Source organism: Podarcis vaucheri, assembly GCF_965113315.1.
Source record: "Podarcis vaucheri genome assembly, chromosome: 14".
NCBI classification, from domain to species: domain Eukaryota; kingdom Metazoa; phylum Chordata; class Lepidosauria; order Squamata; family Lacertidae; genus Podarcis; species Podarcis vaucheri.
The window spans coordinates 9,788,152-10,814,231 of record NC_138752.1 but is presented as its reverse complement, the minus strand read 5'-3'; the positions used below and the strand labels follow the sequence as shown (position 1 = coordinate 10,814,231).

General features: G+C 45.1%; 20 protein-coding genes and 6 long non-coding RNA genes across 64 annotated transcripts; 13 read left to right on the top strand and 13 right to left on the bottom strand.

Annotated features, from left to right (window-relative positions):
- Positions 1-21,893: 21,893 nt before the first annotated feature.
- RBPMS2 (RNA binding protein, mRNA processing factor 2) lies at positions 21,894-71,692 on the bottom strand. Of its 4 annotated transcripts, none has more exons than XR_014213433.1 (9): positions 71,191-71,690; positions 36,168-36,245; positions 35,052-35,090; positions 34,110-34,172; positions 32,776-32,926; positions 31,454-31,599; positions 28,649-28,823; positions 24,695-24,762; positions 21,894-23,262 (listed from the first exon to the last, which is right to left on the bottom strand). XR_014213433.1 is itself a non-coding variant. In XM_082198868.1 (8 exons), exons 1-7 carry the CDS (start codon positions 71,242-71,244, stop codon positions 24,700-24,702), a joined length of 594 nt encoding a protein of 197 aa, XP_082054994.1. In that variant the 5' UTR covers positions 71,245-71,689; the 3' UTR covers positions 21,894-23,262; positions 24,695-24,699. The 4 variants fall into 4 exon arrangements, 2 of the variants coding, with proteins under 2 accessions (XP_082054994.1, XP_082054993.1); XR_014213434.1 differs by having other exon boundaries at positions 28,654-28,823; XM_082198868.1 differs by lacking the exon at positions 28,649-28,823 and having other exon boundaries at positions 71,191-71,689.
- Positions 71,693-128,298: 56,606 nt separating this feature from the next.
- On the top strand, positions 128,299-148,368 carry OAZ2 (ornithine decarboxylase antizyme 2). The gene is given in 6 exon segments (XM_082198881.1): positions 128,299-128,498; positions 137,404-137,476; positions 137,478-137,558; positions 139,736-139,911; positions 143,726-143,811; positions 145,430-148,368. Coding segments are annotated over 6 exon segments (567 nt in total). The 5' UTR covers positions 128,299-128,478; the 3' UTR covers positions 145,561-148,368.
- Positions 148,369-150,031: 1,663 nt separating this feature from the next.
- Positions 150,032-270,158, bottom strand: ZNF609 (zinc finger protein 609). 3 transcript variants are annotated; one of them, XM_082198289.1, is made up of 10 exons: positions 269,937-270,158; positions 240,588-241,496; positions 168,083-168,308; positions 160,795-160,882; positions 157,124-159,494; positions 154,795-155,161; positions 153,039-153,214; positions 152,541-152,745; positions 152,179-152,257; positions 150,032-151,579 (listed from the first exon to the last, which is right to left on the bottom strand). In XM_082198289.1, exons 2-9 carry the CDS (start codon positions 241,362-241,364, stop codon positions 152,184-152,186), a joined length of 4,284 nt encoding a protein of 1,427 aa, XP_082054415.1. In that variant the 5' UTR covers positions 241,365-241,496; positions 269,937-270,158; the 3' UTR covers positions 150,032-151,579; positions 152,179-152,183. The 3 variants fall into 3 exon arrangements, with proteins under 3 accessions (XP_082054415.1, XP_082054417.1, XP_082054416.1); XM_082198291.1 differs by having other exon boundaries at positions 152,541-152,622; XM_082198290.1 differs by lacking the exon at positions 269,937-270,158 and adding an exon at positions 269,753-269,862.
- A 21,851-nt stretch (positions 270,159-292,009) lies between these two features.
- On the bottom strand, positions 292,010-338,082 carry TRIP4 (thyroid hormone receptor interactor 4). The gene is made up of 13 exons (XM_082198531.1): positions 337,942-338,082; positions 334,210-334,376; positions 333,785-333,921; positions 331,186-331,407; positions 327,506-327,584; positions 326,606-326,735; positions 324,608-324,823; positions 323,521-323,644; positions 321,741-321,928; positions 312,900-313,024; positions 311,983-312,074; positions 299,556-299,658; positions 292,010-292,468 (listed from the first exon to the last, which is right to left on the bottom strand). Exons 1-13 carry the CDS (start codon positions 338,028-338,030, stop codon positions 292,401-292,403), a joined length of 1,740 nt encoding a protein of 579 aa, XP_082054657.1. The 5' UTR covers positions 338,031-338,082; the 3' UTR covers positions 292,010-292,400.
- A 6,164-nt stretch (positions 338,083-344,246) lies between these two features.
- On the top strand, positions 344,247-351,007 carry PCLAF (PCNA clamp associated factor). The gene is made up of 4 exons (XM_082198918.1): positions 344,247-344,488; positions 347,245-347,322; positions 348,375-348,537; positions 350,429-351,007. Exons 1-4 carry the CDS (start codon positions 344,437-344,439, stop codon positions 350,490-350,492), a joined length of 357 nt encoding a protein of 118 aa, XP_082055044.1. The 5' UTR covers positions 344,247-344,436; the 3' UTR covers positions 350,493-351,007.
- A 4,863-nt stretch (positions 351,008-355,870) lies between these two features.
- Positions 355,871-425,067, top strand: CSNK1G1 (casein kinase 1 gamma 1). Of its 9 annotated transcripts, none has more exons than XM_082198650.1 (13): positions 355,871-355,992; positions 381,733-382,124; positions 385,521-385,561; positions 386,196-386,265; positions 388,094-388,245; positions 390,965-391,199; positions 392,797-392,882; positions 394,914-394,998; positions 397,819-397,967; positions 398,950-399,051; positions 399,768-399,875; positions 401,628-401,731; positions 419,436-425,067. In XM_082198650.1, the coding sequence occupies exons 2-13, from the start codon at positions 381,947-381,949 to the stop codon at positions 419,488-419,490; spliced, it is 1,365 nt and encodes a 454-aa protein (XP_082054776.1). In that variant the 5' UTR covers positions 355,871-355,992; positions 381,733-381,946; the 3' UTR covers positions 419,491-425,067. The 9 variants fall into 9 exon arrangements, with proteins under 9 accessions (XP_082054776.1, XP_082054775.1, XP_082054774.1 ...); XM_082198649.1 differs by having other exon boundaries at positions 355,978-356,064; XM_082198648.1 differs by lacking the exon at positions 355,871-355,992 and adding an exon at positions 376,995-377,118.
- LOC309518556 lies at positions 358,744-375,262 on the bottom strand. Of its 3 annotated transcripts, XR_014213489.1 has the most exons (4): positions 374,653-375,262; positions 374,289-374,370; positions 362,457-362,620; positions 358,744-358,893 (listed from the first exon to the last, which is right to left on the bottom strand). It is a non-coding gene; the product is annotated as an uncharacterized lncRNA (long non-coding RNA). The 3 variants fall into 3 exon arrangements; XR_014213488.1 differs by lacking the exon at positions 362,457-362,620 and having other exon boundaries at positions 374,279-374,370; XR_014213490.1 differs by lacking the exon at positions 362,457-362,620.
- A 3,801-nt stretch (positions 425,068-428,868) lies between the features above and the next one.
- PPIB (peptidylprolyl isomerase B) lies at positions 428,869-437,184 on the top strand. The gene is made up of 5 exons (XM_082198852.1): positions 428,869-429,053; positions 432,541-432,654; positions 434,566-434,659; positions 434,793-434,977; positions 436,761-437,184. Exons 1-5 carry the CDS (start codon positions 428,889-428,891, stop codon positions 436,881-436,883), a joined length of 681 nt encoding a protein of 226 aa, XP_082054978.1. The 5' UTR covers positions 428,869-428,888; the 3' UTR covers positions 436,884-437,184.
- Positions 437,185-437,673: 489 nt separating this feature from the next.
- SNX22 (sorting nexin 22) lies at positions 437,674-450,110 on the bottom strand. The gene is made up of 6 exons (XM_082198880.1): positions 449,955-450,110; positions 444,613-444,696; positions 442,577-442,681; positions 442,394-442,485; positions 439,640-439,713; positions 437,674-438,671 (listed from the first exon to the last, which is right to left on the bottom strand). Exons 1-6 carry the CDS (start codon positions 450,030-450,032, stop codon positions 438,535-438,537), a joined length of 570 nt encoding a protein of 189 aa, XP_082055006.1. The 5' UTR covers positions 450,033-450,110; the 3' UTR covers positions 437,674-438,534.
- On the top strand, positions 443,737-609,273 carry PPCDC (phosphopantothenoylcysteine decarboxylase). Of its 4 annotated transcripts, XM_082198750.1 has the most exons (7): positions 443,737-443,791; positions 584,744-585,007; positions 585,276-585,404; positions 593,353-593,448; positions 595,172-595,300; positions 607,186-607,354; positions 608,945-609,273. In XM_082198750.1, exons 3-7 carry the CDS (start codon positions 585,282-585,284, stop codon positions 609,028-609,030), a joined length of 603 nt encoding a protein of 200 aa, XP_082054876.1. In that variant the 5' UTR covers positions 443,737-443,791; positions 584,744-585,007; positions 585,276-585,281; the 3' UTR covers positions 609,031-609,273. The 4 variants fall into 4 exon arrangements, with proteins under 4 accessions (XP_082054876.1, XP_082054874.1, XP_082054875.1 ...); XM_082198748.1 differs by lacking the exons at positions 443,737-443,791; positions 584,744-585,007 and adding an exon at positions 578,606-578,816; XM_082198749.1 differs by lacking the exons at positions 443,737-443,791; positions 584,744-585,007 and adding an exon at positions 579,536-579,619.
- On the bottom strand, positions 453,169-475,628 carry SNX1 (sorting nexin 1). The gene is made up of 15 exons (XM_082198953.1): positions 475,469-475,628; positions 472,125-472,227; positions 470,425-470,561; positions 468,482-468,548; positions 465,733-465,776; positions 464,108-464,249; positions 463,363-463,441; positions 461,919-461,994; positions 458,607-458,720; positions 458,243-458,336; positions 457,004-457,209; positions 455,571-455,714; positions 455,163-455,243; positions 454,061-454,132; positions 453,169-453,603 (listed from the first exon to the last, which is right to left on the bottom strand). The coding sequence occupies exons 1-15, from the start codon at positions 475,586-475,588 to the stop codon at positions 453,553-453,555; spliced, it is 1,530 nt and encodes a 509-aa protein (XP_082055079.1). The 5' UTR covers positions 475,589-475,628; the 3' UTR covers positions 453,169-453,552.
- On the bottom strand, positions 479,295-507,557 carry PATL2 (PAT1 homolog 2; the record flags this gene model as incomplete). 8 transcript variants are annotated; one of them, XM_082198435.1, is made up of 19 exons in its annotated part: positions 507,392-507,495; positions 504,740-504,842; positions 503,350-503,708; positions 501,115-501,183; positions 499,687-499,752; positions 498,563-498,709; positions 497,724-497,810; positions 492,889-493,019; positions 490,369-490,446; positions 488,324-488,465; positions 486,763-486,880; positions 486,584-486,681; positions 485,891-485,935; positions 484,300-484,448; positions 483,451-483,610; positions 482,611-482,751; positions 482,280-482,377; positions 482,008-482,157; positions 479,295-479,668 (listed from the first exon to the last, which is right to left on the bottom strand). In XM_082198435.1, the coding sequence occupies exons 1-19, from the start codon at positions 507,434-507,436 to the stop codon at positions 479,665-479,667; spliced, it is 2,190 nt and encodes a 729-aa protein (XP_082054561.1). In that variant the 5' UTR covers positions 507,437-507,495. The 8 variants fall into 8 exon arrangements, with proteins under 8 accessions (XP_082054561.1, XP_082054568.1, XP_082054566.1 ...); XM_082198442.1 differs by lacking the exon at positions 507,392-507,495 and adding an exon at positions 507,028-507,070; XM_082198440.1 differs by lacking the exon at positions 507,392-507,495 and adding an exon at positions 506,850-506,968.
- B2M (beta-2-microglobulin) lies at positions 510,679-520,727 on the top strand. Its single transcript, XM_082198895.1, has 4 exons — positions 510,679-510,898; positions 515,193-515,468; positions 515,795-515,832; positions 519,880-520,727. The coding sequence occupies exons 1-3, from the start codon at positions 510,691-510,693 to the stop codon at positions 515,803-515,805; spliced, it is 495 nt and encodes a 164-aa protein (XP_082055021.1). The 5' UTR covers positions 510,679-510,690; the 3' UTR covers positions 515,806-515,832; positions 519,880-520,727.
- On the bottom strand, positions 520,477-522,271 carry LOC309518568. The gene is made up of 2 exons (XR_014213503.1): positions 521,654-522,271; positions 520,477-521,096 (listed from the first exon to the last, which is right to left on the bottom strand). It is a non-coding gene; the product is annotated as an uncharacterized lncRNA (long non-coding RNA).
- TRIM69 (tripartite motif containing 69) lies at positions 522,406-534,919 on the top strand. The gene is made up of 7 exons (XM_082198611.1): positions 522,406-522,525; positions 524,156-524,694; positions 527,184-527,279; positions 529,975-530,208; positions 531,102-531,124; positions 532,612-532,736; positions 533,752-534,919. The coding sequence occupies exons 2-7, from the start codon at positions 524,203-524,205 to the stop codon at positions 534,294-534,296; spliced, it is 1,515 nt and encodes a 504-aa protein (XP_082054737.1). The 5' UTR covers positions 522,406-522,525; positions 524,156-524,202; the 3' UTR covers positions 534,297-534,919.
- Positions 541,010-548,658, top strand: TERB2 (telomere repeat binding bouquet formation protein 2). Of its 6 annotated transcripts, none has more exons than XM_082198848.1 (7): positions 541,010-541,146; positions 542,994-543,075; positions 543,922-544,061; positions 544,389-544,450; positions 545,451-545,524; positions 546,833-546,921; positions 548,497-548,658. In XM_082198848.1, the coding sequence occupies exons 1-7, from the start codon at positions 541,062-541,064 to the stop codon at positions 548,640-548,642; spliced, it is 678 nt and encodes a 225-aa protein (XP_082054974.1). In that variant the 5' UTR covers positions 541,010-541,061; the 3' UTR covers positions 548,643-548,658. The 6 variants fall into 6 exon arrangements, with proteins under 6 accessions (XP_082054974.1, XP_082054976.1, XP_082054977.1 ...); XM_082198850.1 differs by lacking the exon at positions 541,010-541,146 and adding an exon at positions 541,256-541,280; XM_082198851.1 differs by lacking the exon at positions 541,010-541,146 and adding an exon at positions 541,426-541,579.
- SCAMP5 (secretory carrier membrane protein 5) lies at positions 550,659-643,662 on the top strand. Of its 2 annotated transcripts, XR_014213432.1 has the most exons (8): positions 550,659-550,951; positions 559,609-559,675; positions 563,230-563,358; positions 564,827-564,983; positions 565,776-565,877; positions 566,994-567,111; positions 567,800-572,872; positions 643,647-643,662. XR_014213432.1 is itself a non-coding variant. In XM_082198845.1 (7 exons), exons 2-7 carry the CDS (start codon positions 559,669-559,671, stop codon positions 567,992-567,994), a joined length of 708 nt encoding a protein of 235 aa, XP_082054971.1. In that variant the 5' UTR covers positions 550,659-550,951; positions 559,609-559,668; the 3' UTR covers positions 567,995-574,785. The 2 variants fall into 2 exon arrangements, 1 of the variants encoding a protein (XP_082054971.1); XM_082198845.1 differs by lacking the exon at positions 643,647-643,662 and having other exon boundaries at positions 567,800-574,785.
- LOC309518541 lies at positions 610,830-911,797 on the bottom strand. Of its 2 annotated transcripts, none has more exons than XR_014213470.1 (3): positions 911,759-911,797; positions 615,186-615,827; positions 610,830-614,233 (listed from the first exon to the last, which is right to left on the bottom strand). It is a non-coding gene; the product is annotated as an uncharacterized lncRNA (long non-coding RNA). The 2 variants fall into 2 exon arrangements; XR_014213471.1 differs by lacking the exon at positions 911,759-911,797 and adding an exon at positions 737,019-737,251 and having other exon boundaries at positions 610,831-614,233; positions 615,186-615,534.
- LOC309518264 (uncharacterized protein C15orf39) lies at positions 715,310-757,262 on the top strand. Of its 4 annotated transcripts, none has more exons than XM_082198270.1 (3): positions 715,310-715,321; positions 746,752-750,483; positions 755,486-757,262. In XM_082198270.1, exons 2-3 carry the CDS (start codon positions 746,799-746,801, stop codon positions 756,307-756,309), a joined length of 4,509 nt encoding a protein of 1,502 aa, XP_082054396.1. In that variant the 5' UTR covers positions 715,310-715,321; positions 746,752-746,798; the 3' UTR covers positions 756,310-757,262. The 4 variants fall into 4 exon arrangements, with proteins under 4 accessions (XP_082054396.1, XP_082054397.1, XP_082054398.1 ...); XM_082198271.1 differs by lacking the exon at positions 715,310-715,321 and adding an exon at positions 717,316-717,333; XM_082198272.1 differs by lacking the exon at positions 715,310-715,321 and adding an exon at positions 752,996-753,029 and having other exon boundaries at positions 746,674-750,483; positions 755,486-755,626.
- Positions 778,842-788,384, top strand: LOC309518428 (uncharacterized protein; the record flags this gene model as incomplete). The annotated part of the gene is made up of 9 exons (XM_082198731.1): positions 778,842-779,103; positions 781,316-781,449; positions 783,627-783,685; positions 784,431-784,567; positions 784,669-784,793; positions 785,328-785,386; positions 785,766-785,920; positions 786,323-786,432; positions 788,025-788,384. Exons 1-9 carry the CDS (start codon positions 779,052-779,054, stop codon positions 788,382-788,384), a joined length of 1,191 nt encoding a protein of 396 aa, XP_082054857.1. The 5' UTR covers positions 778,842-779,051.
- LOC309518386 (zona pellucida sperm-binding protein 3-like) lies at positions 797,910-804,102 on the top strand. The gene is made up of 9 exons (XM_082198624.1): positions 797,910-798,431; positions 800,058-800,176; positions 800,263-800,366; positions 800,630-800,807; positions 800,900-801,020; positions 802,509-802,600; positions 802,698-802,846; positions 803,233-803,352; positions 803,944-804,102. Exons 1-9 carry the CDS (start codon positions 798,021-798,023, stop codon positions 804,099-804,101), a joined length of 1,452 nt encoding a protein of 483 aa, XP_082054750.1. The 5' UTR covers positions 797,910-798,020; the 3' UTR covers position 804,102.
- On the bottom strand, positions 820,809-852,335 carry LOXL1 (lysyl oxidase like 1). Of its 2 annotated transcripts, none has more exons than XM_082198528.1 (7): positions 850,627-852,335; positions 834,035-834,143; positions 830,764-830,901; positions 827,287-827,443; positions 825,534-825,629; positions 824,775-824,932; positions 820,809-821,033 (listed from the first exon to the last, which is right to left on the bottom strand). In XM_082198528.1, exons 1-6 carry the CDS (start codon positions 851,825-851,827, stop codon positions 824,813-824,815), a joined length of 1,821 nt encoding a protein of 606 aa, XP_082054654.1. In that variant the 5' UTR covers positions 851,828-852,335; the 3' UTR covers positions 820,809-821,033; positions 824,775-824,812. The 2 variants fall into 2 exon arrangements, with proteins under 2 accessions (XP_082054654.1, XP_082054653.1); XM_082198527.1 differs by having other exon boundaries at positions 824,817-824,932; positions 850,627-852,328.
- On the top strand, positions 854,639-859,866 carry LOC309518575. 3 transcript variants are annotated; one of them, XR_014213511.1, is made up of 4 exons: positions 854,639-854,706; positions 856,067-856,198; positions 858,130-858,200; positions 859,201-859,866. It is a non-coding gene; the product is annotated as an uncharacterized lncRNA (long non-coding RNA). The 3 variants fall into 3 exon arrangements; XR_014213512.1 differs by lacking the exon at positions 854,639-854,706 and having other exon boundaries at positions 854,870-856,198; XR_014213513.1 differs by lacking the exon at positions 854,639-854,706 and having other exon boundaries at positions 854,870-856,198; positions 858,027-858,200.
- Positions 866,206-876,167, bottom strand: LOC309518532. Its single transcript, XR_014213438.1, has 3 exons — positions 875,834-876,167; positions 868,731-868,783; positions 866,206-866,336 (listed from the first exon to the last, which is right to left on the bottom strand). It is a non-coding gene; the product is annotated as an uncharacterized lncRNA (long non-coding RNA).
- Positions 911,798-970,721: 58,924 nt separating the features above from the next.
- Positions 970,722-971,930, bottom strand: LOC309518651. The gene is made up of 2 exons (XR_014213577.1): positions 971,594-971,930; positions 970,722-971,279 (listed from the first exon to the last, which is right to left on the bottom strand). It is a non-coding gene; the product is annotated as an uncharacterized lncRNA (long non-coding RNA).
- A 4,521-nt stretch (positions 971,931-976,451) lies between these two features.
- On the bottom strand, positions 976,452-1,020,494 carry TBC1D21 (TBC1 domain family member 21). Its single transcript, XM_082198766.1, has 11 exons — positions 1,020,242-1,020,494; positions 1,015,468-1,015,575; positions 1,009,657-1,009,760; positions 1,008,019-1,008,113; positions 999,042-999,152; positions 997,955-998,055; positions 996,083-996,179; positions 993,759-993,856; positions 978,484-978,600; positions 976,882-976,971; positions 976,452-976,521 (listed from the first exon to the last, which is right to left on the bottom strand). The coding sequence occupies exons 1-11, from the start codon at positions 1,020,332-1,020,334 to the stop codon at positions 976,480-976,482; spliced, it is 1,056 nt and encodes a 351-aa protein (XP_082054892.1). The 5' UTR covers positions 1,020,335-1,020,494; the 3' UTR covers positions 976,452-976,479.
- Positions 1,020,495-1,026,080: the final 5,586 nt, after the last annotated feature.

Sequence of the window (1,026,080 nt, the reverse complement as noted above, 5' to 3'; positions counted from 1 at the left end):
GGGTGGGCCAGCCCTGCTTCCTCCCGCCATCGCAGCGTGCATGCATCTCTCTCCATCCCCTTGCACAAGCCAAACGCCCCTTTCCCCATATGGGTTGCGGGATAGGAAGGGCGTTCAGGAAGCGCAACCGGCACGGGAAATAAAGATCAAAGAAACGCGGAGGCGCCTCTCCGGGTTCCTATCGGACTCCCCGCCTGGCGCGCACGGATGGAGCATCAAGAAGCACCACCTGCCCAGTGCGCATTGCTTGCTTGCGTTTTGGATGCTCCACGGAGAGGATTCCTGTTGCGGAGCCCTGAAAGGGTTAAATCCGGGTTTCCCAAACTTGGGTCTTTTTTTGGCCTACAACTCCCATCATCCCTAGCTAAGCAGGACCAGTGTCGGGGATGATGGGAACTGTAGTCCAAAAACAATTCGAGACCCAAGTTTGGGAAAGGCTGGGTTAAATGAATCGAGTCGGATTCCTAGAGAGACTTTATTTTATTGGGGGGGGAGAAGGAGGGAGAGAGGAAGTGAACCCTGGAGCAAAGGCAGCCCCACCCCTGGACGCCCCTTCCTGCCCTGTTTCTTCCAGGAGCGGAAAGTGGCCCCTTGGCTTCCGCAGGCGCTGCAGCGGCGCTTCCTTCCTCCTGCGATCTGGTGAGCCTCCGCCCTTGTGCGTTTGGGAAAAGGGGAGCCTGGGGGCTACAGGGAACGGTGGGTGGGTGAGTAGGGGGGGGGAAAATCCTGATTCTGGAAAAGCTTCCCAGGCTCAAACCTGCAGAGAGAAGGTATCCTTTGCTTGCTTGCTTGCTTGCTATTACAGTACTGTATATCCCACTTTTCCACCAAGGAGCGCAAGGTGGAGTTCATGGACCGTCCGCTCTTGCAGGGATGGCTGTGGGCAGGATTTCTGCATTGTCGTGGGTTGCACTAGATGGGGAGAAAGACACTGAGATGAAAACAGGAGAGGAAGAGAAACTGCCTGTTCCTGTTGGGCACAAAGTTTGGGAGTAGTGTCTGGCTACTGTTGTGAACAGGATACTTCAATGCGTCAGAAGTGGGGAGCCAAATGTGGCCTCTCTGTGGCCCTCAGGACTCACCCCAGACCACACCCCTTCCTCAGTCACATCCCTCAGCAGCCCTAGTCAAATGGAGAGACCATTGCCACCACAGAAAGGTCCAAGGTGGGAGGAAGCGGGGAACGCTCCATCTTCTGACCCTCAATCACATTGGATGCTTTAAGTGCGAGAACCGCCTTTCAAGACTTTAGTTCATTTAAAATTCTCAGCCTCCCCTTTCCACCCCCTTTCTTCCTAGTAGAAGTATTAGTTGGTAGCTGCACTAGTGTGACAGGTTCTGCACCTTTTGTTTTTTTTTTTTTTATAATAATTTTTATTACATTTTTTACAGAAATAACAAAGAGATCAAAAAGTAAGAAGAAAAAAAAAAAAGACCAGAAAAAAAGGAAAAAGAAAAACACGACCATTTCAATAACTCATTTCAAATTTCCATTGGACTTCCCCCATCCCTCGCAGAATGCATTTCTTAACAATAAATTTATCAGCAAATTATATCCTTATTTCGTATGTTTCTTTCTATTTTCAATTACAGTTTAAATTTAAATCTCTTGATCAATATATACTCTGAGCAATATACCATAATATCGTTTTTACCCATTTAAACCTTGATTCTTTCATAAATCTTGTCAAATTTCATAAATAATTAAGTTTTGTTACTGGGGCTAGATTCCCAATCACACGACATCTTATGTTTCATATAACTTATAATACTTTTGCAAATAGTCTTTAAATTTTTTCCAGTCCTCCTCCATTGCTTCTTCTCCCAAGTCTCGAATCCTTGCAGTCATCTCGGCTAATTCCATGTAGTTCATCAGTTGCGTGTGCCAGTCCTCCAGTGTGGGCAAATCTTGGGTCTTCCAATGCTTAGCGATAAGAATTCTTGCTGCTGTTGTAGCGTACATAAAAAAAGTTCTATCCTTTTTAGACACCTTCTGGCCGACAATGCCCAGAAGGAAGGCCTCTGGTTTCTTGGGAAAAGTGTACTTAAACACCTTTTTTAACTCATTATAGATCATTTCCCAGAAGGCCTTCAGTCTTGGGCAGGTCCACCAGAGGTGAAAGAATGTTCCCTCAGCTTCCTTGCATTTCCAACATTTGTTATCGGACAAATGGTAAATCTTAGCTAGCTTAACCGGGGTCATGTACCACCTGTATACCATTTTCATAATGTTTTCTTTCAAAGCATTACATGCAGTAAACTTCATACCGGTGGTCCATAACCTTTCCCAGTCATCAGACATAATATTATAACCAATGTCCTGAGCCCATGGTTCTGCACCTTTTGAACCTCAGTCAGAACAAGGGCTTTAATCTATAGCCCTCAAGGGAAGGAATTCTTCCTCATCCCAGCCTGTGTCACACAATATGCATTCACTGCCTTTAGTTTTGGGACAAGACATGGTCACTTCTGAGCTTATGGGAAATCTCCCTGCCTTGACAAAGTAATAATGCACTTACAGAATGATGTCTTGGCTTTGCAGGCCTTGGTAACGGCACCAGTTAGGGCCATCTTTACCTCACGGCAAAAACTGGGAGGAGGGAAAAGCGATCCTCTTTCAGGAAGAGGAGGAGCACCAAGCCAAGATGGGCAAGAAGGATTCAGCCGGCCCCAAGGAAGGAAGAGGCAGCCTCAATGCCATCAGGAATGGGAGCAGTGGGAGATCCTGGGAAAGAATGGTGGTGCAGAAGACCCCAGGCGAGGACACAAGTAGCTCAGTTGTATGGCGCCAACGCTTCCGGCGGTTCCGCTACCAGGATGACAAGGGGCCCAGAGAGGCTTGCAGCCAGCTCCACCATCTTTGCCGCCTATGGCTGAAGCCAGAGCAGCGCACAAAGAATCAGATTCTGGACTTGGTGATCTTGGAGCAGTTCCTGTCCATTCTTCCAGCAGAGATGGAGCGCTGGGTCAGAGAATGTGGAGCCGAGACCAGTTCCCAGGCAGTGGCCTTGGCAGAAGGTTTTCTCCTCAGTAAGGCAGAAAGGCAGCAGGTGAGAGCACTTCATCCTGGTAGTTCCATGAGCCCAGGAATGATACCCTAAAACTCCCCACTAATTGCCTATCTCTTTGGGGAAATCATCCAATGAGGGATGACCCCAAATCCAAGCCTTTGCTTCTGATCATACTTTTTCTAAGCCTTCTCCCGTTATGTGTCTTTGCTTCTCATTGCTGTTTCAGGAGCAGGAGCTGTTTGCAGAAGTGGGCTCTGGTTTCCCCGAGACAGAGGAGGCTCCATCAGACATCAGACACAGTCCACCAGGAAGAGGGGTCATGCAGGAGACCAACAGAGGTGCCACCTTACAGTGTAAGGATTAATGGGGCATATTTCAACTTGGTCTGCCTCTATTTATTATGCAAGAATTCCCTCAAGTTTTTGACATACAGTCATACCTCGGGTTATAGATGCTTCAGGTTGCGTTTTTTTTGGGTTACGGATCCGCCGAAACCCGGAAGTACCGGAACGGGTTACTTCTGGGTTTCAGCGGTCACACATGCTCAGAAGCACTACATCACGCTTTGCGCATGCGCAGAAGCACCAAATTGCAACCCGTGCGTGCGCAGACGTGCCGCTGCGGGTTGTGAATGCTGTGGGTTGCGAATGTGCATGGATCACATTCGCAACCCGAGCGTCCGCTGTATTTTGATTGCAGCCAAGAGCTCCAAGTTTTTTTAGGCTGGGGGGAGGAAATTGAGTGGATGAGAGATTCCTGCCCCCCAACACACAGCTGAAATGGGTGCTGACATCCAAAATCCATTCAACATAAAATATATGGGCCTTGCTTCCTTGTTTCGCTAATCCAAGCTATGGCTTAGTGCAGGTCTTGGGAACCTGAGGACTTCTGGATGGTGCTGAACTACAACTCCCATCTGCCATAGCATGCATGCCTAATAGCCTAGGATAATGGGATTTGTAGTGCAGCAACAATTGGAAGGACAAAGGTTCCCCACACCTGACACAGTATGAGGCTGCTAGTTGGGAGATCATGACTGCTTTGCTTCTCTCTTTGGTTGTTTTGCTGCTGTGCTCCACTGAGCTGAACTCAGCCTGTGGCTTAGCATGGCATCCAAACTTTGGTTCATAGTTTAGCTCTCTGCAGAGGAACTTTGTCATAATCAATGTCTCCTGCCCGTTTGCATCACAGCATGATTTGGCTTAGCACGATGTGGGAAGCAGGCCTTTGCAATGCCCATGTGTACTTGGACATGCATTGCTTATTCACTATCTTTGTTTGTCTGTGTGTGTTTTTACAGGTAATGGAATGGTGCCAAAAAAACATGCTCAGCCATCTCAACTTTGTGGTAGATGGAAAATGGCTTCTGTGCCACCTAAACAGGTAGGGGCAAGACTCTCTGCAAAGACAAAAGGGGAAGTTTGGTGTTCTCTGTTCCCCTGCTCACATTTCTGGACCTTGATGAATCTTTCTCTTTCTGTTTGTGTCTCTCAAAGCTGTCCACTAGGAAATCTATGAATGCAACTCATGAAAGGTGTAAATCCTGCAAGATAATAGCCATCTTCCCCACTGCACCTCTGCCATAACTGACCTTTTGGATATTACTGTCTTATCTATGAGGAGGAAACATTTTCTTTTTCTTTCAGGGCCTGGTGACCTTTGAGGAGGTAGCTTTGAATTTCTCTGAAGAAGAGTGGGCTCTGCTAAATCCTGACCAGAGAGCTCTGCACAAGCAAGTCATGGAGGAGAGCTGTGGACTTGTGGCCTCTCTTGGTAAGGCTGCCTAGTTCAAGGTTGGGGGATTTGTGGCTCTGCAGGCACTTTTTGGACTCGTAACTCCTATCAGCCCAAGCCTATATGGGCAAGGATGATGGGAGTTAAGAGTTCCTAGATGATGAAAATACCTCTTTACATTTCTTAACATGTTTTGGCACAGTTCTTGCCATTCAGCATCTAAGCTCCCCTTCACCCGGTCTAGTGGGACGTATCGGTATTTTTATTTACTAAAGCATTTACCGTACTTTTCGCACCATAACACTCAGTTCCCCCCCCCCAAAAAAAAAGATAAAGGGAAATGTGTGCGCGTTATGGAGCGAATGCAGGCGGGAGGAGCCGCTCTTGCTGGCTTTGCGGCAGCCTCTCTTCCTCCGGCTTGGCTCGCTGGGAAGCCGGCAACAGCTGAGCGCAGCGTGTCTGCCTGCTCTATGGCTTTTTGGCGAGGTGGGAGAAGGGAGGCAGCTCAGAAGCCGGCAAGAGCTGCGCGCAGCGTGTAAAAGCCAAGGTGGGGAAAGGGAGACAGCCTCTCTTTCTCAGTGTCTGCCTGCTCTATGGCTCTCGCTTACACACATGTAAGTGGCTCTTAGTCTGCTTTCTTTACAATGAGCCGGAAGGAGGGACAAAGAGGGCATCCCCTCCCATCCCTCCCCCAGCACCTCACCGGTAAATTCAAACAAAGCGGCTTACAAGGCTCGTGTCCCTGAGTCTCCTCCTCCTCTTTTTGTTCCGGTTCGAGGCAAGGCAGCTGCACAAATGTGAGTTCCCCCTCTCTCTTCCTTCCCTCCCTCCCTCCCTCCCTCCCTCCCTCTTCCAACTTCAAAAAATATTGGGGGGCAGCCAGGTAAGCCCCACCTCGCATACCACAATGGGGGGTGGGGGATGACTCCCTCAAATATTTAATGGGGGGTGAAGGCACCTAGGCCCATAGGAGTTGGCTGCTTTGCCTAGGACAAATGTGAGCTCTCCATCTCTCTTCCTTCCCTCCCTCCCTCCCTCTTCCAACTTCAATAAAATATTGGGGGGCAGGTACAGGTAAGCCCCATCTCACAGACTGCAATGTTCTCAAGACAAAGTTCATGCACACTGGTACCTTATATGAATGACAATGCCGATCAGCATGGGGGGAGGATGACTCCCTCAAATATTAATGGGGGGGAAGGCACCTAGGCCTATAGGAGTTGGCTGCTTTGCCTAGGACAAGTGTGAGCTCCTCCCTCCTCTTCCTTCATCACTGTATTGGAGATACCATACATTACTGACAGTTCCTTCATCATTTTCTTGCAGAAAACTCTATTTTCTTGCAGAAAACCTCCCCCGTTCTGATAAAGCGGAGAAGACTAGTATATAAGATTCCTTTTAAACTAGAGGTAGTAAAATATGCTAAGGAGCATGGAAACAGAGCAGCAGAGAGACATTTTGGGCCACCTCCAACAGAAAGAATGATAAGAGATTGGAGGAAACAGGAGGATCAGCTGCAAAAAGCAAATAAAAGTAAGCACACTTTTCGTGGACATGCTGCAAAGTGGCCACAGATGGACGTGGCCATGAAAGAATGGATCACACATCACCGGAATAATGGCTTCACAGTCTCCAGAAAAATGATAATATATGAAGCCAAACGCATTGCTTTAGAGAAAGGCATTCATGATTTTACTGGCTCACCATCATGGTGCTACAGATTTATGAAGCGATGTGGCCTTGCTATGCGCACCAAAACTAGAATTACACAAAAAATGCCAGAAGAATATGAATCTAAGATTCTGTCTTTTCATAAATTTGTAATTGATGCTAGGAAGAGAAATGGATTTGAAATTGGCCAGATTGGGAATATGGATGAGGTCCTGCTAACCTTGGATGTGCCATCTAATAGGACTGTTGATCTGAAAGGTGCCAAAACTATTGCTGTGAAAACCTCTGGACATGAGAAAACCCATTACACGGTTGTGTTGTCTTGCTGTGCAGACGGCACCAAATTGCCACCCATGTTAATTTTCAAAAGGAAAACATTTCCAAAAGAAGTGATTCCACGAGGAATTGTTGTACATGTTCATGAGAAAGGATGGATGGACGAAAATGGAATGAGAGTATGGGTTGAAAAAGTGTGGTCCAAGCGTCCTGGAGGGCTTTTGGAAAAACCTGCCTTATTAGTACTGGACCAGTGTAGAGCACATATTAGCGAAACTACAAAAAAGTGCTTTAAAGAAGCGAAGACTCATCTAGCTGTAATTCCTGGAGGTCTTACCAGCCAGTTGCAACCTCTCGACGTTTCCATCAACAAGCCATTTAAGGTCTTTATGCGAGAAGAGTGGAACAAATGGATGGCTGCTGCTAATCATGATCTGACACCTACTGGACAAATGAAGAGGCCCACTATCACTCAAGTTTGTGAATGGGTGATAACATCATGGCACTCGGTGAAGGAGGAAATCGTTGCAGAGTCATTCAAAAAATGTGGCATTATCAATGGTTTGGATGCAAAAGAAGATGACATTTTATATGAAGATAGCGAAGAAAGTGATGTCAGTGATTGTGAGCAACTGAACTTCATAAATTCTGACTCTGGCACTGATGAGTTCTTGGGGTTCACAGAAGACTAGAAGAGTACTCGAACCTAAAATTCTCTCTCCATTTGTTAATGACAGTGATGATGGTTCTTAATGCCACTGTTGACTGCTGTTCACTTTACATGGTTGTAATATGATTCTGATATACCGGTTGTTTATTAAATAGTTTAGTACAACATTTGATTCAGAATATTTTTTTTCTTGTTTTTCTCCTCTAAAAACTACGTGCGTGTTATGGTCAGGTGCGTGTTATAGAGCGAAAAATACGGTATATCCTGCATTTCCATTTAACTGAAATCCACAAAGGGGATAACAATAATTAGATATGAATACGCAATGTTAAAGCTGCAGCATAGTGAAAACTACTTTTCGGTCAGCGTCAGGTCATTGACAATGGGGTATATTCAGAGCCATAATAAATAGAAATATAGACCAGAGCCATTTTTGAATTGCATTTGCCTAACAGAACCACACTGTCATTGTTTACTGCCTAAAAGTCAACAGTGAGAAAGACAGAGGAGGGAGTCATGTGTTCCTAGAGAAAAGGTTGCACAGCTTTGGTGTCACTGCTGAGGAAGATCTGCTGGACAAAATTATTGAGGGTATAATGTAAGGCGGTGGGGAACTTCAGGTCAGGGGGCAAATGCAGCCTTCTAGACCTCTCTGTCTGGCTCCAGAGCTCTCCTCAAGCCATGCACCTCACTGGACCCGCTCTGTGCCTCAGGTGTTTTTGCCTGGCTGGAATGTGTCCTTGAACTCTAATACCTCTCGCCTGGGTGGAGAAGGGTGTGTGAGTCTGTGTAGAAACCAGGTCAAATTTACATTGTTTGCTCCACCCACTTTTGCCTCTGGCTCCGCCCACCAATGGCATGCTGCCATCAGAAAGTTGCCCAGAAGAAAATGCGACTCCCGATCTGGAAAAGGGTTTCCCACCTGTGTTGTAAGAGAGGTGGGGAAATGGCTTTCGTTGCCACCATCCACATTACAGATTAGCTAGTAAAAAGTCAAGCTGTACATTCGCCACAAAATAGATATGAATCTGAGGTGATGTCACCTGCCTCGGCCACCTCAAAATCCATTGTGGCTTGAATATGAGACGGTCCAAGGTCAAACACACTGGTCTCTGGTGCTTCAGAAGGCTTGTGGATATTTTTCTGATGAGTTTATACAGTCTCATAGGGACGTGGGTGGCGCTGTGGGTTAAACCACAGAGCCTAGGATTTGCCAATCAGAAGATCAGCGGTTCGAATCCCCGCAACAGGGTGAGCTCCCGTTGCTCAGTCCCAGCTCCTGCCAACCTAGCAGTTCAAAAACAGGTCAAAGTGCAAGTAGATAAATAGGTACCACTCCGGCAGGAAGGTAAACAGTGTTTCTGTGTGCTGCTCTGGTTCGCCAGAAGCAGGTTAGTCATGCTGGCCACATGACCCGGAAGCTGTACACCAGCTCCCTCTGCCAATAAAGTGAGATGAGCGCCGCAACCCCAGAGTCGGCCACGACTGGACCTAATGGTCAGGGGTCCCTTTACCTTTACCTTTAATCTCTCTCAAGGTTCCCATCTATACTATTCATTTAAAGCCCGTGAGAAGGGTAGGCAAGGATCTGGCCCGATGCCCAGTATATTGTTCCTCACCCCTTGTTCTACACCACACCAGCAGTCAGTCAATGCTAGATAGAAGAGGTTGGAAAATGTGTGCAAAAAACTGCCTCCCACCTAAGTATTTTCAGCTCTTCTTATATCAGAACAGTTATCTGACATGGTTTGGTGATACGAGACTCCTGGCCTAACTCAAATTCTTATCAGTTCCCTGTTTTCGTTCTAGAAGGTGACATCCGAGATATGGAGAATGAGGGAGCACTGCGTGAGAGTCGGTCCTTTGCTTCAAAAGCCAGCGGCTGCTATGAAATTGCAACCCAAGGTGAAAGAAACGAAACCAGCAACTGCCCTGTGTCTCAGAACAGATCTGACTCGAACCCAAACCACGAAGCTCACGGCAAAACCCACGTAGAGGAGCAACCATTTAAATGCCAGGAGTGCGGGAAGAACTTCGGTTGGAGGTCACAACTCAATAGGCACCGAAAAATGCACACTGGGGAGAAGCCATATAAATGCTTGCAGTGTGGAAAGAGTTTCAGGCAGAACTTTCACCTGACTGCCCATCTAAAAATCCACAGAGGGGAGAAACCACATGAATGCTTGGAGTGTGGGAAGAGCTTCAGTCAGAGGAATGACCTCGCTTCTCATCAGAGAATCCACACAGGGGAGAAACCATATAAATGTTCGGAGTGTGGGAAGGGCTTCCGTTCGAACACCAGCCTGACTTGTCATTTAAGGACTCACACAAGGGAGAAACCATATAAATGCTTGGAGTGTGGTCGCACCTTTGGCCAGAGCTCATACCTAAGTAAACACAAAAGGATTCATACGGGGGAGAAACCATATAAATGCCTGGAGTGCGGCATGAGCTTTTGTCATAATTCATCCCTCACGTACCATCAAAGAAATCACACTGGCGAGAAACCGTATCAGTGCTTGGAGTGTGGAATGAGGTTCAGTCAGAGTTCGGCCCTCATGTACCATCAGAGAATTCACACAGGGGAGAAACCATATCAGTGCTTGGAGTGCGGAAAGAGCTTTCGGGTGAGACCAAGCCTCACCTCTCATCAAAGAATACACACAGGAGAGAAGCCCTACAAATGTCTGGAGTGTGGAAGGAGCTTCCGTTTGAGCACAAGCCTGACTACTCACCAAAGAACTCACACAGGGGAGAAACCTTACAAATGTCTGGAGTGTGGAAAGAGCTTCAGTGTGAGGAAAAGCCTTACCTATCACCAAAGAACTCACACGAGGGAGAAACCAAATAGATGCGTCAAGCAGGGCTGGGGAGCCTGCGGCAATTCAGATGTTGTACCCCCAACTTCCACCAGCGCCAGCCAGCATGGCCAACAGTCACCGATGATGGGAGTTGTGGACCAACAACATTTGGAAGGCCCCAGATCCCCTGTCCCTAGCTCTCAGGGTAAGAAAGAGCTTCATTAAGTATCACAGGGCTCACGCAAGGGAGAAACCAGTAGACATGCTTTGAGTGTGGAACAAGATTAAAATCAATAAAGCCAATATTTCAGATTGGAGAAGCACTGTATAAGTGAATGTCACAGGAGCTCTATTTGTGTGCTGTAACAAAGAAACTATTTTTTGTCTTAAATTCATATATATATTGTCAGAGTTGCTCCCCGATCCTAGCTCACAGAGGATCACGCTAGCCAGCGATCATTAAGTAAAAGTCTTTATTGAGTTACAGTTTCCATTCTCAAGCTGCTGCGTGCAACTCTACGTCTTATGGTTAGATCGGCGAAGCTCCGTCTGAGTCTCCGCCCCTTGTGCACCAACTTAATATCCTAGCCCTGCTCCACCTTTTCCGCCTGACTGTTCTCCTCTGGGTCCCTCTGCCCCCCGGGGTCTCCTCCCTCCGGGACTCCTCCGACGCCGACCCCCCGGACCCTCCTGTCTCCTTGCGCCGGGCTTTAGGACCTGGCTCCCTCTCCGGGCTGCCTACTGCGTCACTTTCCTGTGCATTTGAACTTGGCGCGCGCACCCAACCTTCCACTTTCCGTCTGACCGTTTCTTCGCTCCCCGATGGAGGTGTGGCCACTCCTGACTCGTGCCCTCCCTCCTGTTGTGAGCTGCCAGCGCTTGATCCCTGGCGCCCTTCCTCTTCCCTGCTCTCTGGCGGTGACGCTGGTCCCGATCTCCAACTGCTCCCCTCTGAGTCCCCTCTGGCTCTATCTTCCTGGGGTGTCCCCCTAGGCTCCCCCCTTGCCCTGGCCACTGGTGCTCCTTTCTGTGAATCTTCTGATTCACTGGAAAGACTCGGAGATCTCGGGTCGTCGTCATCACTCATCTTTTCTTCTGCCTCCTCCCCCTCGCTCTCTGTTTCCTCCCTTGCCCTTGCCTCTGCTCCTGAACCCCTGACATATATATATATATATATATATATATATGAGAGAGAGAGAGAGAGAGAGAGAGAGAGAGAGAGAGAGAGAAGGAAGTAATTATGTATACAGATGTGTCCACAAGGAATTAAAACTGGAAATAACTTTTTATGTTCCTTTTTTTGGATACAAGTCAGTTCTTAAACTAAGAACTGTAGGATTATGCATTATCCCTTATAAGCACATAAAATGGTATTAAAATAGTATATTTGTCTAACAAGTCTCCCTTATCATCATGTTCAAATAACATTTATGGACTCTGTGCCACAAAATTTCCCATGTGTCTCGTGGGATCATTCCCCCCCCTCCCGGGCAATACTTTGAGCCCATTTTCCTATTTAATCTGCTAACTTTTTCTGGCTCACTGTTCTATTTTAAGAGCAACCTATAGATTTTGGATGATACATTAGTATCAGCCTTTTTAATTCATTCATCAGATGTTGTAAAATCTCTTAGGTTGTCATCCTAACCCCTGGCCTACACTTCTGGTGAAGGTTCAGATCCAGTAAAGGTTCCTGTGGGCTGACAGGGTGCCACCACTATGGAGGTCCCTGCTGCAGGCACAGAAAGCAGAGCAGAGGCAATGCCACCATCATCTCAAGGAAATGCTGGATATTATGCCAGTCCAGCTCCCAGAAAGGGGCCTGATGTGGACATCTCTTCTGTGGCAGAAAAAGAAGATATACCCACCATCACCCTGGCTAGTATGAACTGCAGGGCTTCAAATAAGGTGGTGGCATAAGCTGCTTCTCCCTGGGCAGAGATTGGATTGATCTGTGCAGTGTCAGTTTGCTCAGTGATCCAATTAATGCAATTTGCAATACATAATACAGTGGTGCCCCGCAAGACGAATGCCTCGCAAGACGGAAAACTCGCTAGACGAAAGAGTTTTCCGTTTTGGAGGTGCTTGGCAAAACGAATTTCCTATGGGCTTGCTTCGCAAGTCGACAATGTCTTGCGAGTTCCTGCTGGGTTTTTTTCCTTTCCCCCCTTTTTCTAAGCCGCTAAGCCGCTTATCAGCTGATCCGATCAGCAGATAAGCCGCTAATAGCGCTAATCCGCTAATCCGTCAATGGGCTTGCTTCGCAAGACGAAAAAACCGCTAGACGAAGAGAATCACAGAACGGATTCTTTTCGTCTTGCGAGGCACCACTGTACAATACAGATTTAGGTCTGAAACCCACGGATGACAGCTTTTTTTTTTATCCCACATATTTATCCCCCTTTATTTCTTGGCTTTTTCTTGATCCAAATGATTTTTGAGAAGACACTGCCATTTGTTAATTTGCTGAGCCAGTATCTCAGTTGAGAAATGTTGAAATGAAGTGAAAAATCTTCGGGCAATCTGGCCTGAAAAAGATACAGTTTCTCACATTGTTTTGTAAGATTGCCAGTTGCTGTGTGTGTGTGTGTTGCTCTTATTTGTTATTCTTATGGGATCACCACCACCAATACCCTATAATCAATTTTTTTTCCTGGAATCTGCTGTCATTTATATCCATATTTTCTGCTTTTACTTTATTCAATGCATATTACACTAAACATCCAGATTCAGTTGCAAGTTTCACTAATTCTGTTAAAGATCATATAGGCTCTGTAAATGTTAAAACTATATATTAAACATAAGAATATGAGTCCCTCCCAATTTCTGTTCATCTTTGCGCCTCTGTTTATTTTATTCTCTTACTGTAATTGCTAATGTTTCCAGAGCTAGAATGAATAAAAAAAGTAGAGAAGGGACAACAAACTTGTCTTTTTCCTTTTATATACATAATGACCTATAGGCCACAGGTATTCCCAGGCAGCAAAAGGAACTGGAGGATGCAGTTCTTATTTTAGTACTAGCAAAATCCAGGGGAGGAAAGTTTGTTTTTTCCCTTTGAAAAAAGGCCGCATTCCCATGCACAGTTTAACGACGTTTCTCAACTTGAGGCCCAATTGAGGTCTTTATAATGGGGCTTACATGGAGTTTGGAAGTTGCTGCATAAACATTGCAGAACTGAATTTTAAGATCAGAAGAGTGAGAAAGAGAGAACCAAAACTGACAGCTGTGTCCATTCCTATTTGATAATATGCTTGTACATGTGTAAAGGTAAAGGACCCCTGGATGGTTAAGTCCAGTCAAAGGCAACAATGGGGTTGCGACACTCATCTTGCTTTTCAGACTGTGGGAGCCGGCGTTTGTTCACAGACAGCTTTCTGGCCAGCAAGACTAAACTGCTTCTGACACAACGGAACACTGACGGAAACCAGAGCGCATGGAAACGCCGTTTACCTTCCCGCTGCAGCAGTACCCATTTATCCACTTGCACTGGCATGCTTTCGAACTGCTAGGTTGGCAGGAACTGGGACAGAGCAATGGGAGTTCACTCTGTTGCAGGGATTCGAGCCTACACGTATGTGCTTGTGTGTGTGTGTGTACACACACACACACACCCCACCTCTCACGCTAAACTCAGGCCTTCATTTAACTACTGTCATACCTCAGGTTACAGACGCTTCAGGTTGCGTTTTTTCGGGTTACGGACCGCCAAATTCCAGAAGTACCGGAACGGGTTACTTCTGGGTTTTGGCAGTTGCACATTTGTAGAAGTGCTAAATTGCGCTTTGCGCATGCGCAGAAACGCTGAATCGCAACCCATGTGTGCACAGATGCGCCACTGCAGGTTGCGAAGGCTGTGGGTTGCGAATGTGCATCCCATATGGTTCACGTTCGCAACCCAAGCGTCTGCTGTACATAGTTCTTGGATTGCTGAACTGAGACCTTCCCCTAGATGGCGCCATAGCCATGTTCAGAATTCTCTCGTAAAACCAGGAAGACCCAAGTGTCTTCATCAGGGCAGCCAACTTTTCATACCAAGTGGGCTGCACAGGCATAGCGGGGGGGGGGGGATTGAAAAGCATTTAAAATACTCAATTAACTGAGATTTTGTGCTGCCACCCCGAAATCTGTCCCCCCCAACAAAAGCCAGCCCTCTGTAATGTCCGCTTTTGGGGGGTATTTTTACACTTGATCTTTATGCCCCTCCTCCAACAAGAATCCTGGCTACAGCCATGGTGGGCCAGAGTAGTTCTTCGACATGGAGCCCATGGGAGGCACATTGTCTTGTCACATTGGTGGTGGGAGTGAGACCAAAATTGACATCTAACCCAGCCCTCCTGCCACCATCCCAAAGCAAGGCTAAGCAAGGAGTTGGGCTTTGGGAAAGAGGCATGATGCCTCTGACAGGGTCCTAGAGTCCTTCCTCTTCCTCTGGAAAGATCATTGCTCTGCCAACTCATGCCTCTGGCTCACCACTAGTATGTGGCTCCCAGAAGGCTCCCCATGGGGGGATGTGGCCCTTGCCCCCAAAATTTTCCCCAACCCTGGTTTAAGTGAATAACAACTTACAGCTGACCTGGTGGTTGTGTCTGTTTTTAGAAGGGGGAGATGGTGTCTTCAAAACCAGATAGCCATTGTGCTATATGGAATTTGCCTCCCAACAAGCTGGTTATGAACACACCAGATTAAGACAGAATCTGCTCTGCCTGTCAACACAGCTGTGTGTGTACACACACACACACACACGGGTTTATTGCAGTGTGCTTCTGTTCCAGGGCCCTGGCTGCTGCTATGACCTACTTTGATTATTATGAAGGATGTGTGCACACATGCGCAAGACCCCTTTGCAAGCACGGAGTGTGTGAATTATTCATGCTCAGCCCATGTTAATGCAGGATTTAAACAATCTCGTCTATAATTCAGAGGGCAGGGTGCTCCCACGGTTGGCTCTAGTGGTCTCCAGGGGCCATTCATGCTTAGGTGAGCAAAGCTGAGTACTGTGGCTGGTTTGACAGACAGGAGCGGAGGGGGAAACGACTCAGCAGGAATCAATGCAGAGACTGAGCAGGTGCTGGTGGCGGGAGAAGCCACTGGAGTAAAAAGAAAGGAAGTGGGAGGCAACATTTTCGGGGATGGGGAACCTGTGGCCCTCCAGGTATTGTGTGTCTGCAACACCTATTATCCTTGACTTCTGGCTGTGCTGGCTGGTGGAGTGATGGTGACTGGAGTTCAACGACAGCTGAACAGCCACAGGTACCCCTCCTGTGTGAAGGGGACAGAGGGTGTAACCGGAGCTCAGCAGCAGAACATGTGCCCTTGGTACCTTCAGTTCAAAGCGCAAGGGAGCAGGTATAGATTTCTGCCCGAGACCCTGGAGAGCTGTTGTTGCTTAAGAGTCTGCACACAATGCCTAGATGGGCAAAGAAGCTGGTAAAGGACCCCTGGACGGTTAAGTCCAGCCAACGGCAACGATGGGTTGCAGTGCTCAACTCGCTTTCAGGCAGAGGGAGCCGGCGTTTGTCCACAGACAGCTTTCTGGGTCATGTCAGCAGCAGCAGCAGGAGTAAACCGCTTCTGGCGCAATGGAACACCATGACAGAAACCAGAGCACACAGAAAGACCAGCTGCAGTGGTACCTATTTATCTACTTGCACTAGCCTGCTTTCAAACTGTTAGGATGGCAGGAGCTGGGACAGAGCAACGGGAGCTCACTCCGTTGTGGGGATTCGAACTACCAACTTTTGATCAGGAAGCCCAAGAGGCTCAGTGGTTTAGATCACAGTGCCACTGGCTGGTATAAGGTGGCTTGCATATATGGGAAGGGCTTGGCTCTAGTACATATGTTCCAACTGCAAATGTCCCCAGTTTGACTACTGGCAACAACAGGTAAGGCTGGGGAAAATACCTGTCATACTCCAGAGTGCTGCCATCACGCAATGCTGAGGTTAATAACATATGCCAGGTATAGGACAGCTTCCTGGAAGCCAAAGGGCAGCCAAGTCGATTTCTTGAAGGAGCTTTGTCAGGCAGAATAAATGGAGACCCCATGTTCCATGGGTTGTACTTTCATTTAAAAAAAATATGTTCTCATGCCCTTTAAATAATCTGGAGCAGGTGTGGGGAACCCTTGGCCTTCCAGATGTTGCTTGAGTTCCTTGGAGGAAAGGTGAGCTATAAATGCAATAAATCATCATCATCATTGGATATCCCTCATTGACTCACAAGATCAGGTGAAACCAAAAGCTAGACTCTTTTGCTTTAGCTCCAAGAAGATGACCATCACCACTCAGGAAAAAAATAGTTTTTGCCTTCTTGGCAAAAGCCTAGTATACAAGTGGCAAGTCAATTTTGGCTCAGGACTGCAATACCTTGAGGACTGCCTTTCTCCGTATGAACCTGGTCAGACCCTGCAACCATCATCCGAGGTACTTCTTCACATGTCTCCTCAAGAGGTCAGGTGAGCGGCAACACAAAAACGGGCCTGTTCTGCCATGGCTGCCTATTTGTGAAATGCTCTCTCCAGGGAGGTTCGGTTGGTACCTTCATTATACACCTTTAGTCATCAGGCGAAAAAATGTTCCTCTTCATTCAGGCTTTTGGCTGAGTAGCACCATATACCGTATTTTTTGCTCCATAAGACTCACATTTTCCCTCCTAAAAAGTAAGGGGAAATGTGTGTGCGTCTTCTGGAGCGAATGCAGGCTGCGCAGCTATCCCAGAAGCCAGAACAGCAAGAGGTATCGCTGCTTTCACTGCACAGTGATCCCTCTTGTTTTTCTGGCTTCTGAGATTCAGAATATTTTTTTTTCTTGTTTTCCTCCTCCAAAAACTAGGTGCGTCTTATGGTCTGGTGCATCTTACAGAGTGAAAAATATGGTACTTCTTTTAAATATGTTTGTAAATGGGGTAGGGGTAGGGGGGTTATTGGGCTGTGTGTTTTGTTTTGTTCCTATTTTTATTGTGCTTTTATATTGCATTTTTATGTTGTCAGCTGCCCTGAGATCCGTATATTAATAATTTTCCTTCTGTTGGCTTACACACAGATCATGGAAGGTCTTTGACAGAAAGGGGCCTGTTCTTAGATACGACTCGGGATTCTTGCTCTAATTGCTGCCTTGCCTTCCTCTCGTAAGCAATGCAGTCCCTCCGGCTTCAGATTTAGCAAAAGGGTAGGGAATGTGGAGAAGATAACCAAAAGTTAAGGTGTACCTAGGGGCCCTTGGCAAAAAGTTGTATGGGCAGTGCCCTCTGAAAAGAAAAAGCCACTTTACTGCAATAGCCACATTAGAAATTATTACTGCATTTTACACAATCCAGGTAACTGTATGGGGGACACCTGGCTTGAGAGCAGTACATGTGAAAAGGATCTAGGAGTCTTGGTTGACCACAAACTTGACATGAGCCAACAGTGTGACGCGGCAGCTAAAAAAGCCAATGCAATTCTGGGCTGCATCAATAGGAGTATAGCATCTAGATCAAGGGAAGTAATAGTGCCACTGTATTCTGCTCTGGTCAGACCTCACCTGGAGTACTGTGTCCAGTTCTGGGCACCACAGTTCAAGAAGGACACTGACAAACTGGAACGTGTCCAGAGGAGGGCAACCAAAATGGTCAAAGGCCTGGAAACGATGCCTTATGAGGAACGGCTAAGGGAGCTGGGCATGTTTAGCCTGGAGAAGAGGAGGTTAAGGGGTGATATGATAGCCATGTTCAAATATATAAAAGGATGTCACATAGAGGAGGGAGAAAGGTTGTTTCCTGCTGCTCCAGAGAAGCGGACACGGAGCAATGGATCCAAACTACAAGAAAGAAGATTCCACCTAAACATTAGGAAGAACTTCCTGACAGTAAGAGCTGTTCGACAGTGGAATTTGCTGCCAAGGAGTGTGGTGGAGTCTCCTACTTTGGAGGTCTTTAAGCAGAGGCTTGACAACCATATGTCAGGAGTGCTCTGATGGTGTTTCCTGCTTGGCAGGGGATTGGACTCGATGGCCCTTGTGGTCTCTTCCAACTCTATGATTCTATGATTCTATGAAACATCCAGAGGGAGGGTGGGAAGAGGATGAAAGGCAAAAAAAAATTGTGTGCCTCTGTGCCATGGTGCGAAGAGGACAGAAAGCTTTTTCCATGTCTGATCTCGCTGCAATAGCAGTGTTATGTCGACAACTTCCCATAGCCAGAAAGGTGATTTTTTTATGCCCTGTGCCTGTGGCAGGGACTGGTTTGACCAAGCTGTGGGTATGCCTCTGCCAACAGCAGCAAGGATAAGGGGGCAGATGGAGATGCCACTTCAAAGCAGGCAAGAGGGGATACAGCCAAAGTCAAGATCAACCATCCTTACACCAGACACAGCAGGGTTGCAGACCCATGTCTCATCAAACACAACTGGCCTCAGTCTAGTATATCTGAAGGAGTGTCTCCAGCCCCATCGTTCTGCCCGGACACTGAGGTCCAGCACTGAGGGCCTTTTGCCTGTTCCCTCACTGCAAGAAGCAAAGCTACTGGGAACCAGGCAGAGGGCCTTCTCGGTAGTGGCACCCACCCTGTGGAAAGCCCTTCAATCAGAGGTCAAAGAGAACAAAAACTACCAGACTTTTAGAAGAGATCTGAAGGCAGCCCCGTTTAGGGAAGCTTTTAATGTTTGATGCATTACTGTATTTTAATATTTTGTTGGAAGCCACCCAGAGTGGCTGGGGAAGCCCAGCCAGATGTGCGGGGTATAAATGATAAATTATTATTATTATAACCAGAAGAATCCAGTGACTGATGTTCCCAATAACATGGAGAATGCATAGAAGTCTGGGTTCGAATGTTGAAATAGTTTGTATTTGGGAGACACAATGTCTGCTTTGGATTTGGGAAAGGGGCCATGCAGTTTTACCTGCATTTGTGGAAACACTTCAACCCTCCCTCCAACTGCTGCCTGCAACCTCCCCCTTCCTAGTCCTGCCCACTAGGGAGACACCTGCACTGCAGGAAGGGGGGTGGGGAAGAGTTATTTGGTGCTGGGGAGAATGTCGCTTGGCTGAGCAGTTGTTTCAACATGAACGGTTTACTTGTTATCATTTATTCATGAAAACAGTCCCTGCCTTTTGGTGACGGCAGTGCGTCTTGCCCCTCTAATGGAACAGGTGCATCCACACAGCAGGCAAAAAGGGAAGACCATTCCCTCCTCCAGAGGTGCCAAATTGGTGGGCACTGGTCATGGCAGCTTGGGCTTCGATGCAAGCACACCACGAAGCAAAGAGGACAGGGACAGCAGATGACCAGGCACGTGTCAGGCGGTTATAAAGCACAAAGTGGAATTCATTCAAGGAAAGGGCAGGTATGAGAATTGATCATATGGCTAGGCTCTGCGGTGGTTAAGTGTCCATTCAGACTACCAGGGCAGAAGACAAGGAGCCCTAACGGCACGTGGAACCAGAGCCAACTAATTCCAGTTTAGTCCCCATCATCTTCCCTGCTGAGGACTACAAAGGCAACAGAGAGATGAGGAAGGAAGTGTTTGGATATTTCCGTTCCACCTTAAAAGGGAGCAGGCTGTGAGTCACAGAGTCTGCATATTTCCTGTTCACAGGATGTTTATGTTGTCTGTTGCTTTCGTTTTCTCTCTCTGTGCTGGAGACACTGACGCAGGCAGTCATGTCTTTCTTTGTTCTAAGTCCATTGAATAAAACTTGTAAATAATGCTCTCCTGAGTGCGACTTTTGCTGTGACTATCTGCTGATAGAGTGTGCATGAGCTCTGGAATGTGGCAAGATATTTTCTAGAGACGCATGTCGCTAATTGCTGATTCTGCGTGCCTACGGGAGATCGATGGATCGTCCGGCAGACGGCTTGGGGCCATGATGGACTTTATCTCCCTGGCAGTATCCCAACAGGAAGAAGCCAACAGCCAAAACCAGTCACTGGATGGCTTTTTGGTAGACATTTGGGCAGGCAGGTGGAGGGCCGGCTACGTTCCAGCCATGCAGAAGTGAGGCTCAGTTTTCAACCAAGTGGCTAAGTCTGGATCTAGGTGTTAAGTGCAAAATTCTCTCCATATCAAAAACTAGGGACTTTCCCCCCATAACAGAGCAGCTTTCTACGTGACAGGGCCCTTTGATACAAAGGGCATTGAGTCCCACAGGCAGAGTATGAAATGGTGCAGCACAGACCACCAAATCAGCAAGACCAAATCTCTATTTAGTCCAGCATCCTTTTCTGCCCAAATGAAGCTCAGAAGCAGGGCATTTCCAGCAACTGGTAGTTCGGAGGTACACAGCTTCAGTTCCTAGAGATAGGAACAGAAAGATTTCTGCGCTTAACATACTGCCCTTCTGTTTCCTCTAGTAACTTTTGCACTTGACCAGGAGAAATGCTCAAGCAGCGAGACCAATGCAGAATAGAATGTCCCTATTTTCATGACTGGCAGAATCCGAGACCAGGGAGAAGAGTCGGTGGAAGAAGATTGGAAGAAATTTAAAGACTATCTACAGAAATACTGTAAAATTAATGAATGTTAGAATGATGTTGGATTGAAGTTAAGTGGTTTTTAGCAGCAATGTTATAAAGGAATATGTAAAAATGGATTGTTAACAGGTGATAATCTAAAGTTATAATATATTAAGATAAAAGATTAAGATAAAATCAAAGAGGGAAAGGATTTGCTGAATTTACTAATTGAACTGGAATACAAAAAAGGGAGGTGTGAGGAGGTCAGGGAAACAAGCAAATGAAGGATAAGATATGGAAAGACTGATCTGTTTTTTAACTGTTTTTACCTTGTATTTTCATTTTTTCATTTTTTCTTTTATTTTTTCCTTTTTTTCTTTCTTTTTTCTCTTATTTTTGTAATATGTTGAAACTTTAATAAATATCTTTTTTAAAAAAAATAGAATGTCCCTATTTTCATCAGAGGAATGTTAGAGGGTGTGATACATGTTCCTGTCCAAATTGCCTCTGGTGTATGTTTCCCCCGTGGCCTAGTAATTCTGTCCTACTCAGAGATGTACCATCACAGCAAGGACTGAGGGGTGAGGGAGACAGATGCACAATGTTATGTACTGAAGTCTCACCCTGGGCCAGCAGGGGGATACTGTAGATAGTTATGCAAATGAAGGATCGAAAGTGACGTTCAGTGATTGGATAGTTTGTATGCAAATGAAGGATCAAAAGTGACGTTCGGTGATTGGATAGTTTTAGAAAGTTGCAACAGTTACGCTGTTCTGGAGCTCTATATAAGCAGGCTGACTGAGCTCTTCAGTCCAGTTCTGTTGTGGCCCCTGAAATAAACAAGAGCTGTTTGAAGAATCGCTGTGTCGTCTGATATGTTCGCCCACAACCTAACACACAACATCCAGCATACATATATGCATTTAATAGTCATGCCTTCTCGCAAAGAATCCTGGGAAATGTAGTTTGTTAAGGGTGCCGAGAGTTGTCAGGAGACCCTGTTCCCTTCAGAACTACAATTCATAGAGCTCTCCCTGGGAAGGGGGTCTGAATTGGGAATTTTAACTCTGAGAGGGGTACAGGAGTCTTCTGGCAACTCTCAGCACCCTTAAACTACACTTCCCAGCATTCTTTGCGAGAAGTTATGGATGCTAAAGTGGTAGGCAAGAGCTTTGAAGGTGTGGCGCAAATGTAACCCCATGCCACATTTCCAAAACAGGACAGGTTTGTGAGCTCTATAAATTAATAGCCACATTCCACCCCTGCCCCCACCACACTAAAGAGTCAACACACCACTGAGTACAATTCATATATTATCCAGTTTCACATTCTCATAGGATATAGCAACTTATTTCTCAAGAATCTTAATACAAGCGAGACAGCCATGGTCCAATAATACTTAAAGCACTTCCAAATACCAAGCAATAAAATGTTAACAAAAATTGCACAACTTCTTGTTACTATGCCTGACTGAATCAGTTACAGAAAAAAGTCTTTTTTCTCTTCAAGCTTTTTAACTAAACATTTAACTTATCTTACAGATTACAGTTTCTCTTTAATAATAATTAATTGCACAAAAACCACAAAATCTTTTATGATGCATAAATACTTCCTTATTACACATGGTACAAAAATACTCGTACATCTTTGTTCGGTATTCCCATAAGGATGGCTGATTATTTGGCAAGGCTGGATTCTCTCCAATCAGAGGGATGTGGAAAAAAAGGTTAAATATTTTACAGCTGTTCTATATATAGAAGTCTGACTGAAAACAAACACAAAAACAACCCTGACTTTTAACTGGAGAAGGGCAAATGGACAAGAAACCCAGTGCATTGTACTTTCGAGAAGAAACTTTTTTTTCTTTTTCAAATTCTAGTCAAAGCAGAAATTGGAAAGGGAAAACTGGAGGAAAAAGAAAGCCAAGGGGATTGGGGGGGGGGGGGAGAGGGCAAAAACTAGGATAGTGTTTTCCAGAAGCAAAGTCTTCACAGAAGCAAGATGAAAAACTTCAGTGATCAATAGCTAGGCCAAGACCCGTTGCTATGGTTACACAAATGCTAGAACAAAAACAAGCTTTGCACACTCACACACGCACACACCCAAGTTAAAGTGTTTTAAATTCATGCCAGAAAACATGCAAAACTGATTGTCTTTCGCTTCCTCCAGCGGAACTGCATAAACAATGTTTAGGATAAGAAGGCCCTGGATATTGCACCGTACACACAGCTAGACCACGTTTTTGTGCCAGGAACCCAGCTGGAAACCAGAAAAGGGGGAAAAAAAAACGAGAAGAGAAAAAGGGTCTGTCACCAAAACCGAGTCTCTCCAACTAGGCCTCAGCGTAGCAGGAGGAGAAACTCAGAAATGGAAGTTTGCTATGAGTTAGCGGAGGGCGAGACAGGCAGGCAGGAAGGCAAGCGAGAACACAGACCATGCAGAGTCCACTGAGTTGGGTGAGGGGGTGGGCAGTTTATGTTCACAGTCCTGGACGGGAAAGCCCACATCTTCATTCACAAGAAGGACAAGTTACTGCAGTTGAGCACCTGGCTGGTGCCCACAAGAAGGGCTTGGAAGAAAGGTTTCCAGCGATCCAGGTAACTTCATCCCTGGCACATCACTCCATGGAGAGACAAAGGGGGGAAACGTGGACCGAGAGGCAGCTCTTGAAAAAGCAAGGGAGAGAGCATTGCTGAGAACACCATTCATCTAAGTCCCACTATGATGCCAGGAGGATAGCTTCCACCCCCATCCTCCCTATCATTGCTTGTTTGCTTAGAGAGGAGACCAGGCTTCAAAAAAATGGAGGTCTTCAAACACTGTAACCAGGACAGAATCCTCCACCCCAGATCCCAAAAGTCTAACTTAAAGAGTAACATTACTATTGTCACTATTTATTAAATTTATATACCGCCCTTCATCCAGGGATCACAGGGTGGTTTGCAACGTAAACACAAAATAGATAACACAGTAAGAAAAAGACAATACCACCCTAACCAGGGAGTCTGCCACCCCTCCCACTTCATGCCATAACATGTAGACGCACCTGGGACATCAGTCAGCATTCATCACATTGTTCACATGGCAGGTGCTTCTGAACATTATGACTGAAGGGGGCAGTGGGACCTGCCATGAGGGAGTCTTGCTTTCACTGGTATTCCCATGTGCGGGCAATAATATGTAACCCTCCCATTCCACATAGTTACCGTATTTTTTGCTCTACAAGACTCACTTTTTTCCCTCGCAAAAAGTAAGGGGAAATGTGTGTGCGTCTTATGGAGCGAATACAGGCTGCGCAGCTATCCCAGAAGCCAGAACAGCAAGAGGGATCGCTGCGCAGCGATCCCTCTTGCTGTTCTGGCTTCTGAGATTCATAATATTATTTTTTCTTGTTTTCCTCCTCCCAGAACTAGGTGCGTCTTATGGTCTGGTGTGTCTTATAGAGCAAAAAACACGGTGCGTTAAGGCTGTAGTGTAGCTTTACTGTCACCAGCTCAAGAGAATGTAAAGGACTTGTTGGTTGATTCCATGTCTCCCTGTCTCCTGCACCACATATTTCCATGTATCTACCACCTGAGGCAGCAGCTCACCTCACTCACTTGGCCTAATAGTAGGGGCGGCTCTGCTGCTAATTTAAAACTGTTATGCCCACCGTCTGTGTTTTATCTAACAAATATCGTTATACTTGATGTCCAACTATCCGAACCCCACTAATGAGAGATTATACCTGAAGGAGCGTCTCCACCCCCATCGTTCAGCCCAGACCCTGAGATCCAGTGCCAAGGGCCTTCTGGTGGTTCCCTCATTGCGAGAAGTGAGGTTACAGGGAACCAGGCAGAGGGCCTTCTCGGTAGTGGCGCCCGTCCTGTGGAACGCCCTCCCATCAGATGTCAAGGAAATAAGCAGCTATCTTATCTTTAAAAGACATCTGAAGGCAGCCCTGTTTAGGGAAGTTTTTAATATTTAATGCTCTATTGTTTTTAACACTCGATTGGGAGCCGCCCAGAGTGGCTGGGGAAACTCAGCCAGATGGGCGGGGTATAAATAATAAATTATTATTATTATTTTGAGCCAAGTCATCCAAGCCAGATACTCACTAAAACTAACAGAACTGACGAGACTTCCATCCTTGCTGGGTAGCTTCAGAGGGCGGATACCAGCGCATCTAGAAGAGAATGACAGAGTATGATAGAGGAGGGGGAAATATCAGTGCATCCAATGAGGGTAACTAGTGCTCCCAAAAACTCTACGTAAACTACTTCTCTTAGGCTGCTCATTATTCCTCAAGATCCTCTGGAAAACAGGACTGCCACTCTTTTCTGGCATCATGTATTGCTCCCTGCAACCTTTTGAATAATTGACACAGGGAGTCATACTCAAGCTTGCTAAGCCCATAACATTAGCAAGGTCCCATAATGTCTTCTCTGCCCCTTCAAGGCAACTGATACATCTTTTATCAACTCCCAGTTCTAAGGATGTTTATGCCTTGGAGGTCACGTTTGATGAATGACCTGAAGAGCTGTAGGTTTTGCCACAAAAAGGACATGGTGGCAACAATGGCTGTCTTAAGAATCAACCTACAGCTCATGGGCCTCTTTCCTGACCCACATTACAACTCTGCAGTGATGCGTTACTTCTTGGCTATTCCTCGCCATCACAACCAAAGTGGTCTCATGTGCTCCAACTATCCACATTTATCAGAGCTGGTACTTCTCGTCTGGAACCAAGTCTCTGGTAAATAAATGTTCCTATTTGAGATTTTAAAAATAGATCACATGTGCAACACTTACAACCTGCTTCCTTTCCAATCTCTACTGCTTCCCAAACAACTTAACCACCTAGTCAACTTGACCAACCACATTTCAAGTTGCAGCTATTTTACAGGTACAACCACTGGCAGATTAAGGTGTGGTGGTTTTTTAAGTTTTGGTTTTTTAAAAAACTTACAACGTTTATTACAATGACTAAACTGTTGCAGATAGCCTTCTCTTGCACACGAGACACACCTACTCCAGAATTCGGTGCAGAGGAGGCTGCTTCAGAGTAAACAAATAAAGCAAGCAGAGCCTGAAAATGTGCAGTAGTGTGCGAGGCTTGTGCGCAGGGACCCTTTGTGTGAGAATAGTGAGGTATCAAATTTACAAGAGCCCCTATTTTGACACCTGCAAAATGCTGAGAAGTTTTGGGGCTAGGGCAACTTAACAGGGGAGAAGAGGTAACATCTGGACAGCTGCAGCAGCATTTGGTCCAGAAGTAACCCAACAATCATGACCTGTAAAAGCAACAATGGGGGACCTGTGGGCATCCAGTCATTGTTGGATTACAAATCCCATTATCCCTGTGCATTGGCCATGCTAGCTGGGACAGCCTAGGACCATCTGAGGGGCTGCATGTTGCCCATCCCCAAGCTAAAGCAAATAGAAATTTATTACTGCACAGGAACCAAGAGGAACATATCTTTGAGGATTCATGAAGGCAGTTGCAATTGGACCTTTGCCCTCCTCATAAGGCATAATAGTAGGACCAATGTAAATATAATTAGTATATGTGCTCCACCCAATAATACAGTTGGAGGGGAGTCCTTGAAGGTCTAATCCCCGTTTTAACGCTAGGAATTCAGAGCTAGAGCATTCTGCAGTCTCTGCTTAAAGACCTTTCGCAACTTAGACTATATCCACAACATACATTCAAAGTACTCTTAAATTATATACCCACTGTAACAATCATGGCATCCCCCAAAGAATCCTGGGAACTGAAGTCTGTTATGGGCGTCAAGACTTAGGTGACCCCCCATAGAACTACAATTCCCACTCAACAACTACAGTTCCCAGGTTTCTTCAGGGGAAGCCATAACAGTTAAGAGTGATGTAAGAGTGCTTCAAATATACAATGTGGATGTGATGTAATATAAAAGTTGCTCAGGAGGATTAACACACCTTTGTACTGGTACTACTAGATGCACTATAATTTATATATAAAATCTGCTGCCAATATTAACATCTGGGGGACTGGACTTCTTACTCCCTCCAACATCTGCACAGTCTGAGTACGGCTTGCTCTGCAGCATGCCTGCCAACCTCAATCTTTTCTTACCATTATCCTTCCCTGCAAGTTAAAAGTTGCATTTAGTTCTCCCACCTGATAGCAGCCACCAGCATTGTCATGTTTTGTATTTCTGCCCTTCCACAAACTCCCACCACTCCCAAGCTGTAGCTTAAGCATTTCCCAGATTCCTACATCCATCTCCCCCGCACATCTGGAATTAGTTTTGTTCCTTCTGCTCAACAACTGAATGGAAACAGGAAGTTTCCCTGGCCGGGCTGTGCAGTGCTCTTTAACCCTGGAAAGAAAACCCCCAGTCGCTAGATCTGCAGGATCCTGCCAGGAGAGAGACAGCCACCCAAGGTGTGTATACAACCCAATGGAAGGGGAAGAGGTTGCCTCTATGCCTGTGCTAAGATGACAATGGTGTGTCTGGAGGCTGCTTTGATATCTGTGTTGACCAGACTGAGAGCATTGGCGGAATGGGCGGTTCTCTCCAGAGTGTTTTTAGTAAGCCAGCTGCTTCTACATATGGGCTGTGTACATATTACCAGCTTCAAAAAGGCAGCATTGGTGTTCTTTTTTCAATTTGGACCAAAGCTGGCTGGGGGGATGGAACCCATCAAAACACAATTATTCGATATGCAATCGCAGGGAAGATACAGGATACATACGGACTGTGGCTAACAGTCCATAACACGAGGGCCCATCACATGACTCTACTCAATTGATCACACTTGCACATGAGTAAGCAGCTGTGAAGCAGCACACTTTTACAAAAGATGCCTGCATCACCTTTAGAGGTATCTCCTGATAAAGGGAGAAGTCTTATAAGACTGGTGCACTCTAATGTAAGTTCTTATGAAATCTGTAGTTTTAAAAAATCTGCATGTCAGATCAGCATAACCCTTTGTTTTACTAAACACTGCAGCCCTTATTTCCACCTAGGGAAGGGAGGGAATTCAGTTCAGCTTGCATTTAAAGCCTAACTTTCTTAACTCATGCTTCACTGAAACAATATGGGAACTGAAATTCAGCTATGCTTCAAAACTTCCACTTCTCCGAAGTCTGCAATCCAGCTCCTCAGCTAAGCAATATGTACAAAATGGGGTAAAATGTGCACAAGAGTGCATGTATCTATGAAAATATGTGAACAAAAATGCATTATTATTAGGGGAAATGGTTTTCAAGACGTGCATTATGCAAAATTGCATTAAAAATGTATATATTAGGATAAATTCCCTTTTTTAAAAAAAAATCACACTGATGTGGAAATGTGAACCCAAATTTAAGCCTGGAAAAACAGGAGAAACCACAATTAACAGATTTGTCCAACCCTACTTCCACCCTCTCCAACATCTTCCTCACCCCTTTCCTATGAAGTTCTATGACATAGGCAGCAACCGTATCAGACTGGAGTGAAGGAGTAAAAGAACAAAATTATATTAAAGGAAATCAGGATTTTTTTACATTTGGAAAGAGTGTGAAGAAGGATATTCTGGTCTCTTGTCAAGGACGGGTCGTCCCTTCCTTGACAGAGTCCATAGCGTGACTGATGTGTGTGTGCACCAGTTGGCTGTGCGGGGGAGATTAAATCCGTGTGTGCTGTTGTTACGACTACAATCTCAACCCCCCTCCCACCACGTGACTGTGGTGAGTGAAAAAAGGTGGCAGGGAGGCCCCCCCCCAGCTCGACAGCACCATGTGGCAGGATTGCCACCCGCTGAGGCTCCGCCCTTCCCACAGGCAGGACCAATCCATCCCTGCTCAGTGGGGCCACTTTCAACACAAGGGGTGCCATGCTGTGGTGCCATGTCATGTGTGCCAAGTTGGCAATAGGTGGGTTAGAGAAATACCTGGCATTTCATCCTGCCTGGGCTTTTGGTGGGTGGATAGCGTGGAGGCCCATGCACTGGGTTGCCAAGGAAGAGATGGGGCAGAAAAATAATAAAAAAAAGAAGCTTGCGGAAAACCCCGTTGTGCCCAAAATGGCAGAGAGATGATGTTACCTTACCAGCCTTTTTCCAGAGACGGGACCCACCATCCTTAAAGGCTTCTAGGAATGAAGCTGTTGTACAGCCACTCCACTCTAGCAGGGGCAAGCCAGGACTATGGTGTCCCACACCTCCAGGGCCAGCCTTGAGCTTCAGGGCTGGCCTGCGTAGGCATCCTGGCAGCAGGTCACTGAAGACATCAAAGGAGGGATCATTTCAACCACCAGTTGGCCGCTGTGGGAGCCCCTTGGGGGGGGAGGGGGCAAGAGGCATTTTGTTGGCAGCTGCCACTGATCATGACAACCTGTAGATCCTGCCAGGAGATTTGGTGGGATGGGGAAGAGGGTGGGAGGGAATCAGCATTCGGGGGCAAACACAGAATCCGTAGTTCATCGCTGTTCAAACCACTGGAACAACCCCTCTAGAGATGCCTCTTCTCTTCTTGGGCTGCAAGAAGGGCTACAGAGGAAGATTTCTTGCATTGTCATTTGTTAGTTCATTCGGCTAAGGAGAGGGTGGAGAACCTGTGGCCTGCCGGAAGTTACTGAACTCAAACTCCCATCAGCCCCAAGCCAGCAAGGCAAATGTTCAGGGATGACTTGACTTGCAGCACAACCACCTGTGGGAATGTGGCCACAGGTTTCCCACCCCAGAAATAAAGTGGTGTGTTTTAGTAGAGGGAAACATTGGTACTGGAGACACTCCAGCAAGTCTGTAGTCATTGGCAGTTGCCCACTTTTCATGTACCTTTCTGCAAGCAGCTTCTCTGCATAACTCTTTCCCACAGCCCAGGAGCAATTCTGACCAGGGTTGAGCTGAAAGCAAAGGAATGGGAGGACTCACAAGTGCTTCCTTGGCGATTGCACTGGAAGGGTGCATGTGTTCAGAGCAAGGGCAAATTCTTTCTGAATTGGCTGTGTTTGTCCTTAGCGGCAGCAGAAAATGGATCATTCTGATGTCTAGATGGGGCTTATCTGCATTTTACTTTCCTCCACTTGTTCCAGGCATGGTCAGTGTGTTAAAGCTCCATGTCTGAGTGCCCTGCTTTTTTGCTCTGGAGCTTCCCCTGCAAAAAAACTGATCTTTAAAGCTCAACTGGAGCAAACAGCACTCTGTGGAAAACCCAAATTGACATTTGCTCCAATTGAGTGCTAAAAAGTGGGGTTTTGTGAGGAAAGCTCTGTGGCAAAAAAAATAGAGCACTCGGACACAGGTAAGTGCAGATAAGCCTGTAGTCTTGCAACAATGTCTCATCATTCACTGTAAGATTCCTGGCTGCCTGGGATTTGACTTGTGACAAAGGAAGACGAGGATACAGTTGTTAGAAAAATGCCCCAAAAGATGCCAGAGATGGGAGCAAGCATTCAAGAGATTGGGTCTTTATTGTCCCCGCCAAAGTTGTGCCACTTTGGGGAGACTATTCACCCTTGTTGTGTTACGTGGAACTGCAACAAAACACCTCATCTGGCTGCTTTAACCACATAGGCAGAAGGGCTTGGCAAATATCTCCTGGTTAGGCTTCCTTCCAACACCTGTCAGCAAACTTCTCCCATCCTTAACATTCACACACCAGGCTTCCAGCCTCACGTATTGGGCGGAATGCTGCGCTGACAGTTGTTTAGTAAGGAGGGGCGAAGTAATGTTTAACTCTATAAAAGCTTTATGAGTAACACATTCATTCATTTCAAAGGACGAGTTGCTGGGTTCATTCCAGGGAAATGATCTACCCAAGTGGACAGGAGGGGTGAGGGGGAAACACCACTGTTCCGAGCTCCCCCTTTTGCAGGAGCAGCAAAGCATCACATACAGCACTGTCCCCGGCTGATATTCTGCAACAGGCACAGTATTCTCCCAGGCAGGAGGCACTCAACTTTTGAACACACTGCCTGCACAAGCCATACAATGTAGTCAAATGCATTTATTATATTAGATACTATAAATTTGACACACTTGGTGCAGAAGCATCACTTACACAGAAAGAGTTGCACACCAGGAAGGCGCAAGCACATTAAGAGTCACATGGAGGGGATTTGGCCTGTGTAAAGCTATGCATTCTAGAACTCTCCTCGTCTCTGGGATCCCTTATGGAGGGAGAAAAGAGCCAGGATGCTATGCTATGCTATTCTATGGGAGGCAATGCAAGAGCATCGTGAGACTGTAGAGCCAAAAGGTTGACATCTATTTCCCCTTTATAAAAGAGGCCATACTAATTCAATCGAGTGCAAGCCATTAGCTTGGCCAAAGACAGAGGGCTTTGGCTCTCTGCACTATGTAGTCCTTATTGGAACAGCCTCCAGCAGTACAGCAACACAGCAAAGCACTTCCCAGTCCTTTCAGTGTTTCTATCTGCATCTCATCTTCCTCATTTCAATGCTTTCAAATTCTAGGCCAGGTCCTTTTCCTGAACTCTACATAGCAGACCAACACAAGTCTTCTTCCCCTTCCCTACCACTGCACTGAGAGGGACTAGACCACCTATTTTAATGCAGATCTGCCACTCTTGTAGACTACTAGCAGTTGAAGGGCTTAGGGTACAGGATTCTTTAAGGGATAGCTTTTCCTTTGAGACAGCTCCTCTGTCACCAAACTGGATCCTCTCCGCTGATTCCCCAAGCAAGCCAGTATTGTCTGGGTGAGCAGCAGAGGGGAATGACAATTTAGTAACCTTATCAAACCCCAACCAGGCTCTGGGTCCTGCCTTTCCCTGCAGTTGCAATGACAGGACCAAGGTGCAGGCTATTCTGTTGGAGCTGGAGGGGGAAGGAGACAGATGCCTGCTCATCAAAAGAAAAGGGGGTGGGGGCGGCATTATGGACTCACCTGAGCATGAAGTGCAGCAGCAGCGGCAGCAGCTGGGTATGTGAAAGCAGCATGTGGGATGGCAGGGGTTAACTCCGTGGTGTAGAGTGGGTAGGGAGCCCATGCCTCTGGAGATGCTGGGATCAGGGTTGCTCCAGTCAGGTCATCTAGACACGAGGGAGCAACAGCACGTCACTCAAGACATGGACGGAGAGAGAGGGAAATAAACCAAACAGCCTGGGTTGTGAAGGAGGAGCAGCCCCTCTGGTGGAAAGAGCAGCAAGGCAAGATGCAAATACAATGGACGCTTGGGTTGCGAACATGATCCATGCGGGAGGCACGTTCGCAACCCGCAGCTCCGCATCTGCACACGCGTTGGGTCGCAATTTGGTGCTTCTGCGCATGCGCGAGCACCAAAACCTGGAAGTAACCCATTCCGGTACTTCCAGGTTCGGCACAGTGCGCAACCTGAAAACGCACAACCTGAAGTGTCTGTAACCCAAGGTATGACTGGACACACATCTGTACCACATCTCATAACCCCAGCTCAGGACCAAAGGGCTTTCACCCAGTGGCATCCATCCATCCATCCAAGCAGCCCTGCTCAAGCATCTCACAGAGGTGTGCACACACAGGTGCCTCCTACTCTACACTCAGAGATAAGGGATGAATCTAGGGCAGCCGCCCCGTCCCCCCCCCGGCCTGTTTGCCTCCAGGTGCTTCTGCACTCCAGCTCCCATCGCTGGTCACATTGGGTGAGCTAATGGGAGTTGGTCCCAGCCGCACCAGGAGGTTGGGCTCCAGTTCTTTCAGGCACTCTCCCCTCCATGTGCAGCAGATGTAGGTGTTTTGCTAAGGGTTGCTTCACACAGGTTTAAACACACAGTAAAAACAAAAGAGTTATGCATAGGCATAGCTGCCACATTCATACCAAGGTATACACTGATTTTAATCTCCTTGGGTTTTAAGCCCCTTCAATGCCTCTTTTTTGAATACAGATGCTATTATCAATTAATACAAAAGTTTTGCTTCCCAAAGGAGCTACAGCTGACCCCATCAGTGTTCACTTGGGGAAGACATTTGCTACCATGTGTGAGGAAACCCTCAGCAAAAGCAGGAAATGGCAGCCTGCGCCGTCATCTAAAGCAGCCTTTCCCAACCACTCAGATAATGTTGGACTACGATTCCCATCATCTCAGACCACTGGGGCCATGCTGGCTGGGACCAACAGGAGTTGTAGTTCCACAACATGTGGTGACCCATGGTTAGGAAAGGCTGATCTAGGGCACCAAACCCCCCGGCGTAGGCCTGTACCCCTCCCCCTGCTCCACAATATTCCTCACAAGGGTCCCGTGCAATGAAGTGCGCTCCCAGGGCAGGGTGGAGGTTGGTGGGATTCGGTGTGGCCATCAGCTTGCTTTTTGCCATCTTGGTGTTGGCCTTAGCAAACTCTAACCGCAATGTCTGGGGGTTCTCCGGGTCAAAGCGGATGCCCTGCAGCGGCAGAAGAGAGAAAGAACAGAATGGAATGAAAGCCATGCAGTCAATCTTCTTGGAAACCACGCTGGAACACAATTTGACTGAAGAGCGGTACATAAAACGTGCAAGGCCAATACAGAAAATGTGCTTTCTTGTCAATGCAAAAGCTTGGGAAGGAGACGTTGTCTGTGTGCCTTTCCCAGGGATCAGGCTGGGTCCACGTATGTAGCAGTATTGGTAGCAGGAACAGAGCCTACTGTTTCAGACTGCCGGCAAGAGTTTTTGAAGTCTCCCGGCAAGCAGCACACACAACAGAGCATCAATTGGCCTTTGCGGTCCATATGAGTGGTTGTGTATGTTTAGTCCTTGCCAGCTGTGCTCCCAGCTCATTTCATAGGCAGCTGCTTGCCTGCTGGGGGTGGAGAGAGCGCCACAGCAACAGCCATCACTGGGACAAAGTGGCAGTGAAGTTGGGACTATGAGGATGCAAACCTGTCCCCTCTCCCCCTGGCAAGCAGAAGCTACTCTGCTCTTGGGAGGCTATTGCTGTGACTCCACCCCACTGCGAAAGCTGTTCCTGCATTAAATAGATTACAGGTGAGAGCCAGGAAAAGAAGACCTTTCCATGCATCTCAACAGATGCCACAGATTTCTAGGTTACTCTTGAAGCAGGGCCGGCCCACCCATGAGGCAAGGTGTGGCAACTGCCTCAGGTGATAGGATCCACAGACATGATGTCGATCCTTCTTTCCCCCCCTTGTTCCCAACGTAGATATCCCCTCACCCCTTCTTCCCTCGCGGAGGGGAGGGGGCACCATTTGGGGGTCTGCCTCAGGTGCCAAAATGTCTTGGGCCGGTCCTGCCTTGAAGGGCAGAAAACACATGGCAGCCATGTCATCTGGGCTTAACTGGTGCAACACAAAGTTAACCCACACAGCTCACTAATGCACTGAAGTGTTCCAACTCCAGATTAGCTTGCTTTGAGCATCATTTCGCCACGTGGTAAGGAGAACTTGCAAAGTTTGCAAGTATGTGTTATAATAGTTATTGGTACGAGTCCCAAGTAGCTGGAGATCTACAGCACTTCCTTTCAATGAAGTTACCGGATATGAGATGGGATGGAATTGCATGCTGAGCCCAAGTCATTCTGGCTATTGGGCTGCGCAAGGACCTGAACTGCATGGTCCTCAATACTCACATTCAGTGCATTCTTTGCAGCTTCCGCACCAGACCGGCTGTCGAAGGTAACAAAGCCAACCGGCTAGGGAAAAGAACACATGGTTTAAACAACATGTGCATGATGTGTGCTTGGAGCTAACTGATCTAGCCACACTGCTGAGTAAGGCTTGTGGTGATCGTATCGTTTCGTTTCGTTTCCAATCCATTCCATTCCAGGTGTCCTTCACAGAGCTGGTAGCTCCAAACAGGCAGCCCGGCAAGGGACCTGGTGCCCCAGCAAGTTCTTCTATGCCTTTCAGCCTACCAAGCTTCCATTTCAAGGGATGGGAGATGTGAAGAACCTGCTGTTGCTGAGCCCAGAGCCCAGCTTGTTCATTGCACTGGAGGCAGACTAGCTTCTGTTGCAGCTTTGGGTGCATCCGACAGGTTGTTCAGCAGCACAAAGGACGCCTTAAGATAAGGTTTGCTGCTTTGCAGTGTTGGCAGATGTGGGTGTTTTTGTTAGCTAGTACAGCAGAGATGGGGAGCTTGTGGCACACTCCAGATCATTGGGCTGGACTCCATCATCCCTGGGGCTGATGGGAGCCTGGAGTCCAGCAATACTCAGACTCTGGCCATAGTTTCCCTATCTGTACAATAAAGCAATGTCTTGGGAAAGACACTGCACTTTTGTAGGGAAAGGGAAACTATGTACACAAAACATGCAATATGTAGAAGACCATTAGAAAGTGTCGGCCAGTCCATGCAGCACAGTTAGAACTGAACAGCCTTCAGACAGGGGCTTTGGATGGGATAAAAGCAGCCCCAGCTTTATTTGAGTGTGTGCTATTGCCCATCCCTTTACTGTAATCCTTGGGTTGCACTCCCCTCCCTCTTCCTAATTAGGGCATCTGATCTACAGTTTAAGCAGTTAAGGGCAGAACTGGGAAGCTGCCAGAATGAGGACTGAGGGAGGCATTACCTGTTTTGATGTTAGCTTGATCAGCGATCCTTCATAACCCTGAGGAGAGAGAAGCCAGCAAGTTAGTTATTGGATTCCTTAAAAGGGAAGGAAAAGGATGCAAAGGCCAGGCCAGCACCCTTAAACAAAGTGCCAGAAATACTTCTGCGGCCCTGAAAAGCGAGTTAACATTAAGACGCAGTTACTATGTTAGAAACACTTTCGCCCCGTCACCGCCATCCCCACCACAGATGCACTATGCCCTTCCACCCTATGAAACTGCTTTATATGGAGTCAAGTCATTGCTATATGTAGCCTAATATTGTCTGACTAGGGTTAAACCACAGAGCCTAGGACTTGCCGATCAGAAGGTTGGCGGTTTGAATCCCTGTGAACTGCCAACCTAGCAGTTCGAAAGCACGTCAAAGAGCAAGTAGATAAATAGGTACCGCTCTGGCGGGAAGGTATACGGCGTTTCCGTGCGCTGCTCTGGTTCGCCAGAAGCGGTTTAGTCATGCTGGCCACATGACCTGGAAGCTGTACGCCGGCTCCCTCAGCCAATAAAGTGAGATGAGCGCCGCAACCCCAGAGTCGGCCATGACTGGACCTAATGGTCAGGGGTCCCTTTACCTTTACATTGTCTGACTGGCAACAGTTCCTTCAAGGGTTCAAGCAGAACCCTTTCCTAACCCTGCCACTAAAAGCCAGCTAACTGAGAAATGCTGGACAGAGGACATTCTACCTGCATCCCGACATGTTGCCATCCCTAAATATTAATCCCCTTAGTTACTAATGACAGCTACACACTTAACAAAGGGAGGTTCCTACACTGGATCAGACCATTGGCCCATCCATCCGGGAGGGTGGTTGGTTAGCTGGTCAGGGATGCTCAAGAAGTATTTCCTGCATCAGAGTTGGATTGGCTGACCTCTGAGGCTCCTTCCAATTCTATGACTTTTGGGGGTTGGGAGTTGGAGGGGTGGTGGTGAATCTGGGGTTGAATACCTGCTCAGCCCTGCTCCCTGGTGACCTTGAACCAACTTTATAATTCTTCTCTATAGCCAACAGGGCACAAGGCTGCCATATCAATAGACTAAGGACACAATTGCTTGTAGGGGTGTGTGTGCTGCTGCTTACCTTGAATGGCCGGAAAAGCAGGTAAAGCTCTCTGGGCTTGATGTCCACAGGAAGGCCACTGACAAAAAGTGTCCGCACCTAGAAGAGGTGGAACAATGCCAAGCAGGTTTAGAGATCACTGTACCACATCACTGGGTATCTTATTAGTCACAGTCCAAGGTTCAAGCGCCAAGTCATATGACTGACAAATCCAGGAGTGCAATCATTCTGCGAAGAATATTCAAGAGAGTTAATAGCCACTGTTGACTGGGAGACTGTCCAATTGGAAGGATCTGTCAGTTTTGGTTCTCTCATTTTTTAAAATCTTAAATTCAGTTCTCCACATTACTGCAGCAATTTGATGTATTTTTTTTAGCTCTCATGAAAATTCTTCAGCATTTTCAGGTCAATTTCTTCCAACACACACTTTTCTACCCAATTTTCACACCATATTTTCAAATCACAAAGCACACCTTATTTTCAAACAAAATTCGGAAAAGTGCAAATTTGGAAGGACGGCAGTGTTCCGGTTCTCATATCGTTTCACAAAATCATAATTTGATAAATTTGCCTTAAATGTTATTGAATTTCTGTCCCATTTCTAGCTGGAGAGTAGGTGGGATTATTTGATTACAGGTTTGTTTGTTTGTTTGTTTGTATAGACTAGATACCTGCATATGTATATATAGCAATTGAGCCCTGAAGCTGGGCAGAGGATGGAGAGATGTAAAAGATTTTCTGTGGCAGTTTGCCAGTTGGCTTTTTTGAAATGTGGTTTAACCAAAGTCAACTAGAAATGTAACTGCAAGCCCTAGATGTCATTTTTTACTGTTGTACTTAGCAATAACCCTTTTTTAAAAAAAGTACTAGTGTGTGGAGTCTTTCCCTTACTAAGTACCCAGTATTTTGTTTTTGTTTTTAAATGTATTTTTATTAAAGCTTTTCTTTATTTACAAAGGTATGTGCAATGTCTCTCGTACTTTTTCCCCCATGTAACTTTTTTTTTTTAAACAAATCGTTTTCATTTGTTGAGACATTAGGAAGAATAGGGGGAAAGAGGTGGGGGAAAAGATGAGTGGGGGTGGGGTCAGGTGGTGATGTTTCTATTATACTTAATATATGTGGGGTTTTGTGTCAGCACTGCTTGTGCAGGTTCTCTGCTGTTCACTTGTGTTCCTTTGGTGGTGAGAGAGGTTGGGGTTGGCCTAGGGTGTGGTTGTTCATTTGGGGTTGGCTGTGGTGGTCTTTGCTTTCGTGTGTGAGTGGGGTAGGTGGGTGGGTGTTTTGGATCAGGTTAGCCATATTGATTTGTATGCTGTTGGTGGATTTTTGTCATTGTCCTGTTGGGCTGTGTATGTGATAAAGGGGAGGCATTGTCTTCTATTTGTCCCTGTGTCAGTTTCAGTTTATTGGTTAATTTTTCTAGTAAGGCTGTTTCCCATGCTATTTGGTACCATTGGTCCATGCTTACTCCTGACAGGTCTCTCCAGTGTCTGGTTAAATTGTTTATGGCTGCTGAGAGTAGGTGGGTTATGAGTTCTTTGTGATATAAGTGGGCATTGTTGTCTTGGAAGATGTTTAGTAGGGCCAATTCTGGGGTGATTTCTAATACTTGCTTGGTTATTTTATATATTTCTCGTATGGCTGTTGTCAAGAATAATTGGATTTTGGGACACTCACCACATGTGGAGGTATGTGCCTGTGGAGGTGCACCCTCTCCAGCATTTTGGTGAGGTTCCTGGGCAAATTAGCGCTAGTTTTCTTGGTGTTAGGTGCCACTTGTAGGTGATATTCAGAGTGAGTTCTTTTCTTTTTATTGAAATGGATTTAAAGGTGGGTTTAGACCACATTCTGGTCCATTGATTGGGGTTAATCTCATAGCCTATGTTAGCCTCCCATTGTTTTTTTGATTGTATCTAGGGAGTTTGTGGGATTTGGGAGAAGTATTTTGTATACTGCGGATACAATCCCTTTACCGTGTCCCTTTGTTGTTAGGAGGAGGTTTTCGAAGGTTGTCAGGGGCCTAGTTGCTGCTGGTTTTACTACTGGATTGTTTAAGAGTGCATGTAATTGGTGATGTGTTGACCAGGGCATTTAGGTGTCTTCTAGTTTGTCTTGTATTTCTTGTGTTGACAAAGATTTGTTATTTTTATAGAAGTCTATTAGATGATATAAGCCTTTGGGTTGCCAGGTTTTTATCTGGAGGTTTTGTGCTGCATGATGGAATAATGGGTGGTACGCCAGGGGATTTAGTGGGGTTGGGGTTGGGAATAGTTTGCCTATTTCTGTTTTCTATGCTTTGAGCATGGTCTGTGTGAAGTACCCAGTATTTTGTTAAAGTCATTCATGGGTATTAAGATGGTGTTATCTTTCTTTTTATTTTTCTAAGAGCATGGGGAAGAGCTAAAGTTCAGCGGCAGAGCAAATACTTTGTATGCATAATGGCCAATATTTCAATTTCAAGCTTTTCTAGTTAAAGAGATCAAGAAGCAGATTTAAAGGGAAACTTCCTGGACAGCTGCTGTCAGTCAGAGCAGGCACTAGTGGGTTAGATGCACAATTCCTCCCCATGCTGTTCACCAGCAAACTGCTAGTATTGTAATTTACAATCCTTGTGAACTTTTCAGAGAAAGGGCAAGATACAAATTTAATAACTGAAGTGCAATTCTCAAAACTGGCTGCCTGCTGAATCGCTGCTCTTGACCTTCCTCCCTCCCTTCCAATCATGTGGTACCCCCAGAGCAGAAACTAGGTAGGTTTTGTAATTCTTACTCTTCTACACCTGGAAAGCTTAACTTTTAGAATATTCAAAAGAGCAAAGTGAGAAAGTTTTAATTCACAGTAGTGCTTGTCTGGGGCAACACTGCTCTGATGTCCCTTGCAAAGTGCATGCCATCTCTCTCCGTCTTTGGTAAAGTCTCTATTTCTCCAGTATCTTTTTTATTTTATTTATTTATTTATTATTTGGCCCTTAAATGCATTCCATATCAGACATCTATCAGGCAGGAACCTCCTTTTCTATTGCCTTTTGGTTCCTGAAAAATACATTCCTCTTTCAACAAACCTTCTAAACGGCAGTCTTTATCCCAGCTGATATTTCTCTGAATTTGAACTGATTTTATGTATTTACTGCTGTTGTTTTAAACTGGTTTTATAAATATAATTGCCTTATAAAACTGCTTTTATATGTTCATTTGTTTTAACAGTTTTTATATATGAGTATTCTCTATGTTTTCATTATATTGTAAATTGATTTGGGGTGGCCTTACGGGAAGTGCTTCATAAATAAAAGCCCACTTTAAATAACACTAGAGCCACAGTTTGATAACTTAGTTATTTTAATTTCTGTCCCAATATAGCAGTGAAATATGCTTCAAATTACACCAATATGTTGTCAAAACAACTTGTTCCTTTTTCGGGGGGGGGGGGCTTTTTCAGCTCCTATTGCAGCAATATTCCCAGATCCGGAAGCAAAGCCTTAGATGACCAAGCAGTTTGTGTTTTCTGTGGCAACTCAGGCATCCAGAACGACACACACTGTCCATGTTACTTCTGACCCCATGATTGCTCAGAAGGATCATGCTGAAATAAAAACACCTGGCCTCTAAAGTGACCTAGCACAAACTAGGCTCAACATGTACAAATCTTGCTTTGCTCTCTGGGAGATGGCAGTGTTGAAGAAGTGAGCACTCTTTGTCCGAAACTGCTGCACCAGGCCTCTTTAGAGTTAACCAGCAAAATATGTCCTGCCCACTAAATCTCAGCCTGGTATGCTCTATTCCAGGGGTCAGCAAACTTTTTCAGCAGGGGGCCGGGTCCACTGTCCCTCAGACCTTGTGGGGGGCCAGACTATGTTTTGGGTGAAAAAATGAACGAATTCCTATGCCCCACAAATAACCCAGAGATGCATTTTATATAAAAGCACATATTCTACTCATGTAAAAACACCAGGCTGGCCCCACAAATAACCCAGAGATGCATTTTAAATACAGCGGTGCCTTGCAAGACGAAAAGAATCTGTTCTGTGATTCTCTTCGTCTAGTGGTTTTTTCGTCTTGCGAAGCAAGCCCATTGACGGATTAGCGGATTAGCGCTATTAGCGGCTTATCTGCTGATTGGATTAGCTGATAAGCGGCTTAGCGGCTTAGCAAAGGGGGGGGGGGGAACCAGCAGGAACTCACAAGACATTGTCGTCTTGCGAAGCAAGCCCATAGGAAATTCGTTTTGCGAAGCACCTCCAAAACGGAAAACTCTTTCGTCTAGCGAGTCTTCCGTCTTGCGAGGCATTCGTCTTGCAGGGCACCACTGTAAAAGGACACATTCTACTCATGTAAAAACAAGCTGATTCCCGGACTGTTCGCAGGCCGGATTTAGAAGGCGACTGGGTCAGATCCGGCCCCCGGGCCTTAGTTTGCCTACCCGTGCTCTATTCCCACAGTGACCAAACTTGCTGGAACAAGAGCAGTGACCAATCCAGACCGTATCATATTTGAATACATCTGCTTGACAGTGCAACCCAAACCCTCATGCTTTCTAGAGAAAGACTGAGGTGGCAAATCAGGGAGGTGCTCCTTTAAAACTAACATAAGACAGCCTAGTTCAGAAACAACTTTCTTCCTATAGTGAGGAGGAAGGATGCAAGCGCCTAACTCTGTTTCTAGACAACTGTAAGTAGAATTGCAGTTGACTTGCTATACTACTTAGTTGTGTTGTGGGTTTTTTCTGTGTACATCCTGCTTTGTCCTGTCCACACCAGTTGAAGCTCAGCATAAATTTACTATAATCCTTGTGGGTGCCATTTTATGACTCCCCACCTTTTATTTTTAATTTAATTATCATTAACACAGATCCATTTAATCCAGGCCACTGGTGGCATTGATCATGTTGCCCAAAGTTTTATTATTCTGAATTACTGCTGCACATCTTGCCAAAGGAATTCTATAATTCTTTTCGTGTTGTGCCTTTTTAATTATGTTTTATTAGTTTACTTTGTTTAATGTTTTGTAAACCACCCTGGCATTTCCAGATGACAGGTGGTTTCAAAGTTTAAAACAGTATGCCATACAAATTCACAAAATCCCAACAGAATATTTAAAATATTCTTTCCATGTAAGGTGCACAGACCAGCGTGTCATTCAATGGAAGAAGAGATTAAACACAACATACAGGGCTATTCCTTCTCAGAGTAAACCCTCTGAAACAAATGGCCGTAAGGAAGTTAGTTTTCATAGATTTCAGTGGGTCTACTCCAAGTAAAACAGCTAGCCACAACCCAAGGTATATCTCTTAATAAGACCCCAAGGTCTGTTTAAAATTAGTGAGAGTTGTGGCTTCTCCAACCTCGCTTGGTACCGGATTACATGGTTGCAGCACACTGTTGAAGTAACCCTGTTCTCTCTATTTGTTGTCCTAACAGGCTGGCATCTCAACAGAACCCCAGAAGTAGATCTTAAGGTACTGGTAGGTCAATAGTAGTGCTGGATTTAGGGTAGTGCAGACAGTTCCTCCCATAGGAAGCGAGCCAAGGGGTTGTAATAAATAATAAAAATAAAATAATAACTTTATATAGGTAGCGTGCATTTCTGTGCACTCTGGCACTCATCACTGTGTTCTGTCGCGCCAGAAGCGGCTTAGTCCTGCTGGCCACATGACCCAGAAAGCTGTCTGTGGACAAACGCCGGCTCCCTCGGCCTGAAAGCGAGATGAGCGCCGCAACCCCATAGTCGTCTGCGACTGGACTTCACCGTCCAGGAGTCCTTTACCTTTACCCTTACTCATTTGGGTAGCTACTCAAAGTAGCCAAAGGAATTATTGTGAAAATAAGGGGGGAATGGGGGGGGGGCAAATTTTGCCCTCGCTCAAGGCACCATATTACCAAAGTCCGCCCCTGTCGAGATGGTTCTGGACCATAACTGTTTAGGGCAGGGATGGGGGCCCTTTCTCAGCCTGTGATCCACATTCTCAAATAGGGAGCCTTCCAGAGTTTCCGCCACACACATGATGCCTAGGGCAAACTGGCACGACGGTCACTCTGCACCATTTGGAGCCTCCAAAGACCAGTTACCATGTCTGCCAATATTGTAGGCTGGTTGCGCCTGCAAATTTGCTACGCTTGTAACAAGGCACTTTGGCCCCTGTTAGCTTCAGAACTTGAGTCAGCATTCCAGGAATCACCCTGCAGCTTCCTCAGCAAATGCTTTACTGATATGCTTACCATTTTCTTCAAAATTATCTATATACCCACCTGTAATGCTCACATTTCTAGGTGAGGCAGAAATAAAACATTCGGGTAGGATGAAAATATACAATGGGGATTTAGCACACATCAAGGGCTCCTCTTCAGGGTTCAAGCCATGCCCTTTCCCAGGTTACTCCATTCTATTCTGCCATTCTATTTCCATTCTCTCCCAACAGCCCAGTCGGCGTTCTGGGTCTACAGAGCATGCTCAGCCTTTACTACCTCCCCACCGTTTAATTTTACTCCCAATGATCTTTTGTACTTCCGAAAGCCTTGGAGTCTCCATAAGCCCCCTAACAATTCCTACTTGTGCATGGACAATGCCACTTACATAAGAATTCACACTTGGAGGAGGAGTTTGCCATTAATGTGCAGAATACTGCACACACACACACTCTAGAGCTAGCCAAGTTAGCCCGAATCTCCCAGCAACCATAACAGACTACAGTTTCCTGGATTCTTTGGAGGAAGGCATGATGGCTAAAGTAGCATTCACAGAGGATTTGGCCAAGGACTCGACTCAACAGCCCCTCATCAAAACGACACAGGGATGGGTAAAGTAATAAACATTTCCCTTCTTTAGATGGGGGGCCTTCAAGACCACTCGTGTCAGACTCTAAAGTTACCCAACCTGCTTCGCCGAGCAGACAGAGTGCAATTCAAGCAGCAAACTTTTAAGCATAAAGAGATGTCCTTCAATATCTGCCAAGGTACTGCAGAAAGCTTGTAGAGCAAAAGGTGCACTGTTTTCCAAGACAAAACCTTGGCTTAGTTCTCAGCAAGGTGGCAAGACTATGTTTGGCCGGTGACCTCTTGTCCTACAAATAAAAATATTCCTTGAATAAAAAGTAACATTTCAGGGAAAAGGCTAGGTTAGGACACACTCCATTCCCCAACATCTAGTTTTTACACATGGAGGCTCTTTGTGCACTGCAAGGACCCTTCTTAATGCATTTGCAGCACTGTACACTGGAACCCAGATGATGCAGTAGCCAATGCCACAACTGTCTCTTTTGTACAAGCGAGAAACTAGCCTTCAGTGTAGCGACTTAAATATACTGGTTGGGTCTACTCTGCTGTTTTTCACCCATTTCCCTGCAACTCCCAGGTTCGGCCGTGTCGCTAGTGGGGAGGGACTGCGATGGTCAGAAACAAGTGGGGGGTTTGTGAGGTTACTGTAAGTAGGCCAAGACCTCTGGGAACAAACACCTGCTACTGTGTTCTGTGCAGCGCACAGTTAGCTGCAGCAGCAAGGGAAATTCTTTAATTCTGCTGCAGAGGATTTTAAATTACTTTGGCAGTGGTGCCATCAGAGCAGAAGTCCAGAGTCCAGAAGGTCTAGCCCGCCACATTTTGAAGTAACAATACACACTGCCATCTAAAGAGAAGGGCCTGCAAAAAGTCCAGAGTCTAAAATTACTTTTGAGTACACTCTGGAAACTACATTGAAGTGTGATCTATTATATACAACTGAACCTTCTACACCGTTGAATCTGTTTTTGGGAGGCAGGAGGCGGCACATATTCTGTCTCATCAAAGGCACACGTAGTGTTCTCGGCTTGATGGGCCGCTGTAGAGCTGGTGACCTGTACCGCAGAGCAGATTCCAGGTCCAGAATAAAAATAAGCCTTTAAAATCAAAGAATAAGTAAAGGTAAAGGGACCCCTGACCATTAGGTCCAGTCGTGGCTGACTCTGGGGTTGCGGCGCTCATCTCGCTTTATTGGCTGAGGGAGCCGGCGTACAGCTTCCGGGTCATGTGGCCAGCATGACTAAGCCGCTTCTGGCAAACCAGAGCAGCGCACGGAAACGCCTTTTACCTTCCCGCCGGAGTGGTACCTATTTATCTACTTGCACTTTGACGTGCTTTTGAACTGCTAAAATATATTAGCTTAAATCGGCCCAACTTCTCACACATCTATTGCATCTGCCCTCAGTGTTAAGAAACAATCTGTAGAAGCATACAGGACCAGAGTAACAATGCAGTAGAAGCAAGAGCAGCTGCAGCTCAGTGGTAGAACATCTGCTTTTCATGTAGAAGGTTCCAGGTTCAACCCCTAGCATCTTCAGGTATGGGTGGCAGTAGAAATGGAAAGATCTGTCGATTTCAGTTCTCCCAGTTTCTCATTTTTCCAATCTTAAATTCAGCTCTCTACATTTCTGCAACAATTTGCAATTTTGTTTTTTCAAAGCCCTCATGAAAATCTAGCAGCATTTTAATACTAATTTCTCCAAACAAAAGGGGGCATAAAAAGGAATACATTAGCGAAAATAACATGAGAATGCACATGAAATCGTATGAAAAAACATTCTCATGCTATTTTCACTAATGTATTTCTTTTGATTAAGCTTTTTTCTCCTAATATGCATTTTTATAAACGCTGTTGGGTTTAAGAACTGCATTGCAAAATTCAGATCAGTTCAAAATTTCCAAAGCTGGCTGTGGTTTGGTCCTCATGTTGTTGTGGAAAGTGCAAATTAGATAGATTTGCCCTCTGGAGCAGGTGAAAACAAGCTTCTATGTGACAGCCCTTTGAAGTCTCCTTGTTTCCAAGCTAAACACACCCACCTCCTCAACCATTCCTCCTAAGGCTTGGTTTCCAGACCCTTTATCATCTTAGTTGCTCTCCTTTGCACACATTCCAGCTTATCAATATCCTCCTTAAATTGTGGTGTCCAGAACTAGACACAGTATCTCCAGGTGTGGTCTGACCAAGGCAGAATAGTGCTGTACTTTTACTTCCTTTAATGAGGACACTAAACTTCTGTTGATGCAGCCTTGAATAGCCTTAGCCATGTGTAGGCAAACTAAGGCCCATTTGCCTTCTCAATCCGGCCCACGGACAGTCCGGGAATCAGTGTGTTTTTACATGAGTAGAATGTGTGCTTTTATTTAATATGCATCTCTGGGTTATTTGTGGGGCATAGGAATTCGTTTTTTGTTTTTTCCAAAATATAGTCCAGCCCAGCCCACCCCCCAAGGTCTGAGGGACAGTGGACCAGCCCCCTGCTGAAAAAGTTTGCTGACCCCTGGCCTTAGCTTTTTTTTGCTGCTGCATCACACTGATGACTCATGTTAAGCTACTAAGAAGCCACAGACCAAATCTGGGAGATTCTGCCAATACAAAGCAGCCACTCTCCAACTGCCATCATCCCTGACCAATGGCTATGCTGCATGGGGCTGATGGGAGCTGGGAACATCAGCAACATCTGGATGGCTACTGGTCCCTGTTCCCTCCCCCCACTGTAGAGCACAGAGGTTTTTACTGGTCGCCTATGTGCCAGGGGGCAAAAAATGGCAGCCTGTACTGTTAAGGCATCTTTTGGCTCACCCAGACTGAATGGTATACCAGACATTTTGCTGAAGAACTGTTGCTGGGAGTTGACAGCATCAGTTAAACACAGTATAGACGTCGTACCTTCTTAAGACTTGGAACCGGGCAAAAGCGGCACACTCTCCAATCGTGTCTTATCTGGGGCAGAGCTTGGGCACAGCCAGCAATAAGCCATTCCTGGTCACAACGAATCAAGGCTCTGGAGAGCAATCTTTTGCTCTCCAGAGCCTTTTGTCAGGTCGATCCCGAGAGACGCAGGATAAGATCCAGCTGGAGCCCCTTGACGCTAGCCAGATGGAATGCTGTGCTGCAGCAGTCAGTTTTAAACACCAGGACTTATAAGGCACTGAGCAATATCAAAACACACACAAAGAGCACTTGCGCGGGGGGGGGGGAGTTGTAGGAACGAGAACATTTGGAACCTTCAAGAAGATTAGCCGCTAATAGCATATTCCTAAACTGCCAGTCCTGGAGAGAATAGCAGATGCATTTAAGTCCTGCTTAATCAGAGTGGAGCATGCTTGTTTAGCTGTTAATCAAACAAGTTGGATCTTTTAATGAAATGGCAGGCTGGACAGTATAGTAACTGAACAAGGGCTTGGGTTCTTTGGTTCAAGGGCACAGATGGCAACTGCCAAGGCATTGCCTCCTTAGATTTCAGGGTTTCATCCTCTGTGTTTTCTCAACGCTTCATAATGGCGACAAGAGTTCTTTGGCATCCAGTGTGACTAAAGTAGGCATGAGTAGAAGCCCAGCAAAGCTGCTGAGAAACCTGATGCATCCAAGGTCCTTGCTCTCTTCTGGTCAGTGCAAAGTCTGGGCAGATCCCTCATACTATGGAGGTACCACCAGGGGCTGGGTATGTGGTATGGCAGGCTGGGACAGGGACTTTTCAGTGATGGGTCCTCAGACAAAGAACTCTCTCCCTACTGAGGTATGCCTAGCCCCATCTCTGTAGTTTTAGGTGATCAGTTAAGATGCACCTTTAGGAATCCGAGAGCCTGCTGGATTAAGCCAATACAGTGGTACCCTGGGTTACATACGCTTCAGGTTACAGACTCCGCTAACCCAGAAATAGTGCTTCAGGTTGAGAACTTTGCTTCAGGATGAGAACAGAATTCGTGCTCTGGCGGCACGGCGGCGGCAGGAGGCCCCATTAGCGAAAGTGGTGCTTCAGGTTAAGAACAGTTTCAGGTTAAGAACGGATCTCCGGAATGAATTAAGTACTTAACCTGAGGTACCACTGTAGTCCATCTAATACTGTTTGTACAATGGCCTACAAGAACAACATCAGGAGGATATTTTTGCAGGCACTTGGTGGAAGAGAGACCCATTGCTGCTATTGTCACTGCCATTAGTAATTGTTCTTCACTGATATGATTTTTTAAAAAGCTTTGTGTTATTTTATGGGGTTTTATGTCTTTATTTGCCTCATTTGTAAACTGTTGCACAGCTTATACACATCTTGAGAAATAAATCGTCTGGACAGCAAAACTCAAGAAACCAAACCAGTTTAAACCTTTCACCCAAAAGGATCCACAGATAAAACTGCTTTTTTGCGCCTATTAATTTAGGTTAGCCTCATAAACATCAGTGGCGTCATTAAAGCTGAACTTCAGGGTTAAAGGACTGGGCTCCAGCAGCCCAGAGTAGGGGGGACATAAAACCACCAGGGATTGTGGCAAACCAGGGTAGTGGCGCAGTGGGAAACAGGACTGGTGTTGACAGCCAGCATAGGCAAACTGAGTCTGGCAATGGTTGCTACAACTTCTTTCTCCCTTTCTCTTTGTAGATTTAAAGGTGTTGGTCAGTGCACTGTGCAATTAAGTGCTCCCAAGGCCCCAGTCACACAGACCATCTTCATTTCTCTGGCTTACCTGAAGCCTTCTAAAGGTTCAAGAAAAAAGGACCCTCCACCTGACACTGACTGGTAAGCTTATGGTGGTGAGGAGCGCAAAGCAACCAGGGCAGCTCAGCATGCAGAGGGCAAGAGGCCCCTAGAATCTGGCAGTGCTCCTAGCAAGCACTCACCTGGTGAGTGTTAAGAATTGCCTCTCGGTGGCCCAAGGGCCTTTCCACTGCTGCCAAACGGAGCATAGATGCAGCTTCTACAGGAACTGCTCCATTTCCCTAGCTGCAGAGAAATAGTGGCTGCTGTGTCTACAACAGGGGTAGGCAATCAAAGGCCCATGGGCCACAAGCAGCCCATGGGAGTCATTTAACTGGCCCACGAGCCGCCCCCGAAATGAGCCGCCTGCTCAGCGAGTCCCTGCCCGCTGCGCTAAACCAGCGCGGTGCGGCATGGGGACATGCTTCCGCAGTGCCGAAAATCGCGTCTGCACATGCTCAGATGCTGAAAATCACATCTGCGCAGATTCCGAAAATTGAGGCCCCGCGTGTTCACGCACATGCGTGATCCAGGCCACGGAAGGATCTCCGCTGGAGTGAACCGGCCCAGGCGAGGTAAACCTTGCCGACCCCTGGTCTACAGAGTATGCATATCCAGACCAAGAATTATAATGCTCCTCTTTCAAGAGCTGTAACACATGCTTTATACTTGAAGTAACAGGTTCAACCCCTGGCATCTCTCAAGACCAGAGTCTTGCCCAGAACCACCTAAATCCCAGGAGATCCCGTCTGTGTACACATTACCAAGCTGGAACAATGATCCAACTCTAAATAAAACAGCATCCTATGTTTTCTATCCCCTGCCGTGCAGCAGAGTTGTGTCCCAACACAAAGGATCTTCCTTTGCCGAGCAAGTTCATAGGCAGCAGCAGATAACCGATGATGGTTTTTCCAAGCCCGGCTCTAAAGCAGAGATTGTAATGTAGCCCATGAAATATCACTGAACTGCAAGACCGATGAGAGGTGTCAAGTCTGGTTCAGAACTGGCTCCTTGGGGCGAATGCAGGATAGGAGCAGGGAAATTCCCGCTCCCAAGTTTGGTTGCCAGTGCCACTGGGAAACCATCAACTATGCCCCCAGATCTTAATGCTGATTTATCTGAAAGATAAATCAGGTCTTATACAGATCTTACAACCCCAGGACAGGTGATCCTTATAAACAATGCCCTGGTTCAGCGGCAGTACTGATGGTCCTATTTACCAGTACTGAGCATCAATCCTAAAGGTACTTACAGGAAGGGAAAAAGCAGACACTGATTAGATACCTGCTTTTCCCCACCTCTGCTATGGGCCAGCTTCCCATATTTCCTACTGGTGCATAGGGAGCCAAGTATGCTGCACTCTGCACATTCTGCCTTTATGACTTGCAACAGTCAAGGCTTTTTGTGCAACCAGCCATGAATCACATTTTAACACTTTCTGCCTGAGAGTGGCAGACCGAGGCAGAGGTGAGCCCCCTGCTCCCACACAGACATCCTAGAACAGGCATGTCCGAAGTGTGGCCCATGGCCTAATCCAGCCTGCCATTCGGTTTAATCTGGCCCCTGTGGCAGTTTATTTCCTGGGGTAAAATCGTATTAAATCCTTAATAAAAGCTCAACAACTTTGGGGGGAAATCCCCAAAAGAGCTTTACAACTTCGGACGGCCCTCACATGTTCACTTCATCAAATCTGGCCCTCTTTGAAAAAAGTTTGGATACCCTTGCCCTGGAACATCCTCTCTCAACCATGGGTTCCCAGATGTTGGACTACTACCACTCCCATCATCCCTGCAGGCTATATGGAGAAACCAGTAGGAGAACACTTCAATCTCCCAGGACATTCTATACAAGATCTCAAAGTAGCTGTTTTACTACAAAGGAATTTCAGAAATAGACTGGAAAGAGAAGCTGCCGAATTGCAACGCATTACCAAACTTAAAACCATGGAGAGATCTGGTTTGAACAAAGACATTGGATTCTTATCTCATTATACATGACTAAGCCATTCTTCACCTTCTCACCCCTTGCCTTTTCCTGTAAGACCTATTGCAGTCGTTAAGAGTCGTCAACAGGCTCATCTCAGCTATCTGCCAATCTCCCATTCCCACCACCCTTCTGAGTAATACCCCTCCCCACCTTCTCACTATATAGAAGGATCTGGCAACTTCTGTTTCAGTGTATCTGAAGAAGTGTGCATGCACACGAAAGCTCATACCAAGAACTAACTTAGTTGGTCTTTAAGGTGCTACTGGAAGGAATTTTTTTATTTTGACTATGGCAGACCAACACCTATCTGTAACTGGCTATATGGATCGTGAGAGTGGTAGTCCAACATCTGGGAAGCCAAGTTTGAGAAAGGCCACCCTATGAGAACATGCCAATTTTGGGCTCCCTGAGTGAGTGCAGGACCCCACTGGTGGAGCAGAGGCTGTTTCATAAGAGGTATGCCTAGCTATGAGGCATCCAGCAGTGAAAGCGGGGAGGAGAGGGCAGCGTGCTCCCTTAGCTCCTTGGAAGGTGGGGGTGGAAATGGTTTGATGCAGCTTGTCTTTCAAACATTTCCTCCTGCCGCAAGGAAGAAAGACTTTTCTAGCACCCATGCTTAACCACTATGACTGCAACAGGAAGTGTGCGCTCCAAGCCACTAGGAAAGTTAAGGCCAACACTGGCTCTGACATGGAGGAGCAGGAAGCACATTGGCCAAGATATCCTATGACCAAGGCCACTTGCATCTAGTGCCAGGAATTTATACTTTGCACCAGGAAGCGCAACTATAGTGCTCACAGTAAAACCATGTAGACAATGTGTTCCTTTGCTTTCTTAAAACCCAAACACACTCGGCTAAGTACAGTGGTACCTCGGGTTAAGAACTTAATTCGTTCTGGAGGTCTGTTCTTAACCTGAAGCACCACTTTAGCTAATGGGGCCTCGTGCTGCCGCCACACCGCAGGAGCACAATTTCTGTTCTCATCCTGAAGCAAAGTTCTTAACCCGAGGTAATATTTCTGGGTTAGCGAAGTCTGTAACCTGAAGCGTATGTAACCCGAGGTACCACAGTACTTCCCCTGCAGGATTGTAGAAAGGAATAAAGAGACTTGATTATTGCAGCAGAGGGTATTAGGAGATAAGTAGTCAAAGTGGGGGTATAGATATATATTAGGGTGGGAGCTGTGACTGCAGAGCTCATCCACACTTTCGCTTGTCTCCTGCCTAGGAAGCACACATCCAAGTGGTTTTCCTCTTGTCCTGTTTTCTCTAGGCATTGGTCCAAGTGGTTTTGCCTTTGCCCTGCCACTTTCCCCCAGAAAACCTGCTCTTTAGCACTAAAAACCCAATTGGTATTTGCTCCGATTCAGCGGCAAACAGCAGGGTTTCCTGGGGGGAAGCAGCGGGTCAAGCGGAAGTGTGGGTGAGTCTTTAGTTGCTTGGAAGGGGGGTTGGTTGCTCCAGCCCTCCCCAAGCCATCTGCTGCTTTGTCACTAGAGATGGGGGAGGAAATTGGTTCCTGTCTCATTTAACGCACAACCCATTCAACTCACACTTTCTAAAACAATATATGAACCAAAACACTGCTATCCTTTGAAATTCGCACTTAGCCAAATCTTATTGTGAAGTTCACCAAACGATCTTTATATTAAAAAAACAAACATGTCTTAGGATGAAGTGTGCATAAAAACGAGCACATTGATTAAAATAACATGCAAAAATACATTAGGGGAAACTGCTTGCCAAAATGTGCAAACAACAACAACATCATCATAAAAATGTGTTTGTTAGGAGAAAGCCGCAGTCAACTGCAGATTAATTTTCATGAAGAATTCTGCAAACTTCTGCAAAATGTGAAGAACTGACTGAATTGAAGACTGGAAAAATGAGAAACTGAACAAACCAAAAATGGACAGATCCTTCCATCCCTATTTGTCACCATATTATGTTTTGCAATACTTTTGCAAACAGAGAATATGAGTGCTTTATGGGTATGGGGAAGAAGAGAACATCACTATGCTCATCAATTGGCATAACACCTGCCCATCCCAAAGCAGCAGTAATAGCAGCACAGGTGTGATTTGCTCAAGGCAAAAGAATTGGTTAATCCAAAAAGAATAAAAAGTTAGTGAATACCTGGACATTAGCAACATTTAGCCCTAATATTACCCTGCATCTTGTTGTCTGTCAGAGCTCAACACAACTTGGTCCAAATGTGCTCAACAGGAACAGGCTACGTAAATTAGTTAAGTGTGTCAGATGTTCTGCAGGACTTTTGTGCCCACTGCAAGAACAATTCTTTGCGCATGAGATCTATGCTGCTTAAGATGATCTGTTAGCTTTTTAGAGGAAGCTCTGAGTTTCTCTGCTCCTGAGTTCTCTAACCTTTATACACAAGGGATGGGGAATTTGAGTTTTGTCACATCTGGAGGGCCATAACTCCCACCAGCTACAGCCAGCATCACCATTGTCCAGGGGTGATGGGAACCATAGGAAGTGGCCTTATACTGAATGAGACCAATGGGCTTATCTAGCTCAGCATTGTCAACACTGACTTGAAGTGGCTTCTCCAGGATCTCAAGCAGAATTCCCTCCTGATCCTATCTGGAGATTGATCCCGGGACGTTCTGCATACAAAGCTCATTGAGAACTGGGGTGCTACAGGTTCCCCCAGCCATGCTGAACAAGTCTTGACTTTGCAGCAGGGAGATCCTGCTGATCCTTGACAGCTACCTGTGCTACTTTATTCTTGACCAAATCCCAGCCTAACCTCTGCAAACATTTTGCATGCCGCATATGAAGACCCGCAGCTCCTTTCAGGATTTAACATGATTTCTGTCAAGCTTGCAGCTTTAATCCTGATCATATTAGATGGCCCACCTCATCTAAGTCACAGCAAGCACCAAACAAATTGCTGCTTCCCTGTCCTATGTAACAAGGGTGGCGGACGTGATGCTCTCTAGATACTGTTAAACTCCAATCAACCCCAGTCATGGCCAATTGATGAAACTAAGTCTACTGTCCAAGTGGTGACTGATAGGCAAATTCAAGGTCTCTGCTCTCCCTTTCTCATGCTTAGAACAGAGCTTTGAGTTGCTTTAAGAAAAACTGACCAGTACAATGATTAACAAATAATAACTTTGACAGAGCAACCCTTTAAAGAGGATAATTTCAAGTTTTGAAGCTGAAAATAAAGTCATCTCCTGAAAAAGGGATATCCATCTCAATGGTACAGAAAACAAAGAACAACCCAGACAGTAATCATAGTACTACGCAAGATGGAAAGTAACATGAAAATAGCAATATCAGATTTTATATGTTGAAGTAGTACACTGTACTTAACAGCCCTTCTTGTGTTCCTAGGGCAGTAAACATTACCTGGCATAGGCTTCACATCTTCAGGATACAGATGCTCACATGACAACTTGCCTCCAAGCCTGTCAAAGGAAATGTTCTAGCCTAGCTTCCTATCCAAGCTAGTTGTCTATTAACTCTTTCTGGATCAAGAAGCATGCCATCAAACATTCCTCTGCCTGGACTGCTGATGTGCTATAACCTAGAGTTGCCATACGTCTAGAATTTCCTGGGCATAGCTGGAATATGGCCTTTGGAAGCAGTGTCCAGGTGGGAAAATCCAGGTGGCAACCCATGTCAGAAGTCTAGATGTTGCTCAAAAAAGCTCAACAACAGTTGTGTCTGGATTTTCACTTTTTGAAATATAGCAACCCTATCTTGTAAAAACTGGGGAAGATTTATTACAATATATAGCTTGTTTTTCCACCAATGACACTCAAGGCAGCAAACAATTTAGGCTGTGCACATGCTATGCATTTAAAGCACATTCAAAACACATATTCTTTCCTTCAAATAATTATGGGTAATGCAGTTTACCCCTCACCTAATTAAAAATGCCCAGCAACCTTTAATAAACTACCATGTCCAGAATTCTGGGAGGGAAAGGATGTGCTTTAAAGGTATGGTACACATCCATAGGAAAATAGAAGATGAATGCAGGAAAAAGCCAATCTGAAAAAGGTTATCACATAAAAAAACAACCCAGGTGATAATGAATATAGGTTGATCTGCCAGCTGTACTGATAAGTCAAAATAAAATAAATAAATAAATAAAATAAAATATAATAATAATAATAATAATAATAATAATAATAATAATAATAATATATTATTTATACCCCGTCCATCTGGCTGGGCTTCCCCAGCCACTCTGCGCAGCTTCCAAAAAAATATTAAAATACTGTAATACATCAAACATTAAAAGCTTCCTTAAACAGGGCTGCCTTCAGATGTCTTCTAAAAGTCTGGTAGTTGTTGTTCTCTTTGACATCTGGTGGGAGGGCGTTACACAGGGAGGGCGCCACTACCGAAAAGCTTCTCTAAATTCAGAAGTCTTCATTTGGTGGGCAGACCCACAGGGTGGGGACCACCCTCTCATTTTCCTGACACACTATGAAGAGAGACACTGCCATTACCCACTTCTAAGTCTCTGGGATGGAGCAGGCGACAAATTTAAGTCATGAACACTTGCGGTATCTCAGCTAAACCTTCCTGATTGTGAGCTTTACCAGAAACCTAGGACTCTTGCAAGCTTTAACTAGCAGAGACCATCTGGCATTTATATTCTGCCCTAAAATAAGCTGATCAAGGGAAGTTCCAGGAAAGGTTCTCCAGCAGAAGTCTAGAGCCAAGCTCTTGCCAGGAAGCAGCCAAACTCAACCTGGTACACCCCGATAACTTTGGGTGCCTCAAGACTGAATCCCACTCCAAAATAGTGACAACCCCCCCGGGAAATTTAGGTTGTGCAATTGAAGCAGATTTGAAATTCTTGTGCAATAAACCATTACCCCCCCCCCCGCCCTCCCCAAACCAAACTTTTCATAATAGGGAAAAAGAAGGGGAATGCGCTGGAAAATGGAGTGAATTTGCTTGACTCATCATCATCTAATCTTCCCACCAATTTTGTGCAACAAATCAAGATGAACGCTGAACGAAACAGGTTGTCTGGAAGCGATCAGAGACTACCACTCCCATCAGCTCCAATCATTAGTCAACCTGGCTAGAGCTGATTGGAGTTGGGTGTCCCATCATCTGGTGGTCTGCAGGTTGGGGAAAATAAACCTTTATATGTTGAAGGTGCCATTTAGATGACCCTACAAGAACAGAATTCAGCCTAGATTTTTAAAGAAAAGGGAAGCTTGATTGCTGGTCATTAGCACTATTGCACTTTGAGCATGAAAAGGTTTTAGGTCAGGAGACACTTTTAAAATTCATAGCTACATGCTGCAACTTGTTTATATGATCACACACCCACATACCCACAGCAAACTGCTTTGACCAGATGTGTTTACATGGTTAAAGGGATTAATCTGGAGCCAAATTGAGATCATCCCTGGAGTACTGAGGTCACTTGCCTTTTGAGGGCTGCCTGCACATGCCAGCAAACAATTCTTAGATATAAAGGGATAAGAGCACTCAAGTGTCCACAAGAAAAGAAGAGGTTAAGATACATGTCTTGCATCTTGCAAGCCCCAGGTCCAATCCCAGTCATCTTCAGGTAGGTCTGGGAGAGACCCTTGGTCTGAAACCCTGGAGAGCCAGTCTCAGGCAGGATGGACAGTATTGAGCTACATGGAACAATGGTCAGTCATTGTAAGGTCTGGTCTTCCTAGTGGTCACTTCAGGGAAGCAAATTCCAGACGGAGCACCATTTTCCTGCCTCCATCAGTGTATCCTTAAACAAACTGATCAAGTGAGGGGTGTCCTCCTAGGATTTCCCCCCCGCTGAAAGAGTCCAGAGGTCAGCACAAGCACTGCCCACTGCCATCAGGTTAGTGTCACCTGCCCCACAGGGACTGCTTTAAGAAGATGCCCCCATTGGCTGGGTCTCCCAGCGTGCTGTGCTTGTACACTGAACATGGGAACAACAGAAGGAACTTGTGTTCAGACGGCTTTATTGGTTTTAAACAGAGGCCTTGGAAGGGAGTTACATGCCCTTTCTGGCTCATGCCTTCGCCATACATGGTCATCATTTGCAGACAAGTGGAGAGGGAAGGAAAATAAGAGCAAATGGGAGCTTGCTTGCATATTGCACCTGTATCCAAGCTGCATTCTAGAATGGGGCAAGAGGTCAGTGGCAAAAGCAAGATACTCATCTGAACTATGTAGAACCTTTGGATGGGACCCAGATCAGCTGGTATGGCGGCTTTGGGTAAATTAAACCTCAGCCTCCAGCTGCTGTTAGACCACTCACTGCTCTGGATTACACCGGAGCGTGGCAATTTTTTTTACAGATGATTTTAGCCCCACTCCTAGACAAGCCAAACCACATGTCCAAAGCCAAGAGCTTTGCATTTCGGGTCAGGGCTGCCTTGTTTGGAATTGCTGTGCCCTATTGCAGCCTTTCCCAACCTTAGGTCCTCCAAAGGTGTTGGACTGTAACTCCCATCAGCTCCCTCCAGCATGGCCAATGGGCTGGGGTAATGGGAATTGTAGCCCAACATCTAGGGAGGGTCTTGAAGCAATCTGCAACTATTATTAAGTTTTTTAACTACCCTTCTCCCCATAGGAGTCCATTTATGTATAAAAACCAGTTAACACCATTGTGTGAGTGTACCAATTATTAATATAAAAATGATTTAAAGCATTCCACGTCAGGGCAAGTCATGGTTTCCCCCCAAAGCATCCCTGGGAACTGTAGTTTGTTAAGGGTGCTGAGAGCTCTTAGGAGGCCCCTCACAGAGCTATGATTCCTGGCACCATTAAACTATACTTCCCAGGACATGGAGGGAGGGAGCCATGTGTTAAAGTGGCATAGGTAAAGGTAAAGGGACCCCTGTCATTAGGTCCAGTCGTGACTGACTCTGGGGTTGTGGCACTCATCTCGCTTTACTGGCCGAGGGAGCCGGCGTACAGCTTCCGGGTCATGTGGCCAGCAGGACTAAGCCGCTTCTTGCGAACCAGAGCAGCGCACAGAAACGCTGTTTACCTTCCCACTGGAGTGGTACCTATTTATCTACTTGCACTCTGACGTGCTTTCGAACTGCTAGGTGGGCAGGAGCAGGGACTGAGCAACGGGAGCTCACCCCGTCACGGGGATTCGAACTGCCGACCTTCTGATCGGCAAGTTTAACCCACAGCGCCACCCACCTTAAATGTATGCTGTGGATGTGACCCAAGATGCATTAGCTATAAAGCTAGTATTAGCTAGTAAAACCAATAAAAAAATTATATATATAAAAAAAGATGCATTAGCTTCTGAGTCAGTCATACACGTCACCAGACTAATGGCGATTCCTTCCTGTAAGGTGTGACTTTTCAAAGTTGAAACTAGTAAGTAGCGCCAAGGCTGGCTCTGCTTTGTTTACTTCACCAAGCTGAGGAAGAAACAGTTAATTTGGTTAATGTTTAACCCTCAAGCCTTGCCCACCTGTTGCTGTTACCAAGGCCACATTCACACGATACACTTAAATCACTATGGTACCACTTGAACCAGTCGAGGCCCCACAAATAACTCTAGCTCTGTGGAGGGAAATAGGGGTCTCTGTACAACTTTCAGTACCCTTAACAAATCACAGCTCCCAGAAGTCTTTAGGAGAAGACATGACTGTTTAAAGCTGTACCCAGCGCCAGATTTAGGGCGGTGCGGGCAGTTCCCTTGTACAGGGCACTCAGCCAAGAGGGGCACAAAATAATAAATAAAATAAAAGCCAATTGTTGTGAAAGTAATATTTTTGCCAAATTTTGTCCAAGCTCAGAACCAAATTCTGCCCCTGCTGTATTGTAGTGCTTGAAATGTATGATATTAATGTGGCCTTAGGCAATAGCAAAACAACAACAGCAAAACTGAGGGCTGCAAAGGTGGTGGGCAAGTTGGACCATCATCCTTGTTTTTCCAAATCACAGCAGACCTAGCTATTGCAATTAAAACCAGAATACGGATGGGGAAAATCACTGACCTGACAAGGGGAGGTTTTGAACATGAAGGCTGGCTCTTCCAAGAATGAACAGAAGATGCTAAAACAACCCGCATTCAAATCCAAACCTCAATAGCTCTCAGGCTGTGTGTACCCTATAACTTCAAAGCACATTCTTTCTCTCAGAGAATTCTGGGCACTGTAGTTTACTCACCCAGAGGTACAATTCCCAGCAACCCTTAAACTACAATGCATGTGATTGTGACTCTCCTTGGATTCAAAGCTGTATGGAAGACCTGGGACTCCTCCCTCCCCCAAATAATTTTTTGTTGGTTTTCCAATATTTTCCCAATAATAACCCAATTAGAATGCCAATTAATTCCCAATTAATACACTTAAGTTAAAGTGGCTCCCCACATGGTGGATTTGATACATCCTCTGGGACTCCTTTTCTGAGTGAGCAAAACTCTTGTGCACGACTGCCATTGACCTCGGCATGGAGAGCACAGAAGAGGCTTAAGCAATTCGATGGGGTTTGGAAAAGGGTTTTCAGGAGCCGAGATAAAGGAGTGTGGTGTTACAGATAAAAAAACACTGAAAAAGAAATGGGTGCATCTCTGTAGTGAATATAACACAGCTTTTGAGTTAGTCAAAATGAACAAGCAACTCTCAGCAAATTTGAAAGGTGTGCACCTGTTGTCTGGCATAAAGGGAGAGAGGTTTCACCCATACCTATTCTCCTTCCCAACCTTGCTAGTAAACCACTGGGAAACGTGGATTCAAGCTCTGTTTTCAAGCAGACAGCAATTATTTCAGCTAGGCAAGAGCCTAGCTGTGAGATAGGAGCCAAAGAATTGTGATCCAGTTGCAAAGTTAGCTGTGATATCTCTGCGATGAAAACAACGTCTCTCAACTTCTAAGTTCTAGCATTCTTACAAAAGGAAACATCCAACTAGTCATAAGGGGCACACCTTCTGATTTAATGGATTTGGTTTAATCAATAAGCTGCTGAAACATGGTTTGCCTTGGGATTCAAGGTCTGAACAACTAGAACTAGAACTTTTCTCATGAACAGTTGGTAGTTGTTTTTTAAATTAGGAACACCTGCACATTTGGAACACACTGAAGATACTCACAAACACGTTTGTCCTCCAGATGCAACAGGCGACAATCCCATAACAGGAAGGTATTTGCCACCAATACATCCCAAGAATGCAATGCCTGGAGAGCCAGCTCAACAGCTATAAGTGTAAAGATAAGCACTGTAGACCAACAGGAGCAAGTATCCATCAGAGGTCAGCAAGGATTAGCCATGGAGCCTGTGTACTTCAAGTTCTACTGTTTGGCCTAGAACAGGGGTCTGCAACCTTTAAGACACAAAGAGCCACTTGGACCCATTTCCGAAGAAAAAAAACTGGGAGCCGCAAAACTCGTCATTATAAAAATAACTTTTTTGTCACTTTATTATTTCTTTGTTTGACCCCTCAAAATTGCTCCTTCTCATAGAAATAAACGTTAAATTAACAAGTTACCTTTTTGTGTGTGTGTGTTCTTCACTCCCCTTCAAAACAGTGACCAGCGTACATGCCCCCTTTCAACGCAGTGACCAGCGTACATGCCCCTTACAATGTAGCGGGCGGGTGGGCGGGAAGGTGACGTCGGGACGGTGTGTGACTAACACACGCACTGCCCCCATGCGACGTCACAGCCAGTACAGCGCCCGCCACAGTGGGGAGTGTCGGGGCGCACAATGCGCCTCCTCCCGTCGCTAGTATCCGCCCCGGAGCCGTGGCAAAGGTATAAAAGAGCCACATGCGGCTCCGGAGCCGCGGGTTGCAGACCCCTGGCCTAGAAGAATGGCACATGGTTGATACACGCTATCAAGATGCAAGTGCCAATCTAGGTATTGGGGCAGTATTTTTTGCTCACAACACAGGGTAATGGGAAGAGCATAGGACAGAAGCTGCCTTATACAGAGCCAGACCATCGGTTCATCTCTCTCAGTACTGTCTACACTGACTGGCTGTGGCTCACCAGGGGTTCAGGGGTTCTTTCCAAGCCCAAACTAGAGATGCTGTGGATTGAGCTCAATACCTTCTGCGTGCAAAGCAGATGCTCTAACCACTGAGCTACAATCATGCCACCCAGTGTTAGAAACTCAGGTATATTAGCTAGGCACCAAACAGCACCTTAAACCTGGATTATGGGTCGTCAAAATGGAATGTGTATTCACCGGGGGTTGGGTTAGATGACCTTGGGGGTCTCTTCCAATGCTATGATTCTATGATTCTGTTGATCTCAACTACATTGCTTGACGGTAGCTTGCTCTTACAAAAAAGTCACTTGTTCCGGTAGGCAAGAAGGAGAAACACACACAGGGGAAATGGAAATAGTATTAACTAAGGACTAAGACAGAGGTTTTAAAACTGGTTGCCAACCTAGCATCCAGAAATCTCCACATAGTCACAACTGGACCCACGTCAGTAGCAAAACATGCCTCGTGCCTGGGTAGTTTTGAACACTGATGTCACCAGATGCATCTTTGTACTAGCCTTCACCCCTAGGTAATCCACTCCTCCTTTCACTGCAATACAGTGGACGCTCGGGTTGCAAACGTGATCCGTGCGGGAGGCACATTCGCAACCTGCAGTGTCGCGTCTGTGCACGTGTCGGTTGTGATTTGGCACTTCTGCGCATGTGCAAAGCGCGATTTAGTGCTTCTGCACATTCGCGAGCGCCGAAACCCAGAAGTAACCTGTTCCAGTACTTCCAGGTTTGGCGCGTTGCGCAACCCAAAAATACACAACCTGAAGCGTCTAACCCGAGGTATGACTGTATATTGTATCTCCCCCCCCCCCCACAAAATACGATGCATAACCTTAGAGATTGTCCGTATAGGGATGCATGAATGATGTCGCTATGGCTGTTCAGCACTGAGCAGAGCATGAGCTTAGTATGTAAAAGGTTCCAGATTCAATTCACAGCATCTGCAGTTAAGAAATCAGACAGATGTTTATAGACACAGACAATACTGAACTTTGCAGAGCAAAGGACACCAAGTCCATAGAAGACACTTGGAAGCCAAAAGACCGTTGTGAGTGGAGAATATTGTCCCTCTTGCAAGTCAACCTGTTCTCTTCATCCATACTGTGAGTTCCCTGAAGCAGGCAATGGGTTCCTTTAATTATGTTTTAACTTAAGGTAGTGGTAAAAATCCAACAGTTCTGAAGGCAAAGAGGAATCTGGCAAAATTAATTTGGGCAGCGGGGCTTAACATGCAACACCCTGCGCTATATCAAGGCTTCCAACTTTTCCCAAGGCAAAGCTGTGCGCAATGCATCAGTACATACGCAGATTACATAATATTCTGCACCAAGAGAAAGCCAAATTCCATGACCTGCATAAAACAAGCAGAGCAAGCATGAAAAGGAATGATGTCCCTTTTGAGATGCTGCAGCTGCCATCACCCAGAAACTTTCCAAGCCTCTTTCCTCGGCCATAACTGCTAGACATTGCGCTTTAGGAGTAGAAGCAGAGATTTTAAGATGCTGCTTCCCTTCACACCAAATTTCAAAATGTGCTCAAGCCCTGCTAATAGGTGAATCTTCTGCTGATACGAGGTCTTCAGGACCGTGCCTGGTCAAGCATTTTGAGGTAGACATCTCAGTCCCCGGCTCAACCGTGTGAGCAGGAAGAGCAGCCCAAATGCAGCAGTGTTTTGAAGCAAGTTTTATACATCCTAATCTAGAACACTTCCTGTCCCCGCTGCTAGATCATAAAGCCCCAAGTCTAAAATTAAGTAACTTTGCCACTGGCCGCTAGTACCTCACCCACAGGGCAGGTGCTGCCGTTAAGCCAACTGGGCAGCCACCAAGGGCACAGACCTCAGAAGGGCACAGTACTCTGACCTTTGAGGGGCGCAGTTTTATTTTTCTTATAGCTGTTCATTTCTGATATTTTTATTTTTAATACAAGACAACTGTTTTTGAAAATTGAAGCTAGCAATTTCTTTTGGTGGGTGCAGTTAGCTTTGCCTAGGGCGCAAAATAGCTTCACACTGGCACAACTCTCAGTGATCACAAGCTCAAAGCTTGTTCCTTTTCTAAAGAGCATGGGTTTTGTTAAGTTGTGGGTGAACCAATTGGACCAATTAGGGAGAGGCCTGGCAAGCATAATTAGGCCCTTCCCCTGACATGGGTTTAACAAGGAACTCAACAGCAAAACCAAGCTCAAAACCTGGCAACTTAAAATGGTGAAAATACCCTATGAGGGATGATTTACACACCTCTGCTTACAATGACCCGAAGATGAAGCAGCAGCATAGCATAGGTTGCCGACATCCGGGGTGAGGCAAGTGTTGCTCTCCCTATTCCCCATTAACTGGGCAGCTGGGGCGGAGGTGCCAGGGTGCGCATAGGGGCTCAGTTGGTGAATGGACACCCACCCAAGCCAGCACCCTAGTGGCCAGGAGCACCACCAGAAACCTCAGGGTGACGGCTTTGAGGGGGCATAGGAGTGGGTTAAAATACAAGCTCTACATTCGTGTTTCACAAATGTAGAGACCACTGGCCTCCAATACAATTAAGTATGAACTCATGAGATTCCCAGCAGCCTGAGATCTGTGTGTTCCAGTGAATCACAGGTGTTAGCAATTGTGTGCTACCATTCTGTACACCATTTTTTGATCCATGTATGCAGAAGCATGACTCTCGTACCCACAAAACTGGAACAAGGAATATGCCGATCGGCCCTGGGAGTGTTATCTGTTACAGAATAAACTGATGTTGTTATGATGTTGGTAGTCTCTAGATTGCATTTACTGCAGCAAAGAGAAAGCAGCAGCCAGAGAGGGGGAGCCCTGGCTTCTTTCTGCTACTTGAACCAGACAGGCTCACTCGCCAGCAAAAAGCAGCTGCTGTTGCAAATTGGGCTGCCAGGGCAGCGCGAGAAGCAAAACGCATCCCTCAAAAAACTCTGCCAAGGGCCACTGCCCCTATGTCATCCCCATGCGACACCACTGAGGTGAAGCCATGATGTGCACTGACTCTGTGCATAGTGGAAGTAAGCATGCAGAACTTTGCATCACACCCAGTTCTCAGCACATGTCCACCTTTCACAACACCATAAGATACACATCTGAAGGAGCTGGGAGTCACAGCATAATGCGATGCCACTCTATAAGTTCACCTTCCTCCTTTCAAATCTCTCCTGGAAACCCGGCTTTTCCACAAACCTAAACTCTCATAGAGGGACGCGGGTGGCGCTGTGGGTAAAACCTCAGTGCCTAGGACTTGCCGATTGTCAGGTCGGCGGTTCGAATCCCCGCAGCGGGGTGCGCTCCCGTTGCTCGGTCCCAGTGCCTGCCAACCTAGCAGTTCGAAAGGCCCCCGGCCTCTTAAGCGAGGTGGGCGCGCAACCCCAGAGTCGGACACGACTGGCCCGTATGGGCAGGGGTACCTTTACCTTTAAACTCTCATCCCAGCTGAAACAAAGCCTAGAAGGCCACAACACGCATTTGCTCTCCCCTCCTTCATTTCTTCCATGGCCTATTTTTTCTCCGCTCATTGCATGGTTCTCTCCTACCATTGCAGTTTAATGCTGTAAGCTCTTTGCAGATGGGATCCAGGTCTTAATTATTAAATGCCATTAAAAGCATCATGTATGCTGCTGCTGCAGTAGCCTGCAGCCAGCCACATGCCTCATTTTACACGGAATCCAACTCATCTGGCTGGATCCACATCATGTCAGCATGGACAGGACACTTCAGTGAGGTCTCTGAAGGGAAACGGCAAGAGGCTAGTCAGAGCTATATACTGAGAACAGGGATCAAGCATTAGCTGGTATCCAATGAGATCAAGCCATGCCAAGGGCTGGAAGCCACATTGAAGTCAGAACCTAGGACAAGTATTGTCTATACCAAGAAACAATGGCATTGTGTTAGCAGGGGTAGGGGAGGGAAATCTCAGATCCGGGGGCAAAATGTGGCCCTCCAAGCCTCTCTATTTGGCCCTCAGAATCTTCCCAGGCCACCCTCCCCCTAAGCAAATATAATGCCATTAAAGAAATCTATTGCTGAAGTCACATTTGGAATACTATATACAATTCTGGTTTCCACCCCTCTAAAAGGATATTGTAGAGTTGGAAAAGGTTCAGAAAAAGGGCAACCAAATTACTATGCAGATGGAGCAGCACCCTATAAGGAAAGGTTGCAGCTCCTGGGACTTTATAGTTTAGGGAAAGGTTGAATAAGGGGCAACATGATAGAAATTTTTAAAATTATGTGTGGCAGGGGGAAAGCGGATAGAGAAAAGTCTTTCTTACTCTCATGTAACATTGGAACTTGGGTGGTGTTCGAAGAGGATTAAACCTCTTGCTTGTCTGGATGGGTAACAGAAAAGGGTGGGCAAGTTTGTCTAGAATCTAGTGCACTGTGCAAAGATAAAATTCACATTTGTTGCTCAGTTCACTTTGGCTCTGGCCCCACACACAGCAGACACGTGGCCCCTAAAAGGTTGCCCAGAAAGGAATGTGGCCCTCTGGATGAAAAAGGTTTCCTATCTCTGTTGCCCTGCCCTACTGAATTCAATGGGACTTACTTCCAGGAAAGCATGGTTAGGATTTCAGCCTAAACTGCTATATAGGAAGGTTACCATTGCCAAGTCTAACCTCCATTACGTTGGCTAGAATGAACTGCGATAGCTCCATGTATGCTTCCCCGAGTTTGTTAGACAGAGGTTGGGTTACAAATCTGAGGTGGCATCACCTGTGTTTCTGAATGTCTGTTAGCTACACAAGAACTGGAAACAACAGACTTGCCTCTAAGTTAGTCCCAATATTGCTTCTGAAAGACGTTCAGGGTCCAGCAACTCTTCTGCTGCAGCCTATACACCAGAAAATGTCACCGTGCACAGCTTAGAAGTGCTTCCAGACACAGGGTTCCAATTCTGCCTGTTCCCTGAAGTGGGAGACTGTTCACTGTCCCAACTTCAGAAGGTATGGCCTTTTCTGGTGCGTAAGCATCTTCCTGGAATGGAAAGGACATAGCCCAGTGGACAGAGCTGTCTTCTCCCTTTCCCCAGTCCCTCATAGTCACCACACATCCCTTCTCTCAATTCTCCTATTCCCTTTTTTTCTCCTTCTGTAGAAAGCAAAAGATGAGCAGCTTTTCCACAGGAGGAAGCATACTATGGCTCCTTTTAGAGACTTGGCATTCTGTACCACAATAAATTGTTCATGGACAATAGATACTACAGCACAGTGTGTAATAGGATGCTGACTTACATATAAAAATGATGTGTTCATTGATTCATTTACATACCACCCATCATCCTCCAGTTAGGATTTCAGGGTGGGTACAATGACTTGTTGGGACGCGGGTGGCACTGTGGGTTAAACCACAGAGCCTGGAATTTGCCGATCAGAAGGTCGGCGGTTCGAATCCCCGCGACGGGGTGAGCTCCCGTTGCTCGGGTCCCTGTTCCTGCCAACCTAACAGTTCGAAAGCACGTCAAGGTGCAAGTAGATAAATAGGTACCGCTCCAGAGGGAAGGTAAACGGCGTTTCCATGCACTGCTCTGGTTTGCCAGAAGCGGCTTAGTCATGCTGGTCACATGACCCGGAAGCTGTACACCAGCTCCCTCGGCCAATAAAGCGAGATGAGCGCTGCAACCCCAGAGTCATCCGCAACTGGACCTAATGGTCAGGGGTCCCTTAAAAGCTGCTTAAAACTTTCAAGTTCACATGTATGTGTGCGCAGATGATTTTTTTGGCCAAGGCCAAAAGGTCTGCAACGCAACCGCCAGGGAAGCCTATTTAGGGAGGGTATAAATAGCAAACATAATAATAATATTCCAAAACCAGGGCCAACAATGCTGACAAAGCCCTTTCCACTTGTTAAGTTACAAACTTCTACAGGTACCCACATTACTTCTGTGATTTCAAGCTGCTTTGGAGTTTAATATTGTATTTCAATTGTTGTAACCCACCCTGGGACCTTAAAGTAAAGAATGAAATAAAGAATAAAGAGGTATCTATAGGAAGCACTAAAGTACACTCCGTCAGATACTCTGGTCTACAAAAGCCATAATTGTGAACCACCCTGTGATCTATGGGTATAAGGCTATAAACAAAGTTAATAATGAATACATTATTAATACACCACAGTATTTCCATACATATAAAGCACATCCAATACACACTTAAAGCACTTGATTCACACACACACACACACACACACACAAACACGGAATCCTGCAAACTTTAGTTTAAAGGTACTGGGAATTGCAACTCTAGGAGGTGGTGGGAAATATGGTTCCAGGATTGTTGCGGAGGGAGTCAGTGCTTTAAATGTACGGTGTGGATCCTACCCGAAGTCCTGCAGGTTCCCCGAGAACCGTTGTATAGCAAGAACAACCAACCTAGGTACCGCCACCCCAGAGTTCTTTCCATGGAAGGAGTTTTTCTACAGGCAAAAGATTTAACTCCCTCTCCAACTGTTTCACTTGTTGTTTCCTGGGAGAATGGAAAAATGTATATTTACCTGGCCACGGCCCTTTAAAAGCTACAAATACAGCAAATGGTAAGTATAGGGCACTTAAGAATGTATTTGGACAATCAGAACAACATTTGGTATTACTATTTATTATATATCTTTTTCTGGGGGGAGGAGCTCCACCAAACCAGATTATGGGCCTCAAATTGGTTTCACTAGGAGTTGCATTATAGCAGATAACCTCAGGAATGAAGAAGACAGTGTGCCTACTTGGCTCTGCAGGGTGTAAAAAAAGTCTAGTGCAACAGGGTCATTTCCACTATAAGGTGGAAGAAAACCACCCTTATGAGCTGTGCACCCCTGCCCCAAATACCATCCTATTCTGTAGAAAACTCAGTGTTCCCACTACAGCAGGAGATGCCAACTATTTGGGGCCAGTGGGAACATCTGGAACCTTGGGAAATGGCAGTGAGCAGCAGACCCCAAAATGGCTGCAGTGGGGGAAAGGTGTGGCATAATATAAAATGGCTGCCAAAACACAAAATTGTGTACATACACACAATCAGCCATTCCTTGAATGGGCAAAAGGCACTTACAGAGAGAGCGCAAGAGAGAGGGCCTCTCAGAAACTCTCCTCTGTTCAGGACAGATGGATTGATGGCTTCCACTTCAGACATCAAGATAAATGTTGGTGTGCTTAAAGAGACATTTGGTGTAAGAGGCTGAGCCAGTCCCAGCAAGAAGAAAAAGCAACAATCTCTTGAGCATTGGGAATTTTTGAAGCGGTATTTACAAAGACCTTCTGTGGGCATCATGGGTGCGTGTGTGTGTGTGGGGGGGTAATGGCACGCACCCTGCTGCCCGCTGGAGACCCTTGCCCTACAGGGAAGGGTCTCAACTTTATAACAGCTTAGGGCACAATCCTAAACACATCAGTCCTGCTGAATTCAATGGTGCTTACTCCCAGGTATGTGGGGTTTGTATTGCAGCCTTATCTGAAACATATTGAGCATTGTGGTTCATTCCACCCTTCCTGGAATTATCCATGCAATTCCATCTAAGTTGACCACGTTATCTGAAGCCTGAACTAGTCCTTCCCTATTCATGAAGGTTTCTTGGAGTTCCAGGCTTCCACCCATCACATTAAAAACAACAACAACAACAACATATCCTTCCTTTGTGCTCTAGGGGTGAGGGACTGTAGCACTTCCAATCCTACCAGACCATACAACTCCCCTCACCTTTGACCACTAGCCATACTGGTTGAGAGGAACTGAGTCCAACAACATCTGGGGGGCACCAGCTTCCCACTTGCATCCAGAGAACATGAGTATTGCTGCATCAGACCAGAGGCCGGTCCTGTCTAGCACCCTGCCTCCCACAGCAGCCAACCAGAAGGGCAGGGTGACGGCACAGCCAATCTTCCCATATTTCATCATGTAGTTAAGAGTCAGACCAGCACCATTTGGGGAATTTAACTGCATAGCCAGGGAGGGGCAGTTGCATGCCTTCAATGACAGATGCAGAATCTCCGCAGCAAGGTGGGGGGGGGAGAAGGATTTAAAGATGCAGTACAACAGGCAGGGAGGGTCCCCGCATAACATTCGCAACCAGCAATGAGATCCACATATTTGTAAATACACTTGTAGTACACTTCAGAAAACGGGCACACAAAGACCTTCTTTGGTGAGCATGTCCACAAAATTCCTCTTCTTCATGAGTAACTGCAGAGAACTCCTTTAGCTAATCCGTTTTTCCTCTGCTTACAGATACAAACCCCCAGTAGTTACACACCACATCACTTGTCCACAATTTGCACTATTAGAGGACCAGAAAAGCTACTACCGATATACTTGACAGCATTTGGAACCCCCTGTGAAATAAAAATAAATAAAACGTGGTGAACACACAGCATGTCATATTGAAATAGCACTGATCTCAATCATAGCATCAGTCATAAATTCATACTACTTTTCCTTCCAGATAAATCAAGTTAAACCCCAATAGTGATAGTTTACTTGGCGCAACATACAAAGTGCTCTCCCATACATACCACTTTGTACTTAAATGCAGAAAAACATCCTCAAATATATAAATGTTGACCTCTGCATTTCCACACCTTTAGGAACAGCTCAATCAGAACTACTGAATTTCTTAGCAATAGGAATGGGGGTTACAAAGCACATAAGAGTAAGCCATATTCTGATCTGTTAATGTGCCTGAGAATGCTCAATTACCTTCTCTCCCCCAAAATTAACTTTATGTAAGAAACAAAGCAATCTGCCATCAAGCTCAGTATTGTCTGCAGCAGCTGGAAGTGCATCTCCAGGATTTCAGAAGGGGTCTCTTCCCAGGCCAACCTAGAGATACTGGGGACTGAACCAGGCATCTTTGGCAAGCAGTGCAGATGCACCAAGACCTTCCCTTAGAGAATCACACATGCTAAGTTTATTGCAGGGATGGGTCAAGTATTTGGGTCCACTTAAGTTTTATTACAACGCCTGTGCCCTCTAATGTGTTAAAAGCAGGACTGCATGCTCATGGCAATCTAGATTAAGTTAAATTTGAATGCATAGTCACGGCAATACACAAATGCCTTCCTGAATGAGATTAAAGCCCACTTAATACCGTATGCTGGAGACGGCAGGCAAAAGCCACTTCAGATTTACGGAGAACTTTCCAAAGTCTCACTTGAATGACTGGACAAGTCCACAATGACATAATATAACCGAACATTTTATTCATCACTTCATTTAACCTATTTCACGCAAGAAAAACAAATTATCTAAATTTGTATTTAAAACTTTTGCTACTCGTTTAAGTTTGTACAGTTCATGTATTTCATAGCTGTCATCTTTTATATATTGAAGGCAGAATAAAATGACATCAAAATCTACCTACTATTCATTTTTTGCTTGAATCCCAGTATACCAGCAGACACTAAGCAATATGCTAGAAATTGGCCAGTTGCCCACTTTGGCCAGGGGGCTACTATTCCATCCAGCCCATTCCCTGCTTTAAAGTACCCAAGACTACAGAACTAGAAATGGTGTTAACGCAAAATGCCTACAATCAGAATTGTGCCTCCTACATGGTTGGCCTAGCAAAAAACCTCTGAACTGCCAGGCATTTATTTGGCGATTTGCAAGTTCTAATCTAGGTCCTGCCACCAAGTTCATTTACAGTGGAAACTGAAGGCTTGAGCGTATCCTCCAATCCCAGATGCAATGGACTATTTTGGCTGTTGTTTGTAACACGCTTCAACCCAATCCATCATATTACTGTTCTGTAGCCCTACATAAACACCTTGCAGAAAGACGGCTTAGCAATGACCTGCTGCCCTGTGGACAAAGGGGGGGGGCATTTCTGCCTCCAGTACGCACAAGCAAGGCAGCTAAGATACAGAAAGTGTTAGAAGCAGCCTACCATGAACCGTTGAGGCTTTGCCAGCAAATTGGTCCCAGAGCCCTCCAAACCATATATAAGCATGCAGCTATTTCAATAGAATTAAGACACTGTACAGTACTGTTACCTAGTATATAAGAGAACATCAAAGGAGGACAGCCAACCCAATTGAAGCATATCACATAACGGGTTCAATAAGGATTTTTTTTTGGGGGGGGAGCCACCAACCTTCTTAGATTGCAGGCACAAGCAAAGTATTAGCAATAGGTTATTCCCATTTCTTCTGTATGCATATTAAGAATGTACTGTAGAGTTTTTACAATGTTTAGAAGGGTTTAGGACCAGAATGGCCGCCATTCTGCGCCAAGAAACCTACACGGCTATTTTTCAGAGGGATGGGGGTGGGGAGGAAGACAAGTAATCGACTGCAGCAGCCCAAGGGGAATTGAGGTTTCTTGGCATTTCAAGCGCCACGCACACAAAATGGAGGCAACCGGGTCCTAAAATATATATATATATAATCAGCTTGATATGGCTCATACTACAGCTACTTACTTTGCACAAACAGGTATAGAAAACCACAAAAGCTTGAGTGTGCCACAAAGAGGAATTCTCACAGAGAACCTGCGCTACCTAATGAGGTGTCTGTGCGACTTGCTCATTTCTATGATGGCCAGTCAAGGACATACAGTTGTCTTCACAAGGCAGTGGTGATGCAGACAAGAAATGCAGAAGACTGGATGGAAGATGGGAGCAAGCAGAAGGGAAGCCAATGACAGGTTCTCCATTGCAAGCCAAGTCCAGAAGCCGCAAGGTACCAGACAGCCTTGGCCCTTTTGCATGGAATTAAACTGTGTTAGGACGGTTGTTTCCAAAGCTTTCCCCAGTTCCAAACTAGAAACTTAAGACTTGGATATAGGCATGCCTTGAATTTCTAAAGTTCGCAGAAGTGACCTGCTTTGTTAGTATGGGATATTCTTTTTAATTATTGTTATAATATGTTCATAAAAATTTTAAAATAAACACTACTGCATCTGGATTCTGACTACACAAGAGGAAACAAGGAACACCAAGATGTGGAGGAGGAAGAGGAAAGCCAAGCATCCGTCTGCTTCTTCCAAGCTATGCCAAGGTCCAAAGCCAAGCTCTAAATCAGCAGAGACGCCCAGGCAGCGTCTAGTCTTAACAGGCACTGCAGGGTTTTATGAGTAGGAAGTGCAGGTTTGGTGCTCCAAAGGCTGTTTGCTCAGTAGGTCTGGGCTTCCTTCTACTAGTTAAAGAGAAGCACCACAGGTTAAGTAAGGAGGCCACAGGTTAAGTAAGGAGGTGGCAGACAGGCTTTCGGAAACCCTCCATTTTTTTTACAGTAAAGCCACCCATGGGCAGCAATCACCGCCACCAGCTGCGTGCACAAAGGAGAGACTTCAAGAACCAACAGCACTCCTCCTCCCTAGGAAGACTAGGAGAAAAGGGATGCATTCCTCTTTTACCACTCCCATAGCGGATGCATTTTAAAACAAACTTTCACCCAGCCCAGAAAACGGCCATAGGCCTTTTGCTCGCCAAGTCAAGAAACCGCAAAAAAAGGAGCAAGAGGCATTTTCGTTGGCCCAGGGAAAGAGCGCGCACGCAAGAGGAAAACTTCAGGACGAACCGGCCGCCCTCCTCACCAGGCAGCCCAGCCTTTCCCCCCTCCGAGCCCGCAAACCTTGGCCAACCCAAGGGAAGGCTCATCCCCGACGGGGCTCCCCACCCCAAAAAAAACCCCTACCTCTTCCTCGAGGCTGTTACTGCTGTGCTCATTCTCCTTGGGCAGGTTGCTCATGGTGGGTGCAGGGCAAGTCCGAGGAAAGCAAGGCGGGGGGCTCGCGTGCTGGTCCTGGGCGGCTGCCTCGCCTTCTTCCTTTCCTTTGCGCCTCCTCCTCCTCCTTCTCCCCCCTTCTTTTATCCTCCCCTCGGAGGGGAGCGGAGAGGGCGAGGGTCTGCCTTAAGCGGGGATAAGGTGGGGCAGGTGCCTGGTGCGAGCCGGGGACGCGGGGGGACGCAGGTAGGTAGGTAGGTGCCCGAGGGGTGTCTGAGGGCAAGGAAGGGGTCCCGACGTGCGCTGGTGCTGTGCAGGTGGGCGCGGGGGGAAGTGCGGCTTATCTGACGCGCCCCAGGCTCACATCCAGCTGGCTCGCGCCGCCGGCCAATGAGCGGCCAAGGGGGCCAACGAGCTGCAGCTGCTGCCGGGCCCCGCGCAGCCCGCGCTCCTCGCCTCAGCTCTTCGATTGCGCGCACCCACAGGGAGCGCCCGGCCCGGCCCGGCCGGGGCGGGGCGGGGCCGCCAGCCCAGCCCCTCGCCCTGCATCACCGTCGCCAGGGGAACTCGCCAGCCAATCCCCGCCGCCGCCGCCGGCTGCAAACTTTCTTCGGCCCTCGACGGGTGTCCATTTTTCCCTCCCCCCCCCGTCTCTCTTTGCTCCTTCCTCCGCCAAACTTTTTAAACTTTGATGAACTCGCCCGATTGAACTTTCTTAAAGGGCTCGCGCGCGCTTCTTTCTTCCTCCCCCTCCCGTCTCCTCAGAGGGGTTTCCTTTCCCCGAGGGGGCGAGCCAAGTGCCCCCTCCCGGCGTTGGGGACCCCCTCAGGTGGGCAGGTAGCCTGGGTGCCAACTTGAATACTATATGCGGGGGCGGGTGTGCAGGGAAGCCCCGCCCCGCATAATCGATCACAAGACGCGGCGCAGGCACACCGTTTGATTGGCACATCAACTTTGGGAGGGCAGCCCCGTCAAATATTTTATTGGGGGTGGGTGGGAGCGAGGCCCCTAGGACTTGGCGCCCAGGGCAGACAGGCAGTTCTCCTGTGCAAAGCGCTTTGCAGACGGCCAGTCCGTACCAAGTGAGGGGCCGTCAGGGCTTTGGGGCAGACCGTCTAAGACCAACACCCACACCCATCAGTCGAACAAACAGAAGAAAGACACACGCACCCCGCGCCCTCTCCCCAAAAGGCGACAGCGGTAAAACGCGTATTAAAGTAACGCAAAGCAAGTGCCGTCTAAAGAGAAGCCCCCTCCCCCCGCTCTAAGATTATTTAAATGTCTAAATTAAAATCACTTGGCTTCTGATAGACGGAGCAGGACGGGACAAGGGACTCTTCTGGTTTTTTTCGGCGTGGAGGCAGAGAACTGCCCTTTCCCAGGGTTCCGGCGGGCATTTTTAGCCAGCCGCTCCCCAACCCTATTGAGAGAGCGAATTTACAGGCGCCCCGAGAATTCCCCCCGGAAGGAAGTTGGAGGGCGCCTTTCTCCCCCGCATTCCATTGGTGCATTCCGTCGAACTTTTTAATGCACATGTTAGAATTCGAACTTTTAAATTTACATATTAGAATTGAACCATACGCTGAGAATTTAAAATACGCAGAGAATTAAATGTAAAGCAATAAGGCTGCGTAAAATCAATAATAATAATAATAATAATACGTGTGTACATGGGCGTAGCAGGGGGCGCACACCGTCTTTCTCCAATGTTTTGTTCGAGGGCCGCCCGAGGACGAGGGACCCAAATGCTGCAGCGAAATGAGGGGCGAGGTGGGAGGCGCGGAGACGACATGGACCAAACTTGTGTTTAGGGGCCTTGTAGAATCATAGAATCGAAGGGACCCCGAGGGACATCTAGTCCCTGCAACTCAGAAATCTCAACTAAATCATCCACGACAGGTGGCCATCCAACCTGGGGGACTCTAGGGTTTAAATCACCACTCAGCCACGAAGCGCACTGGGGGGCGGGGTGTGACCTTGTTGTCACTCACTCCCTCCCTTTCAGCCTAACCCTAACCTATTTCGTACGGGGGATAACCATGTACTACGCCGCCTCCAGCTCCTTGGAGAAAAAGGAAGGCTATAAATGCAACAGAAGTATAAAACTATTAAAAGGCAACTTTTGCAATTGTATTAAATTTGAATTAATTATATGTTTTTGGAAAGCACTAAAAATATATTGGAATAATAATAATAATAATAATAATAGTGCCCAAACGTCGGAAGTGTACAGCGGGCGCCGAAGGTCAACCAATCCACGCCCACCGAGCGCCACCCAAATCCAGATCTCCGGCGGGGCTCATCCTTCCGCCCTTCGCGTCGTTTGACCTGTTCCGTTTACTTAGATGCGTCCGCTCAGGACCCTGCGAAGCATCAAGCCTCGTCCGCCCGCTCCCCCCCCCCCCGCTGCCTCGACGACGTGTGATGAAGCCCAGCCACTACAGGAGCCCGGGGTGGTGCGTTGGGGTCCTGGGAGGGAGTTAGGGATGCGGGGCTCGGGCTTTTCTGAAAGGGCAGTAAACGAGGCGCTGCGTGGAATAGGAGTGGGGGTGGGAAAGGGAGGGGGCTTTCGTACGCCGCCGAATCCGATTCCTCCGTGGGCCGAGGAAGGCGCACGGCGACCCGCTTCCTCAGCTTGGGGATATGTTTCTTTTCGGATCCCTTCCTGCAATCAGCAAAATCAAGCAGCACAGTTATTCCTGGATCGCAACTTTTTAGGCTCTGGGGAAAAGGGCCGCGGGAGGGGGGATCGCAGACGTTTGCATGTTCCTCCACGAAAAGAAAGCCAACGAATAACTTTATATAGAAAACATGGCCTTTCCCATGAAGTGCTATTTTAAAGCGAGGGACTTTCTTCGTGGGAAAAGCTTTCAGACGTACACATACACACGCATATAATAAATACGTACACGTGGGCTGACATGCTTCAGGCCTGGAGAAACTTTACGCAAACTGCTTATTGAAAACCAGGGCTGGGGAACCAGCGATGGCCCTGCAGATGCTCCCACCAGCCCCACAGCCAGCATGACCAATGGTTAAAGGGGGGGAAACCATCCGAGTGGCCGAACTATTTATTCCACGAAGCAGATGCTCTGCTTTGTCATCGGCGCTTCGTTGGTGTCAGTGGCTGCCTGCAGCGGTTCCTTGGGAGGAAAGGGAAAGGCGCTCTGTACATGCTCAGAAGCACTGCCGTAGTCGCACATGCAGCACCACTACGTGGATGCGAGGATTGTGACTCGCTGTGTCCGCTGCATGTCGGAAAATACTTACTGCGGCCGCCCCACTGACAAGTAATGAATGCGGTAGGATCGCGAGACATAATTTATCTTCCTGGATACAATTTTATTTCTCCATCCCACCCCGCACCCGCTTAAAGGGATGCACTACCATTTTCAAAGCTTCCCTCTCCATTCTTTCGTCTACTTTTTTGTGGAATGTGGGCCCCCCCCTCGACTTTTGCTTGACGGGGGGCGGGTAAACAGGCGAGAAGGTCGCTGCCATGGTATGCAAAACTTACCGCAGCTTAACCCACGATGCACACAGTGGAGCTTACTTCTGAGTAAATCTGTGGAGGATTGAGTTGTAAATGCTCAACCCAGGTTTTCCCCCCTTCCCAAGGTTTGTGTGCAGTGCCAGATTTAGGTATAAACTAAACAAGCTATAGCTTAGGGCCCCACTCTCTTGGCCCCCCCCAAAAAAAAATAAAGGAAAAAAACCTGGATGTACATTTCCAAAATATAAGATAAAAAACAAATAAAATAAAACATACATACAGCAACAGTGTTTTGTTTTGTTTTGTGTTGTGTAGGCGCCTGTGATGTAAGTAATGGGCCCCACCTGCTCCCTAAAATATCACTGGTTTGCTCATTTCTACATACAGTGGTACCTCCGGTTAAGTACTTAATTCATTCCGGAGGTCTGTTCTTAACCTGAAGAACTACTTTAGCTAATGGGGCCTCCTCCTGCTGCTGCTGCTGCGCCACCGAAGCATGAGCTCTGTTCTCATCCTGAAGCAAAGTTCTTAACTCGAGGTACTATTTCTGGGTTAGCGGAGTCTGTAACCTGAAGCGTATGTAACCCGAGGTACCACTGTATAGGGTGCCTACATTCTGCATGGACTGGTTGCATGTGTTTGCATTATTAAGTTTGTTATGAATAAAAAATTATTTTAAGTTAGAGCTTAATAATTATTTCACTATTAATATGCTACTTCTTAATTGTATTTCACTATTCATACACTTCTTAATTGTATTTCAGTTCAACAATTACTTTGATAAAATGCATATTTTGTTATGTGCAAATGGCTTTAGATACCTATTAGGTCCATAAATTACCATATAGCATACAGTGGTACCTCGGGTTAAGAACTTAATTCGTTCTGGAGGTCCGTTCTTAACCTGAAACTGTTCTTAACCTAAAGCACCATTTTAGCTAATGGGGCCTCCCGCTGCTGCTGTGCCGCCGCTACACGATTTCTGTTCTCATCCTGAAGCAAAGTTCTTAACCCGAGGTAATATTTATGGATTAGCGAAGTCTGTAACCTGAAGCGTATGTAACCCAAGGTACCATTGTATAAAGGTAAAGGTAAAGGTACCCCTGCCCGAACGGGCCAGTCTTGACAGACTGTGGGGTTTGTGCGCCCATCTCACATTTATTGGCCGGGGGCCAGCGCTGTCCGGGGACACTTCCGGGTCACGTGGCCAGCGTGACATCGCTGCTCTGGCGAGCCAGAGCCGCACACAGAACGCCGTTTACCTTCCCGCTGGTAAGCGGTACCTATTTATCTACTTGCCCCCGGGGGTGCTTTCGAACTGCTAGGTGGGCAGGCGCTGGGACCGAACAGTGGGCGCGCACCCCGCCGCGGGGATTCGAACCGCCGACCTTTCGATCGGCAAGCCCTAGGCGTTGAGGCTTTAGCCCACAGCGCCACCCGCGTCCATTGTATATTCAACACAAAAAACAGCAACAATTTGTTGTTGACAAAGGACAGCTGGACATATAAAGGGCCCCGTTACCTTCAGTAGCTTAGGGCCTCATCAAACCTAAATCCAGCCCTGTTTGTGTGTGTTGGCAGGAGGGAAATTAGACTACCTGTAGATTCAACTTTAGTACCTACAGGTAATTTCCTGCTGCTGTCAGTGGCAGGATCAGGAAACATCTTACCTGCGGGGAAAAGGGCTGTAGGGACTCAGAGCTAAGTCCTACTCAGACCAGACCCTTTGGAACCAATGAACCTGAGTTAGTTAGAACCTAACTTCAGCAGTTCTACTCTGAGTAGGACTAGCACTGAATAGCATCCACAGAGGGCTGCCCCCCCCCCCATGAGGCAAGGTGAGGCGATGGCCTTGGGTGGCAGGATCCACAAGGGAGGTCCATCTGGCCCCTTGCCCACTCTCTTTGGAAGCCCCCCTTGCTGCCTTCACAGTGGCCTCTTGGTGAATAGGAGGCACTGTGGTCTCCCCACCCCACACCTGGAGAGGAAATAGGGGGCCTGCTGCGCTCTGGCACCCACCCAGTGTGATTCTTCTGAGTGGGCCCCTTTTAATAATAATAATAATAATAATAATAATAATAATATTAATAATAATAATAAATTTTATTTATATCCCGCCCTCCCCAGCCGAAGCCGGGCTCAGGGCGGCTAACAATAAAACAGTACAAAGTACAACATAAACAACATTCTAAAATCATTCATTATAAAAATTAATTAATTCAAGCCACTGGCAACCATTGGGCCAGAGCTCTGCGAAGATTGCCGAGGGAGGGAGTCAGGCTGTGCCCTGGCCAAAGGCCTGGTGGAACAGCTCTGTCTTGCAGGCCCTGCGGAAGGATGTCAAGTCCCGCAGGGCCCTGGTCTCTTGTGACAGAGTGTTCCACCAGATCGGAGCCACAGCCGAAAAAGCCCTGGCTCTAGTTGAGGCCAGCCTAGCTTCTCTGTGGCCTGGGACCTTCAAGATGTTTTTATTTGAAGACCGTAGGTTTCTCTGTGGGGCATACCAGGAGAGGCGGTCCCGTAGGTACGAGGGTCCTAGGCCATGTAGGGCTTTAAAGGTTAAAACCAGCACCTTAAACCTGATCCTGTACTCCACCGGGAGCCAGTGCAGCTGGTATAGCACCGGGTGAATGTGATCTCGCAGCGAAGACCTCGTAAGGAGTCTCGCTGCAGCATTCTGCACCCGCTGGAGTTTCTGGGTCAGTCTCAAGGGCAGCCCCACGTAGAGCGAGTTACAATAATCCAGTCTGGAGGTGACCGTCGCGTGGATCACAGTGGCTAGGTCAGGGCGAGAGAGGTAAGGAGCCAACTGCTTAGCTTGGCGGAGGTGGAAAAATGCCGCCTTTGTTATAGCTGCAATCTGCGCCTCCATGGAAAGGGAGGTGTCGAAGATTACACCCAAACTCTTAACGGACAGTGCTGGCACTAATTGCGCCCCCGCAAGAGATGGGAGTTGCCCCCCCAATCCCATATCGCCCCGTCCCAGCCACAGGACCTCTGACTTCGAAGGATTTAGCTTCAACCGGCTCCCACGTAACCATCCAGCCACAGCTTCCAGACATCTGGTCAGTGTGTCTGGGGCCGAGTCAGGATGGCCATCCATCAACAGATAGAGTTGGGTGTCATCGGCATACTGATGACAACCCAGCCCAAAACTCCGGACAAGCTGGGCGAGGGGGCGCATAAAGATGTTGAAAAGCATCAGGGAGAGTATCGCACCCTGAGGTACTCCACACACCAAGGAGTGGCGCGATGACAATTCCCCCCCAAGCGCCACCCTCTGTCCCCGACCAGAGAGAAACGAGCGCAGCCATTGAAGGACTGTGCCCTGGATCCCCACGTCGGCAAGGCGGTGGTCCAGAAGTTCGTGATCGACCATGTCGAAAGCTGCTGATAGATCTAGAAGAATCAGCAGCCCCGACCCGCCTCGATCCAGCTGTCTACGAAGGTCATCTGTTAGGGCGACCAGAGCCGTCTCGGTCCCATGACCAGCGCGGAAGCTGGACTGGAATGGATCCCCTGTGACAGCCTTTGATTCCCAGTTCAGTTGCCGGGTAAAGTTGATTTGATCCCCGCTTGTTCCTTCACTCCCCACTTCTTCCATGGCAGGGTGTGTGTGTGCCATTTTGTGATTTGCCTCAGGTGGCAAAATGTCTTGGTCTGGCCCTGCGTCCACAGATGGGGTAAAATGCATTTCTGTAGTGTTGGCGAGAGCTTTTCCCCATGCATTAGATTTCAGGACAAAAGGACAAATATTGGGGGAGGGGGACATGACTACTTGTGTGGAGGTGCTTGTCTGCTCAGCATCCCTCTGGTCCACATCTCTCACCCATATAAAGAAATTTGAGTCCACAGGAGAGGTGTGCTTTCCTCTTCATGCCTGTTTGAGGAGGAGGGCTTTTTTCGGGGGGGGGGAGGCCGCTTTGCTGCCATAAATCACAGGACAAGACACAAATTTCACCCCTGGCCATTCCTATTACTCCCTTCCCAGAAAGCAACCAGCGTACAGGTAGCTTCTCAGGGAATCCAGACCCGAATGAACCCACCATTAATTTTCCTCCCCACCCTGGTCTTGCCTTTCACTCCCCAGAACAAAACCTAAATGAGAGCAGAGAGACGTTTGATTGCGTGAATTAAGATTTCTCGTGTAGCTATGTGCTGTCATTACTAGATGTCCCTGTTAAGTCTACATTGATTCTGGCACAAATCTGGGCTTGTTACCCCTTATACCAGGGGTCAGCAAACTGTTTCAGCAGGGGGCTGGTCCACTGTCCCTCAGACCTTGTGAAGGGCCAGACTACGGTATCTTTTTTGGGGGGGGGATGAACGAATTCCTATGCCCCACAAATAACCCAGAGATGCATTTTAAATAAAAGGACACATTCTTCTCATGTAAAAACATGCTGATTCCCGGACTGTCTGCAGGCTGGATTTAGAAGGTGATTGGGCCGGATCCGGCCCCCGGGCCTTAGTTTGCCTACCCATGCCTTACACTATGTGGGAAAGCAGAGGTCCAGTCCATCTTGCCTTGTGTCTCAGGGCACAGGAATTTATAATTTATATTTATGCTTATATTCCTTGCTGTTTCAAGGCTCAAACAGGCAGGTGTGGGAAATGTCTGATGCTAAAGGCTACATTCTCTTAAAATGTTACACTGAACCAATGAACATTTATCCACACGAGAATTCATTGCAGTGGTGTGGGACCTCTGACCTCTGGATGACGTCAGCATCTCCCATTAGATGTTGGTGTCCAGAAACATCTGGTGAGGAAGTAGGTTCCCTACCTCAGACTACTGGAACCAGTGAATGTGGACCTATAGCTTTGTTGGTAGCTATAGAACTGATAACTTCTCTTTTTAAATTTTAATTTGGTTTTCTGTATAACATTTTTTCACCTTTCAGTCCTGTTTTCCCCCCTTTTTCTATTTTAATTGAAAATGCAGTAAAATAGCTACAGTGGTACCTCAGGTTATATACGCTTCAGGTTACAGACTCCGCTAACCCAGAAAGATTACCTCGGGTTGAGAACTTTGCTTCAGGATGAGAACAGAAATCGTGCGCCGGTGGCGCGGCAGCAGCAGGAGGCCCCATTAGCTAAAGTGGTGCTTCAGGTTAAGAACAGTTTCAGGTTAAGTACGGACCTCCGGAACAAATTAAGTACTTAACCCGAGGTACCACTGTACATACAAATTCAGTAAAACAGAGAATACAGCTATTGTTACACTATGTATTGCTTTGTGCTGTGTGTACTTCTCTCTTTAAAACAAACAAACCACCACTTATAATCATGGCAATCAGTCACTGCATCCTGTAACAGGGAGTTCCGCAGATCGTATATGTATGTGAGGACTTCTTGCTTGTTTTGAATGTCTTAACGCTGAGTCCAACAGGTTTCCTAAAATTTTAATCTAAGTACAAGAAGCTGCTTAGTGCTTTTATTTACATTTATAAGTGGCATACACATATTGTTAAATAAAATAAAATGAATGATTATGCAGTAACAGTCAGCAACAGAAGGATTCCTGAGCCAAATTTCATGTACAATGCTCTGAAGAATGCTGCCTGGCCTACGCAGTGCCCAATCTAGCAGCGAAAGCTGGTAGGACGCTGAAGCTCAGGAAGATCACTTTTACTCAATGTCACTAACCATAGGCAGATAATACAGACACACAGACATTTGCATGTGATGGCTTAGAATTCCGGCATTACCACACCTTTTTACGTGGTTGTCGTCATGCACTGAAAATAATCCATCCAAGCCTTCACACGAAAGAACTCACAAGTGTGCACTCATACAAATTAACCACAAAAATGACAAAAGGTGCATTTATACACACACAATATCCATTTTTTGTTTTTTTTAAAAATGCTACTTAATATTAATACTTAATATTAATTCCTGGTTTCTCATTCATTTTCCTGTACTGCCTTTTTTCACACTGCCTTTTGTTTTCTGCCGTGTGCCAAATTGGCAGCTCCAGGGATTATTTTCTTTAGAGAGAAAAGAAATACTGGGGACTGAGCCACACTGCAAAACCACATCCTCTGACTGGAAAGCCTTTCCCCAAAGTGTGTGCCAAAGACGAGAATCGGTGCTGGAAGTTGATTAAGCTGAGGCTTGCCTTGAATTAAGTGTTAGGGCATAATAATCGAGCAGAAAATTCTCCAGCATGCAAGTCTTAGAAATGAAGAGGAGCTGTGCAAGAACACAACTTGTCCCAAGAGCACAACTGCACAAGAACACAACTCTTGTTGATTTCTTGTTGCAGGGAACATGCACAGAAGAACTTCCCAGAAGATCAGGTGTGGAGAACCTTGGCCCTCCAGATGTTGCTGAACTACAAGTCCCATTAGCCCCAGCAAGCATGATGGCAGCCAAGGATGATGGGAGTTGTAGTCCAGCAACATCTGGGGGGGAGAGGTTCCCTGTACCTGCAAAATTTGATGACCCTCCTCCATCACCACTTTTCCAGGGGTAGTAGCTAGGGACAGCTGTCACGTTTCACTCGTTTATTTTGTGGAGTGATTCAACTGCACATAACACACACACACACACACACACACACACACACACTGAATAGTTAGTTACCTGAACTCTTGATTCCTGCCTTGGGAGATGCTGGCACATCCTAACAGGTTGTGTATATTGCACCTGCCAGATGGCTTCCGGTGACAGGAGCAGGATATCCTTTGGGAAATACAGCACAGACTGGCCACAGCCCCCAAGCTGAATGTTCCATTCCAGACTGGCCTTTGCACAGCCTTAACACACCCCCACACCCCCAATTTCTTCTTGGGAAAATTGCACAGCACAGTGCTGTCACAGTCTTTCTCTGGGCATGACACACTTACGCAGAGTCCCTTAACTATGCATACGGAGGCTAGTGCATTCTAGTCATTGGGGGGAATTCAAATGCATACTATCAATTTGTGCCATTTAAATGAATTTTACCACCACAAATCCATTTTACAAAAATATCAGATGTTTGCAGTTTGGAAAGTGGCAGGGAAATGCACTAAAAAGTATGGGATGAATGAGTGAACGTGAAGACGTATGAATATCCCACAAGCAAATCTGAACCAACACAGCAAACAAGTCAAAATGAACGCTCAACGAAGACTAATTTAATCTAACCTCCGCATAAGCTTTGTGCAAGCAGATCACAATGGAGGCTCGATAAATAGGTCGCCTGGACTCCTCTAATCAGGACCTCAGGTGAACTGAATACAGTCAGAACCAGGAACTGGTGTTTGCTTCCAGAAGGAAGACAGCGTTTGCAGTCTTGCACAGCAGATCCATGCAAGTCTAGTGCAGTACAGACAACTCAGAGTGAGGGTCAGAGAGGAGGTCTTTGTATTCTGGGATGCAGGTGGAAGGGCAAGCGGGCAGGCAGGCAAACAGTTCAACAAACAAATTGCAGCAGGGAGAGGAAGGAGCAGGCAAATAAAGGTCAGGCCAGAAGAGCTACTGGGGGCTGCCCTGTGTGGGAGGGAAGGTGTGCTCAAATCTATTTAGCCAGAAAAATGTTGCCCTCTTACCCGTTTTTTTCCCCTTTTCTTTCAGTTTTTGTTTTTTGTGGAGCTACTCAGCGCTAGAGGTGCCAGCATTCAGGCCTGATGTTTTGCAATACAAATCCGATCAAAGTTAACACTCAGTTTGCAAACTTCTATTTTTTGCTGTCAACCCTTGGAAAATGCTGGTGGTGATTTTGAGAGCTCAGCGTGAAAACCAGAGAAGGCTCTGAGTAATCAAAGTGAAACTCCCAGCTCTGAACCACTGCACGGCTGCTGCCAGTCAGAGCAAACAGCATTGAACTAGATGGCCCAATGGTCATCCTATGTCTGAGTTAACCCTTCGATGGCTATATGGTTACTGGTTTTTCCCATTCTTACTTGTCAACTACTGCATTTCCTTCCCTCACAGAGCTACAATTTCCTGAGTTCCTTGGGGAGAGAGACTGATTGTTAGACAATTCAGGAAACTGTGGCTCTGTGAGGGGAATGGGGGTCTCTCTCTCAGCAGCCATAGCAAATACCAGTTCCCAGGATTCTCTGGGGGAAGCCATGACTGATCAAAGCGGTGTGATATCGCTTTAAATGAATAGCGCAGATGGGATTTAGGCTAATTTCCAAACTCATTCATTTGTGGCACTGTGTGTGTGTGTTTAAAATCACCTCTCCATTTTTGCTACAATATGACCTCAGAGATTTTATTTGTGTTTTCAGGTTAATTCTATAAAATGTGCTTTTCAAGTGTATGCATGTTAAGCATAGCAGGTTGTGTTCAATAAGTGTTTACTCAGAGCAGACCTAAGTTAGGCGTGCTTATTAATTTCAGTGAGTCTACTCTGAGTTTGACTAATTTGGACATAACCCAGACATTCCAGTCACCTCCAGCATTGAAAACCACTGTATTCTCTCTAACGCAACTTACCTCATTAAGCAACCCCGCTAGTTTAATGAAACCTGACTTTAAAAAAAATTCAAATGCCTCAGCTGCAGTTCTGGTTCCAGCTGTCAGTCTAGTTAAATCAAACTGGATCAGCTCATGACCATTTGAGCCAAGAATATTCCCAATAATAACCATTTTCTCTTTCATAGTGGCTTGTTTTGCCTTTAGACTGGCAGTCTTACGGAGAAAAGTTTGTGGGGATGATAAGTTAAATTATTCAGGGGAGCAAACCCTTATCTGACAGAATGCCTGGTCTTAATAATTATTTTAACTGTGCAATGTATTTTGTTTTGTTTTATGCAGTGCTTTTTTTGGGGGGGGTAGACAGGGATATGCATACCCCTGCACATTTTGTGAATCTTTGTACTTTTGTCCATTTACTTTATTTATTTTTCCTGATTTTAACTATAAAATGGTGATTTTCTTGACTCAAAACGAGAGTACCCTTACAATTTTTTAAGAAAAAAGCACTGGTTTTATGTATCTTGTTTTTTTGTAATGGCTTCAGCTACACAAATAAATAATATTCCTAATTTGAAACCAAACATAAAATCATGGGCAGTGGGGAGTGGGGGTGCTGGGGGCAAGTGTTATCTAGAGCTGACACTCCGTGTGGAGGGAAGCCAAGTGCAATGGCATGGTGAGGGGTGCACTCTGCACATGGTCAGGGAGTACCTTTCCTCCTTGCAAGCTCAGCAAAAAGCAGGGGGGAAGCCTAAATGCCCGTCTGAGTCCATGCTTCAGTTACATATTTCTATACCTCTGGGATTTTACTGACTGTTTTGCTAAAAATTCCAGCCCCCACAAACCCTTCCATTCACCTTCCTTGGAGGCCAATTTCAAGCCAGGAAGAAGGGGGTTATCTCAGATACTTTAAGGCATCGCACAAATCTGCTTTTATGGGTATTTCAAGCGCTTCCTGATAGCAGCAGCATTTGTTTAGAATAGATATGCTGCTCTCGTGGCTTATAGGAGCTTAAGAGGGAATTTCTGCACCCAGAGGCTCTCAGGTTGTGGCCAGTGTTGGGAATGGAGGTGAAATTCAATTCAGTTTGCATTTAAGTCCGGACCTGTCAAATTTGCACTTTTCAAAGCAAGATGCCAAGTGAAACACAGCTGTCCCAGAAACTCACACTTGCCCCAATTTTGCAATGCAGCTCTGCAACCAAACAGTATTTACCAAAATGCATTTATTTGGGGAATGTGCATAAAAATGAAGATATTAGTGAAAATAATATCCAGGGATGCAATATACTAGGGGGGAACTGCTTGAAAAAAATGTGTACATTAGTCAAAACTACATATAAGAAGGTGTTTATTGGGGGGAAATCACACTGAAACGCTGAAAAATCTTTGTGAAGGTGTCCTTTCTAAATTTAAAATGCTGCAGAATTTAAGGACTGGCAAATGAAGAGAACCAAAATGGACAGATCCGTTCCTCCCTCCTCTGAAGCAAGTCCTACTGGTTTCAGTGGCACTTACTTCCAAGTAGTCGACCTTTGGATGAGAACCTTAAGCATTTCTCTCTCTTTAAAGCAGGGGGAAACAGCAAGAGCAGACCCAGCAACAGCTCCCTTCCACGCCAACTGCCCCTCTCCCCATACACACACATCTCAGACATGTTTTGAGCCTTTGCAGATGCGGCTGTCTTCCCTCAGACCTCCTCCTGATTAGCAGTGACATTTTGCAGCTTGCTCACCTAGGGTAGAACCTCAAGAAGCTCCCTTAATCTCTCTCCAGCAGCACTTTGGCTGAGAAAGCAAGGAGGAGGAAAGGACAACATTTCGAACGCTGGTCTGGAGTGGGAGTGGGAAGACTCTTGTGACGGAAAGGTCGAAGAAAGGGGGAGTGGAATCCCCTTTAGATGCTTCCCATCATAAAATGCTTTTCTCACAGGAAACCTTGTAAAAGAAACCAGGGGATATTATTCCTTCTCCCTCCCCAGAGAGGGCAATAAGATGCGGGAAAAGAGCCATTAAGATGTGGGAAATCTGACTTCCATCTGATTTTTCCACTAGAAAATTCTCACTTCCGACTGCTATCCTCAAGATTCAGTAGAAAAAAAGGCTAACAGTTTTGTTAAACCACAGAGCCTAGGACTTGCCGATCAGAAGGTCGGCAGTTCGAATCCCCGCGACGGGGTGAGCTCCCGTTGCTCGGTCCCTGCTCCTGCCAACCTAGCAGTTTGAAAGCACGTCAAAGTGCAAGTAGATAAATAGGTACCACTCCGGCGGGAAGGTAAACGGTGTTTCCGTGTGCTGCTCTGATTCGCCAGAAGCGGCTTAGTCATGCTGGCCACATGACCCAGAAGCTGTATTGGCTTCCTCGGCCAATAAAGCGAGATGAGCGCCACAACCCCAGAGTCAGCCACAACTGGACCTAATGGTCAGGGGCCCCTGTACCTTTTGAGATGCTCTTGAGACCAGGACAGCAGTCAGCATCTCAGGTGACTGCATTGGCTTGCAGGTTTCCCACAGCCGGCCAATGCAAGCGCTGCATTGGGAAATGAATTCATGTTAGTGATACTGATGGCTAAAAGGAGGTTTGGGATTTATTACGGGTGTTTCCAAACCACCACTGTTTTCAGGTGTTGGGGTTCAATCGGACACCAGAAATTCAGATTGCACAATTATTGTTTGTTGGGTGTTTTTGCACAACAAACCCGCTTTCTCAAAATACTGTACAGCACTGTACTGAGATAAGGAAAGTGGTGAGAAATGCAGTGGAAATGGTGGGATAACACTTGCTTTGGTGTGATATCATCTAACCTCCCTGCGAACAAATCACAAATAATTAAACAGCCAACGTCATTGAATCTCTCTGCAAACAAATGAATGCTCAATAAGCAGGACTTCTGGAAGTGCCCTAGGCCATGTCTTAGGGTGTTTTCACAACTGTGATGCTTAAGATAGTTTCTTTCTTTCTTTCTTTCTTTCTTTCTTTCTTTCTTTCTTTCTCAGATTTACTGCATCTGTTACATGAATGTAAGAGCAAGACTGGTAGCTGGAATGTGTGATCTAATGTAGGCATGGGAAGAATTGAGGTTTGCAGGATCTACTTTCCTTTTTATAAGAACTTCAAAATATCAGCTGGAGCCACGTGGAAAATGGTGGTTAATTCTTTAATGTTGAATGTACCTGCTGAGCCACATATACAGTCATACCTCAGGTTACAGACTCTTCAGGTAGCGCATTTTTGGGTTACGGATGCGTCGAAACCCAGAAATACCGGAATGGGTTACTTCCAGGTTTTGGCACTCACGCATGCATAGAACTGCTAAATTGCACTTTGTGCATGTGCAGAAGCGCCAAATCGCAACCCACGCATGCACAGACGCGGCGCTGTGGGTTGCAGACGCTGCAGGTTGCAAACGTGCCTCCCGCACAGATCACATTCGCAACCCGAGCATCCACTGTACTGGGATGGGTTGTATAGACAAGTACAAGTTCCCTTATAATAAATACACATGGACACAAATATTTTAGGTTATTGGACTAAAATAGGCCACAGCTTCATTGGTTACAGATGTGAGTGGTTTGGCTTAGGCATTGGGTGAAACTAGACTACAGTATATCCCGACTCCTGCCCATCTGCAGGGAGTCACACTAAGGGTAAACCACCAGTAGTGGGAGCCCTATGACATACATCAAATTGGGGCACCCCAGGGTCCTCGATGGGTTGCGGCATGGCCCTACCACAAAACCAGGCTTCGGACAGGTTCCACACTCCTGAATCCCTTTTATAGTATACCCTTATTGAAATATACTCGGAGTCGAGAGTGGATTTCATGCTCTTTATTCAGCTCATAGTGGTGAGGAGGAATGAAAGTTCCCCCAGAATGTCTGCTTTATATACATTATTTACACAATGGGCCCCACGTGATTGGCTAATTCCGGGATTCTCCTGTAGGCCAATCAGGTTGTGGATTCACTTCCACCTGTAGCTGGATTGGGTGGCTCCTGCGGACCAATCATACTGCTGCATTGTTCTAGGACCAATCAGACTGCTGCATTTTGGATCCTATTGTTCTAGGACCAATCAAACTGCTGCATTTTGGATCCTATTGTTCTAGGACCAATCAGACTGCTGCATTTTGGATCCTATTTAACTCAGTACATAACACTTATCAAGGAGGGGCAGGTGGAGGCTACAATCTCCCCTCCCATAAACAAAGGCTTATCCAATGCCTAACCTTAAACAGCCTGTGGCCACACCCCCAGCCGTGCCAATTGGACGGCCGGAGATGGCATCACTCCACCCTCCAGCCGGATCACTGGGGGGTCCTGGATGCCAGTCCACAACATCGCCCCCCCCAGGGAAGGGGAGCGGACTTGCCATCTAAGTTACTACACAGACCAGGGAATCAAAGTTAGAGGGAGCAGGGAATGCGGGGGTCCAAAAGACAGAACTCCGCTGTTTTGCATAGTCATATCTGCACCATACATATAAAGCACATTTATGCTACTTTGACAGTCATGGTTTCCCCCGGCCCAAGAATCTTGGGAACTGTAGTTTACCCCTTACTGTGCTACAGTTCCTAGCACCCTTAACAAATCGAGATAATATCACACAGGTGCCCAAAGCTCATTTCATAAGAGAGGAAGCCTTAGCTGAAAGGCTTCTATAGGAAACTGGTTGCCTCTATAAATGGCATGGGGAACTTCTGGGTCCTGGTACCACTTGGCGGCATTCCTTCCTGCCCTGACAGCCATGCTATTAGCGGTTACTCTCTGATAACATGAGCCTCCACTTCATCACATAGCACTTCTGTGGTGACAGTGTGGAGCTGATGATCTCCAGATCTGTCCTTCTCCGCCTCCGACAGACTCCGTTCTGGCTAGCATTGTGGCATATTCATCAAGGCTGAGTCTCCACCTCCGTTCCCTCTGGGTTTTATGCCATGGAAAGATTGATGAATGCTGCTCTTTGGCAGTCTCACACTTTGTGCCAGCTTCCTAGCCCAGAGGTGCTATCAGGTAGGGGTGGGGTGGGAAAGGAACTATCCTACCTAAATCACATTGACATTTTAACTTCTCCAGATTTTGCAATGCAGTTCTTTAGCTAAGTTGCAAGTACAGGAAAAAAATGCACACACCAAGTGTGCATAAAAATGCATATATTCGTGACAATAAGATACAAAATGCATTCTAATAGGGAAAATGCTTTTAGAAATGTGTGCATTAGGCAAAAATGCATGCAAATATGTGTATGTTTGGAGAAATTTTCAGTAAAATGCTAGTAAAATTTCATGAGGACTTTAAAAATAAATACAGTGGTACCTCGGGATGCGAACAGGGTCCGTTCCGGAGCCCTGTTCGCATCCTGAATAGAACGTAAGGCACGACAGCACGTGCTGCCGCTTCCGCACATGCGCGTGACGTCATTTTGAGCGTCTGCACATCCGTGAGCAGCGAAACCCGGAAGTAATGCGCTCCGTTACTTCTGGGTTGCCACAGAGCTATGTCTAAAATGACATAGCTGCAGTACTGCCAAAGACAACCAAAGAGTGGGGTCACAAACTCTGTCCGTGGTCACATTGACACATAGGTCTGTAGACACCCCTACTTTTCTTCATAGTTTGCTCCGGTGAATATCAGTAAACCATGAGACCCTAAGCAAAGAGGGAATTCCACTCAAACACTGAGAATACAGAGTACCATTACATGGTACAGTGGTACCTCGGGTTACATACCCTTCAGGTTACATGCGCTTCAGGTTACATACACTTCAGGTTACAGACTCCGCTAACCCAGAAATAGTGCTTCAGGTTAAGAGCTTTGCTTCAGGATAAGAACAGAAATCGTGCTCCGGCGGCACGGCGGCAACAGGAGGCCCTATTAGCTAAAGTGGTGCTTCAGGTTAAGAACAGTTTCAGGTTAAGAACGGACCTCCGGAACAAATTAAGTACTTAACCCGAGGTACCACTGTACATTATATAAAGTTATCGCAAACTATTTCAGTCACATTAATCAGAGTTACTGTCAGAGGGTTATGGAAGTTCTGGAAAAATGTAAATATAAGAACCTCACTTCCTGCATTTTCCAGAAACAACAGAAGACACAAGTTTTCCCAGGTCTCTGTCAAAGGGATATTGATTTTGTATTTTTCTTAAATGTATCTGCTGTTATTTTTTTATGACATTTAACTGTTGTGAAAGCTATTTGTTTACTTATTTTGCATTTTGTACATCACCTTGAGATCTGTGTGGAAGATGATTAATAATAAAATTAGTGGCAAATAAACAACATAGGACGTCAATAATAGGAAAATAGCAAGTTGAGGGAAGTTTTTAATGTTTGGTGTTTTACTGTGGCTTTGTAATTTGTCGGAAGCCTCCCAGAGTGGCTGGTGCAACCCGGTCAGATGGGCAGCCTATAAATTATTATTAGCACAATAATGATTCTTCACTGCAGACAAATTTCGGTTGAACCAAGCAAGCATATCAAACAGTGGAACGGAAGCCCACTCCCTGAAAAAAACACCAAAATGCTGGAACTCAGGCCAAGCTGAGCTGAGTGTAAATTCGCATTGGTATTTGGTTGGCTATTCTGAGAACAGAATGAATGACTAGAAGGACCATTGACCATTGAGTCCACCAGGACTCTCCTTAAATGTCCTTACATTGTTCTTACGAATTCTCAACCATGTGGGGCTTCCGTAGTCAGGATGTTGCATAGAGTTCCCTCTGCGTGTCATGCTGGGCTCTGCAGAGCTTATAGCTCTCACACTCATGGGACACTTTGTTTATGCATGTGTGTCTATTATTGGTCCAGAGAGGTCCATAGCCATAAAAAACACATGAAACAAACAAAAAAAGGCAAGTTCTTTGGTAATATAATCATCTGATAGGAGAGGACACATTCATCATGGTCTAATCTTGTGCCATGAGAACCTATACTGTATATTTTTATTAATATTTATGAACATGAAGTCTTTAACATGACAAAATCTATATCAGTCAACAAATATTATGTCTGTTACTAAATCACATTTCTTATTTCCTTAAATTTGCAACTCTTAAGCTGACAGAGTGTGTCACACATTTTGGTCTTGTGAGCAAAAAAAAAAAAAGCAAGTTGGGAAACTTATCAAATGACAAAAAAAATTAACAAGTGTCGAAATTTGTGGTCCCCTTCCAGCCTCAGGCCAAACAGCTCCCCTACACCCTGAACCCCATGCAATGGGCCCCAACTCCATCCATCAGGGCCCTCTCTATGCGTCAGTCTAGAATAGGGGTGTCTGAAGTTGGTTGCTAGGCTCCCTCCTCCTGTGTTCGCCTTGGAGAAGTTCACGATTCTCTTGAAGAGATGCAATCCGATCCGTAATGGACACCGTACAGTATCCTTTTGAACTTTGAAGGCCTCACCTCAGTCATGTGGCTAACAAGGGGATTAACAAATTGGGGGAGATGAGAGTGAAACGAGGCATCGTTCTGGAAGAGGTTGTCCTAGAAATCCCACTAAGAGGAACCAGGGTGGGGATAAGCAGAGAGATTAAGCCAGGTGGGGAGGAGGAGGAGATGGGGCTTGGATGAGAATATGCTGGACCCCAAAGACTGCTGCAGAGGGCAGGGGCTCCCTTTGGACTAAGAGGCAACCACAGGGCATTATCAGTTTAGACCAGCCTTTGCAAATTTGGCTCCCTCCAGATGTTTCAGACAGTTGTGCTGGCTGGAGCATCTGATAGGAGTTGTAGTCCAAACATCTGGAGGGCAGCAGTTTGACAAAGGCCGGCATAGACTATGGGATGGCTAGTGACTGGTGCCTGCTTTCCCCGGTGCTCGCAGGGTCCTGTCTACAACTCCCTCTGTGCTGAAGCTAGGCTTGAAATACAGGCTGTTCCCAAGCCTAATTATTGCGCTGTGTGTGTTTTTTTGTGTAATCATCCTGGAGATTGTAGCTGGGGAGCAACGGTTAACTCTTGCCTTCCCAGCTGCAGTCTCCAGGAAGATCAGCCCCACCATTAGGCTTGAAGGGAAGCTAAAATGCATTTTATCGACCCTAATTATTGGCACATGTATCTGCGTGTGATGTTCCCATCCCCAAACCCAATGACAGTGGATCACACTTGAAAGTAAGACAGAGATCTTTACTCAGGCTAATAGTGGTATAGGCTCAGCAGCAAGCACAAGGTCCAGAAGTCATGATTCCAAGGTACACGAGCAAGGCTAGAGGTTCAGAATTGAATGGAAGCTACGAAGGTGTCCCAACAGCTGACTTGCCCTTCCTGCCAAGCTCCAACTGGGCGTGTGTGTCTGATCCCTCTCACAAAGGCAGCACCTGGTCCTTAGTGACAGGACTGTGTCCTGTCCCTCCACCTCCAGCTCTGCTGCTGCCACCTGGAGAAAGGCCTCCCGCCTCCCTGATGAGACTCTACAGGAGAGATGGATGGCAGATCTGCTTCCCCTAGAGTCACAAGGGGAGGACCTCCATCTCTGAGTGCCAGCCTTTCAGCCTCTGCTCCTCCTGCTCCTCCGCTGCCAAATCCTGGTGGAACTATCAGACCCAGGACAGTGCAATTGTGGCACAATGCATAAGTCTGGTAAGATATGGTGTTATGTACTGAGCTGAATCCCAGAACAATAGGATCCAGAATGCAGCAGTCTGATTGGTCTGCAGGAGCCACCCAACCCAGCTCCAGGTGGAAGTGAAACAGTGACCTGATTGGCCTGCAGGACAGCCAATCAGGCTCCTGGAGGAGGTGAATCTGCAACCTGATTGGCCTACAGAGGCAACCGGGATTAGCCAATCACGCGGGGCCCATTGTGTATATAATGTATACATAGCTAGTCATTTTAGGGAAAGTTTCATTCGTTGCTACAATGAGCTGAATAAAGAGAATGAAATTCACACTCGACTCCAAGTATATTTCATATGTCCAGTCAGGCTAACCCATTTCTGATGGGATCCTGAAACTGATCAGCAAGGCCAGTCTCATTCCACTCTAAATCCTGTACACATAAACAGAAGGCCGTGGCACAGTGTAATACCAACCCTGTTGGTTGGCGAGATCACTAGATGCAGTGATTGGCTTCTCTTTTCTGGGGGTCCCAAAACACCTGCTTTAGCTCCTCAAGGAAGGCCAGGAACCAAGAAGAAGATTAGGTGTGGTCCACTTTACTGCAGCATCTTTGAGGAGGAGAATTAAATAACCACACCTAGCCTCAACCTGAAAACAAAACTTGAACTCACGTTTCCCAGTGGTTTACTAGCAAGGTTGGTGTTATGTACTGAGTTGAATAGGATCCAAAATGCAGCAGTCTGATTGGTCCTAGGATTTAGAATGCAGCAGTCTGATTGGTCCTATAACAATAAGACCCAGAATGCAGCTGTCTGATTGGTCCACAGGAGCCACCCAATCCAGCTACAGGTGGAAGTGAATCCGCAACCTGATTGGCCTACAGGAGAATCCTGGAATTAGCCAATTACGTGGGGCTCATTGTGTAAATAATGTATATAAAGCAGACATTCTGGGGGAACTTCCATTCCTCCTCACCACTGTGAGCTGAATAAAGAGCATGAAATCCACTCTCGACTCCGAGTAAATTTCACAAAGTCTCCAGGTCACAGGTTCAGGTAAATCCACCATTGAGCCAGAAAACTGGAGAACATTTCAGGGAGGATGAATGAACATCTTTTGGGGGGCAGTGCAAGAATAGCTGCTACAATTTAGGTAGCCTGCAACTGACTCTGAAGATCCAGATTTCCAGTCAAAAGTTGGGCTACTTGCAAAGGCTGGTTTTCAGCCAAGAAGGCTTGGTTGTTGACTACAAATGCTTCCATCCATCACATATCCTATTTTGCTGGGGTGCTCAAGGAAAGTAGTTATGAACACCAGGACCTAGTTAGCTGAATTTGTTGTCTCTGTACAGGTTTAGGCTGCATTCAGACAGACAAACACTTTATTTAATTTCCCAAACATTCTCTACCTGATGGTTTTTCACACTTTATGTGATCTTTCACATGATATGAAAGCCACTTCATGAAATCTATGGGAAGTTAAGTGCTAATTTCCATGTTATTTGCTTGCAGGAAAAAAAAATCAATTTTCAAATTTAAAATTTAGTGTGACATGGGAGTATATTGCTCAAAAAGCCACAGTTCCATAGCACAACATGTAATGCATTGCAAAAGGAACATTAGAATCTGGGACAGAAGCGCCAGCATCATAATCAGGAAAACTAAAAGAGGGAACTTTTTATCATTTGTGGTGGGATTGTAGTGAAATTAAAAAAAAAGGGAAATGATATATAATGAACTGAAGAAAATGTTCCAATTAACATTTGTAAAAAAGCTTGAAGCATTTTTGTTAGGGATTGTAGGAAAAGACCTGCCAAGGAAATTGAAGAACATATTCATGTACGCACAAGAATCCCGACAAAAAAGCAGTGGCAAGGGAAATTAATGGACTACGTGGAACTGGCGAAACTGACGCATAGATTACGCGACAAGGACAACTGTGACTTTAAAGAAGAATGGGAACCTTTTACAAAGTACTTAATTAAAGAAACAACAAAATGTACTGATCTCCTTGGCAGGTTTTGAATAAACAGACACAAATTTATTATTGGTAACATATAGACAGATAAATTAAGGTTCATTACAATTTTAGAATATGCAGAGAGTAACATGTGCTCAAAAACCAGAGAGAGGAGCTGAGGGAAGTCCGGGAGGGGGTTGGAGGGAGGGGTTTTTTCAGGCAGCGGAGAGGGAAATTTATGGGGGGGGTGAGGTTGATATGTTTTTAATAAATTGTTATGCTGAAATGTTCAATAATTTAAAAAATTATAAAAAAGGAAAGGAAAGGAAACTAATGCAATAATCTGCACATCTGAATGCATCCTTGAGTCTTCTGGTGGATCAAGAATTGGCTAAAAAACAGTCTAACCAAAGAGAGTGGCCGGAAACTAATGTGTTGATATACAGAGGATATATATACTGGTTTAAAGAGGTGACTAAGTTACTGCGTGTGGCACTAGGACGTGGGTGGCGCTGTGGGTTAAACCACAGAGCCTAGAACTTGCCGATGAGAAAGTCGGCAGTTCGAATCCCTGCGACAGGGTGAGCTCCCGTTGCTTGGTCCCTGCTCCTGCCGACCTAGCAGTTCGAAAGCATGTCAAAGTGCAAGTAGATAAATAGGTACCCGCTCTGGCGGGGAAGATAAACGGCATTTCCATGCGCTGCTCTGGTTCGCCAGAAGCAGCTTAGTCATGCTGGCTACATAACCCGGAAGCTGTTCGCCAGCTCCTTCAGCCAATAAAGCAAGATGAGCGCCGCAAACCTAGAGTCTGGTCCTAATGGTCAGGGGTCCCTTTACCTTTAAGTTACTGCACTGTTTCCTGTTTTGCCTATTTCTTTCACATAGATGTTAAACGGGGGCGGGAGGGGGGCACAGCCCTGCCATAGCAGTAGTCCTCCCCCAGTAGGAGGTGGCTTGAGAAAGCACTCTGTGTGTACACATGTTTGCAGCAGATGCTTGAGAAGTGCGTTCTTAGCACAAAACACATTATAACTGTCCCAGCAGAAGGCACTTTAGGTTGGCAAATAGGGTTGGAAAGGGTTGAGGTTGTGTATACAGTCAGCACCCCGAAAAGGCGCCTGCACCCAGCACCGAATGCACATTATCACCCAGTATGTACTCACCCCTGGTCTGGGCAGTGAAGGCATTTCCCGCTTCCTAGCTTGTTCTCTGGCTCTGATTCCCGCACAGCAGATGGCTGTGGCTGAGTCATGGTGCAAACAGGGGACTTGTTCAGGCCTTGCACCATCTTCCCTCTGAGCTGCTTTCTGTGCCCCCGTCATGCCTGTCCAATCCATACATTAATAAATAAACAGATGCTTATAAAACCAGCATCCGTTTCCCAGTGATCTCATTCCTCCAAAGGAAACAGACCTGTCAAGGCTGCTTGGAACCTCCCATTGTTTGGGCAGGGGCAGCACAACACAATGTCGGGGGTGATGCCTCTAGAGGCTCAGGTCTTCTCCAATAAAATCTTCTCCTCTATGAGAATGTTGTCAGATTGATTCCCGAGAGAGAGAGAAGAAAAACATGTGGGAAGCGTGATGTCAGAATTGAAAACCCACATGGGCTTTGCGTCCTGCTGAATGAACTTTCCTCCATGTGGCTTTTCAATTCTGATACCAGGGATTCAGCTACACAGCTTCAAATAAAAAGTTTTGTGTGCATTATACAAATGTGACACTAGATGGCGATGGTGGGCTATGGCAAATTCAATATATTTTCCAAAACGTTTTTTAAAAAAGCATTTTCACAGCTTTTTTTATAGGTTTTTCACACTTCCACCCAGGTTTTCTATCTCTGTTGTACCAGGGAGTTCATTCCGAGAGCACACTAGTAGAGGCAAATGTTGTTGATACTGGCTGCAAAGATTTATGAGGCTGTTATCCTAGGTATGTGTCACACAGTTCAGAGTTGGAGTTAACTCTTAGCAAAAACACAATCGCCACAGACTTGGTTGTGTGTCAGGCCTATTGAGCAGAGCAACTCATTCCCAGTGGTCTTACCCCATGAAAATCAGTTGCCAAGACTGAAAGACCTCACCTCCTCACAGCCATCTAAGTTCCCCCCTCTCCAGGGCTTTTTCCAAGCAAGCAAAGACTGTGCCTGTGTTTAACCTATCTTTCCTCCACCCTTTTCATGTCTCTTCTGGTTCTGGAAGACCAGGGGTGAGGGGAGCTTGTTGTAGCAGGAAGGAGATACACCTGTGATTTCTTACCAGCCTAACACATCACTTCCTTTTGACCTCTCTCACCCCATCCTCCTGCTTCAGCTTCTGCCTCTGATTCTGCACTGCTCTCTGCTACAGACTCTCCCCGCTCACTAAGCTCTGACATCTCCTCTTCCCAGTCTTCTCCCTCTCTGACCACTCATCATCATCCCACCAACACTCCCTGGGCTCTGAGTCTTCTGCCCTTGGTGGTTCCCCAGCTGGTTCATCGTGTCATTACTCTGTCCAACCAGTCCATGACAGTGTGCAACTCCCACCACTTGCCTCTGAGGGTCTAACTCAGGGGTGTGGAACTTGTGAACCTCCAGACAGTGCTGGCCTGCAGCTCCCATCATCCCTCACCATTGGGTGTGCTGGTTTAATTTGGTAGGAGTTGGAAGTCCAGCAACACCTGGATAACCACATAGGTTACTCAACTCTGGTCTAACTGTCAGGAGCTCAGCCTACACTCGAGTAGGACCCTTGCAGAGACACATGCCCGATTGGCATGTTCCCTCCCTCCTGCGCGATTGTTCAGGAGCTTCATAAGCTTTCTTCAGCCTGAACATCACAGCAACTGATGCCAACCGACACTGGCACACTTAGGGATCCGCAGAGTTTGCGAATCATGCGTAACAGACCTCAGCAACTCAGCATTTTGGCTAATCGACTTTATTTACATATACACACACACGGAGCACTGCAACATGGCTCCCTCTCTCTCTAGCACCAGACAGCAAAGAGAGAAAGAACAAAGGACCACTTCATGGAACACAGTAACACAAACATCCTGTCTCCGTCACTTCCCACACTGTGGAGTCAAAACGTATACCATCATGTGAAAGACAACAATCTCATGACTGCAGTCATGGAGCAGGAATTCTAACAATGATGAGTCAATGTGGTGCAATGCTTAGAACATCAGAGTAGAGCTGGCTGATCCAGGTTCAACTCCTTGCTCAGCCATGAAGCTTGAATCAGTCTCCATTTCGGACTTCCAGGGTGGCGCCATCGGTAATGGTGGACTCCCTCTGATCCAGAGGGACCAGCTCTGCGGGAATTGGGTCTGTTCCGCTGCGGCGAAGTGGGGACCCTTTCACAAATCACAGGCGGATGAAGCCTGTGACCGTGGGACTTGGCGGGCACCTTTAGCACCCCCCCAACCCGTAATGGAACCCATTTACGGGCTCCGGAACGAAGAGGGGGAAGTGGCACGGTGCTGAGAGTCAACTTGAATCAGTCTCCAGTTCTCAGCTTGACCTCATTATGAGGACAACATGGGAGCTTCTTGTAATTGAGATAGTATGTAAAGATACAATAAACGCTTGTGTAACTTAGGACTTAGGACTTACGCCAAGACAAGATGGTATAAAGTTGGGAAATGGGTTATTGAAGGTGGAAAAAAACACAGGGCCGAATGTGGGTGCTGATCCTTTCCTCCTCCCCACCCCTGTTCCCACAACCACCTCTTCCAACCATTTCCCACCACCATGTGGGGCTTGTTCTTGGAGCACAGCCAAGGGAAAGGGGATTTTTCAGGGGTTCCTCATGGAAATGCATATTATCAGGCATTTCCACCAAGCTAATGGCCCTGCTTCCCTTCTCTCCCCCCCCCCGTCACAGACATGATGTAATGGCTGCTGTCAGGTGATATGTAAACCTGCTCGTCACAATGGAGAAACCCAATCTGTGTTCTGAGTTGAGCTCTCACCCTACGCCAGGATCACCAACGTGGAAAGTCCACGAGGCCTTTCCCTGGTGCCCATGGAGCCTAGGAGTGGCCTGTGCTTGCCCTTTTTGTCACAAAGCGGTGAGAGTGGCTGCCTTTTTGAAATATACCCAGAGTCGAGTGTGGATTTCATGCTCTTTATTCAGCTCATAGTAGTGAGGAATGGAAGTTTCCCCAAAATGTTTGCTTTATATACATTATTTACACAATGGGCCCCACATGATTGGCTAATTCCGGGATTCTCCTGTAGGCCAATCAGGTTGCGGATTCACTTCCACCTGAAGTTGGATTGGGTGGCTCCTGCGGACCAATCAGACTGCTGCATTATGGATCCTTTTGTTCTAGGACCAATCAGACTGCTGTATTCTGAATCCTATTGTTCTAGGACCAATCAGACTGCTGCATTCTGAATCCTATTGTTCTAGGACCATTCAGACTGCTGCAATTTGGATCCTATTCAACTCAGTACATAACACTTTTCCTTTTCTGGAAAATGCATAGAGGTGAAGAAGGAAGCTGGGAACGGGATACTCTTTTCCCACTTCCTCTTCCAGTTCTATGGGCTTTTAAAGGCTCAGAATAATTCCGCTAGATCCAGATCTTACCCAGATCCTTTGGGAAAGTGGCGTGTGTGATCTTCAGGTGGGTGTAATCCAGGACAGCAACAACCAGAGGGGAGGGGCATCCATGGTGCTCACTCCAAAACTCAAATATGCCCATGGCCCAGAAAAAAATGGATGAGGTCGGTCCTAGGTGAATCCCAACCCAGTTTAGAGCTGTTCTGCCCCTGCCCCCTGCTAATCTGCAGCTAGGCCAGCTGGGCATTTAAGTGCCATGGAACAGGCAGAAATTCAACAGGAAAAACCTCACCCAACATAGAAATATAGCAATTGAACTGGCTTTACCCGTCCAATTAAGACAATCCTAATTAGGACTGGGGGAAGCATGGGTCTCCTTTTTGGTTTTGGAGACCGTCTCTCCCCGCTTTCTCCATGTGCTTAACTGGGTGCGGCCTGGGAATACCTGATTTATAGGCTTGTGCTGTGAGCTGTTTATTCCCAGCAAGTTATTTTTAAAAAGAGGATGGAGATGGGTTGAGAGCCTGGAGAGATTTGCCTTAAATAGTAAAGCCCAAGAGACAGAAGGGAGAGCGCAGCAGCAGCAGCCCAGGTCTCTAGGGAGGGAGCCTGCGCTGGGGGAACTCACAGAGCAAACCAGAGCCTTACTAGGCTAGGAAAAGTTTTCTCTTGGCCTTAACCTGTTGGGATTTTCCTGCCCTGCAAAACAGGACTGCCAGCTCCTTCCTAGGGTGGCAGCCTTACCAGCTTCTTACAAGAAGGAAAAGACACGGCTGCTTGCTCAATGACAGATATTATTTTGTGCTTAACTTGTTCCTAAACCTTGAGGCTAAACCAGGCTTTCCCAAACCAGGGTCTCCAACTGTTTTTTTGGACTACAACTCCCATCACCCCTAGCTAGCAGGACCAATGGTCAGGGATGATGGGAACTGTAGTCCAAAAACAGCTGGCAACCCAAGTTTGGGAAACCTTGGGCTAAATTAATCAAAGGACCCACTAGGAGCAAAAACCAGATCCCAGAGTAGATCCTCCTATAGTTATGTCTGTTACATAACATGACACATTAAAGAAACCACCTTATCTCATGAGTTTTAATTTATTCATTAGCGACTGCAGCCCAGTGGACAGAAACTCATTGACAGAGCAGCTGGTCTCAGGTTCAATCTCTAGCATCTTCAGGTAAGGCTTGGAAGGACTCCCATCTGAGATATAGGAAAGACTCTGCCAGTCAGTGCAGAGCTGCGCTTCTCAGCCTTGTTGCTAGACTACAACTCCTATCATCATTGACTTTTGGCTAAGATGGCTGGGGGTGATGGGAAGTGTAGTACAGCATCATCTGGGGACCCAAGGTTGAGGAACACAGGTATAGATGAGGGGCCAACAACATTTCTGGACGCATTTCAAGTTTTAAGAGAGTGCTGCAGGCCTCAATCACAAAATGAGTGGGGTGGCAAAGCAAAAAATGGCTGCCAAGGGTATCATGGCATAACATAAAATGAGAGACACAGCCTCCCTGACAACCTTTTTCTGAGAAGTCCTCATGAAAATTTACCAGTATGGATATAGATACAGATACAGATACAGATACAGATACAGATACAGATACAGATACAGATACAGATATAGTTTTACATAACAAATTTAAATTCAAACACCATAATTCATCTCTTCATCTCGGATTCTCTGAATCCTTTGGCGTCCCTCCACCCTTCCATGGTTACCGTTATCAATCTTTTTTTTTCAACTGCTTATCTTATTTTCTCCAATTTGTTAAAAATAATAACAATCCATTATTCCATAGTTTTACATATATTACAAGCATTACTCAAATCCTGCCAAAGTTTTTTTGTTGTTTACAGTGTTCTCTTAAGTACATTATAATTTTTTCCCATTCCTTCTTAAAATTCTTCTCTTCCTGGTTTTGGATTTTCCCAGTCAGTTTCGCCATTTCAGCATAGTCCATCATCTTCATCAGCCATTCCTGTCTGGTTGGAACTTTGTCTTCTTTCCATCTCTGGGCCAGTAATATCCTCGCTGCTGTCGTCGTTTCTGCTCCCTCAGAATTTCTGTACCTAAAATGCCTAACAAAAAAGCCTCTGGTTTTTTTCCACAAATGTCATTTTAAACATTTTTTCTGGCTCATTGTAAATCATTCCCCAGAATGCTTGCATGTCCACCACATATGGTAGAATGTGCCTTCTTTCTTCTTACATTTCCAGCAAACATTGGAGGCAGTTCTATACATTTTTGCTAGTTTTACAGGTGTCAAATACCACTGATACATCATTGAAAATTTACCTAATATACAGGTGTTAGCATGCAATTTTGCCCAAGATCAATTTTTTTGCAGAGCTGTATCCCCTAATCTACTAGGATGCGGGTGGCGCTGTGGGTTAAACCACAGAGCCTAGGACTTGCCAATCAGAAGGTCGGCAGTTCCAATCCCCGTGACGGGGTGAGCTCCCGTTGCTTGGTCCCTGCTCCTGCCAACCTAGCTGTTCGAAAGCATGTCAAAGTGCAAGTAGATAAATAGGTACCACTCCGGTGGGAAGGTAAACGGCATTTCCATGCACTGCTCTGGTTTGCCAGAAGCGGCTTAGTCATGCTGGCCACATGACCCGGAAGCTGTATGCTGGCTCCCTTAGCCAATAAAGCGAGATGTGCGCCGCAACCCCAGAGTCGGCCACGACTGGACCTAATGGTCAGGGGTCCCTTTACCTTTACCTAATCTAATGGTCGAAACGTGGAGAACTGAATTTAAAGTTTGTAAAAATGAGAAACAGAGGGAATCAGTAATGGATACATCCACCCATCCCTAGACCCAGAGTCCCTACCCCTGCTCTAGAGGAAATAAAGTACACAAACAATGCAATCCTAACAATGTCAACTCAGAAATAAGTCCTATAGAATTCAGTAGGGCTTAATCCAGGCTTCCTCAACCTTGGCCCTCCAGATGTTTTTGAGACTAGAATACCCATCATCCCTGACCACTGGTCCTGCTAGCTAGGGATCATGGGAGTTGTAGGCCAAAAAACATCTGGAGGGCCAAGGTTGAGGAAGCGTGGCTTAATCTCACAGAAATGGGGTTAGGATCACAGCCTTGGGCTGCATACATTTAAAGCACATCCAACCAAGAATCCTGGGAGATGTAGTCTACCCCTCAAAAAGCTGCAATTCCCAGCACCCTTATCAAACTTCAGTTCTCAGGATTCTTGTGAGGAATGGGCTTTAAATGTTTGGCTTGTAGAAACCCAGAGATTGTGCTGCAGTCACTGTTAAGCACAGCCTGTTGGCCCCCCCTCAGCCCTGGAAATAAAGTTGGTTGTTCAGGGCATCTTGCAGATCCTACACATTTAATGTGGTGGAGAATTGCTTTCAACAAGACATGGGTCCAGGAATGTTCCTTTCACAACGCGTTAAGGAGAGCTGCTCAGCGCTGGGCGAGGGGAGAAATGAGGGGGGAGGAGGAGGAAATGAAAGGATGGAGCTTGAAAGATTAAAGGACTATGAAGAGAAGGAGAATGGCGAAAGGGAAAGGTGCCTGGCCTTCCACAACACCTGGCAGGTGCTCCCTCCTCAACAAATTCTCCCAGAATGTCCCTGTCTTCTCCCGTAAGCATCTCAGCTTACCCATTCCCAACTGCACAACAAGAGAGGCCGAGGCCCTTATGAGGCGGCCAATATAGCTTATGCCTTTAGGACACACACATCGCACACTGCTTTTGCGTGTCAGCCCTCAAGTGATGAGATTGTATCCCCGGCCCCGACAATGAAATATTTAGAGTAATTTAGAGCCATTTCATGTCCCGAGTAGAGAGATATGATGAATATTTCACAAGCCACATATCTCTGCAAATCCAGCCAGATGATGCAAAGGCTTCTTCTCAGAAATGCAACCTGAACGTTCACCAAGATGAAACTTCCCACCACAGCCAACACATCCTAGAATTCCTTCATTCTGCTGTGTGCCTAAAATGGCTGGAAGGTGATGTTTCTGCCTCCCTGTTTGGGGCTTCCACACTTGGGGGCACCTCCAGATGGCCTTTCTTTTTGCGTTCATAATGGTTTGTGCTCATGACAGTACTGGGGGAAGTTATTCCACTATCACACTTTCAACATTGCTCCATACGTTTTGAGTTGGACATATGCAAGCAGGTTTGCTGCTTTTTTGAGGGGGGGGCAGTGTTTCATGCTTCTGGACTTGATGTGGTTTTGCTTGTTCATAATTTGGGGAGGAATGCCTTAGCAGGAGAAGGGCTCATAGCTCACTAATGGACCACATGCTTTACACACAGAAAGTCCCTGACATCTCCAGTTAAAAGGTTTACACAGGCAGGTGGTGGAAAAGTGACTCTCACTGAGACCCTGGAGAGCTGCTACCAGTCAGAGAAAGCAATATAGGGGCTAGATGAGCAGTCTAACCTGGTGTGATGCAGGTTCTTATCTTGCCTTTGGCAACAGGGGCATCTGAGAACATCACTTAAGATAAGCGCTGCTGGATCAGAACAAATACGCTTTTGCTAGATGAGCATTTGATCTTCCAGGCTCCGGTGGACTGAGTGAATGAGACCAACAGTGGGTTCAAGAAGGCAGTTTCTGCATGTGCTGTGGAGGGAAGTGAGGGGCAGATGGGGCTTGTCAACTTGGGAAGGGAGCCCATCTAGGAGAAGGAAAACTCTGGTCGCAAACCTCTGCTGCCTTGTGGGTTATCTTAGGGAGAAGAAAAAGCTAAGGTGTACACCATACCCAAATCCAGAATGGAGTCCCTAAGATGGTTGGATGACACCTTGAACACCTCTTTCTGGCATCTCCTGTAGCCAAGTATATGTCAAAGGTATTGCTCTGTTTTCCTTTGTTTTTTCCCCCTTCATTTTAATAGGGGGAAATAATTATTCTCACAGCCCAAAACGTACATAAAAGTATCTCATAAAATAAGAGCCTGGTTCCGCCAAGTGCTCAAAACGAGGTGTGTGTGTGCATGTGAGGTGCTGATCAATTGTTTGATTGTCAGCCGCCTACGGTGTGAATGAATGTGAAAGCAGCAGAATACTCTAAATTTAAAATTGAGAAGCAAGGTAAGAGTTTGGGGTGAAAGGAATGTTTCTGAAAGGCAACTGATGCCTCCTTGGGGCGCATCCAGACTCCCTTTTACACTGCGTTTTCCAAGAACAGCTCTGCACGCCCAAGCAGAGTTTTTTTGTCCCGCTGCTTAACCCAGGGAAAGCCAGAGTTTGCTGCTGAATCGGAATAGCAATTTGCAGTCTACCTCATCTACTTTTCAAACACATTTCAACCCCCAACTCCGCTCCATCGTTCCCTCACTGAAATGGCTTCAAACCTCAGACTCTGACTTCTGTGGACCACATCTGTGAAGCCGAGAGGGTGGCCTTATTATCTGGGACCTTCATACACACAATGCCCAGGTTTGCACCCAGGGAGGTCACTTTGGTGCTGCCAATGCAGCAGTTTGACCTCACCCCCAGAGGCGCACTCCATTGTTTCCTGACGCCCATCTACAGGTCTGTCTTTAGCAGATGTGGCGCCGGGGTCAAATATCCACCCAACGCCCCCAAATTACCACGGATGGGGGGGAGCAAAGCTGCGCACTGCCAGCCATTGGGGGGGTGCAACTCTCCCCCATGCTGCTGCGGGACAGCAATCCCCACAGAAGCTTGGGAGGCAAGCTGCACGGCCGCCAGCCATATAATTGACAAGGCACAACTGGTGGGCATGCAGGGAAAGGGGAGGCCGCCGGCAAAGCCTAGTAGCTCCCCCACTCGCTGGGGCGCCCCTGAGAGGCCGGCGCCCTGGCGCAACACACCACTAAGCCCTATGGGAAAGACGGCTCTGCCCATCTACACCTCATTTCCCTTTACAGCACGTGAAGAAACTGCCTTCTTGACCGTTGGACTCACTATTGGTCTTGTCCGCTCAATCCGCCAGAGCCCGTCTTGCATTCAGGAGAAGTTCCTAACTCAGTTTGAGACTCTGAAATATACTCAGAGTAGAGTGTGGATTTCATGCTCTTTATTCAGCTCATAGTAGTGAGGAATGAAAGTTCCCCCAAAATATCTGCTCTATAGACATTTACACAATGGGCCGCGTGTGATTGGCTAATTCCGGGATTCTCCTGTAGGCCAATCAGGTTGTGGATTCACTTCCACCTGGAGCTGGATTGGGTGGCTCCTGCGGACCAATAATACTGCTGCATTGTTCTAGGACCAATCAGACTGCTGCATTTTGGATCCTATTCAACTCAGTACATAACAGACTCATTGGCTACTCTCACCTGGTTTAGCCAGCCAGTTGAAGTCATTTCCTGGGATGTGGTCGCTGTTGTATGCTGACAGCTTCTAGAAGCCACATTCCAGGAACAAATCGGAAACCAGGAGAGCTTCTGTATATCCAGAACTGTCCCTGGAAAATAGGGTCAGTTGGAGGGTTTACTGTGGGCGTGTGGGTGTGGGTGTGTCAAGGCAAGCAGCTGCCCTCGCCCCTGAATTTCTTTTCTTATTTATTTCATAAAATGTATCTACACCATGCCCTGCAGCTTCCCACTGAAATCCTGTAACTTTTTACACCACAAATGTTCCAGTACATTTTTTCCTTGCTTTCATTGCGCTATAGCCCTTCTGGACAGCAATAATGGGGTTGCAATGGCGAAGCATCCCAGAACGAAGTAAAGCAGAATCAATCCTCCACTAATGTGGAATTATTGCTTCAAGAGCGTGTTGCAGAATATACCCAACAAATGGGCCCCAGTCCATGTGGGGCTCTAAGTCTTTCCTTCAGGTCTTCCCTGGTGGAAAAGTGATTGCTGCCCCATAGAAAACAATCCAATGTTCTCTGATAAAGTTGTGTTTATTTATTTATTCAGAGTATTTACTTTGCCAACCTCCCGCTGCCCCAAAAATATTCCTGCAGGCCCCAGAGTTCAGCAGAGGCCGAGTCCCGCTCCCTGTTTGACTGCACAGTTGCTGCAGGCAGCTGAGGAGAAAGGAAGTTCCAGGGGCCTTCTCTATAGCCCTATCTGGCAGCAGCAGAAAGCGGAGTGGGCGGCATTCCCTGGGGGACGGGGGCAGATAAAGGTTCCTGCCAGGGCCTTCCTCTCCATAAAAGGCCCCGCTTCTCACTTCAGCCATGCCTGGATTGTCTCAGCTCTCCTGTCAGTGGCTGATGGGCTCTCAGCATCCCTCAACTGTGCTGGTACAGCAATGGATCTGCTCCAATTCCTCTCCAGGAGCTTATCATGGGGAAAGTAGGGTCTCATTTCATCAGTGCATGAAGCCACTTCAACATGGCTGAAGCTTGCTGCCGCGTGGTAGCTATAGCTGGACAAATCTGCCAATTACAAATTTGCTCCGTTTCTCATTTTTCTAAATTCCGTTCTCTGCCTTTCTGCAGCCATTTGCAATTATTGAGTTTTTTTGGAAGTCCTCGTGAAATTTCACCAGCCTTTCAGTACGAATTTGCCTTAGAAAACACAGTTATTTTTGCAAGCAGTTCTGACCAGTATAACCTTCCCCACATTTTGATATGCTGTTTTCAATAATATATATGCTTATATGCATGCTTAACATGAGCATATGCATTTTTGCACTCGTTTCTTGGCTAGAGAACTCAAAATTCAGAGAGGGGTGAATTCTGAAATATAGCTGTATTTTGATTCACATCCTTCACTTTTTTCTGAAAAAGTAGATTAGGTAAATTCACCCTTAAATACAACCTGGATCCAATTTCTCTTCCATCCCTATTGGCTGAACAGGAGGACTGAAATTATTGATTTAGTCCTTCTGCAGGAAGGAGTGGGGTGGGGTCCCTAGGTTTACTGGGATGGCTGATTTCACAGACGGGGCTGGTTCAGAGTGCTGTTCCTGGAGGAAGAACTGTGAGGGGAGAGACTCCATCAGGCAAGACCTCCTTCCACCTGTCTTGCTCCAGTGGCGTAGTGTGGGTTGTCAGCACCCGGGGCAAGGCAAGTAATTTGCGCCCCCTAACCCGTGGATTTGCGCCCCCTAACCCGTGGATTTGTGCCCCCTAACCTGTGGATTTGCGCCCCCTAACCCCCAGATGTTGCGGCCGGTGCGGCCGGCCCCCCCTGCACCCCCCACGCTACGCCACTGCCTTGCTCTACCCTCTAGTCTCTGCTTCTCAATGTGTATTGTATTGTTTTACGTACTGTGGCTTGCCATTGTTTTATTGATTATAGTTTAGATATTACAGTGGTACCTCGGGTTACATACGTTTCAGGTTACATATGCTTCAGGTTACAGACTCCGCTAACCCAGAAATAGTACCTTGGGTTAAGAACTTTGCTTCAGGATGAGAACAGAAATCATGCTCTGGTGGCGCGGTGGCCGCGGCAGGCCCCATTAGCTAAAGTGGTGCTTCAGGTTAAGAACAGTTTCAGGTTAAGAACGGACCTCCGGAACGAATTAAGTACTTAACCCGAGGTACCACTGTATTTATTGTAACTGTTGAGTGAATTTCTGTTTAACTTTTATACGTTGATATTATTATTTTATACTATTCTAATGATTGTTGAATGTTACTTTTTTGATGTAGGTTGCCTATTTAAAAGTTATGTTTTATTATCACATTTTTGCATTGCATTAGATTGTTATAAGATGTACATTATTTGTTTCTTCAGCTTGTAAACCGCATTGAGTATTGTAAGATAGACAGACAGTATACAAATTAAAAATGATGATGATGATCTCTAGCTCACCACATGGGAGCCACCTCTTTTTTGTCCTCTCCCTCAGCCTGGCTCTGATTACAAGACACAGCACAAAGCAAGGTAAAGGTAAAGGGACCCCTGACCATTAGGTCCAGTCGTGACCGACTCTGGGGTTGCATCGCTCATCTCGCTTTATTGGCTGAGGGAGCCGGCGTTTGTCCGCAGACAGCTTCCGGGTCATGTGGCCAGCATGACTAAGCCGCTTCTGGCAAACCAGAGCAGCACATGGAAACACCATTTACCTTCCCGCCGGAGCGGTACCTATTTATCTACTTGCACTTTGTGCTTTCGAACTGCTAGGTGGACAGGAAGCACAAAGCAAAGCATCCTGCAAATCCACTGGTGGTTGCAACTCAGCAGATATTGCCTTTGTGCACCCTTGGTTCCTCAGTTGGCATATTTAATGAGGGAGAGGGAGGATACAGCACTTTCAGAGCAGCAGCCAATGAAAAGTGCTTTCTCTCTCAATGCTAAGGTGGAGAACCTGGGTTGCAGCTAATGTTAGGCCCATTGAAATTAATGGACATGACAAACATAGGCTCATTAACGCCCGTAGGTTTACTCCGTAGGCCTAACATTGGTTTCATAGAACTGTAGACTTGGAAGGTGCCACAAATGGCCATCTAGTCCAACCCCCTGCAATGCAGGAATCTTTTGCTCCATGCGGGACTCGAACCCACAACCCTGAGATCAACTGGCTCATCCTCTACTGACTGAGCTGTTGGGTCGCAGCCCAATGTTTCTTCTGCCTGGGTCTTGGAAGAGTCAAATGAAAGGCTGCATACGCACCATACAGTTGAAACACTTGACCTCAGCTCCAAGAATCCTGGGAACTGTAGTTTGTTAAAGGTGCTGGCAATTGTAGCTTTTTGTGGCTGGGTGAGCTACAGTTCCCACTTCCTCACAAGAGGCTTTATCATGAGGAAAGGAGGAACCAGGTGTTCTCATTGACGGAGGGCGCCAAGTCATGTGCTTAAAACGTGTGGTGTGCGCACAACAATATCCCATAATTTAATACAGGTTTGCATGCTGTTTCCACTAATATATGCCCTTTTATGCACACTTTACCCTAGCACATGCATTTTTGTACGCGTTATAAAACTGGAATGCTGCACTGCAACATTTGGAGAAGCCCAAATTTTAAAGGATGGCTATTTTTCATGTTTTAGGAATGTGCAAATTTGGCAGGTTTGCATGTAAAAGCGAACCTTAATTGAATTTCTCCCCTCTCCCTTCTAGCCGGTGAACAATGGCCTGCAAAGCCCTCATTTGGCTGGTGCCAGAGGGGAAGGAGCAGGCGCCCTTTGCAGGTGCCTGCCGGAGAATGTTGCCGTTCCCTCTGTAGCATCTTCCATCTCCACTGCTTTTTGAGGCTCACCTCTCCCCACCCCCATCCCAGAGGCAGCAGCCGAGTGCAATCTCCACCTGCACGCCTGGCTGCAGCCATCACATCCCATCAGCATCCAGCAGCCACAAAGCACTTAGACCCTGCTCCCAGCTCCTTCGCCTCACTGAGCGAAAGCTGCATTCCCAGAGCCTGGAATTTTCTCCAGCTGGTACAGTTAAAGGAACAGGCCTCCTCTCTTTCCAGGCTCCCCCTCTTCGCTTGCCTTCCAGCCCCAGGACTTGCTCTCTGAGTGAAAGATCATTGCACAGCCTGCATAAGTTATTCCTTAAGCTTGTCGCCAAAGTACCTTCTGAGGCTTCTTATCGGTGCTTAGGCATTTTAAAAAGGGGATTAAAAGTATATGGAAAAAAAGCAAAACGAAAAAGGGGTCTTTTCAGACAAAGTGAAACACACAGAATTGTTTCTCATTTGTTGCAGGGAAAAAGACAAGGAAGCCCTTCTGATTTGGGAAGATCGCATTTTCCTGGTGCTCAAACTATTTAAAAAAATTTCTACACCTGTTGTTAGAGAATTGTGCAGAATGTGGTTGTATGAACATTGTGGGCAGGTGCTGGACAGTGCTTATAACATCATGAATAACAAATAACACAATCCAATAAGTCCTGCAGATTATCTGTTTATTGAGGATTTGCTTATACATATCTTATTCAGGGGCCAGACTATGTCTTGTCTTTAATGAGCATTCATTCCGGTTTGTTTGCAGGATCATTCATCATTTGCTTGTGAGGTGTTTATACATCATCCCGTTGATCATCAGTTCATTTCACTCCTCAGTGCATTTCCCTGGCACGTTCCTAACTGCAAAAAGTCTTGTTCTCTTTTTAAAAGTGGATTTTAAAGTGGGCAATGGAGGGTTTCAATCCACCTTAATTGTGCAAACCTAAAGCCCCAGTTGCACTTGAATGTCTTCTGCAAAATACTGACCTGCACACCACCATATGTACCATTTTGTAAAATTTTCAAACATTTATTATTATTATTATTATTATTATTATTATTATTAATAGCAGAATTTATTTTTAATGCCTTTTGCAACTGTTTTCCTGCTGTACTACATTTGTCAAGAATGCATTGGCCAACCTGTTTGTTTTTCCTCAAGCCTCTAGCAATCAAAATCTTTCTCCTTCTATAAACGATGGGGTTTGATGTGTACCTGCAACAATAATAGTAGCCACTGATACATCCTAAGGAAACATGCACATGAGTGGGATGCCACTGACCGGGCTGGGACATGGTCAGTAGGATGAACTGTGAGACAAAGTCAGTAGTCATTAGGACCAAAGGATGAACCAGGAGGCAGGATGAAGGAGCAAGCCAGAATTCAAGATCCAAGAACGGCCAATAATATAGAACCACACCTGTTCACTTTTAAGCAACAGCCTGGGCAGTGTGGAGGAGAGGCTTCAGTTCTGTGCAGGGCTTGGGCTGCAAACTCTGTAAGGTAAAGGTAAAGAGACCCCTGATCATTAGGTCCAGTCGTGGGGTTGCGGCGCTCATCTCGCTTTATTGGCCGAGGGAGCCGGCGTACAGCTTCTGGGTCATGTAACCAGCATGACTAAGCCGCTTCTGGCGAACCAGAGCAGCACACGGAAACGCCCTTTACCTTCCTGCCGGAGCGGTACCTATTTATCTACTTGCACTTTGACATGCTTTCAAACTGCTAGGTTGGCAGGAGCAGAGACCGAGCAACGGGAACTCACCCCGTTGCGGGGATTCGAACCGCCGACCTTCTGATCAGCAAGTCCTAGGCTCTGTGGTTTAACCCACAGCGCCACCCACGTCCCTCAAACTCTGTAAGAGTGGAGCTCAAATATCAGTCTGGAGAGGACAGAGCTCAGGGAAGTCCTTCATGCTCAAGGAGGGCTCAATTGGAACAGAAAGCCCTCTCATGCTGGCTCCTGGGCAGCCTCAGTAGGTGGACCCAGCACTTCTTCACTGAGAAGGCTGACAGTTGAAAATCAGTGATTCGCCGCACAGCTTGGCTGCACGCAGATCCAGCAACTTCTGAAAGTCATTCACTCGATGAAAAGGAATGGAAGATGTCCAAGGGTGATGCTGAATTACATATGCACCATAATCAGTGTTGCGGGTTCCTCAGCTGCAACACTAGATGCTGGAGAAAAGAGAGACTGCTAAAGAGGTCAAATCAATCTTAAGTCAATAGCCTGGCCAGGTCTGTTGCATATCTGCTTTGTAATGTAAGCTGGTGCAATGAGTTGGCACAGAAACGAATAGTTGGAGACTGGCTGGAGGTGATAAACTGCAAGAGGTCTCTGTCTGAAAGAAACCATAGGACAGTCATTTCAGGGACTGAAGCTGGAAAAAGACCATAGGAGCCAACTCCTAGGGGCTGTGGGGGCTTCGAACCCCACAATAAAATATTTGAGAGGGCCAGCCCATCATAAAGTTCATTTGCATTCCCATTCAAATGGGGGGGGGGGGTGCACTGCGTTATGTGATTATGCGGGCCAGGGCTTACCTGGGCCCCCACAAAATTTTATTCAAGTTGGCACCCCTGAAAGAGACAAGAGGGTTTCAGTGCTGGATCCAGGAATATGGCATTAGGACTCATCCCTAGAAACCTGGGGGAGTGGGGAGCAGGATCTGTATGAGTGAACCGTCCCATCTTATTCTCAGTCAATAAATTTGTGTAAATAAAACTTAGAGCACAGAAAAGCCTGGCAGCCTCTAGTGAACCCAGAGAAGGAACCCAGACCCTACAAGTGTCCCTATTTTCCAGGGAAAGTCCCGGATTTACAGAAGCAGTCCCAGTTTCTGATTTGATCCTGGAATAAGACACCCCTATTTTCATCAGAGAAATGTTGGAGGGTATGGAGTTATCCAACCCCCCAAGCTGTCTGAAGGCAACCCTGTTTAGGGAAGTTTTTAAAAATGTTTAATGTCTTATTATCTTTTTTATATATGTTGGAAGCTGCCCAGAGTGGCTGGGGCAACCCAGTCAGATGGGTGGGGAATAAATAGAATAATAATACAGTGATACTTCGGTTCTCAAACTTAATCCATTCCAGAAGTCCGTTCCAAAACCAAAACGTTCCAAAACCAAGGCTCATTTTCTCATAGAAAGTAATGCAAAACGGATTAATCTGTTCCAGACTTTTAAAAGCAACCCCTAAAACAGCAATTTAACATGAATTTTACTATCTATTGAGACCATTGATCCATAAAATGAAAGCAATAATCAATGTACTGTATTATAAAATAAATAAGACAGTGTTGTAGATGATAAAAATTAAAAGTAATTTTTTTCCTTTACCTGCACTGATGATAGTCATTGTTTGGATGGGGTTTTTTTATCCATTTCCGCAGTCACACAATCAATCAGTAGCTGAACTGGGTTCCACACAGCCACAAAAACAAATTTACCGAAAAAGCAACAAAAACAAAAACGCAAAATAAATAGCAAAAACAAAAGTGCCAAACTTAATCCGTTCCTGAAGTCTGTTTGACTTCCGAAACGTTTGAAAACCAAGGTGCAGCTTCTGATTGGTGCAGGCACCCCGGAAACAATAGCTGACAGCCGCATCGGACGTTCGGTTTCTGAAAAACGTTTGAAAACCGGAACACTTACTTCCGGGTTTTCGGTGTTTGAGAACCAGGGTGTTTGAGAACCAAAGTACTACTGTAGTAGTAGTGGTAGCAGCAGCAGCAGCAATAATAATAATAATAATAATAATAATAGAATAGGACATCCCTATTTTGATTGGAGAAATGTTGGTGGTTATAGAAACCCCAACCCCAAGTACGTACTGGAACACCTGAGATGTCTTACTGCCTGGAGACTGGAGCATGTGTAGCACTATTTATTCTTCTATTTGGACATAATGTAACTACAGCCCTGTTGGATCAAATCAAACACCTGCCTAGTCCAGGATTCTGGTCAACCAAATGCTTCCGGGATGCCCTGCTTGTGATCCTCGAAAAGTGGTATCCAGAGTTTGTAAAGACCCCGGAGCTTAGAGACCACAGTGGCCCAGAAGTTGGCTGCAGGCGAGCGAGAAGGCAGACAGGCAGTAAACATGCCAGGCAAAGCATTGCAAAGTGACCACTTGGTGATTTGACCTTAGGGAGCCTCCCAGAACGGTGTCCTCATCTTCTGGGTGCAAGTCTTTTGTTACTGGCAGCAATTACAGCACCAGATTACAACAGGAACAGTGCTAACTTGCCCACAGGTGTCTCTGTGCCAGGATCATGACCTCTGCATACGGAAGCAGGCTGGACCTTTGGATGGCCTGATGGCATAGAGCCTGTCTTTCCAGGCATGTGACTGAACAAGTTAATGAATGGCATAAGACGTAGGAAACCCAAAAAACACAAGCAAATCCGAATGTTATTCCCACAAGAAAGTAATGTTTAACAAGGGTTGCTGCAGTAGGATTATGGGACAGGACAGGACCTCATCCTCCTCAAGCCAGTAAGTTTACGCTACTTTAAAAGAAGTGATTGGCAGCTAGGGTTGATGCACGTACATTCATTGCAAAAATAGAAGACACAGGTGTGGATAAAATTTGCATATGCTATTCTCCCCATCCCCATTTTATTTAGAACACAAATCTGCAAGAAAATTGGGACAGGAATGGCACCATAGGCAAAAACTCCAAACTTGGCAATGCTTGATCCACAACACTACCTTCCAGTGTTCTGGTAAGTGAGTGCAAAGGCAGTGGAATGACTTACAAACACCTCTTTTTATTAAAAATAAATATGATTAAATGTTATAGTTATAAGTAATATAGTTAAATAACTTCAGCTCTGGAGATTTGATGCCCATCTTTGTAGACAATACTGAGCTAGATGGATCAATTATCTAAGGTAGCTTCCTGAAGCCTTGTCTGTCAAAGAAGGATCCCACCACCAAAATTAAATTTTAAAATGTGGTTATGTTCCGAGCACTTTCTACAGCAAGTAGATGCAATTTCTGGAGATTAGCTGCCCTCTCCTGTGATGTCTTTTTGGATGTGTGTAGCACAAATGTCAGACGATCAAGGGTCTGGAAACCAAGACTTATGAGGAGCTGGGTATGTCTAGCTTGGAAAAGAGCAGGCTGAGAGGAGATATGATAGCCATCTTCAAATATCTGGAGGGCTGTCACAGGGAAGATGGAGCAAGCTTGTTTTCTCTTGCTCTGGAGGGTAGGACTTGAACCAATGGCTTCAAGTTGCAAAAAGGAGATTCTGACTAAACACCAGGAAGAACTTTCTGACAGGAAGAGGTGTTTGACAGTGGAATGGACTCCTTTGGGAGGTGGTGGACTCTCCTTCATTGGAGGGTTTTAAGTAGAGGTTGGATGGCCGTCTATCATGGATGCTTTTGTTGAGATTTTTGCATTGGAGGGGGTTGGACAAGATGACACTTGGGGCTACTTTTCCATTTCTATGATTTCTATAAGTCTATGAAATACCACAGCTAAACTAGTATACACACATATGCCAGTCCTTAAAGAACTACACTGGCTCCCAGTACATTTTTGAGCACAATTCAAAGTGTTGATGCTAACTGTTAGAGTCCTAAATGGACCAAGCCCTGTATACCTGAAGGAGCATCTCCACCCCCATCGTTCAGCCCAGACACTGAGGGCCAACTCATGGCAAGAAGTGAAGTTACAGAGAACCAGGCAGAGAGCCTTCTTGGTAGTGGCACCCGCCCTGAGGAATGCCCTCCTGTCAGATGTCAAAGACATGTCTGATGTTTCGCTCTGTTTTGTTTTGTTATGTTCTGTTATCATCATCATCATCAAGTCTTCTGTTTCATATTTTAAAAATCAAATCATACTTGAATCAAACAGTGTATGAGATGCTCAAAAGCACTTTTTAGTGCCTGGCTTCCACATCAAAACAGAACTCAGCCTTCTTTACCCATCCATCAGTGATCTAAGTAGGGACAGATACATTGCTCCCCTCTGCTGGTTGAGGCTGGAGCAGTTTCACTCTATTGCACTGACTCCAGTGGGTTACACCACATTGCCAAGGAAGAAGGCCAAAGGAGACACCAGCTTGCATGAAAAGTGTAGATGCACAGATGCAACTTTAGAAATAATTGCTAGAATCTCAATAGTAATGCAATACATCTCGCTGTAGTGGATGAAACTGCGAAGAGGTGAACTGTGTGCCTGCTCAGTCTTCAAATTCCTGGTTCTCCTTTTTAGGATGCTTTATCGTTAAAGCTGACTTGGACCAGGCAGGACTCATTCAAATACAGGACTATAATATAGGATACGTAACTTCCCAGATGCCTATCAGGGTGAGTGTGTAATTTTGCGGCCAAGTGAGCAGTAAGTGTAGATGGATGGTTCTGTTTGATTCATAATCCTCTGTAGTTGAAGAACTATGGTGCCACTGTCCTGTGGGTTACTCATCGCTGTGTTGACCTCATCAAGATGATGGACGCCCTCAAAATAACAAACCTCATTATCTTGGTATGTCTACATAATCCACTATATTTGTCTTAATGACTGGTGATTAAATCCTTGGTTGGCTGCTTCAGAGGCAAAAAAACAACAACCCACCCTTGAAAATATGGACTGCAAACTCAGCTTTCTTTAAGGAATTCTGAAAATCTGGTTGGTTAATTATGACTGCTTTGCAAGTAACATATAGGACATTTGCTGTACCTGGATTGTTTACTTTCCCAACAGGTCAACATTCTAGCTCTGTACACGCCATACATTTAAAGCACATGGCTTCCCTCATCAAAAAATCCTTGCAACTGCAGCAGAACTTGGTTGCACAGCTGATCTTAGCAGCTAATCTCCAGCAGCGACTTCAATACTCCTTTCTGCAGTGATCAGATGTGCAGTGCAGTCATGTCTCTACCTGCCCCACACCTGACATCATATATAACATTTGGGGGGTGGGGGCAGGTGGGGGTGGTTTGGAGAAAATGGCATCCCAGGCCAAACTGGCCCACAAGCCAGAACTTCCCCACACCTGGGTTAGGCAGTACTCACCTATGTTCCTAATTTTCCCCAAGCAGCCTAATTTTTTTTGGGGGGGGGAGCTTTTAGTTGTCAGAGTCAGAGACCCTTACCTATCCGCAACAGATCACCCAGTGATCTACCAGTAGAGTCTGATCCATGGGTAGACAAACTAAGGCCTGGGGGGTGGATTTGGCCCAATCGGCTTCTCAGTCCGGCCCACGGACGATCCGGAAATCGGCGTGTTTTTACAATAGTAGAATGTGTGCATTTATTTAAAATGCATAGGCATTTGTTTATTTCCCCCCCCCAAAAAAAAATATAGCCCGTCCCCCCACAAGGTCTGAGGGACAGTGGACGGGCCCCCTGCTGAAAGTTTGCTGACCCCTGTTTTGATCTAACTTCCACCCAGCCCCATTGTTGAAAAATGCTAGTATCTTAGCAAGGGAAGTGGGGTGGGAGGAGGAGCGGTTTATTCCTAATATTCATAGAGCTCCATCCTTGTTAAACTCTGGCTGTGTACACAACAAACCTTTGAATCACATCCCAAGCAAGCAAATGCGCGTACACACACACATACACATACAATCCTGGGAACAACAGTTTGTCAAGGTTGCTGGGAAATGTAGTTCTTTGAGGGATCAACAACATTCCTGGGATTCTTTGGGCGGCTGGAGGAGGAATGTGCTTTCAAGGTAGTGGGCGCACAGCCTCCGACCGTCCCCTCCCTAGTTCTCCTGCTGCCGAGAGGAGCAAGGGCATGGAAAGAAATGGAGAGTGGCAGGGAGAGGGAATGTGACTTACGAAGGCCGCCAGGAGACGCGTCATGAAATATTGAGCAGGCTCTCCGGTCTCTGCTCAAGTTGAGATGATGGGATGTGATGCTGGGTCCAAGGCAGGAGGAGGCAGAGGGGGGAGGCAAATGCTGCCTTTTGCTCTTCTTCCAAACTGAGATCCACAAGCGCAGCCATTCTCTTTGGCGGTGCCAGCACTGCTCTCAAGAGCAGGGCACAGAGAACTACAGCTGAGACAGCAGCAGTGGCCAGGGCTGAAACAAGACATTTGCTGCCTAAAGCAGGGACAGGGAACATTTTTTTTTCACCAGAGGGCCATGTTCCCTTCTAGGCAGTGTTCCCGTGGTGTTTGGGGCCAGAGAAAAAGGGGGCAGAGGAACGAATGCAAATTTTACCTTAGTACAGTAGGGTAGTTTCAGCACACACAGAGAGACGCTTCAAGTGTCCCTATTTTCCAGGGACAGTCCCAGATTTACAGAAGCCGCCCTGGTTTCTGATTTGATTCAAGAATGTTCCACTTAGGACGTTCTATTTTCATCAGAGAAATGCTAGAGGGTATGGAATTATCTGATTCCTGAGCCATCTGAAAGCAGCCCTGTTTTATTATGTTTTTATATCTGTTGGAAGACGCCCAGAGTGGCTGGGGCAACCCAATCAGATGGCCGGGGTACAAATAATGAAATTAATATTATGGAATAGGTCGTCCCTATTTTCATTGGAGAAATGTTGGAAGGTATGCACACAAACCCTCTCTCTCATATGCACACTCTGTATTCTCCGTCAAGACAAGGAAGCAGAATTATCAGAGTTCAAGGACACATTTCTGCCTGGCAAAAATCCTCAAGGATGAATGGAAGCAAGGTGCTGGTGAGGGGCGTGGCCTGGAAGAGTGGGTGTGGCTTGGGGAGCAAGACCTAGAGAGCAACAGCTGACGCTATGGCAGGGGTCAGCAAGGTTTACCTCATCTCGGCCAGTTCACTCAAGCAGAAATCCCTGCATGTGCTCCAGATTTCTGACGTCTGTCTGCGATTTTCGGCATCTGCGCAAGTGCAGACATGATTTTCGGCGCCGCAAAAGTCAGTCCCTGCACTGTGCTGCACCGGTTAAATGATCCCCATGGGCCCCTTGTGGCCTATGGGTCTTAGGTTCCCTACCCCTGCCCTAAGGCTTAAAGGTTCCACACCTCCAGCGGCAGACCCTGGGATTTCAAATTCCAGCAGCAACCTTGATCTCTCACACTCTAAATAATAGTTGTGGCATCTTCTAGGCCACCCCCCCCCAAGGCTCTGCATCCAGTGTGATCAAACTGGTTGCACTCCCCTAAATCTGCTTCTAATCTAAATCGAAGTAGATACAGTGGTACCTCAGGTTACAGACGCTTCAGGTCACAGACTCCGCTAACCCAGAAATAGTACCTCGGGTTAAGAACTTTGCTTCAGGATGAGAACAGAAATTGCATGGCAGCGGTGTGGCGGCAGCGGGAGGCCCCATTAGCTAAAGTGGTACCTCGGGTTAAGAACAATTTCAGGTTAAGAATGGACCTCCAGAATGACTTAAGTTCTTAACCCGAGGTACCACTGTAATGGCATGTATGTGTGGGTGGGTGTCCCCATTCTAGGTACAGAAGCCACCTGGACTGATAGGGACAGATAGGGATGGGTTAGGGACAGGAAGATCTGTAAATTTTATTGCTCTCCGTTTCTCATTTTCCCCCATCTTAAATTCAGTTCTTCACATTTTGCAGCGATTTGCAATTTAAAAAAGATCCTCATGAAAGGTCATCAGCATTTTAGTGCAGATTTTTCCCAACAAACCCATTTTTTATATGCAGTTTTTACTAAACATACATATTTTTGAAAGCCATTCCCCCCTAAAAAATGGATTGTTGTATAATATTTTACACTGGTATTTTCAATTTCATGCACACTTTCCCCTAATAGATGCATTTTTGTAAAGATTGGTTTTTGCATTTGCAAAAATTGGTGAAGTGCAGATTTCAAAAGATGGCTGTGTTTCAATTTGAGTATTTCTTCAGAAAGTGTGAATTTGTAGATTTCAGTTTAAAGCTACACTGAGTCTAATTCCACCACCACCACTCCCTGCCTTGTGGTGGAACAGCATCCTTCACCGTGCCCTAGAGCAGCAGGCTAGCTTAGGGCAGTGTTTCCCAACCTTTTTTGGGCAAAGGCACACTTGTTTCATGAAAAAAATCTCGAGGCACACCACCATTACAGCCCCGTGAAGTCAGCGCGCAGCGTCACGCCGGGAGGGACGCACGAAAGTGTAAGTTTCAATTTTTCCCCCTCCCCCTTGCCTTCCTTCTGTGCCAACCGCCAAAAAGCCAAGAATCGCGGGACCGCCGGCGGAGGGGGGGAGGGCGAGCGGAGGCAGCGGCGAGCCCCGTTCCTCCCCATCTGCCCCATTCCGTGCAAGGAGCGCGAACAGGTGTGAGAAGGGGGTCAAACCTGCGGGCCGGCGCCAGGGAACCTCCAAGCTTTGGGGGTGGGGGGGGGGAGGAGGCAGCAAAGCGAGGCAGGAAGGAGAGCGCGGCTTGGCTGAGTGAGCTTTGGCAGGGGCAGGGAATGAGAGCCGCGAGGCGGGCGCTGCGGATGGAGGCGCTGCCCGCCGAGCTCGCAGGCAGCCAGGCAGGCAGACGGCGAGAGCCCCGCGCTGGGCGGCCTCTCCTCGCCACCGCCGCCCCGCCTCTCGTCGCCTGACTCGCCCACCTCCCTCCGGGGACGGCGCCCCAATCAAAAATTTGACTTTAAAAAAAAATTTCTTTCGAATTTTTTAATTTTTCCCACGGCACACCAGGCAACATCTCGTGGCACACTAGTGTGCCGCGGAACAGTGGTTGAAAAACACTGGCTTAGGGGATATATGTAACTTCTCTCTCACTGATGCTCCCCCAAAGTATTCTGGGAGCTGTAGTTTGTTGAGGGTGCTGAGAGGTGTTAGGAGAGCCCTATTCCCCTCATAGTGTTACCATTCCCAGAGTTCCCTGGGAAGAGGGATTGATTGATTGATAAATTGCTCTGGGAATGGTAGCTTTGTGAGGGGAAGAAGCACCCTTAACTACAGGGCTCACCCAGAATTCTTGGGAGGAGGCCATGAATGTTTGAAGTGGCATGATATTGCTTTGAATGTATAAAAAGTAAAAAAGTAAAAAGGAGCGTGACCACTGGATGGTTAAGTCCAGTCAAAGGTGACTATGGGGTTGCGGTGGTCATCTCGCTTTCAGGCCGAGGGAGCCAGCATTTGTCCACAGACACCTTTCTGGGTCATGTGGCCAGCAGGACTAATCCGGTTCTGACGCAACGGAACACTGTGATGGAAACCAGAGTGCATGGAAATGCCGTTTACTTTTCTGCTACAGCGGTACCTATTTATCTACTTGCACTGGCGTGCTTTCAAACTGCTAGGCTGCCAGAAGCTGGGGCAGAGCAACGGGAGCTTACCCCGTCACACCGATTCAAACCACCAATCTTCGAATCAGCAAGCCCAAGAGGCTCAGTGGTTTAGACCACAACTGGGCTCCACTAATAGCCATGAGATGGTTAAGTTCCCTAGATAAACTAGGTGAGGGAGGGAGGGCAGTGGAAAAGTATGGACAGATTGAGATACATGGGGGTCACAGCCTGAGTCTCTTAATGAAGCCACATTCATCTGGAAAAACACCTCCTACCCTAAGAACTGCTCCAGACTTTAAGATGAAGTAAAGAGGCCCTGATTCACTCTCCAAGTTATGTGTAATCCAGCTTGTCTTCCAAAAGAAACAGGGCCTTGTATCAAAGCAAGAGTTATCCCACACTTTCCAGTATTTCTACTATTGCATCATCTGTTCATTTTATGCCATGCCTTGCATTCTGCTCTGGTATCCATATAGTTATAAGGGGTTACAAATATTTTTAATAAGCAAAATTAAAGAGTAAGTCTAGTTGGCCAGTATGAACAAGAAGAGGATGGTGGATCTAGACGAATCTTCACTTTGATCCAGCAAGACTCATATGTTATTGTTATGCCCTGTCTAGTTTGCAGGAGGACAGACTTCCATGGAGATCTGCAGTCACAAGAATGATGGGTGTCAGATCTCCAAACTGAACATCTCCCCTTCGCAAGCGCAACAGCTGCAAATAACAATAGCCAAGAGCCTTTCTAGTGCCAAAGCCTGTGCTACCATCTACTGGCGAGCAGTAGGCATATGCTTTTCTTCTCTCATTGAGGGCATGCGGAAGAGACCCAAACTAGATGATAAAAAGAGGCCTAGGTCTTCCTTGAAATCTGGCACTTTGGCACAGCCTCTTTGTTGAGAAAGGTGACCTATTCAGGCTTCCACAATAGAAACCCACAAAGTTAATATCTAATCCTTAGGTTGCTTGGAGTTGTGAGCCAGCCAGGAATCAGGCACAGGGAAATCAGGGGTTAGGAACCTTACACTCAGGGGCTGTATTCAGCCCGTCAGACCCCTCTGTCTGGCCTTAGGTCTCTAGGCCAGGCAAAAGCCAACTCAGCCCTCCAGATGTTTTGGGACTACAATTCCCATAATCCCTGACCACTGGTCCTGTTAGCTAGGGATCATGGGAGTTGTAGTCCCAAAACATCTGGAGGGCCAAGTTTGCCTTTGCCTGCTCTAGGCTATAGCACTCACCAGTCCTGCTTACATCATCCTTGAGTGCTTTTGCCTGGCTAGACTTGGTTCCTTGATCTCTGATAATGCTTTTTGCTTGCCTGGGTGAAGGATAGAGAGATGTGTGTTATTATTGTACAGATATAGACATAAATGTTGTTAACTTTTAAAAATGAAATGGCAGTATCCAGCTTTTGTTGTAAATAAACAGACAAAGGCCCAGCTTGACTGGTAAGCTTTATAGACCTTTCAAGCCAGTGGTGTGAGGACAATGGCTGTTTGAGCAGGCACACTGAAGAAGTACTTGACCACCCATGGAACACTGTGACCTGCAGCGCTGATGCTTCAGCAACGTTGTGCAGTGGTTAGAGTGTTTGCACTAGGTTCAAATTTTCACTTTCCTATGAAACCTCTTTGGACTGCCCCTCTTCACACAAACCAACCTGGACCCTGTATTTATCATCCGAGACCCTTCTCTGTGTGCTTCCTCTGTGAGAGGTGCAGAGGGTGTTGACATGAGAACAGGCCTTTCAGAGTTGGCTCCCTGCATGTGGTATACACTTTAAATTCTTTAATTGCAACGCTTTGGCAGCCAGCCATTTTTTAAAGGAAATGTGTGGAGTGTTTATTCCTTTATTGTAAATGGAGCCTTACGCTGTCTACTATGAAGTACTGGTATGTCCCGCTTTATTTAATGGAGTTTACTCCCAGATTACTGGGTAAAGACTCTGCATCCTTATGCTGCAATCCTAAGCATTTTTATTCATAAGTAAGTCCCACTGAGTTCCATAGGTTTTACTCTCTAGCATGTTCCTGATCATCTATTTATTGTCAGGTGCCAGGCAAAAATGTTCCTCTTCCACCAGACCTTAGGCCTTTAATTATTTGTGGTTTCCTTCAGTGGGTGGGATGTTAGTGCTACCTTTTCATAAATACAGATGTGTTTTCAGTATTTACTCTGTTTTAGGGTTTATGGTGGTTTATATGAATTCATTTTTCGTAAGTCACTTTGCATTACTTTTTGTTTTAAAGATAATGACTTACAAGTTGAAAAATAGATAAATAAGCAAGGAAGCTCACTAGGTGACCTTATCTCAGTTTTAACTGAGGAAGATATGTAGGGCAGCCCAGTGAGGCTCACTGGTCCTGAAAGCATTTCACTGACTGTCAATGGGCTACCAATTCAAGGTGTTACTACTAGCATACAAAGCCCTAAATGGCTTGGGGACCTAAAAGAGCACCTCCCCCAATATCAACTATCTTGGACCCTTGGTGGTGGCTCCACTGGTGGTTGCCCAGTTGCTGTTGACCCATGACAAGGCCTTCTCAGTGGTGGCTCCCTGCTTGTGGAATGCCCTTCCTGGTGAGGTGTGTCTGAAGCCCCATCTTCCCTGTACATTTAAAGCAATACTATGCCACCTTAAACAGTTATGGCACCCCCCAAATAACCCTGGGAGCCGCAGCTTTTTAAAGGTGCCGATAGTTTTTAGGAGAGCCCCTAAACGTAGAGTGCAGATAGGGCTTGCCTTCCACTGCAAGAAGTGGCAGATATTAAGAACTTATACAAGATCTTCGGACCACAGCCTGAATGTCTAGCTTGTACTGGGATCGGTCATGTTTACTACTTTGCAAAGCACAGTCCTCTATTTTGAAGGAGTCCTCTCTCTCTCTGGTCCAAGTCAGGTTGAAAGATTTTGAAAGTCTAAGAATGGAGAGCAAGAGGGGCCTGGAAGATGCCTATCACCAATTAACTGCACTCGGACAGGAGATTGAGAAAACACATGGTTGAACTATGGAATTTCTGGTTCTGAATTTGCATCTAAACATGCAAAATAGCATATGCAATTTTAATGCAAATGGATCTCCTTTTTGGCTATGCATTTTCTCTTCTCTGGCTCATGTGTAAGCAACCACCCAAAAGTTTGCATCAAGGTATACTGAGTGAACTGTTGCATAGAGTGCCCAGGAAGCCTTGTAGGCTTAGGTCCAGCACAGTTTCTAGGCAAAAGCAGGGTCAGCAAAACCAGCAGCTGGCCAGTTCTAAACTGGGCGGTTGATCATTTGGTTCACACAACCTTTTAAAATGGATACACGACAGTTCGTGATCAGCGCTAGGAAATAGCTGGTTCAAACCTGCCTGCAATTTTAAAGTTTGTGCATGAAAACATGCTTAGCAATGCCCACGACTGGACTGCGTGGCACAAATAGCGCATTTGGCACATGCAGCCTGTGGAAAGGTGCAAAGGGCACCTCTGGATGCAAAGCAGGGTGCATGGCACAGCGCGTGCGTCTATTCTGTGTCTGTTTGGACTGCCAGTGCTTGGCTCACGTTTGGCATATTGTTTCCAGCTTCCGTGCTGAACAGGGCTTGGGAAAGTGGGGGTGGCAGGAGGGGAAGCAGCTGGCTCTGTCCGCTGCCGCGAGCTGTCTCACAGGATCTGTTCCCACGGCCTGTTGCCCTTCCTGTTGCAGCAGCTCTTTGGGGGGATGCCAGAAGGCCATTGGAAGAGACTCTAAGAAATTATGACCAGAGTGGGGGCTAGGATAAGAAGAGAGCTGCACTGTAGCAACATCCCCAAGACAATTCTCTTGTATGTGGTGCTCCATCCCCTTCCTTCGCCAGGCAGCTGGCTGCAGCTGCAGCCAAATGTTCAGCTCTCCCTCACTGACTTCTTTCACTTCCACTCTTCGGTGGGACTTGGTCTCCAGACCCCTGGATGTGCTGCTGTGGATCCACTCCAGTTTGTCAATGTCCTTCTCAAAATGTGGTACCCAGAGCAGAATTCCAGGTACAGCTTGTCCAATGCAGAGTAGACAAAACAATGACTTCTTTCATGATCTGGGTACTAGGCTTCTGTGAACATAGCCTAAAAGATGAATGGAGATTTGCACTCAAGTCTTCTCAGTCCTAATCCAGCATTTTAACCAATGCACTGTCCTGGAACAATTAATAATAATAATAATAATAATAATAATAATAATAACAACAACAACAACAACAACAACAACAACAACAATAATAACAATAATAATAATACCCTGCACATCTGGCTGAGTTTCCCAACCAATCTGGGTGGATTCCAACAAAAGATTAAAAATATATTAAGACATCAGTCATTAAGAACTTCCCTAAACAGGGCTGCCTTCAGATGTCTTCTAAACGTGAGATAGATATTTATTTCTTTGACATCTGATGGGAGGGCATTCCACAAGGCGGGCGTCACTACCGAGAAGGCCCTCTGCCTGATTCCCTGTAACTTCACTTCTCGCAGTGAGGGAACTGCCAGAAGCCCCTTGGAGCTGGACCTCAGTGTCTGGGCTGAATGATGGGGGTGGAGACGCTCCTTTAGGTATACCGGGCCAAGGCCATTTAGGGCTTTAAGGTCAGCACCACCACTTTGAATTGTGCTTGGAAACGTACTGGGAGCCAATGCAGGTCTTTCAAGACCGGTGTTATGTGGTCTCGGCAGCTGCTCCCAGTCACCAGTCTAGCTGCTGCATTCTGGATTAGTTGTAGTTTCCGGGTCAGCTTCAAAGGAGTGTATACAACTTTGGCCCTACTCAGAGTAGACCCATTAAAATTAATGGACACACCTAAGTTTATCATTAACTAGAGCTATTAAATTCAATAGTTCTGCTCCAAGTTTATAAAAAAAAGGTAAAGGAACCCTGGATGGTTAAGTCCAGTTAAAGGTGACCATGGGATTGTGGCGCTCATCATGCTTTCAGGCCGAGGGAGCCGGCGTTTGTCCACAGACAGCTTTCTGGGTCATGTGGCCAGCAGGACTAAACCGCTTCTGGAGCAACGGAACACCATGACAGAAATCAGAGTGCATGGAAACGCCGTTTATCTTCCTGCCGCAGTGGTACCTATTTATCTACTTGCACAGGCATGCTTTTGAACTGCTAGGTTGGCATTAGCTGGGACAGAGCAATGGGAGCTCACCCTGTTGTGGGGCTTCGAACCGCTGACCTTCCCATTAGCAAGCCCAAGAGGCTCAGTACAAAGCTGCAGTCCTAACCTCACATACCTAAGACAGAGACTAAGGTTCATTTATTTCAATACATGTATAACTTACTTCCAGGGTTGCACAATAATGCATTAAAGCCAGGGTAGCCAATATGATGCCCTCCAGGTGTCACAGAATCATAGAACTATAGATTTGGAGGGAACCATGAGGGTCATCTAGTCCAACCCCTGCAATCCAGGAATCTTTTGCCCAACATGGGGCTTGAACCCTCGACCCTGGGATTAACTGTCTCATGCTTTACCAGCTGAGCTATCCCAGCCGTGTCATTGGTCTACAATTCCCATCATCCCTGACCATTAGTTATGCTGACTGAATGGGAATTGTAGTCCTAACAAAACCTGCAACCTGTAGGGCAGCACTTTGTCTATATCTGCATTAAAGCTTTAGGGTGTTTCTGATTTATGGCATCCCTCCAAACCTTTTCTCCAAGGAGCTCATTGCAAAGTACCTGGTTCTTTCTTCCTCTCCCCCCCAAAAACCCATCCTCAACAACACTCATACCAATAACAAACGTAGCTGGTCTCTAAGGTGCTACGGGAAGAAACATTTTTATTTTGTTAACACTCCTGTAAAGTACGAAGCAGACTGAAGTCTGGTATCAAATAAACATGTCGCACTTGATACCATTTTCTTATTTCCCCGTGGTTGGAAATGAAACAGTACAAGCTTTTTTTCCCACGTGAATCCTAAAAATAATATGTAGCACATTCCAACTTCCTTTAGTAACAATCAGCAGCCTCTGTGGGAAAGGCTGGTTTTGTTTTTCCTGAGCAATATAAATAGAGCTCTTCCTCTAATAAGGACATTAAATGAGAAGGAGGGTGGGGAGAATGACAGTAATAGGCTTCTTTTGAACTCGGACTCCAATTGATTTTGACTTCCTGTAGAGTGAACAAGCTGTTACATAGGGAGAAGAAGACTTGTAGCATCTAAAGAAGTGAGAAAGAAAGTCACCTGTGATACAGTTGGCATTGGGGTGGGTGTGAGCACAGAGGAGCCTGTGCTCAGGGGCAGATTTTGGAAAAGGCATCTCAGATATCGTCCTCTGACGGTGGAAGTACAGTCATACCTCGGGTTGAAGTTGCATCAGGTTGAGCATTTTCGGGTTGCGCTCTGTGGTGACCTGGAAGTAACGGAACGCTTTACTTCCGGGTTTCACCGCTCCAGAATGGATCCCGTTCTCATCCAGAGGTACCACTGTAGAAGACAGCTATCCTAGATAATACAGGTGGAAGTATCCGTCAATGTTGCTTCTATTGGTTTTCCATTTTTTCCAGTCTTAAATCCAGTTCCCCATATTTCTGCAGCAACTGATGAACCTCCTCATAAAAGAACAAAAAATCCAGTGAAAATTCTTCAGCATTTCCATGCAAATTTCCTCTAATAAACATATTTTTGTATGGTTTTGACAAATAGACACCTTTTGACCAGCATTTTCTCCCGATATAGTGAACTTCTGTATGTGGTTCTCTCTCTTTCTCTCCTCTCTCATACAAATATATAAATTTTAATTATTAAATTTCTATACTGTCCTTCATTCGAGGACCGCATGGTGGTTTACAATCCCTGTGGTCATCAACAACTGTTTTATTCTCCCCTTTAGTGCTCTTTTCTTTCCTGCTCCTGTCTCCTATTTTAGTTATTGGAATCTCTTATTCTAAAGACCTACTAGATTTCCCTTTTCCTCTTCCTTTCTTCTTAGCAACAGGACACATATTTCCTGTGGTGGTTTCATCTGAGATCAGATACCCCCTAGAATATATTTTTAGCAAATTCTATTATGTAATAAGTGCGAATGGCCATTAAATAATTCCTCCCTGTCTCATGGCAAATGGGATTAGGCATTAGGCTGTTGATCTCTTGTGATGGGAGAAGCCTTTGTCTTGCTTGTCACCGTTAAGCCTTCAGCTCTTATAAGAGTCAGTTTGTATCGTCAGCATTAAAGGAGAGGCATTTTTAACACTTGGTGTCTGGCTGCGGCTCAGTGGAGGGTGTCAAGAGACGGAAGAGGGATTCCCATGACAAGTGCTTGCTTGCACAGCACATTTGACCCAGTAGCAGGGCAAAGGTCACATCCTGCAGTGACCTTGTGCTGCTTAATCCTATGCAACTTTAGAAAGACCAGCCATGCTCAAAGCGAAGCGTGCATAGCTTTGCAGCCAGGCAGTGCAAACTTATGCATGTTTCCTGGGAAGTTTAATTGTGTTCAGATGATCTTACTCCTGGTCCCAACCTAATTAAATGTGTGCAACCTTAGTCTAGTTAGCTTTTGAGGTAGTTGCCAAGGAAACATCAAACTAAAACAAGAGGGGGCGATAGTGGCAGTGTAAAACTATATTAAGTGGGGTGGCTAAAAGAGGAAAGGCATTGCAGGAAAAAAAGGGTGACAACAGATTTGCATTAAAATTGCATGTTCGAACTGCTTGTTCTAATTTATACCCATAGATCCACATTATGAAAAAAAATTTACTATAATTCAAATATATGCACGTCGCCTCCCACCTTAACAGAGAATACTTTGACCAAGTGGCCTGTGTGCTTGCTCAGTGTGCTATCCAGGTGCTGACTGCTGGTGGCCCTTCCTGCTCTCCCTTCATTTTTTAAAAAGGACTTTGAGCAGACGGCCCTAAAAATAGGGGATGCCCTCAAATACGGGATTGCCCTCTAAAAAGTAAAACGCGTGGCCACCCAGCCACCTATGTTCAAGTACTTGGGAGTTGGTTCCATTGAACGTAATGGGCCATGAGCTCCGCGTGCACAGCATAGCCGTCAACCTTCCCTTTTTTTGCGGGAAATTCCCTTATTCCAGCGCCGTTTCCCGCCCTTTCCCGTTGCTATCCCAGATTGTTAGATATCCCGTAGACTGTCCCCAGGACAGGTGAGGCTGCTGATCCCTTATTTTCGAGGCTGCTGATCCTTTATTTTCAAATCTGAAAGTTGACAGCTATGGTGCACAGCGACACGTGCCTGGACCCTGCACTTATTCGCTCAGAGGCGAGCTCTCAAGCTAAAGAAGCACAGCCCAACCTGAGAACGCAACTTATTGCTGCATTAGCATCAATAATAATAATAATAATAACAATACTAATAATAAATTTTATTTATACCCCGCCCTCCCCAGCCAAGACCGGGCTCAGGGCGGCTAACACCAGGTATAAAACAACTGAATTGAAATAAAACTTAAAAACAAGATTAAAATACAACATTAAAATGCAGCCTCATTTCAGTAGAAACTCAAATCAAAAACTCTTTGGGGACGAAAACGTCAAATCTTGACCAAGGCCAACTATCCAGAATAATAAGAATAGGTGGCATTGCAGAGCAACAGGTAAGGCGCGCGCAGCGTTCGAGCCGGGGCTGTGTGGATCCCAAACAGGCGCGCGCAGGGAACAACCCACTTCTACCAACCCCTGGATCAAAAAAGCCCACGTAACTGTCCACGTGCCGCCTGTCAACTTGTTTCGCGCCTGCGCAGTACGCGCGGCCGCCCCCCTCCGCCACGCGCGCGCGCGCCTTTGTTTCGAGCGGCCTGTTTCCCAGGCAGCCTGGCGGGGGGGCGTGGCTATGCAGATGAGTAACGGGGCGGGCGGAGGCATCATAGGCGGCGGCGGCGGCGGCTCGCGCTCCTGCTTTGCCAGTCCGTCAGTCGGAGCTGGGCGCTCGCGAAGGGAGGAGCTGCTGTGAGGCCCGAAAGCGAGCGCCTCCTCCCGACCTCCCCCCCGCCTCCGCCCTGCCGAGCCCCGAGGATGATAAACACCCAGGACAGGTACTGAGGGGGCGGAGGAGGGGAGGCTTCGGCCTACGTCGCCTCAGGGACCCCGAAGGAAGCGGCGGACGGGGGGGAGGGGGTACCTCGCCCCGCATCTCCTCTCCTCACCGTCGCCGCCCTTTCAGGATCGTGGCCTGCCTTTGGAAGCGGCCTACCCTCAGTAACCCCAGAACAGACCCGGATGATACAAAATGGAGGGGGTAGGGGGGGTGGAGTTACCAGAGAGCGAAATGCGTGTGGGGAGGGGGCGGCGGGGCTTGCTTTTATTTTATTTTAGTGGGCGCGCGCCCGCGCTGGTGGGAAGGGCTGGTTGCAGCGCGGGGCGCTGTGCACGCGCTCGTGCAAAAGGGGCGGGTGGGGGGCGGCAGTGGACCGAGGGTGGGGGGGGGGCGCCTGCTGCGGATTTGCACGTCTACCCCAGAACCGTCCAGGAGTGGCGGATGTTTTGTTGTCACCGCGATCGCAGGACTTTGTTTTCGAAGAGAGCTTTTTTCCTCTTCGTCTTCGCTTCCCCCTTTTCAGCCTCTGGTAAATGGGTAGAGACAGCTTTGTCCCACTGCCATCCTGTCTCCACCCCACCCCCGTCTCTGCAATCCACGGTTAAATCCTGTAACCACTCTTGCCCCCCCCGTGCCCCCTTGAAGCTAAGATCCTGACTCTCCAATCCATGGGGTGACTCTGCATTTTAAAATGGCATAACACAGATGCCTCTGTGGAGACTCCCTTACAGCCTCCTCATCCAGGAATTGATGCTTAGTTTCACTGAAGCATCAGGTGTTCCCAGACTGTTCACTGGGTGCACTCATAGTATGTTAACAAGTTAGAGTAAGGGGCAAATCAAATAGGAGGGAAATAGATAAGGAAATGGTACAGGAAACAGGTATAGTGATTATAGAACTCTTGCACCAGAAACTCAGATAATGGTTTGGTACACCATTGGTCAGAAGACTTTGGGAAGGTTTGTGACAGCACATCACATTGCATTCAAAATGGCTGTAAGAACACCAAACAGCATCAGGGTGCTTAGTTGTGTTATTCATGGATGCTCCGTGTTTAAGAAAGGTGGATGCACAAATAAGTTAGGGGGACGCACACTCTAGGGATTGTGGTTTGGTCTGGTTCTGTAATTGAATAGTTAGGTATCTGGGGCTGATGAATAACCAGCTTCCCTAGGGTATGCCTAAATAATGTTTACTGTACTACTGTGGAAACACAGAATTACCCCCAAAACTGGATAGCTATACTAAGGCGGTTAATAACTGCAGTACATGAGGGGGTTGTTGTTTTTAGTGTGCTCAGACTTTAGCACTAGGACTCTTAACAACCAGTTAGAGTAGGCACTTCTTCTCCGGGTCTTGTGATAGTTTTTACCCTGCACCCCACATTTTGCTTGTGGTGATTTGTCAATAATCAAATTGCAATTAGATGTAGGAACAAACCTTCCAAAAGTGAGTTGAGTGAAGGTGCCTGAAGGAAATCTAAGGAGAAAAATACAGGAGATTAAGCAGAATATTTACAAAGCACTTTTACAGTTACTTGTGTGACTGTCTTTTGTCGAAGTTTAGGCTGAGACATAGACTTGCTCATGGCATTTGGTGAGCTTCACTGTTGGCCTCTGCCATGTCCACATCATACTGGCCTCCATCCAGCTATTAGCTGTGCTCCAAACTGCACTACAGCCACTCATACTCTGTATTTTGATAAATAACTCTTTATACAAGACAGAAACCTGCAGATATTTGCCAGATATGCTACATAGATTTGCTAGCTCTTATATACTATGTATATTCCCCAAGAGTGGCTATTTGAAAAAGCTCTGGGTTCATCTGTGTATGTATGTGCACTTGCACACACGTAGACTGGAAAGTAATTGAAAGTCAAAAATGTCTTCAGGTGACTCAAAGAGGCAAATATTTCTTTGGGAAGGCCAATGTATGAATAGCCCACCTGGCAACAGAGCCCAGATTTTAAAACAGAAAGAAGGCTGCTTAAAATGCTTTGGGGAACAGCCTTCTCAGGCATGCAGCTTCTTTTCTCCAACATAAAATGTTAGTTTCTAATTTGAAATTAAATAGTTAAAAGTTTGAAGTCAGATTGTCACTTGAGCTGGCAAGTGCTTACATGCATGTCTGGAAAAACTCGATGCTTTGCAAAACAGGAAGGCCCTTTGTTTACAGCTGTTCAAAGGAAGGAGTTCTTAGCTTTGTCCAAGACATACATGCAGCTGAACTTCCAAAGAAGCACAAATCCAATCTTAAAGTTATTTTACTCTCCATTATTCAGAATGTACAGTACAGCAAAGTGGGATAAGGGGCTCTGATGTGTTGTTAAATTTGAGTAAGATGAACATAAGAGACTCATCAGGATGTTTTTAAAAATCTACTTAAGGCCTCTTGTGTTATGTAAATGGTTAAGTAATTCTATCCATTCAGAGGTCTAGAAATTAGGTCAGCAATAGTGGTGTGTGGTAGTGATCCTCTTTAACATACACTGGAGTTTATGAACAATCTGCCTTGCATGTATCACTCTCGCTTCAAAGTGTAAGATCCTGTTGTTGTTGTTTTTGTTGTTTGATTCATATTACCTGCTCTTCACCAGAAGGTCCCAGGGCAGATTAGAGCATCATGAAATAAAGCATTAAAGCTTTATTTTAGACTTCCTTTAATTTTAGACTTCCTATTTTAAATAATATGTTTGTTGTAAAAACATCAAGTTTAGTACGTCAAAACATTACTGCATTCTAGAATGCATTTTTACCTGGCAGCACAGCTAGTTTTTTCTTTTGAAATTTTGGCTGGCTGACGAACCTAGTGTTCTATTTCCAGTTACGGTAAATATTGCTTTTGCTTGTACCCTTGTATGTATCTTATTGAAAAGATGTATCAGTAGATGTTGAAAAATACAGAGTCAACTCTGTGTGTGGATTGCACACAGGGTATACTTAGTCTGGAGAAGAAACCATTAAGAAGTAGTAAAATAGTAATTGTCCAATATCTGAAGGGCTCTCACATAGATCGGGGGGTGGTGAATCTTTTTCAGCGCAAGGGGCCTAATCCGTTATCATTTTTCTAGGCAGACATGATCACAGTTCAAGAACACCTAGATAGGAGACAACACTCAAGGAGAAAATAGGCTAGGACTGAATGAATATGTAGGAAGAAAGTGTGGGGCTTGAGAGGAGTCTTGAGGATCCAAACAAAAAGGCCTGGAGGGCTGCTTTGAGCCCCTTGGCCTGAGTTTCCCCATTCTTTCTGTTATCATAGGGCAAATTTGCATGACCTGAGCCAACAGGTTCCAGTTTGCAGGAAAGGGAACATCAAGGAGAACTCCTTTTCAACAATTGAACAAATTATGGTGGAAGGTCTTTGTCTTTGTTAGAGGATTCTAAGCAGAGGTTGGATGGCTACTTATGAGGAATGCTGTAACAGCAGATTACTTGTCTCAGCTGGGGGTTGGACTTTGGTGACCTGTGTTGTCTCTTCTGACTCTAGGATTCCAATTCTTTATACTCACCATTTCTGTGCTCCAGGTTTGGTATTTGTATGCAAGCAAAATTGTATAATTTGTACTCTGTAACATTCATAGAGTGCACAAATAGGATGTTTGTGAAGCTCACAATTGCAACTCTGTTTACTTAAACTATCAGAGTCATGATAGGGCATTCCATAATGGAAGTCCCCACAGTTAACCCAGTGGCATTCTGGTGTTTTATCAGTTTCCTGGGCCTTTCCTCTTTCTTTCATTCTGGAAGTAGCACTTTTTTTTTTAGTGTTAACAAAAGACTCAAAAGTTCTTTTTCTGCTACAGCCTAATAGTGATTATTTACATTAGGGTGCAGAAGAGCTCCTCATAAGAACATTGAAACAGCCTTAAAAACGAATCCCCAGTGGTACAAGTCCACTTGTCTACTTACGTTCTTTGTGTGGTATATGGAAAACAATTTCTCTACCTAGCAGGGATCCTCGCAGGCTACTAGGCAGGGGGGTCACATGCACTCTCCTAGATGTAGCCTACAACTGGATGGGTATTGTTGTTTTCCTTGGTTAGATTGTCTGCAGCTATTATGAATGCAGTTTATGCTATTGTGGATAAAACAGAATCAATATTACTTTGGATAGGACTTTATCCTCTCTACTTCGATTCCTAGGTCTTGATTGGCTGATAGATTGGTTGATTTCTTTGTGTACATACTATTGCCATTTTGGTAATTAAGTTATTTCTGTGGTTAACTCTTGCGGGTGGTGTTGCATCTCAGAATGAGGTTCTGAACACTAGGTGGTACTGTTTGAAACAACGGATGGAGCTCCAGTGAACCTTCTGTTCACTCATGCACACGGGCTTCTTTGTCCATGCCACTTACAATTTCCGTTGTATTCTGTCTTCCGTCACTTGGTGGTTTCCAGTTGATATGATGTACGTAATCTGTGGTTGGTCTTTTAATTTTACCAATTGTTACTGACCCAGTTATTTCAGCTTTGCTTTTTCACAGGAACCTTGGAATTTCTGCCTCTTGTTTTATGATATGAAAGCCCTTCTTTGGAGAAGCAATACTTGACTTTTTTCTATCTTCATCATTGAATGAATATATCAGATGACATTAATTGCCAGTTGGGATGAATCTATGCAATCAAATATCCAAGTGTATCATATACAGATTGTTTTCTCATCTTGATTGTTTCAGAATATAGACCTTTTTCAAAGGCATGAATATAATGTGTACAGTGTTTTTTCCTGTAATTTCTGATTCCAGTATCCCAATAAGAGGGATTGGAGGTTGACTAGGGTAGGCTGATCATATCCTTGTGATGTATGAAAATTGTTGAATTAATGGCAGATCAACACAGTATGGCTTATTATTTAGGCTGTAGCCATACATTACTCTTTTTCAGAGAATTGAAGATTGTGTGATTGATTTTGTTATTTTTCTGGCCAAACATATTTTGCAGATTTTTGTTTTGAAACACTACAATGCCCCCTTAAAATGGGGAAATGTACGCCCACCATGGTCAATGATGGCTTGATAACACGCCTTTTTAACTCCATCTCTATCCTTAGAGTGATTTAAGTTCTGATTCCTTTATTTCTGCTTGTGAGATAGACGTTTCTTGTGCTTTTCTAATGGTGAGCATGCAGTGTAAGTGCTATGAAGTTCCACTTTTTGGACTAAAGATATGAAGGCGTACTAGTTAGCGATGCATACCACAGATTAGGTGGTACTTCCATACAGGTTCACAACAATGGTGGTATATGTGCCTTTTATTGAAGAAGCTCAGGGTTCTGTGGATTTTACAGTGTAAAAGCACAGAAACCATCACTGGACAAAACATTTAGTATCCTGAAAATTTCAGCTTTCCTTTTAAAAAGTTTTAATTTCTTATGGAGGTGAGTTTGAAAGTTTATGGGCCTTGCCTGAACACTTTGAAGCCAGAGAGGGCTGAGCAAGATTCCCACTAGTCAGGGGGGTGGGGCTTCATTGTTCTGCATAGCAGCCCCCATGACTGGCAGAAGGAGACTATTCCACAAAATATGCAGATGTACTATACTTATTTGCATAATGTGTACAGCTACTGTTTGGTGCAGAATTGCCCTTCGTTGGGCTGCAGGAACTTCAATATAGGTATATATGCCTGTGTAGGTATGCACATCTTTTAGTCAGAGATGTGATGAATCCATCTCTCCAAGGTTCTTTATACGACCTTGCACTTCAGGAATGAACTGCTTTTTATGGGAAAACAAATCTTGATTTTCACCACTTCACTAGATTATTTAAGCTTCCTCCAGCAGCAATAATGCTGTATTGTTGACTGGCGAAAACAAGCACATCTGGCAGCCATATTAGGAGGCCAAAGGGGGATGGGAAGAGATGCACAGTCAAGTGTTTCGCCTCACCAGTCTCTACCAGACACCAGCACAAAAGAAGAGCTGCTTCTCAGTTAATTGTTGCAGTGTATATGGGTGATGAAGACAGACCGAGTTAATGTATACAAGTTCAGTTGCTGACACTTTCAATACAGCTGCTTTGGATCAGTCTTCATGGGCAGAATTAACTTCTGTAAGAATGCTTGTTTGTTCTGTACAAGCAATTTGCTTTTCAAGTTGGGCATACAGTCAATTTAACTTGGATTCAGTAAAGTTAATTAGTTGTTGTTCAGGGTATGTTAGCTTGGGGCTCCAGTATTGGAAATTAGTATAGCTGGCATGTGAGGACTGCATTTTCTAGCTGAAACTTGTTGAGTCTGAGCTCTGCTCAGTGCTGTAAAGTATGTGCAGCTCCCTTTGACATTGGCATGTGGGAACTGGTTTGGGAAGTTTCAGATAGAAAGTATTCTTACTGCAGAACAGAGTGAAAGATTGAAAAGCTACCTGTTTTTCCGCAAACGTTCTAGGAAAGACAGCATAGTATAGCAGGTACCTTCAGACTCTTTAAGTCATTCCTATTTCAGTGGTCAGAAGCATGATCTCTGAGCCTGAAAGTTCCTTGGTAACGAATTTGTAACATTGCCTCAAGTAAACCACTTAGTAGGTTGGCTTATGTTCCTTCAATAGGGGGTTGTTTTGCCCATCCTGGGAGGAAAGAATTGTTCTGTCTCTGTGTTATAACAAGTGTTCTGTAAAATGATGATGATAAACAATTGTCATAAATTACAGGTGTCTTGTCAAAAAAATTGAGATAATGTATGGAAGCAGTTAAAGCATGTGCTGGAAAGGCCCTAATTCTATTTAGTACAGAAGTGTCTGGGATGTATAGGATGCTAAACGGCCTTGCACCTGTTGGAAGGACTGCCCTCCATATGAGTGCAGAGGACTGCTGCTATTTAGCCATACCTGTATAGATATTAAAGGTAAAGGTACCCCTGCCCGAACGGGCCAGTCTTGACAGACTCTGGGGTTTGTGCGCCCATCTCACATCTATAGGCCGGGGGCCAGCGCTGTCCGGAGACACTTCCGGGTCACGTGGCCAGCGTGACAAAGCTGCATCTGGCGAGCCAGCGCAGCACACGGAACGCCGTTTACCTTCCCGCTGGTAAGCGGTACCTATTTATCTACTTGCACCCGGGGGTGCTTTCGAACTGCTAGGTGGGCAGGCGCTGGGACCGAGCAGCGGGAGCGCACCCCGCCGCGGGGATTCGAACCGCCGACCTTTCGATCGGCAAGCCCTAGGCGCTGAGGCTTTTACCCACAGCGCCACCCGTTATGTGGTGCTAAATGAGTTGGTGTGCTATGGAAGGGGCAGCATTGATTGGCAGTATTACCTCAGTGCCAGGGTCAAGGTTCCCCTTTGTTGCACTGTGCAAGGCCATAATTGAAAAACACAAATGTCAAATGCAAATACAACAGTGTCATTGTGAAGAGCCCCATATGACATGCAACAGGCATGTATACATGTGGCAGGAATAGACAGCTCTCAGCAACTCCCACAAGGTGTCCACTGGTGTGCTTCTGCAAATGGAACCCAGGAACACAGGCCTCTCACTTCATAGTCTCCCTGTATCAAGACATTGGGACAAATACCATTCCACTCCCTAAATGGGATGGGGCAGAAAGTGGGCCAAAATATTTGGCATCATTAAATATCTGATAGAACAAGAAGTGCAATAGTTATTTCAGCTTGAGCATATTTTCTTACTGGCTGTGCATTATTTTTATTGTCACCTAGCATTATGTCAGGGCCCAGCATACCAAAATGATTAAATGGTAATCTTGTGCTGCTTTGTTTGAGTACAGTGGTAAAAGAACAGGTGGAACACTAAGCATTTGCTGTTGTGAAATATCTACAGGAACTAGGAACTGATTAGAAAGAAATGCTAATTATATTATTCTGGTAACTTCACCATGGTCAAAATTGCAAATGGGGAAGTGTGCTGTTCATGTTTTATTAAAGTGAAGACAGAAAGCTCCTAATTTCAGAGCTGCTTCAGACATTGTAAGAAGCATTAAAAAACCTGTAGGAGGGTGCAGAGACAAATTTATTCAATGTGTGCTAGGCAAAAAGAAACCTTCAGAGAGATAAGTGAACAACATTTGTCTTGATTTTTTCCCAGTGAAGAGCCATTTGGACAGAAAATATGTTTGACTAATTTGACTCTGCTCTCTTGGGTAGACTTTTTTAAAAAGGAGATTCAGGCAGTCCCCATATCTGAGGCACCTGCAGTATCCAGGAATAATTTATAACATCTGAAATCGCACTGGCATGCTTCCCCTCCCCTTTGCTTTCATGCCTTCATGTAACAAAAGGGACCACATCTATTATTATTTACATCAGATAAGATCACTTGTGAGTGGCAGCATTGCACTAAGAATAATGTGTTACAAGGTTTGAAGTGCCAGCGCTCTTCTCTTTCCCTTTCTGAAAACATGAAACCTAACTCTGCTCCTTCAAGAATCTTGTCGCTCTATTTCTAGTTGTTTATTGAAAAACGTATGCTCATCTGATCATGTGTTTTTAGTCATCTGGGACTTCTGCCAATAGAAGGGGTTTGCTATTCACACTCCCTGTTCAGTAGGAATCATTTTCTCTGCCACTTGTCTAAGAGCTGCCTACCCAGAATGCCAGGGCTGGCCTGGGACGTTTTTGCTGCTTGAGGAAAAACACCCTGCCACCACTGCCCCCTACCCTACATGTCTGGTCCTGCACCCTTCTTGCTGCTGCTGTGCCCTGCAGGTCTGGCAGCCAGGTTGCAACCACAGCAGCAGTCCGAGCGCAGCGGGGAGAGTGCAGCAGCAGGGTGCAGCCGCAGCAGCCCCCGCCTGAGGCAACAGCCCCACCTCACTTCATGGGCAGGCCAGCCGGCCCTGCAGAATGCATTGGGCCCAGCCTAAGCTGACATGCTTGGAGTCTCAGCTGCATCCTGTCCGGCCTTGCAAATCTAACCTTGTGCTTTTTTCCTCTCTCTTCCAGTAGTATTTTGCCTTTGAGTAACTGCCCCCAACTACAGTGCTGCAGGCACATTGTCCCAGGGCCTCTGTGGTGCTCCTGATGCCCCTCACCCACTGTCGAAGATCCCCGGTGGGCGAGGGGTTGGCAGGGATCCTTCTCTCTCAGCTTTGATATATAAGGTGAGCCTCGTTTAATGTCTAGAGACTGATTGCCTTTGTATGATGTAGCTTTTTTGTGTGGTTGGGATGTCGTCTTTGGATGTTGTTAAATAAGCCTTGTTTGAGGGAATGTACTTATGTTCAAGAATACACACATCAAAGAATGCAATGGATATTCTTTAATTTAAAGCTCTTCAAACAGAATAGGTCAAGCATTTACTTCCAGTACTGCAGTCTGGGCTATTTCTTCAAATAATGGACTTTGGGTACCCTTTCTCAGCACCCCCCAGTGCTTGCTTTTTATGATACAACAAAATAGGAAGCATAGCGAAATGGTAGTCTGCACCAAGCCAGTACCGATTTGGAGTGTGTATAATGGAGTAAACAACACTAGGTTTCAATTCTCCCTCTGGATTGCTCTAAATAATTACCCAACTGCTCTTCTCCCCAGAGTTGTGTTTCCATAACACTTACAAAGCTAGTGTTTTGACTCATAGAATGGGTTTCTGAATGTTTTATTGCCATGAAAAAGGAATAAAGAGGCAAATGAATTTCTTTTCAGTATTCAGATTAGAAACTGGAAAGGGTGGGCAGCTGCAGAGCCATCTATAGATTAATCTGAAGAGACCAGTAGCCACAGCTGATTCTGACTGGTTGAAACTGTTCACCATTCTCATTTTGTACTGTGGATCCTGATAAATCTGTGACTAGCAAATCTCAAGCCTTTGCCATCTGGTCTCTGAAGTTTTGCTTTTTCCTACTTTCCAGGAGTAGAAGAGTTATATTTGCAAACATGCCATGTTGTAGGCCAGTGTTAAACAGGAAGCTACAGTGTTGAAGCTCTGCTGTAGAAAAGGCCTATTCATAGTCATCTCTGGATCTCACCAAAGAATACTGGCTGACTAGTTCTTAATGCCTGTGAATATTGGTTATCATATGCTGCTGGTGTGATTTCTTTTCTTTCATTTTTTTTTTGCCTCCCATGTTGAATTGAGCAGTTTTTTGATTGCAAATGGTTCCTTATATTTGTGTCTTTACAAAGGGAAATATTCACCTTCCCTACACAACTCATTTAAATATTGTTCTGACACAACCGCTCATCATTTGAAGCTTGCAAAGTAACAACACTCATTTTGTTCAGTATGTTGTACTACAAAAACATGGTGAGAAGAGCAGTTGAGTGAGATTCTCCTGAAATGCAGAGTTGCCATTCAAGTAATCTTTGTAATACTAGGGTGTTAGTCACACAGTGGATTAAAATACTTAATAAAAAATATTTAGTCCATCGAGGGGTTTTTAATTTGGTTGATTAATTCTGGGTTTTTATATGATTTAAACTAATCTTGAAGATGATATATTTGCTTTTAGTTAATACTCGGAAATCACTGCTGGTGTGGTCTTAGAAGAGCTATTCCAGAAGTGGGAGTGTGTTTTCCAAGATGGTGCTTGAAGTCTTCATACAAAAATTAATTTTGTAACACAACCTATTTTATTAATATTTAATTAACTTACAGGGGTGACTGGTCTGGACCTCATTAATCTTCTTGTGCAATGTGACTTTTAAGATTCTGTTAAAATGTACACATCTATCTGTCAAGTTCATAGTTGGATCATATTCTGTATCCAGTCAAGAAATGGAGAAAAAATACGCTTGGCTGTTTTTCTTTAAAAAGCAACAACCCACACAGTTGACAATAGTTGCTTTGTAGCTACTGTCCTGTTTTCTGATTTGAACAAGAGAAGATCCCATGCTTATGAAGAAGCAGAGCTTTAAAGTATTCCCTGTGCAGTTCTATATGCCACAAATTAAGTTATCCAGGAGAATGTCTAGTGGTTTAGGGCAAAAAGTTTGTTCAGGTTTTGATAATTCTCTTGGCAGAAAGTTATTTTGTAAGGTGTACCCACCTGAAGATTGCCCAGGGGATAGGACTTTTATTTGGGGATCAAAAGACCCAGTCTTCAGAGATGTTGGACTGCGTCATCAAAAGCAACATATGTAATAGTGCCTTATGAAAATTAACTTAAGCTGTAACTGAGCAAACTTTCTAATTAAGTAGAAGCACTGGCATTCAGTAGTTGTTTTAAAAATAGAGTATTTTTAGGTTTTAGTCCTCATGGCAGTGAAGAAAAAATGAATATTATATTCTCGTTGGCACTTCCTTTTAACACTTTTAAATCTTTTTCTGTGACTCTTTAAGGATGAGAAGCTCACTGTTAACCAAGATCTTCCAGTGCACGATGGGAAACCACACATTGTCCACTTCCAGTACAAAGTTACGGAAGTAAAGGTCTCCTCTTGGGATGCAGTGCTATCCAATCAGAGTCTTTTTGTGGAAATCCCTGATGGTGTATTAGCTGATGGGAGTAAAGAAGGGTAAGTGTTTGAGCCTATAGCTATCATGGTATTATAGAATCATAGAATTGCACAGTTGGAAGGGAGCACAAGGGTCATCAAGTCCAACCAACAGCAATGCCAGAATCTTTTGCCCAATGTTGGGCTCAAACTCACGACCCTGAGATTAAGTCTCATACTCTACTAAAGTGCTTGTAGACAAAGGAGTCAAAGGTGTGCTGAAGGGGAAAAAGGAGAGTTGCAAGAGAAGCTGGATAATTTATTTGCATTTGTCTTTACAGTGGAAAATGTGGGACAGATCCCTCTGCTTAAACTAACTTTCTCAGGAAAGGAGTCTGAGGCAAAAAGTGGGGACAAGAGGCGAAATTCCAGGCCTTGTTGACATAAAGAATGGACAGACCTGATTCCCATCCACCCGAACATTTTAAAAAGAATTTTGGTGTGAAATTGCTGAAAAGAGGGATCCGGGAATATAGAGGCAGTAACTCAGCATCTATCCAGGAAAAACTGGTGGAAATTATGTGCATCACTTTACACACGTTTACATTAAATTGCATTTGCTTTTCTAATGCCCATTCACCCAGATGGGAGAAAAATGTTTGGAGCTAGCGCGTTGCAATTTTTGTTTTTTTAACCACTTTAAACAAATTTTGTCATCAGCATGCTTGGCTGCCTCACTGCTAACCCCAAACACTAGGGTTTATTATAATCTCCCCCCCCCAACTGTACAAGTGGCCAGCACAGTGCCCTCCCCCAACTTTTTTGTAGAAAGACAGGAAGGAAGGAAAGAAGAACAGGGAAAGAAGAAAAGACAGGAAATTTGTGAAAATGAAGGACAACAAGAGACCAAGAAAAATAGAGGTGCCTTGAAAAGAATGGGGGTGGGAATAAGTTATCTTTCTTACTTAACTTATAGTTGGGTTTGGAGACTTCCTTACCCCACAAACCATAACTTTGAAGCTGACCTCCCCTACCGCATCTTGAAACAAATGAAATTTTAACATGCTTAGCATAATGTGAAAGGAACCACCATGGCAGTTTTCTGCTGGGATGTAATGACATATACTGTTTAAGTACAATTCACTATGAATCAATGCCTTGGACTAGTTAAGTAGTTAGCCTCATTATATGCTATAATATAGTATAATACACTGTTAAGGTTCTGATGATTTGAAAGACACCAGTATTCATCTTCATTTTCTGTCTTTTCTCATTATTTTTTTAAAGAAACTACTTAGTTCCTTATTAAATCCCATATGCCTAATTTGCAAAAATTAACATCTTACCGTACAATTTATTTTTGACACTGTACAAAAAATTGTCCAGCTGTATGGTGGAATAAACCCTGCCACTAGGTTTCTGTTACACTCATTATATCTATGCAGCCTTTGAAGCTCCCATTGGTCTAGGCATGTTTTGTGACAGGGAATTTCATGAACGTGAGCAGTTTCTGAGCTCTGGGAGCAGTACTGTGCCTAAGATTTCAGATTAAAACTGCCACTGCTGGAATAAGAGGAGGACCCTTTTCTGCTTCCCCACTTCCAGCCACTTTGATGACTGGAGAAGGGACCCTCCTAAGAATATTAGGGGGCAGGCAGGGGAAGTATGGCTTTGTTTTTGGCAGTGAAAAATGAATATAAGGTTTCAGCTGCAGTTCATTCATTTTCAGCTTTGTATTCTTGTTATAAAAAAGCATGCCTAGACATTCTGTTGCAGCTCCCATAGCCTACGTTTAAGGTGCCATTCAGTTTCTAGCTTTCATATGTTTCTAACACTGTATCATTGGTGTCCTCTAAACTCAAGCAACTCATATCTAAGTGTTGAAATATATTCATCTATTTTCTCCCTCCACATCTGATGCTGCTTGTATCTGCCTCAGAGGGATTAATTTAGAGACAGCACCTTCTTGTTCCCTGCCAGAGTAGTTTTGTTTGAGTTTGAGGTAACCGATTCTTAATGAATTTACCCATTTTGACAGATGCTGAATTTATCATATTTTGATATATACTGTGGACAGTACATGTTTTTGAGTTGTATCCAATACTATCTCAACGTGAGAACAGACTTCTGCTTGTGCAGTGTGATTTCATTACCCTCTTCACCACACACTAACTGAGCTATCCCCATCCTAGCCCTGTAGCCTTCTACAAAATTTGCTTCTGGAGGTGAAGGGGAACCTTGAGAACATTATAGTGGTGTGCTGGCAGGGAGGAGAGGATATTGAAGTCTCATTGTGCAAGTAGAAGTCTGCTTGCCCAACTTGGGATTCCACCCTTAGTTGGCAAGATCAGAATTGGTAATCTGTTTTCCTTCTTTGTCCTATCCTTGCTTTTTGCTTGCTGGGTGGACTGAAATAATGATTTAAGACTGAAATTCAGGTTGAAGGAGAGGGAGCACATGATTAAGAACTCATGGAAGTATTTCCTGGTTTGTCCCTTCCCCTAGTTGCTGTGGAGAATTCAGACTAGAGAGCGGGGGTAGAAATTTGTGTACAGACAGCTCACCAAAGGGTGTTATTGTAGAACCCATTTCCTTCCCATCTCAGTTGCTTTGAAATGGAAACCAGTTATCCCTCCAGGTGATAACTGGGAGGGATTTGCTGGCCTTTGTGTTTCACTGAGGGAAGTAAGTATAGAAATGAGCACCCCACTATCTTGTACTTGGGTGCTGTGGGAGGAGGGATATGTCTGATTGCTCCATATTTCTCTGCGAGTGTTGGAAGACATTCTCTTCCCTCTTTGGATTCCCTGGATTCCTGCACATGGGCTCCACTAGTACACGGATAACTTGATATCCAAAAAAAGGTAACAACACAATTTTTAAGGGCAAATTATCCTTTATATTTCCTTTTTATAAATGTGTCAGCCCATTCATCCCATCCTCTTAACAGCACTCTTTTGACAGTACTTCTACTGTTGGCATGGTTTCAGTACAATTGCATAACTGTTTATTTTTAGCCAGCTAAAATAAGCAGCTTGAAGGTTATAATTAAAATGGATCATTATCATATTAACAAAATCCCTTCCAAGTTAATCTCTGCTTGCTGCTGCTTTTGACTCTTGTGGCCATTGTTCACTTAAGCAATGATTAAAGCCTGATTTTTAACTGCAGCCTGCTAAATCAGTGGCAAGCGATGCCTGGCTAAGCAGAGGGTTAGGGCTGAGGTCACCCTGTGCTTTGGCTTGTACAGTATTTCAGAATTTGGCATGAGGGTTACGCAGAGTAGACCAACCCCTGAATCTGCAGTATTTTGGAATGTGTTGGGTTTCATTGCTCTAGTCTAAGGGTGAGCTTGAGGTGGTTACTAGGGAGAGGGGTCTTTTCAGTAGTGGCACCCCATTTACAGAATGCCCTCCCAAGAGTCCTGCTTACTTGATGTCCATGCTGTGATGTTTTAAGTGGTTTTACATTTTTGTGTGTGCTGGCTTTACTGAAATAAAGTGACCTGAGTCTAGTCATATTTATCCCCACCTGTGCAACAGATTCCATCTCTCTGGGGTCTTCCAAGGAAATTGAAGGATTTAGTGACAATAACATACCCTTCTGGAACTTATATTTACAACTCATGGGACCTGTGTGTAACATCTTGCCTTCCTCCTGTGTGCTGCTGTGCATATGCTCATTAGCAGCCATGTTAAATTTCTACTTTTGACCCCCCTCCCCCCAAAAAAATGCAAGGTCTTTTTCTTGGCACTTCTGTGTCTTCTCTGACAGTCTGGCAAATTAGTGGGTTGGGGTGAATGACAGTCACATTGAAGACCCTACAATAAGCTAACAAATTCAGGGAAATGGTGTCTGTATGATGTGATTTTTTTTTTTCCTTTTCCCCTGGCAGATTATTAGCACTGTTGGAATTTGCTGAAGAAAAAATGAAAGCAAGTTATGTCTTCATTTGCTTCCGAAAAAGCAGAGAAGACAGAGGTTAGTGCTTTAGCCTCTTGTTATCCCCACCAATCTTAACCTTGGGGCTTGCAGAGCAGCAAGAGTAGCCCTTACTTTTGGGGGTAAATTTTCCTGCAGGTGCCAAGTGTTGTATTCTAAACTAATGTGTGTGGGGTGTTGTTTTTTTAAAGGGCTTTGCTGGGGATAGTCTGAATGGTGTTATAGCATTTCTTGAAATATCGGAGGACTGAGTGCAACTTACCCAGAATGCTCAAAATAGGGCTTATTCCTGGGTAACTACACATAAGATTGCTACATATGTTTCCAGTCAGAATACTACAGTTCTTTGGTTCAAATGAGAAAGGAAGTAACATTCTCTTGTTAGCTTTGCATGTCTGTGCAATAGCTGTATTTGGCTGGATGCCCAAGTTCTTAAATCAGGTTTAAGTGAGGTTGACGAACTGGACTTTCAATGCCTCTGTCCTCTTCCAGACCTTAAGAAAATGCGTTAAGCATCTATAGATAGAAGATTAAATCAAGGAAGTTTAGGGATTCAGTGTAAAGCATATAATTACTAACTGAAGGTGCATGTTGTAACAGTGGCAGTACTATAAGAGGAACTGCAAATCCTTTCTATGCCAGTTTTCCTCTGAATTGCTTCTTTTGTGCATTGAGTGACCTGTTCACAGTAAGCTTATCTAGAAGCAAAGGAATTAAATTGCATATTGATTAAAACTGTTCTGGGGAGTTTTTTTGTTAGAGGTAGTCTAGAATCTGGCTCCAGGACTCTGGTCTTTTCAGGTTTGTATTTAGATTATCAGTTTCAAAATCAGACTTTATATTTAAAAAGAGGATTGTTCATCAATGTAATTATTGGATCCTGATCCGCACGTACACTAAGCCCAAACCACAGCTAAGTGTGAACATAGGAGTGTACCAGGGTTTGCAGTAAAATTCCAGCCACTCCTCCCCCTGATCATCCCTGTTGCAGAGCCCAGGGCTAAGACATGGTCTGTCTTAGCATTACAGCTGAATTATGGCTTGCCTCCCCACAAAGCATGAGCTATAGCCAAACTTCATTCCTGACTTACTGCTTATGGTTTGTCTGGGGCAGGCAAACTATTAGGTTGTGTCCAGATCTAAGCCAAATGATGGCTTAGCTCTGTGCAATGCAATGGCAGGGGGAAGAGTGAAGTGGCTAGGATTTTTATTATGAGTATCTGCATACTTGCATGTTCACTCTTTGCCGAGGTCTGGCTGAGTATTACGTGTGAACTTGACATTAATGGTTGGCGTTTGGCTATCCTTACCACCTAACCAAGTTGCTTCTTTCTAGTGTAACATTGTGTTTTCCTTTTGGTGGCTGGCGGGAGTGGGGGAGAGGTAAGAAATACGACTGAACTATTGTTGAGTAGGATGACAGGTATTACGAACCAGTAACCAACAGGATTGCAGCACAGAATGGACAAGAAAAGGGGTATGAAATATGGCAAGACCTACTAGACAGTTCCGAGCCAGGGAAGAAACTTTTTTCAACCTTCACAGACTGTTGTTGAATGGTTTTTTCTGTATACAATTAAAGTCATGGAATTTGCATTAGGAGCACAGCTTGTTTACAACCACACCTATCTGATGTTGCCAATCTTTGTCTTTGCAGCTGCATTACTGAAGACATTCAGTTTTTTGGGCTTTGAAATTGTGAGGCCTGGCCATCCCTGTGTCCCATCACGACCAGATGTGTTGTTCATGGTATACCCCCTGGATCAGGTCTCTTCTGATGATGATTAGACCCAGTGCAGCACTTCAGTGGGACCCGAACATGCTTCAAAGACGAGAGGGGGCTAAAACTCCTCTTCGGAGGAAAGGAAAAACAAAATTCTTCTGGACTGAAACTGCATTTCTTATTGTTAGAGTGACCTGTATATCTTCTGAGTTGACTTTTCCATTGAAATGTGTTACCTAGTGAATAATATAAAGTCTGCACATGTAATCGCACAATAGTAAATGGAAGGTAAATGGAGCCCTTTCATACAGCTCTGTTGTCTGCTGGTTAGCCTAGTGGACAGCCATCCTGTCCAGCCACCCAATGGGCAAGGAGCTCAGAGGTGAAGAGGGACACAGATCTGACTTGTTAAATTAGCGTTGGGCTTTTCTGTTCATTTGGTTATTTGGCTTTCATTTTAAATAACTGTATACTTTTGTGTTCACTCAGACTTAAGCAGGAGGCATGCTTTGGGCATAGGGATGCGAGGAACAGTAACACTGTTAGCAAAGCCTAGGTGGTACCCCTTGGAGTAACCAACACTGGGTTCCTGAGAAGCTTTGTGCTCTTTCTAGCCTTTTTATTAGGTTAGTATTAACACTGCATTAGTACAGCTTTCAATAAAAAGGGGCATTCAAAAAACATGCGAAGCTGACCCTGATTTTTAGAGAGAAAGAACTGCATAAGCACCCCTTTCCCAGAATTGTAATAGTTCTGCTGTTTTTCACTGCATTCTGTAGTGGAAGTGGATGTAAAACTCTGAGTGGAGATTTTGAATAAATGGTGAAAATTATAATTAGAGGATAAAGCAACAAGTACTCAAATCTAGCCTCCCCAGCTGGTGATGGGAAAATTTTATGCTGGCAGCTCTGACTGATGCCCTTGCAGCCAGCTTTTCTTGAGAAACCTAGGAATGGATTGCAGTATGCTTATAAACAAAGCAATCCTATGCTCTCCCACTAGGAATTAAGCACTACTGCATGCATTAGTGCTTAATGCTGAATAAACAACTAGGAAACTTTTCTGAAAACTATTTGGTGCTTGAAGCTTCATCTCATCCTTCAATGGCTTTCTTTTGTAGAATGGAAGACAACTATCCTGCTTACATTTTCTTAAACAGCCAGTTCTTTCAAGCTTCATTCATAACATACGATTCAAACACTTTCCTTGTCTGTTTAACTGATGTCAGTGTGAAACAATGGTATCCAAACTTGCTTATATTGATTTTTGCTAAGATGATTCAACTGTTACAAAAAAGCAAAAATATAGACAGTTTAGGAGGGAATACATGTGCAATATGCTTTTTTTGTAGCTAGGTATCTGCTATTTAGTCTTCATAGGTGGAGTTCTGCAGAATCCTCTGGGGTCTTACCCCAGAAGTGGCCAGTATGTTTCTCACCTAGGTAAGGGGCTACTGCTTGAAAGGGGAAGTGTTTAAATTGGGGTTCTGGAGAGGAATGTATGGGAATAAACTTAAGTTGTCTCCTCCCACCCAATGGAAGCTGGCATTGTATTACGAGTAAAGAGAGGGATTAGGTGTCTACTGAGGAATTTGCAACATTAAGCATTGGTACTTTCAGTGCATTAGAGTCCAGGTACTCATTGTACACATTTTCTCAATGTCTACCATGATCTGGTTTTCAGAAGTAATTCATACACAGATGCTCATTGGTGAAAAAGAAAAGATGGTAAATACAAATGGCAATTTGCTTTATGTGGGACTATAAGCACTTGGTGAATATTGTGTAAATAGGGAGAAGAATCCCTATACAGGGCATAGGAAACTTGCTAAGTAAGTTACTAATTGGTCCATGAACTTATTTGCATTCAGCCTATTTCTTAAAACTATGGGAAAAGGTAAGGTTCCTTAGGACATGAAATTTATTATGCTCCCTTATGAAACAATTTGTATCTTGCTCTGGAGGCCCTATTACAGAACCTCCTGCCCCTGGTTGTCAGAACTGCCAAAATGCATTTCTGGCATTTCGAAATTATTTCTGTTCACTTTGTATTTTATGCACTTGTGTCCTTGCTGCAGCTGGTACATAAAAATGCCAGTACTTCTATTAGTAGTAATTTGTGATCAGCTAGATCCTAAATTGCATTTGTTTCTCATAATAATATTACACTAGTGACTCACTGAACTTGCAACTTTAAAGTACTTCTCTGTTCATACACATGATTATCTTTAAAAAGCAAAACAACAAAACAAACAAATCCAGTGAATGAGAAAGTTTTTCTTGCTACCCTCTAGTGTCATTTTTGGCAAGCTACAACAGCCAGTTAATTACCCCTTCCTCCTTGTTGCTAATGAGTATTTGCCAGTTAGTGGTACACTGTATGTAATCCAGTTTGAGCTTCCGTCCCCACCCCTTAGCTCTACTGTATCCAGTCTGAGCAAGTATCTGCAGGCACAAGTATAGAAGTCACACACAAACCCTCTCTAGAACCAAGCAGCTGCTTGATTACGAAGATGAGGTCACTGGAAAAGCAATCTACTTAATGTACCAGCTTCTTTTGCAAAAGGAGAAGTTCCACTTGTCTCGGCTCCCTTGCCAAAGTAATTTGCCTCTTCAAATGGCCCATGTCTCCATTTGAATACCATGGGTGTAATCAGCAAATTTTATTTTCCTCTTACTTCCACCAAATGCTTAGTTAGTGAGAATCCCATTCATATTTTTCTAGTTTGAGAGATTGTCCAGATAGTCTTGTGTGGTTTTTCAAATACGTTTTTCTGAACTGGTGCTACTGTATTATGTTTTCATCTGCAAGCTTCAACCCATTCCTCTGTGTCCCTAGGTCAGCAATAAAAATACTGCGAAACAGGGCCCTAACAGTGATCACTGAAGAACATTACTTACCTTATCCCTGAAAAAGTTTGTTCTTTTATTACCTTTTGCTGTTTGATTTTGTTACCATCGTACACATGTTGCAGTACAGAGGTTTAACATATAGTTTCCTCAATCATCATGGGTTCCTCCATGATGCTGATATTGGATGGCTCTCTATCATATCCTACACCTTTGTCCAGAACACAATTTTTCATCTTGATAAAGCACTATCTGATTAGTTTTAGCACCATTCCGCCTCATTTTGATCACTGAAGATCTGATTAAGAATCTTTTTAAAAGTAGCATAGTGTCACCTTAGCCGTGAGCACTGTGTGCTAAGCACAGAACCCTCATTAGGGTTGCATGTACTCTGAAAAGAACAGAGCTTGAAATGATTGCATTTTTTATATATAAAATGGTTTTATCCCTTACGTGTGGGCAATTTAGTGCAATCAAAAAAGTGACTGAAAAGGTATCCAGTAGTCAGTACCCTGCATTGCTCCTTAAATCTCCATCTGTCATAGAATAATTCTATAAAAATAAGCAGTGATGCAGTCATTCTAGCACAAAAGTACACAGTGCTTACACATCTAGATTAAGCTATCTAGGCTCAGTCTAGAGTCAATGCTGTATCTGGCTCCAGTTTAATAGGGCCAGGACAATAAAAAATTAAAAGGCAATGAGACTCCTCAGCACTGAGAGAAGTAGAGATCAAAAGAGGATCCACCTGTTGTCTGTGATTATCTCTTCTAACTATTTGCTCTCAGTACCTTGCATGTACAGAGGCCCACAGCACTGGTGGTGTGTGTTTAAGTGTGCATAAAAAACCCAAATGTTAGCAAATAATGTACACTTTTTTATAGAGCATGGGCTGCAAGTTCTAAATGAAAACTTAGCATACCAATTCCAATGAAAAAAAAGACTTTGATGCTGAGGCAGACATTTTTCCAGGGTCAGAAATGTACTAATTAAAGTGAAGGGGCAAAAGGGAACCTGAACAGAGGAAGTGACTTCCTCAAACCTTGAGGAATGCAGCATAGAAATGATTACAAGTTGGTGCTTCTATAGAAACCTTCCTCCTGCTACACTCTGGACTAAAAGGAATGAAGAGGGCACCAATGCATTCAGACCAGCTGGACATCATATGTCCCCTTTTCATAGCTGAAAACCAGCCTGGAAGTTTGCATTATGAGAACAATTTTTGTATCCTCCTGTGTATGCTGAACAAAGCTTAAAAGCACTGGAGCCTTATCTCAGCTTCAGGTCATTACACAGCTGACACATGGCAGTAAAAGGACAACATGCTGATAAGATAGCAACCTCTGAGAAAAACACTCCTCAAAGCAGACTGTGTATCTCCCATGCCCACATTAAGGTTTTCCCACTGCACTTCCTGTTTGGATACCAAAGCCAGTCACCACTGAGGAGCTTCTGTAGGCAGAGCTCTCGGGATGTGCTTGAGTGGCACGGTCTGGAATGGCAGATGGTATTCACAGCACATTTCCTTCCTGGAGTCAAAGGTCATCATGTGCTTTCTTTGTAAGGCAGCAGGCAAATAAGGCTTTGCTATGAAGGATCAACCTCTCCCCAAGCTCAAAGAGGCTACTTCTACATGAATGGAACTATAAGTACTCCCAGGCTGGGAAAGAAAGAAAAAAACAACAGATTTCAAACAATTCCTTTTTACAGTATGTACAAAGTCCAAGAGGCAGAGGGTGGCCTCACACAACATACAGACAGGAACAGAAAGACTGAGCTGGGGAGGCTTGCATTGTTGGGACACACAGCACCTGATTTACACAAATCAGCTAAGTAGGGCACAACAGACCTTCCCAGTTGCTATTCAAGCTGACCACCCTGCAAGAAATGGGCAGGAAATTCCCATAAATGTGGGCAGTGCTCCAGGCAGAAGCTTCAGCAAGGAACACTAAGCAACAGGCCAAGGAAAAGAAATCCGGACAATCATCTTGTGATACAGGGGAAGGCTTCCTCTAGCACCAGAAGAGGGCATGGGACATTTAACAAGAGGTCACTCTTTGACGGCCTTGGGCCAGTATAACTCGCACCCATTGCAGGTTTTCAAAAGGTGGGCAGCCAGTTGCTAGGCGGCTTGCTTCTCCATCTCAGCATGACCAAAAACTTCCATATCCAAATATCACAGGCCAAGACATCCATCCCTTCACTCCCTGCAGGGAAGGGAAGGTCTTGCAAGGTATGGAGAATAAAGAACTGCATGTCTGAAATTCAACCAGCCCCATCAGCACATTTTTTTGTTATGAACACAAAATATGTGTTTTGTTTTAAAGCAGGGGCTGGGGAAGACGGGAAGGACAGGCAGCCAGTAACCTTCCAGCAGAGTGAAGCAGGTGACTGCTAGGCAGCAGTAGAGACCCATCCCAATGAGAGCAGGGCCAGCCTGCCAAAAGGCCCTATTTTATGCAAATGGGTGTATTTTTTGTGCTGCAGAGCAAAAGAAGCATCTGCCACTGCAACACACATGACCTGCCAGCAGGGAGAGGTGTTGGAAAAACAGTGAATGGAAGGGAGGGCTTTTCAGGGTGCAGCAATCCTGGAGGCAAAGTGCTACAGTTTCAGTATTGCTCCTGCCAAAGGAGCACATAGCTGGCTTGTGCTCATTGCAGCCCCTGCTGCCTCCCCCCCCCTCCGCCCCCACATTTCCCAGGACAACTTGACTCAACAGAATCGTCTCTTTCCTGTGGTCTTCTTTGCAGGTGCCCATATATGTGCTTGTGCCAGATGACCACTTATCACAAGTATAAATACACCAATCTAGATGTTCTCACCTTCCGTCAACACCCAGGTAGCCATCTGGGGTGCAGCACAGGAGCAAGAGAGCCTTGGATGGAACCCAAGGCTAATGTGTCCTCCCTCCCCAGCATTCCAAATGTCCCGTGATGCCGCATTGCTTGGCCCACCACCACAAAGTCCCTGCTCCAGAGGAGTTCTGGAAATTGGCCAGTCAACCCCAAGTCAGGTGAATAAATATTTCTGCAAGTCCCAGCTCCACAACTCACACGTACAGGGCTCAGCTTGTGTTTGGTAGGGGAGGGGGCAGAGTCTGCCTCACATTATGGCAGGACCGTCAAGCAGAACAATCAACACCATTCAACTGATGTCTAATGCAATTTCCAGCGCTTCCTCATGTGAGCCAGTCACATGACTGAGTATAGCCTAGGTTATCCGATCATGTGTCCTGTTGGGGGAAAAAGGAGAAATGTAACTCTGCTCGAGCAATTTCAGTTTCAACCACATGATGGTGCTGGAATAACAGCAACCAGAAACTAGGAGTTTTTTCAGTAATCTTTTTATCCTCAGTTGGAGAAGCACTTGACTCAGAAGGCTTCTTGCAGAGAAGAAGCAAAACACTACAGATCACACACAGTTACTGTAGCCATGACACAGCTGGGAAATTTTGAAATATTGGGTTAGGACCAACAGGAGGTAGGTAGGTACACACACACACACACACACACACACACACACACACACAGTGCAGGAATGAAAGTAATTAACGGAGCTGCATGAGGCCCAGTGCTTATTGTGGCATGTTTCACTTAGCTCTATGTCCTGGCTGCAGGTTGCACAAAAAGCTTCTGTATGGCACTTTGGTCCCCCTGTAAATCGCCAGTCCCTTTTACTTGTTGGTTACTAATTGTAACATGCCATCTAGCAGCCTACTTTAGATTCCAGAAAGAGACCCACTCTGCCTGCAGGCTGTAATGTAAGCAGCCTGTGATGTTGCCTCTCTTCATACCCTTCCCCAAGCCAATGACATAACAGGGGCATCCTTACCTTTTTCACCTCCGGGGCGGGGGATATAGGGAAGGAGCAGAGCCTTGCTGACTAGCAACAATGGCTGTAGATGAGAGACCTGCAGAGAAGCAGAAGCATAATGCACAATGGTGTGAGGGGTACTAAAGCAACTTCCAGCACATGGCTGACTCAGGTTTACAGTGGAGATGTTGCACAGTGCCTCATAAGAGCTTCAAGGGCTGGGTAAGGTGGCAGCAGCAGGGCACCCAGGAAGGTGTGACTAACAGTTGCTATGGCACCTGTCTCTGCCACCACCACAGCCCCCAACTCCCACCAACAGTGTTTCTGGATTCCCCTTCCCACCCACCCACTCCAATGCCAATGCCCCATATTGCTCTCACCTGTTGCATAGGGCAGGTTGTACTGGGCCGGCAACAATGAATAGCCCAGGTGATGGTGATGGTGATGTGTGGACATCAGACGCTGTGAAGGAGAGGAGCGAGGCCGGTCAACGCTTCTCTCAGCACCACTGGCGCCCCCTACACCGCTGCAGCCTGCACTGCTTCCTCCCACCCCACAGCGCTCCTGAGAGGCCTTGTCGCCTATCTGTAAAAGTAACCAGACAGACATGCTGAAGCCCAGACATGAATCTGCAAGAACAGGCCAGCCAAGTACCTAAATGAGGCCAGCTCTTCTGTGGCTTCCTTGCAAGCCATGTTTGTTACTCACTCACTCACTCCCACTCCAGGAAATAAAAAGCTAGGGAATCCCTGGCAACAGCCCACATGTTTTAGTTCCCGGTTCCAGAATCAGCCTGGAAAGTACGGCATTTACACCTGGATAGTTCTGTGCCAAGGACAGCACTGAATATATATCTCCCATTCCAGCACACCACTTACCGTTGGGGACTTGCTCTTGTAGTGGCTGGCGTGCTGTTGCAAGATGTCTAGGGCCTTGGATTCAGAACTGGATTTACAGCCAATGTTGGGGCTGGCTCGGGACTTCTCGCTCTCTTCACTCCCAGAGGATTTGCTGCCGTATGGGGAGAATGAGTAGCTGGAGGGCAGGTATGAGCCTGTGGAGGAGATGCTGGTTAGTACTTTCCCACACACGGCAGAAGAGCAAGCAATTAAAGAGACCAACTGCCCTTAAATATCCCCTAAGCGGAAGAGGCGAGAAGCTGAAAGACCTGAACCAGGGATTCTGTCAGAGAGAAGTTTAGAAGCGGATTGTGCATACTGCACACAGATCCAAGAGAATTTGGCATCTCAATCCTGCCCAAAAAATGTTCCTAGTTATTTTGGGATGCAGTAACAAGTTTAAAGCAGCCATTGCTCCATCCATAGCAGATTCAGAAGCCTAAAGGACCCCTTGGTAGAACTTTTAGTACCTGAGGAGTAGATGATGCGTTGCACACTATCTTGCCTATTCCAGTTAACTAGCATTACTTGCTTGGGCATCAGCAAAATCGTACAAATATTATTTTATTTTTGATTCATAAAATTTATATACCACTTGGCTGAAAAAATCCTCAAAGCACTTTACAAAAGATGAAACAGTAACATCAGGAAAAATTCACAAAATATACACAAGTCTGCCTACTCCCCTCTCTTTTTAAAAACAAGACTATAGTTCAGTGGCAAAGCACATTCCTTGTCTGCAGCAAGTCCCAGGTGCAATCCCCAGCATTGCCAATAATACAACTCCCCAAACCCTCTGCCTGACTTCCAGGAGATCCACTCCCAGCAGACAGTACAGAGCTAGATGGTCTGACTCCATATGTTTAGATACTTTCTCACGGTTCAAATATTAACACTGTTTATCATTAGCTTGTATATCTGGGAGGTTTCTATTTTAGTATGCATTCTTCATTTTGGTTCCAGTATATTTAATGTGTTTTACTGGGGAAGCTGATAATAAATGCAGTCTGTGGGGCATAGACATTTCAATTGGGTACTTTTAACTTCATTATCCAGGCTTGCTACAATACCTGACACCTGTTTTGTGTTGAGCTAGATGGAAACATTAGATCAGATGGATTTTTATTTAAGGAAAACATTTTAAATAAGCTCTGTTTGCATGTGAATTTCAAATCTTATTTTATGTTGCGTGCGCTCTCTCTCTCTCTCTCAAGCTTACACATTCTTGATGTTTTTACATTTTGAAGATTGCATTTATTACAGAGGTTCTCTTCTGGAAGGCCATACAGGTTACACACACTATTCTGGAAGTTAACCCACGGTTTGCAAGCTAACTTGCAAAATAATTTAATAGCTATACAGTGCGATTGCACTGTTGATCTAAAAACTTGCTTTGTTGGTCTGTGATCCAGGGATGGGGAACCTGTGGCCCTCCCACCTCCCATTAGCCACAGCCACAGAGTCAATGGTCAGAGACTGTGGGACTTGTAGCCTAGCAATATCGGGAGGGCCACAACTTACCCACCCTGGTCTAACCCAAACGTACCACTTCTGCATCTTCTTGTTGTTGGATAGTCACCACACTATACCAGACACATTCACTCCAATTTCAAGCTATCAAACATCTCCAAGGATGAAAACGATGGCCCCTTCCCCATGGAGATCCATCAAGATCCCACCCCATTATGATTTATACAGTTCTGCTATTCTCAGGGTCCACCTCAAGCCCCCATACCTGGGTAGTTCTGCATCATAACAGTGGGCATGCCACGGTAACTGGGATGGTTGGGATCGTAGGACTGGCTGTAGGAGTAGCCGTGCATGTAAGGGATGTAGGACTGGTGCTGGCTGAGGGGTGAAGACACTGGAACATGGGTGCTGGGTCTGGCTTCCTTCGCCACTAAGCGCGATTCCTCGCTGGAGGGCACTTTGCAGTCGGAGCTTGTGCTCTCCTTCCCATCTTCCTTAGCAATGGGCTCTTTGCTGCGGCTCCTCTCCTCCTTTAACTTTCGGTCCCTTTCTTCCTTCCACCGCTCATCCTCCGTCTTGATGTCAGAGTATTTAGCAGGGTAAACGTAAGTCCACATGCGAGGCTCAGCTTCCTGTAGCAACATACAGTCAAGGATGTCAGGTGACTAGAATCAAAGGCATTTCTGAAGTCCTGGAAATCTAAAATTAAGGGCCCTTGTGGGTGCAATTAAAGGGAGGGGGGAAACCATAGGTAGCATCCACCAAAGTCTCACCAGTGAAAGAACAATGAGCAAGATTTCTGCCCTCCGCATATTTTCTCTTAACTATTTGTTACTGTTGTCCTACAGTAGCCTCTTTTGTGCTTTCCTGCCATCACCCAAATCCTTGTCCAAAAGTTGATATTCTGCATTCCTACAAATTTTAGAATGCAAGTTATGCACAAGCTTAGGTAAACATTCTTTACTCATTCTTGAGCTCTGACGAATCATCTTATTGAATTTGTTACCACTCCCAAAGTGTGGGAATTATGTCGGCAGAGCTGGGGTTTTTTAAAAAAAGAAACTGGGCATCAAGTTATCCCAGCAATCTTATTAAAACATAGATTTTGAAGCTCTGAACAGTGCTTTCTTTCTTTAAAAAAATGTTTAGGGGTACTCTCATTTTCCTACTCATACTGAAATACTGCCCCTCAATGAGGCCAAACTTAGATTCACAAAATGTTTAGGAGTATGCGTCTCCCTGTGGCCCCCCAGAAAAAAGCACTGGCTCTGACCAAAGAAAAAGGAAAGCTTCACACCTCATAGCCCTCACCACTGTCTAGGCTGTAGGCCCCCAAACCCAGACAACTACACTTGTCCAAGAGCAACATGTCAATTCATTCAGTGCTGGAAATGGAATTCCAACTTCATCACTTTCAGTCACAATCACTCTGCCCCTGGCCTAGGTATGAGTAAGGGGATGGACAACCGCAAAGGAACAAGAGGTAACAGAAACAAAAGTATGAGAAACACATGAACAATCTCATCTGGGCTGGTTTAGCCCTCTCTTCCTTCCCCACAGAATATTTCTCTCTGCAGGCAGTCTCTTGCATGACAGTGTGAACAGTTCACAATGTTAAGCAACACAGAGGCAGCTGGCACTTACCCCACCCATATCATGTATCAAAATGTGATCATTACTTTCCAAGATCCCTGACTATCCCCTATTGATTGAGAGGAAGGGGAGGGGAGGCAAGAGAGACTAATGTATAGGTCATTCAGCTAGAGATATTTGTGAAACCTCTTTCACTCCATGTAACACATCTCTGAGCCTCAACAAAATCTGAACAGAACCCAGCAATGTTCACTCCACATGTCAAAATCCCCCCAAAACTGAACTCGACTTTCCAGTAGTCTGCTTCTGTCCCATAATCCAGTTTGTGCCACTACATTGCTAATTAGCAAAGTGGGATAACTCTGGTTTCAGTGTTCGGCCACTGGTCCAACACAATACCCACTGGAAGCTATGTCTGACTCAACCAAGTAGCAAACTGTCTCTGAGAACCAGTCTGAAGCCCTGTGCTCTTCAGTATTACTGCACTGATCTAGAGAACAGCCAGATTGCATCTCCCCAAAAGATTATTTGAGACCAACCAGTTCTCTCCTCTGCATTTCCAAAAGCCCTCATGTTTTAAAAAGAAACAGTATAATAATCTGTAAGATAGAGACACACTAGCCCATCAGCAGGAATCACCACAGTCACTTAAAAATGGCTAAAACACCACTGATGTTAATTCATGGTTAGACTGATTGTCTAAAAGCTCAGGGCCACATGCTGATGAGAAAAAATAGGAATCAAACACCATCAAATGGTATGTGTGCCTGCTCCATCTGTCCATATAGTTCTGCAGCTTACATTCATATATGCGAAGATCCAAAAGTTAGGAAACTGAGCAAGCATCAATGAGAACTAACACACTCCTCCTTTCTTTCCCCTGGCAATGGGCAGCTACATTCTAAGACCTAGTTCAGAGAGTGCTCACTGTCTTGGCGGCTGCTCTTCTCATCTCAGCCACTCAAACACACACACACACACACACACACACACCTGCTTACCTGTGAGTACCAGAGTACTGGGTCCACCTCAGCCTGCCGTCCACAGTCCAAACCTGCCTTTGACTCTGTCTCTTTCCCCAGATGGCTTTCACTTAACTTCCCCTTGAGGCCTTCTACAGTTTGGCCTTGGAGCTTTGAGGAATTCTCCAACTTGGGAATTATGACTGACTTGGCTACATCACCCCCCTGCTCCTTGGTCTTGCTCAGTCCAGATTTGACCAGGTCAGTCAGGCTGGGTGCTTTGGTCAGTGTGGGAGGTAGAGACGGCTTCTGCTTCCATTCCTCCTTGAGTGCCACCTCTCTCTCTTTTAGCCCCAGCTCTACTTTCTTGTCAATCCCACGCTGCTGCTGTTCCAGACTCTGGCGCTGCTTTTGCTGGTCTTCGTACTGCTGGCGGTAGGTGGGGTTAGTGCTGAGCAGATGGGCATGGTAGCCTTGTTCACTATAGCCGTAAGGAGGCACGTAGGCATACTGGTTATAGTAAAGAGACTGCATGTACATATTGGACCTCTGCTGGATGACAGACGGCTGCTGGCTGGAAGGACCCAGGTCTGCCTTCTTCTCCTCACAAACCTCGTTCTTCACTTTTACCTCTGGGCTCGGTGGTTCCTCATCTTTCTTCAGTTTCAGGGCCTGACTGTCTATGGTGGCTTGGCTGTTGGGATTAATGGAACCAGGACTTGACTGTGCATAACCTGGAGAGTAATAAGCCTCAAATCCTTGATAATAGGGAGAGTCCTTGTTTTGAGGTTGCGAGGGAAAGAGGGCTTTTTTGGCCCCTTCCTTGGCAAGCTGCTCGGGGTCCTTTGCCTTCATGCTCTCCAGCTTGCCTTCACCATCCTCCCCTGCATCTGAGATGTCAGAATAGGCTGGGCTATTTGTTTTCACGGAGCTAGCTTCAGCACCATTTTGAGTAACAACATGAAGCGGAGTCATGGGTTGCGTGGGTGCTGCACTATCAAGTCGGCTGGCACCCCCAATGGATGGGCTTGGGGCATTATCAGTGAAGCTGTAGATTTTATCTGCCTCAGCCTTGATGCTGGCAAGGCGGCTCTGGTGGGGGTCAGATGAGCCATTCAGGAGACTCTCCCCTTTTGTCCCAAGGTCACTGGGCTCTCCCCGGAAGGGGCTCTTGCCTTCCTCAGCTCGGCACACTTTCCCAGGAGTCAAGGGGCTCTCTATTTCCTTGGACTCTTTCTTCTTCTTATCCTTCTTCTTCTTGTCCTTGGCAGGAGTAAGTGCTGGACTGACCGTGAAAGGCTCTCCCATTACAGTTGGCTTGGGTTGAATAGGTTTCAGCTGGGGACTGTTGGGCATGGCTTGAACCACTGTGGTGGTGAGGCCAGTGGAGGAGCCAGGGCTGGTAGCCGTGAATGTAGCTGTTTGGAAGGTGTAGATTTGTGGTGGGATGGCTGGGGCTATGGGTCGAGCAGACTTGATGCTCTTGGATGATATCTTCTCAGGCTTGACGCTGACAGGCTTTTTAGCTTTTTCCTTGTCACTGCTCCTCTTCTCCACTGAGTCAAAGCCATCATTGCTTGTCTCATCAGCTACAAGAGGGCCATCCTCAGAGCCATCATTGGACAGAGCACCAGAGTCAGGGTCTCCTTCGCCACCTAGCTTCTTTTTGCAAGCAGCTTTGGGGTTGAACTTGCTTGATGGTGATGGACTGTGCGGTTCCATCAGTCGTACTTTGGGGGTAGTTGATCGAGCCGGGGAGACGGAGCCTTTCTGGCTACCAGAAGCACCGTTACAGCTGCCCAGGTCAGCTGGAAGAGATGACTCCTCCCCATACTCACTATCCCCATCAGCTTCAGGTTTGCTGTCATCATCTGTGTGTGCATGAGCCTGGTGATACTTGAGTCCATTGATGTGCTTATACTTTTTGCTACAGTTGGGGTGGGGACAATCAATGAGAATGGGGGAGGGGCAGTTCCTATCGAGAATGGTGGGTTCTACCTTGACGGTTGTTGTGGCAACTGCTGCAGCCGCCGCCGCAGCAGCAGCCATTGGTGTAGCAGCTGAACCCATGGAGTTTGTGCGAACACGCTTGCTCCCCTTGGAGTCCTCAGAACTTGAATTCACTTCCATGTCAGAAAGGGGCTTGCTCTTCCGCTTGGTCACTGACGAAGGGCTGGCCTTGACATCCTCAGTTGTGCCGCTGGGCGGGAGGCGGTGCTCTGAAGAGTTTTGGCTGCCTCTGCGTCCCTTGCTGTTGGCCCCTGCCCGAGTCTTGCTGCTGTTGCTTGTCCCTTTGCTATCAGAGGCTGCTGTGCTCTCATTCATGGGAGGGTTACTGTTGGGTCTCATACGCTTGCCTCTCCCTCGACCATTCCGCATCTCCAGGTCACTGGTGGGAGAATCACAGAACCTAGGAGATAACAGAACAGGGCTTAGGAACATTCAAGGTTAGACTTCAAGCCATGCCCACCCTCTGCAATTGGCTCTTGCCTCAAAAGCTACCACAAAGCGGCACAATTCTCCTGCTCTTATCTGCAAAGCTACTATATACACACATCCTTGGCTGGGTTTCCCAGGAGTAGGCAAGCAGGAGGCATACATACACTGTTTTCTAAATCAGGAGGAGGCAGACTGTATGGCCCCCCTTAGGGTTCTTTTCAGACACCTGCAGAACCGTGTTAGAATCCTAGCTTTTAACATATCTATTTCAAGCATTTAAAAATGGAAGGACTGTTCCGCAACTTCTAAAACAAGATGTGAACTCAAGGCAAATTAATAGATGATTGTCCCTAGGAACCATACTGATACAAAGAAGAGTGCAACAGTTAAACTCCCTCAAAGGAGATGAGGTACAGTAACTGAACTCAGTTTCTCTAGGGAGAAATTGCATCAATGGCAAACTGCATGGTAATCAGATAGGACAGCAACACTGGCTACAGAGAACTTCAAATTTAAATCAGAATAATTCTTCCTGCCTAGGGCAGAACAGGGCTGCTTTAGTTCTTATTCCAGCCTGCTACATGTGCCTATCCTGATCTGATTTGAGGATGTATTTTAAATGATTGTCTGATTTTATGTTAATGTATTATACATTTGATGTTAGCCGCTCTGAGCCAGGCTTTGGCTGGGGAGGGCGGGATATACTGTATTTTTTGCACCATAACACTCACTTTTTTCCTCCTAGAAAGTAAGGGGAAATGTCTGTGCGTGTTATGGAGCGAATGCTTGCGGGTGGCGGGGGGGATCTGCTGCAGTCGTGAGCAGAGGATCCATGGTTCTCCTTCCTTCCCTCCTCTGTGGTTACAAAGCATGGATCCACATGGATCCTCAGGATTTTTGCATTGGGCTACTCCAAACTCACTGTCAGATCACATGTCTGTGGCCACAGCATGAACCACAAAAATCATATATCCACTATTTCGTTTAGAATATTATTTTTTCTTGTTTTCCTCCTCTAAAAACTACGTGCGTGTTATGGTCTGGTGCGTGTTATAGAGCGAAAAATACGGTAAATATTATTATTATTATTATTATTATTATTAATAATAATATTAATTATTATTATTATACATTCCCTTCTCCTTACAGTATGACAGTTTCTCAGTGTTGCTCAAAATCAAAGTATCCATCCTCTAGCAGAATCCCATAATGACTGAGAGGAAAAAGTCACCAAGCACACTACAGGAAGAGCCTTTTGCCTTACGCTTTACCTGGGTGGTGCCCAGTCATGCTGCGTGCAATCCAGTAGCGTCCCCACATAAGTCTTATTCCTCCAGGTGACATTCACCACCAGCATACCTGCAGGAGCAAAAGGGAGGATTGTGAACACTCAGTTCTCTTGCAAATCTTGCCCCATCCTCAGCCTACAACTCAGCCACAATGCAGCAACATCCTGCTGAACAGGTCAGAACAAGTGTGGGTGGAGACAGTTACCAAAGCCTGCAGCAGAACTCAGGTAGCACTTGCTTGGGGCTTTGTATTCATTTAGTTATTTGGCCATCAATACAACTGAAGAACCCCCACCTTACTGGTTGCGTGGCTGTAGACTGTTCAGAATAGTCCTCAAGGTCAGGAGTCTGATAATATTGCTGCTATAAACAGCACACATAAACAGCACTATGTTTATTTAATGCACTGGTCGTATCTTCAATTCTGAACAAAGCAGTATTATTAGGAAACACAGGTGCTCTTGTGGGGTGGAATTCACAGCTATGGCCAACCCCTGCCTCTGGGCACATGTATAGGTCCAATACGAGAGGTACCCTTACCTTTCCAACACATTTTTTTCTCTGCCAAACAGTCAAACTGGCCAAAAGCTGGTGCCCAAAGTAGCTCTATTACTGAACAGCTGAAGAGCTTATAAACACATCCACTAAACTCATCTTTGTATTCCCCAAAACAAATGATGGATCACGCATTTACAGAAGAATCAAGTCCACAGGTGGGCCCCACTTTTGTTTTGCAGACTCGATAAATACATGGCCAACCCTCTGAGGGCCACATCCAACAGCTGGAGACTACACACCTGATTTCATGATTTTAGATGGATTTCTCCGTGGAAAACCATGGAGCTTATCCTTGGTGTCAAATCTGAACAGTGTCAAATGCAACCCCCACTGTAAATGAACAATCAGGAGCATTTCTGTCAGCTCTGACTGTAACTGTCGCACAGCTAATGCTTTAAGATGTCAGGTCCATATGTTGGAGATTCTCCACCATTGCTCAAACCCCATCCAAGGGCAAACAACTTCTGAGGCCTGAAGCTTGCACCACCCTGCATTCATTTTGAGTCTCCCTCTTTAGGAACAGAACCTGGGGGGTAAAGACTCTGTACTAGACAACACATGTCCTACTGAGGAACTAGTCTCTCTAATTCTGTATCAAGAAAATATTAAAACAGGAGTGGGGATCTCAATAAAGGATTATTGATTGTATAGAATAGACTCATAAGCACTCCTAGGCCAGCTGTGCTCAGCTGTCCAGTTTCAAAATTTGTAGCACTCACTCAGGATACTCTTTGTCTGCAGACGTAGTTTATAGGTCAATCATGAAGTCTCAGAAGGAGCAAATCTTTGAAATAACCAGCTGTGAAAAATATAGGGACCTTTTTAATCTTCATTTTCAAATTGGGGTAAAAAATTTCTCTCTCAAACAGAAGCAAGCACTTGTTAATGACCTACAGTTTCTGGATTTCACCACAGAAGCATCTGAGTCTGTTCTTCCAGGTATCTACCAACTTCTGCCATGTGCACTGCCAGAACCCAAAGAGTGCTCACTAATGGTTCCTTGTCATCCTGGAAAACAACAACTGGGGTGCTACAGGGTTCTGTCCTGGGCTCGTTGTTGTTCAACAACTTTATAAATGAATTGGAGAAAGGAATTGAGGGGATTCTCATCAAATTTTCAGATCACACCAAACTGGGAGGGGTAGTTAATGCCACAGAAGACAGATTCAGGATTCAATATGGCCTTAAAATATTGGAGAACTTGGCCCAACTGAACATTATTGTTTCAATAAGGACAAATGTAAGGTTCTTAGGCAGGAAGAATCAGCTGTACCAATATAAGATGGGGGACATATGGCTTGCCAGTAGTATATGTGAAAAGGATCTAGGGGTCTTAGCAAGTTTAATGTGTCAACAGTGTGACGCAGCAGCAAAAAAAGCTAATACTATTGTTGGCTGCATCAACAGAAGTATAGTGTCCAGGGACACTATAGGTCACTATATAGTGATATACAGATAGATAGATAGATAGATAGATAGATAGATAGATAGATAGATAGATATAGACACTATAGGTCACTATAGGTCACAGGAACTAATAGTACCGTTCTATTCTGCCTTGGTCAGACCACACCTGGAATATTGTGTCTAGTTCTGGGCACCACAATTTAAGAATAATATTGATAAGCTGAAATGGGTGCAGAGGAGGGCGACCTACATGATCATGGGTCCGGAAACCAATGGGACTGGGGGTCTGCAATGTGTTCATTGGCAGGCTGCTTGTCTTGGTGAGAGCTCTTCTGACTGTGGGACTGTGAAACTCAGAATGTTAGGAAGTGCAGACAAAGCCTTGATTTTTATTTTTTTACTTTTTAAATTGTTGGAGAAGGCTCCCTCCCTGCATCTTGGCTCCTCTGCCGCCCACACCACTTCCCATTCCACCCAACATCCTTCCTGAAGTTCCAGGATCTATCTTCCTGCAGGTGTCACCATCATCCAGCAGGCTCCGGCTCTTCAATGCAAGGCTGCTTTGTAAAGCTTTATGCTCAGGCTTCACACACTGCTTTCCTGCAGAGCCTTACAAGTTAATTGCGTGGCAAGACGCCAGCAGCTGCTTCCATCTCGGAGCTGGCAGGTCAGATTAGGAAGGACGTTCTGGCAGTCTGCCTGCTGCCATGATCACAGGAGAAAGATGAAGAGCTCTGTAAAGCAGAGACCTCAGCGGTGGTTGAGCTGCCCCCTCCCTTTGCCTGCTGCTCTGGCAACCAAACAAAGCACAAGACTAATTGTAACTCCTGCCTGACACACCGTGTCCTAGATTTAACCTACCTCAATCAATCACACAAAAAAATCCCTCCCAGCAAATACATTCAGAATTATTTTGTGAAATGCAAGATGATTTGCGACGCAGCCTTTGCCTCTGAAGAACCACCCTAGTTGGCGAGGGAGGGGGAAAGAGAGAAGTGGAAGGGCTGTGTTCAGCCAGCATTAGCAATCCGGAGCCAACTATGATTAAGGCATTTGGAATTGCTGTAAGACTGGAGAAGGAGAGACCTTATCAAAGCATTACAAACCTACCATGTTCTGGCAGTAACCCTGCTTTTTTATGCTATTCCTAAGCTCATCCCTAGTGCTTTCTAAAAGCAAATCAGGATAATAATCCCCACTTTTATAGGGCCAAAGAGATGCAGCAGCAGCTCATCTAAAAATCACAAATCCAGCTGCTGAGCCAAGACTCCTTGGTCAGAGACTCCAAACTGCAGCCCTTTTACTGGTGGCAAGTTCAGATGCAGAGGGATGGCAACTATTAAGAGACATAGATTGTTTTCAGACCAAGAGTCTTTTGAGACTATTGTTTTTGTATGTAATAGATATGCAGCTGTAACTCAGATGTTGTAGGGGTATCCAGAAAGGTTTCCCCAAGGAAACATTTCTGTTGCAAGCATAATGCATTTTTCCCTGGCACACATATGGAGAAAATGACTACTGCGTGGAATGTGACTACACAAGCATCACAGACCCTGAATGCTCATGACATCACTGGGGATAAATGACACGCATTCACCTCCCAGGTGCCATTTTGCCAACATTTTTAAGGTTACTTATTTTTCATTCATTTATTTGCTTCCACCACATTTCCTTTGTTTCTTTCAAGTCTATTGCCTCATCCTTGTCCCTTTTCCTTATGTCTCGATATCTATTAGACTGTAAACCTGCAGGATTATTTTGGATTGTAAAGTATCTAGTTATAGCTATAAATAATAGTTATAAATACATAAATGTACATTAACCGACTCCAATACTGAAGTGCACATCTCCACACATTTTTTTAACCAGCCCCAAGTCTCCATTGCTATGAAGAGAAGCAACAGCTTACATTTTTCTTCCTTTCCAAATTGTGTGCTTTCACAAAACCTATCATTTTCTGTTTCCCATGACTTATAATCATTAGCCCCTAGGGCAGACAGATGGGTGGGGGTGCAGGGAGAAGACTGTATTTCATTTTTAAAAAAAGAAAAAAAGATGTTAAAACTGTGGCAGCTAGGGCTATGCAAGGTTTCAAAATTGTATATATTCTCTAATTTGGATACAATTCAGTTTGCTAAGTTAGAGTTTTCAGTAATGCAAAATTCAAGTGGTTTTGTATGCACTAAATCGCCATAATGGCATTGCCTTCTTCTGCCCAGAGAATGTGTGAACTGCCACCTTTTTTCACAAAAAAGAACCCCTCTCAAAACAAAAAAAGGGAACATCACAACCCCAAGATAAAATGAAAGGCACGAGATTCAGGAAAATACGCTTCTGACGTTTCCTTTGTGCAGCAGCTGCTGTTGCCATGCAGTGATCCTTGTTGCTATGAAGATCTCCATGTCAGACAATAGCTTTTTAGCTCTAAGCACTATTGCTATTGGCTGAGATATTTCCCAGGTGAGCAGTGATGGTGCCTGAATCATCAAGTTTTAGGGGTTGGTTGAAATTGGACCTCCCCCACATGGAGCAGGTCTGGGGAGACCGGAGGCTCTCTTTAGTTACAAGGCTTCCTCCCTCCTCCCCAACCCCCAGTGGCATTAATCACAGCAAGAGGAAAATGGGAGCCTGGCAACTCATAAGGCAGCAAGTGGTGTGCTGCATTCCAGTATAATTAGATCCATTAAAGATCCTGGCAGATCAGAATCACGCCTAACAGAATTAGGAAAACTGCTAAGACAGCTGTCTTAAATGCCTTAAAATGTCCATAGAAGTATTTAACACAACTTATCCTTGTGAAAGGCAGGCAGAAGGAACAAGCAGAAGTTAGAAGGCTGCTGCCATGCTAAGCAGATAGCTGCCTATGGAACATAGAGAAGTGCTACAACTTTCGCATAAGTTGACGGCCTCAGAAGCAGACAGTAGCCCAGCCATGCAAACAATTCCACAAAAAATGTAGCAATTCACCTTGCCACAAAAATACAGACATCAGTCATTTGTGACACAGAGGCCTGAAAGGACAGAATGTACCAGTTTATTTTACCCTTCCTTGCCAGACAACCTGAAAGGGATTTTTACCTGCCGCAGACAACCAAGTGGGAGTACAAACCTGAAACTACCCATGGGAGGTCATTAAAAATATGTGTTCTCATAAACTAACCTTGTTTAGTTTATGGGCTACCCGCCCACAGTGATCAAACCTGCTGAAATCCTGTGGAGAGTTTTTATCTGTTCTCATGAAGCACTAAGATGGCTACTCCTTGCTTTGTTGTTCATTTCAACTTCTACCAGCTTCCATAATGTGGCAACATCAGTTGGGGACACTGGAGCACCAACAGCATTGTACACACAGAAGAGAGAACTAGGACTCATGAGAAAGGTGTGCTTACATGTTAAGAAACCAAAGAAGGATAAGCCTGGTGTTGATTCTTTTTTATTATTATTGGTATCTTTCAATTCCTTTTGATAACAACTGGAAATAAAATTCTGCTATTTGTCATATGTATATTTTGGCTCAGCATCTAACACAATGTACGAGAAATGACCTAAGCTAGCAAAATTGTAAACATTAACCTGAAATCCATCAAGTGGGGAGGGTGGCAGGAACCTCTCGCCACATACATTAACCAGACTCCACATACTCAAGTCGGCCAATGATGCAATAGTTCCAAACTGCTTTGAAGGATGCACAGCCTCTGATGTGAGAGAAAATCATCACTTCTGACAGCAGGGACCAAGCAGCAGCCAAGAGTAGCCTCACAGGCAAGATCTTTGCACACATTGCACTGAATGAGTACAGGTTAAAAATAGCTGAGCTACAGGAATCACAGCATACCTCCTAGGCAAGTCCTGAAATCATAGCTGATCTTTAAAGAAGAAAAGAAAAAAGACTAACATGAAAGGACAGGCTGCAAAAACCATTAAAAGCCAAGAGCAAGAGGGAAGGCAGCCAGCAGCATAAGACAAGTGCCATACTCTGCCTGCCTCCTAAAGCAGCATTCTCTGAAACACATATAGGAGGACTGGACATTGCCATATCATGAGATATGTAAACTACATAATTATGGGTGCCACTACCACAGCATCCAGAGGAATAATGGGCATGTCCCACAGTATTCTGATATTCCAGAGGGATGAGTCCCTGTGGCAAATCCTCTGCACATCAAAGTTTTGATATGTGCCGGGTAAATATAAGAGTGTAGAAGAAAGGGGGTGGGTAGCATCAATCAAGAGAAGGTTACTACAAAAAGCAAATAATAGGTGATCCAGTGCTCACTGATCATCTCTTTCAGCTTTTCCACAAAAAGCACTGGAGACACCAGTGTGCAGACCTACCAATCTGAGAAAGAGCACCTGTCAGGGCTTTCTTCTCAAATAATAACTGCTTAGAACCTGTCAATTCCACTCTGCCTGGCATCATATTAAGATGGATATGTAAGAGGCCAAGGAGATATATTTTACTTCTCAGCAAGATGCTGTCCTTGCATCACTTTCACTCAAGGTAATTGCCTACCTCCCAGTTTCTACTGGCTGTCTGTGTAGATGAATCACATCTCTTAAGGAGTAGAGGCAATGGGCTAGTGATGGTGGCAGAACATGGACTGGTTTGCCGGGGTAGAAAATGCACTCACTGTTTTTAGAAGCAGGCACACCTGGCAAAGATTCATTCTACCTCCAACTTAAAAGACTAATGTGAACAATGGCCCTGGGAGGAGGCTTTAGAAAATACAAGGTCAGGAAGTGGGCAGAATGTAGAATTCAAACAAGGTGCAAATTTGTAGCAGGCAAGATGCTTTGGCCTCAGATCAAGTGATTTCCCCCCACCTCCTTTAGCTTATAATCAGAGTAAAACAGGCACTCTAAAGGTGAAGGGAAAAAATATTTCATGTGCCTAAATACAGGAACCCAGAACAGCAAAATCAAGGCAACAGGCATGACCAAGTTTTTAGACGTGGTGTAGTCTTTTATCTCAATACCTAAGTGCTGCTTCACTGTTTGTGAAGAAGTGCAACTGCTGAAGAAGATAGGATGCAAGAATAGCAAGTACACCCCAGAAGCCTCTACAGTGTGTTCTCATTTTGCCTAGCGAGAGAAGCCTTCTTGGAAGCAGCTTTTACCCTGGACTACACCACTTCCAAAGGAACAATACTGACCCAATTAAGAGCAATTTGCATTATGGCAGAGTCCTCTGGGGCAACATTTATTTTGTGCAATGCCACACAAATTGAACTAGGCTGGGATACAGCATTTGAACAATCAGTTGACCAGCACTACTCTTAAAACAAACATACTGAAGAACACCTACCGTCTTCTGTCTCCTGCCATACGATGCCCTCCAGATTGACACTGGTGCCAGGTTCACAGGGGCCCAAGCACTCTGGCTCTGTAGCAAGAGCCACATCACATGTGTTCACCCCTACAGAGCGAGTGCGTACCATTATCTGCTCACATGGTGATGAGATATCACTGTTGACAACAGGAACAAGAAGATGCAATGGTAGCACTGCAGGGGTGGACACTGGAGACTCCATCTGGAAAAAGAGAAAATACAAATGAATACAGATGGATAAGGGCAGCTGGGTCTTCCTTATGTCTGTAACACCCCCAAATTGAGATGGTCTGGCATTTAGGCCCTGTATTTGCCACTTGGATCTTAGCTTTAGGAGCAGATGTCACAAGTTCTTACTCAATATGTTCAGCACTGGAGGACAGAATCTAGGTGCTTTTTGCACCCCCAACGTGTGAACAGAAATTACAGCATTTTACAAATTAAGTTTTGACTCATCCAGCCCCCTCCTCCTTGTATGCCTCCTTACACATGCAGCTCTTATTTAAAAGGGAAAGGGAGACCAAGGCCTAGCTCTTACCCAGGTAGTAAGCTTCTTTCTGGGTTATAGATGGGACCTCATGTGGACAGAATGCATGTATTCGTGTGTGTGTGTGTGTGTGTGTGTGTGTGTGCGTGCGCGCACACACACACACACACACACACTTAAAACTGGCACAATGGGCAGAGGGATGGACTAGACCTCTTTCTCCTTGATATTTAGGGATTACCCCTCCCCCACTATGGAGTTATTTTTGTATGAAGGAGCATTAAATCACACAAGTCCTGCATCTGTAGTCTGATGTGGTACAAACCAGACATAGGTTTACCGCCTTGGTGAGAACTAGGCACAAGTCAGCCTGGTTATTGGCCACTGTGTATTCTATAGAAACAGATTCCAATATGGCAGATGCAAGTTATCCCCTGAAGCCTGCCACCAGGCAATCACGTTGCTACCACAAAGAGCAGGAAAATCACCACTAATACGCAGGTCATGTGTCACATATGAAGAAAAGGCAATTTCAGGGCCTTATCCAACCTGCCCATCTCTTTTCAAAGCAGAACTATCTCCCTCTCCCAATTTAAGTAACTACCTTATAAAGGAAATCCCTCAGCCACCCCTGAAAGAGAATCTGCAGCATGAAGATGCTGGCTGCTCAGACAGAATCAGTTTTTGAGTACAAGGTTTCCAATTTGGCTTTTGCTGCCTCAAATAATCAGTTAATTCAAAAATTGTTCCAAATGCCACTCTACATTCAAGTGATGGCCCTGGGTATCTTCTGGTAAGAGCAGACACATTCCAATCAGGGGGATAAAGGCTTCAAGCTGTCATTTTGGGAAATCTGCCTGCTTGCTGGCGATTATAGCCTGCTGTTCTTGGTCTCAGATGAAACAAAAGCAAAAATCTCCAAGCCCCTTTGCCAGAAGATACCCTGCACACTCTCTTTCCCATGGGCATTCATGTGCATAAAATCAGGAGTTATTTATGGAACATTACTGCCAACAGCCACACACACACACATTCAAACTAATTCTGGTTTTTGAACAGTTGTCAGATAATCCTCCTTAGCTGATGCCATCCCTCTCCCCCTCCCCCTCCCCCTCCCCAACTAGCTATGTCTTTTTATAAAGTAATTAAATGCAATGAAAGAGAGCAAGTGCATTCTTGTGCGCCCAGTGCTGCACATCAGAATTACATCTCTACAATGTTCCCAAAACAATCCTTGGGAGGGGAGAGTTGTACAGTATCATCGCAAATATACTGAGCTCCCTTCAACTCTCAGGAATAATTGTGTCCAAAAACTTAGTAAGAAAATGGCGGGGAAGGGCAAATTCTATGTTACCTAGTGCCCCTGAAAGAGGATGAGGCAAAAGCCCTCATGTTTATCCTTCAGTGAACACATTCTCATTAAATGTTCCCCATCACACGAGCAATAACTGAGGGAAACAGCTGCCTCCCCTTTGGCAAGGTTCGGTGCCCAAGAACGTGGGCAATGCTGAGCTCTGGGGATGGATTTTCACTTCCAGTCATGTTAACATAGCAGAACGAAACACCCAGAGTGCCTTTTGCCTGCTTGCCTGCATTTGGCTCCTTCTCCTTCTGTGTATATCCTTGCTCTGGACAGCTGAACAAAGCAAATCCAATCTCATCAACATTTAATACTGGGTGCCAGTTTAATCTGCAGTGACTGAGCTGGATGTATCTGCCCAGGCAGGTAGCAAAGCTTATGGCCTAGTTCTCTCAGAGGCAGTAAGTCTGTATCTTGATTGTACCAGTTCCCTCAGCCCTCACTTCAAGACCAAATGCTCTCTTGCAGGAAAAAAAAACATTCCTACACATTTCTAGCATGTTAGAACAAGGCTATAAATCTAACCTGTATTTATGGACGTACCACTTTCTCAGTACACATCCCACATAGCCAAAACAACCCTTCAAACCATCAGGTAACTATGGTTAGTTTTAACTGCCAAACTGTCAAATCTACTTCAACCCATAGTTTGGAAGTTTGTGCCAACTATAGTTTGCCTGATTGATGTCAAACTATAGGTAAAGTAAAACCAGCAAACAGAGGAGGGAGAACATGGTTGAACACTCAGCTCGTGTTATCAATCTTCTAAACCAGAGCTGCTTATTCTCTGGCCCTTCAGATGTTGCTGAACTAAAGTTCTACACTTCCCTGGCTATTGGCCACGCTGGCTAGGACTGATAAGAACTGTAGCTCAAAAACATCTGTATGGCCACAGGTTAGCCATCCCTGCTGTACGTCATGCTTGGAAGGATGAGGATTTGAGCCTCTTGCATTTTAAAATGTCTCCTGGCAAAAGAAGTAGTCTTCTGTGCATGGTGGGGTATGTCACATTTTGCTGAGCAGGGCCTCAATGACTGCATTTGTGAAATCAGGCCAATTTGTTTAGTTTCAAGGTTAGGAACTGCCTTCTGATAAAGATTGACATGGAGACAAAAAAGAAATAGGCATGCAGAGACTAAGTAAAAAGGTAAAGGGACCCCTGACCATTAGGTCCAGTCGTGACCGACTCGGGGGTTGTGGCGCTCATCTCGCTTTATTGGCCGAGGGAGCCGGCGTACAGCTTCCGGGTCATGTGGCCAGCATGACTAAGCCGCTTCTGGCAAACCAGAGCAGCACACGGAAATGGCATTTACCTTCCCGCCGGAGCGGTACCTATTTATCTACAGTGGTGCCTCGCAAGACGAAATTAATTCGTTCCCCAAGTTTTTTCTTCTTGCGAGTTTTTCGTCTTGCGAAGCACGGTTTCCCATAGGAATGCATTGAAAATCAATCAATGCGTTCCTATGGAAACCGCCTTCAGACCAGGTCCGGGGACAGTCTGTCCCCCGACCTCTTCTGAAGGCTGGGGGGGGGACAAGGGCTTTTCTTCCCACCGCCAGCCTTCAGAAGGCTGTTCTGAAGGCTGGCGGTGGGAAGAAAAGCCCTTCTCCCCACCTCCCGCCCTGCAAGCTCCGGGGACAGGAGCGCTTTGCTGCCGACCGCCAGCATTTTAAAAGCCCCCGCTGTCCCGGGGCGATTTTAAAATGCTGGCGGGCAGCAGCAAAGCCTCCGCTGTCCTGGGGCGATTTTAAAATGCTGGGGGTCGGCAGCGAAGGCTTCGCTGCCGCCCGCCAACATTTTAAGATCGCCTGGGACAGCGGAGAAGTCTCCGCTTCCCCGGGGGCTTTTAAAATGCTGGGGGTCAGCAGCGAAGGCTTCGCTGCCACCCGCCAGCATTTTAAGATCGCCCGGGACAGCGGAGACTTCTCCCCGGGAAGGCAGGCGGGGGGGGGGGCAAAGACTTTTGCCCCCCGCTGGCCTTCAGAAGAGGTCCAGGACCTCTTCTGAAGGCCGGCGGTGGGCGAAAGTCTTTGCTCCCGACCGCCAGCATTTTAAAAGAGGTCCCCGGAGATTTCCCTATGGGCTTTCTTCTTGCAAAGCAAGCCCATAGGGAAATTCGTCTTGCGGAACGACTCAAAAACAGAAAACTCTTTCGTCTTGCGAGTTTTTCGTTTTGCGAGGCACCACTGTATTTGCACTTTGACGTGCTTTTGAACTGCTAGGTAGTGAGAAGCAGGGACCGAGCAATGGGAGTTCACCCCGTTGCGGGGATTCGAACCACCGACCTTTTGATCGGCATGTCCTAGGCTCTGTGGTTTAACCCACAGCGCCACCCGCGTCCCTAGAGACTAAGTAGCTACACTGTAATCACAATGCATTTGCAAAGATTGCAAAGATTCCCAAGGTGTCTGGGAGCAAGAAAAGGTCTCAGTGGTGGCTGCATACCCCTTTATCCTGACTAAGAGAGAATTTGCTTATTGGGACAATTCCCTGGAGCAGTCTCACAACAATCTAAAGCACATTTTGCCTTGATTCTGGCAACAGCTCTGACACCACCCTAGAAAGGAATGTCATCTACAGCCCCACCATGGTAAGCTGACACTTCTCAGAATTTCTGCCAGCTGGACTGACACCCTCTGAAGAGCTCCCAGGTGGAGTCCTATCAATTAAAGTTGAGGATCAAGGTCACACTGCCACAGAAGACACTAGAAACCTCTACCTGTTGCTGGTGAGAACAGAGAATGGAACTAACCAGCTGCTCCAGAAAACCCTGCTCTCTAATCCTGAGAAGATGCTCCCTCCCCCCACATATTAAAGCAAAATACTTGGCAAGAAACCATGGTCACTTCATCTTGGAAGATGGAAACTGTTTCACCACAAAATACCCGGCAGACAGATCTGGGCACTTCTTGGTGCATTTAGAGTCAGGATAGTTGCAGGCCTGCAAACCCTTCAGCTGCGTTCTACTTTGAAAGGTAATCAGCACTCAGCAGAAGAACACTAATTGCCACTCCAGCTTTGCTAATTATCATTTGGTCACATTTGTAATCTGCATTATGCCACAGAGCATAATAAGCAGCTTGCTGAGAACCATCTAATAAGTGAGGTGGCTTTATGGGATTTCATATTTCACTCTGCCATGGAACAAATGTAGTATCATTTATCAGCTGTTGGGGTGAAGAAAGGAGACAGAAGGAAGGGAGAGCATGTGTAGCTCAATCCTCCCTGCAGCTTTTGAAGACAGAGAAGGAAGGAAGGAAAATCTTAGAAAGAGCTTTTCAAAGAAGGCAATGAGAGAATATACCCTGCTGACCAGAATACATGTCAGAGGAAGTACTGGGAGAAAAGGGAAGAATTGAATCCTAGCTTCACATCTCTCAATGGCAAGCCTCTGCATCTCTTCTGAGCTGCAAACAAGACCAGTGTATTTGCTCAACATAAAATACCAGAGACAGGCTGATGGGGAAAGAAGAGAGGTGGGAATCATTAATCTCCCTATAGGTAGTAATTACATTGTGTTCTCCTCCTGTGCAAAAACTCCTGCTAGGCTCAGGAACTAAACAGATTGTCAGAGCCAGAAATGCAATGAAAACTACTGGCAAGTGCAAATGTTGGACTGCAGAGAAAAAGTCTCCAAAAAAATTACATCAGCCACTGCCAGATGAGCAAGCTGTGTTAGTGTGTTATAATGTCAAATGGCACATACCTGACTACACCAACTTCAAAGTCCCTTTAAAGCTTCATGCACTAGGTCATCAATATAGTAAGGGATCTAGGACCCTCTCAATGAAAGTGAATTTTTTTGGACATAGCCACTATCTCTTCTTCCAAATCTTCAGGACCCATCCATCCAAAATTCTGCATTGATGATCCACACATACACACTCCTTTTACACTGCCCAGACTTGCATCATCCTTCTGAATAGGTGCACTCAATGAATAACTCTCAAGTGCTAGGGCAAAATAAATACACCAATGAAGTGCAAGCACCAATAGTGTTGAACTTTTGATAAGACTGCTTGCCCAGTACATCTGCAGAAACACACAGGGTTGTGACTGATATTGGATTCAACCCACAGCCAAAAATAGAATATGACTTCACAAAAGGGCTTCTCTTAAACTAAGATGCCAGGTTAAGTGATGGCTTATGAAATGAAGAGGGAGAGAACCATGTACACCACCTTGACCTACTTGGAGAAAAGGTGGGATATAAACTCAATAAATAAAATTAATAAAAGTCCACACTTACATATTCTATGATGGTAAGGATGCCTTTGATCAAGTAGTCAGCTACCGTATTTTTCGCTCTATTGGACGCAGTTTTTCCTCTCCAAAAATTGAGGGGAAATGTGTGTGCGTCCTATAGAGCGAATGCAGGCTTGTGCCATAGCCGCACGCAACCCCTCCGGCAAGGAGAGGCTGCACGGGGCTATGGATTCTTTAGCCTCACGCAGTCTCTCCCAGGAGGTAGAGGCTGCACGGGGCTAAAGGGGAAGCCAAAACAGCGAGCGGGATCCATCCCGCTCGCTGCCTTGCCTTCTTCCATAGCTGTGCGCAACCCCTCCGCAAGGAGAGGCTGCGTGGGGCTATGGCTTCTTTAGCCCCACGCAGCCTCCCCCGGCAAGGAGAGGCTGTGCGGGGCTAAAGGGGAAGCCAAAACAGCGAACGGGATGGATCCCGCTCGCTGCCTTGCCTTCTTCCATAGCTGCGCACAACCCCTCTGGCAGGGAGAGGTTGTGTGCAGCCTGTACGCTGCTCTTTGGGGCTGGGGGGGGGAATATTTTTTTCCTTGATTCCCCCCCCCTAAAAACTGGGTGCGCCCTATGGTCCGGTGCGCCCTATGGTGCGAAAAATACGGTGCCTTGTTTTAATTGTATCCCAGTCAGAGGGTCCCAAAATGCAGTTGTCAATGGTGACCAGAAGTTAAATTTTGGCAACCATAAAAGAAAATATACTGTCCAGGAGAGCAACTTTTATTTTTTATTTTTTGAAAGAACCATTGCCAACAAAGGTGGGAATGGAGTGTCACTTCAAAAAATCTGTCATGCTCTGGTTTCCTCTGTTTTTTTGTTAGGACACAGACTCAGTGTCATGGCCTAAAATGAGTCATTACCCCTTCATATACAGTGGTACCTCGCAAGACGAATGCCTCGCAAGAAGAAAAACACACAAGACGAAAGAGTTTTCCGTTTTTTGAGTCGTTCCGCAAGACGAATTTCCCTGTGGGCTTGCGAAACGTCTTGCGAGTTTGTTTCCTTTTTCTTAAAGCCGCTAAGCCGCTAGTAGCCATGCTTCGCAAGACGAAAAAACCGCAAGACGAAGAGACTCGCGGAACGGATTAATTTCGTCTTGCGAGGCACCACTGTATGCAAATTCCACCTGCTGCTCTTTCTCTGTAAAACCCATTGATTGGACAATGGACACAAAACCACATCTGCCTCTGTGGAGCTAAAAGCAGAAAAGCCTACCCTGCTAGAGTCTAGGTTGATTACTAAGACATGCCAAAGTTTGTAGACCGCTGATTATGGTACCACCTGACAGTCAAGGCAGGAATGACAGCTCTCAGTTCCAAGACCTGCAGGTGTATACAGGCTATTTAAAAACCAAACACCCCCAGACCCCATGCTTTGTCCTCCCAAAATATCTCTCCTAACTACACTCTCTCCTCACCACCAAGTAGATCATAAAGGACTGCAGGAGATACTCCATATCTCTGGAGTTACAAAAATGCAAAGGGAGTGAGGAAATTAATAATTATGTTTTCAAACTATCACTCATGTAACAACTGTATTTCCATGAGGTGCACTATAACGTTCTTTCAATATAACTGCTTGGAATTAATTCTGTTCTTTCTCAACCGTTACATCAAATTGAAGTGAGGAACCCTACAGCACTGATTTAATTTGTCTACTGTAACGACACAGATGAAAACACAAAAAATTAAAGCACGCTCCAAACATTCATCCAAAAACCTATATATTATTTTGACAAAACTGGAAAGAAATGAGGTCAATCTTTTACACTCTTTAGGAGAGGCTCTCATCTATTAACACAATGCAGCCAGCAGAAAGACAACTTGGAAAGGAGATATTTATATAGTGGAAATGTCCACACTTAGACCACAATTGGCCTGGAGAAGCAGGTGTGTTTAAAAAGAATGCTACACCTCATGTATTTACATAAATTTAGTATACCAGCAATGTAACATACATTGAAATTTATTTCTCCCTAGTTCTCCTTATTTACACACACACACACACACACACACACACAGGTACTTCGGGTTAAATAAATTCGTTCTGGAGGTCCGTTCTTAACCTGAAACTGTTCTTAACCTGAAGCACCACTTTAGCTAATGGGGCCTCTCGCTGCCGCCGCGCCGCCGGACCACAATTTCTGTTCTCATCCTGAAGCAAAGTTCTTAACCTGAGGTACTATTTCTGGGTTAGCGGAGTCTGTAACCTGAAGCGCCTGTAACCCGAGGTACCACTGTATATATATCAAACCAAGCAGTGCTTAATTTTTAAACACTCCCATCCTTCTACTTTCTGTAAGGACTTTACAGATCCTATATATTTAAAAACTCTGATCCCTAGGGTAGGCAGGAAAGATACTGAGCAACCCTAAAGCATCTTACTAGCAAGCAAAGGCAACCAGTCCTTCAGGATAAGAGACTGTGCCATACAGACTTCATCTCTCAACACTAGCTAGTAAGTAATGGGATGACTTTCAAAGGCTGATAACTTCATGCTTGCCACCAATTCACAGCAAGGCAGAAACATACTACCTGCAACAAAACTGAAGAGAAAAATGCATGACTAAGGTACCAGAAATTTGTGAGTGCCCACTGGGTCTTCATGGACCCCTGTACAGTATCCCTGCCTGACAAATGTATGTATTTCCCCATTAAACTAGAGTTGAATGTATCTCATTAAAAAAAAACCACACAAGAAACACCAACTATAACTTAAATCAGAAGTTTTCAACCTTTTGGGGTCCACAGTTCCCTTGACCAACTGCATTCTTTCCGTGGCACCCCTGTCGGGTGCAGGAGCCCAGTTACGTCACCCCTTGCCTGCAGAGCTGGCAGCCTCTCACCCTTTTTCGAACACTCTCCCTTGTGGAGTGTTCCCTCAGCCTTCTCTCCTCTCCTTGGGAGTCCTCTGGGCAGCTGCAGTTGCCACCCTGGTTGCTGAGCTGCACAACAGCTGCACAAGCCTTTGGGAGGCAGAGACGCAAGAGGGCATCAGGGGAGGGAAGGAAGGAAAATGGGACAGAGGCCAGTGTAGCACGCAGCACCCCTGACCATCATTCAAGGCACCCCATTCAAGGCACCCCATTCAAGTCACCCCAGGTTGAAAACCACTGACTTAAATGGAATCTATCTGATCCCAATATGAAAGATCAATAGAGTCCTTACAACTGTAAGAGGCATAAGGATTTCATCTCTACTAATGCCAAATAGGTGTTCTATATTAGGTCACTGTGTTGTGAAACAGCTTCTTGGTGTACATACATAAGGAACAAAAAAGTTATGGACTACATGGTATTTTCCATGGAGGGGGGAGGGATCAACATGTAAAAGCAGCACACATAAGACAACATTTGAGAAAGCAGAGGAATCTCACCTTGAAGTAAGCTATAGCAATGCCTCATAAATCCTCAATGCTTTTTAGCTATAGCCCTTCTGAAGCTGGCTAAGTACCAGATCTTTAGCAATCAAGAATGCTCACCAGCCCCAAACAAAAGGAAAAGCCATCTGGATATATATTTCTATGTAAATTTATTTCATTCTTGATTATTCAGCAGTGGTTCGGCTACTGCCGAAACCATGCAATCAAACTCCTAGTCACACATCCTTACCAGCCTGCTGACAACAAGCTCTCTTTCAGTTCCACCACAGATACTGAAGTTACTAAACATGCACTGCTGGTATCAATAATACCCTGACACACAAAGGCATCACACTCCAGCCCACCTGCCTAGATAGATCTGTATTGCCTATGGATGCAACATTGTAAGTAGCCAAACAGGAAAAGGTTCCCCCTAGAGCAGGGGTACTCCAACAGCACTATTCTCTTAGTGACAATGCAGCACTCAAGACACATGTGGTTGGAACCACATCTCACTAAACAACTGTAGTTTATCTTAACTTCACACATTTCAATCACCGTTGCTCAAGAATAGAATAAACTTGTTCCATAATGCTTATGTGTAGCATCATAAACGTGGTTGTAATTAGTATATATTTTGTATCCTCCTTTCAAAGAAATAGGAATCTAGAGGTAGGTCAGATCAAAAGTTTGTGGGGGACCTATGACTCTCCAAATATTGCTGGACTATGAGCTACAGCTCCCATCTTCCCCGACTACTGACCACATTGCCTTGGGCTGATGAGAGTAATAGTTCAACAGCATCTGAAGGACCACAGGTCCCCCATCCATGACCTAGTGAAACAATTATTTCTGCCTATATCTCCCCTTAGTGGAACAATACCCATAAAGCAGCCACTCTACATTTTTGTCATTATCATACTTGCTCTAAAGCTGATTCTGCTTGTCACTTACAGAACAGTTGATGTTTAGGACACAACTCAGCAAGAGATATATGGCCTGAGAAAAGCAAAAAGTGCAAATTACATTGAAATGGGCAGAAGAGAATGAATACCCCAAAGAAGGTGGGCAGGTGGTCAACACAAAAAGCCAAGGTCTTTCTCATTTCAGTTGCCTCCCCAAGCCTGCAAATAAATACCAGTCACTAATAAGCAATGCACTTTACTGAAGATGAACCAAACAGGTAGCAAAAGAGGTCCCCACAGCAGGAACTCACCTCCAAATTCTGTCGTCTAGTGTTAAGATGGCAGAGCTTGTGTTAGCATCCAGAAGTGACATGAGGTATTGTACAAACCAGCAGCAAGCAAGGTAGGCACCAATCCAACCACAATTCCTTATTCTTACCTTGTGTGCAGTGTTCAAAATTAGCCAGGCACCAGGTGCATTTTGCACCTGGCTTTTGATCATTTGAGACCAAGTGAAGGTGCCTGAGCACCAGGATGGGGCCTGACATTTCCACCATCTGGAAGTGCATGCCTGGGGATCATTGGATCTGGACCGTTTTCACACACTTATGCTCAATCCTGTAGAATTCTATCAGTTATATATTATCTGCACAATCAGAATGAATTTCTGGAACCAAAATGCTTTTTCTGTGCAGCCTTGGCAGGAACAGTCACCATTAAGAAAAAGAGGTTGGAATAGGCCAATAAATATGTGGATTGTCCCTGGATCAAGTGGCTTTTCTTCTTTAAGTTCTCAAAGCTCTTAACCTAGCTCAAGGTTGTCATCTGAACTAGCCAGATGTTTAACTGAAAATGTTTAACCCAATCCATTATTTGAAAAATAAGACTTTACCAAAAAATGTCAACTAGACATTCCGCTTTGGAGACTGTAAACTTGGTCTAAGAAGCCATTTGGTGCCTAGCTTATATATCTGAGTTTCTAACACTGCTTGTGTGCCTCAAAACCCAGCAAGGATGTAAGGCAGCCTTGTCCTCTTACTATTGACTGAACTCCCAGATTCCCCACTCCTTCCTTGAGTGTTCTTCTGAGCAGACCAAAATAAATACTCTTACAATCAAGAGTTGCAGAAGTGGACTCAGTCAGTTCACTGGCAAGATAAAATTACTTCGAGCCTGTGAGATGGGGCAGGCTGCACAATTCTAGTAAGCATACTGGCTTCAGCAGTCACAATAACTCCTTACAAGAAAGGCCAGATTTGTCAGGATTGACCCTTGTATGGGCCAGTAAACACCATGGAACAGGAGACAAATCCAAAAACCTCTAAGCTGGCCGCATCTCAAAAAGTTACTCAAACTTTGAGCTGTACTGAATCAAATATATTTCACATGCAAACAGCACAAAGCACCTACAGTGCCCCTCATGAAAGACTAGAGCCACCTTTTGGGTTGAAATGTATCCATCACAGCAGAGCAGAAGCCAGAATTTTCTGGCTTCCACTTCAGAGCTAATGATAAATGATGCTCTTTGCTGGTGCCAAGTACCAGAGCTAAAACACTTTTCATGCTGTAGCAAATAAATTTGCTTCAATTCCCAGAATGTTAGTCTTTCTCTTACTATCTAGGAATCTGATTCCTTTGAAATTAGAAGGAAAGGAAAGGACAGTGAAGGAGAGAAATGATCATCTCAGAGAATGTGGCCACAACCCCACTTTAATTTTAGACAAAGGTATTGCTGAATGAAGCAGTCCCTTGCAACCTAGAATCCCTCTGACTGCTTAGAGCTCTAATATATCTCCCATTTCTGGGGTCAAAAGCTCTGCTGCTGAAAATCAGGAATCCTATTTGCAGACAAATCTGGAAAACTATGCTTTCCATCTTGCCATCTGCTCCTTTTCCACTACTGGTGACAACTCCTCACACCCGCTGCATGGCACTTCTGCATAGAACTCCAGGTCGGCCATTTCTTCTACATTAACATGGATCTAGCATCCCTTCACCAAGAAATTTTCATAGGTGGGCTAACATGCCTTTAATGACTTAAGTTCTATCTTGGAGTAAAGGAGGAGATTCCATCAAGGAAGAGATACATATAATTTAATAACACAAAATGGCTGTCTAAAATTGCCCTGGGAAAGCAGGCATGTCGCCTCTCAGTTCTCTGTGCCCTTGATGAATCAGAGACTCTTTTAGCAAAGTCAACTAAATATATGCAGTCCTAGCATTATTCTTGTTGCCTAGAGAAAGGCAAAGCCAAAGATTGGATACCTGCAAAATGATTGGGGCTGGTTGGATGACAAGGACAAGATGTGCACAGTATGTTGGTCTCCAAAAGTTTAGCATGGAAATGGTTACATTAAAAAGAATTGCTCTAGCTTGCAACTCAAACATGACATAACCGCTAATTTTGAATATACAGTATTTCCTTTTGTTGCCCTGGAATTACCACATTTTCTCCACTTCTGACTGGCTGATCCATCTTCAGGAGCTATTAAGCTATGGAAGAACATGATTTGGAGGAACCAGCTGCAAAATTTCTGGATGACAGGTCATTTCAGGCCAGGATCCAGTTAGCCTACATGACCTGAAAGTTATCACTTTGCAAGCTTTCAGCAAGGCAGAGACAACTTCAGCCATCTGTGAGTGTGTCCAGGGTGTGGTGTCTAGATTCCTTTTAAGCTGGGCTAACAGCCAAGGAATTTCTTGGCTACTGGACGTAACTAACCCCTATATAGTTTCTGGTAGCTACGTATTCATGCATCAATTTACCCTTGTGATAGATGTATGAGTTATACATATATAAAATGTTTGTTTTAACTCCTCCTTCATGAGAAGATTCAAAGAAACATTTAAAATATACACAACTCACACACACTCCAGATAGATTAACCTGTTTCCTGCTTGATTTTTATAAGAAGCTATCTCCAGGTAAAAAGTGATGGTAAGCATAGACAACTAAAGATAATTTCTAAATTAAGTTTTGTACCTGGAGCACACATTCTATAAAGAATTTTGGTTCAGACATTTCTTCTGATGAACCTATCCTGAAATGAGGATGTGGGGTCAGAAAGCACCATCAAATAAACTTGAACTTGCATAATCTACTTCCCTGGTATACAATTTCTCTAGGGGGTGGCAGAACACTTTTCGTCCAAATGCAGATTTCTTGGTGGGAGCACAAATGAATTAAAGGGAAAGGAAAAACCTAATTTACATTTCAAAAGCTGTGTAACCATTTCATGTTGAGCTTTGCACAGCACTAGAGAGATATTCAGTGCATGCAATGGTCCTGTGTGTGTGTGTGTGTGTGTGTGGTTTTGTGTGTGTGTGTGTGTGTGTGTGTGTGTGTGTGAGAGAGAGAGAGAGAGAGAGAGAGAGAGCGCGCATGACCTTTTGTGAGGGGAGATAAAAGTAGTGTTGAAATTCCCCAGGCACATTTTGTGACTGACACAGGTCCAACTGCAACCACATGGAGATCTCTGGATACAGGTTGGCAACTGAGATCTAGCTTTCTTCAGCAGGTAAGCAGAAGAACATTTATACTTCACCTTTTTCTGCATGGTTCACCACCCCTCTTCTAAATTAATCCCTACAACGACCCTGCAAGGTAGGTTAAGAGGCTATGATTGGCCCAAGGTCACCCAGTGAACTTCATGACTAAGAAGGGATTTAAACCCTGATCTCCCAGGTCCTAGTCTGGCACTCTAACCACTACACCACACTGGCTTCCTAAAGTACTTTTGTTATGGGGCAGCTACATAAATTAAGTAGGTAAATAAATAAATATGAGGAAAGCAAAATGTTACTTAGAGAAGGATCTGAAATATTTTCCTTGAAGCTTGAATTTGTTTTATTCTGGATTGTTTTATTTGATGATTTAATGTGTTATAGACTGCTCTGATTTCCCCCCCCCCCCTTAAAATATAAAGTGGTACAGAAATGACTCAGCAACAACAACAACTTCCACTGGCGGGGGCGGGGGGGAATTGACTGTAGGAAACTATGAGCACATGAAACCAAACATTGGTGGTGTTCCTTTTTGGCTATAGACAAACATGATACAGTGGTACCTCGGGTTACATAAGCTTCAGGTTACATACGCATCACGTTACAGACTCCACTAACCCAGAAATATTACCTTGGGTTAAGAAACTTTGCTTCAGGATGAGAACAGAAATCGTGCTCTGGCAGTGCAGCGGCAGCAGGAGGCCCCATTAGCTAAAGTGGTGCTTCAGGTTAAGAACAGTTTCAGGTTAAGTACGGACCTTCGAAACGAATTAAGTACTTAACCCGAGGTACCACTGTAGTTTAAAATCTTAATGTATAGAACTGGGAAAACCAGGTTCCACCTAGAAACAGCTTTTATCCAGTGTTAGATACTCAGGTATACAAGGTAATCATCAAATAGCACCTTAAACCTATGTTGCTGGTTGCCAGAATGGAATATCTAGGTGCCATTTCTTCCTTTTATTACAGTAAAGGATATTTGTTTTGGGATTGAAAGGACTTTGTTTAACCTTAACCCCTTTGTTTTGTGCTTTAGGAGATCTTGATGTCCACAGAAGACAGGTGGATGGCACAGTGTCAGTATTTGTGATAAACCCCTTGCCTGCTCTTTAAGATTAAAAAAGGGCATTCCCCCCTCCCTGCAATGCTGCAGCTGAAATGCTTCCTTATACTTTGTACAGATCCTTCTATGCAGAGTAAAAGGCAGTTTTCAACCATATCCAGCCCAGCAGCGCAGTAAGAAGGGCTGAAAATATTCCATGTATGGGTAGGCATGTATGCAAAGCGTTGTGTGAGACTGCATGTTTGGTTAAGGGAATATGAAAAAAGGGTTATAAATGGGTTAAAATCTAATGGTAAGGATTTGCTGAACCAATAAATTGAAGTGGAATACAAAAAAGGGAGGTATGGGGAGGTCCGGGAAATAAGTTAAAAGAAAATAAGAAAAAGAAAAATGTATGCTTTTAACTGTTATTATTTTGTATTTTTCTTTTTCATTTTTACTGTTATATTTCAAAAAAAATTAATAAATATTTTATTAAAAAAAAGAGACTGCATGTTTGGTTAATGTGTGAACTGCTATGTGTATGTTTGTGTGTGCTGTACATATGGTGACTGTGTGGTTATGTGCAGGCGCTGATCCTTGCAGTGGTAGCTGAATGTCATTGCGGCCCTTAGGCCATAGAAGACTAGCCACCCTGCTTCAAAACATGCTGATTTAGAACAAAATGGTGTCTTTATTTTATTTAGGAAGATATACATTAAGTATATGTAACAGCTTAAATGATTAAGCAATACTTTCACTTGTGCAGATTTTTTTATTATTATTTGTGCTGAGCTGCATTAGGATGGAAGCTGGCAACTAATTACAGGCACATATACTGTATGATTTAACAAAGTGCATAAGTATTAAGATAAAGATAAGTACACATGCATGAACCAGACCATTTACCTGGACACCAACCCTGGCAAACTGTCCAGAAGCAAAAATTAGTAGACTGACTAGAAGGGTGCTTTTTCTTTGAGGCGAGAAGTGTGTGTCGTTAGGGTGGCCGACATACTCAAAAATTCATGACTTGAGGAAATGTACTATTCTGAGTAAGTTGCAGAGCTCATGCAAGTTAAGAGGAGATAAACAGAAGTGTGAAATCCCCAGGGCGGTCAGTGAATACTGGATGACATCTATTAAAGCTAGATTCCATCTGCTATGATGGCTTGCCTGTCCCTAGCCTGCAATATCTAGTCAATTAAAATAAATATATTATCTGTGTGTCTTCAGTAATGCAGTTGATGTAATAACTGACCTCAAGCGGAAGGTATTCCTCCACCCTGCAATTGTTTTATTTTACACAGAAAAGTAGTCCTTTAACTCCATGGTCACAAAAGACCAAATTAAGTTTGACAAACCATTATAATCTGATATAAGATGTTCTGAAAGTCCAATTAAAAATAATCTCTTCTTATCTACCTTAGAGAGCTCTGACACAATAAAGTTCTTGAGATACTTTATTTGTGTATGTAGCAATTATAAAGGTATTTTCCACACAGGGCCTCATGCAAGTAGAGACCTGGAGAGGACATAGTAGCACAGTATATTGCTGCAATTGTTTGCAAACATGTTGTACACAGGTATGGCAAGAGATTAGAGGATACTTGGCTTCTGAAGGAAGATATGTGTGTATTTTAGATATGATAAGTGGGGAAGACAAGATGTTTTAGAGCTGTTTATCCCTCAGGCAAGAAGAGACATCTTCTTCCAGTCTATTAAATATTAAAGCCTCTAACTTGTTATTGTGTGCATGCCGCAGCGCTCACAGGTTGTATACCACTGAGGAGAATGCTTGTTTGCTTGCTCTCATTTCTTCTCAAAGAACTACTTTTTATTTAAAGTTACAAAGAGAGAGCCAGTTTGCTTCTCATCACAAATATGGTTCTGAGCAGCTAACTGGGCAAACATGGAGGAAAACCAGGAAACATATATCCTCAAATTTGTGTATAAGAACAGTTATACTAGGATAAGACTAAAGGTTCATGTAGCCCAGAATCCTGTTTCCTACAGCAGATACACAGAAGCATTATAGCAGGGCCTACCTTGATGGCAATAGCCCACTTCAGATACTGTTCCCCACCAGACAGGTACAGTGGTACCTCGGGTTACATACACTTCAGGTTACATACGCTTCAGGTTACAGACTCCGCTAACCCAGAAATAGTGCTTCAGGTTAAGAACATTGCTTCAGGTTGAGAACAGAAATCGTGCTCTGGCGCGGTGGCAGAGGGAGGCCCCATTAGCTAAAGTGGTGCTTCAGGTTAAGAACAGTTTCAGGTTAAGTACAGACCTCCGGAACGGATTAAGTACTTAACCCGAGGTACCACTGTATTCAGCAGCACTCACCAACACAGACAAGAAAACAATGTTTTTCTTCCTGGTGAGCAAATATGCTCAGAGGCCATATGACTGTGTAGTGTGAAAGCTTACAGCCTGAATTCATGCACAGTTAAGTGCACCTAGTTATTCATACAATGGCAAAAGCAGTGGTGAGAGAAAGACAATCTATTGTGTGCAGGAGCACTTTTACTACTACATTCCCAATGACTAGTAGGGCTGGGCGATATCAGCTTTTCAACATTGCGGCATATCACCAAACATCACAGTCTGGCAATATACCACAGTGTTGAAAAAACAAGCTGCGTTGGCCTCAGCCTGAGAGGCGCTGGGTGAAATTGCTGCAGCTCTCACTGAGGGAGCTGAGGCAGTTTCACCCCAGTGCCTAGTGGGCTGGGACAATGCAGCTTGTTTGTACGGCTCAGCTGGGGGGCAGGAGGGCTCCCGATCCCAAGATGAGCCATCCCAGGTGTTCCTACCACTTGTGGACGAGCAGGGAGAGCACAGTGGATCCTTTGTGCTGCTCTGTCGGGGATGGGGAGGGCTCCCATCCCTGGTGCTCCCCCAGCTTGCACATTAGCCAGTGCTGGGCTGGGGGATCCTTTAACTGCTCGGCTGAGGGGAGCAGCAACTGCACACTCCTCAGCCAAGCAGTTTAAAGATGCAGAAGGAAGAACAAGCTGTACTGGTGCCTCGTCAATGCAGCTTTTTTTTCTCCCTCTGCACAGTATGAGGGCAGAGTGGGATGGCAATTTCACTCATATATTGCTGGTAAAACTGCTACCACTCCTGAGTCCCTCTGCTGGCAACGGTTGCTGGAGGAAGTCGCTAGCAGAGCAACTCAGGTGCGGTGGCAGTTTCACCAATGATATACCGCTGGGTGAAGCCAGTATCACGGTCTGCTCCTCATACCGGTCCTGGGCAATATGTCACCCAGGCCTAGTGACTAGCAGAAATAAATTTTGGCAGCCAAGTTCACACACCTTTACTGATCTCTGCATATAGTTATTATTGCTAGTAATCTATTTTTCTGCCAATAATTTGTATAAACCTCCTTTAAGGCAAGTAAACCAATGCCCATAATATCTTGTTGAAAATTCTATTAAAGAATTATGCATTCTGGTGTACACATCATGCACAGGAAAATATATATATAAAGATGATCTCTGGTGCAGGGGGGAAATGGAGTAGTATTCAGGAAGCCCCACCAGTATTTGAATGGTATGTTCAAAGGTACACAAAATCCTGTTCAGTTGCCTCACATCTACCCTTCTATCAAGAAAACCCGTCTTGCAATATGCTGGGACTTGCTGTTTTCTCATTTTTCCTCCTGCCAATTAAAGTTGGTCATTATCCATCATCATCTAAGAATCCTTCCTTAAGTCTCTGTATCATAACCCAATGAATTGCTACAATTGGATCCTGCCCTTCACAGTATTTTTGCTGCTCAATAGCCATAAACAGATTAAATGAAGAAAATGAAGACATTTAATCAGGATTCCCCAGTGAGGTCCACTGCTCACTAGAGATTTCAACCTGGATCTCCCACATCTAAGGTAAATACTCTAGCACTCAACCACCCTAGCTCCTCTAGCTCCTGACCCTTTTATTTAAGGATTCCAGTTTCTCCATATGCGTGTGATCTTCGGCTGAAGGATGGTAAATTAATTAATTAATTAATTAATTAATTATGCAACTATCATACAGCTCTCACCAGGACAGCCTTCCACTCTTCTCACCAAGCTAATTCCCCCTCCTTCTCCGAATTCTTCTTTGCAAAAGCCCCCCAAGTTTGTGCGCTGAGCATTTTCAGGAACTAGATAGATTCCTTCTGTGCTTCCTCATACCAGTTGTCCCATGGTGGACAATATTCCCTCAACATGTTCTGCTTTCTCCATTCAGAGACTAACTTCCCTGGGTAAGCAGCATGTTACTTCTGCATTCTGTACAGCACCAAGGAAGAGTCTGTGCAAAATAATATGTAAAATAGCAGTACCTCCCCAGACACCACTGAATTGTCCTTTATCATGCTGACTTGCATGTTTACCACTGCTGCTACTTTACTTAATTAGAGCAAGACAAAATGCCTGTGGGAAACCCATAAACAGGGCCCAACCACAAGAACTGTCTTCCCTCCTGAGGTTTCCAGCAAATGGTATTCAGAAGCAATACTGCCTTCAACTGTGGAGGCAAAGCACAGGCATTATGGCTAGCAGTCATCAATAGCCTTCCCCTCTATGAATTTGTCTAACCCTCTTTTAAAGCCATCTAAAGTGGTGGCCATTACTGCCTCTTAGGGGAGCGAGTTCATAATTTAACTACGTACTACAAGAAGCACTTCCTTTTATCTGTCCTAAACCCTCCAACATTGGAGGTCCACGAGTTTTAGTGTTACAAGAGGGGGGAAAACTTTTTTTTCTATCCACTTTCTTCATGTCATGAATAATTTTATAAACTTTTATGTTACCTCTTAACTCAACTTTTGTCTCAACTAAAATGTGTCAAATGTTGTGAACTTTCCTTATAGCTGAGTCTCTTCATTGCCTTGACCATTTAAGTTGTTCTTTTCTAAATCTTTTCCACCTCTACAATGCCCCTTTTGAGGTGAAGTGACTGGAACTGTGCACAGTACCTCAAGTGCGGCTGAACCATAGATTTGCATAACAGCATTACGATAGCAGCAGTTTTATTCTCAGTTCCTTTCCTAATGATCCCTATCATGGAATTTGCCTTTTTCACAGTTGGAACAGTATCTTCATTGAGCTATCTACTGTGACCCCAAGGTCTTGTTCAGTTCAGACCCCATGAGCATATGCGTGAAATTAAATCTTTTGTCCCAACGTTACACTTGGCTACCATTAAGCTGTATTTGCCATTTTACTGCACACTCACTCAGTTTGGAGAGGTTCATTTGAAGTTGTTCACAATCTCTTTTTGTTTTAATTTAAGAAACCATACCATAATGACCAGCAATAAACATACAAAGAGCAATTAGCTGTTTTTTAAAGCAATTTACCAAATATGGGGCTTCAAGTCTTATTATTGAAGCAAAGCCACCATGCCAATCTTCAGTCTAATCTCCAAGGGCCAGGAGAACAGCAGCATATTTAGGATAAAGGTAAAGGTACCCCTGACCCTTAGGTGCAGTCGCAGACAACTCTGGGGTTGTGCACTCATCTTGCTCTACAGGCCGAGGGGGCTGGCGTTTGTCCGCAGACAGCTTCTGGGGCATGACTAAGCCGCTTCTGGAGAACTAGAGCAGCGCACAGAAATGCCATTTACCTTCCCACCGGAGTGGTACCTATTTATCTACTTGCACTTTGACGTGCTTTCAAACTGCTAGGTAGGCAGGAGCTGGGACCTAACAACGGGAGCTCACCCCGTCTCAGGGAATCGAACTGCCAACCTTCTGATTGGCAAGCCCTAGGCTCTGTGGTTAAGACCACAGCACCACCCGCGTCCCGTATATTTAGGGAATCCTGGTATATTTTTTCACTGAACGGGAACAGAGCATGAATAAAGATACGGTAATGAACATCAATTTTTATGACCAAAAAAAGGCACAAATTTTATGATGGTTGTGATACTACTAGCTATGATAGCTGAGAATCAGTTTTTTGTGTTCAGAGACAGGATACTTCTAATTACCAGATGTTGGTGACAAACAGGATATGGTTCTCATATACACACACAGAAAAGGAGTTCTATCAAGCATTTAACCCACTATTGTTAATACTGACTAGCAGTTTATACTTTCTGAAACTTATCTAGGGTTTCAGAAAGGAGTCTTGCCGTCCTACCTGAATATATTAAACATTGAACATAGGACCTTTTGCATGAGAAGTATGTGTTCTTCCACTGAGCTAAATCCCTTACCCAAAGCTTGTCCACTATAACATGCTTGAGGGTTTCCTATGGGGATCTCACTGATCAGTGGCTGGATCTAGACATATCAAAGAAACGATTCAGTTAAACACGTTATAAACTCACACAGGGAAATCCAATAGGGAAAGACGGGACTCCATGGCGGCATCTGGTGTCACAGTGTTATATTGCATATACAATGCATATAAAACACCTTTTCTTTAACAATCTAGCTGAGTCCAGTGCCACTGGTCAGACAGTGCAGGATTAGAAGGACCTATGGCTTGATAGGTTAAAACAATTCTTGTGAAACATTGAAGAATACTTCCCCCCCCCCAAGTGAGCAGAGATGCTGCTTTGCAGTGAATATTCCTAAAGTGCAAGACTACCACCTGCATACTAAATTAACAATCACGTTTGCTTCAAGTTGCTACACTAAAACACTACCCATCTATAAACACAGAACAACAGCTACAATGCAAAGTGAGATCTTTTCAAATGTGAGTACTGCAGATGAGAACTAAGTCCGGCATGAAAAAAGCAAGATTTGTGCATTTCTGAAAATGCTGCCTGGAAATTACTGTGGGTTACAGTGGTAAACCAAGACCATATTTTACTGTGCCTTCTATATCTACTTCCTGTTTGCATGCAAACACCATTAGACATTTGCATGTGTTAACTTGAAATGTAGCCAAACATCCCATGTAAATCTGCTCTCTGAAAAAATCTGCATAATGTAATTAATAATAGTTCCAACGTTTACACAGGTTAATTTATGTTGATAGGGAGAGCCATGGGGGTAGGGAACCAATCCTGTATAATTCTCAAACAACCTGGAGAACAAAGATTTTAGAATCATCTAGTGTAGGGATCGGGACACAGTGACTCCTGCTTTCCATCCAGCTCTAGCCAACATAGTAAATGGTCAAAACCTATGGGAGCTGTATCCAACAACACCTGGAAGGCCACATATTCCCCATTCTTGATCTATCATGAGGAAGTGTTGTGTCAAACTGTGACTCACAGTCTACTGAGGATGCACAAACAAACTGAGAGGAATTTGTTTCTACTTCAAAAGTCTATTTCTATACTTCTGGCTAGTTTATATACATATTGTTGAATCTCATTATCAAAGACTTCCAGTCTGCTACAAAAACTGACAGAACATACCATCATATCCTTCTGGAGCTGCTGCCTGAGTTGGGGTGGGTGGCACTACTTTGTGGTGGTTCCGGTTCTACTTGGGTGGTCGTTTCCAGAGGGTGATGCTTGGGGAGTGCTCTTCAGCCCCATGCAGCATTCAATGTGGGGTTTATCAAGGTGTGATTTTATCCCCTATGCTATTTAACATCTACATGAAACCACTGGATGGAGTAATTTGGAGTTTTGGAGTATGCTGTCAGCAATGGGCTGATGACACACAGCTCTACTTCTCACTGATATCTACAGGTATGGCAGTGGATGTGCTGGACTGTTGTCTTGCCTCAGTAATGGACTGGATGAGAGCCAACAAACTGAGGCTCAATCCAGATAAGACTAGGGTACTGTAAGTGGGGGGTTCCTTAGACTGTATGGATGGGAGGTTGCCTGCTTTGGATGGGCTTACACTTCCTCTGAAGGAGTAGGTACGTGGCTTCGGGGCATTTCTGGATCATTTGCTTAAGACTATCTAGACAGGGATAGCCTAACTTCTGTCATCTATGCTCTGGTAATCTCTAGGTTAGAATACAGGGGTACCTCAGGTTACAGACGCTTCAGGTTACAGACACTTCAGGTTACAGACTCCACCAACCCAGAAATAGTAACTCAGCTTAAGAACTTTGCTTCAGGATGAGAACAGAAATTGTGCACTGCTGTCGCAGCAGCAGGCCCCATTAGCTAAAGTGGTACCTCAGGTTAAGAACGGACCTCCAGAACGAATTAAGTTCTTAACCCGGGGTACCACTGTACTGCAATGTGGGGCTCCAATGGTTTGGAAACTTCAGCTGGTGCAGAATTTGGCAGCCCAATTCAAATGTTGGTTTTGACCACTGTCAGGTGTGGAGGTGGCTGCTCGTGAGTAACCAGGCAAGACTCCGACCTGTCTTTTACAGGTTTTATTGGTGCAAACTATTTACAGTGCAGAACCCCAAAGTTCATGTCCTTCTCAGTCACTTGCAGATTCCAGGAGTGGCCCCTTCTGGTTTCTCCCCCAACATAAGAACTTAAGACACCCCAAATCCCCGCCTCCCCTCCTTACGTTTCACCCCTCTGCGCAAGCTGGGCAGCGGAAATGGAATGTCTGTTTCCTAGCCAGCCAGGCTAGGTGATGTGCTCGGGCTCTCAGTAGCGTCTTCGAGCCCTCCCCTAGCCTGGCTACCTCCTCTCCCCCTGCTCCACTGGAGGTGTGGCTTTCCCCACCACTGGACAAGTCGGCTCTCTGTATTCCCTTGCCCCCCTCCCCTGTTCCGAAGGCAGTCCCCTGACAACCACAACACCTCAAGGACTGCTTTTCCCCATGAGAAGCAACCCGGACCCTGCAATCACCATCTGAGGATGAGAGGTCTGGAGGGAAGAAACATGAGAATGGGCCTTTTCTGCAGTGGGTCCCCATTTGTGGAATGCTCTTCCTAGGAAGGCTCACCTGGCATCTTCATTACACATCTTTAGTTCCTCTTTAACCAAGCCTTTGGCTGATTAACATTCTATGTCCTTTTAAATGTGTTCTGTGAAAAGGGGTGATTGGTTTGTTTTGTTCTTCTTCATGGTTTTATTGTGTATTATATTTTTATGCTGTGAACCACCCTGAGATCTTCAGATGAAGGGTGGTGTTCAAATTAAATATAATAAAAATAAAATAAAATATACAGTAATGTAAATATAAAAAATGTGACGGCCTACATTATTCATTAATTCCATAATTTAAATGTTGCCATTTTCCTTGACAAGGCTGAAATCCTGCTGTACGCTTAACCAGAAGTAAGTACCGCACCATTTAATGGGACTTACTTCTGGGCAGATGTGTATGGGATTGGTCTGCAACTCTCCTAAATTATTTACAAGTTAATATCAAGCAAATACTACAATGTAGGGTGCTCTCCTAAAGTTCAGGAGAGTAACAAAAACAAGGTTCTGTCAGAAGTTTTACTGACACCTGACACCACAAACAATTGGAGAACAAAGGGACTAATTGGCCGATGTCAGTGGAAGACTTTCCTACTAGATTCTTTTCTTTGGCGATCACTCGTAGCAGAGTAATATTGTTTTCCATAAACACAGTTTTAACAATGAGTCCGCGTAAGCAATACTTTTTTTCCGCTCTGAATCATAGGCAACTCTCCTACTCTCCCCTATCCCATCACCAGTCTGCTTTTTTTTTCTCCTCCCCTGGCTGTCTTATGGCCTGGAGTGAGAGGGTTTCCCCCCTCCTTATATGGTGGCGCTGTGGGTTAAACCACAGAGCCTAGGACTTGCTGATCAGAAGGTCGGCGGTTCAAATCCCTGTGACGGGGTGAGCTCCCGTTGCTTGGTCCCTGCTCCTGCCAACCTAGCAGTTTGAAAGCACGTCAAAGTGCAAGTAGATAAATAGGTACCGCTCCGGCTGGAAGGTAAACGGCGTTTCCATGAGCTGCTCTGGTTCACCAGAAGCGGCTTAGTCCTGCTGGCCACATGACCCAGAAGTTGTACGCCGGCTCCCTCGGCTAATAAAGCGAGATGAGCGCCACAACCCCAGAGTCGGCCACGACTGGACCTAATGGTCAGGGGACCCTTTACCTTTTACAGTGGTGCCCTGCAAGACGAATGCCTCGCAAGACGGAAAACTCGTTAGACAAAAGAGTTTTCCGTTTTGGAGGTGCTTCGCAAAACGAATCTCCTATGGGCTTGCTTCGCAAGATGAAAATGTCTTGCGAGTTCCTGCGGGGTTTTTTTCCTTTCCCCCACTTTTTCTAAGCCAATAAGCCGCTTATCAGCTGATCCGATAAGCCGCTAAAAGCCGCTAATAGTGCTAATCCGCTAATCCGTCAATGGGCTTGCTTTGCAAGACGAAAAAACCGCTAGACGAAGAGAATCACAGAACGGATTCTTTTCGTCTTGCGAGGCACCACTGTATATCTTCCCTGCTGCAATTTCTCACAACTTTGGAAACAGGTTCAGAAATCCAGCTTGTGGATGAAAGCCAAATATATCCTCAGCTATTGATCCAATATAGTAAAGACTGTAGTAGATTTACTACAGGCTGCTGCTCTTTTTGCTCATGGACATAACAACGCCCGGAGTGAATTCACATTACTTCACAGCAGCTATTGGGAACAAGGAGAATATGCATTACTCTTTCAGGATGCAAATCATCTGTTATCCCAATATTTATAGCGTCTGAATGATGCAGCAGGTTTATTTATTCATACCACCAATGTTAATGAAATATGCCCATATTGTTGTCTCTGTGACTAGAAATGCATACCAAAAAAGGGGGGATTCTGAAATGAGCTGCTCCTGTTGAAGTAAATCATAAAAGAGCTGCCTGCCCATATGAACACACAATGCTTTCAGGTCTCCCCAGGCAGACTGTGTTGTTTGTGGCTCTTCCCAAATCTTTCTCCCACCATTTGCTTGTGATTGTTTTTTATGATACTTTGCAGTTGTGGCGGGACACAGCAGCACACCAACATGACTGAGGATCTGGTATGGTGTGGGAAACTTCTAACTTGTTGTGCCATACTTCTGTCACCCCAAATCTTCTATAGTTGCCTCCCAAAGCTACACCTTCTTCTGTTTCATAGGGTGAAAGAGGAAGTATGAAACTAAGAGAGAGAGAGTTCTCACTCAGCCATTTGCGCCTATGCCCAACTTCTCAGACTCTCTTTGGATAGGTTCATTTTAAGATGGTGTAGTGCCCTGTAACCTTCCACATGCTCAGCTGCTTCCTGCAGTCAGGCAGTTGGCATACCTTGGATCCACTGGCAATTCAAAGTGATCCCAGGCTCTGTTGCTTACTCCAGCTTACTGGTACTGTCAGCCATGTTGGAGAGGGCTCTGTTGTTGTATATCACTCCACCTGCCTGCAATGGTGAGCGTATGTTTCAGTTTGGTAGGGGAAGAACTCAAATGTCCACTACCAGACCCACTAGCAGTCCTGGAGGCCAGGACACTATATGGTTTGCTTACACCATGAGTACATCTGCCTTATGATCACACACAATGTAGGACAGGTAGGGGTGTGTGACTGATTACTGCTTAAACTGTGGGACCATAACTTAATATAGACAGAGATTAAGTAATTCACTATGGCAGTCATGGAGAAGCACACACACCACTGAAGGATGATTGCATGAAAAACAAAACTCAGTTTAATTCTTAAGTCTCACACAGAGACTTTGAAGAAGGAGGGCATAAAGCACTACTAAAAACAAAATGCAGCAAGAATAAACTTAATGAAATCACACGCAACTACTAACCTTAAAAATGTCAACGATGCTATGCACAGGGTACCATATTGTCCCCCAATTATATGAACCCATTGCACTTATAGAACTGCTTGCTGGTAGAGAAGCAGATTGTCTGAAAGTTTGCTAGAAGCAGACTGAAGCTGTGTTAGCAGTGAACCTGAAACTAACTTCCCAGCTTCAGCAAGACTACAGTCCTTTTAAGAATGTTGTTTACTCAGACAGCAAAGAGGTCCATCTGACTAGCAGACTTATACATGTCACAGATTTATTTCAAATGTTTATCAATCACTAAACATTACAAAATACATATGTATACAACAAAATAAAAATACAGCAAACAAAAACTGATAAAACAGTTATCAAAAAAGGAATTTGATGCTATCAGCAAGTTCACTCAACCATTTGGAGAAACATGTAAAAATAAAAAAAGATTTTCGCATCCAAAAAAAGGTGTACAACGTAGGAGGCTGTCTAACTCCAATGGGCAGTGCATTCCAAGTGTGAGAATTCTGATGTCATTTTGCTTCAAATCTCCTTATAACTATACTCAACAGCTTCATATAGAAGCTGCATGAAAGACAAAATGATACCTCATGTGACCCCAATAGCATAGTTGCCAAGAGGCCAGGCAGGCTCCCAGTGCTATTATCTGAAACAATCTGGCAGGTAGGGATGGAACCACTCAAGAACAGTTCTCTTTATTCCCATATTGCAGAGCCATGTCAGGAGTACACCTTGGTTGATAATTTTAAAAAGCTGCTGAGGGAAACAGTAACAGGGTCACACTCCCCCTATCCTTCTCTCAATAAGGCGCCTTTTTCCAGTGGGAATTCTTATTCCTATTAATTTCATTTCTATATTGCTTTATATTTTAAAGAAAAAATCTCAAAGCTGTTTACAGCACATTAAAGCATCAAATAAAACAACCGAGAATAAAACCAATTCAAGCTTCAAGGAAAATATTTCAGATTGTTCTCTAAGTAACATTCTGCTTTCCCCAAATTTATTTACCTACTTAATTTATGTAGATGCTCCATAGCAGAAGTATCTAGGAAGCAGTGTGGTGTCATGGCTAGAGTGCCGGACTAGGACCTGGGAGATCAAGGTTCAAATCCCCACTGAGTCATGAAGCTCACGGGGGGACCTTGAGACAGTCACAGCCTCTTAACCTACCACACAGGGTTGTTTTAGAAATTAGCTGAGGATTGGGGTGAACCATGCACTTCTTGGAGAAAAAGGTAGAGTATAAATGCAATAAATGCTCTTCTGCTTACCTGCTTAAGAAAGCTATAGGGGCCAGCCAGATGGAGAAGTCGGTCGCCAACCTGGCATCCCGAGATGTCCACATGCTCACAATTGGACCAGCACAACACTAGGAAATCGCACCTAGCCTCTGGCTAATTTCTAACACTGGTTGGTTAGAAAATCCACAAATACATAAATAAGCAAGCAAGCAAACAAACAGCCTGTTGGGTCAAATCAAGAGTCTGTCTCATCCAGCATCTTATTTCCGCATAGTGGCCAATTAGATGCCTCCAAGCCCACAAGCACAGCATGAAATCACTAGTACTGCCTGCTGTGCGGTCTTCCCTATGCCAACAACAAACATGCCGGAGCATACTTCCACTAAATATGAAGGTTCTATTTAGCTTTCATGTCTAACAGCTGTCAATAGCCTATCCTCTATGAATTCATCTAATCCCCATTTAAATTAGCAGCACCAGTCACTTCCCACGGCATGGAATTCTGTATAATTTAATCATGCATTGTTTGAAGTACACTCTCATCTGTTCTACTGCAAGTTTTATTTCTGCATTTACAATTGTCTGTATCAGGAGGAGTAGCATGTCAGCAAGAGCTATGTCATAACCTTGGCTGATCCCAACTGCTAAAATTGGTATCTGAATTTGCATATTTTCCTCTTCCATTCCCAACCTTCTTTTCTTTCATGTCTATTCAACTGCAGTGCCTGTATTTTAAAATGTTTTTTCAGCACCTGGCAATTTTAGGCTACTATAGTGATAAAGTGATAACAAAATATACTTAAGTATATCTGCATTTTTAAAAAATATCCTTTGTCTTGCCTTAATTATCCTTTTATCTATCATAAAAATCTCAGACATTTAGTCTCTCCTCAAAGGGAAGGTGCTCCAATTCCTTGATCATTTCAGCTGCTCTGGTTTTTTTTCAGCCTAGAAGTGTCTTTCCTACTATAATGCAGCTCAAGAACCGCAGGATCAGCAGAAGAGGATAAAAGGGCACACAGGCAGCTATTACAAGAACAGAAACATGCTGGTACTTCAATCTCTTGTAGTCACAGCAGGCACCTCTATTTTGGGTTGCATGTCGCCTGCTTCAGATGTTCTAATCATTTAAACAGACACATATAGATCCCACCACCACTAGGTACTGGCAGTGCGTAGTCAGAAATGGCTGGTGAGCAATATGTTAAAGGAAGACCTCTGCAGCCCCAGGAGGCAGACAAGACAGCAGAGCTTATATTGCAGACACATCTTACTTGAATTGCATCAGCTGTTATAGACAAACAGAAGAAGGATGGTAAATAGAAATACAAAAGATTACCTTCATGTCTACAGTGAGGACTCTATACTACAAAAGAACCCAGAAAGGTACCCCAAGGTATGCACTTTTATATACATAACTCGGATTAAGTATATAAAGCTCTTGGCTCAAGTTTTCATTTTAAACATTACCAAATGCTGATGTTTCAGGAATAGCCAGTACAAAGATAAACCAATAAATTATAGTTGCCAAGCTAATCAAACTTGCAACAGAATCAAATCTAGTCAGGTGAAACACAAAGCACATGGTTGGAACTCAAACCTAGACGCTTACCTGCTAAGCCAAGATAGTTTTTCATTTGTATGTCTTTTGGTACAAGCAAATGACTCCAGTAAGAAAGAAATTAATATGCATAACAGGATTTCTGACACTCCATTTTAATTGTTTCTGCATCCAAAAAGTTAACTGTGCCAACTTCTGATTCAACTAAAAATACACGATTGTGATTTCAAAACTTCCAAAGTCCACGTCCAACGAGTTAAGCCTTTTCCTCTAGAAACAGCAAGCAGGTAGAATCATCACACACATATGTGTACAAATATGTATGTGCACATGTATATGTTGGCACACATGTATGCATGCGTAAGTGATGAACACAACCCTCCAAATATACACAATCCTTCACCAGAGGGCCTGCCACACTTGGTGAGCATGGGTGGTCCACTATTAGCATTATCAACTCAGCACACCAACGAAAGCTGGACAAGCCAACAGCAGTTGCACATAATTCATGATTCATCAAGGATGACTTCCTTTTAGACCAAGCATAGAAAAAGTGATGCTCTCCAGGTGTTTCTGGCCTCCTACTCCCATCATTGCCAGTAATACCGCTAATGGTCAAGGTTGATGGGAGTTGTAGGCCAACAACATCAAAGGAGGCACCAAATTGGCAATCCATGCTCTGGATTCTGGAGCCACTTAATCAGTCTATAGCACTCCTTTTGGCTAATTAAACCATCTATGGCCTTTTAAATGGAGGGGAGGTTATTGTTTTGTTTGTTACTGTGCTGTGCCTTTTTGTGCTTTTCTATTGTTATCCTTGCAATCCTCCGATGAAGCATGGTACAGTATAGAAATTTAATGATGGTGGTGATGATAAATAAATAAATAATTCCAGACTAGTTGGTGTCTCCGTCAAAAGGAAATTATCACAGCTTTCTACTTCCCAACATACAAGAAAAGCTTCTACAGAGCCAAGTGTCACTCTGAGAAAGGGAAAATTAAAGACAAAGTGTATACTGGATCACAACAGACAAGTCGGGTAAACAGGAAAGGAAGATACCCAACAGCTAAAAAAGCCAATGCAATTCTGGGCTGCATCAATAGGAGTATAGCATCTAGATCAAGGAAAGTAATAGTGCCACTGTATTCTGCTCTGGTCAGACCTCACCTGGAGTACTGTGTCCAGTTCTGGGCACCACAGTTCAAGAAGGACACTGACAAACTGGAACGTGTCCAGAGGAGGGCAACCAAAATGGTCAAAGGCCTGGAAACAATGCCTTATGAGGAACGGCTAAGGGAACTGGGCATGTTTAGCCTGGAGAAGAGGAGGTTAAGGGGTGATATGATAGCCATGTTCAAATATATAAAAGGATGTCATATAGAGGAGGGAGAAAGGTTGTTTTCTGCTGCTCCAGAGAAGCGGACACGGAGCAATGGATCCAAACTACAAGAAAGAAGATTCCACCTAAACATTAGAAGAACTTCCTGACAGTAAGAGCTGTTCGACAGTGGAATTTGCTGCCAAGGAGTGTGGTGGAGTCTCCTTCTTTGGAGGTCTTTAAGCAGAGGCTTGACAACCATATGTCAGGAGTGCTCTGATGGTGTTTCCTGCTTGGCAGGGGGTTGGACTCGATGGCCCTTGTGGTCTATTCCAACTCTATGATTCTATTCTATGATTCAACAGGGAAACAATTGTAATAATTGTCAGCCATCTGACCCATTGTGATTGCAACTAACTTTTTCCTTCATGGTTTAATAACTTCTTATTTCTACTGCTGCGTCCCTCTTTACTGTGTTACAAGCATTTGTTGCACCTGTTGCAATTTCTCCATGCTCCAGGCTTTGCCTGCTTAGCTATGGCCTACGCTGCTCTAATTAGATTGGAATCAGTCTGTCAGAGTTCCATTCCCACCCCCTCAAGCCAAGGAACATGTTTTAGCTAATAATAAGATCCACTGAAAACAGCCACACAGCATTTGCCTTGCTTCAGCAAAGCATAACTCCTGAGAAAACCCCCACCTCATTCTCCAACTCCAACCTGAAGGCTGGAACTTGTTTTGGTGCTGGGCACTGGGGGTGCTCAGAATGTCTTGCCCACTCACTGACAAAACAATCCCCTGCCCTTCCTCTATTCTAAGTGTACAGTTGGGCTTCAGAACTGTTCAGCCCACCCATCCCTCTCCAGCTCCAAACTTCAAGCTGGAGCAAGAGAGCAGGGGATTATCTCTGACCTCACACAGAAGCAAGCAGTCGAAATTAACAGGTTGTCAGTTGTTTTTTGTGACTCAGGAGCACCACCTGACAACCAAGTTGAGATTCTTAAGTTTGCTTTTTTATATCTGCTGGCATATTTGTTATGGAGGGAGAAGTTTAAGTAGAATATTCTTACCTATTGAAATAGATAAGAAAACCATTCTGGTTTGGTTCTGGGGTCCGATCATGCCCATTTGTGACAGTGAGTGAGATTTACTGGAGGTGCGTTGTCTTCTTTTTGAACCCAGGTCTGCAGCATAAGCCTTTCTAGTCCTTCCTGGAGATGAGTTAGCAAGGCTGATGACGCCAAATTGTTCAGGGTAGTTTTTAACTAAAAGAGGCTGTGAGGTGTTCCAAAAGGATCTCTCCAAACTGGGTGAATGAGCATTAAAATGATAAATCTGATTCAGTGTCAACAAGTGTAAAGTGATGGATGCTACCGCGAGCGGGGGGGGGGGAAGATATCCTAACATTACATATATGCTAGTGAGGTCTGAGCAGCGACTCAGCAAGAACCAAGACCTCAGAATCATAGTGGATAGCTCAATGAAAATAGCGACCAGGTTGTAAAAAAGGAGGAATTATATTTTAGAGATCATTAAGAAAAGGACTGAAAACAGAATTGGAAATATAATGGCCTTATACAATCTGATGCAGCTACACTTGGAATACTTTGTCACCATATCTCTTAAAGGATATCATAAGCATCACCCTACCTTTTTAAAGATTTGCATGAGTGCTCCTGTACCATTTGCAGGGGACTGCTTTCCTTTACAGAAATAAAAACATGAGGATTTTGAAAATAATTGTATTCTGTGGGCATGAATGGATAGAATGAGACAATGGCAGCTCCACCTATCACAAAAGCTGTGACTCTGCAGACTGAAAGAAAAAGGGTTCTCCCCAGTAACAGCCAGTGTGATGTAGTAGTTAGAGTGTCTGTAGGACTAGGGCCTGGGAGATCAGGGTTCAAATCCCCACTCAACCATGGAGTTCACTGGATGTCACTGTCCTATACATGCCTAAATTTAAGTCCCACTGTGGTCTGTGTATGACCTGTTTTGCAATGGCCAGTTATAACCTTCCAAACACCACAAATTGTAAAAAGGAACAAATAAATTATCTACGCAAAGTTGTTCACAGATTTATAAATATACAGATTTTGGCAAGCAACCCCCTCTAATTGATCAAAAGAGGTTTGGTTTCTACCTTTGCTAGAATAAAACTGCAGTCACATCTCTTCTAGATTGCTTTTCCACTTGATTGCTTCTGTTTTTTAAAAGCATTTGTCTTTCACGCAGAGCATTTAGTCCATCTTCAGCTATATCCCCCATCTTATCTTCATTTGCTTTGTGATCTTGCTTTTAAAAAATGTGCCTAGACATATTGTTGTGGCGACCATGACCTAGGTTTAAGATGCCATTTGGCTCCTATGTTTTATATCTCAGTTTCTAACACTGGAAGCAAGATGTTCAGAAACAGGGTCCGGTGTCCAGGGAGCGGGTGCAGGCTTGGCTACAAAGGTACCTATGAATTGGGAAGTGAGAAATAATCTCTCCAATAAAGGAAATGAAGGAAAATAAATGTGTTCATTTCATTGTACTTCAAATGGGAAATCGAGATCAGCTATCTTCCTTCCTCTAATGCTTTTTAGAATAAATTTAATCTCTGTATCCCCTAAGCTGTTTAGCTCATCAATACTGTGAAACTTAAATATATCCAACACACACCGATTTAGAGTAAGAAACATAGAGAGAGAAAACACCTATACACCTGCTTCTTACATTTAACCTCCCCAAGTCAGGGGACTATTAGGAAATCCTGTTCACCTTCCAGATCTATTATTCACAGACAACTGTTGATGGAATGGGCACAGTCCATAGTAAACCATGGACAATCAGCACCATCCAATTATTTTCTATTCTTTTCTATGATGTTGCCATTACTTCCTCAAGCAAGGTCCAAAAGCCAAACATATCAGAAGAAGGCTAAGAAACAAAATACAATACTTTTCCAAGCAACAAAGAGCAATATTTTCTGTACTGATACAAGAATCAGACTTCTTTGCAATTTTACTAAGACAATAAATGTGATATAGCATCCATGTAGAAGCTAAGCAGATTTGGTTTCAATGAGTACCATGTGAGAAAACTATACATGCTGCTTTGAGTTCCACAGAATAAAATGAAGATATAAATAAATATGTTTTAAATAAATGCTAAACAGTAGTAGTATTTATTAATATATTAGAATTCTAAGACCAACTATATTAGTATACCAAGAAACTAATAATTAAAACCTCCCTAGAAGCCTCTGCTCATATGCCTGTTCCAGCTTGTCAGGACAATTCAGCTGCCACAAGACACACAGCCTTTTCAGTAGTGGCCTCCAGACTGTGAAATTCCTTCCCAGCAGAAGTGCATTTGGCCTCATCACTGCTGATGTTTAAGCAGGCCTTAAAAACATTTCTCTTTGGATCACCTCATCTTAAAATACGTTCTCAGAATTAGATATTTTAGTACAAATGGTTTTGTTGGTTTTGTGGAAATTTATATCGATATTTGTTAAGTAGACCAGGTTTTTTTAAAAATGTTAACACCAGTGCCTTATATAGTTTGTGTCTGTTTTATGATGTTGTGAGATGCTTGATGGGTCATGTCAAAAAGAGCAGTTATTTATTTTATAAATAAATGTAACTATATAGAAGTACAAAGAACCAAAACAGGAAACGCGGGGGGGGGGGGAGTTGAACACACAACTCTGACCACAGTTCTACCAAACTATGACCTACTGAGTAGCAAAGATATCAATCAGTTCATCATCCAATATGAAGAACCCAAAACTCATGATCATATATTTCTTCATATGTGATATCACAAAGTTAATCTTAAAAGATACTATTGATAGGATAATTGCTTCTTCCATGGGCTAGGTGAGGCTGATGATATTTCTACATGAAATACCACAAAAACAACCATAATATAGTTATGATGAGGACAACTCAAATAGCTTACATGCAACCATTTGTTTTGATGCAGCAGATACAAATGTATCCTTGCCTATTGCAATGACTTGAAGAAAACAGATGTAATACATGCTGGCGATATGCCTAGCAAACAATTTCCTGGTAACCAGATTTTAAGTGGCCAATGGCCACTTTCTCTATACCAGCAGATCATGAAGGGCTGCGAGCAAGAATTCATAACTCAAGTCAAGGCATTTTCTTTAAGGTGCCTTGTTTATTTGTTTAAACCAGAGACACACATATAGCCACATTTCCTACTCATTAACTACCAAGAACAAAGTCATAAAGAGCAGGGAAAGCATCATAGTTCAGTGAGAATGCACTGTTAATGATATTACCTAGGTCTAGAGTAGCCCCCAAAGCTATTTCATTTATCAGATTCTAGATTCAGGTAGGTAGCTGTGTTGGTCTGACACAGTCGAAAAAAATGAAAAAATTGTCCAGTAGCACCTCAGAGACCAACTACTGTATTTTTCGCCCCATAGGGCGCACTGGCCCATAAGGTGCACCTAGGTTTTTTTGGGGGGGAAATAAAGGGGGGAATTATTTCCCCCACAAGGCGCGAGGCTGGGGCGGGGGAAGCCCGAGCTTCCCCCGACCCCAGCCCCCAGAACAGGCTGCTATCCGCAAGCTGTGGGAGCCCTCCCGCGGCTTGCGCAGAGCTACCCAAAGCCCGGCGCAACTGCTGAGCCCGCCGGGGCGTCGGGATAAGAGGCAGTGCCGCGCAAGCCGGGGGAGCTCTCCCACGGCTTGCGCAGAGCTACCCAAAGCCCGGCGTGACTGCTCAGCGCGCCGGGGCGTCGGGATAAGAGGCAGCGCCGTGCAAGCCGGGGGAGCTCTCCCACGGCTTGCACAGAGCTACCCGAAGCCCCAGCGCGACTGTTCAGCGCACTGGGGCTTCGGGATAAGAGGCAGCGCTGCGCAAGCCAGGGGAGCCCTCCCGCGGCTTGCACAGCGCTGCCTCTTATCCCGAAGCCCCGGCGCGTTGAGCAGTCGCTTCGGGTAGCTTCAGGATAAGAGGCAGCGCTGCGCAAGCCGGGGGAGGGCTCCTGCGGCTTGTGCAGAGCTACCCGAAGCCCCGGCGCAACTGCTCAGCGCGGCGGGGCTTCGGGGTGCAGGAAGCTCTGCATAAGCCGTGGGAGCCCGGGGGAAACTCCTGCAGGTTCCCCTGGCTTGCGGATAGCTTCCTGAAGCCTGGAGAGGGAGAGGGGTCGGTGCGCACCGACCCCTCTCGCTCTCCAGGCTTTAGCGAAAGCCTGCATTCGCCCCATAGGATGCACACACATTTCCCCTTCATTTTTGGAGGGGGAAAAGTGCGTCCTATAGGGCGAAAAATACAGTAAGTTTGTTCTGGGTATAAGCTTTCATTGGTCTCTACGGTACTACTGGACAATTTTTTCATTTATCACATGTTATATTAAGTATCAGTATAAGTACAGTGGTACCTTGGGTTACAATCGCTTCAGGTTACAGACTCCACTAACCCAGAAATAGTACCTCGGGTTAAGAACTTTGCTTATGGATGAGAACAGAAATTGTGCGGCGGCGGCAGCACAGTTTCAGGTTAACAACGGACCTCCGGAATGAATCAAGTACGTAACCAGAGGTACCACTGTATATCAATACCTCTTCCAAGAAACCACTCATATTTTGAAAGGCCAAGCCTGACCTGACACCAACAGAATGTTATCAGAAAGCACTAATACTATCTGGCCATTAGTAAGAGTACAGTACTGTTTTTGGTACCAACTAACAAGTAAATTTTAATTTCAAAGTCTTTATTATGCTGGATGGGGATGGAAGAAATTTTAGCTTGGCAAAATTTTAAAAACCCTTGTAGTACAATAGAAAGAGGAAATTGTAGCATAGGCTTGATTCATTTAGGCTGTGCTCAGTGAAAAAATATATTAGGCTGCACAAAAGTCAGAGTATCATTGTGCTCTTCTTTTTATATTTTCAAATTCACTACCAAAAATCAGAGCACAAGGCCATATCATCTTCACACCTCAGACAATACCTAATGAAGTCAGACCAGCCTAGAGAAATAGAATGCTGAAAACTGTACGCTTCATTTTTTTATGAAGGCCATGTGAACTGCATTTTTGCAGCTCATGGGCACTCACAAACATGACTCCTCATGAGAAACAAAACGATTCCACAGTTTAGTTAGTTCCATAATTTGGTTGGTCGCACAGATCAAAGAAAGAGTACACTGGCACTTACAGATTGTGCTAGAGACATTGCTTCTGGCCAGCCATCAGCTGAACAATTGACTGTGCCAGACTGCTAGCACAGCAAAGAGCTGAAGGGTGAGGGCTGATGATTGAGTACCTAGGAAGGTTAATAATCCCTGGTTTTAAGGCCAAGTTTTTTCCTAGCAAGGACTTGTGTGATAGAAGTGTAAGGAGGGATTTGTTAGCTGATAGCTTAATGGATTTAAGAGAAGGATTAGCTATATAGTTTTGGTGCTGGAAGTACTGTGGGGAAAACCTGATAGTGACCTGTGCATTTGGAAAGAAGTCGCAGAAGGTAGACAGTTAAAGGGTATGAGACAGCAGGAAAGGTACAGAGTCTGTTTTGCACACAGGAAAGTGCAATGTCCAGGAACTCCAAAGATGACCAGTATAGTGCTGGCCAAATAAGTTTACTGGGCCAACAGGAGTACAAACTTTAGATTAATACACAGTATCTGTTGTAAAGGTAAAGGGACCCCTGACCGTTAAGTCCAGTCGTGGACAACTCTGGAGTTACAGTGCTCATCTCGCTTTAGTGGCCGAGGGAGATGGCGTTTGTCCGCAGACAGCTTCTGGGTCATGTGGTCAGCATGACTAAGCTGCTTCTGGCGAACCAGAGCAGCACACGGAAACGCAGTTTAACTTCCCGCCGGAGTAGTACCTATTTATCTATTTGCACTTTGACATGCTTTCAAACTGCAAGGTTGGCAAGAGCAGGGACTGAGCAACTGGAGCTCACCCTGTTGCGAGGATTCGAACTGCCGAGCTTCTGATCAGCAAGCCCTAGGCTCTGTGGTTTAGACCACAGCACTGCGTCCCTTAAGCATCTGCTGAGAGAAGGCAATTTACAGGGGGGTGAAATGTTCCCAAACCCTAAGTGATTAAAGATAAATCTAACATTTTAGAGAATACAAAGAAAATCCTATGTATACTGAGTTACATTCTATGGAAGAAAGGTGGGAAACAAAAACAGATAAACTGTACTTATTCCAAACCATTAGCCCTGAATGGCACAGAAAACATTTAAAGCATTAAGAAAATAGGTTTAAAAATAAACAAAAACATACAATGGTACCTCGGATTACAGATGCTTCAGGTTACAGACACTTCAGGTTACAGCCTCCACTAACCCAGAAATAGTACCTCGGGTTAAGAACTTTGCTTCAGGATGAAAACAGAAATCGTGTGGCGGCAGTGGGAGGCCCCATTAGCTAAAGTGGTACCTCAGGTTAAGAACAGTTTCATGTTAAGAACGGACCTCCAGAACAAATTAAGTTCTTAACCCAAGGTACCACTGTACTGTATTAAAAGGTCAGGCTGGCAGAGGTTCAAGTGCAGAGAAACTTGAAAGTAATTACCTAAGTTATCCCTGTCTCTCTTGGAATACATTCACAAACCCCCAAAGCCTGGTCCATACTTGCTGAACACCAGTACTGATTCACATCAATTTTGGGCATGTAAAAACTGCTGTTCACAAAACATCTAAGCTCCATTACCCAAAACAGCTTTGCTGTGTTAAGCAAGTCCTTAGCATTATAATTCACTGCTGAACTACTTGATCAGCCCATCTTTAAGTGAGCGAAGCCCGCTCTTGCCTTAATTGTTAGCCACCCAAATTCTGTACGAAGAAGAGCTGCTGATATTCCTGATGGTAAAGAGTATAGCTTCCAGGGGGAAATATTCTGCAGTTTCCAAAACTTCAATGAAGTTCTAATCAGAGCCCCAGATTTCAATGCGATATTTGCTACCAAATATCTTTAGGGCAGGTTCAATCAGCTGCCGTCCCTTATTGTAACAGAACTTCATCAATGCCCCTATTCATCAATGGTTTTTTGTGTGTTTACTTTCGCTGCCTACATGTGACACTTCCAAGAGAGGATTTCATTAAGGAGCACACCCAGGTATCTAAATGAGCAAGTTTATTTTGTAGCCTGCTGATCCAATCAACATCTATGCCTAGGGCTGTATCTGCCAAAAATCACAATCTTGGGTCTTAGAGAAATTTAATGATAGGATTTTCTGTTTACAGTATGTTCTGAAGAGATTTTTGAGGCCCAATTGGGAAAGAGAAAGGAGCATACATCAAGATTGAGATCGTTCTGTTCCTAATTAAGAGAAGGACAATTTAGCATTGGCTAAATATGGCACCAAGGGTGGCACTGTGGGTTAAACCACAGAGACCAGGGCTTGCCAATCAGAAGGTTGGCGGTTCAAATCCCCGCAACGGGGTGAGCTCCCGTTGCCCGGTCCCTGCTCCTGCCAACCTAGCAATTCAAAAGCACGTCAAAGTGCAAATAGATAAATAGGCACCGCTCCGGCAGGAAGGTAAATGGCGTTTCCGTGCGCTGCTCTGGTTCGCCAGAAGCGGCTTAGTCATGCTGGCCACATGACCCGGAAAGCTGTACGCCAGCTCCCTCGGCCAATAAAGCGAGATGAGCGCCGCAACCCCAGAGTCGGTCACAACTGGACCTAATGGTCGGGGTCCCTTTACCTTTACCTTTAAATATGGCACCAAATCACTAATATAAAAGTTAAAAAGAGTGGGAGTCAGAATGCAACCTTACAATTTCGCCTGCCTTATCACCTGGAGCATGGAGACAATGTATTCTAACTCAAAAATTAAGCTCTGAGATTTCCTCATCCCTACTCAAACGCTGCTCTTATCTCCTATGTATGCACATCCTCTCTCCCTGCCAGGCTCCAGTATTCTGCAGTATGTAGCAACCAATATGATACTTAGGGTTCAGTTTAAATATACCTGCATGAAACTGATTAAAACACGCTCTTCAGGATGACAATAATTAAGTTAGACCAGTACATAAATTAGCATGTGTATTTTTTTATCTTGTTTAATTTTATCTCAAGGGTAGTACAGGACCATTTAAAATACCACAGAAAACTTTAAGATTAAGAAGATGGGGCCAAGTCCACACAAACCTCTATTGCTTGGTTTATGTATTAAGTAGATACATCAGAAGAAAGGACATGTCCAGGGGACCATACATCAATTATAATATTCTTTCTTACTCTGGGGATCTAAACAGAGTACAGTGGTAGCAGTTCCCTGAGTTCCTAAACTAGTGCAAAAATGACTAGCTAACCACCAAATGACTACATTAAGTTATCTAAGTAATGAACTGGTAGCAATTTTGTTTGGTCAACCAGTTTAGTTCATGGTCTGACCATTATCTTCCTCCTCCTCCAAGAGGATACACAATTTGTAAAAACAGAAGCACATAGCACATCACTGAAAGCTTTAAGATTCCAACCAAGAAACAGCAAAAACACAAAACAAACAAATCTTAAAGAGCAACTCTAAACTGAGATTTGAATTTCACTCCAGGAAAAATATGAGTATTTCCGCATGAGCAAGAAACCAACTGTTGAAAGCACCACTGGCCACTTAAGAAGCCCACTGCCAATTATCATAAATCTATCATTAAAGCACCACTGCAGTCCAGTTCCAGTACGGATCAATTTACCTCTAAAAATTCTTGGCACCAGAACAAAATGACCCAATAGCAGCTATTCTAACCTTCTGTGTTCAATGCCAGCTGGCTTTCTGACAGATCATAAGTGAAGACTCTGTTCATCCTACTCCCAATACTTCTCTATCATTGAGCTGACAGGTTGGCCCCACACCCCCAAGAATAGTGACGGATCTTTATACAAGGAAGTACTTAAGGCTTTTTCAGATTCAATTATTAATAATTTGGGGGGGGGGGTTACACCATAAACATGGGAATGGCAGAGCAAAGCAAGTGTTCTGCTTATGTAAACACCATGCAAACCTTCTACCCCTGCAGGTTCAATATTTTAGAATCAGATTTCAAGAATCAGTGCAACAGAAAATGTCAGCTATACTTTAGCATATCCAAGGAGATCCTGTTACACATCTTAGCAAAGTAATCCAAGTCTCAGGATTCCCAGGGTTGACTACAAAGCTGGTTTGAGTGGAAGAATGAAGCTGTGCCAAGGCAGAAGACACCATTCCTGCTGCAGGGGTATCTGATCCTGTTTATTCCATTCCATAACACCCATAATTGTGCTGCTTGTTTAAGCCACTAAGGAAGGTTATCAGAATAATGCTTAAACCCTCAAACTCTACACTCAGACTCAAAAACCTCTTGATACTAATGAATAGTAAATATACTCCCCCCCCCCCTCATAATAGCCCACTGCTTTCAAAAAGCACTTTGAGAGTAACGTATCTGTGCTTTCAATTTTGGAAACACAGGGAAATTAGCCAAAATGATAACAGATATTGGCACACAAAATCATCCACACCTGTAAGTAAGCAACTAAGTAAGTAAGTAAGTAAGTAAGTAAGTAAGTAAGTAAATAAAGCACTCCATTGACTGATGGCTAAGAACAAGTGCCATAAAGTACGAATGGGAAACCTGCCCCTACTGTATTAGTATCCCCAGATCTCAGCATCCAATATGTGCAATTTTGGATAAAGTAGTATCATTTGCAACAAATTTACCAAGAGCTCAAGCTCTTAATTCTTCATTAGAATTCAAGTTCTTATCTCACCAAGATGGAGCAGCCCAGATTCCTGAAGCTAGAGCTGTCTCCCCACCTTGCAAGCACTGAAAATTAATAGCTACTCCTGAAGGGGCCATAAACACTAAACACATACAGTGGTACCTCGGCTTAAGTACTTAATTCGTTCCGGAGGTCCATTCTTAACCTGAAACTGTTCTTAACCTGAAGCACCACTTTAGCTAATGGGGCCTCCTGCTGCTGCCGCACCGCCGGAGCACGATTTCTGTTCTCATCCGGAAGCAAAGTTCTTAACCCGAGGTACTATTTCTGGGTTAGCGGAGTCTGTAACCTGAAGCGTATGTAACCCGAGGTACCACTGTATATGTTTCCTGTACCTTCAAATGTTAATACTAAGAAAGAAAGGGTTTTCTGCTAGAAAAATGCTTGACCATATGATAGACTCAAGAATTCTGAAGAAAAGAACATCAAATAGCCTCCAATAACCCTCCAGACTATTCTCCAGGTCAGCCTGTCTCTCCAGAGAAGAGAAAAGACTTTACTGGCCACACAACTGCTCTTCTTATTTATGAGTTCAACATCACCACCTCAAAGAGCTGCTTGGCTCCTAGCCTACCCCCTTCCTACAGGATCCTTTCAGACTTCAAAACAGAACTTCCTACGGCCTTCAACAAGGCAGCTTCTGGTGCAGTCTCTGTCTCTCTATCCAACTGCCTGGCCCTTGCTGAACAACTCCAACCCTTGCTAAATTGCCTTTCACATTCTCCCACAGAGATTTACTTGGCAGACTGTCTGGAGGAAGGGGGTGACAGCTTAGCTGCACAGGAAGGACCCTGCATTCTGGCTGCAAAAGCAAGTAAAGCCCATGGCATTCAGAACTAGAACACAGAGAGCTCAAACAGAATACATATTTGGAAATAATTTTAACAAGCCTTCTCCCATTCTGCACTCAAGAGGTAAAACACACTTTTTCCAATAAAGGGGTTGTTGTTTCTAAGTGCAGAGATGCAGGAAAGAGAAAAGATTCTCTGCTGAAATATGAGAAAGACCCCTTTTTTGCACTATCACATATGGAGGCATACACACTTCACTGGAAACTCATTGCAACACACACCTTGTGAGGATGTTTGCCACCTAAGGAAGCATCACTTGTGAAAAGAAGTTCTGTTTAAAAAAGAGGCAGCTAGTTCATTCCAAAGCAAAAAAACAACAACCCAAAACACTTCCATCTGTTCAGCAGATGTAAGAGGATGATCCACTGAACAAAGAATAGTAGAAGCTAACCATGTGGTGCACGGTTAAAGCAAGTTGCTGCTATCATTCAAATCCACAGGCCATGCAGCTTTTGTCATTAAATGGATAGTCAAATTAAAATGTAAAATCTCTTCAATTTCAAAATTCACAGGCCTCACTAAACACCAATTGCTTCACACGAAGAAATATCTATTCAACCTTGCCCTCCCACTGCCCAAACACAGTCACACACAGGAATTATTAATTTATCAGTTTAAAATATATTTCTCCTGTGGTTGCTGACAAAGTCTGGCGATAGTTAATGACAGTATTTTCTAGTTTCTCAGAAACCACCTAGTTTTCAAGTCCAGACTGAGAACAGGGAAGGAACTCACTTTTGACAAGTAATAGCTGTTAAAATGAAAATAAATAGGTCTTTATAAGACCCCTGTGCTGAATTCAGGTAGTGGACAAAAGAAAAAGAAAGGCTGGGCAACAAGACAGAGAAAGGACAGGAAACGATTAAGCAGAGATTTGAGAATGGAAGAAAATATACCCTGTCATAGGCTTAATAATAGAGCTTAAAGGAACTTTTGCAAGTTTTAAAGCACTGCCAATTTCTAGGACTGGCATATTCTGCCCATTCTGAGCACAGCATTGTACAATGCACTACACTGTGCATGTTGCCCTACACTCCTAGCTAGTGTATGATTGAATGAAAACAGAATGTTGAACACACCATCCCTAGCTAGGTGTTCAGCACATGCTTTGCATGTGTAAAGGGTTCCAAATTCAATCCACACCATTACTAATTCTATAATGAGAACATATAGATTACATAAATAATATAAATCCATTCCCATATGTCCAATTCATATTTATATGCAGGCTAATGGTGATCCAAACCCTCAAAGCAGCATACAATAAAATTACACAAAAGCTGCATTAAAAACGCATATGCACTCAAGGACTTCCAGGTTGGCGCCTCTGGCAATGGCGGATTTCCTCTGATTGGGAGGAATCCACTCCGTGGAAAACAGGGTCTGAACCGCCACGGCGAGGCGGAGACCCATCAAAAACCACAGGCGGGAGAAGCCTGTGGACGTGGGATTCGGCTGGCACCTTTGCGCCCTCCCTACTCGCGGGGAAACCCGGTTTTGGGGGATCCGGAGTGATGTGGGGTGAGTGGTGCGGTGCTTTGAATCGACTGCTTCTTTCACGGAGTGAAGCCGCATTGCTGTTGCCGGAGAGCGCTGACTTTTTCCTGTGGACAATTGGATTTTAAACAACTGCCCGTGAGTAGAACGGAAAATTGGATTAAGAAACTTTTTAATTTGGCACTGAAGTGGGAAGGTCTAAACAGGAAGTCCGCCTTCCACTTTTGTAGATAGATTGAAGCAAAGACACGGCAAGCTAGAGTTTAGAAAGTTGTCTGTAAAGGATCAAATTTTCATCATTTAAAATTACTGAACCCCCCTTGGAAGCAGGAGGAGAGGGGCGAACCTTTTTTTTTAGACTGTTTAAACCTGCAGAAGAGAGAGTAAAGAAAGGCAATTTTCCACCATCTTGAACCTGGGAGCGGGGTGTCAGGACAGACGTTTTGGGGAAGTTCATTGACTAAGGACAAACGTTTTTGACAGATAGTTAAAAGAAGAGAAACATATTGATTACATTGTTCCCCTTTGCATTTAAAAGGAACAAAATATTGACAAAATATCCGAAAAAGGAAAACTTTGTTGCTAGATCTGCTTTAAAAAAAAAAAAAGATGGATACAAATAGAAATTGTTTCCCTAGAGGGAGCTTGTGAAACTGTTATTAAAGTTGAACTGGGGAGCTTTGCAGCTGTAATAGATTAAGATCGTGGGACCAGACTTCGACCTTGAACAAGAATGTGCTCAGAGGCTCTGGTGCTTGCCTTTTGCAAGACAAGTGCTTTATTGGAACAATTACATGAGAAGATGGATTTGATGACTGTTGCGATCGGAAATTTTGGACAGGCAGTGGGCACCTATATAGAACCCACTCAGGAATTAATCCAGGAATGTGCTTTGACAGATCAGATGAGGGAGGAGGTTGTTGCTGGACCTCGGGTGGCAGAGATGGAGGGAGCTGTGGCCCAGCAGGAACATGAGTTGTTGGATTTGACGAACGAACCTGGAAAAAGTCAGATTTGGAGAGATGGAGTCCAGTTTGGCTTGGAGATGGGGGCTGGATAGACCCCCCCTATGCAGGGATGTTTTGACCTTTCAAGTCTGGCTTTGGGCCAGGGGGAGCTCAGAGTTGTGGGGGCCTTTAACTTTGGAGGGACCTTGAAACATGCCTTTAAATATCACATGGATTTCAGTGTTGACTATGGAAAAGGGGCTGACTTGTCGAGAAGGGACAAAAATATTGTCAAGCTGGAGTCTCCCCGAGAGAAAGGAGCAGAAGACAAAGTAAAGTACAGGTATAAACATGAAGAAGACCTGCGGAAGGGACATGGAAAAGACTTAAGACCCTCGGATATAAGGTCACCAGGTTGATGGACTAGATGGATGGGATAGAAAGGACTGACAAAACCTGAGACCAGGAAGAAGAGACGATGGATGAAGATTGGAAGAAAGTTTTAAAAATTTATTTAGAAAAGCATCGTAAAATTAATGAGTATTAGAAAAATGTCGGAATGAAATTATTTGGCTTTAGCAGAAATGTTAAAAAGAATTATGTAAGAATATGTTATGGTTAAGAGAATTTCGTATAAATAAGATTTAAGTTTTAAGTTTTAGGGTTATTTATGGTAAGATAAGGTTAAAATAGATTAAGGTAATTTAATGACAGAATACTGTGAAAGATGGAAAGGATTTGCTGAGATAATTAACAACTAGAATACAAAAAAGGGAGGTGTGAGGAGGTTGATGAAATAAGTTAATGACAGTTAAGGATCTGGGAATATTGGATTTGTTTTTAAATTTTTTGTTGTTGTTTTTTGCTTTTTGATTTTGATGTATTGTGTGTTTTTTCTTTTTGACTTTGGTTTTTATTGATTTGTATTGTTTAATTGTTACTTTTATTTACTTTTTTCTTTCTTTTTCTCTTTCTCTTGTTTTTTCCTTCTTTTTTCTTTGTAATTTTAAAATTCTCAATAAATATCATTTTTTTAAAAAAATGCATATGCACTCAAAATAAATCCATATGGCTGCAGACCTTTTATGGATATCATATACATTATACCAACACAAACAGAACTTACTTTCAAACAGGTATGTTCAGGACTGGCTCTTCTAGATTTAAATGGACACAAGCACATTCATCATCTTCAGGATGTGCCCATTCATCGCCTCCCCATTTACATTTCCCCCTTCAGCCACCTATGCATGTAAAAGGGTGGGCTATATGGTTCAGAAGTTGGACACACTAATTGTGTCTTCACTGAAAACCTAGCACTGCTAACTTAAACAGCTTACCTGCTACCTTTTCTTCTGCAAAGCCTGTTTAACTGTCACATAATTAATATCTGATTTCACTGCATGCTTCTGTTTACCCATTAGCGATCCAGATACTGGCCTTTCATTCCTTCAGCTGAGAAATGAAGCTTCATTTCAGATGCTTCACAACCAAATCCATCACTGAATCTGGCACAATATGAGCAGTGTTGTAATATTAAAACCTAGTGCTACTGGTAAAACTCATTTTGGCACTGAGAGCAAGCTAATTCTTAGGCCTCTCCAGGGAGGACTTGATGCATGAGAAATGCTATCCTCAGGAGCATTCATCCACCATATATGCTCCAGTTGCTCACTTCTGCTCCTAGAAAATACAGTGACAACAAGGTGTGTGAGGTGTGTGCACGCATGTGTACACAAACAGAAGCAAACACATAACAATTTTCTTTCCCTAGCCCAGTGGATTTCAACCAGTGCGCCATGGCACTGGTTGAACACTAGCCACTGTTCCTCTTTCCTTCTCTCCCTCTTCTAATGCCCTCTTGCATCTCTGCCTCCCAAAGGTTTGTATGGATGTTTGTTGCAGTGGCCCTGGCTACAAGCTCCCCAGGTAAATGATGCCTCTGGGGCTGGCTAGCAGGTGCTGCATGCCAGGAGCTGAGGCAGCCTCAGAGTAAGCAAGCAAGTGGGTGGCATTCCTCATCTATATCTGTGTTAGCTAGCTGGAAGACTCATAACAAACAATAATGGCCTCCTTAAGTGTGATGTCCAGTCTCTTTTTCTAGGTATTGGTAGGAATCCACTACTTACAACATCCAAGAGCACTTATAATTCACATGTGCTTTATAATTACACCAAGGCTGAATGTTTGTATGTTTGTTTGTTTCCTGCCCTTCACCCTATGGAAAATTATTTTAACACACTACATATGAAGCTGCCTCAGAAAAGAACAGGGGAACTTCAGCTGGTACAAATTGCAGTGGCTATATATTTGATCAGAACCAGGTTCTTGTAACAGGCAAACCCTCTTTGTTAAAGGCTTCCAGTTGACTTCTGGGTACAATTCAGAGTGATGGTTGCTATCTTTAAAGCCTAACTGACTTAAGAACAGAATACTTAGACCCTTCCCACAAGCCCTTTCACCCACTCAGTTCAGCTGAAGCTGTTTTTATATGCCTCCTGCCACCATCTTAAGTACTGCTGGTGTACAACCTTGTCCATTGTAACGTCTAGGCTGTGGCCTGCTCCAAAAAATCTATCTGGCCATTGTTGATGGTGTTCAATGACAAAGCCTTCTTTTGTTCCGGCAGGCATTTGGGCAGGCGAGCATCTGCATTTATTATGCCTAATTCCACCACTGATTTTTGTTTTATTTGCTACATCTGGTATGTTTTTGTTTGCTTACTTTTTAATCGTTTCAAAGTTTAATGTAAGCAGTCTTGGGAGTTTCATTCTGAAATGGAAAGTCAGGATACAAGATGTAATAATAAAAAATATTAAAAAGAAAAATAGGTTGGCAAAATGAATGAATGAATACTGTATGGGACATGTGAAAAGTAACTTTTTCTTATCTGTAAATTTTCATTCGATGAGGTAGCATGGGGAAGGAGTCACAAAGAACCTGGAAAGAAATGCAAATTTAAAGTGCACCTGCAATTAATTATCCTGGGAGTTCTTATAATTTGGACTTTTAAAAAATGACATGCACATATTACAAAATCTTAACACACAAATACATTCCCATAAACATACAGTGGTACCTCCGGTTACAGATGCTTCAGGTTACAAACGCTTCAGGTTACAGACTCCGCTAACTCAGAAATAGTACCTCAGGTTAAGCACTTTGCTTCAGGATGAGAACAGAAATCATGTGGCGGCGGTGCGGCGGCAGCAGAAGGCCTCATTAGCTAAAGTGGTACCTCAGGTTAAGAACAGTTTCAGGTTAAGAACGAACCTCCAGAACGAATTAAGTTCTTAACCCGAGGTACCACTGTATTATAAAAAGCATGGGACACTATTACATTGTGGGGTGATGAGAAAGGCAGGAGTGATTCAGTTAGTGGGTCAGTGGAAGTCAAGAGCTTATAAAGAGATATGTCCCACTGGGACTGGGAAGGGCAGTTCAGAGGGCATGCATTCAAGATCACTTCCAGTGGAATGTAAGGGCAAGAGAAGGTTGCGTCATCGTTTTAATTAGCTGCTCTTGTTCCCCCCAGGAACTTGTACTTGTGGGCACAGTTTGGTTTTGAGAACACTGCTTTCTGAGAACATTTCTGAGATCTACACTGGTAGGCTTTGACATTCAAGATGCTGGTTTTGACCTTTAAAGCCCTTTACTGCTTGGGAACCAGGCACCTTAAGCATCACCCTCTCTAATATTAACTTGCCCAAACACAAATATATTCCACTAAGGACCTTTTCAAAGCGTCACTGTCTTCAAAGATAAAGCAGTGGCTACTAAGATGGCTTGGTGGGGTCCCAGTTATGGAACTCCCTCACCAAGGAGGCTTGGCAGGCACCCACTTTATCATCTTTTAATGCAGGATTAAGACATTTTTATTCTTTTAGGTATTTTAATGACTTGTATTTTAAGCACTGGGAGGCTGCTATATTTTAAACACTCTGCTTTATCAGTATTTTAATTGTACGTCTTTCTGTATTAAATTTGCATTGCACACTTATCTCTGGATAAGTATGAAGGAAAATACTGCCAGGATTAAGACAGGGTATGCTGTAAAATACACACATACCAAGCCAAAATGCCACACATATTTATGAACAATTTTCAAGCCAGAGACCCCAAATCCGCAGTAGATGAAATCCAAGGCCAATGTTTTGTTATATTCAATGGTACTGCATTTGATGGGAGACTGTTACATCAATCTGTGATCATGAAAAATAATGCCAGAAACCAAGGTTCCCTACAAGAACAACATAGCACCCCTCTTGTTTAGATGAAAATCCTTGTGTTGTGCCTTTGCTATTATCTTTCTGGTCAGCATCCCAGTAGCTTGCCAGAGTGTCTCAGCTGCACCAGTTAGCTCCTATGATTTCTCTGCTTTTGCTGTCAATCCAAGTAATGGCCCACTTCCCAGACATGGGTAAAGGCACCAATTTTCCACTTCCATCTACTGACATATCAAACCCTTCTTCAAAATCACCTGTACTGTCATGCAACTTGAAAAGCAGAACAAAAGTCATCTGTTTTAATGGCTGCCAGGAGTATATGATGCCATCAATGCAACATCTGCAGGGGCATACTAATGCAAGATGCAGATGAGCACAGAACCACAGTAGCAAGTATGGAAGACACCCAAAGGACAAGTGATGCTATATCTATAGAAAGACCAACAGAAAGATCTTAAGGTACCTTCAAACTAAATTGCATCATAAGTTATAGTATAGGAAGAACAACAGAAATTCACAAAGTGGGGGTGTGAAGTTCCACTTGAATCAGCTCCACAATTTTGTACAAAATTGAACACATAGTGCCTCAATTTACACATCACATTAAACCAGTTAAAAATAGGCTATGGTTTAAATATGAATGCTTAGGGTGCTGTTGCACGTGGCTGAAAAGTTCTCTCTGCTCCTCCCTAGCGCTGCCAGGAAGCAAGCCTTTGACGTCCAAACCTGGGCTTGTGGCTTGCTTTTCTTCAAACAAACCACAAGTGGTAAATAAGGTTTGTCCCTCACTTACTGATAGTGGTTTGCTTGATGGTAAAGAAACCACAAACCCAGGTGCAGGCTTCACAATATGCCAGAATCTGGCTTGGTGCCTGGCACCATGAGCAGTTAAGGAGTGGAGTAGACTCTTCAGTAGCATGCACCAAAACATGTATATTCACATTAAAAGCACAGAATGTTTTTAACACTATGCAAGTGAATCCCACTCTCCTTCTACCCTGAACAAATTTATAAATATTTGGTGCAGGATCCCAATAACCTGCTTTGGAGATTAGAAATGTATTCGGCTCCACTTGTCATTCATAGAATCATAGAATCATAGAGTTGGAAGAGACCACAAGGGCCATCGAGTCCAACCCCCTGCCAAGCAGGAAACACCATCAGAGCACTCCTGACATATGGTTGTCAAGCCTCTGCTTAAAGACCTCCAAAGTAGGAGACTCCACCACACTCCTTGGCAGCAAATTCCACTGTCGAACAGCTCTTACTGTCAGGAAGTTCTTCCTAATGTTTAGGTGGAATCTTCTTTCTTGTAGTTTGGATCCATTGCTCCGTGTCCGCTTCTCTGGAGCAGCAGAAAACAACCTTTCTCCCTCCTCTATGTGACATCCTTTTATATATTTGAACATGGCTATCATATCACCCCTTAACCTCCTCTTCTGCAGGCTAAACATGCCCAGCTCCCTTAGCCGTTCCTCATAAGGCATCGTTTCCAGGCCTTTGACCATTTTGGTTGCCCTCCTCTGGACACGTTCCAGTTTGTCAGTGTCCCTCTTGAATTGTGGTGCCCAGAACTGGACACAGTACTCCAGGTGTGGTCTGACCAGAGCAGAATACAGTGGCACTATTACTTCCCTTGATCTAGATGCTATACTCCTATTGATGCAGCCCAGAATTGCATTGGCTTTTTTAGCTGCCGCGTCACACTGTTGGCTCATGTCAAGTTTGTGGTCAACCAAGACTCCTAGATCCTTTTCACATGTACTGCTCTCAAGCCAGGTGTCACCCATCTTGTATTTGTGCCTCTCATTTTTTTGCCCAAGTGCAATACTTTACATTTCTCCCTGTTAAAATTCATCTTGTTTGTTTTTGCCCAATTCTCTAATCTGTCAAGGTCGTTTTGAAGTGTGATGAATAGGTATGGTTTAGGTCTTCTCTCAAAATACAGGCTGTATAATGGGGTACAATTTAGAACTTAATCTTCCATTGCTAAACTCCTGGCCAGAGACAGCTTAGAGCAGAAGGAAGCTGCACTTTATATGTACCCTAACACATAACTGGCACATTGAGACTACACTGAGAGAAGATTGCTAAAAGAAGCTCAAACCATGCATAATCTAGCAAAGCCTGTGAAGTGATGATCCTGCACTACCCACCTCTTGCAAGATAGAGCTTTTCAGGGGTGGCCTGTCAATGAGGTGAGGTGAAGCCATTTGTCTCAGGTGGCTGCTGCCAGCCTGCCCAGGCTTCCCACTTGCTACTGTTGTCCTTGCTGCTCCCACTGCCTGGGTTTGCTTGCTTGCTTGCTTGCTTGCTTGCTTGCTTGCTTGCAATGGGGAAACCACGCTACTTAACCTAGGGAACAGCTATTGGCAACGGTGTCAATGTTTGCTCCCCTTACACTCAGCCTAGAATAGTTCAGCCCACGCTTTCAACTCCCTCCACTTCCCAGGCAGACCAGCACACCAATGGGCAGCTGGAAGGGGTGAAGGGAAAGGAAGGGAGCGATGACTACAGTGGTACCTCGGGTTACATATGCTTCAGGTTACATATGCTTCAGGTTACATACGCCGCTAACCCAGAAATAGTGCTTCAGGTTAAGAACTTTGCTTCAGGGTAAGAACAGAGATCATGCTCCGGCGGCGTGGCAGCAGCAGGAGGCCCCATTAGCTAAACTGGTGCTTCAGGTTAAGAACAGTTTCAGGTTAAGAACGAACCTCCAGAACGAATTAAGTACTTAACAAGAGGTACCACTGTACCTGTTGTGCTGATTACACTTGGCATGCCTAGCCTGCCCTCTTCCCCAAGAAGCACCAGCGTATCCCCTCTGGCTAGGTAGGCAGCTTATCTGATGGCAGCCTGTTCCCTGCGTGGTGGCATGGCCCCCTGGATTTTTGGCACAATCAAATCCAGCTCTTCCTCTTCTCCCCTTTCCCCTTTTCTTCCATTCTTCCTCTCTTTGCCAGGAGGGAGCAGGCCAGTGCCCAAATCTGAGGGAGGACATCGTCGTGTGGGTGGGAGTGATGTTTGGCCATTTTGCCAACATCAGCAAAACATCCTGGGCCTGCCTTGGAGCTTTTAGAAGTCTGAAAACTGAATGGGGCTGTTAGGAGATGTGGCTTTTTAGAACCTTGCTACCGGAGGAGGGAGATTCCATCCTCAATGCTGAGATGTCAGGTTACACTTGCTCAAGTCTCAATAAACATGCAATTTTTCCTTTTAAAAACCTTATTTTAAAAGCTCTAAAGCTTTGTTATTTTAGAAATCAGGTTCTACAGATTCACCTTGAAGAAAATTAGTTCTAGTTCTTGGCAGCAAGTAAGTGGAATGCGCCAGAAGGACCAACGTTCTTGGGGGATTGGATAAATTCATCTCCATGGAAAACAGAAACACGTACAGCAGGGGTGGCCAGCTCCCAAGAGACTGCAATCTGCTCACAGAGTTAAAAACTGGCAGTGATCTACCCCCTTTTTTGGGGTTCAGGTCAAAGTTTTTGAGGGTTTATTTAGGAAGGAAAGCCCCATTTTGGGAGGGGTGCAGGGCAAAAATGTTGAGCCTTTTTTAAGCGAGCCAAAGTTGTTGAGCTTCTTTGCGGGGAGCCAGTGATCTACCACAGTCGTCCAGTGATCTGCCTGTTGGACGTGCCTGACGTACAGAATAGGACTGACCATTCTTATTTATTTTGCCAACCATTACCAATATCAACTCCCCATTGCTGCACAAGATAACATGCACCGGACTGAGATGGTAGCCAGTGGAAACAAATCACCTATTCTTAAAGCCACATCTCCATGTTATGCTTGCCGCAATGGTTCCTGACTTAAGACAAAATTATCTCCCTGTGCTTATAAATCCTTAATGCATTCTGCTCCTAGTGCTTAGCTCTAATTCCTGGCTAGTAGAAAGGACCAGAAGCAGAGCCCTTCTGAGAAGAAAATAATCAGGCATTACTTAACAGTTCTGCAGGCTGGTCTGGACACAATGCTAATTTAGCATTGGGTTCAGGTGTCTTCTCCCCACCTCCTCCTCAACCATGAAGAAACAGAAGTAGTTGCCTCCATTATCCACTGGCCACAGTTTTAACTAAGGTGTATACAAGTAAGTCAGGGATCACAAAGCATGGGTTGGAGTTGCCTTGTTCAGGCAAGACACTGTTTAAACCAGGGGTAGCCAAATCATTGTCATCTGGTGGGCATAATTTCCTTAAGCCCCAGGACAGCATGGGCTCTGGGAATTGTAGTCCAGCAAGATCTGGAAGGCACCACACTATTAGTGGCTTAAACTTACCAGTTTGGTATGCTTTCGAACCGCTAGGTTGGCAGTAGATAAATAAGTACAACTGTGACAGCATGGTAAACGGCATTTCCGTGCATCAGAAGTGGTTTAGTCATGCTGGCCACATGACTCAGAAAAGCTGTCTGCGGACAAACGCCAGCTCCCTCAGCCTGAAAGCAGAGATGAGCACTGCACCCCATAGTCAAATTCGACTGGACTTAACCATCCAGGGGTCCTTTACCTTTATCTACCAGTTTGGACAGAAAGGCAAACTGAAATTAGTTAAAAAGAGAAATAAATTCTTCCAGCTTCGTCCTTGTGGTCACATCAGAGGAAGTGGGAGGTGAGAGTGCATTAAGTCCTTCCTCGACAGTTATTAGAGTCACTCAGAAAGTAAGCAGCCTCATTTTGAGCACACCAAGTCTAATTCATAAGAAAAAATGTTGGAAATACACAAACAACATGTGTACTGCATCCAGTCCAAACGTCTGCACCACATTTGCTTTTTGGCCTAAGGGATATGGAAATGTAAAACAGCAAGTCACAAAACAGGATGGAAAATAAGGGAGTGCTGTGCTTGGCTGTTCTAATGACAGCCAAATGTCTACCACCAATTCCTCCAAACCATGCTGAAGTATTAAAATGCAGGAAAAGAGACTTCTAAATTCTTAATCCTGGAATTTTGCACTTTTGAGTTAACTTGCTACCCCCCTGTAGCGAAGTCAGGCCTACACACATTAATTCCCAGCAGCTTGAGATCAGCGTCACACCATAGGAAAATAGCTTCCCTGCTGCTGGGGATGCAAACATGAAGGAGTTCAATGACTGTTTAGAATAGAACTCTGTATCACCAGACCCAGAAATACATTTGACCTCTCAGTAGAATTTGCATCATTAAGTAAAATAAAGGAATGAGGCTGACTATGGAAAAAGAATACGAAGAGAATCAGAACTTTTACTGCTTATGCAAATGAACAAGTTTGGTTGAGGGCAGGGTAGGCAGAAAGATTATTACATGGTCTTCAAGGAAACTGGAAGCAAAGCAAAAGTCACTATAAAAATGGTATAACATTGGTTTTAAGGGGGGAGGGGCTTGACTGCAGTAACAGGTGAAAGGAAAAGTCAGTAAACTGTTGGATTGTATGTGCCTAATTCCTTGTGGATACCTCTACACCTCTGTAGATCCAGGAAATCAGAAAAGCATCCATATTCTTGGGGATCTACACACATTAGGGCTGGGTGATATCTGGTTTTCAGCATCGTGATATATACCAATAAGTCACGATGTCCGAAATAAGGATGGAGCTATGTAAAGTTATTGTCTGGCTTCACATTTTTTCCCCATAACATGATTTTTGCATAGAACACACAAACACATCACGATTGACAATATATTGCCAGATTAAATATTATGAAACAGATACTAAGATATGGAGTTCAAACTGGTTTGGGACGATATATACCCCAGCCCTAACACACATCATCAATAAAAATAACAGACTGGAATTTCTGTGTACAGTCTGAGTCTCTCATTATTAAGATGGTTACTCTTGCCCCCCCCCCTTCCCCATTATGTGCCTCTTTCTAATGCAGGGGTAGCCAATGTGATGTCTTCCGTATGTTGTTAGACCCCCAACAGCCCCAGCAAGCTCCCAGGGAAAGGAAAAGGGGGGTGTTTATAGGCACATGTGATTTCACTTGCCCAGTCCTGGAAGGCACCATGTTCTAATATATTGTTGAGCACGCACAAATCTGCTAGCGTGAAGACTGGGATACCAGCTCCAAAAGCAGAACTATCTGGAAGAGAGAGGAGCTGGATAAAAAAACCCCACAGAAAATACGTTAAACTGGTTGCCCTTCATTGATCAATACTGCCAGCACCTTCTACTCACGGAACAGGCATATCAGAAGAAGGCAGCTATTTGCCTCAGCTCATTTAGCAATCAAAGTCACATGTGCCAACATACAAAATGTCGAAATCTAATAGTACTGGTTTAAGCAAGGAAGTCCAATTTCCTCCTTTGTAACTCTTGACATCTTGGCCATATGCCATGTTCTTGCCTGGTTTCTGCAACAGAAGGCTTTGTACTGTAGGTCAGTGGATGATAAGGAAATGAACATTCTACTTTGCAAGTCCTCCAAAGGCAGCTGTGTCATAAGCTTATTCATGCATATCTCACGAGTGGAAAACCACAGGGGAAAAAAGACACAAATGAATGGCAGCAGCTGGAAAGCTCTAATACCAAAAAACACTTTCCAATGCCTGACAGAAACTCTTAGTCTCGGCTGCTTAGACTGGATTCACCAAGCAGGTACCATAACCTAATAAATAAACAATATAGCACTGCAACATAGCACTTACTCTTTGGGGAGAAAGGCCAGGATAGAAATTTAATAAATACATAAAACATATGAAAGTGTCTAATAGCCATGAATAAAATTCACTTCAGCAGGGCTGGAGAACCTGCAGCCTGCCAGATCCTATTGGACTATAAGTCCCATCATCCCTGAACATTGACCATGCTGGCTGGGGCTGAGGGAAACAGAGTCCAACAACATCTTGAGGGCTACAAATTATTCACCCCTGCCCTAAAAAGATCTCATTGGGCATTGCTGTTTTATACACACGTAGCTGGCTCTTACAAAAAACATCATAAAAACAAGTGTAAGTAATTTTTCTTTGGGAGTTTTTTATACATGCTCATGCATTACATAAGGGCACAATTAGTCTTCAATCCAAGCCCCCTTCTTACCACTTCACAAATGCCAAGGACCCTAGAAACATGGAGTTGTCCTAAGGTTTGAATACTGAGAGGCAGTAACACATGCAAACTTGTTTGTATAGAGTAGATAGGAATCTGAGGATTTCATGCCATAACCCTATATGTGGAAACACTCTGCTGACCTGACAAACAACTTTCTTTGCAACTTTGGCCACTCCTACAGATGCCATTCATTAGCTACTACATGCAATTTGTCATCACCTTACCTCAGATGAGTAGTAATTGCTCTCCAATCATCACCTAACCAACAAAATGCACTGCCAAAATGTGCTGCCACTCCTCTGGGACAGGGACTAGACAACATCCTTGCAACTGCACTTATGGCTCTCCATTGTCCTGGTCTTAGCCCTTCAATGTAGATGATAAACAACCACAAGTGCGTGCTGTATTCGCTCAATCAATCAATAATAATACCTTTATTATCAATGTACAACCTGTGTACAATGAAATTAAGGGCAATCAAGGGCAATGTTATGGTGGTTAGGAATGTCCACATGTCCTCACCATTAAGGCTAGGGTGAAAAGGAAGCATGAAGAATATGTCCTTAATATCAGCTGTTCTCAATATCTGACTTTATTATTTACTGGCTACCAACACAGCAGCCAGTAGGAGTTGGTACATTTGCTCCTGATGATACCTTTACAATCATGTAAACTGCCTGGCATTGCTTGATGGAAGGCAGCAGGAAGACAAGCATGTACCACGGGCTGTTGACAATGCTCCTGCTCTAGCTGCCTGGTCCTTGGCCCCTAAAAGTGAATGACTTGCTAGGAGAGAGGGGGTGACAGCTGAGGAAAATGACTTTGACACATATATCATATCTGCTGACCCATCTAAAGGTGAAAATAAGATAGAAGGCTCATGGTGTTCTCTCACCTTGGCTTTCTCTCATTCAGAGTTGCTTCTGCCAAGATGTCTCATCTCTTACGTTTTCATAAATACCATATATTCCATGCCATAGAATATGAAGTGGAGCTAGCAGTTAGTTACCCCCTCATAAATTGCCTGCAATGCTGAACTGCTATTTCCTTACAACTATTTGATATTTTCCAATAGCTTTCGATATCCAAACTTTCTGCAAACCTAGCAGTTTTTACATCAGCGCAAGTAGATAAATCTGTACCGCTGTGAACGGTGTTTCTGTGCACTCCGGCTTCCATCACAGTGTTCTGTTGTGCCAGAAGCGGTTTAGTCATGCTGGACACATGACCCAGAAAGCTGTCTGTGGACAAACGCCAGCTCCCTCAGCCTGAAGCAAGATGAGAGCCACACCCCATCTTCACCTTTGACTGGACTTAACCATCCAGGGGTCCTCTACCTTTACCTTTTTATATCCAATTTGTTCTATAAAGAGACTCGGAAGCAGTCAAGTGAATAATGCAAAGGCAGTCAGGAAGTTTGAAAGTTTTTTGCTTATTGTGTTCTGTAAAGGAAATTTTAAAAAATGTAGGAGGAGGAGAGTCTAGAGAGGACACACATGCTTTCTATTTCCACCACCCCTTTCAAGGCCTCAGTAGTGGACAGCCTCCTAACCCAGGGGGCCAGCATTAAGGTCTCTGCAACATGGATACCTTTCTTTGTAATACAGTGGTACCTCGGGTTAAGTACTTAAGTCATTCCGGAGATCCATTCTTAACCTGAAATTGTTCTTAACCTGAAGCACCACTTTAGCTAATGGGGCCTCCTGCTGCTGCCATGCCACCGGAGCATGATTTCTGTTCTCAGCAAAGTTCTTAACCCGAGGTACTATTTCTGGGTTAGCGGAGTCTGTAATCTCAGGCGTATGTAACCTGAAGCGTATATGTTCAACTAGTTCTTTCATCTGACCAGGACCTCAGATGGGACAACTGCATTAATAGGAGAACAAATCTATGAAGTTTGCATGTTGTGATTCCCAACCGTAATGATACAACTCCATTCAGGATTTGGAGGCTACACTAAGTCATCAGCTTAAGCAATTCCAGCTATTCCGCAAGCTGACACATACCTAACTTGTTCACAGAAGTAACTACAGACATACATTAATGCAGTGAAGCTGCGGGAAATGAGAATAGTTTGGGCTTAGGTTGGTAGAATATCAAAATCTGATTTATAATATTTAGCTCTCTAACGACCTATACAAGGTTGGGGCATAATGAGAGGATTTATGTTGAACTTAAGGTCCCAACATCACACAGGTCTTTGGCAAAGACACCATCTATTAGGAATATTAGTTTGATGGTTTTAAATATTTATCCAACGCCCCTTAATCACAGGGATTCTTCAGCTGGATAAAGCCATCAGCATATAATGAACAAATAAAAGCAGTGAACAATTCCATTTCAGTACCACAAATAAAACTCCATTAAAAGCTAAATAGAAAAGTAGCATTTCCTACAAATAATCTGAGGGGAAGCTTGAAGACAAGACACCACAAATTTCAGGGCTGATCTGTAGTTGTCAACCACCTCACCTCAGAAGAGAAGTACAGTGGTGCCCCGCAAGACGCAAAGAATCCGTTCTGTGAGTCTCTTCGTCTAGCAGTTTTTTCATCTTGCAAAGCAAGCCCATTGACAGATTAGCGGATTAGCGCTATTAGCGGCTTATCGGATAAGCGGCTTAGAAAAAGGGGGGAAAAGGGGAAAAAACCCGCAGGAACTCGCAAGACATTTTCGTGTTGTGAAGCAAGCCCATAGGAGATTCGTTTTGCGAAGCACCTCCAAAACGGAAAACTCTTTCGTCTAGCGAGTTTTCCGTCTTGCGAGGCATTTGTCTTGCGGGGCACCACTGTAGACCCTCAGAAGATTATTAATGGTCAGCAGTGTTCATTTTAGGAATGAGTAGTCAGTAGAGCATGAGACTCTTAATCTCAGGGCTGTGGGTTCAAGCCCCATGTTAAGCAAAAAGATTCCTGCATTGCAGAGGGCAGGACTAGAAGACCCTCGTGGTCTCTTTCCACTCTACAATTCCATGACTCTATGATTTATTTCCAGTTCATGTCACTTTCAGTGCCTCAACCTGGTGGGATAATGAAAGTTCTGCAACGTAATTTAGTCCAGGAGGGGCTGTTCAGATCAGGTCAATAAGCATCAGAACTGATTGACTGAATTGGCTATGAGTAATATTTTAAAAATAAAGAAAGAAAGAAAGAAAGAAAGAAAGAAAGAAAGAAAGAAAGAAAGAAGCAGGCCATCCTTGAACTCTCTGCACAAGTGGGCTGGAGAGAACTATATTTCAAATGCATATTGCACCCAGAACCACCATTATTTTGCATCTGCTTTTACCAGATCTCTGAATCCTCCTATCGTTACCAACCAACAACGGAAGAGATGGAACTGTGATTCTCTCTGCAATGTAAAGGTTAAACTTGTATAGTATTTTACTTTTTTTATCCATTTTCCAAAAAGGTCTCCATGTTTTGTTGTTTTAAAAACCCAAACCTGCTCCCAGCAGACTGTGTGTCAGCTGAAATGTAAATGAAGCTACAATTAATATTCAATGGCAAAACCTATTCCTTTTGATCAGGCCCTCTGTCAACTAATTAATGTTTTTGCTCTGCATCCAAGTCTTCCTTCCAGGCCAGATAACTCTCACACCCAGCCTAATTAAGAACACCTATGGGATTTACAGTACCTCCAAGATTGTCAGAAGAAGAAAAATCATAGTGTTCACTGTTAACTTACCTGCATATTTGACTATTTGATCCAGTTAGAAACTAGCTTGGTTCTCATGTGAACCATGAAAAAGATGTTCTAAAAGTGATGAATCACACTGTTTCATATCATATAGGGTTCTGCTTTTTTATTTGTATGAAATACCATCTCAGCATGATCCAAATACATTTGGGTTGATGACACAATATGGGAAAGTTACAATTCATGGATACCAAAGATTGTCTTGATCACCAACCTGAAATACAAGCTGATGGACTCACAGCCTACAAATACATTTTATGTTTACACTACAGTATTTTTACCTTCAGAAGTTAGCACTTTTAAAAAAATACATCTGCTTTTAAAAAAACCTAAATATCTTGGTTAAGTAATCCTTGGTTCAAACCTGACCATTCAGAATGAACAAGGCATGATATCAATATAGTGGCCAAACTGGACATCACACTAAATCATCAGGAGAAGAGTGAAGTAGCACCATCTGACTAACAGCTTAATTTTTATTTTTTCAAGAGCGTTTGTAGATGAAACATATTTGATCAAATGTAGTAATGGACAGAAGCAGATTGAATAGTCAGCTATAAGCAAGTAGAGGACATGAACATTCAAATTTCATTTAAAGAAATATCTACAGTATACAAGTCCCATTATGCACAGCATTCAAAAATGGAGAAGTAACAGCTACATATCTCTATAACAGCCATAAAACCTGTAGTCTCTGTTCAAAATTGAATTGACACAATCAAAATTTTAGTACAAGTTTCTGTTCAAATATCTCACATTCCATTGTCTCCCTAAATTTACATTTGACTCTGCTGCAAGGTTTAGCTCAAACTGTCAGAAATATAATTGGAGGAAAATCTATGCTTATACAGTGGTACCTTGGGTTACGAACTTAATTCGTTCCGCAGGTCCATTCTTAACCTGAAACCGTTCCTAACATGAGGCGGGCTTTCGCTAATGGGGCCTCCTGCTGCCACACGATTTCCATTCTCATCTCGTGGCAAAGTTTGCAACCCGGAGCAACTACTTCCGGGTTAGCGAAGTTTGTAACCTGAAGCATTTGTAACATGAGACATCACTGTATATAGAAAATACCCTAACTTTAATGAAATACAGAAGACCTTAACTTTATCTGGAGCTAGGAATCAGATCTAAATGCCACTGTGCCCCTTCATCAACAGCAGCAATCCAATTAGTGTTTCCTTCCAGGGTACATATACCTGTATAATATCAACTAATATAAATTAATATGTGTCCTTTGGCAGTATGCATCAGACAAGGAAGCCTGACTTTAAAGCAAACATCAAATGGACATAGATCTGACAGAAAATCAACAATTTTATTTTTGTTTATTTTAATCTACTGTTGGTTAAAACAAGCCACCAGCCCCAGTTCCTATGTAAAGGGAACTATACTTCATTGTGAATGTTTCTTTCTCTCACATTCATAGAAGGCGGAGAATATGCAAACTTAAGGCTTGCTGCAATTGTCTGACCAAGGCTATAAATAACAACTTACAGATGGTTAAAGTGAAAAACCCTGGTTGAAAACCAGTCAAGATCATAGACTATCCAACTTAGAGGAAACTGGAAAATTTTTGAGGAAATATAAGGAGTTGAGATTGGAGGAGAGCGGAACAAAGGGAGCAGAGGGAGGATTGTCAAGAGATTCTAAGACAGAGGAGGGAGAGGAAGGGAGTAGAAGCAGCTCGGGCGAAGAGGAAGAGGGGGAAGAAGAAGAACCAGCGAATTTAGAAAAGTAAAGAAAGCTTAGGTACATATCAGTTAATATGGGGTTAAAAATCTGGAATTGGAATGTTAATGGAATGAATGAGAAAAGAAAGAGGAATAAAATTGAGCAATTCTTAAAGAGGAAAAATCTGGACATTATCTGTCTTCAAGAGACCCACGTAGCTAGGAAGCACAAAAAAATATTAATCAATAAAAGACTGGGAAATGAATTTGAATCCTCGGATAAAGAAAAGAAAAGAGGGGTGGTACTGTACGTTAAAAATAAAATTGAGGCTAAACAGATTTTTAAGGATGAAGAGGGGAGGATGGTAGCGGTTAGACTAAATTGGCAAGGAGAAAAGGTGGTTGTGATCGGGGTATATGCACCAAATGGCAACAAGACTGATTTCTTTAGAAACTTAGAAGAGAAAATACTAGAACATATGGATCAAAAGATTATTCTAATGGGAGACATGAATGGTGTGGTTTCGTTAGAGGCAGATAGACTAAGGGAGGGTGTAAGTAAAGAAGGGAAACTACCAAAATCCTTTTTTTCGATGGCTAAAAATTGCAACTTGGTGGACATTTGGCGTTTGAGACATCCACTGGATAAGCAGTTTACCTTTTATTCCGAACCACACCAATCGATGTCACGAATAGATCAGGTTTGGATCTCGAGTGAACTCTGTCCAAGAGTTAAACAAATAGAAATAAGACCAAAAGTAATCTCAGATCATAGTCCGATAGAACTAGAATTGGAGAGTCTTGAGAGAAGAACTTTTAGATGGAGGTTAAGAGAATACCTCCTAGACGACCAAAATATTGTAGAAACAGCACAAAAACAGCTAAAAGATTACTTTGCAGATAATTGCGACAAAGGGACAAAGATCAATGTGATATGGGATGCAAGCAAAGCAGTAATAAGAGGATATTTCATTCAGCAGAATGCGATCAAAAACAAAAATAGAGAGAAAGGGAAAAAAGAAATCTTAGAACAAATAATGGACAACGAACAAAAATTAATCCAGAAACCCAATTGCCAGAAAATAAAGGAAAATATCAAAATCTTACAAGCGCAATTTGCCACTATAATAAATAGAGAGGTAGAGTGGAATATAAAGAAACTAAGGCAAAAGAACTTTGAATTCTCAAATAAATCAGGTAAATGGCTTGCATGGCAAATTAAAAAAAGGAAAGAACAAGGTACAATAAACAAAATTATTGCAGATGGAGAAGAGATAACAGATCCAAAAGGAATTAGAAAAGAGTTTCTGGATTATTATAAAAACCTCTACAAGGATAAAGAGAGAAATAACTTAAGGAAAATAGAGAGGTTCTTGAGAGACAAAAAGGTGCAGAAAATCCCAACAGATAAGAAACAACGATTGAATACTCCAATTGAAACAGAGGAGATAGAGGAAGCCATAAAAGATTTAAAGAGAGGAAAGGCCCCGGGCCCGGATGGCTTCACAGCGGGTTATTATAAAGAGATGAAATCTATCCTGGTGAATCCTCTGAAGGTGACTATGAATAACATTCTGAAAAAAGGAGAAATTCCGGAAACCTGGAAAGAAGCATTTATTACATTTATCCCCAAACAAGATGCGGACTTAACTCAAGTTAAAAATTATAGGCCGATTTCTCTTCTAAATACAGATTATAAAATCTTTGCTGGTATCCTTGCGAGAAGATTGAAGTCGATATTATCAGAAACTATCCACAAGGATCAGGCTGGCTTTCTTCCTGGCAGGCATATGAGGGACAATACAAGAAATATAATTAATATGTTAGAATATTTGTCTGCCAGGATTGATAAGCAAGCCATAATGATGTTTGTGGACGCAGAGAAAGCATTTGATAATGTGATATGGGACTTCATGTTGAAAAATTTGGAGCATATGGAAGTGGGCAAGGACTTTTTTAAGGGGGTAAAAGCAATATATACGGAACAGAAAGCCAAACTGATTGTAAACAATATGGTAACAGAGGAAATAAAGATACAGAGGGGAACAAGACAGGGGTGTCCACTCTCCCCGCTACTATTTATAACAGTCTTAGAAGTTCTCCTAAACTCAATTAGGCAAAACAAAAAGATAAAAGGAGTGACAATTGGAGAAAACGTGTATAAGACCAAAGCATTTGCAGATGATTTAGTAATAATGACTGAAGATCCAGTGATTACAATAGAAGAAGTACTAAAGGAAATTGATCAGTTTGGGAAACTGGCAGGTTTCCAACTAAACAAGAGAAAAACGAAAATGTTAGTCAAAAATGTGGACCAAAGTGTGATAGACATAATCCAACACCAATACCAGATAGAGGTGGTTAAGAAAGTGAAGTACCTTGGAATCTGGATAACACCCAAGAATATAGACTTGTTTAAGAACAACTACGAGTCGGTATGGAGAGAAATAAGGAAAGATTTGGAAGTGTGGGGAAGATTAAAAATGTCATTCTGGGGAAGGATAAACACGATCAAAATGAATATACTACCGAGGGTACTGTTTCTGTTTCAGACTATTCCCATAATTAAGGGGAGTCGTATTTTTAAAGAATGGCAGAAAATGCTCTCAAGATACATCTGGCAGGGCAAGAAACCCAGGATCCAATTTAAACTTTTAACAGACATAAAAGAAAGGGGTGGGTTTGCTCTGCCAGACCTGAAACTGTACTACGAGGCATCATGCCTCTGCTGGTTAAAAGACTGGATAAAACTAGAGAACAGGGAGCTGCTCGATTTAGAGGGCTTCGATAACAGATATGGCTGGCATGCCTACTTAGGACATGAGAAAAGGAAAGTACATAAGGGGTTTGGAAACCATGTTTTCAGAGGTCCAATTATTGAAATATGGGAAGGATACAGAAATTTATTAGAACCTAAGGTCCCACATTGGTTTTCACCTCTCGAAGCGATGAGTGTGAAGAAAATCAATATGAGGAGTAACTGGGCGACATACAGTCAACTATCAGTTAAAGAAGACGGGAAGTGGAAAATAAAGCCCTATGAGCAAGTTAAGGAGCATGTGTATGATTGGCTACATCATCGTCAAGTTAACGAGATGTTCAGGAAAGATACTAAAGAAAGAGGGTATGCGGACAAAGACTCCAAATTTCAGATGGAAATTATAAATAATGATGTAAAAATAATATCTAAAATGTACCGGATGTTGCTGGATTGGAATCTAGGAGATGAAGAAGTGAAATCAGTAATGATCCGCTGGGCTATAGATGTAGGCCATAGTATACAATTTGAGGAATGGGAGAAATTATGGAAAGAGGGTCTAAATTTCACAGCATGTATAACAGTAAAGGAAAATGTCATGAAGATGTTCTACAGGTGGTACATAACACCTGTAAAACTATCAAAAATGTATAAGATATCCAACAAATGCTGGAAGTGTAAAGATAGGGAGGGCTGCTTCTACCACATGTGGTGGGAGTGCCGGAAAGTTAAAGAATTTTGGGAAAGAATATATGTTGAGTTAAAGAAAATCTTGAAATATACGTTTAAAAAGAGGCCTGAAATCTTTCTGTTAGGGTTATTAGGGGAGGATATCGAAAAGAAAGATTGTAAATTTGTATACTATGCGATTACGGCAGCAAGAATAATTCTTGCCCAGAAGTGGAAAAAACAGGAGATGCCAACGATAGAGGAGTGGAGATCAAAGTTACTAGATTACGCAGAGTTAGACAGACTGACAGGAAAGATCAGATACCAAAGAGACCAAAAGTTTATCAAGGACTGGGGAAAGTATGTGGAGTACCTGGAAAGTATTAGTGAGGGAAAAACGACGTTAAAGGGATTTAGAGAAGCACTGTGAAAAGATTAAGAGTTATTGTTTTAAGCAAACAGAAGTTAACAAAGAAGACTAATGACAATACAAACTAAGAAATGTGGGATTAGGGGTACTGCTACGAAAGATTTACGGACAAGTTGAAGGAAGTCTACAAAGAAATGACAATGTAAAGTTTTAAGTGAAAAATATATTTAATGTATGTATATTGCGCGCGGGGTGTTTGGATTTTTTTTTCTTTGATATGCTTTTTTCTTTTCTATTTTTCTTTTTGTTTCTTTTTTGGAAAATCAATAAAAATCAATTAAAAAAAAAAAAAAAAAGAAAACCAGTCAAGATCAAGCTTTTTGGTGTGTCTTCCTGGATATGAATCTAAGTAGGAGTATAATTACTCCACTTGGAAGAACTTCTCCAGTCTATGACAGTGAAAAGGCATGCATTCAGAATACTGTGTGTCTGGAACTCTTAACAAGCGGGGCTTCTTAAAGTCCCCTTTCCTGCCGAGTAGCATCACATTAGTAACCCACATGTTAGAGATGCATGTTCCCACTCTTAATGAAGCTAGAAGAGTGAAACAGAGGGAAGCCATTTAGTCCGCTGCTCCATTCTCTGCCTTCATTTATCAAGCATCACACCAAGCAGGAAGAGCAGAGAGTGCTGACAATAGATGGAATTGCCGGTCTGCTAGACTGCACCTGCCATTCCTGCAGGTGCAACAGGAGCTGCTGCCACACAGCAAGAACCTGTCATTTATAGTGTTATTATCTGAGAAAGCCGCACCACAACCAGAGCATCAGAAGCTGCCAACCACACAGACTCAAAGCTGACAGAAGGAAAAACCTGAAGCACTTAAGTAGCATTATGTTCAGAAGTGAGGCACCTTCCTTCCAAGATCCAGGTGATCATCCCCGTATTTATTATTCAATTTATTACCCATCTCCTTCAGCAGCAGATTCCAGAGCAAGTTATGACAATTTAAAATTCAATATTAAAAACAATTCAGACACAAGAAGGGGGGGCTGGAACACCTACCTCAGATGTCCAAGAGATGTGTCTTCAGCATATGTTGTCAATCCTATAATGACGTTGCCAGATGTACTGTGTGGGTCAGGCTTTAGCAGAGGTGAAAAACACTGGACTCTCGAGCAGAACTGACTAGTGAACATCTACTTTCTAAAAGGTGTCTACCAATTAATGTAAATGTGAAGTGCAGGTTTTTCAGGGCTGAATTAGATTATCTCTTCCCACACCTGCATCAGCCATTTCCTTCACCCTTACAGATAGGCTTCCTCCTCTGTAAGAGAGTTTGACTGGAGGGGAAAACAGAATGATACCAAATAAGCTCTGGTTTATGTATGAATAGGTAAAGGGGGAGCGGATGGCGCTGTGGTCTAAACCACTGAGCCTCTTGGGCTTGCTGATCAGAAGGTCAGCGGTTTCAATCTGCATGACAGGGTGAGCTCCTGTTGCTTTGTCCCAACTTCTGCCAACCTAGAAATTCAAAAGCATGCCCGTGCAAGTAGAAAAATAGGTACCACTACAGCGGGAAGGTACACGGCATTTCCATATGCTCTGGTTTCCATCACGGTGTTCTGTTGCACAAGAAGCAGTTTAGTCCTGCTGGCCACATGACCCGGAAAGCTGTCTGTGGACAAACGTCGGCTCCCTTGGCCTGAAGCGAGACGAGTGACACAACTTCATAGTCACCTTTAACTGGACTTAACTGTCCAGGCATCCTTTACCTTACCTTACCTTTTATGTATGAATGATACCTAGTCAATTGCATCCCTCAGACAACCAACCAATGTGTTACACTGTTTGCTAAATGTCTGCAATAAAGTTTTATACACATGGATTTTGAGAAGACAACTACTGCTAACTTCTGTTTGGGAGGAGGAAGAGATGGGTGTTGCTTTCTGCTCATCCATCTCCTACCACAAGCTCCACTGCAACCTTTATGGCTACAAACACTGTAGAAAGCAGTTTCCCAAGCAGTTCCCAGGCTTTTTTTAACAAATAATAATAATTAATAAATAAAAATGAAAATGTGCACCCCACCCCCAAGACCATTCCATTATAACTATCCAACCTCTCAAAATTTTAACATCTCTTGCAATGGTTTGGCCCCTTTCCATTTTAACAGTACAAATTCTATGAATACTTTCCATCTATCCTCAAAATCATTTCTCCTGCATACTTCCCATCTTACCTTAATAGAACATGTTAATTTATCATTAATAGCTATATCCCACACCTCTTTATACCATTCTTCCATTTTATATTCACCTTGCCCCTTCCACTTCCTAGCTATAATAAGGTGTGCAGCTGTCAATAAATTTGTGAGAAAGTCATTCATAGCCTGTGAACCTTCCACCTCATCGTAAATTGATAATAATGCTACTTTTGGTCAGCTTTAACCCAATGATTTCTGTTATCTCCTTAAACAACCTTTGCCAAAAAGCTCTTCAATTCTTATACTCTGCCACACACAAAAACAAGCTGCTAGTACTAGATCTTCTTATCCCAATTCTTGCCATGAATAGTTTATAGCAACAGCAGGGAAGAAAGCTGCACCACTGTGCCTACCACGTGGCAGTGGTTGCAGTGAAGAAAGCCTACTCTGCTCTGCCACTATTACGTCTGCAAGCGGCCATCCAGCAGAGCTTTTCCAAACAGTGAATGGGCTTGTAGAATCAGACTAAAAGATAGTTGCTCTCTCTTTTACATCTGAATTAGGGGAGGCAGTTGAGATGTTAGACCAGTGTTTGAAGGCAGTGACTGGCTGGATGTGAGCCAATAAACTGAAGCTGAAACCTGGATTCCCATGTCCAGAAAGGGGGGGCTGCCCTGGCCAGGGTTGAACTTGCACTACTCTGGAAGGAGCAGTTTCATCGTTTGGGGGGGGGCTCCTGGATTCAGCACCTTCACTGGAGGCTCAGGTGGCCTCAGTGGCTGCTGTACCTTATGCTCTGAAAACTTCCAGATTGGATGCAAATGCGTACTACTTGGGGTTTCCCTTGAAGTCAACTTGGAAACTTCAGTTGGTTCAAAATGCAGCAGCCAGATTAGTGACTCGGGTTTCATTTAGATCTCATATAACCCCTGTTTTAAAACAGCTGCTGCACTCATTGCCAGTTCATTTCTGGGCCCAATTCAAGGTACTCGTGTTGATGTTTACTGCCTTAAATGACTCAGGCTCCAAATATCTGACAGACCACCTCCTTCCCTGCACATCCTATGAGTGCTGGGGTTGGCAGCCCTCTTGTCAGCTACTCCACCCTCAGAGAGGACATCCTCTGTGGCAGCCTCTGTGGAACTCTGGCCCCACAGAGGTGTGACTGGCACCCTCATTATATAGTTTCTGTAGAATGCTGAAGATGCACCTTTTTACCCTGGCTTTTTTGACACCTGAGGTATAGGTTTTTAGTACCCACCTTACTTTTATGATGATAGGATGTTTTCTATTGCTTTTAATATTGTGTTTTAATGTTGTAACCTGTCCTGGGACCTTAGGGTGAAGAGCAGGAAATAAATCTATCAATAAATAATCCCATACTATTTTCTCATTCTAGTCTCAAACTTTGTCAGAGCTAAAGCAGTCCTCCCTGATCATTGCAAGCTTAAAGTTTCCTAACAAAGGAAATGTAGGGCGAATCTGATGCATCAAAAAATCAAACTGCTGAAGCCACAAACATCTACTGCCATTCCCTCCCCCCCCCCCAAAAAAAAAACCCAAATATACATAAGAAGCTAGCTGAGACTTAGGGCACTGCAAGAACACTTGAAAGAGTTTTTGAAATACTGTTGCTCCCATTTTACAAAGATACAAGGCTATATCATTTATTTAGCAGACAAAGCATATTTTTCAATTAGCATAAGTTTGCTTTTGGCCATTTTTACAACTATAAAAAGGTGGACCAGGCAGTATGCTCAATTTGACAAGGACAGTCAATTTGAAGTTCCAGGATTTGTTTCAGAAGCTGGCTCAGACCTTGGATTCTAGATTTTACATATTATGTTGCTATTATTTTTCATTGTACAAGCGAGCTGGCTGGGGTTGGAGGAAGAGCAAAGCAGTCTCTCTGTGTATACCAATAAAGTATAATATATCTCAACGGAAATTCAAGAAATCCCTAACCTACAATCAATAGAAAGGAAGGAATTTAAAGCTATTTCTGCAATATGACAATAAAACTATCAAGTGAAGGCACTCTTTCTTCCCTTATATTTAAAAACACACAAAGCAACCAACCCCCTTCTTCATAGGCTATTCTGTGTACTCCCACCCAAGTGCTTTCTGGCCCATGGAATCAACAGAAAGGGAAAGAGAATAACCTATTTATGCATTTTTCTGCTTTTCTTTCTGATTACACTAGTATCCTAGAAATGCAGAGATTTCAGTTAGTAGCTATGAATAGGTTTCTGTGGCACTTAAAACCAGAGCACATCTCTCTCCGCAAACAGCTCTTGCCATAAAATTCATGATATGAAGGTGATGAACCTTGACAGCTCTTCAGAGAAAATGAACACTGAATCGTTTTTTAAAAGCATAAGCAAGGCCTCAATCCCCTACAGCTTGAAAGCATTATTTCCCTTTTGGTAAATCCTGTTAGATTCTGCTCCACTCACTGTAAATCCAAGTCCTAGGTTTTCATTCTTGTTGAAGTATGTAAACACTCTTATTTCCTTTTCCCCACATCAGAATCTTCATTTCAATTTATATCTCCAGCATACAAAATCATTGCCCACTATGATCCAATGAGCTGTCACACACCTAGAACTACTAGGCACAGGAGAGTCACACAAACACTTGCTACTTTCAGGAGCGAGTTAGAAATAATTGGCCAATTAGGCTAGTCGGCATGATCATCTTTACTAATATGACCCACAAAATCTTGAACATTTCCGGGGGAGGGGGAGCCTTGGAAAGGCCAGGTGAATATTGCAGCATTATTCACAATCCATAACCCTGCTTCCTTCTCCGCAAAATCTGTGCTTACTGTTTTAAACATCTGACTAGAGAAGCAGCACATTGTAGGTTTGTTGGGTGGATACAGCAGCAGGAATTTATCAAATTATGCCCCAACACAAGTTTCTAGGCCAAAAGCCCACTCATGAAACCTTGTAATTCCCCAAGGAGCTTTATCTGTTTATTCCTTCTGTTCTTTCTAGCAGAGGTGACTCCATTCTCTTCATGCACCTGAACAGGATAATAAGCCACAGCCACAGAGCAGAAAAGGTCCCTACAGTCCCACAAATAGAAACCATACAATAAACACAACAGAGAGTCAATAAATTTATCTGTTTGGTAAGTGACTAGCAACAAATTGACTAGGGTGCAATGGGAGAAGCAAAATCTTATTCTCTAGAGCAAAACAAAGGTGGCAATGTGGCCACACCCATATCATCCTTAGCAGGTTACAGTGTTTCTGCCTAACTACCATACATGTCAAGAGATACAGGTTAGGAACTTGGTTCTCTAGCCCTTGCGAGCAAAGAAAGCAGCTCATAACCACCAAAACACTGTGGTAAGTGGCACAATGCAGCACTAAAAAACCCAACCCAACCCAACCACCTACTTAGACAGGGCAGTCGGCCAAAACAAGGGAACATCCAATTTTCCTTTAAAAGCATTTGTCATAGAAGTTACAAGGATGAGCACAAGAGTATCCTACAACCTCAGCCCAGTTGAACAACTTCAAAAAACCTTTCAGTCCAACTTGTTTCTAAGGAGTTGTAAACTGACTGAAATAGGACAGGATCTTGAACCTACATAATCCAAGTAAGTCAGGAATCCACTGGGAAAGCAGAAAAGCCCCCTCCCAAAACTGCTATCATAGCTGCTTGCAGGTCCAAACATACCAATTTACTTTCTAACCTTGCAGTGTCTGAGATGGTATATCAGAGAGCACAGTTTGTCATTTCTTCACTACTAGTGTGTCATCACTAATTTTGACTACACTATTCTAATATTCAATGTTTAACATTTTTTGCTTCAATTAGAATAACTGTGATTGGTCCAATCTGTTTTAAAAAGAAAAAGGGCATACAACCTTTTCTTAAAAGCGGGGGGGGGGGGAGTACAGTTAATCTACGTCAGGAGATCCAGGTTCTGAATTCTTGCTTAAGAACTTAAACAAGTTAGTATCAGACTAATGTCTATACTAACCCAGCATTTTTAAAAATGCATTTATTTTGGCAAGAATCCAAGGAAACAGGTGTAACTGGGGTCATTGAAAATTAGCCATGGCCTACTTTCTGACTAGCTCCAATCCAACAGCAAAAAACAATGAGCACATAGTACAGAGATGATTCTGCAACTTTAAGCAACCAATCCTGAGAAAACCAGCTTTTTAAGAAGAGAGTATAACAAAGACAATAGAGGTGACCAACAAATGTTGAGGTTGTATTGTGACCCAACTGCCCATGCCCAACTGCCCATGCCACTTTCATAAATAACCTTAAGCAAGAATAATCTGAGCAAGTCTCACAAGCCCTGAACCTGCTAGACAAGATCAGGATGAGAAATTGTGTCACACAATTACTGGAGAATATTCATTTCCATGTGGATTATTTCTAAGGACTACTTCACACAATCATTTTTATATGGACATAATTCTCATGTAGGAAACTGCACATATTCCACATATACACATTGTCACATATGATAAACACATATTTTGTTGCATCTCCATATTGCAGAAACCCAGCCAACTGAAGTCACATACACATATCTGTGGCAAAACATTAACCATATGCAGCCATCTTTATGTGGGTCGTCATTCAATCTCTTAACAGAAGCAGTATCAATGTAGGACTTTTATCAAGCATGAAACAGTTACAATTTCAAGTCATTATACAACAATATGACCCTACCTTGAAAGAGTGCTTGTTAGGACAAAGATGGAATATTTGTTCCCTAAGAGATGATATACCCCAGCAAACATCTACATGTGGAGGTTCAACAGACACCTGATCAGTTACATCTCATACAGCCGACAAGGTCACAGCTGTTGTGTCCCCCACAGGAGTTTTGATAGTTTTTAAACAGCAAAATAATCATTTATTTCCAATGATCTTCCAGATTTAGAAGCAGATTTAGCCTTCCTTGGTACAAATATCAGCCTAGTCCCAGTAAAATGTAAGAATCTGCCTTCATTTCCAGCTCATGACCAACAACAAGCCCATCATACACTATGGGACAAAATATGCCCTTTACAGCAAAGAAGAACACTGTAGTGTTTGGCATTACTGTGGAGACCCTAATTTCCAGCAGCAGTACCCTACCAGGCCCAGCCACCAGCCCACATCTTACCTTCTCTGCCTTGACCTTTTTGAGCTGTCGACACTCACTGTCACCATCTTCCAGCTCCGTCTTAATTCCCAAAGGATTGAGTGCAGATCCTGTGTCAATAGCTATACTTCCAAGCTGCTCAACGGCGGCAGCGGCGGCAGCAGCAGCAGCAGCAGCAGCAGGCTCTGATCCTTGGCCGCCATCATACTGCCCAACCCTAACAGCCAAGGCAAGAGGCTGGAGTACACTGGGCTCCTTTTCTGCTGGAGCACCCGCACCCTCACTCCTTTCCTTCTTACTCTTGGACGAACCCCCCTCCTTCTCTTTCTTTGAGTTGGCCACATTTCGAGAAGCCTTGGCCGATTTCTCAGAGCCCTTTGGGGCAATGGCAGCCACCAAGCCACTAGAGTTCACGCCATCACCAGGTCGCCCCTGAACCTCCTTCTTGCCACTGGTCCCTTCACTTGGAGTGAACAGGGAGGATCCTGGGGCAGCCTTGCCACTGTCCTTGCTACTCTTACTCCGTTTGGATTTGGATTTGCTTTCCTTACTCTGTGGACCTGGCACTGGGGTCACAAACTTGATGTTCTCCGGCAGTGTCGCCACAGCATTCGGTGCTGGGAGCCCCACCTCCTTGGAGCCTGACATTTCCAATTTTTGTTGGTCCTTTTCCAAATCCGCGTCCAGGTCAATGATGAGATTCCCTACTCCAATGTCCCATTCATCCCCACTGTCATACGTCTCAACTGGGTTTGCATCCACTCCTTTCCCTCCGGAAGCTCCACTGCTCAAGGACATCTTAGAGTTAACGACCCACCTCAAGGTTCAAGCCTCTTGTCTGCTCCCTCAGCCTTTGGGTATGAAGTAGCAGCTTCGGCTATGTTCTCAAGCCTCCAGTTATCAAGGTGCGCCCAGATGACAACATAATTGCTGAAAGGGAAAGTAAGAACAATGGATATTACATTACAGTTACTCAAGAAATGGGTCTAAGAACCAGTACACAAGCATATATGGGAAGGTGTTCACATTCAGACAAATAAAGATACACATGCAGACCAGCTGAACATATACTTATCTGTTCCCCATACTTGTACTACCCAACTGGTGTTACACTACCATCACTATTACCAATGCCACTGGTGGTAAAATACTACCATATAATTGCAATGTGTAGGTGGGCTATAGTAGAGCTAAGTTCCTCTCCCCACACCAAAGTACTTTTATGATCAAATTAAGGCACCAAAGTTAAAATAGCATACCGGGCCTTGTTACGTTAGCACATCACAGAGAGAAGCACAAATCCCAAAGTATTAAGGCAATATGCTGCTTGTCAATCTGTCCTACATTGTCATACCCATTGAAAATATATTTTTTAAAGCACCATAACTGTACAACTGCATACATGCATACAATTTTATTTGTATGCTGGCTTCCCACAGTTCAAACCACACTCAATGTGACTTACAACACCAAAAAAATACACAATGGAATTCGTCATAAAAATAATAATAAAACATTAAAAGTATGCATTTTTGTATGCATTTCATGACAGGCAACCAGCCTTTTGTGAGGAAGTGGAGATGTCTGGCCGCCAGGTCTAGTGCATAATATCTTTAACTGGCTGGCTGATGTGGCCACAATGCCACACCAGTCAGGTGGTATGGGGGGCAGCATGGAACCAAAATACATGCCTCTTTTGGTGCTGAACTGCCTTGGCTAGCCAGGCTCAGAAGCACTTGAACAGGGGCAACCCTTGTGCCTGCTCAAAGGTGCCACCCGTCTCTCCAGTATGAGCCGCCACTTTGTTTCTTTCCCTGCTTCATGCTTGAGAGGTGAGAGAGTCTGGTGAGCGTTCCCTCTTTGGGCTCCCTTTGAGAGCCAGTGTGGTGTAGTGGTTCAGAGCGGTAGTCTCGTAATCTGGGGAACCGGGTTCGATTCCCCGCTCCTCCACATGCAGCTGCTGGGTGACCTTGGGCCAGTCACACTTCTTTGAAGTCTCTCAGCCCCACTCACCTCACAGAGTGTTTGTTGTGGGGGAGGAAGGGAAAGGAGAATGTTAGCCGCTTTGAGACTCCTGAAGGGGAGTGAAAGGCGGGATATCAAATCCAAACTCTTCTTCTTCTCCCTGCCTTCTTCCCTTAAATCTTTTATTGCTGAAATGATCAACTTACAGGTGGGGGGCAGTGAAAGAATCAGAGAATCAGAGTTGGAAGGGACCCTAAGGATCATCTGGACCAGTGATGGCCAAACTTGGCCTTCCAACTGTTTTGGGACTACAATTCCCATCATTCCTGACCACCGGTCCTGTTAGCTAAGGATGATGGGACTTGTAGTCCCAAAAGAGCTGAAGGGCCAATTTTGGCCATCACTGATCTAGACCAACCCCCTGGAATGCAGGAATATGCGGCTGTCCCTTATGGGAATCAAACCTGCAACCTTGGAGATATCAGCACCGTGCTCTAGCCAATGCAGATGATCTGGCGATACCCGATTCTCTCACTCGCCCGCTCACCCCTCTCTTTTTGTTAAATGCCCTGTTTGTGAGGTATACTATGTGATCACCCTGCTGACTTGTGGCACTTTACTGCTCTCTCGGTGGCTTTGAATAGGAATGGGGCTCTGCTGGGGAAGAGGGCCAAACATGGATTTACTTGAGATGCATTGCTGACAGGGGCAGAGGGGGCAGAAACGGGAGCAATACCCTGCCAGCAACAGCATCATTCATTCCTTTAGGTTCGCTAGAGCACTGTGGCTTATCAGCTTAGAAACAGTATGAACGGTAAAATTAAATCAGCAAACACCCATGTAAAGCATTCTCAAGTTGCAGACAGAAACCAAAATCTGGGCTGGTCCAGAAAGTGCCCATAGCATCCTAATTTGTTCTTACCTGAAAAGACTAGGTAACAAACTCTGTACAGCAGGGAAGGAGGAATGTTTTTAAAGCTCTTGTAACTTGTGTGTGTGTATCTGAGACCTACTCTCCCATTACAGCATGCATATTTTTCCTGCAAGAAATTGCATTAGCAATTCGGTGTGTTTGTGTGTGTAAATTTATTTTAAACCTGCCATTTTGGCACTGATCTGCAGGGCAACACAGCACCAAAAGACACCATGAACCTCTACTTCAGTCACAGACTCCTCTCCCTGCACACCCCACTGGCGCACAAAAAAGAAGCAAAAAAGCAAGACAGAGAAAAAGAGGGGGTGGTAGATCTGTCCCCCCATGCCCCTAAGCCCAGCCAGTCAGACTTCTTTCCTGTGAGCCCTAGAACAGGCTGCTGCTGGGCACTCGTATTTCCCTTCAAGGCAAAACAAGCAGCGCACAAAGCCTTGCTTCTCTGCCTTATCACAAGCAGCATGGAGGACGCGTGCTGCTCCTTGTTGCAAAAGAAACATCTTTTACCTCAAGAAGCCAATTCCCTCTCCCAGAAGCCAAATACCAGGGAAGAGTCACTAGTCACTCATCCTTACATGCCACGCTTTGGAGAAACAGAACTGCTGTGTGGGAAACAGCATTTAAACTGGTGCATATTCTATTAAATAGAATATTTTAAAGATAGAAGAAGGCAGGATGGAATTGTATGATCTTTTAAGTGCAATACAGTGGTACCTCGGTTTAAGAACAGTCCTGTTTAAGAACAATTTGGTTTACAAACTCTGCAAAACTGAAAACAGTGTCTTGGTTTGAGAACTTTACCTTGGCCTAAAAACTGAATCCCAACGGTGGAAGGGCACCGGCGGCGGGAGGCATCATTAGGGAAAGTGTGCCTCTGTTTAAGAACGGTTTTGGTTTAAGAACAGACTTCTGGAACAGATTAAGTACGTAAACCGAGGTACCACTGTAATTCAAACTACAAGGGGTCAGTATTACTTGCACCTTTTTACTGGAAGTGTAAAATAAAATAAAGGAGTTCATTTTTTTAGGGAAACCTCATTTTTTATGTCAGAATAAATGATAAGTTAGGGTTTGTGTAAACAACCAATGAGGATTTTCATGCTAAATCCTAATTATCAATATAGAAGGGTAGGGGTTTTTTTAGGTGCAAACATTTCCCACAGAATTCCTCTCCTCCGTATTCATGGAGTTAACATACTACAACTGCAATGGTAACTTGGGGTGGAGGCAAACCTTCAAAGAAACCAAAGATCTTAAAATGGTGGAGCATCACACTACTTTTTTAAATATTTGCATCAGTGCTCCTGTACGAGGGAAGTGCTTTCCTTTACACAAATAATAATATTTGAACTTTGAAAATAATCGTGTTATGTGAGCATGGGTGGACAGAGTAAGACAATGTCACTCGCTGGCAACTCGACCTATCACAGAAGCTGTGAGTTTTGCAAACTGAAAGAAAAGGGTTCTCACCAGTGTGGTTAGAGTACCTGTTATTAAAATGTGATATTAACAATGTGTCACTGGTGTGAATTGTGTTCATGCGTTTTGAAAAAATAAATGGAAAGTGTTGCTGTATGGAGAGTAGGCAGGTGACCAGCCATTCTGTTTTTGTACCCGTAACCCAGGCTCCAGGAACCATTGGTGAATAGCTTTTCTATCCCAGTTTCTAACACTGCTAGCAATAAAAAGGAAAACCCAAATTTACATACAGAGTTTGATGGCTGAAGAAGTAGATTATTGTTAGTACAGTGGTACCCCGCAAGACGAATGCCTCGCAAGACGGAAAACCCGCAAGACGAAAGGGTTTTCTGTTTTGGAGACGCTTCGCAAGACGAATTTCCCTATGGGCTTGCTTCGCAAGACGAAAGCCCATAGGGAAATCTGCGGGGACCTGTTTTAAATGCTGGTGGTGGGGAGCAAAGCCTTTCCCCCCCTCCGGCCTTCAGAAGAGGTCCAGGAAGGCCGGCGGGGGCCGAAAGGCTTTGCTCCCCACCGCCAGCATTTTAAAAGCAGTCCGGGATAGCAGGGAAGAGCTTCCCGCTATCGCGGACGGCTTTTGAAGGCAGGCGGGGGGGGGAGCAAAGACTTTCGCCCCCCGCCCGCCTTCAGAAGAGGTCCAGGACCTCTTCTGAAGGGAGGCGGGGGGCGAAAGTCTTTGCTCCCCCCTGCCTGCCTTCCCGGGAGAGCTTTTGAAGGCAGGCGGGGGGGGGCAAAGACTTTCGCCCCCCGCCCGCCTGCGCCTCGGATGGAAGCGATCGTGCGCGCATCGGAGGAGAAGCCTTGATCTCGCCGCCGTACCTGCGCTGCTTAGCTCCTGGATGCCCGGACCAAGGAGCAAGGCGCCGCCCCGATCGCCTGCTTTCTTCCACCCCAGCCCCCTGCGGGATCGATGCCTGGAGGATCGCCGCCTCTGCAGGGCTCTCGCCCGGAGGTTTCCTTCCGCGAGCTCCAGGCACCGATCCGCTGACGGCACCGGCGAAAGGGGCCCGCCCACATCAGGACGGGAGAAAGGGAAAGGCATCGCAGAAAAACGAAAGCCACGCCTTGTCCCTTTCGACCGGTTCAAGTCCCTTCGCAGAGGCTGTCAGAGTAAGCGCGGCTTCTCTCTCACCGTCCAGGACCTCTTCTGAAGGCGGGCGGGGGGGGCGAAAGTCTTTGCTCCCCCCTGCCCGCCTTCCCGGGAGAGCTTTTGAAGGCAGGCGGGGGGGGGGGCAAAGACTTTGGCCAGGACCTCTTCTGAAGGCGGGCCGCCCCTCCTTTGACCCTGACCCCAGGCCATCTGGTCCAAGCCACTGCCACTGCTGGGGCTGCCACTTCTGTGCAGGGTACCCAGGCCGGGAAAAGGCTCCTGCCCCTTTAACAGCCCTGCAGAAGGGATAATTCCACCAGATGCAGCAGCTGCTCCCGAGTGCGGGGTGTGGGGGGGGGGGAGAGCTGCACCTCACGGAATTCTGCCTTCTGTGCAACTCTTAAAGGCACAGCGACCCTCTCAGGGCCTGATCGAGACGCTGCGCCTGGGGACGGAGCAGAGAGGTGCCCTTTCCCTCTGCATTCAGCACACCGTTGTGAATGAGATGCAGCCCAGACGGAGAGAGAAGCCGATGCCTTTCCCTTTCTCCCGTCTGCGATGCCTTTCCCTTTCTCCCGTCCTGATGTGGGCGGGCCCCTTTCGCCGGCGCCGTCAGCGGATCGGTGCCTGGAGCTCGCGGAAGGAAACCTCCGGGCGAGAGCCCTGCAGAGGCGGCGATCCTCCAGGCATCGATCCCGCAGGGGGCTGGGGTGGAAGAAAGCAGGCGATCGGGGCGGCGCCTTGCTCCTTGGTCCGGGCATCCAGGAGCTAAGCAGCGCAGGTACGGCGGCGAGATCAAGGCTTCTCCTCCGATGCACGCACGATCGCTTCCATCCGAGGCGGAGGCGCAGGCGGGCGGGGGGCGAAAGTCTTTGCCCCCCCCCCCGCCTGCCTTCAAAAGCTCTCCCGGGAAGGCAGGCAGGGGGGAGCAAAGACTTTCGCCCCCCGCCCGCCTTCAGAAGAAGTCCAGGACCTCTTCTGAAGGCGGGCAGGGGGCGAAAGTCTTTGCTCCCCCCTGCCTGCCTTCCCGGACGGCTTTTGAAGGCAGGCGGGGGGGGAAGACTTTCGCCCCCCGCCCGCCTTCAGAAGAGGTCTTCTGAAGGCGGGCAGGGGGGCGAAAGTCTTTGCCCCCCCCCCGCCTGCCTTCAAAAGCCGTCCGGGAAGGCAGGCAGGGGGGAGCAAAGACTTTCGCCCCCGCCCGCCTGCGCCTCCGCCTCGGATGGAAGCGATCGTGCGCGCATCGGAGGAGAAGCCGCCCGCCAGCATTTTAAGATCGCCCCGGACAGCGGAGAAGTCCTCCGCTGTCCCGGGGTTTTTTAAAATGCTGGGGGTGGGAAGAAAAGCCCTTTCTCCCCCCCAGCCTTCAGAAGAGGTCGGGGGACAGACTGTCCCCGGACCTGGTCTGAAGGCGGTTTCCCTAGGAACGCATTAATTGATTTTCAATGCATTCCTATGGGAAACCGTGCATCGCAAGACGAAAAACTCGCAAGAAGAAAAAACTTGCGGAACGAATTAATTTCGTCTTGCGAGGCACCACTGTATTAATTTGCTTGTCACTTCTCACAACCAAGGAATTCTTGAAGCAACTTAAAAGTAGAATTCAGTACACATACTCATTGAAACAATACTATACAACGTTTGCTCTGGCATGAAAAAGATGACAAGTTGGCACCTTGCAAGCTTTCCTTGGGAGTATTTCATGAGCTGCAACTGAGAAGGCCCATTCTCTCACTGACACCCTCCAAGCATCTATTAGTGGGGCATGCAGTGAAGGGCCTCAGATTATGGGCTCTGGCAAATAGCTATGGGGAAAGGTTAGATAGAGCTGTGCAGATACGCAACATGTGAAGACCAAAAGTACACAAAATAGTAATGCATGGAATGCATAATGGTTGTCCCCATCATGCTAGGCTACAATTACTAAGTGACCAAGCACACTATCTTCACGAAGACTCTATACAGTGGTACCTCGGGTTACAGACGCTTCAGGTTACAGACTCCGCTAACCCAGAAATAGTACCTCGGGTTAAGAACTTTTGCTTCAGGATGAGAACAGAAATTGTGCAGCGGCGGCGCAGCGGCAGGCCCCATTAGCTAAAGTGGTACTTCAGGTTAAGAACAATTTCAGGTTAAGAACGGACCTCCAGAATAAATTAAGTTCTTAACCTGAGGTACCACTGTACATTAAGTATTTCCCTGGAGGCTACAAAATAGCAAGCCAGTCACTCAACAAGATAACTATATGGCAATTATATTTTCAAAAGATAATGGTACATGACCCCAGTCAAGCTTGCAAAAATATATCACTTGCCTGATAACAAATGTTGGAAATGTAAGGAAACTGAAGGAACATTCTTTCACCTCTGGTGGACCTGCCCTAGGGTTAAGGCTTTCTGGGAAATGATATATAATGAATTGAAAAAGGTATTTAAGTATACCTTCTCTAAGAAACCAGAGGCCTTCCTTTTGGGTATTGTTGGTCAGAAGGTGTTAAAGAAGGATCGAACTTTCTTTATGTATGCAACAGCAGCAGCAAGAATACTTATTGCAAAATATTGGAAGACCCAAGATTTGCCCACCGTGGAAGAATGGCAGACGCAACTGATAGACTACATGGAACTGGCAGAAATGACTGGCAGAATCCAAGACCTGGGAGAAGAGGCAGTGGAAGAGGACTGGAAAAAGTTTAAGGACTATTTACAAAAACATTGTAAACTGTATGAGTGTTAAGAGGGATGCAGGACTGAAAACAACATGGCACCAGCAATTTAGTTGAAAGAATTATGAGAATATGTGAGATCTGAGAAAAAGATAAATTTTTGGAATAATATTATGTCTAAACTAAGTATTCAAGTACTTGATAAAAATATTTAAAGTCGGAGACACAATATTTGAAAACCATAAAATAGGAGTTGAAACAAGGTGATAAATTGCTGTCTATAATTTTATAATTGGGAACGCAGGAATGGGAGATGTGAGGAAGTCCAAAAGGTTAAGAAAATATGGTTGTTGGATATTTCATTTTGTTGTATGTTTTTCATTATATGTTACTCTTTTTGCTTTTTTCTGTTTTTCTTTGTTTCTTGTATTTGGGGTGATGGTTTTATATGTGTCTGGTGAATTGAATGTTTAAAATTCTTAATAAATATTTTTTTAAAAAAAATGTATATATTTTCAAAAGATAATTAACACGTGAAATGGCACTCTTCCTAGCAGTGAGCCAAATTCCACCAAAGGGTAGTTTCAGGTACACCTTTGAAACCCATGGCCGCCCACCAGCTTTCGCTCTCCTTTAAGTGTTTTGATTTTCTGCTCCTCCATCCTGCGCACAAGAGACTGATGATCTGCCATGTTTACAAATGGGAAACACTTAAAGCTGACATTATTTTCAAAGGAGCCTAAAAGGATTGCTTGGCAGTATATAGCCAGAAACAGGTATCCTGAGCCATGTCAAAGACTGAGTCATCTGAGGGGCTGAGATAGCCAAGCTTTTTTCCAACCACTGTCTACAGAATCTCTGGTTCCTTCATTCTAATAATTTGCCCCCTGACAGGTCATTATAGATTTTTAACCCCATGAGCCAATGCCTGGTATCTGAGCAAGATATACAGACTTCTTATCTCTTTTTTTTTTCCAGTCCTCACAATAGTGATTTTATTAAATTAATTGCTTTTATAAAACATTGCAGATGTCACAATTGTTAACATAGCAATGTGCCCAACTGTCATAACTGTTGAAGTTTGCTAATCAGGATTCCTCTAAATGGGGGAAAAAGAAGAAATGAAAAACATCAAAGTCTTGTGAGAGCTTAGCTAAAGCCACCCAAAACTGGTGATAAAGAATTCTCCCAAAGAGTCAGAAAAAAATGTGTATAAAGCCACATGTTTCCCCCATCCAATGCAACAGAACCAGCCTCTGTTCTAACCCAAACATAGGGTTTATTATCTTAATGGTAAAGAAAGTGTAAACTCAGGGGAATGTTCCATGCAGCTGTGGAGTCAGAAGCAGCTTTCAAAATCTACAGTCTGTTGAGCCCTCCCCTTGCACTAAACCATAGTTTAGTGCTACCTGCCACCCTGGAATGCTTTGGCTGCCTGGCTTGTTAAGATACTATCACTGAGCCTTTATTGCCACAGCTGAGATCATAAGCAACCGCCCTCCTGCAAGGGCTAGTCTGAAGGAAGGTCAGAGGAAAATAATCTATCTGTTTCATCTCCCTTCGTTATTACAGAACAAGAGGATGGTCTCTGTCAAAAAAGCAGACAAACTCCAGCCTACACACACTAAGAGCTCCTTGAACACCAACCTTGTATGACTCAATTTTTTCATCTGAAGAAGTTGAAACACTAACTATAGTGCTCATAGAACCATAGAGTTGCAAGGGGCTTGAGGGTCATCTAGTCCAACTTCCTGCAATGCAGGAATCTCAACTAAAGCATCCAAGAAAGATGGCAATCCAACCTTTGCTTAAAAACCTCCAAGGAAGGAGAATCCACCACCTCTTGAGGGAGCCAATTCCATAGTCAAACAGTTCTGTCAGAAAGTTATTTCTGATGTTTAGTTGGAATCTCCTTTCTTGTAACTTGGAGCCATCAGTTCGAGTCCATTGACCATGGTATCCTTCTGGGCCGTTTAAGGGGATTGGGAGCTGAGGGCATTGTTATGCAATGGTTCCACTCCTTCCTTCTGGACAGTGTCCAGTGTTCGGTGAGTGACACTGAGATCCAACACCAGTTTGCCTTCTGGTGGTTCCCTCAATGCAAGAAGTGAAGTTACAGGGAACAAGGCAGAGGGCCTTCTCGGGACTGGCACCCAACCTATGGAATGCTCTCCCACCAGATGCCAAATGGATAAGAAACTGTACAACCTTTAGAAGACATCTGAAGGCAGCACTGTATAGGCACTTTTTTATTATGTTTTTAGTACAGGGTACTACTACTACTACTACTAATAATAATAATAATAAAAATACTGAGCAAACAGTTTCTATAGTAAACACATACAGACTCACCACAGAAAAGTGACACACTGAAATCAAGGTGCAAATTGGGGTTAGGAAAACTCTTATTTTCAAAACTTTAACTTCTCAAGTTTTAACTTTTCCTTGCAATTACAATCTACAGTGGTACCTCTGGATATGAACGGGATCCCTTCCGGATCCCTGTTCTCATCCTGAAGCGAACGTAACCCGTGCTGCGTGTGCACAGGTCACGAGTTGCCACTTCCGAGCATGCGCATGACGTCATTTTGACCGTCTGCACATGTACAAGCGGCAAAACCCAGAAGTAAAGTGTTCCGTTACTTCCGGGTCGCTACGGAGTGCAACCCAAAAGCGTTCAACCTGAAACATATTTAACCTGGTATGACTGTACACCAAGATACACTTGAATGTCTCCAGATTTCCAGAAGACTAAGTTCAGATAGTGAATCAGTGTAACAGAAACATGCATTTATACCAACTAATGTTTTTGATACCACATATTAGTGCATATATCCAAAGCTACTTGATTTTGTTCATACAGATTACAAAGGCAAAATTAACTACACTTAAACAGCATCCTCGTGCTCATCTCAAACTAGTGGTGACTCAACCCACGCAAACCTACAACTATTGCCCCAAAACAAAAAAAGACTGTTCCTACACATGTGGAAGAACATGAAAAAGCTGCCCTATAAAAGCTAGCATAGCTCTCATCTCCCGCACCTGGCTGCCTCCATACCAAATTTTAAAACAAGAAATAAAAGGAATAAAAAGGAATAAAATGCAATTTAAAACAGTATGAATATTTTAATGCAATGGATATGCCCACTGTGTTATAGAGTAATATTTGTCAACTTTATAATATTTGTCAGCACTCCCTTCAAGTGCCTTGTCAACCTCCTTCCCTCTTCTTCCTGCCAGCCTCAGCTTTATTCCTCTGAGGAAGGTAGTGCCTCCTCCTCCTGTGACTTCCACTTCATCCTGCTCACCTGCTGAGTGATGCACTTACAGTGCTACTCATTTTATAAACTTGATGGCTCTCAAATGGCAAATATTTCTCAACTCCACTTTCATCACTATTTAACCCCTTAATCCTCATTCCAAGTGTAACCATGAAACTGCATTTGTTCACATTCATCCTACTCCAACTCCACCCCCAAATATAATTGTACAGTAATACCTTTTAGGCCAAAGTATCGTATGTTTTTGCCTGAAAAATTATATTAAGCAGTGTGAACACCCGATTAATATTTATAAAATTGTACCCTGTCCTTCCTCAGATTCCTAGGTGGGATTTAAGCAATCCACACTGCACATTAAAAAATGTATTTAAATCTAGCACGTCATCACCTCTTATATCAAAGAAAGTAACAGACAAGATGGACCTTTTACAATCAAGATAGAGATGCTTTGACTAAGTCAATCTTTATTCCACTTCTAACTAAAGACAGCGTAGGGAGAATGTGTGTGTTTGTTTCTATCTGCCTGCCTGCCTCCCTGTGTGTGATGGAGAGAAACGTATAAATGAGAAAATATAGGACAGAAAGCCCTATAAACATTTTATATTATCTTGCTTTACAGAAAACACACTATGCCAGAGCCCAGCTGCATGAGTCAGTTGAAAGTGACAAAAAAGCACAAGCCCTGCCTACAAGGCATCTGGATGAAAGGGACAAATGATCTGAGAGAAAGGCACGTTTGGCAAATCCTGACTGTGATCAACTCCACCTGGAAACCTGTGTCCCCACTGTGGAAGGATGTGCAGATCCAGATTGGCCTCCACAGTCACTTATGGACACACTGTTGGGACCATATTGATGGAAGACAATCTTACTTTGCTACGAGTGATCGCCAAAAAAAAAGAATACTACACGTCCCAACAAATATGTAGCTTCATTCAAAATTATAGCAGTATTATACAATAAACCCTAACTAAGCCCCCACATAGAGGTCAGGTGCTGTTGACAACTCCTCTAAGTCACAGTCAACATAGTCAATGGTCAGGGATTATGTTGTTAAGTCCAACAACCTCCAGAGGGCATCATATTGGCTACCACAGACTTGCTCCTGGCACCCTGCCTCACAGAGTGTTCAGTAGAGAGAAAAGATATAAAGGCATCTGAAAACCAGATGGAAAAAAACCCCACCCGAGTGTACAAATCCCTCTCCACTTCCTCCCTGCCACACAGAACTCATCGATACACAGCTGAAAGTACATGTATTCACTTGTCCAGTTGGCAATCTTCCAATAGGCAATTCTAAGAGAAGCCCTGGAACAGGAATACTAAGGGAAATGGCTTCTCACTTGGAAAACTGTACACATGCAGTGGCCCGACATAAATAATTCAGCTCCATTAAGGGCTGCAACCTCTATAAACCACATCTGCATTCCTAGAAGCAGCCATGTCATTAGAGTTCACTTTGAACTCGCAGCCCCTATCAAAACACTTCTAACAAATCACATACGGCAACTCTCAGGAAAGCACTGCACACAGATCAGTATGCAACCAAGGGTTCATTGTGCCTTAACTCACAGTGGCTGCTCCCAGGCTAGCCACAACAGCTTGCATTACACTTCTGACCTTTTGTAGTGAAACAATAGGCAGAGAAAACCTAACTGGGAATGACTGGACACCCAAAGGAGAATTGATCCCATTAAAAGTTCAGTGCATATAAAGAGAATGTCTCCTACCAGTCTGTTCAAATCTGCAGACTCTGGGATTAGCTTCTGGTTGCTTCCAGACATGAGTGACTGCAATTTTCACCCTGATTAACTTTCAGGAATGCTTGCACTGAAGAACAGCAGAAACAGTGGAAAATCTCCAGCACCAGGCAACTGCTGCTCTAGAGCATGGCAAAGGTAACAGGATTTCAGATTACTGCTCCGCTTTACTGGGATCAGTCCAAGACAGCATATGTGCCTTCTGGCTCCAGACAACCCCTGGGAAAATAAGTCAGGAACAATCAGAGCAATTGGAGCAGAACAGGGTAAGTTTCAAGCTGCAACATCTCAGTCAGAAAAAAATATAGCAGACTCTACCTGGGAAGCCTAGGAACAAACTCTGTTAAACCCCAGCCAGTCCCTTTACTGTCCATTTTCCCAGAGGTCAGAGCAGAAACATGAGCGGCTGCTGTGTTCAGGAGCCGCTCCTCCCGCCATCTCTTGCTGGCAGCCAGCCTATGTCTTTCTTCTATACACTACCTCTACACAGGATCCTTTTTTGTTTCCTTTTATGACTAAAGAAACCCAGAGGGATGTATCTTGCTTTGCAGAGGAAGCTGCAGTGCTCTTAGCTCCTCAGACTACAGAGCTGTGCTCTCTCCAGCTGCCTTGTTTAGGTTTTTTTTTAAAAAAAGAAAGCCATAAAAAACAGGAATCCTTTCGTAGCTTTCTTTTTAAGATGTTCCTCTCTTCCTCTGTCTCTCTCCAATGATGAAAACAATGTTGAATGAAAGCCAGCTGGCAGCCTGAAGAAGAGATGAGAAATCTGCACAAAGGAGCTTCCTAACTAGCTGCTTTCAGTTCAAGGAACGTCTGCTGGCAGGGGGAGGGGGGCATCTTTGCTTCTCCCTATCCTAGGAAGACTATATCAGACAACAGAAATGTGCTATTGCTGCCTCCCTCCACCCCATGAGTCTTCTCTACAGTACTGATGCACAGCCGTAATATAAAATGTTGCAAGCACATGCGTGAATTGGAGAAAAGTGTTGTGGAACACTACACACATTCACTTACTCCTCCAACCCAAACAATTAGGCTTGAAAAAAAGTGATTGTGCTTCCCCACACAGCCTGATGGTGGTGTGGCGTGTGACCTTCCTGGAGGGTGCAGCAGAAGAGTCAAGTTTTAACCTTTACTCCCCCCAAGTGCAATCTCCAGGAAAAAAGAAAGCCAGTGTGGTACCAGTGGTTAAAATGTCAGACCAGGGCCTGCGAGAACAACAATTCAAATCCCCACTTGGCCATGAAGCTCCTGGATGACTTTGGGCCAATCAGTGCTTCTCAGCCTAACCAACCTCACAAGCGTTGAGAGGAGGAAGCGGGGGAGAACCATGCACACCACCCTGATCTCCTTGGAGAAGGAAGGTGAGATACAAATGCAACGAACAAATCAAATCAACACATGGAAGGCACCATCCAGCAACAATTAGGCTTGGAAAAAAGTATTTTATAGGATACAAAAGACTTCTTTTCAGGCAGTTGTGTGTGTGCACATGGAGAGAAGTGGCAGAGGGGCAGGACCCTGCAGGCACCAGGGAAGGCCTCTGTGGGAATATACACACCCACATTAACCATGCTGGAGACTCAGGGTCCCTTCCAACTCTACAATTCCATTTATTATTACCTAATAATGGTTGAATACAAAAAAATGAAATTGTTTTGGGGATTCACATCTTTAAATAGGTCTACACAATATTCAGTTGTAGTAAAGAAATACAGGAGGCAAAAAAAAAACCTCAAAAGGATCTCAGAGCAAGTCTATTTTTAGTTTGCGTGCTCTGTAGTAGAAAATGAATCAGATTAAATGAACCACCTTTATTTTTCAACCAAAATAAAAGCTTGAGTGGGAATAAGGTACAAAGGCCTCAATATGGCTAAGATAGCATCAAAACTAAGCAACCTAGGCCATATACTTCAAAAGAGGGTTTTTTATTGTACTACCAGGCATTTTTAGAAAAAACTATTCAAAGCCCTAATAAACTGCAACTAAGGCATCAGATTAAAATGCATCACGCAATATACATTTTAAGTATATATAGCTCAGTTAAGTTCTTGACCAGTTCTGTTATCTTAGGAAGGCTATTTTTGAATTCTACCCATTCTGAGGTCCAGCACCGAGGGCCTTCTGGCGGTTCCCTCACTGCGAGAAGCCAAGTTACAGGGAACCAGGCAGAGGGCTTTCTAGGTAGTGGCGCCCACCCTGTGGAACGCCCTCCCATCAGATGTCAAAGAGATAAACAACTACCTGACATTTAGAAGACATCTGAAGGCAGCCCTGTTTAGGGAAGCTTTCAATGTTTGATGTATTGCAGTGTTTTAAATTTTTTTTTTTAAGCTGCCCAGAGAGGCTGGGGAAGCCAGATGGGTGGGGTATAAATAATAAATAATAAATAAATTATTATTATTATTATTATTATATTATTATTATTATATAAAATAGCATCCAGCATCTGAATGGTGGCAAAGTTCACTGCCTCTTTCTCAGGCACCCTCGTGCCAAGTTTTCTGATGATACCTCAAGGTGCCTGAACCTATGCTGAAAAATGGGAAAGTCATGTCAAATTCACATTTTGGTATGGCATCTGGCATCCAAACATTGGCAATGACCATAGTTGCCAGCTCAGGAAGGTTTGTGCTGAGTTTGGCAATGAAATCTCAAGAGGCAGCTGAACCTATGGAGGACAGAAGAACAGACAGACAGAGAAACCACTTTCCAAAATATATAGTAGATAATAATCAAGATCTTCCTCCTCCCAAACCAGTTACTTGTGTAAGTATTACATGACAGAAGAGCCACAGGCAGAAGAAACAGATTTGAGTCAATACGGCTCTAAGTTATATAAAAGTTAAAGTCTAGTAAGTTAACATATTCCTCCAAAAATAATTCACGGTTCCATCAAAACTGGTCCTGAGCACCTGTGTGCCTGACAAAGTAAATGACCCACTTCTAGCACATTGTGATGTACATTTTTTAAACCCTTTCCTAAACTTTCAGATATGAGTGCCAGAAGAATGTCAGCTCAGCATTAGAATGAAAGACCACAAAGCATTCATATCTGTTAAGAATCTTAAATTATAAATAGCCTTTCCTGCACATTTTCCTAATATATTAAGTCTTATAATCCATAACCACAACTGGTATGCAAGCAACAGAGAGTTCAACTTGGACATTTTGACCCTTCAATAAAATATGCAAGACTGCTTGAAACTGCAGAGCAGGCAAAAGCAAGCTCTTAGCACCTCTGGAAGTCCACTAACACTGCACACCCTAAATAATACAGAGTTTTGTATGAAAATGCAAACCTCACTACTCAAAAGTGCAATGGTCCTGTTCAGAATTCCCACACTTTAACAATGCAACCTTAAGCATGTTTACACAGACATAAGCCCCATTGAGCTCTATGGTGCTTACTTCCTGGTCGATATGTGTATAGTATTGTGTTCCCATTCCATTATTCAGGTGGCCCAGAGTAATTAAACTTCATTGTTCCAAACAGTTTAAGCACATCAAATTATAAAGTCTGTTCTCAAAAGGATTCACAACCTTTAATAAATTCTACTCTGGCCAATTCTGGAATAAGCAGCAAACCTTTGGTGTTTTTAGGGGGGGGTGTTAATAAAAAGTGCTTATAGCAAGATTGTTCTACAAAACTAGATCTCTCCATTTGTGCAAAATGCTTGTTCAAATATTATTTCAGCTCCCACTACTGAAATGTGGGTGGTGGGGTGGAGATTTGTTGGGAACAATTTGAACCACCTATAATTTTAGTATTCTGGGTGGCTGCCTCATGCAGTTGTGGAATTTGAAGGTAAATGCCCGTTCCGCACCAATGAGCACCCAGGGAAAAGCAATTATTACAGGACACTTTTTAAAACAAAACTTCAAAGCATTCTTAACAAAGGCAGACTACATAACTGGATCAATCTAAATAAACCATGAGCAACACCTATAACTTCAACCTCTGGAAAACAAACCTTGTGGCCAGATTGGGGGGGGGGCATCTGCAGAACAATGGCCTAGAATGCCCAGGGAGTGACCTCTACCCTAACCTCATGACCTGGCTCCTCAAAAAGGTCACTGGGTGCTGTCTGCTGCATGGCTTGTTCTTTCCTTCCTGGGCCCCAGTGCATTTGGGCAGGAGACAGACTGGACTAAGGGCCTCCCCAGGGAAAATATGAATAGGCAGCTCTGGAAGCCTTGATGCCTCCACTGGAGACAATATATATATATATCTCAGATTCTAAACATGATGGGCTTTTGCTTTATGGGCTAATGGCCTCAGTTCCAAGCGTTCAATAACTAATTAAGCAAGGCATGCTGGAGCTAGATGGGGCTTTGCATGTGGCAGAATGCTTACCTGCACTTGCGATATTTCTTCTGCTGTCATGTGTTAACCTCACAACTGGGATAAAAAGGTTCATATTACACTGTCACCCCAGAGCAGTAGGTCTGCCCTGCACTAGTGTTGAAACAAGCCTCTAATCTGGATTCAGCAGCTCAGAGCTGTGGCTGAACAGGTCCTGCTCTTTCCAATGGCTTAGGATGCCAGATGGTTGCTCCACACATTACTTTTTCAACACAGTGGTACCTCGGTTTACGAACGTAATCCATTCTGGAAGTCCGTTCTTAAACCGAGGCGCGCTTTCCCTAATGAGGCCTCCTGCCGCCGGTGCCCTTCCATCATTCAGATTCCGTTCTTAGACTGAGGTAAAGTTTGCAAACCGGGACACTACTTCCGGTTTTGTGGTGTTCGTAAACCGACTAGTTCTTAAACAGGGCTGTTCTTAAACCGAGGTATGCAGTTTCTCTCAGTGACAGAAAAAAGCACATAGCCTTCATGTGCAGAGGGTAACATGAGTCACTTTTGCTTCAAATTAAGTATTGCAACAGAAGTTAGTGCTGCTTTGTCCCTCTTTCAGCAAATCAAAACATTTCCCAGAGAAAGGCAACACTTTGAGAATTGTTATACTGCTTCCTTGAAGTAAACATAAAATTCAGCATGTGTGCTGTGTTTTTCAACAGGCAACACAAATACATTTATGACTTTTTGAAATAATAATAATTAAAAGATTTTTGTAATAACCTTGACATTCCAATGGGTTTAAAAGGGTCAAAGAAGGCCTTTCACCACCAATACCCCATTTCAAGGCACAAAAAAGAGGAAGCTTTAATCAGATGTGGACAGCAGCTGTAACATCTGTGGCATTAATTTGTTTTCAAAAACTACACAGAAGTTTTACAACCAGGCACTTATGAAGCATTATATAAACATCTCCACATAGGAAGTATGGTAAACTTTGCTTGGAGGGGCTTCAGTTCCTATTCACAGGATGCACTTCATTTCCCCTACACTACTGCAGGCAAATAGAGTCATTATCCCTCCCTACCATGCCTACATGGGTCCTACTATCTTAAAAGAATGGCACACATGTCAACATGTGTGCACATGTCCCATTGCACTAAGGCACAAAGAACAATTCTGCCTGATCAACCATGTCCAGATACAGAATATGTCACACCGAATCCAGTGTTAAGTACCTGCTCTTTGGAAGAATGTTTAGAATGGCTGGTGCACTTACAGTAAAGTCATACTTTGTTTTAGAGTTTAGACAATGGCTTACTGGGATGCGTGTACCAGGCTACTACCAAAACGTAACTGCAGTGAGCCCCACCTGTATCATTTAATCATCTTACACAAATGAAGTCCTAACTATCAGTAAGTTAATTTAGTATTAAGTAAAACATCATACACAACTGTCATAGTTTCATATACAGTGGTACCTCTAGATACGAACGGGATCTGTTCCGGAGCCCCGTTTGCATCTAGAGGTAAATGTATCTAGCGACGGCACGTCTGCACACGCACGCGTCACTTTTCACCACTTCTGCGCACGCGCGTGACGTCATTTTGAGCGTCTGCGCAAGCGGCGAATCCCGGAAGTAACATGCTCCGTTACTTCCGGGTTGCCGCAGAGCACAACTCGAACGCACTCAACTTGAAGCAAATTTAACCCGAGGTATGACTGTATATGCAATGAACGACTCACAATAAAAAGTATTGTCTCCAGTACCTCGGGACAGGATGTGAGTGAACAGCATTGCTTCCTGTCCTGCATTTTCCCATAGCTTTTATTCCCATGTGTCTACTCAACTAGCCTCTTTTTTTTCTCATCCAAGCCAAAAGCTTATGAACTCTGAGATTATGTATGTGTGTGTGTGTGTGTGTGTGTGTGTGTACACACACACACACACACACACACACCGTATTTTTCGCTCTATAGGACGCACTTTTTCCCCTTCAAAAATGAAGGGGAAATGTGTGTGCGTCCTGTGGAGCGAAGACGCCATAATGGCAGGAGCCTCTACAGCCCCGTGTCACCTCCCCAGCCGGGAGAGCACGCGTGGGGCTAAAGAAGCCATAGCCCCGCGATCCTCTCCTGGCTGGAGAGGTGACGCGCGGCTATGGCAGGAGCCTCTCCGCTGCGCTTTTCCGCTGCTCCCTGACCTGCTCTTTGGGGCTGGTGGTAGGCTTCCCCCCGCCAGCCCCAAAGAGCAGGTCAAAAGGAACCTGAAGCCTGGAGAGCGAGAGGGGTCAGTGCACACCGACCCCTCTTGCTCTCCAGGCTTCCAAGGTAGCCTGTTTTAGAGCGGCACCTTGTTTTAGAGCAGGAAAACAAGAGGGGGAAAGTTCTCCCCCTCTCTGTGCAGCGCCTCCTGCCGCTTCAGTGAAGGGGCGCTGGGCAGAGAGGGGGAGATTTATTTATTTTTGTTCTCCCCCCCTCTAAAACAAAGTGCGTCCTATTGTCCGGTGCGTCCTATGGTGCGAAAAATACGGTGTATATATATGAACTCTGAGATGTATGTGTTTATGAAGCGTATTGTAGAAATTAAACATGTACTCATAGGAAATAAACCTGTTTTTTCAATAGTTATAATTTATTCTGAAAGAGAAATATGAATTTCCACATTGCAGTACATTTTAGCTGGTCACTTCCATAGAACCAAGTGATTTATCAGATAGTTACAAAAGGTGGGATTGAAAGGTGTTTAAATGTGAAAAATGTACAGAGTATGGCCAGTTTTGGAGAGCTATTATTTACGATAACTTTTAAAAATATATAAAGAGAAGGGGTGTTAACATCACATATATTGTGCTTGCATCTGAAGATTAGAGCTCTTTCTTACATTACTTATCGTGAAAGATGGTAGCTCCTTCTCTAATTTTGATATATACATTTTTAACTTTTCAAAGCTGTTGAAGTGACAGAGGCTGTTCTGTACACCTATCAAATGCCTCAAAAACAAGAAAAGCTAATATTCAACCCACAAAGTTAATGAAGTCTTTTAACTGCCTTGGTCTGCCGAAATTTCTGTGAACTCCTTCCCTTCATGCAACTGCTCTCAATCTACTCCTTTTAGAGTTTCATGGGAAAAGCCTCGGCAAGCAGGCAGTGCTACTCCGAACAAACATCGCCCTGAAACCCAGTAGCATTTCCTACTACAAATCCACACTGACTGCAGAGATGGATTGCTTCTCATGTGAGAAGACAGATACATCCAGAACCTGAAAGGACAAGAAGAAGCAGAAAGGGTGTGCACATTGCTGTGGAAGCATAAAGCACCCTGGGCACAGATTTCAACTGCTGCAAGGTTGTGCCTGGTGGCTAGGCTGGTGCTTTGTTTAATTCTACCAGTCCATGCCCTTCCAAGTATTTCCACCTGGAACCTTATCAGCAAGTTCTAGGGCCCAGTTCAAAAGCCTCTGAAAAGTGTTCTCTGTGTTGCTGATCAAGGTATTTAATTAATAATGGCCCCAGAACCCTGAACCTCAACAGTGCAGCTATAACTTATTTCCTTCTTTCTTTTTTGAACTAAATAGCATATTTCATGAGTGAGGTGTTCCGTCTGATCACAGCATAAAGGTTAACGGTAAAGGGACCCCTGACCATTAGGTCGCGGACGACTCTGGGGTTGCGGCGCTCATCTAGCTTTACTGGCCGAGGGAGTCAGTGTACAGCTTTCGAATTATGTGGCCAGCATGACTAAGCCACTTCTGGCGAACCAGAGCAGCGCACAAAAACGCTGTTTACCTTCCCGCCAGAGCAGTACCTATTTATCTACTTGCACTGCGTGCTTTCGAACTGCTAGTTGGCAGGAGCAGGGACCGAGAAACGGGAGCTCACCCCGTTGTGGGGATTCAAACCACCCACCTTCTGATCAGTTTAACCCACAGCGCCACCTGCGCCCCATGATCACAGCATAGTAACTGTGATTTAGGATTTGCAGCTGAAGTGGTTTATTGGAGAATATAATTCGTCTATATGCAGCTTACACCAAAGCAACACTTGAGCAAAGACTTTAAGGAACAGAAAATGCTTTAGCAAATCTTGGCAAACAGCTGCTTATATTGTTTATAATTTTTTAAGCCAATCATTCATTGTACATTATACAGAAGAGTGAAGTGTAGGCGAACAGTCTGTCTTCCAGCACTTTTGAGAGAATAAGCTCTTATGCATATATTCCAAGTTCAATGGCTTCAAAATATCTGTCCGGATCCTTCAGTGAGTCTCCAAAGATATGCTAAATCTTTCTCAGAAGTGGGAATGCACACGGAGAGAATAGCACAAAAGGAGCAATGTCTTACAGTGCACCAAAAGATTTCAAACAAACAAAAGCAGCCTCCATTGTACCAGCAATCACCTGGCTCCAGCCCAGGCCTCCTGCCCCACCTCCCAGTTGAATAAGCACTGAGGACTGCTCTTCAGCAAGCTTCTGTTGTTCTTTAACATGTACAAGCAACTGATCCAAGTTAAAACTAACCTGCTTCTGCAAAGGTCACAGAAGGGTCTCCCACCCTTTCAATGAGCCAGCAACCACATGATCAGCTTGAAGCCTTTCATAAAGCCAGCCAGACACCTTAAAAGAAATGTTCTTTTCATAACTCTTTCCTGAAGCAGCTCACTTAAAATCATAAGCATGCTATATTTACAAGAGCTCCAGCAGCAGAGACAGAAGGCTAGTTTGAATTATGTTTCTTTCAAATCGAGAGAAAGCACTCCAAACAAGACCAGGGCCCATTACACTAAGTAACTAACTAAGACGTTGACCCTATTACTGATTATACACAGAAGAGGTGGTGGGGAACCTCTAGTCTGCAGGCCTAATTAGGCCCACCACAGATCCCAATTTGGCCCACAAGACAGTTTTCACACAAACCACCCCCCCACTTGCCCCATCCGTGACATCATCTGTGATGTCAGTTGTGGGCAGGTATAGACATGGCTAGAAGGGAAAAATCAGGAGCTCCTGATTGTTCCTTAGCAAGCAGGGTTCCCCTTCAGTGCCAATCAGCTGATCAGCCCTGACAGAGAGCCTCCCTGGAATCTGCCGCACTAGAGCAAGGGTAGGCAACCTAGGCACATGGACCACAAGCAGCCCATGGGGGTTGTTTAACCGACCCCCGAGGAGTGGCGGAGCTTCATGCTCTGGCACCAGGGGGCAGAGAGCAGGCGGGGGCGGGGCTGGCATGCATCCTGGGGGCATGGAATGCCACCTGCGGGTGGCATGGTGTCCAGCGCGGGCAGGGGGTCACCCCACCGGGATCCAGTGCGTTCCACACACTCCTCTTCCGCCCGCAGTGCCCCCGAGCCACCTCCGAACAGAGCCGCCCACTCAATGAGTCCCCATGCACTGTGCTAAACCAGCGCAGCGTGGTGCAGGGACTCACTTCCGCAATGCCGCAAATCGCGTCTTTGCATGCTCAGAAACAAAAAATCGCATCTGAGCAGATGCAGACACCAGAAATTGTGTCTGCGCAGACGCAGGCGCCAGAAATCGCAGCTGCACGTGCTCTCTCTCTCTCACACACACACATGATCCAGCCCACGAAGAGATCTCCACTGGAGTGAACTGGCCCAGAGAAGGTAAACCTTGCCGACCCCTGCACTAGAGGCTTTCCTGTCAAGAACTCACTAGTGCAGTCAAAGGGGATGGAGGAAGTGGTTTGGGTTCAAAGCACTAGATGATTTTTCTGCAGAAGGAAAAACATGCAGTTTTTTAATGGAGCATTTTTTCTCTCCAGAACAAGTCTCTTAGAATTTGTATTCCTAGTGCCAATCAGATGGCTGGCACTGAAAGCACATCTTCAAATATGATTGTGGTAACCACCACTTAGCTGATCATTGGTTACAGCATTTTCCTTTGAACTTTAACAAGTGTCAGTCACCTGATGTTATCATGTTGTTAGGTGATTGACAGCTGGGTGGACCTGTTCACCTATCAATTGTGACCTGCAAGGGGTGGAGGATTTTGGAATGTGATCCACTGGATGGATACAATTCCCCAACTTTGATCTAGTGATTTAAGACAGCTAAACAAGGTGAAAAGAAAGACAGAAATATTTCAGCATAACTTCCTGGTGAATGTTTGCCCAGAAGCAAACTGTAATATAATCCCAACAGTGAACCATTTACCACTAAGAAATACAGGGTACACTTCAAAGTTTGCAAGCATCTACCAAATCATGTACAGCTATATGAACCTATCTGTACACCAAGTTCATATTTAGAGGTCCTTCAGAGGGTGCCTCCAACGCAGGTGATTGCTGGAAAGAGTAATTCTTGGTTGTGGCACCGTGCCATGGATTAGTCTCCTGAAACTTACTTTGATGGATTTCTACCACCTAAAGACAACCTCTATTTGTCCAGGATGTCTAAGGAGATAGATAGATAGAGATAGATAGATGATAGATAGATAGAATACTTTCCTTACATGCAACTTAAGGTGACTTACAAACACAGTGTAAACAATCAAACCAGTTCAAACAAACCATCAATAAAAACCTAAAAGCACATCAATACAAATATTACAGATCCAGCTCCACTAAAAGAATTCGTAAGTACTTAAAACTCTTCAAATTAAGGGCCAAAGGTCTGGGGGAAAATAGGTAAGGATGGCACTAGGCAATCCACCCTGAGGAGAACAAGTGGGGAACCACCACTCAAAAAGCCCACTCTCATGCTACCATGATGGAAATGCTTTATTGCTGCATTTCTGTGGTTCTTAGTTATACTATGTTTATCTTTGTGATTACTCGCTTTGAAATTATTGAAGAGCAGGATAGCAGGCTATTGATTCAATAAATACAAGCAAATTAGCTTACAGTGCCCAACAACAACCCAAAGTATTGGGCTTGGGCACCAATTTCATTTTTAGTGTCAGCACCAGTTGGAAACTTTTTAGTGCTTACTAAGACAGAGCAGACAACCACCTATTCAGTTGCCATCTTATGCATGCCTGTCCAAAACTACTATTGGTGGAACTTCTAGTTGTCACTCTGCCACCCTCAAATTACACACCATTTAACACTGTATTTAACACTGCAAGTTAAAGACAGCATTTTATCATAATTTGCTTATTCTGCACCATGTTGCTTATCTTTCACATTTTATTTTGAAGAGGTACACAAGATTCTGAAATATTTGGAGAGAAGTATGATGCTATGATCAGATATATGGAAGAAAAGGTAGCAGTACCGGTCCCCCTGAACATTTGAGAATTTACCACTACCCATGTGCTTTGAAATGTCACTTCCACAACCATTAGAGAAATTATGTTAGAACTAAAATCCTCATGAATATGAATCAAGATTCCTTGTATAATTGATTCAACATGGACTGTACAGTACTTATAAACAACTTTCAGATTGGCATAAAGTGGGATGCAACTTCCCTAAGTATAAGCACATCATTGTGGTAAAAATAGTCAAATACAGGGTAAAAGGCAACCTTACAGTTTCAGATTAACAAGAAGATTGGATGGCCATCTGTCAGAGATTTGTTAGTTGCGATTCCAGCTTTGCAGGGAGTTGGACTAGATGCCCTTTGGGTTCCTTCAAACCTGAAAATTCTATGATGATCCATCACAGGGTGGTCCAACGTTTCATACCAAGAGGGCTACAAGAGTAATTTTGACATGGAAATGTGCGTTGCATTCCCAAAGCTGGGTAAGCAAGGCACCAGGCTTTGAGAAGGAGGCACGAGGATCAGGCAGGGTCTTAGATCCTTCCCATCTCCTTTCCAAAGCTGAGAAAGCACTAGATCTTGGGAAGGAGAACTCTAGGACCCTGTCAGAGCCTTGCACCTTCTTCCCAAAGCCCAGTGCCTCCTTACCTGGATTTGGGAAGGTAGTGATGCATCAGATCACATTGCATTTTACCATAAAGATGTAGTGTTCATGGATTATGAGCATTAGCAATCCTTACCAAAAGCGATAGAAAATCTAAAATAATGGTCATGTTTGGATGATAATTTCTTTGCTTAGTGAACAGAGACATGAAAGATATTTTGGTTACACACTACAACCCTTTGTGCAAGTCAGCAAACAAACCAGGAAGCCTTCCGTTAACTATAGTTCCCATTTTGTCTGAACCAGGAAACTAACAGTTTTGGAATAAGCTAGGATATTAAAACATGGATTTAAATTGGCTTTATATCCTGGCTTATGTGCACAGCCAAAAACATCATTTCATATCTCAGCTTATTAAGTCAAGATTGTCTGAATGCAGCCAATACCAGTAATAGTAGAAGCATAATTTTTTTTAGAAAATATGAACATCCTTTTCAACATGAAGCAATCTTAATGAAGAAAACCACAGAGAGTTTAGATTGCCAAGAAGAATAATCAAGAGCTAACTAAAGGTTTTGTTTTTTGGGGGGGAAACAAGATACAGCTCTCTTCATATTTATTAGAAAATGGAAGCCTGCCAGAGAATCAGCAGGGCCATTGAACATCCAAGGTCTGCAATTTCTCATTTTGGACAATGGAGACATTGCAAGAAACAAAGCTACAAAATTCATTACATCTTGAAACAAAGTATCTCTAAGATTCTTTTCAACTGCCAAATCTGAAAAAAAATGTCACACAGCCACATAGACAAGATTTTCATTCATTCTTAACTTCTAGGAATTCAAACAAAATATTAGGTAACATTCATGAACTATTGACACCAATACGTAACCCTTGAAATCTGCTTCTAAACCAAATGATTAGAAAATAGTTAAGGTAATATAGATTTTCCTTTTTAGTAAGATTTTCAATCCTAGAAATGCTAGAGTCTGACCTGAACTTCAGGCAAGGGGACAAACAGACTATTAACAATAAAGTGGGTAAACATGTGGATAAACATAGAGCAAAAGTGTAGGTCACAAATATTTAACATGCTTAAAATATGTTAATATGAATTATCTAATTAGTACACTAGCTTTCAAAGCAAACCGTTTAACAAGGAATGTCGTCCCCCCCCAGAACAACCACTAGCTGTAAAATAGTTTAAGTGATCGGTTTTTACAATGAAGGTGGCAGCACTGCATTCACTAGGATTCACACCAAACCTTGATCATGATCTGCCCTTTAAGTCCAAAGGATACCAAAGAATTGCAGAATGCTACAGCATTAGAATGAGCAAAGTCATCGATTAAGTTTACAGTATTATTCTATGCCTGCTTACTCAGAAATTGCACTTTCTTTAATTTGGTTTATTCACTAGCAAGAGTTTAGGATTGCAGAATCAGGATATTGAGCTAAGTCTATCACTGATGTCATGCATTATAGTTGTTAAGAACCACATTACAGTCACACCACTCAGAAGGGCAACATAATAATTTAGCTACTAGCACCACAACCACCTACTTTACAAATTCAAACTTGAGAGCAGTGGTTTTGGAAATAATCATGGCTCCTATTTTACTATGTGTTATGGTTACAGCGTAATCTAAAGATTATTAACCTCTTGCAGGGGTCCACAACCCATGCATTCCTAGAAGGATTTTGTGCTGAGCCCACAAAATAGTGAAGGGTATACATCAAATAACCATTTTTACACAGCAATGGCTATAGTTATAGAAGAAGGAAACCTTGACAGTGTTCTTATGTACCAGTCAAACAGCCATCTCAAGAAGTATAAATCACAAACGTAGGCAGAAAAATTTAAGCACCCAGCAGGGATCAGACACATACTATCCTGGATTCATTTTAACAGGCCATTTCAACCTGCCCACTCATTTCCTCCTAAAGCAGTCTTTAAGCAGCCTTCACTTCTTCCCATCCAGGGCACCAATGAGGAGCTGTCATTTCGCACTCTAGAGACAGGCATAATTCAGGCACAGAAGCAGCAAGGACATCTAGAAACACTGCAGGGATAAAACAGGTTTGAAAACCATGTTCTCAATGCATCACTGTTCAGAAACACAACCAACCTGTACATTACACAGTAAGACAACTCATTCAGAACACCATCTGTGATTTTGTACCATTCTAATAAATATTGAAAGTAGCTGCATGGTTTTACTACTGGAGCGACCAGCCTACAGTCAACCACTCAATTTCTTCTAGGCAAGAAGTTTGCAAGAGCATCACTTGCACTGCACACATCCCACAGGTATGTCAGGCAAAGCTGGGTTTATCTCTCAGGCTAAGTAGGGCATCTTGATAACACCCAGTAGTAAACAGAAAATGGAAGCAGCTTTACTTCCTCAAAAACAGATGTCTATATGGAAACACACACAAGAACCTATAATACCAAACATACCTTGAAATAACTACCTCCATGTGTGACTACCTGAAACTGATTTTGGACTGGTTTACCTGATGACTGTGCTACCAAATGGCAACTTCTCTGAATCTGTGCCCAATCACATGTAAAACACCATAAGGAATTTCTACCTATTGACACAATGCTTTTCAATTATATGCTCAAGATGAGTCATCAGTTGCCAGTTGACAGCACAACAGCCCCCAGGTATTCACCTCAGAAGTGTTTGGGACCAGCTTGTGACAAGCTTGTGCATGATGCTTAACAGATCACTTGCATGAGGATGCTTCACACTGCCCCTACAACAGCAGAAGCTCTGAGAAGTCCCATCAAGGCTGCAGAACTCACAACAGTTGTACAGGCAACACCCACACACACTCAAGGGCTGTTCGCATAAATCTACTCTGAATATAACGCAAAAGCAGACCCTGATGCTCCCAAGGAAACTGGAGGTTACTGTGAAACACCCCCAAACGATAAGGATTCGTGGCACACACGTACACAAACATGTAACCTGCCTCTAATCAAATGTATGACTACTCCTACCAGTTCGCTAATTGTGGTAGCCTCCAGTGACATTTCATGGTGACCCTGGCCATGCCCTCTGTGCACAAAAGGCTCCACATTCAGCATGAAGGAAACCAGGTCACACGCAATTCCAGACCATTGTGTACACTGGAGTCTAAGCAAGCTTCTGCCCCAACCCATCTGTTAAGTTTCCAGATGCACCGCAAGGATGCCCACATACATGTGCGCATGCATGCGTTCACGGTAACAGTTTTAACCCCTCATCTGGACCTGCAATGCTGTCGGACATAAGGTGCCCGCACATTCAGTGCAGGTCTATCCATCTCTCTCTCTCTCTCTCTCTCTCTCTCTCTGTCTCTCGGGCCACCCCACGCCTGGCTGACACGGCGCTGCCCCCCTACGACCCCCATGAGCTCGGGAGCACAAGCCCCGCTTTTGTGCGAGCGAGTGCGCGGGCGGCAACTCCACGCGAACCCGTCCGCCGTAGAGCCCGAAAGGAAGCCGTCCGCCACCACAACATTTCCAAGGTGCCACAAGGCTCCTTTTGTTGTTGCTGATGCAATAGACTTAGCACCCCTCCCCCTCCCCCCCCCACTCTGGGAACTGTTACCTGGTCTCGAGACTCCAAATGTGTTGTGTTTGTGGGGGGGGAGGGGGCGAGAAAGGAGGGGGAGGACGGGGGGGTGAGCGAGGAAAGTGGAGAAGCAGGTAGAGACCACCACCATTACACGCGCGCACGAACACACACACACACGGGCGCCCATCATGGAAGAGGCGGGGAGAAAGGCTCCTCGAGGGGAGGGCGAGCGAGGAGGAGGTCGCGATCCACTCGGATTGGAGAAGGGATCTTCACCCGTATTTTGTTTTTCGGGGTGGGGGGTGGGGGCAGGATCTCCTCACCGACTCTGGCTCCTCCGGCCTGACAAGAAGCGTGGAAGGAGGCCCGGGGCCTGGTGTGGCGCCGCCATGAGCAGCCCAGCCCCAGCGCGCCCTCTCGCTCGCTCCCCGGCCCCGCGCACGAGCCTCTGCCGTTTCCCTGCCTCCCTCCCCTCCCCCCCCCGTCTCTTTCTCTCCTCAGGCTCACCCTCGGGTTCCGGCCGGTGCCGGGCGCGCCCCTCAGCCGCTTCCTCCATGGAGCCGCGCGACTACCTCGCCGTCGCTGCCTTAAGGGCCCGGCCCCGCCGCCATGGCCGCCTGAGGGGAAGCGAGGAAAGGGGAGGTCTGGCGCGCCGCAGTCCCGGCTCTCGGCTCCGCTCGGCCCTCCCTCAGCGCGGCCGCCGCCGCCGCCGCCGCCGCCGCCAGAAAGGGAGGGGGCAGCTGAGGGGCGCTGAGTATCGCCGAGCTCAAGCCCCGGATCTGAGGGTGGCAGGAAAACGCGGAGGCAGGAGCAAGGAGCGGGAAGGAAAAGCCGGGAGACGGGCTCGCTTTTATGCGCCGCTCCTTCTGGGAACCGAAGGAAAACCCGGAGCGCGGAGCGAAGGGAAGGGGTGACAACCCTCCGGAAGGAAAAGTTCCTGCGCGAGGAAGAGGAAGGGGAGCGGGGATGATCCGCAACTCCAGAAGGCTCCAAAGCGAGTTTCTAGCGGGCTGCGCGGGCCCCTTAATTTCAAATGATCCAGTTTTTCAACAAAAAAAAAACAACCCAGTTCAAGGCAAGGACGCTCAGAGTTTGCCCCTGCTGAGTGCAAGGCTGGTTACTCTCGAGTAAGCGCGCATCGGCTGTGCAGCCTTGCGTGACGAGGCGGACTGGATCAAGAGGGCTGCCCACGACCCTCCAGGTGTTGCTGGACTACAAATCCCCTCTGCTGCAGAAGGCATGGCCGGTGGTCAGAGATTACAGACGTTGTAGTGTGGTGGCAGCAGTGGTAAGGGCTGCCATATTTCAACAAGTGAAATTCCTGACGTCTGCAAAGTTGTTGAGCTTTTTAAGGAAGACCCCATAATTTTTTCCCATCACACTGCCATGCATCCAGGTTTTCCCTGACATTTTCCTGACACCATTTTTACACCTGAAAACCAGGAGTTGTTAGAGCCTGAGACTCTTAATTTCAGAGTCTTGATTTCATGACCCCTGTTGGGCAAAAGATGCCTGCACTGCAAGCTAGATGGTCCTTTCCAACTCTACAATTCTATGATTCTAACACCAGGAGAGCCACAGGCTCCTCACCCCTGAACTAGATGAAGGAGAATCCTCGCTTGTAGCCCAAAAGCCCACTTGCTATAGAGAATAAGACCCAAAGAAGATAGTAGGAGTGGCTTAGGACTTCACTGCATCTCTGGTGAATATGTTGCTCAATGAATTGGGAGCACCTTTTTAGCTGATTAAAAGCTTTTTCAGCCCATCTAATCAGTTAATCAGCCCAGTGTTGCAACTATCCTAATAACAATACAGTATACTCTAATTATTATCCTGACTGTGAAACAAGGAAGAGATCATTCTTTGGGATTAACCCAAGGACAGCTGTTGACCTTGAGTATATGGTGAAGGCCTGAATAACTCTGAACTTGGAAGCTAGTTTTCCACAGGCAGGGGTTTTGAAGTGAGGGGACACAACGTTCTTCAGTTGCAGTCCACAGCTCAGTTACTCTTTACTGTGTGTAGAGCAAGCCAGAGTCTAACCATATTTTATTGGAAGTGACTCAGAAGTGGCACCTGCTGCAATAAGCTGCAGAGTACCTTCACACGCTTACAGGAGTGCCTCTTTAGCCAGAAATGCTCTTCTTCTGGGCATCATAACTTTTGTGAGTTCAAGCAGAACATTCCACCCCTCCTCCTTTCTTTCCCTGACAACAACCAGCAATTCCATGGCTACACTCCTCCTTGCTCAATCCTCCATACTCAGTCCTCCTTAGGCTTTTATTTAACCCGTGTGTGTTTTCAAAATTGTGTTGTACTTCTGCAAACATCATGGTTCTACTGAGCATGCTGTCACTCCCCACTCTTGTTTCTCAGCAGCCCTCATATCTCAGGGGAAGGGTACCTCAAGTGTACAGCATCTATCTTGCTTGCAAAAGGTCCCAGGGTGTTACAGTCCCTGGCATCTCTGATAGAGACTCCTGGCTGAAACCCTGGAGAGCCAGACAATGCCAACAGTCCTGAAATGATGGACCATTGGTCTGCCCCCAGTACTACTACAACAACAACAATTTATTATTTATAGCTCGGCCATCTGGCTGGGTTTCCCCAGCCACTCTGGGCGGCTTCCAACCAAATATTAAAAGCACAATACAGCATTAAACAGGGACGCGGGTGGCACTGTAGGTTAAACCACAGAGCCTAGGACTTGCCGATCAGAAGGTCGGCGGTTCGAATCTCCATGACAGGGTGAGCTCCTGTTGCTCAGTCCCAGCTCCTGCCAACCTAGCAGTTTGAAAGCATGTCAAAGTGCAAGTAGATAAATAGGTACCACTCCGGCAGGAAGGTATACGGCGTTTCCATGCGCTGCTCTGGTTCGCCAGAAGCTGCTTAGTCATGCTGGCCACATGACCCGGAAGCTGTACGCCAGCTCCCTCGGCAAATAAAGTGAGATGAGTGCCGCAACCCCAGAGTCGGTCACAACTGGACCTAATGGTTAGGGATCCCTTTACCTTTACAGCATTAAACATTTAAAAAACTTCCCTAAACAGGCATCTTCTTATGTTCTTGTGTTTTGTTTTGGGTCCAGTCCTGTTGACACTCACCATCAGAGTTCACTGTTAGAGGGAGTGATTGGAGGGCCTAGTCTTTCTACATATTGACGCCCTTCTTCTGTTTCTGGATTAAATTTTCTCGATTCCCCCATAAACCGACACAATAAGATTTTTCTAGTCACCACTGCTGAATTAATATTAGGCAAGGTTACACACATTGTAGGCCCAGAACAGGGAGCTGTTTATTGATTATTTATTGTTTAGTGAAAATGATACTGACACAGTAGCAAACTAAAGGGTGGAGTCATAATTCTAACATATAATAACTGGAGACAACATTTAACTATAATTACCAATTACTACAACCTTCTCCAGCACACACCCTATTAAATGGAAGCTTGACAAGAGACATGTCCTCTCTTCCCCTAGAAGGAGCAGAGTGTAATCTTGTGGTGACTGCAGAAAAGGTACCGGTATGTCATGTTACACTGCAACTTGCGCTGCTCATTGCATTTATGCTCTCTGCTCTAGACTTGGCACTGGAATTGGGGAGAGAAGGAAGAAAAGGGAGGCAGCGGGGGAATGATCTGCTTTCCTTACTCAGCTGTAAGCAGTGCCTAGCTGAGAGCTCACCATCTCCACACTGTGTCATGATTTACAAGACTGATTGCTGATTAGATTGTTCTGTCCAGTTCTGCAATAAATAAAACTGCTTACGCCTGTGAGGGGAATAGCGCAGGCCGTCTGACCCACAGCCACATGCATCTTTGTAACCAGGGGAGATTTATTGCCTTTCAAGAACTTCATCAGACTTCTGCAGATTAGGCCTGGCTTGGCTTGGCTTCAGGTTGCAGTACATTATCTCATTCACAGCTGTTGGGAGAGCTATTCAGAATATGTCTAGTTCCACAAAATAGGCTCTCTTGGCTTGTTGCAGCTGTTTGAGTCAAAGCCTCCCCAGGCCTGTTTTGGATGTTCCAAACTAGGCTGGCAGTCAAAGCATCAAGCAGTGCAGTTTTGGTTTCTACAATATACACAACCAATGGTATATTTCCTCTTTAGGACTTAACAGCACAATCCTGTAAATGCAGGTGTAAGTCTCACTGAGTTGAATGGGACTCACTCCCAGGTAAGTAAGACTGCGCCCTCATTGGGCCTCCCTGCAAAAACCCAAAGCCTTTTCATAATGCCAGCTGCAGCTTGGAATGAAACTGATTCTTTTGCAATTTGTACACCATTAGCAGCAATGAAAACCATAAGGATACAGACAATTTGCAGAACTGAGATGCACTCGGTGGCAGCTGGCCTATGGCCAAAGAGGTACACTTTCTATTATTACACTTGGCAGGCAGAGAAAAGGGTATGTTCAAGATCCTAAAAATCTGTTCCATCCTTTAAAAAAAAAAAGTTTTTGTTTTCAGTATTGTAATATACATTTGTTGAAATTGAGTTAGTCTTTTTGCTTCAAGCATCTTCATACAGTCTAGTATTATAAAATGGAAGGGTCCAGACTGTCACATTTCCTGTGGGGTTGTTCAATCATTTATTCTGCTGGTGGGGAGGGACAAAAGATAGAATAAGCCTCTCTAACTTTTCCAAAGTGACACCTGCAATTCTGGGATACGCTCACAAAATCCGGGTCAAATCATGCTAATGTTCTGGAGAGTTGCAGTTGCCACTCCATTAATAGTCCTTCAACACTAGAAATTGACTCCCAATTATATAATAGACTATTGGATCAGGTGGCAAATAAGCAGGTAGCATTCTATAAAAGTGCTGAAAGACCTGTTGGATAACGCGGTGAGCAAGCAGATAGTATTAAATATAAAATGGTAGCTCTGAATAGTTTTTCATCATTGTAGACTTTCTGGACCTTTATTGAAACTCAATTTCCTTTAGTGCTGGGTCTGGGAGCCACCATTTGAAATTTCCATAATGCCCTCAAGCCAGGAGTATGGAACTTCAGGGGCCAAATGTGGCCCTCTATGCATCTTAAATGGCCCTCAGGACTCTACCCCATACCACATCCTCCCCTTCTGCCCAGAACATGCCCCATTTCATAACCTGAAGCTTAAGTAGTGTTTTTGTTTGTTTGTTGCCAAGCTTGACTGTGTCCTTGAACTCTGATAGCGACCCTTGCTTGCCTGGAATGAGGACAAAGGGGTGAAAGTGTGTGTAGCAACTAGTCTACTGCACTGGGTGCGTGGAAGCTGTGAAATGGGTTGCCGAAATGCAATCTATGGGGCTATGGCTCGTTGGTAGAGCTATGCAGGCTGAAGATCCCAGGTGCAATCTTCAGCATCTCCAGGTAGAGGTGGGACTGTGGGAGTGACCGTGTCCAAAATCCTGGAGAGGCACTGCTGGTCAGTGTAGACAACAATGAGCCGGATGGATCAAGGGCCTGATTCAATACAAGGCAGTTTCCTATAGCTGTATTACTATATAAAACCTGAACGAATGGAAGCAGGCACTGAAGGGAGCATCCAATCTGTATGTGTGTGCGCGCGCACATAGACTTAAGCAGACTTAAATAAACGCAGCCCTGTTTCTCCGTTACAGCTTCTGCCCCACCTTTGCTGCCCTGGTAGTTACCATGTGAGTGAATATTTGTAGGCACTCCCCTTCCGGCATTCTTCTCTCTTTACTCTCTCATACCTAACTCACCAATTTGCCAGGAGTGGCTAAACAGATTCCACCACCACCACCCCCCCATTCTGTGTAAGACCTAAGACACTTCAAATGGGGAAAAAATGGCTGTGAAAGGTCACTTAATAGACCTGGCCTTACCATACTGACTGGCAGAGTCTGGAAGAGATTCAGTTTTCCTTCAGGGCAAAGAAAGGAAAGAGAGCAAGAACACTCAAAAGTAATGAACTTCATCTCCTATAATCTTTAAGGAATTTTAGCTAGCATTCTGTCTCCAAATACCAGCTGCTGGGGAAGGAGAGCCAGAGAAGGCTGTTATGCTCATGTCCTGCTTGTGGGCTTACTGGGGGAATCTAGTAGATCACTGTGAGAAATACATAGGGTTATCTAGTCCAGCATATATCCTATCATTTGATCTGTCTAGACTCCTACAGTCTTTGAAGAACTTAAGGAACCTCCTATAATCTAAAATCCTATATAGGAGGAACCTCCTATTACATTTGAGGGACTTTAGGTAGCTCTTTGCCGGGGGAGGATATTAAGAGGCCAGTAATCTGGAAGAAGAGTTTGGATTTGATATCCCGCTTTATCACTACCCTAAGGAGTCTCAAAGCGGCTAACATTCTCCTCTCCCTTCCTCCCCCACAACAAACACTCTGTGAGGTGAGTGGGGCTGAGAGACTTCAGAGAAGTGTGACTAGCCCAAGGTCACCCAGCAGCTGCATGTGGAGGAGTGGAGACGCGAACCTGCTTCCCCAGATTACGAGACTACCGCTCATAACCACTACACCACACTGGCTCTCAAGTGTGACAAGCAGTTACAGGGTTTTTCTCCTCCACCATCTTCCCTGGATGAGACTCTCTGCCTATTTCTCACACATTTGTGGGTTTTACTCAAGGAATTTCAGTTTTGCTCTCTCTCCGTCAGATATTCAGAATGGAGACCTGCTTCGGGCTGCAAGTCCAATTTGACTTTTAACATCAGTATTAGGACCCATTTGCACTATACATTTAAAGCAATATCTTACCACTTTAAACTGTCATGGCTTCCCACAAGGAATCCTGGGAATTGTAGTTTGCTAAGGATGAGGAAAGTTATTGGAAGATCCCTATTCCCCTCACAGATCTACAATGATCTGTGTGGTTTAACAATAAGCCCCTCTTCCCAGGCATTCTGAGAATGGCAGCTGTCTGATATTAGGTGTCTCCTCTTAACAGATAACGGTTCCCATAATTATTTGGAGGAAGCCATGACTGTTTAAAGTGGTCTGACAGTGCAGATGGGCTGTTAGAGTCGAGCAGCTGTGTGAGAAACAGCAGTTATTTATTGATTTAATTAATTAAATTTATTTCCTGCCCTTTCTCCCAAAGGAGCCTAAGGCAGCAATCCAATTAAGGAATGGCTGGTTTTCGGTATTGCATGCCACCCAAAGTGTGCATATATTGCTTTAAGAAGGGATGGGGACCTGTGGCCCTCCAGATGTTGCTCCCATCATCCCTGAACATTGGCCATAAAGGTAAAGGGACCCTTGACCATTAGGTCCAGTTGTGACCAACTCTGGGGTTGCGGCGCTCATCTCGCTTTATTGGCCGAGGGAGCTGGCGTACAGCTGCCGGGTCATGTAGCCAGCATGTCTAAGCCGCTTCTGGCGAACCAGAGCAGCACACGGAAACGCCGTTTACCTTCCCGCTGGAGCGGTACCTCTTTATCTACTTGCACTTTGGCATCCTTTCCAACTGCTAGGTTGGCAGGAGCAGGGACCGAGCAACGGGAGCTCACCCCGTCGCGGGGATTCAAACTGCTGACCTTCTGATCGGCAAGTCCTAGGCTCTGTGGTTTAACCCACATCGCCACCCGCGTCCCAACCATTGGCCATGCCAGATGGGATTGGTAGGAGTTGGAGTCCAATAATAGCGGGAAGTTTGTGGGTCCCCCCATCCAAAGATTTAAGGATCACCTTCTCACCCCCCCCCAAGGTATTCCTCTTCCTTCACCAGGTAGCTGTGCTTCCTGGGCTCCTAGTCCTTTGTAAGAAAAGGCAGGCAGGTTTGAGTTTCCCAGCGACATGGGTGGGGGAAGTGAACAATGACTGGCTCTGCACAAAGTGCACTTGGGACATTTCAGAGGGAAACAATTGCTAGCTGTCAAGAGCAGGCATCAGTGTGAAGTGGCCTAGAGGGATCACAGCCAGATTCTAGTGCAGAACAATCACCTTCGGCATGGCACACAGCAGGAATTGTCAAGCAGTAATTTATTGGCAGATCAGCTCTTTACATTCCAGACTGCAGTAAGTCTGTGTCTCTCTTGTAGCCAATATCACAGGTGGATACGTGAGCTAGCAGGTGCAGAGGGAAGCTGCCCAATGCCTGGTCAGACTATTCGCCCATCTGACCCGCTATTGCCTTCTTGGACAGGCAGTGGATTTCCAGGATATTGGACAAAGGTCTCTCCCATCACACCTGCAAAGGGTTGCCACCTGTCCCTAGAAAAACAAGATTGCTCCATTTTTGGACAAAAGTGTTCCTTGTCCCATCTGGACTTCAAACGGGCACCTTTGTTCCCATATCCATGCTGGGCTGGCCCAAAATGGCAGTTGTGTCCCTGTTGGGGCAGCTGACGAGGAGCCCAGCTTGGCACGAGCAACAATAGAGAGAAGGAGGAAGGAGCAAACTCTTCTTCCTCACCCCTTCCTTCCTTTCCTCTCGCTGGTCTAGCTAGATGTAGACCAGTGTAACTAGGGGACTCCTTGGGAAGACACACCTACAAGCAAAACCAGACATGTATCGCTGCACAAAGGTATTATTATCTCTAGATAAAGTGTTGGGAAGGCAATAGCCAGTGTAGTGTAGTGGTTAGAGTGTTGAACTATGAACAGGGAGTCCCAGGCTCTAATCCAGGCTTCCTCAACCTCTGCCCTCTAGATGCTTTGAGACTACAATTCCCATCATCCCTGACCACTGGTCCTGCTAGCTAGGGATCATGGGAGTTGTAGGCCAGAAACATCTGGAGGCATGATCCCTAGCTAACAGGACCAGTGGTCAGGGATGATGAGAATTGTAGTCTCAAACATCTGGAGGGCTGAGGCTGAGGAAGCCTGCTCTAACCCCCCTTAGCCATAAGTCTCACTGGGTGACCTTGGGTCAATCACAGTGTCTCAGCCTAACCTACTTCACAGGGGTCTTCTGTGGATAAAGTGAGAGGGGACCTTATATGTTCCTTGAGATAATTGGAGAAAAGGCGGGATAAAAATAAATGGCAGTGCAGCATACCTTATTTGCTTTTCCCCCTTATCAGTAGATTAGTATTTTTTAAAAAACCACTATTACTAATAACAATTTATAATCTCTTTCCCCTCGTTACAGAATTGAGACAAATTAATAAGCAAATAAATATGTGTCTGCAGTACAGACATGTTGGTTCTGTGGACGGCAAGAAACCGCTGGGATGAAAAGAAGCTCATCATAATTAGATTATGTCCCTGTTGTTTCAGTCCCGAGCTTCTGCAGAACTATTTAAAATCCGTCCTTTTGCTTTCCTGTTGATAATGAGAAAGATAAGGAACAAGATCAAAGAAGCTGAAAGGATGGGGAAACCTATCTATTTATGTGCAGACAAGGAAGTGGTTGTAGCAGGGAAAAGTGAGGAAGACAAGACAGGAGAGGCTCATGCAGTTGCCTAAAATGTCAGTGTATTAAAACCATGGTATGCAAAGGGACGTGGGTGGCTCTGTGGGTTAAACCAGAGCCTAGGACTTGCCGATCAGAAGGTCAGCGGTTCGAATCCCCGCAACAGGGTGAGCTCACATTTCTTGGTCCCTGCTCCTGCCCACCTAGCAGTTCAAAAGCACGTCAAAGTGCAAGTAGATAAATAGGTACCATTCCGGTGGGAAGGTAAACGGTGTTTTCGTGCGCTTCTCTGGTTCGCCAGAAGTGGCTTAGTCATGCTGGCCACATGACCCAGAAGCTGTCTGCGGACAAACGCTGGCTCCCTTGGCCAATAAAGCGAGATGAGTGCCGCAACCCCAGAGTTGGCCACGACTGAACCTAATGGTCAGGGGTCCCTTTACCTTTACCTTATGCAAAGGGCTGGGCACGCAAAGAGGCCCACATATTTCAGTGGAACATCCTTGGTTACAGTGGTTATAGAGATCTATGTGGAGGTGCTCAAGGACATAAGAATGGCCTGCTGGATCAGGCCAATGGCCTGTCTAGTCCAGCATTCTGTTCTCCCAGTAGCCAACCCATGGGATGCGTAGAAACGGGATCTGAGGACAACAGCACCCTCCCTGCTTGTGATGCCCACAAACTGGTATTCAGCTTGTCCACCTTTGGTCCCCACCTATCATATAGCTCTCACCTGTGACTCCCAGCTGTCAGCATGCAACAGTGTGCACACTCCAGGAAACGGCTTTGACAGGCTGGCTAAACCAGGCGAAGGTAGCCAGTGGGTCTCAAAACATCAGAGAGTTAGGGAGAAGACAGGCTGCAGTGGATTGAGCAGACAAGACCAACAGTGAGTCAAATGGTCCAGAAGGTGGTTTCTGCACATGCTGTGGGTGAAAGTAAGGGGTGAATCTACCTGGGAAGGCAGCCCATCTAGGAGAAGGAAACCTCCGATCCCAAACCTCCACTGCCTTGCAGGATATATTCAGAAGAAGAAAAAGCTAAGGAGCAAACCCTACACAAATCCAGAGTGGTGTCCCTAAGACGTTTGGATGGCGCCTTGTACACCTCCTTCCAGCAACTCCTGCAGCCAAGCTGGTGCCAAACTTATTGGTCTACTTTCCTTTGGACCACATCAGTGAGGCTGAGGGGGGTGGTCTTGTTGTCTGGGTAGCCCAGGACCTTCATACACACAAAGTCCAGGTTTGCGTCCTGGGAGGTCACTTTGGTGCTGCTAACTCAGTGGTTTTACTTCACTCCTGGAGGCGCACTCCATTGTTTATTGAGACAGACAGATGTCAACAACAACTGCCTACGACAGTGGAGGTAGGACTTCTCTTTGACCCACCAAGGCATGCATGCTAGCAGCCAGTTCAACAGCTGGTTGAAAAGCCAAGGCTGACTGACCACAGTCTGCCAACCCCATCAGGGGTTTGGCTGGGTTTCAGAGGAAGCTCATGAACTCAGGCCACTTTCATCCCAGGCAGTCAGGAAAGAGGATAGGCCACAGCACCATAATAGGCAATCCTATAGCTTAAAACTTAGAATATTGCCTATAAAAGGTACTAAACTGATAATTAATTTATTTTCCTGGCTGTTTTGGAACCCTTTTGATTCTCCTTCTCTTGATTAGGCTGGCCTTTCAAACCATTATATATTATGTAGTCCGTCTCCTGATCCCCGCCATGGAAAGATAGGCAGAGATACCTATGTTTCAGTTCCCAGCTGTGAAAATACTTTGCTAAGGAATTTATTCTGCCCATGGGGCTTTATCCATTTATCATTGCAGTAAATCTATTTTCCATTCTCAGGAATTCTGTTTCTGAAGATGTTAACAGTGCAAGAGAATGAGCTCCTGCTCTGGCTTCTGTTCTTCTTTGCTAGTTTAAAAAATATACAACGCAACCCTGTTGTCTGGAGTTCCATGCTGTAATTTAAGTCCTAGAGAATCCAAGCAGACTGTTTTCCCTGGAAACATTTTGTGAGATGGCTTTTCTCCTTCTGGCACCTCCTTTGTGATTCTTTCTGTCTTTCTTGATAGTCTGAAACAGCCTTCAACTGCCAAATAGATTTTGATCCTGATATGGAGCTTCTAAGAACACGGATGCATGCGTTTTCTGCTACAACTGAAACTGTACCCAAATGCCAATTTTCTCCACCAACATCCCAGTAATACTGCATGATTAGCTCAGGTCACATATGACACCAAGCCATGTTTCAGAATTACACGAACAAGCCTTGGGATTGTGTGCTTCCTCTCCCTGCTGGCATCCTTCCTTCCTGCTTCACAACAAAACCAGAGTTTTCCACAATCACCAAATCAGAAAACAATGGTTTGTCCCCCAAGCCAAAGTTCAGAAGCATAACTGAATCAAGGGCCCCAATTCACCTATTGGATGTGAAGCACAACCATAGTTTACCAGTTCAGGTGTGATGGGAAACTCTGGTTTACCCTGAAACAGAATCATAGCAGGTGAGAGGACCAAGGGTTCTTCAGGTGCAAGGCATGCTCATGTAATGCCAGACCATGGTTTGGCATCGCATGCCAACTGAGGTAAAGTGGGTAGGATGCATCAAGCTCCAAATTAACAAGAGATGGCTAGTTCACTGCAGGAAGGAGCAGTTGACACAAGGGATCATCTCAAAAGTAATTTACAATTGAGGGTACTGGAGACTGTGCATTTGGGTATTCCATCACTAGCTGCTCCCTCTTACATCTGAGGTCATCAGATCACTGGTTTCCTGACTTGCCTCTGGGAAAGAAGCACTATTTGGGAAAAAGCCAAGAAACAAGGTAAAACCTGCAACCAAGAGGCGGATTATACTGCAGCACATCTAGCCAGCGCCTTTCTCAGGCCACTGTCTCTGCACAGATACACTCTCTTCTTCCAGGCTGTACCACTCACTGGCCTTGCATCACATCTTCCTTGAGTGCTTTTGCCTACCTGGAAAGTAACCTTGAATACTTGCTTGTCTAGACGGAGGGGGAAAAGGGGTGTGTGTGTGTAGAAATTAGCCTGCTGTACAAAGGTGAATTAATTGCTCCATCCCTGTCTCTGCTCACCCCTGTGAAGCTGCCCAGAACACAGTCTTTCAGCTGAAAAAAATTCCCCACCCCTGGGTCTGATGTCTAAATCAAATAAACTAAACCAAAGAAAGCTAGTGTGGTGTAGTGGTTAGTGTCAAACTAGGACCCGAGAGATCATGTTTGGCTATGAATTTCAATGGGTAACCTAAGGCTAATCACTGCCTCTAAGCCTCATCTACCTTACAGAGTTGTTGGTTGTGTTAACTGAGGAAAGGGAGAACCAGGTGCTCCTTGGAGGAAAAGGTAGGGATATGAACATATTAAATAAATACAGTATTTATGCTATGCAAGGAGGGATATTGTACGAGGGTTGCAGCATGTGAGGTGGGGAGGGTTTGTTAGAAAGATGATGATTTCACAGTGATTCATCAAAGCTTTGAAAGAAAGAGGGGGAAATGAAAATCTCAAAACAAGAAGTGCAATGCACATGTATCTGTCACCAGTCATCTCCAGATAGGGTCAGATCCCTCCTTCGACTCATTTCCTGGCTCCAAGCACTGCACTCAGATAGACATTCCTGGTGAACAGAGCTGATATGTTGCCTTCCAAGAGACAAGCCCTCAAGGCTAGCAGTGTGTGTGCCTCTTGCACTGACTTTCTGTCAGAGGGACATTTCTGTCAAAGTGGTTGTGGTGCTGGAGTGAAGGGAAGATCAGATAGATTCCCACCTCGCCTTGTTTTCCCCTCACTTTTTATGTACTTCATTTGCCTGTGAGTGAAGATTTGTCAGCCTAGTTCTTTGAAGGATCTGTACAGCTGGGCTGTGATATGATGGAGAAAGGGGTGGAGGAAACTTTGAGGTAGAATGCAAAGAGGAATCCCAACCATGTTGTTCCCAAAGAGATTCTGTTTCCAGCAGAGCCGGCCCAAGATGTTTTGGAACCTGAGGCAAACCACAAAATGATACCACCCCCTGCCAGGGAAGAAGTGTGAAGATGTACATCAGTAGCAAGGGGGGGGGAAACAAATATCTGTATCAGGATCTGCTGCCCCTGTGGATGCGGTCTCCTCACTTTGCCTCATATGGGTGGGTCAACCCTCATCTGCAGCTGTCCCTACAAGCCCAATAAGGACCTGCCATGGAGGGGCAGCTTCTAGGCTACTGCAAGACTCATGTAGGAGCTGACGCAGCTCCTTGTAGCATCCATACATGAGATTGGATGGAGGGGTACGAGACGGGGCCTTCTCAGTGCTGGCACCAAGATAATAGAAAACTGTCACAGTAGAGATCCATTGGGTTCTCTTTCCAGTTTTGGACTGCTGCTGAAGACCTTTTTATTTCAGTTGGTGTTGTTTAAAATGGTTGTTTTAGTCTCTTGCTTTAGCTTTTAAAATGCTGCCTGTTAGCACTGCCTTTTCAGCACTAAGCAGTTTTGGTCATTTTGTACAGAAAAGTGGGGTAGACATTTGTCAGGGGTTCAGGAGCAGAGACGCAGAGAAGGGAGGAAGCAGAGAGCGAGGGGGAGGAATCCGAAGGGAAAATGAGTGATGATGACGACCCGAGATCTCCAAGCCTAAGCAGTGAGTCAGAGGACTCCCAAAAGGGAGCCCCAGTGAGCAGAGCAAGGGGGGGTTCCGGGGGGACACCCCAGGAGGAAGGGAACAGAGGAGATTCAGAGAGTAGCAGCTGGAAGTCGGGACCCACGCTCATAACTGAGGGCGGCAGCAGCTGGAAGTCGGGACCCACGCTCAAGACTGAGAGCAGCAGGGAGGAAGGTAGCCAGGCATCGGGTTCCGGAGGCTGTCAGCAGGAGGGAGGGCACGAGTCAGGGGTGGTCACGCCCTCCTCAGAGAGCGAGGCAACGGTTAAGAGGAAAGTAGAGAGTTGGGCGCGCGCGCCAAGTTCAAATGCAGCGGAAGCTGGAGCAGTAAGCAGCCCGGAGAGTGAGCCAGGTCCCAAAGCCCGCCGCAAGGAGGCAGAAGGATCAGGGGGGTCAGCGTCAGAGGAGAGTAGAAGGGAGGAGGCCCAGGGGGGCAGAAGGACCCAGAGACGTAGGGAGAGGCGAAGGAGGTGGAGCAAGGCTAGGGTATTAAGCTGGTGTGCAAGAGGCGGGGACTCAGACGGGTCTTCGCCGACCTAGGGCAGAAGGTGTAGAGCTGCACGCTGCAGTTCGGAAATGAAACCTGTAACTTAATAAAGACTCTTATAAAGTGAACGCTGGTGGACTTGGTCCTATGTGAGCTGGGACTGGGTGGCAGCTCTGACAGTAAGACCCGTCTCATAAAAGCTTCGGACACCTGATATCTCGCAGCGGAGAGAGAGGCAGCTGGAGGAGGGGATCGGTGTTTGGGAGCAAGCTCACGACGGTTAGCAGAGATGACGGAAGCAGAGACAGTTGCAGCGCTGCAACAGGCAGTTACCCAATTGAACGCGGAGGTACTGGCATCCAAGAAGAGGGAGGAGGATGCGGCAGCCGCCTACAGAGATCTCCACGCCAGGTTTGAAGCATGGGTTAAACACGGGCAGCCAGGACCCAGACCGGAGGGGGTTGGGTTGGCACGGAGAGCAGGAGGGCTTGTGGCTCACTTCGATGGGAATTTACAACAGTACCCCAATTTTCGAGCAGACGTAATGTGCGCACTGCAACTGCTGGCAAAAGACTTTAGAGATGAGGAAGAGAAAGTGGGGTTCATACTATCCCATTTGCATGGGGATGCTAAAGCGTGGCTACGCAATTTGTGGAGGGATAAAGATCCGGCGCTTCAGAATGCAGATGCCTTTATCAAAGCGATGGATGCGTGTTTTTTGTCTACTATTGATGTGGATCTTGCCCGACGGGAGATTCATGGACTAAAACAAGGGAGGGCAAGCGTCCGGCAGTACCACGCCCGCTTTTTTGCGCTGGTCAGTGCCTTAGAGTGGGACCGGGATTCGCCCCCTGTCAGAGACCTGTTCTGGGAGGGTCTAAGCTCTGCGGTCAAGGATGAAATTGCAAGGGGGGAGAGGCCCCGAAGCACGCAGGAGGTGGTCCAAAGGGCGCTGACTGTGGGGGTGAGGCTGGAAGAACGTCCATGGTGCAGAGATGAAGGACGTGGAGGGCGCGAAGCAGCGAGAAGTTTCTCTTTCGTTCCAAGAGAAGCAGCGCGTGCGCAATCCACACCTCCGCCTGGAGGGGGAGGGGAACCGATGGAGGTTGGAGGTGCAAGGGCTCAGTCAGCAGCCAGAGCCCAAGCACCGACAGCAGTGAAAGCGAAGCCTCCTAGAGGGAACAGGAAGTGTTACATCTGCGAGGATCCAGGCCATTTGGCGAAAGAGTGTCCCCGGAGGCTCCACAAGCACACTGCAGCCTCAGCAATGGTGACTGCAGCAACGCAGCAAGGAGAACCACAGCAGGGAAACGACGATGTCTGGCTGGAGACAGAGGCACTGGGGCCCAGCCAGACGCATCAGTGAAGCAGTCCCCAGCGATCTTGCAACCCACGGACCCCCTCCCACCCAAACCAGTAGTGCAGCTCACAGCATCTCTCCAGCTACCCGATGGCGTCACTATCGAAGTGCCGCTCTCTGTGGATTCTGGAAGCAACGCAGACTTTATAGCGCAGGATTTTGTGGAGCAGCACGCTATACAGCTACTGCCTGCCACTCTGCCCCTGCAAGTCGTCACAGTGGATGGCAGAGAGTTGCTAGGGGGGCAGGTGGTGAAGCAAACGCCACCGATGGTGATGCGCCTTGGCAACCACAGGGAAGTCATCAGTTTTAATGTCACCCAACTGTCGGACACGCCCATTGTGTTGGGCATGAGTTGGCTGGACAGGCACAGTCCGACACTGGCTTGGTACCAGAGACAGCTGATCTTCGGCTCCTCTTATTGCGCAGAACACTGCATCCTGCCCAGACAGGAGGGAGAGGAGGAGGAATCACAACTGCAGTTGGGAACGTTGCAAGCAGTCCCCCACAAATACGCAGACTTTCTGGAGGTCTTCTGCGAGAAAGAGGCTGACAAGCTACCACCGCACAGGCAATATGACTGCAAGATTGACCTCCTACCAGGGGCGACGCTGCCGAAAGGGAAGCTGTATTCCATGTCTGAGGACGAATTACAGGAACTCAAACAGTTCATAGATCACAATTTGCAGCGCGGTTTCATCCGGGAGTCCAGGGCAGTAGGGGGCAGTCCTGTTTTCTTCGTGAAGAAGAAAGACACGCCCCAAAAAAGACTGGTGGTGGATTTTCGCCTCTTAAACAAGATGACCAAGCCTTCTGATTTCCCCATGCCCAGGATTGACGACCTACTAGCGACGGTGCGCAAGGGACGCGTGTTCACCAAGTTGGACCTGCGAGGTGCGTACAATCTCATCCGCATGAGGGAGGGCGATGAGTGGAAGACTGCCATGTTCACGCCTCTGGGCACCTACGAATACAGAGTGATGCCGTTTGGATTGCAAAACGGTTCTCACTGTTTCCAAGCTTTCATGCATCATGTGTTGGCGGGACTCCTTTACAAGAAGTGCGTCTGCTTTCTGGATGACATCCTGATATTCTCCGAATCGCAGCAAGCCCATGACCAAGATGTTCGGGAGGTGCTGAAGAGGCTGCAGCAGCATAGACTGTACGCCAACCTGGAGAAGTGCCAGTTCGACACGACGGAGGTGGATTTCTTGGGTTACAAGTTGTCGGACAAGGGGCTAGCCATGGACAGCGCCAAGGTTCGTGCGGTGTTGGATTGGAAGAGCCCGCGCAACCGGAAGGAGGTCCAGCGGTTTGTCGGCTTCGCCAACTTCTATCGCAAGTTTATCAAGGGGTTCGCGATACAGACGGCGGCCATTACGGACACGCTAAGCTCCAAGAAAAAGAAATTCATCTGGACGGAGCAGGCGGAGCAGTCCTTTCAGGCACTCAAGCGTCTCTTCGCGTCGGAAGAGCAACTGCTGCATATCGACCCCAGCAGACCGATGCGGGTAGAGACAGACGCGTCCGATAGAGCAGTGGGAGCTGTCCTGATGCAAAGGGACCCACAGGGGGTCTGGAGGCCGGGAGCGTTCTACTCCAGAAAGCTCAGCAAGTCGGAGCAGAACTACACCATCTGGGACAGGGAGTTGCTGGCCATTCATGCAGCTTTCAAGGCGTGGAGGCACTTCCTGATCGGCGCCAAGCACACGGTGCAGGTCTGCACGGATCACAAGGATCTGGAGCACTGGCGCACGGCTCAGTTCCTGAACCAGAGGCAGATACGTTGGGCGGAGTTCTTTGCTAACTTCAATTTCCGAATAGAGTACGTCCCAGGCGACACCAACGTCATGGCGGATGCACTGTCCCGCAAACCGCAATACCTCGAAGAGGCGACGCCAGCGGCAGCCATGCACATCTTCGCGCCAACAGCGTGGGCGTGCGCTTCAGCCACAGTAGACCTGGATGCGGTGCGGCGGGCGTTGCAGGACGACTCCTTCGCGCAGGCGAAGATGGCAGAGGTGCACAAGGGCACGGCAAGGGGCGACGAGTTCCAGATACGAGACGGCTTGCTCTTACGTAAAGGGGCCATCTACGTGCCGGGAGACGAACTTCGCGCCAGGGTACTGCAGCAGCTGCACGACGCACCCACGGCCGGGCACTTTGGCACGGAAAAAACGGTGGAATTAGTCGCAAGGGACTTTTGGTGGCCCAGACTGAGAGGGGAAGTCGCGGACTACGTTGCGAGGTGCGACACCTGCCAGAGGGCCAAACCGGTGCACAAACCACCGGCGGGACTGCTGGAACCGCTGCAAACGCCGTTTGAACCGTGGGAGAGGGTGGCCCTGGACTTTGTTACGGATCTACCCAGCTCGAGAGGCAAGACAGCTGTACTAGTGGTGGTGGACTTGTTCACCAAGATGGCACATTTCATTCCGTGTGCGAAGGTGGCCACGGCGGAACAAACCGCCAAACTGTTCATAGATCACGTGTTCAAAGTGCATGGTCTGCCGCGGTCTATCCTGTCCGACCGCGGGCGCCAGTTCGTCTCGAATTTCTGGCAGAAGCTGATGAGTTTTCTAAATGTCAAGGTCGATCTGGCATCAGCAAGACACCCGCAGACCAACGGGCAAGCAGAGAGGGTCAATGCCATCATGCAGCAGTACCTGAGATGCTATGCCAATCAACAACCTGCGACCTGGGTGGATTACCTGCCGCTCGCCGAGTTCGCTTACAACAACACGAAGCACGTGTCCACAGGGGTGACGCCGTTCTTCGCCAACAATGGGAGGAATCCCAGAACCTTCCCGGGACGGGAGACAGTGGGGGACGGAGAACCACAGACGGCGGACGCGTTCGCGTCAGAGTTGCAGGCGGTACACGATCAACTCAGACGGCAGCTGGAGCTAGCTAAGCACGCCTACAAGGTGCAAGCTGACAAGCACAGGCGGGTTGGCGAAGAGATCCAAGTGGGAGACTGGGTCTGGTTGGCAGCCCACGCAGTGCCGACCAGGTCACTAGCCAAGAAGAAGTTGGGGCACAAGCAAATTGGTCCGTACCAAGTCGAAGCACAGATCAACCCGGTAGCCTTCCGACTGGCGCTGCCGGAGGGTTCCAGAATGCATCCGGTGTTCCACAGGTCGGTGCTCACTCCCTACAAGGCACCTCACAGATTCCAGGAGCCAGGGACGGCACCGAGTCCGTTCCGGGAGCGGACGGAGACGCGAGGGGTGACGCAGCAAGACCCCATCAACGAGGTCACGGAGATTTTGGACTCCAGATGGGGGGAAGAGGGAGTCGAATACCTCCTAGCCAGAGAGGGCACCCGGGCCAGCGCCAATAGCTGGGTGCCAGACTACGCTTTGGAGGAACCCCTGCTCAAGGACGAGTTTCATGCCCTTTTCCCACACAGACCCATGCCAGCGAGCTTCTTCGACGACTGGCTGTTCACGCCCACACTTTCTTCCAGCACGTTCCATGGCTTCGACTCGGACGGGGAACCCGCACTGAGCACCCGTTCCCCAGAAGGATCGCCGGCGGGTTCGGCGTCAGACACCTCGTATTGGTGGGACGATCGACCGGAGGAGCAATGGCGCCGGAAGTGGCTGGAGATGCCAGGTCGAGCGACCGACGCAGAGACTGACATGGACGTGTTCGGGGAGGACCTTGGGTTCGAGCACGGCGGTACAGAGATGGAAGCGGAACAGGTCAATGTCGGCGACCGCGAGGAGGAAGACTCGGAGGTCTTCAGTTGGCGGCCAACCACGGGGAGCGAACTGTATCCGGCATTCCCTCCCGTGATGATGGAGCACCCAGCACCCACACCTGAAAGCGGGGAGGGGGGAAGGGGGGGCTTCGAGGGGGGGATGGATGTCAGGGGTTCAGGAGCAGAGACGCAGAGAAGGGAGGAAGCAGAGAGCGAGGGGGAGGAATCCGAAGGGAAAATGAGTGATGATGACGACCCGAGATCTCCAAGCCTAAGCAGTGAGTCAGAGGACTCCCAAAAGGGAGCCCCAGTGAGCAGAGCAAGGGGGGGTTCCGGGGGGACACCCCAGGAGGAAGGGAACAGAGGAGATTCAGAGAGTAGCAGCTGGAAGTCGGGACCCACGCTCATAACTGAGGGCGGCAGCAGCTGGAAGTCGGGACCCACGCTCAAGACTGAGAGCAGCAGGGAGGAAGGTAGCCAGGCATCGGGTTCCGGAGGCTGTCAGCAGGAGGGAGGGCACGAGTCAGGGGTGGTCACGCCCTCCTCAGAGAGCGAGGCAACGGTTAAGAGGAAAGTAGAGAGTTGGGCGCGCGCGCCAAGTTCAAATGCAGCGGAAGCTGGAGCAGTAAGCAGCCCGGAGAGTGAGCCAGGTCCCAAAGCCCGCCGCAAGGAGGCAGAAGGATCAGGGGGGTCAGCGTCAGAGGAGAGTAGAAGGGAGGAGGCCCAGGGGGGCAGAAGGACCCAGAGACGTAGGGAGAGGCGAAGGAGGTGGAGCAAGGCTAGGGTATTAAGCTGGTGTGCAAGAGGCGGGGACTCAGACGGGTCTTCGCCGACCTAGGGCAGAAGGTGTAGAGCTGCACGCTGCAGTTCGGAAATGAAACCTGTAACTTAATAAAGACTCTTATAAAGTGAACGCTGGTGGACTTGGTCCTATGTGAGCTGGGACTGGGTGGCAGCTCTGACAACATTAAATAAAAACAATTGAGTCTCAGCTTGTGTATGGGTGCACATGTTCATGAAAAACACTTGAGTTTTTGCTGCTGCTTCTTTTTTACACACTTGCTCAAGGACTGAATCATTCAGCAGTGAAATCGAACTGTTAAAGAATACCTTTTACACACACACACACACACACACACACACACACAAACACAGAGAGGGGGGGAGAGAGAGGGAGAGAGAAGCAATCCGCTCCTTTGCTAAAAGGAGGTGCTAGATCATGCTTTGTTCTAGGCAGTTTCCCATCTGCCCTGAAGGCTCTTAGCAGGAGCATTTTGCTGCTAGGCCGTCTCACTAGCACAAAGGGCTACACATTTCTGCATGTATCAACAGTGCATGCACCCACACAGGGGATTTCCAGACATTTATGGCTCTAGCCCACACCCGCTCAGCAGGTGGAAGTCAAGATTTGCACTGCAGGGCAAGACACCAGAAGCCAAACAGGAGCTTTGAGGAAGGAGAAACGTCGGTGGGAGGAGTGCTGGAAAGAGGGCCTTATAGATATTTGGTTGAAAACAAGATGACTGTAAGAGGATGGACAAAGAGGAGGCGAAAAGGCATGTGACAACTTGGAAGCAGAAGACGGGATGAGTTCTCCAAACAGCTCCTTGGCAGAAATGCTGAGCTGAGAAGATTGGAATGGATGCCTTTAACAGTCCTTTGTGGAGACAAATTTTGGCTTTCACAGTGTAGTGAGCTTACAGATGCCAAGGCGGCAGCTAGCAGGAGGAGGTAAAGAGAAATCAATTGGAGTGCTATATAGCACAGTGAGAACACAGCACTATTAGTTGCTTGCCTCATACCGAGGTCAGACCATTGCTCCATCTGGCTGAGTACAGACAACACTGACTGGTAGAGGCTCTCCAGTTTCAAACTGAGGGGTCCCTCCCAGCCCTACCTAAAGATGCAGAGGATTGAACCTGGGGCTTTCTGAACACAAAGCATGTGCTCTACCACTGAGCTATGTCCTTTCTCTCAGGCTTACCTGCTGGCACACACAAACCCAAGCTGGGCCAAAGTCCCTGCCTATCAGCTGATATTCAGGGGGCTCAACCCTGATGTCCAACTGCAGGATCCAGCTGTATTGCTACCTGCCCCACATGTGATGTTGCATATGAAGGCAAGTGGGAGGGTAGGGGCAGGTGAGTGTGGCTTCGAGAAAACATGGGGAGGCCAGGCAGAGTTTCCCACCCTGGCTTTAAGAGTAGCAGGAACAGAGGCACCGTAAGGGTACGCAGGCGAAGAACCAAGTGCCCAGATATAAGACCAGCCAGCCACATGGCTATGATAGGAACAAAGGCCAGCTCTGCACACTTTACCAGAATGGCTGGCATAATAGCCTTTGTTGCAAGCCAAAAGTACCAAAAATTACGCTCTTGGTCAGTGCCAGCTATCTGTTTAGGAGAGCAATGGTAGCAATATCCATGCAGAAAAATGTTGGGCTATACAAGCATTTGACACTGAAGACAATGCAAAGATAGAGGCAATTCAGAGGAGAGAGAACCATTCATAACAGAGATAGAGCAAGTTTGCAAGGACAACTGCACTTTGCTAAATATAAAGTATTAAAGAGAACGGGGCATCCATTTTATTCAGGCAGCAATATGTAGGATTAAAACTTATGCACCCAGATGAGAAGGGACCAGTTATTCAGCTCTATCTACTTGTCTAGTGCTAGTGGTCTATGTGTGTTCGTTCACATAAAAAACCGGAAGTGGTGATTTAAGATGACAGTTTAGTTCAAGAACTCAAGAGAGCAAGGAGCTGGCAGTCAACCACATTCCATCCCTGACACCTTGCCCTGTCCTTAGGCTTGGAATTAATAAGAGGGTGAAACGTAGCTCAAGTCCTTTGGCCCCACGCGGGAGATAACTGCAGCAGGCCTTGATGGCAAGCCAGTGCTTCAGGCACCTACAGCGCATCTTCCTCCAAGCCAGTTAGCCGGAGGATGCTCTAACCGTCCAGCCCTCCCGCTGCAAAGTGATCTCGTCTGTTCCGTGCCCCGCAAGAAACAAGGCCAAGAAGAAAACAAAGCCAAACGATGCTTAGCTTTAATGCATAGGGTGATGATTTGAAGCTCTGGCACAGGCCCAATTCCGAAAGCACCTCTGGCTTGGCCTGAAGCCAGCCAAAGGCGGAAGAGATACTGCTAGACCATAATCCCGGCCTCCGCCTCCAGGGCTCCCCACAGTGCTCTTTGGCCACAGACAAGTCAGCACCCAATTTCTCTCTTTGATTGTTAATATTTATGCAAGCTAACAGCAATCCCTCCTTTGCTTGTGGATCCGTCTTTGTCAGTGGCTGCATTTTCAGAATGCCCCCTTCACGTATCTGGGGCCTCCGCTCCAGCAGCCTCAGTGGCCAGGTTCAGATCCATTCTTCTCTTGCCTGGGAGTGGGGTGGGTGGGTGGTGTTTGTGCCCTCCGGCTCACACCACTGCTTTCTGCCTCATTAATCCCTTCTTGGCTCCCTGATGAATTTTCGAATCCAGCTTCCCTGTAAAAAAGGAAAGAAGCGGGAGGAGGGGGGGAGGAGTCTCATGAGTACTTGTTTTTAAAGGTTATTTGCAATGTAAATCAGCTGAAGGCAACAAGGTCTCCCCCTGTTAGTGTGCTGCTGTCACATCCAATTTTCCTGCTTCAGGAACCAGGCATTTCCAAACCCCACCGCTGCTGCCCTGCGACGCAAGGAGCTGTGAAGCATTGTGTCGAGTGGTGGGGAGAGAAAAAGAAATCCAGGGGCTTGGAGAGGGGAGTGCGGCTAGCGCTGCTGCTGCCACCTCCTCTGCTGTCGCAGCTGCAAAGAGGAAAGCAATCTCTGTTTGAGGGGAGGATACAAGCCAGCTGGTACACTCTGGGAAAGCTAAGGGACAATTGCCAGACATTTTGAAAGACGGGCGTGGGCAAGACAGGCAAGTTTATCCCGGGCTGCGAGCAGAGAGAGGGCAGTAGAGCATCCTGGAAACAGGCATGGCCATTCTCAGGACAAAAGGCTTCGACACCTGTTAGTTAAGGGCACAGATAACAGCCTGAAAGCCCAGCATGCCAGGCGCTGTGATCCTGCAATTCCGTCTCATCTTCTTTCCCTTGGCAACTCCAATCATGAGAACCTACTTACATTAATGGCAGCTTTGAAGTCACCTCCCTGGTTTGAGTTATTGTGCAGCGACCAAGCTCACTGGAAAGCTCTTGAAAAGCCACAATCTAATCTGCCACATAAGGCTGTAAGATCCGTGGATGAAGGGAGGAAGACAAACTAGACAGGTAGACAGACCCTGCCAGTGAAATTTGCTTTTGTTGGCTGAGGAACAGGGTGAAAACGCTGCTGCTGCTGCTGATAAAATTCTGTACCACAGATAACACTTAGGATACAACAGGAGCCTGTTGCAGCAGAGCAGGCTTTCAAGCTCTATCCTTAGTGAGAGGCCCACGAGGCAGGTTTATGGGTGGGGAATCAAGTGTAGGCAATATTATCACCTTAAGGGGGGGGAACCCTAGTTAGACTTATCCATGTTCCTGGATGCATAGTCCCATCTCAGAGACCATGAGCACTTCAGTCAAGAAACCCCCTTATAATAGAGAGCAATGAAACCTCTATCCCAGCTATGGGAAGCAGAAAGCAATGGAAACCTACAACTCCGAAATGCGGTAGTGGCTGCTCTTTCCACGAGGATCCACACCTGCAAGGCAAAGCAACTGTAGAGGGAAGGAGAGGCACAGCAACATCTTTTCCGGTCAGGCCTGTACCATGTGCCATCACTAGACCAGGAGTGGGGACCTCTTCATCTTGAGGGCTGCATTCCCTTCTGTGCAACCTTCTAGAGCAGTGTTTCCCAACCGGTGTTCCGCAGCACACTAGTGTGCCGCGAGACGTTGCCTGGTGTGCCGTGGGAGGGAGGCGGGCGAGTCGGGCGGCGAGAGGCGGGGCGGCGGCGGTGAGGAGAGGCCGCCCAGCGCGGGGCTCTCGCCGTCTGCCTGCCTGGCTGCCTGCGTGGCGCTGACATCACGGGGCTGTAACGTGCCCCACATAGGCACACGCGGGGCGGCGAGCGAGCGAGCTCCCACATCCCATCGCCGCTCGCTTCGGCCGGCCTACTGGACTGTCGCAGGCGGAAGGCCTGCACATGCGCGAGGTTTTCGCGCCTTCGGGATTCCCTTCACGCCTTCCTCCTCCCGGGTCCTTGAGAGCGCGGGAAGCGGCAGCGCGAGACCGGCGTTGAGCCTGGTAGGTATTGCGCTTGCCAAGGCAGTCATTTGGGAAATGAAAACTTGCAAAGCAAGCAACCAGTTCAATCTGAAGTACGTGTATGATTAATATCCTGTATCTGAAACCTGTTCTGCCCCCTCCCCCACACTTGGTGCCATTTTCATCTACACATGCAGCAGAGTAAGTTGACCCAGAATAGTACCAATTCAGATGGCAGATGGGAGAATGACAGTGCTGAATGCTTTCCCATGTAGAACAGTCCCTGCAAATAAAAACCTAGCATATTTGGAAGAGGGATGCTAGCCTAACCATTACCTTCTATGCTGTTACTATTTTTTTTTTTTTTTTTTACATAAGTAAAAAGTGACCTTTCCCCATCTGGCATGGTGGTGTGCCTCGAGATTTTTTTCATGAAACAAGTGTGCCTTTGCCCAAAAAAGGTTGGGAAACACTGTTCTAGAGGCCCCTGCCCATGGCTGGTTGGGGCCAGAGGCAAAAGTGGGGGAAACAACACCTGCAAATTTTACCTTTGCACAGTAGGCTAGAGCATCTACACACATTCTCATCCCTCTCTCCATCCAATCAGGGTTCAAGGACACATTCCAACTGGGTCAGCCTGGATAGCTCAGTTGGTTAGAGCATTGTGCTGATAACACCAAAGTTGAAAGGTTCAATCCCTGTATGGGACAGCTTCATATTCAAGCATAGCAGGTGGTTGGACCAGATGATCCTCAGGGTCCTTTTCAACTCTACAATTCTATGATTCTATGACGGCATGAAGCAAGACCAGTGAGAGATGTGGCCTGAGTTCCAAAGGCCAGAAATAGAGCCCTGCAGGTTTAAATGGGCCCCTAGGACCTGAAGTTCCCCACTTTGCACTAGAAGTGCGGAGGTGGTGGGTGGCTGAGAGATCAAGAGGAGCATAGGAATCTAGCAAGACCATCTCAGGGGCATGCCCTTGAACTGCTGGGAATAGGGAACGCAAGCTCTTAGGGCTCCCGAGCCAAGCAGCACCTGAGCCCTTCAGATCCTCTCAGACGGAGCTGTCAGAATCAATAGCCATAGTATTACTGGCTAAAACAGGATTAGCAATTCCTCTCTCCCCACTGCTAGCAAGATGGCACTGCCATCGTATGCAGCTCTGCACGGCAGATCAATTCAACTTCTGTTGCCAAGATGGAACCAGTTCCAAATTCACATGAGCTCCCTGGCCAGGCTTGGATCAACTGCAGAGTCACTGACTCTAACAGTGAGGGGACAAGATGGAGGAGAGAGGGAGACCCAGTGACATATCAGTAAGCCCCTGCCCTTTACACCCAAGCCCTATCCTTTGTCTTTGCAGCTCAAGCATGCGCTCTGCCACCTCTTGCTTGATGCTATTTTGTACTCCTTAATCAGTTTGAAGCAGCAGCTACCCTTGGCTCGCCGTCCATTGCTCTAGACAGGAACATTTGTCAAGAGGAGTCTGCTTGCATTGATCTCTCGGCTTGGTCAGGGCACCAGCTGACTTGAGACATACTCATCCATAACCAGCAGTTACTCATTAGCTTGCTCTGCACCCCTCAGACATGCACATGCTACTGTACAAGCTGAGCTAGACAAACTGATAGCTCACACTGTTCGGGACACCGCTCAGCTGAGCGTGGGAAAAGGAGAGCGAGTCCATGCATAATGATGCCAAAGCGATTCCAATCAGGCAAAAGGAGTTGCCGGCTGGAGGTTCGCTACCCCTGACCTAACGTTGCCTTGCACTCACCACCAAACTTCACCAGCCTTTCTCGGTTAAAAAGTTAACATCCAAAATGGTAAAGGAACACATGCCAGACCCTTGATTTTGAGGTTGTTAAAATTCCAAGGTGTGTGATTAGATTTTTAACACAAGATTCATTTTTATTTTTGTATTAAAAAATAACACTCAAAGCAGCTTAAGACCAAGAATTCTAAGCTGAAAAGAAAACCAGCCCGGTATCCTGGGGTGGAGGAAGGACACAAAGGTTTGAGTAGGAAAGGCCTTTCCTTTGACATACTTATGCAGAAACATAGTAGTATTTTCCTCCGCAAAACAGCCAATCTGAACATTTAAGTTGGTCCCAAGATTGATAGCTGGGATGTGGAAAAGCCTGGTAAACCCCAGTTTAAATGGGTAGCTGTTAAGGTCAACAGATATCCAAGGATGAAAGACCTGTGTCTCAGGCACAGGAAATCGATGGATTGTACTGCACATCTGCATGTCAAAGCAAAAATCAAAGAAATATCCTAATACTGCACCTTGGGACACCCACTAGCCCACTAGTATGCACTGTTCAAATATCTGTAGCATTCAGGATTTTCAACGTGCAGCATCCCCAGTCCCTTTAAAAGCCTGCTATTGTGCCTGCATCTTTTATAACACAGGCAACAAAAAGATCTTTATGGATGGCACAGAATGGCCACTTCATGCTCAACCAACCATTTCATGCCCATGTTGTTCACAGAAATGAAGGTTTCCTCCAAGGCACACTCATACTGAGGCAAAAAATAAAGGTTGTTTCCTATGGTCCTGGCTTGACGTTCAGCAACAACTCTGCTTTATGGCACAGAACCTCAGATCCTAGGCATGAAGTACCAAACCAGTCACATCAATAGCAATTCTTGATGGACGCTCTTTACTTAGATACATGAAATCGTATTTGCAAATGCATTTCCCCACTGCTGCTTTCCTCAAATGCCATCCCATGTGATGTGTTCACCTGCAGTCCCACTTGGGGCAAACTTACCTTTCACAAGCAACCGAGCAGCACAGCAGAACATGTTTGCAAACCCATCTGCTTAAAAGGAGCAAACACAATGTGTGGGTGTGAGTGACAGGGTGGGGTGGGGTGTGCAGCTTTTGCAAATCCGTTTCAGATAAACAGGAGCTGTGTGAGAGCCTGTTCACAAGCTCTTGTTCAATCCTTGCTAATTTCATTTGGACTTGAACTGATGGATCATATCCAAATGTGAGAAGATGTGAATGTCAGTCATTGTCTGAACTGGGCTGGCAAGGGATGCTGCAGCACGGAAACGTTAACGTTGCCTGAATGATTCAACTAGGCAAATGGATGCCATGCAAATAACAACTTTTGAGCTAACATCCAAGTAGAATTGAACTCTTTCCTACTGCAGCTCTGCCACAGTAAAACAAACAACAGGGCATTGCTGTGATAACAGCTACAGGATTCTCTGTCCCATAGCCTTATCACCAACTATTCTTGAATGGCCTGGAATGACCAACCACCACCACCCTCTCCCTGCAAACAACAAGCTTTCCTGTTGCCTAACCTCCCAAGAGGGAGAAAGCCTAGGGAAAGTGATGAGAGAGCAGGGGACTCAGGCAGCCTCTGGCACGGGCAATCTCCTTCCAGTCTGTTAGGCTGATCCCTCCTCGAGCAGGAAACTGTCGCTTTGGAAAGGACAGACTGTGACATACTTGAGAAGGGTTTGTACTGGCAGCAGAAGTGCACATTCTGCTTCACAGAAGTGGGGGTGGGGGATCCCAACCTCATGCTTGGCTGTCTATTGCAAGCCGCAGAAAAGGAGCCGGTTTGATGGACAGGCCTGGTGCCAGCACACAGATCCTTGGGCAGCTGCTAGGGCCCCAAGCAAGACCAACCACTGGCATCTGTCCTGTACATGCCCCCCCTTAAAAAAAGAAAAACACCGGGTGCCTGGAAGCTGTTATTATAATTTCCCACAATGCCCTGGAGTGATGCTATGCTGGGGCATTGTGGGAAATTTAAAAAGCAGCTTCCAGCTGCTTAAACACTCATCTAGAGCACTGCTAGCACCTACCATGGGAGCCAGCCAAATTAGGAGAGGGCACTTTGCCAAGGACCCTTCAAAACTGGCCTTCTTGGTTAATGCCATTCATGCAGGACTTCCAACAGCAAACTCCTTTCTAGAATGCAGGTGGATCCACAGGGATGGAGGGAAGGCAAGGCCCTGAAATGATCAGAGCCAAACTGAAAAGCTCTGAACATTTAATCCTGGTGCCTGCAGGAAGCTGATTTCACAGTAAGTTCCCAAAACCACCATTCCAGCTCGTCTAGCCCTCCCCAATAAATACGTTGAGGTAATCCTCCTTGCCAGGTGCATCCCTCTTAAGGGTTGTGCAGCCACAGCTGCCAAATCTGTTCCAACAGCAAGAGGCCCACTCCCTTTGCGGGAAACAATGCTGTGGCATAAGCCAGGAAACCAACCCACATAAAGACATATTCAGCTCTGTTTCTACTGTAAACACAGGAGTGTGAATAATTTGCTCACACTCTGTATATCCAAGGATGTACAATGAGAAAGAGGCAAAACACTACAGGGATACAATAGCAGTTTAACCATCAGTGGGGAATGGCAATGATTTTAAGCTACGCTTTCAAGGATTACACTAACATTGGCAGGGGAGGGGCTGTGTTGGTCCATGGGGTTGCAGGGGAATCTAACCAGGACACTATTTATTAGGACCAACTAAAAATGATAAAAGAATTACGCCAACTTTTGACATTCACATCACCTTTCCTCACACTCAGTGCTGGTAGGGGACCAGCCGGCGACATGTTATAATCTTAAAATAATCTCTCTCTACGCCTAATCACAACTCTCTGGGTCCTTTGGAAAGCGGAAAGCAGAAGAAAAAATATGCGGCAGCCCTTAATGGTAGACGATGCTGTAGGTACAGAATCAAAAGAAGCTAAATTGGGTAGTAATAGCTAGTGGTTGGAGGGCATTCCTTTAGACGAAACCAAAGCCATTGCAAAGTCCTTTCAGCATGACACGGCCAGGAGCTAGAAAACATGCCAAGCCCTGAGTCACAACACACATGCCGCCCAGGCCCTCAGGCCAAAATATACAACACTCCATTGTTCTTTGCAGATTAGCTACCAGCTCACTAAACCCATTATGAGAAACTATTGGCCTGGTTCAGACATAACAATCTTGGTCCAATATTGCCCAAACATGCCCCATAGATCCCTCTCCTTCCCTCAGGCTATTGTGGGTTGTTAAGCCAAAGTTTCCTGTGCCATCTGAACAAGGAAGCTCATTGAAACACTGCCTCCATTTGAAGCAGGATGCTCAAGGAGAAGAGGGGAGGGGCAGGGAAAACACGTGACTCATTCTGTCCAATAAACTATGGTTTATCAAACTCATATTGTTAACAGCTAAAACCAGGCCAGCTAAAACTCAGCTGCCCAGAGTGGGCAGGATATAAGTATAAAAATAAATATATGTTACTAACGACCACTCCTTATGCAATAATTTGCTGCCAGGAAAGCCTGAAAGAAGGGAACCACCAGCATTACATTAACCAGCTTACACCCGCCCCTCCCCAATGCCCAGCAATGTGGAATAGAGAAGTAGGGCTTACAGATTTTGTGCTTGCCTTTGATGGGAAACTTCAAAATCATCTCCTGGGCATTAGAACAGATGAAAACAAACGGAGAAGCTGACTCCTGGCTCATCTGCGGATACTAGAAAAGAACAAAACACACAAAATGGGTTAGCAACACCGCAATGAATTATGAGAGAGAGAAAGAGAGAGAATTGAATGTCTAAAAGTTACACAGATCAGCAAAAATATGCTTGAAGCAGCATAGAGCAATTTGGAATTTAATTGCAGGGAACAGCTCGTTGGCCGTAAGAGCTCTTGAGATTTATTCAGAGAATAGCCCAGGTGTAAGCGGACCTGCGCTGCATACAGACAAATTCAAGCAGCTAGTTCTTAAGACAGGAACTATATGCCTGAAAATAGAGCTTCGAAAAGATCTTACATAACAGGGCTGCTGCTATAAGGGGACATGACCCCCTCAGGGAGATTCCATGCCCCTAACCTAAATATTCCTTAAGTTTGTTAGCTTTCATTCAATAGCAAAAGCAAAGAAAAAACATAAGTCTTAGTAGCAGCAGTCTCCAGCCATTTTATGCAAAGATACCAGAAAAAAAGCCTGCGGGTGGAATTCCATCTAATTGCTCAGTAGGAATCCTATTGGTGTCCTAGTCAGTGACACAGAATCATAGAATGAGCACAAAAGGAATTAGAATGGTCATTGAGGGCTAGGCATTTATTTTAAAATTTTAGAAAGTCAGACGCTGTGAATTTTAACACAGTTAAATAACCACCTTAGGCTACCTGGCTATTCTGCATTTCCAGCTTCACTCTCACATGCCGTTAGGATTCTCTCATCACAAAATGTTTGCCTACAATTCTGTGACACGAAGGCATAGCTCTGTTTGACTAGGCAGTTTGATGTGGCAGAATCCAGCCCTTCAGAATGCCCTATTTATGGCCGTGATCCTAGTCACACTACCCCTAGGAGTGAGCCTTACTGAGCTGAAAGGGACTTAACTTCAGAGTATTTACTTTCTTATTTATTTAATTAATTTACATCCTGCCCTTCAAGGAGTCTGGGGTGGCCAACATGTCAATGATTTAAAAATTAGCAGAAAAATAATAATCTAAAAACAGTTATCGAAGGGTTGCCAGGAACAGTGTCTTTCAGCCATCAGTACATGCAACTGCGCTGTAAAATGCAGCCACGTGAAATATTAGCAGATCAAACAGCCCCTGCAAGCTACTTTCAGATCTCCAAGGGGGACGTGGAATGGCACGCTCAGTACAGAACGTAACGCTTTCAGAAATCTGACTTTCACTTCTCACAAGGGGAGACCAGAAAGGGATGGACTCTTAGACAGACCTCACCACTGGCCTTTCCCACAGTATGAGGAGCAGAGTCGGCCTGAGGACTAAACAGCAAAGGACACTGATGTGCGAGCTAGATCAAAGCAAACCTGCTAAATAAAGATGAACGCAGAGAATCACCGGGGACCGAGTGATGAGGACTGAGTGACAAAAATGCCCAAGAGAAAAGGCGCTGGCTGGCTAAAGGCAACAAAGAGGTCCAATTTCAGTGGTTGAGCACTTGTTCAGTACATGCAGACCACTGAAATGGGGATGGGGATTACCACTCCCATCATCCCTGGTGACTGGCTATGCTGGTTGAAGCCGGTGGGTTCCAAGTTTCCCATCCTTGAATTAAAGGATCTCCGATGGCCAGCCCAGAAATGTTTTCTAGCATACCAAGACCCCCCCCCACAAGTACTTAACAGAAGGGCTGGGTGGTTTTATTTATTTCTAACATTCCTACACTTCTCAACAGCAAAAAAAAATTCTCTGGGCAATTTACAAGTAAAAAATTAGAAGTATAAAGTACAGGTTAAGAAGAAATCCAAAAATTCAGGACAAAACCAGGGGCAGAGTGGCACTGGTGCAATAGATCTAACAATATTTATGACTGAGAAGCCAGAGAAAAGAAAAAGCTATTCACCAGACATCAAAGGCAATAACCCAGAAAAAAGGACGATTGGGGTTTCGGCAGGATCACTGAATGGGTTAACAAGTTATCAACAGCTGTACATACTTTGCACAGCAAATAAGCAGGTATTAAATGAGAACAGCAAAGCTAAGAAGTTTGTGTTATTACCAAGGGCTGCCTCTCTATACAATCATTATGCTTATCTCAAATGCACTTCAGTGTTGCAGAGATGTCCAGAGTCTCTTTGTATTATGCGTATACACCTGTGTCTGATGAGAAGACTCTAGTCTTATAAAAGCTTCTGCCACAATAAACCTGAACATATATAAAGGAGCTGCACACTTTGTTGAGTTTGTATGATTTATGAAAAAAATAATGCAGCGGCATACATACGCTGCTTTTGCATAATTTCTGCTACTTTGTCGAGCCAGAAGTGGGCATGGTAAACGATATAGGAAACCCGTGTCTTACTCTCTGAAAAGCCAATGGGGAAAATCCAACGGGGAAAGGAGCATAGTTTAGTAGCACAGCAAATGCTTTCCATACAGAAGAACCTGAGTTCAATTCCCAGAATCATAAAATCACAGAACTATGGTGTTGGAAGAGACCCAAGGGTCATCTTGTCCAACCCCTTGCAATACAGGAATCTCAGCGAAAGCATCCATGACAGACGGCCATCCAACCCCTGCTTAAAAACCTCCAAGGAAGGACAGTCCACAAACTCCTGAGGAAGACCTGAGACAGCTCCAGTTAAAAAGATCTTAGGTAGCAGGACTAGGGGAAACCTAAGGCTAATACAGTGGTACCTCGGGTTACAGATACTTCAGGTTACATACGCTTCAGGTTACAGACTCTGCTAACCCAAAAATAGTACCTCGGGTTAAGAACTTTGCTTCAGGATGAGAACAGAAATTGTGCAGCGGTGCCACAGCAGCAGCAGGAGGCCCCATTAGCTAAAGTGGTACTTCAGGTTAAGAACAGTTTCAGGTTAAGAACAGACCTCCAGAACGAATTAAGTTCTTAACCCGAGGTACCACTGTAGAACAGCTGCTAGCCAGAGGAGAAAATACTGGGAAAGATGGGGCAATGGACAACAATACCTCAAGGTCTGCCTCTTTCCATATGAACCTACCCAGACCCTGATAACCAGCATCTGAGGCCCTTCTTTGTGGTCTTGAGAGGTCCAGAGGGTGGCAACACGAGAACGGGGCCTTCTCTGCAGTGGCTTCCCATCTGTGGAATGCTCTCCCCAGGGAAGTTCACCTGGCACCTTCATCATAAACCTTTAGGCGCCAGGCAAAAACGTTCCTTTTTAACCAAGCCTTTAGTTGATCAGACTGACATCCTATGCCCTTTTAAAATGGGGTTGGGGGGGTTATTGGGTTGTTTTATTTTGATTATATATTTTGTGGTTTTATATTTTGATTTTGTTCTGTGAACCGTCCTGAGACCTCCAGGTATAGGGCAGTATATAAATTCAATAAATCAACCTTCCCCCAACTTGGTGCCTTCCAGATGCTGTTGGACTACAACTCCCATCATGCCTGATCATTGCTATTGCTGGAGAAGGCTGCCTCAAGATAGGTAACCTCACAAGTGGCTTCCCTTGAGACGGATCCAGAAGCTGCCACTGCTGCAGAACCCTGCAGCCTGCATGTTGAGTGGTGCGTCTGGATGGGCACACATTACACCTGTCCCAAGGGAAGGGTGCTGTCTGCTGATAAACTACTGGGCCACGTTTACATTCCAATTATTGACAAAGCCCTGAACAACTAAGAACCAGATGACATGAAAGATCACTGCCCCTTATGCAGAACAGTTCAATCACTGAGGTCATTGGGGAAACCCTATTAGAAGCACAATGCCCTATAGATTGTTGTAGGGCCGTGACCAAGAAGTGGGCATTTTCCAAGGCATCTCCTGCTATATTAACCAGTACCTTAATCAGATACTGCTTACACATTTTCAAGTCCACCGCCACAGTCTTATGGGCTAGAGCTTGTGGGGGTTTTTTATTTAAAAGAGAGGGGGGGGGGAAATCGAGGTTTTGTTATTCAGGACACCCAATTTGGTGCCCAATATCCAAACCAATGCTTGCGAGATGTGCAACATGCACGCAGCCCTGCTTCAGCCAGAAACCTGACCTTGGTTTACTGCTTGCTAAAAAAATCAGTAGCCAAAAAGCCATCTTCGAGAAGCATACTACTCCTCAATGTATATAATTATGTCAGCGTGAAGTGCTCTCCCCTAATGCCAAAGTGCAATGGAAGGCAGAGGAGGGCAGGCAGATTACACTCAGAGCTGTGGGGGAAAGCAAAGAGCTCTCCGCACAGCCACTCGAAGCCCTTCTTCTTTACCAGTGCCTTCACTTTGCTAAAGCTCATCTTGGCAACTATCTGGGTCAGAAATGTGTGCTTTTCCCAGTGCTGGCACTCCAGCTGTGCGATGAGCAGCTGTAAGCGTGCATTAAAACTCATGCCCGCAGTCGGGAAACGGGTTTTTGCAGATGGCATCGGATGAAGTGGGCTCCGGTCTGGGAAAGCTTCTGCCACAATAAATCTGTTAATCTCTAAAGGTGTCATGATGACACCTAAGCTGGCTTTGCTTTTAACATGGGGAATGCACATACCTCTCTGATCGCCAAACGGTAAGGAAGCTTAGATACTAGGCCATTCAATTTGCTTCTCTTCGGCTGCCCCTGGCAGGAGGTCTCCCCCATCCTCCCAAAAGCATGGGACAGTTTCCAGCTAGATGGAGCCATTCAACTCTTCCTTTCCTGGAATGCCTGCCATTAAACTGCTGGCATGCACACTTTTGCAAGCAGATACCAGCTGAATTGGTATATTTCAGCACTTGGGCATCTCTGCTGTGTGCTGGGAGTGGATGCCACAGTGGAGAGTAACCAGTTGTTGCATAGATCCAACATACCATGGGGCACAACATTCTAACCCAACTCTCCATTTTCTTCCTCTCCAAAAGATGCTAACTTCCTTCATTCAATCCATAATTTCTATTATGCAATTCACTGCCACAAGATGTGGCAATAGCGATTACATCAGGGACAGGGAACTTGGGGCCCTTCAGATGTTGCTGGACTACAACTCCCATCAGCTAATGGCAACATACCCAATGGTCAAGGACGATGGGAGCTGTAGTCCAGCAAGATTTGGAGGCCACAAATCTTTTGCTCTTGGTGTAGATATCTAAATAGAGACTCAAATTGTTATAGCCTTCCCAAGCCTAAGACTACACTTTGAGAAGCAGGGCAAAGCCAGCTGGCTTGAGCCAAGATCCAATTTCTCCAACACAAAGTGAAGTAATGTTGCAGTGGGTACAACCGGCTGCTTGTGCAGATTCACAGATTCAGTAAAGCAGGGCAGGGGAATCTGTAGCCCTTCAGATGTCACTGGACTCCATTGGCATGGCCAAAACTCAGGGATGCAGAGAACTGCAGCCCAGCACTACATCTAGAAGGCTTAATACAACAAGACCCTCTTTCTCAGATATAGCTATCAATTTTTTTGTTTTGCCCTGGTTCAAAATCTCAGCTGCAGATTCACCACCAGACTGCCATCTTAAGGTAAAGGTAAAGGGACCCCTGACCATTAGGTCCAGTCATGGCCGACTCTGGGGTTGCGGCGCTCATCTCGCTTTATTGGCCGAGGGAGCCGGCGTACAGCTTCCGGGTCTTGTGGCCAGCATGACTAAGCCGCTTCTGGCAAAGTAGAGCAGCACACGGAAACGCCATTTACCTTCCCGCCGGAGCGGTACCTATTTATCTACTTGCACTGTGACGTGCTTTCAAACTGCTAGGTTGGCAGGAGCAGGCACCGAGCAACAGGAGCTCACCCCGTTGCAGGGATCTGAACTGCCGACCTTCTGGTCAGCAAGTCCTAGGCTCTGTGGTTTAACCCACAGCGCCACCCGCGTCCCAGGCTGCCGTCCTACGCACCTGCAAAAACACTGATCTACATCTTGCACAGATGTAAGGATGAACAGGATCATGCAGATGACACCCTTCCAAGCACAATAATAAGACATTATACTGTGAATTCTCCAGAAGACTAGAAAAGGTCACATGTGCTAGAGAGGAATGCAGCGTTACTGTGCTTTTTCTTCGGCTGGGTGTTTTGTGCGACACAAAGCATACAAACCATGTACACTATCTTGAGCTCCTTGGAGACCACACTGTGGGATACAGGCACAGTGAATTAAGACAAACAAAGCAGATCTCCTGACCTAAACTCAGATAAAATAGAAAGGAAGAGACAACCAAGGTGGGATATAAAAACAAACAAACAAATAAGGCAATAGCTCCAATGCATTCATTTAAAGCCGTGGGGTGAGATTTTTAAAAGCCACACAGCCTGTGGTGTGAAAGTCTGCAAGGTCAAGCTGAGACAGGTGAGAAAGGAACTGTGCAAAACCACTGCCACTAATAGTCATGGATTTGGTAATCAAAATGGCTTTGCTAAGAAGGAGGGGAAAAACACACACACACACACTAACTGCCTCAACTGCTGAGGTTACAAACCACAGCCCTACTGTGCTGCTGAATGCAAGCAACATCTTCCCTGGAGGCTGTTGAGAGCTTCTATCTGCTGCTTGCAGATAACAGAAACATGCTGGCAAGTGGTTTGGCTGCTTTGAAGAGGAGATGGACACATCTTAGCTAGGCTGCTTCATTTCCCTTTCATCTCGCACTTATGCAAGCTCCTTGTCACTCTTCACACTGCCCACCCTGAGCAGGAAATCAGTTGCAAGCATGATCAAGTCGGGAGTAGGAGCAAGGGAGGCATCTTGGGGGCGCAGGGGAGACAGCCCATGCCCCTCTCTCAACAAAAGGCATGGCAAACAGTTCCAGGTCTGTGCTACATACGTATATCCTTGCATAAGTTGGACACAGCTGGAACAACCCAGACTTTTATCTTTTTTTATAGCTTATCATTGAGAAGGAAATATTTTCCAAGGCAGTTTACAAATGCAAGCAATAAATAACAACAACAACATTGAAAAGGTTCACAAAAGGAAAGTAGCAGCAGCAGTGACAAGAATTCATAGAATTGCAAAGCTGGAAGGGACGACGAGAGTCACCTAGTTCAACCCCCTGCAATGCAGGGATCTTTTGGACCAACAGGGCTCTCGAACCCATGACCATGAGATTATGAGTCTCAAGCTCTACCAAATGAGCGATCACATCAAGGGGACTTTTTCAGTGAGTTGATATTTCACATTTAAATGCTGGGCAAGACGCTGCAGCTCTGGAATTTATGCTATCAGGCATCACCCTCAACCGTCCATCCCTCTTTTCAATAAAAGGGGAATTAAGACTTACCCAACAAATTAGGCACTTTTTTGCAGTCTAACATACTGATTCCACCTGACCCCATTTTTTTGCTTGTTTTGCTTAGACAAAGAGTTCTGTCGACCCTGAAAGCTTGCTCTCTTCCTAATATTTCAGTTGGGCATTATGAAGGTGCTGCCTACTATTACTTTAGAATTTTTGTCCTAACACAGCTATCTAGTTTAAAAATAAAATAAAACCTTAGTGTGTAGAATGTACATGGATAGCAACGGGTATAATTAGTTCTTGTTTCAATTTTGTTCATCGGTTCTAAATGGCCTCCTCATTGCTTGAAAGCTGTGTATCCTCTTGGATAGCTGCTAGCTGTCTTCTATATGTAATTAATGAAAAGGGTGTGATTTATGCACACTTTTTTCTGAAAACAGGCAAAATGTTTTTAATTAAAGGCAACCAGACCAGATACTGAGCATATCTAGCCACACTGACATGTATTATTTATGGCATTGCTTACCAACAGAAAAATATAGCGGTATTATCTATTTTAACTCTGTAAGTACAGGCATAGAGATGTGACTGAATAAACATAAATGATGTGAAAGAGACATTTTCTCAAAATATATATGTTGGCTACTGAAATGAAATTATGGAAGCAATCCGCTCCCTTTTCAGGAAGTAATGATGTCGTTTTTAATGAAAGAAGCACATAATATGATTTCTCTCAGGCTAGAGTTTTCTGGCATTCTGCATTGTTTCATCCAACAGTTGTGCAAGAGGAGGAAGGCCAGCAAGCATTCAGAAACTGATCCACAGGACTGACCTGTGTTGAGCAGGAACTGGAAACCCGTGACACTTCAACTCTCACCAACCTCAACCAGCATGGCTGGTGGTCAGGGATGTGGTAGTGTGGTGTGGAGATTTATATTTGGACTCAAGTCATTATAGGCTTCTTCCCAAGCATAAGATTACGTTTGTTTGAGAAGCAGAGTAAAGCTAATTAGTCTGAACTAGCATCTAGTTTCTCTAACACCAACTGACTATTGGTTATCAGGATCTGCAGTAGAGAATCTATGGCCCTACAGATGATGTTAAGACTACCCCACCCATCATCCCTGACTATGGACCATGTAGCTTGGAGCAGATGGGAACAGGAGTCCAGCAGCAGCTCAAAAGCACCAGTTTCCTACCTCTGATCAAGATGCTGGGCAGCTCTGCTGTGACACTTTTTTAAAAAACGGATGCATATTAATATATTTGCCTCTCATTTTCAAAAGCAGCCTTCTGGCTTCCAGTGTGGAATGGCTTATATTCTATTCACCTCCTCCACTGCTGGGAGATTTATTTGTTTGGAGTCTAGCAAGAGCTGGAGAGCCACCAGTTCGCTATCCAAGAGCCAGACCAATGCTCTGGTGTAATGTTTTATTTCCTTTTTATTATTGTGCACACTCATTGCCTTCCTCCTTACTTTTCCTCTCTTTCTCTCTCTCCCACTTTTCTCAAATAAAGAGTATTTTCTCAAATAATCAGATCCCTGGGCTTGACTGGATTCTTATAACACCTGAGGGTTGGGTGTCCTTCCATGATGGCTAGGCTGTTTGGTTTCCAGTTAATGGAAGATAAGGAAGGGAAGGGAGCCGAAGCGACTGGCAGGAGACCAGGAGCTTGGCTAGCAGTCCTCCTGTTCCTGACTAAATAAACTGCAAAGTATTGGGTGTCCCTCTGGTGGCAAGAAGAGAGCAAAGAGGAAGAAGGCCCATCATTAAGAGCAACAGAGCTTCCACTATGCTTTGGCACACAGGTTAAGATCAAGGTTTGCTTTATATCAGGAGTGGAGAGTCTTCTGCCGTCTGAGGACCACATTACCCAGTGCAAAGCTATTGGGGACACGTTCCAGGAATGGGCCACACCCATACACCATCTCATACCCTTAACCATATAGGTATTATAGGGACAGAACTACCCAAACTGTATAGAAATCTATTCATGTATGCGACTACAGCGGCAAGAATGTTACTTGCCCCAAAATGGAATGAAGTAGATGTCCCGATGAAAGAAGAATGGACACAAAAACTGATGGAATATGCAGAAATGGCATACAAAAAAAGAAAAAAGAAAAAAAGTAAAAGAAATCAAGATAGCAAACTTTTTATAAAAGAATGGAAATGGTTTATGGAATATTTACAAACTGTAAACAGATAAGAACATTGGCAGGATTATTGTAATAACCTGCAGTTTCGTAAGAGTATATATTTAAAACAGACAAATAAATGAGTAAATTAAATTTATTTGGATATGCAGAGAATATTTAAAATAAATTTAAGAAACTGCAGAAAAAGGGGGAAGGAAGTCAAGTCTTGAAATGTTAAAATGATAGGAAAATTGTTGAAATGTATAAAATTGAAAATCATAGTATTTTTTAAAAACAAACAAACAAAACATATAGGTATTTCCCATGGAAGCAGAAACATATATTTAATTCTTAAACCTTCCATTCCTCCATAGACTTTATTTTACAAAGTGTGTTTAATAAATAACAACAACAAATCCTCCCCACCACCATTTATTTGCCCTGACCATATAAAAGTCAAAAGCAACTTTGTATTTTCCACAGAAAAATTCTAAGAATGGCAATGTGCACACTTTGCCATATATCAAAGCCCCTTTCCCCTCTCAGCTGCTGCCCACAGAACAGCTAATTGGAGCACCCAGAAGGACAAGGTGAAATCCAGCTGCAAGCTGCACTCAGCTAATGGCCTGGGCTGGGGTCCCCACCCATGCTTTCTATATACACCTGTAATAGGTAGGTCTGTCAGTGTTGAAGAGCTGGCTGCCTAGAAGCAGATAACCTGAAAGTCAGATAACCTGTGTTGAAGAATGCAAGACTTCAGAAAGTTTTGCTCCATCAGAAGGAATCCAACTTGTGTTATCAGCCAACAATTTGTGTCACATTTCTTTAGCACACTGACATCCTGCTGCCTTCCTTCAATCAGGAAACTCAATCATGGCGTTCCATTCAGGCAGTGACCAGACCCAGATGTGCTTAATGTCAGTAAAGTGGTTGCGTCACATGCCCACAGGTGAGGTCCAGGAACAGAACAAGGTTTCCCCACTGTGACAAAGCCATGCGTGGCTCTACACCGCTGCTCAGCCACTCTAAAGACAGTGCTCCTTTCTGCAGAGCTCAACCCAATGCAGCCATATCCCAAACCATTACTCATGGAAGCAGTGATGGACAGTGGAAGGCTCTCCCACTCTAGAGGATCTCTCCAGGTGAATCATCTTGGTCAGCTTGATCTTCTTGCCGGCAGGAAGGTACAGGTACCACTGTACCTTTGTGCCAGCCTCCCATAACCTGGTGCCCTCTGGATGTTTTGAACTATAACTCCCATCACGGAGCAACACTATTCCCCTCGAAGAGCTGCACTTCCCAGATTTCCCTGGGAAGAGAAATCAATTGTTAAAGCACTCTGGGAACTGTAGCTCTAGAAGGGAAAAAAGGTGTCTCCTAATAACTCTCAGAACCCTTAAGAAACCAAGAATTCCCAATGTACTTTAAGAGAAGCCACGCCTGTTTAAAGTGGCATCAGTGCTTTAAATGTACACTGCAGGAGGGGCCTAAGTTAAGGTACAATTATTATTATTTATTAAATTGATATACCACCCTTCATTCAAAGATCACAGGGCGGTTTACAACATAAAAACACAAAATACATAACTCATAACGAAAGAAAACCAGATATCCCATTACTAGATACATACAACCTATTAAATACAGGCCAGGAATGTGATAGTAAGAGGGATCCTTTGAAGCTCAGATACAAAGGCCACTCACTGAGCCTCCCTCGGAGAAAACTGTGATTGAAACACCAGGGTGTGGGCGGGTATGCATTTTAACTACTGAGTAGTCTGAGTTCACAAACAGAAGATTTTGCCTCTATGCAGAACATTACCAAACATGGGTAAACAAGCAGTGGCGGCTGCTTTTGTCTGGTAGAGAAAGATCTCCCTCCCTGCCAACGGACTGCTATGAATCTACTAGGTGTGCTGGTCTAGCTGCAGCTGCCTCTGTAAATCAATAACCAACCAACTGGTTGCCAGGAGCCCTATTCAAAAAGGGATTTCCCTGACTCAGGACTGATTTGGTTAAACAAATACAGGTCACAACTGACATGGCTCTGAGAGAGAGAAGAGTGATGCTCAAAGCCACACACAAGGTTGAGAAGTGCACCCCCCCACACACACACAGTCAGACACTCCCCCCCCCCCCGCCACCTCTGCTTCCACCATAAGCTCAAGAACAGATCTATCTGAGAGGTATTATCTGCAACAAGCCTGTGGTCTGTGTGCAGAAGACTTGCTTTAAATTTGAATTCATACTCTTTGTTTTATGGTGATTTCTCTTATGTTTCTGGAAAAGCAAGCTGTTGGTGCCTCCCCAACTCTACCAGAGGAACAGGTTGTTGCCTTAGAGCAGGGGTCAGCAACCTTTTTCAGCCGTGGGCCAGTCCACCATCCCTCAGACCATGGGGGGGGGGGGAATTAACGAATTCCTGTACCCCACAAATAACCCAGAGATGCATTTTAAATAAAAGCACCCATTCTACTCATGTAAAAACACCAGACAGGCCCCACAAATAATCCAGAGGTGCATTTCAAATAAAAGGACACATTCTGCTCATGTAAAAATAGGCTGATTCCCAGACCATCTGCGGGCCGGACTGAGAAGGCTATTGGGCCGCATCCGGCCCACAGGCCTTAGGTTGCCTACCTCTGCTTTAGAGAGAAGACCACAGAGCACATGCGCCGCATGCAGAACATCCCCAGTCTCAATTCCCTGGCCTAAAAGGACCAAGCAGCAAATGATAGGAAAGATTGCAGCCTGAAATCTTGGATAGTGGAAACCTAATACACAACACTGGGCAGGCTACATGGATAAATAGTCCTGACTTAGGATAAGGCAGGATCCTATGCTTGAAGCAGCAGAACTTGAAAGAGACACACTCACAGCCCCTTTGGAAACCTCCATTCAGGAAAATCATAGCAGTAGCATAATTTTGCCACCCTACTGGGGGGGAGGAAGGAGAAAGGAGGACCTTCATTTTTGCCAAAGGCAGCCAAATAATGTTCTCCAGCTTCAACACTCACAAAACCGAGAAGGTTTTTTTTTGGTGCTCACTCACCTGCTCCTTAAATTGCTCTTGCGACAAGCAGTCAATCAAATCCACACAGCCAAGGAGGCAGCCAGAGGGATAATCTTTGGGAAATTCCAAATCTATGGCAAGCCGGAGAGAAAATTGTTAGGCAAGCTCAGGCATGTGATGCAGCGCCCTGCCATTCTCCACATGGTCTTGATTAGCCTTCGAGTGCCTTGCGTGAGCTCTCTCCACACTGTTTTATACAGCTAATTTCATGGTTTGGACAAAAGTACGTTTGCTTAGGGAAGCTTTTCTGATCCTGGGGAAAGCATTTCGCCACAAGGACCTCGGTCTCCCAAGGCCTTCTGATCTGCTCCATTAACATGCCTCCAGCCAGTGCAAAGATCAGCCCCAGGCCTTGCTGAGGTATTATCTAAGGTCAAATGTTACATTCGGTCCAGGTTCACTGGCAAGAAGCACTCTAACTCTCTAATTGGTAAGAACACATTTTATGCAATTAAATGCTGTATTCAGACTGAAGAATTTGAGTTCTTGCAGTATTTAAAATGAGAATTAGAAAAGGAAAATGTGAGGCAAAGGAGAAAAGAGCCAGTGGCAGCAGAATAAAGCTATGGCAGACTTCTTCAACTTTGGGTCCCCAGATGTTGTTGAACTTTATCCCTCATTATCCACAGCTGGCATAGCAAATGGCCCTGTTTTGATACCCCAGTTGTGTTTCCACACTGTAAGCCCCTTAGGAGACAGGATCCTGTCCTCTCATTCTTTTCATCTATGTACACATATATGCACTATATAATCAGAACATGTATAGCAGTAGTCACTCTGAAGCCCACAAATTAATTTTCATTTAGCCAGCTGGCCTCAAAGGAAAAACACCCTGACTCAGGTAAAAGGGCAGGCAATCCAAAGGTCTTAACAGGTGGGAGGAGGGGGGGGCTCACCTTTCCCAAGCAGTATTTTGTAGGTAGCCTCCTGCTCACAGATTTCCTGAGGGGATGGCCTTTTGGCTGTAGCTGCTATCCACAATCGACCTCGGTGTGATGTGTACCAAGTCCTGCCTTCTACCCTGGAGAGGGAGGAACAGAAACAGATTCAATCTCCAGGAGGTATGCCTTCCTCGGCACCCACATGATTCAGGGAACACTGAATTGCCATTCTAGTATCCAAGCTGTGTATTCTGGGGGAGGCAAGCACCCTTGGCACAGACAGTCCTTTAAAAAACAAGGCACTGGTGACAGAATTAAAGTTGCAAGCTGAAAATCCATGAAGGCCTCAGGCATTAGGAGACCGGCTTCAAAGCACCGAAGTTTATACATTTCCCCATTTATCCATAAACTGCTGACACATTTTTCCCCAGCTACAATACACTGCCACAAACAAACTTTTTACTTTTATTTCATAGCTGACGTTCTCTGAACTCATCCTGGAGTCTCACCATTCTGACGGCAATGATATATGAACAAAAGAAGAGCCAGCTGGGTCAGGCCATTAGCTCTTTCTAGTCCAGCAATCCTGTTCTTACTGAGTCAGAATTTGGCCACCCAAATTCCTGCGGGAAACCCGCATGCAAAATTTGAGCACAAGATCACTCTCCTCTCTAGAGTGGCTTAACAATCATTCCCTTGAATGATTGAGCGAGTGGTTGCTGAACAACTCCAGGCACGCCTGGAAGAAACGGACCATTTGGATCCCTTCCAGTTGGGATTCAGGGCTCATCATGGGACTGAAACTGCCTTGGTCGCACTGGTTGATGATCTCCGGCGGGCTAGGGACAAAGGTGAGAGCTGTTTCCTAGTTCTGCTGGATCTCTCAGCGGCGTTCGATACCATCGACCATAACATCCTTCTGGACCGTCTTGAGGGGCTGGGAGCTGGGGGCACTGTTATACAGTGGTTCCGCTCCTTCCTCCTGGGCCGTGTTCAGAAAGTGGTGGCGGGGGATGAGTGTTCAGACCCCTGGTCTCTCACTTGTGGGGTGCCTCAGGGTTCCGTCCTCTCTCCCATGCTTTTCAACATCTACATGCAGCCGCTGGGAGAGATCATCAGAGGGTTTGGGCTGGGTGTTCATCAGTATGCAGATGATACCCAGCTCTACCTCTCTTTTAAATCGGAACCGGTGAAGGTCCTGTGTGAGTGACTGGAGGCGGTTGGAGGATGGATGGCGGCTAACAGATTGAGGTTGAATCCTGACAAGACAGAAGTACTGTTCTTGGGGGACAGGAGGTGGGCGGGTGTGGAGGATTCCCTGGTCCTGAATGGGGTAACTGTGTCCCTGAAGGACCAGGTGTGCAGCCTGGGCGTCATTCTGGACTCACAGCTGTCCATGGAGGCACAGGTCAGTTCCCAGGCCTTTTATTTTGACAGCACCCCTGTGAGACAGCCCAAGCAGGGATTTGAATCTTGAGTCCCCAGGTCTAAGTTCAGTGCTCTAAGCTGATGCATTAGATTCCTTTCACCCTCTATTACATGAATAAGCCTTTACTGAAAATTAAGCCCCAAGGAATATTTCTGCAAGTGAAAGCTCTCCTTGTGTCTCTTATGTTGCAGCAAGGACAAAAGTGCCTCATGTCCCTGTTATTTACACATTGCAGTTACTGTCACAGAAAATTAAGAGGCTCTAGATAATGCTCATTAGATAAGACAGGCCACTCCATTTAAGGGGAAATGATCCTCAACAGATAACTGCACAAGGGTTTCCCTTAAACAAGCTGTTCCTTTGAGGCATCAGGCATAAGCCTGCATTTTATTAATGTTTGATCAGGGCTTGTATATTAAAGAGAGCTTAAAGATTTTCAAAAGTTTCATGCCAGGCAGAAGACCAGCTGCTTACAGAACCTTGGCAATGTTTTCCTCCTAGACAAGGGGCCCCTTGATTTATAGCAGAAAACAATTCTCAAAGTCGTAAAAGCTGAAATTACAGGCTGAGAACGGACACTGACCCTACATGTTACAGAAGATAAAAAAGGCAGAGATAAACATAATTAATAGTTGGTAAATAGTAAAATAATACCAATGTGCCTCCCAGTAAAATGAGCCAGATCTTCTTTCTAAGGTTAAAAGGCCAAGACCAAATGGAGAAGCATCTAGCTGGCAGAAAGAAAGCATTTTTTGGGGAAGTCTTTTTTAAAGCTGTTTCTTTCTTAAACTAAGAAAGTTAGAGGGCAATAAATGTTGGGAAGAGCTAATGGGAAAAGCAACTGGCTGGAGAAGGGGGGGAATGTAAACAGGGGAAGAGGCTTTTTTTCCCCTATTTTATTTTGAGGCTGTAAACTGTTCCTTCCTTTTTACTTTGAGGAAGTTTATCCTTCTAAAAAGCTATCTATAATGTATGAAATATGCTGGCTTAAATGTAATTATGCAAAGGATTTAAGAAATGCTAGATTCTTATTTCATATAGTTGTAAGAGTTGTATTTTAAAATTAAGTCAGCCACCAGTCTAGCCCCCTGCCAGACAAGAGACGCCATCCAAGCAGTCCTGATATATTAGTTGTCAGACATTTGTTTAGAAACCTTCAAATGAAGGAGATCTTTCAATGTTGATGTGAAACTTAAGATCCTTGACATATGTTTAAGATAAAAATTTAAGATTAACCATTTGTTTTAGAAGGCAATAGGGCAAGGAGGGCAAGAGGTGAGCTGGTAATTAAGATTCCTTGTTGAGACACATGTAAGATATATTACTACTTATTTGTCATTTATAGATGTAACAATATATAGCTCTTTGTGTTCCATATAAGGACAGGAGGATATGGGTGTATCTTTTAGGATTGGTTATAGCAATCAGCCAATAGGAAATTCAACCAGGCTGATTGGACAGAGGCAGCCAAAGGAGGAGCAAGGGGCCTGGGCTGAGGGAATATAAGTGCTGGCCATAATGGCAGGAGCCCAGGCCAGAGCTTGGTAACCATATACCACTGTGCCTCTCATTTATTTGTCTGACAAATAAATTATTATTTTAATTTCTCTATTGCTGCGTTGAATATTTCATTCCAGCTAAGCGTTAACCACAAGCAGGGTGCTACATTTTATGGTGCGCCTGTGACTCGGATAAGTGGTCTGCTGGAACGCAGCCCCTTCGCCCTACTGGGCAGGGTACAAGAGAGAGGATCTCTAAACTGCTTACCCAGCGCGCACTGGTAAATTTTTCCAGGGGGAACGCAGAAGTCTCATCTGTCTGATACCCTGCTCACTGGCGGCGACAGACCGGGGGGAAACGGAACCAACCAAGGGTAAGTGCACAAAGGGATTTTTGGCCCTCCAATTAATTGGGAGGAAGAGAAGTCTTGATCAAACTTCTGCGTCTCAGTAAAGGGGAACTGAGTACGCTAGGTAGTTGGGTACATCAGATGGTGATCTGGTGTAGGGAAAGGGAAAGGTTGGGAGGTAGAGTGTGTGGTGAAGTATCTAGCGCATTGTATGTGTGAGAAAGTACAGAGCAATCTGTAGCTGACCTGAGTGTGGAGTGGGTAGTACTTCGGTTCCCAGTAAGGTGACTTCACTGGGCAAGGAATCTCACGAAGTGTGTGTGTGAGTGACTGAGTGGATACTTCACAGGGCCATACAATGGGAGTTGGGGGTTCAAAGGGGGGAAATACACCTCTTGAATGCATGTTAAATAATTTTAAGAAAGCCTTCTCAGGGGCATATGGAGTCAAAATGACGCCAGAGCGCCTGAGAACGTTATGTGAATTAGAGTGGCCGAAGCAAAATACTGAATGGCCATCTCAAGGAACCTTTGATATAAATTTAGTAAGCAAACTTTGGTCTAACATCGCCAAAGAAACTGGAGGGTGCCCAGAACAATTTTCATATATAGATTCTTGGCTGAGCACATTAAATAAAAATCCTCCATGGATAAGGGAATGCAAAGTCCAACGATGCAAATTATTGGCTGTAAAAGCCGAAGCTAGGAAAGGAATCTTGCCAAATAAACTCAAACCCATTTTTGAGGGACCAGAGGAAGAGCTGCTTCCACCTCCACCCTATGCTCCACATCGAAGGGAGCCTAATCCAAACACTCCACCAGTTGTAACCCCAAGGCAAGAAAGTGGAATGAATAATGGGGCTGGAGTCACAGAACTTGATTCCTTGATAGATTATGATAAATATCTTCAGGAGGCATTGGAGGCCTATAATAAAGCCCAAGCAGAAGTGGTTATTCCACCTGTGAGTCCCAGTAGAACTCCATCTACAGTCTCTTTTAGTGGAATAACTGATTGCCTACCCCAAACTCCTGTACATCCAAGTCCTAGAGAATTATTACAGAAGTTACAGGGAGACCTTAATCGGTCAGCAAGCAATACAGCCAGGCGTATAAGGCTGCTAAAAGAACGCCTTGGGACAAATACCATCCCCTATGATTTGAGGCCCCTAGAGCAAAGCGAAGAGAAAGATCACGTACTAGCCCCTCTCAGAAGAGTATTTGATGCACTTGAGGAGCCTGTGCTGGTTAACGGGCAACCCGGACCACGGCCACCTCGAACTTCGACCCTCCAGTACATTCCATTCACAACTACGGATCTGATGAATTGGAAAACACACACCCCATCTTTTGCAGAAAAACCTCAGGCTATGATGGACTTGGTGACTTCAATAATAAATACTCATAGTCCTACTTGGACAGATTGCCGCCAGCTCCTGAATACTCTGTTCACCACTGAGGAAAGGAGAGACATAATTGAAAAGGCACAGATATATTTGCGTGAGCAGGCCAGAGTGGGAAATATTTTTAATATTGACCGTCATCTCCAAGACAACTTTCCCTTGGAAGATCCTAATTGGGATCCAAACAATGCAATTCATCTGGCCAGGCTTACCACCTACCGCCAGACGCTTGTGCAAGGTATTCGCAGGGCATGCCAGAAGCCCACTAATATGTCTAAAGTCTCAGAAGTAGAACAGAAATCAAATGAGAGTCCAGGAGACTTTTTAGAGAGGCTGCAGGAAGCCTATCGTATATGGACTCCTTTTGACCCTGAAGCCCCTGAAAACAGCAGAATGATTACTGCTACATTTGTGGCCCAGTGCGCTTCTGACATTCGTAAGAAAATTCAGAAATCAGAAGGATGGGAAGGGATGCTGATGAGCCAAATTATGGCCATTGCACGCCGAGTTTATCGGAATAGGGATGAGGCTGAGAAGCAAGAGAAGAAGAAGTGGCAGAAGGAAAAGATGGTGATGCTAGCCACAGCAGTGATGTGTTACCCATAACACTGTTTCGTGTTCGGTGTGCACCCACAAAAAGACTTAAGTTGTCACCTTTTGAGCTCCTGTATGGGAGGCCGCCCTCCTTTGTTCAGGATATTCCAGCTGACCTCAAACAAATAGGAGACCATGTGACACAGGAACAAGTGCAATCTCTCTCCCGTGTTTTTGTTTCTCTTAACAGGTGGGCCCTCGAGCGCACGCCGTGCAGCATTGCCGAGCCGATTCATCAGTTCCAGGCTGGCGATAGCGTATGGGTGAAAGAGTGGAAACGTGATCCACTTGCACCTAAGTGGCGTGGACCTTACACCGTCTTGCTCTCTACTCCAACAGCGGTGAAGGTAGCTGAGGTGACCCCCTGGATTCATCACTCCCGTTTGAAGAAGTCCGAAGGCAGTTGGACGTGCAAAGGTGACCCCTCTAATCCTCTTAAACTGACTCTCTCCAAAAACCCCTGTATCTAGCCCTACCGGGAACGGGCTAGGTCACGGGCAACATTAGACGACCGGCCTGCTGCAGCCACAACCTGGAAGCTGGCTGACCTGCGCACGCCTGAAGCTTGAGGAGCATCTGAACCAGCGATTGTGAAAGGAAAGATTCTCTTATATAATTAATTGACTGCCCCCCCTTGTGGAACAATTATCAGAGATATTACTCATTGGGGATCCTCGGGATATATGTTTTGGTCTTGGTGGTTCCCCATTTCTGTCACTGGGGGAATTATATTGGGACTAATATTTATTTGCTATCACAATAAGGTAATCTTTTGTGGAAGGAATGCATATACTAAACATCAACATGATTTTATTATTAATCCTGATCCCTTGGGAAGGGGAAGGGTCCTTGAATCTGACCAAATTTACTAAATATGGATTCCGCCATGACCACAATATGAGGGTAGGTTTAGCTGAAATGGTAGCCAATGTTGCAAATAGGACCAATTGCCTTGTTTGCTCTCTTGGGCCAGATGATTCAGAGGGAGGTATGCCCTTATTACCGATACCATTAGATGCCATTGGTATGGTAAGCGAAATACCACACCAAACAGAAATACAGAATTTCCCCGGATGGAACTCAACTAAACCAATACGAGTTATACCTGTACAAGGGGAATTCTGTGTACATAAATCATCAGATGCAGCTGATTCTACCATGATAGGCTCTTCTCATTGTCGCTATACTTGGGATAATATTAAGAATACCTGGGCACACGGTACTACCTATCGAACTCGGAATGCCTTGCCCTGTGCACCTCCTTTTATTCATGCATGGAAAGTGGTATGGAACATAACTGTGACAGAAAAAGGCAATCTAACATACTGCACTGTGAACTCTCTACCTCTTTTGATATTTCGCCTTCTGTACTCCACGTACCAAAAACCTCAGACCCGATGGTTGTGGTGGATATGTGGAGAATGGGCATACAAGAAACTCCCCTCCAAATGGAGTGGGACTTGTTTCCTGGGATGGGTATTACCACCAATGTGGATTATGCCCACTAATTTGGCCAAGCGAACACGAAGAAACGCTGATATTTCTCGTATAGCAGGAGGAAGTACCCAAAGTTGGAGCGGTACTGATGATTGGCCACCAGAGCGCATTATAGCCTATTATGATCCTGCCTCCTGGAATCCTGGTGAGCTCATACAAGGGGCACGGGATCCTATTTATAATCTAAACAGAATAATTCGATTGCAAGCAGTAGTGGAACTTGTAACCAATGCAACGGCCCAGAGTTTGAGACTTATTGCACAACAGTTGGATGAAAGTAGAGCCGCCATTTTGCAGCTGAAAATGGGAATGGATTATGTACTTGCCAAGCAGGGAGGCCTATGTGGAGTCTTGAACTTGACAGGGAATGCCTGTTGCTTTAACATTTCAGATAATGGTGAGGCAATCCGTGTGTTGGCCACAAAGATGGAGAATATAGCACATGTCCCAGTACAAACATGGGAAGGATGGGATATGGGATGGCTCACCAATTGGTTACCTAATGTCACAGGACTCAAAGGGATACTATTGTCTTGCTTGTTTTTCTTGACAGTAGTGGTAATGGTTTTATGTATGATGCCATGTATCATTTCATGTTTTAGAAGTACAATTAGCAAGATGGTTTCAAATGAAACTCTACCTCATATCATGGCCCTATACAGAGCTTTACCTCAGGAATATGATGAAGGTCAAGCTATCAAGGACACTTGGGATGAAGGTCCTTGAGCTTGAAAGGGGGGAATGAGGCATCAGGCATAAGCCTGCATTTTATTAATGTTTGATCAGGGTTTGTATATTAAAGAGAGCTTAAAGATTTTCAAAAGTTTCATGCCAGGCAGAAGACCAGCTGCTTACAGAACCTTGGCAATGTTTTCCTCCTAGACAAGGGGCCCCTTGATTTATAGCAGAAAACAATTCTCAAAGTCGTAAAAGCTGAAATTACAGGCTGAGAACGGACACTGACCCTACATGTTACAGAAGATAAAAAAGGCAGAGATAAACATAATTAATAGTTGGTAAATAGTAAAATAATACCAATGTGCCTCCCAGTAAAATGAGCCAGATCTTCTTTCTAAGGTTAAAAGGCCAAGACCAAATGGAGAAGCATCTAGCTGGCAGAAAGAAAGCATTTTTTGGGGAAGTCTTTTTTAAAGCTGTTTCTTTCTTAAACTAAGAAAGTTAGAGGGCAATAAATGTTGGGAAGAGCTAATGGGAAAAGCAACTGGCTGGAGAAGGGGGGGAATGTAAACAGGGGAAGAGGCTTTTTTTCCCCTATTTTATTTTGAGGCTGTAAACTGTTCCTTCCTTTTTACTTTGAGGAAGTTTATCCTTCTAAAAAGCTATCTATAATGTATGAAATATGCTGGCTTAAATGTAATTATGCAAAGGATTTAAGAAATGCTAGATTCTTATTTCATATAGTTGTAAGAGTTGTATTTTAAAATTAAGTCAGCCACCAGTCTAGCCCCCTGCCAGACAAGAGACGCCATCCAAGCAGTCCTGATATATTAGTTGTCAGACATTTGTTTAGAAACCTTCAAATGAAGGAGATCTTTCAATGTTGATGTGAAACTTAAGATCCTTGACATATGTTTAAGATAAAAATTTAAGATTAACCATTTGTTTTAGAAGGCAATAGGGCAAGGAGGGCAAGAGGTGAGCTGGTAATTAAGATTCCTTGTTGAGACACATGTAAGATATATTACTACTTATTTGTCATTTATAGATGTAACAATATATAGCTCTTTGTGTTCCATATAAGGACAGGAGGATATGGGTGTATCTTTTAGGATTGGTTATAGCAATCAGCCAATAGGAAATTCAACCAGGCTGATTGGACAGAGGCAGCCAAAGGAGGAGCAAGGGGCCTGGGCTGAGGGAATATAAGTGCTGGCCATAATGGCAGGAGCCCAGGCCAGAGCTTGGTAACCATATACCACTGTGCCTCTCATTTATTTGTCTGACAAATAAATTATTATTTTAATTTCTCTATTGCTGCGTTGAATATTTCATTCCAGCTAAGCGTTAACCACAAGCAGGGTGCTACACCTTGTCTCAAACGCTCCCAGTTTCAGGTCTTATACTTACCTTTTGATCCCTTTGACCAGCAGTGAGGCCCAAGGCTGATGCATGCTAAGGCACCAGCCATCATCCGAGATCTCCTGTATCTCTCGGTCCTGAATTCGTAAGCGACTTCTTTCCAAACATGCCTCGCTTCCAGCCTCTGCAGAAGGGATACTTTTCCTGTGCAGGAGCAAACCAGTCTGCTCCACCCACTAAAAACAAGAAGAACACACAAAAAGGTTAACATTTCTCCATTTAAACTGCAAAACAGGGAGGCATGAAAGTGTGTCTCGGGTGTTTTTGTAGTTTGTAGGTTCTGTCAGGATTGTCCTACTCGCGTGTAAGACCCTGGCAGAGACACATGCCCAACTGGCATGTTCTCTCCCTCCTGGTCAGTCATTGGGGAGCTTCAAAAGCTTCCTCCAGCCCGAAAATCACAGCGACTCATACCAAGAGGCATCAGCACACTTAAGGATCCTACACAGTATTAGCGGTTTGCGTAATAGACTCAGCAGCACAGCATTTTGGCTAAACTACTTTATTTACACATAATATACTCGGAGCGTGTATTATAAAAGAAAGAACAAAGGACAATAGTCCTACATCACGGAACACAGTACATCACAGAACACATCCTGTCTCTGTCCCACTTCCCACTCTGTGGAATGAAAACATACACCGTCATGTGATTAAAACCAATCCCATGACTGCAAGCACGGAGCAAGAATCCTATCAGGTTCCAGGTGACAGCATTGCTTGTGACTCTTATACTGAGCCCAGACTCAAACCTCAACAAGTAATCCTCCAATGAGGACCCTGAAGATCTGGGGAAGCATACACAATCCCATGCAACTACAGTGGTACCTTGGGTTACAGACACTTCGGGTGACATGTTTTTTCAGGTTGCGGACTGCGGGAAACCTGGAAGTACCGGAAAGGGTTACTTCCGGGTTTTGCCACTTGTGCATGCACAGAAGCACCAAACTGAGCTTCGCGTATGAACAGAAGAAGCACCAAATCGCGTCACGCGCATGCACAGACGCCGCGCTGCAGGTTATGAACACTTTAGGTTGCGGACGTGCCTCCGTCCATTACGTGCCATACGTGGATTACATCCGCAACCCGAGGTTCCACTGTGCCAAAAGATCCTGCTGCCCAGGAATAATAGCAATTTATTAATTGCCCCAGTCACTGGGTGGCTTCCAACATATATAAAAACATAATAAAACCTCACTAGGCCTCCAACAGGAGATACCGTGGACAGACCCCTGGGCTGGTTCTCTGCCTCACTAGTGGCAAAACAGCCCTTGTTCAAGCAACACTATTTAGAGCATAAATGGCCAAACTGTGCATTGCTGGACTCTACTGTCGTATAAGTTATAGAAATTTTAAAAAATTAAAAGTTGAGATGTGTGTGAGAAAGGTTGAACGAGTCAGAATGTGAAAGTTGTGTTTGCAAGAAAACTGTGAGAGAAGGACAGAGCAACAGTTGTGCATGAGCTCATGCTATAGCTGTTAAGGACAAAGGAAGGAGGCAAAGATAAGAAAGTTGCTATGCCTTGTGATTAAACCAGTAGAAGCTAGTGAAAGGATTACTGCCATATATGGACATAACTGCCCCTTTGCTTCCCTTTGCTTGTAAATGTATGAATACTTGAGCTTTTTTCATATTTGGTGTACCACCCTTTCAACTACTTGCTGGCTGAAGCTGTGTTGTACTAGTTTTGCAACACCAGTTGCATCTGGAAGATCATAGGTTCCCCACCTGAGATCTAGAATTTTGTTAAGGAGGAAGAGTACTGACCACAGGAGCTGGCTGGAGAAGGTTTGGGTTCACCAAGACTCCGGATTCTTCATATTTTCCTTCAGGGTTCTGCTTTGGCTTGGTCAAGGTTCCCCTACTGATAGCTTCAATTGTTTCATCCAATCTGCAAGGAGAGCCAACCAGTTTTACGTTAAGTCTTTGCAACTACCCTGCACCTGTCCAACTGAAAATGCCTTTCCAGGCTCCCTTCACCTTCTTTGCTAAATGAAACTTCTTTGCTTGGAGAAAGATAGAAACACCATGCATAGGTGCATTGGCTACACAACTGTAGCAGACCTCCACCATAGGAATTGCAATGTCAGTGGTGAGGTGATAAAAAGACCAATTCATGAAATTCACCAGTTACCATGAAAGGTTAATGGACCCTCTGACTGCTGTAGGATTTCAACACTCAACAAGGGATGGTCAGCAACATGCAGCACTTGTGAGCTTTCCAGCAGCACGTGACTGGCTATTGTTAGAGACAGAAAGCTTGACTAGATGAACAGATCTTGACCTAATTCAGCAAAGTAATTATTCTTTTCACTCAAAGGAAAAGTTTAATGACCACTCAATAAGCCAGTTTTTTTCTGGCGCAAACCAACCCTGATCTTAAATATTTTACGTGCGAGTTTATATTGTTAATAATGAAAAATGTTCCCAGGAGGTGCATTTAGGATGAAGATGAATGGGGCTAGGGTACTTCAAATCCTTACAGCACCGTGATTCAAGCCCTGCTCTGTTTCACTTCAGGCTATTACATTCATCACTAGGAGCAGATGCAAAGAAGTACCATCCTGGGAGCCTCATCTGTTCGATTCCACACACACACTGTCCTTGTTTGTGCATGTGATTGTGATGTCACAAAACAGGAAGTGGAAGTGAGAAGACCATCAACAGTAAGAGCAAACTAGATTATTACAAGTCCTATTCCTAAAGGGGAGAAGGACGAGACAAGGGGGAAAGACCAGCCTCAAACATTACATCCATTTGACCAAAAAAGGAGCAGTTGCTTCTGTAGCCATCAAGCTTTCCTCTTTGTCAAAAGTGAATCCACCACCCTGACCTACTATGCCATGATACTCACTTGCTGTGATAGTCTGCCATGCCACCCTGTTCCTCCAGGATCTGCCGTCCGGCAAAGTCGATTGTGATCTTTTTGGAGAGTCGAGAAGCATGCCTCAGCTCCCGTAGCTCCTTCTCTCTCTTTTCCAGTACTTCCCTCTCCTGTTTTGAGAGCCACTGATTGGAGTCGGTAGCAAAGTAGTCTGACTCGTCATCGATGACTTGAGTTCGACGCGCGCTAGCATGCAAACCAGAAGACGGTCACCCAGCAGCCCCGAGGGAAACATGGTGTCATTACAAAGGACTGATTTGTTCCTCTAGCCCTGCACAGTTTGCTCCAGGAGTGGGCAACCTGTGGCTCCTCATGCTCATTTCATGCAGCTCTCAGCTTATTCTCATGCAAGTGGAGGGAAGAAAGAAAGAAAGAAAGAAAGAAAGAAAGAAAGAAAGAAAGAAAGAAAGAAAGAAAGAAAGGCCTTGCCAACCTCTGGCTTTCATTTTGCTCAGTGCCCACATGTAATTTGCAACAGGGATTGCAGCCCTCAAAAGACAAAAGGGGGGAATACCCCACCCCTCTCCAGGGGCTCAGGGAGAGGTCTTTCCCATCACCTGCTATCTGACCCCTTTTTTATCTGCAGGTGTCAGGGAACATAGGAAGCTGCCTTATACAGAGTCAGACCAGTGGTCCATCTAGCTTGGTTCTGTCTATACTGACTGGCAGCGACTTTTCAGGGTATCAGACGGGGTTGTCCCCTAGCTTTACTTGGAGATGCTGGGGATTGAACCTTCTAGGATCTTCTGTATGCAAAGCAAGTGATCTGCCACTAAGCTATTACTACCTAACAGCCCATGATAGCATCCGTAAGTAAAGAATCTGTGGGTGCACATTGGATTCAAGACAAATTGGATGGGAACTCTCTAAAGGGAGATCAGAACGTTTGATTCTAATAATAATAATAATAATAATAATAATAATAATAATAATAAGAAGAAGAAGAAGAAGAAGAAGAAGTAGTAGTAGTAGTAGAAGAAGAAGGCGGCAATAAAAGATAAAACATTAAAGACTTCCCTAAACACACTAGCACACTACTTCTTGCCACGTAGCACAGAGATGATCTTTGATGTCAGATACTACAAGTCCTATATTCCTTATTTTCTTACATTTATAGTCCACATTTTTCCTGGCATACACGTGGTTCCCAGGCCACACAAACTCACTAGACCCAATCCTGCATAGCTTCAGCAAGGCAGAGCCTCACGTGCCTTTGGACCACAACCTGGGGCAGTAAGAGACAACCAATGGCCAGTTGCTTATAACAACTGGCCATGGTGGCAGAAGAGGCTATTTTAGGGTAACACAACTGCTGCAGCCGCACTGGGTGCTGTGCTGCAGGGGGTGCTACAACTATGCTGTAGAACAGAGTGCAAGGGGGACGTCGGCGACTGAATTTTAGGGTGCCGCTGAAATGTGAGAGCCCAAAGTCTGGCAGCTGGGTTTAATAGGAGCTGCAATCCAGCAACATCTAGAGAGCTACAAGTTCCCCATCCCTGGTCTACAGCATGGGACAAAGGTGACCCAATGAACACTGCTTCACACATATGCTAGGGACAGAAGCAAAGCAGGCAGAGTTTCTATTCTCTCAATCTGAGGATCTGAAATTGTCAAATTCACCCCCTTGCTGGTGTTATCCTGCTAAAAGGCAAATCCAGCCAGTCGAGATTCAGGAATTGGCACAGTGGGCATCTTCACATCAAAGCTTTTAAAGAAAACCTCGAGTTTTCTCTGTCAAAAGCAACCTGCTGAGTAAAAAACGAAACGTGTGTGCTTTATACAAGAGAAAGTGCAAGAACAGGGCCAAGGACGGAAACTGCAAATATTAATATTGGCAATCAGTCCTCAAAGCTTTAGCAGAGAGAGTTTAGCTTGTGGTTCAGGCTGCTCATAAAGAAGGATAGGAGAATTTTTCCTCTCAGGAAGTCTTTGGATCTAGACACATGTCTAACGCCCTCTGTCACGTACCTTGTTTTGTCATACTCCAGCAGCTTGTCCTTGTGCTTCACAGCCCCCTCCAGACCTGCCTTGAGTCGAGACTCCTGGCGGGGGAGTATGTCCTTGCCACTTATATCCACCTTTCCAGAACTCTCAGTGCCTGAAATCCACAAGAGTTCATTGCGACCTGCACCCCATGCATCAATTTACACATCCACCTGGCACTTTGAGAATAATTTCTGCATAGACTTGCCTGTTTAACACCACACAAAGAGGGGATGGGGAACCTTTTCATCTGTCAAGGGATGCATTCCCTTGGCACATGGGTGGGGTGAAGCTGGTGGGGGATGCGGACCAGAGCCAAAAGTGGGCAAAGCCATCCCCCTTTCTCTCTTTCTCCCACATTTGCCACCCGCATAAAATTGGGCTGGTAACCATTTGCTACTTGCCGCCCACTTCTGATATAAGATGAGGAAGAGAATCCAAACCACTTCCTCTGCAGAGGAACAAATGCTCCATTTGGAGGGAGCAGTTTGAATCCGTGGCAAATAGAGCATTCATTTCCCCCTCAGCAGAGGAAGTGGTTTCAATCCAAATCAGACTTCTAAAGGTCTCTGATTGGCTCTGAAAGTGCATTTAGTTGGGGACCAAGCAAGTCACTCAAATAAAAATGGTTGACAACAGCCACCAAAGACTGCTGCAAGTGCAGCGTCCAACCCAGTCAGGGTTATCCAGAAGGAAGTGGCATTAAAACAACTTATGGACAGAACACTTTTAGCTACCCTTCTAAATAAAACTTAAAATACTCTAACCTGTGAAGGAAAGGATTGCCTTCTTGTAAATCTTTAAAGTTAGCAAAATTCCCTGATCCTGCAAACGAGGTCTGTGTTCAAGTCTCCCCCCCCCCCCGCCCCCAAATAAGCTACTAACCTGCCAGGAGCTTCTTCAACAGCTTCTGGCTCTTGTTGGAATCTCGTTGCAAGACATCCTGCTCTTCTTTTGTGCACACCTAAAAGAGAATGGAGAACTATGAGATCTGCTCTCTCCATGCAGGAACACATGGCCATGCAATTGCCTTCTACGGTTGGCTCATTAGCACCATCTGCTGACATGTATGCCACTTTACTACAGAATTATGCCTAAGGTGGCTCACCTCATTTCAAATGAACAATAAGTATAGCAATTAAAAAAACCACACACATTGGAAACTAGAAATAATCATAGTATCTCTGTGTGTGTGTGTGTGTGTGTGTGTGTGTGTGTGTGTATATATATATATGCAGGTTTTGGTGTCTTCGGGTGTCTTCCCGTGTAAGAGTCGGGGTGTCTGTGCGACGTTTCGACGAGGTCTCACTCGTCATCTTCAGGCTGGTGCTTTCGGCTTCTTGTTACTGGAACAGAGCAGAGTCTGGTGTTTGAGTTCCTATAAATACTGTTGAGGGGTGTGGTGTATAGCCTCCAACGTTCTGGGCAAAGAGGAAGTTCCTAGATTAGTGTGCCTTTTCTTCTTTTGTTCCTTAATTACTTGAGGGATATCTTGAGTGATTTCATGAGTGATATTCTGAATACCACTGGGTGGGTCATTAAGTGTAGATTAGTTGCTAAAGCTTTTGTGTCTTGACCTCTTGAGCTTGTGAAGAGTTTTTCTGAGAAGATGGCTGTGCTGCATTTAGTTGTGCTCTGGCTTGGCTTCGTGTATAGGGGCGAGCTGTGGTTCTGTGCCTTGTGCCAGCCAGATCTGTGTAGGGATTGCAGGGGGGTGCAGCATCCGGAGGTGCCACTATAGTTTGGCTACTGGATGGAGTCTGTAATATGTCTGTGGAGAGGGTCTGGTTTTGGGTCTGGTGTGGTTGATTGGTGACGGCGTTCTGTGTGCCTCTGGTTCTGGTGTCGGTTTTTGTGGGGAGGGCTAATTTCCAGATGTCTGGCAGGCGGGACGTGTCGTCACGCTTGTTCATGTTGTGAGGGTGTTTCTCTATCTCGATGGCTTCCATGATTATTCTCTTGTGGTGATGTTCCATGTTAAAGAGCAATTTGGAATCTGCAAAATTAATTTCGTGTCCTGTTTCTTTCATGTGTTGGAAAAGAGAGGAAGTTTTTTCTTCTTTTTTGACGGCATTCTTGTGTTCTGCGATACGTGCATTTATTCGTCTGTTTGTTTGTCCAATGTACGTGGCTGGGCAGACTTTGCAGGGTATTTCATAGACCCCTTGGTTTTCCAGCTGGATTTTGTCTTTTGGGTTTCTGAGGATATTGGCTATTTTTTGGTTGGTGCAGAAGGCTGTTTTGATATTGTGTTTATGGAGGATTTTGCTGATTTTGTCTGTAGTGCCCTTGATATAAGGAAGGAGGGCCATGCCATTGTTTTCTTCTGTGTCTTGGTTTTTGGGGGGTGTTTCTTTTTGGATTAGCTTCGTAACCCTGTTTTTCTGGTATCCATTGGCGATTAACACATTTGAGAGATTCTGTAACTCAGTTGTCAAGTGGTCTTTGTCAGCCAGGCGTTTGGTTCTGGAGATGAGAGTCTTGGCTACGGAGTTTATTTGTGCAGGGTGGTGGTGTGATTGTGCATGTAAGTAGCGGTTGGTGTGTGTTTTTTTCCGGTAGATAGTGTGTCCTAGGGAGCCATCAGGTTTTTTGTAGATTAGGACGTCAAGAAAGGGCAGTTGGTTGTTGTCTTCTATTTCCATAGTGAATTGTATTTTGGGGTGTAGGCTGTTGAGATGTGTGAGGAAGCTATCTAGTTTTTCTTTCCCGTGTGGCCAAATTACAAAGGTGTCGTCAACATATCTGAGCCAAAGTTTGGGTTTGTGTTCTGACTTGTCTAAAGCATTGGTTTCAAAGTGTTCCATGTACAAATTTGCGATGACCGGTGAGAGGGGTGATCCCATAGGTGCTCCTTCTATCTGTTTGTATCTTTGTCCATTGTGGATGAAGTACGTGTTGGTTAGGCAGTGGTTGGTCAGGTCCAGGATGTATTTGGGGGGGTTGTATTTGTTTCCTGTATTCCTGCATTCCTGTACCCGTGAAAATCTACGAAAGCATATATATATATATATATATATGCAGGTTTTGGTGTCTTCGGGTGTCTTCCCGTGTAAGAGTCGGGGTGTCTGTGCGACGTTTCGACGAGGTCTCACTCGTCATCTTCAGGCTGGTGCTTTCGGCTTCTTGTTACTGGAACAGAGCAGAGTCTGGTGTTTGAGTTCCTATAAATACTGTTGAGGGGTGTGGTGTATAGCCTCCAACGTTCTGGGCAGAGAGGAAGTTCCTAGATTAGTGTGCCTTTTCTTCTTTTGTTCTCAAACACCAGACTCTGCTCTGTTCCAGTAACAAGAAGCCGAAAGCACCAGCCTGAAGATGACGAGTGAGACCTCGTCGAAACGTCGCACAGACACCCCGACTTTTACACGGGAAGACACCCGAAGACACCAAAACCTGCATTCCTGTACCCGTGAAAATCTACGAAAGCATATATATATATATATATATATATATATATATATATATATATATATATGAATGAATGAGATCAATTTATACAACCAATATATAAAACAATACAAGTAGCTAACCAAATTTAATAGCATAAACTGAACAGAAGACAGAATAATACTAACACAAAAATAGAATAGTAGCATCTAAAACATTGCCATATTCCAGATGAAGCACCTGCACCCAATAGTTTGGGTCCAAGACTCACAATTTTCAAACATCCAAAGACCCCCATCCTCATCTAGCCCATTATTCTTCAAATGGCCCATTGGTCAGAACCCAATACTGGGTCACAGCCTGAGCTAAGGTTGAGTCACACTAACAGCACTAGCACCATCTGAAAACATGATAATAAATTAAGAAGTGGGCCCACAAATACCTATTTGGGCCACTGCTGATTCCAGCCCAATGCTGTCTACACTGACTAGCAGTGACTCCACAAGGTGTCAAGCAGCATCCCCTGCTGTGAGCCTGCTGCTGACAGGCTGCCATCTAGATCCAGAAAATGAAATTTCTACACGCTATTAATAACACCTGTTATCAAGTGCCTAATTTTTTTCTAAGCACTGTGCATATATGAAAGGGTAGCCATAAGAAGATTCGAGGTGCACTCCTGTCTTTGTCTGCTTCCCATGGTTCCCGTTTCAGATTGTACCTCAATTTGTTAGGTGGGGTTAATCCGTTGAACTCCACCTTTCACCTGCTCCCTGCTCAATACCAAAATCCACCATGAGTTCTGAAATGCAGCTTCCATGACAGCCCTTGTAATTGTCCTGGAACTGCTTCTCATGGTACTGGTTTATGAAGTTTCAAAGCAAGATGTTGGGACATTAAATCAGCTTATGTCTGTGTGGCAAACTATGTTTAGAATAAAACTTCAAAAGAAGGTCTAAGAACATGCATCCATGTCATATGAGAAGCAGCTCTCTGTTTGATGAGAGATTTAGATCTGAACAGCAAAGAGGGATAAGTCTTTCCTCTTTTCCCTGAGAAGTATAACAGAGATAGCTTAGTGGACTATACAGGATACTGAACAATACAGTGCTAACCTGATATAATTAAGCAAGGTAGAAAGTGAGGGGCACACAAATATATACAGGAGGTTGTTAACATACCAGCGTCCCACAGAATAAGCAAGGCCCAGAGCCTTCTTGCTCACAGACGATGCGCCCACATGTCAGACAGTTGTTGATGAGCTTGTGCTTCTGAGCCAGGCACTCGCAAGGGTGGCGCCCCGGGAGCATGACTGTCAGTTTGTCCTGACCTTCCTTCGTGTACAAATTGACGTATTTTGCCTTCTTCTTGCAGGAGGAGCTGCCACTGTTTATCTCCTGGGCCTAAGTTATGCAGAGGTGTTGCAGCAGGAGAGAAGAAAACACATTTCAGAGAACAACTGGAGTGAGAATCTTCTGAACTGGAATGCCTTATCTATTTTTCCACTTCTTTTTGACCAACATAAAGATTGCGGAAGGTTCCTCGGGACAAAACAACCTAATTGTTGTCCCCTCTTGCAGAGTTTGTTTGGTACTCAAGTTTTTTGTGCCTCGCCTATCAGGGAAGTCTTCCAGTTATCTCTAGCTTAACTTTATCAACTTACTTTATCATGCAGGACGAGGAGAAGCCATGTCATCTGTATCATTGAATTATCATTATAAGAATAGGGAATCGTGGCAGCAGACCTATTTCTGCCAAGCACCAGTGGCGTAGCGTGGGGGGTGCAGGGGGGCCGGCCGCACCAGGCGCAACATCTGGGGGTTAGGGTTAGGGGGCGCAAATCCACGGGTTAGGGGGCGCAAATCCACGGGTTAGGGGGCGCAAATTACTTGCCTTGCCCCGGGTGCTGACAACCCACGCTACGCCACTGCCAAGCACAGAACCATACAAACAACTTTCTGAGATTTGATTGAAGGATTTGTCCTATGCCTTCATGAGATACGAACAGATCTTTAAGGCACCCTACTTGGGAGAAAGAAGAGAAAGCTGGCATGGCCCTCACAATGCCAACAAGCCTCCACTGTCAGTCCATACACCCCTGAATACCAGTTGCTGGAAATCAGAAGTGGGAAGAGTGTTGCTGCACTCGGGTCCTGCTGATGGGCTTCCCAGAGGCATCTGGTTGGCCACTGTGGGGACAGAAGGCTGGACTAGATTGGCCATTGGCGTGATCAGCAGGCTCTTCTTTTGTTCTAACTTCATTTGTGAGGGGCAGAACTTTGTATTCCCATTGCCTTGAAAAGACCCATGAGTCCATATGCTGGCTGGCAGAAGAGGGGAGGGCGAGCAACACCCCCTCCATGTGCATCTGTCAGAAAGCTGGTGGCCAGCTGCGAGAGAGCAAGGAAACCAAAAGGTTGAATATGGGGTGGGGTGTCCATCGTATGAGTGTGGGGTGAGTTTAGTTAAGTGGGGAACCTCCTATGAGACAGGAAAGGATTTCTTAATGAAACTTTACAGGTGGCCATTGGAGAGGATGAAGTAAAGGAGCACCTAATTGGGATCTGGATTACATTTTATCAAATGGGTCTACTAGGCTTTCATAAAATGTACCAATACGATTTTTAAAATTGTACTTAAATATGCACAGGAAATTGCTTTGAACAAACTGGAAAACAGGGTGTGAATTATTTAATAAATTGTGTTAAAAAAAAAGTTAGTGCGAATGTGCAGAATCAAAATGGTGGGAAATTTGCAGACAAAAGCCTAATTGTTTGTTAAAGCTGTTGGTCACAAGTGTCCCCACTGTATTCAATAAAAGAAACAGTGGAATACTATATACATATTTCTTGTTGTGAATAAAAATCTGAACACAAAAACCAATGCCTCAACTATTTGGAAACAGTAGTCACTTCATCCATTTCAATGGCTTTATTCCTGTGATTTTTATGGTAAAAGATTAGGCAACACTTATTCAGCTGCCAAGAGATCTGCTGAGACTACAGTGCCATCCATCACAAAGGACCCTATGGAAAGCTTTCTAGGAGAGAGAGGGAGCTGGGCAGGCAGGCAACAAATACATTAGGGCCTGCTCTAGCTGGGCTATCTATTACCACCCGCCCTGTTAGAAGGATTCCAGGAGAGAAAGGGAAGCAGATGAAGACCACCTCAGAGTTTGATCCAGCTAAATTGTACCCTCTCGCCACTTTTAATGTTATTGCAAGTCAGCAAAACTTGGAAAACCGGGTGAGTGGAAAATATTTTTGAGAGAAAATAGCATGGACTGCACACTCTGGAAGACTTTGAGACAAACAAAGCAGTCTAAATGAGAAAGTATGCCATTAATCCTTTGCATTTTTAGCCACAGAAGAAAAAGGAACAGCACACACTGACTTTGCATATTTGTTTAAATTCTCAACAAGAAAAGTAGGTAAGAAATCAACAGTCAGAACTCCTTGAACTCTAATTTGGGCTTCAGGTGATTTCCCTTTTTAACTTTTCCTACTTAGGTCCTTAAAAAGCACGTAGAAAGAAAGTGGAAAGATTCTGACCACTGATGACAGATTTATTCGTGCATTCCATGATAAAAGATGAAACATTTGACTCTCAGAATAGCAGACTCCTTATCAGTCCCCACAACTGAAATACAATGGCCCCTTTATGCTCTTCAAGTAAAAAATTACAACCATTGCTTTTTTGTTTTGAAGATTAGGCTTCTGTCTTTGGATAAAGCACCCACAAAGTCAATCTGACCCAATGGTGGAAAACAAATGCACCTACCTTGGCTAAATCTAATGGTGTTTTTACTTCCTCTACAGGCTGTTCAGCTTCAACATGAACAGGTGCTTCCTGTTTGTTTCTCCCTTTGCGTCTTCCCCTCTTGACTTGGTCTCCTGGCCGAAGAACCTCTGAGCTATCTAAAAGAGAATGTACAGTAAAGAAAAATTCAATAGCTCCTGCCACTCCTCTCCCCTTCTCCTTGTAACATTCACTTGCTCTCTGCACCACATCACTTGCCATCAGCACAAGTCAATGTGCAACAATTTACCATCGGCACCTTTCATGAGGAGCACCAAGAACAATTCAGATTAAGATCTCATATTTTTCAGTACTGCAACTGGATTCAGTGGTAATCTAAAAATGCTGCAATCTTGCGATCAAAGAGTTATTTCTTTTACTTACTGCCTCATTATACTCCCACTTACCATCTTTTTTCCGATATATTGGTAAAGGGTCAGAAGTTGGCTGACGGGACTTTTGCCATCTGGCTACCAGCTCATCCACAAAGTGCTTCTTCTTGCCATCTGCCCCCTGGATTAGGTCAGTGACATAATCTCGAATCTCCTCCTCATCCTCAATAGACAAGATATATCTATAAAGGAACAGAAAGTGCAGAAGCTTGTAGGAGTGCCTTGTTCAAAAGACAAGATGAAGGCTAAATGCTTTTGCTACTTAATTTCTCAACATGCTATTTGTATAATGAGACTTCTAAGGGCACTGGGGCAAAATAAAAAACTAAATGAGACAACGTAGTAGTAAATTAGAGCTATGGCTGAATGCATCAGGAAACAATATACAAACTCCACACTCAGAAAGATCAGTGCACCCCCTTCTTATTGATTTAACAAAATTTATCTACCACTTGATTACAAGAAAACCTCTAAGCAGTTTACAAAGTATAAAATGAAACATTCTTGATAAAACAGTTAAAAGCAAGTATTTAAACGCATCCAAGATACCGTTAAAATCAACAGTAGCTAAAAAGAAATAGATACATGTAACTTCTCTACGTCTGAATAGGCTTGCATAAACAAAAATGTTTAAATAGGTACCAAAAAATGTACAGGAAAGGTGACTCCCTGATGTTAATAGGCAGGGAGTTTCAACGTATAGGCGCTGCTGTACTAAAAGATTGATTTCTTATTATTTTTTTATCCTATTATTTAAAACATGATTTATTATTAAGATTTTTTTCCTCCTAGTTAAAAAAAGAGACAAACAAAGCAGTGGTGCCCTAGGAACTGTGGTGCCAACAGGGCTGTCAGCTAGATAGAGAAGGGAGAAAGGAGCCATTCTAGCTTCTGCCTGTATTTTTAACAGGGTTTTGATTAGCAGAAATCAGCAGATGGAGCACTTTACAGGACAGATATATGCAGCAGCTGCAACAGCTGCCGTTGTCTTCACACACACACACACACACACACGCACACACACACATATATATAAATGGAATTTGAATATTACATCACAAAATTAAAAAGAAAATACACCACCCATCGGTTAACAAAAATATGTTATATAGAAAGTAAAATGTTACTAAAAAATAAATGTTGCATATACATAAAATAAAGTTCTTTCATACTTTGAGACTTCCGTCTCAGCGTGGGTCCTTTGTTTCCTTGATAACTGCATTTGTTGTAACAATTAACTGAAGATATATTGTCTACATTCTTTATACTAACTGACTGGCAACAGCTGCCATTGCCAACTCAAAATATCGGTATCACTCAATTAGGGCTGACACATGCTTATGCTCTCCCACCGTGCTGGGTTCCTAAGCCTTTAACTGCTCACAGACAAACAGAAATACATTTGGTTTCTCCTGTGATAAATGGTCATCTATAGGACCTGCTTACTTGAACAAGTAGCATATAAAATTGAAGACACATGCATGCAATCTACAGTAATCCTCTAACTAGGTTGTTGTTGTTGAACTATGGTAATTGTAACTTTATTCTTAGAATCATAGAATTGTAGAGTGGGATGGGACCCCAAGGGTCATCTAGTCCAACCCCCTGCAATGCAGGAATCTTAGCTGAAGGATCCATGACAGATGGCCATTCTTGTTTGGACTTTAACAGTACTTTTTACAGGCCAGGAGCAAAAGTTGCCAGGATTTTATTATTGTAAGTAAATAGATTTAACTGAACAGGACAAGCAGAAATTCAACAGGCCTTAGAATAACATTTTCTTTTAAAAAAAAACAGAAGATTTTCTTTTAGGAATTGTAAGTGCCAAAATTCCAAGTGACCAGAAGAGACTTTTTATGTATGCAACTACTGCTGCCTGGACACTATTAGCCCAGATATGAAAAGCAGGCACAGTCTCTTCCACAGAAGAATGGCAGATTAAACTGATGGACTATCCACAAACGGCAAAGCTGACCAGAAGAATCAGGAATCCCAAAATTTTTAATAATAATGGGGGAAATATACAATTTAACTTAAAAAAAATGTAAACAATTAAAATTATTAGTAGGATTGGAATGACGCTCGTAGTTAAAACTTGGACTATGGTTTTATTGGAAATTAAATAGAATTGGATTAACAGAGAGGGTGCAGAAAAAAAGTTAACATAAAGACCCACAAAAGCAGAGGGGGTTAGTCCAAGGGAACTTATGGAAATTGTTTTATTTGTTTGCTTGATGATAAATCTGAAAATTTAAAAAGTCATTTATGAACTTTACATCAATTTATTGCCATTCTTTTTGCTTCCTGCCAATGCATTGTGTGAGTAGAATCCAGATTTGTTAGGAATTGTAAGTCCAAAACCCAGGCTTTATAGCTATTCAAAACAAGTTCATGTGAAGACACCCATCATGATCTTGTTTATGCACTCTCATATTTGAGGGGAACAGGGATCTATATATATATGTATGTAGAGAGAGAAAAATTCAACAGGCCTACGTGTTTTCTGCTCAGTGGTATAAGGAGTAGAGAGATATTGTGCACACAAATAATAATACAGTGGTACCTTGGTTCTCAAACGCTTTGGTTCCCAAACGCCGAAAACCCAGAAGTAAGTGTTCTGGTTTTCGGAAGCCGAACATCCAATGTGGCTGTCAGCTATTGTTTTCGGTGCACCTGCACCAATCAGAAGCTGTGCCTTGGTTTTCGAATGGACTTCCGGAACAGATTAAGTTTGTCGCTTTTGTTTTTGCTATTTATTTTGCATTTCTGTTTTTGAGGCTTTTTCGGTTAATTTTTTTTGGTGACCATGTGGAACCCAGTTCAGCTACTGATTGTGTGACTGCGGAAATGGATAAAAGCCCCCGCATCCAAGCAATGACTATCATCAGTGCAGTAAGAAAAAAAATTAATTTTAATTTTTTTCATCTGCAACACCATCTTATTTATTTTATAGTACAGTACATTGATCATTGCTTTCATTTTATGGCACAATGGTCTCATTAGATAGTAAAATTAATGTTAAATTGCTGTTTTAGGGGTTGTTTTTAAAAGTCTGGAACGGATTGATCCGTTTTGCATTACTTTCTATGGGAAAGTGTGCCTTGATTTTGGAATGCTTTGGTTTTGGAACAGACTTCTGGAACGGATTAAGTTTGAGAACCAAGTTACCACTGTAATAATAAGACACATCAACTCCGGTGCCTGTACAATGGACGCTCAGGTTGCGAATGTGATCCATGTGAGAGGCACATTCGCAACCCACAGTGTCCGCAACCTGCAGCGCCGTGTCTGCGCACACGCAGGTTGTGATTCAGCGCTTCTGCACATGCGCAAAGCGCAATTTAGTGCTTCTGTGCATGCGCCGAAACCCGGAAACGCGCAACCTGAAGCATCTGCAACCCAAGGTCTGACTGTATTGGCATTTCTGCCTGTCCTACAGCTGCTATAGCAAGCATAGGCAAACTCCAACCCTCCAGATGTTTAGGACTACAATTCCCATCATCCCTGACCACTGGTCCTGTTAGCTAGGGATGATGGGAATTGTAGTCCCGAACAGCTGGAGGGCCGGAGTTTGCCTATGCCTGTGCTAAAGGCACAGGAGCCCCACCGGGCCTAGCGTCGCTCGCCTCCCAGGCGAGAAGGGGGCGCCTCGCCTCTCCCTGCCACAACGTCGGCAGCGCTTTCTCTCCACAACCACCGCTCGGCGAATCGACCCTTTCCCCCTTCCCTCCTCTCCCCACGGCTCACTGGACAAGCTCCTCGCCGACGTCCAGCCCGAAGCCGCCACGCAGCTGCCCCACACACCACGACACGAGCGCCCCAGCCGCGGCCTCCATCCCGCCTTCCGCCCGAGTTCCTCTCGGTGCTGGGGGAAGGAAAGAGCGGGTGCACCTTCTCCGTAAGCCGGCGGCAACTTGGTGCAATGCCGAACAATCTCGGCTTTGCAACTAGGGCTGTGCATCGATAGTTCCGGTTCTGAATTAATCCGGAAGAACAGATCTTTGGGTCCGTCTAGCAGTCGTCAGTGGCGCCGTCAGGTCCCAGGACCGTCTTAGGAAAAAGATCCTAAAGACGGCGGGTACTAGAAGACCATTACTTAGAGTTTAAAATTGCCCAGCTGTACCTCTCATCCCAACATAAGCAAAGTGTGATTTATCTAGGTGAGAGAGTGATAGATAAGGGTGAAAGAGACTTGGATTCTCATTTTCTCTAAGCCAGGAAGCAAACTGGGTGGGTGATCTTGAGCCAGTAATCCCATCTCATCCTAAACTTATCTCACAGAATTGTAGTGAAGTTTTTTTGTTGTTTTTTTTTAAGTGTGTGTGCCTAAAAAGCCCCAGCTTAGCCTTTCCTTTAAGAGAATATGCTGTGAACCATTTGTCATTTGGGATGTCTTTTTCCAGGCTTACACTATCCCTTCTGAGGAGGTGTGTCTAAAATTTTACCCAGTTTTCCAATTTTATTTAAAATCCTCATTGTTAAGCCAGGATTGCAGATGACATTTTTATTGTCAGTCCCATTTCTAATAATAGCATGACATTTTCCATTTTCATTGCCCCCCCAGAACTGAGAATGTCATTGATCCTAAAATCTCTTTACAGTGCTTAGTCATTGCCAATTCAAACTCTTATCAACATACATGTGACGTTATAAGAATGTATTTGATGTTAGTCATTTATAACGTTTAGATCATTTTCTTGCCGTTCTTCTTGCTTCCTGCCAATGCATTGTGTGAGTAGAATTCAGATTTGTTAGGAGTTGCGAGCCCCAAACCCAGGCTTTATAGTTATTCAAAACAGGTTCACATGAAGATGTCCATCATGATCTTGTTTATGCTCTCTCATAACAGAGATCCAGGAGGGAAGTTTGAAAACAAAGACAAGTGAGGGAGGGGTATAATGAGCTTTCCTATACTGAGTCAGACCATTTAGTTCACCACTGTCTACACTGATGGGCAGCAGGGGACATTCCCAGCCCTACTTGGAGGTGCTAAGGATTGAACCTGGGACTTCAGATACTCTACCATTGAGCTATGGTCCTTCCTGCTAACAGACAGAGCTGTTGCCTATCTACTTAAAAGATCTAAGGCCATGACATAAATTCTGCATAAAATGTGCACCTGCTAATTTGTATGTATAGACGCAAATGTAGGTCTCTGAGTACATTAAGATGGTGGCTGGCTGGGGTCTCATGGGCACTGTGCTTTGCAGCATGTCTATCAGCCTTGTCAGCAATGTGAAAACGTTTTTAAAAGGAAGTGTAGGGGGAGGCAATCTGGAGCCCCATGCAAAAGACTCAGGGCCACAATGCTCCAGGGAAGGGGTAGATATGTAAAAGTGGGAATGTGTAAATTTGTCTTCTGGACAAGCCCAGAGTTAGAAGAAAGTTCAAACATGGCAATTGGGTGCAGGAAAGAAAATGAGAGACAAAGAAATGTGGCAGGGGGAAGAATAAGATAAATACATAGTGAAAAGAACAGGCAATCGTATGTATAGATAATGAAGAAATGGAAGCAGAAAATTGGGGTAAAAATCCCACAGAAGGAGATGCCATTCTCACAAGTTCTTACCCTGGTGCAGTTCCAAAGGCTCAGAGTTCTGCTCAAGCAGTTTCCATATTCTGCAAGGAGGGGGGAAATGGTGCCCTGTATCGTGTGATGTTCCAACTGCCTTTCTTTTTTTTCCACATACACAAAGGAGACAGTGATCTGTGGGCTGAGCTGGCCTTGAAACCAGCAGCAACACCAGCAGGGGAAAAAGGAGGCCTCCTGTGGTTTCCTTCCCTTCATATATTTCAAAGCATTGCCTGTGCCACTTGGTAAAATGGCTGCACACCTCCTCTGTTACATATACAAAGAGTAACTGCTTGATTCGTGATTCACTGCTCTGAAGTGCTTTCTGGCCTGGTTCTAATCAGCCCAGTCTATAAAGCAATATTATTATTACGTGCTGGTGTGTAAAGTTCAAAAAGACAAAAGCATTATTTTATCCTTTTTTTGCCAATTTGTATCAATTTTATTTTGTGCATGTCACACATTGAGATATGACAGTACTTTTCCTGTATAGAATGGGCTATTGAAACAGGAGCTGAAAGAAATTTGGAACAAATGTATACATCTTAAGTAAGCAACATTTACTACAGTACTGTATTCATATGCTAAATGTAGCAAGCAAATTTAGACTCCAAAGTCATTTTAGATGAATGGGAAGCAAGTTTACCATTACCACATTTTCAGTACCGTGGTACCTCAGGTTATATACGCTTCAGGTTACATACGCTTCAGGTTACAGACTCCGCTAACCCAGAAATAGTGCTTCAGGTTAAGAACTTTGCTTCAGGATGAGAACAGAAATTGTGCTCTGGCGGTGCGGCAGCAGCAGGAGGCCCCATTAGCTGAAGTGGTGCTTCAGGTTAAGAACAGTTTCAGGTTAAGTACGGGCCTCCGGAATGAATTAAATACTTAACCTGAGGTACCACTGTATGTCTTAGTTCTACACAGCGGCAAAGGAAGGCAGCGGGCGGACCGTTTGGGCAGGAGAGACACATGGCTAGAGCGCACTGCAGGCCCTGCTGTGAGTGCCACCCAGCATTTTGTCAACCCCTCCCCCAGTGTTGACACCCGGGGCGGCCTGCACCCACCACACCCCCTTCCTCCACCCCTGGTTCTACCCCCCTACAAGCATATCACTACAGTCTGAAAACCACCCCGCTCTGAATACTCCTTGGGAATTTCACTAGGACAGAGCTTTCCAAACTTTTCATGTTGATGACACACTTTTTAGACATGCATCATTTTGCAACACAATAATTCAGTTTTACTAGCAAACCGCCAGAGGTTAAATTAACCTCTTTCCAGCCCTGGGAGGAGTGTGGGGAGTGTTCATGTGACACACCTGCACACTGCAGCCAACACACTAAAATGTCGTGACACACAATTTTGAAAGCTCTGCATTAGGAGGATAGTGGTGATTCTCTTCCTGTATTTAACTCATAGCAACCCGGTATGGTAGGCAATGTGGATAGATAGCCACCCTGGCAATATATTCCACATGCCAAATGTTTCACCAGTTCAGTAGTCAACCCACTCAACTATACTGCCTATCAACTTTGAACTGTAGCAGTGCAGTGCTTCTTTCCAAAATGGTTTGATTATTGTCTAGGGAAGGGTAGGTCCAAAGCCTGAAGTGGTCACTGTAGGAAACAACATGCTGGTATAGAAAGCATGTTGTCTAATCTAGTAGGGCTTTTCTTATCTTCCTTATCCGTAAAATAATAATGTGAGAGTTAGCTGAGAGTTATCAACTTGTCCAACACTATGTAGTGAGCTTTGCGGAAGTTCATCCTAGATTCCACACACACACACACAAACAGTACTAACATCCCTCTCTAGCATGCCTTGTGCCAGGTGTGCATTTAATATGTACACACAGGACAGAACATGGAAGAGAGACTGAATGATTGAATGAACATTGCAACTCAGGCTGATTTCTCAACTGCAGTCCAATTAAAGCTGGAGAGAAACTTTAGGTGGTGCACCAGGTCAACCAAATAAAAATTGGGCAGTGTTACATAGCGATGAAGTACTGTAGATCTGTTATGGTCTAAGAAGGGAATCCCTTTGTCCATGCAGGAACCAACATATGATATTTAATCTGTATCATTCTGACAGCACACAAAGATGTACCTCAAGGGTCCTTTTTTGAGTGCATGCTGTTAAGTTCTGATTGGTTGCCATGTGCAGGAGATGGGGCTTTCATAATGGTGGCCCCAAAACTAGTGTATTACCCCTGAATACCAATTGCTAGGAAACATCTCTATTACTCCCATCTTGAATTAGAAGGACAGAAATACAGTAAATTGTGTCATATTTGACTGTGCATTGTAGTGTTCCAACAATCAGTTTGTTTTGCTTTATATCTCCAATGTGTTCTCTCTCTCTGTGTTATAGATTGCCTATCTCTTCCTCTTTCAATCACTTTTGTGGTTCTGAAGGAATGTGTTGCTTAAGGGCAGCTCATTCCACAACAAGCAAGTTAAATACAATTGTTATTCTTGTAATCTTGTTGCTGCAGATTACTACAATTACTCTTTGGTAAATGGCACTAAAGTGCTCTAATACCAATTAAGTCCGTTTAACAAAATAATGGGAATGCCAAAGTGAGCTTAAATTGGCTTTATACCTAATTAGCTCAGCTGTATTTGGTTTTGAATGGAACCATTCAAGATGGATAATGGTAAGTATTTAGCACCTGTAAGGTTTGTATTCAGTAACAAGCAGGGATGCACACAGCTGAAATCAGGAAGGTGCTTGTACCAGCCTTAATTCATGTTTAACTTTCATTTATAGTTCTAGTTACAGGTAGGTAGCCATGTTGGTCTGCCATAGTCGAAACAAACAAAAAAATCCTTCCAGTAGCACCTTAGAGACCAACTAAGTTTGTTATTGGTATGAGCTTTCGTGTGCATGCAAACTTCTTCAGATATACTGAAACAGAAGTCACCAGACCCTTATATAGAGTGAGAGGGTGGGGAGGGGTATTACTCAGAAGGGTGTGGGAATGGGTGATTGGCTGATAGGTGTGGTAAACCTGTTGATGACTGTTAAGGACTGCAATTGGTCTTACAGGAAAAAGCAATGGGTGAAATGGCTAAAAATAGCTTTATCCTGTATAATAAGATAAGAATACAATGTCTCTATTCAGACCAGGTCTCTCCATGGTTTTAAGTTTGGTAATAAGTTGCAATTCAACAACTTCTTTCCAGTCAATTTCTGAAATTCTTTTGTAGTAGGACAGCTACTTTGAGATCTTGTATAGAATGTCCTAGAAGATTGAAGTGTTCTCCTACTGGTTGCTCCATCTTGTGATTCCCGATATCAGATTTATGTCCATTTATCCTTTGGCGTAGGGTATACGTGTCTAATTGCAGAAGTCTCACTGAGTTCAGCGTGGCTTGCTCCCAAGCATGTGAGAGCTTTACGTCTCTTGCAATGAAAGCACGGGTCTTGTGATACCTTAAGACTGACAAATCTATTTTTAAAAAATTGAATTTATATACTGCCCTATACCTGAAGGTCTCGGGACAGTTCACAGAACAAAACCAGAATATAAAATCACAATCAAAATAAAAACAACCCAAAAATGCCCCACCCATTTATTATGGCATAAGCTCTCATTGACTAGTGACCATTCCAGTAGATACATGAAGTGTTGTTCTAAGTTCTATACACACGATGGGGTCAAATTCCAATGAAATGAAACAAAAGATAAACTGTGAGAATCAGGGCCGAATTTAGGTCTGATGAGGCCCTAAACTACTGAAGGTACCTTTATAAATGGGGACCTTTATATGTCTAGCTGTCAACAACAAATTGTTTTTTTTTGTGTGTGTTGAATATATGCTATATGGTAATTTATGGACCTAATAGGTATCTAAAGCCATTTGAACGTAACAAAATATGTATTTTATCAAAGTAATTGTTGAACTGAAATACAATTAAGAGGTATATTAAAAACGCTGTTGCTGTATGCAGGTTTTATTTGTTTTTTTATCTTATATTTTAGAAACGTACATCTTTTTCCCCCTTTAATTATTTTGGGGGCCCCCAAGAGAGTGGAGCCCTAAGCTATAGCTTGTTTAGCTTATATGTAAATCTGGGAGAATACAGTTAAAACTTAAACGTATGCAGAATAACCTCAGTGCCCACCCGCTTTCAGCAGCAGTCGTGGGTGAGACCACAACAATTCACCCGCTGCTGAGCCACTTCACACCACCAGTGGGACAAGGCACCCGGCGTTTCGATCCACGCCCAAACGGTCAGATATCGAACTTGCAGGGCAAGTTCTGAGTCAAAGGCTTTGGAATGCCTTTTCTGAAGAATGAACGGCGAAGCGAGACCCATTCATCCCCCGCTGCGCGCGTCCCCTCCCCCGCCACGCCCACGCGCAGCGGAGCAGCAATTCTGATTGGTCAGGCCGCGATTCGGCGAAAGGAGTTACATGTACCAAAGTTCTAAAAGCGACGCCGTTCTCTGATCACAACGCCAGCCGCGGGTTTGCTTGCGATTGGTCAAACGGGTTTCCCGCCAGAGCCAATGGGAGCGGGGCGCGCGCGCGGGAAGGACAAAACTTGGCAGCTTGAAAGTCTCGGAAGCTAGAAGACTGCGCGGGTCTTTTCAGTTATAGCGGGCGTTGCTGCTGCATCTTGCAGTCTGATTCTGCCTTTGCGAGCGGCCGTTGCAGGATGGTGCGGACCAAGGCGGACTGCGGCGGGACCGGCGGAGCCTACCGGAAAGGTAGGGCAATAGGTTTTAGTGTACTTGAGTTTCAAACCCCTGTGCTCATCGTAGGGAAACCCGGCGTCCAACTTTTGCTCAGCCGTGCAATTGCGCCTGGGTGGTTTCTGCACGCTGTCATTCAGGCTAGAGTGTTGTTGTGAGAATGAAATGGAGCGAAGAGCTGAACCATAACGTGTCGCCCTGAGCATCTTTAGAGGAAGGAGGGCATTGAACTTTAGCCAAGTTGCTAAAGAGTCTTTTTTTGTTTTGTTTTTAAGTAGACGGGGGGAGAGAGTCTTGTTACTGGACCGGGATTTGGGGGGTGGGAGGTTGTTGGGAATATATTTGGAGTAGTTTGTCTTAAACCTGCTCGGATATTCGGACCGGCCCACTTCCTCCTGCATTCGTGGGGGCGCTGGCCGTGGCAAGAAAATATTCGAAAGCATCATTAGAAAAAACCTCGGATGTCTATGCAGCTTTCTAGAACTAAGCTCCAGTTCTGGAGCCAGGTGGTGGAGCCGAGACTTGCAGTACTCCTGCATTAACCTTGAAGCCCTGGGGAGATTTGAGTATGGCAAGTTGTGGGGTGGTAGGAAATGAATAATCTTCAGCGTTTTATGGTCCCAAGTGTTTCCTGCGTATTAGCTGTGTCGCAATCCTTACCGCAAGATTAGTTGGCATTATTTTTTTTCCTACTTGGCCATGGAAAAGTTGATGCTGAGAAGGACTTCCATAGGGCGGGATATAGGATTCGAAAGGGCCATGCCTTTGGCCAAGTGTCTTCTGCATGTTCCTTCCTATGTCGGCGGGCATGATCTTATTTCATTGCAGGTGTGATATGAGCTTCCGCTTTAAATTTCCTGTAGTGCTCTGAACACCTCATTTAGATACGTTCTGGAGCATTGTGAGATCCATTAAACTGTTTTTTTTAAAAAAAAATCAGTTGGTGTTGGAGGCTTAGAGCAAATATCTGCACTATAAATGCCTTATTGGAACCTCTGCAGCAACCTATGAGTTCTGTTAACTGGCCTAAGGTCAGTTAGTGAAATAATGGCTACATTCACAACAAACACTGAAAGCACCAGGATACCACTTTAAGCAGTCATGGTGCACCTCAAATAATTCTGGGAGCTGTAGTTTAAGGGTGCTGAGAATTGTTAGAAGACCTCTATTCCACTCACAGAAGTACAATTCTCAATGTGGTTTAACAACCAATCCCTCTTTACAATGAAGGCTGGGAATTGTTAGTATCCCTTTATTCCCCTCTGAAAGCTATAACTCTCAGCATCCTTGGCAAACTACAGCTCCCAGAATTCTTTGGGGGAAGCTATGACTGTTTAAAAGTGGTATTACAGTACTTTAAATGTATTGTTGCACACCACCCAATCTCTGAGCAGTTTGAGATTCCACGAGTTCCAGGGTTTGTGTTTGCTTTTGGAACGAGGCACAGCAGACACTGTGGTGTCTTTAGAATAAATGGTTTATTTAGATACAGTATATATACAGCCTGAGCCTACTGGGCACACAGCATCAGCACTCTGAAAGGGTCTTCTTTCTCCCATAGCCACAGTCTTGGATCAAAACAGGGCTCTCTCTTTTTAAAATATCTTTTTATTGGGTTTTATAAACAGGAATTATAAATGATACAGATAAATAGACTAAGTCTCATGTCAGTTAAAAACCACAGAAATGGCATAATAAATTTGCAGTAATATCTACAACATTTTTAGTGGTTAATGTACAAGTACTTGGTTCATAGTTTAAATAAAAACTATAACAACAGGGAAACAGTTTAAAACAGACAGCATTCAAAATCTCATAGCTAAAATGCCTAATCAGGATGCCTTTTGACTTTCTAACAGATAGTTGAGGGAGGGGACCCCACCCATTTGCCCTCTGGCACAGAGCCACTCCCCTTTTTCTCATACTTAGGCTGGATCTAGACACATCAAAGATGCATTTCAGCTTGCAAACTTTGTATGAGAAATCGGGTTAGCAAAAGCGGAACACCACAGTGCCATCTGGTGTCAGTGTTAGAATGCATAAACAACACATATAAAGTGTTTTTTTTCTTTGCCAATGTAGCTGAGTGCTTAGTGGGCCATTACCTGGCTGGCGTTGCTATTCCAGCAATTGAATCTCTGCTGGATCCAGAAATTAGAAGAGGGCCCAGGCATTCAGCCTCCCCTCCCCCCCAAACTCATAACAGTATGGTGTGAATGTGACCAGTAACAGAGGTGAGCCCTGAACTGGAGACTTCTGGACATGTTTAGCTTCTTATCCTCTCTGCTAGGTTGGCTCTTATGTGGATATCTAAATTTAGGGGTGGTGATTGTCGTAGGGCTTCTATTTGTGCTAGAGTAATGCTTGGTAATGGGGTTTATTGTTCTCCTATAGCTGTGCAGTGGTTTACTGTAAATGTGTAAGCAGTTTTACATGAGAAGTAAAAAGCCCTGTAGCTGGGCTGTGATTCCGCATGCCCTTTTCTGGGATTAGGCCCTGTTGAACTCAGGGGAACTTGTTAGTATGCATGTATAGAATAGAATTGCACGTATGGTTGGCACTGCAATTCAAGCTTGCCTTCCTGTGAAAGTTAGTTGGGGATCCACATCTCCAGGCATGTGCTATGTGCCTTCCAACCATTGAATTAACTACAGCCAGACCCCTAGGGTAAAGGCTTGTTGTGCTGGTATCAAGTAGAATCAAGATCTCTTCTTTCTTTGTGGGTGAAGTTCCTGAAAATATCTAACCCTTTTCTTCTCCTACAACCCTAGTGGTGGCTGCCAGGGCTCCAAGGAAAGTGCTGGGTTCCGGAAACGCTGATTTCGGCTCCTCTCCTACTTCACGGAAAGGTGAGCAAAGGGGTGAGGGCAAAAGGGTTTGAGTCTTGGCTGCCTTTTATGTGGCTTGGGGCATGTGTTGTGGATTACCTGCTTTAAAAACAAAAACAGGGATTCTCTGATCTCTGCTCGGCGACTTCCTTCGTCACATCTGGAAGCCAGCACTTTGGTAAATATGTAATGCTGCTGATATCCTAATTTTGGTTAACTTCTGACTGGATAGTGCTCTGCTGCACAAGGATTTGGTGTTTACCAAACAGGGCAGTTAATTCCGGAACCATTTGTCATGATGCAAGAGTGCTGCAATAAGTTAAAGGAAGGCTCCAGTGTGCTTGAATTCTCCAACTACAGAAGAAGCTGCTTTTGTGTTTTCCCTGCTCTGGCCTTGCATAATTTTAATTAGTGAAGTGAGGCGGAACATTTTCATGCACTACTTTCCGTAACTGATTTTCCAGTGTTGCATTTTTCCATACAAAAAGTTCCCATTTGTAAGTTCATTAGCAGCAGTGAATTGATGCCAACTGCAAATACAGAATAATACAAGCTTGGCAGTTTCAAAAGCATAGTAGCTTGAGAAACTTTGGTGCTGTGTCTACAACGTTAAGCTGATGAGTTGCATTTCTTCCCCTTTCACTGTTACTTCTTGAATAGTTTGTATCTGATGTGTACCATCCACCCAAGTACGCACTGAACCCAAGGAATCCATTGTGGTTTGAGATCTAGGCTGCTGTCCTAAGGCAGTTGAGTATAAGACAGACTGCAGTACTGTGAACTGTGGCATTTAGTGACTAAACTTTTATTAGATTATGCAGTTCAAATCATTTGAGTTTTGCTTCTGACAAACATGTTAGAATCTGGCAAATAGTCACATTAATCAGTGCTCTTTCGTTAAGACTTCACTGAAGATGGGAAAACCACCTGGCAGCTTATTCCTCATGCCCTAGGTTTCCTGTCTTTTATGCAGATTTCATTTTTGGATTGAAGCTTTTGCAGTTAATGATCTTGGGTGTGTTGAGTTCTTTATGATTGTTCAGCGCTGACGTATTTTTAACCACATTTTGCAGCTGAAAGTAGATATGCTGGTGGCAACCCAGTGTGTGTGAGGCCGACACCGTCATGGCAAAAAGGAATCGGGGAGTTCTTCACACAGTCCCCAAAGCATTTGGAGAAGGAGAACCAGGCGCCTGAAGAGCCGGGATGCAGTGGAATAGGAAAGCACAGAAGAAAGTAAGAAAGGAGATCTGCAAAAAATAAAACAATACTGCAGCTGGAAAGTGCAATGTGATAAGCCATGTATTCTATTGAGCTGTGAAACATTCCTGTGTGGTTTGCAGAACCCTTTTCAAATTTAGCTGTTGAACAAGCTGAAACAGGGGCTGCCTGGGGTGAAACGCGAAGGGGCTGCCTTGCACAGCACCCACCTCCCCTTGCCCCTGCTGAAGTCTCGCTTATTAAGGTTGTATGATTGTGGCTTCCGGTGAGATCATACAAGGCCTCTGCTCAATTTTGTGCCGCTCTCCTATGATCTCACAGGAAGCTGCTGCAGCCACTTCTCTGGTAGTGCTGGGGGAGTCTACTCATGGCGGCGCCCCTTGGATTCTGCTGCCTGAGGCGGCTGGCCCAGGCTGGCCCGGAGCTGATAAAAAGTTTGCAGTTTTCATCTGAATTTGCTCGTTTCTTAGACAAGCATTCCCAAGTTGCTCACTTGCAGAGACTTCTGCTTCCACCCACAGATAACAGGTTTAGCTTTAGGTTGCCCATTATCCATAGCAAGAAGGACCATTAGTTAAACTAGATCTTTGTCCTAATTAAACTCCCTTCCTCAGCATGACCATTTGGTAAAAGCTGTTGGGAATCATGGAGAATAGGAGCAAAATTTTAGGTTTTTAAGTTACTCCACATATAAAATACACATAAATTTTGCTTTGTTGCTTTTTATGTATTGCTCTTAAAATCACATTCATAGTTTCCCAGCAGAATTTAAGAAAGGCAGCCTTTTATGCAGAAGTGGGCTGGGTTTGATTTAAATGATTCCATACTAGGGAAGAAGCCTTTGGCAGTCACTTTCTGAGTCCATTGTCATGATGATCACGATCCTCAGTATGCCTTCCATTACAAAAGGAGGGCTGTTGAATAATCTTGTTAAACTAATTTGTTATCTTCAGTTAGAATCTAGATTCCAGGGGCTGAGCCCCCTGTGTTAGGATACTTTAATCCCTGCTAAAGGGCACTAGCTTCCTAAATATAGCTGACTTGGATGTATGGTATTTTAATAAATGAGAAACATGAAACATGAATAACTTGTTCTAAATAGATGGGGGCAATTGGTATTGGTAGCTGGAGATGTAGAATGTAGCAACTGATACAGGAAACTGTTCATAAAATCTCCAATGCTTTGCATGGCCCCATCTATTTGCATTCACAATGTTTTGGTTCTGGGATGCTGAGAATGCAGGCCATGAATTGTTCTGTCTAGCCTATTTCAAAAATAACCTGGGGTACAAACTTAAATGTTTGCAAAAGTGCCAGGACTTGTGGATTCCCTATAACATTTTACTATGTTTTTATATGTGCTGTAAGTCAGATGGACAGGTACAAATTAATTATTATTATTATTTATTATTATTATTATCATCTCAGCAGACATACTGCATCAGGCAAAACATTCTGACTGGCAGTTGGGCAGAATTACCTATCTCATCTAGAGCACAGAAATCTTTGTTGCCACAATGTTTGTTTTCTCCAATATGTAGCGGTACATTGACAACAGATAAAACATTATTGTGTTGATTTTTAATAGTTCTGTTAGGAAACATCTGCAGTGTGGTCATCAATATTACAATCTCTTAAATAATTTGAGGTTGTGACTCCTTGGTAATCTTGATCATTTATTCATGCCTGGACTTATCATGTTAATATATATTTTTCCATGTTATACGAAATGAAAAACTTTGAAAATAAGTTTTTTAAAACCCTTTAAATTGTTTAATTGTTTTTAATAAAAAGAAAAAAGGTATATCACTATAGGAGTTAACAATTCCATATATACTTATCTAATATATAAATAAACCACTGTACGGTTGATTTTTTTGATGATAAAAATCTCTCCTCTTCACAGAGCTCGCCCATTGTCTCCTCATCCTGCTGAAGACGGTTCACCTTCTGAAGATGATCAGATGTGATCAGATGCCTTGCCTCTTCTTCTGACAGATCTTGCCATGCTCAATGTTTGTGGCAGCTTTGTGTGTAAATCTGTATATATTGCATGTGTTTTGGTTTGAGTACAGGTCTCTAAAAGCCTAGCATGCTGTTTTGTTTACTAAAATAACCTAAAACTTGAATGACTGTAAGGGAATTGAGAAAACTAGTATTTTGTGGGAGCTTAGCTACCAATCGAGCATTGCAGTGTTGAGTAAGTAGTAATCATGGGGTTTGTGTTGAATGGTGTGGTTTACGTCTTTCTGCACTCCCTAAAGTTCTGTGCCATATGAGTGTTGAAATTGACTGTATTACCTTTTTAAAAAACCTATGTTTGTATTTTGATGCAATTCATTACCTTGAGTTGATATGACTTGGCCTCTCTTTCTGAGTGTTCGAGAAGGGTGAAACTGAAACTCCAGCTATTTAAACTGGGAACACCAAAAAGCATAATTTGTAATAAAATCATTTGTAATAAAATAACTTCCTGAGTTTTCTATATTGTGCATTTTTATTCTGGCAGAGCCAGAGTGTGGTCCAGAGGCAGTAGTGTATGTCAATAATGGCAGTAGTGATAACATCAGGGATATAGTGTGAATGCCACTGAAACAAATTATATTCAAATTCTTTCATTGTGTATTCCCTTCCTGCACTTTCAGGATATACTTTGCTTATTTGCATACTGGGACTTATGTCAGTGTTCTAGTTCTTATGCTTTAACACAGACTTCAAATGGCAGACTTCAAATGGTTGTCCATTTGCCACTCCTGCTCTAGGGGTGGTATTCAGCTACTTTTTATTCACAGTAGACCAAGTGAAATAATGAGGATAAATGTTAGATCCTTTAATTTCAGTGGGTTTGTTTTGAGTAAATCTTAGCTGAATCCCACCCTTAAAGTTTAGCTAAAACATCAAATTTCATAATCCAGCAGTTTCAGTTGACTTAAGGGTATATTTGCATGTTCACCAATCTTTAAACCTACACATTAGCTGTGCTTGGCAGCTATTGATACGACACCTTATATTGTATACATATGATAACTATACGAAGGGCACAAATGCCACCAGTGTGTTACGGCCTTTGGTCTCTGTACTTGCATATAACATCTGCTGAGTGAGAATAATGCTTTAGCTGCTAATGTGGAGTGGGCTCTAATCCATGAAAGCTGTCATAATAAAGCTAATACGCAAAACACAATTACCGATAGGTCCCATTTGAACTGAGAGTTATTATTTATGCAGTGCCATCAGTATGCTTGGTGTTTCACAGAATCGTAGAATTGGAAGAGACCACTGCAATACAGGAATCTTTTTGCCCAACATGGGGCTTGAACCCACCACCCTGAAATTAAAGACACTCGTGTTCTAATAGCTGAACAACTGTACAAAAGAATATCTCTCTGCACTGAGGAATTTGCAGTCTAAAATGTGGCGCTTTGAGGCAAGCAGTAATGGGAATAAACAGAAAGAATGCTTATTTCAGTCAGAAGTATTTTGTATGGAAATAGGATTGTGTCCAAGATTTCATGAAGCAGATTGGCTTTGAAGGAAGAGGTGGTATCCTGAATATATTTTGGAAGGCAATTATTTTGGAGAGCAGTTTTAAACATACAAGGTAATAGGGAGGAAATCAGAAGAAATCCGTAAGGAACAATCAGAGAGCAGGCACCCATGAGGCAGTAGATGACAGTGAAGGTGGAGAAGCAAAGTGAGAGAAGAGATAGGGAAAGGCCAGGAGAGGGCTCAGAAGAGTCTCAACAAATGAAACTGACCTGTAGAAAATGTAACTTGAAAAAAGAGACGTTGCACATACTTTTGTAAACCAATAAATCTTTAAAATAGATAGTGTGATAGGAATTTTGAGGTGTTAGATATATGGTAATGTTCATAACCGCATGTACATAGATCAGCACAGGAAGACCGACCTGGAACCATTTTGATTCCTAAACTGACCAAATGTTTTCTCTGCAAGGTCAAAGTGGGAAACCTCCCCATTGTCTCTTATCTCACAAATCCTGGACACATTTAAGATATGAATAGGGTGTGAGCCTGTGACCTGTCCCAGGAACTAAGTATTTATCACTACAAAAGAATGACCAGGCTCCCCAGGCAATCCAATCAAGTAACCTGCCAGACAGGAGATAAACAACAACAGGAGAAAAACAATATTCAAATTTCTGTTTTAGACCGCCTTTTCTGTGATGTAGTTATGATGTATCTGGGGGGTGGTCTTAGGTTACACCCCTTCTGTGATGTATGTATGATGTTTCTGGGGGTGGTCTTGATCTACAGGGTGGCAATTTCAAAAGTCTTTATAAGGCCTTGCGCGCCATTTTTCTGGGTCCCTCCTCTCTCCTGCAGGTGAGGGGAGCACCCTGTTGCAACAGATCAATATAGATCAAGCTTACTAGCTGCTTTGCTTCTCAATATTCTCTGGTTGGCCTCTGTTATTCTCTCCTACCAATAGGGAACCTATGTAAGGACTCTATATGGGCTCTTGGATACCCCATAAGGGAAAAGGTCAATTTTTATTTACAACAATAGATAGAGAGATAGATAGATAGAAGGCTTAGGGTGGCTGTGATGCACCTGGAAGCAGGAGGGAGAGGAGAACCAGTGTAGGGATCTAAGCAGGGGTGTCATGATTGATTATGGCAGCAGAAAGCTGGATAGGCATGGGGGATAGAAGATAGAAAAGAACAGCTCACACAGAACAGCTCAAACCCAGATGCCAACTTTGCTGCCACATACACCCGGACAACACCATTACTGGCCCCAACAACATCACACATACCATCTCGGGACTATTCAATTGCTCATCGTCTAACATTGTGTATGCCATCAAATGCCAACAGTGTCCTTCAGCTCTCTATATTGGACAAACAGGCCAAACCTTACGCCAAAGAATAAACGGACATAAATCTGACATCAAGAATCACAAAACAGAGAAACCAGTAGGAGAACACTTCAATCTCCCAGGACATTCTATACAAGATCTCAAAGTAGCTGTTTTACTACAAAGGAATTTCAGAAATAGACTGGAAAGAGAAGCTGCTGAATTGCAACTCATTACCAAACTTAAAACCATGGAGAGACCTGGTTTGAACAAAGACATTGGATTCTTATCTCATTATACATGACTAAGCCATTTTTCACCTTCTCACCCCTTGCCTTTTCCTGTAAGACCTATTACAGTCGTTAAGAGTCGTTAACAGGCTCATCTCAGCTACCTGCCAATCTCCCATTCCCACCACCCTTCTGAGTAATAATAATACCTCCCCACCTTCTCACTATATATAGAAGGATCTGGCAACTTCTGTTTCAGTGTATCTGAAGAAGTGTGCATGCACACGAAAGCTCATACCAAAGAACTAACTTAGTTGGTCTTTAAGGTGCTACTGGAAGGAATTTTTTTTATTTTGACTATGGCAGACCAACACGGCTACCTACCTGTAGCTCACACTAGGTGAGAAATGAGCAGTGACCGCGGGGCCTTTGCCAAAGGGACAAAGAATGCATTTTTGAGAGCCAGTGTATTGAAATTGTTAGTGTATTTGACCATGACCTGGGAGACCAGGGTTTGAATCTCCACTCAGCCATGAACCTCACGGGGTGACCTTCCGCCAGTCACCACCCCAACCTACCTCACAGGCTCGTGAGGATGAACTGGGGAGGAAAATACACCACTTTGAGCTCCCTGGAAGAAAAGGTGGTAAATAAGTGTAATAAGTAATAAAATGATTTGATTATTGATATAAGCCTCCAAAATGCATTTTGTATAGTTAAAGTTTTTATCTCTATCTTCAATATGTTTTATTTTATTGCTACGGCCAGTGCCTTTCCCTCCCTAAAAAAATGTTAGGGGTACTCTCATTCTTCTACACATATTGAAATACTGCCACTGTTTAGGGGTATTCATCCCCCCCAGAAAAAAAGCTTTGGCTACAGCTAGTGACTGATGCAAATAAGGATTTTTCTGATCTTCAAGCAGAAAGAAGAGTCAGATAAATCCGCAGCTAAGTGGGACGGTCTCCCTCGGGACGTTGTGAATGAACTCTCCTTAAGGTTTTTAAGCACCCTCTGTCATGGGTGCTTTAACAGAGTTTCCTGCATTGCAGGGGGTTGGACTAGATGACCCTTGGGGTCCCTTCGAACTCTTCAAGTCTGTTCAAGAGGGCAGCTGGCATTGCCTTCAATGAGGAAGGGGAAGATTGGGAAGGAATGACGAAGGTGATGAAGCACACAGGCGGGGGAGCTTCAAGCAGTTGGTCCCTTACCTTTCCCACCCCGACCTGGCCACAGTGATCCATGTGACGGTCACCTCCAGGCTTGACTACTGTAATTCGTTCTACACAGGGCTGCCCTTGAAGCTGTCCCAGAAACTCCAGCGGGTGCAGAATGCTGCGAGGCTCCTCACGGAGTCTCTGCCATGGGAGCATATTCACCCAGTGCTTTTTCAGCTGCACTGGGTCCCGGTGGAGTACAGGGTCAGATTTAAGGTGCTGCTTTTGACCTTTAAAGCCCTTCACGGCCTAGGACCCTCGTACCTACGGGACCGCCTTTCCCGGTATGCCCCACGGAGAGCCTCAAGGTCCAAAAACAGCAACACCCTAGAGGTCCCGGGCCCTAAGGAAGTTAGATTAGCCTCAACCAGAGCCAGGGCCTTTTCAACACTAGCTCCGGCCTGGTGGAACGCTCTGCCCCATGAGACCAGGGCCCTGCAGGATCTGATTTCTTTCCATAGGGCCTGTAAGACAAAGTTGTTCTGCCTGGCCTTTGGCTTGGAGTCAATTTGATTCCCTCCCCCTCTTTCTTTTTTCTCCTCCTGCGATGAGGCTGCATTTTAATGTTTTAATGTGTTTTAATCTTGTTTTTAAGTTGTATTCATTCAACCTGTTTTTATTATTGCTTGTTAGCTGCCCTGAGCCTGGCCTTGGCTGGGGAGGGCGGGGTATAAATAGTAATAATTATTATTATTATTTATTTTAGGCTGCAACCCTACGTCTACTTTCCCAGGAGCAGGCCAGGGAACTGAACTGAATGGGGCTTGCACTAGAGTAGACATAGCAGTTCTGCTTCCAGCCAACCCTTTTGTTGGAAACATTAACTCGGCTACTTCTCTGGAACGAATGCGTCGCCTTCACCCCTCCGGTTCCTTTTAATCCACGTGTCTCCACATCCTCACAATCAGCGGCTGCTCCGCGAGGGCACAACGACTCCTCCCTCTCTGAGTCACGTGACCTCCCTCTCGCCACAAAATCCCCTCCAGCTTCCGCTTGGTAACCGAACGCGGTTGCTAAGGCGCGTCCGCCGAGCCCGCGACCCGGAAGCAGTTTTTGTGACGGCGCCTCGGGCCGGCTGGCTTCCCTCCGATAGGGCGCCGGCTGGGCGTAGGGCGTGAGCCCGCAGCAAGAGCTTCCGGGGTGTCCCGCTCTCCCCCCCCTCCTGAGAGTGCTTCAACGAAGGAGGGGGCAGTGGCTCGGGGTACGCGCCCCCTCCCGCGCCCCCCCTGCCCCCACCCCCCCACCCCGGGAGAAGCGGCCTTTCCTCAGGACGGTAGGAGGTCAGGGCGGGTACCGGCGGTATAGAGCGCTCGTTTGCGGCGTTGACTTTTCCCTCAGCGCAGAGGCGCCTCCGGCTGCTGCTTTCCCTCCGAGGAGGGTGGCGCGGGGGGCGTCTCTCTGTGCCACTAACGGCGGTCGGCGGGGCCTGCCGCTGCGAGGCAGGGCGAGAGGAAGAGGGGATTTGGGGAGGGGGGCGCTCCCTCGGCTCAGGCATGTTCTGACTTGCCCAGGCCTCGCCTCCCTGAGAACACTTGGCGCGCCTGGCGTGAAGCGCGTATGCTGTGGTTGCCCAAAGTGGAGGCTTCGTGTGCCCCGTTTTTTTTGGGGGGGTGGGATGCCTGGAGCAGAGTTTCGCCTTTCTCCCTCCATGCTGAAGAACGGAGCCTTTTCAGCCATGCAGGAGCTTTTGCGCAGGTGTTTCCAGGGTTCTTTGTGTGTGTGTTGCTTTTCCGCTGCAACCTGTTTTCAGAATAATAATGGTGATTGTAGATGCCCTCACTCGATGTACTCTAGCAAAATGCTGAGCCGCTGCTCACCACGAAGGACTGGCTCCTAAGGGGTATTTCATCAAAAAGTTCGCGCGCGTGTGTGTGTGTGAGAGAGAGCCTCCTAGTTTCGTAGCTTCCAGGTTTTGCCCTGCCTTTGGAGAAGACAATAGTGCTGCTGCTATGATGCTTCCTACCGTCAAAGGAGACCAAATTGTTATTAGGGGTTCAGGCCAATGGTCTGTCTAGTTCAGCCTTTTGGTCTTATTGGGGCGGTATTGGTAAATTAAGGAGCACTATACAAAATAATGCTGCCAAAGATTAGGAAATTGTATGTTTGGTGGTCAGTCTTTTTTAAAAGGATATTTCTGATACAGGGTTGTGACGCACAAATCCCGTGAAACACACTTCCACTGGCTAGCTGCACATGGTGTGGAAAACATGGTTTGCCTTTTTTTCTTTAAACCTGTTGGGGGGGGTCACACATAGTGTTTATGAGTCAAGTTTCTGGCAATTTTGAAATGCTCTGTAGGTCAGATCCTTCATATCCGGAGCATGTAGCCTTTTGCTCCTCTGTGTAGGAAGCCAAGCTGAACAATTTAGGAAGAGTAAGGATGTGACTCCATTAAAGGAACTTGGAAGTTTTTCTTTCTGGTATGGGCCTGTTGAGCATATTGTTTTTCTTCTCTAAGCCTTGATGATTCCATAGACAAAATGCAGCAGTTTATTGTTATTACCCTCTATGTAGAGATCTAAACTAATGCTGATCTGTTGCTGTGCTTCTTAATATGCCTCGTTTCTGCAGTTTACTAGTTTTGGGGCTGAAAGAGGATTGTTTGTAGGAAGAAAAATCATTTGCTGTTAGGATAGTATTAGCTTGTAATTTTTTAGTTTATTTGGTGTTTGTCCAGTTGATACCACCATGTGTGCAAGATTCATATGGTGTGCAAGGATGCCGAGATGTGTGCTAAAATTATACTAGTGTATCTCTGTGTTTGTGAAAAATATGCAGCTGAAAACCAGAGGTAATCTTAAACATAGTTACTTGAAACTAGGTCTTGTTAAATCAATCTTTCAAGTTTTGCTTAAAGTTTGGCTGTCTTATTGTAGTGCAGATGGAATGCCTGCATATGCTTCTGCACTACATTATTTATAAAATAAAGGTAAAGGTACCCCTGCCCGTACGGGCCAGTCGTGTCCGACTCTAGGGTTGTGCGCCCATCTCACTTATTTATAAAATACAACTTGTTTATTTAAGGGGGGAGAGCAGCATGTTTGTTTAATTCTTTGTTAGGACCTGAGTGAATCTTATGTGTGGTATATGAAGTATATTACCAGAAGATGTTTCGATCTCCACTACCGTGGGTGACCTGTCACTCTGCACCTACAGGAAACTCCCAATTTATGCAGGGTTTCGTTCCAAGGCACCACACATTGTGTATATTTGAAACACCATTGAAAAAGCCTGCAAACGCCCCAACCTGTTCCACCTCTTTTTGTAATGTGTTTGGGTCACTTCCGGGTTTGATGCAATGTGCGCGTGAGCAGCTACAAACATTGGGCACTCCTAAAATGGTCACTGTCTGTATTGTATGTTGCTTCTTCCTGTTAGAAAGCTGTAGAATAGATTTTTAAAAAATTGTTACTAAAACTGAAGGCTGCATGATTCAGAAATAGAGCAAATTTCACAGACACAAGCAAAAATAAAATTTTAGCAATTTTTATTCTGGTAGACTGACATTTAAGTACACATCTAGGAGTAAGCATCATTGATATTACAGTGGTACCTTGGTTTACAACCATAATCCGTTCTGGAGGTCTGGTTGTAAACCAAAACAGGTTGTAACCTAATGCGCGTTTTCAGCAATGGGGCCTCCCCCCCAAAAAAAAATTTGGTTGTAATCTTAAAAAAAGGGGCACACACTTCTGGGTTTGACGTGGTTGTAATAGAAAACAGTTGTAATCCAAAGTGGTTGCAAACCAAGGTACCACTGTACTGGAATGTGACTAAATTCTTTTAGCAGTGTGTGGTACTAGTGTTGATTTATCAAACATCTGAAGAAGTGTGCATGCACACGAAAGCTCATACCAAGAACTAACTTAGTTGGTCTTTAAGGTGCTACTGGAAAGAATTTTTTTATTTTGACTATGGCAGACCAACACGGCTACCTATCTACTACTTTATCAAACATGTTAGGCTCATAAATTACTGGAGCCCTGGCTAATTTATGGGATTGATGTCGCTTAGACTTCCCTGCTCTACCTATGCAATAAGGGTGTTCTTCCCATGTGATTTGCAAACTTCCAAACTTCTGCTTGCAGTATACACCTGGAAGCTGAAAATGACAGATTTTTACACTTAAATTAGCAGTCAGTTTCCTGAAAGAGAGAGGTAGCAGAGTTATATCTTTAGGCACTAGGGAGTTGTCTTTAATAGGATCCAGCACATTTCAGAAAGGTGATTTTGTCGTTCAATATCTGTTTGGAGGCACTAGGGATTTAGAATACAGGATCATTCAATAACTCACTTAAGTTCAATTTGTCATTTTTAAACTACAAGTTAGAATAGTGGTGCCAGTTCTAAACTAATGCCTGGTAGCTATTTTTGAGGGGATAGTGAAAGTGAATCCAGTGGTGACAGGTGTTGGGGTGTGTGTGCAGGGTATGTGCTACGTAGAGGTTTCTTTGTACTGAATCTTGAATCTTTCTTTGTAACACTTTGTTTGCAATTTATTCATTGTGCAATTTATAGGATTGTCTGCTACATTGTTGTTAACGTGGAGTTACTATTGAAAATGGTTTGGAACAGGCATAGGCAAACTCGGCCCTCCAGAGGTTTTGGGATTCCCATCATCCCTGACCGCTAGTTCTGTTAGCTAGGGATGATGGAAGTTGTAGTCCCAAAACATCTGGATGGCTGAGTGCCTGTGCGTGGTTTGGAACATCTGGTGCAAAATGCTGCATCCTGCCCTACCTAACTGATACTGGGAAGAGGAAATTGGTCCTACCAGTGTTGCAGCATTACATTGGTTCCGTATTAACTTCTGGGACTAGTTCAAAGTGACTGTGTTTGTTTTTATAAAGTTGTTTATGGCACAGACCTTGCAAATGTAAACTCAACTGTACCTTGAACAGCTACCAACCCACATGCAGATCGAGAAAATGTTAGGGAACTGCAGTGGGAGCCTCCTTTCAAGGTGGTCATCTGCTCATAATAATAAATTATTGTTATTATTATGTAAAGGGAAGCTTTTAAATGTTTTATTATGTTTGGATATACTTTGGAAGCCTCCCAGAGTGGCTGGAGCAACCCAGTCAGATGGATGGGGGTCAAATAAATTATTAAAATAAAAAAAATCCTTCCAGTAGCACCTTAAAGACCAACTAAGTTAGTTCTTGGTATGAGCTTTCGTGGTCTTTAAGGTGGTACTGGAAGGAATTTTTTTTATTTTGACTATGGCAGACCAACACGGCTACCTATCTGTAAATAAATTATTATTATTCATTGGAATGGATAACCCAGGGAAATGCTCTGAACACAATCTAGAGGCTGTGTAACATTTCTGTTAGGCATGCTTTTAGATATGTTAGTAGCCTTGGTTTGGATTACCGTACAGATGAGTATGTATTGGGTTTCCATATACCGTATGTGGGGTCTAAGACCAGTTAAAATAGTTGAAGCTTTTGCTTCATGTTAAAAACAGAAAGCTTTATTTGGTGCTGTCTTCTGAACACTTTTATGATAAATAGGTGGGCAAGGCCTTGGTTACCATTTTACCTAGTTATTATATGCAGCCTATTGTAGGAGCTTTATAAACACAAAATGACTGAGCAATGATGCCTGCCATGGTAGAACGTCTGTGTGGCATTTGCTATTACGCTGTTTTTCATTACTGGGAAACTTATGCAACCTGGAGAGAGCATAAATATTAAGATAATTTATTCTAACCTATGATTTATGGGTGCAGTAGAACTTATTGCTGCAAAAAAAAATCCAGCCCCTTTGCGCTATCAAGGTTCAGATATCCTGTAGCCACCTACTTGTTCAGTTTCTCAGCACTGATGCGTGGGTACAACTGTGAACTGCATCCATGGTAACCACTTTTAGCTGTTGACTGAACTACAAATAAGTGGCTAAACTATGCAGATTTATTCAAAATGTTTATAGACATTGATATACAGTGGTACCTCGGGTTACAGATGCTTCAGGTTACAGACGCTTCAGGTTACCGACTCCTCTAACCCAGAAATAGTACCTCAGGTTAAGAACTTTGCTTCAGGATGAGAACAGAGATTGGGTGGCAGCGGCGCGGCAGCAGTGGGAGGCCCCTGAGTGGTACCTCAGATTAAGAACAGTTTCAGGTTAAGAACGGACCTCCAGAACGAATTAAGTTCTTAACCCGAAGTACCACTGTATATGATGGGTTGGAAAATTTAGGTCATGGCATTTGCTTGCCTATCCAGAGAAGTGGAACTCATCTTGGTTTGTTCATTTTTAGAGCAAGACTCCAAACCCCAGTCAAATTCTAAGCCAGGGGTCTGCAACCTGCGGCTCCGGAGCCGCATGTGGCTCTTTTACACCTTTGCCGCGGCTCCGGGGCGGATACTAGCGAGGGGAGGAGGCGCATTGTGCGCCCCGACACTCCCCACTGTGGCGGGTGCTGTACTGGCTGTGACGTCGCATGGGGGCCCATGCAAGGGGCATGTACGCTGGTCACTGCATTGAAAGGGGGCATGTACACTGGTCACTGTTTTGAAGGGGAGTGAACACACACACACAAAAAGGGAACTTGTTAATTTAACGTTTATTTCTATGAGGAGGAGTAATTCTGAGGGGTCAAACAAAGAAATAATAAAAAAGTGACAAAAAAGTTATTTTTATAATGACGAGTTTTGCGGCTCCCAGTTTGTTTGTTTTTTCGGAAACGGGTCCAAGTGGCTCTTTTTGTCTTAAAGGTTGCAGACCCCTGTTCTAAGCTCTGCTTCTGCTTTGTTCTTCTGGTTTAGAGTGTTAGGGATGATGGTGAGTTTGCACAAGTGGAGCATTGCCCTCCCAATAATTCCAGAACTCTTAAAGCCAGAAGAACCCAGTCTCTGTTATTCTCCCTGCAACACACACTCATTAATCCATCTCTCAAGGGGGATTTCACTTTAGATTATGATGATTGCCTCCATCAGAGCTCCACTCTTTGCCCCCACCCGGCCTTCACCAAATTACTCTCTCAATCTCTCTGGACTCCATTTTCAGTCTTCCTCTGAAGGCCAGGCAGCTACAAGCCTCAGCATGCATGCATCCATTGAACAATCGCTGTATGATGTGTTGCTAGGTCTCACCCATTTGCTGCGGTGGGAACAATTCCCCCCATATCAGTTCTTTCCTTCATACACAGAAAAACCTGAGGGAGGGAATTGGGATGGAGCACCCCTCTATTTACCCTCCCTCCCAACATTCAGCAGGCCTTCAGGACAGAGCAATATACCGTAGAGAAAGGGTGGTCCCAAAATGCCTCCAACCAATCCAGTTTGCAGCATTTCCCAATCTGTATCTTTTATTCATTCAGAAAGCAGAGGAGCTACATTAAGAGTGTGAGTGTGGCAGGCTATAGCTTGCCTTTATAATATTTTTATGCTTTGTAAGTGAGAGAGAGGGGTAGGCTTGGTGGAATTGAAGATGAAGTGCCGCCAAACATCAGAAAGATCATGTCAGTGAGTGTGTTTATCAAATTAATTTTTGAAAACTGAGCAGAGGACAACATGGTAGGGGAAGGTGGGTTACCATCACCAACTTGTCCCCCAAATAATATATTTTGTTGCCCCCTTGTTCTGTTGTCAGAAATAGCAGCTGGTGAGGGCATTTGGAAGAAAGAGGGGAGATTATGCAAGCTTCTGTTCCTCCCACCTCCATTGCCTACTTTCCTTCTTTAAGAATTTGGGCTTGACTCTCCTTTCATTATAGAAGTTGTAAAGTTTCTTCTTTCCCTCAGGATTAGTAAAATAAGACTTTGGTCCTGGAGAGTAAGTCCTCGAGAGTCCAGAGAGGATTACTTCTGAGGAGACAGAGGCCTGTTATAAATGTTGGAAGACTGCTAATATTAGTATTATCCCAAAATTTATCAGGTGCGTTGTTACGGAAAAATCTGGGTGCGTATTTACCCTGCCACCCAGCCAATCGGACCAAGTCCGTGGATTCTAGCGGAAGAAAAGGAAGCTCAGCCGGACGCAGGAGCAAAATGCGAAGATCCAAGTTTATTGCGCAACAGGTTCAAGGCGAGATTGAACCCCGAGAATGGGGCGACATAAACTTTTAAAAGTTCCCTCCAAGTCCCATAACACAGTGCGCGGAACGTCATGAATACATTATGGGAAGGTTGGGTTTCATGGATTACATCATGAATATATTACACACGTCATGAATATCTCAGAGAAAGGTGGGGTTACACTAATTTACATTTGAGGGAAGGGAGGGGGGAATATGCAGAGCGAGGGTCATACACAAATACACATTTCATGAGTACCGGTGGCGGTGGGACAATGGGTTACTGATATGCGCTGTCTGCCACCTGGTATTGCCCGGGGGACGGGCTGGGCAGAGCGATCTGACAGGATTAAGGAGTTCCTGTGTACGTGACTTGCCGTCTCGAGGATTATGGAGTCGGCCAACATCATGGAGTCCTGGGGAAACTGAGTCGAATGACACCAAGAGCAAGAAAATTGGAGCTGTGGTTGATTTTATATGAATTTTGAAAGGTTCTGATGACTTTCAGTCCGTCCCGTAGCCTAGATCAAAAGCGGAAGCAGAATGTATCCATTCTTGTAGAAATGGATACATTGTAACAAGGGTTTGACAGTTTTACGAGGTCGGGAGTTTCGGTTCTATTGTTCTCGCCGTGGGGGGCCGTCAGCAGCTCGTCAGGAGGTTAAATGAGGCGTGCAAGAGCTCCCTGAGCTAGCTCCTGCAGGACGAATGCATGGCTGTGATTGGCCAAAGCGCGGCCATAGGAATAAGCGGAGAAGGGAAACACTCGGTCTACTCATTCTAAGTATGGAGCGCAGATAGGCATAGGAAAGGATAGGGAATATATATATATTCGAGCTTATTTCGCTCAGGAAAAGGTCTGGGAAACGTGTGGTGCTTGTGCAACGGTGAAGGGGGTTCGAGGGTGGGTGTGCGGTGGTACCCTTGAGGTCATCGCCTCGGACAAGAAAGAAGAAGGGGGGAAATAGGTACCCCCCCCTCGGTCCGTATCAGTCCCCCATTCGGAGATAGATTTGCATTAAAGTTCTGTAAGAACTTGCAAATCCTTTCTCCGCACCATTTGAGCGCTAAATTTCGGTGATCTCGTATTCACCTTCTCCTAAATGCCTCATCTGTACATAGTCTGGGAAAGTGGGAGCATGTCGGGAGCGGGCATAGGCTCGAAGAGGAAAGGAACTAGGAGAAGCAGAATGTCGGAGGAGAGAGCAGCAAGGGGTAATACAATGCATAGTGCAACACAAGATAGAGACACAAAGGAAGACAGTTAAAATGATAAACAACACGACTTTCAATAGTTGTCTGAGCCATCCCAGCTTGGGCAACCATCCCCATAAGTCCACATCGGATAGCCCCTCATGCTGGATGTCGTGGAGCTTCCCTGCTAGTTCATGGATATTATTCAAATGTCCAGTTATATTTAAGGTCTGGTCAGTCACGTATGTGCAGCACTCTGTGCCTATTAATGCGCAGGTGCCTCCCTGACTGGACAAGAGGAAGTCTGTCGCGATTCTCGTCTGTAGGCTCAATTGTCTTACCTCGGATAGTTCCGACATGAGGGAGTCTGTGATCTGGGTCGCCTCCTGCATGAACTTAAGGAGGATGTCGGTGAGTCGGAGAATATCCACGTGGTTTGAACCGGCACCGTAGGCGGGGAAGAGTGCTCGGCCTACGGTCTCTCCATTCGCAGCAACGTCTGACAGGTCTGACAGCTCCTTTTGCTCCCTTTTGTTCCGTTGTCTTCCAGGCGGTAGGTGTGGTAATATTCTAATTCCGGGAACGATGTAGCCGATGAAGCAGGATCCGGACATGTGTGGGCTCACCCATGTATAAGCGCGGTGCCCACATACCCAGAATAGGCCGCTGAGGTAAGATTCCATTCGGCCTGAAGCAAAGGTTTGTAGTAGCATGATGTCTGCGGGTTGTGGCTTCCAGTCCAAGGGGTGTCCAACCGCAGCGGCCCAGGCAACAGTAAGGTTAGGAAAAGTTCGGGAGTCTCTTGTGTTAGAGACAGTGACCAGTCCAGTTGGTAGGATTTCCAGAGTGTTGGTGCATGTACTGGATCCGATGAAGGTTCCTTCCCCTGAGAAGCTGCGGCAAAGGGGTCCCTTCGTAGGGCCGGTGAGGTAGAGGTATTGATGTGTTAAGTTGAGTGCGGTCAGGTTCCAGGAGGTAACATTTCTGGAACGGAACTGTTCTAAGGTCACTGGTACAGGGACCAGTGGGAGGCTCTGTTGGAGATGGCTGGGTGCGTGAGCGCAAATCCAGCAGTTCGGGTAGGGTGACTCCTTCGCCACCTGGCTGAGAAGCTTAATATAGGAGTTTTGCTCCCAGGATGACAGGAGGTCTTCTCCCGGGAGTGCCGGGTCGGCGCCGAATTGTCGGGGTGCTGTGCCAACCGGATGGAGGGGGTCGGTGGTGTTCAGTAGTCGCCTATCCCTGGCGATACCGCCGCATCGCAGGGGTCCGACGTGGTCCCATGAGGGGGAGCGCGAGGGGTGTAAAGAATGGTGCCACCCTTCGAGATATTCAGCCCCTCTCCACTCATGAGTGACCCCTAAGTCCCATAGACAGCAGAACCGCCGTAGGCAGAGTCCTTGGAGTTGGGGTTTCCGGGTTTCCGGGGTGGAGCGGAGGCACTGGAAGCCGAAAATCAAGTTTCCAGAGGGGTGGCTTGATTCCGTATAAGCGTGAGTAGCCCCTCCTGTCTCGACTTCGGTCCAGTTTGGGGTTTGCGAGACCTCTCCACTCTCGTAAAGAAGGTAAGTCCCATTTCTGCAGGTCAGCCGGTAAGAGGAGTGGTCAAGAGTGAGAGCCGCAGAGCCGATACGATGTAAATCCTTGTTTCGAATGAAAAGTTCCCAATATTCGTTTTCGGCGAGTTGGGGAACTAGGGAATGGCGTAGCAAGGTCCGGGACTCGGGAAGGCAGAAATCAAAGTCCCCCATTCGATCAGGGTTAGACCTTCCCGTCTCGACCTCATGATAGTCCAAGAAGTGGTAGTTTGTTCGTAGTCCTGTGCAATGGTCTGATGAGGTAGACGTGACCCAGGATAAGGTGGCGAGGAGAAGGGCGGTGGTGACCAGGCGCATGGCTCGGATGCGTGAACGAACGAAGGCGCCTGACAGGGTGAGGCTGCAAAGCGAAGGTATCAAATAGCGCTGTTGAACGGAGCTGTCAGATGAACTGTCAAAGGCGAAGCTGTCAACGAAGGAAGTAGTGAATGGAGCTGTCAAACGAAGCAAGCTGTCAATGGAGCTGTCAAACGAAGCAAGCTGTCAATGGAGCTGTCAAACGAAGCAAGCTGTGAATGGAGCTGTCAAACGAAGCAAGCTGTCAATGGAGCTGTCAAGCGTGGTTGTCGGCGCGTCTGAAACGTAGCTTGATGGTGTTGGTATCTGGGATGATTTCGGACGTCCAGTTGGGTGTCGCGGTGTCTGGTCCGGTCTGTTGAGCCCGACCTTGGCCCCGATCAACTGGTCCGGTCTGTTGAGCCCGATCTTGGCCCCGATCAGCTGGTCCGGTCTGTTGAGCCCGACCTTGGCCCCGATCCGCTGGTCCGGTCTGTTGGTCGTCGTCGTCAATATATGAGGTCGGTAAAGCCGGTGGAGTCGAAAAGGTGAAGTCCTCGCCGTTGCTTTCTTCCGTCTCCTGTGGAGGGGGTGAGGACTTGCACCTAGTGTGATGTAACCAGGAATTCTTCTCACCTACTTTCACGGCGGTTGGCGATGTCAAGAGTACTTGGTAGGGACCTTCCCACGCGGGTTGGAGTGGTTCTTTCTGGTAGACCTTGACGAGGATCCAGTCGCCCGGGTGGAAGGAGTGAGCGTGGACGTCGATGGGAAGATTCTGTCCCTCGATGGCCGCGTAGTGGTGGAGACGCTGTAGCTGTGTCTGGAGCTGAATAACATAATTAGTAAGTTCTGCCTCCCCGAGCTCCAGTTCCGATAGTGGGAATAGAGTGTTGTAGACGGGAGGAGGTCTCCCGAATAAGAGTTCGAATGGGGAGAGTTTCAAACGTCCGGTTGGGGCGCTGCGGATGTTATGAAGAACCAGTGGGAGTGCATTGACCCATTTTAGGCCAGTGAGCTCGCAAAGTTTGCCCAGCTGTATCTTTATTTCCTGGTTCATACGTTCCACTTGGCCAGAAGATTGTGGGTGGTATGGGGTGTGGAGGTCCCATTTGATTTGGAGTGATTTGGCCACTAATTGCACCACTTCTGCAGTAAAGTGGGTCCCCCTATCGCTGTCTAGGCGACGGGGTATGCCATAGCGGGGAATAATGTCCTGTAGGAGGGCCCTGGCAACTACGGATGCGGTGGCCTTTCTGCAAGGGAATCCCTCCACCCACGAGGAAAATTGGTCAACTATAATCAAAGCATGTTTAAAGCCTTGGCATTGGGGCAGATCAATGAAATCAAGCTGCAAGTTCTCAAAGGGGACAAAGGCCCATGGTCTGGCTCCTGGCGGCCTCCTTGGTTCACGTTTAGGATTGAACCGCTGGCAGGTAATGCAATTCTTTGATGCTGCTGCTGCGGCAGCAGCTATCCCGGGTGCGTACCAAAATCTAATTACATGTTCCATTAATCTCCCTTTTCCCCAATGTGTCCGCTGGTGAAGAAACCTCACTACTTTTGGAGTCCAGGCCTTTGGAAGGACGGTTCTTCCATCGGGGAGGACCCAGATACCTTGTTGTTCGGTGGCACCTATCGATTCCCACGTAGCCTTCTCATCCCCTGGGGCAGATTTGTAAATTTCTGTGAGGTCTAGGTCTGCTGGCAGTTGGAGGGCTTGGAACTCGGATTCGTTGTTAGGGGTGCGTAAGGCTGCCATCTGTGCGGCTTTGTCGGCTCGTCTGTTTCCTTTAGAAACTGAGTCCCTGCCTTTGGTATGGGCCTTGCAGTGGACAACGGCTATGGCGGCAGGTAGGTGGATCGCTGTGAGAAGTCGCTCAACCAGGGCGGCGTGCGAGATTTGAGACCCGGCAGCGGTTAGAAAGCCTCTTTGGAGCCAAATTTGGCCAGTTGTGTGCACCAAGCCGAAACAGTATTTACTATCCGTATAAATGGTTATCCGCTTCCCTTCACCAATCTCGCAGGCATGCAGCAGCGCAATTAGCTCGGCGGCTTGGGCACTGTACTGAGAGTTAATTGGATTTGACTCTAGTATTTCGAAGTCGGAGACTACCGCGTACCCAGTCTTCCTAACCCCGTCGATTACTTTAGAGCTACCATCAGTATATAATATTAGGTCCGGGTTCTCCAGGGGAAGATGATCTAAGTCTTCCCGGGGCTTTTCGGCTTGCCGGACTATAGTGGTGCAGTCATGATGCGGGGTGCCATCATCGGGAAGGGGTAGTAGGGTAGCGGGGTTTAGCGAGTTGACACGTTTAATGGTGACATTGGTTGGAGTTAGTAGGAGGGCTTCGTAGCGGTTGAGGCGGGAGTTTGAGAAATGGTGACATCCTTTTAGGGTTAGGAGGGTTGAGACTGAATGGGGAACGTGGAGGGTGATTTCGTGGCCCAGAACCGTCTCTTGGGCTTTCTCGAGGAGGACCGCGGCGGCCGCAATGGCTCTGAGGCAACTGACAGCCCCTTTGGCAGTATTGTCAAGTTGTAGACTATAATATGCTACTGGCCTCTCTTGGTCGCGGAATGGTTGGGTTAGGACCCCAGAGGCTACCCCCATTTGCTCGTGGATGAACAGGTTGAAAGGGATTCGGTAGTCGGGTAATCCTAGGGCAGGAGCAGATCTGAGTTCCCGTTTTAGTCGTTCAAAAGAGCTGTAAGCTTCATCTTCCCAGACTAAGGTATCTGGGTGGTCCTGGCGCGTCATGACAGTTAAGGGCTTCGTTATTTCACTGTAACCGGCGATCCATGCCCGGCAGAAGCCGGCCATGCCAAGGAAGCCGCGGAGTTGTCGCTTAGTTCTTGGGAGGGGGATTTTAGTGACTGCCTCAATTCTGTCAGTGGCTAGACTTCTGGTCCCTACTCCCAAGATGTGTCCGAGATACTTGACCTCTTGCTTACAATATTGGAGTTTCTTAGGAGACACTTTATGTCCCTTCTTTGCTAATTCTGATAGGAGGTATTTAGTATCTATCTTACATGCCTCCTCGCTGGTAGAACATAATAAAATATCGTCTACGTAGAGAAGCAAGGTGGAGCTGGCCGGTAAGTGGATGTCCTCTAAGTCCTGGTGTAAAACGGCCGAAAAAATGGCGGGCGACTCTACGTAGCCTTGGGGCAGTCTGGTCCACGTTAGTTGGCTGGGCCCCCAGGTAAATGCAAAAAGGAATTGGCTGGCCGGATCTAGGGGTATGCTGAAGAAGGCAGAGCACAAGTCCGCAGCGGAGTACCAAGTCGTCCCTGCTGGAATGGCGTTTAGGAGGGAGTTCGGGTTGCCAACTACCGGGTGTCGGGGTATCACAAATTGGTTCACTAATCTCAAGTCTTGCACAAAACGGTACCGTATAGGTGTCCCCTCCTTAGCGGGCTTCTTGACCGGGAGAACTGGGGTATTACAGGGCGAAGCGCATGGGACTAGAATCCCCTTTTCGAGGAAGTCCTCAATCATGGGTGTTAGGCCTTCTATGGCTTCTTTGGGCAGAGGGTATTGCTTGGTGCATGGGAAGGGTAAGTCGCTTCGGTAAGTGATCTTAACCGGAGTGGCGGAGAGTAAGAGTCCCACTGAGGTTGATTCAGTGCCCCATAGGGAGGGGGGCAATTCGTTTTCCAGTTCTAAAGGGAGTTCGGGAAACTGTCGGTCCGCTTTGGATTCCTGAACGATACCCTGGAAAATGGGAATGGAGTTCCCTGGCATATGTAGGTAAATGCCATCCGGGGAGCATTTTATGGTGGCATTAAGTTTGCAGAGGAGGTCTCTGCCGAGGAGGTTGACTGGGCTGCTTGTTAATAGGAAAGTGTGTTCCGCTAGTAATGGTCCGAGGGTGACCTTGGCCGGTCGCGAGAGCGGGCAAGTGCGGGGTATCCCATCCAGTCCCATTACTTTCTTGGTTACTGTCCCTGGTTCCAGGTGACTGTCGGTTAGGGTGGAATAGGTGGCCCCTGTGTCCAGTAGACATTGGTAAGGGTGGCCGTCTATCTCGATAGTACAGACCGGGTCTTCGGGTGACAATGTAAGGACAGGGCAGATGGTTTGGGTCTGACCGGGATCCCCTTCTAATTGTCAATAAGTGTTCTGATCATCGGGAGGTGGTTGGTTTGGAGGGTGCAAGGGAGGAGCAGTAGCATTCGCCCAAGGGTGGGCAGGCTGGTCTATGGCTGGCAGTTGGGTGGCCGGCATTTGGGTCCGGGGTCCCGGTTGTGGTCGGGATTGAGGGATCGGGTTCGAGACCGCCGGTGGGGTATAAGCCGCTGGGTTGTGGTTGCTGTAGCCTGGGGTTACGTTGGCTTGCGGGGAGAAAGGGGGGTGGGTGATCCGTACAGGGAAAGGCTTAGGCTCCTGTCCCCCGTAGGGTGTCGCATTTAGGTAGGGGCAGAATCTTTTTATGTGTCCCTCTTCCTGGCAGTAATAGCATCCTCCAGTCCCCGGTCCCCATTGCCTATAGGGATTTGGGGTTCCTCCTCCACGGATTCCCTTTCCTCGAGGGAATCCCCTGCCTCGATTAGGACCATAGGCAGGTTCCATGCTTAAGGCTAGTATTTGTTCGACCTCGGGCTTCGTTTCCTTCTTCTTTCTTTCATCCCGAGAGTTGTAGACAGATTTTGCGATGGACAAGATTTCACTTACGCTCTTTCCATCGTATCCAATTTGGAGATTCAGAGCTTTCCTGATATCTGGGCAAGCCTGATCCTTGAAGAACCCTTTAATGATTACTTCATGCTGTGGGTTGTTGGGGTCTATTCCTCCCCATGTTTTAATGGCAGAGACCAATCTAGTGTAATAATCGGACGGGTGTTCATTTGGTCCCTGCATGACCGACTGGACTTTGGTCCAATTAACGGTGCGTTGTCCGGCGGCCTTTACACCGTCCAAAATGGCCTTTTTAAATAGGTTTAAGCACCAAATACCGTTAGTGGTATTATAGTCCCATTCTGGTTCTACTCTGAGACATTGTGCTGTGAGCGCTTGCAATCCCTGAGGCCGTCCCCTTTGGTAGTCAGGTAGTTCTATGGCTTCCCCAGCTTTAGTTAGAATGTCCGCTTTCTCCGCCTCGTTGAAGAGGGCATTCAGAAGGACGTGGACATCGGGCCAGGTGGGATTGTGTGTGGAGAAGATAGCGCTGACCTGGCGGTGGCATTTGTCCGGGTCATCCCTCAATGAGGGCATCTGGTTTGACCAAGTTACCAGGTCTGAGGTATAGAAGGGTTGATGCGTGTAAACCATCCGCGGGGGCCCATCAGGGTCGAGAGGAGGAATGGGCAGGGCCCTTAAGGGCATCTGGACCGCAGTAGAACTCACGGTGGAGCTTACTTGGTCAGAAGTCCCCGGAGTCTCTTTATCACGGCCCCGGGTCCCTTTTTCGGAGCCTTGAGGTTCCGTGGGAGCGGGTTTATTCCCGACTTGGGTAGAGTCCTCAATGGTGTTGTGGTGAGTAGAGGAGGGGATTTTAGTTTTAGCTTGTCCGGGGTTTTTAACTTGTTTGGCCCCCCCCTTGTCCTTTTTCGCTTGTAGTCGTGTGACCCTCCTATTTTCGGTGTCTTGTGCCTCATCCTCCTCCCCCGTTTCCTCCCCACTACTGGAGTCGCTGTCGCTGGATGTCGGGGCTTGCGGCGGTGGTCCTTGATAGTAAAAGGGGACCAGGGTCTGTCGTACATCGTCATCTTCGTAAGGGGGGGGCATTGGCAGTCGCCCGGGATTTAATATAGGCAATTGGTAAGAGGTTGTTCCCTTTGGGGCTTGGAGCATTCTCCTTACGGCCTCAAAGGTGGCCAGGTATTCTAACTGGCGGGGTTTTTCTTCTATCAGGGCTTTCCTTAGGTGGTTCAAGCGTTCTTCATTAAACGAACCCCCCGGTGGCCACCGCAGTTCGGGTCTGGCGGAGGCAGTCCTGGCGGGCCAGGTTCCGGAGCAGAGGTCCTCTAGTTTTTCCTTAGATAACAATTTGTGGCCAGGAATCGACTTCCAACACGCGATGACAAATTGAAGAGGGGAGTCGGGATCCTTCTGGGAACGGGATGGCTTCCGGGAAGCCTTCCTCCCAGAATGAGTCCGCTCGTGTTTGGAAGCCTGGGTACCCATAGTATATTTCACGCGTGTCTAGATAGGAAAGAGGAGAGAGGAGGGGGTCGATAAGGATTTGTGGGTCTAGGGTTATTCGACAAAGGACTAGTAAAAGGAAAGGTCTTTAGTCGCTTGGCAACTTCCTAGGGAGGTTTTTAAGAGCTCTAGCTATCCGGTATTCCTTACTTCCTTTTTCCTTAACCATTCACCTGGGGTCCCTTTTCCGCTCTGCCGATCCCGCCCAATTCCTCATGGGCTATTCCCTCCTGGCAACCTCCTACCTATCGTCACAACTCAGGAAAAGGGGCCCTACTGAACGCCCGCACCGTGCGGTGCCAGATCGGGTGGTCCCTGGACAGAGGTTTGGGTCGAAAATCCCCCTTGCTTTCGGAAGCGGGCTTACAGTACACGTGGTATTGTAGCCCGACCGGTGCGGCTGGGATTGGGATAGAAAGCAAGACCACTTCCTGCCCCCTAGAAAGGACGCTCGGGAAGATCGGAAAGAGAGCTCCAACCCCTTGCTTTCAACTGGGATGCCCGTTTGCGGAGAGTCGGCTATCTTTCAAGTCGGGTCTCTCCGTCTTACCCTTCGGGCTCCCAATTGGTGCGGCTGGCTGGAGGGTTTAGATAAAGAGATAGAGCTCAGAACCCCCCTTTCGGGTCGAGCAGCGGTCCACGGTCTCTCTCACTGACTGGACCAAGAGAAAGGCAAGAAGGTACGATAGAGAGGAGGGCAGAGAATTCAGTTGCCAGGAGACTTCCACCCCTTCCCACCAGTGCACTGGATTTTCCTATACTCACGCGTCTTCCCGTCGATCCGATCCCGGGATCGATGAATGAGCCGGCTGGATCCCTTTTGCTCCCCGGCTGAACTCCTGGGGCTTCCGATTACCGCCCGGGAGATGGCCGGAGGTCCAAAAGGGTCTTCTCGGGCAAATTGGCCCGCAGCCGGCTGAAGAATTCGGGGCCTCCGGTCAGCAACCCGGGAGAACCGCCAGCCCCACGTTGGGCGCCAAGCTGTTACGGAAAAATCTGGGTGCGTATTTACCCTGCCACCCAGCCAATCGGACCAAGTCCGTGGATTCTAGCGGAAGAAAAGGAAGCTCAGCCGGACGCAGGAGCAAAATGCGAAGATCCAAGTTTATTGCGCAACAGGTTCAAGGCGAGATTGAACCCCGAGAATGGGGCGACATAAACTTTTAAAAGTTCCCTCCAAGTCCCATAACACAGTGCGCGGAACGTCATGAATACATTATGGGAAGGTTGGGTTTCATGGATTACATCATGAATATATTACACACGTCATGAATATCTCAGAGAAAGGTGGGGTTACACTAATTTACATTTGAGGGAAGGGAGGGGGGAATATGCAGAGCGAGGGTCATACACAAATACACATTTCATGAGTACCGGTGGCGGTGGGACAATGGGTTACTGATATGCGCTGTCTGCCACCTGGTATTGCCCGGGGGACGGGCTGGGCAGAGCGATCTGACAGGATTAAGGAGTTCCTGTGTACGTGACTTGCCGTCTCGAGGATTATGGAGTCGGCCAACATCATGGAGTCCTGGGGAAACTGAGTCGAATGACACCAAGAGCAAGAAAATTGGAGCTGTGGTTGATTTTATATGAATTTTGAAAGGTTCTGATGACTTTCAGTCCGTCCCGTAGCCTAGATCAAAAGCGGAAGCAGAATGTATCCATTCTTGTAGAAATGGATACATTGTAACAAGGGTTTGACAGTTTTACGAGGTCGGGAGTTTCGGTTCTATTGTTCTCGCCGTGGGGGGCCGTCAGCAGCTCGTCAGGAGGTTAAATGAGGCGTGCAAGAGCTCCCTGAGCTAGCTCCTGCAGGACGAATGCATGGCTGTGATTGGCCAAAGCGCGGCCATAGGAATAAGCGGAGAAGGGAAACACTCGGTCTACTCATTCTAAGTATGGAGCGCAGATAGGCATAGGAAAGGATAGGGAATATATATATATTCGAGCTTATTTCGCTCAGGAAAAGGTCTGGGAAACGTGTGGTGCTTGTGCAACGGTGAAGGGGGTTCGAGGGTGGGTGTGCGGTGGTACCCTTGAGGTCATCGCCTCGGACAAGAAAGAAGAAGGGGGGAAATAGGTACCCCCCCCCTCGGTCCGTATCATGCGTAAACAGTGAAATCAGAGGGAAATGAAATGTGGAAAATCTGGATTTAGTTTTTCCATTTAATCTCACTGTTTACACTCTACCTACCTACCTAACATGTGTATATGTCTGTATACAAATATACCATGCCACACACATTTACTTACAACCTGGGATAAAAACTTCATGCATCTGGATTGAACAGTGGTCCATGAAAGCTCCTGCCATGATACATTTGTTATTTGTTTTCTGAAAAAGAAAGACTTGATGATAATTATTGTTTTCTATTTTGTGTGTACCAGTGCCACTTAGCAGCCTAACTTTAGCACTATACTTTAGTGCTGCTTACTGAAATCAGAGTTCATTCAGTATGGATACAGAGAGGAAAAGGTGGAAGTATTTCATCGTACTCCATACCACAGGACTCTCAGCTCCCAATTATTTTACCTCCCCAATATAGATAAATTTACAATGCAATCCTATACATGCCTACTCAAGCAAATCCCATTGAATTCATTGAAGCTTATTTACAGATAAGTGGATTGAGGATGGCAGTCTTAGTTGATTTTAAAATGTATGTGTGAAATTTTCCATAGGGTTGCTGCCTAAATTCTAAAGAAAGAATGTTGCCATCTGTTGTTGAGTCAAGCTTGCACATGCTAGGGTTTTGCCCCAGTAGGAATCATGGAACTTTGCTGAAAATTACCACAGCAACAAAAACAACTATAATAATAGTAACATATGTGTTAGAGTTCTAATCTGAGCAGTGCAAGCTGGTAGACAATTGAGCTGGATGTTGATCATGTACACCAGAGGTTTTCAACCTTTCTGAGTCCTCTGCTCCCTTGACCAACCATTCTTTCTGCAGCTCCCCTGTTGCCTGCGGGCAGCCCCTCACCTCTTTTTGAACACCCTCCCTTGTGAAGTGTTCCTTCGGCCTCCTCTTCTCTCCTCTCTCCTTGGGAGTTCACTGGACAACAGCCACCACTGCCCCTGGTCTCTGAGCTTACATGCCACAAGAAATGTGGCATCCCAAGTACCCAAAACCTTTTAGGTAACAAGATTCTGAAGACTCAGCTGTACAGGCAGTCCTGCAAAAACACGTTATCTTGCGAATGGAGTATTCATAAACATGCTATTAGAGAGGTACTGCTGAAAAATAATGAATTAGGTTGTGATCCCAATCCCATTTGCCTGAGAGCAGGCTCTTTTGAATTCAGTAGGATCTATTTCTGTGTTGAAATGTTTAGGATTCTGCGGTTAGGCCTGTTCTTCCAAGAATTTTGATATAACAAACATATTTAACTGTGACTTCAGTACTTGATGAACCTGCAACTTAATATATTTGGTTAAGAGTATCTATGTACATACCCGTATTTATAAATATTAATTGTTCAAATGACTTATGATTGTCCACTACTGCTGATGTTTCTAGTGGTCCGTTAATAATTGCCATGAAAAATGTGATATTAAGAATGAGTCATTGATGTGAATTGTATATTAGTTCACTTGTTTTGATAAAAAGATTACCGTAATTGTTAAAATGTGTGACTGAATTGTAAAATATATTAACATTGACAATATACACAATATCCCCCCCCCTCCCGGTGGTGACTAGACATTCTGTTGTTGCACCCATAGTCTAGGTTTAAGGAGCCATTTAGTGAATAGCTTACATATCTGAGTTTCTAACACAGTATTGAGTACCTCTGGTGAAGACTTGCTTGTCATTGCTGAAACTTTTGGAATATTGCTCTGGTCCCAGCTTTTTATGCTGCTATAGATAAAGCATGGCTCCAAATACCTCTCCAGCCCCAGTAGACATACTTCTCATTCATTCTTGACACCAAGTGATTAAACTGTTTTATTCTGGGCTAAACATTAATAGTTTTGTGTTCTGTCTTTTCATGCCTGAATATGAGCAGAAAGATATCTGTTTCTACAGACCAGAAAGAGGAGCTGTTGGTTGGTTGGTCATATACACAAAGTAGACATATGAAATATTAGGGTTACTCTTCCTTCACAGAGCTCTTTTAAGTGCTAAAGAACTTGCAGAAAGAGAATAATTCCAGTGTGTATTGATTTATAAACCTTATTGGACAGAGTCAGTGCTGTGCATAATAGAATTGTATCCAATTTTAGTCATGCTCACTACTAAAATTATTGGATGTGACTAATATAGATATCTTAATTTCAGTGTGTCTACTCAGGGTAGAACTTACAACCCATAGTTTTTAAAGTGCTCAGTAAATTCTAAGAGTAATACACATGACTTCAAAATAATACACGTGACTTTTCGATTATAGAATCATAGAATCATAGAGTTGGAAGAGACCACAAGGGCCATCGAGTCCAACCCCCTGCCAAGCAGGAAACACCATCAGATCACTCCTGACATATGGTTGTCAAGCCTCTGCTTAAAGACCTCCAAAGTAGGAGACTCCACCACACTCCTTGGCAGCAAATTCCACTGTCGAACAGCTCTTACTGTCAGGAAGTTCTTCCTAATGTTTAGGTGGAATCTTCTTTCTTGTAGTTTGGATCCATTGCTCCGTGTCCGCTTCTCTGGAGCAGCAGAAAACAACCTTTCTCCTTCCTCTATGTGACATCCTTTTATATATTTGAACATGGCTATCATATCACCCCTTAACCTCCTCTTCTCCAGGCTAAACATGCCCAGCTCCCTTAGCCGTTCCTCATAAGGCATTGTTTCCAGGCCTTTGACCATTACTTACTATTTTTAAATGGCAAAATATTCTTCAACATGAGGACTCCTTGCCTTCCTAACGGTTGTGATTATACTTGCTGAATAACACTTGAACAGCATTATGTTATCACAGCCACCTAAGTTCTATGAGTCTCTCACATTCTAGGGTGATGCAGCTTCTCAACATCAACTGGCCAATTGGGTTTTACAGAAGACATGTAACTTGGAACATAAAGATTTTTCTTGGGTTAAACGACAAAATGCTATTGTACCTATCCTTTCTGAGCCAGGTATGTCAAAACAATTAGGTTAATGGGGAGTCTTAGAGGATAGTAGTTAGAAAAATGGCCTATTATAGCAAAATACGGAAAATTAGATATTGCCTTAAATTTTCACAAAATCAGATCATACAGTTTTTCAAACATATCTGCATTACAGTACTACATCTGACATTACCTTTTTCCTAGACAGAAATGAAGCAAATTCTTTTGGAATTCTGTTTCTTTTGTATTTTCTACTTGGGCTTTTTATCTTTTGCTTTTGCAGCCGGGTATACATAATTTACATAGGAAGCCGCCTTATACCAGGTCAGACAGTTGATCCATCTTGTAAGTATTGTCTACTCTGACTGGCCGTGGCCTCTCAGTTCCATCCAAATGAGATCACAAAGCCACCTTACACTTCGTATGGTGCAATATCCACATATGGACTGGACAGTAAAATGCCAACTGATTGGTGAGCTTGAATGGCCATTAACCAATATTTTAAGCTAGTTTGTCTTGCATGTTTTGAACTTGTGGAGGCATCTTAAGTTATCTGAGCTGCTGTCACCACCACTGCCTTGCCGAGCAACAACAAATATCTTAGTGGGTGAGCATGAGGAGATTCTCATGTGCAGTGATAGATATCTAGTGGCTGTGTACAAAAATCTGTTAATTGGAATGAAAGTATATGGAAGTATGTTCTAGCAAAAGTGCTGTTCCTTCAACAGATGTGGAATTTTCCTGTGGGGAAAACAGTAGGCTTTCTCATCTTAACAGAAATACCTGTCTGCAGTGTACAGAGTCAGAGGCTGGCTTTGGTAATATGGTGCCCTAAGCAAGGGTTAAACCACAGAGCCTAGGACTTGCCGATCAGAAGGTCGGCGGTCCAAATCCCCGTGATGGGGTGAGCTCCCATTGCTTGGTCCCTGCTCCTGCCAACCTAGCAGTTTGAAAGCACGTCAAAGTGCAAGTAGATAAATAGGTACCGCTCCGGCGGGAAGGTAAACGGCGTTTCGGTGCGCTGCTCTGGTTCGCCAGAAGCGGCTTTGTCATGCTGGCCACATGACCCGGAAGGTGTACACCGGCTCCCTCGGCCAAGAAAGCAAGATGAGCACCGCAACCCCAGAGTCTGTCATGACTGGACCTAATGGTCAGGGGTCCCTTTACCTTTAAGCAAGGACAAAATGTGATGCCCCCCCCTTAGGTTTGAGTAGGTACTTGTGTAAATATAGGTGGTTGTTGTTATTGTTGTTGTTGTTGTTGTTATGCACCCCTTCGGCTTGGCACCTTTTTGGGGGGAACTGTCTAAACTTCCCTAAATCCGATGCTGAGAAAGGTAATTGCCTAATTCTGTTAGAGTGTTACAAAGGTATTACATTATTTTTGATTGAATAAAGTACTGTTGAAACAATACTTTAAAAATCTCTATTAAAAAGCATTTCACAAATTATTTCTTCTAAAAGAGAAAATGGTTCATATGGGTTCTCCCCCAGTTCTTTCCCCCCTGTCCCGCTGTTGGAAGGCTACCATATTTTTCGCCCTATAGGACGCACATTTTCCCCTCCAAAAATGAAGGGGAAATGTGTGTGCGTCCTATGGGCCGAATGCAGGCTTTCGCTGAAGCCTGGAGAGCGAGAGGGGTCGGTGCACACCGACCCCTCTCGCTCTCCAGGCTTCAGGAAGCTCTGCGCAACCCTCGGGAGACCGGCTCCCGATGGCTGCGCAGAGCTGCCTGAAGTCCCAGGCTCAGCGCAGCTCTGCGCGGCAATTGGGAGCGGGGCGCGAAGTCCCGCCCTGCTCCCGATGGCTGCGCAGAGCTGCCTGCGGTCCCGGGCTCAGCGCAGCTCTGTGCGGCAATCGAGAGGGGGAGCGAAGTCCCGCCCTGCTCCCGATGGCTGCGCAGAGCTGCCTGCGGTCCCGGGCTCAGCGCAGCTCTGCGCTGCCATCGGAAGCGGGGCGTGAAGTCCCGCCCGGCTCCCGATGGCTGCGCAGAGCTGCCTGCAGTCCCGGGCTCAGCGCAGCTCTGCGCGGCAATCGAGAGGGGGAGCGAAGTCCCGCCCTGCTCCCGATGGCTGCATAGAGCTGCCTCCAGTCCCGGGCTCAGCGCACTTCTCCCCATTGCCAGCCCCACAAGCTCGGGGAGCAGCGGGGAGGCGGAGCGCGCCTTCCCGCTGTTCCCCCCAACCTGGTTCTTCCAGACCCGCACCTGGGGGGGAGGAAATAATTTTTTTTTCTTTATTTCCCCCCCAAAAAACTAGGTGCGTCCTATGGGCCGGTGCGTCCTATGGGGCGCAAAATACGGTAAATGCTTTGCATGAATCAGTTCTTTGGTTCAGTATCAGTTTTTAGCTTTTGGGTAGTAGAGCTGGGGAAAACTGTTGTTGGTCAGAGCAGGCAAGGCTAGGCAAGATGGACCAATGTTTGGACTTCGTATATGACAGCTTCTTTTGTTCATATAACATAGTTTATCCTTTAGTGAAAATGTCGGGTACCAGACTTAAAACTCCCCATCTCTACCTGTTTTTAAACAAGTTAAAGTGTGACTGAACTAAGTAAAGGTTTCAGGAGCTCTGAAAATATATTCTAGGGTTGTCAAACAGCAGAATATGGGAAGTAAACAGTTAGGATAATAGAATACAATATTAGTAACTATTTCTATTTCATTTTTAAAAAATGCATTTGGATATGGCTATTGTTTGAGATTATGTTTTAGAGCAGAACTGTTCCCATACGGTAATGTTAGTTTAGTGCATGGACACTAGGTTATCTTGTCTTTATTATGCAGCCTCAGTTTATTTGTATCTTAAAAGTTTCTGACAATCTTCAGGACTGTATTGCAGAAGAGGCACTGTGATGAGCAGAAAAGTGCATATAATTAGGAATACAAGTTAATGCAATCAGAGTAATTTGAGTCAAACTGAATGTACAGCTTTAATACACGAGGATTAGGAAATTTCATAATAGGGAAGCAATCCAGACTCATGATAATAGGCTGTTATCAGGCCCCTAGGAAGATAAGACCTTGTCATTTCTAATGTTTTGTTTTATAAATTGACTTATATGAAATAAGCTGCACAACTTCAATGAAGTCTGATTCCTATGGTGTATTCAAATTAAGTCAACAAGGCTCTGTCTTTCTTTGAATGTGTATATTAATTCAAAGTGCAAGTATAATTGGTCAAACGATAAAAGTATCCCAGCCTGTTAATGAACTATTTTAATTATTATTTTTTACTTTTCTGTTATAAATCTCCCTCAAAGGAAGTATTTTATATCAAGCAGACAACAATTCTTAAATGTTAGGCAATAGTGATACAGAGAACTTGATATGTGGCTGCAAAATTTAAAAGCACATGGATATGAACTGTTTCTTAGTGAGAATACATTTACCCAGAATGTTTACAACTATCTCTAGAGTTGGCAGTAATAGACATTATGTTTTGGGTCTGTGATGTCTCCAGAATCTGAGGGCTTAGCTTTTATGTTCTTGGCTGGGGATTGGGCAAGTAACCATCAGTAATGACAGACTTTAAATTTGTTTCATGATTAGTGGGGCTAGGTGTGAAGGGTACACTGTTAGGCAAAGAAGTATTGCCTCTCTTATGCCAGTTTGATGAATAAGGCATTTAAAAGTGTTGGAGTGTGTGTGTGTGTGTGTGTGTGTGTGTGTGTGTGTGCCTGTGTCTATAAGTAAAATTGACTTTCCTTCTAACATTTAAAAACTGAAGCTGACAATGGTTAATAGAATCAGCATTAGGTTGAAGGATTTTATCATGTCTGCTTTTGAAACCAACTTTATGTTAAACATTTCATACCCCATCTTCAGTTTGAAAACTTCTAGGGCTTCTTACAATATAGAATTTAAAGTCTTTTAAATCTGTCTTAATGCAGAAGCGACTGCTGCTATGTTTTTTGTAGCATTTTAAATTGTATTTATACTTACTTTGTTTTAAATACTATTTAAAATGCTACAAAACATAGCAGCAACCACTTCTGCATTAAGACAGATTTAACAAACTTTAAGAGAACTCTGGGGTTTGACTGAGATTGCCTTGTAGAATTCTACATAGCACATATAATGTTTAAAATTTGTAATCTTCATTTTGTAAAATATAATGTTGAAATTGTATTCATAATGCAGAAATGCAAAAGCCCTGCATATAACAAGCCTAAAAATTGAACTCTGGCTACCCTTACTTTACCCAAAGCATTAGCTGACAAACTGTGTGATTTGTATGATGTACGAATGCATTTGTGTTCTTGGGCGTTATTTCTGTCAAGCGTTATTTGTCCCTTTGTTCTGTACATCTAGACTCATAAGCGTTCATAAGCGTAGCCAGATCCACTTCTTTGTTACCTGATATAAAGCTAAGATATTCTTCTAATATCTTAGATTGAAAAGTGTGAGACCTTTGGAACGGAGGAAAACTGCCGTTTCCATAGCTGGGAATGGCTATTGGTAGTGTCCATCTCTATTCAAGTTTATATTTTCCACAGTGAGAAACAACAAATGGTTACACTGACTCTGGCAACCTGATGAAAATGCTGATTCCAAAAAAGCTATCATTGAATTCTATTTTAGTGAACAGCTTGCTCTTTTATAAATAAATGATCTTACAATTGCCCTTTTTTCTGTTGTAGGTTATATAAGATTCTCCCCTGCCTTGTGGAGGACTCTGGAGTTGCCCATCGAATGTTCGGTGGAAGAACACAAATAACCTGGATATGGTGCCAAAAGATCTCCAAATGATTTTATAGTTTGACCCAATGATTCTTCTGGATATATATTTCTCTCTTCAAGAATAAGTGCAAAGTCCAGATCCTGCTCACTGGAAGATATTTTTATTTTAAGATCATGGACCATCTTACTAGGGAGAAAGATGAAAGGCGAAACGGAAAAGGAAATCCAGCAAGAAGTTCACACAGTTCCCGAGCATCAAGTTCCACTTCAGCCTCTGGTGTTCTTATGGTTGGGCCCAATTTCAGAGTTGGCAAGAAGATAGGCAGTGGAAATTTTGGAGAGCTCAGGCTAGGTAAGAGCATATAACTTTCACAGGTTATAAACAGGGCTACACTATTTAGTTAAAATCTTTTGATCAGCTAGAAGGGTGTCCCTAATTTGCAATTAATGTAGTACGGTGGTACTTAATTCGTTCTGGAGGTCTGTTCTTAACCTGAAACTGTTCTTAACCTGAGGTACCACTTTAGCGAATGGGGCCTCCTGCTGCCGCCACGCTGCCGCCGCATCATTTCTGTTTTCATCCTGAAGCAAAGTTCTTAACCCGAGGTACTATTTCTGGGTTAGCAGAGTCTGTAACCTGAAGTGCCTGTAACCCGAGGTACCACTATACATGTCAAAACTTCAGATAGCAGATGCCACCTTAGGAAAAGCATTTCTCTGTGTAAGGGGGATGCCCTTTCTAAGGCAGTTTTTGCTGCAGTATATACATACCTCATCCAAAACGTATGTTTTTCATATTGTTTCATATGAAAGTTATAATTAACACTTCTTTACTTGGGTGACATCTTTCTCCCCCCCTTTTTTCTGCTCAGGAAGTTTTAATATGCTATTTTTTACTATACATAACTTGGTTTAGCTGAATAATTTCCATATATACAGAAAATGATGAAGCTTATATAAATTAATAAACAGTGCTTAATGCAGTTCTTTCTTGAGCGGCTGTTTTTCAGAATTCCACAGTATAATTTCCTGTTCCATAATGCTGCTAAATGAAATTTTCCCATACAAACAAGCAATTATCTTGCTCTTATATTTTTAGAGCAGATAAAAGAATTAAAGCCCAGTATAATACCCACCAGTTTGTACTGGTTTAACTGGTTGCTGCAGAATGCTGTTTCTTAAAATGAGATGGTGATATCCATTATTTCCTATGGGAACATTTCTAACCTTTGCTACCTCCCTCCACTCTGCCTGAAACTGCAGCAGCCAATCAGCTAAAGGCAAACAAAGGAAAAACTGATTTGTCTGATCTCTCTCCCTCCCCCTCCCCCACATGGTTTCTGCCTAAAATTTCTTCCTCCAACCAGCAAAACACAAGCTAGTAAGAAGGTAGGCAAACTCCAGTTGTTTGGATATCTGAGCCTGCCTTATGTAGTGAAGTTTGCGTATAATTCTTTGTGTTCAGATAACTGAGATTTCAGATAACAAGCGTTTTGATAGTGGGATCTGTGCGTACAATATCATTCCTAAACTTTCTTGCTTCTGGGTAAAACCACTAGCTAAGGACAAAGTCAGCCTTCCCCTGTCCACACCAACAGCACATGCCACTCACCATATAAGACATCTTAGGTAGCTATAATGCATTCAGATACTATTTCATCCTTAATTCTCTGAAATTCTCAATGTTAATGAGGCAGTTTAGCTATTCAGGTTTATCCAGCCACGATTCCATACATTCTCTATTTTCTCACTCATAAAAGAAATGCTAAGGTCTCTGCTATGACACATGCGCATGCGCATATGCAAATCTAATCAATAACTTGTTTGATTTGCACATGTAATCAGTGGTTTGCTTGTTCAGTCAACTTAAATCTCATATTCTGAATTAATAGTTCAAGACACATGCCTATATTTTCCTCCTCTGTCCAGGACCTTTAATTTTTCTCCTGCCTCAAACACCAAAGGGCAGGTAGGCAGCTGCTACCGTATTTTTCATTCCATAGGGTGCACCAGACCGTAGGGTGCACCTAGTTTTTAGGGGGGGGAATAAAGAAAAGAAATTGCCCCCCCCCAGCCCCAAAGAGCAAAGAAGCCAAGACAGAGAGCGGGATCCGTCCCACTGGCTGTCTTGGCTTCCTCTTTAGCTGCGCGCAACCTCTCCAGCCAGGATGGATCCCGCTCACTCTTTTGGCTTCGTTTTTAGCTGCAGGGCTGGGGCGGGGGAAGCCTGAGCTTCCCCAGCCCCCAGAACAGGTCCGGGAGCGGCGGCAAGGTTGCGCGCAGCCTTGCCGCCGCTCCCGGAGCTTGCGGGGCTGGGGGCGCGCTCCGAAGGCTTGCAGATAGCTGCCTGAAGCCTGGAGAGCGAGAGGGGTCGGTGCGCACTGACCCCTCTCACTCTCCAGGCTTCAGTGAAAGCAACGTGAAGCCTCCGGAGCACGGAGGGAGCACTCCCTCGGCGCTTCAGAGGATTCCCGTTGCTATCGCTGAAGCCAAGGAGCCTGCATTCGCTCCATAGGACGCACACACATTTCCCCTTCATTTTTGGAGGGGAAAAAGTGTGTCCTGTAGAGCGAAAAATACGGTAAGTTTGACTGTTGCTTCCTGGTAACATGAATGCTCTTTCTTCACCTTTCTCCCCTCACCCCAAAGAGGTTGGACTTTGTGTTTACTCTGTAGTTGATACACTACTTGGGAAAGACTTTACAGCAAGTTTTAGTTGGGGAGTAAAATAAACCTCACTAGGGTTTCATTTATCGTGATTTTATTTGAGCCTCAAAAGAATGAGGAATTTTATTTAAACTCAAATTTCAGTTATGCTTCTGAAGAAAAGTATAAGCATGAGGTAGTTCACATAAAAGTTGGATATAAATTATATTTCAATTGTCTATTATGCATACACTTTAAACTTTAGCAATAGTATATAAATGAAGTAGACAATCTAGCTGACAATTTCAGGACCTTTGTGCTTATGTGAAACTTGGGTTTGTTTAAGTTTGTTTAGGCTCAGTTTTCTTTAAAAAAATTTTTTTAAACAATTTCGTTTGGTTCCCTCTCCCCCTACATAGGGACATTCTTGGTCATACTTTTCTCTGAATAGTTTTGTATTATTAAATGTATATAAAAGAAACATTAAACATTTGAAGAATTTATGTTCTGAAACAATGGGTGATAAAGAATAGGTGAATTGCACGTTATCCCCTCTAATATTGAATATAATTCATTTTTGCACATAAACAATGTACTCATAATAACATACAGTCACACCTTGGTTTTTGAACAGCTTAGTTCCCAAATGTTTTGGCTCCCAAACGACTCAAACCCTGAAGTGAGTGTCCCAGTTTGTGAATTATTTTTGGAAGTTGAACGTCCAACGGGGCTTCTGCGGCTTCTGATTGGCTGCAGGAGCTTCCTGCAGCCAATCAGAAGCCGCAACTTGGTTTTCAAACATTTTGGAAGTTGAACGGACTTCTGGAACGGATTCCGTTTGACTTCCAAAATACGACTGTAGTCAGATTTAATTGATGCAGTTATACAGCAGACCAGATGTTTTGGACTACAACTGCCATCAGTGCCAGCCAGCACAGCCGTGTTGACTGGGGCTGATGGTACTTGTAGCCCTAATATCTGGAGAGATCAGGTTGGTGAAAACTGGAGTAAACCTCTTTTCATTCTGGAAACCTGAAAAACGAGCAATACTGACTTACCTGTCACCACTGTGATGTTTACTGTGTCTCTGTTTCCATTGCAGGCAAAAATCTTTATACAAATGAATATGTAGCAATCAAACTGGTGAGTAGATGTGCAGTTTTTAAACATCTCTGAAATTCTGAGTGTTAAGCAAATTAGAAGTTTAGATTATTCTCCCGTTGATCTAGACTGTTTTCCTGGACATCTCTGTAAACTGTTGTCTTTTAGATACAGTGGTACCTCGCAAGACGAATGCCTCGCAAGACGAAAAACTCGCTAGACGAAAGTGTTTTCCGTTTTTTGAGTCGTTCTGCAAGACGAATTTCCCTATGGGCTTGCTTCCCTATGGGCTTGCGAGTTCTTGCGAGTTTGTTTCCTTTTTCTTAAAGCCACTAAGCCGTTAATAGCCGCTAAGCCGTTAATAGCCGCTAAGTCGCTAATAGCCGTGCTTCGCAAGACGATGTCTTGCGAGGCACCACTGTATTAGGCTCCTTCCTATCTGACAATGTGACCATGTAGCTGCTTATCTTCAGTTTTTGCCTATACTGAAGTTGGCTTCTCATGAATTCACACCTGATATTTTGTGTTGGAAAGTCAAAGGGCAAGGATTGAATAGCAGTTCTTCAAAGCCAGTCAAATTAAATCCTGGTCCTAGGCGGTTTTCCAAGTTTGAGAGATGCTAAGGCTGCCATAGAGTTCCATTTAATTTGACTATTTTTTTACTCTGTTTTTGTAGGAGCCATTAAAAACTCGTGCCCCACAGCTGCATTTAGAGTATAGGTTTTATAAACACATTGGCTGCACGGGTAAGTAATCTCATCACTAGAAATGATAATAAAAGGAGAGTATTTAACTTGTAGTTGATGTATTTGAAACCCCATTAGTATCATTCCTGGAGACCACTGTTTGTCCTTGGCTGATCTGACAGTTGCAATTTTGATGCACTACCACAGTCCTCAAGATTTGTTTACCTTTGTATCCCAAGCATAAAGGGAACTCATTTTATTCTGTTAGTAGGTAACGTTGAGAAAATATATGTAGAAGGCACGTGTAATAGTTCTGACTTAAGGGTTGTAGCTGGTATACTGGAAAACAGATGTGACTCCCTTAACACATCTGAGATACAAGATACACCCAGAAGAGTCCTGCTGGATCAGAACATCTCTATTCCAACATCTGGTTTCCAGCTGTGGTCAACCAGATGGCTTCCTAGAAGCAGGATAGTAGCCCTTTTCCACAGAAGAATACTGCCGCTGATCCTGGAGGGTAGCATAGAGCCGCTATGACTAGTAGCCATCGATGGTGCTATCGTGACTAGTAGCATCGATAGTCCTTCATGAGTTTGCCCAACCCTCTTATTAAAGCCCATCTAAGCCAATGAACACCACTGCATCTTGCTGTGGTAAATTCCTTTGTTTGACCAGGCATGCTCTTTGAAGACATAAGATGTCTGTTATGTAGGGTAGGGCAGGCATCAGAATAAAGAAAATGCTACCTGATCTTCACAGCTCGGTCAAAGAACAGAGCAGTAGACACTAAATTTACGTGTGGCATTGACTTCCAGGACTGGAAACCTATTGTCTGGAAGCTTTCCTTGGGATAGTATTTTATGGCTGAGAATTGGTCCATGAAACAGAACTTGGGTCGCTTTGAAATGGGCTAGATAAATTCTTGGAGGATGAGGTATCAACAACTGTTAACTATGACTATGTTCTACCTCCAGGATTAGAGTGAGCTTGCCTCTGAACACCAGTCACTGAGAAACAACAGTGAGCAAGTGCTTTTGTCCTCATGTCTTGAGGACATGTGGGCTTCCAGCGGGCATCTGATAAACCACTGTGGGGTACAGGATGCTGGAATAGTTGGGCTTTGGTCTGATCCAGCGTGGCTCTTTTGTTCTTGTAACAGCGATACAGTTCTACCTTGGTTCTCTAATGCGCCAGAACTCGTATGTTTCGGCTCCCGAATGAAACCGGGAGTGTTCTGGTTTTCAAATGTTTTTCGGAAGCCGAACATCCAGTGTGGCTTTCACAGCTTCTGATTGAAAACGTCTTGGTTTTCAAACAGTTCTGGAAGTTGAATGGACTTCTGGAACGCATTCTGTTCGAGAACCAAGATAGGGCTGTACTAGTTAGGATCAGTCAGTTCTGTATGCCCAAAGGAGCTTTAAAGTTTTGATTTCTCAGATAGCATCTTCTCATGCTCTGTGAGCCATTTCTGAAAGGGAAATTTGTGGGGGAGTTTGAAAAGCAGTTTTGTGACGTCATATGGTTTGCTTAAATAAAAAAAAGGGTAAAATATCCTGGTCAGCATGAAGAAACCGTTGCACCCATCCAAGTAGCTCTTAGATACCAGCTGTAAAGTTTGATGGATTGTGATTATTACTGTCCTAGTGCACACCAGCTCTACAAAAAAGCAACACACAACCACCACCACCCCTTCACAAATTAATTGAAAGGGTTTCATGTGGTGTGGTGGGGAGAACAATTGATAGATAAATTTCAAAACCATTTTTGTGACAGAATTTGACTGGCATAAGTAAAATCTGTTGGCTTTGGTAGTTTTCATACAATAGTAATGATGCTACTGCAACCATCTGGATGTATTCCAAAAGTATGTTTTGTATACTTTCAGTTGAAGGCTTCCCCCAGGTGTTTTACTATGGGCCGTGTGGAAAGTACAATGCCATGGTGCTTGAGCTCCTTGGTCCAAGTTTGGAGGACTTATTTGACCTTTGTGATAGAACATTCACTCTGAAGACAGTCTTAATGATAGCAATCCAGCTGGTGAGTAAAAGAATAGTTTGTGCTGATTTCGCAGTCTTTGGCTTACAATTTTACATGATTTCCTAATATTAACAAATGGTTCAGGAAACTACATATTAACCTTTACAAGGGGAGTAGCCAACAGAGTGTCTCCAGATGTTGTTGGATTCTAGCTCCCATCATCCCTGACCATTGGCTGTGCTGACTTGGGCTGATGGGAACGGGCTTCCCTTGCGCTATGCTAACTTTCAGTTTTCAAGAAAAGTAAGTGTTTGTGTGTGATTTATTTGTTTAGTTCATTGGGTTTTTTCTTGCTTCTTAGTTTTACTTAGTTGAGTTAATCTTCAGTAACTCGGTAAGTATAAATGGTTTGTTTACTATGCTTTGTTCACTTTAGACAGCAAGATTTGAACATATCAAGAACTGAATGGAATGATTTATGTTCTTGTTGATGTTTAGAAAGGATTATTGATTGCATATGTCGTGCTAGTGATCCTGTGGCCCTTCAGATATCATTGGGCTCCAGATTCCATCAACCCCAGCATATCTGGTGGTTGTGAAAAATATCAGTGGTTTACAACAGTATATACAAAAAGACCATTTAAAATATAAAAATTAGAAATCAGCTGTGTATTATGGAAAGATATATTCATAATCGTCTATCTCAGCTTGACAGAATAGAAAAGTTTTCAACAGGTGTTCAAAAGGTGAAATGAAAGGTGCCTGCTGAATCTATTGGCAGAGTATTCCACAAGACTGGGCTGGTGATAGTTACTAAAGCAGGGGTCAGCAAACTTTTTTTTGTAGGGGGCTGGTCCACTGTCCCTCAGACTTTGTGGAGGGCTGGACTATATATGCACACTGCGAGGGGTGTCAGTAGTCCTCCTCCCCGCCCCAGCCCCAGCCACCTCGGTTTGTTGCCCGCCTCATTTGCTGAAGGGCTGGCAGCAGTGGTGCGAAACGGGCTTCCTCCCCGCCCAGAGAAAGAAGGCTGTGCGCTTACCTTCCCAGAGGGGGCTGCCTCCCCTGTGCCTCCGCTGCGTCTGCTTCTTGTGAAGTGGGTAGGCAGAGTGAGCTCGTCCTCACCACTCTCTGGCCCACAGGAGCACCAGGGCGGCGACGGGAGGAAGAAGCCGAGTGGCGGCGGCTCTGCCAATCAAACACTGTGCCTGGTTTACCTCAGTGCGGCGCAGGGATGTCTCTGCCAGTCAAATGCCGCTGAGGTAAACCAGGTGCGGCGTTTGATTGGCAGAGATGTCACTGCATTGAGGTAAACCAAGCACAGTGTTTGATTGGCAGAGCCGCCACCACTCGGCCTCTTCTTCCCGTCACCATCGCTGGGAGTCTTGGCTTTGCAGTGGGTTCCGGCTTTGCAGTGTGGGCCGGATTTAGGACCCAGGTGGACCTGATCCGGCCCAGGGGCCGTAGTTTGCCAAACCCTGTATTAAAGACTTGGTTTCTTATTGCAGTCAAATGAGCCTCACAAACTTTGGGAATGACCAACAACTCCTCTTCATGTGTCGGTGATCGAGCTGGGATGTAAGGGATCAGGCAGTCCCAAAGATACCCTGGAATTAAATAGTTAAGAGCTTTGTAAACTAATACATGGGCCTTTAGCCTGGCTCAGTAGTAATGGGCAGCCAGTGTAGAGGTTTTAGTAATGGTGTCACATGTTGTTTGTCAGGTGCTTATCTGCAGTCCTACTGCCACATTCTGCACCAGTTGGAGTTTCTGAGCCAGGCCAAAGGGAGCTCCACATAAGAGTGCATTGCAGTATTCCAGCCTTGAGGTTACAACCTCATGGACTACAGTTATATTACCAGGCCTGGTGGCAGACAAGGAAATGAAAGTTAGCTGGTCCTGCATGTAAGGTTTGATTCCCAAAATAGAGTTTGGGCACTTTCAAATGATGGAACGTGTCAAGCTGGTCAGATTGATTACAAGTGCATCATGTTAAATGTGTACGAGTTGAAAAGTAGGTTGCACTAGATAACTTCTAGTATTCAAGAATCTGATGATGATGGAAAGCAGAACATGGATTAGAGAAGTGGCATTCAAACTTGTATGGAACTCTGGGATTTCTTGAAGCTTATAAGAGGTGTTATCAGTGAGATGAGTAATGATGAACAAGGCTCCTAGAAGTTGGCTTGCTACCAATTGCTGTCAAGCTTCCTCTTCCTTGGGATGTTGAGGATGTTCTGCGCTGCCTGTCTGTTCAGGGCCTTCTCGGTAGTGGCGCCCGCCCTGTGGAACGCCCTTCCAGCAGATGTCAAAGCAATAAACAACTACCTGACATTCAGGAGACATCTTAAGGCAGCCCTGTTCAGGGAAGTTTTTAACGTGTGATATTTTATTGTATTTTTGGTTTTTATGGAAGCCGCCCAGAGTGGCTGGGGAGGCCCAGCCAGATGGGCGGGGTATAAATAATAAATTATTATTATTATTATTATTATTATTATTATTAATGTGGGGCAACAATGACAACCGGCGTGCTCAGAGCCATTCATGAGCTGATTCTCTTATGTAGATCATACTTCAGAATCTTCTGGAACACCTTGAGGGTTCCTTGGCAGATGGTTTTCTTCTATAAAAAACACTGCATTATTTCTTTTCTATTAAGGTATTTTAACATCTGGGAATGATGTTAACTTACACTTTAATGTACACTAGCTCTTTAATAATTGACACACTCTTGACAGTTTTGTAATTAAAGGCATTTTAATACTGTCTTGTCTTACAGATCTCTCGAATGGAATTTGTGCACTCAAAGAATCTCATTTATCGAGATGTCAAGCCAGAAAACTTCCTTATTGGACGGCAAGGAAATAAGAAAGAACACATCATCCACATAATAGACTTTGGACTGGCCAAGGAGTACATTGATCCTGAAACCCAAAAACACATACCTTACAGGGAACACAAGAGCCTAACTGGAACAGCCAGATATATGTCCATCAACACCCATCTTGGCAAAGGTTTGTTACGATACCTTTGTCTCTTACTTCATCTGTATTAGCGGAAGAGCTCAGGCTCTTTTCTACAGAACTTATGCCATTAAAACATTTTCAGATGTTATAAAAAATGAGACATTTGAATGCTCTTTGTGTGTTTTCAAAGCATTTTTATCCTGCTCTTAAGTGGAAGAAGACTCTGTCCTCAGGCTTACAATTTGAAAGACATTTTGTTGCTACTGTTGCATACTTTTGCATGCCTACCTGTCAGTAGCACATTTTTATACAAATATATTTAAATTTCATTGTTAAGAATATTAATAAATACCGCCTTTCTCAGTGTATAAGATGCCTCCGTGTATAAGACACCCGCTATTTTTGGGGACTCAAAATTAAGAAAATGCACTATGCACTATCCATGTATAAGACAACCCCTTATTTTAAACTTCAAAAATTTAGGAAAAAATATAATCTTATACACAGAAAAATATGGTATGGTGATTACAAATAATATACATAAAGTAGCCTTTACCAGACCAAATGAAAACCTACCAACAGCAGTAGCTTTTCATTTTGTCCATTAATGGCTTTCATCTGACTAGCTCTTCAATAGTTTCCTTGCACTTTTTTAGTTCCATTTGGATTTTGCTCTTGTCCATATACACACAGTTTTGTCCTTAGCTGTTTTGGTATTGATAGCTTTTTGAAACTCTGAAATAGATTTTTAGCAAATCAGTGTTTGTGTTGTTTTATGTCAACCTGTAAGCCAGCTCTAGCAGAAAACACCCAAAGCATTATTTAGCTTCCAGAGTGCTTCTTGTTTGGCTACTTATGTAAATGCCTTAGCTGCACTTGCGTGATCAACATGGGCTTCTTTGGAGCTTTTACTGTTTTACTTTCCTTGCAATCTTGACTTCTCATTTCCTGTAATGCTTTGTCCTCACACTAGTAGAGTGCACTGTACTCCGTTGAATATCTTGGAAGCTTCACAGCATAGGCTATGTCATACTTGAAAGGACACATTTATCCATCTTGTAGAGGTTGCATAAGCAACCCTATACAGTGGTACCTCAGGTTACATACGCTTCAGGTTACATACGCTTCAGGTTACAGACTCTACCAACCCAGAAATAGTACCTCAGGTTAAGATCTTTGCTTCAGGATGAGAACAGAAATCGTGCTCCGGCGGCGCAGCAGCCCCAGGAGGCCCCATTAGCTAAAGTGGTGCTTCGGGTTAAGAACAGTTTCAGGTTAAGAACGGACCTCCAGAATGAATTAAGTACTTAACCCGAGGTACCACTGTAAATCCTATTTTTACCATAGTCCTGGGGTTTTTATTCCTGACTTGCAATAAGCTAAAGACCACTTTAATGAAATAGCTGTATCTAGATTTGGAGCCAGTTCATCCATAGAGCATGAAGCAGGGATGTCTTTTTGTAAATAGAGAATAAATCTACACTAAGACTTCATGGCCAATCAGGAGTCTTTGACAAATATCCCCTTGTGTGCTCCCTGATGCCTACAAATGTTTTCCACATTGTGCCAGAGCTAGGAATGTAATTTAGTAGGCATTTCTGATAGAGCGGATAAAGCAGTGGTGCATTTTCTTACATCTTTTCAGAGCAAAGTCGTCGAGATGACTTGGAAGCCCTTGGACATATGTTCATGTATTTCCTTCGAGGCAGTTTGCCCTGGCAAGGCCTTAAGGTATTTGCTAAAGTGTGTTGCTCAGTATAATAGCTGCCAGCAGATACTTCCTGTTTGACGTAGAGCTTTACTCTCTTCTCTGAGGATTCAGATTTACTTGTACAGTGGTACCTTGGAAGTCGAATGGAATCCGTTCTGGAAATCCGTTCGACTTCCAAAACATTTGGAAACCAAGGTGTGACTTCCGATTGGCTGCAGCGTCAGCCGTGTCGGATGTTCAGGTTCCAAAGAACGTTAGCAAACTGGAACACTCACTTCTGAGTTTGCGGTGTTTGGGAGCCAAAACTTTTGACTCGCAAGACGTTCATCAACCAAGGCATGACTATACAGTTTTTAAGAAAACATGGCTTTGGGCAGTGATAACTGGTGTCAGGAGTGGCCCTTCCTGTTTCACCACCTGAGGCAAAATAGCACATCCCACCTCCTGTCTTCACTCCTTACCCCCCAACACTACTACCTCTGCGCCTTGGATTTTACTGAACTTTGCAGGGGCTGGGGCACTCCTCAAAATGTTGTCATTTGGCTTCTCCCACCCCCACCCCCCATTGGGGAAGTGGGAGCCAAGTGGCAGCATGTCACACAGAAATGTCTTTGAACTTGCCAAACTTGGCAGGAACCAGGGCACCCCTCAAAGCATTACTGCTTGGCTTCTCCCACCCCAGAGGTGCGGGGAAGATGAGAGGCAATGTTTGGATGCTAGAACATCTCCCTTGTGGTAGTGGAAGTGGTGGGGCGCCACCTCATGCATTTCTGCCACGTGAGGCGGGCATTTCACCCGTCTTCATGGGCAAGCTGGCTCTGATTGGTTCATTGCCCAAGCTCCACTCACTATGATACTCTTCAGTTTGCTAGTCAACTTTGAATTTAATCCTGATAGTCAGCCAGGGGAAGTTGCATGTCTTGCCCTTTTGTTTTTAATTGCTGACATATTCCTTACTGAGCAGCTAAATATGACTGCAAGACATGCTTCTCCTGCTGCATCTCTTATCCTCATTTTGCCCCAGTGCAGATGAACTGCATTTTCAAAACAAAATAAAAAAATTCCTTCCAGTAGCACCTTAGAGACCAAATGTTCTTCAGATATCTGAAGAAGTGTGCATGCGCATGAAAGCTCATACCAATAAAAAACTTAGTTGGTCTTTAAGGTGCTACTGGAAGGAATTTTTTTTATTTTGTTTTGACTACAGCAGACCAACACGGCTACCTATCTGCATTTTCAAGCTTCCCTTTAGTTCCTGTTTTCATTTTGCCTGATTTTTCTCTGTATAATCCTCCTTCATCTGCCTAGCCCCTCCTGTCCACTTCACAGCTGGACTCCCTCACATCCAATTTGTCAGCCTGTAAAGGAGGAGGCCTCCCACACAGAGGTTTAGCATCAACTCCCCTTGCTTTGTTCTTGGAACCTCATTAAGGAACAGTAACAAAGAAGAGGTCTAGTGTGCAAATAAAGGAGAAAAATCTAGAATAGGCTTTTATTGGGTGGGAAGGATCAGGCTCCCATCCTTTTTAGATCTTCTGTTGTAAACAGATGCTTGATGAGCTGTGCAGTGGTGCAGATGGAAGTCCTTTGTCAGGATGAATACAGCAAAGGGTTAGAGAGTTAATGGGTGAAGGAGATAATTAGCTTAGTAGAGTCGCTCTCAACTTGCTGATTATCATGATTATAGATAGTAATGGTCTTAGAGTAAACGTTCTTGTAAAGAGCACGTTTCAAAATAACTTCAAACACCCCTTTTCTGGGCTGTGTAGAAAGAGGAGCTTTGGAGAGGGTGCAGACTGGCTGTAATGGGTCAAGGAGCTGGCAGGAAAGCCATGTTGTGTGAGCTTGCACACGCAGACCCGTTCATGCAATAGTAGTAACAAGTAATGTGTATATGGTATATGGTATATGGTACTTTATAGTGCCATCAACGGCTTGATAAACGGCTTGATAAAATAGGTCAATATTATCCCCATGTTGCATATGGGAGGCAGAGAGGGGAAGAGAGTGGCTTGCCTTACCCTCTTAAAATATATATTTGCCTTACACAGGCTGATACATTAAAAGAGAGATACCAGAAGATTGGGGACACAAAGAGGAACACTCCAATTGATGTTCTCTGTGAGAACTTCCCAGGTAAGTTTCATACTGGGCGGTGTAGCTTCTGTGCAAGGTGCCTTCTGAAAATAGGAACCAGGCTCTTGTTAAAGCAGCATTTCCTGAGCTCAAAGTGTTGGAACAAATGTGTTCCTACTGGTATGCTTGGATTCTTTGTTCAATGTATGGCTAACATCAGAGTTGGCTGTAAATTTCAGTGATACTTGTGTTTAAACTGTGACTCTCCAAGTGTAGTTGGGTAACTATTTTCATCATTCCTGACCATTGACCATAATGCCTGTGACTTCTGGGAGTTGGAGTCCATCAACATCCAGAGAGCCACAGGTTACCCTTCCCTGGTTTTAAATGATTGCTTGCAACCACCTGGCTAATGATACGTGCCAGTCCTAGCACAGAGTAAATCAGTCTGGTCAAGTTCACAACAACTCTGCTGTGTACTAGAGCAGTGTTTCCCAACCTTTTTTGGGCAAAGGCACACTTGTTTCATGAAAAAAATCTCGAGGCACACCACCATGCCAGATGGGGAAAGGTCACTTTTTACTTATGTAAAAAAAAATAAAAAATAGTAACAGCATAGAAGGTAATGGTTAGGCTAGCATCCCTCTTCCAAATATGCTAGGTTTTTATTTGCGGGGACTGTTCTACATGGGAAAGCATTCAGCACTGTCATTCTCCCATCTGCCATCTGAATTGGTACTATTCTGGGTCAACTTACTCTGCTGCATGTGTAGATGAAAATGGCACCAAGTGTGGGGGAGGGGGCAGAACAGGTTTCAGATACAGGATATTAAGCATACACGTACTTCAGATTGAACTGGTTGCTTGCTTTGCAAGTTTTCATTTCCCAAATGACTGCCTTGGCAAGCGCAATACCTACCAGGCTCAACACCGGTCTCGCGCTGCCGCTTCCCGCGCTCTCAAGGACCCGGGAGGAGGAAGGCGTGAAGGGAATCCCGAAGGCGCGAAAACCTCGCGCATGTGCAGGCCTTCCGCCTGCGACAGTCCAGTAGGCCGGCCGAAGCGAGCGGCGATGGGATGTGGGAGGGAGCTCGCTCGCCGCCCCGCGTGTGCCTATGTGGGGCACGTTACAGCCCCGTGACGTCAGCGCCACGCAGGCAGCCAGGCAGGCAGACGGCGAGAGCCCCGCGCTGGGCGGCCTCTCCTCACCGCCGCCGCCCCGCCTCTCGCCGCCCGACTCACCCGCCTCCCTCCCACGGCACACCAGGCAACGTCTCGCGGCACACTAGTGTGCCGCGGAACACCGGTTGGGAAACACTGTACTAGAGAGCTTTCTTTTGTCGCCTGCAGATGGCTACAGTCCTCCATGCGCTTCTTTGGAATTGATTATTTCTGATAGGTAGGGCCCTAGAATGGTGATGTGAGTAGCTGAGGGACAAGTTAGCAAACATGGTTGTTGACCCATTTCAAGGATAGAAAGTGCCCTGATTGCTGGAAAATGAATTGGGAGGAATGTTTTTCTTTACTGTTTCTTCTAGAACTCTCACTGGTAATATCCCATACCATGGACTGGGGCTGGGGTCCATCTGGGACATCTTCCAATGTGGACCTCATGGGCATTGCCTTTGGTGGTTCCAGTCCTCCTTGGGTTCTTAGGAGACTAGGTGTGTGGTGTTGTCAGCACACTAGCATCCAACTCTGTCTCGTTTTCACTGAATCTTAGGGAGGTAGTAGAGGCTCTGAATAGGCTTCTTAAGTCAGTGAGTCATTGGATAAGTGTGATGAACCTGAAAATACTCTATTTTAGACTTATGTGCACTTCAAACAATCTGATTGCTATTGATGTCATCGGGGAGGGTCGGGGAGAGAATTACCTGCACTCACTCTTTCTTGCAGTCAAGCATGCAAGTGCAACATAATTAACAATGGGAAGAAATACCTCTGTTCTGTTTGATAGCTGTCATATTGCTTGTCATTATACATATGTAGCTCAGCATAGGTGCTGTAACTCAAAGAACATTCAAGACCAGCAGGTTGTGACTGATTTAAATCAAGTAGCTCTTTAAACCTCTGAGCAGCATACCATATTTTTTCTGTGTATAACATGCCCCCGTGTATAACAAGACCCCCATTTTTTGGGACTCCAAATAAAGAAATCCCCCATATGCACAATCTGTATATAAGACAACCCCCAATTTTAAACTTGAAAAAATAGGGGGGAAATAGTGTCTTATACACGGAAGAATACAGTATGTTGAGCTATTGTTCAAAACATTTGTGGCCTTGTTTGGGTTATTACTGACTCCAGATTAGCAGTGTAGGCTCTGTTCCCTACATCTGATTATAGCACACTGACCTCAACAGAACATTGTGGCAAGGACTCAAATAGCTCTTAAAATGCAGCTATTCATTATTTTCATTTGCTTTTATCTCTCTTTGTAACTTGGCTTATGGGCCCTTGTTTTGAAGACAGGAGCCCATCTATTTAATATAAACATGCCTTAACCTACCCTGAACTGTTGAGGTAGTACACTTGAAAAAATGTGTATTTTTATGTTGATGTCCACTGAGAGAATTGGGAGGTCTGGTGTAAATGCTTCCTCCTCTCTAAACTGTTCTCCATTATATATTTTTGCTACCTGAAAGTTTGCCTTTTCATATGTCTAAATGGCCTCAAGTGTACTAAGGAGAACCATTTGGAAATTGTGACTGCATATCATCCTACCAGTGGCACAGGTTTGTTGACCTCCCTCATCTACTTTTGTAGGTTTATATCTTAGGGGATTAATCCGACCAGTAGGTAATGTTGAAATGTATTCTGCTTCTACTTCTTTCTGAACAGATTATCTGATGTTGCTTCTTCCTAATTCCCTTTAACAGAGGAGATGGCAGCTTATCTTCGTTATGTCAGACGATTAGACTTCTTCGAGAGACCAGACTATGATTATCTACGAACAATCTTCACAGAGTTATTTGAAAAGAGAGGATTCACCTTTGATTACGCCTACGACTGGGTTGGCAGGCCAATTGTATGTTGGAGCTGAGTGACATATTCCTTTTTTTCTTGACTGTTGCTCTTTCTATAATGTCCCTTTTAAATGCCAGTTACATTGCAAGTAATCAATTCATGATGAACTGAGAACACAAGATGACCTTTTTGCTGTACATTGAAAACTTTACTGCAAAGCCATATACGTGTTCAAGGCTCCAAACATTTTTCTTTGTTCAAGTTACTAAATGTGTCTTTCCAAACAAGTAGTATTGTAATGTAGATGCAATTGGTGCTCTTGCATTGTGACTGGAGGGATGACAGAATGCATATTTTATTGGCTCTCCTCCAGAACCGTAGTATGTCAGATATGACCGATTGTAACTGTTTGTGCTCATTTCTACTTCTTTATTAGTATGACTTAGTTGCCTGTTCTCCTTTCCCTTATCAACTAAATTCGCCATAAGATTCTTATCATGTTACATATCTGTTCCCTGCCTTCAGCCATGTGGAACTTGAGGAACTTTTCCAGGCTGCAGGCAGATTGTTATCTCCCCACGCTTTAGAGGGTCAAACGTGACCAGTGGGTGAGGGTGGGTGAATCAATCTGACTGCCAAACTCTCCTCTCAGACCAAGAGGGGATCAAAGAGCAAACCCCAAATGTTTTGAAGAGACATTTGTCCATCATTATCTGGGGAAGATTAAACCTCCAGGAAGGTAGGGGAGCGTCCAGAACAAGGAGAAGTTCAGAACAGCATTGTGCCATCTACCACATTCATGTAGATGTTAAATATGTGCATTTTTGTGGCCAGCTAGATAGCATGAGATTTCAGGTGTGGCTCTTTGTCTTAAAGAAGCTGTAGGCTATTGGCTGAAAGCAGCAAGTTCATTAATTGAAGATAGGGGGGCAGCATCTGTTTGGTTTCTACTCAAAAATTATCTGCTCTAGTTGTTAAGTCAACAGATTGTTTGAGAGTCAACTGGTGGGTCAATTCTTTTTGTATGTGTGTTTCTTTTCCAGCCCACTCCAGTGGGGCCCATGCATGTGGAGTCTGGACCATCTGTAACAAGAGACATCCATGCACATAGGGATCGATCATCGATGCAGCCTCTCCGAAATCAGGTTTGTTAGCATAACATTGTTTCAGCTATAACTTTCCATTCAAATCTTTACTGAAACCTTAATTTATAAAGAGGGACATACAGAAAAAAGACTGTTAATTCTGTTTCTTGGGTGATTGGGGTGGTAGGAAGTCTGATTAATTAACATTATCCTGTATTTAGGAATCTTTCCTGTTAATCTGCTTTACTGTATTTTTGAAATGAGTGATATATAATGGTGAATGTCAGGCTTTGAAGAAAGGAGAGACTCTTTTTGCAAGATAGGACTTTATTCCCCATTGCAGTATTAGGATGGCTTTAAATCTCTCTACCCATTGCTGTAATGCATTTCCACTGCAGCACTGGGCTGAGAAGAGAGGTTTCTACTTGGACCTATGATGCGTGTGTATATATCTATAAACTATGTACACATGTGTGAGAGATTGTGTGACTGCCAGTAGGCTTGGCTAACCTTTAAAATGTTTGATAACAGAGACTTGCCCTGGATCCCCCCCCCCCACAATAGGAAGTCCACTTTGGTATTTACTGCTTTTGGCTTCTGTGCAAATGGTTGGGAGTAGACTTGTCAGAATTAATACTTCTTCATTGCTTTGCTTCTCGGCGCCCACCCTACAGCGAGCTGACAATGTGCTTTTTAAAATAAAGCATTGCTTTGCTCTGGTTTACCTTTGCCTTCCCTCCTGTCTTTTTGCTCTGTGCTTGCAAATGCCTATGCAGTCTGCATCAGAACGTCGCGGAGAATGGGAAATGGCACCAATGCGACAAGCCAATGCTTTGTTTCTGCAATCTCACTTAACTTCAGATCGGCATGGGGGATCAGTACAGGTATTGTCCTTCTCTGTTCCACACATCTTTTCTAGCGCAGTCCCTTTCTTGTAACGTTCATATGCACCACATTCTGGTGCATATTTGGTTAACTTGATGCTTCAGCTAAAATGTGTGAATTGCCTGTCGCAAGGTATGAGGCAGCACAGTATGAGAACTTTGTCTGTACTCAGAATATCTCCGGGACACAGATTTCCTCAGTTTGGTGTTGTATGAGAGTGTTTGGTAGGCAAGTGTGATGTCACCATTTGTCTATGTTGATTCTTTAGACAGAGTTTGTTTCTTTTTTCAGGATTTTGTTTTAGTGTCTTCCAGATACTTTTATTTTGTAACTAATATTACCATGCTTATGGTATTTCCACAGTGTCTTAGAAACAAATGCTATAAATACATGTATCGGGTAGAACAAAGTTATAAATAAGGTGTAATTATCATTAAAGAAAAAATAATAATTTATGTAGCTAGAAAGGGGGAGAAAGAGGAAAGTAGAAGTTTAGAACTATTCATAAAGCTATTACCTTTATTTTCTTAAGAGTTAAATTTCACTCAATAGCACAATAGGATTTACTCTTTCTTGTATTCTGTTATTCTGTACCAGGAACTTTATTTATTGTTGACTGTTCATTTATTGTTGACAACTTCATTGGTTGATCTCTAGTGTTCATCTCATCCACTTTCTCCATGCCATGCATGATTTTATACAACTTTGTGATTTCCCCACCCACTTACTCACTTTTTAAAAAGTAAACTAAAAAGCCTCAAACCTTGGGAGCAAAAAGTTTCAGACCAGAGGACCCAGAATCTCAAACAGGAAGGCAGTTGTTCTGAGACTTCAGTGGAATTGCATGACAACCTCCCTGCAATAAATAAATACATGAGGATGCAAAGTCTATTTTAGAACTGAGAGACAAGAAATCTGAAAGTGGTCAGGATAATAGAAGTAAGTTGAAATAGGCAATAAGGAAATAGATGAGAATTTGTGGAGAGTATACAAGGAGGCTGCTGCTGTCTGGTATCTGGCTACAGCTACCCTGATATCTGCTTCCTCCCCTCACCAACCAGAATTGCTTGAACATTTGGTAAAGAGAAATCAATGCTTCCAAGGTAGTGTTGAAAATAAGCAAACAAAACTAATAGCCCACAGATTCTTAGTAGTCCATTTACCTTCATACATGTGAAAAAAGCAAAGCAAAGCAAAACCCCTAAAAAACAAACCCCTCTTTCTAAGCAGAGCAAAATTTGTGGACAGACCATGTGCTTCACATGTAGGTCCCAGCTTCAATCGTTATTTCACTCTGTAGTTGGGTGTGTATGTTATACATAGTAGAGAGAGACAAGCCATCACTCCTCAGACAGTTTTATACAGGCAAACTTTGGTCATGCACACTATATGTATATTTTGACCACCTGCACTGCTTTCTTTCTTTTTGATGATGCGTCCACTGATTATTTCAGAGCACTGTGGATTTTCTCTGTCATTGGAACCCTCTTGATCCCAAATTAGGCTAGAGGTGTAAAAATTAATGCCTTAAGATTCATAAACTAGTACTCTGCAGAATTCATTCTATGTCTCACACATTTTTTAAGTATATCCTAATCAGAAAAAAACAAAAACTGCTGGAATGTTTGCAGAGAACTTCCTTTCTGAGCACCAAGTTTCCTTTTCACTTAATTTAATGTGCCAATGCATGTGACACAAACTGGGGCTATGTTTTCATATTAATGTTGGGGCTTTGTTTCTATTTTTTTAAGGTGGTAAGCTCGACCAATGGTGAGTTGAACGATGAACCAACAGGAGCACCTTCCAATGTACAAATTTCAGCACGTACTGAGGTGGAAGTAGTGGAGGAAGCTAAGTATGTTTGCTGTGAAAGCAATTTCCCTCCCGCATCATTTGTGTGTCAAATCAGTTTGTGTGTTCTTGTGTTTGATGCCTATATCCATAACCTGCTATCAGATGCTTTGTTTTTGCATGTTATCCTTAGTGCTGCTGCTGATGGTACAGCTTCTTTTCACTTGCACTGCCCAGGTAATGTTGCTGTTGGCCAGAGCATGCATTGCAAATCAGTATTTCAGAAGAATTTGCAAGTGGCATGTATAGTAAACGTCCTCTGAGTTAGGGCTGTAGTTTCTGTTTGTCAAACTGTATGCGCATAACTAGCGCTGAGGATGCAGAAGTCAGAGTCCCTCTTTATCCCTCATTCTTGAAATCTGAGCCTATGCAATTCTAAGTTAACCTGTCAGACTGCGAGTAACTCCTTTTTTTGCTATGGAAACATGTAAGGTAACTTTATAAGCTGCCTGCTGAGTGTTGCAAGGTATTTTGTTGAGGGAATAATGCTTTGGCTGTTTTCCCATCTCCACCATCCGGTGGCACTTTGCATGATCTTCTACCATTACATGAACCATGATGTGGAATCTTCTCTAGGTAATCAGCAGTCCTCTTTTCTTTATAAATGAAGTCAGCACATACCTAATGCATTGTGGGAAGGAGGTTCCACAAAGGCTTCATAGATCAAGGCATAGCAGATTGACTGACTTGCCTTGTGGCTACTGAATGTCTCAGCATAGGCTTCTTGGCAAGCATTGTGATTCTTTATTTCCTAGGCTGGAAATAGCCTGAAATTGCTTGTGAGAAAAGCAAGTATATGCAATACCTCTAATTGTGCTTCAGGTGTGAATCTTCAGCTGAGAAGTAATCGCCAAGCACTCCATTACCCAAGAAATGTGTTATCGTTCTGCAAACATTTCTGTCTTCAGCCATAAGGAGAGCTTTATAGCTGCAGGAAATTCAGGATTTGAATGTATTTAAATAAAATTAAGTGGTCCTTGTGGCAAACTTAATAATTGTGTGTTCCATTCCCAGCTGAGCCTCTGTTCCTCTGCAAGGGAACAATATATTTCAGCAGATGGTGGGATGAGATATTGACTACTTTGGATATTTATTGTTATATGATACAGAGCTTTCTGCCTGAGTTTCTTTTGACAGCAGACTAGCTTCCACCAAGTGCTGCTCAAGTGAACTGGGCTTCGGTACTTGTACTTCGCTTTGGATGCTAGCTTTCAATAAATTGTTCAGCTTGTTGCTCTGTGCAAGACAGCCTTTGCTTTGGTGCTGCAGCATCAGCTAAGTTAAGTTAGGCCATGTCCATGGAGCCTAAAAATTAAGACTCCAGAATGTCCCCAAGGACATACTCTCCTGTGGTGGACTTGTTGCTGCAGCTGTGACAACAGCAATATCTCTGCATGTTAACTTGAAAATAAATCACAGTACATTCATTGAGTTTTTTTACTCCCTACTAAGCATGCTTAGGATTGCCTCCTTAGTGGGAGATGCCAATAAAATACCATTACTGACTTTGATTTTACAGCTGAGCTATGTGAAGAATTGTTTTCTTCTGCAGTAAATAAGGAAGTTAGGGACATTTAATGTTGACGGTGGAATTGGGGAAGGTCCTGTGGTTACAACACGGTGTACCATATCTCCTCTGCACTTGACCTTTCCATGGAAATTGCACATTCAAGCTTTATCCACAATTTCCTGGGTATGCTAAAAGTTTCCAAGACATTTGAATTCACACAGACTTCTAGTCAATATACTTCAGTTGAAAAGTACAGCTATTCAAAGGAAATGACTGATACCACAGTCTTACTAATTTTATTGGGCTTGGGGGCAATTAATTATGCATAGAACTGATGGGTGAGGTTGTGTGTGTGTTTAACTTGTATAGTAAAATTTGGAAAGCTGAAAAAGGCGTTTCAGTTTTACTTTCCTCTAGACAAGATGCTGTCTCTTCTCTTTCCTCGCTCTGCCTTTTACTCTTCCTTTCTGCCTGTTCATCTGCCAGCCATGGGTGATCTTTATTTACTTATTAAGCCATCAACTTCTAGCAGACCATTCAAATGTTGTCTACCTCAAGCTGTGTGACTTCGTCATTTTTTAAGCCTGCTGTGTCTGTGTGTCTCCAGACTTTTTCTTGCTAGTGAAGCCTTTCTGTCTGCTCTTTTTTTTTTCTTGCTGTGAACCTCCTGCTCAAAGAATATAAGATCTTTCTGTGAATTTCTATCCAGACCTTTTTTTCATTTCCCTCCATATGCAGAATTCCCTAGTTTTGTCATTAATCAGTTTCTCTATCCTTCATATATATATGAAAGATGCTCACTACCTTCAATCATGCAACCTGATCTCTTGATCCATCCTTTCCTACCTCTGATTTCTCTCTCTAGCTATCTTCATTTGTTCTGTGCTGCCTAGTTCCTTATCGTGGGCTTTCAGACATACAAATATTTCTCAGTCCTTATTTCCTCCTTATATTCATACTTCCCCCTTTCAGCTGCCATCCAGTACCTTTCAGTGCAGAATTTGCTGAGCATTTCGTATGATCCTGCTTACCTTTTGACCTCCAACTCCTTCCTTTACTCTTTTCAATCTTATTTTTGCTAGATTAACTACACTGAAACTGCTTTTACCAAAGTTTTCAATACCTTCTTCTGGCCAAACCTTAGAGTTGCTTGCATTCTAATTAAACAATCTGGTACTTTCAATCATGTCAACGTTCCCTTAAATATATTGTTTTTGCCGTTCTTGATCCTCTTTAACTTCTTTTTTCCTTTTCCTTTATTTCATTCCCTGGCTCATAATATGCTCTAAAGGTTTAAAGGTACCCCTGCCCGTACGGGCCAGTCTTGACAGACTCTAGGGTTGTGCGCTCATCTCACTTTATAGGCCGGGAGCCAGCGCTGTCCGCAGACACTTCCGGGTCACGTGGCCAGCGTGACAAGCTGCATCTGGCGAGCCAGAGCAGCACACGGAACACCGTTTACCTTCCCGCTGGTAAGCGGTCCCTACTTATCTACTTGCACCCGGGGTGCTTTCGAACTGCTAGGTTGGCAGGCGCTGGGACCGAACGATGGGAGCGCACCCCACCTCGGGGATTCGAACCCCCGACCATGCGATCGGCAAGTCCTAGGCGCTGAGGTTTTACCCACAGCGCCACCCGCGTCCCATAATATGCTCTACTTCCATTCAAAATGTAGCCATTTGCCTCTGGTTGCTTGCATTTAGCTCTCATTGCTTGTGCTTACTACACTTATACAGATAAAAATTCTCCCTTTTTAAAACTCGTGATTATCAACTTCTAATAAATTCTTTTATTCTGATTGCATTGCTAACAACTCCTGTATCCCAAACTAAACAACATGGTAAGAATTCAGATATTAACCTAAGAAGAGCCCTACTGGATCAAAACAAAGACCTGTGCAGTCTAGCATCCAGTTTCTCATAGTAGCCAATGAGACGTTTATGGGAAGTCCACAAGTAGGACATGCGGGCAATAGTCTTTTCCTGCTGTTGTTTTTCAACAGCTAGTATTCAGAGGTATATTGCCTCTGATTCTCAGAGGTGGGGTCTTTTCACTCAGATACTTCCTCTCCTGACTACCTGTCCCTACTTCTGTTGCTGGCAGAAATTTGATATTTTCCCAATCTCCCAAGACTGCAAACTTGCGGACATGGAATGCTTCCCTTTCTTGTTGTTTTAATACTGCTACTGTTTCTACCTCTAAAACTGTTTTAAACCATCATCCATGGTATTGCATCCTCTTTTTGCTGGCTGCCGTAGTTGAAAGTCACCCATTGTCTTAAATCTCTTTTCCAGCTTTCTTTGTCACTTTCCACACCAGCTTTGTCTTTTGTAGCCTTTAAATTTAAAGGCTCTCCATTATTTTCCTCCAGACCATAAGCTCATTTGATGTTGTCCCATCTATTTTGGTTTTTCTTCCACATTTTCCACTGTCGCCTATGTTCTGCCTAAGTTAGACTGTAAATCCTTTGTGCCAGAAGTGTTACTTCTGCTTTCTCCAGCACATGCTGAAACTTAAATAACACAGTTGTGGTGGTGGTAATAATAATTTATTTCCAAGGCATGTAGGGAGACTAACTCCTCCTCAAAATGATAAATGAAGTTAAGGAAATGTAGGGGTATTGTTTTGATCAGTTGCCATGTTCCATCAAAGCACTTAAGGTATTTGTTTTTGAGCCTTTTTAGCCAGCTATCTCTAGAGTTTCCTTGCAACTTAAAAGGTTCAGAAACCTCCTTGCTCCTATCTGCCAAAGTCCTCTAGAGCAGTGTTCCCCAACCTTGGGCCTCCAGCTGTTTTTGGACTACAACTCCCATCATCCCTCACTAGCAAGACCAGTGGTCAAGGATGATGGGAGTTGTAGTCCAAAAACAGCTGGAGGCCCAAGGTTGGGGAACACTGCTCTAGAGCACATTCCCATCAATGATGATTTTCTGATGCTCTAACATAGTTGTCCTAGACAGTTGTGAAAACTTTGTCTCAAAGCAACAATCCCTTGTGATAGCTCTTTCCTGGTTAGTTGCAGAAGGTTCAGGTGGAACCAGGTTTGACAAGGCAGGTAGACGTCGTGTGTATCACAGATCTGCACTGCATGTTTGCATGACTTGCCATGACATGCTTCCATCTCGCCTCTGAACTAATGTCTCCCTACCTTTCTGTGTTTTTATTTGTCTTTCTTTCTTTCTTTCTCCTCACACTGTCTATTGTAGCTGCCTGAAAATGCTCAACTTGTGGTGAGTCACTCTCTCTGGTTCACATACAAGGGGGCGTGAACCAGACTAGGCCATGATTGGCCAAATCAAAATGAAATTAACGGAAGGGGTGGGTGAGCTGCTCAGAGTCCTTGGACTGTCATCCCTAACACACCAAACACTTGTCTTTTAAGTTTTACTTGGGTGAACAAATACTTGAAGTTAGGAAGTGCTTAGAGCTAGAGGCAATAAATTTCCTATGCAATTTTCTCTCTACTTGCACACTTTTGTCAGTTGTCAGATTTTTGTGGCAGAGGCACAACTGTCCTGAAAGCATTGCACTTGCTACAGAGCTAGAGTTCTGCTCTTTTCAATCCTGATTTCTGTCAGCAGCTTCATGGTAAAAATGTGGCTTTGGTGGGTGTTGCCCTTTGCTTGGTATTTCCAGAGCTAGGCTCCTACAGTAAGAAAATAGTATTTATTCTGGACTGGGAACCAATAAGCTATTTTCTGAACTACATCTAGGCTGCTTATACCAGGCACAGATCAAAGTACTTGACTTCCTGTGGCTTCCTGCAGTTTGTAGGAAAGAGTTAGTTTATAGCTTCAGCTTGTAGAATGGTGACCTCCAGGTGTTTTGAACTCAGATGTCTGTCGGCCAATGGTCATACTGTATTCTGAAACGTCTGGAGGGCACCAGGTTACGGAAGGTGGGTTAGAGCTTCATATTTTGTTGTAGAGGGTGAGGATAGGACAAGGAGGCAACCTATGTGATGAGGGTTGTTTACAAGTTGGAGAAAAGCTACTACTCTCACCATTGTGATTATCACTGATACTTGTTTTTATGTGTGCCCCAAACTGCAGCCGTTCTCTCAAACAGTATGTGAACAAAAGGAATCCATAATGTTTCATGCCAGAGTATAACCTTGAATGCACATGAGTCCACTCCCTTGCTGAAGCTAAGCGGTCTGGGTCTGGTCAGTTCCTGTATGGATGACCACCTGGGATTCTCATTTGTGTCACCATGTGTCATTCCCCGACAGAGGAAAGGCAAGCTAGGGTACAAACATTTTTACAATTCTGTCTTACACCTATTTTGAGCCCTGATGGGGCCAGAATAAGCAAAGGTTCCTTGTCCGAGCTGCAGAAACCAAGAGTCAGCTGAATGGCTATGGAGATAGGTTTACTTGCTTTCTGGCTAGTTTTGAGGGTCACTTAGCCACGGCAACAAAGGGCAAAACCTCCCCTACCTATCCGATGCACCAAGCTTACCAACTCTGCTCTTCTTCCTTTCTAGGTGGGCTCTCATAGTTGTAAAACACTACATGCTCCTTTCTGTGTAAGAGGTGTCACCCTCATACATTTTAACCTGAACTCTCTCATGAAGAAATGATAACCTTAAGATTTTATTGCAGTGAGGTCTGTAATGCTACTGCAAATGGCTAAACAAATTGTTACCTTTCTGAGCAGTGATGTGTGATTTGGGGCTAGGGTCCACAAAGTTTATAGTCACCACCAATCCCACTCTTGTATTTTCTGTCTTCTCTTATTGTGTGGGTTATGGAGAAGGTAGGAGTCCTGCTCTTTCTTTTCTGCTTGAAAACTGCAGTGGAGAGGAATCTGTGCGGTGTTGGGTGTCCTACTCACCAAATGGGCGGGGGACACTCCCAGAGGGTGACTTCTAGATGGTAACGTAAATTAGTGCCTCCCTCTTCTCTGGGGCTTTGTAGAGGAAGGGATGCATTTTTTTATGAAATGGGAATGTTTTTCCTGACAACCGAACTCTTTAAAAGCAGGTGAGAAGCTTGAGATGTCTGAAATGTGTGAAAAGCTGAGTGTTTTTAAGGAACCAGCTGCCCATGAAGATTCTGTAATGAGTCCCTCATAGGGTCTGCTGCAGCCCTTGAGTTTCTTCCTCCTCTGGCTATACAGTGGTAGCTTGGGTTAAGAACTCAATTCGTTCTGGAGGTCCGTACTTAACCTGAAACTGTTCTTAACCTGAAGCACCACTTTAGCTAATGGGGCCTCCCGCCGCCACGGCACAATTTCTGTTCTCATCCTGAAGCAAAGTTCTTAACCCGAGGTACTATTTCTGGGTTAGCAGAGTCTGTAACCTGAAGTGTCTGTAACCTGAGGTACCACTGTATATGGAACGAAGGCAGCCAAAGGAAGATGGCTAATTCAGTCTGCAACTCTTAATCCCAGAGCTGTGGGTTCAAGCCCCACTTTGGACAAAAAGATTCCTGCACTGCAGGGGGTTGGACTAGTTGGCCCTTGTGGTCCCTTCCAACTCTACAATTCTATGATTCTGTGATATTGTCAAAAGAAACTATATAGGTTATTGCATAGAACATCAAATTCAAAGTTAAAAAGTTAAGGTTAATGAGGCACTTCCACCAGGGGAAGAAATTACTGTTCCAACCCATGAAATATAGAGCCCTGAGAATATTTTGGCTGCTCTGTTCTTTCCCCAGCTTACATGTCTTTTGCACACATGTTTCTTACTTATAAGGACCTGCTACTGTTGTAGCTGAAAGAAAGGGCAGATAAAGAAAGGGCAGAGGTGAGGTGATGGGCTGCACCTCACAACGGTTGGGAGAAATGTTTTTGCCAAAAATCTCAGAAACCTCATCAGGAGGGCTTTAAACTGACTAATGTGGGGGAGGGAGACAGTGCTCCTGAAGGTAGGAGTCTATCAATTAATGAAGATGATCATCCAAATGTCATAGACCAAATGGAGAAAACAGCACACGGACCTAGTGGTGGGAGGAAAAAATCCTTAAATAAGAGACACGGGGGAATGATTAATGGACTTCAATGTCTGTACACTAATGCGCAAAGCATGGGAAATAAACAAGATGAGCTTGAGCTCTTGGTACAGCAAACTAAATATGACATAATAGGCATCACTGAAACCTGGTGGGATAAGTCCCACGATTGGAATGTAATAATGGGGGGATACAATCTATTTCAGAGAAACAGACCAGACAAGAAAGGAGGAGGAGTGGCGTTATATGTCAGGGATGTGTATACCTGTGAAGAGATCCAAGATTTAGATCCTCAAAGCCAAAGTGAGAGTATTTGGGTCAAAATTAAGGGAGAGAAGAATAACAGAGACCTCATTGTGGGAGTTTACTATAGATCCCCAAGCCAAATGGAGGACATAGATGATGCCTTCCTGGAACAGATGGCCAAGCATGCAAAAGGAAGGGAGATAGTAGTAATGGGGGACTTCAATTACCCGGATATTTGTTGGACGTCAAACTCAGCCAAGAGCATAAGGTCAAACAGATTCCTCACTGGCCTTGCAGACAACTTCATTGTCCAGAAAGTGGGAGAAGCAACAAGAGGAACAGCCATTTTAGATCTGGTCCTAACCAATGTTGATGACCTGGTTAGTGGGGTAGAAGTGGAAGGATCATTAGGCGCGAGTGATCATGCTCTTCTGAAGTTTACTATACAGCGGAAAGGAGCAGCCAAGCATACTAGGACTCAATTTCTTGACTTTAAGAAAGCCGACTTCATAAAACTTAGGGAAGTGCTGGGTGAGATCCCATGGACAACAATACTAAAAGGAAAGGGAGTTCATGATGGCTGGGAGTTTGTTAAGAGGGAGATACTAAAAGCACAACGTCAGGCAATACCAATGAGACGGAAACATGGAAGGTGCCTAAAGAAGCCAGGGTGGCTATCTAAAGAACTTTTAACTGAATTAAGATTAAAAAAGGATGTGTACAAAAAATGGAAAAGGGGGGAAACCACCAAAGAGGAATTCAAACAAATAGCCAGCACGTGTAGACACAAAGTCAGAAAAGCTAAAGCACAGAATGAACTCAGGCTTGCTAGAGAGGTTAAAAGCAACAAAAAAGGCTTTTATGGGTATGTTCGTAGCAAAAGGAAGAACAAAGAAACAATGGGGTCACTCAGAGGAGAAGATGGTGAAATGCGAACAGGGGACACAGAAAGGGCTGAACTACTCAATGCCTTCTTTGCCTCAGTCTTCTCCGATAAAGAAAACAATGCCCGACCTGAAGAATTTGGAGCAAATGATTCAGCAAAGGAAACACAGCCCAGAATAACTAAGGAGATAGTACAAGAATATTTGGCAAGTTTAGATGTATTCAAGTCTCCAGGGCCAGATGAACTGCATCCAAGAGTATTAAAAGAACTGGCAGATGTGATCTCAGAACCACTGGCAGTCATCTTTGAGAATTCCTGGAGAACAGGCGAAGTCCCGGCAGACTGGAGGAGGGCAAATGTTGTCCCTATTTTCAAAAAGGGGAAAAGAGAGGACCCAAATAATTACCGCCCAGTCAGTCTGACATCAATAGCAGGGAAGATTCTGGAGCAGATCATTAAGCAAACAGTCTGTGAGCACCTACAAAGGAATGCTGTGATCACCAATAGTCAGCATGGATTTCTGAAAAATAAGTCATGTCAGACTAACCTGATCTCGTTTTTTGACAGAATTACAAGCCTGGTAGATGAAGGGAACGCAGTGGATGTAGCCTACCTTGATTTCAGCAAGGCATTTGACAAGGTGCCCCATGATATTCTTGTAAAGAAGCTGGTAAAATGCGGTCTTGACTATGCTACCACTCAGTGGATTTGTAACTGGCTGACTGACCGAACCCAAAGGGTGCTCATCAATGGTTCCTCTTCATCCTGGAGAAGAGTGACTAGTGGGGTGCCACAGGGTTCTGTCTTGGGCCCGGTCTTATTCAACATCTTTATCAACGACTTGGATGATGGACTCAAGGGCATCCTGATCAAATTTGCAGATGACACCAAACTGGGAGGGGTGGCTAACACCCCAGAGGACAGGATCACACTTCAAAATGACCTTGACAGATTAGAGAACTGGGCAAAAATAAACAAGATGAATTTTAACAGGGAGAAATGTAAAGTATTGCACTTGGGCAAAAAAAATGAGAGGCACAAATACAAGATGGGTGACACCTGGCTTGAGAGCAGTACATGTGAAAAGGATCTAGGAGTCTTGGTTGACCACAAACTTGACATGAGCCAACAGTGTGACGCGGCAGCTAAAAAAGCCAATGCAATTCTGGGCTGCATCAATAGGAGTATAGCATCTAGATCAAGGGAAGTAATAGTGCCACTGTATTCTGCTCTGGTCAGACCACACCTGGAGTACTGTGTCCAGTTCTGGGCACCACAATTCAAGAAGGACACTGACAAACTGGAACGTGTCCAGAGGAGGGCAACCAAAATGGTCAAAGGCCTGGAAACGATGCCTTATGAGGAACGGCTCAGGGAGCTGGGCATGTTTAGCCTGGAGAAGAGGAGGTTAAGGGGTGATATGATAGCCATGTTCAAATATATAAAAGGATGTCACATAGAGGAGGGAGAAAGGTTGTTTTCTGCTGCTCCAGAGAAGCGGACACGGAGCAATGGCTCCAAACTACAAGAAAGAAGATTCCACCTAAACATTAGGAAGAACTTCCTGACAGTAAGAGCTGTTCGACAGTGGAATTTGCTGCCAAGGAGTGTGGTGGAGTCTCCTACTTTGGAGGTCTTTAAGCAGAGGCTTGACAACCATATGTCAGGAGTGCTCTGATGGTGTTTCCTGCTTGGCAGGGGGTTGGACTCGATGGCCCTTGTGGTCTCTTCCAACTCTATGATTCTATGATTCTATGATTCTATGATTCTAACTGTTGTATACCTTGTAGTGGAGAAAAATGGTAGTAAAGGAAGTCTCATTTGCCTGTAATCTCTGTTGAAAACACAGCCTGTTGTAATTGCTTTTGTGAATTGCATCTGTGTTGATGGCACTGGAGAGAGAGAAGATTGAGATTGTTAGAGTGAAAAGTAGAGTAGAGTAGAGTCATGTTTTAGCTCAGGTTCCTGCTGCTTTGGAGTACCTTTGCTTCTGAACATGTATTTATTACAAGAGGCAAATGTTACTAATGTAGCTTACATTCTGCAATAATGGATTGCTTGTCTCCGGCTTCTACTGGTAATGATTCCTCCTCCCACAACAAAATAAGTTAATTATTGGAGTGTGTGAAAGAACAACAGAATCTCACAACCCAGCACTCAGTCCTTTGTGTGTTCTGTCCTGGAGAACAAATGCCATTCTTGAGTTTTGACTGTTGGGTGTTAAATGGTCCTCCTTCAGACTTTCCTGGTACAGTCGTACCTTGGTTGTCGAACGCCCTGGAACTCGGATGTTTTGGCTCCCGAATGCCGCAAACCCGGAAGTGATTGTCCCGGTTTGTGAACGTTATTTTGGAACCCGAACGTCCAACGGGGCTTACGCGGCTTCTCATCAGAAGCCACGATTTGGTTTTTGAACGTTTTGGAAGTCAAACAGATTTCCAGAATGGATTCAGTTTGACTTCCAAGGTACGACTGTAATTGGGGCATCTGTATGCATACCAAATTTCTACTTCTGGGTGGTATGCAAGTACTTTTAACTATTTTGGGCTATGCTTCATGGCCTCTATTCTTAGAGAGTTGCACAAGTGTCCCCACTTTAGGACCTAGAGTGTCTTCAACTGAACGCATAGCAAATCTTAGCTTTCTACGTAACGTCCAGTACCACGGCACTGTGAGCCCATGAGTTTCAGGCACAAATGTATGGCCTGATTCAGGCATAATTATCCCAGCCTAGCAAACAAAATTGTTTGTCCCTGTCCAACAGGACTGGTATCATTATGTCTGTGGAGCATCTTCCTACAAAAGACTAGTGAATTCAGTTTATGTGGTGGGGCGTTTATATTTATTCCTGTAAGGCTTTTTAGGAAGGAACCATGGAGCTTGCAGAATTTAATGTTATTTTTTCTGAGGTTTTGCTTGTTCTATGTTGGGAAGTGTTTACCCCCCATTTTATGTGATATACCAGTCTTGTTTCTGCTTGCTTGTATTTCTGTCGTGGCTGCAGAGGAAAGTATATGGAAACACAGTGAGCTAGCAAGGGAGGGATGGAGCATTCAGTCCCTTCTCTACCAGGTGCATACTCTATAAAATTCATTATCACAGGCAAATTCTTAAATATAAGGCTAGGATAAACATGCCTAGTGAATTCACTACTAGGCATGAATTTTCCAGTAACTGGGGTGTTTTAGGCTGTGTGTGTTTTACTTTACTTTTTCACGGGTATATTCCTTGTGTACCGTTGCCCCTTCTTGAAGTTATTTTCAGACCTGGACTATATATATGCCAGGTGTTTACTCTTTCATCAATGTGGAAGTAGTTTGACCAAATAGTCATATTTGGACTATGATTGTGGATTAGGCCATTATTGAAGTCTGGTTGGCCGAATGGAACATGGATAGTTTGGAGATGCTGGTGCTTATATTTTTCCTTCCTGATCTGACTATTGCAGAAGGCTCCTGATTAAACTGTAGGCTTTTATATCGGATGCATATTCACTCATTTCTATCTGTAGCTACCTTTTTGTTTTAAATATAAACTGTACAAGCAAGTGGGCTCATAAAATACAATAGTCTATATCCAGTGTTCTCTGTCTGCTAACGCAAGGATGAGTTTTAATGTTGCCCAACAGGTGAATCCCCTACAACAATTGCACACGTGGAAATTCATTGCACAACATATTGTGCTGTCTGTCACGCAACAAAATTACCAAAGGCCTGCGTATGCATTCTCTGGTTCAACAACATTCTGCTGGTGCAAAACATTTCACCAGCAGGGCAAGTGTCCTGCTTAGTGACTTTAACTTGGCATTGCATTGCATACAACCCAGGTATAGATAGCAATAGATGTGCACCATAAGGTGTCCCATAAAGTCCATGGTTATTAGAGGTTCTGTAGTCTTAAGACATACTTGGCCATACCTGACTCTTTAAGGGGTGTGTGTATGTGTGTGTTTTAAGAGTTCAGATTTCTTGAGCATGTATCTGCAGTCTTTTGAGCCACATCATGTGCTGTTGCTTTTGGAATAGCTCCCCACTGCAGCTGTAGGAAGGGCACTTTATCTATCTATCTATCTATCTATCTATCTATCTATCTATCTATCTATCTATTTATTATTTGCCTACTGCTTCAAACCGAAGTATCGTAAGTGGTTTACACACACACACACACACACACACACACCATAAATAGTATGTGTGTGCTTCAGAGGGGTCTCCCCTTCTAAACATAAGCTGCCTGGAGGAACTTCTCTTAACCCTGTGCCTGGTGTCTGCCTGTAGCAGGACAGAGTGTGTGACGCTGGAGATTTCAGCAGGAGTGCATCTCTTACACTTGTGAGAATATCTCGGATTAGGGCCAACCTGCATTCTCTACAAACTTGAGTAGCTTCCTCCCCTGGCTTTGTTTGCTGAGTTCTTGCTGGGGTCAGAGTATATGATTCTGTCCATTTGTTTCTGGGCAGTGGAGAACTTGACACTTGGCAATGGTGGATCACTAGTCTCACTGTCCCAGGGAATTTTACCCACAGTTCAAGAATTTAGTCTTAGATCATCCTTTGGTAACATTGTCTGATCCTTTAAAAGAGAGGGAAACTATGTTAGATATCTGTTTTTGCTACCAAACCAAATGTGTGCAATAGGTCAGCCCTGCACCTGTTTTGGACTACAACTCCCATTTGGCTGGGGCTGGTGGGAGTTGTACTTCAAAGCAGCTGCAAGACCCCAAGTTGGGAAAGGCTTCAATAGACTATCGGACTAAAAATCCAAGGCTATCCTGTTGGTGGAGTCCCCTACTGCTCTATCTTATTTTGTAGTTTATATCCTGTGAAGGCATTTGACCCTCATATTTGGGCAGCATTTAAAATGCTAAAATACCTTAACAAGCAATCTGTCTGCCAGCCTGTATTTACTGTCTTCAAAGTATTATCCTCTACTTCTGTTACTGTTTAGGAACAAGTTGGCCTACAAACCTAAAAAATAAATTCAAATAAAAACACACACACACAAATGCAGTGTAACTTAAGCAGTTGGGCATTTGGAAGCCCCTATAATTAAACCCATTCCAAAGTTTTGCTGAATAATAATTTTCACCTAGCAGTTAAAAGTCCTAGGCTGTTTAGGTCTTGATAGGTCAAAACCAGCACTTTAAATTTTGCTCAGAGCAAACCAGAGAAGTTAGTGAAGTTTGTTGCTGGAAGCAATTAATTGCAGAATATTTGTGCTGTCTGGCAGCATTGCAACATCATTATCTATCTGGGGAGTAGTGTGTGTGTTTAGAAATATGCAAATGGCTTTGCATTGTGATGCTGGCCTTCTAGCATAATTGGTGCATTTTATTCAACTTCTGTGTGTTTTTGTATGTACCATGCTCAGTCATAATATTTTGGTTGGACTGGACAAGCCTCATATTTCAAAAGTGTACATCGTCCATTGGCATGAGTGGTAGGCCATTGTTATTTATTAGCATTTATGGAATCATTTGCATTGCATTAAGAGCTGATACACACACCCATTTTCTTAAGTGCAAAAGTCAGAACTGGGGTGAATCTCCTTGTATTATTTCTGAAAACCATGTTCAGGACATGGTTAGCCAGAAATTATACAGTATAGTGAATTTCACAAGACACTTTTGCCATGTGACTATTGGGAGGGGAAACCATTTTATGACAACTCTTCTACCTTAGAAATTTGAGGTGTTGGGAGCATTAGAAGTAATCGCTAGCATATCTACTTCTGCCACTTGTTTGTATAGATGGAAACAATGAATGTGGGAAATAGGTGTTTTTAAGGAATATATCGCGTAGTCCATCAGTCTTTGTGACTCTCTCTCTCTGTCTCTGCTTCATTTCATAGTGAATTAATTTCATAGGTGAAGGCCACCCAGTATCCACTCCAGGCTTCTCATAAGAGACTGGTTTGTCTGGTTCTGTCAACCATCCAGCCTGTGTCATCTGTAATGGAAGCCATCTGTGCAGCATAAGTCACCCTAGCTTCATGCATGCCTCCCAGGTTTTACAGATCAACTTCCTTCACTTATGTTGTTCATTTTATCATTGATTAAAATACACCATGTCAAAACCTAGATATGTCACCTTCCTGTTTTATTATAGAGTTGTCTTTTCTCTCTGAGGTTTTATCCACTAATGAGATCACATGCCTTATATGGGGCTACCTATGCAAAGTAAATCAAATTGTGTAATCAAGGTTTCAGATTTTACACCTAAAATTAATTATGGAAAATAAGCAACTCTCTATAGCAAGTTAAGTTAGTTCGATCTCTCAAGATGCAGATTTTCTGTGAATAATATTTTTCTAGTAAGGTCTGTGTTACAGAAATTTCAGTTAGGTAAACAGTTATTATTTGTGGAGTGGAATTTTATGCAAGAACCATTTGTACCTCTAAGGACTGCCTTGCCCTTTCTTCTTTGCTCCAAGCAAGGTTGGTTCTATGGGGTTCTTTTCATCCATGAGATGGAGCATAGGAGGCTCTGCAGGGATTGCCAGCGCCCAAGGAGGAGATCAACTTTTGTCCACTCCCTGCAATGTCTCCAATTGCAGCTGCTTTGATTACTACTGTAAAAGGTAGTGGAATCCGTAATGCTAAATATTAGTGGAAAAACCATTCACTTCTCTGGAAAGGGAAGGATACATACAGTCCATTTGTACTGATGAGCATTTTGCCAGCATGCGATATTCTCCCAAATTGGTTGCGTCTCCTTTAAAAACGCACACATTGTACAATAGATTGCAATTGATCCAGAAACTGAGAGTGGGAAAAACAAAGTTTTGCTGATGCTAGCAGTGCCTGTAGCTCTGTTCTAATGCAGCAGGCCATGCACTATAGGCATTTGATATTGCAATGGGTGACCAGATGCTAATGTTAACTTTGATTGTAGTTCAGTGCAACACAGTGAGTTCTCTGCCTCTTCTTTTCCTTCCCCTTCTTCCCCATCATTCACAGCTCTGTGAGACCAACACAATGGCTTATTGCTTTGCATGGGCTATTTACTGTGGTGTCTTTCTCCAAACCATGGAGAGCTCCTCATGGTCACATGTGGACAAAGTTTCCCCTCTCATCCCTATTCCAAGGATGAAAACGGGCAACATTCCAAAGTCATCTGTCCTTGTTTTGCTTCATTATGCTCAGATGACTAATAGTTTTCTCCTTAAGTTGTTGAAAGAGGGAGTACAAGAGTGATAAGACACATGTTGAAAGCTGCTTCTGTCCAGTAAACTTTGTCAGGCAAGTCCAGGTGGCTCAAGTTAGAGGGCAAGCAACATGCTACAAGGAAGGAGGAAAAACTCCTGGAGGATAATCTAATTTGTGAGAAGGCAATGGGTGATTCCCTTTGGACCACAAATGGCAGGAGTGGGCTTTTTATATTTAATGACTTATACACTTCATTTCATTCGGGTACTCCAAATGAAAGAAAAACACACACGTAAATGTCTGGTCTCATAATTTTTTAATTCTATGTTTCTGTCTTTGGCACCTGGCTCTGGTTAGTAGATCTTGGGGTTCTAGTAAAGAACCAAGTAATCTCACACATCTGAAGCCTGTCCACCTTTACTACAGATCATGCTTAGCCAAGCCTAGGTTTTATCCAGCTTTCATTCATATGCCAGATAGATTTTACTTAAGAGCAAAAATATCTACTCTAAGCGTGTTGTTAAATCTACCTGCTTTATCTTTGTTGCCTTATCAATTATAAACTGTGCTTTAAAAAATAATTGATCCTACCTTGGCTTTTAATCAATTAAATTTCCATATTACCAAAATTTGGGGGTATGTATTGGTGGTGGGGATTTTGGCAGAAAGACACTGTGCCTCTTCAATATGAGACAGCACATAACAGATAAAACCTATCACTCATTTCTAAAGTGGGGGAAAACATCTTTATTTGTATCATTTTGAGAGTTGGGATTACAGGATATTATGGGCAATCACACCAGAATAAAAATGGCTTCAAGATTTGAACAATTTCAGACCCCACCAGCATTTAAGATAATACAGAATTAAAAGACCTACTTGCATTGAATCCAACCGTAAGTTTCAGTTTCCTGTGGTTCTTAATGCTAGAAGGAAATCTGTGGTGTAAGGCAAAAAATTCCCACTAACTTTGGGAGAAAATGTACCTTTTCCCATCAAGCTTGGCACAGAAGAGGAAGCACACAAATCTGGGTACCCTGTATAACTGATTTTTTTTTTAATTGATAAAATTATCTTCTACAAATCGTCATGACTACAACTTTAATTTCTGATTAATCATAGATTAAATTGATTGCTTGAAATCCACTTACCTATAAAGCATGTTTTTTCCATCTGTTTTTATAGCAAGGGTGATTTCTTGTTCAAGTCACTGTTCTAGAATTCTACTTCAAGTGTTTTGGAAACTTCAGATCAGGACCACTTTGTGTTTAGCGGTTGAATTCCAACCCGTGTTGTTTAAGTAATTCTTCCACACTTCTTTTCAATCCCTCTTGTATTTTTAGGCAACAGCGGTGGATTTTCTCATCTTATACTACATAGGTCCATCTGTGTCAGCAGCATCCCATGCCAGGGTTCTCCATGTCTCAGAATTATCTTAGGAGTTGTTAGCCACGGTTCCACTCTAAAAACATCCTGTTTGTTTCTAGTTTCTTGTATAGTAAATGTATCATCTGTGGTGGTGAAAGCAACTTGGTTAAAAGTGTGCGTTCTTGCAGCTTTCTGCCAGCGGTGGGGGTGGCAATTCTGAGTTGTGTGCCTTTCAGACGGAATTGGCCATGTTCACGTTCCCCGTTAGTTGCAAATGATGTTGGTTTGGAAAATAATGCCAAAGCTAGAGGCTAGAACTGGTCATAGTAACCCTCAAGTTATTACAGCCCTTGAAAAATCACATGGGTCCCCAGAGCATGGTGGCGATTCCTGGTGGTGATTATTGGACTACTTTGATGCCTTGAATGTCTTGAGTTTATCTGTTGTTGCAGGAGAGGGTGGGTGTTGGGAGCATGTGTGTTGTGTGTTTCTGAGAGTGAAGAAGTTGGCCACGTCACATGCATTGTGTTGGAAGGAGAGGGCTTGCTGGAGGTCCCGGTACTCTCTATTGATTTGCTGTGTTCTTTGTGCTCCAGGTGCTGCTGCTTCTATAAGAGGAAAAGGAAGAAGTCTTCCCAACGCCAGAAATGACAGGCGTCTCCTTGAGGTCTTTGGGGGACTTTGTTTACCTGCTGTTCCTGCCACGTCTTATTGAATGGGGCTTCTCTTGGGGAGAGGACAAGAAACAAGGGACATATTAAACCAAAAAGAGAGGAAGGGGAAAAAATTCCAAAATAAACATTCAGGTGGATTCCCTAAATGGTCTCGCTTGCTCACTCCACGCTTGAAGCTCCTTTTGGAATCAGGATTGCATCCTTTCCAGCACTCGTTGCCCTTGTTGGAAGGTTGGCTGGCTACCTTCCTGTCTGTACAGCAGTTCAGCAAAGAGGGCGTTCCTGGTGGATGTGCTTTTGTTCCTGCTCCCTTTCTCTTTTGTTCTCGACATGCTTTCCCCCCCGTCCACCAACAGCGGGGGGCTTTATGAACTACGGGGTCAAGATGGCGGTGAAGAGAGGATGCTCTCAAGAGGCCCCAGCTCCTCTTGCTGCGAACGGCTTAGTTTTGACTACACTGGCAGCTTAGAACTGATCCTTCTTAATCGCACTCCAACGAATTCCATGATAGTAAGCCAATGGCGAGAGAACTGCAATCTACATTTCCAGTTGCCTTGATTTACTGGTTTCTGTGGCATCTCCCTTCTCAGAATGGTTACAGAGAAGTGTCAGTTGTTCTAAAGGAACTTACGTTGTTGCACTTTTAATTATTTTTAGCATTATGTATGCGTATGCTGTACTTGCGTGTTCCCCCCCCCCCTTGTGGGTGTGAATGATGCCAGCACACATGTTCAGCTTGTATTTGAGTGCAAAGCCTCCCTTTGACTTAGTCTGTCCACCACATTTGGAATCCCCTGGGACTATTCAGGGGTTTTCATACCCCACTGTTGGTTGTGCACTGAAGCTTACTTGAATTTTCAGCTGCCCTTTCCAGCTGTCAGTGAACACCCCTCTTGTGGTTTTTCTCCATGGTGCCTGACATAACCTGCTTGGAATTGGAAGTCTTTCTGCTGGCAGGAAGGAGAAAAGTCAGCTGGGCTGAATTCTGGGCAGGTCACAGAAATGCAAATGCAGACTACTGTAACCGAAAGTGGAAAGGATGAGGCAGTTTGGCCATTTAAAGGGAGCAAAGCTATTTCATCAGCGAGAGGACACTGCCACTGCCTTAGATGACATATTTTATCAGGCCTTTTAGAGGTTCAAGGCCATCTATACAGACTAGAATAGCATGTGGCTTCCAGCAGAGCAGTCTGTGTATTACCTATGATTCTTTCTGTTATGCAGTCAGGGCTCCTTATTAACATGCCCCAGGCAGTTGGATAACTTTGTTTTATTCTGACTTTCCAAATGGGATTGGCCGCTCCACATTCAGTGTGCTCCAAGGCAGAGATTGTGAACTCCTGCAGATCTTCTGTGGATGTGGCTTGAGACAAATAACTGGAATTTTGAGGGAGTTGACCCCAAAGGCCAGGACATACCATGTGCCCTCTGCCTACTGCCTACTGCCTTGAAGTGAACTGAAAATGTTTCCTTTTCAGAAATTTGATGCCTGAAATCTTGTGTCTCATCTTCCCTAATAGGTGGCACCACAATGCTGTAGTTCAGTCAGTAATCCTTGGGGAGGGAGTTATCTCATGACCATAACCCTCTTGACTTGTTGGGAAAAACTCTGGGAGCTCCTTGACTACAGACAGGAGAAACCTGCTCAGGGAGAAGAAGCAACTCTCTCTGCAGTAACTCCTTTGGTTCCCGTCAATTTCTTGAGTATTCTTCTTAATCTAAAAGCCTCATTTTTAGCTTTGCTTGGCTGAGCTTTGAACTGCCTTCCTCTCCCTGGTTCCCCCAACACTACTTCAACCCTTGAGCCAAAAAGTAGACTTGTTTTTTGCTCATGAACTGTCCATCCTAGAAAGTTGTGCATCCATTTTCTGAGTGTGGCCAATTGCCTTTTTATTGCATTTAAGATGCAGATAAGAGGAGTGAACTCTTCACCATCACTCATTGATTAGAAGGGTTTGGGGTTTTTTAGAAGATCTTTAAAACTTCTCAGCCCATTTCTCCTGACTACTAACACTCTCTTTAAATGCTTCTAAGGCCACCTGCTAAAATGAGCCTTGTTTCCCGCTCTTGGTATGGGAGATATAAAATATGAGATGTACGATTTCATGAAAACTTGACCTTTGTGCTCCCAGCACGCATCTGTCCTTTTGCAGTCTAGTTCTCTTCCACTGAGGAGCATCTTAGAATTTGCAAATGGAGGAAGCTACACAATAAACAGCCTCCCCCCCAAATTGTTTTTCTTTAGAAGTCTTCATTATTTTTAATGTCCGATGGTTGAAATCCATCTTGCTTTTGCTTCTCTGCTCCATTGCTCAGGAGATCTAGCTTCCTTCTGAATGAAAATATTTGTATACATATAGGGAACATGTGCTCTTGAAGCAGGTTAATATCCAGACTCGATTTTGCATTCTGGTCAAATACTGAAGCTCTTCAGAAACCAAACTGTAAGAAATGTCTCACAGTAGGGATACTTGAGTAAAAGTCTGGATTTAGTGGACTCATGGTAAGAAGCAGGAGAAACTAACTTGGTCTGGATTACTTGTAGGACCCTCTTTTACCGCAAGTGAACATTTCAGTTGTTAAGCATCTATATGGGAGAATGTATGCAAAGTGCTGGCCCATTTTATCAAAACAGTCTCCCAGTTTCCCAGTGCTTCCATACAGTGTCTTCATATCAGGGCTGTTCTGCAGTCTCCCATTTCCAATAAAGCAACATGGAGCCGAAGCCGTCTTCAAGTATTCTTCTCCATTTCTGAAATGTGTTATTTCCCCCCAGAAAATAGTCAGTGGTAAAAATAACTTTCTCCCCCTTCATTCTTAACTATTCAATCTTAGCTGCTTTGAAGAGAATACTATGATCATCAATAATACTACAGCTAATTACTACAGCCTTCTCTCTAAGCTTCCAGTTCTAAATCGGCGCCATCCTTTGCAAAACAAAGCTGATGGTATTGTCTTTGATTATTTTGAAACAAACGGTCAGAAGCTAGTGAATAGGAATGAGTAAGATTATATAGGTCTCCCTTCCCTCTCATCACTGGTTGTGTGTCTTTCCCATTATTAAAGGCCAAATCTACTTAATTGTGAGGATTGCCTTGCTTCAGGAGCTGACTAGCTGGCCTCTAATGTTCTCTGGGTCTCGGAGAATAACATGTCAGCACATATTCTTAAAAAAAGACATGGGTAGTTCTTCCAAGTGCTCATTCAAAATCTACCTTCAGTTTTGTCACTTGGAAAGGCAAGTGTCTGTAAAATGGACTAGTAATCCTTTGTACACCCTCCACCCTCTTGAATTTTAAATAGTCATGATCATGACTTTGCTACCAAACAGTTGCCTTTCTTTTTAGGGTGGAAGAAATTAAAATAGCTAATCTGCATTGGTCTCTATAAAAGCAGCTTTCTTGTGATGTAATTATATCACTCTGAAAATTGCCAGTGGCAGAATTAGAAAATTCTTTTCCTTGGGGCTGGTTTGAATTTCTTTCTCCCTTTCAATTTTCAGCCTTAATCTTATATTTTAAAACACACACCATGAACTTATCTTCAAAAACTATTGCTTCCTGGGACGCTTGTTCTTCAAAATGACCTGCCCAGTGCCCCTGTAGTCCGAAACAGGCATGCATGACTTAAATCTTTCCACATCCGTGGTTTATAATGACTTGCAGGATGGAGGAACAAAATGTATACTGCTCCTTGACGAATGGAACTTGTAAGCTCTCCCAAGAGCTTTCATGAGCGATGCTTTGTGGAAGGTAAACTGCCATGGTGAGCATTTCTTTGTATGTAGTCTGAAGATGGTGTTGTATTGCTGGGTGTGAACTGCCAAATATGCACCTCCCTATAAATACAAAGCCATAAGCCCCGTTTTCTCAAAATACTAAAGATGGGGGAAGAGGGAAAATATGCTTTCTGCATTGCTTATCAGGCCTTAAAGGAAGTACCCATTGTTTGGCTTGGGAGGCTAGTTTTTCCCATTGGTTTTGAGCCTCACTGATTGAGCTTCCTTTTCTTTTTGCAGGTCTTGATGTTGGCATGATGTGTAGCAGTTAAAGGGCCTAAGAATGCCAGGCTACTTTGCTTGCCTTGGCAGTTCTCAGTGCCGTGTTTGTATTATGCATATCCCAGTAAGTGACTGGAAGGGAACTGATTTCTCAAGCTTCCCTTAATAGTTTTACTGCAGGTCTCGGGTGGGGTTGCTCTAGCCCTCTAGATGTTGTTGGACTACAACTCCCATAATCCCTAATCACTGACCATGCTGGCGGGGACCAACGGAAGCTGGAATCCAACAACATCTGGAGGGCCACAGGCTTCCTATCTGTGCTGTAGATGAACCACTATAGGAATTACTCTCTGCTTTGTGAATGTCTGGAGGGGGTGCAGATCTTTACTTCAGTATTTGTTATGCAGCAGGCCTTGGGTCTGAGGATGAGCTGCAGCTTAGTCTGCATGCTTTATTACCAAACTTCTTAATTGCGAGGAAACCTCAGTCTCTGACCAGGATGCCCTTGCCTCAGCTTAGTGATGTAGTAGGAACCTCCACTTCAGCACCTCATGGGGATTTAGTTCTGGAGTTGTTGCCCCAGAATACTGCTCCTATGGAGGGGTGTGGTTTCTGAGAGGGACTGGGACACTCTTACATTGAGCACCTGGTTCCAGTGCCTGCTCTGAGTTCAGTATCCTCCCCCCCCCCCGAAATGACAGGTGCATGCCAATCAAACACAGGCAGGAAAATGGCTTTAAATAGCCTCTCTCATCCTCTTAAGACTGTCTCAGGAAAATGATCACTTTTTCTAAGAAATGCTTTTCCAAACTGCATAACTGCTGCATAACTGTATAGGCTACCTTGTGGAACTTGGGAACAGGTTAATCTTCTCCAGTTAGAAAAGCAACTTGATAGTGATAAATCTGTCTTTGCAATTACCAAGCAGAGAAGAGAATTATCATTTGGGGGCAGGTGGACCATACCAAATATTGTATCTTCCCCAAACAGGGAAACCACAGTTAAGTGGCTTGTTCCCATTGGAAATTTTGTGATGTATAATTTATTAAGTCTGTTTCTTTAATGTAGGCCTTTTGTGCTTTTAAAAATGGGATGATTGGGATAATGAGTGCAACTCTTGTTACTGTAAAGAAAAATCAGCTGTGAAAAATCTTTTTTAAAGTATTGTGTGCACATGTCTGATTCTTGTTGAAATGCCTTTTGATTTTTAATCTTTTTATTTTAAATGTGTAATGCAATGTTTTATTCATATAATCCTGGCACTGCTCTTGGAACTTGGCAGTGAACATGAAGCGTAGTATTTTTTAACATGAATGTCAATTTCAAATGCATTTGAAACGGTTCAGGATAAGGGCTCACAAACACGATGTGCAGGAGGCTCCTCTGGCGCTAGTTGGATTTCACTTTGCCAGGAATTGGGTCCTGCTACTGATCTTTTCTGATGTGCCTGTTTTTAATGGGACATTGCAAGAAATGTTGTGTACCTTAAATACCCCCCTTTCCCCTATTTGCACCCTTTTAATGTAAAATAAAACATCAAATTTGCTCTGTTCACATCTGTGTAGTCCTTTTTATTTTCTCTCGGGTGCCATGTCCCATCACACTTAGCATCTTGAAAACAAAGAGGATGCTACTCCTGTGATGAGACACTGCATTTCCAACCAGTAACCACAAAATATGCTAATACTGTATTGTCTAAGAGAAATCTGGAGATGTTTGCAATGTAGATTATATTTGCAAAAGAAGCATAAACACAGCTTGCATGTGCTTTTGTGCTTCCATGGTCTCGCCAACAAAGGAAGCATTCATGTTCAATTCTGTCACCTTGGTTTTGAATTGAGACCATGCACTGTGTTAGTTTACTAGCGCCAGGCTGTTTGTCATCATCAGGCAGAAGTTAGGAAACACTGCTCTTGGTCTTGATGTTGTAGTGAATATGTTGTGTACTATGTGCACACTGAACACAGTATTTTACATTCACTTGCGTGCTATCCTCTGCAGTCAGAGTGAGTGGCAAGGTAGCCAAGTGCTGTCATGTTATTTGGGATAGTGAACAATTCTGAAATGCTCCTGTTAGGATGGTTGGGCAACAGAATGAGAAATGAGGTTTAAGTAAACATAAGAGCCTGCTGGATCAAGCCAGTGGTCCATCTAGGCCCGCATCCTGTTCTCACAGTGGCCAACCAGATGCCTGTGGGAAACCTGCAAGTAGGACCCCCTTCCTGTGTTTTCCAGCAACTGACATTCAGAAGAAAGGGTTAGTAATGGTGATTAGCCTTAATTCAGAATGAATTTAACTTTTAGAACCATCCATTGGTGACCGTTCCTCATGGGGGATCAAATTCCATAGTTTTGCACTGTGTGGAGATGTAATTTGATTCTTCCAACAGTCACCTTTAGTGGATGTCTACAAGTGCTAGTGTTATGAGAGGGAGAGATACATTTCTCTGTCTGCTGTCTCCACACCATGCATAATTTTATATCCCTCTGTTGTGTAAATTGCACACATTGTTGTCGTTTAGTCGTGACCCCATGGATCAGAGCACGCCAGGCACTCCTGTCTTCCACTGCCTCCTGCAGTTTGGTCAAACTCATGTTGGTTTGCACACTACATAATTGCACACTACACAATGCTATTTTAGATAACACTTCAAAGGAAGCGGCTGTAGCTTGGTGGTAGAGCTGTGGATCAGTCCTGAGGATCAATCCTGTCTGAAACCCTGGAGAGCTGCTGTCAGTCAGGTAACGCTGAGCTAGATAAATCATTGTTCTGGCTCTGTATATACAAGGCAGCTTCCTATATTCTCAATACTGTACAGTGGACGCTCGGGTTGCAAACGTGATCCATGCAGGAAGCATGTTCGCAACCCACAGAGTCCGCAACCTGCAGCACTGTGTCTGCGCACGCGGGTCATAATTTGGTGCTCCTGCACATGCGCAAAGCACGATTTAGCGCTTCTGCACATGCACAAGCGCTGAAACCTGGAGGTAACCCATTCCGGTATTTCCAGGTTTGGCACAGTGCGCAACCCAAAATCATGCAACCCAAAGCGTCTGTAACCTGAGGTATAACTATGTTTTTAAAAATGCACATTCACATGTAAACAAATTTGATTGGGTTCTTTAAAAAAAACAATTTGCAGATTCATGCAGAAATGGTCTGGAACAGTCTTATGAGTGAACGTCTGCAAAAGCAATACTAGAAAAATACACTGATCCATTCATCATTGCTGCTAGTCAAAATTTAGTCATGTTTACAAAAAGGTCACTCCATAACTCACTCAAAATGCCAACTTTCTGTGCTATAAACATGTATCCAGTACTTGGGGCTGACGAAAGGTGTAGCTGAAAACAGCTTAAGCGCACTGTTTTTTAAAAAATAGTTTTTATTTAGGATTTTTTGTGTTACGAAATAGATAAACAGGGGAAAGGTACATCTATCACCTCCACTTTCAATTCATAGTCTTTCACAGTTCGTTTAAAACAAAATAAAAATTCCCTCCAGTAGAACCTAGAGACCAACTAAGTTTGTTATTGGTATGAGCCTTTGTGTGCATGCACACTTCTTCAGACTCACACTTTTTCAGTTGGTTTACATTTAGTGAATGACACTTTTGTCATAGATACCTTGTTGCTGGGGGCAAAGGAGAGATGGGGAACATGGTTCTTTCATTCTGTTGCCTAGTGTTAGTGAGTGGGGGTTTGTGTCACGATCACGCGGGCATTTATTTATTTTTGTTGCTAAATTAAGGACGACTGGCGTATCCTCTGAAGTCTGAACCTGTTCCAAGTCCTGAGGGATAGTTATGGCAGATTTTATTAGGGCATAACCTTTTATAAGAAGGGACACGGTTGGCTCTGTGGGTTAAACCACAGAGCTAGGACTTGCCAATTAGAAGGTCAGCGTTTTGAATCCCCACGACGGGGTGAGCTCCCGTTGCTCAGTCCCTGCTCCTGCCAACCTAGCTGTTTGAAAGTACGTCAAAGTGCAAGTAGATAAATAGGTACCGCTCCGGCGGGAAGGTAAAGGGCGTTTATGTGTGCTGCTCTGGTTCGCCAGATGCTGGCCACATGACCCGGAAGCTGTCTGCGGACAAACTCCAGCTCCCTTGGCCTATAGAGCGAGATGAGCGCCGCAGCCCCAGAGTCGGCCACGACTGGACCTAATGGTCAGGGGTCCCTTTACCTTTTAACCTTTTATAAGCTGGATCTTTGAGATGTTTTGCTTTGCTTTTTAATACCTTTGCTTTCTCTGTGTGCCAAGTCTTAAGCCAAAGTAAGTCATAAACCCAGTTTGCATCTAATAGCCACATGCTTCTCTGTTTGCACTGAATTGAGCAAATACGTTGTGTGTGTAGCAGTACGCCACACTAAGCAGCAGGTAAGTGTGTACAACAAAGGTCCATATAGTTAAAGCTATGGTTTTCCCAGTAGTGATGTATGGAAGTGAGAGTTGGACCATAAAGAATGCTGATCGCCGAAGAATTGATGCTTTTGAATTCTGGCGTTGGAGGAGACTCTTGAGAGTCCCATGGACTGCAAGAACCTATCCATTCTGAAGGAAATCAGCCCTGAGTGTTCACTGGAAGGACAGATCCTGAAGCTGAGGCTCCAATACTTTGGCCACCTCATGAGAAGAGAAGACCCACTGGAAAAGACCCTGATGTTAGGAAAGATGGAGGGCACAAGGAGAAGGGGACGACAGAGGACGAGATGGTTGGACAGTGTTCTCGAAGGTCTGACCAAACTGCGGGAGGCAGTGGAAGACAGAAGTGCCTGGCGTGCTCGGTCCAGGGGGTCACGACTAAACGACTAAACAACTACAACAAAGTGTGTACAAGACTGCAGCATAACAGGGCCAGATCCCTGGAAATCTGGCTATAGATGGGAATTATACACGTCTGATCCTTTAACACGCAACCATTTTCCCAAAGGGCTACAAACAGAGCATCCTCCTTCATCCTATCCAGATAGTTGTACTGCCCCCTACAGGCGAAGGGCGGCAACTTCAGCGAAGAGCACGACGCCGCCGGCCACGCACTGCTCGCTGGGTAATGTAGTCCCCGCCCCGCGCGTCCTGCCTCTCCTTTGTTTGCCGCTTGGCCCAACCGGCGCGCAGCCGCCGCCGCCTCTCGTGCCCGCTTCCCATTGGCCGAGCTCGCCGCCCAATCGGAGGCTGGAAACGTGGCATTCCTTTGTCGCAGGAGCCGCTGACGCCCCCCGGGGTGGGGGTGGGGAACGACCTCCCTCCCCCTCTCCTGAGATGGAACCGGCCAATCCCTCTCGCCCAGGACTCCGCTCCGCCTGGCTCGGGGCTGTACCATTGCGCACGGGGGAGGCGGGAGGGGAGGACGAGCGAGAGGGGAAGGGGGCGGATGCGGGCTCTGTGGCCGGGTTGGCGCTGCTGGGGCTGCGAGCGGAGGAAGATGAAGCTGCTGGCGGCCGCGGCCTTGCTGGGCCTGGGCGGCTCTCTGCTGCTGCTGCTCTTCCCGGCTACTCACGCGGAGGAGCGCAAGAAGGGGCCTAAGGTCACGGCCAAGGTGAGCGGGGCGGGGAAGGGGGGCTTCTGTGCAGCCCCCTCCCCCTTGCACTTCTCTGCAGGGTGGGCGTCCCCCCTGTTGCGCTTGCACCCCTCTATTCTGCAGCAGCAGAAGCCCTCTAGCCCGATTCTGTGCAATAATAATCATAATAATTTATTTAATTTTTCTTAACATGATAATTGCTGAAAAAGCCTAAAAGGCGATTTATGGCCAGTGCACCCAGGGAGTGGGGAGGTGATTTTTCTTCCCTTAGCAAGCCGTTCAAAGCTAAACCCCGTCCCCTGCGCGTGCTCCTTGTTTTATATCGGGATGTGGTGTGCAAGGAGGGGTGAAAAGCACTGGGAGGCTTAGGCACCGGGTGGGGTCTTAGCTGGCCAGGCGATAAAGTCATGCGCGATGGAGAGACCCTTCCGAGGATGCGCGGCTTCATTTCATTTGGCTTTTAATTTCTATGCCGCCTTTCTATGTTGCTATAAGCAAGGCGATTTGCAGCAAAAAAAATATGCAGCAAGGAACACGTGCCTTATAATGATCAGATCCAGGTCAAAAATTCATACTAAAACGTAACTTTAAAATGGAGCCACTTACATCAAGTAAAGTAATATTCAGCAATCTATTAGAATAGTACACAATAGAATTAACTCTCAAAACATCAGCAAATAAAAATTAAACAGTTGTTCATTCTTAACATGCTTGATTCCAAGCATGGTGGTTATCGCTTGGAGGCCCCAGTGGGGCAGCCATGTCTTGTCTTGCACTGCAGAAATATCTTACGGCTCCTTTAAAGGCCAACAAGTTTAACACAGGCTGTGCTTTTGTTGCATCTGCTGTGTTATTACTCAATAGGAAGTACAACTGAGCGTAATAGAACTTCCTAGTATGTGTGCTTAGACTTAGGTATTAGGAGCCTTGACTTGGGGGGGGTGTGTCCCAAAGTGATAAAGTATTCATAGGCACAGGGCTAGGAAAGGAGAGAGATTTAGGGTCAGAAATTAGGGGCTGCCCCTGGTAAATTAGGACAGTTGTCATGCATATTGAAAAGAGATGTCTGCGGAAAGGGTTAGGTTTTGTGACTCAGCCTTGGCTAGCTTAAGAAATCCCACATTCTACAAAGGAGCCTTATGCTGAGCCAGACTTTTGGTTTCTTTCTATTCCTGTATCATTTTATCGGACAACTTCCAAAAGTAGCAGAGTCTTGTGGCAACTTTAGAGACTAACATGCATTCTTACGCCACAAGGAATCTGATGGTGCCATTGAATGCTTTGTTGTTTGAGTTTCTTGGCTTTAAAAAATTGTTCTGACTGTCTTTCAGAGAAAAACCCTCCCAAGACAGCTTGCAATATTACAGACACCAAAGGATAAAATGAAAGAAAAATGGCTGGCCGGCTGAAAACTAAAATAAAAACCTTACAAAGCAATGTGTGATCTGAAGCAAAGGCCAGTGAGAGCAGATGGGCAGTGTTAGAAACTGAGATATGAAAGCTAGGAGCTTAAATGTCATCTTAAACCTCTGCTATGGACGCAACAACGGAATGTTTAGGTGCACTTTTTTATAACAAGAACACAAAGATGAAAATGAATGAACTGCTGCTAAAAGTATTCATTTTTCACATGGTCTAGCCTTCCCCCTGCCCACCCCCTCCTAATATTCTTAAGAGGGTCTCTTCTCCAGTCTTCAGAGAGTAGCTGGAAGTGGGGAGGCAGAAAAAGGTCCTCCTTTCCTTCCAGTCTGCAGTTTATATCTGAAATCTCAGGCGCAGTACTGCGCCCAGAGCTCAGAAACTGCTTGAACTAATGAAATTCCCTGTCGCAAAATGCGCCTAGAACAATGGGAGTTTAGAACACTGCAGGTGGGTTTTGGGGTCTCGGCAGTGCATTCCAGAGAGGTGGAGCCAGTGGGAAATTTTAGGCTCTGGACTTAATGGTCCTCATGTGCTCCAAAACAGTTTGTACTATTTTGCTTCCTTTAAAGGCCCTCCTGTGTTTGAGGTCCCTCCCTCCTTTGGCCGAACCCAAAGACTTGTCCTGACAGCACCACTAGCTATTGCTGCTCAAGAGCCTTTCAGCTGGAGATGCCAGAGACTCGGCCTGGAACCGCAGACATAAAAGGATTCTCTGTCTGTGCATTCTGGCCCCTTCCCTTCCTCAAACTCCTGGGAAGGGATTGAGGATGTTTCCTAATGCAGCTGGTAGCATCTCTCCTCTGCACCAGGGAGGAGATCCTTTTCAAGCTGCAGGTGCGAGGAATTGAACCAATGACCTTCCCCTTTAAGATTCCCCCACCCCTCTCTGGAGCATGGACTTGTCTGGGAATTTAACCCAAGATGTACTTGCAAAAAGTGAGAATCCCACTCCAGACCAGCAAACATGAACTGTCAGGCAGAGCCCATTTGCCACACTTCAGAAGCAGGGCGGAGGAAGAGTGTGCAGCCCGAAAACGTTTGGTGTGGGTGGGGCAATAGATATGTCTCTCTACTTAGTACAGTGGGCTATTCTTCAGCCACATATAACCCAGAAGTTTCTAGTGCACACAAACCTTTCAGTTCAAGCAAGCACTAGGCATTGTCTGAAATGGATTGCATTTGGGGAGAGTTCAGATCACTGCTGGTGTTGGGTACAGCCTGAGGGTGGTGGAATCAAATTGCAAGGTTGAGACCTTTGCTTAAGCCTTGAGGGGAGAGAGAGAGAGAAGGACTGCTGGTCAGAAAAGACAATACCTGTCTAGGCGGACAAATATTCTATTTATTTATTTATTGAATTTATGCACCACCTTTTTCTCCCAAGGATGTGGTTCTCCCCCTCCTACTTGAATGGATCATAGCCTGAGGAGGATCCCAATAAAAGTAGCAGTACGGTTCCATGGGTGGCTCCTTACATATACCGTATTTTTCGCTCCATAGGGCGCACCGGACCATAGGGCACACCCAGTTTTTAGGGGGGGGGGAATCAAGAAAAAAAATCTTATTCCCCCCCAGCCCCAAGAGCAGTGTACAGGATGTGCGCAACCTCTCCCTGCCGGAGGCACAAGCCAAGGCATCCAGTGGGATGGATCCCACTCACTGTTTTGGCTTCGTCTTTAGCCCCACGCAACCTCTCCCTACCAGGAGAAGCTGCGTGTGGCTATCCCTGAAGCCTGGAGAGTGAGGGGTCGGTGCGTACCGACGCCTTTCGCTCTCCAAGCTTCAGTGAAAGCAACGCGAAGCTTTTGGAGCATGAAGGGAGCGCTCCCTCTGCGCTTCGGAGGCTTAGCGTTGCTATCACTGAAGCCAAGGAGCCTGAATTCGCTCCATGGGACGCACACACATTTACCCTCAATTTTTGGAGGGGAAAAAGTACGTCCTATAGAGCGAAAAATACGGTAAGCCTTGCTGCAGACAGCCTAACTCCCCGCAGGCATTGGACTCTTGCATATTGAGGCTGATGTCAGAACAGGAAGGGGGCTCCACTCTGCCGCCGTTCCATGATGCAGCCTGTTTTGATCACCAGGTGTATTTTGATCTGCGGATCGGGGATGAAGACGTGGGGCGAGTGGTCATCGGCCTTTTTGGAAAGACGGTTCCAAAGACGGTTGAGAATTTTGTCGCCTTGTCCACAGGAGAGGTGAGTTCGAATGCTGCGTGAGAGTCCTCAGTAGGTCAGTCTGCTTACAAGGGCGCAGAAGGAAGGCTGGCGTTTGGGGTGGCTGCAAGGACTGTGGGGCATGCTTCCAGAGGCCCACACAACAGGAAGGCCCCCCAAACGCAGGAGGGCTGGCTTACCCCACTTTGAATAAGTGAAATAATTATATTGCTCATCTAAAGAGCCTTGGAGCGGAGAGGGCCTGGAAAACTATTAAGGCCAAAGTCTGGGTGCTACAGCCCTTTTCCTTTTGCAGGCCCTTGGGGGAAGGAATCCTGACTGGGTGCATGTCAGAGTTTGCCTCCAGGGCACTCCATTCACTGCTGCTGCTGGCCGAATTGCACAAATATTTGGAAACTGAGTGAAAGTCTGCTGGAGAGGGAATGTTCTTCTCTAAGCTAAGCACAGAGAAAGATGAGGTGCTGCCATGATTAAGCTTCTGCCCTCTCACCAGTGGCGTAGCGTGGGGGGTGCAGGGGGGGCGCAACATCTGGGGGGGGCGCTCGCACTTGCAGCTCTCTGCCCCTACTTGGCTCACTCACTCTCTCTCACTGCAGTGCTGGCTGTGCGGTGCGGAGAGAGAGCGAGGGACTATCTGGGGGAGGGACAGTGCAGCGGCCTCTCAGCACAGTGCTGAGCGCGGGAGAGAACCACACCAGACCAGACCAGGCAGCAGCAAGAAGAAGCTGGCAGCGGCGGCAGGTTAGGGGGCGCAAATTACTTGCCTTGCCCCAGGTGCTGACAACCCACGCTACGCCGCTGCCTCTCACTGCTGCTTTTAACTTTCAAAATATGACCGTCAAGTTACCATATATTTCGCCCTATAGGACGCACTTTTTCCCTCCAAAAATGAAGGGGAAATGTGTGTGCGTCCTATGGGGACCCCTCTTGCTCCCCAGGCTTCAGGAAGCTATCCGCAGCAGCCTGTAGCCCAAAGCACGGGCGTGTTCCAGAGCGCGCCCCGTGCTTCGCGCAGATGTCCACAAGCCTTGCGAGCCCAGCGGGAGTTCCCGCGGGCTCGCAAGGCTTGCGGACAGCAGCCTGGGGTCGGGGGAAGCTTGGGCTGGGAGGGGAATAATTTTTCTATTATTTCCCCCCCCCCCAAATGAGGTGCGCCCTATGGGCCAATGCGCCTTATAGGGCAAAAAATACGGTACTTACTTATATGAATTCCTCTATGCTTCTGCACTGGATCAGGTGTTGTGCATCCAGATGTTTCATTGGGACGCTGGGCTTCCACTAGGGAAGGGTGGCACGTTGGGGCAGTTGTTCTCCCCCTGCTCAAAAAAATGTCTGGATGTACCATCACCCCAGATTCCCAGCTTTCATTTATATATTTTAGAAGTTTCCAGCATTTGTGTTGCCTTTGAAATGCAACAAAATAGGAACCGTTCTTATTTTCTTCCTGAGAAACTAGCCCACTCTCCTCTTTCAGTGTTTCAATTTGTCCCCGCCCAAGGGGGAAAAACCCAACCCTGCTGATCCCCATTATGGGGCCCTCTTAGTAGTTGGAACCACAAGGGATTGCTAGTGATTAGCAAGAGCTGAGCCCATTAAGAAGTTTATTGCTCAAGTAATGGGCTAACCTGCTGGAGGCTAAAGCCCTGAGCATTTGGACTCCCAGTAGGGTTTGCAGGCAGGGGGGGGGGGCGTGGAGCAGAAACTGCTGAGGCCTCACTTGCATTGCAGCAGCAAAGTATTCTGCTTTCCCCAGTATCTTGGTCCCTTTTCCACCAGTCGTGACTCTCTTCCCGCCCACAGATGGGAGAGGTTACAGCTGATGCTCTGAAACTGTCTGGTTCTGGATTGCTCAGGAAAGGACTTTAAACCAAGCCTTTCCCAGAGGGGTGCTGCAAACTCTCCGCACTCTTACCAAACTCCCTTTCTTTTCAGAAAGGGTTTGGCTACAAAGGCAGCAAGTTTCACCGTGTGATCAAGGACTTCATGATCCAGGGAGGAGACTTCACCCGGGGAGATGGAACAGGAGGTGAGGGCCGAGTCCATTCTGTGTCTTCTGGATGGGGTTGGACAGGGATCCTCCTCTGGCCAGCAGTAACCCTCAAAAAACAAAGCTGGACGCTGGAAGGCGGTGTTATTTTCTCCCTTTCGCTAACTGCCAGGTAAAAGCATCTACGGGGACCGTTTCCCTGACGAGAACTTCAAGCTGAAGCACTATGGGCCCGGCTGGGTGAGCATGGCCAACGCCGGCAAGGACACCAACGGCTCTCAGTTCTTCATCACCACCGTCAAGACGTCATGGCTGGATGGCAAGCATGTCGTCTTCGGCAAAGTCCTGGAAGGGATGGTGAGCGGAATTTTGTGTGTGTGTTGTGCATAGCGTCATCTGGGTCCTTACTTGGATTTCTAATGCAGTTGTTGGTTCCAAATAATGGGAACTAGACCACGGACCAGGCAAATGGAGCATATCAAAATTTCACTGCCTCCTAGCTTGTTGTCATGGCAGTTCATGGGCCTAAGGAGGCGCTTCTCCAGATCCCGCTGCTGTAGGAAGGGGGGGGAGGGGAGAGAGGGCTTTTTCCGGGGTGGTGCTCAATTTTGGAATCCCTCAACAATAGTTTTGCCTGGTGCCGAGTTCTTTGTCTCTTTTGACATCGGGCACAAATCTGTGCAGCTTCCTGGGCTTTTTAGATCTCTGTGGTGGACTTGAATTTTTATCTGGTAATGCCAATTCTGACATTTGAACTGCAGGGGTGGAGAACCGAGGGCCCTCCCAGTGAGGTGGGACCACAACTTCCATCACCCCTGACCATCCGCTATGCTGCCTGGAGCTGATGGAAGCTGGGAGTTTGACAACGTCTTGCCTCCCTCTGTGTATGCGAAACAGCTCTGCGCACCTAGCGATTGGCATAACTAGTGCCTAAGAGTGAATATATAAAGAGCTTACTACAGGAACCCCATACAGTTGTACATTGGTTGTTGAATGCACTGGAATTTGGATGTTTTGGCTCCCGAACAATCGAAACCCGGAAATGACTGTTCAGGTTTTTGAATGTTCTTTTGGAAGCCAAATGTCTGACGGGGTTCCGATTGGCTGCAGGAGCTTCCTGCAGCCAATCAGAAGCCGCGATTTGGAAGTCAAACGGATTTCCGGAATGGATTCCGTTCGACTTCCAAGGTACGACTGTATTGCCATTCTCCAGGCTGCATTACAGGGCAAAATGGGGCAGCTAGAAATGCCCATGCGATGGGCATTGCCAAGTGCCCTCCACGGGTATAACGTGTCATCAGTGCTAGAAACTCAGATATATAAGCAAATCGCCAAATGGCACCTTAAACCTAGCTTATAGTCACCACAGTGGAATGTCTAGGCACCTTTTAAAAAAACCAACGAGATTTATCATTATGACTATTTAATTTCTCTCCTACTTTATATTTTAAAGGGGAAAAAATCTCAAGGCAGTTTGCAACACATTAAAATGGGAGGTTGCGGACTGTCCTTCACTGGAGGTTTCTAAGCAGAGGTTGGATGACCTGTCATGGATGCTTTAGCCGAGATTCCTGCATTGATGGGGTTGGTCTAGATGGCCCTCGGGTCCCTTCCAACTCTCTATGAAAACACCAAATAAAACAATCCAGAATAAAATAAATTTAGGCTTCGAGGAAAGTATTTCAGAACCTTCTCTCAGTGACATTTTGCTTTCCCCGTTTTTATTTACCTACTTAATTTGTGTAGCTGCCCCATAGCAGAAGAACTGTAGGAAGCCAGTGTGGTGTAGTGGCTAGAGTGTCGGACTAGGACGTGGGCGATCAGGGTTCAAATCCTCACTGGGGGACCTTGGGACAGTCACAGCCTCTTAACCCACCTCACAGGGTTGTTGTAGAGATTAACCAGGGGAGGGGTGAACCGTGTACTTCTTGGAAGAAAAGGTGGGATTTAAATGTAATGAATAAGCTCTTATGCTTACCTGCTTAAGAAAGCTGGAGGGGCCAGCCAGGTGGAGATGTCAGCCAGGAACCTGGCATCCAGAGATCTCCATGTGGCCGCAGTTGGACCCACACCAGAAGCAAAATTCCCCCTGGCTAACTTCCAACACTGACCCCTTCTTATTCCTGCTTCCCATTCTTAGGACGTAGTGAGGAAAGTGGAGAACACAAAGACCGATAGTCGGGACAAACCTCTCAAAGACGTCACCATTGCCGACTGCAACGTCATCGAGGTGGAGAAGCCATTTGCCATTGCCAAAGAATAACCGGGTGGCCGCTGGAGGGTCAGACTCTGGCTTGCAAAGGGCTGCGAGGGGGCTACACACTCACGGAGGCCTCGCATCATCACTGTCCCACAGCAGGTGAACTGCCGCCACTGCTGCTCCCTTTCTGCCCACCCTTCCCCCAGCTATACGCTTCAGGGTGGGGGGTGGGGTCTCCATTCTGTTAACAACTCATTCCATCAGCCACCGGTCACCCAAGTGGCTATGGGGGGGGCAATGGGTGTCCCATTCCGTTTTGTAAGAAAGCACATGGACCAATAAACGCGACCATTGTGTTTTTGTAGCACTGCCTGGTGGTTGTTTTTATTAGCTACGGCTAGGTCCTCCCACCCCAACTATGAATTCCCAGCATTTATTTAGAGGGGTATTCTAGGGAGCGAATGTCACAAATTTACTACTTCCCCAGGGAAAGTTCTCTTTGTTAGCCATTGCCAAATTCGTTCAGAAAGCTCTTTGCTCCCCTGTTTGGAACACAAAGGCAAGTGGCTGTTCAATCCTAGCATCCCATGAAAGGTGGGTATGTTTATAAAGGGGCTTATTCCAAGCCATCGCAATCACAAACTGAGCAGGAAGGACAAAGCCTCTCTTGCAACTAAACCATGATTTGGCTCAGCTCCACCACCCCCAAGCACTAGCATACTGATTCACTGTAAGAGTAAACCATGGTTTAAGAAGCACTGGCCACAAACCAGCCCACTGGCAATGTCAGAAACTCTTCTTCTCCCCTCCACCCCCTCACTCAAATTACAGCAGTTTCAAAACCAACTCAATATTTGTAGTGGAAGTGTTTTTATTGCATAGCCATTTTTGTTAAAGTAGACCATCTACCTCACTGAGAAAGCAGTAATCTTCTGCAGCAGGAATAACCCAAACTATTGGGATAGCTTAGAGGAGCTGCTGGTCTCCCGCCACGCTGTAGAAAAACCCGGACTCCTCTGGGAGGGCTCTGCTACCTGTGTCCCATCACTGCAGCTTGCCCCAAGCTGGTACACTCTGGGTGTTGTTAGACCACAGCCGGTTGGGGCTGATGGGAGTTGGGGGGCTGTTGGCAGCTGGATGGCACCACGTTGGCTACACCTGCATTAAGGTGCCAACTGGACCAGATCCATGCCAAGTTGGCAGTGGCTTCTTGCCGCTGCGGTGAGGGAGCAGTTGCTGCCTCCCTTTGGACTAGACGGAAGGCTGGGAGACTATCAATGTGGCGTCACTGTGCACACAAACACTAGGAGCATCTTGCATTGTCAGCACCTGACCTGAGTCAGTACCCAGCTGCTGTTGTGCTGCTCTTGCTTCCAGCCCATGAAGCTTGGAGGAAGGCAGGTGTACTTCCCTGACTCGCAGCTGCTTGTCACTCACATGGGCTGACAAGAGCTGTCACCTGGAAACACCTGAGAGCCACAGCTCTGCCAGAAGTGGCAACAAGCCCTGGCCGTGTTAGCTGCACTCTACTGGAGCTCAGCAGCCTAACAAAACAACCTACTGCATTTCCTTCCCACTGCCTGCCTCAAGAAGTGGCTCCCCCAACCTCTTTCTTGTCCCCAACCTCTTTCTTTCCAACGTACGACGCAAGGAGGAAGCCGGCGGTTGCTTTTCCACAAACGAACAGAGCTGCACTTGATCCTCTGAGCGTTCCCTAGGCCGGTTGCAAAGGAGAGGATGTCGAGTCGGCGGGTGGCAGAGCCGCAAAGAGCTTTGACTGCAGGCAGAAGGTCGTCCGGGGTGCATAGAAACCCTGCAGGACTCCGCTCAGGATCACGTCGGGAAGCAAGTCTGAGAGGGAGAGGAGGGAATTAACGGTGGCAACCCATTCACCCAACCCTTAAAAGGTGGGAGCAGAAAGCAGCCCCAGAGGCCTCTTCCTGTCTTCCCTTTCTGGCCTAGGAAGCTAAGCCCCCTGAGATGGGCCGACGGACAATGCCGCCCCCAGCAGAGGGCAAAGGGGCATCTTCAACCTGGCATTCAGATGAGATCTAGCACACGGTTCAGTTCCAGAGCACAAAAGTGGCTCATGTTAGGACTCTGCGATCCCGTGTTTCATCATTTCATCATCCACCGCTTCCTCCTGTTGCAGGAGATGCTGCTTAACTACCCCAAACCTGAGTGTTTGGGCATCTCTAACGCTGCAATAAGGGGGCACGGGTGGCACAGAGCCTAGGACTTGCCAATCAGAAGGTCGGCAGTTCAAATCCCCGCAACAGGGTGAGCTCCCGTTGCTCGGTCCCTGCTCCTGCCAACCTAGCAGTTTGAAAGCACGTCAAAGTGCAAGTATATAAATAGGTACTGCTCCAGCAGGAAGGTAAACAGTGTTTCCGTGCGCTGCGCTGCACTGCTTCGCCAGAAGCGGCTTAGTCATGCTGGCCACATGACCCGGAAGCTGTACGCTGGCTCCCTCGGCCAATAAAGCGAGATGAGCGCCGCAACCCCAAAGTCGGCCATGACTGGACCTAATGGTCAGGGGTCCCTTTACCTTTACCACTGCAATGGTTTTTGCACAGGTGCCTTTCAGCAAAACAAGAACTGCTTTCCATCCGCTCCCCCAATCCTGCCAGGCCAGGATGGCAGGTGAGGGACCCCCGGCTCTCTTGTCACCCATATCGAAAACTACACGTCAAATTGTTTCTGTATCGGGTAAAGTGTCGACAGGCACCCCAGACCCTTGCTTGATAACAGACCTTAACCAGCCCAGAGCTCTGCTCCCCTCCATCACCACCCCAAAAACCTTACTAGGAAGCCCTTACCTGTGGAAGCCGGGAGGATGTATGGATCACTTTGGAAACTTATGACCGGCCGGTGGGACAGCAGGTAACCGGGGCTGCAAAGAGAATTGAGCCCCACCGTTTGGGTTAGAATCTGTCCATTTCAGCTCCTAGCCTACTTCGCAAGGTGGTTGTGAGAATAAAATGCATGTGCGGAAGCGAGGCTCAACATGCACCACCCTGAACCTAAGAGGGAGAGGAAAGCTAAAAATGCAATAAACAGGAGATCCTCTCCCCGCACTAGAATAATCAGTGTAGGCAATGGACCAGTGGCCTAATGCTGTATCAGGCAGATGCTGCTGCTCTGAACAAGGGATCATAGGAAGTTGCCTTAGTAATGCCTACTGGCAGCCTCTCTCCAGGCCAACCCTACCTGGGGATTGAGCCTGAGACCATCTGTACACAAAGCAGTTGCTCTACCACTAAGCTGCAGCGCCAGAAGAGGGCGCACTTTATCTCTCTGCAAAAGGAACAGGCGCTTGCAACTTGGCCAGCAAGAGCACAAAGCAGACCCTTTTGAGAGCATTCCCTGCCGCTTGTAGCAGCAAGCAAGCCACAGGGAGTGCCCATTCCCCTGGAGCGAGAAAATAAATGCCAGCCTCCATGGCTGGATGAGCACATTTATCCCCCGGGGAGTAAGTAGACAAAGGCTGGACCCTTCTGTTGTTGGGACTGTTTTGACTCCCTCCCACTGGTGGAAACAAAGCACTGGGGCAGTGAAGCACTTGCCTTGTGTCCTGCAAGGAAAAGTCGCCCCGGGAAGAACATTGGGTGCGGCAGGACAGGCTATTCACAAACAGTGGTGGTAACAAAGGCAGCCTTTCCATACAAAAGCTGGTGTGTGGAAACGGGTGGCTCTGGGAGCTTATAAGGCAGGGCTGGGGAACCTGTGGCTCTCCAAATATTGCAGGACTCCCATCATCCCAGACCATGCTGGCTGATGGCAGCTGGAACCAACACAACCCTAATCTACCCCAGGTTCTACGGTGGTACCATGGTTTACGAACTTAATCCGTTCCGGAAGTCCATTCTTCAACCAAAGCGTTCTTAAACCAAGGTGTGCTTTCCCATAGCAGCGGGAGACTCAATTTACAAATGGAACACACTCAACAGGAAGCGAAACATGTTCTGCTTCTGAGGCAAAGTTCACAAACCAAAACACTTCCGGGTTTGGAGCGTTCTTAATCCAAGTTGTTCATAAACTAAGCTGTTCTTAAACCAAGGTGCCACTGTACTTGAGATTCAAACTGCACCTACATCATGCACTTCAAGCATACCTAGAGCGCTTTGACAGTCATGACCTCACTTGGTAGAGCACGCGGCTCATGATCTCAGGGTTGTGGGTTCGAGCTCCACGTTGGGCAAAATATCCCTGCATTGCAGGGGGTTGGACTAGATGACCCCCGTGGCCCCTTCCAACTCTACAATTCTATGGCAAAACAAACAGTTGTTTGTTAAGGGTGCTGAGAATTGTTAGGACACACCCACCCACCCAACAATTTCCCTCACTTATCTACAAATCTCACAAGTGGTTTAACAATCAATCCCTCTTCCCTGGAGATATCTGGGAATTTTAGCTTTGCGAGGAGAAATGAGAGTCCCCTGATAACTCTCCGTGCCCTTAACAAACTACAGTTCTCAAGATTCTTTGACTGTCAAGGTGGAATACAAGGGCTTTAAATGTGCAGTGCAGCTGTCAATTGCCCAGGCCCCAAAAAGTCTGTAAATCAACACAAGGGCAGTGTGTGTGAGCTGGCGTTTTGACTGCAGCTCCTTCGGGAGGAAAGCGCCTGGGCAATGTCAAAAAGAGACCAGCTACCCATCCCTCTCTAACAAGAGTTTACCTGCCACGCTGGATTTTGCAGGGAAAGGGATGTTTGAGAAAAGCACAGTACGTATAACTTACAATGAAGAAAGAAATTCAGGGCATTATATTTTGCATTGCATCAGATGCTGTTATTGTGAGATACCCCGCGCTTTTTGTAAAGAAGAAAGTAGAGCAGTCCTGGAAGAATCACAAAACTACAGTCAGTCTCAAACTCCTATGCTGCTGTCGAGTTCTAACAGGTATAGGGAGCCTTCAGCCCTCCAGGTGTTAATGAACCACAATTCCTATCCCCCTTGCCCCTGGGCACACTTGCTGTAGCCAATGGCATAGCATGGGGGGGGGCAGAGGGGTTGTTGCACAAACTTTTTTTGGGGGGATGCAAAATTTCAAAAGAAAAACTGCTTGGAGGGTGTGTTTTGTTTTGTTTTAAATCAAGCCATGTAAATTTTTCATGAAATAAAAAAATAAAATAAGTGACCGCTGGCACAGATTCTCTCTCCCAGCTGGTAAGTCCCTTCCCCACCCCCATTGCCACCTGGCCCTGGCAGGAACCATGGGTTAGGGGGGCGCAATACCTGACTTGCCCTGAACCCTGACAACCCACTGGCTGTAGCAGATGGGATTGCAGTTGAGAAACATCTGGAGGGCCAGGAACTCCCTGTTTCCTCCGGTGGGAAATGGCTGACTCCCACATGACCGGACCCCAGCCGTGCCGGCAATTCAGGGCTGATATGGAGGTAATTAGCCCTGGCATTCTCATCATGGTGTTTGGATTACGGAGGTGTTTGGAGAAACATCTGGAGGGCCAAAGGTTCTCCCCACCTGCGCCAGACAGTGGCACAAAGGGGGAAAGTGTTGCTCCTGCTCAATCTCTCTCTCCCCCCCCCCCGGTTCACCCAAACACTCACCCAAGATCTGCCTTGTGCTCTTGCTCAAACTGCCAGAGTTTTAGGAAGTCCAAAAGTTCCTTGGGAAGCTCTGTATTGCATAGCAAAATGCCCTGCAGGAGACAGGCGAACCAGGATCAGTGAGAGCAGGCTGGGGAGGAAGGGAGGTTGTTTTCAACTTGGCTGCCAGCCTCGCATCCTTACCTGGAGGTAAGCTTCCAGGCCCTGCCGCCGCTGCTCCAGGACTTTAGTCATCCAGTTGGGGACACGCCTGGGTGGGAAGTCTGGGACTCTGCATCTCTTCTTGATCTGTGGGGGTTGGGAGAGAGCAGAGAAGCTGCGTGGACATCAAAGGAGCTCCAGGATCCACCAGGCCCACGGCCGGTCCTACTGTTAGGCAGAGGGAAGCCGCTGCTTCTGGCAGTGGATGCTGAATGTCAGAGAGGCACTGGGAGGAGAGCTGCTCTGTCCTACGACCCCAGAACTAGCCAGCTCTCCGCTGAGAGTGTTGAAGTCAGGCTCAGCTGCCAGCAGGGTCCATTTCTGTGCACCGGGTGTTGGAAACTTATGGCCTGTGGGGCAATCTCATCCCACCAGGGGTCAAATTCAGCCCACAAAACTGCTTCCCCAAACCATACCCATCTGCCAATCAGCTAATGTCACTGGGCGATAGCAATCCTGCTGGGTACCGCTTTGTCATTTTGTTCCCTGTTGGGAACATGCCAGCAAAGCAGACCTAAGCAGAGAGCAGGATCGAACCCTCTGTTCATCGGCTGGTGAGTAGAACTCAATCCTTCCAGGCAATGCTTTGCCAGTGCATTTCCTGCAGGAAATGCGTTGGCAAAGCGGATCCTTTCCCACATGGGTCAACTCTGACAGATGGGTGGATCGCACACCTGTCCAAGTTGGGCAGTGGGTTTTGGGGAGGTAAGGATCTGGCCTCTTGGGGCCCAAACAGTCCCCCACCCTGGCAGGGCATGGATAGAGGGAGCGCCATCTTGTCCTCTGCATCAAGGTAGCAAGCAGTCTGGATCAGCCCCAATTGGAAGTCTGGAAGTCTTGGGTCAAGACCTGCAATGTGGGCTTTACAGAAAATATGGAATATAGAATTATCCAATGCCCAGGAGGAAAAATCCATTGCCCCGAAAGCAAGGGCAGGCATTTGAAACATGGTGCCTGCCCTCCAGATGTTGCTGGTCTGAAAGTCAATACCCCCCCGCCAGTCAATACCTCAGTCCAAATACTTTTAAGGTGGGTGTATGTATATATATATATACATACACCCACCTTAAAAGTATTTGGACTGAGGTATTGACTGGCGGGGGGGGGGAGGGATTTCCCCCCCCCCTTTATTTCCCCCCCCCAAATCTAGGTGCGTCCTATGGGCCGGTGCGTCCTATAGGGCAAAAAATATGGTAAGTACAGTGGTACCTCGGGTTACATACGCTTCAGGTTACAGACGCTTCAGGTTACAGACTCCGCTAACCCAGAAATATTACCTCGGATTAAGAACTTTGCTTCAGGATGAGAACAGAAATCGGCAGCAGCAGGAGGCCCCATTAGCTAAAGTGGTGCTTCAGGTTAAGAACAGTTTCAGGTTAAGAATGGACCTCTGGAACGAATTAAGTACATAACCAGAGGTACCACTGTAATCCGAAAAGGGTTTGCATTCTTCCATAAAACCTTATTTTCTTATTTTAGCGTAACGTATTTTGCCAGTTCTGCACAATCCATCCCCTTACAGTGGTGCCTCGCAAGACGAAATTAATCCGTTCCGCGAGTCTCTTCGTCTAGCGGCTTTTTCGTCTTGCGAAGCAACCCTATTAGCGGATTAGCGGATTAGCGCTATTAGCGGTTTAGCGGCTATTAAAGGCTTAGTGGCTTAGCGGCTAAAAGGCTATTAGCGGGTTAGCGGCTTAGAAAAAAGGGGGGGAGCGGAAAAAATCGGAACACTCGCAAGACGTTTTCGTCTTGTGAAGCAAGCCCATAGGGAAATTCGTCTTGCGAAGCAGCTCAAAAACAGAAAACCCTTTCGTCTAGCGGGTTTTCCGTCTTGCAAGGCATTCGTCTTGCGGGGCACCACTGTACTTCTCCATTTTTCTTTAGTGGGTGGGTCTCCAACACCCATCAGTCCCAGCCGGCATGGGCAGTTGTCAAGGATGATGGGATTTGTAGTCCAATGACATCCAGCAGGGCCACAAGCTCACCACCACCCCTTGACTCTCATGCACCCACCTTACCCTTTTATGGAGGGCATGGAACTCGCTGTAGCGCTTCTCAATGCAATGTTTCCTCCCGTTCCACAGGATTTCCACCTTGAACACCTGAAAGGTTAGGCACAAGCTCGTCAGTTTCACCCGGACGTGCCCCACCCATACCACAAAACAGCTCTGCTGCTGCTGCTGAACAGATGAGATCTGTCTTAACTCTGCAATAGCAGGGCGGTCATCTTGCTTTCTTCCCCCACAATGCACCGCAGTCCAGTCTCTCCCCAAAGCAAACACCGCTGGACAAAAGCCTCTTTGAAACCAGCCTTTGGCTTCGCTTCTCAACAGTGCCAAATGGGAGCAGGGGGGCAGGGATGCTGAATAAACTCGGCTCTGCATAAAAGAACACCCAGCAGAAGACTCCGTGTCGGGCCTGAGGAATGTGTGCAGTTGAAGTGCGGCGAATACACTTCGGACAACTCCAGCAAAGCGTAGATTGTAATGCAGCACATATCTCCTCTTGAAGGGTTTGTGCCCAGATGCCCCCGAGATGTAGCAGAGGTGCCACACAGGTTTTGTGTACTTAGTTGTTCAGGAGAGAGAAAAGGAGACCAAAGGGGCCAGCTCCTTGGGGTGGGGGGAACAAACCAAAGTCCCTGGGCCCAGGCCTCAGTTTACCCGGCTGAAGGAACTATTCACGCACCCAACACTCACTTCTGGTCACCATGAATTGCAGCTGCAGCAACAGACTCTCCTCTGCACAGCAGATCCAAATATTGGGGGGGGGGGAGCACATGGTACAGTCCTCACCTTGGGCTGCAAACTGTCTTGGGGTCAGCAATGGAAAAAGATGGTATATGGATTTAAAATGAAATGAGGAAAAGACAAGGATAAAAAAAAGAATTGGAGCACCCCCGGAATGTCAAAAGCAGTCTATTCACAGAAAGTTTGTGTAGTGGCAGCAGCAGGTTGTGTGTGTGTGTGTGTGTGTGTGTGTGTGTGTGTGTGTACACACACACACTGCTATTTTTAGTATACATTGCTTTCTCTTCTTCATCTAGGCACACATACAAGAGCCCTGCTGTGCCAGCAGTGGGAGAACTTGGCAACTAGAAAAATCACATTGTGATCTACTTTAAACCAATATGCATGCACATCCTTTATTCTCTTTCCTTCCCACAACTGTGGAATAGGGTTGGGAAGGGAAGAATCGATACAAGGCACTGAAGTCTAACCCTCTGGCCAGTGGGATCGCTGCGTCACTCCTCCTCTGCTTCCTGAAATTGCACGAGGTCCTGATCATGTGCCTTCAAGCCTATCACTGCTTCCCATGAGGTCTAGAAGCTTGATTTTTAAAAAGGAAAAAATCGGATTCATTAGTGAAAAGTCATGGCTGAGTGATAGAATACGACATGCTCAGCTCCCCCATGTTCAGTTCCATGTAGCATCTCTCCGTAGGGCTAAAAGAGACCTCCAACTAAGAGAGTTGCTGCCTGAGCTGGAAGGACCAATGGCTGGTAGGTGGTTTCTTAGGTTCCTAGGGCCAAAAATATCCTGCCACATAAGGCATTTTATGTTCCAATCGCAGTTTCCCCATAAAGGCACAAGCAAAGTAAGCTCCTTCCAGCTGGAACACAGAACCACGGTCACCACACCCAGCTTAACTAAACAGAGAGAATTGCCAACCAATAAGGAAACCGGGAAACTCTGTGCCCAAGAGATGCCATGCCTGATGTTTATGCTTCGCTCAGTGTGCGCTGGACACAGGCCACTCTAAGTTCACTTCCCTCCACGAAAACAAGGCTGGTCAATCCACAGCTGATGTCCCAATTTACCAGAATCCTGTCTTAAGTGTCTGCTCTTAATTTGGCTTGGGCTTTTTGGCATTAGCACTGCTAGATGCACGACAGAAATCTGATCTAAGTGGGCTTCTCAGATTTCCCATAGCACATGCTTTGGGACACAGAAAATCCCAGGTTGAAACCTTCACATCTCTAGACCCTAGAACTCATGGGCATTCAAGTGAAGCTGAATGTTGGAAGATTCAGGATGGATAAAATAAAGCCATGATGAATAAGTCGTATTGGAGGACATGTGATTTAAAATTATGATGAATGATTTACATGGCTTGATAAAAGATTAACTCTATTCGATTAGCTGGCAAAAGAGTAAATAAAAGCCTAAGCAGGAATTGAACATAAACAGTCAAAGGAAATAGAAAATGGATGCAAAAGGATGCAAAATTAAGATAAAGTGTTTTATTGTTAGCAGCAAAGGAGGGAGGGGAAAGAAGCATCTTGGAAGGGTGGGGTGGAAAGTCAACTTTTAAATGGAATTAATTTGTTGTTAATTTGTTAACAATTTGGAAAGTTAATAAAAATTAATTGGCAAAAGAAGAAGAAAGGACTTCTTCATGCAGTGCACAGTTAAACCATGGAACTCACTGCCACAGGAGGCAATGATGGGCAACAACTTGGATGGCTTTAAAAGAGGATTAGTCCAGTTCATGCGAGAACAGGATGCTGGAATAGACGGGCCACTGAATTGATCCAACAAGCTCCTCTTCTGCCTCCAGTTTAAAAGGATCTCAGATTTTAGGGCAAGGGATCACCTCTGTCCAAGACGCTGGAGAAAACTCTGCTGCCAGTCAGAGTCTATCATACTGGCCTAGAGGAATCCAAAGGCCCAAGTCATTCTATAGCCACGCGATACAGTTCATTTATTTATTACCAGGACATTTTAGCACCCGAGGCAGACCTCCCCACTAGGAAAGAAGGGGTGAGTGAAGATCTACATCAGGAACGAGTGGGGAATAAAGATCTCTGCTGGGTTCTGCTGCACCAGTGGATCCGGCCGCCAGAGGCAGTTGCCTCACCTTGCTTTATGGGAGGGATGGCCCTGATTATTAGATGTATGCCCCCACCTTTCCTCTAAGGAGCTCAAAGTGGTGTATATAGTTCTCCTGTGTCTTCATCTTTGAACAGCCCTGTGAGGTATTTCAGGTGGAGAGACTGACTGGCTCAAGGTTGTCTTGTGAGCTCCGTGGCCGAGTTGGGATGTGAACCCTGATCTCCAAGTCCTAATCCGATGCTCTAACCACTACACCATACTGATCCCCACCCCACCCTCGGGTTAACTAGTTTCCCACCCCCAGTACCCCAGAATGACCTACAGTGGTGCTACATGAGAATCTGTCATCTCTAAGTACAGTGGTACCTCGGGTTACAGATGCTCAAGGTTACAGACTCCACTAACCCAGAAATAGTACCTCAGGTTAAGAACATTGCTTCAGGATGGGAACAGAAATTGCATGGCAGCGGTATGGTGGCAGTGGAAGGCCCCATTAGCTAAAGTGGTACCTCAGGTTAAGAACAGTTTCAGGTTAAGAACGGACTTCCGGAACAAATAAAGTTCTTAACCTGAGGTACCACTGTACTGCACTCAAGGCTGGTCCACCCATGCGGCAAGATGAGGTAACTGATTCAGGCAAAGGGATCCACTGGGGCAGCTGATCCCAATGCCAATCTTCCTCCACTCCCCTTGTTCTGGATGTAGGTCTTCTTTCCTGGCAGGGAAGGGAGGTGCAATTTTGGGGTCTGCCTCAGCTGCCAAAATGTACTGGCGGCAGCTACTCTGTGCCTTCTGGCCCCTCATGGCCAGAAGGATTTTTTAAAGTGTGTGGATGTGAGTGAAGTAGATCTTGCCTTACAGATCTTAGCAACCTCCTAGTTTCTTCTAGTTCTGCAAGGAGCAGAGGCACGACAACTGCCATTCTGCCCGTTCCTACAGGGTAGGTGTGTGTTTGTGTGTGTGTTATTGTGGCAACAGTGTGAGGAGTGGCTGTTCCCTCCCCCCAAACATGGCAGGGGGGTGGGCAGGTTTCTGGAACAATATGCATCATTTTAACAAAACACATTATTCCCGTATTCTGTGTATTATTGTCTCAACCGGCATACTTTCAAGCAGCATAAACATTTCTTTAAGTCAGGGGTAGGAAACGGCTGGTTCTCCAGATATTGATTGACTCCATAATTATCTAGCGGCCAACAGGCTTCCCATGCCAGCTCTTATCTTTTAACAGAACAGAGACACTGAGAAACGTCATGGAATGAATGTGTTTCCAGTTACCCCATTTTTGGAAGCCTTCTTAGGGGAACACGGAACCTGTGGCCCTCTAGACGTTGTGAGACTCTGACTCCAACAGGCCCAGCCAGCATGGTCCGCATCAGCGATGATGGGAATTGTAGTCCAACAACTTCCAGGTGTGTGTGTGTGTCACAGGATTCCCATCTTATAAGAAACTGCTGCCTGCGGCGATGATGCCAATGGGAACTCAGCTTAAACAATGAAACGAGGAGGATATATTTAATCAAGTGCTTTCCACAGTGTGCACTTTCTTCCCAGAGAAGGAAGTATTTTGAAGTTTGGTTCTATCACCTGTGGCCTTGAATTGAGATAAGGTTTTGTTTTTTTTTAATCGCACTGCAGTTGTTCATTAGCTCATCAGTGCCAGGAGGCAGAGCCAAAACTTGGCTTTATTTCACCCAGGTCAAAGACCCAATTTCATGCTCCCCCATGCGCATTTGTGTACACACACACACACACACACACACACGACTGGGAGCCTCAAATAGTGCCCTGCTGGTCTTACCAACTCTGTCATGTGATGGGGGCACTGTACTTGTTTGGGAGATTTTTAAGCTTCAGCACAATTATCAGGGTCTACATTTCATTCTTCTCCGCCCTCACTGCTAACATTTTTCTTTCTATCTACACCTGCCATATCCCACATCTCTGGCCCACAGAAGCTGTAATAAACCCCCCTTTTTGAGCGGTGGGGTACGGGCTTGTTGGGGGACACAGACTCAAGTCATTCAATCGCTAAAGGGAGTCTCCAGGTCCGTCCTTCCCCCAAGCGTCTCTTCTTCCAGCTTTCTTCTTTTTCACCAGGCTCAAAAAGGCGGCGGTGTTGGAAGAATCACAATCGCGTCTCGCGTCCCTTGGAGACGCCAGAAGCAGGCTGTTCGCGCGCCTTCTCACTTCTGAAGGGTCCCCAGGCTACACGTGTCGGGCTCCTTCCTTCATTTCCCTTGGTGGACGCCGCAAAGGAGCCCCTCCCTCGCTCGCCCCCTCTCCCTCGCTCGCCCGGCCTCTGCAAAGCCCCACCAGCAAGTTCAGCGCCCCCTTTCTCCCTGCCAAAGGCGCTTGCAGGCTGGCCACGGGCACCGACGGCACCCGCTGCCTTCGAAGCCGCTCTCCCCTCCAGCCCGCCAGAGGCATCGGCGGACGGGCTCTCCCTCCCGGCCCCGCGGCTGCAAAAGAACCCAAGCCCCGCTCCGGGAGCAACCCGACGGGCTGCCGCCGCCGCCACTCACCGTGCGCGCCTTCTCCGGGCTCTGGTCGCCCTCGGACAGCTGCAGCCCCACCGAGGGCACCGCGACCTGCAGCTGCATGCCGCCTCCTCGGAGCCGAGACTAGCCGCCCCCGCGGGCTCATTCAGGGCTTGTTGAAACCGCTCCGCCCTCTGCGGCGGAGACCCGCCCCGTCGGGTCCCGCCGCCTTTGCGCGCTCCAGCCGCGCAGTTCCCAAGCGCCGCCGCTTCGGAGGGCTCGTGCGCGCTGCGCTTAAAGTGGAGAGCAAACTTCTCTCTTGTCCGCTCCCCTCCTCCTTCCCCAACTTTCCTCTAGCCTACTTTCCTCTTACCCGCTCCCTTTTCTTCCTCCACCATTCACATTTTATGCTAGCGCGGATCATTCTGCGAGCGGAATGGACTCTGTATGGCTTTCTAGAAATTTGTACACTAAGATAAAGAAGGTATAATTTTTACCCGGAACGTTATCAGATCACAACTCTATTATTGTGGAATTAGGAACAGGGCAAAATTTCCCAATAAGATGGAGATTAAATGAGAATTTATTAAATGATCAAGAAATATTAGGAAAAAATGGGGGGTATTAAAAGATTATATTTCTTCCTCCAGGAGAGATCTGGAGGGTGACAACTTGAGAATGGGCCTTTTCTGCAATGGCTCTCCCTTTGAGGAATGCTCTCCCCCCAGGGAGATTTGCCTGGCGCCTTCATTAAACTCTTTTAGGCGCCAGGCATAGGGGACAAAGTTCCTCTTTAACCAGTTCTTTGGTTGGTTGACATACAATTCTCTTTTAAAATGTGTTGGGGAGGGGAGGGTTATTGGGGTGTTTTTGTTTTTATTGTCTATTTTGTGTTTTTAAATATTGTGATTTTATGTTGCAACTGCCCCGAGATCTGCAGGTATAGCACAGTATACAAATTTTAATAATAATGGATAGAGGGGAATGTGCAGGAAAGCCACAATCTGGAGAGAATATAGTATGGACCACGGATAATTAATGGAATAACAGAAAGCTTACTTAGCCACGCTGAGCAACAGCATGAATGAGCCCCTAGTTGCCTGCCAGTGTGTGATTCAGATTCTTGGCACTTGAAATGAGCTAGCCTTAATCTTTGTTATCTTCTCTCAAGATTGGGGATGTATTATAGACTTCCAGTTGAATACTCAGGTATTTCACAGATAAGAAGTTACTCAGTGGTTGGATTGTTTTAACTTCCCCTCTTTTAAATATTTACTACAAGAGCCAATGGTATAGACTAGTTATAAAGTCAACAATGATATTTATATGGTGGAGGAGACCCCTCCACAATCTGGCCTTGGCATCTCCCAGATTAGATGACAGAGCAATAGGAAATGCTTCTGTCCAGCAAGACCTTGGAGAGTCACTGCCAGTTACAAAACAAGGAGTGTTCCAGCCCCCTAAAGACATCAATTTATCATGGGCAAAGTTCTGTTTCCTCCTGACCTCACATCTGCTTAGCTCACCAATAATAATAATTTATTATTTATGCCCCGCCCATCTGGCTAGGCTTCCCCAGCCACCCTGGGCGGCTTCCAACCAAATGTTAAAATACAGTAATACATCAAACATTAAAAGCTTCCCTAAACACCTGTATCCTGTTTTTCTTGTGCACTGGGGTAGAAACAAGTGTGGCCCCCGCCGGGATAGCTAATGGCCAGGGTCTAGGGATGATGGGCATTATAGTTTAACAACATCTGGAGCAGCACAGGTTCCCTGAGACAGGCTGCCGATTTAGGACTACACTTCATGGCTGACCAACCCAAATACAACATACTTGTGCAAGTGTGCTCAGTGGCATCTGTGGTTGTTTTTCAACGCCCAGTATGTAAGGGGCGCCACCCAGTTTATCAGTTTGCCATACACTGCACAGCCTGCGAATGGAACTGATAGTCAGTGGCTGAATGAACAGAAGGACTTCTGGGTAACTCTTGCTCCGGTTTCTCCTCTCTCAGGTATAGGAGTCTGGAACAAATACCTTGGGGGCTCAATACAGTTTTCCCCTACCCCCTGGTAAACCCATCATTTTGGCTTAAATGACACTACCTCATGCTTCCTTGTGCTGAGTCCACAGAACATCTGCGGGATTTATAACCCACTTCCCCAATCTGAGTCTATGCCAACAAGAACAAAACAGAAATATATATTCGCAAAAGGGATGAAGGACCCACTTCTGCTCTGCAGGCTACGTGGAAGAGCAAGGAACAGTGAATCTTTTCAGATACAGATTTAATGGGATAGCATAGAAACAAAGGTCTTTCAGGTTCCTCTTTAATATCAGTTGATATTTAGTTTGCAGAGACTTCTAGCCCCAGCTTATTAGAACTGAAAGCAGAAGGCAAATAAAAATGCATACAAGGCTTTTAAGGGCATGGCTGTGGTCAAGCTAATTTTGAATCTTTAGCACAAATGTCTCAGAGTGGGGGAGAACGAAATCAAGCCAAGGACTCTGAGCAGGTGAGAAATCAAGTGTTTTCAGCTTAACTAAAAACTACAGAGCATTAGCAAGCACCAGGCAATGTTTGGCTTGCTAGTATTTAAATCAGGTTTTTCCAAGGATGGTGAAAGACTGGCCAGCAATCTTCTCTTCCCCACCTGCAAATCAAGGGAATCTAGGAAGCTGCATTCAAACAGAGTCAAGACCATAGGGTTAATCTAACTCAGTAATGTCTACACTGACTGGCAGCAAATCTCCAAAGAGGACATTCCCAGCCCTACCCGGAGATATTACTGGGGATGGAACCAGGGGACCGTCTGCACGCAAGGCATCTGTTTTGTCACTGAGCTATGGCTCTTCCCCAAAGCACCAGGATTGATTCAAACAGTGAGCCTCTCAAAACAAGCTGCTCAGGCAGAAGCAGCTCTTGCGCTAGAACTGCATGCAAGGTTTGGAGCGTTTGCAACCTGGGATAAAATGAGGCTGGTGGATACAGAGAAAAGGGGAAAGTGTAGGTAGACTGTAAAGTATGTAAGGCTGAATATTCACAATTCACACACACCATCAACAAAGCACGAGCCATTTGAAGGCTCCTGCCAGCTCCTGCGGCAGAATGCCAGGGGTTTGCTTGTGGCACCAAGCGATAGGCAGATTCTGGCAGATGATTGCTTTCCCCAGAACACAGCTATTCAGTCGATAGTAACATTTGTTCCATTGCACCTCCTTGCCAGGAGCTACCACAATGCAGAAATAAGAAACAGATTAGCCCTGATTTTAAGTTTTATTACATAGTCGTCATGGCACCACAGGAGTCACAGGAAGCATTCCTGGGCCCAATACCAAAGTCCAAAAAATACACAATAACCCCTGCCCATTCTCCGCTCCCTACAGCGGGTCTTGGCTTGTTAAGCAGGGGACTAGTCTCTTCAATAGGAAAATATATATATATGTGTGTGTGTTTGTGTGTGTGTATATATATATGAACCTAAATGAAAAAATATACAGTTAGAAGAAGAGTTACTAGCTGGGGAAACTGCTGCTTTGCTTGTGGAGTCTATCAGCTCTGCAGGATCCATCTGAAAGGCCAAGAGGTATAATGTAGTAAAGGCAGAATCAGTCCAGGTCGCATGAGTTTGCTTGGCCTGGTTAGGAGATGGCCTTTGCCTCCGGTAGGAATGCATCCCAGTACTTCACAAACTGCACAGGACACAAGAAAGAGGAGGAAATGTCAGCAAAGGAAAACAGAACTGCTCATCTAAAAGTATCTAGTAACGCCACCCCCTTTTACCACCCACTGAAGGGCTTTGTTTCCTTCCTTAATTTTTTTAAGTGAGTAATCAACATGGCCCTGCAAACTGCTGGGACATCTTTCTTTAGGCAAGAACACACAGCTGTGCTCTGCCTTGTGTAATACACAGGAGAGAGTCTCTATTGAAGGGTCACAGGGCAGCTATACTTTGTGGTCCACTAGGTTTCGTTCTCATATGGGACCCCACTGGCATTATGCACTGGATAGGAGCAAAAGCAGGGCAACTCTAACGAGACAGATGAGCATTTCACTGGGTTGCGTTGTTCTGCAAGGTGTCTCCTGGGATAAATAGCCGGCAAATGATGAAAGTCAAGGGAAGACGTACATGGCTGATTGCTCCCTCACCTGTTGCTGCGAATGTAACAGCGTCTCCAGGTATTTGGTCACATGAGTTTTGAAATCTTTTGTTTTCTCTTTCTGTAGACAAAGGATGTAAAAGAATAATAATAATGAAGACTTAACCATCCCAACAGGAGGTTGTAGCAAGTCTCTTATGAGACATCAGGCACTAGGATTTGGCTTGATACTAAGGCATCCTGCTTTGTAGACAGCTGCATGCCCAATTTATTTTTTTTAAAAAAGCTTTGCCTATTGATGCCACAAAACCAATCAACCCCCAAGATGCCACAGAAATTAACTTACTGTAACGGAACAGTGATAACTGTTTTGAGCAGCAGGAACCGGCAGGCATACAGTTTGCAGATCTACCTGATTTCTAGCCAAAACCTTGCACCAAAGGCAGGTGAACAATAACAATTAGTTAAGGAGGCGGATATGTACTCAGAACTAGTAGGGTGTCTGCAGAGGAACTGGTTTTTGGTACTAGTACTGAAGCTCAGGACTTACACAGCAGCATCTACACCAGCTTCTCCCCAAAGCAGTGCTGTTCTTTTAAAGCAGCCCAATCTAGAAAAAAGGCTTTTTGCTGTTGCTCCTGCTAAACTCACACCAGAAACCTTGGCTTATCTACTGCAGAATCACCAAAAGATCCAACAATAGATTCACACCTAGCTGCTGCCCACTCCTGTTGCGGTTTTGCCCAGCAAAATCAAGCCAACAGGTCTGTTTCACACTAGATTCTGAAGCCACCTAAATACCTGCAGCCCAGTCTCACAAGCTATCACAGGAAGACTGAGCAGCATTTCTTGGAGCTGCTTTGCAATGGAAGCTGAAACCTCCATGTTAAAGCATTCAGTCATATCCAAATCTTTAGCTTTCCTTGACACAGAGACTACCAACTACTGCGTATCTGCTTTAGGGCAAAGTTTATCAAATTAAGGGCAGTGAAAGCAGCATCCAAGTCAAACCTAGCTATGAGACCTCTCAACTTCCCCCACCCAGCAACATCTCAGTTCAGAGTGGTAGGAAACCAGTTCCCCGGTCTGCCAGCGCCATGTTAAACTGTCAAGTTAAAGGGGTTCCAATGCGCTTAATGCAAGTTCTATACCTCAAACCGCAACACCTCCTTCCGGAGAACTGCAGATATTCGTTCAAAGTCTCGCTCATATTGCGTCACACGAGATTCCCACTGCAGAAATGTGAAAAGGACAGATTGTCAGGATGCAGAAGTGTGTGTGTACATCTTCATTACACACAACTTGGCACTACACGTTTTAACACCCTATAAGAGCCATGTAAGCAGATATATAAAGATAAGGCTTTTGTTAAAATCATCGGGTTTCCCCACTAACTGGAGGGGCTCATCTCTGAAAGAACTACGCCATATCTCCTTGCTTACAGATGAAGATTTGGTTCATATAACCCTTCTGAGTTCCTCGGGGCTTATTAGGATAGGGAGATACACACCAACAGGGATGGAGAGAGGAGACCTGTCAGCTTTGGGTGTCCCTCTCACCTCTGAGATCTCCTCTTTGGCTTGCTGAAGCTTGTCGGGTTTGTTGGCCCACAGCAGCCGAGCTTCCGTTTCTCGTTTCTTCTGCAGCATGATCTGGGCATCCTGCCAACGTTGCCAGGTCTTCATCCGCTGGTCAAAGGCACCCTGTTGGAAGGGAAGGGCACACCTTCACAACGAGTCTCTCCTCCATCAGGCAACACCACACACAACAACGAGTTAAATCAGAGCACCAAAAGACCCTCCAACGTATGGTACTCTTCCGAGACAATGGCCGGCTGTAAATGCTGCATCTTCAGTGGAATGTAAGAAATGGCCTTGGGAGGCTGGTAACTCAAACGAAAACACGTTGAAAAGGAAAGAATTGAGTTTGCATATAAATTAAGATGGAAAAGAAGAGTTTCTGTGGGAATGACTGTGCAAGCAGGTAGAGGACAGTAACTTCCAGGGATAAGAAAATGCAGTTACGTGAAACTTAGAAAGACAAATGAAAGATTTAAATTACTATAACCTCACTTGTTATTTGATATAATTTTGTTTTATCTATATGCAGGAGTCGGTAATGGGACAGCTGATGGTTGAGAAATTCGCTAAAAAAGGCTGTTAATTAGAGATAAATCTGGAAAATAAGTAGCATTTAACAGGGGAAATAATGGAAATACCTGAGAGAATGGGAAGCCGGCTTTTGGAAAAAAAATGTATTAAATTAGTTTTAATTTGGTGCTTTTGTATTATAAATTTGAAAAATAAAATTAAAAATTGGCACCCCCCCTTCCCTCCAACACATGTTGTGGACAGTGGAACAGCAGGATGAGACCTGGGTGTTCCACAGTCATCAATGCCAGAATAGCAGAGAGTTGTTGTTTTGATTACCCACAGACTCATTGCTATTCTGGAATCTGAATGAAGGGATCATGGGAATGGCTAGAGCCAATTTAAAATGCCCTTGTCTAATATTAGCTAGCTGAACAGCCCAGTCAAGAACAGTAGTATTGCAAAGGCAGCTATTTAATTAATTAACAGTAACAATAATTTATTATTTATACCCCACCCATCTGGCTGGGTTTCCCCAGCCACTTTGGGTGGCTCCCAACATAATATTAAAAATAGAATCAAACATTAAAAACTCCCCTAAACAGGTCTGCCTTCAAATGTCTTCTAAAAGTCAGGTAGTTGTTTATTTCTTTGACATCTGATGGGAGGGCATTCCACAGGGCGGGCGCCGCTACCGAGAAGGCCCTCTGCCTGGTTCTAACTTGTGTACAGTGACACACCTGGGTTTATTCAGAGCACAGACTTATTGTTTATATCTCAAGATAGTGGGGCCAGGCCTGGAAGCATTCTGAATGCAGCAGGCCTGGGGCTCTCAAGCCCATGACTGGGAACATAGGCATTACACATCAACACATTTAAGCTTCTTGTCAAGGCATTCTCACCCTCACAACAGAAAGAAGGCGAATGTAGTCACTCAGGAGCTCAGCCAGGAGGAAGAAGTCACTGTTGGCCTGTTCTTGGTGCAGCTGTTCAATCTTCTCTTCCACCTCAGCCAGCTGGGAGAGCGCCCGGGACATGGCGGTGTTGTCCTCTGAACTCCCCAGCATGGCTAAACTCTTGGCAAACTGACCCGTATTCAGTGACAGTTCTGGTGGGTGGAACAGAAAGCATTAAGCGCAGCAGGAAACGTGAGAAACTAGGCCAGCCAAAGATCACTGTTGGAGATGCAGCAATTGGTTACACAATTCACTGGCTTGCACCTCACCATTTGGTATTTTGGGATATGCAGCAGCTGGAGACGGAAGATGCTACAGAAAGTCAGAACCTAGATTACAGTTTGCCGCATGTTATGCCAATAATTGCATGCTCCTATTTGCCACGTGGCAGCCTCCCATGCCCCTGGAAGCTCTTTGCCTTCAGTAGCTATTACCCATCACTGCCATGCAGCCCCTAAAAGGTTGACCAGAAGGGAATGTGAACGTTTGGGTTGAAAAAGGTTGCCCAGCCCTGATTTGCAGCATGCTCAAGATGCTGCACAGAGATCTATAGAAGTCTTGCATAGTTTTTCAGCTTTACAAAGCAGGTGGCAGGAGCGAGCCCACAATAATCACACCGTGCAAGCTGGAGTTAACTCTTTATTAGCAAAAGTATAATCTGCAAAAAATTGGCGGAGCACCAGGCCTCATGAGCACAGCAGCTCATCCCTGGTAGATCTTGCCCTATGGTCAGTTGCAGAGACTGAAAGCCCCCACCTCTTCACGGCTGCCTAGGTGCCCTCCTCTCCAGGGTTTCCCCCAAGCAATCGGAGACTGTGCCTGTGTGAATCCAACCTCTCCTCTGCCCCTTTCCTGCCTCTTCTGATTCTAGGAGATGAGGGGAAGCTTGTTGCAGCAGGAGGGGGAGACACCTGTGACTCTTCATGAGCCTGACTCATCTCTGCCTCTTGGCCTCCCTCCTCCCCTGCTCCAGCTCCAGCTTCTGCCTCTGATTCTGGACTGCTCTCTGCCACAGCCTCTCAGCTCACCACATCCTGATACCTCTTCTCGGTCTTCTACCCTCAGACCACTCATTATTGTCCCACCACCACTCCCCGGGCTTTGAGCCTTCTCTGCTTGGTGGTTCCCCAACTGGTTCCTCCCACCTGTGCCCAACCAGTCCATGACAGCGAATTGTGATGTTACCTTTCCTGTGATTAACTAGCAGTTCTACAACAGCATGTAGCTTCCGCAGGCGCTGCTCCTCACATTCTACCTCCTGAAGCTTCTCTTCAAACCACTGAAAGAGGTAAAACCACCAAGGTCTCATTTTAAGGGAAGTTAGGCCTGGAAACACCAGTGTGATGCCCTCTGGATGCTGTTAAACTCCCATGAGCCCCAGTTAGCATGGTATACTCGGGGATGGTGCAAGTTGTGGTCTGCCAACATCTGGAAGCCGCCATGTTGGCAACCCCTGAGTTGCGGAAGTTGAGTTGTGGAAGTATTCACTTCCACAAACACTCCCCAAAGAAATACATTAATGTCAAACATACAGCTGTTAAAAACTTACGATGTCCGACTCATTCATTTTGATGGTCATTTTGCTGACGGCATCAGTAGCTCTGTTGAACATCTTCAGAAGTCCAGCTCCACTCAGGGTCTGAGTGCCAACTGCTCGTGGCAACTGTAGGGAGAGTAAAGCCTGATCATCTACAGCAGGGGTCAGCAACCTTTTTCAGCCGTGGGCCAGTCCACTGTCTCTCAGACCTTGTGGAGGGCCGGACTATATTTTTTTGGGTGGGAAATGAATGAATTCCTATGCCCCACAAATAACCCAGAGATGCATTTTAAATAAAAGCACACATTCTACTCGCGTAAAAACACCAGGCAGGCCCCACAAATAACCCAGAGATACATTTTAAATAAAAGGACACGTTCTTCTCATGTAAAAACACACTGATTCCTGGACCGTCCACAGGCTGGACTGAGAAGGTGATTGGGCCGCATCCAGCCCTCGGGCCTTAGGTTGACTACCCCTGATCTACAGCACTGACAAACTGAGCTACTTGAAGTCTTATATTAAGAGGCCATGAAAGAAGCATGAAGTATAAAAGGGTACCAGAGATATTCCAAACAGAGGTGGGCAGCAATGTTTGGCAGAAAATATCCCTGAGTTCCATACAGTTCAGAAAATGGAAGCATCAGCCTGTATTCTGCACTAGGAAAAGCCTCTTGTAAAACAGAAAAGGAGCTCCGAGGCCCATAAATTTTGAATGGTGTTTCTTCCCATATAGAAACTGCCTCTTGGACTGGTTCCCTGATTTGGAAAGTGACTGCCTGACCCACTTGCTGTCTTCTTTTTAAAAAAATAAACAAATTTTTTATTAGTTTTCACAATTTTTATAAACACAAACATAACACAATAACAACGAACAAACACATAAACAAACATGTATAATTTCAAATCCTTATTTCTTAAACCTTACTTCACCGACTTCCCCATACCTCCCCTTTCTGCATCCCAATTTCCAAATTCGTTTCAGCAAATCCTACACCATAATTTTATCCAATTTTCCCTTATTCTTTCCCTTTACTTAATCTTTTGCAGCTGTAATCCCCTTTTTTCAAAAACTTCAACATTTTAACATTCATTAATTTTACAATATTTCTTAAGATAAGTTTTAAATTTCTTCCAGTCTTCATCCGCCGTCTCTTTCCCCTGATCACGGATTCTGCCGGTCATTTCAGCCAGTCCCATATAGTCAATCACCTTCATCTGCCATTCTTCCACTTGCTGTCTTCTTTCCATGCTATGTCCTAGTCAGCTGAGATGGACCACCAGGTGGGAAGAGGGGTTTATTGTGCAGCTGCTAACATGTCATATTGTGCTGGACACTGGAGAAGCTCTTGAAATCTTATAAGGTTCTAGTCTTGTTCTCTTCCAATTTCATGATAGCTGGGCCCAACAGCTGAGAAGGCCTCTCAGAGTACAAGGCATCAAGACCTCATCCGATCCAATCGCCTGCTAAAGATTAGCATCCTCCTCCAATAAGGCTGCTCAGTGAACAACCCATGCAACCCAGTAACAATAATAGTAATAGTAATTAGTTGTACCCCATCCATCTGACTGGGTTGACCCAGCCACTCTGGGTGGCTTCTAACAGAGTAAAAAAGAACACAAAATACACCAGACATTAAAAACTTCCCAATACAGGGCTGCCTTCAGATGTCTATGGAAAGTGGTATATTTGTTTATCTGTTTGACATCTGATGGGACGGTGTTCTATAGGGTGGGTGCCACTACTGAGAAGGCCCTCTGCCTGGTTCCCTGTAACTTCACTTCTTGCATTGATGGAACCTCCAGAAGGCCCTTGGAGCTGGACCTCAGTGTCCAGGCTGAATGATGGAGCGGTGATGTTCCTTCAGGTATATAGGTAAACACCAAGTGGCCCAGAAGCCTTTGGGAAAAAAGTAAAACCAGTAGACCTCATTCTAAATCATGCTTCTGGAGCTGCTAGGAATACAAGCCCATGACTTGGAAGCAATGGAGGGATATTGTTACAGTCCCATTCCTAGAACACACTCCAAGTGTTCCCTGAACACACGGGTACTTATTTATGATTTGTGAACTGTGTATAGCGACTAGAACTTGCTTGCTTTCCTTTTTTAAAAAAAGGAGAACATGATACAACTAGGCAACTTTTGTGGTGAGAATTCACCACAAAACCACACATTGACTGGAAAGCCTAATTTCACACCAGAACCAGTGAGCAAGGAAAGCAGAAACAAGCCGTGATGCCTCAGCACGAAACCAGAGGATTGAAACTAGGCCTATTTGCTGAGAAGTTGGTTACAACTACAGAGAGCAACAAAGAGAAGAAGCTGTGGCCATGCTATGCATTGAAGTGTCTAATATTAGCCCTAGTAAAGGTAAAGGGACCCCTGACCATTAGGTCCAGTCACGGACAACTCTGGGGTTGCGGTGCTCATCTTGCTTTATTTGCCGAGGGAGCTGGCATACAGCATGTGCCCAACATGACCAAGCCGCTTTTGGCGAACCAGAGCAGTGCACAGAAACACTGTTTATCTTCCCGCTGGAGTGGTACCTATTTATCTACTTGCACTTTGATGTGCTCCCGAACTGCTAGGTTGGCAGGAGCAGGGACCAAGCAACTGGAGCTCACCCTGTCGTGGGATTCGAACCACCGACCTTCTGATCAGCAAGCCCTAGGCTCTGTGGTTTAACCCACAGCACCACCCGCGTCCCATATTAGCCCTACACAACTGCAAAAGGAGAAAGTTAACTAAGTTAGCTCCATTCATTTCAATGGCTCTGCTCCAAGTAAACTTTGCTGAATACCACCCAAAGAATACTGACAAAAAAGAATCACAAGGCTTGCATAAGGACGGGACCTCAAGAGCTTAGGGCTGGAGCACAAGACTATTAAAAAAACAAAAACCTCTCCTCAGTGTTATACACATCTAGTAATCCCTATGCCATCAGAAACTCCTCAGCCCCACTCCAGGAAGAACAGTCTGAAGTGGCATGGAGTAAGTCCTAGTCAATCTGTATCAGGTGTCACATGTTGCTCACTAAATTGCTGCAAGACTGAGTGGCCCAAGAGCAGCTGACCAGAGGGAGAACACACAAGTGGTTTCTCTGTTTTGACAGAAGCTGTGACAAGAGGTTTGTGCCTTTCTACCTCTTCTGCAGCTCACCAATGTGTCCGAGAGTACAAGTTCGTTCCAACTGAGAACATCTACAAAACGAATTCCTCAAGAGTTTTACCAAATAAACTATGCTAGATAAATAAAGCGGGCCCCAAGCGCAGAAACATTTTGCAGACAAGTGTTGTGCACTCAGGTACGGCAGCAAACCAACCTCATCTTTTTCCAAGAATTCCCTGACATCTGGGTCTTGTAGCATGGCTGGATGGTTGACCGTTCTTTGAAGATACCTGTGGGAGAGGAAAGGATGAGGCCAGGCTCTCTTCATTTAGCATTTATTTTTTTAAAAGGGGGCAGGGGATGCACATTGACATCACAACATTCAGGACAATTGGAATGTGTGGAATTTGCATTTTGCCGGGATCCTCAACCAGGGGAGTATGGTTTGGAATGTGTGGTGGCAGCTGTTAATGGAGAAGGAGACTTGAATGACAGGGATGTTTAGGTTGGCATGATGGGCAAGATGCCTGTTTCAGCTTGAAAACAGCTCTTTAGACGGCAAGCAGCGGGATTCTGAGTTTAGAATCAGGTGATGGAGTCGAGCTGTGTGATTGCTCTTGGCGGAGAAGACAGGAGACTGGAGGAGCAGCAATGCTGGTGAAAGCACTGCATCAGGCAAGATGTGCAAGGGTGACATTTTGGAGCTGAATTTCAGAAGCCAAGCTCTAGGCATCTCCACTCCCAACATCAAGAGAGGTAACTTATTCAGGGAAAGACTATGGGGTGCAGCCTCTGCAAAACTGCTGGCTAGCAGGTTTGCTCTCCAACTCATTTGAGAGGCACACTCCTAGATAAGGAAAGGTAACAGAGCAAAACATGTGATGTCTTAAAGGAAGGTGACCCTTTTGCAGTCTGCATCACTGATAGCAAAAGTGTAACAAAGCAGAACAAGAACTGGAACAGTGCCTGCATCCTCTCTCACTTCCCTATCCAATGAGAGATACCTGAACCTGCTTTCGATTTTAATTATCTTTGCCAGCCCCTGTTTTTATCAGAATTTAACTTCAGCTAGTAGGATCATGCTAGAAGAGGCTTGTTTGTTTGTAAAGGTATGGTTACAGAGAATGTTTTATAACTGATGGAAATTCACAGGATGATGACCCTGAGGAATTTTAAGAAAAAGCATGCGTTGTTAAAATCAGCTTGAAAGCAAAGGAGATACTTTCTTTATTAGGTTGAAGTCAGAGGATTTCTCCTCAGAAGTCAAGAATGAAAAGGAGGCTGTGTTTTGTATTATGAATTATTTCAGGCACTTCTTCCAAAGCTTTCAATATTTGCTCCTCTGACAACACAAAGGAGAAGGGTTAAAGCTCTATGGCTTCCTACCCTAACCTGGTGACCTCCAGATATTTTGGGTGGCAACTTCCATCACCCCCACCTAGGCATTTGGCTAGGAAGGCTCAGAGCGATCTCTGCTTGGGGATTGGGAGAGCTGTTGCCATTCAGAGAATACTAGAGGGACCAATGAACTGACTCCATATATTGCAGTTTTTCCTTGGTAAAGAGTTTTACATAGCAGAGTAGGCCAAGTGAACAGCTTACCGTGGCCTTTGACAACGGTCAACTACAGCAGACAGTTACATGCATGGAGTGATTACCTTTCCAAGGCAGCTCGTCGTTTTTCTAGGAATTCTGTGGAAGAAGAATCTTCTTTCCCAACTTTTACTTTGGTCATTCCTGGAACAAGGAGGAAGCGATATGGTCAGCTGTACCTGTGCTGCACCTTCAGCTTGCTCTCGCGGTGGCTTTCATAGGACAAACATGTCCTCGGTGCAGCACCCGAGGACCCATGTGAAGAAAACTGCTCTCCACTCTGCAAGCGCTGTGCGCAACTGACTCCAACAGTGCTTGCAGAGCAAGTCAAAGAGCCAGAAAGGCAACAGCACAGGTCACATGAACACTGTGAGTCCAGAAGGGCATTGCTCTCTATAGAAAGCCACAACATTCTGTGTAGAGCCCAAAGGCAGAAGTGCTACAAGAGGCTGAGAGAGGCACATGGAGTATTGGAGCAGAGTAGTAGAGAACTGCAAACTGAAGCGGGCAGTGAAACTTCACCAGTATCAGAGATGCAATATTAGGAAGGAAGTCAGGTATGCCTTATGTGTTTATCGCTCTCCGCAAAACAAAGAGCAGCCAACAATTACACGCACAAGGACAAGGTGGGCTGATGATGCTTTCTTGTTGCACAGTGTTATGCTTTTAAAAGTCCATTGTTTTAAGTGTTAATAACCTTGGAAAGGTTAAGATCACAGTATCAAGGGCACCTCAATTACAACGATGCACTGAAAACAGAGAGCAGAGGTCTGCAGAGATGTTGCTGGCAGAGCGACTGACCAACCTCACCTATCAAACTCTTCTCAGGAGGTGGGGGGACGATGAATCCATTTTGTGCGTGCTTCTCTGATAGCTTCTCATACAAGCCCAGGAAGTCGCTGAATCTCCTCTTCACAGAGAACTGCTTATTCCTGAACATTGGCAAAGTGGTCTGAGGAGGACACAATGACATCACGTTAACATGGAGCATCCTGTATCAAGTTATATCTTACAAACACAAGCATGTGCATAGAGATGCTTTGCTTGTAGAATTCTTGAAGCTATAAAAATAAACTATTCTTTGCCACTGCTGCGCTGCCACCACACACACTTTTTTTTTGGAAAGAACTGAAAAACACACAACATTGGCAAGCATGAATTTTACATGCTGCAGTCCTTTGACTGCTTACCTGGGAGTAAACTGCTTTGAAGACAAGAGGACTGAACTCTGAGTAAAACATACTTAGGATTGTACCATAAGAATATGAAAGGCACTACATATAGTAAAGGTAATGAACAGTTCACATTATTAATCATATATTTCTTGATTTTTTACTCAGGCAAAATGACAATGATGGAGATGAAGCTGCTGCTCTCCAGAGGTTCCCAGGCATGGTCAGGATACAATAATTCTACTGAGATAAGGCTGTGACCTGGTTTATGCCACTTTGCTTCCCTTTGAGTACACCATATGAAACTGTCCTCCACCCCAGAAAACTTGTAAAAATGGTTTGCCATGCAGCATGAAGAAGTTATGTTCAGAAGCAAAGACTCTCATGAAACTCTTTGGATCCTGCCCAGTATATGTTTACTCATTTGCAGGAACAGGAGAAACACAGGTTGGAAACAGAAACCACCAGCGCTGTGGCTGGGCTGCAAAAGGATGAACAGATTTAACTCACCAACTCCTTGTCTTTTAACTGATCAACTGAGTACATGAGATGTGCATGTGACTAAAGATTCCAGAGGGGACGCTTCGAGATATTCATGGAAAATATTAAGAAAAGCTTTCTGTTAGGAGCTTCCCTCTTACTGAGATTTACCCAGAACCAAGTGAGCATAAAAAAGTCCTTTAACTCTCAGCTCCAGAAATTTAAGTTGGCCTTAGCTGAGCAAAGCAAAGCTGTAGTTGAACAGTCTGCTGGTGTAACTAGGTATTTAAGTTCTATTTCTTAGCCATTAACTGGAATGTTGTCATGCTGAAGAAGAGACTTGTGTAAGAGGTTGTACACCCCTATTAAAATAGTTTCCAATCATGCAAAAATATTTTTATTATTAAGAAGTTCAGTTTTTCTATATCATGCTTTGATGTGTGTGTCTGGGGGTTGGGGTGAGGAGAAGGCCTTTCCTCTGAACTTTTTGATGCATCTTACTGTGTTTTTTGTATTTTCCTTCAGAATGTACTCTCTGGAAGCCACAGGAGTCTGACTCCTCTGCTGCTTCCCTGGAAGGCCAGGACCAAACAATATAGGAAGAGTATGAAGGGAAATGACTGTGCTACCCTAAGAAAAGAAACCTGGTGTGTAATCAGTCAATTGAAAAGTGCATTGACTACCCAAGGTTTGCAATGGAAAGGCAATTTAAGCAGAAAGCCAACTGAAAGGAACTTTGCATTGACTGGACTTGGTGCTACCAAGAAAGAGTGTAAGACATACCTGTGTTGACACCTTGTAGGCCACATAGGCATTCATACCATCTCCTATGGAAAGGAGGAGAAAGGAAGGAAAAATTCAATTGTCTCTAGCAAACTGCCATACTGAAGCTGTGGGGATGCCTCCTCCTAGTGGGCTCTTGATAAACTGATTAATGGAGGCTGTTGCCGAGGATAGCTAAAGAATCTCTGCTGATTGTTTGAGGGTCATGCCACAAATTGCAAACTAGCTTTGATCTTATCACATGGCTGTGGATTAGCCTGTGTACCTTACGCAAGGTTCTTAGTGCAATCGTGGTGTTTACATGTGCTCAAAGCACATTTGAAGCATACTGAACTCCACACCATTTCAAGGCATGAAGTGACCTTGAGAAATTAAGAATCAGGGTTGTTTTTGGGGGGGGCGGGGTTGGAAAAAGCTGTAATAGGCAGTGTAGCCCAGTATCCACCTTCCCAGAAGTCCTGCTTAGCTCCCAAATGGCTTATGCTATTCTACTGGCTGAGACCCTAGAATTTTGCTTTTTAGAAAACTGTCAGGAAGACAATCCTCCAATATTGAATTCAACATTACCTGCAACAACTCACACTTCCACAATGACTGGGCAACTATATTTCAGCCTAGCAAGGTGACACAATTTACCTGAAGCTGAACGTAAACTTACCAAACTAGCAAGTATAGAAAAAGGGATGTGAAGCTAAAAATGGCAGGAAGTGAAAAGTTATAAGCACTAAACAATGAATCAATTTAAAAGTGAGATAGTTAAGCAATAGCTCTGGCCGAGAAGTTTCCGGGCAGCAGAGTGAATCACAAGCTGATCCATGTGATGTTATAACAAAGGCATGCAGAATTCTGGGCTGCATCTCATGTTTCCTATATCAAAAACATTTGGAATTCAATAGGCTACTGCTGGAATAATATGTGCATCAGCTGATTTTGTTGTGGAGCGTGTGTGTGTGGGGGGGGCAGTGAACCATAGAAGACTCCAGAAACAAGTTTGCAATGAAGGTTTTAGAAAAGCATGGTAGTTTGTAATACTGTAAATAAAGTTTACTAAAACAGAGTGTTAGATCTGGTAAGCAAGCAAAGACGAAAACAGTTAACCGGTCAGGGATGAAACATTCTGAACATTTCCCATTTCACTGAATAAATAAGCCCCACTTGAGTATTTTTCCATCTTGCTAGTCATCCCCCATGTATGGAGGTGGTTCAGATGATCCAGGAGGTCTCCTTCAGCTATCCAACCATACAAGCTACAGGATGCTGACAGCTGAAGCTTACACAATAGTGGCTCCACAGTGGTGCCAAGTACTGTCTCTACTTCCTACAAAGATGAGCCTAACATAATAATTAGTGACTTGTTATACTGCTAGGATCTGGGAGAGCTCTGCACATCTGCCCCAGGCTGAACAATTAAGTAGCTGTTATGGCACTGAAGGCATTTTTTTTTTTTAAAAAAAAGAACACACACAGGATGCTGGCCAAAGAATCCCTTCACTGCACGCGACTTGCTTTTCAGAGCATAGAAAGTCTAAAAGCAAGTAGCATAAATAGATACAGAATTCTTTTTGCAGAATCCTTTCCAGTAATAAAACCTGCAGGATCCGTGCAGCTGCAATAAAATATATGTGCCAAATTATCTATTATGCAAAATAGCTGCATCTCAGCTGGTCTTGAAATATTCCTCTCCAAGAAGTCAACTCCTGGTGTTGCTAGGTGAAAATGGTGCACATGCTTTGAATGCCAGTAAATTGGAAGTTGGTTGTATTAAGTCAGGACCTCAGAGAATTGTTGTGTGCATTCAGCCAACAGCTGCAAGGAAGGTGCAAGCCAGCACACTGTACATTTGAATTTTAAGGTTCCTGTACACCAGCTCCCAACACACTGCTGTCTCTCATTTAAGTAGCATTTTTGGGAATTCGGGCACAAGAGTAGCTGAAGTGCAGGTATTGTTTTAGGCAAGCTCTTGTATTCAGGGCCCAAGTTGCTTTTTAAAGCACAAAGCCTTTTAAAAATGTTGAGCAGTTTAAAGAGCACCACAGAAATTCAGGAGTGAGAGGGATGATGCTGAACAAACTGCTGTACTGCTGCTTCACCCCTCTATAGAGCTGTGCATCAGTCAAAAGCCTCTATAGAATCAGATTAAAAACTAAATATTCAGGTTATTAATTACTCAACAGACACAAAGTGTAACTTAAAAGGATCATCTGTTGCTTGGAAAATAAGCTTGAAGCAATGACTTCAGCACCTGCAGTAACAGAACACAATTGCCTTAAGCTTCTGGTCAAGAACACAATATATGAGACCATCCAGCTTCAGAATGGGCATCTACTGTACAGCCTTATTACACTTGAACATATACAAGTTAAGAAACCCAGGTGATTTATGCTGCTAATAGCCGACTATCACCCACAATGGCACAGAAGGGGAGTGGGAAGTTAACACAGCAATTTATGCAGTTTTTCCCTTGACAGTACTATTCTATCACATTTTTGGCAACAGGAAAAACTTCAGAAACAAGAAGCTTTTGCAGAATCTTGCACTGCTGTTCTATGCAAGAAGCAAGAGAAAAGTATTGAAGTTGATCCATAACAGTAAGTGATGGGGGTTGACAGTTCAATCAGTGCCGTTCTGAGTTCCACCACCGAAAGCAGAACTTTATTACTAGCCTTCCTCAGTCCGGAAGGCAAAACACATACCCATGCAGCTTTCCCCTTTAATTATGTCAAGTAATTTCCATTTCATAGTGACTCACCAATTTTCTCAGGATCACTCACTTCCACTGAAAGTTCAAATTTGTCTTCCTGTTCCTCTTCTTCCAACTGTAAGAGAAGTACATTCAAGTCAGTTAACCCAGGGACTTCTGTCAGGACGTGTATCAGGCACAACATAACATTCAGATTTGTTTGCATATTAAATATTGTGTGAATATTAAAAGAGTTAGGGGGTAGATTAAAGGCTCCAGCATGTAGAGCTCATTCATGTTCAATACATAAAAACATAATTTCTAACATAGTACCACAGCTCTGAAGTATCCTCTCCAAAAGCATTTCTATGGAACCTACTGTTTCCTAAAAAATTGTCTCCTAAAAAACTCATTTTTGTAAGTTTTTTTCTATTTGTCAGGTTCAATAGGGTTCCCCCCCCCCGAATATTTATATATAATTGACAAAATAGTAAATGTTGTAAGCTTTAAAGTTGCAAGGCAGGATATATGTACAGTGGTACCGCGGGTTACATACGCTTCAGGTTGCATGCGTTTCAGGTTACAGACTGCGCTAACCCACAAATATTACCTCGGGTTAAGAACTTTGCTTCAGGATAAGAACAGAAATCGTGCTCCGGCAGCACGGCAGCAGTGGGAGGCCCCATTAGCTAAAGTGGTGCTTCAGGTTAAGAACAGTTTCAGGTTAAGAACAGATCTCCAGAATGAATTAAGTTCTTAACCCGAGGTACCACTGTATTTTAAATATTTTAAATATCACCTGTTAGATGTGGGTATGAAATTAGCTTAGGGATGTAGCAGGCTATTCACAATAGTCACCAAGATTCACCCTTCCCAGGTGAATATACAATATATAACTGACTATATGACTAGACATATAGTCAGTTATATATTGTACAGTGGTGCCCCGCAAGACGAACGCCTCGCAAGACGGAAAACCCGCTAGACGAAAGGGTTTTCCGTTTTGGAGGCGCTTCGCAAAACGAATTTCCCTATGGGCTTCCTTCGCAAGACGAAAGCCCATAGGGAAATCTCCGGGACAGCGAGGAAGCGCAGCGTGTCTTCCCCACTGTCCTCGGACCTCCTCCGAAGGCTGGCGGTGGGGAGAAAAGCCCTTCTCCCTGCGCCAGCCTTCGGAAGGCTGCTCTGAAGGCTGGCGGTGGGGCGGAAAGCCCTTCTCCCCGCGCCAGCCTTCGGATGGCTGTCCTGAAGACTTGCGGTGGGAGGAGGGTTTTCCTTCCCACCGCCAACATTCAGAATGCTGTTCTGAATGTTGGCGGTGGGGAGGAAAAACCCTCCTCCCACCGCAAGCCCCGGGAACAGAGGAGAAGCGCTGCGCCCCTTCCCCTCTGTTCCCGTACCTGTCCTGAAGGCTTGCGGTGGGGAGAAAAGCCCTTCTCCGCACCGCCAGCCTGGCAAGCGGTTTCCATAGGAACGCATTAATTGATTTTCAATGCATTCCTATGGGAAACCGTGCTTCGCAAGACGAAAAACTCGCAAGAAGAAAAAACTTGCGGAACGAATTAATTTCGTCTTGCGAGGCACCACTGTATATTCACCTGGGAAGGGTGAATCTTGGAGGGATGCGGGTGGCGCTGTGGGTAAAACCTCAGTGCCTAGGGCTTGCCGATCGCATGGTCGGCGGTTCGAATCCCTGCAGCGGGGTGAGCTCCCGTCTTTCGGTCCCAGCTCCTGCCCACCTAGCAGTTTGAAAGCACCCCTAAGTGCAAGTAAATAAATAGGTACCACTTTATAGCGGGAAGGTAAACGGCGTTTCCGTGTGCTGCGCTGGTGCTGGCTCGCCAGAGCAGCTTCGTCACGCTGGCCACGTGACCCGGAAGTGTCTCCGGACAGCGCTGGCCCCCGGCCTCTTAAGTGAGATAGGCACACAACCCTAGAGTCGGACACGACTGGCCCGTACGGGCAGGGGTACCTTTACCTTTGTATGACTAGACAATCACAGAAACACTTACCTCCTCATAGGTTTTTGACTGTGACTTAGAAGGCAAATTTGCTGTTTTCTCTAAAGAAGGGACAGGGCTGATCACAGTAGCCATCTCTTTCTTCTGGTTGTTTTGTGTGCTATCAAGAGACAATTCTACAGTGGCATCTGAAAGTGGATAAGATTTATAACTGGGGGCAGAGAACCGGAATGGTTTAGGAATCAGGAAAAATGTTGAGTTTTTCTAGGTCAGAAGAAATGTATCAGGAAGAGCTACTAGACATTATCCTCCCCAATTCCAGCCTGTGTGGCAGGCATTCAAGTTAGAGATTCGCCGTAATCTTTGGCAATCAAATCTGATAAAGGAATATAAATATGCAACTATAATGCTGCTGCACTCCTTCTTTGTACTAGGCCACAACACCAATTCCTGCTCTTTCTGGATGGATTTATAGTGAAATAATTGCCTAAGTCATACTGCATACCATAAGAAGATAATAGCCCCCTGGATCAGGCCAATGGTCTATTTAGTTCAGTATCCTGTTTTCACAGTGCCACAAGGAAGACTGCAAGCAGGACCTGAGCGCAACAGCAATTTCCCCTCCTGCAGGTCCAAACAACGGTCATCCAGAAGTATGCAGCCTTCAGCAGTAGCGGTCAGGACTGCACTGAGAAGCCACCTGAAAGCTGCCATTTAGGTTATGTATAAACTTTGTTTTCTTCTCCGAACTTATTTTATTGACCTTTTCAAAATACCAAAACAAGAATAAACTTCATTTTGCATAAACTTCATCTTTTTAGCAAACAGGTCCCATCAGTTCCCAAACTATCTGAAAACAAATGGCCAGTTGTCAGTTTAAAAAGAAGAGGAACACATGTAAATTGTGGTCTGGACCTAGGGACATATCTAGGCACACGTACGACAGATGAGGTGATTGGGTTTCCTGTTTGGGAGCTTTCATGTTTCAAGTATAGTTTAGTACAAAGACTTGAGGGCCTGCTAATTTCACTTCCTTTAATTAACCTAAACACAGAGTGGCTACTAGCCTGGGCATAAGCACTCCTTGGAGAACGTGCAATTATCACAAAACTGTCCTAATTTGAACATGTAGAATTACCAGAATTAGAAATACCATACATTTGTTCCAACCAGCTTTCAGCTAGTTAAATACTCTACCTGGTTTTAAATCTCCAATGATCCTCCTTGGCTCAGATTTACGTGTCTAATATTATCACCATCTAATATTATCTACTTAGCGTTCATATAAATGTTCATACAAATGTTCACGTGCGCTATGCTGTAAGTCTTACAACCATGTAAGATAACTCTGTATTATTACTTCCCACCCACCCCATGTTGCAGATGAGGGCACGGAGGCTGAGATCACCTCCTTGAGCTTGTGGTAAAAGCAAAATTAAAACTGGAGATTTCTTGATCTGTAGTGCCACTACAGCACAACTTTTGAGCTCATGTCCAGAGATTTTCTATAGGAGAGATCTAAAGCCCCATTTCTGCAAAAGGGTTAACAGCAAAAGACTGCTGTAACTGCTACATGGGTTTTAGCAGAAGAATATCAGCAGACAGGCTTGCTTGCAAAGTCAAGGTGTTTGTTTCTAGCCACTTTGTAACACCTTAACACAAAGCACCTCTTCTCCTGTGCAACTGAAGAATCCACAGCAGTGCATGCTTTCTTAAGAACTTACACCATCACACCTGGTAAGAAGGCATACCTGCGAATAGGTCCTGATCATCCTGTTCCTCCTGAACACCATTTTCTGTGGAGGTAGTTCTTACTGGTACAGGCGACTCTTTCTTAGGCGACATTGGCTTGCTCTAAGAAGAACAGACAACAGTTACTATACATGTTACAAAGTTAAATCTGTTATTGAAGTATATGCCTGAAAAAATACATTGCATGCCTTCAGCCACATGGATGCCATGTGTTTCACAAAACTCTGTCAACTTTACCAAAGGTACACTTATTTTGCAAACCCATTGTTTTCCAAACCCTTATTTTTTTTTAAAAAAAACCTTCCCATTTCAGTACATTAAGTATGTTTCTTCTCAGCAGCTATGAAGAATAAAAGTAAAAAAAAAAAGCTTCTTTGGGGTGGAATTAATAATGCATACATTGGTGCATTTTACACTATTCTGTCACTGTAGTGCTGGCTTATAAAGGCCCACTGTTTCCCAACAGCTTTCTGAAGACACAATGCTCTGGTATCTGGAGACAGCACTGACACTGTTTGCACGGCTGAGTTGCTAATTTCAAAATAAATAAATAAAATAGCAGCATGAACGGGGTCACAGACCCAAGAGGCACCACGGACAGAGCTGTTGAGGCTAGAAGTCAGACTCTTTGTTGCCAGAGCAATGAGCTGCAGGAGCAAGGCTTGCTGACGACAAACAAATCCTTGGAAGGCTTCAGCCCCCTGCAGCTCTGCCAGAGCCATACCGCTTCAGAAGAAGTTCTTATGCTTTATGCGCTCCCTGAAGTTCTAGGTTGCGGAAACTTGATTGGAAGTTTGAGGCTGCAAGTTTCTGCATTCTTTTATTCTGTATGAAAAGGCACAGCTCATGGCAACATGCGGCCCTACAGTTAAATAAGGCTGTATTGTTCCCCAAAATACAGTGTTGTGAGCCTTAGTCCATTCTTCTGCTTTGGTACTTGCATTTCTGTATCAGAAAGAGCTAGAAATATGGTACTGTAGGGGGCGGGGAATTGGATCAGAAGTAGATATACTATTATCCATGGAGAATTCTTAGAAAGTTACCAATACTGAGCAGAGTAAAGCTAGCCTTTCCAACAGCTCTAGTCATTTTGGTGAAGTTTTGCAAGTTTTGCATGATTTCTACAGAGATTGAGCAACTTCCGGCATCATGCTTACTGATTCTTTCCAGTCAATTGGTGCCACAGAGTTCTTCCTCATCCCCTTACCAGGAATCTGAATTTCAAGTTCATCTCCTTTTATGTGGGTATCTCAAAACCATTCACTTTTTAGGTTTTGCAGTTTATCCCACAGACTGTTACCTGAAAGAAACATTTCTTTCTGGAAACATAAGACCTGGTAAACATTGACTAACTATGACTCTTAGCCAATTAGCTGCATCTAGATAAGATAGGGCATCCACTGCAAAAAAGGGGCTCCACAAGCAGAATTCTATGTCCTGTTTGCAGTTTACAAGTTCCCTTCACATTAACTTAAGTTTGGTAGCAGTAATCTTCTAAAAAAGGAATCAGGATAGGACAATTTTGCTAAAAACTTAATTGCACCAACCTTTTCCCATCACATCAATTATATTCCATCACACGATGAACATCCCCAGGACTGGTCAAAGGATGGTTGAATGAACATGGGCAGAGTTTTTTGCATGCAGTAAGAAAGGCTTTTCAGGATGTTGTTGATAAGAACAGGTAAAAATTGTCATTATCAGCAACAGTAAGAATGTGAATCAGTAGATTAAAGTTATCCTCCTTTTGAGCAATTAAACATAAAGTAAATTCAAGTCCTTTCAGACTAATGGAGAGGATAACTGTTCAGTGGAAAACATACCACTGACTCAGGATGCAAAAGTGACAGATGAGTGTTTAAAGACTAATCAGGTGTATGACCTAGTATTCCAGCAGAAGTGTAACATAAAACAAGCCTCAAAGTAAACAAAATTCATTTTAAGACAAGCAGTAGCAGCAACTCTTAGGAAGAATACAAAATATATGCACTTATGCAGCATGGGATTTAGAGAGCCTCCTATGAAGTCTTATTAGCAAAGAAAGGCTGTGAAACAGAGAAAAGATAATAGATTAAGTAGCTACAGAGAGGTAACATATTAGGCTGCTGCTTTAATGCAATGGACAAAACTGGGAATTAATAATATTAATAATAATAATAATAATAATAATTTATTTATACCCCGCCCTCCCCAGGCTCAGGGCGGTTGAATTGAAACCTAGACCTGAACTCAACCCAAGCCTAGAACTTTGATCAAACAGTCAACACCAGTGGGACCTCCAGCCATCCAAAAGAGGGGGCAAAGATGATTTTATGTTCTAGATTTAAACTGCTTCCAAGCCTCCACCATGCCACAGATTCATAACATAAGCCCAAGATTTGATTTCCCATCACCATATCCTTACAATCAATCAATCTGCAGCATTCTGAGAGGAAGCCATGCCCACTCTATTGCAGGGAAACCAATAAAGAACCTTGTGGCACTTTAAATGCCACCAGGTTTATCATAACACATCTTCAAGTACATAACAGAGGACAGGAAGACTGCATAAATGGGCTACCCTTGGAATGCAGGTGCCTATACAGGAAGGGGGAGGGGAAATGGGTAAGATATTCGCCATTTAGCCCTTCCAGCACCACATGCATGATTCTTTATGGAATTGGTACACACCATCTTTCACTGGAAGATCACAGAACGCCTTACAACACAAAAGCACAACACAAAATGCGCGACGAAAACAACACAAGCAGACCAACCGCACCTTCCCACTCGCATGCACACCCTTGCTGAACAACTTCGTGGAAACTAAAGAAACTAAAGAAGTGGGCAGTTTGCAGCCCGTTTCCGAAAGCTTGCACTGCCATTAAGTTTGCAATCCTACACACACAATTTCTCATTTTATATATATATATATATATATATATATATATATATATATATATATATATATATATAATTATGATTTTCGGTTTTATGCATTTCAATGAGTTTACAGTCATTTTAACATTTCGAAACTTGACTCCCTCCCCCTCCCTCTTTCTGCGGTTCCTTAAATTTATTTTTAATATTTTCTGCTCCACACACACACACAATTTCCGGGGTAGCAAAGCCCCACCGAACCCTGCGAGGCTCCGCTTCGGGCGAGACGGTGCACGGGCGCATCGGACCCGCCGTGGTCCCTCCTCGCCCTTGGCCAAGTCCGCAGAAACTTCTCAAGGCGGCGCTGAGGGGAAGGAGGAGGAGGAGGAGGGCGACTGACAAGGCGGGGGTTCTGGTGGTGGTGGGGGTCCCAGCAGGGGGAGGGAGGGAGGGAGGGCGCCCCCCCTCCGAGGAAGCCACTCACGGAGCTGCCGGTGAAAATGTCCTCCCCGTCCGAGTCGCTGCCCGCCTCCGGGACGCCCGCAGGCTCCGCCGCGGGGAAAGGCGGAGGCAGCCGGTCCACAGGGGAGCCTCCCGACGCCATGTCGCCGCCGCCGCTGCCACCCGCGGAGGCCACTTCCGGCTCCCGCACAGCCCCGCCGGAAGCGGCAACAGGCGGCTTATGGGGAGAGGGGAGCCCGCGGCGGCGCCAGGACGAGGGGGCGGGGCCTCGGAGAGGGGAAAAAGGGGCGGAGCCGGAGCCGCCCCTGGGAAAGAGTGAGGAGGGGGGCGGAGGTGGGCAGCCAATCAGGGCGGGGGAGCGAGGAGCAGGGCGTGGCCTCTTGGCATCCTCCTCGCCCACGCCTGGTCCCACCTCGCTAGGCTTCCGTGGAATTGAGCGGGGGGCTTACTCCCGAGTAGACGCATGCCTGGGGCTGGGCAGCCGGCTCCGCCTTGCTTTTCCAAGGAGCGCAAGGCGGCCTACTACGCGGCTCGCTTGAGGCAATGTGGGGTGGCGAGACCCGCAGGGGCAACAGATCCTGCCTCTTCCGCCGTGTAGGGTTGCCACCTGGTTCTGGCAAAATACAGGACAGGGTGGGGTGGTTAAGGGGGGGGATTCCCCCCCCAAAAAAAGCGGTGCATTACGATCTAACGGGATGGCCCCTCCCGAATTTGTCACATGCACACATAAACTTAAAAAGGTAAAGGGACCCCTGACCATTAGGTCCAGTCGTGGCCGACTCTGAGGTTGCGGCTCTCATCTCGCTTTATTGGCCGAGGGAGCCAGCGTTTGTCCGCAGACAGCTTCCGGGTCATGTGGCCAGCATGACTAAGCCGCTTCTGGCGAACCAGAGCAGCGCACGGAAACGCAGTTTACCTTCCCACCGGAGCGGTACCTATTTATCTACTTGCATTTTGACGTGCTTTCAAACTGCTAGGTTGGCAGGAGCTGGGACCAAGCAACAGGAACTCACCCCGTCGCAGGGATTCGAACCACCGACCTTCTGACCGGCAAGCCCTAGGTTCTGTGGTTTAGACCACAGTGCCACCCGCGTCCCCTACACACAAACTTATGCATGTACAAATTTGACTGCGCTTTGCTACTTTGTATAATGCACGTAGGGGCCATAGGGGCTTCGGACCCCACAATAAAATATTTGAGGGGGCCACTCCCACCCAGTTAATAGGCATTCCCATTCAAATAGTGTGTGCACTGCATCATGTGACTAATTATCTGGGGTAGGGCTTACCTGAGCCCCTACAGTATTTTATTCAAGTTGGCACTCCTGATAATGCACACTGTATCCCTCACCCAAAGAGTTCAAGGTGGCATACATGGTCCCATTTAATCCCAACAACATTGCCAGGTAGGTTAGGCAGAGAGACTGACTGGCCCAGTCATGCAGTGAGCTTCATGGCAGAGGCGGGATTTGAATGCTGGTCTCTGAGATTCTAACCACTACACGGTATGCATAAATGCATTTTATAAATCAATAGTATTTTGTGTGTTGTATTAGTCTAGGATTTGAGTGCTACTCTGCCTCTTCTCGTATCTACAAATAAGAGATCATCTGCCTTATATATGGGGCAGAGCGGGGTGTAGGGGGTGGGAAGAGTAGAAGGAAATTTTCTTCCACCTTAGCTTTGCAGATTGCCAAATACTGTTGTCAAGCCTTTTGTTATATAAAGCAGCATTTGATCCCACTAAACGGTTGCCATGCTAGACATGAGATTTAATCTTTATTGATCTAGTACTTGGTAACACTAGAACCCTAGGTTATTTACAGCAGTATAGCTACTTCATCCCATTATGAAGTTAGCTGATAGGCTTGCCTTTTAGCTGGCAAAGGAAATTCTTTAGTGGTGGTTGGCTCTAACAGAAATGGCTTCATGCCCAGCCAAAGGCAAAACCTTCTCATCTTTTTGTATTCACCAGTAAACAGGTGGACTACCACATGATTTCCTATACAGTAACTGTAGCCATGATGGAAGTGGGCAGTTATAGCAAGATACTGTTTATAGAAAAATACTTTGGGTGTATTTAGTACTAAGGTATCTTATAGCATTTGTAGAAGCTTACCCATTGCAACCCATTTTCATCCTTACACTTACTTAGCACAAGGACAGAACACCAACCAGGCCCGTGCAGAGCTTGTTTGAGGCCTGGGGCAGGAGTCTTGCTAGAATAAAGTTATAAACTCAACAAAAAAAAAAGCTGGTCCCAGAGCAAGTGTACCTGGCTGCCCCACCTCTGCAAGGATCTAGCACCAATTGCATTGGGACAGCCTTAACACAGTTGCTCTGATGTTTACTAAACACAGACAACAAAGCTTACTTGGAGCTGAAAGCACTTTCGTTTGACAAAGTATCAAGAGTATGTGGTTCAGCATTCTACCTCTTAGGCTCAGAGGGCTACCACAGGAAATGAAAAAGACTGAATTCTACACTGCTCCATTGCTTGCAACTGTAGGTAAAATTCCAACTAGCTTTTCGTAGCACTGAGATGGCAGAGAGTACAATGTCATGTTTAGTTAGTAATACAGAGGCTGAGATGGTGCGACTTCTAGCTCAGTGGATAAATGCAAAACTGCTTAGGGGGAATTCTCTTGTCCGAGGTGTTCAGGAACCACGATAAAGTACAGGAGGAAGCCACATTGTAAATACACAAGTATACAGACTACAGTAGCTTGCAGTGGCCAGGACTGAAGGAGTTACCATACTGTGTCTGTGAATCTGTAGTTGAAGACAAGAAACAGCACATTTTTCACACTAAATAATGATATTGCATTTTTATTGCTGCTTTTATTTTGTATATTCTAGTTGTACTGCAATTCTATTTGCAAAACAATGAAATGAAATATGTAATAAATAACAGCAGCAATAAAAATACAATGAAATATCCTACAGCATCTGGCATAGTATATTAATAATTGCAACAACATAAAGCAGTGTTCCAAAACATCCAGCAATATTCAAGGTCTCTCTCTCTCTCTCTCTCTCTCTCTCTCTCTCTCTCTCTGTGTGTGTGTGTGTGTGTGTGTGTGTGTGTGTGTGTGAATTTAGGACCCATCACATATACCAGAACCAGACAGCAGCATACAAGTGTCTGTACTTTTTGGAAAAAAGTCTGTTTAACAGAGATAAAAATGGGATGTGTTTGTACGTTTGAAAGCAGCAAGCCCTTTCTGGCCTGAAAAAGAGTGGTCATCTAGCTCTGGTTACAGACACTAACAATCTCTGAAGATCAACAACTCATTCTGATGTAGCAGCAAGCCAGATCTCTACCAGTGCTTCCAGTTCATGTAATATAAATAAAGGACCAACTTACATATAATACTGAAAAACACAGCCCTTGAAATTAAATGTCTTCTCTCTCTTCTACTATTAACAGGCCAGGACGGGGGTAGGGGGAAAAAAAGGAGCAGAAAAGAAGGGGAAATTGCATTTTCATTTTTATTAAAAGAAAAAAAGGTGGAGGGGACTGCAAGAAGGTTCAACCTTTCCTCCCGCACTATGATAGTCCCAGGTGAAAGCTGCCACTGGCCTTCATAGCAGCATAGAGGCAATTTAATAGGGACCACAATGGGGGAGGAAATGGTTAACCCACCCACAGTCCGAATGAAAAGACTGGGGAAAAAATGAAACATGGAACTTCAAGTGATACAATTAGCATCCTGTTCAAGGCACTGGCAGGAGTTCCACCACCTTCAAGGGTCTCACATCTGTAGGAAAAGTTAAATATTAACAAAGAAAAGATGCACAATCGTTCTTAGGGTAACTATGCGCTCCCTCATCTCCAAGATCCAATATTTCAAACTAGTTTTATTTGCTTTTATTGTATAAGTGCTGTACACAAGATATTGTAAAAATCAAAGTTCATCCCCCACAACCTAGTATTTACTGTACAGGGAAGCCTGTGTTCACTCATTTCAGGCTGAGTTTATGTGCTGAGCTAGCACTGAATATCTACAATTGGCACAGAGCACTTTGGGGTGTGGGGAACCACGTCGTACCACAAACAAAAGCAGAATTTGTGAATTAAATAATCGTTTTCTTTAAATAACCACTGTGTTCTAGCTACAGCCAGGCCCCTCGAAGACTGATACTACCACTGAAGATCACGCTGCAGCAACAAAGGAGGCTCCAAGTGTTGCGATAGCTCATGAAGGCAGAAGCCAATCACCTGAAACATAAAGGAAAGCAAATCAGGAATCAAAGGGGAAAATTAGTTCCCATCAGTGGCCAACTGCGTTCTGTAAAGCAGGGTTAGCCAATGTAGTGCTCTGCATATTGTTTTGCAACACAACTCCCATCAGTCAGTGTAGCTAATGGTCAAGAGAATACAGGAGTCAGGGGCGCCGACTTATTAAAAATATCGGGGGAGCCCATGAATAATAAATAATGAATAATAAATGAAAGCTCATGAATAATAAATAAGCTCATGAATATGCAGATAAAGTGGCGCCGCCTCCTCGTGAGCGAATAGGGGAGAGTGTGCTGCGCCTATTAATCAGCTCCGAAGGAAATTGGGTGGAGCTTTTGCTCGGGAGGGAGGGCAGGAGGCATGCAGCCCGACCCTGTGCATTTTGGGCTGGGGGAGGGGCGGCGATGGCGCTCTGCTGGAGGGGCGCCCGAGATTATTGGGGGGGCGGAGCCCCCCCAAACGAATTTTTGAGGGGGCTCGGGCCCCCTCAGGCCCCATGGAGTCGGCGCCTATGACAGGAGTTGTAGTACAAAATCTTGAGAGGGCACCACTTTGGCTATTCCTGCTGCAAGGCTTCAGCTATTCTGTGGCATCCCCAGTGAAGAGCTCTCTCCAATCTCCTTTTATCCAATTTTACCAACTACAAGGAACCGTTCCACAATTATATTTTCAAATCATGAACCTTACACAAGTTTCTGACCACCCAATCATTAGTTACTACCTTGCCTCCCATTTTTATTTAGCAACGCAGCTCATAATGGGTCCACCATTTGCATGCATAGAATGTGAACCATACGAGGATGTTGAACAGGAAGCACTTGAGCAAGGGCTCTTATAGCTTTCCCCAGCCTGCTTTGGCCAGGGCTTGCTGCCATTCCACATCTCTCATTCTGCTACTCAGAAATCAAGGTTCTCAGCTAGGTAGTCAAAGGAAGCCCACCTAAAAGAAATTACAATGTGGAAGAATTCTGCTGAGAACAGCATCGCTATCCAAAAATGTATGGCGCTCACAGCAGTCTAAAGGCCCCCAAAATATCTCACATATCAATATATGCAATCTCTTGGCTGGGCCAAGAGGTAAAGGTAAAGGGACCTCTGACCATTAGGTCCAGTCGTGACTGACTCTGGGGTTGCGGCGCTCATCTCGCTTTATTGGCTGAGGGAGCTGGCGTACAGCTTCTGGGTCATGTGGCCAGCATGACTAAGCTGCGTCTGGCGAACTAGAGCAGTGCATGGAAACGCCATTTACCTTCCCTATTTATCTACTTGCACTTTGACGTGCTTTCAAACTGCTAGGTTGGCAGGAAAAGGGACCAAACAACGGGAGCTCACCCCGTTGTGGGGATTCGAACTGCTGACCTTCTGATCGGCAAGTCCTAGGCTTTGTGGTTTAACCCACAGTGCCACCCGTGTCCCCTTCCCAGGAGGTGGAAACAAGTAAACCCAAACAATAGCAAGGGTCCTTCAGTGTTAAGAGGACAGTGGTCAGTGGTAGAGCAGACGGTCCCAGGCATCTCCAGGTAGGTCTGGGAGAAACCATCATCTGAAACCCGAGAGTGCCTCTGGCAGTCAAGGTAGACAATACTGAGCTAATGGGGCCAGTGGTCTAACTTATAGTGCAGTGTAGCATGCTGAACATGAAAATAAGCATTGTGAAAGCAGTGAGTTTTCAGGCAGGGAAAACAATGAACTCGTATTGCCCATAATGGGCGCTTCATTTCCAAGAGCAACAAGCCATCATAAACAGGGATCCACCATGAGAGGAGACCAAAAGCAAACAGCTAGAAAAGGACATGTCCCTGTAGGAGAATTTTCTCTGCAATCGCCTGCTATGCTCCAATTTGCAGCTTTGCCTTACATCTGGGTACCGCCATGTTATTTGTGTCAGCGGTGGTGACTGGTGTCCATTTGGACTGGCGGGGTGGAGAGACAGGGAGATCAACAGTAGATGAATCCAGAGCCAATGAGACATGGGACCAGCTGGTTCTCATTTGGCCCCCCCATCACTCTCCCTGCCAAATTAACAAATGGCAAAACAGAGTGAGGAGGAACCTGACAGCCAGGGCCACCCCACTGGGTGGTGGTTTTAAGGAGACAGGCAGTTGCCTGACTGAGGTGAGGTTGGTGGGACAGTATCACATTCAAACTAATACAGTCTCCACTCTATGTAAGAGTTCACTTGAAACAACAACAACAACAACAATAACAATTTATACCCCACCCATCTGGTTGGGTTTCCCCAGCCACTCTACATGACATGCTCTTCCCTCTCCTCCAAGTACCTATCTACCTGCTCTCTGTCAGTGCCCAAAACTTACTCCATCTTGGCATCTAAGTGGTTTGCCATGTCTTTGTCTACATAGCGGCAGAAGAGAAAAAGGAGGTTGCTAGGTAGGTGAAATGGCTCTACCATCGATGCCTTGGGTACCTGAGACAGCTCCCTAGCAACAAGGAGCACTGTATCCACCCTAAGGGGAAGAAAAGGGAAGAGGGGGAAGAGAGAGACAAAAAGGACGGAGATGGTTAAGAGGCTTGGTGTCTGCAGACACAAATTACTTGGGACTACCCTGCCCAACAGATACCACCTCACCATTTTTCAAAGTCTCCGTTGCGGGGGTTCAGGGGCATTCCAGAGGAGAGACATCTCTCCCCGTGACTCAGCAGAAGGTATAGAAGTGAGATGGCAAACTTGGAGAGGCAAGGAGAGAAGATGGCACAGCATGAAATGTTAGCAAGGGAACAGCAGAAATGGAACCCACCTCATTCAATGCCAACCTCAAGGCAAGGTGGCATAAAACCACACCAATACTGGCAAATACTAAGGTAATTTTAAAGTCTCCCCTCCCACCCCGTATGCTGCTCTACCACAAAATTTTGCCAGGACCCCCAGGAAAGTTTCAAAGCCCTGTCCCCAAACACACCTTGTTCCCAAACACCATAGCAAGCGATTGCTGGACAGACTCCGGCTGCAGTCTGGTTAGCTCCTGTAAGAGGTCTATCATCTCACTGAAGGTCAACTGCTCAATGACATCACAGAGAGGACCGTAGAGAATGGGCAGAGACTACCAAGCCCACAGAACATGGAAGGAGTAAGTTGAAAGGATAAATGTTAAAATCAAGGTTTATTAACTCTTAAAGGACAAGCAAGCTTATCTATGGGACAGAGAACTCTAACACCATAGGAAGTAGAGTTATAGGTCTTTATTTCTATACACTGAGCCCGTTAAGAGAAATGAAGTTTCAACTCCCAGCACAGGATGGGCTTGATAAATTTAACCCAAACCCTTACAACCTATCAAGCAAGGGTTACTGGTTGCTCTCTGAAAAATTCTGCAGCCTGACTCTCAGCCTAACAGGACTCAAGCAACATTTTCAGTTCATTCAGTAAAGACACAGCCCATTTTACACATTTCAGCTTCTACAAAAGCTTTGCACATATTTCAGTTTTCTGGCGGCTTGGGGAAAGGCTTCACTGCCCTGCTCGGGTCTGGTTATGCAAGAAAATCTGGAGGAAATTAAATTGTGCAAGCAATGCAGTTTAGCTTCCCCCGCAACCCAATTTACAGTAAATGTCTTATTTTAGTGCAAGCCCTTTTTGCACCCCAAAAGTCAATTTATATTGGGAGCCGCATAACAAGGTCATCAATGACGGTAAAAAGCTTTATCCTCTGCAGATCTCATAACAAGGTCATCAATGACGGTAAAAAGCTTTATCCTCTGCAGATGGTTTTAGGGAGAAGTGGAACACACAGGACAGATACCTCATCCATCATGTCCTTCTGAAGGAGAAATGGTAGGTGCTGGGTGATGCTGACAAGGACCTGCTTTGCCTGCTCCTGCGACAAGTGTGGCAACAGACGGGCCACCAGCCTCCTGCCTTTTCCCACAAGCAGAATCTGAAGGAACTCATCTTTGGCTTCCCTGGAAGGAAAAGACCAGCTGGTCCACACACGTATCTCACTGCCAAAGCACCATGAGAGTCTAGAAAGGGGAAAGGGGCCTAAAACATACCCAATGCATAAACATAAAGGCCCATGGTTATGTTCTACCTAGTGCTGTCTGGACTGCAGACCTGGCTGTTTAACAGATCAGAACATCTCCTGGCTCTTTCTTCTTCTTCTTGTGCATTGAACACTTTCCCTTTAAGGAAGATTTCTTGGGGGCAAGTGGTTTTTCCACCTGGCCTGGTTTAGTTCTAGTTGTTTTTCTATTTTCCGTGCCTGACTGGATTATATTTCCATTTGGCTTGTTGTCGACTGCTTTATGGGGACGGCAGTCTTCTTTTCTCCTAATTAGCTAAGTCAGGGAAGTTAGCAGGCCCAAACATTCCAAGAGGAAATTTTTGATTGGCTCAAGCTCTTTGCTTATCTGTGTTGAGTATTCTTTCAGCAGATCTTTATACAGCCCTATACATCTCCTGGCTCTTCCGCTAGAGAGGGAGGATGGTATGAAACAGTAGAAATTGTCAGTGGCCTGATAACCTAAGTAGGCAGCTGGCCTGATGGATAGAGGTGGGTCCACAGACACGTGGCCAGAATAATCATTGTCTTCTTCATCCTAACACCCATCTCATGTACCATCACTGCCGCAAATATCCCCCCTGGACTCACTTTTCCGAATTCTGCTCTTCGATTCTTAGGGCTTGATAGATATGTCCCAGCTCATGCGCAAATTTCTCACAGAAGTGAAGGTGCTCCTCCTCTGGCACCTGCTCCAGTTTCCGCTGACCATCTTCTATATCCAGCAGCTGCAGGTACATCTGTTTCAGGAACACACCAACAAGATCCATAAAACCACTGTCTTTGACTCCAAACAGTGGTCAAACCCTTAATTTGGTGCTAGCATTAAGGATCACATGCTCAGGCACCACAGGCATGTACATGTACCCCCCGCACCAAGGAATTATGCTTTAGTTAGTTTTTACTTTTGCAATGTAAAATCTTTTGGCAGGGTCACTGGGGGCAGGTAGCAGTTTTGTCCAGCAACCTGCAAACTGATGTGGCTGGATTACAACTCCCATCAATTAGGCAATTGCAATCTACTACAGTGGTACCTCGGGTTACAAACACCTCGGGTTACAAACACTTTGGGTTACAGACTCCGCTAACCCAGAAGTAGCACTGGGTTAAGAACTTGCCCCAGGATAAGAATGGAAATCATGTTGTGGCAGTGCGGCGGCAGCGGGAAGCCCCATTAGCTAAAGTGGTACATCAGGTTAAGAATGGTTTCAGGTTAAGAACGGACCTCCGGAATGAATTAAGTTTGTAACCAGAGGTACCACTGTACTTGTGACTGGTTCACGCCGTAGGGGCTTTTCTCAATTTCTTCAATGACTATTTCATTAACACAGCCAAATCACTCAGTTCTGGAGGCATGTGCAGAGTTCTAGCTGAACAGAGCTATTTGCTAACAACTCTGCAAGAGTTTCTATGCATCATCACCATCATCTGTAGTAATGACATTGCCTGTGTTGCATACGGCACGCTAGGAATGTGCTCCACTGGAATATCATGATCATGAGTTTCATATTGTCAAGCTCTTTGTTGTGGGGACAAAGGGGGCGGATATGTGACTGGAGGAAGAAGAGCACACACTGCCTTGCTGAATAGAGATTGATGGAGTTTACTTATATGCTGCTTTTGCACAATGAGCTGTACCCAAAGCAGCTTGCAGCAAACATTCAAAAGCATCAAAACATTGAAAATACAAATGTGCAAAATACAGAACATGTTAGTAAATTCAAATGACAAAAATAAACAATTCAACAAATGCAGAATATATCAATACAATTCTTGAACTTAATCCGTTCCAGGAGTCCGTTCGATTCCCAAAACCATTCAAAACCCAAGGCGCGGCTTCTGATTGGCTGCAGGAGCTACCTGCATTCAATTGGAAGCCGCAGAAGCCACGTCGGATGTTCGGCTTCCAAAAAACGTTCGCAAACCAGAACACTTACTTCCGGGTTTGTGGCATTCGGGAGCCGATTTGTTCGACAACTAAGCCGTTCGGGAACCAAGGTACCACTGTATTACCAAACAACAACCCCCTCCCCACCAAATCAATGTTTAAGTACATAAACAAGCCAAACAAGAGTTAACCCACAATAATGCTTATGGTACTGGCCTTGCCACACTCCAAAGACACTGGCTTAAAAAACAAACAAACACAGAACTGCCTTCCCAAGCTATCTCAGTGACTCACCTTCTCAATTTCATATAGCACTTGCAGTCGCTGATTACCCACAGCCTTCAGAAGATGGATAAAAAAGGGGAGGGGGAACAGGTGTTAGATTTCAACAGCAGAGCAACCAGCTCCAGCTTGGCATCCCTGGATGTTACATTAACAGCTCAGGGGGCTCTGCAATACAGTTTCCAGTGGGGCCGTTTCCGTTTACAGAATACAACAAGGTGGCCAGAATTCCACTGGTCAATTAGAGGTGGTGTGAAAAACAGGAGGAAAAAGCCGACAGAATATACCGTCCACCCGCCAGTTAATAACGTGCCCTATTTATTAGGGGGTGGGGAACAACCATCCGCTGTGGGCCACTGTCCGGTGAACAGGGCCACCCAACCATAAATCATCTTGTGTCACGTGTCAGGCGGTTCAAGCAGCAGCTGCAGAGAAGATTCTTCCTTTGCAATCCCCAGCTTGAATTCTGGTGACAACTGCAAATGAAGAACCTTCCTCAAACTTTCCCATGGCCAACATTCATGGGACTCCAAGGCCCAGGAAATCAGGCATGGTTAGCCCAAATGGCCTGGCGAGACAAGGCCCATGGGTTGGAAGGTCCCACCAACGATATATATGCAAGAGACTTCATGTCCACACGCAGCACATCTGTGGAGTCGAGTTCCAGCTTCTGGCAAGCCAGAGGCAACAAGACGGGTGCATTACCTGTTCCAGTGGGATGTTGTGCACGGCATCAATAGCCCTGCGGGGACTGTAGCACGTAGACACTGCCACTTGGCCCAGGGAGCCCGGTATCCGCACCACTAGAAGGAGGAAACCATTGTCAGGAGGTGCCTAGCATCCCTAACATCTAGGGGAAAGCCTCTTTTCTGCAGAGCGCTTACCAGATTCGTATGCCTCCACTTTCTGGATATACGGTGTCACTAGCTTGGGGACTTCAGTCTTGCACCCTCCAAGAAGCCCCTTCTCTGCCTGTTTGTGCTCCAGCTTGCGATAATATTCCTGGGGGGTGGGAAGGACAGGACAGCTCAGTACCAAAAGCAGTGGAAACACACAGCACTTCTGTTGCTCCCCACTCACCCCAACTCCAGCATCCAAAACTGTCGAGATGGCAATTCTCCCTGAGCCATTCTCGCCAGACACTGATTAAAATGCGCCTTTTGAACTACAGTTCTCTGTTTCCTGGGCAAACCTAATGGGGCCCAAGGGAAGGAGCTCCACCATGGTGTGGAGAATATGGTTGTCAGAATGCAGCCCATCATATGAGAGCAGGTCTGCAGCTGCAAGAGACAGAACTGACCCAGACCGAAGCCTTGTGACTGGGAAGCTATGCCCACCCTCTCAAGAGCAGTCTAGGATTCTTGCTTAGGGGTGGGTAAACCTATCAGTGGCAGTTTCTCATTTTTCACATCTTCAGTTCAGTTCTCCACATTCTGATACCCTAAAAACAGTTCATCATCATCATCATCATTATTAATTATTGTCATTTATACCCCAACTTTTTCCCTAATGGCACTCAAAGTCTCTAAATAAAAGAAGCACTAAAAACATAGAAAATTAATTTTAAAAACCCCAATAGAATTCAAACTCAATACATATATGAAATCTGTTTAAAACCTACAAATAATTACAATAAAAACAGCATGGTACCACCCTTTTCATTAAAAGCAGCCAGTTCCCCAAAGCCCATTGGAACAAGGAGGTCTTTACCTGTCCGTGGAAGGACAAGTCAGGAGCTAGTCTACCTTCTTCAGGGAGGGAGTTCCAGCATTGTAGTGCTAATTTATCCCAATATACTCCCTTGTATGCAATTACCGTATTGGTACATCCAATATATGTATTTTTCGCAAAGCAGATTTTCCCCAATACAAAGCATTTCTGTATAATATATCCAGTAATATGTGAATTTTTACTGTACATGTTACAAAGGCATATGTATCGTAAACATTACTTGGCTGGAATGGGAAAGCGTGAACAAAGGTCCGTATAGTTAAAGCTATGGTTTTCCCAGTAGTGATGTACGGAAGTGAGAGCTGTACCATAAAGAAGGCTGATCGCTGAAGAATTGATGCTTTTGAATTATGGTGCTGGAGGAGACTCTTCAGAGTCCCATGGACTGCAAGAAGATCAAACCTATCTATTCTGAAGGAAATCAGCCCTGAGTGCTCACTGGAAGGACAGATCGTGAAGCTGAGGCTCCAATACTTTGGCCACCTCATGAGAAGAGAAGACTCTCTGGAAAAAAACCCTGATATTGGGAAAGATGGAGGGCACAAGGAGAAGGGGACGACAGAGGACGAGATGGTTGGACAGTGTTCTCAAAGCTACCAGCATGAGTCTGACCAAACTGCAGGAGGCAGTGGAAGACAGGAGGGCCTGGCGTGCTCTGGTCCATGGGGTCACGAAGAGTCGGACACGACTAAATGACTAAATAACAACACTCACCTGGTAATAATAGTCATCCCTGTGAAGGTTGTCACTCTGAAGCTGCAACATTTGCACCTTTATCACCCACTCTTTTTCTAACGGAGTCATGAGCACAGCATAGGGATCCTCCTTCGGCGGCTGGCGCTTCATACGGGGAATTCTTTAAGAGAAGAAGAAATTCGCTTACGAAAAGGCTTCTGCACTGGTCCATAATACCACCAATGCCTTGCTGCGGTCACATACAGTCGTACCTTGGAAGTCAAAAGGAATCCGTTCCGGAAGTCTGTTCGACTTTCAAAACCAGAGCGCGGCTTCTGATTGGCTGCAGGAGGCTCTTGAAAGCCAATCGGAAGCCCCGTCAGACGTTCGGCTACCAGAAATAGTTTGCAAACCAAAACACTCACTCCTGGGTTTGCGGCGTTTGGGAGCCAAAATGTTTTGAGAACTAAGCTGTTTGAAAACGAAGGTACGACTGTATTCTTTCTTCTGAACTGCTTTTAAAAAGGGCTCTATCACGTCAGGGCTGGAGGAGTAAGAAAACCTAAACACGAAGCAGTGTTTCCAAAAAATAGACCAGAGGCAATTGTACTTCATCCAGCAGAGCTTTAGTGTTGCTGAAGGCAAATGAGCATAATGGTCACAAATCCAATACAATCAGGATTGGCACAGTTCATAAAAATCCAGTTGCAGCACTTAAAATAAAACTTACAAACTTTATAATAAGACTTAAACCTTAACAGCATACAGAACAGACCACCAGAACAAAGAGAAAGAGAAAGTGAGAGCCAGGCTCCTCCTTGCCTTATTATTATAGTCTGCACGGCCTTGACAGAAACATAACAGAACCAGTTTAAACCAGCTATAATCAGCTTCCCAGAGAAATAAACAAAACATCAGAAATCTTTCTGTTTCTCTCATATAGAAATAAACCTTACAGAATCCTCCTGAACTAATCAGAATAGGAAAAATCTCTACACATCAGATCCATACTTTCTGCACTAAGAAATGAAAACCGGCAGTCTCATCTAGGGTAACAGCACCGAACCTGAATACCTTCAATAATTCAGAATAGAAGCTTGTCTAAGTTTTAGAAGTCTGAATGAAGTTGGTGCTTTCATTGTATTTTTCCAGTTTAGTTATTTCATTCAATATTCCATACCGTACCAAAAAGTTTGGGGTGGGGGGGAGGAGAGGAGAAAAGAAGAACACTAAATGATCTCCAATGCGCATCAAAACATTGAAAATCTGTAACTAGCCCTCAGAAAATAGCCAACATTATCTTCAGTAATTCACAAGCTTAATCCATTTTAACACAAAAATATGATGTGTATTACGTTCCTTCATGGGACGTGGGTGGCGCTGTGCGTTAAACCACAGAGCCTAGGACTTGCCGATCAGAAGGTCGGTGGTTCGAATCCCCGCGACGGGGTGAGCTCCCGTTGCTCGGTCCCTGCTCCTGCCAACCTAGCCATTCGAAAGAACGTCAAAGTGCTAGTAGATAAATAGGTACCACTCCGGTGGGAAGGTAAACGTCATTTCCGTGCGCTGCTCTGGTTCACCAGAAGCGGCTTAGTCATGCTGGTTACGTGGCCCAGAAGCTGTACGCCGGCTCCCTCGGCCAATAAAGCGAGATGAGTGCCGCAACCCCAGAGTCGGTCACGACTGGACCTAATGGTCAGGGGTCCCTTTACCCTTTACGTTCCTTCATATAACTTCATACAACAAGTTAATTTTGCCATTATAATAGGTACTGTACTGAGTCACCAACTGATCCCACGAGGGCCAGTGGGGTGGAGTGGTTAAGAGTGATATTGACTAGGACCTGGAAGAGCAGGGTTCAAATCAGCCATGAAGTTCACCGGGCGACCTTGGGCCAGTCATTGCCTCTTCGTGTAACCCACCTCACAGCGTTGTTGTGAGGATAAAATGGAGAGGGGGGGGAGAAGTGTGCATGCCACTTTGAGCTCCTTGGAGAAAAAAAGGTGGTATATAAATGTAATAAATACATACATAAAGATTGTAGCAATGTTCATATTAAGTTGTCTTTATTTGCCCTCCCTTACCTCCTTTCTTGCCCTCGCTGTCTTTGGGTCAGGATCCGTTGATGCAGGGGGTGAAGTTGCGTCATGGCACTGGGAGCACTGTAATAAAACAGAGGACAAAGGTGAGATACCAGGATCCGTTTCCCATGCCTTTAGGACTCTCTTTCGCTTAATATTTACATTTTTGCAAAGCAACTTCCCCTAATATAGTGTGTTTGTTACTACTACAGTGGTGCCTCGCAAGACGAAAAGAATCCGTTCTGTGATTCTCTTCGTCTAGCGGTTTTTTCGTCTTGCGAAGCAAGCCCATTGATGGATTAGTGGATTAACGCTATTAGCGGCTTTTAGCGGCTTATCGGCTGATCGGATCAGCTGATAAGCGGCTTAGTGGCTTAGGAAAGGGGGGGGAGGGGAAAAAACCAGCAGGAACTCGCAAGACATTGTCGTCTTGCAAAGCAAGCCCATAGGAAATTCGTTTTGTGAAGCACCTCCAAAACGGAAAACTCTTTCGTTTAGCGAGTTTTCCGTCTTGCGAGGCATTCGTCTTGCGGGGCACCACTGTAAAGTGCTATTTTTATGCACACTTTATCTCAGTATACATTCTTCTGTGCACATTACTTGGCTGCCGAACTAGTTTGAAAAACTGAGAACTGCTATTTCGAAGATGGGCTGCATTTGGTTTTCATATTGTGGCAGAAAGTGTGACTTAAAGCAGTGGCGGAGCAAGCCAAGTGGGCGCCTTGGAGCTGGACGCTCCGTGGGGCCTCTGAGGAGTCCGCCTGCCTCCTCTCACTCAGCTGCCCTACAGCTGGGGGGGGGGAGGCAGCGGGAGGACCGTTCGGGGCAGCGCGGATCCTGCAGGTGCCCAATCCACTGTGTCACTTCCAGGAGAAACGCATGGCACCACCCTTCCTCCGCCCCTGACTTAAAGCAAGTCACCTTTAAATGGTAACTGAATTGATTTTCTCCTCATCCCAAATTGCAAGTACAGAATAAATCTTTTGTCAACAACTTATCTTGCCCACAGTTCTCAAATATTCAACAGGTTAGCCTGCATGCCAAGTTCCCTACTCCAAAGTTGAGTCTCAATTACCGGCAACAACCCTGATCAAACTTATTTGCTGGCTGTCCTTGTCAGGGAACTGACATCGGAGCGAGAGGCGAAGGGGAGGCTCCCAGATGATGCTGGCGAAGGACCCAGCAGCAGGGGGAGAAACAGCTCAGTAGAGGGGGAAGCCAATCAGCGCAACACTGGGGATAAAGGGAGGCAGACGGGGGAATTGGAGAGAGGGCTCCAGGACTCTTCACTGGACATCAGTGAGGAGAGCCCAGGTCCTCCGCTGCCAACGCCCTCCCTGCGCAGAAGACTCCCGCGCAGTGAGAGGAGCAGGAGACTGGGTGTCAAACAACTTTTGACTTTTGGAAGAGGTTCAAGAAATGCCCACTGACGGATTCTGCCAGCGACTGAGGCAGCCACCATGAGAAGGGGCTGTGCAGTCAGAAAGTTTTAACAAGGCAAATTAGTCGAGAAAGGCACCAGTTTACACACGAGTAACTCATACCCATTACAGTCCTCTTCCCCCCAAATACTATTTGAATTAACAGATGACAAACAGAGCCTGTAGATCATGATCAACACTCCATATCTGTAGCCTGTGCTGAACCAGAAATCCTTTCGAGCACTTGGCTGTGCTATCTGCCCGGGACTAGCAAGTGGGGTGCAGTAGTCAAGGAGGAGGTATCTGCCTGTGCCCTGGAGGGAAGTGAGGGGCAGGTGGGGCTCAATCACCTTGGAAGGTAGCCCATCTAGAAGGAAAACTCTGATCCTAAACCTCCGCTGCCTTGCAGGGTATCTTCAGGAGAAGAAAAGGCTAAGGAAAAAACCCTACACAAATTCACAGTGGTCAATTTTAGTGATCAAGATTTAATGTATATTTTTAACTGCTGTTATATCTGAATTGTCTCTGTTAAACCCAATTGCAATGCAATGTATTCCTGTTGTGTTTTATGATTTTTCTGATGTTGTAAGTGAGCCGGAACTGGTCTGTGACCGTAATAATAAATACACAAGTTCAGAGTGGAGTCCCTAAGACGGCTGGATGGCACCTTGTACGCCTCCTTCCGGCAACTCCTGCAGCCAAGCTGGTGCCAAACGTATTGCTCTGCTTTCCTTTGGACCCCATCAGCAAGCCCAAGAGGGGCGTCTTGCCATCTGGGTGGCCCAGGACCCCCATACCCACTTGTCCAGGCTTGCGTTCCAGAGAGGTCATTTTGGGGCTGCTAACTCAGTGGTTTGACTTTGCACTTGGAGGTGCACTCCATCGTCTCTTGAGACACATGGATGCCAACTATCAATCATTCAGGTGTCATAGCAGGGATCCAAGAGCATGCCAAGAAACTCTTGTGATTATAGTTCTCCAAGCTAGTCAAAATAACCCCGCCACAACTCTAATCCCATGTACTAAACCGCAGATGGAGATGGAGTCCTGAACAGGCTGCATCTTCTCAAACACAAGGTGATCTCACCCATGCTTTCTGTACCTGAACTTCTGCTGGTTGCCAGATGTTGGACTGAAGAGTGGAGGATCAAGATTATGGGCCATAGCCCAGCTTGGGCTATTGACATTTGGGAAAAAGGGCCTGTATGGAGGTGGAGACGCATAGGCAGATGTCTGGAGAGAAGAGGGAGGAAAGGAGAGTTAATTTTTATTATTATTGTTTGATATTCCCCTTGATTGTAAAAAAATGTCAAAGCAGTTGAATCAAAAAACCAAAACAATAAAACTTTTGGTAAAAAACCAACTATTTAAAACATTTAAAAATGTAAAACCGGAAACTAAAAACAAATGTGTTAATATTCTACATATCAGGCTAGGCTTGCCTAAACAAAAGTGTTTTTAGCGGGAGCTGGAAAAAAGTACAGTGAAGGTGCCAACTTCATGTCAACAGGCAGGGAGATCTTTCTCTTACAGATGCAGAACAAATATTATGTGGCACCTGTTAACAGTGCTCATGAAGCAACTTCTGGTGGTTTCAGATAGGCAACTATAACTGGCGATTGAGAAAATGCAGATTCCCAGCCACATCCAACCACTTGGGGGCATTCTAGTCCTCTAGTTGACAATTCTCTCTACTTTGCATCCTAATAGCAGCTAGTGGAAGAAGGAGTCCTGCAAGCAAATAACTTGCTCTTACTTGGAGACCAAAAAAAGGTATACGTTGTCTGCATATCTAAGGTTTAGCTTGATACTTTACAGTTTGTTGTTGTTGTTGTTTAGTCGTTTAGTCGTGTCCGACTCTTCGTGACCCCATGGACCAGAGCACGCCAGGCACTTCTGTCCTCCACTGCCTCCCACAGTTTGATCAAACTCATGCTAGTAGCTTCAAGAACACCATCCAACCATCTCATTCTCTGTCGTCCCCTTCTCCTTGTGCCCTCCATCTTTCCCAACATCAGGGTCTTTTCCAGGGAGTCCTCTCTTCTCATGAGGTGGCCAAAGTATTGGAGCCTCAGCTTCACGATCTGTCCTTCCAGTGAGCACTCAGGGCTGATTTCCTTCAGAATGGAGAGGTTTGATCTTCTTGCAGTCCATGGGACTCTCAAGAGTCTCCTCCAGCACCATAATTCAAAAGCATCAATTCTTCGGCGATCAGCCTTCTTTATGGTCCAGCTCTCACTTCCATACATCACTACTGGGAAAACCATGGCTTTTACTATACGGACCTTTGTTGGCAAGGTGATGTCTCTGCTTTTTAAGATGTTGTCTAGGTTTGCCATCGCCTTTCTCCCAAGGAGCAGGCGTCTTTTAATTTCGTGACTGCTGTCACCATCTGCACTGATCATGGAGCCCAAGAAAGTAAAATCTCTCACTGCCTCCATTTCTTCCCCATCTATTTGCCAGGAGTTGATGGGCCCAGTGGCCATGATCTTCGTTTTTTTGATGTTGAGCTTCAGACCATATTTTGCGCTCTCCTCTTTCACCCTCATTAAAAGGTTCTTTAATTCCTCTTCACTTTCTGCCATCAAGGTTGTGTCATCTGCATATCTGAGGTTGTTGATATTTCTTCCGGCAATCTTAATTCCGGCTTGGGATTCATCCAGCCCAGCCTTTCGCATGATGAATTCTGCATATAAGTTAAATAAGCAGGGAGACAATATACAGCCTTGCCGTACTCCTTTCCCAATTTGGAACCAATCAGTTGTTCCATATCCAGTTCTAACTGTAGCTTCTTGTCCCACATAGAGATTTCGCAGGAGACAGATGAGGTGATCAGGCACTCCCATTTCTTTAAGAACTTGCCATAGTTTGCTGTGGTCAACACAGTCAAAGGCTTTTGCATAGTCAATGAAGCAGAAGTAGATGTCTTTCTGGAACTCTCTGGCTTTCTCCATAATCCAGCACATGTTTGCAATTTGGTCTCTGGTTCCTCTGCCTCTTCTAAATCCAGCTTGCACTTCTGGGAGTTCTCGGTCCACATACTGCTTGAGCCTTCCTTGTAGAATTTTAAGCATAACCTTGCTAGCATGTGAAATGAGTGAAATTGTGCGGTAGTTGGAGCATTCTTTGGCACTGCCTTTCTTTGGGATTGGAATGTAGACTGATCTTCTCCAATCCTCTGGCCACTACTTTACAGTTAAATATCTATATATTCTTAACTAGTGCTTTTCCCCCTAAAAAAAAATATGTTTAGGGGTACTCCCATTTTGACTCAAGAAAACCACCATTTTATAGTTCAGATCAGGGAAAATAAATACAGTAAATGGACAAAAGCACGAAGATTCACAAAATGTTTAGGGGTATGTGTGGTCAGGACACACAGGAGACAAGTTGTGAATTCTGACTTTCCAAAGCCTATGCTTGAACTGTTAAATCCCGTTCAGGAGAAATTCCCTCCTATACACAGTAGAGGATTAGCAACCAACCCTCTCCTGATCAGCTTTCCGTAACCCTTCCTTTTAAAACCCTTGAGGACTTGTCATGCCCTCTGCCATCAAAAAAAAACATGCTCTGCAGTAGTAATAATAATAATAATAAGTGGGGACTCCCATCTCCCATTGAATGTAAAGTGTCCCCCTGTTGGCGAGAGATAGCACAGGGCTGCTCCGAATACCAAGAATTATTTGCCAATTACTTTGAAACCCCTTGATACGGTTTGAGACAAATGTTTGGAGCGAGGCAGCATTTGGTCAAAGAAACCTGTACTTCGCTCTCAGGTGAAAACAAGGAAACTAATATAACTAACAGTCGTTGCAAATGAATACAGACAACAAGAATTGGATAAACACGAGGACTTATTTGTTTATGGATATACTATGGACAAGGGATGCGGGTGGAGCTGTGGGTTAAACCACAGAGCCTAGGACTTGCCGATCAGAAGGTTGGCGGTTCAAATCCCTGAGACGGGGTGAGCTCCCGTTGCTCGGTCCCTGCTTCTGCAAACCTAGCAGTTTGAAAGCACGTTAAAGTGCAAGTAGATAAATAGGTACCGCTCCAGCGGGAAGGTAAATGACGTTTCCGTGCGCTGCTCTGGTTCGCCAGAAGCGGCTTTGTCATGCTGGCCACATGACCCGGAAGCTGTACACTGGCTCCCTCGGCCAAGAAAGCAAGATGAGCACCGCAACCCCAGAGTCGGCCACGACTGGACCTAATGGTCAGGGGTCCCTTTACCTTTACCTTATACCAGGGGTCTGCAACCCGCGGCTCCGGAGCCGCGTGTGGCTCTTTTACACCTTTGCTGCGGCTCCAGGGCGGATACTAGCGAGGGGAGGAGGCGCATTGTGCGCCCCGACACTCCCCACTGTGGCGGGTGCTGTACTGGCTGTGATGTCGCATGGGGGCGGTACATGCGTTAGTCACGCACCGTCCCGACGTCACCTTCCCGCCCGCTGTCAGATCGCGGCTCCGGAGATATATTTGTTTTAAATGTCGCAGTGGTTTTGCGGCTCCCAGTTTTTTCCCCCTTCGGAAATGGGTCCAAGTGGCTCTTTTTGTCTTAAAGGTTGCAGACCCCTGCCTTATACTATGGACAAATATGGAAAATGAATAACAATATATGAAATGGAAGAAAATAATGCAATAAAATTATATGCGATATAAAAAACCAGAAGGAGGAAGGAGGGAAGTCAGCTCTGAAGAGCAAGTATAAATGTAAAATTTACCGTATTTTTCGCTCTATAAGATGCACCAGACCATAAGACTCACCTAGTTTTTGGAGGAGGAAAACAAGAAAAAAAAAAAACATTCTGAATCTCAGAAGCCAGAACAACAAGAGGGATTGCTGCACAGCGATCCCTCTTGCTGTTCTGGCTTCTGGGATAGCTGGGCAGCCTTCTTTCGCTCCATAAGACGCACACACATTTCCCCTTACTTTTTAGGAGGGAAAAAGTGAGTCTTATAGAGCAAAATATACGGTAATACATTATCTGTATGTGGAGTATCTAATTGAAAAACTAATAAAGATGATTTGAAAAGAAAAGAAAACAAGTGGGGCCTGCAACAAAATGTTTGCCCTGTAGGATACTCCTGCTGATGGCCTGTTCCAGGATACTCCATTCCATCCCTCTCCCCGAGCCAGCATTCCACTGTCACTGGGCATGCTCAGTCTTCACTGGCACATTTTGAGTTTTCCCCAACCCCAGGGGTTTTTCTAAATATTTCTTTCTGCAAACCTTGGGATCCCCTGCAAAGTCCACCAACACTGCCCTTATGGGTGGGTAGTGATGTTTCGGTTACATCTGGGCCGGCACTCAGAAGTGAGATGTCCATTAGTATTATATACTAACGGCAATTTTGTGCCTTGGGTTGTGTAAAAGGAAATCACAAGTCATGGCACATCTAAATTTAAAAGAGGAAGTGCAGGTGGAACAGTTTTCTGTGAGAACGGAACTAAGCTACACATTTATTTTTATCTATTTAACAAAATTCATATGCCACTGGACTGTTGTAGAACTCTAAAGCCATTTACAAGGAATATTTTTTTTAAAAAAAGAAAAATCAATAAAGAGCAGTTAAACACATGATTAAAATAGTAAAATAGATTAAAACACATCAACATCTATGCAGCTGGATAGGTTTGCCTAAACAAAGAGTTTTAAACAGCTGCCAATAAACCAGGAGTTTCAAAGTGTAGGTGCTGCCACACTGAAATACCCCCCTTTTTCTTTTTTACAATTGTGGAACAATTAATATATGTCACCTATAACAGTGAAAGTTCTGCAGATCAAAGTGAACAAGTGAGAACATATTGTCTAAGGTAACCCCCACCAGTAAACTGGTCCCAAGCCAATCAAGGCTTTCTTTATCAATAGTAATACCTTGAAATTGACCTGGAAACAACTTGGCAACCAACAAAGGCGACATGACACATGACATTACCTGATTAAGGCCAAGTACACGCCGTGTTCTGCGGGGTGGAGTGAACAGGTAAGGCGATCTCATAGAGCCAGACATTGTGGGAGATTGCTGTGAGACAGTAGCAAAGACAATTTTTTAAAAAAAATATTTATTTATTTATTTATTTATTATTATTATTATTATTATTATTATTATTACATTCATCTGACTGGGTTGCCCCAGCCACTCTGGGCAGCTTCCAACAAATTACCGTCTTTTTTGCTCTATAAAATTCACTTTTTCCCTCCTAAAAAGTAAGGGGAAATGTGTGTGCATCTTATGGAGCAAATGCAGGCTGCGCAGCTATCCCAGAAGCCAGAACAGCAAGAGAGATCGCTGCTTTCACTGCGCAGCGATCCCTCTTGCTGTTCTGGCTTCTGGGATTGAGAATATTGCTTTCTTGTTTTCCTTCTGCAGAAACTAGGTGCGTCTTATGGTCTGGTGCGTCTTATAGAACGAAAAATACGGTATGACATCAAACACAGTAAACCATCAAACATTAAAAACTTCCCTATACAGGGCTGCTTTCAGGTGTCTTCTAAATGCCTGATAGCTGTTTCTTTCCTTGGCACCTGATGGGAGGTTGTTCCACAGGGCGGGCATAACCAAAGCAGCTCAGGTATCCCAGGCATTAGGTGCACGTTCTGCATACTGTATAGAACGGTTACTCCAGACTAGTAAACCCAGACAACTGCTTTGTCGTTCTAACACAAGCAATTGGAAAATTAGCTCTGCGTAGCACAGAATGACAGTAGCAAGATTGAGGGTTTGAGGATCGGGGGGCGGAAGTGAGACAGGGCCAGGTGATGAAGCCAGTTTACCTGCCGCATGAAGCGCTGAGAAGAGGTCTTGAAGGTTCTCCCACGGAAGCCTGGACGCTCCAGGCCAGATGTGTCTAGATAGCTTCTCTGCGCCGGTGAGGCCAAAAGATCTAGGTTGACCCGGGACATAGAAGCCCTGTCCAGCGCCTAAGGCATAAGAGGCAACAGTAATATTTAATACAATTATACGGTGGTTAGGGATGGGATATATCTGTCCATTTTGGTTTCTCATTTTTTCCTGTGTTAAGTTCTCCACTTCCCGCAGCAGTGCACGATTTGCTTGTTAGAAAGCCTTCATGAAAATTCATCAGCGCTTTCATGCAAATTTCTAATATACATTTTCAGGCCCTTATGCCAATATACACACTTTTACAAAGCAATTTTCCTAATTATAACTGAATTTTCACATGTTAGTTTCATTCATGTATGCATTTTTATGCACACTAGAGTGTCTGATGTTTTATCACATTTTAAACATTCTGTTGCGAGCCTTTAAATCCAAAATTAACCCCCCATGGATATTGTGGTGAAGCGCATTGCACCATCTCGGTAGCTAGAGAAATTTCTATTTTTGGTGAATTTCTGGTTTGCTCTCAGTTCATGCTCTGAAGTGACTCCCAACTCAGATTTTAAGTGACACTGTATATGGATGCAGATATTGGCCTAAAGTGTTTGGGGGACAGGAGTGTTGGGGGACTGATCATTAATTTTGCAGAAAACTGTTTGCGTAAGCTTCTGTTAACTGGAAGTGGAGAATGTTCCAGAAACCTACCAGAGAAGCCTAATTGCTTACACAGGTGTTCATGAGTTAATTGGTTTATTGGTTTCAAGAACTTGTAGTCTTAGAAAGGCTGGTCTTTAGTTTCTCTTTCTTTTTAAAATTTATTTTTATTAATTATTTTATTGGTTTACAGAAGTACATGCCTTGTCTCTTTTTTTCAGGTTGTACATCTTTCTTACATATCACTGGCATTTGTTGTGAGTGTTGAGTGCACCAAAGGATCAAGGCAAGATGCCATTGGATACAGCAGACTTGACCCTAAGCTGCTTCTGTGGTAAAGACAGGGCAAGTGCTGTTATCATTCCCTTTGCTAGGCAGAAAAGTGGTGTAGAATGAGCCTTACCTCCATCATAGACAGCGACTGGACTCTCCTCCGGGTAGAATTCCAGATGGAAGGTTTTGAAGCTGTCTGAAAGGGATCAGACTGCGGGGGTCAGTAATCTTTTTCAGCCGTGGGCCGGTCCACCGTCCTTCAGACCATGTGGTGGGCCGGATTATATTTCGAAAAAAATATGAACGAATTCCTATGCCCCACAAATAACCCAGAGATGCATTTTAAATAAAAGGACACATTTTGCTCATGTAAAAACACGCTGATTCCCGGACCATCCGTGGACCAGACTGAGAAGGTGATTGGGCCAAAATTTCAAATTTCAAATGACAGGCTTGGACAACAGCCCGGATTGGAAGGATTTAGCAACTGGGGAGTTGCTGCGTCATTAAACTTCAAATGATAGACTTGGACAACAGCCCGGATTCGAAGATTGGAAAAGCTGTGCTGGCAAATAGACAATTGAAAAAATATATATACACAAATAAAACTGTATTTGATGGATGGAAGGATATATGATTTCTGACACGACTGAGAATCGCATAGCCAGGGACGGAGAACTTTAAAGCGTTAAGATCGGAATGTGGAAAATATGGGAACAAGAAGAAGACAGGAACGAAGATATTAGAGATAACTTCAGAGGTCCAGACTATGGGAAGCCCAGAATTTTTTTTTAAAATAATTTGGACTGTAATAAGTTTTTAAATTTTAGTTTATTGTTTTTAATTGGGTTATGATTGGATTATGATTATGATTTGATGGATATGTTAATTGGCTGTTTTTATTGGAAAATTAATAAAAATGATTTTTTTTAAAAAAAGAGAAGGTGATTGGACCGCATCTGGCCCCTGGGCTTTAGGTTGCCTACCCCTGGATCAGAGAGATTCGTTCAATGAAATTAAGCAAAACGAGAAAGGAAAAGAAGAAAGCAAGCAATTAAGATTAATCATAATGACTGAGTAATTCAAACCCAATTTCAGCACATTGAAAGGATTGCAATAAGCATGACGCAGTTGAAGCCAGCTGGGCTGCTAAAACTAAAGGGACAACCAACTGTGTTCTATCAGATTATCCCAGTGGCCGAGTTTGGATCTCAGGGCTCAGGAAGTCTAAGGTATCCTGGACCCAGGATGCTCAGGGATTTGTACTGTATATTAGTATGAGAACCTTGAACCCAACCCAATAAAATACAGATGTTTTAGCAGAGGCGTCACATGCTGTCACTTGTCTGCACCCACCAGCAGTCTAGCTGCCACATTTTGCATTGCCTGGAGTTTCCAGATCAGGCCCACAAGAGCACACTCTGGTCTTAAGGTTAAAAGTGCATGGACTACAGTGGCCCTGCTATCCCAATATGGCTGCAGCTGATGTATCAGAAAACACTGATAAAATGAATGTACAGGAGGCTGTATCCTAAAGGGGGGCGGGGAGCAGTCTTACCAAGAAATCAGTAGGATAATCTGAGAGGTCGTTGGCAACTCTGCTATCTAGGACAGCAGAATCTTCTCTCTGCAAAGCAAAACAAACAAAAAATGAGCCTAAAAAAGAACATCTAAAATATTGCATAGCGGTTCTCAACCTGTGGATCCCCAGATGTTGTTGGACTACAACTCCCATCATCCCTGAGCTCTGGCCTTGCTAGCTAGGGGTGATGGGAGTTGTAGTTCAACAACATCTGGGGACCCACAGGTTGAGAAAGGCTGGGAGTGCCACTGAAGCAAGTTGGGACTTGGTGAGTGTTATGTACTGAGTTGAATAGGATCCAAACTGCAGCAGTCTGATTGGTCCTAGAACAATAGGATTCAGAATGCAGCAGTCTGATTGGTCCTAGAACAATGCAGCAGTATGATTGGTTGGCAGGAACCACCCAATTCTGCTCCAGATAGAAGTGAATCCACAACCTGATTGGCTTACAGTAGAATTCCGGAATTAGCCAATCATGTGCAGCCCATTGTGTAAATAATGTATATAAAGCAGGTACTGTGAGGGGACTTTCATTCATTCCTCCTCACCACTATGAGCTGAATAAAGAGCATGAAATCACTTTGCAACTCTGAGTATATTTCAGTGAGGCTTGAAAATCCCCATCTCATCTCATTTTTAACTAGAAAGTGACTAGTCTTTAATTATGAGCACTTCTAAAACTATGCAAAGGTTTTGGAGGCCAGGGGATGTAGATTTAGGCAAGACTTGCAGTTCTTGTTACAGATAGGTAGCCGTGTTGGTCTGCCATAGTCAAAATAAAAAAATTCCTTCCAGTGGCACCTTAAAGACCAACTAAGTTAGTTCTTGGTATGAGCTTTCGTGTGCATGCACACTTCTTCAGATACCAGTATCTGAAGAAGTGTGCATGCACACGAAAGCTCATACCAAGAACTAACTTAGTTGGTCTTTAAGGTGCCACTGGAAGGAATTTTTTTATCTTGCAGTTCTTGTTACCCTTTGCAGCCAAAGCCTGCCATATCAGGAGCATATACAAAGATCTAACTTACCTGCAATTTATACTAGTTGCAGGAGGCTGGACTTTCAAAAAGACAGAACTCTAGTTTCTCAGTATGGGGAGGGTTATCTGGCTGTGAGCCAGGCAAGAAAGCTCATTTCCCCACTGCTATCTCTTCCGTCCAATGAAACAAGAACACTTCAAGCTAGAGAAGAAATATGACTGGTTCGATTTGTACCACCATTCTGCTGGCTCTTGAAGACACACCTATTCAGGCAGGTAAGCAGTGCCCTGAACTTGAACTTTTTTATCCAGCTGTTTTTACATGCATATTTTCTAATGGGCTTGGTTTTTATTTATTTTAAATATGGATGTTTAATGCTTTAATGGATGTGTTTTATAGTGTATTTTAATTACGTATGGATTTTATGATTAACTGCATGCTGCTATGTAAGTGGTATATTAATTGATAGCAAAACTACAATGGTACCTCGGGTTACAAACGCCGCTAACCCGGAAGTAGTACCTTGGGTTGCGAACTTTGCCCCAGGATGAGAACGGAAATCGCGCGCCAGTGGCGCATAGGCAGCAGGAGGCCCCATTAGCGAAAGCATGCCCCAGGTTAATAATAGTTTTGGGTTAAGAACGGACCTCCGGAACGAATTAAGTTCGTAACCTGAGGTACCACTGTACTACATAGCTGTCAACGTTTCTCATTTTTTAAGGGAAATTCCCTTATTCCAAATAGGATTCCTCACAAGAAAAGGGAAAAGTTGACAGCAATGCTGTACTACTTCTTTGTGACACAGATTTATGCACCTGGAATGTAAGCTCATTCTATGCGGCAGTGAAAACAACACCATCCATTTTCAAAATGGTGCCCTCTATAGCTGCTGGGCTGGGTTGCTAAGTTAATTCCTACATAACAAAAGTCACAATGATAGAATCGGCTCCATATTGCTGGCCTCAAGTTATCCAGCTTTCTCAAAGTACAAGACACCCAAAGGGCAATTTATATTTTACACAGATCATTAATCAACAGCCCCAGCTGACACCTACTCTCAAAACACCTTAAACGTCACATGCTCACCCTATCCATATTAGGGACCCCAAGTCATACGATCCAACTCTTTTACCAAACCTTCTGCCCGTTTGGTTGCAAATACCAAATGAACAGAAGAGACTGGCAAGACTGTAAGAGAAGTCTTGTGTGGCACACCTTAAGTCTATCTTACCTCCAACGTACGTTGGCCACGCACAGCTCTCATAACTGCTGGGTCTCCCAGGTTGTTTGGCTCTCCAGCTTCCTTGCTTTCATGATCCTTCTCCAATGCAGGTTCCTCATCTTGGTCAGCCATTGCCACTTCCTCCTCCTCTTCCCCTTCCTCCTCTTCTTCAGCATCACCATCATCATAAGCATGTTGTGGCTCAGTGGGAAGGCTTTCATTCTCTGCCGCATCTTCTAGCATGGGTTCTGCCTCAGTAGCTTCAGATTTCTCTTCCCCAACAGTCACCATCACCTCCTCAAATCCGCCCACATGAGCCTGCTCTGCATCTGTCTCCAGGACTTTCCCTCTAGTCTGCTCCAGGTAAGCTTTAGAAGTGAGGGGAACAGAAGGAGGGATCTTAGGAAGAGGGCAGCAACATTTTACCTGCCACAGCGAATCAACTACAATGCAGGAAGCAGGCCCTTAGACCAGGGGTCAGCAAACTTTTTCAGCAGGAGGACGGTCCACTGTCCCTCAGACCTTGTGGCAGGCCAGACTATATTTGAGGGGGGGAATGAACGAATCCCTTTGCCCCCCCCCCCAAAAAACCCCCAGAGATGCATTTTAAATAAAAGGGCACATTCTACTCAGGTAAAAACACGCTGATTCCCGGACCGTCTGCGGGCTGGATTTAGAAGGCAATTGGGTCGGATCCGGCCCCTGGGCCTTAGTTTGCCTACCCATGCCTTAGACAGCCAAAAAAATCACACACTGTAGAAGAGACACACCACTGCCATTGTCAATCTTGGTAGATTCTTTTGGAATTTTGTTTTGGCTGTGAACACACCAGACATTTAAAGAATATTACCCGCTCAAAGAATAGTAGGAGCTGTAGTTTGCTAAAGGTGCTAGGCAGGGGCGTCTTGCCCATAGAGGCAAGTGGCGCAGGGCGCCAGGGCATCCAAGATCTGGAGGGCGCCAGGGAAGAGGCGGGGACTGGACGCTGTGCCTCCCGGCATCAGCTTGCTGCTCTCGTCTGCCTCCGCCATGCTGCGCCGAAGCAGCGCCGCGCCCAGAGCCTCCACCTGCCGTGGCCACCGTGGCACAGGCACCAGGGAAGAGGCAGAGGCTGGGTGAAGGAAATGGGGGGGGGGCCACCGGAGGGATCTTTGCACCACGGAGCCGGATATACTTAAGATGGCCCTGATGCTAGGAATGGTAGTTCTGCGAGCGATGAACTAGTTTTCAGGATTTGGGGTTGCACTAAATGCGTGGGGTGTATGCAGCTTTTTATTCAAGTGAAATGCCGCTTTTTTGAATTGCATTGAGGGGACTTTGAGTTTTAAAAACTGAAAATATGGCTTTGCTTTTGTTGGCATATACTATTATTTCCAGAACAGTTTAAATATTTCCTTACCTGTTGAAGTGAACGTCAAGTTAACGTAAAGATCAATTTCTTCCTCTTCAGCTGTCTTGTCACCCAAAGGTTCTTCTTCCGTCATAAAGTAATCCTCCAGGATCTGGTTGGAGATGGAGAAACAATAAGGGACTCATCCTGCTGTCAACTCCCTTGTGGGAGAAATCGATGGAGAGTATCGAAACCTCTTCCAAAACTAAGTACACAGAACCAAAGCCAACTTGTTCCTGCAATCACTGTAAACTATGAACCATGAATGCAAGAATGGCTCCAACATCATCCTCTCCTATCAGAACCAACAAACCACAATCCCTGGTTTAATGTTTGGGGTTTGTTTCACTTCAAACAAACTGTGATTGGTAAGCCAAGAAGAAACCCTGGTTTCACACCACAGTTTGGAACTAAAACATTTTCCAGTTCAGACACAACACAACATTAAGCTAGAGATTGTTTTTTCTTGCCTCTGTTCACACTGGGGTGGGAAAGGAGCCATCTATGCATTCATGGTAAATCATTATCTATGGTTTACTGTGATGTGAACGCAGCAATTACATTGGGTTTTTAACCCACCCATATTCAGACTCAGATGTCTGGCCGCCCCTTGGCAACAGGTCACCTGTTAAGTAACCCTCACTGACTTGAGGCTTGAGACTTATTAATCTCAAGGAGGAGGACGTGCCCTGCTCCAAGATTTTGGGGAAAGAGAAACTTCACAATTACTGTACAGTGGTACCTCGGGTTACATACGCTTCAGGTTACATACGCTTCAGGTTACAGACTCTGCTAACCCTGAAATAGGGCTTCAGGTTAAGAACTTTGCTTCAGGATGAGAACAGAAATCGTGCTCTGGCGGCGCAGCGGCAGCAGGAGGCCCCATTAGCTAAAGTGGTGCTTCAGGTTAAGAACAGTTTCAGGTTAAGTACGGACCTCCGGAACGAATTAAGTACTTAACCCGAGGTACCACTGTATTGGTCAAATGCCTGGGGAAATCCGGACATATAGTAGCCCATGCCAGCAGTGCCGATTTCCCCTTAAAATAGCTACAAAACAACAATTTGCGACCTTGCCAAAAAAAAAAAGCTCAGCTAAACAACTTTGCAAAAAACAAAATAATTTCTGTCCAAATTTTCACTGTTTTGAAATATGGCAATCCTAGTTCAGTGTACACTAGTTCCTCGCAAACATCTAGTCACAATAACCAACGTAACTTCTTCTATGACCCCATCACCACCCAGCCAGAAATGCGTCTTTAAACCTTATTGGTCACTTTTTATACTGCAAACCACCTTGTGATCATCGGACGAAGAATGCTATAGAAATTTGATTTATTAATTAAACACACACACCCCTTATCATTTCCCACACAGCCATGGGTCATTTCCAAAGGTGGCCAGTCCAAGAAAACCCGACCCTTGTTCCCTTTGACTGTTTATAGGCACGTTACCTGCCAAAGTTCTTTTGAATGTTTTAAAGGACCCGTTTTCACTGATAACTTGTGTTTCATTTTGTGTTTTTGTAAACTGCTCATGTTTTCTTACCATCAAGCAACATGCAAATCTTGTTACTGTAATTAAATAAGCCAAAGCTACAAGAATGTACAGCCACTATCAAGTACACCTGCGGAACTCTACCCGACTTGCTTCTGAGTAGACTTGTATTGTTAAAAGCTAGCAGATTTGAATGTGGCAGGAAGGCTTTTACTACAGTAAGCCTGCAGGGATTTTAAGGAACACACTCCCACACACACCAAAAAGTGTTTCAGGCAGTGCTTTTTTCTGAAAAAAAATGTTTAGGGGTACTCTCATTTTCCTACTCATATTGAAATACTGCCCCTCAATGATGCCAAACTTAGATTCACAAAATGTTTAGGGGTATGCGTCCCCCTGCATCCCCCTAGAAAGCAAGCACTGGTTTCAGGTAATATATCAGGCTGCGTGGTGTGGCTTTTTTCTGGCCCACGTAGGACCAGTCTGGATAGTTGGCCTTGGTGAAGATTTTGTTTTATCCCCCAAAAAGTTTTTGATTTGAGTTTTAACTGAATTGAGGCTGCATTTGAATGTTGTACTTTAATCTTGTTTTTAAGCTGTCTTTTAATCAATTGTCTTTATACCTGGTGTTAGCCTCCCTGAGCCTGGTCTTGGCTGGGGAGGGCAGAGTATAAATAAAATTTATTATTATTAAATAAAAATAAAGAGCATCCAGGTGAGTCCTAGAGAGACGTGACTCCGCAGGTGCTTCCCTCACCCTCGATTTGCAGCTCCAGCCTTTACTCTTCCCGCAAACCCCACCTCCGTGTTCAAGCGAGGCTCATGCCGACGTGCGCGTGTACAACGCGTGTAAACCCCACTGGACTCATCCCGCCCGCCCCCCCAAAAAACTCGTTGAAACAAGCGTGCTTAAACCGCCCGATGCTTTTCGTCTTCCGTTGCCCCGAAATAACAACAACAACAATAATAAGCATCCAGGCGAAACACGCGTGTCGCCCGGACTTCCCCAGAGAGGGAGGGCAGAGCCGCTGGTGGAACGTCTGAACGTCCAGCAGGGACTCTCTCCCTCCGGCTCTCAAGGAGCTGCAAACACAGAAAGCAAGGAGGAGGTGGAGCTCCTGGCCGCCAACAGAGGCCGGGGATCCCTCCGGCGCCAATCGCTTACCAGATCCTGCGCGGCCCCGGCCGCCGCTTCCCCTCCCTCCGCCATCGGGAACGCGCGTTTCCCTCGACGGCGTCTCCCATTCCTGCCTCTTTTTGAAGAGGCCTCGTTAAGGGAGGGGCAGCAGCTGCTGGGCTTCATTTAAAAATATACCGCTATTGCTGCTGTTTGCGAGGCTCGCCTCTCGGTTGGCACCATCGCTTATGTATCTTGAGGCTCCGGGCGAAATCTTCCCACTTGTCATTTATTGCATTTGTGCCTTGGCGTCCGCAACATCAAAATGCAAAAACGAAAAGCCCCTGTGCGGAATAAAAGGAGAGCCAAAGCAACGCTTCGCTCAGCTGGTTGGAGCTGATAAGATCTAGGTTGGAGGTTGGAGGCCCAGATTTCTTGCATTGCAGGGGGTTGGACTAGAATGATCCTCAGGGTGTCCCTTGCAACTCTACCATTGGATGACTCTGTAGGGCATCCTGTGCGAAAAGAAGAGAGTTAAACGCCAAATGTCAAACGCCATCAAATGTCATGGAAATAAGCAACTATCTGAGTTTAACGTTTTTCCCTCCAATGTCCTGAGACATAGATTCTCAAAGGGCCAAGCCTCCGCCATGTGCGAATGTGATAAGGAGACGCCAGAGTCGCTTCAGCACATTATGTTCACTTGCCCCTTATTCAAGGTGCCACGGGCAAATTTGTTGGGATCAATCATTCAGAAACTAGAGGGTACCCCACCAAAATTCCACCTTGCCCAAATCTTGCAGGATAAGGATACCCATACGACCCTGAAAGTGGCTAGGTTCCTGGTCCCTGTCCTTACCCAAAAGTGTTGCCAAGGAGCACCACAAGCTAATTAAGGCGTAGTATGCCATTCCATCTTATAGTATTTTATTGTTATAGTAGTGTTTTAGCGGCTGTTTTTTCCCATGTGCACAAGCTGTTATTTATGTCTTGTTTTTATCTGTATGGGCCTATGGCCGTAATAAATTATTATTATTATATTAAGCAACTATCTGACTTTTAGAAGACATCGGAAGGCGGTCTAGTTTAGGGAAGTTTTTAATGTTTGATGTTTTATCGTGTTTTTACTATTCTGTTGGGAGCTGCCCAGAGTGGTTGGGGAAACCCAGCTAGATGGGTGGGGTATAAATATTTATTTATTTATTATTAATATAGTAAGCTGTCCTCGGGGAAGTAGCCCCAGCTTCTTGGCACATTTTGGCTGCCCTGCTTGGAAACTCTCTCAGGCTTTTGTGGTGCTGCACACAGAATTGCACTCTGTATTTAAAACGCAGTCACAACATAAGATTCGCCTAATGGCATTATATTGGCAGCTGTCTTTTCAGTTCCTTATGATCCCTATGGAATTCTCATTTTTCACACTTGCTGGGCACTGGCTCGGCACCTTCACTGAACTACCCACTATGACATAGTTTAGTATGTATATTTTAAAGCTGTTGGTTTTATCTGTATTTGGTAATTTTATTTTAACAATTTTGAATGTCTGGTTTCATTGCTATTTTAAGAAATATCTCATGCTATTGTATGTAAACAGCTTTTTCATTTTTATCGTGGTATATAAATCTCGCCACCTTCCATTTCGGCAACATCTGTATTCCCTGTTTTCGGCTGCATTGCATCCACCTTAGGTAAGAGGACAAGAAGAGGCTGGTGGATCAGGCCAATGGGCTGATCTAGTCCAGCATCCTGTTCTTACTGGTATTCAGAAGCAATACTGCCCCTAACCATCTTGTGGGAGTGAGTTCCACAGTTCAACAATGTGCTATGTGAATAAGAAATTCCTTTTCTCAATGAATCTTCCAACATTCAGTTTCATTGGATGTTCATGAGTTCATCTACATCTATTTTATCCACGCCATGAACACAGTAATTTTATAGACTTCTATCATGTCACCTTGCCGACAAAGATCCGTATAGTTCAGGGGTCAGCAACCTTTTTCAGCCGTGGGCTGGTCTACCGTTCCTCAGACCTTGTGGGGCACCGGACGATATTTTTTTGGGGGAAAGGAACGAATTCCTATGCCCCACAAATAACCCAGAGATGCATTTTAAATAAAAGCACACATTCTACTCATGTAAAAACACGCTGATTCCTGGACCGTCCGTGGGCCGGATTGAGAAGGTCCACATGCCTTAGGTTGCCTACCCCTGGTATAGTTAAAGCTATGGTTTTCCCAGTAGTGATGTATGGAAGTGAGAGCTGGACCATAAAGAAGGCTGATCGCCGAAGAATTAATGCTTTTGAATTACGGTGCTAGAGGAGACTCTTGAGAGTCCCATGGACTGCAAGAAGATCAAACCTATCCATTCTGAAGGAAATCAGCCCTGAGTGCTCACTGGAAGGACAGATCCTGAAGCTGAGGCTCCAATACTTTGGCCACCTCATGAGAAGCGAAGACTCCCTGGAAAAGACCCTGATATTGGGAAAGATGGAGGGCAGAAGGAGAAGGGGACGACAGAGAATGAGATGGTGGGACAGTGTTTTCGAAGCTACCAGCATGAGTTTGACCAAACTGCGGGAGGCAGTGGAAGACAGGGGTGCCTGGTGTGCTCTGGTCCAGGGGGTCACGAAGAGTCGGACACGACTAAACAACAACAAATCATGTCACCCTTTACAGTGGTACCTCGGGTTAAGTACTTAATTCGTTCTGCAGGTCCGTACTTAACCTGAAACTGTTTTTAACCTGAAGCACCACTTTAGCTAATGGGCCCTCCTGCTGCTGCCGTGCCGCCAGAGCATGATTTCTGTTCTCATCCTGAAGCAAAGTTCTTAACCCGAGGTAATATTTCTGGGTTAGCAGAGCTGTAACCTGAAGCGTATGTAGTTGCTTTTTCTCTAAACTAAAAAGTCTCAAACGTTGCAACCTTTCCTCAAAGGGAGCCCCATCACAGCACCTCTGTGCTATCAATTATTATTATTATTATTATTATTATTATTATTATTATTATTATTATTATTATTATTTAATATGCCACAGGTTCTGAACAGGTATCAGGCTTTATCTGAACCTCTGGAACATTAATAATAATAATAATAATAATAATAATAATAATTAAAAAAACATCTTGCACTCTGGCCCTGGTTCAATTGTTATCTTGTTGCCGCAGCGGCGCTTCTCCCATTTCTCGGAACTGGTCTGCCTTCCAAGCAACGGAAACTGAAAGTAAAATACAGTATACAAAAAATAAAAATAAAAAAAAATCATCGTGCGGCGGGAGTGCGCATGTGCTGGAAAGTCCCCGGGGCCTTTCAGCCAGCTTGCGCTGAGACATCTCCCCGGCTACTAATGATGCGTGATCTGTGCGTTATTGTGATTGGTCAGAAAGGAGCGATTTATGGGTGTGAAGTTCCCTCGGCCGAACTCTGCCGTCTCAGTCGCCGAGTTTCGAGACTCCGAAGCGGACGCTGCGAGTCACCTTTTGCCATGGCGAAGGCTCTCATGCTGCCGTGCTTGGCGCTCGTTCTCCTGGTCGGTATCCTGGAGGCCACTCCAAGTAAGTAAGGCTGTGTTGCAGCCCGCCCAACCCTTTCCCTCTCCCGCTTCGGCTGTCTTCCAGGGGCAGACCTCGTGAACGGGTTAAGAGGCGCGCGTTCTCACGAGTAGCTTGACACGGGTTACCTCTCCCTGTGCCCACTGGTCCAAAATTTAGCACCATGAAACTCGGTGGGTTTTAATTATATACGCGGGGGGCGCGTATGTAGCATTGCACTGCTAAAGAATTAAGATCCATAGTGGCAGACGTGGAATATGTCAAGCAGGCTTTAGCCTAAGAAACCTCGTCCTATCCTGAATTTGTTAAACCGCAGTTCTAAGTGTGTTTACTCCGAAATAAGGATGGTGACCTTGGCGAACAAACCTAATTATGCTTTTCCCCCTAAGTCCCACTGTGGTCTTACTCCTGTGTAGGATTTCCGCCTGAGCTTTTAAAGGTGCTAAAGTGTTCCTTAGTGTTTGTGATCCTAAACATCATATTAAGCAATCGCTATGGAACGCAACTGGGCTTTTCATAGAATCCAAGAGTTAGAAGAGACCCTGAGGATCATCTAGTCTAACCCCCTTATGGGGATCGAACCTACAACCTGCATATGCCTGTATACCTAAGTACTGTATGTTTTCCCCCTAACCAACTGAGCTATGTTGTTTTACTTCTGAGTAAACACGTATAGTTTGTGTTGTTTTAGTTCATCCTGTTGGGTAATTGGGGTGATTAAAAGAGTTAAGAGTGCCTCCTTGATTATTTTTGGAGTTTTTGTGGGGGGCCTAATCCGTGTTTTGCTGAAGCTGATGGGGCAGAAGGAAGCAGCTGACCTGAGTGAGTCAGTAGAAAACAACAAAGGCTCATGATGGCTTCCCTGCATCTGAGAAACATTTCGCCTTCCTTTGTGCTTCTAACTTCTTAAAACATCGTTGGTTTTTTTGTCACACTTCCGGCCCAAACCACAAGTGCAGGGCTCCCAGCAAAGGCTGTCTTAGCACTAGAATGCAAAATGGGAGATGACTCGAGAAGAGGGAGGGCAGAAGTATGTCTGTTCAGTGGGATTTTTTGGAGCTCAATGTACAGCACCTTCTGATTCCAATGAGACAGTAACATCCTGATAGAAGGGACACTTTTTGTTATGTGGTGCCGTCTTTGTGAGCTAAGCTTCCTTCCCCACCGCCTCCTCCCTTTACTGCAGACTAGAGGATTTTACAGCTGTTAAACTCAGGAGAATAGAATTTCTAAAATGTGAATTTAGGCAGTTTACAGGTAAATTCATGCGTGCACACACCCCACAAGCATTTTGTGGGGAAGGGAGAGTTCATATTCACTATCTCACTAGGGGAAAGAAAAGGGGTATTTAAGCTAGCTAACACCCGCCTCCCCCAAAAGCTGCTGCCCTCTGTGCCCAATCTTGCCCCTACATAGTGACAGCACCTACATGATGCTCTCTTCCCCCAGCGATATTCCTCAGGAGAAGGAAGCCCACATGCGCTAACCCTTGTTTTGGGGGCCATTTCAATTCCCCCTACTGCTTTCCTGAAAATCTCCTTCCCGTTTTGGGTTTCCAGCTCATGTATGCGCAAAGGGTCAGCTTTAGAATTTTTGGGGGCCAAAAATGAGGTGCCAGTACTTTTATGTGATAAAAGTGTCATGGGTGCCATCACAAAATGGCTGCTGTGGGCAACGAGAGAGAGAGTTGGCCGTACTCTGCACCAGTGAGTACCAGTGGCATAGCGTGGGTTGTCAGCACCCGGGGCAAGGCAAGTAATTTGCGCCCCCTAACCCGTGGATTTGCGCCCCCTAACCCTAACCCCCAGATGTTGCGCCTGGTGCGGTCGGCCCCCCCTGCACCCCCCACACTACGCCACTGGTGAGTACTGTCATAAAAAAGCCCTTGATAAGGTTGTACTGAAAGCTGGAAATGCTGCCAGGGCAATAGTGGAAAACTTAAAAAGAGGCTTACAGAGCCAAGCCACAAGATCTCCCAGTGCTTTAATTTTTACTTAAAAACAGCCAGTGCAGGAGTGCTTTAGATTGAGGCTCTGGCCTGACATTGTTTTCCCATCCCATCACCCTTCTGAAGCCTCTGCCACAGAAGAACGCACCTTGGTGTTTATTTCCACTGTAGAGCTAATAGCAGTTTGCGGAGAGGACACTTGGAGCAGAAACACCCCCTTAATCACTGCTGCTTTTATGAAACTTGAGCACACCCGCAGCTGCTTTTATGTCAAAATAATGGTGGGTTGTATCTAACAGCACTAAGTAACCAGTTCTGGTAGAGCAAATATTAAGGGTACATCTGCACCTCAGTTTGCACCACCGCTTTCCCCCAGGGAAACCTGACCTTTAGTATCAAATTGGAACAAATGGCTGTCGAGTTTTCTGCAGGTCACGGTTTGTTTGGATTTGGCACTAAAGAGTGGAAGTGGGAAGGCAGCGAGGCAAAGGAAAAACTCGGATCTGTGCTTTATAGGCATGGGACAAGTGGAAGTGTGTGAAAGCGCTTACGCTTGTGCATCTGAACTAAATCTGTTATGTGGGTTGCTTCAACCCTCTGTAGTGGATTTGGGAAGGGTGTGCCATAGTGTGGGAATAGAAGGGAAGTTGTGCAAGTGTAAATCCCTGCACGAATGGACCAAGTTCCTGGATACTACTTCCTGTGCACTTTTGCCTCAGAGTAGACGGACAGTTAGAAATCTTGTCCGTGAAATTGTCCTTCCACTCAGCAGTTGAAGCCGTTGTCGGAAAATGAAGGGCAGGTGACCCACTGTACTTTGTGGCCCAGGGTTGAGGACGAGATGTGTCTTAATCCTTGCCCCAAGCTGCTTTGCCTTTTGAGTTTCCAGATGTGTAAAACATTCATCTGGAACACTGGGGGAGGGGCAGGGAGTGAAAGGCAGTGGCATGGAGGTGGCCAGCAGGGAAGGAGTTAAACACACACCAGAATGTTCCTTTAATTTCAAATACACAAACAGTGGAGACCTACATTTATATCTGCTACTTCTTCTGCGGTGGAACTCAAGGTGGCGTATTAACATATAATTTATCCATTGCCCCTTGCTGGCTCATTTCCAGGGACTTTCTGACTAGTCATTGGCCTTTGACCAGTTCTGTTTTCATTACTATCACATGCAGCTAGAAAAGCAAGTGAAATGGCGTCTTGGTCTTTTATGAATGCAGATCAAATGTTGCTTTCACTTTTTATTTCCCTTTTCTCCTAGTTACGTACGCAGCAATCTTCTGGTTTTTCAGGCCCGGAACCTACCTTTAGGACATCTTTAGTTTAGCCCCAAAACATGCATTTGGGGACCTCATCTTTTTATTGTACAGTATATTAGTACACTGGTAGAGTGCTGTTGTGAACCACCTTTAGGTTAGGCTGCAACCTAGTAGGGGAAGATGAATGGCATAGAGCAGGAATAGGCAACTTGTGGCCCTCCTTGTGTTGTAGGACTCCAACTCCCATCAGTCCCAGCTATCAATGGCTAGTGATCCAGGTTGATTGGAGTTGTAGTCCAACAAAATCTAGAGGACCACAGATTTCACAGGTCGAGAGAAGGGCGGCAGGGCAGTTCTGCTTTGCATGCTGAACATTCAATGCATGGCACCTCCAGGACAGGTAAGGCTAGAAAGACACTTGTATGTATCCACAGAAAGTCAAATACATGAAGGGGGCAGCAAATCACAGGAGCAGGCACCAGCAAAAAATCACTATGTGGGGAAATCTGCTAAGCCAGCCAATGACTCTACACAGCTCCACCCTTATTTCAAACATAGTGATATATTTTTAAACCGTGATGTTTAGATGTTGAAAACCAGATACCACCTTGGACTAGTGGGCTCCTGTTCTATGTGTATGTAGCAAAATGGACCACATGGGCTATTTCAGTCTCTGACAGTACAGTGGTACCTCGGGTTAAGAACTTAATTCATTCTGGAGGTCCGTTCTTAACCTTAAACTGTTCTTAACCTGAGGTACCACTTTAGCTAATGGGGCCTCCCGCTGTCGCCGCGCCGCCGCTTCCTGATCTCCGTTCTTATTCTGAAGCAAAGTTCTTAACCCGAGGTACTATTTCGGGGTTAGCAGAGTCTATAACCTGAAGCATAGCGGAGTCTGTAACCTGAAGCGTCTGTAACCCGAGGTACCACTGTATACATGCAGCTTCTTGTATGGAAGCAATGTCCAGGTAGGAAATTTATCTCCTAGGTTGGATATAGCCCTTGAGTGCGCAGCTAATAAAGCATGGCAGATGATAACCTGTATCCTTAAACCTTGCCTTTTTACCTCTTTCACCCATTCCTACAGGAACTCCCAACGTACAAGTTTATTCCCGCTATCCTGTGGAGAAGGGCAAAGAAAACATTGTGAATTGCTATGTGGACAACTTCCACCCTCCCAAAATCAACATCACAATTGAGAAGGGCGGGAAGCCACTTGAAGATGTGAAACAGTCTGACCTTTCTTTTGACAAAACCTGGGCCTTCAATCGCCTTGTCTATGCCAAGGTCACTCCAGATGGAGAAGAGGTTGCCTGCAGAGTGGAACACAGCACCCTTGTTAAACCAAAAGTTGTCAAATGGGGTGAGTATCTGCCACTGTGGTCTTCTTTCTCTTCCCTTTCTTTTTCTTGCCAAGTCTTGAAACATGAACAGCTGTGCTCTGCCATCTGTAGTCCCTCCGGAAAACACCTATCTTCAGATGACGTTCACAGGCTAAGATTTGCATCTGTACGTTGCTACAAGTAGTCAAGAACACCTAGTCATCCTTTGTAAGAGCAGTAGACATTAATTGACCATAATCTTTCAGCAAGTTGCAAGAAATCTGTAGGTGCTTCAGATTAACACTGTCCTAAAATATTGGACCAATTTATGTCCGAGAGACGCTTATCTTGTTTTCTTCTTCTACAGAGCAAGAGTAATAACCAAATGACCCCTCAGCAGGAAAGGTAAGACATAGATGATTATTATTTAATTTAATCATCACTTTTTATAAAAGTGCAGTTATTTTACAAAAATAACTAATGAATGATAATGTGATTTTTTATTTATTTAAAGAAATACCTTTCCTTTCTCTCATAAGGGACAAATTGATCAATTTTGTGTTGGACTAGTTATAAACTGTGGGTGAAAACAGATATAATATGAAAAGGAACTTGCACCTAATTCTTGAGCCATATCTTTTACTCCCAGTTGCAATTACTGTGATGGATGTATCTGGCAGCGAATCGATCTTTGGATTGGCCCACCATCTGCCCTACTTCACTATTCCAGTGGGCTTTTTGCCTTTTTTAATTTTTATTTTTAAAAATTGAATTGCCATCCAGACATTTATTTGTCGGAGGGGGTTGGTTGGTCTGAATTGAGGAAATATGGAAGCTTTTTCAGATGGCCAAACTGCTCTAGAGATTGAGGGTAGGTGGGTTTGTGACATCTGAGGTACTAGCCAATCGGTGCCATGTAATGCCAGATTCTCCACAAATTTGCAAGACCAGTTTTTTCCAGAACTCTGTCTTCTAGTGTCTTACTATAACATAGCTTTACCCCTTGCAATGATACTTTGTGGAGAGATCAAAGACTATTGTTTCCCCCTTTCCTCACATTGTTTAAAAATATGTCTTTATTGTGTGTGAGGGGGTATTGTATTGCTTTTGAATCTGTTTTTAGCTGTTCCATTACTAAGTCACCTTGAAACTCCCATGAAAGGTGATTCATAAATTAATAAAATAGTTCTATTCAGCTAGCTTTTACTCAAGAGTGGAGCCATTCAGATTCATGGAGCAAAGTTAGCCGTAGCTATTTCAGTGTAGCTACTCTGAGTTACCGTAAATAAAAAGCTGAATACAACACATTTTAATATATAATAATTATTTCAAAATGCTGGGGGTTCCAAAGCTTTAGGTGGGGGGCACAAGGCTTCTTCAGTTCTTCCATGTTAGGCATTTATAGTGTAATCCTAACCATGTATACTCAGAAGTAAGTCCTGTTGAATTCAGTGGGACTTAATCTCAGGTAAAGAGTTCAGATTGGAGCCTTAGTGTGGAATTGCTGTGCTTTGTTTCTTCCCTTCATACAAGGCATCCACACACCACCAGCACCCAGTCAGTCATAGCTGTTCTGTATTTTCTCCATGGCTCTCTTTCTCAAAGGGCCTAAAGCCCAACTTTTTTCAGAAGGAACAGAAGAGTAGCACAATATTCTTCAGTGCAGATGCCCTTTGGGCCACTCTTCTGACTTTTATTCAAGAGTCAGTCTTGGACGTATATCAGGAAACTGAATCTATCACAGCTCAGCACACATTTGTTAGAACTTTTACTGTGGGTGCCACCTTGCTTTTGTGGGTGGTTTCCCCCCCAAAGGAATTGTTTATTGCTAAAATATTTTTTTCTGGTTACAATCATAAGGAAAGAAAGACTGTAGAATGCTGTGAGAATCTGAAATCTGGGCAGAGTAAATGAGAATGTGGGAAGCCTTCAGAGCTCCAAACCTCTCTCTCAACTTCTGAGGTGCTGGGTGAACCCTCAAGTCTTTTAATCAGCATTCAGGTCAGGGGGAGCAGCCACTGTGATGAATATCCTATTGAACATATTATACCCCCTTGGGGCAAAACTGAAAGTACCCTTTTAGTGAGTCATCCCATTGGTCCATTTAGCTCAGCATCGTTTACACTGACTGGCAGCTCTCTAGGGGTCTTCCCCCAGCCCTGCCAGGAAATGTCTGGGGTTGAAGCTGGGGAATTCTGCATGCAAAGCAGGATGGCTATGACCCTATTCCCCCCCAACCATATGTACTCCTCTTTACTGTCCTCCTCATCCTGACCCACCACCAGTTGTACACAGCTAGTTTTCCCTTGCATCTCCTGCTCTCCTGCTCAATCTTTATCTTTTCTCGGGGAGAGGCACAATATAACTGCCTCTACTGCTGCCCTCTCTCCCTCCTCCCCAGCCACATTTCCTGTTTATGCAATAGGAGGAAGGAGGAGTATGGCAGGCAGCCATTTTGTTGCACTTGCCGCAGCACATAATTTTCAGCCTGCCCATGTATACTACAACTACTACTACTACTAATAAATTAATAATAATTTTATTATGTATATCCGGCCCATCTAGCTGAGTTTCCCCAGCCACTCTGGGTGGCTTACGGCACATAAAAAATGGTAAAACATTAGACGTTAAAAAATTCCCAATACAGGGTTGCCTTCAGATGTCTTCTAAAAGTCAGATAGTTGTATATTTCCTTGACATCTGGTGGGAGGGCGTTCCACAGGGCGAGCACCACTACTGAGAAGGCCCTCTGCCTGGTTCCCTGTAACTTCACTTCTCCCAGTGAGTTGGGTTGGGCATGCTGTAACATGGATGACAGTACCAACCAAATCCTTTCAGTGTTGATTTTAAATGATTTCTTTAAAAATACCTTTTTGGTCATTGGCAACTGTATTGATAAATGACCAGAAACTGTCATTTTGGTGGGGTTTTTTTTTTGGGGGGGGGGGTGCGGCGGCAGCAAACTATTTTTAAAAAATCAGCATTGGTGTATTATAGCGTCATAATACGAATGATATTTTACTGTTATGGTGTGCTAACATTACACTACAGTCATACCTTGTGTTGCGTTTGCTTCTTGATACATTTTTTCAGGTTGTGTCCAGTGGCGACCTGGAAGTACCGGAAAGGGTTACTTCCGGGTTTCGCCACTTGCGCATGCGCAGATGCGCAAAATGACGTCATGCGCACGCCGCAGACGCGGTGAATTGCGACCCGCGCAGACGCGGGTTGTGTTCTGCTCATGTTGCGAACAGGACTCCGGAACTATATATACAGTTGCACACAGATAACTCTTAGCAGTAAGGAGCAGACTGGTTTTTAAAAATGAATGCAAACCATAAAATGTACCCACCACAAGGGCTATATTGAATGTGTGCTGAACTTCCTATGGCCCCATCTACAACCACTGTGTCATTCCCTTGGGGGGAGGTGGTACATGAAACCTACCAATTCCCACTGTGTAAAAAGGCCACTCCTTGTAGTTTGCGACAGAAGAGCAAAGCAGCCTTGTCCCACAGTCGTAGAAAAAGGCAGGATACGAAGGGAACAGGAAAACAAATTCATGCAAGGATGAATTTCTCCTCTAAAGTCCAACACCGTTTTTATTTTATTATTTCATGTATATCCCACCTCCCTCCCCCCACCCAAGGAACGCAAGGTAACATGCATGCTTCTCTGCCTCTGCTCCCATTTTATCCTCAGTCCTATGAGGTAGTTTAGGCTATGATGATGATGATAATTTATTGTTTATACCCCACCTGTCTGGCTGGGTTTCCCCAGCCCCTCTGGGCAGCTCCCAACAGAATATTAAAAACATGATAAAACATCAAACATTAAAAACTACCCTAAACAGGGCTGCCTTCAGATGTCTTCTAAAAGTCAGATAGCTGCTTATTTCCTTGACATCTGATGGGAGGGCGTTCCACAGGGCGGGCGCCACCACCGAGAAGGCCCTCTGCATGGTCCCCTGTAACCTCACTTTTTGCAGTGAGGGACCTGCCAGAAGGCCCTATGCCTAGCCCAACATCACCCAGCAAGTCTCTTGGCTGATTTGGGAATTCGAACCTTGGACTGCCAGACCCTAGTCCAACACTCTAGCCACTACACCACATGCTCCCCAACCCTTCTGAAATCAGTATTGGGGTGGAGGGAGGGGCTTGAGACTAAGAGAGAGGGGTGTGTGTGACTTGGTCAAGGCCACTCAGTGAGTTCCTGATGAACCAAGAGATTTCTGGATTTGCAGCTCAGCCCTTAGTTAGCTCTCCCAATACTTCTCACTGTTCAAAGTGCTCTTCTACATAGCTATCCTGCTTTCCCCTGCCACTAACAGGCAAGATTAAGTTGCAATAATGATGCTCAAGACCACATTGAGGTTAATTGTAGTTTGGCAGCATTTGATTTTTTTCCCACATGAGTCAGTATAAAAGTTGGTTTTATGTTTTTTCTTTCCAGGTCCAAAGAGCCTACCTTTTTATTGCCCCTTGAGCATTCTTCCAGCGCTGTTCCTGCTTTTCTACTGATTTTGTAGCTTTCTGGATAGTTTTCCATCATGAACCGCATACATCAAGACCTGCTGATGGGCTGTGCTTGAGACTTTGAAATGTATGATGTGGGCTTTCATATATGTTGTCCACTGTAGGCAGACAATTGAAGATTGCCTTGGAAATCTGATCAGTCATGCATTTATTGTAACATTCAGTGATTTGCAGTGTGGCTTCATAAAAAAAAGTAACCTACTGTTGATTTTTCAAATACTTCTATCAGCAAAATCTTCCAGGATTTTTTTTTTAAATCTTTATTGATTAAAAATTTACATATCTATACAAACATATGCTATCTCTTTACATATGAAGAAAAAGAAAATTATGTAGAAAATAGAAAATTTCTAAAGGAACAAAAAAGAGGAAAAAATAAAGAAATAACAAAGATACAAAGTCAAAAGAGGAAAAGAAAAGAGAAGACAACATTATTTACACAATAAAAGTCATCGACACAATCCTTCCCATCCTTCTCATTATATTGTAGGAATTTGAATCTTTCCAAAAAGAAGCAAGTAGAAAGGCTTATGGGTTGCATCATGTACTAGTTGTATTTTGAATAGAGCCATTAAAGTTATTGGACTTGAGTAACTTTGGTCCATTAATTTCAGTGGATCTACTCTGAGTATCCTATATATTTCACTTTTTTGACTATGAATTAGTTTCTCATTTGGCCTGTCTGGAATGTAACTTGTAATGCTATTAGTATTGGCATTTATTAAACTCTTAATAAAGTACTTCTACCAAGATTTCCTTTTGTAACAGTTGGTGGCCTTGATTTATTGGTTTTCCAGGGCACGCCCACACATGTTTATTCATAAGTAAGTCCTATTATGTTAAATAGGCCTTATCCCTGGTAAGTGTAAACAGAATTGCATCCAAAATGCAAGATTACATCCACCAGCAGATTTTACAAACATGTTCTAATCATAAGGAGTGTTATATTTCTCCTCTCATTACACAATTGCAGTTAAAAGCGAGCTTTAAGAATCAAAATAAGGAGATTGTAAATCACACTGTACTCCTTTCACAAAATAGGCCTCAAATTATATCTGTATCAGAACTCAAATCCCAATGTCTCAAAATGTGTTGCATGACTTGGGGGTGGGGGTCCCAGATAACCCTTTGAGTCTGTGAAAAAGAAGATAAGTAAAATATGCTTGTTGCCCATAAGCAGCAAGCTGTAACTTTTTTAAAAAATAATTAAAACAAAACTAAAAACAAACTGCAGAGCTCAGAACAAAGCAAACTGTCTCGCTGCTTTCTGCTTATGATAAATACTGTAATTCTTGGCCTGTAGAAGAGGGGAGCTGACAGCAAAGGATTAACTCGGGGGTTGGCAAGGTTTACCTCGCCTGGACCGGTTCAATCCAGCGGAGATCCCTCCGTGGGCCGGATCACGGGTGTGTGTGAGTGCCTGTGATTACCTGCATCTGCTCAGATACAATTTCTGGTGCCGCGGAAGCAAGTCGCTGTGCTGTGCTGCACCACTTTAGCGCAGCGCACGGGGACACTCCAGGCAGGCTGCTCAGTTTGGGGGTGGCTCGTGGGCCGGTTAAACGACCCCTGTGGGCCACAGGTTGCCGACCCCTGGATTAACTCTTCTTCCAGAAGAAGGCAGGACCAATCAGAAACACTGATCTTCCTGAAGGAGCAAATGTGGGACTGGCAATTGATGGGATTTTTACCTTTTGCAATAGGCTGCATTTCTAAACACACCCTAAGCAAGAAGCTATATGCCCTTCTGAGTTCTCCATGACAGGCCATTCCTTCTGTGAAAGAATAAATGATCGCAAATCTAAGATTAGAAATGGCAGCATCCAAAAGCAAGTAAGGGAACATTTCTACCTTCCAGGAGACTATATGATCTAAAAGTAGCCACCCTAGGACAAAGGAACATCAAAGGAAGACTGCAATGTGAAATTGCTGTGTGCTTGTGTATATATACACCCATTACTCAGGATCATCTGATGAACTAGACTGTAGACCATTAAATGTTATACCATAATAAATGTGTTAGCCTTTAAGGTGTTATAAGACTCGTGGTTGTTTTAGCAGATCATATAACCCACAAAAGCATATTCTGGGCCAACATCCACAGTTCCAGAGTGGAGAGGGAATCTAACTGATGGTAAACAACTGATTTTACCAAGATTATAAATATGTTTTTCAAACACCTTGTCACATGCAAGGCAAAAGTGGATTTTTTCCTGCATACATCAGTAATTATTGACCATGGGGAAGCATACATCAGTAATTATTGACCATGGATACCATGTGAGAGATATTTCTGGTTATACAGCATAAAGGAGTAGGATAGCAATGCTGAGGAAAGAATAAAAACAGGCCTGTTTTGATGGAAGTTAAGCTTTGATCTCATCTGGAGAGCCTGATGGCTGGATCTGAGAGCAAATAATTTCACTGGAACACAGATGGAATCTTCTGGAAGAGGAAAACAGTTGGTGAGTGGCAGTTATCAGCCAGGGCGGCAAAGCTGCCTAGTGAGATAGGGTGGAAGACAAACAATAGCTCCTTGAAACACATTATTTCTAGGAAATAGGTGAGTTGGGAATAAACTGCTTAGAAAAATGGTGGCAGCGGGAAGCTATTTTAATATAGAATGCCACTCTCAATCTGTCGGTAATTTTGAAAGGGAGATCCAGAGCAGGAAAGTGGTATTGGTGTGAAAAGATAGAAGGCTGGTACTGACAAAAGCTATTTTCCACAAACAACACAGAATTCCTGGCAATACTGTGTATGTATTGAGTAAACCATACGCCTTGTGTGAAGAGGCTATAGTCATCCCAGCAGCAGTAACCTTATTGCTGGCACCTGTCCTGTCTTGAGAGGTAATGGAGTGTGCCTCCAGGGTGAAATCAAACCGCAAGCCTGGGCAATGTGGACAGATGTCCTGGGCTGCCCAGATGACAAGACCTCCTGGGCCCTAGAGCCCAGCTTGGTCTTGCCATAGTGCCCCTGACCCACTCGCCGGATGGCTGCCCGCCCAACGTTGGAGGGATGCACCCACCAAAGGCCGCATTGACTTGCCAGCTGGACTCCCTCCCTGCATGGGCAGGCAGGCAAATGGCGCATTGCAGCCCCACGAACCCTCTGTGCCCCACACTTGCCTGGCAGCATTAGCGGTGACTGTTGACAGGCTCAAGGCGAACACTACACTGGTTGCCCATATGCTTCCGAGCCCCATTAAAAGTGCTGTTTTTGACCTTGAAAGCTCTTTATGGCTCAGTTCCCCAATATCTTCTAGAACATCTCTCCTGATACGAACCTACCTGGATCCTTAGACCAGGCATAGGCAAACTCGGCCCTCCAGATGTTTTGGGACTACAATTCCCATCATCCCTAGCTAACAAGACCAGTGGGCAGGGATGATGGGAATTGTAGTCTCAAAGCATCTGGAGGGCCGAGTTTGCCTATGCCTGCCTTAGACCTTCCTCTGAGGCTCTTCTCCAGGGACCCCCTCTGAGGGAGGCTTGGGAAGTGGTAACAAGGAAGAGGGTCTTTTCAGGTGTGACTCCCTATTAGTGCTATGTGCCTGGTACCTTTGTTGACATCTTTTCAGCATCATTTAAAACTTATATATCCCTCCAGGCTTTTGATCGACTAAATAATAATAATAATAATAATAATAATAATAATAATAATAATATTTATACCCCGCCATCTGGCTGTGTTTCCCCAGCCACTCTGGGCGGCTTCCAACAGAACACTAAAATACAATAACCTATTAGACATTAAAAGCTTCCCTAAACAGGGCTGCTTTCAGATGTCTTCTAAAAGTTTGGTAGTTATTTTTCTCTTTGACATCTAGACGGAGGGCGTTCCACAGGGCGGGCACCACTACCGAGAAGGCTCTCTCCTTGGTTCCCTGTAACTTGGCTTCTTGCAGCGAGGGAACTGCCAGAAGGCCCTCGGCGCTGGACCTCAGTGTCTGGGCAGACAATATTGTTTGTTATTACTATGCTCAAAAGCTTCCTGTGGCTGCTATAGGAGTTGTCTTTTTCCTTCTGCTTTAAGACACTTGGAGTTAATTGGGTTACAAATGGCAAACTACTGAAAGGTCTCACATCGAGTAGTTTTGCCACAGTGCAGGATGTCCTAACATAACTGCTGCCCAGCCTTGATTATTATGTTTTATGATAAGCTCATTTAACTCCTTTTTCATCTGACAGGATGGCCCTATCTTGACTGCTGCCTTAGGGCATGTCTTTCTGCTATAATGTCCGCACCCGCAAGCAAAAACCCTTCAACTACCTCATTTACTACAACTGAAAAAGAAGCCCAACCTGCCGGTGCCAGTTCTTCTGAAACCTCTTGGGAGATACATGCAGATGATTTCACCAAGGAGTTATCCTGTGCTATATGTCTAGAGCTGTTTAAGGAGCCTGTCATTCTGCCCTGTGGCCATAACTTCTGCAAAAATTGTCTAGAGGCTGTATGGGGGAAAAAGGGAGTCTTCTGTCCACAATGCCATGCGAGCGTTCCAGAGCGAAAGTTCATAGCAAACAAAACACTGGAGAAAATGGCGGATAGGATTAAGACCTTTCATGTGGGGTGCCAGCAACAGAAGTGCATAGAACACAGCGAGCCCTACACCCTCTACTGGAAGCCACAAGAAAAGCTAGCCTGCTTCAGCTGCCGAGAAACTCAACAACCCAAAGAACAAAGCACCCAGTTTCTCCTTATCCCAGATGCCGTCCAGATTTATACGGTAACCATCTTACCAAGGCCGGATCAAAACATTGGAAATGATCCAGCCAAACTCAAGTGGCAATATGCTAGTCCTACTCAGAGCAGGCCCACTGGAGTTGATGGACACTACTAACTTGGATTTCTCAATTTCAGTGGGTCAACTCGGAGTAGGGCTCTGGGCTGATTTGCACTTACCTTTTTGCCCCAGGCACTGTTCTGTGCTTTAAAGCTCTGTGTCAAGTGTTTTATTTTCGCCCCAGATTTCCCTGTGAAAACCTGTGCTTTGGTGCTCAGTTGGAGCAAATGGCAATTTAGGCTTTCTGCAGGTTGCCATTTGCTCTGATTCAGCTTTAATGAGCGGGTTTTTGAGGGGAAATCTCAGGAACAAAAGAAGAAGAAGAAGAGGTGCTCAACACTGAGTTTTAAAGTGGATGCGCCCCTACCTGGAAAGAGTGGAGGAAAGGTAAGTGTGGACAAGCCCTTAGCTAAATACAACCCAAGCTTTTTAAAACTATGCTGGTTTCAAAGGGAAACACCTAAGTACCTACTTATCAGGTCCATTGAAATCAAAGGTGTGTATATATGTTCTAAAGCTAGCTGGGCGTTGCTAAGGACTTAAAAGTACCTACCTGTGACACAAATTTTCATGAATGTATAGTGTTCCTCTGGGGAAATGAAGATGGGTGGTTGAGGTCCCACCAGCACCTTGCTTTGCAGCATGCTCAGCTGCCCTATAAGCATTGTTTTAAAAGTTTTTGCTTTGTTTTTTTAAGGTGGAAGGGTCAGGAAATTGGGGGCCCAGCTCAAAAGATCCAGTTTTTGGGCCACCTGCTCCCTGCACCCACAACCTCCTGGCTGGTTGGATAATGTTTTAACAATGGATGGAGATGATCCTGTACAAACATTTTAAAATGCTTCCATTCAGTAAGCAGGCCTCTAGCTCAAATAGACTTTTCTGCTAACTGGATGCAGCTTAGAGCCTTACAAAACAAACAAACAAACAAACAAACAAACAAACAAACAAACAAACAGCTTTATCACACACAAGTGGCACAGATTAGTTGCTTCATGGACTGCTTTTCTCCTGGTTGCATTTTGTGCAGAAGGAAAATTCCATGTACCCAGGACAGCCTATTGCCACTCATGATGATGTATCAACTGCAACTGTGGCTGCCCTGTGGAGAATAGTGTGGAGTATCACAAACACATGTTGGGTAGCACCCATGTCACTCCTGATGATGAGCAAAACAGCATCTGTGTCAGAAAACATATTTTTTTCTATTTTAAAATATTTCTAAAAAGAATTTCTCCTCTTTTTTATATGTGGACGAATCTGTCAAATTTGATTATTCCAGTTGCAAATTTAGTTTGCCTTATATCTGCATCAGTTTGCAATGAATATTCGTCAGCATTTTAGTGCACATTTCTCCGGATACACACATTTTTTGTCTAGTATATGTATTTTTGCAACCAATTTTCTTTAATACCATGCATTTTTGTGTGTTGTTTTGACTAAATTTTGTGTATGCTTTTCCCATATATGCACATGTTTTTACACCATTTTGAGTTGTAGAACTGTATCACAACACTTGAAGGAGTTGTGGGTTCGAGTTCCCACGTTGGGGGGGAAATATTCCTGCATTGCAGGGGGTTGGGCTAGATGGCCCTTGTGGTCCCTTCCTATGATTCTTCCCCTCCCTATGGTTCTAGGACTTTCTAGGACTTAAGTTCTAATTTTTCTGTGGGGGTGAATGGATGACATGTGAGTTAAAGTTGCCCTCTAGTGCATGAAGACGGGAAATGCAGGTCTTGCCCAATCCTGTGCATATTTTTACAGTACTTGGAGGTTGGCTTACTTAGTATTGCGATTTAAGTGGTTTTAGTTGCAGACGGCAATACTATTACATCAAAGAATCTCAGCCATGAAGCAAAGATACTTCCTGATTGGCACAGCTCAAAAAGAACAGAGATGGTGCCAACATAACAGCTTGCATTCTGCCAGTGATTTTCTAAATTTCTAGCTGTACTAAAAGTAACACTTTTCCAGATTAACTCATCTGCCAAGGAATGTCTGCCTCTCGGTCATGGACTCCTTGCATGTTGCAGAGAGTTATAGGAAGCACATATTTACAGTATATGCCTATCCAGTGCTTTTTTTCTGGGGAGTACACAGGGGTACACATACCTCTAAACATTTTGTGAATCTAAGTCTGGCCTCATTGAGGGTCAGGGGTACCTTTACCTTTTTATTTCAATATGAGTAGGAAAAAGAGAGTACCCCTAAACATTTTTAAAGAAAAAACGCACTGTGCCTCTCTATATAGTAATATACTTATGAAAGATGTGAAATGCAGTGACCACCATGGAAAAGTTTCATGCAACTCTGGTAATGCGGCTAGCAAACTTAAATGGGACTGATCACCTTCCTTGGATATAGAATGACTGAATTATTTTTTATAATTATAGAATTATTCTGTGGATTATAGAATTATTCCTATCCCCCTCCAGGAAAAACTGCTCATGATGAGAATGCAGCTGAGGTCCATCATGATGAAACTCGAGATGTTGAAGAATGCTCAGGAGGAGAAGATTTCTAGTCATAAAGTGAGTAGCATTAATTTGTGTTTAAGAATAGCAGCAGTGAAATTACCATATTTTTTGCACCATAACACTCACTTTTTTCCTCCTAAAAAGTAAGGGGAAATGTCTGTGCGTGTTATGGAGGGAATGCCTACGGGTGGCATGCCTACGGATTTTCCTCCTCTAAAAACTACGTGCGTGTTATGGTCGGGTGCGTGTTATAGAGCGAAAAATACGGTACTTTGTCTATACACCAGAATGTTAATGCACACATGGGTCTCACAGATCCGATTTTTTCCTTGTAGCTTTGGTGCATGTTTGTCCACACATGAGCTCTTTCAATTGATTTCTGTCTGAATGCTTTCCCATCCACACTTGTGGGTGGTGTTTGATGAGGTGTGTTTGCATTATGAGCTTCCGACTTCTCCTTTCAGTTAACACTTCCCAACCCTCCTGGAGTTCTGGAAGCCTGAGGACCATAGTGGGCATGCCTTCATGTATTTGTTTACCTGTGCATGACCTATTTTTTATTTTTGAGTTACAAGTCATCAGATATACCAGACTTGCACAAAAGAGGCAAACAATTTCAGATCCTCCGTGTCCCTATTTAACAGGGGCATCCTTGATTTAGAGAAGCTGTCCCGGTATCTGATTTGATCATGAAATGTCCCGCTTTTCCTTAGGATGTCCCTATTTTCACTGGAGAAATGTTGGAGGGTATGGAGCTGTCTGAAGGCAATACTGTATAGGGAAGGGTGTTTTTTTTTTAAAAAAAAGGTTAATGTTTTATTTTGTTTTATTATATGTTGAAAGCCACCTAGAGTGGCTGGGGCAACCCAGTAAGATGTATGATGTATAAATAGTAAAATGATCATTATGGAATGGGACGTACCTATTTTCATCGGAGAAATGTTGGAGGCTATGCAATTTTTAAAATGTACATGTGAGCCTAGCCGCGCCAGTAGTAGGCCATTAAGGAGTGCCTCACCATTGGACATAGTGGTTTGTGGAAATAGATGGGACCAAGAAAAATGTCATACATGTAAAAAATGCCCCACTCGACCATCCATCCGCAAAGTGAACTGCAGTACACCCACAATTGGGTAACACGAGATTTTATATTAGATTCCACCCCACCGCTTCACTGCTTAATCCATAGTTCAGGAAAATTCAAATTATAATTAGGGAAAGTATAGGCTGCCCCTTGGATGAGGATAACATTGTGTGAAAAACAGGCACACATAGAATGCATTGAATCCACTTTAAACTGGATAATAATAATAATAATAATAATAATAATAATAATAATAATAATAATTTATTTATACCCCGCCCATCTGGCTGGGCTTCCCCAGCCACTCTGGGCGGCTTCCAAAAAAATATTAAAATACTGTAATACATCGAACATTAAAAGCTTCCCTAAACAGGGCTGCCTTCAGATGTCTTCTAAAAGTCTGGTAGTTGTTGTTCTCTTTGACATCTGGTGGGAGGGCGTTCCACAGGGAGGGTGCCACTACCGAGAAGGCCCTCTGCCTAGTTTCCTGTAACTTGGCTTCTTGCAGTGAGGGAACTGCCAGAAGGCCCTCGGTGCTGGACCTCAGTGTCCGGGTAGAATGATGGAGGTGGAGACGCTCCTTCAGGTATACTGGGCCGAGGCTGTTTAGGGCTTTAAAGGTCAGCACCAACACTTTGAATTGTGCTCGGAAACGTACTGCGAGCCAATGTAGGTCTTTCAAGAACGGTGTTATATGGTCTCGGCGGCTGCTCCCAGTCACTAGTGTTTTCCATACCTACATTAAATCAATTGAATGAAGGAAGCTAACTAACTAACTAACTAACGAGAATGCTGTGCACATACTTCAGTTTACTCTGAACCCAATGTGCTCCCACCACTTGTTTGTGAAACCATGTACACATGCTGTTAGTCACAATCCACATCTGTTCTGTAGTTTCTTGAGAAGTTTTGTGTTTTGATGCATTTCCCCCCAAAGTAGCTTCAATCTTATTTGAACAATATAAAGACGCCTGCATCTTCTCTCCATCCAATGGTGTCAACAGACACCAGGCTACTTAGAAACACATCCAGCCATACTGAGGCACTTAACAATATGTAATGAAATTATCACCATCATCATTATTATAATTATCAATGGTGTGCAAATGCAATTTGAAACCCAGTGGAGGGGAAAGGCCCCAACTATGTTTTAATCTAACCCAAGCTAATTTAGCCCAAGCTAACTGAGCTCTGTTCAGTTCTGGTACTGAAAACAAATTCTAATATCAGGATGTACTCATCTTTTACTAACATCTTTAATTGCAAATACTCACATCTTTAATTTCACAAGGTCTGGTTGACAGATCATGTGATTTTAGTAATATATAAATAAAATAAATTTGACACGCCTGAAGTCTGCAAACCCCTGATATAAAAGTAAGCTTGTCTGGAGTTGTAACTCGATGCACTTCGAATTTGCTCTTGATTGCCTATTATTAAAGAGGAAAAGAAAATCTAGAGAATCCCCCCAACAATAATGTTGCTATTTTAATAATTGTGTGCTTCCAGATAGGGTCTTAATACTGCGAAAGGGTCACTGAAATATTACAAAGCAGTAATAGACAACAGTTTTCAAAAAAAGAGAAGATCTTACTTATTTATAAAAATACTTATATCAGCTACTAGAGTACCCTTTGCTTTGTCTGATAAATTATTTTTTTCCAGGAGAACAGATTGCAATTTCAGTACCACATTTCCTTGGAATTTCTAAAACTGCACCAGTTTCTTCATGGCAAGGAGAAAATGTACATCAATCAGTTAAAAGAAGAGGGTGAAATTCTCCTCCAAGAAATGGAGGCAAATCTAAACAAACTCCAAGACCAAACACAGAGTGCTAAGGATACCCTGGTCTGCATCCAGGCCCGTCTGTACCAGCAGAATTCTGCTGGCTTCCTGAAAGTAAGGAATTTGGACCTAACTGTACAGCATTGTTTGGGTTATTGTCCATGGGTTATTTCAGAGATTTCTAGCCCAGTCACTGTATGCTTAGTATAAGGAAACAGCCCATAGTAATAAGGGATATGTTAATGAAAAAAGGGAGTTTTCCAGCTCCAGGAAATGATGCTCTGAGTTGCATTACCCTGTGTTTCCCCTTGACTGCATCACTTGAGCTCTGAAGGTCCTGACCAGGGAGATGCAAAATGTCCAGCAATTTGTGGCACAGGAAGAAGCCCTAAATTTCTATGAGCTAAAGCACAAATTGTATTTGGACCCTCTTACATGGAGGTGAGGCAGGAAGCCAGTCAGCCAAGCTAATAGTGAGGTGAGCAGTGGCCTTGAGTGTGTGTGTGTTGTGTGCCAATTCACTACCCCACAATGCCTGCTGCCAGAAGGCTTTGATACTCAGGCCTTAACACCTATGCTAGCCTGGAGCTGATATAGTAAGGATTTAGGAGAAAATTCACGCTAGTTGGCTTGTAGGATTTAGGATGCGGCAGTTAATCTACTGCTTTCCTTCCTCCCTGTCCCCACATAGAGTTGTTTTGCCCCTTTAGTAATGGAAGCTGAAAATAGAAGAAGGGAATGTGGGATACAGCAACAACAATATGTTTTTATAGCCTCACAAAGAGATTTGGTGAAAGCAACTTTTTAGATCACCTTGAACATCTGCGAGAAAAGAAACACCTTCTGGAGGAGGAAACAGGCAGGCTGTGAGGGGCATTGATTGGTTTCCGGTGCAATGAACCACCTGTCCTGTTTGGGTTTGCTAGGTTCCACATATGCTGAAAGTATGTCCCAAAGACCATTAGTAAATAACTGTTTTTTCCCCTCTCTCTCCTTTCCTCTGACAGGGAATAAAAGCTTTCATGGAAAAGTAAGTGTGAGTCTGTGAGCAAGTGTTATCAAAACAGTAAGGCAGGCTTTCTTTAATCAGTCAGGGAACAAGCCTTATTCAGGTGTGGGTACCAAATGTGAGTGTGATAGGGTGGGGAGCAGGAATGAGTATACTAGCCATGACCTTGAAAGTTGGCATATGTTCCAGTGGCAGGATGTTCTCCATGGGACCAGGCTATGCATTCTTGATACCTTGGTTCTTGGTATCTTGCATGGATGCTAAATAGCTAAATAGGACTAAATATTGTAAGTTTCACCATATGTAATTAAGGGCTATATTTCATATTTCATATTACATAAGAGTAGGGCCTGGTTCAGACATAACACTATACAGGTAACTCATAACTTACACCTATTTAACTTGTGAACATTGAGGCTTGGGTTCCAGGCACACAAACACATAGTGGGTAGAAAGTGGGTGATGTTTGTGTGTGGGGGAAACCTTTGGCAATTTCCCCCACCATTGCACCCAATGTCTTTTGACTATACTCGATTTTTGCATTGTGTGCTATCTCCGGAACGTAAGCATCCCATAAGTTGAGAGTTGCCCATAGCATAATTTAATATTACAGGAATGAGGTAGCATGAGCCTTGGGCTCAAGTGTGCCCTTCTCTTCTGCTGGCATATGTCAGAGTATAGGGATGGAAGAGAAATTTGATTTTGTTTGCATTTTGAGGAGAAACTACCTCAGTATTTCATATTTTATGAAACAGTTTCTGAACTGAAACACAGCTAGCTGTCAAAATTTGCACTACTCTGAATTTTTCAATGCAGTTCTGTATCCAGATTAAATGTATATTTTAGTTAAAATAATGTGCAAAATAACATTATATTAGGGGACATTAATTGCAAAAAATGTGTACATTTGTCAAAACTGCATACAAATGTGTGCTTAGTAGGAGAAATGCACACAAAAATGATGACAAATTTAAAAGAACTTTTTTAGGGGGTGGGGGATGGACAGAATATTAAATTGCTATAGAAATGTGGAGAACTGACTTTAATATTGGGGAAAATGAGAAACATAGTGAACTTATATTTTAATTGGTCACAAACATATCTTCAGGCAAATTATGGCTAAATGTGAACATGAAGCATACTAGTACATGCTGCTGAAAATTTATCTTTCTGTTCTTCCCTTGCTCCAACTACTGCTGCACCATTATTGTTATTTTTATTCATTTGTAGGGTCCTATTGTAGCCATTTCTGGAATGCCTCTTACAGTTTTTAATCACTGTCAACAAAACTGAATATAGCAATGCATTATCTTATACAAACATGTTTTAAGTATATTTTGAGCAGTGCATCCCACATTGTCATTATACTTTTGAATGCGTGATGGCCTTTGGCTAAGCAATGAAGATTTGTTTTGATATGTGAACCGCTACAGTGGTTGTTCACAGAACCTTTTTTTCAGGCAGTATCACTTCCTTCTAACTGGAATGTGAATTCATGATTTGTGCAGGATGGAACAGAAAACGGAAAATTCATCTCTGGGTGAACTAGTGATCGGAACTCTGAATCCAGGGGACTACAAAGGGCCCATACATTATGCCGTATGGAAGGAAATGAAATCCATCCTCAGCCCAGGTAAAGCTGTGTCCTGTACCACTTACTCATCTTTAAATCATACAAAAGCTGCAGCTCTATACACACATGGGAGTAAGCCCCACTGAACTAACTTCTGAGTAATTCTAAAGATACTGCAGCAAGAGAGTGCAAACATCTACCAATCAGTTTCTTCAAAACAAAGTTAACATGAACAATAATTTCTAACCTAAAAGAAGATACCTCAAAGAGGTGTTTTCAGTGTTACATCACCAGCATCTGCCTGAACTAGCAAATTCCTTTCTCTAAAAGTGTTGTGGAGTCCAATATACATGGAACATCCTTTTTTGCTGAATTAATCTCCATTTTAAATCTCTGCTTCACCACTACATATAGATGCTGAAGCAACTTTTCAGTGATTAGAGGTGAATGGAATGCTCTATTCATTCATCAACAAGTTTCTGAAAATCCAATTTACAACATTCCCCAAAACATTTCTCAACAACCATTACACAAATATCCAACTATTTCCTCCAGCAATATTGGAGATATCTAGTTATTCAATGCCTACAGTCTATAAATAGACACTAAAAGGTGCTGTAGCTGAAGATACTGCCGTTCAGCATTAGTGAGTTAAGTGGCATTTGGACTGCAAACTTTAAAATGAAAGTGGCAAAATTTAAAATGACATTGTATTGCTTTTTTGTTGGGATAGGGAATGCAGGTTTTCATGAATAACTTGCATATCTTTACATCTAGAAAAAAGTTTTATTAATGTTTTTCATGTATTTATATCTCATTTTTCTTCCACTATGGAACTTAAGACAGCCTTAACAGAATTATTAGTGGTTTCCAAACTCAACATTCACCAAACCCAGACTTGCTTAGCTTTAGCAAAGCTGTTGAATTAAGACCTTAGCTGATGCATTAAAGAGAACATCATATATTGAGGACAGTAGGGTCTTATTTACTGGGCGTATTTACACTTTTACAATTGTCCTTAAATGTCTCCAATGCTACAATGCTACAATAGTCATCTTTTTCTTGATCCCACCAGACATTTCCTTCCTGACTCTGGACCCCAAAACCGCACATCCAAACTTGGTTCTCTCCGACAGGATGACCTGCGTGAGACATACTGACACAAAGCTAGTTTTGCCCGACGTTCCAGAGAGATTTGACTGCAGCGTTTCTGTCCTGGCGGCTGAAGGGTTCACCACTGGGAGACACTACTGGGAAGTGGAGACATGGAACAAGACCAAATGGACCTTGGGGGTTGTGAGAGAGAGCATTAACCGTAAAGGGAACTACCCACTGTCCCCCAAAGAGGGGCACTGGCTTATAAAGCTAAGGAATAAGAATGAGTTTAAAGCTATAGACATGGAATCAAAACCTCTGGCCCTGTCCAAAATTCCCTCTAGAATTGGGGTGTTCTTGGATTATGAGGGTGGTCAGGTATCCTTTTATAATGCAGACAATATGTCTCACATCTACACTTTCATGGACAATTTTGCAGAGAAACTCTACCCATACCTTTGTCCATGTCTGAACGACGCAGGACAAAACAGTGAGCCCCTGAGACTTGTTGCTTTTCACTTATAGAGCCAGGGTGAGAAGGAACACCTAGTGTAAAATAGATCTCTTTCACCCTGAGCTATTAGATACAGACAACTCATATGATCCAGTGCTAAGATCCCATTGTCAATGAAAGGGGACGGCAGGTGCCCCTGGACTTCTTTTGGGACTTAACTCTGGCCCTATCATTGGGACCTGCTCTGGTAGCTATCCTGACCCTTCCTGTGGTCCAGCTTCAACTCTGCTACACAGCCCTGCCATGTCTGAAAAGTTAGCAGGATCCCACGTAGGTCCCTAAAAGTGGCATCGCAGTTGAGGCCTACAGAATTCTTACACTAACCACTCCTAATTGTAAACTTGTAAGGAGAGATTAATTATATATATTTTCCCCCAAAAGGAAAAAAAATAAAATTATTATAAATTTTTTTAAAATCCTCTCGAGTTCACAATGTAGCACAAGTTTAGCACATGTATAAAACTGTCCACATGTATATTTATTAGAAAAATATTCAGCTTAGAAATGGCAGGGAACAGAAGCAAAGGTTAATAAGTAATAACTCTGGGATAAAACTTGTTCCCCCCCAAAAATGTTTTGGTGTGTCCTTTTGTATTTGTTTGATTAAAACCAATAAAAAGAATACTCATATCAATTTCACAGTGTGCTGCTGGGCTCTTGAATAAAGTTCAAATAATAGTCTTAATGGTTATCTCTTCTGCTGGACCACTCATGTCCCAAGGTCGTTTCCCACGGGAACAGTCTCCTGATGGAAAATTCCACTGTCCTAGGCTGTAACAACCGTTACTTTACCCTCTAGGGGGAGCAAATCAAAATGTCCAAGTACGAAGACAAAGAAAGTTTAAAACAAGTATATCAGGAGGCTTGTAAATATGTATTACAACACTTTTCCAATAGATACTGTTTCAGCCTGCTCTAATATACTGTAGCAACAAGGTCCAAGAACTTTGTATCAAGCAAAACTTCCACCATGTAACTTTCACAAAAGTTTAAAGTCAGTTCAGTGCCCTATTGTCTTATTTAGCAGTCCGTTTCAGGTTATTGAGGCAGCAGAAGACTTTTTCTTTTAAGTAAATCATGCAGTTCTTAATGTCCCTTTTTCCTCCCCTCTGCCCTGCTAGCTAGAGGGGAGGTCTAAGTCCAAATGTCAGATTTAGATAATCAAAAACAATGTCTCTTGCGGATACAGCTTTAAAATTTCATTGCTTTAGCTGTCATGCAGTCGGGGGAAGGCAGACTTCCTTAATTTTCACCTTCCCCGTTTTCAGCCAAATTTCAGATATAAGCTTTAGTTTCAGATAGACGTTCAGTCTTACTCACGGGTTTTTTTCAGTCCAAAATTTACAGGAAGGAATCGGCGCTCTCCGCTAATGGCGGCTTCACCCTGCGGGCTGGGTAGCGATTCTCAGCACCGCGCTCTCCCGATGCCGTTCCGGAGCCTTTAAAAAGGCTCTTTCTGCGGTAAGGGGGGGCGCTTCTGGTGCCCGCCGAATCTCCTTGTTCACAGGCTTCCGCGCCTGTGATTTTAGGGGTCCCCCGCTTGCCGTAGCGGGTCAGACCTGAACTCGCAGAGCAGTCCTCCTCCGGAGCTCGGAAAGAGGACCGCCATTAGCGCTGTTTAGCCAAGGCTAAACAACAACAACATCAGCAACAGCAACAGCAACAGCAACAAAAGAAGAGAGGCTCGATTACAGGCGTAACTCCTACAGGAACAACAGGACAAGAAAAAGTGACAGCCGCTTCCATGGATGCAGTGACACAAGCTTTACTCAAGATAAACCAATCCCTGGAGACTCTAACAAAGCAGAGTTCAGAAAATACACAGAAATTAACAGAATTAACAGCAAGACTGGACTTGAACACAGAATCTATAAACAAGCTGGTTCAGGAAAATTCTGCAACACGTAAAATTGCAGAAGAAGCTAGAACCATTGCTGGAGAGACTCAAGAGAACTTAGAACCGATTGCTAAAAAGGTGCATGAACATGATGCAACTCTGGCTTTGTGGGAATTACAGAGAAAAGAGAGAAATTTGAAATTGAGGCTAATTCCAGAGAACGAAGGAGACAATCTCGTGGAGTTTTTAACACAAGAGTTCGCTGATTGCTGGGAAGATTTGGAGGAGGATGAATTTAAAATTACAACAGCATTCAGATTGGGTAAAAGACAGAACAGAAAGACTCCGAGGGATTGTTTGATTACCCTTAGATCTAAGGAAGAAAGAGACAAAATATTAAAACTACATTTCGAAAAGGCCTTGCAAATTGAAAACTCATCTATACAGATTTTTAAAGATATCCCTAAACATATTTTGGATTTGAGAGCCTTCTATAAGGATTTGGTTTATCTGCTAAAGAAGAACACTATCCTCTTCAGGTGGGAATTCCCACAGGGACTGTCTTTCGACTACAAGGGAAAGAAGGTGAAAATAAAGACGATACAAGATAAAGAGAGATTTTTGGAAAGATACCGAGAGGATTTACAGAAGGGAACTGTGGACCCAATTGCAGAACAGAGGAGAGCAATAGACATTATGAACCTATCGTTTGGACATAACCCACCACCATCAGAGGAAGAGCAACAACTTGGAGCTGTTGGAGGAGTATCAGAAAAATAACAAGATGGCCCTGCAATTCCTTAGTTGGAATTGTAATGGGCTCAACATGCCTTTGAGGAGACGACAAGTTTTTCATATTCTGAACAGAGAACAACTGGATTTGATATGTTTACAAGAAACCCATATAACCAGAGCTCACAGGAGATTACTCATAAACAAAAGATTAGGACAAGAATTCATCTCATCGGACAAAGTCAAAAAAAGAGGAGTTGTGATTTATGTAAAAGAAAAGTGGGTCCCAAAAATGATGTTTAAAGATGAACAAGGAAGATATCTGGCAGTTGAGATACAAGTACAAGGAGAAAAATTTCTGATAGTTGGAATTTATGCACCAAATGAAGGCAAGGCAGAATTCTTCAAGAAACTTCATGAAACTTTGATGGACTATTTGGATTACAATATGATAATTATGGGAGATATGAACGGTGTGGTCTCCACAAACATGGACAAGGCACAAAGATTGACAGTCACCAAGGAAGGGAGACTCCCGAAGACCTTCTTTGAAATGACGGAAAATATGGACTTAATAGATATATGGAGAACAAGGAACCCTCTTGAGAGAGAGGGAACTTATTTCTCCCAAGCAATGATGACCTGGACCAGAATTGATCAAATTTGGATTACTAGTGGGATGGCTCCAAAGATTAAGAAGGTAGAAATCTGCCCAAAAACTTGCTCCGACCATAACGCCGTGAAGATGGAAATGAAACTTACAACAACTGGTCAATTTAGATGGAGGATGAATGACACCCTGTTTCGAGATAAGGAGATCCACATGAAGGCCCAAAAAACTTTAAAGGACTATTTTGAAATAAATCTAAAGGCCGATGTGGAAAAAAGAGTGATCTGGGACGCAAGTAAAGCTGTGATGCGAGGTTTTTTGATTCAACAAAATTCAATAAAGAAGAGAAATCAGAATGAGAAAAAGGAAAAGATCTTGGAAAAGATAAAGGAAGGAGAGAAAAAATTAAGAGCAAAGCCAAAGTCCCAGGAGATCTTGAGAGAGATTAAGTTATATCAAACACAATATATGGAATTGATGAACCAAGAGATTGAATGGAAGATAAAGCAAATGAGACAAAAGACATTTGAATCGGCAGACAAATGTGGCAAACTTTTGGCATGGCAATTGAAGAAAAGGCAGAAACTAAATACAGTTACAAGCCTAGAAGTAGACGGAAAGAACATATCTAAACCTAATGAGATTAGAAATTGCTTTTTGAGTTATTTTAAAAAACTTTATTCTCAAGGACCACAAAACGAAGAAGATATAGATAAATTCCTTAATAAATATGGATTACAAAAAATCTCTCATCAAAGCAAGGTGGATTTAAACCAGAGAATAACAGAACAAGAGATAGAGGGTGCCATTCAGAACATGCAATTGGGCAAATCTCCAGGGCCAGACGGACTGACTTCCAGATATTATAAATATTTGAAGGAGTGGTTGGTTCAACCGTTAAAGGAAGTCTGCAACGAGATCCTAGAGGGAAAAAAAGCACCTGAATCGTGGAAAGAAGCGTATATTTCACTCATACCAAAGACAGAGACTGAAAAGACTCAACTGAAGAACTACCGCCCAATATCATTACTTAATGTGGATTACAAAATTTTTGCAGACATTTTGGCAAAAAGATTTAAAAGAGTGTTGATGGAGAAGATTCATAAGGACCAAGCAGGCTTTCTCCCAAAAAGGCACCTATCAGACAATGTAAGGAATATAATAGACATTTTGGAAAAGTTAGAGGTGAATATAAACACTAAAGCAGTGCTGATTTTCGTGGATGCGGAGAAAGCCTTTGACAATATTTCTTGGAGCTTTTTGAAAAAGAATCTTCATGGGATGGGGGTAGGCCAAGGATTTGAGAACGGTATGGGTGCGATATATTCTGAACAAAAAGCCAAGCTGATTGTAAATAATGCGATAACTGAGGAACTTAAGATAGAAAAAGGAACACGACAGGGGTGCCCAATTTCCCCATTGCTTTTCATTTCGGTTCTGGAGGTGTTGCTGAATATGATTAGAAATGACCAGCAGGTTAAAGGTGTACAGGTCGGAGCTAAACATTACAAGTTAAGGGCATTTGCAGATGACCTAGTATTGACTTTACAAGAGCCAAACACTAGTACGAAAAGGGTGTTAGAGATAATTCAACAATTTGGCCAGGTAGCTGGATTTAAACTGAATAAACAAAAAACTAAAGTCTTAGGAAAAAACTTAACAGATATGGAGAAGGAGAAATTTCAAGAAGAGACAGGTTTGACGGTGGTTAAGAAGGTGAAATACCTAGGGGTTTACTTGACATCTAAATATTTGAATTTGTATAAGGACAACTATGAAAAATGTTGGTTAGAAATTAAAAAAGATCTAGAAACATGGTCAAATTTGAAATTGTCAATGTTAGGCCGAATTGCAGTTATTAAGATGAATGTATTGCCTAGAATGTTATTTCTGTTTCAAACTTTGCAGATTCTTGACAAGATGGACTGTTTCAAGAGGTGGCAGAAAGACATTGCGAAATTTGTCTGGCAGGGCAAAAAGCCCAGAATAAAATTTAAAGTACTTACAGATGCAAAAGAAAGAGGGGGATTTGCCCTGCCGGACTTAAAACTGTACTATGAAGCAGCAGCGTTTTGCTGGTTGAAAGAGTGGATGCTCCTCGAGAATACAGATATCTTGGATTTAGAAGGTTTTAATAATATGTTTGGTTGGCATGCATATTTATGGTATGACAAAATCAAAGTGCATAGGGCCTTTAAAAATCACATTGTCAGAAAAGCGTTGTTTAATGTTTGGATAAGATATAAAGATCTGTTGGAAAATAAAACCCCTAGATGGTTGTCACCCTTGGAGGCTAAGGCACTGAAGAAACTCAATATGGAGGTCGGATGGCCAAAGTATTGGGAGATTTTGGAACAAGATGGAGACAAATTGAAATTACAGAGCTATGAGAAAATGAAACCTAAAGTACGAGATTGGCTCCATTATTATCAAATAATGGAGAACTACAAACAAGATAGGAAAATTGGCTTCCAGGTGGAGAAATCAAAATTAGAGACTGAACTGTTAGAACCCAATACTAAGAATTTGTCAAGAATGTATAATTTGCTGTTGAAATGGAATACACAAGATGAAACAGTTAAATCAGCCATGATCAAGTGGGCACAGGACATTGGTCATAACATTATGTTTGCTGACTGGGAAAGGTTGTGGAACACCGGTATTAAATTTACGGCATGTAATGCCTTAAAGGAAAATATTATGAAAATGATTTATAGGTGGTACTTGCCTGATAATAAATGTTGGAAATGTAGAGAAACTGAAGGTACTTTCTACCATCTTTGGTGGACATGCCCGAAGATTAAGGCTTTCTGGGAAATGATATATAATGAAATGAAAAAGGTACTTAAATGTACTTTCCCTAAGAAACCAGAGGCCTTTCTCTTGGGCATTGTCGGCCAATTGGTGTCAAAGAAGGATAGAATTTTCTTTATGTATGCTACGACAGCAGCAGGAATACTCATCGCAAAGTATTGGAAGACACAAGATCTACCCACCTTGGAAGAATGGCAGATGAAAGTGATGGACTATATGACATTGGCTGAGATGACTGGCAGAATCCGTGACCAGGGAAAAGAGACGGCGGAAGAAGAATGGAAGAAATTTAAAATTTACCTCAAGGACTACTATAAACTTGATGAATGTTAGAATGTCGAGGTTTTGAAAAAGAAAGGGTTACAGTGATATAAGATTAGATTAAAGAAAAGACTAAAAGGACAGAGGTTGGACAGAAAGATTTAGAAGTTGCTAAAAAATTTTGGACATTGGGATGCAGAAAGGGGAGGTATGGGGGAGCCTGAGAAAAGAGGTTTATGGAAAAATGTTATGAAACTATACGTGTGTGTATGTCTTTTTATATGTTTGTTTGTCTTAAAAAACTTTGTAAAATCAATAAAAATTTTATAAAAAAAATAAACTCAGCGTGTTCCCTAAAAAAAACAAAAACAAAAACAAATAATAGTCTTAATAAAGGGTAAATGCTTATGTCTGTAGACCATTATTATCTGGCTTACACAGGTTTTGCACTCATTACACTACCCTACTGCAGTGCTAGCTGGGGTTGAAGGGTGCTATTTTTAAGGAGAAAGTCATACAAAAATGCTGATCAATTTCTATAAGGATTTTTTTTTAATAAAACAAAACATTTTTTTGCGATTTCCTGCGAAAATGTGGAAAACTGAATGTAAGATTGGAAAAATGAGAAACTGGGGAAACTGGCAAATTCATCCATCCCTTATTGTGATAGATGTACATAACTGTCAATGGAAAATCAAGTCCCTAATTTCACTATGACCCCATGTTATAAGATGTTTTCAAGTAGGCTTTCCGTTTTATTGCCCTTTATGCTACCAAGACGGGCACTAGCAGCCGAAATATATCAGAAATCCTCTTTCACACAATTGCAGTCCCAGCAAGGCCCACCATCGGGGTAGGGGCCTAGCACTGGAGACTTTGCGCACAAGCCTTCAAAACCTAGATTTGGCCTTGTTCACAATTAATTGATTTAAATTATGACAGGAATGCTGCAAAGTCAGTAGCATCGAAATAGCCTTTATTGGGGTGGGGGGGAGAGACTGCCTCGGACACCCTCTGTGTGCAAAACGCCATGAATTCCTGTGAGGAAAAGCATGTTTTTTGTGTGTGGGTTCTCTCGTTTGTGTTCAATACACTGTGGAAAACGTGTGCACATATTGGTCAAATGTAGTTGTGGGAAGCGGGTGGAGACATATTCCTCCCTCCTTCTCTCTGCAGGATTTCGGTTTCACTGTATCAAAAAAAAAAGGCGGGAAAGTGGAGGCCTGTCAGAGCCACCGTTTACCTCACAACAGGATGTTCAGGGGCTGCAGCGCCTGGTTTTCTCAAAGCGTCAGCCATGAGCTTCGTGGCCTTTGGGGTGAGGGGAAATCATGACACTCTGAGGAAGGAAAGGAGGAGATCTTATATCCCTCAGCCTGAGGAGAAGGTTGAGGGTGAAAGTAAAATTCAGTGTTTTCAATGAGGGCAGGGAGTTGGCAGGGGTGCCAAATTGAAAAAAATGGGGGGCAAGTTAGCCCTGACTTGCAAAATCGATCCCATGTCATGGAGCACTCACATCATTTGAAATGACAATGCCCACCAACTTTTGGGGGGGAGAGGGCAGCCCCCTCAAATATTTTATTTTGGCTCCTATGGGAGATGAATGAATGAATTTATTAATACGGTCACAGACCAGCCGCAACACACACAATATCGCAGATCATTATATATATATATATATATCAGAAATACAAAGGACAATATGAATATAACAAGGATTTAAATATAAAATTAAAATTAATTATTAGCGTGCTCCCTGTAGTTAACATTTAGGGGTTTGGTCATTATGGGATACTATGGGAGATGGGATCGAGAGGGGTTGGTGGGAGCAGCTAGCTTTGAAGGGACGGAGAGCTCCAGCACAGCAAACATTTATCTATTTTTCTATCTATCTATTGGTATAGAAAAAAGAGGGGTGGTTGGCTTTTGCTGCCCAAGGGACTGAGTCCCCTAAGTCTATGATAGGTCAGAGGTGAATGGATGGAGGCAGGAGGCCAAAAAAGCATGGCAGATCATTATTTTTTTTCTGTTGCAACCGAGTTATTTCCCCTCCTAGCAAGGAGGCAAGAGAGACTATACCAGTGCAAAGAATAATGTCGGCTCCGCAACCCTCAATATAAACTATGAACCTTTTGAGTTATCTCTTCACCTTGCACTCTGTCAAGAAATGCCCTGTAAAGAAATTCCTGTAAAGATAACATAAAGGAGAAAGTATTAAGAATACCATTATGTTTCGTTATTAAGCTGCCTTCAGCCTGTTATGCTAATAACTCACCCCTTGATTCTGATTGGCTTCATTTTTAATTTGCATCTTCAAAAAAGTTTAATAAAGAATTAGTAAACAACAACAGTTCAATGCAAGGGATGCATGTTTGCAAATTTCAAAACCCATATTTCAAAGAGTAAGTATATTTTGAAGAAGAAAGATCATTCCCTTGTGGCATTTTTCTGCAGTTGCTGAAGGAGGAGTGATCACAAACCAGGATGCTGCTGATTATCTGTTCAGCAGTGATGCTTCCCACCCTGACACAAAAAGGTATATTTTGTAGCTGGCTTTATAGCTCAGTTTTTATCAATACCATACATGGTCTGAAGTCTGGGCATTGTACACTAGAAGCTTCTGCTTCTACTGCTTAATTTCCGGAAGGAGAAGTGTTGGGATGTAAATCAGGTTTAAAATATCCTTTTGTATTGGAAATGCAAGAGGTATCTCACAGATATTTTATAGCTTGGGGATGGAGGATATTTATATATTGTGGATTATATTGCCTATATACCTGAGAATGGAGATGACGTAAGGCTGTAGTTCCCAAACTCTCCCCCCCCCCCACGAGCACATGAAAATTGCTGAGGCTCTTAGTGGACCACTTAATGATTTTTCTGGATTGCTGTAGCAATTGTCATGTGCTGCCTGTGCTAGATACTATATTGTTTTATTGTATTTTATAGTATTACAATTTTAATTCCATTATCTTCAGATTGGAACACTGTTAAATACAATGTGGGAAATAAACAATCCAAATGCAATTAAAACTCAATATGAATATTTAATGTGCTGGATGCGCCATCTCCAACCACAAATCCACATATGGGCTGCAGAACACCTGAATGAAGTTCATGGACCACAGTTTGGGAACTCCTGATCTAAGGCATTTTGCTGCCAAGGCAAAATATCCTAGCAGCACTCCCTTGTGGTGGTAAAAAATATAGCAACAAATAAACTAATTCTATTTAAGGATGCCTCCAAATCCTCTCTACCTTGGCTGATCTTTGGAGGAATTCGTCCTGCTTGAGAGTTAATTGAAAGCTGTAATTAAAACAATTGTTTGGATGTTTCATATTCATTTCTGTAACCCCCTTAACCCCCTTCCTCTTCCTCTAGAATACACCAGAGCTTAGATTATCTAGAAGACAGAGTCACTGTTTTTCATTCTTCTTATCTTACGGCATGTGTCAACTCTGAAACAAAAAACTCAACAGCATTAGGGCACTTCCTCCTTCTACCTGCCTGCTTGCAGCAAGGTGGGTGGGCACAAGTATTCCCCCCCCCCATTTCAATATTAAACTTGTTATTTAAGACAGGGGTGGAAACCTTGGGCATGGTGTGTGTGTGTATGTGTGAAAAGCAGTCCTTCAGTTTTCTCTGTCCAACCCTTGGCACTCTCACCAGGCCACACATCCCTCACCAACCCAGCTGAGCACCTGCCTCAAGTGCTTTTGCCTAACTAAAATGGGTCCTTGAAGCACTTCAGCAGCAAACATTGTTAGTTAAGTGATGGCCATTACACTGCATCATCTGATAAAGCTGCATGGAAAGCCTGATTCTCTTTTCTTTTGCAATCCCTACAGAAATTAGGGGGGAAAATGGCAGCTTTATATGGGAGCAGATTTCCAACCCTCTGAAGTTGCAGGTAAGAAGACTATCGAATGTACGTTACATAATTTTTATTTTAATTTAGTTGTCTGTTTTGGTCTGTAACTTTTTTATTTTGGATTTTCACATACAGCATTTGTATGTACAGTATGGAATAGTACTCCAAAATGAAATAACTGAAATTTGCTGAAAGCATGAACTTGGTATGTAGTTTTCTTCCTCCAGAGCTGCCTGTCTTTCCCTCTGTGCTTCTCTGCCTGTCTCTATCTGCTCCTCCCTTTGCCTGTCTCCTGTGATGGCTGATGACCAGGGTACCAACTTGAAAAAAATATTGTGGGGCTTGGGTAAGCCCCACCCTGAATAAACAATCACATGATGAAGTGCACCAGCTCCAAGGGTCCCATCATTTGAATGGGAATGCCCATCAACCTTGTGGGGGCCCAGCCCCTTCAAATATTTTATTGTGGGGGCTGATGACCCTTGGAGCTGGTGGGACAAAAGGCAGGGAGGCCAGAGGTGTAGCCAGAACCAATGACAGATGGACTGCTAGTTTTGACCCCATCCTCCTCCCTGATCACTTATATAAGGGCAGCCCTGACATTAAGTCGGAAGGCAGGCAGATGGGGCCTGGCTGAGGTAGGTGGGGTAATGCCCCATTCTCTCTAACTGACCAGCCTCCAAAGCTTATCTCTCTGCATGCTTACCCCTCCCTCTGCTTTACTGCCATACTCTCTCTCCTTCTGCCCATTTCTTTCTCTGTTCCCACCCATCCACCTCCATGCTAATTGCCTAATAAGGATGTGAGTCTTGTCCGTAGGAGGAAAAATTCAGTACCAATGACTCTCCACACAGGAGTGAAAGACTGAGCTTGACTCCGGTGTTATGTAGCTCAGCACTGAATAACGCATGGATTGGTGGCAATAATTAATAATACTTTTAATATTTTTGGAGCCAATTCCTATCTCTTTTATAAAACTGCATTGCTACATTGAGTCCTGTGCCCAGTTTCAGCTATGGCCATTTTTTTATACCCACAGCCCAGTCAACCTGTTGACGTAAAGTGCCACAGGGTAGAAGAAGAGATAAAGGCCAAGAAAGGGTTGGAGAAAAGGTATATTTTGTATCAGATGATATTTTTGGAGTTCTGTAGTTTTATGCGGTAGCTAAAATACACTGGTGGTGGCATGTGTTCAGTGATAGTATGGATTAGCTAAAGTCACTTCCCACAGCTAGTTCTCAATTCTTAATTTTTTATTGTAAATGTCCGATATCATTACCACTCCACCAACAGTAATTTTATCAACAGTGCCCAGATTTTGAGTTGTATCCAGAGTTAATCAACATTGGAATTAATCAACATGATTAACTTAAGTCTATTAATTTCAGTGGGTCTACTCTTAAGTTGAGCTTGGATACCCGATATGAAAGCATTAATTAGCTCCCCTCACAGAAGGGAAGTAATTTGAACGAAAGAAAGTTAGTCTGCTCAACTGAGCTCCCACAGCCAGAAAAGATGTCTACATCAGGTTACTTAATGCATCTTGTTCCATTGCCTTGGCCTATTATTTTATTTATTTATTGAATTTATATACTGCCTGGAAGTCTCAGGGCAGTGCATACTAGAAGTCATACAGGGCGGTCTCTACAAGAAGTCAGTTATATTGGTTTTATTCCACTTTATCATATGGTGCTTCTGGACAGGTTTTGTTTGTGGGAATAGTGCTCCTCATGAATGCAGGTTTGTTGTTTTTCTGTGTCTGCAAGATGTTATTGGCATCAAAATGCCAGCTTGTATGCTCCCCCACTTCATCTTGATTTTCCCATTTTGGGGGAAATCCTGTAAGTTAAAAAATCTGTTTCTGGCAACATATTTAGAATATATCGCTGGTTGTGTACACCAGCGATATATATTGGCATGTGACTGCCCAAAAGACTCATAGGAACTGCGGTTTACATCAGAGCTACAATTCAAAGCCCTCTTAACAAACCACAGTTCCCAGGATTTGTTGGGAAAATTATGGGCTTTCAGTGTATGTTCCATATGAAGTCACAACTTGTTCACAGTAAGCTCCCATGACTTCCAACCAAAGTAATTCCAGGGAATTGACAGTTCCAAGAATCTTTATGAAGAGAGGGTGCCTTTTAACAGTTTGAACCTGTTTGCTTCATTAATATAAATGTCTGATGAATCATAGCTGGAGGCTGGGTCTAGATAATACAAAGCAGCACAAGTTAAAAATTATGCTCTTGTAAATCTCCTTCTTCAGGGCAGATTCTTGTCCCTTGAGTAGCAAGCTGATGGAAAACAAAAATAATAATCTGGAATTAAAAGACTTCTCTGGTGTTATATTGCTTGTTGTAAAAAACAAAAGGCTTTTGAAAGTGTAAATAATAGCAAAATTTCTGTCTGAAATTACAGTGAAGACAATCAAATCCCAGGGACAGTAGAAACAGTGAAGATGGCATATATTCCACTACAAGATTATCCAGCAAGCAATATGGTGATAGGTAAGAACAAAGCGTAGTTTAGGATTTATCACAATTAGGATTTATCACTACAGGTCATGCACATGACCTCAGTTTTAAGTACAGCATAAAGCCAATACAATAAAACACAAAACAAAGATTAAAAGCAGCAAATTTTCATCTGATCTTCATCAATGAATGGCAGACTATAACTTGCTCAGTTAGATAAGTTAAAAATCTATTGAAACCCCTGGTTCAACAACTGTGGCTTTCCTAGAGACACAGGCTCTGTACACAGTATACACCATACATTTAAAGCAAATTGAAGGGACATTCTTTCTCCCAAAGAATTCTGAGAACTATGCTTAATGGCTCAGAGAGCTACAATTCCCAGCACCCTCCACAAACTACACTATAGGTATGCATCCTTAAGTGCATTTGAATAGAACTGGTGGGAGATATGGGACAGCCTGGCTTAGAGAAATGGCAGGAGACCAGAGTCCTTTGTGACAGCTACTTCTTTAGGAATTCAGGTCTCAATTTAGTTAGATAAAATTCAGCATCTTGAATTGGGCCCAGGAAAGAAGGCAAAGAATTAACCTTTTTAGAACTGGTGTAATGTGGGTGAATTTTCTACTAACTGAAGCTCCCAAACCTCCTGCAAGGGTGGTCCCACATAACTCACATTGCAATAATCCAACCATTGTAATAATCCAACCATCACTCTAGCCAGATTATTGCTGTCCAGAAGTGGTCATAGCTGGCAAGCCAGACATTTCTGGTAAAAGGCACTCCATGCCACAGAGGCAACATATCTGGTAAAAGGCACTCCATGCCACAGAGGCAACCTCTATCTCTAGTGACAAGACTGGACCTCAGTGAAGTGGTTTAAACTGTGAAGTGTGGGTTTAATTAGTCTGATTCAATTCATTTCATTTCATCTGTTTTGCCAACAGTTTCTGACAGGGCTGAAGTGAATTTGTTATTGATTTCAGATATTAAAATTGAATTAGATTTACAGAAGCAATCCTTTTCATCCAGTTTTAATAGTTTTTAAAAAGCTGCAGTCAAAATAATATTACATTTATTCATGCAAGTAGACACAATTTAAATTAATGATATATATCTCTCTTTATATTCCTGTCCTTGGGTTATGACATCAGATCATAGAACTGTAGAGTTGGAAGGGACCCAGCCAGATCATCTAGTCCAACCCCCTGCAGTGCAGGAATAGGCAGCTGTCCCATTTGGGGATCAGGACAAAATGAAATATGACACTGGAGAGTTATCCCTGAATTTTCTGTTTCTCTCAGAAAATTTCATTATTTTAAGAGCAGGTGTGTGTAGGATTGGGTTGTTGGGCTAGTGGAGGGCTTTTTAAAAACTCTTTCCCTGTTCCTCTGTGCTGTTTAAATCACCTTCTCTCAAGTTGCTAATTGTGTCCCATTAGTGGAAACACAAGGGTTCCCCAGCCAACAAAAAAAAAAAATGCTTTGTAATTAAGCAATTTTTAAGGCCTTCCAATATTTCTTTCTGTGATTTGCAACATTTCTTTCTGTGTTTTTTAAAACAATATTGAGATTGTGAAATGTGTCCCTTTTAACCTTTACTTCACAGGTTATCCTTCTGCTAAAGAGATGAACAAATTCCTTGGAGAAATACAGGATTTCATTCCTGGCTGCTCTGATTACTTGGCATACTGGATTCCAAATGAAACAAGTATTTTCTCTGATCGGAAATCAAAATTAAAACGGAAGTTATAAGTAACATTTAACAAACTCTCCCTGCCTCTGAATATTCTTCCTTGTGATCCTCATTCTTAATTTTGCCAGATGTGCTTTACTCTGAATTTTATCCTGAAAGGATTGCCAAATTTACATTAGAACGTTTTGTCCTGCACGATACTTTAGAATTTGAACAGTTAAATTCTGTAAATAATTTATAATTTCAGAACTACCAAAAATTTTGTTTTATTTCTGTTCTATTACTAGAATTTACTTAAGCCAAATAGCAATGGTTTCAGTATTACTACTTCTGCACAGATGTGTGTGTCTAGTTTTCAATGAAGCTGCTTTGGTTGCTTGCAAAGGCCATCTATAATACAAGGAGAAGCATTCTGAATTGCAGGGTGATAAGTTTTAGCAGCCCAATCTTAGGTCCTGCTTTCAGGCTTCCCACTTGCAACTGGTTGGCCACTTTGAGAACAGGCTGGTTGACTAGATGGGCCAGCAGCCTGATCCAGCAGGCCCTTGCGTTCTTGTTCCTGGCACAGCTTGTGAGGTAGAAATATGCAGTTGACAACACATCCAAATGTGATAGGAGAACGCATACTTTCCATAGAGAGTGTGAAAAGTTTGCACCTTGGCACCTTTCACTAGGGCTGGGAAAAGGTCTCTGTCTCAGATCCTGTAGATCCACTGCCACATGTGTTGCTTACAGATTGAAGTTTACTGTGGAATCAGAGCTGCTCATGGATGTAAGTTTGTCACACTGTCTACATCAGGGGTCAGCAAACTTTTTCAGCAGGGGGCCGGTCCACTGTCCCTTAGACCTTGTGAGGGGCTGGACTATATTTTGAAAAATAATAATAAAAAAATCCTATGCCCCACAAATAACCCAGAGATGCATTTTAAACAAAAGCACATATTCTACTCATGTAAAAACACCAGGCAGCCCAGAGATGCATTTTAAATAAAAGGACACATTCTACTCATGTAAAAACACACTGATTCCCGGACCATCTGGAGGCCAGATTTAGAAGGCGATTGGGCCGGATCCAGCCCCTGGGCCTTAGTTTGCCTACCCATGGTCTACATGGTTGTAATTAGCCTGTTTGCTAAATCTACCCCAGTTTTTTAAAAAAATCAGACTCAATTTCTGTAGTCATAAAAAACATAAGCAGGATAAAGAATGGATATTCAGCTTTAGTTTAGCCTTTCTGAAGATTGCCTGAATGGAGATCATGGACTTCCAGTGGTCTGCAGACCACAGTTTGACAACTCTTTGCTTTATGTATGCTTGAGTTTGAACTGTATTTCTACTCTGAGCTGCAAAGTTGAACACATGCATGTTTTTCTTCAGATTCATAGGAGTGGGAAACCCAGTTCTAAAACTTCCTTTGTCAAAGGCTACCCACTGGGAATTTTAGACTCTGGATTTAATGGTCTTGGTAGTAAGTAGTGCTCTTTAGATGACAACATATGCCCATAGGCTGCTGGGCCAGGTTCAAGGCCCTTGTGTCACTGTACAAAGTCTGGGACAACTTAGGTCCAGGATACCTTAAGGACCACCTGAACCCTTAAATCTCAATCTGGTAACAGAGATAAGCGTTGTTAGTTGTCCCCTGTGTTACAGCCTCACCAGAAGTTGGGCATTTAGTGTTGCTGGTCCCATGTTGTGGAACACTCTTCCAGCAGAGATGTGGCAGGCACCCTCAGTTTTGATATTCAGGTGTCTCTTGAACAGGTGTTTTATTTTTAATACAATGTTGACAGGCTTATACAGCTTTTAAAACATTCAAACCTTGTTTAAAGTTCACCGTTTTCTTAAGTGGCCGATCATTTTAACGAGTGTTCTGTACTGCTCTTAATGTGTATGTTTTCTAAAAACACTGCCCTTCTATTGCTGTACTGCACCCTGATATTTTACGAGAGGGCATGGTTTTATAAATAAATGTGCACGTCAGAATGCGCTAAGCCAGCCTTTCTGCTTGGAGGGGGCTTGCTCATTCCGCTGAGCAGGCCCTGAAGTCCTCCTCCTGGTCCTGTAGGCACCAGCAGCCTCGCATCTCCTCCGCCTTGCATCCTGGCTCCTCCTCTCCGGCTGCTCGCCGCACCCAGAGACGTTTCAGCACCGGGGACAGCGGCAGCATCTCCGCCTCCGCCCCGCCCCGCCCCTCTCTCATCCGCCGGAGCCACCCAGCCCTGGGTGCGTGCGGGGCGGGGGGAGGAGAAGGAGGATCGGAGGAGCCTCGCGAGAGCTGCGGCCGCTGCAGCAGGAGGCGCCGGTGGGCGCTGCGGGTCAGGATCCGGGGAGACGTTCGGCGGGGCCCGAGGACCGGGGCAGCGAAGCGGTGAGTCCTAAAAGCGGGGGATGGAGAAGGGCGGAGGCCTCGCCCGTTGGATGCTTCTTCCAGTCCGCTGCCCTCCCCGCGCTATGTTAGCGTGGTGCCTTCGGGGACAGGGGTTGTGCTTATCTTTCCCCGGGGCCGAGCAATGTGGCCTTCAGTGCGATTTCCTGGAGAGGGTACGTGCAATGGAGCCTTTCCCCGGCGCGTCTCTTCCACTCATTCCCCGCACTCCACCCTTGCAAAAAAAAAAGGGGGGCCGTGGATCAGGGGAGCTACCTTTTGGCTTTCCCTTTTCTCTCCGAACCGTTGCAAGATGCATTCACTGGACCCCGCTCCCTCCCCCCACAGGAGCGCCGTGCAAAAAGGAAAAAGGGATTAGAGGCAAAAGACTGTGCAGGTTCCATCCGCAAGCTGTTGACATTGATGGTGCTGGTGGGGAGCGCGGGTTCCTTCATTTTGAGGCCTTCCGGTAGATGTGTGTCTGTGGTTAGTGTGTGTAAACTGTTCTGCTCTATACGGGTTATATTTATGTAAAACGGTAAGTTCCTTCTCTTCCCATCCCTCCTTCAATGAGTGCATGAGTGTGCAAAGATATTCCAACGGAGACAAAATGTGTTTGCAGAGTGACCTCAGCCATGGTATTGTAGAACCAAGGGCTTTGCTGAACTCCACCCAATCAGCATCTTCCCTAAGGCAGTTGTCCTCTTCCACGGTTAACCCTGAACATTCCAAATTTTGTGGGTTACATCTCCACTATGCCAAAACCAATTGACTGCCAGTTAACACCACAGAAGTAAGCAAGATTTACTTTCAATAGGTAGATAATAGGATGGCGCTGTCAGAGAGTTTAAGGGCAGGTTTGTGTTGGGGAGGAGTTATATGCATTAAGAAGGCCTTAGTAAGTGTGTGTGTGTGTGATCTAATGATTTTGGTTGAACATTAGGAGGAACTTCTTGATGGTAAGAGCAGTTGACCAATGAAAGCAATGACCTGGGCAGGTGTGTTCTCCATGGCTGGAGGTCTTCAAGCAGAGGCAGAACAGTCATCTGCTGGAGATGTTTAGCTCTGGATTCTTTAACTGAGCAGGAAGTTGGATAAGATCACCTAGATTCTGTATTATCCAGGGTCACAGCTCAGTGGTAGAGCTTCAGCTTTGCATGCAGAAATTCGCAGGTTCAGCCCCTGGCATCTCCAGGTAGGTCAAGGAGACATCCCTGCCTGAAACCTTGGAGAACCTCTGCCAGTCTCATAGGCAATATGGAGCTGGGTGGACCAATGGTTGACTCAGGGCTCACCCAGACTCCCTTTTGTGCTGTGTTTCCAGGCACAGGTCTGGACTTTAAAGCTTTGTGTCCAAGTGGTATTTTTTTGTCCTGGCATTTTCCTTGGGAAAATTCACATTTTGGCACTGAATTGAAGCAAACAGCAGTCAAATTTTCTGTGGATTGTCATTTGGTCTGATTCAGTGGTAGAATGTGAGGTTCCCTGGGGAAAGTGTTGGGACAAAAAAAACACCCCTGGCCGGATACAGAGCTTTAAAGCATGGACCTGTTCCTGGAAAGCACAGTGCAAAAGGAAGTCAGGATGAGCCCTCAGTATAAGGCAGCATCCTGCACCATACCTTTAAAGTACATTCAAAGCACATCTCCTGTCCTCAGGAATCCTGGGGATTGTAGTTTACCCTTCACTGTGCTACAATTCCTAGCACCCTTAACAAACTACAGTTCTCAGGATTCTTTGTGATGTGTGTGCTTTGGATGTGCTTTAAAGGTCTGGTGTGTACACAGCCTGTGTTGACCTTCTCTTATGCATCATTTCTCGCTTGGAATCTTGGCTGCAAATGCATCCAAAGCCAGGGACTTGATACATAATCTCGTCACCTTTATGATGTGGCTTCTCAAGTACAAGGTTCATTTCTTTCAAGCTGATTCTTCCGTTTTGCTAACAGAGGCCTAGGATGTGTGGCTAACCTAAACATATTGTTGTTCAAAGCAAGCCTATCCAGATGCTTAGAAATGCTTATGTGAATTTTGATTTGTTTTAGTATTTTAACTTTCTGTCTGTTTATAGTATTGTATTTCACCCCTTGATTTTCTTGTTTATCTTTTTGTAAACCACTTTGAGACTTGTTTGGTTTGTCACAATCAAGTGGTATACAAAATTTATGAAATAAATAAATAAAAATAACGATATAACTGTCTAACAGTGTTATTTAGTACAGAACGGTGGACTTGAACATACCAGTTAGTACAGGTCAACAAACCTAGGTAGCTGCCTTATGCTGAATCAAGCATTGGCACTTCTAACACAAGGCTGACCTGCACTTACATCTCCGTACTTTCTAGGCATGGTCTATGCTTATAGCTCCCATTCCCAACCAAGCAACATTTGCAGGGCACCAGGTTGGGGAAGGTTAGTGTAGGATGATGTTTTCTTTGGGAAAGCCATTCAGATGGACCCATTGTCACAAAATATAAACAATTGATTCCTGGGGACTTAAAAAATTGACTTGAGAATCAGTGCACTTGTGTATATGTAGAAAGAAAACAAAAACGGTATTATTTTATAACTAGATTTCATCTCCCAGAAGTATGGGCATTTATTTGCATAAGAAAGAGAGACAGTAATAAACAGAGAGCAACCCTCAGAGAGAGAAACAACCATAAAGTCCTTAGGGTAGATGTTCAGGCTCCATTCATCTGCAAATGGCAGATAATGTTTTGCATGAAGATGGGACTTCTATTATTTATAAGGTCAAAAGTGTTGGGTCCAACCAATGCTGAAATATCTGCTTAGGTTGGACTGAAGTCCTAAAATATGCACAAGCTCTTCAGTCCAATCCTTTGCATGTTTACTTGTCCTCCTGAGATGAACGGCAGTTGAGTGTGCATCAATCAGTTTGAAACCCAGCCTAGGGGTATTGCATTTGGAAATTAGGTAGCAGCAGAGTCTGTCTTTCTCAGCTGGAAAATGAAATGCCTTTTTTATTATTTCTCTGACACAAGGCTACCTGGTGTTCCTTCACATTAATCAAAATAGGGTCTACTCTCAGTGGTGCAGCTGGCATTTTAGAGTCCTTCTTTGGTGGCACCATATCAGGCGAAGCGCCATAGCTTCTTCATAGAGCATTTAGATGACCTGAGGTTCAATCCCTGGCATCTCTGGATAGGCCCATGAAAGACTGCTGTCTGAAACCCTGGAGAGCCACTATCAGGATGGACAGTACTGAGCTAAGTGGATCAGTGGACTGACTGTTCAATGCAGCTTCCTCTGTTCCCAATCCAGTGACCTGGCTGGAAGCAGAGAGGCTGCTGTCACCTGTAATATGAGAACAGCAGAATTTGTGGGCATTTGCAGATTATTGTCTTACACTTTCGAGTGGTGGCGAATGTATATGGAGGTTTCTATGCTGTAGCTATTGTAGAGCTGGAAGAGGTGCAGAAATCACAACCCAAATGATTAGGATGGCAGAACATGTTTCCAGTTAGGCAAGTTGAGACTTTCCAGCTTAAAGAGAAAGAATATTAAGTGGAATATGACCATGGTTTACAAAGTTATGAGGTGGTGTGGGGAAAGAAAGAGAAAACTTAACTCTCGTTCCATAACATCCATAAAATTAATGAGTGGAAATTGCAGGGAAGCCAACTTTTGTTAAATTCCAGGAGAAACTTCCTTTGGAAAGGGATGTAGTCACTTGCATGCAGGAGATCCCAGGTTCAATCAATCCCTGCATGCAGGAGATCCCAGGTTCAATCAATCCCCAGCATCTCTAAGTCGGGCTGGGAAAGATTCCTTACCTGAAACCCTGGAGAGCCAATACTGAGCTAGATGGACCAATTGGCCTGACTCACTATAAGGCAGCTTCTTATGGCCAGAGCTGATTTCAGAGTTGGAGGCAGAGGGGCAGGAGACAGTTTTGTTGTCAAGAACCAGGCACCCCCTTCCTTGGTGGGATTAGATGCACCCACTCAGAACAGATACGTGCACACTCAGCAGTCTCGTATGACAAGAGTCCCCCCTGAGTGAGCTCACCCCATCTGTTAATAACTTGACACAAGGGATGTGTCAACTCTTGGGACATCTGTGTAGTTTCCATTTGGTTATGAACCACTTGCCTTGTTTGTGCATCTTGGAACCTTGACCTCTGGAGCCCCTGATTCCTACTGAACTCTTACCATTATTACCCTGGGAAGTTATCTCTTCCTCACTTACAAGTAAGAGTCACTGCCGACATGTTTTGGGATAGGATCCTGACACTGATTTGTTATATGGCAGCTTTCCCATGCAGCCTGTTCACATTTTAAGATTCTGAAAATGCCCATCTGCCCAAGGCTTGATATTTATTCCAGCCTTTCCCAACCTGGGGTCCTCTATATGTTGTTGGATTCCTGCGCCCATCAGTTGCAGCAAGCAGGGCTAATGGTCACAAGGGATGGGTTCAAATACAGGGGTACCTCGGGTTAAGTACTTAATTCGTTCTGGAGGTCCGTTCTTAACCTGAAACTGTTCTTAACCTGAAGCACCACTTTAGCTAATGGGGCCTCCTGCTGCTGCCGTGCCACCGGAGCACGATTTCTGTTCTCATCCTGAAGCAAAGTTCTTAACCTGAGGTACTATTTCTGGGTTAGCGGAGTCTGTAACCTGAAGCGTATATAACCTGAAGCATATGTAACCCGAGGTACCACTGTAGCGATGCGGGGAAGAAAATTTCACAGTGCTTTATTTTTCCTTGGGAAATACCCCATTTCCTAAGTTTATTAGTAACAGTGAATGGAGTCTAAGTGGAAATACCTCATTAGACAAACCTGGCAGTTTCAAAGTGTTTAGCTTTGTTTATTAAATGCAGTTTGAATAAACATGCTAGATTAGATCATTCCTTCGTCCACCAGTGAGGAACCTCCAACCTATTGGCTTAATTAGGCCCAGCAAAGGTCACAGTTGGGTCCCCCAGGCCATTTCCCCCCAACCACGCTCACCTGCCCCACACCTTACATATGTGATGCCAGGTGTGGGGCAGGTAAATATTTGGCTGCAAATGAGCAATTGGGAACTTAAACTTTTCTCCTGATCATGTCTTGTTTTGAATTGATTTAACACCTGTATTCCATTTCTTGGTGAGTGGCACTCACTGACAGCACTGATCTGTGAGACCTCCTGGGATTGGCTACACTAGGGAGTTTCCTACTGGGAACTTTCTAGCACAGCTGATGGGAGTTACTCTTGGTGCAGCTCAGCACATGAAAGTTTTTGCAACTGCCAATTTGGGGAGGAAAAATGTCCATTTGCAAGAGCATTTTGATACAAATCACCCTGGTAAACTGACATTAAAAGGGCACACCATAACTGCCACTCAGCTGCTTGGGGGTTACAGGAAGCCTCACTGAATGCATTCTCTCAACCCAAATAAGCTGATTAGCCCATCTTCAAAGGGGTCCAATCAGTTGGTTAGTCCCTCTAAAGTTGTCACCTAATAAGATGATTGGAGGTGATTGACAGGGCTGCAGCCCAATCCATCTGCTAAAGGTGGCCTGGGGATCTGGCCCACTGGTCAGATTCTGTTCCCCACCCCTGCTCAAAATCATTTCCTTCAAACTGAAAATTCCCCTATGCAACTTTGACATTTTTCAGAAAAGACACATCACTTGGGTTCTAGTCCAAAACACTGTGCTGATATCAGGTTGGGGCAGCCTCCCTTGTTGCATTTATGGAACACTCTCCCCAAGAAAGCTTCCCTGGCACTGAATTTAAAATCCTTTTGCCACCAAGAGAAGACCTTGTTTGCTCTGGCTTTTTTAAAAAGCCACTTAATGCTAATTTTGTTTTTGTTTTCGCTTATTGTTTTGTGCTAGCTTTAATATGGTTGTCATTAGTTTTTAATTGTTAATTGCAAAGTAGGGTGTGACATTAAAACATTTAAGTAAATAAATGAAATGGAAACATTAGTTCTCGGAAAGATCTGTAGATGGTTTTTCGTGCTAATCAATGTAATGTATAAGTTCAAATCCGAGAACCAGTTCTGAAAACATTTAGTATGGGATAAGCACATATAAGTACCATATTTTTCCGTGTATAAGACTAGGGTTTTTTTTGCCAAACAATTAGGTTTAAAATTGGGGCTCGTCTTATACATGGGTAGTGCTGAGGGGTGTTTTCTTAATTTGGAGTCCCCTTAATTTGGAATCTTATACATGGAAAAAATACAGGATTTGCATATTTTGGTTCTGTCATCCCCCTCTCTCCCATAGTATCTTCTTTTATTCTGGTGTATATTTTGGAAAATTGCTGTTTGCCCCTCTGTCTATTCTCTATACATTCAGACACCTCTTGAGGTGTAGACACCAAACTTGGCATGATGGTTCCTGAGATCAAGGGGCAGGTTTTTTTGTGTATATTTCAATACTATTGAATACTATTTTGAATCAAGATAGTGGATCGAACCTCTCAAAATGGCATTGATTTGTGTACCTCTTAAGTTATTGTTAACTGTCATGCGGCCTACTGGACGAATCCTCTTCAGAGGAGGACCTGGCACTCCCCAAAGCACATGTTACAGAGGAGCAAGCTGGGCCATTGGGCAGTAAGACAGTGGAGGCCAGTCTGGGACCTTTAGGGGTCACAGCACCTCAATTTTTCCACAAGACATAGAGGGTCCCTACACAGAATTGGAGGTGGGGGCTGAGCTGTCACCATGTCCATTGGCTGATTAGCCATGACGCTGTTTGGGGTAACCTTTGGCCTGTCTTTAAGCCTAGCTTACTTTACAGGGTTGTTGTCAGAATACAGATACAGTGGTACCTCAGGTTACATACGCTTCAGGTTACAGACTCTGCTAACCCAGAAATAGTACCTCGGGTTAAGAACTTTGCTTCAGGATGAGAACAGAAATCGTACTCTGGTGGCGCAGTGGCAGCAGGAGGCCCCATTGGTTAAAGTGGTGCTTCAGGTTAAGAACAGTTTCAGGTTAAGAGTGGACCTCCAGAACTAATTAAGTACTTAACCCGAGGTACCACTGTAGAAGGAGAAAGTGCTGTGTAACCTCCTTGAGCTCCTTGGAAGAAAGACGAGGTATCAGTGGAATCAAATGAAACAATAGAATTGAAAAGAGGATTCAAACCATGGTTTGCAATCCTGGTTTGTGCAGACCTTGTGCAGAAGACTCTAAGCTTAGCATAGGTGTATCTGTGCACCATACATTTAAAGCAATACAATAGTTCCAACAAAGAATCCTGGGAACTGTAGTTTGTTCAGGAAGTGCTAGGCATTGTGGCTCTGTGTGAGTAAACTACAGTTCCCAGTATTTTCTGGAGGAAGCCACATGCTTTAAGTATATGGTGTGTATGCAGCTATAGAGTCACCTGCTCTAAGTCCTTGGGAATGCACCAAACCAATACCTAATCAATGCAAGAAAACAGGGAGATAATCCCCTATGAGGAACAATGCATTCTGCTGTATTTTCATCTTGATGTCATAAGGCAGAAGCTTGGATTTTTGGGATACATCCTTCAGAAAACATGAGCCAAAGTCTGGGACTGTAGTGCCACTACAGTCAAGCTGGCTGTCCTTGTAGATCTATTCTGGCTCTTCCTGTCCAGGTCTGCTTCTGTGGATTAGAGAGTAGTGTGGGTCAGTGTAGGTCACTCATAGGTTACTCAGGAAGAGCCAAAGGCTAAGTATGTCTGTCCTACATTGTGGAACCTTTTTTAACTTCTTAGGCTAAAGCCGGTTTGTTTAGCAACACAGGCTTCTGCTGGATGCTGGCTATGGATACCTCTAACAGCTTTGCCTGTCAGTTGCTAGTCAGATCTTTCCAATTTATCTACTTAGGAAAGGGATTCTAATTGACTGGGATAGAATAGGAAGATGAGCACAATTATTATTGCACCGTTAAATGTATATTCCCCCTGCCTGTTTCTCCCAAAGGAGCCCAGGGCGGCAAATACATCAGGCTTAAAATAGCTAAGAAGGCCTTACTCTTTATATAATGGTTTGGAAATAAATGTGGCCTTCCAGGCTTCTATATCTGGTTCCCTGGGAATTCTCTCCATGCCGTACCCCTTAATAGCCCTCCTTTGCCCCCCAAGTGTTTTTGCATGCTTGGAATATGTCCTTGGAATAACGTCTCTCGTTTGTCTGGAGACTAGAGAGGAGTGTGTGGACAAACTAGAAACTTTGCATTCATTTCTCCACCCACATTTGTGTCTAGCCCTGTCCACCACTGGCCTGTGGCTCTAAGAAGCTTGCCCAGAAGGTAACGTGGCCCTCAGCTGAAAAAAAGTTCCCCACCCCGATTTACATTGATCTTAAGTTTACTGAGGTGGTGATGCTTTTATTTCGAGTTGTGCCAAGCCACTGCAAATGTTCCCTTGGATTTTGAGCCAGCAAAGGAAGCAAATTGCACAATTAGCCCTGGTCTATCAGAAGTGGAAAGGCTTGCATGTCAAGGACATGTTTATCTCATGTCTCTTGCTTTAACATCATATCTGTTGTGTGTGCTCCCAAGACTTCAATGACAAGTCATAAAGCTAGCCCAGTACTTGATTGTTTCTCTCAAACAAGCAGGAAGTGCGTGGCTCCAAACAGATACAAATAAGTCCAGTGTCATCTGGTGGCAAAACTATATAATGATGCTATCCACATAACTGTTCCCTGATTTCTTTCAGTTTTATTGGTGGTGTGACAAGTTCTTCTGTCTATCTGTGGAATAAAGACTGAGCGACATCATGGGAGGTAAGATGACAGTAAGATTTCCTTGTGTGAAGAAAAGCTTTCATTGTGTTAGGAACTGATGCTCTGAGCAAGGCCTGATTCTATCAACACTTTTTATCCTGGGACACTAGTTTGTATATTCCCATGTTCCAGCCTGAACTGGGAGGCTGAAGTGAGTCAAGACTTGATGACAAGATCAGTACTCCTGAGACGCCTGTGTTCGACACAGCGGCAACTTTTGATGGACAGAGCTCCCACTTTCATAGCAATTCACAGTGTTGATCTGTCAGTGGTCTGCCAATGGCCAAAGATAGACAGCAATAAGTGGGACCAGTCTAGAGATGCCTGTCTGTTACTTCACAGAAATATCCAGTCACAACTTCTTGTACCCATCAAAGATATCTGGATTTTGAAAAGAATAAGTAGTGGAGATTATTGGCCCCATATGAATGCAAACCATCCTAGTATTCCACTAGGATCGTCCAGTAATCAGTGAAGCCTGGCCAAATGGTGCAAAATTTGGCTTTTTTGATTTGTCCTCCAGATAATCGTACTTAAGTGATAATGTTCTCTGAAATTGCCAATACTAATAGCTTTTCATACTAAGCCTCTATAGAGAGGCCCTTTAGATATTTCCAGTATTTAGAGATTAATTGTCTCGCAGCCATTAAAAAGCCAACTTTTGCTTTGACTATATTTGTTCTGGTTGCCCCAAATACTTAGCAGTGTCAGGTAGGGCACTGGTAATAAGTTTTGTGCTCTTATTTGGTTAATTTCAGGAAACACAGATTTTGTTGCAGTCTTGAATCCTGTTGTTCAAGGCAGCCAGCTAGCCATGCCTTCTTTCAGGATATTCAATCTCCCTCTTCCTCTGCCCCACTACAACAGTCAGCCAACATTCCATTCCCACAGAGCATGCTTGTGGGACTCTTCCCCCAACATTTTTCTTTTCTTGTAGATTTGTGTGTGTGTTTGTACTTCCACACACCTTGGGATTCCACTGAGTCTCCGGTATGCCCCACGGAGAGCCTCAAGGTCCATAAATAGCAACACCCTAGAGGTCCCAGGCCCTAAGGAAGTTAGATTAGCTTCAACCAGAGCCAGGGCCTTTTCAACACTGGCCCCGGCCTGGTGGAATGCTCTGCCTCATGAGACCAGGGCCCTGCGGGATCTGATTTCTTTCCGCAGGGCCTGTAAGACAGAGTTGTTCCGCCTGGCCTTTGGCTTGGAGCCAATTTGATTCCCTCCCTCTCTTTCTTTTTTCTTTTCCTTTCTCCTGCAATGAGGCTACATTTTAATATTTTAATGTTCCAATATTTTAATGTTGTATTTTAATTTTGTTTTTAAGTTGTAATCATTCAACTTGTTTTTATTGTTGCTTGTTAGCCGCCCTGAGCCCGGCCTTGGCTGGGGAGGGCGGGGTATAAATAAAAATTATTATTATGCCTCTCTCTTGTGTGTAGATGGTGCTGTTCTGACTGCACAAGAGTCCACACTCAGAGAAGGAGATTGCCATGAGTATATGCCAGGGATAGCCAATGTGGTCGCTTCCCATTGTTGTTGACTCCCCATCATCCCTGGCCATTGACCATGTTAGCTGGGACTGGTGGGAGCTGGAAGCCAAGAACATCTGGGGGATGCTACATTAGCTGTCACTGATATGTAGAATGGTCTATGGCAGAAGTCACCCACAATTCCTCAGTGATGTAGAGTTACAGCAAGGGCTGCTTGCAAAAGGGCTTTCAAATAGCCCTGTGTTGAACCTTGCTTCAGGAGCAGAAAGCAGTTTCCATTGAAAATGCTGTTAAAATGGACAAGAAAGGCCTATCCATATTAGCAAGTGTTTCAATGGAAATCACTTCCTCCTCCTTCCTCCATTCAGGGGCAGTGGAAGCATGCCTTGCTCCAGCAAAGGAACCACCAGGAGTTCATTTTCAGCTCCCAACTGTTCATTTGAAGCTATATAAATACCAGTCCCACACCTAACATCACCTATAATGTCAGGTGTGGAGGGGGGAAGAGGCCAAACTGGTACCCCTGGCAGGTGTACCAGGAGGTGTAGCCTGTGAACCAGAGGTTCCCCACCCTTGATGTAGATGGAAAGCAGCCCAATTATACACTCTGGATTTTGATTTCATAAGGAAGGCTTCCAGAGTTTTTAATGGTACTCATCACTGGAATGCTAGTGGTCCCTTTTCTGTATGTCAGTCTCCCTTCCCCCTTGACCTGAAGGTCACCCAAATGAGCCTTTTATATTATTGTGGCTGTTATCAGTCCCACGAACCCCAGAGCACCAAGAGAGGGAGAAAGAGTTCCTCTCGCTGTACATAGTTTTATAGACCTCTGTCATTTCTCTGCCCTCCCTACCCTCTAATCAATATGTTATGCTGTTGATCATAAATGTATTTTCTTGGAAGTTAAGCCAAATCTGCCATTAGGCAGAAGGGCTGTTGACTCAGACCTGGGATATCATTGTCATTCATTTAATTTATTATTGGATTTTTACTGCTGGGAGGTGATGGCATGAAACAGTGCCATTTAGATTTTATATCTAAAGTGCTGAATTGTCTTGCGCAGGCCCTTCTCAGGAATAAATCCTGTTTCCACAGATTCACCTCCAGGCAAATGTTCTTAGGATTGCAAATTCTTGACCTTAGGATTGCAGATTCTTCACCTCAAGCAAATTGTCACAAATAAGATGCACAGCTCATTGTCTGGGGATTCTGAATAATTAATTTAGTCATCACAACCAGCAATGGTTTGTTAGAATGTCCTCTTCTCTCTGCTCCCCCACTGTCTGGGGCATCAGCTTCTGTGTTATCTTTGTCACAGAACAGGTGCATACATAGGAGGCTGCTAACTTTATCTGTATGTAAAGTGTGCATTGGGGATGGGGGACAGACCAAAAGAGAAGTATTTAAATTATCAATGGAACTGTTCTTGGGAGCAGAATGGGGAGTTCTTTTTTAGAAAATGCAGTCTGAAACACATTTCAAACTACTGTACATTTGCATTAACATTCTTATGGCAAAGTAAGTTCAGAGGATCTGCAATATGGCTAGTTGAAAGTTGCAATGCTGTAATGATCAAGAGTCTCAGCTGTACACCAGGAAGTCCCTCAGTCTGAACATACGAAATCACTGAGTGACTCAAGGCAAGCTGTTCTTTCTCTGCTTTTTGCTTATAACAGGGGTTGGGAACTTGGCACTCTATATATTGTTGGACTCCAACACCTATTGGAGTGTGGCTAAGCACCATGTGAACGCTAGTTCAGCAACATATGGGAAGCCACAGAATGCCCATCCCTTGCCTATAGTATTTTCACAGTAGGGTTGTTACAGGAGTGGCAGAGATATTTGCTGGGTTCAGACATAATGGCAATACTGTGATTTGTTTTTGCTAAGCCATTGTTGTTTAATGTGGTTAGTGCAAGCCACGGTTTTGTGCCTAGCTTTTGTATACAATCATTGTGTTCAAAAGTGTTGAACCATTTGGAAACGGCCCTGCTTGAATATTGAATATTACTTGCGGAGGGAAATGGAAAAGAAATAACTTGCCTTCTGTTTTTCTTGCAGAAAGAATGAACAATTTCCCTCCTCTCCCTCATTTCATCCCGTTGAAACCGTGCTTTTACCAGGATTTTGATGAGGAAATCCCACCCCTACACCGAACCACAGTCAAACGTCTTTACTACCTCTGGATGTGTAAGTTGTGGAGGTTGGAGGGTTAAAAGGGCAAGCCAGCATTCCAGTGGGTGTAAGTGGGGAAGCATGGACCAGAAGTAGTAAGGGACCCACTCTTTCATTTCCCTTTCCACAAATCTGAATTTAAAATTTTAATTTATTTTCAATATTGATAGAATTTTTTTTGGGCCAGAGAGGCAGAATTAGGTTCACAATGCGGAATGTGGGGCTCCTGGCAGATATGAGCTACCAATCTTAGCCTTGGGGGACCTCCAACAGATATACCCTGAAAGATCCTGGATATCGAAGGCATCAGGTGGTCCTAAAGGCATCCTGGACTCAAGTTGTTAAAGGTTTTGTAAATTAAGACAAGAACTTGACCTTGGCCTGGTAACATATGGGCAGTCTGCAAGATTTTAAGCACTGGAGTGATGTGGTGTCAATAGTCTGTCTGCCATTTTGTTGTCTAATTGCTATTTAAGAAAAGGGCCACAATGGCTGAAGAAAAGAGACATCAGACATTAAAAAGTTCCCTAAATAGAGCTGCCTTCAGATGTCTTCTAAAAGTCAGATAGCTGTTTATTTCCTTGACATCTGATGGGAGGGCGTTCCACAGGGCGGGTGCCACTACCGAGAAGACTCTCTGCCTGGTTCCCTGTAACTTCACATCTCTCAGTGAGGGAACCTTCAGAAGGCCCTCAGAGCTGGACCTCAGTGTCCGGGCTGAAGGATGGGGGTGGAGACGCTCCTTCAGGTATACTGGGCCAAGGCAACAATTTTTGTGTCTGGATTTACACCCTTTGAAATATGGCAATCCTAGGTTATTATTTGTAGACATACGTGTGGAACCAAGTCCAGATAGAGTATTAATTCTTCAGATCTGGACAAAAGGTTTTGGCCAGCATGAAACAGTTTTCCAGTCCCAGCCTTCATCTTTGTTCCTGGTTTCTGTTTCTATTTAGGGCCAACTCAGTCGTCAGTGTAGTCTCAAAATATGTAATAAAAACAATTTAAAACAACAACAGTGTAGGTAGTTGTTGACTGTTAAGAGGGTAGATTTATTTGGTTCCTTTTTGTTGCTGTTCTACTCCTTTGTCTCTCTTCCTTGCCTTTCCCAAAGGGGATGTGAGAAACCTGACATGGGGCGCTTCCAGACGATGTGTGTTTATAGAACATTCATACTGATTTGTTTGTAAAAGATTTGGGAAGCTAGGTTCCTGTCATTTTGGAGAAGTGGGTTTGTTGGGCAAGGCCTCTAACTCAGCTTTAATTGCGTAACCTGAATTTGCCAGCATGTGGTTGAATCATACCTGAAAATAGCTATGGTCTGGAAACACCCTTAGAAAATCATGGAGGTGGCACTTATTATTCTTCATTGAAGCTCTGAACTCGTTTATCTTTCCCATTCTCAGCTTGTCCAGCTCTTGCTGTGTGATCTGCTACTTTTGCTCCTCTCTCTGTGTGTCTCTTTCGATAAATGTGTTTGCAGTGAATAGCATCACCTTGGCAGTGAATCTGATTGGTTGCCTTGCGTGGATGATCGGAGGTGGTGGAGCAGTTAACTTTGGACTGGCAATTCTCTGGCTCATTCTCTTTACGCCTTGCTCCTATGTCTGCTGGTTTAGACCCATTTACAAAGCCTTCAAGTAAGTGATAGGCACAGCTTCTCTGTCTCTCTCTCTCATTCTCCAGCCCCACCCCAGTATGCTCAGTTCTTTTGGCTAGGTCCTACTGCACAGAAGGGGAATCCATGACTTCCACTTGTTCTTGGACTCCCAACTCCCATCAGCCCCAGCTAGCCTGATCATCGGTATGGGATGATGGGCATTATAGTCCGACAACGTCTGGAAGGTCACAGATTTCCCATCCCAGTAGCCCCTCCATATCCACCCATTTCCTAGTTGCTGTTTTATTCTCCTGTGCACAGATATTCTAACCCGTGGTGGTCTCCAGCTTCTACCACACATTTCTGCTTCTGTAGTTCTCACCTGCGAATCACATCACCCTTCCTTCTCTTATCCATTCCCGCCCATGACTTTAAGCCATGTGTCTGATCACTATCACTATAAGGAAAGGCAGTGTGGCAGTATGTCCTCTCCATTTCCAAGCAGTCCTAGTCATCTTCAGTGTGTGTTCGATGTTCTTAGGCATGCAGAAATGGGGGAAAGCTTTTTAAAATTAGCACTGCAAATTAATGCTAGCTTGGTCATCCTTTCACTGTTAACCCATCAATAAACAGGTGCTTTCCTTCCTGTCTTTTCCTGGAGGCTGCTTACATCCTAGCTGGGTCATCTTGTTTGGTGACAGGTCTCTTTTCAAAGTACGGGAGAGCACTCTCTCTTCCCTTTTGAGTCTTGACTGCTGGTGGGAGACCTGCCTAGTGGTTGGACTGGTTGTCAGTGGAGGAAGCAACAATGATGGGCTCTTTTCTTTTGTAGGACAGACAGCTCCTTCAGCTTCATGGCTTTCTTCTTCACCTTCATGGCTCAGCTGGTGATCAGCATCATCCAGGCAGTCGGGATCCCTGGCTGGGGAGTCTGGTAAGTTGGACATCTAAGGTGTTAACAAGAGCAGCCACCCACTTAAAATAAATATTTAGGCAATTAACTGCATGGCCTAGATCAGGGATAGGGAACTGCCCTATGATCTCGTTAGCTGGAGATGCTGGGGATTGAATGCCCTTTTTGTCCTTCATACCTGCTGTGTAGGAGAGGGGAAGGTGGCTGCTGAATGCTTGAAGCAGGGTTTTGAGCTCTAAGGCCAACTGTAAGGCAAGTTTCTGCTCTATAACCAACCCATAGCATTTGTTTTTATCCTCTCTTCCATTTTATTTCTTAACGCCTTTTAGTGCTTTGTTTTGTAGTTTTAATTTATCGTTTTATCCCATTGTTTTATTGTTCTAACTCCCCTAAACTGTGAGGCTGCATGAAGCTGGGCTGGGCTGAGCACTTTGCTAGGCAGTGCCAAACGCAAGGTCGAACCAAAGTTTACAAGAGACTAGTTATAAATTAAGGAAGAGAAACATCTTGATTATCAGAACTGTTGACGAGCGAGCCCAGGTGGCAGCTGCAGAGAGTCTTCAAAACACTCCCTTCTGCTGGATGGCACTGACGCTGGACTCATAAATTCAAAGCCACCACATTTGGAGATAATTGATTTCTGCAAACTGCTGACAAATAATCATAATTATTATGGTACTTACTAGAAAGAACTGCAAAGTTCTGGGAATCATGCCAGATTCGTTAATCAGCTCCCCAGAACCCCGAAGGAGACAGCAAAATCACACATTATTTTCCCCAAAAGGAGGGGGGTAAGAGGGAGCTGAATGAGTTAATTCTAGATGAGGTCATTCCTCCTCCTTCCACTGTTCTGGATTGGTCAACTCATCTTAAAGGGCTCCAACAAGAATCTGAAAATATTAACTACCCATCAAGCCTGGCTCAATAACTGACCTTAGCTGAGAAATCCTATAAGGCAAATATAATTGATATAACGACCCAGAGGCCACCTTCTGAGCTTGGAACCTGGGACCTCTCTGCTGCTGCACTATGACCTTTCTCCAGGTTATGACTCAAAGGAGTGGTTCTGAGTGGTGGCAGTAGCAGCACCATAGCTTCCTCACAATGTTTCCTCTCCCTCTCATTGTTTCTCTGCAGCGGCTGGATTGCAGCAATATCTTTCTTTGGGACGAACGTGGGGTCAGCTGTCGTGATGCTCATCCCCACCATCATGTTCACAGCCATGTCTGTCTTCTCCTTCATTGCCCTCAGTATGGTAAGACGTGGGAAAGGTTTTGCATGGGGATGCTACATAGATATATCTCACACTCTTATTGGCTGAGAATGCCCAGGAGATTCCTGCTGGCTGATCCTTCTGTTTCCAAGGGCCAGAGTTGACATGACTGCGTTCACACAAGTGACATGCAGTGTGCATGGATTTTGATTGGCATATACCAGTCACCAAGAAGCTGCTTCTTACATTTTTTTTCTGTGTGCACCTCACACCTATATATTTAATGTGTGCCTCAGAAGTATCTGTCCATGTACTTGGAGAATCTTGGGCAGCCACTAGCAAGATTCAGGACAGAGAAAAGAAAGAACTTCTTCACATGGTGCACAGTTAAACTATGGATGATCGCCAACTTGAATTAAACGAGTATTATACAGTTTCATGGAGAATAAAGGCTTATCAATGGGTACTCAGAATACTAGTTACTTGGATTCAGAAGTGGGGAGAGTGCTGTTGCACTCAGGTCCTTCTTGCAGGCTTCCCATGGGCGTCTGGTGAAAGCAGGATGCTGACTAGATGGGCGCTTGGCCTGATCCAGCAGAGCTCTTCTGATGTTTGATGGCTACATGATTTTCCCAAGAAACGACCATGAGCTTGGCTCCTTTGTTTGTCCTTCCAAGGCTAAACTGAAAAAGGTGATGAACGACCCTGTTTTACTTTCCCCCCACTCCAGGTCCATAAATTTTACCGGGGAAGCGGTGGGAGTATCAGCAAAGCGCAAGAGGAATGGACGACGGGAGCCTGGAAGAACCCCCACGTGCAGCAGGCAGCTCAGAACGTGGCGGTCGGCGCTGCCCAGGGAGCCATGATGCCACACGAGACGCAGTATTCGGCCACTCCTAACTATAACTACCCCAATGACATGTGAGGTGTGACCTTCCCCACCCAACTAGAACTTCCCGAGTGAGATGTGAACCTGAGAGGGTTGTGACTTGAAGTGGGCAGGAAGAACTGGAGGAGAGCGTGTGTGTTTCTCTGTGTATGTAAATTCCACTGTATAGAAGGGTTGGCGCAGGGCGGGCTGTATAATAGCCTCCTTGATGGGATGGAGGCATGTCAAAATTGTTATTCTTCCTCCACCCTTTGACTTTGTTCTAGGATAATTGTCCTTGGAGATAATTTGTTCTCTCTCTCCCACTCCCCCCAGTCTGAAGAAGCTGTTGCGTTGACATGCAGGACTATTGTGTCGTGCTGTAGTGACTGTACATGTGTGTGCTGTTCTCCCTCCCCCTTTTGTGAAACAATGTACAGTGGTGGTTTTTAAATTTTACTGTGTTGGTAGATGATATTATAGCTGCATCAGCCGGGGTGAGCGTGGAGAGCCCAAACATTCAAGAGCTGCTAAAGGGACACTCGGCGGGGGGGGGGGGGTTTCATGAATAACCCAGTTCACAATAGCTGCCGGTTGCAAGAACTTTGTCGGGTTCATTCTGTCTCAGCTATTTGCAACTTATACTGTATAGAACAGGGTTAGGGAGCCTGTGACCCTTTGGGTGTTATGGTCTCCAACTCCCATCAGCCCCGGCCAGCGTGGTCAGAGATGATGGGCGTAGTAATCCAAAACCTAGGGGGGCTGCATGTTTCTGACGTAGGGCATTGCTGGCTTATTAGCGTTTAAACCCTGCTCTTTTTCACACTCTCTCTCCACTCTCAAAACCAGAGCTCAACCTTTTCATTCCATGCTGATCAACCAGAGGTTACCACTTACCTTAACGTGCGGTATTATAAACAGGTCCATTTACTCCTCCGATGTATCGATAGGAAGGCAGTGCTAGTGCGTGGCTTAAAAAACAAAGTTGTGAGCAGTGCTGTAGAGCTGCCCTGTTTGAACTGGAGCAGACCTCTGTGTTCAGTGTGAACCACATTCCAAACTTGCCCCCAACCCCAGAAGCCCCATACCTAGAATCATGGAGAGGATCTTGTTCCCTTCTGGACAAGCTTTTGAGGGCCATGTGCTGGTGGTGTGCAGGGCCAGAGGCAAAACCAAGTGGAGCTATGAATGCCTGTGTTACTTTTGTACAGCAGGCTAGTTTCTCTCTGCCTTCCATCTAGACAAGCAAGAGTTCAATCAGAGTTCAAGACACATTCCAGCCAGGCAAAATCATGAAAAGTGTGTGTGTGTGTGTGTGTGTGTGTGTGTGTGTGTGTAACAGGGTCAAGTGAGGGGTGTTGCCTGGGGGAAGGGCCAAAAGGCCTGAGGTTCCCCACCCCTGTTGTGTGGGCCATATAGATCAAGCCCCTGCTTGATGCCAGAAACCCAGATGTAGAGCATCACCAACTGGTGGTTGTTCAACTTGTGCTCGAAGACCTCTGATCAGCGAGAGCCTCCCTCCAACCAGGCAATTGGTTCCATGACCTCATAATTTTACAGAGACTGAGAGGAGATATGATAGCCATAGTCAAATATATGAAGAACTATTGCGTGGAAGATGGAGCAAGCTTGTTTTCTCCTGCTCTGGTGGGTAGGACTTAAACAATTGGATTCAAGCTACAAGAAAGGAAATTCCGACTACGTATCAAGGACAACTTTCTGACATTAAGAGCTGTGTGACAGGTCTCCTGCAGGAGGTTGTGGACTCTCCTTCCTTGGAGGCTTTTAGGCAGAGGTTGGATGGCCATCAGTCATGGATGCTTTAGCTGAGATTCCTACATTGCAGGGGGTTAGACTAGAGGGCCCTTGGCATCCTTCAAACTCTACAATTCTATGCGAGCCAGTGTGGTGTAGTGGTTAAGAGCGGTAGACTCGTAATCTGGTGAACCGGGTTCGCGTCCCTGCTCCTCCACCTGCAGCTGCTGGGAGACCTTGGGCTAGTCACACTTCTCTGAAGTCTCTCAGCCTCACTCACCTCACAGAGTGTTTGTTGTTGGGGAGGAAGGGAAAGGAGAATGTTAGCCACTTTGAGACTCCTTCGGGTAGTGATAAAGCGGGATATCAAATCCAAATTCTTCTTCTTCTATGAACTACGTTCCAAATTCCATTGGCTCACTAATACACGGCAATTCTCAACTAAATATAAAGAGTGGAGTTTTTTCTTTCCTTGGCCAAAACATTGTAGTACAATTCCTAATGTTTCTGAATTGTCTGGTGGTGCCAGAAGGCCCCGCATCCAGTAATTGTATTTTCATTGATTTTTATCAGTGTTTCCACAGAGCCGCAAGGCTGCTCTATGGATTTTTGTTTTTTAAAAAAACATGCAGGCACAGAAGATGCTTCTGTATAGAAATTCATGTGAAGCTTGTCTATAACAGGCTGTCTTGTGTGGAGAGCCATCACACATGGACAAACGCTTTTCGGAACATGGAAGCCTCTACTGCATCCTGAGCAGACCTTCACTTCAACCTCCAATGCTTTTTCTTGATCTGAGTATGGATCTTGTATTTTATCTTGTATTTTAACTCACCCTGAGATCTATGGAGGAAGGGCAGCATGTAAATTTAATTAATAAAAATAAAATAACCAATAATATGGCAACTCATTCTGGTTTCCTTGGCCAACACACCCTCTTCCCCATCATATCCAACATGAGAACATAGGAAGCTGGTTCATACCAAGTCAGGCCATTGGTTCACTGGCTCAGTATAGCCCACACTGACTGGCAGCCACTCCCAGTCTCCAAGGTATCAGCTAGGGGTCTCTCCTAGCCCTACTGGGAGATGCTGGGGGTTCAACCTGGGACCTTCTGCATGCAAAGCAGGTGTTCTGCCACACTCATGGTCCTTCCCATGGTGAAATACAGTGCTACACCTGAACAGGAAATATAACCCAGGTAGGAGGCAGAGGGTCATGTGTGCAGACCCTGCTCCCGATGCCCCCCATGGACCCTGCCCCTCCTCCCCACGGTTCCCAACCTTTGCATGTTGAGCTGGAAAGGTCTGGTGGGTGACTTCTACTTGCATTTGGCTCCTCCTGATCTTCCCAGGTCAACGCAGGAAGAATGTAGGGATTGAGTGGATAAGGATGGAGTTTTTGGGAGATGGGTTCACCATATTCACCCCCTTGCTCATTAAGTGGGTTGGTACCCATGGTGCTTGAACAGGGCTATTGTTTGTTTGCTTTATGGGATAGTGTGCTTTGAATAAGAGAACGTGATATTCCCTGGTGTTCAAGTGGCTGTGAAGTCTGTTTATGCCTTCCTCTGCCCCTGCGTCTTATCTTGCTGTATTCTCTGTCGCTAGATCATTACTGTTTGGCCTCACAAGTATGTGTGTGCACATTCAGGGTTTATTAAAGATTGGCAGTTCCACTGAATCAGAGACACTTAAAAGAGTCTTTTCTGCCTTCAGAACTTAATGTAGACTTTTGGTAAGAGTACATTCTTTTCACCTTAATTTTGGTGGGTCCTCCAGAATGGAGTTATTGTATGGGCAGCCATTCTCTTTGGCTACCTGCAGCAACTTCTTCCTCTGTTGTGTTAGATCTAATAAAAGTGGGTTAATCCTGTAGGATTAGAGACCACCAAAGAAGAATGCTTTCAAAACTCGTTCAGATTGGTGGTGTGCTTTTCCTCCCTTCTTGAAGCTTTTTACTTCCTTTTCTCCCCTCACCTCCATCACCTGCAATTTCCTCCTCCTGCTTCACAAGAGCATATTCCCTGCTCCTGTGTTGGTTCTGTGAAATGGGTTAATGTATGTGTTGGTGGGGCAGGGGGGAAGCAGCAAGGATTTTTAAGCTCTGCTATTTTTAAGCATCCCTGTAGAAGTCCACCCACCTCCTCAGTGCATGCCTGTTTCTCTCGTTAAAAACTACAAAGGCCGGCCTGTTCTCAAAGATGGGAAGCCAGCTTTTGTCATTCTGAGCAGATGGAATCAGTTGGAACAGCTTGGCCTCTGTTCATCTTGCTCATCAGTCGGAGGAGTCAGACTTGAGAAATTCAGGGAGCTCTGCTTTCAAATGCAGCAACAAGAAGGGGGTAACTTGCTTCCCATTGAGTGTGCCTGGCAGTGCCCTGTAATGATCCTTGCAGCTCTGGGATTAGAGAAGTTGGTCGAGTCTGTGAAGGGAATGGGGGGACAATGTGGTTTGAAGATGATCTGTAGCTCTTGATCTCCAAGAGGGAAAATGCCCTTCATGATGAGCAATTCTCTCTGCAGTGGTGAATTTGTGTTGGGGAAGTATTACTTCAGGGCTCATAAGCTTGGATCTTGAATGGTAGAATCATAAGGAGTTGTAAGGGACCTCAAAATCAACTAGTTCAGCCCTCTGCCATTATTATTATTATTAATGTGGATAGCTCAGCTGGTAGAGCATGAGACTCTTATTCTCAGGGTCGTGGGTTTGAGCCCCACGAGGGTCTTCTAATTTCACCCCCTGCATTGCAGGGGGTCGGATTAGAAGACCCTCGTGGCCCCTTCCCAACTTTACAATTCTGTGATTCTATTATTTTACATGACTGTATCACTTCCTCTCTGGAGCGCAAGGTGGCACACACAGTTCTCCCCCTCTCCATTTCAATCCTCACAACAACCCTGTGAGGTAGGATAGGTTGAGAGATTGTAACTGGCCCGAGGTCACTCAGTGAACTTCATGGCTGAGTGGGGAATTTGAACCCTAGTCTCCCAGGCCCCAGCCCAATACTCTAACCAGCACAGTATTTGAAGATGGCTATCACATCACCTCTTAATTGTGTCTTCTCCAGCTAGAGATGCCCAACTCCTTCGAACTTTCCTTGAAGGACTTGGTCTTCAGGCCTCTAGCCATCTTTCTTGCCCACCTCTGGACATGCTCTGTTTATCAGTATCCTCTGCAGTCCCTAGAACTGAACACGGTACTTCAGATTCAGGTAGGTAGCTGTGTTGGTCTGATGCAGTCGAAAAATAATAATTAAATATGCGACTTTTAATAAATAAATTAAATTAAATTGTGAGAGCCAGTGTGGTGTAGTAGTAAATCTGGTGAACCAGGTTCGATTCCCTTCTCCTCCACATGCAGCTGCTGGGTGACCTTGGGCCAGTCATACTTCTCTGAAGTCTCTCAGCCCCACTCACCTCACAGAATGTTTGTTGTGGGGGAGGAAGGGAAAGGAGAATGTTAGCCGCTTTGAGACTCCTTCGGGTAGTGATAAAGCCGGGATATCAGATCCAAACTCTTCTTCTTCTACTGGACAATTTTTTATTTTTTCCTGACAGTACTTCAAGTAAATGTTCCTCCTTTTAAAAAAAGGGGAAAAATCCCTGTACATGGAAAGCAAGCAGTGAGAAAGCTAAGCTAGAATTTATCTCCCTGGTGTGCTAGTTTTCTTCATGTAGGGATGTTGTTGTTTTTGAATGGAGGGGCTTTCCATCATGTGAAATCCCACCCGCAGCTGGAAGTAATACAGTCCCATCCCAGGTTGACCAGCTTGGTGATAACAGGACCCAAATGATATCAGCTCTAGGGTGTGTGTGTGTGTGTTAGCATCTATCCTTCCTTGTTCACAGGTTTTGTTGTAAGCCAAAAACGGCAGGCGCGTTTTTAGTACAGATAAATCTTGTGCCCGAACTGCATCTCAGGGATTCTAGGCTAGAGAATTTGTTCCTTCTCTGTGGCTCTCCCAAATGGAGACCATGCAAGTGGGGAATGACTGTGGGCTCTGTACCAGACAGCATGCTGTTTGCAGGGATTGGGGAAAGCCTCCTTGAGATGGTTTGGAGAAGAGGTGCGTGGAGCTGAACCAGAAAGGATACCCCTAGTGTCAGAGACAATGTAACTGTGAATAACAGTTGCCAGGGAACAAGAGTGCGTGAGTTCTGTTGTATTCATGTCTTGCTAGTGCGGTTTTCATATGCATCTGGCTTTGTCACTGTGAGAACAGGATGGTGGCCTTTGGTCTCATCCAGCAGGGCTCTTCTGCTTGTGGTGTCCCATCACCTCACCTGCAATTACATATTGTTCCATTGCTTGCTGTCATCTCCCAGCACCTATGGTAAGCCATAGATGACTTCTCCTGTATTCACAAACCTCATGCACCAAACCTCACTGTTACCAGCACCAGCTTCTGTCCATCTGTCCTGACGTTTAGCTTCCCATTGCTTTTTCCTCCTTAGTTGGGTTCTGGCTTCTTGTCCCCCAAGGCCATCTTGCAGCTGCATTTCCAGCGTCCACTGTGTGCTGAAATGTGGTAGCACCAATAGGCCTTGAATCTTAGCCTGGAAGTAGTGGGTGTTGCTTATGGGCTGCCACTTGGGACAGTGACGTCTTAGAAGGGTTTTCATTTGCTGGATGCTGATGGCTGGACTGAGTTACTCATGGAAAAAAATTCAATCTGATAGGGAACAATTGTGGGCTGAATGCATTTGTAATACTTTATTTTTCAAAAAGGGAATATAATGGCTTCTAATCATTGTGCACTGAATTCTTGTGAGTTTCCCTTGCTTAGGCAGGGCAGAGGTTTCTCCTCCGCTGAGCTCCTGTTTGGTAAAGAAGAGAGAGACACTGGCAATCCTGTTCTGCATTTCTTTTCAGAGACTCCTCAAATAGCTGTGGTGCCATAAGTAATCATCTCAATGTATCTAATTCACAACAGAGTTTTTAAACAAATGTTATATAGAGAACAAATGGGAAAAGCAAGGGATGGGGTTTTTAAATATGGGGACCACTTGTGATTATTCAGTCATTCCATGTCTGTCCCTGATGAAATGGTGTCAACCTGGAGACTAATTAATAAAACAAATTATATCAAATGTTGTGCTTTTGGTTTGGTTTTGTATTGTGATGGTGCATCACCACAATTTTTTTTAAAAAATGTGTGCATTGTTGGAGAAGAATTCATTGGAAAGAAAATGGCAAGAGAAAAGAGGAGTCAGATGCAGAGATGGTGAAGAGGAATACAAAAATGTTTGAGTCAAAGTTGATATGAGAGGGAGGGAGAGACTGCCAGATAGCTGTGACAGTCAGGCAAGAAAGTGGGTGGATATAGATTCTTGCATGGGTTGCTAATTGGGTGAGTAGTCAGCAAGTGTATGGTTGCAGGGCTGGGGGAGGAGGTTTTTTATAGTGTGCAGTTGGAAAGCTGATAATGTGCAGTTTGAAAAATGGGGGAATTAGACACATTAGGTTTATGTGTTTATTAAGCACTTAAAAACAGGCAACATCAGGAACAGCATGTACACAAATTACATAAGGGTAGTATGCCTTCAGTATCCATTCTTAAAACAAAATACCCTGGCAATATTGAAACACCTTAATTTAGACCATCTTCATTTTCAAACAGGTAATCCTCTGCATCTTCATAAATACTTTTAAAATACTCCATGCCTTTTAGTTACTTAAGTAACACAGTTTCATAAACTAATCATCACCGAGTATTAGATCAGTTCACACGTTTATTGTTCTAGCCCAGGGGTGTCAAACTCAAATTCATCGGGGGCCGCACCAGCAGTTTGGTCACCCTCAAAGGGCCGGTTGTATCGGCCTAAAATATTTGAGCAGGCTGAGACCCCTGAAGTTGATGGGCTTTTACCGTATTTTTCGCTCTATTGGATGCACCGGACCACAGGACGCACCTAGTTTTTACAGGGGAAAATCAAGGAAAAAAATATTATCCCTCCCCCATAGCCCCAAAGAGCAACGGACAGGCTGCGTGCAGCCTGTCTGCTTCTCCCAGAGCTTCTCGGGGCTGCGGGGGAAGCCCGGGTTCCCCCACCAGCCCCAAAGAGCAAAGAAGCCAAGACAGCGCACGGGATCCATAGCCGCGCAACCTCTCCAGCCAGGAGCTAAACCTCTCCAGCACGGCTAAAGAAGACAAGGCAGTGAGCGCGATCCATCCCACTCACTGCCCTGGCTTCCTCTTTAGCCTTGCGCAGCATCTTTAGTCTTGCGCAACGGGATGGATTGCGCCCGCTGTCCACCAGGGCTGGACTAGATGACTCCTGGGGTTCCCTTCCAACCCTGCAATTCTATGACCTCGGAAGGTGTTTGGGGTCTCCACCACTGGAGGCTTTTAAGCAGCGGTTGGGGGACCATCTGTCTGGCGTTCTTTAGCTGTGATTCCTACATTGTGAGGGGGCTGGGCTAGATGACCCTCGGGTGGCCCTCCCAACTCTATACAGTCCTACAGTTCTGCAGCAGGAGATCCACAGCCACTTAGAATCGTAGAATCATAGAGTTGGAATAGACCACAAGGGCCATCGAGTCCAACCCCCTGCCAAGTAGGAAACACCATCAGAGCACTTCACACAATGCCCACACCATCAGAGCACTTCACACAATGCCCACCACCAGACCACTTCACACAATGCCCACTCCCAATTTTCATCTGAGAGACATGTGGCTTCAGTGTCTAGGCAGGTACCCCCCTACCTGCCACACTTCCCCCACCCCACTTAAGCTAAGGGAATTCCTGCCCAGAGAAGCTCCCAGGTGAGGCAAGGGTTAAGATCTACCTCTGGTAGATCTCTTGCGGCTGGAGAGGCACGCAAGGCTAAAGAGGAAGCCAGGGCAGTGGGATGGATCTTGCTCGCTGCCCTGGCTTCCTCTTTAGCCTTGCAAAGCCTCCCCCCCCCCTGGAGAGGCGCGGCAGCCCGTGGGACGAGGCGGGCGGCCTGCGGGGTCACGCCGGTGGGGGACCTCCGGAGGCGGCCTCTCTGCTCACCACCTCCTTCGTGCTGAAAGGTGACGCGGCGCACAACCAGGCGATGGTGCACAGGACGGGCGAGAACAGCAGCGAGAACGGCGGCTACGCGGGCCACATGACGAGGTCTGGCGGGCCGGATTCAGCCCGCGGGCCTTGTGTTTGACACCCGTGTTCTAGCCAAAGGCCATGACATACTTGTAGCAATAGTACCAATAAAAACAATACAGAACATATACCCATAACATAAGCCAACATCCATTATGTAAGAGAGTGAAGACACAGAGAAACCAATTTGCCAAAATCTAGCTTGATTTCAGATTAAACCTCCAAATCACTGCAACAATTTACAGTGATTTTAGCTAACTCCTTTTTCCTGAAGTTTTTTTTTGCGGTTTTCGCATAGAGTCACTGTGTGTTACAAAGCTATTATTGTCACTCAAAAAACCCTGAACCATTTCTGCCAAGGTGTACCTGCTTGCTTGTGTGAACAAAGGTTTCAGAAAGCGATCTTTGGGATCTCTATATAAGGGGCAGGTTAACAGAAAATGATGTATTCCACCCAAGGTTAACCACAAATACAAAGTCTGCTTGCATACAGGACCTTGTTGTAGCAGCCATCCAAGACTGCAGTGGACATCACTTGGAAATGCAGCTCAATAAAGACAGTTCTTCAGGGAATGTAAGAGTTTGTTCAGATAACTAGCACTAATATGCTCTGTTCTCAGTAGTGCTATTTTTCTAGAAAAAATGGTGCTGGAACTCGTCATGAACACCTCCCTCCTTCTCTTAGAATGGCAATGGCACCTATCAGAGGTGTCAAAACTCAACTGAGAGATGCTGGAACTGAGTTCTGGTGAGTTCCCCCTGAAAAAAAGCTTGCCTTGATGGAGGATGGAGAAATTGTTGGAGCATGTGTGTGTTTTACTCAAAACGTGTGACTGAAATGTAGCCTATTGCCCAAATGTAAGACATGTCTGCTGCTCTGTCCATTCTTTTTTCTTCTGGCTCAATGTTGGCACTGGGGCCCAAAGAAGCTTGGCTATTCAGGGAATGTGGCCCCTTGCAGAATTCCAAAGTCCATAGTAGCTCAGTACCTCTATTGGGCTAATTAAAATGTCACAAAATAGTGAACAAATGTCTGAGTTCTACAAAACTCATCATCAAAGTATGGTGTTAAGCAAGGTGGCGAGGGCAGGGGGGGAGACTGGTTTGGTGTTAAAGCTATAAAGTCTGCATTGGTCTCAGTCTTAAGATGGATTGTCAGCAGGAACAGAATTAATAGGCATTTGGAGGGCTTATAGTAACTTAAGATGTATGTACTGATGATTATTGCATTCAGCTTGTGAACAGCTGATTGCTATGTTTTTTGTTATTATTAGCAGTACTTAAATAGTATTTTTAATTTTATTTCTATTTCTTTGTTAAATTTGCGAATAAAAAAATCAGTAACTAACTAAAAATAGTTGTGGGATTTCCTATGTCCTATGCAGGCTGCCCTTAGAGATGCTAGGATTAAGAGATACAACACCTGGCTGATTTGTTTCTTTCTTTCCTTTTTTTAAAAAAAATCTCCTAAATCCTGGAATCATCCATTAAATGCCATGAGCACCTGCTGCTTCCTCTATCCTGGGGGGGGGGGGAAATGGAGGAGTAAAAGTTGACGCTTGCGCGCCACTCTACATTTAAGTCTATGGTTACATTCGTTCGAGAAAGGAACCGGAAGTTGAGCCGCACAGTTCGTCAGTCTGTCCAGTAAGTCTATGGAAGGAAGCGGAAGTGGTTTTTCGAGTACCGCTCAAATAAATGCGCCTGCAGCAGCCGTCTAGGAAGCGGAAGGTCCTTTCCCATTAGTGTCCGTGCTCCTGCGCCCCTCGCTGGAAGGTTCCGAGAACGAGTCTTCCCTCAGGTGAGTTTGGGAAAAGGGAATGTCGAGAGTCGCTGATTATTTATATGCTTTTTAATGTTAGTTGCATTTCCTCCAGGGGGCTGAGGGCATCGTACCCCGTTCTCTCCTCGCTACCCCCACCCCCCGTTTTAGGCTGCAATCCTAACAACGTCTCCTTGAATTCAGTGGGGCTTACTCCCAGACAAGCGCGGTTAGGATCGCAGCCTGGGTCTCACGAACAACAGCCCTGTGAGGTAGGCCAGACTGAGAGAGGGAGGAATCGCGCCAAGATAATGGTTACCTGGGGATCTGATCCATCCTCGGATCAAACACGCCCTGACATGCATATATACATACACATGTATTCCTCGCCGTGTGCACATGGCGTGGCTGCTGAAAGGCGTAAGAAAGACTGGGAGGGCTATATTGTCACTTAATAACAATTTTATTATTTATACGCTGCCCATCTGGCTGGGTTTCTCCAGCCACCCTGGGCTGCTTACAGCACATTAAAAAAATGGTAAAACATTAGACATTAAAACATTCCCGATCCAGGGCTGCCTTCAGATGTCTTTTAAAAGTCAGATAGCTGTTTATTTCCTTGATATCTGAAGAGAAGGCGCACAAGGCGGGTGCCACTACCGAGAAGGCCCTCTGCCTGGTTCCTCTCTTCTCCTGCAGGAGTGAAGAGGTTTTAAGGAGAGTGGCACTTTTACCTGTAATCCTCAACCCGTCTTCCTAAGAGTAAGCCCCTCTGAATTCAGTGGGAATTACTTCTGAGTTGACATGGTTTGCACCCTTCGTTGGCTGATTTGCAAGGCAATGTTCCCATGTTGAAAAGATAATTCAACCATAGTCAGTCCATCTTGCCCCCAAATGACAACTAGACACCCTTTTGGTGCCCAGCTTATATTTCTGAGTTTCTAACACTGTCATACATTCTAGAAAATATGGGGGTTAGAATTCCCTTTAGTTGCACAAATGTGGCATGTCAGCTTTTGTCCATTCTCTGGAGTACCATGCTTCAGTGTTCAAGCCTGATGTGTACATTCATCAGGTATGTATTTTTCTAAAGTTTGTATGTCTTTAATGAGCTGGATATTATCCTAGTTATGGAGTTATTGGAATGGACTGGAAATATTGAATGGGAAGATTTAAAAGAGAGCAGCCAAAAATTCCTGATCTATCATTCAGCAGATTACATGGAGAGGTCCTGCAGTCCCATCACTCTCCTTCTCCTATGCACACCTGCCATTTCAGAGATTGCTTAGCCTGTGTTTGGTCCTGAATTGGCATTTTCTGTAGGAAAGTAGACTAGTAAGTCATTGTGCATTGAATCCACTGTTGTCCCTGTGCTGGTAACCTGCAGGTTGTATTTCTGCAGTGTGCTGTATGTGGGGCTGCCTTTGAGGTTGGCTCAGAAGGGACGGCTAGTGCAGAATGCAGTGTCTGAAATGCTCACTAGGGCCAACTGTCATCATTGTGCTATACTGCTGTTGAAAGAATTGCACTGGCGGCCAATTAGTTACCAAGCTAAGTTTGAGCTGTTGGTTCTGGTATACCGAAAGCAGTATACAGTTTGGGACCAGGATACCTAAAAGATCAGCTCACCCCTTATATATCCAATAGATTACAGTACTGTGCTTTACAGCAGTGTTTTTCAACCGCTGTTCCGCGGCACACTAGTGTGCCGCGAGATGTTGCCTGGTGTGCCGTGGGAGGGAGGCGGGCGAGTCGGGCGGCGAGATGCGGGGCGGCGGCGGCGAGGAGAGGCCGCCCAGCGCGGGGCTCTCGCCATCTGCCTGCCTGACTGCCTGCGTGGTGCTGACGTCACAGGGCTGTAACGTGCCCCACATAGGCACATGCTGGGCGGCGAGCGAGCTCCCTCCCACATCCCATCGCCGCTCTGCCACACGCTAGCTCGCTTCGGCCGGCCTACTGGGCTGTCGCAGGCGGAAGGCCTGCGCATGCGCGAGGTTTTCGCGCCTTCGGGATTCCCTTCACGCCTTCCTCCTCCCAGGGCCTTGAGAGCGCGGGAAGCGGCAGCACGAGACCGGCCGTTGAGCCTGGCAGGTATTGCGCTTGCCAAGGCAGTCATGCAGATCATCCTTTATTATCCTTTTTAAAAGTTGCATGTGGGATTGTGGCATTGTGCAAAATGCATGAATAAATCTTTCATGGAAATGGGCAGTGACACAAATCCATAGTCATCCAGGAGGTTCTGTAAAGCAGGCAGCAGTTGGGCTTGTTTGGGCGGACAGTCTCTTCCCATACTATGAAAGAAAATGGATAGTCAGCACAAGGAAAGCCAAGGCCAGGTGAAATAAGGATCATCTGGGAAATACAGAGAACTGGACTATCAGGAAATTATTGAAATCCTAATCACAAAGAGTTTGAACAGTGTCCCACATAACCTTTGTGGAGCTTTAAATAGATTTTATTTTATTTTATTTATTGCAATGCATTGCATTGCAAACCACTCTGTGGGGATTTCTTTATCCCGAAAGGCAGCCTAAATACTTTAATAAATAATAAATCAATTCATTATAAATGAAATTGAATTTAGATTCACAGTATAAGCACAATTTAAATCAGACTCATGCCAGCTACATTACTGCCCTGGAGATGTTTGGGTTGAAAGGCAGAATACTAATTCAATTAACAACGCCAACAACAACCTTTTTACAGGCATATGTCAAGGGCTCAGCACCTCCTTTTAAGTATTTGAATCCGTTACGTTTACATGGATATTTCCCCAGCTTCTAATAACATTTGCTCTCTTCTCTCATAGGATTTTCATACGTTTCTGGTGCTCTGTTATAGATTATTTTTAGAAAATGCTTGTATTTTTTTAAAAAAGCACAATATATACAACAATGTACAATTTAATAACACATAAATTAAACTAAGTCATTATTATATTGTAAATTAATCTGAAATAATCTTAATTCCTCCAGCATCATGTCTCTGTATATTAAATTTAGGATCAATGTTGTATTCTAGATTTAAAATGATGATTCAGTACATAAATACAGAGGCAAAATTCAGAGCTTACTAGCAACCACCTTTTTAGGTTTTCTGTAAACTGGGGAAGACATCCATGTTGGAAGTTCAATTCCTTGCTTAGCCATGAAGCTCAATGGAAATTGCCTTGCTCTTGCCCTCTCTAATCCAGTGTTTTTCAACCGCTGTTCCGCGGCACACTAGGCCCTCGGGGACCTCGTGGCTTCCGCTTTTGCGTGTGCTGCCGTCACTCTTCCCGCCATTCCCATGTATAATTCGTGCCCGTAATACAGGCAGTAAAAACTGTTCTGTATAACGACTACCCCGCCTCTCCCCTCCCCCATCTAAACCCATTTTTTTTCCTTTGCAGAAATGAGCCGCTGCATTGAGCTCACACAGTATGCATGTTTATGCCTGGCTGTGATTGGTCCGGACTCCAGCCTGGACCTATCACAGTAGGACATCATCTTCCGACTTCCTTCCCGCCCGAGCACAGAGACCAGGACTCAGTGGGAGTCGGCACTGCAGAGAGGCCGGATACTGCAGTGATGGACAGGTTTTTGAAAAGAAAAGAACTGGACTCTGAACAAAATTTGGAGCCAGATGAGAGCCCAAGTATGAGTGGGGATGAAAAGAAAGCAAAGATGGTTAGCTCAAGCAAATTCTCTGGCACAAGGAAATATAGCGAAAGCTATATTTCATTTGGATTTACTTTCACCAGAGATGCAAACCAACCAACTCCACTGTGTGTGGTGTGTGGTGAAAAGCTAGCTAACAGTGCTATGGTCCCAAGCAAACTTAAACGCCATCTCCAAACGAAACACCCTTCGCTTCAAAACAAGAATGCGGACTATTTTGTTCGCCTGCGTGAAAACACGGAGAAACAGGCAACTTTCATGAGAAAAACCAGAAAGGTAAATGAAAGAGCTCTTAAAGCTAGCTATCACGTTGCTGAACTTATAGCCAAGTCAAAAAAGTCGCACACTGTGGCAGAGACATTAACACTTCCTGCCTGCAAAGCTATTGTAGAGGAGATGCTCGGACCTGAAGCAGCTAAGGAAATAGCCAAAGTACCTCTCTCAAACAACACAATTTCCAGACATATTAATGACATGTCTGCAGACATTGAAAGTGTGGTTTTGGAAAAGATCCATATCAGTGAGAAATTTGCATTACAACTTGACGAGTCTACTGGTATCAGTGGACATGCTCAACTCTTGGCCAATGTGCGTTTTGTTGATGGTGATGCAATTAGAGCAGTGTTTCCCAACCTTTTTTGGGCAAAGGCACACTTGTCTCATGAAAAAAATCTCGAGGCACACCACGTTACAGCCCTGTGACGTCAGCGCGCAGCGTCACGCCAGGAGGGACGCACGAAGGAGGGGGGAGGGCGAGCGGAGGCAGCGGCGAGCCCTGTTCCTCCCCATCCGCCCCTTTCCGTGCTAGAAGCGCGAACAGGTGTGAGAAGGGGGTCAAACCTGTGGGCCGGCGCCGGGGAACCTCCAAGCTTTGGGGGTGGGGGGGGAGGAGGCAGCAAAGCGAGGCAGGAAGGAGAGCGCGGCTTGGCTGGGTGAGCTTTGGCAGGGGCAGGGAATGAGAGCCGTGAGGCGGGCGCTGCGGACGGAGGTGCTGCCCGCTGAGCTCGCAGGCAGCCAGGCAGGCAGACGGCGAGAGCCCCACGCTGGGCGGCCTCTCCTCGCCGCCGCTGCTCCGCTTCTCGCTGCTCGACTCTCCCGCCTCCCTCCGGGGACGGCGCCCCAATCAAAAATTTGACTTTTAAAAAAAAAATCTTTCGAATTTTTTAATTTTTCCCATGGCACACCAGGCAACATCTCGCGGCACACTAGTGTGCCGCGGAACAGTGGTTGAAAAACACTGAATTAGAGAAAACTTCTTTTTTTGCAAGGCATTGCCAGAAAAAAACAACAGGAGAAGAAATTTTTCGGGTCACATCAGAATACCTTGAACAAGGACGACTTAAGTGGGAAAACTGCACAAGTGTCTGCACCGATGGAGCTGCAGCCATGGTCGGGCACGCCAAAGGCTTTGTAAGCAGAGTGAAGGAAAGAAATCCAGATGTGATTGTTACGCATTGTTTTTTACACCGTGAGGCCCTCGTAGCCAAGACTTTACCAGCAGACCTAGTTCATGTGTTGGATTATGTTGTGCGCATGGTAAACTTTGTAAAGTCACGACCCGTGAAAAGTCGCATATTTGCAGCTTTGTGTGAGGAGATGGGAGCGAAGCATAAAACCTTGCTGTTTCATGCGGAGGTCCGGTGATTGTCGCATGGCAAGGTCTTGGTTCGTGTGTATGAGCTGCGGGAGGAACTTAAAGTGTTTCTGACAAATGAGAGGACAGATTACGCAAAACTGCTTGCAAGTGATGAGTGGTGTGCAAGGCTGGCATACCTGGCAGATATATTTCATCATCTGAATGAACTGAGCACACGAATGCAAGGCCGAAATAAAAACCTGCTTACAAGTACAGATAAAATAAATGGATTCCGTTCAAAGGTGCATCTCTGGCATCAACACGTGGAAAGTGGCAATCTTGAAATGTTCACACTCACCAAGCAATGGCAAGGTGTTCACACTGCTGCACTGTGTGAGATAATAGTTAAACATTTAAAAACTCTCGAGGGGAAGTTGTCATTTTATTTCTCTTCAGTCTCCACTGAATGCTTTGACTGGGTTAGGGACCCTTATAGCTCAGCATCAGTTGGTGGAAAGGACATGACTTTACAGGAGCAGGAGGAACTAACTGAACTGAGACAAAATCGTGGTTTCAAGCTAAGATTTGCTGATCTACCTTTCAACAGTTTTTGGTTGGAAACTGCCAAGGAGTTCCCCCTTCTGGCAAACAAAGCTATTTTGACATTGCTCCCATTTTCCACTACATATCTCTGTGAGTTGAGCTTTTCAAGCATGATTGCTATAAAAACTAAATACAGAGAGAGACTGAGAGCTGTTGACGAAGAGCTACGTGTGTGTCTTTCTTCGATTCCAGCCAGAATATCAGCTTTGTGTTCAGCCAAACAGGCCCAGGTTGCGCACTGAATCAAGTATTTTATAATTTTTCATATTTCTGTTTACTTACTATTTCATAATAAAGTAATTATAAAATACTTTCTTTGTGTTTATTTGATTCCTATTAAAGAGAATTACTTTATATATAGTCAATATAGGCACAGAGTTAATTTTTTAAACATTTTCTAATGGTGGTGTGCCTCGAGATTTTTTTCATGAAACAAGTGTGCCTTTGCCCAAAAAAGGTTGGGAAACACTGCTTTACAGGATATAATCTCATCAGGAGGTCCATTCCATACAATATAGGAATTGGGCCTTTAGCGTGGTAGTACATACCCTTTGGGACTCCCTCCAGACAGGCACTGTCTCTATTGTCTTTTCAGTCCCTACTGAAGACCTTCCTTTTTCAACAGGTAAATGGAAACCTTTATGCCACTGTTTTGGAACTTGTCCTTACATATGGAATTGTTTTTAGTTGTATATATGGAGTTGTTTTTTCATATGGAATTGTTTTTGTTGATGATGTTCTTACTAAAAGTAAAATATCTTTTCAAATATTTTATGCGAAGTGATTTATCCACGGAATCAAGGAAATAAATAAACAAAAACTGGCCCTACACAGATTCCTGAAATGATGTTTGAAAGCAACAACAGTCCCATGTTTTCCTTGTTTGCATACAGAATGTGATGGTTCCCAAGATTGAAATGGATCCCATGCAGAAGAACACTCACATCCTTGTTGGTGTTACTGGAAGTGTGGCTGCTTTAAAGTTGCCTATTCTTGTATCAGAGCTTCTAAAGATACCTGGGGTGAGTAGTTGTTACCTGGGCTGATGTGAGTAAATTGCTGGCTTTTGTATTTACAAAGTGGGAGTGGTCATTGCTTCTTTTTCTTTGTGTCCTTTTGCATTGGGCACAAACTGACTTAATAATTAGGCAAAGAGTTTCTCAAGGCACTATTTACAGATGGGTAGCTGTGTTGGTCTGCCATAGTCAAAATAAAAAAAATTCCTTCCTGTAGCACCTTAAAGACCAACTAACTTAGTTCTTGGTATAAGCTTTCGTGTGCATGCACACTTCTTCAGATACACTGAAACAGAAGTTGCCAGATCCTTCTATATATTGAGAAGGTGGGGAGGGGTATTACTCAGAAGGGTGGTGGGAATCGGAGATTGGCAGATAGCTGAGATGAGCCTGTTGACTTAACGACTGTAATAGGTCTTACAGGAAAAGGCAAGGGGTGAGAAGGTGAGAAATGGCTTAGTCATGTATAATGAGATAAGAATCCAATGTCTCTGTTCAGACCAGGTCTCTCCATTGTTTTAAGTTTGGTAATGAGTTGTAATTCAGCAGCTTCTCTTTCCAGTCTATTTCTGAAATTCCTTTGTAGTAAAACAGCTACTTTGAGATCTTGTATAGAATGTCCTGGGAGATTGAAGTGTTCTCCTACTGGTTTCTCTGTTTTGTGATTCTTGATGTCAGATTTATGTCTGTTTATTCTTTGGCGTAAGGTTTGGCCTGTTTGTCCAATATAGAGAGCTGAAGGACACTGTTGGCATTTGATGGCATACACAATGTTAGACGATGAGCACCAGAGCCTGCAATAAACCCAGATGCCAACTTTGCTGCCACATACACCCGGACAACACCATTACTGGCCCCAACAACATCACACATACCATCTCGGGACTATTTAATTACTCATCGTCTAACATTGTGTATGCCATCAAATGCTCTTGCCAACCTAGCAGTTCGAAAGCACGTCAAAGTGCAAGTAGCAGTGGAGTGTCTCTTCCCGCTCTGGCGGGAAGGTAAACAGCATTTCCATGTGCTGCTCTGGTTCGCCAGAAGCGGCTTAGTCCTGCTGGCCACATGACCCGGAAGCTGTACGCCGGCTCCCTCAGCCAGAAAAGCAAGATGAGCGCCACAACCCCAGAGTCGTCCACGACTGGACCTAATGGTCAGGGGTCCCTTTACCTTTACTTTTTTAATGTTGTGTTTTAATTGTTGTAACGAGCCCTGGGACCTCAGGGTGAAGGGCAGGTAATTAATAATAATGGCAGAGGCCAGAGATCGTATCCCAGTGACAGAACAGGGCCTCTGATGTTGATCAGAAAGCACAGGATAAAGCAACCCTTAAGGCAGGGGTCAGCAAACTTTTTCAACAGGGGGCCAGTTCACTGTCCCTCAGACCTTGTGGGGGGCCGGACTGTATTTTGAAAAAATAAATAAATGAAGGAATTCCTTTGCCCCTCCCCAAATAACCCAGAGATGCATTTTAAATAAAAGGACACATTCTACTCATGTAAAAACAAGCTGATTCCCGGACCGTCTGTGGGCCGGATTTAGAAGGCAATTGGGCCAGATCCGCCCCCCAGGCCTTAGTTTGCCTATCCATGCCTAAAGGTATCCAGATCCCAGGATTTTCTGTCAAGTTACACCTCATGCAGTTCAGGTTTAGGAAGGCTACTCTGAGTAGAGTTGGGAGGTTTCATGGGAACAGACATGCTTGCAGCTATATCATCCCTTGAGCTGTTGTATGTAGTAATGCCTCCGACCGGTAGATGCCACTGTTAGCCAAGGCTGAGTGAGTTTAATAAGTTGTGTTTTTCCCCCCTCTTTAGGCTCAGGTTACAGCCCTGGCTTTTGCAGTAACCTGTGAACCTATTTATGCCCATCTAAGATGATTTGCGTTCCATTTGAATGGATGCTAGACTGCATCTTTTGGAAGAGGTGTACTGTACTTCATCTGAGAAATTTCATTGCTCTCCTGGTGCCTTTGTTGTAATATAACTTTCAAAAACCCTTTGCTAATTGCAATTACTAGAGATGCCTGAATTCATGGCTGACAACTGTAGCTCATGAGAGAGACTTGGTTCATGAGTTACTACTCCAAATATTTGCTTGAAATACAACCCTCAACTAGCACACACACAAAAAAAGTCTAATGGCACCTTAAGCACTATAAAAAATGTATTGTTTGCATAGGAAGCTGGCTTACCCCAGGCCAAGCAATTTGTGCCCCTTGTGTCTCCAGGATCTCATGCAGAGAAAGTGTTTCCCATCATTTGCTAACTGATCCTTTCACCAGGCAATGTTGGGGAATGAACCTGAGACCTTCTTCATGTAAAACAAGCTATGGCCCTTCCACTGAGGTGTGACCTGTCTTTACTCCAGGGCCTTAAAAACAGAAGGTGACCCTTCTGGATCAGGCCACCCTAGTCTCCTATCCTGTTCTCACTGTCAGCACCCAGAGGCCCGTGGGAAGTCTGCAAGCTAGGCAAGAAAGCCATTGTTCCTAGTGGCAGCTGGTAGCCTTGTTCTTTCCTTCATGCACGTGTCTTTTCTTTTAAAAGCCTTGTTTATTAAATGAACACAGGACACTTTGCATCCAACAGGAGAATTGTGCCGTTAAACCCAGAGGTGTGCAAGATTCCAGCTTGGTACTGATGTAAAAATTGGAGTTTGGCGTTTGCTGCCCAACTCCCCATGGGACTCGGAGTCCCCTAAGTCCATGATCGGTCAGAGAAAAATAAATGGAAGTAGGATCCAGTGGAAAGCAAGGCAGATATTTATTTTTCTGTTGCAACAGAGTTCCCTCTCCTCTTTCCAAGAAGGGAGAGACCCTGAACAAAAGTATGCAGGAACCTTTGAAGACTTTTGACTTTGCCCAACCCCCTTAGCCAAAGACGACCCCAAAGTCAGCATCATACATACATCATAGGAGGCAACTACAGCAGAAATAGCTGGGGTAGCAGGCTTGTTGGTTTTTGAATGTCTGATGTCGATTTTTTCAATTTTGTTGTTCTGTATGAGACAATGACAATAAAGATTATCGTATTTATGGTATTTAAATTCTGTCTGCCAGGATACTTGATAATGTTCACTGGGCAGCCTGGCCATTCTTTTGTGATGGATACTTTAGTTCCTGAATCCAGGTCACAGGCTCACCCTATTCATACACAAATATGCCCTTAAGACAGGATTTGTAAGTGAAAAGACAATGGGAAGGCAGTCCCCATTTGCCTCCCTTACTGCAGAGGAATTGGGAGAGTCAAAATGGCTTCGGGATTGCTCTCCTGTACTGTTTCAGACACATTGTTTATATATTTAGATATGTGTGTATTTATGCGTATTTATGTTATTTTTGAGAACTTAGAATTCTTATAACAGTGCAAAAGCCATACACTTAGAATCAAAGATTTCTGACGCTTAGAAACTGTGTCTAAGAGCCAGAATTGAATGACACTCAGTGGTCTTCCACACAAAAACTTATTTGTGGTTGCCCCTTGTAGCAGACCCACCACTTAATACCAACAATTAATAATGCAGCGGATCTGCTCCTGCTAACTTCCCCCAATTAAATATAGTGCACCCACCTCATGGTAAACCAATTGCACAAATTTATACAATTTACCACAGATTATCTAGTGGGGACTTGTGTGAGGGAAAACTTAATTTTAAAAAGTAATGAAAGCTCAGAGTCTGGGACATCTGCCCAGGGACACCAGTGAAATCCTTTGTGGCATTGTGAACCCCTGCTCTTAAAAATACTTTCACAGTCCGAAGAAGGTATAATAGTTAGCTTGTTAGTTAATACATGGAAACCATGTTTCACTAAAAGCTCCCATCCCCCCATTTAATATGGCAACAAAATTTCATTTTTAAAAGTTATTTTAAAGACAAGTACAGTACTTATTCCATTCTTAAGGAAATCAGGCCTGAGTGCTCACTGGAAGCACAGATCCTGAAGCGGAGGCTCCAATACTTTGGCCACCTCATGAGAAGAGAAGACTCCCTGGAAAAGACCCTGGGAAAGATGGAGGGCACAAGGAGAAGGGGACGACAGAGGACGAGATGGTTGGACAGTGTTCTCGAAGCTACAAACATGAGTCTGACCAAACTGCGGGAGGCAGTGGAAGACAGGAGTGCCTGGCGTGCTCTGGTCCAGGGGGTCACAAAGAGTCGGACACGACTAAACAACAACAACAGTACTTATAAAACAGCAGGTGACAAGCATTACAGTATCTTAGAAGAGGCATTCATTCCTGTAAGAGTGAGAATGGGGAATAGCTATTCTGAGATGGTACCTCCTAATACACCTGTGTGCATCATCTCAAACTCCCTCTTTCCCTCACCTCCCAGATAATACATCAGAAGACACATAAAGGTCACTTTCTAGATAAATAAGAAGGGTTTTTTTTTTGTTTGAGAAGGAAGCAGGAGAGAGATCTTTCTAAATGAAGCCCTTTTTCTGCTTATAAAACATCCTTAGCCAACTTGGTGCCCTCCAAACATTTTGGACCACAATTCCCATCAGCCCCAGTCACCGTGTGCTGGTTGGAACTGATGGGAGTACAGTGGTACCTCAGGTTATAGACGCTTCAGGTTACAGACTCTGCTAACCCAGAAATAGTACCTCGGGTTAAGAACTTTGCTTCAGGGTGAGAACAGAAATCGTGCAGCGGTGGCAGGAGGCCCCATTGGCTAAAGTGGTACCTCAGGTTAAGAACAGTTTCAGGTTAAGAACTGACCTCCGGAAAGAATTCAGTTCTTAACCCGAGGTACCACTGTAGTCTGAAATAATCTGGACAGTGTCGGGTTGGCGAAGACTAACATAAACTTTTGCAGTTAAAGACCAATGGGAAAACCAAATACATTGTCAGTTGATTCAAGATGGCTCCTGTTGAGCTATGATTCCAGTGGCTGCTTAATTTGTTACCTGCTAGGAAGCGTTCCTGTGCAGAACTGCCTGCAGAGACTGGGGATAAATTTTCATGCATACAAAATATACCTCAAGAAATGTCTTAATCCAGGGATTAGAACCTGCAACCCTCCTGAAGTTGTTGAATTCCAACTGTTGTCAGCTCCAGCCTGCCTGACCAATGGCCTGGGATGATGGGAGTTGTAGTCCAATTATACCTGGAGTGCCACAGTTTTTTCATCCCTGCCTTAATGTGCCATCAGACTCCTTGATTTGCAATCCGGGGATGCCCCCCCTCTCCACAATATAAAGACTATTTGTATATAGGATTGCAGTCTAAGAAAGTCCATCTGGTTCTTTCAATTCTGTCATACTGGGAAGAAAAAAGGCTTCCTTCATCCAGAGTTTATTCTGAACCAGAATGTTGCTCATCAACAGTCTTGATTACATTCCAGCTTGGATAGCAGAACTGAGCCTCCCTCGGCCTTGATGCTGGAATGCAAGGGAGGCTGATTAATGGCTTTAATTGGCCCTGTTCCGCCATTAAATAATGGACTAGGATGAACAACAACAGCAATGTTGTACATTCTCTTTGGTCAGCAGCAGCTGGGAAATCTTCATGGCTTTGCCCTGGAATGTTTCCCTGATAAGACACCTATAATGTGCCGGTCTCCCTGCTTTAAGCAAACAAAGGGAAGCTTGTCCAATTCAGTTTCCCCCCAGCCCTGTGGTCTCCAGATACTGTTGAGTAACAACAACTATCATTCCTGTCCATTGATCTTGCTGTCTGGGGTTGGTGGGGGTTCTAGTCCAGCAGCGCCCGAAGGGCCGGAGGATGGAGAAGGCTGGTCTAAATGATGTTGCAAAATTTTCATAGCCTGGCAATTGAGCTGTTGATGTTGGACTACAACTCTCATCATCCCTGATCGTTGGCTGTGCTAGCTGGGGCTGATGGGAGTTGGAGTCCAGCCACAGCTTCCCCAACTCTGATCTATACAGAAATGAATTTAATTGGGAAAGTGACTTATGGGAAGGTTGAGAAAGATAGACAAAGGGAAGTATAGAAAAGGAGAAGTCATTTATTCCCCAGATCTCATTTTGTTTTTAAGGCAGTTGTGGGGAGGGTCTTTTCTAGACTCCAGTTTTTTGCCACTTCTCTTACAGAGGAGAAAGGGGCTTCAAGTTTTGATTTCCCCTCTTGCTTATTATACATGCCCCGGGAAATGTTTACACTGGAGTAGTTCTTGGAAAGCTTCTGTTTTCTAGGAATGAATGTTTTGTTTCTTTTTTCTCTCCAGTCCTTATTGCTTCCATTTTGGCATTCCATTTCCTTCTGATTCTTTGGAATGAGACCTGTTTTCAGATTTTTACTAGTTTTCACCGGCGGACCACTTCTATGTTTCACTAATTCTTACCTGAGACCCACATGAATCTTTCTCCTTCTTCTTTAGGTCTTGATTGGTAGCTATACATTTCTCTTGATATTTATGTTAAAATGGCGGGCTGTTAGAACAACTAGGAATTTATAGTGTGATGCTATACATGCATACTCAGAGAAATAAGTCTCATTCAGCTTATTGGGACTTACTCCCAGGTAACCGTGGGAGCCTTAGAAAGATTCTGTACCAGTATAGGAGGTGGCAATGAAGGATGGCAGTATTCAACTTGTTGCTGTTTTTGGAAAGTATACTGTGCCTTCCTGTCCCTCAATTCCCTGTTCTTTCTGCATTATGCAATTCTATGCATTAATAATTGTATATATTAGTCATATTCACCTTATGCTTTAGTACAGTGTAGTCTTTCATATGCTTCTCTTTCATCTTTCATGGACATATTATTCTTTTGTGCTACGTTTCTATCATGGTCACAAGCTTGTACGTATTTGCCATTTGTCTACAGGGGGAACTTCAGCCCAGGGGCCAAATCCTGCCCTCCAGACATCTCTGTTTGGCTTCTAAGACTCTCCCTACCAAACACTTTCCTCAGCCACCTTCCTTTCTGGCCTTGCTTTTTACCCTCCTTGAGTCCTCGAACTCTGTTCACGCTTCTTGCTTGTCTGGGTGTTAGATGGAATACGTTGAGACTAGCCTACCGTACAAAGATAAAGCCAATCTGTTGCACAAAGGTAACACTCACACTTGTTTCTGTGCCTATTTTCACTTCTGGCCTTCCTCGCTACTGGCACGTGGCCCCCAGAAGGTATGAAAATGGTTCTCTAAACCTGGCCCACTGTGATTTCAATCCGCCTTGGAACCAAGTCCACAGAAGCAATTTAACCTGCAGAGAAATGTTCTCGTCTGCTGGGGACTGTCTGAAGAGGCATGGAGAATGCCATCCCTTCGTCAGTAGCCCTTTGCAGTTCTTTGCTGTGCACAGAGGGAGGTGCTGCTCCATCGCTCCTCCTTCAGCCTGCTCCCTCACCTGAATGCCAGTTCCTTTTCACCTACCTAGTCACCTGTCAGGTGAGTGCTTAATTGCAAGGCTGATGGGAATTAACTTTTCAGGTGAGTTTTGCTTGGAATCTGGTTCTGTGGCCCTATCTGACTGCACCTCCACTAGCTCGTTGTTGTTGTTGTTGTTTAGTCGTGGCCAACTGTTCGTGACCCCATGGACCAGAGCACGCCAGGCACTTCTGTCTTCCATTGCCTCCCGCAGTTTGGTCAAACTCATCCTGGTAGCTTTGAGAAGACTATCCAACCATCTTGTCCTCTGTCGTCCCCTTCTCCTTGTGCCCTCCATCTTTTCCAACATCAGAATCTTTTCCAGGGAGTCTTCTCTTCTCATGAGGTGGCCAAAGTATTGGAGCCTCAGCTTCAGGATCTGTCCTTCCAGTGAGCACTCAGGGCTGATTTCCTTCAGAATGGAGAGGTTTGATCTTCTTGCAGTCCATGGGACTCTCAAGAGTCTCCTCCAGCACCATAATACAAAAGCATCAATTCTTCCACTAGCTCAGTGTACAAATAAAAGTTAAGCTTCAAAAGATTTAAACTCTTTATCTCAAATGGCTTATTTTCTTTCCTCCTCCTCTGTGCTCCCCCCCTTTTTTCTTTCCAGGTGGAAGTGCGGGTGGTGACTACTGAGAATGCAAAGCACTTCTATAACCCCCAGGAGGTCCCTGTGACCCTCTACAGTGATTCTGATGAATGGCAGGTTGGTGTTCAATGCCACTTAACTTTTCAGTTAGGAACATAGAAAGCTGTCCTATACTGAGTCAGACCACTGGTCTCCATTTAACTTAGTATTGCCTACTCTGACCGCCAGCAGCTCCGCAAGATTTCAAGCAGGGTTCTCTCCCAGTCTTACCTGGAGATGTCAGCATGTGTAGGACAGAGCACATTCTCTACAGCACCTCTCCCAAGTCAGCGTCCTTTTTAAAAAATGAAGCATACTGGTTTTTTTTTAAGAGTGTGGAGGGAAGTAGAGAAAACAAGACTGTCAATTCATTCCTGCCCACCCCCAAAAGGCTGCTCAGAAGCTCCTTGCCACACTTCATGCCACCCTTTGCAGGGCTGTGAGTGTCCTGCCTGCACACCTTTGCTCTTGTAAAGAGCAAAGTGTTGCTTGCGTCTTCAGGTGTTCAAGCCTCGCATGATGAGGGAGAGAGAGGAGAGGAGCCCATTGCCTCTACGCTCTTGATTGCATCCCTTTCTCAGGTTTAAGCACCTTCCCATATTGAAAGGGCATCCCTTTGCAGCTGGCAACCCTTTCGGTGTGTGGAGATTTCCTGCATGATTGAGGACCCTGGAAGTTCAGAGTTGCAAATCACTTGAGAACCCTCTGCCAATAGAGCAGTCTCCTTACATTTAGCCCTCCGACTCTTGGAGGGCGACAGGGTCAGTGATGGAGGGGTTGGCGCTAGCGTGCTGCCTCCCTCATGCGATTCTTTGCATGCAGCAGATCTGAACTCCCAGATAGAGCTTTGGCTGAAAGGGGATCTGGTTTGCACCCCAATTCCCATTTATGTAGACAGTGTTCTGCAAAAGGATAATAACTTTCTCAGGTTGCAGAATTCACCTTTGGAATTTGCTTTCCTTTGGGGCAGGTGGCAGAGTGTCCTGCATTGCACATCTGGTATTACTTGAATTACAAGTATGGTCTAATTGTACCATGTCAACTTTACAGAGCACAGGATGTTCTACGTGATGGAGGTGTCCCCCCCCATGGAATATCTCTCTCTCTCTCTCTCTCTCTCTCTCTCTCTCTCTGTGTGTGTGTGTGTGAGAGAGAGAGAGAGAGAGAGGGAGAGAGAGAAGGGGTGTCTTGTCTCTGTTCTGCATTTTTCTTTTTTCTTTTTCTTTTTTAAATTTCATCTTGATTGAAAGTTAAAAAGTACCTAATTATATGTGCACTAAACATGGTGGGATGTAAATAAAAGAAAGAAAAAGAGAAACAGCACTCATGTAGAAGGGAAAGTAAAGTAGGGGGGGCGGGGAAAACCCCCAAAACTGTATACTTTACAAAGTTGTTATTGTACTTCACCAGATCTTAACCTATTACTGTATTTGTAAGAATGGATTCCAAATATCATTGAATTTGTCCATGGCAAGTCTGCATTTATATGCAAGTTGTTCACATGTTGCGAGTTTGTATAAGTCTTCAATCATACTGTAGAAGAGAGCTGCATTTTTATTTTTCCAATTCATCAGTATCAGTCCTTTTGTTGTAATAAGGGCACGGAGAATCCACTCGGATTGTCCTTTTGTCTCTGTTCTGCATTTTTCTAAGGTGAGAATTTCCCTTGACCCTAAACATTCCACATAACCTTCAGATATCTTGCAAGATGCAGTGGGGCTTAGTGTCTGTTAGTGTGTTGTGCATATAATGTAATTAAACATACCAGGTGATTTCACTGATTTGAGGGTATTTTCTGCAGCTGTGGAAAAAGCGTGAGGATCCTGTGCTGCATATTGACCTGAGGCGCTGGGCTGACCTTTTGCTGGTGGCTCCTCTGGACGCAAACACCCTGGCCAAAATGGCCAGTGGCCTCTGCGACAACTTACTGGTGAGTTTCTGCAAGCTTTGTCTGATGCTTCAAGCAGATGTCCCCATCACTGATGCCTGCCTGTATCTTCCAAGCTTCTGTTTATCTGTCCATTTGCTTGAGGCTCGGGTTTACACTTTCTTGTATTGAACTGGAAATCCTAGAATGTGTTGCAAAGAAACTAAATAATTTGCTTCATATTCATACCTCCATGCCCTTGTTCTTTGCCTGTGTGCCCATTTCATCATTTTTTGGTGGAATACAGCTACCGTATTTTTCACTCTATAACATGCACCCGACCATAACACGCACATAGTTTTTAGGGGAGGAAAATCCGTAGGCATGCCGACTTCCGGTCGGCGCCAGCGTTAATGGCGGTCCTCTTTCCGAGCTCCGGAGGAGGACTGCTCTGCGAGTTCGGGTCTGACCCGCTACGGCAAGCGGGGGACCCCTAAAATTACAGGCGCTGAAGCCTGTGAACAAGGAGACTCGGTGGGCACCAGAAGCGCCCCCCCTTACTGCAGAAGGAGCCTTTTTAAAGGCTCCGGAACGGCATCGGGAGAGCGCGGTGCTGAGAGTCGCTACCCAGCCCGCAGAGTGAAGCCGCGTCGCCATGAACGGAGAGCGCCGATTCCTTCCTGTAAATTTGGGACTGAAAAACCTGTGAGTAAGACTGAACGCTAATTTGAACTTTTAAAATTGGAAATTTGGCTGAAAACGGGGAAGGTGAAAATTAAGGAAGTCTGCCTTCCCCCGACTGCAAGACAGCTAAAGCAACGGAAATTTAAAGCTGCATCCGTATGATACATCCTTTGACTATTTAAACCTGACATTGGATCTAGATCTCCCCTCTAGCAAGCAGGGCAGAGGGGAGAAAAAGGGACATTAAGAACTGCATGATTTTTCTAAGAGGGAAAAAAAATCTTCTGCTGCCTTAATACCCTGAAACGGACTGCCAAACAAGACATTAGAACACTGAACTGTCTTTAAACTCTTGGGAAAGTTACATGGTTTAAGTTTCACTTGATACAAAGTTTTTAGACTTTGCTGCTACAGTATATTGGAGTGTGCTGAAACAGTATTTACTGGAAAAAGTGTTGCAGCATACTTTTCCAAGCCTCCTGATATACTTGTTTTTAACTTCTTTGTTCCCTGACTTGGACATTTTGTTTTGCTCCCCCTAGAGGGCTTAAAGTAACAGTTGTAACAGTCGAAGACAGTGGAATTTTCCATTAGGGGACTGTTTTTGTGGGAACGTCCTTGGGACATGAGTGGCCCAGCAGAAGAGATAACCACCAGAGCCAAAGCTAAGCAGCAACAACAGCAACAACAGCAACAAAAGAAAAGAGGCTCAATTACAGGTTTAACTCCTATAGGAACAACAGGACAAGAAAAAGTGACAGCTGCCTCCATGGAGTCAGTGACACAAGCGTTACTTAAGATAAATAAATCATTGGAAACTTTGACAAAGCAGAGTACAGAAAATACACAGAAATTAACAGAACTAACAGCAAGACTGGACTTGAATACAAAAAGTGTGACGAGCAATACGGAATCTATAAACAAGCTGATTGAAGAAAACTCTGCAACACGTAAGATCGCAGAGGAAGCTAGAAGTATTGCCGGAGAGACACAAGAGAAGTTAGAACCGATTGCTAAAAAGGTCTATGAACATGATGCAACTTTGGCTTTGATGGAATTACAGAGAAAAGAAAGAAATCTGAAATTGAGATTAATTCCCGAGAGCGAAGGAGACAGCCTGGTGGAGTTCCTAACACAAGAGTTTGCTGATTTTTGGGAAGATTTGGAGGAGGAAGAATTTAAGATAATAACAGCATTTAGACTGGGCAGGAGATTGAACAAAAAGACTCCGAGGGATTGTCTGATTACCCTTAGATCCAAGGAAGAAAGAGACAAAATACTAAAGCTACATTATCAAAAGGCCTTGGAAATTGAAAAGTCACCTATACAGATTTTTAAAGATATCCCTAAATATATCTTGGAGGTGAGAACCTTCTACAAGGATTTGGTCCACCTGCTGAAGAAGAACAACATCTCCTTTAGGTGGGAGTTCCCACAAGGACTGTCCTTTAACTACAAGGGAAAGAAGGTAAAAATAAAGACAATTCAAGATAAAGAGAAGTTTTTGGAGAGAAACCAAGAGGATCTACAGAAGGGAACGGTGGACCCAATTGCAGAACAAAGAAGAGCACTAGACATTCTGAACCTATCGTTTGGACTTAACCCACCACCATCAGAGGAAGAGCAACAACTTGGAGCTGTTGGAGGAGCAATAGAAAAATAACAAGAAGGCCCTGCAATTCCTTAGCTGGAATTGCAATGGGATGAATATGCCTTTGAAGAGACGTCAAGTGTTCCACATTTTGAAAAGAGAACAATTGGACTTGATTTGCTTACAAGAGACCCATGTAACCAGGGTACACAGGAAATTACTTATAAATAAAAGATTAGGACAAGAATTTATTTCATCGGACAAAGTCAAGAAAAGAGGAGCTGTGATCTATGCAAAAGAGAAATGGGCTCCAAAAATGATGTTTAAAGATGATCAAGGAAGATACCTGGCAGTTGAAATACAAGTACAAGGAGAAAAATTTTTAATAGTTGGAGTTTATGCACCAAATGAAGGCAAGGCGGAATTTTTTAAGAAGCTCCATGAAACTCTGATGGACTATTTGGACTACAATGTAATAATTATGGGAGATATGAATGGTGTGGTTTCTACAAATATGGACAAGGCACAAAGACTGACAATCTCCAAGGAAGGGAGACTTCCGAGGACCTTCTTTGAAATGACTGAAAATATGGACCTTATAGATATATGGAGAACAAGGAACCCTCTTGAGAGAGAGGGGACTTTTTTCTCTCAAGCAATGATGACCTGGACCAGAATTGATCAAATTTGGATTACTAGTGGGATGGCTCCAAAGATTAAGAAGGTAGAAATCTGCCCAAAAACTTGCTCCGACCATAATGCCGTGAAGATGGAAATGAAACTTACAACAACTGGTCAATTTAGATGGAGGATGAATGACACCCTGTTTCGAGATAAGGAGATCCACATGAAGGCCCAAAAAACTTTAAAGGACTACTTTGAAATAAATCTAAAGACCGATGTGGAAAAAAGAGTGATCTGGGATGCAAGTAAAGCTGTGATGCGAGGATTTTTGATTCAACAAAATTCATTAAAAAAGAGAAAGCAGAATGAGAAGAAGGAAAAGATTTTGGAAAAGATAAAAGAAGGAGAGAAAAAACTAAGATCAAAACCAAAGTCCCAGGAAATCTTGAGAGAGATCAAGTTATATCAAACACAATATATGGAATTGATGAATCAAGAGATTGAATGGAAGATAAAGCAAATGAAACAAAAGACATTTGAATCGGCAGATAAATGTGGTAAACTCCTGGCTTGGCAATTGAAGAAAAGGCAGAAACTTAATACAGTTACAAGCCTAGAAGTAGATGGAAAGAACATATCCAAACATAACGAGATTAGAAACTGCTTCTTGAGTTATTTTAAAAAAACTATACTCTCAAGGACCACAAATTGAAGAGGACATAGATGAATTCCTTAATAAATATGGATTACAAAAAATCTCTCATCAAAGCAAAGTGGATTTAAACCAGAGAATAACAGAACAAGAGATAGAGGGAGCCATTCAGGACATGCAACTGGGCAAATCTCCAGGACCAGACGGTTTGACTTCCAGATACTACAAAGCTTTGAAGGAGTGGTTGGTTCAACCGCTAAAGGAAGTCTGCAACGAGATTTTAGAGGGGGAAAAGGCACCAGAGTCGTGGAAAGAAGCGTATATTACACTCATACCAAAGACAGAGACTGAAAAGACTCAACTTAAGAACTACCGCCCAATATCATTACTTAATGTGGATTACAAAATTTTTGCAGACATTTTGGCAAAAAGATTGAAAAGAGTGTTGATGGAGAAGATTCATAAGGACCAAGCAGGCTTTCTCCCAAAAAGGCACTTATCAGACAATGTAAGGAATATAATAGACATTTTGGAATTGCTAGAGGTGAGCATAAACACCAAAGCAGTGCTGATCTTTGTGGACGCGGAGAAAGCCTTTGACAATATTTCTTGGAGTTTTATGAAAAAGAATCTTCATGGGATGGGGGTGGGCCAAGGATTTGAGAATGGTATGGGTGCGATATATTCTGAACAAAAAGCTAAATTAATTGTAAATAATGTAATAACTGAGGAATTTAAGATAGAAAAAGGAACACGACAGGGGTGCCCAATCTCCCCATTGCTTTTCATTTCTGTTCTGGAGGTGTTGCTGAATATGACCAGCAGGTTAAAGGTATACAGGTCAGAGCCAAGCATTATAAGTTAAGGGCTTTTGCAGATGATTTAGTATTGACTTTACAAGAGCCAAACACTAGTACGAAAAGGGTGTTGGAAATAATTCAACAATTTGGCCAGGTAGCCGGATTCAAACTGAATAAACAAAAAACGAAGGTCTTAGAAAAAAATTTAACAGTCATGGAGAAGGAGAAATTTCAAGAAGAGACAGGTTTGACAGTGGTTAAGAAGGTGAAATATCTAGGGGTCCATTTGACATCTAAAATTTTGAACCTGTATAAAGACAATTATGAAAAATGTTGGTCAGAAATTTAAAAAGACCTAGAAATATGGTCAAATTTGAAATTGTCAATGTTAGGCCGAATTGCAGTTATTAAGATGAATGTATTGCCTAGAATGCTATTTTTGTTTCAAACTTTGCAGATTCTTGACAAGATGGACTGTTTCAAGAGGTGGCAGAAAGATATCGCAAAATTTGTCTGGCAGGGCAAAAAGCCCAGAATAAAATTTAAAATACTTACAGACGCAAAAGAAAGGGGGATTTGCCCTGCCGGACTTAAAACTGTACTATGAAGCAGCAGCGTTTTGCTGGCTGAAAGAGTGGATGCTCCTCGAGAATACAGATATCTTGGATTTAGAAGGTTTCAATAATGCATTTGGTTGGCATGCATATCTATGGTATGATAAAGTTAAAGTGCATAAGGCCTTTAAAAATCATATTGTCAGAAAAGTGTTGCTTAATGTTTGGATAAGATATAAAGACTTGTTGGAAAACAAACCCCCTAGATGGTTGTCACCTATGGAGGCTAAGGCACTGAAGAAACTCAATACGGAGGCCGGATGGCCGAAGTATTGGGAAATTTTGGAACAAGATGGAGATAAATTGAAATTACAGAGTTACGAGAAACTGAAACCTAAGGTACGAGATTGGCTCCATTATTATCAAATAATGGAGAACTACAAACAGGATAGGAAAATTGGCTTCCAGGTGGAGAAATCAAAATTAGAAACTGAATTGTTAGAACCCAATACTAAGAATTTGTCAAGAATGTACAACTTACTGCTGAAATGGAATACACAGGATGAAACAGTTAAATCGGCTATGATTAAGTGGGCACAGGACATTGGTCATAACATTATGTTTGCTGACTGGGAATGGTTGTGGAACACCGGTATAAAGTTTACGGCATGTAATGCCTTAAAGGAAAATATTATGAAAATGATCTACAGGTGGTACATGACCCCAGTCAAGCTAGCAAAAATTTATCATTTGCCTGATAATAAGTGTTGGAAGTGTAAAGAAACTGAAGGTACTTTCTACCACCTTTGGTGGACGTGCCCGAAGATTAAGGCTTTCTGGGAAATGATATATAATGAAATGAAAAAGGTACTTAAATGTACTTTCCCTAAGAAACCAGAGGCCTTTCTCTTGGGCATTGTCGGCCAATTGGTGTCAAAGAAAGATAGGAATTTCTTTATGTATGCTACGACAGCAGCAAGAATACTCATCGCAAAGTATTGGAAGACACAAGATCTACCCACTCTGGAAGAATGGCAGATGAAAGTGATGGACTATATGACACTGGCGGAGATGACCGGCAGAATCCGCGACCAGGGGAAGGAGACGGCAGAAGAAGAATGGAAGAAATTCAAAATTTATCTTAAGGACTACTACAAACTTGATGAAGGTTAAAATGTCAAGGTTTCTAGAATGAAAGGGTTACAGCGAGATAATATTAGATTGAAGGAAATGCTAGTAAGACATACCTTTGACAGAATTGTTAGAAGTTGCTGAAAAACTTTGGGCATTGGGATGCAGAAAGGGGAGGTATGGGGAAGTCTGAGAAACGAAGTTCATGAAAATTTGTTTATGAAATTATACATGTTTGTATGTCTTTTTATATGTTAGTATTGTCTTAAATTTTTTTGTAAAACTAATATATATATATATATATATATATATATATATATATATATTTGCTTTCGTAGATTTTCACGGGTATAGGAATGCAGGTTTTGGTGTCTTCGGGTGTCTTCCCGTGTAAGAGTCGGGGTGTCTGTGCGACGTTTCGACGAGGTCTCACTCGTCATCTTCAGGCTGGTGCTTTCGGCTTCTTGTTACTGGAACAGAGCAGAGTCTGGTGTTTGAGTTCCTATAAATACTGTTGAGGGGTGTGGTGTATAGCCTCCAACGTTCTGGGTAGAGAGGAAGTTCCTAGATTAGTGTGCCTTTTCTTCTTTTGTTCCTTAATTACTTGAGGGATATCTTGGGTGATTTCATGAGTGATATTCTGAATATCACTGGGTAGGTCATTAATTACTAGAGGGATATCTTGGGTGATTTCATGAGTGATATTCTGAATATCACTGGGTGGGTCAATAAGTGTAGATTAGTTGCTAAAGCTCTCGTGTCTTGACCTCTTGAGCTTGTGAAGAGTTTTTCTGAGAAGATGGCTGTGCTGCATTTAGTTGTGCTCTGGCTTGGCTTCGTGTATAGGGGTGAGCTATGGTTTTGTGCCTTGTGCCAGCCAGATCTGTGTAGGGATTGCAGGGGGGTGCAGCATCCGGAGGTGCCACTATAGTTTGGTTGCTGGATGGAGTCTGTAATATGTCTGTGGAGAGGGTCTGGGTTTGGGTCTGGTGTGGTTGATTGGTGACGGCGTTCTGTGTGCCTCTGGTTCTGGTGTCGGTTTTTGTGGGGAGGGCTAATTTCCAGATGTCTGGCAGGCGGGACGTGTCGTCACGCTTGTTCATGTTGTGAGGGTGTTTCTCTATCTCGATGGCTTCCATGATTATTCTCTTGTGGTGATGTTCCATGTTAAAGAGCAATTTGGAATCTGCAAAATTAATTTCGTGTCCTGTTTCTTTCATGTGTTGGAAAAGAGAGGAAGTTTTTTCTTCTTTTTTGACGGCATTCTTGTGTTCTGCGATACGTGCATTTATTCGTCTGTTTGTTTGTCCAATGTACGTGGCTGGGCAGACTTTGCAGGGTATTTCATAGACCCCTTGGTTTTCCAGCTGGATTTTGTCTTTTGGGTTTCTGAGGATATTGGCTATTTTTTGGTTGGTGCAGAAGGCTGTTTTGATATTGTGTTTATGGAGGATTTTGCTGATTTTGTCTGTAGTGCCCTTGATATAAGGAAGGAGGGCCATGCTATTGTTTTCTTCTGTGTCTTGGTTTTTGGGGGGTGTTTCTTTTTGGATTAGCTTCGTAACCCTGTTTTTCTGGTATCCATTGGCGATTAACACATTTGAGAGATTCTGTAACTCAGTTGTCAAGTGGTCTTTGTCAGCCAGGCGTTTGGTTCTGGAGATGAGAGTCTTGGCTACGGAGTTTATTTGTGCAGGGTGGTGGTGTGATTGTGCATGTAAGTAGCGGTTGGTGTGTGTTTTTTTCCGGTAGATAGTGTGTCCTAGGGAGCCATCAGGTTTTTTGTAGATTAGGACGTCAAGAAAGGGGAGTTGGTTGTTGTCTTCTATTTCCATAGTGAATTGTATTTTGGGGTGTAGGCTGTTGAGATGTGTGAGGAAGCTATCTAGTTTTTCTTTCCCGTGTGGCCAAATTACAAAGGTGTCGTCAACATATCTGAGCCAAAGTTTGGGTTTGTGTTCTGACTTGTCTAAAGCATTGGTTTCAAAGTGTTCCATGTACAGATTTGCGATGACCGGTGAGAGGGGTGATCCCATGGGTGCTCCTTCTATCTGTTTGTATCTTTGTCCATTGTGGATGAAGTACGTGTTGGTTAGGCAGTGGTTGGTCAGGTCCAGGATGTATTTGGGGGGGTTGTATTTGTTTTGAATGGCTGTCAAGGCTTCATTAATGGGCACTTGAGTGAAGAGAGATACAACATCGAAGCTCACAAGTAGGTCATCGGGATGTAGGTATTGTTTCTTTATTGTTTCTATGAACTGGAAGGAGTTAGTAACGTGTGAAGCGATGGATTCTGCATAGGGCTGAAGTTGCTTAGCGAGAAATTTAGCGAGATTTTGTAGAGGTGAGCCTATGGAGCTGACTATTGGTCTGAGTGGTGTTCCTTCTTTGTGTATCTTGGGGAGACCGTAGAGTTTGGGGCATCTGGATGATTTTTCTCTGGGGATGATTCTTAGCTGGATTTCTTCACTGATAGGAGAGGCTTTTATTTTGGATTTGGTGGTTTTTTCCAGATAGGTGGTGGGATCTGTTTTTATAGGTTGGTAGGTAGGGTCTTGGAGTAGATTTGATAGTTTTGCTTGGTAGTCCGATGTGTTCATCACAACAGTGGCGTTGCCTTTGTCTGCTGGGAGAATGATTATGTTGTTGTCTTTCCTCAGGTTGGTGAGTGCTTTCTGTTCTTCTTTGTGTAAATTGCTTCTGGGTGGTTTGCTGGAGCAGAGGATGTTGGTGACTTCAAGTCTGATTTTATTGGCTTCATCTGGGTCGATTTTGGTCAGGCTAGCTTCGACTCCGCATATGATGTTTTCCGTGGGGATGCGTCTCGGGGCGACTGCAAAGTTGAAACCTTTGGAGAGTACTTTGGTTTCAGTTGGGGTGAGGATCCTGTTTGATATGTTATGTACTGTTTGTTTCATGGGTTGTTGTGGAGGGTGGCTGGGCTTCTGGCGTTTTTCTAGTTTGTAGAGTTTGTTGGTGTGTCTGTCTGTCTTATGTGAGGTCTCAGTTTCAGCTCTCCAGACGGCTAGTTGTTTGCATTTGTCCCAGAGTGCAGGGTGGATTTTGTTGCATAGTTTGAGGTGAAGAGTGAGCAGATCTTTGTTGGTTTGGTTTAGTAGGTATCTTTTCTTATGTATTTCGTTTCTGATTAGGGATAGTTCAGTTCGTTTCAGGATCCTTTCGGTAGCTGGGGTTTTAGAGTGGAATTTAAGTTGGAAGCATGTGGGAGTTAAGTTGTTGTCTCGGCAGTTGCGTAGGAACAGGATACGTTGGAGGCTATACACCACACCCCTCAACAGTATTTATAGGAACTCAAACACCAGACTCTGCTCTGTTCCAGTAACAAGAAGCCGAAAGCACCAGCCTGAAGATGACGAGTGAGACCTTGTCGAAACGTCGCACAGACACCCCGACTCTTACACGGGAAGACACCCGAAGACACCAAAACCTGCATATATATATATATATATATATATATATATATATATATATATATGCTTTCGTAGATTTTCACGGGTACAGGAATGCAGGTTTTGGTGTCTTCGGGTGTCTTCCCGTGTAAGAGTCGGGGTGTCTGTGCGACGTTTCGACGAGGTCTCACTCGTCATCTTCAGGCTGGTGCTTTCGGCTTCTTGTTACTGGAACAGAGCAGAGTCTGGTGTTTGAGTTCTCAAACACCAGACTCTGCTCTGTTCCAGTAACAAGAAGCCGAAAGCACCAGCCTGAAGATGACGAGTGAGACCTCGTCGAAACGTCGCACAGACACCCCGACTCTTACACGGGAAGACACCCGAAGACACCAAAACCTGCATATATATATATATATATATATATATATGAAAATCCGTAGGCATGCCACCCGTAGGCATTTCCTCCATAACACGCACAGACATTTCCCCTTCCTTTCTAGGAGGAAAAAAGTGAGTGTTAAGGTGCAAAAAATACAGTACTTAATTTCCTTTAATGCAAATAATATTTTATTAAATTTATATTCCGCCCTTCCCAGAGGTGCTCAGGATGGTAAACAACAAGAGATAAAACAGCAAAAACATATTGAAAAACATTTCTGATACAGGTGCAGACTGGGAAAGATCTCAACTTAAAAGGCTTGTTGAAAGAGGAAAGTATTCTGTAGGCACTGGAGAGGCAATAGATATGGTGCCTTTTTAAGGGGAGGGTATTCCAAAGGGACGCGGGTGGCGCTATGGGTTAAACCACAGAGCCTAGGACTTGCCGATCAGAAGGTTGGCGGTTCAATCCCCGTGACGGGGTGAGCTCCCGTTGCTCAGTCCCTGCTCCTGCCAACCTAGCGGTTCAAAAGCACGTCAAAGTGCAAGTAGATAAATAGGTACTGCTCTGGAGGAAAGGTAAATGGTGTTTCCGTGCACTGCTCTGGTTCGCCAGAAGCAGCTTAGTCATGCTGGCCACATGACCCGGAAGCTGTACGCCGGCTCCCTTGGCCAATAAAGTGAGATGAGTGCCGCAACCCCAGAGTCGGCCACGACTAGACCTAATGGTCAGGGGTCCCTTTACTTTTTTATTCCAAAGGGAAGGGGCCACCATAGTACAGGCCCAGTTGTGTGGAAAGCGCTTCCTGATTAGATGGAATCTGCAGGAGACCCTCAGCTACAGAGAACAGCGATCAATTGGGTATATATGGGGTGAGACGATCTTTCGGGTACTAATGATTACATGATGATTATGAGTAGTGTTCAGCTAAGTTTGACTCCAAGTAGATCCACTGAAATGAATGAACGTTGCAAAGTTAGAGCCATTAATTTCAGTAGGTCTAGTGTAGTTGAATTCCATCCTGTGAGTTTAAGACCATGTTTCTAGGCAATACTTCCAAGTTCTTGTTTTGACCCTTAAAAGGCCCAAGCCTGCCTTCCCCAATCAGGTGCTCTCTAGATGTTTTGGTCTTCAACTCCCATCAGTACCAGCCAGCACAGTACCTGCATCAGTACCTGCCTGCACTTTGCTTGTATCCAGCATTCGTCATCCTCTGGGTAGACACGTTGAAATTAATGGGCATGGCTAATGTAGCACCATTATTTTCAGTGGGTCTACTCTGATTCACACTAAGATGAAGACGACTCTGGGGTGGGGGCTATTCAGGACAGGGCCTTTTCTGTGGTGACACCCAATCTCTGGGACTGCCATGTCCCAGGTGCCTACATTTGTTGGTTTTTAGACGCCAGTCGAAAACTTTGCTTTATTTCCCCAAGCTTTTCAGTGAGATATGTCCCAACTAAGCTCTGTGACTTCCATCTTGGCTGCATTCAGATACAGTGGTGCCCCGCAAGACGAATGCATCGCAAGACGGAAAACTCGCTAGACGAAAGAGTTTTCCGTTTTGGAGGTGCTTCGCAAAACGAATTTCCTATGGGCTTGCTTCGCAAGACGACAATGTCTTGCGAGTTCCTGCTGTTTTTTCCCCTCCCCCTTTTTCTAAGCCGCTAAGCCGCTTATCAGCTGATCCGATCAGCAGATAAGCCGCTAAAAGCCGCCAATAGCACTAATAGCGCTAATCCGCTAATCCTTCAATGGGCTTGCTTCGCAAGACGAAAAAACCGCTAGACGAAGAGAATCACAGAATGGATTCTTTTCGTCTTGCGAGGCACCACTGTACTCAACTCACCTTTCATATTTCATTCTTGTTTTGCTGTTTCTCCCCCCCCCCCAATTATGAATTGTTTTAAGCTATTGTGGGCCAATTTATTAATATGGTGTTCATCGCTTTGGGAGTCTTTGGGCCCCGAAGCCCCAGCGAACAGTAGCATGACTCATCTGTGGTCGTTTCCAGTTTGTCAGCCAAGGAATGGGGTGGGCCATTCCTTTCCTTGCTTGCATTTGTGCAGATGCACTACCCATGTGGCAAGAGAGGCTGTCCAATGCTTTGCCTGCCTTTGCAGACATGCGTCATCCGCGCCTGGGATCTGAGCAAGCCGCTGCTTTTCTGCCCTGCCATGAACACTGCCATGTGGGAGCACCCCATCACTGCTCAGCAGGTGGATCGGCTCAAGAGCTTTGGCTATGTGGAAATTCCTTGCATTGTGAAGAAACTCATCTGTGGAGATGAAGGTTGGTAGATAGCCAGCACACTTTCCCTTCGTCCTTCCTTCCCTTTAAATGAAATTATGGGCATGGCAGGAGGTACGCAACCCTGCCTCTGTGGGCTGGTTCCCATGCTGCTTTTCAAAGATGCTGCTGGGTTCCTTTGAGTCACTCCAGGAACATCCAGAAATTGCCACACATTCTTTTGAAGAAAGCTTCCAATATTTACAGTGCAATCTTATATGCATATACCTCTGAGTAATTCCCCTTGAAGAAGATATGTCTAAAATCGCACTGTCAGTCACTGGAGCAAGACGGTTGGAGCATATTAAACCTGTCCTGGTCCGACTGCACTGGCTACCAATTAAGCTTCCGGGTCCAATTCAAAGTGCTTGTTTTGCTCTATAAAGCCTTAAACAGCTCAGGACCGCAATTTCTCAAGGACTGCCTCTTTCCATATGAACCGACACAGACCCTGAGATCTTCTGAGGCCCTTTTTCATGTGCTGCCTCTTCGAGTGGTCCAGAGGATGGCAACATGAGAACGGGGCCTTCTCTGCAGTGGCTCCCCGTCTGTGGAATGCTCTGCCCAAGGAAGTTCGCCTAGTGCCTTTATTATATACCTTTAGGTGCCAGGCAAAACCTTTCCTTTTTAACCAGGCCTTTGGTTGATTTGATCCTATGCCCTTTTAAAGCGTGGGGTTTTTTTGGTGGGGGCGTGTTATTGGGTTGTTGTTTTTATTCTGATTGTACCGTATTTTTCGCACCATAGGGCGCACCGGACCATAGGGCGCACCTAGTTTTGGGAGGCGGAAAACAAGAAAATATTATTCTGAACCCCAGAAGCCAGAACAGCAAGAGGGATCTGGCTTCTGGGATACCGTGTGGCTGTTCTGGCTTCTGGGGTAACCCCGCCAAGCCTCTTCAGGGCAGCGGGATGAAGGCTCCCCCTGCCCAAAGAGGCTGCGCAGGGCTAAAGCAGAAGCCAGGACAGACGCGTCGCTGAAGGGGCACTGTGCCTTCTCTCTCTCTGTGCAGCGCCCCTCCTTCACAGGAAAGGTGCTGCGCAGAGAGGGAGAGGGCGCAGCACCCTTCAGCGAAGCTGGAGAAGGAACAGAAGGAGACCCTTCTGTTCTTCCTCCGGCTTCCAGGACAGGTGCGTCGCCGCGAAGCCAAGGAGGCTGCATTCGCTCCATAGGACGCACACACATTTCCCCTTCATTTTTGGAGGGGGAAAAGTGCGTCCTATAGAGCGAAAAATACGGTATATGTTGCGATCTTTTTTGTGAACCGCCCTGAGACCTCCAGGTATAGGGCGGTATATAAGCTCAATTCATCATCACCATCATCACCACCATCAGTTTGATTATCTGATTAATAATTTCAAAGGTGGTCCTTCAGTTGTTGTTTCGTGCCCCTGGCTCCCATCCTCCTTGATGATTAGCCATGCTGGCTGGGGTTGATGGGAGTTGGAGTTCAGCAACATCTCGAGGGCTGTGGTTGCCCATCCCTGGTCAAAAGCAAGGTGTATTCAGCCTTGGAGATCAGAGCTGGAGGAGAGAAGCATTTCTCCCTGTGGAGGAGCTGGCCTCACCCTGCTTCTGTCCTCGCTTTACAGGTCGTGGCGCCATGGCAGAAGTGCCAACCATTGTGGAGAAAGTAAAGGCGATCCTGTCAGAGCGGGGCCTCTCGGCACACAGCTGATCCCCAGGAACAGACAGCATTTCTTTCTCCTTCTGGGACTATGAAGGTTGAAAGAGCAGGGAGGGAGAGTGAAGACCACAAAAACTGGATCCAGTCCTTACTGGCAGCTCTGTCTCTGCATGGTTGGAAACCTCCTGCACTTGAACTTGAGAGTTTTGATTGGGGGGGGGAATCCTCTGTAATTCCTTTCGTGCAACCCCAATGCTTGTTCCAGCTTGAAGAGGGAGTTGTAAACTCACAATATGCCGGGCAGTTTTATTGGTGTGGCATTTACCTTGCGGACAAGAGAGGGTGTTCATAAAAAGTCAGGAAAGAAGCTGTAGTAGAGGTTCATAACGGTTTCTTAGGTGTAGCCTTTGCACCAGGGAGTTCACAGGATTAGAATGGGAGCTGTTTCACAACTTTCCTGGGGTTAGGCTTCCATCAGTAAGTCTGCTTAGGGGCCCTATGACTTTAGCTTTTGCTGACATTCAGGAATGCTGACATCAAAGACACAAGGAAACAGACCCTCTGCAGGAGAGGTCTTGTCAGGCTTTGCTACCGCTGTGTAGTGCTTTCGGCACCTTGATTTGGGGCTGGGGTGGGCGATGGCCTGGGAATTTCTTTGCTGAGAAACGGGCTAAACAAACATTCACAATTGATTAACAGCTTTGTTACACAAGAGTTGGAGTGGTGCAGTCCGGGATTGGATGGTGGGAGGAGATCCATTCCAGGCCCGTCTCTATCCCTTTGATCCTTGCCGGTGGGCCAGTGTCAGGTGGGGTCGGTGGACTGGCCTTCCTGGTCAGTGGCCTGTCACATAAACACAGCAGAGTTTGCTCTCGTGTCCTTAGAGTGCATTTAAAACCAAAGCAGCTTCTACACAAACACGGGCGCCTGGTACAAAACGTACATGAAGGGCAAACTTTGAACTGCTACGCACAAGAGAAACATTGGATCCTTGTCAGTTTCCTACAGATAAAAAGCTCTTTGTAGTTTTCCCACCTTGCCTTCCAGCTTGTCGCAGGGACACTACTTCCTGCGTGGGGATGGAGGACTGGGGTTAAGGGCATGAGATTCACCATAGGTCATCATCTCTCGGAGACGGAGCACAAACTTTGCGCCCAGAAAGAGCCTCTGGTTTCTCAGAGGCTTGGCAGGGCAGGGGCGGCCTTGAGAGAGCCATGACCAATTGGCGTTAGATGGAACAATGCCCACAGGAGGCTGATTTCTTGCCTTCAATCTTTGGTTCTCAGACTGCAGGGACGGCATAGCTGAAGATGGCAGGGAATTCCAGGGAGAATGGATTCTTTGCCCTGAAGCATACAGTGCCTTTTCTCTCCACCAGCCAAGACCTGGGTGGCTTGAACCCCTGACTGAGGACCCTCACTGATCCACACTGAACTTGTGGGGGCAAAAGTATCATCATTGCCCTGTCACCCCACCCAGTTGCTCTTGGAAGAGCTGCTGCTTTGCCTTAACTAGGAGAGAACAAAAGATGCCCTGGTATACAGTGGTACCTCGGGTTACAGACGCTTCAGGTTACACTCCACTAACCCAGAAATAGTACCTCGGGTTAAGAACTTTGCTTCAGGATGAGAACAGAAATCGTGCGGCAGCAGTGGGAGGCCCCATTAGCTAAAGTGGTACCTAAGGTTAAGAACAGTTCCAGGTTAAGAACAGACCTCCAGAACGAATTAAGTTCTTAACCCGAGGTACCACTGTATTCTAAATTTGCTGCTGGATTAATTCCCCAGTTCACTGCAGCAGTTGAGAAGCTGACCCATAGACACAACTTTCTTTGCCTATACTTGGGTTGAAGTAGCTTCGGGATGAATATTTTTGGGTTGCGCTCTGTGGCGACCCAGAAGTAACGGAGCACGCTACTTCCGGGTTTCGCCGCTCGCGCATGCGCAGGCGCTCAAAATGACGTCACGCGCAGTCGCGTGTTATGTTCGCTTCAGGATGCGAACGGGGCTACAGAACGGATCCTGTTCGCATCCAGAGGTACCACTGTACAGGCCATATATTTCTTTGTGCTTTTGGGGACAAAACCGTTGGATGGAGTCTCCCCCTGGAAGACAACCTCTGATTTTGACTGGAGCGATGGCATGGCAAGGGATGTCAACCAGTTTTCTCTTCATGATCAACCCCCCCCCATCTCTGCTATCAGCTCCATTGCGCCAACCCAGTGCCTGCATTGTGTCCGTATTCTACCCCAACCACCAAAGTGGTGCTAGTAGCTTGGGGAGTAAGACAGTTTTGATCAGGAAATGGGAGAAAAGACCAGACACATTTCCTATTATTTCAGTGGGTAGAGTAAGTAGTTTGCATACAAAGAGTCCCTGTTTCTAATTCCTGGCACCTTCAATGAAAGGGATCTTGGACAAAAAGTGTGATGGGAAAGTCCTGTCTCCTGGGGAGACTCTGCCTATCAAGGTAGATGGACGAATAGTCTCACCTGGTATAAAACAAGTCCTCTCTCCCTATGTACATGCGTGTTTTGCTTTCAAGCCAAACCAACCGTGGATTTTCCATGCCAGAATTGGCTGGACCAACGGTGTTTCCAGCAGTGCTGCTGCCGCCTGTTTATCTAATGTGAGCCGTCGAAGAGGGTTTTTATAGGCATTGTGCAATGGCTGCCGTCCAAAGCTCAGGGCCAGGGGAAGGCGGTGCTTTCTGACAATTTGCATGCGCAACATCGATGTTTGCAAACTGGCCTTGCAGACTGGCGACCAGCTGCATTTATAAATATTGACAGAAGCTTGCTTGCCTCACTATGCCCAGCGAGGCCAAGCAGATAAAAGTCCTGGGAGACTCCTCTGCTTTGCATGTTGCATGGCAGTGCAGACACAGCATGCAGCTGTGCACTTTTACTCGGGTTTCGTCACTGAGGGATTCTGTGCCCCGTCGTGTCTGCCCTCTCACCACCGATGGTGGAGGCCTGGCAACCCCCAAAAACAAATTTTGCCCAGTGCACACAAAAAATTGCCACATCTGCAAAACTCCCAAGTTAATCTCTGAGATTGATCTTTAATGCGATTGCTCTTCTAAGTTTTCCATGGAAGCGTCCGCCACTCGTATCTGTTGTATGAGTTGAATCGTTCAAAAGTGCAATCCTGCACATGTTTGCTCAGAAATAAGCCCCTCTGGGCATCATTGGGGCTTACTCTCATGTAAGTGTGCATTGGGCTGCAATCTCTAGTTCAGGCATAGGCAAACTCGGCCCTCCAGATGTTTTGGGACTACAACTCCCATTATCCCTAGCTAACAGGACCAGTGGTCAGGGATGATGGGAGTTGTAGTCCCAAAACATCTGGAGGGCCGAGTTTGCCTATGACTGCTCTAGTTGCTCTCTTCTCTGCCTTTTCCAAGAGAGGTTCTTGTACAGGGTCACATGATGTGGGTTGACCTCTTGTGCTCCATCATGTGACTTGAAGACCCATTTAGATGAAGTGTTTTGGTCTTGATAAACCTGTTCCAGGCTAACCCCACTAAGCAGGTGGGTGTGACTCCAGGTACATTCTGTTTGGCTGACAACCCAGCAACTCGGAGACGAAAATGTTGCAAGATATCGCTGTAGAACAGACAGAACAGGTAGTTTAGAGTTCCTTAATTGAATTGCTTCTTAGCAAAGGATGGGATAGAAATACTCCCCTATTGTACTTTTCACCATCATAAACAAAAGGGGCAGAGGCTTTCTTTTTTATTTTCAATGAAAGCTGAACATTCAGGGAAAGGTCCTGGTATGTCCTTAAGGTTCCCAGGCCTCCACTGGCTGCTTTGGCTTTGCCACCCAAACAGTCTACAGTGGTACCTCGGGTTATATACGCTTCAGGTTACAGACTCCGCTAACCCAGAAATAGTACCTTGGGTTAAGAACTTTGCTTCAGGATGAGAACAGAAATCCTGTGGCGGCGTCACGGTGGCAGTGGGAGGCCCCATTGGCTAAAGTGGTATCTCAGGTTAAGAACAGTTTCAGGTTAAGAACGGACCTCCAGAACGAATTAAGTACTTAACCCGAGGTACCACTGTACAGTGGTCTGTTGGACTGGTTGCCTGCTAAGGGTATAACATACTGTAAATTTTAATTCCTTTTCCCACAACCTTTCCCACGCACTCAATTCTATATTATGTCCTATGTCTCTCACCTAGTTAAGCTGACTTAACCATCTCGTCCTTTGTCTCCCACTCCAACAATAATTTATACATCCTGGAAATTAACTTTCCTGACGATTCTATAAGGTCCCTTTCAAATTGTGAACTTTGTATCACAAACCCATTTTTCTTGTCAACTTTAAACAAGGTTAAAGGAGTGGATAATGTTGAAGAATGCACACATTTTAGATCTTGAAGGACACAATATAAAATTTGGCTGGCATGCATGTCTATGGTATGGTAAAGCTGAAATATATAAGAGCTTCTTGAATCATGTAGTCAGGAAGAATTTGTTTAGAGTATGGGATAAATACAAAAACCTGCTTGAAAGCAGAACATGGCGCTCACCCGCGGAAGCAGAATCCTTGAGAATATCGCCAATGGATAACATATAGAGATTTACTGGACTTTTCACAATTAGAGATCAGATTGAAGAGGCTGGAAGATGTTAGTTATGTGGTAACGGACTGCTTACAATATTATCAAGTCAATGAAATTTATTATTTGCCTTTTATTTGTAAGCTGCCTTGACCATATTTTATATTGAAAGAAGGGATGAAAAAAATAATAAATTTAAATGAGTGGAACTAAAAATTGACTGGTGTTCTAAATAAATATTAGAGTCTTTATTATGCTGTGATTGCCCGGGGCAGGATTATGATGGTTAATATGTTATGGAAGCTTGTGATAATTAAGGAAGTGATTAATTTTATTATTATTATTGCACTATCATCACTGGAGAAGATGATGTATCTGTCAAGGGTATGTGGACTTCACATTTGGTACGTGGTAATGAATAGCTGGCCGCATCTCCCCTCGGGGTTGACCTTTATGTATATAGAAAAAAGCCGAGTTTTAATTAATGCATTGCCAGGCCTCCTGTCCTGCTTTGCTAAGGACAAATTAAGCCTTTGAACAGAGCTTGGGAGTCTGTCTTTTATGTTGTGAGAACGCAGTGCTGAGTCAGCAGCATCGTCCTAGAATAATAACCTGCGAACCCCAGAGGCTCTCAGGCTTCTAGTCCACCCAGGTCTTGAATACATGCAAGGCAGCAACCTTGCTGAAGCTGAAGAGTCATAGAATCACAGAATCATAGAGTTGGAAGAGACCACAAGGGCCATTGAGTCCAACCCCCTGCCAAGCAGGAAACACCATCAGAGCACTCCTGACATATGGTTGTCAAGCCTCTGCTTAAAGACCTCCAAAGTAGGAGACTCCACCACACTCCTTGGCAGCAAATTCCACTGTCGAACAGCTCTTACTGTCAGGAAGTTCTTCCTAATGTTTAGGTGGAATCTTCTTTCTTGTAGTTTGGATCCATTGCTCCGTGTCCGCTTCTCTGGAGCAGCAGAAAACAACCTTTCTCCCTCCTCTATGTGACATCCTTTTATATATTTGAACATGGCTATCATATCACCCCTTAACCTCCTCTTCTCCAGGCTAAACATGCCCAGCTCCCTTAGCCGTTCCTCATAAGGCATCGTTTCCAGGCCTTTGACCATTTTGGTTGCCCTCCTCTGGACACGTTCCAGTTTGTCAGTGTCCTTCTTGAACTGTGGTGCCCAGAACTGGACACAGTACTCCAGGTGAGGTCTGACCAGAGCAGAATACAGTGGCACTATTACTTCCCTTGATCTAGATGCTATACTCCTATTGATGCAGCCCAGAATTGCATTGGCTTTTTTAGCTGCCGTGTCACACTGTTGGCTCATGTCAAGTTTGTGGTCAACCAAGACTCCTAGATCCTTTTCACATGTACTGCTCTCAAGCCAGGTGTCACCCATCTTGTATTTGTGCCTCTCATTTTTTTTGCCCAAGTGCAATACTTTACATTTCTCCCTGTTAAAATTCACCTTGTTTGTTTTTGCCCAGTTCTCTAATCTGTCAAGGTCATTTTGAAGTGTGATCCTGTCCTCTGGGGTGTTAGCCACCCCTCCCAGTTTGGTGTCATCTGCAAATTTGATCAGGATGCTCTTGAGTCCATCATCCAAGTCGTTGATAAAGATGTTGAATAAGACCGGGAGAGGCCTGGGTCTGGTCAGCACCTGTGTAGGAAAGTACCTGGGTGCCCTCTTTACCCTGCCCTGAGTTGCGTTGCTGTGGAACAAATGGTAGTGGAGAGCTTTTCGCTGAATGTCATGCTGGTCAAATATTTTGTTGCTCATCAGAGGAGCTATGCACCCAAATGAACATCAGGGTATGTGTGTGCATGGTTTTTGCATCTTAGTTATTAATAGTTTTTATTAAGTTTTCTGTTTTACAATTTAAGATACTCATTTTACATCCTTAAGAAATCAATGATTTCCCTTCTTCTCTTTCCATGGTTCATTTTGCTTATCTTATACCCCTGCATATTTTACAAAAAAACTATACCAATCGGTTTTCCATTATTCCATTATTTACACTGTTGAATTTATCTTAATGCTGCTGGCGTTTTCAGCTGTACACAATTATTTTCCATGTATTCAATAAACGTTTTCCAGTCTTCTTTAAACATATGTTATTGTTCTCTTATTCTATGCGTTAAATCTGCGAGTTGTGCATATTCTGTCAACTTAAGTTGCCATTCTTCTTTAGTTGGGACCTTGCTCGTTTTCCATTTTTGGGCTAACACAACACGGGCCGCAGTAGTAGCATACATAAATAACCTTTTTTGACACCTGGGAATTTAGTTAATAGTTATTATTTTTGCAATACATGGGGGAAAAACCCAGAACCCTCAACATCCCCCCCACTTTAATATATACGCCAGCCCTGCCCCCTCCTCCCACATAGATAAGTCCCTCTACCCATCAAAGCTCACAGGCACTTGGTGCCTTTTCATGTGTGCATGCTTATACTAAAAACCCAAAATTCTAATTTGTAAGATTTATTGACGTTTTTAGTGATACTGATAGTGGTGTCATACCTAAGGGATGGGGGAGGAGTTCAGTTCAGTTTACATTTAATGCTGAATCCATCACATTTGCACTTTTGAATGGAATATGTGAATCAAAACACAGCTACCCTCCAACATTTGCACATTTCTGATCATTTTGATGCAGTCCCCCAGCCACCATTTGCAAAACAATGCCTGTATTGGGGAGGGTGTGTGTAAAAAATGAAGATATTAGTGAAAATAGCATACCAAAATCCATTATACGTGGGAAATTTGATTGCATGCACTTTGTGTACAAATGTGTACACCTCATATAAAAATGTGTTAGTTAGGAGGCATTTACTGATGAATTTCCATGAGGATTTTTTTTAAAAAAACACCATTATGCAATTTGCTGCAAAATGTGGAGAACTGAAAACTTCCATCAAATAGCATACCTGTGGAAAGTCTTGCTGGGGGTTGGCTCCTCCCTTGGATGGATTTTGCTGGCTACCTTGAGGAACAGGATGTGTGGACTGGATGCAACCTTGATCTACTCTATCTGGAGTGTTCATATTTCCTCCTTTAGATGTTGTTCATCAACGAAATACGCGATTCCAAGCTTGCGGCAAAATCAATACTGATAAAGAAAACAAGAAGAGCAGATAAAGGGCTTGGCAGTTGGCAGCCTAATTCTTAGGAACACCCTTAGATGCTGTTGTAAGACGCAGGCACGTGGGGGTGGTGTCTTGTGGCCAAAGCCAGGAAGCGCAAGAATAGAAGTGGTTTGAGGCACTTGGGCCTTGCGGGTTGGAAAGGGCGATCGAAGAGGAACTGAAACGAGATCTTGCAGCGCTGTGCACCTTTCCTCAGGAGCAAGTCCTGCTGAACTTGGGGGGACCGAATTCCGAATAAACAGACAGAAATGTTGAGCTGTCAGATTTCACAAGCCGGAATGAATGCGTGGGGAGGAAGTGAAACTGACTGTGATTACAGACAACTCCGGCGACGTGGAAGAAAGGAGAAGGCTGGGTTGTCCTCGTTGACCCTCTGATCTCAATCTTCCGTTGCTGTGGTTGCCTGCCTCAGCCTCCCTCTCTTTTTATTTAAGAGCACAAACCATTCAGATCTAGGGCAGCACCCAGTTTCTCACAGGAAGCCCTGGTGCAGGTGATAACCCTACCCTACTGTTGCCTCCCAAAGACTGGTATTCGGAGATAACACTGCCTCAGAACATGGAGAGTAGCCTTTTAGCTACATCGGTTTGTTTAGCATGAGCATTTCCCCCCCATCCCAATCTTCAGCCTCAAGAAGGGGCTCCCGAAGTAGCCGACAACTATTGAAAAGTCAAGACCTTGCCCTCGGACTCGCAATCTGAGGGACAAGCTCAGGTGTGACTTTTTAGGCACAGAGATATTGTTGTGAGAACCAGAAATGGTAAAATTTTGGAGGGGAGCCGAAAATTGCTGTTTTTCAGCAGAGACAGTGGTGAGGTCCTGCGGCGTCAGCTCCCCTCCCCCAACCTGATGGAATGGCTGCCACGGGTAACAGTTGAGGGAGGAGCACGATGCAACTCATCTGTGCCACTGATAGGCATGTTCTCTGCATTTATCTAATCCCGTTGAAATCTAGTGATGCTGCCTGGAAGTGCGGTCAAAGATAGCTCAGCTATCAGTAGCAGCAGGACTTGTGGGGAACTTGTGGTCCTTCAGATGTTGGCAGACTCCACCTCGCAGTAGCTCACAGCCCGCGTGTCCAGTCGCCAGGGATGCTGGAGTTGTAGTCCAGCCATATATTGAGGACAATGAGTTCCACCATCCGTGGGTTACAGAATCTGTGTCTGAAGCACTTTTTTGAGTAACCAAGCTGGGTCTGAGCTGTGACAAGATGCTCTCACAGACGTGGAATTCCACTGGAATGCGTGAAATGCCGTACTGAAGGGGAAATGCAAAATCTCAAAGCTTGCATAGCTTTGCATAAGCATTTCCCAAACTTGGGTGTTTTTGGACTACCGTTCTCATCATCCCTGACCACTGGTCCTGCTAGTGTAGCACCCTGCTTGTGGTTAACGCTTAGCTGGAATGAAATATTCAACGCAGCAATAGAAAAATTAAAATAATAATTTATTTGTCGGACAAATAAATGATAGGCACAGTGGTATATGGTTACCAAAGCTCTGCCCACTCCAGCCCTGATGGCCAGCGCTTATATTTCCTCAGCCCAGCCCCATTGCTCCTCCTTTGGCTGCCTCTGTCCAATCAGCCTGGTTGAAATTCCTATTGGCTGTTTGCTAGAACCAATCATAAAAGATACACCCATTTCCTATTACCTTTTATGGGAGACAAAGAGCTATATTTCCTTCTATCCATAAATGGCAGACAAGTAGCCATATATCTTACATTTGCCTCGACAAGGCACCTTAATTACCAGATCACCTTTTGCCCGTTGCCCCTGCATTCCAAAACAAATGGCTAAAACAAATGGCTCATGGTATTAAATTCTATCTAAACAGAGATCTTGGGTTCACATTCTCACACACCATCAATGAATTAAGAATCTAACATTTCTTACTTTCTAAATCCTTTGCATAATTACATTAAGCCAACAAATCTCATACATAACATAGATAGCTTTTTAGAAGAAAAGGCCTTTGCAAAGTAAAAAAGGAACTCAGTAAAAACAGCTTCAAAAGAAGCCTCTTCAGTCCCCCCCCCTTCTCCAGCCAGCTGCTTTTCCCATTAGCTCTTCCCAAAATTTATTGCCCTTTAACTCTCTCAGTATACCTTAAACCTTAGGGAAATATGGCTAGAGTCTGATGGGAGGCACATGGTACTATTTTCTGTTAAACAATAAATCTTACTATTTACCAACTCTTAATTAGTGTTTTTGCAGCTTGATTGTATTCTGTAATATGTAGGGTCAGTGTAACATTTGCTCCCAGCCTGTAATTCCCTTTTACAACTTTGAGAAACTTGTCTCCTGCTACTGCTATAAATCAGGGGGGGGGGGCTTGTTCAGGAGAGCAGGAAGATATATATATATTTATAGAATATTTATTAAAGGTTTTAAACAATACATCACCAAACACATAAAACACCATCACCAACATAGAAAAAAAATAAACACAAAACAAATAACATACAGCATAATTAGATTTCAATAAACCAAATTTCTATAACCTTCCTTTCGGACTTCCTCACATCTCCCTTTCCTGCGTTCCCATTTATAAAGTTATATTCAGCAGTGCTTCACCTTCTTTCAAATCTTATTTTGTAATTTTCAAATATTATTTCTCCAATTTTAAACTTTATTATCAAATATTTAGATGTTTAAATTTGACATAATATCAATCAAAATTTCAACCTTGTTCTTATAGTTCACTTATTTTCATACATCTTTCCACTAATTTACTAATGCCAGATTATTTTCTATCCTGCATCATCTTAACATTCATACAATTTACAATGCTTTTGCAAGTAGTCCTTAAACTTTTTCCAGTCCTCTTCCACTGTCTCTTCTCCCAGGTCCCGGATTCTGCCAGTCATTTCTGCCAATTCCATATAGTCTATCAGTTGCGTCTGCCATTCTTCCAGCGTGGGCAAATCTTGTGTCTTCCAGTACTTTGCGATGAGTATTCTTGCTGCAGTTGTCGCATACATAAAGAAAGTTCTGTCCTTTTTTAACACCATTTGGCCGACAATGCCCAAAAGGAAAGCCTCTGGTTTCTTAACAGGAGAGCAGGAAGATAAACAACTGCCAGAGTACTTAGCCAGCTGGTTTCTGCCTGGCATGAAACATACAAACATTTGCAAATATATCTTTAAGCTCATTTTAAAATACAGGCCTTGATCAGATGCCTCACTAGCTAGCGATGATGGGAGTTGTAGTCCCAAAATAGCTGGAGACCCACATTTGGGAAACACTGGTTTAGATGAACTGGGAGTTTTGTCTGCTTAGAAATCTTCCTATTAACTACACAGAAAAAAAAACAAATAGCCATCTCTGCTGATTCTAGAATTTAATGTTTGGGTGCCTCATCTCTCTCTCTCTCTCTCTCTCTCTCTCTCTCTCTCTCTCTCTGGTGCTCTTCCTACTTCTGGAGTTAGAATTCCACCCTTTGCTACCTCATTGAAAAAACAATACCATGTTTTTGCAATTGCAGAGCTGCACCCTAGTGAAATGGGGAAACTTGAGAGGGGAGGGAGGAAGTGAAAGTACCAGTGTATATACCACAGGCTGCTCCTTAAATCTACTTGCCTGTGTCTGCAGCTCATTTTGCCACCGCCACCCATGTTGCCCTTTCCTGTGGGAGTGAGGAGTAGAAAGTTGGCATCCGTACCACCTTCTCCCATAGTTGGAGAAAGGTGGTGGCAGTCTCTGAGATTCAGAGAGAGGTAGGGTGACTTCACATAGCTGCAATTCCCAGGAAAGAAGAATTGACTGTAAACAACTCTGAGAAATGTATCTTTATGAAGGGAGCAGGGATCTCCTATGAGCTCTCAGCACCCTTGACAAACTAGAGTTTCCAGGATCCTTTGGGGGAGGTGATGACTATTTAGAGTGGTATGTCTAGTGCAGATGGGGCCTATATCTGGTCTTTATTGAGCATTCCTCCTTATATGTTTATAGGATGGTTATATGATGATTGCATTCATCCTGATTTACTTACAGGGTGTTTACTTGCCTTCCCCTTAGTCATTTGTTCTTTATACAGTAATAGTTCATGAGTGGTAGCTTCATTCTGCTTTCTTAGTTGCTCTGTGATGCTTCTCCAAATGTTACTGCACCCCTTGCACTAATTTCATAATGAAAGTTGGACAACCTACCCCTCTGGTAAGAAAGTTTTGGTAAGGTTACCAGATGTCCCCGTTTCCCGGGGACAGTCGCCAGATTTACAAATCAGTCCCCAGACAAAATCCATCCATTCTGACTAAAGTTGAAAAGTGAAGTTGGAAAGTCCCCGGATTCATTGAAAAAAAATCTGGTAACCTTAGGTTACCAGATTTTGGCAGGAAGTTATGGCATATGCAGATTGGAAATGAAGCAGTTTTGACCAATGTAAACAGTACTGAAAGCGGGATTGTGTATGACTGCCCCATCAGCACCACAAGCACAAATCACCGTGAATGTGCAATAGAAAGGTTGCTTGGTAAAGGTAAAGGTAAAGGTAAAGGTACCCCTGACAATTAAGTCCAGTCGCAAACGACTCTGGGGTTGCGGCACTCATCTCGCTTTACAGGCCGAGGGAGCTGCCGTTTGTCCGCTTCCACAGACAGTTTTTCCGGGTCATGTGGCCAGCATGACTAAGCTGCTTCTGGCAAACCAGAGCAGCGCACGGAAACGCTGTTTACCTTCCCACCAGAGTGGTACCTATTTATCTACTTGCACTTTGAGGTGCTTTTGAACTGCTAGGTTGGCAGGAGCAGGGACTGAACAACGGGAGCTCACCCCGTTGTGGGGATTCGAACCACCAACCTTTCGACCAGCAAGCCCAAGCAGCCCAGTGGTTTAACCAACAGCGCCACTCATATCCCTAGGTTGCTTGGAGGACCCCCTAAAATTCTGGTGTAGGCTTGAATCCCTCCTGCAAAAATTCTGTTACATGCCACCCCTATCTCTGAGTGGTACAAGATTCCAGGGGTAACACGTGTGGTTTAATTAACTTAATTAACACTTAAATTCCTAGGACTTAGAGGTGTCCAATATACAACTGGAGAAGTTTGCCTCTGTTAATCAACTCTCCACACATGCTAATTCCAGGGGATTAGCAGCTAATACACATTTAAATACACACGAGCCTGGCTACCCAAGGAAATTACAGCCAGATCTAAATTGAATTCTAGCACCTATAAATCTGTAACAATACTAACCGTTTGGAGGAAGCTCTTCTTCTATATGGGTCAGTCAGGCATGGGTGGTGCAGCTCAGCAATTTCCTTGTTCCAAAGCACACGTCCCCAAGGAGCTTCCCCACCGCCACCATCGGGTCTTAAAGGTTGGCCAACATGCATTTGGAATCCCATAAGCTATGGTTTTCCCAGTAGTGATGTATGGAAGTGAGAGCTGGACCATCAAGAAGGCTGATCACCAAAGAATTTATGCTTTTTAATTCTGGTGCTGGAGGAGACTCTTGAGAGTCCCATGGACTGCAAGAAGATCAAACCTATCCATTCTGAAGGAAATCAGCCCTGAGTGCTCACTGGAAGGACAGATCCTGAAGCTGAGGCTGCCATACTTTGGCCTCCTCATGAGAAGAGAAGACCACACCACACTGGAAAAGACCATGATGTTGGGGAAGATGGAGGGCACAAGGAGAAGGGGACGGCAGAGGGCAAGATGGTTGGACAGTGTTCTTGAAGCTACCAGCATGAGTTTGACCAAACTGCGGGAGGCAGTGGAAGACAGGAGTGCCTGGCGTGCTCTGGTCCATGGGGTCACGAAGAGTCGGACATGACTAAACGACTAAACAACAACAACAATGTTGGGGAAAATTACTTCAGGGGGAGGGTGGCAGGGAAAAAGGTTATTTACGGCAAGGAAATGTGCCTCTTCCTCCTCCCCCACCAGGCCCGGATTTAGGTTTGATGAGGCCTAAGCTACTGTAGTGAATGCCATGTTTGTATGGGCTGCAAGATGGCCCATACAAAATGGATGCTGTTAATAGAGTAATAAAGAACTGTGTTAATCAAAGAGCTACTGGAATGTGCATGTTGTGGCCAAGTGAATGGCACATGCAAAGCAGCGTAAAGACTGGCTATGCAGTGCTAGTCTCAAACAATGAGTGTTGCAACACGCCACAAGGTACAGAACACTAGGTTCGAACAATGAGAGTTGTGATATGCCAGGAACATGCTAAGGACAAAGGGCTGCCAAGAACATGCCAAAGACAGTCAGAATTGCTAGGATTCAGATGAACACCCAAAAGGACTATATAAGATGAGACTTTTCAGATAGGTCTGTGTGCCAGACATACGACAGCGCTGGCGTCTGCCACCCATAACTCTTACTGGAAACTGATCAATTCCAGTGAAGAGAGGTGAGTATGGATGAGTGTGTGGTTGTGTGCGTAACTAAGTGCATGTTCCCTGTCTTGGTATATGTTATGTTTGTTAATACTAAATTACACACACTACACTTGATCTTAGTCAAAAGGCCGAGAAGCGATAGAATAGAATTATTTAAGACCTATATAGATTGGTGGGCAGAACCCCTAGCTCAATTGTTTACTCTCATAGACAAAGATGGGATCATACCGGAGATATGGTTAAGATCAATAATTATCCCAATCTTTAAAAATGGCGACCCAAAAGAACCAAAGAATTACAGACCGATAAGCTTACTATCAGTGATAGGGAAAATCTACGCTAAGCACCTCCTATCTAAACTCCTTATATGGATGAAAAATTTAAATTTACCAGGGAAAGAACAAATAGGTTTCTCTAAAGGTTGCTCTACATTAGACCACTGCCTTATACTTATGCATTTGGTTGAAAAATATAGATCCCAAAGGCAATCTAAGATATATGCTGCTTTTGTAGATTTTCGTGGTGCATTCGACTCAATTGACCGCCCAAAGCTGTGGAGGAAACTCGCAGAACTAAAAATTGATCAGCGCTTATTGATTCTAATACAAAATCTATACTCTTCCAATGTCTGTCAAGTCAAACTTAACACCATAGGTCATCTTTCATCAGACATCCCAATCTCGAAAGGGGTAAAACAAGGATGTATTCTTGCCCCCTTTCTATTTAACTTATTCTTATCAGACTTGCCAGATCACCTTCAAAAAATAGAATCACATGCCCCTAAACTTAATCAGAAACCAGTTCCTCTCTTATTATACGCAGACGATGCAGTCCTACTATCATTAACGAGCTTGGGTCTGAAACGTCTTATATCTTCTCTGACCCTTTACTGCGAATGTAATAAACTCTCTATAAATTACGAGAAGACAAAAATTTTGGTCTTCTCAAATGGTTGGAAACTAGAGAAATGGAAAATAAGAGGGCAAGAAATCCAACAAGTAAAAATCTATAGGTATCTGGGAATCTTATTCCAGAGCAATCTAGGGTGGGCAAGTCATCGCACAAATGCCATAAAACAGGCAAAGTGCACCTCATCAGCAGTTGCCCATTTTTATTATCAGAAAGGTAATCAATTTATTCCTGCGGCCAATCAGATTTTTCAAACAAAAGTGCAAGCCCAGATATTCTATGGAATCCCGCTATGGATTCAAGCATATAACAGTGATTTAAATAAGATTCACTCCAGCTTTCTGAGACGTATTCTTGGACTCCCAGCTGCGATCAAATATGAAACAATGTGTGCAGAAATAGGCATACACACAATGGAATACTGGGCCTGGTCCACCTCAATAAAGTACTGGTTACGCTGCCATTTTCGCTGCTCTCCATCAAGCCTGCTCGCTGATCTGCTCAAAGACCCCTATAAATCAAGATGGTATCAGTACCTCGAAAAAAAGATTGAATCTTTAGGCATCGAGCTGGAGCCCCTGTATAATTCTAATGAGCAATACATTTTCCATAATATCCTAGCTAGACTAAAGGATGTGGAGAGACAAAATATTATGGCAGCTGTAAATAAAATTTGCTCCCCCATATTCTATGATTTAAATATCTTAGATAGCAGAGTCAATTACGTCACTAAATTAATAATCCCAGCCCAACGTAGGGCTTTTATGCTGGCCCGGTTGAATGTCTTTCCCTCAGCATTTGTCTGGGGAAGATATCAAAACATCCCTAGAAACAAGAGATTCTGCAGATGCTCTATGAATGTCCCGGACACTGTAGAGCATATTCTCTTTCATTGCCCATTGTACAGTACGCTCCGTCAACGCGTGCTGTCCCCTCTTTTGGGTGGTCTGGAACCCCAGCAAGGTGAATGTGCGGGATTCTGCCTATCCGACGTTGACCAAAGGGTAACGGCGGGGGTAGCCGAGTTTTTGGCTGCAGTCCTCCAAGGAGCAGGATAACAAGGAAAACCACTGATTTTATATGTATATATATATATATATATATGATTGTAGCCAACTGCTGCCTTTTTATATATATTTCAAGGCTTTTACATGTTATTTTCCTTCTTACGGTTTTTATTTGCATAATGCCTAATAAAGGTTTGATTTCAATACTAAATTATGTTGTAGAGAAATTCCAATATATATTGGTTGTCTGTGCTTACTTGTGTTTTCCCTGGAGCATGTTGAGTCTCATTTATGCTAAACACCTAAAAAGAATAAAAGGACCTATATTTTATTCATAACGTATTTGGTACCAGGAGTGGGGTACCAAAGGTAATGGGGCCCTTTATATGTCCAGCTGTCCTTTGTCAACAACCATTTGTCTCTGTTTTTTCTGTTGAATATATGCTATATGGTAATTTATGGACCTAATAGGTATCTAAAGCCATTTGCACCTGTTGCCGTGCAATCAGTCCATGCAAAATGTAGTGTTGTAAATAAAAATATGCCCTTTTCCCTTATGGGGTATCCAAGAGCCCATATAGAGTCCTTACATAGGTTCCCTATTGGTAGGAGAAAATAACAGAGGCCAACCAGAGAATATTGAGAAGCAAAGCAGCTAGTAAGCTTGATCTTTATTGATCTGTTGCAACAGGGTGCTCCCCTCACCCGCAGGAGAGGAAGAGGACCCCCCAAAATGCCATGCAAGGGCTTATAAAGACTTTTGAAATTCCCATTCTCTAGATCAAGACCACCCCCAGAAACATTATGCATACATCACAGAAGGGGTGTAACCTAAGACCACCCCTCAGATACATCCCACCTACATCACAGAAATTTTAGTGTTGTTTTTCTCCTGTCACAGTTTATCTCCTGTCTGGCAAGTTACTTGATTGGATTGCCTGGGGAGCCTGGCCATTCTTTTGTAGTGGTAAAATACTTATTTCCTGGCCAGGTCACAGGCTCACACCTTATTCAAACAGACATATCCTTGAGACAGGATTTGTGAGGAAAGAGACAATGGGGAGGCTTTTCCAGTTTAACCTTGCAGAGAAAGGATTTGGTCAGTTTAGGAATCAAAATGGTTCCAGGTTGGTCTTCCTGTGTTGATCTATGTATGTGCAGTTATGAAAATTGCCATATATCTAAGACCATAAAAATCCTATCACAGTAGGCACCCTATATATAGAAATGAGCAAAGCAGTGATATTTTAGGGAGCAGGATAGCATGCGGGGCCCATGACTTACATCATAGGCGCCTACACAACACAAAACACTGTTGCTGTATGTAGGTTTTATTTTATTTGTTTTTTATCTTATATTTTGGAAATGTACCTCCAGTTTTCCCCCCTTTAATTTTTTTTGGGGTCCCCAAGAGAGTGGGGCCCTAAGCTATAGCTTTTTTTAGCTTATACATAAATCTGGCACTGCCCTCCACCTGTGCTGGACACTGGTACCACCAATTCACTTTGGCCTTTCTGCCAGAAGTTGCTTTTTCCCATCCAAATGGCCATTGGGCACAATTTATTTTATTTTCTTTTTTGTTTATAATTTTTATTAAATTGTCTGTTTTACAGTCGTACCTTGGAAGTCGAATGGAATCTGTTCTGGAAGTCCGTTCGACTTCCAAAACATTTGGAAACCAAAGTGTGTTTTTCTGATTGGCTGCAGAAAGTGCCTGCAGCCAATTGGAAGCCCCATCAGACGTTTGGCTTCCCAAAATAGTTCACAAACTGGAACAGTCACTTCCAGGTTTGTGGCATTCAGAAGCCAAAACATTTGAGAACTAAGCTGTTCGAAAACCAAGGTATGACTGTACTCATTTTTAGACCCTTAAGATATCCAGGACTTCCCTTCTTCTCTTTCTATGGTTCATTTTACATATCATAAATCCCTGTCTATGATATGACAAAAGCTATACTATTCAGTATTCCACTATTGCATCCATCAAAACTCATTTACACTGTTGAATTTATCTTAATGCTGCCAACGTTTTCAGCTGTACACAAGTTTGTGGCACAAGTTACCGGTATTTTCTTATTATTCCTTATGAGTTGCTTCCCACAAAGCACCCTGAAGTGATTTACAATTCAATAAAAACATGCACAGAACATTTGCACATTAAAAAAACAACAATTATACCTCTAAAGACAATATAAAACACCACACCATGTAATTTGCATGCAGTACTGGTGCCAGATGTGTCCACCGAGAAGGCTTGCTGAAAGAGAAATGTTTCCATCAACTGCCAAAAATAGAGACTGCACCTGTTTGATATCCAGTGGGAGGAAGTTCCAAAGGGTAGGCTCTGCCACACAAAAGGCATGATTCCAACATTGTGCAGAACAGATCTCCTGACAGAATGCTCTCTGCAGGATGCCTTCTGCAGAACATAGTCATGGACTGGGTATATAGGGGATGAAAATATATTTTGGGTATGCTGGTCCCAAGCTGTATAGGGCTTTGTGCAGCAGTACCTGCACACTGAGGGACGTGGGTGGCGCTGTGGGTTAAACCACAGAGCCTAGGGCTTGCCGATCAGAAGGTTGGCGGTTCGAATCCCCACGAAAGGGGAGCTCCCGTTGCTCAGTTCCTGCTCCTGCCAACTTAGCAGTTCGAAAGCACGCAGTGCAAGTAGATAAATAGGTACCACTCTGGCGGGAAGGTAAATGGCGTTTCCACGTGCTGCTCTGGTTCGATAGAAGCGGCTTAGTCATGCTGGCCACATGACCCGGAAGCTGTACGCCAGCTCCCTTGGCCAATAAAGCGAGATGAGCGCCACAACCCCAGAGTTGTCCGCGACTGGACCTAACAGTCAGGGGTCCCTTTACCTTTACCTGCACATTGAACTTGGTAATGTTAGATATGTGGACATGTAAAGTCTGGGCCTATGAGTCATTTCAGCTATGCCATGTCTGGCATGGTACAGTCCTTTCATGGAATCATATCCCCTCAGGCTGCACATGGGAGTCAGTCTATGTGAAAACAGCAAGGCATAGTCCAAGCCATGGGGAGGCAAACTAAGGCCCGGGGGCTGGATCTGGCCCAATTGTCTTCTAAATCCAGGCCACGGACTGTCTGGGAATCAGCGTGTTTTTACATGAGTAGAATGTGTGCTTTTATTTAAAATGTATCTCTGGGTTATTTGTGGGGCATAGGAATTCAATCGTATTCTAAAATATAGTCCGGCCCCCCACAAGGTCTGAGGGACGGTGGACCTACTGAAAAAGTTTGCTGACCCCTGGGCCAAGCATTCCCACCAAAGAAGAATGGATAAGCAAATTAATGGACTATTCAGAACTAGCATAATTAACAGCAAAATAAAAAAAATCTATTGATGAGTGTTTTATGGAAGAATGGATGCCTTTTTTGGAGTACAGTGGTACCTCGGGTTACATACGCTTCAGGTTACATATGCTTCAGGTTACAGACTCTGCTAGCCCAGAGATAGTACCTCGGGTTAAGAACTTTGCTTCAGGATGAGAACAGAAATCGTGCGGCGGCAGTGAGAGGCCCCATTAGCTAACATGGTACCTCAGGTTAAGAACAGTTTCAGGTTAAGAACGGACCTCCAGAACGAATTAAGTTCTTAACCACTGTACTTGAAGAAATATTATAGTTTGATGAACTTGCAAGCAGGATTTGAGCTAATGGCAACAGAAGTAAGTAGATCATAGTATTGTGGTTTTGATTTATTTATTATTTATTATTTATTATTTATTATTTATTGAATTTATATATCACCCTATACCCGGTGGTCTCAGGGCAGTTCACAGAACAAGATCAACACAGGATATAGTTTGAGTTCCTCAGTTGCAGTTTTATAAATCATTTAATGTGTCAACACAAATAGTAGTTATTCATATTGCATTTGTTGTATAAGGGATTATTTTTATGACCGGAATGTAATGGAGATTAATAATATTTTGGAACGCAGAAATGAAACAAATCATCAAGCCATCAATTCTAGTGTGTGAGAGGGCCACCTTATCTAAATTATATAATTTGGTATTTGAACTATTGGTGTTCATAATTGTATTATAAATTGGTATTGTTATAATGAGGCTATTATTGGATTGTTATTGAAAACTAATAAAAATTATTATTAAAAAAACCAGAACAAGATCAACATAAAAACCACAATATATATAATCAAAATATTTAACAGATAGAAGACAGGGTGCGGCTGAAGGGGAAGAACAACAACCCCTTGGGAAAAGGAATGGGAAGTTGATAAAATAAGAGAAAGAGAGAGAGAGAATAGCAATGCTTAGTCCAAGAAATCCTCATCTAAATGGGCTGTCATTTTTGTCCAGTTTGAATGCCAGAGGCATGCTGATCCTGGCTTGTTACCAACTAAATCTTCCTCAGAGCTGACCCCTGAAATTTGTTGTTGTTTAGTTGTGTCCGACTCTTTGTGACCCCATGGACCAGAGCTCACCAGGCACTCCTGTCTTCCACTGCCTCCCGCAGTTTGGTCAAACTCATGCTGGTAGCTTCGAGAACACTATCCAACCATCTCGTCCTCTGTCGTCCCCTTCTCCTTGTGCCCTCAATCTTTCCCAACATCAGGGTCTTTTCCAGGGAGTCTTCTCTTCTCATTAGGTGGCCAAAGTATTGGAGTCTCAGTTTCAGGATCTGTCCTTCCAGTGAGCACTCAGGGCTGATTTCCTTCAGAATGGAGAGGTTTGATCTTCTTGCAGTCCATGGGACTCTCAAGAGTCTCCTCCAGCACCATAATTCAAAAGCATCAATTCTTCGGCGATCAGCCTTCTTTATGGTCCAGCTCTCACTTCCATACATCACTACTAAGAAAACCATAGCTTTAACTATACGGACCTTTGTTAGCAAGGTGATGCCTCTGCTTTTTAAGATGCTGTCTAGGTTTGCCATTGCCTTTCTCCCAAGAAGCAGGGGTCTTTTAATTTTGTGGCTGCTGTCACTATCTGCAGTGATCATGGAGCCCAAGAAAGTAAAATTTCTCACTGCCTCCATTTCTTCCCCTTCTATTTGCCAGGAGGTGATGGGACCAGTGGCCATGATCTCCGTTTTTTTGAGGTTGAGCTTCAAACCATATTTTGCGTTCTCCTCTTTCACCCTCATTAAAAGGTTCTTTAATTCCTCCTCACTTTCTGCCATCAAGGTTGTGTCATCTGTATATCTGAGGTTGTTAACAGGCCTTTTTTTAGCCATGCCCATTAATATCAATGAGGCTCCTCTAAGTAACATTGCACACAACCCTCTGACATGGCACTGGCCGTGGCTGGTGCCCTTTGAGATTGGTAGGGCAGGAAGCAGAACTTTAGGTGGAGCCAGAGCCAATGGCAGGCCTCCGGGCTCCTTCTTCTCTGTCGATCCCTTGTAGTAGAGTAAGATTGTCTTCCATAAACACAGTTTTAACAATGAGTCCGTAAGTGACCGTGTAAGCCAATTCTGGATCCACACATCCTTCCACAGTGGGGACATAGGTTTCTGGGCGGGAGTTGATCACGGTGTCTATTTGCCAAATGTGCCTTCCTCTTAGCACGTCTCCCTTTCGTCCTGAGTTCGAGGGTCTTCAAAGCCCATGACACCTTTGGCAAAGGCTATTCTCCAATTGGAGTGCTTGTGGGCAAGCGTTTCCCAATTGCTGGTGTTTATACTACATTTTTAAAAATTTGCCTTAAGACAGGCTTTAAACCTCTTTTGTTGACCACCAGCATTACGCTTTCCATTTTTAAGTTCGGAATAGAGTACAGTAGTTGCTTTGGAAGACGATAATCAGGCATCCGCACAACATGACCAGTCCAATGCAGTTGATGTTGAAGAATCATTGCTTCAACACTGGTGATCTTTGCTTCTTCCAGTACACTGGTATTAGTTCACCTGTCTTCCCAAGTGATGTGTAAAAATTTTCGGAGACACCATTGATAGAATCTTTTGAGGAGTTGGAGATGGCGTTTATAAGTGGTCCATGTTTCCCAAGCATACAGCAAGGTTGGTAGTACAATAGCTTTGTAAACAAACATTTTGGTTTCCCTGCAAATGTCCCGGTCTTCAAACACTCTGCACTTCAATTGGGAGAAAGCCGCAATCGCAGAGCTCAGGCGATGCTGGATTTCAGGTAGGAGAAGTGATCAACATTTTCCAACGTTACACCATTGAGTTGGATTTGTGGCGCTGCAGAGGGGTTATTTTGTACTTGTTGGTGCAGCACTTTGGTTTTTTGGATGTTTGAGGATGGTGGGGCTGTGTCCCGCTTGCCCTATCAGACCATCCTCCACAGAGTGGCACAGTCCTCACATTGACCTGTGTCGTCCCAGGATGCGCATAGGGGAATGGATGGTTTGAGATGAACCAAAGTATACCAAGGATCTGTGGAGCTGGGCTTCTTAAATCCTCCTATTTGTACTCAGTTTCAAGGAGTTATATGCGAAGCCTGGTCCTTTGGGCTGATTAATTATAGGCACACCTTGGCTGCCTGGCAGGGGCGGGATGGCAATTAGAGGTGGAGAACTCTGCCAGCCTGCCGGCCTTGTGGGATTGTGTATTATTTTCCCCAAAGACTTGCCACCTCGTGGCAAATTCCAGAAGGGCAAGCAACTGGCTTGCAGGGTTTCATCAGCCATTAACCCCTTAGAAAGGCGCTATAGTCTGTCAAGAGCAGAGCCCAATATATGCAAACGGTACAGGAAAATTCAGAAAGTGGTTGTTTCCCCCCTAAAATAAAAAAAATAACAACTAAACTCTATGGGCTAATATATTTTGACAATATTTACTTAAAAAGAAGAAGTGATAACCTTCTATGTGGTATGACAGCACTCTTTTTAGAATAAAGTTTTGTTTTTCGGGTAATAATTTTTATTAGTTTTCAATTACAATAATCCAATAATAGCCTTATTATAACCATGCAAATTATAATACAGTTACTAATACCAATCATTCAGATGCCAAATTATATAATTTAGGTGGCCCCTCGCATGCTAGAATTGATGGTTTGAAGATTTACTTTATTTCTGCGTTCCAAAATCTTACTGGTTTCAATTACACGCCAGTCAAAATAACAACCCCTTATACAACAACTGCAATTTTAACACCCTCCATTTGTACTGACACATTAAATGATTTATAAACCTACAGGTGAAGCATTCAAACTATATCCAGATACCATGATGGCAAAGTAAAGTTTTGTTGAGACATTTATAATACATTACAATAGAAAAATCAACTAATCTAAACAAGAACATAAAAAAGAAAGAGATGAGAGTGCAATGTCCTCTTTTACAGGTATGTCTTAACTTGTCCCATACAGAGAATGTGGTCCCTTATAGAATGGGTCAAGGGAAAAGCTCTTAGGACAATTGCTGCTGCCCCTTTAAAACAGGGATTGTGAGATTGTGGCCCTCCATACTCCAACTCCCATCAGCTTTCACTAGCATGGCTAGTTGTCAGGGGTCATGGGAGTTGTATTCCAGCTAACGTCTGAAGACCCACAGGTCTCCCAATCCTGATTTAAAATGACAATCTCTTCCGACCAAGAATTCCAATTTTATTTTATCTTTAGGAGATTTTGGCCTTTTTGTGGCTGTTAAGGTAATAAATCAGTGGCAATTCACTTCTAACATTAGATTAGTGATGGGGAACCTGTGGATACCCAAACGTTGCACATAATATCTGAATGCTATGATGGGATTTGGAGGACCATAACGTCCCTATCCCTGCCTTATCTTCCCCCACCCGGCAACTATTGGGAAAGAAAGTTTTTAATTCTTGGGGGAGAGATTTCCACGTTAGGGATGTTAGTTAGCAAAAAGCTCTGCTTATCTCTTTTAGTTATGAGTTTGATTACCACTCTCCATCGTAAAATTCTTGTTTCCGCTCCTCATCAATTGATGCGTCTTGTTGGGTTGCAAGATTCAGCTGGACCATATCTGTTTTTTTTTGCAGACAGATAAGGGATATTCCTTTGTGACATAGGAAATGGACTGCAGCAGCTATTTTCCCTATTTACAAAAAAAGGGAAAGAAGTTTAGGTGCTGGGGGTGGGCAGCAGAGAACTATGCAGTTAACTATGGAATAGTTAAAACAAGCTTTCTAATGGGGTTGGGGAACATTTTTCAGACCCAAGAGCTGCCTTTCCTTTTGGGCAAACCGCCCAGATGCCGCAAGGCAGTGGTGTCACAAGACTGGTGACGGGATTCTTTTTAGATCAGAGTGTTTTTAAGAAGAAACAAAATGACCCAAATCTTTTTAGAAATAACCCTTTATTGATTATCAAGTAATAACTAATAAGAACTCATTCACTCCTCTCATTCATACTCACCAGATGGGTGGACTCACTAAAAAAAAAAAAAAAGATCAATCTCCTGTAAGAGTCTTTGGACGGCCACCTCTGCAGTCAGGATAGCAACGTGCTGTGCCAGGGACTTACCAGCCATTATATAGTTTCAGGTTCGATCCCTGTATGGCTGCATTGTATTGTATCGCAGGGGGTTGGACTAGATGATAGCTGTTGTCATGCTGATTCCCCAAATAGTTATGAATAGTTATTTGTCTTTTGAGGACAGTGGCCGCTGTCTGCTGGGCCAGGTGAGCACATAAAACACAGCTTGGCTCTTCCTCTGGGTCAACCCAGTTACTTGTCTCAACCTGTCCCCTTCATGTCCTTTGACTCATCCAAACCTCTGGCACATTCTGCTTGCCCATTCCATTAGCTAGTTTGACCGTCCATCTTTCCTGTTTTCTTCAGAATCAAACAGTCCCTATCTTCATCTTCAGAATCAAACAGTCTGTTTATCTTTATTTTTATCTTCAGAGTCACATACAATCTGGTTTTACTCATACTCAAAACAAACATATCTCCATTCATACTCTGAGACCCTCATAGGCCTCACAGTGCTGGGTGGGTAGCTGGGGCCACAGGGGAAAGTTGATGGAGCCATGTGTTAAGTTGTGGGTGAACATATCAGACGACACAGCGATGCTGGCCCAGGGTGAGAACTTCATTACATAACACCATGAACATAACATTTGTCTTGGTACAGTATGCTTGTTTCCACAAACATATGCACACACTCTTCTATCCAGAGAAGTAAGAAGTATTATCTAGCAAGGCAGATCTCCTGCCATTGAGCTGGTTTACCCCTCACAGAGCTACAATTCCCATCAGCCTCAACAAACCACGGTTCCCAGAATTCTTGGGGGGGGGGGAGCGGGAAGAGCCATGACTGTCAAAGTGCTTTAAACCAGGGGTATAACTCATCGCGAAGTATTGGAAGACACAGGAGCTACCCACTTTGGGAGAATGGCAGATGAAGGTCATGGACTACATGGAACTGGCAGAGATGACTGGCAGAATTCGTGACCAGGGAGAAGAGTCGGTGGAAGAAGACTGGAAGAAATTTAAAGACTATCTGCAGAAGCACTGTAAAATTAAGGAATGTTGAAATGACGTTTAATTGAAAATAAGTGGTACTGGTAAAGAGATGCTTAAGAAAATGTAAATAGGGATTGATAATTGGGAATTGATATTCATAATGATAGGTTAATATATGGAGTAAGGATAAATGTTAGAGGGTAAGGATTTGCTGAATTTAACATTTGAACTGGAATACAAAATGGGAGGTGTGAGGAGGTCAAGAAACTAGTGAAGAAAATATAAGATTTGAAAATATAAATCTATTTTTAGTTTGGATTTTTGGTTTTTCTCTTTGTTCTCATTCTTTATCTGTTCTTTTTTCTTTTCCCCCATTTTAACTGTTCTTTTTTATTGTGTATTTTATTACCTGTTTTGTCTCTGTAGTTTAAATGTTGGGATTTGTTTTTATTGTTTCTGAAACATTAATAAATATCATTATTTTAAAAAAAAGAAAATGACAAAAAACAAACAAACCCAGGGGTAATGTTAAACAAGTTGGAATTTCTTGGTATATTTAATCCAGGGTTAGGCAACCTAAGGCCCAGGAGCTGGATGCGGCCCAATCGCCTTCTCAATCTGGCCCGCGGACGGTCTGGGTATCTGCCTGTTTTTACATGAGTAGAATGTGTGCTTTTATTTAAAATGCATCTCTGGGTTATTTGTGGGGCATAGGAATTCGTTCATTCCCCCCCCCCAAAATATAGCCTGGCCCCCCACATGGTCTGAGGGACGGTGGACCGTCCCACGGCTGAAAAAGGTTGCTGACCCCTGCTTTAAACGTATTGTGCGGAGGTAACCCGGCAAATGGCAGCTTCCTGTGGTTCAGATTTCACTGGAAAGGTGAAGGAAACAAAAGAGAGATCCTAGCTCGGGAGAATTTTAATTGCTCAACGCGGCAACAAAACTGCATGGCCTACTGGGCCGGATGGCTTGGAAACCCTCCAGCATGGGTAGTGTTTATATGCGAAGGTTTAGGGACCTTGCAAGAGTTATTTCTTGTGTTAATTGGCTGTTTGTTTACACGGCTCATAAACGCTGTTTGTCTTCTTGGCTCTGAGGATCAGGCTGAAATCCGGGACACGCAGAATGATTCAAACTTTAGCTGGTGTGCCTTTGTTCTCTGGGATTACTCCGGGGGTGTCAACTTGAATGAAATATTGGGAGGTGGCCAGGTAAGCCCTGCCCCACATAATCACAAGATGAGGTTCATGGGGGTGGGGGGTTAAAATATTTTATTGGAGGGCCCCAGGCCCCTATGAGTTGGGACCTTTTCCTTTTGCCAGGCTGGAATGTGTCCTTGAACTCTGACCATGCTTCTTATTCACCTGGATGGAGGATAGCGTGTGAGTGTGAAGAAGCTAGGAAATTGCACAAAGGTAATATTTGCATCCATTGCTCCACCCATTTTTTGCCTCTTGCCCCACCCACCACTTGCACGGGGTCCCTGATATCAGAAGGTTCCTCATCACCACAGAGTAAGTGGAATCAGGTAGCAGGTAATGGGGAAGACCTGTTGCCTGAAACCCTGGAGAGGTGCTGCAGGGAGACTGAATATAAAATACTGGGCTGGACGTTAAAATGGTCTGTGTTAAGTTGCGGGTGAACATATCAGACGACACAGCGATTCTTCAAACAGCTCTTGTTTATTCACAGGCCAGAACAGAACTGAACTGAAGGGTTCAGTCAGCCTTTTTATATAGAGCTCCAGTACAACGTTACTGTAACAACTTTCTAAAACTATCCAATCACTGAACGTCACTTTCGATCCTTCATTTGCATAACTATCTACAGTATCCCCCTGCTGGCCCAGGGTGAGAACTTCAGTACATAACAGTCTGGCCTGCCATAATGCTGCTGTGTCTTTCTGCAATATCTGAATTTTCCAAACATTCTTCAGTGGCATCCCCATGTAGAGCTTAATGCAGTAATCAAATCCGGATGTGGCCGAGGCACATATAACATGACTGAAATGTGCCAACTTCTATCCCTCTATGGATTCTTGGTTGATCGAAGTCTGTGGCAAAATGAACAAATCTGATCTTAAGTTAGAGAGGGCTGTTTTTGTAAAGGAGTAGAGCTTATTTATTCAATGTTGGAATAAAAGGACCTGGGAAAATTAAAATGTTTTGAGTATTTAAGTATTTATGCACCTTGTTATTGAAATTAATATCACATTTTCTCAAATTAATTTGGGTAACTTTAGTCACTTCTTCTCCTGTTAGGGTGATAAATTCATCACGAATATTTTTTAGGACAAAGGATATGGAAAATACTGCATTGAATTGAAATTGCACTTACGTTTATAGAATTTGAAATTTGAATGGTATTATTATCATTATTATATTAACTAGATCGAGGCACAAATTGTAATTAATATATTGGTTTTCTTCTTTCCTCTTCATCTTTTTCCTTGCCTATGTAGATTATTATATGAAATCAAATAAATATAAGTTTTTTTTTCTGCCAAAATTGCCCCATCCCAGGCAGCCAGTTCCTGCAGCCAAGGTCAGCAACTACTTTTTCATTGGAACAAATGAGAAATCAGGCCAAGTCCTTTCTCCCTTTCTGTTCCCAGATTCAGGTACTGTCCTCTCCTCCCTCTTCATTATCTACATAGGTTTTCCCAAGAGTTTTTGTATTCCCAGTGCAGTTTGTTTCTTCTTTTCTTAGAGCAGAGCTCCCATGTCACATCACAGAGAACTTTGAAAAAACTCTGTCAAGTTTTCCAGTGCAGTTTGCTGTCCTGTTGCTGTCCCTTGGGCAAAGCTGCTGTTTAAGACCTGCAAGTTCAAAATCTTTCTTGGCACGTGGAACTAGTTGCTCAGTTGGCTGAGTTTTTGGATACCTTGCTTCCCTCTGAATGAACACTGTCAGCACTGAAACTTTTGTGGGGGGCAGGGAGGGGAAATCTCTGAGACGTGAATAAACCCCCAAATCAGCACCCATATCAGGAAACATTTTATCCAATTTTATCCATTAATGACAGGTTACAAATTGCTGTGTTATACCTATTTTGGGAGCTGCAACAAAAAGCTGCTGTGCTTGTTCGCTGTCCCAGCCAGTCAGCTATTCTTCCTTCATATTATTCCAGTTCATTCTCTCTTCCATCCTGTCTGACATCAGCTGCTCCACCTCAGCCAGCCCACATCCCATAGCCCCAAACACTTCTGGGGAAGGGCCATAGTTCAATGTCAAAATGGTTAGGTTATTTATGTATGCAACAACCGCGGCCCGTGTTTTGTTAGCCCCAAAATGGAAAATGAGCGAGGTCCCAACCAAAGAAGACTGGCAACTTAAGTTGACAGAATATGCAACTACAACTAATCCAGAATGCAGCAGCTAGACTGGTGTCTGAGAGTGGCCACCAAGACCATATAACACCGGTTTTGAAAGACCTACATTGGCTCCCAGTACGTTTCCGAGCACAATTCAAAGTGTTGGAGGAAGGGAAGGAGAATGTTAGCTGCTTTGAGACTCCTTCGAGTAGTAATAAAGCAGGATATCAAATCCAAACTCTTCTTCTTCTTCTTCATTGCGTCCAAGCACACACATAGAGACACGCAAAGTTAACCACATTATCAAGGGATCTGACAGCAAAATGCTCAGGGTCCCACAGGAATAGCCCTAGGAATAGTGATTTGGAGTCCTTACCTAAAAATAATGTGTGACCTTTAAATATTCTGAAGCACCGAGATGCACTGCCATTCGTCCATTATTAAGGCTCCCATGGTGGTTTGCAATATGCAATTTTTGCCGCACAATTTGTATGCACTCCAGATTTTTCGAGATACATGTGTAAGAGAGTTAGGTAAGGTACTTTTTTGTTAGAAATGCTTGCTGCTGACTCTCTCCTGATGCTTTTCTAAACACCTTGGTTTCCCCTGGAGCCTGCAGAACGTGGGAGACGACTATCTGTGGGAGGGAATGAAGAAAAACTGCCCAGCATCTGTTGGTTTGACCTGGCTGTTATCCCTGGGAATGCCTTCTCCCAAGATGGAATGTCAGGTGGGAACTATTTGCTGGAGACAAATGAGTCAGGAAATGGAAAGGGGGACAGATCGCTTTTCACAATCCTGGGAAATTAGAGAGGAACAGCCAGGAGGAATCTTGAAAAGAAAGGAGGATGGTGAAACTAGTCTCATCCTCTGTGGATTTTGGCTCGGATCCTGGGACAGAGGCATCCTCAGTACAGACTGAAATGAAGGGGAAGAGAAAAGAGCGAGACAGACAGGAAGCAAGAGAAGAGAAATAGCTTGAATGTGGGAGAGACAAGGAAAGGCAAGGCAATAAGGTTGATGAGTCAAAAAACAGAGTCTAGGAGGCAATAAATTACAACCCACTGAAGACTGAATCAGCACAAAGGTTATTTTTAAAAATTGCATTGTATGTGAATTAGCTTTTCAATGCCAGGATGTCCATGGTATCAATAAATTTGGTTTGTGTTGTGAACGGCCACTGTTAATAATGCAATTATCACCATTGGTACTTTCTGCTTTTCATTTTCTGCTGCTTATAATTCTCCACCCCCAACCCAGGGTCCTCTCTGGGGAGGGGACTAGGGGAAACTGCCCCAGGGCCCATGCTTTGGGGCACCCACCCACCTTAGACGCAGCGATGCTGGTGTCTATGACTTCTTCCAGCAGCTGTTCTGCATCCCACCACCTGGTAAGGATCTCCACCTCTTGCCTTTGTAAATAGACACCGAGGGAGAAGGGGAAGGGCTCCTTTGGGGCTGGCACTGCCAAAACAATGGCAAATGGGGGAAGGAGTAAGTCAGAGGGATGGGGAAGAGGTTGCCAACATTAAAGACAGATCAAAACGACAACAAAAAGTAAGCTGGGTGAAGAGCCATCGCCATGAGAAGAGGAGTGGCAGCGATGAGAAGGGGGTGGGTGAAAGCAATGGGAGGGAATATACAGTGGGATTTGCCCCAGGCCCTGTGACACCCTAGGGGCAGCCCTGCTCCAAGTAGTGTGGTGCAGTGGTTAGAGCATCAGATTAGGACTTGGGAGGCTAGGGTTCAAACTGCTACTCAGCCATCAATCTCACTGGGTGACCCTGGGCCGGTTACTGTCTCTCAGCCTAGCTGAACTCACAGGGTTGTTCTTAGGATAAAACAGGGAAGGGGAGAACTGTGTGTGCAGTGACGGACCTTGGGATCTAAGAATTTCAGCAGCGCCCTATGCGATGCCAAAATTTGGCCCCCATCCTCACCTCTTGCCTTCCATTCTGCATCATAGTTGGGGCACCCCCTGAGGGTCTGCGCCCAGTGTGCCGAAACTGGTCACGCTACCCCTAAACCTGTCTCTGATGTTTGCCACCTTGAGCTCCTCGAGGAAGGTGGCATATAAATGCCGTCATTGTCGCATAACTGAGAATAACGCTTCCTGCATTTGATGGATTGTGGTCCAATAAAGTTATTAAACTGTGGCCAAGTCATCCAGGAGTCTCATTCGAATGGTTGGTAGCGTACCTGTGCATTTGTGGTTGAAAACGTCAGGTGGCACACCTGTCAAAAGTTAAATATCCGTACTGATTTTTAAATGTATATTACTTGCTTCTTTCATCTATTATGTTGCATTTTGTTGTATTATGATTTGAATTCTATGGAATGCAGAAAAAAACGCAATTTCTAAGAAGTAAAAGAAGCAATAAAAATGCAATTAAAAATAAATCATATAGAAATGACTGGCAGAATCCGAGACCAAGGAGAAGAGCTGGTGGAGGAAGATTGGACGAAATTTAAAATTTATTTGCAGAAACATTGTAAAATTTCTGAATGTTAAGGACATTGAAATGAACCGCAGGGGTTCTAGCAACAAGCTAAAATGTATGACTTGGATAAATAATAAATAAACTAATAGGACATGAATTTGCTGAACTAATTTTTAAAAGGGATACAAGAACGGGAGATGTGAGGAAGTCAGGAAAACAAGTTAACTAAAGATGAGGAACTAAGAAAAAGGGAATTTTTGTTTTTTCTGTATATGTGTTTTCTTTTTCTTTTTTTCTGTGTTCAATGTTTGTATTACTGTATTTTGTAATTTTGTATTTTTTCTGTTTTTGTACTTTTTTGAATTTTCTTATTGTTAAAACCCAATAAAATATTTATAATAAAATAAAATAAAAATAAATCATACAGCCTCTGGCACAATGCATTATGACTGAGCTGACAGACAGCATAGGTGCCAACTCTTAGGGGCCAAGGGCCCTTTGCCCCCCCTAAAATATTTGTGGGCCTCCCTCCGCCCCCAAAATTGATGGCAATTGCCATTCAAATGGTGCGCATGTGCCGTTTCTTGTGATCAATTTTGCAGGGTGGGGTTTACCTGCCCCATATATTTTATTCGAGTTTGCACCCCTTTCAGCCATTTTAAAGCAGTCAGTGGTGAAAAAGGTTTGGGAACACTGCCATAATAAATTGGGTAGACTTTCAGGTGCCACGGGACTCTTTGTTCTTTCTGCTACCACAGGCAACTTCGAGTCTCTCTCTGGAAATGAGGGATGCAGTCTCTGAGAGGCGGCCGGGCAGATAATCAGAGGTGGAGGGTGAACGATCTCATCCTTGCAGAACACAGTCGCTTTGTGTCTCCCCACCCTGTCCCTGAACAGGAAGTTCCTGGGTACTGGTGGTTGCAAATGCGATGCGTATACAAGGAATTCATTTGATCCTCTTGGCTCACAGAGCAAAAATGACACAGATGTCTTGGAGCTACAAGATCAAAGGGCCATTGTGCCTGGCATCTCAGTGAACCCTGGCGGAAGATGGGCAGGCCGTGTGCTTTACCCAAAGCCACAGGAATGTGAGCCGCAGAGCTCTCCCGCGCCAGGGGAAAACCTGTGGCAACCAGGGAAAGCCCAGGAAAGTCATGCTCATGTCAGATAATTTGAACCCCACCTTCCCTTATCAAATCAGACCAGGGCAGTTTACAAAGAACACTTGGAAACGAAGGAAGCATAACGTTCCTGTTACAAGAGACAAATATCGAAATGGCAGGGCAATTTCCTTCTTCATCACCACCCTGCAAAGGAAACTGAATGAAGCTTCAGTCAATCTTGGCATAAATCAGTCTGTTATTGTTTGTTTACTTATTGATTTACATTACTCTTGCCCGGCCCCCATTGCAAGAGTCCAGAGGTGCATTGTGCGTCTCTTTGAAATCATAGTAATTATTTCCAAATGGCGTCTACCCATATAAAATAGTGTATTTGACATTTTCTTTCAACACGCACCGCCCCCCCCCCCGCACTGGCGAAATGCCCCCTCCAGGAGATGCCAATCTTGCCAATGTTTCAGTGCCAGGCAAAGATGCTTTTGTTTTCCTGGGCATTTTCCTGGGCAGCACTAGGGAATTGAATTGTTTGTTAGCTCTATTTTTTTAAACACATTGGTCATAATTGTATTTTTCTAACTTGGTATTAAATTGTTTTGGGACCTTTTTTGTGGGAAATGATATATAAATGCAATAGAACAAGGCTAACTCTTCTTCAAAACTCTGTCTTCTATTTTTGCAATGCCTAAGTGGCCACACAAAATCCAGTATGTTGGGAAGAATGAAGTGATTTATGATCAGCTTGTAAGTAAGCTCAGGCCAACTTATTCTCGCTCTCCTGTCCCCAAACCTACCCACCACGAGGGCACAAGTCAAAGGGCTGCTCCTCAGACCTTTATGAGTTTCCAAAGCCTTACCAATGGGTAGTTCTCTGCGCAAAAATCCCTGTGAATTGAAGTTTGCAAGAATTTCAGGGTCTTTAAACTTGGCAGCCTGGACAAACTTCAGTTCCCAGACATCTTTGCACTGGGATATTTTGTTGGTAAACCTTTGATGCCTAATAAAAGCCCAAGGAACTTATCTCACTTTCATGATCTGGTCACCACTACTCAGAGAGCAGGGATGGAGGAGAAATTCGATTCAGTTCGCATCTAAAGATGAACATACTCAATTCACACTTTCTGAAACAATATGCAAACTGAAGCACTGCCTTCTCCCAATTTGGACTTTTCCAAATTTTGCAATACAAAAAGTGCACACTCTAGGTTAAATAAATGCACATACAATTGAATAAGGTAAAGGTAAAGGGATCCCTGACCATTAGGTCCAGTTGTGACCGATTCTGAGGTTGCGGCGTTCATCTCGCTTTACTGGCCGAGGGAGCCGGCGCACAGCTTCCGGGTCATGTGGCCAGCATGATTAAGCCGCTTCTGGTGAACCAGAGCAGCGCATGGAAACGCCGTTTACCTTCCCGCCAGAGTGGTACCTATTTATCTACTTGCACTTTGACATGCTTTCGAACTGCAGGTTGGCAGGAGCAGGGACCGAGCAACGGGAGCTCACCCCGTCGCGGGGATTTGAACCGCCGACCTTCTGATCGGCAAGTCCTGGGCTTTGTGGTTTAACCCACAGTGCCACTCGCGTCCCTTATGATTGAATACAACATGTAAAAAAATGTATAATATTCAGGAAAATTCTGGTGAATTTTCATGAGGACTTATTTTCCCCCGCAAACTGATATGGAAATTGGAGAACTGAATTTATGACTGGAAAAAATGAGAAATAGAGAGAAGCAAAAATTGACCACACTTATAACACCAGTGTTGCAGGTTTGATCCCTGTATGGGAAAGCAGCATATTCATGAACTGCAGGTGGTTGCACTAGATCAGGCATGGGCAACTCCCAAGAGACTGTAATCTACTCCCACTATAAAAAAACCTGGCAGTGATCTACCCATTGGATTGACCAAAATCAAAGTTGTTGAGCTTTTTTTTTGGGGGGTGGAACCAACCAGGAACCTGAGATTGACCAGTAGATCACAATTGACCTGTTGGACATCCCTGCACTAGATGATCCTCAGGGTCCCTTCCAACTCTAGAATTCTATGATATTCTCCCATCCCTGTGGGGGTACAGTTTTCAGAGGCAAGGAGGGGATGGGATCAAGGGGAAATTTGGGGTCCCAGGTAGATGGAAAGCAATGGAGGGCTGGCAGGGCAGAATTGGAAGGGTGCAAAGCTCTCAGCAAAACCCTGCACTTTCCCTGAGATTTCTCCGAAAAAGCTTGGCACGAACGAGACAGTTCTGAATCAAGTCATTTCAGATTCCCTGTCATTCTGAACTCAGCTAGTTCAGATTCTTATCCACTTCCCCAGTCACTGCTGTGGCCCTTCTTGCCAAGCAGAACTTTGGGCAAAACATGTCTGCTTTGAACAGGACCCCAAACATTGCATGCCAAAGTGTTACTGAGGTCAAGATGCCTAGAACAGATTTCTGTCCAGCCAGTTGCACAAGAGGCTGCCAGCAGCGACTTGCTACCAGCTGGTCTTTAGTGAGCAAATTTGTGAAATGGGTTGGCTTCAGAAAAGCAGATGTTAAGGCTGTCGCAATCCAGCAATACTCCAAAGGCAATTTTAGGCATGATGGAATGATGGGTGGGGGAGCCATGTGCAGAAGGCTATAGAGCAGCTTCCTCCTCAACATACGTGGCTCTTTCAGAAGATAACATAAAGGAGAAGTTAGCCAAAGATGATTTGTTCTTGGTTTTTGGCTTGTGGCTGAAACTTGAACTGGTAAATCCCTGCTGAGTAAGGGAGCAGCATAGGTGAAAATGGCAACTCTATAGGAGCTGGCATGTCAGAGGCAGACTTGGGAATTAATCAACATGATTAATCTCTCATAATTTAAGTGGGTCTACACTGAGTACAACTTAGCTGGCTGTAACCCAACTCCTCATTTTGACCTGGCAATATATTGCGAATCATTATGTGTGTGTGTGTCAAAAATTACAATATGGGAAAAACTGTGAAGCCAGTCAATGCCTCTACAGAGCTCCATCCTTATTTCAGACATTGTGATATATCAGTGTATCGCAATGTTTAGCTGGTGATGTATCACGATGTTGAAAACCGGATATCGGCCAGCCCTGCATGCTCCTAGCTCATGTTGTAACTAGCTTGAACTATCTTGAAGAAGAAGCAGGAAATTTAAAGCTTGAAAGGAAGTGATCTGCTTTACCAACCAGTAGTTAATTTAGGAGGTTTGGGTAATTGATTGCAAGTTTTGCTCCTGATAAGGTCACTATGCGTCCTGCCTGCAATCCAGGCCCATCTGTGCTTCTCCAAAACAATATGGCGCCATCCCTCAGAGGGCTGGCTTCTGTTGGAAAGGCACCAAGACTTGCTGGAAGAGCGTCAAAACCAGTTGGAAAGGAGTCAAAGCTATATAGAAGAAGGATTGCTCTATTGTTAAGGCCTAATCGGGGTAATTAATTGGGGACTGAATCATTTGTCTAAGGAAAGGTATATAAAGGGAGAAGACTTTCTTTGTGGCAGGCACTAAATTTTGGGATTCCCTCCTTACAGAGATGCAACTAACACTTTTATTGTGCAGCTTCTGTTGTGTGCTGAAGGAGTACCTCTGTTCCCTGACCTTGGGCAGTTTACGGGACCCACCACATCTTTTTTGTTGAATCTATACTCTGCTGCTTTTGTCTGAATTGTTTCACTTGTTTTTCTAATTGCATATAGGAATAGAAGGGTTTGTCCATTTCTGTCCTCTCTGTTACTCACTTTCCCCCAGCCCTTAAATTCATCTCTCCACATTTCTGCAGCCAAAACCTAGAGAGCCATTGCCAGTTAGTGTAGACAACACTGAGCCAAACTGATCAGATTTGAATTCCTATGTTTCCTCTGCACTCACATAATCTGGGGGTGGCAGGGGGGAAGAACATGAATTCAGTTTAAATTGATGGGGTTTAGTGACTGACTACATAAAAGTGAGATGAGCACTTCAACCCCAGAGTCGTCCATGACTGGACCTAACGGTCAGGGGGTCCTTTACACAAAAGCCTTCCTGCAGATTACGGCTGATCACTTCCCAGACTCTGAGCCAGGCTGGACACAACAGTGGTTACAGCAGGAGACAAGGAGGCAGTGGTGTAAGAGTGAAACAGATCCAGGAAGTGTGTGGTTTTTTTCCTGCTCCGGCTTGGCTGGCTGGAGGAAATGCTCTTCAAGCTGCAGCCTGTCTGCCAGACAGGTTGCAACCTGAACCTTGCTGAGATAATAGAGACCAAGAGGGTCAAAGCCTCCAGCTGCCCCTCTGGGTCCCGTATTTATACAAGGGCACCTTTCCTTCCAGCGCTCAACAGAGGCAGCATCCTCTTACTGGAATGCAGAAGAACAACAGCAGCAAGTGTTGAAAAAGAAGCACTCTCCAACCCACTCACCTGCTTTGGGATTATTTGGGATTAGTCTGAGCACAGCCCCACAGCGTTTGGGTCCCCCAGCTTCCCAAAGCATGAGAGAAAACAAGAGTCCATAGGCAGCTGCCCCATACTGCAGACTTCCACAACTGCCCTGATTTTACCGGGACATCCTGGATTCACAAAACCATTTCCAGCTTTGGATCTGGGAATGTCCTGCTTCCCTCCTCCAGAACAGCTGTTGAGCTCTGGGAGTAGGAGGAACCTGTTGAGCCTCTCCATGGCCGCTGCTGCCCTTTTGCAGCTCATAGCGGTTGCTGGAGAATGGGTGGAAGACGATAGTCTGCCATTGTGAAGCCCAGTGCCCAGTGACTGCAGCTCTGGCCCACCTGCTGCAGGAGCCACGGGCACGGCAGGTGCTGCAAGGGTCATCTCCCTACAGAGGCTGTCCGTACCTCCCCTCACACGCCAGAGCCCAGCGGAGGAGAGATGCTCCTTCTCCCCTTTGCTTCCTGTCAGTTTGCATTTCTTAGTACAGAAAGTATTGAACTGATATGTAGAGATCTTTCCCCTTCTGCTTGGTTCAAGAGTATTTTGGAACGTTTGGAAAGTTTCCTATGTGAAAGAAACAGGCAGATGTTTCTTGTTTTGGTTACTCCTTCTGAGAAGCTGAGTGCAGCTGCTTTAAATCAATTCTGTTATCTTTCTGCCAAGGTCATGCTGAATATAATAAGAGGCCAGGAGGCGCCTGGGTCTTTTACTTTCTCTTTCTGTCTCTTTGATCTGGTGTTCTGTATGCTATAGTGTTAAGTTTAAGTCTTATGATAAGCATTGTAAGTTTTATTGTACGTGCTGCAACTGGATTTCTTATGGACAGTGCCAATCCTGAATGTATTGGATTTGTGACCATTATGCTCATTTGCTTTCAGTAGCAGTAAAGCTCTGCTGGATGAAGTACAATGGCCTCTGGTCTATTTTGTGGGGAACTCTGCAACATATGTTTAAGTTTAAGAGAGCCAGCGTGGTGTAGTGGTTAAGAGCGGTAGACTCGTAATCTGGGGGACCGGGTTCATATCTTTGCTCCTCCACATGCAGCTGCTGGGTGACCTTGGGCCAGTCACACTTCTGTGAAGTCTCTCAGCCCCACTCACCTCACAGAGTGTTTGTTGTGGGGGAGGAAGGGAAAGGAGAATGTTAGCCGCTTTGAGACTCCTTTGGGTAGTGATTAAAGCGGTATATCAAATCCAAACTCTTCTTCTTCTTCTTCTTTTTCCTCCTCCAGCCATGGCATGTCAGTTCCGCCCCATTGATGTCCCAAGTGAGAAGGTTTGCAGGTTTGAAATGGACCATTGGTCAGTATTGTCTACACTGACTGACAGAGGCTCCCCATGGATAAGGAGTCTCTCCCAGTCCTATATGAAGATGCCAGGGATTGAAACTGGGGCTGTCGGCGCATGAAGCAGAGCTACGACCATCCCCCACTGAGATGCTTTCGAGTATTCTCAGAATTTCACATACATTATCTTGTAAACCTCAGAGTAACCCTGCAAGGTAGATTGGGATCAGTTATCTCCATCCTGCAGACGGAGGGCTGCGGTGGAGAGATTGACACTTGCCTCGGAGTCGCCACGTGACTTCCTGCCTGCATCGTCGACAGGGCTCTCCGTCTATGTCCGCCAGCAGTTTTAAAATATTTTCACTGGGCCCGCCTTGACTATAAAGGAACGTGAAAGCCGTCAGTCTCAGCGAGTGTCGAAACCTTCCGACATTTGCGTTGTTTGCCACCTGCCAGAAAAGAGGGAGGACAAAGGCTGCCCACCCAAACTGATTTATGGATTAGAACACTTTGCAGCCAAGTGCCTGCAGGCACTGTAAAGGAAAACAAACAAGGTCCACAGAATGGATGAAAGCTGTTTGCTTTAGAGCTGTGGATTGCTACGCTGCCCAACCCAGTATGTAAATCACGGGTGGGGACTGGGGACCAAATGAGGCCCTCCAGGTAATAATAATAATGATAAGAGAATAAGAGAATAAGAATATCTTTATTGTCATTCGGGGACAACGAAATTACTTGACTGCTCCATAAAAACACTAATTAAACAATACAGTATAATACAGCAAGGGAGATTAGATGACTTTCAAAGTCCGGGCTTCCCATTCAGGGCTGAGATCGCTCTGGAGAAGAAGCTGTTCTTAAGACGGCTCGTTCTTGTCTTCACCGTCCTGTATCTCCGTCCCGACGGCAAGAGCTCGAAGAGACAGTGACCAGGATGCGATGGATCTTTTACTATGTCCAGTGCCTTCCTATGGCACCTTGTGGCATAAATCTGCTCTAAGGTGGAGAGTGGGCAGCCAACAATGCTCTCTGCTGCCTTAACAACCCTGCACAACCCCATCCTGTCCTGGGTAGTACAGCTTCCGTACCACACACATAAGCCATAAGTGAGCACGCTCTCAATGGCACAGTGATAGAGGGCAAGCAGCAGTTTCTGCGGAAGATGGTTTTTCCTTAGTATTCTCAAAAAGTACAGTCTCTGCTGCGCCTTCTTCACAAGCCCCCTTGTGTTGACACTCCAGGACAGATCCTCTTGTAATTCAATGCCCAGAAATCTGAACGTTGTTACCCTCTCCACACAGACCCCATCAATCAAAAGTGGCTGGACGTTGCTCTTCTGTCTCCTGAAGTCCACCACAAGCTCCTTTGTCTTCCTTGTATTTATGAGCAAGTTGTTAGCTCTGCACCACTCTGTCAGCCGCTCCACCTCATCTCTATAATCCGTTTCACCCTCCCTTTCAGAGATGAGCCCAATCACAGTTGTGTCATCTGCAAATTTGACAACCCTATTACTAGGGTGAGTAGCGACACAATCGTACGTGTAGAGAATATAAAGGAGCGGACTGAGTACGCATCCCTGTGGTGTTCCTGTGTTAGTCTTAAGCATATTAGAGGTATAATGATGATGGTTTTATTATTTGTACCCCACCCATCTGAGCGGGTTGCCCCAGCCACTCTGGGCAGCTTCCAGAATATAAAGAAACATAATGAAACACTGAACATTAAAACAGGGCTACCTTCAGAAATTTACATGAAGTCGTATAATTGACATCTGACAGGAGGGCGATCCACAGGGCTGGTGCCACTACTGAGATGGCCCTCTGCCAGGTCTCCTGTAACTTCACTTCTCGCAGTGATGGAGCCACCAGAAGGCCCTTGGAGCTGGAGCTCAGTGTCTGGGCTCTCTGTGGCCCTTGTTCCTTTGTCCAGGCAAACACCTGCTCTCGGCACCCTCCTCTGGTGGTCTTGCCTGGCTGGAATGTGCCTTGAACTCTGATAACATCTCTTGTTTGTTTCGATTGAGGGTGGAGGTGTGTCTGTCTGTCTGTCCATGAACACTTTTGCCACCCCTACCATAGCTACCAGTGTGCCCCCTCCCCCTGCAACCCAGAGCGTTGCGCACCACAAACCCTCCAAGTCTCCCTATTTTCCAAGGACGTCCCTGATTTAGAGAAGCCATCCTGGTTTCTGATTTGATCCTAGAATGTCCTGCTTTTCCTTAGGATGTCTATTTCCTATTTTCATTGGAGAAATGTTGGAGGTTATGGAGTTTTCTGAAGCTGTCTGAAGGCAATCCTGTATAGGGAAGGGTTCTCCCCCCCCCATGTTTAATGTTTTTATATATGTTGGAAGCCGTCCAGAGTCGCTGGGGCAGCCCAATATGCTGTGTGGGGTATAAATAGTAAAATTATCATTATTGAATGAGACGTCCCTATTTCCATTGGAGAAATGTTGAAGGGTATGTATGCCACCTGGAAACATAGTCCTTCAGATAGAAAGGATTTCCCACGCTTGGTACACAAAGCAGCACCATTCACCAGTTGCTTCAGAAGTCTTGCAAAGGCATAACTTCTTTGCCCAGGCTTTCCCCTGACTCATAAGATTGGGCCCTGTTTTCACGGAACTTTTTGTTTTTAATCTGATTTTGAAAGACCGTTGGGGTGACGTTTGTATCTCTGTTGTTAGGAAACAGTTGTGTTGTTTTTTCCATGTTGTGTTCTTGGATGCCTCTTAAAGATTTTTTTTTTTTTTTAAATATGAAGCGGTTTGGCAATGCTTTTAAATAAATAAATAACTGAGCTCAAGCTATGACTGCCAGCAGGTTCCAGAAAGATCTCATAGCCCACAAATTATGAGCCGCACAGTGCCTGTAGTCTATACGTTCATGGTGTGCCTACCTGTCCGAACCCCTCGAGAGAGTCATTGCAGACAATATTGAGCAATGGTTCCCTATGTTCCTAACCTGAAGCACCATAATTCATTTACTCAATTTCAAGCTGCACCCGAATATAAGCCGCACCTTTAAAATTGGAGGGGGGCAAAGAAAAAAAAGAAAAAAACAACCACCCAAATTTAAACTGCTCCATTCCTCGCTGCTCCTGGGGGGGGGGGAGGAGCCGCGCTGTGTTGCCGACGGCCTTTCCCCTTCCTTGCTCTCTCCCTTCCTGGCTTAAGACAGCCCTGGTTCCCACAGAACGGCAGACTACGCGTATGGCGGGTGCTGCTTTGCTGCGTTCCTGGTGATATTCTCCCCACGCTCCTGGCTGCATACTGTAAGGTCGTGAATATAAGCCGCACTTTAACTTTTCACAGTCGGAATTTGGGGGGAAAGCGAGGCTTATATTCAGGCCAATACAGTATGTGAGAAATGCTTAATAGTCATAATAATAATTTGCCCTAGATGTTGCTCGTTGGCACACCGCATTCCAAATCGACGCTGAAAGGAAAGCCAACTAAAACTAGGCCAAATATTTCACATGCTGGGAGCGTTTGCCACTGTGATGTCCCAATCCTGCTCTCATTCCCTGTTCTTCTAGCCTTCCTGTTCTCCTGAATCAGCAGCTCTTAACTTTTGATGTTGGTTCCACAGAGAAGCCTCTGGTCTTGGACGCCCTTTCTTGAGTTTTGGGGAATTGACCACAATGTTCTCTTTACCTCCCACTAGGCAATGCCAGGGCCCAAAATGTGATGGTGGAGGCAGCAGAAAGTCGTGTCTGGCAATTGCTTGGCACTTTGTGTAGCCCTGGTATTCTGGAGAATTGCCTTGAAGTGAAGGCAGTGATAGGAATGGAGATATAAACTGAATTGTTGTTGTTGTTCTTGTTGTTAATCATCACCGTCGTCTTATTTATTTATAAACCGCCAGCTCATTAAAAACTTTGTTGTGGTGTGCTGTGAAATAATTGAAACTTTGTAAGATTGTAAATAAATAAAAAACAGAACAAATGACTAACACCCTATCAAATAAATTAATAATAGCATGTTGCTATTTATGTATTAGATGACCCCAATTAAATTCATGATAGCCGTGTTAGTGATGGCATTAAAATTTTGGTGCGGAAGGAATTTATTTGCAGCATCTGTGCCGCTGATGAGATTAATGCGAGTTGAAATATTTACGTGCCATTATTAAAAAGGTATTTAGTTATTTATGTTATTTTTGTGCTGTGCTTGTCATTTATATGAATGATAGTAATTGAGGTATTGAGGTTTTCTACAATCAAGCAGTGTATACATCTTACGAAATGATAGATACATAGATAGATAGATAGTTATAGATACAGTGAGTTACAGGTTGTTGCTATGGTATAATATTTGACATGGGGATATGAGCTCTTGTTGATTTGTATTTTGTGTAACTATAAATGTGCTTTGTGCCCCATGTATTCTAGGGAGCCATTTTGAATCAAGATGGCGGACCAAAATGTGACTTTGGCTTGACTTCACACGACTTTTGGCTTGACAGGTCCAAACTCACAAATTACTCTCGACACACACACACACACACACACACACACACCCCCCTAAAAATACCTGGGCAGCACCTGGCACTACCTGGTTGTGTGTGTATGTTTGTGTCTACACCCCCACCCATGTGCTTGGCAGGGTTGCCAGCTTTCTTCTGGTAAGGCATGGAGATAAAGTACGCTGGGGAAGCTTCATCTGTTGAATTTTCTGACCGGCATGCTACCATTAACTGCATTCTTTGGAACCTGGCCAGGGTTCTCCCTTCTTCTTCTGAAGGCAGCAGCGCTAGTGCAGAGCAACACGAAAAGAACCAAATTACACATGAAGCCACAGCCTGGTACAAAGAGATCTCAAGTGGGTCAAGGACAGGGTGATGAATCGTGCTCTGAGATACAGCTTCTGCTGATAGGCTGGCCTGGCAGGCTTCCAGCACCTTATTACTTTGCTAGAGCGCCCGTGATTAAAAGCTTTCTTATCACTGGAAAATGACTCAAAGATCGATTCTGGTTTGATTCATTTCCTCCCTTTGTAACAAAGGCATTGAGTGCCTTTGATTCTCCTGAGATGGTGGGGATTCCCACGTCTCCTCAGGCTCCTTATCTCGTTTCAGCTACCGCTCTTGACACCTGCACACCGGTTTCAGCTCCTTCTACAAGTGCCCAGCTCAGCTTGATGTCAAGAAAAGATGTGCAGCCCCCACAGTTGCGTTTGCTCTCTGAGATCTGCTTTGAAGAAATATACGGGATCCGTCGTTTTTGCTTTTATTCGTGTTCATTGCAGAAATTGGATGTCTGAGAACTGTCGTCGTTCAGAAAGACTCTTTGCGGGTTGCTGTGAATGAGCAGAGGAGCATGCAATGAATGTAAGATTTCTCATAAAGACTGTGGTGGTGATCACAAATGCTCCGAAATGATCTAGCAGGGCCTTATTGGCGCTGTCTAACTAAGCCTTTGAGATTTATGGCAATGCCAAGCATATTTCATTAGGCATTTGTAAAATCGGATTGACAGATGGACCCAAGGCAAGGCCCTGTTGGTGATGGTGACCCTGGAGACCACCCGGTTGTGTTGACCCATGACAGCGGCTTTTTGGTGGCAGATTCCCCACCTGTGGAACGCTTTGCCTGGTAATTATGCCGTATCGTCCTCATTATCGACTTTGAGGAGGTGTTTAAAAATATTCTTGTTAACGTAAGGACCCACAAAGGGGAGGAGGGAAGTTGATGGGAATTTATGGAATTCTCTTTTTGTTTTGGTTGCTTGACGATTGTAAATTTCAAAATCTGGGAATTAAATAAATGTATAAATATAAAAAAAAATTCTGTTCACCTGGGCATTTGATGGCTGAATGATACTGTTCCTGGCAACTTTAAAATCATGGGTGGAAATATTATTATTATTATTATTATTATTATTATTATTATTATTACTACTACTACTACTACTACTACTACTACTACTACTACTACCACTATTATCATTATCATTTATTGAATTTATATACTGCCCTATACCTGGAGGTCTCAGGGCAGTTCACAAAATAAATAAAATACGTTTTCTAACTGTTTTTAGAATGTCCTTAACTGGTTTTGGAACGTTTTTAAGTACTAATACGTTTGCTGCCCTGAGCTCCTTTGGGGGGAAAGGCAGGATATAATTTGAATTAATATAATAATAATAATAATAATAATAATAATAATAATAATAATAATATGCCATGCTTATTCTTATTTGTGGTTGGTTGCAAGTTGCTTTGGGTTGCTCTGGGCAAGATAAAGCGACTAACAAATGTATTAAATACAGTGGTACCTCGGGTTAAGTACTTAATTCGTTCCGTAGGTCTGTTCTTAATCTGAAACTGTTCTTAACCTGAAGCACCTCTTTTGCTAATGGGGCCTCCTGCTGCCACTCCGCCACCGGAGCACGATTTCTGTTCCCATCCTGAAGCAAAGTTCTTAACCCGAGGTACTATTTCTGGGTTAGCGGAGTCTGTAACCTGAAGCGTATGTAACCTGAAGCGTATGTAACCCGAGGTACCACTGTAAATAATTCCTTTCACTGCTATTTTGCTAGAAAAACAGATGCCAGACCTCACTATGAACGCCTCCCTTGTTCTCTTATAACGACAATGGCGCCCACCTGAGAGGTGCCGGAACGGAGTTACAGCAAGTTACGGCAGGAAAAAAGCCCTGATTCCTTCTACATCAAAGTTCAGGAGAGTGTGTGGATCTTCATGCAGATAAAACTACTATACATAAACAAAAAGGTGGCATTGGTAGGCTTAGGGGGAACTTCAGGGTTTGCAGAGGTCCAAAAAAATCTTTAGAAGCACAACTGTGCTAGACCAGAAACAGCTCAATGAGTACAGGGCATGCCCAGTGGACATGAAATGTTGGAGGGGTGCAATAGAAATTGGGTATGGAGCATTGGAACAAACACTTGACTGGGTACACACCATACCTTTAAAGCATATGACTTCCCCCCAAAGAATCTTGGGAACTGTAGTTAGCACCTCAAAGAGCTATAATTTCTGGCACCCTTAACAAAGAACAGTTCCCAAGATTATGTGGGGGAAGTCATATGCTTTGAGTATGTGGCATGCATGCAGAGTATCCTGGAATAGGACCTGACTGCCTGCTGGAACCCTGAACAGGATTCTGTGCAGCTTCCATATCTGAGTCCCATATGGCCAATTTATAATGGTGGTTACAGGGCAGAGGAGGTCCGTGCTTGTGACCCACCAGAATATCCTAACAAGACCAATCACCAGAGAAAGAAAAAAGGAGATTGATTGATTGATTGATTTGATTTATTACGGCTATTGGCCCATATCTAAAACAATATATCAAGATTTATCCATAAACAAACAATTTAAACAATTCCAAGTTAAAACACCCATATAAAACCAATTTTACTTCAATTAAGTAAACACTATATACAATAAGCTCCCTCTGTGTCAACTGTAATTCAAATCCCTCGGGGATATGCGTCTTAGTTCTGGCACTTATTGATGGTTCTTAAGTTTGGCTAAGCTGTCAGAGTCATACAGTGATCCATTTCTCCTCTTATGAAATAAGACATTAATCAGGTATCTAGCGACTGCAAGGGATCTACTTGAGTCTTCGTCGTTTAATAAGTATATTATTTGGGCTTCCTGAGGTCTGTCAGCAATTCTCGATAAATATGGGGCCAGAAACTTGGACCGTGGAGCCGAATGTAATGGACAACAGAAGATTATATGGTATAACGATTCTATAGATCCACTTTTACAGTCACAGAGGAGTGAGATCTGTCCGTTGGAGAGTAAAAAAGGAGAAGCAAGCTCTCATCGTTGTTTTACCACATAACCAGCAAAGTCTTGTGACCTGACCTTTTGGTTAGATATTTCGATGGATGGAATTCCCAGAAGTGCAAGTAGTTAGCAAGATGTACTCAAGATACATCAAGGACTTGGGGAGTCTTGATTAAAACAGAGCTTCCCAGGAGCCTTCTACTAAACAAGTGACTCAGGAATTTTGTTCAGGAATGGAGGCTGGGCAACAGAAATGGTCTTATCAGAAGCCGTCACAGACCTGGGTGTGCTTCAGCCATAACAGCCTGGAAGCTTCAAGGTCGGGATGCAGATTCCCAAGAATGTTTCCCAGCAAGCTGGGACATGTTGTGAAAGCAGGCTTTGAAAACGGAACTGCACATTTTGCATCAGTACTTATTATAGATAACCCCATGCGATTCTGCCCAGCAGTTGAGGTCATCGTCCAAGCTGTGAGGGCGATGTGCTCAGCAACAGAACACATACATTGCATGCAGAAGGTCCTGAATTCCATCTCTGACATCCCCAGAGAGGGTTGGAAAAGACTCCTGTGTCCCCAGCTGCTGCTGGTCAGTGTAGACAAGGGACAGCCAATATGGTGCCCTTCAGATGTTGTTGGAGCTCACCACCCATCACTCTTGGCCATTGACTATGCTGGCTTGGGCTAATGGGAGTTGAAGGCCTAGAACAGCTGGAGGGCAGCACGTTGGCTACTCCAGGTGAGAACAATGCTGAGCTAGATGGAGCAGTGGCCCGACTCATATAAGGCAGCTTGCTGTGTTCCTATCACCCATCTCTGAGTTCCTATTGCTTGCTGGGTGGGTGACAACCAGATTGAATATGTTTTCTGTAGTTCTTCTCCAAGTGGTGCTGTCCCTCCCAAGAGATATCTGCCAGGAACCTTCATTATAATACTTTAGGCTCTGGCAACACCTGCCCTCACGACTGCCAGCCTTTAGTGGAACTCCTGTGTTTGTTTGCTGGCTCTTTGGGCAACTAGGAATGTGAGGAGGTGTTCATTTCCTTTCCAGGCTGTGTTCACTGCATGCAGCACTGTTTCCGTTCTGCTGCATTTCGGCTTCCAACCCAAAAAATGCCATTACAGTGGTACCTCGGGTTACAGATGCTTCAGGTTACAGACACTTCAGGTTACAGACTCCGCTAACCCAGAAATAGTACCTCGGGTTAAGAACTTTGCTTCAGGATGAGAACAGAAATCGCGTGCTGGCGGCGCGGCGGCAACGGCAGCGGGAGGCCCCATTAGCTAAAGTGGTACCTCAGGTTAAGAACCATTTCAGGTTAAGAACAGACCACCAGAATGAATTAAGTTCTTAACCCGAGGTTCCACTGTAGTCTCATGGTCCCGTGTGGCAGAATTTTGCACCATTAATTGCACCGTTATTACATTATTTCACAACGCATTGTTAAACGCCACCCCAATCAGTGCGTAAGACTTTGAGGGTTCCAGGCACTCACCCAGGATTTGTGTTTCCTTTGGAAGATTAGGCACAATGGCGACTGTGGTGTCTTCATGATATTTGGTTTATTTACACATGTATACAAGCTGAGTCTGCTTATGGAGCAGCAGTACCCAAAAACACACCAGCTTATAGCAGCAGCAACAATAAGCCCAGCACCATTTTTTCTCTGCAGAGCACAATACAACTTTCTGGTTACATCACTCCAACCCTAACCCCACAGCTTCTCCCCCTAGCCAAAATCCTCGTCTCATAACCCAGGGGAAGTTCCCTCCTTTGATGTGCTAAAGCTCATTACCTCACAGGAGATTAGCTTTTCATACCTATTCACACTTAGCCCTTTCAATGCTTTCAACGTTAAATGGTCTATCCCCACAGGCGGTTCCTTCAGGAGGAAATTAGTCTTTCGAGTTAACACTTTTTTATATTGGGAAAAATTATTTGCTTTTTTATACTGGAAACTTTTCATTTACCAGGAAGGATGATGCCATCATACTTCTGCTGGAACCAACACATGGCGTCCTCCTTGCTGATTCGGTGCTGGACCCCAATGCCACCAGTTTGGTGCTTCTTGCCAGCAAGGCTGAAGCCTGGCCTGCCCAGAACCAACACTAGGGCCGTATTTCATCCCTATAGAATCATAGAATCATAGAGTTGGAAGAGACCACAAGGGCCATCGAGTCCAACCCCCTGCCAAGCAGGAAACACCATCAGAGCACTCCTGACATATGGTTGTCAAGCCTCTGCTTAAAGACCTCCAAAGTAGGAGACTCCACCACACTCCTTGGCAGCAAATTCCACTGTCGAACGGCTCTTACTGTCAGGAAGTTCTTCCTAATGTTTAGGTGGAATCTTCTTTCTTGTAGTTTGGATCCATTGCTCCGTGTCCGCTTCTCTGGAGCAGCAGAAAACAACCTTTCTCCCTCCTCTATGTGACATCCTTTTATATATTTGAACATGGCTATCATATCACCCCTTAACCTCCTCTTCTCCAGGCTAAACATGCCCAGCTCCCTTAGCCGTTCCTCATAAGGCATCGTTTCCAGGCCTTTGACCATTTTGGTTGCCCTCCTCTGGACACGTTCCAGTTTGTCAGTGTCCTTCTTGAACTGTGGTGCCCAGAACTGGACACAGTACTCCAGGTGAGGTCTGACCCTAGATCAACGTGCTCCTGGATTCCGAAGCCAAAGTTGCCGGTGTCAGAAGAGTTATTCCTCCTCAGCTCGTATTCTCGCACCTTCAACCCTTTCTCTAAGATCTCCTCAGCTTTGGCCCCCAGCATATAGTGCAGTGAATGGCTATCTTCTCATTTCTCCTGATCCCAAAGGACCTGGCTGTGTATCCAGCTTTTGAGAAAACAGGAGTCTGGCCCATGAGCTGCTCCAGCACTTTGGCTGAGCCTGTCTCCACTTTCCCCAACACAGACGTTCAGGCAAAGTTGGTGGATGTGCATTTCCCACATGGGTTTCTCCTTCTCCCCCTGGTCCTGTTGCGCCATCTTGGAGACGTGCAAGAGATCGTGACAGCCCCAGAACTGAGTTTAAACTTGTTGATTGGCTAGGATTACTGTCCTAATACAGTGGTACCTCTGGTTACGAACTTAATTCGTTCCGGAGGTCTGTTCTTAAGCTGAAACCATTCTTAACCTGAGGTATCACTTTAGCTAATGGGGCCTCCCACTGCTGCTGGCGTGCGATTTCTGTTCTCATCCTGAGGTAAAGCTCTTAACCCGAGGTGGTACTTCCGGGTTAGCGGAGTCTGTAACCCGAAGTGTTTGTAACCCGAGGTGGTTGTAACCCAAGGTGGTTGTAACCCGAGGTATAGTGGTGCCCCGCAAGACGAATGTCTCGCAAGACGGAAAACTCGCTAGACGAAAGAGTTTTCCGTTTTGGATGTGCTTCGCAAAACGAATTTCCTATGGGCTTGCTTCGCAAGACGACAATGTCTTGCGAGTTCCTGCTGGTTTCCCCCCCCTTCCCCCCTTTTTCTAAGCTGCTAAGCCACTTATCAGCTGATCCGATCAGCAGATAAGCCGCTAAAAGCTAATCCGCTAAACCGTCAATGTGCTTGCATCGCAAGACGAAAAAACCGCTAGACGAAGAGAATCACAGAATGGATTCCTTTCGTCTTGCGAGGCACCACTGTACCACTGTACACAACTTCAGAAATTTGCCTAATTTAATTTGTGTTTATGCATGCTAATTACTGATTCTTATCAGTGGGTCAAGAACACTTCTACCCCTACTACCCCTAGTACGCACTTGGGTGTGCCTACTTTTCAGATTCGACTCTAATTAAATCCTAACATTTATGAAACCCAAGCGTTTCGTAAGGGTCATTGCAAGTGCTGTTCTTTTTGATGGTAAAGAAACACAATGACAATGGGGAAATTGTAAAAATGTACAATTTTTCTGGCAAAGGGTGTTTAAGGAGATAACAGAAGTCCCTGGGTTAAAGCTAACCGAAAGTGGCATTATTATCAATTTACGATGGGGTGGAAGGTTCACAGGCTATGAATGACTTGCTCACAAATTTATTAACACTAGAAAAATGCTACCTGTGCTGCTGTTAGAAGTAGTACGACTCATGCAACATGTTGGCAACTAATATACACACAATAATTACCAAAATAACTATACATTCATTATCAATCTTCTGAGAAAAATACAAAACCTTGTGCAAAGCCACAGAGGCTTCTGAACTACCCAACCAAAGATGAGCTTATAACGTCTGGTTTCAATGGATTTTTCAAATGCTTAACTCAGTATTTTGTTTTCTTTACCTTTTCAGGTAAGTTCATGAAGTCACCAACAAAGGGTAAGTTCGGTGTTGTTCACAATACTGAGAGATGCTAGTGAAGCTGTAGATGGATGTTAGTGAAGTTGCTGGTGTTTTGCACCTGTTTTGCCCTGGCAGTCCAAGTAATCAAGAGGCCGCTGTTTGCCCCCAATGGGGCCCTTTTACTGGGGCTTGCAGGCAGCACACTCCCAAGGTAGTTTTCCGGGCTTCTTCAGTGGTCTAATCTCAAAGCCTTGATAAGTATATTGATATTCAATTTCATAAAGAATACTATTTCTTAGCTTAATCTTAAGAAACTGATTTGCACGCATTATGATAGCTAGGAAGTGGAAGGGGCAAGCAAAATATAAAAAGGAAGAAAGGTATAAAGAGATGTGGGATATAGCTATTAATGATAAATTAACATGTGCCATTAAGGTAAGACGGGGAAATATGCAGGAGAAATGATTCTGAGGAGATATGGAGGGTGTTTGTAGAATTTGTACTGTCAAAAGGGAAAGGGGGTCAAACCATCGCAAGAGGTGTTGAAATTTTGGGAGGCTGGGTAGTTACAATGGAATGGTCTCGGTGGTGGGGCGCACATTTTTATTCTTAGTTATGTAAAGAAAAATTAAAAAAGAAAAAAGAAAATGGGGGAAAGTCATGGATCAAGTATTCCTTGCAAGCCAATAACCACTGTAGTGCACACTGATCATATTTACTGGATTCCAGAGATAGCACAAATCAGCAAACACTGGAAATTCCTGTTCCTGTTTCCACTGGAATTCCCCAACATTCCAGGAGGGAGAGTGACTGCCCTCCTCCACCCACAAAGCAGATTGCCTCTCCTCCTCATTGCTGGACTCCAGTGATTTCTTAATATAATAATATAAGAAGAGGCCTGCAGGATCAGACCACTTGCCCCCCTAGACCAGCTTCCTGTTCTCACAGTGGCCTTTGGGAAACATGCAAGCAAGGACCTGAGCATTATAGCACTCTGCCCACCTGCAATTCCCAACAACTGGTATTCACAGAATCATAAAATCATAGAGCTGTAGAGTTGGAAGGGACCCCCTGCAATGTGGAAACCTCAACTCAAGTATTCAAGATATGCATTACAGTAGAAGCAATTGCTTACAATACTGTGTGCGTGAGTCAAAACTGCATGTAAAAATGTGTTTACAGTGGTGCCCCGCAAGACGAATGCCACGTAAGATGAAAAACTCGCTAGACAAAAGAGTTTTCCGTTTTTTGAGTCGTTCCGCAAGACGAATTTCCCTATGGGCTTGCTTCGCAAGACGAAACGTCTTGCGAGTTCTTGCGAGTTTGTTTCCTTTTTCTTAAAGCCGCTAAGCCGTTAATAGCCGCTAAGCCGCTAAGCCGCTAATAGCCGTGCTTCGCAAGACAAAAAAACCGCAAGACGAAGAGACTCGCGGAACGGATTAATTTCGTCTTGCGAGGCACCACTGTATTAGGAGAAATGCGCACTAAAATGCTGGTGAATTTTCAGGAAGGTTTTAAACACACACACACGCTGTAGAATGGTAGAGAAACAAATTTAAAATGGGGGAAAACGAGAAACTGAAGTTGGCAGACCCATCTCTTCATCCCACCAGCAAATCAGGGTGAATGCAGGTTGAGGACTTGTTGTTGTAGAAATAATAATTGCCACTGCAAAAAATAATAAGAACAAATGCTCAGTAAAGGCCAGATATAATCCATCTAATCTCCATGTCATTTTGTTCCAAGCAATTCAAGGTGAATGCTCAATATATTTCTTGGAAGAACTAGGGGAGGGGCAGAGGGCGGAGGGTGTATTTAACCCTAGGTCTACTACCTCTTAATTATTTTGCTGCATGGTACTCATACTGGTAACCTGCCTCAAGAACTTTGGTTACTGGACTCCAGAAAAACACGATGCTCCACGTGTCGGGAGAGAAAGTGAGCTGCATTTGTTGCTGAAGGAAGAACTCAGTGCCAATGAGCAGCACAAGGAGGCGAAGAAGATGATGCCGCGCCTTCGCTGCAACCTCCTGCAAGCCTCGCTGAGAGTTTCATCATGGCCCTCGTTATCAAGAGGCTGGAGAATTCCCAAGGTCCCTTCCTTGTTGTTCCTTATTTGTCAAGAGAAGGATATCGAGCTCTGTAAAAGGCTCCCCTCAGGGACACTTTGGGAGCTGTTTTGATTATTGTTTTTCTTCACCGCCTGGTGCTACCTTCTAACAAGGCCATGTGCAGAATTAATTTCAGCTACATTTATTAGATTTCTCCGTCTCGGGCACCAGGCAGAAAGCAACCAACAGTGTGTTCTTGTAACAAAAATTCACCCATCCAGAGAAGCTGCAGAAACTCAAAACTGCTGTCAGATCATCAGCATGTGTGTGTGTGTGTGTGTGTGTGTGTGTGTGTGTGTACTGATGATCTGAAAATCTATCTATCTATCATCTATCTATCATCTATCTATCTCTGTGATTTTCAGGTTTATAGATTTCAATAATTTTACAGTCATTCTAACATTTCAAAACTCAACTTCCTTCCCCCTCTTTCTGCGGTTCCTTAAATTTATTTTAAAATATTTTCTGCATGTCCAAATTTGTTAATTTATTCATCTACTTTAAATATATCCTCTTGTGAAACTGCAGGTTATTACAATTATCCTGCCAATGTTCTTATCTGTTTACAGTTTGCTTGTAAATATTCCATAAACCATTTCCATTCTTTTATAAAAAGTTTGTGATCTTGATTTCTTATTTTTCCGGTAAGTTTCGCCATTTCTGCGTATCCCATAAGTTTTTGTACCCATTCTTATTTCGCTGGGACTTCTTTTCATTTTTGGGCAAGTAACATTCTTGCCGCTGTAGTTGCAAAACTTCACCCATCGAGCGAAGCTGCAGAAGCTCAAAACTGCTGTCAGATCATCAGTCATGGTCACGGTCACCACCTTCAGTTGTTTTTCAAAAGCATCTGCTGAGAGTCAGGCAGTATAAAAAGTCCCGGTTGTATACAAGGTCAGTCCTTCTCTTAGGAGACTCACTGAGCTTAACAGACACAGCTACCGGTATCTCGGGTCCTTTAACGTCAACAGGTCAACTCTAAATATGGCATAGTTGGGTACACTGGGAACCTTTGCTAGTCTGCTGATATGACTTATCTTTTATCTGCTGCCCACTGAGATGAGTTTTATTATGATGTGAATTATTATTTTGTGAATTGATTCCTATGAAGAATCCTGAAGTGATTTTGCAACACAATACAGTGGTACCGCAGGTTACAGATACTTCAGGTTACAGACTCCGCTAACCCAGAAATAGTACCTTGGGTTAAGAACTTTGCTTCAGGATGAGAACAGAAATTGCACAGTGGCGGCGTGGTGACAGCGGGAGGCCCCATTAGCTAAAGTGGTACCTCAGTACCCATGAGCTAAAGTGGTACCTCAGTACCTCAATGCAGAATTACAACATAAAATACAATAAAATGAAACCAATACAAAGAGAAAAAAGGAATAAAAGAAAAAAATAAAAGAAAATCAATTATAACAAAACATAACCAAATACATATGCATACATTTTGACTTCCTTCCATCCTTTAGCGGCTTTCAATTTTCAATTTTTCTTCTTCATTGTGTTTACACACACACACACACACACACTTATTACAGTGGTACCTTGGGTTACATACGCTTCAGGTTACATACGCTTCAGGTTACAGACTCCGCTAATCCAGAAATAGTGCTTCAGGTTAAGAACTTTGCTTCAGGATGAGAACAGAAATTGCGTGGGGGCAGTGGGAGGCCCCATTACCTAAGGTGGTGCTTCAGGTTAAGAACAGTTTCAGGTTAAGAACGGACCTCCAGAACGAATTAAGTTATTAACCCGAGGTACCACTGTAATCTATATTACTAGGGATTGTACCCCTAACTCACTGTGTTCACCAACCCCTGTACCATTCCCCCCACATTAACCCCCTAGAATTTCCCTTCAGCTTATGCTGTCCCTCACTTTCTCCCCCCTAAATTCAGAGATTCCCAAACAATCAGTGTAGTTCTCCTGTTCAGATTTTCAAAGCATAGGGGATCTCTGTATTCACTGAGAAGAAAGTGTGGGGCAATAGCAGTTGGAGGAGAACAGGGCATGGATGAGGGGGAATCTAAGGAGGAGGCGGGTGTGGGCAGGATTCCTGCATTTCAGGGGGTTGGACTAGATGACCCTTGGGATCCCTTCCAACACTACAATTCTATGAATCTAAGGGGTTCATGATCCACATGGCCCTGAGTGGCATACTTGTGCCACTGGCAGATGTTTTGCACCAACGTAAAGTAGTTTCATAAGCAAGTTGCTGGTAACTTTGTTGCACAACAGATTACACCACCCATTGTACAAAAGAGTTGCCGCTCGCACAGTTTACGCACAACATGAAAGCATTAAAACACACCTAAGGCTGCCATATGTCCAGATTTCCCCATACATATGTGTCCGGGCAGAAATCGGATAAATGTCTGGGAATATAGGGATGTACGGCTGTTTTTCAAAAAGATAAAAATAAAATTTAAAAATCTCAAAACCAGCATTTTTTAAAGCGTACTTGTCCGAAAAGCTCAGCAACCTTGGGTAAAACTTTAAAAAGCTTAACAACTTTGTCGAAAAAAGCTCAACAACTTTTCTGTCCGGACTGTTTGAAATAGGGCAACCCTGAGCACACCTGCTTTGTGAAATTTGCTTTGCGCTAGCAAACAGAGAACATTGAATGCAGACCCAAATACACAAAGGGAGGGGGGGGGAAAACAATTTGAATAGGATATTTAAATAATATTACTGATTTAACTAATCTATTTAGAAATCTACAGGTTGAGCCTTATAGGGTCCTGATGCCAGTACATCGCTTGTATCAAGGTGAGCCAGGGCTTGCCTGTCAGTGCTTGTATCGAGGTGAACCCAAAACATTAAAGTAAAAAAAGTCACCCTCCCCTCTCCCCCTCCGCCAGGCAAAACTTTTAGCTCCCCCCTTGCAGGCTGCTATGATGCAAAGGATGACTAGCTGATTGTGCCCATTGACTCCTACGAGATAATGATGCGATGCCTGGTTTGTGGAGGAAGCTGTTTGCCCAATTTGCATTAACAGGGCAGCGTGGTTAATAATACTGTTAGATTAAATCTTTATGCATGCATGAGCATGAAATGCTTGTTCAAACAGCCTTACGTTACCCCTAGAAGGTATTCAAGGTTTTTGGCAAACCTCAAGGCGAAAGAAGGTTCCAAGCTGGTGAGCAGCTACCAGGAACACCTCACGTTGTACCCATTTTGTTTGCATAGATAGACAGCAGCAAGAATCACAATTAGCCTCAACTTTGGGTAGAAACTGAACGCCAGTACAGTATTGGCTTTTATGGGCATCACTCAGCCTTGGCACTGAGGAATATAGGAAGTTGCTTTACACAGAGTCTGACCATATCTCTCAGGGTTGTCAACAAAGAGTGGCCGTGGCTTCTCCAGGGTTTCAGACAGGCGACATTTCCAGCTCCACCTGGAAAAGGCAGGGATTGAATGTGGGCCCTTCTGTATGCAAAGTGAATGCTCCACTACTGACCTTCCCTAAAATTATCCATGATAGCCCTTGTGGTCTCTTCCAACTCTATGATTCTATGATTCTATGAAAAGAAGATGCATTATGTTCAATGGCTGTTGCCCAAGCTGTGGTCTTTCTATTGTGAAAATGATTTGGACTTTGTGTGGAGAATCTGAGTGGACAATCAGTTCAGTTTTATTTCGTTATTTGTAGTACAGTGGTACCTTGGGTTAAGAACTTTATTCGTTCTGGAGGTCCATTCTTAACCTGAAACTGTTCTTAACCTGAGGTACCACTTTAGCTAATGGGGCCTCCCACTCCCTTTCCCCTACTAATGGCCATTGACTCATGGAAAAAAACCATCCAGGGAGTCAGAGCTGTTGGTGAGTGAAGCTCATATCTCCCTTCTTGTGCCACCCTATTCCTTCTCCACATTTCTACTTCTTGGGTACATGCACAGTTCAGAGAGCAAGTGTGGGCCTGCAGTGTCCTGAGAGTCAGATGATGCTGAGGGCCAAAAGAAATTGGGTTGAGGGGAACCCCATTTTGGGGCTCCGGAGTGAAGTGGGGTGAGCGGCGCGGTGCTGCGAACTGATTGCTACTTTCACAGAGTGAAGCCACACAGCCATTGCCGGAGAGCGCTGACTTTTTCCTGTGGACAATTGGATTTAAAACAAGTACCCGTGAGTAGAAATGGAAAATTGGATCAAGAAATATCTTAATTTGGCACCGAAGCGGGAAGGTTCAAAACAGGAAGTCTGCCTTCCGCTTTTTGTACATAGACTGAAGCAAAAACCTTGTAAGCTAAAGTCTGGAAAGTCGTTAAAAAAGTTTAAATTTCCTTCATTTATAATTACTGAAACCCTCTTGGAAGCAGGAGAAAAGGGAAAAGGGAGAAAAGGAGACTTTGTTTAACGCCTGCAGGAGAGGGAGTGAAGAAAGATAACTTTCCACAGTCTCTAACCTGGGAATGGGGTGTCAGAGACAGAAATTCTTGGAGAGGTTCATTGACTGTGAATGAAATACTTTGACAGATAGCTAAAGAAGAGAAATAAATTGATTCCAATGTTGCCTTCTGCATTCTAAAGAAACAAAATATCTGAAAAATGAAAGTAATTTTCCTTTGTTGGACTTGCCTTAAAAAAAATGGATACAAATAGAAATTGTCTCCTCTAGAGGGAGCTTGCTAAATTGTTGCTGCGTCTACTTGAGGACTCTACAGCTGTCAGATTAAGATCGTGGGACCAGTCCTTTTTGACCTTGACTAAATATGAGCTGGGAGGAAGTTTTGGTGCTTGCTTTATGCAAGACAAGTGCCTTGCTGGAACAGATGCATGAGAAGATGGATTTGATGAATGAGAAAATGGATTTGATGACTGTTGTGGTTAATAACTGTGGACAAACAGGGAATATTGATACAGAAACTATTCAGGGACCAACTCAGGAACCTGTACTGATTGGGCAAGTGCAGAAGATAATGGAGGAGGTTGCGGTTGCACCTCAAATAATACAAATGGAGAGACCCGAGGCCCTACAGGAGCATAAGCCGCTGTCTTTGAAGATTGAAGTTGGAGTCGGCCAGGGGGAGTCTGGAGCTGAGGAGGTTCTTAACTTTGGAGAGACCTCAAAATATGTTTTTAAATATTTTTTGGACTACATTGATGATTGTGGGGAGTGGGACTCTGGGGAATGGGCTGGTTGGATGAAGGGAGACGAAGATAATTTTGGGTTGGAATCCCCCAGAGACCTACTCCCCAACAAGAAAGGAAAGAAACTAAGAAAGAGACCAACAAAAGACAAGGAAAAGTGCAAGTATAAACAACAAGAAGAAGATCTGCAGAAGGGACATGGAAGAGACTTAAGGGCCTCGGACATTAGATTACCAGGTTGATGGACTAGATGGAATGGACAGTAAGGATTGACACGACCCGAGACCAGGAAGAATGATTGGATGAAGATTGGAAGAAAATTTATAAAGAATTATTATTATTATTTTTTTTTAGGGAATTAGCCTAAAATTAATGAACATTAGGGAAAATGTTGGAATGAAACTATATGACTCTAGTAGAAAAGATATCAGGAGTTATGTATAATCGAGTATTAAGCGTTAAGCTCTAAAGTATTTTTTGGTAAGATAAGGTTATATAACTTAAGGTAATTTGAATAACAGAATATGGGGAAAGGATGCAAAGGATTTGTTGAGTTAATTAATAGGTTAAATTGTCAAGGTAAATTATTTAGTAAAAACTGAAAAAGATGGAAAGAATTTGCTGAAATAATCAATCAAACTAGAATACAAAAAGGGAGGTGTGAGGAGGTCAATGAAACAAGCAAATGGAAGTTAAAGATATGTAACATGGGATTTTTTTCCCCTTCTTTTTTATCTTTTTGCTGTATTGTTGCATTGGTTTTTATGTCTTTTTTCTTGTTTTTTCCCTATGTATTGTAGTGTTGTTTTTATTTTTTTTCTTTCTTTTCTGTAATTTTGAAATTATTAATAAATATTATTTTTTTTAAAAAAAAGAAATTGGGTTGAGGTCCAACTATGGCCCTTGAGCTGCAGGTTCCTCACCCCAGAACCAGAGCCTGAGTTGAAGTGGCCTAGTCTGTGATAGGATGCAACCATCTTCCTCTCTTTGACTTGATGCATTGGGCTTCTGATTTCTGTGGCTGACCTGCACTATCACTGACCTGAGTTTTTGTTCAGGGGAGGCAGAACCTGCTGAGACTGGAGCCCAATCTACACGTCTAGAAAAAGCTTGTGGGGCAACCACCCCTGTGATTGTGCCATCCTGGAGTGTCACCTGGCAATCACATAGTAAAATGGACCCACACATCACAATCTCTTTGCAGATGGAAGGCTAACGTACTGGGGAGAAGAGTTCTTGCACAGCAGGAGGGGGTTAGATTGGGATCTACTGGTAGATCTGTTTAGTAATTCGCAGTAGGTCAGCAAGGATTTATGATGCCCATTTGCTTAACAACAAAAATGGCCTTTTCCACTCTCTCCTTCTAAATGAGGCTGTTGAGATCAAGGGTTTAAGGGCGGGGGTCAGGAATAGATTTTTGTGTGACAGGCATGTCAACTCAGTTTTGGTACTGAAAACAAATTCTTGGGTTGAGCATGTGCTTAGAGGGATAGCCAACGTGGTGACTTCCAGATCTTGGCCTGAAGTTCTCATCATCCTTTGTTCATTGGCTAAGCTGGTTGCAGCTGATGGGAGTTGTAGTTCAACAACATCTAGAGAGTACCACCTTCTCTTTCCTAGGCTGAGAGGAAGCCTGGTCCTTAATTCAATGTTACCCCCCCTCCATTCCCAGAGCCTAATTTTGCACCTGGCTCTGGTCAGTGGATCTTAAAATTCAAATCTGAAAAACCGGGCATGTTTCAAAAGTTTCCTGAAGAGGAGGTCACACAGAGACTGCCCAAACACCCACAACTTTCATACAAATGGTTTGCAGAAGGAAAGCCCAAGCTTCAAGCTGCTGCTTGTCATACATAAATGAAATTGAAAGCAGAGTGTCCGATAGTTGACTTGGGTAGTTTTTAGAATGTCATGCCAGGAGGGTCAATAGACTACATCGTCATCATCATACTTACTACCCTTTATCAGAAGATCCCTGGGTGGTGTACAACATTAAAAACATATTACAGAACATCAGTGATAAAAAACATTAAGGTGTGAAGGTCATCTGGGTGTCTTGGCAGGAGGAACATCATTCACCTGCTCAGGGAAGTTTTCAATGTTGGATGTGCCTAATGTTTGATGTTTTATTGTGTTTTTTATATTCAGTACATCTGAAGGAGCATCTCCACCCCCATCGTTCAATATGGACACTGAGGTCCAGCGCCGAGGGCTTTCTGGTGGTTCCCTCACTGCGAGAAGCCAAGTTACAGGGAACCAAGCAGAGGGCCTTCTCGGTAGTGACACCCGCCCTGTGGAATGCCATCCCACCAGATGTCGAGGAAATAAACAACTATCTGACGTTTAGAAGACATCTGAAGGCAGCCAGCCCTGTTTAGGGAAGTTTTTAATGACTGATGTTTTCATGTACTTTTAATCTTTTGTTGGAAGCCACCCAGAGTGGCTGTGGAAGCCCAGCTAGATGGGCGGGGTATAAATAAATTATTATTATTATTATTATTATTATTATTATTATTATTATTATTATTTTGGGAGCTGCCCAGAGTGGCTGGGGCAACCTAGTCAGATAGGTGGCAAGTAAATTATTTATTAATTTATATTATTATTATTATTCATAAAAAATAATAAAACACAATGACAGACAGCCTAATAGTAAAACAATCATCATAATAACAGTCCACTTCCCCGCACTTTCACAGGCCATAGATTATTTAATAGCCATAGTCCTGGGTAAAGAGGAATGTTTTTGCTTGGCACCTAAAGACATGCAGTGATGGCACCAGGCCATGCTCTTTCTGGGGATTGCTTTTCACAAATGGGGAGCCACCACAGAAAAGACCCATTCGCTTGTTGCCACCCTCTGAACTTTTCTGGGAGGGGGCACATAGAGCAGAGCCTCAGATGACCAGCGCAAGGTCCAGGTCAGTTCATACGTGGAGAAGTGATCCTTAAGTTATTGACGTCCTGAGCCGTTGAAGGCTTTATAGGTGAACCACCAGCACTTTGAATTGGACCTGGAAACTATTAAGCAGCCAGTGCAGTTGTAAAGTATACAAAATGTATATATTTAGGAGTATGTACGTATCTTTACCCTTCACAGTGGAGACGTGGATACAGATTCCTACACTTGATGCTGATTAGGGTGACCAAGTGCTCAGCGGTTCGGGTCGGAACGATGTGACATCAAGAACATAAGAACAGTCTGGTGGATCAGGCCAATGGCTCCATACCCTCCAACATTTCTCCGATGTCAATAGGGATGTCCCATTCCATAATGATAATTTTAATATTTATACCTCACACACCTGACTGGGTTGCCCCTGCCACTCTGGGTAGCTTTCAACATATATAAAAACATAAGAAAACATCAAACATTAAAAAAAAGCCTTCCGTATACAGGGCTGTCTTCAGACGACTTGGGGGTGGGATAACTCCATACCCTCCAACATTTCTCCAATGAAAATAGGGATGTCCTGAGGAAAAGTGGGACATTCTGTTATCAAATCAGAAACCAGAATGGCTTCTCTAAATCAGGGGCGTCCCTGGAAAATAGGGACACCTGAGGGTTTGAGGTGGGCAACACTCCGGGTTGTGGGAGGAGGGAGTGTAATGATAGTAACAGTAGGGGTGGCAAAAGTGTCTTCTCTAAATCAGGGATGTCCTTGGAAATAGGGCATTGTAGGAGTTGATGTTAATAGACAGTATTGTAAGTTGTTTTTATCTGCAACGACAGCAGCAAGAATATTATTGGCACAAAAATGGAAGCAAGAAGAACTACCGACGAAAGAAGAATGGAGGATGAAGTTGATGGACTATGCAGAATTAGATAAATTAACAGGAAGGATTCGAAACCTGCAGGATCAGAGAATCCTAGAAGACTGGAGTAAATATATGAACTATTTGAAAAGTAACTGTGATGAACCGATTACGCTAGTAGGACTGCAAGAAGTTTTGTAAGGTATTTGAAATATTGCAGGAAAGACCATGAAGGGAATTATTAGTTAAGGATAATTAAATGTAATATAGAAATTAAGAAATGCATAATAAGTGATAAAGAACAGAAAATCATCGGAGGTGTTGATGGAAGTCTAAAAATATTGTATGAGAAGTTATGTAGTATGACTGTTGGAACTGACATGTTAAAAAATTAATAAAAATGCATATATATATATATATATATATATATATATATATATATGTGTGTGTGTGTGTGTGTGTGTGTGTGTGTATATATATATATATATATATATATATATATGCTTTCGTAGATTTTCACGGGTACAGGAATGCAGGTTTTGGTGTCTTCGGGTGTCTTCCCGTGTAAGAGTCGGGGTGTCTGTGCGACGTTTCGACGAGGTCTCACTCGTCATCTTCAGGCTGGTGCTTTCGGCTTCTTGTTACTGGAACAGAGAAGCCGAAAGCACCAGCCTGAAGATGATGAGTGAGACCTCGTCGAAACGTCGCACAGACACCCCGACTCTTACACGGGAAGACACCCGAAGACACCAAAACCTGCATTCCTGTACCCGTGAAAATCTACGAAAGCAAATATCTCACCTCTACGGGGAGGAAACCTTCCAGCTGACAAGAACCTACGAGAAACTAGAGCTCTGTTCCAGTAACAAGAAGCCGAAAGCACCAGCCTGAAGATGACGAGTGAGACCTCGTCGAAACGTCGCACAGACACCCCGACTCTTACACGGGAAGACACCCGAAGACACCAAAACCTGCATATATATATATATATATATATATATATATATATGTGAATGAGAAAATAGGGACACTTTCAGGGTCTGTGGTTCATCCTGTTCTGACAGTGGCTCACGAGATGCCTGTGAGCCAGCAAGCAGAATTTGAATGAATTATTGCCTCCTTCTCCATGTGCTTCCTCCTGGGCCATTATCAGAGTGTCGATATTGCCACGTATTTTACACCAACGGTTGTGGCATTCCAGAAATTGCTGAGAATATTATCTGGAAACTCAGCGGCTCCTCCTACTTCAGCAAAGAGACAGAAAATGTCATGCTTTCTCTACTGCAAACTACAGGCAGCCGGAAATGGTACTTAAGAAGCAGTTGAGCATCTTGAAATTTGCATAGATGAAAAGATTGACTGTTAAAGGAAGGTGCTAGGTGCCATTCCAAACAAGTTCTGGACAAAGAGCAATTTAAAAAGTAGGGAACGTTGGGCTGTAAAACTTTATTGCTCAAGATTAAAAGGTTTTCCTGAAGTTTGCTTATCTGTGAATGATCAGTAAATAATATTGGGTAAGGGAAATGTTTATAAACTATAAATTTGATATATCCTCCTGTTAAGATAATGGTATTGTTGAATTAAGGCCTGTCTTATCTCTTATAGGAAAAGAAATGCAGAAGTTAATTTAGAATTTATATGTGACAGCCTCCTTCCTTATGTTTAATCTCACAGGAGTTTTTGGCAACAATAAAATAATTGTGATTATTTATGGGGCAGATGATCTAGGGGACAGTTAAGCTACGTTAAAAATGTCATCAACATGATGCACTTTTAAAAACAGAAACGTTACCAAAAATGCTGTGGTTTCAAGGTTAAGTAGCTCTTTGACATCTGAGTTCCCTCACTTTGTGAACCAGCCAGCTGGATCAGCCTTTTGCAAAAGTGGCGTAAGATTTCTGGTATTTCCTTTTAAAATTTTGAGTTTTGTATAAATAAATCTACAGGGGTGAGGGAACCTGTGACCCTGAAGATGCAGATGGACACTGTCAGTCCCAGCAGGGATGCCCAGGGGGATGATGGGAATTGCAGGCCAGCCCTGAGCCATATGGAACTAAAAAAACTCAGACTAAAAATAAATAAAACTAAGGAAACATATGTCCTTAACAAGATGCAGAACTCTGCTGGGGACACTGCCTATAGCATAAACCTAAATGCTATAACTTGCTAGCTCCTAGTAGCAGGTCATCTATAGATGCAGTTGTATATACATCCAACCAGCATTTTCTTCATTTTAATATCTTGCCCAGGCTGTCCGTGAATCTTCCTAGTTTCTCTTTTATTCTCTTTTATATGTTTTCTTTTCTATGATGCTGTTTTACTGGTTTTAGGTTGTGCTCTTGTTTTACGAATATATTTGAGGGTTCTTCTAGACTTTGCAGCCCTTAAGAGATTATTAAACTATTACACGGCATATAATTGATTTTAAATAAAGAAGAGTTTGGATTTGATATCCCGCTTTATCACTACCCGAAGGAGTCTCAAAGCGGCTAACATTCTCCTTTCCCTTCCTCCCCCACAACAAACACTCTTTGAGGTGAGTGGGGCTGAGAGACTTCAGAGAAGTATGACTGGCCCAAGGTCACCCAACAGCTGCATGTGGAGGAGTGGAGACGCAAACCCGGTTCCCCAGATTACGAGTCTATCACTCTTATGCAGGATTCTGCTCCTTGTAGGGTGTCCAGGACAGGGATATCCCAGACCTCTGAGATTTCAGGACCTAAACCTGAGGGTCAGGCTCTGGCAATGTCAGTACAGTAAGCATAACACATTAAGCATTAACCATAGACCCTCCAAGGTGTCCCTATTTTCCAGTGACAGTCTTGGATTTACACCCCCATTTCTGATTTGATCCTGGATTGTCCTGCTTTTCCTTAGAACGTCCCTATTTTCATCCGACAAATGTTGGAGGGTGTGGAGTTATGTGAGCCCTGAGCCTAGGAGATAAGTAGCTATACAGCCTTTAGAAGACAGCCCTGTATAGGGAAGTTGTTTAATCATAGAATCATAGAATCATAGAGTTGGAAGAGACCACAAGGGCCATTGAGTCCAACCCCCTGCCATGTTTTATTGTGTTTTTATATATGTTGGAAGCTGCCCAGAGTGGCTGGGGCAACCCAGTCAGACGGGTGGGATATTATTATTATTATTATTATTATTATTATTATTATTATTATTAAATATGTTGTTCCTATTTTCATCGGAGAAATGTTGGAGGGTATGCGTTGCTGAGCATATGTCATTCAAATGACAAACACAAAGCCTAACAGATGAGCCAATGTTTCACTGGTATGAAATCACAATTGAAACCTTAGCCTAAACAGCCTCTGCCCAGTATACCTGAAGGAGCGTCTCCACCCCCATCGTTCTGCCCGGACACTGAGGTCCAGCGCCGAGGGCCTTCTGGCGGATCCCTCACTGCGAGAAGCAAAGCTACAGGGAACCAGGCAGAGGGCCTTCTCGGTAGTGGCACCCGCCCTGTGGAACGCCCTCCCATCAGATGTCAAAGAGATAAACAACTACCCGACATTTAGAAGACATCTGAAGGCAGCCCTGTTCAGGGAAGTTTTTAATGTGTGACATTTTCATGTATTTTTAATCTTTGTTGGAAGCCACACAGAGTGGCTGGGGAAACTCAGCCAGATGGGCAGGGTACAAATATTATTATTATTATTATTATTACTATTGCAGGAGGAGCTGTTTCCAGGTCCAGCTGCAGGAAGGGGATCATTCCTTTCTACCTGCTTAGAGATTCTGGGTGGAGAAGGCTTTCCTGCCCACCTGGAGACTTAAGCCCTCCTCCAGCCACCTGGGAGAAGGCGGAAGAAACCTGGAGATTTCAGGGTGGCCCTGGGGGTATGGCAACCCTAGCTCCCCACATGAGCCAGATCATATAAGAGATGGCTGTGCACCATATTTTAAAATGTTTCAAAAAACACCCATGTTTGTGTGTGTGTGTGGTGGTTTCTAATTTAGACTGGGTGCTGGGAGAAGCGGGGTTTAGTACTGGGGCGGAATGAGGTGTCAATAAAAACCACTTAGCAAATGGACTTTGAAGCGAGAGCAGCCGCCTGCCTCACGCTTGATGTCGGGGCAGGGCAGGTTGGTGTAAGTTTTTTTTTTTGGGGGGGGGGTGAGGGAAAATGGCCTCTGTGCTCCCTGCTTTACAAGGGGCTCAGACTGTGCTTCTTTAACAGTATCTTTGGACTGGCAACACGATGACAGAACCTCGTAGTCATTAAAGACATACTTCTCACCAGATTCCACCGGATTTGCTGTCTGATTAAATTCTGCTGGCTTCTGCAAGGTCAAAACATATGAATACACACTGAGGTTTCAAAACCCATGGCCTAGATCATGGGTAGGCAAACTAAGGCCCGAGGGCTGGATCCGGCCCAATCGCCTTCTCAATCCGGCCCATGGACGGTCCGGGAATCTGCTTGTTTTTACATCAGCAGAATGTGTCCTTTTATTTAAAATGCATCTCTCGGTTATTTGTGGGGCATAGAAATTTGTTCATTTCCCCCCCAAAATATAGTCTGGCCCCCCACATGATCTGAGGGACAGTGGACTGGCCCCCTGCTGAAAAAGTTTGCTGACCCCTGATAATGCATCAGGGAAAAAAGGTCATCTTTCCTTTTCATTACCCCAAACTTTCTAGCCTTGTTTCCAGGATATTTGGTTTCCTCTAATGAATCACTATATACACAAGTAATTTATAATAATCACTTCATAATGAAAAACACCTGACCTTTCCCCCCTTACCATTGTCACACTGCTCCATTTATTATCCAGCTCCCAGGAGCAGTCTAAAAGTACTTAAGGTTTTAAATGCTCTGTGCCAAAGTTCAGTTTCAGAATGGAAGCCCTCGTAGGGCACATATGGCTACCAGACCGAAGATAAATTATAATGCAGATCATGATAGAAAACGTATCTTGCTTTTAACATGTTGCAAAATCCCTTATAGAGTAAGAGACCATGCCCTTATGGCGATGCTGGAAAAACGGTAGATTTGTCGCACGTGCTGTGGGATTGCGAACTTATTTTGTCCGTCAGAAACCAGATCTCACCTTCCTTTGCAGTCAAACTCCTGCTTCCATCAGAGACTCGTGTAAGAAGCTAGGAGGAGTCTTGCTGGTTCATCAAACACAGGTCTTTGTTTCCTACAGAGGCCAATCTCAACGATGCAGTTGAAGCACTTTTATATTTTGGATTGAATGGTCTGGTCTTTAGATGTTGGTCTTTAGATTTACTTAAAAGCATTTATATACGACTTAGGGATAATCAAAGAAAATTATTAAAATAATGCCATATCAGAGAGGTGCAAGACTAAAAAAAATCAAGGAAAGAGAGAAAAATAAATAGATGATTCAGAGTCTTGAAACCAAGCCTTATGGGGAACAGTTGAGGGAGTTAGCCTGGAGGAATTAAAGAACCTCTTAATGAAGGTGAAAGAGGAGAGCGCAAAATATGGTCTGAAGCTCAACATCAAAAAAACGAAGATCATGGCCACTGGTCCCATCACCTCCTGGCAAATAGAAGGGGAAGAAATGGAGGCAGTGAGAGATTTTACTTTCTTGCGCTCCATGATCACTGCAGATGGTGACAGCAGCCACGAAATTAAAAGACCCCTGCTTCTTTAGAGAAAAGCGATGACAAACCTAGACAGCATCTTAAAAAGCAGAGACATCACCTTGCTGACAAAGATCCATATAGTTAAAGCTATGGTTTTCCCAGTAGAGATGTATGGAAGTGAGAGCTGGACCATAAAGAAGGCTGATCACCAAAGAATTGATGCTTTTGAATTATGGTGCTGGAGGAGACTCTTGAGAGATTCTTTAGATTCTGACTAAATATCAGGAAGAACTTTCTGGTATTAAGAGCTGTTCAACAGTAGAATGAACTTCCTTGGAAGGCTGTGCATCTTTGTATGATTATCTTCACTAATATATGCATTTTTGCTTGCACATTTCACTAATATACACACTTCTTGCACACATTCATTGGTTGGAAAACTGCATCACAAAATTTGGAGTGTGCAGATTTTGAAAAAAAAGCTATATTTTGGTTTGCATATTGGTTCGGGAATTCTCTGGCAATGCTTAACCTGCAAACCTTTTAGGGGGGGCAATATTAACAAGGTTCCTGTAAGTTACAGATACAGCCTTGTAATATTGAAGAGTCAATGTTGCATGTTCTTTTTTTTAATGTAGGGTTGTTGTTTTTTTAGGAGAGGATGCGAGAAACTGATATACCCTGTTCCACAGTCTCCAGGATGATTTTTAGAGTCTCTGTTGACAATTTTGTCCGAGGGCTCTAATTATTTAACCACTAAGCAGGCTGCAAAATTTCTAAACTTTCTCATTTACCGGTACATTGACAGTTGTCCTATGTTTCTCACAAGGATCAACAACATTCCATTCCATTTTTGCTAGGCAGTTCAGAAACTTCCTTCCTTCCTTCCTTCCTTCCTTCCTTCCTTCCTTCCTTCCTTCCTTCCTTTCTGTTTTCCATTGACACAAGGTGACATTGCTAGGCCATTTGACGTACTATCTTCCCAAGGTTCTTGGCTGATAAGCATTTCCCCTTAACTTTTAATTTTGTTTTATTTAGGAGATTCATATCCTCCACTATCTCTCTCAAAAGTTACTGATGTCAGTTTGAAAGACAAGCAGTTCACCAACAATTAAAACAATAAAACCTTAACAAATGGCTGTTAAATGGAAACAGCAGATAAGAGAAACCATATGTTCTACGAGAGCATAAAACATAATACAGCAATCCAGAAAGCTTGTCTAGCCCAGCATCCTGTTCCCACAGTGACCACCCAGAGGCCGATGTGCAGCCTGGAAGAAGGACTCTTCTCATTGCCGGTCCCAGGAAGGCATATGAGTCTTTTGGGTTCAAATCCCTGTGATGGGGTGAGCTCCTGTTGCTCTGTCCCAGCTCCTGCCAACCTAGCAGTTCGAAAACACGCCAGTGCAAGTAGATAGGTACTGCTGTGGCGGGAAGGTAAACGGCGTTTCTGTGCACTCTGGTTTCCGTCACGGTGTCCTGTTGTGCCAGAAGCGGTTCAGTCCTGCTGGCCACATGACCCAGAAAGCTGTCTGTGGACAAACACCGGCGCTCTCGGCCTGAAAAGCAAGATTAGCACCGCAACCCCATAGTTGCCTTTGACTGGATTTAACCATCCAGAGGTCCTTTACCTTGACCTTTTTTTTTTTAATTGCCTCTCATATTGGAGAAAGGACACATACTCTCCAACATTTCTTCAAAGAAAATACGGATGTCCTATTTAATAATAATAATAATAATAATAATAATAATAATAATAATAACAACAACAACAAAAATAATACTTGTATTATTTATACCCCACTCATCTGACTCGGTTGCCCCAGTCACTGCTGTTGGGAAACTTCCAACATATATAAAAAACATAACAAAACATTAAACATTTATTTGTTTTAAAAAAATCCTAGACAGGGCTGCCTTCAGATGTCAAGGATCTACTCAGACTGAGTAATCCTGCCCTCACTTTTTGGGGGAGCAACTCTGCAAGACTTATGCCCAAGTGAGCATCCCTCAGACTCTCACATACACAGGCAAAAATGTTCCAGTAGGTTCATATGCAATATGAAGACAGGCAAACTAATGCCATTGTACTGGAAGAAGAAAAGATTACCAGTGTCGTAGCAATGATTTTTCAACATCAACTTCTTTTGACTGATCATGTTGTTTGGATGCCTAATTATCATCTTCCAAAGCAACTACTCTATTCCACACTTGAAAATGGAAAGCGTAATGCTGGTGGTCAACAAAAGAGGTTTAAAGACTCTCTCAAGGGAAATCTAAAAATATGTAGTATAAACACTGACAACTGGGAAACACTGGCCTGCGAGTGCTCCAGTTGGAGAACAGCCTTTACCAAAGGTGTCATGGGCTTTGAAGACGCTCGAACTCAGGACGAAAGGGAGAATCGTGTTAAGAGGAAGGTACGCTTGGCAAACCCTCACCGTGATCAACTCCCGCCCGGAAACCTATGTCCCCACTGTGTGGATCCAGAACTGGCCTCCACAGTCACTTACACTGTTAAGACCGTGTTCATGGAAGACAATCTCACGCTGCTACAAGGGATCAACAAAGAAGAAGAAGAAGCGATATGAAAACACACAAGTGACAGCACTGACTGGTTTGTACAAAATTTTCCTGGAGTGGCAATCATTGGAGCGTAAGCTAACAAGCCAGGTCAGCTCAGTTTACAAGGAAGGTACTCGGAGAATGCCTGCAAGGCAGTTGACTCCATCTGACATTACCTGCCCTCCCCAAGCGGGCGGAGAATGGTGTCTGGTATCCGAGTCAGTTTCCCCAGGGCAGCTGTACAGGTGGGAGACGTCAGCCTGAAGCTTGTTTGTCTCCTGCCTGGTGCCTTCCAAGAGAAGCGTGTTGCTTTCTCTGCGGAGGAGGGTGGGCCAAGGCGGGGACATAGCAAGGGTTTATGGCTTTAAAAGAACAGCGTTCTTGCAGCAGGCGAAGAGGAGGTGTGGTTGGTGCTCATCTCCCCGACTGAAGGCCAATGGAAGCAGCCCAGCAGGTCGACTTCTCTGCACCTTCTTAAAGGAATGACATTGCAGGCATCTCTTCGTCTGCTAGCAAAATGGCCTTTGGGGCTGGTGGCCTCTAGCACCCACCTGCCCCCCAACCAACACTCCCCACACCCATCCTACTGGCTGGGGTAGAGTCTGAAGAACTACCAGAAATGGAAAAAATCCCTCTGGGCTTTGCATCTGACCAGGAAAGAGGTGCTTTCAGGGTCTCTGTGGTGATCACACAGGGTCCCCGGATGTTTGACGGTCTATTGATCCCTGTGCCACCACTGTGATTGCTTCCCCGCTGTCACCAACCCGTTTCTCTCGCATCCAGACAGTTGTTAACTGTTGGGTTGAAATAAACGACAGCCGAGTGACAAGTGTCATATGGGAGGCATCTGCCGAGCATGTCTCGGCGAGTCCCTTTTATTGAATATTACAGCATTGCCACATATGTGCTTGTTGCTGATTGGTTAACACAAATACAATGCAAGGGCATTAATCATCAATAGATTAAAGGTTGGGAAAGAGAACACATGAAAAGGTTGGGAAAGGGAACACATGAAAACCTCCTTATTAAACTGTTACTAGTGATTGATATTGCATGACTTAATAAACTACAGTGGTGCCTCGCAAGACGAAAAGAATCCGTTCCGCGAGTCTCTTCGTCTTGTGGTTTTTTTGCCTTGCGAAGCAAGCCCATTAGCGGTTTAGCGGATTAGCGCTATTAGCGGCTTAGCGGGCTTAGCGGATCAGCTGATAAGCGGCTTAGCGGATCAGCTGTTAAGCGGCTTAGCGGATCAGCTGATAAGCGGCTTAGCGGATCAGCTGATAAGCGGCTTAGCGGATCAGCTGATAAGCGGCTTAGCGGATCAGCTGATAAGCGGCTTAGCGGATCAGCTGATAAGCGGCTTAGCGGATCAGCTGATAAGCGGCTTAGCGGATCAGCTGATAAGCGGCTTAGCGGATCAGCTGTTAAGCGGCTTAGTGGCTTAGGATCAGCTTATAAGCGGCTTAGCGGCTTGGGAAAAAGGGAGGGAAAAGGGGAAAAACAACAACGCAAGAACTCACAACACGTTTTCGTCTTGCGAAGCAAGCCCATAGGAAATTCGTTTTGCGAAGCACCTCCAAAATGGAAAACCCTTTCATCTAGCGGGTTTTCCGTCTTGCGAGGCATTCGTCTTGCGGGGCACCGCTGTATTACTAGTGATTGATATTGCCTGACTTAAAAGAGCATAACAATCACATTCCGTAGATGTGGTCAACCATGCATTAAGAACAGGTCAGGGTATGATGTTTCATGAACTCAATGTGAACTGAACATTCAGAGTGGTGTGCCAGACTTATGGGCAGAAGCAGAACCTCCCATCCCATCATTAAATCAAATAAGCAAGTTTATTTTATAATCATTAACAAGTTTATGGTTTCAGATAATTTTTCTTGTCAGTTTCTTAATTTTAGTTTCTTTACTGACCTATACCTTCCTAGTAACTTCTAACTGATTATCCCAACTGTCTCTCTGACTCCTCCTAACAGTATCTCTCACCCTCACACATCAAAACTAGACCAACCCACAGACATATCCTCCCTCTTCCTTCTCCAACTCCCAACTAACTCCAACTCTACTCTAACTCCACCCCTTGGGTCCCCACTGGCCAATCACTTCACACTCATTTAACCCTTTCCTTATGACCCACCCAGGAGGGCAAACGCCACAGTCTCTGAACGTCATTCTGCTTGCCTTGAGGGAAACTGTTGCTGCTTTCGCTATCTCTAGATAGTTTCTTGGACATTCAAAAGCAGATATTAGAACACCAATGATGCATCAGATTCTCTGACCTTTTTGCGTCACGGGGAAACCTGTCCTGCCAAATCTTCCCGAGGGTTATTTTATGGATTTAAGAGATTCTTAGCCTTCTCAAAGCAGTTTACAGTCATATATCCCATGCAAATTCACAAAGTAGGTCGTGTTCACCCACAGCAGCAAACCAGTAAAAGGGCCCTGTGGTGTCTCTTTTGAGGCATAATGTACTTCTTGTGGCATATGCTTTTGTACGCCACAATATGTAAGCATTTAGATATTTCTCAGGCAAATTGCCTCCCTCTGTGGCAGATTGTATGCAAAGTGGGGGAGATCTCTGTGGCAAATGGGATGCGAATCACCCCCTCTCTTACTCATGAGATTCATCAAGTAAAAAGTGTTGAGAGGCGAACCATGATCTGCATGGATGAGCTGGAGGCTGGACTGTACTTAATTCACACTTCTTGAAATGATGTATGAACCAGAATGCAGCTGTCCCTCAAAATCCCCAATTCTCAGAATTTTGCAGTGCAGTTCTCAAACTAGAAAAATAAATAAAAGCGTGTGAAAAAGTGTATGTCAGCATGCGTAAAAATGCATATATTAATGAAAACGCATTTTTGTAAACCACTTTGAGGTCTTCTTTTTACAATCAAGCACTGTATAATTTGTATTTAAAAAATAAATATTAGGAGGAGCTACTTACAAAGGTGTCTTTATTGGCCAACGCAGCATACAGAAACTGAGTATGTTAAGAGAAATGCAGACTCAGACGCTGACAGATTTCCATAAGGACTTTTTTCTTTCATTTAGAAAATGGCAAAGCGATGCCAGAATGTGACACACTTAACTCAAGAGGGCGAAAAAAATGAGAAACCAAAACTGACAGATTCGTCAACCTGTAATACCCATTTCTGGTGACACCACCAATCAAGGGGTAAAGTGTTTTTGTATTTTTGCGATGACTTTTCAAAAGGTTCGCCTTTTATTTTTTTATTTTGTTGCTGACATTATTTGTGTTTGCCATTTTATGGTGTCCAGGGTAGCGACTCTCTTTTATACTGTACATCACCCTGAGAGCCAAGAACACCTAATAAATGTTTATAACATCAGTGATGATCTCCTTAGGGCTGAGACCTGTTTTATTGGTGGTGCTTTGAAGAGCACCCTGTATTTTCCCTGCATTGAAGAAAATAACAACAAGCACTGTAATTCCCTCTAATAGCAAACTTAGATGTGAGTGCTGACAGCTATGCAGCCCAAAAGGAAGGGATTGGCATATTTGAGGAGACATAGTATAGGAAGTATGGGACACGGGTGGCGCTGTGAGTTAAACCACAGAGCCTAGGACTTGCCGATCAGAAGGTCAGCGGTTTGAATCCCCGCAACAGGGTGAGCTCCAGTTGCTCGGTCCCTGCTCCTGCCAACCTAGCAGTTCGAAAGCACGTCAAAGTGCAAGTACAGCAGTACCTTGGGTTACATATGCTTCAGGTTACATATGCTTCAGGTTACAGACTCCACTAACCCAAAAATAGTGCCTCGGGTTAAGAACTTTGCTTAAGGATGAGAACAGAAATTGTGCTCCGGCGGTGTGGAGGCAGCAGGAGGCCCCATTAGCTAAAGTGGTGCTTCAGGTTAAGAACAGTTTCAGGTTAAGAACGGACCTCCGGAACGAATTAAGTACTTAACCTGAGGTACCACTGTAGATAAATAGGTATCACTACAGCGGGAAGGTAAACAGCGTTTCCATGCGCTGCTCTGGTTCGCCAGAAGTGGCTTAGTCATGCTGGCCACATGACCCGGAAGCTGCACGCCGGCTCCCTCGACCAATAAAGCGAGATGAGTGCTGCAACCCCAGAGTCGGTCACGACTGGACCTGATGGTCAGGGGTCCCTTTACCTAGTATAGGAAGAGGCCATATGTTAAGTCAGACCATTGGTTCATCTAGCTTGGTATTATCTGATATTTCACCTTCTAACTGGGAGAGCTCAATCAGTCGAGCAGGAGACTCTTAATCTCAAGGTTGTGGGTTCGAGCCCTGCGTTGAACAAAAGATTCCTGCATTACAGGCGGTTGGACTAAATGACTCTCTGGATCCCTACCAACTCCACAATCCTATTATTCTATGACTGGCAGGAGCTCAGCAGGATTTCAGACACTGGACCCTTCCCAGATCTACGTGGAGAAACTGGGGCTCAAACCTGGGACTGAGCTATGGCCCTCCTCCAAGTTTGCAAGAAATCTTTAAGGAAAAATCTCTTACGGCAGCCCCCTCCCTTCGGAACTATTCCAGCATCTTAAGGTAATTCCTGAAATTTCCAGCTGAACTTGAATGTGAATTAAGTTTCTTTTGGCGTGGGATGTCATCTTAATCTTTTTAAGTATATGATGAAAAATCTAACTTGTTGCATTAGACTTTGAGAACATAATTATAGAGACAGTGTTGGTTTTTGTTTTGCTTTTGCTTTATCAAAGTGGAGTTAGTTCACTGACTATTGTAGTTTTATATCAAATACCTCCAAATCTTAAGTATGGATTTTCAGTACCTTGAGCTGAGGAAAGCTGAGTTTAGAAAAGGCATCCCAACAACACTTTCTTTAAAATTTTGGTTTGATTGTATTGTTGGCAAGATAACAACAAAATAGTTTTGAAAAAAGAATATTTTCTACTTCGGCACAGGACCTTATTGAATTTCGGGTTTCCATTCTTGCGTTTTTCCCCTCTGACGATCATTCAGATGTACGTACATGAAGTAAACTCCCCATGAAACAAGCTAGTTCATTTTGTCAAGGGACAAACATAAATTGGAGCTGGTTCTCTTTGGGACGTGTTGAACTATACCTAGTTCCTCTTCAGAATGAACTTTCCAAGCTCTGCCAGGAACCACAGGATGTTGAGGATCATCTGGAAAAGAAGAACAGAAAACTGGAGGAGAGGGGAGCTGGATGACGCATCCCAGAGGAGCGCATGACTGGCTTGGCTGTCGCACTGAACAAGAGCTCTCCTATTAAGAGACAAGGACATTATACTGTTGCATTCTGTTGCAGATCCTACTGATACAAGAAGCTTTAATCATTATGCAGCGAGACTTCTGCGCAAAAATTAGGTGTTGTTCCACATCACCTTTTTTTAAAATAAATAAATAAATCTGAATTATAAATGGAGGAGGAAAACAGGTGTCTGGTTTTGAAAGGGAAGGAATAGTGCATTGCCCATTGCGCTTGACGACTCGCAGGTAGAGAAGCAATGGATTTTGAGGAGCAGCTACTAAATGAGAGGACATCTGTCTGCACCTCCCTTTCGCTGGTAGCTATTTGAAAGCTTTGTCTTCCCCACATGCTTTGAGAGGACCTGGGGGCTCTTGCTGTGTGCTTAAGAGACCCCCTTGGTGACTGCATCAGGGTGAATCTTAGCCTAGACCTTGCCGTGACCCCTTGGTAATGACACCAGAGGGAGTTCATTAGGAGCAGGCACCCTCAATGCCTCTGCAAACCAGTAATTGTTCCCCCTGTGGTCTGGGAGCATTGCTCAGCAGACGCGATTCCGTTTTTTCTAGGCTGATTGCTAGCAAGGGCTCTGCAATGCTCTGCTATGAACATCAGCTTTGGATGACTGAACCCTGCCTTGCTCCCTGCGATAATCAGGTTGAGATAAAGGGATGCATCCTGTTTGTTTTATCCTCTGTGTACACATGCCCTTCTGTATGGCAGGCATCTCACAAACTGGGGGTGTGACTTTCACTTTGCTCACTCCCTGCATGTGCCTTGAATGGTGGGTGGAGCAACTCCTATGAGGAGAGGTTACAGCATTTGGGGCTTTCTTTTTCTTTTAATTTCTTTTAATTTTCATTTTCAAAAACAGGAATAGAGAACATATTTAACCCCCTCCCCTCCCCTCCCCCTGTCCCACTTACAACTTCGTACCAAATAAAGCATTTATACATACACTATATTATTTCCCTTCCACACTTTTCCTGGTTCATTTGCTTTTCTACTACTCTGCGTAATCCACATCTTCCAAATGATTACATCCCTCCAATCACATATATCAGGGATTTTTTGTTACACATTTTCTTCTTGACTCCCCGTCCCTCCTTCCCTGATTTCTTTTTTAAATCCCTCCTTAATAGATTAATTAAAACAATAGCGTAATTAAAACAATAGCTTAATTAAGTATCTCTGATAGGTCTGGCCCCATGGATCAGTTGCCGAGACTGACAGGTCCTGCCTCCCCGCAGCTGTCTAAGTTTCCACCTCTCTAGGGCTTTCTCCCAGCAATCGGAGACTATAACTGTGTGAAGTCAACCTCTTCTGTGCCCTTTTCATGCCTCTTCTGGTTCTGGGAGATGAGTGGGGTGGGGAGCTTGTTGCAGCAGGAAGGGGAGACACCTGCGACTCTTCACCAGTCAGATTCATCTCTGCCTCTTGGCCTCCCTCCTGCTTTAGATTCTGCCTCTGTTTCTGGATTCTCTCTGCCACAGACTCTCCCAGCTCACTAAGCCCTGTTACATCTTCAGTTTCTGACACCTCCTCTTCCCTCTGCCCATTCATCATTGTCCCACCACCACTCTCTTGGCTCAGAGCCTTCTTCCCTTGATGGTTCCCCAGCTGGTTCCTCCCAGTATTCTGCTGTGTCCGACTAGTCCATGACAATGATGAAGATGCTCTTTGCATTTCCAGCCTTGCTTAGGATGATACTTTGTGCATCTCGTGAGGTGGACTCCAGCCCAGAAAAGCTTATCCATCAAATAAATGTGTTTGTCTTTTAAATTGCCCCAGGACTCTTTGATGCTTTTGCTGCAACAGACTAACACAACTTGACCCTCGAAAATTCTTCCCTATTTCAACACTCAAAAGGACACATTGAACCAGGTCAGGATAACCAAGTGCACTGGGACATCATAAATATCGACTATTTTAAAAATTCATATTAATCAGCACTGCTTGTCACATGCCTGCCTTAGGGTTGCCAGCCGACTAGGAAATAACTGGTCAAGCCTGATCCTGCAAATTTAACACATGTTAAATATGCAGAAATCAGCCATGGAGCGAGGAGGGGGAAAGCGTTGCATTGCACTGAGCCACAAAGAAACCATCACTTCCTAGTCCCTGTAGTCAAATAGCAGTTAAACCAGGAAGGGGCTGCCTGGTGCCCTCCAGGGATTCTGGACTCCAGCTTCCATTAGCCCTGGCCAGCATTGCCAATGGCCAGGAATGATGGGAGTTGTGGTTCTGACAACACCTGGGCTACAGGCTCCCTGCCCACTTGAGTTACATTTGCTGCCACCTGGTTCCAAAGCCAGCAGGCCGGTTGGTCCCCACGTGGCGTTCATTAGGGATCTTGAGCTTCAATGGGAAAGAACCTGAATCTAATTGGCTGGTGTGTTTGTCTGAGCACTTAAGGCTTCAATGGGACCAGGAACACGCATGAAACCATTAGGTAAGGGTTTCTTCAGATGCAGTTCCCCACTTGTGGAATATTTTTGAGGGCTGCCTGGCATGATCATTAACATCTTTTTGGCACTAGGAAAAAGCATTATCTGTGGGACTGAATGTAGGTATGTTTGTATATATTTAAGGGTTGTATGAAATGTATGTTTGTATGCTTGTATATTCGCAATATGTGTGTATTTTATAATAAAAAAAAGTTTGTAACAAAAAAAGAAAGAAAGAAAGGAAAAAGCATTTTTCTTCTCCCAGACATCTGATGAATTGGGATGGTTTTGCTATTTATTGATTGTATGTTTTTCTGCAGAAGCTTTTGCTGCTGGTTTGTTGCACGCATTTTATAGATCTTTGTATTTCTTTATTGAAAAGTGTTATTCTTTTTTATTTTTATGTTACACTTTATGGTCTTAACATTTTGTAAGTCGCTTGGAGGCTCTTTGGGTGGTGAGTGGCTAACAATAATAATAATAATAATAATAATAATAATAATAATAATAATAATAATAATAATTTTATGACTTATATGCTGGCCATCTTACTGGCTTTCCCTGGTCACTCTGGGCACCTCCCAACAGAATATTAAAAACACAATAAAACATCCAATGTTAAAAACTTTTCTATAGAGGGCTGCCTTCAGATGTCTTCTAAAACTGGTTTTATTTACTCAACATCTGAAGGGAGGCCGTTCCACAGGGTGGGCGTCACCACCAAGAAGGCCCTCTGCTTGGTTCCCTGTAACTTCACTTCTCGCAGTGAGGGAACTGCTGGAGGCCTGCAAGCTAGACCTCAGTGTCTGGGCTGAACCATGGGGGTGGAGATGTTCCTTTAGGTTCAATTCAAAATCCTTTATTAGGCATAGCACACCACACATTAACAAACAAACATCATATACAGACTGTATAAAATACGGGCTCAGCGAACACAATTTATCCCAGACCTATTCTTAACTCCAGGAAATAAATCAATGTACATAGATAATATAATACAACACAGCAACATCACCTACCATTAAAAACCACTAAGTCTCTTTATCATGGCCCATTCTCTCTTCATGGACAGCATTTAAAAATTCAGCTGCTATTAAAGTATACCTTTAGGTATACTCGGCTAAAACTGTTTAGGGCTTTAAAGGTCAGCAGCAACACTATGAATTGTGCTTGTACGGGCAAGCCTGGGGAAATCACGGACAGACGGAGGTAATGTTCTTTACGGAGGTGTGGAAATGGCGTCTGTTCTTTATGTGATATGATTTTTGGAGACCGTAAAACCCACACAGAGGATGCTTGTTTTCAACCCGCTTGTGAAGATTATCAGAGATCGCAAGGAAAGGAATATATGATAACAATAAGAAGATGAGGCAAGTAATAAAGAGACTATCTGGACAGAACTGGATAGAACTGTTTAATTAAAGCAGCAACATGAGTGATGTTTGGTCCCCTTTCGGAGCTTGATGTATGGGTAACCCCAACAAAAATTTAAAAATCTGGCTGTATAATTTGGAATTAATGTGATTTGGAATTAATGTGATTTGATTGGCCTGTTAATAAAAAGTGTATATATATATATATATATATGCTTTCGTAGATTTTCACGGGTACAGGAATGTAGGTTTTGGTGTCTTCGGGTGTCTTCCCGTGTAAGAGTCGGGGTGTCTGGGCGACGTTTCGACGAGGTCTCACTCGTCATCTTCAGGCTGGTGCTTTCGGCTTCTTGTTACTGGAACAGAGCAGAATCTGGTGTTTGAGTTCCTATAAATACTGTTGAGGGGTGTGGTGTATAGCCTCCAACGTTCTGGGCAGAGAGGAAGTTCCTAGATTAGTGTGCCTTTTCTTCTTTTGTTCCTTAATTACTTGAGGGATATCTTGAGTGATTTCATGAGTGATATTCTGAATACCACTGGGTGGGTCATTAAGTGTAGATTAGTTGCTAAAGCTTTCGTGTCTTGACCTCTTGAGCTTGTGAAGTGTTTTTCTGAGAAGATGGCTGTGCTGCATTTAGTTGTGCTCTGGCTTGGCTTCGTGTATAGGGGCGAGCTGTAATTTTGTGCCTTGTGCCAGCCAGATCTGTGTAGGGATTGCAGGGGGGTGCAGCATCCGGAGGTGCCACTATAGTTTGGCTACTGGATGGAGTCTGTAGTATGTCTGTGGAGAGGGTCTGGGTTTGGGTCTGGTGTGGTTGATTGGTGACGGCGTTCTGTGTGCCTCTGGTTCTGGTGTCGGTTTTTGTGGGGAGGGCTAATTTCCAGATGTCAGGCAGGCGGGACGTGTCGTCACGCTTGTTCATGTTGTGAGGGTGTTTCTCTATCTCGATGGCTTCCATGATTATTCTCTTGTGGTGATGTTCCATGTTAAAGAGCAATTTGGAATCTGCAAAATTAATTTCGTGTCCTGTTTCTTTCATGTGTTGGAAAAGAGAGGAAGTTTTTTCTTCTTTTTTGACGGCATTCTTGTGTTCTGCGATACGTGCATTTATTCGTCTGTTTGTTTGTCCAATGTACGTGGCTGGGCAGACTTTGCAGGGTATTTCATAGACCCCTTGGTTTTCGAGCTGGATTTTGTCTTTTGGGTTTCTGAGGATATTGGCTATTTTTTGGTTGGTGCAGAAGGCTGTTTTGATATTGTGTTTCTGGAGGATTTTGCTAATTTTGTCTGTAGTGCCCTTGATATAAGGAAGGAGGGCCATGCCATTGTTTTCTTCTGTGTCTTGGTTTTTGGGGGGTGTTTCTTTTTGGATTAGCTTCGTAACCTTGTTTTTCTGGTATCCATTGGCGATTAACACATTTGAGAGATTCTGTAACTCAGTTGTCAAGTGGTCTTTGTCAGCCAGGCGTTTGGTTCTGGAGATAATAATAATTCTCCAGAACCAAACGCCTGGCTGACAAAGACCACTTGACAACTGAGTTACAGAATCTCTCAAATGTGTTAATCGCCAATGGATACCAGAAAAACAAGGTTACGAAGCTAATCCAAAAAGAAACACCCCCCAAAAACCAAGACACAGAAGAAAACAATGGCATGGCCCTCCTTCCTTATATCAAGGGCACTACAGACAAAATTAGCAAAATCCTCCAGAAACACAATATCAAAACAGCCTTCTGCACCAACCAAAAAATAGCCAATATCCTCAGAAACCCAAAAGACAAAATCCAGCTCGAAAACCAAGGGGTCTATGAAATACCCTGCAAAGTCTGCCCAGCCACGTACATTGGACAAACAAACAGACGAATAAATGCACGTATCGCAGAACACAAGAATGCCGTCAAAAAAGAAGAAAAAACTTCCTCTCTTTTCCAACACATGAAAGAAACAGGACACGAAATTAATTTTGCAGATTCCAAATTGCTCTTTAACATGGAACATCACCACAAGAGAATAATCATGGAAGCCATCGAGATAGAGAAACACCCTCACAACATGAACAAGCGTGACGACACGTCCCGCCTGCCTGACATCTGGAAATTAGCCCTCCCCACAAAAACCGACACCAGAACCAGAGGCACACAGAACGCCGTCACCAATCAACCACACCAGACCCAAACCCAGACCCTCTCCACAGACATACTACAGACTCCATCCAGTAGCCAAACTATAGTGGCACCTCCGGATGCTGCACCCCCCTGCAATCCCTACACAGATCTGGCTGGCACAAGGCACAAAATTACAGCTCGCCCCTATACACGAAGCCAAGCCAGAGCACAACTAAATGCAGCACAGCCATCTTCTCAGAAAAACTCTTCACAAGCTCAAGAGGTCAAGACACGAAAGCTTTAGCAACTAATCTACACTTAATGACCCACCCAGTGGTATTCAGAATATCACTCATGAAATCACTCAAGATATCCCTCAAGTAATTAAGGAACAAAAGAAGAAAAGGCACACTAATCTAGGAACTTCCTCTCTGCCCAGAACTTTGGAGGCTATACACCACACCCCTCAACAGTATTTATAGGAACTCAAACACCAGATTCTGCTCTGTTCCAGTAACAAGAAGCCGAAAGCACCAGCCTGAAGATGACGAGTGAGACCTCGTCGAAACGTCGCCCAGACACCCCGACTCTTACACGGGAAGACACCCGAAGACACCAAAACCTACATATATATATATATATATATATATATGGAAATGTACTGGTAACCATTGCAGGTCTTTCAGGACTGGTGTTATACGGTCCCAGCAGCCACTCCCAGTCACCAGTCTAGCTGCTGGATTCCGGATTAGTTGTAGTTTCTGAGTCACCAAGTGTTGTTTATAGCAGAAGCTCTGCATGGTGGTCTTGGGTAGGCGATACAAGGGATTGAACCTAGGGGGCCTTGCTGCCCCCGCCAAAGCCTCCATTAATCTGGCTGGTGTGGTGGCGCTTGCCAAGTTGCGACAACAACGACTGGTTCTGGCAAGATCTCAGCAAGATCTCACCGGAAATGCTGGGGCTACCAATACTGTTTCTCCACCAGCATTGGAGGTGCTGGGCTTCCGCTGCCCGAGGCAGCTGCCTCAGCCTGCCTCATGACTGGGCCAGCCCTGGTCAGAGGTTCATACAGATAATCCGCCATGTGCTTTTTTTGTTGCAGCACAGTTGTGTCTTGTAAGCTGCCTTGAATCCGCTTTAAAAAATAAAAGAAAAGGGCGGGGTGTAAGTCTTTCCAACAGAATAAATAATGTATTACAAAACACCAGGAAGCCTCCAGGGCTTCCTTCAACAGGAAACGAATTCGAGGTAAGCCCTTGCCCTTGCCCTTCCCCCACTGCCTGGAGAAGTGGATAGGGCATAACAATGGACTTCTTCACACATTACTCTGAACTCAGGCACAACACATGTGCAAAGGTTTGTGCGAGAGTGTACACTTCTTGATTTGTACAGCTCAGCAGTGGCACACACAGGGACTACACTCACTAAATATTACATGTGAATAACTTTACAGGTGTACAGCTCAACTGCGCTGAACACAGATAGTATATTTGTTTAATGTAATGTGGAATCACCCCCATCATCAAAATCTTTCTTTGGTTTATATCCTGTTTTCCCTCCCAAAGGATCCCAGGGTGGAATGTGAAATTCAGAAAGAATTCTCTGGATAAAACAACATGCTGATACATATGGATGCCTTACAGCTTACTTAATTTGCTTCAACGAATTGTTTTGGGAGGTTCCTGCAAGCCCCGTGGCTTGGTACATTGCATGCTTTTTCAGATTTAGATAATCTGAGATAAGTCATCAGTGCTTTGCATCCAAACTATCAGTCTCCCATTCAACGCCTCCGTAACAGTGCAAGCAAAATAATATAGCATGTCTTGGGAAAGATCTTGGATTACTCACAGAGCTTTTAGTTAGTTTGAACTCTCTGGTTGCCCTTCCAAGGAATTGAGAGGGCATTGTTTGACATCACAGTGGAAGGAAGGCAGAGAGGTTGCAGGCGTGAAACATGTAAGGGCAAACACACAATTGCCCTGAAAAAGGAGGAAATGAGGAAACCCAGATTAAATTACACAATGCTCAAAAGAGCTTATCAAGATTGTTTCTTCTAGCCCAGTTTGCCCTCTGTATGGCCAACAGAGCTCTTCAAACCTGTTACACAAACCTAGATTTCCAGTATGCTCTTGAATTCCTCCCACAAAACACTGACAATCGAGAAGCACCCATTTCCGCCCATAGTACAGTGGTACCTCGGGTTACGTACACTTCAGGTTACATACGCTTCAGGTTACAGACTCCGCTAACCCAGAAATAGTAGCTCGGGTTAAGAACTTTGCTTCAGGATGAGAACAGAAATCATGCTCCGGTGGCGCGGCGGCAGAAGGAGGCCCCATTAGCTAAAGTGGTGCTTCAGGTTAAGAACAGTTTCAGGTTAAGAATGGACCTCCGGAATGAATTAAGTACTTAACCCGAGATACGACTGTAACTGCTTCTTAATATGTTGCTATGTGTTTGAGGTGTTAAAACCCCTCTAATCCCAGCAAGTGTTATAATTTAATCTTGGAATAGCCAGTTTAGTCTCCTGGTGAGTTGACAGTCTGGGTGATGAGCCATTAAGGGAGACTAAGGGGTGTGGTTACAATTTTATCCCAACCCCAAAGGATTGAAGTTGTTATTGAGCTTTCTTGGGGATTTTACCCCAGGAAATAAACTTCCACAGGGGCCAGATTAAACCAACTGGCGGGTTGGATACGGCCCCCAAAACAGACTTTGGACATGCCTGTTTTAGACAGATCAAATGTTTGGTAGAATGAGGGGGGAAGTCTTTGCTAACCTCCTAAAACTCAAGAGAAGGGAAGAAACTGTACAATCCAAGCGCCACAACTGAGAAGGCCTTGCACTAAGCCAAACCCAACCTCCCGACTCAGTGGCCATGTAACTTGTGAAGACCTTTCCTTAATTTTCCCAACCTGGTGCCCTCCAAATTCCAGCACCCACTTGTTCCGACCTTGCTGGTGAAGACTGGTGGCAACTGGAAGCCTTGTGCTAGTGCATGGCAGAGTTTATAGCTTGTTCAACTAAATAATACAATGCAGAAGTAGTGCTAGCGGAAGCTTTTCATGCAACAGCTTGACTATTGTCATGCAATCCATTGTGCTGCAATCATGGATAACGTACTTGCATTTTTCCTTGCACAACAGCATTTCACAAGCATAACAAGGACCACAAAGGGACTTTAATTTGGTGGGATGTTGGATACAGTCAAATAATAATGGCAATATCTGTTGTGTTTTTGTTTGAATTACAGTACAGTGGTACCTCGGGTTACATATGCTTCAGGTTACATACGCTTCAGGTTACACACTCCGCTAACCCAGAAATAGTGCTTTAGGTTAAGAACTTTGCTTCAGGATAAGAACAGAAATCGTGCTCTGGCAGCGCCGTGGCACCGGGAGGTGCCATTAGCTAAAGTGGTGCTTCAGGTTAAGAACAGTTTCAGGTTAAGAACGGACCTCTGGAACGAATTAAGTACTTAACCCGAGATACCACTGTAACTGCTTCTTAATATGTTGCTATGTGTTTGAGGTGTTAAGACCCCTCTAATCCCAGCAAGTGTTATAATTTAATCTTGGAATAGCCAGTTTAGTCTCCTGGTGAGTTGACAGTCTGGGTGATGAGCCATTAAGGGAGACTAAGGGGTGTGGTGCGAAGAGGCAAATGGGTGGTTCCCCCTCCCTCGACAGAGAAAGCCAGAGTTTGCAGTTGGAGGTGGGTGTGATGTGACCAAGAAGTAATGCGGGAAGCCGGAGAGAGCGTCAGAGCAATGTTTGAAAGCAATGTTTGATTTTTGCTTGGATCCAACTCTGCACCTATGGGAGAAAAAAGACCCTATTGGAACTTCCGGGGTGGCGCCTCCGGTGATGGCGGACTCCCTCTGACCTGGAGGGACAAGCTCCGCAAGAAACGGGTCTTTTCCGCTGTGGCGTAGCGGGGACCCTTTTGAAAATCACAGGCGGATGAAGCCTGTGACCGTGGGACTCGGCGGGCACCTTTAGCGCCCCCCAACCCACTAAGGAACCCAGAAACGGGCTCCGAAGTGAAGAGGGGGAAGTGGCGCTGTGCTGTGAGTCGACTGCTTTTTCTGTGGAGCGAAGCCGCACAGCCGTTGCCAGAGAGCGCTGCCTTTTTCCTGGGACAATTTGGCATTGAAAATAACTAACCGTGAGTACTGGAACGCTAAATACCTGGATTTCAAACAAGCATTGGCGAAATAAAAGGAACTTGGACCCTAAAATTTACCCTAATTTGGTACTGAAACAGAAAGGGTTAAACAGGAAGTCACCCTTCCGTTTTCTTGTAGTAACAACAAAGCAAAGACAACGTAAACTAGAGCCTTAAAAATCACTTTTAAAGGATCGTCTTTCATCATTCACAATTGCGGAACCCCCCTTCGGAAGCAGGAGAAGAAGGGGGATTTTTATTGAGTTGTTTAAACCTGCGGAATTAAAGTTAAAGTAAAGTAACTTTCCACTGTCCTGACCCTGGAGCGGGGTGTCAGATTTGACGTTTGAAGCTCATTGACCAGAAATAAATGCTTTGACAGATAGTTAAAAGGAGGGGAACATTGTGATTCCATTGTTTCCTTTCGCTTTTTAAAAAAGAACAAATACAGACAAAATATTTTAAAGAAGAAACTCTGTTGCTATTGCTTTTAAGGAAAAGAACAATCAGAAGTTTCTCCCTCTAGAGGGGAGCTATGAAATTGTAACTAAATCCTGGGAACTTGCTGCTGTTTACTGATTACAACTGTGGGAAAGAGTTTTGTGACCTTGCAGGACAATGCCTTCAGAAGCACTGTTGGGTGCTTTCTGTAATATAAGTGCCCTATTGGATCAGTTAAGTCAGAAGATGGACTTTATGACAAAAGCTGCCAGTGCCTTTGATCAGGTAGTGGAAAACTATATGGAGCACACTCAGGAACTAAAACAGGAGTGTGTCACGACAGAACAACAGAAAGAAGAGGACCCTGCTGAATCTGGGACGCTAAAAGGGATGGAGGGACTCTCGGTCCAGCAGGAAAGTGAGCTTTTGGATGTGATAAATGAACTTGGGAAAAAACCAGTTTGGATTGAACTGGAAATGGGGGGTTGTATTGACCCCGCTATGCAGGGAGGTTTGGACTTTCCTAGTCTGGAAATGGGCCGCCAGAGGTTTGGAGCTGTTGGGACTCCTAATTTTGGAGGGAATCTGAAATATGTTTTAAAACACCACATGGTGCTTAGTCTGGACTATGAGAAAGGGGCTGATTTGCTGAAAAGGGTCAAAAACACTACAAAGCTGGAGTTCCCACGAGTGAAAGGAAAATATGAAGAAGAGCTGCGAAAGGGACATGGAAGAAACTTGAAGGCCTCGGATATAAGGGCACCAGGTTAATGCGCCAGATTAAAAAAAGAAGAAGAAAAGACTGACAACCCCGGGACTGGGGGGAGGGGACGCTGGAAGAAGATAGGATTGTTTTTATTTTATTGTACTTTTTGTATTATTATTAATAGAAATGTTCTATGAATGTTGGAAAATGTTGAAATTAAATTACTTGGTTCTTGTTAAAATGCTTAAAGAACTAGGCAAAAAGGTAATGGATATGAGAAATTGGTAAAAAAGATTTAAGTTTTAAGCTCTAAGGTCGTTTTTATAAGATAAAATGAGAATAGAGTAAGGTAACATAATGATAAAATATTATGAGTTATGGAAAGGATTTGCTGCGATAATTATTAATCAAGATACAAGAGATGGGAGGAGGAGGAGGTCATGGAAAGAAGGTAATGGAATTTGGAGAATTTCCTAAGGATGGTTTTATTTTTTCTTCTTTTCTTTTCCTCATGATTTTGTTTTTTTTCTTTTTTGTAATTTTGTCTTTTTTGTGTGTATTTTTTTAAAAAAATCTTTTGTTACAATAAATATCATTTAAAAAAAAAGAAAAGAAAAAAGACCCTATTGGGGTGCTTATGCTAGGAACCCCTCCCTCTGCCTGGATGCTGTTGGCGGCTCCCGGCCGGTTGCCCAGGAAAATATAAAGACAAGGAAAGGTTTCTTACTGTCCATTTTATTTCAGTCTTTACAGAGAAAGGCTATAGAATCCAGCCTCTTGGATAATGGTGTTGTCCCGAGTGAATCTCCACCCCCTGTCTCTCCCACTTCCTCATCCATCACTTCTGTGGGCGCTGCTACGTGCCCTCTGTCTTTGAGCTTTTTGTTCTCCTACTTTTAAGGCTTGCCAGATTTTGGGAGATGGAGGGTCTGGGATGCTTTCTAATGACAATGTGTCAAGTGGTGTTGCTCTGGCTCTCCCATGATTTCCCAGCTTTCCCCCTCATCTGCCTCTGAGCTGCTACCTCCGTCAAACCCCTGTTATTAATCTATCCTGCCTTCCTCTTCCTCCTCCCTGGAAAGGTCAGGATGGGGAGGCAGTCTCCACCATCCCTCCTCTGCCCAGTCCCTGACACCATCATAGGCTCAGCTTGCATAAAAAGATGTTAATGATCTCTGTAAATAAACCATGTATAATAAAGACGCCACAGTCTCTGTTGTGCCTCAATGCCAAAGGGAAACACAAGCCCTAGATAAGCGCCTGGAACGAGGTGGTGTGCAACAATATATAAAAATTAGCATGCACACATTTTATGCAGATCTGTGTCCTTTTTCGTTTCATTTTTTGTGGGGGAGGGATGTGCTGTGTTGAGTGACCACTTTGCCTGTCTACGCTGTCCGGGTCGCACTGGGGAGGGGAAGGCTGCCCCCTCTGCTCCCCCGAGAGCTATAGGACATTGAATGCCTTTCATTCTCTATCTAAATCATCAGAGTTAAAGCAAATGAAATCTCATTGATTCAACAGTGATCCTGTTCCAAAGCAAACTAAATAGCTCCAGCAGGTATTTGCCTACACATTCTGATAGTCTTGGATTCAGAGCTCTGGTTCAGGGATGACTGGCTCAGGCAGATTCCAGTTAAGCTCCTGGAAACTGAGGTCCCACCCTGAAAGATCAACAACTTCCAGTTGTTTTATAGCCGCTTCCAGAAAGGTTGGCTCACCTTACCGGACTATATTTCGGGAGCCACCAAAGCCTGTTTTTGAACTGTGAAGAATTTTTATCTGAGTTGGTCATTGTAAGAATCTTGTAAGATTTGGTACCTGAGCTGACTTGGTTTTCCTCTTCCCTTCCCATCCCCTTTTCATTTTGAGTTGTGACTTTTTTGATTGTAAGCCTGAAGTGGGGAATGTTCTATTTTTTTTCTGATTGGTATGTAAGCCACCCCAGGAGTGGGGTATAAATGCTCTGAAATCATCATCCTGAGACTCTAGACCACTGAATGCTCATAGACCTAAGCTCATGAATGACTTTTATACTACTTTGATAAATGATGCTGATATCTAGATGCTGTAATTCGAAAGTTGTTTCCATGTTGTGGTCTAATGGGACATCTGAGACAAGGGATGAGTGGATGGATGGACGTGGCAATTTCAGTTTCTCAGTTTCCAGTTTTACATTCACTGGAATGTATATATTTATATTTCTGCTGTATGTGTATTTATATTTCTGCTGCAATTCATAATTTATTTACTTTTTAAAAATCCTCATTGACACTTTAGTGCAAATTTCTCCCAATAGGCACATTGATGTATGCAGTTTTGAGTGATATACATATTTTTGCAGGCAATACTCTCTCTCTTATATAATAATTTTATTGGTTTTACAATTGAGTTTTTCATTTACAAAAAAGAAAAATACAATAAAAAAATATAGAATTCTCCGAATTCTCTGACTTCCACCCTCCCTTTCGTGGGGTCCACTAATAATCATTTTCACTGCATATCATATTATCTTCCATATATCCTTAAATCTCTATTTTGTCCTATGGTCCTTTTCACATTGCAAGCGTCATTTCAATCCTGCTAATGTTTTTAACTGTTTACAATGTTCTGTCAAATGTATTACAAATTTTCCCCAGTCTCTGTTGAAGTTTTTATCATCCTGATTCCTGATTTCTCCAGTCATTTTGGACATCTCAGCATAGTCCATCAATTTTACTGTCCACTCCTTTCTTGTAGGTGTTATGTCCAAAATATATTCTCTTTATCCCAGAGATTTAACTCAATAATTTCTGTCCACTTATGAATCACTTCTTGTAAACTGTCTCGAAGCTTCAAAATAAAAATACATATAATACAATTTTTGCATGTAAAAAAACTATTTAAAGCTACTTCAGTTACAGGCTGAGATAGAGCTGCGCTCAGAATGCTTTTGCGAAAGAGGAAGGTCTTTGATAGGAGGCAGAAAGGCAGCTGAGATGCTGCCAGTCTGATATCTAGTGGGAGGGAGTTCCAAAGGTTAGGGGCTGCAATGTGAAAGCCTCGATTCCTTTAGCACATGGAATGGACCTCCTAATGAGATGACATCTGCAGAGCATTGTGAGCAGTTGGGTATCTGGTGGGTGAGGTATCTTAGTCCTGGCTTTGAACACCAGCATCAGTGCCTTGAACACAGCCTAGTAAGATAAAGGTACAGGGACCCCTGACCATTAGGTCCAGTCGCAGATGACTCTGGGGTTGCGGCGCCAGTGTGGTGTAGTGGTTAAGAGCGGTAGTCTCGTAATCTGGGGAACCGGGTTCACGTCTCCGCTCCTCCACATGCAGCTGCTGGGTGACCTTGGGCCAGTCACACTTCTCTGAAGTCTCTCAGCCCCACTCACCTCACAGAGTGTTTGTTGTGGGGGAGGAAGGGAAAGGAGAATGTTAGCCGCTTTGAGACTCCTTAAAGGGAGTGAAAGGCGGGATATCAAATCCAAACTCTTCTTCTTCTTCTTCTTATTGGCCGAGGGAGCCGGCTTACAGCTTCTGGGTCATGTGGCCAGCATGACTAAGCCGCTTCTGGCGAACCAGAACAGCGCACGGAAACGCCGTTTACCTTCCCGCCGGAGCGGTACCTATTTATCTACTTGCACCTTGACGTGCTTTCAAACTGCTAGGTTGGCAGGAGCAGGGACCGAGCAATGGGAGCTCACCCTGTCATGGGGATTTGAACCGCCGACCTTCTGATTGGCAAGTCCTAGGCTCTTTATTTCAGTAGCTGTGTAACATGATAGTGATATCCTGCCCAGCGAGTTCCTGCCTTTTGCACTAGTTGTGCTTCTCGAAATGGGAGCGTTTGTTCAATTCAGTAAGCCCTACTAACTGATCTGAAACTTGCGCAAACTCTATGTGCAGGGACACTATATATGCAATAGGGAACCCTGCAGAAACATGGGCCCTGATTGCATGAATGAGTCTGTACAACCATTTACCTTCTACCTCTGCATACGTCAGGTGAAGCAGCCTGTGACCCGAGACACACACTTGTGATTGTTAGACTTGCCCCATCATTACTGATTGTGCATGTTCTCATGCAGCCAAAAAAAGAATTTATGGGAAGTTTTAAATCAGAACACCGTTCTCTGCCATCAAGTGCCGTTTCCCCGTGACACTTTTGGGACCTTCTCTCCTTTCGTCTCACCTCTACTGGTTTCTCTGCCTTTGAAGTTTAAGTCTCAAGCATTCCTGCTACGAAAACAATAAGAATGTGTCTGAGGTCAGGGCAAGAGCAGACATGCACCCAAGAAAGGAAGGAAAGAGGGTCAGGAAGGATAAGAGCAACCAATGGCTACACAGTGCAACAGTCACAGGAACAGTAGATGCCTTCATACATCATGAGCAGGTTTAGGTTTGATGAGGCCCTAAGCTACTCAAGGTAATGGGGCCCTTTATATGTCCAGCTGTCCTTTGTCAGCAACAAATTGTTGCTGTTTTTTGTGCTGCATATATGCTATATGGTAATTTATGGACCTAATAGGCATCCAAACCATTTGCACATACTGTAACAAATAGGAGCCTAAACAACACAAAACACTGTTGCTGTATGTAGGTTTTATGTTATTGGGTTTTTTATCTTATATTTTGGAAATGTATATCCAGTTTTTTCCCTCCTTTACATTTTTGGGGCCCCCAAGAGAGCTATAGCTATAGCTTGTTTAGCTTATATGTAAATCCGGCATGAGTATTATTCTTTAAAAAAAAATGAACTTACGGATTGCAAGGCTTAATAAAGCCTTGAGCTAATTCTCTGCATTCATTTTTTAAAAAAGATATTTATTGAAAGTTTTTAAGATATAACAAAAAAGGAGAAATAAACATACAAAATGAAAAACAGTTAAAAACACACATTAATTTTCAATAACATAACTTCCATACACTTATTTCCTCGGACCTCCTCGGACCTCCCTTCTTTGTATTCCAGTTCGATTTGTTAGTTCAGCAAATCCTTACCATTAAACTTTTACCCATTTGTGAAACCTTCCCCCCCCCCTTATCTCTTAAAGCATTACAGCTGGAAACCACTTAGTTTCTATCCAACATCCTTCTAACATTCATTAATTTTACAATGTTTCTGTAAATAGTCTTTGAATTTCTTCCAGTCTTCTTTCACCGACTCTTCTCCCTGGTCTCGGATTCTGCCAGTCATTTCTGCCAATTCCATGTAGTCCATCACCTTCATCTGCCTAATTCTCTGCATTCATGGCATACAGGCTGCCTCCTTTGCACACTTACCTAGAGGTGAGTCTTGGTGAATACTTGCTCCAGAGTAAACATGCATAGATAGGATCACACTTTAGGGCAAAGGTGGAGGGACCTGTGGCTCTCCAGATGTTGTTGGATTACAACTCCCATCAGCCCAGAGAGCACAGCCAACCATCAGGGATGCTGGCAGCTGGAGCTGAAGAACATCTGGAGGCCTAGAGGTTCTCCATTCCTATGGTAATGAGGTTTAATATCCTTCACCTATCCCAACTGTATCAGGGACAGGCCACGTATTCTGGTTCCTGCTCTTAGTCGATATAGAAATTGCGCACACATCCACGGGCAAATTATTCCTAAGGACAGATGCAGATAAATGTGCTCCAGCAGCCATTCAGAGGGTTCAGCTCAGTCAACAGTCACAGCTTCCCCCCCCCCCATCCAAATGGTGCAAATGTCTTGGCAGGCCTGTGAACAGCATCTTGGGAGCTGAGATGACCCCGGGACTAATTGGTGGAAGATGTAAAATGAGATCATATATGCTTGCTTTGAAGCTTTGAAGTTTTGAGTTTTGGTTTTAGTTGGGAAAGGGGAGGCTTCTCACTGCCTGCCCAGCAACTACTCCCTATCTGAGAGATGGATGGGAATGTCAAACAGGCCTTTAAGCCAGGAGTGGTTAATTGGGCTATTGTTGCCAGCTAATTTAGCTTGCTTTTCGTATAAGTAACGCTTAACATATTAGCTTCTCATGGGCAGTCCTGACGAATGCTTACTGTTTTGGTGTCTGAGTATGTAACTTACTGGCACTGCATCACAGGTTTTCGCCTTTTCATAACAAAGCACTAGGATTAATCACTCTGCCGTTTTGGACTTCTTTCTTTGGAACCCCCGCACCAAACCAGTCGCACAACCCCTCCTTTGGGCCCATGGATCAGGATCATACAGAGGTGCGGTCCCTCTGCACACCTAGCCTAGGGCCCCATTATCACAGCTGGAGGAGCAGAGATCACAAGCAGCGATATGTTGTTGTTGTTTAATCGTTTAGTCGTGTCCGACTCTTCGTGACCCCATGGACTAGAGCACGCCAGGCACTCCTGTCTTCCACTGCCTCCCGCAGTTTGGTCAAACTCATGCTGGTAGCTTCGAGAACACTATCCAACCATCTCGTCCTCTGGCGTCCCCTTCTCCTTGTGCCCTCCATCTTTCCCAACATCAGGGTCTTTCCCAGGGAGTCTTCTCTTCTCATGAGGTGGCCAAAGTGTTGGATCCTCAGCTTCAGGATCTGTCCTTCCAATGAGCACTCAGGGCTGATTTCCTTCAGAATGGATAAGTTTGATCTTCTTGCAGTCTATGGCAGTGTTTCCCAACCGGTGTTCCGCGGCACACTAGTGTGCCGCGAGACGCCGCCTGGTGTGCCGTGGGAGGGAGGCGGGCGAGTCGGGCGGCGAGAGGCGGGGCGGCGGCGGCGAGGAGAGTCCGCCCAGCGCGGGGCTCTCGCCGTCTGCCTGCCTGGCTGCCTGCGTGGCGCTGACGTCACGGGGCTGTAACGTGCCCCACATAGGCACACCCCGGGTGGCGAGCGAGCGAGCTCCCACATCCCATCACCGCTCGCTTCGGCCGGCCTACTGGGCTGTCGCAGGCAGAAGGCCTGCGCATGCGCGAGGTTTTCGCGCCTTCGGGATTCCCTTCACGCCTTCCTCCTCCCGGGTCCTTGAGAGCGCGGGAAGCGGCAACGCGAGACCGGCGTTGAGCCTGGTAGGTATTGCGCTTGCCAAGGCAGTCATTTGGGAAATGAAAACTTGCAAAGCAAGCAACCAGTTCAATCTGAAATACGTGTATGCTTAATATCCTGTATCTGAAACCTGTTCTGCCCCCTCCCCCCACACTTGGTGCCATTTTCATCTACACATGCAGCAGAGTAAGTTGACCCAGAATAGTACCAATTCAGATGGCAGATGGGAGAATGACAGTGCTGAATGCTTTCCCATGTAGAACAGTCCCTGCAAATAAAAACCTAGCATATTTGGAAGAGGGATGCTAGCCTAACCATTACCTTCTATGCTGTTACTATTTTTTTTTTTTTTTTTTTACATAAGTAAAAAGTGACCTTTCCCCATCTGGCATGGTGGTGTGCCTCGAGATTTTTTTCATGAAACAAGTGTGCCTTTGCCCAAAAAAGGTTGAGAAACACTGCTCTATGGGACTCTCAAGAGAGCAGAGCAGCGATATATTGGGGTATAAAAGCAGAGAGTTAACTGATTGTGGCAGAGAGGTGAAGAATGGCAGTGAAGATAAGGACTAGGGTTTGGAGGGTCAAGAAGCCAAATTTATTTATTAAGGCGATTCCTACCATGCCGGTTTACAATTGTTTGCAATAGTATCCCACCCTCTCGCATGCATGCACAAACCCACACCACCCGGCCTCCGCTGATGGGTGAGGCCAGAAATTTTCAGGGAATTTCCTGGAAATTCTCATTCCATGGCACAGAACGGTACAGTCCCATGGATGAGAACACAGCAAGCTGCCTTATACTGAGTCACACCATCTAGCTCAGTGTTCTCTGGGATTTCAGAGTGGGGGTATTCCTAGGCTTACCTGAAAATGCCAGGGACTGAATTGGGGATGTTCTGCATGCAAAGCAGATGCTCTACCACTGAGCTCCCCCCCCCAAAAAAAACTGCAGCCCTTCACAGGTCAGCTGGAGGGACGTGGCATGCTCCCAGCAGCTGTTCCTTCTCTGACTGATGGATGGGAACAAGCAGGTCTCCCCCATGTACCTCCTAAGAGGAAAGAGGTGCTCTCTCCCAAGGGTTGATGGCAGCAAAGGCCGAATTGTGCTTCCCTGCTGCTCTGAGCTCCCAGGGCAAAATTGATTTCATTCTCCAAGCGAGCCAACTAATGTTCCATTTAATTAAATGTTCTGTTTAATTGTTGCATTGCAACACACGGGTGAAATTGCACTGCACTGCAGCAAGTTATTTCCTGGAGTGGCGAGTGGGCACATCTTGTCTCTAGTACAGGGGTGGGGCTGCATTCTCCACTGGGCAACGTTCGGGGTGGGTGCATGCCAGGGGCAAAAGTGGGCAAAGCAATAAATGTGAATTTTACCATTGTGCAGGAGGCAAGTTTCTACATACGCTCACCCTGGCCCCATCTTCCGTCCCGGCAAGCAAGAGTCATTGTCTGCTTTCAAGGGCACTTTTCAGCCAGGCACAAAGAAGATGTGAAGTTGTGCCCATGTATCAAGAGGCTGGGAACCTTAAAGGGAGAAACCCCATAATTGCGCTCTATGGAAAGACCTCCGGGTGACTTAATGTATCGGACGAAAAATCCAGTGAAGAGGGAAAAGTGATAACACATGTCAGAAATGCTGACCCTCTCAGGGAGAAAACTCATTATAAGATGAAGGAATAGGAATGAAGTTATAGCTGACATAGTGTAGGTTAAGCAAAGTGTGAAAGTGTTAAGTAGATGATAGCAGAAATATTATATTGCTATGAGTTCGGGGTGTCGGCTTGCATGCCATCCTTGCGGGGGTGGGGGTGGGGGTGGGGGCAGCCTTCCAGGCCTGAGAGTCTGTCTCCAGTAAGGGCTAGAATCTAGTAGAAGCAGCTGTTGAACCAGTCAAACCAGTCATTTCATAAGGTCATGGCCTTTGCTGGCCAGTAAAGTCCTTTCATTTGCATCACAAAGTGTGAGCTAAGTGGTAGCATTCTCTCATAGCCTCCAACATTTCTCCAGTGAAAATAGGGCAATAATAATAATAATAATAATAATAATAATAATAATAATAATAATAATAATAATATCATACCATACCCCACCCATCTGGCTGGGTGGTCCTAGCCATAAACATTAAAAACTTCCCTTTACAGGGCTGCCTTCAGATGTCTTCTAAAGGTTCTTTAGTTGCTTATCTTCTTGGCTTTGGGGTTGCATGACTGCATGCCCTCCAAGACTTCTCTGATGAAAATAGGGACGTCCTAAGGAAAAGTGGGTTAAACCACAGAGCCTAGGACTTGTCGCTCAGAAGGTGGGCAGTTCGAATCCCTGCGACAGGGTGAGCTCCCGTTGCTCGGTCCCTGCTCCTGCCAACCTAGCAGTTCAAAAGCACATCAAAAGTGCAAGTACATAAATAGGTACTGCTCTGGCGGGAAGGTAAACGGCGTTTCCGTGCACTGCTCTGGTTCGCCAGAAGCGGCTTAGTCATGCTGGCCACATGACCCAGAAGCTGTACGCCGGCTCCCTCTGCCAATAAAGCGAGATGAGCGCTGCAACCCCAGAGTTGGCCACAACTGGACGTAATGGTCATGGGTCCCTTTACCTTTACCTAGGGAAAAGCAGGACATTCTGGGATCAAATCAGAAACTGGGACAGCTTCTATAAATCTGGGACAGTCCATGGAAAATGGGGACACTTGGAGGGTCTGTTCTCACAACAATTCCTCACCTCGCTAGATGCAACATCATCCTAGGTTGGGGAACAAGAGGCCAAGGAGGTTTTGCGTGTGTGTGTGTGTGTGTGTGTGAATTTTGGCTGACGCCTGAAGTGGGAAAGACAGAGGCATGTCTTGCTCTGTGCTGGATCCAAAGCTGAGACTTGGGGTTTTCCTGGATACCTAATGGGGAGGCAAGATCTGTGTGAATGCTGTGAGCCCCTCCATCCCACTAGCAAGGACAAGGGACATTCGATAATTCATTAACAAGCAAAGTTTTATTTCTTACTTGAGCAAGGTTACAGCAAGCAACTGGGGACTCGAGTAGAGAGCATAACATTGACCTTTGTTTCAATACAGTTCAGACATTCAACACACCCGGAGGTATGGTCTAACTGTCACCCTGACCACAAAGGCAGGTGTTTTCACACTTGAGCTATAGTATCTAGGCATTTTCCTGTTTATATATCCAAAGTTTAAGCCCTTGCAAGCTTCCATAACTTCCCTTTCTACACAAATCTGTTCTTTATTTGTTCCTCTCTTTAGCTTGCGTTACAGAATGATTAAAACAAAATTTATGTTACACCAAAATGGCATCTGTTTGGTTCAAGATGGCGTTAGTCTGGCTTTCAAGCCATAACACTGTACTCAGATTGTATGTATGTGTAAATAAATCCACCATAATGTCCATTTGTCTTCATTCTAGGAAAGCCAAACCCTGGGTAAGCACTGCAACCCCTGGAATCTCTTGCTTGGGTGTACGCGCAACATTGTTGTTAGGCTTCTTAGCATTTATTAGTTGCTTTTTTCATATAAGCTAAGTGAAATGTCTCAAGAGAATACTGAGTGACATAGAACAGCAAAGCATTGTATCAAGGCTGGGCACATTTGGAGACAAAATTATAGCAAGGCATACTGTGTGTCTGCCATGGTGAGAGCAGGAAGGCATGGGTTGATCACAAGGGTCCAGCACATCATGATCTACACTTAAGGTGAGGCCCACCTGATCATTTTGGCATGGAATTTGGCAAGCTGACCAAGGAATTTGGCAAGCTAGCCTGGACAATGAGTCTAGGAAGGTTCATGCTGGATTAGAATGGGAGCATATCAACTCTTTGCTTAGTGTATTAGAACAGGATGTGTGTGGGATGAAATTAGGAATGGAAGGATCTGTCCATTTCGGAGCTCTCAGCTTCTCGTTTTTCCAATTTTAAATTCAATTCTTTTCTGCAGCAATTAGTGATTAAATAATATCTCATGGCAATTCATCAGCGTTTCAGTGCAATTTTTTCTTAATAAACAAATGGCAAGAAACCAATCTTTTCGTGTACCTTGGAACTCCCTGCCTATTGGCAACTGTTGATTACAGTGGTACCTCGGGTTACGTACACTTCAGGTTACAGACGCTTCAGGTTACAGACTCCGCTAACCCAGAAATAGTAGCTCGGGTTAAGAACTTTGCTTCAGGATGAGAACAGAAATCATGCAGCGGCAGCAGGAGGTCCCATTAGCTAAAGTTGTACCTCAGGTTAAGAACAGTTTCAGGTTAAGAACAGGCCTCCAGAACAAATTAAGTTCTTAACCGGAGGTACCACTGTACTGTATATTGGTTTCCTCAAATCTTGTAAGGTTTTCAAGGTTAGTGTGCCTGATCGTGCTAAATGAAAATGTTTTTCAGCCACCAGTCACTACTAGTATTTATTTTTATGAATGGATGAGATGAGAGACACATAATGCCTTTTCTATGCTTTATTCACTCTTTCATTTGTCAGTACATACAACACATATATGTAGTGAATCATTTCAATTAGGGAAGGGAAATAAAATTGATTCTGTTCTCATTTAAAGGAAAATCTATCAAATTTGCACTTGGTGAAAGAATGCGACAACCAAAACACAACCATCCTTCAAATATCTTATCCAGATTTTGAGATGTGGTTCTCCAACCAAGCAGTGTTTATAAATGCACATATTAGAGGGGAGGGTGCATAAAAGAAAGCTACTAGTGAAAAATGCATTATATTAAGGGAAATTGCTTGCAAAAATGTGCATCTTAGTCAGAACTACATACCATGTGTGCCTTCTTGAGGTCCTTGGGCCAAAGGCATGCAAAAATAATAATGCAATAAATAAATAAAACTGACAGTCGATGTATAGCAGAGCTGCTTTGGTGTAGAAATTGCACAGGAACCCTTAGCCACAGGAATGGAGATAACTACAGCTGCAAATGCAGCTGTTTCATTAACCTGATCCCGACTGATTTCAAAAGCGAAAGCTGGAGTGCTCCCACACAAGGCATTTTTCTACAGAACTCGTGGTTTCTACAGGCAGATTTGATGCCTTATCACAGACTTGATCTGAGGCTTGTCTCACATGACATGAAGCTAACCGAATTGCAGTTCTTCTGGGCTGATGCAGCGATAAGAGGGTCATCCTTAGGATCTTAGCAACGACTGCTATACTCACATAAACAATGCTAGGTGGTTTTTGTTTCAAATTAGAAACTGCTCCCACTAAAAATAGGTGCACTGATTTCTACACAAACGCACAACCGTTTCTCAGGATCTCAAGACCAAGGGCCAAATATGGCCCCCATCACAGTCATTTCTCTGGCCCTCAGGTTCTCCTCAGGACACACTCTTCCCTGGGCTCTGCACCATCCTCAAGTGTTTTTGCCTGGCCAGAAATGTGTGTTTGGATTGTGATAATGTGTCAGGGCAGGTGTCAGGAACAGGTCAGCGGTAATTCACATGCCAGTGAAGTTAACTCTCTTTACTCAAAGAAACAAACAGCTTAGGAGCCTAGTGAGCACAGTAAGCCTTCCCGGTAGATCTTGCCCCATTTGTGAGGACTGAAGGTCTCCGCTTTCCCACAGCTCCTTAAGTCTCCTTCTGCCCTGGCTCCTTCCTAAGCAGTCTGAGGCTCCATTGCCTTGTCTGTCTTTGCTCCTCACTCTTCATACCTCTTCTGGTTCTGGGAGACAAGGGAGATGGGGAGCTTGTCACAGCAGAAGGGGGAGACACCTGTGCCACTTGGTCTCCGTCATCCTACTCACCTGCTTCAGTTTCAGCTTCTGATCAAAACGTCTCTCTGACACAGACTCTCCCTGCTCCCTTTACATGTTTCTGGACTCCTGGGAACTATAGTTAGCTAAGGGTGCTTGGAATTGTCAGGAGAGCCTTATTTCTCTCACAGAGCTGCCATTCCCGGAGTTCTCTGGGAAGAAGGATTGATGGTTAAACCACTGTAGCTCTGTGAGGGGAACAGGGGTCTCCTGACTATGCCCAGAACCCTTAACTGCAGGTCTCAGGATTCTTCGGTGACTATTTGGTGACTATTTAAAGTGGAATCATAGCACTTTAAACATATGGTGGAGGTGGGACCGATGTTATTTTTGCATTAGTCCAGCAAAAGCTAACTAGAGCAGGAGTGCTGAAACTTTCCAGTCTTTTGTGGGTGGCCTTGCAGGGGGTTGCATGCTAGGTGGGGCCAAGGCCAAAATGAGCAGGGAAAGGGCCCAAGGTTAGGCAGGTTGCTGGGTGGACTCTGACCTTTCTATGGCACTTTGCATCCTACTATGCAAAAGCCACTGGTTTCTCCGGACACACCCCTTTCCCCTACTCAGGAATGTAAGAGGCAATATCACAGTTGAAAAACACATTCTGTTATCATTTGAAATAATTTCCAGAGGGCACACCCTGGTACCGCAACCCACTAGTCCACTTACCCAACTCCCATTAGTCCTAGCCAGAACGACAAATAATCAGGAATGAAGGGATACCCAGTCCAACAATATTCAGAGGGCCGCAGGCCCCCTATCCCAGATTTAAATCAAGCATCGCCATAATCCACTTGTCTCTTGTTTATTCTGCTATAACTACATTGCAGCTTAGGTTTATATTATTTCATTCATTCTGCAGGTGTGTGCGCTCCAAAATTCTTTACTTGGCTTATGCTTTGCTCTTCCCCTTTAGGGTAAGGACAGTTAGGAGATGGGAAGTATGCAAGCATTGGTTAACTAAGCCTTTTCTGGAAGTGAGCAATTGTGTCAATAATGGAGAGGTATTCAGTAAAGAGAAATCACTTGACATCCCTTAACTGCCAATGCATATTTTGGAACAATGATTCTATTTTCATACAAAATGAGGTCATTTGCCTAGTTTTGGGAGAAGACCTTTGCATGCAAAACAAGGTCGAGAAATACAAGCAGGTGACCCCTCTGTCCCTCCTTCCCCAAGGCCTTTGGGCTTTGCTTTCAATAATTGCATGAAAGACCATCATTCAACAAATGCAGCTTTTTTTTAACCATCTTATCACACACCTGCCAAGGATCTTACCTGCCAAGGTAAGAAAAGAAGAAAAGAAGACAATGGGCAGGGTGGAGGCCATTGAAGATGTACATCAGGACAATCAGGGATGCTTCCAAGACAAAGATCAAAAGCAGAATGATACCCATTGCAGGTACGGGGAATCTCTGGCCTTCAGGGTGTTGTTGGATTCCCAACTCTCATCAGCTTGAGCCAGCATGACCAATGGTCAGGAATGATGGAAACTGTATTTCGACAACAGCCCCAGGACCACATGTTCCTCATCCCTGGTGCAGCAGTTCCAGTTTCACAAGAGGCCCAGGTTCAAATTCCTGATCAGCTGTGAGACTGATCTTGGGCCAGCTCTGCCCACTAAGCCCAGGTTACCTCCCAGGGTTGATGGCCAATGGAATCATGTGTGCTGCCTTCTTTGAAAGGTAGGATACATATCTAATACATTTAATTAGCACTTGTATTTTTATAGGTGAGGGATGTTAAGGCCGAGAAACAGCTCTGAGCAACTGGAGCAAGGCAGGCTCTAGCAGAGCTCATTTGGTCTCAACTTGCAGTTATGGTTGCTATTGACAAAAAGCCTTGCTGACCTTCTAGTTAAGCTTAATCTGTTTATGCATGAAGCTCACTGTGTGACCTTGGGACGGTCGCCTCCTTTCAGGTTAGCTTCCTTCAGAAAGGAAAGGAAAATGTTTCAGCAAAAGGGCCATAGATCAGTAGTAGAGAATATGCTTTGAGAGGGAAATGTTCCAGGTTCATTTCCAGGTATGACCCTTCCATGAAACCCTGGAGAGCCAGTGCTAGTATTCATTGCAGAGCAAGACAAGAGAATCTGGGGCCTTCCAGATACCGCTGGACTACAATGTCCATCATCCTAACCATTTGCAACACTGGCTTGGACTGATGGGAGTTGGAGTCCAACATCTGCAGGGCTCAGGTCTGCTCTAGCAGGGATGCCCTTTCAGCCCATCACTGCAAATGGAGGCAGGAGTTAGATTAAGCCAGTTAATTTCAACAGGCAGGCACTTGTAGGCAAGAGGCTAGGGTTGGGCCGCTAGGGAAATGCTCCTGAAGGAGAATCGTAGAATTGTAGATAGTTGGCAGGCACCCTGAGGATCATCTAGTCCAACCCCCTCCAATGAAGGAATCTCAACTAAAGCATCCATGACACATGGCCATCCAACCTCTACTTAAAAACCTCCGAGAAAGGAAAGCCCACAGCCTTCTGGGAGAGACCATTCCACTGTTGAACAGATCTTAGAGAAGAGCTGTTGAGGGTTCCCTTCTCCATGCAAGGCATAAGAACCTAGATATCTGGTCAGCCTCTCTCTCTCGGCTTTGTGGAGGTGTTTTGCTTGCTTCTGTTCAGGCTTTCACGCTTTCCCTACCCATGGGTCTTGTTAGGTGAAACTTTCCACTCTGAGCTGGCAGCTCATCAAAAGCCAGAAGGTTCTTGCATCATTCACTGAAGTCTCCCTTGTTGTCAAAGGTTGGCAAGGGGAGGGAGGGAGGGAGGGAGGAAGGAAGGGGAGGGGAGGAGGAACAACAGGAGAGGAAGGGGAATGCCTTATTCTACAGTTTGGCTGGCTGAATTTTCTTTCAAAGGGCGTCTGGTGGAAAGATGAGTCAGTCTCTCTCCCTCTCCCTCTCTCCTTCTCTCTGATAAAGTCTGGAATCCAGGAGTGGGGAAGCTCAGGCCTAGGTGGGGCTCCCCAGGCTACACTTGAAGTATTTTTGCTAGGCAGGAGATGCTAGGGACTCAACCTGTGACCTTCTGCATTCAAGGCCGGTGCCCTAACCATTGAGAAACAGCCCTTCTCAAAGGCTCAAGTGGACTGTCTTATCTCAATGTCACGGTGAGCTTCACCAGCCACTATTATGCCAGACAAACAGAACCAGGTTTCAGGGAACTCTGGCAGTATGTCCTCCAGTGAGCTCCCTCCTCTATCCATGGGTCTTGATGGACTTCCCAGGTTGTGATGGCAGCACTTGGAAGGAGGTTTTGGCCATCCCTTTCAATTTCCCACAATGCCCTGGAAGTCAGAATGCATAGATCTAGTTGCCTGCCTATGCTTGAAGCACCGGGGAGGGGAAATAATATAATATAATATAATATAATATAATATAATATAATATAATATAATATAATATAATATAATATAATATAATATAATATAATATAATATAATATAATATAATATAATATAATATAATATAATATAATATAATATAATATAATATAATATAATATAATATAATATAATATAATATAATATAATATAATATAATATAATATAATATAATATAATATAATATAATATAATATAATATAATATAATATAATATAATATAATATAATATAATATAATATAATATAATGGCCTCAGGCAAGCATGAGCAGTCAGCCCTGCAGGATACTGAGGCCCTGGCAAGGATGACAGATGTTGACACCAGCCTTGAGATCAACCCTCTGTTGAAAATCTACAGATTCAGACTGACTCTTCCTCTTTTTCTGGCAATTTGGCAATGAGGGAGAATGACTGTGCCCTTGTGGGTCCCCCTTCCTTATTTAAAATTGGCTTCTTAGAAATTCCCTAAAGCACGCAGGGAAAGAGTTGTGCAGAAAAGGACAATGAACATGACCACGAACCTGGAACAACTCCTGCAATGAGGAAAGGTCACAGAGTTTGGGGCTTTTAAGATAGCAGTCTGCGTCTTTATTGGATTTGCAATCATTTTCACATATGAAATTGTTTTAATAGTTTGTGTATATGGAGTTGTTTCTAACTGCTGATGTTTTTACTGTGAATCCCTTCAGGTTATTCTGTGGAAAGTGATTCATAACTAGGATCAAATAAATAGATAGATAGATGATAGTGTGGGGGGTGGAGAAATGGCATAGAGGGAAGTTTTTATCTTTCCCTCATAATATTAGAACCAAGGGTCTCTCAATGAAGCTGAAGGGTAGGAGATGCAGGACAGGCCAAAGGAAGGACTGCACAATAGTGCACTGTGGAATATGGAATTCTCTCCAAAGGGATGCAATGATGGCCACCAATTTGAGCAGCTTTAAAAGGAGATTAGGCAGAATTATGGAGGATTAGGCTACTGGAGGTGGCATGTCTCTGAAAGGCAGCTGCAGGCAGAACCTCAAAGCAGGAAGCCAATGTGGCCCTCTGGGAATCTCTGTCTGGTCCTTCAAACTCTCAATACATCCCTCATTGGCCTTACTTCCCACCCTCTTTGGATATTTGTGGCTGGCTGGAAGGTTTCCTTGAACTCTGACGATGACAGAGTTTCTGGCTTGCCTGGCTGAGTGCCTGTAGAGCACCTGAGCCTCAGGATCTCAAGTAAAACTCATATCTGTTAGTCTACCCACTTTTGCTTCTGGCTCTGTGCACCAGAGGGCCCCTGGCAGGTTTCCCAGAAAGCAACGTGGCCCTTGGGTTCAAAAAGTACGGTGCTCCCTTTCCTGGACAATTCAAAGGACTCATTTTGACCCTTCAAGTTCTAAAAGTTTGGATGTGGTTATGCTGCTGTCATGCAATGCTTGTCAGAGGAGGCCCAGATCCACGCTCCACTGCCATGCAATTTGCCAATCCAGATCTAAACATGTGGCCGTAAAATACCAAAATGTGTACAGAGAAATGTCATTGCATGTTCAGAGTGCTGAAAATGTTGCTGACATATTTACAAAACCGTTGTCGTTTGTAAAGAACAAGCAAATGTGTGAAAGCTTGGGTTTGCAGAGCAAAGTAGGGTAAAATACTCTGTATGTGCTCTGAAGTTAATTGCACTGTGTGAGAGCTGTGAGGGGGGGTGTTGGGAAACTGTGTACGTGCAGCTACTCATACAGAGTCAATTAAGGTTTGGCAGACAGCCAGAGGGTCGTGTGAAGGAGTACCGTAAGTCTGCCTGGTGATAACAGAGACATGGAGACAGCTCTCTGACTGGTCAAACTCTCTCAAGGGAGTGATAATTAATGGCCCACTAACTGGAATGTGTTAGTTCAGAGTTTGTGAGTTCAGAGTTCTGTGTCAGTGTAGGAATTGTGAGTTGTGTGAGAGAGAGCTAGCTAAAGATCCGTGTTCTGTTCCTGTAAATAGTCCACTATAATGAACACCTAACTACAAGTTCCTGGTTCCTGCTTCGTCTATCCTGTCTGCAGCCAAGTTGCCAATTGCTTCCATGGATTCTGCGTTGACTCTGCTAGGTCTGGGTAAGGTCCTGCAACTAGTCAGAAAGTTGCGAAACGTCAAATTGGTTTTCCCAATAAGTCACACTTCTCTGAAGTCTCTCAGCCTCACTCACCTCACAGAGTGTTTGTTGTGGGGGAGGAAGGGAAAGGAGATTGAAGCGGGATATCAAATCCAAACTCTTCTTCAATTTAACAGGCAATGCTGTCAGTGGTTAATTCCTGGCTTCTGTTTTTATAGTTCGTGTTTTATTGTCTTGATGTCAGATGTCATTGCCTGTGGCTTTCTTCCTTTGGGATGGAAAGGCAGGATATAGATAATAGATAAGACGCAAGGACAAATGTACACTTATTACACAATCAACTGATCATCTAGAAATATGTGATGATGTAGAACAGGCAATGACTTCTCAGGAGGGAGGACTCTGGGGAAATTTTCAAAGAGGAATTTAAGAGATAGTGTGCCCCCCATGTTCTTTTAATTGTCAGACAGTTGCCGTACTTATGTTCTGACCCCCCCTTAATGGGGAGGTGTTCTTAAAGCTGTAACAACTGAATTCTGATGTCATTCTAACCCATGTTTCGCAAAGTTTCGCTGGGGTTGGTTGTGAACGCCCAACTGGCAGACTGCGATATAAAACTGTGACCTTGCACATGCATATCTGGAAATTAAGGTGAAATTCGACCCTCTATGGTCTGCTTTGGGACCTGAGGTGTTACAATGGAAGCCTTTGCATGTCTCATTGTCTTCAGTGGGGCTTACTCCCAGGAGGAACTAACAAGGGCTGCAGCCTCAGAGTAGGGAGACCTGCTTAGATACAGTCAGGATTTTTTTTTTTTTTGGGGGGGCAGGACACCCACCTGCCATCATCTGCCTAGCAGATCCAGAATAAAATGTCTCAACCACAGTTGCTTTAAATTACTTTCTTTTGACCCCGAGTGCTCAGAAAAACCTGTCAAAATCTTCCTACAATTTCTACTTTTCGTTAAGTATTTGTATTTATTTACTTGGGTTTGTTTTTTTTGAGGGGGGAGCAGCTTGCCCCCCTGGCTATGCCCATGACCTCCAGTACCTATATCACAGGACAGAAACCCTGCTTCCTTGAGAGTAAGGTAAAGGTAAAGGGACCCCTGACCATTAGGTCCAGTCGTGGCCGACTCTGGGGTTGCGGCGCTCATCTCGCTTTATTGGCTGAGGGAGCCGGCGTACAGCTTCCGGGTCATGTGGCCAGCATAACTAAGCCGCTTCTGGCGAACCAGAGCAGCGCACGGAAACTCTGTTTACCTTCCCGCCAGAGCGGTACCTATTCATCTACTTGCACTTTGTGCTTTCGTACTGTTAGGTTGGCAGGAGCAGGGACCGAGCAACGGGAGCTCATCCCGTCGCGGGGATTTGAACCGCCGACCTTCTGATCGGCAAGTCCTAGGCTCTGTGGTTTAACCCACAGACCCCACTGAATTCAGCAGCACTACTTCCAGCTGGTTAGGATCACAGTCTTGGCTCCTGCTTTCCAAAACCTAAAGGGTGGGGAGACAGCTGGGCCTTTTTTCTCCCATTCCAAGAACTGGCTACCTGGCAGGGTTGTGGTGAGAATAAGGGGGGGGGGGCTGTGTATGTTCCTTTGAGTTGAGCTGTGATTCTTGCATTCTGGGGGTTGGGCTAGAATATGATGCCCCTTCTAGCTCCATGATTCTATGAGCTCCTTGTTGAAAGGAATTGAATGAGCAACAACAACAAGTAATTCAAAAAGGGTAAAAGGTAATAAGAATAAGATGATGATGATGAGGATGCACAAGACTTGGCTCCACGCGCATGCTCTTGATCTTACTGGCTTCTTTTCTGTCTTTGCGAACTTTCTAGCCTCTTTCTTTTCCGCCTGTTGATGCAACCTCTCCGCGTGGGATCCGATTGGCTCGGCTCGTCCCGAATCCGGATTACGCGGAAGGTTGCCATCACATTTCTGCCTCTCCGGCTCCTCCCTTCTCCCTCGCGCGCCCTCACCCTCCGGACTCCCCTTCGCTCCTTTCCTCCTCCCGCGAGGCGGGGAGGGACCGGAGAGACACACGCACACAGAGATCCCTTTCAGATGACTGAAGCAGCAGCGGCGGCTCCGGATCAAGCTCTCGTCGCTTCCTTTCTGCAAAGTGGTTTTGTGTTTTTTGTGTGTGTTGGCGCGTGGAGAACCAACGGGGGACGGCGGGGAAAAAGAAGTCCAGACAGAGTTTTTAGGCCTGGGCAAGTCGGATATGAGTTTTCCCTTTTTAAAAAAGGAGAAGAAGCGAAATCAGTCCGGATCAGCGCTCGCTACGGATCTGGATCCTCTATTTGCTGCCTGCCTCTTTTAGGCACCCGGAGTTCGTTCGGCCGGCTCGGATCCGAGTGCGCCCTGCGTTTGCAACTTTTACCTCCTGCGAGGCTGCCTTTTTCTATTTCTTTTTTTCTTTTTTTAAATAGAGAAACCATCTCGTCCTCCGCTACCACTTGCTCCCCCGCCCCGAGCCTCCCGGAGCGATTCCCCACCCTACCGGGGGACTAAGATGTGCTTCTGGGGGGCAGCCTTACCTGCGGGGAGCGACGGCAGCTCCAGGTAAGATCGGTTCCTCTCCGCGCAAGATTTAAGCCGGCTTTCCAGCGATGGAGAAACGGCGGCTGCCTCAAACCAGCCCTTTGAAGGCGCGCTGGAAGCGTAAAATTGTAGAGTTGGGAAGAGGTCCCGGGTTCATCTAGTCCAACGCCGTGCAATGAAGGAATCTCAACTCGCTCATACATGGGGGATCGTGGCATTATTATTATTATTAGTAATAATTTGAATTTATATACCGCCCTAGACCCGGAGGTCTCAGGATGGTTCACAGAAAATAAATAATTTTATTATTTATATCCCGCCCATCTGGCTGGGTTTCACTCTCCAGGCGGCTTAGAGCACATTAAAAATGGTAAAACATTAGACATAATCCCCCCGCCCCATGAACCAGGGTTGCCTTCAGATGTTGCCTTCTAAAAGTCAGAGGGTTGTTTGTTTCCATATACTGACAGAGAGATATCACACACACGCACGCACACACACACACACACGACTTCCCCTCCCTCCCTCTCTCCTTGCAACTTACCAGAGGCATGTTTACTCGGGAGTAAGCCCCGCTGCGCCCACTAAATTAAGTCAGTCTTTGTCAGGATGGTAGCCCCGGGCTGCATCCCTGTCAAAGGATGAGAGTAGGAGCCCCGTGGAGTTTGCGTGGGTCCTACTCGCGAGTAAACACGGAGGTTTGGGAAGGAGGTATACGCGCGTGCGTGTGTTGGGGAGGGCTGCCTGCCCCCCGTCTGAAACGGCCTTTTGTTAACCTGGCCTCCCCAATGTAGACAGAAGTAAGCCAGAACAAAACCCGGAATGATAAGCATCGCGATTGCATCACTTTGCTGGCCTGGGGAGGCGGCCAGGGCGCATTTCCAAAAGCACCCAGGTGTTCAGCTGTGCGGAGGGGAGGGGGGTGTTTGGGTTGGTGTCTGGCGGAGAAGCGTCTCCTCCAAGATAAACAGAGAGCCTAAAAAAAAAAAAAGAAAGAAAGAAGGAAGGAAGGAAGGGAGCAAGCAAGCGTTGTTTAGTCTCTTGGCGCGTTTGGAAGGGTGCCCAAACGCGCTTTGCGGACTCGATCCCAAGAAGGGATCGTACGTTGGATGCCAGGGACCAGTTCTCGCTCTACCAAGCAGAGTTTTATTGGAACCATGCAGGAGATTGTGCTGGCTTATTTTTTTTAATCACAGGGCAGTCTAGTTTGTTTAAAAGAAAGAAAACACAAATTTTTAAATTGTTATTTAAATCGAGAGTTGCCTACCACTTAGGTTTCCTTGGAGACTTCTAATACAGAGGCTGGTTGCAAAGCACTCTGCACATGAGTGGAGGAACTCTGTTCCTCTGCTGTTATTTTTCTGTTTGTGTGTGCCCTGTCCTGTTTTCCCTAAGACAGGAGCATTTAGGAAAATGAAGGCTTCAATCTTTAGTTGTGTGGAGGCTTCATTGAAGACAGGGGTTAAGTTCTGGGGGTTGGGTGGAGGTAGCATGCCTAGAATTCTGGGTCCCAAACCCCCAAGGAGGTTTTTCTCAGATTTGCTGCCTGCTTACAAGAGCTAAGGAAGTAAATAAAGCGTGGGCTTTCTCTTTCAGCAGGAGGAGGAGGTAACATAATCCCACCCCCTAGAGGAGGGCTGACAAAAGTGTGCTGTGTTTTTCAATCCTGACACTCCTCCTCCTCTTCTCTCTCTCTCTCTCTCTCTCTCTCTCTCTCCCCCCCCTTCTCATTTGCTAAAGGGTGGGATTTTTCCTTTGACGAAAACCCCAACAACTTGTTCCCACAAGATCATCTGTTTCTTGTTGGATGCTTATGAAAATATAAGGGCCTTGAGGCTCTGGATAGGGCCTTCGTGACCATTTATGGATTGCCTAAGTTGTGTGTGTGGTTTATAGGAGTGCTTGCATGCGCGCACATGTCCGGGGCTGGAGACTGCTGCTCTGCAGGCACGTGGTCAGCGCCGGTTGAAAAGCCATGCGTTGCGGCAATGGATCTGTGGGCACCGCCTCTGTTCCGAAAGCTCGTGTTTGCGGTAACTATAGTGCTCGTGTACACAAATGCGCTCAGTGGGCAGAGTTTAGGAAATGCCATTGGTGTGAGTGAGTGTGTGATGCTTGGAGCAGAGGCATGGAGGAACGGTTTGGCTCCGTTTTCTCTGCAGATGCCCAGAATGAAGTAAGAAAGTCAGGCGACAAAGAAAGGGGTGTGTGTGTGTGAAAGGATGTCTCTTAGTTGCACCAAACCAGGGGTGAAGAATGTGCTTCCCTCCAGATGTTGCTGGACCCCAACTCCCACAGTGATGTGCGGTGATTTTTTGTTGTAGGGGGGCAGTTAGGGCCAGAGGCGCCAGCTTGCGAAGGCGATTTGGGGGGCAGGGAGCATCGCAACTCCCTCCCTGAGCCAGGCAGAAGCTTCCCAGGCTTGGAAAGGAGGTGCCAGGGGAACATTTAGGGGGCCTAGTCCCCCTTGCAGTGGCGTAGCGTGGGGGGTGCAGGGGGGCCGGCCGCACCGGGCGCAACATCTGGGGGTTAGGGTTAGGGGGCGCAAATCCACGGTTTAGGGGGCACAAATTACTTGCCTTGCCCCGGGTGCTGACAACCCACGCTACGCCACTGCCCCCTTGTAACGCGTTTTGTTGAATCAATAAAGATCAGGCCTTCTGGCTGCTGGTTTGCTTCAATTTCATGGCTGTAGTCTTGTTTGACCTTCCAACCTAAGCCTGCGGAACCCACTGCTGCACCCTAGTCCACTGACCACATGCCGCTGAACTCCCATCAGCATGACTGATGGTTGGGGAGCTATAGCACAATCACCGGCTGAAAGGCCGTAGGTTCTTCAATTCCACCACTGGTTTCGGTTGGGTGTTTAATGCCTCTGAAGGAGTATATTGTGGGGGGGGGCCCTATGCATGTGTACTTGGAAGTAGCCCCCCCCTTGCCAAGTTCAGTTGGGTTTATTATTCTTAGTTCAGTGTCAATGGATTTCCCTCTTTTGCATGCCAAGACATGTGCTGTGCTGCTAAGCTACGGCCTTTGTCCGGCGCACTTTGCCCGTTTACCCCAACCTATGCGTCCTTATCCTTGCGTTTCCTTTCCCTGTGTCACATTTTGGATTGTAAGCTCTCTGAGACAGGGACCCCCTCCCCCTTGTACTCTAGGAAGCAGCATTCACACTAATGGCACCATCGCTTCTTCTTTGGCAATCCCTCGTCGCCAAGTAAGATTGTCTTCCATGAACACGGCTTTAACAGTGAGTCTGTAAGTGACTGTGGAGGCCAGTTTTGGATCCACACGGCCTTCCACAGTGGGGACATTGGTTTCCGGGTGGGAGTTGATCACGGTGAGGGTTTGCCAAGTGTGCCTTCCTCTTAGCACGATTCTCCCTTTTGTCCTGAGTTCGAGCGTCTTCAAAGCCCATGACACCTTTGGTAAAGGCTGTTCTCCAACTGGAGCGCTCGTAGGCCAGTGTTTCCCAGTTGTCGGTGTATATACGACATTTTTTTTAGATTTCCCTTGAGAGAATCTTTAAACCTCTTTTGTTGACCGCCAGGACTATGCTTTCCATTTTTTAAAGTTCGGAATAGAGTACTGGTAGTTTCTAATGGCACTAGATAGATAACAATAGCAATATTTAACCAGAACTTTCTCTCTGTGTTCCATGGGGCTGTCCCAGGTAAGTCATAGCTGTCATCCTAGGCACACTTAGGAAGTTAGCCCTGTTGAACACAGGCAAGTTTACTCATCAGCAGTGCTTTTTTCTGGCAGTACTCAAGGGTACCCCCCGCCCCATGTTAAAAGTGTGGCACTTATTGTGACAACTTCATAGTGAGTACTGGTACCTTTTTCCCTTTAAAAAAGTGCCGCTCATTAGAAAATATGCACAGGATTGTGCTGTTAGAGTGATACACACACACAGCTGTATTCAACTAATTGAAATTAACAAATCTTAATTACTTTTGTTGGCTGATTTCAAAGGGCCTAATGCAGGGGTCTGCAACCTTTAAGACAAAAAGAGCTACTTGGACCCGTTTCTGAAGGAAAAAAAAACTGGGAGCCGCAAAACTCGTCATTATAAAAATAACTTTTTTGTCACTTTTTTATTATTTCTTTGTTTGACCCCTCAGAATTAATCCTCCTCACAGAAATAAACGTTAAATTAACAAGTTACCTTTTGTGTGTGTGTGTGTGTGTGCGTTCTTCACTCCCCTTCAAAACAGTGACCAGCGTACATGCCCCCTTTCAATGCAGTGACCAGCGTACATGCCCCTTACAATGTGGCGGGCGGGAAGGTGACATCGGGACGGTGCGTGACTAACGCATGCACCACCCCCATGCGACATCTCAGCCAGTACAGCGCCCGCCACAGTGGGGAATGTCAGGGCGCACAATGCGCCTCCTCCCCTCGTTAGTATCCGCCCTGGAGCCGCGGCAAAGGTGTAAAAGAGCCACATGCGGCTCCGGAGCCGCGGGTTGCAGACCCCTGGCCTAATGGATAGGACTGACATTGGATGCAGCTACCTCCTCCTAGATCGTAGGTTGATTTTATTGCCCCCACCTGTCGCCTCCTGCAACCTGTGTTTTCAACTGAGACGTTGATGACTTAGTGATTGTATTGTGACCTGCACAGTGATCTGAGGATGTAGGGAAGGATAAAAATAGCTCTAATAAATTGTCACAAATAATAACCAGAAGCACTGCCTGGTTACAGATAAAGAAGGCAGGTAACTTTGTTGGCCCATCAGGAAAAATCCAACCAGTGTTATTTGTAATGTTTCTGCTTGGCTATGAGTGGATATCAAACGTGGCAGAATGTTATGCCAGTGGTATTTGGTGTATTTGAGTTATTCCCCTATCATCAGTGGTAGTTACATCATTCTGGACTCCCTAGTAATTATGACTATGGTTATGCCTAGCTATGTGTATTCTGTCAATGCCGGTGGAGTATTGTGAGCTACAGTCAGCAAGAGAGTTGCACGTTTCTAGCAGCCTGGAAATGCTTGTGAGCATTGGTACCATATAGACTTTGTCACTTTGATGTTAAGAGGAACCTCAAGTAAAATGGATGATACGCTGTGTGCACCTTAATCTAGTTTGGGATTGAACAACACAGTTGTTCAGAGACAAAAGGAAACTCTCAAGCAAGGCAACATTAATGGAGTTGCCAGCCGGTTGAGTTCCCCTGACAAAGGAGGTCTTTTTAAATTTAAAAAAAGTGCTTTATAAGTTGTACGCCTGTATTTATATAATATGCAACAGAATGGCCATGAAACTGGAGGAAGGCATTTTCGATTTATGTTGTACTCAGGTCTTGTAAGACTGAAAATCAGCATAGTGAGGCGACGGGTGGCTTTCTAGAAAACCTTACCAAATGTGTGTTTCTCTGAGACTGAAACTTTTTGGCTTGCTTTGTCAGGGTTTATAAAATGTGGGTAGGTCTCACTATTCAGGCCTGTGATGGGAAGCTGGACTTTGTGGATAGGCAACGTATTACAGTGGTACCTCGGGTTACAGATGCTTCAGGTTACAGACTCCGCTAGCCCAGAAATACCGTAGTACCTCAAGTTTAGAACTTTGCTTCAGGATGAGAACAGAAATCGTGCTCCGGCAGCAGCGGGAGGCCCCATTAGCTAAAGTGGTGCTTCAGGTTAAGAATAGTTTCAGGTTAAGAACGGACCTCCGGAACAAATTAAGTTCTTAACCTGAGGTACCACTGTACTGAAATCTTGTGAAGGATAAGCTGTCGACACTGTACCTGCTATATTTTTAACATGTGCATGGGACAAACCTTAAAACTTTGGCACAGCCAAAGGGTTTGGCCATAGGTTTTCACACAGCATGGACACATGGACCCCATTTAAAGCAGTATTATATCACTTTGCACTGCCATTGCTTCCTTCCTCCAGGGAATCTGGGATTTGTGGTTCAAGGGTGCTGAGAGTTGCTAAGAGACCCCTGGTCCCTTTACAGAGCTACAACTCCTGGAGTGGTTTAACCAACCAGTCTTTCTTCCCGGGGAACTTTGGACCCCCCCTCCCCACTACGTGCAGGAAACTCTGCTCTCCTTTCAACACCTCTGATACAACCTGTTAGACCAGCCTCCTCCAACCTGGCTCTTGCTGGATTACCGGTACATCACCCATCATTCCCGACCCTTGGCTGGTGCTGATGGGATTTGTTGTCCAAGAAAAATATCTTGGCTGCACTAGGCTGGCAAAGGCCATGTTCGACAGAGGATTCTGGCCCAAGCAAACAGCAGCTAGGAGGCAAACTTCTGAATCTTTCTGATTCTCAGGATGGAGTCACTTGCCCAATAAAAGGCTTACCACACAGGTTATAGGAAGCTATCTTCTGCCAGATCAGATCATTGGTCCATCTAGATCTGCGTCAGCAAACTTTTTCAACAGTTGGCCAGTCCACTGTCCCTCAGAGCTTGTGGGGGACCAGACTATTTTTTTTTTTTGGGGGGGAATGAACAAATTCCTATGCCCCACAAATAGCCCAGAGGTGCAATTTAAATAAAAGCACACATTCTACTTATGTAAAAACACGCTGATTCCCGGACTGTCTGTGGGCCAGATTTAGAAGGCGCTTGGGCCGGATCCGGCTGCCGGGCCTTAGTTTGCCTACCCATAATCTAGATCAAAACTGGCAGCGGCTACTGACTCCAGGGTTTCAGACAGGAGCCTTTTCTGATTCTGCTTGGAGATGCTAGGAATAAATTGTGAGACCTTTTGCATATGCAAAGCCATATGCTCTACCACAATGTAAATCTAGGCATGTTTGCGGAATTTGATCTTTGCAAATTCCTATAGGAGGTGACCTCTTGGAATAATGTGCAGATAGACTCCTAAAGTTGGAAGAGACCCCATGGATCATCTACTCCAACCCCCTACAATCTTGACTAAAGCATCCACGGCAGATGGCCATCTAACTGCTGCTTGAAAACCTCCCATGAAATCCTTTCTCACTGCTTTTTCTATGATTGAATGCATGGTTTACATCAATCATCAATCTCATTGAGATGACTTTTTGTACACACGGACTGTGTCTGTTAAACTGTTCATTTAAATTAGGATTGATAGATTATTCATGCTAACCTCTTTGTAGAACAGCCATTCCTAAACATCATTTACAAACTTCCAGTTTTGGCTCTTGGAAATGCAAACAGAGTTGTTCTGATTTCCCAAACACAGCAATGCTAAATTGCACCCCTTTAAAAAAACTATCAGTTGTGTCATATTGCTGTTGTGACAATCAAACTTTAAAACACCACCAGAACCAATGATTTTTTTTGGGGGGGGGGATGATTTTGGTAGTGCAGAGTTTCAGCCATGTGGTATTAAAATCCCAGTGATGACAGTAATGGATCCAGACTTTTGCCTTGCATGTGGGTAGAGCAACTAAGCCATGTTTGAGATCCACGCACAATATTTTCAGTATGTTTGTTGCACAACTGCCAATACTAGGAGGAACAGAAGCAGAATAGAACTGTGCCTTAAATAATCCATTCTAGAGGAAAACCCCATGAAAAGAGTGACCTTTTTCCCCACTGATTGATTAGAAAAACGGGCTCAGCTGCCATTACATGTGCACAACCACTTTGTATACTAGGAATGAAAAAGGCTTGAAATTTTTCCAAAGTACTACAGAGTGGCTTTGGAGAACATTTCTTAAAGGCTGGTTTTCGCCCACACTTAAATACTCCTCTCTATCCAGGCAAGCAGAAAGCACGATCAGAGTGCAAGGACACATTCCAGCCAGACAAAGAAACTTGAGGAGGGTGCAAAGTGGGGCTGGCAAAGGATTTGGCTTGCGGAAGAGGAGTGTGCGGTTTGGGAGACCTCCAAGGGCCAAATGGAGAGGTATGGAAGGCCGCATTTGTCCCTGGGTCCTGAGGTTCCTATCTCTGGTTCACTCATGTGGCGGTGTTTAAGAGGGGGCTGTTGTGCACCCCAGATGCTGGCTTTCTGCCTCCCTGCCTTGTCGGCTGTCTGTCTAACCATACCACATACAGTGGTACCTCGGGTTAAGTACTTAATTCGTTCCAGAGGTCCGTTCTTAACCTGAAACTGTTCTTAACCTGAAGCACCACTTTAGCTAATGGGACCCCCTGCTGCAGCTGCGCCGCCGGAGTATGATTTCTGTTCTCATCCTGAAGCAAAGTTCTTAACCCAAGGTACTATTTCTGGGTTAGCGGAGTCTGTAACCTGAAGCGTATGTAACCTGAAGCATATGTAACCTGAGGTACCACTGTACTGCTGTGGAATCTGGACATAGGGTTGCCATACAGTGGACCCTCCCAAGACGAAAAGAATCCGTTCTGTGATTCTCTTTGTCTAGCGGTTTTTTTGTCTTGCGAAGCAAGCCCATTGACGGATTAGCGGATTAGCGCTATTAGTGGCTTTTAGCGGCTTATCGGCTTATTGGATCAGCTGATAAGCGGCTTAGCGGCTTAGAAAAAGGGGGAGGAAAGGAAAAAAACCCCGCAGGAACTCGCAAGACATTGTCGGCTTGCGAAGCAAGCCCATAGGAGATTCATTTTGTGAAGCACCTCCAAAACGGAAAACTCTTTCGTCTAGCGAGTTTTCCGTCTTGCGAGGCATTCGTCTTGTGGGGCACCATTGTATTTCGAAAAATAAAAACCAGGACATCCCAGAATTGTTGCGCTTTCCCAAAGTTGTTGAGGTTTTCTTTTTGATTGACCTGCCTGAGATTCAGGACAAAGCTTTTCAGAAATTTCCCCCCAGATGTCAGTTTCGCCATTGAAGTACTGGTGATGTCTGCATGTATGGCAGCTGTAATTTTGAGCAGCCGCAGGCTTTGCGTTTGGCATTGACAGAATGGCATCATAGTTACATTATGTTCCCACTTTGCGGCTTCCTGAAATTCTGGTTTAGTGCCGAGAAAAAAATCTCTCTCTCTCTCTCTCTCTCTCTCTCTCTCTCTCTCTCTCTCTCACACACACACACACACACACACTCTTTCGTGGACACAATATATGCCTGCAATGCTAAGCATCATTTTCCAGGAAAATTCTACAGAATGAAGGACATGAACTTCCCAGTAAACATGCTTAAGAGTGCCAGATAGTTCATCAAGTGTCGCTGGGCTGGCTGGCTGAAAAAAAGATTGAAACTTCGTTGTAATGTTTAACATCAGCCTATTTTGGATACATGCCTCTGAGAAGGCTGGCTGGGGGCGTTTTATTTTACAAAATGGCTTTCTCCCTCGATGGCTTCCTCATCCTTCCTGTGTAACCCCGACTCTTTCTGTGGCCTGCCTCGTAATCTTTTGAAAGTGCCACCAAGCCACGGTGTGGCTTTCAAACATCAGAGAAACATTGCCTGCACCTGAGCGCGCTTGTTCTGAATAGGTCCAAGTCTTGAATGCCATCAGTGGAAAACTCAACAGAGATTCAGCAGGGCGCCTTCTGTTTTAACTTTTCCTTGTTTGCTGAAAACTTCTCTGTGCTGCCAAACCTGCGTAGACAATTGGGAAAGCCTCTTCTGTAATAGCCAGCTGCTGATCTCTGATGCTCTTACGTGGTTTTTATGGCATGTATGTACAGTCGTTGCAAACATGTGTAGTTTTTAATGAGATTGTCATATAGAAGTATTTTCATAAATAAAATAAACAGACTTGGGACACGATCTGCCCAGAAACTTGTGGTGTCTCGCTGCTCTTGTTAAGTGTTCTCACACCCTCAATAACTTCCTTTGTGAAGCTACTTGGGTCCTAGGTTGGCTGCAGCAGCCCAGGGCAACTACGGCAACTACGGCTGATAGAAATCATAGAATTGTAGAGTTGGAAGGGACCACAAAGGTCATCTAGTCCAACCCCCAGCAGTGCAGCGGTCTAAAAGACTTGGCCCCACACGTTGAATTCTCTTTCCCTTAGAACTTTTTCACCCTTCTTTTTTTTTAAAGAAAAAAACCCCACTAAGCCGTTTATTGATTTTTAAACCGCTTACCCCCATATACAGTGGTGCCCCGCAAGACGAATGCCTCGCAAGACGGAAAACTCGCTAGACGAAAGGGTTTTCCGTTTTGGAGCTGCTTCGCAAGACGAATTTCCCTATGGGCTTGCTTCACAAGACGAAAACGTCTTGCAAGTTTGTTTCCTTTTTCTTAACACCGTTAATACAGTTGCGACTTGACTTCGAGGAGCAACTCATAGAATGCAGTGTACATAGTAGCCTTTTTTGAGGTTTTTAAAGACTTTGGTAGTTTTTGAAGCTTTTCCAAAACTTCTTTTGCAGCGATTTGGTAAGTTAAGCTTTTAAAACTTTTTTGGGGGGTTTTGGATTTTGGGTTGGGGTGTTTGGAATTCAAGGACTTGGTGTTGGGAAGGGGTTTGCAAGAATCTGGAAGCTTGTGTTTTCCCCCCTGCATTTTTATGATTTTCTGTGACCATTGGGCCACTCTGCTGTTTTTTTAAAAAAATTCTGGATTTGAATTTCTGTGTGCTGGGTGGCTGGGAGAACAGTTGGGGAGGGGTTTGCAAGAATCTGGAAGCTTGTGGTTTTTTTCTGCATTTTTATGATTTTCTGTGACCATTGGGCCACTCTGCTGTTTTTTTAAAAAAATTCTGGGTTTGAATTTTGAAATGCTCTTTACAGTATGTGTGACTTTAAAGAGCACTTAATAAAGTCTTGTTGTACCAAATTTGGCTTTCTTTGGACTTTTTTTGACCATAGGAACGCATTACCGTATTTTTCGCTCTATAACACGCACCCGACCATAACACGCACGTAGTTTTTAGAGGAGGAAAATCCGCAGGCATGCCACCTGTAGGCATTCCCTCCATAACACGCACAGACATTTCCCCTTACTTTTTAGGAGGAAAAAAGTGAGTGTTATGGTGCAAAAAATATGGTAATTGATTTTCAATGCATTCCTATGGGAAACCGTGCTTCGCAAGACGAAAAATTCGCTAGACGAAAAAATTCGCGGAATGAATTAATTTCGTCTTGCGAGGCACCATTGTATCTAAAAGAGTACCTTCTGCATTTTCAACCATGTTAGATTCTACGATTGTAGTGTGTAGGCCTTGTTGGTGGCGCTGCCACTGGGGGCTTCCTGGTTGGCGTTGACCCCCCCAGATAGGGCCTTCTCAGTGGTGGTTCCCTGTTGGTTGAATGCCCCCTCCGGTGAGGTATGCCTGTATCATTATTCGCTTTAAGAAGACATTTCAAAGCATTCTTATTTACTGAGGCATTTGATGGCTGAAGAGCACTAGGCATAAAATAAGTCTTTATAAGTTTTTAGTTTTTAAAAAATGATGATGATGATGATGATGATAATGATTATTGCATGCATTCGCCACCCTGGGCTCATTTGGGAGGAAAGGTTGGCTATAAATTGCATGCATGCATGCATGCATGCATAAATTGTTATATGCTGCTGCTCCTGAGAGATGTATTGATGGCCCCAACCTGAATGGATTGGCTCTAAAGGACAATTAGATAAATTAATAGGGGAGAAGGGAATCAACGACCACTAGCCGTAGTATGGCCACACCAGTAGGGAGAGTGCTCTTGCACTCAGGACATGACCTGGCAATATATCATGAAGCATGATGCATGTTTGTGTGCTAAGCAGAAATCACAATGTGGGAAGAACCGTGATACCAGCCGATGGCTCTACATAGTTCCATCCTTATTGCAGACATTGTGATTCATCAGTATATCACAATGTTTTAACTGGTTATATATCAAGTTGAAAACCACAAATCACCCAGCCCTGCTGTTTGCTTCTACATAGTTCCAGGGTTGAAATCCCTGCTCAGCCACAAAACTCACTAGGTGACCCTCGGTCAGTCATTCTCTATCTCTCTATTATCATTATTTCTTAAATGATTTTCAATTTTATACATTTCAATAATTTTATAACCATTTTAACATTTCAAAACTCGACTTCCTTCCCCCTCTTTCTGTGGTACCTTAAATTAATTTTTAATATTTTCTGCATATTCCAAATTAACTTAATTTGCTCATTTATTCATCTATGCTTATACACTATTATAAAACTGCAGGTTATTTCAATAATCCTGCCAAGTTTCTTATCTGTTTACAATTTCTCTGTAACTATTCAACAAACCATTTCCATTCCTTTATAAAAAGTTTGTTATCTTGATTTCTTGTTTTTTCCTGTAAGTTTTGCCATTTCTGCGTTTCCCATAAGTTTTTTTATCCATTCTTCTTTTGCTGGGACTTTTTCTTCTTTCCAGTTTTGGGTCAGTCACTCTCAGCTGAAACTACCTCACAGCATTGTTGTGAAGGATAAAATGGGGAAGGAATTCCATGCTAGCCTGAACTCCATGCAGGAAAGGGGAGTTATACATGAAATAAATATAAATGAATGAATAAAAAGGTAAAGGACCCCTGACAGTTAAGTCCAGTCGCGAACGACTCTGGGGTTGCGGCGCTCATCTTGCTTTACTGGCCGAGGGAGCCGACGTTCGTCCGCAGACAGTTTTTCCGGGTCATGTGGCCAGCATGACTAAGCCGCTTCTGGCTAAACCAGAGCAGCACACGGAAACGTCATTTACCTTCCCGCCGGAGCGGTACCTATTTATCTACTTGCACTTTGATGTGCTTTTGAACTGCTAGGTTGGCAGGAGCAGGGACCGAGCAACGGGAGCTCACCCCGTCGCGGGGATTCGAACCGCCGAGCTTCCGATTGGCAAGCCGTAGGCTCAGTGGTTTAGACAATAACCCCCTGTGAATTGTAGTTCTTTGAGCCCTATGCATCGCCCTTTGCAAGCTCAAATAATCAGCTGATGGTGAGGGCCTTGCCTACTTTAGCTTGTAATGAGGAATGACACCCCCCGTCTAAATTTGTTGCTGATGTGGAGGAAGTCTGGCCTCATCTGTGCCAAGGCCTCGTGACTGCAGGGTCCTGAGGGCTGAAGTGATGTTAGACAGTCAATTTGTTGACTGTCCTCAACAAATGACAGTTCCATTGAGAAAGGACTTCCTAGTTCACGGTTGCTGGCTCGGGTGATTTTGTATGTGTGGGTTGTTTTTTTTAAAGGTTTTCTTGCTTCAGGAGCAGAGGGGTAGCTGGGGTGGGAAGCAGGAAGGCGGTGAAAACATCTCCTCCCCATCCCTGGCCTTTGTGACTCTCCGATGCCCCCAGATAACCCCAGGCTGCAATTGGCAAATATTGAGCCTTTTGCGATTTGGCCTGTGGCTCATGCAGCCTCTTGTTTGGTTCTGAAGAGCAGCTGCTTTCTCCCTCCCCTTTGGTGCTTCTGGGAAAATCCCATCTAAAAACAGGAACGAGTCTTTATTTACCTAAGCGGCGAGGTTTGGAGATCGCTCACAGAGAACTTTGCACGTGTTGAAATACGGGCAAGAGTTTTGCCTTCTTTTTCAGCATCCCTCCACACCCTCCCTTCACCTTTCCTCCTTGCTCAGCAAAGTGATGACGGCGTCTATCCTGGCCTTCGTTTTTAGTAAGAAACAAGAGGGGGGAACGGAGGTGGGTGGGGGACCCTTTCTGAGTTAGAGAGCCACATTCTCTTCTGAGCAGCCTTCTGAAGCCACATTCTGGTGGCTGGGTGGTGGTGCAGAGACAACATGCAGAGCAGCAATTGAAAATTTCACTTTTCTACAGTAGGCAGTTCCTACGCACACTCTTGCTGCCCCCGTCCTCCAGCCAAGCAACAGGCATTCTAGGAGCACTTGAGCCGGGCAAAAATGCTCAAGATGCAAAGCATGGAGGGTTTTGCCTGGGGAGAATTCCAGGGGCCTGGAAATTCATCCCTGGGAAACCTCCACTCCTTGCAGCTCCCCCATACCCCTCCAGCTTCTTGGCGGATATATCGATATACAGTGGTACCTTGCTACTCAAAAGGCTTGGCTCCCGAACAAATCAGATCCCAAACGCCGCAAACCTGCAAGTGGGTGTTCCGGTTTGCGAACATTTTTCGGAAGCCAAACGTCTGATATGGCTTCCGCGACTTACGATTGAGTGCAGGAAGCTCCTGCAGCCAATCGGAAGCTGTGCCTTGGTTTTCAAACTGTTTCGGGAGTCAGTTTGACAACCAAGGTACCACTGTATTGTCCAAAACTGATTTGGAGTCAATATTGTGGTGTCGGTTTCATAATTTTTGACCTGACAATACATCATGAAACGTGGTGTGTGTGTGTGTGTGTGTGCGCGTGCCCGCACACTATGCAAAAATCACATTTCCCGTTGTTGAATTGCCATTTCAGGGGAAAAGGCTGCTGATTTTTGACCATAATGCGTATTTGCTCAGGAGCCTGGCACTGTGTGTGTGTTGTGTTGTGTTACGTTGATAATGCTATTCTGAGTAAAGTTGCATTGCCCTGCCCTGGGGGGGGGGGGAATTACAATGTAGGAAAATCTGTGAAGCTGGCCAATGCTTCTCTAAATTTCTGCAGCCCCTGTTAACTCTGTCGGCTCCGCTCTCCCCTGCCATCTGCAGGGAGCAGTGAATCACAAGAGCAGGTGCCCACAAAAATCATGATGCGGTCATAATATATCGCTTTGTTGAGATGTTGAGCTGGTGATATATCACAATGTCGAAAACCAGATATCGCCAACCCTAGTCTCCAGAGTCCTGGGCAGAGGTCTTCCCCCATCTCATGCTACCTCATTCTTCTACGTGGAGATGCCAGAGACTGAACTGGGGATCAATTGCCTGTAAAGCACATACACTATCTCTGAACTATGGTAAACAAGCCCTTCTAGGCTCTCCAGGAACCACTGGGTATGACAAAACACCAGAGGAGCCACTGATGGATGGCAACCTATGAGAAAGTCCTGCTCTGTGTAAGCCACTTGGAAATTGGGATGAAGTCAAGTGACAGCCTCCACGGGGCCTTGGAAGCTCTGTCAGTGATAATAAAAATGGCATTACTGTATATCTCATAAGAGACAGAGAGGAGCATAAGGAGGCACCACAGCAAAGGCTAGAACCATAACATACTTAGTAGATTGTTTCAAAGAAGATGATGAGATCAATTTTGCCAGTGTGAGCAATGTCAGAATGACGCAGATGGGATGCCAGCTAACCCTTCCCCTAGAGCAGGGATGGGGAAGCTGTTTTTGGACTTGTATCTCCCATCATCCCTGACCATTGGCCATGCTGGCTGGGGCTGATGGGAGCTGGGAGTCCAATTTATATCTAGAAAGCCACCACTTCCCCGTTCCTGTCCAAGAAAGATTCTAGGCATGTATGAAAGTTGGGAAAGTGCTTGTGTTCCCTCCCTCCTTCAAGCAACAAATGATGCATGCAGTGAAAAGATTTAGTCCCATCACTAATAAATATAGAAGATGTTGAGATGTTCAGTGATGCTCCTCCTCCATCAATTACATTTTAACATCATATCACTTTCCTCTTCTCTTCCCCCACTTCCTGATGTTTTTGTTTTTCTCTTAACTTTTCCCCTTCCTTCCCTGCTTCCTTTCCTTCTGTATTCCTAGCTGTGTTGGGGACAAAAGGATCCTTTTTTAAAAAATAATAATTTTTGTTATTTTTCATTAATAACAACCCAATGGAGGCCACATAAATACAATACCAAATCATGCCAAATCACGATACAATAAAAAAGCCAATTAATCAGTTCTGAATTCAATGTTTTTGGATGACCTCCCGTGTTCTGGTTATCTGGAGCTGATGTTAATCCTCGGTCCTGCTCCAATTCTCTTAATTAGTCCAAATTCCCCAATTCCAGTCTTAATCCTTTGTTTTAGCAGCCATTGGTGTGATGAATTTTGTTCGTATTTAATAAATCCATATCCGTTAACTTGCGGAGGGAATTGATATACTGTAGTTTCTGTGTGAAATATTTGTTTACCTTCTTCTTTTCCTTCATGTTGTAATTAATCAATTTTCTTCAACATTGCCCCTCCTTCGAAAACTCATTTCTAAGTACGCCACAACTCCCTTTTGCCTCTCCAAAACCGAAAGCACTCCAGCGTCCGGCCACAACTCCTGGCTTACTTTCCAGCACTTATCTCCTTTCCTCCTTTCCAACCTTCTAATGAGCTGGTATCTTGCCAAAGCCATAATAAATCAAAATTCGAGTTCTCTGGGACAAAAAGATCCTTGAGCCTGCTCCACTGGGTGGGCAGCTATGAACTTAAGATAAAATAACTGGACCATTCAGAATGGGGAAGAAATGCTTGGTGCTTTAAACTGGATGGGCTGTGGGGAATTGTAGCAGGGAGGTGCAGGTTGAGGATTCTCGGTGCAAGAGATGAGTGGGCAAGCTGTAGAGGAAGAGCCAGTCCAGGGAGCTACTGCTCGGACATGGGCTCTCAGCAGGTTCCTGACCAGACTGGCCTGGTGATGCTGGCCCTGGCAATTAATGACGTTGGCAGAAGTTTAATTAAAAGATGGGGGCTTCTTGCACCTGCAGAATGGGGACTGGTGCTGGCTCCAGGATTTGGCAATGACCTCACTGGGTCTCCTACGTCTTCATGGTTCTTGCTGCTGCCCATTTGCTTGCCTGATTAGGTTAAAGGGAATGTGGCTTTAAAACAGGGTGGATTTGATTTACAAATCAAATCGATTTCAATCACTAGTAAGACTTGATTTAAATCTTTTTTTTTTTTTTACAGAAAGACTCATTCTTGTTGGTATAATCTTAATATTGACAACCAGATGAAGGTTTCATTTTTGGAATAGTAAATTTTCAGAGTACAGTAGTACCTCGCAAGACGAATGCCTCGCAAGACGGAAAACTCGCAAAACGAAAGGGTTTTTGGTTTTTTGAGTTGCTTCGCAAGACGATTTTCCCTATGGGCTTGCTTCGCAAGACGGAAACGTCTTGCAAGTTTGTTTCCTTTTTCTTAAAACCGTTAATACAGTTGCGACTTGACTTCGAGGAGCAACTCATAGCACACGGTGTGGTAGCCTTTTTTGAGGTTTTTGAAGACTTTGGTGATTTTTGAAGCTTTTCCAAAACTTTTCCGACACCGTGCTTCGCAAGAGGAAAAAACCGCAAGACGAAAAAACTCACGGAACGAATTAATTTCGTCTTGCGAGGCACCACTGTAGTTTTTACTGTACAGTTATATCAAAAATTAACTGATTTGGTTATACTATTAGAAATACATAGACAGATAATTATGAAATTATTGTGAGGTTGAATAAGTTAACTGTTTATATTTGGACAACGTTTCTGCTGTACTTTATTGGAAGGAGAAAAACAATCATTTCCTTAAGAACAATTTATTTAACTAAAACAATAACATTATAGCATATGTATGCATGTTTGTTAACTGATGTGGTTAAACAATTTTGGGAAACAAAATGTCACTTAAGAGAAAGATCTGAAATATTTTCCTTGAAGCTTGCATTTGTTGTACTGTGGATTGTCTGATTTGATGTTTTAAGGTGTTGTAAACCGCTTTGAGATTTGTTCTTTAAAATATAAAGCGGTATAGAAATGGAATGAATCACCGTCTTCATTGTCATCATCTCTGTCGCACAAAAAAGCCACAGCACTTAGACATCTCGTGGTGGTGACTGCAACCTAGGTTCAAGGTACCATTTGGCAATTAGATTATATATCTGAGTTTCGAACACTGCCAATGAAGCCAACAGCCGAAGCCAGCCCTGGCTGTGATTTGAGAAGAACTATGAAAAGCTTTTTTGTTCTCTGAAGATTGCCTACTTGTTTGTATGGGTGTGTTCTCTACAATAGAGACACCTGGTTCTCCTTAAAGGGCTTTATCACAGCAGAGCCTGCCGGCTTAAAAAGTTGGCAGTCTTCAGGGGAAAAGATCTTTATTCTTTGCGTATGAACCAAATCAAGATCTGCCCTGAAAACAAGGAAGGCGAGTGAGAGGCACTCAGTTGCTTGTTTTGCCGTGCTCACAAACCCAGATTCTTTGTGAGCAAATGGATCATAGGTAACAGTGGGCCACTTTTCCTGGGTCACGGCCAAGAATTTATGAAACAAGTACTTCTCATTTGCCCACAAAGACCACACAGATGCATTTATATTATTATCTCATGATAACGTAAACCAAAGACTCACTTAGTCAAACATATTTCCCTCTGGGACCAGTTGGATGTCTCCAGGAAGCCTGCGATCAGTGCTTGAAACCAATTGCCCCAGCAGCTGTTGCTCCCCAGAAATTGAAATTCAGAGGTTCTGTTCTCAGCTGTTGTAATGCTGGGGAGTCCAGTCCATGGTTTATGTGTGTTTCAGTTCACCAGGGTCTGGAGCAGTTACAGACTAGGTCTTACACACCAGCTCTAGAGACACTAGGCCCTAAAACAGCTGAATTTGTAGATTTCTGGTGGGCTTTTTCTCATGCCTCATGTTTGTTATAAACAAAGTAATTTGGTCACTGTCATTTGTGCCAAGAATATGGCAACAAGAGACTTACGAACTCACGTGAATTTTGGGATGCTGGCTGAGGTCTACTTCACAGACAAAAGCCTCCATATACCTGCTCATAAGTTAATAATAATTTATTGTTTATACCCCGCCCATCTGGCTGAGTTTCCTCAGCCACTCCGGGCAGCTCCCAATCGAGTGTTAAAAACAATACATTAAATATTAAAAACTTCCCTAAACAGGGCTGCCTTCAGATGTTTTTTAAAAATAGGAGAGCTGCTTATTTCCTTGACATCTGATGGGAGGGTGTTCCACAGGGCGGGTGCCACTACTGAGAAGGCCCCCTGCCTGGTTCCCTGTAACCTCACTTCTTGCAATGAGGGAACCGCCAGAAGGCCCTCAGAGCGGGACCTCAGTTTCTGGGCTGAATGATGGGGTTAGAGACGCTCCTTCAGGTACACAGGTGTGTATAAATGTGTATAAATAGGTGTGTAAATGTCCTTTCGTCTTCCTGCTTTGTATAAGATGGAAAATAGAAAACCAAACCTGCTATGGCTGCTCCCTCTGACTTTCCCTCAACTGATGCTCATGATTACCACACAACCGCAGGGCTCTGTTGGGATGAATGGAGCCAGAGACTGGAAATTTTGTTCTTTGCTATGGTAATGGAATGAACACAATGGAATATGCTCTCCTTCTGCTCTATGCTACGTGTGACATCTTTACCATCCTCCCAGTTGCAGGAGATGGTGATGGTTACATGAAAGGGAAGAATGCACTGGCAAAGTACTATCGTCCAAAGAAGAACATAGATTTTGAGATGTATAAGTAATGCCAGGACGCGGGTGGCACTGTGGTCTATACCACAGAGCCTAGGGCTTGCCAATCAGAAGGTTAGCGGTTCAAATCCCTGCAATGGGGTGATCTCCCGTTGTTTGGTGCCAGCTCCTGGCCACCTAGCAGTTTGAAAGCATGTCAAAGTGCAAGTAGATAAATAGGTACCACTCCGGTGGGAAGGTAAATGGCGTTTCCGTGTGCTGTTCTGGTTTGCCAGAAGTGGCTTAATCAAGCTAGCCACGTGACCCGGAAAAACTGTCTGCAGACAAATGCCGGCTCCCTCGGCCAGTAAAGCGAGATGAGTGCGCAACCCCAGAGTCATCCTTGACTGTACCTAACAGTCAGGGGTACCTTTACCTTTAAGTTATGCCAGACCAGACAGAAGCAAGGCGAATGCAGGTATGAGCTTCATGCATGTCTGAGAAACCAAGCTGTTTTCTCTGAATTCAGCAATATTGTCAATGAGGGGAAAGCTGAGATATTCTAAGGATTTCCCCAGCAACCGTACTTTTTGGATGTCTGATGCCAGAACTTACAGTTCCAGCTCAGCATGGCAGGATTGGGATGCAAGACATGCCAGCCAAAGGAAAAATAAATGAAGAATACCGAGAAGTACAGAAACCTATGACAGCTAACCATGCAAGCAGGAGATTAATCCTTGGTGAAAAATTTGGTGACCACAAGGCAAGCTTTCTCTGTCTTACATACCAAAGCCATACAAGGTCATAAGCATTTGAGGAACTATGATTCCAGCACAGCAAAAACATAATAAAGTCACCCCAAATGCATCCCGCTTTGGACTCCTAACGAGACTCTATCCTGCGCCTCTGGACGAGGTGGAACAACCGGATCTGAATGCAGCAGGGATGGTACCCAACTTCCCATGTCACCAGCTCCAGAGCCAGGTTTTCAAAGTAGTGGAGGAGCCTCAAGCTACCCACAGGGGACACACGGAGGTTGTAGAGAGTGTTTCAGAGATGATGGGTGATGTTCAACTACCGTATTTTTTGCACCATAACACTCACTTTTTTCCTCCTAGAAAGTAAGGGGAAATGTCTGTGCGTGTTATGGAGGGAATGCCTATGGGTGGCGGGGGGGGGGGGTCTGCTGCAGTCGTCAGCAGAGGATCCATGGTTCCCCTTCCTTCCTCCGTGGCTCGCTTTGAAACAGCAAAGTGGGAGAAGAGCCGTTGAGTGGGGAGGAGGGACAGAGAGCCTGCTTCTTTAAAGGAGCAAAGCTCCTTCTTTAAAGGAGCAAGTGGCTCCTGTCTGGTTGGTTTCTTTAAAGCCAGCAGGCTCTCTGTCCCTCTCTCCTCCCCACTCAGCTCGCTACATAGCAGCAAAGTTTTTCAGCTCGCTAAGCCGGGGATGAGGGACGCGGGTGGCGCTGTGGGCTAAAGCCTCAGCGCCTAGGGCTTGCCGATCGTAAGGTCGGCGGTTCGAATCCCTGCGGCGGGGTGCGCTCCCGCTGCTCGGTCCCAGCGCCTGCCAACCTAGCAGTTCGAAAGCACCCCCGGGTACAAGTAGATAAATAGGGACCGCTTACCAGCGGGAAGGTAAACGGCGTTCCGTGTGCTGCGCTGGCTCGCCAGAGCAGCTTTGTCACGCTGGCCACGTGACCCGGAAGTGTCTGCGGACAGCGCTGGCCCCCGGCCTATAGATGTGAGATGGGCGCACAAACCCCAGAGTCTGTCAAGACTGGCCCGTTCGGGCAGGGGTACCTTTACCTTTACCTTTAAGCCGGGGATGAGCGGGGAGGAGAGAGAAAAGCAGAGCCTCCTTGCTTTAAAGGAGCAAAGTGGGAGAGAGGAGCCTTCTCCCCTTATACCCCTCTTCTGCATTATTAGCAGCATCCTCCACACACCCCACGCATGTTCCTTGTCTCATGAGTGCTTTTCCTTCCCTCCCCACTTAAAACGTGGTTACAAAGCACGGATCCACATGGATCCTCAGGATTTTTGCACTGGGTCACCCCAAATTCACCATCAGATCACATAGCATGTCCATGGCTACATCTTGCACCAAAAAAATCACGCACCCACTGTGGCCTGGGGCCGCAGTGGTGCAAAAGCATGGTTACAAAGCAGGGATCCACATGGATCCTCAGGATTTTTTGCATTGGGCTACTCCAAACTCACTGTCAGATCACATGTCTGTGGCCACAGCATGAACCACAAAAATCATACATCCACTGTTTCGTTTAGAATATTTTTTTTCTTGTTTTCCTCCTCTAAAAACTATGTGCGTGTTATGGTCGGGTGCGTGTTATAGAGCGAAAAATACGGTAAGTTTTGTTCGGAGTACACCCTTGAAATTAAGTAAGGTCCGTCTATTTTGAATAACACGTCATTGAATATCACCCAATGTTATGATGCTGCATTACAGAGACTGTTATGCAAAGACAATTCTCTTTCCCCCCATTTTGTGTGCATATATATATATAAATTTACAATTTAGAGTATTCATTTAAACAACCTTAAAATATCAAATGACTTCCCTTCTTCTCTTTCCATTGTTCATTTTGCAAAACATAAATCCCTGCATATTTTACATAAACTAAACCCTTCAGTATTCGATTATTACATCCATCAAAACTTATTTACACTGTTGAATTTATCTTAATGCAGCCAACATTTTCAAGTGTACACAATTTCCCCCCATATATTCAATAAACATTTTCCAATCTTCTCTCAACGTATGCTCTTCTTGTTCTCTTATTCTATATGTTAGATCTGCAAGCTGTGCATATTCCATCAGTTTAAGTTGCCATTCTTCTTTAGTTGGGACCTAGCTCGTTTTCTATTTTTGGGCCAACAAAACACCGGCCACGGTTGTGGCATATATAAATAACCTTTTTTAACACCTGGGAATTTCCGTCTGAATTATCCACAACAAAAAGGACTCTGGGTTGTTTTTTGTTTTTTTTTTGGAAAAGTGCTTTTAGACATTTTTTTAATTCATTACCGCCCAATACTCTTTTACCCCTTTACAGGGTAAATATGAATGAACGTACGTTCTTGCAAAGAGAACTCTCAGGCTTCAGGTGCAGGTTGATGTAAGATGCAGTTTTTCAGTCCTGTTTGAGTGGAATAAAATATTGGGGGGGGGGGCAGGTAAGCCATACCTTGCATAACCAATCATATGACTCAGTGCATGCACATCATTTGAATGGCAATGCCCATCTAACAACAGCTACGGTTAGCATGCGTATCTAAATTATGATAAATCTAAAGTGCATAAAGGTTTCATTATTAATTACTGCCCAATACTCTTTTACCCCTTTGCAGGTCTTTAGATAGTAAGAAATGCCTTATTTAAGGTATGGGGAAAATACTAAAGACTGATGGAACCTAAGACCTCTCAATGGATATCTCCATTAGAGGCTAAGGCCGTAAAGAAGAAAACTATGAGAGGAAACTGGCTAACATATAAGTCACTACTGTTAGAAGATGGTAGCCAAATTAAGATTAGAAAATACGAGGAAATTAAAGATCAGCTCTCATGATGGCTAGAATATCATCAACTCCACGAGAACTTTAGACAGGATAAAAAGAATGGATTTGCTAATGAGCCCTCGAGATTTGAAAAGGAATAAGTAAGCATTGTAATAACGTTAAGATAATATCAAGGATGTACCGACTCTTCCTTGACTGAGAAGTCAAGGAGGAAGAGGTTAAGGTAGTTATGATCAGATGGGCCCAGGATATAGGGCGCCCTATACTGCTGAGTGGGTGGGAAAGTCTTTGGAATACAACTATGAAGTTTACTGCATGTTACAACATCAAAGAAAATATGCTAAAGATGCAATATAGATGGTATCTTACACCATCAAAGCTCTCAAAGATGTACAAAAACATAGCGAACAACTGTTGGAGGTGTGGGGAAAGCAATTGAGACATGTACCACATGTGGTGGTCATGCAAAAAGATCAGAGCTTTGGTGTCTTGTCTATGAAGAGCTGAAAAAAATTATGGGGCTAACATTCTTAAAAAAGCCAGAAGCCTTTCTGTTAAGTATTCCAGGCAATGATATAACAAATTTTTTTAGAGAGCTCTTCCTTTATGCCGTGATCGCAGCTCGAATGCTGGTAGCAATGAACTGGAAAGGGCAAAATGTCCCAACTATATCAGATTGGCAAAGTAAGTTACAGGAATAAGTAGAAATGGCAAAAATGACTAATAGTTTGAGAGGCAACTCTAGGCAAGTATTTGTTCAAAAATGGGATAAATAGAATAAATATTTACGAAAAAATAACAGAAGCATAATATCTATGGCAGCGTTTGAATGACCCTTGTTTAAAGACAAATATGAGGGGAGGGAAGACAAAAGGTACAAATTGCTGTAGGAATGTGTTAGAAAAAACAAAAAGAATATGATAATAATGATATGTACATTCACTATTAGAATGAGAATATACATCGGGAAATGATAGGAAGTCAAATTTTTAGTTTATTTCATTTAATCTATGTTACTAATCAGGTAAGACATTTAATCTTATGTTAGTAATTAGATAAGAATACAAGAGATACTACAAATACAACCTAAGTTTAAGTTCTGTAAATATGTGGAATATTATTTGTATATGGATTTTGTTTATACAGTTGTTTTCTTTTTGTATATTCAAGATGATGTACATCATATATGCTATATATGTTATATGAGATCTTCAGTAAAGCATGAAAAAGAAAGAAAGAATGACAATACCCATCAACTTGGGGTGTTTGCGTGTGGCCCTCTCAAATATTTTATCAGGGGGCAGATGAGGACCCCTCATCCCTCAGGAGTTGGCTCCTATGGCAGAAGGTTTTGTTTAGCAGTAAGAAAATAAGGATGTGATGTTGGGGAGTCCAGTCCATGGTTATGCAGGTTCCAGTTTGCCAGGTTCTGGAGCAGTTCCTGCCTGGGTCTTCCACACAAGCTCTAAAGAGGCCAGGCCCTGAGGCAGCTTGAGGATGTAGCTTTCTGATGAGTGTATTTCTCATCAGAGAGCCAGTGTGGTGTAGTGGTTAAGAGCGGTAGACTCGTAATCTGGGGAACTGGGTTCGCGTCTCCGCTCCTCCACATGCAGCTGCTGGGTGACCTTGGGCCAGTCACACTTCTCTGAAGTCTCTCAGCCCCACTCACCCCACAGAGTGTTTGTTGTGGGGGAGGAAGGGAAAGGAGAATGTTAGCTGCTTTGAGACTCCTTCGGGTAGTGATAAAGTGGGATATCAAATCCAAACTCCTCTTCTTCTTCTTCATGTCAAATGTTTATTTGGGTTTGTTATAAAGCAGCCTTTCTCAACCTTGGGTCCCCAGATGTTTCTGGCCTACAACTCCCATGATCCCTAGCTCACAGGACCAGTGATCAGGGATGATGGGAATTGTAGGCCAAAAGCATCTGGGGATCCAAGGTTGAGAAAGGCTGTTTATAAAGTATTTTGGTCACCATCCTTGGTGACTATCATGATTTCAGACATCTGGGTGGACCAAAACGTTTTGTCTTCTCCTTCGCAAGAAAATAAGAAAAGTTTTGCTGGGTGAGGGCAGAGACCCACCTAGTTCCTCATATTGTTTCGCACTGTGGCTGATCAGGTGCTTAGGAGAAGCCCACAACCAGGATGTGAAGGTATTTCTAGAGGAAGGTGCAAGGAACCGCCTCATAAACCTGAGCGTAATGGTGCTAGCCAAGTGAGATCATTGCTAGCTGCAATCTTTCAGGGCTTGATGTTGGGCCACTATGTACTGGCAGCTTGGGCAAAAATGCCTTTTGTATGAGTTCAGTAGGTACAGTGCCTACTTATCTCCCTGTGCATATTAAGTGTGTACAGCGTGCTGCCTTGCCATGGGCTTGCCTCATTGCATAACAGGCTGGTGGCGCAACTGTGTTCTCATAATGAGTTGCCTCCTGAGAAATGTGTGGTCCAAAGTTACGCCACGAGCAAAACCATTTAAATAAAGTTGCGGTTATCAATGCATTTTTCAATGCATGCAGGACTGCAGCAGGAAAGGGGACTGCCAAAATAAGTGGCCCCATGAGTTCTGACACCGAGAGTGGATAATCTATGGGGTGGGTGGAGTAAACAGGAGAAGTGGATTGCTATGAAAGAATCCCAGGACTTCTGGCTATAGCATGATAGGTTTCTGTCTGCAGGCAATGGATAATAGCAGGGGTAGGCAACATAAGGCTCAGGGGCTGGATGAGGCCCAATCGCCTTCTAAATCTGGCCTGTGGGTGGTCCGGGAATCAGTGTGTTTTTATATGAGTAGAATGTGTGCTTTTATTTAAAATGCATCTCTGGGTTATTTGTGGGGCATAGGAATTCGTTCTCTCCCCCCCCATATAGTCCACCCCCCGGCTGAAAAAGGTTGCTGACCCCTGGACTACAGATATTGTATGTCACACTTAACCCAGGCTGAAAGCCAGTGTGGTATTGTGGTTTGAGTGTTGGGACTAGGAGCTGGGAGGCTAAGGTTCAAAGCTCCATGAAGCCATTAAGTTTGCTGGGTGACCCCAGGCCAGTTCCTGGCTGCATTCAGACTACACTTTATTCCATTTCGATAATAATTTTTATTAGTTTTCAATTGCAATCCAATAATGGCCACATTAAAACAATACCAATTTATAATACAATTATTAATGCTGACAGTTCAAATACAAAATTAAATAATTTAGATAAGGTGCCCCCCCCACGTGCTAGAATTGATGGCTTGATTATTTGCTGTACAGTGGTACCTCGGGTTACATACGCTTCAGGTTACATACGCTTCAGGTTACAGACTCTGCTAACCCAGAAATAAGAACTTTTGCTTCAGGATGAGAACAGAAATCATGTGGTGGTGGTGCGGCGGCAGCAGGAGGCCCCCATTATCTAAAGTGGTACCTCAGGTTAAGAACAGTTTCAGGTTAAGAACGGACCTCCAGAACGAATTAAGTACTTAACCCGAGGTACCACTGTATTTCTGCATTCCAAAATCTTATTAACTTCCATTACATTCCAGTCATAATAATAATCCCTTGTGCAACAACTGCAGTATTAATAACTTCTATTCGTGTTGACACATTAAATGATTTATTAAACCATGAGTGAGGAACTCAAACTATATCCTTCTTCTTCCTGTGTGTGGCAATTATTCTGTCCGTGGTGCTTCTTCCCGTACTTTATTCCATTTTGGTGACATTTCCTCATCTGAGAATTTCCACGTTTCACGTGATCTTTCTCACGATGCAAAAATCGCTTCTGGAAACCTAGCAAAACCAAGTGGAAGTTTTGCATTTATTTCTATGTTATTTGCTTACGGAAAACGTATGTTTGCAACCCAGCAGACCTGGAAAATTGCGAGTGTTTTGAAAATGCAATTTATTGTAATTCCATACTATGGAATTTGGTGTGTTGGCATTCCAACGCACATTTTTTCCTGCCATTTAACATTTAGCGGTATGTTGATTTTTATTTTTTTTTAAAGCCACATTTCCAGAATGGAATGGCTAATGCTTTGTAAAAGGAGCCTTAGAATCTGGGATAGAAATACTAGAATTATAATAGGAAAAACAAACACAGCAATTCCTGTGTGTGAATGGATTTCCTGTCTCTGTCAGCCTAGTCTATGTCACAGTGCTGTGTGAGGAGAAACACAACACATACTGTATTGGTCCGAATATAAGCCGCACCCGCAAATAAACCGCATCTTTAAAATTCATGGGGGGGGGGAAGACAATACCCGAATATAAGCCACTCCCTTTGAATTGGGTTACAGGCTGAAAATTGCTGCGGTTGGTAGACTTGTAACTCCGAGCCAATTTAAGCCCAATCTTGCAAGCCTACAAAAGTTACCGTACAATCGCTAAAATTGCAAATTGCTCTTCAATTGCTACAATTCCGCAGGCACTCACACCTGTAAATGGCAAATGAACAGTCTCAAACTCGCAAATCGGCAATAAAACATGTTTTTGTTCCGTTTTACCGTACGTCTGTTTCAGCAGCGACATCATAAAAGCCCATTTATGTAAGGTCACGAATTTAAGCCACACTTTAACTTTTTACGGTCGGAATTTGGGGGAAAAGTGAGGCTTATTATATTCAGGCCAATATGATACAATCCTCCATGCTTTGTTCACCCCCTGCTAAAAAGTACACTCTGTTCCCTACCAGAGAAGAATGGCAGATTAAGTTGATGGACTATGCCAAAATGGCAAAAATGACCGAAAGAATTAGAAATCAGGAAGACTAAAATTGTAATAAGGAATGGAGAAAGTATATGTACCAGTTACTTGCCTTAAAAATATGTAACTTACCTTAATGTGTCACTTACCTTAAAAACCATTGTAAACAATTAAAATTATTGGTAGGATTGGAATAACACTTACAGTTTAATGTTGAATTTTGGTTATAAAGAAGATTTAATAGATTTGGATTAATAGACAAGATTCAAGAGAGAAAGGTGAATATAAGGACCCACAAAGGGGTGGAGATTCTTCAGAGCTCTCTTTTTATGTTTGTTCGTTAATTTTTTTTGTAAATTTCAAAATCTGGAAAACGAAATAAAATTTATAAAAAACACATTCTGAAAGGGTTTCTCGGAGTACAAATAGAAAAGATATGTGGGAAGATGTGGGATGGATTCTGTGTGAAAAGCATAGAGCCGGGAGGGTTAGTTTGTTGTGAAGTGAATTAACTCCACACTTTTGTATCGGTATTCCCCACCCCCACAAACAGATATCTTTCCCCCTTCGTCTTCTGTTTCCTCTCTTGAGCTCAATATATGGCCACTGTATGGAGAGGGGGGCAGGATAGAAGGGAAGAAAGAGCTGCACCTTTATTGATTGTGCGGAAGAATTTCACCTGCCGAAAGGCCTTTTGCACCTGGCTACCCCTTTCTATGGACACCTGTGTGTTTTTCCCATGGGATGAACAGCAGTGTGTGTGTGTGTGAGTGATGATTATAATTATCATCTTGCACAGATTCAGCATGCAGGTTTCCACTTCAACTCCCCAGATATATTTTTTCAAACACACTGTTTTGCCGCAGTTAATAGTTCCAATCCGTGGTGCATACAGCTAATCTCGGTTTGTTCTTTGGAGAGAAGTATATAATTAGCATTTCCTTAGGGAAGTGGAAAGGAAAGATAGTTCGCATCCAGCTCTGAACTTTGGAATCTGAGTCTGTTGTACCTTGGCTTAGATGCTGACACAAATCTGGCTATGAATGTGGCTGCTGATTCTGATCTAATTGCATTCTCTTTTTTAAACTGGGGTGCTGATGAGACAGGTCTCATGGGACCTTACTGTATTTTTCCTTTTTTTGTGTGTGTGGGGGGGGAGGAGAATGGGGGTGCGTTAGGGGTCAGAGAGAGTTGATGATCTCAAAGCGCCCGTGGCCCTGTGGTCTAAACCACTGAGCCCAGGGCTTGACGATCAGAAGGTCGGCAGTTTGAATCCCCGCGCCGGGGTGAGCTCCCATTGCTCGGTCCCTGCTCCTGCCCACCTAGCAGTTTGAAAGCATGTCAATGTGCAAGTAGATAAATAGGTACTGTTCTGGCGGGAAGGTAAACTGCGTTTCCATGCGCTGCTCTGGTTCACCAGAAGTGGCTAAGTCATGCTGGCCACATGACCCGGAAGCTGTCTGCGGACAAACGCTGGCTCCCTCGGCCTATAGAGTGAGATGAGTGCGCAACCCCAGAGTCGTCTGCGACTGGACCTAATGGTCCAGAATTCAGTTGTGGCCAAAGTAGATAATCCGTGAAAATTGTGTTACTAATTAATTTGGGAGAATGTAAAGCACACCTGCTAAGCAAAGTGCTTCAGGTGGTTGACAATTTAGGGAAGGGGAGAAATTTGATTCATTGCCTAGCTAGCAGGACCAGTGGTCAGGGATAATGGTGGTCCAATAACAGCTGGTAATCCAAGTTTGAGAAAAATTACTGTAGCCCCAACAGAACAATAAACAATTTGTGGAAAGACAATAAACAAATCTTTCCACAATAAACAAATTGCAAGAGCAGAATGTTCTCAATCTTATATTTCTGCTTCCAAACATCTTTTGTCATGGGTGTCCAAGTCGTGGGATAAGTTTATAACTTGACTAAGATCCTAAGCAGACTTGCTTACTAGCGAATAAGCCTGTTTGAGCTTATTCCCTTGTGAGCAAGTAAGTAGTAAATGGGACTTCACTTCTGTGTAGACATGCACAGGATTGCTCTGTCAAAGTAGTTTCTATCTAAGTTGTTTACCTTCTGCAGACTCAGAGGCCTGGAGGAGAGCAGGTGTTGACTGTAGCCTGGAGGAAAGCAGGTGTCTGAGGTCAGATTTGAAATTTCCAAGAAAAATAGAGGAACCTTTAAGAAGTGCCTCCTTCCTAATGTGAGAATCCCAAATCCCAAACGGTTTACTGGTGACTCTGCATTTGCTGAGAAGCCTGAAATGTTTAGTTCCTAGACATTTTTGGCTCCTGCAGGGACCTAGTGCTGTCTGACGGTTCCTTCTTAGTTGGTTGTTTTACTGACTTTCTGACTTAAGCGAATGTGTAACTGCAAAGATGTGAATGCAGGGGGACCACTTAAGTGATGCAAGATTTGAAACAGGAGCCAGCATGGCTTAGAGCTTGTTTCTCTCTTAAGTCAGGCTCCCTTCTCCCTCCTCTTAACCCCCTCTGCAAAAGTTATTGTTTGCTTTGAAAAATCAGAGTATGGACCAGTGGGATCACCAACAAAATGTATTAGTGTAGAATGCTCCTGTTTTACATTCCAGCCAGCTCTATCCTTTTCTAGGGTATTTCATTCTCCCTGGTTTTCCATCTCCCCACCCCAAAAGTCAACCAGCGTACCATGTCCACTGGGCATGTTCAGCCTTTTCTATTTTCCAAGAAGCAAGAGACCATGAAGGTATCAAGGACACCTTCCAGCCAGGCAAAAACCCTCAAGGTATAAATTTGTTCCTATGCAAATGATGGCAGTTTGCATCGGGAACTTTTTCACCAGAGGGTGAATGTAGCATGTTTATTTTATTTGTAGTTAGTGAACAAAGCTAGAAAAGTCAAAACTGCCATGCTTTCCCAAATATTGCATTGGCCAAATATTGCATTTGTTCACTAAATACAAATAAAATAAACATGCTAAATTGAGCAGTTAGCATAGCACTCTGAGAATTTCCACTTTCATGTTTTGTTTCATTTTTTTTTTAAAAAACCCCAAGTTTCTAGTCCTTAAGACAGTGGATGTATCTTGAAAATGTGTGGATGATGCCAGATGAATCGGAGCAGGTTTACTGTAGGGGACTTTTGCCCCTCGGGGGGCTATGGGAAATAAAGCAGAATGAAATTATGAAAGATGAAATGAATGTGTACATTTATGATTATCCCCCCCTTTAAAAACTAACCTTCCTCGATAAATGTTTTCTATACAAAATACTGCCAGGTTAAAAAAAACGACAGGAGCTTGGTAGATAGGCAAAGCAATTCCTCTGTTATATTGTGCTGAAAAGGGGATTTCCTCTCTCAGTGCCTGAGCAGCTGGCTCTGTGTGCCCTCTGCTGGAAAGATGTCAGATCTATCTGCAACCTTTTCAGTTCAAAAGAAAAAGAAGATGACTGTGGTGTATGAAATCTGGAATGGAGTTGGAAAAGTGCAAGAGAGAATTTTCCCCTTCTCTCATAATTTTTCCAGTTTGGTGACATAACCAGAGAACTCGATTTGCAATAGGTTATATACCCCCAATGTATTACATACTCAAACAGGGAGACAACGTAATTCCCTCTGTTTCTGAGGTTGAGGCTGTGAGTGCTGTTGCTTGTGTCTCTAAAATGGCATCACCAACTCGCAAGAGAGAAGCATCAGCTATAGAGGGATAGGTAACGCTGATGGCTTCCAAGTATTTTGGGGCTACAGCTCTCCTGGGCCCCAGCCACCATGGCCAGGGATGAAGATGGGAATTGTGGTCCATCAACATCTGGAGAGCCTTGGTGTGCAGATGACTGCTGTTATGTACTGAAGTTCTCACCCTGGGCCAGCAGGGGGATACTGTAGATAGTTATGCAAATGAAGGATCGAAAGTGACGTTCAGTGATTGGATAGTTTTAGAAAGTTGCTACAGTAACGTTGTACTGGAGCTCTATATAAGCAGGCTTACTGAGCCCTTCAGCTCAGTTCTGTTCTGGCCTCTGAATAAACAAGAGCTGTTTGAAGAATCGCTGTGTCGTCTGATATGTTTGCCCACAACTTAACAACTGCCATGTGAGCAAATCTTTGTCTAGCAAGAAAACAGTGTGGTAGGCTTGGATCCCTGATTGTTTGCCTTTTCTTTCGTCCCCTTGCAGAGTATCCAGAGTGACTCTCCAAGACCGGAGGTGGTGAGGGCAGTGTAATGGCTGAGAAGCGACGTTTAGAGCCACTTGGGGCTCTGAGTTACAGCAAGCACCCTCGACTGGAGGTGGAGGCAGGCCATGTTCTCTCGTCGGGTTTGTGCAGGTCGAGCGCCCTGCCTGGCTACACCTCAGACAACCATTACAGCTACAAGGGATCGTGCTTTGCCTACCCGCTTCAATGCCACGAAGGGCCCAAGTCTTTGTCTCCCTGGACTCCCACCGAGACCTACGCCCACTGCACGGGTGCTGCGGCCAGCCACCCCCCGAGGACAGACAAAGCCCTGTGCATGCTGTACAGACCAGAAGCAGAAAGTTTTGGGGCACGGGGTCAAATTTCCGGGCACGAGAAGGCTGGCAGCAAGTGCATGGCTGCTCAGGAGAAGCTGGCCAACTACATGGGCCATACAGGACTCGCTCAGCAGTCCTGGGTGCACAGCTACCCGGCACAGCATTCTCCCCGAACAGCGGCAGGTTTCTCGACTCTGGCGGTGCCGAAACCGGTGTACCGGAACCACAGTTACTGTCCCGAGTCCGGCTACAGCCCGAAAGGCTCCCTAGCCTTGGGGATGCAGGCAGAGAGCATGCCCAAGCAGCTGGCGGGAGCAGAATGGGCTCTGCCACCGTCTGGACACCTGGTTCACTTGGAGAGGGCTGGTTGCGGCACGGCCGTGCCCCCCAAATCGGTGGTTTCTGAATCTGGTTATCTGCCATCCCACCAAGGGTCCAAAGACACTTCTGTGAGCCCTGTTGGCTTTTCGCCGTTCCGCAAAGTGTTTGAGAAATGCCAGGCCACATACCACAGCCCGCCGAATATCCCTGAGGCTCGTGGCGGAAGTCCTCGCAAACATGCCTGGTCAAAGCTACCTCCTGCTACCAGCCCACTGGCCAATCCCCAGAACCTGATGTATCAAGAGAGGTCACCTGCATGTTACCCGCTCACTTCCTACCCACTGACATCACACGAACAGATGCTGTTGTACCACCAGAGCTGTGTGCAGGCGGAAAAACCCAATTCCCCCTTTGCTCTGCCAGCCTGCAAAGGCTTTGCCTCTCCGGGCCGCGAAGATCCCCAGCTTCTCCCAGGATCGTACTTAACACCACAGAGTTATTATCCTAGTCACTTGGACAGCTATATCTACAGATCACTTGGTCCTCCTCCTCCTGCGGCAACCCCGCCCAGCCACCAGCCTTTTCGGGAACATGAGCCCCAACCAAACGCGAGGACCAAAGAGGCTCCCATCTCCAGCTGCACCCTGTCGGAGAAGGCTGCGTATTGTGGCTCTTTCCCCAGCAGAGATGGCCTTCCGGATTGTCGCGAGGGCGATCATGTTGCCAAGCTAAGCAATGAGAACATTCCGAGTCAATGGGCACCTCCTCAACGCCAGCCTTCGCAGATGCACCACCCTGCAGACAGATTGCCTGGCTTCCTTAGTCGGTTTCGGTCCATGCAAGAGGCTGCCTGCAGGGCGGGTCTGAGCCATTCGGAAGAGGCCAACGCTAAGGGAGAGGAACTCTGTGACGCACCCAGAAGGTCCGCTTTAATACCTGAAGCCAAGAAAAGGAACCTCTGGGCTAGCAAAACTGAATCGGGGAAATGCATAGTGATTTCGGACAGTCCAGTTGCGTCCCATGACTCCTGCATTAAAGGAGATCTCCTCCAAAACATCCTTGAGGATTCCGGTTCCTCATTCCCAAGTATGCTGCAGCCATTAGAGGACAAAGGAAGGGGTGCTAAAAGACCCGAGGAACCCCTTCCCTCTTCTTCCCCTCCTATGCCGGTTATCAACAACGTCTTTAGCTTGGCGCCTTACCAACGCTACCTGGCTGATTCCGAGTCAGCGGAGATTTCGCTCTCTAAAAGCTGTCAAACCCAGGAGACTTCTTTTGGTAACTCAGGCAAATGCATGGAAGTTCAGAGCCCACCGCAGCCAGACCCTGGACGGTCAAGGGAAGTGTCTCAGGCACCGCTGCCCGGAAGGAAAGAAACCGCTTGTGATGTGATGGCAAAAGTTGTTAATAGGGAGCCAAGCAGAAACTGTGCCGGGGTTTTGAGAGGGCGTGAAGATTATGCTGGGACTTGGGAGAGCTGCCGGGTCAAATGCTTGCCTCCCAGTGGACCTGCGCCCAGTCACCAGGCCCCACCAGCTTGTATAAATGGCAGTGCTGGGGCCAGAGAAGACCATGCCCTGGATCTCAGCTTTAAAACAGAAGGCTTGGCAGAAGTGCCCAGTCTTCGGAGGTCACCTGGGAAGATGGAGGCTGTTGAAAGGGAAAGTTCAGAGAGCAAAGGGAAGGAGGCGAGCGAGACTTTGCCTAAGAGGCAGGAGATTATGCAGGAGTCTGATGTGCAAATGGCAGAGTTGGCCGGGAAAAGTGGCCCTGCGGGAAAGAGCAGTTTTCACAGCTCTTCGGCATTCTTGTACAAAAAATTCAAAATCCAAAAGTCGCATGCAGCTGGGCGAGGTTGTGCAGTGCAACAAGACTCTTCCTCCTTGCAGCCGAGCTCCCATGTGTTTGTTAAGGCCAGTGATGTCTCTACATTGCGAGAAGGTTCTGGACAAGCAATAGATCTGCAAAGCAACCCACCAGTTCAGCAAAGCCTCCCGCAAGTGGCGACTCAGCAAAACACGCCTCCGGTTCAGCAAAGCCTTCCCTATGCAGCGACTCAGCAAAACACGCCTCCGGTTCAGCAAAGCCTCCCCTATGCAGCGACTCAGCAAAACACGCCTCCGGTTCAGCAAAGCCTCCCCTATTCAGCGACTCGGCAAAACACGCCTCCGGTTCAGCAAAGCCTCCCCTATGCAGCGACTCAGCAAAACACGCCTCCGGTTCAGCAAAGCCTCCCCTATTCAGCGACTCGGCAAAACACGCCTCCAGTTCAGCAAAGCCTCCCACACGTGGCGACTCAGCAAAACACGTCTCTGGTTCAGCAAAGCCTTCAGCAGGCGGTGACTCAGCCCGAAACTCAACTCTTATCACAGAATTGCTTTAATGTTAAGCTACCAGATGCTTCAAAAGCCGCACCTCCTAGTGCACCTGCTGTGTCTCCTGCCCTGGAAGAGACCGGTGCCTCGCTTTCCACCAGCAGCGAATTGCCCGATAAGCAACATTCCCCCAGGCAGCATTTCACTGCCTTGCATACTTCGATCTGCGCCATCATTTCCTGCTCCGTGTCTACCTCCGCTCCAGAGCTGCTCAAGGAGTGGCTGGAGAAGACCAAGTCCAAAGGGGATCGCCAAGGGAAGGCAGTAGGGTCGGCGAAGCACAAGAACGGCTCAAAGTTTTCTGAAGCTCTGACGCCTTCCAAGGGCAAGGAGATCTGGCTGGCTTTCAAGGACATGGCGCTGTTCCTTAACAAACTGCTGTCTCAGCTGGAGGCCATCCTGTTTACTCGCAGGTGCCCCTTTCCTCACGTGATCCGAGCGGGCACCATCTTCATCCCCATCCACGTGGTGAAGGAGACCCTCTTCCCCAACCTGTCCAGCTCCTCTGTTGACCACGTGCTGCAGGACCACAGGGTGGAGCTACGTCCCACAACCTTATCTGAGGAGAGGCTGCTGAGGGACCTGGAGCTAAAGAGTTGCACCTCCCGGATGCTGAAACTGCTGGCCTTGAAACAGCTGCCCGATATCTACCCAGACCTTCTGAACCTCCACTGGCACGACTGCGTCAAGCAACAGCTTGGTAAGTGCAGCTAACGGTGGCATGCAACCTGCTTTTCAGCAAGGAGCTCTCTCCCCGCTCTACCCTGAAGCAAAATGATATATCTGCTGTACTCTTGGGTTTTCGTGCCTGCGCTCAGCTGCTTCTCGTTTGGCATGGATGCTATTCTTGTGAAGTCTAGGCATTTGCATGACTGTGAATGTGACGTGTAGGATGGGAGCTCTTGTCTAGTTCAGAATCTGGTGGGGTGTGGGTGCAAATATCTCGGACCATTCCAGCCTCTTCATATGGATAGGGCAGAATGGAACTGGTTTAGGCTGCAGGGAGGTCAGCAGAAGGAATGGTGAAATTGTTAGGGGAAGGGGGAAATCTCTCTCTGTGTGTGCATATGCATACGCACATCCTTGAGCTGGAAAAAATAGAAACAGGCCGAGGGAGCCGGCATTTGTCCACCGACAGCTTTCTGGGCCATGTGGCCAGCATGACTAAACGGCTTCTGTTGCAATGGAACACCATGACGGAAGCCAGAGCGCATGGAAACGCTGTTTACCTTCCCGCCGCAGTGGTATCTATTTATCTAGTTGCACTGGTGTGCTTTTGAACTGCTAGGTTGGCAGGAGCTGGGATAGAGCAACAGGAGCTCACCTCGTCACAGGGATTCGAACCGCCAGCTTTCCGATCAGCAAGCCCAAGAGGCTCAGTGTAGTTCCACAACCCCATAGTCACATTTGACTGGACTTAACCATCCAGGGGTCCTTTACCTTACCTTTACCTAAAGAGAAACATTTCTACCTGTCAGAATTATAAAACCATAGAATTGTAGATGGAGTTGGAAAGGACCCGGAGGCTTATCTATTCCAATCTGGGAGAGGCGGGTGGTGCTGTGGTCTAAACCACTGAGCCTCTTGGGCTTGCCGATTGGAAGGTCGGCAGTTTGAATCCCCGTGATGGAGGGAGCTCCTGTTGCTCTGTTCCAGCTCCTGCCAACCTAGCATTTCGAAAGCATACCAGTGCAAGTAGATAAACCTGTACTGCTGTGGCGGGAAGGTCCAGGGGTCCTTTACCTTTACCTTCTTTTTTTTTTTAGTCCAATCCATGCAATGCAAGAATCTCCACTAAAGCATCCATGACAGATGGCTATCCAACCTCTGCTTAAAAACCACCTAGGAAAGCCCACCACCTTCCGAGGAAGCCAATGTGGTGTAGTGGTTAAGAGCTGTGGACTTGTAATCTGGTGAACCGGGTTCGCTTCCCTGCTCCTCCTCATGCTGCTGCTGGGTGACCTTGGACCAGTCACACTTCTCTGAAGTCTCTTACGCCCACTCAACTCACAGAGTTTTTGTTGTGGGGGAGGAAGGGAAAGGAGAATGTTAGCTGCTTTGAGATTCCTTCGGGTAGTGATAAAGCGGGATATCAAATCCAAACTCTTCTTCTTCTTCCTACAGTCATAAAGTTATTGAATGCAACACCCACTGCACACCAGGATATTCCGTCTGCTCCCTAGCCTTGGGGATGCAGGTGAAAATCATGCCCAAGCAGCCTGCAGGGGCAGAATGGGCTCTGCCACCGTCGGGATACCTGGTTCTCGTGGAGAGCCCCGGTTGCAGCATGGCCGTGCCTCCCCCATCCCCCACCCCGCCGGTGGTTTCTGAATCTGTTTTCCTGCCATAATACCAAGGGTCCAAAGACGCCGCCGTGAGCCCGGTGGGCTTTTTTGCCTTTCCGCAAAGTGTTGAATAATATCCCCGAGGCTCATGGTGGAGGTGCCAGGTTCAGTCCCCAGCTAAGGGATCAAAGAAGCGGCTGATAGGAAAGACGTCTGCCTGAGCCCCTGGAGAGCTGTTGCCAGCCAGAGCAAGCAATACTGGGCTAAGTGGACAATCTGACCTTGTAAAAGGCAGCTGTCTATATCCACGTGTGTGTAGGGGAGGCTATTAGGGGCTGGTGGCCCTATTTGTGCTGCTCACCGATCCTAGCACCCCGCATTACACTTCATGTGAACGCTGCATCCCTTAAGAGCTCCTTTGATCCCCCATAGCCTCATGGCTCTTCCAAGCCTATTCCCCCTCCTCATGACAAGTCCAGGCACTACAACTCCTCACACAGGGGGCGTGCAATGGCAGCCTAATGTGTGTACAGTAGAACCTCTGTTTACAAGGTTCTGGAAGACCGCTCGACTTCCGAAACATTTGAAAACCAAGGATCAATGGGCTGGCTGCAAAGTCAATGGGGGAAAAATATGAAAAATGCGCCTAAGAAGCTGTTTGACTTCTGAGGCACGTTCAAAAACGGAAGGAATTACTTCCGGGTTTTCGGCGTTCAGCTTCCGAATCGTTCTGCTCCCAAGATGCTCAAAAGCCGAGGTTCCATTGTATGTATATATTTGGAGAGAGAGAGAGGGCACAGTCTTCTTTTGCAGAGGGGGTTGTCACCCTTAGATTAGCTCCAACCAAACACCCAGTGCCAGCCAACTTTATGACCGACCCTTTCACTAACACACCAGATGATTTTGCGTAACTTTATTTTTTTCCAGGTCCCACTTCACAGGCTGTCCTGCATACCTCCAAGTAGGTATCTGTTCTTTGTGTGGGTTTATGTGGTGTACAGCTGCTTATAGTGGTGGTGACCAACTGATGCCCCTGGCCTCTGGACCCCCAGGGGTGCTTGGACTCCCATAATCCCCGACCAGCAGGTATGCTGGGTGGAGCTGATGGGAGTTGCAACCCCCACCAGGAATGGTGGGGTTTGTAGTTCACCAACACCTGGAGGGCCAAATGTCCCCCCCTGCACTTTCCCTAAGTAGTAGAGCCTATGCTTTGCTTGCTGAAGGACCCTGGCTTTGACCCCTAGCACTGGGATGGCGAAACCCCTAGCACTGGGATGGGTGTACTCTTAATGTTGCTGGATTCCAGCTCCCATTAGCCCCAGGCAGCATGACCCAATAGGCAGGGGTAGTGGGAAGTTTTAGCGTCAAAGGTAGCGAGTGCTGAAAAATACACACACACACCCCAGTCCTAACACTGTAGTGATTCATCACTGATCAGAGTTAAATGGACTAGTGGCTGGGTTCAAGGCATCTTGGTTCAAGGTGTCAGAGAGAGAGAGAGAGAGAGAGAGAGAGAGAGAGAGAGAGAGAGAGAGAAGGGGTTGGTGGAAGAAGTCAGAAAAGCAGATTCCTGCCTGCCTTTGGCCCCACCCTCTGCCAACCAGCTGCCCCTGGCAGATTACTCTCAAGGCAATGCAGCCCTTAAGAGAAAGACGTGCCCCACCGTCTGCCCTGGAATGATGCTACTCTGGCGCTTTGTGAAATTTTGAATGGTAGTGCATGGCCACAGGCTGCGGTGGGCCCTGTCCCAAGGGGCTGGGGCTGCGGCAGCTGTCCCAAGGTGCCAGATGACGATGCCAGCCTTGCTTGAAAACATACTTTGAACCTCGCTGTTCCTGTGTGAATAGCCTGGAGCAGAGATGGTCGGCTTGCAGCCACCTCAGCATGTGTGTGCCAGTCGCCTCGTCGCTCAGCAGGCGAAGGGTGCTGAAGAAATCAAGTGGAAAATGCAAGTGGTGATAAGCTGTCCTAAAGCATTATATATCAGGGACTGGGCAGAGGAGGAATGGTGGAGATCACCTCCCAAGCCTGTCCCTTCCAGAGAAGAAGAAGACAGTTCAGAATTACAACAGGGGTTTGAGCAAGAACACAGCTCAGAGGCAGATGAGGGGGAAAGCTGGGAAATAGTGGGAGAAAGAAGAAGCACCAAGCGGGGGGATGACAGCTGGCGCACACAGTCCTTTTGGAAAGCATTCCTATCCCCCCCCAGAACCTGGCAAGCATTGAAAGTAGGAGAGCAAAGAGCTCAAAGGCAGAGGGCCGTTTTCAGCACCTGTAGCGATGATGCATGAGTAAGTGGGAGAGACGGAAGGGTGGAGACTCACTCGGGACAACGCCATTATTCCTGGAGGCAGCATTCCTAAGCCTCTCTCTGTGAATTTTGAATAAAAAGCCGATGGTAAGAACTTTTGCTTGTCTTATTCTTTCCTGGCAATCTGCTATGGGGGTTGGTTCCTCTGCCACCTGACATGAGCACTGCAAGTGTGGGCATCAATGGGTGCCACCTCTGTGATGGAGATTTCAAAAGGTTGCAGTGGTGCTGTTATCCTGGAGTCTGCACTCTTGCTTACGAACGTGGATGGGGGATTAGTGGCCATCCCAGGTATTTGCTGGGCCACAACTCTTATTAAACCCTGACCATTGGCCAAGCTGGCTAGAGCTGTTGAGAGTGTGGAGTTCAGCAACATCTGGAGAGTTCCAGGTTCCCCAGCTGTGTGCTCAAGAACAAGATTCACCTGACCCCCAGTTTCTTTGCAAGGAAACCAGTATTCCATTGCAAATTGTCCAGTGGACTCCAGTTGACCTTCTTCCCTCTCCATGGCTTAAGAGGATCTTTGCAGGAGCTAGATCAGGTGCACAGTCCCACCTAGGGTCATGGGGGGCACTGTGGTCTAAACCACTGAGCCTCTTGGGCTTCCCGATTAGAAGGTCAGTGGTTCGAATCTCTGTGACGGGGTGAGCTCCCGTTGTTCTGTCCCAGCTCCTGCCAACCTAGCAGTTCGAAAGCATGCCAGTGCAAGTAGATAAATAGGTACCGCTGCGGCGGGAAGGTAAACGGCGTTTCCATGCGCTCTGGCTTCTGTCACGGTGTTCCATTGGGCCAGAAGCAGTTTAGTCATGCTGGCCACATGACCTGGAAAGCTGTCTGTGGACAAACTCTGTCTCCCTCGGCCTGAAAGCGAGATGAGCACCGCAATCCCATAGTCACCTTTGACTGGACTTAACCATCCAGGGGTCTTTTACCTTTTTACCTACAGTCCCACCTACTGGGGGAGTCCAGGTGAGAGTCTGTTGCATCTTCTGAGTGAAGGCTGTGTATTTTCTGATCAGGTTATAGGACTTCGATGGATGGTTGTCTGTTGAGGGCGCAGGCACTAATTTGGCTGAACGTTTATTATTAATTTTCTGTTTCCACAGGTGATCTTGCAGAGGAGAGCCCAAAGATGGACGCTGAAGCTTTATCACCAGACGTCTTGAAGTCAACAGATGCAACCAGATGTTTACAGGGTATGACAGCCCAGTCTCTCACCCAACACTTCGCAAGGAAGCATAAGCAAGGCAAAAAATATAGATTGGCTTCTTGTTTGCCCTCCAAGACCCGCCATCAAATAGATGATGATATGTCTCAGGGACCCTCCTCACCTTCTATCCAAAGGGACGCTGCATTAAAGGGAGCAAAGTTGCAGCCTGAGGAAGACTCTGCCTCTGTGGCCTTGAAGACCAAAGGACTGCCGCTTCACCCTAAAACTGCAGAGCAGCTTTTGCCAGCCCTTAAACTCCCCGGGGCTCTTAAGGTGAAGCTGGCCAAATCAGATGACAGGAAAACAGCCAGTACCTCAAAGGGTCTCCATCACTGTAAGAAATCTATGGTCCACATCAAATTCCAGAATGCCCTTCGAGATATCCAGGGGCCACCAGCCCCAAAAGCTGCCCGCAAGAGGAGGAGAAAGCAGCCTTCAGTGCTCCTGAAGAGGTTCAGGCACCGGGCGCCGGGTGGTACAAAGGCCTACGCTTTGCCCCCTCAGTATCCGGACCTTGTTGGCAAGCGGATCAGGCACTTGTACGAAGAGAAGGACAAGACAGAAGCGTGGTACCCAGGATTGGTGGTGCGGATTCACAAATACCACAAGAACCCTCTGAAGACAGTTTACGCGGTGCAATATGACAGTGAACCAGAGTGGCAATATTACCTCGAGATTTTGCAGGACTATATGAAAGGCTGGTTGGAGGTGGATGAGTGAGTGTGTGTGTGTGTTTGGTGTGGGTGGGAAGAGTGAGATAATGTCAAATTGGGTCATCCTGCTGACAGATTGGAACCCCATTAGCAAGGTGCCTGAAAGCATAGCTATGTTCCATGGTCCTGGGCATCTCCCAGGCCTAATCTCCATGCTTTGGAGAGGCTGATGAGGACTCTCTCCAGATGTTCCTCTGGTGGCGTGGAGCCCACCAAATGCCACAGGGCTCCACATGTCTTCAGGAAACCTTGGCATAGTGCGGTAATTTGTGGTGGCAACCATGTCAAAGGAGGAACATGGGAACAGGACCTAAAGTTCACAAGATGGCTTCTGTGCTCTTCCTCCCAGCGCCAAAGCACACTGCGCTTGCTGCTGAATGAAGCAGCTGGCTACTGGTCTTTAAAAACTCCTCAGTTCAGGGTTGAGGTCCAGGTTTGAGGAAGCCCTTGGTCTGTTTGCTGCTGGTGGGCCTCCTCTTGTGTTGGTGAGCACCGGCAAGTATAGCTGGCCGCAGTGACAGACAGCTGTCACCCTCTAAATTTCCCACAGTGCTCCAGAGTGACAGCAGGTCAGGGGCATTGTGGGAAAGGAAAAGCTGCCTGGCACTGCTCAGAGGGCCAGCGAGAAAAAAGGAGGTGTGGATCCCTGGATCCCTTTCTAACCACGAGACTTCCGTCTATTCTGAAATGGTCCAGACACAATTCTTAAGCAATTGCCAGTTTGGGTGCTGGAGAGAAAAGATTTTGCTTGGCAGTTTGTAGTTCATTCTCCTTTCTGCTGCCTCAACACCCATGACAAAAAGAGTGAATTCAGCATTACTGGTCCAGGGGCATAAGAGGGCAATGAACTTCAGCTGTGACCACTGGCCCTATTTGCTCACCTTGGTGAACAATAGCTAATGGTTCATTGTGAACACATTGATTTTAGCTGCTCTGCTCCCCCTTGCTGTTGCAAGGAGAGAAACATTCTTGCCAACTAAGTCAGAGTAGATTCATTGAAATAAATGGACTTAAGTCCATTAATTTCAGCGGGTTGGCTTTGAATTGGACTAGCACTGGATCCAAGCCTATGTCCAGGTCAAGAACTATGGTTTGTTTTGTTCAAAAACCAACCACGGTCAGCACCTGAGGTTTGTTCATGGCTTACCTCTCGGGGGTTTGCTTGAGTGGAAAAAAGACCGCTGTTCCATAGTTTGAGACATAATGCTATGCCCAGAATCATCAGTTTGTTTCTCCCAATGGGGTGGAAGAAAGCAGCCCACATCATCACGTTTGCAGTAAAACCTTGGTTTGCCACAAATTGGGGGTTGGCCCTGCAGTTCTGTTGATTTGCTTGTTGAGACAGCAGGCAAGACTGGTGGGTGGGTGGAAGAGAGGAACGGATCCTTGCAGCATGGAGGCAGGAGCTGTTGCTGTACTAGCAGCTGCTTCTTCTTCCTGCTTTCTTGAGGCCTCCAAAAAGTGATGAGCAGCACCTTTCGGGAGTCCTGCCTCCCCCACTGGCATTGCAGAAAGGGCTGCATTTCATGGGTTTCCTTTTCCTGTAGATGAATTTCACTCACGGGAGGTGCCCTGCTACCTACCCGGCTCTGGTTCCTTTTCTTTTTTTGATGCCTTTCTTGCCAAATTCACTTGCTCAAACCATGCAGGTGAGGTGGAAGCCCAATTTTCTGAGTTACTCAATACGCCGTCCATACAACAATACGTATGGATGCAAAGTATCACCGCACATAGAAAGCTAGCACACCATGGTTCTATTTCCCCCTGATGTGCTACTTTTCTAAGTGCGGCAGGTTTTTCCTTTTCTTTTTGAGGCTGGAGATTTGTGAAGCATTCAGTCTTGGTGGCCTCCACCCATCACCATCAGAAGAGAATCAGCCTTGGAAATAACTTTACCATTTCACCTGCTTTCTGTGATAACAATGACCCATGCTTAATTCTAATGGGGACCACTTGATACATTTTTTTTTTTAAAAAAAGAGTTTCCTTCCTGTTTTTTTTTTTTTTAAAATAGAAGACAGGTTTGAAAAGTCCTGGTTTCTCCATAACGTCAGTGGGGACATGGCTCCTGTACTTAAAAGTTTGGATTTTTTGCGGCTTAAACTACCACATTTTAGAAATGTGACAGCTTGGCCTTTATAAGGAGTTGCTGCTGCCTTCAGATCTATTTTTTTTTATTAAAGGCTTCAAATTTGGTACTTTATTTTTGTGCAAGTTTTCAAAGCAGTTCTTGGTACTGTTTGTGGACTTAAGATCATTTTTTTTTAAAGAAGCTCTTGTGTATATTAAAGGGAATCGGAAAGGAAAGGATGAATGACAGATTAGCTCTGTCATGTGCGAATTGTCCAAGACACCTGAAGATGTATTTGTGCTGGTGGCAAAATTACTGTTCTGAAAAAGAGACGTGAGGCAGTAATGGAAGATAGTTTTAAGGCAGGACTGTGGTGCTGCCCAGATGTTCTTGGGCTGCAATTCCTATCCGTTCCTGACCATTGGCCATTCTATGAGAGTTGGGTGTCTAACAGCAGTTGGCCCTCCCTGCCACACACTGAAACTTGCAGCGGACTGGAAGGCTTTGGATATGACAAAGTCCCTTTCCAGCCAGCTCCGGACAGAATTCAGAGACTAGATGTGTGTACAGAACACAACACCGCAAGCTGGGTCACAGAGGAAGCGATTTATCTTAAGCAAATCTTAGGCGAGGGATGCACTGCGACGCCCCTTGTGCTCATGTGATAGTATCTAGAGGCAGCACCACTTGCCATTTTCTCCTTGTTATTTTTGCTGTTATTATTGTTGTTAATATTATTATTTCCATGGTGCACTGAGTATGCAGATCGGTTTGGAAAGGGGAGGGGGAAAGCCTGCTCTTTCCCCATCTTGCAGTCCTGCCAGACAATTTAAAAAGGGGTCTTTTCTGCACCTCATTTAAGTACTGTGCAACCATTTGGAAACAAGTGTTTGATACTGTATATTTTGTACAGAGTTCCAATGAGAGCACCTTGGCCTTTTTATTTAAATAAAAAAAGTTTTGTAAGGATACAATTTCTAAGAGGTGCTTCACCAAGATTAAAATGTCTGTTTTGGAACTGGTGTGTTGCTGTCTTCTCTTTGTGTGTTCATTCATCATTCTGTTTAATAGCAGACCTGGGAGACCTGTCATTTTTGGAAGTGCAATGGAACCATCCGAAAATACAGCAGTGCTTTCAATGCACACCAGTGACTCTCTAGTCTAGTTCAAGTCTACACATATTTTTTTTATAATCCCCCAAATGCCTGTCAAGAACTTGAATGCTTCCAGGACAAATAGAACATTGGAGAGGCCATTGGCTGGTGCCAAACTGGGTCTTTGACCTGGGTGAAATAAAGCCCTAGGGTTTCTTAATTTCTAGGATTTAGGGGGTGGGTCCCCCCAAAACATATAACATTATGAATAAAGAGAACACAACTGGTCTGTCTAGAACAGGCTTCCCCAAACTTGGGTCTCCAGCTAGACTACAATTCCCATCATCCCTGACCACTAGTCCTGCTAGCTAGGGATGATGGGAGTTGTAGTCCAGCTGTTTTTTTGGAGACCCAAGTTTGGGAAACCCTGCTCTAGAAATCCATGGAAAACTGGCAGGTAAGGCAGGGGGAGGAGAGCTTTTTCAGCCCAAAGACTGAACCCCCTTGCAGAAACACTTATAAATGTGTGCGTTGGGGAGGGGGCAAGAAACAATAGTGTGTGGAGGAAGTTGGCCTGGGAGACCTGGGTTCATATCCCCACTGAGCCATGAAGCTCACTACTTGACCTAAAATGCGAACTATGTACAGCACCTTGAGCTCCTTTGGAGGAAAGGAGGGATAGAAATGCAACAAACAAACAAACAAAACACTGCTTTTTACTCTGTTTTACTGTTACTTATGTGGGACGCAGGTGGCACTGTGGGTTAAACCACAGAGCCTAGGACTTGCCGATCAGAAGGTTGGCGGTTCGAATCCCCGCGACAGGGTGAGCTCCTGTTGCTCGGTCCCTGCTCCTGCCAACCTAGCAGTTTGAAAGCACATCAAAGTGCAAGTAGATAAATAGGTACCACTCTGGCGGGAAGGTAAGCGGTGTTTCCGTGCGCTGCTCTGGTTCGCCAGAAGTGGCTTAGTCATGCTGGACACATGATCCGGAAGCTGTACGCCGGCTCCCTCGGCCAGTAAAGCGAGATGAGCGCCACAACCCCAGAGTCGGTCACGACTGTACCTAATGGTCAGGGGTCCCTTTACCTTTACTGTTACTTATATACATCACCAACCTGTTAAAAACAAAACCAGTATGCTAAAAGAAAAGTTTTTCAACACTATACCCTTCCTGCAGGACAGAAACAAAACGTTTGCAGAAAACAAGTCTCGCATGAGGAACGGGCAATGCAATAAAATGACAGCACCATTCACATTTGATGTATATAACAGCCAGGGGAAGGATCCCATTGGCAGGTCTTGGCAACTCTGGAAACACATTCCTAAAGGGAAGGTGGACCCATGTTTAAAATGGACTTTGGTCTTGTTTTTTAAGCTTTGTTTGGTTGGGGATTTCCCCCTCTTTGTTGTCTTGGCAGATTGGGGATAAGGTAGCTTCCAGTATCACTAAGAGAATACATTTGCAAAGAGCTTGGAGAGTCACACCAGTTATAAAATCCACCTTCATTAGGGCAACCAAAACAGTGACAACGTAAGTGTGTACACATTCAGATTTTCTTCTCTTTTTAAATTTTTTATTTAGTTTTTCAGATTTTAGAAATTTACAAACCATTATCCAATAACCAACATAAAAAGAGAATTTCAAAGAATCTCCTGAACTTCCCTCCTCCCCTTTGTGGGTCCCTATATTAACCTTTCCCTCCTGCATCTTGTCTATTAATCCAAATCTACACACTGTATAATGACCAAAACTCAACATTAAACTACAAGTGTTATTCCAATTCCAGTCCTACTACTACTAATTTTAATTGTTTACAATGGTTTTTAAGGTGTTATATACTTTCCCCATTCCATATTAACATTTTGGTCTTCCCGATTTCTGATTCTTCTGGTCATTTTTGCCATTTTCGCAAAGTCCCTCAACTTAATTTGCCATTCTTCTCTGGTAGGGACTTTCTCTTCTTTCCATCTCTGGGCTATTAACATCCGGGCACCTTCATGGTAAAAGTTTGGGGATATGGGTGGCAAACAATACAAAGGGTTGGGCGAGGGGTGGTGGTGGTGGTGGGATGGCTGATATTGGAGCCATAGAGCAGGGGTCAGCAACCTTTTTCAGCAGGGGACCGGTCCACTGTCCCTCAAACCTTGTGGGGGGCTGGACTATATTTTCTTTGGGGGGGAAGAACGAATTCCTATGCCCCACAAATAACCCAGGGATGCATGTACTACCCAGGACAGGATGGGGTTGTGCAGGGTTGTTAAGGCAGCAGAGAGCATTGTTGGCTGCCCACTCTCCACCTTAGAGCAGATTTATGCCACAAGGTGCCATAGGAAGGCACTGGACATAGTAAAAGATCCATCGCATCCTGGTCACTGTGTCTTCGAGCTCTTGCCGTCGGGACGGAGATACAGGACGATGAAGACAAGAACGAGCCGTCTTAAGAGCAGCTTCTCCAGAGCGATCTCGGCCCTGAATGGGAAGCCCGGACTTTGAAAGTCATCTAATCTCCCTTGATGTATTATACTGTATTGTTTAATTAGTGTTTTTATGGAGCAGTCAAGTAATTTTGTTGTCCCCGAAGGGGGCAATGACAATAAAGATATTAATTATTATTATTATTATTATTATTATTATTATTATTATTATTTTAAATAAAAGAACACCTTCTACTCATGTAAAAACACTCTGATTCCTGAACCGTCCAAGGGCCAGAATGAGAAGGTGATCTGGCCCCCAGGCCTTAGTTTGCCTACCCATGCCATAGAGGGAATTTGCATTCAGACACAGTCTTAAGGTGGAATGCAGTGTGTGTGTGCGTGCAAGCAAGCAAAACACCTCACAGAGCTTCATTAAACTTGACATTGTCCGCCACTCCATTTTTGTTGTCTGTCTTGTCCAAAGAAGCATTCAGTAAAACTAAAAAGCTTGCACATTTTATTTTGTAACAGCTTGGTTTGGAATTCGGAATTTTTCTACATGGGCTGACACAGCTACAGTTGCTTTTGGGTGACAAAAACCAGAAGCAACCATACTGGTCTGGGGGCAAAACACACTCTATAATAAAATTTACAAACAGGGTCTATTCCATACCTAGTGTGAGAGCCAGTATGGTGTAGCACTTAGTGTGTTGGATCGGGAACCCGGGAGACCAGGGTTCAAATCCCCCACTCAGCCGTGAAACTCACTAGGTGACCTTGGCCCAGTCACGTCTCTCAGTCTAACCCACCTCGCATGGTCGCTGTGAAGATAAAATGAAGAGGAAGAGAACCATGTTTGCCACCTTCGGTCCCTTGAAGGAAAGGTGGGATATAAATGCAACAAAAATAGATACAAATTATTAAGCAACATATTATAAATACAAAACAATGCAAGATACAATGACAATGTGATCGACATTCAACTTTACAACTTTGTAACATGCTCCTTAACTTGCTATAACAAGTATGTCATTTACTGCTCTGGAATAGCTTAAAGGTAAAGGGACCCCTGACCATTAAGTCCAGTCATGACCGACTCTGGGGTTGCGGCGCTCATCTCACTTTATTGGCCGAGGGAGCCGGCGTACAGCTTCGGGGTCATGTGGCCAGCATGACTAAGCCGCTTCTGGCGAACCAGAGCAGCGCACGGAAACGCCGTTTACCTTCCCGCCGGAGCAGTACCTATTTATCTACTTGCACTTTGATGTGCTTTCGAACTGCTAGGTTGGCAGGAGCAGGGACCGAGCAACGGGAGCTCACCCCTTCGCAGGGATTCGAACCGCCGGCCTTCTGATCGGCAAGCCCTAGGCTCTGTGGTTTTACCCACAGCGCCACCCACTTAGTTGGTGGGGAAAAGATTCCTGCATTGTGCGGGGGGTTGGACTAGAATCCTAGTGCTCCCTTTCAACACTATGATTCTGTTTACCCAGCTTTTGGTAAACGTGTAAAATGATTATAACATTCCAACACAAATTTTTTGTGTGGGGGGCATTCTGACTTTTTCTCCGAAACTTTAGTTTTTGATTAAAAAACATACTCAATACCAGAATTATATTTTTGGGGGGAATGTGTTCAAGACTAGGATTTTTAAAAATGTGGCAAACTGCTTAGATATTGTTGCTAAAAGTGGCCCACAAACTGTTGTTATCAAGTAAAATATTCATTTGTGAAAGAAGTTATTTTACTTATTAAAAAATCCGTGTATACTACTCACTTCCAGAAAATATCAAGATGGTGTACATCAGCATATACATATAAAATGAGATACAGTAAACATATTTTTCTCCAGTGCAACCTTCCCTTTCTTTTGGATTTAACACCCCAGAATGTCTGACAAGGAAGAAAGCTAGCTTGACTTGGTAAAAGATGTTGAAAGATACGATGTTATTGTTGCATCCAAGCAGCTGACAGCCTTTTTCTCTTTGTCTTGCAGTTTCCCCCATAAAAGACCTGTAGCAATGACTTTCCTTAAGGCTATGGACTCTGGAATCCCTCCTTGAGGCTGTTCTTTTAACAGGGGTGTCATTTGCAGCAATTAGCAGGTGATCTGCATTTTTTATTCGGCTCCATATTTCACCTCTAAACATCACATTTTACTTAAAGGCACAGGAGCCATATCCCACAGGAACCCTACCCGGTTAATACATGGTCTCCCAACCAGGTTTGCTCAATAGAAGTCCTAGGAAGAAATGTGTGGCAAAGTCTACTCCAAACATCTGAAGGGCACTGGGTCAGAAAAGGCTGTGGTTAGCAAGTTAGACCTGGTAGATCCTCACTCAACTATGAAGCTCATTGGCTGACATTGGGCTAGTAATTCTCTCTCAGCGTAACCTACCACATAGGGTTGTTGTGGGGGGAATGAAATTAAAGCCCTTGGTGCAAGAGCAAGATAAAATTGCAATTAATACCAATAATCCATCTCCTTGGCTGATTTAATTATTTGTGAAAGTACTCTGCAATAGGCATCGAGGAAGCCCACAGAGAAGTCAGTGCTTGCTCCTCCTGCTTAAAAACACAGCAGCAGGAGCAAGCAGGTTTTTAAAAAAACCAGAAGCATTTTTACTTGGTATTATAGGTCAGGACATTAATAGGCGAGATGTTAAATTATTTTTATATGCAACAACTGCAGCAAGAGTATTGTTAGCTCAGAAATGGAAACGAAGAAATTCCGACAGAAGAAGAATGGCAGACGAAATTAATGGACTGTGCAGAATTGGACAAAATGACAGGAAGCATTCGAAACCTGCGGGACCAGAGATTTACAGAAGATTGGAAGAAGTATATGAATTATTTGAAGAGCAACTGTAATCAGCAAATTACACTAGAAGGACTACAAGAAGTTTTGTAAGGAGAAATATACGAAGTGTTACAAAGTAGAAAAAGATAGAGATATTGGTTATGAGTTTGAAATGTAATAGGGAAGATAAGAAATGCATACTGAGAGATTGGATTGGAAAATTTTCAGACAGGATTGATGGAAGTCAAAAATTTGAATAAGATGTAAAAGTATGTTTAATTACTGTTGAAAATGACATGTTAAAAAACTAATAAAAATTATATTAAAAAACCCCAGCAAAAAACACAGCAGCACAAAAGTTGGCAACACTGTACTGTTTTTACTTTTACGCATATGTTCTGTTACAGGGTCGCTGTTGTGATGGTTTTGCAACCCGCATGTTGCTTTTCAGTACCAAAGTTTCAAGGCGGTTTACAGCAGCTTTTTTTTGGAAGACTGGAGCACACCAAAACGTACCTGGCTCCTCTTCTTCCTCATGAGTAAAACCTGCTCAGACAGCCGGGGAGGCGTCAACACCAGGGGAAAAAAAGACGACCCGCCGGGTGGCCGCGATTGTTTTGCAAAACCTTTGTTGAGATGGGGCCACCTTTGGCTTGGAGGCGATTATCTCCTGCAAAAAGGTGTTAATTGGGCTTGCAACCTGAAGCAGGCGTTGGGTTTCTGGGAAATCTCAGTCTCCGCCCCTCAAGGGGCAAATGCAATAACAGGAGGCGCGGAGGAGCGGGCTGGGGTGCAAGTCTTCGTTTCTGTGCTTAGATTAGTTCCTTGCAGGTAAGAAAACGGCGGCGGTGTTTTCTGTAAAATGGGTCCAGGGGAGCGAGCAGGCGACCTGATTTGCTCTAGCCCTGTTTCAAGAACTCTCTCTTCCCAATCTGCTCCCCCTTCTGATAATTGTAATAAATGAAGGACGATGATGGTCTGCAGTTTAATGCTGTGCTGTCGTTGGAGCAGTATTGAACTGGGCTGAATTGCCCGTATCTTTTTAACGGGTGGTGGGGTGGGTGGTGGTAGAGGAATATTCTAAGTCGGTGAACAAGCTGGCAAATGCAAACTCCTTGCCACGCCTGTAGGGCTGCCCAGAGAGATGGGCCAGAGAGATGCAGCTTCTACAAATCGCGAGGTAAGGAGTGCAAGGTTCAAATCCCCCACTCAGCTGGGAAAAGGCGTGTTGGAAATTTGCTTCTCAGCCTAACCTACCTCACCGGGCTGTTGGGAACTGAGGAAGGAGCACGAGCACCATCTGGACATGCTGTCTTGAGCTTTTTTGGAAGACTTGTTGTTGTTGTTTAGTCGTTTAGTCGTGTCCGACTCTTCGTGACCCCATGGACCAGAGCAGGCCAGGCACTCCTGTCTTCCACTGCCTCCCGCAGTTTGGTCAAACTCATGTTCGTAGCTTTGAGAACACTGCTCAACCATCTCGTCCTCTGTCGTCCCCTTCTCCTTGTGCCCTCCATCTTTCCCAATATCTTTTCCAGGGAGTCTTTTCTTCTCATGAGGTGGCCAAAGTATTGGAGCCTCAGCTTCAGGATCTGTCCTTCCAGTGAGCACTCAGGGCTGATTTCCTTCAGAATGGATAGGTTTGATCTTTTTGCAGTCCATGGGACTCTCAAGAGTCTCCTCCAGCACCATACTTTGTCCATGGAGTTTTCTTGGCAGGGATACTGGAGTGGCTTGCTGGTTCCTGCTCCAGGTGGATAATGTTTGGTCAAAACTCTCCACTATGACCTGTCCATCTTGGGTGGCCCTGCAGGGCATAGCTCATAGCTTCTCTGAGTTATTCAAGCCCCTTTGCCACGGCAAGGCAGTGATCCATGAAGACTGGAGCACACCAAAACATACCTGGCTCCTCTTCCTCCTCCATTAAAGGTTAGGGCTTTGCACTTGCCTTGCAATTGTTGTAGAAAAATTTGGGGTTGGCTTTTGCAGGGCAGGCCTTTGTTCTTTTCTCTCCTGTCGAAAAAAAGGGGGGCGGAACTCTGTTGCAACAGGAAAATAAAGATCTTCCTGGCTTTCCTTCTGCTGGTTCCTGCCTCCATCTATTCTTTAACCCATCACAGACTTAGGGGACTCCGAGTCCCTTGGGGAGTTGGGCAGGAAAGCCAACCTCAGTTGTTTTTACAACAATTCCTAGGGACAATGAATGCCAAGCTTCGAAAGCCGCTCCCGCTCCCCATCTCTTCACCTTCTTCCTTCTATCCAACATTTGTTTGCTATAGGTTGATTTGTGAGCCACAATGTTCTAACTTGGAGGCGATATCGTGCAGCCTTTGTGTGAAACAGAGAAGGAAGCCAGCTAGCCAGAATTGATGGGGAATTCGAATGAGGGCAACACACACACACACACACACACACACACACACACGAGTGTGAAGGCAATTCCTCACATAAGCAAAATGGGGGACCAAGTCCTCTTTGGTTCTTGAGCCTGATATTTGCACAAACTTTGTACTATCCCATAAATTGGTGCATGGACTGTACCAGCTTAAGTCTGTATTTGCATGTTTTGATGTGCTTGTATGCAGGGCTGGATTAACCAGTAAGTGAAATAAACACATGGTTAGGGCATCAAGGGAAGGGGGGCACTCCAGAAATTTCCCATTGCCAGATTTACCACTAGTCCTGTTAGCTAGGGATAATGGGAGTTGTAGTCTCAAAACATCTGTAGGGCTGAGTTTGCCTATTCCTGATTAAGGGCCTCTAAAGGTCTTCATCCAGCCCTGCCTGTATGCCCTAAATAAATTCTGCCAGGGGTGAGCCCTAATCTAGCCTTTTGCCTTCCTATGTGTAGGGAGTCTTCTCCCCCCCCCAATTTTGTCAGTCTGCAAGGTTCTTCCAAGGCAGCAAAGGCAGAGCCACATCGAACAGTGCTTTAGTATTTGTGTAACTTATTCAAGTTTCTGAAAGTGCCACACAAGCTTTGTTCTGGCTGCCATCCTGCCAACAACTTTAATGATTATCCTTCTCCTGACTCCATATTGTAGATGGAGGGATCTCAGCCTGAGAGCAGCTTTCTTCAAAGAGCTCCTGGTGGACAGCATATTTGAGCCAGGGAATTCTGATTCATTAAAAAAAACAAATTTTAATTTTCCAAAATTTGACATTTACAATAGTCAAACAACCAAAACAAAAAGAGAATTCAATAAATTCCTATGGACTTCCAGCCTCCCTTTTGTGGATTCTTATGTTAAACCCCCCCCCCCATTTTCTCTATTAATCCAATTCTATTAAATCTCTATTATAACCATAGCACAAAGTTCAACTCAAAGTATCATTCCAATACTACTGATAATTTCAATTGTTTACTATGATTTCTAAGATAAATTATGTATTTTCCCCATTCCTTATTAAAATTTTGGTCTTTCTGATTCCTAATTCTTTCAGTCATTTTTGTTATTTGGCATAGTCCATCAATTTAATCTCCCATTCTTCTCTGGTAGGGGCTCTGTTTAGCCTGGGCAGCTGTGGGCACATACATAAATAGTCTCTTCTGGTTCCTTGGTATTTTGGCACCTAGAATTCTTAGAAGAAAAGCTTCAGGTTGTTTTTTTTTAAAAAAGAAAAAGTTATTTTAAACATTTTTTTCCAGTTCATCATTATCATCTCCCAAAATTCTTTTACTACCGTACAAGTCCACCACTTGTGGTAAAAGGTGCCTTTTTTTCTTCTTACATTCCCAGCATGTATTTGACCTTGCTTTATACATTTTAGCTAATTTGCTAGGGGTTAAATATGTGCGATACATCATTCTTATATAATTTTCTTTCAGAGTATAACATACAGTGATACCTCGGGTTAAGTACTTAATTCGTTCCGGAGGTCTGTTCTTAACCTGAAACTGTTCTTAACCTGAAGCATCGCTTTAGCTAATGGGGACTCCTGCTGCCGCCGCACCGCCAGAGCATGATTTCTGTTCTCATCCTGAGGCAAAGTTCTTTACCTGAAGCACTATTTCTGGGTTAGCAGAGTCTGTAACCTGAAGCGTATGTAACCTGAAGTGTATGTAACCCGAGGTACCACTGTACTGTAAACTTTAAATTCCAGTTCCATAACTTCTCCCATGCTGCAAGTTGTATATTATGTCCAAAGTCCCTTGCCCAGTGTATCATAACTGATTTGACCTGTTCGACTTTCGCATGCCATTCTAATACTAATTTATACATTTTAGAAAGCAATTTAGTCCTATTCTCTAACCGCTCTTTTTAAATTTAGAGGTTTCATTAGAAAAGCCTTTCTTTTTGTCCATCTTAAAGATATCATTAAGCTGATGGTATTGTAACCGATAAGTTAATAGTCCTCTTATATCTTCAAACCTCTTTAATTTTAATTCATGTTCTACTTCCATTAATAATTCTTTATCAGTTGCCCAGTCAGTTCTCTCTCTCTTTTAAGGGAGATATCACCTCCAGTGGGGAAAGCCACCATGTTTTAATAAGGTTAGGTGTTTTAAACAGTGCATCATGTCAGCTTTTCATTAGGTAGCTAACTAGAAATGGCTGGCATCCATTTGCCTCATCTTCAAATAGTGTGATTAATAAAGCATGATTTGGTGCCAATGCCATTAGCGCATGTAGAATGGAGGTAGTCTGATGGGGAACTATGGTCTTGCAGAGAGTTAATCCCTCTCATTGAGGGATGGTTAGAGCAGGGCTCAGCAAACCTTTTCCGCAGGGGGCCGGTCCACTGTCCCTCAGACCTTATGGAGGGCTATACTACCTACCTACCTACCATCTATCTATCTATTGTGGTACCTCGGGTTAAGTACTTAATTCGTTCCGGAGGTCCATTCTTAACCTGAAACTGTTCTTAACCTGAAGCACCACTTTAGCTAATGGGGCTTCCTGCTGCTGCTGCCGCACCACCAGAGCACAATTTCTGTTCTCATCCTGAAGCAAAGTTCTTAACCTGAAGCACTATTTCTGGGTTAGCGGAGTCTGTAACCTGAAGCGTATGTAACCTGAGGTACCACTGTATCTCTCTCTCTCTCTCTCTCTCTCTCTCTCTCTCTCTCTCTCTCCGAATTCCTATGCACACTGTGAGAGGGGCAAGTAGTCCTCCTCCCCACCCCTGCCCCGGCCCCCTTCTCGGTTTCCTGCCAGCCTCATTCGCCGAAGGGCTGGTGGCAGTGGCACGAAACGGGCTTCTTCCCTGCCTAGAGGAAGAAAGTGCGGTCCTTACCTTCCCAGGGGCTGCTGCCACCACCACTGCTGCTGCTGCTTCTTCTCATGAAGCGGGTAGACAAAGTGAGCTTGTCTGCTCCGCTTTCTGGCCCACAGAAGCACCAGGGTGGCGACGGCGATTGGGGGGGGGAAAGAGGCTGAGTGGTGGTGGCTCTGCCAGTCAAACGCCATGCCTGGTTTACCTCAGCTCAGCACAGGGATGTCTCTGCCAATCAAATGCCGCTGAGGTAAACCAGGCGCGGCGTTTGATTGGCAGAGCCACCGCCACTCAGCCTCTTCCTCCCATCGCCATCGCTGGGAGTCTCAGCTTCGCGATGGGTTCTAGCTTTGCTGTGCAGGCCGGATTTAGGGCCCAGGTGGGCCTGATCCTGCCCAGCGACCACAGTTTGTTGACCCCTGTTTTAGTATAAATAGTAGCTGAGGGCCCACCCTACAACTTGAATGGCTTGCTCATGGTTGCATGTGGGCAAGCCCTCAGAATGCAAGTCTAGAACGGTGTTTCCCAAACTTGGGTCTTCAGCTGTTTTTGGACTACAACTCCCATCATCCCTAGCTAGCAGGACCAGTGGTCAGGGATGATGGGAATTGTAGTCCCCAGACAGCTGGAGACCCAAGTTTGGGAAACGGGGGTCTAGAAGAACTTGAGGAGGTAGTTGTAATATCTTGTGATGAGGAAGAACTGTTCCTTGAAGCCTAGTTGTATCTTAAGCAGTGGGGGAGCTCAGGACCCAATCCGTTGGCCTGCATTGTTGTTTCCAGTCCCCTCGGGCAGCCCTTTCCCCTAAGTACACCTCAGTTGCTTTGAAGAGGTCCTTTGCCTCTGGGTCTTGGTGTGAGCAGCAGAGCATAAGCTCAGAGGCAGCTTTCCCCTGCCAACCCTAGTGCCCTCAAGATCGTTTGGATGACAACCAATGGCAGCTGTCATCCAAAACATCTGGGGGGCACTAGGGTTGGGGGGAAAGCTGCTTAAAGGGGAGCTGGGTGTCCTGCACAGAGTCAGATCATCCATCCATCTCACTTAGCATGATCTATACCATCTGACAGCAGCTCTCTGGGATTTCAGATGGGGGTCTCTCCTAGCCCTACCTGCAATGCTGGGGAATGAACCTTCTTCATGCAATATAGATGCTCTACCACCCGTTCCCCAAGTGTGCTGTGGCCTTGGCTGTCACTTCATGTTTGTGGGTGTGCAATTTAGATTGGGGAAAACTAGGCGGGTCCCATTTGTCAGGGGTGGGGAACTTGTGGCTCTCCAGACGTTGTTGGGTTGCAGCTCCCATCTTCCCTGATCACTGGCCATGCTGGCTGGGATTGGTGGGAGTCCAGCAAAATCTGGAGGGCCAGAGGGAGCCGGCTTATTCCAACCTTGCACTTAAGTACGTGCTTAGTAGCAATGGGTGACCAGGAATTGCATGTAGGCGAGTGAGCAGGCTGGCACAGCATGGATGGAGCATTGCATCCATCCTCTATGCTTGGCATAGAAATCAAATGGGCTTCTAGAAGAGGGAAGTCCTCTCTTCTGTTCAGACTAGTATTTTTTTACCTATCCTGCCTTTCTTCCAAGGAGCCCAAGGTGGCATATATGTGGATCTCCCTCCACTCCCCATTTTAGCATCACAACCCCTGAGAGGTAAGTTGGACTGGGAGACAGTGACTGGTTTGAGGTCACCTGGTGAGCTTCATGATTGAGTGGGGGCTTGAACCGTTGTCTCCTAGGTTCTATTTTTTTAAATAAATATTTATTAGGATTTTACAAATTATAACAGACATATCAATACACACAAACAAAAAATAAAATAAAAAAGAACAACAAGTATAGTTTCAAAACCTTATTTTCTTAAAACTTATTTCACCGACCTCCTCATACCTCCCCTTTCTGCATTCCCATTTCAAAAATTTAGTTCAGCAAATCCTCACCCTTAATTTTGTCTAATTATCATCCTTACTTTTCTTTCAACTTAATCTTTACAGCTGTACTCCATTTGATTTTGAAAACCACATCATTCTAAGACTCATAAATTTTACAGTATTTCTTAAGATAGTTCTTAAATTTCTTCCAATCTTCTTCCGCCATCTCTTTTCCCTGGTCTCGGATTCTGCCAGTCATTTCTGCCAGTCCCATGTAATCTATCACCTTCATCTGCCATTCTTCCAGAATGGGTAGATCTTGTGTCTTCCAATACTTTACGATGAGTATTCTTGCTGCTCTTGTAGCATACATAAAGAATGTTCTGTCTTTCTTTTGCACCAATTGGCCGACAATGCCCAGGAGAAAGGCCTCTGGTTTCTTAGGGAAGGTATATTTAAATACCTTTTTCATTTCATTATATATCATTTCCCAGAAAGCCTTAATCCTTGGGCACATCCACCAAAGGTGGAAAAAAGTACCTTCAATTTCTTTACATTTCCAACATTTATTGTCAGACAAGTGGTAAATTTTTGCAAGCTTGACTGGGGTCATGTACCACCTATAGATCATTTTCATAATATTTTCCTTTAAGGCATTACATGCCGTAAATTTTATGCCGGTGGTCCACAACTGTTCCCAGTCAGCAAACATAATGTTATGACCAATATCTTGTGCCCACTTTATCATAGCTGATTTCACTGTTTCATCTTGTTGTCTCCTAGGTTCTAATCCAGTGCTCTAACCCAGGATTTCCAAAACTTGGATCTCTTAACTCTTTTTGGACTACAATTTCCATCATCCCTGACCACTGGTCTTGGTGGCTAGGGATGATTGGAGTTGAGTTTCCAGCTGTTTTTGAACTACAAGTTTGGGAAACCCTACTCTAACCACTGCTCCAAAGTGGCTTTTATGAGTGGGCAGGGCTGGTGTCCTGATCCCTTGGCCTATTCACACAATTTACCCCATATTCTAAAATGATGGGGAATATGCATTTAAAATCCATTTTAATGAGCCTTTTTCCCATGGAGCACAGGTGTTGCTCCCATCCAAAGTAAGGTGCATGGTCAACAGAGAGACTTCTCAGTGATGGCACCCATCTGCAGAATCCCTTGCATGGGTGGTGCTGTTCTGGCTACGTAATGTGGATCCTTATTAGCTTATAGGATTTATAATTTAGGAGAACTACTGTTCTCATACTTTTATTTCTGTTTAAATAAATCATTTCTTCCTTCCAGTTCACAGCCAAGCAACCATGATGGTTTTTTTTATGATAAGTCAAACAACAGGACCACCTGGTGGCAAACTGGCCCCTTCCGGAAGCTCAAGTAAAGCCAGGAGAACATCCTCATGCTTTAATTTGGGTTTGGCAACAACTGCCCAAAGACAGACATGGCAAACTGTCTTGTCCATCATTCCTCTTCTTTTTGCCAGCACTGCTGCTTATAACGAAAGCTATTTAGCTGCGACTTACCAGACTCCACCTGGCACAAAACCAGGGTCTTCAGATTCCTTGCCTTTCCAGAACGTTACTGATGGGCAGCAGTTGACTAGGCAAGACTTGCAAAATTGGTCTGACAGTGGCCGACCACGTTTTCCTGCTACAGGGAGAGATCTGTATACTGCAAACTTATCAGCCAGCACGGCTGGCACTGTTGACTGGTCCTTTGTTGCAAATACCCAGTGGGATTCAAGTAATGTCTCTGGAAATATGGAGTTAAACTTTAGTGAGCAAGGACCCCTGAGTGTTGACTCCACTGTCTTGAAGATGGACGAGAACAGTTCTAATGTTCTGGACCTTGCAACTTCACTCGTGCCTGATTCTACAAGCATTTATCTTAAGCTTGCTTCTAAAGGGATTGAGCAGCTAGAAATTACCACGGCACCTCTGTCTCTCATATCACAAGCAGTAGGAACTGAAAAAATGGAGACTGCTTACACCATAAGGGTAACTCCTACACTGTCCCCAATATTGCCTCTTCCAGACACGAGCAGCTCCTTGTCGTTGGATCCAAATATAACACACCAGTCTGCACCTGCTTTCCAAAATACTGCTGCTACTGATCAGCCAACTGCTGCTGACACTGTGGTCTTAACTTCAAGAAACCCAACTGCTCTGGAGCACATCACCAGGGATGTGCAGGGCCTACATGAAACGTTGTTTTCTTCAACTGAAATGGTCTACAAAACCAGTATAAGTAGGATAATGTCTGAGTATGCTGGCACAGCTACTTCTACACATAGTGACTTCCTCAGTGAGCAGTACAGGAAGAAAGAAGGGTCCTACCTAACATCTGTAGGTTATGAGACACTGCATACCACTCATCAAGATTCGATGACCTCTTCTGTTGGAACAACTTCTCCTGGAACCACTAATATAAGTATGAAATTTCTCCACCCAAGTAGTGGGCATGCATCCCATAGTTCTCTGGCTTCCATGCTGCACACTCCTGCCAATACCTTGCCTGATTCTTCTTCACAGTCTTCTGGTGCAAGTTCACATAAGGCTGACTCTGAGCCGAATGTTGTGTCCAATGGCCAGAAACTTGATACCACTGAATCAGTGAGTAGAGGGCCCCCCACAGCTGTTCCTGTAACTTTGTCCCAGTCTTCCCTCTGGCCCTCACTTAGTCATTCAAATGAAGCTTTGCCAGCTGTTACTTTCCCCGCTTTTACAACTTTGGCAGGCTTCACAGGCTCTAGAAAGTCCAGAGGGTTTCCCACTCCGCAGCAGCTTGAACTCCTAAGCACTGGCTTTTCTCCACATAGACCTATCCCCATGACTACAGAGTCTCCTTTTGTGTCTTCACTGTCCCCTGCCACTGATGGAGCCCATGTCAATCCAGAGAACTACACTGAGGTACCTCTGAATTCTGTCTTCCCTTATTGGGAGGGTAAGGGCACAATCCCGCCCAGCCATAGCTTACCATCTACAGCTGCTCTGACTAGCTCTTCAAGCCAGCCAACTATGACAGAGTCCACCATGAACAGGTCCCTGTGGTCCAAAGCTAGAAATCCTACTTTACCCGTTTCTCATAGTTTGACAGCAGAGTCTTCTGCTGATGTGGCTCATGGCAGTGTTAACAAGGTGGCTTTGGAGACTACTACACATATTCCTCATTCATCAGCAGATGGGGAGGCAGCGTCCAGCCTTTCTCTTGCCGCTATGTCACTCGGCCTTGGCATTCATGCAGCAACTGGCCTGTCTGTTGGATCCCAGAGTTCTCGGATGAAAGAGCAGGTCACATCTCTGCCGCCATCTCCTAGTACTACTGAAGAGGACTCTTTAGCCACTGTTGGAGTGATAAGCACTTCTGCAGGCGAAGAAGCTAGGCTGGAATTTAAGGAAGACCCCTCTCCTGTACCACAGGAGCTTATTGGTTTCAATGAGGCCTCTACACATGGCACCATCTCAAACAGTAAAAGTGGCATGACCAACTTTGGCATTAGTTCCCCACCCTGGCAAGCTTCAAGTTCTTCACTTGGCACATTGCATGCTGGGGATGCTGAAACAGGATATAATGTTGGTCCACTGGAAGGTGTAACCAACACTGCTAGTTACAGGGAGCCCCATAAAATAACTGCTGCTGCTCAACTGATGCCTATGTTCTCCTCGGAGGTCCCACTGATGGCTTCAGGAGGTACTCCAGCTGAAGACTTGGTCTTTAGCTTAACTTCTGCAGAGTCCCCAGTTCAGCTGACAGATGAGCACCATGCTTTGCCCAGGAGGAGGAGTGGATCGATGCCAACCCCTTCTCCAAATTCTACCTCTCTTGCCACGTCGAGGGTTGTGCTGAAGTCCAAGGAGCCTTCTGAGCGAGAGACTCTAACAGTGTCCTCAACCACAAAGATGGCTAATGATTCCACTCTGCACACATTTACAGCAAGAGGTGACACTATGCGCCTCTCTAGTCCATACCTAGAAACAGCAGAGGCTACCCTGCCAAATAGAGATGTTTCTGATGGTACGGTACATGTTGATCTCTCTACAGGAGATGCTACAACCAGGTCTGCAGCAGAATTTCTCAGTGTGACTTCCCAGGGATGGAAGCTTGCCATTCCAATGTCATTTCATGCCACAGCTTCACATGGAAACATAACAGAATCAGGAAGATTTTCGGTCATTCCAACCCGTGGGTCTGTATCTACAAGCTTTATCTCAATGGGCTCCTCTAGGAGCAGCATTCCTGAGTCAATTTTGAAGATAAATGATGAGGCTACTGAGGGCCCAATGAGCAGGTGGAAAGAGCAGGGGACACCTACCAACATAATGCTGCCCGTTGCGTCCAGTGCAGAAGCATGGACACATGATTTGAAAGCCATCACTTCTTCTCAAACAGCAGCTAACACTACAGATACAACCACACTTTTGCCTACAAGGGCCTCTGAGGTTGACCTCAATGTCTCTGCTGTAGCAACTACACTGGGGACCATACTAGGATACAAGATCACAGATGCCTTTACTGCAGCTGTCCCACAAGTAGTTAGCACAATGGCTTTGCACATTGGCAGCTCAGGGTATGAAAGTTCCACTGCCTCTCAAGGCCCTGCATATCTGTCTCTCCCAGAGACCACATCTACCCAGGCTGTCCCTGTGTCATCTGTTACAACAGATCTGCCGACTAGCCCAAGAATTCTTCCTGGTGAGTTGTCAAGAGCAGCTTGCAGGAATGCCCCTTGTACAGTGAGCACCATCCCAGCATCTTTCACTCCGTCTCAAGGTGCATCAGCTCAGATTCCCACTACTACCCAAGCACTCATGACTAGAAAGCTTTTAGTTACTCTACTGGGGTCAACAGATGCCATGAAGAATGGGGCCAGTGCAGTTCTTGGCACCAAGAAGACCAGCCCTGAGCATCTGATAAGCACAACTACACAAATGGTGTCTGGAAACCAAGACGGCAACACTCCAAAGCAGCCAGTGTCAAAGTTTGAGGCTCCAGCACTGAGTCAGTTCACCAGGAAGGAGAGTTTGATCTGGAGAACATCTACGCCACCTGTTCTGGCTGTGCATAATCTGCCTCTGCAGTTCCGTCTCATTGGAATTGATTATGAAGAATCCTTGCAGAACAAGTCCTCTCAAAGCTACAAGAAGCTGGAGAAAGAAGTAAAGTTGACTGTAAGTATTCTATACAATGGTTTAAAAAACAACAACACCACCACACCTATTTAACTGACTTTGGATCAGATTTTGGTGCATTTTTGACATTATCATTGTGGTAATCTACCTTTCCACCACTTTGTCCTACAGGATTGTTGGTGGTGGGCCCTCTACCCATGGGTGAGGCCAACTCTAGGAATCCGTACTATTCTTTTTATCCCTCTTGAGTCAATTACTTGCACAATTGTACAGCAGATCTGCAACTTACGTGCATTTAACTTGCGCCCACTCAGCTTTATGCTCTTGGCAATTAATTTTTTTAAAGAGGGCCGGAAAGCCTACTGTACAACTATAAGATCTACACTTGTTGCTCTTCTCTCTTTGTGCTCTGGCTCTTCTGAAACTGGCAAGTGGCCCCTGGAAAATTGCCTAGGAGGGAATGTCCCCCTTGGACTGAAAAAGGTTCTCCACCCCTGTTGTTAAGGCGGAAACAGCATCGTTATGTATCTGGTCCAATTTGTCTCTTGCTGTCCAGGAAGAGCAAACATTGAGCTACATCCTATGGCATCGCCATCTGCATGTTTGTTCTGTGGGAACTCTGCATTCTAAATGTTCTTCTGGGCAAACAGTCCCTGCACAAATAAGCATCTTTTTGTTCTGTTTTCAGTTAAACAAGATGCTATCTACCTATGAGACCTTTCTCCAAGCAAACATTCTCCGTTTCTTGTAAGTTACTCTTTATCGACCGCACTGTTGTGTTTCCAGAGAGGAAAAGGTTGGCCTGTTCAGAAAGTACCTGGCTTTCATTTCTTGAGCATTATCACACATTGCTTAGCTGTGAACTTAGGATTCACATTCAGTGTAGAAAAAGGCCTTTTTTGAGGTGCACTTCAAGCTGAGAGAAAGAGAGAACTCATTCATTCCTCATCTATGTTTGTTGGTGCAACTTGACCTACACTCTTCAGCAGGTCTCTGCTGTACATTTCAAGCCGTAGCCTACCACTTTAAACACTCGCAGCTTCCCACAAAGAATCCTGGGAATCCATTTGTTAAGGGTGCTGTGAGATGTTCAGAGACCCTCTTCCCCTCATTGAGCTACAATTCCAAGAGGTTCCTGGGAAGAGGGCTTGATTGACACACCACTCTAGGAACTGCAACATGGCGAGGGGAAGAGGGATCTGCTAACCACTCTCAACGCCCATAACAAACGACAGTTCCCAGAATTCTTTGGGGGAGGGGAAAATCACAACTGTATTAAGTAATACATTATTGCTTTGAGTGTATAGAGCAGGTGGGTCTCCACCACCAGTCCGCCTGTGAATTACTGCCAAGACAGAGTCCTTTCTGTTGGGAATAACCCAGACTGAAATTCCCAGGTGTCAGAAAAGGTTATTTATGTATGCCACTACTGCGACCTGTGTTTTGTTAGTCCAAAAATGGAAAATAAGCGAGGTCCCAAAGAATGGCAACTTAAGCTGACAGAATATGCACAGCTTGCAGACTTAACATACAGAATAAGAGAACAAGAACATACGTTTAGAGAAATATATGGGAAAAAAATGTGTACACTTTAAAATGTTGGCAGCATTAAGATAAATTCAACAGTGTAAACAAGTTTTGATGGATGCAATAATGGAATACTGAATGATTTAGTTTTTCTAAAATATGCAGGGATTTATGATATTTAAAATGAACCATGGAAAGAGAAGAAAGGAAGTCACTGATATTTTAAAGATGTTTAAATGAGTATTTTAATGGGAACACTCCAGGGGCCATTTCCTCCTGGCATTTTGAGAATGCATGGAAGCCAAACCTTTGCTCTCCAAGTAGAGTTTAAAATGGTTAGTCATAGCACGTCATCCCAAACTTGCTTTTCTAGGAACAGGGGATCATATTGATCAATTTGATGGCACTCCAGAGGCTGGTGGATTCTTTCCTCCTTGCAATGGTGTTATGACAGGAGGTCTACTAGAGGTGGCCAAATACATCGTGGTTGTTCTGGCTTCTCCACAGGAATGGCTCTGTGATCGCTGAGGCTGTGGCTGTGTTCCAGGCTGGAGCCCCTGTTCCCACACCCTCGGACATCCTCCGTACAATTGTCACAGAGGTGGAGAGGCGGGAAATGGACACCTTCTTTGGCTGGAGGGTGGATCTGAAATCTCTTCAGTCAAAAGGTGAGCTCTGTTGGAATATCTGTTTTTTTTAATAAGATATTTTATTAGATTTTCACAATAAAAACATACAAAAACAGAAAAAATGCAACATCACAAAATAGAAAAAAAGAAAAAAGAAAATACAATACAAAAATACAAACATTAAACACATCAAAAGAAAAAGAAAAAAAGATAAAAGCACATATAATAACAAAAGACAAAAATTCCCTCTTTCTTAATTTTCATCTTCAATTAACTTATTTTCTGGACTTCCTCACGTCTCCCATTCCTGTATCCCTTTTTAAATTAATTCAGCAAATTCATATCCTATTGATTTATCTGTTGTTAATCCAATCTTACATTTTACTTTGTTGCTAAAACCCCTGGAATTCATGTCAATGTCCTCAACATTCATAAATTTTACAATATTTCTGCAAATAAATTTTAAATTTCTTCCAATCCTCCTCCACCGTCTCCTCTCCCTGGTCTCGGATTCTGCCAGTCATTTCCGCCATTTTCATTCTGTTGGAATATCTGAAAGCCATCATAAAGACAAGGAGGATCTGGAAGTTGCAACAGCTATGATCACTGCAGCCAGACTAGTCATAGCAAGAAACTGGAAATCTGATAAAGCATTTGATGTCTTACAATGGAATAAAACTATATCGGATGTAGCGTAGTTGACAGAACCAGTGTATTATATAGATGAGTAATTGAAGGACGTGTAGCAAATGAATTTACTGGTGGGGGGGGGGAATAGTAATTGTTGAATATTGGAACAACTACAGTATGTTCAGCCTTATATTAACAGTATGAGGCCAGTTTACTTGTAAGATAGCTGTATACCATATTTGCTCACTCAAGCGCTTTGATATGTTACCTGTGCACTGAAATACTTGCTTTGCAAGTATTTTAGTTGTGTTTATGGTCTCTCTTTTACACTCACAATGTTGCAAAATTTAGGCAGTGGTACCCACTTATGTGGAGACAAATGATTGACAGACACAGCAATTTGGAGAAAAGGGTGAAGTTTATTGCTGAGCAATAATGGACCCAGTTGGAATCCTTTCCAAAAGACTGGGACCCCAAAGAATTCAAGTTCAGGAATTATATACCTGAGTGCAGCATCACAGATCATGAGACAATCATGAGACAATCACGAACGCCAGCGAAAAATAACCAATGAGTGTGCATTCTGCCATGCTCTTGACCGCGCGCAGAGTACAACTCCCAACTTTTGCTTTCCTTTGTCTGTACAGTCTGAACTTTTCCCTAGTTGATGGAACAGGAAATTGAAACTTCGGCTAGGAGGGGATCTCTTGACGATAACTCCCCCGTGCATCTGTTCATGTAGGGGTATTGTGGTCAGCCCTTCCTGTTTCATGTACAATTTTAGTCTGGACTAGAGGGAGAGAGTTGTATCAGCGACTTCTGATTTATAGCTTCCCCTTTCTCTAGGGTGCAAGAAAGCACTGGGGGAAAGGTCCATCTCTGAACTTGCGGTTTCAAGCAGTTTTCTGTTAGACTAGGCAAAGCTTTTTATGGATTATAAAAATCACTGTAAAACTCTGGTTATATGTGAGCATATGTGAATATATTGATAACTGATAGCTGATGATATGAATAGCTGATTATATGAAAAGCCTAAGGATAATAATCCTCTAGGGTCCTGCTTCAACCACAGCCCTGCAGGGTAGACTTTGTTGGGAGAGTGCCTGCCCAAGGTCAGCTCTGTGACTGAGTAGGGGGTTTGAACCCAGGTCTCTACTCCAGTTTTCTCTCTAAACACACACACACACACACACACACACACACACACACACACACTTGCTGTCTCAAGATCAACTGTCTATACTATATATTTAAAGAAGATGAATAAATGAGTAAATTAGGTTAATTTGGATATGCAGAAGATATTAAACATAAATTTAAGGAGCCGCAGAAAGAGGGGGAAGGAAGTCAAATTTTAAAATGTCAACATGATTGTAAAATTGGTGAAATGTATAAAAATTAGTGAAATGTATAAACCTGAAAAGTATAAATAATTTTTTTTTAAAAAACCACAATCTATACAGCAGTAATAGCAGTCATTTGATAAGCTAGAGGAGGGAAGAAGAAAGCAAGCATGTTCCTTTTTCTATTAATAATTATAAAACAAATAAAAAACATGAGAAATAAAAGCAATTATTATTAATTGCTATGTCCCTTGAATGTTAACTGTATCTCTTACTAGGGTTCAGCTTGAAAAACCTAGAACCAGAGAAGCTGGCTGTATCATTCACAGTTCTGGGGCTGGGATCTTCAGCATGGCATGATGAACTTGATGGCATGATGAACCTGGAACATATGGAAAAACTAAGACGCAAGGTAATTTGGGGGTGAAAGGCCCTTTGGCTTCAGGTGTGGGAGACTTAACGTCTGGAAGATGCTGTCCTCCTTGTGTGTTGGTTGCAATAATTCTCTTTTTACCTTTCTCATTCTTACAGCTAAATCAGATGTAGTTGGGTGGCTGTAGCAGTGTAGCCTAATCTTTTAAGAGTGGCTGACACATCCTGCCTAAGCTTATTGGTGCTGGTGACAACTCCTCACTTAGAAAACTGATCCTCCCTTGCCCACAATAGCTCTCAACCCTGCTTTTAGTGAATTGCAAGACACTTAAGAGTATCAGATGGGAGCAAAAGGCAGGAAAAGAGAGTGCAGAATAAAAGGAAGGAATAGATTGCAGCTAATGAAGTTTTGTAAGTAGTGCTTCGGGTTGCTTGGCATCTGTGGTGTTGAAGAAGCCCGGAAGTCATGTCTATAGCAGTGATGGGAAACCTGCAGTCCCAAAAGTTAGGAGGATCGCAGCTTCCATCATCCCTGACCATCAGCCAGGCTGTCTGGGGCCAATGGGAGCTGGGAGTCAAAACATAATCTCTTGGGCACCTGCTCCTGATCTAGAGGGAAGTACATAGCTGACCTTTAAAGCCCTTAATGGCCTCGGTCCTGTATACCTGAAGGAGCATCTCCACCCCCATCATTCAGCTCGGACAATGAGGTCCAGCGCCGAGGGCCTTCCGGCAGTTCCCTCGCTGCGAGAAGTGAGGTTACAGGGAACCAGGCAGAGGGCCTTCTTGGTAGTGGCGCCTGCCCTGTGGAACACCCTCCCAGCAGATGTCAAGGCAATGAGCAACTATTTTACTTTTAAAAGACAACTGAAGGCGGCCCTGTTTAGGGAAGTTTTTAATGTCTGATGCTGTATTGTTTTTAATATTTGGTTGGAAGCCGCCCAGAGTGGCTGGGGAAGCTCAGCCACATGGGCAGGGTAGAAATAAATTATTATTATTATTATTTATTATTATGGCATGCCACCATAGAAGAGGCCCCCTCTGACTGGCACCTGCCTGACCTCCACAAGTGGCAGCATCTGAGAAGGCCTTCAAATGGATGAATGGGCAAGTTCACCTGGAGTCCGGTGCTGCTTTTACATACCGTGGTCAGGTCTTGCCCTCATTGGGAAGCAGAGGAGGACATGGCTTGAATGGCTTTGGGAAGATTCCTGTCTTACCTCTTTGTGGGTCCCAAGTGCCTTCAGAACCCCGTGTCTGCTCTTTCCCCTAAATGGCCTCGGCCCAGTATACCTGAAGGAGCGTCTCCACCTCCATCGTTCTACCCGGACACTGAGGTCCAGCACCGAGGGCCTTCTGGCAGTTCCCTCACTGCGAGAAGCCAAGTTACAGGGAACCAGGCAGAGGGCCTTCTCGGTAGTGGCGCCCTCCCTGTGGAATGCCCTCCCACCAGATGTCAAAGAGAACAACAACTACCAGACTTTTAGAAGACATCTGAAGGCAGCCCTGTTTAGGGAAGCTTTTAATGGTTGATGTATCACAGTATTTTAATATTCTTTTGGAAGCCGCCCAGAGTGGCTGGGGAAACCCAGCCAGATGGGCGGGGTATAAATAAATAAATAAATAAATAAATAAATAAATAAATAAATAAATAAATAAAATAAATATTATTATTATATTCCTGCTTCAGTCAGCACCTTGCTCTCATCTCTTGTTACTTGCCCTGTTCCCGCCCCTGTTTACTCCCTGCTTCTCTACTTGTTCCTCCTCCATTTCATGCTTCCTTACACATTCCCACTTTCTCCCCATTCTCCCTTCACTTAGTGGCTGGGATCCACACTCAATGTATCTCTCATCCCACCGTTATCCTCTGTTGGGCTGAGCGATGCTCCATCCTCAGCAAGGCTCCCCCCCCCACTTTATCCTTTCCAGTCCAACTGGCTCACCTTCCAGCTGAATCACCAACGTTGTGGCACATTGAAGAGGAATCTCCCCCAAGCTCTGCTCACAGGGTTCTTGTGGCCTCATCTTCCCTTGTTTTCCATGGAAACCCTAAGCTCTGCTAAGCATGAGACTCTTAATCTCAGGGTCATGGATTCAAACCTTCCAACTCTACAATTCTATGATTCTGTCCGGCGGTGATGGCTCCAGCTTTGAGGTTTAACATCTGCATGCTGATGAATTCTGAGTAAGAACAACATTGACTTTTGTCTGTAGGTGTTCCTGTTGCTTGGAACTCGGTACACAGTCCAGAATATCTCTCTTAATCAAGTCGGGTATGTACATGAGTTAATCTCCTTTAGGGGCTGGGCAGTGGTGCTGTTGGGCAGCTTACAAGCATCTGCTTCTGTTTTGTGTCCTAGTGGGAAGGATCCACTCTTGAAGAAGGTAAATCTGTGGTCATGGCATCTCCAATACTAGATTTGTACTGGCTCAAGCAAACAGTTTGTATCTCAGCAAAGCTTTATAATGGGGAAAGGGGAACCTGCGGTCTTCAGTGTTGGACTACAACTCCCAACTCCCAACTTTCAGGCCAGCATAGCCAATGGTTGGGACTTGTAGTCTGGCAATATTTTGGATGCTTTCACAGGTTCCTCTTCCATACTTTATAATCTGAACCCTAGAAAGTGCTGGTGTATACTTTTTGTGCTGGAGGTAAGAGCTATCTAGTACCTAAATGCCTAGGCTGGTCAAAGCTGGATAACCTTCTCTTGGTTGTAGTCTTGGTATGTATTGATGGAACCTTTGGACTTGACTAGGAATAAAATGCTTTTCACCAGTAACTTGTTGTTTGAGTGGGACCTCAAAGACCTCTATGATTGGGTGCCTGATCAAAACCAATCCCAAGTGTTAAAACAGTCAATGTTTTTCAACATGTTTGGCCAGGTCCCTGCTTAATAATAATTTTATTATTTATACCCCACCCATCTGGCTGGGTTCCTTAGGGTGTATTGTAGCACCACTTGGGGGTAGGGATACTCTCTTATGTGCACAGGGTAACACAACTTCTGTTGCTTGCAGATATAGCCAAGGTGGTGTCAATATAAATGGAGATGTCTATATTGATACCAGTGCTCATATGGACATTGACTGGGCTCTAAAAGCACTGATGGGGCTTAGAAACTACTCTGTGGACCTCACGTCTCTCTCCATCAATGGTCAGTAGCCACTCTCTTTCTGGCTTGCTTTTAGGGATGATGATGGGCAGTAGGTGGGAAGCTTAATTCTCTGCTCCTAACCCCATGCTTTCTGCTTACAGGGTCACGCCTAAGTCTCCAGGTCTTTCCAGTGTCTTTCTTGGTAACCAACAGGATATTCAATGAGAGAATGATGGATCGTTCTTCTGTAGAGCATCAGAACATTGCTAAGGCTATATCTGATGTGGTAGGCATGAGATGTTAATACTAAATGTTAATGGTTGGTAGGGTTTCTAATATAAGGACAGGGGATCTGCAGCCCATAAGCTGGATGTGGCCCTTCAGACCTCTCTGTCTGGCCCTTCAACTCTCACTAGCCCCATTCCATCCTGCCCTCTAAAGACACATTCAAGATAGGTAAAAGCACTTGAACTGCTGCTTTAACAACAGCAAGGGATGTAAGATGGAATTGCTTGAAGGAGCAGGAAACCACTGGATGATGAAAAGGGATGCAACTGGCCATCTATGGGGCGGGGACGTATTGAGGATATTCAAGCAGAGATGAGGCTGGCAAGGCCACAAAAGGCTCAAAAGGTAAATAAGGTGTTTGTGCAGGATCTTGCTGCTTGCAGGAAGCCAATGAAGGAATTTAAGCTTTATGATTTCCTAGGATTTTGAGTAATGATTTGCAGAGCAAGTGACTAACTGTAAACATCCATTATTATTATTATTATTATTATTATTATTATTATTATTATTATTATTATTATTATTATTCCAGCTAACACATATTTTGGGGAAGTACAAAAATCTCCTGCAAGTGGCAATCCGAGACATCACGTAAGTAATTCTGTCTTGATTTTCACTTGCTCTGATACAGACTAGGCACTGAAAGCTGAAACTCGCAGGTGAGTCTTTTTTTTCATTTGCAAAACCTGCACAACCTTTTTAACCTAGGTAAACTGAACTTGTTTTTTAAAGGCTAAGCTTATCTCTTTTAAAACCAATGTGACTCTCCCCCTAGCTGCGCCTCTTATTGTGTGAAGCCAAATATATTAGTGGGCTTTTCTTTTTACCCCTTCTCTACAATTGTAAGTTTGCCTGGTCTGCCCTTTCTTCACAACTGGGAATTTAGCCAAGTTTCTACACTAGGGTAGTGTTGAAAACTCTGTTCCTACAGGTTCCTATCCTTAAGCCTATCTCTTTGTCCTGACTGCAGCGGTGGATCCCTGATATGTCATGGAGATGTGATATTCCAGCACCCAGCTCCAACAAGCAAGGATGTCCTACAGACGCTCGCTCTTTCAGTTGGCCCGAAGGATTATCTGGACTCCTCAGATCTCCAAGTGGACCCATTCTCCTTTACTGTAGCAGGTATGCCAGTATAAGTTTCAGAAAGGGGCCTTAAAGGGAAAGCATTGCAGTAATCTAATCTAGAGGTTACCAGAGCATAGACAATAGTGGTTAGGCTATCCTCATCCAGATAGGGGCATAGCTGGGCCACCAGCTGAAGCTGATGGAAGGCACTCCTGAGGCCACCTGAGCCTCAAGTGAGAGCAAAGGATCCAGGAATTACCCCCAAGCTACAAACCTGCTCGTTCAGAGGAACTGTAACCCCATCTGAAGCTGGACCAGTAAAGCACATCTGAATTATAATCTGCTTTCTCCCCCTGCAATTAGCAGTGGGTGGTGGATGATGAACTTCCTAAATGAACTTCTAGGAACCATCCAACTTGATGATTCTGTGGCTTCTCTTCATTTTAAATATTTATTTAGGTGATGGGCTGGAGCCTCCCATTACACACCGAGGTGTCCCTGGCTATGTGGTAGCCATCATTGTGCTCTGTGTCCTTGCAATAGTTGCTCTTCCTATCCTGGCTCTGCTGGTAAGTATCTCATATGAACCATACAATCATTCTTTTTTGCATTGCTCTTGTCCCCTGTAAGGGTTCTGGCTTTGTCTTGCCCTAGATCAGCATTTCCCAAACTTGGGTCTCCATCCAGCTGGTTTTGGACCACAACTCCCATCATCCCCAAGTAGCAGTACCCCAGTGGTCAGGGATGATGGGAACTGTAGTTCAAAACAGCTGGAGTCCCGAGTTTACGAAACACTACCCTAGTTAAAGAGCAGCTCCCTCCCTGCGCCCCAATCAGAACCAGGATGACAATGTCCAATGGGTCAAGGCAGATCCTGCTATTCAGTTTTCCCCTTAGGCAGCTGACCTGTTGGCAGTTGGAATGCCCCCCAAGTCAGGTGGGAGCTTGATGGAGTTCCCCTCCTCCCTCACCCATGTCAGGAATCACTTTTTATATCGCAAAATGTTTTTGATTGTTTTCTTCTGAGTCTGGCATGTAGAAGGCAAAGTGTGCTGAAAATAAGGTTCTTGAGTGAACTGCAAGACAGAGGTGCAGAACCTGATCTGGATAGAGGGCCAGATCTTTTTCTCCTCTGTGCCACCAACCTGATACGCAGGTGGTGCTGTGGTCTAAACCACTGAGCCTCTTGAGCTTGCTGATCGGAAGGTCGGCAGTTCGAATCTGCGCAACAGGTGAGCTCCTGTTGTTCTGTCCCAGCTCCTGCCAACCTAGCAGTTTGAAAGCACGTCAAAGTGCAAGTAGATAAATAGGTACCACTCTGGCGGGAAGGTAAACTGCGTTTCCCTGCACCCTGGTTTCTGTCACAATGTCCTGTTGTGCCAGAAGTGGGTTAGTCATTCTGGCCACATGACCTGGAAACCTGTCTGTGGACAAACACCAGCTCCTTTGGCCTGAAAGCGAGATGAACATCACACTCCATAGTCACCTTTGACTGGACTTTACTATCCAAGGCTCCTTTACCTTTTAGCTTTACCCACCCATCAGTCACCTGATGGCACAGGGACATCTGGTGATGATTACCAAGACTTCAGAGCACAGCACAGGCCTATCCACTGGTGGGCCATCACTTGAATCCTGCTTTCTGCAGGGATTGGCCATGCGAGTTTGGAAGATCTGTGGCTGTCCTCTCTCCATCAGTCCCAGCCAGTGTGGTCAATGGTCTGGGGACAAGAGATGTAGTTCAGCAACATCTTGGGGAGCACCCAACTGGCACCCCTTGTCTACAGGTTTGGTAAAGCACTAAAGGCTTACCGGTAATCTTGTATTAGGCGAGATCTTCAGATGATCCTGTGATGTAGGAATGATGTACATCTTTGGTAGGGGCATGCCAGCTCCAGACTTCTGGAAGCAGCTTTCTTTTGTACTATGAGCAGCCTATTCCATTCAGCACCACTTAGTTTGGAAGTCTGGGTCATTCAGTTGGTTGGAGCATGGTGCTGATAATGTAAGGTTGCAGGTTTGATCCCCATATGGGACAGCTGCATATTCCTGCACTGCAGGGGGTTGGACCAGGGTCCCTTCCAACTCTACAGTTCTATTATTCTAACTGGCAACTTGCTAGGCTACAGTTCCTTAACCAGCTCTGCTAACTTCTCCTAAGCGAAAGGTGCGTGGCCGGAGAGACAAGATTATTATCAACAGGTGGAGTGATCATGAAGCGTGCGTAGAGACATTTGAACTAGATAACCCAGGATTCTACCCAACTCCAGATGAGGTATACTCCAGACTGTCAGAACATATGGAAAAATGTGAGTGTGCAGCCAGCTCCAAAGGAGTTGAAAGTTCCCCAAACTGGCCTTTGACGAATCTAGAAATCGTTGGTATTTTGGTTATACATGCCTTGGATTTTTTAAATTTATATTTTCGCAGGGGGAGAAGGGACAAGGGCTTCTGCCATGAAAAAACTTCTTTGTGCATTGCCAAAGCACAACATCTGAATTGGCAGTGTGCTGATAACTGAATAGGCACCGTCTTTCTTTTTTATGAGCAGAGTACATCAGGCTTTCATGCTTCTGAATAAAAACAAAATACCGCATTTTTTGCACCATAACACTCACTTTTTTCCTCCTAGAAAGTAAGGGGAAATGTCTGTGCGTGTTATGGAGCGAATGCCTGCGGGTGGCAGGGGGGAACTGCTGCAGTCGTGAGCAGAGGATCCATGGTTCCCCTTCCTTCCCTCCTCCATGGTTACAAAGCATGGATCCACATGGATCCTCAGGATTTTTGCACTGGGCTACCCCAAACTCACCGTCAGATCACATGTCTGTGGCCACAGCATGAACCACAAAAATCATACATCCACTGTTTTGTTTAGAATATTTTTTTTCTTGTTTTCCTCCTCTAAAAACTATGTGCGTGTTATGGTCTGGTGCGTGTTATAGAGCAAAAAATACGGTAATTTGTGAAGACACACTCTCTTGATGTAGCTTAGATTTTTAAATTCTAGCAGATTAGAAACGTTGAAGTGGTGATGGGGGATTTCAGTGTGTCCAGCACTGAAAGTCTCCCAGTTCACGGGCTTCTGGAGTTGACAGCGTTCTGTTTTGCTTTTTGCCCACAGGATGGTGCCAGATGCTAGACTAGAAGAATCAAAGGCTTGGGATGAAGATGGGATGTTTTCATACCATCTGAGTTGGGGCCTTTTTGTCTGCTGATGTGATACCAGACGGTGTCTGAGCCAGAGCGGCGGAGGTTGCAGGAAGGTGTCGACTGGTGTCTGGTCATAAGAAGAAGAAATGCAAATACTGATCTCAATGCAAAACTCCTGTATAGTGTCTTGAACAGAATAGGGAAGGGGGATGTGGAAGCAACGGAACTTTTTTTAAAAAAGAGGGGAGTGTGTAATGGCTTCCCTTTGTAAATTCCATGTTTGATTTACTGGGCATCTCTTTAAAACTAGAAGTGAGGTTTTAACGCCAGGAAAGGCAAATGGTCCAGAACGAGAGTGCAAGGCAGTAGCTGGTTGCGTTCTGTAGCTTTGAGGAACGGTGGCCCCAGAACTTAAGCACACAGGTCAAAAGGTTTATTATACCTCTCCCTTGTGCCCGTACTTGAGGCCTTCGTTGTAAAGATCTTTCCTCCCGAACCAGCAAAGAAGTCTCGTATTTTTTTTTATGACTAAGCTGATCTTTTATGTATGTCTTTGAAACATTTCTTATTACTTTGTATGTTTAGGGCATAGAAGTTAGTTTTTTGTTAGTTTTTCCTGATTGGATGTTTACTGTTCCTGACCAGATCTTGGTGGAATAAGAACTCAAGGTGTGTTGGGGAGGGGGTAGGCAGATTTGGGGTGGGGGGCAGATAGAGCCCTGGATATATCTGATGATAACAGTCTCTCTTGAACAACCTGCAGACTTGGAAGCTCTGAACACACCTTTCTTTTGAGAGTATGTGCCTCTTTGCTGCTATTCCTCCAAATTTGTGCAGAACCCAGGTGGTTTCTATAGCACGAGGAATTTGAGAGGCGCTTTTAGTTCAATTTTCTAGCTAGGATGTCACAAGGGTGAAACTGATACAGACTGCCAGTGATCCCAAAGAGTCAACTTGTTATAACATGCATTTCAGCAGCATTGGATCTTGGGATCCAAAAGATTTTATTTGTAGGTGCACTAATTTCCAGGTGAGATCTTTAGCTTCAGTTTTGCTACTGCAGGAATCCGGTTCTTTCAGTAGCTTTGAGGAAGATGTCTATCCCTGGCTTCACACGTTTGCTAACGGAGGTGTCTTATGTCTGTATTTTTTGAATGTCTCGTTTAAACTGGGAGTGGGGTTGGACTCCAACTCCCATCAGCCTGAGCCAGCATTGCCAATGGTTGGGGATGATGGGAGATGTAGTCTATCCATATCTGGAGGGCTGCAGGTTCCCTGCCTCTGGTTTAAAAGGTCCCTCCTGAGGAAACACAATATCTTTTGCTCACATTGCCTTTCCAAGGGAGCATCAGTTTTTACCTCATTTTGGCTTTTATCCCTGGCAAATGGTTTCCCCCTCCGAATCACTTGGCAGAAGTGCCTTTCTTTTAAAGTAATTAAGTTGAACCTGGTTAGTAAACACAATATGCTTCCTCCCCTCTCCCCTCGGGCTCATTGCCATTATTTCCAAAGAATGATGTTATGTATTAAAATATAGTTCTGAATAAACTGTAACAGCTTTTTTTTTTTGAAGCCTGTCTTGGAAAAGTCTTTGTGGGGTATGTTGGGAGAGAATCCTGCTCAAAATGCTGGAGTGTTGCTGCTAGTGTGGATAACGAAACACTGCTGAACTAGATGCAGCAGTGGTGTGGGGTTAAAGCAGCTTCATATGTTCATAATATTTCCCCCCCTATTGGTAGAAGCTCCGTGAGAAGGCACCATGCTGATTACACCATAGCTTTTCTTTAGGAAATAGCAAAAATAAGCAGGTTACTTAAGATTCTTCTGAAAGCCTTTAAAACGAGAATAAAACAAGAGAACACATAATGTGTAACTCCTGGGATCCCTGGCCATTGGCTGCCCTTGCTGAGACTGAATTGGGAGACTGTACCAACTGGAGGCTACAGGTTTCCCAACCCTGCTCTAGTTTTCACTTGCATCAGCCAGCAATAAATCACAGCTTGCGAGTTGGAGTTAACCCTTTATTATCTAAAACACGATCGATATAGGAGTGTCAGGCCTAATGCACACAGCAACTCCTCTCCAGTAGCTCTTGCCCTGATGAAAGGTAAAAAAAGGTAAAGGACCCCTGGACGGTTAATTCCAGTGAAAGGCAACTACAGTGGTACCTCGGGTTACAGATGCTTCAGGTTATGTGATTTTGGGTTGCGCACTGCGCTGAACCTAGAAATACCAGAATGGGTTACTTCCGGGTTTTGGTGGTAGCGCATGCGCAGAGCACCAAATCGTGACCTGCGTGTGCGCAGACATGGTGCTGTGGGTTGCGAACGCTGAGGGTTGCGAATGTGCCTCCTGCACGAATCATATTCGTAACCCAAGGTTCCATTGTATAGGGTTGTGGCGCTCATCTCGCTTCAGGTGAAGGGAGCTGGCATTTGTCCACAGGCAGCTTTCTGGGTCATGTGGCCAGCATGGCTTAACCACTTCTGGCGCAACGGGACACCGTGATGGAAACCAGAGTGTGCAGAAACGCCATTTACCTTCCCGCCACAGCAGTACCTCTTTATCTACTTGCACTGGCGTGCTTTTGAACTGCTAGGTTGGCAGGAGCTAGGAAAGAGCAATGGGAGTTCACCCTGTCACAGGGATTTGAACCACCAACTTTCTGATTGGCAAGCCCAAGAGGCTCATTGGTTTAGACCCCAGTGCCCCAATGAAGCAGTTTCTGAGGCTGAAGGTTCCTGCTTCCCACAGATGCCTAAGCCCCCTCCTGTCCAGGTCCCCTCCACCCAAGCAATTGGAGAGTCCGCCTGCATGTCACCCATCTCTTCTCTGCCCTTTTCATGCCTCTTCTGGTTCTGAGAGACAAGTGAGGAGGGGAGCTAGTGCTTCTTCACCAGCCTGACTCATCTCAGCCTCTTGCCCTCTCTCCTCTCCTACTTCAACTTCTGCCTCAGATTCTAGACTTCCCTCTGCTACAGATTCCCTCAGCTCACTAAGCCCTGTTACCTTCTCAGCTTCCAGCACCTCCTCTTCCCAGTCTTCTCCCTGTGACCACTCATTGTTGTCCCACCATCACTCTCTGGGCTCTGAGCCTTCCACCCTTTGGAGTTTCCCACCTGTTACCTCTCACCAGGTCTGCATCTAACCAGTCCATGGCATCACCATTCACAAGTTTGCTTCTTTGCCTCTAAGGCAGCCTTTCTCAACCTGTGGGTCTCCAGATGATGTTGAACTACAACTCCCATCACCCCTAGCTAGCAAGGCCAGAGCTCAGGGATGATGGGAGTTGTAGTCCAACAACATCTGGGGACCCGCAAGTTGAGAACCACTGCTAGTCTAAGGCCACCACACCCCTTCTGACATGACAGATCTCCATAAAACTATGCATGGCATGGAGAAAGTGGAGAGGGAAATGTTATCTTCCCTCATATATCACTAGCATTTTTAGACATCCAGTGAAGCTGCATGTTGGAGGAGTCACAACAGAAGGAAGTTCTTGAGTTCTAGTTTAACTGTGGAACCTGCTCCCACAGAAAGTCAAGGTAAAGGGACCCCTGACCATTAGGTCCAGTCGTGGCCGACTCTGGGGTTGCGGCTCTCATCTCGCTTTATTGGCCGAGGGAGCCGGCGTACAGCTTCCGGGTCTTGTGGCCAGCATGACTAAGCCGCTTCTGGTGAACCAGAGCAGCGCACAGAAACACTGTTTACCACTGTGAGAACAGGAAGCTGGAGTAGTTGGGTCATTGGCCAAATCAGGCAGGAACATCTTATGTGGGAGGGGTCACCTGACGCTGTGTGCTGCCACACCATCCATGCTTCCTTTGATGTGATCTTATCAGATGAGTGGTAACATAAATGAGTTTCTGAGGCATCTGATCAAGACCTGTATTTTAAAATGAGCTTAAAAAATATATTTGTAAATGTTTGTATCTTTCATGCCAGGCAGAAACCAGCTGGCTAAGTACTTTGGCAGATGTTTATCTTCCTAAACAGGGCCCCTCTGGTTTATAGCATTAGCAGGAGACGAGTTCCTCAAAGTTGTAAAAGGAAATTACAGGCTGGGAGCAAAGGTTACAGTGACCCTACATATTACAGAATACAATCAAGCTGCAAAAACACTAATTAAGAGTTGGTAAATAGTAAGTTTTATTGTTTAACAGAAGACTCGAGCCATATTTTCTTAAGGTTAAAGGGCAAGAGCTAATAGGAACAGCAGCTGGCTAGGAAAGGAAGTTGTAAATTGAAGAGGTTGCTTTTAAAATTGTATTTACTAAGTTCCTTTCCTTCTAAAAATCTATCTATGTTATGTATGAAATATATTGGCTTAAATGTAATTATGCAAAGGATTTAGAAAGTAAGAAATGTTAGATTCTTATGTTAGAGTCTTATTTCATTGATGGTGTGTGAGAAGGTGAACCCAAGATCTCTGTTACCATGAGCCATCTGTTTTGGAGTACAATAGGGTAATAGGGCAATAGGGCAAAAAGGTTATCTGGTAATTAAGGTGCCTGGTCGAGGCAAATATAAGATATATGGCTATTTGTCTGCCATTTATGGATAGAAGGAAATATAGCTCTTTGTCTCCCATAAAAGGTAATAGGAAAAGGGTGTATCTTTTATGATTGGTTCTAGCAAACAGCCAATAGGAATTTCAACCAGGCTGATTGGACAGAGGCAGCCAAAGGAGGAGCAAGGGGGCTGGGCTGAGGAAATATAAGTGCTGGCCATCAGGGCTGGAGTGGGCAGAGCTTTGGTAACCATATACCACTGTGTCTCTCATTTATTTGTCTGACAAATAAATTATTATTTTAATTTCTTTATTGCTGCGTTGAATATTTCATTCCAGCTAAGCGTTAACCACAAGCAAGGTGCTACAGTTCTGTACTGTACATGGTTTCCCTTTAAGGGGCATGTAAGTGTGTTGGTGGTGGTGGAGCATTATAATGGGGGCAGAGGGCCTTCTTGGTAGTGGTGCCCACCCTGTGGAATGCCCTCCCATCAGATGTCAAGGAAATAAACAACTATCTGACTTTTAGAAGACATCTGAAGGCAACCCTGTTTTGAGAAATCTTGAATGTTTTACCATTTTTCATCTGCTGTAAGGCCCCCAGGGTGGCTGGGGAAACCCAGCCAGATAGGCAGGATATAAATAATAAAATTATTATTAGAAAAATTATAGCAAATGCATGCATTTTGTTGATGAAAGGATTTCTAATATCAAAGGGTTTCTAATATAAACCTTCATAGTAAGATGAAATGTACTTCTCTAAAGCACCACGTTGACTCTGCTTCTCGCAATGATTTGCTTGGTGTGAAAACAGCTGAATGAACAGCAATTTATGGCAGTCGCAGTCCAATAAAAGTCAATACAAGCACAGTGGACTGCATAATGAACGTTCAAACTTTCATTTGGGAGTGGAAAATAGATCCGAGCCATGTGTGGACAATTAACAAAAGAATCAGCTAAGCTTCTAGATTCAAAACACGGGGCACTGCACACTCTTTGGTGGGAGAGCGCTCCCAGCAAAGTTAAAAACACTATTAGAGTTAACCAGCAGCATAGTGTGGAATACAAGTTGTTAAACACTTTTGCAGATCCTGTTTAGTCTGCTTTATAGGTGGGGTGCCACAGGGTTCTGTCTTGGGCCCGGTCTTATTCAACATCTTTATCAACGACTTGGATGATGGACTCAAGGGCATCCTGATCAAATTTGCAGATGACACCAAACTGGGAGGGGTGGCTAACACCCCAGAGGACAGGATCACACTTCAAAACGACCTTGACAGATTAGAGAACTGGGCAAAAACAAACAAGATGAATTTTAACAGGGAGAAATGTAAAGTATTGCACTTGGGCAAAAAAAATGAGAGGCACAAATACAAGATGGGTGACACCTGGCTTGAGAGCAGTACATGTGAAAAGGATCTAGGAGTCTTGGTTGACCACAAACTTGACATGAGCCAACAGTGTGACGCGGCAGCTAAAAAAGCCAATGCAATTCTGGGCTGCATCAATAGGAGTATAGCATCTAGATCAAGGGAAGTAATAGTGCCACTGTATTCTGCTCTGGTCAGACCACACCTGGAGTACTGTGTCCAGTTCTGGGCACCACAATTCAAGAAGGACACTGACAAACTGGAACGTGTCCAGAGGAGGGCAACCAAAATGGTCAAAGGCCTGGAAACGATGCCTTATGAGGAACGGCTAAGGGAGCTGGGCATGTTTAGCCTGGAGAAGAGGAGGTTAAGGGGTGATATGATAGCCATGTTCAAATATATAAAAGGATGTCACATAGAGGAGGGAGAAAGGTTGTTTTCTGCTGCTCCAGAGAAGCGGACACGGAGCAATGGATCCAAACTACAAGAAAGAAGATTCCACCTAAACATTAGGAAGAACTTCCTGACAGTAAGAGCCGTTCGACAGTGGAATTTGCTGCCAAGGAGTGTGGTGGAGTCTCCTACTTTGGAGGTCTTTAAGCAGAGGCTTGACAACCATATGTCAGGAGTGCTCTGATGGTGTTTCCTGCTTGGCAGGGGGTTGGACTCGATGGCCCTTGTGGTCTCTTCCAACTCTATGATTCTATGATTCTATGATAGGTCTTGCCCCTGCTCTCTCTACCCCTCTAGCAAAGCACAGGCCACACACTGTTGAGTAAGTTTTAAAAGTTTTCCTTACTAAATCAAAAGCTCTTGTTCATGCGTTATTCCATGCAGCAACATGGAGAACACATAAATTGTAGAGTTGGAAGGGGCTCCAAGGGTCAGCAAGTCCACCTGCTCTGTGCCTGTGTGATCAGGGTCCTCACCTTTTGGAGAGTCTATTCAGAGCTATGTACAAATGTGTGGCAGTTGAGAGTAAAAGCATCTGGAAGCGCCCTTAGGCTAAGTCAGGGGTCAGCAAACTTTTTCAGCAGGGGGCGGTCCACTGTCCCTCAGACCTTGTGGGGGGCCAGACTATATTTTGAAAAATAAATAAATGAACGAATTCCTATGCCACACAAATAACCCAGAGATGCATTTTAAATAAAAGGACACATTCTACTCATGTAAAAACACGCTGATTCCCAGACTGTCCGTAGGCTGGACTGAGGTGATTGGGCCGGATCCGGCCCCTGGGCCTTAGTTTGCCTACCCATGGGCTAAGTGTTTTCAGGATAAAGTATCTTCTATGATTGGATTGAAGACATACACAAATTTGCAACATATGAACAACTTGCATAAAACGCATACTTGCCATGGACAAATTCACTGATATATGTAATCCATTCTTACAAATACTATACTGTAATAGGTTAAGATCTGGTGAAGTACAATAGCAACCTTGTAAAATACACAGTTTTGGTTTCCCCTTCCCCCTTTATTTCCCCTTCTACACAGGTTCTGTTTCTCTTTCTCCTTTTCTCTCTTTTATTTACATCTCACCATGTTTAGTGCCCATATAATTATGTGCTTTTTGCACTTTCTCTGGTATGAGAAGGTGAAAGTCCACAGGGCTTTCTTAAATCATATTTTCAGGGGACCAATATATCAGGTCTGGGAAAGAAATAAGAACCTTCTTGAAAGAAAAACACCATGGTGGATCTCACCGGTAGAGGTCTTAACAAAAAAAAAAACCAACATGGAAGGGAAGACAGCCACTTACGAAGATTTGGTAAGAAAATCAGAACAAGGGCTTAAACTTAAACCTTATGAGGAAATAAAGGATCAATTCACCGGTTGGTTACAGTATCATCAGGTGAATGATATGTTAAAGCAAGATAAAAGAAAAATGGGCTTTGAGGACAAGAAATCAAAATTCAATATAGAAATAATAGAAGGTAAAAACAAAACATTGTCTAAATTATACAACATATTACTGGAATGGCATACAAAAGACGAGGAAGTCAAAGAGGCAATGATTAAATGGGCAATTGACTTCGGCTATAACATCGAGTTTGAAAAGTGGTTGAAATTGTGGAATAGAGATATTAAATTTACGGCCTGTACGAGTTTGAGAGAAAATGTCTGGAAAATGCTCTATAGATGGTATCTCACGCCGGCAAAATTAGCTAAAATCTATAGATCAGAAAATAAGATATGCTGGAAATGTGGTGAAGTGGAGGGAGACCTCTACCATATGTGGTGGCAATGCAACAAGGTGAAGGTTTTTTGGGAAGCAATTTATAATGAACTTAAAAAAGTTTTTAAATATACTTTTCCCAAAAGACCTGAGGCCTTTTTGCTGGGAATTATGGGTAAGGAAATAAAAAATGAAGATAAAAAAATTTTTCTCTATGCCACCACAGCCGCAAGAATTATGCTGGCACAAAACTGGAAAACAGAAAATATACCTAACGTAAGTGACTGGCAGGTCAAAATGATTAACTATGCCGAGCTAGATAGATTAACAGGCAGAATACGAGACCAAGACGACCAGAAATTTCAAAAAAATTGGAGTAAATTTTGGAAATATATTGGAACGGATATATAGGAGGAACTGGCGGTATTAGAAAAACTTTATCAGCTAATAAGTATAAACTTTAATAAACTAATTACGCAATCCGGGATTTATTTGATACTTACCAAAAGGGTGGAGGGAAGTCAAAGGCTAAGTAGAGCCTAATGCTTATATTATTTTTTTTTGTATGATTGTATGCTTACTTTTTGTATAGCATGAAAATAGGATGAATAATTTATGTTAAAATGTCTATTTTTGTATTTGTTTGTCCTTTTTTTTTCTTTTACAAATTCTGAATAAAAATTTACTTGCAAAAAAAAAAAAAAAAAAAAAAAAGGATTTTTTTTTTTTAAAAAAAGACAGGATAAAGTCCCAGTGAGTCAAGCTGCAGTGTCTCCAGCTGAGGCTCATTGTTCTTATTCCTTCTCTACAGCTGTCAGGGGAGGCAAGGCTGCTTGGAACGTAAGGCAGCTGTGAAGGGGCTGGGTCTGCAGCATTTAAAGCCTTCCTCTCCTGCCCTGGTCCTCTTTGGGGCACAGTGGGTGGTGGGTTAATTTTGCAGTCAGAATGGGGCTATTAGCTTCTGTTAGTGGTGTGCTCTTGTGTATAGTAATTGGTGTGGTGGACATCGCAGGCCCTTGGGAGTTGTCTGGGGATGATCTAGTTTGGAGATCTCCTTCCAGGACTGTTGCTCCAGTGGGACAGCCTCGCGGCTCAGTCTTGTCTCGGTCTTCACCCTGGGCTTGGATGGATGTTCCCCAGCTGAGGGCTTTATCCCTCCTGACTCCCGTGACTGTGCATTGCATGGAGGCTCAGGTGGTCGTAACTGTGAACAGGGACCTGTTTGGGACAGGGAGACTCATCCAAGCTTCGGACCTGATCCTGGGCTCTCTTAGTTGCCCATACACCTCCTTTGACAATGCAGAGAATTTGGTGGTCTTTGAAGCTGGACTCCATGAGTGTGGCAGCATCTTACAGGTAAGGTGAACTGATGAAATGCACTTGCTTGAGTTCCTTGAGCTTCTTTTAGTTGTTGTAAAGTAACAAGAAAAGCCTAATGTGTGAGGAAGTACAATGGGGGTGGAAAGACTCCTCATATTTCTGATGTTCCGGCTGTGGCTAATGTTTGTTTATGTGGTTAAAAAGATACTGCCTGTGCATGAGAGGGAGGTATTGATGGCTTTGGGAGAACCCTAATATTGGACACGGGTGGCACTGTAGTCTAAACCACTGAGCCTTTGGCTTGCTGATCGAAAGGTCGGCGGTTCGAATCCCCATGACGGGGTGAGCTCCCGTTGCTCGGTCCCAACTCCTTCCCACCTAGCAGTTCGAAAGCATGTCAAAGTGCAAATAGATAAATAGGTACCACTCCGGCAGGAAGGTAAACGGCGTTTCCGTGCGCTGCTCTGGTTTGCCAGAAGCGGCTTAGTCATGCTGGCCACATGATCCGGAAGCTGCCTGAGGACAAACGCCGGCTCCCTCAGCCAATAAAGCGAGATGAGCGCCGCAACCCCAGTGTCGTTTGCGACTGGACTTAACTGTCAGGGGTCCTTTACCTTTAAAGGTAAGAAAAGGAGCAACTATCAGAGAGTAATGTGATGGACAGGTTGGGATCCTGAACCAACAATACTCTGTGCACCAGAACTTGTGTACTGTACTAATCTTAGAGCCTTATCATAGAACCCTCCAATCAACAGAAACTTCTCAAAACGAAAGGGATAGGAGTAGTTATCATTATGTGAGGTCTGCAAATAAAACATTAGGTTTCTTCTCCAAAATAGTCAAAAGTTTCACTTCCTATGGCTTGCTGCTGGTTTAATGATGGTTGAGCCTAGGTAGTGACTGCTGGTATGTTCAGCTAGGACTGGCAAGACCTGAGTTCAAATCCCCACTCACTCAAGAAGCTGACTGATTACCTTAGGCAAGTCATCTGCCATTTTCTGTGGTGCTGGATTTTTTCTTGCGTGTGCTGCTATCACTAAACCTGGTGGGTTTTTTAAAACTGTACCTGGAGATGTTTTGCATTGGGTGACAAACTAAATGAATAACTACATCAGAATTGTTGTGAGGATGAAATTTGGTTGTCTATAAAATTCTATAAAATTCATGTGCCACTTTTTGCAGCCTAAACAAGACAACTTGTGCTTTTCAGATGTGCATGCAATTTGTCTGGTGGTCCTAGGTTCTTTGTCAATGTGCTAAGCCCTGCACAAGGCCACCTCTGCGTGGTCCCTCACTATCCTCCTACATTATAACAGATGGTGGAGGGGGCATCCCTCTGGGCTGATTGTGCCTCCCTACACTTAATAGGGAATATATATTGAGACTAGCAATGGAATGATAATAGAGTTGGGAGAGATCCAAGGGTCAAGTCCATATTTTTAAGATGGCATATTTTTTTTTAGGAATATGATGTGTTTATATGAACCCACAATAATTTGAGCAGCCTTCTCTACCCTGGTGCCTTCCAGATGTGGTGGGCTCCCAACTCCCATCAGCCCCAGCTAGAGCAGATGATGGGATTTGGAGTCCATAACATCTGGAGAGACCAGGTTGATGAAGCCTGTAGTGACTCTATATTTGCCACTACTCTTCTCCTTCCAGATGACTCCAGACTCTCTTGTCTATAGCATAAGCCTCTACTATAGACCTAATCCTGGAAGTAACTCTCAAATCATCAGGACCAGCCCAGCTGAAGTTCCTATTGAATGTCACTATCCAAGGTGAGTGGCTCTTTGTTCTCTGATCGCACCTTCCCAATGACTGTTCCTTGGAGAACTGGTTGATCAGTGAAGACTGTCCCTTTCAGGAAAGACAATGTGAGCAGCAAGTCCATCAGGCCAACGTGGATTCCTTTCAGCTCTACCATTTCTGCAGAAGCAAGGTTGGCCTTTTCGTTGCGTCTGATGAACGGTAGGTGGCAGCCTTGGGGAAAATACTGTCTGCTTCGTAAGTCGGGATGGGGAACCTTATTTTTAGTCCAAGGGATGCGTTGCCTTCAAGGGCTGTATGTCGGTGATGGGTGAGGCTAGAGGCAAAAGTGTGGAGTAATGAATATAAATCTTAACTTTTGTACAGTAGGCTACCCCAGTCTCTGAGTGATACGAGGTTTCAGGTGCTTACATAGGGCACCTGTATTATCCCATCCCTGTATTAAGATAAGGCTCACCTTCTAGATGACTGGAGTGCGGAGAGAACCATTAATAGGTATCAGTTGGGAGATGCCATGCACATCCAGGCTGATGTCAATACTGAGAACCACGTGGTTCTGAAGCTCTTCATTGACAACTGTGTGGCCACGCTGAGCCCAGACAGAGACTCTTCTCCCAGTTATTCTATAATTGACTTCAATGGGTAAGTTTGTCTTTCTTGCCAGGATCTCTGGGTCACATTTATTTGGCTGTCAACTACTGGGGCAATGTTGGTAACCATGTGTTTTGTCTTAGATGCCTGGTTGATGGGAGATCAGATGACTCCAGTTCAGCCTTTGTGTCCCCAAGACGCAGAGAAGATTCTCTCCAGTTCACAGTTGATGCCTTCCAGTTTGCAGGAGATAATGGAGGCTTGGTGAGACATTACTGAACACAGCAAGCTTCCTGATCTGGCACATTTTGCAGCAATTGGCATTTTTTAAAAAAATCCCCATGAAAGTTCACCAGCATTTTAGTGTGAATTGATTGTAATAAATACATTTTATATGCAGTTTTGACTAATGTATACATTCTTGCAAGGACATTCCCCTAATACAATGCTTTTTTGTATGTTGTTTTCATTAATATCTTGGGTTTTTTAAAATCCACTTTCCTTAATGTGTGCAATTTTGTAATTGTCAGCTGGGATAGCTCTGTTGGTAGAGTAGGAGACTCTTAAACTCAGGGTTGTGGGTTTGAGCCCCACATTGGGAAAAAAATTCCTGCCTTGCAGGGGGTTGGACTAGATGACCCTTGTGGTCCTTTCCAGCTCTACAGTTCTATGTTTCTAGGAGAACTGCATTGCAAACATTCAAATTGGTGCAGATTCCCCCCCCCCAATTTTTTATTGGTTTTCACAATATTATAAACAAACAAACAAACAAACAAACAAACAAACAAACACACAAGACAAACAAACATAACAAACATAAATCATGGCCTTATTGAAAATTACTGTTATTAACTTCCTCGCTTCCCCTTAGTTGAATTTCATTGCATGTCCTTTTAACGGTTTTCCAAATCCCAATTTTTATAAAATTTAACTTAAACATTAACATCCTTAAATCTTCACCTTATATAATTAAACATTAATTCACTTAACATAAACAAAAATCCTAAGCCTATTAAGTATCTGCAAGCTGTTTTCGGTTATTTTGACTTAACAAATCGGTGCAGATTTTGAAGGATAGCCGTATTTCAGTTCTCATATTATTTAGGGATGTGCAAATTTGGAAGATTTGCCTTTGAATGTGTATAGAATTGAATTTCTCCTCCATCCCTACCTACAGGAAAAGCAGGGCATGGATGAAAGGGGCTTTGCAGGTAATGCCAGTCAGCTGTCAATGCCTGCAAAGCCCCTTGCACAGTGCTTCCTAAAGGCCAACAACTGGCTAACTTCCCTGTGCCTTCTGTACTTTGATGGCTAGAGAGGCTGCATTGTACACTATGGGGTCCAGATATAGCTACATGCTGTGTTTTTAGCCTTTAATTGGGCTGTTTTTATTCTGATTATATATTTTGTGGTTTTATATTTTGATTTTGTTCTGTGAACTACCCTGAGACCTCTGGGAATAGGGTGGTCTATAAATTCAATACTGTATATAAATAAACTTGGTGACTTGGTGAAGCCACTGTGACAGAGCTGTTTGAGCATGAGTGTGGGGGAATCTGTGGTTCTCCAGATGTGGACGGACTAGAACTCTCATTATCCCTGGCCATTGGTCATGCTGGCTGGAGCTGATGGGACTTGGAGCCCAATGGCATTTGGAGAGCATTGAGTTGCTCAATAGGCTGCAATGCTGGAAAGTCCAATGGTCTTTCTTTGGGGTTCCCCCCTCACTTTCTCCCCCCTTACTTTCTCCAGGTGTACATTACTTGCCACTTGAAAGTCACAGCAGCTGATCAGGCTCTTGGTCCTCTGAACAAGGCTTGCTCTTTCAACAAAGCAAGGAACAGGTGAGGGAAGCAGTTGAGAACTGTGGATGGTGGGGCTGTCAGAGAAGCTGAGAGCATCATGGGAGGAGTGATTCCTGTACCCCCCCTTTTGCTGCAGCTGGACTCCCATTGAAGGTGCTGCAGACATCTGCAGCTGCTGTGAGAGGAGGAACTGTATACCACCTGGAGGCCGGTCTGGAAGGATGGATCCCTGGTGGAGAGAGACGAGAGGGCGCTTCCAGAGAGATGCTCCTGTTATTGTGCATGGTAAATTCTGTGTCCAGAGTGACTTATGGAACAGGGGTGGTGACTCCAGGACATGAGGCCTTGCTTCCTGCATAGCAATTAGGCATGGGTCAAAAAAGCTTCCTATTGGCTCCAATTTTTCAGAGGACGATAAGGCAACTGTTTCCAGTCAACTGCTCTTGCCATCCAAGATGTTTCTCCTAACGTTCAGCCAACAAGTACCCTCCTCCTGGGACTTAATCCCATTAGAGCTCATCCAGTCATACCCCCCCCCACCTGCTGCCACCAACCCCTCTGCATCGTCATTGCCTAGATTGGGTATAATGGTCCCATAGGAGGAAATGTGTTAAAAGGAGCTTAACTCGAACCTGATCAAAATAAGTTTCTAGGCTTTCATGCTTTTGCAGGTGACTCTTCGGTGGGAAGAGCAGAGGCTGACGTGGTGATAGGACCTGTTGTCCTGGGTGTCCCAAAGAGTTTGGGGCATTTTCCTGAAAACAAAAGAACCATAGGGGCAATGGAAGAAGGTAAGGCTGCACTCTAGGGTGGCATTTTTTGCATGTAGAAAGTCTGCTGTTCAAACTCTTGCGTCTCTAGGTAGGGCTAAAAAAGACCTCTGCTTGACACTTAGAGAGCTGGCAGTCATAGAGTTAGGGTCATCTAATTCAACCCCCTGCAATCTTTTTGCCCATGGTAGGTGATTGTAAAGGGACATGGGTGGCGCTGTGGGTTAAACCACAGAGCCTAGGGCTTGCTGATCAGAAGGTCGGTGGTTCGAATCCCCACGACGGGGGTTTGTTGCTTGGTCTCTGCTCCTGCCAACCTAGCAATTCAAAAGCACATCAAAGTGCAAGTAGATAAATAGGTACCACTCCGGTGGGAAGGTAAACAGCGTTTCCATGTGCTGCTCTGCTTCACTAGAAGCGGCTTAGTCATGCTGGCCACATTACAGCTGTACGCCAGCTCCCTCGGCCAATAAAGTGAGATGAGCGCTGCAACACCAGAGCCGGCCACCACTGGACCTAATGGTCAGGGGTCCCTTTACCTTTACCATTATGGTAGTGCACATGCTCTAAACGCAGAAGGGCCCATATTCAATCTCCACTTCTCTTTCTCAGGTACCCATGAGATGTCTCTGTTGACAATGGCAGGACTGTCCATAGCAACTGTCTTCCTAGCTTTGACATTGGGGATTCTGGGATATCTCATTGCCTGCAAGAAAAAAAGCCACTCCAATTCTACTCCAATCTCAGAGCTTTCTGGAAAAGGTGTGTAAAATAAAAATAAAAATGGGTGAAATGGACTGTGACTTGCACTCTTCTTCTGTAATGGAAAGGGGAGTATGTAATTGGAGTAGCCAATGGGATGGTGCCCTCCAAGAAGCCATTGGTCTACAGTGCCCATCAGCCCCAACCAGCATGATCAATAGTTGGAGATGATGGGAGGGGCATTCTAGGGACATCTGGGAGGCCACTAGTTCCCCACTCTTGAATTAAGTTGCTCAGTGTACTCATGACAGCTGCATTCACATGTTGGCTTATTCAATTTCCTTGAAGCTTCCTCAGCTGTTAATTTCCACATGATACTTGAGCTTTGAAGCGATGTAATGCTAAGAGTTGCATGGGCATCTGTGCCATGTCTAAAAAGTGTGTGGTAGCCCTGACAACTTCCTCCCCTCCCTAAATAACACTGTGCTAACTCCATTCTCTAGAGTCTACAAATTCAGTAACATGGCTCAGCGGCTGGAGTCACTAGATGCAAGTATCTATGGCAGAGCTTTATTTTATTGACCTTGAAAGGATGCAAGAATCTGTCCACCTCAGTGTTGTCCAACCTAGGGGACCTCTTGAATGGGTAGGTTTGTAGTTTAAAGAGTGTCCAAGTGATCTCTGGAGGTAGCTGAAATAAGAAATGATAGTTTAAATCGAGCATGAGCAAAAGGAGAGGGGATTATTCTCTTTCTACAGTCATAAGAGGTTAATCTTTTTCCAAGATGCAACCCCGGAACAGGTGTTCAGAACCTTTGGCCCTCCATATTTTTCTGAGCAGAGGTTATTTCTGGATTCAGAACACAGTGATCACGCAGATTAGGTGAAAGCTGAATATATTGTTAATAGCTGGGGAAAAAAGCTTTATTTTCTTGCTGCCTTTCTTTTGGTTGATGGGAGCCCTGAGAGCAATGGACTCTTGAAGCTGGAGCTTGGCAGGCACACATCACTTTCCAAATCTAGCCTGCGCTGTGAGGTTCTACCTGACAGAGGTGTTCTTCAGACTTATATACTGTCAGGTTTACATAAATCACACCTAGTATTCAGATTATTGTTCAGCAGCCTGATGTTTATACATTTTTGTAAGGCAAAGGACTACTTAGTACTTGGCATGTAGCCAACACAAATCTCTCAAGTTCATCCATATGCTTTATGCCAGGTGGGTCTGTAAGACCCTGCTAGGGGCTAATCCGAGAGATTAATTATTTTTTTTGCAGGACAGGTAGACAAATGGCCAAATTAAAAGAGAAAAGGGGAAGAAGGGGAGTTAAACGTGATGTACTGCAGAGGCACTCAGTTGCGCCCAAGATTGCGGGCCCCCTTCGAAGGATTGTGCCAGATCTTTGGCACTCTGGCATGACCTCTGATGAGATGGGAAAGTGTGCTGGGTTCATACACAGGATCACGCTATAGTGCTGGACTTTCGGCACTCTGATGCGACCCTGCTGATGAGCCCAGAGTGCCAGTATCAGACAGGAAGGTGTACTGGACTTGTCAGCAGGGTTATGCCAGAATGCCAAAGGTCCAGCACTCCACCATTTGAAGATACCAGCATACCAGTGCGCTCTCTCTCTCTCTCTCTCTCTCTCTCTCTCTCTCTCTCGTGTGTGTGTGTGTGAGAGAGAGAGACATCACATATTGAGGAGGTCCAGCCCCTTGCCCAAAGATTTCAAGGGAGCTAAAAACATGACCCCCTGGAATTGGCGTGCCCGATGTACTGTATTGGAAGACAAAATCTGCTTATGATTTTATATATATATATATATATATATATATATATATATATATATGCTTTCGTAGATTTTCACGGGTACAGGAATGCAGGTTTTGGTGTCTTCGGGTGTCTTCCCGTGTAAGAGTCGGGGTGTCTGTGCGACGTTTCGACGAGGTCTCACTCATCATCTTCAGGCTGGTGCTTTCGGCTTCTTGTTACTGGAACAGAGCAGAATCTGGTGTTTGAGTTCTTATAAATACTGTTGAGGGGTGTGGTGTATAGCCTCCAACGTTCTGGGCAGAGAGGAAGTTCCTAGATTAGTGTGCCTTTTCTTCTTTTGTTCCTTAATTACTTGAGGGATATCTTGAGTGATTTCATGAGTGATATTCTGAATACCACTGGGTGGGTCATTAAGTGTAGATTAGTTGCTAAAGCTTTCGTGTCTTGACCTCTTGAGCTTGTGAAGAGTTTTTCTGAGAAGATGGCTGTGCTGCATTTAGTTGTGCTCTGGCTTGGCTTCGTGTATAGGGGCGAGCTGTGGTTTTGTGCCTTGTGCCAGCCAGATCTGTGTAGGGATTGCAGGGGGGTGCAGCATCCGGAGGTGCCACTATAGTTTGGCTACTGGATGGAGTCTGTAATATGTCTGTGGAGAGGGTCTGGGTTTGGGTCTGGTGTGGTTGATTGGTGACGGCGTTCTGTGTGCCTCTGGTTCTGGTGTCGGTTTTTGTGGGGAGGGCTAATTTCCAGATGTCTGGCAGGCGGGACGTGTCGTCACGCTTGTTCATGTTGTGAGGGTGTTTCTCTATCTCGATGGCTTCCATGATTATTCTCTTGTGGTGATGTTCCATGTTAAAGAGCAATTTGGAATCTGCAAAATTAATTTCGTGTCCTGTTTCTTTCATGTGTTGGAAAAGAGAGGAAGTTTTTTCTTCTTTTTTGACGGCATTCTTGTGTTCTGCGATACGTGCATTTATTCGTCTGTTTGTTTGTCCAATGTACGTGGCTGGGCAGACTTTGCAGGGTATTTCATAGACCCCTTGGTTTTCCAGCTGGATTTTGTCTTTTGGGTTTCTGAGGATATTGGCTATTTTTTGGTTGGTGCAGAAGGCTGTTTTGATATTGTGTTTATGGAGGATTTTGCTGATTTTGTCTGTAGTGCCCTTGATATAAGGAAGGAGGGCCATGCCATTGTTTTCTTCTGTGTCTTGGTTTTTGGGGGGTGTTTCTTTTTGGATTAGCTTCGTAACCCTGTTTTTCTGGTATCCATTGGCGATTAACACATTTGAGAGATTCTGTAACTCAGTTGTCAAGTGGTCTTTGTCAGCCAGGCATTTGGTTCTGGAGATGAGAGTCTTGGCTACGGAGTTTATTTGTGCAGGGTGGTGGTGTGATTGTGCATGTAAGTAGCGGTTGGTGTGTGTTTTTTTCCGGTAGATAGTGTGTCCTAGGGAGCCATCAGGTTTTTTGTAGATTAGGACGTCAAGAAAGGGGAGTTGGTTGTTGTCTTCTATTTCCATAGTGAATTGTATTTTGGGGTGTAGGCTGTTGAGATGTGTGAGGAAGCTCTCTAGTTTTTCTTTCCCGTGTGGCCAAATTACAAAGGTGTCGTCAACATATCTGAGCCAAAGTTTGGGTTTGTGTTCTGACTTGTCTAAAGCATTGGTTTCAAAGTGTTCCATGTACAAATTTGCGATGACCGGTGAGAGGGGTGATCCCATAGGTGCTCCTTCTATCTGTTTGTATCTTTGTCCATTGTGGATGAAGTACGTGTTGGTTAGGCAGTGGTTGGTCAGGTCCAGGATGTATTTGGGGGGGTTGTATTTGTTTTGAATGGCTGTCAAGGCTTCATTAATGGGCACTTGAGTGAAGAGAGATACAACATCGAAGCTCACAAGTAGGTCATCGGGATGTAGGTATTGCTTCTTTATTGTTTCTATGAACTGGAAGGAGTTAGTAACGTGTGAAGCGATGGATTCTGCATAGGGCTGAAGTTGCTTAGCGAGAAATTTAGCGAGATTTTGTAGAGGTGAGCCTATGGAGCTGACTATTGGTCTGAGTGGTGTTCCTTCTTTGTGTATCTTGGGGAGACCGTAGAGTTTGGGGCATCTGGATGATTTTTCTCTGGGGATGATTCTTAGCTGGATTTCTTCACTGATAGGAGAGGCTTTTATTTTGGATTTGGTGGTTTTTTCCAGATAGGTGGTGGGATCTGTTTTTATAGGTTGGTAGGTAGGGTCTTGGAGTAGATTTGATAGTTTTGCTTGGTAGTCCGATGTGTTCATCACAACAGTGGCGTTGCCTTTGTCTGCTGGGAGAATGATTATGTTGTTGTCTTTCCTCAGGTTGGTGAGTGCTTTCTGTTCTTCTTTGTGTAAATTGCTTCTGGGTGGTTTGCTGGAGCAGAGGATGTTGGTGACTTCAAGTCTGATTTTATTGGCTTCATCTGGGTCGATTTTGGTCAGGCTAGCTTCGACTCCGCATATGATGTTTTCCGTGGGGATGCGTCTCGGGGCGACTGCAAAGTTGAAACCTTTGGAGAGTACTTTGGTTTCAGTTGGGGTGAGGATCCTGTCTGATATGTTATGTACTGTTTGTTTCATGGGTTGTTGTGGAGGGTGGCTGGGTTTCTGGCGTTTCTCTAGTTTGTAGAGTTTGTTGGTGTGTCTGTCTGTCTTATGTGAGGTCTCAGTTTCAGCTCTCCAGACGGCTAGTTGTTTGCATTTGTCCCAGAGTGCAGGGTGGATTTTGTTACATAGTTTGAGGTGAAGAGTGAGCAGATCTTTGTTGGTTTGGTTTAGTAGGTCACCAATCAACCACACCAGACCCAAACCCAGACCCTCTCCACAGACATATTACAGACTCCATCCAGTAGCCAAACTATAGTGGCACCTCCGGATGCTGCACCCCCCTGCAATCCCTACACAGATCTGGCTGGCACAAGGCACAAAACCACAGCTCGCCCCTATACACGAAGCCAAGCCAGAGCACAACTAAATGCAGCACAGCCATCTTCTCAGAAAAACTCTTCACAAGCTCAAGAGGTCAAGACACGAAAGCTTTAGCAACTAATCTACACTTAATGACCCACCCAGTGGTATTCAGAATATCACTCATGAAATCACTCAAGATATCCCTCAAGTAATTAAGGAACAAAAGAAGAAAAGGCACACTAATCTAGGAACTTCCTCTCTGCCCAGAACGTTGGAGGCTATACACCACACCCCTCAACAGTATTTATAAGAACTCAAACACCAGATTCTGCTCTGTTCCAGTAACAAGAAGCCGAAAGCACCAGCCTGAAGATGACGAGTGAGACCTCGTCGAAACGTCGCACAGACACCCCGACTCTTACACGGGAAGACACCCGAAGACACCAAAACCATATATATATATATATATAGTATCTTATTGAATAAGGGACACGGGTGGCGCTGTGGGTTAAACCACAGAGCCTAAGACTTGCAATCAGAAGGTCGACGGTTCGAATCCCTGTGACGGGGTGAGCTCCCGTTGTTCGATCCCAGCTCCTGCCAACCTAGCAGTTCAAAAGCACATCAAAGTGCAAGTAGATAAATAGGTACCACTCTGGCGGGAAGGTAAATAGCGTTTCTGTGCACTGCTCTGGCTCGCCAGAAGCGGCTTAGTCCTGCTGGCCACATGACCCGGAAGCTGTATGCTGGCTCCCTCTGCCAATAAAGCGAGATAAGCGCCGCAACCCCAGAGTCGGTCACGACTGGACCCAATGATCAGGAGTCCCTTTACCTTTTACCTTATTGAATATTGTATGAGCTAAACAGTACTATAAAGCATAACAGCAAAACAAATACAGTGGTACCTCTGCGTATGAACGGGATCTGTTCCAGATCCCCGTTCGCATCCTGAAGCGAACGTAACCTGCATCTGCGCGTGCATGGGTCATGATTCGCCGCTTCCGCGCATGTGCATGACGTCATTTTGACTGTCTGCACATGCGTGAGCGGCGAAACCTGGAAGTAATGCGTTCCGTTACTTCCAGGTCGCCGCGGAATGCAACCCGAAAGCGCTCAACCTGAAGCATATTTAACCCGGTCTGTTGTGACTTGTTCCATAAACTAGTGCATACAGAGGGAAGAAAGAATCAAGGAATGGAAATGAAGTAAAAGTGTAGGAAAAAGAGCAAGACACGGTGGAACTCTGTCCTAAATCTGCCTCTGGTCCTGCCAAATCCCTACCCTAGCTCAAGCGTCTGGGCTGGCATCCCTTCCGAGTGGCTCACAGCTGCCGGCTGTGCGCTCTCTTTGGCTGCCAGATCTGCAGGCTAGAGCAGATAAAGCTCTTCATGAGAATTGCCTCCTGGTGCCAGGGCAAACCGCATGGTGAATTCCTGCTGGGCATGTGGCTCTTGAAGGCACAAGGGGTACCAGGAAAAGAGCTGGCATGTTTACAATGCCCTGGGACGTCCAGTACTACCCATCCTCTGAAGTATTGATGTACAAAAGTGATAATCTGTCTGGGAAGGAAAATAAAAACTTTTGATATGCAGATCTGTCTCCTGTTTGCTTTAAGTTGGTGGAAGTGACTCCTTTTTGCCAAATGAACTGCATATTCTATTTTCTTGCATTGGAGGGCAATACCGTATTTTTCGCTCCATAAGATGCACCTGACAATAAGATGCATCTAGTTTTTAGAGGAGGAAAACAAGGAAAAAAATATTCTGAATGAAACGTTGGATAAATGATTTTTGTGGTTCATGCTGTGGCCCCAGACATGATGTGTGATTTGATGGTGTGTTTGGGGTAGCTCAATGCAAAAATCCTGAGGATCCATGTGGATCTGTGCTTTGTAACCATGTTTTTACACCATTGCGGCCCCACGCAACAGTGGGTGTGTGTTGTTTTTTTGGGGGTGCAAGCTGTAGCCATGGACATGCTATGTGATCTGATGGTGAATTTGGGGTGACCCAATGCAAAAATCCTGAGGATCCATGGGCTTTTACCTCCCCCCTCCCAGGCAGCCTCTTTTATCGCTAGCCTCTCTTATCTCCCTCCTGATCACAATCAGCTGCTTCCTTTCAACACCCCCTTCCCTCTTGTTTGCCTTAGTGTCTTTTCCTTAGCTGGAGCAGTTTTTTGCTCCTCCTTTTCTTCTAATTTCTCTCCTCATTGCTTGTTTTTAGTATTCCTGTCTCTTCTCCTTGCAAGTTACCTCCCCCCTCCCCCGGTAGCCTCCTTTACCAGCAGCCTTATCTCCCTCCCGATCGCTTGCTGATCAGCGGCTTTGTTTCAACACCCACCTCCCTCTTTCTTAAAAAATAAATAAAAAGCATGATCTCCTTTTCGCCCCTGGGCAATTCGGCTCCAGGGACCACACATTCACTCCATAAGATGCACAGACATTTCCCCTTACTTTTTAGGAGGAAAAAAGTGTGTCTTATGGAGCAAAAAATACAGTATTTTTCAGCGCAGGGACCACATTCCATTCTCCGCAACCTTCGGAAGGCCAAAGTGGGTAGAACAACTAATATAAATTTTTCCTTGCACACTAGACTAGTTTCTGTGCATGCTGTCTATCCTCCATGCAGGCAAGCAAGAGGCATGATCAAAGTTCAAGGGCACCTTCCATTCAGGCAAAAACACAAGGAGGATGTGAAGCAGGGCTGGTGATGAGAGGGTGTGGCCTGGGGGGGGAGGGTGGGGTGGTAAGGAGAGTTTTCTGGGGGCCAGATAAGAATGGAGGGCCACTTTCAGCTTTTGGGCATTATGTTCCTCACCCCAGTTTTATTGTGTGTTTTAAACATGGATGTTCTTTTTAAAATGTTTGCCCAACTGCTTTTTGTACTTTGTAACCACTTATATACCGGCATTAAGCAGCGAAATGATAATGATAATTGATGATTGGTAATTTAAAAATGTAATATAATGTAAAACAGCTGGAGGACATCAGGTTCCCCATCTTTGACTCACGCTAATCATTTGTAGAACTCAAACACAGCTTGAACAGCTTTATGAACCCTTAAAAGGGTCAGATAGGACATGAACCAACAGCAATCTCTTGGTTTCAGTTTCCCAAGCAACACTAATCCCGAATATTGCTTCTGGAAACCATTTTGGGGTGCTATTTCCTGAACTGCGCAGGATGAAAATAAAGCTGACTTTACAGGCTTCTTGTAAGGATTGCAACACAACTTTGTCTGCAAAGCAATGTGAGCGCCTGAAATCACTGCGGAAGTCTCTTCCGTTGCTGCTGATGCTTCAAAGAGGCTTCTGGAGGTCAGCGTATAATGAATCACATGTTGGACCGGCTGCGGGACATTTGGGATGGTTTTTATCCAGTAATGTTTATCCACCTTCCATTAAGCTAAGAGGTTCTCCTGCCTTCCTGCTAGAATAGCTGCTCTTTAACAAATCAACTAAATTGCCTGCGATAGCTTGTCCTTGACTGCCACTTAGCGGTAGTTTGGAGTTTATTAGATTAGCAAAACTCCTGTTTTCCACCGGGAGACTGTCTCGCGTGTGGGATTCCAGTGTGCGCACTGTGACTGGAAAGCGCAGGAAGCGACCTTATACTGGTTTGTCCAGCTCAGCATTGTCTTTTTTTTTAAAAAAATGCTTATTTGGTTTTCAGATCAATGTTTTACAATCACATATCCAATATACAACATAAAAACAAGATTCCAAAGAATCTCTTGGACTTCCCTCCTCCCCATTGAGGGTCCTATTACGAATCATTCCTCCTGCATCTTTTATAATAATCCATATCTTTTATCTCTCTATGTCCGAAATTCACCATTAAACTACATGTGTTATTCCAGTCCTACTAATGGTTTTAACCAATGCTTTTTTCCTTAAAAAAAAAATAATGTTTAGGGGTGCTCTCATTCTCCTACTCATATTGAAATACTGCCCCTCAATGAGCCCAAACTTAGATTCACAAAATGTTCAGGGGTATGTATCCCCCCAGAAAAAAACCTGGTTTTCATTGTTTGCAATGGTTTTTAAGACAAATTATAAATTTCCCCCATTTCTTATTAAAATTTTGGTCTTCCTGATTTCTGATTCTTCCAGCCATTTTTGGCAATTCGGCATAATCCATCAATTTAATCTTCCATTCTTCTCTGGTAGGGACTTTATCTTCTTTCCATCTCTGGGCCAATAATATCCGTGCAGCCGTGGTTGCATACATAAATAGTCTTTTCTGCTCCCTTGGGATTTTGGCACCAAGAATTCCTAAAAGAAAAGCTTCAGGTTTTTTTGGAAAAGTTATTTTAAACATTTTTTTCAACTCATTATAAATCATTTCCCAATATTCTTTTACTACCTCACATGCCCACCACATACGATAAAAGGTGCCTTCTTTCCCCTTACATTTCCAACAAGCATTTGATCCTGTTTTATACATTTTTGCTAAAAAAACTTCCAATGAAGGAGGGTCCACCACCTTCCAAGGGAGTCCATGCCGTGGCTGAACAACTCTTATTGCCTTAAAGTTCTTCCTAACGTTTAGTCAGAATCTCTTTTCTTGTAATTTGAAGCCATTGGTTCAGGTCCTACCCTCTGGAGCAGCAGGAACAAGCTTGCTCCAACTTCCACATGATGGTTGATGAGCAATTTCAAGGCCTCTCCTGCTCTCCTTTCTCGCTTGATCTTCAGACTTGGCTTGAATCTGGCTGTCTTCCACAAAGTAGAACACGTGGTCACCTGACAAGGAACAGATCCCGCATTGAGTTTAGAAGTACAGTGGTACCTCGGGTTAAGAACTTAATTCGTTCCGGAGGTCTGTTCTTAACCTGAAACTGTTCTTAACCTGAGGTACCACTTTAGCTAATGGGGCCTCCTGCTGCCGCCGTGCCACTGCTGCACGATTTCTGTTCTCATCCTGAAGCAAAGTTCTTAACCCGAGGTACTACTTCTGGGTTAGCAGAGTCTGTAACATGAAGCATCTGTAACGTGCAAAATGTGGCCTGGGGTGTAGTTCTGTAACTTAAACAGACTGGAATAGGTACGTGTGACTTTATTTAGTTGCGGAGAAAGAACCTTGCACCTGCCGCTTTGGGGCTCGGCAGGCTTTGCTTGCTGTTGCCAAAGGTGCTTTGCAAGCTCTTTGATCTGCCTGCACACTCTCGCCACAGCCATTTCCTCACCATATTTACCCGCTTTCCCCTGTGGCTTGAATGCCTTTTCATGTTCAAAGCGCTTTCTGCTTGGAATTCAGAGGCCGTCTGAGTTTTGTATGGGGCAAGGCTCTCTGGCTAAGTGTCTGTGTAATGCTTTGGAGGTCAAAGGGCATCAACACCCTGATGTGCTCAACTGCCCATGATGAGCCCCCATTTTAAATACAGTGGTACCTCGGGTTACAGGCGCTTCAGGTTACAGGCGCTTCAGGTTACAGACTCCACTAACCCAGAAATAGTACCTCAGGTTAAGAACTTTGCTTCAGGATGAGAACAGAAATCGCGTGGCGGCAGCAGGAGGCCCCATTAGCTAAAGTGGTACCCACTGGCGTAGCGTGGGTTGTCAGCACCCGGGGCAAGGCAAGTAATTTGCGCCCCCTAACCCGTGGATTTGCTCCCCCTAACCCGTGGATTTGCGCCCCCTAACCCTAACCCCCAGATGTTGCGCCTGGTGCGGCCGGCCCCCTCTGCACCCCCCACGCTACGCCACTGGTGGTACCTAAGGTTAAGAACAGTTTCAGGTTAAGAACGGACCTCCAGAACGAATTGGGAGTTTTAGTCTGAATTATCCCCAACAGGAAGAACTCCGGGTTTTTTTGGAAAGTACTTTTAAACTCCCCCCCAATTCATTACGGATCATTTCCCAAAACTCTTTTACCCATTTACAAGTCCACCACATATGAAAGAATGTTCCCTTTAACACATGACTCACTTCCATAAAGCAGTCTGCTTAACGCGCAAGCCTGGTAGATCACCCACCTGGTCATTAGCATCAAATCTTCCCATACCCTTTTGGAGAGGCAAGACAAATTTGCAGAGAATAAAGCTGTCAGTGCCTACTAGTCATGATGGGTACAATCCAGCTCCAGTAGGAGGTCTCTAAACAACAGTTGCTGGGAAACACGTGTGGGGAGAATTCTGTTATGCTCATATCCTGCTTGTGGACTTCCCAGAAGAGGCAACTGGTTGGCCACTCTGGGAATAGGGCCTGATCCAGCAGTCGGCCTCTATTGAAATCCTTAGTGACCATGCTGCTGGGGATTCATCTGAGTTGGGAGTTCTGCTGCATCTGTACATATTTTGCATATAGCCCGCAAATTCTCAATGGGATTTACGTCCGGGGAATTCCTTGGCCAATCAAGTACCTGTATTTGCTGCTCTGTCACAAATTTCTTCACCGCTTTAGATGTGTGAAAGAGGGCTAGGATCTGCTGCAATATCCCAGTACCACCAGGATACCGTATTTTTCGCTCTATTAGATGCACCGGACGATAAGACGCACCTAGTTTTTAGGGGAGGAAAACAAGAAATAAGAAAGTAACGCAAAACATCCAGAGCTAAGAGGGAGCGCGCCTCCATCTTCGCTTAGGAGGCCTTGTAGGGCTACCCCTGAAGCAAGGAGAGCAAGCGGGATTGGTGCGCACTGATCCCTCTTGCCCTCCTGGCTTCAGCGAAAGCAAGCTCATTGGCTTCCCTCCTGCAAGAGCCGCACGCTCTTTAAAGGGAGCGTGGCTCTTGGGGTCTTTTCTGGGAGGTGGGGGGAAGGGACAGAGCCATGTGCTAAGCCAGAAGCTAGAACAGCCAGGATCCCGCTCGCTGTCCTGGATTCTTCTTTAGCCACGCGCAGCCTCTCCCGGGCAAGGGGAGCAATCATCCCCTGCCTGGGAGAGGCTGCGCGCGGCTAAGGCTCCCCCAAGAGCCGTGCTCCCTTTAAAGAGCGCGTGGAGTGTTTGTGCAGCTTTTGGGGGCTTTTCCCCGAGGAGGGAGAAGGGCAGCCCTTCCTCCTCCTCGGGGAAAAGCCCCCAAGAGCTGCACACATGCTCCATGCAGCTCTTTAAAGGGAGCGCTGACAGAGCCTCCCACCTGCACTCGCTCCATAAGACGCACACACATTTCCCCTTACTTTTTAGGAGGGGGAAAGTGCATCCTATACAGCGAAAAATACGGTACCTCTTTTCCAGCTCTGGAATAACTCTTTTAGTAGAACCTCAATATATTGTGGTGAGTGCATCATTCCTTCTATTGGCTGCAGGCTTCCGACACCATAACAAATGAAATATCCCGAAAACATCTTCTTTTGTGGGTGCTTGACAGACTCATCAATGTGGCAATCATGAAGCTTCTCTCCCTGTGACCTTCAAATGTGCTGACTTTGTTTCAATTGATTTCCACAAGGGTGTAGGGCCACAGATCCCTCATCGTTTCCCTAAAACATTCAGTTACAGAGGTCTGGCTTTGGAGATTATGCATAAAACCAGAGTTGTGTGCTCTCTTGCTTCTTTCAAGGGGTTAACTCCGAGAGGAATGTGCTGAATCGGCCACTGCATTCTACTCATTCCTGACTGTCTCTGCTCTGACCTGCTTTCCCAGGCCCTGCAGCTTGGGAACTTGGCTGCTCTTTCTTGGGGAGGGCAGGCAGTGGAGGGCGGGGGGAGGATTACTGTCTAATCTCAGGAGCGCTAGATGAATGGAAAGCATGTAGAATGGCCTGGCGGGCTTCCGAATGTGACATCTACAGAACGTAATTGAAGGTGCCTCCTAGGGAGGAGCAAACTTCTCCATTTCGGTTCTCTCAGTTTCTCATCTTTCCAGTCTTCAGATCTTCACATTTCCACACCAGTTTGCTGCAATTATTATTATTATTATTATTATTATTATTATTATTATTATTATTATTATTACAGTCGTACCTTGGTTTACAACCATAATCCGTTCTGGAGGTCCGTTTCTAAACCAAAACAGGTTGTAACCTAAGGCGTGCTTTCGCCAATGGGGCCTCCAAAAAAAATTTGTTCGTAATCCAAACAAACAAACAAACAAACAAACAAACAGGTTGTAATCCAAAGAAAGGTTGCAAACTGGGACACTCACTTCCAGGTTTGACATGTTTGCAATCCAAAATGTATGCAAACCAAGACGTATGCAAACCAAGGTAACACTGTATTATTATTATTATTATTATTATTATTATTATTATTATTATTATTATTAATTCAGCGGCATTTCAATGCAAATTCCTCCCAATATGCACATTGTCGGATGCGATTTTGCATTTTGGGATGCTGTTTTCACACAGCATCTCCTCTCCTGCCCCTCCCCCCACTGTTAGTTTAATCAGTGTTTTAAAATTATGAACATTAGTAAAGGTAAAGTTAAAGGGACCCCTGACCATTAGGTCCAGTCGTGACCGACTCTGGGGTTGCGGCGCTCATCTCACTTTATTGGCCGAGGGAACCGGTGTACAGCCTCTGGGTCATGTGGCCAGCATGACTAAGCCACTTCTGGCGAACCAGAGCAGCGCACGGAAGCGCCGTTTACCTTCCTGCTGGGGCGGTACCTATTTATCTACTTGCACTTTGACGTGCTTTCGAACTGCTAGGTTGGCAGAAGCTGGGACCGAGCAACGGGAGCTCACCATGTCACAGGGATTTGAACCGCCAACCTTCTGATCGGCAAGTCCTAGGCTCTGTGGTTTAACCCACAGCGCCACCCGTGTCCCATGAACATGAGTACCACCCTCTTAATTGATTCAGGCCAGATCCACGGTGGGGGTGGGGGGGTCCCTGGGCTGGCCCGGGGAAGAGTTGATCTGATCAGGGATATAGTCAGGGGGTCGTGCATAGCCCTATTAATCAGTGGCAGCACCCTGTTTAAGGACCTTCCTCCCCAAAGAGGCTTGTCTGGCCTTGGCACTCACTTTGCTGTCATCTTTTTTTTAGTGCCAGAAGTAGACCTTTCTGTTCTCCTGGGCATTTTGAGATTTTAAGCTCTGAGCCTGAACTGCAATTTCCAGTGTAATCCTATTAAGGCTTGCTCAAAAGTAAACGTTGCTGTGTTCTGTTGAACTTAACTCCCCTAGTGATCAGGCACAGATTTGCAACCTTAATCAGCTGCTCTTGGGCTGCTGTCCTATGCACACTTACCTGGGAGCAAGTTCCAGTTGAAACCAATGGGGCTTACTCTTGAGTATTTATTCTGTTTTCATTCATTTGCTGCATTCCTTCCCTGCACTTCATTTATTTATATATTTATATATATATTTATTAAAGATTTCTCCGTTCGCAAAAATACGCGCATTGTCTCTTTTTTCAAGTTCTGTTTTTTACAGATCAGTTTCATTCCTTGCGAGACATTAGTCTTGTGTGCAGTACTAGTTTGGGAAGAAAAGAGGGGGGAAGAGTTGGGATAGTGATTGGGATGGGGTGGTTATACTTCTATTATTCTGCTTAATGTATGTGTGAGGTTTTCTGTCAGCGTCACTTGTATCGGTTCTCTTACAGTTCCCTTGTTGTGTTTACATGGCTGTCAATTGGTGGGTCTGTTGGTTGCCATTCTGGCGGAGAATTGAGTCTGAGGTTCTCCAATAGTTGCAAGGCTTCAGGTATGTTGGTGGCCATATACTGTGCTGTGTTGGTGGTTACAATGAGGCGAAAGGAGAAGCTCATTTGTACTTGATTCCTGCTTGTTGAAGACGTCGGATACATGGGCGTAGGTTTTTCCTCTGGTTTAGGATCTCTTGTGATTACCTGCTCTTCATTGCAGTTGTAATCTGAGAGAGGGTTACAGTTAAAACAAATGCATATTCATAGCACAATTATTAAAGAGCACGGCAGATCACTTACAACCAGGCATAGAAAATAAGTAGACATGGATAGAGCTGCCCTGTTCATTTCTGACTTTAATGAATTGGATCCAACAAAGTTCTACTCAGACCTGAAATGAGTGCATCTAAGTTAGCCATGTCCTTTAATTATACTGGTTCTACTCTGACTGTAAGAAGCCTGTCCCCCCCCCAACTGTCCATTTATGTTTATACTGTTTTGTTTGTATTGTTTACCAGGTTGCTAACTGTCCTAAAAACCAGCTGGTATGCAAAAACAAAGCCAGCAAACAAACAAATGTGTTTCCTGATGACTTGCAGATGCCTTTTCAGTTGGCTGAAAAAGCTTAAAATTGATTAATCAGCTATTAAAGGTTAGAACCTTAAAGAAACAAGCGAACAGCAGGTTGAACAATGCCTGCAATTAGACCACCTTCTGTTGATGCAAGAGATGTCACTTTGGAGTAACAGTATACTGAGGTCCTTGCCATCAGCCGGGGTGTTACGATGTGTTACAAATGCATCAGGTTTCCTTCAGACAGTCAATGCTGTTACAAGTCTGGATGAAACCCCAGATCCCCTACCAAACCTGGGACCCTATATCTGTGAGAGCAAAGCTTGCCAAACCCGTAACTTTGTCAAGCGTGGCTGGTTAAAGTTCCATGATTCAGCATGAGCAAAGAATTTGCTCTGGGTTCTAGCTGTGACATAGAACCAGAACCAGAGTTGTGTGTGAGTGAGTTGGAAGGAGGCTGGAAGCTAGAGAGACACATTTGCTCCATTCTGGGCTTTGGGGCTCCCCTGGAAAACCTCATGCAGATGCAAGATCTGTTGGGGTGTTAATGCTGTAAACCCTCTCTCCTATGCTCAGGTTGTATATACAGTCAAACCTCGGTTGTTGAACGTAATCTGTTCTGGAAGCCCGTTCAACTTCCGAAATGTTCAACAATCGAGGTGTGGCTTTGATTGGTTGCAAGAGCTTCCTGTACTCAAGCAGAAGCTGCGTCAGACATTCGACTTCCGAAAAATGTTTGAAAACCGGAGCATTTACCGTATTTTTCGTCCCATAGGGCGCTCCGGCCCATAGGACGCACCTGGTTTTTTTGGGGTGAAATAAAGGAATTTCCCCCCCTTTTATTTTCCCCCCAAAACCAGGTCGGGGAATCCAAACCAGGTCGGGGAACAGCAGGATGGCGGCGCTCCGCCTCCCCGCTGTCCCCTGAGCTTGTGGGCTGCAGATAAAAGCCGGCCAGCCCAGTCCCAGGTTGCAGGAGCAACATTGTTGGTAACCTGTTCCTGCCGGCACCCTGTCCTGCTCTTCTGCCAGAGTTCCTGACCACACCCGATTCCTTGCCTTGGACCCTGCTTCAGCCTTGACGGACAACCTCCATACCACACCCTCGACCTTGGACTGGACACGGACCACGCCGCACGGTAACCCCCCAGGACCAGCACAGTTGGAGTGCTTCTTCTCTGCTTGAAAGAGAGCAAAGCTACAGGAGAAGATAAAGGCCCCATTAATTTACAGGGGCCCACGCTGCCCAGGTCCAACATGATTGCTACTTATGGTGGCTGCTTGTAGTTTTGCTTGCTTACCATGTGTAGTGGTTGGGAGTTACTCGTGCGTAATCCTGCTCCGTTTGAGCATCGGATTGCCTGGTTAAACCCTCCGGACTGCGCAGCCCATCTCAGCGTGGCTGCCCTTAGTCACTCGTAGAATCTGTCTGTGGGTGTTTCTTAAAGCGTTGCCAACATAAGAGTTGTTTGACGCCCAATCGTTTCCGCCTCTCACTGCGCGGGAGTCTCCTGCGCAGGGTGGGCGTGGGCAGCGGGGTGCTTGGGCTCTCCTCGCTAACTTCCAACGAAGAGTCCTGGAGCCCCTGCACCTCCCTGTCCCGTTCCTCTCCTGGATCCCTGGTGTTACACTCATTCTCTTCCCCTTCTTCCTGGCTGAGTCTCCCTCTGGCGCTTGGACCTTCCCCTGCAGAATCAGAGACCCTCTCCTTCTCCCTTGCCTCTGATGGCAGTTCCCTGACACCATGGCATGATTGTTAACATTTGTTGTTTATTGGACCTATTTATATAATTTTGTAACTTTCATATACCATTTCCCCCCGTTTATCTTATTTCTTTGTTCCCTGATCTGGGATAGAAGATAATAAATGAAGAGCGGACGATTGTGTCCCATTCACACATACCACATGCCCCCACTCCAAATGACTGATGACCTTCGCGCAAAACAGACACAGAGATTAAAGACAAAAGTATTTATAAAAGTATTTAAAGTGACAACTCTTTAACTTGTGTTCTCAAAACGAAGCAGTCGAACGGTTGTCCTCTCACGCAGATGCTGGTGGCGGTCAAGCCGTTTCCTCTGGGTGTGCTACCAGCTTGAGAGATGTTTGGATTTTGCAGGGTCTGGGGACAGGGGAAGAGTGAGGCCTCTACCATTCTACCACCCTGGTTGGAATCAAGACCTGTAAAAGGAACAGTGAGGGAGAAAGGTCTAAGGCTACGGACAGCAATTGCACATCAGTTTTGTCCTTGATGTTTGTGGATGCTCATTGTCAGGTGTCAGAGTCAAACCACCATGGTAGGTTGCCAGGAACAGATAACAACAACAACAACAACTTATCTATACCCTACCCATCTGGCTTACCAATGCTTTTTATTCAATATTCACAGAGAGAGGCTTAGAAATGCAGCCTCTTGGAGTGATGACAGTGCTTCAAGTGAGTCTCCACCTCCCCTCTGTCACGGCTAGAAATTGGCCGCTGTTTCTTTAATGCTTAAAATGCTGGGTCAGCATGAGACAGCGGCCTGCACCGGGTTGTATATATATAAAGTGAGAAATGTTAGTTTGTTGTTGGGTTGGTTAGTGAAAGCTGGTAGTGTTGATGTGTACAGTTGGTCAGTCGCTTTTGCAGAAAGACTTTTAAGAATAAAAGCAGAAAGTACTCTGCAAGGACACTCTTCTCGTGGACTCTTTTATGCCGACAAGGGTCCGAGGACCAGGAGAGGCAAAAAAGGGAGGTCAGAACCCCCCCTTTTTTACAAACACTGACACCCTCTCTCACTTCCACTATGCATCATCACTACGGGTGCTGAGATGTGCCTTCTGCCTCTGAGCTCTCTGCTCTCCTACCATAAATGCCTGCTGGGTTCTGGGAGAGGTGGGGGTCTGGAATGCTTTCTAAAGACACTGTGTCCATCAGCTGTCCCCCCTCTGGTGCTGCTTCTTCCTCCTCTCCCATTATTTCCCAGCTTTCCCCTTATCTGCCTCTGAGCTGTGATCTTCCTCAAACCCCTGTTGTAATTATGAACTGTCGTCTTCTTCTCCGGAAGCACGAAATAAATAAAAAATTAAAAAATTGTCTAGTAGCACCTTAGAGACCAACTAAGTTTGTTCTGGGTATAAGCTTTCGTGTGCATGCACACTTCTCCAGATACAGTGAAAAAGAAGTCACCAGACCTTTATATATGGCGGGAGGCTGGGGTGGGGTTTTTCTCAGAAGGGTAGTAGGAGATGGATGATTGACTCAATGGGTATGGTAAACCTGTTGATGTCTGTTAAGGACTGGAAGGGCCAGGCTGAGGAGGTGGTCTCCATCATTTCTCCCCTGCCCAGTCCCTGACACTCATGCACTTTTAAACTATATTCCTATGGTATGGGGATTAAGTGGGGTCTTGCATGAGTGGAACAATGAGTTTTTTTATGTTGTGCAACAGAGGAATCCAACACAAAAGTTGTGCTAGCAGGAACCTGCTGCTATTGTGCCACAAAGCTACTAGCAACCTGCATGCGCACCCCCTTGCGCATTAATGTTCCACATTAAAGCAATGGGATGAAGTAGACCTCTGAGTGACTTTAACTCAGCACTACATTGCTTACAAGCCACTGGCTCTCAGGGGAGTTGATACAGTTGGCAGCAGTTCAGCAGAGGGCGCATGGCTGAAGCGAAAACGGTTGAATACAGTGTTGCGCAGGTGTGTGTGTAAGTCAATGGATGCTCCCATCTGTGCATGCCTTCATCACACCTCTCGATTACAGTCTAAGGCAGCCTTTCTCAACCTGTAGGTCCCCAGACGTTGTTGAACTACAACTCCCATCACCCCTAGCTAGCAAGGCTCAGAGATGATGGGAGTTGTAATCCAACAACATCTGGGGACCTACAAGTTGAGAACCACTGGTCTAAGGCATGGCATGCCTCCCAATGCCACACTGGTTTTAAATTCTTAAAGCAGCTTAGCATCAACAGGAGAAATCAATGTTCCAAATGAGCCCACGAAAGATCCAGTTTTGAATACTCTGCCAGTTTGACATGGTCTGCAGCAGGGTTTAGTGTGGATCCACTCCCATTCATCTTCCTTCCTTAACATTTAGGGAGCCAGAATCGGCACCCCTGCAAATCCAGGATTGTGGCTGCTCAGGGAACTCTGATCCGAGCACCACCATATCCCCAGGTCCAATCCCAATCCACCACGGGCGTCTTCCTGCTTTTCCATTCAAAACCCAAGTTGGAGCAAAACACTCGAAATGCACATTTTATGAGAATTCAAAGCTAGGAATGCATTTTTATGAGGTTTTTTTTAAAAAATAAAAAAGAGCAGCAACACAACTACATAATTTTAGGGGAAAACACTCCCTTCCTCTTCCTTTCCCCTCTCAGTTCCTTTGTCAAAATCAACAAGCATTTCAGTGCAGTTCTGGGAAGGCTCCTGTTTATACTGGCGGTCCAGCAAATGTGGTTAGGAGCATGAAAAGGCTTTAGAAGCATGAAAAAGCTGACTCTGGTCAGCCTCAGGAACCAAAACACGCAGAGAGGCTGGGCTGGGCCGGGCTGAGGAGGCCAAAGGAAAGATGGGAGCTGCAGCTAGTGGTCATGAGTGAAATGATTGGAGGTGGGGACTTCGATTGCCACTAGCTCCTCTTGTTCTGAGCATCTGCAGGGACATACGTAGTGACTTGGGCCCTATTTGAGCAATACAGTGGTACCTCAGGTTACAGACGCTTCAGGTTACAGACTCCACTAACCCAGAAATAGTACCCTGGGTTAAGAACTTTGCTTCAGGATGAGAACAGAAAATGTGGTTTGGTGGCAGCGGGAGGCCCCATTAGCTAAAGTGGTACCTCAGGTTAAGAACCAGTTTCAAGTGAAGAATGGACCTCCTGAACGAATTAAGTTCTTAACCCGAGGTACCACTGAATACATTCTAAACAGTATCATGCCACTTTATGCAGCCATGGCTTACTCCAGAGAATCCTGGGGACCATAGTTTCTCAGTGGTGCTGAGAGACCTCCCCGCTGTTCATCTCACAGAGCTACAATTCTCAGATTGATTTAACTATCGGTCCCTCTTCTCAGGGAAGTCTGTGAGAGCTGTTCTGGTAGTGGAAGAGACCTGCTTTGGGAGGTGCTTAAGAAGAGGCTGGGTGGCCATCTGCCAGGGATGCTGCCATTCAGGGATGAGGATGCTGTGGACCAGTGGTGTAGCGTAGGTGGGGCCACAGGGGCGGTTGCCCTGGGCACAAAATTCTTAGGGGTGCAAAATGTCAAAAGTAAAGTAAAGTAAAACAGTAATAACAAATTAAAAATAGTGTGTCCTCATCTTCACACAAAAAATCTCCCAGTGTTTGCACAGGTAGACTGAGAAGCATATTTGGGCAGCGCCTGGTTGCTATGGCACCTTTTGCATGGGCTTTGAAAAGATGCCGGCTCCCGACCAATCCCCTGTCCTGCTCTCCGCCCTGCTCAGTGCTCATGGGATGCTGTGGTTGTCACTCAGGTAGGTCGCTACACTTCTGCCCCTTCATTGCAGCCTATTGGTGGGCAGTGCCTTGCCCCAGGCACTGACAACCCACGCTACACCACTGCTGTGGACCTCCAGATGATATTGGACTTTTGCACTGAAGCAGGCAGTTGGGCTAGATGACCTACAAGATCCCCTCTAGTTATCTAAGTACTGTGCCCCCCTGTTTTTCAAAGTCAAGCCAAGGACTCTCTACTTTTGAAAATGTTGATATCTCTATGGTAGTTTTTGTTATGTGACTGGTGCCACAGACCCCCTGTGTGGGTTACATGGACCCCTAGTTGGGAACCGCTGCTCTAAAATTCTAGGATTTCTCAGTCAGTTGACACTGGATTCCTAATCTCAGGGTCGTGGGTTCGAGTCATGGGCAAAGGATTCCTGCATTGCAGGGGGTCGGACTAGATTACCGTTGGGGTCCCTTCCAGCTCTATGATTCTCAAAACTCTTACTGGGAGATTTTGCACTTTGTAGTGGCGACGTAGCGCCCGGTGTAGTGAACATTGCATCTCACCACATTGTTGGTGAAGTCCGACTCCATCACAATATATTTGGGGTTCACCTGAACCTGCGGCAACAAAGCAGAAAGAACAAGTCAGACTCCAGGATGAAGAACTGGGTGTATTGCATAGCCATCATTCATCTGCATAGTCAAATCCCTTAGAAATGTTATTTTATCTGGCAACTTCTGTAAACAGGAAGACCTTCTGATTTTCTTTTTTTCTGTCTCTGCCTCTTACATAGCTCTGCTTTATACCCAATTTATAATGTAATAACCGTATCCATTTTAATTGCTCCTGGTTTTTTTCCTTTTAGTTTTATTATCAAAAGCTCCTCATGCCTCTCTTATATTATTTTGTTCTTGGTTTTCTTTTCTTTGTGTGTATTGTCTGTTTTCGTTGCTCAATAAAATTCTAAAAAAGAAACTTAAAAATGTTCAAATTTCCTCCCAATCTGTGAAATTTTCTCTCCTTTAGAATGGAAACTGATAGATGGCAAATTTGGAGAGAAGTGTTTTGGCTATGAAACATCCAAAATGCCAGCCAAAAAGCAGAATCTCTTCTACGAATATTACTTGGCACAGCAGAACACAGAAATTGCTTTTCATTTTATGACCAGCTCAATTTTGTCCTGACAGATTTAGAAAGACAATGAAGAGGACGACTTACCTTTAGGATATAATTCCCAGGCTGAACATCTGTGATATCAATCCACTGGCAGTCGATGTCAGCATTGTAAGTGTCATAACAACCAGGGCTCAGACCCTAACACAGAAAACATAACTTTAATTTGGCGCCAAACACAAAGCCAGAGTGGTGCATGCTCTGGTTATCTCCTGATTGGACTACTGCCATGCGTTCTATGTGGGGCTACCTTTGAAGGAGACTCGGAAACTGCAACTAATCCAGAATATGGCAGCTAGACTGGTGGCTGGGAGTGGCCGCCGAGACCACATAACATCAGTCCTGAAGGATCTTCACTGGCTCCCAGTACATTTCCGAGCACAATTCAAAGTGTTGGTGCTGACCTTTAAAGCCCTAAACGGCCTCGGCCCAGTATACATGAAAGAGCATCTCCACCCCCATCGTTCTACCCGGACACTGAGGTCCAGCACCGAGGGCCTTCTGGTGGTTCCCTCACTGCGAGAAGCAAAGCTACAGGGAACCAAGCAGAGGGCCTTCTTGGTGGTGGTGCCCGCCATGTGGAACGCCCTCCTGTCAGATGTCAAGGAAATAAACAACTATCTGACTTTTAGAAAGCATTTGAAGTCAGCTCTGATTAGGGAAGTTTTTTATGTTCGATACTTTATTGCTTTATTATTATTATTATTAAGCTCAAACAGGGATGGGGTCCACTTAGGACCTCCCCAGGTTGATCCCTGCTGAAAGCAAGACTGGCATCCATCAATCAACTGATTGGCAATGATTGCCAGTCCTGTTTCCTTAGCCTGTGGGGTTTAACTTTGAACTGCGCACACAAAGGAAGTGTTTTGCTCGACGTGTCTTTTGCCTGTGTGGTTTGGAAAACCAGTTTGCAAAGGCAAACGCTCTACCTGATGCCATGGTAAAGTCAGGCAACTGACACATGGATGGCATCACTCTTCCATCCCGGTGGATGGGAATATCAGGAATCAACCTCCTGGCAGGATCTTGTTCCCCATTGCTGGTCTTCAGTGGCTGGCCAGGTTTTTATTCAGGATTTCCCCCTCAGACCTACCTGAGCAACTGCCAGGAGCTGAACCTGGGACTTTCCAACATGTCTGTTTTAGTCTTAAGCATGAGGCCTTGGCATCGCTACTTGCATGCCCGTGACCAACAATTCAGTAATATGCAAGGCAACACAATTACCAAATACAACAATACAATATCAATATACACTGCTCCATAGCAATTGTTGTTCTACTTTTCCATTCACCATATAGATGGGTTTATGAAGCACTTCTGTGTCCTTATGCTGTGCTGAAGAAGAATTCCACGAAACAGTGGGTATATCCGGAATCACTGTTCACAACGTCTGTTTGCAAACTACTTCGGCAGTGTTGGACGCCATAAACAAAGCTATACAGCCTGTTTTCACCAGATAAGAATCTGATACATTGCTTCTTTCAGAGACTTGCGTAGTCTTCAAAGACTTTCAGAGACTTATAAGACTTATGTCTATTTGGTTTTATGTTTTCAAGAGAATCCATTAAGAGTGCATATTTTGTGACTTTCAGAGATTCATAAGTTTTCTGTTTATGTGATTTCATATATTTCATATTATATAAAGAGTGTGTATTGATATGGTATATTGTATTTGGCCATCGTGTTGCATTGGATATTACTGACTATGGTTTGCAACACAGGGGTTAAGTTGTTTCGTGACCAACAGCTGGCAGAGGACCTGTCCTGAGGCAGAGGACTTCCCTCTCCCAGTCCTCACCTGGGTGTGCGATGTGCAGGCATAGCGCTTTAAGTTCCCGAAGTCACAGGTGGTGTCTTCCAGGCAAAAGCTTGCTTTGTGGCCTTCTGCCACTTTCTTGCCTGTGGCCGCATCTAGCAGGTCATAGTGGCTGAATTCATCCATGCTGTGGTAATGCCTGAGGATGGTAGCAGGAGGATACACACACAGATCTACACAGTGCCAGATTTACGTATAAACTAAACAAGCTATAGCTTAGGGCCCCACTCTCTTGGGGCCCCCAAAAAAATTTAAAGGGAAAAAACACACTGGATGTACATTTCCAAAATATAAGATAAATGAGGAACGGCTAAGGGAGCTGGGCATGTTTAGCCTGGAGAAGAGGAGGTTAAGGGGTGATATGATAGCCATGTTCAAATATATAAAAGGATGTCATATAGAGGAGGGAGAAAGGTTGTTTTCTGCTGCTCCAGAGAAGCGGACACGGAGCAATGGATCCAAACTACAAGAAAGAAGATTCCACCTAAACATTAGGAAGAACTTCCTGACAGTAAGAGCTGTTCGACAGTGGAATTTGCCAGGGAGTGTGGTGGAGTCTCCTTTTTTGGAGGTCTTTAAGCAGAGGCTTGACAACCATATGTCAGGAGTGCTCTGATGGTGTTTCCTGCTTGGCAGGGGGTTGGACTCGATGGCCCTTGTGGTCTCTTCCAACTCTATGATTCTATGATTCTAAAACCTACTTATAGCAGCAGTGTTTTGTGTTGTGTATGATGTAAATAATGGGTCCTGCCTGCTAGCCTGCTCCCGAAAATATCACTGGTTTGTCAACAATTTGTTGACAAAGGACAGCTGGACATATAAAGGGCCCCATTACCTTCAGTAGCTTACGGCCTCAACAAACCTAAATCCAGCCCTGGATCTGCAGCAGGAGTTCATGGGTGTGCCCAGCACAGACATAACCTGTTGGTTTTTTTGCAAATAGGGATGTACTTTGGGCATCCAGATTCTAAAAATGGTGTCAAAAACCTTTGGCTAACAATTGCTGCTGAACTATAACTTCCACCAGCCTCAGAAAGTGTAGGATGGTGGGAGTCACAGCTCAGTGACAACCGGAGGGCGAAAGTTTCCCCATACCTGCTCTAATGCTAGGGATCATTATATGAGCCACCTCTTCGTGTCACTCTTCTACATTACCGAAGCCCTAAGAACAGGCCTGGCGTAAGTACCTGCCACTCTTGAATAGGGATGTCAAAGAATCCCAGTGAAAATGGGAAAGGAAGTGGAAATTGCTCCAGTTCACAAGTTTGCCACTGGTCTGGAACAGAAATCACCTAAGGGAATGCGATCTGTATTCATTTACGTTGTGTTGCTTTTAAGTCCACAAACAATACAGGCTTCTTTTATTTCCGTCTTTTGTTGTTCCCTTTACACAGAAATGAATGCATTTTACGTAAATAGTCATGTAAGTTATTTAACTTGGGTACCTTATGTTAAATAGTGGACAGGGAGATGGATAACAGTTTTTGGCAGAAGCCGAACTGCAGCGAAATGGAAACAGCGTTGATTGTGACGAATGTAGGTAGGGGCGAAATTTGCTGTTTTGTTACATCCCTATTATTGGGCAGCTGTGCTGAGCTGTCATGTCTGCAGGCTGTCTTGGGTGGTCGCTAATAAATCACCAAAGGGGAAAGACCTACATGCTATTTTTTATGTATTCATGCAAATTTGGGAACAATGGCTGTAATTTTAATAGAATTGCAATATATTTCTCCCCATAGTGGGAGAAATCCTTTAACTGGACTTGGACCAGACAGCATTTCAAACAGAGGACACTTTCAAACAGAGGACTTTCCTCTGACAGGACTTCAAATTATTATTATTATTATTATTATTATTATTACTATTACTATTATTATTACTATTATTATTACTACTACTATTATTATTATTATTATTATTATTATTATTATTATTATTATACTCATTTATATAGTGCCATCAATGTACATAGTTTTTCCCCAAATTTAAAAATGAACGAATAAGTAATAAAAATATTCTACCCCAAAGGGCACACAATCTAAAACAACAAATAATTGATGCAGTGAAAATCAAAAGTTTAAAATGTACAATTCACAAGCCGTTACATCAGGGGTAATAAAATTAGCGATTCAGACCCACGGCCTCAGGGAAAAAAAAAAGTTTTCAAGAGAGTTTTAAACACCAGGAATAACTTTCTGACAGTAAGAACTATTAGACAGTGGAACGGACTCCCTTGGGAGGTTGTGGACTTTCCTTCCTTGGAGATTTTTAAGCAGAGATTGGGTGGCCGTCTGTCATGGATGCTTTAGCAGTGATTCCTGCGTTGGAGGGGGTTGGACTAGATGACCCTCGGGTCCCTTCCAACTCTAGGATTCTATGATTCGATACAAGGATTTCAAGCATGTGGAGCAGCAAGACAAACAGGATGAGGACACGAGGACACCGAGAGGATTGTGCTCTGGAAAGCAGGACACACGCCCCTCTGAGGACTGCCTTCTAAAATTTCCCCCTCCAGGGCACTGTGGGGAATTTAAAATTGCTGCCTGCAGCTTTTCCCACCAGCCAGATAAGCCTGTGATTTGTAGTCAACCAATGTAGTCCATCAGAAGGTACCGTATTTTCCCCTCTATTGGACGCAGTTTTTCCCCTCCAAAAATTGAGGGGAAATGTGTGTGCGTCCTATGGAGCAAATGCAGGCTTGTGCCATAGCTGCACGCAACCCCTCCGGCAGGGAAAGGCTGCACGGGGCTATGGCTTCTTTACTCCATGCAGCCTCTCCCAGCAGGGAGAGATTGCGCGGGGCTAAAGAGGAAGCCAAAGCAGCCAGCGGGATCCATCCCGCTGGCTGTCTTGGCTTGTGCCATAGCCACGCACAACCCCTCCGGCAGGGAGAGGTTGTGCGTAGCCTGTACGCTGCTCTTTGGGGCTGGGGGGGGATATTTTTTTTATTGATTTCCCTGTCTAAAAACTAGGTGCGCCCTATGGTCCGGTGCGCCCTATGGAGTGAAAAATACAGTATTTTGTCAAGCTGCTCCTCAAAAAATCTGCAGATGACTTGGGCTCAGAAGTTGCTTATTGAGTAAAAAAATGCAAATGTTATTATTAATAATATATTAATAAAATTAGCAAGGAAGGGACCTGGGTCTTAGGGTGGTGGTTTTAGAGTGTCAGACTAGGATCTGGAAGTTTGGGGTTCAAATTCCCACTGGGCTCACTCTGGTGACATTGGGCCTTCCTCAAAGGGTCATTGTGAAGATAAAATAGGAAGTGGGGGTGGGAAGAGATTCATCCGTGCTACCTTGAGCTCCTTGGAGAACCGGTGAGATAAAAGTATAATGAATAAATGAAAAACTCTTATTAAATCCCACGAACAATGGGATTATACAGGGAACCCTGTTTATCGCCCAGCCCTTTCCCAGCCCCATTCAGAGAGCCCCATGACTAGCACCCCCTGCTTACTGGTGGCAGCTGTGCCACTCCCAGGTGTGGCGTGCCCGGTTGGGCAGGAAGTCTGCTGTGCCCTGGTTCTTCACCCTTTGCGGGAAACGCAGGAGAACTCGGACGTCGTAGTCTGTTGCTTCAGGGGTGTAGGCGGTGCTGGAGGGACATTAAAGCAGGTGGCAGGACAAGGTAAGAGGATTTCTGGGAAAGAATCAGTCCCGGGTGCAAATGCAGAAGGACTGCCAGCTTTCGAAGTGCACCCAGTGCCTCTAAGCTGCAGTTTGAGCAGGGGATTGCGTTTACTTCTGTAGCAGGAAACCCCCCCCCAATCATTCAGTTTGTACAAACTTCACACACACTCACACACTACATACGCTACGCTTTCTCTATAAATTCATAGAAAATCAACCATACATCGGATTTGCACTGTTCCACTTTTATTTTACTCCATGAAGGAAGGACCACAAAATGGGGAAGGTTTGATACAGGGCAGCCATAATCCCTTCAGCATACCAGCACATCCACAGGAGCCCTGCCCAGTTGCTATGCCAACCCTGATGGTCCTAGACAGAAGACCATCAAGATCACAAAGAACTTGCATATGGGAGTGGATTCAGCAGGGACTGGAACAAAGGACAATAATCAGCTCTTCCCTCTGGGAGCAGGAAACTGCAAACTCCCCTCTGTCACCTGGAAAGTACTCATGGGGAGGGGGAAAGGGGAAACCAGCCAGGTGACAGGACACTCAGGTTACCACCACAACTCCTCCCTCAACCCCTCCTTTCTGTGATGTATGCATGATGTTTCTGGGGGTGGGCTTGACCTAGAGGATGGGAATTTCAAAAGTCTTTATAAGACCTTGCACACCATTTTTTCTGTGTCCTTCCTCTCTCCTGCAAGTGAGGGGAGCACCCTGTTGCAACAGTTCAATAAAGGCCAAGCCTACAGGCTGCTGTTTTGCTCCAAGTTATCCTGGTTGGTGCCTTTGTTTTTGTCCAAGGGAGCCCTCGGATTTTTCCATTAACACTTCCATGCCGTAAAATAGCACCCCCAGCTTTGGGGGGTGATCATTGGATTTTAAAAAATGCTTTTGTACTTATGCAAAAATCCGGATTCCCCCCTTCTTTGTTCTTCAGTGGGCCCCACTGCTGTGGGCACTCGCCACATGGGTTTGCTGTTAGAAGGACTGATGTATGTACTTCACACCTATTAGCATGGCTTGCTTAGTGCTGTGCAACCTAGACTGTGATCCCAGGCATATTTACTTGGGAGTGAGTCACTTTGGCCTCAGTGATGCTTTCTCCCATGTAAGCGCTTGGAATCTTCAATGACTCGAGTTAAAATAATTTGAAATTGGTGTTAATATTGATATCATTTCCTTTTGCATTATAACTTGTATATTGAATGAAGAGAGAGGTTGATTCTCCCACTGTTAAGAATTGGGAAGATCTGTGGTTTTGGTATTGTTTTACCTAAGGGATGTTTCTTCCATATCATTAAGAGATGTTGGAAGAAGAAGATTAGGTGCAGATTAGGAGATATATTTTGTTGTCTTCTTTTAAAAAATGCATATTTATTGTCATTAAGTTTTTAATTGTTATATCTAGTTGTATGGTTTTAAATGTGCGTTTAATTTTATTGGTCGATGACCATAAGGAATAATTGATTCATATAATATTACCTTTTTGGAAAGGAAAGGGTGATAGAGAGGGAATTGAGGAAATGGGGGAAAAACAGCATGAAGATGTTTCGAAATTTCTCTGTAACCACAAATGCTGGAGACATGCTGTTGAATAAATTGAACATCCAGATCCAAGGCTGGCTTAGGAACAAAGACAGCTGTTTTATACTAAGTCAGACCCTTCGTCTATCTAGCTCAGTATTTTATACACAGATGGGCAGTGGGTCTCCCGGGTTTCAGGCTGGGTTCCCTTCAAGACCTACCTGGAGATACCAGGGATTGTATCAGGGGTTCTTCTGCAAGCAAGGGAGATGTTCTACCACTGAGCTTGGCCCCTTCGCCAAGGTCATTCAAGCTCAGTGCCATCTTCTGCAGCCGTGGAACAAACTCCCCATACTTATGCACACAGCACATACCTAATTGGCAGGCTGTACCTGTGCATGAAGGCATCTTCTATCAAAATGCTCTTCTGTTTCTTTTCAGTGATCCTCTGGATGGTTAGTCGCCTTGGACTGGTGATCGAAAACACCCAGAGAAGCATTAAAGTCTAATTGCTGGTTTGCTAGTCTGTGGTCCGCAAGTCATGATATTGCTGTCGTGAAACATTACTTCATCAATATAGTATTTCCCCAAACATCTAACAGATGAAACAAGGGCTGGTGTCAAGAGAAGAGATCCATTATTTCCTAGCGAGTTGGTTGCTATCTGTAATATACTCTGTTTAATGAGGAGTTGAGTAAGAAATAGTCTGATGAAAGAACCATGTACAACACATCTTCTCTCCTTAAGCTACTTTCTCCTTCTGCCTCATGCTTGGATCCACATCCTAAACTAGATAGTGAAAATGTCCTTAAATGTATCATCACATTTATCCTAACACTACCTTAGAGCCTAGAGGCAGGTAGGTTTTAAGACATGTCTGCATTTAGGGTTTATCCACACTTACATTTTGCCCCACACTTTCCAGGGACAGTTCCGTGCTTTCCTAGTCCATGTCTGAGCACTTTGAGTCCCTCCCCCCCTGCACTGCTTTCCCCAGGAAAACCCACTCTTTATCCCTGAATCAGAGCAAACAGTGATTTGGGTTTTCTACGTATTGCCATTTGCTCCGGTTTAGCTGTAAAGAGTGGGTTTTTGCAGAGAAAGCGGTGGGGCAAAATAAAGGGGGAAAAGAAGAAGAAGAAAAAAAGAAGTTCTCCAACACAGATCTGGAAACCCAGACCTGTGCCCAGAAATGGAGAGCAAAGTTAAGTGTGGATGTAAGGAACTGACATTTCCAAGTAGGGTTGGGAGATAGCCCTGCCTGAAATCATGGAGAGCTACTGCCAGATAGCCTAGGCTATATTGAGCCAGAGGGATGTCTGACTCGGTATGAGATGGTTTCCTGTGTTCCTACATTAGTGGTGAAAAAGGGGGCCCATTCAGGAAGCCCCCCCCAAATGAGCTCAAAGAGGCATAGCAAGGATGTTCCCAGCGGCAACCTAAAATGGCAGATCTGATTATGAACAATGAGACAGATGAACCACACAGCAGAAAGTTGTTTCAGGGGTGGGGGGTTGCGGAATAAAGGCAGCCACGACAGGACTGTTCTGAAGGAAGGGACATTACCTTGCAAGACATTTCTCTTCAGCAGCGCAACGCAGGGAGTAGAGATGAGCCCTTTGGACGTAAGTGGAAGCTTGGACATAGTTTGGGTCGGGAACAAGGTCAGGGAGGCCTGTTGAGAGAGGCAGGAGTTAGTTAGCTGTGGTGATGTAAGTGCAAGAGCAGGGATTGGCAAGGTTTACTTCGCCTGGGCCAGTTCACTCCAGAGGAGATCCCTCCATGGGCCAGATCGTGCGTGTGCATGAGCGCACGTGCACACGATTTCCGGCATCTGCGTCTGCACAGTCGCGAATTCTGGCACCGCGGAAGTGAGTCCCCGCACCACGCTGTGCCAGTTTAGTGCAGCGTTCAGGGACTTGCCAAGCGGGCGGCTTGGTTCAGGGGACAGCTTGTGGGCCGGTTAAATGACCCCCGTGGGCAGCTTGTGGCCCATGGGCCTTAGGTTGCCTATCCCTGTGCAAGAGCAACCAGCCAAAGATGGACTTATAAAAAATTTCAAAGCAGAAGACAGCTTTCATTTTTAGCTAAAGAGCCTGCCTGTCTAAGCCTGACCCTGTTTTAGTTTATTTTGTGTGTGTTGGCAAATAAAAAACGTACCTTGTCCAAGACCACTTGGCTGTTCTTCTGGAGTTGATTAAATCAAGTGTTTTCATTTCGCTAGGCTGGCCTCATCCAGAGCATCTGTGGTGATTTTGCCCCCTGTAAGCTCAGGGGGGCCACGGGTCCTACTGTCACCGTTCTCTCTAAGGTTAGAGGATTATCAGATGACAGGCCCCTTTTTGAAGGAGTCCTCTGTCCCAAGGACTCTCTCTGCCCATGTGTGGCTTGAAGAGAAGGAACACAAGAAGGGCAAGTGGGGACCTCAAAGGCCTTATCACCCGCATAGTGGGTTGAGCAAGCCACCTAGTCCACCTGGACAAAGCCTTCTTCCTGGTAAGGTGAGATCTACTATATTTCTGTTTAAACTTCGACAAAAACACATGGATGGTGTTGACCCGTGTTTGGTGTAATGCGTGAACAAGCCTCAAGCGAACAGGCAATGACATCAAGTTAAGAGCAGCAGCCCAACCAGCAGGCTCCAAGGGTTGGCAGGACGCCCTGCAAGATTGTGGACATTGGATTGTGGCCTCTCACTGATGCCAACCCTGAGCATGACCCTCAAAACATGGGAATTTGGGAAGGTAGGGATGGGGAGATGACTACCATTCACTGACTGAAGCAATAAAAGCTCGTGAGAAATTTCCCCTTCCTTCCCTGAATATTGTTGTTATTACCCCTGAAAATCCCCCCAACCAATGTCTCAGTCTGCAAAGGGGGCCACCACATTGAGGGGGCCATTTTGGCCCAGCCCTATATTCATAGGAGATTTACTGATATTGGGTGCTTCCAGACCATGACTATTTTCAACCAAATGAATCCAGGCCATGCAACTGAAGCTGATTGGATGCTCTTGGGGGGGAAAAACATTTCTCTCTCCCACTCCCTCAAAAGCACTGGGCTTTTTGCTGTAAGGAAAGTGATGGGGAAAATCTGCTGGAATGTGTGGGATAACACTTGCTTTGAGATGTCATCTGACTGCCCCGCAAACAAATCGAAGTGAATGTTCGTTAAATAGACAACATCATTTAACCTTAGGTTGAATGCTCGATGAGCATGTCACCTGGAAATGCCTTCAGAGGTGCACAATGGAGAGTCCTGCGGTTTTTGCCATCAGTGTGAAGACATCCCAGTGGTGACTCTAGGCTATGTTCATACCAGTGGTTTGCAAGGTTTTCCTTTGCAGTGTTTCAAGTCTCATTCTGTTGCCCATTACCTGATGTGTTTCCCCATTCCCTGAAGCCGTCATACGAGCATTCGCAACGGCTGCCTGAAATTACACACCTCAACTTAACGGCAGCTTCTGCTTTCAAATCAGATGGAAGCTGGTTCGTAGGAAAGTGCATCAAACAGGAGTATTTCTCAAAAACCTATCGGATACCTATGGATTGTGGCTAACGCCACCTGCCCCTAGCAGTGGGAGCATGCTGGAGTCAGGGTAAGCAGCAATGTGCACATGACCTTAAACTCTGGTCGTAATGATCTTGTCTCCAACACCTACCTCTTAAGATGACCATGTGTGGGCCGAGCTAGGTCTGTTGTGGTTGTCCCCCACCCCTCAGCAGCTCATTGTGCTGGGGGTGGAGTTCCCAGTCTTTTGCCCCAAAATCTTCTCTTGATGCACTCTTGCTGTGTAAAATGTGAAACCCACTAATGGGCCATGGGGGTTCTGCTTAAAAATGAATGCTGACTGTTCAAGGGGAAAGCCTGCTCTCCTCTGATCCAGATTTTAATGGGAGCACCATTGGCCCCTGATTTCACTTTTTTAATTTTTACTGAGAGTGAAAAAGAACAATGCTTTCTTGTTTCATGGGCTGTTCTCCCCGGAGGAATCACATCACCACATTGGCTCTCGTTTCCTGCCTCTATGCTTAGTCATTTCTGCTGATGTAATCCCCAAGGGATTCTCACATTAAGAGAAGATGGGGGGGGAGGTGTTGTGGAGGGGAAGCGAAACGTTTCTTTAACTGAGCTATTCCCTTCTTTAAAAGTGAAACGTGAGACTCGCTCCCCCCCCAGTTCCTTGAGCTGATTGTCAGTGTTTAAGGAGAAGGGATCTTTATGACTCAGTGATTTAATACATGCATTAAGAGGTTGGGGGTGGGGAGAGATTTGTCATCATGCATATATATATACACACACTCCCCTTATTTGTAATAACTCAGGGATGAGGAAGCTATGGCTCTCCAGATGTTGCTGGTCTCCAGCTTGCATCAATCTCAGTCAGCACAGCCAAGGCTGATGAGTCCAGCAACAACTTGGGTGATGCAAAAGTTGCCCATCCCTGGATTGGTGCCCCGCCCTACAGATCTTCACATGCAGCAGTGGGCTGCATATGATGGGGTATAGTGCCCATATCCACCTGCAAAACAAATGGTTGGCGTCGGACTACAAGTGACATATATTTATAAGGGAGTGGATGTGCAAGGGCATTCTTATTTCTCCCAGAGAGCTACTGCCAGTCAGTGTAGACAAAAGGTAAACAAAAGGATAAAGGACCCCTGCAGTCCAGTCAAAGGCAACTATGGGGTTGTGGCGCTCATCTCGCTTTCAGGCTGAGAGAGCCAGCGTTTGTCCACAGACAGCTTTCTGGTTCATGTGGCCAGCATGACTAAACCGCTTCTGGCGCAACGGAACACTGTGACGGAATCCAGAGCTCACAGAAACACCATTTACCTTCCCACTGCAGTGGTACCTATTTATCTACTTGCACTGGCATGCTTTTGAACTGCTAGGTTGGCAGGAGCTGGGACTGAGCAACGGGAGTTCACCCTGTCGCAGGGATTTGAACCTCCCACCTTCTGATCGGCAAGCCCAAGAGGCTCAGTGGTTTAGACCACTGCTCCACCTGTGTCCCAGTGCTGAGCTAGATGATTCAAAACTTTTGAGAAACCATTCAGGGACCAAGGCATAACCAGTGGTCCAGAATTCTGGTTTCCCATTCCTGTAATAACTGGTTGGAAACAGAAGGCAGGAGAAAGCTGATTCCTTTGCAGCATGCATGACATCTGAATGCCCTGCATTCTTCCTGGATTGGTATTGGAGGCATCAGTTCCTGTTTTTGCTATGACAGCTTGGTAGCAATCAGCCAGGACCCCCAACGTGCTACAGGTGAAAATATGCTTATATAACAACCCTGGTTTTCAATGAAGGATCCAACAACATGCCCTGGCTTGCTATTTCACCCTGCTATTTCACCTACTGTATGGTACACTGACATAGCCTCTCTTCTGCTAATTTAAAAGCCCATAGGGTACTCAGTTAAAACGATGTGCCAAACAGTGAAAACAGCACCAACCATGCCCATTGGTTGGGGGTTCCTAAAGGTTTTCAGAAGTACTGCTTTTGGGGGAACCTGTAAAAGCAGCCTAACAAGGACTGAGCATGGGCAGTTGCCACATAGGAACACAGGAAGTTGCCTTACACATGGACCACTGGTCGATTGTATTGTCCGAGCTGCTCTCTGGGCTTTCAGGAAAGGCTCTCTCCCAGCCCTACCTGTCAGAAATGGAACCTGGGACTTTCTGCATGCAAAGTGGATGCCATTGAACCACGGTGGTTCCTCTAATGTTGACTGTTGATTTTGGGGGGAAATGGGAAGAAGAGTTTGGATTTGATATCCCGCTTTATCACTACCCTAGGGAGTCTCAAAGGGGCTAACATTCTCCTTTCCCTTCCTCCCCCACAACAAACACTCTGTGAGGTGAGAGGCTGAGAGACTTCAGAGAAGTGTGACTAGCCCAAGGTCACCCAGCAGCTGCATGTGGAGGAGCGGAGACGCGAACCCGGTTCCCCAGATTACGAGTCTACCACTCTTAACCACTACACCACACTGGCTCTCTGGGAAACTGGGAGCAGGTAGGAATGGACTGGAGTCGGTGGATCTGGAAGAAGGAAGACCAGTGATATGGGTTTTCAGGGTGAGAGAGAAGGATGTGTAGACTTTTTCCGGGAAATTAGGCTAATTTAGACTAATTAGGCTTACTTGCACAGGGTGATTTGCATTGGAATAAATCTTACTATGCTACACGGACCAGTTGTCAGACTCTGCCTGTGCCCACACCATATGTTCAAAGCACATGACTTCCCCCCCAAAGCCCTGGGGGTTGCTGTTTGCTAAGGGTGCTGGGAACTGTAGCTCTGGCGAGGGATGAACTGCGGTCTCTGGGATTTTCTAGCTAGCAGAATGCATGTGCTTTAGATGGGCTTTAAATTTATGCTGTGTGCGCATCTTTATAAGGCAGTTTCTGATACTCTTTGCCTCTTGAGACAGGGGAGGCTTTTTGTGGGAAGAGGGCCCTAAAAGCAAGTTTCTCTGTTCTCATTTAATGAGGCTTGGGCACTGTTGGGTTTCCTATACAGCCTGGGAACATCTGGGCATGTTAAGCCCAGCCCCTTCTTAAGTGGAATGGACAGCTCTTCTGTGTTAGCAGTGCTTTGCAAATATTGTTTATAGGAGAAGAAGTTCGGTAATTGGAACTGCCCGGGGAATTTCCGATAAGCCAGAAACGAATTACTCAGATGGAAAAGCGTCCAAGAGACGCAGATTCTCCCTCTCCCGCCTGCGAAAACTGTCAAGGAATCTTTCAGGGCACCCTGGGTCAGAACCTTGGTGTTACCTCGCAGCAGAAACCCAAGGAATCGCCATCCACTTTAAGTGAGCACCTGGGGAACAGGGAAGGAATGTAGAGACCTGGTTATCTTGCCGCCAGTATCCCAGGGTCTGAGATTCAGACCAGCTTGCAAATAGGAAAAAGGGGGGGGCATGCACAAAAATCACCCCAACGCCCACGCGGTGAATCAAAATCCCGGTGGGAATCCAAGACAAATATGCAAAGCCAAGCTGTTGCTAAGTGATCCTCGTACATATACGGAAATAAAATGAAAATAAATCTAATCAGAGACATGTGGAGGCTGCAGAGGAGAAGGCAGGCAGCTTCAAGCAGAATGCCTCTGTTGGTCAATGGGTCAGGCTTGAATATAGAAGGCAAGTGTTTTCTTTTAAAATGGTAGATTACCACTGCGGGGCCTGGTCTCGGTTTTAGCTCACTTTCGATCTGATCCACTGTCCTTGTGGCTCTGTGGTGTTTCTCTTTTTGTTTTTCCGAGGAAGCTGTTCCTGCAGGCTTACAGAATTAAGATCAGCTTTGCAAGAGCTAACCTGCTATGTCAATTCAGAGCTCCTTGCGAGAGCCCAGCTCCTCAGTGGCCAGTTAATGGACGCAAGGAAGAGAAAAACCTTAAAGAAAAATGCAATCACAGTAGAAGGGGGGGGGGGGAGCAGCAATAGCAACTTTGATCTGTAGATTAGCTCTGAGAGCTGAATTGCCATAATGGTGCTGGTTTTAATATGTTGTTAGGAATTTGTTTGAAGTATGCATGGACTGGTTAGAGCCCTGCACAGTTCTGGGGATAAGTAATGCATGGAGGGATAGATAAGCATCAAGCCCATTCTGGCCTCTGCCCAGTATACCTGAAGGAGCGTCTCCACCCCCATCATTCTGCCCGGACACTGAGGTCCTCCTCTGAGGGTCTTCTGACTGTTTCCCCACTGTGAGAAGTGAAGTTACAGGGAACCAGGCAGAGGGCCTTCTTGGTAGTGGCACCGGCCCTGTGGAACACCCTCCCTTCAGATGTCAAGGAAATAAACGACTATCTGAATTTTAGAAGACATCTGAAGGCAGCCCTGTATTTTGAAGTTTTTAATGTTTTTCTATGTTTTATATGTGCTGTAAGCTGCCCAGAGGTGCTGGGGAAACCCAGCTAGATGGGTGGGGCATAATAATAATAATAATAATAATAATAATAATAATAATAATAATATTTTCCCCACATGTTGTTAAGCTCATATACCTACATACAGTCTACATCCACACATTTTGGACATGTGTAGACATTCTCCATGCAATCTCTGTTCTGCACAGCTTCCTTCCTCAGCCGTCATCTATAGTTTTTCGTCTGTCATACAGTAGAGGCTGGTCCATTAGGAAAAAATGGAACACTGCTTCACCAACTTCAGTTTGCCCTCAGCCAGGCCCTACTGCCTGCCTGCCTTCTTACTTACAGCCTGTCCAGGAGTTGCCCTGCCTGTTAACTTCCTCCTCTTTGGTCTCAGTGTTGGCCTCCTAGATCTCAGTAGGAAGTTGGATATGGACCAAATTAGAATTAGTTGTCTCTGCCTGTCATTGGTTTTGGTGCCACCAACTGGTGCGCTCCCTGTCTTCTTCTCCTCTACCAGTCTTAATGGGTACCAGTCAACACGTTTACACTTTTATGAAGTTGTTATGTACTGAGTTGAATAGGATCCAAACTGCAGCAGTCTGATTGGTCCTAGAACAATAGGATTCAGAATGAAGCAGTCTGATTGGTCCAAGAACAATGCAGCAGTATGATTGGTTGGCAGGAACCACCCAATCATGCTCCAGATATAAGTGAATCCACAACCTGATTGGCTTACAGTAGAATTCTGGAATTAACCAGTCAAGTGCAGCCCATTGTGTAAATAATGTATATAAAGCAGATACTTTGAGGGACTTTCATTCATTCCTCCTCACCACAATGAGCTGAATAAAGAGCATGAAATCACTTTGCGACTCTGAGTATATTTCAGAAGTGATTTTAAGCAGGCTACTGATAGGTAGCACTATCCATATTGTGCTTTTAATTGTGCTGGCCAAATTATTGGTTTTCCCCTCTGTGTTACCCAAATTGATGTTTAGACATTTGAAGATTTTAATTTGGTTTGCTGCTGCATGCCATGTTTGCTACTTTGTGAGGAGATGCTTCTAAAAAATGCTTTCAATTTTTTTAATATTAAAAAATCCCATTAAACAAATAAAATGATGCTTCTCATGGCAAAACACTGAATGAATGTTTTTGACTCTCGGGCTATTGAATGTTACCAACGTGCAAGAGAGTGTGGAAGAAATATCAAATGTATGTCCTGGCTGGTTTGAACTTCCTATGCTTTCAAGGTTTGAATGAAGGAACATTGCATATGAAAGGAGCAGCGTGTGGATACTGTTGTTATATAGCTTAGCCACTAGGTGGCCCTAGACCTAGTTGTTTCTGGGTGGAGTCAGGAGTTTCCTGCTGCTGTTCCGTCCCTGTCGGGGAGAAACAATTGTGTCCTGGTCTTGCTTCCTGTTTGCTGTCTCCTGTATAAGCCTTTCAAGATGTGAAGATTTCCCCTATTGCTTCGTAAGGTTGCATTTAATAATCTTTCCTTTTCATAGCCTCAAAAGTTCCATTGTTTGTTTGTTTGCTTTCTCCATGGTTCCTAAACTCTTTGGCAAGACGTCCAGGCTTGTTTTGATATGACCTGGCACACGATGAACAGGGGGTGGGGAAACTTTATTTCTCCCCCCATCCCTGTCCAGCACTGCTCACCCCCCCCCACCCCGCTATCTGTCTTATATTGAAGACTGCATGCTGGCAGTGGGTGGTGCCAGAGTAAAAAAAGGCAGGGTTTGCAACGTTGCTGGATTGTAAAGCCCTCTCCCTCCTACAGTTGTACCTCGGGTTAAGAACTTAATTCGTTCCGGAGGTCAGTTCTTAACCTGAAACTGTTCTTAACCTGAGGTACCACTTTAGCTAATGGGGCCTCCCGCGGCGGCGGCGCGATTTCTGTTCTCATCCTGAAGCAAAGTTCTTAACCCGAGGTACTATTTCTGGGTTAGCCGAGTCTGTAACCTGAAGCGTCTGTAACCTGAAGCGTCTGTAACCCGAGGTACCACTGTATTTGCCTCCTTGCCTCTCTGGAGTGCTTAAAATTCAGGCTGCCAGAAACTAGGCTGAGGGCTGTAGGTTCCACACCCCTACTGACCCACCCAGGCTGACCCACAGGACCCTGCCCCATCAACCTCAGCCTGCCTTTGATGTACATCTGGGGAAGCCCAGCCAGATGGGAGGGGTATAAATTATTATTATTATTAGTCAGGGACTGGGCACCGGAGGAATGGTGGAGACTGCCTCTCCAGCCTGATCTCTCCAGGAAGGAGGAAGAGGAAGACAGTTTAGATTTACAACAGGAGTTGCAGAGGTCGCAGCTCAGAGGCAGATGATGGAAAAGATGGGAAATAATGGGAGAGAAGGAGGAGGATGGGACATAAGCAGAGCGGCAGCTGATGGACACGGTGCCTTGAGAAAGCATTCCAGATCCACCCTCTCCCAGAGCCTGGTGAGCCTTGAAAGTAGGAGAGCAAAGAGCTCAAAGACAGAGGGCACGTAGCAACACCCGTAGAAGTGACGAATGAGGAAGTGGGAGAGACGGGGGTGGAGATTCACTCGGGACAGCACCGTTATCCAGGAGGCTAGGTTCTATAGCCTCTCTCTGTAACTATTGAATAAATTATACTTTTCTGGGCAACCAGCCGGAAACCGCTGGCAGTATCCTAACAACATCCAGTCCAGGGGGTGGCTGTCAGCTTTTTCCTCCTTAGCCTCCGTTTTGACTCTGTAGACTTCAGCAGGGAGGAGAAGGAGGACAGGAACAAAACTAGAATCCATTGACTCTGTGTGTCATTGGCACTGGTGCCACCTACTGTTGGACTTCCTGTCTTCTGTCTCACCAGTTCCAGCAGGCACCACCCACCAAGAAAAAAAGAAAGAAAAAGGGGAGAGGCAGAGACGTTTGTGCCTATAGGTTCAGAACAGGAGGAATGGTTCAGGACCACAATACTAAAGGACTGCCTCTCACCATAGGAACCAGCCCTGGGATGATCATGTGAGGTCCTTCTTCATGTGCCTCCTCCACAAGTGGCCTGGAGGGTTGCGTTACAAGAACGGGCCTTTTCTGTGGTAGCTCCCTGCTTGTGGAATGCCCTCCCCAGGGAGGCTCACCTGGCACCTTGGATACATATCCTTGGGGCCTTTACAGTATTGGCCCCCTGACTGTAGAACACTCTTCTCAGGGAGACTTGCCTAGTGCGTACAGTCATACCTCGAGTTGAATGTGCTTCGGGTTGAGCGCGTTCGAGTTGCACTCTGCGGGAACCCGGAAGTAACAGAGCACGTTACTTCTGGGTTTCGCCGCTCGCGCATGCGCAGACGCTCAAAATGACATCACGCGCATGCGCTGAAGTGGCGATACACAACCTACACACGCGCAGACGTGTCTTATGTTCCATTTGAGATGCGAACAGGGCTCCGGAACGGATCCCGTTCGCATCCCGAGGTACCACTGTACTTTAAACAGAGTTTTAAAAGAAAAACCCCAGGCTTAAAAAAAGAAGCAGCACATTTATATTAGCAAAGTAATCTCTGCTTCTTGCTGTGGTTTTAGGACAGGGATGGAGAATCTGTACCCCTCCAGATGTTCACAGAATCATAGAATTGTAGAGTTGGAAGAGTCCCTGAGGATAATCTAACCCAGGGGTCAGCAGCCTAAGACCCATGGGCCGGAAGCGGCTTGCAGAGGTCGTTTGACTGGCCCACGAGCCGCCCCCAAACCAAGTTGTCTGCTCGTGGCGTGGGGACTCTCTTCTGCAGTGCCAGAAATCGTGTGAAAATCACGGGTGCCCTCTTCTGGGCCTGGGGGTCCAGTCCTGAATCCAAGGATTCCACGGGGAGTCAGTCCAACAGGGCCAAGGCAGGAAACCAGGATAGGTCAGGCACAGGGTCTCAGGCAGGTTCCCGCAAGCAGCCATGTTGCTCCTGCAACCTGGGGCAGGGTCTGGCAGCCTTTTATCTCTGACAGGGTAACGGCCGGTCCTGATCCCCTGGTGACTCACCTCCCTGTTTCGCCCGAAGGCAAGCACTCCTCCTGCGAGTACTCAGGTCTCTCTTTCTCTCAGACCTGAGTCTCTACAGCTCAGGAGATGTCGGTGGGTTACTAGACCCAGAGGCTGTCTCAGCCTCTCCTGACCCAACTGGTAGTGGAGCAGCTGTAAGTGATGGCCCAGCAGAGAGCAATGAGGTAATCCCCGCACCTGGAGCCAGGGCAGGCTCAGGCCCCTGACTCAGCCCAATTGGTGCTTGTTGCAGACTGGGGCTCTTCAGAATCAAGCCCCAGACTTCATTCAGATGCCGCCTGAGGCAGAGGATCCAGTGCAGACCGAGACTCATCCAGTTCCAAGCCCGAATCCCAGGCCATCACATGCACGAACTCACGCATGTGCGCAATCAGAGGGATCTCTGTGGGACCGATCTGGCCCAGGCAAGATAAATCTTGCTGACCCCTGATCTAATCCAACCCACTGCAATGTAGGAATCTTTTGCCCAACATGGGAATTGAACCCTCAACCCTGAGATTAAGAGTCTCATGCTTTACCGACTGAGCTACCACCTATCAGCCCCAGACAGCATGGCCAATGATCAGGGATGATGGGAATTGTGGTCCAGCAACTTTTGGAGGCCCACAGGCTGCACATCTCTGCTGTATGTTGTGTTTTAGCTCTACATTGATGTTTAGGACTCTTTGCATTAGGGCTAAGAAAGTCCCATAAGTTCAGGACATAAGAAAAGCCCTGCTGAATCAGGCTGCAATGGAATGAACTCTGCTCAGCTCTGGTTTGACAAAGGCTGGGTTTCTGAGCAGTGATCTGTCAATGTTTTATATTTGGGTCTGTTTATAACAAATGGTTCCATGTCCAGAGAACCTTGGTGATGAGATGTCTGATAACGGTACAGTGGCACCTTGGTTTAAGAACAGCTTAGTTTATGAACAACTTGGATTAAGAACGCTGCAAACCCGGAAGTAGGTGTTTCGGTTTGTGAACTTTGTCTTGGAAGCAGAACATGTTTCGCTTCCTGTTGAGTGTGCTCCATTTGTAAATTGAGTCCCCCGCTGCTATGGGAAACACGCCTTGGTTTAAGAACACTTTGGTTTAAGAACGGACTTCCGGAACAGCTTAAGTTCGTAAACCAAGGTACCACTGTACTCAGTTAATTGATAATAAATAAATAAAATCCAGGGGCATTCAGGAGGGCGACTCATTGAAGACAGACCTGGCTTCACATCCTGTAATCTGAATTCTGCTGAACAGCTGAATTCTCCTCAGGGCTTGATTGAAGAGAAAGGTTTGCATCATCCCTAACTGGTGTGAGCTAATATAGGGAGGAGAGTGCAAAGGGCAGTACCAGTGGAACAAAGGGGAGTAAAGTAGGAGTTTGTTTTTATTTTAGAGAAGCTAACATATGTCAGAGAGAGCTGACAAGGAGATTCACACTCATGGCTCCCTTTAGCCTCTAGAGCTCTTGGAGCCAGGCCCAAATCAGATGAGGTCAAGCTAATGAAATTAGCCTTTTGTTCACTCTTGCTTGCACGAAACGTGGAGTGCACTCCGAGGAGGAGGTCTAATCTCAGGAACATGCTTGGAGCTTGGCATCCTCATGGACCGCTGGGATTTCCCACCAGTCTGAGAGACAGTTTGTGACTCCGGTGCTAGGGGTTATCTAATCAGGAGGCACCAGGCCTTGGGAGAGAAAGAGAGCCAAAGGCTGGCCCTGCCATTACTCAAGCACAGTTCTGGCATGGTCTTGTTGCACCGTGAAAGGAATTTTCTCGGGTTCAGACGTAACAAGCCTCTTCTGGTAAACCTGGGGCCTTCCAAGGTACTGGTTCAATTTTGTTAGCTATAGCTGTCAGTGTCCAAAGTCCAGCTCTGTTCTCAAGCATTGACGGATAAGGGTGCAATAAAGGGACGCGGGTGGTGCTGTGGGTTAAACCACAGAGCCTAGGACTTGCCGATCAGAAGGTTGGCAGTTCGAATCCCTGCAACAGAGTGAGCTCCCATTGCTCGGTCCCTGCTCCTGCCAACCTAGCAGTTCGAAAGCACGTCAAAGTGCAAGTAGATAAATAGGTACTGCCCCAGCAGGAAGGTAAACAGCGTTTCCGTGCGCTGCTCTGGTTCGCCAGAAGCGGCTTAGTCATGCTGGCCACATGACCCGGAAGCTGTACGCCGGCTCCCTTGGCCAATAAAGCAAGATGAGCGCCGCAACCCCAGAGTCGGTCACGACTGGACCTAATGGTCAGGGGTCCCTTTACCTTTTAATGGTGCAATTATCTACATGTCTACTGCGATGTAAGCCCCATTGAATCCCATGGGATTTCTTCCAGATAAGGGTGAATTTGACTGGGTACATAGGTAAATGCAGGGATGAGGAACCTGTGGCCCTCCAGATGTTCCCGGACTACAGCTCCCATCATCCCTGACTATTAGTCAAACAGGCCAGGTCTGTTGGGTGTTTTGGTTCAACAGCAACTGGAAGGCCACAAGTTTTCCATCTTTGGGCAAATGCATGTAAGCTGCAAAATAGTCTTCTATGCACACTTCCCCGGGAGTAAGTCCCATGGAACATAGTGGGCCTCCCTTTTGAATAAGCTATATACACTTGTGGTGTAAGTCATCATGCAATGCCTGACATTTTGCAAGCTGCAGCTACTGTGCTTCCAACTGATAATAATACACTGTAGGACAACCCTGGTTTCCTACTATATCTTTAACAAACCAAAGAAACATCACCCTCTTGGCTTTTAAAGAAGCAGAGGATGGAGTTATTGCAGAGGAAATGAATAGACCACATGCAAGATGTTGAAGGGCCGATCACTACCACAACCCACAGATCTTCAGACACAGCCTCAAGCTGTAGGCACATGTTCTTTGCACATTCCCCTGTAGAAAAAGTAATTGGTGCTGGCTTTGCAGAGCTAAGAAAGTTCCATAAGTTCAGGAAACAAGAAAAGCCCTGCTGGACCCATCCATACAAGCGTTCTGTTCTCACAGTGGCAAATCAAAAGCCTATGGGAAGTCTGCAAGCAAGACCTGAGCATAAAAGCACGCTCCCCATTTGTGACTCCTGGTAATCATGAGTGTAGCCAAGGGGGCAGGGGCGGCAGCTGCCCACCCTCAAAATCAAGTAAAACCATAGAAATACTAAACTAACTGACCAATCACATCAGTTCTGGCCCCCCAAATCCTGGCTATGCCCATGCTGGCAACAGGCATTCAGGGACATATTGACTCCAACAATAGGCAGATGTGGTCCAAAGAAAAGCAGAGCGAGATGTTTGACACTAGCTGGGCTGCAGGAGTTGCCAAAAGGAGGGATACAAGTTGCCGTCCAACTGCCTTAGGGACACTGGGGGAGGAAGAGGACTGCAGGGGGAGCGTACCGCCCCCCGCAGCATGATCCTGGTGGAGAGCCATTGTGGCTGCCCCCCCCCGTGCTAGGCGCCACGACCCGCAGCCGGCATGCCACGCCTCCAGGATGCGCACCATGCCCTTGTGGGTGGCATACCATGCCCCCAGGACGCGTGCCAGCCCCGCCCCCGCCTGCTCTCTGCCCCCCCCCCCCGGTACCGGAACATGAAGCTCTGCCACTGCTTAGGGACTCCACTCTGAATTTGTGTTGGGCTTAGTCCTTAATCTTTTCTTCTCCCAAAGATGGGATGAGTATAGCCACAAGGCAGCAGAGTTTTAGGATCAGCGTTTTCCTTTTCCTAGATGGGCTATTTTCCCAGGGTGATGAGCCCCATTTCCCCCTCATTTTCCTCTACAGCTCGTGCAGAAACTGCCTTCTTTGTGGCCAGGAAAGGGAGAAGGGTGGATTTTGTGTGTGTGTGTGTGTGTGTGTGTGTGTGTTATAGTGCTAAGGGTCTTATCCTCCTTTGTTTTTCACAAGTCAGTTGGAGAAGCTTTTTAAACCCGAGGGTCACCTTCCCTTCTGGGCAACTTTTTTTATTGAGGGGGGGGGTCACATATCAGTTGTAGGTGGAGACTAGGAATGGAAGGATCAGTCCGTTTTGGCTCTCTCTCTGTTTCTCATTTTTCCAGTCTGCACTTCTCCAGATTTCTGCAACAACTTCTGTAAATCCTCCTGAAGATTCTCCCATCTTTTTGTGCAGCTTTCCCCCAGTGAAGACATTTTTTGCTTGCATTCTGAGGAATGCAATGCAATGTCTTTTGTCTGTGACTCTCACTGATATATTAATTTTATGCACATTTCCACCCTGATGGAGTATGCATTTTTGTAAATGTTGGGTTGCAGAACCGCATCGCAAAATGCGGAGCACTGCTGATTTTGAAAGAGGGCTGTGCTTGAGGTCTCGAAAGTACCAATTTGATAAATTGGCTTTAAATGTGAACTGAATCTGATTTCTCTCCCATCTCTAGTGGGACAGAGGCAAAAGTGGACAGAGCAATCCAGGCAAATCTTACCTTTGTAGGGTGGGCCAGTTTCTTCACACTCACCCACCCCTCTCTACCCTCCATCTGGGCAAACGAGTAGCATGGTCGAAGTTTCAAGGAGATGCTCCAGCCAGGCAGAAATGCTCACGCAAGGTGCAAAGCAGGGCAAGTGATGGGTATGGCTCAGGTGTGTGGCTCAGGTGTGTGGCCTGGGGAGCATCCCAAGGGCCAAACAGAGAAGCTCAGTTCGCCTCATTTGGTCCCCCAGACCTGAGGTTTCCTAACCCTGTCCAGCCAGTTGCATGGCAGGCAGGGCAAGATTAACAATGGCAGCTTCTCTGCCCCTCTCCCTATAGCTAGTACAGGGGAAAGCTATGCCTGTTGAATTTCTGGCACATTCCCCACAACATCAGACAGGCGTCTTTGCTATGTGCCTTTCAGCACCTGCTAAAAACATTTTTGTTCAGACAAGTCTACCCAGGCATGTGGAATGCCTATGCATGCTTTAATCTGTTTTTATTTTATTGCCATTTTTTAATGTTTTAAATAGTTGCTGATAATTTTATATACTGATGTACGGTATACTGATCGTGTTATTGTCTTATTCTCTTTGTAAACCACTTTGAGGGTTTTTTTTTAAAAAAATAATAACCACCACGCAAGTAGAAATTGTTATGAAAGAAATAAACAGCAATCCTAGCAATAGCAAATGTGTTTTCTCGGTTTGGATGTTGGAAACTGAAAACTGCAGCTAATGCGAAACAGGAAACTGCAAGGGAAGTCACACATCAGAAATGAAGAGAGTAGGAAAAATGTGCTTGCACTTGTGGCTTGTTTCTGATCCTATGAACCAGGGGTAGCCAATATGCCCTGCAAATTTTGTAGACTAAAACTCCCATCATCTGTGATTGTTGACAATGATAGTTGAGACTGATGGGAGTTACCTAAACATCTGGAAGACACGTTTGCTTTCCCTTAGTCTTAACCATAATATTCTGGTTGCCCAAATTGTCCCTGCATTTTTCCAGTGTCTGCAGACGTTCTAGGGCAACCCCAAACTCAGGCATCCCCAAACTCAGCCCTTCAGATGTTTTCGACTACAATTCCCATCATCCCTGACCACTGGTCCTGTTAGCTAGGGATGATGGGAGTTGTAGTCCCAAAACATCTGGAGGGCCAAGTTTGGGGATGCCTGTTCTAGGCAGTACTCTCCCCTATGCAAATCCCATACAAATTATTAGGAATTAGCTATCAGTTGCTTTTGCCCAGGGATAGAGAACCTGTGGCATTCCAGGTGTTGTTGGACTCCAATTCCCATTTACCCCAGCCAGCACGGCCGGTTATCACAGGTGATGGAACTTGTAGTCCAACAATATCCAGAGGTCCATCAGTTTCCCATCCCTGTTTTTGCCCAATTTGGTGTCATCGAAAGAGATTTCTATTAGCTGATTAGATTAACTTGGCAGGAGCCACCAACAAATGAGTAAGATAATGGCAATGGCACAGCCTCCATAGGGGAAGATGTGCAAGGCCCTGCACACCAACACAACTGTTTCACACTTTCAGGAAGCAATGGCACAAATATGCCCCAGTGTGAAGTTGACCCTCTTCTCCTAGACCCTATAGCTACTATACGCAGCTCAAGTAGCTTTGCAGCTCATTGCTCAAGCAGCTTTACCAGAAGACATGGCATTTCCTAGCTGTTCTTCTTAAGAAGAGTAGGAGGGATTCAAGCTAAGACAAGGTGCTGAAGGTTCTTTCTTGGACCGCCTCATCCCTAGAGGTCTACAGAAAGGAATCACCCCACAACCCACTGCTTCCTCTCCTCCCCAGCACCCCTCCCACCAATCATTGGGGTCTGTGACTCACCCCGTCCATTCTGATTGGGCCGGTAGATGCTGCCCACGCTGACCCGGGCTTGGTTAGCACCTTGGCTGTCTGGAATCTGTTGGGGAGGCTCAGCGTTCCGGATGGGAAGGTAGGGCTCAGGCCTAGGCACCCCATGGGGATCTAAGGGCCGGAAAGGTGGCTGAGGTTCCACGTTGCGGGGAGGGACATAGGGTTCTGCGGGCGCCTCTCCAAAGGGAGGGTACTGCCCTGCCCACGGCTCGTTCCCATACCTGGTCCCAGCACTCACGGGGGACCCGGAGTTGATGTGCAAGTTGTCTGCCACAGGCACCCCTTGCCCCGCAGACTGCTGGTTCTGGGCATAAGGGTCCTGGACACTTTGGTCATAGCTAGTCCCAGTGTCATGGTAGAGGCTGTGAGAGTACCTTCGGTCTAAGCCGTCTGAGGGCTGTAGCTGTTGGGGCACAGGGACATAGGGCCTTTCCTGTGCTGGGTAGTATCCTTGGGCTCTGTAGGGGTTCTGCTCCTCAGCATGTTCCTCGTATCTCACCCTGGGCTGGAAAGGGTAGACGACCCCAGCGCTGGCTGCGGCTGCGGCGACAGCACCCCCTCCGGTTCCCGTGGTGCGGTAGTAGGTGTAGCTCTCGTCGTACGCACGGGGGGCCTGCGGGTCGTAGGCCTCATATTGGTTGGCGAATGGCGGCTGTGGCTGGGGGTAAGAGGCCTGTGGGTAGAGCTGTCCAAACGAGGAATGTGCAAAGGAGGAAGAAGATGATCCCACCTGACGCTGCCGCAAGGTGGGCGACCAGGGACGTGGAGAGTTGGAGTGACCGTCCCCGGTGGCCCCATCCCGCCAGTTGTCAGGGACCTGTCCGAAGCCAAACGGATGCCGTGTCTGGCCCCGGATGGTATCGGATCCTGCCCGGACTGGCAAGGTGGGAGCCTGCCGCCGGGTGTTCCCCGGGACCCTTCTGCTGCCTTGGCTGGCGGCAGCGTCAGCCAGCATGACCCTTGCGCTGCTGTCTGCCCTTGTGTGGCTGGCCGGGACATACTCGGAGCCTGAGTTCAGGAGGCTGTACACTCTGCCGTTGTTCTCCCACTGGATCATCTGTCTCCATCGACCGGCGTCTACGTTACTGCCTTGTGGGTGTTGCCCCCGGACCAGCAGGACAGCCCCAAAGCCCATCAAAGCCCACAGGTCCCAGAAGCTGAGAGGTGCCATGGTGATGAACGGGATCAATGACCTTGATGGGTGTTTTTGATGGGAGGAAGTCGTGGAAGAGCAGCCTGGAGGGCCTGTGGCAACAGCTTGTCCCCTTTCTCTTTCTCCGCTGCCTTCTCTTCTTCTTTAGGTGAATCGGTCTCAACTCTGTCCATTCCCTGTTTGTTTGAAGCTGCTCCAGGGGTCTCCCGCAAGCTTCATGTTGAGCTTGTTGGAGGAGAAAGAGAAAGGGAGAGAGGAAGATGAACGAGTCTCTTGAGAACTCAGGAGAACCTGGAAAGTTTTGCTCCTTGTCTATTTCTTGCTCTTGGTCGTCGTCTTCACGTTGCTGCTTTGCCCATCGCAGGGGACGCCAGTTGATTCTGCTTACTCTTGGCTGAATGTCTTTGCTTCTGGTCTGAATGAATAAGCAACAGGCTCTGAAAAAATGCTGGGAAGTTTCAGGACTCTTTTGCGAGTGTCTGGTATGCAGGGTCCTAAAAACCGCCCACTTTTATTTTGTTAGCTTCTCAGTGTTTCCCCACCCCCCACTCTCAAAGCACCTCGACCAAACGGCTTCTGTCGAATGTTTCAGAGCAAACTCTGTCTTCAGGGATAACAGGGAACAACCCCAAAGAACTAGACAGAGCAACTGAAACACGTTCTTATGTTTTGCCAGGTCATGATATAAGGGCAAAATGAAGCCCTCAGGATTATACATGAATGCATGCATGCATACATGCAACATACCCAGAAAATACAGCTGAGAGTGGGTTTTCCAGCATGCAAGGAAACTTTGCTCTTTATTTGACTCTGTATTCAAGGGTTTTTCTTGGGTGGAGGTAAAGGGAAAGGGTTGAAGCATTGCTATGTAGGAGAAATTTGTTGCTGTGTCCGACAGGTATGGGGTACTTGTGATCATTCAGACATTGTTGGACTCCAACTTCCACCGGCCTTTTTGCCCTGATGACCAATGGCACATGCAACCTGAAAGATGGAAATAGAGTGGATGCGGTTTCAGCAAGGATTTAGGATTGCATCACCGGGAACAGGGTCCCATGCTGCCCTGGGTGGATGTGAACGGGGCCCTCACAACTGTGCATTATTTGTAGGCCACGGTCTCAAGAGGTTACGGTAGTCTCTGCCTATGATTTTATCCCAGCTTTGAAAGCACCACATTCTTAGTGCGTTGACGCTTCTCAGGATGGAAACCACCCAGTTGTGCACAGAAGAAATATTGCAACCAGGTGTGTGTTTTTGGTCGTCGAATTGAATTTGAAGATTGTACCTTGGGGATGGAGGAAACTATGGAAACCAGTCGTCGTGGAGGAATGAATCCGGCATCAATAAATATGCTGCTGTAGCTTGAGGGGAATTTGAGGGGCTGACATAGCTGGCTTGTTTATAGAATATTATTCTGGGAGGGTTGGCATTGGCCCAGATGTTCCTGAACATTATTACTAAGAGCCCAGATTCACAATTGACCTTCCCTTTCCTGACAAAGGCTGTCGAATCTTTAATGTCTGAGTAGGAAATGAATTGCACAGCCAGTTTCCTCCTTCTGTCAGGAAACCACCATCACCACTCAAGGCACTGGCAAAGGCTGGAATGGAGAAGATTTTTTCAGCCCAAGAGCCACATTCCTTCATGGAGAAACTTCCAGGAACCACATGCTGGTGATCAGTGGGGCCAGGGGAAGAGTAATGGGCAGGACACTTGTAGAATAGGCTACTTTCCAGCCAAATAAAAGTTTGAGTTTTCTATAGCCTTGGTGTTATCAATACCACACTTGAAGAAATTGAGTCATTCAGGCCGCATGTATTCCCGTGCAGAGGATGTGTGATGACACAGGGGTTTATATGAGCCATGCTCTGCTCATGCCTCCATCATATGCCATTTGGTCGGCAGTAATAGGCATCACTTGGCAAGGCTGAAGACCTGCAAGCAAAAGGAGCAGGAAGAGAGAAGGAAATATTAGATACTCAGTGGCGTAGCGTGGGGGGTGCAGGGGGGGCCGGCCGCACCGGGCACAACATCTGGGGGTTAGGGGGTGCAAATCCACAGGTTTGGGGGCGCAAATCCACGGGTTAGGGGGCACAAATTACTTGCCTTGCCCCGGGTGCTGACAACCCACGCTACGCCACTGTAGATACCTACCCCCTTTTGTTCAAAGCCTGAACAGCATGGGTGTAACTTATCTAAACAGTCATCTTTGGTCAAATAATTTTTCCCATATGCAAAGATCTAGCTCAAGGGTCCTTCTTGGGAGCCCACCATTAAGATCTAGAGGTTTCCCTGTGATGCACAAGAGAGGCTTTCTCAGTGGTGGCCCCTTAACAATGGACACACCCCCTTTAATAAAATATAGTTTCCAGGATTCTTTGGAGGAGCCAGGACTTAGTATAAGAGGGCTTTAAATGTATGGTGAAGCTGTGGCCTTTGCTTGCAGAGCTGCCAGGCATTTTGCAAAGCACATCGCCAGTGAGATCTCCAACCATCCTTAAATATGCACCTCTCTAGATATATAAATTAGCATATGCAGATTTGGTGCAGATTTATGTCAGGGGGGCTGTACCCTGATTCTTTCAAGTACTTAGCCAACACCCCTGTGAGCAGGCTGCTGTCTACCAACCTGTTGGGCCACAGCTACCGGGCACAAGCCAAGGTGACTCGTGTCCATACACTCTGACATGAAAACTGGTTTCTGGTCTGGGATCTGCCCTCTAAGACCAACTGCTTGAAATGCCTTGATGCAATTTTTAAAATACATATTTCTTCCTCCTGGGAGGGTGGGGAGGAAGTTGGTTGGCTCAGGCTGAGATCTTGTTGGGAAGTGGCGTTGGGAGGGGAAGAGAATATAGATGGCAAAGAGAGGGACTGAAAAGGACTGGCTGGAGCCTGTGAGTTTATCCAAGATTTTATTTCTGGCGAGTGCTGCCTGCTCGTGACATCAGCTCTGGTATTTCCAATCCCTGAGGGGAGAAAGGGGGGAAGGGGAGAGGGGGGAAGAGAGAGGAGGAGGAGAGGAAGAAAGAGGGGGAGAGAATAAACAGGAAAATAGCGCACAAGGGCACCAAGTTCTTTGGGGTCCTGAACGCTGAGCTGTTGTTTGGCCGAAGGATCTCATTGCCAGCAACCCACTCCAGGGTGTTAGGAAACCGGTGGCCTGACAAGGCCTTCCCAAATGCGCTCCATTTGGCCTCCAAACATCTCCCTCTTCCCTTTGCTTGAGCTGGCCCCATTCCCCAGCGCTCAAGCTGAGAATTGGAAGCAGCAGGGGGAAAATAAATTAAAACACGGTCAGAGTTTAAAGATACAAAATCCTCTTGTAACGTTTTCTTTCAACAGCCGGGCTCCCCATGTAGTTACACAGGACACAAGGCTCAGTTGACTGCAAGTGAGCCTGAAGTTTGGGGACAGCAGGCAGACAGGCAGAACTCCTGCCTCTGAGGCAGCCCCCCCCCAGCTGATGGAAAGAAGGGCTTGCTTATAATGCCCCTTAGTCTCGTACTGCAGATCATTTTGTGAGCCAGATCTCCCATTCAGGGATTTAGAACCTTCTTCGGTCCAAGGTCCGCTTTCCCTTCAGGGCAAGTTTTCAGGGGCCACATGCAGGGGTCAGCAAACTTTTTCAGCAGGGGGCTGGTTCACTGTCCCTCAGACCTTGTGGAGGGCCAGACTATATTTTGAAAAATAAAAATAAAAATGAACAAATTCCTATGCCCCACAGAGATGCATTTTAAATAAAAGGACACATTCTACTCATGTAAAAACATGCTGATTCCCGGACTGTCCGCGGGCCAGATTTAGAAGGCAATTGGGCTGGATCCGGCCCCTGGCCCTTAGTTTGCCTACCCATGTGCTAGTGGCCGTAGGAAGGATCTAAGGTCTCTTAAGATCCAAAACAGTTACTATAGATATGGTCATTCCTTTAGATCACAGATGGGCGCTTTTTTCAGGGCTGCATTTGCATCTTACATTTAAAGCCCTTTAAAGACCGATGACTTCCTCCAAAGAAAATGCAGTTTATTAAGGGTGCTGAGAATTTCCAGGAGAGCCATTTCCCCTGTTCCCTGGGAAGGGGGATTGTACGTTAATCTGCTCTGGGAATCATAGTTCTGTGAAGCGTCGTCTGCCGAACAAGAAGAACATGGGGTGGCGGGTGGTGTCATTCCCCAGGCGAAGTTCTGACTCAGAGTAAGGCAGCTTCTTATGTTCCTAAGGAATGCGGACAGCTTGTTGACCTAATTTTGCTGACAGGAGAAACTCAGCCAAGAGAGTGAGCAAGGAGGTTCTTAGAAATGGGAGATTTGCCTCTGGGGAGCTGGATCTTTCAGACTGTGATGTGTGGAGTCCAAAGCACCAGAGGAAGGACTCCAAGGCACTTGTGAAGTAAGTTATCAGGGGGAAAGGTGGAGTATATATATAACAATAATGACAACAATAGGAACAACAACACAAGCCCTGCTAAATCAGACCAAAGGCCTGGGGTGGACTTGAAATCCACAGCATGTTATTCTTTGAACTATTTGAAAATGGTTCATAGGTGGTCTCTAACTCCGAGTAGGCTTGCTAAGATTTACAAGACTGAATCAGATAAGTGCTGGAAGTGCAAAGAGGTGGAGGGAACATTCTTTCATATGTGGTGGACATGTAAAAAGGTAAAAGGGTATTGGGAAATGATTTACAATGAACTGAAAAAATGTTTAAAATTACTCCCCCCCCCAAAGTCCTTTCTGTTGGGGATAACTCAGACTGAAATCCCCAGGTATCAGAAAAGGTTATTTATGTATGCAACAATTGCAGCCTGTGTTTTATTAGCCCCCAAATGGAAAGTTAGCGAGGTCCCAACCAAAGAAAAATGACAGCTTATGTTGACAAAATATGCGCAACTTGCAGAGTTAACATGTGGAATAAGAGAGCATGAAGAACGTGCGTTTAAAAAATATTGGAAAACATTTATTGGTTATACGGAAAATAACTGTGTACAGCTGAAAATGCTGGCAGCATTAGGATAGTTCAACAGTGCAAATAATCTTTGATGGATGTAATAATGGAAAAGCGATTGGTGTATATACGGCCTGGGGTGGAGAAACTTTTTGAACCCGAAGGCCATTTTCCCTTCTGGGCAACTTTCTGGAGGTCATAGGCCTGTGGTGGGTAGGCAAGACTCGGTAGAGGCCTCAATGTGATTTGTAGCTTTCTACAGCGGGGACGCAGGTGGCGCTGTGGGTTAAACCACAGAGCCTAGGGCTTGCTGATCAGAAGGTCAGCAGTTTGAATCCCCGCGACGGGGTGAGCTCCTGTTGCTCGGTCCCTGCTCTTGCCAACCTAGCAGTTCGAAAGCACGTCAAAGTGCAAGTAGATAAATAGGTACCACTCTGGCGGGAAGGTAAACAGCGTTTCCGTGCACTGCTCTGGTTTGCCAGAAGCGGCTTAGTCATGCTGGTCACATGACCTGGAAGCTGTACGCTGGCTCCCTCGGCCAATAAAGCGAGATGAGTGCCGCAACCCCAGAGTCGGTCATGACTGAACCTAATGGTCAGGAGTCCCTTTACTTTACCTTACAGCAGGCTGGTTTCTACACATATGCACTCACACCTCTATCCTCCTTTCACGCAAGCAGGAGGCATCATCAGAGCTCAAGGATGCGTTTCACCCAGAGGAAACCCCACCCCCAATTTTGTTTTTTTGGGGGAAGTGGGTATGAAGCAAGACCTGGGGAGGGTCCCAAGAGTCAGATAGAGAGGCTTGCAAGTCCCCATCTGCTCCCAGGAGCTGGGATTCTCCCTCGTTCCCCCGCCTGTGCTAAAACATGCTTGGTCCCAAAGATGGACACTGACCATGTTGGAAAGGATGGTGCACTAGGTAGTGCCATAATCCAACGGTTTAGTCCAGCTGGTTGAAAGATCCATCGATGAGAAAGCAATGGCTGCCTTTGACAGGGTGGGACTTCTTTGTTTCATCCTGGGCCTGCCCCGATAACATATCAAGCAAGCAAGAGGGGAATTTGAACAGGGAATCTGTGCAAGAGAGTGTCCTGTTGGATGAGTGCCCTTTGTGGGAAGGTCTGCTGCTTGCACACTAGTTTGAAGTGCCCTGAGTGTGCCACCCTCCTTCTCCTAATAGCTGGCTTCCACACACAGAGAGGAAACGATGAGTTGCCTAACTTGGTTAAGAAGAAATAGATTAATTATATCTCCCTTTCCTTTTGTGAAAGGGTATGGAAGCTAGTAATCTGCCTGCCAGTCAGAGGATGCAGAAATGATTACCTTTCAGCTGACTTTGGGCAAGGTATCCATTATCCGTTGTTTACTTCTCAGAGAAACAATGGCTTCCCTGCCATGGATGCTGACTTGAACTCTGCAGGAGCTGCCGTCAACACTCTGCCAAGGTCTATGGCTCAGCATAATGATACCTTTGGCTCAGCTTTCTGTCACTTTGGAAATGAGTCCCGATGTTGCAACAGACTAAAAGTTATCTCCTTTTTGTTTGTTTGCGGGTGAGCCTATTTTCAAACAGAGGAGGTGGGGAGAGGGAGGAAAAGGCTGGGGTGCCATTGCTAAATGAGGAATTCTCTTTCTAGCTCATGTTGTAGTTTATAGCTGGGGTCTTGGCTATGTTGGCTAACAATCTCTCTCTCTCTCTCTCTCTCTCTCTCTCTCTCTCTCTCTCTCTCTCACACACACACACACGGTTTGATCCAAATGAGAAGATTGAACTTGCACCCCAAAACCTGTCAATAGGTTTAAGCTGCAGTTGTTGTTGTTTAGTCGTTTAGTCATGTTTGACTCTTCGTGACCCCATGGACCAGAGCACTCCAGGCACTCCTGTCTTCCACTGCCTCCTGCAGTTTGGTCAAACTCATGCTGGTAGCTTCGAGAACACTGTCCAACCATCTCGTCCTCTGTCGTCCCCTTCTCCTGGTGCCCTCCATCTTTCCCAACATCAGGGTCTTCTCTTCTTATGAGGTGGCCAAAGTATTGGAGCCTCAGCTTCAGGATCTGTCCTTCCAATGAGCACTCAGGGCTGATTTCCTTCAGAATGGAGAGGTTTGATCTTCTTGCAGTCCATGGGACTCTCAAGAGTCTCCTCCAGCACCATAATTCAAAAGCATCAATTCTTCGGCGATCAGCCTTCTGTATGGTCCAGCTCTCAATAATAGGCAAATCAGTCTATTTTGGTTTTTCTCTGTTGCTCATTTGTTCCAATCTTAAGTTCAGTTCCACATCTGATTTTGAATTTAGTGTGAATTGCATCCAATATACACCTTTTTAAATGCAACTTTGCCTAAAATACATGTTTTGCAAGTGAATATAATATAATGCATTTATTGTATATTATCTTCACTAATATATGCATTTTTGGTAAATAACATTTTATTGTATTTTCAGCAGGGACAGCATACCAAGAAAGAAAGAAAGAAAGAAAGAAAGAAAGAAAGAAAGAAAGAAAGAAAGAAAGAAGACAGTGAGAAGATAGCAGAGGAGAAGAGCAAAATGGAAAAGGGAGAAAGAAGGAATGGAGAAAGGGAGAAAACCATATAAAACTAGATTAAGCGACTTCCCCTATTCCTGGCATGCACATTATAAAACTCAAAGTAAAGCCGTAAACATCTGGATCACCACAATTTCAGTAAACACAGAAGAAAGGAAGCATGTAGACCGCATATGACATTCAGTGGGTGATTCCAAATATCCCAAGCCTGAGCAGATGGTTGTTGAAAGTTTCACTTTATACACACTTGACCCTAGTTATGCCTTTTTCTACACATTACTTGGCTGGGGAACAGCACAGCAAAGTTCAGAGAAGTGTGAACCCAGACAGCTCCCCATTTATACAGGGGTCACATTCCAAGGCCCTGAACGTTTAGGTGACATTGCGTATATTTGAGACACCATTGGAAAAGCCTGCAGACGCCCTCTAATCCTCTGTTTCGCATCCTTTGTTTAATTTCTTGTCTTTTGTTCCATGCTGTTCTTTGTAAACTGCTATGTGACTTTTTCTGATGAAAAGTTATATGCAAGTCCTTTAAATAATAATAAAGTGGGGAAGACACAGTTCTTCTTTGGTGATACCTTGTAGCTGAGTAAGAACACGGTTTTAACAGTGAGTCCGTAAGTGACTGTGGAGGCCAATTCTGGATCCACACGTCCTTCCACAGTGGGGACATAGGCTTCCAGGTGGGAGTTGATCATGGTGAGGGTTTGCCAAACGTGCCTTCCTCTTAGCATGTTTCTCCCTTTCGTCCTGAGTTTGTGCGTCTTCAAAGTCCATAACACCTTTGGTAAAGGCTGTTCTCCAACTGGAGTGCTCACAGGCCAGTGTTTCCCAGTTGTTGATGTTTCTACGTACTACATTTTTTTAGATATGCCTTGAGAGACTCTTTAAACTGCTTTTGTTGACCACCAGCATTACGCTTTCCATTTTTAAGTGTGGAATAGAGTAGTTGCTTTGGAAGACGATAATCAGGCACCCACACAACATGACCAGTCCAATGAAATTGATGTTGAAGAATTGTTGCTTCATCACTGGCAATCTATGCTTCTTCCAGTACACTGGCATTGGTTCACATTAGAACTGACACAGTTCTAATGACACAGTATGACGCTGAAGGTCAGCTGCTGGGAAGCAGCAATAGGGAGGTCTGCGTTTCTTCTATACCTCTCTTGTGACCTTCCCAGAGGTGTCCCATTCACTGCTGATCAGAGTGAGGAACCTGTGAACTTCCATCCCATCATGCCTGACCATTGGCCATCCTAGCTGGGGTTGATGGGTGCTGGCATCCAACTACATCTGGAGGGCCACAGATTCCTCACCCCTGGACTAAATTCTCACCCAGAAGGGCTCTTATGACATTTGGTGGGAGCATGTTGGTGTCAGCATCCTTCGGGGGTTGAGATGCCAGTTGGCTAGCCCCCAGCTGGATCATGCCCTTCCAGCCGTGATGATCCCCGATCTCTGGTGCGACGTAAATCAGTGACTCAGACTTCAAAAGCCTGAGCACGCTATATTAACAGAGCATACTGCGCAAACAGAACAGGTCTGAGGCTTGTGGAAACATACCAACAGCTAAAGATTTATTAAGCATAAATCAGGACAAAGAAAACATGTTGTCTCCCTTTCTTCTCCTCAGGGAGACAGAGAAAAGCAAAAGCTATACACACAACGGAAGTTCCCAGCAGACTGTGCTGGAATGTAAACAGACATGTGACACGTAACAATCCCATGCCCGCTCCTTAAGGTGGAATAGAAATTCTCAATAGTTGGTACAGGAATTGTGTATCATCTCAATTATGATACTTGCACTTCCCTGCTTTTGAAAATTCATCTTCAGCTCAGTCTGAGGATCTTAGCCAGTCCCTCACCAAGGGACAAGTTGCAGAATGAATTCCACCAGGGGTGAGTGTAAGTGCAAGCAGAGACGAGGCAGAAAAGGTATTCAACTGTGCTTGTTATGTGTAATGGCTTTCCCCTATACAGCAACCTTTATAAAATGCAATTAAACTGGGTAATGAAATGAAACAAGGGTGGCAGGACCCTTGCTGCTAGCCCAGTGTTGCTCTACTTGACTAGCAATATCCATGACTGCTAATGATTACGGATGAGGTTAGCAAAACCTAGTCATAGACGTGGTCTCTGTGGCTGAATTTGCCACAGCTGAGATAAGTCTCACAGTGCTTTTTCAAAGGAAGAGCAATTCTATACAGTGGTACCTCGGGTTACATACGCTTCAGGTTACAGATTCCGCTAACCCAGAAATAGTACCCCAGGTTAAGAACTTTGCTTCAGGATGAGAACAGAAATCGTGCTCTGGCGGCGCGGCGGCAGCTGGAGGCCCCATTAGCTAAAGTGGTGCTTCAGGTTAAGAACAGTTTCAGGTTAAGAATAGACTTCTAGAACGAATTAAGTACTTAACCCGAGGTAACACTGTAGTTCCTAATTTAATTATTTTTTGAAATGGACATTTTCTTTTCTCAGTTTTAAAATGCATGCATCGACAACTGGATAAAATGGATAGCTTGAAAGCATTACAAACCAAGAGTCCTGTGTCCCCTTAAGAAGTGGTTGATTTTATTATAGCATAAGCCAGCCTTAGAGACGTGGGTGGTGCTGTGGGTTAAACCACAGAGCCTAGGACTTGCCGATCAGAAGGTCAGCGGTTTGAATCCCCGCAATGGGGTGAGCTGATGTTGCTCGGTCCCTGCTCCTGCCCACCTAGCAGTTTGAAAGCACGTCAAAGTGCAAGTAGATAAATAGGTACCACTCTGGCGGGAAGGTAAACGGCGTTTCCGTGCACTGCTCTGGTTCGCCAGAAGCGGCTTAGTCATGCTGGCCACATGACCCGGAAGCTGTACGCCGGCTCCCTTGGCCAATAACGCGAGATGAGCGCCACAACCCCAGAGTCGGCCACAACTGGACCCAATGGTCAGGGGTCCCTTTACCTTTTAAGCCAGCCTTTGCCCACTGGGTGCCCACCAAATGTTATGGACTGCAGCTCTCATCAGCTCTAGCTGGTATAGTTCAAAACGTTAGGAGGGCACCAGGTTTGCATAAGGGTCCATGACCTGGAGGCCACTTCAGTGGACTGTAAACTGTAAAAGCTTATGCCATGATAACTTTTGTTAGGTTTTAAGGTGTCTTCAGTCTTTTGGTTGATTTTGCTGCAGTGCACTACTGGAAAAAACAAACAAACTTTCATTCATTCCAGAAGCTCAAGGTGGTATTCATGAATTGCACAGGGTTGGACTAGAGGAATATTAGGGTGCATTCCAGCTCTACACTTCTATGATTTTATGGCTCTTCCACTCCCCATTTTATCCTCACAGCAACCCTGTGCAGTAGGTTAGGTTGAGAGACAGTAACTGGCCCAAGGTCACCCAATGCCTGAGTGGGGATTTGAACCCTCATCTACCAGGTCCTAGTCTGAAACGTTAACCACTACACCATACAGGCTCCAAATGTCACATACATGTGGAAATTTTAATACTGGGTACATGGGTAAATCTTTGATCTTGCATAAGTCAAATATCTATATTTTCCACTGATTCCCTCTATCCTTAGCATTCCTCTTAAGATTGTCATTAATGTTAATCTGCAGCTGACTATATTTGTAATAAGCTATAAATGCAACTTTATTGCTCAAATGCAGCCCTGTTTAGTGAAGAACTGTTTATCTGTTATAAATTGGTTCGGACTGCAAATAAAGGGTCATCAGAGATTAGAAGTTTAGTCAGAAAGTAGTGGTCAGTTCCAGCTAATTAGTACAGTATCAAAATACTTTTTTAAAAAAATATACAGCCAGAAATAGTATGCACACCTCTCTTCAAAAGCATTGGCTATTCTTCTACAATTCTCCATGACATATCATGAGCATGGATTTTCAACTCTGACAAATATGAAAGACCAGAGAAGAGAAAGGCTTCTTTGTGTTGATGAGAAGAAAGTCTGTTTATCTCAAATTAGACCTAATATAAACGAGATTACCCTGCAAAAGCAAGCTCATGCCCCTCACTGAGTTTGTATACATACCTAAGGTGCGTACGTAAGAGGCTCATTTATAATTATATTTTGGGAATGATTCATGTTCTTATGTTGCTGCATTGTTTTATACTTTCTGGGTGTCCATGATCGTATTATAAAATAGCTGTGTTCAATGTTATAAATCAGGCACTGCTAGGAGCTGTTTCTGCTCGTTTTTCAATAAAAAAAAATTGGTGTGGCGCAAGAAAATTTTTATTGTGAGAGTGTGGCCCAGAGGAAAACAGTTTGAGAACCACTGGCCTAGGGAGAGTCCTGAGGGCCAGATGGAGCAGTTTAGAAGATTGCATTTGACCCCTAAGTCTGAGGTTCCCTGCCTCTGCTTTCTGTCATTAGGGCTGGCATTTAGGGTTGGTGTTGTTTGGCATCTGCTACTGTCTCCCAGAGAGGGATGAGGGTGGCGCTGTGGTCTAAACCACAGTGCCTAGGGCTTGCCAATCAGAAAGTCGGTGGTTTGAATCCCCGCGACGGGGTGAGCTCCCGTTGCTCGTTCCCTGCTCCTGCCAACCTAGCAGTTCGAAAACACGTCAAAGTGCAAGTAGATACCGTATTTTTCGTCCTATAGGGTGCACCGGCCCATAGGATGCACCTCGTTTTTTTTTGGGGGGGAAAATGAATAAAAAAAAATTATTTCCCCCCCCGCCCTGGCTGCTGCCCCAAGCCTTGCGCTCACCTGCCCAAAACACGGGGCACCCTCTGGAGGGCTCCCTGTGCTTCGGGCGACAGGCTGCCGCCCCAAGCCTTGCGCGCTTGGCGGGACCTCCTGCCGGGCGCGCAAGGCTTGCAGACACTTGCCCAAAGCACGGGGAGCCCTCCGGAGGGCTCCCCATGCTTCAGGCGACAGGCTGCCGCCCCAAGCCTCGCGCGCTTGCCGGGACCTCCTGCCGGGCGCGCAAGGCTTGCAGACACTTGCGGGGGCTGCAGGCTGCTGCCCGCAAGCCTTGTGAGCCCGTGGGAACTCCCACCGGGCTTGCAAGGCTTGCGGATAGCTTCCTGAAGCCTGGAGAGCGAGAGGGGTCGGTGCGCACCGATGCCTCTCGCTCTCCAGGCTTCAGCGAAAGCCTGCATTCGCCCCATAGGACGCACACACATTTCCCCTTCATTTTTGCAGGGGGAAAAGTGAGTCCTATGGGGCGAAAAATACGGTAAATAGGTACCACTACGGCGGGAAGGTAAATGGCATTTCCGTGTGCTGCTCTGGTTCACCAGAAGCGGCTTAGTCATGCTGGCCACATGACCCGGAAGCTGTACTTGGCCAGTAAAGTGAGATGAGTGCTACAACCCCAGAGTCGTCCGCAACTGGACCTAACGGTCAGGGGTCCCTTTGCCTTTTACTGTCTCCCAAATCTCTTAGGGTTGGTTTCACTCTACCTGATCATAGGGGTCAGCCTCGCCTCTTGCCTAACTGTGGTTTCGAGTATTTTAAAATGGATTAGGCAAACTCGTGAAGTTGTGAAGATGGCTGGTGCAGAGGATGTAGGCTACTGACAATTAGCTGTTGGAGGCAAGAACAGGAGAGGACAATGGCCTTCGTTCATATCCTGCCTATGCTCCTAGCTTTTAATGTCATGGCAACAAGGAAAGGAGTCACTTCATAATGACACCTTGAGAAGTTCATAAGGCCACTGTGATAGGGCCTACATCCATGATGTTGTTAGTCAAGCCAATGCTATTGCAAACTTGGGGGAATGGTGATATATTAATGGATGGGTGGATGATATGGGTAAGGACATGGCTCCATTTCCCTCCCCACACTTGAATGGAACAGGGTTTGTAACAATAGCAATAGTCATGTTTCAACACCCAGTAGCTCTTCCATGGTCTTGTCATCTGCTGAGTTGTGGGCCAGGCCCCGCGGTCTCATTTGCCGAATATCTTAGTAAGAAACATCCATCCATCATGACCTCTGGGAGCAATCTACTGCCCTGGAGTCCTCTATGCCTCAAACTGACTGAGATGTATAGGCCAGACAGATGAGAATGAAATTCGCTGAGCTGCTGCTTGCAGCGGGTCAGTTTCATGGGTGGAGGTTGTGTCCTTCCAGGGCCTCTGAAACCTTCCAGCACCAGTAAACACCTTTGCAAAAGCTGAATGGAAGGAATGGAGAAAAAGACAGGAAGGCTATCTCATGCACTCCTGTCTAAGTACTGGTGTAGAAAAATAGCTAACGAAGCTGAAAACCAAGACCAAATAAACCAAATGAAGACAACCTAAGAGATATATATAAACCTTGTTCTGAATTTTGCCTTTTAGTCTCCTTTTAATTCACTTCTCCCGTTATTCCCCTCCTTCAAATCCCTTTTTTCCTTTCTGTCAAATACAGTGGTACCTCGGGTTACAGAGGCTTCAGGTTACAGATTCCACTAACTCAGAAATAATACCTTGGGTTAAGAACTTTGCTTCAGGATGTGAACAGAAATCGCATGGCGGTGGTGCGGCGGCAGCGGGAGGCCCCATTAGCTAAAGTGGTACCTCAGGTTAAGAACAGTTTCAGGTTAAGAACAGACCTCCAGAACGAATTAAGTTCTTAACCCGAGGTACCACTGTAAAACATTTTTCTTTCTTCCCTTCATTGCCTCTTGTCCAATTTCCTGAATTTACCCTATTTCTATTTTAATAATTGTATCCAAGTATTCTTTTGTAATTGTATCCAGGTAAGTTTAAATTGTATCTAGGTATTTTTCTCATAATTGTGTCTTTGTAAATGTGAATCCCTAAGGTGACCCTTTTGCAATTGTTACATTTGGCGTCTTTGCAAATGGAACTGACCCCTTTGTATCCTTGTGCCTTATCAGCATACGTTCAACTTCTCAATGAATGTAACTACTTTCAGGAAAATAAGAAGTGGAACCCATGTATTCAAATTGCACCACTTTATTGTAACCATGAAAGTATAAATGTTGTTTTTAGCCTCAAACTAATCACTTCCACTCAGCTCCCCTTCCTTCTTCTGTAAAGTGCCAGAGGACCAGATCCATTTCCTTTGACCCTGTAGGGAGAAAAACCCAACTGTTGGATGACACTCTCATCCTTATTGCTAATCTTGAAAAAACAGATTACCGTATCATTTGCCATCTCTTCCTGGATTTCTAGGTATTACCTAACTCATGTGGATAGGATTTACACGCCACCTTGTATCTTGCACCCAAACCTCCCTTTTGCACCCTGCACCCATGTACTCCCCCTTACCTTGTAATTTGACGAATTTGTGACAAATATGTTATAAGAATTTAAGGTCTCAGATATATACAGTATACACCACATGTCTGAAAACAGTACAGGAAATCAGTCCTGAAACCATTTTGACTCTCCCTGTTGTTGTTTAGTCGTGCCCGACTCTTCATGACCCCATGGACCAGAGCACACCAGGCACTCCTGTCTTCCACTGCCTCCCGCAGTTTGGTCAATTAGTTTCTCCCTAATTGACCTCAAATGTTTTGAAATGGGAAAACCTCCCCATTGTCTCTTTGCTGACAAATCCTGTCTTAAGGGCGTATCTGTGTATGAATAGGGCGAGCCTGTGACCTGGATTCAGGAACTGAGTATTTACCATCCCAAAAGAGTAGCCAGACTGCCCAGGTAAAAGCAATCAGTGACCATTATCAGGTACCCTGGCAAACAGGATTTCTGCTGTAGACCACCTCCTTCTGTGATGTATGTATGATGTTTCAGGGGGGTGGTCTTGGGCTACAGGGTGGGCAATTTCAAAAGTCTATATAAGAGCTTGCACACCAATGTTCTGGGTCCTCCTCCTCTCTCCTGCGTGTGGGGGGAGCCCCCTGTAGCAACAGTTAATAAAGATCAGGCTTACTAGCTGCTTCGCTTCTCAATATTCTCTGGTTGGTCTCTGTTATTTTCTCCTACCGATAGGGAACCTACATAAGGTCTCTATACGGGCTCTTGGGTACCCCATAAGGGAAAAAGAACAAGTTTTTCTTATAACAAATAAGACTACCCACAATTGTGACTGTATAAAATTCTGGACTTACCTTTGGGTTCCTTGTACCTTTTGTCACCTTCGTGTAGGGAACCTGATTGCAACCGAATAAAGGATCTTTGCTTTTAAAAAGCTGCTTGCTTCTTTCTCTCCCTGTTTGGACATCACTCATCTTCTCCGACTGTAGTGGACCCCTTTGGGGCCCCAAACCAATATCCTATGTTTTTTTTACCTCAGTACTGCTTCTCCATGATCACTGCAGATGGTGACAGCAGCCACAAAATTAAAAGACGTCTGCTTCTTGGGAGAAAAGCAATGACAAACCTAGACAGCATCTTAAAAAGCAGAGACATCACTTTGCCAACAAAGGTCTGTATAGTAAAAGCTATGGTTTTCCCAGTAGTGATGTATGGAAGTGAGAGCTGGATCATAAAGAAGGCCAATCGCCGAAGAATTGATGCTTTTGAATTATGGTGCTGGAGGAGACTCTTGAGAGTCCCATGGACTGCAAGAAGATCAAACCTATCCATTCTTAAGGAAATCAGCCCTGAGTGCTCACTGGAAGGACAGATCCTGAAGCTGAGACTCCAATACTTTGGCCATCTCATGAGAAGAGAAGACTCCCTGGAAAAGACCCTGATGTTGGGAAAGATGGAGGGCACAAGGAGAAGGGGACGACAGAGGACGAGATGGTTGGACAGTGTTCTTGATGAGTTTGACCAAACTGCGGGAGGCAGTGGAAGACAGGAGTGCCTGGCATGCTCTGGTCCATGGGGTCACAAAGAGTCGGACACGACTAAATGACTAAACAACAACAACTGCTTCTCCCCAGTCATGCTCCCAAATATCCTGTTCCCACCTTATTCTAGTTACTATATTTTTATCCTTCAAGGAGCTCAGTCTGATGTATTATTGGGGTCTCAAAGGGACTCCTTAGAGTTGGAGCCAGTGACCTAAGGGATCCCCACTCAACCCTAAAGCTCACTGGGAGACTTTGGGGCAGCCATACTCTCTGGGCCTAGCCTGCCTCACAAATCTTACCAACCTGAAGATGCTGCTGCTGTTGTTATATATACAAAGGACATCTCAGGGCTTTCTTACCCCTGTGATTATAATCTGTTGCATCTTTCTTCTCGTTTTTTAATTTTAAATTGTTGCAGCCTCCCCTGGGACTTTGCAGGTAGTAGTTGTAGTAGCAATAATTGGATTAATATGAAGACATAAAACAATAGAATTGTAGAGTTGGAAGGGATCTTGTGGAGCTATCTAATCAAATTCTTTTCTCGGTGCAGCAATCTTGCAACTCCAGGATCCCTAGCAGGTGGCATTTTAAATATCTAGACGTGGTTGACAGTACCACACAGTTTTTTCTGGGTAAGATTAGAAGCTATCATTCTCTCTCTACACCCTGACACTTTCAAAGGGAGAGAAAAACTCATGACCTACCTTGCCGTTGTGCCATCAATAACTTAATGGTCAGACTGTTCTTACCATTGAGCCTGAAAATAGAATAATTACATTTTAGCTCTTTTGCAATTTTGGCTGCAATCCCAACCACTGTCTCTTCATCACCTCAGCAACGTCCGACTCTCTATCTTCTCCTTCTTTAATCTGTGCCCCCTCCCTATATCGTATTCCTAATCTTTACCTCATCCACTATTTTCCATTAAACAGTCTAAGCCATTTGTAGCTGGCCCCATCTATGCTCCGTCAAAGTGGACTGGTGGAGTGTTGGATCTCTGAAATCATTTCTTAAAGAGTTAGTTTGGATGGCTATTATTTCCTAAATGTTCTGGAAAAATCAAGGGACGGGCCTTTTGGGGAAGGGATGTGACTCAGTGCTAGAACATCTGCTCTGTATGCAGAATGTATTAGGTTCAATCCCTGGTGGTGTTGTGGTCTAAACCACTGAGCCTCTTGGGCTTGCCGATCAGAAGGTCGGCGGTTCGAATCTGCGCAACGGGTTGAGCTCCTGTTGCTCTGTCCCAGCTCCTGCCAACCTAGCAGTTCAAAAGCACACCAAGTAGATAAATAGGTAGCACTGCGGCAGGAAGATAAACAGCGTTTCCATGCACTCTGGCTTCCGTCACAGTGCTCTGTTGTGCCAGAAGCGTTTTAGTCCTGCTGGCCACATGACCTGGAAAGCTGTCTGTGAACAAACATTGACTCCCTCAGCCTGAAAGTGAGATGAGTGTCACAACCTTATAGTCACCTTTGACTGGACTTAACCATCTAGGGGTCCTTTACCTTTACCTTTACACTTACCTTCAGTTAAGACTAGGAATGTCCCTATGCCCTTTTAAAACGTGGCTCTTTTTTGGGCGGGGGTGCTAGTGGGTTGTTGTTTTCATTTTGATTATTTATATTGTGATTTCAGGTTGGTCTTTTCTGTGAACTGCCCTGAGACCTCTGGGTATAGGGTGGTGCATAAATTCCAATAATAATAATAATAATAATAATAATAATGATGTCCCCTGTTTGATACCTGGAAGACTGCTGCCCGTCAGTTCAGGCAACATTGAGCTAAATGGACCAATGGTCTGACTTGGTGTAAGGCAGCTTCCTCTGTTCCCTAAGGAATGTGAGAAGTGGAAACGAAAGGTAGTCATCATTTAACATTTACTCAGAATAGACCTATTGGGAATTGATTGCCATACATTTGCCCTGGGACGTGGATGGCGCTGTGGTCTAAACCACTGAGCCTCTTGGCCTTGCCGATCAGAAGGTCAGCGGTTCAAATCCGTGCAACAGGGTCAGCTCCTGTTGCTCTGTCCCAACTCTTGCCAACCTAGCAGTTCGAAAGAACGCCAAAAAGTGGAAGTAGATAAATAGGTACCACTGTGATGAGCAGGTAAGCAGTGTTTCCGTGCACTCTGGTTTCCGTCACGGTTTTCCATTGTGCCAGAAGCGGTTTAGTCCTGCTGGCCACATGACCAGGAAAGCTGTCTGTGGACAAACACCAGCTCCCTTGGCCTGTAGCAAGATGAGCGCCACAACCCCATAGTCACCACTGACTGGACTTAACCGTCCAGGGGTCCTTTACCTTTACCATGGCCATTAATTTCAGTGTGTTGACTCTGAATTAAATTTGGTTTAATACAACTCCAAGGCCACACTTGAACCTTACATTTAAAGTATCATTATTGTGATGGCCTGGGAATCCGATTCAGAGGCTGAACCGGAGGAATCCCATACTGCACAGGAGTCCCCGCCTCCAGGGCCGGCTGAACTGGGGCAGGACCTTGATTCTGAAGCGCCTGCACCTGTGCCGGATCCTCAGGAGCAGGCACCAGGTGAATCCACTCTGGCTCCAGAGGCGGTTGAGGACTCAGTGCCTACAGGTGAGTCTCCCCCTGGGCCCAGTAACTCTTCAGCCTCTCCTGAACTGCAGAGGCTCAGGGCAGAGAGGTGGAGGGAACTGGTTTCTCCCAGGAGGAGTGCTCGCCTTAAGGCTAGGAGAGATGGGTCTCCTGGGGGCCGGGACTGCCCCTGGCCTCAGAGAAGATAAAGGCCAGTCAGCCCGGTCCCAGGTTGCGGGAGCAATGTCGTTGTGAGGCATCAGGCATAAGCCTGCATTTTATTAATGTTTGATCACGGCTTGTATATTAAAGAGAGCTTAAAGATTTTCAAAAGTTTCATGCCAGGCAGAAGACCAGCTGCTTAGAGAACCCTGGCAATGCTTTCCTCCTAGACAAGGGGCCCCTTGATTTATAGCAGAAAACAATTCTCAAAGTCGTAAAAGCTGAAATTACAGGCTGAGAACGGACACTGACCCTACATGTTACAGAAGATAAAAAAAGGCAGAGATAAACATAATTAATAGTTGGTAAATAGTAAAATAATACCAATGTGTCTCCCAGTAAAATGAGCCAGATCTTCTTTCTAAGGTTAAAAGGCCAAGACCAAATGGAGAAGCATCTAGCTGGCAGAAAGAAAGCATTTTTGGGAAGTCTTTTTAAAGCTGTTTCTTTCTTAAACTGAGAAAGTTAGAGGGCAATAAATGTTGGGAAGAGCTAATGGGAAAAGCAACTGGCTGGAGAAGGGGGGGAGTGTAAACAGGGGAAGAGGCTTTTTTTCCCTATTTTATTTTGAGGCTGTAAACTGTTCCTTCCTTTTTACTTTGAGGAAGTTTATCCTTCTAAAAAGCTATCTATAATGTATGAAATATGCTGGCTTAAATGTAATTATGCAAAGGATTTAAGAAATGCTAGATTCTTATTTCATATAGTTGTAAGAGTTGTATTTTGAAATTAAGTCAGCCACCAGTCTAGCCCCCCTGCCGGACAAGAGACGCCATCCAAGCAGTCCTGATATATTAGTTGTCAGACATTTGTTTAGAAACCTTCAAATGAAGGAGATCTTTCAATGTTGATGTGAAACTTAAGATCCTTGACATATGTTTAAGATAAAAATTTAAGATTAACCATTTGTTTTAGAAGGCAATAGGGCAAGGAGGGCAAGAGGTGAGCTGGTAATTAAGATTCCTTGTTGAGACACATGTAAGATATATTACTACTTATTTGTCATTTATAGATGTAACAATATATAGCTCTTTGTGTTCCATATAAGGACAGGAGGATATGGGTGTATCTTTTAGGATTGGTTATAGCAATCAGCCAATAGGAAATTCAACCAGGCTGATTGGACAGAGGCAGCCAAAGGAGGAGCAAGGGGCCTGGGCTGAGGGAATATAAGTGCTGGCCATAATGGCAGGAGCCCGGGCCAGAGCTTGGTAACCATATACCACTGTGCCTCTCATTTATTTGTCTGACAAATAAATTATTATTTTAATTTCTCTATTGCTGCGTTGAATATTTCATTCCAGCTAAGCGTTAACCACAAGCAGGGTGCTACAGTTGAAGAGCTGTTTCGGCCAGCACCCAGTCCTGTTCCTCCAGAGTTCCTGTCCTTGCCCGGCTCCCCGCTTTGGACCCCGCTTCGCCCATGGAGGACTGTCTGTGACCCTCGACTCAGGTCCTGGACCTCGCCCCACGGTAACCTCCCCCCGGGACCAGCACAATTATACCACTTTTAAAGTTCTGGCTTTCCCATAGATTCCTGGGAATTGTAGCTTGCTAAGGGTGCCGCGAGTTGCTAGCAGACCCCACCATTTCCTCTGCAGAGTTACAGTTCACAAAGCAAGTTAGCAATCAGTCCATCTTCCAGGGAACTGAACTCTGGGAAATGTAGCTCTGGAATGTGGCCCCCAGAAGATTGCCCAGAAGGAAATGTGGACCTGGAGCTGAGAAGGACTCTCCACCATTGTGTTACATGAAGAGACTTTGGTGGGAAGGACTCGGAGAAGCTTTCACACACACACTGTCAGTTTGCATTTCTTAGTGCAGAAAGTATTGATCTGATATGTAGAGATCTTTCCTTTTCTAATTAATTAAAGAGGGTTCTGGAAGCTTCTCTGTGTGACAGAAGCAAGCAGAAGGTTCCTGATGTTTGGGTTATTCATTCAGAGTAGCTGAGTACAGCTAGCTTAAACTGGCTCTGTTTTCTTCAAGTTAATAAGAAACCAGAAGAAGCCTAGGTTTCACTTTCTCTTTCTAACTGTTTTCCTTCTGGTGTGGTGTTCTGTATATAGCGTTAAGGTTTAGTCTTATTATAAGTTATTGTAAGTTTAAGTTAAATTTGCTGCAACTGGATTTTTTATGGACAGTTCCAATCTTGAATGTATTGGATTTGTGACAATTTTGCTCATTTGCCTTCAGTAGCAGTAAAGCTCCACTGGATGAAATATAATTGCCTTTGGTCTATTTTTTGGGCACCATGTTTAAGTTTTTACACTGCTAACTATACACCCTGTGGAACGCCCTCCCATCAGATGTCAAAGAAACAAACAACTATCTGAAGTTTAGAAGACATCTGAAGGCAGACCTGTTTAGGGAAGTTTTTAATGACTGATGTTTAAATGCATTTTTAATATTTTGTTGGAAGCCGCCCAGAGTAGCTGGGGAAACCCAGCCAGATGGGCAGGGTATAAATAAATTATTATTACAGTGGTGTCCCGCAAGACAAATGCCTCGCAAGACGGAAAACTCGCTAGACAAAAGAGTTTTCCGGTTTGGAGGTGCTTCGCAAAACAAATCTCCTATGGGCTTGCTTCGTAAGACGACAATGTCTTGCGAGTTCCTGCTGACTTTTTTTCCCCTTCCCCCCTTTTTCTAAGCTGCTAAGCTGCTTATCAGCTGATCCGATCAGCAGATAAGCTGCTAAAAGCAGCTAAAAGCCTCTAAAAGCCGCTAATAGCGCTAATCCGCTAATCCTTCAATGGGCTTGCTAAACAAGACGAAAAAAACCGCTAGATGAAGAGAATCACAGAACGGATTCTTTTCGTCTTGCGAGGCACCACTGTGTTGTTGTTGTTGTTGTTGTTGTTGTTGTTATTATTATATCATCATCATCATCATCATTATTATTATTATTATTATTATTATTATTATTATTATTATTATATTGGAATCTGCTCTGGATCAATATTGAGTGGAATCAGGGGTGTCTTACCCATAGACGTTAGTGGCGCAGGGCACCAGATTTTGGAGGGTGCCACAGGCTGAGTGTCAGGCAAGGAGAGTCACTCTGGGGCAGCCCACTCCTCTCCTCTCAGCCACCCATTGGAGCATGCTGCATCCGGCTCAGGGAAGCCCCTTTGTGTCCCCTCCCACCAGGGCTGCTGCCTGGGTGCCTGATGGGTGCGATTGGGGGCAGGCGTGGGGCACTCCTCTCTGGCCATGTCGCTGCCTGCGTGCTTCCCTGCGGAGTCTGCGAGCAAAGCAGAGAAGCGCCCTGTGCGATCCCGGTGCCGAGCGAGGATGGCACAGCCGGGAAGCCACTTGATCTGCTTGCTGGCCTTCCAGTGGCACAGACTTCCCCGGACGGGGGCAGGTAAGGGGCACCGGGCGCTTAGAGGGAGGCTTCATGGGAGGCCATCTAGGCTGCGATCCGGGCCATAGCTGTCAACTTTCAGATTTGAAAATAAGGGATCAGCAGCCTCGAAAATAAGGGATCAGCAGCCTCACCTGTCCTGGGGACAGTCTACGGGATATCTAACAATCCGGGATAGCAGTGGGAAGCAGTGGGAAATGGTGCTGGAACAAGGGAATTTCCCACAAAAAAAGGGAAGGTTGACAGCTATGATCCAGGCGCCTCTTACTTATGTGCTGCGCTGAGCGTGCGCTGGACCACATGATGTGAACCAGCTGGACCGAAGTCCCCCCCCTTAATAAAAACTCTGGGAAATGGGGGGTGGGGGTGGGTGCCGGAGAGATATTTGCACCACAGCACTGGATATGCTTAAGACAGCCCTGAGTAGAAAGCCACTTCCGACATAAGGAGGATGTGGTGTTGCGGGCTCACGCCCCCAACAATCATGTGGGGCTGGCTGCAGCCCCGCGTGACCAGGGGAATCCTCGGGCCGCGTCAGCCCCAGAGCCAGCCAATCAGCTGGCTCTGGGGGCGTGGCCTGGGACATTTAAGCCTGGCGCGGCCCCGGGATCTCCCCTTTTCGTCCCAGCTCCGGATTTGGTTTTATTATGTAGATGTGTTGGGGGGGGGAGGAGCGCCATCACCTCCCCCAAATATTAAAGGGTAACCTGGTAAAGGATTCCGGGGGGCGTTGTCTCGTCTGAAACCTATGGAGGCCAGGGCCTAAAGCACGCCCCCGAGCGGTGACCCCTGGGGGAGTTCCTAGTGATGTGCATCCCAGGGCTCCTGCTGCTGGTGTTAACCCTTTCCGGTGTTCATGCTAACAGTCTGAAGCTGGATAGTCTGATAGGACCAATGCCTAAAGCCAATACCGCTCTTACCTGTAACCAATAAAGTTGTGGCCAATTTTTGCCCATTAACCTTAATCATGAGGAGATTTCACCCCTCCCATACCCAAGAATCTCCTGATGATCTCCTGATGGTCTCTGCTGACTCCACAGAGAAGAGGAGGCGTGTCCTGCCTATCTACTTATTCTGCCCAGCAACATATATCTGTGTGTGAGAGAGAGTCAGTCAGTCAGTCAGTGTATCGGAGAAAGTGAGAGTGTTGGAGATCCTAGAGATAAGGTTGCTGCTAAGAGCAGCTGCAGACTCTCAGTGTAGCATTGATTCATGCTTAGAATATTCAGCTCTGTATATAGTTTTGTATCATAGTTGTAGTTACAGAATAAAACGAAGATATTCTACCGAGCTGCTCTCCGAGTGGTTTATACTCTGCAAGACTCTGCAAAACTCTGCTGCGCAACGACTGTATTATTGAGACAGTGAATCCGGTGCCCTCAGCTCTAAGCTGTGAGTCCACAGCACTGTGACCTGTTCCTGTGAGAAGGAGGTCTCTGGCGGTGCTACCCAGCTCGCCTAGCCCAGTCGGGGTTGAGGTACATGAGTCCAGTTGGCGCACTGGCTCTAGGGCGATGCTGACAAATCAATGGTGTCCTGTGTCTTTATTTATTCCAATTGGGGGGAGGCGGGAATCGCCACGCAATTCAAGGACACACACACACATCTCCACAAGTCTCATCCTCAGTCTCATCTCCACCCATCCTTCTGTGACTGACCTGTGGGGGCTCCCTGCGTCCCCATGGCCTGGCCTGGTTGATCTTCAGTACCGATTCCCCGCTTGGGCCCAGCCAGGTCCTGTGGTGCACTTTCCGGCCCAGGAAGGGCAGTGGTAGCAGTTGCCTAAACTGCCATCCCAAAGCCCACCACAGGTACCGCCGCTTCACCATATCCCCACGACACGTGGTCCAAGGCATGCTTCCCTGTCCTCTCGGTGTGCTCTCCTCACTCGCGCCGCCTCCTTTTCTTGCTCTCTTGAGCTCCCTCTTCCTATGGCCACCTGGAGCTGGAACAGAGGGGCTTCTGTGGAAAATATATATCCGGCAGTTGGGAACACACAGAACACTTTAGAACATTCTGGAACCCCCATCCCCTCTTTGGCTGTGTTGAGAGTTCATAAAAAACCCACAGTTCCCCCCCCCCCCCAATTTGGGGGAATTTATTCTAAGTTAAACTACAGTGGTACCTCAGGTTAAGAACTTAATTTGTTCTGGAGGTCTGTTCTTAACCTGAAACTGTTCTTAACCTGAGGTACCCAGTGGCGTAGCGTGGGGGGTGCAGGGGGGGCCGGCCGCACCGGGCACAACATCTGGGGGTTAGGGTTAGGGGGCGCAAATCCATGGGTCAGGGGGCGCAAATTACTTGCCTTGCCCCGGGTGCTGACAACCCACGCTACGCCACTGGAGGTACCACTTTAGCTAATGGGGCCTCCCACCGCCGCTGCACAATTTCTGTTCTCATCCTGAAGCAAAGTTCTTAACCCAAGGTAATATTTCTGGGTTAGTGGAGTCTGTAACCTGAAGCTTATATAACCCGAGGTACCACTGTACTAATAACTTTTTTTAAATCCTAGTCAATATCTGTACTGAACTTAAAGTCATTTTTACAGATTCAATTTTAAAAAAATGTTTATGCCACCACACTTATGCTGACCACTAAGAAAATATCTTCCGTAATAGTTAGCGGATCGTCTGTTTTTAAATTTTTACATGGTTTTTGGGGGGTGTGTGTGTGTGTGTGTGTGTGTGTGTATGTGAATGATCATATTACAGTGGCTAACAAAACCTGAATGCTAAACTGTTATAGCAAAATGTTCCAGCTTCTGCCTTCGTCAATTGCTCTGATCAAAATGTTGCTGTACCCAAGGTGGCCTTTACTATCTGTCTTATCTGGGGCCACATCCATGCCATACATTTAAAACACTACGATAGATAGTCATGGCTTTCCCCAAAGAATTCTGGGAATTATAATTTTTTAAGGGTGTTGAGAGTTGCTGGGAGACTTCCCTCACTGAGCTGCAATTCCCAGTCTGGTTTAATAACCAATCTCTCTTCCAATGGGACTCTAGGAATTGTAGCTCAGCGAGGGGTTTAAGGGTCTCTTAAGAATGCTCATCTTAAATAGCATCTTAAAAAGTAGAGACATCACCTTGCCAACAAAGGTCCGTATAGTAAAAGCTATGGTTTTCCCAGTAGTGATGTATGGAAGTGAGAGCTGGACCATAAAGAAGGCTGGTCGCCGAAGAATTGATGCTTTTGAATTATGGTGCTGGAGGAGACTCTTGAGAGTCCCACGGACTGCAAGAAGATCAAACCTATCCATTCTTAAGGAAATCAGCCCTGAGTGCTCACTGGAAGGAAAGATCCTGAAGCTGAGGCTCCAATACTTTGGCCACCTCATGAGAAGAGAAGACTCCCTGGAAAAGACCCTGATGTTGGGAAAGATTGAGGGCACAAGGAGAAGGGGGCGGCAGAGGACGAGATGGTTGGATAGTGTTCTTGAAGCTACCAGCATGAGTTTGACCAAACTGCGGGAGGCAGTGGAAGACAGGAGTGCCTGGCGTGCTCTGGTCCATGGGGTCACAAAGAGTCGGACACGACTAAAAGACTAAACAACAACAAAGGATGCTCGGCTCTCCTTACAATGAATGCTCACATTATTTAAGTGATGTTGCTAACAATGATTAGTGAGGAGAGAGCTTAGCCATGAGCCCAGGTTCAGACAACAAACATGTTAAACTTAATCAAGAGGGCCAGAGAGGAGCAAAATGGCTGTAAATTCCAGTAGTTTGCACATTTGTATGGTCCTGGCAAGCCATTCTTTGGCTTATCATTTCGTGCAAAGCAGGCATTATGTGTGTGCTTTCACTTGGAAAGAACAAAAATGACTTAAAAAGCAAAACATAATGCAGAGTAGTAAGTAAAATTAGTTTTTTTTTAAACGCACAGTAGTAAAAAAACAAAACAAAACTATAGGTATAGTATCATGACACCTGCATTTGTTCAAAAAGCAAAACCCTGGAGACATTTTTCCAGGTGCATACCACCAAGTAAAAGTGCGTGATGATCAAACTGTGATCAGGCAGTCTTTCCATTTGACTGACAGCTTCTGATAAATTAAAGTAATTGCTGGTGTTTTGCATTCCTTTACATCAGAAGTGATTCAATTACTTAGCAAGTTAACTGCCTAAATATTTTGAAGTAATTTGCAATAACTAGTCAGGCGAGTAATTGGATATCATGTTATCAAATTACTAGGCGTTTTTGTAGAGTCAAATGTATGAAGTAATAATAATTAATAATGATGATACCAGCAAGGAGACCATGATGGTGTTTCGACTGTAATATGGAGCATTACAAACTAGAATATCACCTTGCAGATATCTTGACCGCAGGAAACAAGCAGGGATAAAGGCTGAAAATACACGAGGCGTTCTGGATGTCATTACTGCAAGAGAGACGAGGCCAAACAAAATGGCGGTGCAGACGATCTTTGAATAGGACCCCCCCCACTTTCTTTTCTTTGATTCTTTGCCAACCTTTCATGGCCAGTGGGGACATTTGCAATTTTGAGAAAGTGCTGTGGGTGCCAGACACAAAATGGCTGCTTTGGAGGGTGGGGCGGTATATTTCTCTCCATTAGACACAAGTGGCCAACAGATAGATATACAGTGGTACCTCAGGTTACAGATGCTTCAGGTTACAGACGCTTCAGGTTACAGACTCTGCTAACCCAGAAACAGTACCTCAGGTTAGGAACTTTGCTTCAGGATGAGAACAGAAATCGCGTGGCGGCGGCGCGGCGGCAGTGGGAGGCCCCATTAGCTAAAGTGGTGCTTCAGGTTAAGAACAGTTTCAGGTTAAGAACAGACCTCCGGAATGAATTAAGTTCTTAATCCGAGGCACCACTGTACTGCAGCCCATGTTTTGTTAGTCCCAAAATGGAAAACGAGCGAGGTCCCAGCCAAAGAAGAATGGCAACTAAAGTTGACAGAATATGCACAACTCACAGACTTAATGTATAGAATAAGAGAACAAGAAGAACCTACGTTTAAAGAAGATTGGAAAACGTTAATTGGATATATGGGAAATAATTGTGTACAGCTGAAAATGCCAGCAGCATTAAGATAAATTCAGCAGTGTAAATAAGTTTTGATGGATGCAATAAAGGAATACTGAATGGTATAGTTTTTGTAAAATATGCAGGGATTTATGATATGTAAAACGAGCCATGGAAAGATAAGAAGGGAAGTCGTTGATATCTTAAGGATGTAAAATGAGTATTTTAAATTACACGGTTCAATTTATCTTCATCTTGCTTTGCCTTGGTGTGTGTGTGTGTGTGTGTGTGTGTGTGTGTGTGTGTGTGTGTCTCACACATGCCAGGTGCAGGCCAGAGAAGCAACAAATGCAACTGTGACCTTTGTTTCTACACAGACTCACACAGATCTCCCCATTCTTCCTCCAGTCAAGCAAGAGGCATGATCAGAGATCAAGGATACCTTACAACCAGGCAACACAACAACAACAAACATTTCGGGTGGAAAACAGAGACAGTGAAAGGTGTGGAGCATTCTGAGGGCCAGACAGAGAGTCACGGAGGGCCGCATTCGCCCCCCACCTTACTTTTTCCATTGCTCTGATCTTCCCTTCCTCGGTTCTGAAAGAACCAACCTCAATCATCAAAAGCATTCGAAAGAAACCGCAATCAAGATTAAAAGAAAGTACCCCCCCCCCGAATTTTCTCCACTTCCTTCTGATCCATTTAATTCTCGAGATATGCTACCGCAGAACAATTTCATGGAGAATTACTCAGAGAAAGGGCAGCTTTGTTTTCTGCATCAGCAGTCCTGCCATTCTACTTCCAGCCCCCTCCCGATTTATTTGTGTTTCCCTTTGAAGTCCCAAATAAACCCACAGAAGGAAAAAATAACAATGATTTGTGGCATAGTATTGTGGTATCACGTATAAGTCTCACATGGGGTGAGGCAAGCTGGGCTTAAATTTAACCCATCCTTGCCACCCTTCTCGAAATAGGTTTGTCTACCTGATGTGCAGAATTCAACTAAGAAGCCTGAAACGAGGGTGGGGAACATGTGGTCCTTCAGATATTGTAGGACTCCATCTCCCATCACCCCTGACCCTTGCCATGCTGTTTGGGGCTGATGGGGCCACTTAAGCTGATAAAATATGTGCAGCTTGCAGATTTAACATATAGAATAAGAGAACAAGAAGAACATACAGTGGTGCCTCGCAAGACGAAAAGAATCCGTTCTGTGATTCTCTTCGTCTAGCGGTTTTTCCGTCTTGCGAAGCAAGCCCATTGACGGATTAGCGGATTAGCGCTATTAGGGCTATTAGCGGCTTTTAGCGGCTTATCGGATCAGCTGATAAGTGGCTTAGCGGCTTAGAAAACGGGGGGGGGGGAGAAAAAAACCCCGCAGGAACTCGCAAGACATTTTCGTCTTGCGAAGCAAGCCCATAGGAGATTCGTTTTGCGAAGCACCTCCAAAACGGAAAACTCTTTCGTCTAGCGAGTTTTCCGTCTTGCGGGGCATTCATCTTGCGGGGCACCACTGTACTTTTAGAGAAGGCTGGAAAATGTTTATTGAATATACCAGGGGAAATTGTGTACACTTGAAAACATTGGCAGCATTAAGATAAATTCAACAGTATAAATAAGTTTTGAGGGATGTCATAATGGAATACTGAATGGTTTAGGTTTTGTAAAACATGCAGGGATTTATGATATGCAAAATGAACCACGGAAAGAGAGGAAGGGAAGTCGTTGATATTTTAAGGACGTTTAAATGCGTATTCCAAATTGTAAAATATAAAATTTAATTACACACACACACGTGAAAATCTCTCAACCTTACTTTGAAATACACCAAAGTTAAAATGCTAAATTAGATTAAAATTACCTTAATGTTCTAAGCATCTGAGTAGGCTTGTCTAAACAGGAATGTTTTTCGCAGGTGCCAGAAAGAATACAGTGAAAGTGCCTGTTTGATCTCAATAGGCAGGGAGTTTCAAAATGTAGGTGCTGTCACACTAAAATGATTGAGTTCTTACCGCTGTGGAACGGGTATTATGTGTCACCTGTAGTCGTGCCAATCATGCCAATCAAAGCAGTTGTGTAGGCACATGTGGGGTAAGGCGATTTTGTAGGCCATCAAGGGCTTTATAAACGAATTGCACCGCCTTGAATTTGGCCCAGTAGCATATCAGCAGCCAGTGCAGATCTCAGCCATATACAGTGGTACCTCGGGTTACAGACGCTTCAGGTTACAGACTCCGCTAACCCAGAAATAGTACCTCGGGTTAAGAACTTTGCTTCAGGATGAGAACAGAAATTGTGCTCCGGCAGTGCAGCAGCAGCAGGAGGCCCCATTAGCTAAAGTGGTGCTTCAGGTTAAGAACAGTTTCAGGTTAAGAACGGACCTCCGGAACGAATTAAGTACTTAACCCGAGGTACCACTGTACTGACAAGGCCTCACCCCTGTCAGCAATTGTGCTGCAGCATTCTCTAACTAACTGCGGCTTCCGGATCAAGCGCAAGGGAAGCCCCACATGGAGCGCCTTGCAGTAATCCATTCTTGAAGTAATCAGTGCACAAACTACTGTGGCAAGGCTTTCCCGGTGCAGGAATGGCCGTCATTGTCAAACCAGCCTCAGTTGATAAAAGGCATTTCTAGCCAGATGGGTGGGGTATAATAATAATAATAATAATAATAATAATAATAATAATAATAATAATAATTGCCACTGAGCAGCGGCGGGTCTTGTCCTCTCAATTTCAGTGGCACCCTGGGCGATACCAAAATCCAGTGCCCCCATCTCTCACTTCCCATTGGATTTCATAGTTGCAGTGCCTGCTGCAGTGCCCCCAAAGCTCCATGCGCTGTGTGACTCAAGTGGTTGCGCTCCTATAGATCTGCCTTTGCATTGAGGCTACCTCAGCTTCCAGTGACAGCTCTGGATCCAGAAGCATCTCCAAAACTATGAAACTGCTCCTTGGGGGGGGGGGAGTGCGACCCCATCCAGGGTAGGCAACTGAACAATTTATTGGACATGGGAACGACTCACCCACAGGGCCTCTGTCTTGTCAGGATTCAAGCTCGTATTGTTTTCCCTCATCCATTTCACCACTGCTTCTTCTTACTTCTTTGGCGATCCCTTGTAGCCAAGTAAGATTGTCTTCCATGAACACGGTTTTAACAGTGAGTCCGTAAGTGACTGTGGAGGCCAGTTCTGGATCTGCATGTCCTTCCACAGTGGGGACATAGGTTTCCAGGTGGGAGTCAATCATGGTGAGGGTTTGTCAAGTGTGCCTTCCTCTTAGCATGTTTCTCCCTTTTGCCCTGAGCTCAAGTGTCTTCCAAACCCAAGAAGCCTTTGGAAAAGGCTGTTCTCCAGTTGGAGCCCTCACAGCCCAGTGTTTTCCAGTTGTCAGTGTTTATACTACTTTTTTTTTTAGATTTGCCTTGAGAGAGTCTCTAAACCTCTTTTGTTGACCACCAGCATTACGCTTTCCATTTTTAAGTTGGTCATTGTATTCAGGCAATGGCCCAGGGACTGCACACCCTCACCTGATTCAGACATTATGGAGGAATAGAGCTGTGTCATCAGCATAGTGAAGGTACCTTGAGTGGCTGTGCTCATTAGGCCTGATATTCCAACAGGTCTGGACAGATCATGTTTTTTTGCTAATAAAGAGTTAACTCCAACTTGCACTGTGTGATTTATTGCTGGCTCGCTTCTTGGGAGAAATGTGATTTTGTTTCCATTTTCATGAGCAATTGCCCCATTTGCACTTCTTGAGCCAATGCATGAACCAAAACACAGCTGTTCTTCAAAATCTGCATGTTTCCAAATTTGTGGTGAGAGCAAACAGTTGTACAAAAATGCATATATTATGGATAAAAAAGCATGTAGTCATGCAAAATGTATCGTATTCAGGGAAATCACTTGCAAAAATGTGCACATTACCCAAAGCTGCATACAAAAATGTTTTTACAGTAGTACCTCAGGTTACATACACTTCAGGTTACAGTCTCCGCTAACTCAGAAATAGTGCTTCAGGTTAAGAACTTTGCTTCAGGATGAGAACAGAAATCGGGTTCTGGCGGCGCGGCGGCAGCAGGAGGCCCCATTAGCTAAAGTGGTGCTTCAGGTTAAGAACAGTTTCAGGTTAAGAACGGACCTCCGGAATGAATTACCGTATTTTTCGCTCTATAAGACGCACCAGACCACAAGACGCACCTAGTTTTTGGAGGAGGAAAACAAGAAAAAAATATATTCTGAATCCCAGAAGCTAGAACAGCAAGAGGGATCGCTGCACAGCGAAAGCAGCGATCCCTCTTGCTGTTCTGGCTTCTGTGATAGCTGTGCAGCCTGCATTCGCTCCATAAGACACACACACATTTCCCCTTACCTTTTAGGAGGGAAAAAGTGAGTCTTATAGAGCAAAAAATACGGTAAGTACTTAACTGGAGGTACCACTGTATTGGGAGAACTTTGCACTAGCATGCCAACAAATGTTTATGAGGATTTTAAAATGAAAGAAAATCTCAGATTGTGGAATGTGAGAAACTGAGAGAAACCAAAACTGGCAGATTCACCCAGCCCTAGTTTGGCCTAATGTGCTGTGTGAACTTGATCAATATCTGAAGACCCACACGCTCCCCAGCCCCTCTCCAAGGATTCAGACAAGGCCTAACTGGGGATGATGATCATTGCCTTCCTTGGGGGGGGGGCATGAATGCCGTCTCAGCCCAGCCATGTGCTACCCCATTAACTCTTCCTATTGGAAAGACAATGGGGAAATATGACTTGTAAAGATTTCTTGCAAGAAAATCATTATTGTAAGGCAAGGCTTCCCTATTTCTCAGCTCTACACACCAGCCGTGGCAGCCGGTAAGTGTTTTCAGCAGGGCAATGTATTTTCAACCTCATTTGTGTGTCAGCCTAAATGGAACACACTTTATTACCTTTATCCCTGCATCTCAATAAAGGGGGAAAATGCTTTGCCAGTTGAGTGGAAATGCAAGTGGCACCCTTTCAGTGCCATGTGCTCATACGTAAGTCACTCCTGGACATCTGCTTTATCGAGCAGTTTGCAGGAAGGATAGATGAGCCTTCCTTCTCCCACAGTTTCCTGTGCAGTTTCCCATTGCTTTCCATATTATACAAAGTCAGATTTAATGTGTGTGGTTGTTGTTGTTGTGGTGGTGGTGGGCTGAATTTGCTGCACAATCAACTTCAGTTACCTAATCTGAATTTGCTTGTTTGTCATTGAATCCCACCTGAAAATAGCAACTGTCTGGAAGTACCTACAGACGCACTCCCCCACCCAAATCGAATTTCCTAGGACGGAGCCATAGGAAGCCACAGATCAGCAGGGCTCTCAAATTTCATCTTCGAAAATATATTAATATGGCTTAAAAAACGACTGGCATAATCTCTCACCAGGTCTATGTTTGACTGCCCTCTGTTGGAAAAAAAACTCTAAGGGATACACACACAATTTTAGGCAGCTGAGAATGCTTTGGAAGAGGGATCACATCTCATTGATGCCCATCCCAGTTTGTATTTTTGGTTTTATTTGTGTGTCTTGTTTCATTTTTTGTTTTCATTGTATGTCTTGTTTCATTTGTCAGCTTGGGCACCTCCATTTTGCAGGGGGAGAATTGGGACACACAGACACACACACAGAGAGAAATATATACAGTGGTACCTCGGGTTACATACGCTTCAGGTTACAGACGCTTCAGGTTACAGACTCCACTAACCCAGAAACAGTACCTCGGGTTAAGAAATTTGCTTCAGGATGAGAACAGAAATTGCGTGGTGGTGGTGGGAGGCCCCATTAGCTAAAGTGGTACCTCAGGTTAAGAACAGTTTCAGGTTAAGAACGGAACCTCCAGAACAAATTAAATTCTTAACCTGAGGTACCACTGTATTACCAAATAAATAGGCTTGGGAGCAGGTCAGTCTCAAGACATTTTTCTGCCTGAGGCAGGAATGTCGAAGGCTATGGAGTTATGTGACCCCCGAGCCAAGGAGATAAGTAACTATACAACCTTTAGAAGACATCTGAAGGCAGCCCTGTATAGGGAAGTTTTTTAGTGCTTTATTATGTTTTTATATATGTTGGAAGCCTTGGCTCGGGGGTCACATAACTCCATAACCTCCAACATTTCTCCAATGAAAATAGGGATGTCCTAAGCAAAAGAGGGACATTCCAGGATCAAATCACAAACTGGGATGCCTTCTGTAAATCTGGGACTGTCCCTGGAAAACAGGGGTACTTGGACGGTCTGTGTTTAGACTCCGGGAGACATGCAAGTGCCTGCGCCACAATTCTACCTTAAAGTTTCCTACCTCCTCCTCCTCCCAACCCCATCGTTGAATATATAATTTGTTTTAAATTCTTTCTGAGACTAATGGGATTTAGCTCGGCCTTGAAGCCACATTTAAGAGGAGCACTTTTAATGGAAGAAGCAGGAAGTGGCACGGCAGAGCCCCGCAAAGCAAAACGACTCTTTGTACTGCTTTTGCTGGAGGTTCCTCTCAGCTCTTGTAAATTTAATAAAGATGTCACCCTAATATAAATGGTTCTGCTTGAGAAACATCCCTTCCCTTATCTCCACCAAACTTCCCGCCTCAGGTTTTCGGCCTCCGAGGGGCTGCTTTAATGTTATTGCGATACAACGCAGCTCTTAGGAAAGGGAGCCAAGGGAAGGCACCAGATCCAACTCAACTGGCCGCCCCATTTGAAGGCCAAGAAGACGCTTCAGTGAAAGAGGAAAAAGTTCTAGAACTGAAGCATACGGACACCTGTCCTCCTGAACCCAAGCAGAGAGGGGAAGGCTGATGATGGCCATTTTTTTGTTTATTTAGCTATTCTGTTATTTAAAAGAATGAAGAATTTATTTTATTAGATTATGCGTTCTTCACAACAAGGTTCCAGGGCGGTTTACAGCAATAAAATATACAGTGAGAAAAAGGAAAACATCATTTAAAAACAATAAAAGAAGTGTAAAACAAATAAAAGCAGGTGTGTGTCTGTGTATACAGTCATACCTCAGGTTACAGACGCTTCAGCTTGCGTGCTTTCGGGTTGCGCACCGCGCCGAACCTGGAAGTACCAGAACAGGTTACTTTTGGGTTTCGGCGCTTGCTCATGTGCAGAAGCGCTAAATTGCTCTTTGCACATGCACAGAAGCGCTGAATCGCAACCCGTGCGTGTGCAGACGTGGCACTGCAGGTTGCGAACCTGCCTCCCGCACCGATCACATTCGCAACCCGAGCGCCCACTGTATATATATATATCTCAAAATGGTTCTGATACAGATGCAAATGGCTATTAGCCATTACTCCATGGTCTTTGACAGTAATGCTTCTGAATGCCAGGTGCTGAAAACAGCAGGAGAGGAAAGTGTTCTCGTGGTTGAATCCTGCTTGCAGTTTCCCCACAGGCATCTGGTTTGCCACTGCAGAACAGGGTGCTGCACTTGATGGGCCATTGGCCTGATCCAGCAAGCTCTTCTTATTTTCCTATTTTCTTAGATGCAGACCAGGATGAAGATTTCTATTGAAAAGGCTTGCTGAAAGAGGACGGTCTTCCCCACTTTTCAGCAAAAGCATGCAATCACAGCACACACTTTGATGGGCAGACAGGGCAAGGCAGTCATTGTGGGAATGTTCATGTTGGTGTTAAAGAAGGATAGAACTTTCTTTATGTATGCAACAGCAGCAGCAAGATTACTCATCACGAAGTATTGGAAGACACAGGAGCTACCCACACTGGAAGAATGGCAGATGAAGGTTATGGACTACATGGAACTGGCAGAGATGACTGGCAGAATCCGTGACCAGGGAGAAGAGTCGGTGGAGGAAGATTGGAAGAAGTTTAAAGATTACCTGCAGAAGCACTGTAAAATTAAGGAATGTTGAAATGACGTTTGATTGAAAATAAGTGATACTGGTAAAGAGATGCTTAAGAAAATGTAACTAGGGATTGATTATTGGAAATGGATATTTATAATAATAGGTTCATATATGGAGTAAGGATAAATGCTAGAGGGTAAGGATTTGCTGAATTTAATATTTGAACTGGAACACAAAATGGGAGGTGTGAGGAGGTCAAGAAACTAGTGAAGAAAATATAAGATCTGAAAATATTAACTCATTTCTAGCTCTGATTCTTGGTCTTTCTCTTTGTTTCCATCTTTTATTCTCTATCTTTTTTCCTTTCTTTTTCCTCTATCAACTATCTTTTTACTGTGTATTTTTATTTGTCTTGTTTTTGTAGGTTAAATGCTTAAACGTTTAAATGTTGGATTTTGTTTTTATTGTTTGTGAAATATTAATAAAATATCATATATATTTTTAAAAAAGGGAATGTTCAGGGTGGCAGGACAGGATATATTGTTTATTAATATCCTTCTTAACTTGTGCTAGCAAGTTTCTTTATGTAGCAGAGTTACAATCCCCTTTCTTGCATGCACAGCAGATAACTGGTTGCAGGCTTGTGTAAGCCTCTCACTATTCTATCAGATCGAATTGTATGTTCCTGGTAAGTTCCCTTGAATCCCTCTTAAAAGAATAAAGACACGGCAGTCTTATTCAAAGTCAATAAAAGAAGTTTACTCACATCAGTTTACAGTTGGATTCCTGAAGGCAGACTTAGTTACAAATATGTACATGTGGATCTACCCCATATGGGGGAATTATCCCATTTTAGCTAGAGCATTGCTAGCTGAAAGCTGGTCAAACGGAGAAGGAAGTGAAAAAAGAGAGAGGTATGCTGTGTGACTCGTCCTTTTGTTACCTGGACAGGTAAGGTCACAACCACCTTCTATCACATGCAAAAGAAGAATGCTGCAGCCAGGTGGAACAGGAAGTTTTGACTGGCTGGACCAAACATTCCCCTGCATTTGTTCTCTAGCATTACAAGGAATGTTGTACTTGACTGCTCTCAGCGGATTACATCGGATTGCTGGAGGCCATATACACCTGGACATGAGTAGCTGAGAATCACAAGTGGGGAGAGTGCTGCTGCGCTCAGGTCTTCCTTGTGAGTTTCCCATGGACATGTGGGAGAATAAAATGGCCTTCACTTGACACCTAGAATCTAGGAGAAAGGACATTAGCTGCTGGCATTTGGTCTGAACTCCACTAAACTACCCAGATCCAAATCACACTGACGCAAACACTCCTTGAGTGTTTTTGTCTGGCTGGAATGTTCATGATCTGGCTCCCAGTACATTTCCGAGCACAATTCAAAGTGTTGGTGCTGACCTTTAAAGCCCTAAACAGCCTTGGTCCTGTATACCTGAAGGAGCGTCTTCACCTCCATCGTTCTGCCCGGACACTGAGGTCCAGCGCCGAGGGCCTTCTGGCGGTTCCCTCGCTGCGAGAAACCAAGTTACAGGGAACCAGACAGAGGGCCTTCTCGGTAGTGGCACCCACCCTGTGGAACACCCTCCCACCAGATGTCAAAGAGAAAAATAACTACCAAACTTTTAGAAGACATCTAAAGGCAGCCCTGTTTAGGGAAGCTTTTAATGTTTAATAGATTATTGTATTTTAGTGTTTTGTTGGAAGCCGCCCAGAGTGGCTGGGGAAACCCAGCCAGATGGGCGGGGTATAAATAATAAATTATTATTATTATTATTATTATTATTATTATTATTATTATTATTATTATTATTATTATCTTAGCATGCCTCTTGCTTGCTTGGATTGATGATAGAGGGGGATGGGGAGGAGAATATTTGTAGAAACTAGCCTACTGGTAGGCAAAGCTAAAATGTGCATTTGCTGCTCTGTCTGTTTTTCCTTCTGAGCCCCACTTGCCCTTGTCATGTGGCCCCCAGAAGGTTTCTGAAAAGTGAATGTGGCCCTGGGCTGAAAAAAGTTCCCCAACCTTGCTCTAATTGGAGACCATTATCTGAATGGGTAATACTAGGATAGATGATACTAGGACACCCTGAAAGTTGTTGAGCTTTTTCTAAGAGAGGCCCCGAAATTGTTGAGCTGCTTTTTAGGAAACCACCAAAATGGTTGAGCTTTTTTTAAAAGGAAAACCTAACAGCTGTTGAGCTTTCTTTTGCACCCCCCTCCCCCAATTTTCTGATTGACTTGCCTAAGATCCAGGACAAAGCACCACCTTTCAGAATTTCACCCCCGGATGTCAATTCCGCCTTTGAAATCCTGGCAGCCCCAGTGATACTAAAGGAATGGCAGAACTGCAGGAATTCGCACCTCAGGGATGGGAAGCTGAACTAAAAACTCAATTTTGCCTGCAGACTTTTTTGCTCTCACCTGCGATAATCTCTCTCCACACCCCAATAAGTCATAGATGAAGTGGAGTTAGATTCCTGAGAAACAAAGTTGACTGTTGCAAACTCCTTGTTGCGCCAACGTCGCCAACCGATCCAATCTCACGTCGGGAGCAGCCAGGCTGCCTTGGGCTGGGTGTGTTTGTCTAAACTTTGGGGTAATAAAAAAGGATGCAACAGATTCATCAAGAGTTAGGGAACTGTCGCTGGAAAGAGACATACCCTGCGCGATGGGGAGAAATCCATACCCTGCTCTAATGAGCACACCGAACAGCAGAACAAAGCTATTTAGATCCTGTCACATTTTATCTCTTCTGCTCCCCAGTTTTATCAGGTTAATGCAGCGGAGAATAGACTGAGAGAGCAATAGCAAAAAGAGGCAACGGAGCCAGCCTGGGTGAGTCTCAAAGCTGGGCCCTGCTGCACAGGCGGACCAGAGTAGGGAAGGGGGAGAAATCTGATTCAGTTCCCCTCTGAAGATGCATTTACCCAATTTGCGCTTTCTGAAACAACAGACAAACCAAAATCCATCCATCGGAATCTGCATTCCTCTGAATTTTTCAAATTGGTTCTTCAGCTAAGCATAGTGTACAAAAATGTGTGGCACCCCCCCTCCCCCCATGGTGGATTTGTTGCATCAGGGCAGGGGTCTGCAACCTTTAAGACAAAAAGAGCCACTTGGACCCGTTTCCGAAGAAAAACAACAACTGGGAGCCGCAAAACCATTGTGACATTTAAAGCATGCACGCCGCTGCCCTCCGATCTGACAGCGGGCGGGAAGGTGACGTCGGGACGGTGCGTGACTAACGCACGCACCGCCCCCATGCGACGTCACAGCCAGTACAGCGCCTGCCACAGTGGGGAGTGTCGGGGCGCACAATGCGCCTCCTTCCCTCTCTAGTATCTGCCCCGGAGCCGCGGCAAGGTGTAAAAGAGCCATGTGCGGCTCCGGAGCCACGGGTTGCAGACCCCTGCACCAGGGCAACTGATAGATTTAATCCACTTTTAAATACACAGTCCTAAAGTTCTGGAATGTGCTTGAATCCTCCCACAAAATACTGGCAGTCCGGAGGCCTCTGGAGTTTGCCTGCCTCCTCCCACTCAGCCACCCTACAGCTGGGGGCGGGGGAGGCAGCGGGTGGACCGTTTGGGCAGCACGGAGCCTGCACATGCACAAGCCTGCAGGCGCTGTGGTGAGTGCCGCCTGACATTTTGTCACCCCCCTCAGTGGTGACATGTGGAGTGGCCCGCACCTACTGCATGTTGGCATACAGCCAAGGAAATGGGGGCAGTTGGCAGGCCCCCAGCTGGCTTCAGCCCACCGGCCAGTGTGCCAAGCAATCTCCGGTCCTGGCTGCAGCATCAGCGACCCCAGCTTCAGAAGGTGGAGCACGCTCTAATCAGCAGAGTAAACACTATGCAACAGAAGTGGCAGGGAGAGGCTGTGTTCAGCATATTTACAAGCAGTTTATTCAGCATACATCAGGACAAGAGGGAAACATGTCTTCTCTCCTTCGTGTCCAAGCAGGCAAGCATAAGCAAAAGCAATTTGTTGTTGCTGTTTAGTCATTTAGTCGTGTCTGACTCTTTGTGACCCCATGGACCAGAGCGCACCAGGCCCTCCTGCCTTCCACTGCCTCCTGCAGTTTGGTCAAACTCATGCTGGTAGCTTCGAGAACACTGTCCAACCATCTCATCCTCTGTCGTCCCCTTCTCCTTCTGCCCTCCATCTTTCCCAACATCAGGGTCTTTTCCAGGGAGTCTTCTCTTCTCATGAGGTGGCCAAAGTATTGGAGCCTCAGCTTCAGGATCTGTCCTTCCAGTGAGCACTCAGGGCTGATTTCCTTAACGGATAGGTTTGATCTTCTTGCAGTCTATGGGACTCTCAAGAGTCTCCTCCAGCACCATAATTCAAAAGCATCAAACGGAAGTTCCCAGCAAGCTGTGCTGGAGTGTAAACAGGCATGTGACACACAACAGTCATGTCTGTACTTAAGGTGAAACAGAATATCCTAACACTGCACCCCCCTTCCTCCGCCCCTGCCAGAGGCACCCGCAGAACCACTAAGGGAGAAAGGCCCATGGAGGTCATTGATTAACAGAGGAAGGCAGGGGCATAGAGGGGGCCTAACTTGGAGCTGCCAGAGAGTTTTAGTGTGCCAGCATGCATGCATGTGAAAGAGTTCTACCTATCCAAGGACCTGAACAATAGTTATAACTGATGAAACATCAGCCAAGAGATTGTGGACTATTAACCACCAATCTGCTTAATAAGAAATGCTTGCCAGGGCCCCTAACAACTTACCACTCGTTAGTCTCCCTTTCAGCAGGGCATCCTGGATTTACAGAATCTGCTGGGGCAATGGTGGTGGCGGGCGAGGGGAGGTGGCAGAGGCATGGTGTGTGTGTGTTGGGGGCGGGGGGAGAACGCCCTGGATTTGGGTGAGAAAATGTTGGAAGGTATGTAACAATATTAGACTCTGGCACCAATTGTCACTTACTGTTAGTATCAACATAGTAGCCAAATGACACAGAAGATAACGCACACATCGTGGAGGAAACTGAGATGCCCATTTAGGGTTTGGGGGTGAGATGTGGGCCCAGGTTTTGCCCTGGCAATGCCAGGTTGTTGTTTTTTTGCTGCTGCAGCCAAGATGCTAGTGTTGGGAACATAGGAGGGCTCATTCACATGCAAAGGAGGTTGCTTTCATTATTCCTGCAGCCCATTTCCTAGGCATTCCAGAAGCAGCGAGGTGTGGTTGGAGCTAATTAGGTGAACCATTACCTCCCATTATTCACTCTTGGGGGTGTAACATCCCCCCTTGTCCCCCCTTTTTCTATTTGTAGGGAGGCTACTTTGGGCTAGGGCTCAGGCTATGTATATTTGAAATCCACAAGAAGCTAGAAGTGTCTAGCGTGCCATGTCTGGTAAACCAAGCCGTGGGCTGACAAAGCGTGATATTCATTTATTTTATTTATTTATTACTTGAATTATTGATACACCACTTAATGCCATTGTAGGCTTCTAAGTGGTTTCCAAGTATAAAAACAGTTGACACAAACACCGAAATATTAACACCCATCATCAAACAATGCAATAAACCAACCCCATTAAAAACATTTAAATATAAACACCCGTAATTAAAATATGCAACCAAACAATCCCGCTAAAGCAATGTAGGAATTAAAAGCAGGATTGAATAGATGGCAAATTAACGAGGTTTCCCATTTTGTGCTTGGGACCATGGGTTCCCCTCAAATAAATGGATATCAGACAACTTCTGGGCCAGAGAGTTGTGCTTTAAAATCATAAAATGGAGCTGGCCCTCCAGATGTTGTTGGGCTCCATCACCTCTGATCTTTCAGGACATGGGGGGGGGCTGATGGGAACTGGAACCCAACAGTATTTGGAGGGCCACAGGTCTCCTAGCCCAGATTTTGTGACATTCCCTTATTTTGGATGCTAGTAAAACCCTTTCCAAGGGATGCGGGTGGCGCTGTGGGTTAAACCACAGAGCCTAGGACTGGCCGATCAGAAGGTTGGCGGTTTGAATCCCCACGACGGGGTGAGCTCCCATTGCTCGGTCCCAGCTCCTGCCTAACCAGCAGTTCGAAAGCACGTCAAAGTGCAAGTAGATAAATAGGTACCACTCTGGTAGGAAGGTAAACGAAGTTTCCGTGCACTGCTCTGATTCGCCAGAAGCGGCTTAGTCATGCTGGCCACATGACCCGGAAGCTGTACGCCAGCCTCCCCGGCCAATAAAACGAGATGAGCGCCACAACCCCAGAGTCGGCCACGACTGGACCTAATGGTCAGGGGTCCCTTTACCTTTAAAACCCTTTCTGATACAATGGAAATTGGTGGACATGCTCAAAGGACTCACCCAGATTTCATTTTGTGCTGCGTTTCTAGGCACAGATCTGTGCTTGTCCAAGCCCCCACCTTTCCTCTCTCTCTTTTTGCCTTGGTGCTTTCCCTGCGAAAGTTCACTCTTTAGCGTTGAATTGTAGTGAAAGCCCCCACAATCCTGGACATGACCTGGGGTGTGTTCACAGGGCCACAAAGAGAGGCTTGAAAGCCCAGAGGCTCATCGCTCCTGCCCTGAACCTTCTTTGGCCCTCGTTTTCTTGTGCATTTCAGAGCACCGTAAGAATCTGCCCTGATTTATTGGACGTCTTCTGTTGGGATTCTTTAGCAGTGGACTTCTCATAAAGGGCTTTTGCCTTCCTGAGCTGTCCAGCTGCTCATCAGTACATGGTCCTCTGGGTGCTGTATGGTTTTCTTTTTTAATGCATTGCGTCCAGTAAGCTCACATTTGAGATGCCAATTACGAGCCGGTCTCCAATATGGCTGTGTTTTAACAAGCCCCAGAGTTGCCGTGTGCCGTGAACCTGTACATGCTGTTAACAAAAGGCCACAGTGCCTTCCCTTTCCCCAGGCTTTCCTCTGCACACGTATAAAAACAAAAAGATTTCCAAGGTTGACTTTGGACTCATAGCAATAATCCAAGTTGACTTGCCGTTGGCTTTTGCCATCATTCACCCTGTCAAGTCTTGAACAGAGGCAAACTTTTGCATTCGTCCACTGAAAAGGCGTCTCAGGGTAATAAAAAGGCCCCCTGGGGAAGAAGGCATTGCAGCCTGGGAGAGTGATCCTCAGAGATGACGGGGGGAGTGCTTTCAATGAACTGCAGAAAACGAACCGCAGCACAACGGAAGCAGCACTGCATGCAGTGTGTACAGGACAGCATGGGAAAAGATGACCTTCTTCCATTACTTAGGATTTCTGCCCATGCCATGCACCCTTCTCAGGCACCCCCACCCTCCGCAGGCCACAGAGCATGCAAGAAGGGAGCCACATGATCTTGTTCCTGCAGATTCCAAACCCTCTGGGCATTCTGCACCAACAATTCTTGCCTGGAAAGTGTCAACTGAAAGTCTTGCCTCTTGAAGATGGAGCAGTTTGAAGGAAATATGAGTCCTAAGAAGCAAGAAGAGGCTTACCTTGGTGTCTTCCTTTTCCATTTTTTAACAAAGTTTTATTAAGACATTACAACTAAAAAAAACCTTTAAAAAGGAAAGGAAAGAGAAAAAGAATACAAAACAATGTTTCACAGATAAATCTTGACTTGTCCCGTGCAGAGAAAGGCTGTGTTACTTTTATTGTTGTTAGCTGCTCTGAGCCCGGCTTCGGCTGGAGAGGGTGGGATATAAATAAATTATTATTATTATTGTTATTATTAACCCTTCCAGCTCTCACCTGGAAGCTGGCCTTTCTTCTCCCACCCTGGGAGATCTTCTCTTCCCTGCCTCTTACACAGGGTCTTTAATCACGAGTCCACCATAGTTCTTTCTTTTTCTACTGCAGGGCTGGGGCATGTCTGGTTCAAGGGCCACACAAAGCCCTCCAAACCGTTCTATCTAGAGCTAGGCACTGTCCCCAGGACAACACTTCCTGGCGTGAGCAGAGGATCCCAGTGCTGGCAGCAAACCGCTATGTACAGCGCATGTGCGGTGTCGCACGCATGCGCTGTATGTAATGACACCACACATGCACGGTACATAGCGGTTTGCTGCTCGAGTGCCATATGGACGGCACTTGGATCCCTCCATCGCCGCTACAGCCACATGTAGAGGACCCTCCATTCGTGGCTGTAGTGGTGATGGAGGGATCCCGGCACCGACCATATGGCGCTGGACTGGCGCCGCCGGCAAACCGCTATGTACAGCACATGTGCAGCATCACTACATACAGCACATGCCACACATGCGTCCTTCATAGTGACGCCCCGCCCCAGGTGTCACGACGCCTTCGTTCGCCCCTGATAATACCCCTGTTTAGTTAGTCACTGTAATCTGTGTATATTAAGGAGAAATGTGTCCTATGTAGCAGCTGTTCAGGATTTCAGACAGGGAACATTCCTGGTCCTACCTGGATGTCCCTGTGACCTTGTGCATGCAGTGCAGATGGTGTCTGGTCGTGGTGGTTCAATACCTCTGGCTGATTATCTCCACGAGGTCCCATAGCAGTGTATTTTAAAGCCTACCTGAAATTCCATGGAACGATAGTTCCTTTGTAACAGGCCTTCTGCCGGGCTTCTCTCCATCTTGCCAGATGGTTCACTTGCCCTTTCTCCTGCCCTGTGCTGTTCACAAGAGTTCCAGACTCTTTAAAAATGGATCTGCAGTTTTATAGTCCTCTTGAAAAATTAATACAGGTGCTTCATGCTAGGCTGAGAGGAGGAAGACGAAAAAGCAGGCATGCATGTGGTCTGCCCATTACAGGGTCATTTTTATTGTTATTAGTAATACTATTTATTGGTCTACTTCATAGACAACAACCTGAGGCCCCGTTTCAGCACAAGGGTACGCTTTCTTCATTTCCCTGCCCCAAACAAGGCAGCAAAATGGGCCATCTCAGGAAAGATCTCTCTGCCTGAGCCCTTGAGAAGTGCAGCGTGGCGTAGTGGTTAGACTGTTGGACTACAACCTGGGAGACCAGGGTTCAAATCCCCACTTGGCCGTGTAGTTCACTGGGTGAGCTTGGGTCAGTATTGGTCTCTCAGTCTAACCTACCTCACTTTCACGGACTCGTTGGACACAGAGTAATGGTGGGAGGAACCAGCTGGGGAACATCAAGGGGAGAAGGCTCAGAGCCAGGGGATTGGTGGTGGGATGATGATGAGTGGTTGGTGGGAGAAGACTGTGGGGGGTGGAGAGAGGAGATTTCGGAAGCTAAAGAGGTAAACAGGGCTTAGAGAGCTGGGAGAGTCTGTGGCAGAAGTCCAGAATCAGAAGCAGGAGAGGAAGGAGTCCAAGAGGCAGAGGGTCTGGCTGGTGAAGAGGCACAGGTGTCTCCTGCTGCTGCGACAACCTCCTCTCCTTGCTGGTCTCCCAGAACCCGCAGAGGCATGAAGTGGGAGGCGCAGAGGACAGGCATGCTGGCGCAGTCTCAGATTGCTTACAGAAACCCTGGGAGAGGAGGGCACTTAGGCAGCTGTGTGAAGGCAGGGATCTTCCAACTGCCTCATAGGAGTAAGACCTATGAGAGAGAGTAGGCCTGGCACTTCTGTGCCGATCCTGATTTTTCTAATGAAGCTTCACTTAACTCTGTGTCTCTTGAGACTCTTGAGAGTCCCATGGACTGCAAGAAGATCAAACCTCTCCATTCTTAAGGAAATCAGCCCTGAGTGCTCACTGGAAGGACAGATCCTGAAGCTGAGACTCCAATACTTTGGCCACCTCATGAGAAGAGAAGACTCCCTGGAAAAGACCCTAATGTTGGGAAAGATTGAGGGCACAAGGAGAAGGGGATGACAGAGGATGAGATGGTTGGACAGTGTTCTCAAAGCTACAAACATGAGTTTGACCAAACTGCGGGAGGCAGTGGAAGACAGGAGTGCCTGGCGTGCTCTGGTCCATGGGGTCACAAAGAGTCGGACACGACTAAACGACTAAACAACAACAACTCTGTGTCATTTACTGCTGGCTGGCTCCTGACACCAACAGCGCTGTTGCAGGGATTAAAGGTAAAGGTAAAGGACCCTGGATGGTTCAGTCCAGTCAAAGGCAACTATCGGGTCGTGGTGCTCATTTTGCTATGGGCCGGAGGGGGCAGCATTTGTCCACAGACAGCTTTTTGGGTCATGTGGCCAGCAGGACTAAACTGCAACGGAACACCATGACGGAAACCAGAGTGCACGGAAATGCCGTTTACCTTCCCGCCACAGCGGTACCTATTTATCTACTTGCACTGGTGTGCTTTCGAACTGTTATGTTGGCAGAAGCTGAGACAGAGCAACGGGAGCTCACCCCGTCACAGGAATTTGAACTGCCAACCTTCTGATCAGCTATGAGGAGGGGGAAACCCATGTAAGATGCCCCGTTATGCTCCTTAGAGAAAATGGTGAGATAGAAATGCAATGAATGAATAAACAAGGACTCCCTTTCCCACCCTTGGGCTGGTTGGACAAGTGGCCTGACTCAACAGAACACAACTTCATGCCTTCATCTGTCAGCACCGCTCATTCAGGGAGGTTGCTATTACAAACTCTGCTGGAGTGTCAGAGTGCTTGGCCTCCATCATTTGTTTGTTTGTTGCCAAGATCCATTAATGAGTGGAGAAAGAGGGGGGAAGTCTTCATGGGGAAAGAAAACACACCTCCAGAACATCGTGTTCCAGGGCCATGTGCAGACTCCATGCTGCGTCTAGGAAATAACTTATTTATAGGTGAACGGTTAACATGCAACGGCTCTGCATATTTCATAAGCTCTGGCACTGAATGGAGATTAATTAAGCCAAGGCATGGCAAAGCAAAGGTTTGTGGGGAAATGTACGCTCTGTGGCAATGGGATGTGCAAGCGTGTGACACTGCAAAACCGGCACACGCCCCAGGCCTCTTGTACTCCCTCCCTGGGAGCTAAATTAAATTCAATAATTAATAGAGCTTTATTAGTCTCCCTCCCTCCAACGGCAGCCGTTTCCTATTAATCAACGGGTGTTTACATGAGCAACGGGGGGAGAAGATAGGAGGTAGCTTCATACTGAGTCAAGCCAATGGGCCATCTGGACCAGAACTGGGGAGCGTTTTTGGCCCAGTGGGGCAGATTATTATCCCCCCCACCCCAGCCACAGACCAACTTTGTCCTGCCCACCTGTTAAAGTTGGCCCATGGGCTATTTGGGCAGGGGGAGATAGCGATGAAGCAGGAGTGAGCTCACAAACAAACAAACAAATAAATAAATAAATAAGAAAGAAAGAATTGCTTCATTCTATCAGCCCTGCAGGACTGTTTCCAAGCCAGTGCTTCTACATAGCCTCCAATATTTCTGATGAAAATAGGGACCTCCTATTTAACAACAATAATAACAATAGCAACTGTAATAACTGTTGTTGTTGTTGACGTCGTCATCATCATTATCATCATCATACTATTTATACCCCACTCATCTAACTGGGTTGCCCCAGCCGCTCTGGGCGGCTTCCAACATATTAAAAAAATAAGAAAACATTAAACATTTAAAAAAATTGCCTGTACAGTGGTACCTCAGGTTATAGATGCTTCAAGTTACAGACTCAACTAACCCAGAAATAGTACCTCGGGTTAAGAACTTTGCTTCAGGATGAGAACAGAAATTGCGTGGTGGTGGTGGGAGGCCCCATTAGCTAAAGTGGTACCTCAAGTTAAGAACAGTTTCAGGTTAAGAACGGACCTCTGGCACGAATTAAGTTCTTAACCCGAGGTACCACTGCAGAGGGAATGTCTGTGATAGACGCTGTGGGTTTTGGGCACGCGCAGGCTTCCCGCTGTCGAAACGGTCAGACCACCGGCTCCTCCTCAGCTGTAGGGCAGCAGGCAGACTCCTCGTTGCAAGGCATATGATATCCGCAAAAAAAAGCTTAACAATTCTGGCTCCCCCCCCAAATATTAAATAAAGTCAAACCATTTTTACAGGCAAAAAATTAATAAAATTCAATGGAGGGCGTGTTTGTGTGACAAGAAATTTTCCGCACCGGGTACCACCTGACCTTGCTATGCCACTGGCATGGGCTCCATGAGGCTTCACAGAGTACAGTACGGTACTTTTTACAGCAGGGCAGCAACAATACTGCTTTATTCCAGGACTGGCCACGAGATGGCAAACTTGAGGCAAGGTGGGCCTCTTCCAGGCAGGAAAATTTTCTCCCTAGCAGCGCGGAATGCTAAAGCAAAGGGGTTTTGGGTGCGCCCAGGTTTAGCAGCAATTTCCACATTGACAGGGGAGACAAGCCAGACACGTTACCAGGAACAAGGCTCGCAAGTGCATTTGCAGCATCCCTCCCCCCCCTCCCCCGATAAACATGCCCAAGGTGCTTTGATGAGCATCCTTTCCCATTATGCCCCCCCACCTGCCGCCTTAACCTTTTGAATGTCAAAATAGACGGAGTCGCCTCCTTTGCATTTTGCCCCGACGTCTTTCTGAGACCCCCCACCCGCCCCCGCCCGCTTGCGTCCTGCCGAAATGGAAGAGAAGAACTCATTAGCAAGGCAAAGTAGATAATTACATGTTTTAAATTTGCCTGCAACGTGTTTCCCACGGAGGAGCTTATTTATAGGGAGCTACAATTTTACAAATCAGGCTCGAAACTTTATAGTAAGTTGCTCAGGGCTGTCCCCAAGCGCGGCATCTTTTCATGGCTGAAGGCAAGGATCAAATAAGATACAAGAAAGTTGCCTGAATCTCACAGCCCTCTAAAATTGGGTTTAGAATTTATTACATGTTCTTTCAAGAAACTCAGGGCGGTACACATGGTTCTCTCTCCGCCCCCCGCAAAAAAACCCCTCACAGAGTTTATCATCATAATACTGCCATGAGGCAGGTGAACACCTGCCCAGTTCAAACAGAAACAATGGTGGAAGCATGTATTTTGTGGTGTCAAAAACTTATTGCAGATAAGCTCAATAAGAGTCCCCATGCAACTTCCCCCAATTTGGTGCCTTCCTGATGCTTTGGACTACAAATCCCATGAGCTCCAACCATTATGGTCAATTGTTAGGGAAGATGGGACTTGTAGCCTAACAGCATGGAAAAGGCTAGGAAAAGCTGGTCTACAGCAGCAGCACTATAGGGCAGGGCAGTGGCGTAGCGTGGGTTGTCAGCACCTGGGGCAAGGCAAGTAATTTGCGCCCCCTAATCTGTGGATTTTAGCACTCAAGTCTCTTCCACTAGAGAGCTGCGAGTGCGAGCGCCCCCCAGATGTTGCGCCTGGTGCGCCCGCCCCCCTGCACCCCCATGCTACGCCACTGGGGCAGGGGTCAGCAAACTTTTTCAGAGGGGACCGGTTCACTCAGACCTTGTGGGGGGGCAGACTATATTTTGAAAAAATAAATAAAAAATGAACGGATTCCTATGCCCCACAAATAACCCAGAGATGCATTTTAAATAAAAGCACACATTCTACTCATGTAAAAACATGCTGATTCCCAGGCCTTAGTTTGCCTACCCATGCTATAGGGTTTCAGAGAGGTGAGTTTTCAGATTCTACTTTGAGATGCCAAAGATTGAACCCGGGGCATTTTTAATAAAATAATAATAAAATAATAAAATTTTATTTATATCCCACCCTCCCCAGCCGAAGCCGGGCTCAGAGTGGCTAACAACATTAAAAGTAATACAGCATTCTGAAATCAATTCATTCTAAAATCAATTCAAAATCAAATTAATGGCAACCATTGGGCTAGAGTTCTATGAGGATTACCAAAGGAGGGGGTCAGGCTGCGCCCTGACAAAAGGCCTGGTGGAACAGCTCTGTCTTGCAGGTCCTGCGGAAAGATGTCAAGTCCCGCAGGGCCCTAGTCTCTTGTGACATATTTTTGTATGCAAAACACATGCTCTTTCATAAAGCCATGGCCCTTCCCTGTGGGTCATAGAATGGGAACCTGCAGCCCTCCAGATGGTGTTGGACTGTGACTTCTGGCAGGTTCAGCCATCATAGCTATTGGTCAGGAACGATGGGTAGTTGTGGTTCAAAACATCTGCAGAATGCATATATTTTGCTAGAAACAAAATACCAGTCACCCGTGGGCTTTCAGATCAGTGAAGGATGGAGCTATTGCATCGTGAAGCAAGACAGAGTGGAGCTGAAGGAGACCTTGTCTGCCATGTAGTCCAAATCCCAGCTCAGTGCTGAAAATCCTGAGTTAGAGCATCTTCAACAGATGGCATCCGTTGAACCAGGCATTCCCAAAAGGCAAACGCAGGCACAAGGATTTGCTAAACAGGGACAAAAGGAGCACATTGAATTGTTGCAACAGACTTACCTTTTTGCCTAGGCTTTCCCTGACCCATGAGACTGCACACTGTTTTATGGGTCTGAATCCCCAAATCTCTGTTTAATTTGTTTTAATTTGCTGTTTTATTGGTTTCAGGTTGCATGTTTGCTTTAACGGATATTGTTTTTATATTGTACACAGTGTACGCTGCTTAGAGAATTTTGAAATAGGAAGCTTCTGTGAACCTGACTATCACACTATCCCACATGGTTCAAAAGCCACTCACTGCCTGCAAAGTGTTCCACGCTGTTGCCTTTAGTAGGCAGGATGAGGCCTAATGCGCCTCCTTTGCAAGAGGATTAATTTCTGTTGAATATTAGGAGAAACTTGCTGATAGTAAGGAGGAGTCTGAAGATGCAACCAATGGTCTGGAGCAGGCTTTCCCAAACTTGGGTCTCCAGCTGTATTGGACTACAATTCCCATCATCTCTCACCACTGGTCCTGCTAGCTAGGGATGATGGGAGTTGTAGTCCAAAAACATCTGGAGACCCAAGTTTGGGAAACCTTGGTGTAGAGCAGCGGTTCTCAACCTGTGGGTCCCCAGATGTTGTTGGACTACAACTCCCATTATCCCTGAGCTCTGGCCTTGCTAGCTAGGAGTGATGGGAGTTGTAGTTCAACAAAATCTGGGGACCCAAGTTTGGGTGTAGAGCAGCAGTTCTCAACTTGTGGGTCCCCACAGGTTGGACTACAACTCCCATCATCCCTGAGCTCTGGCCTTGCTAGCTAGGGGTGATGGGAGTTGTAGTTCAACAACATCTGGGGACCCACAGGTTGAGAAAGGCTGGTCTAGAGTGATGGTGGGCTCTCCTCCAGTGGTGGTCTTTAGAAAGAGACTGAGGAACGTTCTGCTGAGGATGTTCCCATTTTGGGTTTCCTACACCAAGCAGCAAGCTGGCTCCAAATCTCAAGAACCTGCGTGGCTTTCTGGCCTTCTCCACCTGGCCCTCAGGATTGCCCAGGCCATGCTCCTTCCCCAAGCCACTGCCTCATTGCTCCATGACATCCTCTAGCAATTTTTCCTAGCTTGAAGGCATCATTGAACTGTGAACCTCCTGCTTGCCTGCATGGAGGATGGGGAGTGGTGTGTGTCAGGCCACACCCACTTTTGCCACACCCAGTACTGGTATGAAGTCCCCAGGAAATTGTCATCGAGGGTATGTGGTCTTCAGGCTGAAACAAAGGTCCCTACCCCTTATTCTGCGATCCTAAAAAGATGTCAGGAGTTTTAGTTGCAGAACTATCACTCAGTCAAAGCAAGAGATTAATATTTCCCTGGATCCTGACCAGTAGATGGAAATATATAGAAACTCAGCGGGTGCAGAATGCTGCGGCGAGACTCCTTACAGGGTCCTTGCCGTGGGATCACATTCACCCGGTGCTATACCAGCTGCACTGGCTCCTGATGGAGTACAGGATCAGGTTTAAGGTGCTGGTTTTAACGTTTAACGCCCTATATGGCCTAGGACCCTTGTACCTATGGGACCGCCTCTCCTGGTATGCCCCATGGAGGACCTTACGGTCTGCTAAAAACAACACCCTGAAGATCCCAGGCCCCAGGGAAATTAGACTGTCCTCGACTAGAACCAGGGCCTTTTTGGTCGTGGCCCTGGCCTGGTGGAATGCGCTCCCACAAGAGACCAGGGCCCTGCAGGATTTGACATCTTTCTGCAGGGCCTGCAAGACGGAGCTGTTCTGCCAGGCCTTTGAGCAGGATGCAGTTTGACTTACTTTCCTTTGTATAAAACAAGCCCGAAGGAGGCCCCCAACCCGCTCACCGGTCCTTGTATGATCAGTTGGTCCTGGCAATTATTAACCACTCTCAATTCCACCTTGATAATTGCCACCTGCCCGGATTTTAACTTGTCTGAATTAATTTTAAGATGTATTTTAATTAATTTATGTCTGTTTTTATGCTTATTGTGTTGTTTTTATGATGTTAGCTGCTCTGAGCCTGGCCTCGACCAGGGAGGGTGGGATACAAATAATAATAATAATAATAATAATAATAATAATAATAATAATAATATGCAAAACTCCATGGGTGTTTTTGCCTTAATATGAATCCAGGAGCATTTCTTTGGCTTTTCATTTTCATTTTCATTTATTTTTATTTTTAAAAGCCCACCTCTCCTAGTTGGCAGTCAAATCCACATTGAGGATTTAGAATGATCGGGGAATAGTGACGTGGGGCGTCAGGCTTCAGAAATCATCAAAAGGAGCATACTGGATTTACAATGTCCCGAGGAAATTGGGATTTACAGAAACTGAGAAATGAGAAGGCCAGAGATGAGCTGAACTGGAAGTGCACTAGGCACCATGCAAATCTGGAAAGCTCTCATGTTCAGCCAGGTTAGACCCGCATTGCAAAATAATAATAATAACGGGACAGGGGCTCAGACCTTTGCTCCAGAGTTCGTCAGGAATGCCTGGGGGTGATGGCTACAACCATGGATGGGCAAAGCTGTCGATTTTGTTTTCTCTCAGGTTCTCATTTTTCAAACCCTAAGTTCAGTTGTGCACATTTCCACATCCATTTGCAACGGTACAATGGTAAGAATCACACCAGAAGAGCCCTGGGGAATCAGGGCAAGGCCTGTCTAGCACAGCAGACTGTTCTCAAAGTGGCCAACATCCATTCCAATATTGGCTCTTGCCTGCCCACATGGCAAGCAGCCCCTGAAAGATTGCTGATGGAGGAATTCAACCCTCAGGCTGAAAAAATGTCCACCGTAATGCCTGCACTGGTCAAAATTTAGTTTTTGTTCTATAGTCTTGGAAGGGACCTAGAGATGGAGCTTGCAAAGAAGGTCTGCACTTCAGAATATGCCTGTCAGGGACTCCTCCAGGGACTGGAGGAGAAATGGTGGAGACAGCTCCCCCTTCCTTCTCCTGAACCTTCCTGAGAAGAGGAGGGCAGTATAGAATTACAACGGTGGTTTGCAGAAGGTCATGACTCTGAGACAAAAGAGGGAAAAAGCTGGGAGATAATGGAAGAGGAGAGGGAAGCAGCAGAGCCGGAGCAGCTGGCTCAGGGCCGTCTTAAGCATATGCAGTGCAGGGGGGCCAATATCCACCCAGCGCCCCCCAGTTTTCCCAGAGTTGAAAACCTTTCTATAGGGGGGAACCCCAAAGTTGTTGACTCTTTTTTTAGGGTGGACAGCAACAGAGGAGCCTGAGACAGTAGCAGCGGTGGCAGCAGAGCAAGGCCGGGGCCGGGTGCCTGGGGGCGGGGGCAAGAAGAGCCCAGCACAACAACAGTCAAGCCCAAGGCTTGTGTGAGCAGCGTGTGCTGGACGGGCCTCTCGACGGCCCACCAATCCCAGGAGTGCAGGAGGGCGGAGCCGGCCGGCTGCCTCAGTTCCTCATTAATGTGCAGTAGAAGAGCTGTGGTGCTCCAATGGGCTCTGCTTCGCTCGGCAGCGGCTGTCGGCTCTTCCTAATCCCTGGACCCCAAATCTTGGCCCCAGACTCTCAGCCTGGCACCCCTGAGAGCCCGGTGCCCGGGTGCCCCACACCCCTAGCACCTATGGGTAAGACAGGCCTGAGCTGGCTGACACATTATCATTAGAAAGCATTCCTGATCTCCGTTCTCCTATAACCCGGCGTGCATTGAGAGTAGTAGAACAGGAGGCTCAGAGGCAGAAAGCAGAGATCAGCTGGCACAGGGATGGCGTACAATAGGAGAGACGTAGGGGGTGGGACTTTACTCAGAGCAACACCATTATCTAGGAGAGACGGCATTCCGACGTTCTCGCTCTGTAAACATTGAATAAAAGACTTGGTAAGAACTCTTCCTTTTTATCTGCTTCTTGGCTGCCACCGTGGGAGGGATCTGAAGCCTGACAATGCCAGAACATCAACAGTCCCTGACTTCCTTCCTTCTCCCCATTTCTCCTTCCTCACCCTACTCAGCTATTGCATGCACTTAGAAGCACTCTGCCCCTAGTCAATACCATCTAGCATAAAGAAGGGCAGAGGAACCTAAGAACATAGGAAGAGTGTGCTGGATCAAGCCAACAGCCCTCCTCACCCAGTATCCTGCTCTCACAGTGGCCAAGCAGCAGATAGGTAGCCGTGTTGGTCTGCCATAGTCAAAATAAAAAAATTCCTTCCAGTAGGACCTTAAAGACCAACTAAGTTAGTTCTTGGTATGAGCTTTCGTGTGCATGCACACTTCTTCAGATACACTGAAACAGAAGTTGCCAGATCCTTCTATATAGTGTGAAGGTGGGGAGGGGTATTACTCAGAAGGGTGGTGGGAATGGGAGATTGGCAGATAGCTGAGATGAGCCTGTTGACGACTCTTAACGACTGCAATAGGTCTTACAGGAAAAGGCAAGGGGTGAGAAGGTGAAAAATGGCTTAGTCATGTATAATGAGATAAGAATCCAATGTCTTTGTTCAGACCAGGTCTCTCCATGGTTTTAAGTGGCCAAGCAGATGAATATGGGAATTCTACAAGCAGGACCTGATTGCAGCAGCACTCTGTCCACCAGCGATTCCCAGAGACTTATTAAAGCCATACAACTGTTGGGATGCAGCCAAGGAAACGGGGGCTGCAATTTGCAAGCCCCCAGCTGGCACCAGCCCACCGGCCGATGTGCCGGGCCATCTCCAGTCCTTGGTGCAGCATCAGCGACCCCAGCTTCAGAAGCTGGAGCACGCTCTAATCAGCAGAGTAAACGCTGCGCAACAGAAGTGGCAGGGAGAGGCTGTGATGAGCATATTTACAAGCAGTTTATTCAGCATACACCAGCTCAATAGGAAATACATGTCTTCTCCCCTTCATGTCCAAGCAAGCAGCAGAAGCAATTGCTATACACAAAGGGAAGTTCCCAGCAAGCTGTGCTGGGGTGTAAACAGGCATGTGACACACAACAGTCATGCCTGTACTTAAGGTGGAATGGAATATCCTAACAACAACTTGGTGGCCACCACTGCCTCCTGTGGGAGGAAGTTCCATAGGTTAACTGTGCACTGCACTAAGTACTTTCTTTTCTCTGCCCTGAATCTTCCAGTGTTCAGCTTCATTCAATGCCCCTGAGCTCTAGTGTTAGGAAATGTGTCAGAAAACGGGAGGAGGAACAGGCAATAGAATGGGGTCCTGGTGCAAATCACCAGGTGGACATTCCCAGAGGATTAACTGCTCACAACATCCTTGTGTCAGGGATTGGACTCAAGGGGACGAGAGGGAGGAGGAATGGTGGAGATCACCCTCCCCTTCTGATGCTGCAGGAGAAGAGGAATGCAACATTGATTGACAGCAGGGGTTTGAGGAGTTTTTGGAAGGTCACAGCTCAGAGATAGATGAACAGCAGAGTTGGGAAGTGTTAGAAGAAGGGGGAGGGGAGAGAGAGGCAGGGCAGCCAGCGGACACATTGTCACTGGAGAGTATTTCTGGCCCCCCTTTCTCCTAGAACTTTGCATTTGTTGACAGTGCAGCAACAAAGGACTCAGAGACAATTGGCCACCGTAAGGGGAGTGTGGCGTTCATATGGAGCCCCCGGTTGTCTCACGGACTATTGACCCGTACACCACTAATCCGCTGCCACCAACTAGGTCCTCCCTGGTAAATCACTTAGTCTCAGTCAGGTTCTCAAGTTAACAAAGAAGAGCGTACTTTATTTCAGACACAAACAAACTTTAACTGCATTCCAGACGTTGTTACTCTTCACCTTCTTAGTCTTATTTTATCCTCTCTCTATCTCTTCTACCTCCCCTCACACAAGAACCAACTGCACTATTTCCAACTGCTTTTCTAACTGCTTTTACCAACCAACAAACCCACTAAAACCAACCAACTACCCACCAACAACTAACTCAAACCTCGGGCTAAGCCCTTTTATAAACAGGGAAGGCTCCGCCTATTGGTCTACATTTTAACCCTTTCTCTCCTCCCCCCGTACAGACATTTTCTAAACGAACGGGCAAACGCCACAGGGAGATGCTGTTGCTAGGAAGGAGGGAGGAGAGCAGTTGGAGCAACGCCATTGTCAGGGCTTGTTGCGTTCTGTTGTCTCTCGCTACTATGAATGAATAAACTCATTGAAAAGGACTCTACCTTGTTTTCTCTGCTCTTGCTGCAACCGGGGGAGGGATAGCTTTCCCGAAGCCTTGACACCATGCTTCTTGGGGACGTCAATTTGGACATGACCTTAGAGAAAGACCATAGCTCAGTGCGGGGCCACCTGGAGACCTTTTGGCACCTGAGGCAAGAGTGCTCCCCGCCACATCTGGGGCCATGCCCCAGTGGGGTGGGGGAAGCATGCTGCTTGGGGCTGGTTGCCTCAGATCACTTTGTTGGTGCTCCGGCCAAGCTAGCACAGAGCTGATCATGTGGCACAGCTTTTTAGCCACTTTGTGCTCCTCAGAATTTGCCGCCCAAGGCAGCTGCCTTACTCTGCCTCATAGGAGGACTGGCTCTGGTTCAGTGGCAGAATTTGTGCTTTGCATACTGTTACAGAAGTTGGATGCCATCCCCTCTCTCTGGCAACCTGAAGCAAGGTCCAAGGGCTTCCAGGTACTCCCCCAGGGTCTGTCGTCCTTTGGGGAACTGAGACATGGTGGAGACTGTCGTAGCTTTAAGAAATATGATTTATTCACCTAGTTTTGCCTTCAGTCTTCTTGGAGGGAGCCCAGATCTTACAGCATATTAATTTCAAGAGGGTCTTGTACCCCACAGCAGTGCAGCCCTGGAGTCTGAGGCATCTCTCCCAGCCAGCCTTCAGCCAACCTGCCCAAGATGGATTGCGTCTTCCTCCTCCTCCTCCTCCTTTCCAGCAACCCTTACTCAAGACACTCTTTTCCTGTCACCTCACACCCAGTTACCCTCCCAAATCCCCAGTATGTTCATACGTCAGGGCAAGGGGGAAGGACAGTTCTCTTGCATTGCCAATGGCCCTGTATGGATTCTTAAAGGCCCTAGCTTGGCCATGTCTTTTTTTGCATAGGCTAGCTTAGGAATTCCAATGTAGCTTGTATTTCTCCCTTCACATCTCCAATAATCAAAATCCAAGCATTTGTTAATCTCTAGGTTGTTTTCTTTTTTTTGGGGGGGGGTCCTTCCTCCCAAATCTCTAACAATACAGAAAGTCCCTGCCGCAACCCCCAGCATCACCAAGAACAATTGCTAAGAACAACCCCTGTCTGAAACTCTGAAGAGCCTCTGCCAGTCAGAGTCAAGAATACCAAGTGAGGTGAACCCAAGGCTTGACTTGCATAAATCAGCTTCCTCTGTTCCTGCTTTTCATGACCCGAACCTCTGCATCTCCTTTTCTGCAACCCTTTCCAAACTGGTGCAGTCAGGCTCAATTTCCAAGTCAAATGGAGAGGCTTAGCCTTCCGTTTTGGCGATCGAAAGAGACGCAGAATGTCAAAAAGAGTTTTGGAAGCCAGAGCTCAGCAAACGGTGAGCATAAGCAGTCAGGATTTGATTGCTGGAGGAGTCTCTCCCCCCCCCCCCGCGTATTCACTTCCTCGGATGGGTTTAGGGTTGCGATAACAAAAACAGAGGGTGAAATGATCTGATCAGATGACGCTAAGAAGAAAGTAAATGATGTGGCAAAGACGCGGGCTGGGGAAGAATATTGATGACTTGGGGGGCTCTCAGAGCATACGGGGCTGTGGCAATGTTTATGGATAAAGAGCCAGGCAGTAGCAAAAGCTGACAGGCTGGCAAACACGGCTGCGGAAGTGGGAGAACGGAGGCTTAGCAACGGAGCAGAGGAGAGAACAACAGGGCAAGCGTCAGGATTTATTGCAGAGAATCACAGAGCAGCAGAGTTGGAAGGGACCCCCCAAGGGCCATCTAGCTCATCCCCCTGCAGTGCAGGAGTCGCAGCTCAATAATCCCTGAAAACCTCTGTTTTAAAATATGGTTACAGTAGTGGGAATGGGGAGGCAAAAGACAACAACAACAACAACAACAACAATTTATTATTTATACTCCACCCATCTGGCTGAGTTTCCCCAGCAACTTTGGGCGGCTCCCAATCAAGTGTTAAAAACAATACAGCGTTAAATATTAAAAACTTCCCTTCAGATGTCTTTTAAAGATGGGATAGCTGCTTATTTCCTTCACATCTGAAGGGAGGGTGTTCCACTACCGAGAAGGCCCTGTGTCTGGTTCCCTGTAACCTCACTTCTCGCAGTGAGGGAACCTCCAGAAGGTCCTCGGCGCTGGATCTCAGTGTCCAGGCTGAATGATGGGGGTGGAGACACTCCTTCAGGTATACAGGACCGAGATCCTGGGCCCAAGCACACATACATATTGTATAAAGGTGCAAAGCCCTTTTTTCATACCCTGTGAAACATAAATGCGCAGAGCCAACTGCGATACCAGGCTAGCTCCAGGCTGCTGAGGCTGCCACTGCCACGTTTCCCGGGGACAGATTTGCAAATCCGGGGACATCCCGGGGACGGAATTTGTCCGGGACAGATTTGCAAATCCAGGGAGTGTCCCCGGGAACTGGGGATGTCTGGTAACCCTATTTTAAACCCCCCAACTAAGGAAAGCCCACCAGCTTCCGAGGTAGCCCATTCCACAGTCAAATAGCTCTTATAATGAGAAAGTTTTCCCTAACATTTAGCTGAAACCACCTTGCAGTTTGAACCCGTTGGTTCGGGTCCTTGGAGAAAACAAGCTTGCTCCACCTTCTATGCGACGACCTTTCAGGTACTTAAAGATGACTATCAGGTCTCCTCCCAGTCTTCTCTTCTCCAGGCTAAAGATGCCAACCTTTCCTTGTAAGACTTGGTTCTGAGACCCTCTATCACCTTGGTCACCCTCCTCTGCACACATTCTGGTTTGTTGATATTATTATTATTATTATTATTATTATTATTACTACTTCAGTGGAACCTTGGGTTAAGTATTTAATCCATTCCGGAGGTCTGTTCTTAACCTGAAGCACCACTTTAGCTAATGGGGCCTCCTGCTGCTGCCACGCCACCGGTGCATGATTTCTGTTCTCATCCTGAAGCAAAATTCTTAACCTGAAGCACTATTTCTGGGTTAGCAGAGTCTGTAACCTGAAGCATATGTAACCTGAAGTGTATGTAACCCGAGGTACCACTGTATTATTATTTATATACCACCCTATACCCGGAGGTCTCAGGGCGGTTCACGGAAAAGTTCAACATAAAAACCACAATATATATGATCAAAACAACAATAACAACCCAATAATACCCGTCAAACTTTGGTGCTTAGAACTGGACACGGTACTCCATGTAGGATCTGACCAAGGTAGAACAGACCTTGCTCTAATGCTTTTCGATTTCAAGAGCAAAAGCTTTTATATATATATAAAAGAATAGGACACTTTATTTTCTATTCTTTTAGCACATACCTAAAAGCAGCTCAGCTGCTTTCCCCCACCTGCCCAGAGCAGGAATCATGCTGCAAATCTTACCTGTCCATCTCAGGCCACCCACCCAAGAAACTGTACACCCCGAGGGCTCTTCAGATTCAATTGCCCTTCGTGCTTAAGTGATCTCAGAGAAAACGACAAGAGCGCCACTAATACTAAAAGTCCTCTTAGCTAATCCAACTAAGGGTGGGCAAGGCAAGGTGTTCCAAGGAGAAAAAGGATAACTTCAGGAAGCGATTATTTATTTAAGAAATGTGTTTATTATAAGCGCTTGCTTCAGCCTCCAGATCCCCCTATGGCATTAACCACACATGTAATTGCTTTAGAACTATTTGAAAATCATTTGGCTATTTCAACCATGTACTTTATATTTTATGATTCTCGATCTAGGTCACCTTGTGATATAAGGCAGCCACACACACACACACACAAAAATACACCCCTCATTGTTCTACCCTTCTTCCATCTCTACCACCCTCACCCACCCAACAAGTTTATCATTCCATAATTACATTTCCCACCACTTGATGTCCCTTTTATTTCATGCTCTTATTGTTTGTGTTAAGATTTTTATTAAAGTTTTTCCCCCATAATGCACTAAGGTATAGAAAACTAAAACAGCTGCAAAAAGTAAAAATAGAATACAGAGTCCTCTCCTAAAGGGGTGTGTGTGTATTATTAAATTTCTGTCGTACACTTTAGAATATTCATTTAAACAACCTTAAAATCTCAATGACTTCCCTTCTTCTCTTTCCATGGTTCATTTTGCATATCATAAATCCCTGCATATTTTACATAAACTAAACAATTCAGTATTCTATTATTACATCCACCAAAACTTGTTTACACTGTTGAATTTATCTTAATGCTGCCAACGTTTTCAAGTGTGCACGTGTTCCCCCCATATATTCAATAAATATTTCCCAATCTTCTTTAAACGTCTGTTCTTCTTGTTCTCTTATTCTATATGTTATGTCTGCAAGCTGCACATATTCCATCAGTTTAAGATGCCATTCTTCTTTGGCCGGGACCTCACTCGTTTTCCATTTTGGGGCTAACGAAACACGGGCTGCAGTGGTGGCATACACAAATAACCCTTTTGACACTTGGGAATTTCCATCTGAATTATCCCCAACAAAAAGGACTGTGGGAGTCATAAATCCACGGCAAAGGCTTGTAATATTGCAGGGTGCCCCCTAACCTCGGCTGACCAGCACTCTGAGCTTTACAATGTATTGGAATGTATTGACCTTAAATGGAGTTGTGCTTCCTCTGGGCAGTGATGACCCTATAAGGCGATGGGTGGGTTAAAGCCATGACCGGATGTAGGTAATGTGAGACATTGGCAAACGGCCATGCGGCTGGAGAGAGAACAAAGGATAATAAAAAGTTACCGGAGGGAGAGAGAAGTTCGAAAGGAGCTGCTCATACCATCCTGAAAATATTGCTGGCTCTCTGTCTCTTTATTTTATGCTAAACAGCACCATTTTGTAACGGCTGGCTCCGACAAAGGACTCTTTTTTTTGGGGGGGGGGGAAAGTACTATAAAACATTTTTTTCAATTCATTATGAATTATTTCCCGATACTCTTTTACCCATTTACAAGTCCATCACATATGAAAGAACATACCCTCAGCCTCATTGCATCTCCAGTATTTATCTGATTCAGTCTTATACATCTTAGCAAGCCTGTTGTTGTTGTTGTTGTTTAATCGTTTAGTTGTGTCCGACTTTTCGTGACCCCATGGACCAGAGCATGCCAGGCACTCCTGTCTTCCACTGCCTCCTGCAGTTTGGTCAGACTCATGCTGGTAGCTTCGAGATCACTGTCCAACCATCTCATCCTCTGTCGTCCCCTTCTCCTTGTGCCCTCCATCTTTCCCAACATCAGGGTCTTTTCCAGGGAGTCTTCTCTTCTCATGAGGTGGCCAAAGTCTTGGAGCCTCAGCTTCAGGATCTGTCCTTCCAGTGAGCACTCAGGACTGATTTCCTTAAGAATGGATAGGTTTGATCTTCATGCAGTCCATGGGACTCTCAAGAGTCTCCTCCAGCACCATAAGTTTAATACCACCTATAAATCATTTTCAAGTAGTTCTCCTTCAAAGAATAACATGCTGCAACGGAAGGCAGTGGTCCCTCCCAGCTCTCACCTGGGATCTTTCCTTTCTCCTCTCATCCTCTCACCTTGGGAGATCAACAGGGTCTCTCCCCTAACCATCTACTACCCCCATGAGTGTGAAGTCCCTGGACCCTAATAAAGACCCCAAGCAAAAGACAACTTGATTTCCCTTTAAGACCATCTCAGAACTGCCTCCCAGAATGCCTGTGTGATTCTGCCTCTTTTTTTCCCTTTAAAGCTTTCCCGCCTTTCCCACAAGTAGGGAAATTCAATTCCATTCTCATCTAAAGGTGAACTTAGCGAAATTGCGCTTTCCAAAATAACATGTGAACCAAAACACAATCTCCCTTGGGACTTCGTACTCCTCTAAATTTTGCAATGGACTTCTCCGGCCAAGTCTTGTTTACAAAAATGTGTGTGTAAAGCATGCATAAAAATATCATCACCACCACCACCATTCATTTCATTTTAATACCACTTTATATTTTAAAGAAAATAATAATAATCTCAAAGCCGTTTACAACCATGTTGAAACAACCCAGAGTAAAACATCACCGAATAAAGTCAAATATAAAGTATACGTTCAAAGCAATGTAATTAACAGGAAGCTGAAATGTTATCGTAAAGATTTCAAAATAAAACGTTACAATGCAGGTCAACTGCAAAATACACATTTAACACAGCCAAGTTAACTTTTTAAAAATCTTAAAACATTTCAATAGAAAACATTACTAAAGGAAGTTAAAAAAACATGCTAATTTAAAACATCATAATTAGCAAGGGAATATATTTTTTTTCTTAAGCACAGAACATAATTGCTGCTGTTGCTGCCAATCCTGCCAATGGTTTCTCATGGCAGGCAGTGGAATGACCCGAATCTGCACTCTGAGTCCACCAAGATGGTCTCTGGCCTCTTCAGCAGCCTCAACTTTTGTAGCTGGAATCAGTTAGGGCCTCACTCTTCCAGGTCAGCTGGGAACGGGCCTGCAAGGCAGGGAGCAGGACCTCTAGGGGCCAAGATGCATATATTCACGAGAAACAACATGCAAAATGCATTCCATTAGGGAAAAGTGCTTTGAAATTGGTCAAAACAGTATAGAAAAAATGTTTTCAAGTTTTTGTTTTTTTTTACTAAAATACAGATACATCTTAATGAGGATGTGCAACTTGATGCAGGCACCTCACTCTGCCTCATCACTGGGCGGTGGCTGAGGAGAAGGCGATGGCCTTATTTGCACATCACACTTGGCCAAACCATAGCTTAGTGTACGTGTTTGAGTATACAGCATGAGTGGTGCTGTGGTCTAAACCAGTGAGGCTCTTGGGCTTGCTGATGAGAAGGTTGGTGGTTTGAATCCCCGTGACGGGGTGAGCTCCCGTTGCTCTGTCCCAGCTCCTGCCAACCTAGCAGTTCGAAAGCACGCCAGTGCAAATAGATAAATAGGTACCACTATGGTGGGAAGGTAAACGGCATTTCGGTGTGCTCTGGTTTCTATCACGTTGTTCTGTTGTGCCAGAAGCGGTTTAGTCCTACTGGCCATATGACCTGGAAAGCTGTCTGTGGACGAACACTGGCTCCCTCGACCTGAAAGTGAGATGAATGCCGCAACCCTATAGTCAACTTTGACTGGACTTAACTGTCCAGGGGTCCTTTACCTTTACCTTTTACGTATATACATTCTCCAGAGGAGCAGATTGGTCTTTGCAGGTCATTCTTCTCCTGTGTTGTGCTCAGCCAATGTGTCATCTGAACCTGGTTTAGCTCTCTCCAGATTAGGGGTGCAGAACCCCCCCCATAAATAAGTCAGAAATCAAATTGTTAAGGAAGAAAAAAAATGCTATGGAAAAATCGCATAATTTTCTTTTGCTCTACAGCGCCATCAGGTGTTGCATGTTTATAACACATTCAAAGTGTTATTTTTTTTTTTTACTAATGTAGCTGAGTCCAAAGTATGACCTGTTTCCAAGGTTTGGCCTACTGTTTATGGCTCATGGTTTGTTCAGGAGAATGAAACCCTTGGCCTACATTTGGTCAACAAATTAAGCCAAACTACAGATTAGGTTAGCTAAGCAGAGCACAACAATTGAATGACCAGAGAGGAGCAAAGTGGCTGCAATCTCCTCTCTGGGAGCTCACATGCTCCCACATTTGTGTTAAGCCAGGAGATTGTTGGTAATACAATAATTTTTCAAATACTCTTTACATTTTTTTCATTCTGTACCTTCTGTATTGGATACCCTCCAACTCTCCCTGTCATCATAGCCAACTGCAGATACTCCATCATTTGGACCCGCCACTCATTTCCGAAGACTCTATCCGTGGTGGGCAACTTTATCCAGTCCACATGCCACAGTGGTGGGCAGAGCCCCAAATATTGATTTTACTTTTGTTTGGTAAAATTCAGCATCCTAAAAAGCAGAGACATCATCTTGCCAACAAAGGTCTGTATAGTAAAAGCTATGGTTTTCCCAGTAGTGATGTATGGAAGTGAGAGCTGGACCATAAAGAAGGCTGATCGTCGAAGAATTGATGCTTTTGAATTATGGTGCTGGAGGAGACTCTTGAGAGTCCCATGGACTGCGAGAAGATCAAACCTATCCATTCTGAAGGAAATCAGCCCTCAGTGCTCACTGGAAGGACAGATCCTGGAGCTGAGACTCCAATACTTTGGCCACCTCATGAGAAGAGAAGACTCCCTGGAAAAGACCCTTAAGTTGGGAAAGATTGAGGGCACAAGGAAAAGGGGACGACAGAGGACGAGATGGATGGACAGTGTTCTTGAAGCTACCAGCATGAATTTGACCAAACTGCGGGAGGCAGTGGAAGACAGGAGTGCCTGGCATGCTCTGGTCCAGGGGGTCACGAAGAGTCGGACACGACTGAACGACTAAACAACAACAATGGTAAAATTCGAGACTTCCGGGTTGGCGCCTCTGGCAATGGCGGATTTCCTCCTATCGGGAGGAACCCGCTCCATGGAAAACAGGGTCTGAACCGCCACGGCGAGGCGGAGACCCATCAAAAACCACAGGCGAGAGAAGCCTGTGGACATGGGATTTGGCTGGCACCTTTGCGCCCCCTCCACAGGGAAACCCTGTTTTGGGGATCCGGAGCGACATGGGGTGAGTGGCCAGGTGCTTTGAATCGACTGCTTCTTTCACGAAGTGAAGCCGCATTGCTGTTGCCGGAGAGCGCTGACTTTTTCTTGTGGACAATTGGATTTCAAACAACTGCCCGTGAGTAGAATGGAAAATTGGACTGTGAAAATTTTTTAATTAGGCACTGAAAGCGGGAAGGTCTAAACAGGAAGTCCGCCTTCCGCTTTATGTAGATAGATTGAAGCAAAGACACGGCAAGCTAGAGTTCAGAAAGACAAGTGCTTTATTGGAACAGTTACATGAGAAAATGGATTTGATGACAGCTGCGATAGGAAATTTTGGACAGGCAGTGGGTACCTATATAGAACCCACTCACAAATTAATCCAGGAATGCGCTTTGACAGATGAGATGAGGGAGGAGGCTGTTGCTGGACCTTGGGTGGCAGAGATGGAGGGAGCTGTGGCCCAGCAGGGACATGAGTCGTTGGACTTGATGAATGAACCTGGAAAGAGTCAGACTTGGAGAGATGGAGTTCTGCTTGGCTTGGAGATGGGGGGCTGGATGGACCCCCCTATGCATGGATGTTTTGACTTTTCAAGTCTGGCTTTAGGCCGGGGAGAGCTCGGAGCTGTGGGGCCCCCAAATTTTGGAGGGGCCTTGAAACATGCCTTTAAATATCACATGGATTTCAGTGTTGACTATGGAAAAGGGGCTGACTTGTCGAGAAGGGACAAAAATATTGTCAAGTTGGAGTCTCCCAGAGTGAAAGGAGCAGAAGACAAAGTAAAGTACAGGTATAAACATGAAGAAGACCTGCGGAAGGGACATGGAAACGACCTAAGAGCCTCGGATATAAGGTCACCGGGTTGATGGACTAGATGGATGGGATAGAAAGGACTGACAAAACCCGAGACCAGGAGAAGAGACGATGGATGAAGATTGGAAGAAAGTTTTAAAAATTTATTTAGAAAATAATCATAAAATTAATGAGTATTAGAAAAATGTTGGAATGAAATTATGTGGCTTTAGCAGAAATGCTAAAAAGAATTATGTAAGAATATGTTATGGTTAAAATAATTCGGTATAAGTAAGATTTAAGTTTTAAGTTTTAGGGTTTTTTATGGTAAGATAAGGTTAAAATAGATTAAGGTAATTTAATGACAGAATGTTGCGAAAGATGGAAAGGATTTGCTGAGATAATTAACAACTAGAATACAAAAAGGGAGGTGTGAGGAGGTCGATGAAATAAGTTAATGAAAGTTAAGGATTTGGGAATATTGGATTTGTTTTTAAATTTGTTGTATATTTTTGTTTTTTGATTGTGTTGTATTGTGTGTTTTGTTTTTTCTTTTTGATTTTGGTTTCTATTGATCTGTATTGTTTAATTGTTACTTTTATCTACTGTTGTCTTTCTTTTTCTCTTTTTCTTGTTTTTTCCTTCTTTTTTTTTCTTTGTAACTTTAAAATTTTCAATAAATTTCATTAAAAAAAAACCCAACAACAACAATGGTAAAAATCGCACAGTCCTCTCTACCCTCCATCTAAGCAAGGAAGAAGCACCCTCAGAATTCAAGGACAAATGCCAGCCAGGCAAAATCGTGTGGGGCTGTAGCCTGGAGAGAAAGAGTATGGTCTGGGGAGAATTCTGAACCAGGCTGATGCATATCTGCAGCTAAAAGGCAGAACGAGGACAGAAATAATAACAACAAAGAACTGTGAAAGCTGAGGACAATTTGTAGCCATGCAGCCGGGATGGTGAGATATGGGGCATCTCTCTCAGGACAAAAAAGTGCACGCATTCATTTTCCTGAGAGCTGCTGCGAGAAGCTACAATGCCTGCAGCCTTGATGAATGTTGCTTTTGTCTTGATCCCCGCACAGAATATATAATGTCCGGAATGCAGTGGGTGTTTATACAGGGCGGGAGGTATATAAATACGGAGGGAGTTTAAATGAATAGTTTTGTTTGTTCTGCACTTATCTAATTCAATAGCTTCTGGGTGAGCAATGACTCTCCGTAACAAGAGCGCAAAAGCAGCATTAGGATAATTGGCTGCATCTCCCCCTGCCCTGTGGTGCATAATGCAAGCTCCAAACACCGGCAAGTGCTCTTCAAATAGGCTCCTCTGTACCGGATTCCTAAAAGCAGGTGGCAATCAAGCCCCGGGAGAAAGAGGAGCAGGTTGCTTGTTCAATGGTTGTGCTGAGAAGGTGGAAGTGGAAGGAGCGGGTGTGTTGCTTTGGGGGGGGGGAGAGACTTCTGCTATTGTCCAGAGGTTTCAGTGGCAAGAAGTGCATTCCACTCGCTTTGGCTGGTGGTCCAGCTATGCAACAATCTGGGCAAGGACAGCCTAACTTCTGTGAGCTCCGCTGTGGCAACGTCTGGGATTAGATAACAGCAACGCATTGTGCGTGGGGCTGCCTTTGAAGCCTGCCTGGGCAGAAACTGCAGCTGGGGCAGAATTCAGTGGCCTGGTTGCTCACTGGGGCAAGACAATCTGAGCGCCAATCTGGGCCTGACTGCATTGGCTGCCGATTAGTTTCCAGGTTCAATTCAAAGTGCTGATTTCAACCTAGAAAGCCTTATGCGTCTCAGGATCCCAATTCTTCAATAATTACCTCTCCTCACATGAATCAACACAGACCTTGTGTTCATCATCTAAGGCCCTTTTGGAGGGTGGTGACAACAGAATGGGTGCCACCACTGCCTGTTTTTAGGTGACAGGCAAAAACATTTTTATTTATACCCAGGCTTGTGGCCCTTAATTTGGGTGATACCACAGAGCCTAGGGCTTGCCAATCAGAAAGTCGGTGGTGGGGTGAGCTCCCGTTGCTCGGTCCCTGCTCCTGCCCACCTAGCAGTTCGAAAGCACATCAAAGTGCAAGTAGATAAATAGGTAAGGTAGGGAAGGTAAATAGGGAAGGTAGGGAAGGTAAGCGGGAAGGTAAATGGTGTTTCCATGTGCTGCTCTGGTTCGCCAGAAGCGGCTTATGCTCATGCTGGCCACATGACCCGGAAGCTGTCTGTGGACAAACACCAGCTCCCTCGGCCTATAGAGTGAGATGAGCAGCGCAACCCCAGAGTCATCCATGACTGGACCTAATGGTCAGGGGTACCTTTACCTTTACCTTTAGGTATGCTTGTGGTCTCTTCTTCCACTCATCTTTTCAATGGGGTGGGTTGAGTGAGATCTACCATCGTCATCTCTCTCTCCATATATATATATATATATATATATATATATATATATATATATATGTGTGTGTGTGTGTGTGTGTGTGTGTGTGTGTGTATAATATAACAGATATATAATATAACAAATGGGTATTTTAGATTCTTACTTTATTTTCATTCTTATCATAGAATTGTAGAATTGGAAGGGATCCTGTGGGTCATCTAGCTCTCGGACCTGATTCTAGGTTCCCATCTTCTAACTTATTCCAGACTGCTGCCCGCAAGCCCAGCTCTCGCTAGATCTTGTTGGACTCCAGTTCCCATCATCCTTGAACCATTGACCATGATTCCTCGGGGCTGATGGGAGTTTGAGTCCAACAACATCTGGAAGGCCGTAGGTTCCCCATCCTTGGCTTACTCAAGTGTAAGAAACAAGGTGCTGCAGTTGATTGACGGTTGGTTTGATCCAGCGGGGAATCTGCTTACGAGCTGCTGTTTCTCCAAAGCAAGCTGGTGCGACGAATATAGAGAGAGACAGCCTGTTTTGAAAAGATGCTGAAGCTGAGACTTATTTCCAGGAAGAAGCCTTTGCAGCCTTAATTATAGCATTCTCTTCACAGCGAATTCTGGATCCTCTCTGGAGGGGCTGAAGTAGCAGGGGAGCCTTTGGAAAGAGCTGCTTTATCCTGCAATAATCTGTTTCCCCTGTTATTACTGACAGAATTAGTGTTTGCTTATCGGTGCCTTCTTTTACGATTCAGCAGCTGCTGCTTAATCCCACCGTGAACATGTAATCTTCCTTTTCAGGCGACCCAAGTCGCCGGTCCAGATTAAAGAATAACATCCCCAACCCTTGTCACCTTTCCCAAGTTACATCCTCAGCTGCTGCGACATGGAGCGCTAATCCGGAGATCACAGGCAAAGCCGAGTTCCACGATCACGGGAAGGTGACAGCACGAGGTGTATCATAAATAATTCTTCTCCAGGGGGTGGAGGCAGGAAGGGAATTAGTAAAAACACTCAATCAGAGGCATAGATCCAGGTGCGCCAAAAGAACCAGCACTGACTCACTCTCTCTCTCTCTCTCTCTCTCTCTCTCTCTCTCTCTCTCTCTCATATCCCACCTTTTCCTCCAGGAGTCTAAAATGACATACACAACTCTTCTGTGCCCTGTTTTAACCTTGTGTGGTGTGCTTGTCTGAGAGGTCAGGGTTGTCCAGTGAGCTACATGGTAGAGTGGGGATTTGAACTCTGGGGGTGGCGCTGTGGGTTAAACCACAGAGCCTAGGACTTGGCTGATCAGATGGTCGGCGGTTCGAATCCCCGCAATGGGGTGAGCTCCCGTTGCTCGGTCCCAGCTCCTGCCAACCTAGCAGTTCGAAAGCACGTCAAAGTGCAAGTAGATAAATAGGTACCGCTCTGGTGGGAAGGTAAACAGCATTTCTGTGCGCTGCTCTGGTTCGCCAGAAGCGGCTTAGTCATGCTGGCCACATGACCCAGAAGATATATGCCGGCTCCCTCGGCCAATAAAGTGAGATGAGTGCCGCAACCCCAGAGTCGGCCACGACTGGATCTAATGGTCAGGGGTCCCTTTACCTTTACCTCCCAGGTCCTAGTCCGATACTCTAACCACCACACCACACTTGAAGCCAATGTTCAAAGCTGCAGTTAGAACCATAGAATTGTAACGCTGGGGTCCACAGGGTCATCTAGTCCAACCCCCTGCAGTGCTGGAAACTCAGGTAAAGCATCCATGACAGGTGGCCATCCAACCTCTGCTTAAAAACCTCCAAGGAAGGAGAGTCCACAACCTCCCATTTTCCTGTCAAACTGTTCTTACTGCCAGAAAGTTATTCCTGATGTTTTGTCATAATCTCCTTTCTTGTAGCTTGTGTGTGGCTTGAGCCAGTCATCTGGTGCAAGGCTGGGGGGGGGGGTAGACTGGCCATGATCTACTGCCTGATCTCTGGGGGACTTGAAGTAGAAAAGCAAAGATTTCTAACTGCCAATTGTTTAACAAGAGCAAAACAGCTTCTTCCCCCAGTACCCAAAATTATATTGCTGAAAGGAAGAAAGCCAGAACAAGGAAACTAGGAATGCTTTTGAGTGAGGAAGGACTATAAGCCTCTTTCCATTCTGGTACTCAAATCAGATGCCTGGGAGCAGAATTCTTTCATCCTGGCTGTAGCTCTTTTGCACCTGTCTCTGGCTGGTGGATCTTAGGATTCTAGTAAAAAAGCAACAGCAATAGGGACGCGGGTGGAGCTATGGGTTAAACCACAGAGCCGAGGACTTGCTGATCAGAAAGTCGGCAGTTCGAATCCCCGCGACGGGGTGAGCTCCCGTTGCTCGGTCCCAGCTCCTGCCAACCTAGCAGTTCGAAAGCACGTCAAAGTGCAAGTAGATAAATAGGTACCACTCTGGTGGGAAGGTAAACAGCATTTCTGTGCGCTGCTCTGGTTCGCCAGAAGCGGCTTAGTCATGCTGGCCACATGACCCGGAAGCTATACGCCGGCTCCCTCGGCCAATAAAGCAAGATGAGCACCGCAACCCCAGAGTCGGCCACGACTGGACCTAATGGTCAAGGGTCCCTTTACCTTTACCTTTACTGGCTAGTGATTCTTAGGGTTCTAGTAAAAAAGCAACAACAACATAGACCCTACAAGCTTAAATTTTGCCCATTCCTGATCTAGAGGCAGATTTAGGGGAGTGTGCCGGTCCTGTTGCAATGGGCACCAAGTTTTGGGTGTGCTGAGGGGGACACTTGTGTGGTGTAGTGGTTAGAGCAGGAATGGCACAAGGACCACCTTAAAGATGGCCTAACCCTCTGTGGGCCACACCCTCTCTCCCATGTGCTCCCACATTCATGCACCATACATTCAACACACACAAACTCACAGGTGCAGACCAGACCGAAACACCAGTAAACACAACTCTCTCTCTCTCTCTCTCTCTCTCTCTCTCTCTCTCTCTCTCTCACACACACACACACACACACACACACACACACCTGTGTGTGCAGGCACAAACCACACCCATCCTCACTGCACCATTTCAAATAGCAGTTGCTGAGAATCACGAGTGGGGAGAGTTGGGCTCCGGTCCACCTGGTGAGTTTCCCATAGGGATCTGCTTGGCCACCGTGAGAACAGGGATGCGGTGCTAGATGGGATTTGTCTGATCCGGCAGGGCTGCCGTTCATAGCGTCCCCTCTTTGCTCTTGCCGATATCCAACAGCACACTCCAGATTTGGGTTGGATCCCAATGCCACGGATGACGCACGGAGATGCGAGAGGTGGCAGGTCAGCGATGTAGGCTGCGGGCAAACGCGGCGTATCTGGGAGGAATTGCATAAAACATTCTGCTCGAGGCTGAGCTGACCTCAGCGGCCTGGGAAGTGTAGCAAAATGGTCCTGAAATGCAAATCCACGGTTGTTATCTTGTGCAGAAATAGAGTTCATAGAGACTTCCGCCTCCCTGCCTCCAGCAATTACACAGGCGTCGGGGGAGAGAGGTGTCCGTTTTGCCTCTGGGATATCGCAGGAGAGGGGGACGGTATGCACACTGAACTTTCGAACCAAGAGCAAAACCTTGTTAATTCTCACACCGCTTTCTGGGAGAGCTTTTATAAAACCACAAGTAACCTACTAAATGGGGGATGCACCAGCGGTGGGTCATTTAACTACTTTAGCTACTTACCTACCGCAATGCGCTCTATGTGGAGCTGTCTTCGCAGATGGAAAACTACAGCGATGCATGAAACTATGCTCTGTGCCAGCATATGGCTCCGCTGGGCTGCTTTCAGGGCCCCCGTGAAAACTACTTGCCTCCCCTGGACTCCCTTTGAAAGATTTCTTTCTGCTGCTCGGATCAGCACTGGGCAGCAGGATCTGGTAGCTGCCATTTTTATTTCCCACAATGCCCCTTGTGGCATTGGGGGGCGTTGTGGAAGAAGCAAAATGGCTGATCCTAGCTGATCAAAGTGTTACTGCTTCTGCCACTACCTGGGCACCAGAGACATGAGTGGGCGTGTTGGGCAGCTGGCTAAGAGACCCCTCAAACCCATGGCTGCCCCAGTGCAGAAGGCAGAGGTCCACTCCTTGAAGTGTGTGTGTGTTGGGGCATGTGTGGAGAAGCAGGAGTGCAGCACCGCCACCTGGAAGTCCTGTCCTTTGATTTTATACCCGTCAGGATCCTGTCAGCAGCTCCTGGCTGGTTGCCCAGGAAAGTATAAAGACAAGGGGAAATTTCTTACCCTCCTTTCTTATTTCAATCTTTACAGAGAGAGGTTCTAGAACCCAGCCTCTTGGATAATAGCATTCTCCCAAGTGAATTTCCATCTCCCCGTCTCTCCCACTTCCTTATTCATCTCCTCTGTGGGTGTTGCTACGTGCCCTCTGCCTTTGAGCTCTTTGCTCTCCTACTTTTAAGGCTTGCCGGATTCTGGGAGATGGAGGATCTGGGATGCTTTCTAATGACAACGTGTCAGCCAGGTGTTGTTCTGGCTCTCCCATGATTTCCCAACTTTCCCCCTCTGCCTCTGAGCAGCTACCTCCCTCAAAGCCCTGTTGCAAATCTGTACTGCCTTCCTCTTCTTCCTCCCTGGAAGGGTCAGGATGGGGAGGTGGTCTCCACCATCCCTCCTCTGCCTAGTCCCTGACATTATCCTGAACAAGTCCAAATGATAGTGAGATTCAGATGAGATTTCAACAGTGTATTCAGGGCATATTCAGGTGGGTTACGGCCCCACTGACCATGTTTTTTTTTTAAAAAATTGCTTTTATTAAAGATTATCTTGGTTTACAAAAGTACATCAATTGTCTCTGTTTTCAGATCATAAAGTCCTTTCTACAGGTCAGTTATATTTGATGTGAGACATTAATGTTGTAGACAATATAAGGCTGTGGCAGTAAACTTTCATTCTTTTACATAGTGTGTGTGCAAGGTTTTTGTGTCAGCGTCACGTGGGAAGGTTCTCTTTTTATTCATTTGTTAGTTTTCATTGGCAATGTGAGAGGTTGTGGGGGGCGGGCTCAGGGCCTGGTTGATTGCCCTTAGTTGTCTGCAGTGAGTTTTGTTTAATGTGTGAGGGGGTGGTGGTTTTTGTGTCAAATTGATCATATTGATTTGTATGCTGTTGGTGGGTTCTTTTTGTGGTCTTGTTAGGCTGTGTGTGTAATAAAGGGGAGCCACACTGGGCACTCAGCTAAATTAATAAAAAAACTGTGTTTTGAATGCATTATGAACATACAACACCAGATGGTGCTGAAGAGCAAAAAAATCCTAAGTGATTTTCCATAGTTTCACCCCCCCCCCTTTTGTTATAATGATTTAATTTCTGGCTTATTTATAGTGGGTTTTTTCCCCTGTGTGTAGATCCATCCTGGGTGAAGATGTCTTCTTTTATTTGTCCCCATGCTAGTCCCCAATCTCCACATGTGGTGGGAGTGCCCCCAAACGCAACCCTTTCGGACATCAGTCCTACAAGAAAGATGCAAAATAACTAGACAGGTATTAGAAGCCACCTCAGAACTGGCCCTACTGAATATTTCCCAAGACAACAATCCATACTCGCACTACAAAGAACTCACAAGCCACCCACTCTCAGCAGCCATGAGCATCATAGCTAGACAGGAGGGACCTATCAGGCGTGAACATGGAGCACTGGTAGCAAACCATATAAGAAACAGCCCCACTGGGCATGTTCTGAAGAATTTGGCAAAGTAGGTCCCTTGGCCTGGTCTAGGGCAGCGGTGAAGAACCTCAGGCCAGATGCCCTCCATGCTTCTCTATCTGGCCCTTGGCACCATCTTCACCCCAAACTCTGTCTCCATCCTTCAGGTATGAGATCTGGCCATGGAGAAAAGGCAGGCATGCTGTTCTGGTGACGTATACATCAAATCTGCCATGTGAACTGTCTTTGGGAACAGTCAGACTTCCTTGGGGGTGGGCTTCATTCTTACGCACCATTTCGCCAGCCAAGCATCATGTCATGTTTCACTGATGCTTCCCTTGACAGACAACAGCCTATGGCGTGGTTGTTCCATACATTCTCTTTAAAAACCTGCTGGTTTTGCTCTGCTGAGCCTGATTGACTGAGAAAAGCTCATTAAAAGGCTTGATCAAATAGCAGCGCTGGTCAACTCTACACCTGGCTGTCAAAGACAAGTCTGATTTACTGTTTGTTTGTCGGATGGGAAACTGGAGGAAAAATAACGGGGCAACGCAACAAAAGAGATTCAGATGCTGGTGTTTGATCCCGGTTGGTGGAGCAGTACTCTGAAATTATTTAACTTGGAGACAGCCAAACTGGTGCCCTCAACATTGCTGAACTCCGGCTTCCATCATCCCTGATCACTGGCCATGTTGGCTGAGGTCGATGGAAGTTGTGGTCCAATAACACCTGGAGGGGCTTACCCTCATTATTCCTGGTTTAACTTTCCTAGCTCACCTGCCTCACCTAAAGACTCCAAGCCATCCAATGTCAATGCGGATCGAAAATTCTGAACACTGATTCACTTACTGAACCCTCCTATCGTCTAATGTGCAGTCTAGCCAAAGGTTTATTAAAGGGCATTTGCAGGATCTATTGGCCAAATGGGATACGGAAAACAGCAAAGGTATCTAGATTCTCCACCACCTAGCCTGTCATAAAAACTGAGTTTGGAATAGAGAACTATCTGGTTGCCTTTGCACAGAGTTTGCAGGCTTGAGGTTGCAGACAATGAAAACCAACTTCCTGGAAGGGCGATATAAAAATATCCCCAGAGAACAATTGGTTTCTTTAAGTATTTAGCCCTCAGAATTTCTTATAGCTTACAGTACAACATACGGGGTGAGTGTTTTAAAAGAGGCCCTGTAGAACATGTGTACTCAGTATCCATGGGGCCTCTTTTAAAGGACTCATCCTGTATAAGAATTGGTGTCTGCAGCTGACTGACATCCACAGATACAGAGGCGCTGTTCTGGTTTTTTTACAAACATTATTTTAAACATCCTTTTCAATTCATTATATATCATTTTCCAGTAAGCTTTAAACCTTACTACAACCTTACTACAACCTTACTGCTTATGATAAAAAGAACCTTCTTTCTCTTTACATTTCTAACACTTATTTTATTTAGATTTGTACATTTTTGCCAATCTACTCGGTGTTAGATACCATCGATATATCATTTTCATATAATTTTCTCTTAGACCATAACATGCTGTAAATTTTATATCCATATTCCACAATCGTTCCCAGGCTTCCATGTCTATATTATGACCAATATCTAGTGCCCACTGTCTCATTGAAGATTTTACTTGCTCATCCTTTGTCTCCCGTTCCAATGGCATACATTTTAGACAGCACTTTGACATTACATTCCAACAGGTCTGTCTCCAGTTGTGACATTTGTTCCCCAAATCAGCCCTGCCCTGATTCTAGAATGCCAGCATGGTGTGCTCAAATCTGCCTTGTCCTTGAAGCTCACCAGGCAACCTTGGGTGAGTCTCTCCCTATCAATCTAAGCCTCCTTGCTAGGTTCTTGTGAGTATAAAATGTTGCAGAAGGACAGAAAAGTGGCTGCTTCCTTGATCATGATATACATGCTGGTGGCGCTGAGCTCTAAACCACTGATCCTCTTGGGGTTGCCAATCAGAAGGTTGGTGGTTTGAATCCCTGTGACGGGGTGAGCTCCTGTTGCTCTGTCCCAGCTCCTGCCAACCTAGCAGTTTGAAAGCACGTCAAAGTGCAAGTAGATAAATAGATAGCGTTGCTGTGGGAAGGTAAACAGCATTTTCATGCACTCTGGTTTCCATCACAGTGTTTCATTGCACCAGAAGCCATTTAGTCCTGCTGGCCACATGACCCGGAAGGTTGTCTGTGGACAAGCGCCAGCTCCCTCGGCCTGAAAGCGAGATGAGCACCGCAACCCCATAGGCACCTTTGACTGGACTGAACCATCCAGGGGTCCTTTACCTTTTTACCTTTTACATCAATGAACAAAGAAGCTTGTGTTAGGTGAGACTAAATTATTGTCACCTCCTCCCCCTCCCCCTCCCCTCAGCCTGGATTCATGAAGCCGTTGCAGGGTAGTTCCCTGAACAGGAGACTGCATCTTCCTTTTCTGTTTGTGTTACCTTTCTGGAATAGAGGAGTCTTGTTGCTATGGTGGCGGGTGCTCAGAAAATAAAAAAGAAAGAAAGAAAAAAAATCCGCCCAAATCCAGGCCGGCTCTGCTGCTTGCCTTTTGCAATATCGAAATGGGAAGAGTCCCTTTTAAATTTACACTCGATGGCAATCTGGATGATTAGGTATAAGAGCACGCATATCCGAGGGAGGGAGAAATTGCACAGTGCTGTCATGTATGCCTCGCAGTTTTCCGGGGAAAAGGCCCAAGGTAATCACTCAGATTAACATCTCCTCTCTGGCTCCTTACCTGTGGAACTGTTTACTTCACCCCCTCCAGTTCCACAGTGGGTGTGAAATCAGAAATCCCGGCTTGCTGAATTATGCATGAGCCCTCGGTGAATAATGGCACCTTGGCTCAGAGTGGGCCCGCTTCGCCTTTGCGTTCACCTCCTCCCCGATTTCACGGGGAATGTTTGCTGCAAAACACCAGCAAGGGCCCTTGAAAGCATTGAGTGGGCTGGGAGAGGGACTTCAGGGGCTCAGCGACATTCTCCATGCAGGACAGAGGCATATATGAAGAAGCTCGCAACTGCCATCAAGTGCACTATTGCCCACACGGGTGGGCAGCAGCTCTCCACAAGGTTTCAGACAAGGTGTCTTTTTCCAGGCTTACCAGGAGACGTTGGGGATTGCACCCGAGACTTTCTGTATGCAACTCTACCATTGAGTTATAGGCTTGCCCCCAAGGTCCCAGGCAAAGGGCTCATTCATTTGCATCCCCTCCCCTCTCCAAAAGCAAATGAAGGCCGTATCAAGGTCCACAGAGGCATCTGGTCAATGTTGGAGAGGGTATTTTGGAGCAGATGGAGCCACAACTAAATCCTTATGTTCCAATATGAAAAGCAATCAAGCCACAAATTTCCAAGGTGACCAGAACTTAAGGAAAAGAGCAAGCCCTCCACAGAACAACTTGTGCAGCATCCTACATTATTGTGTTCAAGAAGGACACTGACAAACTGGAACGTGTCCAGAGGAAGGCAACCAAAATGGTCAAAGGCCTGGAAATGATGCCTTATGAGGAACGGCTAAGGGAGCTGGGCATGTTTAGCCTGGAGAAGAGGAGGTTAAGGGGTGATATGATAGCCATGTTCAAATATATAAAAGGATGTCACATAGAGGAGGGAGAAAGGTTGTTTTCTGCTGCTCCAGAGAAGCGGACATGGAGCAATGGATCCAAACTACAAGAAAGAAGATTCCACCTAAACATTAGGAAGAACTTCCTGACAGTAAGAGCTGTTCGACAGTGGAATTTGCTGCCAAGGAGTGTGGTGGAGTCTCCTTCTTTGGAGGTCTTTAAGCAGAGGCTTGACAACCATATGTCAGGAGTGCTCTGATGGTGTTTCCTGCTTGGCAGGGGGTTGGACTCGATGGCCCTTGTGGTCTCTTCCAACTCTATGATTCTATGATTCTACATCCCATGGCAGTCAAACAGATCTCTCTGGGATCTGTCATAATGGAAATTGTCAGCAGGCTACAGGTCATATAGGTAATTGTCCTCCCCTTGCTACCCGACAGTTCTTGCTATTCGGAGGGAAACTGCCTTTGAACATGGATGTTCCACTCCACTACTGTGATTAAGTGGCATGGCAGCAACTATCTTCTGTGAATTTGACTAATCCTCTTCTCAAGCCATATAAGCTAGAGGAGATGCAGGGGCGTAGGAAGGGGAGGCGATGGGGCGGTCCATCCCGGGTGTCATCCGGGGGGTGACAAAATCCCCCTCGGGTGGATCGCCCCGCCCCTGGGCGCCTCTGGGTGCTGGAGCGGCTAGCTCCGCCGCTGAGGAGATGCACACAAAACAGAGCGCCTCCAGTGATAGACTTGGTGTCTCTTGACTAAGCCTTCCAGGGAGGCCTGGCACTAGTGGTCAACCAGGATGGGCACTATCTGATGGTCCCAATGGCTCAGAAGTGAGGCTCTCACCAGCCCATCATTGCTGTGCTGCCTTACAACTGTCCTTGTCATCAGCACCACCATCCTTGCAGTATAAACAAAGAATGGCAGATGCAACTAATAGACTATATGGAGATGGCGGAATTGACTGGCAGAATCCGAGACCAGGGGGAAGAGTCAGTGGAAGAAGATTGGAGAAAATTTAAAATTTATTTGCAGAAACGCTGTAAAATTTATGAATGTTAAAGACATTGAAATGATTTCAGGGGCTTTAGCAATAAAGTAAAATGTAAGATTGAAATAATAATAGACAAATTGTTAGAATATGAATTTGCTGAATAATTTTTTAAAAAAGGGATACAAGGAGATGTGAGGAAGTCGGGAAAATAAGTTAATTGAGGATGAAAATTAAGAAAGAGGGAATTTTTGTTCTTTTATCTTTTTTCTTTTTTTTCTTATTCTCTCGTTATGTTTAATGTTTGTATTTTTGTATTGTATTTTGTGACTTTGTATTCTTCTTGTTTTTGTATTTTTCTTGAAATTTCTTTTACTGTTAAAACTTAATAAAATATTTATATATAAAAAAACAAAAACAAAAAAACAAAAAAAAATGCAGAACCATGGCCCATAGATCTATGAAACCTAAGAGCCAGGGCATTTTAACCTAAATTAATTCAGTTTTATGTGCATTTTTGACACACTCTGTAGAGCTGAGCGCTCAGAATTTAGAGAAGCGCAGAAACCAAAGGCAAGGGAACTCTGATCCACATGGCAGCCCAGGCCATCTCTTACCTTTGACTTGTGTGAAGCAGGCGCTGGAAGGCACTCTTGGCAGCCTTCTAACCAGACCTTCTAAGTTCTCCTGAAGTACATAGGAAGCTGCCTTGCACCCCATCAGACTATTCATCCAGCTCTGTATTGTTTTTGTTTTTATTCTCCTTTTCTATATATATAATATTTATTGCATTTTCTGTTTTACAATTTAAAATACGCATTTCACATCCTTCAGATATCAGTGACTTCCCTTCTTCTCTTTCCATGGTTCATTTTGCATATCTTATATCCCTGCATATTTTACAAAAACTATACCAATCGGTTTTCCATTATTACATCCATCAAAACTTGTTTACACTGTTGAATTTATCTTAATGCTGCCGGCGTTTTCCGCTGTACACAATTATTTCCCATATATTCCATAAACGTTTTCCAATCTTCTTTAAATGTATGTTCTTCTTGTTCTTTTATTCTATATGTTAAGTCTGTGAGTTGTGCATATTCTGTCTACTTAAGTTGCCATTCTTCTTTAATTGGGACTGCGCTCGTTTTCCATTTTGGGGCTAACGAAACATGGGCCACAATAGTAGCATACATAAACAAGCTTTTTTGACACCTGGGAATTTCAGTCTGATTTTTTTTTTTTTTGCAGCGGAGGGGGAAAGTACTTTTAAACATTTTTTTCAATTCATTATGGATCATTTCCCAGTACTCTTTTACCCTTTTACAAGTCTACCATATATGAAAGAACCTCTTTGTATCTCCAGCACTTATCCGATTCAGACTTATACATCTAACAAGCCTACTCAGAGTTAAATACCACCTGTGAATCATTTCCAGGTAGTTCTCCTCTGTATTGTTTACCCCGGCAGAGGCTCTCCGGGGTACCAGACAGGGGTCTCTCCAAGCCTTACCTGGAGAACCCATGAAGAAGAAGAAGAGATTGGATTTGATATTCCGCTTTATCACTACCCGAAGAAGTCTCAAAGCGGCTAACATTCTCCTTTCCCTTCCTCCCCCACAACAAACACTCTGAGAGGTGAGTGAGGCTAAGAGACTTCAGAGAAGTGTGACTAGCCCAAGGTCACCCAGCAGCTGCACGTGGAGAAGCGGAGACGTGAACCCGGTTCCCCAGGTTACGAGTCTGTCGCTCTTAACCACTACACCACACTGACCCTTCTACACAACAGGGCCGAGCTGTGTGCCCTATGTTGCCTGCTCAGCTTAAGCCAACTTGCCGAACTCAGATACTAGTTCATTGGTATACATGGAAGAAATATTTATTTGGCAGTCCAGTTGGCCAGGGGCAGACTTCAGTCTTTCAAATTTCAGTGGCAACCTGTGCGAGGACAAAATCTGGCACCTCTCGCCTTCCATTCCACACACGCACAGTGAGGCGCCCTCTTCAGCTTGGCACCCAATGTGCGGGAACCAGCCTCTGAATTGGCTTCTGCATGTGGAGTGGAGGAGAACAACCATCCCATCCATTGCTTCAGGCAGCAAAATGTCTTGGGCCAGCCCCCCTTAGATTCATAGCTGTGGCACAGCGCAACCTGCCTGCCTGAAGTCTAGCAGCTGCAGGAAAGGTCACGGTTACAGCCTCCTGAGAGAAGGAGGTGCCACTTAGCTGACATCAGGACAAAGAAGCGGCTTCCTAACAGATGGTGGACTCAAAAGCCTTACGTTCAAAAGGTTTCATGAAATAATAATAATAAATAATAATATTTTTTTATTTAGACCCCGCCCTTCCCGGTTCAGAAAACTGGGCTCAGGTCGGCTAACAACAAATTGAAAACACTTAATTGATGCAACAAAAAACAGCATAAAATACAGTATAAAACATGAATAACAATACATTTAAAATTCAAAAATCAATTTAGGGGGGAAATCCAACCAACAAACATTAGATGATCACCAGGGCTAGCTTGCTAAATTAGTCCTATTTGAGCCAGCGAGGAGACCAGGGGAGAATTAGCTGTGGGATCCCAGAGCGGGTAATCTTCATAAAAAGGGGAAGGGGAGGGAAGCGGAATGAAAGATCAGACTAAGTTCAAATTGAAAGCCTGGCAGAATAGCTCTGTCTTACAGGCCCTGCGGAAGGAAGTTGGTTCCCATTGGTTCCCCCCCTCAAAAAACACAAATGACCTGTTATAAAAGTTGAATATCTGTCTATCGGTTAAAGATGCATTGAAGAAGAGTTTGGATTTGACTCCTTAGCTGGCATTTTTTTGGTCAGGGAGGAAGAGAATTCAGTTTTTCCCCCGTGATATGCCTTTGATGTTGGTGGCGGCCACTGAGGAGGAGGGGACATTGCCGTGATAAGTGACACTTTGTCAAAAAGCCCATTTGCCGGTAGCAGGTTAAGAGTTAACCCTAGCGTGAAGAAAACAGAAGAAGTGTTGATGGATTTTGGAATAAACTCTTCGCCCTGTCCCTGTCACGCAGCAGGAAAAGGGCATTCTGAGTAAGCGGCTGATCAAAAGGAATTATGCTGTTGCAGAGTAATCTATATTAGCACCACTTATTCACAGGCTCCAAGATCTGACAGTGGAAAATTAAAGAGAGCGCTCTAAATGGTCTCGGACTACCTCAGATCCTTTTAACTACAGATGCTGAGTGCTAAATCTCGTATCATGTATAACACATGTTCTCCCTGTGATCTTGCAGTCCCTCGCCTCACATCATCAACAGGGAGATGGGAGAGAGCAGGCCAACTCAACAAGATGCTGCCATCTCGCTCGGGGCCGTGAGACTAGAAGATGAGGTCTGCTGGATCAGACCCAAAGTCCATCAAGTCTAACTTCCTGTGAGTCTAACTTCCTAGCAGAGTCTTCTGGGGAACCCGGCTAAAAGGGCTTGAAGGTAGGGAGGAGGGATGAATTTGATCTTGTTTAAAGGCGCAGCTAGAATTTTGCTGGCCAAAAATTGGAAATCACAAGAAGTACCAACAGTGGAGGAATGGCAGATGAAGACGATGGATTTTTCGGACCTAGCCAACCTGACCGGAAGAGTCTGCGACCAGAAGGAGGAGGAGTATCAAGAGGAATGGAAGAAATTCAAAGATTGTTTCGTTAACTATGTTAAGATAAATTAAATAGAATTACTTGCGAGTATCAGATTGGCCTAGGATTTAAATATGTGATGTTGTAGAATACAGTGGTACCTCGGGTTAAGCACTTAATTCGTTCTGGAGGTCTGTTCTTGACCTGAAACTGTTCTTAACCTGAAGCACTACTTTAGCTAATGGGGCCTCCTGCTGCCGCTGCGCCACTGGAGCACGATTTCTGTTCTCACCCTGAAGCAAAGTTCTTAACCCGAGGTAATATTTCTGGGTTAGCGGAGTCTGTAACCTGAAGCGTATGTAACCCGAGGTACCACTGTACTATGGATGAAAGTTAAAATGATAAGAAATAAAGAGGTTAGTGGGTCAAGTAAATTTTATGTGAAACTAGTTTTGGAAAACTGCTACAATGATTTATATGGAAACTCAGCCAGGGGGATTCGAGGAAGTCACCCAACAATGATAAAAAAGTGGAATTTTTACAGTTAGGATATATGTTTGTTTGTTTGCTTGGTTTTTGATGTTTTTTTGTTTATGTTTGTTATAAATTTGGAAAATTTAATAAAATGTTTTGTGAGCTTGCGGAATTCACGTTTTCGGAAACAACCTGGGAACTGAAACACAGCCACCCTCTGCAATTTGCCCTTCTCTAGATGATGGAATACAGTTGTCTAGTCAAGTAGCGTGCACAAGAATGCATATGCCAGGGAGAAGTGTGCACCTAGTGAAAGGGACCGACAAAAATGCCTTTTCAATGCTGACAAATTTTCACAAGGACTTGAGAAGAAAATCGCAAACTAATGTGGAGAACTGAGCTCAAGATCGGAAAGTTGAGAAACGGAGAGAAGCCAAAATGGATAATCACCCATCCCTACTTGACGGCAGTGACTCCCACAGTTACATTCCAGCAACTGGGATTCAATGGCACACCAGTTGAAGACTCCAGCCCCCCCAGCCCCCCATCTCCATTTCCCCCCGAAGCATAGCGATGGACTCACCTGTGCTCCAACGAAGTTATGCTACCTTTTAATTTTTTTTCCATTGAGGCCTGTGGGCTTTCATCCTGGGAGCATAGGGCATTTTTAAAACCTCCAGACAAAGGGAGGCTTCTGTCTACTCTTCATCACTCCTTGACCAGTTATTTCTTTCTGTTCCTCCTCCCACCCCATTGTCAATATTTTGTCCTCAGTCTACGAACATTTGATGCCATTGAGTTATCATAGGGATTTTTTGGGGGGGAGGAATTCCCCCCTTGAAGCTTTTTCTTAAGTTTTTTCACATCCCTGCAAATCTCAGAGTCTTCTGACACCTCCCTCTTGTGCATGGGTGGTACAGTTTTGGCTATATTTGCATGAGCACAGGACAACTGGAAATCAGCAGTAGAAGGAATAACATTGCCCCTTGAACTGGGACGAATACTGGATACAACCCAATATTTCTAAATTGCCATATATATGTACAAAGCAGCAGGTGCAAATTTTACACATCCTCTTTTCTGGTATTTTGTAAGACTTTCTGAATTAAAAAAAAAAAAGTTTTTCAAAACGACAATTTAGCAAAGAAAAACTGAAAAAACATGGGGAAGAAAAAGAAAGATATACGCCAGCTCACATTAAGATACAATAACCATCGGTACACCCATCTTAACTGAAACATACTGATGAATATAAGCCATCCAAATTTCCAGATAGGTAGGTATGATAAGGTTAAAGCGCACAAAGCCTTTAAAAACCACATTGTTAGGAAAGCATTATACAACGTCTGGACCAGATATAAAGATCTGTTGGAAAATAAAACTCCAAGATGGCTGTCGCCAATGGAGGCTAAAGCTGTGAAAAAACTCAATATGGAGGCTAAATGGCCAAAATATTGGGAAATTTTGGAACAAGAGGGTGATAAATTGAAATTACAGAGTCATGAGAAATTGAAGACCAAAGTACGAGATTGGCTCCATTATTATCAAATAATGGAGATTTATAAACAAGACAGGAAAATTGGCTTCCGGGTGGAGAAATCAAAATTAGAAACAGAATTGTTAGAACCTAATGCTAAGAATTTGTCTAGAATGTATAACTTGTTGCTGAAATGGAATACACAAGATGAAACAGTTAAATCAGCTATGATCAAGTGGGCACAGGACATTGGTCATAATATTATGTTTGCTGACTGGGAACAGTTGTGGACCACCGGTTTGAAATTTACGGCATGTAATGCCTTAAAGGAAAATATTATGAAAATGATCTATAGGTGGTACATGACCCCAGTCAAGCTAGCAAAAATTTACCATTTGCCTGATAATAAGTGTTGGAAATGTAAAGAAACTGAAGGTACTTTTTATCACCTTTGGTGGACGTGCCCAAAGATTAAGGCTTTCTGGGAAATGATATATAATGAAATGAAAAAGGTACTTAAATGTACCTTTCCTAAGAAACCAGAGGCCTTTCTCTTGGGCATTGTCGGCCAATTGGTGTCAAAGAAAGATAGAATTTTTTTTATGTATGCCACCACAGCAGCAAGAGTACTCATCACAAAGCATTGGAAGACCCAAGATCTACCCACTTTGGAAGAATGGCAGATGAAGGTGATAGACTATATGGGACTGGCTGAAATGACTGGCAGAATCCGTGATCAGGGGAAAGAGACGGCGGAAGAAGATTGGAAGAAATTTAAAGTTTATCTTAAGAAACATTGTAAAATTAATGAATGCTAAAATGTCGTGGTTTTAGGGGGGGGGAAAGGAGACTACAGCTGTAAAAGATTAAGTAAAAGAAAAGAATAAGGGAAAATTTGATAAAACCAAGTGTTAGAATTTGCTGAAATAATTTTGGAAATTGGGATGTAGAAAGGGGAGGTATGGGGAAGTCGGCGAAGTAAGGTTTAAGAAAAAGGGATATGAAATTATACATGTTTGTTTGTGTGTTTGTTTGTTTGTATTGTGTATTGTTTGTGTTTATAAAAACTGTGAAAAACCAATAAATTTTTTTACAAAAAACCCCCACAAATTTCCAGATAGGTATCTACACAAATACGGGACGCGGGTGGCGCTGTGGGTTAAAGCCTCAGCGCCTAGGGCTTGCCGATCGAAAGGTCGGCGGTTCGAATCCCCGCGGCGGGGTGCGCTCCCGCTGCTCGGTCCCAGCGCCTGCCAACCTAGCAGTTCGAAAGCACCCCCGGGGGCAAGTAGATAAATAGGTACCGCTTACCAGCGGGAAGGTAAACGGCGTTCCGTGTGCGGCTCTGGCTCGCCAGAGCAGCGTTGTCACGCTGGCCACGTGACCCGGAAGTGTCTTCGGACAGCGCTGGCCCCCGGCCAATAGATGTGAGATGGGCGCACAAACCCCAGAGTCTGTCAAGACTGGCCCGTTCGGGCAGGGGTACCTTTACCTTTTTATCTACACAAATAAACACTATCATTTAAAAGCCATGCACCTCTCAGTAATGAGGAATAAAACGGTGACTAGTCAACCTGTGAGCTTGGTCTATTCTTGAGGTACTGTCAGTGGGCAACTTCAAGGTCACCAAAGATCTCTCATCTTATTTTTCTTTATATTTAAACCATACTTGGAATGGGCAGCCTTTCAAATGGAGGACTACTGCAAAGAGATGACTATCCTTTGTAGAGTAAGACACATGGCCATCCTAAGTCAGGCTACTTTTCCATCTTGCTATCTACTCCAGGTGGTGGAGGCTGATCAAGAAAGACAAATGAGCTCTGCCCCACCAACCTCAGCCAGCCGACCCACCCACCTTCTTAATCACAATGAGTCCAGAGGATGGCATCCTCCATCTCCCTATCATTGGCTCTGGCTCCACCTATTATTGGGCCTCCCTGTCTTCTGTCTAAGGAGTCTCAAGAGGCACCAACCACTACTGGCTCTAGCGATGGAGAACCTAAGGTCCTCCAAATGTTGTTGGACCACAACTTCCATCATCCTTGGCCATTGGCCTTGGTGACTGGGGCTGATGGGAGTTGGAGTCAACAATGTCTGGAGGGACACAAGTTTCCAACCCTTGATTTTCTTTGACGGGAGATCAGTCTGGAGCAATGAACCGTGGGTCTTTTGCATGTTCTAAATCTGAGCCATGATGGTCTCTCCTCAAGTAAATCTGAGATGAGAGAGTAATTGTGGGAGCACATCATGCACATTCACCATGAAATTGCACAAAGACCCTGTGAATCGAGCAAAGCACTCAGGCACATGTCTGCGCAAGCAGAGAACATGAGCACAGGAATGGTGTTAGTCTAATACCCAGCTTTTAATTGCCAGTGTCTCCAACAGCTCACTCTAATGATATCCAAGTCACCATGTCAATTGTTCTGGCCTGGACGTTTTATAAATGAAAGATTTTTTTTTTTTAAAAAAATAAACTGCTTCAGCTCTGCCTACTGTACAGCCACCCCAAGGCCAAGTCATTAAAATCAGCTTCAGTGGTAACACAATGACCTTTCATTAAAGAAACAGCGTCGTCTGACTCACCACTCGCATTTGCAAGATTAATGGAAGACTTGCGCTTCCTCTTTCTCACGTCGGAGATCTGCTGCTTTCTAATTAGAAAAGAGATGAAATCATCACTGCTATTACTAATAAACTGGACCCCCCTTCCCTGTTTTGCTGAGACAATGCTTTCCTCCAGGTATGCACAGAATCCATTAGCTCGAAATCCACATTTGGAAAATTGACCCACATTTTCCAATCTGGACAACTTTCCATTTTAGCTGTTAAGAAACGGAGGACACCGATTTTGTTCTGCCTTGTTTAGTGACCCTTTGGGCTGAGAGTTGTTAGGAGACCTCTGTTTCTCTCCCAGAGTGGTTTAAGAAGCAATCCCTCTTCCCAAGGAACTCTGGGAATGGCAACTCTGTGTGAGGCGGCTCTGGGGGTCTCCTAACATCTCTCAGCCTCCTAAGCAAACTACAGCTCTCAGGATTCTTTTGGGGAAGCCATGACTGTTTAAAGTAGTACAATCCCACCTTAGATCAAGTCTATGCTGTCAGGTGCCATAAGAAAGCTGCAGAGATAGCGCAGGATAGTACGCACCCGGAAACTATCTCTTTCAGCTTCTGCCTTCTGGAAGAAGATATAGGGTTATAAAGACCAGGACTAGCCGTGTGTGAAACAGTTTCTACGCAAATGCAATTCTGGTTCTAAACACAGCATAAGGAGTCTCTATAGTATATTGTATTTTAAAATGGGGTTTCAGAGTTTTTAGGGGTTTTTGAATGTTTTATGTAGATTTTCAATTTCATTGTTCTGTATGGGACAATGACAATAAAGATCGTATCGTATCCTGCTTTAAATGCATAGTGCAGATGGGGCCAAGGATTTTTGTCCGCTTCACAGGTTGTGTAGTGTCTTCCTTTTAGCTATGGCACATCCCTTTTCTTATCTGGTCTATGTGTGTGACTGGCATAGAGGAAGTTTGGATGGTCGGTAGCCTTCTACCAGGGAAGAAAGAAAGAGAGAAACAGAAACACCAGACTGATCTGTCCTGCGTCCAGATGAAACTTGCAAGAGCAGGCCAATCTTCCGTCGTCTCCCCCCTTGCACTTTCCGCTCCTTCTCCCAGCTGTTCCCTCGTTCAGAAAATCCACTGCCCTCATTTCCAATTCTGATTTAAATCCAATGAATATTTTAATATCAAACTGTTATTTCGCAAGGGAAGGCAAAGCTTCTCTTCCCAGCATTTCTTTTGCTCCTTTGTAATCTTCCGGTAACTTTCTGGGGGCTTCTCCTTCAGCTGGGTTTTCAATTTTCAAGGTGGATTTGGGAAGCAAGCTAGGTTTCAGGCTGAAGCAAAGCATTTGGGCCTGAAAAAGGCATGTCCCCTTTGTGTCTGGTTCAAGATGTGAGAGGGCCCTCAACAAAGGACCCTCTGTTGACCCTCTCCCAGGGACGGTCAAATATGTCAATTTCAGCTTCTCATCCCACCCCACCCCAGTATTAAGTTCCGTTCTCTGCATTTCAACATCAGGTTGGCAAATTCATCATCATCATCATCATCATCATCATCATCATCATCAATACTCCTTAAAATTAGTCAGCATTTTAGTGCAACGTTCTCCTGATATACAAATTATTGCTTGCAGTTTTGCCTAATGTATACCTTTTTGCCAGAATCATTCAAAGAAAGAGGGTCTTGAAATTGCCCCTGGACCACGTGGACATGAGTTTGAGCAGACTCTCACCTCCGTTGGTTCATGATCTTCTCCACTGTGGCGAGTTGTATTGCATTTCTGTTTAAATGAAAATGCATTGCAATTCTGCTTCTAAATTTGAGTCTATACCAGTGGCAGCTGATACACATTGGAACTGGTAGAGCAGAAGGCAGGGAGGCCCAAACACAAGGTGGAGACAGAGCCAAGGAAAAGTCAGAGCCAACTGAGGACTCAGCTAAGGTAAAGGTAAAGGGACCCCTGACCATTAGGTCCAGTCATGACCGACTCTGGGGTTGCGGTGCCCATCTCACTTGGCCGAGGAAGCCGGAGTACAGCTTCCGGGTCATGTGGCCAGCATGACTAAGCCACTACTGGCGAACCAGAGCAGCGCACGGAAACACTTCCCGCCAGAGTGGTACCTATTTATCTACTTGCACTTTGACATGCTTTCGAACTGCTAGGTTGGCAGGAGCAGGGACCGACAGTGGCGTAGCGTGGGGGGTGCAGGGGGGCCAGCTGCACCGGGCGCAACATCTGGGGGTTAGGGGGCGCAAATCCACGGGTTAGGGGGCGCAAATTACTTGCCTTGCCCCGGGTGCTGACAACCCACGTTACGCCACTGGGGACCGAGCAACAGGAGCTCACCCCATCGCAGGGATTTGAACCGCCGACCTTCTGATCGGCAAGCTCAAGGTTCAGTGGTTTATACCACAGCGCCACCCGCGTCCCGAGGACTCAGCTATACGCCTGCAAATAAAACATTCTGAGTTGTTTTAAGTTCAATATACAATGTGACACTAGATGGCGAAGGTGAGCCTTATGGAAAATTCAATGTATTTGTTCAATCGCTTTTTTAAAAAGCATTTTCAAAGAGGTTTTTTATATGCGTCTAGATTCCACCTAAGCCTTGTATTGTCCCCATCTTCCTTTCCCCTGCTGAGGTCTCTCAGGGGAACACTGTGACTCAGGAGCACAGGAGGCAACTTCTATGGGCCATGGGGGCTTCTATTTGAGGGGGCTGGGCTCCCACAAAGTTGATGGGTGTTCGCATTCAAATGGCGTGTGTGCACTGCATCATGTGATTGGCTGTGCAGGGGGGGGTCTTACCTGGGCCCCCACAACATTTTATTCAAGTTGGCACCCCTGCTCAGGAGGAGGAAGAGGAAGATGTCAGCCAGGGCAGATAGGTAGGTAGGTAGACAGGTAGATGCAGGTTGGCTAAGAACTGACTGAGGTTGGTGAAGCAATGCTCCATTCACCCTAATGCACTGGATATAAATGGGCACAAAATGCAAATCTTTATCCTTTCCTAAGTGGCGGCCCACCCAATTCCCATTTCCGGCAGCAATCAGGAGAAGGGCTTTCATCAGTGTCATATTAAGCAGACTTCACACACCTAATGAGTCCTAGTGTTTTGTGACTGCGCTTGTGTATTCATGCATATTATGTTAATCTTTACAATATTGCTATTTTTTTAAAAAATGCAATCAATTACATTATGGCGGAGAAGGATTCATTGACTGGATGATTGATTACTTGGAACATGAGCTCTGCAAGGTTGCCAGAGGGGGTGGGGAACCGGGTTACTGGTGGCAATAAACAGGACTTTTGCTTATTATCAACATTCCTCGGAACTGTCATATTTCGGGACAGTTGTGCCAATTTGCATAGAGACACCCCCATAAGGCTGGGGGTGATGTCCTTTTGTCACATGGTCCTTCCAATCCCAAAGGATTAGTCTGTAATCCTGAGCAGAGAGCAATGGAGTCTGGTCTCTTAGGATAAATGGGGCAATGACCCACCAATCTCAGTCTGCTGTCAGCTAACCCCCAGCTGCTCGCCTTCTTGTTGTTTAGTCGTTTAGTCGTGTCCGACTCTTTGTGACCCCATGGACCAGAGCACGCCAGACACTCCTGTCTTCCACTGCCTCCCGCAGTTTAGTCAAACTCATGCTGGTAGCTTTGAGAACACTGCCCAACCATCTCGTCCTCTGTCGTCCCCTTCTCCTTGTGCCCTCCATCTTTCCCAACATCAGGGTCTTTTCCAGGGAGTCTTCTCATGAGGTGGCCAAAGGATTGGAGCCTCAGTTTCAGGATCTGTCCTTCCAGTGAGCACTCAGGGCTGATTTCCTTCAGAATGGAGAGGTTTGATCTTCTTGCATGGAGACTCCCCTTCATGGATCACTGCCTTGCCGTGGCGAAGGGGCTTGAATAACTCAGAGAAGCTATGAATTATGCCGTGCAGGGCACCCAAGATAGACAGGTCATAGTGGAGAGTTTTGACCAAACGTGATCCACCTGAAGGAGGAACTGGCAAGTCACTCCAGTATCCCTGCCAAGAAAACTCCATGGAAAAAGACAACAGGCTTGCCTTCTTATTTACATGCAATCCCAGGGGTGGCACTGGATGCCAGTTTCCTCCTTAGTCTCATCATTGCCTTTGGAGAACTCAGCAGGGAAGATAATAATAATAATAATAATAATAATAATAATAATAATAATTATTTATACCCCGCCCTCCGCAGCCAAGGCCGGGCTCAGGGCGGCTAACAAGCAATAATGAAAACAAGTTGAATGAATACAACTTGAAAACAAGATTAAAATACAACATTAAAATATTGAAACATTAAAATATTAAAATGCAGCCTCAACACAGGAGGAGAAAGGAAAAAGAAAGAGGGGGAGGGAATCAAATTGGCTCCAAGCCAAAGGCCAGGCAGAACAACTCTGTCTTACAGGCCCTGTGGAAAGAAATCAGATCCTGCAGGGCCCTGGTCTCATGAGGCAGAGCATTCCAACAGGCTGGGGCCAGTGTTGAAAAGGCCCTGGCTCTGGTTGAGGCTAATCTAACTACCTTAGGGCCTGGGACCTCTAGGGTGTTGCTATTTATGGACCTTAAGGTCCTCCGTGGGGCAAGATGTGGACAAAACGAGGCTTAGGCTGGATCTACACTGACCTTTTAAACATTATTAGAATGACATTACACCACAAGTTACACTGATTCTGGTCTGACTGCACTGGCTACCAGTTAGTTTTTGGGCCCAATTCAAAGTGCTGGTTTTGACCTATAAAGCCTTAAACGGCTCAGGACCGCAATACCTTAAGGACCGCCTCTCTCCATATGAACCTACCCGGGCCCTGAGATCATCTTCTGAGGCCCTTCTTCATATGCCTCCTCCATGAGAGATCCAGAGGGTGACAACATGAGAACGGGGCCTTCTCTGCAGTGGCTCCCCATCTGTGGAATGCTCTCCCCAGAGACGTTTGCCTGGCGCCTTCATTATACACCTTCAGGCGCCAGGCAAAAACATTCCTTTTTAACCAGGCCTTTGGTTGATCTGATGGACATCCTGTGCCCTTTTAAAATGTGGCTCTTTTTTGGGGGGGGGGGAGCGGGGAGGTGTTACTGGACTGTTGTTTTTATTTTGATTATATATTTATTGTGGTTTTTTTATGTTGATCTTTTATTGTGAACTACCCTGAGACCTCTGGGTATAGGGCAGTATAGAAATTAAATTAAATTAAATTAATAAATATTGTCCTAAAACGTCACAGGGCATACTGGTAAATTAAAAACATTCCTTACCTTTGACAACACAGTTTCCCTATTGCTGGTGGCTGGTTGCTCTGCAGCGCCCTCTGTTGTCACATATTAATAACACATCATTAATAGCACATTATTCACAATACATTACATTGTGAGATTCATTCCTTAACCCTTCCTTAATATTATAAACCACGAGTGTAGATCTACCCTTAGTCGGCTCTACCTTCCATTGGCTCTGCCTCTACCTACTATTGGTCTCCCTGTTTCTACCTTGCCAATGGGCACCAACCAAAACTGGTGGTCATAATAAATAACAAGATGAAAGATGAAAATTCTTATTATGACTATAACAGATCAACCCTGCTATTCACCTGAACCAGAAATGGCAGAACTTTGAAGACACAGTCATTCGGTGGCAAAGACCACCAATATAATGGCAAATATATTCCAGCAGAACATGTGCTGATGTGTTGTGTGATAAAGAGCTTTTGAATAAATGAAATTAAACCATTTTTGAAAATTAGTACATTTGCCACAACCTCCCAGGTTCCTTTTATTACATGGGCATCCACATTCTAAGAGACTTTCCTGAAATCAGCCTAAGGAACCCATATCCCAGAAAGCTCCAACCATGGAGCCACATTTCTTTTAAAAAAATAAAATAGATGCAGAGTTTGACGTCCCTCAGTGTGCTTCTCATGTCACGGCACTTTCTCTTCAAATGTTCCCCACTCTTTGAAGTTGCTGGCAAAAACGCTCATTGATCTGAATGCAGCAGGACTGAACCTAAAGTCTGGTTCACTCGATCCAGAATAACCAAAAGCTTGCAAAGGCCAACTTCAGATTTTCTCTGATCATACGATTCTGAAAATAACATAGAGGCAAAATTTGCTGTTCCACTTTTGATCCCTCCTTGAGGTGATATTCTTTCAGGTGCAATGTTTTGCAGTCGCTTTTTTAAGTGTCAGAAAGAAAAAGAAGGCATTTCTCCTTCTTGAAGAGAGAGAGAGAGTGATCCTCACTAGCGTTGCTTTTAAGTATAGCTATAGTATAGGTGATAGCAGCCACAGTTAAAAAAAAATCTGGCAGGATTTAGACAGCGAGCTCTTCCTCTGCTCAGCCTGAAGGACTTTTTCTATGAATTTTGTCTACCCTTATCATAGAATGATAAGGGTGGTGCTGTGGGTTAAACCACAGAGCCTAGGGCTTGTCGATCAGAAGGTCGGCGGTTCGAATCCCCGCGACAGGGTGAGCTCCCGTTGCTCGGTCCCTGCTCCTGCCAACCTAGCAGTTCGCAAGCACATCAAAGTGCAAGTGGATAAATAGGTACCGCTCTGGCGGGAATGTAAATGACGTTTCTGTGCGCTGCTCTGGTTCGCCAGAAGCGGCTTAGTCATGCTGGCCACATGACCCGGAAGCTGTACGCCGGCTCCCTCGGCCAATAAAGTGAGATGAGCGCCACAACCCCAGAGTCGACCATGACTGGACCTAATGGTCAGGGCTCCCTTTACCCCTTTTACTATCATAGAATCACAGAACAGTAGAGTCGGAAGGGACCTTGAGGGTCATCTAGTCCAACCCCCTGAAATGAAGTAATCTCAACATGTGGTCCCCCATCCAATTTGAAATCATATCGAACTAATAATAATAATAATAATAATAATAATAATAATAATAATAATATCTTTATTGTCATTGCCCCCTTCGGGGACAACGAAATTACTTGACTGCTCCATAAAAACACTTAAACAATACAGTATAGTATAGCAAGGAAGATTAGATGACTTTCAAAGTCCGGGCTTCCCATTCAGGGCCGAGATCGCTCTGGAGAAGAAGCTGTTCTTAAGACGGCTCGTTCTTGTCTTCATCGTCCTGTATCTCCGTCCCGATGGCAGGAGCTTGAAGAGACAGTGACCAGGATGTGATGGATCTTTTACTATGTCCAGTGCCTTCCTATGGCACCTTGTGGCATAAATCTGCTCTAAGGTGGAGAGTGGGCAGCCAACAATGCTCTCTGCTGCCTTAACAACCCTGCACAACCCCATCCTGTCCTGGGTAGTACAGCTTCCGTACCACACACATAAGCCATAAGTGAGCACGCTCTCAATGGCACAGTGACAGAAGGCAAGCAGCAGTTTCTGCGGAAGGGCTGCCATATTTCAAAAAGTAAAAGCCAGGACACCCTGAAAGTCATTGAGCTTTTTTAAAAAACACAATTGACTTGCCTAAGATCCAGGACAGAGAGACACATTTTGGAAATCCCCCTGGACATCATTTCTGCCTTAGAAATGAGGAAATCCCAACACAAGAACAGTGGCAAGAAAAATTGATGAGCTATGCGTAATTGGCTAAATTGACATACAAACTGCGTAATAAGGACAATTGTGACTTCAAGGAAGAATGGGACCTTTTTTTACAAATTATCTAAAAAGACAACAAAATGATTTGGACGCCTTGGCAGGTTTTGAATAAACACCCACAAAGTTATTAGTTGAATATATGATAGATAAGGCAACAATATACAGTGGTACCTCAGGTTAAGAACTTAATTCGTTCTGGAGGTCCGTTCTTAACCTGAAACTGTACTTAACCTGAGGTACCACTTTAGCTAATGGGGCCTACCGCTGCCGCCGTGCAATTTCTGTTCTCATCCTGAAGCAAAGGTCTTAACCCGAGGTAATATTTCTGGGTTGGTGGAGTCTGTAACCTGAAGAGTCTGTAACCTGAAGCGTCTGTAACCTGAGGCACCACTGTATATAATTTTATAATATGCAGAGGATAATATGTGCAGGAAAAAAAGGGGGGAGGAACAATGTGAATGGTTATGCTGATTGATAATTTGTTTGCTAAAATTGTTCAAAAAAAATATATTCCAAAAAGAAAAAAGAAAAAAAATCCTGGTAATTTCTGGGAAAATCTGGACGCATGACAGCACTATGCTGAACCCTGCTTAGCTTTGCAAATGTGCTAGCAGTTTTATTGCTGTACCTCTTCTAGGGCAAGAGCTGTAGCTCAGTGGCCGGCCACCTGAATGCATGGAGAAGGTTTGACATCTCATCCACTATTTTTTCCATCTCAATCAGTGAGATGGAAGCTTTGGGGTTTCCCAGAGGCATCTGGTAGGCCAATGTGAGAACAGGATGCTGGACTAAATGGGTCTTTGACCTGATCCAGCAAGGTCCTTCTTATGTCCTTATAATAACATGCAACTTCTATGCAAAAAAATAAAAGATTTAAATGAAAATTTGTTGACATATTAGCGTGGATTTCTCCCAACAAACACGTGATTGTAACGGAATTCTTTGTAAACACACACATTTTTGCAAGCATTTCCCCCTAATATAAATGCATTTTTCAAGGTTATTTTCACTTATATGCATTTTCCCGCCCCAACCTGGCCACAGTGATCCATGCGACGGTCACCTCCAGGCTTGACTACTGTAATTCGCTCTACGCGGGGCTGCCCTTGAAACTGTCCTAGAAACTCCAGTGGGTGCAGAATGCTGCAGCGAGGCTCCTCATGGGGTCTCTGCCATGGGAGCATATTCACCCAGTGCTTTTCCAGCTGCACTAGCTCCCGGTGGAATATTGGGTCAGGTTTAAGGTGCTGGTTTTGACCTTTAAAGCCCTTCGTGGCTTAGGGCCCTCGTATTTATGGGACCGCCTCTCCTGGTCTGCCCCGCAGAGGACCTTAAGGTCCATGAAAAACCATAGTTTAGAGGTCCCAGGCCCTAAGGAAGTCACCTTATCCTCCACTGGGGCCAGGGCCTTCTCAGTGATGGCTCCAACATGGTGGAATGCTCTGTCCCATGAGACCAGGGCCCTGCAGGATTTAACTTCCTTCCGCAGGGCCTGTAAGACAGAGCTATTCTGCCTGGCTTTTAACTTGAACTTAGCCTGATCTTTTATTCCCCTTCCTTCCCTCCCTCTCCCCTTTTTATGAAGATTACCCGCTCTGGGATCCCACAGCTAATTCTCCCCTGGTCTCCTCACTGGCTCAAATAGGACTAATTTAGCCAGCTAGCCCTGGTGACCATCTAATGTTTATTGGATGGATTTCCCCCCTAAATTGATTTTTGAATTTAATGTTATTCATGTTTTATACTGTATTTTATGCTGTTTTTTGTTGCATCAATTAAGTGTTTTAAATTTGTTGTTAGCCGCCCTGAGCCCGGTTTTCTGAACCAGGCAGGGTGGGATATAAATAAAAATTTATTATTATTATTTATTATTATATTATTTCTTTATTCACACTTTACCCCAGTATATGCAATTTTCTGCAAATGACTTGGCTGGTACCTTGTGACTGCAAGGTAGCCAAGAATGGTGTTTTCTCTCTCTCCTTCCATTAATTTTTTCCCCCAGCACTCAGCAGCCACCGTGATTGTCTGCGCTTCCTGAGCTGAAAAGCCCCATGGAAGGAGTTACTTAATGAAAATGTCCCCTGAGCTTTAATGGAAGCATGGGAACGCATAAGCCTGGGACTGGCCCCCTGAATGCTTTCTGTTTTGAAGGGAAGTCTTTCCTTTTTACCTGTTTCAAAAACAACATCTTTCCCCACTGCTTACTCATGGACTGTAGTACCATAATAAAAATTCAACAGTGTTCTTATTAAATTTAAGTTTAAAGTTAGATTTAAGTTTAAAGTTGTTTTGGATACCCAAATGCTTTGCTTATGCACTTCTTAAATGCAGGGCATTGATTTTCAGTCTCTTTATATGGAACTGAACATTTTAGTCCATGGGTAGGGAAACTAAGGCCCGGGGGCCGGATCTGGCCCAATCACCTCCTAAATCCGGCCCGCAGATGGTCTGGGAATCGGCATGTTTTTACATGAGTAGAATGTGTCCTTTTATTTAGAATGCATCTCTGGGTTATTTGTGGGGCATAGAAATTCATTCATATTTCCCCCCCCCCAATATATAGTCCGCCCCAGTGGAGTGGCCCCCTGCTGAAAAAGTTTGCTGACCCCTGGTCTAGTCCTTCAACCAGTATACTTCTGAGCTGACTCACACGATCAGGCAGAGGGAGAGGGTGACTTCTACTGGAACATAAAGTGCTGTTCTGTGATGAAAAAAGAACGTTGAACGGTGGCGGTTGTGTTCAGTAGTAGCTGGAGATTAATTCTGACAATCACCCTTCATTAATGGAAATATAGCACCAAGATCATATTGGAAAATGCCCCCCCCCAGTAGAAAATGGCAACACTGAACTGACAAATTGATATTTGGCATGTTTGTGTAGGATGGCAGCAGTCTCAAAATGCAGGGTTTGGAGCTGTGCTTTTTTTTTCTAGAAAAAGAGGTACTCACCATGAAGTTGTTACAGTAAGTGTCACACTTTTAAAAACACACAGACACACAGGTGCCAGTACTGTGTACCCTTGAGTACCCCCTGAAAAAAGCACTGGGTTGGAGAGACAGCGGGGAATCCCTTGGCAAACGGAGGCGCCATGATGTCAGGACAGGCATATGAGGCAGAACGACAGGGTCCTATTAAGCAGAACATGGGAAGAACTTCCTGACAGTAAGAGCTGTTCGAGAGTGGAATTTGCTGCCAAGGAGTGTGGTGGAGTCTCCTACTTTGGAGGTCTTTAAGCAGAGGCTTGACAACCATATGTCAGGAGTGCTCTGATGGTGTTTCCTGCTTGGCAGGGGGTTGGACTCGATGGCCCTTGTGGTCTCTTCCAACTCTATGATTCTATGATTCTATGTAGGCGGGCCCTCAAATGCAGCAAGGCCAGCTTATCAAAATTTGCTCTTGCACACTTGATCCCTCCTTGTAGTGATATTCTTTCAGGTGCAATCTGTGGCGTAGCAAGGTCAGGTGGTACCCGGTGCGGAAAATTTCTTATCACCCCCCACCCCATGTTGAATTCTTTTTTTTTTTTGCCTGCAAAAATGGTTTGAATTTACTTCATATATTTTTGCAGAGCCAAAGTCGTTGAGCTTTCTTTGCAAAGCCAGAGTTCTTGAGCTTTTTGGGGGGAGCCAAAGTTGTTGCGCACCAAGGCCACAGCGTCTCTCACACTGCTGCGCAGCATTTCGCCACCCCACTCGAAGGTGACACCTGCACCCACCTAGCTCTGCCTCTGCGTGCAATGTTTTGCGGTCGTTTTTTAAGTGTCAGAAAGAAAAAGAAGGCCTTTCTCCCTCTTGAAGACACACACACACACACACACACACACACACACAGATAGCTCCTTTGTTTTTATGTATAGCTATACTATAGGTGATAGCAACCACAGTTTAAAAAAATTCTGGCAGCATTTAGACAGCGAGCTCTTCCTCTGCTCAGCTTGAAGGACTTTTTCTTTGAATTTTTTATCATAGAATCACCGAATTGTAGAGTTGGAAGCATGACCCCCCCCCCAGAAGCAGGGATGGGGGGCTTGCAGTTCCCCACAGGCTGCAGCTCCCATCATCTCTGACCCATACCCTCCAACATTTCTTCAGTGAAAAGAGGGACATCCTAAATCATCATCATCATCATCATCATCATCATCATCATCATCATCCTATTTATACCCTTCTGACTGGGTTGCCCTAGCAACTGTGGGCAGTTTCCAACATATATATCAGCTTTCATTAAACATGAAAAAAAACTGCCTTCAGATGGCTCAGGGGTCGATAACTCCATACCCTCCAACATTTCTTTGATGAAAGTAGGGACATCCAATTCTATAACAACAATAATAATTTCATTATTTATACCCCACCTACCTTGACTGGCTTGCCCCAGCCACTCTGGGCAGCTTCCAACACAAATTCATAGCTGTCAATGTTTTCCTTTTTTTAAGGGAAATCCCCTTATTCCGAATAGGATTCCTCACAAGAAAAGAAAAGGGGAAAGTTGACAGCTAAGCAAATTAAAATCTAACAAAACATTAAACATTCAAAAACCTCCCTATACAAGGCTGCCTTCAGATGTCTTCTAAAGGCTGACAGTTATTTATCTCCTTGGCTCAGGGGTTGGATGACTCTATACCAGGCATAGGCAAACTTGGCCCTCTAGATCAGTGTTTCCCAACCTTGGGCCTCCAGCTGTTTTTGGACTACAACTCCCATCATCCCTAGCTAGCAAGACCAGTGGTCAGGGATGATGGGAATTGTAGTTCAAAAACAGCTGGAGGCCCAAGGTTGGGAAACACTGCTCTAGATGTTTTGGAACTACAACTCCCATCATCCCTAGCTAACAGGACCAGTGGTCAGGGATGATGGGAGCTGTAGTCCCAAAAAACATCTGGAGGGCCTAGTTTGCCTATGCCTGCTCTATACCCTCCATCATCAAATAAGAAACTGGAGCGGCTTCTGTAAATCCGGGACTGCCCCTGGAAAACAGGGACACTTAGAGGGGCTGCTAGCCTATGCTGGCGGGGGCTGATGGGAGCTGCAGTCCAATGCCCTGTGGAGGGGCATAGGTTCCCCACCTCTGATCTAAAGATAAGAGCAAATAAGAGCCAGTCTAAAATTATACAACTGCCCCGCTGAAAGCCATGCAGAACAGCATAAGGTATCACTGCAGAGCCAATTGCGCAGGGTGTGTGTGTGCGTGCATGCCCACCTTTCGCTTTTGCTCTGTTCCCCACACCTTCGAGCCCTTGCTGCTGGCAGCTGGAAAAGCCTTTGCAAAAGCAGCTGCCAGTCGCCTTCGACAAGGCAGGCAGGGAGGCCGTGCGCATTCCCACTGCTGCCCACACTCCGGCTGCATTTGCGACGTGTTCTGCCGCTTAATTGCCTGCAATGGTCTTGATTTACTCTGATGGCATCCAGACGAAGGGCCTTGATGGAACGCGCCTCATTAACCATTCTGCAAAGCACTTTGTATCTTATCAGTCGGCAATGAAGCTGCCCGAACACCAGGCAGATTTGCAGCGTTATAAGGACATGAATAGCTGGGATCTTACAAGATGGTTGCGGGGAGGTGGAGAACAAAAAGGGACTCTACATAGTGCCTTTTTTTTTTTTAAGGATTCACCTTGGCTGATCCGAAGGAAGAGAAACATTGGTGTTTTTGATGAGCTCTTCTCGCTTGAAATGGATTAGCCCCAAATAACCCATCAATTCCCCCTCAAAGTCAGGAAATAGCTTGGGTTATTTCCACAGCATCTTTCCTCCCACCTCCAAACTGCTTTCTCCTTTCTGTCCCACAGCTGGCAGTTGATAAAGCAGGGCTAATCCACCTCCAGATGTTTCCGACTACAACTCCCATCAGCCCCAAAGAGCACAGGCTGTGGTAGAGGAATGGCAAGCAATTAAGCAGGTGGAAAGAAAGAGCCGAACTTAGGGGGGTCATTCCCAGACTGTTGGAATCAGAGCCTAGGAACAACAAACTTAAGTGACATCTCAATGGACCTGGGCTTTAAGCCATGGCTTCTCCTTTGGGTTTGGGGGCAAATAGTGCTTCATCTGATTTGCAAAGCGTAGCAAGCTATGGTTACTGTGAACCAGGGAGAGCACATCAGGGAGGGAGGAGAGGTGAAGGAGCATGTGTGCAAGCTCATTGCTTGTTCTAGTTGGCCAGATCATGATTTGGATGTAACATGTCAACTGGGCCAGAGGCTGCTTCCAGGTGACCACTAATTCTGGGACAGATGCAATCACACGCCAGCAAATTCAGGTTGTGCAATTAAAGGTGACTTGGAGCTCTTCTACAACAAGCTCGTTTCCGCTCCCCCACCCAAATTGACATTTTGCAATATGGAAAGTGATGGGGAAATGGAAAAAGTGGGATAACACTTCCTTGATGCAAAGGTGCCTAACTTTATAGGCACATGGGAAGCTGCTTTCTACTGAGTCACATAGTTGGTCCATCTAGCTCAATTGTCAGCAGTTCTCCAGGGTTTCAGACAGAAGACATCCCCAGTCCTACCTGGAGATACCAGGGTTTGAACCTGCGACCTTCTGCATGCAAAGCAGTTGCTCCACCACTAAGCTACTGCCCTTCCCTGCAAACAAATCAGAATGAATGCTCAGTCAATAGCTGATGACGTCTAACCTCCCTGCAAACAAATTGGAACGAGGGCACAATTAACAGCTCATCTGGATGGAGCCAAAGTCTTGGCACTTCCTTTTCCTACTTGCAGGTTCCTACTAGAAGGGTTGCTGATTTCCTAGGAATAAAAATAACATCAACAATATACTCAGTTCCCATTGAACTGTTTTTGGAGGTCCTGTAGAGGATTCCCCAAATATTTTTTTTTTTGGTGTTTCTGAGTGTGATAGAACCTTCCTCTTGTGAGTGGGTGGTGTCATTTAGGCTACATAAGGAATGACATCCAGAGATTTGAGTTTGCTTCTTAATAAATATAAATATATGACATATTCTCCAGGGAAGTCAAGGCAGCATCTAAGATTTTCCCTCGCCTCAGTTTTATCTTCCCAGCTGGGACTGGATTTTTGTTGTTCAGGAGATGAGATTAAAGGCTCTTTGAAGGGGAACTGCAATCAGAGTCAGTCCCAGAGGCAAGTCAGCAGGATGAGCTCATGGTTTCTGTGTCCTTTGTATCCGAGGATGTTCTGCTGCCATCCTCTGATTCTGAGGACCCTATTGCAGCGGCCCTCCATGAAGTCAGAGTCTCCTCTACTCAGAACAAAAGATTGACAGAGCAGACTGGTTCTTACCTATGAGGTTTAGTCCTGCTGGCCACATGACCCAGAAAGCTGTCTGCGGACAAACACCAGCTCCCTCGGCCTGAAACAAGATGAGTGCCACACCCCATAGTCGAATTTGACTGGTCTTACTTATCAGTAAAGGTGGAGTTTACAGTGGAAGCGGAACTGCTGCTCCGGAGACCTTCAGCCAAAGGCCACATTTACACCAGACATTTAAAGTCCTATCATACCATCTTAAGGAGTCTTGGCTTTGCCCAAAGAATTCTGGGAGATGTAGTTTGTTAAAGGTGCTGAGAATTGTTTGGACACTCTGCTATCCCCCTGACAGAGCTACAATTCCCAGGGTGGTTTAACAATCAATCCCTCTTCCCAGGGAACTCTGGGAATTGTAACTCCATAAGGGGAATAGGAGTCTCCCAAGAGCTATCAGCACCCTTAACAAACTACAGCTCCCAGGGATCCTTGGGGGAAGCCACGACTCCTTGAAGTGGTATCATAGCTTTTCAAATGCATGGTGTGAATGTTGCTGAACAACAGGAGGAGAGTGCAATTTCTTTATAGCTCTTGCATGCAACCATAGTACCAAGAACCCTGTGAGCTGAGTTAGGCAGAGAGAGAGAGAGCGAGAGCCCAAGATCACCCCATGGGCTTCAAGGCTGAGTGTGGATTTAACCCAGAGTCCACTATACCACTCTGGCCTTACTACTCATGATTGTTGCTGCTGTAGGATGACAGAGACCGCAGTCAATTCTGGCAAAGCTTTGCAAGCAGACAGTGAATGGCCGGTGTCAGGCTTCAGGGAATCTGATTCCCCTCCCTCACGGCAGGCTGCCAGTAATGGAAAAAACAAGATACTCTTACCAAGCTGTTTTATTCAATATTTACAGAGACAGACGTAGGAAGCAGTCTCTCAGATAATGGCGTTGCTCCGAGCAAAGTCCCACCCCCTCCGTCTCTCCTATTGTATGTCATCCCTGTGTCAATTGATCTGTGCTTTCTGCCTCTTAGCTTTCTGTTCTCCTACTTTCAATGCCCGCCAGATACTGTGTGTGTGTGGGGGGGTCAGGAGTGCTTTCTAAAGACCCTGAGTCTGTCAGCTGTCTCTTCCCTGGTTCTTCCTCTTCCTGCTGCTCTCCCAATATTTCCCAGATTCTCCCGTCTGCAGCCTCTGAACGATGACCTTCTGCAAATCACTGTTGTAAATCTGTACTGTCTTTTCCTTGGGAAGGTTCAGGAGGAAGGGGGCAGTCCCCACCTTTCCTCCTTAGGCCAGTCCCTGACATCCGGACACATTTCTAAACCTTTTTTCTGCCCCTGCATGAATTTGCAATGTTCGGATTTCAGGCTACCACAATATATTTCCCCTCTTCGACAGTCTCACACCTGTTCATATTTCAGCTTTCATGCAGTTGTTACACACTGCTCAATTCTGCTTACAAGTTAGGAGAGCTGGGGGAAAAACCATTCCTATCCACTGATTATTTTTTTTAAAAAAGAAAACCTCTCACACACCAGAATTTCTCTTTTCTCTCTCCTCTCTCTCTCTCTCTCTCTCTCTCTCTCTCTCTCTTTTTTTTAAAAAAAGCAAAGCAGCTCTGCTCAGACAGAATAATCTTGTTAAAAAATCTCAGTGGGGATTGAACATAATTAATATGAGCAAATTCTTTTTGGAACAATCCCTCATTCACCTGCAAAATAAATCCACAGCTGTCACACAGTTCATTTCTCAATCACAAAGGGTGAGATTGCACCCGCCCCCTTCCCACAGACTGAAAAAAAACAATAAATCAGGGCCATTTCCGTCCAATGCTGCCAGGCCAGATACAATTAACACAGACAAAAACTGCAAGTACAATAAATCCTCCCTGATCCCAACAGGTCATTGTGCGGCTGTTTGCTGGGAGGAGGTGGTGGAGGTGGGAAAAAAGGATTTTCTCCCTTGTCAGAGCTATTCGTTGTTCCAAAAGAGCAGCGATGGGCAGCCATTTAAAGCCCAACCTGTCCTTTGTGATAGTTACTTCTTCCGTTGAATGAAGTTGCGCCACAGCTGCCTGACCCTCTCTGTTGCTTCACAGATGAAAAGCAGGTTAAAAATAAAGGCAAAGGACCCCTCGATGGTTAAGTCCAGTCAAAGGCGACTATGGGGTTGTGGTGCTCATCTTGCTTTCAGGCCGAGGGAGCCAACGTTGGTCCACAAACAGCTTTCTGGGTCATGTGGCCAGCAGGACTAAATTGCTTCTGGCGCAATGGAACACCGAAACCAGAGCAACACATGAAAATGCCATTTACCTTCCTGCCGCAGCAGTACCTATTTATCTACTTGCACTGGTGTGCTTTCAAACTGCTAGGTTGGCAGGAGCTGGGACAGAGCAATGGGAACTCACCCCGTCGTGGGATTTCGAACCCCCAACCTTCCGATTAGCAAGCCCGAGAGCCTCAGTGGTTTAGACCACAGCGCCACCGCGTCCCTTTGAAATGGAAATATAAATCTGCACATTGTTGTTGTTTAGTCGTTTAGTCGTGTCCGACTCTTCGTGACCCCATGGACCAGAGCACGCCAGGCACTTCTGTCCTCCACTGCCTCCCGCAGTTTGATCAAACTCATGCTAGTAGCTTCAAGAACACCATCCAACCATCTCATTCTCTGTCGTCCCCTTCTCCTTGTGCCCTCCATCTTTCCCAACATCAGGGTCTTTTCCAGGGAGTCCTCTCTTCTCATGAGGTGGCCAAAGTATTGGAGCCTCAGCTTCACAATCTGTCCTTCCAGTGAGCACTCAGGGCTGATTTCCTTCAGAATGGAGAGGTTTGATCTTCTTGCAGTCCATGGGACTCTCAAGAGTCTCCTCCAGCACCATCATTCAAAAGCATCAATTCTTCAGTGATCAGCCTTCTTTATGGTCCAGCTTTCAGGTTCGTTAGATGCCCGCAAGTTCTAGTGTTGTGAGAGAGGGAGAAAACCCTTCTCTATCCACTTTCTCAATGCCACACATAATTCCATAAACTTATCATGTCACCTTTTCCTCGCCTGTTCTCTAATCTCAAATGCCCCAAATGCTTTAACCTCTTCTCGTAGGGGAGTCACTGCATTCCCTGGATTATTTTGATTGTCCTTTTCTGAATATGTGGCTACTAAAATGCTCCCTGCACTCCAAATATTTGCCACTTGCTGGTTGTTGTTTTAAAAAAGCTCTGGACAAAAGTTTTTATCTAAGTATGTGTTCTTTATCACTGTACATATTTTAACACATTCTTCTTGCAGTCCATGGGACTCTCAAGAGTCTCCTCCAGCACCATAATTCAAAAGCATCAATTCTTCGGCGATCAGCCTTCTTTATGGTCCAGCTCTCACTTCCATACATCACTACTGGGAAAACCATGGCTTTTACTATACGGACCTTTGTTGGCAAGGTGATGTCTCTGCTTTTTAAGATGTTGTCTAGGTTTGCCATCGCCTTTCTCCCAAGGAGCAGGCGTCTTTTAATTTCGTAACTGCTGTCACCATCTGCAGTGATCATGGAGCCCAAGAAAGTAAAATCTCTCACTGCCTCCATTTCTTCCCCATCTATTTGCCAGGAGGTGATGGGCCCAGTGGCCATGATCTTCGTTTTTTTGATGTTGAGCTTCAGACCATATTTTGCGCTCTCCTCTTTCACCCTCATTAAAAGGTTCTTTAATTCCTCTTCACTTTCTGCCATCAAGGTTGTGTCATCTGCATATCTGAGGTTGTTGATATTTCTTCCGGCAATCTTAATTCCGGCTTGGGATTCATCCAGCCCAGCCTTTCGCATGATGAATTCTGCATATAAGTTAAATAAGCAGGGAGACAATATACAGCCTTGCCGTACTCCTTTCCCAATTTGGAACCAATCAGTTGTTCCATATCCAGTTCTAACTGTAGCTTCTTGTCCCACATAGAGATTTCGCAGGAGACAGATGAGGTGATCAGGCACTCCCATTTCTTTAAGAACTTGCCATAGTTTGCTGTGGTCAACACAGTCAAAAGCTTTTGCATAGTCAATGAAGCAGAAGTAGATGTCTTTCTGGAACTCTCTGGCTTTCTCCATAATCCAGCGCATGTTTGCAATTTGGTCTCTGGTTCCTCTGCCTCTTCTAAATCCAGCTTGCACTTCTGGGAGTTCTCGGTCCACATACTGCTTGAGCCTTCCTTGTAGAATTTTAAGCATAACCTTGCTAGCATGTGAAATGAGTGAAATTGTGCGGTAGTTGGAGCATTCTTTGGCACTGCCTTTCTTTGGGATTGGAATGTAGACTGATCTTCTCCAATCCTCTGGCCACTGCTGAGTTTTCCAAACTTGCTGGCATATTGAGTGTAGCACCTTAACAGCATCATCTTTTAAAATTTTAAACAGTTCAGCTGGAATACCATCACTTCCACTGGCCTTGTTATTTGCAGTGCTTTCTAAGGCCCATTTGACTTCACTCTCCAGGATGTCTGGCTCAAGGTCAGCAACCACACTACCTGGGGTGTACGAGACATCCATATCTTTCTGGTATAATTCCTCTGTGTATTCTTGCCACCTCTTCTTGATGTCTTTTGCTTCAGTTAGATCTTTACCACTTTTGTCCTTTATTATGGTACGAAATGTTCCTTTCATATTTCCGATTTTCTTGAACAGATCTCTGGTTCTTCCCATTCTGTTGCTTTCCTCTATTTCTTTGCATTGCTCGTTTAAGAAGGCCTTCTTGTCTCTCCTTGCTGTTCTTTGGAAATCTGCATTCAATTTCCTGTATCTTTCACTATCTCCCTCGCATTTTGCTTGCCTTCTCTCCTCCGCTATTTGTAAGGCCTCGTTGGACAGCCACTTTGCTTTCTTGCATTTCTTTTTCATTGGGATGGTTTTAGTTGCTGCCTCCTGTATAATGTTGCGAGCCTCCATCCATAGTTCTTCAGGCACTCTGTCCAGCAAATCTAAATCCTTAAACCTGTTCCTCACTTCCACTGTGTATTCATAAGGGATTTGGTTTAGATTGTATCTTACCTGTCCAGTGGTTTTTCCTACTTTCTTCAGTTTAAGCTTGAATTTTGCTATAAGGAGCTGATGATCTGAGCCACAGTCAGCTCCAGGTCTTGTTTTTGCTGACTGTATAGAGCTTCTCCATCTTTGGCTGCAGAGAATATAATCAATCTGATTTCGATGTTGCCCATCTGGGGATGTCCATGTGTAGAGTCGTCTCTTGTGTTGTTGAAAAAGCGTGTTTGTGATGACCAGCTTGTTCTCTTGACAGAACTCTATTAGCCTTTGCCCTGCTTCGTTTTGATCTCCAAGGCCAAACTTGCCAGTTGTTCCTTTTATCTCTTGATTCCCTACTTTAGCATTCCAATCCCCTATAATGAGCAGAACATCCTTCTTTGGTGTCACTTTGATAAGGTTTTGTAAGTCTTCATAGAACTGGTCAATTTCAGTTTCTTCAGCACCAGTAGTTGGTGCATAAACTTGGATTACTGTGATGTTAAAAGGTCTGCCTTGGATTCGTATCGAGATCATTCTATCATTTTTGAGACTGCATCCCAGTACAGCTTTCGCCACTCTTTTGTTGACTATGAGGGCCACTCCATTTCTCTTACGGGTTTCTTGCCCACAGTAGTAGATATGGTAGTCATCCGAACTGAATTCGCCCATTCCCGTCCATTTTAGCTCACTGATGCCCAGGATGTCAATATTTATTCTTGCCATCTCATTTTTGACCACATCCAACTTACCCAGGTTCATGGTTCTTACATTCCAGGTTCCTATGCAATATTTTTCTTTACAGCATTGGACTTTCCTTTCGCTTCCATGCATATCCACAACTGAGCGTCCTTTCGGCTTTGGCCCAGCCGCTTCATCAGCTCTGGATCTACTTGTACTTGTCCTCCGCTCTTCCCCAGTAGCATGTTGGACACCTTCCGACCTGAGGGGCTCATCTTCCAGTGTCATAACTTTTATATGCCTGTTGTCTTTGTCCATGGAGTTTTCTTGGCAGGGATACTGGAGTGGCTTGCCGATTCCTACTCCAGGTGGATCACGTTTGGTCAAAACTCTCCACTATGACCTGTTCATCTTGTGTGCCCTGCTCGGCGTAGTTCATAGCTTCTCTGAGTTCTTCAAGCCCCTTCGCCACGGCAAGGCAGTGATCCATGAAGGGGAATCTGCACATAACATGCCTCTTTTTCTCCCACGGATCATGATGTGCATTGCCTCGTCCATAATCACACATTGCCGAAGGCTTCACTCCACGTCTGTTTTGCTGCACATTGGGAAGAGAACAGTGGCGGCTGGTCCATCAGAGCCCAGCAGGTGGCGCAAGCAGTCAGCTTCCTCTTTCTTAGTCTCCATGTTGTCATTATGGAGCTCAGTAGGGAGGATGATGGAGACAACACAAGAATTAGTGGGCTCCACCTATCAGTAGCTCTGGTGCCACCTACTGTTGGCCTTCCTGGGGCCTGTTGCAGCCACAGAAGAGGCTGGCAAGGCCAGCTGTGGCTGCGGGTACCTACTGAGCCCTGTCACAAGTTCTGGAATACTGAGGGGGCCCGACCCCTCCTTGGAAATTTTGGGGTGCCTCAGCCCCTTGGCCTTCCCCTAGATGACGTGCCTGTTGAGGTTGGAACTTAACGGGTTAAGTTCTTCCCATGATGCCACACCATTCTGACGTCAATTTTGGAAGCTTGGGAGGAGCTTGGGAAGAGTATGCCAGTCCCACTCGGTACTTTGTGGGGAAAGGATGCAGTTTTGTCATGGCTGCAAATAGTCCTGGAAATTCCTGAGAAATGTTGGAATAAAAGCTGTAAATAGACAAACCTGGACTGTGTGTGTTTGTCTGGAAGCCAAGCTACATGACAGTTTTACACCGCTGTGTAATCTCTGCTACGGCGTGACTGAGAGATCGGAGCAGAGCGTGCGGCAGGAGAAGTGTGCCGGGCAGTAAAGAGCTAATTGAGGATCGTAAATCAATTAGCGGGAGTCGCGCCAGATCAAACAAACTGCACAGGTTATGGATACCCTAAATCACCTATCGTAAAACTGTCACGGAAGAGCTGCCGGGAGCTGAGAAATCTGCGGTGTCGAGCAGAGGAGCACGGGAGCAAGCAAGCAAGCAAGCTGAAAGACGCTGTTGCTGAATGCTGTGGAGCTGTGAGCTGAGAGCAGCAAGGAAACGTTTCTCCACGCCAGATGAGCTAGTGCTTTCGTAAGTACAGCTTGGGGCCAACTTGGGAGAAAGGGAAAACATGGCAGATGGCCAGGAGGTGATTCAAGCTCCGTTTGAACAGCTTGAGGAACTCACCGCCCAAGCGTGGAATACCTGGGCAAGATGGGTGAGAGCGTGGTTTATAGCCACGGAGGTTTGGGACATTTCCCAGAGGGAACCAGTGCAACTGGTGGACAGAGATGCAGGAAAGCTGAAGTCTGTTTCTCTGGAGGAGAGAATGCAGAGGGAGAAAGCTATGAGAGCTGAGGTCTGCATGTTGAGAGCAGGTGTTCATGCCGATTTGCAACATCACCTGGAAGGCGTTGAATCTGCGTGTGAGGCCTGGAGTGTGCTGAAACGTCTGTGTGAAGGCTCAGCAGGAGGCCTAGGGCAGATGGAAGCTGATAGCCTAGAAATGGCTGGAGCCCCTGTTCCTGATGATTTAGCCTCAAGGAGTGCTAGTGAGCAAGTCGGGGGGGCGGAAAGTTCCAAAGGCAAGTTTGAAAAGTTTTCCACTGAATCTGCTGGAATGGAGCGGCAGTTCAGGGGGGGCGGATCTGGCAAGGAGTGCTTCTCCGGAAGAAGGAGAAGGAGGCCAGCTGGGAGGAGCCCCAGGCAGTGTTTTGCCACTCGTCGGTGCTACGTGTGTGGATCCCACGGTCATTTCAAAAGAGACTGCCCACAGAGAGCAGCTGCACAGGAAGGCTTCAAGGACACCTTACATGGAAATCAGTCGGGTTTCCATGGGAACCAGTCTGGAAGGGGAGGTCAGCGTGGGAACGCAAGAGAAGGACGAGGAAAACAACGTCAGGAGACTTATCAAATCACGGCTAGTCTGGCGTTGGCTGAAGACAGCCGTGGGACAAGCCAAAAGCTAAGTTTTGTTATTGACTCTGCAGCTAATCGCAATTTGATTCCAGAGACACCTGCTGTCGAGAGGTGGAACTGCACGGCAATTCCTGCCGGGAAAACTGTACTGTTTGCAAATGGACAGAAAAGAAATATGACTAATGCTGTAAATTTGCATTTTTGTATTTTACAGGAAACGTTGGAGTGTTGTACTGTTCCTGGGATGCAACACTGTCTTTTATCTGTGCCTTATTTACTGAAAAAGGGATTTACGGTTTGTTTTCAGGGTGATGTGTGCACAATCTCCAAAGGAGGGAGGATGCTTGCCAAGGTTAAAAAGGGGCAGAATGATCTCTTCATTCTTAAAACGTCTCTGGAGGGTGGTGGGAAGGTTGAGAAAGCACAAGCACTGCGTGCTACAATTCCCAATCATGATTCATGCGTACATGCTTGGCATACACGTACAGCTCATAGTTCTCTTGAAGAACTACAGGTGCTGCCGGAAGTTTTCAATGGTTGTAAGATCTCAGAATGTGGACATGCTGTAAGTTGTGAAACTTGCAAACTGGCAAAGGTAAAAGGATGCAGTTATCCAAAGGTTGAAAGGATAACAACAAGGCCTTTTGAACTGATTCACATAGATTTGTGGGGTCCTGTAAAGGAACCAAGTCTGGGAGGGTCAAGGTTTCTGCTCTCGATGCAGGAGGATTTTACTCAGAATTCCTGGATACATGGCCTCAAATCCAAGGATGATGCAGCACAGCTGATCAAAGGGTGGATTGAGGGGGTGGAACAAAGGTTTTCCACCAAAGTGCAAGCTGTCACAAGTGACAGAGGAGCTGAGTTTACAGGTTCTGCTTTGCAGAAGTACTTTCGCAAGAAAGGGATACGTCACACAGTGACTTCACCCAATGAGAGGGGAGTGTCAGAGCTCAAATGTCAGGCTCTGGTTAAAACTGCACAGGTGTTGCTGGAAGATGCTGGGTTACCTCCAAGGTTTTGGCTGGAGGCAATCAAGTATGTAAGCTTCACCTGGAATCGCACCTACAATTCCATGGTAGGGGACACACCGTTTGGTTTGTTGCATGGCAGGAAACCCCAGATTCATTTTTTGCGTATGTTCGGGTCACGTGCGTCTGTGCCGGTACCTGCTGCTTTGCAGGGGCCAGATGGATCCAAGTTCCGAAAAATGATCTTCTGTGGGTATGAGCCAACAGCGTGTGCATGGAGGTTTGCATTTCCATCAGGTGATCAGAGTAAGTTACTGATCAGTAAACACGCTGAATTCTATGAGCAGGATAAAAAGACACAAGCTGCTGTCAAGCGTGATGTTCTTTCAGAGTGTCTCTCTGATTCAGAACAGGAAGATTATGAGGGGGAGGAAGAAGAAGCTGAGTCTGATGATGACGATCAGGTAACTGACCAAAGTCAGGAACAGGAGGAGGTATCGATAGTTTCTCCACAAGTTGTAAAAAGGGAGGCCAAAAGTGAGCCTAGTTCCCCTGTGAGTGTAATGGAGAGGATTCGAAAACGTTTTAAGTCAGAGGGGGAATCCCGTGATGCTGAGGACACATTTCCTGGTGGCAGTGAGTCAGAGGTAACATCTGAGTTTATGCCCAGAAGGTCTAGTCGCACAACAAAGGGCATTCCACCTGAAAGATACCAGGCAACATGTGCGTGGGCGAGATTCGCACAGTGTGATTCTGGGAGTGTTGAAAGGGTTCAACAGGTGCCTGGGAAAGATGCTGGGAAGGAGCACAAGGCAAAGGGTAAGGTGTTGAGCTCAAAAAGGTCTTGTCAGAAGGTGCAGCAAGGGGGGGTGTTGAGGTTGGAACTTAACGGGTTAAGTTCTTCCCATGATGCCACACCATTCTGACGTCAATTTTGGAAGCTTGGGAGGAGCTTGGGAAGAGTATGCCAGTCCCACTCGGTACTTTGTGGGGAAAGGATGCAGTTTTGTCATGGCTGCAAATAGTCCTGGAAATTCCTGAGAAATGTTGGAATAAAAGCTGTAAATAGACAAACCTGGACTGTGTGTGTTTGTCTGGAAGCCAAGCTACATGACAGTTTTACACCGCTGTGTAATCTCTGCTACGGCGTGACTGAGAGATCGGAGCAGAGCGTGCGGCAGGAGAAGTGTGCCGGGCAGTAAAGAGCTAATTGAGGATCGTAAATCAATTAGCGGGAGTCGCGCCAGATCAAACAAACTGCACAGTGCCTGCCAACTGCCCTGCCACCACCAGTATCAACCCTGATTTCTGGCGAGGTCTTGTGCAATTTTGGTGAATTGAAGCTACTTCTCTGCCAGTGGCGGTGGCAGGTTGTGTAGGTCACCCATAGGGGAGGGATTCACCACACCTAATGGCTGGGCGCCATCCACCACTGGGTGTGGAACCTTTTTGCAACTCCTTTCTGAGCATAACTCCATACCCGCCAACACACCTGATGAAAATAGGGACGTCCTAAGGAAAAGCAGGATATTATGGGATCAAATCAGAAACCAGGACGGCTCCTGTAAATGTGGGACTGTCCCTGGAAAATAGGGACACTTGGAGGGTCAGAAATTGCCACACTTGTCCAAGTTAATTAGGCCACCCGTACAGTTAAACTACGCCTCTTGAATATTTGCATACCGCACAAAACAGAAGCCACCGAGAAGGAAAAAGGCGATTCTCAGTGCTGCAAAAGAAGACAGAAAGAAAGAAATAGTCCTGATATTGAGTAATCGCCCCAACAGGGAAAAGTAATCAATCAACCATGTGACAGATCTATTATGTACACAACACATCTTGTTATAAGTACATCTTATAATATATTGCAGGGTGATAAAACCATGATATATAAAAGACAGAGCTATGGCAGTGTAGTTATAGCGCGCATATAATTGATCTGTCACAAGGGTTATTTTAATTTATTTTTCTCCTGTTTGGGTGATTCTTCAAAATCAGAACCAGGGCCTGCTCTCCAAGATGCAGAAGACCAGCCAGAAGAATAAGGGGATAAGTATAAAAGGGCCATAAAACACAAAGCGAAAACCATATTGGTGCCAAGCGCAGAAAGTTAAGGAACCCCTTGAGGGTTCCAGCAAGGGAGACTGCGAAGAGATCTAGGATGGTGTGATAACTAAGAGTGCCAGATCTAGGGGCAGATGTAGCTGCCCCCATCTTTTGACCTGACCTACCTGGCTGGGCTGTTGGGAAGATGGAAGGGGAGACTCATGGACCGACATGTCCGGGGAGAAGGAGAAAGAGACATTCTGACAGCCCTCTTGCCAGGAGTTTATTATTTGCAACATTGCACTACCAAAGCAGCACACAGATTCCCTGCTGGCATCTGGTACTGATTTGTTGGTGCTGAATGCCAGGCCTTTTTTCAGGTTTCCCCCCTGAGTTCACAGGAACTCAGTTCCGGCATCTCTCAGGTGGGTTTGGGTACCTCTCAGGTGGGCACCATTGCCATTCAAAAAGAACAAGGGAGGTGTTTATAGTGGGTCCTGGCACCTATTTTTCTAGAAAAATAGCACTGCCGAATGCCACATACAGTGGTACCTCGGGTTACATACGCTTCAGGTTACATACGCTTCAGGTTACAGACTCCGCTAACCCAGAAATATTACCTTGGGTTAAGAACTTTGCTTCAGGATGAGAACAGAAATCATGCGGTGGTGGTTCGGCAGCAGCGGGAGGCCCCATTAGCTAAAGTGGTACCTCAGGTTAAGAACAGTTTCAGGTTAAGAACAGACCTCTGGAACGAATTAAGTTCTTAACCCGAGGTACCACTGTATATTTGTGCATGTTGATGTTTCATTGTGATAGCTTTCTTGCTTTTTTTCCCCTGAGCCAAGGAGATAAGTAACTATACAACCTTTAGAAGACATCTGAAGGCAGTCCTGTGTAGATTCCGGCCCCAGAAAAAGTCATTTTTTGGTGGGAAATCGTGGTGTGAAATCTCATGAGATCATGGCATCAAAAATGGCCGCTGTTCTTTTGTGAGAAAAAAACGGGATGTCCCTTTTTTTCCAGGACACCAGCAGGCAGTGGCGTAGCGTGGGGGGTGCAGGGGGGGCTGGCCGCACCGGGTGCAACATCTGGGGGTTAGGGTTAGGGGGCGCAAATCCACGGGTTAGGGGGCGCAAATTACTTGCCTTGCCCCGGGTGCTGACAACCCACGCTACGCCACTGCCAGCAGGATATGTGAAGCCTGAGAAATCATTGCTGCAGCTTGAGAACTCACCAGTTCTGCAGAAAACCCTCTCCTGCCTGACAGAGGTAATGGCACAAAGTAGCAGTATTAGATTCCTTGGAGTCCAAAGTGTGTTTGGAGTAAGCACACTTGAAATGCTTGCGTGACTGATGCCGGTTTTACTCTTCCTCTGGCTGTATATCGTGAAAGCAGTTATACCTATTAATTGTTGGCTGATTTTTATCATATGTGGTGGGACTGCAGTAAGATTAGAAAATTTTGGGAAATGATACACAGTATAATGAGTTGAAGAAAATGTTCCAATTAACATTTGTTAAAAAACCGGAAGCATTCTTGTTAGGGATTGTTGGGAAAGACCTGGCAAGGAAATTTAAGAATATCTTTATGTATGCGACAACTGTGGCAAGAGTCTTAATAGCACAAGGATGGAATAATGAAGAAACCCCGACTAAAGAACTGTGGCAAGAGAAACTGATGGATTACGTGGAACTGGCGAAATTGACACACAAACTGCGGGGCGAGGACAACTGTGGCTTTAAAGAAGAATGGGAACCTTTTACAAAGTACTTAAAGAAACAACAAGATGAATTGCACTCCTTGGCAGGCTTTGAATAAACACTCACAAATTTGTTACTAATAATACATAGACAGATAAGTTAAGGATCTTTACAATTTTACAATATGCAGAGAATTATAAGTATGGAAAAACCAGAGAGAGGGGGAGGGTAGGGTGGGGTTTTTTGGGGGGGGGGAGGGTGGGGAGGAAAAAAATTAGGGGAAAAACTTTTGGATGATATGTTTTATTGTTAAAATATTATGTTGTTATGCTCAATAAAATTCTTTTAAAAAAATAATTGTTGGCTGATAAAGGCATGCGAGAAAACAAGGTGGTCACCCTGGTCGTTCCTTCATTCCCAGTGGCTGTGCATGGTCTTTTGCTACAAGGGCAAGAGATGGGAGTGATGGCATTGTGATGCTCAGGGGCCAGGGAAGAATGGTTTTTGTTAGGGTGAGCCCATTACTAAAGCGGTCCTGGATGCTGTGCAACAATTAATGAGCATCCTGAGGAATGCTGGGATGGAGATAGACAGAGGTGAGACTGGTGTGTGCATGCAGAAATCCAAATCTACTCATTTACTGTATCTTTTGGATGGACCTATAGAGCGTGTCGGGTGGATGTGCTTCACCTTCCTAGCAAAGCTGTTTTTCCTTGTCAGGATTGGACGCCTTCAAAAATTCACTTTGATATATCCCTCTTGTCTATCCCACAGTGGATTTGTGTGTGTGTGTGTTGTGGGGAGGGCAAGGGGAGGAGAGAGACAAGGAACCCCCTGTTGAGATCTTAAAGAGTTACATTCATTAAAATCTTTCTCCCATGGATGCCAAACAGCTGGAGAAGCAGGTTTTAATTACAGAAACAAAGGGTCGGACTGCACAGAGATTTCAAGTGCTTTTTTGGTTTGGGGACAGTCTGTTTGCCTGGAATTTTCCAAACAGAAAACTGCTGTGAACAAACCACCACCGCTTTAAAAATATTTACATTTACTTTCCTTAGCAATTTTATACTGCTACCTTTCCTAATCATTTGAGGCAGCAAACAATCAAGGGAAAGGCCAACAAGATCTTTCTCTCTCACACGAAAATATTCAGGAATGTGCATACGAAGTATTAGTGGCTAAAATAATAAAGGAAAGTGGCAAGAAACATTCACTGTCAACAGAAGGAGTGGCAGCCACTACTAGACCTACTTGAATTTAACCCATTGAAGTTGATGAACATGACTATCTTTGGCTCATGCATTTCTATTGGTCTACTCTGAGTAGAACTAGCATTGAAGAGCACTGACTAATGCAAGTATGGCAAATTTGCAGCCCTCCAGTGTTGGTGAACTGCAACTCCTGTCACCCCTGGTTATTTGCCATGCTTGCTAAGCCTGATGGGAGTTGCAGATCAGCAAAATCTGGAGGGCCAAAGTTTCCCCATACCTGGTCTAATGAGATCAAAGACCTACCTAGTCTAGTACATTTCCCACAGTGGTAACCAGCATCCCATGGGAAACTCTTCTGAACCCGAGGGCTGCATTCTCTTATTGCAACAAGCCACTGGTGGGTGGAGCCAGAGGCAAAACTGTGAGGTATAATACATGCAGACTTTATCTTTGCACAGTCACCTGGATTCTGCACAGACTCACCTTGCCCTCTCTGGCCTCCACCCAAGCAAGCAAGAGGCAATTTCAGAGTTCAGGGATACAACCAAATCAGGCTAAATCACTTGTGATGCAAAGAATGGCTTGGAAAAAGAGGGTCTACCTGGGGTGTGTTCTTGGGGGAGCACCCAGGCGGAGCTGTGATCTAAACTACTGAGCCTCTTGGACTTGCCGATCAGAAGGTCATCGCGATGGGGTGAGCTCCCTTTGCTCGGTCCCAGCTCCTGCCAACCTAGCAGTTCGAAAGCATGCCAGTGCAAGTAGATAAATAGGTACTGCTGAGACGGGAAGGTAAACAGCATTTCTGTGCGCTCTGAGTGCCGCAACCCCAGAGTCGCCTTTGACTGGACTTAACAGTCCAGGAGTCCTTTACCTTTACCATTTTATCCTCTTGGGGGAGAGTCTCGAGGGTCTGATGGAGAGGCTTGGAGGACTGTATTTGGCCTCCAGGTTTGAGGTCCCCCAACCCCAGCCATAAACAGAGCATGGAGACAAAAGCTACTCCTAGTTTTGCACCCCAGAAGCTGGTATTCAGTGGTGCACTGCCTAATTTAATTAAAACCCCAATTAAGCATGTGGTCAGGAGGGGGAGGAGGAGAAAACAATGTTGACGACTGCATCTTTAATTAGGGACTTTGTATGGCTCCTCAATTTTGTCTAAGGCCCAGATCACTCAACGTCAGAATGGAGCTTGCAGTGGAGAGACTGAACTCCTGGACTCCTTAGTGAACTGGAGGTGCTTAACCACAAACCTGCTCATAACCCCATCCAACAATACGTTTTGTAACTTGCACAGCAACCCCCTCAAAAAGCCCTGTGATGCATGAAGGGCCAAAATAATGGGAACACTAATTTGCCAAAGGTAGAAGAGGAAACAGATACTCTCCATGGTAAATAGAGACATTTGGAGTATATGGTGTGGCTACCCAAGGTCTTTTGCCCAACCCTGGAGTTAAATGTGACGGATCCTCTGTCCCGGGGGAGTTTCCTGTTCCTGCCTCTTTCTCCTGCTCAACTTGTATTGCCTTCTAGATGAAATGTGTCAGGCTGTATTAGCAGAGACTCCCCTGATTCCCACCCAGGGAGCTTCTGTTGCGAAACAAATAGTCCGGCATCAGCAAAATGTCCGGAATAATAAAAGCCAGTTGCCAGAAAAAGGAAGATGTAACTCTATATTAATGTTCACTGGACACCTTCATAGCTTATTAGTGGCTCTGAATATGATATCGGCAGTTTTTCTGTTCTGCCTGCCACACTGCAAAGATTTCCCTGAGAGGATTTGCGATAGCAAGAGATGGGAAAGGCAAGAGACCCTGGGAAGCCACTGCCTCTCTGAGTAGATGGGGGAAGCCGAGATGGTGCCCTCTGGATTTTGTTGTGGTGTTTCTCTCATCAATGGTCTGACAACATGGTCTGACCTGGTACAAAGCAGGTTCCTTCTCTCTATGCTGATTGTACCAAGATAAAAGTGTTGTGCATTTCTTGGAAGCATCCAAGGGCAGGCCTCTCCACACAGGATACATGATTAATGTATCCAATGAGAAGCTGCTCCTCGCAGGAAACATATTGAAGGGTCTGTTAAATATAATTGCTGTACATTGAAATGGAAAAATGGGTCTGAATGAGTATTGCTAAAGGGAACATTGGAGAAATTCCATTGAGCTAGAGAGCTCTCTGAGCACCTAATGGGTTGATGATTAACTGTTAGAATATATCTCTGCCCTGCTCTGTCACGTGGTGTTTAACTTTAGATCACATGAGTAATGTATTCAGTTGCAAATCGCCATTGAGGGAGTCTTTGTTCTTCAGTTTCTGTAGAAGAAAGATGTGCTAATGTCTCTCCCAAAGAGAAAACAGCTCCAGGCTGTAATGGAGGCTGTGGAGAGAGACTCACCTTTGATTTCAAGTCTGTTTGGAGTTATTGTAAGAAGCGGAGTCTGTGTTTGGACATGCATATGATTTTATGCAATGATTTGGATGTATCATTTATTGTTTTAAGTCTGTTTGAAGAAAGTTCTGTTAGCAAAGCTTTGAAACCATATTTTGGGTCTGTACAATTTTTATTCCAAGAGGAGTCAGTTTTTATTCATCCTATTGCTTCAAGCTGCACAATATTAATATCTGCAATAGAATTGTTAGGGATGGGTATGTCAAAAGGAAGGCCTAAGGTGCCCAAAAAGGGCAGCCTCCTTTTTGAAGGGAATATTTAGCCTGGAGAAGAGAAAACTAAGAGGTGATATGACAGCCATCTTCAAATATCTGGAGGGCTGTCACATGAAAGATGGAGCAAGCTTGTTTTCTGCTGCTCCAGTGGGCAGGAACCAAAGCAATGGATTCAAGTTGCAAAAAGGAGATTTCAGCTAAACATTAGGAAGAACTTTCTGACACTAAGAGCTGCTTGGCGGTTAACAGGCTACTTTGGAAGGTGGTGGGCGCTCCTTCATTGGAGGTTTATAAATGGAGGTTGGATGGTCAATTGTCGGGAATTATTTAGGTGTGATTCCTGCATTGAAGGGGGTTGGACTAGATGACCCTTGGAGGTTTTTTTTACAACTCTGCAATTCCATGATTCTATGAAGAGGACAGTCCTCCATGTACCTGTAAAGGAGTCTTCTATTTGAAGGGCTGGCTGATCCAAGTCTGGGTTAAAGGAAAAGGACTGAGAAGAGAGTGCAGGAGGAGCCTTGAAGTTGCTCATTGACAGGGACTCTGAACTGAGCAGGCAAAGAAGTCACCTGGTCATGCAGTCTTCTCTCATATGAGATGGATTGTGTTTCTACTAAAATCATCACGATTGTTTCTCATTGTACATCCATGCACATATATGGGCTCCTTTGGGAGGAAGGGAGGGATATAGATTTAACAAGAAGAAATTTATACATACAAATTAGTATTTGTAAATTATATGCAAATCGTACAGACTTTTGCTGATGGGTGAATGGCCACCCTAGGGAAGGCTTTGACTCCCAGGAAGGAGAACAAAAAGTAGCAATGGATGTGTTGAATGGAAGGTAAGAGCAGAGGTAGACTCTGCCTTTGCAAGATGCAACATGGGACTCACAACACTATTCAGAGCTGGGGATTACTCTGGGTGCAGTATTTTATTTATTTAGATAAAACCTTGGACCACTTTCCCAGCTTGCTTAAGAGTGCTCAAAGTGACATGCAAAAACTTTTTCCCCTGGAAATTTTTAAAAGCATCCATTAAAACAGAAAACTCTTAAAACTGCTGAATGGCAAATTAAAATAACAGCAGTCAGCAAAGGGGAAAGAAACCATACACAACCCCTTTTAAAAACACAGTGTTAATCAATGGAGAGAAGTGGAAGCTTTTCCTCTATTATGTACTAAGCACTCTGAGTATATTTCATCCTCCCTCCTTTAAAGAAGGGTCTTAAGGATTGCAGGAACAGAAATAGCAGCCCAGTCCAGCTCTTTGAATGGGCTTATTTTCAGCTTGGGTACACAAGGCAGCCTGTAATGGCTACTCATTGCCTCCCCTACTCCCCTCTTTTGGTGCCTCCTTGGGACTAATATGTTGCTCAATGAGGCTGGTTCAAATGTGTGAAGGATCCTGGGGCTGCCTGGAATGTACCACATAGAACAGTGGTAGGTAATATGGCGCCTCTCCAATTATTGTTGGGTTCCGAATCCCATCAGCCTCAGCAAGCACAGCCAATTGTCAAAGGAGATGGGAGCTGGAGTCCAAGAACATCTGAAAGGCCACAGGCTCCCCATCCCGGGTGCACATTGAACCCAGGATCTCAGCTGAGATGCTTGTATGTGTACATAAGGAGCCCTGGAGCATCTGGAGAAGACATGTATGCAATAGATGTGCTAAATTCACACAAGGGTCAGAAAATATGGCTGGAGATCATGAAGAAAGATAAATTAGCTCTGTTCAGTACAGCATCTCCCTTTGAAGAGCATCCCCCAGCACATGTTCAAACATCCCTCCACAACTACGAGGAAACATTTTTCAACAAACAAATGGATAAACAAGCAGTAAAGTTAAGAATCTCACCAATTAAAATTCTGTACCAGATACTCGATTCCACATGGAATTCCATGCTTGCAGAATCACGTAAGATGAACAGCTTCGCTAATAGGCAATGGCACAGCCGCCAGCTGTTTGTTCATAGAGGTGGTCTTTCATGTACGATGCACCAGGATATAGGATTCAGAACACCTGCCTACATGTCTCAAAAAGTCATTTTAATTATGAAGGGGCTCCCTCTCTGCTTTACTGGTTCCAGGACTGGCCCAAGGCAATTTTCTGTCTGAGGCTAAAGACAAGATGGAGCTGTTTCCCTCACCTTCCACTTACAGAAGCTGACCAGAATATCAGTTGAATCTTACTTTTTGACGCCAGCCACAGTGCTGTGTCTTCTTGAGGGGATCTGGCTTTATGTAGGTAGGGCACACAGGTCTGTTGTCCAATGCGCCATTGCTACTTGACACCTGCCATCTGAGATAGTTCCTTTATTCTGCCTAATGAGAGGGCTGGCCCTGCACTTTTATAGGCAGCTGGTCAACACTTCTAGAAAGCTCCTTGGGATTGGTGCTCCCTATTGTCTCCATTCTTAAGGAAATCAGCTCTGAGTGCTCACTGGAAGGACAGATCGTGAAGCTGAGGCTCCAAGACTTTGGCCACCTCATGAGAAGAGAAGACTCCCTGGAAAAGACCCTGATGTTGGGAAAGATGGAGGGCAGAAGGAGAAGGGGATGGCAGAGGACGAGATGGTTGGACAGTGTTCTCGAAGCTACCAGCATGAGTTTCACCAAACTGCAGGAGGCAGTGGAAGACAGGAGTGCCTGGAGTGCTCTGTTCCATGGGGTCACGAAGAGTCGGACACGACTAAACGACTAAGCAACAACAACAACATTGGGTACTCCATAGCGCAGCCAGTGCCTGCCTAAAGTAGGACTGGTGCGAAATGCCAATGTTGATTGGCTGTTATGTCAAACCCACAGAGTTCCTCACTGAAGCCTGCTCAAAATGTGGCTTGGGGTAAGTTGTGATGTAAGAAGGCCTTGTTTCCTGCCCTGCCCTGTATTCGTCGCATGCAGCACCATTTCCATTCTGCTGCAGTCTGCCCTCTGCCAAAAACAACATTATTCGTCTCACTGTCTGTGGTGGCAAAATTACAGCAACTTACATATGTAATTGGGATGCGGGTGGCGCTGTGGGTTAAACCACAGAGCCTAGGACTTGCCAATCAGAAGGTCGGGGTTTTGAACCCCCGCGACGGGGTGAGCTCCCATTGCTCGATCCCTGCTCCTGCCAACCTAGTAGTTCGAAAGCACGTCGAAGTGCAAGTAGATAAATAGGTACCATTCTGGTGGGAAGGTGAGCGGCGTTTCCGTGTGCTGCTCTGGTTCGCCAGAAGCGGCTTAGTCATGCTGGCCACATGACCCAGAAGCTGTACTCCAGCTCCCTCGGCCAATAAAGCAAGATGAGCACCGCAACCCCAGAGTCGGCCACGACTGGACCTAATGGTCAAGGGTCCCTTTACCTTTACCTTTACTGGCTAGTGATTCTTAGGGTTCTAGTAAAAAAGCAACAACAACATAGACCCTACAAGCAAGATGAGCACCGCAACCCCAGAGTTGGCCAACGACTGGACCTAATGGTCAGGGGTCACTTTACCCTTTACTTTTACATATGTAATTAATCACATATATTATGTAAGTTACATTGTGATCACCTCCTTCAATCCCAGGACTTTCAGTGCAAAGGGGAAATGATGCAATTTGAGGGGGGGGGGACCCACCACATCCCATTAAGTATTGTTTGCTGATTGAAAGCAGCAACAGCAGGAAATACTAATTGGATTCACCAGATTGAATTCTCTTCTGGAGAAGGGGCGAATAAGGGAACACTGTCACTTTCCACTCTGGTTTCTTTTTTCATCAGAATTCCCCAACTTCCCTTGCTGTAAGCTGGAATTGCTGTTGGCAATCCAAAGGATCTCCAGCTACATAGAAAATAAGCTTGGGTCACATAGTGTCACGGTGAGAGCCAGTGTGGTGTAGTGGTTAAGAGCGGTGGAGTCGTAATCTGGTGAACCGGGTTTGCTTCCCTGCTTCTCCACATGCAGCTGCTGGATGACCTTGGGCCAGTCACACTTCTCTGAAGTCTCAGCCTCACTCAACCTCATAGAGTGTTTGTTGTGGGGGAAGAAGGGAAAGGAGATTGTTAGCCGCTTTGAGACTCCTTAGGGTAGTGATAAAGCAGGATATCAAACCCAAAAAAACTCCCCAAACTCCAAAAAACGGTGACCCAACCCACCTGCCAAAATGGCCCCCTGGCCAGAGTCTGCTTTGCATCCCTCTCCTGTAGAACCTAGACTGCTGGGGAAGGAACCGGGTTGAGAGCGGTTGGGAGGGCAGGGACCTTCAGTCCTCGCAACTGCTTCATTAGTAGGCAAGACCTAATGGGAAGAGTTGCTGTGCTCAGTAGGCCTGTGCTGTTTTGATTTCTTTGAATAAAGTGTTAACTTCACTGACACCGGTGTTTTTTATTGACCTACTCCTGACTCCAGCTGAGATCTGTTAACCAAATAAGCCAAGGATTAAACTGGGTGTATCCTCTACATGCAAAACATGCACTCTGTCACTGAGTAATGTCTGCTTTGCACAAAAACAGACATCAGCAGGAGTACCTTAGCTGCTGACACATCACTAAAAAACAGGGAATGCATAGGGGGGAAAACACCACCAAAGAGGAAAGAGATTTGCATAAAATTTGCACAAGTTAATTCATATGTATAGCTACAAATTTAGAAGCAATTGTTATAATTCATTTAGGAATTCAGTGTATCTCACTGTAGAGCAGAAGACTGGCCTGTTTGCCTGCCTCCTCCATTCGCTGTCCAGGTTCTAACTGTGGACTGGCAACTTCAAGGACTCTGATCTCACCTTTTGCAGTTGCTTATTGTCAAACCAGACTTGGATCAGATAGTCCTTCAAATAGAGAGAACCCACTGCTTGACAAATGGTGGGGAACTTCCAGCTTGAGGTTCTAACTGGGCCCAGCAGGGATCCTAATTGACCTGAAAGGCCATTTCCCCCAAACCATGTCCCCCTACTGCACACCTGGCATCATCTATGACATCTGGCATGCAGCAGGTAAAGGTGCAGCTACAAAGGAACAACTGGGAGTTTGGAGCCCGCTCTTGATCATTCATCTGCAAGCTGGGTTCACTGACAGTGCTGATCAGCTGATTGACGATGACAGTGAACCACACTTCAAACTAAGCTTGTGAATGGACATTTCCCCTCTGCTGATAGCTTTGCCAGCTTGCAGATAGAAAACTCCCACTTCTAGGCATTGTGTGAATCCCAACCATGCCTGCAAAAGGACAAAGAAGGGTTCAATGTCAGCGCCAATCAGCTGATTGGTGCTGGCAGTGAGCCCCTTTGAAGTTGCCACCTGATGCCATAATGATATCAGGTAATTGATAGGTGGGCAGGCCTGATCACCTGTCAAAGTGGTCCATAGGGGTTGGGGGTATCTGGATCCACCCTGCTGACCAAATCTAATTGCTCACCTCTGAAACAGAGGGCTGTCTCCTGAAAAGCAGGATGCGTCCTCATTGTAAGCAAAGCAACAACAAGCAAAGCCACAGCCCATTTCTGTAACCAGAAATCCCACCAGCATCCTAAGACACACTGAGTTACTCTAGCTCTAGAGATCAGCAAGTCCTGGGGGGAATGTTGAGAAGGTGCCCCTCCCTTCCCTCCCGCTGCGTCTCCCTCTGTCGCATTTGATAAGTGTCAAATCAAGGTTCTACCGAGTCTGTCAAGGTCACTTTCAACATGTCACAGTTCGGCGGGCAGCCTCGCTCCACTTCGTTTGCAATTTTCTTCCTTTCGTGTTTGTTTATTTGGCTTTTAAGTAGCCAGGCGCCCACGGAAACCGATGCCTGCGCTTCCAGCTCCAGGAGAGGCTAGCAGGGCAGGAGGAAAGAGCGGGCTGGGGGTGAGGAGGCCAATGGAAACATTTACTCGGCAAGGACCTGCTCCCATCTCCCCATCTCCCTTCAAATGAAAGTGCACGTGATGGAGTCTGTTGGCGTTTCGTGCTTCTTGAGAGCCGAAAAGTCTCAAAAGAAGTGCTGAAGTTTTTGTCCAGAGGACGGAAGCAGCTTGAATTGGGAAGCCACTTTTTGCCATGCTGCACCATTTTTGGGGGACAGGGGGCAGGTGGGTGTGGAGGACTCCCTGGTCCTGAATGGGGTAACTGTGCCCCTGAAGGACCAGGTGAGCAGCCTGGGAGTCATTTTGGACTCACAGCTGTCCATGGAGGCGCAGGTTAATTCTGTGTCCAGGGCAGCTGTCTACAAGCTCCACCTGGTACGCAGGCTGAGACCCTACCTGCTTGTGGACTGTCTTGCCAGAGTCTTGCATGCTCTAGTTATCTCCCGCTTGGACTACTGCAATGCGCTCTACGTGGGGCTACCTTTGAAGGTGACCTGGAAACTGCAATTACGGTAATCCAGAATGTGGCAGCTAGACTGGTGACTGGGAGCGGCTGCCGGGACCACATAACACTGGTCCTGAGAGATCTGCATTGGCTCCCAGTACGTTTCCGAACATGTTGGTGCTGACCTTTAAAGCCCTAAAGGGCTTCGAAACCAGTATATCTGAAGGAGCATCTCCACCCCCATCGTTCAGCTCAGAAACTGAGATCCAGCGCCGAGGACCTTCTGGCAGTTCCCTCATTGCGAGAAGTAAGGTTACAGGGAACCAGGCAGAAGGGCAGAGGGCTTGAAGAACACCCTCCCTTCAGATGCGAAGGAAATAAGCAGCTATCTTCTCTTTAAAAGACATCTGAAGGCAGTCCTGTTTAGGGAAGTTTTTAATATTTAATGCTGTATAGTTTTTAACACTTGATTGGAAGCCACCCAGAGTGGCTGGGGAAACTCAGCCAGATGGGCAGGGTATAAATAAATTATTATTATTATTATTATTATTATTATTATTATTATTATTATTATTATTAGACCCATTGGCCCAGCATTGGAGGTGTGGAACCTGTGGCCCTCCAAGTATTGTTGGATTCCAACTCCCATAATCTCAGACGATAAACCATGCTGGCTGAGGCTGATGGGACTTGGAGTCCAATGACAACTGGAAAATCACAGTTTCCTCATCCCTGGTCTACATTGACAGGAACAGCTCTCTGGGGGCTCAGGCAGAGATGGGTCCTTGCCACCACCTGATCCCTTTCTCAAAAGGAGGGCTGTTAACATATTTCCAGCTAATCCTGCCGTGGGGAAATGTGAAACAGAAACTTAAATAAAGTGGTGCATAGGAACAGAGGAAGCTGCTCTACCAGACCCTTGGAGCAGCCACCTTAGTGTTGTCCACTGTGACTGTCTGCCATCCTACCCAGAGAAGATAGGGATTGAATCTGGAGCCTTCTGCATGTGCAGAGTTACTCTGCCTCTGAACTCTGCCCATTCCTTATGCTCGGTAATGTGCAGTAGGGGAGCCAGCCACATCACAGCTTCCGTCATCTTTATGAACATGGTATCCTCTTGAGGATCCACTGTCTGTGGATCTGGTCTGGCTTCAACTAGCTTGATGCTCCATTTGGTGCTAAGGCAACAGTGCGCGCAGTTAGTCTACCTTTCTTGCTCTGACCCACGTCAATAGGGGCAGAGAGGTGACATCTGCCCCCAGTTGACTTCCATTCTGTGTCACTAACACCACCCAGGCCACATGACTCTTTTGTCTTTTATAACAAGGCACCTTTATTACAGTGACAGACCAAAGAACTCCTTGAACTCCTTCGGAACCTGAGGACAAATGGAGGACACATCAGCAATATATATATAACAAAGGGAATAAATCATTGTTCACCTCCCGCCACCCTTTATTTAACTAGGGAAACTGCCTGAAGTGGCAGGGAACAAATGACCTCACAGAGGGGAACAGGGGTATTTGCACCAGCTGTACCCCCAACAGTGACATTTCTCAGGCTTTTGCCTGATTAGTAACAAAGTCTAATTGTGTTTGAGTTTGAGCTGCCTTTGTTTGCTATTGTGAGAACAGGCTTTTTTTTTTTTTTAAGAAAAAGCTTAAGCCTGTGAATGGAATCCTTCTCCGAACCCAGAAATATTATATTGGAAGGAGAGTTCCAGTTCCACCCCCCTTACCTTATCTTTATATTTCAGGAGAACCTCATATGTGTTACAGGATTTGGAGATTAATTCATCGGCATCCAGATCTACGATGTTATTGCACAGCTGTAACAGAGAAGAAAAGTGACAGCTTATCAGTCAGCTGGGCTTGCTGTTTCACAGATTATATTGCCATTTCTGTTTGGTTGCAAACGTATTGCAGTCTCTGATATGAAAATATTAGAATATAAGAAGAATGTGGACTGATCAGACTAAAAGTCACTCAGCTCCAGCACCAGTGGGAAGAATCACTGGTGATGCCCACCGTCCTTCAGGATGGCACCGCCAACCCCTGGAGCCTCCCGACTCTGCTATTACTCTTCCTTGCTTTCATTGAGTCTCGTTCACACATTACACCAAACACAGGTCCATGTGTTTGCATAAAAGGGTTAGACTTGTTGATTTGTACTACTCAACTATTGTGTGCCCAGACTGTGCACTCATTGATTGTTATATCTGAATTAAACTCAGAGCTTAGAAAGCTATTATTTAGGGACTAGTTTTCAAAATGTTTAAAAAGGAACTAATATTGGTTCCTTCACAAAATGAACTAGTCCATTCACATTCAGTTCACAGTGCAATTCAAGTTCATCCAAATGATATTTGGCATTTTTTTCCAGGATCCAGGCTGTTACAATCTGCTGGGCTGATGTATAAAGCATATTTAAGAATATTGTTGTTGTTGTTTAGTCATTTAGTCGTGTCCACCTCTTCGTGACCCCCTGGACCAGAGCATGTCAGGCACTTCTGTCTTCCATTGCCTCCCACAATTTAGTCCAACTCATGCTGGTAGCTTCGAGAACACTGTCCAACCATCTCATCCTCTGTCGTCCCCTTCTTAAGAATATTAATAAAACATTAAAATGTACACACAGTGGAATGTGATCTGTTAATTTCCCCCAACTATTACAAACTTCTCAGAATAATAAAATTGTAGAGTTGGAAGAGACCATGAGTATCATCTAATTCAACCCCCCCCCCCAATTCAGGAATCTTTTTTGCCCACCATAGGGCTTGAACCAAAGAGTCTAAAGAGTAAAAAAGCACATGTAAAAGAATAAACTTGAAGATGATCTTGAAGGTGACCTTTACCAGGAGAGTAACCAATTGGCGGCAGCAGAGATAAAAAATCTGTGGCCCTCAAGATGTAGCTGGACAACAATTCCCATCATCCCTAACCATTGGCCAGGCTGGCTGGGGCTGATGGGTGTTAGAGGTCAATAATATCCAGAGGGTTACAGGTTTCCTACCCCTTGTTTATAGCATGGTTGCTGAATACGGTTAGGTTGTATTGATGCATTATAATCTTTGTGGCAGGCAGCAGCAAAAATCTAGAAGTTCCCTAGGTATGCTCCGTTGCTTTCCTTCCAACCCTACAACTTCACCATTCAACATTTATTTATTTATAAGAGTATGTGTATGCCGCTGTATCATAAAATATCAGCGCAGCATACAATGTTCACCAAGATTTTTGTAGGTAGCTTGCCTATGTGGGAATTCCAGGGTACCCTGGATTATAGTCTTGGTGCTTAAATTGCATCTCATGTAACTTTTAGGTGTTCTGATAGTCTGACTCACCATTAAAATGTCGTCTCCATTCATGTCTTCTCTGAGGATCTGATCTCTCACTGTCTGCAACATTGTGTAGGCTACAATCACTTGAAAGTTTCTGCAAGGCAGCCCAGTCAGAAACACCTTGGAGGAGACCAACACAAGCTAGAATTAGGGGTGAATGGATCAGTCTATTCCCAGCCTGTGCCAATTATATGTGTGCTCATTCATACGTCTGTTCCATCTCTGCATTCATCTGTGATTTTTTTTCATTAAAAAATCTGAACTCTAATTTTGCATAGACACAGAAGATTTTCCCCCAAAAAAGTTAAAAGTAAAATACCACCATTATAAATATTCTGGAGGGTGTTGTAACAAATGTGGCTTGCACATGATCTATTGTTCTTGTGTGAACTATACATTTTGAATATTATCTCCAACACATTTTGTTGTTATGTAACCTCTAAAACTTGTCCTGTGTTTGTGTATTTATTATGACATTTAAAAATTAGCTTATGTCACAGTTTTAACAAATCTTTGCACTTATTTAACATTCATTTCCATATTTTCATATAATGGGAATATAGAATCCTGTGCCAAATTCCTGGTTCCCATTCTTTTATAGAAGGTGATGATGATGAAGAAGAAGAGGAGGAGGAGGAGGAGGAGGAGGAGGAGGAGGAGGAGGAGGAGGAGTTTGGATTTGATCTCCCGCTTTATCACTACCCGAAGGAGTCTCAAAGCGGCTCACATTCTCCTTTTCCCTTCCTCCCCCACAACAAACACTCTGTGAGGTGAGTGGAGCTGAGAGACTTCAGAGAAGTGGGACTGGCCCAAGGTCACCCAGCAGCTGCATGTGGAGAAGCAGAAACACGAACCCGGTTCACCAGATTACGAGTCTACCACTCTTAATCACTGCACCACACTGGCTTGTCCCCTCACCCCAATAAGAAGATATGGAGAACCTGCAGGATCAGGTCAATGGCCCATCTAGTCCACATCCTGTTCTCACAGGGACCAACCAGATGCCTGTGAGAAACCCATATGCAGAACCTGAGTAGAAGACCACTCTCCCTTGCTGTGGTCTCCAGCAATTGGCATTCAGAAAGGCCTCCGACCCTGGAGCGAGGGAGAAAGAAAGAAAGAAAGAAAGAAAGAAAGAAAGAAAGAAAGAAAGAAAGAAAGAAAGAAAGAAGGTTAAGGACCCCTGGACACTTCAGTCCTGTCAAAGGCGACTATGGGGTTGTGGTGCTCATCTCACTTTCAGGCTGAGGAAGCCAGCGTTGGTCCACAGACAGCTTTCCAGGCCATGTGGCCAGCAGGACTAAACCACTTCTGGGACAACGGAACCCCGTGACGGAAACCAGAGCACTCGGAAACGCCATTTACCTTCCCGCCACAGCGGTACCTATTTATCTACTTGCACTGGTGTGCTTTCGAACTGCTAGGTTGGCAGGAGCTGGGGCAGAGCAACAGGAGCTCACCCCGTCGGGGGGGATTCGAACCGCCAACCTTCTGATCGGCAAGCCCAAGAGGCTCAGTGGTTTAAACCACAGCGACAAAGCTAAAGAGATAAAAAGGGCTTGGTGAGTTGGGAGAGTCTGTGGCAGAGAGAAATCCAGAATCAGAAGCAGGTGAGGAAGGAGTCTAAGAGGCAGAGAGTCTGGCTGGTGAAGAGGCACAGGTGTCTCCTGCTGCTGCTGCTGCGACAGCCTCCTCTCCTTGCTGGTCTCCCAGAACCCGCGGAGGCATGAAGCAGGAGGAGCAGAGGACTGGCATGCTGGCGCAGTCTCAGATTGCTTGCAGAAACCCTGGGAGAGGAGGGCACTTAGGCAGCTGTGTGAAGACAGGGACCTCCAGCCTCCACAACTGCCTCATAGGAGCAAGACCTACCAGAGAGAGTTGGTGTGCTCATTAGGCCTGGCATTCCTGTGCCGATCCTCATTTTTCTAATGAAGAGTTAGCTTCACTTAACTCTGTGTCATTTACCGCTGGCTAGCTCCTGACACCACAAAGAACACAAGCAACACAAAGGCCAGTATACTAGATAGCACTGCAATTCTTATTGCATAATATACAACAAAAACAAATTGTGTACACTTGTAAATTCCAGCGAAACAGTCAGATTATGTGGGATCACTGTCTTACGTTGTTATTCACTTACTACTTTGGCACTATGAATGCCTAAAAAGTTTTACCACTTAGCCCATAGGATAGCATTTATCACTTTGTTTCAACTATAGACTCATTATACTTCTACGGACTTTCAAAGATTGACAGACGTGTTGTCAGAGCTGCTTGAAGATCCTAGCTCACAGAGGATCACGCTAGCCAGCGATCATTTAGTAAAAGTCTTTATTGAATTACAGTTTCCATTCTCACGCTGCTGCGCGCAACTCTACGTCTAGTAGCTAGATCGACGAAGCTCCGTCTGAGTCTCCGCCCCGTGCGCACCAACTTAATATCCTAGCCCTGCTCCACCTTTTCCGCCTGACTGTCCTCCTCTGGGTCCCTCTACCCCCCGGGGCTTCTTCCTTCCGGGATTCTTCTGACGCTGACCCGGACCCTCCTGCCTCCTTGCGCCGGGCTTTAGGACCTGGCTCCCTTTCCGGGCTGCTTACTGCGCCGCCTTCCTCTGCATTTGAACTTGGCGCGCGCGCCCAACCTTCCACTTTCCTCTTAACCGTTTCTTCGCTCCCCGATGGAGGTGTGGCCACTCCTGACTCATGCCCTCCCTCCTGTGGTGAGCTGCCAGCGCTTGCCCCCTGGCTCCCTTCCTCTTCCCTGCTCTCTGGCGGTGACGCTGGTCCCGATTTCCAACTGCTCTCCTCTGAGTCCCCTCTGGCTCTATCTTCCTGGGGTGCCCCCCTAGACTCCCCCCTTGCCCTGGCCACTGGTGCTCCTTTCTGTGAATCCTCTGATTCACTGGAAAGACTCGGAGATCTCGGGTCGTCGTCATCACTCATCTTTTCTTCTGCCTCCTCCCCTTCGCTCTCTGTTTCCTCCCTTGCCCTTGCCTCTGCTCCTAAACCCCTGACATCCATCCCCCCCTCGAAGCCCCCCATTCCCCCCTCCCCTCCTTCCGGTGCTGGAGCTGGGGTGTGCTGTTGCAAAGGGACGAACGTCGGATATCGTTCGCTTCCCGTGGCGGGCCTCCATCTGAAGTCTCGCGGGTCTTCCTCCCTGCTCTCGTCGACGACGGTCACCTCCGCTTCCATCTCTGTGCCGCCGTGCTCGAAACCAGGGTCGTCCCCGAAAACGTCCATGTCCGTCTCTCCCTCACTTCCTCCTGGCGGCGTTGCTCGTCCTGGGCCTTCCAGCCACCTTCTGCGGAACTGCTCCTCTGGTCTATCGTCCCACCAATACGAGGGTTCTGATGCAGATCCCGAGGGTGACCCCTCCAGGGAACGGACGTCTTGTGTCGGGTCCTCGTCCGAGTCGAACCCCCGGAAAGTGCTGGCCGAAAGCGTGGGCGTGAAAAGCCAGTCGTCGAAAAAGTCTGCTGGCATAGGTCTATGTGGGAAGAGGGCATGAAACTCGTCTTTGAGTAGAGGTTCGTCCAAGGCGTAGCCCGGCACCCAGCTGTTCGCACTGGCCAGGGTGCCCTCCTTGGCGAGAAAGTATTCTACCCCCTCTTCCCCCCATCTGGAGTCCAAAATCTCCGTGATGTCATTGATGCGCTCCTTCTGTGCCACTCCCGCGTGCCCCGTTCTGTCTCTGACCGGACTCGGCGCCGTTCCGGGTTCCTGGAACCTGTGCGGTGCCTTGTAGGGAGTGATCACCGATCTGTGGAACACCGGATGCATTCTGGAACCCTCCGGAAGTGCCAGTCTGAAAGCTACCGGGTTGACCTGCTCTTCGACTTGGTAGGGTCCCAGTTGTTTATGCCCTAGTTTCTTCTTGGCCAACGACCTGGCCGGCACTGCGTGGGCTGCTAACCAGACCCAGTCTCCCACGTGGAGCTCTTCGCCAACCCTTCTGTGCCTGTCCGCTTGTACCTTGTATGCGTGTTTGGCCAGCTCCAGGTGGCGCCTCAGCTGATCGTGGACTTCCTGCAGCTCCGACGCGAACGCATCTGCTGTCTGCGGCTCCCCCTCCCCCATTCTTTCCAGTCCCGGGAAGGTTCTGGGGTGCCTCCCGTTGTTGGCGAAGAACGGCGTGACCCCCGTGGACACGTGCTTCGTGTTGTTGTAGGCGAACTCGGCAAGCGGCAGGTAATCCACCCACGTCGCAGGCTGTTGATTCGCATAGCATCTCAGGTACTGCTGCATGATGGCATTGACCCGCTCCGCTTGCCCGTTGGTCTGCGGGTGTCTCGCCGACGCCAGGTTGATCTTGACGTTTAGGAAGCCCATCAGCTTCTGCCAGAAATTCGAGATGAACTGCCGCCCGCGGTCGGACAGAATAGACCGTGGCAGACCGTGAACCTTGAACACGTGGTCTATGAACAGTTTGGCGGTTTGCTCCGCCGTGGCCACCTTCGCACACGGAATGAAATGTGCCATCTTGGAAAACAGGTCCACCACCACCAGCACTGCCGTCTTGCCCCTCGAGCTGGGCAGATCTGTGACAAAGTCCAGAGCCACCCTTTCCCAAGGTTCGACCGGAGTTTGCAGCGGTTCCAACAGTCCTGCCGGCGGTCTGTGCACTGGTTTGGCCCTCTGGCAGGTGTCACACCTCGCCACGTAGTCTGCGACCTCCCCTCTCATTCCAGGCCACCAGAAATCCCTGGCTACTAATTCCACCGTCTTCTCCTTGCCAAAGTGCCCGGCCGTGGGCGCGTCGTGCAGCTGCTGCAGCACCTTGGCGCGAAGGTCGTCTCCCGGCACGTAGATGGCCCCTTTACGGATGAGCAATCCATCTCGTAGCTGGAAACCGTCGGCCGCAGCCTTGCCCCTTTGCACCTCTGCCATCTTTGCTTGCGCGAAGGAGTCATCCTGCAACGCTCGGCGCACCGCCTCCAGGTCCACGGTGGCCGCGGCGCACGCCCATACTGTTGGTGCGAAGATGTGCATGGCGGCCGCTGGCGTTGCGTCCTCCAGATACTGTGGCTTACGGGAGAGGGCGTCCGCCATGATGTTAGTGTCCCCCGGGACATACTCTATGCGGAAGTCGAAGTTCGCAAAAAACTCAGCCCAACGTATCTGCCTCTGGTTTAGGAACTGTGCCGTGCGCCAGTGCTCCAGATTCTTGTGGTCCGTGCAAACCTGCACCGTGTGCTTGGCGCCGATCAGGAAGTGCCTCCACGCTTTGAACGCTGCATGAATGGCCAGCAACTCCCTGTCCCAGATGGTGTAGTTCTGCTCGGACTTGCTGAGCTTCCTGGAGTAAAACGCTCCCGGCCGCCACACCCCCTGCTGGTCCTTTTGCAGCAGGACCGCCCCCACGGCTCTGTCCGAGGCGTCTGTCTCCACCCTCATCGGCCTGCTGGGGTTGACGTGAAGCAGCTGCTCTTCCGACGCGAAGAGACGCTTGAGTGCCTGAAAGGACTGCTCCGCCTCCTCTGTCCAAACGAACTTCTTTTTCTTGGAGCTAAGCGTGTCCGTGATGGCCGCTGTCTGCATAGCGAAGCCCTTGATAAACTTGCGATAGAAGTTCGCAAAGCCGACAAACCTTTGGACCTCTTTTCGGTTGCGTGGACTCTTCCAATCCAATACCGCTCGAACCTTGGCGCTGTCCATGGCGAGCCCCTTGTCAGACAACTTGTAGCCCAGAAAATCCACCTCCGTCACGTCAAATTGGCACTTCTCCAGCTTGGCGTAGAGCCTATGTTGCTTTAGTCTGGTCAGCACTTCCTTGACGTGTCTGTCATGCTCCTGCTGCGATTCCGAAAAGATCAGGATGTCATCTAAGAAACAGACGCACGTCTTGTAGAGAAGTCCCGCCAACACGTGATGCATGAAAGCTTGAAAAACGTGGGAGCCATTTTGCAATCCAAAAGGCATAACTCTGTATTCGTAGGTACCCAGTGGCGTGAACATGGCCGTCTTCCACTCATCTCCCTCCCGCATGCGAATGAGGTTGTACGCCCCTCGCAGGTCTAACTTGGTGAACACTTTTCCCTTCCGCACCTTCGCCAGGAGGTCGTCGATTCGTGGCATGGGGAAGTCCGACGGCTTGGTCCCATTGTTTAAAATGCGATAGTCCACGACCAGTCTTTTTGGGGGCGTGTCTCGCTTTTTAACAAAGAATACAGGACTGCCCCCCGCTGCCTTGGACTCTCGGATGAAACCGCGCTCCAAATTATGATCTAAGAACTCTTTGAGTTCCTGCAGCTCGTCCTCTGACATGGAATACAGCTTCCCTTTGGGCAGCGCCGCCCCCGGCAGCAGGTCAATTTTGCAGTCATATGGTCTGTGAGGGGGTAGCCTGTCCGCCTCCTTCTCGCAGAAAACTTCCAAAAATTCTGCGTACTTGTGGGGAATCGCTTGCAGCGTGCCTAGCTGCAGCTGTGACTCCTCTTGCTCCCCTTCCTGCTGGGGCATGATGCAGTGTTCAGCACAAAAGGAAGAGCCGAAGGTCAGCTGCCTCTGGTACCAAGCCAGCGCCGGGCTGTGCTTGTCCAGCCAACTCATGCCCAATACAATGGGCGTGTCCGATAGCTGAGTGACGTTGAAGCTGATGATTTCCCTGTGATTCCCAAGTCGCATCACCATTGGCGGCGTCTGCTTCACCACTTGCCCCCCTAGCAACTCCCTTCCATCCACCGTGACAACCTGCAGGGGCAGCGTGGCAGGCAGCAACTGTATAGCGTGCTTGTCGACAAACTCCTGCCCTATAAAGTCCGCGTTGCTGCCCGAGTCGATGGTAATTGGCACGTCCATGGTGATTCCATTGGGCAGCTGGAGAGATGCGGTGAGCCTCACCACTGGTTTGGGCGGGAGGGGGTTCACGGGCTGTAAAATCTCTGGGGACTGCTTCATTGACATGTCTGGCTGGGCCCCAGTGCCTCTTCCTCCAGCCAGACATCGTCGTTTCCCTGCTGTGGTTCTCCTTGCTGCGTTGCTGCAGTCACCATTGCTGAGGCTGCAGTGAGCTTGTGGAGCCTCTGGGGACACTCTTTCGCCATATGCCCTGGCTCCTCACAGACGTAACACTTCCTGTTCCCTCTAGGAGGCTTCGCTTTCACTGCTGCCGGTGCTAGGGCTCTGGTTGCTGACTGAGCCCTTGCACCTCCAACCTCCATAGGTTCGGCTCCTCCTCCTGGCGGAGGCGTGGATTGCGCCCGCGCTGCTTCTCTGGGAAGGAAGGAGGGGCCCCTGGCTGATTCGCGCCCTCCACGCCCTTCGTCCCTGCTCCACGGACGTTCTTCCAGCCTCACCCCCACTGCCAGTGCCCTCTGAACGACCTCCTGGGTGGTTCGGGGTCTCTCCCCCCTCGCGATCTCATCTTTAATCAAGCTGTGCAACCCCTCCCAAAAGAGGTCTCTTACAGGGGCCGAATCTCTGTCCCATTCCAGGGCACTGACCAAGGCGAAAAAGCGGGCATGGTACTGTCTGACACTGGCCCTCCCTTGTCTTAGCCCATGCACCTCCTTCCGGGCAAGATCCACGTCAATACTTGATAAAAAACACCCATCCATCGCTTTAATAAAGGCATCTGCATTCTGGAGCGCCGGATCCTTATCCCTCCATAAATTGCGTAGCCATGCTTTAGCATCCCCATGCAAATGGGCCATGATGAATCCCACTCTCTCTTGCTCATCTCTAAAGTCTTTATGCAGCAGTTGCAGTGCGCACAGTACGTCTGCTCTAAAGTTGGGATACTGTTGCAGGTTCCCATCGAAGTGAGAGACCAGCCCGCCTGTTCGTCTCGCCAACCCAATTCCCTCCTGCCGGGGTGTCTGCTTCGTCAGCACGTCTAACCTGATCTGGAGATCCCTGCAGGCGGCAGCTGCCTCCTCCTCTCTCTTCCTGGATGCGAGAGCCTCGGCATTCAGTTGTGCCACTGCTTTTCTGAGTTCCTCTATCTGCTGCTCAGCCGTCATGTCGTCTGCTGTTCGTGAGCTCACTAGTAGGCACCTGTTTCTCTCCCCTCCTCGGGGCTGTAGATGCCCACAATTTGGAGACGGAGCTTACTGTCAGAGCTGCTTGAAGATCCTAGCTCACAGAGGATCACGCTAGCCAGCGATCATTTAGTAAAAGTCTTTATTGAATTACAGTTTCCATTCTCACGCTGCTGCGCGCAACTCTACGTCTAGTAGCTAGATCGACGAAGCTCCGTCTGAGTCTCCGCCCCGTGCGCACCAACTTAATATCCTAGCCCTGCTCCACCTTTTCCGCCTGACTGTCCTCCTCTGGGTCCCTCTACCCCCCGGGGCTTCTTCCTTCCGGGATTCTTCTGACGCTGACCCGGACCCTCCTGCCTCCTTGCGCCGGGCTTTAGGACCTGGCTCCCTTTCCGGGCTGCTTACTGCGCCGCCTTCCTCTGCATTTGAACTTGGCGCGCGCGCCCAACCTTCCACTTTCCTCTTAACCGTTTCTTCGCTCCCCGATGGAGGTGTGGCCACTCCTGACTCATGCCCTCCCTCCTGTGGTGAGCTGCCAGCGCTTGCCCCCTGGCTCCCTTCCTCTTCCCTGCTCTCTGGCGGTGACGCTGGTCCCGATTTCCAACTGCTCTCCTCTGAGTCCCCTCTGGCTCTATCTTCCTGGGGTGCCCCCCTAGACTCCCCCCTTGCCCTGGCCACTGGTGCTCCTTTCTGTGAATCCTCTGATTCACTGGAAAGACTCGGAGATCTCGGGTCGTCGTCATCACTCATCTTTTCTTCTGCCTCCTCCCCTTCGCTCTCTGTTTCCTCCCTTGCCCTTGCCTCTGCTCCTAAACCCCTGACACGTGTGTTCATTTGATTTCAAATATATTAGAGAATTTACAAGTGTACACAATTTGTTTTTGTTTTTGTTGTATATTATGCAACTCAGGTGGCACTGTAGGTTAAACCACAGAGCCTAGGACTTGCCGATCAGAAGGTCGGCGGTTCGAATCCCCGCGACGGGGTGAGCTCCCGTTGCTCGGTCCCTGCTCCTTCCAACCTAGCAGTTCAAAAGCATGTCAAAGTGCAAGTAGATAAATAGGTACCGCTCCGGTGGGAAGGTAAACGGCGTTTCCGTGTGCTGCTCTTAGTCATGCTGGCCACATGATCCGGAAGCTGTACGCTGGCTCCCTCGGCCAATAAAGTGAGATGACCCCCAAGCCAGTCACGAGTGGACTTAATGGTCAGGGGTCCCTTTACCTTTACCTTTATGCAATAAGAATTGCAGTGCTATCTAGTATACTGGTCTTCGTGTCGCTTGTGTTGTTTGTTGTGTTAAGTTTGCAACACAGGGGGTTGTTGTTCTGTATCGGCTACTGACACCGACAGGGTTTTTGCAGGGGTTAAATGAGAAGCTGGAGACCCATGTAAGGAGCCACCTCAGTGGTTTAGACCTCAGCACCACCCTTATCCATTATGGCTAGTAGGCATTGATTGGCCCAATCTTCCATGAAATTGTCTAATCCTCTCTTAAAGCCATCCAAGTTAGTGGCCTCACTGCCTCCTGTGCGAGCAAGTTCTAGAGTTTAACTGTGTTGCACTGTGTGAAGAAGTCCCTTCTTTTCTCTGTCCTGAATCTTCCATCATTCAGGTTTATTGTTGTTGTTGTTGTTTAGTCATTTAGTCGTGTCCGACTCTTCGTGACTCTATGGACCAGAGCACGCCAGACACTCCTGTCTTGCTCCCGCAGTTTGGTCAAATTCATGTTAGTAGCTTCGAGAACACTGTCCAACCATCTCATCCTCTGTCGTCCCCTTCTCCTTTTGCCCTCCATCTTTCCCAGCATCAGGATCTTTTCCTGGGAGCCTTCTCTTCTCTTCTCATGAGGTGGCCTAAGTATTGGAGCCTCAGATTCACGATCTGTCCTTCCAGTGAGCACTCAGGGCTGATTTCCTTCAGAATGGAGAGGTTTGTTCTTCTTGCAGTCCATGGGACTCTCAAGAGTCTCCTCCAGCACCATCATTCAAAAGCATCAATTCTTCAGTGATCAGCCTTCTTTATGGTCCAGCTTTCAGGTTCGTTAGATGCCCGCAAGTTCTAGTGTTGTGAGAGAGGGAGAAAACCCTTCTCTATCCACTTTCTCAATGCCACACATAATTCCATAAACTTATCATGTCACCTTTTCCTCGCCTGTTCTCTAATCTCAAATGCCCCAAATGCTTTAACCTCTTCTCGTAGGGGAGTCACTGCATTCCCTGGATTATTTTGATTGTCCTTTTCTGAATATGTGGCTACTAAAATGCTCCCTGCACTCCAAATATTTGCCACTTGCTGGTTGTTGTTTTAAAAAAGCTCTGGACAAAAGTTTTTATCTAAGTATGTGTTCTTTATCACTGTACATATTTTAACACATTTCTGCAATTTTGGGCACACTTTGCTACATTTTGAGCTGAAAATTGTACCGAAAGATTCAGAGAAGTGTAAGATCTGAAGGATTATTCCATCTCACTCAGAACATTGGTCTGGGAGCTGCTGCAGATCAGATCAATTTGCACCGGAATGCACAGAAGCTGAATTCTTCCAGCGAACCTCACTAGAATCAGTGGATGTCATGGGGGAGCGGGAGTGGGAGAGGGTTGAACTGTTTGAAATCTCTGCTTAGCATTTATTCTACTTTCTCTTCCCCATCAGTCATTTTAGGTCGACAGCAATGTGTGCACCCAAGTGTTGTTTTGTGTCAGACATGCACTATGTCTGAAGGAGAAAGGATGACAACAAGGTGATATGAGCCACACTGCGATGCCTGGTTATTATAGAAGATGCCTGTTTTGTAACACCAGAAGATCACACTGCAAAGAATCTTATCCCTGACTTCTCAGGATCTGTATAGAAGGAGTAGTTCAGCACACCATTCAAGGAAGTGTCTAGTCTGACACATAGCTGGGTGCCAGCAGGAACCACAAGGCACCTAGAGCCTTAGAAACGAGTCAATTTCCTCTGTAACTTCCTTTGTTTTTCTCCTGATTTGTTTTGCTCTGCGTGCTACTCATCCCAGATTCTGGTTTAACTAGGAAAACGGCAAGCAACAATTTCAGAATTGGAGCATGCCTCATTCACAGCTTTCTGTTCCTTCAGAGAATTTGCATCTCTTAGACCCCTCCCCTGTGCATACAGGTGCATTGAGAAAACACTGCAAAATGGCTCTCTTGGTGTGGTTGCACATCAAGAATGTTTTTTTTGGGGGGGAGGGGGATTTGGTCTTGTGCATTAGTAAAACACCACACCCAAATAATCTTCATTAGTTATTGCATTGGAACACAGAATTAGGTCCTGAAGGTGCAACTATTTACCCACACTTTTGCCATGTGGGATGTATATTTTAAGAACTCACCTTATTTCTAGGGTGCAATATCTTTTAAACTGCTTTTAATTTTTTGTTTTAATTGTTGTAACCTCCCCTAGGACCTTAGGATGAAGGACAGCTTATTTATTATTGTTGTTATTAATAAGGCTTTTTTGTTCCAACTTTTATCTAGGCTTGCGTGTGAATTACCGGTAACCATGAAGTTTGGGGAGGAAGATGTGAATGCAACAGAGTCGCCGAAAGTTGTAGCAGAATGTGGATGCGGTGTGTGGCACATGCAACCTTTGGAGAGTTTAAAAACCAAGAAAAATTGAGAATTCTTAATGCATTGAATCTACTTTGGAAGCAAAGCCAGGCAATTCCAGAACTCTAAAATGCAGGGACAAAATTGGAAGATGAGAATCCTAGGTGTGGATGTCACCGTTGTGGGTTTATCCTGCCACAACGAGGCCCACCTTCAAGATTTGGAGGAGACCAGATAACTTACTGTTCAGGTGCTTTTCCTTCCCCATATTTTCCTTTCCCACTCCATGCCCTGCCCAAGATTACTGAGTCACTGCAGCCTTCAGGAAATGAAGCAAAGCCCTTATGAACAGAAAAAACTCAGATTTCCTGTGGAGCACAGACTGATCTGGGCTGAAAAGTTTTTTCCGCATGCATATTTTTAAATAGAGCTTAGCTAAATCCAATTCTGCCACATAGCCAGTGCAACAGAGAAGGTGACCTTTGGTTATTTCTTAAGCAAGACAGAGGTAAGCTAAACCAGTGCAGGGAAAATGAATGTGGCATTATTTGGTGGAGGAAAAAGGGCAGGGACAAGGTTGCTACTAAGGCAGGCTTCCTCAAACTCGGCCCTCGAGATGTTTGTGGCCTACAACTCCCATGATCCCTAGCTGGCAGGACCAGTGGTCAGGAATTATGGGAATTGTAGTCTCAAAACATCTGGAGGGCCGAGTTTGAGGAAGCCTGTACTAAGGTCTCCTGTGGCTCAGGGGACGGGTGGTCTCAGCTGGTGCAGAAGGGGTGGAAGCTGTTAGGGGAGGGGGTGGAGCCTAGTGACACTTTCAGGAACATCTGGATTGGTGTGGTGAACTACTGGACTACAGGTGGTAGCTTCTCACTGGATTCTTCATGCTCTGGATTGACTCTGCCCATTCAGTCTGGTCATTGGATCATTTTGGGCAGTAGAGAGTATAAAAGGACTCCTATTCCAGATGAGCTTTATTTGAGCAGGAATGTCTTCTTGTGCTCTAGTGTGTCCATGTTTCTTTGGTGGTTGTTTGGTTCTGGCTTGCTCCTCAACTCTGCTTTCCAGTGAGTCCTTCAACCCTGATTACTGACTGGTTCCATGGCATAGCTGTCAACTTCCCACTTTTCTTGCGAGGAATCCTATTGGGAATAAGGGAATTTCCCTTTAAAAAAGGGAAATGTTGACAGCTATGTTCCATGGTTATTAATTCAAGGTTCCTGGCTCATCCCAGACTTCTGCTTGTAACCCAACTATGACCAGCCCTGTCTTTAGCATATGCTCCGCCAGGGTGCAAAGATCCACCCAGCACCCCCAAATTAACTTTTATTATGCTTATGTCAGACACCACGCTTATGCCTTATCTCTTGTTGTGAATGACAAGCGCCGTCATTGAGTCTGACAAGCGCTGCCGTTGTGAATGACAAGCGTGGTGCGTCTTTGGTAAATGAGTGCAGAAAGTCTCAAGTCCTTTAGTGAAACAGTAGGTGTACATTTTGGTAATACCTAGGTATATATGTATTTTGTTTTTCTAGCTTGATCAAAATTATTTATTATTTCATAACAGGTAGACAGTTAAGAGCTCAGGCAACTTCAGCGGCGGGCGCCTGGCACCCCCCAGAATTCAGCGCCTGGGTGCCTCGCACCACTCGCACCCCCGGGTAAAGACGGCCCTGACTATGACGTGGGCAAAGGAATGCACATAGCTGGAACAAGCCTGACTTAAGGCATGTAGGAAGCTCAGTATTTGTCTGCACTGATTGGCAGCGAGACTTTCTACATGCAAAGCATGTCACGGCTAAAAATTAGCCGCTGTTTCTTTAATACAAAAGGAACTGAGTTAGCACGAATCGGCAAAGCCTGCATGACTCATACAACCTTTCACCTGCATATGGCTGTATATATAGAGTGGTCATTGGTTGTGTGTGTGGTGGGTTGGTCAGATGGTAGAGAGCTGGCTGCGTTTGATATGTATAAAGCTGTTGGCCGTGGTTGTAGAAGACGACTTTTAAGAATAAAAGCAGCATTCTGCAAAGTACTCTTTCTCAAGGACCAGGCAAAGTGTTATGTGATGAGTTGAATAGGATCCAAAAGGCAGCAGTCTGATTGGTCCTAGAACAATAGGATTCAGAATGTAGCAGTCTGATTGGTCCTAGAACAATAGGGTCCAGAATGCAGCAGTCTAATTGGTCCATGGGAGCTACCCAATCCAGTTCCAGGTGGAAGTGAATCTGCAACCTGATTGGCCTACAGGTGAATCCCGGAATTAGCCAATCACATGGGGCCCATTGTGTAAATAATGTATATAAAGCAGACATTCTGGGGGAACTTCCATTCCTCCTCACCACTATGAGCTGAATAAAGGGCATGAAATCCACTCTTGACTCCAAGTATATTTCACAAAGGAGGTCAGAACCTTTTCCTTTTCAAACCCTGACAAAGCAGATGCCCCACCACTGGTCCACAGTCCTTCCTTTGCTTGGTTTCTTGGTGATAGAGACTGACAGACGTATGAGAAGAGGGGGTTACAAAAGAAAAAAAAGAAACCTCTTAAGCCATAAGGAAAGGAGCTTGTCCCTTTGATTTTGACCCTTCACCCTGAAATTTTACTCCTTCTACTAGAGACCCATAGAAGAACCCTGAACCATTAAAAGATCAGGTCAAACTCTGAGGTCTGGTAACCCTAGGAAGGATATTCAGCATTTGCAATAAACTGCTTGAAGCCCAAAGACCCCTAGAGGAACTGGCTAGGAGGCCGACCTGCTACAACAATAACACCAACGCAAATCCTAATGGCCTGGATTAATTGAGCTTCTTTGGAGATAGCGAAGAACTTTCCTTTCCCAACCCAGATGGAGCTTTGCCCTTTCACCTCCCTTCCACATAATTACCGGCAAACGGCTGGTGTGCAGAAGCCGACTCAGCAGGAAGGACAAACACAAGGGAAAAATTCTCTGCACATATTAATTGAACTAATAAAAGGCGCCGGGGTACAGGAGGGGCGGCTGAGGCTGCTAAACAAATGGCTGCTGTTTGGCGGGGTCAGAACATCCTGCTACAGCAGCAGTCCTGGCCTCCATTTGGGATTCGACTTAAAAAGGCAAAAAAAGAAAAAAAGAAAAGAAAAAGGCTTTAAGAGGAGCTGTGGCACAACCACTAATGCGCACCAGCTGTGTAGCTGGCAGGAATCACTGGCCAGCATCAGGGAGGCAACTGGCGCAGGACCATGGAGAGGCTGCTTCTCGTCTGGCAAGGCTGCCAAGCCCCCTAATTTTTGCCCAGAGAGTCAACAAAACGGAGAGAACTGCCAGCCGTAGTGAAACAGATTTTGCATTTAAAATCCACTGTGGCATCCACTGCACGGAGAAGATTTTGCTCACTGGAATCTGAATGCAGGTTTCCAGGACTGTGCTGAGAATCTCCCTTTCCCTCCCTCTCTCTCTAGATATATATTCTCATTTAATTATGCATTTGCTTTAGGAACTGCCTCTCTATCACTGTTGCTCTTAGGAATGACATGTGGAAGCAATCTAAATCCAGTTAGCCAGCATGGTAGCAAGCAAAATATGCCAATGCATTAAGATGCACAGATGAAGCTTCCTTATACCAGCCGAGACGATTTGTCCATTTAGTCACCCAAACAGGTACTGAGGGGTGTTTTATATCCAGCATCTCTTCAGGAGCATAAACTTCCAGCCATGTAAATAGCAAAAACCACTCACCTCCCAAAGTCTCCAGACATCGTCGAAAGACTTGAAAACTCGCTGGAAAAACAGGCAGAACCAAGGGAACAAGGACTGTACCACTCGACCTTTCTCTTCTAAAATATTAAGGAAATGGAAGTTTAGAACCCATGAATTGTATCTCAACCCAGAGGGACTGGCTGATTGCCCTAACAGAACGAATAGGTACCTTTGAGCTCATCTAGTTCAACTTCCTGATCCATGTAGGATCCGCAGTGCAGTGCAGGATGCGACAACAATATCCCTGATAGGATGCCCAGTCAGCCAGCATCTGCTTAAGTACTGACAGCAAAGGAGAGCCCTCCACCCATGGGAATGCCTTCCTATTGTTGTTTTGTGAATCAATGAAGCTGATGGCATCTTGGAACAGTGAGGTACAAGACTTCCTGTCCTGTTGTCTTCTGTGTTGAGGACAGAAGGTAGAGACATAGAATCATGTAGGTCAACCCATCAACCTGGTTTGCCATTCTTCTCTGGTCGCTGCCTCAAATTACTCTTCTCTTGGCCTTGGCCCACAAATGTTTGGGCTGCAGCTCATTCTGCATTTGTAAGAACTCGGATCTTTCAGCATGGCAGCACATACCCTTTGGAACTCCTTGCCTATTGATACCAGGTAGGAGGAGCCTTCACTGTACCTTTTTCAAACACCTGCTTAAAACCTTTTTTTTAAAAAAAAAACCTTAAAAGCCTCTCCAGACACATAGATGTTGACATGCTTTAATCTTCTGGGCACCACAATTCAAGAAGGACACTGACAAACTGGAACGTGTCCAGAGGAGGGCAACCAAAATGGTCAAAGGCCTGGAAACGATGCCTTATGAGGAACGGCTAAGGGAGCTGGGCATGTTTAGCCTGGAGAAGAGGAGGTTAAGGGGTGATATGATAGCCATGTTCAAATAGATAAAAGGATGTCACATAGAGGAGGGAGAAAGGTTGTTTTCTGCTGCTCCAGAGAAGCGGACACGGAGCAATGGATCCAAACTACAAGAAAGAAGATTCCACCTAAACATTAGGAAGAACTTCCTGACAGTAAGAGCTGTTCGACAGTGGAATTTGCTGCCAAGGAGTGTGGTGGAGTCTCCTACTTTGGAGGTCTTTAAGCAGAGGCTTGACAACCATATGTCAGGAGTGCTCTGATGGTGTTTCCTGCTTGGCAGGGGGTTGGACTCGATGGCCCTTGTGGTCTCTTCCAACTCTATGATTCTATGATTCTATGATCTGCTTAAGCTTCCTGCTCTATGCAGGAAATCCAGAGCTACAGTATTCTCAACAGATGGCTGTCCAGCCCTTGGCTTGAAGACCTTCAACCTTTTAGGCAAATTATTCCATGATCCAATTGCTCTTACCATGAACACATCTGTCTGTAGCTTTCCTTTTGGGGAATTATCGGGAATTATATACCCAAATTGTATAGAAATTTATTCATTTATGCAACTACAGTGGCAAGAATGTTACTTGCCCAAAAATGGAAAGATGAAGAAGTCCCAGCCAAAGAATAATGGATACAAAAACTTATGGAAGATACAGAAATGGTGAACCTCACCGGAAAAATAAGAAATCAAGATAACAAACTTGTTAAAAAAGAATGGAAATGGTTTGTGGAATACAGTGGTACCTCTAGTTATGAACTTAATTCATTCTGGAGGTCTGTTCTTAACCTGAAACTTTTCTTAACTAGAGGCGTTCTTTCGCTAATGGGGTCTCTTGCTGCTGCTGTGCCACCAGCACACGATTTCTGTTCTCATTCTGGGGCAAAGTTCTCAACTCAAGGTAACTCTTCCAGGTTAGCGGAGTTTGTAACCTGAAGAGTTTGTAACCTGAGGTGTTTGTAACTTGAGGTACCACTGTATCTACAAATAAACTGTAAACAGATAAGAACGTTGGCAGGATTGTTGTAATAACCTGCAGTTTTATATATTTAAAGTAGATGAATAAATGAGTAAATTAAATTAATTCGGAATATGCAGAAAATATATATAAAAAATTAAGGAACCACAGAAAGAGGGTCAAGGAAGTTGAGTTTTGAAATGTTGAAATGATTGTAAAATTATTGAAATGTATAAAATTTAAAATGACAAATAAAAGAAAAGCAGGAAAAGAATCTGTCTTTGTAACTAAATATCGGTAATAGGGACTCTTTGCACACATATCTTGACCTGTATAACTTCTGGCCCTTAAAGCCAACAATACTTTTCACTACCCATATACTGTGGCCTGCTAGAGTGGTTGGCAAGCCCAAAACTGTTGCAGGCATGTTGATGTGGCGTGATATCTGAAGAAACTGGGCAGGTGGCAGAACTTACCCAAATGCTTTGCAAAGGTTGGATCCATAAATGCAATCAAGGCTCTAAGCATGATCAGGTTTTTCTCCACCCCAACGTTCATAATGCAGCTATTCTCCTGGAAAACAAGAATCCTGGGCTGTGAAAATATTCAAAGGAGCATGATGAGGCCAGATGGCACAGGCTGGCTGCGTCCTGATCTTGCATAGGTCAGTCCACATGATGGGAATAAGTCCTCCCCAAGACACCCAGGAAACTGAAATATATAGTTGTTCCAGGGACACATTTGTACTCTGCCCAGACCTGTACGGGAGGAGTCCCTATTGTGGATCTCTAGCAAAATGCTGGATGTGCTAGCTTCTGTTCCCCAGCACAGAATGCACCTCTGCTTCAACAGAAAGTCCTTTGCTTCATTGCTCCAAGAGATTGTAACTGGAGCTGTGCACTGCCCCGTGTCTTCTATTTTGTTTTATAAAGAAAACCCCCAGCATTTCTTTGGAGTTCAGAGACCTTCCTACATCAAGCAAATGCACTCTTTAAAAAGACTTCCACCCCAAGCTTCCCATCCATCAGGACCCGCAAGATGGCTTAACAAATATATAAATGAATTAGAGCACATGAACCTTGCTGTATCAGAATACATGTTTATCAATAGGATCCAGCTTGCTGTTTCACACAGTGGCTGGGCTTGTGGAAGTCCACAAGCAGGGTATAAGCATAATAGCCCTGCTGCTCATCAACATACTGGTATTCAGTGGTATACTGTCTTCAAATATCTGAAGGGTGGCTGTTGTTGTTATTAGAATTGATATACGGAGGCAGTTCACAAGCAATAAAAGCACACAGCCAAATAATGAGTATCAACCAATTATAAAAATACAGCTACCTGTAATTAAAATAAATAGTAAAACAACCACATTAAAACATCTATAATTAAAATACATAGTAAAGAAGCCTATTAAAACAGTGTAACAGCAAAAACCACAATCAAAGCGAGGAATTCCAGCCAGGAGGTCAGGAGAATGCTTGTGTAAACATGTGTATTCAAGAGCCGATGGAATGCCAATACTGATGCGGCCTCTCATATTTCAGCATGCAGCAGAAGATGGAATGGACTTATTATCAGCTGTTCCAGGACTAGAACTGAGGAGTGGGACTGGCTGGGAAGTCGTTTTCAGCAAATCTTCCTAATAGTAAGAGCTTTCTACCAGGGGAATGGATTGCATTAAGTGGGGATGGGGGCTCCCCATTGGTGCAAGCATTTAAACAGAGGCTGGAGAGTCATCTCTCGGGGATTCTGTAGAATTCTACACTGCAGACCATGCATTGAGCAGAGGGTTGAGTACAAATCCCAAAGTCCCTACCAGCTCTAAAGTGTTTTGACTCTGGAGACTGTGTGGACCCATAATGGCTAACAGTACCTGACAGAAACCATATCTCCGAATATCAGTTGTTGGGGATCACAAGTGGAGAAAGCCCTGTTGCACCTGGGCCCTGCTTTGGGGCTTTCCAGAAGGTTACAACAGAATCCTGGACTAGATCCAGCAGCACTCTTCTTGTGTTCTTACCAGCTGTTGTACAGTTGGTGAGAAACAAGGAGAAAGGTCTTCTGCACAACAGCATATAGACTGCGGAACTCTGCCACCAAGCGCACTATCACTATCATTCTTTACAGAATGTACTTTTCAGCAAGCATTTAGCATTCTGAGTCTTTAGTCTCCCTGCTGTATTTTGATTTCTTCTGCTGGTGAGTTCTTTTATTGGCTCCATTCTGATTTTTGCTAATTTCTTGAATAGTTAAAAATATTGCAACCTGCTTTGGGCACTTCTTCTTGCAAAGGCAAGGTGCAAATCAACCAACCAACCAACCAACCAACCAACCAACCAACTTACTGTTTTTTGGAGGAAGAATTGGAAGAGCCAGTAGATCTCATGCTCCTTCTCCACAAGTAGGCGGAAAAGCAAAAGCATCTCATGGAAGCCTTGCTGATATTCTGCCAGAGAGCAGAAAGAGTATGGGATGGGGAGATAGAGATGAAACTTTCTGCCCATCACTCTTGTTCTATAATTATTCTAGTTCTCCATTTTTCTAACCAGATAATTCATTGTTACAACTTGTCCCCAGTTACAACCTACACTCAAGCACCACTGATGTGGTGTCTCTTATCGTCCTTCCAGGCCAGAGGACACTGCTGTACCAGCCTCCTCTGATTCTGAAGACTTCCTCCCCCAGGAGAGCCCACATCCCTCCCATGCCACAAGTGTGGGATAACTACTCTCATATAACCAACAAGCTTAAGTCTAATTAATGCATGAAGGGGTTAAAACCATAGACTAAGCTGTCCTGCCAGACTTAGCCCAGATCAACCAGGAAGTTTTAAACGAAGGGTAAGGTAAAGGTAAAGGGACCCCTGACCATTAGATCCAGTCATGGCCGACTCTGGGGTTGCGGTGCTCATCTCGCTTTATTGGCCGAGGGAGCCGGTGTACAGCTTCCGGGTCATGTGGCCAGCATGACTAAGCCGCTTCTGGCGAACCAGAGCAGCGCACCGAAACACCGTTTACCTTCCCGCCGGAGCAATTCCTATTTATCTACTTGCACTTTGATGTGCTTTCGAACTGCTAGGTTGGCAGGAGCTGGGACCGAGCAACGGGAGCTCACCCCATTGCGGGGATTCGAACTGCCGACCTTCTGATCAGTAAGTCCTGGGCTCTGTGGTTTAGCCCACAGCACCACCTGCATCCCTAAACTAAGGGTACAGTAGCCTTTGTAAAAAATTCAATAGCACTTTGCCTGTCTACCATGAGACAAGTAGGCAATGTAATTGTATTTAAACAACAACTATATATGCCAGAAATCTGGTCTGGGGAAAATGGGAGGAAAACCAGAAAAAAACTAAAATAGTGTGGGTTGGCAATGGCATCAGAATTAACCTCTACAAAGGCCAGATACGAGGGGATTTTCTGTTCATCTACTTACCAGCTTTCACATTGCACACATAGTTCAGCAGAAGGATCTTTTCCAGCTGGCTCTTGTCTACAAGTGTGTTGCCCTGTGCATCTTTGATGTAAAGCCGCTGAACATCAGATTCTGTGGAAAAAGAAATGGCCACATGGAGCTATTGCCACAAACCAAGCCAGAGTACAAGGAGAGAAAGGTGCTGCAACCCCTCTGAGTGATATTGCCAGCTTGCTGCAAGCAAAGACCTGGATTCGATCTCAACCATTATAATTTATGCTGTAGTAGATGCCAGTGAGCCAGGCAGTACATTCACTTGCTGATTGGTCTCACAGCATGCATTAAAACATCTCATTTGCACATTAGTATCTCCTCTTTCTCCTTCTAATTCATTCCAACAGTCTCCTTTTAATCTTTGGATCTTTTCATGAATGTCACCTACTGTGCTGTTCAGTAATGGCCCCAGGGTATTTTGTTTTTTATTTGTGGGGTAAGTCAAGCTTCTCTCAGTGCCCCCTTTTTTTGAGTGCCCTCCCTGCTGTTGCAATTGCTCAGGAAGCTCCCAGATTGACAATGGACCCAAGTGCGGTGTGGGTCTTGCTAGGTTCCATACACCTCCAACTCCAAATGCCCATATATTGACTAGATTTTAGTACATTCTCCAGTCATTATGCACAATCCCCAACCAGGGCTTGGGGTAATATGCATATATTGACTGAATTTTGTTCCTTATCTGGCCATTATGCATGACCTCCAACAGGCTTTGGGGAATGACACATCTCGACTGCATTTTGCGCATTCTCTGGGCAATGTGCACACTCTTCAGCCAGTATGCACACTCTCTAAGAAACATGGCCTTTTCTATTGCTTCTTCAGAAGTATGAAATTTGTACTCCCTAAACTGCATCTAGCCCACTGCACAATCTGTGTCTCAGTCAGCTGAGGGACTTCAGGGAGAATCTGGCCTTAGGTGCCCCACCTCTGGACTGTTGCACTGAGAAGGAGCAGCAGAACTGATGTCACTGCCTCTGCCTCTGCTGACATGGGCCACTCTGGACCCATCTGCACAATGTCAGAGGCAGAATCATAGGAGTTCTACAAGATTGTGCAGAGATCTTAGTCAAGTGGCATGCCTACTCATGTTCAGCTGAAACGAAAACTTACCTTTTGAAATTAGCAAATACAGTGGTGCCCCGCAAGACGAATGCCTCGCAAGACGGAAAACTCACTAGATGAAAGAGTTTTCCGTTTTGGAGGTGCTTCGCAAAACGAATTTCCTATGGGCTTCCTTCGCAAGACGACAATGTCTTGCGAGTTCCTGCTGGTTTTTTTCCCTCCCCTCTTTTTCTAAGCCACTAAGCCGCTTATCAGCTGATCCGATCAGCAGATAAGCCGCTAAAAGCCGCTAAAAGCCGCTAAAAGCCGCTAATAGCACTAATCCGCTAATCCGTCAATGGGCTTGCTTCGCAAGACGAAAAAACCGCTAGACGAAGAGAATCACAGAACGGATTCTTTTCGTCTTGCAAGGCACCACTGTAAACTTTACTTTGAAAAATACAAACTAGATCCTCCTCCTCCTTTCTTGTACACCACAAAGTATCCCCTCATGTCCAGGGCCGGATTTAGGTTTGATGAGGCCCTAAGCTACTGAAGGTAATGGGGCCCTTTATATGTCCAGCTGTCCTTTGCCAACAACAAATTGCCTCTGTTTTTTTTGTGTTGAATATATGCTATATGGTAAGTGATGGACCTATTTTATCAAAGTAATTGTTGAACTGAAATACAAGTAAGAAGAAGTGTATTAATAGTGGAATACAATTAAGAAGAAGTATATTAATAGTGAAATAATTATTAAGTTCTAACTTAAAATGATTTTTATTCATAACAAACTTAATAATTCAAACACATGCAACCAGTCCATGCAGAATGTAGGCACCCTATATATAGAAATGAGCAAAGCAGTGATATTTTAGGGAGCAGGCTAGCAGGCGGGGCCCTTTACTTACATCGCAGGTGCCTACACCAGTGTTTCCCAACCGGTGTTCCGCGGCACACTAGTGTGCCGCGAGATGTTGCCTGGTGTGCCGTGGGAGGGAGGCGGGCGAGTCGGGCGGCGAGAGGCGGGGCGGCGGCAGCGAGGAGAGGCCGCCCAGCGCGGGGCTCTCGCCGTCTGCCTGCCTGCGTGGCGCTGTAACGTGCCCCACATAGGCACACGCGGGGCGGCGAGCGAGCTCCCTCCCACATCCCATCGCCGGCTCTGCACCAGGTGGTAGAGCTCGGCGAAGTCGCCGCGCTGGAAGGCCAGCAGCGCGCGCGCGCGCCTTGGCCAGGCTCTCGCCCGCCTGCGCCTCCAGGCACGGCGCCTCGGCGTCGGGCGGCAGCGAGCCCAGGAAGCGGCCCAGCCGGCCGGGGTCGCCCGCCTGCAGCAGCGCCTCGCACACGCACGAGACCTGCTCCGCCGAGAAGCGCGGCGAGCGCGGAGGATCGGGCGCGGCGGAGGCCAGCCCCGCGCTTGGAGAGGACGCAGCAGCCGTCGCCAAACCCGATCCTCCTCCTCCTGCTCCACCGCCGTCCTCTGGCTCTCGGCCGGGAGGAGCCTGCAGCGATGGGGCGGGCGCCGAAGTTGGCAGAAGTTGGCGCGCCTCCTCGGCAGCGCCTTCGTCCTCCTCCTCCTGCCTCTGCTCTCCTCCGGCGGCGGGGGCGCGCCGCCCTCCCCGGCCGGGGGGCTCGGCGGGGCCCGCGGGGAAGGAGGCCATGTTCGCGGCGCACGGGATCGCGGCCCCCCTCGCCCGCCTCCAGCCCGCTCCCCTCCCCCTGCGCACTGCCCTAGCCGTGCGGGTCTCCTCCCCCTGCGCCGCCGTCCCCTTTCCACATCCTAGGAGCCGCAGTCCGCCTTCCGCCCCCGGGCCGCGGCGCGGCTCCCAGCCCGGGCTGGCCTCCGCCTCCTGGGATGCGCGCCCACCCCCGCGGCCCCCCAAACTTTGGAGCAACTCTCCAGACGCTTCTCCCCCGCCTCGGTCTCCCTCCTTTCCACTTCTCTTCCCCCCTTCCTTCCCTCTTTCTTTCTCTTTCTCTCCCACCCGCCTTTCCTTCTATTAACTTTCCTTTCCCCTTCCCATGTAGAACAGTCCCTGCAAATAAAAACCTAGCATATTTGGAAGAGGGATGCTAGCCTAACCATTACCTTCTATGCTGTTACTATTTTTTTTTTTTTTTACATAAGTAAAAAGTGACCTTTCCCCATCTGGCATGGTGGTGTGCCTTGAGATTTTTTTCATGAAACAAGTGTGCCTTTGCCCAAAAAAGGTTGGGAAACACTGGCCTACACAACACAAAGCACTGTTGCTGTATGTAGGTTTTATTTTATTTGTTTTTTATCTTTTATTTTGGAAGTGTACATCAAGGTTTTTCCACCGTTACATTTTTTGGGGCCCCCAAGAGAGTCGGGCCCTAAGCTATAGCTTGTTTAACTTATACGTAAATCCAGCACTGTTAATCCCCACAGACTGTTCTCCATGAAAGGTGTTGAGTAGAGCTCTGATAGAGACAGAGCCATGAGACAGAGATAGATGTAGGGAGAAGAAAAGGGCTGGAATGGACCTGCTGCTACTGCAACCAGAAGTCCTTCTCCCTTACTGCTACGGCTGAAGTTGATCGCCCTACTGCCACTTCCAGAGACAGACACAGGCAAAAGCTGCAGATTCATTCCAAATCCATTCCAGCTGGGTTGCAACTCTCTATTCCTTCCTCACCATGATTCCCAGTTAGTCAGTTTGCTTTAAAAAACACATTAGCACATGGCTATGTTAGGGACACAGGTGGTGCTGTGGGTTAAACCACAGAACCTAGGACTTGTCGCTCAGAAGGTCGGCAGTTTGAATCCCCACGACAGGGGGAGCTCCCGTTGCTGGGTCCCTGCTCCTGCCAACCTAGCAGGTCGAAAGCACGTCAAAGTGCAAGTAGATAAATAGGTATCACTCTGGCGGGAAGGTAAACGGTGTTTCCGTGCGCTGCTCTGGTTCGCCAGAAGTGGCTTAGTCATGCTGGCCACATGACCCGGAAGCTGTATGCTGGCTCCCTTGGCCAATAAAGCGAGATGAGCGCCGCAACCCCAGAGTCGGCCACGACTGGACCTAATGGTCAGGGGTCCCTTTACCTTTTATGTTAGCAACCAATAGAGTTGCTGTCTTTCTCAGAAGAGCAAGAGAAGTGAAAACCGCTCGTTTATGTATGCTAATTCAGCCACACATCTAGAGGTTAAAGAGTTCATAGTCAAGTGAAGAAACTGATTGTAAAAAAGGGGGATCTAAAATAAAAGGCAGTGAGGCGATTTAAAACAAGACAGGAAATTTCAAAAATCTAATGGTGAAGGTGAGATGTCTTGAAACCCCAAGTGCCCTTGAAGTGTGCATCGTTGAGGAACTGCTATCTAACACGTTATCTTTTTCTATAAAAGTGGGAAATGATTTCATTTTAGACCAATTCCTAGGAGAACGAAGGGCAGTAATAAAGGGGAACATTTCCCTGGGTATGTGACCTGCTTAAGGAATCCTCTGCTGAGATGGAATATCTATTACCTCTGAAGGTCCCGCCTGGGTCCCACCTAAGCTCTAAATCTTTCTCTAGGCTCCCTTGGCCAGATTTATGACCATTACATTGATTTGTAACATTAATTCTGCGGTATCGTTTAATATTCTTTTTGTTATACAACTGGGAGACGCTTGCATGGGAATCTGAATATAATCATAATAATCACTTACTTGCTGCCTTCCTGTCATTTGTGAGAAAATATACTCTTTGGTGCTTTTGTGGCCTTGGACTTTGGGAACATCATTTTCTAACTCTGACCCCATCTGCACTATGCATTCAAAGCAGTACCATACCAATTTAAACAGTCATGGCTTACCCCAACGAAGCCTGGGAGCTGAGAGTTGTCAGGAGACCCCTATGTCCCTTACAGAGCTACAATTCCCTGGGAAGAGGGGATTGACTGTCAAACAACTCTGAGAACTGTGGTTTTGTGAGAAGACTATAGGGAGTCTCCTAACCACTCTCAGCACCTTGAACGAACTGCAGTTCCCAGGGTTTATTGGGGCGGGGGGGGGGAGTCATGCTTGTTTAAAGTGGTATAATACTGCTTTAAATGCACAGTGTAGGCGGAGCCTCCCTCTTATCTCACATATGTGTGCATTAAAAAGGGTCCCCTGACCATTAGGTCCAGTCATAGATGACTTGCATAGATGGTTGCGGTGCTCATCTTGCTTTACTGGCCGAGGGAGCCAGCATACAGCTTCCGGGTCATGTGGCCAGCATGACTAAGCCGCTTCTGGCGAACCAGAGCAGTGCACAGAAACACCGTTTACCTTCCTGCCGGAGTGGTACCTATTTATCTACTTGAACTCTGACATGCTTTTGAACTGCTAGATGGGCAGGAGCAGGGACCGAGCAACGGGAGCTCACCTCATCAATCGGCAAGCCCTAGGATCAGTGCTTTAGACCACAGTGCCACCCGCATTCCTTATGTGTGCATTACATTTGTATAATTACATTTTGTTAACCCTTTCCTGCCCCTTAACAAGCTCAGGGTGCTCTATTTCAGGTATGGGCAAGTGAAACAACCTTATGCACACAAAACAATGAAGGAGAAGTAGCCCAAGAGTGACGGAGAAAAAAGACAAAGCCACACTGCTGATACTCATGTGCGAAATATCATTTGAGCAGCAGCCATATGTTTTGAACACTGTAGGAACACAGCAAGTTGTGTTATACTGAGTCAGATCATTGCTCCATCTAGCTCAGTAATGACTACAGCAACCGGTAGCAGGGGTTTCTCTCAGCCCCACTGAGATTGACCCTGGGACCTTCTGAAAGACACAATCGTTCCTTTGCAAATTTGGCAATACTATATTTGTATTAAAGTATTTGTAGCAGAGCTCCAATGATTTAAGGTATTGGGGAACACTGGTCTTCAACTAGTTGGTCACGTCTGATTAAAGGTGGGTCACATCAGGAGCTCAACCACCAGGCAAATATAGGGTGAAGGTTTCAGAAAGGAGTCCTGGGTCTGAAAAGGTTGAACATACCTGTTTTAGAAGAACCATACTGGATGAACAAGATACACTTTGGAAAAATCAAACAATTGGCTTTAGGGGGATCTACAGCTGCCAGCTACAAGAAATTATCATTTTGTTTCTGATGAAGTATGAAATTGGGTGCAATCCAGCAGATCTCATGTAATATTTGAAGTGTTTGAAACCATCATTCGTGTGTGTGTGTGTATGTTCATGTCATATGTAGTCTTAAACTGTTCCTTGTAAATCACTTTTTATGCTTATCAATTGCTTTTTGAGATTCCTGTGACCTTACTTCTTGTATTCTCAAACTCATTCACAATTTTTAAAAATTGTTTTTATCTAAACAGATTTTTATTTCAAAATTTCATTTCAATAACCCAGTCCAGAGGAGTGGCTAAGCCAAACAATGGCTAAGCCATGGCTGTTTGGACAATGCGCTAAGCCAAACTGTGGGTTAGCTCACAAAAAGGCAATGGGATGACTTGAGAAACAGCAACTTAGTCATAACTCTGGGAGACCACACATTCGTACTAAGCCATGAAAACTAAGACAAAGTGTGTTCCTGTGGTGATAGAAACCACTGAATCTGCAATGAAGATGACTTCACCATGAAGGCAGAAAGGATTGTCTTCTCTCCATAGTTTAGCAGAGGTGTGCTGATGGTGAAAAGAATTATCAGACCACTCAGAGTTAACAGTATATTCAGTAACACAGTTCTTCATTACTAATAGGGCTGTAATCCTGTAGAAACGAGGTCTCTTTTCAAGCCAGAGACAACCAATCATGGTGGTGGTGGTGAGCCTGTGGCCCTCCAGATGTTGTTAGACTCCAAACCCGTCAGTCCCAGCAAGCATGACCAATGGTTAGGGATGTGAGTTGCCCTGCAAAACATCGAGATGGCCCCATGGCAGCTGCCCGAGGATTAGGTGGTTGGAGGTGGCCAGAGATACTTTCCAATTTAACAGACCTTTCTTAGAAAGCTTTCAAAACAAAGACAAGGGTAAATAAAAGCATGTTTATGCTAGACCTACAAGAGATGTGGCTGGGGAAGGGCCATAGTTCAGTGGTAGAATCTGTACTTTGTCTAGGGGTCAGTCTCCAGCAGCTCCAGTTAGAAAGGTTCAGATAGCAGGTCATGAGAAAGACCTCTGCTAAAGAGTTGCTGCCAGTCAAATAACATCATCATCATCATCATCATCATCAATTTATTATCTATACCCCGCCCATCTGGCTGGGTTTCCCCAGCCACTCTGGGCAGCTCCCAACAGAATATTAAAAACACGATAAAACATTGGGCTAAATTTGGGGTAGGCAAAGGATGCCTGCCATATCTTGCTGACTACAACTCCCATCATCCTTGACTATTGGCTGAGGCTGATGGGATTTGGAGTTCAACAACATCTGGATTGTAGAGCATCATGTTCATTAAGCAGATCATTAAGCAAACAGTCTGTGAGCACCTAGAAAGGAATGCTGTGATCACCAATAGTCAGCATGGATTTCTGAAAAATAAGTCATGTCAGACTAACCTGATCTCGTTTTTTGACAGAATTACAAGCCTGGTAGATGAAGGGAACGCAGTGGATGTAGCCTACCTTGATTTCAGCAAAGCATTTGACAAGGTGCCCCATGATATTCTTGTAAAGAAGCTGGTAAAATGCGGTCTTGACTATGCTACCACTCAGTGGATTTGTAACTGGCTGGCTGACCGAACCCAAAGGGTGCTCATCAATGGTTCCTCTTCATCCTGGAGAAGAGTGACTAGTGGGGTGCCACAGGGTTCTGTCTTGGGCCCGGTCTTATTCAACATCTTTATCAATGACTTGGATGATGGACTCAAGGGCATCCTGATCAAATTTGCAGATGACACCAAACTGGGAGGGGTGGCTAACACCCCAGAGGACAGGATCACACTTCAAAACGACCTTGACAGATTAGAGAACTGGGCAAAAACAAACAAGATGAATTTTAACAGGGAGAAATGTAAAGTATTGCACTTGGGCAAAAAAAATGAGAGGCACAAATACAAGATGGGTGACACCTGGCTTGAGAGCAGTACATGTGAAAAGGATCTAGGAGTCTTGGTTGACCACAAACTTGACATGAGCCAACAGTGTGACGCGGCAGCTAAAAAAGCCAATGCAATTCTGGGCTGCATCAATAGGAGTATAGCATCTAGATCAAGGGAAGTAATAGTGCCACTGTATTCTGCTCTGGTCAGACCACACCTGGAGTACTGTGTCCAGTTCTGGGCACCACAATTCAAGAAGGACACTGACAAACTGGAACGTGTCCAGAAGAGGGCAACCAAAATGGTCAAAGGCCTGGAAACGATGCCTTATGAGGAACGGCTAAGGGAGCTGGGCATGTTTAGCCTGGAGAAGAGGAGGTTAAGGGGTGATATGATAGCCATGTTCAAATATATAAAAGGATGTCACATAGAGGAGGGAGAAAGGTTGTTTTCTACTGCTCCAGAGAAGCGGACACGGAGCAATGGATCCAAACTACAAGAAAGAAGATTCCACCTAAACATTAGGAAGAACTTCCTGACAGTAAGAGCTGTTCGACAGTGGAATTTGCTGCCAAGGAGTGTGGTGGAGTCTCCTACTTTGGAGGTCTTTAAGCAGAGGCTTGACAACCATATGTCAGGAGTGCTCTGATGGTGTTTCCTGCTTGGCAGGGGGTTGGACTCGATGGCCCTTGTGGTCTCTTCCAACTCTATGATTCTATGATTCTATGATTCTATGATTCTATGATTCTATGATTCTATGATTACCCCCAGCCTAGATGGAGCAATGGTGAAACCTAGGATCAGTCAGTTTCCTAATGCCCATTGATTGCATTTAAGCCACCTAGTTAAAACCCAGATACCATTTATTGTGAAAGCTCCCTTCATTTTGACCGCTGCCCTCCTGACTACTCACTGATGATGTTTCGCACCTCCATGAAATCCCTGTGCTCAGTCTCCAGCAGAGGTTGGATCTTTTCACACATGTTGCACAAAGATTCGTAACTTTTCCTGCAAGGAAGGGAGGAAATAGTCACTGCACAGAACAGAATATAAGCCAGTGCCCTCTGGTGGACCCCTCCTCTGTTTGAATTTCCTACACTGCCCAGATTGAAGTGATGTTGTGGAGGCATTGTGGGGATATTAAAAAGGCTGCCACTATCAGCCAGATCTGCAGCTGGGACTTCTGCCACTGCCTTGTTGAATTAAGTGCTGACACTGGGTTTGCTTGTTCCTTCATCTGTTTTCCCAAGACACACTTCTTTGGCCTCCTGTGGGCAAAGGCAGCAACAGGGACAGAACCCTAGCTGTCAACTTACAGATTTGAAAATAAGGGACCAGCAGCCTCGAAAATCCTTATTATAAATAAGGGATCAGCAGCCAAAATAAGGGATTTTCGGAGCACAGGTATGTTCAACTTCTGAGCCCCTCCAAGCCAAAGGCAGAAAGCCCAGCCAGCAGCCAAACAAAGCCTCAAGCAGTGGTTCCCACAGTGCAGCAACCTGGCAAAGGGGATGCAGCAACGAAAACCACCATCACCGCTCTGCTGGGAAGCGCTGAGCAAAGGCGAGTCCCCAGGCAACGTGGCCGATTTGATCGGCTCAAGGCATGCAAGCTCCACCCCCCAGTCGTTCTTAGACTCCTTATTGGGTGAGCAATGTAGACAAGCAACAGAGTTGGAGACTCCCTCCTCCCTGGCCGGCAGGGAGGGAGAGGAGCTGCTTCCTTTGAAACCTGGGAAATTTAAGGGACATCATCAATAAGGGACAGCAGCGGGACACGGTGCTGGGATAAGGGACTTTCCCGCCAAATAAGGGACGGTTGACAGCTATGGGCAGAACAGGAGGCTGGACGATCATCATAGGTGCATCTCTTTCCCCCAGTGCCTTAAAACTTTTAAAAGCAGACACATTCCTCCCCTGTACAAAGGTCTGTCAAACTGAATACAACACTCCTTAGGAAAGGAGTTGATCTGGATGCTTTAGTTGAGATCGCTGCATTGCAGGCAATTGTATTGCAGGGGCCCTTCCAACTCCACAATTGTACGATTCTGTGATTCTAACTCACCATGCTCTCTGATTTTATTGCTCATGGGATATTTTGGATTTTTGTTGATATGAAGTTCTTTTGAGGACTGCCCCAAGCTCATATGTGCAGCAGTGGCTGGTGCCCATTGATTGGTGGGGCAGAAGGCAGGGAGACCAATGGTAAGTGGAGCCAGAGCCAAGGACAGGCAGAGCCACACCCTGATTGGCTGTAGCTAAGAAGACAGGCTGGTGGGCGTGGCTGAGGGAAGAGTGAGACATTGCCCCATTTGCCCTAATGGACCAATCTGTGCTACATGTGTGTGTGTATGTGTGCATTTGTGTGTGTATGTGGTGGGAGAAGAACAGACCTGTTTCATGTTCTTACTGGGACAGGACTCTGTACAAGAACTTTATAGTCTCCTTCCAGGGAGGAGACAACAGCCACAGGAAGCTCCTGCCTCCACCCAGCCACAACTAAGCCTAGTGCCATTTAGTGACTAAACTGTATATTGACATTATCCACACACCGCCTCATGCTGTCAACTGTCAGTCTCTCGTCACAGGAACTCCTCCAGGAGTAATAGCCTGTGAGAAACTTCCATGCTTCTGATCTCACAGAGGGATCCAAACCCTGCAACAACAACAAAAGGAGGGGGTGAGGCCAAAAAAGGTGAATCAGGTAGCTTACTCATCCATCTCTCTCACCCCTCACCAACCACAAGGGTCTATAGCAGGCATCCCCAAACTCGGCCCTCCAGGTGTTTTGGGACTACAACTCCCATCATCCCTAGCTAGCAGGACCAGTGGTCAGGGATGATGGGAAATGTAGTCCCCAAACATCTGGAGGGCTGAGTTTGGGGGTGCCTGGTCTATAGTCTAGGCAAGAAGTGAAAGGCTATGTAAGAGGCTGAATCCTGATAAGACAGAGGTGCTATGGTTGAGGTAGCTCCAAAAATTAGATGGATGTTCTATCCAGGGAGGGCTTGCATTCCCCCTGAAGGAACAGCTTCATAGTCTGAGACTACAGCTGGATCCCCCCATTTCACTGGGATGAAATGTCAGAGAATTCCAACGAAAACAGAAACAAGAGGAGAAATTGTCAATGTTCATTTATTTGTCCTTTATTTGGAATATAAATCAACCCAGCCAATACATTGGGTATTCACTGTTGTTGCGTTCAGTCTGCAAATGATTACATCCTGCCCACCCTTTGTATTGTGTTTCCTTTGCACTGGCATGAATGAGTTGGAATAATAAAATAACAATGTAAAATATGTTGTGTAAATTGCACCATAGCAGACGGTGAAAAAATAACGCCCTTTCCAGTGAAAGGTGAACTGCAGTGGAATGGAAACAGTGCTGCATGTGCTGAACAAAGGGTGGAATGGAAAATGATGCCTTCTTGCATCCATACCCTCAGCAGCTTAGCTGTGTTTTGATGCCGGCAGAAACTAACCAATAGAGTACTTTCACCCGAAGCCAAATTAAAAGCGCTAGAGAATAATTAAACTTGAGTAAGCAATCAGTGGCAATCAAACTGCTTTTCCAGGTAGAAAAGCAACAAGTTCAGAGGTTGAGAATAAGCACTCTCCAAGTCCCAAAGACAGATGCTGTGGTTTAGATGAGAAGGGGAAAGGATGCAGATGTGGAATAACTTGGCAATTTTGATAAAATTACACGAGAGACAAATGGGATCTGCCAAGGTCATGGCACTGGCTAAATTTATCAAGGCAAAGACTAACATTTATGACAGACTGTGGAGCTCTTGAGGGGGGAGAGAGAACATTTTCACAGCTCTTTTCAGAAGTGTTTCCTTGGGTTCATCTGGGCTTTGGTGGCTGTCTCTTTCCCTCCAATGAAGGTGGAAAAGCACTTCTCACCGACTGAAGAAACAACTTTAGAACATGCAGACTGCTTGAAAAACCCCTTGCATGATGGGTGAAACTAATTTGCCAAAGGCGTGATAGGGAGATGCAAAATATTCAAGCTTTTCATCGGATTAATTGGCAGGTGGATTGGTTGGAGATTGCACTGTTGGATCTCCCATCGTTCTGGCCATTGGCTTAGGCTGGCTGGGCTTTATGGGAACTGAAGTCCAACAACATGTCGAAAGCACTTACTTAGAAGCACACCTCACTGTCTTTAATGTGAATTATTTCAAGGCAATGTGTAGAGGGTTGGATTGCAAAGGTTTTGACCACACCTAGGGTTCTCCAGATGCCGTTGGAATTCAGCCCCATGAGCCACAACCAGGGGTCACGGGCAGAGATGAGAGGAGCTGAAGGAGTTCAACAACCATCCATGGTTCTCTCTCTCTCTCTCTCTCTCTCTCATTATCTTTTCTGTTTTACAATTTAAAATACCCATTTAAACATCCTTAAAATATCAATGGCTTCCCTTCTTCTCTTTCCATGGTTCATTTTACATATCTTAAATCCCTGCATATTTTACAAAAACTAAACCATTCAATATTCCATTACAGTGGTACCTCTGGTTAAGAACTTAATTAGTTCTGGAGGTCCATTCTTAACCTGAAACTGTTCTTAACCTGAGGTACCACTTTAGCTAATGGGGCCTCCCGCTGCCGCTGCACGATTTCTGTTCTCATCCTGAAGCAAAGTTCTTAACCCGAGATACTATTTCTGGGTTAGCGGAGTCTGTAACCTGAAGCATCTGTAACCTGAAGCGTCTGTAACCTAAGGTACCACTGTATTACATTCATCAAAACTTATTTACACTTACATTAAATTATCTTAATGCTGCCAACATTTCCCCCCATGTATTCAATAAACATTTTCTAATCTTCTCTAAACGTATGTTCTTCTTGTTCTCTTATTCTTTATGTTAAGTTTGCAAGTTGTGCATATTCTGTCAGCTTAAGTTGCTACTCTTCTTTGGTTGGGACCCCGCTCGATTTTCATTTTTGGGCTAACAAAACATGGGCCACAGTAGTAGCATACATAAATAATCTTTTTTGGCTCCTGTGAAATTCCGTCTGGATTGTCCCCACAAAAAGGACTCTGTTTTCTTTTTTGGGTTTGGTTTTTTTTTTGGAAATGTACTTTTAAATATTTTTTTTCAATTCATTATGGATTATTTCCCAATACTCTTTTACCCTTTTACAAGTCCACCACATGTGAAATAACCACCCATGGTTTACACTGTGTGCCTGTGGACAAGACTCATGCTGCTTAAAACGTTTGTGGAGCGTCTGCATGATGATTTCTCATATTTCCAAAGTTTAGACCAGGGGTCAGCAAACTTTTTCAGCAGGGGGCCGGTCCACTGTCCCTCAGACCTTGTGGGGGCCCCGGACTATACTTTGAAAAAATAATAATGAACGAATTCCTATGCCCCACAAATAACCCAGAGATGCATTTTAAATAAAAGCACACATTCGACTCATGTAAAAACACCAGGCTGGCCCCACAAATAACCCAGAGATGCATTCTAAATAAAAGGACACATTCTACTCATGTAAAAATACACTGATTCCCGGACTGTCTGTGGGCCGGATTGAGAAGGCAATTGGGCCGAATCCGGCCCCCAGGCCTTAGTTTGCATACCCATGTGTTAGACTATGAGTGCCATAGTTTATGTAGGCAAAACAGTATCACCCATGAACAAGAGGGAAATGACCCATAAACAATAGGGCATCAGGAAACAAAAGCTTTTTTGAAGTAGAAAGAAACATTACTGTGCCGGGGGAAGATAAGGGGAGGGGAACCCCTCCCCCCAAAACCCAAGTCTAATGAGGAATGAGCGTACTCAGTGGGCAAGGAATGTTGACTGACTGTTGGGATGGGGAAGAAAATGTGGTGGTGGGGGGGAAATGGGAGTGAATGGCAGGAATCCTAAAAAAGGAGCACTCTACACTACAACATTTTGCTGCAACTCCCACTTGTTGTTTAGTTGGTTTAAAATGTAGCTGTTTAATCCAAGTTTAATTGGTTGGCAGCTCTGCAACACTGATGATTATCATCCCCCAAGGTGGATTTCTCCAGTTCTCTCTAGGTTCTGCTGGAACGCCAGTGAACGGAAAATCCTTCTGACCCCAAACCTACATCAGCTGGGCAAGACCGCTTCCATTGCCACGAAAAGAAACTTCCCTGGAGAAGAATCCTTTCCCGAAGCTGCCGGGGCTTCTGATTACCATGGGAACCTCACCTTGGCTCTGGAGATGTGCTAAATGAGCTAGCGGAAGGAAAGTCACAAATCTTTCACATGTATTAGATGCTCATAGACAGCTTAGTCCCACTCGGCCATTCAGGGATGTAGAAACAAGGCCATCGTGTCCTTGCCCCAGTGATGCCTCTAAAAGGCTTAGTATTTCCCCTCCTTACAGAAAAAATCTGAAGCGATGAATCATGTAACAATACTCCCAGGAAACCACTCCACTCTCCCATGTCAGCTTCATTATATGTTTTACCTTCCTTCTGAGTATTATTCTGAATGTTTGCCAAATAAAATAAATAAATAAATGCAGGGCTGTAGCAGGCTATGGGGGTATTTGTGTGTGCTTTGGGAGTCTGCTTTACTGAGCACAACTTGCTTGGTTGGTCCAAGTCTGGTTTAAAGATCAAGAACCTGAAGAAGACAGAGTAGTACAGGCCTTGAGGGTGACTGAGCAGTCCAACAGGTAGAGATGGAGAAATCTGACAGTTTCAGTTCTCTGCGGTTCACATTTCCCCAGTCTTAAATGTTAAGAGTAATTGTTTAATTGACACTGAAATGGGAAATATGTTTGAATGTGTATTGCTGAAAGTTTAACACGGAAAATTCCATTGAATCTAAGAAGAGCTCTCTGGGAACCTTATCAGTTACTAATAAACTGTTAATGTATCTGCTCTGCTACCTCTCTCATGGTGCTTAACTTTAGATCATGTGAGAGGGTTCTTCAGTTGCAAATTGTCATTTTGAAGAGTGTTTCTTTCTCTGAAAGCCACCGAAGACAAAGGTGTGCTAATGAAGTCTCTCCTGAAGACAAAACAGCTCCAGGCTAATGGAGGTTGGCTGGAGAGACAGACCTTTGATTTTAGGTCTGTTTGGAGTTATTTCAAATTTGTAAGAAAATGAACCTGTGCTAGATATGCACATGATATTATACCACTATTTGGATGTATCATTGTTTGTATTTGTATTATAAATACAAATGGGTGGGGTATAAATTAATTAATAAATTAATTAATTATATTCTATTATTATTATTATTATCATTATTATTATTAATAATAATAGAATATAATTAATTAATTAATTAATACCCCACCCATCTTCAGTGATACATAAGTGGCCACTCTAGAGTTTGTCCTCTCAGGTCTCTTCCAGAACCCTCCCCAGAATTAAATTAATTTTATTCTTTTCTCTCCTTGATTAAAAACTTTTGATGCTGTTTGGCTGGATTCAATGGGGAGTGTGACTTTTTTTATCCTACCTTTCCTTCAAGAAATTCAACACTGTGTACATGGTTCCCCCCCTTTATCTTCCTAAGAGTCCTGTGAGGTAGGTTTGGCTGAGAGAATGTGACGGGCCCAATGTCACCCAGTGAGAGCTTCATTGCTAAGTGGGAATTTCAACCCATGCCTTCCCAGCTGCTATTCAACATGCCCAGAGTAAAAACAGCAGCTTCCAAGGGCACACCATCAGCATTGCAAGGGAACATTTAAAGGTTAGATCTAATATTGCATGTAAAAAATGGCAAATGATAGCAACAAACATGAGAATGGAAACTGCCTCATCACCTCCAGTCTGTATACATTGCGCATACGAAACTGCCATCTTGTATCTTCATTTATTTAGAAGATTTATAAACTACTTAGGTAAAGGGGGACCCCTGACCATTAGATCCAGTCATGGCCGACTCTGGGGTTGCGGCGCTCATCTCGCTTTATTGGCCGAGGGAGCCAGCATACAGCTTCCGGGTCATGTGGCCAGCATGACTAAGCCGCTTCTGGCGAACCAGAGCAGCGCACGGAAATGCCATTTACCTTCCCACTGGAGCAGTACCTATTTATCTACTTGCACTTTGACATGCTTTCGAACTGCTAGGTTGGCAGGAGCAGGGACCGAGCAATGGGAGCTCACCCCGTCGTGGGGATTCGAACTGCCGACCTTCTGATCGGCAAGTCCTAGGCTCTGTGGTTTAACCCACAGCGCCACCCGCGTCCACTTACTTGATAAAAAAAAGCTCTCCAAGTGGTGTGCAAATAAAATGAGAAATGAAACACAACTAAGCCCACAGTGCAAATAAAAAACACTATGCGTGTGCGCGTGCGCGCGCGCACACACACACACACACACACACACACTACAAGCAGAGGTTCCCAGCTACCACTCACCCTCTCCAGGATTTTGGCTGAAATGAACTCTTTTGACTTGAGTAACTGGCCGCTCTCATCAAAATAACTTTGCCATTCTGAACTGTCAATGGGCAACTTCTTCATACTCTGGAAACAAAGTCAAGGGATTGCCGTTAACCAGGATGCAATGCAAAAGGACATCAGGCTATCCCACTCCATGGTGTGGATACCAAACAGGTAGGGATGCCAATATTGGCGGAAAGTGTGTACAGTCACATTCTTTCTTTTTTAAAAAATAATATTTTATTGAGTTTTCCAATTTAATAATACAATAAAAACAAGACTATAACATTCCAAAATGCAATACAACCAAAAAAGAAAAGAAAAGCCAAATATATTGCCAAATTATATATCTTTAGGTGACTTCCCATGCCCTGAATTTCACGTAATGCTAATAATCTAATATCACATTGCATTTCTTAATTAGTCTTAATTAGTCAATAAACCATTCTGATGTCAATCCTTCACTTAGTTTTCATTTAAGTGTGCAACCACTGGTCTTCATAGTTCTGGTGAAACATTTCCCCCTAATATCGTCCACTTCCAGCAATTCCATTTATGGTTTCTGCCAACATGAGCCATAATACGCCAGATCCCAGACAAAAAGACACCATTTGCTGCGGGCAGCTGTCCAGAATACCCTTCCATAGTCTTGCACCATCTCCCAACTCCCAAGGACAAAGTACCGTATTTTTTGCTCTATAACTCACTTTTTCCCTCCTAAAAAGTAAGGGGAAATGTGTGTGTGTCTTATGGAGCTAATGCAGGCTGTGCAGCTATCCCAGAAGCCAGAACAGCAAGAGGGATCACTGCTTTCACTGCGCAGCAATCCCTCTTGCTGTTCTGGCTTCTGAGATTCAGAATATTTTTTTTTTCTTCTTTTCCTCCTCCAAAAACTAGGTGCGTCTTGTGGTCTGGTGCGTCTTATAGAGCGAAAAATACGGTAACTCCAATCCAAGATTTTTCCCCCTTCCTTCCACTGAGGAAACAGCAGCAATGTTCTTTTCAAACCCACTTGCGTGTTTCAAATCGTTGCCTTTTGGGGGAGGTTTACCCAGTAAAACAGCAAATACATATATATCAAAAGAGAATAAAAAAGGCTCACCTCCCCCTGGGGTGTACAGCCACCTTCTAATCATACAATTAAAGTGCTATGATGCCACTGTAGAAAGTCACAGCGTCCGACAAATAAATCTGAGAGATGCGGTTTAAGGGTGCTGAGAGTCGCTAGGAGACTCCCCATAGTCTTGCACAGAGCTACAGTTCCCAGAGTGGGTGAGCAATGCCAGAGGTAGCTCTGTGTGGGGAATAGGGGTCATTGTGGGAAATTAAAATGGCAGCTCACCATTGTTCCTAGCATTTCAATTTCTCGCAGTGCCTTGGAGCAATGCTACATTGGGGACACTGCAGAATTAAAATGGTATTTCACCACCCAGGGTTAATTCATGGTCCCAAGTGTTGCCATTGCCTGAGGATGTTGCTGGGAGGAACTGGCACTGAAGACAGCAATTATATGTCACGGAAAGAAGGGTTTGGACAAAAATTCTTAGGATGAGAAGGATGTTAAGAGAGTGTGAAGTATTAGAAGGTGTGCTGCATAGGTGGCCATGTGTCCTACTTAACAGAGGACAGTTATCTGTGTGAAACAGTTCTCTATTTGTTTTGCAGATGTTGTATTGCATTTTTTTAAATTCTCGATTCAGTGCATTAAAACCAAAATATAAATAAATAAATGATAAATAAATGGTTTCTAGCAGACTGAGATAAACACAATTAAAAGACATTACCTGGCATTTATATCCTTTTCAGAAGGAATCTGTTAAATTAACAAATATTCAAACACACATGGGCATTTTATGCCCATTTGTTTTTAGCGCTTGCTTTTATCAGTATTTTTTTTAATGAATATTTGAATTGTTCTTTGTAAACTGCTTAGAGGCTTTCTGTGGAGTATGTGGCATATGGCTTCTGTTAAATAAAAAAAATATCAAATTAGGGCAGGTAAAATACAGATTTAAAACCTACAGTGTAAAACCTGACAGGGGACTTATTGTACTTATTCAGCTATAACTTGTGTAGAGGCATATAAAATTCACAAATGCAAATTGTATGCCAATTTGTGTCCACTTTTTGTGGCAATTCATATGTGGCCACACAAACCATTCTTGCCTTGAGCATTGCTTTAAATCCTTCCACAGGGTGATCCTCACCATTTATTGACCGATCTATTGGTATTGCAAAAGCTTTCAGCGTTCCAAATGGGCCGTGTCATTTTCTACAGTGCACTGTAAAACTGTCAAAGAAAAAGTTTGCTGTGGAGTCATATAATAGCCTCAAATATATTTTATTCCCCATGTGGTTTAATGTCTATATGAAGCCTCTGAGTGGAGTCATCCAGAGTTTGGGAGTATGTTGTCAGCAGTGTGCTGATGACACACAACTCTGCTTCTCCTTTATATCTGCAGGTGAGGCAGTAGATGTGCTGGACTGCTGTCTTGCCTCAGGTAATGGACTAAATGAGAGCCAACAAACTGAAACTTAAATCAAATAAGACAGAGGCACTGTTAGTAGGTGGCTCCTTAGACCAGATTGTCAGGGACTGGGCAGAGGAGGAATGGCAGAGACCGCCTCCCCATCCTGACCCTTTCAGGGAGGAGAAAGAGGAAGACAGTATAGATTGACAACAGGGGTTTGAGGTAGCTCAGAGGGAGATGAGGGGGAAAGTTGGGAAATCATGGGAGAGCCAGAACAAAACCCAGCTCACACGTTGTCATTAGAAAGCATCCCGGACCCTCCATCTCCCAGAACTTGGCGAGCCTTAAAAGTAGGAGAGCAAAGAGCTCAAAGACAGAGGGCACCTAGAAGCACCCGTAGAAGTGATGAATGAGGAAGTGGGAGAGACAGGGGTGGAAATTCACTCGGGACAATGCCATTATCCAAGAGGCTGGGTTCTATAGCCTCTCCCTGTAAATTGAAATAAAAAAGGGTGGTAAGAAAATTTTCCTTGTCTTTACACTTTCCTGGGCAACCAGCCGGGAGCCGCTGAAAAGCATCCTGACAGGATGGAAGGTAGGTTGCCCACCCTTGAGGGGGGGGTTTACACTCCCTCTTAAGGAGAAGGTACATAGCTTGCGTGTGTTCCTGGATCTATTACTGTCACTAGAGGCCCAAGTGGCCTCAGTGGCATGGAGTGCATTCTGTCAGCTTCAGCTGGTGGCCCAGCCATGCCGCTATCTGGACAGAGATAGCCTAACTTCTGTGGCCTACGCTCTGGTAACCTCTAGGTTGGATTACTGCAGTGTGTTATATTTGGGGCTGCCTCTGCGGATGGTTCAGAAACTGCAGCTGCTGCAAAATTTGACAGCCAGGTTGCTCAACAGAGCAACATGGTTTGAACATATCACACTGAACCTGGCCTGACTGCATTGGCTGCCAATAAGTTTCCAGGCCCAGTTCAAAGAGCCGGTGCTAACCTATAAAGGCTTACATGGCTCAGGACCTCAATACCTTAAGGACTGCCTCTTCCTATATGAACTAACCAGGACCCTGCACTTGTCATCCAAGGTTTGGAGGGTGACAAAACGAGAATGGGCCTTTTCTGTGGTGGCTCCCTGTCTATGGAATGCTCTCCCCAGAGAGGCTGTTCTGGTGCCATAATTACCTCTCTTTAGGTGCCGGGTGAAAGCATTCCTGTTTACCCAGGTCTTCAGCCATTAAATAATCTATGGCTTGTTAAATGTGGTGTGGAGGGCCTGTTATTATTATTATTTTATTATGCTGTATTAGGTGTATTATGTTTTTATTATGCTGTGTAAATTATGATCCTAATTTTGTACACTCTGCTGGGATGTTTGGATAAAGGGTGGTATATCAAACAAACAAACAAACAAACAAACAAACAAAATGTTTATATGACTGCTCTGAGGTTTTATTACAATCAAATAGTATATAAACGTTGTGTGCATATATATCTCTTCTCACTTCCTTCTCAAATGGTACATTTTCCAATTGGGAAACCTGAGCTGGGATATTTGTACTTAGGTTTAGTTACAAAGGAGCTTCAAGACTGAATGTGTAATTAGTTACAAACAACCTGATGAGAGGGACTGAGGAAATAAAATCAATGGCATCGGGCAGAGGGGGCCATTTAAGCAAATCTCATCAGAATCACAGAAGCTCTGTGGCCTATGGAATTGAAAAAGAAATTATGGGATTTTCAAGGCACAGGAATCTCTTTGGGTCGAAAAATCATTGACGGGGAAATTGAGAGCTGGCCAAAGTCTGCTAGGAGAGAATGCTACATTTATACCTACTGATAAATTGATAGCCTTGGATATTTGCAAGGCTTCCCATGATGACAATGCAAATTCAACAGGTGAACACACAAATAGGAAGGGGGGGTGTCAACACCAAACAGGAAACCCTTGCTGGCACCATCACCATTACATATACTTGCACTGAGTCGGACTGCTGGTCCATTTGGCTTATTATGGTTTACACCATGGGTAGACAACATCTTGCTGGGCATCTCTGGCCAATTGTCAGGGAAGTTTCTCTTGATGTTTACCCAAAATATGCTTCCATGCCATTCCCACCCCTTGGTTCCATCTGCAGCACCACAGAACACAGCTTGATCCATCTTCTTGCATGACACCCCTTCAGATATTTGAAGACATTTATCATGCCTTATCATGATTTTCCCTTCACCAGCTTTTCCAATTGGTCCTCATTATGCTAATAGAGGGGAACTCACCAGTAGAGTTGAGATAGAAGCCCTGAGTCCTACAATATTTTCTTCAGAGGACGTTGGGCCTTCAACCTTTTCTGCAGAAATCCCTTTCCGCATTGTCCCACAAAAAATAGTTTATATCACTCTTATCAGATCTGAATTCCCTTTACACTTCTTAGAGAAGCCAAAGGCTCCCTTGATCTTTTCCTTTGTCTTTCCATCAAATGAATGAGACTCATGGAGATGAAGTCAACTGTTCTCCCCTGCAGAACTGAAAGTGGTTACCATAGTAGCATGAGGTCACAGAGGCATGAGGTCACTGGATGAAGAAAGGATTTGCAGAATGGATGTTCTCTCAAGGGGCAAGGGCATTTGGAGATACTTAGTGTGAGAGATGTTTCTATATTTCTAGAATAGGGTTGGGAAACCTGTGGCCCCCTCATGTTGCTTGACTTCAACTCTCATCATCCCTGACCACTATGTTAGCTGGGGCTGATGGGAAATGGAGTCCAATAACACCTGGATGGCCACAGGTTATCCATCTCTGCTCTAGAAAATGGGCAGAAGTGGCTTACTGGTGGGATGAGGTGGGTCACTGTCCTTAAGACAAACTAGCTGGTGTAACATCAACCCTACCTCCACCAGGGACAAAGTCTTCTGCAGGCTTGCTTTACTTGGTTGGTGGTGACTGATGCTCTTGCACATACAGAGAGTGTGTATCTTGGGCATGTTGAGTTGTACAAGTGGGCCCTGCAACAAAATGTTAGAGGGTTCCTATCCCAGCTTGCCATGTCATCTTCTAAGATTCCCTCCCCCCAACACACACACAGCATTGCATGGCAACCAAGAATGCTCAGTCTTCATGAATATGCTTTCTTTCTTTTCTTTTAATGGAGTGCCCTTTAGGTTTTATCTCCTAAAATTGCTTCCATATTTCTGCAGACAGTGAGGCTCCACACCCTACAATCACACAGATTTGGTTTGTAGCCTTTTGTTTTTCAGTTTCACCCACAATCCTCTTGCCACTCTCCACCTGAGTAGATTTTAGAATCCTGTCTTTGCTCTGAGATCAGGTTCATTGCTGCTGGATCCTTGCGAGTCTCCTGGATGTAGATATCAATAGATATTCCAGCAGATATGCACGTGTGAGAGGCAGTATGCTGCTGAATATCAGTTGCTGAGAATAGCAGCCACTGCACTCAGGTCCTGATCACATGCCTCCCACTCGCACCTGGTTGGCTACTAGCAGAGTCATCTTATGTTCTTATGGATCATAGAATAGTCTATAGTGACTCGCTTCCTTTGGAAACTGGTAAAAATGGCAACATGGATAAGTACAAATTGTGCGTGAGTTGTGGTCCACACATCCCTATTTGTGTGCCCTTTGGTTGCCACGTCTATTGAGGATATTGACACAAAGGCAAATAAGTTAATACTTTGCAAAAGGGATTCAAGTGCAAAGCAGGAAATTTAGATTCGTGCAATTGAAGTCTTGTTGGCGCTGTGGGTTAAACCACAGAGCCTAGGACTTGCTGATCAGAAGGTCGCGGTTCGAATCCCCGCGACGGGGTGAGCTCCCGTTGCTCGGTCCCAGCTCCTGCCAACCTAGCAGTTCGAAAGCATGTCAAAGTGCAAGTAGATAAATAGGTACCGCTCTGGCGGGAAGGTAAACGGCGTTTCTGTGCACTGCTCTGGTTCGCCAGAAGCCGCTTAGTCATGCTGGCCACATGACCCGGAAGCTGTACGCCGGCTCCCTCAGCCAATAAAGCGAGATGAGCGCCGCAACCCCAGATTCGGCCACAACTGGACCTAATGGTCAGGGGTCCCTTTGCCTTTACGTCATCCAAGCACAACCTACTTTTTGTGTGTCAGGGACTGGGCAGAGGAGAAATGGTGGAGACCACCTCCCCAGCCTGACCCTTCCAGAGAAGAAGACAGTTCAGAATTACAGCAGGGGTTTGAGGCAGCTCAGAGGCAGATGACGGGGAAAGCAGGGAAATAATGGGACAGGAGGAGGAGGAGGAGGAGGAGGAGGAAGCACCTGGAGGGCAACAGCTGATAGACACAGTGTCTTTAGAAAGCATTCCAGACCCTCCATCTCCCAGAACCCAACAAGCACTGAAGGAGAGCAAAGAACTCAAAGGCAGAAGGAACTTTTCAGCATCCATATCAATGATGCAGGAGGAAGTGGGAGAGACGGGAGGGTGGAGACTCACTCAGGACAACGCCATTATTCCAAGAGGCTGCATTCCCAAGCCTCTCTCTGTGAATACAGAATAAAGAGCAGATGCCAAGGGCTTTTCCTTGTCTTATCTGCTCCTGGCCACCTGCTGCAGGGGTTGGATCCTCTGCTGCCTGACACTGTGGTTAGGGAAGCCATGGGGAAATGTTTCGAGGAGTACGGAAGGAATGATAGGTATTTATACAGGTAGATGCATAAATACCTCACAAGCACATCAGGATGAGTGTATAATGAAGCAGAATGAATGCTCAATAAAGGCAAGATTTAATGTAACTTGTGCATAAACTTTGTGGAAGCAAATTAGGATGATTGCTCAATAAATGCTCATAAATGAAATAAATAATAAGTGGTTCATTTGAGGGAGCCCTAAAAGGAGGTTGATAATGGTTCATTGATGCTTACGGATGCATCTGATGGGCCCCAAACCCATCAGATTAGATTATGATGCCATCACCAGTGAAGCTTTTAGGGCTTCAGGAAGCTTCAGTGGTGAGGTCTTGCTGATACCCTTGCCATAGAAGCTGAAAGAAATTGCAAATGGGTTGGAAGAGTATGAAATGAAGAGGAAATGAAGAAGAAAAGAGGAAAAACAGCAGAAGCAGAGGACCTCTTTAAACTCTGGAGACAGTTAATGGAGACGGCAGTGTTGCTTGTTGGTTAATTACCTGCCCTGAAAGTGATACACTAGAAAATGAATTTTTAATGGAAAAATAATGCACTTTGCTAGTAATGTTCATTTCAAGAAAGCAAAATGGGAGAGGATACTAGACCTCCACAGGCTCCACTGGCGCTTCGATCACTGGGTTACAAACAATATGGGGGGGGGGGACGATGATGAAGAAACAGAAATAGTGATATGTTTGCTGATTTAGGCAAGGGAAAATTTCAAGGAAATCATGGTGATAGCTCATTGTCCTCTAATTGAGTTGGATCATTTGTCCATCTAGCTCAGTACTCTATTCATTTGACTAACAGCAGCACTCTAGGGTTTTCAGTCCTGCCTGGAGATACCAGGGATTGAATTTGGGGCCATCTTCACCCCAAACACATGCTTTATCCTTTCCAATAGGGCTTCAGTCTTCTTTCTAAAACTAAACACCCAATTTGCTCACAAAGGTCTCCCTTCAGTTTTCCACCAGCAACACTGATGTCATATAGTCACTGGGAATTCTCTGGTACCTCGGGTTACAGACGCTTCAGGTTACAGACGCTTCAGGTTACAGACTCCGTTAACTCAGAAATAGTACCTCGGGTTAAGAACTTTGCTTCAGGATGAGAACAGAAATCGTGCTCCGGCGGCGCAGCGGCAGCAGGAGGCCCCATTAGCTAAAGTGGTGTCTCAGGTTAAGAACAGTTTCACGTTAAGAACGGACCTCCAGAACGAATTAAGTTCTTAACCAGAGGTACCACTGTATTCAAATATTTGACGTGAATATATCCCAAATGCTCAATATCAGATGTACAATGAGCTTTCATTTGAGATTGATATATGACTCAAAGGGCAATTAGGACCTGCCTGTCTTTGATAGCAGACATGAAATAGCATTTAATGCTCAGGTTTGATCCACGCAATGGTATGGACACTATTTGATGGTTGGTGGCATGTTAGACTTCATAAACAGCACCTGACAAAATCAGAGTAGACAGCTGTCAGCTAAATTCAAAGCACTTCATTTAAGACTTTCCAAATCATCTTTGGAGAGACCTGTTGGGACAAGGGAAAAAATCATAGAGATTAATAAACTTATGGCGGCTTGCAATTGGCTATGACTTCCTAATGTAGGTACAGTGGTACCTCAGGTTAAGTACTTAATTCGTTCCGGAGGTCCGTTCTTAACCTGAAACTGTTCTTAACCAGAAGCACCACTTTAGCTAATGGGGCCTCCTGCTGCTGCCGCACCACCGGAGAACGATTTCTGTTCTCATCCTGAAGCAAAGTTCTTAACCTGAAGCACTATTTCTGGGTTAGCAGAGTCTGTAACCTGAAGTGTATGTAACCTGAAGTGTATGTAACCCAAGGTACCACTGTACAGTGAAATAGATATGGGGACATGCATCACATATGATGGTGCAAATTGTGGTTCCCTGACATCAAGTAGGATTGGGAATATCCCTTGTCTGAATTCCTGAAGAGCTGCTGCCAGTCTCAGTCAATAATGAGCAAAATGGGCCAATATAAGGCAGCTTCCAATGTTCCCAGCTCCCAGTCTTGCAGGATTCAATGTCTGACCAAAGAAAACAGCTTGCAAAGGAACTAGCTGCCCAGATGTCATGAAAACAAAGAAGCCATGGACCAAGCCACCAGGTAAAAGGGGAGGTGGTGCTGGCGAGTTTCTTATTGCAAGTTCATGGATCCAGCATATTCACAATAACTCTTTTAGCTTCTCTGACAGCCTCGTCCATCTTGAATGGATGGAAGGCGGTGAGTATTCCTTTCCCTGCCTGTATTTTCAAAAACCTCTTATCCTTAAAAAACAAAGCAAAAAACTGCTCTATCAAAGAGATCTATGAAAGGCTCCGTTCTCAGCTGCTGAGCCATCTATTTAAAGTTTACACACCCGGCAACACTCTGGAAGATGCATTAATGGGAAATTGCCAAAGAAGTCTCTGCCCACAGGTTTGCACAGAGCGAACACGGAGCCATCAAAGTTTAATGTTCCCCAGTTAACAAAATTTAATGTTCTCTCGTAATTCTTCTCCTTCCACTTTTAAATGCTTGAGAGAATTGTTTGGTTATTTAGTGCCGGCAAGAGGCGAGTGGAATGGGGAGGGACTTGTGCGCTTCATCCAGCACTGAGGGCCAAGCAGCTAACCGCTGCTATCAATGCACAGCTTTGCTGCTGCAAAACTGATAAGCAATTCATTTGCTGCCTGCCTGCAAAAAGTGTCCTAAAGAAAAGCCCGCCAAAGGATTTGGCACAAATCTGATTTCCTTCTGTTTTGACCGTTTTTTATCCTAATGTTTTTCTCAAGCGATGTTCTGATTTTGGTTCAAGTATTGTAAATAGAGTTCCAGGTTCCTCTCAATATTTATTTTGAAGCCTAACACTGACATTCAGATTGTAGCTGGTGTTAATCCTACTCAGATTAAACCCATGGAAATTAATGGACGTGCCTGGTTGGCATTGACTCATGACAGGGTCTTTTTGGTGGTGGTCCGTTGCAGTGGCGTAGCGTGGGGGGTGCAGGAGGGGCCGGCCGCACCGGGCGCAACATCGGGGGGGCGCTCGCACTCGCAGCTCTCTGCCCCTACCTGGCTCACTCACTCTCTCTCACTGCAGCGCTGGCTGTGCGAATCCGATCCGAGCCGGTGGGTCGCCGCCCACTGTAGAGGGGGTGGGTGCCAGGCGTGCGGTGCGGAGAGAGAGTGAGGGACTATCTGGGGGAGGGACAGTGCAGTGGCCGCCCAGCGCAGCGCTGAGCGCGGGAGAGAACCACACCAGATCAGCCCAGGCAGCAGCAAGAAGAAGCTGGCAGCGGCGGCAGGTTAGGGGTTAGGGGGCACAAATTACTTGCCTTGCCCCGGGATAGGGGGAGCAAATTACTTGCCTTGCCCCGGGTGCTGACAACCCACGCTACGCCGCTGGTCCGTTGTTTGTTGGAATGCCCTCCCTGGTGAGT

Excerpts from the sequence above, each read along its gene's own strand:
- RBPMS2 (XM_082198867.1), bottom strand. The coding sequence starts at position 71,244 with ATGAGCAACCTGCCCAAGGAGAATGAGCACAGCAGTAACAGCCTCGAG. Across the intron at positions 32,927-34,109 it reads CTGCAAAGAATGCACTGAAT|GGCATCCGCTTTGACCCGGA; the intron begins GTGAGTATTGAG and ends CTGCCGCTGCAG. Across the intron at positions 28,947-31,453 it reads CTGCTGCACTTCATGCTCAG|GATCTACAGGTTGTCATGAT; the intron begins GTGAGTCCATAA and ends ATCTCCTGGCAG.
- ZNF609 (XM_082198289.1), bottom strand. The coding sequence starts at position 241,364 with ATGTCCTTGAGCAGTGGAGCTTCCGGAGGGAAAGGAGTGGATGCAAAC. Across the intron at positions 155,162-157,123 it reads CAGTACTCTGGTACTCACAG|GAAGCTGAGCCTCGCATGTG; the intron begins GTAAGCAGGTGT and ends ATGTTGCTACAG. Across the intron at positions 153,215-154,794 it reads TATGATGCAGAACTACCCAG|GCTCATACCTGCCCTCCAGC; the intron begins GTATGGGGGCTT and ends TCTCCTCCACAG.
- TRIP4 (XM_082198531.1), bottom strand. The coding sequence starts at position 338,030 with ATGGAGGCCGCGGCTGGGGCGCTCGTGTCGTGGTGTGTGGGGCAGCTG. Across the intron at positions 323,645-324,607 it reads ATGGCAGACTATCACAGCAA|ATTGGATGAAACAATTGAAG; the intron begins GTGAGTATCATG and ends CTCTCCTTGCAG. Across the intron at positions 299,659-311,982 it reads AAGAGCAATTTAAGGAGCAG|TATCCGCAGATGAGCCAGGA; the intron begins GTGAGTGAGCAC and ends GTTCTTTTCTAG.
- PCLAF (XM_082198918.1), top strand. The coding sequence starts at position 344,437 with ATGGTGCGGACCAAGGCGGACTGCGGCGGGACCGGCGGAGCCTACCGG. Across the intron at positions 347,323-348,374 it reads CTCTCCTACTTCACGGAAAG|CTGAAAGTAGATATGCTGGT; the intron begins GTGAGCAAAGGG and ends CACATTTTGCAG. Across the intron at positions 348,538-350,428 it reads ATAGGAAAGCACAGAAGAAA|AGCTCGCCCATTGTCTCCTC; the intron begins GTAAGAAAGGAG and ends TCCTCTTCACAG.
- CSNK1G1 (XM_082198650.1), top strand. The coding sequence starts at position 381,947 with ATGGACCATCTTACTAGGGAGAAAGATGAAAGGCGAAACGGAAAAGGA. Across the intron at positions 386,266-388,093 it reads TAAACACATTGGCTGCACGG|TTGAAGGCTTCCCCCAGGTG; the intron begins GTAAGTAATCTC and ends GTATACTTTCAG. Across the intron at positions 397,968-398,949 it reads ACTGGGTTGGCAGGCCAATT|CCCACTCCAGTGGGGCCCAT; the intron begins GTATGTTGGAGC and ends TTTCTTTTCCAG.
- PPIB (XM_082198852.1), top strand. The coding sequence starts at position 428,889 with ATGCGGGCTCTGTGGCCGGGTTGGCGCTGCTGGGGCTGCGAGCGGAGG. Across the intron at positions 429,054-432,540 it reads GGCCTAAGGTCACGGCCAAG|GTGTATTTTGATCTGCGGAT; the intron begins GTGAGCGGGGCG and ends TTTGATCACCAG. Across the intron at positions 434,978-436,760 it reads GCAAAGTCCTGGAAGGGATG|GACGTAGTGAGGAAAGTGGA; the intron begins GTGAGCGGAATT and ends TCCCATTCTTAG.
- SNX22 (XM_082198880.1), bottom strand. The coding sequence starts at position 450,032 with ATGCAGCTGCAGGTCGCGGTGCCCTCGGTGGGGCTGCAGCTGTCCGAG. Across the intron at positions 444,697-449,954 it reads GCCCGGAGAAGGCGCGCACG|GTGTTCAAGGTGGAAATCCT; the intron begins GTGAGTGGCGGC and ends CTAACCTTTCAG. Across the intron at positions 439,714-442,393 it reads GAGCACAAGGCAGATCTTGG|CCCCGGTTACCTGCTGTCCC; the intron begins GTGAGTGTTTGG and ends TTCTCTTTGCAG.
- SNX1 (XM_082198953.1), bottom strand. The coding sequence starts at position 475,588 with ATGGCGTCGGGAGGCTCCCCTGTGGACCGGCTGCCTCCGCCTTTCCCC. Across the intron at positions 454,133-455,162 it reads AGGAGGTGTTGCGGTTTGAG|AAAGAGAAAACAAAAGATTT; the intron begins GTATAGAACTTG and ends CTTTGTCTACAG. Across the intron at positions 453,604-454,060 it reads TGTTACATTCGCAGCAACAG|TTTGTGAAGTACTGGGATGC; the intron begins GTGAGGGAGCAA and ends TGTCCTGTGCAG.
- B2M (XM_082198895.1), top strand. The coding sequence starts at position 510,691 with ATGATGCGTGATCTGTGCGTTATTGTGATTGGTCAGAAAGGAGCGATT. Across the intron at positions 510,899-515,192 it reads TATCCTGGAGGCCACTCCAA|GAACTCCCAACGTACAAGTT; the intron begins GTAAGTAAGGCT and ends CCATTCCTACAG.
- TRIM69 (XM_082198611.1), top strand. The coding sequence starts at position 524,203 with ATGTCCGCACCCGCAAGCAAAAACCCTTCAACTACCTCATTTACTACA. Across the intron at positions 524,695-527,183 it reads ATGCCGTCCAGATTTATACG|GAAAAACTGCTCATGATGAG; the intron begins GTAACCATCTTA and ends ATCCCCCTCCAG. Across the intron at positions 531,125-532,611 it reads ATAAAAGCTTTCATGGAAAA|GATGGAACAGAAAACGGAAA; the intron begins GTAAGTGTGAGT and ends TGATTTGTGCAG.
- TERB2 (XM_082198846.1), top strand. The coding sequence starts at position 541,837 with ATGAGCTTCGTGGCCTTTGGGGTGAGGGGAAATCATGACACTCTGAGG. Across the intron at positions 544,451-545,450 it reads CCAACCCTCTGAAGTTGCAG|CCCAGTCAACCTGTTGACGT; the intron begins GTAAGAAGACTA and ends TTATACCCACAG. Across the intron at positions 545,525-546,832 it reads AAGAAAGGGTTGGAGAAAAG|TGAAGACAATCAAATCCCAG; the intron begins GTATATTTTGTA and ends CTGAAATTACAG.
- SCAMP5 (XM_082198845.1), top strand. Across the intron at positions 563,359-564,826 it reads TCTTTACTACCTCTGGATGT|TGAATAGCATCACCTTGGCA; the intron begins GTAAGTTGTGGA and ends ATGTGTTTGCAG. Across the intron at positions 565,878-566,993 it reads ATCCCTGGCTGGGGAGTCTG|CGGCTGGATTGCAGCAATAT; the intron begins GTAAGTTGGACA and ends GTTTCTCTGCAG.
- PPCDC (XM_082198747.1), top strand. The coding sequence starts at position 581,970 with ATGTTTATGCCTGGCTGTGATTGGTCCGGACTCCAGCCTGGACCTATC. Across the intron at positions 593,449-595,171 it reads GTGATTCTGATGAATGGCAG|CTGTGGAAAAAGCGTGAGGA; the intron begins GTTGGTGTTCAA and ends TATTTTCTGCAG. Across the intron at positions 595,301-607,185 it reads GCCTCTGCGACAACTTACTG|ACATGCGTCATCCGCGCCTG; the intron begins GTGAGTTTCTGC and ends CTGCCTTTGCAG.
- LOC309518264 (XM_082198270.1), top strand. The coding sequence starts at position 746,799 with ATGGCTGAGAAGCGACGTTTAGAGCCACTTGGGGCTCTGAGTTACAGC. Across the intron at positions 750,484-755,485 it reads CTGCGTCAAGCAACAGCTTG|GTGATCTTGCAGAGGAGAGC; the intron begins GTAAGTGCAGCT and ends CTGTTTCCACAG.
- LOC309518386 (XM_082198624.1), top strand. The coding sequence starts at position 798,021 with ATGGGGCTATTAGCTTCTGTTAGTGGTGTGCTCTTGTGTATAGTAATT. Across the intron at positions 800,808-800,899 it reads TCTATAATTGACTTCAATGG|ATGCCTGGTTGATGGGAGAT; the intron begins GTAAGTTTGTCT and ends GTTTTGTCTTAG. Across the intron at positions 802,601-802,697 it reads TTCAACAAAGCAAGGAACAG|CTGGACTCCCATTGAAGGTG; the intron begins GTGAGGGAAGCA and ends CTTTTGCTGCAG.
- LOXL1 (XM_082198527.1), bottom strand. The coding sequence starts at position 851,827 with ATGGCACCTCTCAGCTTCTGGGACCTGTGGGCTTTGATGGGCTTTGGG. Across the intron at positions 827,444-830,763 it reads GAGTGGCACAGCTGCCACCA|GCATTACCACAGCATGGATG; the intron begins GTAAGCAGGGGG and ends TACCATCCTCAG. Across the intron at positions 825,630-827,286 it reads CCTGCACATCGCACACCCAG|GGTCTGAGCCCTGGTTGTTA; the intron begins GTGAGGACTGGG and ends TTTCTGTGTTAG.
- TBC1D21 (XM_082198766.1), bottom strand. The coding sequence starts at position 1,020,334 with ATGCGGAAAGGGATTTCTGCAGAAAAGGTTGAAGGCCCAACGTCCTCT. Across the intron at positions 999,153-1,008,018 it reads GGAGGTGCGAAACATCATCA|AATCTGATGTTCAGCGGCTT; the intron begins GTGAGTAGTCAG and ends CTTTTTCCACAG. Across the intron at positions 976,972-978,483 it reads ATGGAGACGACATTTTAATG|CTGTGCAATAACATCGTAGA; the intron begins GTGAGTCAGACT and ends TCTCTGTTACAG.